Here is a 1,116,787-nt window from a genome sequence, read left to right on the forward strand (position 1 = left end):
GTGGTTACGTCCATCATGTTTAATTCATGGCTGGGGGTTGGGATGAACTTCCCAAGAAAGGGAAGAATTCCCCTGGGGTCTTGCCCAGTTCCTGCCTGCCTGCCCTGGGCCTGGAACTGGGACTAGAGGCTGCTGGGGGGCCCAGAGGACACTGTCCCAGCCAGGGCCGGCCATCATTTGCTAATCCACCGCCCTGGAATGTCTGCGGGCCAATCAGCGGGGTCTCCAGGGGCTCCCCAAGGGCTCCAATAATCCTGCAATGATTAGCAGGGGCACAGGGTCAGTGCACACTGCCTGGTTGGCTGTTGTGGGCAGGGCTGCTGGCCAGGCCCTCGGCTGGAGGAGGGAGGGAGCCCTGGGATTGGAGCTGGCTGGCTCTTCATGCCAGTGTCGACAGGAGGCCTTTTGGATACACCGATTACTCACACCAGCCTCCCCCTTTTGTCTGCCCGTCCAGCCTGCCTCCTTGAGATTGTGAGTAGCTCTGTCTAGCTTGGGAAGCAAGCTGGACAGCTGAGCCGGAGCGCCCAACAGGCCCATGCTGGGGCCAGCACCCTCTGCCCGGCTGGGGGGCCCCCGGCCCGGCCTCCTGCCCGTGCTCCTGGCTCTCCTTGGCATGGCCTGGACGGAGCCGAAGTTACTCCCACTGCAGGAGGAACAGGCTCCGATGCCTGGAGGTAAGGGGGTCCCCCGGTCTCCTGGGGTGAGGAACGAGGGGAAGCAGCTAGGAGTGCTGCAGAGCGGTGCCAGGAAGGCCTGAGCTCTGGGCAGACCTGTGGGGTTTAAATAGCAACCCCCCTGCCCCGAAAGTAGTCCAGGGACCAAGATGGATGGCGGAGGCTGGGACTGGGGAGCAGGAAGAATGAAGGGGAGTGGGCCCAGCCGTGGGGGTCAAGGAGGAATAGCAGCCCAAAGCCCACAGCTGGCCGCTCCAGGGCTGCCCCCCCCCCCCCAGCCCATGGCCCTACCTCCCTCCAGTCAGCCCAGCCCCCAGCTCAAGGGCCCCTGCATACCTGCCTCCCTCCCAGGCCCCCAGCTCTCGGTCTCCCGTAGGCCGTCAATCCCCCACTCTCCCCGTGTCCCTGGCCCCATCAGCTCTTGCTCCCTAAGGGCAGGGCAGCCCTCTCAGCTTGCCATGGCCAGGGTCACCCCAGGGGAGCCCAGGTCCCGCTGTGCAGAGGGCCTGACCTTGTCTCCCACCCCAGCCCTGAGCAGTAAGGAGACATTCCTGCTCCTCTCCGTGCACAACCGTCTGCGTAGCCGGGTACAGCCCCCTGCGGCCAACATGCAGAGAATGGTGAGTACCCCAAGGCGGGCTCACCAAGACGGTGGCTGGAGGGGCAATCCCGAAGATGGCTCAGGAGGCCAGGCCTGTGGCAGAAGCCCTTCCGCCTGGGCAGGGCAGGGGGACAGCCAGTCACCCTGCCCATGAGGGGACAGTTCCTGGTTGCTAGGGTTCTACCACCGCCTGCTTCCCAGAAGGGCCAGTCCTTTGGCCTTTCCTCGCATCCCATCCCGTTGCCCTGGAGACCAGAAGACATGGAAGGAGCCCCGCAGGAAAGAGGAGCTCCACAAAGGACTCCCCGCAGGATCAGAGGGGCAGAAGACTGGGAGGGAGAAGCATCCTTCTTGAGGGAAAGGCCTGGAATGTGACCAGGACCCAGTGCTGCTTCATGGTTTATCTGGGTGACTAGGAGGGGCCCCTCCAAGGTCTCTGCTCCTCTGGGGGCTGGCGTAGGATGGCAGGGTTGGTGGTGTCATCCCAGGGCCCAGAAGCACTGCCCCAGCACATGCCAACAGGCCCCAGGGGCTGAGGGCAGGATTGTGTGGGGGTGGGCAGGGTTCCCCATGGCTGCCTCCCATAAACTCCTCCAGGCTGGCTCAGCGGCGCGGTGACCTTGAGAGCTCATGGGTCAGTTTCCCAGGAGGTGGGGGTGGGGCGGGCCAGTGGGAGGGGGTCTCTTCTCTCCCTTTCCCTGCTCTGCAGCAGCTCTGGCCCTCCTCAGGCCCAGGTCCTGGCTCCCACTGCCCACGCCCAGTGCTCCCAGCTCAAGTGCCTGGCAGGGGGGTGCTCCCCCTCATCCAGTCACCGGTATTGACACTTTTCATGCCCCTTTGGCCAAAGTCTTAGAAATCAGCATTTCATAGAAGATGAGAATTGAGCCCCTCCACTCAGCCTCCCTCACCTGTGCGGGTCTCTAGTGCTTTTACCCAGGGGAGGCTAAGGCTCTTAGGGTGGTGCAGGACGGCCAAGGGCCCCCCCAGGCAATCCCCACTGCTCCGGTTCCGGTCTGCATCAGAGGTAAAAATCCTAACAGCCGTCCAGCCCATGGTGGGTCAGGCACTCTCCCCCTGTACCCTTTGAGTCCCCGTGATAATCATCCTCTGTGAGTATCTTACTGTCCCAATTTACAGAGGAGGATGTTGAGTCTCATGGAGATCAGGGGCTAGAGGCCACACAGCCGGGGTGAGGTGACCCAAGTCTTCTTGATTGTTGAACCCTTCATTTAAGACGAGAGGAGGACGATTTGGTAGCCGTGGGGGTATGAGGGGGGAGTGCTGGTGTGTGGGTGGGAGAGAAGATTAGGGCCACTACAGAGAACAGCGCTGACTGGGCCCTGAGGCCAGGAGCCTCTCTGGTCCTGCTTCCCTGTTGGCACCCCTCCACAAGGCCAGGTGAGTGGGGGGGACAGGACAAAGCAGCCTGGCCGCTGAGGCCTTTATCATCAAAGAAAAGCCAGATGGGAGCAACCGAGCCTTCCTGACAATGGCTACAGCCCGTTGTACCTAATGGCAGGCAAAAAACCATTTTGAATGGCTTGGGCCCTGCCCGGGCTCACATTACTGGACAGAAAAATCTACCACAGAAGCCCATCCCGTCGCCTGGGCTGGCACTGCTCCCTCAGGAACGGGCATCCCCCTCTGGGGCAGCGCCTAGGGCGGGAGTCAGGAGGAGGGAGGCTCTCAGGCCTGGATAGAGCCAGGCTCCGGGGTAGACGTCCAGACCTTGCTGGTGCTCTCACCACCGCATCTCCAAGAGCTCCTCGCAGGCCCGGTCTGGCCTTCCCTGGCCCCAGGGTGAAGTGGGTGAAACAGGACTCCCCATCCAGTGCTCTCAGCATGACCCCCACCCTGGGGCGGGGGCGGTGGGGGAAGTGGGATCACTAAGGCCTGGTCCAAAGGTCCCTGCTGACATCTCTTTGTGCCGCCCCCAGGACTGGAGCGAGAGCCTGGCCCGATGGGCTCAGGCCAGGGCGGCCCTGTGTGGTGCCCCAGTCCTGAGCCCCGCGTCAGCACCTCGGGCCCCCCAGCAAGTGGGCTGGAACGTGCAGCTGCTGCCAGCAGGCTCGGCATCCTTCGTCAGCGTGGTGGGCCTGTGGTTCGCAGAGGGGCGGTGGTACAGCCACGCGGCCGCCGAGTGTGCCCACAACGCCACCTGCACCCACTACACTCAGGTGAGGCTGTGGCGCCGGCCCCGGGGCCCTCGGTCGTCTTCAAACCTGTGGCTGCTCTTACGCAATTTGTAGTTTTCCTTTTCTCAGCTCTAAGCATGAACTATTTCAAACGTAAATCTAGTAATGGACTCCCTTTTACCCATGACCTCCACTTAGACAATGTTTAACTATATTTGTTCTCATCTCTTAAGAAAAAACAACTAGGGGCACCTGGTGGCTCAGTTGATTGAAGCGTCTGCCTTTGGCTGGGGTCATGATCCCAGAGTCCCAGGATCGAGCCCTGCATGGGGCTCCCTGCTCAGGGGGAGTCTGCTTCTCCCTCCCCCTCTGCTGCTCCCCTGCTTGTGCCCATTTCTCTCTCTCTCAAAGAAATAAAATCTTTTTTAAAAAACCCACAAATGGGGGGCGCCTGGGTGGCTCAGTGGGTTAAAGCCTCTGCCTTTGGCTCAGGTCATGATCTCAGGGTCCTGGAATCGAGCCCCGCATCGGGCTCTCCGCTGAGCGGAGAGCCTGCTTCCCTCTCTCTCTGCCTACTTGTGATCTCTGTCTGTCAAATAAATAAATAAAATCTTAAAAAAAAAACAAACCCACAAATGGGCACCTTCCATTGAATATTCAACCCTTCCCCCACTGACTCACAGTCCACCTGTCACACACCAAGCTCATGTCTGCCCATGGATCTGTTGCTGAGTTCTTGATTCTATTCTGCTGCTTTTTTTTTTTAATCCCTGCACAAATCGTGTTTTAATTATTACAGCTTTATAGAAACTTTTGAAATGAAAATTTCCCATATTACTATTATTGTTCAAAACTGTGTTGCCTATGCTTGGCTCCCGACTCTCTCAAACGCTATGCAGGTGTGGGTTTTTAGCTGCTGATTAAACTTTTGGAAATGGTCTACTTCGTGTTGAGATTGTTTTGCCCAGTTCTGTTTTCTAGGAAACTGTCCATTTTATGTTTCCCAATTGATTGGGCAGAATTGTTCAGTACTGAAGAGTTAAAGCTAGGATTAAACAGACAGCGGGTGCCTGGGTGGCTTGGTTGGTTAGGCATCTGACTCTTAATTTCGGCTCAGGTCATGATCTCAGGGTCCTACGATCGAGTGCTGCATCGGGCTCCCTGCTCAGCCGAGAGCCTGCTTCTCCCTCACCCACTCCCCCTACTTGTGTTCCCTCTCTCGCTGTCTCTCTCTCTGTGTCAAATAAATAAATAAATAAATAAATCTTTAAAAAAGAGAATATAAAAAAATAATACAGTAAGCTGAATAAAGTAGGAGAAAGTAAATAATGTGGGTGCCTGGTTCACTTAGCCCATGAAGCATGTGACTCTTGATTTCACGGTCATGAGTTCAAGTCCCATGTTGGGTGTAGAGATTACTAAGAAAAATAAATAAAGTTAAAAAAACAGAAAGTAAATAATAAAAATAAGAACTGAACATCAGTAAAGCATCTGATTCTTGGTTTTGGCTCAGGTCGTAATCTCGGGGTTGTCAGATTGAGCCCCGCATTGAGTTCTGAGCTCGGTACAGGGTCCGCTTGGGATTCTCCCTCTCCCTCCTTCAAATAAATAAATAAATAAATAAATAAGGTCTTAAAAAAAAGAAAACTAGGATTAAACAGGGATTTAAAATTTTCCTGGGACCACTGAGTGGCTCAATTGGTTAAACATCTGCCTTTGGCTCAGGTCACTCTGGGATCAAGTCCCACATCTGGCTCCCTGCTCAGCAGGAAACCTGCTTTTCCCTCTGCCTGGCTCTCCCCTTGCTGGCTCTCTTGCTCTCTCCCCGACAAATAAATTTTTAAAAAATTTCCTGTGTCTCTTGCTAGATCCTTTTAAACTTTTCAGCTTTGTTTGTGTGCACCTTCTCTCTTTCATTCTTTACCAGTCTTCCCAGAGATGTGTCTATTTTAACAAGTAAGCTTTTGTTTGTTTTATCCTTTTTCTTTTTTTTTAAATTTCTGCTATTTTTACTATTTACTTACCTTTTTTTAAGTTTATATATTTTAATGGGGTGCCCCCATTATTTACTTCCTTTTACTTTATTCAGTTTACTGTATTATTTTTTTATATTTGATCCCAGGACGCTTGGATCATGACCTGAGCCAAAGGCAGACACTTAACCAACTGAGCCACCCAGGCGCCCCAACCTATTCCTTACTTCTAAGTTACTTACTTGGAGATTGTATTGCATTGAATTTATAGAACACAGCCCATGGGATATTATTCCTTTGGTTTTTGTTGAACCTTGCTTTGTGGTTAAGTGAAGGGTCAATGTTTGCAAATGTTTCATGCATTCCTAAAAAGAATGTATTTTTTCTAATTATTGGACACATGTGTCCATGTCTCCCTACTTCATGGCTGTGCTACGGGAGTTTGCTTAACTAGTCCCCTGTATTGACTGTGCTGTTTCCAAGCTGTCACAGATTTTAAGATTTTCAATCCAAGTGCTGAATACTATCAGAGACCTGTACCTGTTAGCTTTTGTTGCTAACACACTACCCCAAAGTTTAGCATCCTTGGGCTGGGCTCTGTGTGGAGGTTCTTCTGGTCTTTGCTGGGCCCAAATTCAAGTGCAGTCAGCCACAGCCTGGGCTGGGAGCTGGCCGTCTAGAGGGGCCTCACCTGGCTCCCTTGTGCCTGTGGGGTCTCCAGCCCTAGGTTCAAAACCAGCTCAATATCACTTTTTTTAAGACGTTATTTTATTTATTTATTTTAGAGAGTAAACACACGGGAGCTGGGGGCAGGTAGAGCAGAGGAAGAAACAGAATCCCAAGCAGACTGCACTGAGCCCGGAGCCAGACACAGGGCTCAAACTCACAACCATGAGATCATGACCTTAACCTAAACCAAGAGTTGGACGTTTAACCAACAGAGCTACCCAGGCCCCCCCAGCTCAGTATCACTCCTATTCCATTCTGTTGGCCAACGCAAGCCACAAGCCCAGCTGGGTTCCAGGCTAGAAAAGAGAGTCCTTCTCTCATTGCAAAGAACTGCAAAGGCACATTTAAGAGGGGCCTGCAGGGACGAGGGAAGGGTTGTAGCCACGTGTGGGGTCTGTCACAAAGACTTTGAGGTCCAAGACTTTCTTTCAACACTCCTCCCCCGTCCAAGATTCTCTCCTTTCTTCAGGTATCTGCCCATCCAAACCTCTCCACACCCCTCACCCAGAAAGCCTTCCTACGCTGTGCCCACCTGTCCCCATAGCTCTGCCCAGCACAGCTACGGCTCCTGAGGCCCCGAGGTCTGTCAGTCTGCCTCACTGGGGGCAGAGACTGTGTCTGCCTCCCACGGAGCAAGCATCATCAGTGTTGTCGGCCCCCAGACTGGGAGTGGGGATGGCCTATGATAGGGTTCCTGAGCCACCGTGTCTCTGGCAGCTCGTGTGGGCCACCTCGAGCCAGCTGGGCTGTGGACGGCATCGGTGCTCTGGGGCTCAGGCCGAGATGGAAGCCTTCGTCTGTGCCTACTCTCCTGGGTAAGGTCCCATCACGGTTGCTGCCCTGCCATCCCCCGCTGGGCTTGGGCCGGGTGGGGAGGGGCGCCTACCTTCACCCAAGGGAGAACCCTCAGCCCCCCACTCAAAGGCCTTTACTCCTGGGTCCACACCCTCTCGGGGAGAGGGAAGGAGGGAAGGGAGTGGGTGCGGAAGTGGGCAGCCAAGCAGAATGTGGCTTCTCCTCAGACGCCCCTCCTTGGCAGCACTATTCTGCTTTGGCCACGGAAGAATGGAGTGTTCGTGTTAGTCTGGAGGCCATCTTTCCTTTCCTAGGACATCTCGTGTATCCTCCAGCTCCCTGACTCCTGCGCTGGGCTAGAAGGAGCTGAAGGGTCCGTGGGGCATGCAGCAGGGCCCACGCCTGTCTTGCCCAAAGCCAGGCCCTTGCAGCCCTCTGGTGCTTGCTCTCACAGGGGCAACTGGGAGGTAAACGGGAAGACCATCGTCCCCTATAAGAAGGGCTCCTGGTGTTCGCTCTGCACAGCCAGCGTCTCGGGCTGCTTCAAAGCCTGGGACCACGCAGGAGGGCTCTGTGGTAAGTGCCCAACCCTGCCTGCCTCCTGCTGGGGCAGCGGGTACAAGAGAACTCCGTGTGGTGACCCTTGTGGAGGGTGGCAACATCTGGTGGGACTGTCCTCGAGGCCTTGGCCCTTGGCACCCTGGGAAGCAGCCCCCTGGCCTGCCGGAAGGAGGCGCCCTCTCAGAGTTCATCCTCATCTGACCAGAGGTCCCCAGGAACCCTTGTCGGATGAGCTGCCGGAACCATGGACGTCTCAACGTCAGCACCTGCCACTGCCATTGTCCCCCCGGCTACACAGGCAGATACTGCCAAGGTGAGGGGCACCTAGAGCTCCAGGTCACAGCCACCCGGGGACCTGGTGAGTGAAGCCTGGGCCAGGGCCAAGGCAGGCAGCCGTGGGGGGTGAGGAGGGCCACGTGTCCCTGTGCAGTGTGTCCAGGGGCCGTGGGGCACCCACTGCAAGTGTCTGGAGAGAGCCCTGAGGGAGTGTGTGGCCCCTGACCAGGTACTTGCTGATCTGAACATCGTGTAGTCATTCGACCAACAGCCTGAGCCCCTGTCGGAGCCTGAGCCGTGTAGGGGATTCAAGGTGGAATCTGATTTGGCCCTTAGGTCCTGAGAGGGTGGGAGGAGGACACTATCAGGATCTGGAAGTGGACTCTGATCCCACTGTCTCCCTCCCAGCTCTGTGACTGTAGGCAGGTCACCCCTGAACCCTAATTTGCTTCTCTCTACGATGGAGATCCAACCAGACACCAAGCGTAGCCGCAGCGGGAAGCCCTGATGGAGTCCCATCCTCAAGGGTCTTTCCTGTTACGGTTGGCCGTTGCCCACACTCCGAGGGCCGTGAGGGGCAGCACGGGGTCGGGGGGCTGCAGGCTGAGCTCCGCTCCCCCCTCACCCCGGCAGTGCGCTGCAGCGTACAGTGTGTTCACGGCCGGTTCCGGGAAGAGGAGTGTTCCTGCGTCTGTGACGTCGGCTACGGGGGAGCCCAGTGTGCCAGTGAGTCCTGCCCGGAGGTCCCCCGATGAGCCAGGCCACCCCCTCACTGGGCACATCTCCCAACTCCCCATGCAATCACATCACGTTGGTGGCATTCCCACCACAGAATCTGGCAAATGCTACAGATCTTTCTTTTTTTTGGAAGAGAGAACAAGCTGGATCTCACACATTCCCCAGCATGCCGCTAACTCCCCCACCCCCCGCCCCAGCTTGGAGACAGTGGCCAGAGGAAGGGGCTTCTTGAGCTTAGCTCCCTGGCAGGGTGGAAGGCGTAATGCGTCTGAGGTCCCCACGCGCACAGTCGGGCCCCCTGTCCCCAGCCAAGGTGCACTTTCCCTTCCACACTTGTGACCTGAGGATCGACGGAGACTGCTTCCTGGTGTCTTCAGAGGCAGACACCTACTACGGAGCCAAGATGAAATGCCAGGTGACAGTGAACCCCAGCCTTCCCAGGGAACCCCAAGGTCTCAAGCGAGGGTCCTTGGACGGACCTTGGATGAAGAGATGGTTCCTTCGATTTCTCCTGACCTGACTTTGGTCATTAGAATAAAGCAGGGGCCCCAAACTCAGAGGCCCACAGAAGCCAGGAGGTCACAGAATGAGCTGAGGGACTTGGGATGGGGGGCAGGGGTGAGGCCCCACCCACCCCCCTCTAAGGAGCCACCCTGATTCAGCTCTAGCTGCGGGCTGCCCAGCAGGTCACCAAGTGCAGAAAGGCCAGAACTTGGGATTTTTCAAGAGAATCAGAAATTCAGATTTTCATTGCCGTCTCTCGAGGTGTTCACGTTGGCAACCAATTCACATGCGTTCAGGACACTGAACACGTGAAACAAAAGCTTCCCAAGGGCAGGGCCCAGTCAGTCTTGGCCCCCCACCCCCCATGCCCAGAGAGAGGAGAGGCAGGCAGGGGCAAGGAAGGGGGACCCTCGACTCTAAGAAGGAGGAGGCAGAGGAAGAGGATGTCCCTGGCTGTGGCAGGATGGGCAGGAAGGGCTGGTCTGAGCTCTGGGGCCCTGCCAGGGTGACCTGGAATGGGGGTTACAGGGAAAGGGCGGGGTGCTGGCCCAGATCGAGAGCCAGAAAGTGCAGGACATCCTCGCCTTCTACCTGGGCCGCCTGGAGACCACCAATGAGGTGACCGACAGTGACTTTGAGACCAGAAACTTCTGGATCGGTGAGTGCCTGGTTGGGAGTGCAGGAATCTGGACTGTGAAAACCCACCAGCAGACAGTAAGGGTGTGGTGAGGGCTAGGGACCCAGGGTGGGGCAGGCAACCTCCTTCCCTGGGGAGAGCACAGAAGGGAGGGAGAGGGAGAGCCACGGGGGGCTGGAAGAGCTAGGAAGGGGGCTAAGGGCTCGCTGGCAGCAGAAAGGGGACTAGGCAACAGGCTCCAAGCTCAGGGCCTCCTCTCAGGGAGCCTGGGCTCGGAGTGGGGGCCCGGGGTGGTGGGCCCAGGGTGGTGGGCCAACTCACCTGCCACGGCCCAGGGCTCACCTACAAGACCACCAAGGACTCCTTCCGCTGGACCACGGGGGAGCACCAGTCCTTTACGAGTTTCGCCTTTGGGCAGCCCGACAACCAGGGGTGAGTCTGGGGTGCCCTCCCTCCGGGCCGGCTTGCTGAGCCTTCACATGGGGGTGGGTCTGGCTTCCAGAAGCCCCATCTGTGGGCCGGGCCATTAGACACAGGGGCCTGCTGGAGGGGAAGACGGAAGCCTCTCCCAGACTCCTACTTCCCTTCCCCGGCATTGAGCCCCCAGTGTCCCGGCCTGGCAGGTTCGGGAACTGTGTGGAACTGCAGGCGTCCGCCGCCTTCAACTGGAACGACCAGCGCTGCAAAACCCGAAACCGTTACATCTGCCAGTTTGGTGAGGGCCCCCTCACAGCTCCCTCTTCTGGTCCCTGCTGGCCCGCTCCAGGCGCTAGGATGTCCAGGTCACAGACCCAGAAAGCACCTGAGCATGCATGGCCCGGGGATGTCCTGGTCCAAGCTCCGTGGGACCTGCGGGCCCCCGAGGCCAAGCGGGGAGAGAGAAGCCCAGCCTCATGTCCACAAGGCAACAGGACGGGAATGACAGCCTGGCCAGGGATTTCTCCAGGGTCGCTTTCCTCCTGTCACCAAAGCTGCTACTTAGGGACCCGTGTTCCCTGATCCCTAGAGCCCAGTAAACTACAGCAGGGAACAGAGGTGGCCCAGCACCAGCCCTCAGCAGCTCCTGCTAGAAATGTCTGGAGCTCCAACTGGGAGTCTATTTCAGGACCAACTGCCAAAAGGTCCCCATCCCAGGACTACCTGGGCTGCCAGTGACCCTCGCTCTGTCCGGCTTCCTTTCCAGCTGAGGAGCACATTTCCCGGTGGGACCTGGGGCCCTGAGACTCAGCCATGCCTCTCCCCTGCCAGCACCCAGATATGCAGCCACGCTCACCCAGCTGCCCACCTGTCTGGAACCGGGGCCAGCCCAGGACTGCAAGCCAGTATCCAGAGGTCTCAGAGAGACCCTGCAGGAAGTGGGGAAAGGGGGTACAAGTCAGCCCCAGAGGGAGTCTGCTCCAGGGGGAGGGGAGCTGGGGCCCCTCAGCCTGCTGTGGATCAGGAAGGTGGGGGTCAGGCACCCAAACATGAGGCAGGGCCAGCGGCCAGAAGAAACCACCCTCCTCCATGGTCGCTGGACCCTCTGGGACAGATGGAGGCTCCTCACTGCCCAGGGTGCTCCCTACAAAGGATTAAACTAAGTTATGAATCAGCTGTACTTGTGACTGCTTGTTTTTTTTTTTTTTTAGATTATTTATTTATTTATTTGACAGACAGAAATTACAGAGGAGATAGGAAGAGAGAGAGGAGGAAGCAGGCTCCCCGTCGAGCAGAGAGCCTGATGTCCCAATGTGGGGCTCGATCCTAGGACCCCGGGACCATGACCTGAGCCGAAGGCAGAGGCTTTAAGCCACTGAGCCACCCAGGCACCCCTGTGACTGCTTGTTTTGAAGGGGAATTCGGCTGACCCAGGATGATCTCAGGAAGACCAGAGGGTGCCTGAGAGGCCTCACTGCTGGTTGCCCGCTACCTGCCCTAGTCCCTTCCCTGCTCACCCACATGACCCAGACCACCTTCTGGAAGTTTTCTGGTCTTAGCCTCTGAGGGGTGCAGATTGAGAAGCTCTGTTTGTACTCCTGACTTCCTGCTCCAGCTCCTCTCACCACTGACTCTGTCTTCGTGCTCCTGCTCACACCCTCCCCTATGGTCCCCACGCCTGCTCCTGCATGTCCCTCCTACTTCCTTTGTGATTATCTGAGCAGGGGTATGTCATGACCCCTTCTCCCTCTGCTCCCTGCAGTGGTGAGAGAGGCCGTGTGGGCAGGTGAAGGCTGGGAGGTGCTGTCATTAGGGTCTGGAAAGCACCCCGGCCCCATCTGCACACTGTGGAGTCGCTTTGCTGGTTGGAGGTGGGACTGTGGTCCGGGACCATGGAACGGGGACATGTGGTGCAGCCACAATTTTTACTGTGATTGCAACCAGGAGAAACATAGAAACTCAGCTTTGACTCATCATAGCAGAAAAGGAATTAATCAAAAAGACATGACTTAAAAATGAACAAAGAATGTGAATCCACTGCTCTCCAAAGAAGCTATCCAAATGGCCAGCAAGCACAGCATCACTAGTCATTAGGAAATTCACATCTAAATTCACATCTAAACACCCATTAGGGCAGCTGTTACCAAAGAAACAGACAATACAATGTTGATGAGGCCTTGGACCAGTTGGAGCCCTTACAGGCTGCTGGTGGGAGCAGGAAATGGGCAGCCACTCTGGAAAACAGTTTGGTGAGTCCTCGAAAAGTTCAGAGCAGCTACTATTTGACCCAGCAATTCCGCTCCTAGGTCTGTACCCAAGAGAACCGCAACAAGTACTCAAGTCCTTCCACACAAAGTTCACAGCAGCATCACTGCCAACAGCAAAAAGGTGAAACCAGTCAAATATGCCGTAGAACGTGATTCAGCCATTAAAAGGAGTGAAGAACTGATACAGACTACAAGGCAGATGAAGCTTGAAAGTCCTATTTTAAGTGAAAGACGCTAGTCACAGGGGTTCACATATCATACGACTCCATTCAGGTGAAATACTCAGAATGGATAAACCCACAGAAACAAAGCACATACTGGGGGTTGCCAGGGGCGACAGGAGAATGGGGAGTAACTGCTCCATGGGTCTGGGTTTAATTTTGGAAAAAAACGTTTTGGAACTTAGAGTGGTGGTCTCACAACATGGTGATTGGACTTGATGCCCCAAATCGGTTACCTTCATGTTATATGAATTTCACCTTAATTTAAAAATAAGGCCTGGTCCCAGAATCCTAGAGAGAGTCAGAGACCAGGCCCCAAATTCTGCTACAAAGTCAGGCCAGGTAGACACTTACACCACTGCTGCCAGGCCCTGGAAACACGTCTGTGGCAACCCCAGCCCGGCCCTGCAGAGCCGGGGCACCAGCTTCCCACCCAGAAGCAGCCTCCCCTGGCAGCCCGCCTGGCCCGGAGGCCTTTCCCTCACCCACGCGTTTCTCAGTGCCACCGCGGGGTTTGTGAGCGCAGGTGGTGGTGACCGGGTCCTACCTGAAAAGTCAAGCCCAGCCTTCTCATCCAGAGGCAAGGTGGAGAATGGAGAGATTGTCCATATCAGTCTGCAGCTCAGCAGCACCGGCGTCACCCATGAACTTGGTGGAAAAGCCAATTCTCAGCTGCCCGCAACAGACAGAATGGTGAGGGTGAGGCCAGGGCTGGGGGCTTTTTTTCTTTTTTTTTTTTTTTTTTTAGCAAGATCTCCAGCTACTTCAGACGCCGGCTCTTTAGACTCGAGAACCACGGGCAGAAGTGGAGAGTTTGAGCCTAAATTGAGACAAAATTGAGACCACCTGAACATCAGGACAGGCTCCGCCACTTACTGTGTTCCTTTGGGCAAATTACTTAACACACACACACACACACACACCACCCCCATATGCATGGAGCTATCTGGGTCTTAGAACAGTCCCCGTCCCACCTGCTGGGAAACTCCTGGGTCCCAGGTCTCCCTAATACATCTCTCTACCTCATGTACTTCTCCTGTAAAATGAGGATAATAGGAGCACCTGGGTGGTTCACTGGGCTAAGCGCCTACCTTTGGCTCAGGTCATGACCTCAGGGTCCTGGGATTGAGCCCCATGTCAGAGCTCACTACTCAGTGGGGAATCTGCTTCTGCCTCTCCCTTTGCCCCTTCTCCCACTCCAGCATGCTCGTGTGCTCTCTCTCAAATAAATACATAAACTTTTTTAAATTAAAAAAAATGAGGATAATTAATTGAGTTGGTACACTAATGTGCCTGGACCAGAGCCTGAGACCGGTAAACTCAGATGAACGTCAGCTCAGCTGAGCTCATGTCCTAACTTTTTCTATTCCTTCATCCACAGAACACCATCTAAACCTCACTTGCTAACTAATTTGTGAAATAAGTGTAAAGCCTGGTGGCTAGTAAATGCTCAGTAAGTCTTAAGCTCATTTTTCTTCTTCTTCGCTATTAGCAAAGGTTATCTAGCCACAATGAAGACCAGGTTTCAAGGAGTCATCAGAGCAAACCATCCCAGCTGGGGTGTCTGGATGGCTCAGTCCGTTAAGCGTCTCCCTTCAGCTCAGACCATGATCCCAGGGTCCTGGGATCGAGTCCCACATCGGGCTCCCTGCTTGGCAGGAGGCCTGCTTCTCCCTCTCCTACTCCCTCTGCTCATGTTCCCTCTCTTGCTGTGTCTCTCCCTGTCAAATAAATGCGGAATTCTAAGTATCAGTACAATAAACCCCATCTCACACTCTTCCCTCCCCAGGCCCCTGGTCTCAGATACCCTCCCCTGATCACTTTGCCAAATTTTGGCCAATATAAATAAGCAAAGTCTCAGGGTGCCTGGGTGGCTCAGTCGTTAAGTGTCTGCCTTCGGCTCAGGTCATGGTCCCAGAGTCCTGGGATCAAGCCCGCATCAGGCTCCCTCTCTGTAGGAGGCCTGCTTCTCCCTCTCTCACTCCCCCTGCTTGTGTTCCCTCTCTCACTGTGTCTCTCTCTGTCAATTAAATAAAGAGGAAAAAAACTAGCAAAATCTCTTGGTTCTTTTGGTGATTCAATGTCCTCCTTTTGGATTTGGAGTCATCAGCCCCCTGGGGCCTGACTTGTAATTTCGGTCCAGAGAAAACAAGGGCTGATGGGGTAGGTCACCTCAAGGTCATTCGGGGCTCTATTGTTTAAAGAAAGGCTAGCTGCTGGCCGGCCCTCAGCCCCAGCGACACACATGCCCAGGGAAGGTGTATGGTTTTGGCAAGTAGCCAGCAAGTTTCCACTTCCGGGATGTTCAGAATGACCAAGAGGCGGCTGCTGCTGACCAGAGAGGCTCCATCGGGGTGCGTGTGTTTGTAGGGGGTGCCTAAGTCTCCCACCTTCCCGAAGAGCCCCGCTCTGATGGCCTCTGCCTTTCACTCTCCATTCCTTCCCAGTTAGAGACCAGGCAAGGGTATGAGGCCACCCAATGGCGTCATTTTCTAGTCATTGATCAAGCTGTTTTCTCACTCACTCATTCTTGTAGGTGCAAGATATAAAAATTCCCTGGTTTTCTAACCATGCTTTGAGCAAAGAATTTGGACTCTGAGCTTGCCTTTCTCTCTTTCTTTTCTTTTTTTTTCTCTTTCTTTTTCTTTCTTTCTTCCTTTTTTTTTTTTTTAAGATTTTACTTATTTATTTGACACACAGCGATCACAAGTAGGCAGAGAGGCAGGCAGAGAGAGACGGGGAAGCATGCTCCCCGCCAAGCAGAGAGCCCGATGCGGGACTCGATCCCAGGACCCCGAGATCATGACCCCAGCCAAAGGCAGGGGCCCAACCCACTGAGCCACCCAGCCACCCTCTTTCTTCCTTTTAAAAAAATTTTTTTTTATTTGACAGAGAAAGAGAGAGAAAGAGCAGAGCATGCACGCACATAGGCAGGGGGAGCAGGCAGAGGGAGGGGGAGCAGGCAGAGGGAGGGGGAGCAGGCAGAGGGAGAGGGACAAGCAGGCTCCCCACCCAGCAGGGAGCTCGCCGAACAGGGACCCCAGCGCTAGGCTCAATCCCAGCACCCCGGGACCATGACCTGACCCGAAGGCAGACGCTTAACTGACTGAGCCCCCAGGCACCCCTGAGCTTGTCTTTCTTTCCTTCAAGCTGTGTGGTGCTATTAGCACCACCCTCTGACCAACAGCCCCTGACTTCATGGTAATCCTTATACTCTCCTCTGTCAGGAGCCGCCAGATCACCAAAGTCTTTCCTTTGAGCGGCACTTTGTTCTGGGGGACCGTGGGATCAAGTGTCTCACTGTGGCATGCCATGGGCTGCTGTCATCCTGTGTCTTAATACCAGCTGGATTTTCCCCATCCTCTGGCCACTTCCCAGCCTTCGATCACCACCGTTTCCCTCTGGGCTTCTCGTTCCTTCCATGCCCAGTCCAATGTGTATCAATCAAGATCCTTGCTTTAAGCAACAGAAACGAATTCTGGCGACTCTATGCAGGAAAGGAATTTGCCCAAGAGACTGGTTAATTCCTGGGAGCTCTTGGAAAGCTCAAAGGATCAGGTCTGGAAGACACCTCACTCCCTCTGCTGGGCACAGATGTCCCAGTCAGTGTCACCAAGGCGGGGTGGAGCTGGAGAGTAGCTGCTCCCGCTGCCACCGTCACCTGCTGAGATGGGCTCGAATTCAAAGTCAGGCCTTTGGGTCTGATGACGGGGCCACCGTATGGACCCAACACTAGGGGCAAGGAAGGCCAGGAAAGAGAGGCAGAAAGGGGCATTTTCAGTTTCTTTTCCGAGAGGCAGTTTCTGTCTCCAAGCTAGGGGACACCTGAAACTCAGATGTGGAGCAGCCAAAAGAATGACTTGTGTCCGCTGCAAGAAACCACTGGGTACAGCCAGGACCCCGGCCTGCAGCGCTGTCCTCGCCAGCCCAAGCCCTCACCGGGGTTCTCGCCCCCCTTGGGTGGAGGGGTTCACAGAGTAGTCTGGGGTCAAGACATCACAGCCTGGAGGTGCTCACAGAACCAGAGCCTGCCTCCAGCTGATCCCACTGGAGACCTTCAAGGAGTCCTCTGGAACTTCTTAGAACATGGTAGTGGCTGCCAGGGAGGGACTGAGATCCCACGGTTCCTCTCATCTTGCTCTCCACCTGATCCCGTCTGCCAGATGGGGGTACTAACCGCATCCGCCCTGCAAGGCTGCCGTGAGGGCTGAGATGATGCCTGTGAAAGCACTATGCTGGCAGATGGTTGGAATCCAATCATTTCTGGCGGCTGGTTGTGATATTTTAATATTGGGGATGATACAATGGCCCTTTCCTTTCTTCCTGGGGGCTCTATGAAAATCAGGGAACTACTTTGCCTCCATTTGATGAATTCAGGATGGACACATCTGGGAGTCAGCTTGGGGAGCTCTGGAGACCAGCTGTCCAGGATGTCTACTCCCTTCTGCTTCTCTCCTTCGTCCTTATTCTAGTCCTTCCATCCACTTGGTCTGTTTCTGTCTTCTGCTTTCTTCCCACCTGACTGCTGATGTCCCCTGTCCTTGTGTCATCTGCTGTCACTCATTATGACACCTATGCATGAACTATCCTGCCTGTGTTCCATGAATCAGGCACTCACAGCCTGGGGGAATGCAAGAGGGGGTGTCCCTTTGTAAGAGATGAATATGGAGCAAAAACCTCACCTGTTTCTGGTGCTTGGCCCCTATAATAGTTAATATTATGTTTCAATGTCAGCCACAAGGTGGTCAGCCAGAGACTTGGCCAAACATTATTTGGAGTGAGTCTGTGAAAGTGTTTTTGGATGAGATCAACATTTGAAGGGGCTGACTAAGTAAAACAGATTGCTCTCCCCAGTGTGGGTGGGCCTCGTCTAATCAGTTGAAGACTTGGCTAGAACAGAAAGGTTTATCTTCCCAAGAGTAAGAGGGAACTTCTCCTGTCTGACTGCCATTGAGCTGGGACACCCATTTTTGTTTTTGTTTTTGTTTTTTTTCCTGCTTTCAGACTTGAACTGAAACTTTGACTCTTCCTAGGTCTCAGACGTTCTGGTCTTTGGACTGGAACTATGCCACTGGCTCTCATGGGTCTCTAGTTTGCTGACTAAAGATCTTGAGACTTGTCAGCCAATTCCTTATAATAAATCTCTTTCTGTCTATGCCACCTATTGGTTCTGTTTCTCTGGAGAATCTTGACTAATACAGCCCCTGAGTGGGGGTGGGGCCAAGCCATGCCTCCAGGCTTATCTGCTCTGGGCTGCAGGTGGCAGGTGCCCAGGAAGATGCCTATTACACATGTGGACAAGGTTTGCCATTGATGGTGAACTTCCCAGATATTCCACTAGCACCCTTGTTATCATTAGCCCATAACTGGCAATCTGGGGGCCACTGAGTGGTTTTTTTCCCACTTGACCCAAAGCTGGGTCCTGTGGTGGAGGCCCCACGAGGGTGTTGCAGGTCTCTCCTTTCTGGGCAATCACGTCTCACTCGGTATTCCCAATTTTAGGAGATGATGTTTAACCCAAATAGAATGGAAAGCTTATCTGAATGGCTCTGCCTCCTCTCTGGGGCACAGCAGGCATTTCTAAGTGTCTGTGCCCTGTGTGGTAGACATGGGTGTGATTTTCTGTCCGCTCTGGATATTGCGAATGTGAAAGTGACCACAGGTATAAAGATGTGCCAAGGGGAAAGATGCAGGAAGCCAGACAAGATGGAAATGTGGGCGTTCGCTTTGGCACACAGGGCATTTGTGTGATGTGTCCTTGAGGGGATGAATCAGGACCACAAATGAGAAAGAAAGGCCACGGTGACAACCTGCCCACTTCCTAGGTCTGGATCGTCAGTGCCTTGGGGACACTGTCGCCAGTCTCCTGTTCTCCCCAGAAGCAAGCAGGGGCTGGGTGAGTGCTCTCGGAGCTCATGTGGCATGAAGTCTGGAGAAAGGGGGAAGAAGGCTCACATTCGCTTCTGTCTTGGCAGCCACGGTGGACCACGGATGATGATCACAGATTGAGGAAGAAAGGGGTTGGGGTCAGGGAGGGGCCCTGAAGTCACAAGTGAAACTCTGGGGTCTGATCCAAACCCCAAACAAAAAACTGAATTGATTTAATGGACTCTCATCTACATATTCTGAGGACATCAGCGGGCGCCTGCTGAGTGCCAGGCCCTGAGCACCGAATGGGGTGCGCAGTGAACTGGAGCCCCGCCCTCTGCCATGGGCACAGCACTGCTCTCTCAAGTGGGGACCACCAAAGGACAGAAGTCCAGACACGGGACAATCTGCGGTGACAGTGCACTGATGCCACCTCGCTGGGTGTCTCAGCCTTCCCCTGCGTGGGTTCAGTGGACTCTTACCTCCCCCTCTGACAGAAGGCAGCGGGGAGTCCATTCCCCAGCCCAGGCCAGCTGCTGGCGTTGCTTCTCACTCATAGCCACCCTGGCCAGCTCCGCCGCAGCCAGCAGCCACCCCCCGGGCTTATCACGCAGGCGGGGGCGCGTGGGCCACCAGCAGGCAGGCAAAACAGGCAGCAGGAGGACATTCGAGAATTGACTCTGCCAGGGCTAGGTGTCTGTTCAGAGGACACAGAGATCACGGATATTTTCCCTCCTGCCTTCTGACGGTACCACCCCCAATTCCAGGGCACGGGCGATGGGGTTGATTCCCATCGTGGGTTTGGGGTGGAAGGAGATCAGACAGGGCTGCCCACTGACCAGGGCGGTGCTCTGCCTCACAGCCTCTTACGGAGCGATACCCAGGGCCTCGGAGCGGAGGAAAAGGGAAGGGCTAGCCTGGATGCCAGTGGGGCCTGTGTGCACTTGGGCCCTTTCAATGCAGCCCCCCTCCTTCCTCAGGCTCTGACCTTCTCTCTTGTTCTCTCTTCAGACCTCGCCATGGCTGGAGAGGCCAGGCCGGGCCCTGCCCAGCAGGGCGAGAAGAGGCATCAGGACACAGCCCTCTCTTGGTGAGTCTGTCCAGGGCTGCCTGCAGCCTGCAGGGGAAGGAGGCCAGTGGCTGTCTTGTCCGAGGCTCTGGGTTCCCCTGAGATGGAACAAAATCCCCAGGAGGCCAGCTCCGTCTACTCACTGTGGCACCTGCAAGTCTCTTCTCCCTTGGCCTCAGGTTTTGTCTGTAAACTGAGGGAGATGACACTGTTCATTCCCAGGGCCTTCGTCACTAATGTCACCCAGCACCATCCTGCTGACAGAGGCTGGGTACCCCTTCTCCCACCTGGAGCCAGGGCGAGTGGGTCCTCCACGGGGAGTCCCACCTGCCTGGGGCCTGGGGGATTCTTCCAGCTAGAGATGTTTGGGAAGTCACAAATGGGAACATGGCCTGGATGAAACCTTGCCCCTAACCTGGGAAGCCTAAAGAAAATGTTAAGAACTCTTGAAACATTTTCAGAAAGGAGGTCCCACATTCTGCCAGCCCACGTGCCATTTTCACCAGCATAAGGCGAGCGTGTCCCTGAGCTGGGCATCTGTGGTGGCCTCGCTCAGCTCCTGGCCCTCCTGTGAGCAGTGGGGGTGGGGTGGGGGGTGGAGCGGGGTTCCCACCTTGTGGTGGAAGAGGCTGTGGGCCAGGGGTTTGCTGTTAGGAACCATGCTGTGTAAATGCCCTGTGCATTCTGGGTTTAGCCTTGCCTCGTCTTCCTGGAAAGGAGATGGCAGGGATGGGCTGGGGGCTGCTCCCAGAAGTCTCTGCACCTTCAGCTTGACCTTGACATAGATAAGGCCCAATCTCTCCCTGCCAGCACCCGCCCGGGGGTGTGTGTCACCCTGTGAGTGAGCCAGTGTGGGTGGTTTTGCCACTGCTTTTGTTTTGGGCAGATGAACAGGTGTCTGGTGCTGGCTAATGCGCGGTTTTTTAACTTGGCCTATCTTCAGTGATATGGCGCTGTCTACGCGCTCTGTTGGCTTGCCTTGTGTCTTGTGGGAGACTCTAGGGGTTTCCTAATGCTCTGTCCCCGGGGGGAACTCCAGGAGGGAGGATGAAGTCTTTTGTAGGTGGGCAGTGGTGGCTGTGGCTCTGGCCCCTGGGATAGTGCCCAGAGGAAGGGCAGGGTGGGGATGGGGTTCTGGTGGCCGCTGAACTGCGGGATGTCCTCCCCGTGAGAAAGTGTCAAGTCCAGGCCGTGCGACTTGGGCCTGAAAATGGATATTTTCAACCTGAAGGCAAAGTTTTGTGGTCAAAGACTTGCCCCAAGTCTCCTCCCCTTTCCCCTGGCCCTGAGGACACTGGAAGGGGCCTGACCTCTGCCGACGACAGCACTCTAAAGCTGCGCCCTATTTCTCTTTTTGTGCGGAGCCCCAACACGCGGACTGTACCAATTAGCCCAGACCAGGGACCAGATGCGGCTGTGTAGCCCTGAGCGCAGGCGCTGCCCCCTGGCCGGCAAGAGGCAAGGCCACAGGGCAGGGCACAGGCTTCAGCCCCGGCTGATTGCTGAGGGGTGGGGTGCCGTGGAGTGAAGGTGAGAAGCAGGACTCCCCTTTCCTCAGTCCCAGGGGGACCCTCTGCCTGCAGCCTGACCCCTAACTCCCAAACCGATCCTGCCCCGTCTCCACTCGGGAGCTCTCAAGTCTTGCTAAGCGGTCAGTGAAGCACCATTCCTGTACCATTCATTCCTGGCTACTTCGAAATGTCATTTTAGGAAAAAACGCGGGGTGGGGGGTGCCGGGGGGATAAAAAGAAAACTGGAAGAGTCTGCATTGGCCGGGAATCGAACCCGGGCCTCCCGCGTGGCAGGCGAGAATTCTACCACTGAACCACCAATGCTGCACTGGCAGGAGCGGTGTCACAGAGACCCAGAGGGTCTGCAGCGGCCGCCTCCGCCTCTGCGCTCCGCCGAGGTTTCCCGCTTGTCTAGGGGGTGGGTCGGGGGACCCGCCGGCCAATCTAAGCGGATCCGGACCAGCGAAAATTCTCTCCGAGCAGTCGCGCCCAGCTGAGACGCGTCAGCTTCAGGTCGGCCCTAGCCCCCAAGCCCCGCCCGCTAGCTGCTCCTCCCCGCCCGCAGCCAGGCCGCCGGTTTCCGGCACCCCACCGGGGACCCCCGCCCCTACCGCGACCCCCGGGGGCTGGCTGCGTCTCTCCTGACGCTTTCCTTCCTCCGAAGGCGGGCCTCCCACCACCAGAATCAGCATCCCTGCTGCTTCCAGGCCGCCCCTCCAGACCCCCTGATGCCAGAAAGCAGGGGCGGGGGTGGTCGGAACTCGCACCCACCGGCCTGGGGGTGGGGGAGCCAGGATGAAAGGGAAGGGGTCCCCTGAACGTCCCCCATTCCGACCTGGTGGTTCTATCGGCCTCGCCCCTGGTGGGCTGGGCCTGAACTGGGAGCGTGGGCGCACAGCACCCGAAATTTGTTTTAGAAACTGTGCTGCCCCCGCTCACATCCCCTCCCCTCCGCCTCATCACGCCTCCGGCTCCAGGCACAGGGGGCTCGCGCAGCTGTGTCCCCACAGAGCATCGCTGCCCAGGACGCGACCCAGCTGTCCCTTTGTACCCATCTCCCCATCCCTCCTAGGCAACAGTTCGCTCCCAGGAGACACCGGAGTCACAGGCAGTGAGAGTCTGGGACCTTCCAAACTCCTCTCTCCGCAGGCCTAGAGCAAAGAGGAAGGTGGCCTGGCCACAGCCCTTACAACTGCCTGGCTGGCCCTGCCAGAGCTGGGTTGCATCCTGGCCATCCCCACGCAAGGATTAAGGGCTCTCACACACCCACCATGGCTTTGGGCCCTGACTTCACTCCTCCCTTTCATCCTTTGCCAGACCTAAGTTCCAGAACGGCAGCTGTTCCTGGGGCAGGCAGAGGAAGCTTTGGAGGGCCCCTGTCTGGCTGGCCAGAAGGCTGCAGGCAGTTGTCTCCCCCCTGTCACCTGGAAGGTGACCCTTGTCAGAGGCCAGACATGGGGAAGCTGTGGTCCCCCAAAATGACCTTGGTTAAGTCCCTCAGGACTCTTTTGGTGGAAAATCCTAGGGTTCTAAGGAAAATTTGCATGCCTCAGTTTCTTCAAGCTAAACTGGGGTCTAGGCGAGGACACTGGCCATGGAGAGTGACCCCCTCTCCATTTGTCTCTGTTGCAGCAGGAGTAACTATGACCTGGGCTACAAGCTGTACAGGGAAGATGTCCCCTACAGGTCAGTGAGTCTTAACCCTCAGTCCTCTGGGTAAACAGCTGGGCTGCTTGGCCTGACTCCCTCTGTCCTGTGCCGGTAGGGTGTATGAGTACCAAAGGATCCCTCCGCTCATCAGTCATGTGCCTGTCAAGATCCGGAAGACCCAGGTGCGCTTGGGGGTCAAGGGCAGCTTCAGTCCCCACAAGGGCGCCAGAAAGAGCCACCTGCCCCGAGAGCAGATAAAGCGTGAGTGAGGGGGGACAGCCCTCACCTGCAAGGCTAGGGAAGAGCTGGGCAGACCTTAGCATTGAGGGCAGGCCGGGGAGCCCAGGCAGCAGAGCCCTCTGCCCTCCCGGCCTGGTGGGCACCAGCTCTGGCCCCTCTCCAAACAGTCCAGACTGAGGAGCTGCACTCCATCAGGGGCGAGCTGAGCCAGATCAAAGCCCAGGTGGACCGTCTCCTGGAGAATCTGGAATGCATGGACCAGCAGAGGGATCAGCTTCCAGGTGGAGCACCAACTGTGGACCCAGGCCACATTCCCAGTGAGCTCCAGCTTTTCCCACGGCCAAAGGTCCCAGGGGCACCTTGGATCCTGCCCCAAGGCTTTCCCTCTGCAGGGCTTCTTCCTGCCCTCCTTTCCCCCACTCCCTCTGGTTGTTCCTATGGCTGGAAGGCCTGTGGCTTCTAGGTTGTTCTGTGAGCCTCCCCGACCCCCACCCACCCATCCACTCTCCAGCTATCTGGAGGCAGAGCAGTATCCCAGCCCCTCCCTATCTTGTCCTTTCAAGCCTTGATCAGTGCTGGGCACCCTTGATCAGCACCCTTGATCAGTGCTGGGCACCAGGTGGGCCTCCCTGAGATCAGCTGGGGCCTCCAAACCTGGCCATTAACTGGTGACTCTCCCTGCACAGGGTCAGAGGACAGTGAAGAAACCAAGCGCCCAGGCAGTAAGGGTTCCTCATGCAGAATCACTGACCTCCAGCAGGAGCCCAGGGGCCAGAGCGCCCATCCGGAATCAGACAGCTTTGAGGACAGCTTAGACCCAGAGGAGGCAGTGAGTGGCTCGGCACTTCCCCTCATCCTCACCCTCCTTGCATTTGGCTCCTTGTGGCCTCCCTGTGAACAAGGGGGAGACTCATGTCCCTGCAGGCACCTACAGTGGGGGTTGAGGGGAGACCTGGGACATGTACCCCATGCGACCCCCAGGAGATGGGCCCTGTACTGTTTGTTTTCCCCTCTCAACTCGGGCTGGGTGGACTCAGGGAGCTAGGGGCTGGTTGTGGCCTGACATACCACCCTCTCTTGGAAGCTGGGAGGCGGGCTTTGAGCACTACACCATGTCATAGGTATGCCTCATGGCCCCAGACCCCTTGTCTGAGGGCCTGGAACCAGTTAAAACCCATTTCTGCCTTTTTCCTGCCCTGCCCCCACATCTTGTGGGGTACCATGCTCCCCGGGGGAGCTGTGGTACTTGGACCTTATTGGAAGGAGACTGTCGGAACCTGGATCTGATAACAGCCCTCTGGGTAGCATTAAAGGGCCCAAATGTTCCTGCCTTACCATGTCCTCCTCCCTGATTAGAGGTCCCTGCAGCAGGCCAAGCCCCATGTTTGTTGGGGCCATCTCTACAAAGTCTGGGATGCTGAGGGGCTGGCAGTAACGAGCCTTCCCGCCTCCACCTATCCAGCCCTGTCCCGTGGACCTCTGAGCTCTGGAGGGCCCTTACCGCTGCCCAGGCCTACACGAAGGGACTACTTTGGTGGTTCTGGGTTTCCAGGCCTCAGGAAGAATCTGGAGTGGCCCTGAGCCGCCGAAGCTGCCGAGAAAGGGACATGGGGCTGAGGGAAGAGGTTAGCAGGCAGGCCTGTTTCTTGGGCATTCCATGCCTCTCAGCCCTCCGGGCCAGAGTCCTGCTTCTGTTTTTCCTACAGGGGAAGAACCATGCATCAGACCTGGAGGGCAGCCAGTAGAAGGGTGGAACCCCTCCGGGCTCCTTCGCTTGCCTCGTGTGGATTCCTGAAGGCCTCCCGAAGGAGACTCTGCCACCAGAGGCACCCATTCTAGAATGAGCACAGTGAAAGTGGAAGCAAGGCTCAGCCAGACCAGCCAGGAAGCCTCCCCCATGAATGGTGGCTTTTGCTTCGGAGGTCATGTTTCCAGATGGGGGCCGAGAGGGAGGCCTGCAGCTGCTTAGCACAAGCTCACTGCGCTCATCAAGCTGAGGCCATCTTGCAAGGGGCAGCTGCCCAGGCCCCGCCTGGACACATGTCAGCTCCTGGGGACAGCAGGCACCGCGCTGGCTCCTCTTCCCCATCCCCCTGCCAGTTCCCAGTGTGGCGTGACCCGCAGCAGCCAGCCACATTGGTGCCAAGGAAACTCATATGCCTACAGTCCCCCTTCCAGTCTGAAACGGAGCTTTAAGTTCCTCAGTGTGCGCCCCCACAAAACCCCCTCTAGTGCCAGACTCCTCACCTACCCTATAAAGCCATCCTTCAGAATAGGGGTATCATTTTTACATCCTATTTCTATCGTGTCTCTTGCTGGTGTGATACTATGTACTTCAGATCGGCTCTGGAAATACTATTATGTCAAAAGGGCAAAAATAAAATTTGTGTTTCTTTTCCCTTGGCCAGGGGTTCTTGATGTGGTCTCCAAGGCTTATTCTGGTCCTGGGGCTCCCTGAGGTCAGGCCTTCCTGGAGAAGCTGAGCAGGCCCCTGAGTCACACAAGTTCAGAAGCTCCTCCTAAGCCACGGCACACAAAGGGGACCAGGTTGCCTGCCTTCTTCCAGTTCAGACCTGGGCACAAACCCACTGGGCTCAGCAGCCACACAGGGAAGATCCCACTCTTGTGGTCACTCAGGCCAGCTCCACCACATGGAATAATGGCCAGGCTGTACCTGGTTTCCCAACACCCAGAAGCTCTTATCTCCTAGAAGTTCATCTGCCCTCCCCCAGGAGCCAAGACTGGATCAGCGGCACCAAATAATAAACCCAGCCGGGTGGGGCGCCTGGGTGGCTCCGGCGGTTAGGCGTCCGACTCTCTTGATTATAGCTCAGGTCCTGATCTCAAGGTCACTAAGATCAAGCCCTGCATCAGGCTCCGTGCTCAGAATGGAGTCTGTGGGAGTCTCTCTTCCGCCACATCCCTGCCCCCCTTGCATGCACTTTCTCTAAATTAATAAATCTCAAAAAGAAAAAAGGGAAAAAAAAAAAAAGCAAGCAAGCAAGCCAGCCAGCTTGGACCCCGACTTCTTCTTACCAGTAGTGGAGGAGGCCTCTAGCTTCCACCCAGGACCAAACCCCTTCCAGGGACCCAACCCTGAGCTGTGGTCTTGCCCACCAAACCAAAGGCTGGAGAGAGCACCCAGAGTGCTCCTGGGCCCATACAACCCTCCCTACTCTTGTCACACCTCATCAGTGGCCAGCTCTGATACTCAAGGGGCAGGTTCTCCTCCTCCAAGGCACATTTCCCCGCACCAGCCCCTGCACCTTTCAGTTTCAGCCGGTCTCTTCTACTTATGTTGGTCTAAGGAACAGGACACATTCACGACAATGGGGTCCCAAGCCCTGATACCAAGGGTCCATTACTTGTCCAAAAGAGCCTTGCTCCTTTAAATTCACTACTGAGAAGAACCACAATAAAAGACTTTTCCAGATACAAAGGAGTTTGTTTTAGCTCAGATATAAATGAGAAGGCCCGGCCCTCTTGTCCATTCTCTCAAGAGCAGACCAGTTCTACAGAAGGGAGTCACTAGCCGGCCTGCACAGGGTCCATCCCTTACAAGACAAAAGCTCCAAGTCCCGTTTTCCAGGTAAGTCCGCCTGAAAAGTCCTTTCCAACTGGGGAGTCAGGCCGCATTCGCAAGTTTCTTCAACTGGGTCGTAGCTGGGAAGCACCAGCTCAAGCAGAAGTTTCTTTAACGGCAGTCTGTAAAAAATCCGTTCCAACACGGCTGTCCAGTGCATCGGTTCTGTGCACGCCTCCTCAGACCCGCCCTGGCCCTCCGAATTCTCAGCTCCGCTCAGTCTGGAAGCTGAGGGCACGGGTCCTTCGGAGGGCGGCGGCAGCTAGGTCCTCGCCGTCCGTCGTGGCTCGGGCTTCTGGTTCAGGACGGCGCGGCGGCGCCCCTCCGGCGAGCAGCCCGCACCAAGCACTGCTGCAGGACGGGGTAGAGGCGCTGGCAGCCCTCCAGGCCCAGACGCACTGCCTCGGCCCAGCTCTCGGTTGGGCCGCCCTCCCCGCTGCCCAGCAGCCCGGCCACCTGGTTGAGCACCGGCATGAGCGCCACGGTGAGGCCGGCGGCGGCGTGCTCCTCCTCGAGTCGCGTGGGGTCCAGCAGCCAGGTGGGCGCCGGCTCCGGCGTGCGGCTCAGGCCGCAGCCCACCACCAGGTCGTACATCTCGACGCCCGCGTCGGCCAGGGCGAGCGCGGCGGCCGTGAGCGCGGCGGCCAGAGCCGAGCCGCCGTCCTCGAGCAGCAGCGCCGACACCTCGAGCTGCGCGCGCGGGTAGCGGCCCAGGCGCACCGCCGGCTCCAGCGCCTCCTGCAGGGCCAGCGCCAGCTCGCGCTCCTCCCCGCCGCCCGGGGGCGCGCGGCGCCGGCGGCCCGCGAAGGGCGCGCGGCGGAAGTCGCAGAGCAGGCGGCCGCGCAGGGCGGCTGGGGCCTCGCCGCCCGCTCCAGCCGGGCCGCCGCCGCGCTCGCTGCCCTCGGCCTGGCGCGGGCCGGACACGGCGCACAGCACCTTGGTGCCTCCCGCCTCCAGGTAGGCCGAGCCCTTGGCCTGGCTCAGCAGCCCGGCGCGCGCGTACACGGGTCGCAGCCGCGTCGGGTCGCGGGCGGCGGGCGCCTCATCCTCGTCGGCCGCGTACAGCTGCGGCGGCTGCGACTCCTCGGGCCCGCGGATGCGGCGGTGGTCCCCGGGCATGGCTGCGCCTACCGTGCAAGCCGCTTCCGCCCACCGTCCCCGCCTAGCGCGCGGGTTCTTCCGCCCGCTTAAAGCCGCGCGCCCGCGCGAGGACTGTCGGGATAGCGGCGTGCGGCGCCGCACCGCCCCCTGTCGTCTTGGAGGGAGAACCCCGAGCGTGACCGATCCCCGAGGCCGCTTCAAGGACCCCGGGATCTGGATGGATAAATGGATATAGACAGCCTGGGCAGGCCTGCAGGAGTGGGACCCGGTCCGGCCTGGCTGACCTCTAGCCTCTCGGGCCCGAGCAATCCCAGGGTGTACGTCTTCGTCCTTTCACTTGTGAAGGTTGTGATTATTTTTATTTTGCATTTGTTTGTGTGACTATCTCCTACGTGTTTCCCTAGGACTTCCCCAAGAGGGCTGGCGTTTTGTCTTGGTCATTCCTCCCATCCTCAGTGCCCTGGCTGGCATCATGCTTGTTGATGGAACGGAGAGTACACACGGGACTGTGTACTCTTTGTACCCATGGGAGTCCTCACCTGGCATGTGCTTGGTGAAGCCAGGTCCTCAGCACCCTCTCCCTGAGCGCTTCTCACCCCCATCTGGTGACAGCTCGCCTCACTGCTTCTCCCACCATAGACCCGCTTTCCCCCTCCTTCTGTGTCAGCAGACCTAAGTGAACCTGGGCCCCACAGCCACCTGTTATACTCAGGGAACATGGAATCAGCCAGAGCCAGCACAAGCAAGCAGTACCTTTACCTTTAACCTCCCCTGCACACAGTTTCCAAGCCCAGCTGTCTTCAGACCTGAGTGAAGGATTCAGGACCAGGCAGGTCCCAATCCTCACGGTCCATCTTTGGGTCAGAGGGGTGGGGGTAGGCAACTAATGCCCCTTAAGTATGTCCCGTACCAGAGAAAACCTCTGGTCTCAGCCCTGACGACTCCTCAAAAGGGAAGGGAAGAAGTGGACTTCTTCTATGAACTGCTTCCAGTAACCACGTGGCCCATCTTCTATTCAGTGATTAATGTCTCTCTCATCTCACCCTCAACTCCCCATTCTATGGGCCACCTCCTCCCAGCAGCCACTCCCGAAGTTCAGGAGTCTGGGGCTGGACTTGGTGAGGACAGAGCCAGAAGCCAGCTGGAGCCGCGGGCTGCCACAAGGGGGCTCTGGGGAGGCGGGCGGTTACGAGATCCCGCAGCATCATCAGGTATTGCACAAAGTCCTTTTATTCTCTGCAGCACAAGGACCCCTCCCTGCGGACCCAGACCCTCAGGCCCGCGAGGAACTCTATCTACAGACACGAGCAGGACAGTGATAAATAGCAATCCTGGGGTAGCGGTTTCAGACGGATGGTGCTGGTGTGTAGGGCTCAGGGCAGAAATGTAACATGGGCCAGGAGTCACAGGCCAGCTTTCAGGTGAGTGAGTTCGTTACTGCTGGGTTAGGAGCAGAGAGGGCTGTTTAAAGGTCCCAAGACCCGAATGTCCTCGTGGCAGATGGGAGAGCTGGCTGGACAGATCCATCGGGAGAAGGAAGGATGCCTCCCAGTGGAAGCTTCCCCTGCCCCTCAGTTCTTCACATCTCCCAGGCGAAGCTGCGCAAAGGAAGTGGCCAGCTCCAGCGCCTCCCGCAGGCAGCCCACATTCTTGCCTGTGGCCTGAGCGGACACATCTTTGCCACCCCCCTTGCCGTCCATCAGGCCTGACACCTGCTGCACCCACTCACTGGCTTTCAGGCCCTGGTTGGCTGCATTCTGGAAAACAAAAACAAGTGGGAGTCAGGACAGAAGACGAGACTGAGGAAGACATGGAGAGGGGAGGAAATGAAAAAGGATGGGGGAACCCCTGAGCCCGACTCCTGCCCTTCCCGGTGCGGCTGCCAGGGCTGAGACGGATCCTACAGCTGGTGCCCCAGCCCAGGTGAGGCACACGGAGTTGCCAGGCCAGATATCAGCACAGTGGAACGTGTTTCCCAAGGAGATGGCCTGAGGGTAGGGGTGCTGGAGGAGGTGACAAACAGGGCCAGGAGGACGGCTGTTTCTAACTGGCGGCACACGCACACAAGGGCCTTGGCAAACAACTGTGAGAAGAGCCAAGCTTCCAACACCATTCCCCGCCGGCACAGGGCTGCAGGGTATTCTGACCTGGGGGACTTGACACAGGCACGTGATCTTGCCAGCTTCATTGTCCACTGTGAAGAGCATGGCAGAGGTCTGAGGGGAATGTGTCTTGAAGAGCTTCAAGGCTTCATTCAGGGCCTGTGGGAAAACCTGCTATCAGGCCAGGCCTAGGGACAGGGAGCCAAGCTCTCCACTGTACAGCGAGTCTGCAGAGTCCAGTTCTGAGAGCATCCCCTGTGCCCCCCTCTCTCAGAGCAGGTGCTGGTCCCAGGAGACTGTACGGGGAGGAGAACCCAAGCACAAGGCTCTGCCCACACTCCAGCTCTGAGGTTCGCCTTCCATCCCGAGGAGCTGGAGCTCTCCAGTCACCGGATCTCTCCATGGCTCAACCTAACCTCAATCCCAGAGAGCGGGCCATCAGGCCACCATTCCATGAAGAGCCACAGAGCTCACAATTCAGCCACCAGAGGGCTGATCCCCCAAGAGGAGACAAGTACTGGACAGGCACAGAGCAGCACGTGGCGTCCCAGCCCCTTGCCTTGGCCGAGGCGCCGCTCTCCATCTCCAAGATGACAAGGGGCTGATTGGGATTGCTGTCGATGAGCTGCTTTGTCTTCTCCAACACCTGCAAGGAAATCCAGAGGAGAGGGCTCAGGTCAAAGGCCCAGACAGCTGTCCACACAGTCTCCGCCTGGGTTCTCCAGGCTCCCTTCCACCCACCAGCACGGCAGGACTCACGCGCTTCTGAACATCGGCTTTGCTAGCCCGGTCTAGGTCATCCATGATCTTCTTCAGGGATTTGAGATTCTCCCGGAATTCATCCTTCTGCCACTGAGGGATGACTGCAGTGGCCAGGGCCTGGAACCAGAACCATAATACCACCGGAGTCCAGACCACAAGGAGCTAAGATGTGAGGCCCAAGACCAGCCCACCCTTCTGGCTCTGAACACCAAAGTCTTCCCTGACTCATATCCAGGAGGAAAGAAAAAACAAAAAGGTATCCACTAGCCTAGAGACCAGTCACTCTATGAGCAACTACTGGTGCCGTACTGAGTAGGGCGAGTGGGAAAGGGGCAGACACAGAGAGCTGATCCCCACCAGGCAGTGAATATAGACTGTGACAGGCTCACAGGAAGCCTCCACATAACAGACATGAGGCGGCCTGAGAACAGTGGGCACCCCTTCTCCACACTCCCTCAACACTGGTGCCCCCTCGTGCTGAGAATGGGCCCTGCCGTCGGCAGTGGGGCAGCTAGTGGATTCTGGGGGTCCACAGGCCAGGATCCACCAAGCCCCCTGTGGGGCCACTGCACTGAGAACCAGGACCTGAGGCTTCTGCAGGAGCGTCCGATGCATCTAGCCCTCAGCGGGGCCTAAGGAGGGAGGCAGCCCGTACCTCACCAAGGTCAGCGATCTCCCTCTGCACGTCCTTATTTGGTGCAGTCTGAGCCTTCACTTTGGCCTCCATGACCAAGAGAGAGTTCTTCAAGCTCTCTGCTTTCCTGAGGGCCTGGAGAGGGGCAGAGTTGTAAACCCCCGTGCGGTAACCTTCAGCTTCACTCTACCGGTAAACTGCGGGTGCACTGATGGCAGGCTACAGAACAACATGCCCCCAACATGGCAGAAGTTTCTTTTTCTTTAGGGACCAAGTCCTGGCAGCCTCATGCCCCAGGAGGGGCGCCCTCCTCACGCACCTGACTAGCACAAAGACTGTACCACCTTAGGCTTAGGGGAGAACCAAGAACTCCCAAGTCAGGAGCCCTTCTCACCCCAACACAAGAACTGATCCTCAAGCCTCAGCACACCTCGGGCCCCGGCTACAGTCCCCACCCCTGGGGCAACCATCCCCGTGCACTGTGTGTCTCAAACTAGGCATGTACCCTTGGGGAGATGTGAGTGAGTGCTGGGGCACCGGAAGCTACAGCCAAATTATGGCTTACCCTCCTAGAGGCCGAGAGATGATGGAACAAACAGCAGAATTAATGTATATTTTTAAAGATTAAAGCCAGCACAGTTAGGCAGTTCCGCACGATGGTGGCTCTCTGGAGTGACCACGTGGGGGTCACTGGAGGACAGTTCGGACAGTAGCACTGTACTTCCAATTCTGAGCATAGCAGCTATGGAACCATCTACACTATAGACTCACAGACTGCACGACTCCTGCCTTGTTCCCATAAGCCAACACCAGCTGCCACACTTACCTTCTGGGCTTCGGCCCCCGTGATGGCAACGATCCTCCGGATGCCCTTGGCAATAGCTTCTTCACTCACAATCACAAAAGTGCCCGCGTGACTTGAATTCTGCAGGTGCCTGAATGGAACAACACAAAGTCCACAGTGACCAGAGAACCCACGCACCCTGGTCCTTACCGCACCCGGGAGCCCATGGTGAGGGCCTGAGGTCTCTGAGATCCGGGGGAAGCTCCCTCAACAGGACAAGGGGAAGAGGCCCTTCACGTGGACTTCAGGGGAGGACTCAGGCCAGGAAGCCCAGCAAGTCAGAGAAAGCCCAGCTGGGGCTGAGAACACGCAGGCACTGAGCAAGACACCACCTTTCTGAGCCTCAGTGTTCTCGGGTATAAAATGCGGAGAATTCTCCCGCACAGGACTGCTGTGAAACTCCAATGAAATCAAGCAAAAGTGCTTTGTAATCCTTAATGCCCAACACAGTGTTCGTGCTGGCAGACTCTGTGTTCATTCTATTTCTGGTCCCCTTTGGAATAGAAACTATAGTCTTCTGTCCCTGCCACTAGCTGAGAATATCCAAGGATTACCTTTAAAATCTCACCACAATCCTGTAAACAGGTTTTATTCCCCAGGAGCTCAGAGAACCCTAAAGTTCTTGGGCATGCTGTCTGCAAGTATATGTCTGAGAACTTTGTTTTAGCCTTAGAAAAGTAAGAGTGGGTCTAGCCTATTACTCACATCCTCCAAGGACAGCACCAAATTAACAAAAAGCGAGTCCATCCACTGTTCCCTGATGTACTCACGTTCCCCCACAGAACTCAACAGAAGTGAGCGAGCCAGCAGGGCCAGAGGGGTCATCCAGCAGCTCGGACACGGGAACCCCAATGGAGACGACTCGCACAGGGTCAGGGTAGGTTTCATCAAACACAGCCCGTAGGCCCTGGATGGCTTTAGCTGCTGCCAGGGGACAATCCTGGGTGTAGACAGGCTGCATGGAAAGAAAACAGAACAAAGCTGGGGAAAAATCTCAGGAGATGCAGTACAAAGCAGCAGGGAAAGCACAGTCTTACAGGCAGGACTCTGGTTTCTAATCCTGGCTCTCATCATGTGCCCTGAGCCTCCTGGAATAAGGCACCCAGGTGTAAAGTCAAGAAGCTCAAAATAGGAATTCCCAATGCTTTGCTAAACTGTGAACCGAATCTTCTTTTTTGGTAGACCAGATCTTAGACAGATGTGCTGCATGTGAGACAGAACCAGAAGAGCTCTGGAGGGAGTGGAGCAAAGACCTCCCTCTGCCCCCTCCCTAGAGTCCCTAAGGTCCCTCCACCCCATGCAGCTAAGAATTACGGCTTTGAACAAATCTGTGTGCTCCGCAGGATGTGGTCCCATGAGGAAGAGCATCAGGACTGTGGAGAGGGCTCCACGGAGAAAGACGCCGGTGTAGGAAGGAGCAGGGCTCACGGCCCGAGAACTGACGCACAGTCCAACCTACCTTGGCTGCCTCAATCATCTGGTTGGCTATCTCTTCGGCTTTCTTGATCTGCTGGGTGGACATGGCTCCCTTGGCAGTGAAGTCAAACCGAAGGCGGTCGGGAGCAACCAGGGAGCCTCTCTGGTCCGCTTCCCCAAGCACGGAGCGCAGGGCGAAGTTCAGGATGTGCGTGGCTGTGTGATTGCTCATGATGGGCCTCCGTCGGGGCTGTGGAGGGCAGGGGCAGCTGGTGGAGAGGTCTGCCAGTCATCCTGCAATCCCTGCTCTCTCCCTCCCGACTGCTAGAATTCTTAGTTGGACACGTGGCTGCCCGGACTAAGGGCTACATCTCCCCATTTCCCTTGCAGCGAATTGTGGCCATATGATTACATTCTGGTCAGTTTGTTGTGAGAAGATGTGATACACACCCTTAAAGGGAAGGAACACGCCCTCCCCTTCCTCTTTCCCACTACCTAGAGTAAGAAGTAAGAGTTGGCCAATTATGGCCTGTGGGCCAAAATCCAGCCTTTTGTCCATTTTTATAAACGGGTTTATTGGAACACAGCCAAACCCACATGTTTACACATTATCTACGCTGCTTCTATGCTACAGCACCAGAGGTGTATGGTTGTGACTTAAGACGGTATGGCTCACAAAACTGAAAATACTGACTATCTGGAACTTTGTTTAAAAAAAAAAAAAAAAAAGTTTGTCAACTCCTGACCTAGAAATGGATCCAGTGGCTACCTTCCTGGACTGTGAAATGAAGGGCAACACTGCAGGAATAAGGACAGAAAAATAAGCAAGGAAAGGCTGCTGGGCCCTATGACTTTGCGGGGCAGAGTATCTGTATCAGCTTGGACTTGGAGATGAGAAACACACTTCTACTTTTAAGTGACTGTTAATTTGGAGCTCAGTCACATGAACAGAACCTATTTCCTAATTAATACAGGATCCCAGGCTCCTGAAGAAGTATTTGCAGTTAATCTGGAGAAAGACCATCCATGAAACAAGTCTATAAATCTCAACTAAAGTCACTGTCATCTGGGGCACATGGCTGGCTCAGCTGGAGGAAGTGGTTAATCTTGATCCCGGGGTTATGAGATTGAGCCCCACACTGGGTATAGATTATTGAAAATAAATTAATTAAAATAGAATAAGATAAAATCACAGTCCTCTGACTTAAGAACATATCCATTTAGTAACTCACAGCTGCACCCATCACAGAATGTTCTCTTGCATCAGACTTAGGATAATCTCACGAATTCACTTAGGAGTGACAACCATGATTGGACCAATTTAGAGCCAAAGGAGATGAATTCTTTTCATAATGTATATTGAGTCACTATGACATACACTTGAAATATCTTAAAATTTTGTATGTCAACTATACCTCGATAAAGCAGAGATTTAAATTACAAAAATAAAAATAAAAGGGAGAGGATTACTAACCAGGTCCAACGCCAAGCAGTATAATGTAACTCACCTCATCAATAAACAGCCGGACCTGGTCCCCGACTCTCAGGCTGCCATAGATGGTCCCTATGTGCAGCACATACCCTCCTCGCACCTGAGCGTTCTTCACTGTGAATTCTGTTTTCTAAGAGGAGTCCAGGGGAAGAATAATATGTAAATAAACCCAAATACATATATATATATATGATATCCTCTCTCTATATCTACATATTACACATCCTCTAAGCTCCTCCTTCCTAGTGTGTACACACATTATACCATTAATAGCATTACTGTATACATACACGCGCACCATTATCCACTGAAAATTAATCAAAAGGAATCACACAGAAGTGGAGCCCAGCGGCTAGAAGGGGAAGCTAGAACAGGAACAGTAATAATTTCAGAAAGAATTTGTCAATTACTGAACCAAGTGGAATGCTCGACAGGAAAGAACCATCAAGTACAGGCCCTCACAAGGAAAGATATACACTGCATCTCCTAGGAGAAATCAACTACCCCTGCAAGCAACTCAGCCAATGAGAAACCACCATCACCCCAAGCTTGTGATTTTCTCCAGTGAACTTTCCTTTAAAATAACCCTCCACCCAACTTCCTCCTCCGCCTTCTCCATAAAATGGCAGTTCCCTTCCTTCCTTTGCAGGACTTGCCTGTGCTTTTGCCATAGCTCGCATGTCCCAAATTGCAATTCTCTGGTACTTCCCAATAAACTCACTTTTTCTGGTAAAATACCGGTTTCATTTTACAGTTGAACGGTATCTGTATTTACCGTTAAAGATACAGACCACTTTATATGTGTACAAATATATGTGTGTATATACACAGAAACAGACATTCCCTTAAGGAGCATGCTAGAGAATGTAAAGCCATCGTAAGGAAGCTGAAGTCCATGAGACGAGGTAACTCCTCCAAGATCACAGAGTCAGCAGTGCAGAGATAGAGGCTGAGGCTTCTGCAAGGGAGTCTGCCCTCCAGAGAGCTACATCTTATTCATGAGGAAAGCCTGGAGGAATCCAGGATCAACGAACACAGCCCAACCAGAGGGATCCTGCTAAGAGGGACCTAACTGCAGTGGGATCAGTGGTACAAGAGGCAGCTCCCTTGGCCTCAGAAACACTGACAATGGACCATACCCAAAGATCACTTGTGTCTGCTCCCCAAGGCCAGGAGTGTGAGAAGCCAGAAAGGCTACCCCAGCCCACGCCCAGCCCTCTACTGGATGCCCCCATCCCCGGCTAACAAGGATGAACTGTTGGCTCACATCTTCACTGTTGTCCTCCACTTTCACCAGGTAGCCTTCATCATAGATCTGCCCGCCTTGCTCGGCATAGAAACAGGTCTTGTCCAGCACCACTCCACACTCCTGGCCCGTGCACACTTCCTCCACGAACATCTTGTCCCTGCGCAGAGCCATCACTGTCGCCACCGCGCTCTCAAATGCTGGACAGAAGGGGGAAAAGAGGGTCAAGGACTTCACTCACACATTCGTGGATTCTATTTCTCAAACTCTCCTTAGGTCCTAACTGTCTGATTTTATTTTACAATCAAGACCATTAGACTCCCCAAAAGGGCTTAAGAGCCGGGAATATAACACTCAGTAGAGTGACCACCTGTCAGTTTGCTTCGGACCAGGGGAGACTTTCACATTACTGGGACAGTTCTGGTCACTCTACCTCTGAGCTGTTGAACAGGGACCTAGTGAATCTGAACATTTAGGACTAATAATAAACTCCCTACTCCCAAGATCAAGTCATAAAGAATGTATTCATTTTGTGGGCTTGCTTGGATAGATTTAGGGATCTCAGCTGATGCAAAAAAGCAAAAACACATATTGCCTGTTTCTTTGATTCTTAACTTCAGAATGCCTCTATTCTATCCTTTTCTCTTTACTTATTTATTTAAATTAAGTAATCTCAGGGCACCTGGGTGGCTCAGTCAGTGAAGCGTCTCCCTTCAGCTCAGGTCTTGATCCCAGGGTCCTGGGATCGAGCCCCACATTGGCCTCCTGCTCAGCGGGGAGTCTGCCTCTTGCCCTCCTTCCCGCTCCTGCTCTCTCTCACTGTCTCTCTCAACTAAATACATAAAATACTTTTTCAAATATAAAAAATAAATTAAGTAATCTCTGTACCCACTGTGGGGCTTGAACTCATGACCCCAAGATCAAGAGTCACATGATCTACCAACTGAGCCAGCCAGGCGCCCCTAGAATGCCGCTATCCTGATGCAAAATTCAGCAGCCACTGAAGATTGTATCAGTGCCAATTTCCTGGTTTCCTGAAAGGTGTTACAATTAGGAGAAACTGGGTAAAGAGTACGAGGACTGTCCCTGTAAATTTTTTTCACAACTTCCTATGAATCTGTAATTCTTCCAAAATAAAGGATTAGAAAATTAGTAGCCATGGGTCTCTAGGAGTATAAAATTACAGAGCACGACTCTACAGGACTACAGGAGAGGCTCTGCTGAATACCCTAGGTTCCTAATCTTGAGACCTGGCCAAGGTACACACAGTAACACAAGAACGCACCATAGCTCCCACTGGAGTCCGAATGATAATTATACTTTGGGGAGTCATCTGTTGCTTCCAGACCCTTCTCCCGGAGCTCTTCAATAGCATAGATGTCCAGCATAATGAGGTCTTCCCCTCCAGCTCCCTTGCCCTGTGATTTCAGCTTCCAGTAAGAGAAATAAACAGCAGTTACCCCAATGCGGGAACCAGAATTCTGAAGAAATTAGAAACCAGACTGCTAAACTAAGCCCAACAGAAAGCTCTAGAACAGTTTTTTAGTCTCAGTACTACCAACATTTGGGGCCAGGTAATTCTTTGTTGTAGGGGGCTGTCCACGGTAGGATGTTGAGCAGCACCCTTGACCTCTACCCACCTGATGCCGACAGCATCCCACACTCAGCTGTGAAAACCAAAAAACATCTTCATATATTATTGCCAAATATCCCCTGGGGCCAAAATGCCCCTGTGAGACACTCACTGGTCTTGGGAAAAATGGAATTCCGAAGACTTTAATGGAGGGAAACTCCTATTCTTCGCAGCCAAGTTGTGCCTTGTTTAGTGTTGGGTTTTCAGCTCACTCCCTAAATTCTTTACCTGGGCCAGTTTCCTCTCCTCTTCAAATCCATCCATATCCACCACCAGGCCCTTCTCTTCAGCAATCAGTCCTGTGAGATCCACTGGAAACCCATAGGTGTCATAGAGGAGCCAAGCAGTGTCCCCTGCATGGCACAAAGGAACTGTGTAAGAATGACATGGAAGTCCCCTCCTTTGCCATCTCAAGCACTTCCCAAAGGAAGCTGGCAGTGACAGAAGGAACTGGAGACAAGGCTAGTTAGTATTGATTCTGTGCACTTGTCAGAAAATCCAACAAATCTTTCAGATTGATCTGGAGGAAGTACAAGAGGTCTCCCGGAAAAGTTTTGTTTCTTAACCGGAACACAAGTGTTCCCTTTGTGGAACTTCATCAGGATTTCCCCTTGTGCATTATGCTGCAATAAGAAGTTAAAAAAATTTTTTTTTAATTTTCCAGTCTAGTTTAAAAAAAAGAAAGAAAGAAAGCAAAGCTGCACAACAGTACATACCGTATATTCCATTATTGCTAGAAAACACACACACACGACCCTACATACATATGTATGCAAACAGAGAAAAGTCCTGAGTAGTTATCCAACAAACTCTTAAGAACTGTTACCTCTGAGAAATGAGGTAACAGGAGGAAAGAGAATCTTCATTTTTTACTTCCATGTTATTTAAATACTTTGCCACATTAACATATTACTTTTCTAATTTTACTATAAACCCCATTTTATACCAAAAACAGTATAACCAAGCTATCCTTAGCCCTTGGAGACAGGGGACTCCACTGTCAATTGTGATAAAGGGCTTTCCTCTTCTGGAAAGATGAACCTGGATGAAGAAAGGAACAAACTAGTCCTTACCAGGAATGGTTTTACAGTCTCCCAGGCTCTGAATTTTCCTGTCCAAGATGCGGCGCCCTCTGCTGAGAGTCTTAAGAAACTGCACTTCTTCTTCATTTATGATGTCCTTCACCATATCTGGGTCCTTCTTCAGCTCAGGAAATGCATCACCCTGGCAAAGGGAAAACAGAGACGTGGACTCCTTGAAGACAGACCATTCCATGAGCACCTTAAAAACTCTCACTAACAGTATGCTAACTCCCACCCCAGCCCTCTAAGCTACGTGCACTAGCAGAACAGAGGTAAGCAGGGAGATACACCTACCAACGACTGGACGACAACATCTACTAACGTGGCAAAGAACCCCCTGCTGGCATTGAGTTTCTCATGGGAATATCGGACAGCCCGGCGGAGAATCCGTCTCAACACATACCTGAAACAGGCAGAAGACCACCTCCTCTAGACAACCTTCCAAGCATTTTTTAATGGGGTTTTTGGAATTCTACCCAAAGCAAATGACCAGCATTTTGACTTTTCCAGAGACTTTCTTTTACCTAAGTCCTTTTTTTGTGAGCCCCTGAGGACATTCATTCCAGCAGAAAACTCAGGAATATACCCAACAAATACGTGTTTTTCTACCACATTCTGCTGACCCAGAGATGGAGTCAAGTTCAGCCCAGATGGCTGATGACTCAAATCTCAGGACCTGCCTATCAGTAAGAAAACTGCCTGGAGCTAATCAATATGGAGCCCATCCCACCCTTCCAATATCCTACCAGACAACCTAAAATACAACCTCTATCTTACCTTGTACTTAGCAACAAAGACTTAATAAAAGTGGCAACTCTGTAACACAAGCTGAAACTCTCTTAATCCCTAAAATACAAGGATCCCTCCAACTACCTAAATGACAAAGAAAACAAGCATAAAGAATGGCTGTAAGTTCCCGGAGAGTCATCAAACTCACAGTGGCAGTCCTAACCCTGCCCCATGTGTAACAGACTTACCCCCGCCCTGTGTTGTCAGGTCGGCCACCATCAGCCAGTGCCACCGTGATGGTCCGGGCATGGTCAGCCAGCACCCGATAGGCCATATCGATCCCATCAGCATCATCAGCACCAACTTTCCCCGAGTATGGCCGGGCACCTGTGCCCTAAAGATAAAAACCAGGAGGCAGCTCATTAGGAAGCACCCTTCTGGCACCGCCTTGCCCTAGAAGATTCCACGAGAACTGAATGGGCATAAGGGAAAGGATGACCCTCTTCCCAGATCTTTTAATACTAAGAAAAGGGACAGAAAGAGCCTCCAGCCAGACCCCTGCACTCAACAAACCTCAGTACCTTATGCTTAGAGCCTCTTAAGTTATTAACAATTCAATTAACAGATGGTTACAGGTACCCTTAGCTGGCAAAGACATGATTATTTTACCTTTGACAGTACTGCTGACAGTACAACCTAGAAACCTCCACAGACATCTGCATGTTTGCAATAGGACCAGTACCTTCTGAATGGCTTCGAAGTAAGGAACAAAAAGGTCAGTGTCATAGTTGGACATCTTATTCTGCAGTACAGACACCAGTCGCTCCAGGCCCATCCCTGTGTCGATGCTTTTCTTAGGAAGAGGTTTCAAAATGCCATCGCTTTCCCTGCATCATCCAGAGAAAGAGAAGTTGAAACAAGGACTCTAGGTGCCACCTCTCCCCGCTGGTTAAAACTCTGTTATGTAGCACAGATGATAGGCTGTGACTATTTGCCACCTGCCTCTGCCTGATTTGTTGGGAGAAGAGTGGAAGGGAAAACGGAAGCACTCTGGGGCCTGTGAAAGAGTGAGGCATGAGCCTGGGTGGCTCAGTCAGTTAAATGTCATGATCCCAGGGTCCTGGGATCGAGCCCCACATCGGGATCCCTGCTTCATGGACAGTCTGCTTCTCCCTCCCCTTCTTCCTCTTTCCACCACTTGTGCTTTCTCTCTAACAAATAAAATCTTTAAAGAATAAAAAATAAAGGGTGAAGCAGGTCTCAAGGAAATGAGCTTTAAAACTGCAGTCCATGGGGCGCCTGGGTGGCTCAGTAGGTTAAAGCCTCTGCCTTTGGCTCAGGTCATGAGTCCCAGGGTCCTGGGATCGAGCCCCGCATCGGGCTTTCTGTTCTGTGGGGAGCCTGCTTCCCACTCTCTCTCTCTGCCTGCCTCTCTGCCTACTTGTGATCTCTGTCTGTCAAATAAATAAATAAAATCTTTAAGAATAAATAAATAAATAAATAAAACTGCAGTCCACAGGGGCACCTGGGTGGCTCTGCTGGTTAAGCATCCAACTCTTGGTTTTGGCTCAGGTCACGATCTCTCAGTTGTGGGATCAAGCCCCACATCAGGCTCTGCACTCAGTGTGGAGTCTGTTTCAGATTCTCTCTCCCTCTCTCTCTCCCACTCTGTCTTTCTCTCCCTCTCTGGTCAAATAAATAAATAAAATCTTTAAAAAACCAAAATAAGGGGTGCCTGGGTGGCTCAGTGGGTTAAGCCTCTGCCTTCGGCTCAGGTCATGAGTCCCAGGGTCCTGGGATCGAGCCCCGCATCGGGCTTTCTGTTCTGTGGGGAGCCTGCTTCCCACTCTCTCTCTCTGCCTGCCTCTCTGCCTACTTGTGATCTCTGTCTGTCAAATAAATAAATAAAATCTTTAAGAATAAATAAATAAATAAATAAATAAAACTGCAGTCCACAGGGGCACCTGGGTGGCTCTGCTGGTTAAGCATCCAACTCTTGGTTTTGGCTCAGGTCACGATCTCTCAGTTGTGGGATCAAGCCCCACATCAGGCTCTGCACTCAGTGTGGAGTCTGTTTCAGATTCTCTCTCCCTCTCTCTCTCCCACTCTGTCTTTCTCTCCCTCTCTGGTCAAATAAATAAATAAAATCTTTAAAAAACCAAAATAAGGGGTGCCTGGGTGGCTCAGTGGGTTAAGCCTCTGCCTTCGGCTCAGGTCGTGATTTCAGGGTCCTGGGATTGAGCCCCACATCGGGCTCTCTGCTCAGCAGTGAGCCTGCTTCCTCCTCTCTCTCTCTCTGCCTGCCTCTCTGCATACTGTGGTCTCTGTCTGTCAAATAAATAAATAAAAGCTTTAAAAAAAAAAATCGCAGTCCAAATTATAGCAAAAATGACATTATAGGAATAGTCCTGAAGCAGGTACTATGTGAAATAAAACTAATTTATAAAAGATTAGGTCCACCAGTGACTCAGAGATCAGAGGGAAAACCTGAGAAATAAAAATCTAAATAATGTCCACAAGATCCCCTGATGTCTTTAGTCTTGCTTTAGCTCTGTCCCACTATCCCCAAAGATGAGGATGAGAAGACAGCCTTGTGCTCTGAGTTCCTCTTTCTCTACTTGGCTCAGGGAAAGGTGCTGCTATTAGCAGGAAGAGTTTAGGACCCCAAGGCCACCTGTTATACTGGATGAACACAAGGTTCCAAATCTCCAGCACATTGGGGTCATCCTGGTTGACGAGGTGTGCAGCATCTCGGCCACCAATCCGGTCATAGTGAATCTCACTGCAGGGACCACATGGGCCCGTGTCACCCATCTCCCAGAAGTTATCCTTCATGTTGCCAGGGAGGATTTTGGTGTCATCCAGCCTGCGGAGAGTAGAGAAGATAAGCTCAATTACAGCCATTGACAAGGATTCTTTTTTTTTTTTTAAGTAAAGGTTTTATTTTTATTATTTATTTGAGAGAATGAGAGAAAGAAAGCATGAGAGGGAGGAGGGTCAGAGAGAGAAGCAGACTCCTTGCTAAGCAGGGAGCCCTATGCGGGACTCAATCCTGAGACTCCAGGATCATGACCTGAGCTGAAGGCAGTCGCTTCACCAACTGAGCTACCCAGGTGCCCCCACTGACAAGGATTCTGCCCAGACTTGTATCCACTACTAAAGGAGACCCTTATGCATTCCTATTAAAAAAAAAAAAAAAAAAAAAAGGCACCCTCATTGGCAATGACTAACGCTGGGCCGACACAGCAGGGGCTAAGGAAGCAGGACAGGATTCTTCTCAGGCGTGACTACAACAGAATACAAAATACACATAAAGCTACGTTCATAACTAAACAAAAATGAGCAAAGACAGAGATAGAGCCTAGAAAGGAACACATGAAAATGAAAACATCTATGATCATATGACCAGAATTTAAGCAAATACTTACTCTACAAATGTTCCTTCATTTTAAAAAATGGAAACACCAGAAGCATTAAAATAGCTGCTGAGTATTTCAAGTCACTTTTCTATGTCTCAATTTAGTCAACTTTCTCACCTTAAAATGATACCAAAATGCATTTAGTAAAATTAAAATTATTTCTAAAATACTGAACCCTCCTGAGAGCTGCTAGGTAAGACAGGCACTCAGGAAAGATTGTACACACTGGATAAACAGGGTCCAGATACACACAAGCCAAGCAAAACAGGATTCCCATTCAAGTATCTAAGGTTCGCGTGTGTTACTGGCCAAAATGTACAAGTACTTGTAGATGACAGAATCTAAGCAAGGAGGGGTTTCAGACCAAGTACCGGGGAAGCTGGATTGGAGTAATATTACTGGAGTCAAAGTAATTAATTCATAAATGAATGAATGAAACAGCAAAACCGCTAAGTGTGGGGGCGCCTGGGTGGCTCAGTGGGCTAACCCTCTGCCTTTGGCTCGGGTCATGATCTCGGGGTCCTAGGATCGAGCCCCGCATCGGGCTCTCTGCTCAGTGGCAAACCTGCTTCCCTCTCTTCTCTCTCTCTGCCTCTCTGCCTACTTGTGATCTTTGTCAATTAAATAAATTTAAAAAAAATTTAAGGAAAAAAAACCCGCTAAGTGTGGTAAAAAGCTATACCTTTTCTAAGAGTTAAAGTAAAAAGAAGAAAATGAACAGGGTGCCTGGATGCCTCAGTCAGTTAAGCGTCTGACTCTTGGTTTCGCCTCAGGTCAGGTCATGATCTCTGGGTGCTGCGATGGAGCCCCATGGCTGGCCCCCTGCTCATCATGGAGCCTGCTTGAGATTCTCTCTCTCTGCCCCGCCCCCTACTCACGCTGTGTCGCGCTCTTTCTCAAATAAATAAATCTTAAAAAAAAAAAAAAAAAAAAAGGCAATGAATGCACCAAAGGGTAATTGTTCCTAGTCACTCCCACCTCCATCTCAAAATGCACAGCCTGAAACAGGACAAGGCAATGCGCCCCAAGCCCTAATAGCCCACGGCAGCACCAAGTCAGAAATCACTTCACTCCTCCACACTCAACATGTGAGATGCATTCTTACCCCAAGTTTTGCCAGATCTGTTTGCACTCCAGGTCTGGTTCTAAGCCAGCTGCTTCATCCCCACCAAAGTAAGTAACATAAAGCCTCTCAACTGGAATGCCAAACTCTTGGGTGAGAAGCTCCAGAGCCATCTTACATGCCAATTCCTACAAAAAAGAATAAAAAGAAAAATGTGGAACGTGGCCAAAAAATCTATTTAAGCTAAGTAGAAAAGTGCAGACCCAAGGAATGCAAATATAAAACTACAACATCTACACAAAATTCAGACAAATTCAGGATCAATTTATAGAAGATATCCAAAACATAAACCAGAATCATCAAATGCTAGACACTGCATCCTGGAAGGCTTAGATCTCCTCTTTGAGCTTACCTTGAAGTAATCTCCAAAAGACCAGGAGCCCAGCATCTCAAAGAAGGTGTGATGATAGACATCCTTGCCCACGTCATCCAGGTCGTTGTGTTTGCCCCCAGCCCGGATGCATTTCTGGGTATTGGCAGCTCTGCTCAGCTTGGCCATGGGGTGAGATGGGTCAATAGTGTTCAGAAAGATGGGTTTGAACTAAAAAAGAAAGGGAACATTTCAGCTTTGAAGGAGGTGTTGATCTATCAGGTGGTCATGTGGTGGCAGGTAGAGACCACACAGAAACTGTTGTTTGTGATTTATTTAATTTGCCTGGAATACGGAGACACTTATGAGGCACATGGCCTGACAGGGCAGAGGCACAGGCAGCCTATCTGAGAGCAGCTTCTCCCTGGTCCTTGCTCTCGAACAGTCTCCACCATTGCTAGCAACACCACCTGCACCAGGGAAACACCTGCTGGATCTGTGTATCAGCCAGAGACTGATGTGGTGAAACACATGCTTCCACAGGAGTCTCTGGTGGTCAGGGATTAGGACATCCTTCTGGAAGAACTAGTCTAAAAGTGATGTGCTGGAGGCACCTGGCTGGCTCAGTTGGTAGGGCACGCAACTCTTTGATCTCAGAGTCATGAGTTCAAATCCCACATTGGCCACAGAGCTTACTTTAAAAATAATAATAATTGGGGTGCCTGGGTGGCTCAGTGGGTTAAGCCGCTGTCTTCGGCTCAGGTCATGATCCCAGGTCCTGGGTTCGAGCCCCGCATAGGGCTTTCTGCTCGGCAGGGAGCCTGCTTCCTCCTCTCTGCCTGCCTCTCTGGCAGGCATTATATTATTATATAATTATAATTATTATTATTATTATTAAATTATTATTTTAAAAAATGATGTGCAGGCTTATTGGCAAAGGTGATAAAGAAGAAAAAAACTGAGACCTATTAAGGGAGTAAAATCAGCACAACTTGATGAACGACCCATGTGCAGAAAAGGTATTATTTTGCTCTCAGGATTTATCAAATTACACTTTGATGTAACATTGTTATGTTTATTTATTTTCCCACTCACTAGACCTGTCCAATCTGGTAGCCCACCAGTCACCTGTGACTTGTACAATTAATTAAAATGAAATTATTAGTAATTAATCAAAATTTTCTAAAAACAAAAAATTCTGTTCCTCAGTCACATCAGCTCACTAATCACGCATGGGGTGCCTGGCCAGCTCAGTCGGTGAAGCATGCAACTTCGGATCTCGGGGTTGTAAGTTTGAGTCCCGTGCCAGGTGCAGAGATTACTTAAATAATATAAAAACCTAGGGGCGCCTGGGTGGCTCAGTGGGTTAAGCCGCTGCCTTCGGCTCAGGTCATGATCCCAGGTCCTGGGTTCGAGCCCCACATCGGGCTTTCTGCTCAGCAGGGAGCCTGCTTCCTCCTCTCTCTCTGCCTGCCTCTCTGCCTACTTGTGATTTCTCTCTGTCAAATAAATAAATAAAAATCTTAAAAAAAAAAAAAAAAAAACCCTAAAATAAAAAATCATCATACATGGCCAAGCCATAGAACATTACCATCATTGTCAAAGTTCCATTTGACAGTTCTGAACTAGACCATGAACCCCTTAAAAGCAAAAACCGTATTACTTATCTTCGTATATCCAGTATCTAGCATAATACCTGAAATAGGGCAGATGCCTAATAAATACTATTTTTAAATGTTTAAAAAAAAAAAAAAGCAAAAACCCATCAAGGTATTTCTGATTAAGAAGCAGTAAGAGGCAGTACAGCACAAAAGTTAAGCTAAGCAAACGACTGCTGGGGTTCCAATCCACACTCCAGCATTCACCATTATGTCAGCTTGAGCAATTTACCTGAGCTGTCAGTGCATCAATAGAGAGTGAGCATTAAATGAGTCAGCTCACATAAAAGATGTAGAACAATTCCTGGCACATAGTAAGTGCAAAGTACATCAATCTAATAATTACTGTTATTCAGAGAACATTAGGACACTGGACTTCCGGGGCGCCTGGGTGGCTCAGTCGTTAAGCGTCTGCCTTCAGCTCAGGTCATGATCTCAGGGTCCTGGGACTGAGCCCACATCGGGCCCCCTGCTCAGCAGGAAGACTGCTTCTCCCTCTCTCATTCTCCCTGCTGTGTCCCCTCTCTCGCTGTCTTTCTGTCAAATAAATCTATAAAATCTTAAAAAAAAAAAAACAAAAAAAACGAATACTGGACTCCCATGGTTCTTCTACCAAGTATTGTTGACACATGTGGGAGAAGATAAAACTCATGCCTAGGAATGCCAGAGTAAAAGAGAACCTTCCCAGTATTCCAGAAAACCCATCACCTTGCAAATCCACATAAAATTAGTGCCCCTTGGGGCACTTGGGTGACTCAGTGGGTTAAAGCCTCTGGCTTATGGTCCCAGGTCATGATCCCAGGGTCCTAGGATAGAGCCCTGCATTGGGCTCTCTGCTCAGGAGGGAGCCTGCTCCTACCCACCACCCCCACCCTATCTGCCTCTCTGCCTACTTGTGATCTCTGTCTGTCAAATACATAAATAAAATCTTAAGAAAAAAAAAATTAGGGGCGCCTGGGTGGCTCAGTGGGTTAAGCCTCTGCCTTCAGCTCAGGTCATGATCTCAGGGTCCTCGGATCGAGCCCTGCATCAGGCTCTCTGCTCAGAAGGGAGCCTGCTTCCCCCGCTCTCTCTGCCTGCCTCTCTGACTACTTGTGATCTCTCGCTCTGTCAAATAAATAAATAAAATCTTTAAAAAAAAAAAAAAAGAAAAGAAAAATTAGTGCCCCCTATTCCAGATGTAGAGAAAGGACTCACACATATAATTGAAAACATGTGTATAATTGTACAGCTAAAGTTATACAAGAAGGAAAGTGTTCCCACTGGGGCACCTAGGTAGCTCAGCTGGTTAAGTGTCTGCCTTTGGCTTGGGTCATGATCCCAGAGTCCTGGGATCCAGCCCTGCATCAGGCTCCCTGCTCAGTGGAAAGTCTGCTTCTTCCTCCCCCTCTGACCCTCCCCTGGGCTCCAGTTCTTGCTGGCACACATGCTCTCTCTCCCTCTCTCTCTCTCTAATGAATAAATTAAAAATCTTTCCAAAAAAAGAAAGAAAGAAATAGTTCTTGTTCCTACTGCCTCTGATTTTCTATGTCAGGAAAGAAAAGAAAATATCAACTTATCAGTTAGTACAGAGTGAGACACATTCTAACGGCCAGTCAATCCACAGGGCTAAGGGTTCCAAGAAAACCACCAAAGGAAAGTCCTGAAGGCATTATGTAGCCTGAATCCACTTCCAGGCCACAATCAGCCTGATAAACAATGTTCAATATTACAACAAAGCTTTCAAATTATCTTTTAGAGATTTTTTTTTTTTTTGACAGACAGATCACAAGTAGGCAGAGAGGCAGGCAGAGAGAGAGAGAGGAGGAAGCAGGCTCCCCACTGAGCAGAGAGCCCGATGCGGGGCTCGATCCCAGGACCCTGAGATCATGACCTGAGCCGAAGGCAGAGGCTTTAACCCACTGAGCCACCCAGGCACCCCTCAAATTATCTTTTAAAGGTCACTACTCTAAACATAAATCCTACTAATAAAGTTTCATCAGCAGTGGATCCAAATTGGCACTGGTGGCAGTAGCTTCAAGAAAGAGTTAAAAAGGGGCGCCTGGGTGGCTCAGTGGGTTAAGCCGCTGCCTTCGGCTCAGGTCATGATCTCAGGGTCCTGGGATCGAGTCCCGCATCGGGCTCTCTGCTCAGCGGGAAGCCTGCTTCCCTCTCTCTCTCTCTCTCTGCCTTCCTCTCCGTCTACTTGTGATCTCTCTCTGTCAAATAAATAAATAAAATCTTTTAAAAAAAATTAAAAAAAAAAAAAAAGAAAGAGTTAAAAAAAAATCATTATGGGCTCCTAGGTGTCTCAGTCTGTTAGGCATCTGACTCTTGATTTTGGCTCAGGTCATGGTCTCAGGGTCCTGGGATCAAGCCCCATGTGGGCTCCAAGGTCAGTGGAGAATCTGCTTGAGATTTTCTCTTTCTCTCCCACTAACCCTTTCACTGACCCCTACACATGTGCACACACTCTCTCTCTAAATAAATAAATCTTTTAAAAGATTTAATTAAAATGTAATTAAAAGATTTAATTTAAAAATTAAAATGATATAAAAGGTAAAAAAAATCAATAAAGTTACATGACTCAGAATGTGAAAAAAAGCAAAGCCTTTTTTTTGTTTTTTAAAGATTTTATTTATTTATTTGACAGACAGAGATCACAAGTAGGCAGAGAGGTAGGCAGAGAGAGAGGACGGGAAGCAGGCTCCCCGCTGAGCAGAGAGCCTAATGTGGGGCTCGATTCCAGGACCCTGGGATCATGACCTGAGCTGAAGGCAGAGGCTTTAACCCACTGAGCCACCCAGGCGCCCCAAAAGGAAAGCTTTGAAAGAATCCTGAAGTACTCACTTATAAAGAAAAAAATAAGGGAGTGGGGGCCGCCTGGATGGCTCAGTCCATTAAGCATCTGCCTTCAGCTAAGGTCATGATACCAGGATTCTGGGATCAAGCCGCATGTCAGGCTCCCTGCCTGGTGAAGAGCCTGCTTCTCCCTCTCCTGATCCCCTTACTTGTGCACTCTCTCTCAAATAAATAAAATCAGAAAGAAAAGAAAAGGAAAGAGAGGAAAGGAAAGAAGGAAGGAAGGGAAGGAGGGAAGGAGGGAGGAAGAAGGAAAGAAGGAACCAAAGAAAGAGAGAGAGAGAGAAAGAAAAAAATAACAAAAGAAAGTGAAGAAGTGAAGGAGAATCACAGTAGCTGGGTGAACAGGTCTCTTCAGGGCTCAGGAAGATTAATCTAGCCAATGACTAAGAAAACATAGCTTTTTCCTTAGAAGAAAGTAAAGGCAAAACTTTATACAGAGCAGGGGCACCTGGCTGGCTCAGTCGATAGGACATGCAACTCCTGAACCGCGGAGTCTAAGTTAAAGCCCCACGATGGGTATAGAGCTTACTTAAAAAAATAAATTAGGGGCGCCTGGATGGCTCAGTCATTAAATATCTGCCTTTGTTCTGCTCAGGTCATGATCCCAAGGTCCTGGGACTAAGTCCCACAGCAGGCTCCCTGCTCGGCGGGAAGCCTGCTTTCCCTTTCCCACTCCCCCTGCTTGTGTTATTGCTCTCTCTGTCTCTCTCTCTCTGTCAAATAAATACATAAAAATCTTATTAAAAAAAAACCCCAAAATTAAAGAAATTAAGGAAATAAATAAATAAAGTTAAATCAAAGAAAGAAAAAGGAAAAAAACCCTTCTTACCTGGTTCATGCCCGCGTTGGCGAAGAGCAAAGTGGGGTCGTCCAACGGGACGGTGGCAGAGGAGTGAACGTACGTGTGCCCGTTTCTCCGGAAGAAATCTATGAATCGCTGCCGGATCCCACCTGCCGTCAGGGTCGAGTCCATCTTGAAAATAACCCTACGGAACTAAGCAGAGGGAAAAAAAGAAGGAAGATTCGGGGAACTGAAACTAAGAGGGAAGCAGGCATTACGCAAGGCTCCTGGCTTCTCAAGCCAAATCAAACCAGGGCCCTGGAAAAGCTGTTTGATCCTAAAACCTCTATGTGGTAACATCCAGGCCTAAAATCATTATTGAAGTAAAACTCGCTGCACTAGCAGACAAGAATCCCGCGTGTTCTTCCTTCCCATGCCAACCTCATTAGGTTCAATACACCCACACGTCAAGTAGAGCAGGAGTGTTTCTTTGTGTGTTCATTTATTCCAAAATACGAAGATGTACAGCGCATCCTCTGTGCCAAGGCCTAGGCCAGGAATTAGGAAACGGGAATGAAAACCTCATGGTTTACCATCCAGCAGAGACGCCAACTGCGGGATGCAGGGGGTGCTCAGAAGACCTGGACTCCAGTCCTAGCTGCAAATCCTTAATGGAGTTACTTCACTTCGCCAACACAAGGACGGGTCCATATTAGGTGGACTCTAAGGCCCCTTCCAGCTCTGTGTTCATCTACATGCCTACAATCGTGCATAGTCCCATTATCCCTAAAGCCAGGGTCTCTAGGTTTGGCCTGACCACCTTAGGGAGGCTGCGGTCAACAGTAGTGGACCTGGGGATGGGGCCAGTTATACAAGGAACTGTCTGCAAGTAGGACGATACCTGCCTCCACGTAGCCTGAGCACCCCACAACAACTGGCTGGCAGATGGCTACCTTCCCAGCCATTAGGTTACTGAGGGGTGAGGATGCTACAGCCACACTGAGGAGGTGGAGCTCAGAGCCAGTAAAAGAGAAAGGGGTTCAGAAAAGAGAGAAGCTAAGAAATGATACTTGACAATGTCAAAGCTCTTTCACACTTACTATGATTTCCCCGAGAGGCAAGCTGGGAAAAAGTGACAGTCCCTGGTGAGCAGGTGCCAATCACCAGCATGGTACTACAGTGCCATCAGCACTGGCTGTCCAGAAAAATGGGAACCATCTGGCTGACATTAGTCTCTAGAATTCGAGACCCAACTCTAACCATAAATAAGTTGCTGAGTCCCAAATTTCTTTTTTGGGTTTTTTTGTTTTGTTTTGTTTTTGAGAGATGGAGAAAGAGAGTGCACACGCTCAAGTGCAGGGGAGGGGAGGAGAAGCCAATGTGGGATTGGATCCCAGAACCCTGCGATCATGACCTGAGCCGAAGGCAAACGCTTAACCCACTGAGCCCGATTTCCTTTTTGTGTAAAAAAGTAGTATCCAGGGATGCCTGGGTGGCTCAGTGGGTTAAAGCCTCTGCCTTCGGCTCAGGTCTTGATCCCAGGGGCTCTCTGCTCAGCAGGGAGCCTGCTTCCGTTCCTCTCTCTCTGCCTGCCTCTCTGCCTACTACTTGTGATCTCTGTCTGTCAAATAAATAAATAAAATCTTTAAAAAAAAAAAAAGTAGTATTTACTCCGTCTACTCCCGGCTGTTGTGAGACAAAACCCATCGGACACTTGGAAGCAACTTGTAAACTGGAAAGCCCTAAAGGAACATGGGTGCTATTACTTCAAGTCACTTAGTGCAAAGTTGTTTTTTTCCCTTCTTCTAAGAAGATAAAGATGCACACAGTGATTCACCGTTAACCACAATTTCAAATGATTAATTCACAATTCAATCAACTACTTACGGAAACAAAAGCCCTTTGGGCAAAAAGATGGTGAAACACTGGCTGAAAGAACCCCAGAGCGAACTAAAACTCCCACAGATAAGGACTTTAATGCCCAGGCAAAGGAGTCAAGGCTGGGGTTTTTAGAAACTTTGCCACACCCCATCCCTCCTCACCGTGGCTCTCAATCAGTCTTTTTTTTTTTTTTTTAAGATTTTATTTATTTATTTGACAGACAGAGATCACAAGTAGTAGGCAGAGAGGCAGGCAGAGGGAGAGAGAGGAGGAAGCAGGCCCCCTGACGAGCAGAGAGCCGGATGCGGGGCTGGATCCCAGGACTCTGGGATCATGACCTGAGCCGAAAGCAGCGGCTTAACCCACTGAGCCACCCAGGCGCCCCGCTCTCAATCAGTCTTAACGGTGACGAAAATTAATGTACCAATTCTGACTGAGCGACATCAGAGCGGTTTCAAAACGTTCACTGCTCCTCCTCTGAAGGAGCTGAGGGAAATAACCTGCATCCCAGAAGACTTGGAGACTCCCCGTTTTGCTTCCTCATTCAACATAAGTAAACGCATACTGTGCGAGGAACCATTTGCCAAGTAAGTTGTCTACCCTATCCCACTCTTTTCCATTCCCTAGTTAACTCCTCGACTTTGATATAGCAATTCCGAAGACACTTACTTAAGGAAGCCTTCTCCTTCTTGGCCAGATTCTCCCTATTCCACACCCCACCCCCCGCCCCGGTAGCTTCAGGTGTCTTCCTTTAAAACTTCTACAGCCATTGGACTGTTTGTCCAACGTCCATCTCCCCCATCACGCTTTAAGTTCCACCCCCGTGAGAATCATGACTGATTTTTGCTCACCATACGGGAATAGCCTCAACATCTAGTCCAATGATTGCTAAGTAAATAATTCAGGATTAGGTATGATCCTTTAATAGCAAACTGTTAGCGAACTGGAAGCACACCGGGAAATACACTCTCTTTTAAAGTACCAGCAGAACAGGACGGGGCACACACAGTGCCTCCAGATAAACCTGAACAAGTACCGCCTAGTTTTAAGAATTTAGGAAATGGCTCACAGGGGAATTCCATCCTTCTAGCCCACCCTCGCACACACCCCCAACACACACACAGAACCTCCTCGCCCGTCCCGAGGAGTTAAAACCCGAGGAGATAAAACCTCAGCTTTGGGCAGGTAGTCAATGGCAACCGTGATCCTCCCAAGGTCTTGGTCCTCCGCAAGGCCACCCGAAGCCACTCCGGCCGCAGCACCCCAGGAGTCTGAAGATGTCGCTCCCGCGCTGCGCTGTAGCCCCAAGTCCACCGCAGGCCCTGATTCCAGAGGCCTCGTGGGGCCTGGCCCCAGGCACCCGCTGCGGCGGTTGCGCTTTCAGGCCCACGACCTAGCAGCTCTAGCGACACCACAAATCTCTCCGAGGCCCGTCTACTTCTCCCGAGGGTCGCCTTCCCCAACTCCTCCATAAGGACCCCCCACCCAGAGACCGAGGTTACCTGGTCCAGCAGACGCGAAGCGGCACCGGCCGCGAGCCACGGCTGACCGCAGCCTTCACAACCCTGCCCAGTCAGAGCGCCCCGATGGAAAGTGCACCGCCCAGCCTTATCTTTACGAGGTATTATTGGTCAGTCTAGATGCCAATCAACCTGAGCACGAATCAGCTTACTAGTTGGTTCCAGAAAGGCGGCTCTATGTCGGCTGATGCAATGGCCCGGAATAGAAGGGCAGGGATAAGTCACGTGACCGATAGGATGCGGGCTTCTGGAAGTCGACATTTTGGTTTGCAAAGTCCTAATAGTTGACCTGGTTAATAACGGTAACCGGCGACGTGTTTGTTAAAGGTCACAGCTCTCTTGGTGTACAGTTCTGTTCATTGTGGAAATATGTTACTTTCGTATATAAGAGTGCATTCTATACATAAGGACGGCCAAGCTCAAAAGCCAATTTAAAAGAAAAAAAAAAAAAAAAAAACACTTGAACTAGCTTCCCAGCTCACCCCAACTCATTAATCATATACCACCTAACATTTGTTGAACATGTAGTATGCGCCAGCACTGATGTAAGCTTTCGAGCTGATCTTCACAACAATGAGTGAGTTATAATGGAGTTACTAATGTTACCTGTTTTTAACAGCTAAGGAAACTGAGGCACCCAGAGGTTAAGACAAGGACAAAACCAAGAAAGACAAGTGTTTGTTCTGATCCACATTGGCCCAAAATAACATATTTGGCCTAAACAATCTGAGAAATGGGTCAGACTTTTGTGCCACCACAATTAAAATGGAAAGCCAAAATTGTACAAGTTATATTTTCAAAATAAAGTGATATTGGTTGTAGTCTCAATACCTTTATTATGTTGCTGAAGTTGTCGCTATTAGGATAGCACCTTCACTCGTGAAAGAATTAGAGACATATTTACAAAAATTTTTTTCATTCACCCAATGACTGTGTCAATACACACAAAGAGAAATAGTTGAGGCCCAAATGTAACATTTTTCTAAGCATTCTACTTGAATTATCCAGTTCTCTATGATATGTTTATCTTGTAGGTAATGCAACTATAAAATAGAAAGAAAACTATTTTTTTAAGATTTTATTTATTTATTTAACAGAGATCACAAGTAGGCAGAGAGGCAGGCAGAGAGAGAGAGAAGAGGAAGCAGGCTCCCTGTTGAGCAGAGAGACCGATGTGGGGCTCAATTCCAGGACCCCGGGATCATGACCTGAGCTAAAGGCAGAGGCTTTAACCCACTGAGCCACCCAAGTGCCCCAGGAAAACTATTTTAATGCAACGCAAATTGTGTATTATAAGAAAATTCTTATTCTGGGCTAAGAAAATAGGCTTGCAGGTAAGAATAAGTGCTATACACATGACTTACTCTGAAGTAAAACATTGGCTGAACCTCTTGGGAAATGAGGAAGCTAATAGAGCTCAAGATAGTACAACTTAGATACTTAATTTTGGAAATATGTAGTCCTAGGTTCTAATTCTCCCATGGCACCTAATATATTTTTAGCACCCATAAAATGGACTTAGACCGTTCATTTATTTGCTATATGGTCAAATGGTAGTGACTGAATAGTTTTCAGACCATAAGTCGTTAAGAAATCACCTGATATCTTTAAATTCAGATCCTGATCTAGTGGGTCTAGGAGTGAGGCCTGAGATTCTACATTCTAATGGACTTCCACAGGTCCTGCTGATACCTGCTGGAGGAGGAGGATCACACTTGAAGTAGCGAGGGCATCAACTAGGAATGAGCTTGTTCCCCTATTTGTTCAGAGACAGAGATTTAAAAGTTTGACCTATCTGGGGGATGTGTATTCCTCTACTAGTCATTCACCAAGTGGGTGTCTATTATGTGTTAGTCCCTGAAGGTAACATTAAAGAATGCAAATTGACCTGCCCTCCTGAAATTTTCAGTCTAGCGAAGGAGCTGGATATTCAGCAAAAAATAATAAAGTTCAATACACAAAGGACCCCTTGCTGGAGCCAAGGCTCAGCCTTTCACGGCTAGTTACCTGGGCACGCGTGACCGAGGCTGTGCCATCCCCTGCGCTGATTGGCTGGACGGACCGGCTCCCAGGCCTCAGCCAATGAGGCAGCGGCAGTGAGCGGCCGTTGGCGGAGGTAACCGCTATGCTGAGGAGCGATGGCTGGGGCCGCTGGCCGTATTCGAGGCCGCGCCTTGGGGTGCTTTCCGCTTGCCTTGCCCGTGGGCGATGTGAGTATCTCTGAGACCCTTTTTCCACAGTTAGCTATCTTCCCCACCCTACTCCTCCACCCATGGAGGGGAGAGTCGGGAGTAGTAATAATAGCTAATATTTATCAAGCCTTCGCCGGAGGCCAGTCGCTATATCACATAAGCTTGTGACTGCTGAATTATTGAATGGTGCACTGGGTACTTACCCATAACTTCAGAGAATGTGGAGGCTGCCAAAGTCATGTGGGAGTAAATGCAGGAGGTTGCATTCTAATCCAGTGTCTCTTGTAACCTTGATTCCTCTCTCCACGCTCTGCTTTGGAAAGCAGATTGCTTCTTAGCAGGTGTCTCACGTTGAGCTGGTATCTGCAGATGGAGACAGGAAACCTCAGCATCCGGATGCTTATTAAATTTGGGTGTGGGTTTTTTTTTTTTTTTAGATTTTATTTTTTATTTATTTGACAGAGATCACAAGTAGGTAGAGAGAGAGGGAAGCAGGCTCCCCACTGAGCAGAGAGCCTGATGCGGGCTCCATCCCAGGACCCTGGGATCATGACCTGAGCAGAAGGCAGAGGCTTAACCCACTGAGCCACCCAGGCGCCCCTGGGTTGTTGTTTTTTTTTTTTTTTTTAAAGATTTTATTTATTTATTTGTCAGAGAGAGAGAGCAAGCACAGGCAGACAGAGTGGCAGGCAGAGGGAGAAGCAGGCTCCCCACAGAACAAGGAGCCTGATGTGGGACTCCATCCCAGGACGCTGGGATCATGACCTGAGCCGAAGGCAGAGGCTTAACCCACTGAGCCACCCAGGCGCCCCTGGGTTGTTTGTTTTTTTAAATAGAGAAAGCAACACATGGTAAAAAGCATTTATGAGAAGGATAAGCACCAAATTCAGGACAGCTGCTGTCTTTAGGGATGGTCATACAGGGGGCTTCAATCAAATCTTAATTGTTTTCTTTCTTAAGCCCCAAGGTGGGAACCTAGATGTTCATTGTATTATTCCCTTCCTTGTTTGTCTAAAATAGAAATTTATTTTTTAAGGATTTTACTTATTTGAGACAGAGAGAGTGCACGAGTGGGTAAAGAAGCAGAGGGAGAGGGAGAAGCAGACTCCTGGCTGAGCAGGGGGCTCCCAGGACTCTGGGATCATGACCTGAGCTGAAGGCAGACGCTTAACTGAAAGAGCCACCCAGGCACCCCTGAAATACAATTTTAAAAGGAAAACATGCACATGGAAACTAAATTTCAGAGGATGAAGTGTACACAACAAAAAGGAAGTCTTCTCCCACCCCACATTCCTAGATCCCTCGCAAGAAGCAACCACTGTTAATAGATTTGTGTGTCTCATACATTTTCTATAGTATCTACAAGCACATGAGGGTTTTCTTTTTCACAAGTGGATTCTATTGTATACAGTTCTGCACCTTGGATGATTTCTTTTTTAACGTAAAAATCCTTAACCTCCATTAGTCCTGTGATCAATATAATTTTGCAGGCAAAATATTCCTAGGATTGCTTCTGAATACGATGAGATGTATGTCGTGGCTTCCCTGGCTGTGTGTGTGCCTTTTTCTTTTTGCATATCCTCCCCTATAGGTTCCAAAAAATCTTCACCAAATTAACCCCCGCAAGGGTACAAGAGAAAAAGAATCATGGCAAATAGAGTATCGTTTGGAACTGTTTTACCCTTTCCTGAACATTCTTACAATCTACAGGTAAAATTCCAGATAGAGCCCACTACTGCTTGAAATTAATTCACTGGAGTAGAATAGCGGCAAACAGAAGTGGGGATTCATTTTCTCAGCTTGCAGGAAAATACCCAGCTTCTTTCTAGTTAAGTAACAAGGGGAGGGGACCTTGTTTATTTCCAGTTAAGGGAAAGCAAGTGTCACATTTAATCCTTATTTTACCTCTTCTAAAAGCCCAAGATATTTTTTCCTTTAAAAAAAATTCTCCCAACCACTCAACCAGCGCTGGGATTGCAACCCAGGCACAGGTAACTCCAAAAGTCATGACAGATGGGGAAGAGTTCCCTGGAATGAACTCATTTGCTTATTAAGCGGCTTTGCATGGCTCTTTCCCTCTACCTACTACCAATCTGTTCATCCCTGGCTCTTGTCAATCCCCGCAGGAATTGTGTCCTTCAGACTCAAACCTCCTTGCTTTTTCTAGTTTCCGATCCTTCACCTGGAACGCATTTCCCTAGCACCCTGAGTATTTTTGAAGGTGAAATTCCTGTAAGTGGCATTGCCACATAGTCTACGGGACAAATTTTTAACCAAATGGTGTTTGACATGGCTGATTGCCAATCCTTGGGCACTGAAAATTACCAACCTGAAGAGAAAAAGATGTTCCAATACGCTTTTGGTAGCTACTCTACCTGTAATGGTTCTGTGTTTTGACATATTCAATCTATATGAGCTTCTATGCCGGCGTGCTGGGTGGGAATGTGGTTTTGCTCGCGCGGGGAGAGCCAGTTGGCAGCCATCGTTTCCGGACGTTAGGAAAGAGCGTGAGCTAACCAAGGGTTAGGTTGGGGGCTCTGAGAGCGGTGGAAGTTACTGCTCGAAGTGGGCGAGGCGGCTGGGTGGGCGCAGAATCTGACGTCACTGCGGCGCGCCACTTCCGCTCCGCGAATGACTTCTCCCTTGGTGGGGCTGGAGCTGGGCTTGCTGCGACCCCGGAGAGTCCACGATCGCGCCGCCCCAGCCAGCAAGTCTGTCTCACCAGTGCCTGGGACCATGGCTACCGACTCGTGGGCCCTGGCAGTGGACGAACAGGAGGCGGCGGCGGAGTCGGTGAGTTGACTTCAGCCGTACAAGGGTCAAGGGGTCAGTTTTGGCCGGGGATCATCCCTGGATAAGACACTCACTACTTTGGTCAGGACGGGTATGGGGTGCCTGTGAGGATGGAGGATGGAGCCTGGACCCTGAGCTGGCTTTGTTTATCCATCCGCCTCCTGGGTTACATAAGAGCAGGTGAGTACTCCCATGGATAAAGAGCCCAGCTCTGTTTTCCTGGAATCAAGACTGATTGTAGATTGCACTCTCCCCACTTGGAGTATAATCACCTTTGTGTCGTTCTCCGCCTCTGGATTCTGACCTTTCTGGGCTCTCTGACCGTGGCTTACTCCTCTTTTTGTACTTCTTTGCTTGCTTAGTGATGATGAATGATCGACTCTGTGGGCCCGGTAGTCCGTAAGTAAATCCTCTTCTCACCTTAACTTTTTTCCGGGGCTCACACACAGCAATCAAGATACGACTTAAACATGACTATGAAGAATTAATTCCTTCTACTTCAACACTCCAAGTTCTGATAATGATTTGAACCTATTTCTGTTAGGCCTTGTAGCTGTGAATTTCTTGCGAACAAGGACTTGGTCTTATTATATAGCTGATAATAGATTATATGCACATAATTCAAAGAGTCAAATAGTTTTAGAATTTTTAAAAGATTTTATTTATTTATTTGACAGACGGGACGGGGTGGGGCGGGGGGAGAACAAGCAGAGGGAGCTGCAGAGAGAGGGAGAAGAAGGCTCTCACGGAGCAGAGAGCTCGACATGGGGCTTGTTTTCAGGATCATGGCCCCAGTGGAAGGCAGAGGCTCAACCGACTGAGCCACCCAGGTGCCCCAAGTCACACTTTTAAAAACTCTTTCCACCACCACCATTTTTTTCCTCCTCAGAGACAATTAAGAGTTCTGTTGGAGGTAATTTACATAATTGACCTCCTTGTTATCCAAATAGCATGTTATGCTAGTTTTTGAACTTTCAATTTAGCCTATTTACTGATTTTTATTCTTTTCCTCCATACTTTCTCTACCACCCGTGCACACCTTCGCACTCCCTACCTTTTCATTATAATTTCAGTTAGATCAGTATTTCATATTTACATTACTAGTAACTTATGAATACTTTTACTTTCCTATAAAACTTTGTTTTTCCCTGGAATTTGTAATTGTCTTGCATTTTTGCTTCATGTTTTTTGTACTTATCACCAACTCAACCCCAAGCTCTTTGCTAATTGTTTAGTTTATCTCAGGATGTTCAAACACATTAAGTATTAATTTGGAGCACCTAGGTGGCTGAGTCAGTTAAACTTATGACTCTTGATTTCAGCTCAGGTCATGAGCTTGGGGTGGTGAGATCGATCCCCTCATGGGGATCTGCGCTCAGCATGTAGTCTGCTTAAAATTCTTTTTCTCTCCCCATCTGCTCCCCCACCCCTCCCACTCTCTTTCTTTCTAAAATATATAAGTAAATAAAATCTTTCATTTTAAAAAAAGTATTAATTCTGTTTCCCCCAGGTCTTTCAGCCTGCTTCATATTGGACTAGTTCTCCGTGTGCTTAAAGCAGAACTCATTTCAGGGACTGGAGGGACCAGGGCAGATTTCCCTTCACCTTCATTCTGGGGATTCACTCTTCTTTTATGTTGGATCCCCTCTCTTCATCTTTATTGATTTGGTGAAACCATCCATGAGCTTTCTGGAAGTGTGTCAGAAGTATTGTTGTTGTTGTTGTTTTGTTTTAGATACTGTTGCATTTCTGGAAATACCTTATCTTGCCCTGTCACTTGGATAGTATTATAGCTGGGTGTAGAGCTGTAGGTTGGAAATTAATTTCCTAATAATTTTTAAAGGCATTGTTTCGTTGCCTTTTAGACTTCTTTATTGGTTACTGAGATGTCTGAGACCATTCTGATTCCTGATGTGACCTGTTTTTCCCTTTGTAAACTTGAACAATCTTCTGTTTGCTTCCAGTATACAGAACATTCCTGATAACTGGTATGGGTCTGTTTTCATCCATTTTGCTGGACACTAGGTATATCTTTTTTTTTTTTTTTTAAGATTTTACTTTTAAGTAATCTCTACACCCAGTGTGGGGCTTGAACACACACTCCCAAGATCGAGAGTTGCATGCTCTTCCAACTGAGCCATCCTGGTGCCCCTGGGTGGGTCCTTTCAATCTGGAAAATTCTTATCCTTCAGTTATGAGAAATTTTCTTGAAAAATTTCATTTTTTATTTCTCTCCCTTTGTTTTTTCTTTGCTCTTTCAAGAATTCTTACTAGTTCACTGTTGGATATCTCAGAGTGGCCCAATTATTAAGTCAAGTTTGTTGAGGTAAAATTTACATATATTAAAACTCACCTTGTAAAAAATAAATAAATAAAATAATAAAACTCACCTTGTTCTGTGAATTTTGACAAAGGCATTCAGTTGTGTAACCATCACCACAGTCAAGATACGAAACATTTCCACCACTGCCCAAAGTTCCCTCAAACTTTTGCATTCACTCCCTTCTCCCCACCCTTCTCTGGCAACTGATGATTTGTTTTCTGTCTCTTGAGATTTCGTCTATTCTGGATATTTTATGTAAGTTGAATCATACAATATGTGGTCTGTTGTGTGTCTGGCTGCTTTCACGTAGCATAATGTTTTCAAAGTTCGTCCATGTTGCAGTAGGTGTCATTCCTTTTTATTGCCAAATATTCCATTGTCTAGATATATCACATTTTATTTCTCTGCTTATCAGTGTCCATTGATGAGCATTTCAATTGTTTCTACTTTTTGGTTATTATGAATAATGTTGCCATGATTATTCATGTACAAGTTTTTGTATGGACCTTTATTTTCAAATCTCTTGGGTATACACCCACAAGTGGCATTACTGGATTATGTAACTCTACGTTTAACTTTTGAGGAACTGTCAGACTTTTCCAGAGTGGCTGCACCATTGTATCACCCTTAAAATAATTGCTTTCTATGAGATTAGTATTATCTATGACAGGCACTGTTGTGTAGAGGTTAAAACCTTAGCCTTTATAGCCAGACAGTCTAGGATTTGTATTGTAGGTCCATGGTTTACTAGTTCTATGACTTTGGGAAAATTGTTTAATCTTTATGTGCCTTGGTTTCCACATCTGTAAAATGGAGATAATCATAATACCTACCTCACTGAGTTATGGACATGCCTGTTATGTGTGCTATGTAAGTAATAACAGTTGTTGTTATGTATAAATCACAGTTCCAATGCAGGAATCTTTTTTTTTTTTAAGATTTTATTTATTTGAGTGAGTTATAGCAAGAGAGGAAGGGGAAGAGGGGGAGAAGCAGGCTCCCTGATGAGCAGGGAGCCCAACATAGGGATGGATCCCAGGACCCTGGGATCATGACCTAAGCCAAAGGCAGATGCTTAACTAACTGAGCCATCCAGGTGCCCCGCAGGAATCTTTTAAATTACTTGTCCATATTGTATGGATTAGATAGTTGAACCTGGATAAGACTTGTGAATCTACTTAACCATGCACAGGTAAATTAGATCACAATATTCCAAAACTGAGCAAATGAGTAAAGACGCCTCGATTACCCTCTGCCTCATGGAACTCTCACTGAGGACACTGCGTGACATAGGTAACACTGATGTGTGTAGTATATAGTTACTGTATTTTAAATATTAAGCTTCGTTCCTTATTTATTGTAGGTAAGAAAATACTAGATTCTATTCATATTTATTTCTTCATCCCCCAGTGGCTCCTGTCTTTGTTCCCCCTCTGTTCCATTGGGAAATTTCTCTTTAGAGGAGGGCAAACAGATAAGAAAACTGATGAGTATGACTTTACGTCCTCTACTTCACCATTCTGGCAGAGATAATCCCTGTTCTCTATAGTTCACTATTAAATCTTTTATGTCTCAAGAATGCTTTCTCAAGTAGCTTTTGAATAAAATGTAGTGTGTAACTGTAGAGTTTTTCAATTATTTTAACATATCTTAAAAACTAAAATATTAAAGGCATTGAAAATGTGGGTATTACAAAGTGGATGTTTTTGCTTTTTTGCCTTTCTGTTAATTTCAAAATGGTTTCTGATGAAGTTGCAAAAGAAACTGGTTTCTCCTTTTTGGTCCAAGTAAACAGAGCAAAGAAGGTATCTAACTGTACTTTCAATAGAAGTTTCAGAGTTCAGTTCACTGACACTGCACTGGGTAATACAGACGTCACGGTCTCTGCTTTACAGGCTTTAAGGTCCTTACAGCCAAGGGAGGAGTTTGTTTCTAGATTCGCTGGACCCTCTCCAGAATCCTGATATGTTGTAATCAAAACATCTACTGGTTTCATTTACATTGTTGCTACAAACTTTACTACATATTGCATTGTTACTTTAACTGTTACTTTATTTACTGTTAACTTCAGTTTGAACAATGTATCAACAAAACAATGGTTTGTCCTTTTTATCATTATTAAAATTTTTTATAATAGATGTTTGTAACTCACTTATACTTCATTAACTCATTTATACCTCAGCCCTGTCATTTGCTTTAGCTAGCAATTTTCACCCTAGGAGTGAGTACTATTAAGTTTACTGTTGCAAGTATTGCCAGTAAGTCAGGCAGTCTGTTTGTCTAGACTCGCTCTCTGTCCCCGCCTTGCAGTCTCTCTCCCTCTCAATAGATGTGGATACTATACTTAAAACAGGGTTTGTCAGCAGGATATGGAGAAGTGCTTTAGAGAAGATTAAAATATATTGAACACCTGCTGTGTATCAGGCACTGCGCTGGTCCCTTCATATTCATTATGTTAGTGTGTTTGCTAGCATTTGGAATTAAGGAAGGATTTTTACTGTTTTCTGATGATTTCCTTTTTTTTTTTTTTTAAGATTTTATTTATTTATTTCACAGACAGAGATCACAAGCAGGCAGAGAGGCAGGCAGAGAGAGAGGAAGGGAAGCAGACTCCCTGCTGAGCAGAGAGCCCAATGCGGGGCTTGATCCCAGGACTCTGGGATCAAGACCTGAGCTGAAGGCAGATGTTTTAATCCACTGAGCCACCCAGGTGTCCCAATGATTTCCTTTTTTGCCAATTTCCTTTCTTTCCAGTCTCTCCAGTATGTTCCCCCCTACTTCTCCCTCCCCTAACACCAAAGCAGAGACACCAGAAACTCCCTTTTCAGTTGGCAACAAAAGAAGTGTAGTTACAAAAAAAAAAAAAAAGAAGTGTAGTTCCTCCAACCCTAACTAACCACCTATTAAAACAGACATTTGGGGGCGCCTGGGTGGCTCAGTGGGTTAAGCCGCTGCCTTCGGCTCAGGTCATGATCCCAGGGTCCTGGGATCGAGCCCCGCATCGGGCTCTCTGCTCAGCGGGGAGCCTGCTTCCTCCTCTCTCTCTGCCTGCCTCTCTGCCTGCTTGTGATCTCTCTCTGTCAAATAAATAAATAAAATCTTAAAAAAAAAAATAAAATAAAAAAATAAAACAGACATTTGTGGGGCGCCTGGGTGGCTCAGTGGGTTAAAGCCTCTGCCTTCGGCTCAGGTCATGATCTCAGGGTCCTGGGATCGAGCCCCGCATCGGGCTCCCTGCGAAACAGGGAGCCTGCTTCCTTTCCTCTCTCTCTGCCTGCCTCTCTGCCTACTTGTGATCTCTGTCAAATAAATAAATAAAATCGTTAAAAAAACAAACAAACAGATATTTGTTTCATTCCTCTCTTGCCTTTCCCGGACTTAGAGGAAAGACAGAATGAATCTGAAAACATAAACCACCAGTGAGGTGGTGCTTTAAGAAATAGCTATTTTCATTGTTACCCATCACTAGATGAGGTCCTAAGCTCCACTTAAATATGATTAGAGCACCTGCTTTGTGCTAGATCCAAAGATCAATTAAATAAAAATATCCCCGTCTTTAAGGTATTTTCTCCCCCACCCCCAGCATTTATGAGGTATAAGTGACAAATAAAAGGATATTTTCATTCTAATAGAGGAAATAAGTCCCATCACAATATGCCTAATTTATAGTGTTTGACCAAAGTCCTAATAATTCTTTGAAATGTCTCTTTGCTCTGTCCCTTCCTTTGTATTCCCACTTCAGCTAGGTATTTTGATTACACAGTGTGCCACGATGCCCCAGACTGCTCTCAGTTTAAAATATTAGACTTCCACCACGAGGCAAAAAACAAGGCAACCTGAATATGAGGGTGTGTATCTGCACATTGTGGTCCCGCAACTCAAACCTACCGTGCAAGGGAGCGGACTCCCACCCACACACGGTTTTTGTTGCAGCCTCCCACCTTGAAGTTCTCTGTCTGAAGTGTGACTACATTTTCCAGTATCTTTTAAATTTTCCTGTCGTTTGGAATATGAGAGAATGACAAATGGTATTCTACTGAGAGAGTCTTTGTAATCAGGGCATTAAGCAAACTCATAAACTATCATTTGCTCTAGGGACTGTAATTAGGAAGTGTGGATTTTGAGTCATTTGTGTAACCAGTTTTTTTCTACTGCTGTGTTTATGGGAAATTTTGTTTATTTTCACTCAAACATTTAGTCGACTAAAGGAGCCTGGCAGAACAACTTAATGAATAGATCTTGAGAGTGGCTCATTTCTCCCCAGCTTCACTGGGGAGGCTCTGTTGATACAAAATCTTTTAAGTGATTTTCCTGACACTTTCCCCCCTCCCCCCATATTCTCCATTTAGTTGAGCAACTTGCATCTTAAGGAAGAGAAAATCAAACCAGATGCCAATGGTGAGTAAAAGCTAGTTTGAAAACAAATGTGATTTCCTTTAGTATTTCTGCTTTGACATAACTGTCTGGAAAAAAATTGTATATGTACAAGTAGGGGGCTGGCAGATACTGGCAGTCATTTGATTTAGGAACTAAACTGGATTGTTTTGCTTTGAATTGTGCTTAAAATAAGCATAGGTTGCCTAAGTGACTTATTACCAAACTTATTGCTGACCATGAGAATATACAAAGTATGAACAACCTGAGAGTTAACCTATTGTCATTCTGAAATCGTATCTACCCAAATCCAAGATTTCCATTAAATTTTCATTGATGTACATATAGTGGGCAGGGGGGTAGTAACACTTACCTCATTCCAAATTCATTTACAATCTTTTTCTGTAATTTTTTCATACCTACAATGTTTGAATATACATTTCTATTAAACAATTTATATACATAGAATCTTAATGGCATTACAGTGTTCATACACTGATGAAATATGGTTTGCACAGATATTCCTCTGTTGAGCATCAAGGTGGTTTGTGATCATTGCCTGCTGTGATCATCTTTCTTTAACGTTTCAGAAATACTGATGCTATGAGGGAAAGTCCCATTAGTGTTTGATGTACCGTGAGAGGACTCGGAATAGGAAAGAACTCAAATATAAGCAACACTATTTCATACCTTTGTTTATTTAAGAACAATAAAATGGTTTTATCTGTGGCTTGGTTTCCTCATTTATTGTTCTGCTCCCCAGGCCTTTTACAGTTCTAGTGTCTCATAGAATTTGAATTGTCTCCGCTGTTGGGTATAGTATGTGATATTGAATGATGGCCACTTTGTGTCTGATAAAGGTGCTGTTGTCAAGACCAATGCTAATGCAGAGAAGGCAGATGAAGAAGAGAAAGGTAACAGCCTAGAGCTATACCCATGAGATTCCACCATAGATTGTTACCAGGCTTCATTTTTAGACCCAACTTGGCTTGACTTTAAAGGGAGTCATATTGCTAACAAACACTCAACATGGTTGCTGGTGAAGGAATTCTCAGTGGTTACATTTTAAAGAAATTTTACTTTGAACTGATGGACTTCAGCAGCAGCAGCAGCAGGAAATAAGCCCTGAATGATGATCTTTTACAGGGCATTATAAAAGAAATTTTAAGTTGAATTGCCATTGTCTACTAAAGTTAATGCTACTTGAACACATTAAAAGTGGATAACAACATACAAACAACTTATATGATATCAAGATACAAACTTTGTTAGTTTCTGGGGTGGTTTTTTTTTCATTGTTGAGATGTGCTGGCCAAGCTAATAATTTTCAATGTTCTACTGAGCACAAAGGAGGAAGTCAATACTTGGGTTTACATAGGAAGAATAGATAACCTCCAGAAAGGAGGGCTTGGAAGAGAGTCCTGGAGAGGAATATGAGGCCCAAATGTATGACATCAGTATCAAAACCTTTTTCTTTAAAAAGCAATTTTAATTCTATTTATAAATCAAAACTATGATATATCCTGAATTATAAGTCCTAGCATACATACATGTAAGTGCTTAAAATGCCAATGAAAAGTGAATTCAGATGAGTTCATGGTGGATTTCATGGCCTTTTAAAATTCTTTGCTTTAAAAAAAAAAAAAAAAATCTTTCCTCTCTTTTTCCTGACAGAGGACAGAGCTGCCCAGTCCTTACTCAACAAGTTGATCCGAAGCAACCTGGTGGATACCACAAACCAGGTGGAAGTCCTGCAGCGGGACCCGAACTCCCCGCTCTACTCCGTGAAGTCCTTTGAGGAGCTTCGGCTGTGAGTGTTTACTTTCTGACTCTCACCTTTGTATTAGATACAGACTAACGTCGTTAGTGTGTGTGTGTGTGTGTGTGTGTGTGTGTGTATACACACACACACACACACACACTTTTTTTTTTAAATCACAGCAGAACATTTTTAGCTAATACAAGTTTATTTTTTTACTTTATTTATTTATTGGTATAAAAGGTGATTTTATTGAAGGAGGAGGACAGGATCCATGGGCAGAAAGAGCTGCTGCCAGCCAAGACAAATTTAATCAAAGAATTTAGCTGCTTTGGGCTATTAAGTAAAATTTCTAGCTAATGTGAATTGTGCAAAGTGCACAGTTCAAGTATTATTAATTGTAAATAAACTGTGTGTAACAATAGTAAGAAAGAGAAAAAAAAATCCCTCGGATATTTGGCTTCTTTCCTCAACCAAAGAGATGGTGACTTTCATCTTTAACTGTTTTCCCAGGAAACCACAGCTTCTCCAGGGAGTCTATGCCATGGGCTTCAACCGTCCATCCAAGATACAAGAGAACGCACTGCCTTTGATGCTTGCTGAGCCGTATGTGTCCTGATAGAACTCTATCCCATTTTTAATTTTCTGTTTTTTTAAATTTCTATTATTTTAAAAATCTATACTAGGAACACATGTTTATTTTAGAAAACTTAGAAAATTATTTAAAAATAAAAAAAATTGTTTGTAATCTTCCCCAACCTACTATACTAACATTTAGAGACTTCTAGACTTTTTAAAAATAAACTCACATATTTATACCTTTTTTAAAAAACAGAACCATACAAAATCTTACATGCTTTTTTAAAAACTTAGTGAGCTGATCATCCTATGTTGGTAAATAAACATTTATCATTCATACACACCTTGCTTTCATTAGATGGATAGATAGAATTTATTGTGTCAGAAGCAGTAAGTGAAAACCAAACAGGGTTCTGGGAGATCAGAACAGGGTAATTACCAAGGTTGTTTTGTAGTGCAGTGCTTTTCATACTTTCATAGGCACATGAATCTCTTAGGAATTTATTAAAATGCAGATCCTCATTTCAGTCCATCTGAGGTTCACTATTTCCTAGAAGCTTCTAAGTGACGCTGATGCTACTAGTTTCAGACCACATTTTGAGCAACAAGATTCAAGAGCATGCGGAGCTTTTTATAAAAACTGATCCCTACATTATATATGATTATGGAAAGTTGTACTGCATCTGATCCTAAATCCTGAAACTTTCATAGAGTCTAAAAATAGAAATTTTAGGTCTATATTAAAGTTTTCTTTGTTCTGTGTCAAAACAGTGACTTTTTTCACTTGATCTTAGCTAGAAGCCTGAGAAGCAATTAGTGACTTTTTTCATGATGAATAATGTCTCCTTTTTTTTTTTTTTTAAAGATTTTTTTATTTGACAGAAATCACACGTAGGCAGAGAGGCAGGCAGAGAGAGAGGAGAGAGTGCCCGATGCGGGACTCGATCCCAGGATCCCGAGATCATGACCTGAGCCGAAGGCAGAGGCTTAACCCGCTGAGCCACCCAGGCGCCCCGAATAATATCTCTTTTTAACTTGACATTTTGAACATCTATGAAAGCATTGAGATCTATAAAAAACGAATGACCAGTGTGAAACAAATACTCCATTTATGCATCTCTAAGTATGTTCAATATTAAAATCATCAATGTTAGAAGAGACCTGAGAGAATTATCTAGTACCTTTCTTCATTAACAAATATGTATTGAGTGCAGGTGTGTAACAGATACTATTCTAGGCACTTGGTTACATTAGAAAACAAAACACACCAAAATTGCTGTCTTTAAGGAGCGTGGTCTGGAGTATAGATCATTTATTTTTATTAAAAATAGGGCGCCTGGGTGGCTCAGTGGGTTAAGCCGCTGCCTTCGGCTCAGGTCATGATCTCAGGGTCCTGGGATCGAGTCCCGCATCGGGCTCTCTGCTCAGCAGGGAGCCTGCTTCCCTTCCCCTCTCTCTGCCTGCCTCTCTGTCTACTTGTGATCTCTCTCTCTGTCAAATAAATAAATAAAATCTTAAAAAAAAAAAAAAGCTGTTTTTAAAAAAGGTGATAAATACTGGGGGATCTGGGTGGCTCAATCAGTTAAGCTTCTGCCTTTAGCTCAGGTCATGATCCCAGGGTCCTGAGATCAAGCCCCACATCAGGGGCTCCCCCAGCTTGTGCTCTCTCTCTGTGGGTCAAATGAATAGATAAAATCCTTTTTTTTTTAAAAAGGTGATTAAAAAAAAAAAAAGATGATAAATACGAATAAGAAAAAGAAACCATAATAAGGGAGATCAGGAATACCAAGGGAACTGATTGCAGTTTTCCCACAACATTATATTATGAAAATTGTAAAAAAAAAAAAAAAAAAAAAAAAAAAAAAAAAAGTTGAAAGAATTTTTTTTTTTTTTTTTTGAGAGAGAGAGCACACAAGTGGGGTATGGAGGAGCAGAGGGAGAGAGAGAGAGAGAGAGAGGGGCTCCATGCCCAGCACAGAGCCCCACAAAGGGCTAGATCTCATGACCCTGAGATCATGACCTGTGCCGAAATCAAGAGCTGGACAGTTAACTAACTGAGCTATTCAGGTGCCCTAAAGTTGAAAGGATTTTATAGTGAACACCCATATGTCCCCCATCTAGATGTAGTCACTAACATTTTACTAAACTTTATCACATATCTATCTACCAATACATAATTTTTAAGGCATTTCAAAATAGGCTACAATTTTAATCAAGTGCTTAGGGTATGATCTCATCAAGTAGGTGATGTGTGAGCAAAGCCTTGAAGGAGATGAGAGAGTTGACATGTCATGTGGGGACAGCTGTCCCAGCAGAGGACAGAAACCCTGGGACGGGGGCATGGCTGGCTTGCTTTTGGGGAAGCCCCAAGGCTTCTGTAGTGGGATGAGTAAGGGAGCCCATGGTAGGAGCTGAAAACAGAGAACCACTAGGGAGCCAGATCAGGTAGGACCTTGTAATGCAGAAGGATTTGTACTTTTACTCTGAATGAAATGGGGAGTGACTGGAAGGCTTTTGAGCAGAGCAGTGACATGAGCTGACTCACATTTTAAAAGAATCACTGGCTGCCCTGTCAAGAATAAGAGATAGGGAGTGCTTTAAATTCCACTAGTCTTCTCTCTGTGGTGCTTGGTGTTTGTGGGACTAGCATGTGTTATCTAATGCAACAATCAAAGCCTCCTTCCATAAACTCATTTATTCTTCACTGTTACTAACTAAAAGGATACTTGAGATGTAAGCCCCTAAACAATGTTTTCTTGTGCAGCCCACAGAACTTAATTGCCCAGTCTCAGTCTGGTACTGGTAAAACAGCTGCCTTTGTGTTGGCCATGCTCAGCCAAGTAGAACCTGCAAACAGATACCCCCAGGTAAGGGCTTGGTGAATTTGGATTTTCTGTTGATGTATAGCTAGAAATTACATGTGATGGATTGAAAGCCAAAATGCTTATTACTTTTTACATAAACCAGAACCCCTTGTCGAGCACAAACAATATGGTTGACCTTCTGGTAGCAACATGCATCCTGTTCCCTTTCCACGATTTACCAGTTCTGAGATACTGCTGATAGGCTTGGCACCTTTACTTTCAGGAAAAACCTCTTCTATCTACAGCTATCATCCTCTGGAAAGTTCTGAGAACTTCCCGAGTAAGTGAAAAGGAAGCTAATTTCCACCTGGGATTTCAGATTCTTGTTCACATGTGGGTTTTGTATTCCTGTGGCCAAGAGCTATTTCAAATGTATTTACCCAACCAGAGTTCTAACCCTGTGACTTTGCAGCATAAAGAATCAAATGGCGTGCACTTTAATGTTCTTCTTCAGCCTCAGCTGGAGGAGTAAGTCCTGATGGTGATTCCCCACTGCCCTTGAGATCTCACTCTGCACTCTCTCCCTGCCAGTGTCTGTGCCTCTCCCCAACTTACGAGCTCGCCCTCCAAACAGGAAAAGTGATTGAGCAGATGGGCAAATTTTACCCTGAACTGAAGCTAGCTTATGCTGTCCGAGGCAATAAATGTGAGTATGAATATGTGATCCTAATTCATTAAGCTAACAACTTCTATTTCTTTTTTTTTTAAGACTTTATTTATATTTATTTGACAGAGAGAGACACAGTGAGAGAGGGAACACAAGCAGGGGAAGTGGGAGAGGGAGAAGCAGGCTTCCCGCCAAGCAGGGAGCCCGATATGGGCCTCAATCCCAGGACTCTAGAATCATGACCTAACCTGAAGGCAGATGCTTAATGACTGAGCCACCCAGGCGCCCACAACTTCTATTTTTAAAAATTTCAAAACATACGCAGTAGTTGAAATAATAAAAATTAACATTTCACTTAGACTTGAAAACTTAACATTTTGCTAAATTTGCTTTATGTGTGCATGTTCTGGGGGAACCATTTGAGAGTAAATTGCAGACATTGTGGTATTTACTCCTAAATACTTAAGCATGGAGGCACCTGGCTGGCTCAGTCAGTAAAGCATGCAACTCTTGACTTCAGGGTTTTGAGTCTGAGCCCCACATTGGGTGTAGAGATTACTTAGAAATAAAATTTTGGGGCATCTGGGTGGCTACCAGTCGGTTAAGCATATGACTCTTGATTTCAGCTCAGGTCTTGATCTCAGGGTTGTGAGTTCAAGTCCCACACTGGGTTCCACAAATGGAGTGGAACCTACTTAAACAATTTTTTTAAAATCTTTTTTTTTTTAAAGGATTCCATTCATTTATTTGTCCGAGAGACTGAGCACAAGCAGAGGGAATGGCAGGCAGAGGGAGAATGAGGCTCCCTGCAGAGCAAGGAGCCCCATGTGGGACTTGATTCTGGGGCCCTGGGATCATGACCTTAGCTGAGGGCAGATGCTTAACCGACTGAGCCACTGAGGTGTCCCTTAAGGAAATCTTTAAAAAAAATTTTTTTAATAAATACTTTAGCATGCATCTCACAGTAAGGACATTCTTTTTTTTTTTCTTTTTTAAGATTTTATTATTTATTTGACAGATAGAGATCACAAGTAGGCAGAGAAGCAGGCAGAGAGAGAGGAGGAAGCAGGCTCCCTGCCGAGCAGAGCGCCCGATGTGGGGCTCGATCCCAAGACTCTGGGATCATGACTTGAGCCAAGGCAGAGGCTTTAACACACTGAGCCACCCAGACGCCCCACAATAAGTACATTCTTCAGCATATCCACAAAACCCTTATCACAACCAAGAAAATTAGGAGATTCTCTAATAACTAGTACCTAGTCCATTTTTATTTTTCCCTAATAGTCCCAAAAGTCCCATGGTCTTTATGGCTGTTTTGTTTTTGAACCAAGATCAAATTGGTGTGAATGCACTCCATTTGGTGTTGTATCTCTTATGTTTCTTTAAATTTAGAATAGTCCCTCCACCTTCTCCTCCCCGCTACTTCTGACCTTTTGAATGGTCCAGACCAATTGCTTATAAAATACTACACATTCTGGTTTTAATTGCCCAATTTCTTTTTTGTCATTAGAAGAACAAAAATGTTCTTGAGGGGCGCCTGGGTGGCTCAGTGGGTTAAAGCCTCTCCCTTCGGCTCAGGTCATGATCCCAGGGTCCTGGAATCGAGCCCCGCATCGGGCTTTCTGCTTGGTGGGGAGCCTGCTTCCTCTTCTCTCTCTCTCTGCCTGCCTCTCTGCCTACTTGTGATCTCTATCTGTCAAATAAAATAAATAAAATAAAAATCTTAAAAAAAAAAGTTCTTGAATATTCATGACAATTAACTCTGGCATTTAATTTATTTTTTTTTTTAAAGATTATTTATTTATTTATTTATTTGACAGAGAGAGATCACAAGTAGATGGAGAGGAAGGCAGAGAGAGAGAGAGAGAGGGAAGCAGGCTTCTTGCTGAGCAGAGAGCCCGATGCGGGACTCGATCCCAGGACCCTGAGATCATGACCTGAGCCGAAGGCAGTGGCTTAACCCACTGAGCCACCCAGGCGCCCCAACTCTGGCATTTAATTTAATTGAATTATAATTAACAGTGTTTTATTAGTTTCAGCTATATAATATAATGATAGATCAAGTCTGTATTTTTCTCAGTTCTCATCAAAATAAGTGTATAAATGTAAAGGATAATCCCCCTCATCTATTTCACTCACCTCCCCACCTATCTCCCCTATGGCAAATCTGTTCTCTGTATTTAAGAGTCTGTTTTTTTTGTTTGGAGCTTATTTTTATTACTTTTTCTTTATTCATCTTCGTACTTTTGTTTTGCAACAAATTAACAATATTTAAGTAATATAAAAACTGTTGAAAGTTTGGCTGTGAATCTTTAACATGTGTAACTATGACTCACAAATCCACTCAGCATACAATACCAACTAATACCAACTTGAAGTTGCTTCTAAAAAGTAATACAATTATAAAACTTAGTGGAAGATGATCATACATTTATTATGTAAATTGGTTGTAAACTGGATTGAAGTTAGAATGCCAGAGTCTGAATAACTTTTATCGGAGGCAGTAATTGGTTTAAGAAGGAAGCAGCATTTATTAGCTTTGAATTGACTCAACATTCACATTTGGGCAAAATTTTGGCAGTGATTAAGAGGGAGATTGTGTATGTCAGGTCATGGTTGTAATTAAGAGACTTAAATTCAATATTTAAGTGCCATCTAATTCAAAACGAAGAGGCAAATCTCAGTTTCAAACCACAGAGGGTCAAGAATGTGCCATGGTCCGCTGGGCTTTGTTTGGGGAAGCACTTTACCTAAGAGAGGCACTTTGTGCTTCTTTGAGAAAGCAAAGCCATTCATGATGAATCCTATTTTCTGACCTGGGCAAGGGAACTGGCTTGTTTGATGTAGGTGCCAGGATAGCTGAGGGGCAGAGTGCACTGGAGAGAGCGGTGAAAGTCTGCTTGTGAGAAGTGCAACCCTGGGCTGGGGGAATGATGCTGAGAGAAGAAATAAAGATAACAACAGATCCTCCTCGAAAGAGAACTGGATGACTACAGAGAACGGACAAGCACACTACTGAAGAGGCTTTCATCTTGTCACTGTTTCTATCCTATGTCTTTTCAGCATTATTAAATGCTGTGATATTATAACCCTACTTTAAGATATTAATGCAAACATCAAAACAGTTGACATTAAAGTACAGCATAGCTTTAGATTTTCTCAGAGAGGAAAGCTGGCTTTACCATGGAAAATACCCACAGAAAACATCTTGTCTCCACAGTGGAAAGAGGTCAGAAGATCAGTGAGCACATTGTCATTGGCACCCCTGGGACTGTTCTGGACTGGTGCGCCAAGCTCAAGTTCATTGACCCCAAGAAGATCAAGGTGTTTGTTCTGGATGAGGCTGACGTGATGATAGCTACTCAGGGCCACCAAGATCAGAGCATCCGCATCCAGAGGTAGGAACTCTGAGTCAAGAGGAACTTCTCAGCCTCCCGATCTGCAGCATCTTCTCCTTTTACTTCAAACAGCTCTTCTTGCTCCTGTCAGGTTCTTTATCTAGTACCTCCAGAAGCATCTGTTTGATGGGCTACTTCCTCTTCAACACTGACCTGGGGTTGAGGAAGGAGACATAGGGAATCTAACCCCAGCCCCATTCCTGCCCCGTGGCTGCTCTCACCTCTTCCCCGCTGTTCTCCTCCCGCTTTTGCTATTTTCCTGGGCACGCAGCCCATGCAAGCCCCGGGCCGCTGTCTTCTGTTCGTTCCAGAAAAGACTCGGGATCATGCCCCATACCTGGGTCTTCCCTTGCAGGATGCTGCCCAGGAACTGCCAGATGCTGCTTTTCTCTGCCACCTTCGAAGACTCTGTCTGGAAGTTTGCCCAGAAAGTGGTCCCAGACCCAAACATTATCAAGTTGAAGCGTGAGGAGGAGACACTGGACACCATCAAGCAGTATTACGTGTTGTGCAATAACAGAGATGAGAAGTTCCAGGCCTTGTGTAACCTGTATGGGGCCATCACCATCGCTCAGGCCATGATCTTCTGCCATGTGAGTAGCAGTGGCAGCAGCTACCCTGGAGGGTGTGCCTGCCCCTCCTGTCAGCCAGCGCCACCTCAGTGCTGAGGCGGGCCAGCTGCCCCGTGTGGCCAGAAAGGAAATGATGAATCACCTCCACCTGCCCCAGGGAGTATTCTCAGACTTAACGAGTTATGAGGAAAAGACTATGAAGATTTGAACCTTCTTTGGTCCCACTTCTTAGAGATAACTTGGAAAAAACTCCAAATAACATCCAATGAAATAATTATATAAAACATTAAGAATATAGACTGTTTGGGAATGATGACTTTTGGCTCACACCACACTCTTCCTAGCGGAACACTAAGATGATTTAAGTAATTCATCTAAAAAAAATGACAGGGCCAGAAGTATTTTTGAAATTGGTAAGCCTATCCTGATGACTGAACTCAGCAGGTCTTCATGTACTTTTAATGGCAACAAGCCACTTTTTTGTTGTTATCTTTTTCTTTAAAAGTCTCTTCATTTAAAACAATTCTGTTCTCTCCAGACCCGCAAAACAGCGAGCTGGCTGGCAGCAGAGCTCTCCAAAGAAGGCCACCAGGTGGCGCTGCTGAGTGGCGAAATGATGGTGGAGCAGAGGGCTGCGGTGATCGAGCGCTTCCGAGAGGGCAAAGAGAAGGTGCTGGTGACCACCAACGTGTGTGCCCGCGGTGAGCAGAGAACGTGTCTGTCCACCAGGCCCCGGGTAGCCAGGGAGTCCTGTACGGGGCGCTCCGCCGGTTTGGGGGTGTCCACGTGGGCTTGGTTCTCTCCTGGAGAGACTGGGCTCCCCGGGCACATGAGAATGTCACAGAAGCCAGAGGCGCCGATGTGCTGGAAGGACATGGAGCAGCAGCTCACTGGCCCAGGACGGTGTCTGCTCTCTTTGGGGCCCCCACGGAGGTTTCGGCTACGCTTTCTGATACTTGTGTCTAGCAGAGGCTCTCTCCTTGAGGTCATAATTTTGTCAGCACTTGCCGAAGTTCTGTCTTTCCCTCTGGGTTCTGCTGCATGCCCCCGGTCCCCGAGTCCCAGAGCCGGCCTGCCCCAGACTCTTCCTTCCGCCCTAAGCTGGTGTGGGTTGGCCTCACTTGGTTGGCAGTGATTTTCGGCTCGCGTCCTGACTCCTCTGCACCTGCCTTTCACGTAGGTATTGACGTCGAACAGGTTTCTGTCGTCATCAACTTTGACCTCCCCGTGGACAAGGACGGGAACCCGGACAACGAGACCTATCTGCACCGGATCGGGCGCACGGGCCGCTTTGGCAAGAGGGGCCTGGCAGTGAACATGGTTGACAGCAAGCACAGCATGAACATCCTCAACAGAATCCAGGAGCATTTTAGTGAGCGCCTGGGAATGGCCCCCAGGGAGGGACGAAGGGTCGGTTCTCCCGTGGCCCCGAGAGAGGCCCGTGTCCTTGTCACACAGTCCCCTCCTTTCCTACAATATGGAAGTTCTCGAAGAGCACACCTGGCAAGTTTTCAGGGTCAGGGATGCAAAGGACAGTGCCCCCCTGGCCAGGCTGAGGGACCTAGGGCTCTCTCTGTCCCTCACTCGGGCACTGGGAGTCTTTGGGGTCAAGTGCAAGACTGCTGTGGCCAGAGGTATGGTCCTGTTCCTAGGCCGGGCAGAATGCTGTGTCCCTTTCTCCCTGCTGTGCTGTCCCTTTCCTAGGTGTGTGTCTCCATGGTAGACCCGCACTGATTTCTCATTTTCCTCCCCAGATAAGAAAATAGAAAGACTGGACACGGATGATTTGGATGAGATTGAGAAAATAGCCAACTGAGACGCTCTACCAGTCACCAGTGCCCACCCCGGCACTCTGCCTGCATGGGAGACCAGTGCTTTCACGGCACAGGCCTCGACAGTCACCACAAAGACAAAAGCAGAGGAGAAGAAACTACCTACCTCATTTTAAATTACGTTTGGACTCGACAAAAATTGTGCAAATGATGGGGGAAGGTAGAAAAAAATTGTTTACACAACTTCTGAAGATTAGGCGTGAATACAGAGAAATTTACTTTTTGGAAATTCCGTCTTCTTTTTGGCCACCTTTTCCCCCATCTAGATGCTGTGGCTAATCACTGCTCGAGATCCTTGTGGCAGCCCCTGCCTATTCTCTGGCCAGAAGTGTTCAGAACAGCCTCAAGCAGAACAGAGGTGAAGAGGGACACAGAGACCCCAAGTAGGACAGATACATCAGCCAGTCATCATGTTTGTTGTATGGCATGAGGCCTGTGAGCTGGTGCTCTGGATTTGGGGTGGTAGAGCTCATCTGAATGTTGTCATTTCCCTCTGTCCTGATGCCCACACCAGGAAGGGATGTGCTTAGCATGGACCAAAGTGCCACCCTGAGACTTTCGGTGTATGCAGATTTGTGCTGCAGGACCACAACCTCCTGGTTCTCATCAGCAGGTGCAATCTGTGTATGGTGCACATGATTCCTGGTAGGTCCCTTGTGTGTGCTTGAGCAAGGCCTGTGCACAAGTCATCGTGGAGAGTTAGTGGTGGCCTGAGCTTGCCGCACATCCTGGGCTCACAGGCACTTGCAGCATCTTTTTTATAATCTCTATTGTCACCTTGACCCCTTAGGAGCCCCAAGCAAATAAAAGGTGATCTAAGGTTTGGATCTTCCGTGAAAATTACGGCTTCCGATCACTTGTGGCCAGCTTCAAGGCAGCTCCAGAAGTGGTCAGCAGTAGTCACAAATACTTGCTTTGTCTCCAGATCCCAGAAGGCAAGATTTGTCAGAGCTGGGGTATTATTTCAGTTATTTGCTGTCCTGGTTGTGAAGTGATTCCAAACGTCTGTGTTCACAGTTCTTGGAATACAAAGAGTGCAATAAGGGACTAGAAGGACTGTGGTCATTCACCTGTGCAAGGCCGAGTAAGTGCCAAGGAACTGGCTCCCTCCTTACCGGGCATCTTTCTGCAGAATAGTCCAAGCAAATACTAGTGATGGACGCTTTCTCAGACGTGGCCTAGGCTGATGGTACCCACAGAATGACACAGCAAGGATGAGGTGAAACGGAGACCCCAGTCACAAGGAGTCCCCTCCAGTTCTTTGACCTTGATACAGAATGGCTACTTTGTCTAGGCCCAGGCCTGGAAGAGGGATTTTCTATGATGAGAACTGCTCCAATCCCAGATTATCCTTGTAAGTGTTTCCATGTTTTAGGGCCAGATCTGTTTCCTGGGAAGGGAAGGTGCCAATACCAGCCTCCAGGTGGTTTCCTTAATCTGACATTACAGATACTGCAGACAGACCAAAAGACCGCCAATCCACCACCCCAGTGGGCATTTGACTGTTGAGTGTTCTCTGCTTCTGGCCAACTCTGACCCACAATGGGAATCTTTTAAGAAGAGAAGAAATTTTTGTCTTCCACCCCCTGCAGTGCTGTGGACCAACCCTGTAATAACTAAATCAAAGGCAATAATTAAAGGAGTACTGACTGCTCACAAAGCTGCCCGGTACCTCCATCTCCCCCCTTCTCACAACATTTGTAACCTGCCCACTGCATAGCCCTAAATTTAAGGAGGAAAAGGGGAAGGGATAGGCCTCAGACTTCTCAATACTAGGAGTAAATAGGTATCTGGTAGAAGTCTAGATCAACAGGGTTCCATCTGGGGGCTTGGACTCTAAGAATTCACTAGATGGGTTTCATGGAGTCTATGAAGTATGTGCCATATCTTGAATTTAGATGCATTTTCCTGGGGCGAGACTCCCAAAGGAGTGTCTTTTTAAAAAGTAAGACTCACTGTTATGCTGGCTGTGCAGTGTCACCCCAGTATCACTGCAGTCCGTATTTCTTCACAATCCATACTCATCCTTGCCAGAGCTTGGCTCCCAGAGTTCAGTGGTCCACAGCTGCCTCTGACTATGTGCTGTTTTGAGATACCACTGATGTACTGAAAATGTACTTGGTAAGCTTCAGTCCCCAGAGTTTCTTTTATTCTTTTTAGTAAGTTCTCATGTATGGAATGATAAACTGTCCTAGAACAGAGAAACTCACTTGGAAAAAGAGATTTTTGGTCCAATGGAAGATTCTGGATATGTTCATCCATAAACAATGGATTTTTTAATTGGGATTTTCTGGAGTGTCATTGAATGGCTGTGTGCATAAGAACTAGTCAATTGCTGATATATTTCTTATTGATGTTAAATGAATTATGAAGTATGCATGTTACTAGGATACCATTAATTAATGAGTATAAAAAGTATGTTTTGGGTTGCTGGAATTAGTGATCATGCTTAAGTCGAGACACTTAAGATCCCATAGGCTAGTCATTACCTGATCCTACTACTACATGTCAGAATTACCATTGCTCCAGCACGAACAGTTCCAATGTCTCTATAGGCCGTGGACCCCTCTTGGTTGCCAGAGTACTCCTCACATTCCTTTTTTCCTGCTGGTAAATCCAGAGAACACTGGCTACCTAATCAGAAAGAAGGTAGATGCCAGTAAAGACAAAGTCCTTACATTATATTTTTCTAGTCCTAGGAAAGAAATACAAATAGGCCTTGGAAGCAGGTCTTCTCCCTTTGTTTCATCTTGTTTATTATTTAACATGAAGACAGTTTCATTCAGTGTCAACGGTATTCAGAAATTAAGGATTTCTGAGGCTAGAGATTTCATAAAGGAGTGGAGTTTGCTTCTGAGAGAAAAGTGACAAGGAGAGTGCTGTAGGCAGTGGAAAGTAATATTAAAACTAAAATAGCTTCCCCAGGATAAACCTAGCATACTGGAAGGGCAGTGAGGAGAGCAGCTTCGCCATGTGGACAGAGAAAAGTCTTGTTAGGTACAAAATGAAAACTTGATTGAACAGTGTTTGGATTTATTAGTGAACAGTCAAAGATTGTTAAATCACATAAAGGGAGTGATGAAATTAGTGGGGTTTTTTTTGGGGGGTCTAGCAGAGGTTTGTAGGATATATTGGAGCTGGGAAAGGCAGGCATCTGAGAAAACAGTTTGAAGATGATTGCGTAGTCCCGTCACACAGCAAGTGCCAAGGTTGTACTGAAAGCACAAAAGAAGTGGACTAGACGGTTATCACAGGAAAAATGATGGGCTTTTATACCTACTTATTATTCCGAAAAGGATTTGTGGAAAGATCCACTGTGCAAAATAATTCTGGGGAGAAGCCCAAAGGGAAGGTTTGGAAAGAACAGATCAGATGCATCAGGGTTGAGTCTCATACACAGCATGTATGATTTCAGGCCTGTCACCTCTACAAGCAGGGACTTGGCCCCTCTTCAACATCTTGTAGATTTCAGGGGTCTTCAGGTTTTTCTTGGTCCTAGACACAAATGTCAGGTTCTTAGGAACTCTGCAGTTTTACCTGACTTGACTTTTTCTGCTTGAGAATAATTATTCTTTATCCTGTTGATTGAATCAGATTGCAGCATCTTCTAAAAATGATACAATGGAGGTGAGGGAACTAGAGGGGCTGATGCTAGGAGGCTCCAGGACCCTGCTTTCCCAGTCCTGCATCTGGGACAGGGTTTTCCCAGAATAACTTCAAACACCTTGTTGGAAGTCAGGCCAGGTGGAGATCTGTTTGGAGGGTATCTGTCATACTCATACCTAATGCCCTCTTGTTCTCTAGCCCCTGTTGCTAGATGCTTCTGCCTTGACTTAGAAACCATTCTGGTGTGAGTATTCATCTGAGCAAGGGGCTCTATAGTAGTTCTAGTTGTAAGATGGGGGATAGGAGTAGGTGGAGGAAAATACTGGATGTGGTCTGAGATTGGTCATGGCTTGGGTGTCAGCTGCTCCGGTGAGATCATTCTCATTTCCACTGTAGCCATCTCTCTCAGGCAGATCTTTTGATCATGCAGATCTGCAGCCCAGGGCTACAGTCAGCTCCCTTAAGGCAGGGGGAGGGGTTTAAATGGAACTCTCCTACAAGTACCAGTACACATTTCTTGATTCTTTTTTTTTTTTTAAGATTTTATTTATTTATTTGGCAGATAGAGATCCAAGTAGGCAGAGAGGCAGGCAGAGAGAGAGAGGAGGAAGCAGGCTCCCTGCTGAGCAGAGAGCCCGATGTGGGGCTCGATCCCAGAACCCTGGGATCATGACCTGAGCCGAAGGCAGAGGCCTTAACCCACTGAGCCACCCAGGCGCCCCAACATTTCTTGATTCTTAACAACTGTTCTATCTTTATCCACATACTTCCACCATTTTCGGAATTCTCCAATTGGAGGAAAGCCAAGTAGTCTCAGGTTAGCTTATCCCTGAGAGCACACATCCCCATGCTTAGACTTGAAAGAACATGAGAAAGCCCTGGTCGGGTGTGTGGTCAAATGTTCTAGGTGTTGTCTTCTGGTCTATATTCCTCTCACATCAACAGCTTCTAAATTTACACGAGAAATGTCCTGATAAATTAATGCCAGTTGAATCCAGGTTTAACAACAGCACAGGTCTCAGTGTTTGGCACTGGCTTAATTTCTAAAACAAGGTTATGTTAGAGGGACAAATATTGTTCTGTTCATCTGATTTCGTATCTAATGCCCATGGAAGGAACAACTTCAGAAACAGCTGCAGTACCTCTAGCCTCCTGGTTCATTAGTTCTTTCTTTTTCTTTAGATAGGCTTCACATCCAACATGGAGTCCAATTCAGGGCTTGAACTCACAACCCTGAGCTGACACCAAGAGTCAGATGCTTAACTAAGCCACCCAGGTGCCCCTCATCAGTCCTTTCAGATGAACTCTTCCACTCTACCCAGTGATCATTTTAAGACTCGCCTCAATCTTCAACTCCATTATCTCCATACCCAGAGTAAACAGTCAACACAAGGAAACCCCCTCAGCTTTCTGCCACCAGACCTTTCCCAAGCACGCCTATCCTTCCCTCTCCATCCTGTTACAATGGGAGAAGTGCCTACTGTCTAAATTTCTCTACCAGTGCACCGAATTCCCTCTACTGTGGCTGCTTAAGGACTTGCTCCATCTTCTCCCTCTCATATTTTCAACCTTTCCCATGCCACTAGCTGGTCCCCCCCCCCACATCAATTTTTCCGTGTGTGTGTGTGAGGAGGAGGAGGAGTGGTAAAATACACATAACAAAATTTACCATCTTAACCATTTTCAGGTGTACAGTGTATGAAATACATTCATAATGTGATAAAGCCACCACCATCTATTTCCATAATTCTTTCAGATCTTGCAAAAGTGAAACTATACCCAAGGAGGATGGGGAGAAAAGGGAGAGAGAGAGAGAGAGAGAGAGCGAGAAAAGCAGACTCCCCACTGAGCACAGAGCCCAACGCAGGGCTTCATCTCACGACCCTGACATCACGACTAGAACTGAACCCAAGCATCGGATGCTCAACCAACTGCACCACCCAGGCACCTCTGAAAAACACTTTGTACTTACATTTGACTCAACAGCATTTAGCACCATAACAGTCCCTTCCTCTTTTTTTTTTTATTAACATCTACTATATTATTTGTTTCAGGCATAGAGCTCTGTGATTCATCAGTCTTACACAATTCACAGCACTCACCATAGCACATACCCTCCCCAATGTCCCTCACCCAGCCAACCCATCCCTCCCATCCCCCTCCACTCCAGCAACCCTCAGTTTGTCTCCTGAGATTAAAAGTCTCTTATGGTTTGTCTCCCTTTTTGGTTTCATCTTGTTTCATTTTTCCCTCCCTTCCCCTATGTCCTCTGTCTTGTTTCTCAAATTCCTCCTATCAGTGAGATCATATAATAATTGTCTTTCTCTGATTGACTCATTTCGCTTAGCATAATACCCTCTAGCTCCATCCACGTTGTTGCAAATAGTAAGATATTTTTTTGATGGCTGCATGATAACTCCATAATACACCCCCCTCAAAACACACATCTTTGTTATCCATTCATCTGTTGATGGACATCTAGGCTCCTTCCATAGTTTGGTTACTGTGGAACAGGCCCTTTCTCTAACCATTCTTTGGTGACTAAAGTGACACACCACACTTACTGGTCTTCCTTCACTCTGACCACTTCTCTGTCTCCTTGGTAGGCTTTTATATTTACCTCTTAAATGTGAGCACTCCTCATAGATCTGTTTTGGTGTATTTCTTCCTCTTTCTCTATTGTGGGCAATCTTGTTCATTCCTCTGGCTTTCTTTCCGCTGGCAACTCTAAAATCTATACCAAGACCCACTTTTCGAGCTCCAGGGTTATAGGAACAACTGCCCACATGACACTTGCAATCGTAATGTCTTCAAGGAATCCTGTACTCAACATATCCAAAACCGAACCCATCATCTTGTATACCACCAACCATCACCACTCCAAAAAACTCATGTTCTGCTCTTGGCTCTTCCTCTAACTTTATCTCACAAAATGGCACTGCAATTGTCTGTTATTCAAAACAGAAATCTGGACTCATCAGGAACTTCCTGACCCCCAACCAATAATCACCAAGTCCTTTCATATCTATTATCCGCTGCTGTGTAACACATCACCCCAAAACAATGGCTCAAAGCAATTTAGTCTGGGTGGCTCTGCTGGTCTTACCCAGGCTCACACATGCAACTATATTCCGCTGGCTGTTGTGTGGACTCTGTTGAGACAGCTGGGCCCCTCCACAGGGTCTTTCATCTTCATAACATGGCAGATGGTCTCTAGGTTTCAAGAGGGGAGAGCAGAAGCTCCAAGTTCTCTTGAAGCCTTGGCTCAGAACTCTCCAGTCCACTTTTTTTTTTTTTTTTAATAAAAGATTTCATTTATTTGCTAGAGCACAAGCAGGGGGAGGAGGCTCCCTGCTGAGCAGAAAGCCCAACTGGGGACTCAATCCCTGGATCCTGGGATGACCTGAGCCGATGGTAGATGCTTAACCAACTGAGCCACACAGGCACCCCTCCCCAATGCACTTCTGTCACATTCTTTTAGTTGAAGCAAATGACAAGGCCAGCGCAGAGATGATGGGGAAATAAATATCTTCTCACAGGAGGAGCTTGAAGTATCTGTGGCTATTTTTTTTTTTTAAGATTTTATTTATTTATTTGTCAGAGAGAGAGAGGGAGAGAGCGAGCACAGGCAGACAGAATGGCAGGCAGAGGCAGAGGGAGAAGCAGGCTCCCTGATGAGCAAGGAGCCCGATGTGGGACTCGATCCCAGGACGCCGGGATCATGACCCGAGCCGAAGGCAGCTGCCCAACCAACTGAGCCACCCAGGCGTCCCACTGTGGCTATTTTTAATCTACCACCTTCTTTTGGGTTGAATCAAATGAAATATTGACCTACAAAGGTGGCACTTTCACATGGTTCAATCTGATGTTTCTTGAATTCCCCCTGGTCTAGATCACCATTGTCATTGGTCTACTACATTAGCTTCCTAGTGGTTGCTCCTGCCTCCAGTCAGGTTTTCCTCTAGTTCAACTGTCACACAGCAGCCAGAGTGATCTTTCTAACATTTCAGTCTGATGACCCCACCCTTCAGGTTAAAACCATCTCCTGCCCCCATACACACTTTCCATTTTTCTTGAGATAAGCTCAGAGGTGCCTGGGTGGCTCAGTCCATTTGCATCTGCCTTTGGCTGAGGTCATGGTCCGGGGTCCCGGAAGAGAGCCCTGTGTCAGGCTACCCGCTTGGTGAGTAGTCTGCTTCTTCCTCTCCCTCTGCTTCCCCCGCCCCCGCTAGGTCTCTAATAAATAATTCTTAAAAAAAAAAGGGGGGGGGAATAACTGGGTGGTTCAGTTGGTTAGGCATCTGCCTTTGGCTCAGGTCATGATCCCGGAATCCTGGGATCGAGTCCCCCTTTAGGCTCCTTGCTCAGCAGGGAGTCTGCTTCTCCCTCTGCCTGCTGCCCTTCCTGCTTGTGTGTATGCACTCTCTGTCTCTCTGACAAATAAAATCTTAAAAAAAAAAAAAAAAAAAAAAAAAAAAAAAAAAAAAGATAAGCCCAAACTGCCTAACATGGTAGGTACTAACTAGGCTCTCCAGATCAGATGCCTTACTTGCTTTACTTTCTCCCTCATACTCTCTGCTCCACTATCACTGAAATTTGCCCTCGAGCTGGGCTATGTCTCAGAAGGTGGTGGTCCTGTGCACTTCCCTCCCCAATTTCTCAAAACCGTATTTCCTCCTCCAGCCCACTCTGAAGCTGAAACAAACATTCAAAGATAATGCTAGAAGAGGTTTTCACCTCCAGGATTGTGGCTAAGATGAGCATTGGGGGAAAAGAACCTAACTAAAAATGGGAGCCCTCCAGTGCTGCAGGCAGCTAGGGAGCAGTGTGGAAGAAGCTCAGAGGACACTCCCTTTGCTCCACCCTGGAGAGCTCCCTCTTGCCTGATCTCTTGGAAGTGTCCCTACCCCCCAACAGAGCACAGGAGACTGGGATGCCCTGCGTGGGGAGAGGAGCCTGGAGGGAGAGACTCATCCCTCCCCAAGTTGCCCCCTAACAACCTGGGATCATTTGCATCCACTGCCATGGTTATACCTCTCCTTGAAACTCCTCTCCCGGGGCGCCTGGGTGGCTCAGTGGGTTAAGCCGCTGCCTTCAGCTCAGGTCATGATCTCAGGGTCCTGGGATCGAGTCCCGCATCGGGCTCTCTGCTCAGCAGGGAGCCTGCTTCCCTCTCTCTCTCTCTCTCTGCCTGCCTTTCTGTCTACTTGTGATCTCTCTCTGTCAAATAAATAAATAAAATCTTTTAAAAAAAAAAAGAAAAAAAAAAAGAAACTCCTCTCCCAATCCTTCCCTTTCTTCTGTCTCTTCCTGGTCCTTCCAATTTCAGTGGTAAAAATTGTTTCTTCAGGAAGGCATGCCTCACTCCCCTATCATAATCCCCCATCATGTCCGGTATTTGCCTTATTAACATTCTGTTAAATAACCTTCTAAAGGTCTATATGGATTAACTTACCAACTCTTCATAAGAAATATGTTATAAAAAAATGTTATGATTCCTGTTTTACAGATGAGGAACAGGCACAGAGAGGTTAAGGAATTTGCCCTACAACATATAGCCAGGAAGTAGCAAGCCAGGCCTTGAGTCTGGGCAGTCTGGCTACAGGGCCAAGTTCTTTTTTTTTTTTTTTTAATATTTACTTATTTATTCGACAGAGAGAGAGAGAAGGGAACACAAGCAGTGGGAAGCAGCAGGCAGAGGGAGAAGCATGCTCCCCTACCATGCGGAGTGTCAGATGTTGGGGTTCAATCCCAGAATCCCGATCTGAGCCGAAGGCAGACGCTTAATGACTGAGCCACCCAGGTGTCCCCAGGGCCATATTCTTAACAACTAGGCTGTATATACTTCATATACAAATATGCCTAGGTTTAAGACTGCTGGTTTGGTGTCTGTGTTCCTTGTACTTAAGGACAGTAAAGGCAGGAAGTAGTTTTACTCAATCATCACTGAATTCCTGTCAGCAGGATGTGTTTTACAGAGAAATCTGCTTTGCTAATGTGTTAACCAATGAAAACATGGAAGACGTTTTACATGTTTTCTTTTAAAATTATCCCCAATCACTTTTTCATAGAATTTTTTTTGTTATTCAAAAAATTTTTTGAATCCTTACAGCATCCCCCTTCCCATTCCCCTCCCGTTGCCTCCTGTATACAGAGGCATCCTGAGAGAAGAGTAGTTCCCAGAGCAGAGCCATCGTCCTGTCAGGCCCACTCCCCACCAGAGGAACAAGCAATGCAAGTCCCTGTACCCATTCACTCAGAAGAAATGACACCACAAAGACAGGTGTGTCTCTGAGAGATGGTTATTTGTTGATCACCAGTTCATTTACTGATCTGTTCACTACCTAATTCAACTGTTCACTGTGTCCCTGCTCTGGGCAAGATGCTGGGGAACCAAATGTGAACAAAACAGGTAAGGTCCCCAGCCCATAGGATTCCCAGCTGAGTGATGAAATTGAAACAATCATGTGATCAGGCAATTCCATGGACGATGCAGTTCAAGCTCACCCAGGCCCAAAGGGCCAGTTAAAAAGTATCCCAGAAGGGGCGCCTGGGTGGCTCAGTGGGTTAAGCCCCTACCTTTGGCTCAGGTCATCTCAGGGTTCTGGGATCGAGCCCCACATTGGGCTCTCTGCTCAGTGGGGAGCCCGCATCCTCCTCTCTCTCTGCCTGCCTCTCTGCCTCCTTGTGATGTCTGTCAAATAAATAAAATCTTAAAAAAAAAAAAAAAGTACCCCAGGAATGCTGGCCCCTCGTTCTGCCCTTAGTTTCCAGTTTTCTTGCCCAGTGATTTCAGAAACTGGGCTGCCCTGAATTCAAATCCTGTATTTGCCACTTATTAGGCCACATGGTACCTGGGAAAAGTTAACTTTTTAGTCTTTAGAGTAACTAAGTAAATTAGATAATTCAAGTAAATCACGTAGGATGCATTTAAAATGTTAACACATTTTGTCCTCACTGCCTAGCATAGCTGAATCTTACTCAGAGCAGGAGACTCTCTACTCTGCAGCTTCAGAATTTGCCCTTCCTGTCAGTCACTGGTCTGGAGAAGAGTGGGATTCTCAGTGGCTTCTGGCTGGATGCCCTCCTTTTGGGATATAAATGCTAACTGAGGGGGAAGTGATAGCCTTGGCAAGGAGTTCTCTATTGCCCAGAGCTGTTCTAAAACAGGTTGGCTGGTTTCATTGTTCTGGCTAGAGCTTCAGCCTAGATCTCCCTGAGAGAACTCACCTGGGCTAAGCAAATGCCCGCCAGCCTTCTAACTGGAATAGATGGTGAACTAAAAAGAAATTTCAGTAAACACCCTACATATCCGATGCAAGCAAAAGTCCTATCCTCAATTCCGCAGGAGACCGTATTGAGCTTGAGGAGTTGTGTCTCAGTGGAAACAATGTAGGTGTCACCCTCTCAGTGACAGAGCAGCTGACTCTGTAATAAAACAGCAATCAAGGACCCCTGGGAGGCTCAGTCTGTTAAGTGTCTGCCTTCAGCTCATCTCATGATCCCAGGGTCCTGGGACTGAGCCCTGCATGGGGCTCTCTGATCAGCAGGGAGCCTGCTTCTCCCTTTCCCTCTTCCGGCTGCTCTAGCTGCTTGTGAGCTCTCTTTGTCAAATAAATAAAATCTTAAGGGAAAAAAAAAAACAAACCCAGCAATCAAAAGAGGAGAGTGGACTCCTAGACTTCAGTTGTGCTCTACGCAAGATCCTCTGTCCCCAAAGAACTTAGAAAAACTAGGCTGTTCGTGTTCTTGCTTTTGCTTTTCATGAGAGTCTGCTGCCTAGATGTTTGAGATAAGACAGACTGGGAGGGAGAGGTGCCTCAAAATCTAGTTGTTGGTATTTTCAGCAATTGCTGCAATAGTAAGACAGAAGAAACATTATTCCTCAGAAACGCAATTAGCAGTCTTTCTCAGGGTTGCTGCCCCACATAGAGTTAGACTATGGTGCTGGCTCCTTATAAATAATGTAGTTTTCCAACTCACTGGTGTTAAGAATGCCGGGCATTGAACTCGTTACTTGGGAAGACTATGTGGCATTTTTCTATAGCATAAGGTATACTCCTGTGCATGCCCTCTTTTTAAATGAGTAGGTAAGAGCTGAGAAAACATTCTAAACCCCCCACAAACACTTTTTACAGTACAAAGTGTTACTACCTGTGTTTTTAAAAATGTAGTTTTTTTTCACTGCATTGCTTTGTAACCACCACTCCAATTAAGATATAGAACATTTAAAAAAATAAAAAAGATACAGAATATTTTCATCATTCCTGAAAGTTCTCTTTTGTACTTCCAAACAATCCTACTCACCCCAGCCCATCCCCCAGCAACCACTGTTCTGATTTCTATCTCTAGAGATTATATATACATACCTATTTTGAACTTACATAAATGGAAACATGTACTACACACTATATCTCTGGATTCTTTTGCTCCACATAATGTCTGTAAGACCACGGAACTCTCCTTTCTGTTGCTGTATTTATCAGTACTTGGGAAGGATAATTTATATATAATAAAATGACATTTGAAATATATAGTTCCACTAGTTTGTTTTGTTTTTAAAGATTTTACTTATTTATTTGAGAGAAAGATAGAGAGAGTACAAGCAGATGGGGGAAGGGGCAGAGGGAAAGGGAGAAGAAAGCAGACTCCCCACTCGGTGGGAAGCCCAATATGGGGCTGGAACCAACTGAGTCACCCAGGTACCCAGTTCCATGAGTTTTAACAAATTTATACATCTATGTAACCAGGACCCCAATCAAGATACAGAACATTTTGGGTACCTGGCTGGCTCAGCCGGTGGAGGATGTGACTCTTGATATCAGGGTTCTAAGTTCAAGACCCATGCTGGGTGTAGAGATTACTTAAAAATAAAATTTAGGGGCATCTGGGTGGCTCAGTCGCCTAAGCGTCTGACTTCGGCTCAGGTCGTGATCCTGGAGTCCTGAGATCGAGCACTACATTGGGTTCCCTCCTCGGTGGGAGCCCGCTTCTCACTCTTCCTCTGCCGCTCCCCCTGCTTGTGCTCTGTCAAATGAATAAATAAAATCTTAAAAAAAAAAAAAAAAAAGATACACAACATTTCTATCACCCAGAAGTTCCCTTGTGTCCTGCTCAACCTTCCCTCATCCAGATGCATTGCCCTCAGATGAGTGTTATCACTACAGATTTCCCTTTTCCAATTTTTTTATAAAGATTTTATTTATTTATTTGACAGACAGCGTTGCGCAGTGGCAGTATCGTAGCCAATGAGGTTTATCCGAGGCGCGATTATTGCTAATTGAAAACTATTTATTTGACAGACAAAGATCACATGTAGGCAGAGAAGCAGGCAGAGAGAGGGGGAAGGAGGCTCCCCGCTGAGGAGAGAGCCCGATGTGGGGCTCGATCCCAGGAACCTGAGATCATGACCTGAGCCAAAGGCAGAGGCTTAACCCACTGAGCCACCCAGGCGCCCCCCTTTTCCAATTTTTGACTTGCATATATGTGGATCCTACAATATTGCATCTCTTATATCTGACTTCTTCCCTTCAATGCAACATCTCTTAAGATTCACCTACTTCATCATGAATAGTTTATTCCTTTTCATTGCTGAGTAGTAATTCAATGAATAAACATACCATAATGTGTGTACCCATTTTCCTGTTGGTGGACATTTGGGTTTCCAGTTTGGGGCTATTTTTGACAAATTTTGCTATAAACATTTGGTACAAGTCTTTCTGTGGACATATGTTTCATTTCTCTTGGATAGTAACCAGGAGTAGATTTGCTGGGTCACAGAGTATGTATAGGTTTAACTTCTTAAGAAACTGCCTAACAGGGGCACCTGGGTGGCTCAGTGGGTTAAGCCTCTGCCTTCTGCTCAGGTCATGATCTCGGGGTCCTGGGATCGAGTCCCACATCGGGCTCTCTGCTCTGCAGGGAGCCTGCTTCCTCCTCTCTCTCTCTCTGCTTGCCTCTCTGCCCACTTGTGATCTCTGTCAAATAAATAAAATCTTAAAAAAAAAAAAAAAAAAGAAAAGAAACTGCCTAACATACAAAACCACTGTGCCATTTTACATTCTCTGCAGAAGTTTCTGAGAGTTCCAGTTCCTCCTGACAAAGTTTCTTTGCGTGACCAAACTTTAGTCAGGTTCTTGAACCTTCTACAAAGCCTATATGCGCATTCCTTGTAAAATCCAGTTTTAGCAAGAACCCCCCCCCCCAACACTTGGTATCTGACCACCTCAGTATCTGACAGCACCATCCCCCAGGTGGGGTCTGATTCATCAGCAAGAATCCTGTTAGGTTAGAATTCCACTAACAGAATTCCCCTACACCTTTATGTTTCCTCTTAGTAATTTTCGATCCACTGACCACTCCCTACCACCACCACCCTGCTCCTCAGCTATAAATTCCCTCTCCCTCATGTTGCATCTCACCCTCACCAAAAAAAATCTCACTGTAGAGTTCCCTATACCTATCCTGTGTGCCTTGCCATCTCTACCATGTCGTTGAATATTTCTTTAACATTCCACATTCTTACCAACACAGGGTAGGTCAATTTTTAATTTTAATCATTCTACCAATGTGCAGTGGTATCTCTGTGCGATGACTTCGATATGCATTTCACTTTGATTTGCATTTCCTTAATAACCAGTGATTTCCAGCTCTTTCTCATGAACTTACTCACCACAACGGTATCCTCTTTTGCAAAGCTTTCAAGTCATTCACACATTTTGACATAAATGTTGCAATTAAAAATGTCCTGAAGTGGGCACCTGGTGGCTCAGTTGGTTAAGCCACTCAGGTCATGATCCTGGAGTACCGAATCAGGCTCCTAGCTCAGTGGGGAGTCTGCTTCTCCCTCTGAACCTTAGGTCTTCTCATGCACTCTCTCTCACAAATAAATAAATTAAATCTTTTAAAAAAGATGTCCTAAAGTAATACATTTTGAACTAAAATCTCTATTAACGTATTCATCCACACGTTAAAAAGTATTTATCAAGAGGCTACTATGTGGGGCGTCTGGGTGGCTCAGAGGGTGAAGCCTCTGCCTTCGGCTCAGGTCATGTATCTCAGGGTCCTGGGATCCAGCCCCGCATCTGGCTCTCTGCTCAGCGGGGAGCCTGCTTCCCCCCCCCCCCTTTCTCTCTGCCTGCCTCTCTGCCTACTTGTGATCTCTGTCAAATAAATAAATAAAATCTTAAAAAAAAAAAGAGGCTACTATGTGTCATGAATTTTTCACAAATTAACTGTGACTAAGACATAAAATGTTTGCTCTTGCTCGAAGAATTCATATTCTGGGGTGGGAGGCGAGAGGCAGAAAGCGAACCAAAAGCAAACAAGATGATTTTTGATGGGATGGAGATATTCACTGAGTATAAACGATAAAACGTTGGCAACAACCTATACATCCCCAAGGTGACAGAGGTAGGGGGAGTTAGATAATTTATGTGACATGAATTTAACGGACTATTATAATGCCATGAAATCGATAACTATAACATGAAAAAAATACTTAGCCATATAATACAAGGGTCAAATTTAAAATTGTATGCGTACGTTGTTTGTCTATGTAAAACACCCGTGTTTTGATGCATATGGACGAAAACTGGAAGGACCCAGAAGAAAAATAAAACGCTGCTGCGTGTATTCTTCGGAGTGATGGAATTACGGGGGGCGTCTAACGGCTCTTGGTTTCGTTTTGATTTTTGTCTGACATGCTACCGCGTTAACACCAGACACCAGCCATCTACAGCATTCTCAGGGGACTTACCTTTGTGCAAGTCTTTAGAATTCAGAGACACGTGACAGGTTTAAAATAAAGCATGGGTTACCTCAGTGTGAAGTAAGGCAATAAAGCCAGGACTAATAGTTTGACTTCGCAGAGCCTGGGGATTTCAAAGCGCGACAACGATGCTCCAGGCCGCGGTAGATGCTCGTCAGCAAACGACCGGAAGAGGCGACGCTGAAGAACACGCCCGGCGCGGCGCGGAATAGTGACGCCTTGCGCCGGGCAGGAACTGACGTCACTTTCAGCACCGCCGCTTCCGGTCCTCGTGGGGGTGGTTCTCGCGGAGACAGCGGACTCAGGACTGGTGTTGGCGCGCGTGCGGTGAATTCTTTAGCGAGTCGACCTCACTTCCCGCCGGATCATGGCCACCGACTCGTGGGCCCTGGCAGTGGACGAGCAGGAAGCGGCTGTCAAGTCGGTCAGTGGCTTCAGCTCCCGCGGGGCGAACATAGCAGGGGCCCGATCGAACCCTGATACGAGCCCGGGGAGCTAGCTACTCGGGTTGGGCAGGCTTATGGCCCACAGCTCCCTAGAGTTTGCTGCCGGGAATCACGTAGCCCCGATTTGCGCCTGGGTCGAAAGAGACCAACGTCGGCCTTGTTCTGTTCATCTGGGCGGGTTAAAGACTTTTTTACCCAATAGCAAGTTTTTTCCCACTTTGTATGCTTTTTTTTTTTTCTGTTGCACTTCCTTTTCGGGGGTGGGGTTTGTAGGGAAATTTAGGTGCTAATTCTCTTGTCTGTTTTCTGAGGGATTCTGTGCTAAACATTGTTTTTCGGTTTGTGCTTAACATGGTTGGCAGTTTGTAGCTCTTTGAAGAATAACAGATTCAGGTTCAGATTTAGTGTTTCAGTCTACTGCAGATGTCAGCGGGAGGCCCTTCAAATTGTTTCGTTGATGTTTGAAGTGACGTTTTATTTCATATACTGGTTATTTGATTAATGAAGACCCATTCAACTTAAGGTAATTAGAGTATAAACTGGCTTTCTGTTCTGTTATCTTAGTTAAGGTAAGTTTAGTGATAATGATAATTGATTTTAATAGTATGTGTTTGTTTGATAGTCTGAAGTCTTATATAAGTTTTTTAATGGCTAAGTTACATTTTTTTCCCCAGTCATCCTTGATTACATTGGGAGGATTGTCGGTATGACTGTCAGCAAATGTTACGGGCTAAATCCAGTGGAGTATAAAAAGAATCTTTACAGTCTAGTTAGGAAGGTGAGAATGTGGGAAGTGCTGTGAAAATGGTAAGAATAATGTGATAAGTGATCTCTGAGTGGAAAGAGGCCGTTTATGAGTAGGAAACAGTGAAATTCCTTGTGAAGAAGTTTTTATTCCAAATGGATTTTAGAGAATGAGTCATTTAAGAGAGAGGTGAATGGCATTTTAGGAGAAAATGCTCAGAGGGGCTGGACTTGTATAGAGAGCAAAAATCAGAACTCATTTTTGCTACAACTTCAGTTTATGGGTTGTAGTAGAAGCTGAACAGAAAATACTGTATAGTGTACTTTGCAACCTTCATTGAAAACTTAAAGAGGAGAGACTTAACTTGGTTGATTTGGGGATTTTTCGGGAGGATATTGGACAAGATTAGATCTGAGAGCTGTCAAGATTTATCGAACTACAGAGAATATTAGAAGGAGTGATGTCCAAAGGAAAGACAATCCCTGTGGCAGTCTAGCCCAGAGAGGGCGTATGTTGTTGGTTGGTGGAAGTGACAATGAAGAGATGGATTCAAGAGAATTGTGGCAGTATAAAGATCAGGACTTAGGAAAAAGGCAAAGGTTGCTGTTTGCAGTCAGGAGCCCACAGGTGATATTAGTAAAATGCTAATAACAGGACCAGGGAAGTGGGAGGATAGGCAGATTTTATATGGACGATGTTGAGTTCAGGTTTGGCTCTTCTTATTTTGAGGTAAGGAGGTCTCTTGGTAGGTACCTGTGTTGGGAATTCCCAGGAATAGTCCAGGTTCAGTGATTTCCTGGGAAGACTCACAAGACCTAGCATATGTTTGTACTCACAGCTATGATTTATTACAATGAAAAAATACAAAGCAAAATTTGCAGAAGGAAAAGGCACATCTGGCAAAGTCCAGAGGAAACCAGGCACCAACTTCCAAGAGTCCTTAGTGGACTTACATACTCAGCTTAATTTGAGTTTAAGTCCTGCAGCAGCTAATTGTAATAGCACATGTGAAGTATTGTCAGGGAAGCTCATTAGAGACTCAGTGCTCAGGGTTCTTATTGGGGGCGCGGGTGATGTCACAAACTAACCCTCTGCCTAGCATGTACCAAAATTCCAGACTTGGAGAAGGAAAGTAGGTGTTTAACATAAATCACATGTTTTTACAAACAGTTTAGGCATAGCAAACCCCTCAGCAGTTCTAGGAATGGTGGGAACCCTTCTGAAGTCCAAGACCCCAGATGCGGGACAGGGGCCAGCCTTGCAAGCTGGCTTTTCTAAGGATAGGAAACTGTTAGCTGTATTATGTTTTCTGCACAGCACCAATCTTGCATTTGGAAATGTGGCATTGGAGTCAGGAGAAGAATCAGGGCAAGTAATAAAACAGGCTGTTTCCCACAAATAAATCAGAGAATATGACAAAGGTTAAGGTTCTGGCATAGGAGGATTTAAAATCCACTATTTCACACCAGAGCTTTCCTAAAAGATAGTTGGTTTCAAATCTTTTTAAGCCTATGACTCTAATCTAGCTGTGATACTACGAATATTGTAAATATAGGTCTAAACATACTTAGTATCTGGTTTTAATCTCAGGAAGCTGGTATAAATAAATGTGTTATGACACTGCTTCTTAGGGGCGTCTAGGTGGCTCAGTCATTTGAGTGTGCGACTTTTAGTTTTCGGCTCAGTTCACGATCTCCGGGTTGTGGGATGTAGCCCCGTGTCGGGGTTGGAGTGCAGAGCAGAGTCAGCTTGGGGTTCCCTCCCTTTCCCTTCCCCTCTGCCCCTACCCTCTGCTTGCACAAGCTCTCTCTTTCTCTGTCTGTCTAAAAAAATAAAATCTTTAAAACAAAACAAAACACTGCTTCCTATTAGTTGGATAAGACCACCCCCCTTTTTTTATTTTATCATGTAGACTTGTGTACCTTAAGAATAATTCATGATATTAGGTTATGTGACTGTGCTCTCAAGTGTACAGGTAGTAGATGAAAATGACAGAGAAGGGGCGCCTGGGTGGCTCAGTGGGTTAAGCCGCTGCCTTCGGCTCAAGTCATGATCTCAGGGTCCTGGGATCGAGTCCCGCATCGGGCTCTTTGCTCTGCAGGGAGCCTGCTTCCCCCTCTCTCTCTCTCTCTGCCTGCCTCTCCATCTACTTGTGATCTCTCTCTGTCAAATAAATAAATAAAATCTTTAAAAAAAAAAAAAAGAAAGAAAATGACAGAGAAGAGGACAGAGAAAGCACAATGATAAAGATTTTACATTTACACACCATGAGGATTTTTGTTAGGTTTAAGCTTATGTGGTCAAGGATATGCCTTGAGTCTTCCCTACATATAAAAACAGGCTTGGAGGGGAAGGAGAGGTCGGGAAGTTTAGTTTGGTTGCAGTTTTAGGAACCCTGATAAAAAATTCTGAGAGTTTGAATTAGTGAAAGGACCTGATGCCGGTTCACTTGTCACTATCATCTCTTCCAACACAAATGGCTTCCTTTGTTGCCTCTTTTTGGCCAGATCACCAGTTTAATTCCTTCCTTTTCCCTGGTCAGCCAAAAACAAAACCCAAAGGCAACCCTAAGAATCTTGTAGAGACATAATCTGACCCTTTTGCAGTTAGAGTTGTCATAGAGGTAGGTCTTGAGGCCTTGTTGAAGTGTCTTTGAGTGCCTTAGAGTTCACCCCTTCATGGATCAGGGACTCTGGGACTAACAGAAAACATTAGCCACCCTTCAGAGCTACTCCGTCAGTTTGGATAGGGGAAGGATGCTTTTATCATAACTGAAAGCATGTGTCCAGTGTCAAGGACACTGCCTTCTGTGAGAGGCATGATTAATAATCAGAAGGGTCCTCACTGAAGATGAATGCAGAATGAAGGAGAATGAGAGTTGACGGGTCTGCTTCTTTCCCATGGTGGAGTTACGTCTCAAGACAGGAATACTGGGGCGCCTGGGTGGCTCAGTGGGTTAAGCCTCTGCCTCAGGTCGGGTCATGATCCCGGGGTCCTGGGATCGAGCCCCGCATCGGGCTCTCTGCTCAGCAGGGAGCCTGCTTCCCCCTCTCTTTCTCTGCCTGCCTCTCTGCTTATTTGTGATCTCTGTCTGTCAAATAAATAAATCTTAAAAAAAAAAAAAAAAAAAGACAGGAATACTCATCTGCCGGTAGTTTTTCCCTTGAATACAGCCTGATAAATGCTGACAAACTCTTAGATCTCTCTAGCTTCTAAGCTTGTCATCTTTTGTCAGCACATATATTTGTCAAATTATAATACAGTAGATTTGGTTATGGTTTTCTTTTCCATCAGTCAGGCTTTGAGACTAATCAGCTTGGTTGAATTGGGCATACCAAACTGTCTTATTTGTATTTTCAGCCCATGGCAAGATTAGTCAGCATCGGCGGATCCCTGTGTATTAGCCTAAAAATAGGGGTTAATCAGTGGATAAGTTCTGATATAAAATACCTTCTCTGTTGTGTGCCAGCTTTCCCATTGGCCTTAGGGAAAGGGTGTCTATCTGTAGTAGTGTGTTGATCTGATTTTTTTCTGGAAGACCTGGTTTTAAAGAGAGAAGATGGATATTCCCACTGTGTGAGGGTGGACTTCTCCCAAAGACCAAGAGTAGAGTCCGTTGAGGAGAGGGGGAATGGAGGAAGAAGTATTTCTCAAGTGGTAGTCGTCATAAGGATAATGAATGATTGTGTCAGTTGAGGGATCATTTTGAAGGAAGGGCTTGGGGTCTAGCACTGAATTGGGGGTGCTCTTCAGACCCTGGTAATATACCTTTATAATACCCATGCCTGTATCATACCCTTACTCTTAAGAATACCTTGAGCATGGAAAAATAGTTCTCATGAGATCGGAAACTTCATTACAAATGTATAAATTATTGGTCTGCTTGCACTTTCATTTGCAGCTTAGGAAGCAAGTTTGCATTGACCAGGACTAGTGGCCAAAATAAAAAATCTTTCGTTCGAGTTTCCAAAATATTCTAAATCAGGAATATGAATTTGTTGATTCTTTCATCAAAAATAAATAACTTTTTGGGGTGCCTGGGTAGCTCAGTGGGTTATGCCTCTGCCTTCGGCTGGGGTCATGATCTCAGGGTCCTGGGGTCGAGGCCCCCCTCAGCAGGGGGCCTGCTTCCTCCCCTCTCTCTCATCTCTGCCTGCCTCTCTGCCTACTTGTGATCTGTCAACTAAATAAATAAAATCTTAAAAAAAAAATGAAATAACTTTTTTACCTAAGTCATAGTGGAAGTGGTTGATAAAGCAGAAAAGAAGGCTATAATTTATTTACTAAGTGTTGCATTAATACAGCGTGTGTTTCAGGACTAAAAGCTGAGATGGTATTGCTTTTTACCGTATCCAGAAGGAAAACTGTGAGTGTGTCTGCCATTGAAAGGCTATCATAGGTATTTAATGAAGGTAGATGTTCTAGAAAGAGCATAAGTTGAAAGAAAAGTAGAGGTTTGAGACTGCTGTCAAACTTTTTTCCCATCTGGGACACTTGGGTGGCTCAGTCATTAAGAGTCTGCCTTCCGCTCAGGTCAAGATCCCAGGGTCCTGCTCAGCGGGAAGCCTGCTCCTCCCTTTCCCACTCCCCCTGCTTGTATTCCCTCCCTTGTGCGCGCTTTCTCTCTCTCTTTTTTTTCTCATCTGCTCTGTTAGTCCCCTCCCCTTTTAAGGTTCTTGAAGATGTGAAATGATGTCTTCACCCAACCTTGTAGGATTTCTGCTTGAGCAGGACAACTCCCTGAATATAGGCGCTACTAGACTTTCACTAGGGAACTTCTCTTTGCTCAAGGGGCTTCCTTTCCTTTGATTGGGTCATTTGCTTAACTCTTTTTCCTTTTATTTCCATTCAGATGAGTAATTTGCAAATCAAGGAAGAAAAAGTCAAACCAGATACCAATGGTGAGTCACTTGTAACTACTAGGTGGATACACACTATACTCGTGCTCTCCTGCTTTCCTGCTTTGCAGTAGTAGCTGCAGCGTGCAAAAGCCTTTCACTTAGCATGTTTCCCAAATGACGGCACTGTATCTGAGAGCCAGTAAATTCCATTGCTGAAGAGGATATGTTAGTTTTACAGATTTTACCTCGTCTCTGGCTCCTGCCACTGTTCTTTTGGTAGTGTTTCTTTACATTTTTAACTTAATTTTTTGAAAAGTTAATGTGGGTTCAAAATTCAGCCTGTAAACAGGTAAAAGGCTTACTTTTTGTCCCATACTGTCATTTAGCCAGTCGTTACTCTCTATTAGTTTGGTAGGGCTGCCATTCCAGGTCACAAATTGAGTGGTTTAAACAGTCAAAGTTTCTTGTCTCACAGTTCTTGAGGCCAGCTGAGATCAAGATGTCAGTAGGGTTGGTTCCTTCTGAAGTTTTCAGAACTTAATGTTCAAGTCTTTAATCCATTTTGAGTTAATTTTTGTGTGTGGTTAAGATAGCAGTCCAGTTCTCTTCTTCTACATGTAGCTGTCCATTTCTCCCAACACTGTTTCCTGAAGAGACTGTCCTTTCTCTGTTGTGTATTCTTGGCTCCTTTGTCATACATTAGTTGACTGTGTATGCATGGGTTTATTTCTGGTCATGGTTTATTCCATTGGTCAGTGTGTCTGTTGTTATGCAAGTACCATACTGTTTTAATTATATAGCTTTGTAATATAGTTTGAAACCAAGGAGCATAATGCCTCCAGCTTTGTTTTTCTTTCTCAAGATTGCTTTGGGGTGTGGGGGCGGAGGTTGCGTTGGCTGTTCAGGAGTTTTGTGGTTGCATACAAATTTTTAAATTGTTCTATTTCTGTGAAGAATGCCATTGGAATTTTGATAGGATTTGCACTGATTTTGTGTGTTGCTTTTGGTATACAGACACTTTAACAGTATTCTTCCAATTCATGAATAAGGAAAACCTTCCTATTTATTTGTGTCTTCAGTTTCTTTCATTCATGTTTAAAGTGTTTAGTACACAGGCCTTTCACCTCGTTGGTTAAATTTATTCCTAGGTATTTAATTATTTTTAATGTAATTGTAAATGGCATTTTTTTCTTAATTTCTCTTTCCGATAATTCATGATTAGTGTACAGAAACTCGCCAGATTTTTGTGTATCAATTTTTGTATCCTGCAACTTTACTAAATTCATATATTGGTTCTAACAGTATTTTGATGGCATCTTGAGGCTTTTGTACATAATATCATATCATCTGGAAATATTGACATTTACTTCTTCCTTTCCAATTCGGATGCCTTTTATTTTTTGTATCCATTTACATTTAATATAAATGGTGGGTTAAAATTGATATGGTGGGTTTAGTTAAGCAGTTTTACTATTTGATTTGTTTGTCTTTCATAATTTCTCTACCTCTCTTTTCCTGCCTTTTGGGTTAATTGAATATCTTAGAATTCCACTTTAATTTATTGGCATTTTAGCTATCGTCTTTGCATTATTTTATGACTTTTTTCAAGATTTCTTCGTATAAGTCTTGCATATTTTTTGTTAACTTTATTTCTGGGTGCAGGATTTCATCTTTTTAATTGCTATTATAAATAGGATCTTTTTAGTTATATTTCTGTATTTATGAAAGCTGCTGATTTCTATTTACTTTTTTTGTACTTAGCTTTTTTATCTTTTGCTCAGATATATTATTTTATAGTCATTTTTGAGTTAATACTTAGTCCTGCAGGTTTACAATCCTGTAATCCACAAAAAGTATCATTTTACCTCTTCCTTTTAATTTTTAATTGTGTTTGCTAAAATAATAGTATATTTTAAAATAGGATAAGCAAGTCAGAGGTGACATATTCTGATCAGTATGAAGTCAGCTGACATATCTAGAAAGTTTAAATTTTCGTATGTGCTTTCTAGGAATAAAAACCCATTAAATATAAAGAAATGCCAAATATTTACATTTTGATCACTTATGTAAGATTCAGTATTTATGTTGTCACACCTTTCAGATGGGTTTGAAATTTGCCTTTATGATGACACCTGTTTTCTTGTGTAGGTGTTATTAAAACTAATGCCACTGCAGAGAAAACAGAAGAAGAAGAGAAAGGTAATTACTTTTTAAAACACTGTAGCAAGAAACAACACGTGACCCAAGATTTGCCTCTCTGGAGACAGAGGCACTAGATCAAAGAGATGTGGAGGAATCACAAAGGAGATTGAGAAGCAGTCAGTGAGGTAGAAGGAGAACCAAAAGAGAGGGATATCCAGAGACCAGAAGAAGGAAGTGTTTCAAAAGTAGGTAGTCAAATATAGGTAATAAATCGATTAGGAAGATATAAAAATGGATTGTTCACTTGATTTAGCACCGTAGAAGCCACTGGTGTGCTCAACAAGGGCCTTTGAGGTCTCAAGTGCAGAGGCTAAATACAAAAGCCTATTCAGTGTACATTTAGCAGAAGGGGAGGACAGGAAGTGGGGACAATGAGCGTAGACAGCCTTTTCAGGGAATGTCCTATAAAGGGGAGTAGAGAAATAGGACAGCAACTGGATGGCGATGGGGACTAAAGGAAGAAGCAAGTTCATAATGTTAAAACGTGTGCACATGCAGTGGGGGAATGTTCCAGTGGAAGGGGAAGCTGATAACTCAAGACAGAGTTAGTGTCGGGAGAAATAGCCTTATAGGCAAAAGGGGCCGGGACCTGTTGCACCAATGCAGGGGTTAGCCTTAAGCACAGGCTGTTCCTCCCAGGTTACCAGAGGGGACACAGAGTATGCACACAAAGCAGGTGGGTGTGTAGGTGTGTTACTGCAGCGTCTGAGGTGCTTCTGATCACTTACATCTCTGTGAAGGAAGACGCGGGTTCATCAGATGAGTGAGAAGGAGGAGGGATGAGAAGAGAGGTGGAGGTAGAGATCTGAGAAGAGTGAATGAGTAGAGAATAGAAACAAGAAGGCTTACAGGGCAGGGCAGCCCAACTGAGTCTGGCGGTCAAGAATCTAAAGCGAGACCTGTCGGGGTCGGTGTGATTGTTTTTCTCCAGTCGTGCTCAGCGGCCCAGGTGCTGGTGCAGAGCCAGGGAGAAAAAGAGATTTCATGAGGGTGGGTTGGCCAAGTGAGTATGAAGGCGATCTGCTGGTTTCTTCCTGACAGAGGACAGAGCTGCCCAGTCCTTACTCAACAAGCTGATCCGAAGCAACCTGGTGGATAACACAAACCAGGTGGAAGTCCTGCAGCGGGACCCGAACTCCCCGCTCTACTCCGTGAAGTCCTTTGAGGAGCTTCGGCTGTGAGTGTCTGTTCCCTGGAACAGCTGTTCCTTGTTGGTCCCGCCTTTCTAAAACTGAGCATCTCAGAGATTTTTGGGGAATTTTACTTTTTGCCTTTATTTTTAAGAATCTTAATGTATTTACTTCTTTGATTAGTTAATAATCCACATGATCAAAAATGAGAAAGTATGGAAAAGTTTACAGTGATGGTTTCCCTCCCACCCTTGTCTCTTGGCTACCCAGTTCTCCTCCTCTTGGGAGGGATTTTTAAATGCCACAGATTTATTCATCATAGCTGAAAGTCTTTTTTCTTTTATGCTCTTAGAACTTTCAATAAAATATTGGCTGACAGGTGATTTCTGGATGTCAGGAACATTTCTTATTAGGTAAGCCCTTTCGTTAGACTACAGGGTTTACGGTCTTGAGAACACTTTATCTGCTTTTACATAATCAAAAGAGCCTATGCAGGATTCCTAGTACCTACGGTGGAAAGCAGTCTTCAATATTCTGGAATTTAAAACAAAACAAAACAAAACAAAAAAAGCCAATTCAGAACCCAGAATTAAGCTGCAAGGGAGCACTTTTATGGCACTGTGCTAAGAATGACTTCTACCATCTCTTTACTTTAAAGGCAGAATTGTGGAAGGTCATACCAAGTTTTTTTGTTTCTCTCAGCATATTAGTAAAGAAGTATTTATGAATCCTTGGTTTATATACACGCTATTGAGCTGGGTGTCGTGAGTAACATAAGACATAACTACTGTTCTTGCTGCCTGCCAGGACCGAAATCACAGACTGAAAATAGCTGGTGAACAAGAACGTGGTGAAATTAATAGATTCTTTGCCTTTATCAGCAAAATCTATAGTATGCCCACTGTGGGCAAATAAGGGCTACATTCTTGCCAACTTATTACCACTGCTTTAGAGTAAGAGACATTTAAACTATGAGAGCTGACTAAAACCAAATCAAGTCATTACTAAAGTGTTAGCCAGAACAAGTTTTTCAAAGCATGGCTTTTTTTTTTTTTTTTTTAATGTCCTTAGGATATTATATTTTTCTATGTGTATTCCCTCCAGCAGGGGCTTCATTGAGCAAATCTGTCATCTCTGCCTCTGTTTATAAACTAGATCAGGGCTGCGAGTTGTGCTCTTTTGTTTCCCCAAGCGACAGTTTGCTTTTCCAAGGATTGATGGTTTTTAAACCCCGTTTTATTTAAAGGACTTGAGCTCCCAGTCCAACCAGTGAGGAACTGTCCTCTCTGAAAAGTCAAGTTCTCTCTGATTTAGTAGTTTTTGGATAGAGGAAACAAAAAATGAAACTTAAGTTGCCTTGCTTTGTTTTTGTACTTAAAATTGTTTAATTAATCTGAAAAATAAGAGAAAAATAATGACCCACCAGAAGCTCTTGGATCATATGGATCTTCATCAGTTGTGACTTTGTTTCCTTAGCAACAAATCAAAATCTGCCAAGATTCCTAGCCTTTTCTTCCAAACAGAAGACACCAGAGGTTACGCTTTCAGGTCTTTGTATCTGAGAACCAACATATGCCAGAAGAATTTGCCACTTAGCCTGTTAACTCCAAGGAGGGCTCAGAGAACAGAAGTCTTGACTTGGTTTGACTCTTCTTTGCAGTCTGGTGGGATTTTTGTGGAACACCCTGTCAGTGTGGAGGTAGCAGAGAGCTAATTGTAAATGCAATGGAAGAGCAACTTGAGGGGCGCCTGGGTGGCTCAGTGGGTTAAGCCTCTGCCTTCAGCTCAGATCATGATCCCAGGGTCTTGGGATCGAGCCCCACATCGGGCTCCCTGCTCAGTGGAGATCCTGCTTCTCCCTCTCCCTCTGCCTGCTGCTCTGCCTACTTGTGCTTTTTATTTCTGTGTCATAAATAAATAAAATCTTAAAAAAAAAAAAAACGAAGAGCAACTTGAATTTGATATTTGTTGTACATCTACTTACATAAGCTGTTGCTTTCCTACTCTTCATTTTTTACTAGACTTAATAAGTAAATGTGAACATTTGGAAAGTTAAGTATGGTAATTGAACACTCCTATTTACTGTAGATCAGGTAATAGAAACTGGTTGAATCAATTTTCCTTTTTTTTAAGATTTTATTTAGCGAGAGAGGGAACACAAGCAGCAGGAGAGAGAGAGGGAGGGGAGAAGCAGGCTTCCTGCTGAGTAGGGAGCCCAATGCGGGACTCAGTCCTAGGACTCAAACCATGACCTGAGCCAAAGGCAGTCGCTTAACAACCTAGCCACCCAGGTGCCGCAATTTTTGTATTTCTTGCCTGTCCTGAGTATTTGCACGGCTGGCTTTGAAAGGACTATGGAATACAAAATGACTGTGGTTCAGTTTAACATCTGCCTCAAGAAATTAAAACTGAATCTCATTCCTTAAGGGGACTTTTGTATGTTACTGGTATAGTAAGCAGTATATTTTTAACTATGTCTTTTATTTTTTTTATTTTTTTTAAAGATTTTATTTATTTATTTGACAGAGAGAAATCCCAAGTAGGCAGAGAGGCAGGCAGAGAGAGAGGAGGAAGCAGGCTCCCTGCTGAGCAGAAAGCCCGATGCGGGGCTCGAACCCAGGACCTGGGATCATGACCTGAGCCGAAGGCAGCGGCTTAACCCACTGAGCCACCCAGGCGCCCAAACTATGTCTTTTATAATTCACTTTATGCACATTATAAGATTGATATGAATTAATACATACCACTCTTGCAATATTCAGGGAACATTTGTCCTCCAAGGCCAGTCAATATTTGTGGATCTGCTGAGAGCATGAATTTCTCCAAGAACTGAAGCTAGTCTGTATTTTCAGAATTGCACAAGAGTTGCAGATTAAGGGGCGCCTGGGTGGCTCAGTTGGTTAAGCTTCTGCCTTCGGCTCAGGTCATGGTCCTAGAGTCCTGGGATTGAGCCTTGCATCAGGCTCAGTGGGGAGCCTGCTTCTCCCTCTGCCTCTGCCTCTGCTCCCCCTGCTTGTGCTGTCAAATGAATAAAAACAAAACCTTAAAAAAAGAGTTGCAGATTAAGATTTAGTAGGAAAAGATGGTGGCTTGGTTTCATTTTAGGTATTTTTTAAGGCATTAGAAAAATACATCTGAGGGGCGCCTGGGTGGCTCAGTGGGTTAGGCCGCTGCCTTCGGCTCGGGTCATGATCTCAGGGTCCTAGGATTGAGTCCCGCATCGGGCTCTCTGCTCAGCGGGGAGCCTGCTTCCCTTTCTCTCTCTCTGCCTGCCTCTCCGTCTACTTGTGATCTCTCTCTGTCAAATAAATAAAATCTTGAAAAAAAAAAAAGAAAAATACATCTGACAAAGATAGGAAATATTCTTTGTTAGATTTAGGGAAAGCTAAAATTCTAGGCTTTTAAAACAATTTGAGCGACTAGGAATCCATTCTCTCTGTCTCTGGCTTCGTAGGAAACCACAACTTCTCCAGGGAGTCTATGCCATGGGCTTCAATCGACCATCCAAGATACAAGAGAACGCATTACCCATGATGCTTGCTGAGCCGTGAGTATGCAGGATTTGGTTTAATGTCTTATACCAATAACCGTTAACTCTTCTTGAGAACAAGCTGGGATGTTTGGGACAGCATGTTTCTTCAGGAAAACCACTTGAGCAAGTGCAGAGAGTCATTTGAAATTTGGTACAGGTTCTGCCTTTCCACTTAACAGTAAAAACTGATGGTGGCTCAGTTGGTCAAGCATCGTACTCTTGGTTTCAGCTCAGATTGCGATCTCCGGTCATGAGCTCAGGTTTGTGAGGTCCAGCTCCACACAGGACTCCATAGTTAGCATGGAGTCTGCTTGAGACTCTCTCCCTTTCCCTCTCCCTCTCCCTCTACTCCTCTCCCCACTCCCATACCCACTTGCATGCACACGCTTTCTCTCTCTGTCTTAAGATTTTATTTATTTATTTGACACAGAGAGAGATCACAAGTAGGCAGAGAGGCAGGCAGAGAGAGAGAGAGAGAGAGAGGAGGAAGCAGGCTCCCTGCTGAGCAGAGAGCCTGATGTGGGGCTTGATCCCAGGACCCTGAGATCATGACCTGAGCCGAAGGCAGAGGCTCAATCGGTAGAGCATGTGACTCTTGATATCAGGGTTGTGGGTTCGAGCTTCATATGGGGTAGAGAGATTACTTTAAAAAATAAAATCTTTAAAACAGCGGCACTTGGGTGGCTCAGTTGGTTAAGTGGCTCCCTAGGCTCAGCTCATGATCTCAGGGTCCTGGCATTGAGCCCCATATCAGGCTCCCTGCTCAGTGGGGAATCTGCTTCTCCCTCTCCCACTGCTCATGTGTCCACACTCTTTCTCTCAAATAAATAAAATCTTTAAAACAAACAAAACTGATGAAGAGAGCTAATGTTGTTATTCTGTGCAATTGTTAAATTTGGGGGTTTTTTATTTTTTTTTATTTTTATTTTTTTAAAGATTTTATTTATCTATTTGACAGAGAGAAATCACAAGTAGGCAGAGAGGCAGGCAGAGAGGCAGGCAGAGAGAGAGGAGGAAGCAGGCTCCCTGCTGAGCAGAAAGCCCGATGCGGGGCTCGAACCCAGGACCTGGGATCATGACCTGAGCCGAAGGCAGCGGCCCAACCCACTGAGCCACCCAGGCGCCCCATTAAATTTGGGGTTTTTTTAAAAAAGATTTATTTCTTGGGGCGCCTGGGTGGCTCAGTGGGTTAAGCCGCTGCCTTCGGCTCAGGTCATGATCCCAGGTCCTGGGTTCGAGCCCCGCATCGGGCTTTCTGCTCAGCAGGGAGCCTGCTTCCTCCTCTCTCTCTGCCTGCCTCTCTGCCTACTTGTGATTTCTCTCTGTCAAATAAATAAATAAAATCTTTAAAAAAAAAAAAAAAGATTTATTTCTTTATTTGAGACATCATGCACATGAGTGAGTGCAGGGAGGGGCAGGGGAGGAAAGAAACTTTAGCAGTAGAAAATTGGCATCCTACTCTATGTAGTAACCTTTTCCATTTAACTCCATTATTTTTCTTATTTAGTGACAAAAATTCTACCCATTTCCCTGACTGGGTTATGTTAAATAAAATGTGAAAGTTCCCTCTAAAGCATCTGTTTGACTTGTATTTTCGTAAAGAAGGGAAAGGGAACACACAGAGGGAGCCAAGTCCTAGAGACGCATTATAGCTGGGCAGAAAATGCCTTCGGGGATTTGCCTCAGCACAGAGTTTACCTGCAGTGTTAATTTCCATGGGGCCCCTAGGGTACAAAACTAGGGTACGCTGGCTATGCTGGAGTCTAGAGTGAAGATATCTTGGCGTGAACGCATCTAAATCATTATGTCCCTTAATATTTAAGCAGTTTTTTGACAACATATAAAAAATATACCATTGTGTTCAGTGCAGAAAACCTGGACTAAAGGGAGAAAGCTCTGCATGCCTACCATCCAAAAAGAACTTTTGATACTGTATTGTGTTTAAACAGTATTATTTTCATTTCTATTCTTCCTTGATCCAGCCCGCAGAACCTGATTGCCCAGTCTCAGTCAGGTACTGGTAAAACAGCTGCCTTCGTCCTGGCCATGCTCAGCCGAGTGGAACCAGCAGAGAAATACCCCCAGGTGAGGGCTGGGGGATCTGGCCCTGGCTTGCCTGCCCTGGGCAAGGCAGTGCCATACGGTGGGGGGTTAATGGTGGTGCCCCTAAAGGGGTCTAAATGTTTCCTGTGGCTCAGGCAGAGCCAGGTCATGCACTAGGCCACAGTCTGGGTAGAATTCATTCAGCAGCAGTCTTAAACAGTGGCTTCCGAAGGCATCCCCCCATCCAGGGCTCCCTGCTGTAGGTTTGGGTCTGCAGCTGAAAAGTGGGCCTGGTTGGAAGAGATGTGGTTGCCTGCACTTTTTAGTGGTGGTAAGGTCAGCGTGTTGTTGCTTTAGGGCCTGTTGTCTATTACTGAAAGGCTCTTCTAAACTCAACCTTTATGATCTCCCTGTTAGTGTTTGTGCCTCTCCCCAACATACGAGCTGGCGCTTCAAACGGGAAAAGTGATTGAGCAGATGGGCAAATTTCATCCAGAACTAAAGCTTGCTTATGCTGTTCGAGGCAATAAATGTAAGTATAAAGGCCTGAGTCCTAAGCAGTGATCAGGATAGGGTGTTTGGGTGTTTGAATTTTGAAGGTATGATAATACTAAATTTTCTGGTTCAGTTGACCTTAGGGCCCACTGCATCACTTTCAGGAAATCTGTTTTAAACTTGCTATTTAACAGTCGTTTCTATTTTTTTTTCTTTTTTGTTTCTACTCTTAAAAGATTTTGAGTTGTTGTAAAAAATCTTTGTATGAGTCATGGAGTTCTTAAAGTCTGCGTTCTTCCCAGAGAAAACACGGTTTTGAATTCAGCATGCAGAGTTCTCGAAGCTGCTTATTACTAACAAGGGATTAGTAGGTGTGAGGATGGTAGGTTGGAGTCATATCCCTTTGTTTAAAAACAAGCACAGCCTTAGTAAGAGTAAACGAGGAGCACGTACAGATAACTTGGTCTTATCAAAACCAGAAATCCTTCCACCATTTTTTTCTCCCATGTATTTTATAGAATGTAATATAGAGAACATGGAGTCAAGTGGAGAGGAGGGGCAGGTAGAAAATGGTTCATTAGAAAGTTATCAGGGTATATAAAACTATACGTCAGTAAGGAAAAAGTAAGCGGTCTAAATAAGGAAAGAGTCTAATAGTAAAGAGGCCTGGTTGAACAGACTCTTCACAAAAGCCTCATTTGTCATCAGGGAAATGTAAGTTAAAACCACTGTATGCCTCTCAGATGGGCAGAAGTGAAGCAGTCTGATGATACTAAGTATTGATGGAGATGTCCAAAAACTGGAATGCGCATACATTTCTGGTAGGGAGTATACAATGGGATAGTTACTTTCTGGAAGCAGTTTGGCATTGCTTAGAAAAACCATAGACAGACCTCCCTTTGACCCGAGCGGTTTATATTTGCCTGGAGCAGTGGTTCTTAAACTTCTGGGTTTCTTTCTTTCTTTCTTTTTTTAAGATTTTATTTATTTATTTGACAGACAGAGATCACAAGTAGGCAGAGAGGCAGGCAGAGAGAGAGGGGGAAGCAGGCTCCCTGCTGAGCAGAGAGCCCGATGCAGGGCTCAATCCCAGGACCCTGGGACCATGACCCGAGCCAAAGGCAGAGGCTTAACCCACTGAGCCACCCAGGTGCCCCTTCTGATGCTTGAATATCCCTGCATATGTGTTGTTTCCCACATGTTAATATACAACAGGGTTAATTCCTAATCATGGAGTATTGGTCACAGGCTATGTGCATTAGTAATATTGATAGGTGGTTGTACCAGTTCAGCTCCCACCAGTTATAATTCGAAAGTAATATGTTTTGTTTTGTTTTGTTTTGTTTAAGATTTTATTTATTTTGTCAGAGAGAGAGGGAGAGAGAGCAAGAACAGGCAGACAGAATGGCAGGCAGAGGCAGAGGGAGAAGCAGGCTCCCCGCCAAGCAAGGAGCCCGATGCGGGACTCGATCCCAGGATGCTGGGATCATGACCTGAGCCGAAGGCAGCCACTTAACCAACTGAGCCACCCAGGCGTCCCAAAAGTAATATGTTTTTTAAACCAGAGAATTTGTACTTAGGAAAACTGTCTACACATTAGAATGTCTAACAAAGCAAAAACGCATTGGGCCAGGATCCTGGGATGCACAAGTACCAACTAAAGAAAAACCTATGAACCGTGAGTGAATGTATGGTGGGAAATGAGTAAGAGTGATGTTGAGGAGAACGAGCGGGATGATGTTGAATCACAGGAGGAAGCAGGAAGGAGACATGATGCTTATTGAGGGTTCACTGCAGAGGATTGAATCCTGACCACGATGCAGTGAGATGGGTGCCATTGTGCCTGCTTTACAGTAGAAGAACCCAAGACTTTTGGATAATACTCCTGTATATGTGTTTTGACATCTGGAGTTAACTTGTTTTACTAACTCTGGAAGGGTGGGCAAAGCTTTGATTTCCAAAGCTGGTTTTGCCATGGAAATCCCCATAGAAAACATCTTGTCTCCACAGTGGAAAGAGGTCAGAAGATCAGTGAGCACATTGTCATTGGCACCCCTGGGACTGTTCTGGACTGGTGCGCCAAGCTCAAGTTCATTGACCCCAAGAAGATCAAGGTGTTTGTTCTGGATGAGGCTGACGTGATGATAGCTACTCAGGGCCACCAAGATCAGAGCATCCGCATCCAGAGGTAGGAACTCTGAGTCAAGAGGAACTTCTCAGCCTCCCGATCTGCAGCATCTTCTCCTTTTACTTCAAACAGCTCTTCTTGCTCCTGTCAGGTTCTTTATCTAGTACCTCCAGAAGCATCTGTTTGATGGGCTACTTCCTCTTCAACACTGACCTGGGGTTGAGGAAGGAGACATAGGGAATCTAACCCCAGCCCCATTCCTGCCCCGTGGCTGCTCTCACCTCTTCCCCGCTGTTCTCCTCCCGCTTTTGCTATTTTCCTGGGCACGCAGCCCATGCAAGCCCCGGGCCGCTGTCTTCTGTTCGTTCCAGAAAAGACTCGGGATCATGCCCCATACCTGGGTCTTCCCTTGCAGGATGCTGCCCAGGAACTGCCAGATGCTGCTTTTCTCTGCCACCTTCGAAGACTCTGTCTGGAAGTTTGCCCAGAAAGTGGTCCCAGACCCAAACATTATCAAGTTGAAGCGTGAGGAGGAGACACTGGACACCATCAAGCAGTATTACGTGTTGTGCAATAACAGAGATGAGAAGTTCCAGGCCTTGTGTAACCTGTATGGGGCCATCACCATCGCTCAGGCCATGATCTTCTGCCATGTGAGTAGCAGTGGCAGCAGCTACCCTGGAGGGTGTGCCTGCCCCTCCTGTCAGCCAGCGCCACCTCAGTGCTGAGGCGGGCCAGCTGCCCCGTGTGGCCAGAAAGGAATGGTTTGTGAAGGTGTAAGATAGTTTTATCTTAGTATTCTGAGGCATACACGGCTTCACAGTCAAGTCCCTAGGGGCGCCTGACTGGCTTAGTCAGCAGAGTGTGCACCTCTCCATCTTGGGGTCCTAAGTTTAAGCCCCACATTTGACCTGGAGCTTACTTTAAAGTTTTTTTTTAAAGTATTATTTGTAGGTGATACATTATTAGAAAACCCAAGAGAACCAACAGATATTTGTAGGAAAAATAAGAAATTAAACACCAACAGTATTTGTAGGAAAAATAAGAAACTAAATGACAGCTGGTTACAGAATTAATATAAGTTTTTTTCCAGTCTCGAACAGTAAATACTTAAAAAATAGAAGTTTAGTAACTGATCATTTGTTCACTTACTAATAATTCAAGAATGTGAAGTGGGAATGCCCAAATAGATCAGTCCCTATACTTTTCTCTGCATGTGGTAACACAGTAACTTAAAAAAAAACTTAGGGAGCTTGTGTCAAAAAAAAAAAAAAAAAAAAGGAAGCCTAGATTTTCATTGATAATAGCAAAAAAAAAAAAAAATCAGGAATAAATATTTAGAGTGTTACCCTCAGATTGAAAATTGATCCAGAAAGGATGAAAAAAAGAAAACACTTTCATGCCTTCTGTTGTTAACAGTTAGCCAGTTTGCTTTTATCCATGTGCTTGCATTTGACACATCCATACTTTTTGGTTTTGGTGAAGTATTTTATTTTATTTAAGATTTTATTTACATATTTGACAGAGAGAGAGATCACAAGCAGGCAGAAAGGCAGGCAGAGAGAGAGAGGAGGAAGCAGGCTGCCCGCTGGGCAGAGAGCCCGATGTGGGGCTCGATCCCAGGATCCCGGGATCATGACCTGAGCCGAAGGCAGAGAGGCTTTAACCCACTGAGCCACACAGGTGCCCCTTGGTGAAGTATTTTAAAGTTAGTTGTAGACATCATGATAGTTCACACCTAAGTACTTCCCAGAAATGAGATGTGCTCCTACATAAGCCCAGTGCCACTGTCATGCCTTTAACAGTGACATAATAATAATACTCCTGTCTAGTCCTTCCATATTCCATTTCTCCATTTGTTATTGGTTTGTTTGGGTTTTTCCCCCCATTTCTCCACTTGTGCCAAAAATGTTCTTTATTGCTTCTGGCCGGTGGTGTTAAGCCTAAGAGCCAGTCAGAGATCACTGCACGTACTTGTCATGTCTCTCGAGACTCATTTAACCTGGAACAGTTTGCCCTGAGCTTTTCATGAAGCAAAAGTAAGTAGTCTTGAGAATTTCTCTCATGTCCTCGCCTTGTGATTATATTCAGGTTAAATATTCTGTGAGATTAATATCCAGGTGACATCATTACCTCCTGTCACAGCATGTCACATTAACAATTTTAGGAAGTTTAACCGTCAGCTCTGAGTTTCATGTAGAGTCTTCCAGATCAAAAAATACTCTCTTCTGGAAAAACAAAACAAAACAAAACAAAAAACAAAAAAACCCACTCTCTTCAGGTACCTTCATTTCTCAAATAGTTCCTTCTCTCCAGACCCGCAAAACAGCGAGCTGGCTGGCAGCAGAGCTCTCCAAAGAAGGCCACCAGGTGGCGCTGCTGAGTGGCGAAATGATGGTGGAGCAGAGGGCTGCGGTGATCGAGCGCTTCCGAGAGGGCAAAGAGAAGGTGCTGGTGACCACCAACGTGTGTGCCCGCGGTGAGCAGAGAACGTGTCTGTCCGCCAGGCCCCGGGTAGCCAGGGAGTCCTGTACGGGGCGCTCCGCCGGTTTGGGGGTGTCCACGTGGGCTTGGTTCTCTCCTGGAGAGACTGGGCTCCCCGGGCACATGAGAATGTCACAGAAGCCAGAGGCGCCGATGTGCTGGAAGGACATGGAGCAGCAGCTCACTGGCCCAGGACGGTGTCTGCTCTCTTTGGGGCCCCCACGGCGGTTTCGGCTGCGCTTTCTTTTTTTTTTTTTTTTTTTTTTTTTTTTTAAAGATTTTATTTATTTATCAGAGAGAGAGAGGGAGAGAGAGAGAGCACAGGCAGACAGAGTGGCAGGCAGAGGCAGAGGGAGAAGCAGGCTCCCTGCTGAGCAAGGAGCCCAATGTGGGACTCGATCCCAGGACGCTAGGATCATGACCTGAGCCGAAGGCAGCTGCTTAACCAACTGAGCCACCCAGGCGTCCCGTCGGCTGCGCTTTCTGATACTTGTGTCTAGCAGAGGCTCTCTCCTTGAGGTCATAATTTTGTCAGCACTTGCCGAAGTTCTGTCTTTCCCTCTGGGTTCTGCTGCATGCCCCCGGTCCCCGAGTCCCAGAGCTGACCTGCCCCAGACTCTTCCTTCCGCCCTAAGCTGGTGTGTGTTGGCCTCACTTGGTTGGCGGTGATTTTCGGCTCGCGTCCTGACTCCTCTGCACCTGCCTTTCACGTAGGTATTGACGTCGAACAGGTTTCTGTCGTCATCAACTTTGACCTCCCCGTGGACAAGGACGGGAACCCGGACAACGAGACCTATCTGCACCGGATCGGGCGCACGGGCCGCTTTGGCAAGAGGGGCCTGGCAGTGAACATGGTTGACAGCAAGCACAGCATGAACATCCTCAACAGAATCCAGGAGCATTTTAGTGAGCGCCTGGAAATGGCCCCCAGGGAGGGACGAAGGGTCGGTTCTCCCGTGGCCCCGAGAGAGGCCCGTGTCCTTGTCACACAGTCCCCTCCTTTCCTACAATATGGAAGTTCTCGAAGAGCACATCTGGGTCAGGTGTGCTTTCAGGGTCAGGGATGCAAAGGACAGTGCCCCCCTGGCCAGGCCAAGGGACCTAGGGCTCTCTCTTGTCCCTCATTTGGGCACTGGGAGTCTTTGGGGTCAAGTGCAAGACTGCTGTGGCCAGAGGTATGGTCCTGTTCCTAGGCCGGGCAGAATGCTGTGTTTCCTCTCTCCCCGCCATGCTGTCCCTTTCCTAGGTGTGTGTCTCCATGGTAGACCCGCACTGATTTCTCTCTGAATTCTCATTTTCCTCCCCAGATAAGAAAATAGAAAGACTGGACACGGATGATTTGGACGAGATTGAGAAAATAGCCAACTGAGACGCTCCAACAGTCACCAGTGCCCACCCCGGCACTCTGCCTGCATGGGAGACCAGTGCTTTCACGGCACAGGCCTCGACAGTCACCACAAAGACAAAGACAGAGGAGAGAGAAACTACCTACCTCATTTTAAATTACGTTTGGACTTGACAAAAATTGTGCAAATGATGGGGGAAGGTAGAAAGGAAAATTTTGCATTTTGGAAAAAGTAGTCCTCCCCCTGCCCCTCCCCCCTTTTAAGCCATGGTTTTTCCCCATCTTTATAATAATCTGGTCGCTATGGATAATCGCGGAGCCTAGGAATCCCTGCTTATTTTGTCGGTGGGGAGATAGGACCCATCTCCTGCCCCTGCAGAGATGGTAGATGTAGAGTGCGAGAGAGACCTCACAGCACAGGTGTGCGGGCCCCGCTGCACGGATGGAGTGTTGGGAACAGCAACGGAGGGACCCGTGAGCTTCCCCCCTTCTCAGTCCCTTCCTGGAGACCTGCTGCCAATGTCTCCTGCCCTTGGGGCCGTCTTCCTTCTAAATCCAGTGACGTTTCAGCTGATCCCTTTTACTTCTGTTCCCTGTGCCAGAGGACGTCCATCTCTATTTGGGTGAGCATCTTGGGTACTTTTGTAAATCTCCCAATTTGGAGAGAAACACAGAAGTCAGTGAATCTTCAGAGGGATTGGTCTGGCAAGGGTAGATGAACCCTTTCAGAATCTAGGCCTTCCTGTTCCTGCTGTTGCTGTGTCTGCTCAGACACTGGTAATTGGTCATGGCACCCAGGAGACACCAGGTGAGTTTCTGACACACACCTGGCCAAGTGAGTCGGGTCTTATCCATGGGGTGTCACACTGTGCCTGGAGGTGAACAGCAGCGTTTGGAAAGGAAGTTAGGACCAAGTGGAAACTCTGATAGTGCTCTCTATCTGTAATAGTGGACCTGTTGGCTACTTTAACTCAGAGGTCATCCATATGCATAAGGACAGATAAATTCGAGCTATACCCATCATTCATTATGTTCAGAAATTTTAAGGTAATTATGAAAGGCTTTACTAATCATGATTCATTTTTATTTGTATTTTTCTGCTAATTAGACTAATATATGCTCATTAAAAAAGGTGTGTGTGTGTGTGTATGTGTATATACATACATAAGGAGCAGGTGCTGTCTCTCCCCACCTCTCTGGAATCACCATTGCTGGCATTTTGATGAACATTCGATGATATTTCCTTCTGTTTACATATCGATGTTTTTACAAAAATGTGAACATCCTACTCAGGCTCTAGTGCACTGCGCCTTTTCACTCAGTAGCGTTATCTTGGACATGTGTCATGTCCAGCACACAGGCATATGCATTGTGTTCTTGGCTTCTCTAGTGACAGGCGCGGGAGGTGGCCACGGTGCCACGGCCCGCAGCCTCACTCACCTCTGCCCTGTGAAAGTCGCTGTAGGATCTGTTCCTGGAAGTCCTGGTGCTGGGTCAGAGAGTGGAGACTTAAGGACGATTTTAATCCATTCCCAATTTACCCTACCAGAAAGTTTTTACCAATTTACATTATTGTAGTGATAACAAAAGTACCTATTTTTCCTGCTGGCCAATCCTCTCTATTGTCAATTTTTACAAATTTGCCAGTTTGAGTAGCAAAAATAAATGACATCATTGCATTCTGTATTTAGTGCGCTTTGGCAAACTTTTTCAGTTTATTGGATATTCGTATTTTGGCCTTTTGGGGTACTACCCATTCTTGCCTCATCATTTACTATTGAATTGTCAGTCCTTAATGATTTTAAGCCACCGCTATTTTAAGGAAATTGGACTTTATCTTGAGTGGTGGATGTTTTCCTCATTTGTCTTTATAAACTCAATTTTCATAATATTACACAAAAGTTTAATGTTACTCAGATTTCATTTTTAAGAAATCTGGATTTATGACATGGCTAGAAAAGTTTTCCTCATCCCTGTGTCATAAACCCCAATTTATCCTGTACTCATCCCAGTATTATAAATTATTTACTCATGTTTCCTGTGGTGGCAATTGTTGGGGAGTAAATCTAAATTCTTATAGATCTTTAAATGTTTTTCCCTATTTATTTGCAGCAAGTAATTATTATGGTTGTCCCGAGAGTGAGTGGATGGCAGAGCTGTGGGTGTGGGCTGGAGTCCATGCCCCCAGGGAATGAGAATACAAAGGGTCCACTGGGAACGGATGTGAGGGAATGAAGGGCTGGGTGTCCCTGCAGGTGTCACCAGGTGCAGGAGAGTGGCTGCAAGTACGTGAGAGGTGGATGCAAGCTGGAGGTGGGAGCTGTTTGGAAAAGAGAGGTGGGCAAGAAGGGGAGCCAGATTCCAGAGAGGGGACAAGAGGAGGGGGAAAGAGGTCCTCATGGGAGACGAGAAGATGGAGGAGGCCAGGTGGGGCACCAGCGCTCCAGTTCAAGTGATACCTACTATGACCCCAACACAACAGTGATACAAAAAGGTAAAAACCAGAAAACACCCTGCCTGACCCCAAAACAAGATCAGTATTTCTGTACACCCGCAATAGGGTAAAAATGCAAGTGGTGAGCCAGGGCTGAAGCCAAAAATTCGCTGGGCTTCAGTCCAGAAACAGAGTAACTACCGGCTGTTCTGTCTTACGGAGTGGAGGCCACGGGAAGCATTGCGTACAGGACCAGAACCAAAGCCAGGCTCGCTGCTGGGAAGGGGCCGGACTGGAACTTGAGCTGTGCACTGGCTGGAGGTGAGACTTTCATTAAGACCCAGACCCATGAAGCAGGTGGGAGGACTTGGACCACTCACCCCCTGTTAGAACACACAATTGACATGATCCTGTTGACTCTGCCTGCTCTGTGAGATCCGCAGACTACTAAATGTCAGCAGACCTGTTCTAGAATAAAAGCCAAAAGGGTAGGAGCTGGATGGAGCCTACTGCTACACCCACCCGTGGATTGTCAGGAGGAAGAAATCTATGCTAAGAAAGAGTACAAACATCAAATTCACTCCAGATAAAACTACTTGTAAGGAATGGCCTGATAAAAGACTTCAAGTATGTATGAATGTTAAGAGAAAAAAAAGCATTGGGGTGCCTGGGTGGCTCAGTGGGTTAAGCCTCTGCCTTTGGCTCAGGTCATGATCCCAGAGTCCTGGGATCAAGCCCCACATCGGGCTCTCTGCTCAACAGGGAGCCTGCTTCCTCCTCTCTCTCTGCCTCTCTGCCTACTTGTGATCTGTCTGTCAAATAAATAAATAAAATCTTTTAAAAAAAAAAAGCATTTCACTAAAAAAGAGCATGAAATTATTAAGTAAATTTAGACAAAAGCTGAAACTCAACACAAGCTGGCTGTTAAGTCACTGGTAACTGGAAGATGGCCATGCTGGGAGTGTTTACCATCGAGGTCAGCAAACTACAAATCAGAGTTTTGTTTTTAAACAATTCACCAGCATAAAACAATAATAAGTAATATTAGAAATTTTAAGAAGTAGGTAGTCATTGAGATAAAGTCAATAAATGGGAATCCTAGATTAAAATCCTAATTAGGGCTGCCTGGGTGGCTCAGTCGGTTAAGCATCTGCCTTCAGCCTCAGGTCATGATCCTGGGATCGAGCCCTGTATCAGGCTCCCTGATCAGCAGGGATCCTGCTGCTCCTCCAACTCAGGCTCTCTTGCTGGATCGCTCTCTGAAATAAATAAAATCTTTTTAAAAATAAAAAAATGAAATCCTAATTATCCTCTTGGGGGTGCCTGGTTGGCTCTGTCACTCTTGGTCTCAGGATTGAGTTTGAGCCCCAAGTTGGGTGTAGAGATCACTTAAGCATACAATCTTAAATAAAATTCCAATTATATTCTCACTTTTTAAAAAAAGTATTAAAACACAATCCAAATTTCAGTAGATTCAGCCTGGGTGGCTCAGTCAATTGAACATCCAACTTTCCATCTCAGCTTGGGTCTTGATCTCACGGTCGTGAGCTCAACTGTCCCCCATCGCCCCTGAGTTGGGCTCCATGCTGAGCGTGCAGCTTACTTAAAAACAAACAAAAACATTTCTTGCTTTTTTTTTTTTTAAGATTTTATTTATTTATTTGACAGAGATGACAAGTAGGCAGAGAGGCAGGCAGAGATAGAGGGGGAAGTAGGCTCCCCGCTGAGAAGAGAGCCCAATGTGGGGCTCGATCCCAAGACCCCGAAACCACGACCTGAGCCAAAGGCAGAGGCTTTAACCCACTGAGCCACCCAGGCACCCCCCATTTCTTGCTTTAAAGTCTAACATAGAAGTCCTTTAGGAAGACCACAGGGGCGCCTGGCTGGCTCAGTGGATCATGCGACTCTTGATCTCAGGACTGTGAGTTTGAGCCCCATGTCGGATGTAGAGATTACTTAAAAATAAAAATCTTTAGGGCACCTGGGTGCCTCAGTGGGTTAATCCTCTGCCTTCAGCTCAGGTCATGATCTCAGGGTCCTGGGATCGAGCCCTGCATCTGGCCCTCAGCTCGGTGGGGAGCCTGCTTCCTCCTCTCTCTGCCTGCCTCTCTGTCTACTTGTGATCTCTCTCTGTGTCAAATAAATAAATAAAATCTTTAAAAAAAAAAAAAAAATCTTCAGGGTGTCTTGGTGGCTCAGTTAAGCATCTGCCCTCAGCTCAGGTCATAATCCCAATGTCCTAGGATCAAGACCCTCATCGGACTCCCTGCTTGGTGGGAAACCTGCTTCTCCCTCTCCCACTCCCCTTGCCTGTTCCCTCTCTTGCTATCTCTGTCAAATAAAATCTTTAAAAATAAATCAGGGCACCTGCATGGCTCAGTCATTTGGGTGTCCAATTCTTGGTTTTGACTTGGATCGTGATCTCAGGGTCCTGGGATGGAGCCCCTTGTCTAGGCCTGCACCTCGTCAGGCTCCTGGCTCCGTGGGGAGTCTTTTTGAGGGTATATCTTCCTCTCCCTCTACCCCCTTCATAAATAGATTAGATAGATAGATAGATAGATAGATAGGAGGGAGACCACAGAGGTAAATTCTCATTTTCTTCACATTGTACCAAAGGCACATATAATTAGCATGACATCAGTTGTGACCTGGCAGAGGTAGGGTCTGTCAGGTTTTTCCACTGTAAAATTACGTTCTTCTCCCTTTCCATACCTTCCTCTTTGAAAGGAACTTGCTACACACATCTAAGTTGTGGGGAGCCGTGCACTTATGTATTTATATAAGTATAGACTCGTGATGTTAATTTTGATCACTTGGTTATGGTGACTTTGATATTTTAGAAATATCAAGTTTAGTTAAGTCCTTTATAGCAAAGAAAGCTGAGATTCCAGACCCTTCCCTTGAATGGTCTTTAGTGTGGTGGTTCGTGGAAGCAGGTTTCACAGGAAGAGCTGTGGAGACAAAGCCTGGGAGACAAGAAAAGTGGTTCAAAACGGGCAGGGTTCCTTCTATGAGTCCCTTTACCCGTTTTATGACAACTTTAATACAAATGAGCTATTGCAAGAAAGCCTTCCATGTTTTACTTTATATGTTTATGAATTGTTTCAATTATTTTTGTAATTTTTAATATTAAAAAAGAGACAAAGTTAGCAGAGTAGAGCAAAGACAGGATTAAACTCAGATCCCTCTGAATGCAGACACCATATGCTCACTCTACCTCACCAAGCCTTCTCCCTGGAGAGAAGCCATGCTGCCAGAAAGGGCCTGTATTATTCTCCAGCACAGAAACAGTTGTTAGATGAAAGGTGTTAATTCTATATTCTCAGAGGAACAGACTGGTCCTGATACCCATGGTTCACCAAGAGTGGGGGGAGGGGGCATCTTCTTGCAATTTCGTGGGTTAGTTGTCATCCAGGCAGTTGCTGCAGAAGCTGTGATTTTTCTGGAAGGATAGTGAGGAGGGGCACCAATTCTAAAATCACACTCGGAAAATAATATTCTAATTTTTAAAAATACAGGTTTAGGATCCGATCTTTTCCCTCACCTAGCAAGGAAAGATGTTTCTTAACCTTGCCAAACATGTCACAGGAACCAGCTCTTTGCCTGCTGAATGGCAGCCTACAGCTGTTCCTGTGATGGGGAAAACCCTTAACCCCTTCGTGCCCTTCCCTAGCATCCATCTACCCCTGCCAGGCCATAAATCCAAGCACTTCTCTTCCAAGAGGCCTCTGTGTCATGGGCTATATGACTATATCATCCAAATATGCTGCTTCACCCAGAGAAGGGTTACACATCTCCGCTCAGCTCACGCATGGCATGGGACTTCTTTGGCATCAAGAACATGAGAACTTCTTGGAGCAGAAGCCTTACGAGCAAGTATGTGGATCACCAGATTCTCTTTTCCCTGCCCCAGAGACCCCAGATCCATCCCAGATGGTACCACTACCAGTCTGGGTCCCTGAGAGACTGTGATAAGCAGAGAACCCCAGGGTGGATATGTGGCTTGAGGGAGCAATAAACATTGCTATTTTGAGCCACTGGGAGTTTCACGGGTGTTTGTTACTATAACATAACCTAGCTCATCGTTACCCTCCATGCCATGGAATGACTGGTTCCCTGTCCAGCCACCCTAATGCCAACCTGGATAGCAGGTAAGCCCCATCCATGTACACAAAGTTCCCAAGCGGTTTCTTGACCCACTATCTCAGAAGAGAAAACAATCGTCAATTCCCAATTATTTAAAAAGCCAGAGATGGGTTCAATAAACAACTGCAAAAGAAGCTATTCTGTGGGGCGCCTGGGTGGCTCAGTGGGTTAAAGCCTCTGCCTTCGGCTCAGGTCATGATCCCAGGGTCCTGGGATCGAGCCCCACATCGGGCTGTCTGCTCCGCAGGGAGCCTGCTTCCTCTTCTCTCTCTCTCTGCCTGCCTCTCTGCCTACTTGTGATCTCTGTCTGTCAAATAAATAAATAAAATCTTTAAAAAAAAAAAAAAAGAAAGAAGAAGCTATTCTGTGGAGTCAGAGGGAAACCAAGGAAGGAAAATGTGTCTGCTAAGTACATGAGTAAACATCACGCGTACCAAACTTTCCTTCCCACAACCCCTGTAACCTACAAGGAAGGAATGAAAAAGGGATCAACACCCATGGACAAATGAAATGGGGGCAATTACATCAGTAGGAAAGGAATTTAACAAAATGTTTGGAACATACACACATAAACAGGATGAAAAGCTCCCATTTTTAGCAATACAGGGTACTATATAGAGCATGAAAAATAATACCAATCCAAAAACCAGCTACAAAGCTGGGAAAAACAATTTATATATATCTATATCTATATCTATCTATATATATCTATATCTATATATCTATCTATGTATACATACATAGATAGATATGTATATACATATACATATATATATACACATAGATAGATATATATAATCTGTTTGAATATATCAAAGAGCTACCACTTTTAGAGTTTTATTTTTTACATTTAGTTCTGATTCACTTGGCATTTTGGTGACTGGTTTAAGGTATGGATATAATTTTATCTTTTTCCAAATGGTTATCCAGTTGTCCCAATAAAACTTATTTGAACCTCCCTCTTTTCCTAAGTGATTTGAGAGGCCATCTTTATGATTAACCACATTTCTATATAGACCAGTTCTAGCAATCAAGCTAATGAAACAGAACAGAGTATCCAGAAATAGACTCAAGTGATCATGATCATGGGAACATTAGGGTAGTGGTCACCCTCAGAGGAAAGAAGGGGTTTGTGCTTGGCAGGGAAGATGGAGTGGGGAGGCCTCTGGACTACTCCCACAGCCTGGGTGGCGGCTATGAGGGTTCATCTGAAAATAAGTTGGTTAAGGAGGCTCCACACTGTTTTCCATACTGGCTGTACCCATTTATATTCCCACCATGAGGGCTCCCTTTCCTCCTCATCCTTACCAGCACTTCTCTCTCATCTTTTGTTTTTTTTTGGATTTATTTTTTTTTTAAGATTTTATTTATTTATTTGAGAGAGAGACAGTGAGAGAGAGCATGAGCTAGGAGAAGGTCAGAGAGAGAAGCAGACTCCCCGTGGAGCTGGGAGCCCGACGCAGGACTCGATCCCGGGACTCCAGGATCATGACCTGAGCCGAAGGCAGTCGTCCAACCAACTGAGCCACCCAGGCGTTTATTTATTTGGGGGGAGGGGCAAAGGAAAAGAATCTCCAACCAGACTCCCCACTGAGCAGGGAGTCGGACTGACTGACAGATGCAGGGGCTCAATTTCATGACCCATGAAATCATCACCTGAGCTGAAACCGGGAGTTGAACGCTGAACCGACTGAGCCACCAGGGCTCCCTGCTCTCATCTTTTCGGTAACAGCCACCCCAACAGGTGTGAGGTGATCACTCATTGTGGTTTCGATTTGCATTTCCTGAGGATTAGTAGTGCTGAGGACGTTTTTCTGTACCTGTTAGCCATCTAAGTATCTACTTCGGAAAATGTCTATTCAGATCCTCTGTCCACTTGTTAAACAGTCTGTCTGTCTATATCTATCTATCTATCTCTCTATCTGCTATCGAGTTGTAGGCATTCCTTATATATTTTGGATATTAGCCCCTCTCAGATATGTGGTTTGCAAATATTTTCTTCCATTCTGGAGGGTGCCTTTTCTTTCTTTTTTCTTTTTTTAAAGATTTTATTTATTTATTTGACAGAGATCACAAGTAGGCACTCCCTGCTCAGCAGGAAGCCTGCTTCCCCTCCTCTCTCTCTCTCAGGCGCCCCTCAAAAATAGTTTAAAAACTTAATTTAAAAAATGCATTTAGTGGGGCGCCTGGGTGGCTCAGTGGGTTAAAGCCTCTGCCTTCGGCTCAGGTCATGATCTCAGGATCCTGGGATCGAGCCCCACATCGGGCTCTCTGCTCACGGGGGAGCCTGCTTCCCTTCCTCTCTCTCTGCCTGCCTCTCTGCCTACTTGTGATCTCTGTCTGTCAAATAAATAAATAAATAAAATCTTTTAAAAAATGCATTTAGTGATTGGTACACCAGCATCTTTGAGGAACTCTGTGGTGGCTGTCCTGTGTAAGTCATAGAAAAATGAGACCCCAACAGGATAAAGGCCCAAAAGACACATCTAACTAGTGCCTAAATGACTGAGATGGTAGTAAGCACATTTACCACAACAAACCGCAGTATGGTAACTGGCGTTTTGACCTACAAGGATTTGGGACAAGTTAATGGACCATTAGAGTCTCTAGAAATAACATAAATGCTGGACAGCCTGCTAATGTTCTGCTTAATGGGCTGGGCATGGGAGGACAAAAACGAGGAGTACTGAGAAAACGGAGTCACAGTGACGGGGATTTACAGCTCCTCACCTAGTTCTCAGTCCTAATTCAGGGCACACATGGAACCTCTTTTTCAAGGGGATCTCAGGGTCCTTTGAGGAGTGACTCTTTGACATAGCTCAAGTGTATAGCATGAATCTTGCCCAAGCCTTTCCAGAGGGACCCATTTTCTGGAGTAACAGTGTGCTAGGGAAATATAAGTACCCAGAGAGTCAGGAATTATCAGATACTAGCTCTGATGTCTGAGTACCAGTTGTCCACCAGTTAGAGTCGGAGTTTATTATGGCAAATAACAAATGGAGCTCTGATCAGTCTATTTAATGGCAGGCGCAAGGAGACCACAGACCCATTTTAAGGGACAAGCATATTTGGGGTGCCTGGGTGGCTTAGTTGGTTAAGCATCTGACCCTTGATCTCAGCTCAGATTTTGAGCTCCTGGTCATGAGTTCAAGCCCGACATTGGGCTCCATCCTAGGTGTGGAGCCTACCTTAAAAAATAAAAAAATGGGGTGCCTGCGTGACTCAGTTGTTAAGCATCTGCCTTTGGCTCAGGTCATAATCCCAAGTCCTGGGATTGAGACTTGCATCAGGCTGCCTGCTCAGCAGAAAGCCTGCTTCTCCCTCTCCCACTCCCCCGGTTGTGTTCTCTCTCTTGCTATGTCTCCGTCAAATAAATACATTAAATCTTAAAAAAAAAAAGAGAAAAAAAGAGGTTACAGACAAACCTCTGAGATATTGCAGGTCGGGCTCCAGACCACAGCAATAAAGTGAATAGCACAATAAAGCGAATCTAAAGAATTTTGTGGTTTCCTAGTGTATGTTATGTTTACACTACACTATAGTTCATTAAGTGTGCAATAGTATGTATAAAAATGTATATACCTTAATTAAAAATGCTTTATTGCTAAAAAATGCTAACCATCTTCTGAGGTTTCAGCAAGCAGTAATCATTGATCACTGATTGCTACACCAAATATAATAATGAAAAGGTTTGAAATATTGTGAGAATTGCCAAAATGTGACATAGAGATACAAAATGAGAAAATACTGTTGGAAAAATGGCATGGACCGACTTGTTCGCCACAGGGTCACCACAACCTTCAATTTGAAAAAACAAACAAACAAACAAAACCATCTGCTAAGTGCAAAAATATTAGTTATGCCTATAATTTCCTCAGTCCCAAAAGAGAGACATTTACTACCTGGCAAAGTCCCCATATTGGTAACCTGACCCATGGAGTGAGGGTGATTAAGAAGGATGGGCCAAACATAAGTCCCTGGGATTCTCTCCAAGATAGCAAGTCAAAAGTAAAAAAAAAAGGATGCCTGGGTGGCTCAGTTGGTTGGACGACTGCCTTCGGCTCAGGTCATGATCCCGGGGTCCCCGGATTGAGTCCCACATCGGGCTCCCAGCTCCATGGGGAGTCTGTTTCTCCCTCTGACTTTCTCCTCCCTCATGCTCTCGCTCACTGTCTCGCTCTCAAATAAATAAATAAAATCTTAAAAAAAAAAAAAGTAAAAAAAAAAAATCAGTATCACTCTGGCAGGATCTATAGATTGGTGCTGCCATCAAACTTGAGTTATACATGGGTGGGTGATTTCTTCCTCATCCCGTTTACTCACCATCTTGAGTCTTAGAAATTGACAGTAGTTTATTGCAAATGCAATCAAATGGTACTGCTAACCTGTGGTTCCAGGTGTGGTATCTTTGTGGGATCAAAGCAACATAGTCGGGGCGCCTGGGTGGCTCAGTGGGTTAAGCCGCTGCCTTCGGCTCAGGTCATGATCCCAGGTCCTGGGTTCAAGCCCCACATCAGTCTTTCTGCTCAGCAGGGAGCCTGCTTCCTCCTCTCTCTCTGCCTGCCTCTCTGCCTACTTGTGATTTCTCTCTGTCAAATAAATAAATAAAATCTTTAAAAAAAAAAAAAGCAACATAGTCTTTGGCCAACATGAAAAAAAAAAAAAAGAAAAGATACACAATTTGGTGGGACTCTTGATTCTGGAGGCAATAGGTACAATATTTGGGAGTGCTGCTCCAACCAGTTTCAGCGACCTATCAAGCAGCTGAGTGGGACCCAAACAAGAAATGGTTCTCAGCAGTCCAGGCTACGTGTGCACTGTCCTGCCACCAGGCCTTTAGGACTCAGCCAACCAAATGCTAATAGAGCATCTGCAGTAGACAGAGATGTATGGAGTCTCCAAAAACTCCCAATAAGAGAATTACAGCCCCAAGTTCTAGGGTTTTAGAAAAAGACCAATACCCTCCTTCACCAAAAAGTATTCTCCATCTGAAAAGCAACTCCTGGCTTGCTTTTGGGCATTGGCACAAACGGAATTACAGGATACCAAGTGACTTTAGACCCTAAGCTATCCATTGAGAGATCCATATTATTTGATCCACTGAGCTATAAAACTGGACATTCAGTGGCATTCCATTGCCTGATGGAAGTAGGCTGAAGGGATCCAGATGGTCCAAGAAAATGGTACGAGGAGGTGCCTCAGATGCCTGTGGCACCTGCTCCTACCGTTCTGATTTCCTGCCAACCCACACATACAGCATCTGCAAAGCCTGGAAATGTAGGCGGAAAAGTCCCATCCCGGTGCCTGTCGGGTGTGCATGCTATGCGGCTCCTGCTGATCCACTCAGGTGCCCCAAAAGACAGTGGTGGAGAACCACCGTTTCACAGAGCATCTGTGGTAGTCCGGGGTTGGGAGGCCTCGTGTACAAGGGGTGGGTGTCTGGGAGCTGTAAGGGCCTATTCAGCCAGAGTGGCTCCACCTGGTTGAATAGCCATTTTGTTGTTTATGCAGTAAAACTTAAACTGACCCTGCCCCCCCCCCCCCGGGACTTACTTAAAAGCAAGTCCCGGAAACCAGTAAAATATGGTTGACCAGTCCCTGATAACAGAGCCCAAATACAAGGGCAGGTGGAGATAACAGCCCGAATGCAGGGATGAGTTGGGCCAGGTGGAGACATCCCATCTGTGGGGCGCGCATGCGCGCATACTGTCTCCCTAGCTACCAAGGAGTGTGGGCCCCACCTTTTGGACGCCAATTCTAACCAAGGTGATAGGCTAGTTCAAATAGCTACTATGGGGTGAATTGTAATTCAACTGGCCACCTGTGTGGGACCTAGCATGACTGTGCAGTTTTCTCTGTGTGTTGCAATCTCACTGGCCACCCGTGTGTGGCCAGGCTCAACCACATGGCCTTTGCTCTATAAAAGTCCGTCTGTAAGGCAGGGAGGGGTCGCCCTCTCTGTAAGAGGTGGCCCAGGACGGTCGGTTTAATTCTCGATGCTTGGCGAGAAATAAAGCTTTACTCGACCTTTGCTTTGAATCCGTCTTGTTCCTTTGATTACGGACCCAACAGGAGTCATTCTTTTCCTTCTTCCTACGTTCCACTCGATGTTCTGAGTCATTACGCAGTCACAGCTCCCCAGTGACAGAGAGGCCTTCTTTCCACAATCGGACCCATTTCAGAATAGACAAATGACTATATGTTTTTTTTGTTCTTTTTAATTCAGAAAGAGAGAGAAAGGGAAGAAAATTAAAAAACAAACAAACAAAAACATTTGTTTAAATAACTATTGCAGAAAAGGAGATCTGGGCTGGATGCTGGGACCTACCTCTTCCAGAAAGGGGATTTATTAATGTTTAAACAAAACAAAACAAGAAGAAAAAGGAACAAAAGGAAATAAATTATTCTGCTCAATACTGTTTGGCATAATTGCATCGTTTTTTCATCTTCTAAACACTCCGAACAGCCTCTCCAGGAAGCACTGAGATGAGACTGGCAAGAATGGGTGGTGCCTTGACTCTCTAAAGGGGGGGGGGGGGGGGCTGAAAGATGCATTCTGCTATAGGCCCCCCAAATCCACCCTCACTCTCTACTCCTTGTACTTCTGCAATTGGGAAGGAACAGACTCAGGCTAAGTTTTCAATATATTAACTTTAGGGGTGCCCACTGCCCTGCCCCAATCCTCCTCTAAAATACTCCTCTGCATTACCGTTTCCCCAGCCGGCCGCAGGAACTACACCAACGGCTAGGAGGCTGCTTGGTGGTATCAGCTCACTAAGATAAAGGGTGGTATTTGTGTTCCTCACTGTTGGGAAGGGGGATCCTATTAGTGGTTTGGAAGCTTCACAGAAGCCCTTTCCCCTCCTCTGAGAAACTTCCCCAACCTCAAAGGGTGAGAATACCATCAGCAGCTTCCTCTGGGAGTTAAGCTGGGTTCAGTTATGCAAGTAGCTTCCAGGTGTAACCCTTGTTAGCATCTCTGCCCTTCTAGAGCTGGAAATGGAAAATGGGTTAGAGCCAGGAGGCAGGAAGTGAGCATGGGGAAGGGAACGCATGGGGAGGAGAGGAGGCATGCAGGCGGGCAAGTCTACTCCTCCCCAGCTAGAATCCCAACTATTTGCATGGCCAGCTTAAAATTTTAAAAGAATCTTTGTTGGTCAGCCATCCCTAGTAACCTCAAGTTAATTAAATTAGGAGACCAAAGCAAATTTCACCCCCAAGCAAGAGGTTTCCTACTCCTCTTTGGGGTGATGGGTGAAGAAAAAAGGTGCATGCACCAGGCAGCTGGGCTCCCCAACTCCAGCCTTCTTTCCTACGTGTCGCTTCCAATCCCTAGAGCCGGCCAAGGACGAGTGAGTGGGGGGTAGGGGGTGGAGAAGCAGCAGTGCCCCCCCAATCCCAGGGCAAGTTTTGATTTCTTTTCCAGGACAAGTAGGCTGGTGAGGAGGCCCAGGGCCAAGGGAGAGACACTAAAAAAGTTGTGGGTGAACAGTAAGGGGCCGAGAGTACACGAGAGTGAGAAGCACCTTACATCTGAAGTGACGGGGCTTCCTTGTCCCCTGCCCTGTTCCTTACACCTGTGTTCCAGAGTTAGGCCCTAGGCAAATTCCGCCCCCTAGCAAGAGGTGAATACAGTTTTAGTATTCTGGTGAGATGTTCAATGCCCTGGTAAGAAAGGCCATTCCATAGGGTGGCCAAAGGTGGGGATGGGGAGAAGGGAGGATGAGAGGACCCACACGTCACTGCATTTCTTTGGTGGGTTTACACTCACCCATGTGAGCCTGACAGGTAAAGGAAATACGGGGTCCCAAATTCTCTGAGGCCTGAAGCGGTTTGAGAGGGCTCTAGCTTTTCCCCTGGGATGAAAGCGCGCTCCCTGGAAACCACCTGATCTCCCCTAGACCACCAGAAGAACGGCCAACGCCCCTCGGCGCACCCCGAGGTCACGAGGGACGCCCGGCAAAGGGAAGCCCAGCAGCCGTTGCCCCCGGCCGAGTAAGGCCGACAGGCAACAGACAGTCTTCCTGCAGAGCCGGAGGAAAGAACTTGGCTGAGGCCAAACCAACCACACTACTCCTTTAAAAAGCATGAAATAAAATCCTACCCAAAGCATAAGGAAGTGGGGATTCAGCGGCCGCCGGCCCGCCTCCGAAGGCCATCGATTGGAAGAGACGGGTCCAGCGCCGGAAGTTCTCCTTGAGTCGCATGATTGGTTGGGAGAGTCTCCGCTCCGACTGCAGCGCTGATTGGGTGCCAGGCCCGGGCCAGCCCCCAGAGCCTCCTGATTGGCAGGGGACAGCCGGGCCCTTGCCGGACTTGCAGCATGATTGGTCCGGACCGCGTCCGCGTCGCCCCCAGCCTGGAGATGCCCGAAGGGGCGCCGCGCTCTGGCCGAGGCCGCCGCCCTCGGGCTGGCCCAGAGTCCCGGCCGGGACCGCGCGCCGCCGCGTCGCGGCTGGCCAAAAGGGTCACGGTGAGGCCGGGCTCAGTTGCCTCGGTAGACCTCGATCTTGCTGGCCTTGGCCAGCATGTCGATGATGTGGGCCTCGAAGTCGGCGTCGTGCACTCCCGTCTTCCGGAACTCCCCCGCGTACCGGTTATTCTCCCAGTAGTGGTGCCAGTTGCCCCGGCTGTCGGCCCCGAACCCGTACACGTTCACCTGCAGGGGAGGGCAGCGCACGTCACCCCGCGTCGGGGACCGGGAGAGCCTCGGGTCGTTGATGGGCCGCGGCTACACGACCGCGGCCGGTTAGCAGAGCGCGGGAGGCACCGGGAGGAGGACCGAACAGCCGGGCTTGGAGCTAAGGACACCGCCCCGGGAAGACAGCTGCTCCCTTTCGGTTCTTCCGCCCGGCTCCCTGCACCAGGACCCTCAGTCTAGGGCTAGGACAGCTCTCCAAGCTTGCTACCATACCTTCTGATTTTGGTTTTGGGGTACTTTTGGAGTACTTTTCAGTGTTCCAGTACCACACATTCATTTACTGGCAGAAGTGTGTGTGCTGGGCCTGGGCCTGAGCACCGCGGAGCATGGCACAGCAGCCCGGTTGCTAGTGAGAAGCGGCCCCTTGAACGACTGGCCTCCAGGGTTAACACAGGGCAGGCCTGGCGCCCACAGCTATGGCAGACCATCCGCTGGAACTTAACTACATTGTTTCCTTTCTATTTATATTTCTGATTATTTGTTTTCTTTATGGCAAGTAATAACCAATTATGGTGGTAGGAGTCTATTTCCTTTTTAAATAAATTTAACTTTCCACTGAAATGATTTCAGGTTTGGTAAAATCATGGACATAGTGACTCTGGGAAATGAAGATGTATACTTTACAGCCTAGAAGTGGGGAAAATCAGAGCCACTTGGTTTCTGCCTACAAAAACGCATTTCCCTTGCTCTTACCACTTAGTAAGAAGGACTGACTCCCTCTGCTCCACGGGTATCCCTATTTTACCCCTAACAGTGGGCTACCCACCTCATCACACACATGCAGGGCAAAGAAGAGCACCAGCATCCCTGTGGAAGGGTACCGCCCGTGATGCTCTGTCCACCGGTCATGGATGTACTTGAAGAAGGCTGGGTTATAGATCTGAACCTGGGAGGAGAAAAGGGAACAGATACATGAGAGGCTTTGGGGGCCTGAAGACTCAGGTCAGGCTCTGAGCAGCTTCTGCCAGTTCCTCCTGTTTGTCCATGTTCCCTGGTTCCTATGGCCTCTGAGGGGGTCAGGCATACCAGCAGGTTGGGGGGGGGGGTACTCTAAAGTTCTGGAAGGGCACTGGGGATATACCTGAGCCACCAGACCGGGCACACCATGAGTCAAGTCTGCACTGTTTCCAATGAGATGGGCATGAAGAAGGGGGAGGAGGAGGGAGCTTACCTTTTCTTTGTCCACTCGAAGGAAGGACTTCACTGGCGCATAGGTGCTTCAAGCAGAGAGAAAGATAACATTTAGATGATCCCTGGGATCTGGAAAGGCTCAGAGATGCCTTTCTATCCTCCCAGGCTTGAGTGATGACAACCTTACAAAAGATCCCTGCCTCCAGACTGCTTCCCATAGCACATCTCTGCAGTACCTTGCTCAGAAACCTTCAGAAGCTACTCATGTCCTTCAGGAGAAAATGAGGATGTTTTAGACAAACACTAGGGTCTTCCAATATCCAGCCGCAACTTTTCCTTCCACGACACTCAGTTGCGAACTCCCCCACTTGATTTAGCCAATCATTTTATGCCCACTGCGTCCCTGTCTTACTTGTGACCATGATGACCCTCTCGCTACTATCCTCACATTTGGCACAAATCCCTCCTTTCCAATTAGTCAGCCATATAATCTATACTCCTTTTCTAACTATTATGGGACTTAAATTCAATGGCACTTATTTTAGCCCTTATGTCTCCCAAACATAAGATAATGTCTAAGAAATGGTAACTTATATTTCTGTGTTTAAAAAATATGTGGTGGGGTGCCTGGTGGCTCAGTTGGATAAGTGTCTGACCTTGGCTCCGGTCATGATCTCAGGGTCCAATGATCCAGCCTCAGGTCAGGCTCTGTGCTCAGCAGGGAGTCTGCTTGTCCCTCCCTACCCCCCCACTCCCCCACCTCTCCGCTCATCCTCCCTTTGTCTCAAATAAATAAATAAATAAATTTTTAAGATTTTATTTATTTATTTGGCAGAGATCACAGTAGGCAGAGAGGCAGGCAGGGTGCGGGGACAGGAAGCAGGCTCCCTGCTGAACAGAGAGCCTGATGCGGGGCTTGATCCCAGGACCCTGAGATCATGACCTGAGCCGAAGGCAGAGGCTTTAACCCACTGAGCCACCCAGGTGCCCCTCAAATAAATAAAATCTTTTTTTAGAAAATGTGGTGGCAGGGCCACCTGGATGGCACAGTTAATTAAGTGTCTGACTCTTGGTTTCAGAACAGGTTGTTATCTCAGGGTTGTGAGATCAACACCTGTGTCAGGCTCTCACTCAGCGCAGACCCTGCTTGAGTTTCTCCCTCTCCCTCTCCCTCTGCTCCTCCCACTTGTGCTCTCTCTAATAAATAAATCTTTTTTTTTTTTTTTTAAGATTTTATTTATTTATTTGACAGACAGAGATCACAAGGAGGCAGAGAGGCAGGCAGAGAGAGAGGAGGAAGCAGGCTCCCTGCTGAGCAGAGAGCCCGATGCGGGGCTCGATCCCAGGACCCTGAGATCATGACCTGAGCCGAAGGCAGCGGCTTAACCCACTGAGCCACCCAGGCGCCCCTAAATAAATCTTTTTAAAAAAAGATTTAAAAAATGTGATAGCAGGCAAAAGGTAGAAACAGCCTAATTGTCCACTGATGGGTGAATGGATAAATAAAATATGCTATATCCACATAATGGAATATATCCAGCTTTTATTTTTTTTATTTATTTTTTTTTTAAAGATTTTTTTATTTATTTGTCAGAGAAAGAGTGAGAGAGAGCGAGCACAGGCAGACAGAATGGCAGGCAGAGGCAAAGGGAGAAGCAGGCTCCCCGCCGAGCAAGGAGCCTGATGTGGGACTCGATCCCATGACGCTGGGATCATGACCTGAGCCGAAGGCAGCTGCCTAACCAACTGAGCCACCCAGGCGTTCCTATATCCAGCTTTTAAAAGGAATGAAATCCTCTACATGCTACAACATGGATAAACCCTGAAAACATTATGCTAAGTGAAATAAACCAGACACAAAAGGAGAAACACAATGATTCCACTTACATGAAGTACTTACAACAGTCAAATCATAGACACAGAAAGACTAGTGGTTATCAGGGGCTTAGAGAGTGGAGGAAATGGGGAATTATGATTTAATAGGTATAATTTCCATTTGAAATTCTGAAGAAGTTCTGAAGACGGATAAGGTGATGTTTGCACAACAAAGAAAATGTACTTAATACATTTTACTACTGGACTGTGTGGTTAAAATACATTTTATGTTATATACAGTTTTTTTTTTTTTTGGCTTATTTATATTTTTGGTGGAGGATGTGGGCAGTGACCTGAGAAAGCTAATTTTTTTTTTTTTTTTTATTGATTTGACAGAGAGAGATCACAAGTAGACAGAGAGGCAGGCAGAGAGAGAGAGAGGGAAGCAGGCTCCCTGCCGAGCAGAGAGCCCGATGCGGGACTCGATCCCAGGACCCTGAGATCATGACCTGAGCCGAAGGCAGCAGCTTAACCCACTGAGCCACCCAGGCGCCCCGAGAAAGCTAATTTTTACTTATTTTTGCTTTTTAAGTAATCTCTACACCCAACATGGGACTTGAACTCATGACCCCAAGATCAAGAGTCACATGCTCCACCAACTGAGGCAGCCAAGTGCCCCATGTTATATACATCTTCACACACACACATACACACACACACAAACACGGTGATAGTAGGTTATTGGCTATTGCCTACGCCTTGAGGGTAGGGATGGAGAGAGTAAGGGTGATAGCTAAGGGATACAGAGGTATCTTTAGATCTTTAATCTTCTTTTTTAAGAAGATGAAAGAGGGGGCACCTGGGTGGCTCAGTGGGTTAAGCCTCTGCCTTCAGCTCGGGTCATGATCCCAGGGTCCCGGGATCGAGTCCCGCATCAGGCTCCCTACTCTGCAGGGAGCCTGCTTCTGCCTCTCTCTCTCTGCCTGCCTCTCTCCCTACTTGTGATCTCTGTCTGTTAAATAAATAAATAAAATATTTAAAAAAAAAGAAGAAGAAGATGAAAGAGTTCTAAAATAAATTCTGATGGTTATACAACACTATATTTAATAAAAGCCACTGACTTGTATACTTTTAATATGCGAACTGTGTGGCATGTGAATTTTTTTAAAAAGATTTTATTTATTTATTTGACAGAGAGAGAGAGAGATCACAAGTAGGCAGAGCGGCAGGCAGAGAGAGAGAGGGGGAAGCAGGCTCCCGCTGAGCAGAGAGCCCAATGTGAGGCTCGATCCTACGACCCTGGGATCATGACCTGAGCTGAAGGCAGAGGCTTAACCCACTGAGCCACCCAGGCGCCCCATGGCATGTGAATTTTATCTCAATAAAGCTGTTTAAAAAAATCCTTGGTGGGGCGCCTGGATGGCTCGGTGGGTTAAAGCCTCTGCCTTCGGCTCAGGTCATGGTCTCAGGGTCCTGGGATCAAGCCCCGCATCGGGCTCTCTGCTCAGTGGGGAGCCTGCCTCCTCCTCTCTCTCTGCCTACTTGTGCTCTCTGTCAAATAAATAAATAAAATCTTTAAAAAAAAAAAAACTTGGTGATGAAACTAACGTTAACATGTATGTCAATTATACTTCAATTTTTGAAAAAGGGGGGGAGGGGCCCTGGGTGCCTCAGTCAGTTAAGTGTCTGCCTTCGACTTAGGTCATGATCCCAGGGTCCTGGGATCAAGTCCGGCATCGGGCTCCCTGCTTGCCAGGGAGCCTCCTTCTCCCTCTGCCTGCTACTCCCCTGGCTTGTGTTCTCTCTATCTCTCTGACAAATAAAAAAATAAAATCTTAGAAAAGAGAGAAAGGAAGAAAGGAAGGAAGGAAGGAAGGAAGTTGGTGAATTGAATTTCCTGAGGTTCCCAGCAACTGCCTCTACAGAAAACTCTCAGATGGCAGAGTTCCCACAGTCAGGAGCCACTTCCTGGAAAGGAGACCAAAATCTTTCCTCGCCTTTCTACTACCAGTATGCCCGCTGTGACTATGCAGGAAGTGACACTGAACAGGGATGGCTTCCCTCTTCACCAGTCCCTCTTGGTCAAAATATTCAGTTAAAAGAATTCTCAGAGCCAATCCCTGGGAAGAGTCCTCTCAAAATGCTCCTGTCTCCCCTATTCCACTCCCAGTCCGCAGAGTGACTTACAATCGGATCTGCCCCGTGGACAAAGCGCTGGCAATCCACAGGAGGTCCAGGGCTTTGAAGGGCACCAACACAAAGCTGACGTTGGCGGGCAGGTTCTTGGCACTCTCGGGGTACATGAAATGGTGGGTGGTTCGGCTGCCAACATCCTGCTCAAAGCCCACGGTTGGCGCCTGATTCATCCTGCAGGGACAAGAGGGTAACATGAGAAGAAGCCGCCATGGAAACCAGTGCAAGATTTTTAGAAGATGATTTGGTACTAGCCATCGAAAATGTAAACGGGTGTACACTGTGACCCAGCAGTTCCATCTCTCCATATCCTACAGAAATGGTGGCCTAAGTCTGCAAAGACATGTGTACAAAGATATTCACTGTATTAATTTTTCGAGTTGTGAAAAGGAGAATTTAACAATAAAGACCAGTCAGTACATTGTGGCACACTCATATACGAAATACCATGGAGCCATGAGAATGAGTGGAGCGGATCTACGTGTGCTGGTAAGAAATAAGTCCAGCGAAAAAACCACGTGGTGTGAGGTGTCCATCCCCTTTCTTTCCTTTTAATGTGTATCTTCTGAATACTGCTCTGTGCTGCAGGAGGGAGGGAATTAACAATACACAAAAGGAAAACTTAAAATTAAATAGTGTGGTATGAATTTTTTATATACAAATGTAACAAAATCTGGAAGAGTACTAAAACTGGTAACAAAGGTTACTCTTGGGAAATGGGATGAGGAGGGATAATTCATCTTTCAGGGTATACATTTCTGGGTCCGCCCCCCCCCCCCCCCATTAATAAGCACATATTACTCTTGTGCCTTTTTTTTTTTTTTTTTTTAAAGAAAAGAACAGCCTTCTACAGCTTCAACCTTCCCTGGCTGTTCTGTCCTCTTTCCTAGAAGACAGTAGAAGCACGGTAAGAAGTTGCAGTGTTCCCTCAGTCCCGGGGCTGGATGACAGTCTCTACAGCGCCAGGCCCATGCCCTCTGTCCTTGTACTTCACCTTCTTATCTGTCTTTTTGTTCCAAGGCCAAGGGGGATGCCGGAGTTCTGACAGCACCCACCTCAGCTGTCCCCTGGTGAGGTGCAGTGTGGCTCTGTCTCTCCCATGCTGCTATGGAAGGACTCAGAAACCCAGAGCAGGCTCGCCACCCTCCTGGGTATAACAAGCCAAGAAGGCTTCTACTTTCTTCCAAACAGTGCAAAACACAGGATCAATAAAATCAAAGCTCCCTCTTTTGCAGAGCATCTTCAAAACAGGTGATACAGCTGTGTGATACACAAAACAGGTGATACACAAGTGTGTCTGTCTTTTCTGCTGTGATCATTTATGAGAACATTCCTGTCTCGCGTGGACCACCGTGCAGAATCATGACTACCCAGGGAGATGGCCACAGCCTTGCCTTCCAATGGCAACAAAGGGACCTGGGAGAGAGGGAATCAAGTCTCCAGGTGTTTTCCCTGCTTTTTATGCCTATCCATAAAACGTGTCCTTACAGTGGCTGGCACCACTAGCTGGGCTGGGTAAAGACCTCCTGTGATTGGGGCGCCTGGGTGGCTCAGCGGGTTGAGGCCTCTGCCTTCAGCTCGGGTCGTGATCCCCGGGGTCCTGGGATCAAGCCCCGCATCGGGCTCTCTGCTCGGCGGATAGCCTGTTTCCCTCTCTCTCTCTCTCTGCCTGCCTCTCTGCCTACTTGTGATCTCTGTCTGTGAAATGAATAAATAAAATCTTAAAAAAAAAAAAAAGACCTCCTGTGACACTGGGGCTCCCACAATGCCTTCCTCCTGCCCATCTCTCACTGATGGCACGATGCAGTGCAAGCATGTCCAGAATGCCCCCCCGCCCCACCGCTGGTCACATTGCTGTACCTCCTCTCTGCTTCCCTTCCCTTCAGGGACTAGAGACTCTCTGGGGCTGGGAAGCCATAAAGCCTAAGAGTGGCCTGATTAGGAACTAGAGGGTGAGTCTTTGTTCTTGGCCACTTCTGTTCTAGTCTGGTTCAAGCAGAAGCCTAGAATCTTCTCTGCAGGACTGTATTATGGCTTCTATTTCTTTAGGTTAACTGCTGCAGTGCCGCCTGTCTTGGTGCCCCTCTGTTCTGGTCTTTAGAGTTCAGAGATATTGTCTGTTGGAAGAGCCTAGAAGTATCTTTCCCATGTATTAGTAACCATTGGCTGGGGCTTGTATAGCTCTGCACACAGCACTAGTATGTCCTGTGGTCACCATAGCTACAGTCTGGCTCTGTCTTCTGCCACATCAGCCCTGGGGTCTGTAAGGAACAGAGCAGTTTGGAGAGAAAGCCTTAACAGGGATGATGTTTCTCAGCTGCCTGGGGTATGTAAGGGGGTAGCAGGAGGCAGAAGACTTGGGTGGGTGACACTCAAGTTGGCTGGGCCTGGACTGGTTAGGAGCTGGGGTCAAAGTTCACTCTGGTGAGTACCTCAGAAACAAACCTCACCTCACGTGAAGTGCAGAGGCCAAATTGGTCCCACAGATCAGAGGGCTGCAAGTGCCCAGGCTGGCCTCTGAAGACACCCACCGGCCCCCCATCTGTCTTTCCCACTGCATCTGCAGCCTCAGTTTTGACAAAGTCCTGTCTTAGACCTGTCAGGCAGCATCACTGCCTCCAGCTCCCTTGGTCCCTTCCATTTGCTGGGCAGGCACCAGCTTTCAGAAGTCTGGGAATGAATGGAGAAACAGGTCCAAAAAGATGTTTCAGGGGGCGCCTGGGTGGCTCTGTGGGTTAAGCCTCTGCCTTCGGCTCAGGTCATGATCTCAGGGTCCTGGGATTGAACCCTGCATCGGGTTCTCTGCTCTGCGGGGAGCCTGCTTCCCTCTCTCTCTGCCTGCCTCTCTGCCTACTTGTGATCTCTGTCTGTCAAATAAGTAAATAAAATTAAAAAAAAAAAAAAAAAAAAGATGTTTCAGAGCCTCCAAGGTAGAAGGTAGGCGCAGGGCATGCTTTTGAAGACAGGATTTTGTGTCGAGGCTCTGATTCATTCTGGAGAAGCCAAGCCCTGGAAAGGGGCCCGAGCAGGATGGAGGATAAACTACATCTCCATGACTCAGGGGAACAGCATTCTAGGAGTCTGTCTGTTCCTGGTTCCCTCCACCCGCCAAAGAAGCACCTGAGGAAAGCAGCACAGGAAAGGCGGATGTGGATTCGTCCTTAGGGTCTGGTATCTGCTTGCCTTGTCTCTTTCATTCATTCACGTATTTCTGGTGAGCCTACAGTCTGCCCAGTGCTTGTTTTAGGAGTTGTGGATATATCTGCTGGTTGGCTGAGCAGGACCAGCTCAACTCCATTTGGAGTCACCAGCAGGGCTCAGAAGACACAGAAGAGGAGGAGGCAGCTGGGGAGTGGCACAGGGAAGTATGGGTAGAGCCATCATCTCACTGTCATCTAGCTCAGTGGGGTCTTACGTTGGTCCTGCTTCCGTGGAGCAGGGAGGCTTCCCCATGGGTTCCAAAACCAAGACATGCCTATAAGCAAAGAGTCAACTCCACTACCACCTAGCAAAAAGCCAATTCACTCTGGGTCAGCCCTTCCACAAAGCAATTTTGGGGTCCAGTCCAAAACGCACATCTCCGAACCTGGTCCAGGTAAGGGAACCTCTGTAAATTCCTCTTGGCAGCCTGGCCTGATCGGGTGCCAGCCAGGTGTCATAGGAGCCAAGCCTTTCTGGCAGCTTCCATGGACCCTGGAGCCTCCCAGCCATCACCAACATGCACAGTGAAAGCACCCACTTGGTACAGGCGGGAGGGCAGGGGCAGCAGGCGTTTCAGGCACTCAACAGCATTTCCCTGGGCTTTCCAAGGGTCCCAAGGCTGCAGGGGAGTGTGGACGTCTCATTCCCCACTTGTTGTCTGGGTGGAGGGAACTCCCTCTCCAGCAACCAGCTTGCCGCCCTCATGCTGGGAGCGCCAGCAGCTGGAGGATGGAGAGAATCTCAGGTGCCTCTGGGCTTCTGGATGAGGCCTAGCATCCCTCCTCTCCCCCACCCCCCACCATTCTCAACATGAGAAAGGTTTCTCCTTTCGCAAGGAACGGTGAAAGCCTCAGAGACATACTGCTGCCTTGGTGTTGCTATGGTAACAGCAACAGTTTCTAAGACAAAGCCCTTCCTTCTGCCTCCTGGGGAACCTGGTCTTTCTGCAACAGCTCATCCTAAGAGATGCTTTGTGAAAACTGGGCATTTTCAGCATCTTCACTCTTAAGGCGCTTCTTCCACCAAGGAGTGGGATGGAAAGACCCCCACTGTGGCATTTCCTGTACCCAAGTCAGGGAGGAAGTCAGAAAACACAAGTTCAGGAGCAGAATGAGCAGCCCATGTTCAAGTTACAAGTCTACCATCTAGGGGCACCTGGGTGGTTCAGTCAGTTAACTGTTCGACTCTTGATCTCAGCTCAAGTCTTAACCTCAGGGTCATGAGTTCAAGCCCCGTGTTGGGCTCCACACTAGGCTTGGAGCCTATTTAAAACAAAACAGGGGCGCCTGGGTGGCTCAGTGGGTTGAAGCCTCTGCCTTTGGCTCATGTCATGATCTCAGGGTCCTGGGATCGAGCCCTGCATCGGGCTCTCTGCTCAGCAGGGAGCCTGCTTCCTCCTCTCTCTCTCTGCTTGCCTCTCTGCCTACTTGTGATCTCTCTCTGTGTGTGAAATAAATTTTAAAAATCTTTAAAAAGCAAAATAAAACAAAACAAAACAAAAAACAAATCCACCATCTAGTCCCTGTTCACCTCCAGACTCATAGCTCTGTGTCTTTGAAATGAACGCCCTCCCAACCCCTCTCCTTTCCTCAAGGCTGGGCACAGATGTCCGTTAAATAATCTAAACCTTATGAAATAAAGGTGAGGGATAGCAGCCCAGAGCAAGCACTGAGCAGTTCCTTTTCCTGCCCAGGACCTCTGTCTTCCATGAGTCTGCCAGAAGGAATCATCTGTGGCTATTAATCAAGACTCTAGTGTAGGCCATCACTTTTGGTCCAGCACTGAGGGGATCGGGCTAGAACTCTGGTGGGAGTTTTCACCAGAAAACAGCCAGGACTCTACTCTCAGCTCTTTCAGGAGGAGTTCAGAGCTAGAAACTGAGTGCTGGCCTCGAGCAAAGTATACGATGGGGATTCTGCCTCCCCATCTACCCAATGAACAAGAGAGAGACCTGGCATCAGAGACTCACAGCAGCGGGTGACTCCTCCACTGCAGACAAGGCTAAGGAAGCCAGTCCCTCCTTCTGGAGGCCGGTTCTGGGCCCACCCTTGGGCGCCCCGGGGCTCACCTCATGATGAAGTTGTGCCCATCCACATCTGGACCATAGCCAGAGCCCCGCAGGTTACCCGAGTTCCCCACGACAGCGCAGCGCCGGCACTGGTGGGGGTCCCGGAAACGGTATGGGTTCTCGCCTGGTACTATCTGGAACAGCTTCTCCAGCACCTCATTGGTGTTGTGTGACTTGAACTGTGGCTGCAGCATCTGTCAACACAAGGGGAGAAGGAAGGTGAGGGGATTATGCAAGCAGGGAGGGATATTCCTGCCCACCTGCCTGCCCTCACTTTCCAGTCTCAGTCAGGGAGCGAAATCGTCTCAGCATTGAGGATGTTCCCCTTCTCCACACTAGCAGTGTCCCTTTCTCAGACTGGTACCCTGCTCATCAGGAGCGATCTAATGCACTGGAGGGGGTTTGGGGGGCTCAAGCGGTACTGCAAAGCAGAGAAACTTCCTGGGCTTGTCATGCCTGCAGATGCCCCTGCTTTGCTGTCCTCTCAGGGAAGCTACAAGTCACCTGTGAGTCATTCCGAGGTGTGGTTAACGTGAAAAACCCTGTCAAGTTTGGGGGCTCATTCCGAACCAGCCTACAGAGAGCGCCCCTGGGACTCAGCCGGAGGGCTCAGGGTTACAAAAGCTGCATATGAGACAATATCCACCCAAGAAAGGCAGGTACCCACCCCCCTCCCCAGAGCTGGGGAGGAGGAGGAGGGAAGGCAGTGATGTACAAAAATTCCTTCCAAGTCAGGATGGCTGGAATGAAACTGGTTCCCTGAGCTTCCCACCACCAGTGACCATGAAAGACAATGACATAAAGCTGGGGCAGCCCTCAGATGCCTACACGCCAGGCAAGGAAAGCTCAGAGGGAAGCATCAGATGGGCCTATGGCAAACAGGAGGCCCCAGCAAAAACGAGTGACATCAGCCAACTGTTGCCATGTATTGTGAGCCCAAAAAGACCAAATTTTCCAGTTTTTTGAGAAGCTGAAAATATACATTTCATGTGAAATATCCTAATTCCTAAACATTGGCAATGAATGCAAGTATTTTAAAAATATTGAGCAAAAAAGGGGCGCCTGGGTGACTGAGTTTGTTGAACGGCCGATTTGATTTCAGCTCAAGTCATGATCTCAGGGTCCTGGGATTGAGCCCCATGTCAGATTCTGTACTACATGCAGAGTCTACCCCAGATTATCTTTCTTTTTCTCCCTCTTCCCCTCCCCCTGCTCTCATGCACTCTATAAATAAATAAAATCTTTACAATTTTTTTTTAAAGATTTTACTTATTTATTTGGCAGACAGAGATCACAAGCCGGCAGAGAGGCAGGCAGAGAGAGAGAGAGGAGGAAGCAGGCTTCCCGCGGAGCAGAGAGCCCGATGAAGGGCTCGATCCCAGCACCCTGGGACCATGACCTGAGCTGAAGGCAGAGGCTTTAACCCACTGAGCCACCCAGGTGCCCCTACAATTTTTTTTTTTTTTTTTTTTTTTTTTTTTATGAACATGCTGGACTTGTCCCACAGGCCACAAATCAGTAAGGTAGAAACCAAGGAATATGCTCTATAGGGGACTCATGGGGGGCTTAGTCAGTTAAGCATCTGGCTCTTGGTTTCCGCTCAGGTCATGATCTCAGGGTTATGAGACTGAGCCCAACATTGGGCTCTGCACTGGGCGTAGAGTCTACTTAAGTTTCTCTCTCTCCTTCTGCCCCTCTCTCCTCCCTCTCTTAAAAGAAAATGCTCTGTGGTATGAGCCATAACACGGGGGTTGTGACTGAGCAGCAGGTGCTCAGGGGACAGAATAAATGAAAGAGAAGGGGTGGGCCTGCTTCTCTAACCACAGGAAAGGCTCTTAAGAACAAGGACAAAACTGAATGTGGAAGGGAAGCCCAGCTCTGAGACAAGCATTTCTAAGTTCACAGCAAAAGGGGGTGACTGTGGGGAGCAGGAGAGACGTGGCTTCTGCTGCCTCCTGGCCAAGGAATGTGCTTGGTGCTTAAACTACCTCTGAGTGCCATTCCTAAGCGGAAGGCATCTCGGCCCCCATCCATGGGTCTACCTCTGCCTAGCATCCTGTTTTGGCTCTAGATGGCCACCACAGAGACCTAGGACCTTGGGCAAACTCTGTGCACTATCTAAACACTGATTTTCCCCACAAAATGAAGGCTGTGACTATGATTAACAGTCAGAACCCTTCAAGGGCTCTGGGCTGTCACAGGATGGGCCTGTGGAGTTCCTGGTGACCCTTGCTTTGTAGACCTCCCCATTCTTAGGGACTTGGGCAGTCTGGGTCAGGAAGTGGGATCTGTAAGTTGTTCTGATAAGCCTGATCACATGAGCTCATTCTTACTGCCTCCCTGAATGTGACAAAAATGGGGAGTCATCATTCACCCCACCTGCCAGGTGGGGAAACCAGGAGCCATGAGCTGCCTCCCAAGCCCCCCACTGGGGAATGCAGGCAGCCTGTGGGCCCCTGGGATAAGTATTGACACTGTTCCACCTGACATGTGGCAACCAGATGGCCCTGGTGGAGCCTGGGGAGTGGTGCTCCAGAGATGATAGGGATGAAAGGGAATTAAAAGCAACAGAAAAGTGACAGGATCCAGAAGAGCAGGGAGGCATGGGCACAACTGTCCCTTCATCCCCTCCCCTTCATCTTCCTTATCACCCAGAGGAAATGACAATGTTTTCTTATTCCCAGCCCAGAAGAAAGTCTCTTCCAGTAATTGTAAAAAAAAAAAAAAAAAAAGAGTGGCCCTCACAGTGTTTAAAATTATTGTAAGCCAACATTCACAAATTGGGATAGTTAGCAAGAAACTGTGGACTTCTGGGTTCTCTTAAAGGGTCAGAAGATGCAGCAGTGGCGGGGTGGGGGGTCACACCTCTGCAAGAGGGGCTGCAGCTGAGATAGGCTGTGTCCTTTATCAAAAGCAGACCCTCTCCCTGCCATGGCCTTGACCTCTCACCATCTTCTTCCTTGGGGCCTGTTTCTGTGTGCCCTCCCAGGCCTACTAGGGATGCCTCATCTCTGCTTGGCCCCTACAGGCATTAGAAAACAGTTCTCCCTCCTTCCAGGTCACAGCTTGCTCTGCCTTTCAGAATCTCTGACCCCAGTAGATGGCTCTGGTCAAGTGGACCTAATACTTTGTCAGGGCTCTGGAGGCCAGAGGACAGATAGCCCAAATCCCAGCGCTGGGGGGGCAGGGTTGGAAGAGTGACTCCCAGACAGGGGTGCAGATCCCTGGAGATGGGGCAGCAAAGGGTAGGCAGGAGGTGCCGCAGCTCTCACCATCCACCACCTCTGGACATCTGGAGGCAGATCCATGTTCTCTCGGGTCCACACGGGGGAAATGTTGCTGTTGAAGTGACTATCGAACCAGTCAGAGGCGCCAGTGTCACCCATGCAGCGGCGGCAGGCACAGCTCTTGCCAGCGAGCCCCTCCTTGCTGAGGCGCTGCAGGCCAGCATAGCCGGGCACCAGCTTCACCCGGTGGGTCCCGCCCAGGACCCCCGAGTCCAGGTAGGGCAAGGTGGCCATGCTGTGATGGGAGTAGGTGAAGAGCAGCGACATGATGAACACCAGCAGGAAGGCCACGGAGAGGAACCACACCCGCAGCGAGCACTTCATGGTTTGGCGCCTCGGGGGGGCTAGACCACCAGCCTGGGGGGCGGGCGGGTGTCACCGTGGCCACTCCTTCCCCAGCCCGCTGAGGGGCCAGCCACAGCGGAGCCTGCCTCTTCTGGCACCACGTGCAAAGGGCATAGGGACACGTGCTGAGGAGGGGACAGAGGCAGGGGTCCCTTACCACACCCTCCCTCAATGTAAGGAGAAAGCACAGTGGGGCAGGAGTGGCTCCCCTGTCCCTGAGCCAGTCGGGTGCCGGCTTATGGCTTCATCGGGTCTCTCTGTCACTAGCTGGGCCACAGAGGCTCTGACTCTCCTGCTGCCCTGAAGAGGGGGAGGTCAGTCCATCCCAGCCCTCTAGTCCCTTGGGGTTGCTGGCTGCCAGCTCTGGGGGGCCCCCTCTTTGGTGGCTCGAAATGGTCCAGTCTGGAGCATTCGGGGTCCTTGTGGTTCATGAGCAGACACGGAGGCGGCCCCTCGTCCCCTGCAGTGGGGAAACCCTAAAACCCCAATCACAGCAGAGAGCACATGGGCTTCAAACAGCCTGGATTCCATCCGAGAGTCCTCCCCAGCGCAGCTGGCCCTCCTGGCCCAATCCCTCCACCAGAGGAGGGAACAAGGCCCCAGTCCTGCGAGAAGAAACCCAAGAAGCGCTGTGGCTGTTGGAAAACTCTGCCGTAGAGACCAAGATCCTCCTTGCACTAGGTTCTGCCCTTCCACTTCCCATTCGAGGTGCTGGGCCCCTCTGGTGGTCACAGCCCCAAATGTGGTTAGAGGGTGGTTCGCAGAGCTCCTGTTCCTGCTGGGAGGTGCTCCAGCGCCTGGGAAGAGCTGCAGCTCAGCAGGAACCTGCTTCCAGCGCCGTCTGGGTCAGCTGAACTCAGGCTGAGCTCCCTGCCAGGGCCCAGCCCTCCTCGGTGCTGCCGGCCCAGCCTCGCAGGCAGGCTGCTCTGCCCATCCCCAGTCCCCTGAGGGCTGCTGTCCCGCTGTTAGCTCGTGCTAGCAGTAATCCCCTGGCAGGTTCCCCCTCACTCGTCAGGCGCCAGGCTGCCGCAGCATGACCCTGAAATTGCAGAGAGGAAAAGTAGCATGCAGATAAATGGCACACACACACATAGGCTCTCCCCCCAGCCCTGCCCCCAAGTCCCAGAGGGGACACAGCTAGCAGTCGAGGAGACACCCACTTAACCAAAGGGTGGACAAAAGAAAGGGCTCTCCCCTCCACCACCACAGACAGCTCTCTGCTGGCTGCAGATGAAGAGATTAGCTCCCTCTCTCACTTATTACCCAGAAGGTAAACAAGGACATAAAGTGATTTCCCTGGAGTCCATGGGGACTCCCTGGAAGAACCGGGTTTAGAATGTTCCTAGTCCAGCTATGTGAGGTTAATTTCAGGTGAAACTGAAGAGAAATCGGCCCAGAGGAAGATTACAGGAGACTGCAGATATGACTCCCCACCCTGGGGCTCTCTACCCTCCGAGTGCTGGCAGTGCTGGCGACAAACTCCTCTGAGCAAGAGACAGGGTGGTGGAGGAGGGGTAGGCCTCTGTCCTGGGATCTGCCCCCTCCTCTCCTGGGTGTGGGCTCTAGATGAGGTATTTCTGGGTTAGCTCAGTGAAACATTAACAATCCTTCCGACCCTGGTATCAGGGAGAGAACCCGACTGGGTCAGGATGGGGAGGTGCTGGGCTCAGCGTCCCCACCAAACGGCCGACTGGACAGCTGCCTTCTTCTGTACCTTATGGATGAAATGGATGCCAGGGTCCCTGGGGGTATGGACAGTCTGAGGCTTTGCACTGTCCTGGTGGGCAAGAGCAGGGAGAAAGGGCTGGCAGTTTGGGGATGGGCCCTGAGAAAAGGAGTCTGAATCCATGCCGTGGGTAAGGGAGTCTGAGCCAGAGTCAGGGACAAGGCTGAGGGCGGAGGCCCTGGCTCCACGCCATGGGGATCACTTAAATCTGGCTGCCCGCCTATCCCCACCTGCTTTTCTCCAAATCCAGCTAGCCCCAGTTCTGATTTGGCCCCAGGGCCTCACAGCTCCTTGCTGAAAGCCCCAGCTCCAGCCAGCCCTTCCCGGGTTCTCTGTTCCTGGGTCCTCTGGCGGCTGCCTGCAGCTTCAGAGAAGGCATCTCAGACTCTGTGTTCAAGAACCTCAGCTGCCCCTTCCACTCGTGGCAGCTCAAATTTCTGGAGCCAAGCCAAAGCACAAAGCCATCGGGGAACAGAACTAGCATGTTCCAGTAAGGAGAACATTATTCTGGGTAGAGAAACAACACTTGCAGAAGTAGAGCAACTTGCCTAAGGTCACGGTCTTGGGAGTAGAGGTGAGATCTGTGTCCAGGTCTACCTGGTTCCAAAGCCTATGACTGGCCACGGCACAGAAAGAGGCCTGTGAGTTCTTTCAGCTACTAAAGGGCTTTGAGATGAGTGACAAGGAGACCCAGGAGCTGGTTCCCAGGGTCAAGAGTGAAGCTTTCCTCATTTGTGTCACTTACTGCAGATGTTTTACTGCACCCATTTGGAAGGCCAGACTCCAGGCATGGCCTTTGGCTGATAGTCTGTAAATAGGAAGCCAGGTCATTGTCTCTTCCCATTCTCCCTTTGTCCCTTTCTATACCCAACATCTAAGGAAAAGAACTTGGTTTTCCAGGTCCTGTGTCCTGTGGGAGGAGAGCCAACCACACGGCAAGTGGCTCAAGAAAGCAGTGACTTTCTGAAGAGCTTCTCCATGGAGACCTGGTTTCTGGTGGGCAGCCACTGAGACCACTGAAGGTGGGGGCTGGGCAGACGCTGGCACAGGAAGCTCCAAAGGAAATCTCTCCCCCACTAGGGAAGTCAGTAACCCCTTGGGATTCTAACTCAACGAAGGGGGCATCTGAGGTAACCAGCTGCTTTGTGGGGGAGAGGGAAAGCCCTAGTTTTGTCAGTGTGTTTGGGAAGAGCAAAGAAGTGGAGTAACCAGCAAAAGCCCTTGCTTTGTGAACCCCGTGGCCAAGCTGTTCCCGGAAGCTTGAGCAGCTCAACATGTGCTGAGGGCAGAGACACAGGGAGGAATCGTTGCTGAGACTAAGAAACATCAGAGGCTTCTAAACATGAACCCCAAATCCCAGAAGTCACCCAGTGCTGCCCCTTGTGGAGTGCTTTCGCACATCTTGTTTCCTCCAGTGGAATCCCGTGCCCTCCAGTTCCCCACGGCCTCATTCTGATTTCTCCCCTCGCAGCTGCCCTGATCATTCACGTTAAGCCCGTGCATGCACACACCCGTAAAAAAAAGCTGGAAGGAGGACACATACTTTGCTGCCCACAAGGGGAAGCAGGCCAGTCTTCTGGGGCCAACTGGCTGCTGGGGACTTGTTCATTCCACTGACTCTTAATGGGCCAGCGCTGGGCCAGAGGGACAGTGTGGGACGGGACACTCGAATCCTGTCCTCACAGAGCTTCTGGTTTAGGTGCAAATACAAAGGGAAATTACAGCGAGCCATGAGAGAAAACAAAAGAGTGAAAGAGTGCAAAGAGAATGAGCAGGTAACAAGCCTGACCTGTTACAACAGAGAAGAAGGTTCATGAAGCAGGCGAGGGTGGCGAGGGTGGCAGAGAGGAGGGCACAGAAGGCTGCGGGCCAGCCACAGAGGGCTTTGAGAGGATTAGGATTTATTAAGCATCTGAAGGCAGGGTTTTGAAGAGGGCTGTGTTGTGACCTGATTTACATTTTAAAATGGGCTCTCGGATGAGTTTTTAATTCTAGTATGGTTAACATAAAGTGTTACATTAGTTTCAGGTGTACAAAATACTGATTCAACAGTTCTGCACATCACCCCATGCTCATCAGGACAAGTCCACTCCTTAATCCCCATCACCTATTTTCCCCATCCCCGCACCCACCTCCCCTCTGGTAACCCTCTGTTTGTTCTCTAGAGCTCAGTCTGTTTTTTTGGTTTGCCTCTCTCTTTTTTTCCTTTGCTCCTTTGTTTTGTTTTTTAAAGCCCACATATGAGTGAGCTCATATGGTATTTGTCTTCTCTGACTTATTTCACTTAGCATTATCCTCTCCAGCTGCATCCATGTCATTGTAAATGGCAAGATTTCATTCTTTTCTACGGGTGAATAGTATTTTATTGTACATATACACCACATCTTTTTTAAACCACTCATTTATCAATGGACACTTGGGCTGCTTCCATAATTTGGCTATCGTCAATAATGCTGCAATAAACATAAGAGTGCTTGTATCCCTTTGAATTAGTGTTTTTATATTCTTTGGGAAAATACCTCGTAGTGAGATTGCTGGATCACAGCGTAGTTGTAATTTTAATTTTTTGAGGAAGCTTCATACTGTTTACCACAGTGGTTGCACAAGTTTGCATTCCCACCAATAGCGCATGAGGGATCCTTTTTCTCTACATCCTCACCAACACTTGTTGTTTCTCGTGGTTTTGGTTGTAGCCATTCTGACAGGTGTAAAAGGATAGCTTGTTGTAGTTTTGATTTGAATTTCCTTGATGATGACTGATGTCGATCATCTTTTCATGGGTCTGTTGGCCATCTGGATGTCTTCTTTGGAGAAATGACTGTTCAGGTCTTCTGCCCATTTTTTAAGCAGATTATTTGTTTATTGGGTTTTGATTTGTATAAGTTTTTTATATATTTTGGATACTAACCCTTTATTGTTATTTGTTATTTGCAAATATCTTCTCCTTTTCTGCAGGTTGCCTTTGGTTGTTGTTTTCTTTTTAAGATTTTATTTATTTATTTGACAGATCACAAGCAGGCAGAGATGCAGGCAGAGGCAGGGGGCGGCTGGGGAGTGGGGGGAAGCAGGCTCCCTGCTGAGCAGAGAGGCCCAATGCAGGGCTCAATCCCAGGACCCTGAGATCATGACCCGAGCTAAAGGCAGAGGCTTTAACCCACTGAGCCACCCAGGCACCCCTGCCTTTTAGTTTTGTTGACTGTGTCCTTTGTGCAGAAGCTTTTTATTTTGATGTAGTCCCAATAGTTTATTTTTGCTTTTATTTCCCTTGCCTCAGGAGATACATACAGAAAAATGTTGCTATGGCCAATGTCATAGACATTACTACCTGAGCTTTCTTCTAGGATTTTTATAGGAAAATTTTAAAGAAAGTAATAGTACTTGGGCGCCTGGGTGGTTCAGTGGGTTAATCCTCTGCCTTCGGCTCTGGTCATGATCTCAGGGTCCTACGATCGAACCCCGCATCTGGCTCTCTGCTCGGTGGGGAGCCTGCTTCCTCCTCTCTCTCTGCCTGCCTTTCTGCCTACTTGTGATCTCTGTCTATCAAATAAATAAATAAAATCTTTAAAAAATAAAAATAAAAAATAAAAACACTCACACACCTCTTTTGGGACAATAAATGTAGAGTGGGACAATAAATGCAGTAGATACTGCATTACTCCTTAATGTAGCTGGTGGAAACAACAGTTCAAGATAATTTGGCATTAGTTAATAAAGACAGACATAATATATGCCACTGGTGTTTTATGTTTTTTAAAAGAAAAATTAAAAACCATCTTTCCCACAGAAAACATGGTGTGGGAACAGACTCTGAGACTATAAAGTTCCCCCATCTGTCCCGGGCTAATTTATTTATGACTTCATTTGTGTGGACATCTTCAGAGATTAATCTTTCTCAGGTTTGGGTAGGAATGAATGGTTTCTCACTGAAAGGCTGAATATTTAGAATCACAAACAAATCCAGTGAGTTCAGCCTGCTTGTAATTCTAAGCAGATTTAAAGCTTAAGGTGAACCCTGACAACAGGTTAAGTATAGGGTCTCATTCCCCCCCCCAATCTCACCCCCACTTGGGACAATCTGTTTTTTTCCACTGGAGTTTAATTCATACATAATAAAATGCAGAGGTCTTTCAATGTAAAGCTTGATGAATTTTTAACTATGTGTACATTGGTGTAGCCCCCCATTTGAAAACAGAGAGCATTTCGATCACCTCAGAGAGTTAATTCCCTTGTGCTCCTTTCCAGGCAATACCTAGCAGTCCCCTGCTTTTCCGAGTTCTCTCACCATATATTATATTTACTTGCTCTTGAAATTCATGTAAACACATACCATGAACTCTTGTGTATGTGGCTTCTTTTGCTCAGTGCAATGTTATGGAGACTCGTTCATACCTTAGGTGTCTGTAGTCCGTTCTTTTCCACATTTGGACGTTTGAGTTGCTTCCGATTTGGAGTTGTTATGCATAAAACTGCCCTGAACTTCCTGTGTAAGTCTTTTTGTGGACACTTACTCTATTTCTCTTGGGTAAATACCCAGGAGTGGAATTACCGGGTAGGTGTTCACTAAACTTTACTAGAAATAAGCAAATAGTTTTCCCAAGTGGTTGGAGCATTTTACATTTCCACCAGTAATGTACAGGAGTTCAATTTCTTCCGTGTCCTTGACATTTTCTATTTTTAAAATTTTAAGGCCTTTCTGATAGGTGTGCAATCAACTCTAGTATTTCCACCACTAGGTACATAGGGAAACGTGCACCAAGAGACACACGAGGGTGTTGAAGACACCACTGGGTAAGAGCTGAAAACTGCCAACAGGAAAAAAATGAATGAACTCTAGTTTCAGGTATCAGTAGGGATGAATGTGTCCAAAAAACTATTATGTTGAGTTTGAGTAAGAAGAGTAAGTCATGGATGAATGTCAGTAGTAGGAGTTCACTAAAAGAAAGTATGCAAAGCTAAGTATATGTCTCTATACACAGAAGATAAAACAATGCAGAAAATTGAAGAAATGGTGTAAATTCAGGAATTCCTCTGGAGGGACAGGAAGGTAGATAAGATCAGGGAGGGGCCTATAGAGGCTTCAGAAGTACTGGGTAATGCATTACTCCTTAATCTAGCAGGTGGAAACAACAGTTCAAATTTTCATTCTTTAGAGTATATATATGATATAAGATTTCCAGACTAGTTAAATCCATACAGCAGACAGTGGTTGCCTAGAGTGGGAAGTTGCGGGGAGACAGGGAGTAGACTGCTAATGGGTTGGGCATTACCTTCTAGGTGATGAAATATTCTCAAATTGTTTGTGGTGATGGTTGCATAACCATGTGAATGGACTAAAACCCACTGAACCGTACACTTGAAATGGGTGAACTGTATGGTATGTGAGTGATAACTCAATGAAGGTGTTACCAAAGAAAAAGGAATGGGATAAAGTGGAATGGGGGAGTTAAGATGGGAGATTGTTTATATGCTAGTAGAGGGAAAAGTGAATGCTGCAGGAAAAAGAGAAGATAGTCAAGAAGCAAAATCCTGGGGCGCCTGGGTGGCTCAGTGGGTTAGGCCTCTGCCTTCGGCTCAGGTCATGATCCCAGGGTCCTGGGATCGAGCCCCACATCGGGCTCTCTGCTCAGCAGGGAACCTGCTTCCTCCTCTCTCTCTGCCTGCCTCTCTGCCTACTTGTGATCTCTGTCTGTCAAATAAATAAATAAAAATCTTAAAAAAAAAAAAAAAAGAAGCAAAATCCTTGGGACACCTGGGTGGCTGTCGTTTAAGTGTCTGCCTTCGGCTCAGGTCATGATCCTGGGGTCCTGGGATGGAGCCCCGCACGGGGCTGTCAGCTCAGTGGGGAGTCTGCTTCGCCCTCTCTCTCTCCCTCTGTATTCTCTCTCTCTCAAATAAATAAATAGAATCTTTAAAAAACAAAAAAACAAAAGCCTGGAGTAGTAAGAAGGGATGGGAGCCGGTGCCTACACGGGGAGGGTCTACCTGAGAAAGAGGCAAAGCAGAGTGTGGGGCACAGACACAGGGAGTGGCTGCATAGCAGGAAAATGAGGGTCTCTTTATTGTTGGGGTTGGAGACTGACAGAGATCAGATGTGAAACAGTCTTCAAGAGACAAAGGAATTCACAAGGGAAATTTGGTAGGTAGCAGAGCAATGCTGGGTCTTCTGACTGGTTTGTGGTCACAAATTTAGCAACTTTGGTGAGACTATTCAACAATACGTGTTCCCTGAATGGCTGGCCGAGCTTGAGATGCTGAGGTGAACAGAGGAGCTGGCGACCATAATCCAGAAGGTCAGGGGTAGCAAGGGCCTTGAATAATGGATGGTCTCTCTCCCCTAGAGCCTTCTACCAATCAAGGGATGCACGCTTGAGCAAGCAATGGAAGCTAAAGGGGGCTTTCAGCTCGAAGAGGAGAGGAAGAGAAGGCATATGGCATCGAGCACCAGAGGCTGCCCCAAAAGGAGAACGAGGTGAGAGAGACTGGCTTTTGGAGGGTAGGGCGGTTTTCGAGCCTTCCTCCGGTCAGCTCCCAGGAGACAAGCCATCGAATTAACCTAATGAAGCACAGGATAGCACAGCCTCAGCCCAGCGCAGCTGAACACAATCTTCTTGGCAGGCAGAGAAAAGAAATGTCAAAATAAGGCTCAGAGGATGGGGGGGAAGGGGAGGCTTGAATCTGGAAGGGGTGGGGAGAATGGAAAAAAAAAAAAAAGAAAAACAGCAAGATGCTGACTAAGTACCCTCTTTCCACCCACTGACACACAGCCTCAGGATGTGTCCCAGAGCCTCCACGTGAAGGCATCGAACCACAGATTACTCATACTGCATGATGTTATAGGAGCTTCTGAGCATCTGGGGGCATAGCCTCTCACTTAGTATTCACAGAAATCCCAAGACTAACTGAATGAGGTCAGCCAGGAGGTAAGGGACAGAGCTTTAATGCCACTCCAGGTCTGATGGCTCCAGGCCAGTGCTCCTGTCACAAGCACCCACTGGCCACCGCAGACATTCTTTCCATTAACTGGGGTACGACAACTGAAGGGTTCTCTATGTCCCCAGATCCCTGCCAACCTAGCAACCCAGCAAACTCTCTGCCTCCTGGGTGTGGCAACAGCCTACCCTGGCAGAAGGTGCACTGGGGGTCCAGTCATTAGCTTGAGGAAGAGGCCTGACAGTCCCGCCCTCTCACGCATCTCAGCCCCCGAGAGGCATGCCCTTGATGTGCCTGAGAGCTGGCTGCTTCACCTCTGCATGTTCGGCTAAGGCACGTCACCTCATTGCAACATCCTGGCGCCAGCCCCTGGCACGCACCCATCATAGTTCTCCCAGTGACTCAGGCCCTCCTCGCGCCCCAGTTACACACCCTCGGGCAGCCTCTGCCTCTCCAGGGCCTCCCTTCCTTGACTTCACCTCCACCCTGAGCCCTCAGCTCTGGGACTTCTGCTGCTCCTGCTCAGGGTTAGCAGTCAGGAACGAGAGCGAACACATTTCCTCAAGCCCATGGTGATCACTCTGGCTAACTTCCAATTAGGTCCTAGAAAAATAACCCATCAGTCTTCACTATGAGAGGATCGATGTCGCACCTAAGAGGTAGGCTCTCAGGAAAGGAATGCCAGCCTCTGGGGGTTGGGAGAGGCTGGGGGAGGGGGAGCACTGGGATGTGGGGCTCCTTCCGATCAACTCCCTGCTCCACTGTGGCCGAGCTCTGCTCCACACTCAAGGGACCCCAGTGTCACATGTTCTTGTAGGGGAAAAGTCCAGGAATTCACGATACTCATCCATACAGGAAGCAAAGTCTAGAAAAACAACGCTCTCTGAAAAGCAAGGCAGACAAGGGTAGGCAGAAACAGTAGGGGGGAGAGAAAGAAAAGATGAGGCAAAGGACAGAAGTCATTTAAAGAACAGAACCTGCTGGTGACAACGGCCAGAGCCTTTCCTAGTTAAGTCCCTAAGTCTCACTGACAGGTCTCTCCATGCTGCAGGCCACTTATTTGCTTTTTACACAATATGGTAGTTTTTTGTTTTTTTTTTTTTTTTTTAAGATTTTACTTATTTAGGGCGCCTGGGTGGCTCAGTGGGTTAAGCCTCTGCCTTCGGCTCAGGTCATGATCTCAGGGTCCTGGGATTGAGACCCACATCGGCCTCTCTGCTCGATGGGGAGCCTGCTTCCCCCTCTCTCTCTGCCTACTTGTGATTTCTCTGTCAAATAAATAAGTAAAATCTTTTTTTTTTTTAAGATTTTACTTATTTATTTGACAGAGAGAGCGAGCGAGCGCACAAGCAGGAGGAAGCAGGCTTCCCGCTAAGCAGGGACCCTGATGCAGGGCTTGATTCCAGGAGTCTGGGATCACAACCTGGGCCAAAGGCAGACCCTTAACTGACTAAGCCATTCAGGTAACTATAGGGTTTGTTTTTTTTTTTAACACATGAATGTATTCCACTATATTAATGCATCTTCTATTATTACCTTACTTTGTGTTTTCTCTATTATTTCTTTAGTTCTTTTTGCTTTCCCTGACTTCTGTTGGACTGACAAGCTATGCTATCCCTGATCCCACCATTCTTTTCCCTCCTGGCTTGGAAATTACACTTCTCTTTTTTTAGTGGTTATCTTACATTATTAGGATATATTCATTTTTTTTAAAGAAGTGTGCAAGTTTTCAGCAGCGCTATTCCCTTGAACAAGGCAGCAACTGGATGTGATTTAACAATGAAATTCCCTACTTTATTCTAATCGTATTCTTCCCTGACAGTGTGGTCAACAATTTGTTTTCCTTTTTTTTTTTTCTTTAATTAAAAAACAAATCAGACCCTGAATTTTTGTGTTTTGCCATCTGTGGCAGGCACTGTTGATTGCCTATCAGTAGCTACTCCCCCCCTTTTTTTTCTTGCCAACAGAATCATGATTTTGCTCAGGCAACAAAGGAGCCAGTCCCAGGAGAGGAGGCAAGTCTGGTCCAAGCCAACCACAGTAAACCTGCTCCTTTTTATCTGGAATTGGTCTAAGGATGGACCAGCTCGGGCCAATGAGGCATAAGGAGACATCTGCAGGGGTTTTCCTGGAAAGAGTCTTCTTCTCAAAAAAGGGACACATTCAAAAGCTTCCTACTGGCTAACATTTCCTTGTCTTTCTGCTTGGGATGTTATGGGGAAAAGGTATGATGCCTAGAGCTGCAACAGTCATCTCAAAACCATGAGAAGAGAGATCTCACACCCTGAGGATAGCAGAGCAGGAAGACAGAATGAGCCAGGGTCCTTCTTGTCATTACTGGACCATTGCCCCAACCCTGGAATTCCCTACCTCCATAGTTCTCATTATAAACGAATTAAGGTTTGTTTTTTGTTTGTTTGTTTTTAGAGTTTAAGTCACTGTAAGTCATTCTGTTACTTACAGCAGAAAGCACCCTGATGTACTGTCCTATAGTTAATTAAATTTATCAACATTATGTGTCAATTTCTGTGCTCATCATGGTGCTAACAACCTGCTCTTTTCCCTGGGTTTTTCTTCTTAATGAAGCATACCTTTAACAGATCTTTTAGCGAAGGTCTGAAGGTGATAAAACTGCTTTGGTATGTCCAGAAATACCTTTATTTCATCTCATTCTTGAATGATACTGGGTGGAGAGTTCTAGCTTCCCCAAGATACCCCTCTACCATCTTCTGGCATCTAGCATTGATGAGATGTAACATCAGTCTAATTGTCACTCCTCTGAGTTCTTGTTTTTTTCTGGTCGCCTTTAATATTTTCTCTTTTTTCTTGCCTCCTGCTTCACTATATTAACGCCCAGATACCTATTTATTATTTGGTATTCATGCTGTTCCTTCAGTTCTGTAATTCTCAGCCCTTCTCTCTTCAAATATTAATTCTTTGCCATTTTCTTGACTTGTATCTGGAAATCCTATTCGATGCAGGCTAAAGCCTATCAATCTGTCCTCCACGTCTATGCTGCCTTCTGGGGGGCGTCCTTAATGCCAGCTTCCAATTCATGGATTCTGTGTGTCCAGGCTAGCTATTGTTTCACATTATTTTTCACTGCTTGAATTTTTAGTACTTTTCATACTGACATTTTCCTGTTTCTTTCCCTTTCGCAACTTCACTTTTTCTTTCTTTCTTTTTTTTTTTTTTAATTTATTTGACAGAGAGATCACAAGTAGGCAGAGAGGCAGGCAGAGAGAGAGAGAGGGGAGGAAACAGGCTCCCAGCGGAGCAGAGAGCCCGATGCGGGGCTCGATCCCAGGACCCCGGGATCACGACCTGAACCGAAGGCAGAGGCTTAACCCACTGAGCCACCCAGGCGCCCCTTCTTTCTTTTTTTTTTTAAAGTAGGCTCCACACCCAATGTGGGACTTAAACTCCCGTCCCCAAGATCAAGAGTCACACATTCTGCTGACTGTGGATGCCAGGTGACTCTCATAACTTTGCTTTCTTTTCTTTAATGGATTTCATTTTTTTTTTCCATCTCTCTGAGGGTCCTTAACCTATTTATATTAAAGACATTTTCTAATTACTCTGTTGTTTTCATTTCTTCTGGGGTAAATTTTTCTTTGATTTTTATTGGTTCTTTTTTCTCATTAGTTTTACTTGCGTGCTTCTAAAATTTAGTGTACAAATTCATCTTCTCTCTTATATTTCAATTTGCCTCCCCTCCTAGGGGTTTTCACCTTTGTCTCTGAGGTCCTCTGGCTCTCCCAGGCTAGAATCAAATCTTACAGCAGTGACTCAGCTTGGGTCCGGGATGGGAGGTTCTTTCTCCCTAAATAAGCATCTTTACAATAAGTGGTAGCCCCAAGGCAGGGTGGGAAGCAACTTTGTTCAGCCCGCTTCCCCAGCCCCTGGATTTGAACAGTGTACAGACTCTAATTCCATGCTTCATGTGGAGAACTTTATAGCTCTTTACCCCAGATTTCCAGTGGCTTCTTCCTGCTTCCAGACTCAGAGACCAGCAGCTTCAGCCCCGCTCCCCTCTTTGTGTTCCTGCTACATTTCTCATTACAGGGATGTTTGTCATTTCATGTGTGGGGAAGGAGGGGGAGTGTATGACTATGTTTTTAGAATTTTATCTTTTTGTGTATGACTGCTATGTGTTTAGATATAAATTTACAGTGCCATCTTGACTGGATGAGTTGGATTAAACCATCTGTACCGAGGAACTGGGGATCCCTGCCAATACCAGTCTCCTGGGAAGGCATATCAAACCATCTCTAACGAGATTCACGGAACTCCAGCCAGCGCTTGAGAAGGAAGCAGACTGAGATAGCCTGGGGTGAGCTGATCAGGAGTCCCAATTAAAACTGCTCTCCCATCCCCACCCCATTTTCATTCCAGTCCCCCCTGGGGGTAGGGCCGCTGTGGGGAGACATTTAAATAGGATCTTTCAGATGTGGTCTGAGCAGGCCCTCCCAGGGGAAGGCCACCCAGCCGTCAGCTTCTCTTCCACACCACTTGACCACTCTACAGTCTTTTTTCTGGCCAGGGAAAAATGCACATTGGCTGTAAGGACACCCTTGATGAAAGGACCATGTGACTCTGAGTTCCCAACCTGCCTGCAGCAGGCCCAGCCCTCAGTTTCAATTACATCAGAAGAGCAGGGGATCGGGACGCCTGGATGGCTCAGTCTGAAGAGCAGGGTCTTGATCTCAGGGTCATGAGTTTGAGCCCCATGTTGGGTGTAGGCATTACTTAAATAAATAAATAAATGAACAAATAAACAAATGGAGGAGGAGTTGAAGGACAGGAGTAGGTTCAGGAGCCAAATTTTAGTCTAGGCTGTCACTAGGCAGCACGCCTCTTTTTCTTTTAAGGCTGAGGTTCTTGAACAGCCAGAGAATAGCAATCCTACCTTCAGCCTCTTCTTCACTGAGGATCTCCTGTTTGCTCCTGCTGACCCCACTTTGACGCCTAAGTCACTGCAATCGACTTTCTTGACTTAGCTTATAATGCGTCCTGAAGTTTCTTTCCGTGGCCGTTTTCGCTTCTTTGCCCCATCCCCTTCCAAATCCAGCGCTATCCTTCTACTCTGGATTTTTTTTTTTAAGATTTTATTTATTTGTCAGAGACAGAGCGTACACATAAGTAGGCGGAGCACCAGGCAGAGAGGGAAGCAGGCTCCCCGCTGAGCAAGGAGCCTGATGTGGGACTCAGTCCCAGAACCCTGGGATCATGACCTGAGCTGAAGGCAGATTCTTAACTGACCAAGCCACCCAGGCGCCCCATACTCTGAGTTTTAGACCTACATTCTCAACAGCCTCTTTAGCATGCCCATATGGCGCTTCAGACTTCACAAGCTCATCATGCTCCCACATCCAAAAGCACAGGAGATGGGGTGCCCATAAGGGCCAAGGTCAGGCTCTTTAGCATAGCGTTCAAAGACCCCCCAAACCAGGCCGCATGCTAAGCTGCATCTCTCACTGTACCCTACCCTTGAGGGGTTATGAACTAGTTTGGACCACAGGCCAAATCTGGGCCATATTTATTAAGATCTTGTACAGAGCCTAAAAAAAGACACGCACATGTCCATTTCCTTCACTCAAAATATCAACTCTGGTTGTGCAGAGACCATGTTATTTAACTCATCATTTCTGGATCACTGTGGGACCTAGCACTGGCCTACATATAACAGGCATCAAAAACAAAACAAAACAAAACAAAAAACACTTGTCCAGCTGAGTATCATCTCCAATCATCTCCATATATAACCCCAGGATTATAAGAATCAGGGGAAGTTATGGTAATAAAGAAATGCTTTGAAATCATTTTATAAATCATTATATAAGGATGCAGATGGAAGTGATAATTATATTCTGCCTCCACTCTTCCAGTCCTGACATTCTAGAAGTGCAAGCTTTCTCCAATTTCTTGTGGACTACCAAGAAACATGTGGCCTCAGGTACAAAACAGATTTAACAAGTCAGGGGCAACAGGAAATGTGTGTGTGTAAATAGTCAAAGTACCCCGCTCTTCAATTTCTGTCAGCAGAGACACACCAGGCCTGCTAAAATGGAACTCCCTCGGGGCACCTGAGGGGCTCAGATGGTTAAGCGCCTGCTCGGGTCATGATGTCCAGGTCCTACGATCAAGCCCCATGTGAGCTCCCATCTCGGCAGGGAATCTGCTTCTTCCTTTCCCTCTGCCTCTCTCCCCGTCTGTGCTCTCTCTGTCTCTCGCTCTTAAATGAACAAATGAAATCTTTAAAAAAAAAAAAAAAAAAGGAACTCTTTCCAGTCATTCCCCTAGGCACTACAGGCTACTGGTTGTAGTTCTTTCCAGGGAGGTCTTGGGAGAGCTCCCATCTGTTCACCCCAGCTCAAATCCCCTTTCCAGTCGAGCCTCCCAGAAGAAAGCACCCAGAAAATCATGGGCTCACATTCTGGCATCACCACGTGTCAGCTACTGACCATTTAACCTCTCCGATCCGTGTCCTTATCTGTAGAATGGGAATATCACCCATCTCTGCAAGGGTTTCTGTAAGGATGAAAGGCATAAAGCTTCTAGATCAATGCTTGTGTGCCTGGGTTGGGTCTGTTTAGGGTTACGGTTCTGTCAGCCCCAGTTTGGGCAACTCTTCTGGGCTGAACCCCATAACCTTGGCCAGGCATCATGAGGAGAGCCCCCACTGCACAGCCCCAGCTCAAATTCCTCAGCACCCCCACCCCAACTGTAGCCCCTCCCAGGCCAGCACCACCAGGGTCTTGCTTGAGAACTTTCTTCCCTGGCTAAGCACAGGAAACTGCCCCTTCTCCTCACCTTGGCAGGCAGCAGCTTCCAGGGAAGTGGGGTGGACATGCAGACCTGAGGTTTCATAGTCAGCTCTGCCCTGCCTGACCCTCACCCCAGGCTGTGCAGAGAGGAGTGCTCTGTCTATCCTGTCTATCCCAGAGCTTATGTGTCACAGGGTCTGTCACATCCTTCCTGACTGCTACTGCATTAGAGCATATAGAACACGGGCCTGCCCTGAGCTGGTCTTAAACAGCTCCCTGAGGCCCAGCCATAGTTGTCTATGGGCTCTCTAGCCACAGTTGGCAGCAAGATTCTAGAAAAGACAAAGTTAATAAGGAGTTTCTCCATAGGGCTGAAAAACCTCAGACATTAAGAGAGTCAGGAGACAGGTGGAAGACCCTGAAGGCAAGAGATGAGAAAATAAATCTAAGTTTCTCTGGGGACTTTTGGAGGAAGCAGGAGTGGGATGAAGGAATGTGGCCTAGGGCAAGCCAGACAGGAGTCTGGAAAGGTGGGAGCTTAGATCTTACTGCCAAACTCTGCCTCCCTGGGATAATTATACTTGACCGTACCACCTCGCAGGGACAGGGGACTAGAATGTCTATAGTGTGCTCTGATTTTCTTTAGAGATAACATTCACAGTGCCCGGTGGCTTGGCGATTCATCACTGTTTACAGTTCAGATCTCAGTCACACCACAGATGTGGAACTAAAAAGCCCCAGAAACGCTGCTGGGGCTTCCTTCTCCTCTTGTACTTGTCTGGATGTCTGGGGTATGCCTTGAATCTCAAGAGAAAAGCAGAGGATGAGTTCGTTCAACAAATATTTACCACCACCAAGAAGTGGCAGAATGGGAAGGACCCACCGGAAGGACCCCGGTCCTCTCCCTCTTCGGATGGCTGCATCACCGCCCCTTAGCAAAACCCTTCTTTCTATAGCCTATGGCTCTTGCTCTGTCAAAGAGCAGAGAATAGGGGCACCTGGGTGGCTCAGTGGGTTAAAGCCTCTGCCTTCAGCTCAGGTCATGATCCCAGGGTCCTGGGATCGAGCCCCACATCGGGCTCTCTGCTCAGCAGGGGACCTGCTTCCTCCTCTCTTTCTCTCTGCCTACTTGTGATCTCTGTCTGTCAAATAAATAAATAAAATCTTAAAAAAAAAAGTTCATTAAAAAAAAGAGAGAGAGAGCAGAGAATGCAGTTCATCTGTTTTGAAGACTCCCTCAGCCCCTCCGCCTGCTGGCCACCCAGGGCTCCTTCATTCTTCCAGCCAGGCTTCCTCTAGGAGGGCTGCCCTACCAAGGATATGCCATGGGGCAGATGACCTCAGGGACCAGCATTCCAAGTCCCGACTGTAGACCCTGCCTCCTAAAGAGGTGTGATCTAGTGATGTGTTTCCATGGCTTATCCATGGAAACACATGGATGGGGGCGCGCATATGAGAGCAGTACCCACCAGCCAGAGCACTGGTGGAGGACAGAGATGAAGGCTTGGAGACGGAAGAGATGAGTCAAGTCTCACCTTACAGGCTGCCTTAGTGAAAAGGACCACGGTCTGCATCAAACTCACTCTTACCAAAGGGAGCCCTCCTTGCTCTTCTCGGAAACATGGATTAATCCAATCCTCCTTAACACTGACTCCCTGCAAACACACATATTCCCTTGACCCTGTGTGGAGGGGAGGAGGTATAGGAAAGGTTTAGAAGACAGCCTTCTTGCACTGCGCCCCCTCACCAAGAGGAGTGAAAGGGAAGAGTAGTAGTGGTTTCTCCAGGTAATTTTCAACCCTCTTTGGCACCCACGTGGCAGGGAATCAGCCAGTGAAAACATGACCCACCATACCCAAACAGCTTTCTAGAACAATTCTAGGCAGGAACTAGCAAACTGAGAAGGAAGCTCCAGGGGCTGGGGTCAAAGGGCAAATGCCCTCCTAAAGGAGTGTGAGTCATACAAAATGGTGGAGAGGAACAGGGCTTTCCTTCCCTAAATTCCAACCAGCACTCTTTCTCCTAGCCCTTGGAGAGCAAAACCAGAATTTCTGACAAATTTTCTGGACACTTCTGCCCTCACTTTGGGAAAAGGAACAGGACTGGTGCTTCTGTTTTCTGCCATTGTTCTTTCTTGCCCCTTTCCAAGCCTGGACCATGGCAGGGGTCTCTGGACAGAGTTCTCCCACCCCTCCACTTGTACGCGCATGAAGGCTGGCCACCTGCAAGAAGGCTGATGCCTAACTAGACCCCAGCAAGGGGATGATGGAGAAGGGATGAGCTAGGGCACATTCAAGTCTTGCCAATGCACACCTAGGGAGGAGAGAAGCTATTCTTCTAGAAGCTTTCAAGGCCACAGTCACTCAAAATTCCAGCTAGGCCTTAGCCCAGGCTGAGTTATAGGACTTTAAACTCTAGGATCTATGCCCACATCCTCTGTGAGAGGAGAGGGGACGGAATGCCAGGGAAGAGGTCCTAACCCAGCTGCCAGTACCGAGAACCCATAAGAAAGGTCTAGGAGGCAGGGTGACCGCCTGCTTCACTGGCAAGAAAGCTGCAGGACAGGTCTGTGCGGTCCTGCATATGCACAACCCAACAGGATTCCAGGCCCTCGGGAAAGCAGATGGAAGACACCAGTTCTTCCTGGGTGGCGTAATGGGACAGGCTTAGCCTAAAGCTCCAATGCAGAGAACAAGCTATGACCTCAAGAATGCTGACAGAGGGGTGCGTGGGTGGTTCAGTGGGTTAAGCCTCTGCCTTTGGCTCAGGTCATGATCCCACAGTCCTGGGATCGAGCCCCGCATTGGGCTCTGCTTGGTGGGGAGCCTGCTTCCTCCTCTCTCTCTCTGCCTGCCTCTCTGCCTACTTGTGATCTCTGTCAAATAAATAAATAAAATCTTAAAAAAAAAAAAAAAAGGAATGCTGACGGAGCTTTTGGAACATGTGGGTCCAGAAGTGATACTCTCTCAGAGTATTCCAGCTCTGGTTCCAGAATTCTCCTTTCTCCCAGCCCAGGGGTTGAAGTCGGGAGCAGCACACTCACTTGGCGAGGGCCAGTAGTATGTGTGAAGGTCCAGGTGAGAGAGGGGCTCTCTATCATCAGCCCCAGTAATGTGCCATCCCTCTTCCACTGGGCTGGTATGATCCGTGGCTTACCTTTTCAGTCCTTGTGGCCTAGCTGAGCTCCCCCGCCCACCCCGGGGGGAATGTCTGCCAGGGCCTCTGGGACCGGGCAGTACCATGAAGGTAACGGTCTGGGCTGCAGGCATGAGGCCTACTCTGCACAGGGCAAATTTCTCTAAAGGGCTCCAACCATAGCAGGGTGGCGACAGCAGGCTGTAACTGATGGCAGCCTCCCTTTTTCTAACCATCCTGCCCCCACATTTCCTTGTGAGGTGGTGGTTCTTTTGATTTTTCGTGTCTTCATTTGAACATTTGGTATGAAATGGGAGCATCGTGCATGCGGGCAGGCAGCAGCCTGGAGTGTGGAGACCTGGCTCCTGGGCGCCACTCACATGCCAAGCAGGACACAGACCTGTGCTGAAGGCTGGAAACTTAGCTTTGTGGCTAGGCTCTTATCTACTTCCTTCATCAAGACCGAGGACTTCAGGGGGGTGTTTTTCTTTGTTTGTTTTGTTTTTAAACACAGACAACCTTTTCCCCAATCCACCCACAAAACTCCCATGGAATGGGCCCACTTCTTATCAGCTTCTATTCTTGTAGCTCCCTGGGAGAAAGGAACCAGGTGGGGACACTTGTACAGTTCCGGACAGGATGCGATGTTGGAGAACCACTGGCCTCCGATGACGCTGTGGGCTAATCAGGGGATGGGTCCTGTTACAAGGTTTATTTAGAATAAGACAGAACTCCTATAAGGTATAGTTATATAGGTACCTGGTCCCCTGGGACCCAGGACCAGAGCCAGTGAGCCCTGGGTAGAGAGGAGGGTGGGCCAGGCGCTTGATCAGGAGGTAGTCCAACTTTCTTGGAGAGGATCATGGTAGTACAGATTCTAGGGTTTGTCTTAGACAAGGAGACAGGTCAGCGCTAGGAGGCCAAAGGCTCTGGCAGAAGGGCACACAGAGGGCACTGGCCAAGAGGCAGGGATCTCCAGCAGTGGAGTACTCTGAGAACGCTGAAAACAAACCTGTCGACTGCACTTTATGCACCAGGCTGCTTTTATTCTCTATCTTTACCTTTGTTTTGTTCTTCCTTTATATTTAGTAATGTCGTTTGGAAAGGTCAGTCTATGGCAGCTACGCTAATGGAAACCCAAAGAAGGTGTTTGCAGCCATGCTTGGACAAGAGATTAAAGGGAAATGATATCTTCACTCTCCCCTGGGAGTGGAGGTAGCGAGAAGTGGAGTAAAAGGACAGAGGAGCCCAGCCCAGAATCAGGCCCCTTGCTTGGTAGCCGTGTCCACTGGATGTTGCCTTTCCAATGGAGACCTTGGAAGTTCCAGTTAGAGGCTCCGAGTCCATGCTCAGCCTGGTGCCTTTAGTACCCGAGCCCCCCGCTTCTCCCTGTGTTCCTCCAGGTGGTATAGAGCAAGTGACCAGTAAACTGGAGAGCCCAGCGCTGAGTCATGCCCAACACTTGCTTTCATTTCTCCCTTGCTTTAGCTGAGCAATCTTCCTCTTCAGAGAGGAGCTGGTGATATGCTGTGACTGACTCAGGCAGGGCTCCTGAGATAAAGACCATTCTCAAGGTTGCTGGGTAATGCACTTTACCACCTCTGCAAAGTGGTGGTAATATCAATATCAGCTGTTATGAGAAGGGGCAAAGGGAGCCTTCTCCTTGCACTGCCTCTGACCCTCCCTCCTAGGTGAGGGGAGTCAGGCATGTGGGAGCAAGAAGCCCTCCGCAGTCCTATTCTCAAGAAATGACTCATCCTCCTGGATCTGGCTAAGATGATATCCATCATGACATGCATTATTGTTAACTTTGGGGGGATGTGGAAGGGAGGAATACACAGACCAGGGACTATTACAATGGTCCCCAGGGAGCAGCCTCTACTGTGTGGCTTACTATGTCTTTTGTGGTCACTAAGGGCTGTGCTTGTTTGGGACTAGGGCTATGCAGGGGTGACCTGGGGGCTATGAAAGGAGGGGCCCCGGGCCTGCTTTCAAGCCTTTTGTCTTCCCTGGTGAGACTGGGGCATCTTCACCCCAACACGTGCCTATGAGTTAACATTTTATATAGTGAACTCTGGACTAAACCCAGAGTACCTCAATTCCAGAACTAGTTCTGCCGTTCGACAGTTGTGTCTTTGGGTAGATCATAATTCTCAGGGCCCCTGTCCTCCATCTGTAAAATGAGCTTGATAATGCCTGCCCCACTTGCCTCACAAAATCCCTGCCAAGATGAAATAAACGATGACTGTAAGATGCACTATGGACCCGAGGCAGATCGGAGTTTCAGCCTCACAGAGAACAGAGAGAGGCAGGGACAAGAGTAGACACTGTGGCTCAGCCAAAGGAACACGGAGGTCTGAACCAGGCTGCATGAGCACTTAGAACACGGTCCCAGACAGAAAGAGGCAGACCAGGGGGCCTCTGGGAGATGAGCAGGAGGGGCAAACAGAGCACACCGGCCAGCGTGGGCTAGCAGACAGTTTGGGAGAGAAGAACTGACCGGCTGTGAGCAACTATCTGAAGGGCAGGAGGAAAGATGTATGAGAAGATGGTCAGAACGAAAGAGGAATTCTGTCCCAAACTCAGAAGACCCCACCTCACTCCCTTAGCACTGAGGACTTGGTGAGAATTGCCCTCAAGCTCCTAGGACCTCCAGCATTTTGTTAATCTACATTCACACTTTCAAATACCCCAAAGCTCTTCCTGGGGACAGCGTCTCCTTCCTGGATCAGAGGCCACCCAAGGCAAGAAGCCTGTGTCAGACTGAACTTGAACTTGAACTTGAAACCTCTTTCTAAGTCAGAGGCTCAAAGCCCAGAGTTCTTTCTCTAACACCTCATTCCTGGCTCTGCCAAGCTGGGTCTAATCTTTGTTCCCTCACAAATTGGAGGCAATGTGAAAGGAAGTAAAAATTGTGCTATTTGTCTATCTGTACCTAAAACTGGCACCACTGTCCTAGGGTCTCCTCTTCCAAAGGAGAAGACAGAGGGGCACAATTTTCCCCAATAGGAAATAACCCAACCTAATCCAGAAAGCACAATAGTCTTAGAGCTACATCCTTATCCAGGATCCACCAGGAAACAATACGGAGGAGGGTGAGCCTTGGGGAAGGACAAACAAAGCTAGCACTGGGGTAGAAGCCCACCAGAGTTGGGTCAATACTTCTTCTGTTTACTGAGACCAGTTTGAAGCCACAGTGAGTGTCTCCCCCATCTCAGACAGACCCTTGCATAACACTATCCACAATGCAGATGGCCCTGGGCCACCAGGAAGAAAGGACCCTTTGCCAGAACCTGCCTGTCAGTTCTTTGACCTGTAGCCCCAGGGATGAATCAGTCCTTGTGGATGGGCAGCTAACAGGGCTAGATATCACCTAAAACAAAACAAAACAAAACAAAAAAACCCACTTCACACTGGAAGTGTGAACCCTGCCCACATCAGATGACCTGGGTTCTCTTCTCAGTGCTTCCACTTTCTGATTAGAGGACAGAGGGCAAATTTCTCAACTTTTACTTCCTGATCTGTAAATGGAATGACTCAATGATTCTAAGTTCCATTCTACATTTCAGCAGTTAGCTTGTAACAAGGTAAATTAAGAAATGGTAATAAATTCTTATCAACTGTCTACAGTGGTGTTTCTGGCATGTAAGTCAGGCCACAGAACTACTGCAAGATCTCCCTGAGTCCAAGCGCACACTTTGCACTGCCTGCTGCCTGTTTTCTTTTGGGGAGCAACCTCTCTTCAAATTTCCCTTTCTGTGCCGTGTCACCCAGGCCTGGCCAACCAGAACAGCAAATGCACTCTGTCACAGTACTAGGTGCAGGGTTGGGTCCTGCTGGTAGGCCACCGGGGACTACCATGTGGGAAGTGAGAGTGGCATCACCACGGAGAAGGGCAGAGTGAGATGGATGTGGTTTGAGTCCCCCATCTTCCCGGCCTGTAGCCAGCCATACACTCAGCTATGAGTCAACAGATTCCCCTTTACCCAGGGGCTCTCAAGCTGGATTTTTAGCCTTTGTAATGGAGTAAGTCCAATGGATAGAATCTTGCACACATGTATAGTCAGCTTCCATTTCATTTAAAAGAATTTTTAAAAAGCCACAACAAACTGAAGGTTGCTGGGGTGGAGGGGGATGGGGTAACTGGGGGATGGGCATTAAGGAGGGCACTTGAGGCAATGAGCACTGGGTGTTCTAGGCAACTGATGAATCACTAAATTCTACTCCTGAAACTAATAATACAATATGTTAACTAAATTGAATTTCAATTAAGAATTTTTTTAGGGGTGCCTGGGTGGCTCGGTTGGTTGAGTAACTGCCTTCGGCTCAGGTCATGATCCCGGAGTCCCGGGATCGAGTCCCGCATCGGGCTCCCAGCTCCTCGGGGAGTCTGCTTCTCCCTCTGACCCTCTCCCCTCTCATGCTCTCTCTCACTGTCTCTCTCTCAAATAAATAAATAAAATCTTCAAAACATTTTTTTAAAGCCACTTACTGTATAACTTGCCATCTGACACAGAACAACTATCCCGAACCTGTCCACCAAATGCCATCCCTGATAGGTCAAACGAGCTCAGCGGCCACACAAACAGAAGTGGTGCTGGGATTCCCAGCAGTGGCTCAGTTCTGGCCAGGACCCAAGTCCTTCTCCAGCAAGGGACACTGCCCAGATTTGCAGACGGTGAGGGAGGCTCTGACATGCATAGTCTTCCTGGGTGGCCTGGGGTCAGCACTGTCCACTGCCAGAGCCCCTCAACCACAGGGATGACTCAGCAGGGGAGGGCATTGTGCCTTTTGCTGCCTGGCCAGGATCCTGAACCAACTGAATCAGTCAAGGAAAGAGACTATGACCCTGACCATGGGATACAATGAGAAGTCAGGACACTAGATTCCATTCCTTATCTGGCAATAGATTTTGGGGGTTCCTCTTCCAAACCTGTTTCTTTTTTTTTTTTTTTTTTAAGATTTTATTTATTTATTTGACAGAGAGAGATCACAAGTAGACAGAGAGGCAGGCAGAGAGAGAGAGGAGGAAGCAGGCTCCCTGCTGAGCAGAGAGCCCGATGCGGGACTCGATCCCAGGACCCTGAGATCATGACCTGAGCCGAAGGCAGCGGCTTAACCCACTGAGCCACCCAGGCACCCCCAAACCTGTTTCTTAATCTGTTAAGGGTCACATCTGGTGTTTCATATGGTACCAGACACCCCCCTGAATTCCAGACCCATCTATTCCAGTCATTGCTGGGTGCCACCCCTTGATGACACACCTTAGAGGACCCCAAAGTACCTCAAAACTCAACCTGCCCCAAACCAAACTCATGCATGCTCTAAGCCCCAAACCTGGTCCTCTTTCTGTATTCCTATTTGTATTCCTATATTCCTTTCTGTATTCCTATCCCTAGGGAAAGGGACATTATCCATCCAACCCTGACACCTGAAGACCATCTATGCGCCCTCCTTCCTCTAACACCTCTCAGGCAACCTAGTACCAAGTCCACCTAATTTTTACCACCTAGATCTCTCATCTTTCTACTTTTCTCTGTGTCTATCATTATCACACTATCCAAGGATCTGTCATCTTTCACCTACATTAGTCCCCTGACGACTGAAGCCCCAGACCTACTAGAGACCTTTCCAATGCACTCTCAACAGACAGGCCAAAGTGATCCTTGCAAAAGCAAACCCTATCAGATCCCATCAGACCCCCGGCTCTGAATCCTCCCAGCAAAATGGCCAGACCTCCTAATGCTCTGGGACAAAGGAAGGACTCCCCAAATGCCTTCTGGCCCCAGACGTGGCTGAGAGGTAGCAAGTAATCCTGAGACCAAAATGGACCAGGTAGGTCTGGGAGTCACCGCTTAGCCCAGAGCCCGGATCCCAACTTGGGGTGGCTTCCCACCCTGGTCAGGCTCAGAACTGGCATGGTCTTGCCAGGACTGACCCCTCCCCCAGTGCAGGCCTCATCTGACCACAGATGGGACTAGGAAACCGCTGCCAGGCAGGGGAAACCCAGCTGGGCCGAAGCCAGAGACTGTGTATTTCAGGAAGGAGAGGAGGAGATAGACCAAGAGCAGTGCCACAATAGACTGTGAGTATCTGTGGGGCCGGCTGAGAGAAGGCAGCTGTCGGGAGTATAAAACTCAAGGATTCTATCTCTTCTCTCTTATCAGACTGACCCTTGGCAGCCTCACAGCCAGTGGAGAACAAACAGTCATTAACAATCCCTCCCACACTTCCAGCATGCACAATCCTTCCATGACCAGCATAGTCCTGCAAGAAAGCCTGTGCCTTCCTGCACCAGAGTGGGTTTTGGGGCCCATTTCTCAGCCAGACCCCTCCATCCTGCCCCTTTTTCTTTGGTAATCATCCAACATAGCTTATGCTCTGTCCAAGCCAGTCTCCCCAAGGTCCCTAGTCATGCCCTGCCCTTTCAGATCAGGCCTTTCATCCTGGTGAGTGTGGCCTTTTCCTCACCAACCTCCTCTCTCTACTATGAAGTCCTCCCCCACCCTCTTCCAGGTGTGTTCTCAACTCCTGGGAAACTTGCCCTGGATTCGTGCCACTGATATGCCCCTTCCTGTGATCAGCCTGTAATCTCATCTCCCACCCTGGCTTTGGGAAAAAAAAGAAACCTGGCTAGAGCAGAGCCCAGGGCATAAGCAGGTGGAGGGAGCTGGGAACAGAAACAGGAACCTTATAAACAGTCACCCTGGGACCTAACCGGTGGCCAGTGTAGGAAGAGAGGAATGTGATGAGAGACCAGATGGTTTTTTTCTGCCAGAACTCAGTACAGAATCAGAGCAAAGATTAGGAGGAGGTAAGGATGAGGCCAATGGGAGGCTGGGGGACAGATCTCCCAGCTACAAGAGCCCAATGTCTCCAGAGACACGAGAGGAGGCTGGCTGCTGTTTAATCATCTAAGCAGTTTAGAAGAAAGGTCAAATTGATTCCCATAAATGCCGCATAGTGACATCCTGGGTCCCCAGCACCACTGTCTCATTCAGGACATAGTGTTTTTCTGTTGGGTTTACCAGATGGCTTAAGAGCAAGTCCCTGAAAAGGCCTTCCAACTCTGTATTCCTGGAGGAGGACTCTGAGGCCTAGAGAGAGGCAGGGACTCCGCCTTGCTCACACAGCGTCAAAGCCCTGTGGGTAGCTAAGGCAGCAAGGGCCTTGTATGCACACAGTCGGACTGGGCCCTGGGCTGTGAAAATCACTGACAGGGCCCCCTCACCAAATAAATTGCTTCCCTTTTAGAAAAGCCGGAAGAGCCTTGCCCTGAGGCCCTGGAGTTCTGAACCAGCCCAGGCCTCCACCTTGGCCTCACAGGCTGCTAACACAGGGCCTGCTGGCTGCAACCTGTTCTGCACAGCATAAAGGGGAGGGTCCCAGATGAGTAGGATTACTCATCAGATCCCATCAGATCCCAGATGAGTAGGATTACTATTACTACTACTATTACTAGGATAGGTGGCTAGGGTGGAAGAAGACGCCCCTCAAAATACCTCACCCAGGGGTGCCTGGGTAGCTCAGTGGGTTTAAGCCTCTGCCTTCAGCTCAGGTCATGATCTCAAGGACCTGGGATCGAGCCCCATATCGGGCTCTCTGCTCAGCGGGGAGTCTGCTTCCTCCTCTCTCTCTCTTTCTGCCTACCTGTCTGCCTACTTGTGATCTCTCTCACTCCGTCCAATAAATAAATAAAATCTTTAAAAAAAAAAATACCTCACCCAGATGTGAAGGGATGTGAGGAATCTTCTTGTTATGCAGAGGAAATGCCACTTGAGAGATTAAAACTCCCATTCATCTTACAAGTTTGCCCACTGCTGCTTTAGGGTCAAGCATGAATTACTCCTCAGGCACTGAGAAAATTCTTTCATCAAACAGCTGCCACTCTAGCCCTTGGCTGAACCTTCTTGATGTAAACTGTTTACTCTACTCCCCATTTCAGAGCATCTTCCAGTCTAAGGAAGACGGGGACTCCACTCTGCCGGAAGAGCCTGCACAGGGCCCCCACCCCTCTCCTCACTCCCTTCATTCTCTCCTGGGGTACCTAGGGTCTCTCCCTAAGTGATGTCAGAGGCCCCTGGAAGCCATAGGCTGAAAACACAGGTGTGGGTCTGGGGACACACCAAGCCCTTTGGGACAGAACATAACAGAGAGAAGGCCACCCCTGGAAACTCCCTCACAGCCTGGCAGCCCCAGACTCACGCGGCTCCCTAGAGAACTCAAGCAAGAGAGGAACCATGAGGGCCTCAGGGGCTCTCTCCCTTCCCCTGCCTTGCCCATACAGCCTCATTCCCTTTGGCTGCTGTTTTACCCGCACAGCTGAAGGACGCAGCACAGGCCCACGGAGACTTTCATTTCCTCCTGACTCTGGTTCTAGTTCACCATCCCATCAAAGGACTGGTATTTTGTCTTTAACTGAACTTGGGTGGGAATGAGGTTGGAGGGAACTCCACTTACAGGTCAGGGGAGATTCAAAGTTCCACGAACGTCCCTTTCAACCCAAAGAAAGCCTAAGAAGAAGGAAGGAGGGAGTGGGGGTGGAGCTGTGGGGATGAAAGGAGTGAGAAGGGGACATCTCCAACTCATCTCCCTGTCCCCTCACTTGTGCCTCCTTCTACAACTACCTCCCATCCTCCCTTCTTCACTATCCTTCCAAATTCCCTTTAGCCATACAAATAAATAACTTGATTTTTCCTCACCAGAACAGCTCCCTCTAGACCAATTAGCTATTTGCACTTTTTGCTGATTTTCTTCCTCAGAAGGCTACTGACCGGGCACCTGGGTGGCTCAGTCATTAAGCATCTGCCTTCAGCTCAGGTCATGATCCCAGAGTCCTGGGGTCGAGGCCCACGTCATGCTCCCTGCTCCACTGGAAACCTGCTTCTCCTTCTAACACTCCCCCTGCTTGTGTTCCCTCTCTTGCTATGTTTCCCTCTGTCAAATAAAATCTTTAAAATCTTAAAAAAAAAAAAAAAAAAAAAAGGAAGGCTACTGACCTGGTGAGGCTGGGAGGCTGTTGCCTTCTGGTGGTGCTAGGACTTGACAGCTGAAGGATTCCAGGAAGGGCAGAGCAGGACCAGGACTGCTCTCTGGGGTCCGTACGTCATGCCACAACAGCTCGGGGCGCCCTGCTCTTTCTCAGGCCCTGCTGCTCTTCTGGGAGCAGGAGGAAAGCTCCATACAGAAGTGGAGCCACTTTCAGGGTCCCTCTGGGATGCTTCCTACCCTGATCCTATGGAGGAAGAGAAGAAGAGAGACCCTAATGGGCAAAGATGATAACCCAGGAAGAGACGAAAAACAGAGGACTACGGGACAGAGAACAAAGCCCCTCAGGGCCGCAGACTGACTGACTCTGGCTCCCTTCCCACCATAGCAGCCAGGAAATTGCTTACCCTCCCTGGGCTTCCTCACTTGCACAGTCACATCCCCCTAAAGGAAAAAGCTGGGTTGAGGATGTTTGTAGCATTCAATATCAAAACTGTTTTTTTTTTGTTGTTTTAATATTACCATACACAAATAAAAATTTATCATTGTTATCAAAACTAAAATTACATTTTTCTCTAAATGTCCCCTGTCTTTGGTTCACCTTATTATCCACAGTACTACGCACTGTATTTATAGATGACAAAAGATCACATGTATTTGAAAGCCAATAGCTGGGACTGAGAGAAAGTCCTCTTCACTACAGGAAGATGACCATCTTTTGGAGAATCCGTGGGGATAAAGCACCCTGTGGCAACGGCTTCCCCAGCCCCAGCCCCAGAGAGGACCCTGATCCTTCCCTCCCATTCCTGTAAGAAAAAATGTCCACAGTTCTCAGCTAGCAAGTTGGGGTGGCCCGAAGCCCAGCCTATGCCCCAGAGCCTTAGAGGAGATCTGTAATGGCAACATGAAGTCTCCACTGACAATATGTTGTAATTATGATAATGATTCATAAATCAGCACCAAGAAGTACTCTAGAATGGCTGGTTAGGGACACACGCAGGCATTCCTGGGGAACACAGCATAACTGTAGGAAAAGCCTGCTCTCCTCAGATGGCAAATTTAGACCCTCTCTTTCCAGAATGTCACTTGGAGATGTCTGCCCTAATAGTTAGCAAGAACTTATTGTTAACAAGCATTCTGAGCAGAAAGGGAGGAAAACTAAAAAATCCAGGTCCCCAGAGAGGTGAGCTAGGCCCTTACGTTGCTAAGGGCTCAGGTTTGCAAAACACAGTGTAGGGAAGCTGGGACATGGAACGGAGAGTAGAGAAGGGGAAGGAAGGAGAAACCCACCCCAGGCTCATGGGTGGACAAAGAAGAGAGGCAGGCGTGCTCAGCGTTGGCCACAAAGTCGAGGTGCTTTCAGGATATGCAGGGGTCCTGTGGCTTTGGGGCCCCATGTCCTCTGGGCTGAGGCCCCAACCTTAGGCAGAGTGGAGTCAGGAGTAATGAGCTCACCAAGGCTCCGGATGTGCCGTCAGCATCCTGTCCACAGCACCTTCAAAGCAAGGGCGCATCACCTTCTCCTGCAAACTCTTCCTCCTCCTGACTTCCCCATGTCAGCTAAAGGGACCAACCTCATCACACAGGCACTGAAATGTCAAACCCCAGCCAACCAAGTGTCTGTTCCGCAAGATGATAGCTACTTTCGCAATCTCTCTAGAATCAGTCTCTTCTTTTCCATGTCTGCTGCCAAATTCCAGCTTTCACTACATCTCACCTGGACCCTATCTACCCAGTTTCCTGTCTCCTCCCTCCCCTTATGACCAGCTATATATATCCTGCTCCCAGTCAGCCCTTTGCCTGCTCAAGAACTTGTCAGAACTAAGTGCTCCATTTGCCACCTGCCAATTCAAGTCCTTGTCTAGTGGCTTTCTGGACTGATGTCTTGCAGTGCCCATTTCCTCTTCTTCTGGGGACTTTAAATTTTCGATACAGTCTGGGTGCACTGCCTACCATGCCACCAGCCCACCCTGCTAGGCTGGGCCAACCAGACATCTCCTCCCTGGGATGTGCATCCCAAGCCCTGGTGACAAAATTACAGAGCAGGGCTGCAGCAGATTTATCCTGGCAATAGTGCTACCTTGAAGTCAGCTGGCCTTTGGTTCCTGCCGTACCCACTCCGAGACCCTGGAGGGGACGTGGGTGTTGAGTCATCTCTCTGATTCTGGGAGTCCCCACAATCTTCTAAGGAAGTCCTTTCCTGCCAAAATCAGCCAAGCTGTTGCTTGTAACCAAAGACGATTTTCTTAGTACTTTCTGACATACATTTCCTACGTCCTAGCCAAAAGGGAAAACTCCCTATAAATGCTACGATGGCCTCCCTCAGCAACCGTTGGCCCCTCTCCAGCCCACAGGCACTGCTGAAGCTCTACCTGCCCCTTCAGAGCCCAAAGGCCTCTACTGAACCCTCTATGGGGATGGCTTCGGCTTCCTTTAAAGCAACAAACCACTAGCTGTCCCTTCTGCCTTCTTCCACTGTAGACATTGGGGTACCTGCCTTAGCCCCCTCCTAAGGGACAATGACTTGGTGATTATTCCCTCCACAACACCCACTCCAGGAACCCAGCATAGCTTCAGGTTCAGTAAAATTCACCAGACTCTGCGGGAAGACAACCCAAAGGACAATTACAGGCTCACGGGGCAAAACAGACAGTGAGTGACAAAGAATGTGGAGCGTGTCATCAGAAAGACTGGAGTCTCAATTCCGGGTTCTCCGCTTACTGAACCATCTGAGTTCAGGGAAGTCTTGTAATTTCTGTAGGTCTCAGTACTTTGTCTATGAGGTAGTGACAATAATGCCAGACTCTCAATGTGAGGGCATCTAGAATGATGCCTAGCTAGCAGTAAGCACACAGTTAACACCAGCCATTATTCTAGCTATTAGTAGCTGGTTTAACAGATGCTCTATCAAAAAACAAAAACAAAACAGATGCTCTATCAGAGGGCTGGAATCAGGAGTCCCAGGGCTTACTATGTAACCCCACCTGGATCTGGATTTGCCTTAAAAACAATAGTAGAAAATCCTTCACAAAGTAAAAGCACAACGGAAGTGATTCCTCCCACTTTTCTAAATTTCAGAGATTCCCAGGTGTCCTGCCCAGGGCACGACGATGGCCGGACTTCACCTTGCAAATACTCCAACCTGCTCAGTCTGAGAGAGAGAGTCAGGGCAAATGATGGTGTGGTTCAGCGTCTGCTTCCCCATGTCCACACAACCTTCCCTTTTCCAAAGCTTTAGTTCCTAGATGTCCTGCTTTCGTGGGGCCTTCCTTCAAATAACGAAAGGATAGTGTCTGCTATGTGGTTACAGTGGGACTGGGAGCTCAGGCACTGCAAGTCATCCCTACCATTAACCTAGTCAACACTGCGCAGTATCAGAATGAAAGGCAAAGTGTACCAGCCAGAACAAGCCTGGGTTGGGGAAGCAAGGCAGAAGTCCCTCTTAAGACTTCTATCTGCCTGGATTAATCTCCTAAGCAACTGTTAGAGCCCAAACCAGTGGTTCTCAAAGTGTTCTCTCTGAGGAGCTGAGCAGAAATGCAAATTCTAGGCCCCACCCAGACTGACTGAATCAGAAAACTCTGGGAGTGGGGCCCAGCAATCTGTGCCTTAAACAGCTCGGAGGGGAGGGGGGAGGAGTCTGACGCCAGCTCAAATATGAGGAACCTTGTCCTAAACCTTTCATGGCACGATCCTCTGCTTTAACTCAAACATTTGCTGAATGCTATGTACCAAGGATCGAGCCGGGTGATGGTATTGCAGAAATGAGGACACATGTGAAGAACTTCCACAGTTTAATGGGGAAATACACAAATACACTAGGCAGGATGTGGCATGAAAGAAGTCAAGGGAATCACTTTCCGCCCCTCTCCCTCAGACTCCTACCCCTCAGACCTTCTCTTGCCATGGCTGGGAAAAGAGAACACCAGTTCTGAAAACCTGGAAACCCACCCCCAATGCTGCTATTCTGGACTCTTCAACCTCGGGTAGCTTTCTCAAGAGGAGTGATCCTTGCCCAAAGGCATGTCTCAGGTCCAGAAGCTTGACATGTGGGGATATGCTCCCACGAGGCCACACCCAGTGGTTCTTAGGGACTTGGAAAATGGCTCTATTGGAGGTTTGGGCTCAGAAAGTTCCTGGAGGGCCACGAACATGCCACAGCACATCACAACAATGCATTCCTGGGCAGGGTCACTCCCACAGGCCCCTGGCAAGCTTGCACACGAGTGTGAAGATGCGGATAAAAACACACAGACAGTTGGACCCCTAGCCTCTCTTCCTCTAATCTCAAGTTACAAGGTTAAAGGCATCCTATTCGCAGCCAAAGGGGAGGGATCAAAGAGGGGTTGCTGAAGCAGCTAGCCATCTGGTTCAGATCAAGACTGCTCATTCAGGACCCCAGCTAACTCCCTGATGGCTCACAGGTTTCCCTCCCTCCCCCAAATTCCCACAGGGAAACTGAAGACTGGGCTGGAAAGGGGTGACCCAAAGGCAAATTTGCCAAAGGAAGACTAGAAAACAAAAACCTGAATTAGGCAAGTCTGTGCCACCTCTCTGAGCCCTGGTTCCCAGTTCCCTTCAGATCCTGAACACCACGACTAAACTCGAGATTACCGCCTACGGACACTGTGCCTTCCTCCACAAAGCACTCGGGGCACATAAACAGGCATCCTTCCTTGAACCAGCAACCCCTTCCAAAGTTAGCAGCAGAATCTCGCTAAGTTTTAGGGGTGTGGTATCCCAGACTCCTCTTATGCTACCATCTCTACCAAGGTAGGAGGTTGCCTCCATCTCAGAGGGACTTCAGAGCCCACCAGGCATAATAAGAGAAAGGAATAACCAACTGGTATCTAGGCAATTGTCCCAAAGACAAGATAGGAGTGTGAGTTACCCTGCGAGGAATGACTGTTTCCCAGAGACCCTAGAGTGCCCTGAAGCCCCATTCAGAGGCTTTGTTTGGAAGTGGCAGCCACTCCCTTTCTGCCACCAGCACTTCTCTTTCCCCTTTCCCCCAATACCTTAGACTCTGTTCTTCAGTGCTTTATGCAACTGTAAAGCAAGAGACAAGATGGGAGATGGATGCAGTTGGCAAGAACAGAAATTGAAAGGCTAACTTGAGCAAAGAAGCAATGGGTGGGTGACTCTTCACAGGCAGAGAGGGCCAGAAGTGGGCTATGGGAAGGAGGATGGGGTTAGCAGAAGTGGTAGAAAGCTAAAGGGGAACCTAAAGTGAGCTCAGCCCAGGGATGCATCAGGAGGCTTGGGAAGTCCGGTCCAGTTACAGTGGAATGGCTGAAGGAAAAAAAAAAAAATGACTTCCATTCCAAAGCATGGGCTCAGGACAGCCCTCAAAGGACAGGGGCATGGCCTTGGCCAAGTTTCTGGTTTAGGTCATGTCTCAGTTTCTCCAAAGTAGGAAGGAGGTCAAGCTGTTAGGTCTCATCAGAGGGAACTAGGCCATCAGGGGTGGCTGGGGGGAGTGCCAAGTAGGGGAAAGAGGAGAGAGGTGCTGATGGTGCAAAGACAGCCTGTGGCCAAGAGAAGCGGGGCAGGGGTCTCCAGGTAGCTCAGAGGCCAAGAGCGCGCAGGGGTTGTGGGTACGAACTAGCCACTGGACAGTAAGTCGGGGCTGGGGCAGCGAGCGCTTCCCAGAGCTGGGGCTGGGGGCTGCCACCAAAGAGTGGAACAGTCGCGCCTCAAGGGCTGGGAGCGGCTCGAGGTGCAGAAGCAGAAGGCGGGGATGGGGACTGAGGCCAAGACAGGCGGACCCGCGCCCCCATGGGGCAACCCAGAGCCCAGACCCCGGGGAAGTTGTCGGGGTGGGCCGGGCGGGTCTGGGCCGCTGGGCCGAGCCAGCTGCCCGCACGTTAAGGGGTTCGGGCAGCAAGGGGCCCGGGGCGCCCCGCATCCCGCCCGCCTTCATTCCGCCCGCGCACCTCAGTCAGCGCCGGGCGCCGCGCGGGCCATGCTCGCCGCTCCAGTCGCCGCCTCCGCCCGTGCAGAAAGCCGCCGCCGCTGCTGGCGGCGTCCGGACCCGTTAGCTCCGCGGTTCCCTCGTCCGTCCGCAGCGGGCCAGTCCCGCCCTTGCCGGCTCTGCCCTCCCGGAGCGAGCCGCCGCCGCCGCCGCCTCAGTCCGGCCCCTCCCCCCACCCCAGCCCGGCTTGAAGGGAAGGGTGGGGGAAGGGGACGACTGCCCCCTCCCCATTCACATCCTCTCTGTCTCTCCCCACCCTCCTCCACCCGCAACCGCGCGGGCATGCTGGGATATGGAGTGCAGCCGGCGCTGGACCGCTAGGGGTGCGCCACACCCAGGACTACAGCTCCCGGAAGACAGCGCGCGCGCTATAGGGATTGTGGAGTTTGTAGTTCGTCCGGGACCCGAGGGGGGGGGTCTACCGCGCAGGAGGTGGGGTCGGCGCGGCGGGGGATGGGAAATCTCCATTCCCAGAAGGCTGGGCTCCCGGCGTTTGAAACAGAGGGTGTGGGGTTCTGCGGTGCTTCGGGCTCGGGTTGAATACCTGGATCCCGAGGGAGGTGCAAACTGTAGCCCAGGATGCCTCTCAGACGCGTCTGTGGCCAGATGCAGTCGAGTCCCGCTGAAGGGGAAGCCTCCCGGCCCCCGAACAGAGCCTCGGGTACAGTTGCCATTCGCGCACCCAAAGAGCCATGACCTGAGGCCAGTTTGGCTGCGTGCCCGGGCTCTCCAAGCGGGAGGAGCTGTGGTGGGGCCTTTGTGCTCAGGCGAGAGGAGAAGGGGCTCCAGGAGCGGCGTGGGCGTGGGGTTTTCCCCACCCGGTAAAAGGGAGCCGAGAGACTGTGGGTTTCCCGGAGCACCTCGTTCCAGTCTCCCTCTCTTTTGTCAGATGCTCTTAGCTCCCTCCCTAGGGTAAGGCGCACACGTTTTAAATATTTTTTCCATGTCTTCTCTTATCAGGGACCTTCCCCAACTTCCAAACCTATCAAACCCTTCAAGAAGCTCCAGGTCGACTGCACTTCCGTCCTCCAAGCTTCATCTCCTCTGGCAGAGCCGAAGCCTGTAGGTCAGTGGTTCTCAAACTTTGGCGTGTTATCAGATTCTCCTGGAGAGCTTGCTCAAATACAGCTGGCTCCCCACTCGAGGTTTCTGTTTCATTAACTCTAAGGTGTGCCTGGGAATTTGCATTTCTAGCAACATCCCACGTGAGGCTGCTGGCTGCTGGTCTGGGGAAGCACTTTGAGAACTGCTACTGTTGCTGTTTGTTAGTTCTGACTTTGTCCTTCAAGGATGGGTCTGCTGTGGAATATTAGTCTCGGAAAAGCCAGGCCACATAAGGCAGGATTCTAGCGTGGTTTAGCACAGGAGTGCACTTTTTAATTGTAATAAATAAACAAATCAGTTCATCCTGAAAAGAAAAATAGGGTGTGGGCCATCTGATTGAAAGGTGTTCCTGATCTTAGCCCTTGGTATTTTCTCTAAAGCTGGGGAGGTTTTCTGGTGGTAACTGCCCCTCCTCTCCATGTATGTAAGCCAAGGAGTGTGATCTCAAATGGGGAATACAGTGGGCTCAGTAGAATCCACTCCCTCTGGGTGGGCTACGACCTAAAACAGGTTGGGGAGGCACCTGGGTGGCTCAGTTGGTTAAGCATCTGACTTCAGCTTTGGCTATGATCTCAAGGTCCTGGGATTGAGCCCCATATTGGACTCCCTGCTCAGTGAGGGGTCAGCTTGCCCCCCACACACACTCGTGTTTTTTTTTTTTTTTTAACCTCTCTCTCTCAAATAAATAAAATCTTTTAAAAAATTAAATAAATAAAAATGAAACAGGCTGGGGTGGTGAAAGATGGGAAGGTGGCTTCCTGACCTCTCAGGTAGGCTCTCATTGACCTTGTGGTTCTGGGAACTACAAACCCCTGAAGACAACACTTGGTGACCATTACCCTCAGACACAATCCTAGACTCTACCAGCTGTAAGGTGACAAAAATTCACTGCCTGACCAAACTTAAGCCAGGCTGGTCTGAGCTCTCTTCTTCCATAGGCCTCAAGCTTGGTCTATAAAAACTACACTCCTCAACACAAACGATTTCATTCATCCTCCAGCCTGCACAGTAAAGACTTAAACACAGTAACATAGTTTCTAACGCCTCAAAGCCACATCCCTAGGATGACCCTAGCTCTTCTCAAGTGCAGGCCAGGTTAACCTCAAAGCTGCGGGAAGGATTTGTTGTTTGTTGTAGCCAACCCCAGAAGATAGGTTACTACTCCAACTTAAACACTTACTACAAAGGGCTTGCAACTGTGACTCCTTCCTCTGTCCTTTTGAGATGTATACATAGCTTCTACAGCTCCGAGAGTGCCTTTCCCCAGGACCTGAAAGCCCTTGCTTTGAAATGTAATCATCAGGAAGGGTAGGGCCTGGGTCTCCCAGCCACTGTGGGAGGATAGCATCCTAAGTTCCGAACAGATAGCAGGCCTAATCATTCATACCCACCAATCCTTCGTCATTTTTCACTTCCCTGACTCCAGAGCCCCTCTCACCTCCCTCCGTACTCCCTCATTCTCTCTTTAAAATGTGTCACCTCTACAAACTGAAACTGAATTCAGTTCAGTAAGGACCCTCTTCCTTATTGCAGTAGTATATTTCTGCTTAAAATCTGGCCTAACACTTTGGTGTCTGGCTTTGTTTATCTTTGACAAAAGGGGTAGGTACACACTGAGTCCTTAGGGCCCAGATTCTAGTGTTCCACCCTTCCACTGAGGGCCAAAAGGGTGAGTTACTCCCAGGTCTTTGGGCAAGTAGCCAAGTGGCCACCAGAGGCGTTGGACCTTGACTAAAGTTAACTCTGGGATGCTTTTCTGTTTCTTTTAGATTTGTGTCTCCATCACAGGCCCGTGGCAGCTAAGTCATCCACACGCAACCCAGTGCTCTTTCCATAAAACGAGCTGCCAGGCCTTTCCTACAGGGGCTTGACCTCTGCACCTGAGTCACATGCCATGACAACATTCCCTCACATGCAGAAGGTTCATGAATTTTTGAGTTTACACTCGTCTCCCGAATCTCTGTTGGCAGATGGCTCAGGGAGAACTAAAAGATGCCCTTTCACGGACAGGACAAAGAGACCTTCTTTCTACCTCAGCTCCAACAGAGACCCTTATCATCACCCTTACCACCTCCCACTTAGATGTCACATGGCTTCACCCTTTTCCCCTTGCTGGTTCTGTTTTCCCATCCCCTCCGCCAATCCAAATTCTGCCTGTCTGAAGTCTACCTTGAGTTTTCCTTCCTCCAGAAGGTTCTCTCCAACTGCCTCAGGGTAGCGTTTGGATTTGAATCATTCTTTGAAAAGCCTAGCTTTGCTGGTGACCTGTCCAATGTGACAGAGGAAGTGGAATGGGAATTTGGGAGTTGGAACATGGCAGATGAGAGCATAGGGCTTTGCAGGCAGACAGCTACTAAGTAGTAAGGTGCAAAGTGGAGAGGAATTGGCTCCATCACACCCTGGGGTTCTGTTTGGGGGACAGAAGCTTAAAGGTAGACCAGTCTGGCAGCTCCCCCGACCCCATGCTGTGCATGACCCAGAGCAAGTTACACAATTCTTTCATTTGTATAATGGGAATAATAATAATCAAAGACCTCATTTTATTTATTTATTTATTAAGATTTTATTTATTTATTTGTCAGAGAGAGAGAGAAAGCACACAAGCAGGCAGAGGCAGAGAGAGAGGCAGGCTCCCCACCGAGCAAGGAGCCCCATGCGGGACTCGATCCCAGGACTCCGGGATCATGACCCAAGCCGAAGGCAGCGGCTTAAACCGCTGAGCCACCCAGGCATCCCTCAAAGTCCTCATTTTAAAAAAATATCTTACTTATTTATTTGACAGAGAGAGAGATCAAAAGTAGAGCAGCAGGCAGAGGGAATGGGGGAAGCAGGCTCCCCTCTGAGCAGAGAGCCCGATGCGGGGCTCAACCCCAGGACCCTGAGATCAGGACCTGAGCTGAAGACAGAGGCTTTAACCCACTGAGCCACCCAGGTGCCCCAAAAGACCTCATTTTTTAGAGCTGTTGTAAAGATTGAAAAAATACTATGATCTTAGGTAGGAAGACTATCAAAAATAAATGAAGTTAATCTATAAATTATTGTGATTCCAGTACAAATACTAGCAGGTTGTTTGCTCTTTTTGTTGTTGTTCATTTTTTGGAGATGGGAGAGAGAAGTAGATAAATTGATTTTTAAAAATTATTTGGATAAATAGGGGTGCCAGAGTGGCTCAGTCAGTTACTCAACTGCCTTGGGCTCAGGTCATGATCCCAGGGTCCTGGGATCAAGCCCATGTTGGGCTCCCTGCTCAGTGGGGAGCCTGCTTCTCCCTCTCCCTCTACCTGCCTCTGCCTACTTATGCTCCATTTCTCTGTCAAATAAATAAATAAAATATTTTAGGGGTGCCTGGGTGGCTCAGTGGGTTAAAGCCTCTGCCTTCAGCTCAGGTCATGATCCCAGGGTCCTGGGATCGAGCCCCGCATCAGGCTTTCTGATTAGCAGGGAGCCTGCTTCCTCCTCTCTCTCTGCCTGCCTCTCTGCCTGCTTATGATCTCTCTCTGTCAAATAAATAAATAAATAATGTTTTAAAAAAAAGATTTAAAAATCTTTAAAAAAATTTTTTTTGAAAAATAACAAGAGTAGTCAGGAAATGTTTAAAAAACTAACAGCAGTAAAGGATGTTAGCCCTCTCAGATAGTCAACATATTATAAAGTCTACTCTTAAAGGGTATGATAGATCAATGACAGACCTGCCAGTCTAGAAGTAAACTCAAATACTCATAGGAATGAGCTTAAATACTAAAGGGAAATTGGCATGCAGTAAAGATACATTCTTAAATAAGCAGAAGAGAAGGTGAATTACTCTATAATGATGCAGGGACAATTGGGGAACCATTTGCTAAAAAATTAAGTCAACAGTGACTAAATTAGTGGATTAAAGTAAAAGTCACCAATGCTTCTCAGTGTCATGAAAACAAAGACAGGGGCGCCTGGGTGGCTCAGTGGGTTGGGCCGCTGCCTTCGGCTCAGGTCATGATCCCAGGTCCTGGGTTCGAGCCCCACATCGGGCTTTCTGCTCAGCAGGGAGCCTGCTTCCTCCTCTCTCTCTGTCTGCCTCTCTGCTTACTTGTGATTTCTCTCTGTCAAATAAATAAATAAAATCTTAAAAAAAAAAAAAAAAACAAAGACAACCATATTTCATCCATGGAAGTAAGACACTCTGAAAGTAGTGTTGAAGACAAAATCACCCCAAAGCTAACAACACCAATATACAGAATATGCTGGTATCAGAGGACCAGGTTATTTGAAACCATGTAAGATACAATCAAGAAAATGCAGTGAGAAACCATACAGGACAAATGACCCAGTTTCTTCAATGAATACCTTTAAAATTAAAAAAAAAAAAAAAGAAATGGAAGAGAATCTATAAATTTTAAAAGCCCTGTCAGCCAATCACAATGTATGGACTTTATTCAAACAACAAAAAATGTTGTTTTAGAATAGGGGAAATTTGGGGAACCTGGGTGGCTTCGTTGGTTAGTCATGGCTCAGGTCATGATCCCAGGGCATGGGATGGAGCAAGTCAGGCTTCTTGCTCAGTGGGGAGCTTGCTTCTCCCTCTCCCTCTGCCTGCTGCTCCCCCTGCTTGGGCTCTCTGTCAAATAAATGGATGAAATAATTTTTAAAAAGGGGGGGAGACTTGAACACTGACCATCAGATATTAAGCGATTGCTATTAATTTTAAGTGTGCTAATGGTGTTGTGGTTAGTTTTTTGTCTAAGAGACCTCATTTAATAATATATACTGAAATCCTGAAATCCTATTTATGGAATAATAAGATGTCTGGGGTTTGCGTCAAAATAATTCAGGGTCCGGGGCGCCTGGGTGGCTCAGTGGGTTAAGCCGCTGCCTTCGGCTCAGGTCATGATCTCAGGGTCCTGGGATCGAGTCCCGCATCGGGCTCTCTGCTCAGCAGGGAGCCTGCTTCCCTCTCTCTCTCTTTCTCTCTGCCTGCCTCTCTGTCTACTTGTGATCTCTCTCTGTCAAATAAATAAATAAAATCTTAAAAAAAAATAATTCAGGGTTGGATGAAGGTATAGATACAAGTTTGACTGGATTGATCATTGTTGGAGAGTGGGGGGGGAATGATGGTTACTTGGGGTTCATTATAATATTTTTTCTACTTTTGCTTGTGTTTGAAGTTTTCCATAATAAAATGGTTTAAACCTTTTTCAGTGACATCTCCACCTCATACCTAGCTAAAAACCACCACCAACACCACCACCAAAAACCAAGTTAATAGAAAATGGGAGACATTTTTGGAATTTATATTAAAAGGTAAAGAGCTGGGGCGCCTGGGTGGCTCAGTGGGTTAAGCTCTGCCTTTGGCTCAGGTCATGATCTCAGAGTCCTGGGATTGAGCCCCACATCGGGGTTTCTGCTCAGCGGGGAGCAGGCTTCCCCCCTCTCTCTGCCTGCCTCTCTGCCTACTTGTGATCTCTGTCTGTCAAATAAATAAATAAAATCTTAAAAAAAAAAAAAGGTGAAGAGCTAATATAAGATGCCTTTGTAAATCAGTAAGAAGACCAAGAACCCAATAGGAAATGTAAAAATTACATAAACAGTTCACAAAAGAAGGAAACACAATGGCTCTGATATGAAAGATGCAGAGCTTCTGTTTTTAAAAAAAATTGTAGTAAAATACACATAACATGAACTTTACCACCTTAACCATTTTTTTAAAAAGATTTTTTTATTTATTAATTTGACAGAGGGAGAGAGAGACAGAGAGAAAGGGAGCACAAGCAGGGGGAGTGGGAGAGGGAAAAGCAGGTTTCCCACTGAGCAGGGAACCTGATACGGGGCTCGATCCCAGAACCCTGGGATCATGACCTGAGCCGAAAGCAGACACTTAACAAGTGAGCCACCCAGGCTCCCACTGCCTTAACCATTTTTAAGTGCACAGTTCAGTGGCATTAAGTACATTCACAGTGTTGTGCACCCATCACCACCACTCATCCACAGAGCTCTTTTCATCTTGCAAAACTGAAAAGTTCTGTACCTCTTAAACAATGACTCCTCACATTTTCCCCTCCCCCCAGTTCCTGACAACCACCATTCTACTTTCCATCTCTATAAATTTGACTATGAAGTCATATCAGCATGAGGACAGTATTTGTCTGTGTCTGGTTTGTTTCACTTAGCATAATGTCCTCAATGTTCATCCACATTGTAGCATGTGTCAGGACTTCCTTCCTCTTTCAGGCAGGATAATATTCTATTGTGTGTATGTTCCACATTGTATCCATTTATTTATCATTTGACACTTGGGTTGCTTCCATCTTTTGGCAATTGCAAATAAAGCTGCTATGAATATGGGTATAGAAATCTCTCTATAAGTCCCTGCTTTCAGTTCCTTTTTTTTTTTTTTTTTTAATTTTATTCATTTATTTGACAGAGAGAGAGAGATCACAAGTAGGCAGGGAGGCAGGCAGAGAGAGAGGGGGAAGCAGGCTCCCCGCCGAGCAGAGAGCCTGATGCGGGGCTCAATCCCAGGACCCCGAATTCATGACCTGAGCTGAAGGCAGAGGCTTTAACCCACTGAGCCACCCAGGTACCCCCTTGCGTTCAGTTCTTTTAGGTATCTACCCAACAGTGGAATTGCTGTATCATATAACAATTCTGTTTTTAATTTTTGGAGGAACCATCATAGTATTTTCCATAATGGGTGTATTGTTTTACATTTCCACAGCAGTGACGAGGGTTTCCGTTTTTCCACATCCTCACCAACCGTTATTTTCTGAGCTTCATGCTGAATAAATAAATGCAAATTAAAACCTCACTGAAATATCATTTTTCACCTATCAGATTGGCAAAGACCAAATAGCTCGATAACTATCTTGGCAAGAGTGTGGGGAACAGGATTCGTGTATGCTGTGAGTGTGACTGGAAACTGGTACAGCCTCTAAGAAGAGTAACTTAGTAATATCTTCAAATTACACATGCACACACCATTTGACCCAGCAATTTGTAAGAAAGTATCCTATTTACACATTTTCTTAGTTGCATACAGGGATGGCTATTTGTTACGACACCCTGTGAGCAAAGATTAAAAGTGATCTGTATGTTGTGGCACCTGGATGGCTCAGTCGCTTAAGCATCTGATCTTGGTTTCAGTTCAGGTCATGATCTCAGGGTCCTAGAATCAAGCCTCAGTTTGAGCTCCATGCTCAGCACGGGGTCTGCTTGATATTCTCTCTCCCTCTTCCTTTGCTCCTTCACCCCACTCATTCTCTCACGAACAAATGAATAAATAAATATTCATGATCCAAATTAAGGAGTCAATGGATAGATTGAAGACATTTCAACTGATGGTGTCTTTTGTTATCATTAGCTCAATGAATAAGAAACTATTAGAGAGCAGGGGACTGGCTTTTGTAGGTCAAAACAAACCTTCAAGAAATATTGATTAAATTAATGAAATTATTTCTTAGTCTCTGGCAGAACTGAATTGGCAGGCAGCTCAAGGAGGTTAAGTGGCTTGTCTAAGGTCATTCATATATAATACGTATTACCTATTCCTTATGTGCAAAGCACGATGGAGGGCACTATGAAATTGAAAAATCACACCCTACCTTCTAAGAGATTGAGATCTAGCAAAGCACTCTGGCACACCATTGAAAATATCAAGGTTTTGGTGGTTTTTTTTTTTTTAAGATTTTATTTTAATCTCCACACCCGATGTGGGGCTCAAACTCACAACCCTGAGACCAAGAGTCACACACTCTACTGACTGCATTAGCCAGGTACCCCCAAAATACCAAGGTTTTTTTAATGGTCCTTTCAGTTATAGCAATGGAAACCATTGTTCCGGTGGATAAATTGAGGTACAGATCAGAGAAGTAGTTTCTCAAAAGCCATATGAAACAGCAGAACAAAGATGCTGAGTAAAATAGAAGTCATCATTCCATTTGTGCCCATCCTTAGTGCCCTGGGGGACTCATTTCAGGGGAACTATTTCCCACCAATGTTCCATGCACTGGATCAGCCTTCTCAAAGGTGTGCAGGTTGCTCCTATAAAAAGGATTCCCTGGTGGTGCCTGGGTGGCTCAGTGGGTTAAAGCCTCTGCCTTCAGCTCAGGTCATGATCCCAAGGTCCTGGGATCGAGCCTCACATTCGGCTCTCTGCTCAGCAGGGAGCCTGCTTCCCTTCCTCTCTCTGCCTGCCTCTCTGCCTACTTGTGATCTCTGTCAAATAAATAAATAAAATCTTAAAAAAAAAAAAAAGATTCTCTAACCTGTGTGTGAAATGCTTTATACATGAGTATAAAGTTATCCATGCATACAGGTATTTTTTTCCCTACCTTTGTCCATTGAGAAGGCCTGAGAGCAGTGATACCCCATTAGCAACTGAGCTTTTGTGGCTGTTTTTAAAATTGAGGTGAAAATCACAAAACATAAAATTAGCCATTTTGTTATTTTAATTTTAATTTTTTTTTGGAGGAGGCACCCAGAAATGAACCACTTTATAGCATACAATTCAGTGCATTTAGTACATTCACAATGCTTTGTAACCAATACTTTTATCTAGTTCCAAAACATTTTCATGATCCCAAAAGAAAATCCTGTACCGATAAAGCAACCATGCCTCATGCTCCCTCCCCCAAGCCCCTGGCAACCACTATGTTCCGTCCCTATGGATTCACTATTCTAAATATTTCATATAAATGGAAACATACAAAATACGGTCATTCATGTCTGACATCTTTCAGTTAGCATAATGTTTCTAAGGTTCACCCATGTTATAGCATGTGTCCATATTTCATTATTTTATGACCAAATACCACTCCATTGCATAGATATACTATACTTTGTTTATCCAGTATATTGGTTTCTTAAAGTTGTGAGAAGAAAATAAGCCTGTCTACCTTTGTTTCGTGGTTCTACACCCCGTTTGCAGCAACCCTTGTTAACATCTTACAGAAGCTCTCTTTCAAAAATACTACACAAGATATTTGTGAATGGTAACAGTCAGGATTTGGGGAAGAGGGTCCACTAAATGATGAAGTACATTTAAAAGCTCTGCAAAAAGGGCTCGTTTTTTAGTCTGTCAAGTCTTTGTTTTAATTTTTTTCCTTTTTTTTTTTTTAAAGTAGGCTTCAAACCCAGCATGGAGCCTAATGCAGGGCTTGAACTCAAGACTGAGATGGAGATCTGAGCTGAGATCGAGAGTTGGATATTTTAAAAATTAAAACACTCAGGGTGCCTGGGTGGCTCAGTTGGTTAAGCATTGAACTCTTGCTTTTGGCTCAGGTCATGATCTCAGTGTCATGAGTTTGAGCTGGGCACTGGGCTCCCTGCTCAGAGTGGAGTCTGCTTGAGATTCTCTCTCTCCCTCTGCCCCTCCCCTTCCCCATCTGTGTGCTTGCTCGCTCTCTCAAATAAATAAATAATTTTTAATAAATAATAAATTAATTTTTAATAAATTAATTTTTAATTTAAATTAAATTAATTTTTAATAAATTTTTAATAAATATTTTTTAAAGATTTATTTATTTATGTATTTGAGAGAGAGAGAGAGAGAGAGAGCAGGAAGGAGGGGCAGAGGGAGAGGGAGAAGCAGACTCCCCACTGAGCAGGGAGCCAATGTGGGGCTTAATCCCAGGATCCAGAGTTCTTGACCTGAGCCACCCAGGTGCCCCTAAAAACATAATTTTTAAAAACCATACCAGCTGCTTTGTTTTCTCCTTGGAAGTCCCAGCACAAGAGTTTAATATCCTCTCTCCATTTTCCTCAACTAGTCCCCATGTCTTCTCTACTCTTCCTGTAGTAAATGCTGTGGGCTACACCCCTTTATAGCAATGGTGCACCCATTCTCCACTTTTCTCAGTTGTTGTGTTGGCAGCTGATTACTCACAGTTTTACTCTTCTCCAGAGAATTGTCCTCAGTCCACATGAACTATTTCATCCAGATGGGCCTGGGAAATGCTCCTCCTTTTCCTACCTCCCAGTGGCCCATAGCCTATGAATGACAGATGTGGGGTACAAAGTCCAGCTCCCTTACTTCGGAGAGAGTTACACCTCCTGTTGCATTTTATGCCCCAGAGCTTGCTGTAGGATCAGACCGAGGCTAGACATCTTTGCTTGGCTTCTAACCCTGCCCTACTCCTGCTTACCTCATTGCCCCCAATAAATCCTCTGCACAAGAATCCATGTCTCAGGCTCTACCTCTAGGGAGCCCAACCTAGGATATCCCTGTGGGTAGTCCTGGCTCCCAGAGGTATTTCCTGCTACCAGCAGCAGGCACGCATCTCAACTGGGATTGTACAGTTGATTGTACAATCTAGCAGATTGTACCTCCTCCAGGAAGCCCTCCTGGACCTGGGCCCTCACCCTCCTGCAGCATTTAATAAGGAAATTGGATGCCTATTCTGGCCAGGCACTGTGCTAATCCTTTTGTGTGCATTAGTGCATAATCCTCCCAACAAGCTGATTAGGCAAATACTCTTGTATTCTTACAGATGAAGAAAATAAGGCTCAGAGAGGTTGAGTGTCTTGCTCACTCAGTAAGAAAGTAACAGAAATTAAGGAGCATTTGTCTGATTTCTCACGCTCGTATTTAACCACTATACTCTGTCCTAAATTATAGTATCAGAACTTTTATTTTTGTGGGTCTATCTATCCGAGACAATGGGACTATGTATAGAGGAGAGGTATGTGTTGTATGTCTATTGCTGAAAGAGTGTGCTCAGAGCTTCATCTTATTCAAAATGTTCTGAGTATCATTGCTACTCACACTATTCCAGAGTGCCTTTGGAGCTCCCCCTTCAGTGTGCCTGCCCTAGGAAGTGGGGTGAACCCCTTTGCCTCTGAGCTCCTTGGGGCACACAGATCTCCGGAACCCCTGCCAGAGCTGCAGTTAGAGGCATCTCTGCCTTCCACTCCACTGCAGAGTGGGGATCTGCATTGCTGAGAACAGCAGCAGTGGGAGAAAGCTCATCACTTCCCTGGAGGCTTCCTGGGTTCACAGAATACAAAGAGCAGGCACTGAAGTCGGGGGTCAGACCTGGGCCAAGTGAAGAGGGGGAACAACCCCAGGGGGAGAAGACAAAGGGAAGGAGAGAGATTTGGGGGAGGAGGTGGGATAGTGGGGGCTGACTAGGAAATTGTTTATTCATTCATTTGACAAATTATTTTTAACCACCTACAATGTTCTAGGCACTGTTTTGGGGACTGAGGATACAATCATAGACAAACCAAAGACCCTGATTTAATGAGGCAACATGAGAAGAACAATAAAAAAAATCCTATTAATGATTAATAGGACTCTTTTTGATCACCTACTATGGAGTCAGGAAGTTATCTTATCCCCACAACAATGTCAGGCATTTGATACTGTTATTAACCTGTTTTACAGATGGTGACAGAGAGACACAGAGTAGCCAAGTGACTGGCTAAGGTTACGTAGAGTTTGAGCAGGGTCCCTCATCTCCTTTGAGATCAATGCCAAGGCCTCTCAGGCTCCCTACTGAGGACAGAAGATTTGGAAAGTACATTCTTGAAAGAAAAATTCAAACAGTAGCTAAGAAACTCAAGTTCTCCTTGCCCATCTTGATCCCCAGCAGTCTTCATCCTGTTATGAATACTATGTGTCCAATTACATTATTTTTTTAAAAAAGATTTTTTTATTTGAAAGACAGAGATCACAAGTAGGCAGAGAGACAGGCAGAGGGAGAGGAAGGGAAGCAGGCTCCCTGCTGAGCAGAGAGCCTGATGCTGGACTCGATTCCAGGACCCTGGGATCATGACTTGAGCCGAAGGCAGACGCTTTAACCCACTGAGCCACCCAGGCGCCCCATATACATTATTTTTGACCCGAGTGTCTTCCTGTACATATGGTTCTACGTTTTTTCTCCCTACCTTGAACACTATTCCCTATTGTACACACAGTTCTACTTATTTCTTTCTCATTGTGCATAGTATTCCATGGCATGGATGTACCCTAGAGAATAGAGAAAAAACAATTTTTCTCTATCACAAACAATGCTACCATTCACAACTTTTCCAAAAACTCCGCAGATTCTCTTCCTACTGCAGAGTTGCAAAGTTTCTTCTGGAAGGAGCCCTGTCATCAAATCCACGAAAGCACTAGCCAACTGCCAGTCCAACAGTAGCCGCTTACACTCGGGCAACAGCTGTTATTACTTTTTTTACCCCCCAAAGGGATTTTATTTTCTTCTGAGAAAAGCAGCTGCCCTAGGTCCTGGCTAGGGGTCTAAACAGACCCCAAACGAGGAACCTCGAGTCCCAGAAAAACGAGCCTGTGTCTTTAAGAAGCGTTCGTTCCTCTGGGAGTTGTAGTTTTGCTGGGCTATGGAGCCCCCTTCTCATCTAACCTCCTTTCTCGATCTGAACTCACACATCCTTTAGGCAAGTGCTGCCCTCGCCAAATCTGTGTACCCGTGCAATACAGAGCTCCGAGTCAGTTTTTTGGGGGAGGACAAGCCAGGACAAGCGGAGGGGCGAAACTACATTTCCTAGGGTGCACCGCGAGGAGGGTGGGGTTGGGGGAACAAGCGACCCGTGTTAAAGAGCCCGCGGCGCCGAACGCCCAGCAGAGGCAGGTATGTCGGTGCGTGCGGGTCCCCGCTTCGCGCGCCCCGGTCCCCCGCCACTGTTTTTCGGCCCACGCTCTCGGACCGGCAGGACCGAGCTTGGCCAGTAGCCTCCAGGTTCCCGACAGGGAAGTGTCCGAGAACTCTGCCAGCGCCCCTGGGCGTCCCCTGGCTGCAGGGGACGTCTGCTACCGGTTGGTCTGGGTTTTTTCAGTGGTACCCCTGGGACCTGGCCAGTGCCTGGCACTTGGGGACGCCTGGGACAGGGAAGGATACGGACCCCAGAGGCCCTTCACCCCTGAGGCAGGTGGGGCGCTGGATGCCAGAGCTGCTGACTGCTTTAAGGCCGTGTTTCCTGCCTTAGTTTACCCCATTTGGGCTCATCATTATGCACAAATCTCGATTACAGGACGTTTGTATAATTTACAAAGTGATTTTACTCCCAGTCAACTTCAGTTTGCCGTTTTATTTTCCAGAAGGCAAGACAGATCCCTTCATGAGCCTGTTTTGTTTTGTTTTGTTTTTACCTTTCAAGCTCAGAAATGCAAAATCCCTGCCCCACCACTCTTCCAAAAAGCATATATGAAGAGGTTTTATTATTTTGTTCTGTCCCTGGTTCCCCTTCCCTATCCAATTTTGGGACGGGGAAAATTGGCTGAGGACATTAAACTTGGCCTCAGTAGATGAAATGTTATTGAAAGTGGGCAGCATATTGGAATAGAACTCTATTCTTTTCTAACTTTTCTGTAAAAGTCAGGTATGACGGATACACTGCAGGAGAGGTGTCTTACTCCTACAGGGTGCTGAAGAACATGAACCTTGGCGTTGCACACACCTGGCCTGCCTGTACCGCTGTGTATGACTGAGCAAATCATCTCTTTCAGCCAGTTTCCTTATATTTATCATGTGTGTGATAAGATCCAATTCATAGGTCTATTGAGTGAGTCATGTGAGCTGATTATGCAATGCCCGTGGTGTTGCAAAAAAAGCACTCTCTGAACTTTAGCCACTAGTATCATTCTACCTTTTGTGTTACCATAAAATACCCTTTGGGCTGATATGGTAAAGCGTGCTGCTTCACCTAGCTTGATATCCCTAGACCTTCCCTGATTTTTTAATCTTTGGGACATCTTTGACCTGGAGAATATTTCAGAGCTAGTGTTCACTCCCACTGGCTTCAGGGTCAAGTTAAACTCTCCTGTTCCCTTTCCCTGCTGGAGAGAACTACCCCTCATTGAGCACCCCCTCTACCCCCATGCCACATTGTTTCCATTTTATTTAATACTGGCAATAGTCCTAGGAGGTTGGTATCTTTGGCTTGCAGAGATGAGCTAACCTGTTCAAAATCACACAAGAGGAGGCAGGGAGGGATGGAAACAGAGCTCCCATCCCAGGACTGATTTTCAGCTTGGGACTGCTCTTCTGACCTAAGGCTCTAGTGGGGTGCAGTCCAGATAGGCCTTCCCTCTTCCCCTCTGGCATGATCTATCACCTGTCCATGTCTCCCAGTCATTATGCTGAGACCACGGCTAGGCTCAGATTTTCTGGGTCATTGGACCCTCCTTGGGACATTTCTTCCTTGCTCCCTTTCAGCACCTTTGCTTGGGACCAAATGTCATTATCACTGTTACCTGAATTAGAATTAGAGTGACCCAGGTCCCAGACATGGCTGCAGCATCCATTAGCTTCTTTAAAGTGGAGATAATAATACTTATCCTGCAGGGGTGTTGTGAGGATAAAAAACCAAAATATCTTAACTGCGGGCCAGTGAACTCAGTCCCAGCAGCTGTTATCATTAACATTGACCTCATTTCATTATCACCTTGTATTAGTTTAGACTTTGTCACAATGGCTAATACACTCTGAGCACTTTCCATATACTTACACCTTTCATTCTTTCCTTGTTCCCACAAAGTAGGTTCAGTGTAGTGGTTAAAAGAATGGACTCTGGAGAAAAGTGTCTGGTTCATTTTGGCTATGCTACTTGCTCGCTGTGCAACCTTGGGCAAGTTACTTAATCTCTCTGTGCCTCAGTTTCTTATCTTTGAGGATGAAGATAGTACTTCCCTGACAGGAAGTTAGAGGTTCTTAGAGTGATTTTTTTTTTTTTCCTTTGAAGGTGCCAAGAGAGGGATGATATTATACTCCCCATTTTGGTTCAGGTCCTTGGAGAAGCAGAAACAAAGATGTGACTAGACTTGCAAGAGATTTATTGGGGAAGGGGGAAGAAGGGGAGGGAGCTAGAGGAGACATGGAGAGCTGTCAGGCTGCTGCCTGTGAAGGAGTACCAGAAGAAGGGAAGGAAGGAAGGAGGAAGGAAGGAGGATAGGAAGAATGTTTGACACGCTTGCAGTTCTGACAGTTCTGTTGGGTTGATGGGAACTCCAGGAACCCAGGTCGCCTTTCAGAGGATCCCCATCTTGCAGGAGTTGGTCTGTGTTCATGTCCTTGCTGCATGGAGTCATTGATGGGTTGGGAAGAGTTGGTGGAAATGTTGCTTCCATGTGAACAAGCTGGGGGCACTTGTCAGTTATACTCTCTGCTGCAGGAGGCCTGAAGGTGTTAGGGTGCCGGAGATCACACGGTAAGTTTGTGGCCAAGCTGGAGTCCCACGAGGCTCCTTTACTGGAAAGGCCAGATGGACATCTTGGGGAATGCCTTTTTCCTCAGGTGGCTGGCCAAGATCTCTAGCTCGGACTTCCCCTCTGGATTTCCCTCCTGGGCTTAGCAGGGAACAGAGCAATTTCTCTTAGTGGTGGAGGCTCTCCCTGAAAGCTGGTGGGACTGTGGGTGTTGCCAAGTGGTGGTGTCTGTCAGCCCTAACCATAGGCTTGATGGCTGCAGAGTCTGGTGTGCGAGATGCTGTTGCTGTTGGCTCTTAGTGGGAGAGTAGGCTGACTCCTGGACACACACTCTGGGCCCCCCATCATCCCTCACCATGCTCAGCTTTGGAAGTCAGAGGGAAGAGGTGGGGGGCTGCTGCTTTGTGGGACAGCACTCAGGGGACTTTTGAGGACTGTTTACACGTGGTCTTGGGGACTCAAGAGTCCGATTCACTTCCCATTTGGTAGGAGAGGAATGTTGAGGTGGGTAGGAGAGAGCGGAGCCATAGCTTTGGCCCACTTACCCTTCACTTGCTCAGAGTGCCCTAGAGAAAGATGGCTGCCAAGCGCCTTTTAGCCCCCTTCTGGCTTGGAGCTCCTGGAAGGGAAGGTCCCCTCTAAGGTCCCTGTAGTGGGCGCTGTTGGCACCCTGCCTTATCCTTTTGAACAGGTTGGTGCATCCCTCCCACTGCTACTCCCTTCTCCAGGGAATTGCCCTTGGCTTCAGGAGCCTGGGAGGTTAGAACCTTCCTCCCCTCCCCTCCCCTCCCCCTAGCTCACAGCCAATACCTGAATGATGAGTGAGACTGAATAAAGCCCTTTGCTTTCAGATGGGGACTCACTGTCAATCCCACCTTGCTCCCCTCACTCCCTCTCCTGAGGAAATCACACGCAACCAGATTGAGAAAGTTAGATACACTCACACATAACCCAGCCATCCCATACCTGGGTGTACACTGGCAGAGATGAGGTCTTACGTTCACACTCAGCCCGCACACGAATGTTTGTAGCAGCTCTTGTCCATGATTCTCCAAACCTGGAAACAGCCCAGGTGTCTTTCTATGGGTGGATGGAGACCACGGATGCCAGTCCATGCAGTGGGATACTGCTTGGCAAATAGAGAGAACTACTGGTATGCGCAGTCAACTTGGATGAATCTCAAAGGCATTATGTTGAGTGAAAGAAGCCAACCTCAAAAGATTATAGCTGAACCATAGCTACAGAGAAAAGTGTGGTTGTCAGGGGTGAAGGATGGAGAGGGGTGTGCCCAAAGGGATGGCATGCAGGATTTTTTTGGTCTTTTGAGGTTTTTTTTAGAGAGGGGGTAAGAAGAGCAGAGAGAAAAGGAGAGAGAGAATCTTAAGCAGGGGCTTGACCTCACAACCCTGAGATCGTGACCTGAGCCGAAATCAAGAGTCCAACACTTAACTGACCGAGCCACCCAGGTGGCCCCATACGTGTGTTAAAATTAATAGAACTGTGTACCAGCAGGAATCAATTTTAGGGTAAGATAATTTTTTTTTCAAAAGTTCACACACACCTTCATCTCTGTCTCAGGGAGCCCTGAACTTTGGCCAGAATGGAGCAGCCCAAGGGGGTCGATTGGACGGTCATCATCCTGACATGCCAGTACCAGGAGAGTGTTCATGTCTTCCAGACAGGTAGGGGACCCTCCCTCCCACTTTGCCTCTGATGTAGATTCCTCATCACACCCTCACAGCCCCACGAGCTGGGAGGACCTGGGTTAAAGCCCAGATTCTGCTGCTTTCTAGCCATGTGACCTCAAGACCCATCATGTCATTTTCATTGAGACTCAGTTTTTTGTGTCCATTAAATGGGACTGGTTGTACTTACTCATAGAGTTGGGTGAAGATCTAAGGAGTAGCTCCATGAAAAGCTACTAAGTGTTTGCTTTGGGAGCACGTATGTTGAAATTGGAACCACACAGAGAAGGTTAGCAATGGCTTTTCTGCAGGGCTGGCATGCAAATTTGTGCCACATTCCATTTTTCTTTTTCAAATACTGAATCATGACGTTGTACAGACGAGATGTATAGAATGTTATATGTCCATTATACCTCAGTGAAAAATAAGCTCTCCTGAGTTAACAAAGAGAAAATAGTGACTTTCAGGAGATTGGCTTTTGCTGCTCTGGACCAGGGTGGGGAGGCTGGCAGCTGGTCCCAGCTTGTGTTCTGACCCCAGAGCTGGAGGTGCGCCAGAAGCGGGAGCAGATCCCGCCTGGGACGCTGTTACTGGCCGTGGAGGACCCTGAAACACGTGTGGGGAGCGGAGGGGCCACCCTCAATGCCCTGCTGGTGGCTGCCGAACACCTGAGTGCCCGGGCAGGCTTCACGGTGAGTGCTCACAGTGTGCCCTCCTCCGGCACGCACACTGTTCAGAACAGGGATGGGGGTCACGACAGATGGTCTCCAAGGTCACCAGCTCTCTGGGGTCCATCACCTGGCCAGTTCAGCATCTGGTACCCATTTTCATACCTGTAGATTGGGCAGACTTACCAGATGCGGGGCAAGGGGGAAGGCAGGCCAGACCTTCTAGTGGTTCTAGAACATTGGAGCCAGGATCTCAGAATTAGCCTTTCCAGCTTCTCTTGAAAACTTCCATCTTGCTCTCCTGGCCTCTCTTTCCCCTGTGACAACTGTTTGCCGGAATTGGGATAGAGCTGCCCTCTTTGTGCAGGGCACGGGGGTCAGTGTTCCCACTGGGGCCATGTCCCCGCCCCCCCACCCCTGCCACAGCCCCTTCACTCAGCCACCTTGCCTTCATGGCTCCCTGACTTACCGTGAGTAACCCCGCTAACCTCACATTCTTGCCTATAGATTCTCCTAAAAAATAGGGGCAGAGGGGTGGCCCAGGTGGAAGGCCTCTAGGCTCCCTCATCCAGAAGGGGCCAGGGCCACCCCTTGCCTGCCTATGGCCATTGGTCCTGACCTTGTCTTTTCTTCCTTTGGTACCTGAGTGAATTTGTGTTGGGGTCTTTCCCTGGACAAGAGGACAGCATCCTTGGGTACCGTCCGCCAAGGCTTCTGTAAATGGGGCTCTTGCACTTTTGACAGGTGGTCACATCTGATGTCCTGCAGTCGGCCCGGATCCTCATCCTGCACATGGTTAGTAGGGGGCTGCGCATTTCTGCAGGGGCCGTGCTGAAGGCTGGAGCCATCAGTCCCTGGGTTAGATAGTTGTTTTATCTTTGTGTTTGTGCAAGGTGCTCATTGGGCAAATCCAGAAGAATCAGAGTCAGAATTGGTCCGAGTGTCCAGAAATAGGGAACAGGCTGAATATAAGCGGCGCTTGTATTGTTGTGATTATTATGATTTAGAAGTCCAGCCAACTCTACGCACTGGCCTGGACAGAGACTGAACTGGTCTATGACCTTGGATGAGTCACTTGACCCTTTCTTTCTAGGCCTTAGTTCCCTCATCTGTAAAAAAAGGGTGTGCCAGTTTCTACTTCACGTGGAAGTGCTGAGATGATCCATGCAGATGCTAAAACAGGACCTGGCCTGGCTCGCTCTGAGCATTCAGGGAGTGTGTTTTCATTGTTTACTGGGAAGAGCCAGCCACGTAACTTTATATAAAATGACTTCAGCTTTTTTTTTTTTTAAGATTTTATTTATTTATTTGACAGAGAGAGCACAAGCAGGGGAAGTGGCAGACAGAGAGGGAGAAGCAGGCTCCCCGCAGAGCAGGGAGCCCTATGCAGGGCTTGATCCCAGGACCCTGAGATCATGACCTGAGCCAAAATCAAGAGTCAGGGGGCACCTGGGTGGCTCAGTGGGGGGCACCTGGGTGGCTCAGTGGGTTAAGCCGCTGCCTTCGGTTCAGGTCATGATCCCAGGTCCTGGGTTCGAGCCCCACATCGGGCTTTCTGCTCAGCAGGGAGCCTGCTTCCTCCTCTCTCTCTGCCTGCCTCTCTGCTTACTTGTGATTTCTCTCTGTCAAATAAATAAGTAAAATCTTTAAAAAAAAAAAAATCAAGAGTCAGTCACTTAACCAACTGAGCTATCCAGGCGCCCCTTGTTTAGATTTTTAAAAAAGTAATCTCTTCACCCGACAGGGTGCTCTAATTTACAACCCCGAGTTCAAGAGTTGCACGCTCTACCAACTGAGCCAGTCAAGTGCCCTTTTATTATTATTTTTAAAGATTTTATTTTATTTATTTGACAGGCAGAGATAACAAGTAGGCAGAGAGGCAGGCAGATAGAGAGAGAAGTGGAAGCAGGCTCCTGGCTGAGCAGAGAGCCTGATGCTGGGCTCGATCCCAGGGCTCTGGGATCACGACCCGAGCTGAAGGCAGAAGCTTTAACCCATGAGCCACCCAGGTGCCCCTCAAGTGCCCTTTTTTTTTTTTTTAAAGATTTTATTTATTTATTTGACAGAGAGAGATCACAAGTAGACGGAGAGGAAGGCAGAGAGAGAGAGGGAAGCAGGCTTCTTGCTGAGCAGAGAGCCCGATATGGGACTCGATCCTAGGACCCTGAGATCATGACCTGAGCCGAAGGCAGCAGCTTAACCCACTGAGCCACCCAGGCGCCCCCATCAAGTGCCCTTTTAATTGGAATTTTGATTAAGATGAATACAGATCCACGTGCAAGAAATAATACAAAGAGGGGCGCCTGGGTGGCTCAGTGGGTTAAGCCTCTGCCTTCAGCTCAGGTCATGATCTCAGGGTCCTGGGATCAAGCCCCACATCGGGCTCTCTGCTCGGCAGGGGGCCTGCTTCTCCCTTCTCTCTGCCTGCCTATCTGTCTACTTGTGATCTCTCTCTCTGTCAAATAAATAAATAAAAATAAAAATAAATAAAAAATAAATAATACAAAAAGAAGCCTCTGCCAACTTTGCCCAGATTTTTCCAGTGGTAATATTTTCGAGATCTGTAATGTAATCACAGCTAGGATATTGACATTGATATAATTCCCAGTCTTTCCCCCCGGTTTTACTTGTAGTTGTGTGTGTGTCTGTGTGTGTTAAGTTCTGTTGTCTCCACCTGCTCATTATCTCATTAAAAAATGAAAAATCTGAAAGGATACAACTCAAAATGAGGGCAATGGCTATTATCCCTGAGGAATTGTCTTATTTTTGCAGATTTGCACTTTCTAATTTTTCACCATAATCATGTAATTGAAAACGTTATAAGAAAAGACTCTGGGGGTGCCTGGGTGGCTCAGTGGGTTAAGCCTCTGCCTTTGGCTCAGGTCATGATCTTGGGGTCCTGGGATGGAGCCCCACATTGGGCTCTCTGCTCAGTGGGGAGCCTGTTCCCCCGCCTGTCTCTCTGCTTACTTGTGATCTTTGTCTGTCAAATAAATAAATAAAATATTTTTTTAAAAAAAGTTCTGAAAAAAAAAAAGAAAGAAAGAAAGGTCTCTGATGAGGCCCTGGGTGGTTCAGTCAGTTAAGCATCTGCCTTCTGCTCAGGTCATGGATCCCAGGGTTCTGGGATTAAGCCCCCACTTCAGGCTCTCTGCTCAGAGGGGAGTCTGCTTCTTCCTCTCCCTCTGCCTCTCCTTGTGCTCTCTCTCTCTCAAATAAATAAAAAAAAAAAAAAAGAGAAAACGCATTTCACATTAAGATTTTAAGTAATCTGTACACCCAGTGTGGGGCTTGAACTCACGATCCTGAGATCAAGAGTTGCATGCTCCACAGACTAAGCCAGCCAGGGGCCTGAGAAAATGTACATTGTAAAAAGTCTTCTAGCTTAATGGCTTCCTGCCTGGCACAGCTGATAGGGTGTCCCCAGGCTCTCTGCCCTGAGGGTTCTTTCTCTTGTGGCTGCTCCCTCCCTAGGGCCGAGATTTCCCTTTTGAGGACTGTGGCCGGGCCTTCACCTGCCTCCCTGTTGAGAACCCCAAGGCTCCGGTGGAGGCCGTGGTCTGCAACCTGGACTGCTTGCTGGACATCATGAGCCATCGGGTGAGGCTGGCGGTGGTCATGGGGCCTCACCCCAGAGAGAGCCACGGCTCTCCCACAGCACCCCCAGCTATGCCATCTGTGCTGGTGCAGACAGGAGATGCCAGGAGGAACGGCTCTGGGGGTGCCCAGACCTAGAGCTTCAGGAAGTTAGTCTGGGCCATGCCGGTGGAGAGGTGGTGTCCCCCTCAGAGTAGAGGGAAGGACTGGCCTCGGCACCACTGGTCGGGGGAGGCCCAGCAGCCAGAGTCCTCCTGGACAGGCCACCACTGGGTTGTGTGGGAGCAGAGAGCTGGGCCAGGCCACCGGCTCCATGCTCTCTCTCCTCCACAGCTGGGCCCGGGCTCCCCGCCAGGTGTGTGGATTTGCAGCACCGACATGCTGCTGTCTGTGCCTCCGAACCCAGGTGAGCCTGAGAAGGCTTGGGACTGCCTACCCTAGCCACAGCCAGCCACCTTTCTTCACGTGGTCTCTGGGCTTCCCTTCCCCCTCTGGTTAGAGAATGGAGACACCCCACCCTGCCCCTTCGGCCCTGCAGGGCTCTGTGGAAGAATTTTGGGAGGGCAGGTGTTATCATTCTCCCAGAGGAATGTCCATTGTCTTCGGAGACCATGTTCCCTATAGAGGTATCTGGATGCCCCTGCCCAGAGCTCTTGCCTCCTCCTGGCTGGAGCCCTGTGTCTTGGGTTGGGGGGCCCCAGGGACCTGCCTGACTGCCTCACTCACAGGGATCAGCTGGGACAACTTCCGGGGAGCCAGAGTGATTGCCCTTCCGGGGAGCACGGCCTATGCCCAGAACCATGGTGTTTTCCTCACTGATGCCCAGGTAGTGCCCCTGCGACAGTGGTGTGGGCCACTGAACCATCTGGGTTGGCCTCCTGGACCTGTGTTCAGGGAAGCCGCTCATCCTGGGCTTTCTGACGTGGTGTGGATTGGGAACAGTTCTCCTGCAAACAGCCCCTGTGCTCACTTAGTTGGCTTCTGCTGGGTGCTGCGCTCGGGCTCAGGCGGTGAAGACTTTCAGAGCCTGCCCTCTACCGTCCGGGGGTGGGAGTGTCGGCGCTCAGGCGTCCCCCCTCCCTGCTCCCCCCAGCACACTGGGACCTGCTTTTCATTGGGAGAACACCTTGCGGTCCCTGCCCGGCTGGTCCTCCCTTGCTGTTTGCCCTAACTCTGTTCTCTTCCCCGCCCCACGCAGGGCTTCGTTTTGGACATTTACTACCAGGGCACCGAGGCAGAGATACAGCGGTGTGCCAGGCCGGATGGGCGGGTGCCACTGGTACGGCTGCTAGACCCATGCTGGGGGCTTTGGAGGCCTTCTGGGATGAGGCAGGGAGTGTTTGCCTTCCCGCTCAGGGCAGAGCTCCACTCCTTCCTGAAGATTCTGGGGCAGGCCAGAACCAGAAGCTGAGTAAGATCTAGAACTAGTGTTCAGGGGTGCAAGTAGAGCTAGAATCTGAGGAAGGTGTGGCCTTGGAATTCAGGGTCTGGTCTCGAACCAGAATGTGGGTAATTTCGGGAAGCATTTGGGAGGAAGTCTAGAATCTGACTTGGGGGATGCTTTTAGAATGAAAGACAAGGATAGGACTGTTGGGTAAGGGTTTGGGACTGGACCTCGAGGAAGATAGGAAACTATTTCTCGTTCTCTATCTCTAGTTCAGGAAGGCCTGAAAATTGAATGTGCCTGTTGAGGGGTCCCTGAGTGGGAGCCCCTCCCAGTAAGCCTGGAGCCTGGGTGCTGGAGTGGCCCAGACACAAAGGACCCTGCCCGGTGTGGCAGCCAACCTTGCCTGGCCCGTCTGCATGGGCCTTCCCATACCCTTCCCAACTCAGGCCCAAGCCTGGCCCCAGCATACCCTGCTCCCCACCTGACCCTGACCTCTTCAGGTGTCCGGGGTCGCCTTCTTCTCTGTGGAGACAGCTGAGCACCTCCTGGCCACCCATGTGAGCCCACCCTTGGATGCCTGCACCTACATGGGCTTGGACTCCGGAGCCCGGCCTGTCCAGGTGACCAGGGGTGTGTGTGGGCTGGGTTCCCCAGGCCTTGGATAGACACCCTGACACTGGCTGCCTCATTGCATGGCCTTGGGCCAGTCCCTTTCTCTCTCTGGGTCGGTGTCACTGGGAGTGAGACTCCCCAGCTCAGCCCAGGAACCTTCCCAATAGCTGTGTTTCCTACCCCTGCCCCAGCTGTCTCTCTTTTTTGACATCCTGCTCTGCATGGCCCGGAACGTGAACAGGGAGGATTTCCTGGTGGGGCAGCCCCCGGAGATGGGGCAAGGTGACTCGGACGGCACAGGTTATTTGCAGGCTGCCCGGGCTGAGCTGTGGAGGGAGCTTCGCGATCAGCCCCTCACCATAGGTGGGTACTGCCACTCGGCTCTCTGGGGCCGGGAGACCACAGGAGTGAGGGCCCCTCGATGAGGTGGCTTCCTGCCCGGACCCCAGGCTCCCAGACCAGGCAGGCCCAGTGCCTGCCGGACAATGACCCTCTCCCAGTCCAGAACCCATAACTCTCTTCCCTTCTCCTTTGTTTCATTCCCGGGCTCCATTCGAAGTCTTTCTGCTCCTAGCTGGATGACCTGGACAGGTGCTGAGCCTTTCTGGATTCCCACTTCCCCAGGGGCACAGTGGGCTCATTGGCCTGCCTGCCTTCCCGGGGCCTGATGATGTGTGTTCCGGTGGGAGGCCTGGCTGGCATCTGCCCCAGCAGGCACGAGGTTGGGGTCTGTCCTTGTATCTTTACAGCTTATGTCCCTGACGGCAGCTACAGCTACCTGAGCAACTCGGCCAGTGCGTTCCTGTGCAGCCTCACGTTCCCAGGGGCTCCCAGGGCCCGGGTAGTGCACTCCCAGGTGGAGGTAAGACCTGCCCGGGGCAGGGGGCGGCAGAAGTGCCTGCCAGGGTACCTGCGGACAGGTGGGGCGGGGGCTTCAGAAAAGGAAAGGGATAGCTCGTGCTTGGAACAGACCATCTACGAGTGTAGGCGCGATTATTCTCATCGTTCACATGAGGCACTGGAGGCTCAGAGAGGTTAAGTGTCTTGCTTAAAGCCACAGAGCCCAGGAGCGGCCAGGTCTGCCTGACTGAGAAACCAGAGAAAACTCACTCCACGCCTTCTGTGGGGTCTGCTTGGGGAGACAGGCACATTTGAGGCGACAGGCCAGGGTCAGTGCCGTGGGCTGAGGAAGCAGGCAGGGAGAGCTCACAAGTGGCCCTCAGGGTGGCAGGGGTGGGGGTGGCTAGACAGGTGGGAGAGGATTCCTGGGAGAGCTGTCATGGGGGACCTCTGTCAAGGAGGGCAGATTTGGTCTGGGGGAGAAGGCGGGCAGAGTGTGCCACTAGGGGCCAGCGTGGACAAGGGGTGAGGGGAGCTGGCCTGAAGTTGGGGCCAGGGTAGAGGGATCTGGCTGGCCATCAGGCTTGGGTAGCAGCGGGAATTCTGGCCAGAGCCTTGGATGCTCAAGGGGGTTGGGCAGTCCTGGGCTTGGGGCTCTCATGACCTCCTCCCTGGCTTCACAGGAGCTGGAGCTCCTGGGCAGTGGCAGCTCTGTGGTCAGCTGCCTGCTGGAGGGCCCCGTCCAGCTGGGTGCTGGGAGTGTCTTGCAACACTGCCACCTTCAGGTGAGGCCAGGGAGCGGGGCAGAGGGAGGGCAGGGCTTCAGGGGCCCGGGTCCAGAGTGGACTGGTGGGGGTACCAAGGGCTGTGCTGGGATGCCTGCCTTCTCTTTTCCAGGGCCCCGTTCACATCGGCACTGGTTGCCTTGTGAGTGGCCTGGACACAGCGCAGTGCAAGGCCCTGCGTGGCTTGGAGCTGCACGATCTTGTCCTGCAGGGACACCACGTGCGGCTGCATGGTGCCCCAGGCCGTGTATTCACCCTCGTTGGCCGTCTAGACAGCTGGGAGGTAGGTGTCCTCCCCACCTCCCTCATCACCCGCCGTAAGGCTTTGGGGAGCCCTGAGCATCCCAGCCCGGCTCCTATGCCGCTGTGAGTGTCTCTAAGCCCTGGCCTGAGGGACAGGGGTGAGGAGGGTGTGGTTGGTAGTCTCAGCAGGCCTTTCCCTCCTCCCTCCTTGCCTGCTGTGTGGCGGGCCGGGTGGGGATTTTTATGACCATGTTGTGGGCCAGATGCTGAGGTTCAGAGAGGGTGGTGGCCCACCTTGGACTGCAGAGCCAGTTATGGTCGATGGGCCTAGAAACAGGTTTCCACTCTGAGTTCCTGGAACCAGGGCAGGAGCATTGAGGCTCCAGAGCTTGGCGCATTGTTTCAGAACTTGCTTGTGTATGTGCCCGTCTCTTTTCCTGTCCCTTCTGGCCTTAGTGTCCCTCACCCCTTCCTGTCGCCCCCGATGCCCTGACTGCCTCCTCCTCTTCCCCCAGAGGCAGGGGACAGGAACGTATCTCAACATGTCCTGGAGTGAATTCTTCCAGAAGACAGGTGTTCGGTAATGTGGGTGGCCCCAATGGGCCTCCATGCGGCAGCCAGGGAGGCTGCCTCTCTGGGGCTCATCCCTGCCCTTGCTCCTGCCCCACAGAGCCACACCCACCCCTCCAACGATCCCTGGGGCCTGGGGTAGTTTGGGGCAGCCTGATTTGCCTCAGCATCTTCCTGGGCAACTCCAAATTCCTGGCTCTGCTCAGGCTTTGGGATTTTGTTCATTGGTCTAGGAAAGTAGGCAAGGCAGCTGGGCCTCCTTCTCTGAATTGTCCACTTGGGCTGCCTCCGGTGGAGTTTGTCCTGTCCCCATGAATGAGCCTGCTCCCAGCTGACAGGCAGGCAGGGCTTGGTGACCAGGCAGGAGCCCTGGCTTCCCCCCTGCTAATGTGCCTTTTCCTCACATCAGGGACTGGGATCTGTGGGATCCAGACACTCCCCCTGCAGAACGTTGCCTTCTTAGTGCCCGCCTCTTTCCTGTGCTCCACCCCTCGAGGGCCTTGGGGCCCCAGGACTTGCTGTGGATGCTGGACCCCCAGGAGGATGGGGGCAAGGCCCTACGGGCCTGGCGGGCCTGTTGGCGTCTGTCCTGGGAGCAGCTGCAGCCGTGTCTGGACCGGGCTGCCGTACTGGCCTTCCGCCGGGACCTGTTCTTCTGCCAGGCCCTGCGTAAGGCGAGGCGAGTGCTGGAGGCTCGGCAGGACCTTAGCCTGCGCCCGCTGATCCGGGCCGCTGTCCGAGAGGGCTGTCCTGGGCCCCTGCTGGCCACGCTGGACCAGGGTGAGTGTACTGGAAAGCCCGTCCCGCCGTCACCTGCCCTCTGGGTCATCAGTCTGAGGGCACTAGGGAGCCAGGAGACTTTAAAGCAGGGGAGAGACGCAGTAGAGTGTACTTGTAACTTTGTGGGAAGTTTCATCCCTGTCCGTGGGGAGTTTGGTGAGAGGCTGAAGCCTAGGACTGAGCCTCTGGGTCCTTGGGGCATCAGCAAACCCTTCGTGTTTTACAGTGGGTTGGGATGTGGTTGGCTCCATCTGGAGGCCCAGGCACACAGGCTAGGGGCTCAGCCTTAGCCTCATGGGCAGACCTCATTATTCCCATTTAAGGCGGTTGGGGGTAGGGCTGAGAGTAAACCCAGGTGGTCTTACCTGGAAGCCTGAGCTCCCAACCGCTGGGGACATCCCGGGTGAGGGGTGAAGAGGCACATCTGGGATAGGACTGATGAGAAGAACTTTCCCAGGCAGCAAGGAGGGGAATGTTCATGGGCAAGGACACATCTTGGGCAAAAGTGAAGAGGTATGAGGGACCTGGAGTGTTTGAGGATGGCCAAGTAGTCTTCGGGGGCAGAACCCTCCCCCACAACACTGACTCCTGATTTCTCAGTTGCAGCTGGTGCGGGAGACCCTGGTGTGGCAGCCCGGGCTCTGGCCTGTGTGGCCGATGTCCTGGGCTGCATGGCGGAGGGTCGAGGAGGCTTACGGAGCGGGCCAGCTGCCAACCCTGGGTGGATGCAGCCCTTCTCGTACCTGGAGTGTGGAGACCTGGCGGGAGGTGTGCAGGCGCTGGCCCAGGAGCGGGACAAGTGGCTGACCAGGTGGGTGCTAATGACATCAAGACCTTTGGAGAGGTCCCTGGCCATCCTTGGAGGTGGAGACCCACAGGGAGGTGGGGCGTCTTCCTACCCAGGTTACCCAGAGCAGTCGGGTCCCCAAGCCCAGACAGTCCATTCTCAACTTGGGGCTGCGTGCCAGCCTATCTCCCTGCCCTCTTGGCAGGCCGGCCTTGCTGGTGCGAGCTGCCCGCCACTATGAGGGAGCCGGGCAGATTCTCATCCGCCAGGCTGTGATGTCAGCCCAGCACTTTGTCTCCACGGAGCCGGTAGAGCTGCCAGCACCCGGGCAGTGGGTGGTGGCCGAGTGCCCGGCTCGTGTGGATTTCTCTGGTGAGCCCCACAGGGGTGGGGGTGAGGGTAGCCACCCCAGAGTTAGGCTCGCAGCCCTTGTGACCCACTTGGTCTTGTCCAATTGCTGAAGGTGGCTGGAGTGACACGCCACCCCTTGCCTATGAGCTCGGTGGGGCAGTGCTGGGTTTGGCTGTGCGAGTGGATGGCCGCCGGCCCATCGGGGCCAGGGCACGCCGCATCCCGGAGCCTGAGCTGTGGCTGGCAGTGGGGCCTCGGCAGGACAAGATGGCCATGAAGATGGTATGCTGGAGCCTGGATGACCTGCAGGATTACTGCCAGCCCCATGCCCCAGGTCAGGGCACTTGTGACATCTACAGGTGGGGATGGCACTCGTGGCCAGCTGAGGGCTGGGGGCAGAAACTTGGAGACTCTGCAGGCCACAGAGATCTGGCCTGAGGGTGAGCCGGTCTGGTGGAGGAGCCCCGAAGTCATCAGAGGGCCTTTTATGACTTAGAGATGGGGCCTACAATACTGCTGGGCTTTTGTCCCCCGGTGAGCCCCATGTGGGGCTGGGCAGTCATGGAGGTGGCTTGGGGTATCTGCTTCTACCCTTGGAGACCAAATTCCTTGCTGGTCCCTTTGCAGGGGCTCTGCTGAAGGCAGCCTTCATCTGTGCGGGGATTGTGCATGTCGGCTCCAAGCTTTCGTTGAGAGAGCAGCTGCTGCAGACCTTCAGGGGAGGCTTCGAGCTGCACGCCTGGTCTGAGCTGCCCCACGGCTCTGGTCTTGGTGAGCGGGTCTTGTCTCCCTGCTGCCCACCGGTTGCATCCCCAACCCCCGGCCTCCCCTCTGATCCCTGCCCCAACCTCTGCCCAGTGGAGGGAGTGGGTGGGGCAGGCCGGGCCGGGCAGGGCTGTCTCATGCCTGGTGTCTTCCTCGGCACCCTGCAGGCACGAGCAGCATCCTGGCAGGCGCAGCCCTGGCTGCCTTGCAGAGGGCCGCGGGCCGGGTGGTGGGCACCGAGGCCCTGATCCATGCAGTGCTGCACCTGGAACAGGTGCTCACCACAGGTATGGGACTGCCCTGGGGCAGGAGGGAGGTCACAGGCATTTCTCCGAGGCCCTCCAGGGGCTCCCTGAACTTGCAGACAGCCATGTAACGGTACTACTTAAAGTGGCTACAGTGTCCTTCTTACTACCCTGACCTTTTTTTTTTTTTTTTAAAGATTTTATTTGTTTATTGGACAGAGAGAGATCACAAGTAGGCAGAGAGGCAGGCAGAGAGAGAGGAGGAAGCAGGCTCCCCACCAAGGAGAGAGCCCGATGTGGGGCTCGATCCCAGGACCCTGGGATCATGACCTGAGCCGAAGGCAGAGGCTTTAACCCTCTGAGCCACCCAGGCGCCCCACTACCCTGACCTTTTATGGTTGGTTTTCAATTTGAGATGTTTCAACCTCCAAGGGCCTGATGCTTTAGGAGCACCTGCTAAGTGACGGATTCGGTGCTATAGCTTTCATGTGTCTTACTAGGTACCCGTTATACCCAGTGCTAGTCCTCATGATTCTGTCTTCACCAAGGGCTGTCCCTCAGGGTGGGGCTGGGCAAAGGTGGGTTCGGAATAGGGGATAGAACTTTAAACTTGTCTTCTGGACACATGTGCCCCCCACTACCATATGCGGGGGGCGCAGAGGGCCCAATACATGGCTGTGATCATAATGGAATGTTACTGGCACCTTCCTCCCCAACACTACCATGGCCCCTTGGAATCCATGCACAAGGGAGAGCAGCTGAAGGTTTGTCTTACTCCAGATCCTATGGCACTCTGGTCACCTCCGGATGCAGGGCCTCACCTGCAGGACCCTGGGAAGGAAGCTGGATGCCTGACTATGGCATCTTCTCTGGCTACTTTGTAGCCCACCCTCCTCCCTTCACTGCCATGATTCACACCCCAGAAAGGGTAGTCATTAGCAGAGTGGGGGGAGGGGGCTTTTCACTTTCCTTCTGAGGTGTACCATCCAAATCCTTCATTTAGCCAACTGACAATTTGTTAAGTATCCACTCTATGTTGGGCCTTGGGGATAAAATGAGCAAGTGAGCAAAAACAGGGTTCTTGCCCTCAGAAATCCTATCACCTACTGAGACAGACCTTAATCAATAACCACTCAAATGAACGTATCATTATACACTGTGCTGAGTGCTCTGAAGGAGAGGGGTGCTGGTAAAGAGTTCTTGACACTGGGGGCCTGACGCCAACCGCCATGTCTTGGCTGTAAAGTTTCAGATGCTTCCTGCCATTGGCATTTTGTACTTTAAAATCCTTGTAGGCCCTTCCCCAGATGTGAAAGGCCTATCAGAATTCTCTCAAATAGTGTTACTTTTTTATAGCTGCAAGAGGAGATCCATACTGTTCATTGCTAAAGCAGGATGTGAACAAGCTCTTTCAAGTTCAGTGATGATGCTGGAAGCTGGTTTCTAACCTCAGCACTCTATTAGAAAAGACAGGGTGCGGAGGCCCGCTTGGCTGCTGGGAAGGTCTTATGTCATCTCTCCTGGAGGGGACGAGTTTATCATTAGGGCTTACCCTCTGATATGCTTTACCCAATTCCACTTACAGTTAGGTCTGCAACAGAACTCAGGCCTTGTGAGTTCCAAGCTTGGCTCCAGAGTGAAACCCTCTCCCCTTGCTGGGCTTGTCCTTTTCCCAGGTCTGGGGGCAGAAGCTGCACAGCTAACCTGGCCCAGCCTGAGTTGGGGGAAGCTGTCTTCCCACCTGGTCCCTGCCCGGGTTGTAGGGCTGGGAGCCCGGGCTGGGAGACAGAAGTTGAGCCAGATAGGCTCCAAAAGTGATGGGATGCTGGGCTTGCAGGAGGTGGCTGGCAGGACCAAGTGGGTGGCCTAATGCCTGGCATCAAGGTGGGGCGCTCCCGGGCTCAGCTGCCACTGAAGGTGGAGGTGGAAGAGATCACGGTGCCTGAGGGCTTTGTCCAGCAGCTCAATGACCACCTGCTGCTGGTGTACACTGGCAAGACCCGGTTGGCACGGAATCTGCTGCAGGTGAGCCCTGGCCCCAGGAGGGAGGGAGGCAGGCAGCATCGGCTGGGCCCACATCCTTACTGCCTCCCTCCTGCCCCATCTGCAGGATGTGCTGAGGAACTGGTATGCCCGGCTGCCTGCCGTCGTACAGAATGCCCACAGCCTAGTGCAGCACACCGAGGAATGTGCTGAAGCCTTCCGCCAAGGTGAGGTCCTTCTTGTTGGGTCTCAGGGCACTGGGAGTGAGTACCTTGTCACCTGTGGGTCTGAGGTCAGGAGCCTTTGCAGGCTTGGCTCAGACCCCATATATGAGGCTCCTGGAGACAGAAGTCTACTGTCTCCTCTGTGGGGTCTCACACTTAGGTGGGAGCCCTATCTTAAGATAACACTTGCATCACGAGGCAGGCCTCTAGCTGCACTGACCAGGCAGCAGACTGGGAAGGAGGCTCAGCCCCATTGTTGAGTTCCAGAGTCAGTGGATCAGGGTTCCATGTGTGTGGCCACAGTTGACTGAATACTGTATTGGGCCCCATGCCAGCCGCTCTATGCACCTTTAGTCCTCAAACAACCCTGTGTGGTGGGCTTCAGCACTCCTGTTTCCAGCCAGGACTGGACCTACGTTTTTAACCATGACACTGGTTAAATAGTGCCTCTTGGCACCTCATTCCGTCTACATATGGGTGTTGAAGGAATATCCTGGCTCAGGCAGGCCACTCCTCTCTGTCCTCTATCCAGGGAGCCTGCCTCTGCTGGGCCAGTGCCTGACCTCATACTGGGAACAAAAGAAGCTCATGGCTCCAGGCTGTGAGCCCCTGGCTGTGCGGCGTATGATGGATGTCCTGGCCCCCCACGTACATGGCCAGAGCCTGGCAGGGGCAGGTGGCGGGGGTTTTCTCTATCTGTTGACCAAGGAGCCGCGGCAGAAGGAGGCTCTGGAGGCTGTCCTGGCCAAGACTGAGGTACCTGTGTTGGGGGTGTGGTTACTGGTGGGGGACAGGAGCCCTCACTGTGGCCCACCACTAAGCAGGGGCTACAGCTGTAAGTCCCCCGACCACCTAGCAGCATGAAGTTTGTGGCCTGATACCTGCTCAGAGCCTCCTATTCTCTGAACACCTCCTGTCCTTTGCTCCCAGGGCCTCGGGAACTACAGCGTCCACCTGGTAGAAGTGGACACTCAGGGCCTGAGCCTGCAGCTACTGGGTGGTGAGACCTCAACCTGATGCTCCTTCCCAGAAGGCTTGTCTCTCTGTAAGAGGAGAAAACCTGGAGCTACAGCAGCCCTGCCCTTCCTTCCCCCATGGGAGTGTCAGCCTTCTACTCTCTACCCAGCCCTTTGCAAACCTGCTCCCAAAGCCAGCCAGCCACCGGGAGCTGGGGCCCAGCCCTTTCTGGAGCTTGGGAATGGATGGTGCCTGGGAATAGGACTGTGACCTTCTGGTTGACTGTGGCCTAGGCTTGGCCTCTGCTCCATCTGGACATAGGAAAGTCCTAAGCTCAGTGTCCCTTGTGGCCTTTACAAAGGCCCACCTTGGGCCTTGGCCTCCTTATTCTCCATGAGGGCCTGGAAAAAGGATGACCAGCTTTAGCAGATAGCCTGGGTCCCTTGGTTAAGGTCAACCCTGAAAAGGCTCTCTGAGGCATTTCCTGTGGCCTTCCTTAGAGGTCAGGCATTTGCCTGAGAAGAGACTTCCTGTTCAACACTCATTCCTAGGCTGACTTGATGGGGGAGGCGGAACAGGGGTGTGGGTCCATACTCCTGTTTGTGGCCATGAGCCAATGCGGTCTTAACAGAAAGTCACGGCTAATAGAGGCCTTAACCATCAACACTACGGATGATGCCACATGACCCAGTGCCTATGGGCAGTTGGTTCTCAGGATTGCAACCTTCTTGGAATAAATTTTCTCTGCCCTTCCAGGCTGTTTTCATAAAGCTCTTTTTTTCCCCTGCCAGGAGTAATTCCCACTTGCCTTGGCACTGTGGGCAACTGCCCCTGAGATGATCCAGCTCCTGGTGCTAAGGGCCCAGGAGGGGCATGAGGATCCAGGATTAGAGGAGGCTGAGGTGCGTGCTTCCATGTGGGTCCTGACGGTGGCTGTGCACCCTTTGGGGTGCAGGAGGAGGCTGAGGCTTTAGGCTTTTGCTTTCACACTTCAGTGCTACTGTGGACCTGTCTTACCTTGTACATCCAGCCCTCCCTGGAAACAGCACGCTGGCATCTCTCCAAGGAGTGTCTTTATTCAGGGTGATCATAAACATCACAGCCTTTCAGAGTAAACCTAATTCCCTGGGTCCCCAGGTATACCCAAGTCCTTTAGGGCTGGCTGGGAGGCAGCCTGTTTGTTGTAGTGTCTAAGGAGGAGAGAATGACCGCCCATGCAGAAAGCTGGCCTGCCTTGGCTTTCCCACATAATTAGGAGCCCAAGGGACTCACCTCTCTTGGTGGGGGGAGGCTGCCTGCAAAGCACCACGCAGACAGGCCTGAGTGCAGAGAGCAGGGTGAGCTGAGCCTTACTTCCTGCTGTCCGCAGTGGAACAGTCTGTGCTGTCAGAGCTCCCCAAGCCAGACAGCCTTGCTCAGCTACTTGGCCGTGGCCACTTAGGGAACAGAGCCTGAAGAATGACAGGCCAGATGGGCCTCGGCTACAGGCGCAGCCTCTTGATGTCCTCACTGCGGAAGTCCATGCGCAGAGCCAGCACCTGGCGAACTTCGGCAGGGGTGAGGCGCCACGTCAGTGGGCCAGAGTTGGCGCCCCAGTAATCTAGGATCTCCGTGACCTGTGGGGAAGAACACTGGCAAGTCAGCAATGAGAGGCTACCCTGAGAGAAGGCAGAGCAGGGCGGTGCCCAGGAAGAAGGTGCTCTGTAGGGCTGGGCTGCTGGTGGACACTTGGTTTTGAGAAGAGGCAGGGATCTAAATGTTTCTGCCTCTTCCCAGCTACCTTTCCCTCACCAGGTTAAGGGAGCCACACATACCCGCTCCAGATTGAGGATGGTGGCCATCTGGGAGAGCCGGGCAAACTTGTCTCGGATGGTCCAGGTGGTCACTGTGGTAAGGTAGGCGATGAGTGACCTCAGCTCCTTATCAAACTGCAGACCGCCCAGCTGCAAGGGAGCGCAAGCTCAGCCAGCGTTCAAGGCCTGCCCTCCTGTGCCTCAGTCAGCTCCAAGGCCTCAGACGCCAGGGCAGGACTGCAGCTGGATGTGCAGGGAGCTGCGGGCGGCAGACTGAGGGGATGCGAGGCCTAGGATGGCAGGTCTGTCTTCCTCAGAGGAAAAACAAGAGCTGGGGACCTGTACTCCCTGGACCTTACCCGGTTAAAGGTGGATTTCAACACCACTCTCTCCAACTCCACTGCAACAAGGCTGGTCATGAGGCCGGTCAAGCGGTCATAGATGACTGGAGACAGGCTGGCCTGACACAAGAGGTTAGACATAAGCGAGAGTCCTACCGAGCCCCTCCGTCTCCCACTGGAGTCTTGGGGGTTGGGGGGAGTAAGCACAGCTACAGGAGGCCATTGGGGAGTATGTCTACAGGCTGGGGCCTGGAAGAGTTTTCGGGGTTCCCAGTAGAGTGTGATGAGAAGCCAAAGGCTGCTGATTTGGGCAGAAGTGAGTAATTCCATAACCTGGTCTCTCAGCCCCTGCTAACCTTGAACTCCGCCATTTGTTGCTCCAGGTTAAGGATGAACTGTTGTACCCAGGGGTCATTGGCCTCATAGTCGTTGAATTCTTCCTGCCAGGAAACAAGCTGGGTCACTGGGAGTTTCTCCAGAAAGTACCATTCACCCTACCCCCCACTTTCACCCCTCTAAGAAAACAGAGGAAGAGGTCTTTCCTCTCTAGCTTCTGACTCATCCAGGTGAAGCAGCTTGGACATCCAAGCTGGCACACGATACTGCTGCTTTTATATTACACTTCCTATCAGGAAATGGCCCTGGGCTGCAGCAGTGGCCACACAATATGGTAAAGCTCCTGGCATTTTATTTCCTTTTGGATCTCATGTTCTGCAGGAATGACATCATTAGGCTAAGAAAAAAGCCCTGAAGTGTGATAGGTAGGGCAAAAAGCCTTAATAAAAGAGGATGTGCCAGGTCATGGAAAATCCCCTACAGGTGTCTTTCAGAGCCCGTCTGTCGGCAGGAACAACCCGTTTCCTGGGAAGAACCTCGTCTGCCAGGGTGAGGAAAGTGGGCCAGAGAGGCAGGGAAGGGCTGGTCTGTTCAGACAGCTCCACTGCCCTCCAGCCAGGGGGCTGGAGAATGAGGAATAATTCTGGGCCTGATGGCTGCCTGTGGTCAGGCTGACCTCTTCGATGTTGTGGGAGACAGATAAGAAGGTGTTGATCCAAGGCTGCACCTGCGGCTTGATGGCTGTGCTGTTTAACTCCGTCAGCCCTTCCTGCGGAAAGACAAGGCAGAGACACATCAGACACAGAAGATGCATGTACCTCGCCCTTCCTTTCTTCTGCTCCATCCATCTTGTGACTGCCAGGGCGTTAGTCTAGTTCTCTGGTTTTCCTGTGAGCCTGTCCAAAGTCTACCAGAAAATGCTAATCGAAGAGGTCAGAAACAACCTGTTCCTTTCCAGATCTGTGCCAATTCAGGTCCAGGCTATGGGGTTGGTTTGGCAAACTCAAGAGAAGAGATTTCTGAGTACCTGATAGTAGGCAGCACCTTTGCCTAAGGCCAGGCTGCAGGTCTGAGTAACCATGTGGCTGCACTTCTTCTGAGCACCTTTCTGGGCTCTTGGCACTGGAGGCCAAGTGGAGACTCAAAAGGACCACAATGCTGGCTTGTCAGGATGACAACTGCCGAAAAACGAATCTTCAAGGGACTCACATGAGCTCAGTGTCTTGCATGCTATTCCCTCACTTCTCCTTGTTCCTTATATATATTGATCCCGTAATAAATGAGTAACAGTATTCTCAGAGCAACACATAGGCACAGGATTCAGTCAACAACTGATCCTGGGGCTTACCTGCAGAAGGTCTCGGAATTTGTTGGACACGGCAGCCAAGTCAGAAAGGCAGCTGTCAAACTTGGCCTGGGCCTGCTCCCCTCCAATGCCCTGGCTGAACAACTTGGTGCAGTCACTCTAGGGGAGAGTACCCAGTTATCAGGCTTCCAAGCATGGCTGGGATGTGCGGGTGTAGGGAGGGTGGAGAAGGTGCCCATGTGCAAGCAGCCATTTCTCCGACTCCAGCTTTCCCTGGGAAGAGCTACAGTCAGTCCACTACACTCCTAGGCAAGAGTCCTTGATAGGTTTCAGAAAACTTGGATTCTATCCCAGTGGCTAGCCACTTGGCTCTCATTTCTCCCTTTGTAAGATGGGAGTATTGGTATCAGGGGGTATGAATAAAAAACATAAAAATCGGAAGTTTTTTCATACCTTTAGAGTCAGCCATTCCTAGCTTCAAATTCTGGCTACATATTGGTCGAGTGACCTTGGTCAAGTGATTTAAAAAGTTTCTGAGCTTCAATGACCCTGTTTATAAAATGGGAACACAAATTCCTGTCCCCATGGTAGTTGGGAGAGTTGGAAGAGAGGATGCACCAAGTGCCTAGCACAGCTCCTGGCAAGCAGTGGACACTCAGGTGATGCGAGCCTTTATTGTTATAGTTTCTGCTTTTTAGATAATTTGGTCCTGGGGCGCCTGGGTGGCTCAGTCAGTGGAGTGTCTGACTCTTGACACCAAGGCACCCCAATAAATAAATCTTTATAACAAAATAAAATAATTTGGTTTGGGTGCCCAAGGGAGATCATCATGATCGCAGCTAAGTTTTAAGTGCTTACTGTATGCCAGGCCCTATTTAAAATATTTAACTTTTATTAATTAAGGTACCTGTCTTAAGAAGTAGGTATTGTTACTATCTCTTTGTATAGATGAGGAAACTGAGGCACAGAGAAGTTAGTAATTGGTCTAACACCACCCAGTAGTTAAGTGGTAGAGCTGGGATTCGAGCTGGGATCCTGGCTGCAGAGTGCTTGTTCCTAATGCCTGTACAACAGCCTAGGTATGGAGAACATCACAAGCGGAGCTGCCTGAAACTCATGATGTCCTGGTTTTCCAGGAGCTCCTTGGAAGTCTGTGCGCTTCTGGCTATGACAGGCAGAAGTGCGGAAGAGCCGCAAGGGGCCTGATGCAGCTGGCGGGAGCCCTCAGTTCCACAGCAGCTGAACACACACTGTCTTTGCCCCGCCTTGTAACCTCCTCATGCCACCTGACCTATCCCGAAGGGCTGCTGGTGCGGTTCAGGAAGAACACGCGTGAAATGCACGTCTAAGGTGGGTGGGATTCATGGGAACAGTTTTCTCAGCTCTTTGCTACCCTTTTCTTTCACTTGCTAATTCTGCTGGCTCAGGTCTAAATTTCTAACATTTCCCAAAATACTCCTTCCAAATTCAATATCCTAAGGACAAAATCTTAAGGACAAAGTCAGGAATACAATCTAAAAGGTGCTGTGACTCGACAATGATGACAGCTACCTTGGCAAACATGTACTGTGTGACGAACACTATGCTTTTGGTTCACTCTTATTTTACTCCATTTTAAGGCCTTTTGGGGTTAAATTTCTTTTTTTTTTTTTTTAAAGATTTTATTTATTTATTTGACAGAGAGAGATCACAAGTAGACAGAGAGGCAGGCAGAGAGAAAGAGAGAGGGAAGCAGGCTCCCTGCTGAGCAGAGAGCCCGATGCGGGCCTTGATCCCAGGACCCTGAGATCATGACCTGAGCCGAAGGCAGCGGCTTAACCCACTGAGCCACCCAGGCGCCCAAGGGTTAAATTTCTAATCTGAATCTCCCACCTGGCTGCTCTCTCTCAGCCTCCTTCAGGAACTGCATCAGTTACAAGAATCTCACCCCCCGTGCTGGCTCCTGGCCCCCTTAGTCTGCAACCCCTAAGCCAACACTCACAATCAGCCTGTGCGCTGAGCCCTGTGTCTCTACAGTAACGTTTCCTCCTCGGACTCAGTGTCTGCTGGGATGGCAGGACCCTGGCTCCCCTCCTCTCCCAGAGGCAGACTTTTGAAGTGGGGGAGAGTTGGCCCTTCATTTTCTAATACTTAGCAAAATAATTGTCTTGTGCTATTATTAGTTATTAACTGTTAGTACAGTTATTAACTACCCCGGCATGCCTCTCACAAACCAGGTATTTTATATTATATTCAATTTTTGTAACTGTGAGGCAGATATCATTCTCCCTATTTATAGATGAGGACACTGAGGCTTGGGGAGGTTAGAGAACCCGCCTCATGACACACAGCTGGTCAAGGGTCAAACAGAGCTATGAAACCCAGGGGGATTTGACTTCCAAACCCAAGCAATTTACACCACACTGTGCAGCCTTCCTTTAAAAAAAAAAATGGTAACAGCAACAGCTTTGTAGCAGGTTTGGTAAACCTTATTTCATCTTAATTTCCTAATATTTTTACAGGACTTTATCATTTTTTAAAGTGCTTTCAACCTCTTTTTAATTACGCCCCCAATAAACCCAAATGAGGGCAGGAAGGAGATCTGTTTTATAGATGAGAGTGTTGAGGCTCAGGGAGTTAAGGGACTTGCCTGAGGTCACAGGCCCAGTATGTGCTGGAAGTGCTAATTTGAATTCTGATCTTCCAACTGGTGGGCTGATCATGAGCGAATCCCCTCTGGTGCTCTGAAGGAAGACTAGCTCCATGCCAGGGGATGGACAGTCCCCACCAGAACCAGTGCACAGTCCTCCCTGCACAGGCAGGCCCAGAGAGGCTGCAGCTGACAGGCAATGTTCTCCATACCTCCAGTGTCTTCTTCAGGGTGGAGATGTTCTCACTGCACACTTCCACATTGTTCAGGGTGACCTGGGAGTTGAAGACAGAGGAATGTGACTATCTGCTCACTGGTGTCTGAACCACTCCAGTGCCAGACTGGCTGACAGCTGTACTCCTGAGGCTCAGAGGAGCGCTAAGGAACACACACAGCAAGGTCATCTGGAAGGGTGCTCAGACCTTAGATTGGGCAGAATGGTGAACCAGGCTTGCCCTTTCTCCTGTGCCTGACGCTAAGGCAGCAAAGCCATCTAACATCTAATGTCAGGGGTAGTGACCCAAGGTTTCAGGAATTTTTGTCCCATGTTTAGGCACACAGGTCTGGGAGAAGTCCTGAGCTCCAAGCCCAGGTCAGTGAGGCAAAGGCTGACATTCATTTAAGAAATGCTTTCTGGGGCACCTGGGTGGCTCAGTTGAGCCATTAAGCATCTGCCTTTGGCTCAGGTCATGATCCCAGGGTTCTGGGATCAAGCCCCATGTGTGGCTCCTTGCTCAGTGGGGAATCTGCTTCTCCGTAGGCCCCTCCCCCTGCTCATGGTCTCTCTGTCAAATGGATAAAATCTTAAAAAAAAAAAAATGTTTCCTGAAATCTACCCTCTCATAGAGTTCATATTCCAGAAGGCAAGTCGGAGTAGAAATATCAGATAACGATAAACACAATGCAGAATAAAGCAGGATGAGAGGACAGAAAGTTAGTGACAGGTCACAGGGCTACAGCCAGAAATAGAAATCAGGTCTCCCTACTCTTAGCTAAGAGCTCCTTCTTTCATAACTGTATCGTCTTTTTAAAAAAAATTTTTTTTAAAGATTTTATTATTTATTTGACAGACAGAGATTACAAGTAGGCAGAGAGGCAGGCAGAGAGAGAGAGGAGGAAGCAGGCTCCCTGCTGAGCAGAGAGCCCGATGTGGGGCTCGATCCCAGGACTCTGAGATCATGACCCGAGCCGAAGGCAGCGGCTCAACCCACTGAGCCACCCAGGCGCCCTGGCTGGAGTAATTCTGACAGATGAGGGTGAGTGCATTTCTCCACCAGCATCGGCCTTTCTCTAGTGCACTGTCAGGCCCCTTTGATATTTTCTTAATGGTATTTAGGATTACCCAGTATTATTTTGTTTGCTTCTTGTTTGCCTTTCCCGCTAGAATGAGAGCTCCATAAAGGGAGGGGTCTATTCTGTTTTCTTTAGAGCTAGGTCTCTAGTAGAACACTGCCCAACAGAACTTTCTTGACGATAGAAATATTCTAAATCTTAATTGCCTAGTACAGTAGCCCCTAACCATCTGTACATGAGGCTAATGCACACTTGAAATATGGCTTAGGAACTGGATTTTTGGTTTAAATTTATTAGTTATTTATTAAAAAAAATTTGTCAGAGCACAAGCAGGAGAGGTAGGCAGAGGGAGAAGCAGGCTTCCTACTGGGCAAGGAGCCCGATGCGGGACTTGATCCCAGGACCCCTTAGATCATGACCTAAGCAGAAGGCAGACACTTAACAGACTGAGCCACACAGGCATTCCCCCCCACCTTTTTAAAAAAGATTTTATTTATTGGTTTAAATTTAAATAGCCATCTCTGCCTACTGGCTGCTACATCGTGCAGTGCAGTTCCAGAGCCTAGAGCAGTGCCTAATACATAGAAGCATCTCAGTAAGTATTTGTTGAATGAATGAGTAAATGAATGTGTTCTGCAGAAGGGAGAACATAAACAGTTGCAGAGTGGCAGAAAACCCCAAAAGGTCAAATAGCTTTATCAGCAGAATTAGTGCACAGATATGTGTAGGCAATGGCAAGAGGTAAAGCTGCAGAGGGGAGTGAAGTCAGACTAGAAGTTGGAAGCCATGCTCTCCTGTGGACAACGGGGTGGCACCGAGGATTACTACCTACCAGGTGAATGCTGGATGCGCACAGATGTGGTTTGGGAAACCTAATCTAGAGGCTGTGTGGGGTGGAATTACAGAGTTTGAGAGGATCATACTCTCTCTGAACTGGGATGCTGGGGGCATGACCATGAAGGCAGGGGTGAGGCAGGGAAGAGCCAGTTTTCAAGAGATGAATACCCTCTTGGATGAATACCTCATGGATACCCTTCAGAAGCTTCAGGATTTGGGGGTAAAAGAATCCTAGAACTCCAAGGACTGAGATTAGGATGACCCCCTTGTGTCCTCAAGAGTGCTTCCCTCATCACTGTCCTGCAGCCAATACTGAAAGATCTTGCTGCTGACAGTGCCAAGGCCGCTTTCACAGGGGTTGGGTAAGACTTAAAGCCTTTCGTTAGCATGCCACACACAAGGCTGCTAACATCACAAGCCTGCAGAGAAATACGTGCACTGTCATGACAGCTCAAGGATGAAGGCCACAACTTAAATGTTTCCAAGGCATTTAAGGGCATAAGAAAAATCTATCAGAAGGGGAAAATGGATTTGAGTTCAAAAGCTATTGATTTCAAAGTTTCATTTTACTGACAGTCCTTGTAAGCATGGATTCACTGGGCTTATCCGTGGCTCGTGGTGACTGATATATCAGCACCGATGGGGAATTCATCTTGACAGCCAAATGAATCAAGGTGACATAAGAAATAAGTGCCGCAGTGCGAGTGATGACATTTTAAATAGATGGCGTTGGGAAAACGGGAAACCTGTCACAAAGCATTTAGCATCACCTTTCTTGTTGGCCTTATCTTCTGGGCCCTCAAACAATGAAGCTGTCTGTGTGGCAGCCAGTATCATGGGGACTTGTGGGGCCAAGGGGAGGAGAACAGCACTAGTGTGGCAGGATGGGTCAGACTCTGGAAGCTGTCAACAAACCACCAAGTGAAGAGGCAGAGCTCTGAGGTGGTCAGCAGCTGGGTGGTCATTTCTGAGCAGAGAAATGAAAGAATAAAAGTAAGTTTGGTAGAAAATGAAATGAATGCAAACAAAATGAAAAATTTAAGTCAGTTCATGATCACAGGAAACTGGCTGCCAGACATTTTGGCAAGGTTCTCCAAAGATGTCGGATTTCAGAAGCTTCTTGGAGCTGATCTTCTTTCTTGGAAACAACCAGGACATCCCAAATCACTAGAACCCATGCTCAGGGAAAATATTTTCAGTGACAGGAAGACAGCGGGGCTGCCTAAAGAGCTTCCATACTGAATCTGCCTCAGGATGAGTCACTGTGGGTTAACTTGCACAGGTGGGTGGATATTAGTATGTTTATGCTACTGTCTCCATAAACAACAGCTCTTAACTCTTTCGGGTGTCATGGATACCTTTAAGAAGCTGATAAAAGCCAAGGACCCTGCTTCCAGGGAGAAAAAAAAAGGTACAGACTTGGCATCTAACCCCAGGGTGTCCAGAGACTCTCTCTGGAGGCTACAAATGGAGAGTTCTATTGTTGGGTGTTTCCTTCAGGCTCTGAACCCCAGAAGCGAAGAAGACTCAAGAGCCTGGCCATTGTGGGGGTGAAGCAGAATGACCTCTGACAGCACTGTTACCACTCATGCCAATACAGCACATGCCCAGAAGGGCTGATCACAGGCTCAGGACTCATCTGTATTCTTTTGACTCATCACAAACTGGCTATTAACCTTGTATAAGCCCTTTCATCCTTCCATGCTTTTCCATTCCCAGCTGTCATACAACTGGTAAGACACTGCATCATGTTGTCAGTCATTCTGGCTAAGAGCTTCAAAAAGGTCATCTTTCTGAGGAAGCTGAAAGCTCAAGAAGTGTGCTAGGAAAACCACCCTGCTAGGCCTAAATGATCAGCACCCCTCCATGTTGTGAGACTTCCCTCAGAGAAGTGGGCTGGAGGCTTGGCACAGATATTACAGTCGGTTCTGTGGCAGATGCAACCCAGGCGTGATACTCAGTGGAGCCCTGGGAACAGCTTCCTAGTGCTCTTGGGAATGAGCACCTGGGAGAGCTGAGGAGCCCAGCCTTCCAGGCAGGGAACAGCGATGTCCTGGATTGGATTGCTCAGAAATAGGTCCCTGAATAAGAAGTGGTTTCAGAACCTTCTAGGGGGAGCTTTCCTTCTATAGAGGGAATGGATGAAAAGTCTCTAGTTGAAAGCTAATTACACTGTGGCTTAGAGGTCATAATTTAACCTCTTGAAATAAATGGACCAGCTCCCAATCTATGGGGCTACCTACCAGAAAGGACAGCTTGGCCTCGTCAGTGCTCTCAATGCCTTTTGTGTCAAATTTGCCTTGCTGGAGGCTGCTGTGCATGATGTTCACAGCACTCGTCACCCCTCGCTGGATGTCCTGGAGGGTGGTGGCCGGGAAGCCCATCCGCAGCTTGTTACACAGAACGTCCCTGGGAGGGGAGCAGAATGGCATATGGAGATTGACAGCACTCAATCTGGCTTCCAGGATAGTGGAAGAGAGGGTGCACGACCCTAACCCAGCGGCATGAGCTGCTCTTTTGGGGGAATAACCAATCCTTGAGACCATTGTAGGAGAACTTGAGCATCCAGGGTATGAGAGAGACCAATGCCCCTTTAAGGGCATTGATATGACCAGAACATATAGAGGAGATTGGCCAGTTCTTTGCTTCCTATGAGGATTTCAGTTACCGCCACTGAGCTCCAACAAACGCAAGAGGAGGCACAGAGCTTAGTGAAAGGCAGTACCATGTAAGTGGTGAGAGAACAGGTTTTGGGAGTCAGTTCTGGGCTTCACTCCATATTCCACCATTTATGAGGTGCCTGCTCTCCCTGAGCCCTAGTTTCCTCATCTGTAAGAGAGGTAATGGTTCCTACATCATAGGGTTGTTATCAGGACTGAATGAGAGCAGGAAATTAGTATAGTGCTTGGTTTGTAGCAATGGTAACTATGATTGCTATATTATACCTACTGCCTTCACCTGAGCTGCCTGTTCTCTTTCCTAGGCCTGAGGGCCAGTAACCCCTCCCATCCAGTTCAGGGAACACAGATGCAGCCTGTAAGATATCTGGCTGCTCTACAGCTGACTGGACCCAAGGATGTTGTACCATGGATAGGAGTTTTATCCTGTATAGCACTGAACTAGAATCATATGGGGAAAAAAAGGAAGCAACAGGGGCCTCAGGAATCAACATTAAACCAAACTAGGACCTTTCTCCTTCCTAGAAAGTAGAAAGGGAGTCAACCCTACCTGAAGTCGGACTCCAGCTCCGTGGTTGCAAGGTTGATCATGGCACAGAGACAGTCGATGCTGGAACTGGACAGAGCCCGCCCAATGCACTTCTTAACGATGTAGAAGACATCATCCACCATGCTGGATGTCAACTGGCCTTTCTCATAGGTGTCCAAAGCCACAGCCTAACCAAAAGGCAAAGCAGCCAGTGAGGGCTCCAGTTCTGCATGCCACTGTTCTAGATGGTTCTGGAATAGGCTCTGGTTCTGCTTCTTTTTGAGCTTGCCCTTGTTTCTCCCAACATGGCTTACTCTGGTCACAGCCTGGTGTGGATCCTCCTTGCCAAAACAGCTCATTTCCCTACTGATGACTATGTTAGGACATTAAGTATTTAGGGCCTTTGCCCTGGGGACACCTGTTACCCAGGACGTAAGACATCAGGAGAGGCCCTTCTTCCCTGAGGTTCTTTACTCACATACTTCCAGGGAAGTAGGTAGGCTCCCTGGGAGGGGATCACAAGTAGGCTCCCTGAGGAGCTGAGGTGTTCTTTTGTGATTCTTGGGAAAGACATCCTAGCTAGGTCTTTGGAGAGCATGACAACTCTAAAAATGCCCTCTAATCATACAAAGGGGTACCGCTCAGTTGCACGCAAGGATATTCTCAAAGCAGGCCAAGAAATGTGACATGCCTCGGCCATTCCTCCAGTCTGGTTTTTTGCACAGGAAGCCCCATTTCCAAGGAGTGTATCCTCTGTCCTACCTTGTTGACAGTCTCCCTCATGAAGTACTCCTCCATGGTTATATAGAAGCCAATGAGCTCCTGCATGGTACAGCTCAACAGGCAGTTATTAAGGAGCTTGTCCAGGCTCTTCTGGTGCTCTAGGGGACAGCCAGGAAAGGGATACTCACTTTTCTTCCTCAAGAGAAAAAGTTTGACTGTTTTAATTTTCCCAGGTTCCTTTCTAGTCTTTCCTCCCAGTCTGTACATAATTTACATGGTTATAATCACAGTACAGACATAATTTTGTATTCTGCTTTAAGAAATTATATCATATACGCCCCGGGGAGCACGTAGGTAGCTCAGTAAGTTGAGCGCCTAACTTGATTTTGGTCATGATCTCAGGTCATGAGATGGAGCCCTGCATAGGGCTCTGTGCTTAGCGGGGAGTCTGCTTGAGGATTCTCTCCCCCTTTGCCCCTCCTGCTCATGCACTTGCATCCAATGCGCGTGCTCTCTCTTATTTAAAACCAATAAAGCTTTTAAAAAAGTATATTATAGGGCGCCTGGGTGGCTCAGTGGGTTAAGCCGCTGCCTTCGGCTCAGGTCATGATCTCAGGGTCCTGGGATCGAGTCCTGCATCGGGCTCTCTGCTCAGCAGGGAGCCTGCTTCCCTTCCCCTCTCTCTGTCTGCCTCTCTGTCTACTTGTGATCTCTCTCTCTGTCAAATAAATAAATAAAATCTTTAAAAAAAAAAAAAGTATATTATATATGCCTGAAACTAATGTAACATTGTATGTCAACTATACTCAAATACAAAATTAATTAAAAAAAAAAACAAAAAGGTTACATCATAAATATTTTCAATGTTTCTACAAAGCTTCTTTTTTCTTAACTTACTTTTTTTTTTTTTAATTTGTCAGAGAGAGAGGGAGAGAGAGCGAGCACAGGAGGACAGAATGGCAGGCAGAGGCAGAGGGAGAAGCAGGCTTCCCGCCAAGCAAGGAGCCCGATGTGGGACTCGATCCCAGGACGCCGGGATCATGACCCGAGCCGAAGGCAGCTGCTTAACCAACTGAGCCACCCAGGCGTCCCTTAACTTACTTATTTTTAATGGCTGTGTGATAGCTTATCAGGTAGACAGTCCACATTTTTTAAAACTTTTTTTTTAAACATTTTATTTATTTGACAGAGAGAGAGAGTGATCACAAGTAGGCAGAGAGAGAGAGAGAGAGGCAGGCTCCCCGCCGAGCAGAGATCCCGATGCGGGGCTCGATCCCAGGACCCCGAGATCATGACCCGAGCCAAAGACAGAGGCCTAACCCACTGAGCCACCCAAGTGCCCCTAAACTCTATCTTTAGACACTTGGGTTATTTCTAAATGTTTTGTCCTTATTAGAGATAACTGGAAACCACAGTAATTGCAGATAATGATAAATTTTAAAAGATTTTTATCTTTAAATAATCTCTGTACTCAATATGGGGCTCAAACTCAAAATCCTGAGATCAAGAGTCGCATTCTCACTGACTGAGAAGGCCAGGCACCCCTACAATAAAAGTGTTTGTACAAAGGACTTTTTACTTCTTTCCCATTAGAATTAACTAGTAAGCCTTAAAATTCTTAAGTTTCCAGGGCAAAGACTGAAATATATTGGGTACACTCTATTTCATTCTCTAAACCAGTGTGGTTCAACAGAATTTTCTGTGGTAATTAACATGTTCTATATCTGTGTTGTCTAATATGGTAGCCACTATTCAGCACTTGAAATGTGGCTAATGTAATTGAGAAACTGAATTCTTTTTAAATTTTTAAATTTTTATTTTTTAAATTTTTAATTTTTTATTAACATATAATGTATTATTAGCCCCAGGGGTACAGGTCTGTGAATCATCAGGTTTACATACTTCACAGCACTCACCATAGCACATACCCTTCCCAATGTCCATAACCCAACCACCCTCTCCCTATCCCTCTCCCCTCAGCAACTCTCAATTTGGAGAAACTGAATTCTTAATTTTAGTTAATTTTAGTTAAATGTAAATTTAGAGAGTCCCATGGGGATGGTGACTACTGTATTGGACACACAGCTCTGAACAGTGACAGTCTTTATCAATAGCAATGCGCATCAAAATCCAAATGAGCATTCATCTTCCTTTAAACATCAAAGCAATACCATTCCAAGTCATATAAATAATTCCCTTGCCATGTATTAAAGTCATGTAGAATGCCAGAGATGCTGTGATAGTTTCAAGTCTCTAGTTCAGGGAATCCTGCATATACTTAACCACCAGGAATTAAATGGTCTTCTTAAAAATCCAGAGAATCAATCTGTAAATGAAACTGGACTGTGGCCCACATTTCTTCCCAATGTATTTATCCCTTTAAAACTTGTGACTGGGGGAACTGGGAGACTGAAGGAGGGAGTGAAAGGCTTTCTTTATACTACATACTCTTTTCATATACTCTTTAAAATATATACTCTTTTTTAAATATTGTGGCTCAATACTGTATTAAAGTGTTATTTTTTAAAAAAGATTTTATTTATTTTAGAGAGAGAGAGAGAAAGAGAGCAAGTGTGCACAGCTCGATCTCAGGACTCTAGGATCATGACCTGAGGCGAAGGCCGATGCTTAACCAACTGAGCCACCCAGGAGCCCCTGAAGTGTTACATACTATAAAATTCACACCTTGTATTTGTACATTTCAATTTTTTTTTAAAGTAACTTTACAGAGTTTTGTAATAATAGCCACAATCCAGTTTTAGAATATTCTTATCACTCCCGAAAGTATCCTTACAGAATTAAGTATATCTTTTTGTTCTGTGTACCTACACATCATGTGTGCAAATCACCTAATTTATTTACTTATTTTTTTTTAAAGATTATTTATTTATTTATTTGACAGACAGAGATCACAAGTAGGCAGAAAGGCAGGCAGAGAGAGAGGAGGAAGCAGGCTCCCTGCAGAGCAGAGAGCCGGATGCAGGGCTTGATCCCAGGACCCTGGGATCATGACCTGAGCCGAAGGCAGAGGCTTTAAGCCACTGAGCCACCCAGGTGCCCCTATTTACTTATTTTTTATCATTATTATTTTTTAAGATTTTATTTTTAAGTAATCTCTATACCCAATGTGGGGCTCAAACTCACAATCCCAACATCAAGAGTCACATGCTCCACCAACTAAGCCAGCCAGGTGGCCCATATCACCTATTTATATTAAATACTAATCCCTAAGTCGAGCTGGTGACAAAACATGGTGTGGAGAAAGGATTAGAGGAGGGTGCCTGGGTGGCTCATGGGTTAAGCCTCTGCCTTCGGCTCAGGTCATGATCTCAGGGTGCTGGGATCGAGCCCCGCATCGGGCTCTCAGCAGGGAGCCTGCTTCCCTCTCTCTCTCTCTGCCTGCCTCTCTGCCTACTTGTGATCTCTCTCTGTCAAATAAACAAATAAAATCTAAAAAAAAAAAAAAAATTCCTTCTTTAAAAAAAAAAAAAAAGATTAGAGGAAAATAATTTAACCATTCTGGACATTAGCTTTCCTCACCTGTAAAATGACTAAATGGTCTCATAGAGCAAGTCTAATTCTAATATTCAGTAAGTCTGTCTTTCTTTTTGGGAGTCAGTTTGCCCACAGAATGCAAAGGCTAAGAAGTGCTAGTTACTTCCTTGTTAAGAGATGTGTGGCTTACAAGATCAGTGTGGTGTGATTAAGAGATCAGTGCCAACTCTGTTCGAGCCCTCCCAGAAAATATGGGAAATGCCTTTTACCTTGCTTTACTTCTTCTGAGGCCATGGAGTCCCCCACCTCAAAATCAGAGCTGATCCTCTTCCTGAGGAAGCGTAAGTACAGCTCACTGCGGGCATTCATGAGGGTGACCTCAGTCAGGATAGGGTCCAGTTCCCTGAGATACATGGAGCAGGAGTAAGAAGGAGGACACTGGATTCCCAGATATAAGAACTACAGGGCAACCACAGTCCCAAACTCCCTCTCCCACCGGGCCCAGAAGGGTCAGCTCTGCCAGACAGTCATCCTGGCTCTGCTGGCCCGATTATACTCAGAGAGAGCTTCAACCACATACTCCACTTACCTGTTTCACCTGAACCACTCACCACTAAAATACTGTCAGGGCTAAATAAGAGAATGGGAAGTGTAGTTTTGCTAGTGGTTTACCTATGCTTCACATGAAAGGAACCACACCTCCCCAACCTCTTATTTACCTGTGGTGGGATTTTAGGATACACTATTAAACTGTGACCCATGCCCATTCAGATGAAGAGCCAAAACAATCTTGAAAAAATTAACAAAGTTGAAGGACTCATACTTCCCAATTTGAAAACTTACTGTAATGCTACAGCATGAAGACAGTGTGGTACTGGCATTAAGGACAGGCATATAGTTTAGTTTAGAGTCCAGAAATCCTCACATTATGGTCAACTGATCTCCAACAGAAGTGCTCAGACAATTCAGTAAGAATAGTCTTTCCAACAAATTGTGCTGTGATGATGACTGATCTCCACATTAGAAAGAATGAAGTTGGGGCGCCTGGGTGGCTCAGTGGGTTAAGCCTCTTGCCTTGGGCTCAGGTCATGATCTAAGGTCCTGGGATCGAGCCCCACATTGGGCTCTCTGCTCAGCAGGGAGCCTGCTTCCCCCCACCCCCCGCCCCCTGCCTGTCTCTCTGCCTACTTGTGATTTCTGTCAAATAAATAATTAAAAAAAAAAAAAAAGAATGAAGTTGAATCCCTCCCTCACATTATACGCACAAATTAGCTCATTTTCCATAATGAACTCCACAAGAGCTTTTCAAAACATAGATGTGGTCATACTGTAATCACATGATTTCCATTGCATTTAGGATATAGGACCCTGAGTGGTCTGACTCTAATGACCTGTCTGGATTTACCTCAGACCAGGTTCTCCCCAACTCTGTACTTCAACTACACTGCTCTTCTTTCAGTTTTTCAAATACACAGCAACTTTGCATATGTTTTCCCTGCTCTACCTGGAAAACTCTTCACATCTTATTTCTAGTCACTTTTTTTTTTTAAAGATTTTATTTATTTATTTGACAGAGAGAGATCACAAGTAGACAGAGAGGCAGGCAGAGAGAGAGAGAGAGAGGGAAGCAGGCTCCCTGCCGAGCAGAGAGCCCGATGCGGGACTCGATCCCAGGACCCTGAGATCATGACCTGAGCCGAAGGCAGCGGCTTAACCCACTGAGCCACTCAGGCGCCCCACTTTTTTTTTTTTTTTTTAAAGATTTTGTTTATTTATTTGACACAAAGAGAGCACACAAATGAGCACAAGCAGAGAGGCAGAGGGAGAGGGAGAAGCAGGCTGCCGGCTGAGCAGGAAGCCTGATACAGGGCTTGATCCCAGGTCTCTGGGATCATGACCTGAGCCTAAGGCAAAGGCTTAAATGACTGAGCCACCCAGGCACCCCATTTCTAGTTACTCTTAAGGTCTTAGATCTAAGGTCATTTCCTGAGACTTTTCATTGAACTTTATCAGCTAAGTTAGATCCCTTTATTACATGCTCTCCTGCACCCTACAAGTAGTATATCATAATGATTAACAATATGAACTCTAGAGTAGGACTGCTTGGATTCTATTCCTGGCTCTGCGATCTTCTAGCTGTATGACCTTGGGCCAGTCACTTGACCTTTTCAGGCCTTAGTTTCCTCCTCTGTAAAAAAACATTTCTGGATTAAATCAGTGACCCTCAACTGAAGGTGATTTTCTTTTTCTTTTCTTTTTTTTTTTAAAGATTTTATTTATTTATTTGACAGAGAGATCACAAGTAGGCAGAGAGGCAGGCAGAGAGTCAGGAAGAAGCAGGCTCCCTGCTGAGCAGAGAGCCCGATGAGGGGCTCAATCCCAGGACCCTGAGATCATGACCCGAGCCGAAGGCAGAGATTAACCCACTGAGCCACCCAGGCGCCCCTGAAGGTGATTTTCATCCCACCCTCTGCCCCCAAGACATTTGGCAGTGTCTGGTGACATCACGCTACCAGCATCTAGTAGGTGGAGGCCAAGAATGCTACTACTAAACATCTTACAATACACAGCATGGTCCACCCTACCAAAGAATTATCTAGCCAAAATGATAATAGTAAGAGGCTGAGAAACCCCTGAATAAATGCCTGAATATTTGTTAAGACATAAAGGGGCGCCTGGGTGGCTCAGTGGGTTAAGCCTCTGCCTTTGGCTCGGGTCATGATCTCGGGGTCCTGGGATTGAGCCCCGCATCGGGCTCTCTGCTCAGCAGGGAGTCTGCTTCTCCCTCTCTCTGCCTGCCTCTCTGTCTGCCTGTGGTCGGTCTCTCTCTCTCTCTCTCTCTCTGTTAAATAAATAAAATCTTAAAAAAGGCATAAAAAAATAAATATTTGTTAATACATACATAAAATAATGTATGCCATATGGTAAACACTATATATAAGTTAGATATTATTATCATCTACTTTATAGACTACAGATGCCACAAGGAAAGAATTATATCTGGTTTGCTTACTTTGCGTGCTGCTACATCCCCAGTAACAAAGACCAGTGTTTGACCCAAAATGTGTACTCAGTAAAAATTTACTGATTGAAGGAATACATTTTTTTAATGTTTGAATTTTAACAAGCATATTTTTATTAGAAAAAAATAAAAGCTTGAGTATTTCTGAAACACAGATCACATAGTAATAGAGCAGTCTCTGAATGATACACAATTACCAATTCAAACTCCTATGGGCTAAGAAAAAGAGGGTTATTACCTTGGTTCTATTTTTTCTGTTGTGGAATTTCTCATCAAGCTATTCTGGACATGCCGGAACTGCAATATACCAAAGAGATGAGAATGTCCTCCCCACCCTCCTCCTATCTCCCTCGTGCTCCTCCCTCCAAACTTCTGGCATAAGAGAATGTTTAAGTTTAGTTTGCTTAACAGGCAGTCCAAAAGTAGGCTATCAGGATGATGAGCCAAAAATTTACTTTTGATTTAGATGCCAATGCTCTCCTCTATTATTGCACTGAGAAGTGACGTTAATGGTGCTCGAATGAACTACTGCGTACTCAGAGTTCTAGAAATAAAGCTGAACGGCTACCCCTATTTCTAAATCCTACTTACTTCCTCTGCTCAAAGGGAACGAGAAATAAAGTTCACAAAAAAAGCAAGTGTTACTGTGAGCACTTAAAGAACTAAGGAGAAATCTGAGACAAATGACTTGACACTTACTAGGACCTTAAATAACAGAATTCTCCTTATAGCACTAGAAGGTACTGTTGCACATTCCGTGAGAGAGAGGTGCTCTAATGTTTCTGTTTGCTTCAAGAAGCCCTTTCTACCTCTTTCTCAGTCTTGTACTATATCATCACAATACCTCAAATCCAAAGTAAGTTGCTGAGAGGCAAGATGCAGGCAGTTTGCATTTGGCACGTATTTTTCTATCTACCTCTGCTTTCATCCCTTCCCTATCGCACCTTAAATTTATTGCGTTCAGTATCGCTGGCTCACACTGTGTCCAAACCCCCTGCAGCTCCCTGCTCACCTGCTGGTGGTAGTCCCGCTGCTTGATGAACTTGTCCACCACTTTCTCCACTTGTCTGTCACATTCCACCTGCAGGTATTTTATCAGAGTATAAAGTCTCCCTGGCCCGTAATAGGTCTCCACTATTGGCTGGTGGGTCTCCACAATGCGGGCAATACCTAGAATGGAGAAAATGAGAGGGCTAGATTCCAAGTATTCCTTCCACGAAATAAACTCCTTTCTTCTATCCAGGACTGACCTGGGGTCTAACTCAACTCTTTAATGCTATTTCACCTTCCCAAATGAATACAAATGGTTCTTGCCAGTACTGGGAATTGCTAAGCAAATGTCTGTTTAATATATACAGTGCTTGGTAAACCAGAAGGCATTTACTTTATGTATGATAGTTTAACAGGAGCATCTTTAGAAATCAGCATCACTCTCTTCCCAATAATTTACTTTATGGTTAAATTTACTCTTAGCATTTGGGTCTTGAGGGATAGGGCTGATTAAAAGACTTGAGAGACTAATTTTTGCTAATTAGATACCGAATTAAAAAGTTAATTCTCGGGGTGCCTGGGTGGCTCAGCGGGTTAAGCCGCTGCCTTCGGCTCGGGTCATGATCTCGGGGTCCTGGGATCGAGCCCCGCATCGGGCTCTCTGCTCAGCGGAGAACCTGCTTCCTCCTCTCTCTCTGCCTGCCTCTCTGCCTGCTTGTGATCTCTCTCTGTCAAATAAATAAATAAATAAAAAATCTTTAAAAAGTTAATTCTCCAGGGTCGCCTGGGTGGCTCAGTGAGTTAAGCCTCTGCTTTCGGCTCAGGTCATGATCCAGGGTGCTGGGATCGAGCCCCACATCGGGCTCTCTACTCAGCAGGGAGCCTGCTTCCCCTCTCTCTGCCTGCCTCTCTGCCTACTTGTAATCTCTCTGTCAAATACATAAATAAAATCTTAAAAAAAAAAGGTTAATTCTCTAATGTATCAATCAATACACAGCAAGCTATAGGAGTAAAATGAAGGCATCAGGCTAGCAAGGGGAGAAAAAAACCTAGAATGTGGGTGTTAAGTGGTGAAGTCTCCAGTCTCTCTCGAGTGGAAAAGGAGATTTACCTTCAAAAAGAAGAGTGAGTGTATCTGCAAAGATGACTGCAGCTCTCCGATCACTCATGTCTGTCCCCAGCACCAACAGCAGGTTCTCCTCAGATTTACTGGCCACCTGAAAAGTGGAAAATCCACAATTCTCAGATCAAAGGCTAGTTTCAGTTTTCCAAAAAGACCTCCCTTGACTCTCTTTTCCCATGTTTGCTTTGATGCTTGAAAGCTTAGAGAGGACAGAGGAACATCCCTTGGGGACTCTGAGTTGTCTCGGCCTCACGCAAGACAAAGAACTTGAGCATAGTGGTAACTCTTCTTTAATTCAAAGATATAAATAATGCTTTCCTTTTCTTTGAAGGTATGTATTGCCATTAGCCAAAGGAGAGAGTCTCCACTTCCAATAATCACCTCAAAGGATAACTCAAAGTTATCATTAATGGTGCTTCATTGAGGGCGCCCGGGTGACTCAGTCATTAAGTGTCTGCTTCGGCTTGGGTCATGGTCCCCAGGTCCTGGATCGAGCCCTGTATCAGGTTTCCTGCTCAGCAGGAAAAAAGGTTTCTGCTTTCCCTTGCCCACTCCCCTTGCTCGTTTCCCTCTCTGGCTGTCTCTGTCAAAATAAATAAAATCCTAAAAAAACCCCAAACAAACAAAAATGGTGCTTCATTGAGCAGAACAAGGAATGTCGGTACTGCAGAAGGGATTTTAAAGGGATTTATTTTTTAAGATTTTATTTTATAATTTTTTAAAAATTTATTTATTTGACAGAGATCACAAGTAGGCAGAGAGGGAGACAGAGAGAGGAGGAAGCAGGCTCCCCGCTGAGCAGAGAGCCCGATGTGGGGCTTGATCCCAGGACCCTGAGATCATGACCTGAGCTGAAGGCAGAGGCTTAACCCATTGAGTCACCCAGGTGCCCCAAGATTTTATTTATTTTAAAGGGATTTAAAGTAGAAGCCATTTCTAGGTCAAGATGGCAAAGTACTGATAAAAAATGGCCAGCCCCACATATCCCCCTTATATTTTATCTTATTTTTTAAGATTTTATTTATTTGACAGAGATCACAAGTAGGCAGAGAGGCAGGCGCAGGGGCGGGGTGGGGGGAAGCAGGCTCCCCACTGAGCAGAAAGCCTGATGTGGGGCTCGATCCCAGAATCCCAGGATCATGACCTGAGCTGAAGTCAGAGGCTTTAACACACTGAGCCACCCAGGCGCCCCTTATATTTTGTTTTTAATAAATTTTCGAGAATGGTTAAGACATACACACTCAAATATTCAAAAAGAATAAAGGAGTGCTCAGAGAAAAGCAGTTCTTCCTTTATCTATGTCTCTTAGTCTCCTAAGTCTCTTCTCCAGAGAAAACCATCATTAACCCTTATACAAACATGTATTTTATTGCCACTTCTGTCATTTGAAGCAAAAATGCTGCATATAGTTGTTTAACTTAACCATATGTTAGAAAATGAAACAGGTCAGCACATTCAGAACTGTCTCATTTTTCTTAATGCAGAACAGTGTTCTATCACAGAGAGTTTGCTGCGGGGGAGGTGGCAGGATGTACTCTGACATATAGTTATAAACAATAACCCTCTACACACATGTCTGCTGAGATTTGCGTCTTTCCATCTAACGTCAAGGGGAAGGGGCTGAGACTTTAACTGAAACCTGTTTCTTTCTCAGGATTTAACCTTAAGTGACCTCACTTCCTTCATCTCAATGTGGCTTATTTTGAGACTCAATCCTGGTTATGAAGTCTGAAAACAACTAGCCAATAACTCTGAATGCTCTTAAAAGAAGCCAGTTTCTGGCTGAAATCTTAAAAAGGGAGATTCAACTTGTCAGAGAATTTGCATTTTAATTTTCCTATGTTTTCACTTGGTCTGTCAGACATGAATGTACATCAGTAGATGTCTAGGCCATACCTAGATAAGTGCTGAATGAATGTATGCATCCAGTCCTGCTACAGTGGGAGCAGGAAAGGGGAGTTAAATCCAGAAGTGAGAAAGTATCCACAGAAACTGGATGCACACAGTGCCCCAATCTGTAGGCAGAGAATCATACCACTCTCTTACCAAGCAATCAGGGGCCATACCTGCTTGCAAAGGTATTCTGAGAACTTGCTTAATCCCTCCTCATGTAGACCCAGCAGTGGGAAGATCTTGAAGAAGCGCTCCACCTGGGGCAGATCCCCTTCCTTAGTAGCAAGGGCAAACTTCTCTGTTACAATGGCTTTGAGACGCTGCTCAGCTTCCTGTAGCAATTTCAGGTTGGCGTCAATCATGCTGCCTGCACAATGGGAGGAAAATGGGAAATAATGTAAAGAATGGTACTGTCTCAGGTCCGTGCCATTTTGTGCACCACTAATCATTTGAAATATACAGAAGTTCTAATCAAGAAAAAAAAAAAGTAAGATCTGTGCACAAGTAACTATAACAAACTAAGTGTATAAGTATAGTAAGAGAGTGTCCCTAAGTCACATTTCAGTTGAAGTAATTAGAAAAGTCTTCCCAGAAATGATATCCTATCTTTTTTTTTTTTTAAAGATTTTATTTATTTATTTGACAGAGAGAAATCACAAGTAAGCAGAGAGGCAGGCAGAGAGAGAGGAGGAAGCAGGCTCCCTGCTGAGCAGAAAGCCCGATGTGGGGCTCGAACCCAGGACCTGGGATCATGACCTGAGCCGAAGGCAGCGGCTTAACCCACTGAGCCACCCAGGCGCCCCGATATCCTATCTTTTAAAGATGGGCAGGGTTTTGATTCCTGAAAAACAAGTACATACATTCCAGGTCAAGGGAATGAAATGAGCAAAGGAATAGAGATAAAAAGATGAAAAAAATATGTCTAGGGTATTGCAAGTAATATAAACTCTGGCATACAGAGTATTCTGTATCGTGTACAGTGAATGGATGCATGAGTGAACATCATGAAACAAAGTGAGAAAGACAAGGTGGGTTGAAATCACAGAAGGCCTAGAAAGCCAGGCTAAGAATTCAATTTTGTAAGTAGGCGATATGGTCAAGTGAAAACCCACTGGCCAGAGGAACAGTAGATCTGGATTCAGTTTCCTTTTTCATAAAATGGGAATAACAACACCTGTCCTAGGGTAATCTACCACCTCTATAGGGTTGAGTACCAGACAAGGAAATTGCCTGACACCCTTTTCTTGGGTGAGTTTGCCTTGTTCAGATTACAGATGCTTGTAACTAAACCAGAATTTATAAGTGCTTAAACCAGATTACAGATACTTGTAACGACCGTAGAAATCAACAGTTTGGGATGGATGTCACCTTCTTTGCCCTGTCGGCTGAGCTCAATGACTGACTTGTCCAGGCACAAGTAGCGATGAATGTGGGCCGCAGCCTGCTCATAATCTTCATTCCTCAAAGCAGTCTGAACTCCATCCATGCAGAACTTCAGGTCCAAGATATCATCAGCTCTCTGAATGGCTTGATAGAGGCGGTTCTGCAAAAAGACCTGGTGCTTAGAAACAATGCCCTATTCTCTCAAAACACCTCTTCAGAAGGTAGGGAGATTCAGGAGGTGAATCCAGTTAACCCGAGGCCCTGAACGAAAACCAAGACCAGTCACAAAACTGTTACTGATGATGATCAATAGCACCGACAGTATCATGCAGTTTTATTTACGTGACGAGGTCATTCATTTTAATGGAAACAGGAACAGGGACAAGCCGTATTTGCATTTGGCTGATGCTATTAAATTAATAATGGAATCATGCTGTACTTAACATTTGGGAAGAGAACATTATAAACCAAGTAATAAGATAAGTGATATATGTGGAAAGTATCTTTCTTTTAGAATAGGCAAGATTTTTTTTCTTTAAGTTTTGTTTATTTAAGTAATCTCTACATCCAACATGGGGCTAGAACTCACAACCCTAAGATCAAGAGTTGTGCTCTCTTCCTACCGAGCCAGTCAGGTTCCCCTAGAATAAGCAAGAATGTGTAAAAAAAAAAAAACCTTAACAATGTGACTTGGTGGCTGCGTGGCTATTAGCATTTTGTGGTAAGTTATTTTTACAGAATCTCAACAAATAAATTAGAAAGAGTTATGGTATTTCACAAGGGAAAACTGAGACTGGGACTGACTTATTCAAGAGCCCAGATCCTCTGCTATTCACTACAGTAGTCATTAATACTCTGTGGCCATTGAGGACTTGAAATGTGGCTAGTCCAAATTAAGATGTGTAAAACACACACTGAATTTCAAAGATTTAGTATAGAAATAAGGCAAAATATCTCATTAATACCATTTTATGGTAATCATATATTTAAATGGTATTTTGGATATAATGGGTCAAATAAAACATATTACTAAGATTATTTTCACCTATTTCTATTTTACTTTTTATTTTTAAAATATTTTATTTATTTATTTTTGAATTTAAAAAGATTGATTGATTGATTTCACAGAGCAAGAGGGAGAGAGAGAAGCAGTTTCCCCACTGAGCAGGGAGCCTGATGTGGGGCTCAATCCCAAGACCCTGGGACTATGACTTGAGCCAAAGGCAGACGCCTAACCAACTGAGCTACCCAGGCGACCCTCTGTTTTACTTTTTAAAATAATGAAAAAAAAAAATAAAATATTGGCTACTAGTGGGACACCTGGCTGGCTCAGTCAGGAGAGCATGATACTCTTGATCTCAGGGTCATGCAGTTAAAACCCATGTTGGGTGCAGAGCCTACTTGAAAGAAAGAATAAGAAAGAAGGATGGAAGGAAGAAAAGAGAAAGAAAGCAGAAAAATAGAAAAATGGCTACTAGAAAAATCTAAAGTTAAATGTATGGTTTATATTCTTTTCCAATTTGGATGATTTCTATTTCATTTTCTTGCCTAAACGTCTGGCTAGAAACTCCAGGACAATGTTGAAGAAAAGAAGAGCTGCATCCTTGTTTTATTCCTGATCTTAGGGGCAATCTTACCAGTCTTTCACTGGTAAGTATGAAGTCAGATGTGGGATTTTTGTAATTGGCCTTTATCAGGTTGAGGAAGTTCCTTTTATTACAAGTTTTTTTTTTTTTTTTAAAGATTTTATTTATTTATTTGACAGAGAGAAATCACAAGTAGGCAGAGAGGCAGACAGAGAGAGAGGAGGAAGCAGGCTCCCTGCTGAGCAGAAAGCCCGATTCGGGGCTTGAACCCAGGACCTGGGATCATGACCTGAGCTGAAGGCAGCGGCTTAAACCACTGAGCCACCCAGGCGCCCCTTATTACAAGTTTTTTGAGTTTATGCCTTTTCTGAGTTTACAAGATGATCATGTGTTTTTATCCTTTACTCTCTTGACGTGGTGGATATATTAATTGATTTTCAGGTTTTTTTTTTTTTTTAAAGATTTTATTTATTTATTTGACAGAGAGAAATCACAAGTAGGCAGAGAGGCAAGCAGAGAGAGAGGAGGAAGCAGGCTCCCTGCTGAGCAGAAAGCCCGATGTGGGGCTCGAACCCAGGACCTGGGATCATGACCCGAGCCGAAGGCAGCGGCTTAACCCACTGAGCCACCCAGGCGCCCCTCAGGTTTTTTTTTTTAAGGATTTTATTTATTTATCTGACAGAGAGAGAGAGAGAGAGAGAGGGAACAGGAGCAGGGGGAGTGGGAGAGGGAGAAGCAGACCTCCCGCTGAGCAGGAAGCCTGATGCAAGGCTCAACCCCAGGACTCTGAGATCAGGTCGACTGAGCTACCCAGGTGCCCCTAATTTTCAGATGTTAAAGCAACTCTGCATTCCTGGGATAAATCCCACTTGATCATAGTATATTCTTTTTCATGTGGTGCTAGATTTAGTTTGTTGGTGTTGCTGAGGATTTTTATGTCCTTATTCATAAGATGTACTGGTCTTGAGTTTTCTCTTCTTCTGCCTCTCTGTTGGATTTTACTACCTTGGATTAGATTTCTATTGAACGGTGCTACTCTAATTTCTAATGCGGTGGCCTCTCTACTGCCCCCTACTAACTCAAACATCAGAAGTTCAACAGGATTACCTTGGCCAAGTCAAGCTGACGGACTTTGCTGGATACATTCTCAGCTAGGTTGCAGGTAAAGGTGATCATTCCAGCTAGCTGCTTTGCATCTCCTTCAATCAACTGCAGATTGGGACTGGAGACACATGTCAGCACATACACATCCACAGAGGCAGAAGGTAGGAATAAGAGATGGAAAATTTGTTTGTAAATGGAGACTATGTCTTCTACTGTCTTTGTACTTCCCCACAACTTTTAGCTCAGTTCACTCTACTCACAGCTGTTCCTAAAGAGTATTTTGCTGAAAACTCAGGTCTATACTAAGTAAAAAAATGACTTTTTTTATAACTACTAAACAGACCTCTAAATAGGTACTGCTAAAGAACCAGAGAATAGATGCTTCCCACTGCTGAGTATAAAGTGCACTAACCAACAATCAAAGAGGGTGATGAGATCAAAGAGCGATTTTTATGACTAGCAAATACCCAAAGTTTGTAAAAACAGTGGTTCTCAACCCTGAACCATAATCAGGATCAGTGGGTGTGCTCGTTAAAAGCTTGTCAGATGCCTCGGCTCTACCCCCAGAGTTTCTGATTCAATTCAATTTGAATGGCGACTCGTAATTTGCATTTCCAACAAGTTTCCCAATGAGTTTGATACTTCCAAGGACACTTTTGAGAACCACTTGACTATACCCTTAAGTGTTCACTTCACCCTGAAATAATAATCCTCTACATTTCAAAGTCAAGTGGCATTTTATAACAGAAAGTTAGGAAAAACAGTAATTTATCCAGTGGACCTTGTCAGAATGACAATAGCTCTTGCTGAGCTGCGAGACTCACCCCATTCGATGGAGAGTGACCATTTTACTTTCAATGGTGTTTTGCTGTTCCAGAAGAGCATCCAGTTCTCTCTCTACCAGTCTCTGAAACACAGACAAGCATTTTGTCATCAGAATGGTCAGAAGGAACCTTAAGAGTTATCTAACCCAGGGGCGCCTGGGTGGCTCAGTGGGTTAAGCCGCTGCCTTCGGCTCAGGTCATGATCTCAGGGTCCTGGGATCGAGTCCCACATCGGGTTCTCTGCTCAGCAAGAAGCCTGCTTCCCTCTCTCTCTCTCTCTGCCTGCCTCTCCATCTACTTGTGATCTCTCTCTGTCAAATAAATAAATAAAATCTTAAAAAAAAAAAAAAAGAGTTATCTAACCCAACCACTTAGCTTAAGGGTGAATCCCATTTCGAATGTCTTTCCTTTCACTGAGTTCTCCTAGGACTTTAACCAATAATACTTCATTTTTGCATGTATCACATTGCATGCTGGTTGCTACCTTTTGTGTATTTTATCCCATCTAGCAGATGAACACCATAAAGGCCAGAAGTAAACTTTAATTCAATATAATTAGTATAGTACCTAATGCAGGAAGGCATTTAAAATATAATGGCTAAATGAAACTTTCAAAGTGGAAGTTACAAAAAGTCCCTTCATAGTGTACAGTCAGTACCCAGAAGGGATAAAAACATAAATCTCTCAGCAAAGTTATTTACTGCATTACTGCAAAAGACATTAACCTTCTTAAATGCTTGAGTTTCTTCATCTGTAAAACGTAATACATATACCATAGGACTGTTGTGAAAGCCAAACAAGGTAACAAACATAAAGTGCTTAACAGAGTATGTGAAGCATTGTTTATTAACAGCCATCAATATCAGCTATATATTTCTATTAAAATAGTTCAGTAGGATCCAGAGGGGAACGTCCCCTTGACAGTCATCAAATACAAATACAGAACTAAAATTGTCCTGTCTGGAAGATGGGCTTAATTTCACCTTAAAAATTGACTGACTTAATGAATGCATGCTTAGTACTGTTAAAATACTAAATTTTATAAAGCACATCTTGCTGAAAAATGTTACCATAAAATGCTTTACTTGGTGCAATTTAATATTTGAAGATATTCTTAGATATCAATAAACCCTCCTCCCTCCCGCTGAAACTGCCTTTTGTACTCAAACTTTATTACAAGTTTGGTTTAGGGAACAGCTACTAAACTTTATCAGACCTTAGATCTCTCTCTTCAGAGTGGCAAGGAACCCAAATGGCATTTAAAAATATACTGGCAGCATCAGGTTGCCACGGAAAATGGAGGGTGCAAGGAATCCTCATGAGAATATAGTCTATGCCCCTGACACAGTGCAGGGGTCCAAAAGATGAAAGTTCCTAGTCCAAGATTAGACAGTTGTGCCTGTCTTAAAATCTCAAGCTTCTACAAAGCTGTGCACTTACCGAACGCTAAAATTACCCCCCCCCCCCCGCCCAAGTCATTCCCTACAAAAGTCTTATAACGCTAGAGGTTTACTTGCAAAGACTTCCTTCTTAAAGGAGGTAACGCGGTGAAAGTGTTTCGTAATTTTTTAAATTGCTAATTCAATGCAAGGGAGCCTTTCTTACTTTGAGAAGCAAGCAAGTTGACTCTAACTGCTCTGGCCGAAAAACTTAGATTAAGGGCCAGGGAAATCAAAGGGAACGAAGCAGATCGCCGAAATAACACTGAAAACAAGTTTAGGGACACCATATCAAGTGAACAGAGATGTCACGTCCCCCCAGATACACTCAACTACACTCCTCCTTTTTCAATAAGTGCTTTTTTGTTTCCCTCGGCAGAGGCAGAGAGAGAACTTCCCACAGCCCGGAATTCCCAAGACTTGACGTCTCCTAAGCCCCCTGCCCCTGGGCCATCCCCCCACCTCCTCCCCGCAGAGCCGTTCGTATACAGCCTCTAGCTCCTGCAGCTCGGTCAGGGAGCGAATGAGCTCGGTAGAGATTTCCGAGCAGCAGCCTCCTCCCATCCCCTCAGGCGGAGGAACCCCTGACAGCTTCTGAGGGGGCTCGAGATCCGCCATCTTGGTCCCCATTTCGCGCTTCCGGCCCCGCGAGGCCCCCGCCTCGTTTGCGCGCCCGGTCGTGCGGCTGCCCAAGAAAATGCCCGACGGATTTATGGGTAGTTTTTTTTTTTTTTTAAGTACACTTTAAAAGGTCTATTTGATTTCTATTCTCCTGGGAAAAGTGACGGGCATAAGGTATGTTTAACTAATTTTCAATGTCGAGTCGAAGAAAGAAACATTTTTAAAAATTACATATATATTCTTCAGGCGCCGGTTGGGGACTTCTTATACGTCTCGCGCCCGCCGGAAGGTCCCTGCCTTTAGAGCTAATGGCGGACACCGGTGGGTTGAAGCTGGCGGTGGCTTAGGCCTTGAAAGAACTCAGCATCTGTCGGATATCTACGCCATCCTTCCTGCTGCAGGGTAAAGAAGAAGGCTCCCAAGTTTCCCCGGCCTGGGGAGGCAGAGAGCGGTCATGTAGGAGGGTTGGGCGGGCTTCTGGCTGGGTTTTGAAGCAGCCTGGGCCCGTAAGGTCCAGGCCAGGGAAAGGTGGAGGGGATTTTTTGGGTACGAAAACGGCTTTCATGAGTCGTCTCCCACTTCCGTCTCCACGGTGGGAATGAAGCCTGGATCAAAGTAAGACTTCAGAAATTGCCCGGCTTTTAGGCCCGGGGGTGGGTGAGAGGAGGGGTTAAGATGGACGTAAACGACACGCCAACTGTATGGTGGGAAGACTCAAGTGTGTTGAAAGCGTAAATAACGGAAACAGTTTTTCGTGCCAAGACTCTCTTTTGAATTCGTGTTTTGGTACTTGGGCAACTGTTTCCTTAGCTGATTTTCAATTTTATCATTTGCAAAGCGGGGGACACTAGTATCTATTCTGAAGATTTTGTGAAGTTTGAATGCAGTGATGTTCCCTTGGCACAGGGAGAAGGGATGGAGGCTAGGGAATGGGTGGAAAGGAGCTTTTTGCTGTGCTTTTAAAGAATTGTGAACCATGTGTGTGTGTAACCATGCAAATACAAGAACGTGCAGAGCTGCTTAGTTTCTTGACAGTAAAGGCACACCGATTCTTAATGGTACAGATCCCAAAGATTTTTACCACTTGTTAATGATCTCAGGCAGGTGATTTGATTTCTTAACCTCAATTTCTTCATCTGTATAATTAGTATAACGAGTTATTTGTAGTTAGTGTAGCTGTAGTTAGTATAACTCATTAGTATGATGAGTTATTTTTAGGCATTTGTAGGGATTAGAGGCAGAGTATAGTGCCTAGTGCATGGCATGCAGAATGCTCTCTGGTTATAAATAACGTTATTCGTCAATAAGCCTTACTGTATGGGTTCTGCCCTTCAGCCAGAAGTTCCTGTGCAGAAGTGTCTGTTAAAGTAAGTCTCCCAGCTGATATTTTTGTGCTTTTATGTGCTCTTAGCTTGTATTGACTCTTTATAACTGCGGCCTGATTGTGGAGTTGTGAGTATCTCAGTGTTGCTGCCATCATGTTCCTATACAACTTGACCTTGCAGCGAGCCACAGGCATCAGCTTTGCCATTCATGGCAACTTCTCTGGTAAGATATCCAGTTAACTTTCTTTCTGAATTTAACTTTTTTTAAAAAAAGATTTTATTTATTTATTTGACGGACAGGGATTACAAGTAGGCAGACAGGCAGGCAGTGGGGGGCTGGAGGGAAGCAGGGCTCCCTGTTGAGCAGAGAGCCCGATTCGGGGCTCCATCCCAGGACCCTGGGATCATGACCTAAGCTGAAGGAAGACGCTTTAATCCACTGAGCCACCCCAGCATCCCCTGAATTTAACATTTTTTTTTTTTAAAGACTTTATTTATTTATTTGACAGAGAGATCACAAGCAGGCAGAGAGGCAGTCAGAGAGAGAGAGGAGGAAGCAGGCTCCCCGTCGAGCAGAGAGCCGATGCGGGCCTCGATCCCAGGACCCTGGGACCATGACCTGAGCCGAAGGCAGAGGCTTTAACCCACTGAGCCACCCAGGCGCCCTGAATTTAACATTTTTGACATTAACTAGTTTCATGCTTCAAATTCCTTTATCAAGTTCAAACATTTTTCCCTGAAATAACAAAAAAAATTTTCTGAATTATGGACAACACTTATGTAACGCTTTATAGTCTCCAAAGCTGTTTGAAGTACTTGATCTTACCTGATCCTGAGAAGGCCTTTGGGAAGTAAGGTGACCTGATAAATGGTGGCCATGAGCAAATGAGAATGCATTGGGGTTTATAGGAGTCAGGTATCTGATAGGCGAGGAGGATGTTTAGGCATTAGATAGTGAAGACCTGTACTAGAAAAGTGGGGACAGATAGAACAGCCTAGGTGGTAGAGAAAATAGCAGTAACATTGATAGCAGGTTAGTTGGGACTAGAGAGGGAATTTGGGAAGAGGGAATTTAGTTATTTTAAACATTTCATTTAAAAGTTGATGACAACATGGGGCGCCTGGGTGGCTCAGTTGGTTGAGCAACTGCCTTCAGCTTGGGTCGTGATCCTGGAGTCCTGGGATCGAGTCCCACATCGGGCTCCCGGCTTGGAAGGGAGTTGACTTCTCCCTCTGACCTTCTCCCCTCTCATGCTCTCTCTCTCAAGTAAATAAATTAAAAAATCTTTAAAAAAAAAAAAAAGTTGTCACAACACATCCAAGTGGAATTGTGTAGCAGGCAGGGAGAGATGGGGACAAATTGGCTGTTAATGCATTTGAAAATGTCATTAATGGTTGTGAAAGCAAGTGAATTTTCCCAGGACTGAGTTTATTTATTTTAAAGTATACTTAAAAAAAAAAAAAAAAAAAAAAAGATTTTATTTATTTATTTGATACAGAGAGAGACAGAGAGGGAACACAGGCAGGGGGAGTGGGAGAGGGAGAAACAGGCTTCCCGCTGAGCACAGAGTCTGATGTGGGGCTCAATCCCAGGACTCTGGGACTCTGGGATCATGACCTGAGCTGAAGGTGGGTGCTTAACGACTTAGCCACCCAGGTGCCCCCTAGGACAGAGTTTAGAAATAAATGGTATATATTAGATAGCAGCTTTAAAAGTTGTTTGAGATAATCCATCAAACTGCACAGATAAGAATATGATTTTCTAGTATAATAGCTTTCAAAATGAGCTAAAAAGAGCCTTTGGAAATACTTAATTCTGTGAAGCTAAACGTATGTTAATAATGATTTGTAGATGACTCCCAGTTATGCAGATTGATGGCAAATTTTAGAAAAATAAAAAGGGTTTTTTAAAAGTACCTGTTGAGCATTTTTTTTAAAGATTTTATTTATTTGTGAGAGAGAGTGTGTGCGCATGCATGCATGGACACACGCAGGAGGAGGGACAGAGAGAGGAAGCCTGAGGTGGGGCTCCATCCTAGGACCCTGGGATCATGACCTGAGCCAAAGGCAGATGCTTAAGTGACTGAGCTACCCAGGTGTCCCTATTTGACTTTTTTTTTTTTTTTTAAAGATTTTATTTATTTTACAGAGTGAGAGAGGGAACACAAGCCCGGGGGAGCTAGAGAGGGAGAAGTAGGCTCCTTGCTGAGCAGGGAGCCCAATGTAGGAATGGATCCTAGGATGCTGGGATCGTGACCTGAGCTGAAGGCAGATGCTTAATGTCTTGAGCCACCCAGGTGCCCCTGTGTGACCATTTTGTAAAAGTTTTTCTTTGATATCACTTTTGTTAAGTCATATCAATTCTAGGGATGAAATAGAATTTAAAAAAATACCCCAACTTAATTATATTTATCTTGAGTGGCATTTTGACCCAATCAGTTTACTTTTTGGACTAGTTCTGATTATTCATGATCTTTATTGTTTTGGTGATCTAGGAACCAAACAGCAGGAAATTGTTGTTTCCCGTGGGAAGATACTGGAGCTGCTTCGCCCTGACCCCAACACTGGCAAAGTACACACTCTACTAACTGTGGAAGTATTTGGTGTTATCCGGTCACTCATGGCCTTTAGGCTGACTGGTGGCACCAAAGACTACATTGTGGTTGGCAGTGACTCGGGTCGTATTGTTATCTTGGAATACCAGCCATCTAAGAATATGTTTGAGAAAATTCACCAGGAAACCTTTGGCAAGAGCGGATGCCGCCGCATTGTTCCTGGCCAGTTCTTAGCTGTGGATCCCAAAGGGCGAGCTGTTATGATTAGTGAGTGACTTGATCTATTAAGTATATCTTTGAGACTTCATAGATTCTCAGTTTGGCGTAATAGTGCTGTGCTTTTGGCAGTGTGCCTGTAAGTTCATTAACCTGGGTAAAGTTTGGATCACATTTGGATTAATGCCATGGTTTAAAGTTGCTTTTCCTTTTAAAACAATGGCAATAGTCTTAACACACCTTTTTTATTTCCTTTCTGGTTGAATTAGATGTTTTTCCCATTTCTGTGTAGCAGAAAGCCTACAATGAAATGATTGTACATAATTAGGCAGTGAATATGGTTGCTTTCATCAGCCTGAAGTGATGATTCACATTCATGTCTCTTCTCTGATATATCTCTTGAAGAAACTTCTGTGTATCTGATCGGGCCTCCAGAAGGCAACTCTTTTGACAAGTCACAAAATCATTAGATTTAATTCAGAGAATAAAGCTGGCAATTTTAGGAATTAATGTTTTGTTTCCCAGTATCATTAAATATAGGGCACGCTGAAAAGTTTTCTTGAAGAGTTAGTGGGATATTAAGATCCCTATTAGGAAGGAAGGGAGTAAAATTCTATTGTCTATTTTACTGATAGTAAAATCCTAATTAATACACTTGTGGAGTTAATGTTGGCAATTAATAATTTTAAAGAAACAATTGTGATGTGAGGCTGGCTGTTCTATAAGCCCTTCTTTACATTTTCTGGAAATTTTGTTTTGTCTCCTTTATCTGTAGGTGCCATTGAAAAACAGAAATTGGTATATATCTTAAACAGAGATGCTGCAGCCCGACTTACCATTTCATCTCCCCTAGAGGCCCACAAAGCGAACACTTTAGTATATCATGTGGTTGGAGTAGATGTGGGATTTGAAAATCCAATGTTTGCTTGTCTGGAAATGGATTATGAGGTAATGGGGACTCATTGACTCCCTGCTCTCTTCCTCTCTCCCCTTTCTTCCTTCTCCCCCTCCCCCCACACGATGGTTTCTTTGATTTGCCTCTGTGCTTTCCTGATTGTTTCTTCATTGTGTTGTCTTACAGTTATTTTGCTAACAAATCTTTTCTGTTTTCCAAATGTCTTATCAGGAGTCTTTGGAATGTTTCACAGCTTAACTTTAACTATATATCTTACTCTGATTCGAACAATCTCCCTATAAAAATGGTATTTTGGGGGGAAGAGCTGTCTGAAAAAGGAGGTGAAACTGTATGTGGGACTTTTTTTTCAGGGAGGTGGTGAAGGGTGGGGCATACTATTCTTTGCCTTGATGGAAGGCTGTAGCCTTCATTAGTGGGAACCTTGATCCCCAAAACAGAAAACCCAGGTTTGTGTTCCAGCTCTGCCATTACCGTAGTGTGAACTTTGGTAAACTGTTGGGGACCTTTGCTTCCCCACTCATGAGATGGAGGGATCCTAATGCTGTGTTTATGCCATTGTCCTTCTTTATAGGAAGCAGACAATGATCCAACAGGGGAAGCAGCGGCTAATACTCAGCAGACTCTTACCTTTTATGAATTAGACCTTGGTTTAAATCATGTGGTCCGAAAATACAGTGAACCTTTGGAGGAACATGGCAACTTTCTTATTACAGGTATTTTTTTTTTAAGTTTTTTTTTTAATTTATTTGAGAGAGAAGGGAGAGAGCAAGAGCAGAGGTGGGGAGAGGGAGAAGCAGACTCCCCACTGAGCAGGGAGCCCAATGTGGGTCTGGATCCCAGAACGCCAGGATCATTACCTGAATTAAAGGCAGAGGCTTAACTGACAGAGGCACCCAGATGCCTTTACAGGTACTTTATTCTCAGAACTATTCTATACCTTTTTGCTTGGCTCATTTTATATGCAAACCTAGGAGAGTTTACTTAATAGGGTTTGGAAACTACAATCCATTTGTGGTAAATCTAAGTACCTTGCCTATGTTTTGGTGAAGTTAGAAGTTCATGGAGTGGCTGACTCATCTTCTAATGGGGGCAGGGAAGAAAGGATGGGGAGAGCACGCAGCTTGGAACATTGACTACTGTTGGGTGCTCCGATATTTTTACTGTAGACAGTCTTTCACTGTCATTAAGAAAACTAAAACCTAATTTGAAAAGACAAATGAAATGGATAAATCAACAAGATAAAATGGTATGTATGTCCATGAATTTAAAAACTTAGGTGAAATAGAGATTTTTTTTTTTTTTAAAGATTTTATTTATTTATTTGACAGAGAGATCACAAGTAGGCAGAGAGGCAGGCAGAGAGAGAGGAGGAAGCAGGCTCCCTGCCGAGCAGAGAGCCCGATGCGGGGCTCGATCCCAGGACTCTGAGATCATGACCTGAGCCGAAGGCAGCGGCTTAACCCACTGAGCCACCCAGGCGCCCCATAAATAGAGATATTTTTGAAGGCAGTTCCCAAAATTGACCCTATAAGAAATTAAGAACCTGAATAGACCAGCATCCATTAAAGAAATTGCAGCAGTAGTCAGAAATACTCCCCAAAAGATTTAAGGTCTAGAATTTTTAGGGATCTTAAATTTCTCCAGAGATAGGAAAAAAATAAAAAAACTATTGTACCACTTTATGACCCTAATGTAACTTAAGTATCAAAATTGGGAAAGGTTAGTAACAAAAATCTATATATGTTGGTTATGGTTATAAATACCCAAACCTAAGGTCTTAGAAAGTTGAAGTCTGCTTTAAATGCGTCAGAGCTAAGTAAGATTATTATAGGTGTTCAGAGATGTTTACGATTAGAAAGTCAGTAACCAGAGTGCCTGATGGGCTTAGTCAGTGGAGCATGTGACTCTTGATCTTGGGGATGTTAAATTCCAGTCCCACGTTGAGCTGAGAGATTACTTAGAAAATGAAACCTTGAAAAAGAAAATCAGTATCAGTTTAATTTATTATATTAAAGGACTAAATGGGACATGTATATTTGTGGTTCTGTAAGTTTCTTCCCCCACTGTCTTGGGGAAGACAGTGATCCAGTCCTTTTTGTGTTGTCATTTGCACTTGAATTGATGTCTAAAGTGAAATATGCCCTGTTGGGGGAAGATTTTGGAGAATAAGATAGCACTTGTTTTTGAGCATTAAATCTTTTTTTTTTTTTTTTTAAGATTTTATTTATTTATTTGACAGAGAGAAATCACAAGCAGGCAGAGAGGCAGGCAGAGAGAGAGGAGGAAGCAGGCTCCCTGCTGAGCAGAGAGCCCGATGTGGGGCTCGAACCCAGGACCTGGGATCATGACCTGAGCCGAAGGCAGCAGCTTAACCCACTGAGCCACCCAGGCGCCCTTGAGCATTAAATCTTAAAGAGGCCATGTATTAAACAGAAAAACCTTGGACAATAGATTACACATCTCATTATTTGCTGTAACATTACCATATGTTTTGCTGTCAGGTCTTCATTTGTTCACCAATTTTTTTTTTAAGATTTTATTTATTTATTTGACAGATCACAAGTAGGCAGAGAAGCAGGCAGAGAGAGAGGGGGAAGCAGGCTCCCTGCTGAGCAGAGAGCCTGATGCGGGGCTCCATCCCAGGACCCTGAGATCATGACCCGAGCCGAATGCAGAGGCTCAACCCACTGAACCACCCAGGCGCCCTATTCACCAATTTTTTTATTGAGCCTCCACAGTTAGTATGTGCAGAGTCAGTCTCCTGGGTGAAGAATTATATGTGGTGTTTCCTTTAATGGAAGGTTGAGTCTGGTGACGAATATGTCCAAATAACAAAAAAATTGCCAGAGAATGTATTAAATGCCATGATGGGTAGAGGAGAGGTCTCTAACCCAGGGAAAGAAAGGAATATGTTAGAGAAATCTTTCTGGAGAAGAGCTTTATGCTGAGACTGGAGGTCTAGTTTTTTTTTTTTTTTTTTAAAGATTTTATTTATTTATTTGACAGAGAGAGATCACAAGTAGACGGAGAGGCAGGCAGAGAGAGAGAGAGAGAGAGGGAAGCAGGCTCCCTGCTGAGCAGAGAGCCCGATGCGGGACTCGATCCCAGGACCCTGAGATCATGACCTGAGCCGAAGGCAGCGGCTTAACCCACTGAGCCACCCAGGCGCCCCAGGAGGTCTAGTTTTTTAGGTATTGGGTTGGGGTTGGAGGAAGGAGTTTCTTTTGTGGACAAGGAGAGCGAGATGCACAAAGGCCCATGTGCAAAGAAAGAACATTGTTCGTTCAAAGAACTTTCAGAAGCTCATGGATCAATAGAACTAAAGGGCTGTGGTGGGAAGGTAGCTACTGAAGGATTTTATTTAACTTATTTTTTGTTGATGTGACTGAAGGATTTTAAGCAGGGAATAATCTGTTAAAGATGAATATTTTGGGGGCACCTGGGTGGCTCAGTGGGTTAAAGCCTCTGCCTTCGGCTCAGGTCATGATCTCAGGGTCCTGGGATCGAGCCCCACATCCGGCTCTCCGCTCAGCGGGAAGCCTGCTTCTCTTCCTCTCTCTCTCTCTGCCTGCCTCTCTACCTACTTGTGATTTCTGTCTGTTAAATAAGTAAGTAAGTAAGTAAGTAAATCAATCAATCAATCAATCTTAAAAAAAAAAAGATGAATATATTTTGGAAACATCACTTCCTTACATTTTGGCTAATTAAGTGGAGGATAAGAATGTAAGCCAGAGGGGCGCCTGGGTGGCTCAGTGGGTTAAGCCGCTGCCTTCGGCTCAGGTCATGATCCCAGGTCCTGGGTTCGAGCCCCGTGTCGGGCTTTCTGCTCAGTGGGGAGCCTGCTTCCTCCTCTCTCTCTGCCTGCCTCTCTGCCTGCTTGTGATTTCTCTCTGTCAAATAAATAAATAAAATCTTAAAAAAAAAAAAAAAAAAAAAAAAAGAATGTAAGCCAGATTGGGAAGCTGTTTTACCAACCCAGGGGATTGGCAGCATGAGCACTGCTCAGAAGGTAGACTCAGTAGAGCTGTGAGGGTACAGAGACTTGAAGAGGGACACCCAGGTTTCTGGTTTGGTCTGTTGACTGATAGTGGTGTTCTCTGAGATGGAGGACCCAGGAGGTCGAACAGATTTGGGAAGGAACTTGTTTGTTTTATGAATACAGTGTATTTTTAAGCTGCTTGTGGAGTATCCTTGTAAAAGTGTCCAGTGCACAGTTGGGTTATAGGGCTAAAGATGAGAACTGAATTTTGACTCAGCTAGAAATTTTAGATGCGGCATCATGTACCTGCACAGGCTAAGGCTACCCGAACTGCACTCCATCCTTGTCTTATGCTAGTATTAGGGAAAAGAAACACTTTGAATATTTCTTAGTCTCGGGCACTTACACCTTCATCCAGGTTGTGCTGAAGGAGAGAAGGAACTGAAAGCTAAATCGTAATTCATATTACATTATATCATTGCTAAGTTCTGTGGTTTTTTTTTTGTAGTTCCCGGAGGGTCAGATGGTCCAAGTGGAGTGTTAATCTGCTCTGAAAACTATATCACCTACAAGAACTTCGGTGACCAACCAGATATCCGCTGTCCAATTCCCAGGAGACGGGTAAAAATCTTTGCCATAAGAAAAGATACTGGTGTTTGTGAAGTTAATTTATTTTTTGTAATTACAGCATAGCCTCTTAGTTTATTTGTTGTGAGGTTTTAGTTTCTTCATAAATGTTGTTTGTAATAAAACTTTTTTTTTTAAGGATTTTATTTATATGACAGAGAGATCACAAGTAGAGAGGCAGACGGAGGTTGGGGGAGCAGACTCCCTGCTGAGCAGAGAGCCCAGTGGAGCAGAGAGTCCAGTGCCGGGCTCAATCCCAGGACCCTGAGATCATGACTCGAGCCAAAGGCAGAGGCTTAACCCACTGAGCCACCCAGGCGCCCCAGTGAAGCTGGTATTTTAGTGAAAGCAAAACAAATTTTTTGAGAAAAGGAATTAAAAACATGGTTTCCATTTCAGAAGAATCTGTGGATGATCATTTTGAAATTCCTGTGTTTCTAGTTTGAGAAGCCAGACATATTTATTGGAGATAGATTGTTTTCTACTGTTTTGTCTTTTTTGCATCCATTCCAATGTACAGGAAATTTTTAAAGAATAGAAAAATGAATTCCTGTTTGTCTTTTATATACAAAAAAAAGATGCACCAATTTAATGTTTTACTGCATTTGGATTTTGTTCCTTTTTTTCAAAGACTTAATTTGTCAGGGGTCAGGGGAGACAGCACACAAGCAGAGGGGAGCTGCAGGCAGACGAAGAAGCAAGCTCACTGCTCATCCTTGCTGAGCAAGAAGCCCGATGTGGAACTTGATCCCAGGACCCTGGGATCATGACCTGAGCTGAAGGCAGACGCTTAACTGACTGAGCCACCCAAGCATCCCTTGGGTTGTTTTCTTATGCTATATATGTATACATTTTTAGACAGACCTTTTGGAAATAAGTTGTAGTCATCATGACATTCTAAGACTCTCCTAAGATGTAGCTCCTAAAAAGAACTTTTCCTACTGTGTAACCACACTACCAATATCATGTGTAAGAAATACACTGTTTTGTGTAATACAGTTATGTATAGTTCATATACCAATTTCTCTCATTGTCCTCCTCAAAAGTACCCTTTTACCTACTTTTACTGCCCTTTTAGAATATTTTGTCTCACCTTTGTTTGCTTTTGGTCTTTTACTGACTTTTTTTGGAGGGAGGGCTAATTTTCTTGAAGTTTGTCCCATCATATTTTTCCATATGGTTGTATCCACGTTAATATTTTTTGATAGAATCATTACAGAAGGAGTGGCACATTTCCAATTCTGTCACATTAGGGGTACAGAATGTTGGTTTGACTTGGTGATGATAAATTGTTAAGGTAGTGTCTGCCTGTGTTGCTTAATTGTGAGGGTACCTTTTCCTTTTTGTAATTGGTGTGGAAGCAGGTGGTGACTTTTGAGGTGGTAAATATTCTTTTCCCTAATATCTTTTCACACAGTGCGTTTCCCCTCAGTTCAGTTACTACATTGGTGGTTAAAAGTGGTGTTTTATCAATTTTAATCTTAACAATGTACGTGGAAATTATTAAGGATATGCAAAGTAGAATATAATGAACTGTATATCCAGCTTCAGCTAATCCCGTTTAATCTCTGCTTCCTCAGTCTTTCCTTTCACCCCTCGTTTTATATCTTTTTAATATTAACTTATAGGTCCTGGGGTTGAATCTTGTAGGTCTTACTTAGTTGATCTAATATATGATATCCAGATAAGAGTCCATGAATTTCAGGAAATCTGAGAAGAAATCTCTCAAGTTAAATTCTTGGTAAGGGGTGGGAAGTTCAGTTTGGCTCATCAGACATTTACTGAGCACCTACCTAACTGTTGTGCATCGTACTTGGTTTTGGGAGTATAAAAACGTATAAAACATGTTTTGCCCTCAAAGAACTAAGTCAGTGGGAGAGATACAAAATGTTGGAAACATTAAAAAAAAAACAAAACCAGCCAGGATTATAGTCAAAGTGTTGCCTTATAGGAGTTAAGGAAGATGATGTGGAAGAAGGCTAATGAAGGATAGTTTGGATGGTAGTGTCATGGAAATGTAAGACTTTTCTTCATAGTCTGAAATGATGGCTCTTTAAATTTTATATCTTTGACATTTTTCTCTGAAGAAAGTTTTTTTCTTACTCATTGGATCAGAATGTAGAGTGAAATTGTGGCTTTTTTTTTTTTTTTTTTAAGATTCTATTTATTAGGGAGAGTGCGTGCACAAGCAGGCAGAGTGGCAGGCAGAGGGAAAGGGAGAAGCAGGCTTCCTGCTGAGCAGAAAGCCAGTCCCAGGACCCTGAGATCATGAGCTATGCTGAAGGGAGTTGCTTAACCACCTGAGCCACCCAGGTGCCCTGTAGCTATTTTTTTATACACAGGCTTTGTCACATAGTTATAGTAAACAAGAATTTTGGCTACTGCATTTTATATTTTGGCGAACAGGCTTCTCTGGGTCAAAACTTAAAAAGGACTGTGGGGTTATTTCTAGGCCTTGGGTGGGTGACCTGTATGATCCCTATTGGTAAGGTGCTGCATTCCCTAAATAAGAAGTACTCATTTCTAAGTTGTTGATTCTATATTTGACTTTGCTAGAATGACCTGGATGATCCTGAAAGAGGAATGATTTTTGTCTGCTCTGCCACCCATAAGACCAAATCGATGTTCTTCTTTTTGGCCCAAACTGAGCAGGGAGATATCTTCAAGATCACTTTGGAGACAGATGAAGATATGGTAAGCAGACTGTGGATGGAGAGGGGAAAAAAACATGAAGAAACACTTTTGTTAGGTTAGTCTGGTTTGATAAAATGTCATATGGTATTCTAGTTTTGATATATTTAAATAATCTTAATTCAAAAACTGGTACTTAGGTGTACATCTAAGGTTTACAGAGTGATTTTATAAACCATCTTCAAAACTACTCTGAGATAGGACAGTTAATACTTTACAAGTTAATAAAATGGAAATAATATCTTAAAAAGTGGTTGTCTAAGGTGTTAAAGCTTTTTATATGTGCAACTAGTATAGAAATGTAGGTTTTCTGTGGTTAACAGATTCCTGGTCGGGTAGTCTCATGTATAAGACTGAGTAATGCCACTTCTAGTGAGTAGCAAGAAAAAGCTCTTGATGTCTACTGAAAACTGGTAATACACATGATCACTGTTTTCATCCTGTGGAGGAGCTCTGTGAACAACTGAGCAATTTTTTAGATACCTGTTTAGCTCAGGAGTTGGCAAATTTTTTTGTAAAGGCCCAGTAGTAAACATTTTCAGCTTTTATGGGCAATATACTCTCTGCCTCAACTATATAACTCTGCCATTATGGCACAGAAGCAGCTATAGGAAGTACATAAACAAATTAGGCTGGTCTTGGGTTTTAGTTTGGTAACCCTGGGTTTAGATACTGAGGACAATATTTTATTTGTTATTCTGCTTCTGCTGTCTTACAATACTGGGCTGCCTTCTGTGGCCTAGCTTCACTTGCCTACATGGTAGAATCTTTTTTTCCCTCCCACTCCAGGTTACTGAGATCCGGCTCAAGTATTTCGATACTGTGCCCGTTGCTGCTGCCATGTGTGTGCTTAAAACAGGCTTCCTTTTTGTAGCATCAGAATTTGGAAACCAGTGAGTAATCCTTTTTATTACCCTAGTTCACCCTTGTTATTATAAAAGTTGGCAGGAGGGAGATGTGGCTCTAAGGCCGAAGAGTTTTCCAAAAGAATGTTCTAGTTTCTTCAAAGGTTTTGCCCTCCTTTCCCCTTTACATTGTTTTTCTTGGTTATTTACTCTACTTCAGTGACGTTAGTCATTATCTTCAGGTAACTGCAAAAGTAGCTTCAGAAGGGATCTTTCCTGAGCTGCTTGCTGGACATTTTATTGAATATTTGTGAAACTACTTTCATGTTCTACGAAGGCTTCACTTGTACAAATCTGAGGTTGAAGCTTGTGAGTACCCACAGCTGCCTGGCCACGTCACTCGCCTTGCCAGCCTTGGCTCTTCTGTTAGTGGCTAATGGATGAGTTCTAGTAACTTGAGTTTAACATCTCAATTTTTGTGGACAAAAAACCACTTCCGTTTGAGTGCTAACTTCTCTTTTTACTTCCTTATCCCTTTTTTTATAGGGCTAGTCTAAACGACTTCACTAGTTTTCTTACTACATTTCATTGTCTTTTCCTGTAAAACTCGTTAAGCAGCTAAGACAACCTTGATGAAATCCTTTCCCTTATCCCTGTGTTAAAATCTTCGATGACTTTTTATTACCAGATGGATAAAGTCTGAACTCTAGCCTTGAATTTAAGACCAATATCTAAGTCTCCAAATTATTCAGTGACTCCGCCTTTTATTTTTAGTTTAGGTCTTGCCAGTATTTGCTAAAGTCTCTGCAGTCACTTAACTAATGCTGTTTCCTCATGATTAAAATGAAGTCGTGTCTAGGATTCTAGAACTCTATCCCATTTCTGCCTTTCTCCAACTGTTTTTCCTTTCTTAGACATGCCTGTTACTCATCCTTACTGACTTTATCAGAATTTCATCCTGCACTTATGAATTTAAACTCTGGATGTATTTGATTAACACACAAAGATGCACCCACGATATTCACTGTAGTGCTATTTGTGAATGCAGAAGTACAACCTAAATATCCCATCAGTATGGGGTATGGTCATAAGATACGCTGCCACTAAAAATGTTTTCTGTATACTAAATGCAGTGTGTGGGTTTGTTTAGATCCTGATCTAAACAAATCAACTTTATAAAAATATTGAGACAGGCAGGACACAGTCGGTTAAGCATCTGACTTGGTTTCAGCTCAGGTCATGATCTCAAGGCGGTGAGTTTGAGCCCTGCACCAGGCTCCACACGCAGTGCAGAGTCTGCTTAAGATTGTCTTCCCTGGGCACCTGGGTGGCTCAGTTGGTTAAATGTCTGCCTTTGGCTCAGGTCATGATCCCAGGGTCCTGTGATTGAGTCCTCCATTGGGCTCCCTCTCCCCTGCTTGTTCTTCCTCTCTCGCTTGCTCTCTCTTTGTCTCAAATAAAACCTTAAAAAAAAAAAAAGACACTCTCTCCTACTCCCTCCGTTCCCTCCCCTGTGTGTGTGTAGGCTTTCTCAAATCTTTAAAAAGTGATAAAATATTGAGACAGTGGTAAAATTTGAATACTATTTGAAAATATCAAGAAATTAATATTATTTTGGAAAATGGGAAATAAGACTGGTCATGGGTTGACCTTTGTTGAAGCTGAGCAATGGGCACATATGGGTTCATTAATTATACTATTCTCTCTTACGTATGTGTTTAAAAATTTCCATAATAAATAGAAGTTTTAAGTGAAAAATACTGACACGAAAAATATTTTATGATACACTGCTTATTTTAAAAAGTAACTTTTTTAGAATGATGCAGTTCTTTAAAATAAAATTACATACAAAAACTAGAAAATAAAAATACTGGAAGTAGATCCAGTGAAATGTTAATATGAGTATTCTGGGACACTGCTAGGATTATGGGTGATTTTTATTATTTGCTCTTTTACTCGTTTCCCAAAACTTTCTGGTTTGAAATTTATCTCTTGGGGCAGAGAGTAGAAAGACTGAAGTATACAGGCAGGTACTTATCAGACTGGGATGGGTTTGAGCTTGTGAGAAATTATCCATTGCTGCTGAACTGAAGCTGAAGTCTGGAGCACTTAAAACGTGCTGATTTGGGTCCTCAGGAACAGGTACTGTGGGTGTTAAATCATAAAGCAACCTATTTATCAGACATTTAGCATTTAGTATTTACTATGTTCCAAGCACTGTTCTAAGTGCTGCAAATAACATAATATCAATGCATAACATTCTCAGTGAGACAGTGCGCTTACCTCATTTACACTTTAGGGAATTGGGTCACAGAGAATTTGTGGAAGAAATTTGATCAGACACCTAAGTCCCAGACCATCTGGTTCCAAAGTTCTGCTCTGAACCACAACACCATAGTCACAGAAACTTAAAAGATTTAACCAACCTTCCCTCTGATGGGAGGTAGTGAGCCTAGTATCCTTTTGGTTATCTGGCAGTTAGTAGATACTGAAGGTATTTTTGTCAGGTGGACTCTATCATCTGTGTGTACACCTCTTGCCTGAGTGAGGAATTTATACTAATTAACTTTTTATGTGTGTATCTTATATTTTCAGTGCTTTTATACATTGTTGAAGGATAATCTATTTCCTTTTTTTGTAATTTAGCATAGAATCTGATGTGTTTACCAAAAGTGTTAAATGTTGAGGTTTATTTGGTAAATATTTCTTGAATAGCTATGTATTTCAGATGTTGATTTAGTCATTTTATTCTGCTTCTAAAAAGCTAAACTTAAAGTTGTTTAAAGTGCTGTATATTAAAGGTCCTGGTCTATTACTTAAGGGGTTAACGTGACCAGTGATTTGGTGTTTCTTTTTTAAATTGAGCTTCCCAGAAGCTAAGTGCATACTCCGCTTATGATGGTATATTGTTCTAGATTATATATTCTTAAAGATCCTTTACATCTTTTTTTTTTTTTTCTTGTAAATCATTTCATTAAGTATTATTAGCCAGATTACAGACAGAAGGACAGAATGATTTTGTTGCTTATTACCTTTGATATGTTTATGTTTTGTTTCAGGGAATGATACTGTAATGTCTGTATGGGGAGTGTTTTGGGGAATGATACTGTGATAATTGCATGTTACTGCAAAGTGACCACCAGTTCTTATTTTCTGTTAGACTTGGCCTGGTTTTGGTTAAAATAGGAAATGGTTGTATATTTTGTTTGGATTTCATTTATGTCACTTTATTTTAGGGACTTAAGTGTCTGATCAAATTTCCTTCACAAATTTACAAATTTCACAAATTTCTCTGTGACGCAATTCCCTAAAGTGTAATTGGTATTTTTTTTTATTTTGTATATTCCATTTTATTTGACAAACACTGGTCTCACTAGGTTCCATGCATACGCAGTTCTACATACTCATTGCATTCTATGGGAAGGTACTATTTATTTTTATAAATTGATACAAGTGACGCACGTACAGATTAATAATATGTAGGTAGTTAAGAGGCAGAGCTGGGATTCAAACCTAGGTACTCTGGTGGAAGCCAGGTGCTTTTAAACACTGGTGCTAAGGTCCTTTACTGTACCAATCTGAAATCAGTAGTTTTTTTTTTTTTTTTTTTTTTTTTTTTAAGTGATCTGTGCCTAACATGGGGCTTGAACTCAAAACTCTGAGGTCAGGAGTTGCATCTTCTATTGATTGAACCAGTCACATGCCCCCTAAATTCAGTAGTCTTCATTTTTTCATCCATTCTGTTCTAAGAAAAAAGACCCCACTTAGATAAACAGATTTGAAACTATAGACACTGACTCAATAGTGCATGTTAGAATTTTGATTAGATCTTTGGAAAGTGCTTTCTGAGCATTGTGTTTATGGTAAACATAATCTATAGGCAGAAGGTTTTTAATTAAATTTTTCTGTGCTTCTCCCCAGTTACTTATATCAAATTGCTCATCTCGGAGACGATGATGAAGAACCTGAGTTTTCATCTGCCATGCCTCTGGAAGAAGGAGACACATTCTTCTTCCAACCAAGACCACTCAAAAACCTTGTGCTGGTTGATGAATTGGACAGCCTGTCTCCCATTTTGTTTTGCCAGGTGTGGGTCTTTCCAGTCACTTCCACAATGAACAGTACCAGCCAAATGTTTTTGTATCTGAATGAGTTGAAAGTTTTAACTGCAGTTAAATTAAGATGTAGTCTAAAAATGAGGTTCATCAGCGTATCTGTGGAAATCGCCAGAGTGTAAAGGTGAAGCAGTTAAAGGTGAAAAGTGGAGAACTAAAAACCACTCCATCAATCCTTAGACTTTTTTAAATTCTATAACTTGTGTTCAATATAAAAATTCTAAACCATACAAAAGGTAAATGGTAAAATTCCTACTCCCAATCTTATTTTCAACTTTCTATTCACTGAGGATGCTGCTATTAACAACTTGTGTTTGCTTATAGGCATTTTCATTGGATCTGTCAGTGCATGTGTATGTTTGTGTGTGTTTTATGTTTCTTTTTTTTCTTTTTATTATTTTTTAGAGAGAGAGTGTGGGGGGGATTGGGTGAGGGGAGAGGGAGAGAGAGAATCTCTTGCAGGCTCCAGGCCCAGCACAGAGCTCTCTGATGCAGAGCTTGATCTCAAGATCTGGAGACCATGTTCTGAAACCAACAGTCTGACCCTTAACCCACTGAGCCAGCCAGGTGCCTCACCTCACCCCTTTCTTTTTAATGTAAATTGGCTCGTGTACTTCATAGTGTTCTGGAATTGATCTTTTAGCACTTAATAGTTGTGAATATTTATAGTCAAGGAACACCTCTATCTTATTTTAACATACCATTTCTTAAAATTCTCCAGAGACATTGTGATCAGTCAGGAACAGCTTTTTTAAATACATTCTCAGGGAGGAACCCAAGGTAGCCAGGATGGGGACTGTGCCCCGCTGGTGACACTCAGTTGTAGCAGGAATTTTGCCATGCCTTTGTATCCTGGATTGCTGGGGTTTGAGCCCCTGTCTAGTTGATCACACTTAATGGAGAGAGGTTTATTTACTGAGTGCTGGGAAAACGGGTCAGCATTAAGTCACTATTTCTGGTAAAATTAACCATTTTTTTTAAGGCTTTTTTTTTTTTTCTTGAGATTTTTATTTATTTATTTGACAGAGATCACAAGCAGACAGTGAGAGAAGTGGGGGAAGCAGGCTCCCTGCTGAGCAGAGAGCCTGATGCGGGGCTCGATCCCAGGACCCTGAGATCATGACCTGAGCCGAAGGCAGAGGCTTTAACCCACTGAGCCACCCAGGTGCCCCAAAATTAACCATTCTTGACATTAACTGCTTTTGTTCTTTCTTTCTGAGAAATTAGTCCTGAGGCAGTAGAAAATACTAAGTAATTCCTAAATAGATTGTTAGTGATTTCCCCCCCCTTCCATTGGAATTTGAAGAAATAATGGTGTAGTTTGTAGATAAAGGATAAAATTAAGAGAAAGTTCAGGTATCTGTAGCGGGGCTGAGTATTTTTTTGTGCCATGGTGTCTTTACTAGCCTGGTGAGGCAACTGGATTTCTTCTCTGAATAATGTTTTCATATTTATTTATTTTTAAAGATTTTATTTATTTAGAGAGAAAGCACATTCATGTGTGCGCGCACATGTGAGCAGGGGAGGGGGCAAAGGGAGAGAGAGACTTTCAAGCCAACTCTGCACAGTTTGGAGCCTGATGTGGGGCCTCAGTCTTATAACCCTGAGATCATGACCTGAGCAAAATCAGGAGTCAGCCTGAACCACCCAGGCGCTCCTTTTGTTTTTTTTTAAGATGTTATGTCTGAATAATATTTTTAAATGCATGTAGTAATAAACATAAATCAAGATAACAGGGTATTTTTTCAGTTAAGAAAAAGTAATGTGCTTCTCTATCAAGGCTTTGTTTAAATAAGAAGATGGTGCATTTGAAATAGGTGAGTTAATTTTTTTAAGGAAGAGATCATTGTGAAGGCTATATGCACTCAACACACGTTTGTCTGTGTTACAGTAAGCTGTATTGTCTTACAGTTACGAATTTTCACTTGAACTGACCTGTTTGACAAAACTATAGTACAAATGATTAGACTCATTATTGACCAAAAAATGTACTGGAAAACAGCTAGATGTCTGGGATAACCAACATAACACATGTCTTCCCCATTTGGTGCCTGAACAGTCAGGTGTAGTTACCCAGTGGTTAGTCAGTTACATTGTAGGAGTATCTGTTAATAAGGCAACTTCGATAATGTGTAGTCTAGCAGATCTATTGAATGTAATTTTGAAGAAGTGATGAGAAGAGTAATTGGAGGTATATAAATTTTAATGTTATATGAATAAAAGTCTTTTTTATTGGTAATAGTCACTGATACTGTAATAATATTGTAGTTTATATTTTTAGTTGAAAGGAAATATTAAATTTCAGTTCAAGGTTCGATAACACTCATTTTACTCTCTGTAAAAAAAAATAATTTGCTAACTGAAAAACTGATACAAGCCTTTTTTTGTTAGTAAAGTTTGTTGGTTCAAACTGGTTTGCTTTTTGGAACACGAGGGTTTTCCCCATAATGCTACACGGCTTGTAGCCAATATATAATCTTAGTAAACTAGCAAGTACTTTGTCCCCCGAGAAAATCAGGTTTAGTTTTGAAAACTTGGTACAAGTAGACTTTTTTTTTTGCCTTCTTCTCTGTTCAGATAGCTGATCTGGCCAATGAAGACACACCACAGCTCTATGTGGCCTGTGGTAGGGGACCGCGATCATCTCTGAGAGTCTTAAGGCATGGACTTGAGGTAAGTGGGCATTTTTATTTAGATCATCTGCAGGGTTTGGAGAGAAGCATTGAAAAAGCAGCTTATGGGGGCGCCTGGGTGGCTCAGTGGGTTAGGGCCTCTGCCTTCGGCTCAGGTCATGATCTCAGGGTCTTGGGATCGAGCCCCACGTCGGGTTCTCTGCTCGGTGGGGAGCCTGCTTCCTCCTCTCTCTGCCTGCCTCTCTGCTTACTTGTGATCTCTCTCTCTCTCTCTGTCTGTCAAATAAATAAATAAATAAAATCTTAAAAAAAAAAAGAAAGAAAAAGCAGCTTATGGCTTTATTCTGATGAGATAAGTGATTAATGTTTCTGTAAAAGAAAAAATGTTTTTCTTTCTCCTCTTTTTCTGTAACGACGTTTAAATTTCCTAATCTTTATCATGTTAGTACAAGAGACACATTTTTAAAAATTGGCGAATGGGGTTGAAAGGGGGGGAAATAACCCCTACTGGCTCCACATTCACCAGCTAAAACATGGAGGAAATCTGCATGGAGCATTTTATTCTATTTTCTTCTAATCTTGGTCTCTATTCAAAGTTTTTAGGTATTTATGTGTTTTTAACTATATTAATACTATATATTTTATTTTATTAAGTTTATTTTTTTTATGTTGTATTCTTTTTAATGTTTTTTTTAAGATTTTATTTATTTGACAGGCAGAGATCACGAGTAGGCAGAGGCAGGCAGAGAGAGGAGGGGAAGCAGGCTCCCCGCTGAGCAGAGAGCCCGATGTGGGGCTCGATCCCACGACCCTGGGATCATGACCTGAGCCGAAGGCAGAGGCATTAACCCACTGAGCCACCCAGGCCCCTAATGTTTCTGTAATATTCCACTGTAGTGGATAGATCAGAATTTATTTAATTCTTTCTTGCTGGATCTTTTAGGTGACATGGACATTCAAATCCCACATCCTCTTGGTTCTAGAGTTGATGGTTTTTTTTAGCAAGTTCCCTGGGGTTGATTCTGTTAAGAGCAAAATAAAGCTTCTTATGGCAGTTTGCTTTAGAGTTGGGGGTTGGCACGCTCTAAGCTCTCAGTGACCCACTGCCTGTTTTTGTAAATTTTTATTGGAATACAGACAAGATGACTGACCTTGGTTTTGAATTCTGGCTCTACCACTTAGTAGCTATTACTAAGCTTTAGTTTCTTCTCTTCTATAAAATGAGCTTAGTAATAGGATCTGTTTTAAAGATTGTTGTGTGAATTGAGAGAATGTGTAAGAAGCACTTAGCTCAAAGTCTGGCATAGAGTATCTGTTTAATTTATGCTAGCTATTAATACTGCTGTTTCAGGGTGTTTGAAAATTTTTTGGCTCTGCCAAAATACTCATCAGGCTAGTAAATTTTTAATGACTGAAATCCAATATATATTAACAGTTTTTGATTGCTCATCAGATACCATCCAGCATTTGACAAAAGCTAAATTCTCCGCCAGAAGTGCATATGTGCATTAACAGAAAATTTTGTGTACAGTGTAAGAGATAAAGGATCCAATTAAGAATTGTTGTTTTCGAGTCTTCCACCCCCTCCCACTTTTTTCCAGGTCTACAAAAGATCTCTGTTACACAGAAAAACATTTTGAAATTGTTAAACATTACTTTGCTCCTCCATATTTATTTGTTGAACCTTGTTATTAAGCCAGATTATGGTCTCTTTTGAGCAGGGTCACTGTCACATGTTGCATTTGGTATAGAGTATAGCACTCCTAACACTTAGGTGTTATTGGTGATGAAGTTTTACTCAGTTCTCCTGTTCCATGATCAGGTATTCCTATTATTTTATTAGTTGAATTAAAAAAAAAAAAGGTTACTGCCTTTAATGGGTATACGTGAGTTCTCTCTATAACCATGTGGTTACATGGTACAATATGTTAAGTAAATCATTTCTGGGTCATTTAAAAATAGTAACGTTTTTATTTTGGAATGGTTTTGTATTTACAGAAAAAATGCAGGGATTGTATTGTGAGTTCATCTGTAACCTACACTTAGTTTTCCCTTCTAGATCATTGTTAGTTCATCTCAAATATTTCATTTCCTCTCATGTTTGAGAACCTATAGGATATTCAGAGGATTCTTGACTCTAACCTTAAGGAGCATAAAATCTAGTAGGAAGGACAGAATAATTCCTGAAATCACTTTTTAGATAAATGCCTTAGGAGGCGGTGATTTCTTTGAGATCTTATAGGAGGGAGAGTGGACTGCCTCACAAGAGGATAAGGGAAGGTTTTTTTCCTAAAGGATGTAGCATTTGAATTGGTCCTTGAAGAGAGATGGGATTTGGCCTTAAGGGAGCCAGGGAAGAAATGGGATGCTAACTTAGATCATGGCCTGTTTGATTCTATGTGTTCTCTCGAGGAAGATACAGGCATGTCATACTGAAAGAAATTGCATAGTTTTTGATGCAACAGCTATCCTAAATATTCCATCACTTTTTGCTAAAGTTTGTTAGGGGGATTGCCAATATTTCCAGCCCTTTTTGGTTCTAAACTTTTTTTTTCTTTTTTTTAATAAAATGATTCCATTCTCTTTGTAAAACAAGGTTTTTTCCCCCTCCCTATTTTTAAGTAATCCCGGGCGTCTGGGTGGCTCAATGGGTTAAGCCTCTGCCTTTGGCTCAGGTCATGTTCCCAGGGTCCTGGGATTGAGCCCCACATTGGGCTCTCTGCTCAGTGGGGACCTGCTACCCCCCTCCCCCTTTGTCTACCTCTCTGCCTACTTGTGATCTCTCTCTCTGTCAAATAAATAAATAAAAATCTTAAAAAAATAAGTAATTTCTACAACCCAACATGGATCTTGAATTTATAATCCCAAGATCAGGAGTCACATGCTCTACCGACTGAGCCACCCAGGTGCCCTGGTTCCATTCTTTTAATCCAGCATGCAGTATGAGCACTGCCTTTTCAGAATCCCATTATCTAGTGTAGTTTTAAGCAAGGAGCTAAGTTCTGTGCTCACTGGATCTGTGGTTTGTCTCCTATCCTGTCAGGTATCAGAAATGGCTGTCTCTGAGTTACCCGGTAACCCCAATGCTGTCTGGACAGTGCGTCGGCACATTGAAGGTAAGCAGTCCATTCCCAATAGTCAGAAAGTGGGTCTGGGTGACTGACAATAGAAGGCTTAGGTGTCTGCATTCATAATATTTATATATTGCTTTTTTTTGGCAATATACTAGAAACATTTTCTGGCTTGACATCACATTTCTCCGATTCTGAATCAGGATGCCTTCACCCTTTTTACGCACGAGTAAGAGTACTGTATTCATCTTGACGGTACTGGTTCCATCTGTGTAAGAGATGTGGTGTGAGGGAAAGTTTCCACTTCTTCATTTTACTTCAGTGTTTTCTTCTATTGTGCTGAAACCACGGTGAAGTTGAAGGTGTTGTTCTAGTTATTAAGAGATTTGATGAAGTTTATTAGTCCCACTTAGTGGGTGTAGTTGTGCTTCAGAAAAGTTCAGATTAAGATTGATTGAATGGAATTAGAATTTTAGAGTGGGTGAAAAAGAGGGGATGGAGGCAACAGGAGACCATGCTCCTGGATAAAAATGGGCCACTTCATCCTAAAATTTTGAAATTTATGTGAAAATGCATAATAGGGCAACAGCCAGCAGGAAAGTCTTGAGTTAATTGAATTTGAGAACTGAAACTTAACTCTCATTTTCCCTTGGATTCTTTGGGGGGTGTAGGTCATTTCTATTCCTAGACTTCATCTTCCTCTTGTTCCCTTAGGAATGTGGGCCTGCTGAGTAAGAGCACCCTGGCCAGCATACAAAGCATTTTCAAGAAAACAGCTGGAAATTTTCCTGATATTTTGATGTTCTGATGTTTGATTTTATGGGAGCTGGGAAATGTGTAGGAGGGAAACCTCTTCATATTAGTAGAATGCACATTGTGGTGGATTTTGTTTTCATGTGGACATTTGAGCCAAGTCTGAGATGAGTAGAAAGAAAAAAGCAGCAAACAGGAAATTAGTAGGTTCATTTTTGCTGAGAAGATAATTTTTAGATGATTGATTTAGAAGGATTTCCTCATTTTGTTTAATGTCTTCATAGAGAAACTGGTCAGTATTGATGTTCACCTTTAGCTTCGTGGCTGGTTGATATTATAGCTCGACGCAAACATTGTCTACACTTGGAATTTTTTGAGCCCTTGAGATAAAATACTAGTATTCCATACCCTTCCTGTCTTTGTATTTCATTTTCTACTTCTTAAACTTCAACAAGGGTTTAGATTTATAAGCAGGTTACCCCTCATTTTTATGATGAAGGCAGAAAAGTCACACAAGTTGACTTTTCCGAGATAGCACATTGAGGTAATGGAAGACGAAAGCATAGTCTCTGAACTTCCAATCCAGTGTTCATTTGACTAACCCTGTAGTGGGTGTCTGTGGTTCTTGCTGTTTTTTTAGGTTAAGTTCTATTCTGCAGTCTTTCCAGGTGTTCACCTCGCACTCCCAGAGTGATTAAGATAGGATCCTTCCTCTCGGGGTACTTGCCATCTAAAAAAGAAGACAAGTATATAAAACTGCTGTGTGTTCTGCGTAATGAAAGGCACGGGCATGTTGCTAGGATGTGTTAGAGGACAGGGAATGGGGTTATGTTGGAGAATCAGAAAAGGCTTTTTTGATAGTGCTTAATGAGTCAGTGATCAGCAGTATGTTGCATGGTGGAACTTGTAGTGGAAATTTTTTCTTCTCTAAATACCAAAATCTAGGAAAAGACTTACATCCTAATAAATTTTACTTTTTAGAAACTTGTAATTTGGGTGATCACCCACCAAAAAAGGTCAGGTTCTCTCTGTTCATTCTCTTTCCAGATACTCCCAAGTTAACTGTTGAGTGAATAGCCCACATGTCCACACATGCTGTAGTCTTCCAGGCAACTACTAACCTTGGCTGGTACGTGGTGATGCACACTACCAATACCAAGCCTTTTTTTCTCTTCCACAGGTGGCTGGTGAAGGTGCTGATCACCACAGGTGTGTACGTACTGCTAGGGTCTACCATGGGGTCTTAGAGTTGCCCAGGGAGAGGGATCTGCACAAAGTAATAAGACTGCCCGGATGGCATCTCTCAGAGGGTAACTTTGCAGTTGGCTGTTGTGCATTATAGAGATACACACCCATCTGCCTGTATATTACATGGTCTGAGGCAGGAATCAGCTTTCTGTATTTTTTCCCTTAGTGGAAAATATGACTAATTTGTCTTTCACTAAGCTGAAAGAAAGTATAGCTAGGAAAGCCTTAACTCCATACACTCCTTTGGAGTTTTGTCTGTTCCAGCTGTACTGACTCAAGTCCTGGAGAAAGCCGCCTTTTTGGGGAGTATAATCGGGACTGCTGAGGCAAGGCAGGCACCAAGTAGTCCCAAGTATAGAGCGAGAATGGTATACTGGAAGCTCAAGTCATTGTATGGTCACTCACTTTGCCTTTTAGAGTGAGCTGTTTGTTGAGCTTCAGATACTAAGGCAGAGGAGAGAAGAATAAAGTATTCCCTCCCCTGTGGGCTGCTTTAGCAGTGCTCAGAAGTTTTATTTAAGTGAGAAAGATGCATTCTCATACCCTGATAGATTCTTCACTGAGGTATGAACTGATGTTCTTTACACACACACACGTGCGCACACACACACACACGTTCATATGTACATGTAAGATTTTTATTTTTAAAGTTTGTATTTATTAGAGAGACAGAGATAGAGCAAGAGCATAAGATAGAGCACAAGATAGAGCACAGCTGAGCAGGCAGCCTGACAGGGGGCTTGATCCCAGAACTCTGGGATCATGACCTGAGCCAAAGCAGAGGCTTAACTGACTAAGCCACCCAGGTGCCCCTGAACTAATGTTTTTTTTATATGAAAGTTGTAACTTCTGGAAAAAGGCAAGGCATTTATTTATGGTCATTTAGCTTTATTAGGTTCTAAATTCCAACTCTTAACCTATAACTTCCCTAGGACATGAGCAACTGGCCCGCTATAGGTCCTCCTGGCTGTAGAATGGAGAGGAAAGTTAGAGTGTGCTTAGTATTCACAGGGTAATGGATGTTTTGAGGGAATCTGTGGTATAAAGCAGCTCTAGTGGTTGTTGAATTGCTCAGGGAATGTAAGATCCTATTTAAGTCCACTGAGCTTCTCTTTATTTTTGTATCTGAGCAGTCTGGGGCCTTGGGTCAAAGGGAGGGTAAAGACCCAGGCAGCCCACCTTCCTTCCTCTCCTCATTCTCTTGCGTTTTAGTTAAAATTTCCATGGTCTCTGCTGGAAGTTTCTCCCTTTCCCCTTGACTGAAGAAAAAGACCAGAAATCCTGACCATTTAAGAGCCCTTTGTTGTTTGGCTTTAATTTGCTCTGGCACAGGTTTTAGGATATTGGGTTTCAGTAATGAGAGTGTGGAAAAGGACACAATATTCATATAGTTAAAATTAAGCAATTTCTGTTATTTTTACACACTACAAATTTCCATTTCAAAAACAGCTGGAGTAAAGCTTCCAAGTTTGGTATTGTGTGGAGATTCATTTTGGTTTTGTTGTAAACTATTAAGTCATCCATTTCAGGGATAACCATGTCCTTACTCACATGGTGGTGAACAGTGTTGTCTTATGAAGCCATTTTATAAAGTGTCCCCAAAGCATTTGATACATCTTAACGGTTGTAACAAAGATAATCTAAAACTAGCTATCTGGTTCTCCAGTGTTTATGATTTGGAACTTGAACCCTTATTCTGGATTCCTGGTATAGCCATTGGATTATACCCATTGGGAAAGATCTTTGATACTTGCCTTTCAGCCACCCAGTCAGTATACGCATGTATTAAGTATGAGTTTGGAAAATAATACTCACCCTTACTGGGTTATTAATTTCATGTGTAAAGCAATTTCATAAATTATATTTATTTCTATGTATTTCTATTTTAAAATGCTGGTTATAGTCTGTCAGTTTGAGTATGTCCTGCTCATAGGGCAGAGAACTAGTCTAGGCTACACTAGTGATATGTCTTCAGTTGGCCTCTTTTTCTGTGAAGAACACTGATTCTGCTGAACACTATAGTAGAATAGTCTTGGTTCAGCTGAACCACCTTTGGAGCAATCAGAATCCGAACTGTCCTTGATGGGAGTGGAGTGGATCAGCTCTATGGTACTAAGCTTTGGACAAGGGCTCAGGTACACAGTGCCCTATAGCTCCTGCTACAAGTGAGGTAGCCACTTTAATTTAGTACCTTCTCCAAAAGGAAAAAAAAACAAAACCAAACTTAATTTAGTACCTTGTCTACTTGTAGTTCTGTCCCTTGTTCACCTGATTTCTTATGAGGGAAGGGGGACAGAAAGGGGAATTGATAAAAGAAAATTCAGATGTAAAATAGGGAAATCTCAGTCCTTCATGAAAAATAAATACACCTTTCCTTTTTTCAGCATTTATCAAGCATAATGCTAAACATCGTGCTGGATGTGGGAGACACACAGAAGCTGTTTTTATGTGTAGGATGGAATATATGGGAAATAGGTGGCCTTTAACTATGGGGTCTGTATGAGAAACTTCTGGGATTGCCTGTATTCAGATCCTCTGACTTTGAGAAACTCACTCGTGTTTGTTTATCCATGACTATGTTTTGTTAAAAGCAAAGCAAATCCTAATAGGATTGCTTGTCTCCACTGAATAGTTGTGTTTTTTAAATAATAAGAGTAGAGAGGTCAAGGACTGACAATATAAACAGACCCCCCCCCCCAACTTCCTGGTAATCCTCTTATCTCCTTCCTATTGGGACATCCTGAGATTCTCAGTTATGAACCTGAGAATGATAGTCTCATTGAGGCTTAAGTAATCTGTTTTATTCATTAGGTCTTATGTTCCCACATTAACTTCTTTTGGAAGAGGCTGGAGACCTTTCTTGCTTATAAGGATTATCTTTAAGAGGGAATTGTGATATTGCATCTGGCACAAATAAACAATCTTCTCACTTCAGTATATGTAAATATTGTAGTATTCAAAATTTCTTCCTGCCTGGTTACCCTGCTTTGTCATCTTGTGTTTTTCCAGCAAATTCCTCAAGGAAAATTAACTTTCAGAGCTATTGGGGTGGGTATACCTACTCAATGTATTTAGGCATTTAAGGAAGCAGAGTATATCTGTAGGCTGTTATGACCTTCAGTAATCTTTCGGATCATCCTGTGCCGTTTGCCACATGAGTGTGTGTGTGTGTGTGTGTGTGTGTGTGTGTGTGTGTGTGTGTGATGGCTACACATAGAAGAAGTGCCTTGGAAGGTTTCTGAAGAGAAAACTTAGTATGTCTCAATTAGCTTTGTAACTAATGAGTTCTTAGCTAACCACCTCCTCTTCTCTTCCCTCTTGCAGATGAGTTTGATGCCTACATCATTGTGTCTTTCGTGAATGCCACACTGGTGTTGTCCATCGGAGAGACTGTGGAAGAAGTGACTGACTCTGGGTTCCTGGGCACCACCCCAACCTTGTCCTGCTCGTTGTTAGGAGATGATGCCTTGGTGCAGGTGAGGATTCCCAGAGCGAGAGAACTTAACTCGCCTTACTTTGTCCTTTTATTGTGGTGTAGGCTGCTGTGCTGACATTAAAGAGCTTTGAAAAACTCTTTTGAAGTGGACATTGCAAACATGAACTTGTTTTAAGTTCACCTATACAGGGCCTAGTAACTCCTTTTTGTCATTGACCCAATGGCAACTCAAATGCAATGGCTCCAATTCTGACAAGAGTGACCCATCTGTTAGGTATGTGGGTCTTGCTCAGCAGTGAGTCACATTACTAAAGTCCAGTTTCCTTCTGGTCATTGACTTAGGTGTATCCTGATGGTATTAGGCACATAAGAGCGGACAAACGAGTCAATGAATGGAAGACCCCTGGAAAGAAAACGATTGTAAAATGTGCAGTGAACCAGCGACAGGTGGTGATCGCCCTGACAGGAGGAGAGCTGGTCTATTTTGAGATGGATCCTGTATGTTATTTTATCATTCATTGTGGGACTTGGTTTTAGGGTCCAGAGGTAAAGATGAGAGTTGTAGTCCAGTATCTAGATGATATTCACAGGAAAATTCAAGAGGGAAAGTATACATAAGCCACTCTGGCCTGGTGGGGATGGGGGTGGGGTCAGGGGAGGGTTAAGTTCATATCTTAATTCTAACTGGAATTATGAAATCTCATCAGTGAAATATTTGCTTCTCTTGCCCTTTACACTCTGCTTTTCCACCAAATATTGGCCGTAAGTTTTAATTTTTATAATCTGAAGCCATTTCAGAAATTTTCTGTATGGAAGGATGTTGGGTATACTTACATGCTCTTAGTTTCTGGATGTGGCCAACCTGAGAGTCTAACTGTACCTCTGGTTGAGATTTCTTTGTCTTTAAGTTCCATATTTGAAGTCTCTTTCACCCAAAGTATTTTCATGAACAGATAATTTTATATATTTCTATTTCCTGAGAACTAGGTTTGCCTTTAAAAATTTGTAGCATGTTGAATTTGCCAAAGACAAAGACATTAGGTTGTCTTTTGATTGTCTTGTCAGTAATTTTGCTTTCTGTTAGCCTAAAGTATTCAGTTTTGTACCTTAAGTAGAGAAATTCTTGGTCATTGATGATAGTAAGAGAAGTGAGAAAAAGTGAAAAGGAGTTTAACAGTCCTCCTGTCCTTTCCCAGGCCCAGGGTTTAGGGGCAAGTTGTCACCTTTCTCTATCTCACTTCTGTAGTCAGGACAGCTGAACGAGTACACAGAGCGGAAGGAGATGTCGGCAGATGTGGTGTGCATGAGTCTGGCCAACGTGCCTCCTGGAGAGCAGCGGTCTCGCTTCCTGGCTGTGGGGCTGGTGGACAATACTGTTAGAATCATCTCTCTGGATCCATCAGTGAGTGTTACCCTTGACTTCCAAGGATCTTCCCACTGGAACCTGAGCTTCTGGCTCACTCCTGATGGGCTTCTCTGGGATCAGCGGGGCTAGTCTCTGTAGTCAGCACTGGCTGCTTCTCCTGATTATCATAGCAACACACCTCAGTACTTTAAAGATCCTGATCCTGGACTACTAAATGCTCTCTTGCCTTAAGCCTTGTTAAAAAACAACTGAAGATTGTGTGCAGAAAAAGGACTTGGGACTGGCCATGGGCTTTGGTTAACTTTCAGGAATAGGTATGCTTTGCTTATTTACTTCGGATTACCCACTTTTACAGAAAGGAAAGCATGGTTCTTTCCAGAGCTCCAGAGCTTATTCTAAGATTTGGTTTAACTAGTAGTAACCCATTTACAACTTACTGTATAGGATGCCCCTGTCCACAAGAAAGTTGTTTCTCCCTTCCTCCAATTAGATTTCTCTGGGTAGATTTTTCCAAAATTGGTCATTTCCCATGTTTTACTCTTTTTTCTTTCCTCCTTAGGACTGTTTGCAGCCTCTGAGCATGCAGGCTCTCCCAGCTCAGCCCGAGTCATTGTGTATTGTGGAAATGGGTGGCACTGAGAAACAAGATGAGCTGGGTGAGAGGGGCTCTATTGGCTTCCTGTACCTGAATATTGGGTTACAGGTAAGAGACCTAAGGCTCGCATTGTTGGTGTCAGGCCTTCTTTAGCTTTTGTGTAGTCCCTGTTCAATACGGGCATTTACTGTGCCTTTTACAGTTTGCCATCTTACGAAAAGTGAACGGTGCTGCTCTGCGTTCCGTTTCTATCAGCTCTAATTAGAACAAGTCAGGCCCAGGACAAAGTTTTCATAGTCTTTGATACAAATGTGTTGTCATCACTACTCTGGGTCACAACTAGAGCAACTAGAGGAGTTTCTTTCTTTCTTTCTTTCTTTTTTTTTTTTTAAGATTTTACTTATTTGACAGAGAAATCACAAGTAGGCAGAGGGAGGGGGGAAGCAGGCTCCCTGCTGAGCAAAGAGACCCTGGGCTCGATCCCAGGATCCTGAGATCATGACCTGAGCCGAATGCAGAGGCTTAACCCACTTAGCCACCCAGGTACCCCAGAACTAGAGGGGTTTCAAGAGTCCTGTGCACTTCTTAGAATATGCAGCTTTTGGAAACTAAAACCTCTTGATGTATAATGGGCTCCTTTAGTAACAGAGGATCCCTGGATGTTCCCTGTTGTCAAAGCAGTGGGGCTCTTTTTCACATGAAAAGCAGGAACCTAAGGGTAGCAGAGTGTCAGTATTTTTTGACCATATACTTTCCATTTTCCTTAATGATTATTTGCTCAACCCCCTGGGTAAATAATCTAGCCCTGGTACTTTTGCTTTTTAATTTTATTTCCTAATTTAGAAATTTCTCAAACTGCACAGGAGTTAGTCTAATGTAACAACCCTCAGTGTATCCATCACCAGTCTTATTAGTTACCAACATTATACTATTGTTGTTTCATCTATTCCCTCTTATTTCTTTCTTCTGGAGTATGGTAGAGCAAATCTAAGATGATTTGTCATTTCATCTATAAATACTTGAGAATGTAGCCATAACAGATGTATGCGTTGTTTTCTTTTTAGGCCACAATTTTATTACCATGCCCAACACAGCAGTTCTTTAATATCTGATATCTTGTTCATGTTCTGGCTTTTCTTGATTTGTTTTGTTTCTGTTTTTCCAAAATGTTTTACCTTTGGTTGTACTTAGGATCTGCAGAAAGCCATTTGCAGTTTGCATCTTCTGCATGACCTATCCCCTTATGTGTCTTTTAATAATTTTTACCCCCTTCCCCCTTTTTTTTTTTAAGAAACCAGACCATTTGTCTTGAAAAATTTCCACCTTCTGAATTTGGCAGTCTTTAATGTGTGTTCAGTGTTTGTCTGTCATCTGTATTTCCTGTAAAGTAGTGGGTGGATCTAGACCATGCTGTCCATTTAAAATACAGTGTAAGCCACATGTGTCAATTAAATATACCAGTAGCCACAAAAAGGGAACAGATGAAAATAATTTTAATGTTTTCTTTAACCCAGAATACTTCAAATGTCATTTCAATTTGTAATTGGTGTAAAAATTAAGACACTTTATTTTCTCTCCTTTTGAACAAAGTCTTTGAAATCTCATATATTGTATTTTATACTTAATGGCACATTACGATTCTGGCTAGCCACATGTGGTTTGATTATAGAATTGGATAGCACAGGTGGAGAGGTTGATTAGATTCAGATTTAATATTTTGTGGGAGACAGTGTTTTATAAGTGGTGCCCTTTACTTTCTGTTACATCACATCAGGAGGCATGTAATGTCTGGTTATGCTATTTTAGTGGCATTAGAATGTTTGTATCTATTTTAAATTATCTGCTCCCTGTCAGCCTTTTACCCAGTAGCATTGCTACTAGGCCCATTGCCTAGATCCATTATGTCATTAGGGATTGAGAAATGATGATTTTCTATTGCACTCTTCATTTCATTACCTGGAACTTTTCTCAAAAGACAAAATTTTCTTACCCCCAATGATAATTCATACAGGGAAAGGATAAATACTTTGTTTTTTCCCCTTTGTTCATCTGTTTTCACAGTAAGGAGTTGGTGCCACAGCAATCTCAAGTGGGGACTGATAAAGTAAAATTTTTTTTTAATAACCTATGAACTTGACGATTTTTTTGTATCTGTGCTTCAAACTATTATGATCTTTCAGTTTTTGGATGCTAAATTGCCTCATTTTAGATGGGTGGGAGTTCCCTTTTGAAGTTAGTTCCTTTGTCTTTTTAACATGACCCTGTTATCTTCGGGTGCTTCCTTCTGGTACAACAGAGTGCTCCTGTATTCACCTGAAATAGTCTTTCCTCAGACCTGAATTAGCTGTTTCTCTTAAGAGTCTTAATCTTTTTTTTTCTTTTTCTTTTAAAAGATTTTTTTTTATTTAAAGATTTTATTTATTTATTTGACAGACAGAGATCACAAGTAGGCAGAGAGGCAGGCAGAGAGAGAGAGGTGGAGGCAGGCTCCCTGCGGAGCAGAGAGCCCGATGTGGGGCTCGATCCCAGGACCCTGGAATCATGACCTGAGCCGAAGGCAGAGGCTTAACCCACTGAGCCACCCAGGTGCCCCTCTTTTAAAAGATTTTTATTTGTTTGTCAGAGAGCACAAGTAGGGGGAGAAGCAGGCTCTCCACTGAGCAGGAAGCCGGATGCGGGACTCGATCCCAGGACCCTGGGATCATGACCTGAGCACATGCTTAACTGACTGAGCCACCCAGGCATCCCAAGAGTCTTAATCTTTTTAGGAGAAATGGCATTTAGAAACCACAGCAAGCCTTGTTTATTTTAACTATACATGTTTTTTTTGTTTTGTTTTGTTTTTAAGGGTTACTTATTTTAGAGAGAGTGCATGCATGAGTTGGGGGATGGGCAGAGGGAAAGAATCTTTAAGCAGGCTCCCCACTGAGCATGAAGCTTGATGCAGAGCTCTATCCCATGACCTACGACATCATGACCTGAGCCAAAACTAAGTCTTAAGGATGTTCAACTGACTGAGCCACCCAGGCACCCCTTAACTATGCATATGTCCTAAGGTTTAAAATTATAAAGAAGAGTTTAACATACGTGGTAGAAAGAGTTTTAACAGATATGTAGTGAAAAATAAGTGCTTTTCACTTAGTAAATGCTCAGTAACTACTTGAATGAGTGATTTAGTGAGAGAGTGAATGAGTTGTTGTCTGGTTATTGGGATATTCTTTAAACCCCGTCATTTCCTTTCATCTGTTCTGAACTTATGTATTCTATGCAGTAGCCAGGGAGCTTCCATTAGGGGTAGGCTTCACTCACTCTTTTCCTTTTTGTTAGAATGGTGTGCTGCTGAGAACTGTCTTGGATCCTGTGACTGGGGATCTGTCTGACACACGCACTAGGTACCTGGGGTCCCGTCCTGTGAAACTCTTTCGTGTCCGGATGCAAGGCCAGGAAGCAGTGAGTAATGAAAGGGGGCAGGCTGCATTTTTGGACGTTAGTGGCATCAGCTTTTCTTTCAGTAATTCACCCATACATAGTTAGTTTGATACTAGCTTTCTCTTAATTAGCTTTTCTGTGGGAAGTCTTGGGTCCCTTCATGGAGAGTTTTCCATGGCACTGAGCTATGGGTGGAATAGGTTATCAGTCTGTTCAGCTCTAGGGTGGGCAAACGGAGCTGACTGAGAGGTAGCTAGAAACCTCTTATCTAGAGTACAACTACCCATGAGCAACCTTATATCAATACCAGGGTTTACTATGTAACGTGAAAGAGGTTGGGAAACATTGTGTCCTTTGTAACTAAGAATGTTATTGTTGCTGAGTGTTATGCTAGTTCTTTATTTGTTACTGCATTTAATTCTTGAAATTATCCTCCCTAGTTACAGTGTTCGCATTTTACTGATGTGGAAATTGAGCCTTAGAGAGGCTTAGAGAGATTGAGTGATTAGGTCATACAGTTTGTGGCCCGTGCTTTTAGCAAATACTAAGGCAGTCCTCTTCTCCAGTCCTCCTCCTCCTCTTTTTTTAGAGAGGAGAGAGGGAGCGTGCATGCGTGCACGAGGAGGGAGGGACACATGGGGAGGGAGAGAGAATCTCAAGCAGGCTCCACACCCAGTGTGGAACCTGACTGGGGGCTGGATCTCAAGACTCTTCAATCAAGACCTGAGCCAAAATCAAGAGTCAGACACTTAACCAACTGAGCCACCCAGGCACCTCTGGTGCTCTTTTTTCTTAAGGTAGTCTTAGGTTTCAAAAATTCCTTGGGATATTCTGTAGACTAAAATTTGCGGATAGGGTATTTGGTTAGCATTCCATGTTTGTCTTTTCCCCAAGCATGTTGGAATGTTTTTCTTTCCTCAGGTGTTGGCCATGTCAAGCCGGTCGTGGTTGAGCTATTCCTACCAGTCTCGTTTCCATCTCACCCCCTTGTCTTATGAGACCCTGGAGTTTGCGTCTGGCTTTGCCTCTGAACAGTGTCCTGAGGGTATTGTGGCCATCTCCACCAATACTCTGAGGTGAGAGTCCCATGGTTCAAGCCCAGCGGGAATCCTTTCTGCCAGTGGCTGGGATTGTGGTTTTGCCAGAGTTCTGGAAGAAGTTATGAAGCGATGGCAGAGAGCCAGCTCTTCACCATGGTACTAGAGTGTTGCATCTGAAACCTTCGTTTGTCTCAGGATTTTAAGTACCTGGTAGCCAGTTTTTCATTTTCAGAGTTGTAGCATCTGTTTAGATTTTCAGGGCCAAGTTCTAATATACTCAGCAGTATGGTTCCGTTTCCTTGAGATTAAACCATCTGTTTTTCCAGGGCAGTACTATTGGATTAGTTTTAGAGCTGGCAGGCACTGATTCGCTGATAACTTTTTCTCATTTGGTCCTCTCATTTGCAGTGTTACATCTCTAATTTTAACCTCAGTATAAATTATTTGGCCTTTTGCAAGTTGAACAACTATTGTTTATGCAATGATGTTGGAGCGAGCACTGTTCTGTTGCAAAATGGCTATTCGGTTTGAAAAATAAGCTATATTCAGCTTGACTTTCTCAGGTTTCGGGTTTCGTTTTTTCTTCTTTAATCTTTTAACACCACCTGTGTTCTTGCCCTGGTTGTAACTGTTTGTAAGAGGAACCCTATCAAGAGGAACTATACCCTCTTGTTATGTGGGTAATTTAACAGGTGAACTCCCAGATTTCTGTGCAGCACCTTTCAGGATCTTTCCAGTCATTGTTTTTTCTCTCTAACCCTCAGGCCTTTATGTACCTTCTATTCCAGCAGAATTGCTGTCTCCTCTCTCATGGTTTTTTTACTCTGTACCCTGGCATGCTTCCCACCCACAATCTCTGCCAGTCAAGACCTAGCCTCATTCATGGACATTCACATTATTTATGGGTGCTTCTTCTCTTTTGAATTCCTATAAATGTGGACATAGCCACAGATTTTTTCACTTTCGTAGCAGAAGAGCATTTCCTCCCTAGAACAGAATCTTTCAGGGAAGGCCACTGTGTGAAATAGTTAACAGCAGAACTCTTGGTAACACCAGTGTTTAGAGTAATTACTGTCAAAACTAGTCACTTCGACGTAATTACTGTCAAAACTAGTCACTTCGACGTATGAATAATGCTGCTGTGGATATTCTTGTGCACGTTTTTTGGGGGGCATATATTTTCATTTTTCTTTGATCTATATCTGAAAGAGTGGAATGTGGTAACTTTGTATTTAACTTTCTGAGGAGTTGCCAGATTGCTTTCCAAAGGGACTGCACTGTTTTTGTTTTCCACAAGTAAGGTATGAGAGTTTCAGTTTCTTCACATCATCACCCACATGCATTTATTTGACTTCTTGATTCCAGCCATTCTAGTAAGTGTGAAGTGGTATCTTATGGTGGTTTAGATGGACAGTTTTTTGATGCTTAATGATAAGCATGTGCTTTCTTGCTATTTTTCTTTGGAGTACTGTTGAGATCCCTTGCTTATTTTTAACTGGATAATTGTTTTTCCGTTACTGAATTCTTAGAGTTCTTTGTATAGTCTAGTTGTAACGCCCTTATCAGATAAGATTTGCACATATTTTCTTCTAATTTTCTCCCATTCTGTAGATTGTCTTTTCACTTTCTTGCTGATGTTCTTTGGCACACGAAGGCTTGTTAATTATTAAAGTCCATTTGAAAACTGCCTCAAGTCCTGTTGGATATCAGCAGTGGTATAAGTTCTACTTAGATGCTAACTAGCCTCATATTTTCTTAGGAATACAACATGGGAATATCTGTGCTGCCTTCTGTGTTGGGTGTCTCCTGAGAGCAGGTTTTCTCTCTACTTTGAATCTGCTTGTCGTGGTAGGGTGCCTTTATAAGACAGATCATTATGTGGGTTGGACCAGAAGAATCAAAACCGAAGGATCAGTGATTTGGGTTTTGGTTTTCTTTGTGTGAAACTTATTTTTTTTCTTGCAGAATGACAACTTTTGATGCTTAACCACTTAATTTCATCATTCAGATGTTTGTAAAATACCTGATTCAATGTTTCTCTCCAAAGAGAGGAATATGCCAACATTAGAGCTTTTAGGGATCAATGCATTTGTATGACCAGTCACAGACCATTTTGATAGGAGTTTCTAAATCCTGAGTGAGTGATCTGTTGATTCCTTTCCTTTTCCCCCATAGGATTTTAGCATTGGAGAAGCTAGGTGCTGTCTTCAATCAAGTGGCCTTTCCACTGCAGTACACACCCAGGAAATTCGTTATTCACCCTGAGAGTAACAACCTTATCATCATTGAGACGGACCACAACGCCTACACTGAGGCAACAAAAGCTCAGAGGAAGCAGCAAATGGCAGAGGTAGTGAGACTGGCCTTAGGGTTTAGTTAAAAGTCATATTCATGTGAAATTTTGTTGAAAAGTTTAAACTTGTGTAATTGCTGATCATATTACACATTTTATAGATGTATCTGTATATACATCTATAGTATATTATACATTAAAAAAGACCCAGGTTCTTTTCAGGGCCTTTAAGCAGAGCCCTTTGCCCCTATCCTTGGTTTTAGAAGTTTTCTTGTGACTTGGGACTAATACACAAACCTTGGGTTTATTCAGTTTTCAGCTTTCCTTCTGGAACAGAGTTCTTCAATCCTTGAGCTTCCCAAACAGCCTGTGTATGTGTTTCCTAGATTTAGGCCCAAAGGAAGACAGTGTTCAATTCTCCACAACACTAGTTCTTTCCAGAAATAATTTCCCAGCAAAAAAAAAAAAAAAAAAACCCAGATAGCCCCATCATGCAAAACTGTGTCTCGACTAGAAGAGATGAGACAAGGAGTCATAGCAAGGGAAATCAGGGAGGTTAGGTAGAAAAGTGGTGTTTTTGTGTGATGTATCTGAGACCACTTGCCAAGTATTTGCCCCAGTCAATGTTAGGTTTTTTTTTTTTTTACATTAAAAAATGAAGTATCTGGTTTCCCCTTTAGGGTTTTCTCTCTTCCCCTTGTCTGTACACCTTTCCCTTTAATCTTCATTTTGGGAAAAAAATCTGGTTTTGGCCTACAGACTTTGCTATTCAGGATATGAACTGTTGTGCTACTTGTCCACCTACCTCTGAATATACCAACTCTTCTGTTTTTGTGTTTGTGATTTTGTTTTTTAATTTAGGAAATGGTAGAAGCAGCAGGGGAGGATGAGCGGGAGCTTGCTGCAGAGATGGCAGCAGCGTTCCTCAATGAAAACCTTCCTGAGTCCATTTTTGGAGCTCCTAAAGCCGGCAATGGGCAGTGGGCCTCTGTGATCCGAGTGATGAATCCTATTCAAGGGAACACGCTGGATCTTGTCCAGCTAGAACAGAATGAGGCCGCTTTTAGGTAAGGAGCTCCGGACATCTAGGTTTTGAGGGCAGGAATTCTCTGGGCTGTAGTTAATGCCTGACTCCTGTTTCTCTGTTTACAGTGTGGCTGTATGCAGGTTTTCCAACACTGGTGATGATTGGTATGTGTTGGTGGGCGTGGCCAAAGACCTGATTCTCAATCCCAGGTCTGTAGCCGGGGGCTTTGTCTATACCTACAAGCTCGTGAACAATGGGGAAAAACTGGAGTTTTTGCACAAGGTAAGAACCAGCCATTGGTTCTCCTGGATCTTAGGTTCTACTGGTCTCTCCCACTTTTGCTTAAGTTTTAGGTCAGGTCTTCTGGTGACCATTTTGGAAGCCAGCTCATTGATTGTGTTCCATCTTCTGGTGGCACACAGAAAATGCTGGGGCTTTCCTGCTCCAGTGAAGCTCTACTGCCTGGGAGTGTCACAGGAAGCCTGTATACTAACCAGCCGCAGTGGTGACATAGATGCACACAGAATTGGCCCCTTGTTTACTGGTTTTACTAAGCAGGTGCAGTTTGTGAGCTCTGGAGAATTAGCATTTAATGGATTCACTTCCCCTTTGGAAAAATGAAAAAGTTCTAGGGGTGGATGGTGGTGATGGTTGCACAACACTGTGAACATGTTTGATGCCACTGAATTGTATACTAAAAAATGCTCAAAATGATAAATTTTATGTGTATCTTATTAAAATTTTAAAATTAAGAGGGAAAATATCCCATTCTTCCACATGGATAGCATATGCATGTAGCTGCTTTAGCCCTTCCCCAGGGGAATGTCCTCTAGGAAGTAATTACTCATGTTCTGTTCTTTGTGCTAAACTCATTGTATCTCCCTTACAACTGAGATGTCACTTGTCACTAGCACTCCTTTCCCATCCCTCCACAACCAGGAATCACTTCTGCATTGAGGCTTCATTGTTTGTGGCACCAATTGAATTAGCACAGGCTCTGAGACCACATTCATCAGGCCTCAGGGCTTCTTCCTTTGGCTTGTGGCACTGATCCATTTGCCGAGTGACGTGCAGTGCACTGTGGGACCTGTTCATAGAGACTTGTATGTGTGGTTTATTTCTCTGACGAGCCAAAGGTGATCACACACTGTCTTGTAGACATTTTAGGTCAAGAGGGTACAGTTAGCATATGGCTGGTGTTCTAATAGCTGCATTGCCTGCTTTTCTTCTCACAGACTCCAGTGGAAGAGGTCCCTGCTGCCATCGCCCCATTCCAGGGGAGGGTGTTGATTGGTGTGGGGAAGCTTCTGCGAGTTTATGACCTGGGGAAGAAGAAGTTACTCCGAAAGTGTGAGAACAAGGTAAATAGCTTGTACAGGGCATCAGAACTAGCTAGTGAGGAAGGAGGAAACATTGGTGGGATAGTGGACAGTAACTTAAAATCATGTCTTTTTAGGATCTTGTAGATCCTCAATTCCAGCCTTAGAATTAGGCCTTTGTGACTTGAGAAGGACAAAAGTTAGGTCAGTTTCTTGACTTCTTCACACTAAGAACCATATTTTTGTCCCGTGGACACCCTAAGAACTATATTTTTGTTAAATACAGAGTATTTAACTGTGAGAATTGAGCATACATTTCCACTTTATTAAAACCAGTTAGCTCTTTTTCCATCTTTTAGGAATTTATTGTTGACTGCCATTCTGTAGGTCATATATAAATATATGCTTCAATCAGGAGAATCTGAACTGTCTCTGGGTTCTGAATCTCAAGGTTATTCCCATTGATGTCTTTGTTTTTCCCAGCATATTGCCAATTACATCTCTGGGATCCAGACTATTGGACACAGGGTAATTGTGTCTGATGTCCAAGAAAGTTTCATCTGGGTTCGATACAAGCGTAATGAGAACCAGCTTATCATTTTCGCCGATGATACTTACCCACGATGGGTCACTACAGCTAGCCTCCTGGACTATGACACTGTGGCTGGGGCAGACAAATTTGGCAACATTTGTGTGGTGAGTTGATGTTTATGTCGGTTACAGTGATGTGTAGGAAAGCCAGCTCTTTTCAGTGGTAAAGTCAAGGACATAGGACTGTGATCTCTAGTATGGAAATTGAAAATAGGTATAAAATTTAATCCTAAAGCCAGCTCTAAAAAGGAAATTTTGTGTTCTTTAAGCCATCTTTCTTTTTTCTTTTTTTTTTTTTTTGAGATTTTATTTATTTGACAGAGCACAGGCAGGGAGACCAGCAAGGCAGAGCGGGAGGGAGAAACATACTCCCCAGTGATCAGGGAGCCCGATCCAGGACTCAATGTGGGACTTGATCCAGGACCCTGAGTTCATGACCTGAGCTGAAGGCAGACGCTTAACTGACTGAGCCACCCAGGCACCCTCTTTAAGCCCTCTTACCAGTCATTTATTTTTATATTTAAAGGTTTTAAAATTATTATTGTTTAATATTCTGTACAATTTAACCCTGAGATTAAGAGTTGCATACTCTATTACTGAGCCAGTCAAGCTCCCCATTCTTATCAATCTTTTAGAATCCCCTGTCCCCATCCCTCCATCACCTGTACAGGTCCATCTCCCTCCTCCTTATGGAATATGATTTAATAGTGATGATAGATTTTGCTTGAGCTAATGAGTAAGAATTATTTTTATCTGTGCGAGAATTTTGGTTTTCTCTTTTTAAGCCCAATTTGACTTGGCTTGTGTATGTTTTATAGCCTTTGTTTTGTTCTTGCTCATGGGTTGAATCTCTGGAGTTTGTCACTCAGACATCAGGTTGCAGGAGACAGGCTTAGGCCTCTGCCGAAGGTGGTGGTCCCAGGCTTGCTTTCAAGGATCTAGGGCAAACATGCTGCTTGGTGATCCAGGTGAGTCGGTATAGGACCCAGCCCCATGACTTCTGTCACTTCCTTATAGGTGAGGCTCCCACCTAACACCAATGACGAAGTGGATGAGGATCCCACAGGAAACAAAGCCCTGTGGGACCGGGGCTTGCTCAACGGGGCCTCTCAGAAGGTAAGATTGCAGAAGCGACCCGGAAGGAGAGGTATCAGCCTGCAGGCTACATTTCCTAGTCTGCTATCTGCAGTGCACATGACTGTGCTGAGTACTCGCCTGCTCATGGGCGTCCTTTCATAGCCTGTGATGGGTAGATGCTGGGCTTGATGTACAGTGACCGAGTCACCATTCCATTTTTATCACTGCAAAGTAGAATTTTTCCAAGACATTTTAGCAGTGACTAGAGTATAGTGTGTTCCTTGGAAAAAATCATTGCACACATTCCTGATATTAACCGGCTCTTCTCTGAGGGGTTGTTCTGGGCTCTTTACTTTTCTCCTGTAGGTATATACTTCTGTAGTAGAGTATCTCTGGACTTTTAAAATAGGTCTGTTTTAGAGAGCTAGTCTAATGATTGCTGCTTTTTAATAATTATCTGTAGTTTCTTTTTTTATTGCAAACTTGGTAGTTTAACAATATTTTTCCATTATAATTATCAGAAATGATTTAACTTCAGCATTGTGACATTAATCTCAAGTAAATGTTAAGAACATTCTAAAGTATTTTTAAATGTTAGTAATGTTTGGATTTAAAAGAAAGTGAAATCTGCTCTTTGGAGGCACTGCTTGCTCTTGGGAATCTAGAACAGGTTCGGAGGGCAAGGGCACAGTTACTAGTCTGTTTTCAACTTACAGGCGGAGGTGATCATGAACTACCATGTGGGCGAGACCGTGCTGTCATTACAGAAGACCACACTGATCCCTGGAGGCTCAGAATCGCTTGTCTATACCACCTTGTCAGGAGGAATTGGGATCCTTGTCCCATTCACATCCCATGAGGTGAAATCTCCCACATTTTTCTGACCTTTGCCTTCACAAGGTTGTTTCTTGGTGCTAAATCAGCCTAAGAGGGCAAATCTTCTGTCCCCACCTGGAGCTGGGCATGTTATGGAAATATTATAAGGTGATAGCAGTGCCTCAGAAAATAAGAATCCTGATTTCCCTCTTTCTCCAAGCCATTTGTTTTTATACTGTACCAGGGTTTGGTTTAGTTCTTTTTTTTTTTTTTTTTTTTTTTTTTTTTTTTTTTTTTTTTTTTTTTAAAGATATTTGAGAGAGAGAGAGAGCGAGAGGGAGCGCACAAGCAGGGGAAGGGACTGAGGGAGAGGAAAAGAGAATCCTCAGACAGACTCTTCACTGAGCATGGAGCCCAACCTGAGGCTTGATCCCAGGACCCTGAGGTCATGACCTGAGCCAAGTCAAGAGTCTGTTGCTTAAGCAACTGAGCTACCCAGGCACCCCAGGTTTGGTTTCGTTCTGGTATGGGTATAGAGTTAGTGGCCAAAGCCCCAGAACCAAACCCCACAGACTAGGAATGATGATTACTACAGTGAGGTATACTGTGTACTTGCTCAGGTCTAGGATTGGCTAAATTGGGTTTATGTCATTCCAGCTAAGGAAGCGGGGATCAGGAATCTGACTTTACAATCTGTCTTTACATATGTTTTTCTCTTGTGTTCTGCAAATATAGGTGGGGTTTCTTTCAGATTTTAGGTATCTTGTAGCAGGAAAACCTGGGGTTATCACAGGAGCAGTTTGATAGTTAACATCTGTTTGAATGGTTAAAAAAAAATAATAAGATCAGTGGCTTGTCTGTTCATTGTGCTTCTGGAAACTGTAGACTAGTTGAAATCACTTTTTTCTTTAGTGATAGATTTCTTTGTATCTTCTGCCAGGACCATGACTTTTTCCAACATGTAGAAATGCATCTGCGGTCTGAGCATCCTCCTCTCTGTGGACGAGACCACCTCAGTTTTCGTTCCTATTACTTCCCTGTTAAGGTAGGTCTTCGTTGGAAATCTGAGTTGAAAAGGGGGATCCTTGCCCCCATGTAACTTGTCTTTTCTCTGGACCTTCCTCCCTTGTAAATCAGAACAGTCCTGATTGAAGGAACATCAAAAGAGTGGATTGGTGGAGTCAGTAATGGTGGAGAAGAATGGCTAGTGATTTTCAAGGACCTCTTCCCCCAGGGCAGACCACAGCCAGAGAAGGGGCTTCACCCAGTTTTGCTACTCTGAACACAGATGAACTTAGGATGAACTTAGAGTAGTGTCCCTGGCTCTGAAATGGTTTAGATACTTGAGAGAGAATAGAAGCTTTCTTTGCTGCTGCTTTAGCATGCCACTTTATTTAAGCATCTGACCTATTTCTTACTCACTTTTCTGTGTCTTAGAATGTGATAGATGGAGATCTCTGTGAGCAGTTCAACTCCATGGAGCCCAACAAACAGAAGAACGTCTCTGAAGAACTGGACCGAACCCCACCTGAGGTGTCCAAGAAGCTTGAGGACATCCGGACCCGCTATGCCTTCTGAGCCCTTGCTTTTCCTGTGGGGCTTGTGTCAGAGACTGTTGTTTCCCCACCACGTGGCTCTGAACCCACATGGCAGAAGAAGGGTGGCTGGATAAGACTTTGTAATAGTAGAGCTAGTAGGTCTTGCCATCCGCTCTTCCCTGGAGTGACTGGTTCCCCCTAAAATTGGCACTGAACTTTGCTATGCTTCTTTCTGCCTAGTACCTAATACATTGCTCCCAGTTTCTGGTGTGTAATAAGATGTTCCCTCTCCCCCAAACCTTTCCCTACATTGATACTTCTGGGTCTCTTGGTCTACTTTTGTATACACCCTTAGTTTTTAACTGGTTTTCTTGTAAATACAGTTTTGTACAATGTTATCTTTGTGGGAGGGAGGGAGGGAGGCAAGCTGAGGTGGGGACCAGGTTGAATATAGTATAACTCCTGAGTTCTGCCACTCTGGAATCTAACCAGAAATACAGATCTAGTTTTTAAGGTGGCTTGTGTCCATGTGTCTTTTCTGGGGGTGAGAATTTAGGTGGGGAATTTGAGCCCGAGTTAGAGCATGAAGAATGGAGTATCCTCCTTCCTTCGGGCTACGTGCTTATACTTCTGGCGCCCTGTGGCCTCACAATCCCAGTTCCGTGGTGGGTTTTTTGGGCTTCTTGTAGTTCTTTTTGCAATACAAGTGAAACTTGGGCTCAGTAATAACCATGTGGTCAGCCATGCTTCTTCCCATTGGATATTGAGGAATGGTGGCTGATTTCTTCTCCCCTGTTTTAGCTTCCTTCTACTTTGAGGTTTTAGAGTGAAGGATTTGGCATGCATTCCAGGTGGGTGGTCTCTTAACAGATGCTCCGTTTACTTCTACAGCTCCCGAAATGATCGTTTGGCATATGACTCCTAGGAGGGATCAGTAAGTACAGAAGAACCCAGATACTAACCTGCCCTTGGGAACAAAATCAGTATATGTGATCCCTATTTAAAGGCTCATGGGTAACCGTTTGTGGGGGGCGGGTTGCGTGGTGGGGAGTCCTGTCTGCATTGAACGTCTTAGGCAAACTCAGGAGGGCCTTTGGAGTATAAGGAGGCAGCACTGGTAGCCTGTCACCTGTAAATGTCCACACCTGAAAAGGCAGCCTTAATCATCCAGGCAGTTCCCCAGGTTTATTGAACCTGGAAAGACCTGAGCTCACTGCTGTTCTTGGTCTTTCACAGAGTAAAACATTCTTCATGTGCGTGGGCTCAGCCACTTCCATGAGCAGATTCTCTGTGGCTAGCACTATGTTAGAATCAGGAATGGAGGTGGTTAGACACAACCTTTGGCTCTGAACAGCCCATAGTGCACTGTTGAGAGCGTTCCTCATGCTGCATTTCTCTAATCACGGCTAGGTTTTAGAGCAGTGAGGAGAGATCCAGGTTTTGCCAGGAATTGAATCACTAGTTAACACGTTTATTAGCTCACTGATTCACATAGCAGGTGACACTTTAGAATTACATTTTTATGGCCTAATTCCAGGACTTATTTTTTCTGTGAGCCCTACCTAAATCCATTCCATTCAGGCTGTCAGATTGTCTGATGTTGACATGTAGTAGTCTGGGAAACTTCGCATAGATGCTTGAGTAGTGGCCCCTTGTGCCCGGTGTTCTCCTGAAGTACTGCTTCCTGTAGTCATAGGGGGTTTATGTAAGAAAGGAAAACTTGATCTCTGTATAGAATTAGGAATTTTCTATACAGAGGGGGTGGGGGGATGACACAGCACTTCATTAGTTAGAAAATCACAGCCAAGGGGAAAAGAGCAACTGTATTCCATGCAAGGCCACATGGGGGTTGCACTTAACTAAGTAAACAACTGGGGGCTTTGGGAGGGAGGCAGGCTTTGTAATATCAAGAAGGTGGGGTGCCTCCTTCTTCGTGTGGGAAGATGTGACTGTGATTGACTTGTTTGAATAAATCTATAGACTATGAATCTATAGACTTGTTTCTGCTGCCCAGAAATGAACGGTAATGGTATTGCCCTTTGATAAAGAGGGCTTAGGTTTAGTTTGGGAACCTTATCTGTAAGAGCAGAGTTGGGAGGGGAACTTGCACTCAGGCCATCTGAAGCCTTTTTAATTTTACAGCGTATAATATTGAATCTTAATTTTAGATCTTTTCAGCTGGGAATGTGTGGAATGAGTATTGCCCCACTGGAGAGCTACAGGTAGGCCAGGCAAAGGTTTCCTATGAGATTCCCTCCTTTCCCATTCCTCTGTAACCCAAAGCCCAGGGAAAATGATAACAAACTCAGTGGGATTGTCACAGACATGTGGGTACATATTGCAAAAGGTGGTAGATGACAGCAAATGATGAGCTAATAATATTATGAGCATTGTACTAATAATAAGCACAGTAAGAAATTCGCAGGGTTTGCTCAGTTGAACTTAACAGCCTAGTAGGGAGAAAAGGCTTTTGCGTGTGAAACAATCAAAATGTGTTTATGGTAGAAAGAGCTAGAATCAGGCAACCTGTCTGATCCGGCTCGGCCACATAACAGCTGAGTGAATTTGGGCAAGCCATTTAAAATTTGTGAGCCTTGGTTCTCCCACCTTAAAGGGAGAGATGTCAGATAAGCTGCATGCAAGTCCATTACTGTGTTGCCCAGCCTTACTTGAGACAGCATCTTGGTTCCTAAGAGTCCCAACATTATCAAAAAAGTCAGTGACCCTATGCCTTTGGGCAGTACAAATTTTGTTAGTATGTTTTATTTATTTTTTTCTCTCAAATTTCTCTAATCATGAAAATCATCCCTTAAGCCACTCAATATAGATTCCTGGGCACTTTTCCCTAAAGATTGTGAAATGCTGGGACGCCTGGGTGGCTCAGTTGGTTAAGCAGCTGCCTTCGGCTCAGGTCATGATCCCAGCGTCCTGGGATCGAGTCCCACATCGGGCTCCTTGCTTGGCGGGGAGCCTGCTTCTCCCTCTGCCTCTGCCTGCCACTCTGTCTGCCTGTGCTCACTCTCGCTTCTCTCTCTATGACAAATAAATAAAAATCTTAAAAAAAAAAAAAAAAAAGATTGTGAAATGCTACGTCTATAATGGGAACTTGTAAATAAGTCTAGACATGAACTCACAGGCCTGAATTCAGTCAACTCTTTGCCTCTCTGAATAGATCTATGACATTGGTAAGGTGGGTTGCATCACCCTAACATGGAGATCAACAGGGTTGGTGTGAGAGTAAAATGAGAACATATGTCCGGAACACCCAGCACCCAGCTCAGCACATGATGGATGCTCATTGAGCCAAACCTAAGCTCTTTACATATATGGGACTTAGGACAGGAAGACAGTGAAGTCTTCCATTTTCCTTTAGGAGTCCCGGAACAACCATAGAGGAGTCTCCTTCCCTCCCCACCCAGTACACACGTCAGGATGTTTTCTTTTCCCCTTATACTGCTTTACTTTTGATGTGTCTGTTGACTCTGTCACGTTCTCTATTGACTTACCCAAATGGGTGCTAAATAAGGTAGAGTGTTGAGGGATATACAGATAACATTTCAGCTCTGTAACTTAGAGGCCTTCTGGACTTGATTTCTCTACCAGGTTTCTAACAGCTGGAAAGATTTTTTTTATCTTTTTTATCCCCCCAGCTTTGAGGTATAATTGACATATATCACTGTATAAGTTTGAAGTGTACAGCATCATGGTTTGGCTGATGAATATACAATATATAATGTAAAATGATTAAATTCCTCATCTCAGAGATAGAATAAAAAGGAGGAGCAAAAATACTTTTTTTCTCCTTGGGATGAGCACTTAGGATCTACTCTCTTAACAACTTTCACATATATTACATAGCAGTGTTAATTATAGTCATGTTATACATTATATATCTAATAATTAGGACTGAAAGTTGATACCTTTTGACCACCTTGCTCCAACACTGCTGCCACCTCCATTCCCAACTACAGATCTCCTATCTTTTTAGGAGTTAGGTGTTTTTTTAGATTCTACAGATAGGTGAGATCATAAATGATTCTGTTTGACTTAATTCACTTAGCGTAATACCTGTGTTACAAAGAGCAAGATTTCCTTGTAGTTTTTTTTTTTTTTTTAATTTTTTAAGGTTTTATTTATTTATTTGACAGAGGGAGAGAGAGATCACAAGTAGGCAGAAAGGCAGGCAGAGAGAGAGGAAGGGAAGCAGGCTCCCTGCTGAGCAGAGAGCCCTATTTGGAGCTCGATCCCAGGACCCTGAGATCATGACCTGAGCCGAGGCAGAGGCTTAACCCACTGAGCCACACAGGCGCCCCTCCTTGTAGTTTTTTTTAATGACTGAATAATATTCCATTGCATATATGTATGTCACAACTTCTGTTATTATGTTATTTTCCAGTATGGTTAACATAGAGTGTTCTGTTGTGTTTCAGTGTACAGTGTGTTTAATGTTTCAGGTATACAATAATACAGTAATTCCACAATTCTATGTTACTTAGTGCTCATGAGAAGTGCACTTTTAATCCCCATAGCTATTTCCCCATCCCCCCACTCATCTCCCTTGTGATAACCATCCATTTGTTTTCTATAGTTAAGAGTCTGTTTTTTGGTTTGTCTCTTTTTTTTCTCCCTTTCCTCATTTGTTTCTTGAGTTCCACATATGAGTGAGATAATACAGTATTTCTTTCTCACTGACTTAATTTCACTTAGCATTTTACTTTATAGCCGCATCAGTGTCATTGCAAATGGCAAGACTGCGGTTCTTTTTTTATGGCTCTGTGTGTGTGTGTGTGTGTGTGTGTGTGTGTGTGTGTGTGTGTTTACGTACCACATCTTTGTCTACTCATCTCTTGATGGACACTTGGGTTGCTTCCATAATTTGGTGATTGTAAATAAGCTGCTATAAACATAGGAGTGCATGTATCCCTTTGATTAGTGCTTTTGTATTTTGGGGGTGAAAACCCGGTAGTGCAATTACTGGATAGTAGGGTAATTCTATTTTTAACTTTTTGAGGAACCATCATACTGTTTCCAGCGTGGCTGCACCAGTTTGCATCCTCGCCAGCGCTGCATGAGGGTTCCTTTTTCTCCACATCCTCACCAACACTTAACACTTGTTTCTTGTTTTTGATTTTAGCCATTCTGACAGATGTGAGGTGATAACCTTATTGTGGTTTTGATTTGCATTTCCCTGATGATGAATGATGTTGAGCATCTTTTCATGTGTCTGTTGGCCGTCTTTGGAGAAAGGTCTGTTCATGTCTTCTGCCCATTCTTTAATGGGATTATTTGTTTTTTGGGTGTTGAGTTATATCAGTTCTTTATATTTTGGATACTGATCATTTATCAAATATGTCATTTGCCAAGTGTCTTCTCCCATTCAGTAGATTGCCTTTTAGTTATGTTGATTGTTTCATTTGTTGTGCAAAAGCTTTTTATTTTGATGTAGTCCCAGTGGTTTATTTTTGCTTTTATTTCTCTTTCCTCAGGAGACCTGTCTAGGCAAATGTTGGCATGGCCAGTGTCAGATATTACTGCCTGTTACCTCAGGATTTTTATGGTTTCAGGTCTCACATTTAGGTCTTTCATCCATTTTGAGTTTATTTTTGTGTATCTGCATTGGAGAAATGTCTGTTAAGTTCCTTTGCCTATTTTTTTAAAAATAGAAATATAATTAACAGTATTAATAGTGTCAGATGTGCAATATGATTCAGAAATTCTACACATTACTCAGTGCTCATCAAGATAAGTGTACTCTAGGGGCGCCTGGGTGGATCAGTCCATTAAGCGTCCGACTCTTGGTTTTGGCTCAGGTCATGATCCTAGGTCGTGAGATCAAGCCCCACGTGTTTGAGATTCTCTCCCTCTCCCTCCCCCTATGCCTGAGTGCATGTACTCTCTCTTTCTCTCAAATAAATAAATAAAATCATAAAGGGAAAAAAGGATAAGTGTGCTCTTGATTCTCTGTTTCACCACTCCTCACAATCTCTCCCCTCTGGCAACCACCAGTTTGTTCTTTGTTTTTAAGAGTCTTTTTTTTTTTTTTTTTTTTTTTTTTTGGTCTCTTTTTCCTTTGTTTCTTAAATGCAACATATGAATGGAAGAATACTGATTTGTCTTTCTCTGACTGACTTACTTCACTCAGCATTATACTCTCGCTCTGTTTGTCATTGCCTAGGGCAGGATTTCATTCTTGTTTATGGCTGAGTAATATTCCACAATATATATATATACACACATCTTCATTGATGGACGCTTAAACAACTTCTGTATCTTGGTTACTGTAAATAATGCTGCAATAAATATAAGAGTGCATGTATCTTTCTGAATTAGTGTTCCCCTTTGCCCATTTTTTTATGGGATTATTTGGCTATTGAGTTGTATGAGTTCTTTATGTATTTTGGATGTTAACCCCTTATCTAGATACTTAGTTTGCAAATAATTTTTCCCATTCTGTTGGCTATCATCTCACTTTGTTGATTTTTCTTTTTGTGTAGAAGCTTTTTCATTTGATGTAGTCCCACTTGTTTATTTTTTATTTTGTTGCCCGTGCTTAAGGTGTCATATCCAGGAATGTCGCCATTGAGCTTCCTTCATCTGTTTGTCCATAAATTTGCTTGTGGTCTGCAAGTAGAATTTCTGGAGCACAGACACAGGGAATTAGGCTTGAATATGTTGAGCTCAGGAATTTTGTCTAGTTCATAGCTGTTGTCCCAGAAGCTACAAAATGTGATTAATAAAACTTGATGGTACGATGAGACTAAGTTACAGATCCCATCTATGTAGGTGTTAGGGGGACTAATGAACTCCTTTGGTTTAACTGAGCAGCCAGGTAAATGGGGAACTCTGTAGACTTACAGAACATATCAGAGTCTTCCATGGAACTCAGAAATGAAAAATGTCAAGACTGAGGCTTTTTCCCTGAGTTACTAGGATTGCTCCCATCCTGCTGCTCTGTTAGTTCCCTGTAACTTGGATCTAAGAAAGAACTGAAAAGTTTTCAGCTGCCTCATCTTTCCCTGACCTCACAGTTAGAGGTTCTGCAGATGCTGTTTCCTCTGGAAGATCTCTTGCCAAGAATAGCATTCCTGGGTTGGGGTTGGGGGCCAAGTTGGACTATGGATGGAATGTTGCTTTTCTTGGTTTTTTTTTTAATGTATTGCTAGCAAGACTGCTGTGTCTGGGAAAGGCACTTGGAGTTCACTCCTGTCATGGGGAGAAGAGCACTGGTCTTCAGAATGTGTGCTGCTCCTGTGATGCAGTCTCTCTTGAGTTTCTCATTAGTGGGAAGCCAGAAACGTTGGGAACATTCTTCAGATGAGATCAACCAGGCTTCCGATTTTTTTAAAAAAAATTCCTGAATTCTGTTTCTGTTCAAAAAAGAAATGACATGTGTTTGCCTGAGTCATCTACCTGCTCACGTGCATATGGTATATTATATGTGGGCATTTTGTTTATTGTACCTTTAAAACACATTCAAGGGCTATATCAAGACCTCAGAAGGGGCACCTGGGTGGCTCAGTGGGTTAAGCCTCTGCCTTCTGTTCAGGTCGTGGTCTCAGGGTCCTGGGATCAAGCCCCACATCCGGCTCTCTGCTCAGTGGGGAGCCTGCTTCCCCCTCTCTCTGTCTGCCTGCCTCTCTGCCTCCTTGTGATCTCTCTCTCTGTGCCAAATAAATAAAATCTTTAAAAAAAAAAAAAAAAGACCTCAGAAGAACCATCTCTGCTGCTGAAATCAAACCTTGTGCACAAAAATAAGTGTGGGGGCCATTGGGCTTAATCTTGGGTACGTGGTAGGGAGTCATTAAACAACTGCGGTCAGTGGCTACTACATTTGGGGATCTGTTAGCCTAGTGTGTGGGGCTTGTGTGAAGTTGAGCAAACTGAAATCAGCAGATACACACTACACAGCAGTCAGATGAGTCCCCTCCACCGTCTGCACCGGCCTAGCCAACTATTCCTATAGAAGCTTGAAAACCAACCTCAGAAGACATGACCAACTCACTAGAGGATGCTGACAAATTCATTTATTTCACCAGTATTTACTAAGCACCTACTACATGCCATCTCCTTGCAGGTCTGCTCTGCACCCAAAAGTTGACAGTTTTTATAACCTAGCAGTCCTGGTGAGTTTGCTAGGGAGCCTGGCGGCAAGTTTCTGAAGAGCCATGTCTCTTCGTCTCCTCAGTTAAAACAGGCACAGCCTTGTGACTTCTGGGAAAAATCAGAAGAGCCTGAATCTGAAAAAAGAGGTGGATGGTGGGTACCCAAAAGTTTTCAGTCCAGAAAGAGAAAGAAACCTGTTGCAGCATGCAGTGGTTTTTAACTCTTTTTTTTTTTAAATTAAGATTTTATTTATTTATTTGACAGAGATCACAAGTAGGGAGAGAGGCAGGTGGGTAGTGGGGGGAATGGAAGGCAGAGGCTTTAACCCACTGAGCTACCCAGGCGCCCCCAGTGGTTTTTAACTCTTAACTGGACATTAGGATCATCTGTTTGTCAGAATAGACTGCTGCATTTTGTCCCCAGATTACTCTTAATCTCTGCTGGTGTCTGGGCATATGTATAGTTCACAGTCTGGTGGTCATCAGACTTAGAAATCATTAGGTTGGGTAGGGAATGAGGGAACAGTGTTTTTTATTCAAAGTGAAGCCAAATAAATAAATAGACCAAGGTTGTAAATTCCAGTTTGGGGGCAAAAAGGTGGGATACTCAACTGGAGGTAGCTCCAGGCCTGTCAGCACCACCCACCCCCACCTTCATCCCCCAAATTTAGAAGCCAATACCCAGTGGGTTTTGTATTGCTTTTTTTTAAAGATTTTATTTATTTATTTGACAGAGAGATCACAAGTAGGCAGAGAGGTGGGGGGAAGCAGGCACCCCGCTGAGCAGAGAATCCGAAGTGGGGCTGGATCCCAGGACCCTGGGATCATGACCTGAGCTGAAGGCAAAGGCTTTAACCCACTGAGCCACCCAGGCGCCCCCTCAGTGGGTTTTTTTGTAAGCCCAAAGGCAAACCCATCTCAGTACCTCACCTCTGCCTTCTAGAGCCTTCACATTTTCATTCACAGGCTTACCCAGCAGAACTTGCCTTCTCTGACAGCAAACAAAATCTCAGGGAATGTGAGATGCTTTGCATTAGTTCATTTAGGGTCTTCACACATTTAATAATTTGGGGCCATGAATAGATGTGTATAGGCTAGTGACATGATGGTCATGAGAAGTATCAACATTTACTGTGGGTTATTAGAGCCTAGTGTTGTTAACAAAGCAGTCTGGAGAATCTCTTGCCTTTACTGAGCTGATGCTGCAGCTGGAGAAAGGCCACTTTACCACGGAAAACAGTCAAAATCCTGTCTCAAATGCCAAGTTGGAGTGAAGGCCATAGAAAGAGCCTTGAACATAGAGTCCGACGACCTGGGTTCACCAGTCTCTAAACATGGTCTCAGTTTCCTGTCTATAAAGTGGAAACCAACCTTCAGGGGTCACGATAATAGCAAATTGCTGTTGCCGAGCCTCCAGGGGATGAGGAGGCACGGCCACTGAACTTGGGTCTGGAACCCAGGGATGTCTAGAGCCATCTCCATCTTGAACTGCAGTCCTATGTGCAAGCCTTCGAAAGGAAGGGACATTTCAAGCGAGGGGTACCAGAGAGGGCACAGTGGAGTTTTCTGGCTTCTGTGAGGCTCCCATGAGCTCCTAGGGTTCCACTCTGCTACCCTCCCTCCAGGCCCCTGACTGTCTCTGCCAAGGCCTTGTAGAGTGGGAGGGTGTGGCTGGTGTAGGCACAGCCTTGGGGATAGGGGTGGAGAATTAGCCAAGTACATTCCAGTTAGGGCCTTGTCCTGTTGGAAGTTCAGGGCCAAACCAGGAATCCAATTTTGTCAACCCAACTGAGAAATCATTTTTTTTTTATTTTTTTTTTTTTAAGATTTTTATTTGTTTGACAGAGACACAGAGAGGGAACACAAGTTGGGGGGAGTAGGAGAGGGAGAAGCAGGTGTCCCACCGAGCAGGGAGCCTGATACAGGGCTCGATCCCAGGACCCTGGGATCATGATCTGAGCTGAAGGGAGATGCTTAATGACTGAGCCACCCAGGCGCCCCAAGAAATCATTTCTTAAACAACCATTTGTGCTAGATGTTGGCATTCAGAATAAGTCATGTTAACATCTAGGCTAGCATTTTTCAAACTAGGTGCTCTGGAATTCTAGATGTTATTAAGGGGTCCTTTAATAAAAATTTTGTGCTCCCTTTCAGAGAGCTGGGAGCTGGAAATTACTGTCTTGAATAGTTTGATGCTTTGAACACAGCCCTTCCCCTGTCCCCTGATCCCTGCTGGTAACGTCCTCTGGAGGAAGGGCTAAAGGATCCTTTGGGGGGCTTGGCCCACCCCTAACATCTCCAGATACATAGAGCTTGCTGTGAAAACTAGGTGGGGGAGGAGCTTCCCCGTGGTGCCCATGGAACTCTGCTGGGCAGAACCATTCTCAGCATTTGATCCAACCCAGGCAAAGTGAAAGTGCCCTTATTCTCAGAGGTGAGGCTGAGCAAAGGGCCTCATTTCTGTGTCCTCAGGAACTCCCTGTGCTATGTGTCCTATCACGAGTTACACCAGAAGTCATGTCAGGAAGTCCTGGGCTTCATCTCTCTGGGCTCATGTCTGTCTGTCTCTGTACACTGGGTAATGGATTGGTCCTCAGCAGTGGTGATATTTATCAAAGGCCTTTTCTCCATCTGTCCCTCTGTGTACACATGCACTGCAGTCATTTCCACATCATCCAGTTTTATTAAGTTTTGTAAGGAGAATTTTTTTGCCAGAGTAAATGTGTTTTGGAGAGGAGCTAGGGTATCTCCTTAAAATGGCCCAACCTGCCTGGGAGCCAAAATCCTACTCTGAGCCAGGAAACAGTTTCTGGCTGATCGTCTGGGTTTGTGGCCCCCTCCTACCCGCACTCCCAAGGCAGGCTGGGGACACGTGGCCCTGCCCCGCCCTTGCTGGCTTCAGTTTCTGAATCGGGAGCTGCAGTGGCCTGCTTTCCCCCGCCTTTCTCATCAGTCAGGAAGCCTGGATTGCAGGCTAAGGGAAGCCGCAGCCTCTCCCACCTGGCACCCACTGCCCCCAGCTCCTGGGCACCTGCTCCAGTCCTGGAGTCCATTGAAATCCTCAGCAAAGCCCTAGAAAACCACATCCTCCTGGGTGAACAGGTAAGAAGACATTTTTTTTCTCATATGGTTTCCTTTTCCTGACTTCACCTCAACTTAGCTGCCGCTTTTGCAGATCACAGCAAGAGGGATTTGAGCAAGAATTGAAAGAGACAGCCCCACCCCCTCACCCCCACCAAGCAGCTCTGCACTATGTCTCAGAAATGTTGTGAATTCTCTACGTGTTTCTTCAGCCTTGCAGGGAAAAAGGCAGATCCAAATAACCATAAAGCAAGTTACTTTCCCGTGTTCTCTTCTGGGTTTTGTAAATCATCAAACCCACATTTTTAAACGATTGTTGTGGGTTCACTGCATAGAGCTTTAGGTCTTGAGATCTTTAAGTACTCTGTGTGAATGAGTTATCACGTGCTTGAATTACCTTATCAAAAATTAATTGACTTGGAGTTCTTTAAAAAGGGGGGAAAGAGGGACGCCTGGGTGGCTCAGTTGGTTAAGCAGCTGCCTTCGGCTCAGGTCATGATCCCAGCGTCCTGGGATCGAGTCCCACATCAGGCTCCTTGCTTGGCAGCGAGCCTGCTTCTCCCTCTGCCTCTGCCTGCCACTCTGTCTGCCTGTGCTCACTCTCGCTTCTCTCTCTATGACAAATAAATAAATAAAATCTTTTAAAAAAAAAAGGGGGGGGGGGAGAAAATGGCATAGGTGAGCCTGCCTCATTCAGATGGTATTCTGAAATTAAAATGAGTTCTACTTTTACACTTGACATTTGTAAATGCACACAACCCAACTACTATAGGTCATACATACTCAAGGTTTATGTGCTGTCCCCCACATTAACAAGTCCATCCCAGCACATGCAGCCTTTGCCCCTCAGTTGGGAAGCCGGGTTGCTTCCAGGTGTTTTGCAGTTAGTGATCTGGCTTTTATAGACAACACTGAAAATAACTTTTTCAAAGTTTTTAAAAACTTTCCCCCCTCTGCTTGGTGTTTATTTTCCATCTAGAAGGAATGAACACTTGGGGCATAGGGCAAGAACATTTTTATAGTTCATGATACACATGGGATGAACTCACTCAATTATGTGACTAATTCCTAATTTTCAGAACCATGATGGTATGAGGGGGTGGGTAAGGAACTTGTTTTCTCTGAGGATTTTTCAGGAAGGAGGCAGTTTGCATGGTGGTTAAGACAATGACCTTTGAAGGCAGGCAAGCCTGGGTTTGTATGCATAACCTCTTGACCTTGAACTCTCACTTAATAATTGTACCTCAGTTAGTTCATCTGCAGAATAGAGATTATAAAAATTTAATAAGTGATAGAAGATTTGTAAAGTTCTTGGTACAAAGTCTGGGACTTAAAGCACCCCTGGTAGGCTCTTCAAGCCTGCGGCTCTCTCTGGGTCATTTTACCAGTTGGGCGGAACTGAGAAGGTCATCCCAAGGGCATCTTTTTGACTCCTTGACTCTTCTTTTCCAGCCCCATTATAACTGGAGTGAAAGGCTTCTCCCCTGACAGAGGATTTCTTTTTTCACTTAGGCCCCTATCTGTACTATGGCTGGAGCGCTTGGTATGGGGAGGACAGCAGGTCAGCTGTCAGCCTCTTTATTTCTGAAGGTTCCCCAGACTCTTGACTTCTGCCGACTGATCAAGATGTCACCCTTCCATCTCTCAGCCTCCTGGGTTAAAGTGCAGTTTAAGGGATCCCTGGACAGAGTGGAGAATTCCCCAGGCACACCTGTTATTCCACTCTAGCAAGTTCCTGGGAGGCCATCTATGAGTTGCAGTGGAATAAGCACAGGCTGGTCAGGCCGGGTTTCCAATCCTGGCTGTGGGCAGTCGGTCATTAGACTTCTCTCTCTCTCTCTCTTTTTTTTTTTTAATATTTTATTTATTTATTTGACAGAGATCATAAGTAGTCAGAGAGGCAGGAGGAGAGAGAGGAGGAAGCAGGCTCCCCACAGAGAGCCTGATGCGGGACTCAATCCCAAGACCCTGAGCCGGGTCTCAATCCGGTATTTAATCCCAATACCCTGACCTGAGCCTGATTCGGGACTCAATCCCAAGACCCTGACCTGAGCCGAAGGCAGAGGCTTAACCTTGAGCCACCCAGGCGCCCCCCATTAGACTTCTCTAAGCATGGATTTCTTCCTCAATAAAATGGAAGTTAATGCCTATGCCATAGAATTACATGCAATAACATGGGTAAAGCATTTGACACATAGGGACCCATTACTGTGGAAGGTCAAGGCCAAGCTCCAGAGCCTTTAGGAAGATACCAGAATTAGCCATAAAAAACAGGCCGAAAACTCACATGCTTTTGTTTTCTTGGTCAATAATCATTTACTGGGCTGGCTGGCCATGGTGCTGGAAACAGGCGAGACGCAGAAGACAGATTCCATGCTCTTGATATAGGCACACAGCCCATCTCACAGGAGCAGAGTTGATGGTGACTGAGCAGCCTGGGGGCTCCAGGACAGCTCCCCGCTTACATAGGAAGAACAGGTTATTAAGCAGAAGTGGGAGAAAGCAGAGTTTGGGGAAGTTGGGAAGTTCAGGAGGCTGCAAGGCTGGAAGAGTGGGGTATGAAGTGAGAGGAGTCAGCGGGGCCCAAATTTTGAAGGATGTTGATAAGTCTAGTGAGAATATGTACTTTATCTTAAGGATGTGGAGATTTAAGTGGGATTGGGGATGCCTGTTCTGGAGGCTTTGGGGGATGGTGTTGGAAGCCTGAAATGCACCCAGCCTTCTACCCCATCTCAGGGGCTTTAATGGTACCCCAACTAAATAAATGCACAGGACAGGCTCAGTGTGGGAGAGCCTGGCCTGGAAGTTGGGGTGCTGGGTTCTGGGTTCTGATCCCAGCTCACCACCAGAGTGGGTGGGTCCCCTCTTCTGCCTCAGTTGAGAGTTCAATGCAGATAGGCTTCCTATAGCTCTTTCTTCTGGGGATCTGCAAAATGTCTTTGGAAGCCGAAGTTCCCCTCACCTCCACCCCCCTCCCCAAGGCAGTACTGTCTGGTGGCAGTACCTGACTCAGTCTTGATAGAGGCATTTTGTCTGAAATGGGCAATCTGGCCCTTTAATGCTGGGAGACTCCATGGAGGTCTGAGAACGGTGGTCTCCAGGCCTGTAGCAACCCCAGGGGAATTGTGGACTCTGTCTTACACACTTAACATGAGAGGGCCCTGTCCCACGAGTAGGAGATGATGTCCACTGGGATCTGAGCTGCATTTAGCCTGGGAACCTGCCTCCAGAGTTTCCCAGGGGCTGCCTGGAGAGTTCTGTCTGTGCATTCTAAGCCAGGAAGGGCCAGTGACCACGCCTGGAGTTTTTCCACATCCTTACCAACACTTGTTGTTGTCTGCCTTTTTGATAATGATCATCTTAATGGATGTGGGAAGGTAGTTCATTGTGGTTTTGATTTGCATTTCCCTAGTGACTAGTGATGCTGATCATCTTTTTGTATACCTGTTGGCCATTTATATATCTTTGGTGAGCTATCTATTTACGTCCTTTGTGTATTTTTTTCCCTAGTCAGGTTATTGGACTTTTTGTTGTTGAATTGTAGGAGTTTTTATATATCCGGGATATTAACCCTTACATTTGTGGATATTTTCTTCCATAGGTTGCCTTTCACTCTGTTGATTGTGTCCTTTGATGCACAGAAGTTTTTTCAATTTTGGTGTAGTCCCATTTATCTATTTTTGCTTTTGTTGTCCTTGCTTTGGTGTTCTAGCTAAGAAATAATTGCTAAATCCAGTGTTAAGGTTTTTTGCTTGTGTTTTCTCCTATGTGAATTTTATAGTTTGGGAACTTATTTTTTTTATTTTTAAAGATTTCATTTATTTGTCAGAGAGAGAGAGAGAAAGAGAGAGCGCGTGTACGCATAAGCAGGCAGAGTGGCAGGCAGAGGTGGGGACAGAAGCAGCCTCCCTGATGAGCAAGGAGCCCGATGTGGGACGCGATCCCAGGGCCCCGGGATCATGACCCGAGCAGAAGGCAGCAGCCCAACCAAATGAACCACCCAGGGGTCCCTTATTTTTTTTTTTTCTTAAAGATTTTATTTATTCATTTGATAGAGATCACAAGCAGGCAGAGAGGCAGGCAAAGAGAGAGGAAGGGAAGCAGGCTCCCCGCTGAGTAGAGAGCCTGATGCGGGGCTCGATCCCAGGACCCTGAGATCATGACCTGAGCTGAAGGCCGAGGCTTTAACCCACTGAGCCACCCAGGCGCCCCCTTATTATTTTTTTCAGAGAGAATCTGAAGCAGACTATGCACTGAGTGCAAAGCCCGATGCTGGGCTCAATCCCACCACCGTGAGATCATGACCTGAGCCAAAACCAAGAGTCGGACACTTAACCAACAGAGCCACCCGGGAACCAGGATCTTATGTCTTTGCAAGCATTTTAAAGGCTTTATTGTTTTTATGACATGTGCTTATTAGAAAAAAATACTAACAATTCAGAAAAGCAGAAGAAGAAAAGAAAATCCTAATCCCACACCCCCACTCCCCCAAAGGTAACACCCCTAATGATACTTTATTGGGCAGCTCTCCAGACACTGCCTTACTTCATCGCTTCTCAAACTGTAACCTACACAGGAATCACCTGAGCGTTTTGTTAAATTCTGATTCCAGAGGCCTGAGGTAGGCACAAGTTGCTATAGTTCTTTTTTTCCCCCCTGTCCGTTCGTTTCTTTCTTTCTTTCTTCCTTCCTTCCTTCCTTCCTTCCTTCCTTCCTTCCTTCCTTCCTTCCTTCCTTCCTTCCTTCTTTCTTTTCTTTCTTTCTTTCTAAGTAAGCTCCATGCCCAGCATGGAGCCCAAGATTCTATATTTTTAACATGCTCTTAGGTGATGCTATTGAGCGATCAGGAAGCCATTGGAGCACCTGTAGTCTATACACACACAAGCAGATCTGTGTTCTGTGGGATCATCTATATATGACCTACTTCATAACCCATGTTTTCTCCCCACTCAACATTTATTGCCATGGAAATGCCAATAAATGCCAATAAATACAGAGCTCCAGTTTCCTTTATAGTGATCATATACTATCCTATTTCATGGTAAGATGCTAGCTCAGCTAGGCCCCTTGGATGAAATTCAGGGTACTACCAAATTATCATTGTTACAAATAACGCAGTAGCAAACATCTTTGCGACCATGTCTTTGTCTGGAGGTATTATTGTTACTTTTGTTTTGTTTTGTTTTATTTATTTATTTAAATAATCTCTACACCCAATTTGGAGCTTAAGTTTACAACCCTGTGAGATCAAGAGTTGCATGCCCCTTGGACTGAGCCAGCCAGGTGTGCCCTATTCATTTGTTTTTTCTAAGAAGCCGACCAGCACTAACACATTCAAATGTGTTACTCCTAAAAGGAGTCACCTGGGAGGGTGGACTCTTAATCTAAGGCTCTGCCATCCCCCATTGGTGGAGAGCAGGGCACTGTGGGATAAAGGTGGGACACGCGAGAGCAGGGAAAGCAGTGGTGGTGCCAGCGCAGTCAGACCCAGTCTTTGTCCTGGCATTGTGGATCTAGTGCTCATTCAGTACCCGCAGCTCCCGGCAAGCTTTGACTGTCTTCCCGATTTTGCAGATGAAGAAACGGAGAGGTAGGGAATCCTAGCTTGTCCACGGTCGTGCAGGTGGGACGATGCAGGGCCAGGGACGCACCGGCTCTGTGTCTGCATGCCTGCAAGTAACCTCGCAGGCCTGTCCTGGCCCTTCTTGGCAGCCCTACCCCTCCCTCCAGCCACTCTGGTCTGGGCCTCCCTGCACTGAAGAAACCGGAATCCTCAATCCTAGAGCTGCGTGGGCGCCCCTCCAGCCCCTCTAGCACCTCCCCTCCTGCCCTTCCCTCTAGATGCTGCGGAGGCAGCGTTGAATCCCACTCTGTTGCTAGGCAGACAGGCCAAGAAGGAGGCCCCCTGAAGAGGCCTCCAGGCCAAAGACTCTGTGGGTTGTGTGCAGGGTCACGCCTTTGTTGGATGCTAATTTCAGGATTGCCTGGGTCTGGGAGATCCAGGGGGCTGGGGTTTTGGGGGTGGGGAGGTCTTCCTCCCTAGCCAGGCCCTGAACGGAGCTCTGAGGACACTGGAGACCCTAGGGAGGTCACTGACGAGCTGGACAGCAAGCATTTGCTGGGATAGGGGCTGTCGAGAGTACCAGACAGTTGCAGACAGCCCAGAGCTTGAACCCCAGCTCTGAAATGTGCTGCCTGTGGGACCTTGAGCAGGCCACAGTGCCTCTCCAGTCCTGCTTTCCTCTGCTGTGAAGTAGGGATAAAAAAAAATAGGCTCTCCCTATAGGTTGCATATGTTTTAGGATTGCTACTATTAAAAAACAAAAACAAAACATTACAAGGGTGGGCAGGGGTGCAGAAAAATTGGAACCCTTGTGTGCTGTCAGTGGGGTTGTTAGATGGTACAGATGCTATGAAAAACAGTTTGGCAGTGCCTCAAAAAATTAAAAATAAAACTATCATATGATCCATCAATGCCACTCCTGGGTACATACCCAAAATAATTGAAAGCAGGGTCTTGAAAAGAGTACACCTGTGTTTATAATAAAGCAGCCTTGTTTACAACAGCCAAAAGGTAGAAGCAACTCAAGTGTCCATCCACAGATGGACGGATAAGTTTAGGTAGTAAACACATGCAATGGAATATTACTCAACCTTAAAATGGAAGGAAATTCTGATACAGGCTCCAACATGGATGAACTTGGAGGATGGTATGCTCAGTGAACTAAGCCAGACAAAGACGATCCTGTATGATTCCACTTATATGAGGTGCTTCATGTTGTCCCGATTATGGAAACAGAAAATAGAGTGGTGGTTGCTAGGAACTGGAGAGGTTATTATTTCATGGGTATAGAGTTTCAGTTTTGCAAGATGAGGAGAGTTCTGGAGATGGAGTTTAGTGATGGCTGCACAGGCAGTGGGAATGTGCTTAATACCACTGCACTGGACACTTAGAAGTGGTTCAGGTTTTCTGTTCTGTGTATTTTACCACAATTTTTTAAACTGGGGGAGAAAACAGAACATGCCTCACAGGGATTTCGTGAGGCAGTGCATGTGAACTATTGTTGGTGTCAGGTCTGGGGACATCCTAGACTTTGTGCCTTGTGGATCTAGGTGTTGGTGTGTGTGTGTGTGTGTGTGTGTGTGTGTGTGTCCTCATGGGGAGTGCCATTCTGCAAGAGGTGCTCGGTGTGGGGTGCAGGGGGACTTTCTGGAGGACTTCCTAGGACCCTGCTCAGGGTGATCCTAGTGTTTGTGGGATGGGTGGATTCCGGACACTGGAAAGTCCCTGGCAGGACAATCACTCCCACGGTAAGCCAGTAGCAGTTCCACCTAGAGGACTTGCGATCAGAGCCATCCACATGTGGAGCGCCGCCCACTCCTGAAGCCATGGAAGGAGACTCGGCCAGCCGTGGAGGAGACTCCTGCACGGGGCGGTGGGCTTGGCGGGGGCCCTCCAAGGCTCTGTGCCTCTCTGATGTGATCCAGTCCAGAAAATTACACATAACAGGCCTATGTGAAGGTGGGACCCAAGTCAGAGGGAGGGACGGGGCAGGCAGGTGGGAAGGCTTGCTGACCTCCCCTGACAGTAATAACGGCTGCTGTCATTTACCTCAGGCGAGCACTATGTTCAGTGCAGAACATGCTTCCTCTCAAATCCTTATTACAACGCTGTGCAGCTGGTGCTCCCCTAGCCCCATTTTACAGCTGGGAACCGAGGCCCAAGGTTCAAGTCACTGGTTCAAGACTGCCAAGTAGATGGGGAACTGTGATGTCAACCTAGACATCTGGCTCTAGCCCTTTATATTGAGTGAAAATCTCCAAAATCCACCTGCCAAAAAGTTGGCTGCTTCCTACCCAGCTGTGCCTGGCTGACAGTTCCCAGGCTCTTGACACTCTCACAGGGGTAGATTCAGCGGCTGCCACCTCTGCTTGCCAGGTAACCGGTGCTGTCCCCCTCCCTCCGGCTGGTGGCTTTGTGGAGCCAGGCCCAGCCTGCTTATGTCCCCAGGGTCCAAGGATAAAACTGCAGACAACATTGGCTTGATTGGGAGCCAAGCTCCCTGTAGCTTAGTGCCCTCTTCTTCCATTAAATGGGACCCTCCTTAAAAACTCTCTTCCAGGCCTTTAAGTCTTTCGCATAGCTGAGTACATTTTGCTTTTTTGCAACAGTGTTTTTTTTCCAACCTCCCTGTCTGGGTGCCAAGACCTTGTCCACATGATTCAGATGGTCCCAAGTTCCCATTCTAGTACCTGCAAGGCAATAAATTCTATCTCTCATGGTGGCAATGAGGTGGCTTTTTTGTCCTCAGGGCTGAGCAGGATTACAGAGGAAGCCCTGGCTGGGATGGTGGTTTCTCTAGAATGACTCCTTTTGCTGGGGTGGCATTCATACCTTATAAAGGCACATGGAGCTCTCAATTAGGGACATCTCAGTGCCAGGCAGGTTGCTAATTCATACAGAAGCTGGGAGATAAGGGGGTGTGTTATTCCCCCTAGTCGAAATGAGGAGAGTGAGGATTGGAGAAGTTAAACCATGTGTTTAGAAATCCAGCTTCTTCCCTGTCTCTGCTGCTGCCTTTGAGGCTCCGTGTCCATGGCTGGTCTGACAGCAATATTCATTCCACCTACTGCTTGGTAGAAAAACTACATTTAAGCTTTCTCCCCACTGCCACCCTGGGAGTGAGTCTTGGGTGTGTTCTTTTAAGGATGAAAAAGGTGATCAGGGGCTTCCCAACATCCTACAGGGGAAGGGACACACCAAGACAGGATGGTGGTCCTTTTGGCCTGGTCTTGCCCTCCAGGTACCCTCCCACCTCCACCACACTCGACTGTGGTCTTTGTAGCCCTCCTGCCTGCCTTCTTGGAGGAGCTGTCCCAGGCCCCAGTGAAACTGTGATTCACAGAGGCCGGCTGACTAGCTGGCCCGGTGGAGGCTGGGCTGGGGCCAGGTACTTTCCAGCATGTATCCACAGTTGGGAAACCTTCCTTGAGCGACACCTCTGCCAAGGGTTCCTCTCTGCCTTGGATCCCCTCCTGGCCACGAGGCCACTCCTCTCCTTTTCCCTGGAAATAACATAGGCAATGTACTTTTTGACTGTCATACTGCAGTGACAACTTAGCCGTTAACCCAGCTCTATAAAGCTTGACTCTTGACCCCAGAGAAGGAAACTGAGGTTGGTTCAGGATCTTAAATTCTGGGCTTGCAAATGCATGGGCTGAATTCATTTTATTTTATACCTTTTAGGTTTTCTTAGATTACATTTTAACTTATGAATGTTTGCTTTCAGAGGTGGGTCTGTTTCTGGGCTTGTATTCTGTTCCATTGATCTATTTGTCTCTTCCTCTGCCAATACCTCACTGTCTTGATTAGCACACCTTTGTACTAAGTCTTGAAATCAGGTAGCATTAGCCCTCCAGGTTTGTTCTTCAATATTGGGTCTTCTGCCTCTCTACATGAACGTTAGAATCAGTGTATAGATATCCACAAAAATAACCCTGTGGGATTTGATTGAGATGGCATTTGACTGAGATGGCAAACATCTTAAAAATTACTGTGTCTTTCTGTCCCTGACAGAATCTCCAGTCATTTGTTTAGGTGTTCCTTGATTTCCATCAGAGTTTTATAGTTTTCCTTATATAGATCTTCTACATATTTTGATAGATTTATACCAAAGTGTTTCATTGTTTTGGTCCTAACATAAATGGTATTGTGGTTTTAATTTCAAACAGGTAATACATGTGCCCAGAAAAAAAAAAAAGATACAGATTGATTTACAGTGAAAAGTAGTTTCTTCTCTGTATCCTATTCCATGGGTCTCTATTTTCAACTATCAAAAGACAATCACTGATGCTAGGTTCTTGTGGATCCTTCTAGAGATGGTGTGTATATACTCAAGCTCCTGTTAATGTTTATTACGAATTCAACAAACATCCAGGAGCATTCGCTGTGGGTCAAGCACAGGAGATGGGGCAGAGAACCAGAGGGGGGTCCTGCTCTCCTATAGCCGACATTCACTGTAGTTGGTGCCACCAACTATATCACCGGTCCCCACAGGGACTCTGCCCGGCGGGTATTATTATCCCTGTGCGAGGGCTGAGGGCCAAAGGAGGATTCTCAGGGGCCAACTGAATTGTCCAAGAGCTTAAGCAGAGAGGCTGGTCCTGCCAAGAGCTAGGCGCAGGGCTGATGCTGCTCTAGGCCAGAGGAAGCAGGTTCTGGAAGGGAGGGCTTCTTGCCAAGGCAAATAGGTACCAATGAGGAGGAAGGGAGGAGATGAGTAGAGGAGGCTGCAGCCCAGTCTGGGGCCAGATTCCTGTCAGAATAAGGACTTAGAAATCCTGTTACTAGACAGCTGCGTTTTAATTCCTTAATTTCATTTCCTCTCTAGCTGCTTAGACACATTCTTCTGAGGACCAGCCTACCCTTGGTTGGCTGACCCTAGGAGAAAAGGGATTTATCCATATTGAGATCAACATTGTCAGGGGAATGGCCAGGGCATCCCCAGAGGCATAGAAGGGGCCATGTGCTCAGGACCGGCTGTGAGAGCTGAAGAGAAGCCGTGGGCTGCTGAGGGCTGAGTATCAGAGTGGCCAAGTATGGGCCAAATTGGCTTCCCCACTGGGTCTCCCTGCCAGGTTGGAGGTAACTTTCCTAGACCTGGCACTAGGCTCTCTGGCCTCCCATTTCCCACCTCTGCCTCAGACACTGGGGCCAGTGGATGCCCTGCATGCTGCCCTCTACCCGTTCCCCAACCCTGCAAAGAATATTTACATCCGGCTATTGTCTGTCATACCTGTAGTGAGAATAGCTCCTCACTGACCAAGATGGCCATTGGCTGAAATTGCATTCCCATTTTACAGATGAGGAAATGGGCCCTGAAGCAAAATCTTTGCTGTAACACTACATTGCCTCTGTCGGGTCCTAGCTCCCAGGATAGGGGCACTCAGAATAGTGGCTCTTCTTCCCAGCTTGATAGGTTTGTAGGGGCCTCACTTAAGCAGCTCAGACCCTTTCCCTCTGTTTGGCCCTGGGGTAGTTCTCTGGCTCTCCCCTCTCCCAGTGGCCCTGCTCTGGGCCATTTCCGACTTGATATTCTGAGGGCCCACCCTGTAAAGAGGAGTTACTCTCTCATGGGGTTCATCTGATTTTACGGTTCTTAACTACAAATTGTCAGGTAGGGCCCATTCAGAAAGGCTGCAGTGTTTTATCAATGAACACGTATCAGACATATGTATCTCTTATCAAAGACATACGTACCTCTTATCTTCAATTCCTGGAGGCAGAAAGGACTCACTTAGCATGATAATTATGTTCTGCACAAATGGGAGCACTATGTCCTGCGGCCTCTGCTTCTGAATGGCACCAGTTTTACTGAGTAGGATGGTTCCTTATGCAGCTGCACCCCTGAATAGACCAGGCAAATGGCTGGTGGCCAGTGCCCTGAAGGGACAGTTCTTAAAAGGGCCTGGGACGCCTTTCCATCTAGGCATGGCTCAAACTGCCAGGGAGAACTGCCCCTCAGCCCCTCTGGGCACATGAGCTCCATTAGACACGCCCTAGAGGCTGTCTTTCTTCATCACTCCAGCTTTTGCCTCCAATTCAACTTGCAAATCAGTGGTCCCTAAGTTAATGTGCTCATCAGGTCACTCCCCAGCTCAAGAATCTGCACTGGCTCCCAGCTGCATGTCACATCAAGAAATGCCTGGCTCTGAAGATGATCTGTAGTCTGGCCTTGACTTTGCCTATTCAGTATAGATTCCATGACACCCCAGTGCAGCTTCTTTGCTCCAGATAAACAACCTTCTCTGCCTTCCAGAGTATCTGCCATGGGCCTCCTCTCCATGCCTTGTTCACTTTATCTCCACTTCTCCCTTCTCAGTCTTTTCTTATCCCCCTTCTCTGTCCTTCATCTTGTAGCTTAATTTGTCTACCCCTTTTCTTTGCATGAGGTCTCCTCTGACCAGCTGGCCAACTCTAGTCCATCCCTTCTCCAAACACTTACTATATTTATTGTTAACACTATAGAAACTGGCCTTTAACTGTTTTGTAGATGTGCTTTGGACCCACCTCCAAGATCACCTACTAGACTGTGATTTCCAAAAGGAAAGACTCCCAGAGTCTAGGATGGCTCTGGGCATACAGTTCCCTGCATAGTAGCCATTCACAGCGAGGCAGTACACATGGAACTATCCTGTAACCCTCTGGCAAGACAACAAAGGCACAACAAGGCTCTTAGTGTTACCATATTCCACAGATGATAAAATACACCTTTCCCCCCACTCCCCACATTTTAACATCTCTGAAATCAGGATCAATGGCATATCATAATTTGACAGCACAGCTCCCTGTCCCTGTTTCTTAGTGGGATATAAAATATTGGTGCATTTTACAATCTGTTGTGCATTAGACTTGAAAAGAACATTACTTGATGGAAATGCTGGTACTGACTGACATGAGAATCTGTTGATAGCTGTTTCTGGATTGGACCTGGGAGAATGTATTTGGGAGAAGTGAGGTGATGTGGGAAAGATCTGGAGATGAGGGGATGCTGGGAGAAGTGGGGGATTCTGGGAGAGATGAGGGATGCTGGGAGAAGTAGGGGATGCTGGGAGAGATGAGGAATGCTGGGAGAAGTGGGGGATTCTGGGAGAGATGAGGGATGCTGGGAGAAGTGGGGAATTCTGGGAGACAGGGATCCCGGGAGAAGAGGGGGTGTGCTGAGAAGGAAGGGGAAGGGCCCCTAATGGGGCACCTATTGGGTCCAGAAGTTTCCTGAGTCACTCTGATACGATTGAGCTCTTACTCTCTTCCATTCTCCTGTCCCCCATGTGTCTATGCTGGTTCAGAGGCTGATTCCTTGTTAACTGGGATCTCAACATCACCAGCCCCTGTGGGGTGGTGACAGGGGGTCGAGAGGCTGTCTTCCCTCACCTGTGAGGAGACTTCTGATAGCCTTGGATTCATGGGTGCCCCTGACCAGCAGGTTGCCCAGCTGAGAAGACAAAGCTGAGCTCCTAGCCCATTGTAAGCCCAGGCAGGGAGGGATGAGGGGAGACCAAAGGGCAAGGGCCACAGACTGTCTAACCTCTGAGGAAGCCCAGAAAGCCATCCCATCCATGGTGAAGAGGCATAGCTCCTCTCTAGGCCCAGAGTGTCCTGCCATGACCAGCTGAGGCCATGCATGCAGCCTCTGGGTTGTGACTGTGAAGTGTCAGGGTGCTCAGGTCAACCCTTCAGCTCTGTCCCCTGAGTCAGGCCTCTCTTGGCTGCACAGGCAGGTTCCTCTGGCGGCAGAAAGCTGCTGGGGGGGCGGGGCACGTGGTCTTTTCCTTTTGCTTGCAGGCTGCCCTCTCATACAGTTATCAGCAAGGGCTTTGGGGCCAAACATACTTAGATTTGATACTTGTTCTCCCACGTGCTACCATGTGACCTTGGGCATGTTGTCAAACTTTCTGGGCTTTGTTTTCCTCATTTTGGTATTTTTTGGTTTTTTTTGGTTAATAGGTGGAGATTTTAATATAGTAAAGGGAATTTACATATGAAACCTTGTCTTTTTTTTTCCACATGTGAAATCTTTTTTTGTTTTTTTTTTTAAAGATTTTACTTATTTATTTGACAGATGGACATCACAAGTAGGCAGAGAGGCAGGCAGAGAGAGAGGAGGAAGCAGACTCCCCACTGAGCAGAGAGCCCTATTTGGGGCTCGATCCCAGGACTCTGGGTTCATGATCTGAGCTAGAGGCAGAGGCTTTAACCCACTGAGCCACCCAGGGGTCCCTTTTTTGTTTTTAATCCTGTATAGTTAACATACAGTGTTCTGTCAGTTTCAGGTGTACAATATGGTGATTCAGCAATTCTGTACATTACTCAGTGCTCATCAAGAAAATGTACTCTTAATCCCCTTCACCGGTTTCCCCCATCCCCCCGACCTTTTCTCCCAACCATCAGTTGGGTTTCCTCATCTTTAATATGAGGGTGAGAATTCCTAACTCTGGTGTTGTGTGTGTGTGTGTGTGTGTGTGTGTGTGTGTGTGTGTGTGTAGGAATTAAGGGACAAAGTGATTAACATTAGCCACTATTACTGTCCCGTTAACCCTTTATCCATTGAAGGTAGTCCCAGTTCCATCCTATGGACCCTTGCCAATGTTATAAACATAAGTTTTATGGGCCCCAAACATCCTTGAAGCAGAGGCAGCACCATCTGTGTGTCCACCCCCCATCCCTTACAGAGAGTTCTGGCTCTTTTCCCCTCATACTTCTGGTTTTCATGGGGCATTTCCTATATGTCCAGAGGGGACTATGCCTGGTCAATGCCAGACCTCTAGCTCCATTGGAAAAATAAGGCAGGAGCCATGCAAAGTTAAGGCTAAAATAACCTATACAAAGAAAAAGAAATGTAAGGGAGATTGCTTTCCAGCAAGATGGAAGATTTGATAGTTAGTGGGGAAAACTATAAAACATCCAGAAACAGGATGGGAAGCAGTCAACACTATGCATAGCTGAGCTGCATGGAAATAGGATAGCCCTTGAGCAAGAGACATAAAAGAAGTTGAGAGCCTTTTTTGGGGGGAGGGAGTGAGGCTGCTTTGGCTGCCCTTTGCTGGTCTGGACAATGCAGGGACTTGGGTTTGAATAGCCACAGGGACAAGAACAGTGTTTTGAACCTACCTGAAGCAGAGACGTAGAACTGTGACTCCCACAAACAGCTGGGATTTTCCAGGGTTTAAACTTCCAGTGAAAGTTAGGCCAGAAAAAAATATACTCACCTTCAAAGGCAGAGGAGAAGGAAGCTCTTCTAACCTGGCCTGGTTGGGGAAGGCCTCTTCTGAGAAATGTATGACTACACTCCTGCCTTCTTTTGAATCTTGGATTCAACCTATGCAACTCATGTGATCCTAGAGTGTCTAGGCCAGGAAATGAACATGAAAGCTATTCCCGGCTGGAAAGTCCATAGAGACAGAAAGTAGTGGTGGTTGCCAGGGGATGAGGCAAGGGGGAAATGGGGAGTTGTTTAAAAGACCTAGGGTTTCTGTTTTACAAGATGAAGAGTCCTGGAGATTGGTTGCACAACCGTATGAAAGTCCTTAACACTACAGAACTACACGCTTAAAAATGGTTTAGATCGTAAGTTTAATGTGTGTATTTTGCAAGGGAAAAAAAAAAGCTAATTCTGACTGGTGTCTTTTTGGGACACCTGGCAGAAGCAAAAGCATTACCTCTTCGGAGGGATATACCTTCAACCCAGCCTGCTCAGGCTGCCTGTAGGATTCTTGTTGAATTTGAGAGAAAAGCGCAAGTTGCAAAACACACGAGGAAACCAGCAGGGAGTGAGCAGCAAGAATGAAAAAGGAAGAGGATAAATGTCCCCAGATGTTTACTGTGGAATTATTTATAATGTCCAAAAAAGCCAAAACCAAAACAAAACTCATCACCACCACAACAGCTGGAAATAAAGCAAAAGTCCCACGGCCAGGAAATATTCCAGAGCCATTAAAAGATTTAGAAGGATTTCCCTGAGGGATGTTAACATGGAGTGAGAAAAATTAGGAATGGAGTTGGGTGCTAATCTCCCATTTTTGCAAAGGAGCCCCACACCTGCGGATAGGTGTGTATTTCAAAACAGATCTGTGAGCCTGAGGGAGAGGGAAGGCTGCCCAGCAGGGTTGCTTGGGTAAGGCTGCAGGAGAAGAAAGGGAGGGGAGAGAAGGGAAAGGAGGAGAAAAAGAGGTCTCAAGACGGCCCTGAAAAGATCTCCAACACTTGGCACTCAGCATGTCTGCTCTAATCCCATTTATGGAGGGTGATCTCTGAATGGGTGTGTTTGTGTCTATAGGAGAACACAATTATGATACTGATTTGCCTACTGTGAAGCAGGGGACAAGTTCGGTGGATCTGGTTATTTGATTGTATTAATACAAGTGAGCAAACATCCTCTGTCCTCGGGTTTTAGTGTGAGCAAGGAGAAAGCTGTGGAAGGACAGGTGTTGGCACTTTTAACACTGCAAAGGAGAGGGGGAGGAGAAGGAGGTGTAAGAGGGAGATGTCCGATCTGGTACCCTTAAAAGAAGAGAGACACAAACACCGACATCTTTGTATTGTGTTGTTTTATTTGTGACCACAAACGTACATTGATTTGGAATAGGAAAAGCAAACAAGTGAGCCAATGAAACACTTTCGTACATTGCTTTTACCAATGTCAAGTGTCTGCTCTCTTTGGAGGGCCTGCTTGCGATAGCTTTCAAGAACGTAAAGTACCCGATGTGCCTATTCCTCAAGTCAGGAGTTCTGCCTCTCCCCGTGCGTTTGCCCAGGAGCACACCGCTTTCGGTACTGAGAGCCATTGCAGCATTACCTGTGGAAGCGAACGACTGGAAATGGCCTAGATGTTCATCGACAGGAGGTGGATGAAATCAGCCATGGTCTCTACAAAGGGGAATACTTAACAGCTAATAGGGAAAAAGTGAGACTGTCACGGTCTTCTGGAGAGGGGGAGTGAGAAGGGGTTTATGTGCGTTTCCTAAGGCGGCGATGGGTGGCTTAAAACAACAGACATGCTTCCTCTCCCAGATGGGAGGATGGAAGGGTGAGATCAAGGGCCGTGCTCCCTCTGAATGCTTGGGAAGGGGGATCCTTCCTGGCCTCCTCCTAAGTTCTGGTGGTTCCCCAAGTCTTTGGCATTTTTTTACTTGTAGCTGTGTCGCTGTGCTTCTGTCTCTGTCTTCATATGGCTTTCCTCTGTGTGCGTGTCTCTCTCCTCTTAGAAGGACGTCCACCCTTGGATTTAGTGCCCCCCGTCATCCAGCATGACCTCATCTTAGTGATTACATCTGTAAAGACCCCATTTCCAAATGAGGTCACATTCTGAAGTTCCGGGTGGATGGGAACTTTGGGGGCTACTCTTCAATACACTTTAAGTGCTGTGGTGTACTATGGTTGGATTAAAAAGGAAGAGAGAGAGAGAGAGATGCTTGCTTATGTGAGACACTCTGGAATGGGAGGAGGAAGTGGCTGTTGTGGAGATTGTCCTTTTGAGGGGCGCCTGAGTGGCTCCATTGGTTAAGCCTCTGCCTTCAGCTCAGGTCATGATCCCAGGGTCCTGGGATGGAGCCCCGCATAGGGTTCCCTGCTCATTGGGGAGTCTGCTTCTCCCTCTCTGCTGCTCCCCCTGCTTGTGCTCTCTCTCTCTCTCTCTGTCAAATAAATAAATAAATACAATCTTACAAAAAAAAGGTATACCTATGAGATGTCTCTGGAAGAAAGCACGTGAGGTCCAGAAGTAGAACCATGACAGAGAAAAGAGGGAAGAGGATTTCAGTTGGCGTTCCTCCAGCTCATGTTTGGCTTTGAGGCCCACTGTGGGAAAGTCTGGGGATTGGGTGAGGAGGAAGGAAGCTAGGGGGCTGGTAGAACCCAAGTTTGCTCACCCCCTGTACCTCTCTGGTGAGGATAGATGGGCCTGACTGCCAGCCTCTGGGCCACTGACTCAGGTAACAAATATTTCTCAAAGTTCTGGAACAATCCTTCTTGCCTAGGTTGGGTCCACTCATGAGGTACACGGAGCTGTTTGTCCTCATTTGTTAGAAGGGTGGGAAGACCCCTTCAGGTTCCTGCTCCAGGAAGCCTGCCACCCCCTTCCTAGTCTCCTTTCTGTCCTGTTTGCTGAGGCACCTATCCCCCCCCCCCCCACCTCCCCGCTCCACCAGCCTGCTCTGTGGCCAGGGGCTCGCTGCTTTAGACTGGGGCTCGAAGCTTTTCATCTTTGTGTGCAAAGCTCTGGGCATGCGGGAGAGGCTCTGTTATAGCTGCGTGTAAGACCGAATTTAACCTTGTGGTGGAGACTTCATGACCTGTTTAAAGTTGCATGTTCTTGCTGAGCGAAATAAGTCAATTGGAGAAAACAACTATCATATGATCTCCCTGATATGAGGAAGTGGAGATGCAACATGGGGGGTTAAGGGGGTAGGAGAAGAATAAATGAAACAAGATGGGATTGGGAGGGAGACAAACCATAAGTGACTCTTAATCTCACAAAACAAACTGAGGGTTGCTGGGGAGGGTGGGGTTGGGGGGGCGTAGGGTTATGGACATCGGGGAGGGTATGTGCTATGGTGAGTGCTGTGAAGTGTGTAAACCTGGCGATTCACAGACCTGTGCCCCTGGGGATAAAAATACATTATATGTTTATAAAAAATAAAAAAATTAAAGAAAAAAGAAAGTTGCATGTTCTTACAGAAGGAAGTAGGGACATGAGTGGGGCTCCTGGTGGAACCAAGCCATCCTGAGTCAGACCGGGCTCGTGTGAGTAAGGAGGAAGGGATCTAGTGAGGAGGTTGGCGACTCTCCCTGGGCCCCAGACCTTCCCTTTCAGGAAAGTGACTCAGGGACAGGGGCTGCACGTCTCATTCTTCCTTAGCTGTGACAGTGATGCATGTTAGCAGGAAAGATAGCCCCGCCCTTAGCCGCACACCTCCTTGTGTCTCCTCATGATAGGTGTAGCTAGGAATTCAGGGGGGCTTGTGTTGCAGCAGGGGAGAGAGATGGGAGGCTACAGTGAATGGCCATTTAATCACAGGCACACTGTTGTTATAAGCACAGATCCACATTGCTTGTGGAAGGTGAAACAAAAACTGATCCAACATGGGCCAGAATGGGCCATCTGTGCATGAGGGCCTGTGAAGGGCAGGGACACCCCCACCGGCACCCTTGGAAGAGCGAGACTTGAACCAAACTCAACGAGTTGGAGGCCAAAGTTCTGCAGGAAAATGGGCCTTGAGTGACCAAGATGCTGTCCGTGCAGGGACCCCTGCAAACACTCCCATGTCACCTCCACCACTCGAGTTCTCCGAGCTCCGTTTTCAGATAAGGAAAGTGAGGTCTAGAGAAAGGAAATGATTTGCTCTCTGGGTCCCAAGTCAGGAAGGGGAGTCCGTAAGGAGAAGCCAAGGCTAGGTTTCCCGGCACTGGGTACGGGTCTGCCCAAGTCCCCAGAGTTCGTCCTCTGTGAGCCAAAACTCAGAAACAAAGCTGCTCTGTTCACCAAGAATGCCGTTTTCCCACATTATTCTCCACTAGGGACATTCCTGCATTGGTAAAGAAGGGACTGGTTCAGCCCACATCCTGAGAGTTGATGGGCTGGGCAGGCTTTAAACTAGAATCTGAAAGTTGGAGACAGAGGAGGTTAGACAGAGTCCCAGACCTGAAGGAGTTCTCAGCTCCGAGATGAGAGACCAGATGCACAGGACACCGTGATTAGGGCCAAAGGACAAGGGGCTCCGGAGGTCTGGGGGCACCGAGGGGCAACCCCTTGGAGAGGGGGACATCTGGAACAAGCAGAATCCTGGCAGTCTTTTGTGGGTCAAGGGTGGCGTGTGAGAATCTGGGTGGAGGTGCGGCATGGAGGAGGGAGAAGGTGGGAGGGCTGGCATGTGAAGAGGGAAGGGCGTTCTGCTCAGGGAGTGGCAAGTCCAAGGGATCGAAGCCAGTCAGACCTCGTGGAGGGGTGCTTGCTGCAGAGGTGGGGGCCTGACCGTCCCCTGGCAATCCTAGGTCCGTGGAGCAAAGCTTCATGAGGATCTTGCTCTATGAGAGGGGAAGGCTGTCTGGGAGAAGGGCTGTTCGAAACCTCTTTGAGGACAGACACCTCTTAATACATTGAGAAGAGCAGAGAGCCCTCATCTTTCCCCTCAAATACAAGTGTCTACTTATATGCCATATTTTTGAGTTTTTTTTTTTACATTTTTTAAATTGTGGGAAAATATACACAACATAAAAATGACCAATGTAAGCATTTTTGAAAAAGTACACAACTCAGTAACATTAAGTACATTCACAGTGTTGCATGACCATCACCACTATCTATTTCCAAAACTTTTTCATCATCCCAAACAGAAACTTGACACCCATTAAACAGTAACTCTCCCTTCCCAGCTCTCCCCAGCCCCTGGCAGTCACCATTCTACTTTCTGCCTCTATGAGTTTGCCTGTTGCAGGGACCTTGATTTATATGCAGTGTTTAAAGAATTGCATATTGAGGTAAAATAAGGTGTGGTAGACTACACAAAAGTGCACAATTTGCTAATTTTGAATATTGATGCCAGAACCCAGTTAATGACCATATCAATCACTGACAAGAGTTTCTTTTCACCCTTGGAATTCTTCTCTCCCCTCCCACCCTCCCCACACAGCCACTAGTTAGCTTTTCGTCCCTATAGCTTAGTTTGGGTTTTCTAGAGTTTTAAATAAATGGAGTTCTACAGCAGTAATCTTTTTTTTTTTTTTTAAAGATTTTATTTATTTATTTGACAGAGAGAGATCACAAGTAGACGGAGAGGCAGGCAGAGAGAGAGAGAGAGAGAGAGAGAGGGAAGCAGGCTCCCCGCTGAGCAGAGAGCCCGATGCGGGCCTCGATCCCAGGACCCTGAGATCATGACCTGAGCCGAAGGCAGCGGCTTAACCCACTGAGCCACCCAGGCGCCCTACAGCAGTAATCTTTCTCTGGGGCATGTCTGGTTCCTTTCACTCAGTGTGACTGTTTTGAGCTTCACCATGTTGTGTGTAGCGATCGTCCATTCTTTCTGTTGTATTGGTCTACCATATTTTTTAAATCCATTCGTCTGCTGGTGTGTGTAGGTTGTTTCCAGCTTTGGTGTTAGTAAATGGAAATCCATTTCTATATCTGGGACCAAACCAAGATGGCGGTGGCCGGCCCTGGATTTTGGCCAGTCTGCACACCTCATGAGGGTGTCCCCTGGTGCATGGGGCAGTGGACCACCAGATCCAGGGCTTGTGGGCAGTTTCCTCCCCTGTGAAATGAAGGTCATGATCTTTCTTTTCTGGGTTGCTGTATTCAGTGAGCCCATGGTGACAAACCACTTAAGTGAGACTCAAGCATCCAAGGCTGGGATTTGAATCCAGATGCTCCCCAGTCACTAGCTGTGTGTCCTTCGGCCAGTGGCTGAATCTCTCTGTTTTAGTCTCCTCATTTGTAAAACGGAGATCATGCTGTTGCGAGATGTGGGGTAGCCACGATAACTCAGGGTCCTGCAGGTGAGCGAGCAAGTGTCTATCAGGCAGCTGGTGCAGGGCCTGGCACATTGAAAATGCTGCCTAATCTCAGAGGTGACCAGAGTCATTGCAGCTGCAGTGGAGACTGTCCTGGAGCTTGAGCCACAGAGGGGGCCAGGAGAGGGAATGGGGCCTTGCAAGGAGACAGGAAATTACCTTGTGCTGGCTTATTTTCGGTGGTGTGTGTTTGAGCCATGTGCCTCCATGTCTGGCACAATCCTTGTGCCTCACTTGGCTACCCATGGGGAAAGGGGGGCTCAGAGCTAGAGCTAGAATTGGAACCCGTGGTCATTTCGAGAGGTCTGAAAGGGGAAGGATCTCCACAAGGTTGATGGTAACTCTGGCTCCAAATTGAGGGGTAGGCGCTGGGAGAGGGAGCTTGGGGAGGAGAGAGGAATCGGGCAGACAAGGAAATTTGTGGTAGCTTCTCTCCTTCCCCAACCTCCCTGGTTTTCCTCCTCCTTCTTGGGGTGCGGAGTGTTCAGCGGACCGACTTCTCTGTTGGCATTTCGGCATCCTGCCAAATGTCCAATTCATTCATTCAGGGGTTATTTCTCAGATGTTACGGTCTCCTGTGTACAAAGCTGTGTGCTCTGGGGACGCAGTGGTGAGACCAGAGCAAGGCTCCTCCCCAAGGAAAGACAGATAATGCAGAGTTAAGATAATGTCAGAGTGGCCACTGCTACACTGAAGTGCCACGGGGGTGTGGGACAGGGAATGACCTGGGATGGTCAGAGAAGACCTTTCTGTGCAGGTGATATTTGAGTTGACAAGAAGGAGCCCGCTGGGCAAAAAATGTGGGCTGGAACCTATCTGTAAGAGGGAACAGGCAAAGTCCTTAGGGAGGAGCCAGTCTGAGGTGTGGCGAGGACAGTGGGCGGAGCTGGCGGAGGGGTCACCTTGTTGCCTGCCGGGAAGTCAGGAGAGCAGTTAGGATTTATTCTAAGTGCAGATTCCGAGATTCTTCTGGAAATCAGGGGGAAAAAAAAAGCTTGTGTTCTTCTCTTACCTTCTCTCTTTTGTGATTTTTGGGGCCTCTTGTTTAGACACACATCTGAGGCGCTCACACACCGTCCACCAGATCCCCTTCACCCACTGTTGGCTGCATTTCCCAGCAGCCGTGGGTGGGAAGGGCCGGGACAACGGCAGACCTATGTCCTCCTCCAAGCTACCTTGCTAGAGATACTTGGGAAGTTATACCCCTCCCCTACCCAGGGGGGACCCCTGACTGAGTCAGGGCCCAGCCTCCTTCCTTCAGTTGGGAGGACTCTGCAGTGTCATTTAAAAATGCTTCAGAGGGGCGCCTGGGTGGCTCAGTGGGTTATAGCCTCTGCCTTTGGCTCAGGTCATGATCTCAGGGTCCTGGGATCCAGCTCCACATGGGGCTCTCTGCTCAGCAGGGAGCCTGCTTCCCCACCCCACTGCCTGCCTCTCTGCCTACTTGTGATCTCTGTCTGTCAAATAAATAAATAAAATCTTTAAAAAAGAAGAAAAAAAGAAAACTATTTAAAAAAAAATGCTTCTGAGCCTACCAGAATGGCCCTTCCCTATCCTGCTCACATTACCTCTCAGGCTTCTCTTGAGAGCACGCCCTCAGGGCCTCACGTGACACTGAACCCCTGTCACAGGCTCTGCTTCTGGGGAAACCAACCCCAGGCAGGCCATTAGGGGCCATGCAGTTTTTTGGTTTAGAAATTGGGGTTCTGGGATCAGAGGACCAGGGGACCTGTTCCTCACAGCTCTGAAAGTCTCTAAAACTGTGATTTACTCAGTCACCCAGAAAGTTGGCAGCAGAGCCCTCCCACAAACCATTCAGAACTGTGAGGCACCGGGACCATGGAGCAGAGGCCAAGAAGCAACTGGGCTCCCAGATCAAGCTCCATCTCAGGGAAGGCTCCCTCTGCCTCCATTAGTCCGGAGACGTTAGTGTCCTGAATTCTACCCGTTTCCCTCGGTTTCAGCATAATTGCCTGCGAAGCGAGAGAGACCTGCAGCTCAGAGACTGTGGTCCTGAAAAGAAGATGCTTGTTAATCCCAGTAAATCTGTAATGTGTTGGACTTTTCTTCAGGGTGATAAAGTGAGTTGGCAAAAGGCAAACAGCACAAGTCTATATGTTTTGAGGTCATTTGGGAGCCATATATAGATTGCTTGGCTTTCCCAGGGATCTGCCCCCCGCCTCCCCCAGAACAGATCACCCATGTTGAGAAGTGCTGAGTGTCTCCCCCGGGTTCCCACAGCAGGGCCTGACAGGTGTGAGTCACTGGAGGGGAAAGTGCTAAAGCTGAAGAAATAATTTTGCCAGAAGTGCATTTAAAAAAAGAACAGACTGGTGATTGGAGCTAAGCAAGCTCTCTGGTATGTGGCTTATTTCTCAGAAGAGTGGAGGACTTTAGTTTTTCTTTTCTTTTCTTTTAAGATTGTATTTGTCTATTTGACAGTGATCACAGGTAGGCAGAGAAGGGGGGGATGTAGGCTCCCTGCTGAGCCGAGAGCCGGATGTGGGGCTCGATCCTAGGACGCTGGGATCATGACCTGAGCTGAAGGCAGAGGCTTAACCCACTGAGCCACCCAGGCGCCTCAGTAGAGGACTTTCTATGCATTTTTGTTTGAAGATTTCTTTCTTTTAGAGAGGGGGGAGGGGCGGAGGGAGAGAATCTCAAGCAGACTCCCCGCTGAGCATGGAGCCTGAAGTGGGGGCTCCATGCGGGGCTCGATCCCATGACCCTGAGATTGTGACCCACACTGAAATCAAGAGTCAAATGCCTCACTGACTGACGCCACCCACGCATCTATAGAAAATTTCTATGCAGGGCTCCTGGGTGGCTCAGTGGGTTAAAGCCTCTGTCTTCAGCTCAGGTCATGATCCAGGGTCCTGGGATCGAGCCCCGCATCGGGGGGCTCAGCAGGGAGCCTGCTTCCCCCTCTCTCTGCCTGCCTCTCTGCCTACTTGGCATCTCTGCCTGTCAAATAAATAAATAAAACCTTAAAAAAAAGAGAGAGAAAGAAAATTTCTACGCCGTCTCCTAGAGGCGTCACTGTTGGTTCATGCAGCTTTGTGGGGGAAGTCTGGGGATGGCTCAGGGAGGCACCCCTGAGCGGTGCTGGCCATTGTGGACTGGGCCTCAGCTGGTCTCTGCTCTGACTGTCCAGACAACCTGGGGCAAATCCTTTACCTTGTCCCAGGCACCGTTTTCTCTCTGTAAAATGGAGTTGGCTCTTTCGTGAACCTTGGTACTCTGTGTGCGGTCTGCAGACTGGTATCCCCGCCCTGCAACACCTGGGAGCTTGTTTGGAAATGCAGAGTCCCAGGCTCGGCTCCAGACCTCTCTGAATCCGAATCTGTATTTTAATAAGCTTCCTACGTGATTTATTCACACATCCCAGGTCGTGGTGCCTTGCTGTGGACCGGATTACTCAAATGTGTCCTTAAACGATCACCCTGGAGTAGAAGCTCATTAGAGATACAAGTTCATGGGCCCCAGACCTAGTGAGTCTCGTCTTTGAGGGTGGGGACAGGGAGCCTGTGTTTTCACCGCGCCTCCCAGTGCGTCTGAAGCACACTGACCTTTGAGAAGGGCTGAGGCTTGGCTGTGGTGTGCAGAGCTTGTTGGAGCCGCTTCCCGGAGAAACGCTCACCTGCCAGCACTTCACAGCGATTTTGTGGTGTTTTCGCCTTCTTTGCTGTCTTAAAGAGACAACTTAAAGTTTAAGGTAGGTGAAACGAGTTGCTCACAATCTGCCTATCACACCGTGTCTTGCAATATTTATGTTTCTGGTAAAGTCGGTGAGCTCTTACAGGGTGATAAAACTCCTCGTAAATATTTAACATTACCTGATTGTAAATGACAGAGGCTCTTGGGACAGGTGCTGGGGTGGTCTTGGGGGGGGGGGGTTCCTGATCAAGACCCTCTTATCTTGTACCGTTCACTGTTCTGATTAGATAATACATTTCTACAGCTTAAACGTCTTGTTGAAAAGGATTATAGTGAAAGTTTTTCTTTTCCATAACCACTCGGTCCCCATAACCTGTTCCATAATCACCCAGTCCCCTCCTCACCCAGGCAACTTTTTGAGTTTTGAGTTTATTGGGTCTAATCTAATTAAGGCTGATCCTTGGGGGAACTAAGGAATCTCCTGGTACATGGCTGCCCTCCTGACTCCCCAAACCTCCGGACTTGCTGGATGAGTCACTTTCCAATTCACTTTATCACCCTGACAAAAAAATCCATCGAATTACTTATGTATTTATTTGTTTATTAGCAGGCATCTTCTTTAAAGGATGCACTATTTCTGGGAGGTTCTGAGCTGCCAGTCATTCCTACTTCAGTGTGAATTATTCTAATACAGAGTTTTTTCATGCAAATACAAACAAATACAAGTATATATATATTTATGCCTATAGTATATTTTTATATATATAAACTTGTATTTGCTTGTGTTTGCATTTAGAAACCTACATACACATATACGTGTGTGTGTATAAATAAAATGCATTGCCACCTCTGCCGAGCACAATTCACAAGATCGAATACACCCTTCTGTGCTTTGCTTGTTTCATGAACATGTCATGCTGTTCTGTGGTGTGGTGAACTCTCGGGTTGTATGGCGTCTGCTGTCAAAGACGCTGCGCGTACGTGGGATACTTCGCAGGTGCATATTATATATGCAGGATAGATTCCCAGAAACGGGATTCTAGGTATCTGCCTTACTAATAGCCCTCCACCAGCTTCGGGTGAGTAGTTACTGTTTTCCCACATCTTTGCCAACGCATTAAATTGTTACATCACTGGATTTTTACCAATCTGATAGGTGAGAAAATGACTAAACGGAGTCTTAATTTAAATTTGTTATGAAAAGATTTTTTAAAGATTGTATTTATTTATTAAGTTGAGAGAGAAAGAATGAGGAAGGGATAGGGGCAAAGAGAAGCAGACTCCCTGCTGAGTGTAGAGCCTGACTCGGGTCTCAGTCCCAGGACCCGGAGGTCATGACCTCATCTGGAGTCAGACGCTCAACCGACTGAACCACCCAGGCACCAGTTAAGAGAAGTTTTAAACTCATGATACATCTAAGGACCATTTTTATTTCTTTCTCTATAGCTGACTTACTCATAATCTTTCCTTTTTTTGTGTTTAAAATTAAACTATTTTTTGTTTTATTGAGCAGTCGACACACATCGTTGTATAAATTTAAGGCGTATTGCATAGTGGTTTGACTTACATATACTGTGAAATGAGTACAATAACGAAAGTATTTTTCATCTGTTTTTAAAAAATTTAATTCCAATACAGTTACCATGCAGTGTTATTTTAGTCTCAGGTGTACAATACAGTGATTCAGCAGTTCTGTACATTATTCAGTGCTCATCATGTTCAGTGTATTATTAATCCCCTTCACCTGTTCCCTCCATCCCCCCATCTCCCCTCTGGTACCCACCAGTTCTCTATAGTTAAGAGTTGGCTTTCTTTACCTCTTTTTTTCTTTGTTCAGTCTTTGCTTATTTTAAAAATTGGATTGTTGCCTTTTCCTTCTTCATTTCTAGGTGATTATCTATTAGGGAGATTAGCCTTTTGCTTTGCTACAAGTCGTGTCCAGTTTTAGCCTTTCTTTTATCTTGTGGATGGTTTATTTGTTTTGTATGCATACATTTTTTTATTTTATGCAGTCGAATGTATCAGTTTTTTCATGGTTTCTGAATGTCGACTTACGGGTGCAAAAATTTTCCCTACTTCTATTATTTTAACACTCAAATGTTAATCCATTTGGAATTTATCCTGATGCATGGTGTGAAGTATAAATCCAAGTCACCCTCCACCCCCACTGCCTATCCTCTCCCTGCTAAAATGAGAAACTATTTTATCATTAGCTCTTTCCTCGCAGTATGTGAGTCTCTTCCAGAATTTGCTAGTCTTTTCCATTGGTTTCTCTTGATTCATGTTCATTCAGGTTCCCACTGTTATGCTTGCTAAGATTTATAATATTTAAAAATGTATTTTAGTACGTGGCAGGGCTGCTCCACTTATTTTTAGCTCTCTTTTTTTTTTTTTAAAGATTTTATTTATTTATTTGACAGAGAGAGATCACAAGTAGACGGAGAGGCAGGCAGAGAGAGAGAGAGGGAAGCAGGCTTCTTGCTGAGCAGAGAGCCCGATGCGGGACTCGATCCCAGGACCCTGAGATCATGACCTGAGCCGAAGGCAGCGGCTTAACCCACTGAGCCACCCAGGCGCCCATTTTTAGCTCTCTTTTGGGCTATTCTTGCATATTATCTTTTCTATTTGAAGTTTAAAATCTCATATCTAATTATACACACATGTTGGTTGTTTTTATTGGAATTGCTTTAGTAAAAACTGAAGTATAACGCACATACAGAAAAGTGAATGAATTATGAGTATACAACATAATGGGTTCTCACAAAGCAAACACACAGTAAACTGTTCCCCAGATCTGGAACTAGAGCATAATCAGTGTGCAGAAGCCCCCCTAGATCCCAGTCTCTTCTGAAAGGTGATCATCATCTTCGTTTCTTACATAATAGATTGGTTTTGTTGCTTAAAAAAAAAACGACCAAAACCTTGTGTACAGGTACTCTTTTGTAGATGGCGTCTTTGCTCAACAGTATAATATTTTATATTTTATAATTTTATTATAACACATTATAATATTTATATTATAATTATATAATTATAATTATAGCATATATTTTATATTTTATAATATTTTTATATAATACTGTGAGAATTATTTGTTCTCTGGTTGATGGACATTTAAATTGTTTCCAGGTTTATTTATTTATCTATTTGAGAGAGAATCATGCATGTGTGTGAGTGGGGGAAAGGGCAGAGGGAGAGAGAGAAGCTCAGGCAGACTCCCTGCTGAGCACAGAGCCCAATGCTGGGCTCCATCCCAGGACCCTGAGATCATGCCCTGAGCCAAAATCGAGAGTCAGCCACTTAACCAGCTGAACCACCCAACTGCCCCTGTTTCCAGCTTTTGGCTGTCATGAATAAGACTGTTATGAACAGCTTTTGGTGTCTATATATAGGAATGTCTGGGCCATGGGATATGCATGTATTCAATTTCAGAAAATACTGCCAGACTGTCTTTCAAATAGGTATGTAACAATTTACCCCCTTTCTAGTGGTGTCTGAGGATTCCAGTTATTCTACATGCTTGTAAAACCTGGTTTTGTTGGTCTTTTAAATTTGATTCATTCTGATGTGTGTTGTGGTAATTAATTTTGGTTTTAATTTTCACTTCTCTAATTATCAATGAGTTTGAGCACCTTTAAAAATATAGGTGTTGGCCATTTAAATATCCTCTTTGGTGGAATGTATTGAGGTTGCTTTAAATTTGCACATTAACTTCATAGAATGGACATATGTAACATGATGTTGAATCTTTCTATCCAAGAACATGGTATGTCTTTCCATAAAAATCTTTTTTCTGTGCCCTTCAGTATTGTTTATAGTTTTTTAGTAAAAATCTTGCATATATTTTTAAAAGATTTAATTTATTTATTTGACAGACAAAGATCACAAGTAGGCAGAGAGGCAGGCAGAGAGAGAGGAGGAAGCAGGCTCCCTGCTGAGCAGAGAGCCCAATGTGGGGCTCGATCCCAGGACCCTGGGATCATGACCTGAGCCGAAGGCAGAGGCTTTAACCCACTGAGCCACCCAGACGCCCCAGCTTGCATATTTTTTGATAAGTTTATTCCTAGACATTTATCTTTTTTGTGGAGCCTTTTCTGTCTATTGTTTGTAGTGGTTTCTCAGTTCTCTTGGATGGAATGCATACCATATATAAATGGAAATGATTTTGCTTCCTATCCAATTCTTACATCTCTAATTTCTTGAGGTTATTTAATTGCATTGACTAGTACCTTCTGTATAACAATTAGTTGGCACCTGTACATCTGCCTTGACTTCAGTGGGAATGCTACTAGGGTCTTCCAGTTAATCAAAATGCTGGCTTTTATCCGAGTTTTATATGTTTTATCATGTTAAGGAATTATCCATCACATCCTACTTTAATGAGGATTTTTTTCTTTACCAGAAAATGTTGTTGAATTTTGTCAAATGTTTATTACATTTATGGATCTCCTAGGATCTATTATTATGTTGTTATGTTCTGATAGTTAGGAAACTATCAGGAGTTTCCTAATATTGAACTGTCCTTGCCTTCTTTAAATAAATTCCCTGTGGTCTTTTACTATGCTGTGCCGCCCTGCTGGGGAAGCTTTGTTGACAGAGCCACTTGCCACCGGGAACTCCTCTGGAGAGTGTCTATAAACATTAGAGTCAGTGCATGTGGGCTGAAGTGGACCTTCCTGAAGTAAGGAACCATTAGTTTGTTTCTCTTCCGGGCAAGCCAGCTCCAGACTCTTTCCTGGCAATAGAAACCGGGGTTGGGACACCTGGCTGGCCCAGTTGGTAAAGCAGGCAGCTCTTGACGTGGCGGCCATGAGTTCAAGCCCCATGCTGGGCATAGAGCTTATTTCAAAAAAAGAAAAGAAACTGGGGTTTTCCACCAATTTATGAAAAACTGCATGATTCTGATCTTAGTCTTTTTCGGTTTAGTTCCATTATTGTTTTGATTAATTTCAAAACAAAACATGTCAACCCCCGCCAATATGTACCTAAACAATTTTTATTATACTGAGTTTTGTTTACCTAATACTTGAGAGGATGTTGCAATAGGGATTTCAGAGCCACCGGGATGTTATAAACTTGGGACTCACTGCCCTAACTTTTCTCAGGAAGAGGGAAAAAAGTTAGGAGTCTGGGTCTGTAACAAAGAAAAACCTCTGGGTTCTTGGTCAGTGGAGGGATGTCGTGCCCAGTCCGTAGAAGAGGCATCCACTTGGCAGTGCCGCCCAGTGATTAAGACAGTACCTGCTTGGCCAGTTTGTCTGGGCTTAAGTCCTTGCTCTTGGGTTTACTGCTTGTGTGATCTCAGACAAGTTACTTTACGCCTCTGGTCCTCGGTTTCCTTACTGGAAAGTGATGAAAACATTTCCCATGTCTAGCCTCATTATGAGGAGTGAGTAAGTTTAGTATATGGCGAACTCCTTGCAATAAATGTTAGGGAGCCTGAGTGGGGATTAAAGAATCCAGTGGGGATGGGACCACGTGGTCCCTGCATTCAGTGACCTTCCTGACCTTCGCTAACCTCAGCCGACCTCAGCCCTCGGGTAGATATCTGCAGGGTGTGCTTAGACAAGTGATCAGCAAGTTCTCAAGGTCAGCAAGTTCTCAAGGCTTCTAAGATGAAGCAAACTGTGGAGGAAAGAAAATCTTTTGTCAGTGTCTGGGCTACAGAAGGCAGAGGAATGAAAGATTCCTTAGGGTCGACATTTCAGATAATACATTTGTGAGCTAAGGAAAAAGAGTGGGCCCAATGCTCTTGGCCTCTGACCAGGTTTTTCTGCAGCCTTTAATTCCAAGGCTTAGAGCTCCCTTGAGAGTGGGCTGGTTGGCTTTTGAACGTGCCGGCTGCAAGGTGATTGTCTTGGGTAGTGCTGCCCATACACACCTGTGGTATCAGTTTTTGAGAGGGTGTAGGGGACATTTTTGCTGTGCACAGAGGAGACAGCTTCGAATGGTGGATGAGTGTAAAGGGAGAAGGGTCCAGCTGGACAGAGTCTGGGTTCTCCTGGCGATCGTCACTAGGCTGGCTCTCCTTCGGGTGTGGGGAGCCAGCAGCACTAGCTTGCTGTTTCCAACTAACTACTGAAAATGTTTTATTTTTCATTTTTTTAAATATTTTATTTATTCATTTGAGACAGAGAGAGTGAGCACGAGCAAGGGGAGAGGCAGAGGAAGAGGGAGAAGCAGGCTCCCTGCTGAGGCAGGAGCCCGAAGTGGGGCTGGATCCCTGGACCCTGGGGCCATGACCTGAGCCGGAAGCAGACGCTTAACTTACTGAGCCACCCAGGCGCCCCTAAAATGTTTTAAACTGAAGTATAATTTACTTAAAATGCTCAGGCCTTAAATGTAGGTGGTGTGTTAGTTTGGTGGTGTATTAGTTTCTTAGGGTTACAAGCAAAGTACCACAAACCTGGGGGTTAAAGGAACAGAACGGTGTTCTCTCACAGGTCTGGAGACTAGAAATCCAAAATCCAGGTGTCAGCAGGGCCCCGATCTCTTTGAAGGTCCCCGAGAGGATCTCCCACGGCCTCTTCCTGGCTTTCAGGGGTTGCTTATGATTCCTGGCATTCCTTGGCTTGTGGACGCACCGTTTCCATCTCTGTCTTCATCACCACGTGGTACTCTGCCACTCTTCTTAAAAGAACATGAGTCATTGGATTAAGATCGACCCTAATCTGGTGTGACCTTACTCTAACTTACTACATCTGCACAGTTTCTTGGACCTATTTCCAAGTAAGGTCACGTTCTGAGTTTCCAGGTGGACGTGAATTTTGGAGGGGACACTGTTCAACATGGATGCTTTTTGACCATTGTGTCTGCCCAGACGACCACCACCCCAGTCAGGAGCTGGAGCGTCGCCATCATGCCCCTTTCCCGGGAATTCCTACCACCACCAGCCACCCCACACCACCAACGTTCGGATTTCTATCACCGTTGACCAATTTTCTGGCCTGTCCTTGCATTCACCTATAAATGGAATTCTGTAGCCTGTGCTTTTTTGCATTTGGCCTCTTTGGCTCACAGTGTTTTAAGATTTGGCCGTGTTTTTGCACGGACCAGTAGGTTGTTCCTTTTTCTTGCTGCGTGGTGTTGTGTTGTATGATCAGATCACAGTTTTTGCATCCATTCTTCCATGGATGGACATTCGGATGGTTTTCAGTTTTTGGAGCTCTGGATGATTCAAAATGTGTACATCGTGGCAACGCATTTTCTCGTTCATTTTCTGGTGGACACAGGCTTGGATTTCTCTAGGTTGAATATGAGGAATGGAATTGCTACACCATGGGGCAGGTGTACGTTTAACTTCATTAGAATTGCCAGTCTTCACAGTGATTGCACTGGTGGACGCTTCCAAGGGTGACATGGGAGAGTTCCGCTGCTCTGTGTCTGCTGCTTCCCTGGTGCTGATTGTTTCCTTTGCCACCCAGAGAGGGTAGCCCTCTGTGGAGGTGTCCCTCCACGGTGCTGCCAGGCTGAAGACCCTCCCGCTACTGACTCCTACCTCACCACTTTTTGCTTTGTTTTTTTTTCTTTTTATTTTATTTTACCTTTTTTTTTTTTTTAAAGATTTTATTTATTTATTTGACAGACAGAGATCACAAGTAGGCAGAGAGGCAGGCAGAGAGAGAGAGAGGGAGGCAGGCTCCCGGCTGAGCAGAGAGTCCGATGCAGGGCTCGATCCCAGGACCCTGAGACCATGACCTGAGCCGAAGGCAGAAGCTTTAACCCACTGAGCTACTGAGGAGGCCCTGGTTTGTGTTTGTCTGTCTTTCTTTCTTTCTTTCTTTCTTTTTTTTTTTTTTTGGTTTGTTTTCTTTTTTATGCTATTGCTCCAAAGATGTTTTCAGGCCCTAAGGTCTGCTAGGGTCCCTTTGTCCATTATCACTGTCTTCCAAGAATAGTACTAGTGTGGAGTCTCCACACTGTGTTCTTCTACTCTTGAGTCTCCTTGCTTGCCAGAGGTCAGAGGTTGGAGGTTAATGGTTGGAGGTCAGAGGTCGGAGTCCTGCAAGGGGACAGCAGTGGCTTTCTCAAAGTCAGGACTGTTTAGAGTGTACAGGGGTCCCATGTGACTACTTCCACACTGGGCTTCTTTCTTCTTTCACAATCAAGTAAGTGTTTTCCTCACAGATCTCTATTGAGGGTCAAAGGCAACAGCAATAAAGGAAATCATTCAAAAACAAATGAGGAGGCATAAGTTTTCCAAAACTCATTTTGACTGCTATTTATAATAGTGAATGATAACAATGAAAAATACTGAGTACTTGGAACGCTACACCAGCTCATGTTCTGAGCTTTCCATATATAGAAACTTGGTAAATCCTCACGCAACCCACCGAGGCTGGAAGTTCATTTCAAGCCCATTTTACAGATGAGGAGCCTGAGGCAGGAAGCGAATCGTCACCTCTCCTACTGCAAGGTAGAGCCAGGGTTTGAACTCCGTTTCTAGCTTCACAGTCTGTATCTTTCCTGCACGTTTTCTTCCTTAGAGTCATTCACGTTTGAAAGACCCAGCCACGTTTATTTTAATAGGAGAGCCACGTCACCTGCTATAAATAGCCACAAAAATGAACGCTCTGATAACATAATTCCAACAGGGTCCTGTTGATCCTCCCTCACCGCCATTCTTTTTCACGGTTTCTGTTTCTGGTTTCCTATTAAAGAACATTCTGACCACCTCAAAGCCGCAAAGATTTTCTCCCGGGTTTTTGCTTAGAATTTTTATAGTGTTAGGTCTTACCATTAAGCCTATGATCCATTTCAGGTTCTTTTTATGCACAGTGTGGGGTAAAGCTTATGCTTAATTTTTTTTTTTTAAACCCCCGTCTAAGGATGTCCAGCAGTTTCTGCAGTACGGGTTGAGAAGACTCCCTTCCGTTTTCTCAGAGTCTGGCTTTTCTCATTAAGTGGGAGGGCTCATTTGCAGAGTTGCCGCAGGAGAGAAAGGTGTCATCATTTTGCTATACCCGTTGGCCACGGTCAGCTCCCCATAAGTACCAATTAGTTCTCAGATTACACTGTTTTCCTGTAGTTTAGCCTGAGTGGTTTCCAGTTTTCTTTCTGCAAAAGTAAATAGCAGGGCAGCGGATACGCCTGGCCTACAGCTTGCTATTTCCTTTAAAATTATTGGAGAGGGGCGCCTGGGTGGCTCAGTGGGTTAAAGCCTCTGCCTTCGGCTCAGGTCATGATCTCAGGGTCCTGGGATCGAGCTCCGCATCGGGCTCTCTGCTCGGCAGGGAGCCTGCTTCTCCCCTCTCTCTCTCTGCCTGCCTCTCTGCCTACTTGTGATCTCTCTGTCAAATAAATAAATAAAATCTTTTAAAAAAAAAGCCCATATATCCCAAAGCTATTCTGTTCCCTATTTAAAAAAAAAAATGTGTAGATCCTTGCACTCCCCTGGAAGGCACAATTAGCCCTGCTTCCACCCAGAAGGAGCTGCTCAGGAGGGTTAAGAATTGGAATAAATTCTTCCTTCGGAAACCTTTCCTGCCTCCCTGACCCCCACTCACCTGGGGTCCCCCGGTGGGTGGTTCCTCATCTTCCTGCTGCACAAATTTTTTTCATGATGCTCTTTTGTACCCGTGTCTGTCCCTCCTGCCTGCCCCACCGCCGTGTGAGCCTCTTACCGGAATCACCGGTTACTAGTTCCCAGCATGGCAGCCACACGGAGTGGATGCTTAGTACAGCAGAATGGCTCCCGGTATTGCTGCTGCAAGCTCACCTTCACGGTGAGCCTTCCGCTAAGAGCCTCCTTTTAGCACCCTCGGCTGGTGCTTCCCCTGCTTCCCTGCGTCTCCAGCTTCCTCTAAGTGAGGGGTTGCAGCCCTGGTTCACGTTAGTTGGTGTTACATGTCCCTGGCTCCCTCCTTAAATCACATTGGGTCCCAGAGGGAGGAAATGACTTTGCTGTTCTTTTTCAACCCTTCTGACTTATCTAGGAAGGGTTTCCCAGCCTCAGCACTATTGACATTTGGGGCCGGAAAATTCTTAGTTGTGAGGGGCTGCCCTGTGCACTGGAGGGTGTGGATCGCATCTCTGGTCTGCTTGCACGAGACTATGGGCCCCAGCAGCCCCACCCGCAGTTGGGACAGCCAAAAATGTCTGTCGACATTGCCCGATGTCACCTGGGGGACAGAATCCAGCTCCTGGTTGAGAACTACTGCTCTGGGGAAAAGACTCCGTCTGTACTAAAATATCTCCTTTTTTTCCTTTTCTTTTTTTAAAAATGATTTTATTTAAATTCAAGTTAGTTACCGTATGGTGCATTATTAGTTTCATGTGTAGAAGTTCATGATTCATCAGTTGCATGGAACACCCAGTGGTCATTACATCACAGGCCTTCCTTAATACCCCTCCCCCTCTGTTTGTTCCTTAGAGTTCTCTAACCTTTGCTCGTCTCCCTTTTCAAAAAAAAAAAAAGAGAGAGAGAGAGAGAGCAGATCTGTAGCTCAGAGCCTTCAGCAGGCAAAGCTTTCTCATTAGAATTTAATTACATTTGTTTTTGCTTTCCTTGATGTGACCTTTTCATTCTGGCAAGTGACAACTGTTTCTCTCTTCACAAAAGTGTTATCCCGTTTTCTTTACAAGTTGAGTAAAAAGGCGAGTGACTAAAGAGAAATATGTCTCAATATATGTAAATACAGCCCAAAGGGTGTTGGGCTAGGCACCTGACCTCAAGGAGAGTTGAGGAACGTGTCTTCCTGTCTCGGCGCTTCGGTCATCTGTTGAACTGGGCAGGTGTTCATGTTCTGTTTCACTTAAGACAATACGCCAACTTGGAAGGTGCCCAAGGGATCTGGCCTGGGTGCCAAGCCTCCCAGCTGCTCCTAATCATTACATGCCACACCTGCCAGGAGTGTCCTGTTTGCTGCAAGCATTTGGTCTGTGGGCCCAGGAGTGGGTCTCACTTGATAAAACCTGCCAGGTGACTTTGGATGACAAGTGTAAAGGCAGTGCCTATTTGGATCCCGTCCAGTCTAGTCTGGGAAACAGACACTCGAAAACAGATTACACAGGCCTGGAGCCCTTCTGATTTCATAGAGAGGTCAGCTGTGGGAAGAAAGCACAATATTTCATTCATATCTGGCATCTTGGCCAAACTGCTGATCTGCTCCTGCCTCTGCTTGCCTCGTGGGAAAAATCTCGATCAGATACCAAAGTAAGTGAGAATATCACACTTAGCAACTGTCAATGAATTAATGGGTCTAGGCATGAAGAATCAGCGGCTGTCAACATCAGAAATGAATAATTATCAGATGTTGGGGCGCCTGGGTGGCTCAGTGGGTTAAAGCCTCTGCCTTTGGCTCAGGTCATGATCCCGGGGTCCTGGGATCGAGCCCCGCATCGGGCTCTCTGCTCTGCGGGGAGCCTGCTTCCTCCTCTCTCTCTCTCTGCCTGCCTCTCTGCCTACTTGTGATCTCTGTCTGTCAAATAAATAAATAAAATCTTAAAAAAAAAAGAATAATTATCAGATGTTGCATACCTCCTGTTGAAATAACCCAGTTGCACTTACACTGGTAACAAAGGGTTTGAGCTTGAGTCTGATCCAGCTGCCAATGTGCAGAAACAGAGGACAAAGGAACATATTGAATTGTACCATGAATGTGCCATCGATGAAGTCTGGACCGGAGACACTGTACTGAGCAAATATCCCGGGTTCATCCACAGATGAATTGTAAGGGAGGGAATGGGATGGAAGGGAAATTCCATAGATGAAAAGAGACTTAAAGGATACATGAAATTTAAGAAAAAGATGAAGTTTGAAAGCTATAGTGTTGAGGGGGGCACAGTTGATAGTGTGCTGGATAAAGCCATAAAGAAACCAACACAGTGAATGCTGTCCTAGGACGGTAGTTGGCTCTTAGGAGGGTGCTGTGACTGGGGTAGGTCTCATGAGGGGCTTCTGGGGTGCCTGGCCAACTTTTCTATTTCTTGATTTGGTGATAGTTCCAAGGCACGATTGTATTACGATAATTCATTAAACTGTACATTTGTTGGATGTTATCCCTGTGTTCTATTTAAAATATTTTATTTTATATTATTATTTTTTTAATAAAGATTTTATTTATTTATTTGACAGAGATCACAAGTAGGCAGAGAGGCAGGCAGAGAGAGAGGAGGAAGCAGGCTCCCTGCCGAGCAGAGCAGAGAGCCCGATGATGCAGAGCAGAGAGCCCGATGCGGGGCTCGATCCCAGGACCCTGGGACCATGACCTGAGCCGAAGGCAGAGGCTTTAACCCACTGAGCCACCCAGGCGCCCCTATATTATTATTTTTAAGTATTCTCTACATCCAACATGGGGCTCAGACTCACAACCCCGAGATCAAGAGTCCTATGCTCTACTGACTGAGCCAGCCAGGTGCCCCAACTGTGTTTTATTTTAAAATAAAAAATTTTTAGGGGTGCCCAGATGGCTCAGTCGGTTAAGTGTCTGCCTTTGGCTCAGGTCATGATCTTGGGGGTCCTGGTATTAAGCCCCACATTGGGCTCCCTGCTCAGTGGGGAGTCTGCTTCTCCCTCTGCCCCTCCCCCAGTTTGTGCTGTCTCTCAAATAAATAAAATCTTTTAAAAAAGTAAAAAGCAATATGCTTTAAAAAAAATGCTACCTTTTATAGGCAAAAAGATATAAACTATGAAAAACATGCTTTCCCCCCACCAAGATTTTATTTATTTATTTATTTATTTATTTATTTTAGAGCATGATTAGGGGGAGAGGCAAAGGGAGAGGGAAAGAGACCCCCCAGCAAACTCCGGCTGAGTGTGGAGCCTGACTGGGGCTAGATCCTGGGACGCTGAGATCAATACCTGAGCTGAAATCAAGAGTCAGATGCCTAACCAAATGAGCCAGCCAGGCGCCCCTGCTTCTGTTTTGAAATATAAACAATTCAATGATAAATCAAAATATATGAAATGTTAACTTCAGGGAGAGGGAAATGATAGGAGTGAAAGATAGGGACTGGAAGCTAGAACTTTCTGGGACGCCTGGGTGGCTCAGTTGGTTAAACAGCTGCCTTCAGCTCAGGTCATGATCCCAGAGTCCTGGGATCGAGTCCCACATCAGGCTCCTTGCTCGGCAGGGAGCCTGCTTCTCCCTCTGCCTCTGCCTGCCACTCTGTATGCCTGTGCTCGCTCTCTTTTCCTCTCTCTCTCTGATAAATAAATAAAATCTTTAAAAAAAAATAAAGTTTTTAAAAATCCCTAAAAATAACAAGCAGATGGAAATGTATGGTTTTTGGACTGTACATGTCCAGTAAGGAGATAACTGAACATAGAACCACGAAGAAATCTTAAACTGCATGGACTTGTCTCTTGTTAAGTGATATCAGTGTTACCATTTTGAAACTACTGTCCATACAGAAGGAGAAAACAAATAATCATCTTAAGTGTCAATAAGAAAAAAGATTCTCAGTACAAGGCAAGCAAGATGCACTTAATCCAAGGGAGTTAAAAGAAACCTTATAATTCTAATGATTTATCTACGGATTATTTTTCTACTTAAAAATAGTAATTTCTGGGGCGCCTGGGTGGCTCAGTGGGTTAAGCCGCTGCCTTCGGCTCAGGTCATGATCTCAGGGTCCTGGGATCAAGTCCCGCATCGGGCTCTCTGTTCAGCAGGGAGCCTGCTTCCCTCTCTCTCTCTCTCTCTCTCTCTGCCTGCCTCTCTGTCTACTTGCGATCTCTCTCTGTCAAATAAATAAATAAAATCTTTAAAAAAATAGTAATTTCTGGGGCACCTGCGTGTCTCCATTGGTTAAGTGTCTGACTCCTGATTTCAGCTCAGGTCATGAGATCAGGGTCGTGAGATCAAGCCCCACACTGGGCTCCGTGCTGAGTGTGGAGCCTGTTTGAGATTCTTTCTTTTGCTCTGCCCCCCCTCCACTTGGATGTGGGCTTGCTGTGTATTTCTCTCAAAAAAAAGGTCTGTCTGCCTGAAGAGCCTATGGACATTGACAACCCTAAGCACCCCTAGAGCTCAGGCTCTGATTTCTAAGTATCATTCCCCACAAACAGAGCTCTGTGGAAAAGTAGCTCATTTCTAGTCCGAGGCAGAAAATGTCCAAGATGAGCCTCGAAACTCCATTCATGCTTGAAAACAAGGAAGCTGTTGAAGACTACTGGAGTCATGTTAGTAGGACAGGACCCTATTGGAAGGAGCTCCCACTATCTTCATGATGAAATAATTTGAGCATCAAGAAGAATAACAAACAGCTTTGCAATTTCTTATTGTTATATCTCCAACTATCATATAGCCCAGTGACTCACCCCTAGATATTTCCCTAAGAAAAATAAAATATTTCCAGAGAAAGACCATTTGTATGCAAATGTATGGGCTTTATTCATGCTTGGGAAACCCTGGGAGCAATGCAAATGCTTGTCAACTGATAAATGGATCAACAAATTGTGATATAATGGAATGCTACTCAGTATAAAAGGAACACACCACTGATACATTCTGTTGAGTATCCCCAACACATTTGCTAAGTGAAAGAAGACACAACAGAAAGGGCAACATGCTTTATAATTCTGTTTATATAATATTTTGAGGGGGAAACCCTATTAGGAATAGCAATTAGATAAATGTTCATCAGAGGTATAGAGTGGGGAAAGGGATTGGCTACAAAGGGATACAGGAGAAGTTTTGGGGGTGATAGAAATGTTCCAGATCTTAGAATAACATGTTTGTGTGTATTTATTAAAACTCATCAAACTGTACACTTAAAGAAGATGAACTTCAGTGCATACAATTTTACTTCAGTCAACCTGCCTTAAAAAGCAACTTTAATAGATTGAAATATAGAAGTTAGAAGATTAATGAATTCAAAATGATACTGAAGAATCATTACTAGTTACCTTTGGAGGATTCTAGGGAAGAACCCATTCTGAAAACTGGTACATAAGCCCAGGGAAAGAATCAAACTATTACCCTGGCTTTTCTATACAGAACAAATTTTGAGGTAAGAAAACAGAGGAGGAGGGAAAGTTCTCCATTCCAGGAAGATCACAGTAATAAATGTAGAAGGAAAGGTAGAAGCAGAAATTCACCACCCAGATTGACTAATGGAATACTGGATGCGGGCTAGAATCCTCAGTGTTTGATGAAAGATAAAAGGCTGATGGAAAACTTTATAATAGGTGAGTCATGGAGAAAGAACTTGACATTAGCTCACTAAAGGGGGATGAGAAGACATTTAGTGTCTCCTGCTGTAAGGCAGTACCTCCTATGAAAACTATACACAAACTTAATGAAGGTTTTTGATCTGAATATTAAGAAATGCATCGATAAGTATGTTGAATGGCATTCCAAGGATGCAGTCAACCAAATCTAGAATGACCCAGTTTCTTCAACAATAACAAAAAAGGGAAAATAAGCTTTCAAATATTAAAAGGACTTAAGAGTTCAAAACTTACACAGATTTACAGAAATTTAAGATAGTGTGGTACTGGCATAGAGGCAAACATGCAGATCAGTGGAATGGGATTGAGAGTCCAGAAGTAAATCCCTATCTTTCGATGCCTCTGTGGTCAGCTGAGTTCTGGTGAGGGTCCCAGTACCAACCAATGGAGGAAATAGTCTTTTCAAAAAATGGTGCTGGGACAGTTGGATAGCCCCACAAAAATGAAGTTGGGCTCTTACCTCAAACCATATGCAAAAATTAACTCCAAATGCATCACAGACTTGAATGGAAAAGCTAAAACTATAAAACTCTTAAAATACTTATAAATCATTGTGACCTTGGATTAGGCAGAAGTTTCTTAGATAGGACACCAAAAGCACAAACAACCAAAAAAAGAAAAAAAAAAAGATAAATTGGACTTCATCAGACTTAAAAACTGTTGTGTATCTTGGGATACTATCAACAAAGTGAAAAGACACCCTACAAAATGGGAGAAAATACTTAATCTTTAACAATTTTTAAAAATTATTATTAACATATTATTTGTTTCAAGGGTACAGGTCTGTGACTCATCAGTTTTACACGATACCCAGTGCTCACCATAGCACATACCCTCATACCCTCCCCAGTGTCCCAGTCACCCCATCCCTCCACCCACCTTCCCTCCAGCAACCCTCAGTTTGTTTCCTAAGGTTAAGAGCCTAATGATTTGTCTCCCTCTCTGGTTTCATCTTGTTTCATTTTTTCTTCTCTTCCCCTATGATCCTCTGCCTTGTTTCTTAAATTCTGCTTATCCGTGAGATCATATGATAATTATCTTTCTCTGATTGACTTATTTTGCTTAGCATCATACCCTCTAGTTCCATCCATATTGTTGCAAATGGCAAGATTTCTTTTTTTTTTTTTTTCATCGCTGTATAAGACCACATGTTCTTTATCCATTCATCTATCAATGGATATCTGGGCTCTTTCCATGGTTGGGCTATTGTGGACATTGCTGCCATAAACATTGGAGTGCAGGTGCCCCTTTGGATTTGTATCTTTGGGGTCAATGCCCAGTAGTGCAATTGGTGGGTTGTAGGGTACCTCTCTTTTCAACTTTTCGAGGAAACTCCATATTGTTTTCCAAAGTGGCTGTACCAACTTGCATCCCCACCAACAGTGTAAGAGGCTTCCCCTTTCTCCACATCCTCTCCAACATTTGTTGTTTCTTCCCTTGTCAACTTTTGCCATTCTAACTGATGTAAGGTGGTGTATCAATGTGGTTTTGACTTGAATTTTCCTGATGGCTAATAATATTGAACATTTTTTCATGTGTCTGTTAGCCGTTTGTATGTCTTCTTTGGAGAAGTGTCTGTTCATGTCTTCTGGCCATTTTTTGACTTGATTATTTGTTTTTTGGGTGTTGAGTTTGAGAAGTTCTTTATAGATCTTGGATATCAGTGCTTTGTCTGTACTGTCATTTGTAAATATCTTCTCCCATTCCATGGGTTGCCTTGTTGTTTTGTTGCCTGTTTCCTTTGCTGTGCAGAAGCTTTTTATCTTGATGAAGTCCCAATAGTTCACTTTCGCTTTTGTTTCCCTCGCCTTTGGAGACATGTCTTGAAAGAAGTCACTGTGGCTGATGTCGAAGGGGTTATTGCCTAGGTTCTCCTCTAGGATTTTGATGGATTCCTGTCTCACACTGAGGTCTTTCATCCATTTAGAGTTTATCTTTGTGTGTGGTGTAAGAGAATGGTCCAATATCCTTCTTCTCCATGTGGCTGTCCAATTTTCCCAGCACCAATTATTGAAAAGACTGTCTTTTTTCCACTGGGTATTAATTCATAATAGCCCCCCCCCCCCAGTGAAAGCAAACCAAATGTCCATCAATTGATGAATGGTTAGAGAAAATGTGGTGTATCCATACAATGGAATATTATTTGACAGTAAAAAAGAATGGAGTGGTAGTCTCAGGGGTAAGATGGTGGTTGCCTCCAGCACCATGTGGTAATGGTGGTGACAGAGCCAGAGCTGCTCCACGGTGAAGAGGGAAGCAAAGTCTTTCAAGAAAAAAGGAAATGCAAACTATGACAAGAAAGATGATAGTGAAGCTTATAATTATTGTACTAAAACCTAGATATGGGGGCACCTGGATGGCTCAGTGGGTTAAAGCCTCTGCCTCCAGCTCAGGTCATGATCTCAGGGTCCTGGGATCGAGCCCCACATCGGGCTCTCTGCTCAGCAGGGAGCCTGCTTCCCTTCCTTTCTCTCTGCCCGCCTCTCTGCCTACTTGTGACCTCTGTCAAATAAATAAATAAAATCTTAAATAAATAAAACCTAGATATGTGTCCTAAAAATGCTAGCTATGTGAGAATTGAGCGGCATTTTGATGATGCTCAGAAAGTTCCAGGAAGCTTTTGGAGACACATAGCAGTGAGGTTGAATGATAGTTTTGCCTGGGGACGTCTATGGGAAGGCCAATGCCCCCCAACTTCTAGGGAATGCCATGGTGGCATGTCACCATTTCCAGAGAGCTCTAGAACTGGCTCACAAAAGTGTTCAGGCACAATAGGATATATATGAGCATGAGAAAAGAACAGAAACCGATTCTGAGAAGCAGGATTTTTGGCAAGTGGTTTTCAGCATGGATGGTGCCCTAGAGTTTGCCCCATCTGCCGTTGCTTCAAAATTACCAAAGCACAATATTTAGCCATGCTGGGTCATTATCTAGAAGGACAGTCTGCGGCCGGTGACATCCACTACGGGTCATGCTCTGTGTGTAGGAGGTCTCTGTCATTATTAGGAAGACTGCATTGAGAAAGTAGTTCAGTTTTTTGCACAGGCTTCCAAGGTGACTCCTGACCACAAAAGTGGCTGCCTTGCTCACAGAAATGCCAAAGCCCTTAAAGCAGAGAAAGAAGGTGGGAATAAAGCATTTAAAGGAGGAAATGACAAGCTGGCCTATGAGCTACATACAGAAGCCCCAGGGACAGACCCCCAACAATATAAAAACAAATGCCGAACCCTGCTGTAACTGGGGTATAGATCATTCCAGGCTCGGGAGACTAGATGGTGCAAGAGAAGTTTGCACAAACAAATGCAGTGAGGCTTGGGGCCACTTAATTAAAAGCGTCCTTGGGAAAAGCTCAGTGTTACATGGATACAGAACAATTTCAAAAAGCAGGACGGGACTGCGGAAAAGTGTATCAGACAGAGAAAACATAAGAACATGCCAGCTCCTAAAACATTGTGCAGCCGGAGCTGAAGGAAAGCCTACTACAAGGTTCTGGGAGTGGACGTGAATGGCTCTGAGGACAAAGATCAAGAAAACTCCGCAACAAGCCTTGAAGCACCATCCAGACAGCCCAGGGGGAGCCAGTGCTAAAGTGGAGGAGGAGGAGGAGAGAACGTTCGAGGAAGTCAGCAAAGCTTTTGCTCTCCTCCCCGATCCCGGGAAGTAGACTCACTTTGACACTGGACTGGACGCGGATGAGGAGGACAAGCATCTGGTCCAGGGAACTTACTTTTTCACTTTGGGTAACAAGAGGAAGCCCTCTAGAACCCGGAGAGTGTGGATTTGCCCAGTGTGACCTGGAATGTGAACACAGCTCACCTGCTCTCTCCTCATCTCTGTGTACTCGGAGCACCGTGGCTTTTTCCGTTGGATCGCCTGGGTCTGTGTGAGTGGGTGAGGGAAAGGGGGCCGGCGCCAAGTAGGGGCGTGGGAGTGGGGAAGGGGATGGACAGGGAAACAGCTTGCGAATTATTGTTTTCCTGTGTAACTTTATTTAAAAAGGCAAAAAAAAAAAAAGTGGGGCACCTGGCTGGCTCAGTTAGCTGAGCATGTGACTCTTGATCTCAGGGTCATGAGTTTGAGCCCCATGTTGGGTATAGAAATGACTTAAAATCGAAATCTTTAAAATTTTTTTTCCAAATTAAAAAAAAAAAAAGGAATGAAATGCTGAAAGGTACCATGTCCTAGGCTGTTTGGGCTGCCATAATAAAATGCGATGGATTGGGTACTTAAAGAACAGAAGGGCACTCGCTCACAGTTCTGGAGGCTGGAGGTCCGAGCTCAGGGACCAGCATGGCTTGTCTCTGGTGTGGACTCTCCCCGTGGGCTGCAGGTGATCGCCTCATCGTGTGCTCACATGACCTCTTCCCTGGGCGGGGTGGAGGGGGCGTGCAGAGAGAGAAGGAAGCTCTCTGTCTAGTGGCTCTTCTTATAAAGTCACGAATCCCATTATGGGGGCCCCACCCTTGTGGCCTCATCTAATCCTAATTACCTCCCCAAAGTCCCATCTCCCACCACACCGGGGGCTAGGGGTACAACCTAGGAAGTTAGGGGGACACATTGAGTTTATCACACAGTACGAGATGAACGAACCCTGAAAACATTACACTAAGTGAATGAAGCGAGTCCTAAAGGACCACATACTGTGTGACTCCATTGATAAGAAATGTCCAGAAGAAGCAAATCCATAGAGACAGAAAGCAAATTTGTAGGTTGCTTGCCAGGGACTGGATGGGGGGAAGAAATAACAGAGACTGCAAATGAATACAGTTTATTTTGGGGGTGATGAAAATGTTCTGAGGGGCGCCTGGGTGGCTCTGTGGGTTAAGCCTCTGCTTTCAGCTCAGGTCATGATCTCAGGGTCCTGGAATCGAGCCCTGCATCAGGCTCTCTGCTCGGTGGGGAGCCTGCTTCCCCTCTCTCTGCCTGCCTCTCTACTTGTGATCTTGGTCTGTCAAATAAATAAATAAATAAAATCTTTAAAAAAATGTTCTGAAAGTAGATTGTAGGTGATTGTTGTACAACTTTGTGAATCTACTAAAAGAATCCCACGGAATTATACACTTGGAAATGGCAAATTTTATGGCCTGTGAAGTTTATCTTAATATTTTAAAAAAAAAATTGAGACACATCAATCAATGGACCTTGTTAGACTCTCAATACAATCAGAGAAACTTAAAAAAAAAAGAGACAGATATTTTTATTTTTAAAGATTTTTATTTATTTAACAGATCACAAGTAGGCAGAGAGGCAGGCAGGGTGGGGGGAAGCAGGCTCCCCAATGAGCAGGGAGCCCGATGCGGGGCTCAATCCCAGGACCCTGAGATCGTGACCTGAGCCAAAGGCAGAGGCTTAACTCACTGAGCCACCCAGGCGCCCCAAGAGACAGATATTTTTAAAACAATCAGGGAAAATTGAACCTGGATTCTGTATTTGATGATATCAAGAATTCTTTTTTTTTTTTTTTTTTTTTTTTAAATTTGACAGATCACAAGTAGGCAGAGAGGCAGGCAGAGAGAGACAGGAGGAGGCAGGCTCCCTACTGAGCAGAGAGCCCGATTCGAGATTCGATCCCAGGACCTTGAGATCATGACCGGAGCCGAAGGCAGAGGCTTTAACCACTGAGCCACCCAGGCGCCCCAATATCAGGAATTCTTGATTTGGGAATGTGCAATAGTAGTAACGTGATTATAGTTTTTTAAAATGTCGCATTCACAACTGAACTGCACAGAACATTCCAGCATATACTATCTTACATACCTGTCCCCTGTGTGAGCTTCCTAATGCCAGCTGTCAGCCTGGGGGGTAGCTGAGGGTGGCGTGGCAGAGGCACGTTCTCAAGCTCCTCTCCCTCTCCCGTGAGAGAGGCGGTGGGGGGGACAGGGGTGCCCTCTCAGGTGTGGGGAAGACCACTCTCTGAGGCAGATGGCTGTCAGGCCACTGGTCTGGCCCCATTTGCCGGGAAAAGGCCTACTTTCCTCCGTGTCACCCCAAAGGCTCTAGCTCCCGGGTCATCAGGCGACTCTGCTCCGTGTCTCCCTCAGCTTTCCCACATGTGCTCCATTCTGGAGGGGCTCCAAGGCTAGAGCCACAGAAGGCACCCAACTTCTGACTCTCTGGTGTGGCGTGAAGGCGGCTGCGACCCCATTTCTTCCTTTCTTGGCTTCTCCGTCAGGGCCTGGGGGTCTGGGATGTATGGTGGGGTTCGGGACCGAAGGCCTTTCGGGGAGATTCGTGCGTGAGGAGACTGCCCAGAGAGCTGCGGTTTTCACCTCCTGGCAGCCCGAGTCCTTCAGGTACTTGACCTGCTTGCAACCTCACCTCCTTCAGGAAGCTCCCCGGATTGAACCCATGCAGCCATTCCTTGCTCGGTCCTGCTTCTGTTCAGGCCCGTGTCTGTCAGCTGGTGTCCTTGTAACTCACTCCTGGGCCAGCACTGCCCTTGGGACGTTCTGAAGTGCCTTCTCGCGTGCAGCCGGGTCGCCGGCCTCCGGAGTCTCCCCGGGGTCCCCGGCCGGGCTGGGGGTGCCGCGCACACAGACTCCCGGTGCCCGTGGCTGATGTCTGAGTGGCAGCCCTGCTCTTACATAATCCGTTTCTCTCCTCCTTTCTCCCTCCAGAGCCAGATTTCACATTGAGCAGCTGCAGACGGAGAAATCAGAGAAAGCACAACCCAGCCCCGGATTCCGAGGGGCCTGCTGGGGACTCTCTCCTCCGGCTTGAGAAGGAAGACCCCGAGGCCGGAGTCTCGGGCCAGGTCCCGCCAGCTGCCATGGGACTCGCGGCCGCCGCCCCCCAGCTGCCCTCCGCACGGCCAGGCAGATAAGGGCGGGCACTGCCCCAGGAGCACCTGCCGCCCCCTGCCGGGCAGCTCCTCTGTGGCCAGCCCTTCCCCAGCCTTGGGGCACCTTCGCTGACCCGAGGCCATGTAGGCCCCATTTGGGCCTTTGTGGAGAGACACACACGGCCGGGGACACCGCCTCTGCTCTCTGGGGGACACAGCGCGCCACCATGTCCTGGGGAATCGCCGGGCTGCACTGTGAGTACCGGGGTGGGGGGGGTGTCCGTGGAGACTGCCCCGGGGAGGCATTGGCCCAGAGCCGGGCTCTGGTGTAACCAAGGCAACCGGGCCATTCCTGCTGGTGAGAAGTTGAGATGCTTCCCAGCTTAACAGCCTGGGGACTCCGGTGGCCGCTCTCTGCCCTGGCTGTAGCCCACCGCGGCTCAGACCCGCAGTGCGGCTCCAGGTCCTGGGCTGGGTGGGCATGGTTAGTGGGTGGTCAAGGGGATGGGGCAGGCATGGGGTGCAAGGGGCAGCAGCACCTTCTCAGGCTGTCTGGTGCTGGGGTGCACGGGCTGTGGGGGCAGAGAGGAATTCTGGTCTCCCTGGGTGTGGCCAGCCGGGGGCGGGAGCTTGTGGAAGTGTCTCCCAAGACCCGTGGGAGAAGTGCCACCAGGTGCTGGAGGAGGCAGCCTGTTCCCTCCGCCCCTCCCTCCGTGACAGAACAAAATTAAGGGGCAGAAAGAGAACAGTGTTGTTGGTAAAAAGAAAAATAAGTTGAAATGAGGACAGAACGTGTCTAGAAGCCTCTCAAGCCTGTTGGTGGGAGGCCAGACCAAGATCCCTTCAGACTCCAGGCTTCGATTGAATTGACTCAAATTCAACACATTTTTCTGGTGCCTCCCACATGCCCACTGGAGAGTGACTGCCATGGCAACAAGGACTGGGCTAGCTCGTGCCCCTCTCCCCGATGCCTGGCGCCGAGGTAGGCGCTGGGAGCTGTGTGCCTTATGGATGAGGTCTGGGGTTTGATCCCGCAAGGGGTCCAGGCTGGCCCTTGTGGAGGGATACTGCAAAGGGTCGGGACACGCAGAACAGGCAGAAGGACCCAGACCAGGTGTTCTGGAAGCTTCCAGGTCACGAGGAGCAAGAAGAGTGGTGTGGTGAGGAGCTACTTGAGCAGACGGTGTTCACACAGGTGGATGTAGGAAGGTGAGGACAGTGTCTCAGGTAGAGGGAACAGCGTGAGTAAGGGTTCAGCCTTGGGACCATGAAAGGCCAGGCTGGAAAGCAGTTTTGGGCTCAGCTGGTGGAGGCCATAAAGGCCAGTTCATGAGACATCAGGGAGCCCTGGAAGGTTCAAGATCTGGGAGTGGGGTTGTGACTGGAAGTTACTCTGCTTTCGGAAGATCAGTCTGTGCTACTTGCTGGCCTTGCTGCGACCTTGTGGGCAGGAAGTGACGAGGGTCTGTTCTGGAGATGGCCCTGGGAGCAGAAGGCATGGTGGAGGCTGACTGCCCGCTGGGGCAGGGATGGGCTGTGGGGTGGGAGGCAGGGAGGTCTGCAGGTCGGGGGCTCGTAGAGGGGCTGGGTGCTGGAGAAGGATGGGCTGCCATAACAAATTGCCACAAACTTGGTGACTGAACAGAGCAGAAATTTCTTCTGTCCCAGGTGTGGAGGCCAGAAGTCTAAAATTAAGGTGGGGACAGGGCCACGCCTCCTGCGGAGCTCTGGGGAGACTCCTTTCTGCCTCTTCCTGCTTCTGGTGGTGGCTGGCAGTCCGTGGTTTGGGGTGCCATAGCTCTGGTCTGTGTCGGTCTCCTCTGGACTCTTTCTGCATGTCTCTCTGTCCTCTCCACTTCTTATGAGGACACTTGGTCATTGGATTTAAGTTGGGCCTTCATGTAATCCCCAAAGACCCCATTTCCTAATAAGGTCACATCTGAAGCCTGGGTGAATAAGGATTTTGGGGGGATGCTGTTCAGCCCTCTGTGCAGGTTCAGATTCGGTTGCTGCGGGTGGTAGACAAGCCCCCTTTGTCCCTCCGCAAGGATCTGTCCCCAGGAGAGGCGCTGCCCCTCCCCCTCCCAGCCAGGGATCTGAGAAGGGAGCTCCTTCCTCACTCGCTTTTTCTTCAGCCTCCTCTTCTGTCTTGGGGATGTCTACCTTCTGGAGGGTGACCTTCGGGTGACCTGGAGGGTGAAGAGCGGCCCCCTTCCCAGGTCAGGAGTGCGCTGGCGGTGGGGCTCTCTGGGGTTCAGAGCTGCTGTGAGGCTACAGCCATGCTGTCACTGACCATGGAGTCACTGGTTGCTGGCCTGTTTCTTGGGGTGGAGACAGCAGAAAAGGGGCTGAAATTTGGAGATGGTGGTCAGTCTGCAGATCTAAAGGAAGTCTGGGTCTGGCGGAAGGCAGATGACCCATGGACAAGGTTTCTGGCTCAGCCCATGCATGCCAGGATGGCTTTTTCTGACTTGTTCCTGCTAGGAGCCCACTTCTCTCAGGACAGGGCTGAGGGCAGCAAGGGTGGGACTTCAGGATGACTGGCCCATGGGAAGGAAGGCCAAGTGTGGACAGAGATACTGATTTTAAAGACAAGATGCAAATTCAGATTTTTACGTGAAATCTCTGTGAACTGAGCTGTGGCCCTTGGGACACCAGTTTGCAACTGTCTCTGGAGGTCGGTGGTTCTTCAAGTGTAGTCCCCAGATCAACAGCAGCAGCTTGGAACTTGCTAGAAATACAGATTCTCCAGGCCCACCCCAGACTTCCTGACTCAGACGCTCTGGGCCTTAACCAGCTTTACAGAAAATTCGGATGCATGCTCCTCATCCCTTGTTCAAGATGAACCCCCACAGTGCTCAGTAAACAAGACTATGTTGTGGCTGACTGCATTATGGACTCACATACTGGCGGCCAGTTTGTCTGGTCAAGACAATGAGTGAGGTAGACAGATGGTGCTAGAGACCGAGACTATGGGGGCTGGTTCAGGCAGGGGAGAGCCTGGTTGGGGCTTGGGGGGAGGAGTCTCGGTGAGACCTTCAGAGAGGTCTGCCATGTGAGAGGATACCCAGGGCAGAGGCAAAGTGTTAGCAAAAACTGCAAACCAGGAATGATCTCAGTTTGCTGTGGTGCCAAGCTGAGGGGCTTCATGATTTAGAGACAAGATAGGAAGCGGCAATGGTTCGGTTTGTGTTTATCTGGTCTTTTGTACAAAATCCAGTGCAAGCACTTGGGAAGAGACAAGAGAGAGGAAATGCAAGATGGGTTGCAAATTTGCAACCTTGAAAAATACGGTTGGCGGACTGCTGTGCGAGGAAGGGCTGGTGGGGCCAGCACATCCTGGACATGGGCTTGGGGCCATGTGGGGCACTCCTGGGGAGGATCCAGCCAGAGCCAGGACCGGTGGCAGCACTGAGAAGGTGGAGAGGTGGCCAGGAGCAGGCCCAGGCCAGGGAGGGAGTAAGCGTAAACATTCTCTGACAAGGTGGTTTTGATTGGTGACGTTCGGTAATGAACATGTGGGCCATTTACAGATTGTCATTCTTAGGGAGAGAATACCGCAGCAGGACTCTTTGTCCACAAGTCTTTTGGTGATGGCTCTCTTTCTTGTTTTCCTTCAGGCTTATCCCTAGAAATGAATTCAATGGGTCAAAGGATGTGAACATTTACAAAAATTTTTTTAAAGAGTATTTATTTGAGGCGGGGAGGGGCAGAGGGAGAGAGAGTCCCAGATAGACTCCCTGATGAGTACGGAGCCCAATGTGGGGCTGGATCTCATAACCCTGAGATCAGGGCCTGAGCTGAAACCAAGAGTCAGATGCTTAACCCGCTGCAAAACGCAGGCACTCCAGCAGGTCAAAGGATGTGAAAAATTTTTAGGCTTAATAGGTCAACGGGTGTGGACATTATTAAGTCCACCAATTTAAAAAATGGCCAAAATGCTTTCCAGGATAAGAGCACCTGCCTCACGACTTTGCCAGCACCAAGTGTTATGAAAATGAAATGGAAAAAAACCCTACTTTCCTTTTTGATAAGTGAAACATGGCATCTGATTGTTTTAATATGTATTTCTTTACTCTTTACTGGGGAGTTTTTTGGGGGATACGTCTCCTGCCCATCTGTGTTTTCTTTCTGCTCTGATGAGTCTGAAGTGTTTTCATATTTGTTGTAGACTCTCCGATATTTTAAGTGTGTTCGAGTCCAGGAAATCACAAAACCTGTTTTTGAAGTCACAGTGACCCCCCCAAGTGGTGAAAGCTGGTAATGTTCGAAGGCAGACCGTTGGCTGGTGGGGAGAAGCCTCAGCCCGAGAGTCGCAGGCTAGAGTCGCAGGCTTCCCCAGCATGAGCACCCTGGAAGGGCCACAGTGATTCGTGCGTCTTAGAGGGTTGTCAAGATCAGCTACAGCAGGGAGGGAAATGGCCCCAGTCACCCTAGAGTCATTTGCAGAGTTGAACGAGCCTCCGTGTCTCCTGAATCCCCAGATGCAAATGCAGACCCAGGCTTTGAGGACACTCCAGCCCTCGAGGGGGTGGGGGTCAAGGCTGCCCTGGAAAGGAGGTTGTGCCTACCCCCTGAGGAGACTTGACACCAACCTCAGGGTGTGACTGCTGGGGGGACTCTGCCTGCTGGGGGCAGGGGTGCACCAGCTGGACTGCTCGTGCTCACCTGGCCTTGCTGCCTGAGCCTGGACCCTGGAGGGGAGGGCGTCCTCTGGGCTCTGCGCCCTCACCTCTCCCATGGCCGGGAGAAGGGAGGGCACACCCAGGTGGCGGGGGTGTGGCACAGGGTGCTCATGTATTGCTGTTGGGTTCGGTCCACAGATCTCGGGATCCTCCTTGGCATGGCCTTGGGGAACGAGGGTTTGGAGATGTGGCCCTTGACACAGACCGAGGAGTGTGCGGTTACCGGCTTTCTGCGGGACAAGCTACAGTACAGGAACCGTCTTCAGTACATGGTAACTGTGTAGGCACCTGCCCAAGCCCCCGGGCTCCCAGGGTGTAGGACCTTGAGGGCCCCGCCGTGGGTCTGTGTCAGCCCTGAGCCCATGGCCTCTTTCTCCACGGCACGCACCAGTGTGCCTGGTTCCACACTGACTGTCCCCTCCCCTGCAGGTGTCCCCCCAGGCCCTTCACCCCTGCTACTTGATCTGACCTTTGATCCTTTCTCCCCATGCCGCTCACCCTGTGACTCACGAGTGGATTCCAGGAAGCCTTGCGGGAGTCCCAGGCACTTACTGGCAGGGCAGATAGATAAGGACCTGTCACTGTGGCTCTAAAAGTCTGTCTTTTTTCTTTTCTCCTTGACAGCTTTACTAGATGTCATTCACATACCACACTATTCACCCGTTTAAGTGTATGGCTCAGCAGTTTAAGTGTACAGCTCAGTATCCGGCAGAGCTCTGCAGCTGGCACCATAAGAAGTTTAGATCATCTTACTTGAGCTAGTTTTCCTCACCTCTAAGAAATATAGTACTCTTGGGCGTACTAGGTCCTCCAACCACTTCTTGGCCTAAAATTTCTGCCATCATAGGAACTCCACACTTTGTCTCAGCCTCCCCTGTGTCCCAGAGGAAGGAGAGCTGTCGTTACCCCAGGGGAGAGCGGAGGGCTCCTTCTCTCTCAAAGGCCACCGCTGCCATCAGCGGGCTGGTCCTTGGCCCTCTCCTCCTACAGCAGATTGTCTGGGAGCGGGGGGAGCCTGTCTGAGCCATTTCTGACTCTGACCTCATGGTTTGTTCTTGTACTTCCCCAGAAACACTACTTCCCCATCAACTACAGGGTCAGCGTGCCTTATGAGGGGGTGCTCAGAGTGGCCAACATCACCAGGCTGGTGAGAACCCCTCCTGGGCTGGGAGACCCCCTCCTGGGCGAGGAGACCCCCGCCTCCTGGGACACCCCATGGATCCAGCCTGAGAAGCACATTGGTCTTGGCAGGTCCTGCTGCGAGGGGCCTTTCCCAGCTCTGGGACCAAGCCTGCCCTTGGCTGAGGCCCCGAGGCTGCTCCTTGTTTACCATGGCTGCCTGTGCTCTGCTCCCTTCGTGGGGCCGCGTGGGGTGGGGGGTGATCAGAGCAGTGGCAGGGCGGGCCCGGAGGCACATGTCTGCTGGCCTCAGTGATCTCTCCTGTCCCCGCAGCAGAGGGCGCGGGTCAGCCAGCGGGAGCTGCGGTACCTGTGGGTCTGGGTGAGCCTCAGCGCTACGGAGTCGGTGCAGGACGTGCTGCTCGAGGGCCACCCGTCCTGGAAGTACCTGGAGGAGGTCCGCACGCTGCTGCTGGACGTGCAGCAGAGCCTCACGGTGAGCGGCGCCCAGCTGCCTGCGGGGCGGGGGACGCGCATGCGCGCATGGGTGGTGGCCAGGGATGGCTGAGGTGTGAACACGTGGAAAGTTTCAGCGTGTCCTAAAGGGCGTGGGAGAAATGAGAGAGGAAGACAGGGCCAGTGCCCGGTGGGTGGCCTTGGCTGGGGGCAGGAGAGGCTCTCTCTTGACCTGGGATCTTGGCCAAGTCCTCAATCCCTCTGGCTTTGTTTGTGGAGGCTCCTCTTGGGGGAGAGGAGAGGAAGCACGAAGAGGAAGAGCAATGAACACAGGTTTTAGGGTAAGGATGTGCTTATTTGTAAAGGTGGATACGTGATATCCTACGTTTGTTAAAGTCCACAGCTCGTACAGCGCAAAGTCAACTATGGGCTTGATGTCATAACAAGGTTCCCGATCATGGCCTGCCTGGCAGGGTTGATATGAGGCCTCTATAAAGCCGGCAGCCTAGGGTCGCAGAATCAGTGTGAGCCCCTGCAGGCCGTGGGTGTGCTGTGGGACCCCTCCCCTCCACCCCCATTTTGCCCTAGTCCCCAAGTAGGAGCCTGCCCCGGGAGCCCCACCTGCTGCCCAGCCAGAGCTGGGAGCTGCGGGGGACCCTGGAATTTAGGAGCCCACGCCTGCTGGGAGTTCTGGGGAGGCTCTGGTTTGGGCGGAGGCTCGGAGGCCCAGTGGTCTCCTCGGTGGCTCTCCGGTGCCCGTGGGCAGCATTAGTTGGAGCTGACCTGAAGAGACAGTTTTGCATCCTTGGTTTTCCTCGAGAGAGCCCCGACTCTGAGCTCTTGGGAGCTGTGGAGGAGGTTGGGGGCGGGCTGAGGCTGGGGGCCCGGGCCCCCCAGGTTGTTCACATTTAACTGGCTCTAAGTACGTCTTCATTCTCATGGAGTTAAGGGTCTGTGCCCCGCTCCGAATATGCCCAGCATCCAGTGGGTAGTCTGCTCTTCCTGCCAGGGACTGGGCCATGGGGATGGGCGCCTCCTCTCTCCTGCCACGCTCACTGCTCTTTCAAAGCCTTTGTAGACTGTTTTTTTTTTGAGTTGCTGTGAACAGGACTGCTAACTGGTGGAATAATACAGAAGTTCTCCTGCCACAGGCCTGGGGCCAGAAACCCTGCACTCAGGGTGGCAGCAAGGCTATGCTCTCTCTAAAGGTTCTGGGGAGGAGGGACACTTCCTGCCTCTTCCCTGCCTCTGCTGGCCGCTACTGCTGTCGGCTTGTGGCCACATGTCCTTCACGTGGCCCTTCCCTCGGGTGCCCCCCTCTTACAAGGCCGCCAGGCACTGGATTTAGGGCCTACCCTACATTCATACTGATCTCATCTGGAGATCCTTAATTATATCTGCAAACGTCCTGTTCCCAAATACGGTCATGGTCACAGGTCCCAGGGTTGGACATAGTTTTTTTGGAGGGGGAGGTTGGGGGAGGGGCAATTCAACCCAGTATACTACCTTGAGGACGGTCTTTCCCAGGCTCAGGCCCTGCATCTCCATTCTAGGCCATGTCCCCTGTACCAGCTCTGGCCCCCTGTTCCGTCCCCGGGTGTGCCTGCCTGCTCCCCAGTGTTCCCTGTCGTTGCATACGGTGGACAGAAGCACCCTGAGCTTGGAGCCGGAGACTGGCCGGGCCAGTATGCCTGGCAGCCAGGTGTCCTCATGAGGGTCCCTTGTCTTGTTCCCTGCAGGCAGTGCAGATCTTTGAATCCTGGACAGTCTCCCGGACCCAGGACCCCTTCCTTATGAGCTGGTGGCCAGGCCTGGGCTGGGACAGCAGGGATGTCCCCTACTTTCCCCCATCCCGGACTGCTTCCTGCAGTCATTTTTCCAAAGATGGAAAAACAGGAGCCTCTGTGTGGGGCTTGGGTGAAGGGTGTCGAGGTACCTTGTCGCCTGCAGGAAGCAATAGAGAAGTTACCCATTGGCCTTCTGGTCACCGTTAGTCCCCTTCCTCCGGGGCTAGAGCAGCTCCAAGCAGGGCAGTTTCCAGGGTTCTCCTGGGATGTGGCCCTGCCTCTTCCCTGGGGTTGGGGCGGTGGTACCCATGGTCCTGAGGGCCTCCTCCCTTCCAGGATGTGGAGGTCGGCCCCAAGGTGGACGCAACAGTGTCACTCCTGAGTGCCCCGAGGCTAAGCCTGAAGCTGGTGCGACCCAAAGCCCTCCTGGACAACTGCTTCCGGGTCATGGAACTGTTGTACTGTTCGTGCTGTAAGGAACAAGGGGCTGGGGCTGGGGGCTGGACCCCAGGTTTCTGAGCTCGGGTCACTGAGCAGAGCCAGGGCTCTCCTGGGCTTGCCCTCCACTCCCCGGGGCTATAAGGCACTTCTGCAAGCCAAGAGGAGCCCCGGGTATGGGGATGAGAACAATGTGGCGTGGGCTGGGGACGGAGAGGGCTGTTGACCACTCCTGCAGTCTTTTTTGTTCCCCCCCCCATGTCTCCTGCAGGTAAACAAAGTTCTGTCCTAAACTGGCAGGATTGTGAGGTGCCAAGCCCTCAGCCCCACAGCCCGGAGCCCTCATCGCAGTGTGCGGCTGCCCAGACCTACCCTCTGTCCCAGCGGCCCCCTACCTCCCTCCCTCGCTTCCCAGGATCCGAGATCAGACCCCCGGCTCAGTGAAACTGCTGAGGGCACAGGCAGAGACCTCTTGCCCCGAGAGGCCCGTGTGGTGACTTATATGGGAAAGCTCGAGGTGCTTCCACAGTTCGGTTGAACCTGAGACTTCTCTGGGCCGTGGTGTGGAGCCCCCTACCCGCCTTGAGAGGAACCCCCAGGAGAGTGTTTTTCCTTTGAGGGGATTCTGTGCCTGAGAAGGGCTCAGCTCCCCGCATTCTGTACCTCACCTGGTCTCCCCTAGGGCAGCGGGGGTCTGGGGGTACCTGAAGGGGTACAGAGGTCTCTCCTCTTCCTGCACCACCTGGGCTGCCTACTGGGCCTGGGGGCGTTGCCGAGTGTCTCCTGTGGCCTGCAGAGGCGAGAACTGTGCCGGGCAGGCGGGCGAGCATGGGGAGGGAGGGGGCCGGGCCACACACCCCGTCTTGCCACAGTGGATGCTCTTCCAGTTCCTTATATTTTCTATTAAACACTTGCTTGTTTTGTTTCGGTTTGGTTTGCATCTGCAAAGATGAACCCCAGAGGCCTGAGAGCCCCTCTGCGGCCTCCATGTTCCAGTTCCAGGACTCAGGAGACAGGTGGGCTGGTCGGGCCCTGGGACCTGGGTCTCAAGATTTGGATTTGGAATGGATGAAGCCTTAGCCTGGAGGCCTGGAAATGGTCTTTGAGGGCCTGAGTTCCTTCCACACCTGCCTGAGCTGCCGGGGCCTCAATGAGACGGAGACCGAGGGGCAGAGGGTGTTAGGCTGGTCCTCCTCTGTGCCCCCTGGTCGCCCTCCCTGGCTCCATCTGCCTGGGACAGGGTGCAGGTGTTCAAAAGCATAGGTCCTGGCACCAGACCCGGCTGCTCCTGCCCCCCTGCACATGGAGCCTGGGTGCCCCTGCCCCAGGCCCGATCTGGGGTGGGCTGGGGCTGCAGGGCTGCCGCAGGGGGCCGGTGAGCAGCCGGGGAGGAAGCCAGGTGGACGCAGGGGTGTTAATTACAGTACAACTTTATTAATACTGGAATCTTCACAGTGCATTTGTTACTTGTAGCAGTGACTATTTAAATCAAGGCGGGGGGGGGGTGGAGGGGGCAGGGAGGAGAGGATAATTTATCCAAAAACGGACAAAGAAAAGAGACAAAATGGGGTCAGATGGGATGGGGGGGGGTGTGGTGGGAAGGGAGGAAAGGTTGAGCAGGAACCAGGAGCAGAGACCCGGGTGGGGAAATAAATTAAAAAAAAAAGAAAAGGAACAAGTTAACAACAGCACCAGAAAAGTTACTTCAGTCAAAAGACGCTTTTGAAAAGAATATTTCTCTGTACAAAATGGGAAAAAAAGAAAAGAAACGAACGTAAAGAAGTTCCCCAAACCAAAGTTTGTGGTGCGGGCTGGTTGGCTCGGATCCCGAGGGGGTGGGCCTAAGAGGTGGTCACTAGATGGGAGATAGGCGGTCAAGGGGATGGAGGAGTTATGTACAGCCCTGGGGTGGCTTGGGGGGGAGGAGGCCTGGGGGGGTGGCTCTGCCATGCCCACCCCCCTCCTTGGGCCTCCCAAGTCACCCCCGTACCCCACTGCTCCTTGCCCTGCTCATATCACACACCCTGCATCTTACGCGCTCAGCCCACCCGGGTAAATGCCAGCACAGCCCTGTGGGGAAAGGGCAGTGTATCTGCCTGCCCGCAAACCCCCCACCCCCCGCCTTCCCCAACGGGCCATCTGCTCTCCTGTCCTCTTCAGGTCCTCCCTCACCTGGGCCCTCTCTCAAGATGCCCTAACCTGGGCTCTCGGGTTGGCCTGAGCAGTCAGCAAGGCTGTTCTCAGACCTAGCAACTTACAGATACCATCCTCCATCTGCCCTTGGGAGCCTGGGTGGGGGGGGTGGTCCAGGCACCAGGGGCCACCTTGGTGCCCCAGACCTGCCTGGCCACCTTGCTTGGACCCCGGTTCCCTGCACAAGAACTACCAGTAGCTCCAGCCTGGTGCTGAGACTCAGCCCCAATCCCTGCTCTCCCGACCCCAGGAGGCCCCCTGCCCTGTGGTCCCGCTGCCCTCCGAGCCCGGCCACCCTCACTGCCAGCCGGCGGGACAACAGGAAGCCCTCCACTCGCCCTAGACGCACCTGCTTCTACCTGCTTCGAGTTGGCGGGACTCAGCACGTGGAGGGGAGGGCACCCCCACCCCACACCACTGCCAGCACAGGACCGGACTCCGGGGGGACTGCACTGGGTTGGCATCTCCTCTGGCAACAGAGAGTCAAAGCCAAGCTCCCTGGGCTACATCCCAGCCCCATCCAAGCAGATGTGCTGGCCAACCCCCAACACCTGGCCTTCTCCAACCTTATTTTGGCTTTGCTCCAGAAACTGGAGGAAAAAACAGCTACCCCTTGGCTTTGAGGAAGCAATTTGGCCCTCCTCCTCCTGCCATGGGCCCACCGGGCCACTGTGAGGACCCCTGTCCCTCAGGCACTCTTGGACACCCTGTACGGTCCACCCTGTCCCACCACACAGTCCTGTCTAGTCAGCTCTTTCGCTATCATATTCATAAAAATAACCCCCACACCCTCTACCAAGCTCCAGCCCCTATTGCCCAAAGGTGGCCGAAACCGTGACCAAAGTGCCACCAGAGTTAAATTCTCAACGTGCCCATATGAGGGCCACACATCCGAAAGCAGCTCCCGGGGGACCGGCCAGAGGACCCTGTGGCCTGCCCCTCTCCCGCAGCCACACTGCCCCAGCGACGCCACGCTAGGACCTGAAGCCACCTTAGACGCCATGGCCTTCTCCAAACACGTCCCCAAGACAACGCAGGGCCCTGGGGCTGTGCGCCTCTTCCCTCCACAGGAGGCTGGGCCTCCCAACCTCAACCTGCTCCCCGCCATCCCGGATAGCTTTTCAGTCAAAGCTCACACCTCAGCCGACTGGGCGCCGGGCCCCTCCGCAGACAGCCTGCCTCCCCGACAGAACTCTGGAAGGGGAGAAAAAGGGGAAGGAGGGAGAGGCGCCTGGTCTCCAGGAGAGGCCTCGGGCAGGGCAGGCCCAGAGCAGGGCTCCCCCAGTGGGTGGGGGCGGGGGGAGTGGCAGGGCCTGAGGAGGAGGAAGAGGAGGGGCAGAACAGGCAGGAAACATATAAAACAGGCTCCGGATCCAGTTCAAGGCCTGCAGGCTCCGAGCTGGCGGGCTTGGTTAAGGAAGTCACTTCCCATGTAAATGCTGAAATCCAGGATGAGTGTCTCTCCATCACACGTGACTTAAAAAACAGAAAACCAAAGGCTTGCCTGGCTCTGCTGTCTCCTCGCTGTGCCTTCGCTCTGAGTGGCTGTGGGTCACTGGTCCGGCCACCTGCGTCACACGGGCCGGAGGGCGGGAGGGCGGCGCCATCACAAGATGCGGGGTGCCGACCTGTCGTTGGTGACGGTCCTGCGGAGCCGCACCCCGCGGCGGATGGCCACCAGCATGTCTTCGGCCGGGGGGTCGCTGGAGGCGGCAGGGGGTGGGCTGGGCGTCTCCTCAGCAGGGGCGGCTGCGGAGGCCAGGGCCGTGGGGAAGGGGAACTGGCCCTCGCCCAGGGCGTGGGCGCCCGCCACCAGCTCCCCGAGCTTCTCCACCAGGCTGTGCCGGTTGGCGGCCAGCTGCTGCTGCTCGTCGTCGTCGTCCGCCGCCAGCCCGGCGTAGCTGGCCGCCTCGGGGGCCGGGCTGGCCCAGGCCGTGTTGGGCAGGCTCAGCCGCTTCGGGGAGGCCTTGGCCAGGTCCGCGGCCAGGGGCGAGGCGGCCTCGTCGCTGTAGAAGACGCACTCCTCGCTGCCCGCCCGCGTGGGCCCCGCATAGCCGGGGGAGTCGGGCACGGTGGGCGTCTTCACGGGGACGATGGGCGGCCGGATGGGGATGGGGCCGGCGCTGGAGAGCGCGCGGCGCACGGCGGGCTTGGTGGACGGCGTGCGGCGGATGGTGGCTACGCCGGGGGGCGCGCCCGAGGCGCTGGGCAGCCCCGCGGTGGAGGCCGGCCGCTTGGTCTGGATCAGGCGGCGGTAGTTCTGGGCGATGTTGCTGTTGCGGGGGATGGTGGATGACTTGTCGAACTCAGCTGGGCCCTCGCCGTCTGCGTCCCCGTTCACGGAGTAGCAGTCGTAGTCGGAGCCTGGTGACACGGGATGCGGTGGGCCGGGGCTCGGAAGGCCGGCTGATCCGCCCCGGCCCCGGCCCCAGGGCCTACCTTGGGACGGGATGGTGTCCTCGGAGCAGGAGGGCGTGGTGGTCTGCGTGCTGTAGCCGCTGGAGTACTGCAGCGAATCCCGACTGCTCTTCTGGTGCTCCAGGCTCAGGCCGCGGGTCAGCACCATGGCCAGGTCACTGGCAGCGGGGGACACCTCCTCGCCGTGCTGGGGGTGGGAAGACTGCAGGCTGAAGCTGGGCTCCCCGCTGCCCCCCTCAGCCCGGATTCCAGGTGGGTCCCGCCAAGAAGCCAGGGCTGGCCCCGACACCAGTTGCTGGGCCTTCAGGTACGGACCTGGGAGTGAAGGTGGGGCCCCGGCTGGGCTGCCGGAGAGCTGGCGCCTACCTTGGCTGCGATGGTGGCAGGGGACATGCGGGGTCGCGGTGCCTCCTCGCTGCTGGGGCCCAGGGCACCCCCGCTGGCCAGGCCTGGTTCTGTGTCTCGGGGGTGCTCCGCTCGATCCTTTCTCCGCTGCAGGCTGGTGCCCAAGGGCTGCTCGTGGGGGCCCGCCTTGGCCCAGTCCTGCAGGGGGCGGCGGATGGGTCAGGGGGCCCTTGGCCCTGTCATCCGCAGTGATGGGTCCCCTCACTATTGTTGAGGTTCAGGGTTTTCAGGCCCATATGGGGGTCAGGCCCATGATCATGGCCAAGGACAGAGCATGGAGGGTACCATGACCCCTCAGTCCCTCCAGGCCCAGGGGTAGGATAGCATGTCCCAGGAGGGAAAGATGTGTGTTGGGAGTGGCTGCAGGTGTGCCCAGGCGGCTTTTCCTGTGGGGAGCAGGCACCGTGTGCACCCCCCGCTGGTTGACCCTGGACCCTCCCTGCGTCCCACTGCAGGTGGGGAGCACTGACCGAGGTGGGGGAGCTGCACTCGCTAACGGACTGGCAGGTTTCCGAGGCCTCTGAGGACGCAGAGCTGGAGGACTTCTGCCATGCAGAGGCGAGCAGGCGGGCGGACGGGGCGGGGAGGCCAGGAGGAGAGGAGAGAACAGACCTGGTCACAGCGCCGGCATGCAGCGGGGCGCTCCGGCTCGGTGCCCCACCCCGCCACCCCTGCGAGCGTCTGCAGCAGATCTCAGCACCCTGAGCGCACACGGCGGGCACCGGCCGACTCCGTAGCCCAGCCCAAGAGCCAGAGGTAGTGAGAGTTCACAACAGGACTTGCTGCCCACGGCCTGGATGTGGCAGGCCAGGGAAAGAGAGACACAAGGGAGGGTGGAGGAAAAGATGGCGTCCCTGTTGTGTCAAAAGAACACGCCTGCAGGAAGGAAGGAGTCTGGAGCTCCATCTTGCACGCGCAGAGCGGAGCTGCCTGTTCGCTGTCCACACACAGATGCGACGCAGGCAACCGCATTTACAGGTCTGGAGTTGAGGGAGAAGACAAGGGTAGCAGCCACCAATCCACAGCCATGAGACAGAGTAAGGTCAGCCCGGCAACAGGGGCCGTTAGAGAGAAGGTACAAGGACCCAGGCAGGCCCACAGTCAGTGACTGGGAAGAGGAGGGTCCAGCCAAGGGGAGGAGCAAGGAGCTGCCAGAGCAGTGGGAAGAAAACCAGCAGCAGACAATGTTACAGAACTCAGAAGGAGCTGCCCCGTGGAAGAGGGACAGGCAGCGGCGCGAACGCTGCCAGGGGTCTCTCAGATGAGGGCACAGAGGCCTCCCTGGAGACTTCAAGAACTAGGTCACAGGGGCACCTGGGTGGCTCAGAGGGCTAAGCCTCTGCCTTTGGCTCAGGTCATGATCCTGGAGTCCTGGGATCGAGCCCCGCATCGGGCTCTCTGCTCAGCAGGGAGCCTGCTTCCTCCTCTCCTCTCTGCCTGCCTCTCTGCCTGTGATCTCTGTCAAATAAATAAATAAAATCTTAAAAAAAAAAAAAAGAACTAGGTCACAGAATCGTGGGGGCTGGGAGTCCACTTTTGAGTGGACCATGTGTGCAGAGGAGACTCCTGCTCGGGGCCGGTGCAGGGATCAGGTGGCCTGGGAAGCCCCCAACTCAAAAGAAGACACAAGAATGAAGACCAAAGCAGCAGCCAGGGCGGACGTAGGACCATGAGGACTCCCTGAGGCACACGCTGAGAGCAATACAGTGACTGGGAGACTGGGGAAGGGCCAAGGTGAGGGGCAAGCCCTGCGATGGCCCGAATTAAGGGTCCAGCAAGAGGTGTGCAAAGGGTCCATTATTTGTACCGTGCCTGCCCTGTCAAATTCTTCAAATTCTCCTTAATTTAGACCCCCAGGTTTTTTTTTTTTACAGTTTAGGATGAATCAAGATCACCAAAATAAAAGAAAATGAAGCACCACAGGTGAGGCTTGGACGAAACAAGAAACAAATGTGGATTCACCAGTAGAACTGTGAAAGCAGACAAAAACCAGGAGAGAAAGCATTAGGAACCCTCCGTGGAAAAATGCAATGTGAATTCATGAACAAATACTTAAACCGGGGATAGAAAAAACTTCCTTAATCGGATAATAAAGAGTGTCTAGACAAATACCCATATATTTCCCTTGGAGGGTGGGAAAGAGAGAAGGACGCCTACGATCACCATTTCTGCTCAGTACTGGGCATCCTAGCAGGGCAGTGGGGCAAAGAGTAGCAGAAAGCAAAGGGATTGGTAAGGAAGGAAAAAAAGCAGTCCTTACTCATCCAAAACGTGATGGTTGTATATGCAGAATTCTCACGAGTCTACAGTGACCAGAAATGACAAGCGACTTTAATAAAATTATTCAATAGAAGATTAATATGCCAGAGAAAAAAACCCAAAATTTTAAATATCAGCAGCCAACAAACAAACAAAAAAACCCCCTAAGGAGCTAATATAATTTAAAATACTATCAACAGGGGCGCCTGGGTGGCTCAGCCGGTTGAACTTCTGACTGGATTTCGGCTCAGGTCACGATCTCAGGGTCATGGGGTCCAGCCTCACATCAGGCTCTGCGCTCAGCGTGGAGTCTGCTTGTCCCGCTCCTTCTGCTCCCCTTCCCACTCGCTTACTCAGATAAGTAAGTAAATAATAAGTAATCTTTAAAATGAATAAATAAAACATCATCAATAAATATCAAACATCCCGAAAAAAAAAAAAAATCCAGTGATAGATGTGGAATACCTTTACGTGCAAACTACGAAACATCACCGAGAGAAGCAAAAGCCAAAATAAGTGGAGACATGAGCAATCCCCAGTCAAAACTCCAGGAGCTGCTGTTACTGTTGTTTTGATGGAACTGACCAGCTGACATTAAGGGATACAAGGAATTGCAAAGGGCCAAAAATAGACAAGGGCATACTTAAGAATAACAAAGCTGGGGGCACCTGGGTGGCTCAGTGGGTTAAAGCCTCTGCCTTCGGCTCAGGTTATGATCCCAGTGTCCTGGGATCAAGCCCCACATCAGGCTCTCTGCTCTGCGGGGAGCCTGCTTCCTCCTCTCTCTCTCTCCGCCTGCCTCTCTGCCTACTTGTGATCTCTGTCTGTCAAATAAATAAATAAAATCTTTAAAAAAAAAAGAATAACAAAGCTGGAAGATTTCTGTTAGCACGTATCAAAGTTTTGTATAAAGTGACAATAATTAAGGCGGTATGGTCTTGGTATGAGAATACAAATCAACCAACAGACAGAATACAGACTCCCAAAATGGCTACAGGTATGTAGATAACACCCGATTTATGGCAAAGATGACACTGTAGTGCAGTGGGGGTAAGACACGGCCTCTTCAATAACTTGCCAATTAGGTATCTGTGTGGAAAAATGACCCCCACCTCATATTAAACACACACGCGCACACATACACAATTCCTGATGAGGAGCAGATCTGGGTAAAAGAGAAAGACTTTTCTAGGGAAATATCTTTGTGACTTTGGAGTGCACAAACGTGGCTCAGAACGCAAAAAGCACAATGTAAAAAATGAATAAGTGGAACAAACTGTACATCCGTTAAAATTAAGAATTTTAGGTCATTAAAAGACTCCATTAAGAGAGTAAAAAGGGAACCCACAGAATCAGAGATCTCAGATGAAGGAGTTGTATCCCTAATATATAAGAAGTCCTAGGAATTAATAAGAAAAAAACAAAAAACAAAAAACCGGGGCACTTGGGTGGCTCAGTGAGTTAAGCCTCTGCCTTCAGCTCAGGTCATGATCCCAGGGTCCTGGGATCAAGCCCCACATTGGGCTCTCTGCTCAGCGGGGAGCCTGCTTCCCCCCACCCCCACCCCACCTGCCTCTCTGCCCACTTGTGATCTCTGTCAAATAAATAAATAACATCTTAAAAAAAAAAAAAAACCCATCTAGTAGAAAATGGGCAAAAACATGAACAGGTCCTTCAGAAAAGAGGACAGCCAAAGTGGCCTGAGAAGGTGCTCAACCTCATTCCTCATCAGTGACCTGCACATTAAAAACACAGGGCACTACCAGATGTTCCCCCCAGAATGGCTAAAATGAAAAAGATGTAAAATCACCAAGGGTTGGTGAGGACGAGGAGCAGCCACTCCCCACTGTTATAGGAGTCTTGCCAGAAATGTGGGACCTCAGTCTAATTATGGGAAGACACCAGACACACCCAAACCGACAGATGAAACAGCTGACTGGTATCAAAAGTATCAAAGTCAGGAAAGAAGGACTGAAAAACCACTACGGATTTGAGGAGCCACAAGAGATCTGACAATTAACTGTGACGCAGGGTTCTGGGCCGGATCCTGCCCTCCCGGGCCAGAGAAACAGGCAACATTTGGGAAAAGACCTTAGGTTCGTCAATAGTATTGTAGCTACATGAGGGGTTAACATCAGGGGAGGCTTGGGAGGGGTAGCTGAGAAGTCTGTACTCTTTCGACCACTTTCCTACACGTCTGAAGTTATTTCAAAATACCAAGTTGGAAAAAAGCCTCAATGGAGAGGTTAAGTTCCTGTGACATGGAGAAAAAGGAAACTGGAAGACAGCCCTGAATAAATGATCCAGAACATCGTCTAGAGAAGGGAGGAGAAGGAAGTGTGAGAATTAAGAGAAGGATACAAAGCAGAATAAATGAGAAGGTTTCGCAACACACGGAATTAGAATCTCAGAGGGAGCTAATAGCAAGAATGAAAGTAGGAATACATAAATAATGGCTGAAAACTTCCAGAACATATGAAAGACAAGAATACAAAGAGGGAGGTATACAAACATATCAAATGAGGCTACGTAAAAACGAAACTGCAACTAGACACAAACTAAAGGGCAAAGATCTTCAAAGTGACCAGGGAGCAAAGTAAGCTCACTCACAAAGGAACAACAATCTGACGGACGGCAGACCTCTCAACCGACGACAGAAGCCAAAACACACATTGGAAAAATACCCAAGTGTGGAGAGAGAAAAACTACTACCTCAGAATCGTGTCCCTGGCAAAACTTTCAAGAAAGATGACAAAATGACACATGTTTACAGAAAAACAAAACTCAAGAATTTACTACTACAGATCTATTCTAAAAGAACTTCTAAAGGGGGGCGCCTGGGTGGCTCAGTGGGTTAAAGCCTCTGCCTTCCGCTCAGGTCATGATCCCAGGGTCCTGGGATCGAGCCCCGCATCGGGCTCTCTGTTCAGCAGGGAGCCTGCTTCTCCCTCTCTCTGCCTGCCTCTCTGCCTACTTGTGATCTCTGTCAATTAATAAATAAATTCTTAAAAAAAAAAAACTTCTAAAGGAAGTGCTATACTTCAGAAAGAAGACTTGAGGTGCAAGAAGAAATAATGAAGAAATGTGTAAACACATGGAGAAATCTAGACAAATATTGTCTGTGTGAAATGATAGTGAAGTTCAGGAAAAAAAAGTCATTTGTGAGTGTTATAAAAAAAAATAGAGAGTAACAGGTAATAGCTTATAAGTTGGGAAGAAGTGGGTGACCAAGTTAAAATAATGATTAAGATCCTTGAATTATTCAGGAAGTGAGACCCTTTGTAAGGGTGTATGGTAAAATTTCAAGGTACCCTGTAAAAGAAAAGAAACACAGTATAACTTACAATTTAGCAGGGGGAACAAATGGGAAAAAGAAAAACAAATGGCAAGGGAAGAGAAAAAAGAGGCAAAGAAAAAGCAGAATGAATAAAAAGAAAAAAGACAGGAGTCCAAATATGTCAGTCATCACAATAAATATAAATGGACTAAAAATACCGACGAAAAGATAGAGATTGTCAACCTGTATAAAAGAAAACCTAAGCATCTGCTCTTTTAGGAGACTCAACTGAAACATAAAGATACAGTGAGTTTAAAAGCCAAGAGATGGGGAAAATAATATAAATCTTGAACAGAATACAGCTGAGATAGCTGTACTAACATCCAACAAAAGAGACTTTAAGATGAAAGGCATTATAAGGAACAAAGGATCAACTACATCATGTTAGAAGATTCAAGTCACCACGAAAAGTTGACATTTTAAACGTGTGCGCACTTAATCAAAGAGTCTCAAAATGCACACAGCAAACGCGCATGGAACTATATGGGAGAAATGAACAAATCTAAAATTTGTCAGACATAGGTGAAGCAGACAGAAGTGAATGGAAAATGGGTAGAGATGGTCAGGGCAGACAACTCTTTCGAGAAGTTCTGCTGTGAAGGATACTAGGTGGTTGGGGGATAACATGGGGGGAAGGGAGAGCTTTTAAGATGCATGATGCTAGAGCTTGTTTGTGTTACTGATGGGAATGAGCCAGCACAGGGAGAGAGACTGAAAGTGTAATGGGGATATCCTTGAGCAAAAAACCCAAAACTTAAAATACTGAGCCCAAATGGAGGCACTAGCCTAGATGGGGAGGAATAGCAGACTGGATCCAAATGCAGTCACTCCTGACACCCTGAGGATAGCCCTCTGGGCAGGCAGCCTGACGTTCTTTTGTCTTCTACTGTGGTCCCTCTGTTTACCCAGCTCATTGAGGCTGCAGGATCTAAGCCTGCTTCTGGGGAGATTTGTGGGGCTCCAGGGGATGACTCCTAGGGCCAGCCACCCCATCACAGCAAGCCTATGCAGGGGGAGGGTCACAAGGGATCAGAGCTGCTAAGCAGCCCCCTCGGGGCTCCCATGGCTGGAAGAAGGCAGGAGGTAGGGAATCAGGAAACGGTGAGGAAGTGGGGCCACAAAAGCCTCCGGCTGATGCCTCTGTGGCCCATGCAGGTGGCTCTAACCTTCTCCACCTCTCCGTAGCCAGGCTGGTCCCCGGTGAGGGGATCCTGGGGACCTCCAGGCCTGTTTCAACAGCTGCAGGCCCTGCAGACACTCCTCACCTGGCTGGTGATGTCCGAAGGCATGGGTGAGGGGGGCTTGGAGTAGGTGGCATCCTGGGAGACGAAGCCAGAGTCGTGGGACGAGACGCTGGAGAGGCGGGCGGCTGTGGTGGCTGGCTGGGCCAGGCTGCGGTAGCGACAGGTGGAACTGGGTGAGTATGTTTGGGCACCCCCAGGCCACGGGGCTCCGCCACCCTTGGCACCGCTACTGCTGCTGGGGGCACTGGGGGAGTCAGGGAGGGGGACAGCGGCCAGACAAGGAGACACAAGGGTGCGTGTGGAGGAGAGGGTGACAGACGAGGGTGGAGGAAAGAGGTGAGGGGCAAAGGAAGGAAAAGACAATGTCAGACTACAAGTTGTGAGACGTGAGTGCCACAGAAGAGTAGGGTTGTGGGTCGGTGGGGGGTAGGGGTGGGCAGGGAACCACACCCAAGAGCTGGCCCAGCACCTGCCCCTGGAGAACCCCAGGGTTCCAGGGCATCCCTAGGGCCAAGCAGTCACTCTGCTTCCTACTTTGCCATTAACAACCGAGTCACAAAGCACCAAACCCTGGCCCATTTGGGCTAGAACCCAACACAAGTCTGTTTCTGGATTGCCTCCTCAAAGTCTGATTTTTGCCATGAAATCCTAACTGGGTATCTAGGCCTGCGGTGACTGTCTGAGGACCCACCATTGTCCTCATCCCCTCCACTCCCTTGACTGTGTCCAGCCCTCCGTAGCTCACACCCTCTGTGCAACCACTTCACGCTTGGCCAGTGAAGGCGGCCTTCTTTCTGAACAAGATACTGAAGTTACCCAGCCCCTACCCTGGGTCACAGGTGTCCTCTGCCATCAACCCTTCCTGCCATGATAGACACCTACCTGAGGTCCAACAGACCTGGGCCCCCTCCCTCCACAGGAGCTGCTGATGGCCATGCTGGCTTACCTCCTTGCCCAGGTGCCCAGAGGTGGTTCTGGGGAAGGGGAGCCTGGGACAGAGGGGCCTGTCCCACCAGTAACTCACTCTGTGCTCACTGCCCTCCCCACTAAGGAACCTTGAATCTTAGATGTCTCCTCCAAATGCTGTCCTAGCGCCAGCCCTGGAGGTGTCCCTGATCCTGAGCCTGCACCATGATCGAACGAGACTCTGGGGGCCAGCATGGGCTGGGGTTTGGGCAAGAGGCAGTGGCCTTCAGGAACCAGAGCTCAGGAACCAGCCAGGTTGGAGTGTCCCTTCCTGTGGGGCCTCAGCACACCTTCCCAGAAGCATCTGTGCCCCTCCCTGATTTTAGATTCTTACTATCCCTCCACACCTGCCAACAGTCGTGCAATGCCACAACCAAGGCCTCAGTTTCCCCTTCAGTGAAATGGAGATAACACCATACCCGATACGGTGGTGTTAGGATTCAGTGAAGAAAAAGCATAAAGCACTTAGCATGGCCCCTGGCACACCGTGACTGCTCTGTAAAGGAAGCTGCTCCTGCCCCCGCCACCCTACTTCCTGCTACCACACGCGTGCGCGGGCAGCAGCCTCGACACACAGGTACGTCTGTCCTCCGTGCTTGCATGCAAATTCCTCTGTGATGCACTTGTGTGAATTCTGGGGCCTGGAAGCAGCTCTTGATGCAGCTCTGCCGGGAGCTCCCCCATTCTCTCCTTGGGGGCCCCCACCTCCCGGCCTCGCCCCCCAACCCCGTCCACCCTGCACTGACCTGCACATGCTGGACTTCCGTGAGCCGGAACCGCTGGGCGACGACGGGGGCGTCTGGTAGGACCAGCTATAGTCTGAGCCCTTCAGGTCTTTGATCACCTGGACAGGGACGGGGACAGGGTCACCGGAGGCAGCCTTCCTCTGCAAAGACCCTTATTGTGTTCTGGGGGCCTCCACAGAGGTCTGGTAGGGCCAGAAGCCCCCCACTCTCTTCCCTATTGAGAGCCAAGCCTCGGCAAGAGACCCTCCAGGGCAGTCTGAAAGCAGGGCTGCCAGAGGAGGGGGAAGAGGAACATCAAGGGAGACTCTGCACCCCCTCCCCCCCCCGCTTCTCAGGGATGCTGCCCCCTCCTGGGGGGTAGCCACTGGAGAACCAAGTGTCCCTGGGGACTCACTGTCCTGGCAGAGCAGCCCAGAGAGTGACCATGAGGGACACCGTGGGGCTCAAATCTTAGCTCTGCTGTGCCCCTCAGGCAAGTTCCTGGAACCTCAGTGGCCCTGTGAGCAGCCCGTGGTTCCTGTCTTGCAGGGCCATTGGTGGGGGGGGTGTTCAATGGGATGGTGTAGAAAGTGCCTGGCACATGGTAGGTGCCGGGTGAGAGCAACGTCACGGGCCTGTCGGGGAGGACCACCCCTCATGCAGTGGGAGCACAGCGGTGAGCCGAGCGGGTGGCAAGTGTGGGCAGGTGTGTCTGTGTGCCTCGGACCAGGGGAGGGGACAGGTTCTGGCTACAGACGACAGGAAAGCATCACCAAGTCTGGCTTATTCAGGGGGAGCCTGGGGGCAGACACAGGGCCCAGTGCCATGGGACCTCCCCACTTCTGCTCTCAGACTGAGGCTCCCACTGGGTCCTGGGCACACCATCCCTCCCCGGGGCAGGTGCTCCTGGATGTCCCACAGTGCGTGTTAGGACGTGTCTGGTCCTCTGTCCTCTTTTTTCCTCTACCGTCCCCAACCAAGGGCGGGCCATCCCCACCCCTGTCCCCAGCCCCAGGCCTGGCCGCACCTGCTCGCTGGCGGGGGGCAGCTTGTGGGGTTCGGCCGTCAGCACCACCAGGTCGTCGATGATGCCCTGCAGATGTGTGATCTCTCCCAGCATGGTCAGCTCGCCGTTCTGGGGAAGCCGCGGGTCAGACCCACCGGCCCTGCCCATGCCCCCCACCCTGGAGGGACGGGCCTCCCCTGGCTTTTCCCCTCTAACCCAGCGCTGCTCAGACCTGACGGAGGCTGGAACCAGACACCCTGGGGCCACTGTGACCAAAGGTCCAGCCTGAATTAGCGCATCACGAGCTACGAGACCTGCCTTTGGGAGGTGAGCACGGGGCTCTGAAGACGCAGCAGGGATGACTGAGCCGCAGCCTTTCTCAGAGGTCGTGGGATCAACCCTGAGCACGGTCCCACCTCCTGGGGCCTCTGAGTCACCCAGAAGGACTCCCAGAAGCGGCTCCAAAATCCTGATTCTTGGGATATTCTCAGGTTCTTGGAGACCCTTCAACTAGCCCAAATGGCAGGGATGCTGAGAACAGCGCAGATTCCGAGGGACCCACCACCACAGGCTGCAGGAACGTGATGAAGGTACAGAAGCGCCCACGCTCCTCGATCAGGGCCCGGCGCACCGCCTGCTTCTCTGTCTCCTCCAGCAGCAGGTACATGTCGTTGACGTCCTGCAGGGCACTGTCCAGCTGAGGCTGCAGGTCTCCTTTCCCTGGAGGGGCGGGGAGGAGAGGCCGCGCTGGGGACGCCGCCTGGCTCGCCGTGTGTGTGGCTCAGGCCCCGTGGTGCATCCCTGGAGGTGGGGCTGGGCACTGCCACAGGGGTCCGGGGACTGGGGAGGGCAGCCAGGACTCCGGGGCTTGTGCCGGGGCTGGTCCCAGAGCAGGCAGAGAGGACAGACAGACACACACACAGGAAAGACACCAAAGCTGCAAAGCCACCCGGGACCTGGAGTGGGCGGAGCCCACCGGGAGCCACCCTGGGAGCAGGTGTGCCCAGGTGAGTCCAGCAGAGGCCTCCACAGCTGAGATTTCCAGCCCTGGCGGTACCCTCACTGCCTGTGGGCCAGAACCCCCTCACCTCACCGGGCACAGGAAGAGGGTGGGAGGAGGACAAAGTAGAGCCAGAGGGCTCAGCTGTAGGCCAGCCCACTGAGGGGTGGGGGGCCAGGAGAACTAGGGGCTGGGCCCCTGGGGAAGGGAAGGGGGTTTTCTCAGTGTGGGCTCCCACTCAGCTCAGGGAGTGGTGCACAAGGACAGCAACAGCGACACAAAGCAGCAGCGAGAGAGAGAGAGAGGCAAGAGGATGATGGAGAGATGGTGAGACAGGAAGTGAGAAGGCAACAAGTAATGGGGCAGGCCTGGTGGGAGGGGGTAGCCAGGGCCTGTGCCCCCCACCCTGCCCACTCCAACCCCTCTTGGCCTGGCAGACTGACCCAGCAGTGGCCTGGGACTCATCCCTGGCCAGGGGTCCCCGGGGCCCCAGGGGGACTGTGCCCCGGGCCCCTCCCTTGCTGGACCGACCGCCTTCCTTGCTCCTCCTTGGCCTGGAGAGGCTCCTTCCAATGGCCCTGATCTGGGGGAGACAGACAAATGGGACAAGGACGGGAGGAGCAGCTGGAGGGACGGACATTTGACTTACCAAGTAGCTCTACAGGAAGGATGTGGGAGGAGAAGAGGAGGAGAGACAGAGAAAGAAAGAATGTGTGAAAGACAGCCGGATGGAAAGAGCCACTCCTGGGGCAGGGGTGTGGGTGCCTGGGCCTGTGGGGCCTCCTGCTGCCTCCCTGAGAGGGGAGGGCCTGGGTCAGGTCTGGGGTGCAGAGAGGCTCCCTCTGTCCCACCCAGCAGGTTGGAGGGTCTTGTCCAGGATAGGGTCCCTCCAGCCAGGATGACTCCCTGGGGCACCCCATAGGGTGTGGGGAGTATGGAGTGGGGCCCCGTGGGGCTACGCATCCATGGGCCCCTGTGGGCTCTACCTTTGCGTGCTTTCTTCTGCAGCTTCAGCGTGTCTGAAGACTTTTTCTTGATCTCATGCCGGGCTCGTTTGTACTCTGCACACGGGGTGAGAGAGGAGTGCTATAATGGGGCAGGGGGGTGGGGTGGGGTGTGTGTGCTCTGCACAACGCGGGTAGGAGGCCCTGGCCCCAGCCCGGGGCCTACCTTTTGCGTGGTCCTTGTCCAGCTGGTTGGCCGACTTCTTCCAGTCCTCGATGCGCTCCTGCAGCGGGTTGATAAGGCTCTCCAGCAGCGCGCTGTGGGAGGCGTGGGAGGGTCAGGGCCACCAGCGGGGTCTCCCTGCGCCCCCCTGCCCGCCCGCCCGTGGCGCCCACTCACTTGGTGAACTGCCGCAGCTTGGTCTCGATGCTGCGGTGGCGCATGCACATGCGCGTGAGCGCCGAGCCAATGTCCCGGGTGGCCCCTGGCGAGGCAAGTGCGCAGCTTGGGAAGGCCCCCCCCCCGCCGCTGGGGCATCTGCAGTCCCAGCTTCGGCCACGAGGGGGCGCACCGGCCCGCGAAGACCGAGCTCGCAGCCCGTGCCCCGCCCCCAGCATTGCGCGATCCCGCGCTGGGATCCCGCGATCCATTGAGGGGGAATTTGGTCGGTTCTCAGTATTTGCTGAGACTCTCCGTGCGGGACCAAGGCCCTACCCATCCCAGCCGTGCCCGCCTGCTGCAGCTGCGGGTGGTCTGGTGGTCAGGCCTGCACGAGAGACCATCGGAAGGGCCTGCCAAATCCCCTCCAGCCCTGGCGGGAACCCCCTCCGCATGCCCAGAGGCAGGCGTGAGAGTGCGAGCAAGCGCCCGCTATCTTGGTTCTCAGGGCCCCGGGTCCTTGCTACTTGAAATAGAAGGCAGAGGAGACACCAAGGCCAACAGGGGCTTAGCTGCCCCTGCGTGCTCTCAGACGGACAGATGACAGCGGGGGTGAGAAGCAGCCATGGTCAGACGCAGTGTACAGAAGGCTGAACCACTGTGGCAGAGGGATCGAGCTGATCGAGGAACCTCCGCTGTAACATCCCTATCACCGTTCGCCCACTCCTGCTTGCATGCCATTAGTGATAAGAGGCTCACTCTCTCCACAACCAGCCTGTTCTATTAGGGAGCAGAATTCAGGGCCCCAACTCTCGGCCCAGTGTCCTCTCCCTGGCTCACATTTCGCTCAGCCTTTCCAGCCTCCAAGCCCAACCTGGGGCAGACCCAACCTCCAGCCACGCCCCCTCCCCACCTCGGGTGTTGGTGGCCATGTCTGCCACTTTCTGGAAGGCATCCAAGAAGGCCACAGCAGCCAGCACAGTGGTCCTGAGGAGATGGACAGTGGGACAGTCTGTGGGTGAGGTGTCCTCTCCTCTGCCCGTCCCCTCCCCAGTGGGGGCACCCTCAGGAGCCTCACCTCAGCTGGGAATGCAGCTTCGTGGCCTTGGAGTTGAAGTCCTCCCAGATGGGGTAGGAGCTCTGCAGAGGAGATGGAGAGGTAATGAGACTGAGGAGGCTTGCAAGGCTCTACTTGGGCTGGGCTCCCTACCTGCCTCTGTCAGGATTCTGGGCAGTTTCTGAGACAGTGGCCCTGCCACCATGGAGACGGAGGCTCCTGGGCCTTCTGGGATAACAGAGGACCAAGGACAGAGCCATGGGGCATAAGGAAGGCCTGGCCATGGGAATGACCGCCTTTGCTCATCCCTCCCTCCCTGATAGGAAGTCTGGCCTACAGTCTACAGTGGTCACCGTTTCGGCCTACATCCTCCATCAGGGGAGATGGAAACAATAAATGGCAGGTTCTGTCCCCTCAGGGCTCCCCTGGGTTCTGGTAGGGACTCTGGGCTGAACTGCATGATGGGAACCATGTCCCTGTGGACACAGGGGGTAGTCCACACAGCAAGGTGGGGGCAGAGGGCCAGTGTGCACCAGAAGGGCTCAGGGATGCCGGTCTCAAACTGGGGCCTCTGGAGACCCCCCACCCCGGGCCCCGGAAGCTGCTACTGGCCCGGACACCCATCCATCCCAGGCCGGCAGCAGTGGCTCCCAGGCCCGGGGAGCTGTGACTGCTCCAGGGCCCAGCCAGCCTGCCCAGGACAGCCAGGCCCCAGGCTGAATGGGGCCTTGTGCGGCCAACAGAGCCACCTTTCTCCACCCCCAGTACCCCTCCCCTCCTGGGGACACAGTGTGGCCTTTATCCCAGTCTGGCCCAAAGCTCTGAATTGGGAGGGGGTTTCCCAGTGGGGAGGCTGGGCTCTTGGCGACCAAGTTGTCCAGTCTGATCAAGGGGCTTTTCTGGTTAATGTGCCCTCCCATGGTGGCTGGGTCCCGAGAAACCTCGGCCCTGGCCTGAGGGCCCTGTGGTGGCCTGGATGCTTGAAGGGGAGCCCAGGGCCAGCAAAGCCCCGGCCCCAGAGGGCGTCTCCCTTCCATGTAGGCTGGGGTGCTTGATGCTGGGGAAACAGGAAAGGCAGAGACCCCAGGCCTCAAGGCTTCAGAAGGAGGCTCTGTCAGACTGGAAGCCAAAGGTAGGTTCGAGATGGCCTCTCCAGCTGAGGACAGCCTGCAGAGATGGACAGGAGACAGGACAGCTTCTGACAGCCTTAGAAACTCCCTCTCCTCCCAGCCCAGCCAGTGCCCAGAGAAAGCAAATATTTGAGAAGTTCACACGGGCTGGCGCAGGCCAGGGGAGGCTGTGGGTGGGCTGTCTCCGTGTGCGCGCAGTTCAGGGTCAAGGAGCCTGGTAGGTTGTCCCTGGCAATCCTAAGGAGCTGACCTTCACCTTGGCACCCCCAAGAGTCTTTGGAAAGGTGGAGTGCTCACATCACCTCAACATCCCAGTCCCAAAGCCTTGCTAAGACCCCCAGGGAGAGGGGCCAATGCTGAGGAGGCAGGGGGCCAGGGGCAGGTGTCCTGACCCCCAGGACACCTTCTCAGCTCCTCGGCAGACTCTGGGCAGGCTTGGAGCACAAGGGATTAGGAGAAGCTGGGGACAGACCAGTCATCTCCCCAGCCTCCCGCCAGCCAGGCTCACTTCTTCCCAGACTTTCACCCCGTCAGCTTTCCCAATGGGGAGGGGACAAGACACGGTGTGGGGGAGGCCTGAGGGGCCCTCAGCAGAAGGACAGGCGCACCTTGGTCTCTAAGGACTGGGGCTCTGCCCCCACTGGTAGGTAATTCATAAAGGACCCCGGAGATGTAGAGATGGTGGTGGTGGGGCGGCTGGAGCAGCCAGTGTCCCAAGGGAGGGTCTTCAGGGTTCATCTGGGCCCACGCCCTCACCCTGGCCATCTCCGGGTCGTCAGGCTCCAAGACTCTGGGTTACCACTCGCTGCGGTGACCGCTGCTGGCCGAGCGCTCGCCGCAGCCGGGCACTGTGTGAAGCCGTGGGAGCGCATCGGGTCCTCAGCGTGGCCCCGCGAGATAAACACGACCGTCACCCGCATTCTGCACGTCAGGAAACAGGCTCAGAGGGATTAACTGATGGGCTTGAGCCCTGCAGATGGCAGGGGCAAGCTCTGATCCCATGTCTGACCGGTCACTACACCCACTTCCAGGGTACAGAGTGAGGAGCATCTGGGAGCTGTGAGGGGAGGAGGGGACAGGAACTGCAGGGATGGGAGAAACACCCACTCTGTCCCCAGTGCTTGTCACTAGAGGTGCTCAGGTGGATGGCACGAGACTGACGTGCAGGTTGCCGGGACTTCTGGCCCTTGGAGACTCGGTCTCTGACCTGGGGGGGTTTTGGTAGTCCTGGCTGTGACCCCAGAGAGAGGGCTTTCTGGGTGACCCTGGACCAGGGCTCCATTCAGGGCTTCAGTTTCCTCACCTGTCAAATTGGACTGGGAACTGCACCTACATCTCTGGGTCCCAGTGGAGACTCCAGGAGGCGCTGTAGGAGAGGCACTCAGCACCTTGCCTAGTACAAGGCTCAGTCAATGCTGGCTGAAAACAGGGGACACAGGATCCCCGCCTGTCTGCGGAGGCCCCTCCCACAGGGCAGGGCCTATGGGAGGACAGGCAAAGTTTATGGGCCCATTTTCTGGATGGGTCAGTGCCAAGTGGAGTCCCCCCTCGCTCTGTTGAAGGCACTTTGCCCTGTCCTGCCATCTCGGGAAAGCCTCTGCCCCTCTGAACTTCAGCGGGCGGCCTGGCAACCACCCAGTGGGCATCTGAGCTAAGTGAGGCACAGAGGCAGGGAAAGCTCCCGAGCACCCCACCCCAACCCTGACTCAGAGGCCTCTTCCCAGCCCTCCAGCTTCTAGGTGCAGCTCAGGGTCTCCGGCCTCCAGGTGCAGCTCAGGACCTCTGTCCTCCCTCCAGGTGCAGCTCAGGGTCTCCGGCCTCCAGGTGCAGCTCGGGGCCTCTGTCCTCCCTCCAGGTGCAGCTCAAGGCGGCTTCCCTCCACCTCTGCTGCTGACCCCAGGCCGGAGCCGGGGCTTCCAGAGGAGCTGCTATGGGGCTGTGGACAGGCCTCATGGGGCAAGCTCGGTCTCCCCAGCTCAGCCCCCTTCCTCTATGCAAGCCCCCGCTACTTCTGGGGCTCAGACCAGTGAGGGAAACAGCCAGAAGCTGCCCCTCAAAACCAGGTGATCAACCTCCAGGTGGCCCAGTCCCCTGCTCTGTCCCTGGCCCAAACACATGCATATGTCCTAGGTACTTGGCATCACCCCAGGTGAAACTGCCACATGTCAGAAAACCCGGCCTGAATCTCTTGTTATATCTCCCTTTTCCTTCTGTGTGATCTCAAAGGTCCTTGCAAATTGCCTGGGGAGAGAGGGACAGTTCTGTCCCTCTTTTCTGAAGAGAGAAGCTGCTGCTCTCTGCAGTGTTAGCAGAGAGGCTGTCAGTAGGAGGAGGGGGCGGGAAGGTCCCATTCTCTGCCAGCCCTGGAAGTAGCAGGGGACAGGTGGTCTGGGCTGTCTGGTCCTAGGCAGGGATCCCAGGGCCAGGGCTGCGATGTCCCCAGGACAGGAGGGCCTGCTGAGGACAGAGAGGGGCCAGGACTTCTGAGGGCTGGTAGGGTGGCCCAGAGGTAGAGTTGCAAGGGATGGAGGTCTCAGGGGAGCACGCTCTGTGGGGTTGGGGGACATCTGTATGCTGCTCACCCTGTAGTTCTCGGTGGTGATGGCCTCAGGCCTCTTCCAGGGGCAGGGATCCAGCAGCTGCCCCAGGGCTGTTCCCTGGGTAGCACTGGGAGCCCCCGGAGGGGCCTGCCTGGGCACGGTGGGGCTAGCTGCACTAGGCACTGTGGGGTGTCTCCTCCTGGGCCTGTCATGTCACCGTGGGATTCTGGGTTGGATACTTGGGAGTGTGCGATAGGGCGGGGGCTCTCTGGAGTTCACGTGCAGAGCCTGGTTCTTTCCCTTGCTCCACAATCCTGCCTCAGAGGAGGAAGGCAGGAGCGTTGTTCCCGGCCCCCATCCTGTCACTGGGACTGCAACTCCTCTCTGCCTAGTCAGCCTGGGGCAGCCCTGCCAAACCCTGGCCTCTCTGGGGAGAGGATCTCCCTTGCTCCCCAGATCAACAGAGAGGAGTGAGGTCAGGGACAGAGTCGGACAGTCTCCTTAATGACCTTGAGCCAGTCCCAGGCCTCAGTTTCCCCACCTAGTGAGCCAGTGGTGGGCCAAGAGTTGGTGGCCTGCTCCTGTCTGGCCTTGGCCAGTCATGGGGGGGTGCGGGGTTGGGGGTTGGTGAAGGCCTGGGGTGGTAGTAGGCTCTCCCTTGGGGATCCTCCAGAAACCCAAAGCCTCTCCCTTCCTCCTTCCAAGGTGAGAACAGAGGCCTTGGGATGCAGGGACAGTCAGCCTGGAGACCTTGGAGTCCTGCAGCTCCCTAGGGCCCGTTTCGGGGTACCTGCGCAGGGGTGTGTTGGGGTGGGGGCGTGCAAGAGCAGCAAGGTCGAGCACAGAGGCCGAGGCCGGCGGTGATGGAGTTAACGGTTTTCTGCCTTATTATTTTTCCCTGCTTTGGCGGTGACAGCATTGTCTGGGCTCCAGGGCCGTCGGGGGGCGGGGGTGGGGTGGGGTGGTGGTGGTGCGGAATTGGGGCCGCGGAGGGTGCACGGTAGCGGTAGGGGGCGGAGGCCGGCGAGACCCGGGACCCATCACATTAGGACCGTACAGTCGAAACCCGAGCCAAACCTCATTCATGATTTGGGGGCTGGGGGCACAGGGAGCCCGCGTGTGAGCAGCCTCCGGTGGGGACCCCACGGGGGCGCTACGGCCCGGCGACCCCGGGCAGAGACCCCGGGGCGCCGCCTGGACACCCCGACACACGAACACCAGCACCCCTCAGACGGGGACCCCGAGACCCAGGCACACAGCCGACACAGGCCGGACGCGTTCAGACAAGGACACACACAGCGCGGCGCGCGCACACAGCGGGGCCCGAATGCCCGCCGCCACTCGTCCCCAGAGGGACCCGCACCCGCGCGCCCGCCGGGCACCCGGCCCCGCCGCACCCCATTACCTTCATGTCGTTGACGATGGCCTGGAAGAGCCCGCCCAGGGCGCCGCACTCCTTCTCCGCCGTCTCCATGCTCCGGCCGGGAGGCAGCGGCGGCGGGCGCGGGCAGGGGCGCGGGGCGCCAGCAGCCGAGGGAGCCGGGCGCGGCGGGCGCTCGCTCCGAGGCCGGGCCGGGCCTCCGCCTCCGGGCGGCGCTCAGCGGCCGGCCGCGCGGCGCTCGGGGCTGGCGGGCCGCGGCGGGGCGGCGCGGGCCATGGCGCGGCGGGGCGGGCAGCTGGCGGCGCGGCCTCGGCGCGGGGACTGGAGCGCCGGCGGTAATCCGAGCCGCCGCGGCTCGGGCGTCACGTGGGCGCGGCAGAGGGAGGACCGCGGCGGGGGTGGGGGGCGGGGGCTGTGGGAAAGGCCGGCCGGGCGCAGGCCCATTCAGCGCCGGAGCCCGGCTTTGAAATCCGAGCCCGGGCGCAGCCGGACTGGCCGGGCGAGCGGGGCCGGCGGGCTCGGGCGCCGCTGCGGGCCGGGGGCGGTGCTGGGGCGGGGCCCGCGGGGCTGCCTGGCGGGTGGAGCCCGGGAGTTGGGTGTCTGCCCCCATTCCAGCCTGTGGTCTCCGGTTGGGGTCTTCAGGCGCTTTTAGGGACCGGGCGGTGGGCTGGACTCCTCTGGGGGCGTCCCGCGGGCGCAATACACGACACACAGCGGGGGGAGGGGGCGTGGGGTGTCGCCCGCTTTGGGACGTTCCATCCCAGGCAATGATGAGTCCGCACGGTCCTCCAAAAGCTCTTTGGCTGCTTTTCCAAGCGGGGCCGAAGCCACTCGCATTGGGGGGTAAGGGAGGGGGCAGGATGAGCTTTTGGGGTGTCGTGACCGGGTCGGGGCAACCTGCTTACTCGGCAGCGGGGGCCGGTGTCAGACCAGCGGGGCAGAGGTGGGCTACCGGCCCCAGTCCCCAACGCCTGGGCGCACGTGTTTGGGGACGCACGCAGTGTTCACATGGACGAGGGGCGGCGAGTACTGCCCTTCGTCCTGGAGACTCCAGGCAGGGAAACCCACCCTCCCCGAGAGCACGAACTCCTTCTCCCCCACCCCGGGCGCCTTCATGAGAACCACCTGGGTGCTCACCAGGCCACTCAAAGGCTGCCCGGAGCTGGAGTCTGGTGGACTCAGGCCCACGCGTGTGCTACTGCGGCTTATTTAGCCAAATCAACGTGGGCACCTGAGATGCTTCCTCAGTCCCTGCCCTTCCATTTCCAGCGATGTGCAGCCTGTAGGGCATGCCCTTTCATTCAGAAACTCAAGGTTTGGTTCCCCTGTTCAAAGGGGACGTGGCTGCATTCCCCAGGGGAATCTGGGTGGAAAAGTCAGGTGCCTGGGAAAGTAGGGTTCAGGGTTTCAGGCCAGGCCAGTGCTTGGTGGTCTCCAGGAAGGGGCGGGTCCCAGTGGTGAGAGGGGGACCCAGAAGACACCCATCAGGGAACCGTCAGGTGACCAGCCTCCAGGTGTAGCCAGCACTCCTTGGGGCAACATGGTCCTGGAGCAGCTGTGGGCATCAGGCAGGCAGAGAGCCGGTGCCAGTGGGAAGGAGCAAGCATGTGCCGCTGAGAGTTTCCCATCATTTCTTTATTGGGGCAGGGGGTGTGTCATTGATACGGACTTCCGGGCTGGTCCCTGTCTGCAGACAGGTACGCATACTACAGTGTGTGCACACATAGCACGAGGCCAGAGCTCTGGCAGGCTGGAGAGGTCAAGCTCTTTTACAAGAGGATGTTAGAAAGAGACTGGTCCCAGAGAATGGGTGGTGTCTGAGGCTTCAGCCGCACCCCGGTGGGAAGCTGGCTGCCTGAGCACCAGGGTGCAGCTGCCAGCAATGGGGGCCCAGAGGGCTGGGCTGTGTGAGGAGTTTGGGTGGCCAGCCTCTGTGCCCCTACCCCGAGCTGGTGGCCAGGCCCAGCCCTGCCCTTAAGGCAGGTGTTTGAGCTCCTCAGGGAGGGGGCCCGAAGACCCTGAATGCTCCATGGGGCCACTCCTTGGGCCCTTCTCCATGCCAGGACCGTCAGAGGACAACCCTCCGGTCCAGGTGATCCCCACGCCCACTCCGCTGGTGCCTAACTTCCAGGTGCTTCTTCTGGACCTTCTCAAAGTGCTGCAGCAGCTCTGCATAGTCGATGCTGGGGGAATCCGCTTTCTGCGCCTTCGGGGCTGCTTGTGAACTGTCTCTGGAGAAGAAGAAGGGCTCAGCATCAGTCTCAGCAAGCCCGGGAGGGAGCTGGGGGCCAGGTGGCACCGGGCATAGGAGGGCCGGGGTCAGGGCAGGGCCACAGGCTCATGGACCTCAACCTTGGGGAGTACGTCTTCCTCAAGCCCGGGATCCCTTGCCCAATCGTCAGCCCCAAGGCAGGGGAGCCCCGTGAACATCCCCTCCCCCTCAAGTGCTGGGACCAGTCAACAGTGCTGCTTGGATATGGTCTTCAGTCTGTGGGCTGGCAGTGGGGCCCAGAGCAGGCATCGCATCGGGAAGCATTTCCTGTTTACGACTGGCTCCCTTTGGGGTGAAAGCCAGGGCTAGCAGCCAGCCAGGAAGCCAGCTGGGGCCTGGAACAGGGTCCAGGGAGAAGGGGGAGGAGGCAGCCTGGCCCTTTCTCTGGGGCAGGACTAGGCCTGCAGACAACAAGGATTGTCTACTGCTGAAGAGACTCTACTGGGCCTTTAGCTTGGCAGGACATCGATTTTTGAGTGTTGAGGTCCAAAGGCCTGTGGTCATTTTCTGTCCCTGAGGGAGAAGAGCTGGTTTCACCACCGGGTATGCTGGCGGTTCCTACAACTCCTATTGTTACCATCCCCTCCCCCTGCTCTGTACGGTTGCACAGGTCGTGCAGAGCGCAGCTACAATGTGCCTGATGCTCCCTAGGGTCATGCAGGGTAATAGCCCTGTTCAGCTTGCTGCAGGGACTAGATCCCCTGGGGCCCTGCCCTGTTTATAAGCACCCCTCCAGAGAATCTCCTGGAAGTCTGCTTCTCTCTCAACTGAGCCTCCCTGGCTTAGGAAACAGATCTGTGTGGGCTGGAAAAATATTTGCTTCTATCCCCTAAGCCTGGTGGCCCTAGTAAGGGGGGAGTCTCATGAAGGCTGTGGGCTGTTCAAGAGAATCCTTGTGCCCCTGAGTTCATGGACAGACCCCGATACTGAGGCACGAGAACTGAGCACACAAGCTAGATGAGCGGGGACCCAACTGGGATACGACCACTTCCTAACCACTGGACCTTGGGCCCATGGCTCAGTTTCCTCCTCTGTAAAGGGGGACGGCCACAGAAGCCACTCCATGGGGTAGGTGTGAGGTTTCCCTCAGATTCGACACCGAAGAGCTTAGCCTGGTGCCCAGCCCCAGCTTGATGGGCGGCCACCGTGGCTACAACCCTGGTCCTCTGAGGCGAGGCCAGCCGGGGCCCAGCAGCTCAAGGCCGCCTGTATATCTGCGGCTCAGTCCACTTGGGGGGAAAACGATGGCACTTCACCCAAAGGAAACTCTCCCCGATAAGCTTGGCCCCTGACAGGCCTCTCCGACCACTCACCTGGCTGCTGAGGCAGGACCAGGGGCGGTGGGAACCCTTCCCATGGTTAGGATGGGGCTGGAGCTTGGAGGTGGCCCCCTACCTACTCAGTGTGTTCCCCTCCTGCTGAAGGCACCCTAGACAGTGGCGTGGCCCCCGCTTTCCTGGGCCTCAGGCAACATCAGTTCAACAAAGACCAGCAGGAGCCGCGTGGCTCTGGTGGGGGCAGGGTGGGGGCAGGCTGCGGGCAGCATTCTGAACTCCAGCTCCTGTATTCAGCTCCCCTGGGAACGGGGAAGGAGGCTCCCTGTCACAGTAGCTCTGCGGTCCCGGTGCCACCGCCCTGAGAGAATAACCTGGGCTTCTGGGGAAGCCGAGGGACACCCTGCGGCTTAGAGCTCTCGCTAGGGAGTGGCCAGGTGCAGCCCCAGCCCCGCAGGCAGAGATGTGGGAGACCCGTGGGCCTGGGAACATGCGCCCAGACGGGACACTGCAGTACGTGCCTAGGCGTCCGTGGGTCTGTATGCCGCTCCCCTCGACACTAATGGCAAGCCCAGGCGTCAGGTCCAGAGGTAGGACTGAGATTAGGGGTTTCCGTGGAGATGCCAGCAATGGCAGCCAACCCGGGGGATCTGCCCAGAGGTGGCTGGGGCAGCATGTGGGGGTGGGGAGGAGTGGGCCACACCTTGTGCTCCCTGGGCCCTCAGTGACTCGGCCTCCCTCCCTGGACCCCTCCTGGCCTGAGGTCTTCTGTGGGGGGAGGGGAAGTGGGGAGGAACATGTCCCATGAGGGTAAGGTAGGTCTCCTCTGAGCATGTGGGCCAAGGCTCCTCTCCCTGCCTGTCACAGTGGGCACGGCTGCTGCGCAAGCCCTTCCTGCTCTGTTGACAACACCCCACGGGCAGTCAGTGGCTGGGGGACACTCCACCAGCAGCGGAGATGGGATTCCAGAACCCAAAGCTGGCCCTCTCTCCTGCCACCCCCACCCGTGCACCTGTGACCAGCTTTTTGCTTCAGAGGTTCCCTCCTGCGTCACTGAGATGGTTTCTGGGGAGTGGCCTGGAAGCCTGAGCGTGGCCAGGGTCTCCGAGCCCTGCTGGCGCCTTGAGCACACAGAATGAGGGATGGGGGAGGGGGTACAGAACCCCCCACCCCCAGCTGTTCCTGGCTTGCAGGCCTGTCAGGCAACCCAAAGCTGTCTTCCAGCTGCCTGCCCCTCCCAGGGCTGAGACTGTCCCTGTCTCCCTCTCCTGGGTGTGAGCTGTCCCTCTGTGCCCAACCCTGCAATCTGACCCCTCCCCCAGCTGTTCTTGGGGCCCCCGCCCCGCCCAATGCCTCTTTGCGCGTATCTGTGCCAACTCTTCCAGGGTCCCTGCGAAGAAAGGCTGGGCCGAGCCTCAAGCATCCTTTTAACCCAAATGCTCATTTACTAATGAAGAAACCGAGAACCAAGAGACGGATCTGAGGTCACACAGCAAATCTTGAGCAGAGCTGGGATCAGATCCTAGTCCAGAGGGCACCTGGGTGGCTCAGTGGGTTAAAGCCTCTGCCTTCGGCTCAGGTCATGATCCCAGGGTCCTGGGATCAAGCCCCACATGGGGAATCTCTGCTCAGCGGGGAGCCTGCTTCCCCCTCTCTCTGCCTGCCTCTCTGCCTACTTGTGATCTCTCTCTCTGTTAAAAAAAAAAAAAAAAAAAAAAATCTTAGATCCTAGTCCAGGCCTGTGACCTGCCCACTGACCTGAGAACCCAGAGGTCTCAAACCCTTGGCCCAAGACTCCCTTGACTCTGACCATGGGACGCTTAGGGAGAATCCTTTATCCCCAGCTTCCCTCCCTCTGCACACTTGTACCCGGGCCTGGAGCATGCCGTGAGGACTCCTACTACCGTTAGCTTTACATCCCCACCCCCCACAAGATGTCGTGGGCAGAGCTCTGATAGGCATATGGCCCTCAGCAGTGCAGGGTCTGGAAGGCGGGCTGGTTAGGGGTGGGGACCAGAACCAAAGGTCACAGGAAGGAGCCCTTCCTGCCTCCTTCTCCCCTCTTCGCCAGCTGCACTTTTCCTCCTAAGTGCTTCCCAGGTGACCCTAACACCCACTGGACAGTAGAAAGGCTGGTGCAGAGGCCAGGCCAGGGACACTATGGTGTGGCTTCAGGGCCTGAGTCCCAGGAGCTAGAGGTATCCCCACCAGGGGCATCCAATGGTTCCGCAACTCCCTGCTCCCTGGGGATCACTCAGGCATCACTAGGAGCAGCCGGGACTGTGCCCAGCTCTGCCTCCCAGAGCACCGCTGTCTGGGAAAGTGGGTGGGGTAGGCAGGAGCTGGGCCTTGGCCAGGGTGGGGGGTGGGGGCACACCCGCCGGGGGCTCAAGCCCCTCCAGCCGGCCTAGGTAGCCAGCCTGTCAGGTGGTCCGCAACCAGCCTCTGGAGAGGCCAAGCTGGACGGGAGGGGTGGTGGGAGCCTAAAGCCAGTGCCACAGAGGGCACAGGGGCTTGGGTCCGGGGCCGAGTGTTAGGCTGCCCAGTCCAAGGCTGCCCGCACCAGCCCCAGGGGCCGAAGCCCGAGGTCCTTCATGAGAGCGAGGTGCCAGGCCTGCCAAGTGGCTCTAACAGCCTGGGAGGGAACTCGAGACACACAGGGCATCTGATGCAAGCTGCGTGCGCTCCATTCAGCGTAAATCTCCTCAGTGGCTCTGCTGGTTTCCATGGCGACCTGACAAGTGAAATTTTCCATCTCGGATGCCAGATGCCTGTGGATGAGGCAGAGCCTGCAAGGGTTACCAAATATAGACACAGCCCCGCAGGCTCTGGGGGCCGGGCCAGCCGTGGGTTTGGGATGGGAGCCGGGCTGGACAGCCCCCTCCCCCGGGGCCACAGCGATCCTGCCTGGAGGCGGCCATGCTGGGACTCGTGGTGGCGGTGTGCCCAGGACCTGCTCTTCCCATGGGCAGGACCCGAGCGGGGTAGCTGCAGGTGCAGCCTGCCTCCCGTCCCATCCAGGATGGGCTTCGGAAGGCCGCAGCGAGGCTGGGGTCTTTCTGAAGCCCAGGCTGGAGCCTCTGCCATAGACCGAGGAGAGGGCCACCCAAGGCCAGGCTCTCATGCCTATCTGCATGGGACTGGGCGCTTGTCTCTGGCCTAGAATGTGAACTAAACTCCCTTCACCTCGTCCTGCAAATGGCTTCCCTCCAGGGGCATCCGTCTGGGTGACTCTGGCACGTTCTCTTATTTTTTGACTAACTCAACCCTGACCGTGTGGAGAAGGTATCGTTAGCCCGTGCCACCTTGTAAACCGTCCTGGAGCCCCTCCTCCTGGGGCCCTGAGAGGCCCGAGGGCTGGTGGCAGTGGGGTGGCCGGTCTCCACCGTGCCTGGGGGCTGTGGTTCCTAGGTGAGGGAGACCCCTCTGGGCCTGACCCCTCTGGCCGGCCTCCCCTGGGGGCGGGGTGGGGGGCAGCGGTCCCCAGCCACACTCACTCGGTCTGGAGCAGCTCGGGGTTGGGCACGCACTGCAGCCGGCGGGACAGCAGCTGGAAGGCGCTGCTCTGCGGCAGCAGCATGAGAAGGCCGTACAGGGCCTTGATCAGGTGTGGGTGGCTCTTCACGTCCAAGAGCTGCAGGCGCAGATCTGCGGCGGGGCAGAGGAGAGAGGTCAGGGCTCAGCCACCGCCCCAGGCCTGCCTGGGAGCCGGCCAGCCAGAGGGCTGTGCTTCAGAGGGAGGCAGGGGCTCCCCCACAGCCAGACACACCCGCCTTCTCCTCCAGGGTCACCTCGCCTGTCCTTGGGGCATCTCCCCTCTTTCTTCCTGCCCATCTGTGCTGAGCGAGCCCTCGGCCTGACGACCCCTGTGCTGCCGCGGGGCCTGGGCCCTGAGCCCCTACCCTCACTGCAGTCCGGTAACGAGGGGGCTCAGGGCCTGGAGTGTAACAGATTCCCCGGTCTGCTCTGCACGTGCCAACACAAGAGAGCTATAAATAGGGTGAGCAGGAGAGAAAGCCCGGATTAGGGCAGCTTTAAGGGAGGGCAGGATGGAAGAACGCTGGTGCGTGTGGCAAAACACACACCAAGCTCCGGAGTGTCTGGTAGGTGCTTCTGGAAAGCCACCTCAGGTACCAGCGCTATCAGTACCACACTAGATGAGAGTGGTGCCCCCGTCCTGCCCAGCACCTGTCCCAAGTCAGCAGCCCCACGCTGCCCTCCTCTCAGCCCCTCCGGGAGAATCACAGGCTCCTGCCTTCTTGTGTCTCGAAGGCCCAGTCCCAGGCATCGCCGGTGGGGAATGTGCTACCAACACCCAGAGAGGCCACGGCACCCCAGCAGCCATGCAGGGGTTTGGGCTGACACTGGAGCCAGAGCAGCCAGGCCCAGTTGCCCCCAGCCCCTGCACCCCAACCCTCTTCTTGCCACAGGGAGGAGCCGCCCGTGGAGACCTGAGTAGCTGGGGCTGTGGGGCCAAGCCAGTCCCCAGGAGGGGCCAGGCAAGCCGGGAGTGGGATGGGGAGCTGAGCAGGAGCAGGGTGCGTCTGCTGCCGTCACCCCGGCAAAGGCCTGGACCTGGTGAGAGGGCACTCGTGGCTTCTCCAGGGTCAGGCTGGACCTGACCTCAGGAGAGTGTGTGTGCCTGGCTGCCCCCAAAAGGCCCTTGAGGAAGTGAGATGTCAGGCCAGGGGACCACGTGGGACAGGCTTGGCTGCACGCCGCTGGGAACAGGGTCTTTGTCCCGGGCCTCTAGCCCTGTGGTGCCCTCGGACGCGTTCGAGGCACTGCCAGCGAGCAGGAGGCCAGGGCAACCAGTAGGACAGGAGGGAGGCCACCGGCAGGGCTGCCTCCCTGCTTCCTGACCTTACTGCAAGCGCGGGATTTTTATTCTGGGGGCTGCCCTCCTGGGGAGCAAGCGCCAGGTGCGCTGAGATGCCAAGGGCTGTGCGCACCCCAGCCAGCGGCCAGCAGCCACTTCTGCACATTCAGCCTGAATGTGACCATCTGGCGGCTCCTGCCCAGCCGCTCCCCGCGAACGCCAGCTCTGCTTTGCAGAGAGGGGAGAACGTGGCTCCCAGGCACAGAGAAGCCCCTGCAGGTGGGCCCAGGAAGCCCCTCAGCTTCTGAGAGCTGGGGCACAGGGCAGTGTGCTTGCAGTGGGTGCGGGAACAGCTCTGGACCAGCGGCTTCGGGTCCCCCAGTGGGGATGTCATTCACCTTCAGAAGGCCTGCGTCTGTGAGACCCGCCTTCAGGCATTCGTCCTGATGCCACTCATCCCGGTCCTGCTGGACTGGACGCCCCAGCCCTGTCATCCCCAGCCTTTTGTTCCGGCATTGGAGGACCCCCCCCTACCTCCACCGGTGCGGGGAGCCCCCTCCCCGCCCCCTCCCCGAGGCAGGGCGGAGGGGCGGAGGGAAGGCTCTTACATGTGAAGATGGGGCACTCGATCAGCTGCACCAGCTTGTCCACCTCTGTGAGGAAATCCACTGTGACCTCCAGGTCTCCGCTGGGTGGGGGTCAAGGAAAGTCTGACTATTGGGCTGGGATGGCCGGTCTCTGGGAGGGGCCTCTGTGGGGGTGCAGGCCGCCAGAGAGTGGGGACTCGGGCTGGGAACGTGTGTTCTTCCCACTCGGATCCTGGCTTCAGAAGCACAGCCTGTCTGCGGAAGCATGAAGGTCCACCAGTCTACCTGACTCTTTACTTCTCCATCCCTCTAAGTGTAAAAGGGCCCAGGGGTCCCCCTGCGTGGGCACTCCGGTTCTGCATGGGGGCTCCCTCCTCTGCGCCCTCCCGGCTCTGAAAGGCTCTTATCTCAGCCCTGTAGACTGGGGGGAGGGGGTGGGAGGAGGCTGAGCAGGAAAGGTCCTGGTTCCTGCCTGGGTGGACGCCTGTCGGCAGGGCCAAGGTCAGGGCTGCCACAAGCGTGTGGCCTGCAGTCTCTGGGCCACGCCAATGACTGAGAAAAGCAAATCTAGGGTGTGGAAGGAGAGCAGGCAGCCTCAGGGAGTGAGGCGAGGCCACACCGACCCTAGGTGGAGGAACCTCAAGGCCCTTCTCTCCTTACCCCCAACTCCCGGTCCCATCAGGAAAGGAGGCCCATTTTGTGTCCTAAGCAGCTTTTTAATCCAGGGTCACGTGCTGGGCATTCACAGAGGAAGCTGGTGCGCTTCAGCCTTCTAAGAACTGTGACCAATCTGCCCACGGATGCCTTTCTAGGCCCCAAGGCGAGCTGTGGGTCTTCTCTTCAGCTGAGGCCTCTCCCCGGCCTGCTTCTCCCTGCTGTCCCAGTCAACCTGGGCTCCCTCTGGCTCTGTGGCTCCAGCAGGTCCTTGAGTGTGGTCCTTGAACTCAAGTGTGCAGGCCTCACCCAGGTCCCCCCACTGCAGTCCACCCACCTTCCCCATTCCCGGGGCCTCTCCCTGCCCCCACCCGGGGGCACCTGCACCTAGGTGGCCCCGTCAGCACCCCTCAGCCTCGGTCCCTCGCTTACAAGGTTCTGCCAGGGCAGCTCCTGCCCCGAGACCCAGATGACCCTGTCTGCTGCCCCCAGCTTGCTCTCAAATACACCCGTCTTGGTGTCCTCCAAGGTCCTGGAGTCACGAGGCCTGGAAGCAGGGAGGGGGGTGACGGGGCAGGAGCGTGGCCCTTGGGCCTGCCACCTGGGCGGATGAACGGGAAGGATACAACTTCTGGATGAGGTCGTAGGCGTGCCGGTAGTTCTGGGTGAGGAAGCACAGGGACACGGTTGTGACGGGGTTGTGGCACCAGGAGCGGTAGAGGCAGCAGAATAGGTTCTGGCTCTCCTGAGGGGGAAGAGGTGTGAGCGGCCGACACAGCCCCGACTCCTTCCCACCCGGGGCCTGAGATCCGGGGGCTCCTGTGCAGTCCCGGGGAGCCAGCTCAGCACCCAGGGCTGTGTTTGGCAGCCCAGCTGGGAAACAAGCCGTCACAAAGGAAACGCTGACAGCTCCTCCTCAGACCCTGTCATTACTCCCAGTCCCACAGAGCCACGTGGTGCTGGCTGTGAGGGGCTGGTCGGGCGTGAGCCTGTCCTCTGCGCCGGCATTCCTGCCCTTGGCAAAGAACAGGAACTGTCCTCCCCGGAACTCTGTGGTCCTGGAGGCTGTGGAGCTGGGAGGAGGCTTCCTCAGGCCTTGGGGTCTCCCTGGTAGCACCCTGTCTCATGCTCAGATGCCACAGCTCCTCCCTCCTCTCCAGCCCGCCTGGTACTCAGGAACCAGCCCAGGAGCTGAGCCCACACGCAGGGAGCCCCTGCCCTGAGGAGAATTCTTAAGTCAGTCCTCTGCAAGTGTGTGGAAAGAACCAGAAAAAGAAGGCAGAGGTGTGGCCTGGTCATTCCGAGTCTCCTGGCCCGGGATGCCCTAAAGCAGGCGTGCACATCCTTGAGACTCCCTGAGCGGGAGCAGAGACAGGGTCTGAGCTGGGGGAGGAGGTGGGGCGGAGACCACGGCCCACAACGGGGAACGAAACGGCTGGAGCCACCAGCACACCCAGAGCGGCAGCCACTTCCAGAGGCCCCCCGAAGCTCAGCCTCCTGCTCGTGGGCCACGCGAAGCCCTTGACCGGACACTGACCCCAGGGCAGGCTGGCAGCACAGTGAGCAGCCCCCCACCTCACTCTCACTGATCAGCCCCACTGCGCCCTTATCCAAAGCCTGGGCCAGGCAGCACTGTGACACCTTGGCTTAGGACAAGGGGCCTTTTGAGACAGATCTGTTCCCCTATTCGGGGGAAGGCCCATGGCTGAGAAGGAGGGTAGGGCCAGCAACGATCCCTGATGTCTGGCGATGGTTTAACCCAGAAGCCCGACTCACACAGGGCAGCATGGCCCAGGACGCGTGAGCCACTGGGTCCCCGAAGCCAGTCTGCTCGGTGTGCGGGGTAGGGGGCGGGTGTCAACAAGGGGAAAATGCAGGGTCTTTGGCAGCTCAGGAAGGGCACACAGACCCTGGAGCAGAGTCCAGAGCCTTCCGTGGGCAGAGATCTCTGCAGCAGGTGGCTCCAAGGAGACGGCCTCTGACTTACTGCCATGGTTGGCACTGAGCAGCAAGCCAGGGGAGTCCATAGTTCACACTGGACCCGGAGCTCTCAGATTCTGTCCTGTCTCCCCCCCTCCATGAGCCCCCCGGGGTGAGGGTGGCTTAGCACGGCTGTGCGCCTGTGTGCACGTGGGACCACACCCGGGACCCAAGCCCATGGACGCGGAGTACCAGAGTCTTCAGGTCCTTGAGCTGGTTTCTCAGCTGGAAGAGCTCCGTGGAGGTGAGCAGGATGGTGTTGAGGGTATGGACCATGGTCGAGGCAAACTTGAGGTCCTCCTCTCGGAGCAGGATGTCTGCCATCGAGTGAAAGATGTTCTCTGCATTCAGCAAGAGGCAGAGCTGCCTGGAAGACAGGCCAAGGAGAGGTTACAGAAACCTCTGGGCTTAACCTAGGGAGCCTCTCCCTGGTCTTGTAGCATCCTGACGAAACCCGCTCTTTCCTGGATTTGGCCTGGGACCCCAGCTCTCAGGCCTGTGGGGGAGGGTGGGGTGCGGCTCATGAGGGGCCTGGCTCCATGAGCCCTGCTCACTCTGACCCAGCAACTCTGGAGCCCCACAGGCTGGACTGACCTCTGTCCCCTGCCCCGACCCCAAGATGGAATTCTAAGAGGAACCATAGGCCTCTGCCTACCACTGTCGCTGCAGAACCCCACGTTACCTTCCAGAGCTCCCACATGTCACAGCAATGCCCCCCATGGGCTGAGGTACTCCCTACCCCTTCCTGCCTTTACTTTTTTGGATAGAGATGACCTTTATGTGACAAGTAACCCATGCACTGGTCATCGATGCGCTGTCCTCTGCGGGCCCCCTGGGCTCAGGAACCTATCTGTGTTGTTTACAGGCGTGACACCCCTACCCCCCGCCTGGAGCACATGGTGCCTGCCGACTGCAGGGTTCAGTGGGTGCTTGTGGGATGGACGGGTCCTATGACAACCCCGAGTTTTATCTCCGCTGTTCACATAAGGGAAACTCGGGTGCACGGAGGCAAAATGACTTGACCGAGGTCACAGGATGAGTTAGGGCCACTTGTCCTTCCCCCGATCTCTCCTCTTGGAAGTCCTGCAGGGTTAGGGTTATGCTTTGTGGAAAGGAGTCTCCATTCTATAAAAAGGAAAACAGGAAATCCAGGGAATGGAGAAAAGCAGATTTTCCAGGGTCCCTGGGCCAAGATGATGTCAACAGTAGGAGGCAGGTCTCAAGGACAGGGTCAGAGGAAGCCTGCTGAGCTCCCTTTGCAGTGGCGCCCACGGAGGCCGGGCCTTGAGGGGACGAGTGGGCCTTCCTGTTGGGAGCATGGCCACTGAGCTACTGACCACGCTCCATATCCACTCCCTAACCTGCCCTGTGTCCCGTCCAGGGTGCACGTATGTCCGCCTGACTTCTCGCCTCTGCTCCCGGCAAGTACACAGACCCCAAATGGGCCTGTGGGCACAAAGGTCTAGGGCCTGCCTCAAGGTCTACATGAATCGGACAACATGAGCCACATTTGCAGCCAAGATGCTGGACACACAGCCACCCCAAGTCACTGAACTCGCACTAAGCTCTGCATTTATCAGGCTCTGGTTTCCTGCTTCCCTTTGAATACCAGCCATGCCTTGGGGCCAGACAGCAGAAGATTCCTCCCCACCCCCGGCTCCAGAAAAATCCCAGAGCATTTGGTAATAGAGAGGCCAAACCACGAAGTGCAAACAGTGGGCAGGCCGTCTCCAGCCCAGGCCCAGCTGGAACTAGCAGCCTTGGGGAAGAAAGCACCAGAGAAGTGGAAACAAGGCTGTTGGGGCGGGGGGGTAGGGCTGGACAGTGGCATGGGAGGGGCTTTGCCATCGCCTGGGTGGCACCCCTGCTCACCTGTGTGCCCCCAGAGCTTGGCACTTCCAACAGCTATGTGACCCCAGTGTCTCCGTGCCACAATTTCTTCACCTCCTACTTGGGGGTAATACCCCCATGCAAGATGGGGGTCACTCAGAAGAAAGCCGCACAGTACATGGTTAACAGGACCCTACTTGGGTACCCCAGTGGTGCCAAAGGTGGGGGTGACAGCCAGCTCATAGGAAGAAGCTTGACTCTTCTGCAGAGCACAAACAGTACTTTCTGTCCCCTCCTGGGCCTCCCACCCCTGGATGAGCTCTGTCTCCAGGGCTGTGGAATAGAAATGTTCCAGAAGGGTAGGCCAGGGAGGAAGGGGAGAATTCTGACAAATGGTCACAAATGCCCGTCGCCTGCAGCTGCTGCCGTCTCCATGACAGAGGCCAACAGCTGAGGCTCTGCCAAGGCAGCACTCTCCGGGGACCACGGGGCATGGGGACCTGTAGCAGCCAGAGGGCGGGGGTAGGGCATTCACATGAGGACAGCTGGAAAAGCGTGGAGGGGTAAGCAAAGGGGATGGTGGTGGTGAGGCAGGTACCAAGGCCTCCTGGCATCCCTCAGAACCCAGAACACTTATGGCGCTAAAGAAGGTCACGGACCTTCTAGAAATTTCTAGCATTTTCTAGAAATGCTCTTCTCTCATCACCAGTGAGAGCACACCATCCTGGCCTTTCCCTCCTTCAGTGACTGCTTCTTCTCTCGTGTTGTGGTGGCCCAGCGCACGCGTGCTCTCCGTCTCTCTCTCTCGTCTGCATCTCTCGGTGGTCACACCTGGTCCCATGTTTTCAAGACCATCCCAAATGGCTGCCCAACAGGCATTTCAAATTTGGCAGGGCCACGCACCACGCTCCGGCTCCCGGCCTTCCTATCTCAGGAAGCAGTGTCCCTGCTGCTCTGCCCAAGGAAGGAGTTGCTCTTGAACCCCTGGCTTCTCTGTCCAGTGCACCCACCAGCCTGGCAAGTGTTGGCCATCTCTTCTGGTCAATTCCAAGCTGTCTCCTCACTGGTCTCCCTGCTGCTTCTCTCATCCCTACAATCCACCCTCCCAGAGGACTGCCCACCGGGGCAAGCTCTGAAAAGTGCCAGTCAGAGCATGCCACCCCCCAGCAGTTTCCCACGGGATCTGAACAAATCCCAACTCCTCACCACACCTCTAGGATCTTGCATCTTCTGGTCATTTCTCTCCAACTCAGCTCTTGGGGTTCCTCCTTCACTCACCTCCTTCACTCTGCAGAGAGTGGCTTCCCGGATGTTACGTTTCCCCCCTCATCACTCAGGGTCTGGCTGCCCTGCCTGGGGCTCGGCTCAGGAGACCCCTGAACGCGCGCCGGCAGGACACAGCAATGACACAGCACCCTGAGGAGCCGCCCTGAAGCTCCGCTAGTTAAACCAGCAGGAGAGGGGAAGAGGGAGAAGCCAGGAAGGGGCTCCTCAGAGAGGAGTGGCGGCAGGGGGCACGGCCTCCAGAGAGCCTCAAGCCCCACTGTGCTCTGGATGTTTGCTTCAGCAGGGTGGTCTCCTCGCCCCAGGAGGCTGCTGGGCAGAGCCTGAAGGGGCTGTTTTGCCCCCCACCCCTGCGGCTGGGCCACCCTCGGAGGCAGGGGCTATACCTCGTCTCCTCTCATCCAGCCTCTTCCATCCCATCCCAAGGTCACCCGAGGTTTGGGAAGAAGGACCTGTTGGGTCACGAAGCCTCCAGAAGGCAGGAACAATGGAGTATTAGCTGCTCACTGGGAGCTCTTACCACACACCAAGCACGTCCTCATGGGATGGGCAAGGGCTGATGGGAAGTAGAGCAGCCCAGGTCTCTGTGGGCTCACTGGGTCCTAGGCATCTTTGGGGGAGGGAGAAGAGTAATCTGGGTAGGTCAACCGCGCAGTAGCCTGGAGAGCTCTGAGTACTTGACCAGGATGCTGATTCCTCTTCCCTGAGTAGGAAGGTGGGCGGTGGGGAGGGAGAGACCCACTTTTCACTTCAACCCCAAGCCCAAGTGAAATGGCCTGCCCAGGGGGCCTCCAAGTCTCCAGAGGCCCAGCCCCAGGGTCCTCCCAGGGTGCTGAGCCAAGTCCTCACACCACACTGCCAGGCACACCGCTGACAGGGGGAGCGGGGAGGATCCAGACCCAGAAGAGTCCCCTTCCAGAACCCGGATCCTGCTCCTACTCCGCCTCCCTGGGGCATGTCGGCGCCCAGCAGGAGCCTGGCAGATGGCGGCCTCGCGGGGCTGCGGTGTCATCACTTCTGCTGAGCCCTGCTTGGGCGGCCTGCCCGGCTCTCAGGCATGGCAGCGGTCATGAACATGGCTTGCAAGCATTAAACGTTTGCCCATATTTTTTAATACTCATATTAAAGTACTATTCATCATGAGACAGCAGCTTGGAGAATACCTGGGGACAAGGCAGAGAGGTTAGGCAGGAGGAAACCTGCAGGAGGAAACCTCCAGGAGGTCTGGGAGGGCATAGCCCGCAGGCCCACCTCAGGGCTGGAGGGCAGGGGTCCACACGCATGTGGCCTGAGGGGGCCTCTGGGATGCAGCCTCTCACCTCAGGCCAGAGCCCTGTGGATGGGCTTTGCCTCCCCCTCCTCCAGCCCCCTGCTGTTTGCCTGTGCAGCTGGTGCCCTGCTCCTGGGTCTGGGTTCATGCCAGGGAAGGAACAGTTCTCTTTGGTCCCTCTCAGGGGAGCAACCTGCCTGGGGCCTGACCCAAGACAGGGACCCCCACTTTCTCTAATGGATTGAGAGGACACTGTCTTTCCACAGAGGTGCCTTCTTTGGGGGTAACTTCAAAGAGCCAAGGTCTACAGCAGGGCCAGGGGAAGGCACTCTGGAGAGGGGCCGCCTGGAAATGGTCACACCACACTTGCCAGGCTGGCATGAGTTTTGTGTCACTGTCTCTTCAACCACTAACACTGGCTAAGCATCCTCGTTCACCAGACTCTGGCCCTGAACGGCCAGTGGCCTCAGTGGTGGCCCAGAGTGGAAGGTGTGCTCCTGAGTCCCTGTCTGGCAGCCACCCACAGGCCCTGCTTCAGGCCACCTGTGGGCCAGAGCAGGGAGGAGGAGGAGGGCATCGACCAGCCTTGCAGGTGGCTCGAGACAGGCCAGTCTCACCCTGAGGCCCTGTGGCCCAGGCCGGACGGGAGAACCCCACTGTGAGGTGGGAGCTGCTGTCCGCTGCAGGGGAGACAGGCATGGCACAGGCTGGCCCCTACTAGGCCAACAGGGGGCCCGTTACTGTCCTTCACCCTGTCCTGGCAGTGGGAAAGGGGCCACATGTTGCTTTTCCTCTAGGGACCAGGACAGGTCACCAACTCAGGCCAGGCCAAGCCTTGGTTTGGAGGGTAAGACCTGCCCAGCGGCTTTGCACCCCCTTCCCCCTTGAGGGCCATGTGCAGAACAGGAAAGAAGAGGCCACCACCTCTGAGTGTGTGAGTGGGGACTGCTTCTGCCTCCAGATGCCTCTCTCCAACGGGCCAGCCCTGCCCCCTACCCCCAGGGCCTGGCAGGGCATGAAGGATAGGGGTTAGCACTGAGGAAGCCTGTTTGGTGGTGAAAAGAGGGTGAGCAGTTCCTTTCAGGACGGATGAACTCTAGGGCCTGGGGAAGGGTAAGGCTGGCCCAGGGGAGGGGGTAGCTGGAGAGGGGGCTCCTTCCCTGGGCCAGGCTGGTCTGCAGGAGCAGGGACCCCACACCAGGGTGTGGGTCCAGGAGGGTCGAGTCCTCAGCATGGACATGTACCTTTCTCGGGAGGAAGCACTCCGCCTCCCTGCCATGCTGTGCTTGGGGGAGTCTGAACCACGCCATGTGGCTTTGGGGAAGATGTCACACTTCTTCCCATGACCCCACTTCCCTGTGCCCTCTGGAAAGGAGACCAGCAAAGCTGCCAAGGTCAGAAACTGCAGCCCCTCCACACCTCCTTCACGGGCAGCTGATGCTTCCCAGGCCCCTGGGCCATTTGCAAGACGCTTATGCTGCTTCTCTCCTGGGGCTCTCCTCCGGCTCCCATCCCCAAGTAAGGGCATGCTGATGCCCCTACAACCCCGCCCTGACTGTTCTGACACTGAGCCCAGAGCTGAGGGCTGGCCCGGGAAGTGCAGTGAGCTAGTCTACACTGGCTGCCGCCTTCCACTCCCCTACTTTCCCTCCTTCCACAAGCCTGGCTTTTTATTTTTATTTTTAAAAGATTTTATTTATTTATTTGACAGGCAGAGATCACAAGTAGGCAGAGAGGCAGGCAGAGAGAGAGAGAGGGAAGCAGGCTCCCCGTGGAGCAGAGAGCCTGATGCGGAACTCGATCCCAGGACCCTGGGATCATAACCTGAGCCGAAGGCAGAGGTTTTAACCCACTGAGTCATGCAGATGCCCCAAGCCTGGCTTTTTAAAGAGAGACGAAAGGCAGAAGCAGATGGTGTATCTGACCTTGGAGGGGGTGCCTGGAGTGAGTGCTCAGCCTGGAGGGCCAGGAGTGCCTCCCACACCTGGTGGCCCAATGGCTTTGGCTCTCAGGTGCTGGGGACACAGCCGGCCCCGCTAGCCGCTCGGCCCAAGGCTACTAGGCAGGGATGTGCGAAGGGCCCCAGATGGATTCAAGATTAGTTTAAGGGGAGATGGAGGCCTTTCCCATTCTTGACTGTCCCAAGTTGACGGGAAAGCCACCAGCAGCTGGCTTGGTACGGAGAGACTTGGGCTAATAGCACACGTGAGCGGAAGGCGATGCCAGTGTTGAGAGAGAAGCCCAGGAACCCACCTCCCGCCCCCAGCCTCCCCCAGCTACTATTCACGCTCCCTTCCTGCTTCAATGCTCTTGCTCCTTGGGGCCAAGTGCCCTGGGAACACCCCCCCCCCCCCCCCCGCCATCTTCCATGCGATCAAGGGGACGAGGCCTCCAGGGCCATCCAGACCCAGAGGAACTGAGCCATTAGTGTCACACAGGAGGTGGCCCCATGGTCGATTCCATCCGGCACCTCCTGCTGGGCAGGGCCCAGTAACCAGCTTCCTCCAAACGCACAGGAAGGTCTGCTTGCGGCTCCTAACCCGCCTGCCCATGCTGCCCTGCCCCACACCTCCTCTTCCGCGCTGTGGCCTCGGGGCCCCCTGGGTCCTGCCCAGGCGGGTCCAGGCCTCCAGTCTCACCAGGCCGTGCTGGACCTGACTTGCGGCTCGGCTCTCCAGCGGGTGGCCTGGGGAAAGGAGGATCAGCTCTGGGGTGGAAAACACTGTTGGGCTGGGGTCTGGAGGGCCACTGGGCACGCAGGCCCGGATGTAGCTCCCTTGCTGAGGCTAAAACTAGATGCTGCCTTGGAGGAAAGCTCCGGCAGGGTAGACCCCATGGCCCTCTGCAAGGCGGCCTCAGGGCCAGACCCATCGGGCTGAGGGACAAGTTTCAGGCACCTCTGGTGCAGGTGTCCTTGGCAATAGGGCCAAGTCATTTCTGCTCAGATCCCTCCCCTCTCCCTCTAGCTGGGCTTCCTTCTTTCATATCCATCCCCAGCGCCTGCAAACTGACCAGGCCAACACCACGTACTGAGGTACAGGCCCTCACTTCTCTATTTTGGCTCCTGGCTGGGGTCCACATCAGTGGTCTGAGGCCAAGGGGACACGGGCTATCCTGGTAGACGCCTGGATCTCACAACTATAACTCCCAAATGTAGCCTTATGTCAGGTACAGAAAACACAGGGCCCAGAGTCACTGCCACCATTCCCACTGGAAAGGGCCCTCTGGCCTTGGCCTTGGCTCTGCCCCCGCGGGACAGCTGGGATCCTTTAAGCATTTAAAGAGAAAGCAGCTTTCAGGTCAGGGTAACATTAGAACCGGGAGGCAGGAGCGGCCTCCCATCTGTAGTTCAGAAAGTTCCAGAGCCTCACTGCCCCCACTTCTCCCTGTCCCACCCCGCCCCACACTCCTCTTCCCTTCCAGCTCCCTGCTTCCCAAGTATGAAAACTGTAAATCTGTTCTATTTCTTTCAATCAGTCCTCAGCAGTGTGCCCCTCAGGGCAGAGGCAACCACGGTAACCCTGCCAACTCACGCCTTAAAAATTCAGTGTGTTTAATGCAGTCGATGCCGCTGATACGTTTAAAAGTCTCGTTGGGGTGAGGGGGGAGGCGGTGGGAGGAGGCACGAGGACTTGTTTTTCTGGGTCTTGCTGGGAGCTGGTGGAAAGGGATGGCGGGAGGGCCACAGCATGATGGGGGAGAGGAAGAAAGGGTCTTTTATCTACTCAGTTCTCTGTTCCTCTTTACAGATGAGCCCGGCCAGCTCCCGGGGGCCACAGCCACCCCGGCGGGGCTCATGCAGACACCTCCAGCGCAGGCTGGATCTGGATGGGAGTGATTAAGAAAACCAAATGGTCTCAGCTGGTTGGGGTGAGCCAACCTGTCTCTGGGCTCACGGTTGTCTCTAGGGACCGAGATGAGAGCGGCGCAGAGCTGGGAGAGTTGACCCCCCCTGCCCTGTACACGGCCAGGGTGGCCAGATGGGCCTCTCTGCCGTGTGAGGGGTCCCACCTGCTCCCCAGGACAGAAGCTGTCTCCTGCACCTGATCCCTGACAGACCCAGCCCCATTTTCCTTGTGCTCTTATCAATCTGGCCAAGCCTGTTTCCCACTGTCCATCTGCAGGGACCTCTCCAGCCCCCTTCAGGCCTTTGATCAAGCTGTCCCCAACCAGGACCCCTGGGAGGGCCTTTGACCCCTCTCCTGCCCCACCCCTGCTAGTCCCACAGTTTCCTCCCTTAAGCTCTGTGTGGTCCCCCAACCCCCTGAGCTTCACCTTGTGGAGCTTGTGGTGTGTCTCCTTTCTCAACCTATGCTTCCCAACACAGAATGTGTCTGGGGCCCGGTCCAGGGACGGATGCTTATGGAATAGAAGATGAACGGCCAGGAGGGGCACGGCGGCTCGGATTCCTTCACCTATGGAACTTGGCTTATGGAAGAGACCGCAAGGGACTCAGGACAGCTTGAACACTGCATGGGGGGTGGTGTTCCCCATGGTCTGGTTCCGGCTGAGGTGCTTTCAGATTATGCCAGGAGAGGTCTCTGACTCACAGACAAGGTCCAGGTTTGTGCCCCAGAAAAGAGGTTCCACCTTCTAACCCATGTGACGGAGACACCCCGGAATATAGGTCAGATGGCAGGGGTGGGATCCCCGTGCTGGAGGTGCCGGGGACACAAGTCCTACAGGGAAGACCCTGGGGGCCGGGTGAGTTGTGTTGGTGCTGGAGGAAAAGGTGCTACTGGGAGGTAGGGGAGGTGGTATGAGCCAGAGGCCATCCTTCCAGGCCTTGAACCCTTGGTAGAGAAGCCCACCGCTCCTGAGCATTTCATGTTTTGAACACTCAGAGCAAAGGAAAACGAAGGGAAGGCTCGCTAAAGGAAATCCTATTGTCCCCAGGACAATCGGTTCCAAGAACCACTGACACACAGCATGTCCTTGAGAATAGCTGGGTCCCTGTCACGGAGGTTTCTGCCTAGTAACGACACACGTGGCACATCTGTGAGTGCTTTCTCTACCTTGGGCATGTCATGTACCTTGAACCCCTTTAACATGGGGACAGGTGTGATTTCAGCCACCCCTCTTAGCAGAGAATGAGAGTGAAGCGCAAATAAGAGCCTAGCCAAGGCCCTGTCTGGTGGCCCATCCCAGCCCCCACGCTCTGAGCCGCTGCCTGGCCACACACCCAGCCCGTGGGTTTCATGGCCCAAGTGGCACAGGGGCTCAGAAGATGGTTTGGGGTTACCTTGGCTGCAGATATCACTGGGTCCACTGATGGACTGAAGCCTGCCTGAGTTTTCTCTGGAAACTTCCTGTGACTCTGGGGAAGTTTATCTATCTACAAACCCGGTCCCTCTACCTGACCCTCCCCGCCGGGGTCTGTGGGTGGCAGGCAATGACCACACTGGCCACACCTGGCCAGGACAGTGCTGACCTGTGCTGATGCTGAGTTCTCGTGGCTTTTTCTCCTGGTGGTCGAGTGGGAGGCAGAGTCCAGGCACCGCACCCACAGCCATGCTACGGTCAGAACCCAAACTCAGATATGGTTGGGGTGGAGGTAGGGGGTACGACTCTGTGCAGGTGACCCCATCAGCAGCTGCCCAGACACCTCTGCTGGGAGCCCCGGCTCCTGAGCATAGGTGGCAGGTCAGTTGCTGCCTCTGAGGTCTCAGGTGGGGAGGAGGGATTTCAATACAATGACTGCGAGGGCTCTGAACTTGGGCCTACACAGTCAGGCAAACAGCAACTCGAAGCCTCATGCGTCTGGGAGCCCCTGGGCTAACTGTTAGAGAAGCACCTACAGAGACTATCTCTCCCTTTGAAGCCCTCTGAGTTCCCACCCTTCCAAGCAGGATTTCCTCCCAAGATTGTGCTTAGCCTCCCTGCCTATGAAGTGGCTGCACACTCATGCCAACACACACACACACACACACACACACACACACACACACAGAGCCTGGCAAACTGTTTTCAGGCCCCAGACGTGCCGGCCCATCCATGCCCCGGCCAACTTCCAGCCAGGTGCATGGATGTCCTCAGGGATCCTGTGCTCACGGGACGGAGGACCAAAGTAAAGCCAAGCACCGGTCCCTAGGCCACACTGCCAGGCCCACGGAGGAGCAGAGTCCCTGTCCCATTCTGCCAGACCATCCCACGTGGCGTGGCACCTGCAGGACAGACCTCTCCTCCCTGGCGCAGCCCTCCTCTCCAGCTGACGGAGAGCCCCAGTGCCTTGTGACGCACATGTCCAGTGCAGGGGCACCGCTTCGCCCATGGATTGGAGTGAAGTAGACAGAGACACAGTCTGCCTTAGGATGGGTAAAGGGAAAGTCCCCCTCCCCCCGAGCCATCTCTGCCATTTCCGCTGCAAACTACAGAGGTGATGAGGTGACATTCTGAGAACAAATGCAAGCAAGTAGGACAAGTGCCAGGAGCCAGAGGAGCCCGCCCAGGGCTGCTCCATCATCCGTGGGAATGGCCTGGGGACACCGCTTGTCCCAAATGGCTTCCTGTTACCGAGTTGCTCTGTGCAGATTTTCTACCACTTCATCCCATGATTCCCAAACTGGTCCTTTGTTTCAGGCCAAGGGATTCCTCCCCACTGCTGTTTTTTTTTTTTTAAAGATTTTATTTATTTATTTGTTAGAGAGAGAGAGAGCATGAGCACAGGCAGACAGAGTGGTAGGCAGAGGCAGAGGGAGAAGCAGGCTCCCCGCTGAGCAAGGAGCCCGATGTGGGACTTGATCCCAGGACGCTGGGATCATGACCTGAGCCGAAGGCAGCTGCTGAACCAACTGAGCCACCCAGGCGTCCCCCCACTGCTGCTTTTACGACCACAAACTTTTCCAGACGGTGAGCATCTCCCTTCCGCCATGCTCGGCACTGAGCCCAGACACTGAGGCCTCCCCACAGCTCTGCCCCTCTCACCTCACAGCCATGCCACCCACCCGAGCCCGCGGCCTGCTGCTCACGTTGTCCCTGCTGGGGCCAGAATGCCTCCCCCACCAAACCCTTCATGCAAGAGGGCCAGCCGCCCTCATAGTTGTGGGTTCTGGGTACGCACAGCGATGCTCCTCTATCTCTCAGTCCTGTGGTAACTTTCCTTCAGGGGATTTAATGTGCCCCGAAGGGCTCCAACCAGGGGCTGCCATTTTGCTTGCTGGTGGCAGCCTCAGTTCTCCATCCTGGCAGCCCCTCCCCCACCTCTAAGCGGGGAGCCACCACCCCTTGTCCCACCAGTGTCCAAGCCCCCCCCAACAAAGTCATGCAATTGCTGTTCAGAACCAGAAAGACCCTCCAAGCCAGGAACAGCGCCTTCCCAAGATACCCCTGAACCCAGCTGTATGCCAGAGTTGGCCGAAGACCGTATGGGATGCGGAGACCACGCTGAGGCCCCCTCCAGAAAGTGGCGATCTGTATTCTTAATAGCCTTCACAGTCGGGACTGCCAACCACTGCCTCCAAACTGCCTCCCCAGAACTACTGCCACCAGCCCAGCAGCACCACTCTCTGGGAGGAATGGGGAGCTCTCACTAGCAGTCCCAAAGGATGCACAGCCATGGAGCTTTGGGGAAGGCCCCGGGCTGGGGTCCTCACGACATCCCCTCACCTCCCCAGAGTCCGGGCCCGGTCTTCCTAGGTTTCCACCCAGTGTCTAAATATTTCCCTGCCCATCTCCACCCGAGGGGTCCCAAGCCCGCCGAGGGCAGCCCCGATTCGCTCTGTTCAAACGGAAGGAAAAGGAGGGCAACGCCGGCACCCAGGCCTCAGGCTGTGGTCCCTCCGGCTGTCACGGAGGTCGCAGGGGAGGAAGCTCGGCTCAGCAGCACTAGGCACACGCTGCTCCTGCCTTTCTGGCCTTCAAATCTTTACTCTTGGGGGTCGTAGGACACTTATAAACTGAGACTGCCATCTGTAGCTCTTCACAAGAACCCACTTGCAGGGCACAAAGATAAGCGTCGGCAAGAGAATGGGAAGCGAAACAGGAACACCGCACTGCCGGTCACAGAGCAAATATCACAGCGACCTCGCTGCTGAGTCTCTTGGAAAATGGTAAGAAGATCAGAGAGAAAGGGCTGGGAGGAAGGAAGGGCCACGGCAGAAGCGACAGGACAAAGACAGCAAGGAAGGGACTCCCTCGGTCCTTTGTGGCTGAATGAAGGGGGTTTCTCTTATTTGTACCCCCCCCCCCACCCCCCCCCCCCCCCACCCCTGCCAGGAGGCTGTGAAAATTCCTCTTGTGATCAGTCATTTTCAGGGAGTTTTAAGATGCATGAAATGGGCTTTTCATCTGAACCGTTCCTTTCCAGCCCAGGAAATGCGCATTGGATTAAATGAATAGAACGAGAAAGGGCCCCAGGCGGGAGGTGTGCCTGGAAGTCCCTCTGGGGAAAGTGTCTGCAGCCATCCAGAGTCCCAGGTCTCAGTTATAGACTGGGTTCTCCAAGGCAGAGCTGGGCCAGGCGAGGGCCCTGCTTTGGAGTGGCCCTCCTGCTGTGCCTGGCCCCCACCAGGGCCACCACACCCAAAGAAGACAGGCGGTGGAGTTGGAACACGGTGAGGTGGTGGCCTCGAAAAGGGAGGACGACCCCAAGCCACTCTGCTTGGAGCCAAACCCTGTGTGCAAACAAGGCAGGGCAGTCCTGGATCTGCTGCTGGAAATGCACAGCCACGGCCAAAACCACACTCGGCCACGCTATGCACTCATGAGCGCAAGACTGAGTTTTGGAAGGAAATATGTGGCACCAAAACAGAGGCTACTCCTGGGCAGGAGGTGGTGGTGACAGGGCTTACATTTTATGCTACGTCTTCTTCACTGTTTGGATTTCTATCTTACGTGGTTTACATTTTTTTCAACACGAGCTAAGAAGGAAGTTCTTCTGGGATCGTCTGGACTCCATCAGAGATGTTCTCAGGGGAGGTGTGGGGAGCAGGGTGCCGGGAAGGGGGTGCCTCCTCGGAGGGTGTCCGGGCTCCCGCTCTGGCCCAGACGGCAGAGTGGCTCTGTCTCTCTGGCGGGGGCTGCTGCACATTTGCAGATTTAACAATGGAAACATGCATTTTACAAATGAGAGGATCAACAGCAGGGAGATGGTATTTTTAGCTACCGTGGCTCTTTGCTTCAAAGGCGTAGGCTTCATCTAAAACCAGGCAAACCTCCTACAAAGTCTGCCTGTTTGCAAGGAGTGATTAGCATAATACGAGCAGGAGAAAAGGTCTGGTTCCACTCGGAGGCAGGAGTGCCTACTACATGGGAGGCTTTCTCTGGAAATAGAATCACGAGGAGAAAGTCTCAATGGAGATGAAGCCCCTGCCTTCAGTCAGAGCAGGAGAGCTGCCCCATGCCGCTGGCCAGGAAGCCCAGGGTCGTGGGTTCGAGCAGTGCACAGCGTGAGTCCATGTCCATGTGCTGCGCAGGGCAAGGCCACCCCCTGGGCTGTTGTTGCTAGCGTCACTGGGGCCCCATGCAGTCACCTTCTTCTAGTAGAAATACAGAGGGTCTAAGGGCTGTCTTTCCAGATGCCCCTTCGGAGTGGTAGGGCAGAGCCGAATGAAGGCTGAGGGAGAGCATGGACTGGGAGATTGTTGGGGGCAGGGTGCAGACAGAGCAGGAGGACTCAGATGATGCAACCTCAGGGAGGTGTCCTCCCTGGAGGTCATGCCAGGGCTCCCGGCCCCTGAGAAGTGGCACAGCTGTGGGTTAGACTGCGCTGTGGCCCCTGGTCCCTGTCCTCATGCCCCTTGGGCCTCAAGCCTGTTGGGGTCTGTCCATCCTGCCTTCCTCTCTCCAGGCTTCCCTGTCCCTGCCCCCTACCCTGCCATCCTGCTGGCTTGGGAAGACTAAACATGTGGAGAAGCTTGACATTTTCTCCCAACACCAGAGAAATGCAATGAAATCTGTGACCTTCCGAGAACCTTAATGACAGATACTCATTCTGGGAGCCGAGCTGGGGGCAGATATTGTCGGGCAGCTGCTTGGTCAGACCAGTCCCAGAGTCCCATCCTGGGGAGAGTGTGACCTTGGGCAGCAGTGGGGACCGGGGGCAGAAAGCGGTGGCACTGCTATTTCAGACACTCCTGGCCTGAGAGAGAGCAGAGGGACTGCAGGGGCGGGCAGCTGACAGAGCAGCCGGAGCTGCGTGGCCCCCAACCCTCAGGGTCCCCACGGCAGTAAGATCACAGGTCTTCCTGTGGAGGGTCAGGGGACCGGGAAATACTCCCAGACAGGGTGCGCAGCTGAAGATCTAAGAAACCAATTACCACGCTACCGGGGGGCTGGGAGAAGCAGAAGGGATGGGACCGGGGGCGGCTGCTCGGGCTTCAAGGGCAGGAAGGAAGTGAGGTCACTCTAGGAAAACTGGCCAACTGTCTGGGCCAGAGGCCACTGACATAGGTGGGCAGGGGGGGCTCCTTTGGGAAAGGGGCTCAAAGGAGGGGCTCAGCTCGCGGAGGAGGGAGAAAAAAGCTGACTCTTCTCGAGAAATGACAGGACAAAGCCAGCCAGCTGAAGTCCCAGGCACCTGAACTGGCTGAAGGCAGGTCCCCTAAGCAGCCAAACAAGTTGGGGTGGGGACATCTGGGGTGCGAGAAAGTTTTTAAATTTAGTCCAGATTATCTGCTCAAACTGGGGCTCCCAGCAGCACTGAATCTTCTGGAAGATGTAGCAACCCAATCCCTTGTCAAGTAAGCTTCCTGAGCCACTCCTTAACTAGTCTTTGGTGTTTTGGGAGGCTAATGGCGGGGAAGAGACCGTAGTAAGGTCACAAGGTAGCACGTACGAGTCTCCTCCAGCACCCTGTGAGTCCTGGGCCCCCCTTCCCTTCTGTTCCCTGGATGTTCTGGAAGTATGGCAGGGCAGGTGGGGCGCCCATCCACCTCAGCGTGGCCTCACACAGACCTGCAGTCCTTCCTTGGCTGGGGGAGATGGGGGATCTCTTCAGGAGCTCAGTGCCATCCTGCAGACTCTAGGGGTGGCCACCTCCCAGTGGTTTCTCCTCTCAGGGTCTTATGCATGCTCATGGCAGGTGGAGAGAGCTTTCTGAACCTGCTCAGGCCCTTCAGTGGTCCACCAGGTGCCCCAGGGATGCCCATGAGACAGCCAGAGGTCCCAGGGGGCACTCCCAGCTCCCTGCGGTGCCAGGGCATGGGCCCCATGGCTTTTGAGCAGACTGCTGGCTCCATCAGAAACCTCTTCTCCTCCCCACCCTCACCCAGTCCCTACTTCTCTTTCTTGGCCCAGTTAGACAGTGTCTCTTTCCCGAAGCTTTCCTGGACCCCTCCATCGGGGCTGGGCATTACCCCCACACCATTTGCTCCCCCGGACCACCATTGCTGCTGGTATTTGTGAATGTCCCTGGGAGGGCAGGGACCAGCTCTGCCCACCATGGTGTCCTCGCCAGTGGGCACTGAGACAGGTCCGCTCAATGACAAATGGCATTTCCTGGCCGCCCCCTGGGGAGGTGGGGGCAGGGCTGGGGCAGAGCCTCTTACCGGTCCTCACAGGGGAGGGGCCGGGTGCTTGCTCCAGGCATTTCCATTCTCAGAGACAGGACTCTCGCCTGGCCTGACAGCTGTGGCCTAATTTCCAGGGCTATACCCAGGCTCCTTATTTTAACCCACTTGGTATTTTTCATTCCTGAAGCATGGGGGGGATGGAGCAGGATTGGGGAATGGGGGAGGAGTGGACAAATGGAAGAGATGAGCTCAGTGGGGCTTGGAGGACTCAGGCATTCTGGGACAGGAATGTGCCAAGAGGGGAAGGGAAGGGGAGAGGAGGGCCAAATTGACTTGTTTTTTAAATTTTAAAAAGGAAAAAAAAATCCCCAAATCCTACCCCCTTGATTTTCCTCAGTAAGCACTTTCAACAAGGTCACAAATGCACTGGCTCTATAGATTTTTGGCTGCAGACTGCATTTCAGGCAGCCTTTAAAAGCCAATTCTTGGCGTAGCTTCAGCTGAGCCTGAGGAGAGGGAAAACTAGGGCACACTTTTATGCTCCAAGAATCCAGGTCACAGTTTCCTGGCTCCCCTGAAGCTGTGGGGTACCCCCCCTTAATAAATCCCAAACCTGAGGACCCCCCCCCCCACCGCATACCACCCTTCCCCTCTGCAGTTTCCTCCAGAGCTCGGATCACAACAGCAAGGACACACATTTCTCGGTCACTGGTCACCTGTCTGCCTATGTCACTAAACTGCTCCCTCGGTGAAGGGAGGGATGGGTTCTCCGTCTAGTGCACGCGCAGGGCTGGCGTGGGGCCCGGCAGACAGCACGAACTCCAGGAAGTCATGGAAAGGACCTTGTGGAGAGTGAATGTCTGACCCTTAGTCCCAGTGGGGCTAGCCTGAGCTTGTCCCTCTGACAGCACCCCAGGCCCATCTGAGTCTCTGTCTGCATGTTGTGCTGTTTCGGCTTGGGTCTGCCTAGCCCAGGCTGTGGTATGAAGGCAGAACGTGCAAACAGTCTGGAAAAATCAGACCCTCCGTTCCTCCTGTGTGAAAGATTCAGTTGATCTGTAAGGTCTCTTCTGACCACTCCAAACCAAGCCTAAAATCCAGACGGAGACTCCTGGTCGCTCTTTAATCCTGTGTCTAACCTCCAAGTCCACGGCCAGCCACACAGGCCATGGCCTACAGCCTCAGGCGGGGCGCAGTGTTCGAAAGGAAAGAAGCCACAGAGAAGGATCAGCTGGAGGGTCCCCTGCCTGCCCTCGGGGTGGTCTCTGGGAGGGTCGAGGGTCTCCAGGCACTACACAGCCCCGCCCCCCCCTTCCTGGATGGAGGGGGGATTTGGCTCCTGCTGCCGCCCCACCGTGGGCCCCGCTTCACGTCCCCCTTCAGGCCGCATATGGATCTCAACCACAGCATGGACACCAGCTGGGGCTGCCTCCCCCACCTGCCGTTTGGGGTGCTGCTTCCCGTGGACAACTGCTCTTCCCCCTGCACCTGCGGGCAGGCCCACGATCCGGTCCCGGACCACCAAGGCACGGCGCTTCCCTGGCCACGGCGACAGGTCCGTGAGCCCCAAGCCCAGCACTGCAGCTGAAGGCGGCGCGGTCCTGCCACAGGTGGACGACCTGCCCGCGGGGGGCTGACGGAGGGGGAGGTGAGACCCAGTCCTGAGGACACGAGCCAATCCTTGTCCCTGACCGCATACTCCCACCCTGTCTCTTGACACATGGTGAGAGCCGGTTTTCTGTCCCGCGCAGTCAGGAGCCCTGACTGGGCCGCCCTGAACAGGGCAGGGTGGAGATCTGGGGTAGAGGAAGAGAGGACGCCCGGGGTCACGTGTTGGTTTGTTCAGTGGCTTTCTCCCTCACCCTTCCTCAGAAGCGCCAGCCCCAGACCACGGAGGGAGCAGCCGGGTCAGAGCGAGTGAGCGGCCGGGCAGGGAGGGGCCGGGGGGCGGCCCGGGGCGGCGGCCAGCGACCCACCCAGGCCCGGTTCCGAGCTCGGACAGCATGGAGATGGCAGATGTCACTCATCCCTACCGCTGTCACAGCTGCCGGGTGCCGGACACGCTTCGGAACAATTCTTGTTACGTCATTACACCCTCCCGAGCATTCACAGGCGAGAGTAACGACCCACATCTTCACTCTCCACGTGAGACAACCACTCAGGGAAGCAGACACGCCGGCGGGCCTCCGGGGCTGCTGCCGGTCGGCAAATCCTTCCCTTTCTCGTGGGCAGAGCGGCCCCTTTCCTCTGGAGACCTGCTGCTCCCCACTCCACGCGGGTTCTGGTCGGGCCGCCGCTGGCCCACGGGGTGGGCGCATGACCCAGCGGGAGCCACTGACTGAGCACAGCCTGCGGGGACGTGGTGGCCATGTCCCCAACCCTTGAAGAGACCAAGACAACAAGGCTGACCCCAAACAAGGGCCGAGAAGAGAGACTGCACTACCGGGAAACGCCGAGTTCCTGCATCTGGCTGCACTCCGCCTCTGTCTGGTCACACAGGCTCGTCAAGCCCCTTGCTCACTGTGGTACCTGTGACCTGGGTTCCTGCCTCCTGTCACTCAGAGCGCCCACTGATACGGCTAGGTGTGCGGTTCCCGACCCCAGGCTGCAGACCACCGCCGGCCGGGCCGCACCAGAAGCCGTTGGGGTTCAGCTGGCTGGGAGGATGGAGGGTGACTCGGTATCTTTGCTTTGACAAACACCAGCAGGCCGGACTAGGCGGCCCTCAAGACCCTGGCTAGAGCTAAGAAATAATACCTTGGGTAGGAGGTAAAGTAATATTCCAGCTCAGTGAGAATGCTGGACAAACGTCACCCAGAAACAGGCAGCTTTATGGTTTGTTTCAGGAGCTCCTAATCCCCTGACAAAGCACCACAAAACATAAACGCTAACTGTGAAGAAAAACTGATCACCTGCGCAACATTAAAGATCAGTAACTTCTACTTACTAAGAGACACTATTAAGAGAATGATAAGACATGCCGCGGAGTAGAGGAAGAGGACTGTAGGGTGTACATCTGAGAAAGACTTGAATCCAGAATACATAAAGAATATATACGGAACTTTAACAAATAAGCACCAAAACCCAATGGGGGAAGTAACTTGAAAAGGCTCATCGCAGAAGAGGATATCCAAAAGGCCAGTAAGTGATGAGAAGTTCTCCATTAGTCTTCAGGGAAACACAAATTAAAACCACAAGTGGTATCGCCATACACCAACCTGAAGGGCTAGAAGCCAAGACTGATGACACCAGGCGCTCGTGAGGATGGGAGAGCTGTGGAGCTCCTGGACAGGCTACGGGAATGGACACTGATGCAGCCACCCCAGAAATATCTCCCAAAGCTAAACCATGTAGGGCTCTGAGCCAGCCACTCTTAGACATGTGTCTAAGAGGAACGTACCCGTATGTTCATGTTAACAGCGCCAGACTGAAAGTAAGCCAAGGCCCAGACAGGAGCAGAACGGGTACACAAATCCCGGTATCTTCATACCCTGAACACTCTCCAGAAGTGTGAACTACTGCACATCTTTTTTTTTTTAAGATTTTTTTTTTTAATTTGACAGAGATCACAAGTAGGCAGGGAGGCAGGCAGAGAGAGAGAGAGAGAGAGGAGGAAGCAGACTCCCCGCTGAGCAGAGAGCCTGATTCGAGGGCTTCATCCCAGGACCCCGAATCATGACCTGGCTGAAGGCAGAGGCTTTAACCCACTGAGCCACCCAGGCGCCCCTAACTACTGCACATCTAACAAGGGCAACTCTCACAGACACAAAACGCATCAAAAGAAGCTACTTTGTCAAAGTACAAACTGCGGGATTCATCGAAAAAGTCATCACAGGCATCAAGGCTTGGAGGGAGGTAAGGCTGCCACACTGCCCTGATTGGGAGAGGGAAGAAGACAGATCTGGGCACTGAACCGGTTAAGAAGGGTTTTTTTTTTTTTTTGCCAGAGATGGCAGAACAAGCATAAAGAGCAGAAAACCAGTCAGAACTCCTAGGGACGGAGCAGTTTCTGAGACACGTGCTCCTTTGAAGCCACACAAGGGCTGTTCTTCCTTCATGGGGAGGGGCTGGATACTCAGGTGGCAGACTGGGGCACAGGGGCCCCTCCGAGGACAAGTTCACTAACGACAAGGCTGAGGATGAACTGGAAACAGGTGTGCCCTTACAGACGAAGGCAGCAGCTCTCTGGGGGAGCACGACAAGGAGGCTCCGGTGTCTCCATGTCAGGAAACCCATCCTGTGTGAGGGCTGGAGCTGGGTGCGTGGCCCAGGAAATGGAGAAAGAGGGAACACTAAGCTCATGGGATAGCAGCCTCCGAGAGGAGAGAGAGGAAAGGCTCAGAACAGACAGCATGGGACGCCCGGCAGGGGACAGGGAGAAATGAGGGAAGACTCTGGTGGGCACCTGAAATCCATCCCAGCCCAGCTTCAGCGAGAGAGGTTAACGTGGACGGTGCGAGCAACTGCGGTGACCCGGAAGGTAGAACGTATCATTTGGGAGAAGGTGGGTAGGGGGGGTGAGGCAGATCCACTTGAGCAAGTAGAAACATAGATTTAGACCCAGAAAGACACTCAGAGTCCAAGTACCAAGCAGTTCCAATGAGATTATGTCATCTAAATATAGACCGGAAGTAGGCCAGGATAACGGATGGGCCGCAGGCTGGAGGCCGGGGCCCAGAAGGCAGGCAGGAAAGGACATGCAGATTTACTCAGCATTTCACTTCTGCATGGGAGGCGGTGGCTAGCGGGATGACAGCCCTGGCAGAGGCGCGGGTGGCCACATCAGGAAGGGTCTTGGTGGGCATTTCCTGTGGGACCCCTGGTGGAAGGGAGATACCACGAGGGAGCACAGCTTCCTTCCCATGAGGGCTGAGGAAAAGCAGAGTCCAGACTGGAAACCGCAGTTTTCCTAAATGGCCTCCACCCCCCAGTCTGGAAGAAACCAGGACACCCCGCTCTGGGGTCTCTGACCGGCTACCCAGCAGCAACATGGAGCGTGGAGCAGGACCCTGGACGGGGGGTGGGGGGGCGCTCCTGGGAGCTGAAGCTGCCGACTTTTAAAGGAAGTGCCGTTCTCCACTTTGGACCCCAAGGGCCGCTTCAGTGGGCCATCACAGCCTGGGTTACAGAGCACCCTTCCCCGAGGGCCATATGTACTCCTCGTGGGCCTGTGCTCGCCTTTGGAGGTTCAATTCAGCGCCAAGTTTCTCCCAGGTGAGAGTCCTTGGAGACAGAACCACCATGCAGGCTGAGACAGGAACCCTCCTCTGCGGAAGGAGCAGCTGTTCTAGGCAGACTTTCACAAACTGCACACGATAGAGACCTTCTCTTTATTTTTCGGAAGACAGGGGCAGGGTCTATGTGTGTTGGGGGCGGGGGGGGGGGGGGCGCGGCGGCAGGGTGTGTGAGCGCGTGTGTGTTTTCATGGCTACCTGCTAAAGGAAACCACTTCTGGGGAGAAAGGGGAGAACCCACACAGAGGCCCCAAAAACCTAAGCTGAAATGATACCAGGATAAAAGAAAGAGCTTCCTAAGAAACATTCTACGATGGGTGAACAGGATTCACTCTGGAACTGCTGTTCCAGAAGGAGTTCAGAGGCATCTTTAAAAGCAAGGACACCCTTTTGTCTGTCCTGGCTCAGATGCAGCCCTACCCCAAGGAGGCAGGAGGATGGAAACGACTTCTAGCGGCCAATTCCTGCCACTACTTTGTTAAGATGCTACCTTATGATAGCCGTCAGCTACGTGCGAATTAACTAAGCTATCTGACTTACCAAGGTCAAAACTTTGTTGGTTTCCTGGCATCCTTAGGTAAAGTATAAACAGATCCAGACAGTACTGCCGATTCCAACCGGAAAAGCTCTCAAGCTTCAGAAGGAAATTATCAAGTTCCCAGCCACTGGCAATGGCTCTTGACAGTCACCCCCAGCCCTGCAGGCTGCCTGAGCCACGGGCTGGGGAGCTGATGCTTTGTAGGTGTGGCGACTACCAGAAAGTGCTTTTAAGCTGAGGCTGGGAAGAACAGAGCAGGTGCCAGCACCCACGTGCTGGGGGTCCGAAGCATGCCGTGCAGGGGCACCGAGACACCTTTCCCGCCAGTCCCTCCTGAACCCTCACCCTGTCCACAGGGGCTTCTCAGGTCACATGGCCTCCCACCAAGTTCATCTGTGACCTCTAACCTCCCACAAGCTCTGCTAAAGGGAGCGGACCCTTGGCCTTCTTCTAGTCCCCTGTCACAGGGATCCACTAGAACCCTTGAAACATGGAGATGCTTTCCTCTGAAGCTCCTCAGACTTCAGCACACACCGTGAAGGGCTCCCTCTGGCCAGCACTTCCTCTGTCCCCTGCCGTAGGACCTAATTAATCCCAGCCTTGGCTGACAGGGCCCACATGTGGTTCCCGTTTTCCAGAAGGAAATACGCCCTTCTTACAGGGAGTGCCCGTGTGTGTGTGTGTGTGTGTGTGTGTGTGAGAGAGAGAGAGAGAGAGACAGACAGTGGGACCCTGGAGACTGCCTGGAGGAGGCAGAGCAAAGCCACTAGCCTGCTTCCAGGTCCCAAGCCCTCACGGGTCACAGATGGTTCTGTGAGGTGCTGGGAGGTGGCACCTTTCCATGGGTTAGGAGACAGTGGAAAGAGACCAGGCCGGGCTCTCTGGGCTGCATGAATTTTGCCCTCCCCAAGGACATCTTCGTATTTCACCTCCGAGGGCGGACTCTTCTCTCAGTCTTGTCTGGCGTGTCAGATCGTGCCTCCCCGCCAGTCACGTACTCTCAGTGCTGCTTCCAGTTAGATCAAAGCCAAGAGCAGGTTGTGCAAAAGAGCTTCTGCCACACACTCCCTTTGCTGACCTGCATCTCAACAAAAGCACCCCAGGCCCCTGGTCTCTGGGGAAAGAATGACTGTGGAAACTTCCAGAAGATGCACACAGGAGTCAGGCAGACTTACTTCAAGTCAGCGAGAAGAGAAGCTTCTGAGAGGAAAGTAAGAAATTCCTTGGAAGAATTCCTCCAACCCGGCTCAGGTCCTGCCTCCTTCCCCTTAGCTGGGGACCCCACCAGTATGGCTTCAGACGGGTAAAATCTCAAACCCCACCTGCATTCTGGGTCCCTTCTAGCAGACACACTCTGGCTGGCACATGTTCGTCAAGGCAATTTATTTTTATCTGGAGCAAATGAATGCACCCCATTAAAGGGGAGAGTGAAAGAAAGCAAGGAGGGCCTCTTAGAAGCTCTCTCCTGTGGGCTGGGGGCCAGAGGCAAGGTGTGTTAGCCTAAAATACCGCTCGAACCAGCGATCTGGGTCTTGCCACGTTACTTGGCTTCATCCTGCATTAGCATCAGCACTGTGGGCTTTGGGTAGGGGCGCCTGGCTAAGGGCCCCCTGGCAGGACAAGTGGCGCCTCTGAAAACTGTAGGGAGGTAACCAATGTCAATGAGCTCCGGGGGCTGGGAAGGTCTGGGAGGACACAGAGTGAGAAGGGGAGTGGGGTGGGGTAGGTCAGCCGGTGTGGGCTGCCCTGGCCACAGTGGTGATGTGGCCCTGGATGACAGCCTGTCTCACGGGTGACCATACAAGGACTGCAAAGTGGAATTCCTCAGTTATAGCAAGAAAGACAGCTGCTTCTCGAGGCTCTGCCTGAGGTGCAATTAAAAACAAGTCCAGTTTCCAGTGGCTTCCTAGACCTCCGGCCCTACCACCCATCTCAGCGGCTGATCAATCTCCCTCACTCCCCACCAAGCACAGGGCAAACCCGGGGGTGGGTGGGGGACAGGGCAGGATCAGCAGGAGTACATCACAGGGACTGTGAGCATTTGCTGAACTGGAGAGGCTGCCATGCCTGTGTCTAACAGAGGTGAGAGGAGGACCAAAATGAACCGGAAGCTTTATCTCAGGGCTTCTCTGGGTGCAGGTCTCATGGAAGAAGATGCAGGACTGCCTCTTGCTCTCCCACTTGGGCCCCCGACCCAGGCTCTTCAAATGCTCTCATCTTAGGGGCACCCGTGTCCCCGGGAAGGGTGCTCAGGACCTCATCCACCATTGGTGGGGCTGGCTGGGGTTGGAGCCTTTGAGTTCACAGCAGGCACTCGTTAAAAAGAAAGCATTCTCTGGCAAGTCCTCTCTGCGAGGCAGCAGGGAGGAAGGGGTGGGGGAAGCACAGTTGGTTAAGCCAAAGGACGGCTGGCCAGAGGGCCATCTTGGCGGGCGGAGTGGGGTGTCCCAAGACTCGCTCACTTCCCAGCACAGAAGCAGGCCTTGTAAGGATCACAGCTGTCGGATCACGCTGCAGTTCCTATCAGTTTATCAAAGGAGCTGCGTTTTCTCCCTCCTCTCCCTTTCTACTGAGTATAAGTGGCCCGGTTCATAGGAAAACAGCCCCGCACTTGTTCTGCCGCATTGGCATGGAGGGTGGGAAGAGGCCAGAGGAGGGACATGTGCACCAACACCTACTCGGGGCGGAGTTGTTTTAATGGGGCCGGGACCGGGCCGCTGGTGGGTGTCTGAGGTGCTGGGGCCACAGGTCTGGCGCGCCACGGCCAGCTCTCGGCACAGAAGCCTTAATTACTTTGCCCTCTCTGGAGTCTGGTCTCCCGTCTTCACAGACCATCCTGGAAGGCTGAGGCCGTGTCACGAGGCGGAACAAGAGCTCCCCTTCACCAACCTGTACTGAGAGTGACGGCGCACACCATCTTATGCAGCCCTCTCTGCAAAACGAAAGGCTGGCACCACTGCAGATCAGGTCACATGACCAAAAACTGGAAGAACTGGGATTTGAACCCAAGTCTCCTGGACTCCAGAAGTTGCAATCTTAATCCGGATCCCGAGGACCTGTGGGAGGCCCATGGGCCCCATTCCAGTGGAGTCCAGGGAAGGGGGAAAGGCATAGGGAGGGCTGTGGGCTGCCCACGTCTGGCACCCCTCCCCCATGTCCCCTTCCCCACTTGTGGGCTCCGCTTCGACTCCTGCAGCTGAGAGGAGGGCCTGGGCCCACAGCGCATCTCAGCAAGTCTAGCCGAGATGAGGCTTTGGAGCCACGGGCCTCCCCGAGTTCACTACGCAGCTAAACTGTTATGTCCATAACAAGGCCATATGGACACAGAGGAGGTCTGACCCGCCCAGGAGCCTGGGGGGAGTTTGGGGGCCCCATTCCCACCCCCCCAACGGAGGTGCAGCCTGGGAAAGCTGTGTAGGGGAGAGGAAACACTCCAGGGTCCTGCGGGAAATCAAGCATCTTCCTCAACGCCAAGACGCCCACCAGATGTTTGTCTTCAGCAACTCTGGCTGCTCTTGTCCTCTAGACGGCAAGCTCTCCTGCTCCCCGAGCTAAACACACTACTGTAGAAATGATGGCTTTTCACTGTTTTAACACCTGAAGGAGCAGGTTAAATCACTCTCTGTTTCTTATCAGGCCTGTGGCTTCATCTCAGCAGTCTGCACGGACCACTACTATGCTTTTCTTTAAAGCTGTCAGCAAAAAAGAAGGAAATGAAATGAGAAGCAGACCGGCAGGCTGACGCTCCCGACGGCCCCTTCCCAGCAAACTCGGCTGAAGGGACTCGCTCCCCTGTGGGCTCACAGGAAGGTGGAGAGCCCGTGTCTTCAAGACCTCCTCCGTGTCTGATGCTGTGCTTTGTGCCCCCCCGAGAGCCTAGACTGGCTGGTGGGGACTGTGACCCAGGCTGGTCAGTGGCAGTGGGCCCACAGGGCCCGCGCTGCTCAGGGGAAGCAGGTGCTGGTGCTGCTTCTTGGGGGGGGGGTGATGGCAGGCTGGACAAATGACGCCAAGGACCAGGAGGGAGAAGTGGGAGGGGCCCAGCCCCGAGGTTCCTTCCATCCCGGCCCACCGGGTTCCTACGCCAGGGCCTGGGGTCACAGGCTGCGCAAAGCCTCGCAAGGCACCCGGCCGCTGCACTCTCTCATGGAGGCGATGGAGCGGTGGGTGTGGAATTAGCAGAGCGCAAGGGTCTGCAGCTCAGCTCCCACCAAGCCTGGCAGGCACGGGGCTTCCTCTCATTTCCCTCTACAAAATGAGGATGCCCGTCAGCCCAGGAGGCTAGGAAGACACTAGACAAAGCAAGTAAAGTTTCACCACCCCGAGGCTGTAAATGGGAATATGCAGTGGCCGTTGGGTCCCCAGCTTCAGGGAGCCCAGGGTCCCTGAGCAGGTGGGGAGGACACCGACGTGGGCCCTTGCTGCCCACACTTCTGCTTGGTGCAGCCTGGCATTCTGCTGACTGCTCTGAGCTCGCTCTCTCCGAGCCCCTGATGAGACAAGGGAAGCTGCTAGAGGATGGAAAAACCCAATACAGTCAGGTTCTCTGGAGGGGAACTAGTTACAAATGGCTTCTTCAAAGGCCTCTCTCTCCACTGGTGCCTGAAAGGCTTCCAGGCAAGGGGGAGCTCATCAAGTGAATGGACATGTCTGCAGTATGGAAAACCACGTAAAATACACTGTCACTCATGTGGGGACAGACTGTCGCTCTCCCAGTGGGGGGGTCTCCTGAACCACTTCTAATCTCCACTTCAATCCCACGGACTGTCCAACTTGATGTGAAGTAAAACGGGAAGTCCTCCCCTTCTGGCCGAGCGGGGTAAGAATCCGCTTCCGTCCCTGTGTAACTGTGGGGCTCTCACCTGGGAGGATTCTGCTCCCAAGGGCTTGTGGCCCTGTCTGGGAACATTCCTGATGTTCCAGCTGGGAGGGCGGGTGCCGCTCCACAGCCCACAGCACACAGGACGGGCTGGACCACCAGGGACCATCCAGCCCCAATGCCAACAGCACCGAGCCTGCGAAACCCTGCTCTCCATGACCTCAGAAGAGCAAGAGGGCCGTGACAGCCTCCCACCACCACGGGGACACCTTTGGTGGTCTGGACCATCAGAAGCCCCTCCCCACAATGGGCAGAAACTTTGTAGTCCTGCTATTTGTCCTTTTGGCCAGGCGGGCCTGTCCCCTCCTGCAGCTCGGTCCTCTGACCCCACACCCTCAACTCCACCCTCAGTCCTCAAACGAGGGTCTTGGCAGGCAGCTCTGGATGAAGAGGGAAGGGCCGGCTCCCTCCATTTCCCTCCCTCGGCTCACATCATGGTGGGGCAGGCTCCTGGCATGGCTCCCGGCAGAAGCTTGTGGGCCTCACCTCCCCTCGCTGCCTCCTGCCACCCCCTTTTGCTTCTTCCCACCTCTCAGGGCCTTCTTCTCAGCCTCCTTTCCTGGCTTCTCTTTCTCCCCGACCACTACACACTGGAGCTCCCTGGGGCTTGGCCTCAGCCCCCTTCCCTACCTCCTCTGCCCCTCTTACCACTGACCGTTCTTCCCTAAGAAAGCAAGCTCCGCGAGGATGGAACCATCTAGAGCAGTACTTGGCAGAATCAGTACTCAGTAATACTATCTGCTGAATGAATGAGTGAGTGAGAGAATGAATGAAAGACTATGCTATCCATTTCCACTTTTCTCTCTTGGGCACAGGTCCCTCTTCTCAGAGTCACAGGGAGCAACCTGTGTCATCATCTCTCCTTTGATGTTACCAAAGCAATTCCAATTCAAACATGGGAACCTCCTCCCTCCAGAGCTCCCATCACAGGGACTACCACCACCAGCCAGAGTCCTGGTGTCACTCCCAACAGCCTGTCCCCTCAGGCCCTCATGTAATCAGTCATTACTCAATGATACATCTTACAAATTACAAAATGGTGCCGCTTCTCCCCATCCCCCTCCCAAGCAGCCACCATCTCCCACTTGGACAACAGCCTCCCACTGGTCTCCCACACGTCCGCCTTGCTGTCTCCACCTACCCCTTCTCCTCTTTAAAAACACAAATCTGCTTACGCCGTCCCCCCACCCCAAGCCCCTTCAGTGGCTCCCTCTGGCCTCGGGGAGAGGCCTCCAACCTCGGTGTGGCCAGCAAGGCTGGGCCCCTCTCCCGCCTGCCCCGTGGATCACACAAGAATGAATGCTCTTTGAATGAATGTTCTTTGCTGACTTGAAGACTCCGTACAGGCTGGACCCTCTCCCAGCAATCCCCCTTCAATCCCCAGACTCCACAGAGTGCCTCAGGAGCCTTCCCGACTGTACGGACCACTGTCTAGTCAGCTCCCCGAGTACCCTGGACGGCTCTAGAACCCCGTCCCCCCACAGAGGTGCTTATTTCATGGGTCAGGGTGAGAGTCCTAGGTGACTGACAGGAAGCTACTGCTGTAGAGACTATTCCAGAAAACTTCTCTCCCTGGTTTTGTGGGGGAGCCTGGAGAAATCTTTGCCCCATCTAAATTTTGATGACTTTAAGGTCACACTCTTCTGTGACCCTGGCTACTTGGAGCTTAGGTGGCGGCAAAGGGCCAGAGCTGGCTATGCTGTTGGTGGCGGGAGTTCTAGAGGCCGAGAGTGACCAGGGCCCTGGGACTGGCCAAGGCCAGGCTCACACGACTCGAGATCCCAGCTCCGCTAGAGCGACTGCTGCCACCAACCCTGGCCAAACACCGTGCGGGCAGCTGGGCACCTGAGCCCCATTTTGTGTTCCATCCAGCTCACCTACTTTCTTCCCCAAAGACTCCAACAAGGACACACTGACAGGACCTTTAACCTCCAGGGAAAACAGTGTCCTGACAAGTGGAAAAGTAATTCGTTCGTTCAAGAAATGGCGACATGCACCTGTCCCGTGTTGGCAGCACCAGCAGGCCCGATGTGAAGCTGGGGGCGCCTTTGCTTCTTTAAGGGTAAATGCAAAGAAAAAGGAGGGGAGAGAAGCGGAAGAGATAACGGCTGCTGGCAGCCCTGGCGCAGGGTGCAGTGAGAAAGCGTGGCTGTGAGGAAGAGAAAGCGCGCCGAGTCTGACCTGATGATGAAAGCGCCTCTGGCCTCCAGGAGCTTGCGTTCACTGCTGAACCTCTTGAGAAGGTTGATCATGAACTTATAAAAGTAGGAGTTCATGGTGGGGGTGGAAGGAGAACATTCTAAGCCTTTGGTACCTGCAGAGAAAGGGATAGAGCCAAGAGTTACTGTATGGCCCACAGCATGGTGGGACCCCCACGGAACACATGCCGTTGCAAATGCCAGAAAGGTGGTGTGTGTGTGCGGGGGGCGCGGGTGCAGCTGTGTGCAGAGCAAGGTGAGGGAAAACCTTCAATCCAGGGCCTCGGGTCGATGGCAGAAAAGCAAGGACTATACAAGTACATGAGGACAAATACAGCTGCTTACTGTACTAACACCCACTCACGGGTCCCCCTCTCCAGCCAGCCCCCAGTGACTTAGTGAACACCTCCTATCTGGGAGACCCGCTGCTACGTGCTGGGAAATTTTTTTTTTTAAAGATTATTTATTTATTTATTTGACAGAGAGAGAGAGATCACAAGTAGACGGAGAGGCAGGCAGAGAGAGAGAGAGAGGGAAGCAGGCTTCTTGCTGAGCAGAGAGCCCAATGTGGGACTCGATCCCAGGACCCTGAGATCATGACCTGAGCCGAAGGCAGTGGCTTAACCCACTGAGCCACCCAGGCGCCCCCGTGCTGGGAAATTTTTATAGAACACACCTGGACCTATCATCCCAATATATAAAATATACTCAGCCTTCATTTTGGCTGGTTAAGGACAAGTGAGAAATCGAAAAGAAGAAAGGGGTAAAACAGGTATACGATCTCGACAGTCAACAAAACACACGCTCCTTGGGGCTCCTGGGTGGCTAAGTGGGTTAAGCCTTTGCCTTTGGCTCAGGTCATGATCTCAGGGTCCTGGCATCAAGCTCAGCAGGGGGCCTGCTTCTCCCCGCCCCCGCCCCGCCTGCCTCTCTGCCTTTTTGTGATCTCTGTCAAATAAGTAAATAAAATCTTAAAAAAAAAAAAAAAAAAGACTTCCCAAATCCAGAGTTGGCTTGAGAACCAGGAGCACATTCGGAGTAGCCCCGGATAAGCATCCTAGCTGAAAATACACCGAGGGCCAGGTCCAGTCCCCCCAGAGTCCCATCACAGCACGGGTCCCCTCCGCAAGGTATTGGTCATGGAGGGGATGACAGCAGGGCTGGTGGAATGCCTGGCTGATCCCCATGTAGTACATGCATACACCCCATGCGATCTTTGTTTTTTCTTTGCCACCCATGCTGACCTCAACAGCACTGTTGGGAAGGTGTTAGGGATGGTAGGAATCTTCACTCCCTCTGCCCAAGTCACTAACAGGGCACAAAATGCACACACGACAGCTTGAGATACAATTCACGTATCATGAAGTTCACCCTTTTAAAGTGTACAGTTCAGTGTATTTTACGACAGTATAGTCATAAAACCGTGCGTCGATCACCACGAATTCCAAAACATCACCCAAAAAGAAACCTTGTATCCATTAGCTGCCGCTCCCCATCCTCCCCTCCTCCAGCTCCTGGCAATCATTAATCTACTTTCTGTCTCTGGATTTGCCTCTTCGGGAAATTTTGTGCTAATGGAATCAGACAGTAGGCAGTTTCTTTGACTTGGGAGTGTTTTCAAGGTTCATCCACATTGTGGTACGTATCCACTTTGTATTCACTTTTGTGGCTGGATAATACTTCATTGTATGGATATACCGTATTTTATCCATTCATCAGTTGCTGGATATTTGGTTGTTCCCACTTTTTGGCTATTAAGAATAATGACGTGGGGCCCCTGGCTGCCTCGGTCGGTAGAGCATGTGACTCTTGATCTTGGGGTCATGAGTTCGAGCCCCTCATTGGGCGTAGAGCTTACTTAATTAAAAAAAAAAAAGGATAATGCTGTGAATATTCATGCGTAAATTTTTGTGTAAACATGTTTTCATTTCTTTTGGTTGTATACCCAGGAGTGGAATTTCTGAATCACGTGGTTACTCTACATGTAACTTTTAAGGAACTGCCAGACCGTTTTCCATAAGGGCTAGATCATTTTACATTCCCACCAGCGGAGTGTGAGATTCCAATTTTCTCACATTCTTGCCAACACTTGTTATTATCTGTCTTTTGATTAGAGCCATCCTCGTGGATGGGAAGTATCTCATTGTGGGTTTGATTTGCATTTTCCTGATGACTAATGACACAGAGCATCTTTTTATGGGCTTACTGGTTCTTGCAGATCTTTGGAGAAATGTCTATACAAGTCCTTTGCCCATTTTAAAATTGGGTTGTCTTTTTATTGCAGAGTTGTAAGAGTTCTAGATACGTCTCTTACCAAATGTATGATTTGCAGATATTTTCCTCCATTCTTTTTTTTTTCCTTCTAATGTCCTCCATGGTGTCCTTTGAAGCACAGGATTTTAAATTCTGATAAAGTCCAATTTATCTTTTTTTTTTTTTTTTGGTTGCTTGTGCTTTTGGTGCCATATCTAGAAAGTATTACCTATTCCAAGGTCATAAAAATTTACTGACATGCCTCCTAAGAACTGTTTTTTTTAAAAAATAGCTCTTATACTTAGGTCTCTCATCTATTTTAATTTTTGTATATGGTGTGAGGAAGATGTCCAAATTCTTTTGCATGTGGATGGATACCTGTCTTAGTATAACCTGATATCTTCTTTCTTTTTACTTTATAGGTGCTTTTTTTCAAGAATTTTTTTGGAGTTTATTTATTTATTTAAGTAATCTCTATCCACAATGTGGGGCTCAAACTCATGACCCTGAGATCAAGAGACACATGCTCTTCCAACTAAGCCAGCCACCTGTCCTGATGCTTTTTCACATTGTATTTTTTCTAGCTTTATTGAGATAGCATTGCCTATACCATTATATAAGTTCAAGGTGTACAACGTGTGGATTTCATACCTGGACACATTGCAAAAAACGGACACCACAGAGCTCTGGAGTCAGCCAATACCTTCCTCATTGCACATAATTACCTTTTTTTTTTTTTTTTTTTGTGAGAACATTTACCATCAACTGTCTCAACAACTTTCAAGTATATACTATAGTAATATTAACCATCATCAGTGTTTTGTATGTTAGATGACCAGAACTTATGAAACTCTAACTGGAAGTTTGTACCCTTTGACCAGTATCTCCCCAACATGGTATCTTTCTTTTCTTTTTTTTTTTTTTTTTTAAGATTTTATTTATTTATTTGACAGAGAGAGAGAGATCATGAGTAGGCAGAGAGGCAGGCAGAGAGAGAGGGGGAAGCAGGCTCCCCGCTGAGCAAGGAGCCCAATGCGCGGCTCTATCCCAAGATCCTGAGATCACGACCCGAGCCGAAGGCAGAGGCTTAACCCACTGAGCCACCCAGCAGCCCACCCCAACATGGTATCTTAATAGGCAACCAAGAGCTACCATTTACCAGGGACTTCTTACGTGCTATGCATGTCTAAAGCCTTCACACATAGCATCTGATTAAATCTCAAAATAATCCTAGAAAATATGGGCTACTACTCTTCTCATTCTACAGGTGGAGAAGCTGTGAATTAGGCTGAGGACTATCCGAAGTCACAGAGCTGACGAGTGGTGGTCTCGGAGTCCACGCAGCTGGTTTCAACAGCTCCGCCATGTTGCCCATCACTTGGGTGCTGGTGTGAGGCACTTTGGGGTTAGCAGGTTAGTGGGCGATATGTTCCTAAACAAGGGGCAGAAGACTGGAATGAAGGCCCTGCCAAGATGGAGAAGCAGTAAACCCTCCTTTCAGGAGCTGTCTTTTTGCTCAATTCAGACTTCCCTGATGTCCTTGCACGGTGTGGCTGGGAACAGGAAGGGGTGCCTTTTTGTTTTGTTTTTCCCAGCTATGAATTACTCTGTGAGGATTCCTTACTAGGAGCCATACCTTCAAACTATTGTCCTTTCTCCGGAGAGCCTCCTGGACAGCCCCTGTGAACTGTGTGCAAGGGGCAAGCCTTGAGTAAGAAACCCAGTATGAGGGCAGACCCCAGTGAACTTCTTGATGTTTGCAGTTCGTTGTTCTGGGTCCCTGCCCAGAACAGCCTGGCCTGGGAGGTCCTGAGTGACTCTGGAATGGCAAACAGTCTCTGCTCCCTGGCCCAGAGGGACTGTTTGCAGAATCAAGTGTCACATTCTTACAGATTGAATTACCCCGGGCCCAGCTGGGGCCGATCTCTGAAGAGGTGGCTACAGATGCAGCTGCCAGAGCCCCTCCTCCCCGTCCCCGCACTGCCCCCGTGGTGGCCTGGCTGCACACCCCACCCAGCGTGTGTGAACTGGAACCTTCTCCGAGCTCATCTGTGAGGGCTCCTGTGTCCCTGTCCCCTTTTTGCTTCTGTATGTGCAACCCCAACCTACATCATTTCCAGGCTCAGGGCGATTTAGGTTCCAACATATTCCAAAGGACAAAGGGACCCAAACAGGGAGTGACCATAAAGAAATCTTCCACAACGTGGGGCTATGGTGTCCATTCCCAAGGAGCTGGGTATCTCGGGCAGGCAGAAACATTGAGCGTGCTGTTCTAGAGCAAGGCTTTGGAGTCCTGGTTCAGATCAGATGTCTGCCTCTTACTAGCTGTCCAACTCTGGGCAAGTCTCTTCCCAACCCTCAGTTTCTTCATTTGTAAGGTGGGGCCAGTAAGAACTCCTTTCCTTCCATTCAAAGAATTTTTTTTTTTAATTAAGTAATCTTTAAGCCCGAGGTCGGCCTTGAACTCACGAGATCAAGAGACTGAGCCAGCCAGGCACACCCAGTAAGAGACCCTTTAAATGAGACAAAACATGTGATGCACCGGGCCCGGGGCCTGCCGCACAGTCCATGCTCAGTGAACGGGGGCTGCTGCTATTAGCAAACACGCCAGAACCCGGGGCACAGCAAGGGGCAGACTGTGCCCGTCTCTCCCTCTTGGAATAGACGACTGAGGGCTGCGGGACAGTCTGGAAAGTCTCTTGAGCGGAGACTTCAGATCTGGGACAGTTTCCCAGGGCTCTGCTGGGAGGCAGGCAGGCTGTGAGAAGATGGGATCACCTGTGACTCTCCCCAGCCCCTGCCCCACATTTGGGGAGGGAGATCTGCCCGCCCCTCGGCTGACAGCTGGCCTGAGATGGTAGGAGAGAAGGCTTGGGGCTGCTCTGAACACATTCTGGTCTTAGTCATAGCCCCCTCCGGGCCACACGATTAAGGCTCAATGTCCAGGACCGTATGGCAGCCCTCGGAGTCGAGGCCCCCTAGCAGGAGGGAGAGGAGCAGAGAGACATCTGGGAGAAGCCCTGGCCGATGACTCACGTTCTCACAGTGCGGTGGCTGCTGGGAAAGTTTCCACAGCTCAGCCCTCCCAGCGCTCCTGTGTAAAGACTCTACGGAGAGCAGGAGGCTGGGTGCAAACCAAGTGGGGGCCGGGCGCCTGCCTGAGAGCCAGACCCGGCTGATGGGAGTGTCCGGGAGCTGCCGGGGCCTGCAGCTGCTGGGCAGGGACCTTTGTCCCCCAGGCTGTCCCAGCCACCAGAACGGGCTCTCTTGAGGAGGAGCCTGGAAAGCTCCCTGCAATCCTGGCCCGATTGTGTCGAGACGGCAGGTCTGGGCAAGGGCAGGAAACCCTTCCTGGGTGGGTTGGTCGAGGACGGGGTCCCCTTGGGGCTCCCCATGGACAGGGTGAGGGCCTCCTTGGTCTCTCCCAGCCTCCATTTCCCACTGGCTCGTCAGCCACTTTTCTGAGGAACCAGCCCTCCGTCCCAGCTGGCTTGAGACAGAACCTGCGAGATTCAGGGCTGCAGGCGAGGGAGGAGGTGGTGGGGCGGAGAGACAGCAGACTCATGCCGGGAAGTGCTACTACGAGGAATGACGGGCCTCTGGGCTGAACTCACGTCTGCCAGCGGCAGGGCAGCGCACAGCGCCTCAGGGGCCGCCTCTCGCCGCCTCTCCCCGCCTCTGGCGCTCGCTCTTCTCAGGCCTCGCGGGCAACCAGCCTCTTTTTTCTCCCACAAAAGCCACCTCTGCTGGGCTTTCCCACAGGGTGGGGGCCCTGGGCCAGGTGCCGCTGGTCCTTTAGGAAGAGGCAGAGCCTGGACGGGAGCCCAGCACCCAGCTCCCGGCAGGCGCCCCAACACTGTGCCCCGAGGAGCTGAGGGGCCGCCAGGGCCGGGAGGCTTTCGCTCGGTGGCACTGCTGATGACAGCCTTGCGGGCCCGCTAAAGACAGGGTGCCAGCTGTTCTGGCTGGGGCTCAGCAAGGGGGTTGGGGACAAGCAGGCCTTGGGTCTCCGGAGAGGCACGCTCTTCAGGGGGCCCGGGAGCGCGGGGTCTCCATTCCCCGACCCCGCCGAGGACGGGCCCCTGAGCTGAATGCCGCCTGCCTGGCACTCCTCGTTGGAGAAGTCTGGACAAGCGGGCTCTGGCAGGAAGTGCCCGTGACTGCTGGCTGGCCGAGGGGCAGACAGATGCTGTCGGGAGCGCTGGGAGTACAAACCCAGGCTGGTGGGGTGGGCGGCCAGGGAGCCAGCCGTGCAGATGGTGCTAAGTGAAACCTGATGTGGCGACATGAGGATCCGCACAGCGCCTCACAAACAGCCTTCCCTGGGATGCTTTAGATTGAGTTTTGTGGCTATGACGCGAAGGAGCCTCACATGTCAGGATAAAAATAGCTCTGGCCTCAATAGGCAAAACGACTTACAGTTCAACAAAACCAGATGCAAAAGCCTTTGTGGCCCGGCCCAGAGCCGGCGGGGTCCCTGCTGGCTCCCTGCCCTCTCGCCCGTCTCCCTCCCCCGTGGCAGGGGGCATCAGGACCCCGCCGCCCAGAGCATGTGGAGGAAAGGCCGGGGGGCCGGGGCAGATCCAGGCCCTGTGGCCGACTGGCAGGGCAGGCTTGAGAAGGTGACGCCCTCTCTGGGGCCAGTTCCTGTCTGGGAACCCCGCGGGGGTAAGAAGCCTAGCACAGTGCCTGGCATGGGGATTGCTCCGAGGCGGGGACTGCATGACTGGGAGGCTGGCACGGAACCCAGGGACACAGGTGGGGAAGGGGCAGCTTCCCTTACGGGATCAAGGGGCTGGAAGAAAAGGAGGCCTCGGACTCCAAGCAGCAGGGTCTCGGGAGGCGTGGAGCCTGCTGAATCAGAGGGCCCAGGCCCCAAGGCCACATGGATAAAAGGGTGGCGAAGACGTTGTGACAACGGCACCCTTGGGGCTCGATCTAAGGGGCAGTTACCTTCTTTGCTGTGAGCCGGCCCCAGGGGAGCCCCCGGCCCTGGGCAGTGACCCACATCCGGGGGGCTTTCCAGCTGCCTGCTTCAGAGGAAGAGATAAGCTAATGGGCCACAGCAGGGCCCTGGAGGAATATCCAGCTGACAGGGCAGTAGAGAGGGGCAGTGCCAGGAAAGACTGCTGCTGGGGGTGGGGGCAAGGGCGGCACTAGAGAGACACAGGAGGAAGGGGTCTGAGGGCCATCTCTGAGACCGAGCCTGTGTTGCAGAGGGCTAGGCTGTCCACCTGGCGACAAGCAAAGACCTGCGCAGTGGTGCTAGGGGAATGTTCGATATGGCGCTGGTGACGGGGCAGCCAGGTTTGGCATCCCCTCCTTCTAGCATGATAACGACTGAAAGGTACTAACCCCTCCTGGGCGCCCAACTATGGGCATTCAGAGATGAGTACAACTTAGAGCCTTCTGACCCTGGCACCCAAGCCGTCTGGAAGAGTATGTAGGAAGGAGGCCTTTTAAGGCTCCAAGAGCAACAGAGAAGGCTTTTGGGGCTGGGAACTCGTCTGGTGCGGCTGGAGGAAGTGGAGGCAGGAGGCATGAGTTGCTGAGGCCACTGAGGCCAGAAGGGGGCCCCTGAAGTCACTGTGCAGAGGAGGGCTACCCTCCAGAGATAGGCCAGGCTGGGGCCGTGGCCCACCGCCCCACAGGAGAAGCATGGACTGCTGGCCTGGCCACCACTGCTCTGCTCCCCTCCTTGGGTGGTAGAAGTTTCCAGGGCTGGCCAAGTGCTTTTCTCCTCTAAGCGTCGGGGTGAAGACAGGAGACTCTCAGGCTGGGCTCCTGGGTCAGCACCAACACCTACTACAACCTTCCTCTCCTAGCTAAGAATGACAACAGTGCTTTCTCTCACAGTTGTCGTGAGGAGTCGAGGGGCTACCCCACAGCTTATTTCCGTGAGGTGACACTCTGGACAACAGCGTCCGGTCCTAACAAGCTTAATGTATTACAGTCACCGTTACTACTGGGAACAATGCCCAGGGATGGCTTCTTGGGTTTCTTCTAGAACTTGTTTGTAAATTTGGCCACACCAGCCAGGATGATAAGGAACGAAATGGAATCAGAACATTTCATCTCTGCCCATTTTTAGAGCCGGGGTGAAACTCCACCTTGGACCAGAGAACCCCACAGGGCTCAATAATGTAAGTAGTTATCCCATTAAGAACGCGCCTGCTGGGCTGGAAGGAAAGGAAAGGGAAGACCGGGTTTTGGGGGCAAACATCAGTCCTGGGCTGACCTCTGACCTCAGACAGCCACACTGCTGTGGCGCCTGGCCAAGGCAGCTCCCTGTCCTGCAGCGGGAACATCCAGGGCCCAGGAGGGCCCAGCATGTCTCAAATAAGGGACTGATCCCGGAAGCCTCCTACTTCTGCTGAGCCTTTGGCTTGAAGGGGGCTCATCACCCCCTCTCCTCAGAGCGTAGGGGGCCTCAGCCTGCGTCCCTGAGTGGAGGCGGGCAGAGAATGCACAAAAGCTGCCCACCCAGAGGAGACCCAAGAGGTTGTTTCCATTTCATTTCACCAAATCGCAATTAGGAGACAGCAGGACTCGGGCTTCCTTCAGGGCTGCCCACCCAGGTAGCCCCCTCCTGAATGCCCCCGAGGTGAGCCTCTTCCGGGCCTGGGGCTCTGTGACGGTCAGCAACCAAGTGGTGGTGGGAGAAGCAAGACCATCAGCTCTGCTCACACACTCTGCCCTGGAGGGGGCGATGTCTGCACAAGGCCTGGTGGGAGGAACTCCCCCTGCGGGCAACTCTGCAGGCCCCAGGGACTGCAGCCAAGGTGCCTTTAAGCCCCTGAGGCAGCTTCCCAGGTGGTGATGCTGCCCCAGCCCTCGCACTAAACCTGCACCATTTGAGTTTACAGACCCAGGGAGCAAGCAGGCTGGGCCACTGAGCTCCTTGCAAACGCAAGGATTTCATCTTTGCTCCACTCCCTGCCTCCCTGGCTTTCCGGAAAGACCCTTCACTGCGGGGGTGGGGTTTCTCTATCCTAAAAGGACATAGCACAGCACAGTCGTGCCCTAGAGAGCCAGAGGAAAGCCAAATCCAAACAGGAAGAGGGGCTGGCCTTGTAGCCTCTGTCCACGTGCATGCCCGGATGGAAACAGAAAGAATGACCCTCTTGCATGCCTGAGAAGCCCTGGGAGAAGGAGCAGCCCACAGATGAATGACTGTACACTTCCTGCGTGCTTTCTGACCCAAACAGCCACCCCCCACGTCCTTGGTGCCTGGCCAGTGCCTTCCCCAAGGCGGCTGAAGCAGGAGAGGGGATGGGGCCCAGCTCTGGCTTCCTGTGCTCTTCTCTTTACTGGTTTGAACTTGACCTTTTGAAATCATGGACCCACTTAAAAAATCTGGTGCCAGCTGCGGCCAGGCACGCACGTGTGGTTCCCACACTCTCTGCAGGGAACATGTGAGTGTCAGGCTGAGAGCACGTGGCGGCCCACAGTGCTGTGGAGCCTTGAGGCAAGAAGTGATACTGACCGTAGGCGCTTCCTTAGCGTTCTCTCCAGGATGGAATTTCTCCCATCTGGCACACTTGGTTGTTTTTCTATGAATTCAGGGTGTCGCTGGCTGATGTGAGCCAGTCCGACAGCCCTGGTGAGCTGGGGCAAATCTTCACCACCTCAGCCCCGTCAGCAGCCCAGCCACCTGGGCAGGGCCAGGAGCCAGGGTTCCGAGCACCTAGCTGTCTGAGACTCCCCTCAGCTCCTGCTCCCCAGCAGCTGAGAGGTGGGGCTCCTGGAACTCCCAGGTCTGGGCCTCCCCGGGGCACACGCCTCTCCCACTCCAGCAGGCCTGGGCCCTGGGCCATTTGCCAGCACATCCCTCTGCTGATGAGTAAGCACTTTAAGAAGTCATCAGCTTCTTGGTGCCCAGAGAAAGAGGAAAAACACCTTAGAGGTAGAGGGACAGATCTGGGAGTCCCGGAGACTGAGACAGAGGTGTCCTTCCCCTGCCTGAGGCTGCACTGCCTCAGGTTTGGCCTCCCTCACCCTGAGGAGGAGAGAAGATTCCTTCCGGACAACTGCTTCCTGTGGAGGGAGATCTGAGGGCTGGCTCCGACCCACAGGATGCCTTCTCGCTCTGCCCCTCTTGCAGTCACTTCTCACCCTCAGCCCCTCGAGGCTGTTCCTCTGCCCTCTCACCGAGACCCCACCCCCACGCCATGCCTTGCTGCCCACACTCAACCTCTGGCATTCTTGCCATCTGTCCCAGGGACTTAGGGGTGCCGAGCGCTGACGTGGGACACAGGATGGAGAATGGACTCCCGGGCTGCGGGACAGAGGGTGGGGACCTCCCCGAGTGTCCCAGGGTCAGGATATGGGAGCCTCCCAAGCATGGCCTCTGACTGCCTGGAGGAAACTGGGCTCCTGGGCAAGGAAGCCGCTGCATCCTGGGGAAACAGGAGAAGGAAACTGCGCTGCCACCAGAGCCCCTTTCCTTGCTTCAGGCAGAAACAGCTGGATACTTGGGACCAGCTGCAGGCAGAGCACGTGCAGCAGCAGGGGCCTGAAGCCTGGGGTCTTATGTGATACCCCACTGCAGGAGCTGGGAGAGGCCCTGACTTCACATGTCACCAGGGAGATGTCTTTAGTGCACTGGCCTTCTGTGACTTGGCCTGGCAGCCCTGGGGGCTCCGCTGAGCAGGTGTTCTCAGAGCAGGGTACCAGAGCGCCCCCGGGGGCGCAGTCTGCTAGAGTGGCAGGACAGAAGCTGCCGCTGCAAGGTCCTCAATCTTTTTGACTTTTGGCTTCGGCATCAAAGGAGGAGCCATCTAGGACCTTGTAACTGGATGTCAAGAACCACTCAGGAGACAAAGACATACCCCAGGCAAACACCCAAGATTTGCTGGGACTTTCCTATCAACTTGCATCCTTGGCATTTCCCAGGATCACGTCCCTGGAGGGAACTGACGTCTGCCTGGGAGGGAGGAGTTGGGAGTTGCACTGGCCTAGGGAGGAGAGCCTCCTGCCATTTGGAAGGACCCCGAAGGGCGAGCCCCAGGGACACCATGGCCACCTTCATGTCCAAGGACTGCCCAGAAACATCCTGTTTGAATCATCCCCTCTCTTGCCTGGGCTGCCTGCCATATTGTTGGCTATTTTTAGCTCCCTGATGAGGAAGGAAATGGCTGCCCAGTCTTCCACCTGTGAGGCCCAAGGCTCCAAAGCCCCCGATTCCTGACTGGGGAGACGCTGCCCCAGCGAAAGGGACAATCAGCTGATTCAGATGGTGTTATATTCAGCTGATGGTTCAAAAGTATGAACGGAGCACGAAGATGAGAAAAAGGGGATGTGAGGGCCTCTTGCGGGGGTGGGGAGGCAGCAGGAGGCCAAGGTCTGCCTGCCTCTCAGAAAGCAGAGGAAACTTCTGACTGCTCACACCCTACTGGAGCTCTGGAGCTCAAGAGCGACGGCCCAGAGTGCCCAGTCTAGGACGAGACTGAGCACCAGCATTCCCAGGGCCCCTGGCTGCAGCCAGAAGGGGATTACTTACCGGGAGTATTCAGCAGGTTGGCTCTGCCAGGGGTGGGCACCTGAAGCTCTGAGTGGCTGACCCGGAGGTCAGGGCCATCCAGGGGGCCTGGGTCATCCGTCTGGCCTGCAGGGGAGGAAGCAATTTCTGCCAACACCTCTAGATCCTTCAGGATAACCTGGGGGAGAAAAACAAAGGATGAAGGACAAGGGCCTCTGGAGAGCTGTGGGTGGAGACAGAAAGCTGCCTCCAGTGGGTGGAGAGGGGTCTGCAGAGGGTGACAGGCTGGTGAAAGCCGGCAAGACTATGGCGGTTAATAGTGCTCAGAAAGTTCTGCAAAAGATAAGGACTGAAGAAAACACAGGCGGGAGATGGGGGCAAGTGGAGGAAAGAAGCTGGAGTCAGAAGCCTGGGAGTAAGCTCTCCCACCACCACTCCTCTCTAGTCCCCCAAGCAGGGATCTGAGAGGTGCCTGGAAGATGTGGGACTCAGGCACCGGGGTGCAGCCCATGTGGTGTGTGTCCCAGGGCTCCTGGGCTGGCCATGCCCCAAGGCTAACCCTGTGAGGGACTGACAGTGCTCACTAGGCACCATAGGGCTGGTGTGTTGGCCACAGCTCGGCCCACTGTCTGGTCACAGAGCAGACTCTCCTCCAGAGGTGACTCCAGGCTTCCCTCTACATTCAGAACGGGACTCTGGGCTCCCAAGAAGGGGACTTCCTCCTAGACATGTCATTCAATTCTCAGCTGCCTCCTTGATGGTCATACACGGGCCTGATCCCCACCTGCCTTGTTCTTCCAGGGAAGACAGAGAGGTGAGCACGGAGAACAGCTGAGCGTGAGCTCCGGTCGGTGCTGTGTGTCACAAGGCTCCCCGGGGCTGCTTCAGAACCCAAAGCCCCCATGCCCTTAGAGGCTGCCTGCCCCCGCACAGCACTCATCCCCTCTCGCTCTTTACGCACATCCACGGCCAGCAGGGTGCCGAGCACACTGCAGGGAAGGCTGCCTGCCCCTTCCCTCCCCCAACTCTTCTTTGCTCACAAGAGGAACATGCCTGGCCTAGCACACTTGTGCCCCCAGGACTGTCTGTGGTGCTTGGCATCTGCCTGCTGGGCACGGACAGGTGACTAGGGACAGATGAATTGCCATGGCAACCACGGGCTTTGGTCCTGGACCCATGGCAGTGACACAGAGCATCGGTGGCTGGGGCTACAGTGGGGCTGGGGGGGTGGGTCGTGTGTACCATGACAGACCAGCTGGCTGGAATATGGTGACAGCAGTCAAGAGAAGGCAACTGCAGGGCTTTTTATGGGATGGTGAAAATGTTCTGGAGTTAGATAGTAGTGATGGTCACACAACCTTGTAAATACGCTAAAAACCACTGAACTGTATATATTTTTTAAAAGATTTTTTTAAAAAAATTTATTTAAGAGAGAATGAGAGAGAGAGATAGAGAGCAGGAGTGGGGGGTGGGCGAGGGAGAAGCAGGCTCCCTGCTGAGCAAGGAGCCCAACGTGGAACTTGATCCCAAGACCCTGGGATCATGACCTGAGCTGAAGGCAGACGCTTAACCAACTGAGCCACCCAGGTGCCCTGAACTGTGTATTTTAAAAGGGTAAATTTCGTCTAAAAAAAAAAAAAAAAAAAAAAAAAAAAAGGACAACGCTACTGTCCTCTCCTCAAAGCTTCAGAGTGGTTCCTGTCTCAATGCAAGTGACCTGCCAATGCGTCCTCCTGCCTGGCCCTGGTCGTCACTTCTGGTATCCTGTCTGTGAGCCCTGGCCCCAGGCCTGCTCCCAGCAGCACAGCACGCCCAGCACTCAACTGTCCCACAAGCCCACGGTGGCTTTGCTCCCCATCCTGCCATGCTCCAGCCTCCTTCAGGCTGGACACAGCACTCACTCACACACACATCACCTCCCACGTCTAACTGTGTCCTTTCCATCGTTGCTCCCGGGCTCTCAGCACCGCCGGAGTGCAACCCCCTCCTCCCCAAGTGCCAGCCACTGTGCTGGGTGCCGGGACCACAGGGGAATCCAACATGCCTCTCCCCACGGCCCAGCGGGGAGACCCACGCTCGCCTGGCCTCTCATGCACAGGTATATGTAATTTTGGAACATTCTGACCACTGGGCCTGCAGGGGACAGATCCATGCTGGCTGAAGATCGTGGCGGCTAAGCGGCCTAGACAGATGGCAGCAACGAGGGCGCTCCTATGCCCAGGCCAAGAGCTGGGGGCCTGGTAGGGCGAGGCTCCGGAGCCGCGAGGCCCCGGGCCATCTGCTCTCCAGGAAGCTCTCTACTTCGGCGGTGGCGGTGGAAGTGGACACCGGAGGGAGAGGGTGGGCCGGGGGAAAAGACAGCCAGGGGGGCGACAGCGCCGCGCTCCACAGAGACAGTGGCCCGAGCACGGGCTACGCACTCAAGATGCTCAACCATCCAAGCAAGCCACAGTCTGGAGGGCAGGGAGGTGAGGGGAGAGTACCTAACTCAGGGCTTGCCTCAGAAAGTTAAACAGAGTCACCACACTTCCGCCCTCAGTGTTTACCCAAGAGGCCCGAAAACGTGTCCACCCAGGACTCACACAGACGTGTTTGCACCATCAGTGTTCATCACGGCTAGAAAACGGAAATAACCCTAAGGTCCTGACACCGATTCTGATGTGTTTTTTTCTGATTCCAGCTGGGGGGGGCCTACAATTCAACTCAGTTCTGACCAGCTGCCTGGAGGGAGCGGCAGACCCCGCAGGGTGAGGGTTCAGTGCTATGAGACTGCCTTTCCCTCCCCTCCCCCTGGCTTTAGGTGCCAATCCCAAGGCCAGGCTGTCACTTGTGCTTCTGATGACTGGCTATAGAGCTGAGGTTCCCATGACCCACTCCTCGGGTTTGAGTCCTTTGCTAGAGCGGCTTGCGGTACTCAGAGAAACACTTTACTGACTAGATCACTGGTTTCATATAAAAAGATGTAACTCAGGAATGGCCAGATAAAAGAGAGGCACAGGGCACAGTTTGTGCAAAGGAGCCCAGAGCTTCATACTCCCTGAGGCATCACTTTCCCAAATCTCCAGATGGTCACCAATTCAGAAGTTCTCCAAACCCTACCCTATGGGTTTTTCCGGAGGCTTCATCACATAGGTAGAGCTGATGAAATCCACTGGCTGTTGTCAGCTGGTTCAACCTCCGGACCCCCTCTCCTCCTTGAACTTGGGTTGGAAGTTCAATGCTCTCATTGCGTGGCTGGTTCTCCTGGCAACCAGCCCCCCATCCTTTTGGGCATCCATGTTGCCTCACTAACCTAACAAAAGTCACCTATATTATTTTCAACACTCAGGAAATTCCAAGGGTTTTTGGACCTGTGTGCCCGAACGAGGAATGAAGCCCAAATATGCACCGTTCACTGTGTATCACAACAGCACAAACGAAAATGTATATCAACCGATAAATGGGTAAGTAGAACGGGGCATATCCACACGAGGACCCATTATTTGGCAAGAAAAGGAATGAAGTTCTGATACCTGCTATAAAACAGATGAACCTTGAAAACATTTGCTAAGTAAGAGAAGCCAGATGCAAAAGGCCACATACTGTACGATGATTCCATTTATGTGAAATGTTCAGACCAGGCAAATCTATAGAGACAGAGCATAGCCTGTAGCGGCCGGGGGCTGGGGGAGGGAGACATGGGGAGCGACTGCTGGTTGGTACAGGGTTTCTCTCTGGGATGGGAAAAATGTTCTGGGATTAGATAGTGATGTCTGCACAACCTTGTGAAAATAATAAAATCCACTAAGGTGTACATTTTACTTTTTAAAAAGGTTTTTTAAGTTATCCTTACACCCAACACGGGGCTTAAACTCACGACCCCAAGATCAAGAGTTACCTGCTCCACCCACTGAGCCAGCCAGGCGCCCCTCAATTGTATACTTTAAAAGGGCAAATTTTATGGTTGACGAACTGTATCTAAAAAGAGAAGAGAATCAAGTCAACCCCAATCAAATTGGCACCCTAAGTCCCAGTCCAGAGGTACGTGTAGAGCAGTTTGCTCTTGCTGTGCCCACGGCCCAGGGTGGTGGGGCCTCGCTGACTCCCCACAATCCTGCGCCTAGTTCTGACCCCCCAGAAGGCTGAGGGCACTCAGGGAGGAGCCCTGTGTGCCTTTGTCTCCCGGCATCAGCCAGCCCCACCGTGGCCCGGAGCCGCAGGCTGCTCCTCCCCAGGCCGGCTGTGTGGCTGGGCCGAGGCACACATCTCCTTGGTGGCAAATCCTGGCGGTCAGATGTGGCCGGTGAGGAAAGCACAGGGCAGCCGGGGCCAGGCTGGCACTCAGCTACATCCTGGCCCCACAGAGCTATAGGGGCCCACACCAGGCTTCTGGCGGGTACTTATTCCCCTACCAGAGAAGATGCTTGTGAAGAACCACCGGCACCTGACAGGCCTGGCCCACACTCGGAGCAGCCTGGGGGCTAGGCTGCAAGGGACCAGGAGACCAGAGGAGGAAGCTCTCCTCTCCAGCTAGAATTAATACCCTCATTTGCTCTCAGTCTCCTGGTGCAGAGAGTGACCTGCTCAAGGGATCAGGGAACCCGCTTCAAACACAACTCCGGCCCTGAAACCAGAGCCCGATAAGCTACACTGGGCTTTGTGGTCAGACAGTCCTGACTCTCAGTCAGTTAACTTCACCCCTCGGACCCCTCCCCCAGATCCATAAGCACCCACTGTGGGCCGGGGGCTGTGCTGGCTGGAGACGAAGCGCAACCGGATGGCCCTGCCTCTCAAGACAGTGACCCTGGGGAGGGAGACAGGCGGTAAACAAACACTTACAATGCCATGCATGTGCAGCCTGGCCTGTGGGGAGCAAGAGGCCGAAGAAGTACCGGGAGAGCGGTCCGCCAGGGAACCAGGCGCAGAGGGAGGCACACAAAGCATCCTCTTAACTAGTATCCACCTTTCACGGACACGGAGTCCAAGTCACGTGGCACGATCCAGGAACCAGAGCTTTCATCCAGCTCTGGAGTGGGGCATGGGGTTGGGGTAGGTGTTACACAGCAGACAGCAGGCCCTAAACGGAGTCATTTGGGCTAAATCCCAGCACACACCAAGACTTAATATCTATCGTAATTGCAGTTTCAACATTTGGCCAGTCAACAAGGAATTACTTGATCAGCACTAGTGAGGTAATCCTCCTAGCAGACCCCTTCCGGTCCTCTTTTTCAGAAAGGTGACCTTGCCTGAAACAATACATTCTTTGCAAATAATTTTCTCTCTCTGCCCCTTTCTGCCTTTAAAAACCTCTCTTTTCCTACAGCTTCTCTCTGTTGCTAGATGGGGATGCTACTGCCTGTTTCACGAACTGGAGAATAAAGCCACTGTGATCTTTAAATTTGCTCAGTTGAACTTTGGTTATTTAACAGGGGGCACAGCCAGAAATCAGGCAAAAGTTAGAGGCAGGGGCAGGTCCACCAAGAGCTATGACCCAGACAAAGAGGCGTGAACTTGGTTTTGGAGGTGATCGGGAGTCTGTTTCCTCACATGTGCCAACAGAGCTTCGCCCTCAGAAGGCTGTCATCATTATAGGAGACACTCCCAAGTTCCCCTTCTGTTACGAGATTTTTGGTACCCCAGCTGAGCCTGGTCAGTGGTCCTGGCTCAGGGACTGGGCAGGGACACCAACGCATATGTGCCGGGCTCCAGATTTCATTTCTCTACCAAAGAGAAAATCTGCATGGACATCTTTGTACCACCTCCTCCAGTCCCACTGGAGAGCAGCAGCCAGCAAAACTGTGTATTTTACATTTTGAATTCTCTTATTTTGGAAAGTTTAACACCAAATGGCAAATGAATGTAAATTATACTTCAATTGCACAATTAAAGCCGGAGATGTTGTCTACAGGTTCCTTCAATCATCCCAGCCACTCCGCTAGTGCTTACGTATTGAAAGATTTATCTCTGGTCCTTGGGGACTGGCAAAAATCTGACAGCTAGCCCTGCCTGGGACAATACCATGTGTCCCTGACACACGAGAGAGAGCGCGCCCCCCCCCCCCCCCCCGACACACACACAGCACCCTCCTGGTTCTTTCCAATGGGAGTCCGAGAAGAGCACCACAATCTCCTTCAGCATCCAAGACGCAAAGAGAGGAAGGGGCTGCCAAAAGGTCGGCAAGGAACAGCTTGAAAAGAGAGTGGGGAATCTGTGGGGACCATTCCAGGGCTCCTGTGCCCATCCAATCCAGATGCTGGCGCTCTCCTAGCTGACAGCAAATCCCACTGAGCCCTAGGGGCTGAACTTGAGGCTATGGAGCAATAATTCTGACACAGGCCTAGGCCTAGGCCAGGATTCTGCCTCGGCTCAGGGAGTGCAGAGCGGTCCAGGGAGGCAATGCTAAGGTGGGAGAGGGTGCTAGGACCAAGCAACAGGGACCAAGCGGGAGCCATGCTCTGCCCTCCGGCTGAACCCGGCTTTGAATCTCTGTACCAGGCCAGGGTTTTGGTCTGTGGACAAGAAGGTCTGGGACAAGGACACAGTGACCTCAGCAGCCTTGCTCGCAGGGCACCAGCTCAAGGCCTGGATGAAAGGCCCGCAGCTCAGCTGCTGGAAATGGAGTTCGTCCCCTTCCAAGGAGCAGGCTGGCTGGGCCCAAGCCTCCGCTGGCCTGCAGTCCTGGCTCTGAGAACGAGGCAAGGCTCAAAGAAAGCAGGAGGAAGCGCGCCAATTAGTATGCGCTACATAGCTTTTTGCAAAATGAATATAAAACACTTGTGCTTTCTTTTTGTGTGAGAGAAAGAGGGTGGGGGGAGAGGGAGGAGGAAGAAGGTTACAAGAAAGCAATATTCTGCAGGGGCAGGAGTGCCTGCAGTTGCCATGGCAACAAGCTGGAGGGGGGGAGTGGGGTAGGGAAGGCGCATCAGCTGGTCCCGGGTCCCGGTCCCAGAGTGGGGTAAGCTGTGAGCCGGTCATCGGTGGAGTGAAAGGGTCGGTGACAACTGGGAGCGGAAAACATCTGACAAAGCAACTCTGAGAGGAAGGCCGGGGTGGGGGGGCGGTGGGGGGGGCCGGCCTACCCTCTGTGGCTTGGGGAGCAAGGTCAAGGAGGCCTAAAGATCCCTGAGCAAACCCTTGCTTCTAGGAGACTTGACACCGGCCAAGGGCATATTTCGGCTTGGGAGGGAAGCGGCCATCTGGACGGGGCGCCTGCAGGCAGGCACCGCACTGCACCCCAGCAGGCCACAGGCCGGATCTCCAGGGTGGCGCCGCCTTCCTTCTTTTTATTAGTCCGACCAGGCCCTCCCTGTCCCAACACCTTGTCCACAGAGCAGCCCTGGAAAACCCCTTGCTGTGGAAGGCCCCCTTCTTTCCCTCTCCCTGGCTGTGCTTTTGCCCCCCTGGGAATGGCTGGAGACCCAGCGCTGAACGAGGCCGACTCCCTGGGCGGGGGGTCTGTCCTGGCCTCCTACTGAGGCTCCTGACTCCGAAGTCCCAGGGCGAAGCAGCTCGCAGATGCTGACTGAACACTTGCTGACCGGCAGCGCCAGGCAGGAAATGGAAGACGCGGATGGGTCTGAGAGCTTCTGCCAAGGGGATGGCTGGAGAAGCCTCCACTTCACTCTACCCACTTATCTCTAAGAAACTTTTGTCACAAGTTTGGCTCGGCCCCTGGTCAGCTGATTAGGCCCCAGATGTCAACTGGCTCAGCCTTCCAGCCCGTGAGGAGGGAAGGAAATCTTCACACTGGGCCCTCTCCAGTCCTAGTCAGGAGGAAGCCTCGAGTCTTTCCAAGGGACACAGCTAGGTGCTGGCAGGAAAGGTGAATTCGGGCTAAAGGCCCTGGGGGCTAGGGTCTGGCCGGTGCGGGCCATTGCCAAGGCTATGTGATGCTTCTGCCCACAGCCATGGGGCCACAGGGTTGCGCCTGAGATCTGGGTCAGGTCAGGCTGCTGCTTATTCTTGGGAAGTGGAGCTGAAAGGAAGCGTGGAGGCACCGAGGCTGGGCATCCACGGAGCCTTGGGGCCCTCTGCTTCCTGCCACACACAGGCCTGATCGTTTCCTTCACAAGGGGTACAGGCCCAGCGGGTCAGGCCTCCAGTCTCTGACCACATACAGAATGGCTCCTGTGGCCTGTGGAGTCTGCAAGGAACCGGCCCTAGGAAGTATCCCCTTGGGGGTACTGAGGAAGGCCATGGATCTCCCACGGGCCCCAGAGCAGTCCCCCAGTAGAGCTCTGGAGGAAGGCACCCAGCAACAGCAGGCAGCACCAGGGCTGGAGGGTCCCGTCCCAGACACAGAGTAAACCTGAGCTGCAGAAGGCAGCAATCGGGCCCAGCCAGGCCCGGGAAAGGGGTGGGATTCCCAGAAAAGCTTTTGGCCAGAACAGGGTCAGAGTGGGCCAAGCCCAGCATCTCCTGTGGGGTGGGGGGCGGGTCCTTCAGCCCTGCCTTCAACAAAAGCAAGAAAAGCACTGCCAGAAATTCAGATTTGGAGGCGGGAGAGGATTGCTTAGGCTCGGATCTGTTTTATTTCCCATTGAGAAAACCACTCTGATTAAAAACCTCTTCGATCTCAGTAAAGCAAAAACAACTTAAAAAAGGAGGATTGTATCTTGTTTTTGGCCTGACTTTGAACACACGCAAATAGGGATCGAGACTTTCTTTTCTTCTCCTCTTTTCTCTTTTTCCTTCCTTCCCCTTCCTTCCCTGCATTTTTAAAAAAACTTTGAAATCCTTCCCTAAGTGCCCAGTTCTGTGCCATATGTGTGAAAGGCCAGGATTTGGTGCTTATAGTTACGTCCCCTGAACAGTGACAGCACAGCGTGGGTTCTGGCTGCTTAAACTGTTCTAACCTCCATCCCTCGAGGGTAGAGGAGAAGAGAAAGGCCGGCCCTGGTAAGACGACTTGGAGGCCCGTTCCCAAGTCCCTCCACTGGGCACCCTCCATCCCGATCTCCCTCCTGGTGGCGCCAGCCATGGCTCACTTGCATCCCGCCAGGCCCCTGTCCGGGAGTGGGGGTGATGCATCGCTCAGTGTCACGCATTCTTGCTGAGCGCGAGCCAGAGGCTGGGGAAGGGCCTGCTGTGCTCCAGGCAGCATGGAACGGAGCGCACACCGTGAGCACTCGGTTACCAGGTAATGAGCCGAGGGCCCGGCTGTCTCCGGGCACCCATCCATGGCAACTGGGAGAGCAGCGCCGGGCTCCCCGTCCCCTGCCCTCCACCAGGCCTCTGCTTGACGCCAGTGTACGTGCCGGCGAGGCGCACCCGGCCCCAAGGAGACAGGTGTGCTCTGGCAGGGCTGGGGCCCAATGGAGGTGGGGGGAGGGGCGGCTCACCAGCCACGGCCCCTCCTATGGTTTCTGAGCACGCAGTGGACACAGTCTCTGTCCCCCCAAAGTGTGACAAGGGCTCTGGGAGGGTGTGAGGGCCCAGGATGCTGGGACACACAGACGGACAGGGTCCTGTGTGATGTCAGGAGGAGGGGCGGTGTGAGACTAGGCTTCTAGGGGGCATCTGAGCTGAGGTCTTGACCAAGTTACTTCCCTCCTTTGAGTCTCGGTTTCTGCTTCGGTGAAGTGGGGGACACAGCAGAGGCCACCCGGGAAGGGTTGCTGTGGAGATGTGCTAAGGTAATGCACGCTCGAGGCTGTCTGGCACAGGGTCCGGCAGGCAGCAAGTGAATAGAAAATACCAGAACCCAGGCGACGAGGCCCGACCTCAGAGAACAATTAAGGAGGTCTGGGTCAAGGCCGAAGCAGCTGGGTTTTAAAAAGCTCCAGAGGATTCTGACAGCGGCTCCTGTGTGGATGGCTCCACTGTGGGGCTGATGTCTGGTTACTGGACCTTGGCCTTTCTAGGTAAGATTACCGATCGCTTCCTGAGTTCAAGGGGAGAGGGGCGGGGTGGGGGGCAGGCAGTCCGACCCAAGGCCAGGGAGTGTGCTCACCCCTGCAGGTCACTCAGCCCTGTAGCCTGGCCTCCCAAGAGCCACCAGCCCTGTCCCAGGGGAAGGCGGTCCCCAACTGGCTTTCCTTCAGGGAATCCCTCCTGCGCTGCTGGGCCCTCTATCAGGGAGGCCAGCTTTCCCCCTTATTCTCCCCTCCCGAGCCCCACCTCTGCCTTCCTCGGGAGCCTGGGGCCACCAGGCAGCAGGCCCCCTGGCCCCTGTATGTCCTGCCAGCTTTGGCTTCTCACCTGCACATCAGGGGAAGGAGTCCACCTAGACAGAAACACTAAAGACTCTGTGGGCACACAGACCTGCCTTCCCCAGAGCGAATGCTGCCAGGCCAGCTGCGGTTACTTGGGTCCCCCTTCACTTGTGGCCTTCTCACCAGGCACAATTCTAGAACCATCACCAAGGCGGTCCTCTTTCCTCCCCAGCAATGATATGTTGCCAGAACTCCTTTCAGAAGACCAAATCCTTCCAGGACCCCTAGCGGTGACTGCTGGTGCCTCCGCTGGGCTGTGGGTCTGGCTGGCTTTCCCTGGGGACTGTGAGTACAACCCTGAGTTTTCCCTGTTGCCCTTCTCCCTGCATGTTCCTCCCTCCTCTCACTCTCTCTCAGAAGCCCCCAAGGGAAGCGGCAGCATCAGCCACAAGGAGAGCCCACAGGAAGAGCCGTGTGGGTGAGCGCCCTGCGTCCTCAGCATGGCCCCAGGGCAGGGGGTAGGGGGACCGGTGGGGTGGCTCGGGGAGGCTATGGCAGGAAAGGGCCCTCTCCTGTTTGCGCTGTCCCTGCCGGGACCCAGCTTACCTTCCTAGGTTGGGGGAACTCTCGGCAAGAAGAATCACGTTCTTGGCCCCCAACATGTGGCCCCTTGGTTTTCTGGCTGGTATCTGCCTCGAAGGCATGACCTGACTGTAAAGGAATCTTGGGGATTGAAGATGGGAGAGGAGGAGTTGTTTTTGTTTGTTTTGGAGAGTGGAGGCAATGAAAACTGGACTGAAAGGAAAACTGAGGCAGGGATCTCAGGAGGAGGAGCAAACCCCATTCTTCTGGGAGACGGTCCACTCCGAGCACGCCCCATTAGTATTCCAGGGAGTGGGGTCAGGACCACACAGAGTCAGAGCTGGACGGGATGAACGCAGAGCAGGCCAACTGCGCTGGATGGAGGCAAGGAGGTGCCGGGGACGTGCTGGGTCCCACGGAGAGCGGGGCAGTGCAGGGCAGAGGCCTGCCCTCCCGGTCACCTCCAGACTACTTCCCATACCGCCCTTCGCCGGCCCAGCGGCCAGCACCACTCCTTCGGCATGGGCCCTGGGAGGGCGAGTAGCCCAACAAGGCAGGTCAAGGTTCAGTGCTCAGAACAGAAGAGGGGAGAGGGGGACAGCCTGAATGACGCTGTGCCTCCACCTGCCTGGACCCCTGCTCTGCACTGAGGTCAGCTCTTGTGTGCTTTTAGATGTTCTAGAACAGAAAGACCCAACTTCTGGCTCCTGGCGGTATGAGCTTGGGCAAGTTACTCTCCTCACACTTGGATGTCCTTTTAAGTCAAACTGGGGATAATGAAAAGCAGCCCAAGAGCACCAGGCCAAGCGGTCACAATAGAAACAACATGCTCTGAGTAGGGCACCCGCCCCATCAACCTCGCCTTCCGCCCTCTCTGGCTCCCAGCCGCTTCCACGGATGTGGGGGTCTGAGCCCAGCACCCACTGTGGATTCTAAGGGCAGCCAGCGGTGGGGGTGCTGGGTGGGCCATCAGCTCTCAGAGCTGCCCTCAAAGGAAGAGGCTGTAATGGCGTGGAAACCCCACTGCTGGGGCAGACACTGAGCGACGGCCCACCTCACTAGCTGTACCTGCCCCCGCGCTGCCCCTGGGGACAGGATAGCGCAGCCCCAGCCACCCTGGACCCTGAGTAAGAAAGTGAACCGAGCAGGATGGTCTCAGTCTGGGGCCTCGCTCTGGGGGGAGATCCCCTTGGCTAAGGCCTTGTCGCCACTAACTAAATCCCTTTGAAGCGGTGGACCCACGACACCACAGTGGTAGGAGCCCCTGGGAAAGGCAAGCCCGGTGAGCGCTCTCCTTTGAGAGACTGGAAAAACCTCTCCATTTCTCCTAGGACCCAGACCATGAAAACATGAAATTCTCTCCTGTCTCCCCCAAAGTCAGCCGTGTCCTCCCTTTCCTCCAGGACGTGGCAAAAGTGAGAGCCACCCCTTGGGTTCCCTGCTCCATGGGTCTGCACGCTCCTCTGGTGTGCTGTGGGGTTGAGGACAGTGAAGGCCCCGGTCGCCGTGGACCAGGGTATGTCACAGCTCTCGTGGGGTGCTTGAAGAGATGCCCCCGATCATTGCCTACAGCCAGCGCGCCACGCTGCCTACGTGGGCCGGCCACACTCCACACGTGGCACATGGGCTCCAGCCCTGGAACCGGCCCCGGCCACCCGTGCAGCCCTCACAGTCCTACCCTGCAGGCTTCCTCATTGACAAAAGGCTCATTCTTTTTTTCCGCTTGTACATCATGAGCCATCAACTCCCCTCAGCAATCTCTCCTCACCAATCCTTGGAGCCTAGGGGACTGGAAGGGGGCATTTCTCCCGGGATGAGAAACTCTGCTCTGAAGTGTTAAGGACACCTCGGCTCTGAGAGGTGAGAGGACTCTGCGCGAGCTGTCTCCAGAGGCCCCAGGGGAGTGTGTGCCCTCTGGCTCTCCACGGACCCTGAGGCTTGCTTCTGGGCAACTGGCTCGGAAGCCGCTGAGGCCGGCCCTCTGCTGCTGATGCCCTCCCTCCTCTCTCCCCCGGAGCCAGGGCAGCCAGCACCACCCTTCCACCTGTGATGCCAAACACAGCCCACTGACTTGGGCTGGGGCTGCTGGCGGAGGAGGGTGGGGAAGGGGAAGACACAGAGAGGGGTGCTGGTCCTACTGTTCACTGCCTTCCCCTTGGTTGTCCTATGGCTGGAGATGGACAATGAGCCCCCAAAGAAGCCAGCCCACCCGGCCATCTGCACGGGGTCTGTGCGGTCCTAAGACAGGCAGCGAAACAGAGGACAGAGACCAGCTTCTGTTCCGGCTTTTGCAGCTGAAGCTGGGACAGGAAGGATGTGGGGAAAAAACAGAGCCCATCTTCCTGATTTCCATGTGTATCGCTGCTTTGACGGAAATGAGTACCAGCCATCAGAGGAGCTAGAATTTGCCACGTGTTCACACGTGTCATGTACTCTATACTCATGACCTCATTTAATGCTCACCTGGGAGGCCAGACCTAGGAGGGTGCCTCTCTCATTATTCTCGGTTTTTGGATAAGCAAACTGGGGCTCAGGGAGACCAGCTCACTGGCTCAAGTTCAAGGTTAACCAACTTCTGAGTGATGAGCCAGGACCAGACTCTTGGACTGCCAACCCCAAAACCCGTGTTCTCAAACCATCAAGCTGCACTGTCACCAGGGGAGAAAATGTTACTGAAAAGGGATGCCACTCTACGTCAGGACAAAATTTAAAATACTGAAAATAAGCTGCATGATGAGTAAGACCTACCAAAAAGGCCTGAAGCCTTTACAAAATGACTTACAGAAACAGGGATAAGCCCTGCACTTGGGTGGGAGAGTCCCACAGTTTACTTCAGGGCTTGCTCCTGGCACTGTATGTTCTATGGGTTTGGACAGATGGAGACCAGTGGACGCCCAGCTTTATACCCCGAGGATTCTGGATGCAGGCTGGGAGGCAGCCGACAGCTGGCATCTTGGGGGCAGGGGAAGCAGCAGGCCCACCTCCCTACCAGGGTCCGGCAGGAAGCTCTGAGCACCTACATTCCATGCTGTGGAAATCAGGGTTGCGTTTTCACTTAAAAACATGTAATTGCATCTCCAGCCAATGGGAGGATTTCTTGTCTGGTGCCAAGAATTTTAATTGGACACCTGCAAATTCTTTCTGACAAAAGGGATTTTCATAAGAAGTGTGCAAGGAGCAGGCGATACTGAGGAAACAGCCACTTATCCTCAATGACGGAAAAGCAGAATCAGCTGAGGGGGCCAGAAGGGTGTGGACTACCAAGCATCACTGGAGAAGAACTGAGTGACAATGACAGGTAAGACACCCCAGCAGGGCCACGTGCCAACGGGGCCACGGAACATGGTGGGTCTCTGAGGCTCTGCCCCTCCCTGCGCCCAGCTCGTGTATCAGGAACACCTGGGCACACTCTGTTCCCCGAGGCCAGCGACTCTCACCAAGGGTGAGAAGCATTTGAGTTTATCACAATCAAACTGGGAGAGAAAAATAGTTGCAATGGAACGTCCCCGGTCCTCTTTGTATATTCAAAGAGCTTCTCCAAATCGATAAGAAAACAGACAAAGGGTCTGGGAACTGAAGCTTCTGTAGGATACCCCCAGCTCTCTCCATACTACCTGGAGAACTGTTCTGAAGAACTTGTGGAACAGGAGAAGGCAGCCAAGAAATGGGGCTGCTGACTTACCAAACACAAGCTCCCCACCTCCCTGTGGCTCTGATGTGGGCGGCTGGGACCAACACTTGGGGGAACGCAGGCATGACGGTTGAGCGAACGAGAGATGGGCTTTGGAGTCACACAGATCTGGTTTTGAGTTTGGCTTCACACCTCCTAGCTGTTGTGAGGGGCTTCACCTCCCTCACTCTGAGTTTTCTGAACTGTGAGATGGAAATAGTAACTCCTTCCCCGCAGAACTGTCGAGGGTTCCCCAGCTACCCCGAATCAAGCACAGATCCCGGCACAGGAATGACTTCATCATACAAGCTGTGGTTAAGAATCACCCAAAACAGTGGGATAACCTGAGCTCTGAGGCCCCTCGTCTGGATGTAACACCGTAGCTAAATTCTGCTCATGAAGGAGTCTTCGTGAGGCCATCAATAGGAAGGGGCCTGTCCCCACCAGTCTGGCCGTGGTCTGATTTGACTGAATGGGCTTTCAGGGTCTTAAACCTCAGGGAGCTCTGATTTGAAATCAGGGCTGTGTTTGGAAATACTGGGAAAACCTACCAAAGAGTGATTTCTAGATACCCCGGAAAGGAAGCTCCAGGAGAAGGGGGACTTTGTGTTGTTCATGGCTGTATTTCCATTGCCAAGAACACAGTATGCCCTCAAGGTTGCCAAAGAGATGGGTAGGGGACACTTAGGAATGGGAGCTGGTGAAGAACCAGGATGGGGCAGAATCAGGACTCACCACCGATTATCCTGGTCCCCATCTCCCTCCCCTGGAGAGATGGGAAAGCAGGGACTCTCCGCTCCTGTTACGGCAACAGCCCCCCTTCAGCCCTGCAACTGTCCCCAAGAGCTGCTGCAATCCTTTCTCAGCAGGAGGCCGCAAGATATGCCCAAAGCTCCGAGAACAGTTGGCACTTCAGCAAATCGAGTTTCCACAGCCGCAACCCGAACAGAGCTGTTTAATGGACTGCATCTCCTCCCGCTCCCCGTAAATGCACACGCACACAGAAACCCGTCACGAGCAAAGAGAGCTGGATGGGATTAAACAACTCAATTTAAAGGATTGAAAACTCAGCTGCTTCCAGTGAAGTCCTAGGGAAGGAACCAATCAGCAAAGTTCTGCTCTTCCTTTCTGTACTGAAATGAGGGCTGTGACTGTGCAGTGAGTCACCCCTAACTCAGCCAGAACCGGGCTGTGTCCTCCTGGGCCCCACACTGCAGTGGGGTGCTGAGGGGAAGGCAGAGAGAGACCATGAGTGCGTGCGTGCATGTGTGTGTGTGTGTGTGTGCGCGTGGGCACGCACGTGAGCAGGATAGCCAGGAGGGGTCAAGGGCAGATGCCCAGATCATCTGTTTTGGATTTTTCTGGAAATGCGGAGTACCTCAGAGGACAGAGAGGTAGACACTTGCCTGTGTGCATCTCTTTTCAGCTCAGGTCCAAGAAAACAAATTCAGGCTGCAGGAAAACTACCCTGGGCCCCACACAGCCTGGTACCAGCCTCAGGTGCCTCATGCACAAAAAGCTGTGAGCGGTGAAACCGCCCCCCCCCCGCCCACCAAGATCTTGTCCCCTCTCACGTTCCCAATGGGCAGTGTGGATTCCCATGCCCACCGCCTGATGGGGCACACACAGCTCTGCCTGGAGCCCACAGCTGCCCACAGCCCAGAAGGGGGAAGGAGAGGGAGCACTCAAGGCCCACTTGTCCAGCATCTGACAGGCAGCCAGGAGCTGGCATGCCTGGAGAGAGGGATGCTATCCTGGCTGATGGCAACCCCCAGGGGCAAATCCTGCCCTTTGGCTGGGAGGCTAGGGAGTCCTGAGGAAGAACTGCCTTAGCCTAATTGCGCAGAATGGAACGCCACTGAGAATGGGTGGGGACAGGTTGGGCCTCCCCTAGATGGCTGAAGGACGCAGGTCCCAGCTCTCCTTCCCCATCTCTGGGCTAGCCTCCCCCTTCTGCTCTTGATGACCCCAGCAGAGCAAAGCTTAAAGGGATAATTTCAATTTCAAACCAGAACGCAGAATGAGGTCTGGGTGAAATGAACAGAGCCAGAGCTCCGGAGGGGCTCACACTGTCGGCCCGGCACTCGGCATCTTCCAAGGGTCAGGTCACCCTCACAGCCGTGTGCTGCACTGCCCCACTGCACAGAGAAGGAACTGGACGGGCAGAGTTGCGAAGCGATTTAACTCATGGTCAGGCAGCTAAGTGGGGCTAGACCTTGCATTCGGGAGCCCAGCCCACAGCGGAGCTGCCCACCACCACATCCCCGCCTTCTACAGACGAGCCAGATCCCCCCTGAGGCTGTTGTTCTGCCCATGCACTGAGCCGGTGCTCTTGAAAAGGGCTAGTGGAGGAAGTCCTTGTTCCCAAAGCCAAGAGCATTAAACACGGCTTTCCCTGGAAGCAACGCACTTTACCAGATAGGAAGAGAGCAATTCTGGGGATGCCGATTTAAGAAACAACGACAGAATGAGCCCCGCTCATCTACCAGGTCCCATCAGCCACTCAAAAGGGGAGGCCGGGCAGCCAAGCACAGACGGCAGGGGGCACAGAGGACCTACCTCGTCGGATTCATCCGATAGTGTCTGCAGCAGGATGGGGAAGAGGCTGTCGGTATGCCGGAACATCTGCAGAGCAGAGAAGGTGGCCGCCCGTCAGCTCCCCCGGCTCCACCACTGGATTTGGCACGAATGGGGTCTCGCTACACTGCACAGACCACCCCCATGCCCTCCCAGGACCCCTCTAGCAGCTATCACTCCTCTGCCTGCCTGGGGCTTTCTAGAACTACACTGATCAGAAGCCTACCAAGCACAAGGCAGGCCCTGAAAACCATGGTGGGCCCCGAAGCAGGGCCCAGCCTGGAAGGGGCTCTGGGGCTGATGGGCCCGGGGACTCACCTTTCGGGGAGTCTTGATATACAGGTGGTACAGCCACTTCAGGACGGCGATCCTGGTCATCATCCCAATGGCCATATCGCTGAGGTGGCAGTTGAGGACCTGCACGATGCCATCGAGGTGGAGGGTGACTGGGGCCCTCTCGGTGCTGTGGGCAAGATTAGGGAGGAGAGCCAGATTGAAGCCACTGGAGCTGGTCCGCCAAGGCCACAGCGCTGAGAACCGCACTCCACCTCCCTCTCCTGGGCGCGGTGGTCCGGGATGGGCAGGGGGTACCCTCCCGGCATGGCTCCCGGAGGGCTGGCTTCACCCCCTCGGCCTTCCTCCTTCCTTTCCAAGGCCAGAGCCATGACAACCACACGCGGGGGAAGAGGGCCAGTCTGCTGCGTGCGCGCCCGCCTCCCCAGCACGAGCCTGGCCTGGACAGGAGAAAACCTATCTGATGTCACGGAGCTGGGCCCCATCAGGCCTCAGGGCATGGAGTCCAGACCCTCTGATGATAAAACCAACCCACCACCTTTGGCCAGTCCCGGGGAGAGCCCTGCAAGCAGTCCTGAGGAGCCAACAGGCTTTTCACCAGGCAAACGAAGAACATTTCTCGAGTAAGGACAGGGTCGCGGCTTTAGGTCTTGCCATACCCCAGGCCATTTGGGGAAGCCTTGAGAGTTGCCTGTGAAGCTGTAACTGAGCCGGGGAAGAGGCAACACAGCCTCTGCCTCTGAGAAACAGAGCTTGTTCCGACTGAGCTTTGCTCCGGCGGGACACAGGCTCCCAGGCCCAAAGCCTCGCTAGTCTCCAGGGAGAGAGAATTCCTCCCGAGCAGCCCTGAGAAGGCAGGGTGCTGCTGGGACGGTGACGGACACAGCCCTCGGCCCCAAGCATGGTTCCCAGGCAGAGGCTGGGGTTCTTGGGGACGGGGACAGCACGGGCAGAGAACCTCAGGATATTAGGGAGGGGCTCTCTTTCTGCGACAAGTCATACCATATTTTGCCCAAAGGGGTCATGACAGGTGCCGCCCAGGGCTGCCTTTCCCGAGGACCCTGGCCAGGCAGGTCCGCTGCCCGTCGGTACAAAACGGTCTCGTGTGGTATTTCTAGGCTGCTCAATTATTCATTTGCAGCAGGAACTCGATGCCTGCGCTTCCCTAATTCGCCCGCAGCCTCTCTGAAGCTCATTTGATGTGAATCCCTTAAGGGCCCCGCTCTCAGTTCTGGAACTGCTCAGCGGAACTGCTATTTAGTATGGTTTGATGACTCCCTGTGGTGCTCGTTCCAGGGGTGACAGCGGGCACTCCTGTCCTCTGGTAGCTGGAGGGGCTGGGCGTGCTGAGCCCAGGAGTCATGTGGCCGGAAGTTCTGGGGGCTTCTGAGAATATGCAAACATCTAGATTCTTTGGAAGCCTAAGACAGATGGGGAAACTAAGGCACAGACAGACAAGTTCAGGGTGGCAAACACAAGTTCCCAGCCAATCTCTTCACCAATTCCTCTCTTACACTGTCTGATAGAAACAGAATGTGAGCCACAGATGGAATTTCCCATTTTCCAGTTTTGTACTAACAAGTAACAAGAAACAGGTACAATTTTAACGATATATTTTTGATGAATCTAACATACCCTAACAGTAGCATTTGAACATGGGCTCAACATATAAATCAACATACATGTCATTCATAGGATACTTCATGTCCTTTTTTTGTGTCCTAAGTCTTTGAAATCCAGCACACGTCTCACCCCAACAGCACATCTCTGTTCAGACCAGCCACACAGCACATGCCCAGCAGCCCCACGATAGCGGCTACCACCACAGACGACAACAGCGCACAGTGTCCAGCTAACGAGCTCCCTATGGCTTCCAGAGCATTCTTCTTCTCTGACCACTTCCTAGACACTCCCTCCACTCCTACCAGTGACCAGGACTACTGTCTCATCTCTAAGTCCTTCTTTTTCCCACTCTGCCGGCCTCCTACCTGGCTTCTTCTGGCGTATTGTAGCTCTTCTCCTTGAGAAGCTGGAGAAGTTCCAGAAGCATACCTGCAGCCGGAGGCCTTAACATGGGAGGAGCTCGGGAGGCTGTGAGGAAGGAGCAGAAGCCGCCCTGTCCTGGCCTCTTCCTTCCTCACCCGGTGAGCCCCCGGTCCACAGTGAGTCCCTTTCCCTCAAGTGCTGCAGGACACTCCAGCTGCCACACGGGGTCCAGGGTGCCAGGAGGACCCTATGCCTTGCATGCCACCACCACTTTCTTAGCCAAAATGGAGCCTGTGGGAACCAGGCCTTGTTTTTACTCCCCCGGGGGAGTCAGAACTGTACTGGGCAGCGAACGGCTGTCCTCGGCTCCTCGTGGGGAGGAAGGAAGCGCCAAGCCCAGCTCCCCGACCTCTACGCTGCACATCAGGCCCAGAGGGTATCCAGCCAGGAAGCGGTTGCACCAGCAGTTTGAATGTTAGCAGTCGGGAGTCTAGAGAGGCCTCGCCCACCACACTCCACCGCCTCCTAATGGGCCAGGTTCAGGAGAGTCCATTTCCAACTGGCCCCTGGCAGAGGCAGCAGGATGGCAGCCCCCTCTGTGGGCCGGCCACGCCCTGGCCAGTCAGACCTGGCAGCCCCATGTACCAGAGGTAGAAAGAGGTCATCATATATGCTTTTCAATATATTTTCCTATCAGTACAGTAGACAAAGTCTCCGTGTGGGGCAACAGAGGAAACCGGGAAAGCGTGGTCCGACCTGTGTTGGGGGGACGCCAGCGGCCCAAGGAGGGTTCCAGGATGCTAGATGGTCCCTGGGGCAGCTGGACTCCTTGCTTTACAGGGGTCCCTGGCTTCACTTCTGGCCAGCTCAGTGTCTCTACTGAGGGACAAAGCAAGGGCCAGCCCTCGGTGGCATCCCCCTCAGGTGGCCCTGTGTCAAGGCCAAATGACGAAGGATTTCATGGAGCCAGTGTGCACGAAGTGGCAGCATTCTGTGCCCTGACACTCTCCGATTTCCCCCACAGTCAAGCTCCCCAGACACGGGCACCTTCAGATCGCAGGTGAGGCAAGAAGAGCACGGCTGAAAGGGACCTCGTGGTTCATGTAACTGGATCCTTCCATGCACGGATGAGACAGTACGGGACCAGGCCACACAGCCATGCCCTGAAAACCTGTTCCCTTAGCTGGACACACTCTGTCTGGGTCTCATGTCCCCTGGCTGGCTGGAGGGGAGGCTCATGGGATGCAGGCTCACCCCAGGGCACCAGGGAAGCTGGTCTTCGTGCCCGGGAAGGATCCCACTAGCTGCTGAGGCGGCGGCTCTCAGCTGGGTGGGGCCAGCCGCTGTGTGCTGGGCCCCCACATATGCTCTGCGGGAAGCCGAACCCTGCGGGAACTCGGGCCCTTCTTCCGGAGGGCAGGTTGCATGGTGTGCTCGGCTGCTGAGCTGCTGCTGGCCTGGAGTCGGAGATGGGGTGGCCTCCGCCCTGGCTTGCCTTACCCAGAGAGCAGAAGGGAGCTCTCTCCCAGTTTAAAGCACATTTCTGTGTCAGTTCCAAAAAGTCTAGACTAGTCACTCCTGGGGGCTTCGGAGTTATTTCAAGATGCCTGCAAAACTCCATTTCCACTGTGCGTTTTCTCATAAAGCATCTCATAACTCATGTCTTACACATATATGTACTACGTTTTCCAAATGCATGGCACTACTGTGGCTGTTAAAATACCGACCCGTAAAATAATGCTTCTGATACTACCAATAAGTAACGATAAATTCCAGTGGTTCTCTCTGGAAGGTGGCACTTCATGTCTGTAATGTCTAACTCTGTTAGTACCTTTGTATGGTACTCATATGGTACATCGCTAATCAAACTAGAAGAAAGTTAATTAATAATAAAAAATCATTGTTTCTGAACTCAACACTGGTTTTTCATAAAGTGTCTTTACACCTTCTTTTCAGTGAGCAGATGCTAGAAGTTGGGAAGCCCTGAATTCCAGATCTTTCTGCCTGCCTTTCTGCAGCCAGCTATACCAGGAGACCTATACCGAATGTCATGGAGGACACCACAGCCCTCGGCGAGGCCCAGGGCATCAGAACGGACGCCGGTGCGCACGGTAATACGTGTCCCGGGCTCCCGCGGCAGCTGAGTGAGGGAGGATGACACGCAAAGCTTCTCTAACTCTCCCAGTGCGACCAATAAAGGTGGGCTTGGGAGGCAGACCGGCCTGGCTTGAGAATTCCAGTTTGGTCAGTAAGTAGCTGAGTGACTCTGGGCAAGAAGTTAACCTCTCTGGGCCTGTTTCATTTGTAAAATGGGTATAATGATGAGGTTCTTGTTATAGTAACTGTTGCAAAAAACATGTAAAGTGCTTTCCGTGGGCTGGGCACCATTCCATTCTCTTTACATATTCAATTCATAGGCACACCACAGCCCCAGGAGGTAGGTACTATCACTGCACCCAGTTTATAGATGAGGAAACTGAGGCAGAGAGCAAGGCCACCGAGTCAGGACGTGTGTCCAGGCGGCTACACTCCACTGTGCAGAGGATTCGTGGGAGCTGTGGGCAGGCAGTGGGGCTGGACAGTCACAGGGTGGGTGGTGTGTCCTGCTGATTCTAGAAGGCGCCTCCTTGCCCAAGGGCAGTCCCCCTCTGGCAGCACCTACTGGAGGAAGCATGCACCCACCCTACTGTCCTCCACTGCTGTCTCCAAGGAGTGGGGGACCCGGGCACCTTGGCTCAGGTTTCATGACTCTGATGCAGACCAGCAGGTGCCATGATGAAATGGCCATTCGTGGGAGACAGAAAGCATGAGATGATCTGCTCTGGGATTTTTAATTTCAAAAGGGTAGATCTGGCATGGGCTCCTCAGTGACAGGTATAAACGGAAGCCTGCTTCCAATGAGGCAGTTCCAAGCCTCGGCGTCCAGAGCTGCCCTGGCAAATGGCACCCCTGCCTCCTAAGTGAGACGGCAGAGAGTCGTGCCCACCTGCACGGTCGGTCCACGATATCCCATCTCTGCCTCCTCCTAGGCCTCCCTTCACCTCACACTGCCACCCTCCTAGAGCAGGACAAGTCCCTGCGGCCTAGACAACTGTGACAAGTCTGCGACGGGCTCCCGTGCTCCCGCTGTTGCCCCTCCTGCACGGACCGTCCCTGGGGCTGCCAGAGGACCTTCCAAGTCCCAGGTCTGCATGCGGCCCCGCCACTTCTCAGGCAGGCTCCCACGGCCTTGACAACAGAAGCTGACCCCTCTGCAGGGTGCCAACTCCCCGCACGTCCATCCACATCTCTCCCCCAGCTCCAGAATCCGGGATCCAAACCTGCCTCCTTAACCGCCCCCGAGGGTGCTCAGCGCCACCGGCACAGAGCCCTTGATCGGCCACTCACACACCCGTTCCTCCTTCCAGCCCAGCCTGGGAAGTGCAGGATATCCTGAGTTGGCTCAAACCCCAAATCTAGAGGTTATTCTTCCCCTCCTGTCTCTCTCCTCGCTCCACCACGTGCATTCGCAAATCCTGTCAATTCATCCTTCCAAACGGAGGAAAAACCTCTCCAACTTTCTCTATGTTCTGCCGCCTCTTCCGGCTGAGGCTCTTCCCATCCTGCAGGGTGGCCCCCGTGGCCCCCTAGCTGGTCGGTACTCACCCGACCCCTCCTCAACCCCAGCTCTACACAGCAGCCCCCAGATCGCCTGTCCCTCCTCAGCCTGGAAATGTAGGAAATACTACTCCTAATGACTCCATGGGATTTAAACATCAGCAAGACCCAATGACGTGACACGCATTTGGCAGGTCGGGCCGAGGAAGCACTCGCGCGTGATTAGCCTTGTCGGCCACGAAGCCGGCAAGCTGAGGCTCAGGTACCATGACTTGTCCCCAAAACCGAGCCCCCCCCCAACAAAAACCACTGTCCTGTTTCTGTCTCCCCACTAGAGAACCTCAAGGTTGGGGACCACAGTCAGGGGTCCCATCTTGGAACCTGCGGGGCTGAACGCAGGCCGGTACTCTGGAACATGAGACAACTAACAGAACACATCTACTGCCTTGCTCGGGCGCTTAGGAGAGGTCCCGGGACGATCCACATCCACAGTCCGCACTCACACACTGTGAACACCCCCACAGGGTCCTGAGAGATGAGAACAAACGAAAAAAATGACACAGAAGGAGGAAAGATCCTGAAAGTCTGGGGAGAAGAGAGCCTCTCAGGGTTGACTGCAGATCTTCTCCTCCGGAGTGAGCCGTCCCCCAGGGCCCGGGTGTTGAGCTCAGAGAGAAGACACCCGGGGCAGGAGAACGCCATCCGCTGCCAGCCCCACAGAAAAACGGACATGGGGCGAGTCCAGGGGACTCAGGACAGGGACAGAATGGTGAGTTCTCCCTCTGGGGGGTGGGGGGGAAGGCCATCCCCTGCACACAGGATGTGGGGGACTGCGGGGAAGGGGATGCTCCTGCTGCTGGGCCTGCACCGCCCCCACGTGGAAGGCTGCGCAACAACAGCTGACCTGGCGCCCGGGAGAGGCCCGAGGCTGCCCCCGTCTCTGCAATGGCCTTCTCCTTGTCAGTCCTAACAGCCCCACGTTCTCCGGACAAGCAAAAGTGCTGGGCGAAGGCGTCTGTATGTGTCTCTCCGCGGCCACCACGCATGGGTCGTACTTTTACAGCTCGTACTTGCTGACCCCCAGCGGCTTTTAATCTCTCTCCACGGCCACCGGTCGGTCAGAGCTGCAGGAGTGGCTTCGCTCAGCGTCCTGCACATTCCTTCCGATGGAGAGTTTGCCCTGGGTCTTTCCTGTGGTCTCTGGCACCCAGGAAAGATCTCGGCCACTTGCTTTCTATCCACACCTCCGGCTGGCACAAGCCACTTACCTGGCTGGCGTGAAGACGCTGCCGCCGCCGCCACTGAAACTGGAGTCACAAGAGCCATCGGGGCCTCCTGGGGACAGTGAGAGGAACAAGGGATCATGCCTGAGCGCTGCTGGGGTCTTTGGAGGGAACGAGATCCCGGCTATAAGGACACAGACTCTCTAGCTCCCCACACCTTGACTCTGGCTCTTGAAAAGGACTAAGCTCGGGAGCCTCGAGGACACAATGCCACTCTTTCCCCAAAGCCTGCTGGAGAGCACCCATGCTTGGGAGTTTTTAGGCGCCGCGATCTCAAAAGGAGGACACCCGTGCTCACACATCTAGGAAATCTCGGAAGGGGCTGCTGGCTCGAGGGCAGCGGTTGTCACAAACCACTCCTGGGACGGTCCACATTATCAGCCACGGGGGCAATGTAAATCGAAGCTTCCGGGAGGGACCACTTCACACCCACCATGGGGGCTAAAACAAAGACAGTAAGCCACGTGAGGCTGTGGAGAAACAAAAACCCTTGGACCCTGTGGGTGGGAATGTAGAACAGTGCAGGTGCTCTGGCAAACTGCCTGGCGATTCCTTGAGGGCTCAGGCGGTTCCCCTATGACCCGGCAGTTCCACTCCGAGACGGATACCCCAGAGCAAAGGGCACTTCTGGCCACACCGGAACCGCACACCATGTTCAGAGCAATCCAACTGCTGATGAGCCCATGAATGGATCAATAAAATGTGCTAGAACCGTACAATGGACTATTATTCAGCAATAACAAGGCGTGAAACACTGATATGCGCTCCAATGTGGATCAACACCGAAAACATGCCAAGGCAAAGAACCTAGTTGCAAAAGCGCACATATTGTAGGGATTCCATTTGTGTGAAATGTCCAGAACGGGCAGATCTATAAAGACAGAATGTAGACTAGAAGGTGCTGAGAGCTAGGGGTGAGAGGCTGTGAAACCCATTTTCTTAAATTAAAAAGAGCAAAACAAAACTCTTTTTATTTGGAAATAATTTTAGATTTTTGAAAAGTTGCAAAAATAGCGCAGAACTCTGTTTGCCCTTCACCCCGCTGCTCCTAGTGTTAACATCCTATGTTACCAAACCAGAGAAAACGCACCGACACAAGACTGTGAACAAAACCAGAATGTCACCGGTTTTTCCACTCATGCCCTTCGCTCCAGGACAGAATCCAGGAGCACTCGCTGCATTTAGTTGTCCTGGTTTCATCCCCTCCCGTCGGGGACCGTTCAGCAGGCTTTCCTTATCTTTCATGAACTTGGTAATACGGAAGACCTGGCCAGTAACTCTGCAGAATGTGTTGCCACTTGGGTTAGTCGTGTGTTTTCTCACGATGAGGCTGAAGTTACACATTTCTGGAAGAGCATCCCACAGTGATCTGATCGCCTTCTCAGTGCCTCATGTCAGGGGCAATGTGATGTCTGTGTTGTTATCGGTGGTGCTAAACTAATCATCCGCTCGTGGTGGTGTCTGCTGGGTTTCTCTCCTGTGAGTTACTAGTCTCCTTTTTGTAATAAGTAAATATCTTGGAGAAGACCTGAGACTACACAAATATCCAGTTTTTTCCTCAAACTTTCACCTGCAGTTTTGCATCCATCAGTGGGGTCTGTAATAATAATGACTGTAGAGTTTCCCTAGTGGTGATCTTCTGTTTTTCTCCGTCCTTCTACATTTATTAACTGGAATTCCTCTATCTGGAAAAACTGCCCCTTCCCAACCATCCAAATCATTATGTGTATGTATTTTATTCTGTGGATTACAAAATAAAACTATCATTATTTATGTATTGTTGTTCAAATGGTACTAGCCTTGACCTCTTAGAAGCTTTAAATTATACAAGCAAAACATATTCTCATGCTAAAAATTATAAGCAAAGCAAAGCACAGCCCATATCTCCCTAACCTTCTTACTTTATTGTATGTGCAGGTAACAACTTTTGGATAGGCAAGTATCCCTCACCAACTTTAGCTTTCCTTCGTTTTGTTCTGTAATATAAATGGAATCATAGGATATTTTCTGCTTTTTTTTTTTTTTTTTTTTTGTCCTACCTTGTAGTATGTCTTAAAGCAGTGCTGTTCCTGTGGACCACAGACTGCCGCCCCCCAGTCCCCAGGTAAAGAGGGCCTTGATTTCCATGTTGAACAGAAAGGCTCCGAGTGCTGCCTGTCTCCTCTAGTCCCAGAGGCCCTTTAGGGGATGGGGCACAGCTTGGTGGGGACAGGTGTGGCCTGGGACTGATGAAACATGTCTGCGCTCAAAGGGGAAGAGGACTTGCAGGGAAGCCTGGGTGGGCCAGCCTGGACTGGTGGCCAGGACTCCATGCCCCCAGCGGCCTCTTCCCTCTTGACTTCTAGAAACATGCACATTTGTAGATGAAATGACCCAGTGTCAGAAACAGGCATCAAATTAATTCCAATTGTTTCCTTTCACTCTTCTCCTCCCCGACGCGTCCTCCTATGTGAGCGCACGTCTCTGGGATCCCATGTGGGGGTTGCTGCTGGGGGAAAGGGTCAGGCATTTTAGGTTTTAATCCACATTGGTAAGTTGTTCTTTAGGAAGGTTCTACTGGTGACAAATACACTTCAGAACACAGGAGCAGTCGATCCCCAGCAAGCCTCACACAGGGGTCTTAGTAATCTTTCACATTTTTGCCAAGTTGATGAGTAAAAATGGTAGACTGTCTTGTTCTGCAGTGCTCCCATTCCCAGTCAAGCTGTACATCTGTGGCTTCCTGTTCTGGACTATTCCCTCCTCAGGGAGCCAGGGTGTGAGCAGCGCTAGCGGCCCGGTCTCAGAGCCCTTGGGCCCAAGTCTGAGCCTGGACTCCTGTAGGCAGCAGCTGTGTGACCCTGGGCGGCTCACCTGACTTCTCTGCCAGTCCCTCACCTGTATGACGGGGTAACCAGTGCCTACCGCACGGGCTCGTCAGGACAGTATGTGAGCTAACACCTGCTTCACCGGAGGCTGGATTTCCTAAGCACAAGTTCTTAAACGTTATGGCTTCTGACACAGGCTGCCGAACAGATCGACCACACACCATACTTCACTGGCTTACTCTGCGCCTCTCTCACTGGGAACACTTCCTCCCCGCGAGTCTCCGCAGGGCATGTGTCTTTCCTTTACAATCAGAGTAAAATGCCGGGTGGGGCAGGGGCTGAGTGGAAGCTAAGGAGAAGGAACAGATTCAGTTCAGATGCCGGACACAGACCTGGCATGGAGCCCCCAGTCCTGTGCGATCCCATGGAGGGACACACGTGATTAAGTGGTTGAGCAGCTGTGGGTCTGGTCCTGAGCTCCTTGCGGGCAGGACCCGGGTCCAGTCCACCCACATCTGCAGGGCCCACAGACGCCGTTGAGAGGTCCATGCCCGTCAAAGTCTTGCAAATGGATGGAGTCCATTACATGCCCTTTATGGAGTGTAAATGGAGCCCATTACCATCAATGGTGGTTGGCAGCCCTCTCCTGGAAACCCTATTTACAGCTCTGCCCCCTCACCTGCGACACGAACTTCTATCCCTAACCCTCTACGGTCCCTCATTTAGGACCTACCAGGGGCGCATTACCATCTGGGGAAGGCTGGTCATAAACAACGAGGACCTAAAAGCCCTGCACTGAGAGCCTTGCTGAGTAGGTAGGTATGTGCTACGCATGTGTTACAACAATTTGACATGAAAGCACCTGTTCCTGAGAGTGTCTGGCCTTTGCTACGTGCTAAAAGCTTTATAAGCAAATATCTTGCTTAAAACTCACCATCACGCTATAGGTTTGGTATTATTATTGTTACCCAAATAAGGACTCGGAGACTTAAAAAGGCTCAGTGACTTGTCCAAGGGCAACAGAAAGGAGGTTAATGAAGCCAGGACTCAGCAGCAGACCACTCTGACCCCAGAATCTAGACCAGGACTCTTGAGAACTCAGGCAGCATCATGGAGGGGAAGAGGGAACACAGATTAGATCAAGGGCTACATGAACTTGGAGCAAGGACACTGCATTATGTACCCCTGAAGTGGCAGGGCCAAGGGGGAAGCCAGAGCAAGTGGAGAGGGGATGGGGACAGTGTGGCACAGCGGAGGCCCCATGGCCGGCAGGGAGGGCGAAATGCACACATGCTCGTGTGTGCCCACACACAGAAGGCCTGGCTGATAAGCCTCGTTACGGATCTTATCTCCCCCAGCAACCCAGCGCTCGCCGACAATGAGGGAGAGGAGGCAGGAATTCCTGCCTCTGGCCGGTGACCGGGGCCGGCGCAGTGGAGCAAAACAGTCATGAGGAAAAGGGCCAGAGGCTGGGATGAACCTGTTGACTCAACCCGCTGAATCACCGCCGTCTCCTGGCTTGCTGGGCCTTCTCCCAGCCCTTTGGCACAGTTGTGGTTACAAGCTGAGCAGGTCTGCGTGGATGTGGAGCCCCAGATTAGCTGTCATCATCTCTAGGAACTACCAGAAACTGAGCTTTGCATCTGCTGAAATGCTGTTTATGAGGCAGTAAAAGCCAGAGCCAAGCTGCCTGACTGTATCCTGGCGTGAGAGCCTCCTCAGCAGGGAGCTGCTGCAAGAGTGCTTAGGAGAATGATCGAAAAAAGTGAAAGAAGGTACGTTGGCTGGCAGCGGCGCCCTGGTTTCTGGCAGGCGAGCGCACTCCTGTAGAACCCCAGTGCTCTGGCTGCGGTTCTTAGCAGCTGCCACGACCTGCAGAAGACAGTAGTTCCCTCCCACAGGGCCTGACGTGTTGCCACATAAGCAGAAAAGGTGGGGTTGGGGCTGCTAGGTTCCACTTTGGGGGACGAGGCAACTTTCTTTAAAAAAATAAGACATATTTCATGTAACATAAAACTCACCATTTTAAAGCATACAACTGGATGGTTGTTTGTAAAACCACAAGGTTCTGTAAGCTCACAACTATTTAATTCTAGAACATTTCCATCACCCCCTCCCCCCGAAGATAAACAGGATATCCGGGTATCCAATTCCCTCTTTCCCTCCAGCTTGGCAACCATTATCCTACTTTCTGACTCAACAGGTTAAGAGGCATTAACTGTTAAAGTCAGTATAAAATATAACTTCTCCGTGTTGCAATGTCTCAAGCAAAAAACAAAACAAAGCAAAACAAAACAAAAACCAGAAGAAGCCATCCCACAAACAAAAAAAGCAGGATGTGGGATTTTGTAAACTGTATAATCTCATATATATATGTATATGTGTATACATATATATATGTGGAAAACATGCATGTTATTATATGTATGTAATGGAAAAAAAATGCCAAGATTACACTAATTCCTTCCTGGAGGGGGCAGTCTTCCTTCTTTATATTTTTCTCTACTTTCCAAATTTTCTAAAATGAGAATCTAAAAATGAAAAGATGATAAAATACTCATACATCAGTCAAAGTACAGTAAGCAGGTCTATTCCTGAGATTCTAGTTTCTCCTGGTAAGAAAGCTCCTGCCTTGACAGGGTTAGCTTTACGTCCCCAAATTTTCTTTTTCAAGGAGCTATCCAAAAGGTCACAGCTCCTGCATTGGCCGGGAATCGAACCCGGGCCTCCCGCGTGGCAGGCGAGAATTCTACCACTGAACCACCAATGCTCCACCTGCGGGCTGCCGTGTCTCCAGCTGTTTTGTTGCTCTGGCTCACCAAAGTGATGCACAGCTGTAACCTGACCCTAGAGCTGGTCCGGCATGTGGATGCTGCTGCTCCGGCCAGCCAAGGCCAGGCCAGGAGGCCCATGGGGCTCAGGTGCCTGACATACTGCTCAGATGTTCCAGAGAAGTTGGAGAATGGCGACGGGAGAAAATGCATTAGAAATTCTTTTGGCTCCTGGAAGTAAGGTTCCAGACCTGAGTCTGTTAGCCTTAAAAATGTGAGTCAGCCCTGCATCAGTTTACTCTCTGGCTGACTCCACAAAGGAGAACATCAGCTCATCAGTGCCCTCTCACGGAAGACAGAAGCCCCTTAATAAAAAAAAAGTCAGAGTTTGAGATAAGATTTAGAGAATCAAACTCCAGACTCTAATTGATGTAAGAGTGGTTTTCCTCATGTTTTGAAGAAATAAGACAGTAATGTCAAAAAGAGTCTGAAAGGACAGCAGAGCCATTTCATTTTGCAAAGACCCCGACTTGGGGAGCACAATCCCCCAGGACTGAAGAGGCTGCATCCGCAGTGCTCTTAGCCTCCTTCCCGGAGCAGCCGGCACAGTCAAGGCGGCCAGCTTCTGGGCATCTGGACGTTTACAGCCAAGATCCACAAAAGCTCTGCAACCCGGACCACTGCCAGGCCCCAGAGCTTCCCACATCAGAAACAACCATTTCCTGCACCCAGACACAGAAAAAGGTTTTAGAAAGGCTTAATGCAGATCCTGGTCGTGTTCCCTGTGCCCGTCTGTAGAATGGGAAGAATAGCTACTGCTACCTCACTGGGTAGTTACCAGAATTAAATGAATTAACACCTGGGAAGTCCCCAGGGCTGGTTCATGGAGGCCCCACATCAAGTCACCCTGGGAGGGCAGGAGGCAGAGCCCACTCACCACTGGGTGTCCCTTCCTGCTTGGCCAGGGAATCATCGGGGTTGGGCTCTGCCTGCCTCTGCAGCACTGGCTTCGGCTCGTCAGGGTCGTCATCCTCAGGGGTGACCAGCTTCATCAGGCTTTGGTTGCACACGTTGGCCACCTCCTTGATACCTGAGTCCACTGATGTAAGGAGTAGCCACACCCCAGGGGTGTTCCCTAAACCTGATGTCACTGGCATTGGTCAAGGACTCGGTCCCCCCAGGGGTGGATTAGTGGACAGTCTGCCCTGAGTCCCCGTGAAATGCTCTTGTCTTCTCGTAGGACCTTTCTCGGAGGGCTTCCTTCCAACAGGACTCCCCAGGGCAGTGTGAGCTCGTGGGCTTGCAATTGTGGGACTGGAAGAGCTGCTCCAGATCTGTAAGCAAGCAGGAGAGGCTTGGGGACAGCGGTGTTAGCGCCATGTCCCTGGTGCCGCCCCGGAGCACCCATCCGTGTCCTGCTCTGCTGCTGGCTTCCTAGGTGCCAGGGGCTATCTGGAGGTATGATGGATCATAAGGGAAGCCTCATCCTCCCACACCAGGTTCCTGCAATGTCACAGCCTCCTTCGGAGCAAAGGATACTTTTCTTGCGGTCGTCGTAGGCCAGGCAGGGCAAGACAGCCGTCAGGATCCCGGAAGAGTAGGGCAGCATCACCCGGCCAGCCAGCTGGATGAACTCCCGCATCCAGCACATGGCCGTCAGCTGGATCAGGTCATCTGGAAGAGGAATTGGTGGGTTCCAGGAGGGTCGGCACAAGTAGCTGGAGCGCTCCCTCCTGCTGAGCAGAGCCTGAGGTGGGGAGTGGAGGAGACCTGAGGGCCCGCACTGCTTCTAGCCTCACGGATACTCTCCTGCCTTCCAAAGAGCCACACAGGTGCCAGGTGGGAGGGCACAACAATGTTGCCGCAGACGTAAGAGCGGTCAGGATTCGCCACCCTCTGCACCCAGAAAGGGGTGCCACAGCTGCTCTCATCAGGGGGTGACTTCACTTCCCCATTGCTTGAGTCTGGGCTGGCCTTCCTCCTGCGGCCAGCAGAGGTGTCAGAAGTGAAGGTGTGGCGGGTTCAAGTCCAGGCCTCCGGAGGCCTTGCTCCCCTCTACCAAAGGTCTTAGGACCTCACTGATGCCATGTGCTAGCATGCTTGATGATGGGACACATGGACCAATGGTCCCAGCTTCCCAGGTGACAGCTAGCTAACTGGCAGACATGAGTGAGACCATCCCAGACCATCTAGCCTCAGAGGACCCCTCAGTGGACTGTGGCTGTATAACCAAGTGCGGCTAAGCCTGGCCCAGGTGAACGGAGCTACCCGGCTGACCTAGAGATTCCTGACCAACACTAAGTAGCCGCCCTGTGAGGCAGTCAGTTCTGCGGGGGTCTGATACTCAGCAGAAGCTCATGGATACAGTCCCAACCTGCAAGCGTTTCAATTCACAGTGAAATGCCAAGCTTCCCGGCAAGACGATCTCCAGTTCTCACTCCAAGGTCAGACCAAGCGCAAGGGCCTCCACAGTGTTGGGGGACCTGATCTCTCTCCCCCAGGGACCCACCACCACACTGCCCCAGTCCAGCAGGGGGCAGATTCCTACTCCTACCGGGGCTCTTGCTGTTTCCAAGGAGGTGGCAGTGGCCACAAGGCCTTCATACACACCTGTGGTCTGGCAGTGGATCACTAAGATGTTGGCCATCTCTGCAAACTTAACACTGGAGGGGTTCTTCTTAATTTCTTTCAGGAATTCTCCAAGGACCACCTCACACCTACCGATGAGAGGAGGAGAAGGAAAATAGCATACACCAGCCAGCGCTGGAGGACCCTCTCCCAGTGCCTGCTTCTGCTCTGGGGGGGGGGGTTCTCTGAGAGGGGACCACACTTCGCAGCTGCTGGATGGCTGTTTTCCAGAGGCTGGGGGTAGACGAGCTCTCTGCTTCCTGTGAGGCAGGAAGCACATGACCCTGGATGAAGAAGAGACTGAACTTATTCCCCCGTGGCCACCCCTCTGCTGGGTGTGGGGGGCATATGCGCACCGAGCAGCTGCCCGCCCCCTCCCTCTACTCACATTTTCCGAATCTCTTTGCCGTTGTCTCCCAGGATCTGGAAGAGCCCATCCAGGATCTCTGGCAAATAATCCAGCAGGTTGATGTCCGGCACAGACTCCAGAACCAGGATCTGACCCAGGGAAAGAAATCGGGAGGGAAAGTTACACCAGCCTGGAATCCCTCATCTCCTCCTCACCAGTGCTCTGGGACTGGGCAGGGAGAAGGCGGCCCTGCTGATGTGTTTCATGGCCCTACAGCACCCCACCTCCACCCCCCCAAACAGGGCTTTTGTTAAACATGCGGGAGAATGGTGACTTGGCTCCAAGGGAGAAGGGAAAGGACAGACAAGGCTCGAAGAGGTATGGCTGTTGACAATGGCACCCCCAGCTTTAAAGAGACATGGGGTGTTTCCTGGGACAAGGAAGAACCGCGTCATCGGGGGCGAACACGACGGGCTTTGGGGCAGACTGGAATAAGCGTGTCTGGATTACCTTATGTAACTGGTCATTAGAGGTTTAACAATGAGGCTCCTCTCAGCCACAGGAACTGCCCAGGGTGTGCCAGAGGGCAGATTCTACTGAACCAGAGGCTCCTTATGGCTGGAGAAACTGTCACGGGGCTGGCCCTTACCCAGGAGATGATGAACTGTCGGGCGTACTGGTTGTTGGAGTAAATCCTCTCCCTCAACAAAGGGATGAAGCCCACCAGGTCGAACTTGTTGCTTTCCGTCACAATGTCCTGTGGATCAAAGGCATGTGAGCTGCTGAGAGCCAGAGGCCAAGGGCAGCCTGACCTGACTGAATTATGGGCCCAGGGTCTAGCTCCAGGGGTCAGGGGGCTGCAGATGAAAATGACAGAGCTCTGGCTACGGAGGAGAGGTCCCAGAGCAACCGCCCTCGCAACAGGCCAAGGGAAGAGCAAAAACAATGGGGTAAAAGCAGGAATCAGAGGCAAGAGGATAATCATACAGTATATCTGATCACACGCCCTGGTAAGCTGACCATCAGCAGCCCCCTGTCACTGGGAGCAGGGTGGGAATGGGCACTCTTCTTTGTCCTGGGTGTGGCTAGCAGGAAGGGATGTTTGGGATGATAGAATGTGCTGGTGACACAAGTCTGTACACCTGTCACAGAACTGTACACTGAGGGCGTCTGAATGGCTCAGCTCATTAAACGGCTGCCTTTGGCTCAGGTCATAATCCTGGCATCCCGGGACTGAATCCACTTCTCCCTCTCCCTCTACCCCTCCCCCTGGTTGTGTTCTCTCTAAAAAAAAAAAATACACAAATCAATGAAATAAATAGGAAGTGTACACCAGAGTCACTTCTACTGTACATAAATGAAAAAATTTTTGAAAAATAGGAAGAGCGACCCCAAAGACAGAATTTATAAGCTGTATAGACAGATGGAAGAGACAGATTCCAAAATATAAGTAGGAACCAAGTACTACCTTTAAAAGACGGTCTAGGAGCTCAGATCCACTCTTCACATTGGGGTCTGGGTCTGCAGCCAACTATGAGAGATCCAGAAACAGAGAGATGATTACAGTCAATAAACAGGACCAGGAAGCTACTAAAAACTCACAGAGCCAAGTCCCCGGCAGGCACCTCCTTCAGGGACTCAACCAAAGGACGGCAGGGAGGTAGGTGGGGAGGTAGGGACAGGCAACATGGCACGTGGCTGAGGAACGGACATGCGCAGACTTCTGGTTCTGTGTGGGGACCTCTGGCACTGGCTGCCACCAAGCCAGGTACTGGGTTCCCACCAGCCTTCCTCAGGAGAAGGGTCCTAACACACTGGGTCCTTGCTCTGCTCTGGGAGGCAGGGACCAAGGCGGTGGCCCGGGGAAAACTGGGGCGGCCGGCCGGGTTTTGAGGCCGCTCTGCCCGGAGGTGCGCCCGGAGGATGCTGTGTCAGGGGCTCCTCGGCCTTTGTAAGCAGAGCTTTTCCCAGCACTTTCGGGCGGTGCTGCCCTCGCGGGGGAAATACAGTCTGTACTAGGGATTCACCGTCTTCGCCTTCTGTAGGGGAGGCTGGGACTCCTCAAACTACCTGTGTTTCCGCTGCACTCTGGGGGACTGACACTTTCATCAACTGTGATAAAAATCAGTTACTAGAGAAGTGGAAAAAAAAAAAAATCAAACGTCCCTGCAAGGCCATGAGAGACAATGACAAGACTGCACAGACGGCAGGCGCCCGCAGGCCTGCATTCACCCGCGCGCCTGTCTCTTCGGGGAGGGGCCCCAAGGGTCCCGCGGGGGCTGGGCAGGCTCAGGCTCAGGCCGGCCCCGGAGGCGGGGGGCAGTCACCTTGCTGAGCCCGTCGAAGAGCACATTGAAGTGGGGCAGCACGGCGCCGCGGGCCACCTTGACGATGTTGTACAGCGCCTCGCATGCGTAGTAGCGCAGCCGGCTGTCGGCGTCGTTGAAGCAGGTGAGCACGGGCTCGATGAGCTCCTTCAGGTATAGCCCCGAGTCCTGCAGGGAGGGGGTCAGGAGGAGACAAGGCTCAAGGTGGGCCAGGCCATGGGCCCGCAGCCCCCCACCCCGCCCTGGTGGACATTCCAGCTCCCCTGGAGCGGCTCAGGTCTTCATGTGAGGCCTGGCCTTGGGCAAGTCGGCCTCCCGGGCCAGAGGCCGCACCGCCGTGGAGCCCAGCCGCCCCGCGGGTCTCAGGGGTGACGAGAATGGAGGTAAAGCGGAAGTCTGCGGCAGACCGCTGGGGCCGGGCGGTGAAAGCGAAGGCCACTGCTGCTGTGTCTGCCCCTTCGGGAGAAAGGCCCACCTTGCCCAGTGCGATGGAGCAGGCGGCCAGGCCGATGAGGCCCCCCTTCCGGCTGTGGGGGTGCTGAGATAGGGCAAACTCCTGAGATAGGGTCTGGATCACATGCTTGATTTGCACGGTGTTGTTCTGGGCCACGAACTCCCGGACCAGCCTGGAGAGAGAGGAGAGAGGGGCTGCAGGGAAGTGGGGTCAGGCCTCCCCCTCCCCGGCTGCTGGCTCCACGGCCGGGGATGGGGCAGGGAGATGACCTGTTCAGAAAGAGGAATCGGAAGTCCTGCACCTCAGGGTGGGCCTTTCCTGGTTCCGCTGCCGACTGGAAGGTACTGGTGGGGTCACAGGCCATTTCCCTATTCTGGGTCACAGTCTCCCTTTGGGTACAACAGAACAGGGAAGGGCAGACCTACCTCACCTCTGGAGGTCTGAGAGAACGCAAGGGAATGTCTTGCTGGGGATCAAAAACGGCAACGTGAGCAGCTGGTCGACCACCCTTATTCGACACCGGCTCCGCCCCCCTAACCCGCACCCTAGAGAGGTTCTTCGCGTCTGTGCCATCGCGTCCACGGATGGCGCCGCATCAGGTTCCAGTCCAGGGGGCAAGATCCACACACAAACAAGTAAATGGTGCAACGTGGTGCGACTGATAACATGGGCCAGAAAAATGCGATGTGCTCGTTTTCCTAGGCTGAATAGGAGGTGCCCTGTGGCCACCCTGGGGGATGATCCCACAGCAGGCCCTGCCCAGAGAGGAGAGCGGAGGGAGGCCCCGTTCTGTCACAAGCCAGATCTGGAAAACACCCGCAGGCACTTTTCAAGTAAAGGGCAAGGTACAGGAGAGAGAATGGCCAAAGGCAAAGAGCCCTGAAAAACATGGTATATTTAGAGAAAGACAGGAGTTTGGCCTGTGGAAGGAGTGGCCAGACAATTCAAGGAAGACAATCCAGTGATAGTTTTCCAGCAACAAGATGACATGCTCAGATCTATGTTTTAATTAGGTTATTCCCGGTGGCGGCCTGGAGAGGCTACGCTGTGGGGGTGGGTTTGACAGGAGACCAAAAAACCTCAGGGTCAGGAAGGAGGCCTGAAACATGCCTGAGGCAGTGGGAAAGAGCAGGGAGGGGCTGCTTTACTTCGAAGACAAGAGCATCAGGAACCCAAGGAAGACGGGAGGCCAGGAAGGCAGGTCGGTCTCCAAGGTGTCCACCTGGGAAGTAACGCTGAGGGAGAAGGGAGGTCTAAGGGAGGCCTCTGGCGTGGAAGGGAGCTCCTGTGGTCACATTGGGGGATGATCCCACGGCAGGCCCTGCCCGGAGCAGAGGGGGGCCTGGTTCCATCACAGACCAGTCTCCGAGAACTGATCACCAGTTCCCCAGATAACTGATGCAGAGTTAAGGCCTGGGTGTCAGGGACATCTTCCCAGAAGTGGGATTTCAGCCGGACCTTGAAGGAGGCAGGGAGAGAGAAGGAAACAGGGGCGTTCTGGGCAGGAGGAAACATAGGAGCCAAGGCGAGGAGGCAGCTCTAGTCAAGCTTGTCTGGGGTCCCAGAGAACAGAGCAGCAGCGGGAGACCTACCAGGATGAGCTGGCTGTGGCCACCCCGGCCATCTCAGATTAGGGAGAATGAATCTCACAGCATGGGTAACGAGGAAGCTTCTTACGGTTTTTGAAGAGTACAGGGGAAGTGTCTTAAGAAGCTATGAGATGGACGGAGCCCATCCCATCGTCCAGGCGTGAGGGAGACTGCTACCAGTGGGGCAGCCAAGGGGCCGTCTACAGAATACAGACTTTTCAAAGCAGCTGCCTGGACTCACTGGCTACCTGCTCTGTGTCCATCGTGGTGGGCCCACTGCTCCCCTGCTGCATGAATGGGGGTCTCCAGTTGGCTCAGAGACTTTTATGGACGGTTAAGTCCAAAAGGCATCAGTTCGTCCCTGTGGCTCCAGCTCAGTGTCTGGAAGCTGCCAGTAATGAGAGCTGTGATGAGAGAGTAATGAGAGCTGTCCAAACGTAAACGTGCCGCCTCAGGAGGCAATGACCACTCCTACAAAATGGCTGTTCAATGAGGGGTTGACACGGTTTGATGAAGATTTAATACAGCAAATTATATTGGGCCAAGCACTGTGAGCACAACTGTGAACAAAACAGGCCCGGTTCCTGAGCTCGTGGATGTGGGAGCATGGATGGCTACTTCAGGAAGGTGGTGTACGAATGGCCTGCGAGGTGCCTCTTTTTTTTTTTTTTTTTTTTAAATCGTTACGGGGTAAAATTCCACCAAACCCACCCCAGGGGGCTGAGGGTTCTGGATGGGCCAAGGGCATACAGGTGCAAGCTCACTGCCCCATACGCCAAGCCCCTCCTTCCCCCTCTTCCCAAAGCAGGCTAATAAGGCCCAGCAAGGATGGTTCTCTGTAAACCGGTCTGGCTTCCCAAACCGGACAAACTAGCCAGGTGAGGCACAGTGATCTGCTGGAGCTCCCGAGTACCCACAGACACAGCCCCTTGAGAAAAGCTGGGCAGACGTGTCACAGAACAGCTGCAGCATTGGTGGTTCAGTGGTAGAATTCTCGCCTGCCACGCGGGAGGCCCGGGTTCGATTCCCGGCCAATGCAGAGCTGCTCTTTTTGCCTTTTCCTGGCAGGCTTCCCCTCACACAGAGACCCTGCCGGAGGAGCCAATCTCCTCAAGCCAGCTGGCCTAGTGCAGCCCAGGGCGCTGTGAATTTGACCTCCCCTCCCTGCTCAGTGAGCCGAGGAACAGCAGCTGGGCTCTCCGAGGAGGCACCACTGGCTGTGGGGACCAAGGCCTTCACGCCCTCCACCCGTGAGGGACTCCGCTCCGGCGGGAAGCTGGGGTGAAACCCGAGAACGGTTAAGCAGCTCGGCACACGGTGGGCGTAGAACGGGATCCACACATGCGAGGGACACAGAGTCATCTGAAATCTCCATGTGCTTTTGGCTACTGAGGAGGGACCCAGCTCTGGTTTCTGTCCTGATGTCTGAAGGCAAAGCAACTTCTCTCTCCCTCTCTTTCTTACACACACACCGTCTGCCTCCTTTCTTCAGCTCTGGAGCCGAAGCTCTCTGTTCCCGCAGCTGTGCTGATGTGGCCGCACCAGAGCCTGGCCTTATAGTCTATGAATCAGCAAAGCTATAAGGAGGCTCAGGGCGGGGGTTAAAGGGAGGTGCTCACACAGCTGCTCACAGCTGGAGCATTGGTGGTTCAGTGGTAGAATTCTCGCCTGCCACGCGGGAGGCCCGGGTTCGATTCCCGGCCAATGCAAACGGCAGAATTTTTTTTTTTTTGAATCCCAGAAGACTGGATTTGAGAGGTCACACTGCCTAAAGAATATGCGACTACAGTCTGAGAACTGAGAAGGACTTATTTCTAGCTGAGTTTTAAATATCTTTGATGAAAAATACTCAGTGTCTTGGACTCCACAAACATCTAGAACCCGTGCCTCCCTGTTCTCGAGGAGGCCAGGATATGGGGATCACCAAAGCCAATGAAAGCAGCTCTGCCTCCCACTCCTGCCAGAGAGGCTGCCTGGGGACTCTGGGTGCCGAGAGCCCGCCTGAGGAAGCCAGGCCGTGCTTGTGCTCAGGACGAGTTCGAGCAGCACCCAGAGTGGGACTGAGCACATCCATGAGGCTTCAGCAGGGCACCCGCCGGAGAGCCAGCCGTGCCAGCGGCATGTGCCACCCCGGAACCATGGCTGCGCCTGTCTGCCTGCTTCAGGCCACAAAGGTCCCTGAGCACCTGGCAAGGGTACTCTTCCCTCTCTTGGAGCAGCATACCGATGTGTTCCCTGGCATGAGGGGCTCTCTGCTGGGGTAAGGTTGGGAAGGAAACTAGGCGGCACACAGGAATGCAAAGCAGAGACAGAATGATCCGGTGAGAAGCCTGTGAGGCGAGAAGGGCCGGCAAGAGGGAGCAGGCCTGCCATCTGGTGGGGAGGGATCGGGCATGGCTTCGCAAGGGTCATGAGAGAGGCTCTGAAGAATGAGTAGTGTTTGTTCTGGAACTGTTCGGGACCAAGAAGCCCAGACAGAGGAACAGCGTGAACGCTGGCTCAGAGGAAGGAGGGGGGCATCCGGTTTGGCAGAGTGAAGGACACAGGTGGAGAAGAAATGGGTGACAGGGCCGGTGAAGCTGCTCCCGGGCTTGCGAATGGCAAAGGAACAGGCATTTACGTCTGGTGGCAGGGAGGAGCCACGGAAGGTAAGGGCGATCTGCAGCGGAGGGTGGTGAGGGTCTGAATGGTGTCGGGGAGCTCTGAGAAGTCCGAAGGCCTTAGAGACCGCATGGTGCGGGTGTGAGGAATGGGGCTCTAATGTGGGGCGACAGCCGGCACGAGCACCAGGGTCTCCCGAGAGCAGGGGATGGGCAAGCAGGAGGCTGGTTTGTATTTAGCAACCCCTCCCCCACCACCCTGCCTCGGAAGCCCAGGAGCACTTCTCATTTGCTCAACGCCAACACCATCGGCCTCCCCACCCGAATCCTTCCAGGGCTCAACACAGGGCACCTCAGGCCACCGCAAAAGTAGTGACTCGTGAACCCCGCACACTGGGGGATATGTTGAAGAACACAAGAAAATGATTCCCCGGGAAGGGGAAGCCATCAGAACACGCGCTCACCAACGCCAGCAGCCTGGAGAACACTGGGGCTGGCTCGGTGGGCCAGGCCCTGGGGCTCCAGTGGGAAAAGCTGTCTCACAAGTCACGGCCATACTCTTTGCCTGGCCCTGAGCACTGGGCTGGCCTCACTCGTCTTCCTGCCCTGTGTAACCGTCCACTCTAGACAGAGTCGCCTTCGCCCTGTAAACCTGGGCCCTGCTCCCTCTGGCCCTAGGGCCCCACTCGCTGGGAAAGCTCCTGCTCCACATCCCACCCAGCCTTCAAAGCCTACGAATCCACCCCCGCCCCCCACTTCTCCAGAACATCCCAGGAAGGGGTCACTCCTCCTCTGAATTCAGAAGGAGTCAGTGACCCTCTCATTCTCTTCCCAGCAACACACTGGTGAATGGCACTGTCACTCTCAGGTGTGCATTTCTGTCTCCATAGTCCCTTGACTGAAGTCCCTGAAGACGGACTGGAGCCCCTGCATCTCTCATGCCACCCCTCTCGGGGTCTTGTGCTATGTACCCAGGACGTGCAGGACGGCTGGTGCGGCCTGGGGACTGGGCCGAGGGGCCGACAGCACTGCAGGACACCGGGAGCTGTGGGGCAAACATGGCCAGAGCCCCACGTTGCCATACGGGCGACACAGGGCGGCCTAACTCTTCTAACCCTACCCGGCTGGCTTAACCACATCGTATCTGCGGGTCCTCAGCCCCGAGCGTTAGGATTCAACTTAGGAGGAGCAAAGGGCACCATTACTGGCTCCCCAAAGGCACAGCATGAAGGGCCCAGGTTACCTGAGCTGTGGCTGGGAAAGATGCAGAAGCCACGGTGCGCTCCGGAGGCCCGCTGCGAAGAGGGCTCTGAGCCCTCTGTCCAAACAGGTGCTCCAAAACAGGCCCAGCGACAAGACTCGCCTTTCCACTTAGCAGGAGCGTGTGGAGAGAAAAACGCACTACAAAGGGAGGCAGAGTTAAGTGAAGTTGAAACTCTAGGCAGTGCGGCTGCAGGCCGAGCCTCTCTTCAAAAGACCGCATTGTTTCCTCTTTCATCCACAGCTGCGAGCCACAGGAGGGGATCTGAAGCCGCACTAGTTTTGAAGTGAGTATCTGGCCTAGAAACTCGCACGATCACAAATCCCTGGGACCCTCCTGGACATAAAGGTCACAGGCTCTACTGTCCTGTGTGCTGGGGAAGAGGGGCTGAGGAGGTGTCCTTAGAGGCTGCCCAGAGCCTCCACTTTCGCAGAGAGGTGTCGCCAGCCGGCAGGAACACCCATCCCTCACAAGACACAAACCCAGAGTGGCAACTCCAAGCTCATGACACGGCCCCCAATAGTGCGTGGTGCCACACCGATGCCCCCCTCCTCAACAGAAGGAACCCCTGACAGGGGAGGACACATTCGGAAATTGTCATCAGAAGAAACCCAGGGCCATCGTCTCAGCAGCACAACCACAGCCCCATGCTGGACCCACCTGGCCTGTGCAACACAGCGGTGACAATCGTGGCCCGCACGAGGACAGGTGGTGGACTCCTTCGCGGGGACACTCTACACTGAGGACTTCTGTTCCCCCGTGGAAGCACCTCCTTCTGCTCTGAATACTGCCTCATCCTGTAGAGGTGAGCCGGCCTCAGGGAAACCGAGTCCCCTTGCCCAGGCTCACAGAGGATCAGAACCCGAGAGCCCCGTCAAAGCCTAAGCCCCTGCAGCTGTACACCAGGTCCTCTCGCCCGTCTTCTGAAACCAAAGCTGCACAGCGAACGCACTCAGTGACAGAGCGAACTCTCCTCGTGGAGAACGGAGGCCCCAAGCAAAACGCAGCGTTCTCCACACATTGCCCCATCCTGTTCAGCGCTCAGACATCCCTGAAGCATTCCTCTACAGACACAGGGAGTACAGATGACGCGTGCCCTGGGGATGCTCTGAATCACTCTCCAGCCGGACTCCTACTGGGAAGGCAGGAAATAAGTAACCACTTGCTGAGCACTTCCTAGCTGCAAGGTGATAAATGCTGGATGCCTTACCCATGTTATCCAATCTAAACTTTAAAACACACCCTTGGGTTAAGTACTAGAACACCCATTCTACAGATGGGAGGAACCGAGACTCAGAGATATTAAGAAACTCACAAGGTCCCGGGGCGCCTGGGTGGCTCAGTGGGTTAAAGCCTCTGCCTTCAGCTCAGGTCATGTTCCCAGGGTCCAGGGATCGAGTCCCAGATCAGACTCTCTGCTCAGCAGGGAGCCTGCTTCCTCCTCTCTCTCTCTCTGCCTGCCTCTCTGCTACTTGTGATCTCTGTCAAATAAATAAATAAAATCTTAAAAAAAAAAGAAAGGAACAAGGTCATGCAATTTATAGACGATAGGTGCAGAAATTAACCTAGGTTTTCCTGACTTCAAGGTCTAAAGTTGTTCCAGCTACGCTGCACACCCTCCATCCTCAAACATCCCAGCTGCTGCTCGTCGGTGCCTACGGGCTGCCAGGCACTTGACATTTCTCATGTCATTGAATCCTAAAGCCCTTTTCATCTGGTGATGTCCAAATGCCCCAGCCAGGTCACTGGTCACTGCACTTACGTTCCTGTGTCTTCAGAGGAGATGTCCTTGGCTATAAGGTGGGGGCACACATTTCAACGACCTCACACTGTTTCTAGAGAATAAGAGAAGGCATGGAATGCGCTGTGTTGCACACGCTCCCAGAGCAGCGTTAGTGCAATGTCAGAATCCGAGAGACAGACTGTGATCTCGCACACACCACACAAGATCACATTCACTCCCTAAATGTGGACTGAGAACCTGCCATGCTCCTGGCCCCAAAAAAGGAGAGGAAGAGAAATCCAGAGTTGTGTTTATTCTCGTGTAGTGAAGCTCTCAGTGTGGCCTTGGGGCTGCTGCCTTTTCTTATCTTGCTGAGTTCACGTATCTCTTGCGCTTCTCTGTATCACGGGCTGTGTTCAGATGACATATCTGGGCAGCAACTTCCCAGAGACAATCTTGGTAAACATGTCCATCTCCTCAGCTGAGTATTTAAGTAATTTGGTTTCCACTTGCTCACTAGTCTCCACTAACTGAACATGGAAAGTGTAATGTTTGCCTCTGAGCAAGGACCAAAGACCTTCTGAAAAGGCCCCAGAGTTAACGGACAAAATACAACAAGCTTCCTCTGGCTGGAATCAGCGGAAAGACCATAAAGGAGAAACGAGTTCGAGACAGCAGCTGTTTGAATCTCAGGTGACAATAACTGTGACCACTTAATGAGTGCTTCCCTCACTGCAATAAAACACTATTCTTAGTTTTTTTAAATTGCTGTAATTCACATACCATAAATTCACTTTTTTAGTGCATGTGGTTCAGTGGTTTTTTTTGTGTGTGCCCATCAGCAGTCACTCCCCATATTCCCCAAATCCCCTCCCCTAAGCCCTAGGCAACCACTAATCTACTTCCTCTCTCTGAATTTGCCTATTCCAGATAATTCACAGAAGTGAAATTTTCATATAAATGAAACTCATGGCCCTTTGTGACTGGCTCCTTTCACTTAGCCTAATGTTTTCAAGGTGCATTTGTGTTTAAGATGAGAAGACTGAGGCACAGAGGAATGAAACCAGAGATCACAGACTCACATGCTGTGTGATACAAGGAGATACAAGGGAGATACAAGGGAGGAAAGGTTGTGGTGAACATGCCATTACAAGAAGCAAACTGGGGAGGCCATGTTCCAGCCAGAAGGGAGGCCCCTAGGTCCCCCTTATCTGCTATGTGGGATGGTGAGCTCCACAAAGACACACTTCCCATTTTCTTTTCTTTTTTTTTTTTTTTAAGATTTTATTTATTTATCTGACAGAGAGAGAGAGAGAGAGATCACAAGCAGGCAGAGAGCGAGGCAGAGAGAGGAAGGGAAGCAGGCTCCCTGCCTAGCAGAGAGCCCGATGCGGGGCTTGATCCCAGGACCCCGGGATCATGACCCTAGCCGAAGGCAGAGGCTTTAACCCACTGAGCCACCCAGGCGCCCACATTTCCCATTTCTTTTTTTTTTTTTTTAAAGATTTTATTTATTTATTTGACAGACAGAGATCACAAGTAGACAGAGAGGCAGGCAGAGAGAGAGAGAGGGAAGCAGGCTCCCTGCTGAGCAGAGAGCCCGATGCGGGACTCGATCCCAGGACCCTGAGATCATGACCTGAGCCGAAGGCAGCGGCCTAACCCACTGAGCCACCCAGGCGCCCCACATTTCCCATTTCTTAAGAGAAGCCGGAAACCTGAGCTTCACTGTGAAATTTATCAATTAAAATACCTTGCAGTTCAGACCAACTCAAACCGGTTTATAAGAAGGACATAGCCCCCAGCTATGGGTCTGTAACCCGTGGACTGAGCGATCTACTGCTGATTCCATCCAGCGACCCATGCCTGCCTTAAGCCACTGGTGATAAACAGTGTCTCCTTGCAGCAGCGGTGGCAGGAGTTGGGGGGCAGGGGCGGGGGGCGGGGAGCTCCAGAGCCAGGTCAAACTCAACAGTTAACCTTTATCTGATCACCCAGTGCCAAGGATCCCTGCCTCCTCTCTGGGAGGCAAAGGACGCATTATCCCACGACCCACCCCCCTCGGGCTTCGGTGTTCTCAGGGGCATGGCCTGGGCCCCTACATTTGCTGGCTTTTGGAACTCAAAGTTCAGGAACACTAGAGACACAGCACTGAGCCCATCCCTGGTTACCATGAAGGGCGCTGTCTCTCTGAGCCTGCGGTGGGGGGCCACTCTGAGCCAGAGTGGGGGACAACGCCCCCTCAGCGAGCATCCCCTACAGTTCTCCAAGTACCTCTTGGCATTTCTCCCCCTACACTACTCTCTCCTGGAGAGCACAGCCTGGCCAGGGTCTTACCAACCTTTTCATCAGGACTGATCCATGACTATATCCCCTGAAACTGAGAGCCCACCAAACCTGAAACAGACATTCTAAAATCCTAGCCCAAGAGCCTTATTCTTTAGCAAACTGTGTGGGCATGTTGGTGGGAGGCTGTGGAGGGAAAAGCTCTCCAGGACTGCGCACAGCAGGCTCACCCATTTAGCGATCAGATCTTCGGTCATGAACCCAGCCTGCTCTTGAGATTTTGGAGTTCAAGGTTCTACTGAGCTACGCATTCACATCTCTACATTTTTAGTGTTTGAGAGTCCTGTCATCAAGAAAAAAGCGCCCTCCTCTTACTATGAATTTTAATCCTTCATTGGAAAAACATATGCAGCACTGGCTCTGTCCAACTGAGCAGATGTTTCTCGAAAACCAAAAATGGCAGTTAAAACAACCATGGAAATGCTCAAGTGTGAAACTTCCTTTATTCAATATATGTGCTCTTTTTGGTAGGGAAAACCATTCACTGCAGTGGGGAAGCTTTTTGAGACAGATGAACCTGGGGTTTTTTTTTGTTTTGTTTTTTGTTTTTTTTTTTTAAAGATTTTTTTTATTTATTTATTTGACAGACAGAGATCACAAGTAGGCTGAGAGGCAGGCAGAGAGAGAGAGGAGGAAGCAGGCTCCCTGCTGAGCAGAGAGCCCGATGTGGGGCTCGATCCCAGGACCCTGGGATTATGACCTGAGCTGAAGGCAGAGGCTTTAACCCACTGAGCCACCCAGGTGCCCCTGAACCTGGGTTTTTAATCCAGGTTCTAGTTGAGAGACCTTGGGAAGAGTACTTAACCTCCAAGATCTTCTGTCTCTTCGTCTGTGAAATGCCATCACCTAGACTGTATACTGAAGCCATGCAAAATAAAGAGATGAGGGCTGTGCAATGACCAAATGAAGGGAGGCTTCCTTACCCTCCTTTCCCCAAATCAGGCAGATAGCGCTTCACGCAAGATCATTTTTTTTTTTTAACGATTAGGGTTATGGATTGAATTGTGTCCCAACAATGTGCATGTTGAAGCTCTAAACCCCACTGTGACTGTATTTGGAGACAGGGTCTACAATTGTAGGAAGAAATTATGGTGAAATGAGGTCACTAGGCTGTAGTCCTGATCCAACAGGATTAGTGTCCTCCTCAGCAGAGATGCCAGAAAACTCTTTGGTGAAGCAGAGATAAGTCACCATCTATCCCTAAGCAATTTGTGATAACATATATTGGGGAAAATACCTAAGGGGCACTCCTCATTCCAAATATGGCAAAAGAAGGCTAGAAACAGATCAGAGCCCTCTACACCAGTGCTTCTCAGACTTTAATGTATAAACAAATCACCCACAGATCTCATCAAAATGCAGATTCTGATCCAGAGGTGTGGGGCGAGGTTGGAGAATCTCTTTCTAACAAGCTCCCAGGTGATCCTGACCCTGCCAGTCTGTGGGCCACTCTTGGGTAGCAAAGTCCTTAGAATGCAATGTTACTTCCCCACCAAAAATGTACTGTCATTCACTCATCAAGACACCAACCATCAAATGCTGTGTCAAGTGCTGAAGATAAATAAAACAGGGTCTCAGCGCTTAAGAAGGAGTCCATAGTCTAGTTAAGTCCCTAGGTTTCTCTGAATTCCACAAATCAAGGGCAATGTTGAACACAAAAAGAACCCCCTTAAAGACCAAACCCTAATGGCAGAGCCCGCAGAGTAAGAGCACTTAATGCGCTACGCTTGCGGCAACAGTAATGCTCAGATGAATACCTCAGTCAAGGACTCAACAGATAATTCAAGCTATGAGGAAAATCAGACATTCCTGAGAACAGAATGGGTGATGGCCAAAATCGGGTGTCAGTGTAGCTTCAAAGCCAATAAAACCCATGGACGTGGAGCCATATCGACACATCAGCTCTGCGTCTCCTACTCAGTACAGTGATCCTCATCTTTAAGACTCGCAAGCATTAGTAAGAGCCAGGGCATAAACAAGTAGAAGTACGGAAACACAGCAGACCAGAGAGCGGTGCTTCGTGAGAGAAGCAGCTAGGTGGTTTGGGACTTACCGAATGTTAGTGCTGAATGAGAGGGTCCTCTTAACACAATCCAAACCCCTTAGGTGAGGAGGAAAGGAAAACCCAGAGCAGTTAAGGCAGTGGTTCTCACCTGGGGTGATATCTACACTCCCAGGAGACATCTGGAGACATTGGAGACATTTGTGGTTGTTAGAACTGACGGAGAGCTATTGGTATCTACTGGGCAGAGATGAGGGATGCTGCTAAAAATACTACAGTGCACAGGACAGCCCACCACAATCAAGACTCATCTGTCCCAAAAATGTTAATCGTGCTGAAGTTAAGAAACCCTGAGTGAAGCAATCTGCCCAAGGTCAAAGAATGAGTATCATACCATGGATTAGATTGGAGCTGTCCAACATTCTGCAGCAACAGAAAGGTTCTAAGACCTCTACTGCCCATTGTGGTAGCCACAGCCACACGTGGCTACCGAACATTTGAAATATGGGTAACTGGATTTGAAATTTTTATTTTATCTTTAGTAACTTCTGTGTAAAAAACCACGCAGGGCCAGTGGCTATCCTACTGGAAGGACGACCATCTATGTGTTCTGACTCCCAGTCTGGCATTCTTTCAAGTTTCACAGCTTGATTCTCTCTGCTCTTCTGAAATCATCCACCCACCTGATTTTATCACAAAGATTTGACTGGGGGGAAAAATACAAATGTAAACGAATAGCAGAAAATCTTAAAGAAACATTCCTAGTTTAACACCTTGTTTTGTACGTTGGGGAATAAAGGAAAATGTCAGGTCATGGTTACACATACATGTAGTAAGACTGTAGAAGTAAGAAAGGTCAAATTACTCCTTCCACCTGCAGGGAAGGGTGATATGGCAGGGATATAATGAACAGTCCTCTGAGTCTTGAGATTTCGGACCTGATTTCTCCACTTGGTCACCCAACAGTCCCTTTCACTTCTCAGAAACTGAATAAGAAATGAGGCAGGTCAACATCATTAGCATATGCTCATGCTTCTCACCTCCATCCCATCACAGAGACCCCTCTCTGATTTGCAGGTTTTGATGGCTTCCACACGCAAGACGAGCCGTGTGCCAGGCACTGTGCTATAGCACTACACATATGCTTTGTCGCTTTAACCGCACGGCAATCCTCTTGGGGCACCAGGCGGTTAGAGAACTTGGCCCAAGTCATACAGCCCGTCAAAGGCAAAGCTAGGTCTCCTAATGTCCTGCACTGCGCTAAGGGCCTAAAACTGGCTGGAAAGGCGTGAAGAGCCCCCCCCCCCCCGCCCCCCGAGGAGCAGGAGTCCTGCACAGCCAGGGCGGGGTCCTGGCTCTCCTCCCCAAGCCCAAACCCGTTTGCCGGCGGCTTACTTCTCGATCTCCAGCGCTGCCACCTTCCGCTTTTCGTAGAGCTTGTCATTGAGGGCGCGCACGATGTTGGGCGTGAGCGGCGCGAAGTCTTTCTCGGGGTTCATGGTGGCAGCTCCGGGCGCTCCCCGGAGCCCCGCGACTCCTCAGCCCGCGGCTGCCCGGGCGGCGCCGGGGCCGGGGGAGTCTGCGGCTCCGCGCTGCCTCCGGCGCCGGCTCATGGACCACGCCGCCTTGGGCCTGCCTGTCTCGCTCCGCCGCCTCGCGCCGTCTCGGAACCCCGGGTTTGGACCCCGCCCCCGCGCACCTGTTCCAGGCCGCCTAACGGCTCACGCGACCCGCTCCCGCCCGGCACCGGCAGTGCTCAAGGGGCAGCGGCCATGTTACACGGATCATGTGACTCTGCAGCCGCTTCCGCCTTCCGCTCCGAGGACCGTCCCCTCGCCAGCCACGCCCCCGCACGCAGGCTGCAGGTGGGTTGTCCACGCCCCCATGAGGGTCCGCCTCCTCCCCTCACGCCCGCGCGTGGTTCCAGATGGTGCGTGCGGGGCGCGTGGCCCGGGCACTCAAGTGCGTGCATGTGGTTGGCAAGGCGCGTGGTGGGCTTCTGTGTACGTTTAGGAGCACGGAGGGTTTCATGGAGCCTGACGCACGTAGCTTAGCTTGCTAAGTACTCAGTGAACCGAATCGTTCATTTACTATTTAGTCACCAGTTTCGCATGTGGCAGTGTTTCCCCAATTGGAGTAATTCCGTCGTTAGTTTCGCCATATTCTAGCCACTTGTATTATAAAAAAAAAATGTATCTCAAACCAATTTACTTTCGAAAATCTTAAATTCTTACTTTAGTCTTATGTCGTAAAATCATGGCTGTGAATAGTTAGGTATGTTTTAAAAACATTAAAATAAATTCTCAATTAAAAACAGTACTACCTACTACCTAAACATCCCAGGTACCAGTGGCTGTCACCCCACCATTTGGGACTCAGGAGAGTGTGTTTATTGTGCTTGGATACCTTAGAGAGTTGGGTTTTGTTTTGTTTTGTTTTGATGTGGCAAAATCTTTAAAAGCACTGTATGGACGTATTGTGGCTAATAGGGAGAGGCATCAGACAGAGTTCCTTATTGTAAGCTTCCATAGGGGACAGGGATCTTAGGACAAGGGCTAGATCACAGTGGAGCCCAGAGAGTATTAAATATGAGCATAATACACGACAGTACTTTTTCTAATGAGTGGAAAGTATGCATGTGAATCTGATAACGAAGTTGAAAATAGACTCTTATCCTCAATCCATAGATCAGAATCTATGGGACACAAGTGAGGGGGTGTGGTAGGCAGAATTCCAGTATGGCCCCCAAGATTTCCACCCTTTTGGGTACATACCCTGTATAATCCCCTCCTCTTGAGTGTGAACAAGACTTGTAAATATGGTGGACTGTCACTCTAACAATTACGTTATATAGTAGAAGGGAATTTGTAGATGTAATTAAAGTCCCTAATCAGTTGACTTTAGTTAATAAAAAAAAGGGAGATTATCCTGGGTGGGTCCAACCTAATTAGAGGAGGCCTTAAAAGTAGTCAGGAGGCATTTGAAGCAGGAGAGAGATTCTTCTGCTGACCTTGAAGAGTAAACAGTAACAAAAGTGAACCATCCGTGATGGGCTACATGTTAAAGACCTTAGAATGGCCGCTAGTTGCCAAAAGTGATCTCCTGAGGGTTGTCCATTGCCAAGAAAATGGGGACTTCAAGTATATGGCTGCAAGGAAGTGAATTTTGTCAACACACCAAGAGAACTCAGAAGTGGATCTTTTCCTCGTTGAGCTTTCAGGTGAAGATGCAGCTGGCTGGCATCTTGATTTCAGCCTGTGAGACTCTGAGCCAAGAACCCAGGTAAGTCCATTCTGGACTTCTGACCCATGAACACTGCGGGATAAGAAACTTGTGTTGTTTTAAGCTGCTGCTTTTGTGGGAATCTGTTATGCAGCCATAGAAACAAGTACAAAAAGCTAACCCAAAATTCAGTAAGCCATGGAGGAATTGTTTCTAGAAAAATCTGTGAAAAAAGTGCTTTCCCTTACCAGTCGGGGTTTCACAGCTTTGAAAACCTTTGCCAGCATAATCCAATGACTGGAGGGGGGTGGACCACCAATCTGAAGCCACTCCAAATTTAGATTTGTCTCCAGAAAAAATGTTTTGCTTCATAGTTTCCTCCTCTTACCTTGACACCAGGTGGCACTGATAAGGACATTTCCAAATGTCTTCACAAAGTTTATGTCTAGGATTTTTGATGATGGTTGATGCAAAACAATGAAAAAAATTTAAATCAATGGGAATGATGTGGATCTATTCCTCCGGTGAGTATTCACGTCCACTGGACCTTTATCTAATGTAATATTTCATCTGTTTCTTTTGCTGTTTGGTTTGGCTTTTTCTTAAAGGTGAACTGAGTCTCCCAAGGGTCATAGCTAGATACAGTTTTTAATAATTGGAACAGTAATGTTTTGACCAGAAGGAACTCTTTTCTCCTGAAATCACATTGTGGAGTAGGTTGCTAAGAAACCAGTTTTTTTTTTATTCAAAGCTCAAACAAATGCTTTGTCCTACCTTTAGTTTAGAAATTCCTGGTGGGGGGGGAGGTGCTTTCTTTTCTCTCATTCCATTACCTTGGAAAATGCCAACTAATTAAGGTTATTTATGTATTCCTGGACCGGCTGTGGCAATGAGAAGAAAGCCCAAGGCCACCCTTGCTTTCTCATGTGCTCACTCCTCTAACCCTGGTGGCCAGCTCTGGCCAGGCTGGCCACACTCAGACACTTCTAGGCTAGCAGGTCTGCTTTGCTGAGAATGGATCTTTTTCAAGGTAATTTCCATTAGCTTGTATCAGAATGTTCATTTTCACCAAGCTTCTCCCCCAGCACTCTCTTGAGGTCCTTTGCCATTCCAGGTTTGCCAAAATGAAGCAGTTCTGTTACTGTCTTTTTTGAGGCAGAGGAAGTATGAGCAGGACCTCCAGGGAAGAGATGTATCACATCTCAAGTCTTCCTGGAGAGGTGTTCCTGCTAGGGCAGGGTGTGAGCTGAGCTTTGGTCCCAGGGAGATGGCCTGCCTCCTCAGTCCAGTCCAGGAGGCCGTGGGCTCTGGACTGAGTGGCTTGGGGAGCTGGAGGAGGGCTAAGGTAGGGAAATTGCCCCTGGCCAGCTGGCACCGCTTGGCTGGTGGTGACACTGGGAAGTGGCCATTGTCTGTAGCAGCCAGTGTGTAGGGTTCTCACGGAAAGCACCAGGGCTGTGGCTTCTGGAAAGGCTTAACTTCCATAGTTGCCTTTAAGGCAGCCGCTCTTAGCCGCGGAGTATGCATCATCTCCTAGAGATGCCTTAAAAGGCACATGCTGATCCAGGAGGTCTGGGGCAGCCTGAGAGGCTGCATCCCTAGCACATTCCCAGGTTGTGTTGGAGCAAGGTGGCTCTGGCTGCACAGCTGTGCTGGGCAGGGCGATCCTCGGACCGGGAGCCTTGGCCTCATGGGGAACCTGGCAGAAACGCAAATTCTCAAGCCCACTAAAGCTACTAAAGCTACTGTGGGGATGGGGTCCAACAGCCTGTAGTTAGCAAGCCCTCTGGGTAACTTCGATAGATAACACAACTTGAAAAGCCTTGGTTTCATCAGACTATGGGCGTTTGCTAGTAGTCACGCATGCTCGTTGATCTCCGCATCCTCTCAGATGGCTGCTCGGTGCGATCTTTGCTCATTTAAGCATCTGGAAAATCTGTCATCTAGAGTTGGTCTTTATCCCGTTAGCAGCATCTTTGGTAGTTCCGCAGACCAGCTATTACGTGTAGCTTTGCTGAGCGCAAGGTCTACTGGGCTGAGGGTTGGTGGGGAGGTACAGAAGGGTTAGAAGAATCTCCCTCCATTAAAAACAAAACAAAATAAAAAACACACCACCCAAAGCAATAAGGGCTTCTTAAAACACAGGTTGCTGGGCCACACCCCTGGAGTTTCTGACTCTGCAGGTCTGGGTGTGCCCTGAGAATGCACATTTTTGATACGTTCTAAGGGATGCTGTCACTGCTGGACCAGGGACCATTTTTCAGAACTGCTGGTTTGGAGCACTGGTCATCTCCTTTCATGCTTTCTCCCTGTCTGTGCAGGTAGGCTATAGGGGATGCGGAGGGGGTGAGGTGGAGCCAGGGGACCCTCAGGCGTGAGTGCAGAAGCAAATCCACTCCAGGGCCAGTCCACAATCATCTTTATTTCATCAGGTGGTGCCAACAGGTAAGTGGTCCTATTATTATTACTAAGTGGTTCTACTAATACATGTTCCAGGACCCAGGGCCAGAGCTTGGGCTAAGGCAGATGTCCCACACCCCTTTGGAGGTGGAGCTTCCCCAGGGCTTTCCCTCTTAGGAAAGGCACTGTCTTAGACCTCACCCTGCACATACAAAATGGCTTCAGTTTAACCATTAGCAGACTGCGGTGTGGTCCTCCCTTGGAAGTAGATTCCTGGATGCCTCCATTGCTCCCCAGACCAATTAAATCAGAACATGGGCTGGAAGGGTCTGGAGCAGAATTGGCCGATTCAGACGTGCAGGTGGGCAGGGAATCGCTGTGCTACAGACTGACTGCTAGGCACAGGGCCAGGCTTGGGAGTGAGGGACTGCAGGTTCCGCATTTCTCCAGGACCTGGCCTTCAGCAAGAACTTTCTGTGGGGAACAGATATGGGATTCCGCGATGGAGGGAGCATCCCTGGCCCCCGGCCCTACAATAATGGGCAGGTGTCATCTGTTGTCATTTTGAAAATAGTGTCTTATTTGACTTTTATGTGAAAGCAGAGTAAAATATCCTATCAAAAGAGAGTCATGTCTAAGGGCTTTTTAAGCCATTATAGATTCTTAAAAGGCACTGTGGGGGCCCAATGTCATGCGCTAAGTGCTATCTGATAAGAGGTCACGCGTGTGAGATCTGTGTCATCTTATTAAAAATGGAGATTATTCCTTGAGTGTTGAGGATATGACTAGAAACCAAATTCAGGGACTTGCCCTTAAAAAGTACAATATAGTTTTTTTTTCTTTTTTTAGTTACCATGTGTAATATGAAATATATCTGTATATATTTCAGGTATATATTTGGGGTGCATATAATATGGAAATAAGTGCCCTTATATTTGAAGGAGGAGATAAAACAGCTGTAGAATTCTGGCTATTTTCTCTGTTCTTTGCCAGGTAGAATAATACGTACTTTGAAGGCTGGGGAGATGGCTTTCCACTGATGCAACTGACCTTAGTTACCACTAAGGGGTGATCCCCTTCAGGTAATAAACCCATTTAACCCCTGCTTCATTGCCTTCGCTAGGAGGACAAGACACAATGAGCTTGCTGGTGATGGGTGTTTTGCTGCCCGATGGGTTTCCTTCAAAGGAGACGGTGATATTGTTGATCTTCTTGGGCCGCACGGAGTCTACGGCACGAACAGAGAAGGCTGGGTTCTCCACGATGAAGGAGAAGGTGACCGTATGATAGAAAATGTTCTTGAAGGGGATGACTATGTTGTACCCGGCTCGGATCAGGAAGGGACCCTGGGGCTTCGGGAGCAGAGCCACTCCGAAGAGGGGGATGATATACTCCCCGCCTATAATCGATGACAGCGTCAGGATGCCCTTGGTCTCACCCAGGTGGCTGGGCTCAAAATAGACTTCCACACTGACTTCGGTGCCTCCTTGAGGCCCTGGGGCTGCGTTAATGATCTTTTCCGTGTGGAAGTCTTGACAGTCAGTCTGAAAGAGGAAGAAATGCACTTGGTTCACACAGGAGCCCAGAGGACACACGGGTGGATTGGGCCCACCTGCCCGCCTGCTCTCGGACATCAAGTAACCTATGTTTGTGCGAGGCTGGGCAGGTCATTAAAAGTTGTGCCCTTGGGTGCCTGGGTGGCTCAGTGGGTTAAAGCCTCTGCCTTCGGCTCAGGTTATGGTCTCAGGGTCCTGGGATCGAGCCCCGCATCGGGCTCTCTGCTCAGCAGGAGGCCTGCTTCCCTCTCTCTGTCTGCCTGCCTCTCTGCCTACTTGTGATCTCTCTCTCTCTGTCAAATAAATAAATAAATAAATAAAATCTAAAAAAAAAAAGTTGTGCCCTTATAAGTCCCTTGAAGAATAGGTAATACTAATTATTACCCATTTTATTACAAAGAAATCAAGGCTAAGAGATGTTAAGTGACTTTCCCAGAGACACCAAGCTGGGTTACGGCAGTGTGGCCTCCACTGGGGCTATTCCCCACCCCCATCTTGTTCTTCTTTTTCCCACACCCATGACAGGTGGAACACTCTGGATCCTCATGGATGTTCTCGTCAGTTAGTTTTGAGCAGAAGTGAAAGGGGTCACTTCCACACCAAGGTACTAGAATGTCAGTGCTCAGGTCCCCTTGGGATCTTTTCAGCCCTCTGGTACTATGACCTGTGACATCTGAGCTGGCGGTGGTCCTTCAGCCTGGATCCCCAAATTGCTGTGATGAGCAGAGCCCCTGCTGACTCTCACTGGATAGATAGCACAAATGAGGGACAAACCTTTGTTGTTTTAAGCCACTGAGATATTGGGGCTGTTTGTTACTATGGCATAACCTAGCTTCTCCTGACTGGTATGATGGACCAAGAGCCCATGCCTCCTGACTGTAGCCATGGAACCCAGGGCACAAGGTGTACCTCATAGCTCCCCTTGTTGCCAGGTATGGTCTTATGCTATTTTGTTCAAGGGGATGTGAGTGGAAGGGATATATGTAGCTCCCTGCCATCCCCGCTGGGGCTGGCTGGAATGCAGACATCAGGGTAAGCCATCTTGGTCCCTGTGGACCAAACAACTCTCAACAGAGGAAAGAGCATCAGGACCGAAGTCTGGATGCCTGATGTCATGGAGCTACCATTCCAGCCTAAACTGCTCATGTTCACACTGTTACCTCAGACAAGAATAACTTTTACTTTGTTGTTATTTTGGGTTTCTGTTTCAGTAGTTAAAACTGGATTCCAACTTACATAATAGGTAACACATATAAGCATTTACTATGAGCCAGGCTCTATGGAGACAGTTTCACATGCATCTTTTAAAAGCCTCAGAGCAATCCTGTGAGGTTAGGGTATTATTACCATTTCTAGAAGAGTTTAGAGAGCTTTAGTAAAGTATTTGAGGAGTAAGTGGTGAAGCCAGGGTTCAAATCCAAGGCTGTTGGATTTCACAGCCTATACTCATGACCACTAAGCACTACTGTCTCTTCTAGTGACCACTGTCATGCTGTGGGAAGCACAACTCCCACCCCTCACCCCACCCCAGCTTGTTAAGGTAGAGTCTGTAAGGAAGAATCCAGGCCTGATAGTGTTTGTTTCTAGCTGGGAGTTTCCAGGCTAGATGAAAACCCTGACTCCCTCTGCACCCCCTGTATCCTCCTCCTATTATTTTTAAGCTCAGACTTCTGGCCAGGGGAGGGAAGCGGGTGGGATAGCGGCTGCTCACCCTGCAGTAGTATTCGGTCTTCTGCCGGGTGTAATTGATGAACTTGGCGAAGATGCTCTGACCACTGCCAAGAATGGCCTGGAAGTGGATGGGCTTTTCAGGCAGTGCTGGCGTGGCCTTCAGACTAAGCTCATACAGGTAGTAGCCCAAATCACTGTTGTGCAGTGTTAGTCTCCCAAAGGTTTCTCCAGCTCTCAGGGGCTGGAATTCAAATGTGAATGTGCCCTGCAAGAGAAGACAGAGGCTCCTATAAGGCTGGGAGTCCAACGCATACCTTCCACACAGGGACCTCAGAGTAGTTTGGTGGGAGAAATGGTGCTTCACAGCAAATGCTCACACTGATCTCGAGCCCAGGGAATCTCTGTCCAAATAGCCCTTTTTCTCCTCTGTATCCTTTCTAGCTTTCCCTAGAAATACCCTAGGGGTATTTATATATCTGGAATCTCTTTGCGTCTAACAAGTATTAGATCGTCTCTTGAGAGCACACATGTATGGTAATGGCAGTGAGTGTTGCCAGCAGGAGGGCGGAAGGTCCGCAGCTCCTTCTTCGCTCTTAGCCAATCTCAGGACAGCTTCCTGGGTTCCACCTTCTTTTGGGCAAGATTTTCTCTTCCTCCTTCTACTATCACCCATGGCAAAACAAAACCAGGACCAAAGAGTATGGCTTATAATTACAAAATAAGGGAAACAACTCAAATGAGTTAGCAGTAAGAACTCGGCTAAATAAATCATAGTTTATCCACGTTGGTGGAAAAGTATGTAGCCATTAGAAAGGAAGAGGCAGAGCTATAAACATTGCCATGAAAGGTGGTGGTGTTGATACTGTAAGTCAAAGGAAGGACATTCCATAAATGTATATAAAGCACGTGCCTATTTTTGTGGAGAAGAATATGTCTATGCAGGTATAGAAAAGAGACAGCAAGGATGTGTACCAGATTGTTACCAGTAGTTATCTTAGGCTGAAGGAAATGGGGCTTGGGGACTTTGATTTTCTCTTCCATATACTTTTGTGTAGTTAAAATCTTGTATTTATTCTGAGGTGGTATTGTTTCTTTTTTAAAAAAGAACTAGTTCTTCTCATTGATGAATAAAAAGAGGGTATCATTAAAGTTGTTGTAGCTGTTGAACGGAAAAGAATACAGTGTACAAATTCAGATGATTTTACCACAATTTAAAAAATTAGATGAGAATGGACAAAAGCATGAAAGATGTAACTTACAAATCCAGACTCAAGTAGGTAAAGAAAACCTAGGTATTTTTGTAACCATTAAAGAGACTTAAGCAATAGTAAAAAAGATTTTCCTTAACAAAATCCAAGGATCGTAAAGATTTACTTGTAAGTTCTATTAGACAATCTAAGTATTCCACAAATTCACCCAAAGACGAGAAAAAGAGGGAACCCAGTTCAGATAGCATGATTTTGAGACCAAAACCCGACAAGGCTAATAGAAAAGTGGATGCCATTCTCTGCTCCCCCAAACATACATACAAAGTGCCCAATAAAAATGTTATCCAACTGAATCCAGCAATATATAAAGAAGATAATGTTCTGTAACAAAGATGGGTTTATTCCATGAATGAAAAATTGGTTTAACATTAGAAAAACCAGTCAGTTGCCACACTGACATTAAAAGGAGAACAAAGAGAAGAGTCAAACATCTCGATACAGTAAAGGCATTTGATAAAACTCTACATCCATTTATGGAGTTAAAAAAAAGTTCTTAGAAAATTAGGAAGAGGGGGGGAACATCCTTTTGGATTTAAGAAATCCAAAATAAATACAATAAATGGTGAAACTTTGAAAGCTTGCCCTTCAAGATTGAGAACAAGGCAAAGATGCTGTTTATTGCCTTTCTAGTCAACATTGTTCTGCATGTTCTGGGTAGCCCTCTAAGGCATGAAAAGGAAATTAAAGGAAGAAGTTTATAATGGAAGAAACAAAATTGTATTTACATACAGATGACAGGATTGTACATGTAGAAAACTTAAATCTGAGGGTTTTGAAGGGGCGGGGGGTGGGAGGTTGGGGGAACCAGGTGGTGGGTATTGGAGAGGGCACGGATTGCATGGAGCCCTGGGTGTGGTGCAAAAACAATGAATACTGTTATGCTGAAAATAAATTTAAAAAATTAAAAAAAAGAAAACTTAAAAATCTATAATTGAAATTATTATTATTGATAAGTGAATTATTTAAAGCGGTTGGTTACAAAGCCAGTATACAAAAAGTTAAAAATAGACCTACCCTGTGTTCTACCAATTGCACTACTGGGTATTTACCCAAAGAATACAAAAACACTAATTCAAAGGGATATGTTCACCCTGATGTTTATTGCAGAATGATTTACAATAGCCAAATATCGAAGCAGCCGAAGTGTCCACTGATTGATAAATAGATAAAGAAGAGGTGGTATATATACCACCAATGGAATATTACTCAGCTATGAAAAAGAATGGACTCTTGCCATTTCCAATGACATGGATGGATCTAGAGAGTATAATGCTAAGCAAGATAACTCAGTCAAAGAAAGACAAATGCCATATGATTTCATGCATAGGTGGAATTTAAGAAACAAAACAAATGAGGAAAGGAAAAAAAGAGAGAGACACATCAAGAAAGAGAATCTGAAGGTTACAAGAGGGGAGGTGGATAGTGTGATGGGAGAAAGAGGTGGTGGGGATGAAGGAGAGCACTTGTGGTGATGAGCACCAGGGGACGTATGGACATATCCCTATATCGGACACCTGAAACTAATATAACGCTGTGTGTTAACTAATTGAAATTAAAATAAAAACTTTAAAAGCCAAAAAATAAAGGCAAAGTCAATACATAAAAATCATGAATATTGTTATATACTTGCAACAATAGAAAATGAAATTTTGAAAAGGTTTTACAACAATATCAAGATAAATAAAACCTAGAAATAAATCTAACAAAAGATGAATAAGGCTTCTACATAGAAAACTAAAAAAAATATTATTGAGAGAAATTAAATAAGAGGAATTAAATAAATGGAGATGTGCTCATGGATTGGAAATCTCAGGAGCATAAAGACTGGAATACTCTGTGACAGATATCCTCCAGAATGGCCCCCAGTGATCCTACCTCCTGCCACTCACACTCTTGAGTCATCCTCTCCCATGTTGGACCAGGGCTGGTCCATGTGACCCCCAGTACACGGCAGAGAGATGGCATATCACTTCTGAGATTAAGAGGAGAAGAGTGATTTCTGTCTTGGGGATTCTCTTCTCCTTTGCTCTTTCAGCTTCTCTTAGGTCCCTTGCTCTGGGGGAAGCAAGCTGTCATGTTGAAAGCAGCTCTAGGGAGAAGTGTACATGGTGAGGAACTGAAGTCTTGAGCCAACAGCCAGCAAGGAACGGAGGCCTTTCCAACAACCACATGAGTGAGTCTGGAAGCAGGTTACCCAGCCCCAGTCAAGCCTTTTAGGTGACAACTGACTCCAACCTCATGAAGGATCCTCAACCCAAACCACCCAGCTAAGCTGCTGCTCTTGGATTCCCGAGCCTCAGAAATGGGGTAGTAATAAACTCTTGTGGTTTTAAGTTGCTAATTTTTAGGGCAACTTATTATGGACCAACAGGTAGCTAATACATTCTAAAAATAATCCAATCAAAATCCTAACAGGTTATTTAAAGTTTTTGGAGGAACTCGACAAGCTAATTTTTTTAAAAAATATTTTATTTATTTATCTGACAGAGATCACAAGTAGGCAGAGAGACAGGCAGAGAGGGGGCGGGGAAGCAGGCTCCCAGCTGAGCATAGAGCAGATGCGGGGACCCTGGGATTATGACCTGAGCGGAATGCAGAGGCTTAACACACTGAGCCACCAAGGCGCCCCAAGCTGATTTATATGGAAATGCAAAGGGCCAAGAATGGCCAAGATATGCTTGAAGAACAGGAATATAAGAGATGATCAAGTCTTAATATAACACTATCAGAAGGATAGTATGATTTTAATTTAGTAATGTAGCTTCAAATTATATAGAACAAAAACATGACAGAACTACAAGGACAACAACAACAAAAAAGGACTACAAGGACAAATGGACAAATCCCCATCACAGTGGTGACTTTAACATACTCTCTTAAATCTGACCAAACAAGTAGACTAAAATATCAGAGAATTAATAGCAAAATGGCAAACACATACTTTAAAAAAAATATATGGAGGTTTTTTTTAAAAAAGATCATCTATTGAGCCGTAAGGCAAGTCTAAACAAATTCTAGAGGACTGAAACAATGTGGAAGATATTCCCTGACCACAAAATAATTTGAAAAACAACATGTAGAAAAATCCCCACGTTTGGAAATGAAGACACACTTCTGATAACCCATGAGTCAAAAAAGAAGTATTCATAATAACGAAAGTTAGAACATTTTTGAACCTAATGATAAAAAATGCTGCATATAAAAATTTGTACACTGCAGCTATAGCAGCACTTAGGAGGGGGGCTTCTGGTCTAAATGTGTGTATGGGAAAATAAAGAGGACTAGAAGTAAATGCACTAAGCATTCAGCTTGGAAATTAGATAAAGCACCAGTAACACAGGAAGCAGAAGGAAGGAAATGATTAAAAGCCGAAATCAAGCAACTTAGAAAACAAACGTACAATAAAGAGTACAAATAAAACCAAAAGATGCCTTTTTGAATATAAGATATAAGACTGAGGAACCTCTAACAAAACAGATCAAGAAGTAGAAGGCACAATAACCAATATTAGAAATGAGAAAAGAATATCATATAGAAGAGGTGGTAAGAGGATATTAACGATGTTGTGTCAATATTTTGAATATACGGATCAAATAGCATGTTCTTGTTACTGATTCAGGAAGGACCAGAAAATTTAAACAGTTGAATAACTCATTTGAAGAACCAAGTCAGGAGCAGACAGTCTTCCCCAAAAGAAGTCACCAGGGCTCAGTAGCTTCATCTGTGAGTTTATCTTTCATAAATTCTTTCACGGGATCGAGACAGCAGGGAAATCCCCGATTCTTTTTCCATCGCTAGCAGAATGGATGCTCAAATTGGGCAAGAAGACAAGAAAGGAAAACTGGTCCATTCTCACTCATGAGCAAGGAGGCAGATCTCCCACACAGGCTGTTACCCAACTGAGGTCAATCTGCTTGTAAAAAAGTAAATTAAGACTACAAGGCACTGTTAGTTTATCCCAAGTTTTATCAGATTGGTAAGCCTTTAAAAATGTGTCAGTGCCAAAAGTTGGTCAAATCTCATTACTGACTGGAGGTTATCTCCTGATTGGCCGTTACAAGCCTACATCCCTACAACCCTGTGATTCTCCTGCTAGGTGCACAACTGTGGACAGACACACGCCGTGTGTGGTGAGGTCTGTGGCAGCATTTTTAATGATAGCCAAATGCTAAAACCAACACACGTGTCTGGCCGCAGTAGAATGGATATCTAAATTGTGGTATGGTCATGTGATGGAATATTATACAGCGATGGGCATGAATGAACCTCAGCTGTGTGTGTCAACGTGACGGCCGTCACTACATAAGACGTTAACCGCAAAAAACATAAAATGTTAAAGAGTGTTTATAGTACGATTTTTTTTAAAGATTTTATTTATTTATTTGACAGACAGAGATCACAAGTAGGCAGAGAGGCAGGCAGAGAGAGAGGAGGAAGCAGGCTCCCTGCTGAGCAGAGAGCCCGATGCGGGGCTCGATCCCAGGACCCTGGGTTCATGACCTGAGCCGAAGACAGAGGCTTTAACCCACTGAGCCACCCAGGCACCCCGTACGATTTCTTCGTATGGCTTAAAAGCAAGAAATTTATAAAATGAGGACAGTGATAACTTTTAGGAGCGAGAGACAGTACTGTGAGTGGAGACAGAGGTTTCTGGGTGGTGGCAATTTTTTACATCGTGGACTGGGTATTGGTTATACAGATATTTCTTCTGTAGTTAAGTAAACATGTTTTAATATATATATGTATATGTTACACATATATATTAAGTATATATTTATTAATATATATATTAAGTATATATGTGTGTGTTATACATTCCTGCATAGATTTTTTATAATTTATGATGAAAAATATAAAGACAAAATGAAAGGGCATGGCGACTCTCTGAAGAACAAAACAGATTTTGGGTTCTGAAGGGGAAGGAAGAACTGGAGTGGACACAGGGACTAAGCTCAAGTTGGAGAAATAGAAGGGATTTTGAAGGAATCTGGACAGTGAGAGTTTGGAGCCATAGACTGAAAAGAGTCAAAAGAAAGTTCCTCGCCACATGCGCTCAGAATTCCAGGCCGTGTGTTCCCAGCCGGGCGCAGGCTTCCTGTGCCTCCCTCCTGCAGGGGTCTGTGCATGAGCAACTGTGTGTATGAACGGTACACATGCTGGTAACTCCATAACGTGATGTCCCTTGCTTTCCCTTTCACCACACATATTCTACATTACCTTTGTAATTAGCAAAAACCAAAAATAGTTGTAATTTGAACAAAACAAACAAGCATATGACAGAGGCGAGTCTTTATAGTAAGTCCCTTTTACATATGTGAACCAAAGTGCTCATATGCCCGTGTTTATGTGAGGACTCGGGCAGAAGGGGGAAAAGGAGATCAGGAGTGGGACTGAGGGACTGTCCCCTGCCTTCCCAACCACTGTCAGGGTGGGCCCAACCTCAAGGATGCAACCCCCCACAGGCAGGGCGCCCGTCACAGGTATCAGGGAGCCCCTGGAAGCTGGCCGGCACCGTACCTCGGAGTTGGCAGGCACCACAAACTGGGAGGGCAGGCTGATGTCAGGCACCCTGCATTCCGTGGAGAAGGTCACCAAATAGGGCAGGGGGTTCTCCACCTTGATGGAGGCTGACGTGCTCTGCCGGACGGGGCTCGTCATCTCGATGGTTTTGATGACGCCTGAAGGGATGACCCTGAAACTCACCAGGTAGTGTAAGAACTCACTGGTCACTTCGTTTCGGAAGATCACCTGGGTTCACAGGGAGAGGGGGAGGAATCAGGGCAGGGGGGTGGTCAGTGGAGGGGCTCCTGCTGTCTCAAGGAGCTCTTTCTCTTTGCTAGCATGGCCTGGGGACATGAAGCTGGTCCCGGGCTGACATCCACACTCCTACACGGTCTGCACCCCCACCAGCCAGCCTTTCTCCTGCAGGGTCCTGCTCTGGCTCCTCCCAGGTGAGAGCTGATGGAACAGCCCGGGTTTGCTCAGAGGAGGCCAGAGCAGCACTGTCTAGTGCTGAAGGTGAAGGTGTCCCGGGGGGACAGCTAGCTGGCCCCGGAAAACAAGCAAGACCTCAAGAGGTTCGTGCTGTAGTGGGCTTCACTCCTCTGCCAGTTGCTGCTGGGACCCACAGAACTACCAATAATGGTAATGACAGCATCTAACATTTAGTGAACGATTCCTGCGTGCTAGGCCCTAGAAGTACTTGTTTAATGTATACAACTTGTAGGCAGCATTATTATTCCCCTTGCTGTGTCCCTTCTTTCTTTTGTTTCTGTTTTGTTTTGTTATAGTTGCTTTTTTCCCCAGGAAACTGCAGTTCAGCAAGGTTAAGTACCCTGCCAAGGTCCCATGCAGAGAGAAGTGTCAGAGCCAGGATCTGAACAAGGTTGACGTGACTCCAGAGCCCACCTTTGTGACTGCAGAACATTGTCTCCTCACCCCTGTGGCAGACACGACAAGCTGCTGGTGCCAGTAGACCCAGATTTCTATTGGTATCATTTTCCCTCAGATTGAAGAGTCCTTATTAGTGTGTTGTCCAGTGATGCAAGTCTGCTGGCAATAAATTCTCTCATGTCCTTTTATCTGAAAAGATCTCCATCTTAAAGGATATATTCAGTGAATGGAGAATTTTTGGTTGATAGCATTCAGCATTTTGCAGATGGTTTCCATTATATCTGAAGAGAAGTCAGTGGTCATTTTTATTATTGTCTCCCATATGTAAGACTTTTTAAAAAAGATTGTTTATTTATTAATTTGACAGGGATCACAAGTAGGTGGACAGGCAGGCAGAGAGAGAGAGAGAGGAGGAAGCAGGCTCCGTGGCGAGCAGAGAGCCCGATGCAGGGCTCAATCCCAGGACCCTGGGATCATGACCTGAGCCAAAGGCAGAGGCTTTAACCCACTGAGCCACCCAGGCTCCCCTGTAACAGATTTTTAAATATCTGGTTGTTTTATGTTTTTCTCTTTATCTTTGGTTCTCAGCAGTTTTACTATGATGTGCACAGACATGGTTTTCTCATATATCATGGTTTTCTTTATATTTTTCCTGCTTGTGGTTTGCCAAGTTTCTTGGATCTGTAAATATATCTATTTTTAAAATCATAGCAGGGAAGTTTCACAAATTTTTTTTCAAATAGTTTTCTTTCTTTTTTTGTGTGTGGTATGGTAGTCACGATACAATACATCATTAGTATTTGATGTAGCGCATTCCATGATTCATTGTTTGTGTATAACACCCAGTGCTCCATGCAATCCGTGCCCTCCTTAATACCCATCATTGGGCTCACCCATCCCCTCCCCCACCCCAAAACCCTCAGTTTGTTTCTTAGAGTCCACAATCTCTCATGGTCCTGCCCTATTCTCACTCTCTTCTCATTACTCATGTATTAGAAAATTGTATATTTTCTCACAGGTTCCCAAGGCACTGGTTCCTTTTATTCAATCTTCTATCTTTTTAAAACATTTTTAAATTTTTTTATAAACATATAATGTATTTTTAGCCCCAGGGGTTCAGGTCTGTGAATCGTCAGGTTTACACACTTCACAGCACTCACCACAGCACACACGCCCCCCAATGTCCATAACCCCACCACCATCTCCCGACCCCCTCCACCAAGCAACGCTCAGTTTGTTCTGCGAGATTTAGAGTCTCTTATGGTTTGTCTCCCTCCCGATCATTTATTCTTTTCATTTATTCTTTTCCTAACCCCCAACCCCCCCCACGTTGCATCACCACTTCCTCATATCAGGGAGATCATATGATAGTTGTCTCTCTCCAATTGACTTATTTCGCTAAGCATAATACCCTCTAGTTCCATCCATATCATCGCAAATGGCAAATCTTTTATCTTTTTATTCAATCTGCTATTAAGCACATCCAGTGAAACTTTCATTTTGGTTTATTGTAGTTTTCAATTCTAGAATATCCATTTGGTTCTTTTTTTATAGTTTCCATTTCTCTGCTGAGATTCCTTACCTGCTCATATTTAACTATTTAAAATATTTTCTTTTAGTTCTAAACTTGTTTATAATAGCTCTGAGGTCTTTGTTTGCTAAATCCAGTATCTCACCCATCTTGGAGTTCATTTTAATTGACTGCATTTTTCTTGACTATGAGTCACATTTCCCTGCTTCATCACAAGTCTAGTAATTTCTGCTGGTGCACTGGATGTTGCTGGTCATCATTTTAGAGATTCTGGATTCTGTTATCTTCCTTGTAAGAGTGTTGATTTTATTCTAGGAGGCAGTTCAGTCATTGACTTATTGACCTATCACCTTAAAGTTGTGTAGCTTTTGTTAGAGCAGATGTATGGGAAGCTCAAGGTGTTTCTCAAGACCTTCCAACTTGGTGGGATTCAGTCTCCAAATTTTGTCCTCCCTGATCTTGTAGGTGCTTAGTTTTAGGCTTTTTAAAGATCTAAAAGGACTTATCCTAAGGGCATGGTCCTTTCTTTTGGCCTTTCTGGTATTTCAACTGGATTCTTAGGATGTTGGTGAGATGTTCATGCAACCTCTTCACTCTGGCGGAGCTAAACCTCCAAAGTTCCCCAGCACTGATTAATGCATCTTTGTTCCTTTATCAACTCTTTTGGAAGCTGTTCTCTGATGAATCCCATGTAGTCTCATCTTGTGCATGTGCAGGACAACTCTCAGCCAAATACTTTGAGGGGGGCTTCCAGACAGACTTCGGTCTCCCTCCGCTCCCCACCCTCAGACTCTGCCCCTCCATGCATTACTCCCTCCACTCCTCTCCCACCCTGTAGAGAACAGCTATTTCAACCATACCAAACTCTGATTTCTGCATTTTTCAGTTCAATGAGGGCAGCTGTGCTTTGCTTAGACTCCAGCTCCATGCACTGCAGTCAGGAAATTGTCCCTTGGTAGTGAGCCAGGACAATTATGGAGATTCATCTCATTAGCTTTTCTTCTCTTTGATGGATTGCAGTATTGTGCTGCCTGTTGTCAATGCCTGAGAAGACTTGCCTCAGATATTTTGTCCAGTTTTATGATCATTTATGGTGGGAAGAGTAGTTACTCCATTATAGTCAGAAGAAGTGCTTTTGATTTTTAAAGAACTTTTGTTAATTTTAATACATATTATTGTAAAGAGACTCTGTATCTGGGTTCACCATCATTTTTACTTAATGCTTTAAAACATATATTTACTTATATTTTTCTGTTCACATATATAGTTTATGACTATCTTTACTCTTTCCCTACCCTTCTGATGAATGAAAGAACATCTTTCATTTCCCTATTTGTTTCCCACTGAATGAGAAAATATTTTTCATTGTCTTATTCTTCCCCTGGCTATTTCCTATATTGAGGCCATATGAAATATTCATTTCAGATTGCTTTTCAACAATTATTTGAAATTACCTATCAATTGAATTTTGATTCTTTGTTCATTGTAACCTTATGTTTTCCTCTTGAATTCACTTATTTTTAAAAATTTTGCTAATTCAAAACCTTTTAATTTTACAGTACCTATTTCAAACAAGTAATATATTTATATATATGAGTGGGTTACTTAGAGTTGTTGCATCTTTAAAAAATGTCTTTATTTTGTCCTCATAATAGTTTTGTTTGGAAAAAGTTCTAGATTGAACATCACTCTAAGTTATATGAATAGCTTACTCCATTGCCCCCCCCCCCCTTTTCTTTTTTGGAAGAAAGAGAGTGAGCATGCACATACGCACATGAGATGGGGGTGGGGTGGGGCAGAGGGAGAGAAAGAGAGAAAATCTTAAGCAGGCTCACAGGCTCCATGTACAGTGTGGAGCCCAACACAGGACTCAAGCTCATGACCCTTAGATCATAACTTGAGCCAAAATCAAGAGTCACACTTACTGAGCCATCCAGGTGCCCCTCCCCGTTTCTTGTATTCAGAGTTACCATGAGAAATCTGATGTTACTGCCAATAGTGCAAGAGGGTTCCCTGTTCTCCACATCCTTGCCAATACCCATTGTTTCCTGTGTTGTTAATTTTAGCCATTCTGACAGTTGTGAGGTAGTATCTCATTATGGTTTTATTTGTATTTCCCTGATGATGAGTGACGTTGAGCATCTTCTCATGTGTCTGTAAGCCATCTGGATGTCTTCTTTGGAAAAGAAGTCTTTTCTTTTTGTCTTCTGCCTATTTTTTAACTGGATTATTTGATTTTTGGGTGTTGAATTTCTTATTAGGTGGATATTAGAACTCTTTGATTTATATTTTATGTCTCACATTTCCTTTCATTCTTTTTTTTGAAACAGCTTTACTGAGATGTGATTTGCATACCATATAATCCACTGATTTAAAGTACACAATTTAGTGGTTTTTAGTATAGTCAAAAAGTGATGCAAGTATCACCACAATCAGTTTTGGACCATTTTCATCACCCTGAAAAGAAACTCAGGGTCCATAACCAATCACTCGCCATTTCCTCCTAACTCATCCACTCTTGCCATAGATACAACTAATTTGCTTTCTCTTTCTATAGATCTGCTATTCTGGACATTTCATATAAATGAAATCATACAATATGTGGCCATTTGTGACTGGCTCTGTTCAGCTAGCATAATGTTTTCAACGTTCACTCGTGTGTTGCATGTATTGGCACATTTCCATTTCTTTTTATTGCCAAATAATATTCCATTCTATTTATTATTATTTGGATTGATGGACATTTGGTTTGTTTCTTGGCGGGTTTTTTTTGGTTCTTATGAATAATGCTGCCATGATCATTTACATATAGGTTCTTGTGTGGACATATGTTTTCATTTATCGTGGGTATACACTTAAGAGTGAAATGGCTGAGTCACATGGTAACTCTTTGTTTAACCATTTAAGAAATGCCAGACCGTCTTCTGCAGCAGCTGCACCATTTACACTCCTGCCAGCAATGCCTGAGGGATCCAACCTTGCCAGGCCTTCTCAGCACTTCTTACTTCCTTCCATTCTTGTCATGTCTTTGTGCTAAAGTCTGTGCTATTACTCGGCTCTATCTTCTAACTTACTAGTTCTCTCTTCCTCAGAGTTCATTGCACTATTCAGCCTTTCCCTTTGGTTTTCTATTAAAACACACTGTTTTTAAAATTTTCCAGGTCTCTAATTGATTATTGCCCACAATAACCTGTTCTTCTATTAGGGGTGGGATTATCTTCCTTTATCTCTTTGAGGATATTAATAATATTCACTAAAAATCTTCTGTTTGCTTTAATACATCTTTTATCTTAGGGGTTCCTCTTTTTTGAGCTGGTATTTCTATTTATAGTGTTTTTTTTTTTTCTTCAGATGTTTCATGAGACCTTGGTTTTAAGGTACTCTGTTAGCCTGTGAATGTGATCTGAGAGGAGCAGCCCACCTCAGTGTTTGTAGGAGAGGATGACATCCTACTGCATGGGTTTTCCCAGTATCTCTTCTGGAGGGAGGAGATGCATTCTTAGGTTTTTTTCTTTTTTCACTTTAAAATCTTTTCCTCGCTTTTTCCATTCTTAGTCATGGCTTCTAGTACTATCTATAAATGTATTAGAAGCCATAGTATAAATGAGTAATTTCTACATATTATCTATAAATAAGTAATTTCCATATTTATCTTCAGCCCTAACCTCTCCTGTGAGCTACTGATCCATATTTGCTCCTTTTCTTCAAAGCACATATCTCATTTTGTGATTATACATTCACAGTACCATTAATGCCCTTCTCCTTTCACTGGACTGTGCATTCCCTGCAGACAGAGACTCTGCCTATTTTTGATCATTGCTGTGTTGCCAACACTCAGTATAGTATGTGGCAGACATGCTCGTAGGTTCTTGTGGCACTAATGAATGAATTAGGAGAAATGACTGATGCATGAAAGACCCCGTGGTAGCTCTGAGTTGAATGAATCCTGGCTCTGACATTACTGGCTGTGTGTATTGAGTGTTCAGCACGGTGCTAGTCACTATCAGCACTCAGAAAAAGGGATCTTTTCTTATTATTGTGGTCCAGTGTTTGCTGGCCCAGATTTATTTACTGCTCAAGGATTTTCATGACTCTCCTGCCTTGCATGTTTGGTGTGGGTCCACATGATGGATGGAGGGCCCTGCAGTCTGGCTCCATCATAAAGAGGCTGGGAGTCCTGAAAGCCTTTGCCAGGTCACTAAATGGTTAGCCCAACAGGATAAGGACAGGCTGGCAGTGGGAGGACATCTTCACTCCCTAACACCAGGGTCATCATCCTCAGGGGCAAACCCCCAGGGGGCTCCAGGGAAATGCTTTTAATGTGTAGATACCTTTGCACTGTATAGTCCCTCCTTGTGGGAAAAGAAGTTCAGCTTGTAGTCTTTCTTGGAGCCAGACAGAACATCAATGTAATCAAGGCCTTTTAAGGTGACACTTAGATCTGGCTTCTCTGGTTTTATCATTTCCACGATGACCCGGAATCTGGAGGGGGGACACAGGAGCACATGGAGAGAGGATAGAGAAAATGAGACCGTCTGCCCAAAGGAATGAAGGAAAGGTGTTATTTCTACTCTTGACTTTGTGATAAGCACATGGGTCCAGGGTTCTGGTCTTCACTTTGTCTCTAACAACACCCATAACTACAATTTATCGACACCTGTTACGTGCCGGGTGCTGAATCAGTGCTCCACATGTGTTCCTAGTGACACAGGGAGGTACGTATGATGTCATCACCTCCATCTGACTAATGGGGAGATAGAAGCCAAGAGGAAACATGCTCAGATAACATGACTAGTTATTGGTAGAACCAGGATTCACACTTAGGTCTGGGCCTTCATCCACTATGCTACCTGGCAGCCTTCAGTAAGGAAGTCTCTTCTCCAAGCCTTTGGCTCCTTCTCTGTCAAAGAAGGGGACCAGGCTGCTGGTCCTCAAGCTTCTCTAGCCCTTGAACTCTACTCTACTCCCACTGCAACTAAAGATCCAAGGGACATCCTTCTCTGGCCAGTGGCTTAGGTGATATGGTAGAGCACTCAACAATAACCACCACAATTCTTATTTTGATAATAATAACAGCTAACATTTACCAAGCACTTAATTCATGCCAGGACCTGGTCTAGGAGACTTAGGTAATTGGCTATGCGCAGATAGCCCTGGGTGTCTGGAAGCTTAGAGGTCAGGAAGGGCCTCGCCACATCAGGAAATGCGTCTCTGAATCTTTCAGCCTCTCTGTGTCTTCTGGAGGCGCTGGCCAGGGGAAAGGCCGGGCTAACAGTGGATGTCCTCCCTCCATCTCCTCCACTCTGACCCCTCGCCCCACTCCCTCACCTCTGGGGCTTGTTAAGCCAGTTGTTGATTGGCAGGAGTTCAACGTAGGGCGTCTTACATGGTACTTCACGGAAGATGTTGGCCACGGCTTTGGGGAGCTCGGCAACCCCATGCAGCACATATAGCCAGCCAGTCCCATCGGGGAGGGGGAAGAAGAGGGTGCCCTGAGGAGGAGAAGCGTGGTCAGAATGGCACAGAAGGTCCCTCGTTAGCTACCGCTCAGGCATAGTAGTGACTTGGGGTTAACAGAGGCCCTCACGTAAGCATAACTCTTAGAAATCAGCGTGGTAGTATGTTTCAAGAGTCATAAACATGTTCATATGTATTTGAACCAGGAACTCCACCCCAAGGAACTTCAGAGTCGCAGGCTCTACCAGTTGAGCTAGCCGGCAGCCTTATCCCAGGGAACGTAAAAATCCTTGCAGAGGAAAAAGCTGCGTGTGTGCGCGTGCACGCACACACACACACACACATTAAAACCATTTATAATATTGATAAAAATTTGGTAATAACTTTGATATTCAACAACTGGGGAATGTCAAATAAATTATGGAACTCTCATTCAAAGAAATATTAGACAATCATTAAACATGAGGATCACAAAAACTAGTGAAACAGAAAAATGTTCATGATATAATGTAAAGTGAAAATAAACAGAAGGCGAAATTGGGTATGCTGATGGCAGCTATGGCAGTATCTGAGTGAGGGTTGGTAGTGAAGATAGAAGAGAATAGTTCTCCTTTTTTAAGGGTGGGTGGTTGCAGCTTCTTTCCTTTTTTATTTTGATGACAGCCGTGGTGATAAAAATTTGTGCAGTTAAGGTAAATCTTAATTGCTTGATGCTTAGTCCAGGACTCTGCCCAGAACTGTGTCCCTCATTCTAAGAGAATCTCCTATACCTGATAACATGTGGGCACTGAGGGAGGCTTTGGACTCAATAATCTGCATGATTCCCTATTATTCCAACATTGTTAGAGGTGTCCCCTTCTATTTGAACATTCCTGAGCCCCCAAACTCTATCTCCTTAGCTCTTTTTTTAAAAGATTTTATTTATTTATTTGACACAGAGAGAGAGAGAGAGAGAGAGAGAGAGATCACAAGTAGGCAGAGAGAGAGGGGGAAGCAGGCTCCCCGCGGAGCAGAGAGCCCGATGTGGGCCTCGATCCCAGGACCCTGAGATCATGACCTGAGCCGAAGGCAGAGGCTCAACCCACTGAGCCACCCAGGCACCCCTTACCTCTTTTGCACCACTCTTCCCCCTCCAAACACACAGGGAAACCCACGGGGGTGGGGGAAGCCTCCGTCTACCTGATGTTTGCGGTTCTCCAAGTTCATGGTGCGGGGTCTGTAGGTGATCTCATAGGGCTTGTTTTGCTGATGGGGCTCCAGGGTGATGAACTCAGGCCCCTCCCAGTGCTCACCCTCAAAGATGGGGTGCAGGTTCCAGGTCTGGTTGGTACGGTTTGAAAGCATGATGGTCTGCGTGTGCTTGGAGCGCACCTGGCAGGTGAAGTTCACCACCTGGAAGAAAGCAGGCACCTCAGCCAGGCAGTGCAACTTACAAACGAAGAGTTCGAAGAAACGCTTAGGCTGGAGATACATATTTGGGAGTTGAGGGTACGGCAGTGTTTTGCTTTGTTCTGTTTTGTTTTTTTAAGACCAAGAAACTGGATGAGATTGTCAAGAAGTTAATTGGTGTTAGAAACAAGAAGAAATTTAAGAACTAATTCCTGGCTGGCACACGCCCATGGTAAGAAAAATCAGAAGAGGAGATGAGAGGGAGCATCTAATAAGGTAGGAAGAAACCCAGGAAAGGGTGGTATCCTAGGAGCCAAGTGAGGGAAGTGTTGGAAGGATCCTTCTTCAGGGGACTTGTTCAAGGTTTCAAATGCTATTAACAGGTCAACAGTTGAGAACTGACCACCGAATGTAGCCACGGGGACACTGTGGCAGTGGCGGTAAGGAGAGTCAATAGATTAGGAGACCGCCCCTGTATGGTCAAATGGTTTCTGAAAAAAGTACAAAGGTATTTCAAGCGGAGAAAGGGTGCACTTTTCAACCATGTCCATATCCCAAAACATACAAGGAGATGAATTTTGATCCATATCTTGCACTGCATACAAAAACTCAAAACAGATTGAAGATCTAATTGTAAAGTCTGTCCTGCATATAGGAAGAACTCTCAAAACTCAATAAGAAGAAAACCAAAAGCCCGGTTAAAGAGATGGAAAATTTGAACAGATATTTCAACAGAGATGATATATGGAGGCAAATAAATGCCCACAAAGATGCTCGACATCATGCGTCATCAGGGAACTACAAATTAAGAAACACAAGGAGACAGCACCACGTATTTATTAGAATGACTAAGATTTTTTTTTATTTTTAGATTTTTTTTTAAAGATTTTATTTATTTATTTGACAGACAGAGATCACAAGTAGGCAGAGAGGCAGGCAGAGAGAGAGGAAGGGAAGCAGGCTCCCTGCTGAGCAGAGAGCCTGATGCGGGACTCGATTCCAGGACCCTGGGATCATGACCTGAGCCGAAGGCAGCGGCTTAACCCACTGAGCCACCCAGGCGCCCTAGAATGACTACAATTAAAACAACTGACTAGGGCGCCTGGGTGGCTCAGTGGGTTAGGCCGCTGCCTTCGGCTCAGGTCATGATCCCAGGGTCCTGGGATCGAGCCCCGCATCGGACTCTCTGTTCAGCGGGGAGCCTGCTTCCTCCTCTCTCTCTCTGCCTACTTGTGATCTCTGTCAAATAAAATAAATAAAATCTTAAAAAAAAAAGTAAATATATGCCTGCTCTACAACCCAGGCATTTCACTCCTACATATTTACTCAAGAAAATGAAAGCATATGTTCTTGCCAAGACTTGTAGGGACATGCTCAGAGCATATCATATGATTCCATTGATTTATTTATTTATTTTTAAAGATTTTATTTATTTGTTCGAAAGAGAGAGACACAGTGAGAGAGGGAACACAAGCAGGGGGAGTGGGAGAGGGAGAAGCAGGCTTCCCGCTGAGCAGGGAGCCCAACATGGGGCTCTATCCCAGCACCCTGGGATCATGACCTGAGCCAAAGGCAGACGCTTAACCAACTGAGCCACCCAGGTGCCCCTGTATGATCCATTTACATAACACTCTTGAAATAATGGGATTACAGAGATGAAGACTGGGTGTCATTTTTAGCCTAAGTGGTTTTTACCGTAAGTGGAACAGAGTCCACTCTCAGATTTCTGCGAACATGGCTAGCAGAGGGTTAACCCAAGCCCCATTCTCCCCCCTTTTTTTCATGAGAGAGGAGAGAAAGGTGTGTACCCTTTCCTTACAGAGCTTGTAAGAGAAGTCGATCTAGCCAGAGACAGCCGTGCAAGCTTCCCTGAGAATGTGATGCTTGAGCTGAGAGCTGAAGAGTGAATAGGAATGAACTAAATGAAGAGGGAAAATGAATATTGCAGCAGTGGGAACAGAATATGCAAAAGCCCTGTGGCAGGGGCCAGGGAACAGGTCTGAATGTCTGGTGTTGTCACCGAGGACTGTTTGAACGAGTCACTCGTTTCTAATTGCAGAGCTTGCCAGGACCCCTCCAGCTGCGGGCCCCTCTGTGAGCAGCATCTACTGACCTCTTTTACTGCAGGTGGTCCCACACAGACTCCAGAGAGGGTCAGGCTCAGGGGATTGCCTCCCTGGATGAAGCAGGGCAAGTTTTTGTAGAGAGTCTCCTTGCCCACTTCAGTGGGATGGTAGGTCACTTCGAAAGAAACCTCCATGCCCGCAGTGATATAGCCTTCTTCTGGGCTGATGGAGAAATGAGGCTCAAATTTTTTCACATCCCATTTAAACCTTTTCCAAGACAAAAGGAGACAAGAAAGACAGTTTATTAGTATCCTGGGGGTGTCTTCAATGCTGCTGAGATCAAGAGACGTTGCCTGGGCTTTTAGCTGGGACGTTTACCCCCTTTGAATACGCCCTGGGACCTGCGAGGAAGACCATCACTGGGCGTGGTAGGGGCAGGTGGGGGCGAGAGCCCGGTCAATCCTGGGTAGGAGGGCTCAGCAGCTTCTTGGACCGAGCATGGTGGGAAGGGGTTGCATATTATTTTATGGCCCACGAGTGGCTCGTGGGGGGACATGTGCATGAATGCACTAACACGTGTGTACCTAAGATTACATGGCTAGGAAGGGATTGGGCTAGGACTGAACCCTCCCTGAGACCGTGGCTATCAGCACTCCCTGCACTGTCTTGAAGGTCAGATCCAGGAGGGCCGAGGTGATGCCCTCCTGTGAACGCTGCACCTGCTCTTGGTGGTGCTGAGACCTGAGGGCCCTGTGTAGTCATCCCTCTGGGGGCCAGACAGGAGACAGAGGGCGGGGGGACAGATCGGTGCTTCCAGCACTGGGGAGCGGGGGCACCACACCACGCCCTCAGGGTGCTGTTCTCACTGAAGTCTGGGCGAGGGTGCCCCCTGCAGGTATGCAGTGCCTGCCTGCATGGGTATGGGGGCAAGCCTGAGTAGTGATTGGGGTGGGTGCCTGCTAGCCAGGGGGAAGAGGCTGGAGAGGACAACGGTCATAGATATACTCGGGTTCCAATCTCGTCTTTGTCATTTCTTGCCTAAGTGACCTCAGGTCAATCACCTAACCTCCTTAAGCCTCACCTTCATCTGTGGAATGGGGTCAGCAGAGGACCTTAAAGGGGCCTGGGATAATTAATGGGAGCTTATTTGCTAGAATGTTCAGCACTGCACCTGCACAGTGTGAGTCCTCGCTAAATGCATGATTTTGGTAAAGTAATCTCAGTTGTTTCATCTGTAAAATGGATCAGCGATGGAACTGCTTGTGATTAGCCAAGAGGAGCCACGTGAAGGGCATAGAACAGGACCAAGCAAATGTCTCCCTGGCACAGCAGTCACCCGAGAGGGACCGCCGTTGTCACATCTTGAGCAAAGGGAGGGGAAAGAAGTGACAAGTGGCCAGACTTGTAACACAGATGTCCTGTCCAGACTGAGGGCACAGCCAGGGTCACAGGGCTGTGCTGGCCTCGGGGTGGGCACGCCGCTCTCCTACCTTGCACCCACGTCACCCGTGTTCAACATAAGGATGCGACGCGTGGCTTGTGTCTGATACACGACTGGCCCGAAGGGGAGATGCTCCTGGTCCAGGGAGATCTCCAGGGCCTGGCAGCAGCCGCTCAGTAGGAAGAGAGGACGCAGGAGCCCCATACACTCCATTAACACCTCCTCAGAGAAGGGAGGGATGCGCTTTTTCGGGGCAAAGATGACTTCCAGCTTACAGACCTCTTTGTGCTTCAGAGTGATATTGTGGAAGGGTATCAGGGTGAGGACCTGGACAGAAGCACAGTGAGACTCAGCCGCTGAGGGCAGGGGGCGTCGGAGGCACCCGCTTCTGGGTCTTGCTGTTAAGGCTGCAACAGCCCATTCTGCTCCCTCCCGCTGGCTGGGTCATCTTTGGCAAGTTTTTAAGCTTTCTGTGACTTACTCTATGTGAAGATTCTGATCATCCGTAGGAAAGCGTGGCAGGTAATTGGCGTTCCACAAATGCTAATTCTCTTTCCAGCCCCTTGCAGCACATGACCCCTATTCTCCCGTGGAGGAAAGAGCTCGATAAGAGGAAATGGAAAATGCTCAACGCTCTGATGTCTTTCCAGGGAGGGGTCCCTGTGCTCCCTGCACCACACTCCCTGGTGTGCTGTTTCAGATGCAGATTCCCAGGTCCTTCCCCAGGCCGAATGAATTTTGGGAGAGCCTGGAACTTGCATCATCAAAAATGCCCTGACCCACGTGTTCTAGAGTCTGGGAACTGCTGTTTAAATTCATATCGTTTCCCCTTCCCGCTCTGTCCTGGCAGAAATGAATGAAAGTCAGCTCTAAGGAAGCTGAGGCTCCTTTGGCGCTTGTGCTCCCCTGGGGTGCAGAGCGGAGAACTGCGGTGGCTGGGGTGAGATGGGCTAGAAACTGCACCGGGACTGCGATCTTCGCGATTTCTGCAAACACTATGACACTGAAGGCCAAGCCCAAGGCCACTGGGCCAGTACCGGTCACTCATCCCCAAAAGAGACAAAAGTGGCTTGGCCCAAAGGTCAGGGGCCCCGGCCCAGTGGCACTGTGGACATCGCCTGAGATGAATGAGGACATGGAAGCAACAAGTCGACCCTGTCTCTGGATGGCAGCATGGCCATGGGGTGAGATGCCCACCGGCTCTCTTGCTCTGGTTAGCTCCCCAGCCCATTTTCCTGGCCACCTGCAGACGGTTCACGGTGCTCCTGCTGCACCACCTCCCACCTGGACGTACGCAAGCAGAGTCTCCGGAGCACACGGAGCTTTGCCTGCGAGCGCACCTCTCCCCAATCTGTCTGCCTGCATTAGCCTCTCACCCTAGCCTCGGTGCAGGCCTCCCTCCACCGTGAGGCCTCCCAACAGCCCCAGCTGTCCTCTGAGCTGCCCTTTCCCAACTCACATCTGGCCTCTGCAGTTTCTAGGCTTTTCGGGTATTATTTCTGGGTCAGTGACCCCTGAAAACTGGAAACTATGTGACCTATGTCACATGACCTTGCTACGGCCTGAATGGTGACCCCCCAAATTCATATGTGAGTGGTGTTCAGCCTCTAGGGAATAATTAGGTTTAGATGAGGTCATGAGAATGGGAGCCCCATGACGGGACTAGAACCCTTGTGAGAAGAGACACCAGAGCTCAATCTCGCTGTCTCTCCACTGGGTGGACATACGACAAGAAGGCGGTCATTGGCAAGTGATTGTTTCTTGGTGTGAGATTATGGGGAAAATGGTTTTCTTTGTGACTTTTACAGGATAGATACGTTCATGAGAATCCGGATCTACTGAATCGTGTCCCTTTCTCTTTCACTTGCTGCCCTTTGGAAGTGTGCAGCCTCTCTAAGCCTTGGTGTCCTTCTGTGTAAAGTGAGAATAAAGAAAGCACCAGCCCCACACTGCTTTTGGGAGGACACTCTGAGGTGGCATGCGGGGAGCTCTTGGAATGGCCGGGCACACTGCAGGTGCGCGAGAAGTGGGGGTGGTCAGCATGGTGAGCACGGTCATCGGTACCATCGGGCGAGAGAGGGGCCCGCCGGGAGCCCTGAGCACCAACCTTGGGTTCCTGGAGTTCTGGAACTGAGAACAGGACCGACAGGCTGAATGTGAGCTGGGTGTGGCTGTTGTTCATGATGGAAACCGTTTTCTTTACTACCTGTCCCGGCAGGACAGCTCCTAACTTCACAATCCTGTTGGCTGGATCTAGCACTGAAATCTGCGGAACAGAATAGAGAGCAGGGATGGAGGGTTTCATTGGTTACGGAGAAGAGTAACTGGGGTGACCCATCCGCTCTGGTGAGGCAGGGGTGCTTCATCTCCCGTGGTGTCCTGCCATCTTCATATGGGGAGTGGACATTCATGGGCATAAAGGAACCCCTAAGCGGCTCCCTACACAACTACATAATTACAACAGGGTGAAGGGTTGTGGAGGAAATGCTCGGGGTACCTTGAGAGCACACTACAGAGGCTGAACTGGCTGGGGGGGTCTGGGGAGGCGTCCCTGAGAGGGCATGTCTACATTGCACCGGGCAGCTAAAGGAGGGGCAGGATCTAGTCAGTTTGAGTTGGGGTGGTGTGAGGTTGGAGGGCACCCCGGGGGCAGGGGGACACTCTGTGGCAAGGCCCTGAGTCAGAGGAGTGGCTCAGTCAAGGCCTGTGGCCGGGAACGAGGGCTGCCCGAAGAAGACAGGCTGGCAGGTAGTCAGGGTTCGTGCTGGGAGAAGCGGGAAGCCAGGACAACATGGGGTGATCTCCTCAGACGCGTGTTTTGGGAGTGCTCTGGCTTGCGTCTCTCTGGAGATGGGCTGGAAGGCAGCGGGAGGGACAGCCTGGAGGAGTGAGAGGAGCTGAGCATTCAGACTACAATGGCGGCTGCAGAGGTGCTGCGGCAGACACGCTTCCAAGTCCTCACAAGGCCCTGATCCTGGTGTTGGCTGGGATGGATCAAGGTCAGCCTGGGCCTGGCCCGCAGGACTCTGCAGCAGACCTTGCGTGGGTCACTTTCATTTGCTCAGTCCCTAAAGTACACACCCCCTACTCCTCAGCTTTCTTGATATCCAGCCATTTCCATTCGGTATCCAAAGCTGAGAGTCCCTAGCAGCAGCCTGTGCTCCTGGAGGTCCCCTTGGGATTTCCCCCAAAGGACCTACACACAGTGGGTACAGAGTAAGTGAGTGACTGAGTGAGTGGCGAGAGCAGAAGAGACCCCCCCCACCCCATCCAGCTTGGGTGCAGACACACCAGGAGGTCATGTCCTGGGGCTCCTCTAGCTTGATGGGAAGGCCGTCAGGGACACTTCCCTTCCATCCCTCCCCCATCTTCTCTGTCTGCGGCAGAAATGTCCCGTGCATTTCTGAGCATCTGGGAAAGCCTTCCATCTTCCAGAACGTCCTAGTAAAATGCAAATATGCTCACCAAACAGACACCTCAAAGGTTTACCAGACACCAGGGAGAAAGGGATTAGCACAGGACTTTCATTAGGAGCGCTGCTTAGAAGCCACGCCCTCAGTCGAACATAATCCTGGGATCTGTGTCTAGCAGAGAACATTACTCAATGCGGCATTAAGGAAAGATGCTCCACAACTGAAACGCACATCTGCACACACAGCCAAAATAAATTGCTATCCAAAACAAATCTAGCCTATTAAACCTGAAAACAAAACACACCCTGATGTAAGAGGAGAAGGACGGGCTCGGGATTATGCATCTGATAGTCTCAAACTTCTCCAAGAAAAAGAATGTTTCTCTGGTGCCCGTGATTCCTTGTAGCCTATGATTCACTGAAGTCTGGTCTGAGGAAGAGTCAGATTTGACAGTTCACCATTCAGTGGGACTGGCTGGCCTCTGACAGAGGAGCTTGGGGGCCAGACAGGTGGAGAGGGGAGGAAGAATGGGCTCAGGGGGGCTGGGAGGGCAAAAAGGAGTGTGCCAAGCCCGAGGGATCTCATCAAGGTCTCTTACCTTCATTTCGGTGCCTTTCCCTTTGATTTCAATTATTTGCTGTGAGAGCCCATTGATTTCAAAGGGGATGAGTTCTCGGTATTGGATACTTTCTCGAGGATAAAAGGTGATTGGAATCTCCAGTGTCTTTCCCGGCTTTATCACATCGACGCGGAAGTTTACCTCGAGGTATGTGGTATTGGTATACAGACAGTCTAAGCTGCAGAAAATCAGGAGGAAGGTGTGGAAGATAGAGGGTGCTCATATTTCCATTTTGTCTACAAAGGAAGAGGATCTCCAGGACCAGCCTGTGCTCCTGAAGGTCAGAACACATGTTTAAGTCCTCCAGAAAGACTGATTCTGTCCCCTTATCTCTCTGAGCTGGGTACTGATGGATTTCCTGCCCTCTGCCCTGGAGTCAGAGGAGGTAACCGTTGGAAGGGACCTTAGCAGTGGTCCAGGCCATGGCTCCCTGGCATAATCAAGTTACTTACCCCAAATCACACCCTGAGATCCTGGTAGAACTGGGCCTCAAACTCAAAAGTGCCATGGCCCTTTGTTCCATGCAAAGGAAGGAAATACTTCCTGGGGTGCCTGGGTGGCTAAGTAGGTCAAGTGTCTGCCTCTTAACTTCATTCAGCTCAGGTCATGATCTCAGGGTCTTGAGATCGAGCCCTGCATCAGGTTCTATGCTGGGCATGGAGCCTGCTTAAGAGTCTCTCTCCCTCTCCTTCTGCCCCTCTCCCCCCACCCCAACCCTGTGAGAGTGCTCTCTCTCTCTCTTTAAGGAAAAAATGGAGAAAGAGGTAGAGGAGGAGGAGGAGAAGTGCTTCCTAAGTAACTGGGGGGCAAAGCACAGAGGAGAGAAGTGTGTGTTCTGAGTCAGATACACAAGAGTTTGGATCTGGGCTCTTAACCACTAACCAGCCATGAGACCTGAGAAAAGTTACTTGCCCTTTGAGCCTTTATTGCCTTATCTGTAAAGCTGGGATAGTGACAGCTACCTCGTAAGGCTGTTGGGGGCATTAAATGGAATAGAGTGACTGAGTCAGTCACTAAGCAGGGCACGGAGGAAAAATACTCCACAAAGGCGATCTGTTCTCATTATCACTAATCACCCAATTACATGGCGTCTTTGAAGACCATGTCCACTCTACGTCCACTTGTGGGAAGGAAGGCACGAGACCTCCCCATTTCAGTACTTCCTTGTCTGTCTTCCAGGTATTTAGAGAAGGAGTCCTGCTAGGCCAATAAACTTAACTGAATGCCTTTCCGATTGAATTAAATCATGCAGGAAAGAGTGCAGGTAGATAAGAGTTTTAATGAGCATTTCCAATCACATGACACTCTTGTAACATCCCCTTCAGGATGATAACCATCAGCATCCCAGCAGCAGCAGCAGCAGCAGCAGATAACCATAACTGAGCCTCTCCTATGTTCCAGGCACTGCTCTTAGGGCTCTCTCTGGGGGCTAATTTAATCCTCCTGAGAGCCCCATAGGGGAGGCTCTATTATTATCCACTATCTCAGGCGAGGAGAGGTGAGAACATGTGCCCAAGGTCGCACAGCTAGGGAAGAGCTGGGGTTCAAACTTAGGCCTGTGCTATCTACCTAGTGGCTATCTAGTGGCTGGCAGCCACTAGACCCATGTGGCTATTCAAATTCAAATTCAAATTCAAATGCATTAAAATTTAACAAACTAAAAATTCGGTCCCTCAGTTGCACCAGGCACAATTTATGTACTCTGCAGCCTCATGGAGTCGTGGGCTGCCATACTGGAAGCACAGACATGTAACAGTCCCAGCATCCAGAAAAGTTCTATTGCATAGTACTAACCTAGAAAGTCTTGAGGAAACACAGGTCTCTGGGCTAGTCTCTGGAAATCCTTTTTTGATAGGTCTGGAATAAGGCCCAGAAACCCGTACTGCAACATTCCACACTGGGATGGTACAGAGAGGCTAGAATTTAATCAGAAGACTTAAAAGCTCAGTATAGATTTGTTATTCACTACGAAGTAATGGCCTGAGAAATTCACTTTTAAACCCTTCAAACCTTGGTCTCCACATCTATTATGTGGGGAAAATACATGGAAGCCACTGAACCTCTCATCAGGCATTGCCCTCCTCATTTCGAGATTTTCAGCAGAGCAGCTCATGGCTACCCAAGTAGTAGTGGTGGGGAAAGGAGACTCGGGATTCATGCCCAGCTGTGTTCGACTCTTCCCCATAATCTTTTTCTGTTTCGACAGCACTTCATCTGTATGACCCACGAGGAGCTACAGACTCATCTGGAAGGTCGGGGAAGACTGCTTACCTCATAGACGTTTCTTCCTTGTTGGTGACAACCAGGATTTGTTTGTATGGGGGCATCCCAGCTTGGTAGATGAAGCAGGTCCCAAAGTTGTAGCTGGTGAAGGAGAAATGAATGGCGGGGCTCACAGCGCAGCCTGAGAGGCTGCACAGAAATGTCGGGCCGTGGCTGATCTGTGGGGAGGCAATGGCAGGCGGAGCGGGATTACAAGCGTGAGCAAAGGGCTCCTCGAGGCCCCACGTGAAGGAGGAAAGCAGTTGGTGATTTTCCAAAAAAAAAAATTTTTTTTTTCAGGTGCTAGGACTCCATGGGCAGAGAATCTGATTCACAGGTTAGAAGTTTGTTTACTTGAGGAAAGCAAAGTGAGACAGTCACAATCAGACCCCGCATTGGCTCTGGCAGAGAGGATTCAGCCGGAAGGCAGGGGTGTGGTGGACACTGCTGGTTACTGCCCCCCATCTGCTTCCCAGGGGTTCCCTATTGGTAGGACTCTGCCTAGCTGCCAATAGGCCCGCCCGGGGGAAAATACTTGGTTTCTGTCCTTCCTTGACACTAAGGGTGGTCCTCAGACATAGTTCTGGTCATCCGGATATAAACAGAAAAGGACAAGAGGGTGTCCTATTTTGAATACAGAGGTGGTCTTGCTGAGAGAGCTAGGTTACTTGTTTGTTGTTTTTTTGTTTGTTTTGCCTTCGCTCTTCCCTCATATTTGCACTTTGAATGCAGACCTAGGGCTACAGGGGGGAATGGCCACCTTGCGACCAGGAAAGGACAAGAATGAAGGAAGTCAAAACGCCCTATGTCAAGGGTGAAAGAGTGGAAGATAGAAACAGTATGGATCATCCCTGGGTTCTCAATAAGATGACACAGGTGCCTATTGGGAAATGAACTTAATTTGCTCTTCAGAAACTTAAGAATATGAAATTTGGAAGCTGAAAATTTATTTAAAATAAAATATCCACTATTTATCCTAAACATCATTAGAAAAAGCATTATAACTGTCATTGGCACAAGTTTTCATAAGCAACTGTCTGAACTGAAAAACAGTTTAAGGCTTTTAAAGTCTTTATATTTTGTGACTGATTGCTTAGAAAGGGTTAAAATTGACCACCTTCACCTCTTCTACCAGTTAGAGCAGGAAGGTACTATGACGTGTATGTGATGTTTCTTTCTTCAGGAAGACATGGGAGTTCTGAAAACGAGGTTTCTCCAAAGTGATGGGCTCCTTCTGAGCTGGGGTGCCTGCCTCTTCCCAGGTAAGATGGCTGCAACATTGCCCTTGAGTTCCAAACTAGGAATTTTACTCTTTTCTAATGAAAAAAAAATTTTTTTTTTTTTAGACTGTACTGTGACTTCATGTCCTTCTAAATTATGGACTGGCCAGCAACTGACCTTGGGTTCCAATTGTCATACTCCCTGGTTCCCTGTCAGTCACACTTTCTGTACGGATATGAGTAAAGACCACGTCTCTTCACTCTGTCAATTCTTGCTTTTGCTGTGCGGAAGCTTTTGAGTTTGAGAGTCTTCCTTTTAATTTTTGTTTTTGTTGCCTGTGCATTTAGCGCCATATCCGTGAAGTCACTGCCAAACCAAGTTCATGAAACTTTCCCCTGATGTTGCCTTCTAGGAGCTTTATGGTTTAAGGGCTTATGTTTAAGTCTTTAACCATTTTCAGCTGACTTCTGGGCATGGTGTAAAAGGCTCAGTTTCATTCTTTTGCATAAGGATCTCCAAGTCTCCCAGCACCATTTGCCAAAGAGGCTCTCCTTTCCCATGGTGGGTACTTGGCAACTTTGTCAAAGATTGGTTGGCAGGATATGTGTGCATTTATTTCCGGGGCTCTCTATTCTGTTCCGTTGGTCTATGTGTCTGTCTCCATGCTCGTACTATGCTATTTTGATGATGATAGATTTGTAACCTATTTTGAAATCAGGATGAATGATGCCTCTAGCCTTGTTCTTCTTTCTCAGGATTGATTGGCTATTTGTGGTCTTTCGTGGCTTCATTTGAATCACAGAATTGTTTTCCTGTATTTGTGCCATTGGGATTTTGATAGGGATGGCACTGAATCTATAGATGGCTTTGGGTAGCATGGAAATTTTAACAATATTAAGGCTTTCCACTCATGAACACAGGATGTCTTTCCATTTGTCTGTGTCTTTAATTTCTTTCATCAGTGTTTATCGTTTTCAGTATATAAGTTTTTCACCACCTTAGTTTATTCCTGAGAATTGAATTCTTTTCTGTGATATTGTAAATGAGATTATTTTCCTAATTTTCTTTTCAGATAGTTTCTTGTTAGTGTATAGGAAAGCAACTGATTTGTGTTTGTTGACTTTGTGTTCTGCAACTGTACTAAATTATTTTATTAATTCTAATAGATCTTTTTAATTTAAAGATTTTATATATTTATTTTATAGAGAGCTTGGGGCAGGCGGTGCAGCAGGCATAGAGAGAGGAAGGGAAGCAGGGTCCCCAAAGAGCAGGGAGCCTCATGTGGAGCTTGATCCCGGGACCCCAGGATCATGGCCTGAGCTGAAGGCAGAGGCTTAACCCACTGAGCCATGCAGGAGCCCTAATTCTAACAGATTTTTTAATGGAATATTTTGGGTTTTCTATATATAAGATCACGTTGTCTGCACACAGGGACAATTTTACCTCTTCCTTTCCAATTTGGATACATTTTCTCTTCTTCTTCTCTAATCACTCTGCCTAGGCCTTCCAGAAGTGGTGAGAGTGGGCATCCTTGCCTTGGTCCTGATCTTAAAGGAAAAGCTTTTAGCTTTTCACTGATGAGCATGAGGTTAGCTGTGAGCTTTTCATATATGACCTTTATTATGTTGGGGGTACTTTCTTTCTAATCCTAGTTTGTCGAGAGTTTTTATCATGAATTTTGTCAAATGCTTTTTGCCACTTCTATTGAGATGATCATGTGATTTTTATCCTTCATTCTGTTAATGTTGGATATCACGGATATTAATTGGTCTTTGTATATTGAACCATCCTGGCATCTGAGAGGTAAGTCCTACTTGGTTGTAGTGTATGATCTTTTCAGTGTATTGTTGGATTTGATTTACTGATATTGTGTTGAGGATTGTTCTACCTGTATTCATTAGGGATATCGGCCCATAGTTTTTTTTCTTGTGGTGTTTGGCTTTGGTACCCAGAAGAATTGAAGTCAGGATCTTGAAGAGGTGTTAACACTCTCACGTTCAGTGTAGCCCTAGTTACAGTAGTCAAGCTGTACAAACAACCTGAATGTTCATCGACAGGTGAATAAAGAAAATGAGGCATATACACACAATTCAGTCATTTTTCTTGAATAAATTATCCTAGGATTCTTGCTAGCCTTTGGTTAACTTCAAGAGTTCTTTTTTTTTTTTTTTTTAACTTCAAGAGTTCTGAAAAGAATTGCTTTTGATAGTTTTTGCCAGTGTACTCATCACTATGGGAGAGCAGCTCTCCAGCAGTCCTTCTCTGCCATTCCTACGGGCATCATGAGTCCTTGGTTTTTCATTCAGTGATGTATCTTGGAAAATGTTATACATATTTTGTCTCTCTTACTTCCTCTGCACCGCCCACCCATCTCCCTTATTCATTTTAATAGCTGCATAGGATTCCAGGGCATGGATGGCCTACTGCTTTGCAATGGACACTTATTCACTGGGCGCCTCAACTGTGGATGAACCCTTTATACTAGAGATTGTGAGACTGTTTCCAACATGACCACTCTCCAGGAGCTTCTGGAAGGGTGGAGAAAACAAGGAACATACAGGAGAATTACTCTGTCAAGACAGAGTGCTGGGAGTGCTTTCAGGGTCAGACAATGTTAAATGGTCTCACCTTGATTCTGAGTTCCAGGCCTTTCAAGACACACTTCTTAAATGGCTGGAAAGACACGGAGGCATGTGCAGTCTGCCCCACATCCACACTGCCATCGATGGGGGAAAATTCCAAGTATTGCAATAGGGATTTGGGGCCAGATAGCTCTGCCTGGAAGCTGAAGTTAAATTTTCCAGTGTTGATAAAGCTGAGTTCACACTGTACACATTCGTTCAACTCTACCTGAGAGACAGAGAACAGAGTAGTACGTTCACGGAATGCAAATCATGGTTCCCTTCTCTGGGGTTAGGATATGTAAGATGTTGGGGAAAAATATCATTTGGGAGATAGGGATGACAGATGATGTTAGTGAGCTGAGTTTCATGGGCTTAATGTAGTCAGATATTCCACCAAGAGCTACTAAATGATGGCGGGGGGCGGGGGTGCTCATACCTGAAGTGTAAGATGGCAATGTAATTTTTAGACAACGCTTGGTGGACAAACATCCTTCCTGTATGTTGAAATCAAGTATTATTCCCTTCCCTACCATCTCTCCACCCCCTGAAAGATAAAATAAGTTTCACATCAAAACTATATGCATTCTGAGGGTGGAGATGCTTCTGGCATGTGCTGTTCTTCTGGTCTCCCTGGCATTTGAAACAGAGAGCTACAGCTAACATTCCCTTGTACTTCCTTTCCCAGCCAGTGTGGAAACAGAGAAAGAGAGAGAGAGAGAGGAGAGAGAGAATGAATCAAGGCTCTCTCACACTCTTACCTCATAGAAGTTGATAATGTTAGTCTCTTTGGGAGTCAGGAGAGTGATCAAGCCAGTCCTGTCCTTGCACTTGACCTCCGCATTCATAGTGTATCCCTCAGCCTTGACATTTAAAGTCAGAGGGTGAGCTTTCTTTTTCACATTGCAGATCAAATTAAAGTTCACATCTCCCTCCTGCTTTGGTGTGAAGAAAATATCAACCGGGAACCTGGATGGGGAAGAAGACAGCAGATTAGCTGTCCAGGCCAATCTGTTATAACCTGCTAAAGAATATGAGCCTGATGGGTTAGCACATGCTCTATGAGGAAAAAGCACTGTCATTCCAAATTACGATGAATTTTGAAGATTTGCCAGTCATGGCTGAACATTGCTTTATGAATTCACAAATATAACAGAAAAAAAGGACAAGAATATAAACATGAGAGAAAAATATTGAGAAAAAGGTCTTAAAGTTCTCAGTGCTCTACAATTTATCAGGAAAATGAACAATGGAAAATAAGGAGGACAGGGATGGGATTGTTCATATAAATTTTAGAGTTGGAAGAGATGTGATACAGGGCACTGGGGGAAATGGATTCTCCTGGCTAGCAGGTCTAGAACCCTTGCTATAGTGGGGGTGTGCAGTTGTGGGGGACTTTTTTCTTTACCTGGACAGTGGTGGGATCCAACCTTCCATGGGACATATGACCAGGCTGTTGCTGAAACCTTCGGAGTACCGGGAGTTGTCCTGGAAGGCAAAAGAGAACCCCTGCTCCTCCTTGTTGATGATGTGCACGGTTTCCCTGGCTTCTCTGCCTGTGGGAGAAACACCAGCCATGAGTGAAGCCCTCACACCTGCTCCTGAAGCATTCAGAAGATACTGGTCCTCAAGCAAGAGGAAGCCTTCACAGAAAAAACTTTTCAACTTCTTTTCTTTCTTCTCCCAAGCTCCTCAGTCTTTGACTACCTCCCTTCCTTCTGCTCTACAAGGGACCTGCTTCCCCTGGCAAGATTCACCTCTCTCCTCCTAGAACTTTATTCCACAATTTCCTGCTCCTGCTGGGTGACCCCTCTGCCTTGGTCACAGCTGTCCGAGGTGATTCTGATGACGTCATTTTCTCTCTCTGTTCCTTTGGAACTAATGCCTTTCTGCTTTTGGTAATGAGGGCTTCACCCTCCCTGGCAGGCCCATATATTTGTAGATAGTCTCTGCATTACACTCTTTTGAATCAGAGCTCAAGTATGTTGTGAGAGTCCTGTAGGGCCTGAATACATCTTCTGTAACTATTTTGCTTTTTCTTACTTTCCTTGACTATTATAGAGCATTTGTTTTTTTACATATACTTTAGAATCATTTTATCTAATTCTCCCTCTGCCCCCAATCCTTTTGGGATTAAGGCTGCCAGATTTAGGAAATATTTTTTTAGTATAAGTATGTCCCAAATATTGCATGACACATACTTGTATTGACATACTTATACTAAAAAATTACTCACTGTTATCTGAAATTCAAATGTGACTAAGCATCCTGTATTTTATCTGGCAACACCAGTTGGAATTCTAATTGGAACTTGATTAAATTTGTATTTAATCTTGAGAGAACTAGTAAATGTTCACATCTTGTTTGAGGGCATTTTAATAAGATTTTATAGTTTTCTTCATATAAGTCCTGTGCTTTTCTTGTTACATTTATCCTTAGATATTATATAGGTTTTGTCAATATCGAATGGATTTTTTTTTCTGTTTCTGGGTGCTTATTGCTAAAAGAAAGAGAAACTATTGATTTTTATATAATTGTCTTGCATCCAGCCGCTTACTAAATTATCTCGTCGATTCTAGTGGTTTGTTTTGCTTTTCTCTAGAGCCTCTGGAGGTTTTCTATGTAAGAAGTCACCAGCAACAGCAAATGAGATAGTTTTGTCTCTTTTTCCTTAATGTTTATGCCAATTCTTGAATTTTCTTGTTTTATTGTATTTGCTAACTAAAATCACAAAGAAAGTATTCAATAATAATGATGATAATGAGCATTCTTGCCTAATTCCTGATTTTTTTTTAAAAGACTTTATTTATTTATTTGACAGAGAGATCACAAGTAGCCAGAGAGGCAGGCAGAGAGAGAGAGGAGGAAGCAGGCTCCCCGCCGAGCAGAGAGCCCGATGCGGGGCTCGATCCCAGGACTCTGGGATCATGACCTGAGCCGAAGGCAGCGGCTTAATCCACTGAGCCACCCAGGCACCCCCTAATTCCTGATTTTTAACTGAAGTGGTTCCAGTGTTTAATTACAGTATAATATCTGCCTCTTGATTTTGGTTAGTCTTCTTCTTTTTTTTTTTTTTTTGAGGAAGAGGGAGAGAGGGAGGGAGAGTGAGCATGAGCGAATGTGTGAGCAGGGTTGTGGGGAGGGGCAGAAGGAGAGAGAGAATCCCAAGCAGGCTCCACTCTCAGCCCAAAGCCCCATGCTGGGCTCCATCTCGTGACCCTGAGATCGTGATCTAAGCTGAAATCAAGAGTCAGATGCTTAACTGACCGAGCCACCCAGGTGACCCTGGATAGTCTTCTCTATTTAAGTTTCCCCTCTATTCCTTCCTATCTTACAATTAGAATTTTTGTTAAGAATTTCTGCAATGACTTTTTAGTGTATATTCAGATGATCACCTGGTTGTTCTTTAATCTGTTGATATAATCATTATATTGAAATGCACCACCTTTGCATTCCCAGATTAAATTCTGTTCGCCTTGCTGTTGCTGTTTCTATTAACTTAATTTAATTTTAATTCCAGTTAGTTAACACTGTTCTATTAGTCTCAGGTGTGTCATATAGTGATTCACCACTTCCATACCCCACCTGGTGCTCATCAGGACAAGAACACTCCTTAGTCCCCATCACCTGTTTCTTCACCATCCCTCTACCCCTCCCCTCTGGTAGCCATCCATTTGTTCTCTATAGTCCAGAGTACTGTTATTGGGGCACCTGGGTGGCTCAGCGGGTTAAAGCCTCTGTCTTCGGCTCAGGTCATGATCCCGGGGTTTGGGGATCAAGCCCCACATCGGGCTCTCCGCTCCGTGGGGAGCCTGCTTCCTCCTCTCTCTCTGCCTGCTTCTCTGCCTACTTGTGATCTCTGTCTGTCAAATAAATAAATAAAATCTTTTTAAAAAGAGGATGGTTATTATTCTTATGCTCTACTGCCCATTTATTTGTTCGAAACCTTCTGGAACATCACAGTCTCCTCCCACATACTTATATGTATCAGTATAAGAAATGTATGGAAATATTACATAATAAGCTGTTAACATGGGCTTCCTTTGATGGAAAGGATAGGTGGAGATAAAATAAATTTTCCTTATATAGTAGACTTATTGTCTTATTATGAAGTATATTATTTTTCTAAATATAAAAATCTAATGAGTTACTAAAAATCCTCTCCTTTAGTTGTATTTTACAGACACACACACACACACCCTGCATCCATGTGATAAGGGACCTGGTGATCACTTCCTTTATTTCCTTCAGGTCTCTGATCAAATGTCACTTTCCCACCACCTACTGGCATCTTTGTTCTCCCTACCCTGCTTTACTCTTCTCTGGAATACTTTTTAACATCTGACATGCTATATATTATTCTTTTCTCTTTTTTAGTAGTCTGCTTTCTTTTCTTTTTTTTTTTTTTTAAAGATTTTATTTATTTGTCAGAGAGAACCAGAGAGAGAGGGAGAAAGAAAGTGAGAAAGACCACACAAGCAGGGGGAGAGGCAGGCAGAGGGAGAAGCAGGCTCCTCACTGAGCAAGAAGTCCAATGTGGGACTTGATCCCAGGACCTGAGATCATGACTTGAGCCGCAGGCAGGTGCTTCACTGACTGAGTTCCCCAGGCGTCCCTTGCTGGTCTGCTTTCTATTACTAGAATATAACCGCCAGGAGGGTGGGGACTTTGGCTTTACCCTCGGCATTCTCAGCTCACAGAACCGTGCCTGGGTCATACAAGGGCTCGGTAATATTTGTTGAGCTGAATAAATGCATGAAAAGATGGCAGAGAAATCTGATCACTGGGGTGCAGACTGAGAGGCGAACAAGTACAGTACGTCCTCTGGAGGCACGTGCAAGTAAGACAGGGATGACACGGGGCTCTGGAAACGGACACAGTCAGTCCAGGCCTTCAAGGAACCTAACGAGCAGGATCCTCAGTAGGGCTCCTGAATTCTCATAGGCTATTAGTGTGTGGATTTAGAAGATACCTGGTGGAAGTTAGATGGAGAAATAAATATTTCTTGGCTTTGTGAACAGTGATAGAGAACGTCTGACAGGCACCAGGACAAGTTTGCCACCCGAGTCTGCTCCTGGAGACTGCTCATTGCTGGGTCAGCCCTCACAGGTCCCACCAACTCACACATAAACCAACAGGGCAGGCTTACCAATGAGGAGACAACTGAAGTTGAGATGTGACTTGTCCAGATTGATGAGAGGATCGGTGGCTTTGCCCACCAGTAGGAAAGGGATGGTGATGCTGTGTTCAGGGATTAAGAAAGTCCAGAAGGCTTCTGTGATGTCCAGATGGGAAGGTGTGAACTGGAAGGTAATCTAAGAAGGCAGTTGGGAACAGAGGAGTAAAAGATGTTTCTGTTTGCTTGTTCCAAGTGCCCTTGGAGGCTTCCTGGTGCTGGGGTTACTATGGCTGACATTATCAGGTCACCCCCCTCCCCCTTTCTGCTGTCTATGTGAAGGCATGTAAGTATGGCTGCTCCAGAAATATCAATGTCTGTTTGGATCCTGCCCACAGGTCCTTCTGAGGGGGTCTACCCCCGTCCCCACAGCCTCTGGTGGCTGGACCACCATATTTCACACCATGTCTTTGTCTGGCATGTAAAAACAGAGAGAATCTGAGAGAAATATGGAATTTTGGCTTTTCCCAAAAAGTTCAGGAAAATCGGCAGCCCTGGGCCACTTGTCTGTGTGTGGTCACCTGACAGAGAAGCACAGCAGCCAGCTAGGGGTGGGCTCAGCATTCCTTGTCATTGTCCCCTGGGCCTGCTCCATTCATTTGTGGGACCTGCCCGAAGGCATTTGAATTCATCATTTCTGTTTCATGGATCTATTTCTGCCTGAGATTCTCTGTGGAATTTATAGGATATGGGGTCTATCATTCTGTTTTGGCCAATGAATTTATGCTTCCCTAGGTCTGACCCCACACTCTAGTCCCCACACCACTGTGTGAACATGAGGACTGAGCTGTGGGACAGGACTCACTTTTCTGTTTTGCCCTTTGCTGACCAAGTGAAAACACACCATCTACTTTTACCACTGTCAGTCCCTTGGGGGAAAAAATAAGCCTTCCTGTTTCTCTATGGGTCCTAGAGTCCCCAGCCACAAGTGCCCAGATCCCCTTCTCTGCTTTAATAGTTTCAGTTTTTAAAACTGCAAATGCTAGAACTCTCCATCTCTCCATGGCCAACCAAGGGAGTGCAGGTATGTCTTGTTCATGAGGACGGCCTCCTGCCTATGCCACTCAAGAAATGCTTATTGTTTCATGCACCCTCAGGCTGTGCTCCCTCACTCTACCTGTGGTCTACAGCGCACTTGCTATCCAGACAGAGAGAGAGAGAGAGAGAGTAAGGTCTTTCATCAGGCGGTCTTCATTCACATACACACCTCAGCTTTCTTTTCCGGATGGATGAGGCCCTTCTCTGTAAGGCATGTAAAGGCTGGAGGGTTCTGGAGACTTTCAGTTTCTTCGGAGATCCAGCAGAAGGTGTAGGTGGTATTAGTGGGGTTCAGGATTGTAAAAGTCCTGGCCGAGGAGGAATTGATCACAGAGAGTGACACGGGGGGCGGGGGAGGGGGGTTGAGGAATAAGACAAACTTTCTTACGATCTTCTCTAGCACAGGCCTCCCTATCTGGGAAGTAGAACCTATCTGGGCACTTCATTAACATAGAAATGAAAACTGCATCTCAGCTGGGGCTCCAGACTATGGCTAGCGAACTGGACTTTGGAGTAAAAATGATGCCTAGGGTGCTTCTGTCCCACTGATCCTCTGTGGTTAAGGGGGTGGTCAGGTATTCTGTGTTTATGTCTTCCAAACTTTCCCCAGTGTTGATACTAAGGAAACCAAATCCAGCTTCCTTACTAGAGCAGTTTTCTGAAGTCCAGCCCCAGTAGTTCAAGCCCACTTTTAGAATTTAGTCTCACTGACTTCCCTGAATTCTTCCTCCCCATTCTTTAGAAGGACTGAGTGATAGGAACTCAACTGATGCAAACCTAGGCAACTCACCGGAGACTCTTCCCTCCTATGCCCACACTGGTGAACTCAATCACCCGGGTGTTGGGGTCCAGAGCCCCACCACCAGGCCCTCGGAGGTCTGGGTTGCGCCGATGACCGCTGATGTAGTCAGAGTGTTTCAGGTCAAAATGGCAGAAGGGCAAGAAGCTCCGCCCTTTTGTTGTTAGGACCGGACCTTGCTCCCCGGGCGGCAAGTTGGGAATCCTGAGAGGATAAAGTTATTCTTACTTATTTTTATTATTTATTTATTTTTTTTAAAGATTTTATTTATTTATTTGACAGATAGAGATCACAAGTAGGCAGAGAGGCAGGCAGAGAGAGAGAGAGGAGGAGGCAGGTTCCCTGCTGAGCAGAGAGCCCGATGTGGGGCTCGATCCCAGGACACTGGGACCATGACCTGAGCCAAAGGCAGAGGCTTTAACCCACTGAGCCACCCAGGCGCCCCTCTTACTTATTTTTAAATCAGCTGTTGCTTTCAGAGTTGGAAATGAATTATTATGTCCACCAGAATGTGAGCTCCAAGAAAGCAGAGACTGTCCTGGTCAACAACACAATCTCAGTCCCTGAACAGTGCATGATACGTGGTAGGTGCTGACTCATTAACTGTTGAGTGGATGGACATGTGAATGCGCTGAGGAGGAGGGGCTGAATTCTGGCTCCTTTTCTGTATCTAAGTACAGCCTCAGGTTATCCCTCCAACAGTGGTGACAAAATTTCCCTGTTGTAAATTGAGTAGAGAGTTTTACCCTCCTGGTCCTCTCATAGGCACCTACTGGGGTATGAATATGGACAGAAAAATCCTAAAATAGTATCCTGAGCGCCTTGGAGAAGGTGAGTGGATGTGATCAGACTTAGCCCCAGCACCAAGTTCAGGCAGCCAAGATGTGGGGGAGGGTCCCTGTGGTGGATGCGTGGCTCCACAAGGCTCTCATGGCCCATGTAGGTCTGTCTACCCCATGCTGGGGTTCATACAGTCCTCTGTAAGGTGGGTGTTCTGCATGGAGCTTTCCTGGGAGTGGTTAGCCTATCAGGAGCTTTCAGTGCTAGAAGTTATAGATTGGCTTTTCTGGAACTGGGTGTGGGCCCTTCTATTCCTCACCAACATGTGTCAGGTCCACGCCTCCACCACCACCAGGTATGTGTATGGGATAATTGTGTGCCAAGTTCTCTGCTAAGTCTTTACTTGAATTGACTTATTTAAGGTTCATGGCGATAGTACAAGGTGGGTATTGCTGTTTGCTTTCTACATGAGGAAACCAAGTCTCAGAAAACATACAAGAAAGTTTTCCTAAGTTCGTGTGTGCCCAAGGACTGGAACCCATCCATCTGTCAGCCATTCTGTTGCTCAGTGGAATCCTGTATGTGGCTGGGAAGGGGGAAAGGGGCAGGAGGAAGAGTCTAGAGAGTGTTGGTGAGTGATACAAAATGCCCAATTCTCTTTATATTCCAAGCCCTGTCCCCTTTGAATCTTCCAAAAAGAAAATATGACCATTTGGATGCTGTGGAGGGGCCCAAGGCTGGAAAGAATAGTGGTAGTGGTGGGACAAAAGAGAGGACAGGAGATGCCAAACTTTGTTCTGGGGAGCACTTCTCCTTACTGGCAGAAAAGATGGCCCTCGAAGTCTCCAACCTCCAGCGGGGAGAATTTCACTTTGAGCTTCTGAGTCTTGCCTGCAGGCACAGTGCCTGAGGACGGCTCCACAGAGAAGGGTGGGAGGGAAACTTCGTTCCAGTGGTCGGTGGCACTCTCCAGGGTGCTGACCGTGTGCAGCGTGCCCTGGCTAAGCTGGTCTTTTTGAGAGGAACCTGGGGGCAAACAGAGACAGCCAGTGGTGTTCTGCATTTGCCGTGGGAGAGCAGGTGGAAGGTAGCCCACTCACAGGTCCAGAGGGACCCTCTGTGGGGTCTGTGGGCTCACCTCTTCTAGCAGGTATGCTTAATCTTGGGCACTGGGGGTAAGGAATTGGCTTACATCTCTCATAGGAGACTCCTGAAAATACTTCTATTAATTCTACAAGTTTTCTAAGCTGTTTCCTTTTGGCTCAAGGGGGTGGGTCAAAGAGATGTCTCTAGGTATTCTGCCTCAAGAATAATGGGCTGTGAACCTAATTTTTGGAGAATCATTGTTTTAAAAAAAGGGGTTCACAACCTGGGGGCCCATTCAAAAGGTCTGTGAATCTCCAAAACTGCAAGCAACAACAGTAATGAGTATCTGTCCACCAAGTGTTGAGCCCTTTTCTGAGGACTTTATACGTATCAAGTTGGGTATGGGTGTGTATTTTCTTGGGGAAACATTTCATAGCTTCAGCAAGGGTCTGTAATCTTCCAAGAGGCTAAGGCCTGAAAAACAAGATTCCCAGGGCTCTGTGGTCAGGGTGGTGGCCTGGTGGATGGCCAGGGTTCAGGTTCCAGGAGGACAGAGGTCAGCTCTTGAGTTTCTCAGACCCTTTTTGGTCTGCAGACACCATGAGACGTTTTCTCTGCTTTTCCTTGGCTACGGGGTGGGGGGCTGTAGGGGCAGTGCTCACTGCTCCATGAACAAGGCTCTCCTATTAACTGGGGACTCAGTTCAAACCCTGGGTTTTGCCTGTCATTGTGTTTACCTTGGTTATCTGGCATTGCAAAACTGACAGCCTTTGTAGTTTCTTCTGAGACCCAGTTGAATTCCAGCTGCACGCTTCCTGAATTAACCAGTTCAAACCTGCAGATAGATCAGAGAATGGATTTGAGAAATGTGCTGTCAGCGATTTTTTTCTGTCCACCCATCATCTATACTGTTACTTAACTTCTTTAAGTCATCACTATGTTTCTTAAACATTTTTTCAAAAGGCAAGTTTTAAGCATTTTATCCAACATCATGCATTTGCTATGCTAGTTACATTTTCTTCTAAAACATGTAAAATATATACATAGCTACTAAAAGTAAAACTATCCAAATGTTTAGTATTGAAAATCATCTGGAACACCACCAGTAAGTACCCTACGCAATGAGCTCTCTGCATGCATTGCTGTAATCCTGAAACATTTCCATGAGAGAGGAATCAAAATGTGTTTCCCATGACAGTACCTCCTTTAGGTGCAAATTTCATAGTCCCTCCCTTCCTGAAGCATCTTCCACTGGAAACAATGTCCCTGTGGTCAGAGGCTTCTTTACCTCTGCCTGAGATTCCTTCACTGGCTGAGACTTGTCTCAAATTCTGAATTAGTGGAGCCCTTTCTTGCCTCAAGTTTCCCTGCATCTAAGACAAGAACAGGAGATAAAATCTTTTTTCTGGAATCACATTTAAACTTGATCACAATCACAGCAGAAGGATGAGGTCTGTCACAAGAAAATGATTGTCCTAGAGAAAGAAACACAGTGCTATCCTAGTTTTAGGGAAGTGGTAGGAGTTGAGAGTTTGCAAGTGGGGTGTGCTAGGGTGTTAAGAGTAGGGTGTAAGAATTAGGTTTCCATTATCCAATCCAGGTAGACCATGCAGGTACACCCAAAGTCAAGTGCTTGGACCTCAGGGGCTTGTGTTTCTTGTGTACAAGTATGAGCATTGGTCATTATCTTAAAGAAAATTTTATGGAGAAATTAAGTGGAGAAATCTTGGTGGTACAGAATACTTCTGATTAAAAAGAGTTCTTGGTTTAGATTGGGATTGGCTTTTTTTTTTTTTTTAACAAAGGGCAAGATAGCACATTTTTTTTTTTTTTTTTGGCTTTGTGTACCATAGGTCTTTGTAGCAACTACTCACTTTGCTGTTGCAGTGCAGAAGCAGCCATAGACAATGGGCATAAACTGATGGGCATGGCCCTGGCCAGAAGTAACTTTATTTACAATGAGAGGCAGCTGGCTGGATTTGGTCCATGGGCCAAGTTTGCCAACCCCTACTTTAGGAGAAATAGGTATCAGCAGAAGGTCCTGCCTCCTGCCTTATCCCTTTTGCTTCTATAAAAATTGGGGAGAACATGTAAAGTGTAACCAATGCAAAATGAGTGGAAGAAGTTAATTACTAATTCTTACAAAGTTGAAATATATCGATGGTTCACATTTTTGTGCTTGTAATTCTTAAAGAATAGTCTATCTTCATTTGTGCTGTTCTCTCTGTCTAGAAGGCCCTTTCCTTCCTCATTCACTTCTTCACCTGGCTACCTCCTGTTCATCTTCCGCAATTCAGTGGGGCACCGCTTCATCTGGGGCGCCTTCCCTGATGAGCTCTCTGCTTCCTGATTGTCCCCACATCTCAGGCTGTTTTAGGTACTCTCCAGCACACACACAACACCACACCGCAACTATCAATTCACTTATTTTCACCCATCCTCCCCCCACCCACCATGAGCTCCTTAAGATGGGGGCCCACGACATCCTATATTCCTGTGCATGAGTTCACATAACTCTTTTTCCTTCTGAGCACAATTTTGGCTACAAGTGAAATTTCTAGCTCTGTTTCCCTGGAAACACGATAAAGGAGAAATACCAGTTGTATTATTAGGCAACCCTGTTTATAGTAAAAATGACCCCTGATTGGTAAATTGCATCTGGTCTGGAGGGAATTATGATACCCTGGAGGGAAGATATAGCTTTGGGGTTTTCTTAGTGTAGTGACTCTTGTAACTGGGCATGTCCCCCACAGGGATCCTAGAAGCTGTACCTATGGAATGGTTATGAGGAGTGTTGCCTTCTCTAGGTTGTGGGGCTTCTAAGGTGAGACAGACCCATTACCATCAGTGTGGATATTGTCCGAACTGGGACCTGGGTTTGGGGAGAAAAGAACTATTCCTCGTTGGTGGTGTAGACTGCTGCTGCCAGGATGGTCCCCACCGGGGACCTGATGGCAGGATGCTGCCTCCACCGGCAGACTGTGTTTCCTGGCCTATATCTTGACTTCAAGTGGGAACTTCCATAGCTTTGTGGGTCTGAAGGTTTCACTGCACCTGCAGAGTTACTCTGGTGAGTGCTAAGCGGCTCTGTTGCCTGGTATGTGCTGTCAGAGAAGCTGAAGAAATGTGTGGTGAAGGAGTGGGCAGATGATGGAATGAAAGAGCATCCCTGGGAGGGTGGGGGCCCTCAAAGACTCACTCAAACACTCGGGTCTGGTAAACCAGCGTTTCTTTAAAGTGCACGTTGCTTGTGTGGCATGCATATGAAGCAAAATTCACATTGGCACTGATCTGAAGACGCAGTTCTCGATAGTTCTCTTCTACTACAGAGTGGGTGGGCTCAGGGTCTGTCTCTATCACCTGTAACAAAGGTGGAGCCAGTTAACCCACAGGAATAAAGTGCTGTGGGTGAGCATGGTACTATATTTTACCTGTGCAAATGAGCACCAACACACAAACTCAAGTTCCAGAATAAATGATTCAGGCAAACCTAAATGACTCCTAAATGGGGAAAGAAACAAATTACTGAGAGTAGTAGGATTGCAGAGACATGAGGTTTTTTGGTTAGATGGACTCAGAAAAAGGCAGAAGAAAGGAAGTCATAAAGATAGGCAGAGATATTAATGAAATCAAGAATAGATTGAAAGCAGAGAGGACCAATGAAGCAAAAATTTATTTATTTGGAATGACTTAAAAAGTCTTCAGTGAGATTGATCAAGAAAAAAAAAAGAATAAGTACAAATAACCAATATCAAAAATGAAAAGGAAGACATCACCATCAACCCTACAGATTTAAACAAATGATAGAAAATATTATAAATAATTTAATGAAAATACATATGAAAACTTAGTCAAAGGGCAAATTCCTAGAAAAATAATTTAATAACATTGACTCAAGAACAAACCAAAAGCCCGAAGAGTCCTAACACTATTAAAGAACCTGAAGTGTAGTTAAAAAAAATCTTTTTTTTTTTTAAAGATTTTATTTATTTGACAGAGAGAGAGAGTTCACAAGTAGGCAGAGAGGCAGGCAGAGAGAGAGAGAGGGAAGCAGGCTCCCTGCTGAGCAGAGAGCCCGACGCGGGGCTCGATCCCAGGACCCTGAGATCATGACCTGAGCCGAAGGCAGAGGCCTCAACCCACTGAGCCACCCAGGCGCCCCAGTTAAAAAAAATCTTTAAGATATAACTAAAGAGATAAAATCTGTTAATAAAAGGGAGAAATTAATATTGTAAAATTGTTAACTCTTCCTAAACTGACTTATGGATGCAATCCAATTCCAATCAAGCTTCCATTCATGTTTCCGTAGTACTTGGTTAGTGGATTCCAAAATTAGATAGAAAAATAAAGGACCAAGAATAACTAAAACACTTCACAACAAAACAGTATGGAAAAGGGACTTCCCTTCCAGATAACAAGCCTGGCTGTGAAGCTATAGAAGTCGAGGCAGGGTAAAACTGGCATAGGGATAGACAAATCAACCATGAAGCAGAATACTAAGACAAGAAACATCCTAGGTATGTATGAAGTTTAGATGACAAGGGAGTCATGGCAGATTGCTAGGAAACAGAAAGGCTAAACAAAAAAGATTTGGCAAGGTTAGTTATTTAGATGGAAAACTATGAAATTGGGTCCTTGCCTCACAGCATACATAAAATCCATGTGGGCCAAGGGCTTAAATATAAACAGCAAAGTTCTTAAACCTAAAAAAAAAAAAAAAAAAAAAAAAAAAAAAGCGTATTTTTTCTTCCCTGGTAGGGAAGGGCTTTAAAAATAAGACACAAAAATAATAAATATAGAAAATGAAATTAATAGATGTGACTATATTAAACTTAATATTTTTTGTTCATCAAAAGATACATCAAGGGGCGCCTGGGTGGCTCAGTGGGTTGATGCCTCTGCCTTCGGCTCGGGTCATGATCTCAGGGTCCTGAAATCGAGCCCCACATCGGGCTCTCTGCTCGGCAGGGAGCCTGCTTCCCCCCCTCTCTCTGCCTGCCTCTGCCTACTTGTGATTTCTGTCTGTCAAATAAATAAAAATAAATCTTAAAAAAAAGATACATCAAAAAAAGTAAAAAGCTTTAAATTTGGTGAAGATGTTTGCAGACAAATAGTAGGAAGGAATAGTAGAGTTTATAAAAAAGAAAATAACTCATATTAAGGATAAGCAGCTAATTGAAAAATAGGTAAAAGGCATTTATATAAGAGACAACTATTATGGCCAATAATCATATGAAGATATATTCAACTTTATCAGCAGTTAGGGAAATGCAAAGTAGCCCCCAAATGAGACCATTTCTCATTCACATAAATGACAAAAAGCGAGAGGTCTGGCAATGCCAAGTTGTGGAGAAAATGCGGATCAGTGAGATCCTTTTGCCAGTAAGAGTATACATTGGTACAGCCATTTTGGAAAACATGGGCATTGCCTTGGAAAGCTGAAATTCACATATCCTATGGCTTGGCAATTCCACTTCTAGGAATATAAACTTTTACAAATGAACACCACTTGACATGAATAGTAATGTTTACAGAAACACTATGCATAATAGCAAAATCACAAATAATTTTCAAAAGAATGAATGAATGATAAATAATAATGGAATTTTATAGAGCAGTGAAATTGGGTGCACGATAGCCACATGTGACAATACGGATCACATGCAATCGAACCCTTTTAAAAAATTAAAGTGAAAAACTACAACTAAACAGTATGCCTTTTAGAATGCCTGGGTGGCTCAGTTGTTAAGCGTCTGCCTTTGGCTCAGGTCATGATCCCAGGGTCCCGCATCGGGCTCTCTACTCAGGGGGAAGCCTGCTTCTCCCTCTCCCACTCCCCCTGCTTGTGTTCCCTCTCTTGCTATGTCTCTGTCAAATAATAAATAAAATCTTAAAAAAAAAGAATGCATAGGTTAAAAAAGAAAGAAAAAACCCCAAAAATCAAGGGAATAAGTAAACTAGATTCAGGATGGTAGATTACATCTAAGAGGGGAGGCAGGGGAAAGGAATGGCTGAGAAGCACACACGTATTCCATGTTCTACATCCTGTGTTGCTGTGAGTTCATCTCTGTTTATTCTACTATGCAAAAGAAACCAACCAAGAACTGATTAAAAGAGGGGCATGCTTGGATCACAGATGAGATTCTGTCATGAACCAAAGAGTCTAATCTAATTTTGGACACCCGAGGGAAAGAGGAACTGACCGAAAGGTGAGGCCCTGTGCTGTTGAAAAAGGTGGGAGGACTTGCTGCGTGAGGCATCCAGACTGAAACCAAAGCTGGACAGATCAAGATGTGTGGGTGGGCATGCAAGTTCAGTTGTCGCTTCTGAAATCAAGGTCAAGTAGAATGGGAAACATTTTTTTTCTTTTTTGGTTGGAAGGCAATGATGAGACACTGAAGTAGAGAGCAGCAGGCCCCTGGTAGGCCTGGTCAGATCTGTGCCTGATGTCCTCACTCACCTTTCGTTTTGTAGTCAAAGTCCCGGGTGGGTTTCTGAGCATATCCACCCACTTGACTGTGCGCATGCGGTCATCCCAGTCAGGGACCTGCTCTGCAGGGAGTGGAAACGTGATCCTGGACAGCTTACACTTGATCCCCATCTTCTTCAGATTGATGGGCACGTCTGACTTCATGGTCACCACTGTGTCCTTGGCACACCCAGGGTGGAGGTGGCCCATCTGGGGAAGACCCTGGTATTAGCATTTTTGGGAATCTGAGCTTAAGAACTTTTGATACCTGGTGGTGACATTCTAGAGAAGGGGTAGAGCCAAAAATCTTGGCAAAAAATACGTCATTCAAACCTGCCTATGTAGATGGTCTTAAAGGTGTATAAGAGGTTCTTAGATAGAAATACAAGCCTAAAAATGAAAGCAGCTAATATTTGTTAAACTATTACTTGCTTTGGGCACAATTTAAACCTTTACACAATTCTGCTAATCCCTACAATGACCCAGGGAGATGTAGAGCCATTGCACCTATTATACAGGCAAGGAAACTTGTAACTTGTTCGTGGTCCTCCCATGAATACTGGAAGAGCTGGATTCAGTCCCCGACAGCATTGGCGCCAGGTACCACACTCTAAACTACCTGAGCTTCTTCATCGATATGACCCGTATGGACCAGGGACAGGCGCACTCAGTATATTCGCAGTTCTCAGAGTGTGGTCAGGTGACCCCTGGGACCCCTATGACCTTTTCAGAAATTCATGAGGTCAAAACTACTTTCATCATAATACTAAGATGTTAGTTGACTTTTTCACTCTCATTTTCTCGTGAGTATACATGACAGACAATATTGCGGCAGATCAATGAGAAACAAATAGGAGAATCTAGCTCCTTTTACTAAGCCAGATATTAAAGTGATTTGTAAAACTGTAAAATAATGCCATTCTTTTCACTAACTGTTGTATTTTGAAAAACATAGCCATCTTCATGAAAAAGTCATACTTATATTAACATAATGGGTTTATTATTTAAAAATGAATAAATATATGTTTTCAGATAGTCTCAGCTTTAATTTCTAATATGGCAACTATCAACAGATATAACCCACATAAACAAAAGCTTTTTTGAGTCCCTTGATAATGTTTAATAGGGCAAAGGAGTCCTGAGGCCAGAAAAGCTGCGATTCACTGAAGTATACCAGATAAATGGGAAATTTAATTTGGTCTATAGAATAAAATCATTTATGGTTTAACATATATAAACATGCATATGTATATATATATAATAGTCCTACAATGGTTTCTGACCGATATAAAACTTTCCACTGGAAAGTGAAGGGAGAAGAAAGCTTAGTATTTCCCAAGGCACAAATGAGTGCATGGGTGGTGAGGGCGTCTATGCAGGAGTGTGTGTGCACGTGGGGCACTAAATGCACTATATTGAGCTCATCTCTGCCTACTTTGACTGACACTATACATCCCTCCAGGAAGCCAAACTCCCTGAGAGCATGCAAAGATTCAAAAGTGACAAAGCAGGTGCCTGGGTGGCTTAGTTAGTTGAGAGTCCAACCCTTGATCTCAGCTCAGGTCTTGATCTCAGGGTCATGAGTTCAAGCCCTGTGTTGCGCTCCACACTGGGCATGGAACCCACTTAAACAAAAAAATAAAAAAATAAAGGTGACAAAGTAGGGTCCCTAAATCTCCTTGCCCTCTCCCCCTGTCCATGTGTGAACAGACTTGGTGACCAAAACAGAACAGGAGCAGTGGACATGTCTGGGTGTATCTACTGTTCTGGGAACTCAACAGTAAACTATGAAAAACAACTAGCCAGAGGCTAGATCTGCTACCACATTCTCTTAGGCCTTGTGGGACATTGAGATTTGGTCAGCAATTTATAAAATGTGTGCTGTGAGATGCTAAAAGAAGGGGCCAGAAAATTCCAGGTAAAACAAAGTTAACTAGGTTTTAGTGTGCTGAATAGCACTGGGCACCTTTAAGAGAAAGATGTAATATGCAAATTTGCTAAATCTCAGTTGTTCACAGAACCTACTACCCCCATTTTAGCTTCCAATGAACCACTTTTGCAGGACTAATGCTCTAAAGAACATACACTTTGGGGGACACAGGTCTATACTCGGGGACACGAAGATGGGACCTGTTTTCATCCACACAGGTTTCCATGGAATTCCTCAACACCAGCCTAGCAACCATCTCAGCAGACCTCATTCTCTGTTCCTAGACCCAAGAAGACATGAACAGTGTCCTCTGGCATCTGGTCTGAGTAAGGGATAGTTCCTGGGCTGTTTCTCAGCTTGAGAACCATCTATCCCATCCTGTGTATTCATGGGAAGAAACGGATAATCAATTTGATGTTGGCTTATGCCTAAGGAAGTCCAGAGAACAGTGAATAGCTTTCACTCACCTGTGGGGAGAAGGAAACTGTAGCTAAGAGGGGCCATTCAAACCGTATCACATTCACTTGGCTGTGGTTTGTGATTGTGAAGCTCACATTATAGCTGTTTCCAATGTGGCAGTCCCCAAACTGGATGTGGTCCACCAGAGAAGCTATGGACAGAAGCAGAAGGTCTGTGAGTCATCCCTGGCCTCCTCCTAGGGCTCACTTCCCTAAGGAGGCAGCACCTGAAAGACATGGGGCCCTACCCTCACGCATCCCTCCCTTCTTTAATGATTATTCTGGAAAAATTTGGAGTCCCTTAGCTTAAACTTTCCCTCCTTGGGAAATCTATTTGTCAATCTGTCCATCTGTCTGTCCGTCCGTCCGTCCATCCATCCATCCATCCACATCCATCCACCTACCTTGGCCCTCACCTCTAAGAGAAAATATAGGGTGCTTACTCCATTTGTTTGCTCAAACAATATTATTAAGGGTTAAAATAAGATAAAATAAGTCCTTGTTAAACTTGAATCATAAATAATTGATGAGTCACTTACAGTATCAATATATTCCATACAATATTTGGGGACACACAAATAATAAAAAAAAACTCTGCTTTTTATCTGAAATTCAAATTTAACAGGGACTCTTATATTCTGATTTTCTAAACCTGGTAACCCTATTGTAAGGGTGAAATCTGATTTCTGAACTGGAGTTCATGCTGGTTCCTGCTTGGCCCCTCACAAGAGAGATGTCACCTGGTAACCACTAACAGGTGAAACGCCATATGTGTGAGGAGTGTTGATTTTAAGTCATGTCATGTAGACTGTCCAATTGTAATAAAGCTTCTAGAAAATGATGAGAATGTGTTTATAACTCAATTCATACCAATTAGCTATACAATTAGGGTGATGAACAAGTGCTTTTTGATAATAATGATGAAATAAACTTTCTTCTGCCACAAAGAACATAGTCAACTAAATGAAGTGCGAGATGGACCACAGAGGAGCCCGTCTTAAGCTTTAAGACACACACAAGTCACTGAGGGATCTTGCTAAAATGTAGACTCAGCTTCAGTCAGCCCATGGTGCTGGGGCAGGCCCTGCCATTCCCATTTCTACCAAGCTCCCAGGTGCTCCTGATGCTGCAGGGCCTCAGAAACCAACAGAATGACGTTCTAGAGGTGGCACAAACCTACACATTCTTTAATTAAAGAAGCCCACAATTTCTCACGGGATGTCTAGGGTACATGAAACAGACAATGCTGATATAAGCCAGCTGAAAGAAATGGGGAAAACTAGAGAGATACATGCTCACTTAGCTAATCTGGAATGTGAACTCTGAATTTCACTTATTAGCTAAAGTGGAATTAGCTAAAACTCTAAGCTCCCCAAGGCGGAGACTCTCTTCTTATTCTTTATAATTCCAGGGCTCAGCGGAGTGCCTGGTTCAGGTATCATTTCATGATGCTCAAGAAATGTCCCTTGAGGGAACACGTGATTGAAGGCATTGTCTGAGCCACAAATGAAGGGGCATACAGTGAGGAAGAGGAGATGCTCTCCCAAATTCCCAGGAAGCTGGCTGAGCTGTTATTTAAAATGGCCTGGACCAACAGTTGTCAGTACCTCACTTCCATTTCTCTCACCTGTTACTAAGTCTTCCATACTATTTTCCTCAATGATCTCAGAGATCTCTGGGGTCTCAGGGCTGCCGGAAACCATCAGCCCATGGATGTTGCCCAAGGTGATGTCATCCTCATAACCTTCTCCCACCATGTGGATGATTGTCTCCTCATACTGGTTGTCAACCACTGACAAGTGGATGGTGCCTTTCATTCTCCCAACCTTCTGGGATTGGAAAACGACATCTAATCCAGCTGTGTTTCCAGGAGGAACAACCAGGGAGGCCGTGTGAGCTTTCTTTGCTGCAAAAAAGAGAGAGACATGAGATTTAGAACTAGTTTAAAGAAAGATGTAACCAGAGAGATCTTGACTCAAGGGAAGGCAGCTTTATGTGGGAGTGAGTCTTACCTACAGAGGTCCCTGGTGATGAGACTGAGCATCCTACTGTGGCTGGGTCCTTATTAGTTCCCTAATAAAACAGCTCCTGGGACCCATTGCCCTACAGAAGCTACAGGCCCTCTACCTACCTTTGGCATGTGGTTTGTTTTCCTCTGTGATGTAGATGTAGGAGGTGGTGGGGATCCCTTTCAGGGAGAAGACACCTAGTTGGTCCCTCAGATCGACATGCAGCTGGCATAAAGAAAGCAAGGACGAGTGTTAAGCTTACAGGTGGCTCATGGGTTTTGAGTCTGGATAGAGATATGGTGGTGTTTGGAAAATATTCAAAAAGTCCTTGTGCCCAGTGCTCACTTTTTTGAATTTCTTACTAAAAGGGAAATAAAATAAGTATTAGACCTGGGGAGGAAAAGGAAAGCTTAGTTCAGCTCTTATTAAACAAGTAAGGAACTGGTGGTCCTTACTTGTTTAATAAGTCACTAAGGGGGTGACTTTATGATGATCAAGCTATGTAGTGTCAAGATGCGCTTGCCAAGGCCTCTGCTGCTGACAGAGGCAGTCGCTAAATATACTCTGGAGTAATACAATGGAAATTAATACTCATCATTCTATCAAGGCTTACATGGATAAGAGTTCCCAAAAACCAGTGTCTCCTAGGTGTTAATCCATCAGTTGCCTGATAGTGTCATATGGAGCTGCCTGCCGAGTTAAAAAGAAAACCAAAGTAGGCCTATGGCTTAGGTGAAGAAAAGGGATATTTTCTGGACCACCATAGTGGATGCAAAAACAAAAGTCATATTTCTGATTTTAGGTCTGAGAAATCAGCAGACAGTTTTAGAAGACAGTCACGCTGGTACCATCATAAATACGATCGAATGATATAAGAAATGAGGCAAAAAGAATAAAGAAATAGTGGTACTACATGGGAAGCTTCTGAGATTAAAAAATGATATGTTTAGGGACGCCTGCGTGGCTCAGTTGGTTAAGCAGCTGCCTTCGGCTCAGGTCATGATCCCAGCATCCTGGGATCGAGTCCCACATCGGGCTCCTTGCTTGGCGGGGAGCCTGCTTCTCCCTCTGCCTCTGTCTGCCATTCTGTCCGCCTGTGCTCGCTCTCTCTCCCTCTCTGACAAATAAATAAAATCTTTAAAAAAAAATGAGGGCGCCTGGGTGGCTCAGTGGGTTAAGCCGCTGCCTTCGGCTCAGGTCATGATCTCAGGGTCCTGGGATTGAGGCCCGCATCGGGCTCTCTGCTCAGCAGGGAGCCTGCTTCCCTCTCTCTCTCTCTCTGCCTGCCTCTCCATCTACTTGTGATCTCTCTCTGTCAAATAAATAAATAAAATCTTAAAAAAAAATTAAAAAAAATGATATGTTTAGAAACAATCTTAGAAAGAAAATATATGGAGGAGTTATATGACAAAAATTGACATTAAAAAAATCTAGATAAATGGATTGGAATTCGAAATGTTGCTCCTGAGAGCCTAAATACTCTAACAGTAGAAATTCTTCCCAAATAATTCACAAGATTCCTAATTGGACCTTTTTTTTTTTTTTTAAGTCTTTACCTCTTTTTTTTTTTTTTAAAGATTTTTATTTATTTATTTGACAGAGGGAGAGAGATCACAAGTAGGCAAAGAGGCAGGCAGAGAGAGAGGAGGAAGCAGGCTCACTGCTGAGCAGAGAGCCTGATGTGGGGCTCAATCCCAGGACCCTGGGATCATGACCTGAGCTGAAGACTGAGGCTTAACCCACTGAGCCACCCCGGTGCTCCCTAATTGGACCTTTTGAAGAACATTAAAAGATGATGTCTAAAGTTCATCTGAGAAGACAGATATGTAAAAATTGTCAAGAAAAATTAGAAAAATGGGGAATGGGTGAGCAGGAATTTACTCGATTAGATGCTAGAACATTTTATAAAGCTACAATAATGGAAACCATACAGGGCAATGGGAAACTAGGTAATGTAGACTCAAAACAAACAAACAAAAAAACAGGACAACAACAACAGGAAAAACACATTTTTAAAAGCATCACAGAGCTAAGAAGGTAATGAAAAGCAGCCAGACCAAGATCTGGGAGAGCACAGGAATCCAGAAAGTCTAGCCTACATTTCTGGGCTGTTTTTGACTTGGAGTGTTTGCTAGTTTAGAAGAGGTAGGTGGGAGGCTCAAGTTGTATTTTTGATGGCCTCTTGGTGCTAAGAGGGCAAAAGTATTGTGAAAGGTGGGTATTTTCTGTGACCTCAAAGAACCTGCCGATAGGACCAAAGGTAGATAGGTTGGCTATAACCCAGCTTGCCCCTACCCCCGGGTAGCAATCCTGCTCTGAGTCCAGGAAATCTCAAGCCCTAAAACTAGTTTTAGGTGATCCTAAGTTTCTAATGTCTCAAAGTACTTGGCAGAAGCAAATGAAAATTATCTCTGAAGAAAAGGAACATCATCTTTAGTGTTGTTACTTCTAAATAATTTTCAGGTATCATACTCAACACGGGATTGAAGATAACCAGGCACATGAGGAGAAAGGACAACATGGGCAAAAATGAGCAGAAATAGCAGATATCAGAAAAGACCCACAGGGAATCCAGATTTTGGAATGACTGGGTATAGACGGCAAAATGGCTGTGATTACGATGTTCAAGAAATAAAGCCAAGTCTGACAGTTTCAGCACAAAGTCAGAAATCTTCCAAACTGACTACATACATTTGAAAAGCAGCCTAATAGAACTTCTAGAGCCAAAAAATATAATAACTGAAGAACTCGGTGGAAGGTATAATAAAAATTAGACACAGCTAAAAGGAAAGTTAATGAGCTAAAGACAGGTCCTAAGAGATTATCCAGAATGGAGCCCAGAGAAAAATGCCAAAACTGATTTAAGACATTGATTGCAGGATCAAGAAGCCAGGTGAATTCCGGGAGGGATCAATGAAAAGAAATCCATACCTAGTCACGTCTTAGTGAAACCACAGAAGACGAACACAAAGTGAAAATGCCAGACAAAGTCAGAGGAGAAAGATCCCCTTAACAGGACATTTTAGACAGAGCTGTCGTCTCAGCAGAGACAGTGGAAACCAGAACACACTGGAATGAAAGCTCTCATCGGCTGGGAGAAAACAACTGCTGAGGGAGAGTTCTACAGCCAGTAAAAAAAGACATTAAAAATGAAGAAGAAATGGAGATTTTCAAATACAAGCTGAAAGAATTCACCACCAGCAGCCTGCTTTGAGGGAACAGTACAGGTGGTTCTTCAGCGGGTAGAGGCAGAGGAGCTCAGATGGAAGGGGCGCTGTGTAAGAGGGGGAACAATGAAAGTGACCAATGTGGGTGAATCTAAATGAGCCTTAACTGTATAAACAACAAAACCCGACAATGAGGGGTGCCTGGGTGGCTCAGTCCCTTAAGTGTCTGCCTTCAGTTCAGGTCACGATCCACGGGTCCTGGGATCGAGCCCCACCTCAGGCTCCCTGGTCAGTAGGGAGTTTGCTTCTCCCTCTGCCTCTCCCCTCCCTTGCTGCTCCTGCTCTGTCTCTCATTTTCTTTCTCTCTCTCTCTCTCCAAAGCCTCCTACGAGTTGTCCTTACTGTCCCTTCTATTTTTATCTCCCACTGCTCTTCCGGCCCCTGCGCTCTCACATTGCTGGGGGCCTCCTAGTTCCTGTTGTGTGCTGGACACATTTTTTGCTTCTGTGCCTTTGCCTGAATAGTTTTCTTTCTCCAGCTGGGATGCAGTCCCTGCCACACGCCCTTCCTGAAACCCAGCTGTCCTGCAATGCCCAGCCTCTGTGTCATTTTAGAGTGAAATTTTCCTTGATTCCCCTAGATGGGAGTAGATCATTCTCAAAATTCTTCATTTTCCAATTCTTCATGGAACCTTTACACAGTTTATCACTTTTTTTTTTTTTTTGGTAAAACACGGATGTGAACAGAAAAAAAATAATAAAAATAAAAACACGATTTAATTTCTGAACCAAGAGTCCCCTGAGATGTGGCATCTCTCACCCTTACTGAGGTTTCTTTTGCTTCTTCCTTATTAAAAATGCAATGTTCATTACAGAAAAAATGGAAGGTTAAGAAGACTCCAAGAATACCCACAGTCCTCCCCGCTCGGCTCAGGTGTATCCCTGCACACGCTTCACGCCGGACCTCTCGGCGAGCTGTGTGCTCTGCTTTCTTACACTCCTTGAGGGCAGACACTCTGGCTGACTCGGCCCTGCGTGCCCCACGCCTTACACAGGTTAATGTGTGAGGAACAAAGTCCTCACAGGTCAGGGATGGCAGAGACCTCAAAGCCGAAAGTCCAACTTCTGAGTCGCTCCTCTCCCTTTCCGGCCCATGCTTCGCCCCCGCAGTACCTGGGCGGGGATGGTGCCGTTGTTCTTGAGGACGAGAGGCAGCTTCTCTGACTGACCGAGCAGAAGCCTCTTGAAGAGGAGCAAGGGGTTTCCATGCTGGTTGCAGAGAACCGGCCGCACCACGATCACCCGAGGCAGGGTCCCTTCCCCGACGACATCAAACGCGAGGCTGCGGTTCCTGGTCAGGTTGCTGCGAGGAACGGGAAGAGGGAGGCCCGTCAGCCCGGCATGCTGGGCACGGAATTCCCTCCTCATCCTGCAGGGAGGGCCAGGGGAGCTGGTACCTGGGCAAGCCATCCAAGGTAGCCTCGAAGATACACTGGTAGGTCTGCATGGTCTGCGGGGTGAAGGTCACCGTGGCAAAGGCATGCGAGCGGCTGGCGACACACATCTTATTAGGTTCCACTTCAAAAATGTCAGTGATTCGGGCAATGAGCTGGGGAGGGACAGCAGGGATCAGCGTGTGTCAGCATTTTCTCTGTCCCCCCCTTGTGGCAGGGTTTTGGGGAAGACTGTAGGGACTTAGGGACCCTGGCAAGGCCTCAAAAGAATGACAATTCTTAAGGTTGGCCAGTGGGATTCGAGACTGACTATCCCCTCTTGATTTTAAGCTGAGAGCACTAAGGCTTCTTTGCTCTTTTCAAGGGATAGTCTGCAAATTAGGGAGGAGGAAAATAAATGTCTGCAAATCCCCTGGTAAAAACCTATCTTTGAGAAATCAGGCTTGTTCCCTTTTTATGGTTTTAGTGCAGGACAGGAAAAAAGCTGCCCCTTCATGTCCAGAAAAAGGTCAGAGAGAAATGACTGGATGTCACCAGGGCCTGAGAGAAGTCATGAAAGGGATGAGATCATCTGACATCCCCCAAACCCTCATTTCCAGACAAATGGGCAGCACGAAGCAGCCTGCCCGAGCCGGCACTCGGCTTTGGCTCGCGCCACAATGTTTCATCTATTAGATGCAGAGCTGAGTGTTGGATGGATGAGTGAGCTGCTCATTGGTGTGGACCATTTTAAAACCCAGAGGAAGCACCCATGCGGACAAATGTCCGGTTTCTTGGGAAACTACCCAGTGACCTCATCTGACTTCTGGCAGGGCCTGAGAGCCAGGTTGTCCCCACTCAGCTCTAGCAGTTCTACAGCAGGATTTTCAAGAGCTCCTTCCAAGGCTTCATGCCAGCTCTGGTGGGCTAGCGCCATTTGGGGCTGCTTACCTTGTTGGAGATGGGCTTAACTACGACGTTCACATCACACGCGATCTTCCCCACGTTGCTGATCTTGAAACGAGCCTTGGCCTGATGACCCACCAGGACGTTGCAGAACATGAACTTGTTCTCGTCCTCCACAAAGAGCCCCCCACTCTCTATGGTCTGGAGGATGTTGAGCAGAGTGGCACTGCTGCAGATCTGGTGCTCCTCAAATATCACGGCATTGTTGTCAGTCACAAAGGCTGGGGAGAAGGAGAGACGAGGCCTGATAGCCCAGCTCCTGCTTTCTGTAATGGCTAGTGTGAAGGTTAGTGTTTTGACGGAGGGTGGTCATAGAGGAGATGTAGGGGAATTCCCACAAGGGGGTGGGAGTGATGGCGCAAATTCTATCTTCTCTTCCTTTTCTGCACTGTTCTTGCTGGCTGTCAGACACCAACCCTGTGTTCCTCCCAGTGGTAAGGAGAGGTTAGATCCAGGATCTGGGGTGGGCATTTGGCCCATGGCGCAAGGCTGTGCGGTTCCTATAGTCAAAGCAAGAGGAGTTCTCACTGTGCTTTACTTGAATCCTGCTCAGTTAAAGTTAGAGTATGTGCAGTCGCTGACCCTTGTTCTCTGTGCATATGTTGTCCACAGGGAATGGCCGGATTTGTTGTTCCCAGGTCCTGTGTCATATCCCATTACATCATGGTTCCCAGATAATTCTATTTGTCTGAGAATCCTGGACCAAACTCAGGAAGACTAGGAGTTTAAAGCTGAACATCTTTTAGGGGTATATGCCTTGCAAGTCTTTAAGGAAAAACATGGCTAAAGATACTACAGAAAGTTCTAAGGACCCAAAGGAAGCAGTGTGGACATATGTGCCAACCACATGCATGGTGGGAGGGGGAGGGCCTTTTAAGGGGGGAGGCTGTCCAATCTGAGTGCCCAGTACCTGGTAGACAGGCTTCGGCCAGCAAGCTGTAAGGAATGCCAGCAGGCTGGTCTCTTGGGTCTCGGTCAGATATATCGATCGCCATGAATTCCTCACACCTTCCCACGGGGTCAGCCACGCAGTCGACAGTGATGGCCTGCACTCCTCCCGGAGGGATGGAGCCAAATCCGGGGTACACAGTGAACATGCCGTGGGTGAAACGCGCCTGCAGGAACGGTGGAGGGGGTGGGAGGGGTGGAGGCAGAGGGGGTGGAACAGTCAGAGCTCTTCTACCAGAGCTATAAGATAGCGTCGAGAGGGACCCATGGGGCTTCTCCTCACAGGCTCTCTCTGAACCCCAGCTCTCTCCTGGAGACAGAGAGAGCCCTGGGAATCTTCAGGGATGGGCTCCCTCAGTGCTTCCGTCTGTGCCCATTCCTCCCGACCAGCTGTGACAGAGTGCAAGCTCAAGGAAACAGACATACTCCACATTGCACAAGTCCTACCAGATGGGAATCTCCTGGCAGAGGGGCACAGACGGGTAAGGCTGTGATTTCTTTTTTTTTTTTTTTTTTTAAAGATTTTATTTATTTATTTGACAGGGACAGATCACAAATAGGCAGAGAGGCAGGCCGAGAGAGAGAGAGAGAGAGAGAGAGAGAGAGAGAAGCAGGCTCCCTGCTGAGCAGAGAGCCCGATGCGGGACTCGATCCCAGGACCCTGAGATCATGACCCGAGCCGAAGGCAGCGGCTTAACCCACTGAGCCACCCAGGTGCCCCCAAGGCTGTGATTTCTGAGTCAGATACTCATGAGTCTGAATCCCATCCCGGCTAGATTTTAACTGTTTGACCTTGGGCAAGTGACTTCTCTGAGTCTGTCTATCTATGATATGGGGCTAAAGCCCCTACCTTGAATCACTGGAGGCTTCAAAGGAAGAAATGTGTGTAAAGCACTTCCCCTAGCATATGGCACAGAATTAGGGCTCAGAAAATGGGATACTATCACACACTCCTCTGGTTCCTAGGAGCTTCCTTCCTCTTCTTCCCCTCACACCCAGCTTCACTGACATATAATAGACATAGGACATTGTATAAGTTTAAGGCTACAATGTGCTGATTGGATACTGGAATATACCACAAAATGATTACCACAATAATGTTAGTTAACATGTATCAGCTCACATAATCACCTTTTCTGTTTTTGTATGATGAGAACATTTACCATCTACTCTCTCAGCAACTTTCAAGTATATAATACAGTTCTGTTAACTAGAGTCACCAAGCAAATATTAAATCCTCAGAACTAATCATCTTATATATATATTATATATATAATATATATTATATATATACTGTTGCAAGTCACTGAAGGCTTCCTATATATATATAAATTTTTATATATGTATATATATATATATATATATATAGGAAGCCTTCAGTGACTTGCAACAGTTACGAGGAACAACAGAACTTATTCCTTCACCTTTCTGGAGCTTTTCCCTCCACACACACTTCAATTATAGTATTTACCATGTTGTCGATCAATTGCTTATTAACTCTCTGCCTTTCATAAGTGTCTAAAATATTTCCTCTACATCCATTTAGAGTCATATCAGACAGTGTTCTAATGTTTGCTTTAATTGATAAACATTATTTAGAAAACTCACGAGGAGAAGGGAAGTCTATCGAATTTACATACATAATTGCCTGCCATGATTTTACTTCCTACTCGATGTTTCATAATTCTTTTTTTTCTTTAAAGATTTTTAAAAAGATTTATTTAGGGCACCTGGGTGGCTCAGTCGTTAAGTGTTTGGCTTTGGCTCAGGTCATGATCCCAGTGTCCTGGGATTAAGCCCCAAATTGGGCTCCCTGCTCAGCAGGAAGCCTGCTTCTCCCTCTCCCACTCCCCCTGCTTATATTCCCTCTCTCACTGTGTGTCTTTCTGTCAAATAAATAAATAAATAAAATCTTTTTTTTTTTAATTTTTTTAAAATTTATTTGACAGACAGATTACAAGTAGGCAGAGAGGCAGGCAGAGAGAGACAGGAGGAGGAGGCAGACTCCCTGCTGAGCAGAGAGCCCGATGCGGGACTCGATCCCAGGACCCTGAGATCATGACCCGAGCCGAAGGCAGAGGCTTTAACCACTGAGCCACCCAGGCACCCCAAATAAAATCTTTTTAAAAAAGATTATTTATCTGAGGGGGTGAGAGGAGGGGCAGACTCCCTGCTGAGTGCAGAGCCCCAGCATGGGGCTCCATCTCACAATCCTGGGATCATGAAGAAACAAAATCAAGAGTTGGACGCTTAACTGACTGAGCCACCCAAGACTTTTTTTTTCCAAGAAATCTCTACCCACAATGTGTGGCTTGAATTCATGACCCTGAGATCAAGAGTCATATATGCTCTATTGACTGAGCCAGCTAGCTCCCTCCACAATTCCTTCTTTTATTATTTACTTTCTGTTCAGAGAACTTCCTTTATCCAGTCTTTTGGGAGAGACCTGCTGGTAACAAACTAATTTTCCTTCATTTTAGAATACTTTAATTTTCCATTTATTTCTGAGGCATATTTTTCCTATATGTAAGATTCGGGCTTCACAGTTGTCTACTTCCTGAACTTGCAAAATGTTGAGCCATTTTCTTCTGGCCGCTATGGTTTTTGATAAGAAATCTGCTGTCATTCAAATAGTTTCCTTTCTATATGTAAGGTCATTCCTCTTTCACTGGTGTTAAGATTTTTTGTCTTTTGTGTTGAGAAGTCTGACTATGATGTGTGTGGGTGTGGATTTATTTAGGTTTGTCCTATTTGGGATTTGCCCAGATTTTGAATCTATAAGTTTACATCTTTTGCTAAATTTGGGAAGCTTTTGGTAATCATTTCTTTGAGTACCTATTCAGCTCAACCTTATTTCTTTTCTTTTCTTTTTTTAAAGTTTATTTATTTATAATCTCTATCCCCAATGTGGGGCTCAAACTCATGACCCAGAGATCAAGAGTCACATAAAAACACTCTCTACCAACTGAGCCAGCTAGCTGCCCCAGCCCAACCCTATTTCTTTTTTTTTTAATAATTTTTAACTTATTTTCAGCATAACAGTATTCATTGTTTTTGTATCACACCCAGTGCTCCATGCAATCCATGCCCTCTCTAATGCCTACCACCTGGTTCCCCCAACCTCCCACCCCCCACCTCTTCAAACCCTTCAGATTGTTTTTCAGAGTCCATAGTCTCTCATTGTTCACCTCCCTTTCCAATTTCCCCCAACTCCCTTCTCCTAACTCTCCTAACATTTGTTATGTTCCACAAATAAGTGAAAGCATATGATAATTGACTCTCTCTGCTTGACTTATTTCACTCAGCATAATCTCTTCCAGTCCCATCCATGTTGCTACAAAACCAACCCTAGGGGCACCTGGGTTGCTCAATGGTTAGGCCTCTGCCTTCAGCTCAGGTCATGATCTCAGGGTCCTGGGATCGAGTTCCGTATTGGGCTCTCTGCTCTGCAGGGAGCCTGCTTCCTCCTCTCTCTCTCTCTGCTTGCCTCTCTGCCCACTTGTGATCTCTCTCTGTCAAATAAAATCTAAAACAAAAAAAACCAAAAAAACAAAAAAACCCAACCCTATTTCTTATCTCTTTCTGGAAATCTGAGGACAGGGATATTAGATTTTTTCCACAGGTCCTTCAGGGTCTGTTCATTTTTTAATTCATTAGACTCAAATAGATTTTTCAATAGAACTCAAAACAGAGTTTATTTCTTCTCTTGTTTAGATTGGGTAGGATAACTGTTTCCCAAAGATGTCCACATCCTAATCCCTGGTACCTGCGAATATGTTACCCTACATGGAAAAAAAAAAAAACCTTGTTGATATGACTAAATTAAGAATCTTGAGATGGGGAGATTATTCCATATTATCCCGGGACCAGTGTGATCACAGGGGTCCTTATATGTGGAAGGAGCAAACCTAAGAGAGTTAGACAGGGATGTGACTATGGAAGAAGCTGGAGTCATGTGATGTGAGAAGAACTTGATCCATCAGGGCTGGTTTTAAGGATGGAGGAAGGAAATCATGAACGCAGAAAGACAGGTGTCCTCTATAAGCTGGAAAAGGTAAGGAAAGGGATTCTCTCCCAAAGTCTCCAGGAAAGAATACAGCTTTGCCAATACCCCGGTGAGTCTTAGGTCAAGCTTCTGACCTACGGAAGTATAAGCTAAAAAATTTGTATTGTCCTAAGCCACTATGTCTGAGGTAATTTGTTATGAGGGCAATAGGAAAAAGAGAGAGGAATTTCTATGGTTCTGTATTCAAGTTCATGGAGTTTTTCTTCTATCCCCTCTATCCTCTTTTTGAACCCATCAACGGAGTTAAATTTTGGTTATTTTTTCACTTTCAAAATTTTTATTTGGTTCTTTACATCTTCTCTTGCTTTGCTGAGAACTAACTATTTTTCATTTGTTCTAAGCATGTTTGTAATTGCTCTTTGAAGCATTTTTATGTTGGCTGCTTTACGATTTTTGTCAGATAATTCTAACAGTTATATTAAGACTGGCACCTATTGCCTATTTCCAGTTTGAGATCTTCCTCGTTTTTGGTATGATGCATGATTTTGATTTGAAACCTGGGAATTTCAGCTATTATCAGACTCAGAATCTTATTTAGATCTTCTGTTTGAGTGGGGCTTCTCTGACATCACTCTGGCAAGAAAGATGAAGTATATTTACTTCATCTTACTAGAGCAGAAGTCTTAAAACCTGCTTTTATTTAAGCCAGTCCAAATGGGCTTTGTTTCTTATAAATAGATGATCCATGATTAAAACATATATGAAGAGATGAAACTTAATTTTAAGGCAATGAGAACCAATGAAGGCTTTAAAACAAAAGAGGATATCAAAAGAAAAGTCAATGCTTTGCCTGAAAATAAAAGTGATATTTCAAGAGAGCTAGTATTGCTGCCACGGTAGGCTCAGATCTTGCTAGTGTAGGGAGGTATCTGTGGCAAGAACTAGGCAGGAGGGAACTAGTTGGAAGGCAGCCTTATAGGGTTCCTTTGACAAGGAAAAGAGTGCTCACCTGGTTTGTGACATTTACTTCTTTCTGAACTGCATCAGACAACTTGGTTGCTTTGGAAGGGCCAGGCTTGTAGTAGCTCTCGCTTTCCCGGGATCTTGCACGTCTGACATGGCTGACTCTGATTAAAGAAGCAAGAGGACACCCTCAGGTTGGGGCGGTGACATTAAGTACGATCTGTCAGCTAATTGCATGGTCTCTTCTCCCAAGAATGGGAGAGATAGCCAAGGGGGCATCTGGGAAAGTCAGCTTATTTATCATTAGCAGACCTCATTCAACAATGATAAGAAAATTATAAAGTCATTGGACTTATTGAATATGATTCATAAGGACATTGAAAATTGCTGCAAAATGATAATGTTTAAGTGTTTACTTGAGTTCTCTGGAAAGCAGTGTGTGACAATTACTTATAGAAAATCATTTGTAGAAAAATCTGTAATCTGATCTTACTTTAAAAAAAATGAGAAGTCAAATAAAAGCTTAGATTCTGTCCCTTTTCTTCACATTTATAGTCATGGTGTTTTTATTTATTTTTAAGATTTTATTTATTTATTTGACAGACAGAGATCACAAGTAGGCAGAGCAGCAGGCAGAGAGAGAGAGAGAGAGGAGGGTGGGGAAGCAGGCTCCTGCTGAGCAGAGAGCTCGATGTGGGGCTTGATCCCAGGACCCTGAGATCGTGACTGGAGCCGAAGGCAGAGGCTTAACCCACTGAGCCACCCAGGCGCCCCAGTCATGGTGTTTTTAAACTGAGTTTAGGCAATAGCTCGAACATAAGTTCTGTTTGCTTCACCTGAAGCTAGTTTATTCAGTAATTAGTTTTTCTGGAGGCCAGTTAACCTACAACATCCAATACATTTGAGGTGCAATCTTAAGCTTTTGAGAGTTTTATATAGTTCAGCATTTACTTGCTCAATGACCAGAACAATTACATTTCAACCTTCTTTGAGTATTTTGCACGAATTTGTACACACTAAGATGAAAAACAAATTAAAACTAAAACAACATAAAGCAAATACAAATATATCATATTTATAAACAGTATTAAATTATGATAAAATAAATGCTAAAAAAGTTGCATAAATTAAGTTGAAATTAAATTTGGAAGGAAGAGACTTATTTTTGTGTGTGTGAAGCAAACATTAGTATTAATAAGCAAGAATCATGCACCAACTTTTATTATAAAGGCTAAAAATAAAAAAGGCTAGGGCTTTTTTCTCTTTAGAAAGAGATTTTAGATAGCTTAGCCCAACATTTCCTAATATGTTCAAACTTAGCCACAATGGAAGAGGGTATCTACAAAAATGCAAAACAATTACAAACAAGGTATGTCTGATTTAAAACAATTAACTGGAAAGTCAATTTTAAACTAATTGATTAATTAGGGAGTCAATTAATTAGGACAAAGAGCCTTGGGAATTGGTAAAACTATACTTAATTTGCCAAGAAAAGGATATGGTCATCAAAAGCCAAAAGCAGGGCGCCTGGGTGGCTCAGTGGGTTGGGCCGCTGCCTTCGGCTCGGGTCATGATCTCAGGGTCCTGGGATCGAGTCCCGCATCGGGCTCTCTGCTCAGCAGGGAGCCTGCTTCCCTCTCTCTCTCTGCCTGCTTCTCTGTCTGCTTGTGATCTCTCTCTCTCTGTCAAATAAATAAATAAAATCTTAAAAAAAAAAAAGCCAAAAGCATGCAAAAAGGTGAAGTGTTTTAGAGAATTAAGAGCTGCCTTGTGAAGAATACAGAGTTTTGCCTTTGGAACAACTAAGAGAGCTATTGTGACAGTGCCTTCATAAGGAAAAGGTCAAAGCAGGGCCCAGTAGACAGAAGGCAGCAGTGTGCTTCCCTTGTCTATATTTCTGGGGTACCTTCTGCCACTTCACATGTGAGGGATAGCTCTGATTTCTTTTGACTTTGTTTGTGGTTCTACTAGTCCCTCCACATCCTACAGGACAATAAATAGGACAATGACTTACTGTGAGTCCTGCAGCATGTTAGAAGCACCAGGACAACAGACACAACCCCACATGGAGGACTTTATATTTGTTCAATTAAATCTATCACATGAGTGACAGTAAGAAAGCATATGAAATCTGAAGGCGGAGATGTGGGTTCAGAACTGAGATCTACTGGTGATTTCTTGCCTAATCTTAGACAAGCCATTTCATTCTTTCTTATTTTTTTTTAAAGATTTTATTTATTTATTTGACAGACAGAGATCACAAGTAGGCAGAGAGGCAGTCAGAGAGAGAGGGGGAAGCAGGCTCCCTGCTGAGCAGAGAGCCCAATGCGGGGCTCGATCCCAGGACCCTGAGATCATGACCTGAGCTAAAGGCAGATGCTTTAACCCACTGAGCCACCCAGGTGCCCCAGACAAGCCATTTCTAAACCTTAATGACCTCACCCCATGAAAAGGGGATTGGGTGAATTTAGATAAAATATTTGAAAGCTCTTCATAAAATAAAATGCACTAATAAACCAGAGAATGGCACGAGATAAGTACAGACTTGTCTTACACTTTCTTTTGATGAATGGGGCTCTCCCCGGTCAGCCTATAGAGGGCGTACTTGAAGTCAGTAACACCTTGATTTTCTATGCTGAAGGTGGTGCTTTTCCGAGTGCCACAGATCAAAGCCCCAAAGTTGATGATGGAGGAGGGGCTGATGTTGTATTTAGAGTACACCGCATTCACAGAAAACTTGATTGGGATGCTGGCAATGGTTTCACCTCCTTCTGTGATATTGGGTTCAATAATCTAGAAAGAGAGGAAGGATTGGGAAGATGTCAGCCACTATGCTCCAGGAATTCCAGGACTGTCTACTTCATTCTCTGTTTTCGTTGCTGCCATGAAGCCAATTTCATTCTTTCATTTTCTTCATATTATTGCACCAACAGTATTAGAAAATACTGATATCAAACTTACTAGGTATTAGCCATGGATCAACGTGGACTGAGCTGACCTCCTCTTTCATTTCCCCACTCTTCTCTTGCACTTGATGTCTGAACTCAGCTCTCCAAAGGTCACGGCTCTATTGCCTGTCTGGCACTCTTGGTTGCTGATGACTTTGCATACCCCCCCACATAACCAAACCCTGGAGCATGGGCTAGGCAAGGTAGCCTTTATTTATTGATTTATTTTGACATGAGTCCCACAATCCTGTCACTGAGTGAATCCTCTCTTTGAGCTATTTTACCTGACAGCGCAGAATTGGTTGGTGTTCAATCTTCACTTCCTTTTTTGCACGAAATAACACCTGGACATTTGTGGGCTTTTCCGCTGAGGTTAATGAGCCCTTCTTGGGTTGGATAGAGATCATGGAATTTACACTGGTTGCCAAAATCCCCAAGGAGTCCACAGAAAAGCTGAAAGATGAGAATGAAAGGCCAGTTGAAATCATTTTGGGGAACCCAAGATACTAGAGAGGAGACTCCAGATGGTTGAGTGCCAGCCATGTCTGCTTAAGCACTGTGTCTGGAAGTGCCCACTGTGCTTTGTGCTCTGTGAGCACCCCTCTGCAGCCAGGACTGACTAGGCCGGTGAGTGATGCTTGAGGCAAAGATAGCCATCTCTAGCCTGAGGTCAAGAGGTGCCTTTGCAGGAGATCTCTGTCCAACAGGGACACTTGATGCTGGATATGGACCAACTAAATGAATTCATCTTTCTGTCTGTCTATCACTCCCCCTATCTCTCCCTTTCTCTCTCTGTCTCCCTTCCTCCCCTCTCTAGGACTGAATATTAGCACATACACAGGGAACAGTGATGCAGAAGCCAGGGGATCTAAAGACAGAGAGAAAGTGGGGGCAGAAGCCATTTAGCAGAGGCATGTGGAAAGGGAGGCCATGGCCCAGTGGGAATGAGGTGGGAAGCCACAGAAAGCAACTGACTCATGAGAATGGCAGAGGGACTGCAACAGGAGCAAGGAACTCAAGCGGAGGTGGGACACCTGGGGTTTCTTTGGGGACCTAAATGTCACCCCCACGCTCCAGGAGACATGGCCACACCATGGCTGCATGCTTGGTGCCTGAGCTTCCTCACTTTCCTGCAAATTCTTTCTATGAATTTTGATCACTTGCTCCATCCTGAGGGTGACTGGTCCATGTAATCTAGAAGAGCAGAACTAACGTTCTGTGATAACCTACAACAAAACTCAGAAGCCAGCAGGATCCCACTCAGCGCTAATTCCAAGGGGGTCAGTGGTTTTCTTCTAGGTTTGTTAAGCTTCTATTTATAGTTATCTATTTCAATGCATGGGTCTAGGAATGGTAGCCCTGAGGTGGGACTTCTCCCATTTCAGCCTTCTTTCAGCTGAAGTGAAGCTAAGGTGAATGCACAGAATTTCTTCTAAGTCTATGAGGGGAAGTCCCTTTATCAACCGCAAATTCTTCCAGGAGAAGGATCATCTTCCATAGAACAGATTGGCCATGGCTGCTGGCATTGCCCCCAAGGGTTGTGTGGCCCTACCTGAGTGACCTCCTCCCTCCCCCCACCCAGCACCACCCTTTCCTCTCTGACAAATCTCTTATGTAGTCCTTCATTTCTCATCCTGAGAAATGAGTACAAGCTGGAGCTCTACTCCACCAGGCCACCATTTGGGTTCTATAACACAGTGGTTCTCAAAACTAAAAAAAGAAAATTGGAAAAAGCCCCATTTTTATATGAAATCTTGCATGGAATGTCAACTTATGAAACAGATTGGAGCCAAGAGGAGGACAGGCCAGCTGAAGGCCAGGCCTCCACCTCCAGTCTCTCCCTCCAACCCCCGGACCTCCCCTCCCACCTAGCATGTCTTCTTCCCGACCTCTCCCTCAGAGTCTCTCTCCCACCCCCAGGGCCCTGTGGCTCCGGGTGCTTTGAGAGGGACTTCAAGGGTCCCTGTAAAGCCACAGGGTTGAGAGCAGCGTGAAAACCTCTGCTCTTAGCAGTTGGAATTTCATTCATTTGAAGCCTGAGAGAGGCTACAAACAGAGATGGTTCTTATATTTCCTCAGTCAGGTTTCTGTTTTTATCTCCCAGACAGCACTTCCTCCCCATGAGTGGAGGTGGATGACCATATGCCTGATGGATTCCAGGTTACCTGAACATGATCTCATACTTCCCACGATTCTTCAGCTGGAGGGGCTGCTTCACCTCTTCCATGACCTTCACGATCCCAAAGTCAAGGCCTCCTTCAGCTCCTGCAGAGACCAGCCACCAGGGTGGGGAGGAGGATTAGATGGCGTGGGAATCAGAAGCAGAGGAACTTCCTGTAGAAGTTCCCATGGAAAATCCATGGTGTCAAGCTCAGAAAATTTATTTTCTGAAAACACTGCAGCTGAGAAAACTGCCCATAACTGAGTCTCAGCAAACAAACGATGGACTCTGCTTTGGCACCTACTTTAGCTCCCTCCATCTTAGGACCGCTGTCCTTCCCTTCATGCTTTCCATTAGTTAAAACTTCTAGTAGCTAAAAAATATTTCATCAAGAATATAGTAAACATAGTTAGAATAATTCATATAAACTTGTATTGTTTTACTTAGCACTGCCTCATAAGCATTTTCCCACATAATTAAAAACTCCTTGTAAATGTGATCTTAATGGTCATATAATACACATGATATGCTGTTCTATAATTTACAGTATTATTTTTATGGCAATAGTGTTCCATTCATTTTTTTTAATTTTTATTTTTTGTAAACATATATTTTTATCCCCAGGGGTACAGGTCTGTGAATCGCCAGGTTTACACACTTCACAGCACTCACTATAGCACATACCCTCCCCAATGTCCATAACCCCACCCCCCTTCTCTCAACCCCCCTTCCCCCAGCAACCCTCAGTTTGTTTTGTGAGATTAAGAGTCACTTATGGTTTGTCTCCCTCCCAATCCCATCTTGTTTCATTTATTCTTCTCTTACCCCCTCCATTCATTTTTAAAAAGATTTTATTTATTTATTTGTCAGAGGGAGAGAGATCACAAGTAGGCAGAGCAGAAGGCAGAGAGAGAGAGAGAGAGAGAGAGAGAGGGAAGCGGCTCCCTGCTGAGCAGAGAGCCCGATGCAGGACTCGATCCCAAGACCCCGAGATCATGACCTGAGCCAAAGGCAGAGGCTTAACTCACTGAGCCACCCATGCACCCTGATAGCATTTCATTCTTAATAGATATTTAGGTTTTTTCTAATCTTCCATTAGTACAAATAATGCTGCAATAAATATCCTTGTACATAAGACTCATAACATCTAGGCAAAGAGGCAGCTTTCATGTTCTCTGAATCTTGCTGAGAAGGAGGGCAAGCAGAAGAAGCAAGAATAATGGAAAACTGCATGCCAACAGGGAGGGTCTAACCTGGGTGTGAAGGCAGTGCAGTGGGCAGAATAATGCTCTGTGCCCTCAGAAGGTGTCCGTGTCCTTATCCCCATGAATATGCTGTAAATATGCATATGAACCTGTGAATCTGCTTGGTCCTATGGTAAAGGGGGGATGATGGATGGAATTAAGGTTGCTCATCAGCTGACTCTGTCTATCTATCATCTGACTTTAAAATAGAAAGAGTATCCTGGATTCTCCAGGTGGGCCCACTGTAATCATTACACAAGTAGAAGAGGGAAATAGAAGTGGAGAATAAGAGAGATGATGGTGTGAGAAGGACCTGACCCAACGATGTTGGCTTTGAAGATGGAGAAAAAAGGACCATGAGCCAAGGATGTAGGTAGCTTTTAGAAGCTAGAAAAGGTGAAGAAATGGATTCTCCTCCAGAGTTCCAGAAAGGAACGTGGCTCTGCCAATATCTTGATGTTAGCCCAGTTAGATCAGTTTTGGACTTCTGACCCGTGGAACTGTAAGATGATAAATCTGTATTATTACGAGCCACAATTTGTGGCAATTTGTTATAGCAGTGATGGAAGACTAATGCAGGTAGGAAAAGAGCTCTGCCAACTTTGTGATTATTGCCACCCCTTGTCCTCTCTAGCTGGAGAAAACTAAGATTCGTAGTCATGTTGCTGACATTACTCTGGGGCTTGCATCACTATTTGCTCAAATTCCACGCCCTCCCCAACAACCATTAGTCTTCCTCTACATAAGAAATACATTGCACTCAAAGACGTAACTTCTAAATACCCTTTCCCTGAAGGGGTCAACAGACCTTTGGGGAAGGTGATGTCCAAGGCGACGTCGTAAGACTCTGCAAAGACCAAGATGTTTTCAATCTGAACCACACCAACAAGATTTTCTGCATCTAAAACCTGTTAGGGTAAAAGGGATTCTTCAGTAAAAGCAAGATCCATGGGGGACTTGGAGCTGGAACTACGTGCCACGCAGCAGAAATGATGAAGCAGGAGATGTGGTAGAGAATATTTTAAAGATGTATTTAGCTTTTGTCTTCAGTGACCATTTGGTATGACTGGTGTTCTCGTAACATCCTTTGGGAAACGCCAGTGTAGACAATCAATATAAGAATGGGGAAAAGCGACTGCATTTTTCATCTTGTCCACTTATGAGGTTTAAATTATTTGCGTGATTTTCACTGCATTGTTGAAGTTGGGGGCTGTGAGTATACATACAAAGCAAAGTGTTCTTTGGAACTTCTAAATACAATAAACCCGAAGAGCATTTTTCTGCCCGTTGAAACAGAAAACTTGCACGTTGTCAATCACCCTTGCTTTACTGATTTTATAAATCCGAATTCTTCTGTTTGTTTCTGGTTCAACCTATGGAAAAAGCACTAGATTTTCATATAAAATAAGTGTTTAGTGTTTCTCTCCAGGAAATTTCAAGTGTTTTATTTAAGTGAACACCTTTACTATTCAAGTTAGAAGTGTAAAAAAAAAAAAAAAAAAAGCAAGCCTGCCTCCATCCCCCAGTTGCTCACTGTCCCCTCCCTGTCCCGAGGAGCACCTGAACTGCTGTCAGCTGTCAGCTGGATCCTACTTTTAACTCCTGAGACAAACAAGGGGGTGATAAACTGTCCATTCATCAAGGGGAAGAGCCGTTGGCCATGGGGGGTAGCTCTCCTGGATACCCCTGCCTTTCCGGTGGTGTCTCAAGTTGAGAAATAAAGTCACCAGCTCTGCATGACTTGTGCTGGGTGTCAAGTGGGAAACTGGTAGCTGTCACCAAACTAAAGTTTTAATTCAGAATTTCCATCTTTTCTTTCATTGAGCATTTTGCCAACCTTCCACAGAGCAAATTGGACCCACTTAAGTTTTACCTTCTTTTGCTGCTCAGCCTCTGACAGAGATGACAAAAAGGACTGGCAGCAGGAGGGAAAAACAAGACAAACAATCTGGATTACCATTTCCAAAATTTACACAGTACCTTTCTCCTGATAGATGCCATGCACCTAGAACATTCTATTTCCTTTGCTTTGGAGTAGAGGGTAGAGGTTAAATTTTGTAACTGAGGGAAATAGGATGAACAATTTAAGAGGTACACAAATAAAATAAAATGAGTTCACCAGAGCACTTTCCAAGGGGACCAGAAAGCAAGGCATTTCCTCATGTAGATGTTGAAGGAATCTGGGGAAGAGAAACCTTAGACAACTTTAAGGAGCCTGAGGGGAAACCCACTGTGTCTGCTTTAACTGGAACACACAGGGATGCCATATCATCCCTAAAATAAAGAAATGTTTCCATACCAGCTGGTAAACATCTGTCACATGACCTCTCCCAGTATCCCATCTTGCCTGCCTCCTCCACAGCCCCACACAGGAACCCCTGGAGGCTCCATGACCCAGCACAGAAGGATGAAGCAGACAAAGCTGGGACCCTACACCAGCCATGCGGCCTGGGTCATTGTGTAGAGACCCTGTCTGTGTAGAGACTGGTGTTTAAAATGTTGACCACCACCCTCTGATACTCAAAACCAATTGTTGATTAAATGAATCTCTAAGTATCTGTGTTCAGCTACCTTAAGGACTGTCATAGGTAGGTGACAAGAGAGCCTGGATCTATTGAGTGGACCCAAAAGTTAGAAACAGGATTAATTCATGGAAGTCACAGTTGGAAATCTGAACCCAGCCCAAGGAAGAATTAATAGACCTGTTCAAAGGAAGATCACGCTGCTTTGAGAGTAAGTTTTCTATCCCTGCAAGTATTCAAAGAGAAGCTTGGATAATCCCTTCATTGTTGCAGAATCGATGCAACAAGCATCAAAAGTCAATGACATACATTCATTCATTCATTCGTTCGTTCGTTCGTTCATCTTACAGATTCTCCTGAGTAACTTCTACGTTCAGGCCTGTGCTAGACGTTGGGGATCTGACGGGGCAGCGGACTGAATGGCGGCCATGTCTTAACCCCTAGAACCCGTGAATGTGACTTTATTTGGAAAAAGTCTTTGCAGATGTAATTAAATTAAAGATATCAAGGTGAGATCATCCTGGTTTATCTGGTGGACCCTAAACCCAATGACAAATGTCCTTACAAAAGACAGAAGAGGAGAGGACACAGGCAAAGAAGGCCATGTGAAGACAGAGGCAGAGGTTGGAGTGACGCAGCCACGAGCCCAAGAACTGGAGCCACCAGGAGCTGGAAAAGGCGAGGAAGGTTTTTCCCTAGAGGCTTCAGAGGAAATGTGACCCTGCAGATACCTCATTTTCAGATTTTTGGCTTCCAGAATTGTAAGAGAATAAATGTGTGTTGTTTAAAGCCACTTAGTTTGTGGTGGTTTGTGGGCATTTGTTACATCAGCTCTCGGGAATGAAAACAGATGATAAGCAAGTCAGGCAAGACCTTGTCCTGATGGAGTTCACAAGAGAAAGTAAAGAAAGAAACAGGACATCCGCCAGGGGGAGGCGCTCCGGAGGACAGAAGGCAGGGTGAAGGACGGCAATTAAGGGGATTTCTTCTGTGGGGTGATTAGCGGAACCCAGTTGGAGCAGTGTTGTTTAGTAGAGGCGCAGGGCCTAGGGGCAACATTCTTGGCAGGGTTGTGGCAAGGCCAAGGGCCTGAGGCAGGAAAAAGCCAAGAGACCACGTGACAGAGCTGAGGTGTGAAAGCTAGGGTAGGGACTGAGGCAGGAAGGGCCTGAGAAGCCCGTGGAGACCCTGGGCTCCGTCTTCACTGCGGCTGGAGCCGGCAGGTTGCTGCGGGGAGGAAAGGGGCTTGACCTGACTGACCCGCAGCGGGAATTGGGCCCAAATACAGGCAAGAGACGTGCCATGGGTGGCCTGGGAGAGGGCGGTGGCAGTGTGGGCAGAGGAGAGGGTGGGAGGGATATAGGCTGGGAGGCAGCTGGAGGGCAGGATGTCAGGGGAAGGAGGGACTCCAAGATGGTTCCTGGGTGTCTGCTGGGAGCACCTGGGCGAAAGGTGATGGTACCGAGATAGGCGTGTGGTCTGAGCCGTGAGAGGGTTTTGGAGTGAGGAATCGGGAGTCTCAGGCTTACTTTGAGATAGTAACACCATTCCCCCCTCCCTCACTCTGTCTGCGCAGAGTGAGCGCGCTGTTTGTGCAGCGGGCAATCAGCCATGAACAAGCCTGCCTCCACGGAGCTTATAGTTGGGTGCAGAGCAAGACACTGTGGGTCAGTGGTTGTCAAACGGGGATCAGTAAGGAGCGTGTAACACAGAGACATGGCTCCGTGTGTGTCTGTGAGCGTGTGCTTGTCAGAGAACCCAGGATGTACACATTCTGATGGCCAAGTCTGGAGATGTGCAACACCTCACCTCCAACCGGATCACCTTCTTGATGTTGACAGGCTTGGAGGGCTGGAAGTACATCTGCAGGCTGTACTCAGCCTTGCTGGGGATGGTCCCCTGCATGGTGGACACGGTGAAGTCGTCGCCCAGGTGATCCAGGCTGGTGATCCGCCAGGCCACCGGCAGGGGTGTGACGTTGCGGAGAAGAATTACCTTGCATTCTTTCCTGCAGAGACCAAAAGGAGTTTTGTCAATCTCAAATGGTTCTGATTTATTCAGGCAGGTCCAAAAATGCCCTTCTGGTTACTTTAGTCATTGCTTAGCTCACTAACTGGAGTTCACCAGGGGACAGGGCCTTGCAGTAGTGATGAAGGAATGCAGGATATATATCATTATAGTCTCTACTAGTAGCCCCAGAAATAAACATTCTCTATTTAGAATAATATAATGCCAGTGGATAAAATGTTAAGTTCCAGTTTTTGTCTAGTGTTCTCTGTGCCTTAATTTCTTCCTTCTTTCCTTCTTTCTTTCCTTCCTTCCTTCCTTTTCTAGGAGAATCTATTTTTTTTGTTGCGTTATGTTAGTCACCATAAAATACAGCATTAGTTTTTGATACACTGTTCCAAGATTCACTGTTTACATACAACACCCAGTGGTCCATGCAATACGTGCCCTCCTTAACACCCATCACTGGGCTCACCCTTCCCCCCCTACCCACCTCCTCTCTAAAACCCTGTTTCTTGGAGTCTACAGTCTCTCATGGTTCATCTCCCCCTCCGATTTCCCTCAATTTACTTTTCCTTTCCTTCTCCTAATGTCCTCCATGTTATTCCTTATGTTCCACAAGTAAGTGGAGAAAGGGGAACCCTCTTACACTGTTGGTGGGAATGCAAGCTGGGCAGCCACTTTGAAAAACAGTGTGGAGATTCCTCAAAAAATTAAAAATAGAGCTATTCTATGACCTGGCAATTGCACTACTGGGTATTTACCCCAAAGATACAGATGTAGTGAAAAGAAGGGCTATATGCACCCCAGTGTTCATAGCAGCAATGTCCACAATCGTCAAACTGTGGAAAGAGCTGAGATGCCCTTCAATAGAGGAATGGATAAAGAAGATGTGGTCCATATATACTATGGAATATTACTCAGCCATCGGAAAGGATGAATACCCAACTTTTGGTATGGATGGTACCCATCCATCAACATGGATGGGACTGGAGGAGATTATGCTGAGTGAAATAAGTCAAGCAGAGAAAGACAATTATTATGTGGTTTCACTTACTTGTGCTTTAACTTCTAAAGCAAAGATTCTTAACCTTTGAGGGCAATGGACTGCTTAGAGAATTTGGAAAAAGTGATTCCTTCTGAGAAAAATGCAAATATGCACACATTTTGGCAGTTAATTTTGGGGGGTGGTTGGCCCTGGACCCCACGGGCAAAACATCTTGGTTTGTACAGGACCAGAAGTTTCCCCAGATGTAGGATTTTCAGTGCTAAAACAAGGAGAGGGCTGAGAAAATCGGGATGAGTTGGCCACCCTAGAACTAAATGTTCTTTAAATCCCATCGCAGTCCTGGTATCATCCAGAACTCTGACCTGTGCAACAAGAGCCGGTCAAAATGCAATTGTTTGGAGTCCAGCTCGAGTTCTGGGCGGACCCCTTGGCAGGTTAACTTGAAGACAGCTGGCTCTGGGTTCTCCTTGATGCAGCAGACAATGCAGTCATCAAAGACACCGACCGCAGTAGGGTAGGCCCATATATTCAGCATCTAAAGGCAGCATCAAAACAGTACATCGATGCTAAGAATGCCGCGACCTCCAATTTCCCAAGAAAGACTTGCCCCAGTGGACTTGTTTCCATGTGGCTGTACCTGCTTCTCATTGGGTTTCAGAGTCATGTTGATGGGCTCCAGGAAGTACGTGTTTGCTTTGACATCATTCTGAAAACAGAAGAATGCCTCCACGACCATTGGGGAATTGTTCAGGATGGTCAGCTTCTCTGTGTTGCCTGGGAACAAGGAGGACTTGTACCTGGAAGTGAACAAAGATTAGGGATGTGGATGTAAGGATGGACTGGGAGTTCAGGTGGCAAAGGAGACTGTGGGGTGTACGGCAGTGCCAGAGGGTAATGTGGTACACTGAGGCAGCGGCCTGGCAGCGAAGCTTCACAGTTGTGCAGACTTGCAGCTGGACTTGACCCCCCCTCCCCCACCCCTGCCAAGCCTTGGTCTCCTCATCTCTAAGATGGGATGATAATACTTCTTATGACTCCTATGAGTATTACACGCAATGGTCTACCTAATGCTCTTCAGGACAGCTACAGATATCAAATGGCCCAGATGGTAGCTATTATTGCAAAGTATTCTTTTTTTAAAAAGTTTATTTATTTATTTAAGTAATCTCTATACCCAACGTGGGGCTCGAACTCACAACCCTGAGATCAAGAGTCGCATGCTCTATCAACAGAGCCAGCCAGGTGCTCCATTATTGCAAAGAATTCTGAGAAACATGAGGCTCTATCCCTCCCAGGGCTTATATTCCCAGGACATATAATCCTTTGAGAGCAGCTTGTTCTTTCCCATCTGCCTTAGAGATGATCACATTTACCTCCTTCTCCTAGACCTGTACAAGACATTGCTGTTTTGACATGGATTCGTTTGGCGTGGTTCACTGTTGCGAGGCTGTTTCTGTTCCCTTGTGACTTGGGGAAAGAGCCATAGAGGTGAGCACTGTGGGCATTAGAAGCTGCTCGGTTAATGGTAATGAAAAGGAACCACAGAAAGTACAAGGAATGCTGGTGAAGATGCACATTATCAGAGAGCAGAGCAAAGGCACCGTAGTGCCCACTGGTGCCCAGGGACAGTCTGAAAAGCTTTTTGGATATGCGGTGATGGAGGAAGGAAGGACAGTAAACGGTAGAGAGCAAATCAGGGTCAGAGAGGCAGAGTGCTCTCTGTGGCACTACCAAAGGGGTGGTGGCCTTTACTGTGCTAAATCCCATGTGCTAAGTCCTCATTATCCAGTTCAGTTTCACAAATCTGTGGACGGCTGCTATTATTTTCCCATTTTGCAGATGAGAACATTGAGGCTCAGCAGGGTTTGAGAAAATAAATAACACCAGTTGTACCGGGTCTTGTTTTTTGGGCCACTGTAATCCCTCCCCTCCTGGACCAGTGCTGTCTGGCCCCAAGTTCTGGTCGGTTCCAGGGCTGCCAGGACACATGTTTCTCTGAATAGCAATGATTTCTCTGACTCTTGACCCTGGACTGCAGTGTCCATCATGTTCATCAACCTGAGCCCCCTTCTTCTCTCTCCGAAGCCCTTCTACTGGGCCCCTTCTAGAGGAAGATCCACTCCAGCATCAGTCAACCCTGTGCGTCTTGGCTTTCTGGTCCAGCCTCTCAGGAACCAAACTCCAGTTATTAGGAGGCTGGAGAACAAAGAGGCTTTGTTAGTTCTACCAAGTCAGCATGAACACAAACACTCTAATTACCATAATAAATGCCAGACTGAATTAAGACATGCTTAGAGCTGGGTCCAGTTCTGGTCACGCCTTCCTGCCTACACAGTGAGAAGTCTGTACATAACCGAAAAAACTGGTATCTCTAAAAACCTGTGACCGTCAACCTCACCCAGGGCCCCAATTCTGCCCGACAACCTTCCTCTGTTTCTCTACTATTCTACCTCTCCAACTTTCCACAAAAACTGTTCCATCTGCTCTCTATTTTCTCAACATTTTTATCTTCTCTCCGCTTCCCTTCCTGTTAGGGATGACCTCACAACATGTGTTATGGAGAAAACAGATGGTAGCATGGGAACCTTCTCCCGGGCCCAACCACATCTGCACCCGAAGCTGTCCGCCTTCACTCCTCCTGCTGGGCAGTGGAGTACCCTCTTCCTGGCAAGAACAGCATCTCTGTACCCCGTTTGTGTGGTCTCAGGGAGCTGTACCACCATGGCCCTTACTTTCTCTGGAAACGCCCACCCCTCCTCCCTGTGTCCCCTTGGCATCCAAATAGCATAAGAACCACAGTGTGTGAGCAGTGTTCCTGGATCCCATGTCCCCTCTTGTCCTTGGCTGCCTGCACTTCCTCTTCAGGGTCAAGATTTCTAGAGAACGACCTTTACACTCGGTCTCCGTTCTCTCACCTCCCACTGATTCCTCAACTCGCTTTGCTCGGGCTTCATCCTCAGAAATCCCCCAAAGGACCTTTGCTAAGACTCCTAGGACCTCTCTGTTGTTGAACTCCATGGATGTCCCCTGAGAACCAGACCGCAGAGCTTATTCCTTGGTGTGTGTGGCTACTAGCTCTATCTCCTAAGCATCTCAAACAACATATCCCAAAGTAGACGCTTGGTCCTACTCTTTCCCCACCAAAACCTCATCCTACTCCAGGCTTTTCCATCTGGGAAGATGGCACCCACATTCATCTGGGTGGCTCAGCAGAAACTTGGTGTGCAAGAACCCAGTTCTCCCGTGGTTCAGAGCTACCCGAGGCAGCAAAAGTAAAAGCTATGTCCACAGAGCACCCCGGCATGTACCATTCGTGAGTCCAACAGGAAGTCTGAAATTTGCCTTGAAATAATGGAACACGTACTTATCTCTTGATTTTCCGCAAAGCAGTGGCCCGAAGTAAAACCTCTCTGTGCTCATAATATACTTCTTAAAGATGACCTCGTTTTGCTTCATGTCTGGCTTTCGCTGAGGAAATACCACTCTGAACACAGGGGAGGAAAAGAGGAGGAGAGGCTGTCTGAGTACAAGTTCAATGCCTCCCTTTGATATTGACCTGAACCCAACATTCCCTGTTCAGCAAAGGGTTTAGGTATCTGGAGACAGCATGATTCTTAATCTGAGGACCTTAGTTGAGCCCTTATTCCTTCTCCCTCCCTTCCACCATCCCCAGGGATGAGAGCTTGAACTTGAGGAAAAAATTCCCAGGTGTCTTTCACAATGAGTGGCTGATGGTAGAGCTGAGACAGATTTCCCAGGCCAGTGTGCTCAACCAGAAAAACTGAAAATCTCTGTGGAAAACTAGTTCTGGTGGACATTAACCAGCTTCAGAGTTCCTCGTTCAGTGTGGGCCCTAGTAAGAACTACAAAAAATCTCCTCTTAGTGGATAAGCTATAAAAGGCCTCGGCCCTGCAGGGTTTGTCCCACTAGCTTGCCCAGCTGGGTGACTTTATGTTGTGGATAAGGAGTACAGTGGTGTTTGGTAGCTCAGAAAAATGTCCCCCCATGGACAGTAACACCTTTAGTGATATTACAGGACAAAAAAAGTCCGAGAGTACACATAAAACCTGCTTATGTTTGCCTCATTGTCAAATAAGCAAACTAACTGGCCAGAGGACGACGCTTCCCTGGCCTTCGCACCTATTAACATTCTCTGTAGCTCACTTTGATGGTCCACACCATTCCTGTGGCTTCATGGATGTCCAAAATACCGAAGCCCCATACGACCAGAGGGCCCGGGTGCTGCCCCAGTTCCACGTTAGCAGTAAGAGCTACCTTGCTTAAAGTGCCATGGGGCCAAAAGAAAATGTTTGTCAACTCACTCATTTATTTATTCAATATTTTTCAACTCTTTCTCTCTCTCTCTTTTAGGTGTAGATACTGTTTATTAACAGGCAAGGCCTACGGATTTATTCCTTCTTGGATCTACCCACGGTCCAGCCCCGGCAGCCTGGGGTCTTGGGGTGCACATGTATGGGACGCTTCATAAATCTGTGTTGTCCGTGTGCAAGGGCCATGCTTCTATGTATCGTTCCAGTTCGAGCAACTTTCTCTTTTAAGGTAAAATACACTTACTTCGGGTCTTGGCAAATGTAGGGGTAACAGCAGACACCTCGGCAATAGAGCTGGTACTGGCGGCGGGTTCCAAGGACCTCGAAGTTGAACGTCTGGTCGAAGTTCCCGAGGTCGTTGGAAGAGAAGTGTATTCGCAGCGTCACCTCACTGTTGGCTGGCACGATCCACCGGAAATGATTCAGCCTGCAAACGACCACAGACCTTTTAAAGAGAGAAGGTTTCCTTTGGGCCTCTAAGAGCAGACAGGGCTGCTACCTGGGAGAAGTCCTGGCCATCCGGGGGTCCTGCTGGCAGGACAGGCACGCCTTCTATTCGGGGCTCTAACATTCCCTTCCCTGGGTGATTCAGAGGCCCACCTGATGAATTTCTCCTGGGAGAACTGCCCAGCAAAGTTGTTCTGGTCCATGTCCGACAAGGGGGCAATGGCTCCAGCTGTTCCTGCAGAGAGGCCCTTCCTGTTGAAGGCCATGCGACGTTTGTCCTTCTGAGTGTCTCGTGCCTGGTCTGCTTTTTCTTTTGGTTTCTGTCTGCTCCCCTTAGAGGAGGTGGTCTGCTCCTCCTGGGTCTTAATTAAACACAAGCACAGATCTTAAATACTCATGGACATACACATGAACAGAAGACAGAGACGCCTTGAACATGTGTGTGCTGTGTGTTCAGGATGCTGGCAGCTGCTGAGGGCAGAGAGGAGGGCCTAGCCTACTTCACCAGTGGAGAAGAGGAGGAGAGCTTGTGCTTTCCTGGGCTCCCCATTCCCTGAAGAGGAGGCCGAAGCCCAGAGAAAGTTTCAAGCTGCAGAGAGAGGTTGCCTGCACTGCGTTTTGTTGGGGTGTGTTTTTAGTACCCTTTACTCCAGACCCCTCGCCCTCTCCCAATCATACTGACTTGTGGGCAGACCAGATCTGTATTCCTATAGAATATGCCATACTCTGAAATTTTCTGACTATTCCTCGAGCATCATTTCGCTTATTCCTTCATTCCCTGTATTTTCTGTAAGCTGGAAATTAGGCATAAAGTTTGATGAGATTCAGAGAAGGTGCTGTATATGTCACACTCCATCACAAGAAGGGACCAAAAAAAAAAAAAAAAAAAAAGCCACCTCAACCCATGATTACCGATGCACTGTATTCACCCTGGAATGGCACCCGCAGACCTGGCCTCCATAATGTGGGTGTTTCCCTTTGCTGCCAGCTAGTCCCCTGTGGGGTGAGGTTCTTGTTTCCCAACAAAGTACTGCTTTTTAGATCAGTTGGTGCTCCTTAATGAATTACTTCTTTTCTAATTTTACTATTCTTTCTATAGTTTTGGCTGCCATTCTTCTAGAATGAAGAGCTTTCCTTTGCCAACTGGGGATGAATTAGAGTTCCTCCTAGAATGGTTAAGTTCAAGAATGCTTAACCCTTTTCTGTGAATGGCTAATTTTAAGGAAAGAAGTGGGTGTCATCGTCACCTCCGATGTGGGCAATTTTTTCCATTTTCTTTTTTATTTGGACTTTTTTCTAGTAGGGCGTGTCCATTCATGCTGCTGATCTCAGGTGATAATTTCCCATTTATTTTTAAATAGAAGTTTGAGGCAATCTCTTCAACAAATTGAGGCTGAGGAGGGGCCTACTGGTGATTTTATTTCCTACCGGTGATTTTATTATTCTTTGCTGATGTGCTTGGTTTGTAGGAAGCTGGGTGGAGAGATTCAAATTTGGGGCTACCATATTTATTTATTTATATTTATATTTATATTTATATTTATATTTATTTATTAATTACATATTTATCTGGGAATAAATAACCCTTCTCCAGCTTTTAATAGACATATATTCTGCGTATTACTGGTCAAACCTATTTTCTTCTGTGACTTATTCTATTAATTGCATACCTATTTTCTTCTACTTACATGTGATTTCATTTCAGTTACTCATAGTTTTAATCTAGCTGGAATTAGTTTTACTCTATTGTGTCAGGCAAAGAGATATAAAGTGAGTTTACCACAATATCCAATCTCATGTTCATAACTTCTTTGAAAATCTGTTCTTTTCTTAGTGTTGTGTGTTCCCTTAACTTGTGTCTATTCTTTTTTTTTTTTTTTAAAGATTTTATTTATTTATTTGACAGACAGAGATCACAAGTAGGCAGAGAGGCAGGCAGAGAGAGAGGAAGGGAAGCAGGCTCCCTGCTGAGCAGAGAGCCCGATGTGGGGCTCGATCTCAGGACCCTGGGATCATGACCCGAGCCGAAGGCAGAGGCTTTAACCCACTGAGCCACCCAGGCGCCCCTATTGATTCTTGTCTTCTCATGTACTGTGTGAATGACCTTAGCTTCCCAATACATTCTAATATCTTTTTTTAAGAGAGCTGCTTTTGGAAAAAAGAGAGCGAGCGAGCGCTGCTTTTGCTTATTATTTCTCCCAAATGAGCTTTAGAGCAATTCAACAAGTTTCCTAGACCATCCCATGGGGACCAGAAAGGGTGGAAGATGAGAATCAGGCATTTTGAGAGAGGCTCACGTGGGGTCCCCAGGTGGGATACGTGACGAGTCAATGGCAAACACGTCAGTGAATGCGACACCCAACACCATACCCTGTTTTTGACCATGCGGAGGGTGACCTTCCTTGTCTGCCCATCTGAAGTCCTGCCAAAGTCAGGAGAACAAGAGGCTGGCTTGCTCCTTACCTTCCCAGAGCCCGCGGTGCCCGAAAGCTCTGCTTCTGCTTCCCCTTCTCTTTTCTCCTCCAGCAGGGACAGCTCTTCAGATGGGGAGATCACAAACACGAAATGCTTCAGGATTTCTGTTGTGGCCAAAGGCAGCCGCTTCAGGGGGTAGGAGATGACTGAGAATAAGGCGGGAGGTGGGATGGGTGGTCCCGAGGAACCCAGACCCAAGATGTCCAGGATCTAAAAGAAAAGCCAATGGTTAATTTCTGATGCAGAGGGCAGGGTGTCCCCAGCTGCTCCCCTGAGTGAGCACAGGGAGGTTTGGACTCTCCTGCCTCTTCCTAACATTCTTGGGAGGTGCCAATGCCCTGGGCATGTGTCGGGGAAGGGGGGTGAAGGGCCCATGACACAGCTCTGCAGGTCTTTCTCGACCCCTGTGCCCCCAAGAGCAGGCTGGGGCTCTTGCTGTGGGCTGTGTGCCCCCTATCCTTCTCTTATCATGGTCTTAGTCCCCTTATTATGTCTGTCTCTGCAAATGAATGTAAACTCCACTGGGACAGAAACTAGGCCGATATTACAGCACAGGGCCGAGCACACAGCAGGTGCTCAGTATATTTTAGACGCCAGCTCTTAAGATTCTGATGTCAATGGTACAGAGTCGGTCCATCTACCTCCAGATCCCATGTTAATCTTTCTGTTACCATTAAATGTTCTTTCTTTCTGAGGCTGAAAGTGAGTGAGGGTTGGAGCAGGTCAAGTATGGCAAAGAAAACAAGTCAGGGTTCTGGGAATTGGGTAAAGGATGGGAAAGAAGAGAAAAGTCGAAAAGAAACCGAAGAGAACATGCGTTCCTCCAGCATTCTCCCCTTCTGCTCTGTTTCAACTGAGTGGGCACCCTCCAGAGCGGGTGGCTTGAACGTTTCGCAGCAGCTCCCATCTCAGCATGGAAACCCTTCAGCCCAAGCAGGCGATCTCCGCATAAGTCACTGTAACAACGGTAAATTGGACAGCCCGCCACAGCGTCCGTTCTGTGGACCAAGCGGGCACTTAGGCCGAGCTGGCAGCTGTGTGTGTGGAATCCTGGGTTTCTGACCTGCGGGTCAGGCCGCCAAAGGCTTTTCCTGCCTAAGCGTAGCCAGTGTTAACTCCCAGGGTTTGAATGTCTGTGAGGGAAAGGAATGGGTAGTTTGTACCAATTATTAAATGGAGCCAGGGGTAAAGAACTGTAACCAACAGTCTAAGCTGTCGCTTGGGGTCTGGGGACAATGAGAATAGACCAGAAGGTAACCTTGGCTATAGTCCTGGAACATAAAACAAGAAGTTCTTTTTCAAAAAACATATTTCTGGGGAGAAAAGTGGCCAAGAGTCCTCCCCTCAGGCTAAAGGGAGGCAGAACCATGAAATGAGTGGGTTGGTGTCATGTGTCCCCCAGTTATCTTCCAGCCTTTGGCCTACCCAGACCACTGCGGCGAGACTCTCCATGTGCGGCCGCATCCCACCCCAATCTGTCCCTTTGAGGAATTACCTGGGTTTTCCCATCAACTCTCACCTGCCAAACCTTCCTCCCAGGCTCTGTTATCTCCTTGTTAAGGTTGCATCTAGTTTCTGATCAACTAAACTAAAAATCAGCAAACTGTGGCCCCCAGGTCATATCTGGCCTGTTACCTGCTTTTGTAAATTAAGTTGTACAGGGATAGAGTCATGTCCGTTGATTTACATGGTGGTGGTTGTGACAGAGACTGTAGGACTTGCAGCGTGAAATATTTGCTTTCTGGTGTTTTGCAGAAAAAGCTCATTTCTGGACAAAATGCTATAAAAACCATCTCCTCCAAACCCTCACCCAGGGGCTTCTGGCAATGTAATATTTTCTAGGGACAAAAAGCCATCTAATAGTATGATTTCTGTCACATAAAGAAGCTTGTGGGAAGAAGATTTTCAAGTAATTGAGACTCTTGCTTCCACAGTACACCTATATTGCCAGCCGATAACACTAGTATTGTCAATATTTAAAATCAACTCTGAAAATCTATGAAGAACTTACTAAATTTAATACCCCTAAAAGCAAATAATCCAGTTAAGAAACAGGCAGAAGACATGAATAGACATTTCTCCAAAGAAGACACACAGATGGGGTGCCTGGGTGGTTCAGTGGGTTAAAGCCTCTGCCTTCGGCTCAGGTCATGATCTCAGGGTCCTGGGATCAAGCCTGGTATCGGGCTCTCTGCTCAGCAGGGAGCCTGCTTCCTCCTCTCTCTCTGCCTACTTGTGATCTCTGTCAAATAAATAAATAAAATATTAAAAAAAAAAGAAGAAGACACACAGATGGCCAACAGACACATGAGAAGGTGCTGGACATCACTCATCATCAGGGACGTGCACATCAAAACCACAATGAGATGCCACCTTGCACCTGTCAGAATGGCTAAAACTAACAACACGGGAAACAGCAGGTGTCAGCAAGGATGTGGACAAAGGGGAGCCCTCCTCCACTGTTGGTGGGAATGCAAGCTGGTGCAGCCACTCTGGAGAACAGCATGGAGGTTCCTCAAAAAGTTAAAAGTTGAACTCCCTTACAACCCAGCACTTACACTACTAGGTATTTATCCAACTGATACTACAATACAGACTTGAAGGGGTACCTGTACCCCAATGTTTATAGTAGCAGCATCAACAAGAGCCAATTATGGAGAAGAGCCCTGATGTCCATTGACTGATGAGCGGAGAAAGCAGAGGTAGTATATATATATATATATATATATATATAATGGAATATTACTGAGCCATCAAAAAGAACGAAATCTTGCCCTTTGCGGTGATGTGAATAGAGCTAGAGAGTATTGTTAAGTGAAATAAGTTGATCAGAGAGGCATGGCTCTCTGGCTGGCTCAGTTGTTAGAGTGTGTGACTCTTGATCTCAGGGTCATGAGTTCAAGCCCCACGTCAGGTGTGTAGCCTACTTAAAAAAAAAATAAGTCAGCCAGAGAAAGGCAAAGACCATATGACCTCACTCATATGTAGAATTTAAAAAACAAGCAAATAAACATAGGGGAAGGAAAAAAAAAAGAGAGGGAAGCAAATCATAAGAGACTTTTTTTTTTTTTCATAAGAGACTTTTGATGATAGAGAACAAACAGACTTGCTGGGGGGAAGTGGGTGAGGGGTAGGCTGGAGGGGTGCTGGGCATTGAGGAGGGTACTTGTTGGGATGAGCATTGGGTGTCATATGTAACTGAATGAATCCCTAAATTCTACTCCTGAAACCAGCATTACAGTATACATTAACTAACTAGAATTTAAATAAAAACAAAATAAAAACCCCCCGAAACTCTATAGGCAGTTTTTTATGAGGTTAGATGGAGTCATTTAGATCTGTGGAAATTCCCATGTGTTTTCACCAACTAGAAAAAGGTCCTTTTAGCCACTGTTGTCTCATATCCAAGGGGACCTCAGAGATGAATGGAATTAAGGGGGTACAGAAAGGAACACTTTAGTGGCGATTAGCACAGTACCCACTCCCTGACTGATCACGTCTCCATCCCAGAGAAGAGTCTATACCTGATCCCCTTTGGGAAGCCTGTCATTCTCCATGGCCTGCCTCCAGCTCACGCCTTCGAAGTCGGGCGTCTGGATGGTTATGAATGGCACACCCAGGTCCTTCTTCCCCTCGTGGTGGTCCTCCTCCCCTCCTTCCCCCTCTCCGCCATCGCTCCGCTCCTCCAGGGCCCGGAGCTTCTCCAGACGCTCCTTCTCGGCCTTCTCCCGTTCCTGGCGCTCCTTCTCCGCTCTCTCCTTCTCTGCGCGCTCCCTCTCTCGGTCCTTGCGGCCTCGGCGCCCGCCTGAAGGGACCTGGCGCTGGTCGTCAGGCTCGTGGGTCATGTCCTCGGCGCCGGTGTGATGCAGCAGAATGCCTTGCTTCCGGTCCCAGTTCATGAGGATGTTCTGAATATCCTTCAGAGTCAACTCGTAGGTCTTAAACTTCTGGGCCAGGTGCCTGTCAGCATCCTTCAGGAGGTCCCCTTCACTGTCCTCTTGCTCCTGCACCAGGGGGAGCCCGAGCAGGTGGATGTCTCCCAGCTGGTTCTTCCTCTTCTTGCTTAGATCATCCTTCTCATTTAAATGTTCCCTAACAGATGTTTTCCTTTCCAGTGGATCCGTCTTTACCTCTAGTTTGGAAAAAGTAAGAATCTAGAAAGCAAAACACATAAAACATGCTTAAAACATGGGGCGCCTGGGTGGCTCAGTGGGTTGGGGCCTCTGCCTTCGGCTCAGGTCATGGTCCCTGGGGTCCTGGGATTGAGCCCCACGTCGGGCTCTCTGCTCAGCAGGGAGCCTGCTTCCCTGCCCCCCCCCCGCTGCCTGCCTCTCTGCCTATTTGTGATCTCTGTCAAATAAATAAATAAAATCTTTTAAAAAATGCTTAAAACAGTTCTTTAAGGGAGAAAAAACTGCCTGAGGCCCCCCAAAATTGCAGGTGCCTCCTGCTTACATCAGGGCTCTGAGGATCACCTGGGGGGTGTTTGATAAAACATCCTCTCTATGGCCCTTCGTTGGCAACAAACAGAAGTTTAGAATTTGGCTGTGCCCAAGGCTTTTAAAAAAATATGTATTCATTCACGTAACCTGGCAAAGAGAAACCAACTTGATTCTTTCTCTCTTTTTAAAGTTGCTTTGTGGGCTCTGATTTTCTTCTCCCCTGGATGAAATCCTTGGGGAGGCTCCACAGGTTTCTGCTCATTCTTTGGTGACATAAAGTCGAGTCGAGTCTAATGATGATAGCTGGCAGGACAGCCCAGAGTCCTCGTTCCAGGTGACGGCACTCTCCTAAGGACGGGCTGGGAGGCAGGCCTGGCCAGGGTTGGCCGTCCCCTGGCCTCACTGTACCCCTCCTTCTCCACATCTGTCTGAATCTCTAACACAGCCTGGAGAGTGTGGACCGGTTGGTCGTGGCACAGCTGTCTCCTAGAGTGTTTGCTCACCGAGGAGGGAGGGGGCTTGGCCACGACCCTCTCTTTTTCCATCGTTGGTAAGTTGCGTGACTGCTAAGCTTGGCAGGTGGATAAACCAGTGCCACAGGTCTGCAAGGCCAATCTGATGTTAGAGTGGCTCCCTAGACTGTGGTCAAGATAAGCTCTTGGTTGAACACAGGGGCTCCCCAGGCTTTGCGGCTTACTGGAGGCCAGCTGTTAAGGCAGCCTGTTCAGCAGCATCTAGGGGACTTGGGGGGACAGTGGAAAGAGCAAGGACTGTGGTCAGATGTAACTGGGTGGGGTCCCGGAACTCTCTTGGGGTGGGGCTCATGTCTCTGAACCCCAGAGGGTGGGAGGGGAGCCAAATAAAGTGCAGGCCGAGCTCTTGGCCCACAATCAGCTCTCAGCAAATGTCGGCCCCTTCCCTCCCACCTTCTGCTCCACCACGAGACCCGAACGGTATCAGGTCAGTTTTGTGGAAGGGACATGTGCTGGCTTGAAGGGCTAGTTACAGTGACCGCCTCCCTCTGCTCTGCCTCTTGCTGAGGAGCGAGTGAGGGTTGCTACCTGCCGGCTGGTTTGAGATTTCTTCGCGGGAGGTTCCTCCTTCACTGGTAATTGCTTTGGCTTTTTGACCTTCCGTTTCAGTTCATCTTCTTCCCTTTGCCGCTCAAGCTCCTGTTGCAGCTTCTTTTCCTGCATCTCCCGTGCCAGCCTCTCCAGCTCCCTTCATCAAACCAGGCCAAGAAAACAGAGTTCAGAGCCCCTCCAGCCCCGAGCCCCTCCTCTGCCTGGGAGGGTCTGGATGGATGGACCAGGGAAGAGTTTTCTTGGGCATGAAAAGAACGAACAGGGGCACCTGGGTGGCTCAGTGGGTTAAAGCCTCTGCCTGCGGCTCAGGTCGTGATCCCAGGGTCCTGGGATCGAGCCCCGCATCGGGCTTTCTGCTCAGCAGGGAGCCTGCTTCCCCCTCTCTCTCTTCCTGCCTCTCTGCCTACTTGTGATCTCTGTCAAATAAATAAATAAAATCTTAAAAAAAAAAAAGAACGAACAAAAGAAATCTGTGTAAATGGGAAGGAAGGAAGGAAGGAAGGAAGGAAAGAAGGAGGAAGGGAGGGGGAGGAAAGAAGGAAAGAAAGGAGGGTCTCTGAACGGTCATTCAGCAAAACTGATGAACTTCCCCCAACTCAACGAAGAGGAATTCTCAGTCTGTATTTCTATTCCAATCTTCTTTCATAAGAGAACAAAGCCAGGGCTAAAAATAAGCTTGATGTTAACAGTTTTTAAAAAGTAACTTTCAGGGGCACCTGGAGGGGGTGAAGTCAGGTAAAGGTCCTACTCTTGATTTCAGCTCAGGTCAGGGTCTCAGAGTCGTGGAATTGAGCCCTGGTCGAGCCCCGTGTCAGGCTCCGTGCTCAGCAGGGCGGCGGGGGCGCGGCGGTGTCTGCTGGAGATTCTCTCTCTCCCTCTCCCTCTGCCTTTCCCCCTGCTCTTGTGCGTGCTTTCTCTTTCTCTCTCGCTAAAATGAATAAATAAGCAATTCAGATGAGGCCCAGCTTCTGACACTGTCATGTCTGATGTTCAGACAAGAAATTGTATTTTAAATAGCAGTCCCTAATGGCTAGCTTAGGGCCATGGTGCTGGATTTGAAAGCTGCATTCCTCTTCTCTCTCTCTCTCTCTCCTGCCTCCCTGCTATGGATTCAGCTGTACCTGTCCTGCTGCCAATGGCAAAGAGGGCACCAAGTACAAACAACTGTGGAGAGGACAGCATTTCCGAAAATACAAAACCCCTCTGTCTCCATCTCTAGGAATCCCTGGCTGGTCCTGGTTGCTGTGACTGTCTACCCACTGAAGCCAAATCTTCATTACGTGTGTGTGTGTGTGTGTGTGTGTGTGTGTGTGTGTGTGTGTGTGACAAACAAATCATTGCTGAGCTTTGAGGATCAGATTTCCATTTTCTAAGTGCACCCTGAAATGAATTCCTGAAAGCAATGACCTGGACGAGAAAGAAATGATTTTCCTTTGGAATCCCAAAGCCAGGCTTTTTATACCCCTGGAAAACCAGGCATCTTTACAAGGGGCCATCCAGATGAAGAAAGGAGGGCACACTGTGGGGGCAGAGAGGACATAAAAGCTCTTTGGGGGTCAGTGGGAGTAATCTGGAAGTAGAGGAAGAAGAGAGAAGGGGGTTAAATAGAAGGGCAAGTATCTTGGGTCTGCCCCTTCCAATGTTTGGAATTCTATGGAAGATAAGAAATCCGCCCTCTCTCCCTGGCATGTTTGAAGGTCTGAAGGCAGATAAGGACATTTATCCTTCGCCTAACCTGTCACTGAGATAGCTTGAGTCTCCTGGGCCCCAGGTGGTATGGAGGGGATCCAGTCATTCCTGTGTGGTCCCCAGCGATGGGCACAGAGAGTGGCTGAGAACCTGCCCAGGGTCTCTGGCAAAACCCAGGCTGAGGATCAAGTGGGAGAGGCAGCCAGAATTCAGGCGACGGATAACACCACGAAAGGTCATGATGGTGGTTGGGGAAGGAGAAATGGCTGAGTTCTGGGGGATAACCATTCAGCTCATGTCAAGAGAGTGGCCTCTCGGTCACCAGCTGCGGACAACTGAGCACAGAGGCTGATTGATGAGCTGGACCTAGGGGACAGGTGTCAGGGGAAACTAGGGAGAGCCCCAGGACAGCACAGGGGCCAGAAGTACCCCCCATTCCGTCATATAACCTCCCCCTAGTCAGATGCCCTCCAGAGAGAAGGAAGGAGGAAATGAGAGAAACCCAGAAAGGCTGCCGCAACCAACACCCTCGATGGGCAACGTGTTTTCCTGCTCTTAGCAGGCCATCCTCCGGGGTCTCCCTTGGTCATGGCTGCTCCCCTGGAAGGTGACCCCAGCCTTCAGGACAGGCTGTGTGTTACTCCCAGGAGAACCACTTCCGCCCTGCCTGGCCCTTGATTCTGACCTCTTTTTCCTCTCGCGGAGGGCCTGCTGAACCTCTCGATTGAACACGATCTTCTCCTCCTCTGTCATGGCGTCATATTCATCCTCATCAATATTTTGGAGACGCTCCTTCTCTTTCTCAAGTGCCTCCCTGCGTTTGCGCTCTGTGGAGGGAACAAAGACAGGAAGGGGAGGGGTGGTAAGTCCCCAGCCTTGGCTGTGGGGTGCCCCGGTGGCTTTGCTCCCAGCCCACACAGGCTACAGAGGGGTCCCTGCCAGGGGAAGGGGGCTGGCCCCAGGGCGATGTGCCTGATCTCTGGCGGGCCTTGCTTCACTCACACGGCTCCAAACCTGGTACCCATCTGGAATAGCAGTTCCAGAGATATCCCAGTCCCCAGAAGGGTGACTGTAGGACCTGGCATGGCAGAGAGGATTTTGCAGATGTGGTTATGCTGAGGACCCTGAACTGGGGAGACAGTCCTAGATTGTCTGGGTGGGCCCAGTATAACCACAAAAGTCCTTGTAAGAGGGAGACAAGAGGGTCAGAGTCAGAGAAGGAGATGATGGAGGCAGAGGTCAGAAGGCTGTGAAGTAGGGACCGTGAGCTGAGGAAGGCTGGTGGCCTCTGGAAGCTCAAAAAGGCAAGGGAAAAGATTCTCTCCCTGAAGCCTTCAAAGAAACGGAGCCCTGCCAATACCCCGCTTTTCGGACTCCTGACTTCCAGAATTGCAAGACAGTAAACTGTGTGTGTTGGAAGTCACCAGGTTTGTGGTAAGTTGCCACTGCAGCGATAGGAAAGGAACAGGCCACCTGCTGACTTTATCCATGAAGAACATGTGCCACCAGAGTCCTCAGGGTGACAAAGCCATTTGCAGACAAAGGAGCACCATCTCCCACACCCTTCAGACTCCAGGTCCAAAAGCGAGGCTCGCTCCCAGCATGAAGGCTCTCGGCCTCTTTTTCACACTTCACCAGCACAACTTCCCACCTTCTGTTCTTCTGGGTTTGAGCTTTGGGCTCAGAGAGATGTGTCTGGAGATCTTTCTCTGACATTCACCAAGGGATAGAAACAGATGAGAATAATGATTTCTCTTTCCCGGGCTGTGGTGGGGATCAAATAAGTAATCCTGTTAAGCGTTTAGGCTAGTGCCTGGCAGATTCATAAATGTTCAGTAAAAATTAGATTTTAATACAATACTATTGTTACTGGATGCTGTCTCAGGACTTCTTCAAAGGCAGAGGAATCCTCAAAGGGAGAGGAGCCCATAATGCAACTGCGAAAAACTTCAATCCGCAGGTAATTGAGAAAATGAAAGAGATATTTTCTTTTAAGTGGGAAATGAGCTTTCTGAAAAACCAGGAAGCTGGAGATTGGAACACTGCTGGGGATGCCTGGTCATTCTTCCTAATTTTTCTCTGGATGAGAATGTAAGGAAGCAGTCTTTGAACTCTGTTTAAGAGCTTAGAGACCTCATGTTTGTAATTATTTCCCTTAATGGAAAAGCATTACAATTTGTGTAGATTTTCCCAGAAGACAGAGGTAAGGCCAAGTAAGGAAGGGCTGTGATGTGACCAGTGCTGAGGCCAGAGCAGAACTCTGCCTCCCAGGGACAGCATGGCCTCCTTCCCTGGGGACCAAAATTTGTTACCACTGCTTCTGACTACAGCAGGAACTCAAGCTGATCTTACTGTGTATGCGTGTATATCTATTTTTTAGTCACTGAAAAATTTTTCAAGCCACTGTTGTAGCGACAGAAAATACAAAGGTTTCAGAGTTACAGAGACCTTACTAATTTGCTGTGTGATCTTTTTTTAAAAAAAATTTATTTATTTATTTGAGAGAGGGAGAGAGAGCAAGCATGAGTGAAGAGAGAGAGCAGAGGGAGAGGAAGAGAGAGAATCTTAAGTAGACTCCCACTGAGTGCGGAGCCCGACGCGGGGCTTAATCCCATGGCCCTGAGATCGTGACCTGAGCCAAAACCAAGAGTCATTTTCCTCATCTGTAAAGCGGGGGACAATGATCTTCAGAGAGTCATTGAGAGGATCAAAAAACTCCAGGTGCCATGCCTAGGCATTTCAAATGTACAGAGTGTTTGCTGCGATGTCTGGACAGAGCCCGCTAAGATGCAGAAACGGGCTCGTGAGGTTTCTCAGCACCTCCCGCTTGGCAAGAAGTACACAGCTGTCTGAAGCAAAAGCAAGCAGCTAATGAATCGCCTGAGTCAGGATGGGACCGTACGGTGATGGGGTCCCCTTAGGTTGACTGCGATTATAGAGAAGATGAAGGGACACACTGTAATATCGGGGGAAAGGGGAATGTGATTATTACGAGAAGAGCCAGCTGGGTACATCCCTCAGCCTGTCGTCTCTCAACAGGTCACCTGTGTCTGCCAGGTGCCTTACAGGACGGAGGGAAGACACGGCGAATGGAATATTCCCGGTGGGTCAGCCTGGTGGAGAAGCATTTCACACAGCCCCTGGCTCTGCCAGAGGGACAGCCCAGGAGGGCATGGGGCTTTACCTTCTTGCTCCTTTTTGGCTTTCTCCTGGGCCTTCATGGCTGTGTAATCCTGGGCCATGTTGATAACGTAGATGTGGTCCCGGCAGCCGATGGCCTTCAGAAGGCAGAGGATTGCCACGGCCATGTTCCGAGCGAAGAGGGTCTCGAGGCTGTCAAACACCACTCCCCGGAAGCAGTCACTCAGCTGAAAGCGTGGTGAGCAGAGACGGTTAGCAGGGCCGCAGTTACCCAGCTCCCTCCGGAGAACGGCTGCTCCTTCGTCTGCAGGCGCTTTCCCTGGGGCTGCAACCAGGTCAGCAGGCCTACCGCGCCCCCGGGAAAACACCGAGGAACCACCCTTCCACCTGCTACATTCAACGTGCTGTTAGAAAATACAAGAGAGGGGCGCCTGGGTGGCTCAGTGGGTTAAAGCCTCTGCCTTTGGCTCAGGTCATGATCCTGGGGTCCTGGGATCGAGCGCCGCATCGGGCTCTCTGCTCCGCGGAGAGCCTGCTTCCTCTTGCCTATTTGTTATCTCTGTCTGTCAAATAAATAAATAAAATCTTTAAAAAAAAAAGATTTCATTTATCTGAGAGAGAGTAAGAGCAAGTGAGCGAGCATGTATGGGAGGGGCAGAGGCAGAGAGAGAAGCAGGGCCCCCGCTAAGCAAGAAGCCCAATGCGGGGTTCGATCCCAGGATCCTGGGACCATGACCTGAGCCGAAGGCAGACGCTTCACCTGCCGAGCCACCCGGGTGTCCCATCACTGCCGGTGTTTGATGAGGCAAGAATCTTGTGTCAAAAGGTAAATCAACTACATCACTAAAGACACCATTTATTGCAACTGCTGTTTTCTTTTTTTGTTTTCTTTGTAGCAAGACTGTCAATGAAAGAAGTAGGCAAACTCCACGTTTCATCCAGGATGGGTGTTTTAAGTAGGTCAGTTCTGTGGGGCCACTTTGGCTGTCCCGAGATTTAACCCGGGCCCATGGCACACCTGCACATGTACTGGCCCACATCCACGGAAAGGGACAGCACCTTGAGCGCAGTAGCCATTAAACCTGAACACGAGTCATTTCCTCTATTAATACTCCTCTTGGGAAGCTCGGGCCCCGTTTCATTCTATTTAAATGCGCAACTACTATTGTGGCCCAGTTTGAAAAAACCTAGGCAAACGGACAACTCCAGGACCTGGTGAACAATTTAGCTCTCTGGAAACCATAAGCGGCAAACAGGCTTCAGTGGTACCCTCCCCATTCCTGCTAATCTTGTTTTCTTTTAACTGTACAACACATTCTGGAAAAAAAAAAATGGAAACAGTTACTGTGTTTCTTGACTTTAAAAGCAATCTGCCATTGTGAAGTGATTCAGAAATGTATGGAGAGAACTAAAAATCCACTATCCTGTTAACCAAAGATAACCAGTTACATGTGCCTTGGGAGTTTTTACTAGGTCTGTATGATACACATTTAGAAATACTTTTATAGAAATGTACTTGTGCTTTATGTATTATTTCATAATCTGCTTTTCTCACTGAATAACGTATTGAAGATGATTTTTTACAGAAATTAATGAAGTTCTAACTTTCCGTGACTCCATGAGATGATTTTTACTATGCTATCAGAGGGCTGTATTATGACTGATTTTTTTAAAAAAATATGTAACCAGTTCACTGGAGCTTTAAGGCGTGTGGCTTCAGGCTGCAGACTGCGCCAGGGCCAGGGACTGACCAGGAATGTCAAAAGGACAAGCAAATGGCTGTTGGGGACGAAGAAACCCTTCCTTCCTGTCCAGGGCCCCTGGGTTCTGAGCAGCCGTGGGTGGGCTGTGGATCTGAACCTCAGCTCCCAGCACAGGGATGGAGTGGGAGCCCCGTAGCTCTGTGCAGGGGCGGGGGTGGGGGTCACAGACGCACCTGGATGCGCTCAGCCAGGATCTGGGTGAGCAGGTCCTCGGGGAGCACACAGCTCACGAGCCCCGTCTCTCCTCCGATACTGGGGCTGACACTGAGCCGGCGCTGCGCGGGCCCCGTAGGGAGGGGGCTGGAGGAAACCTGTGGAGTGGGAGAAGGATCAGGAGTTAGAATCCAGATTGGTGTCCCAGCAGCTCTCACACGTACAAGCCATGTGACCTCATGGAAATGATGAAATCTCTCTGGGCCTCATTTCCTCATCTGTAATATGGCGATTGCATTGTAAAGTGGAAAATTCCTGTTTCTCTTAAAGAACTGCTGTGAGCTTCAAGCAGGGACACCATGGAAGCTGCTTTGTGTATGTACTGAACACCCTGAATTTGTGCATTTAAGAAATAGTAATTGAGCACCTACTGTGCACGAGGGACCCCTCTAGCACTAGGGATACAACAACAAACAAGGCTGGCAATGTTGCTGCCAGAAATGTCCTTCCTGCAAGCGGGGCAGACAGAAAAGGACCACGTGAATATACAAATCAACAACAGTCTCAAGTAGTGATAAATGCCAGGGAGAACGGCATAAGGTAAAGGGACAGAGAGGTGTGACAGAGTTGGACAAGAACCTGAGTGTGCTTGCTGGGATCTGGGGAGTACATGGGAGCCTTGTGTAACTAGACTAAGTGAGCAATGGGGAAGAGGGCCAGGCTTCATTAAAGTTGAAGACATAGTCAGGTGTGAACATGCAGGGCTTGTAGACCCCGGGGATGAATTCGGATTTTATTCCAAGTATTATGGGAAGTTGTTGGCATGTTTCAGGCAGACGTGTGATCTGAGTTTTATTTTTGAAAGACCACTGTGCCTGCTGCTTGGGTGACAAGAGTGGAAACAGGAAGGCTAGTTAGTTAGTTAGTTAGATGTTTCCATGCTCCAAGCAGGAGATGATGGTGGCAGGGATGAGGATGGTCATGGTGGAGGTAGGGAGACGTGGTTGACACTTTCCTTCATATCCCATTCCCCGAGGACTTGGAAGGGAATGTGAAAGAAAGAGGAGCCCCAAGAATGACTCCTTGAGCGTTGGCCTGATCAAGTTGGAAAATGGTAAAGTCAATTATTAAGAAAGGAAAAACTGAGGGAAGAGCTATTTTTTGTTTTTTGTCTTGTTCTGATTTGGGAATGGGCCAGAATCACTTCTCAGACATGTAAATTTTGAGGGGTCTCTAAGCCATTCACTGTGAGTTTGGATGTATGCACCTGAGCTGGGGAAGAAATTAGGGTTGGAAATAGAAATTTGGGGGTCATATGCATACTGAAAAAATTCAAGTACTTAAGCCATGAGCTGGATAAGATCACCTACGGAGAAAAGGTAGAAAACAAAAGGAGATGACTCAGTTCTAGTCTAGTCCAAAATCCTAAGGATCTAAAGGAGGTGGAGAAGCTGGAGGAGGTGGAGAAGCTGGAGGAGAGGAGGGAGTCCTTAATGGGGCAGAAGGAAAGTAGAAGAGTGTGGTGTTCCGATGGCCAGGAAGTGCTTCCAGTAGGAGGAGTTATCGGCTGCTGTGAGGTCACAGGGGATGAGGAGAGAACACTGGCTGCGGGATCTGGCAAGATGAATGGCAGTGACCTTGAGAGGAGTGGTGCTTGAGAGGAGCAGTGGTAAGGACAAGGGCCTCCCTGGAATAGGTCAAAAAAAGAATGTGGTGAGGCTGAGGAGGAAGGCCTGTGGCAAGTCTTTGGAGAAACAGCTGTGAAGAGGAGTTGACTGGAGGAGGTAACAGCGGGAGGGCGGTCCGGGGCCTCAGGGCAGTATTTTTAAAGGCGGGAGGCATACAACATGCATAGATGCTGATGGGGAGGAGTCACTAGGTAGGGCACAACGAAAGCAGGAGAGAGGGCATGACTGCAGGAATTTAGCTCTTGAGTGAGAAGTGGGGGGGGGGGGGCTGGCGCACCCGGGCAGGGCCTCAGGTGAGAGCTGGGGGCAGTGACTCTGGCAGGGAAGGCGTGGCGATGGGCTGGGGTGCAGCCTGGCTCGTAGATCTGGTGGTGGGAGAATCAGGTGGTCGCCTTCCAGTGTTGCCGCTTCCTCCATGCAGCCAGGAGAGAGATCATTAGCTGGGAATGGGCAACAGGAAAGGGCCTTAGAGGTTTGGAGAGTGATGACCTCCATAAAATAGTTATCTCGAAAAGAAGGAGAGCAAATTTACTAGGGCAGACCAAAGGGTCTATTTGAGATTTGTGGTCTTAAGTTTGGATGAAGACCATTCAGGAGAGAGGAGGGCTGTCTCTAGCCGTGTTCAGCCACCCTGCCTCAGGAGGCAGAGAATCGGGTTTACCAGGGCTGAACTTTTGCTTGGAGAGTACGCAGAAGAGGAAGGGGCGAGAGAGAGCCTACAGGGACAGTCACGGATTGCAAACGGGGCAAGAAAACAACTGAAGAGGGGCCGGCAGTGAAGATATGGACTGAAGGTTTGCATGGGACCAATTACTTCCTGGAGTAAGTCATCTGGAAAGTTAAAGATGGCAGTCAGGAAGGATGAAGTGTAAGGCAGAGGTCTTGGAGTTTATGGGTAATGGTGAACCAATTCTAGAACATGACCATGGCAGTGAGTACCTGAGGAGGCCGTGGAACTGAGAAGTGTGAGTGTCAGATTAAATGTCATTCAAAAGACCAGGATTTCCAGCAGGTGCTCTCCTAGAACATGATGATTTATAAATAAATGACCTTAAATTATAGGACATATCTTCATTATATGACCTAGTACACATTTCTCCCAACTTGCAACATGACTAAACTCCAGTCATTGGAGAGTTCATGCTTTAGGAGAGCTTTGGAAGACCAATTAGCCAATTCTGGGTGAGGCACTCCAACAGGGCGACTGTTGTCCAAACCCTGAGTCCTGTCACACTGTGGCAGCCGCATGAGGGATGGGGTGATCTTGAATAAGTTTTAACTTCCCTATTTATTGAAAGGGTAGGGGCGCCTGGGTGGCTCAGTGGGTTAAAGCCTCTGCCTTCTGCTCAGGTCATGATCTCAGGGTCCTGGGATTGAGCCCTGCATTGGGCTCTCTGCTCAGCAGGGAGCCTGCTTCCTCCTCTCTCTCTGCCTGCCTCTCTGCCTGCTTGTGATCCCTGTCTGTCAAATAAATAAATAAAATCTTTAAAAAAAGGGGGGGGTGTTGGGGTCAGAATTGGGATTTTCTGGTGCCTTTGATACACTCTCACAGACTCCCATGCAGCCTCCGCCGCCCCTGCAGTTGAAACGAATGGTTTCATCCTTAGCGTTCCTGTAGGATTAGGCTGAGCGGTCGGAAACTGCTGTTGTTGGCCATTTCATATGGTTCACCCCAATTCTTTTTCACAAACATCTTTCGTCACCAATCTCATTTTATTGCAGATACGTGTACGGGGGGGTCATCCCCCTCATCGGACGCTTGGTGCAGCGAGAGCACAGGGATTTTTCATCGTTTATCTCCGCTTTGTGAGCACTCAAGCCAGTGCCTCACAGGAAAGTTCTTGCTGAACCCCTGCCGGAGGAGCACGCCTGCCCGTGCCTGCACCATGAGCCTGGAGAGGGCACCCCCAGCCACGACGCCATGCTGTCAAGGCTGCAGGACGCTGAGGAGGAAGGGCAGGGGGGAGGACCCCAACCCTCCGCCGGGGGAGCCCTCATCTGTACCTGCGGCGTCTCCGGCGCGTGCTGGTGATGCTGCTTCTGAGACCCGGAGCCGTGGCTCTCCGTCTTGCTTTTGGCGATCACCATGCTTCCGCGCAGCGGCTTTGTAGGTTTAATTTCGGGGGTGACCAGCGTGGAATCTGAGGTCAGCTTGCCCAGGGTCTCACTGCTCAGACGTAGTTGTCCCACAGTGGTTTGGCCCAACGCAGCCTCCTGGGCTACAGAGAGAGAGTAGATTTATATTAAAAGTCACCCGAGGATAGCAAGGAAATGATGGTGGGGATGGCACAACACCTGGTATCACGGGTGTGACTCTCTTGAGGACCACAAAGCCATCTCCGCCTGCAGCCGGCTGGGAGGGGCTGGGAGAAGAGGTTGCAGGCCCCGAGGCTGGAGTGCGGGTTTCTCCGAGGCCCATCGTCCCGGCGGATCCCGTGTTAGTCGCCCCACGTTCTCTTCCAGCCCGGAGGGCAAGCGCTTCTGAAACCGCTGGTGCGCTAGGACCCCAGCACTAAGACGGGGTGATGCGGCTGTGTGCCCAGGCAGCTGCCACCGTTCTCCAGTGCACGGGCAGACTCGGTAAGGCTCATTACTTCTCCGTGACCACATTTCAGCAAATAGGTCCTCAGAACTCCCTTGGGAGCTGTCACTATGCTTACCCCGCTCTATCTTTTCATATGTTCCCTCTGTCTCTCCCCCAGGAGGTGATTATAGGTACAAGGACTCCATACTGCACCTGGAGGTGGCTGGGGTGTATGTGTGTGTGTGTTGGGGGGGGGCAGAGGGGCAAAGAGTCTGAAGCCACCAGGAGAGCAACTGCACCAGAGATCTGCAGGCCAGTCCTGCGCTCATCCAGCCCCGTCACCGCCACCTCCGGCTCTGCCTCGATAAAGACTGCTCTGGCATCCAGCTGCCCGCACCCGCTCACCTGGTCCAGAGTCCTGCACACCCGCCCCCCCACCTCTCCCACTATGGCTGTGCAGTCTCTTCTGGGCTGTTCTATGGCTCTCAATTTTCCCCGTCCTTGCCGTCATTCTGCCCTATCTTAAAAAGCCAGCTCTTTCATTTCTTTCCAGACATCATCATGACACCCCCCCTCTTTCCCTCACAGCCTGACTTTGAAAACAGTAGTGTGAGCCACATCTGTCAACGGACACATATTATGTATGTAATTTAAAATCTTCTAGTAGCTGCATTAAAAAAGTACACATGGCTTTCCATGGTGTGTTTTCTTTAACCCTCTATATCCAAAATGTGATTGTTTCAACATGTTAACAACACATAAAAATGGTTACTCTGCTATTGTATAGAATAGCCTTTAACTCATACTACGTCTTCAAACAACCACCCTGGCAGCACACTTCATTCTGGACTGGTCACATGTCAAGTGGCCAGTGGCTGCGGTGTGGGACAGGCAGGATTGTCCACAGCGAGCAGCGAGTAGAGGTCTGGGGTTAACCCCTCCCTTGAAAGGGCTTTCTCCAAAGTGCCCGGTGACCTCTGAACTGTGAGCCACAGTGGCCCTCTCTAAGGGCTCATGCAATCTTTGACTACATTCCCTCGCTGATTCGATACATTTTGGGAAATCTTTACTCTGTGTCTGCTCTGTGCCAGGCACCATGCTAGGGGCTGGGAATACCTCAGCGACGAGAACTATCACACATCTCTGCTTCCAGCCGACATTCTGGCGGGGTCAGCAGACAGTAGAATAAGGAAGTCGCAGAAGTGGTATATGAACCAGTGATAGGGCCTATGAGACAAACAAGTCTGGAAGGGTCCCCCAGACCACCGGGGCTCTGAAGAGGTGTGAAAGCCCTTCTTGCTCCACTCCTTCCGCACCTCAGCCTCCCTGACTTCCCTGCACCCTGCCTGCTCTCCTGACTGCCCAGCCCTCTGAGCCTCCTCACTCTTCCTTCTTGGACTTCCTGGCTTCTCCTTCACCCCCTCCTCCTAAAATGCAAGTGTTCCCCAATGTCCCTTTCCATCCCTCTCCTCTTTCTGGAGCTTTCTTTTCTTTTCTTTTCCTTTTTTTTTTTTTTTTTAATTTGACAGACAGAGATCACAAGGAGGCAGAGAGGCAGGCAGAGAGAGGAGGAGGAAGCAGGCTCCCTGCTGAGCAGAGAGCCTGATGCGGGGCTCGATCCCAGGACCCCGGGATCATGACTTGAGCTGAAGGCAGAGGCTTTAACCCACTGAGTCACCCAGGTGCCCCTTTCTGGAGCTTTCTGGGTTGTTTTCCTCTCTTCCAGCAGTTGAACCTCTGGCTTTGTTGAGGAAGACTCCCCCAGTTATGTCTTTAGCTTGACATTACCCTCTCAGATTGGAAACCGGAATCCCCAGTGTGTCATGGGACACCAACACAGCTCCAAAGACCTCTGTGAAGTATAGTTTAGTTGAGAGAAAAGGAAGCAAAAATTTAAGAGAACCAGAATTGTGATGCAGCTTGGAGTTCCCACTGAAGGTAGACTAGGCCACCCCCAAAATACGATGAGTGGAGCTCTGGATATGTCATCTCAGAATGTGTTGCTATCTTTTGAGCTGTGGGCACTTGAGCTGTGGGCAAACGCAGAAAGAAGACTTCTTTTAACTTCCCTTATCTGCCTAAAGAGAGGCATCCAAAGGGAACTCCATTGTCCCAAAGCTACACGCTGGCAGTTACATCCACCAGGGATGTACCAAACTATCTACCCTCGTCCGTTCTTCTGTGGGTCTACTCATCTTCCCTAAAACTCATTTGCTCTCCCCCACAAGGACTACCTCCCTCCTCTTCTTTCCCCGTGAAGACAGTATTTAATTCAAAATTGTAAGGCACCTCATTTCTTCCTGAGTATCTCCCGTGTACACATAAGATAAACATGCTAATAAACTTGCTTTTTTCTTGTGAATTTTTTATTATAGAGTCTTAGCCAAGAACTCAGAAGGACAGAGAGAAAATTATTTTTCCTCCCTTACATTACTAAAAAGCTATTTCTGTTATCTTCCCAGCAAAGACTCCTCTATTTCTCTACGCATCCCATGCTGAGGTACTAAGAGGAGAGGACACGCCTAAAAGCACCAGCCACTTTTATCAACCTGCTAGTAGACACAGTGCACTATTACAGATGCTGGTTTGTGGGCATCTGGGTGGCTCAGTTGGTTAAGTGTCTGACTTTCAGCTCAGGTCATGATCTTGGGGTCGTGGGATTGAGCCCTGCATTAGGCTCCATGCTGGGTGTGGAACCTGCTTGTGATTCTCTCTCCCTCACCCTCTGCCCTTCCCCCTGCTCTCTTTCTCTAAAAAAAAGAAAGAAAGAAAGAAAGAAAGAAAGAAAGAAAGAAAGAAAGAAAGAAAGAAAATGGGCTGCCTGGGTGGCTCAGGGTGTTAAAGCCTCTGCCTTCAGCTCAAGTCATGATCCCGAGGTCCTGGGATCGAGCCCCGCATCGGGCTCTCTGCTCAGCAGGGACCCTGCTTCCCTCTCTCTCTCTGCCTGCCTCTCTGCCTCCTTGTGATCTCTGTCTGTCAAGTAAATAAATAAAATCTTAAAAAAGAAAGAAAGAAAGAAATGATGCTATGTTGTTATGAATATTTATGTAAAAGTGGTTCCGCTCAGAGCAGTCACTCTACTTCAGTATATTTTCACATTGTCCTGCCTTCTAGGTCCTTAGACAACCTGATGGAGCTGGGATTCCCAACCTTTGGTAGGTAGGCCACACCGGGACTTACTACAGTGGGGTCCAAAACTCAATTAATTTTCCTTGCCAGTAAGCTTTCTTCTCCTCCCATGTTTCCTATTTTGGTAAACAACATCGCTCTTCTCCTGGTTTCCTGACGTGACCGCCTGGAATGTTGAGAGCCCTCCTTGGGGTGGCTGGCCCAAGCCTGTTCATCCTCAGCATCTCCACTGCTCCCTTTATTAGACGTTACAAGGGCTGCTGCTTTTCCACTGTGACTCTCTGGACACTTCTCCCCAAGGTGAAAATCACCTGACTCCTCTGTTCCTTCAAAATAAAACCCAAATTCATAATCCAGGCATCAAGGTCAACTATGATGGGCCTCCGCCCACCTCCCCACCTCTAACTGACTATCAGCTTCCTTGCTTTCCTGGGCTGGGATGTCCTTGTCTTCATCTTTGCCTGCCAACATTCACCTGCTCCTTCAAAGCTCATTTCCACTAAAACTTCCTGAGATCATGCTTGTTGGAACCCAGCCACCCCAAAGTTGCCCTCCTGCCATGTTCTTTCCCTCTGCTCTGAACAAACCCTGTCTGCTTGCCTTCCACGGGCCACCCTCAAAGGTGGAAGCTGCATCCTATTCATTGTCCTGTTCCCTGTAGTGCCAAGTGTGTGCCTGTCCTGGGTGGCACGGAGAGCTGTCGACATTGGTGGAGAGAATTCCTCCTCGGGCTATAAGTTGGCAGTGTGCTGTAAGTCAGCCTTCAGCCAGGTATGGGGAGAAAAGCTCAGTGTGGGACACAAGGAAGATGGAAATTAGCAGCAGGGGTGCCGGGCACTTGAGCCCAGAAAGTCAGGGGAAATGGCTCTTACCAGACTCTTCTTCCTTCATGGACTGCTCTATGGCAGCCCTAGTGCAGAGCTCCCGGGCCCGGATTCCCGGGATGTTGCTGCCGTCGGAGATGGCTTCCAGCACGACGGAGTCAATGTTCAAGCAGGCTGCATTGTAGTATTTGGCCATGCTGACTGCAGTGGCTGATTTTCCTGCAAAAAAGGGTCAGGAGGTTGAATTTCCTGGCTCTCAGCAGCTCAGTGTTCTAGACAGAAGAAGCTTCTAGAATGGAGACCGCTATAAAGTGATCTCTCCAAGTGCTTTGCCTTTAAGTCTCTAATGTGGCCAGATGTGGCAGCAGAAAACAGAGGCAAGACCAGATCCACATGGATTCTGGTTCTCATTCCACCACCAGTGCGCCATGCACAGCGTGATGGCAATGCTTAGCCTCTCTGAATTTTCTCCTCAGTTAAAAGGTGATTTGGTCATGATCTTTAAAAATTTTGTAGCTCTGGGGCACATGGGTGGCTCAGTGGGTTAAAGCCTCTGCCTTCAGCCCAGGTCATGATCCCAGGATCGGCCCAGGTCATGATCCCAGGACCCTGGGATCGAGCCCCGCATCTGCCTCTCTGCTCAGCAGGGAGCCTGCTTCTTCCTCTCTCTCTCTCTGCCTGCCTCTCTGCCTCCTTGTAATCTCTGTCTGTCAAATATATAAATAAAATCTTTAAAAAAAATTTTTTTTGTAGCTCTAAGGGTGCCTGGTGGCTCAGTTGGTTAAACATCTGCCTTCAGCTCAGGTCATGATCTCCTGGTACTGGGATCGAGTCCCCTATCGGGATCCCTGCTCAGTGGGGAGTCTGCTTCTCCCTCTGCCCTTCCTCCTGCTGTTGAGTACCCTCTCTTTCTGTCTCTCTCTCTCAAATAAATAAATAAAATATTAAAAGAATTTTTTTTTTGTAGTTCTACTGTCTTTGATTCTAATGGGAAGACTTTTTGGTTTAAAGAGTAACTTGTGTGGATTTTTTCTCATTTCAAAATATCTGCTCATTAAAAAGAAAGCAGAAAACACAAATAAACAGGAGAAAAGAAAAAAAAAAGATCCACAATTTGCTCATCCAGAGATATTACAGTTAGTCTATGGCTGCTAAGTATGCATGTACAACTCATGTATTTATATTTCTTAGGAAAAAGAAACCTGCTCTGTGGTAGGCTGAACAAAGACCCCTCCAAAAGACATCCACATCCAAATGCCCACAGCCTGTGGAAATGTTAACCTTAGGTGCTAAAGCCGCTTTGCAGTTGCAATTAAGTTAAGGATCCTGATACGGGAAATTATCCTCCTTTGTCTGGGTGGGCCCAGGGCAACCCCAAGGGCCCTTCCAGGAGATAAGCAGGAGGGCTGCTCAGAACAGGGGATATGATGGTGAAGCAAAGGAAGAGACACTTGGAAGACACTACAGTGCTGGTTCCCCCTCGCCCCAAGATTTATTTATTTATTTGCAAGAGAGAGAGAGAGAGAGAATGAACGTGAGCAGGGAAGATGGAGGGAAAGGGAGAGAATCTCAAACAGATTCCCTGCTGAGCGCTGAGCCAGTGTGAGGATGATCTCATGACCCTGAGATCAGGACCTGAGCTGAAATCGAGAGTCAGATGCTTAACTGACTGGGCCACCCAGGCGCTCCTATGATGCTGCTTTTCAAGACGGAGGAAGGGGCCCTGAGCCAAGGAAGGCAGCCGACATTTCTAGAAGCTACAAAAGACAAGGAAATGGATCCTCTCCTATGTGCCTCCAGCAGGAATGCAGCCTTCCTGACACATTTTAGATTTATGATCTTCAGAAAGGACATCAATTTATATGATTTCAACCTACTAAGTGTGTGGCTGCCTATCACAGAGGCAATAGGAAATTAATACAGATTGCAAATCCTAAGGATGACATTTTTTTCTCACTTAAAATGATGTGTCATGAATATCTTTCTATTCATTCAACATACTTCTATGGCACTTTGAAAAAACTGTGGTGATGAACACACAAAATTTACCACACACAAAATTTACCGTCGTGACCATGGGTATGTGTACGGGTAAGTTACATTAGTCCATTCACACTGTGGTGTGACCGTCACCACCATCGAGCTCCAGCACTTTTTCCTCTTCCCACATGGAAACTCTGTAGCCACCACACAATAAGCCCCCATCCTTCCCTTTCCCCAGTCCCTGGAAACCACCACTCTCCTTTCTGTTTCTAAGAGTCTAACTCCTTTAAGTACTTTATGTAAGTGGAATCATGCAGCGATTGTCTTTGGGTGATGATTTCACTTGGTATAATGTCTAAGTGTTCATCCATGTTGTAGCAGGTGTCAGGATTTCCCTCCTTTTTGAGGCTGAGTAATAGCCTATTGGACCACATTTCAAGTTCCCATTCACCTGTCAATGGACGGTGGCGCTGTTTCTAGCTTTTGGCCATTGTGAATAATGCTGCTATGAACACGGGTGCATGCGGCACTATTTTTAGTGGCAAATTAATTTACTCTACGGATGTACTGAGGCTTAATTAACCAGTCTTCCGCACTGAATGCTTCAGTTGCTCCCAGTTTTTCATTACGGCAAGCAATGCTGCAGCGAGCAGCCATGCTGTCCATCTTCGTCCACGTCATTATTTTCCCAAGATAAATTTATAGAAGGAATGTGGCCAGTTCAAAAGATTTGTACATATTTCCCCCTCTCTTTTTAAATGATTTCATGTCTTGGATTTTTCTTTTATAGTTTAATGTTTTTAAATTATTGAAAGAATATAAGCTCAAACAAGTCAGAGATGTATTAATTAAAAATAAGGGGTCCCTGCTCTTTCTCTAACCCTGTATCTCTGACGTTGGCAATTGAGTAGTTTGGGGATAGTCCTGTGGTATATAAATTTCAAATTTTATTGTCTCAAAAATTACATGTGCGAACTTCACCATAAACCCTACAGGGGCAACCCTTCAGGGCCATGCATACCGGACAAGGGCGTCCCATGGACGATAATGGCGATGCCTTTCTTGTTCTTGGATATGCGGCCTTCTGAGGAAATATCAATGCCCAGGTGGCGAGCGATCGCCTTGCTTACTGGATTGTTCTCGACTTCTCCAACTTCTTCTGTGGAGTGGCTGTCAATGCTCTGTAACTTGTCAGCTGCAAAGTAAAAATATACGTGTGTAAGTAAGTGCATGTGGACAGGCCTGGGATTCACACCGTCTGGTGGAAAGGGGAACAACTTTTCCTTTCTTCGACGCTTTTGTTTTACAAATCACCTGCTGCAAGTGTTCTCACTCCCTTACGCGGCAGTGCCTTTTTTGGCTAATAGTTTGTCCACAACCACTAGAATTAAAATATACTCTCTGACTGTTAACTCTATTTTGGGGGAATGTGCCCTGCTGAAAAAAATGATACTAGACACTAGCTGAATTTGCAGCATGACAGGAAATGGCTGAATAAATATGATGGCATATTCATACACAGAATTAACACCCAGCAGGGCTAGAAGGCTTGAGGGTGCATTTCCGGGAGAAAAGTGAAGAGGTACTAGACAGTCTTCCCAACTCTGCATAGGGAGAACTGTTACCAAAATATTAAAATGCTTGTTTACTTTGAAACATGATTTTTTCCAGGCTCTCGTCATCTTCCTCTTCATCTGGGTAGGTCTTGGACTCGGCCGTGGGAAGGTGCCGTTCTTCGAGGTTGGATGTGACCGAGATCCCTTGGCTCAGTGAGGTCCTCTTTGTACTGGCTGAGGTTCCCAGATCAGACGACAGCCCATCTTCCTCTTCTGTGGGAGAGCCAAGGACGTAAAAACACATGCAGAAGAGTTGGGAGGGGGAGAGGGGCGATGGGGACACAAAATGAAAGAGAGACAAAGTGGAGAATCACTGACCCGGTCACCATCACCCTGGACTAGCCAACCCCAAGAAATGAGAATGGCAGTCGGTTGGCTGTTAAGAACTTTCCCTGCCGAGTGTTTCTACATTTTAACATAAAAAAAAAACCCCACAAAAATTATACAGTTGTTTCAGGGAATTTAGGAAATTCAGAAGGGTAGGAATTATAAAATTCATCGGTGAAAGAGATGGAAAGACAAAGAAATGGTGATTGCAACTGCATTTCATGATACCAGAATAGGAGAGCTCCAAGTTCTCAGACTGTTCCTTTCTCATTTTTTCAAAGCTGAACTTGAGATTATAATGTATATCCCAATTGTAGTCTGTTTTTCCCCTTAACATCTCATGAACATTTGTCCATGGTCTTGCTAAGAATATCTACTATTTTGCCTGCCTAGCGCCCTCCCCACTGGCACTATCTCACAATTCCAATGGGGATATTGGGCTGTGATTGCACAAAATGGCCCCCTCTCTCCCCCCGGGGAGGTTCATTTTTTCATCTGGCCCACTGAAAGGAGAACAGGGACCCAGGGGGCCAGAGGGGACCAGGCAGGTGCATACTCTGCTTTTCCCCAGGGCTTCTCTGAGCCTCTGCTCCCTCTGCTCTCATGTGCAGACTGTACTCCCTGCTTCCCACGACATGGCCAGCAAGGCCGGTCATAGGAGAGCTCCAACCTCTCTGCCTTAGATTGTCAATGCCCCACGCCTCCCAGGATCAGTGTCTTGCGTCATATGGGTGTCCTATTCCATCCATACTCCAGTATGACTGGTGGTCTTTAAAAGGAGATTTGAACAGACACCCAGAGGGAAGACCATGTCAACACCGGGGGACGATGGCTATCTACAAGCCGAGGAAGGAGGTTCAGAAGAAAACAACCCTGCTGACACCTTGGTCTTAGACATTGAGCCTCCTGTACTGCGAGAAAATAAACTTCTGTTGGTTAAGCCCCCAGGCTGTGGTCTCCATGATGGCACTTCTAGCATCTGAGTACCAATAGTGCTCAGTGACATGACCAGGAGAATGCGGGGAGAGGAGGTCTTCTCTCATCTTTGTCCTAAAAGGACAAACTAGTATTCTCTGATCAGCTTCCTTGAGAGGCAAGATAAGCTCAAGGGTGGGACAAATGGACTTTATTCAGTTCATTCATTCGCCCTCACAGCACATATTTATTGGGCACTAAGATGGGGAACGTGTGATCACTGCCTGCCTTTATGGGGACTTCTCATTTGGGGGGGCAGACGGGCATGAAGAAAACAATTACACACACGATGAGTGTTACACAGAGAAAGAAAGCGAGTAACAGCAGGGAGGGCACATTTCCGGGATGAGCATGGAAAGCAGGAAGGAGAAGCATGCATCATGCTACAGGTCATTCAGGAGTCTCGAAGGTCAAGTGCACACAAGAGAGCACCATGGGTGTATGATGGGGTAACTCAGGGACAGTGGGCCAGGAAAGAGTACATTATAAGAGCACAGTCAAGCCTTTTAATTGGGATTTGGCCTTGAGGACCATGGAGGGCCAACCTCTTCCTTGTGTGAACCCCCACTCCCTATCTCTTTTAGGGCACCAAGCTATACTCTGTGGGATGTGTTACTGCATCCCTTGGGCACACACAGAAGCTGTGGAACACTGTGGTTACCACCATGGACTCTGGAGCCAGAGAGATCTGGGCTCAAATCCTAATTCTACCCCTTCAAACTGTGGACCTGGCCTGTCAGTGCTTTAGTTTCTCATCTCTATGTGTAAAGCCCCCAGCACGGGGCTGGGTATCTAGCACGTGTCCTTCTATACCTATATCACTTATCATTTAAATTAAATTTAATATATCCTGTATTATTGGTTTCAGAGGGAGAATTCAGTGTTCATCAGTTGCATAGAACACCCAGTGCTCATTACTTCAAGTGCCTTCCTTAATGCCTGCACCCAATGTTTTGAGGTCTTAACTCCTCGCTAGACTCTACAGAGAGGAGAATGTACCCCTGTCTCCACTTCCATGCAGCAGGGATGACAGGCCCATTCTGGGAGGGTTAGAAACAAAATCTGTGAGGCACCTAGCACAGGCCTGGCTGGCCTCATAGGACGGACGCCTCTGGGGCGCCAGGAAGGGGGCTGAAGCCGGGCTCTTGGCACTGAGCTCTCACCGTTTTCCTGGACCAGACTCTCCAGATACTTGGCCTTCATCTGCTCTTCTTTTGACCGCTTCATCTCCTTAAAGTACTCATACAGCTCTGGGGGCAGCTTGTCCCCCGGAAGGCGGGGGGGCAGCAGCAGCGTGTTGTAGGAATCGTAGCCTTTCAACGTTCGCAAGACCTGCAAGAGAAGGAGGGCGATGGCTGTTGGCTGGCTGGACGCTTCCTCCTCACAGCCCTCACGGGGTCTGCGGACCCACCTTGTAAGACCTTAGCTCCTGCCTGAGGCGGGGGTGTGTAGCATGGGCCTTCAGGGACGTCTAAAAAGAAAGGCTGGGCCCGGAATCTGGGGATATAAGATCTTGAATTTTGCCCCGTTTGAGCCTGGGCATTTCACATGTGGGAGAGAATTTTCCTCTTGTTTTATAAATAACGTATACTGTTTTTTTGTTGTTTTTTTTTTCCCTTTCACAAAAGTACAGAGCTCCATTATCCACTCTGAGGGACATGTTCTTGAAAATTCCTGTGGGGAGCAATGTTAGACGAGGAAGGCGGTTGTCTCATAAATAGATGATCCAGGGAAAAACCGGTAAAATGGTATTAAGTATGTGTACGCATGAATGTGTTGGGGGGAGTGTGGGGGTAGGGAGGGAATGTGTTTTGGGGTTGTTACATGAAATATGGGATGCGCAGTTTAATCTGAATTACAGATAAACAATGAATAATTTTTTTAGTATAAAAATGTCCATGTAAAATATGTCCTATGTTTTTTTATCTGAAATTCAAATTTAACTGTGTAACTTGTTTTTCTTTCTGCTAAATCTGGTAACCTTAGTGTGTATGTATATTTATAAGACACAGTACAATAAAGTTCTAGAAAGCATTAGCTTCCTATTGGGCCTAATTTACACGAAAACTCTGTTTTGTTGAGTAACCTTTCCTTCTCTAGGATCACTGTTTTTAGTTGTGTGAAAACCACTGTTAAGAGGCTCATTCTAGGGGCCCCTGGGTGGCTCAGTGGGTTAAGCCTCTGACTTCAGCTCAGGTCATGATCCCAGGGTCCTGGAATCGAGCCCCGCATCGGGCTCTCTGCTCAGTGGGGAGCCTGCTTCCCTTCCTTTCTCTCTGCCTGCCTCTCTGCCCGCTTGTGATCTCTGTCAAATAATTAAATAAAAATCTTTACAAAAATAAAAATAAATAAAAAAAGAAGCTCATTCTAAAATTTATATGGAAGAATAAAGAGCTAAGATAGTTGAAACGCCTGAAATTAATATAATCATGTATGTTAATTATACTTGAATGTAAAAAATGATAAAAAAAAAAAAAAAGGAAGAAAGAAAGAGTTAGGGCACCTGGGTGGCTCAGGGGGTTAAGCATTTGCCTTCGGCTCAGGTCGTGATCTCAGGGTCCTGGGATCGAGCCCAGTGTTGGGCTCCTTGCTGAGCAGGGAGTCTGCTTCTCTCTCTCCCTCTTGGCGCCCCCCTCTGCTCATGCTCTCTCTTTCTTTCAAATAAATAAATAAAATCTTAAAATAAAAAGAGCGTTAAAACATTAATGAAGAAGAATAAAGAGAGAGGACTTCCCTACTAGATATAAGGACTTTTGAAGGTAAGTTAACAGTCAGCATGGAAATGATATTGGGGTAGACTAACTGACCAGAGACAATATAGAAAAGAAGGCTTAGAATAGATCCATTCACATATGGCACTTTGATACAGGACAGAGCTGGCATGGCAGGTCAGTGGGGAAAGGAAAGAACATTCCAAAGACTAGGTGATGCAGACACACAAAGGCCTGGCCAGCTTGCTTCAGCTGGGGCAATTCTGAAGAGCGGGCCCAGCTCCGGAGCTCCCTGTGGGGTCCGCCGAGGTCTCTGCTATAATCCCATCACAGCTCACATCACGCCTTATTGTTTCCTGGTATTGCTCCCGAGAGTGCTCCTTATGAAGCCTGCTGCACGTCTCAGGGCCTTTGCTTCGCCTTTCCTGTGAACCTGGCACACAGCAGAGGATGTGGGGCCAACAGAAGCCACTGAGCACTGCATGAATACCTAATGAAAAGACTCCTGTCTACAGGGACAAATTCCCATTCTGAGAGAAACTTTTAGATGCAGAATCTAAATCAGGCAGAGCATAAACACTAGATGTAAAGAAGACAGAAGACAAACAGGTTGAGTTGGGGGAAGGTCCCGAGGAAGCAGAACCATCTTAGCCAAGCCATTCCTAAATTTCTGACCCACAGACAGCATGAGATAACAAACGCTTGTTGTTTTAAGTTGTTAAGCTTGGGAGCAATTTGTTTTGCAGCCGTAGATAACGAATTAATATACAACAAAAAACTAAGCATCAGACTTCATGAGCAGCATAGAAGAAAACGACGAAGCAATGCATTTAAGATATTCAAGTGCAAACCGAGCGAAAGGTATTGTAACCAACCAAAACTATCTTCAAGCATAAAAGCTGCAGGTGAATAGTTACACCAGGCATGTACTCAGGAAATAGCGTTCCTGTGAGCCCCTCCTGAGGAATCCACTGCAGATCACACAGAGGTGACTGGAGAAGTTTCATCACAAGGACTGGTGCTGGACACTGAACACACATAAATACAGAACTAAGACTAAGTGATAGAAAGTAGGTTCTGATATCCTAATGCTGTAAGCTCTGACATGACAGATACGGTACAAGAAGCAAAACATGGAGTGAGTGCACGTGACATGATTACCCAGTAAGCATTAATTGAGAAGAATATCATTTTAAGTTAGAGGGTGGTGAGGAAAGAGAAAAAGAGATTAGTAGCTAATTTCATAGCTGCTCACAGTAGGGAACTAAGAAGCAGTCTCTAACAGGTAGAGTACTAAGGGTATTAGATAAAGGGATAGTTTATACATCCTAGCCTCAAGGTAGTGGAACAGGGCAGAGATGGTTAAGAACAGACCCAGCTAGATCAGTGGAACAGAACAGAGATCTAAATAGACCCACGTGACCTGTCCAGTGACCTCTGGCAAAGGGGCAAATGAAATGCAATGAGCAAAGATAGTTTTTCCAACAAACAATGCCAGACCTGGACATCCAGATATAAGAAGCACAAATCTAGATGGATGGGACATCTTTTGCAAAGCTTAAAATGGATCAAAGGCCTAAATGAAACACATACGGCCATAAAACTCTTAGAATGTCCCTTAAGAGAAAATCCAGATGACCCTGGGTGTGGTGACAACTTTTTAGAAACACACCAGAGGCAGAGTCCACGAAAATAATAATTGATGAGCTGGACTTTATTAAAATTAAAAACCTCTGCTCTGCAAAAGACAATGTCAAGGGAATGAAAAGACAAGTTATAGAATGGGAGAAAATATTTGCCAAAGATACGTCTGATAAATTTGTTATTCAAAATATGTCAAAAACTCTTAAACTGCAACAGAGAGAAAACAAACCACTGGATTAAAAAATGGGCCAAAGACCTTAACAGACACCTCGCCAAGAAAGACAGATAGATGGCAAATAAGCCTATGAACAGATGCTCCACCTCAGAGGTCAGCAGGGAAATGCAAATCAAAACAAGGCAGGCTGCATACCTATCAGAATGGCCCAAACCCGAAACACTGACAACATCTACTGCCCATGAGAATGAGGAACAACTGGAACACTCACTCACTGCTGGTGGGAAAGCAAGATGGTCAACCACTTTGGAAGACTCTCTGGCAGTTTCTTATAAAACTAAACATACTCTTACCGTATGATCCAGCAATTGTGCTACTTGGTACTTGTCCAAAGGAGATAAAAATTTATGTCCACACAAAAATCTGCACATGGATGTTGACGGCAGCTTTATTTATAATTGCCCAAACTGAGAAACCACCAAGATGTCCTGCAGTAGGTCAGTGAATAAAAAAACTGCGATGTCCAGACCATGCAATATTATTTAGTATTAAAAGAAAGAGCTATCAAGCTATGGAGGAAACGTATATGTGTATTAGTAAATGAAAGAAGCCCATCTGAAAAGGTATGCTGTATGACTGCAATTATATGACATTCTAGAAAAGGCCAAACTATGCAGATAGTAAAAAGATCAATGGTTTCCAGGGGTTGGGAAGAGGGAGGGATGAGTAGGAGAACACAGAGGATTTTTAGGGCAGTGAAAATACTCTGTATGATACTGTCATGGTGGATACATGTCATTAGATATTTGTCCAAACCCACAGAATGTACAACACCAAGAGTGAACTCAAACGTAAACTGTGCATTTTGGGTGATTATGATGTATCAACGTAGATTCATCAATTGTAACAAATGTACCATGTTACTTGGAGATGTTGATAATAAGAGGAAAGTATGTATGTGTGGGGGGCAGGGTTATATGGGAAATCTCTGTAACTTCCCCTCAATTTTTTTTTAAAGATTTTATTTATTTGACAGAGAGAGAGATCACAAGTAGGCAGAGAGGCAGGCAGAGAGAAGGGGAAGCAGGCTCACTGCTGAGCAGAGAGCCCAATGCGGGGCTCCATCCCAGGACCCTGAGATAATGACCTGAGCTGAAGGCAGAGGCTTAACCCACTGAGCCACCCAGGCGCCCCTCAATTTTGGTGTGAACTTAAAACTGCTCTAAAATATTTTTTTAAAAAAAAGTACATGGAGGAACAATTGGAAAAAATGCAGCCCAGAACAAACAGAAAAAAAAAAGTGGCAGATTTAAGCCCTGAAATTAATTTTATTAAATGTAAATGGTCTAAATATACCAATTAAAAACAGAGACTACCAGAGTGTATTTTTTTTAAACCTGATTACATGCTGTCAACAAGAAACTCACTTCAAATACAATGATTGCTGCTTACATTCTTTACTGTTTGAATTTTAACCATGAGCAATAATTAGTTTTTCAATTAGTTGTTTAAAATGTGTAATGAGATCACAAAGAAGCAACGAATTCTAATCACAGCAAGGGAAGGAGGTCAAGAAAGGCACAAAGTGATATTTAAACTGACAAGGAAGGGTTTAAGGGGAAGAAGGGGCGAAGATCAGGAGGAAGTTGTCCACATCAGGGGAAGAGCACCAGTACAGGGTAGGGCCCCGCACAGGGAGGAAAATGAAATTTGGTTTTGGCCTCTGCTCACCTTCTCTTCTAAGAGATACTGCTGGTCAAATTCTAAGGAGTAAAACTCAATGGGAAAGCTGCAGGGATTCTTCACCACCACCTCACCCTCATCTCCAGGTGCATAAGGCAGCAGAGGCCCCAGCTCCAGAACTGAAGGACTAAATTCCAAGCGTGGCTCTAGACCTTGCCCCTGTGCCAGCAGCATAAGCTTCTGAGCACTCTGCGAAATCTGGAACACCAGGGTTTGGCTGTAGAATTTCTGGAAGACATAAAAACAGAATAAGCATCTTAACTTTGTTTTTTTGTCACATGCAATGTAAACCTGGAAACCATGTGGGGACAAAACTGATGCTACTGACATTAAGAGAGGACATTTTTTATGTAAAATTGCATGAGAACAATGTATAATTCTGCATTCATACTGGGTATCCAGCATGCCCGGCATTGTGACAAGTGCTTCATCACTCATAGAAGGCCCTTTAGATGCCACACTCATCCTTCAGACTCTCCACTATCTGTACCTCTGCTCCTATGTCATGGGCCCTGCTGCATGTGGGCAGGGCAAGGCAGAAGTACTGGGATTAACATCTTCTGGAAGCAATCCTCAACCCGTGACTAAGGAACTACCACATAAACACCTCAGTTTCCTTGCTCCTGGGAAGGGGTAGTTCTGAAATGTGCATTTTGTCCAATTCCTCAGGGTATCCCAGTAGGATTATGTTCCAGTCTCCAAGGCAGCTGGCTCACTTGCACACCCTATTAGCTGCCTTCTTTTCCCCAACCATCTTTTACTTCTCCATCAGTGTTTCCTGCACTTCTCAGTTAATCTGCTTGCACTTGAATCCTTGTCTCCAAGTCTGTTTCTGGTAGATTCTGAATGAACATATTTCTGTTATTTGAAAATACAGTTAGGCAGCGGGTCAGGGATGGTCAGCTGGGGTATTCAGTTTATCAATTATAATTACAGTCTGAATACCAATTGCTAGGGATAGCAACTATCCTAATCTGGTTTTACTAGGGAACCTATTAAAAATGTGGATTCACAGGCCCATCCCTAGAGATCCTGACTTGACAGGGAGAGGGAAAGGCTGGGAAATCTGCATTTTTTAAAAAAGATTTTATTTATTTATTTGAGACAGAGAGACAGTGAGAGAGAGCATGAGCGAGGAGAAGGTCAGAGGGAGAAGCAGACTCCCCATGGAGCTGGGAGCCCGATGTGGGACTCGATCCCGGGACCCCGGGATCATGACCTGAGCCGAAGGCAGTCATCCAACCAACTGAGCCACCCAGGCGTCCCGGAAATCTGCATTTTTAACCACATGCCCAGGTCATTCTGATATAGTTAGGCTCATGGCTTGGGTTGGGAGAGCATGACTGGCTTCACAATTTGAAGAGTTTCTAAGAATCTTAGCTCAAGAAGGAAAAATCAGATGGATAGAATGTGGATGGACATAGATTCACACCCACAAAATATTGTTGGAGACAATAAGAGAATGAATTATTGGCTAAAAGGTTTTCTTATATAACTATGGACTTAGCACCTTTTGATCCAAACTTCTATATTTTGATTGCTTTTTATGGAAATATTTCTAAGACATTTTATTCATTTCCTTGTTTTCTAACGGAGTATTCTGAACATCTGGTATAACATCCGTGATTTCTCCTGTAGTGCCGATGCTGAAGGAGACAGAGATGTGGACTGTGTGGGTTGCAAGGCTAATCAATTTCTTGCATATTGCCAATAAATTGCTCTCCCAGTTGGTGGAAACACTTTATTAACTTTGACCTGTTCCAACTCAATGGTTATGGAACCACCTGAATAGATCTTTTTTTTTTTTTTTTTTTTTTTTTTTTTTTTTTACTTATTTACTGATATGTCCCTCTTTTAGTAAAGTACCACAAATCTTGGCAACCCTGATAATAAAACCCCTAAAAGTCTTAAGACTCTAAGAATGACAAACATATTAATTCTCTTTTCTTTTCAAAGACAGGGTTGGGGAGATTTTGATAATGAAAGAAGCAGGGGCTTTATTTTAGAATCAGATATAAAGTCATTCGCTTTTCTTCTTTCTCTCTGTAGAGTCTACAGCATTTCTTCAAAGCATTTCCATTACCAGGAAAATGGGCATTAACTGTAGGCGTTCTATAAAACCTACATCGATTTTCTTCTTTTAAAAGAATAAAGGAGAGAAAGCCATTTCCCTAATGCCTTAAGCTTTGAGCACAAGTCTTTACAGGGTAACCCCTTGAGATCCTCTCTGGCTGGAGGATTTTATTTTTACTCTGTTTCTTTGCTCGGAGTAGCTTTGTGCTAATGGTATTCAAAAAAGAAATGCCTACGAGGCCCAGGGAGTACATCCACCAGGAAGTACTTCTTATTATTCTAATGACCAATGACAACAGTAAATAGTTATTGAGATACTTACTACGTGGAGAGCCTTTTGCTGTGAGTTTTATTCACATTAATTCATTTAATCTTCAAAATAACCCTACGAAGAAGGCATGGCCGGTTGATACTGTCTTAACTGAAACCCTACGAGCAAGAAGCTTTCAAATTCAGATTTTTAAAAGGTAAACATAATGTACAGACTCTCTGTTATATAATATCCTCCACAGGGGCTGGGGGAGGCCCCCTAAAAATCAGACACTAATATTTCCGCAGCTGCAATGTTTGAGTCCACAAACTAAGTGGGATAAATAAAGGTTAAGTAGTCTCCTGTCAGTTCAGATGAGGTTTTTTCCACCAAATGAGTTTGGGTCTGAAACTTATGAAATTTTTCCCCCTGTTTTCTGCAGCTTATTGGATTTTAGAATTGCAATAGGGGATTTTTGACATGTGATATTATTTTTCATTTTATCTATGAGCAGACTGAGGTTTAGAGGTGAAGAGATTACTCAAAGCCGCACAGCCTCCAAGTGCAGAAGCAGAAGGCCACTCACCCAGGTCTGCCGATAAAAGCTGACGTGCTAGATAGATCCGATTCTGGAGCTGGTGCTCTTAACTACCGGGTCACACGGCTCCTACATGAAGCAAGTACTTAATGTCCTTATCACAATAACAAAGCCAAGGTCACTCAGATTCCCTGGACACCAGCCTCATCAAGTGGGCCTTTGAGGAAAGCTCAAAGAAACCCAAAAAGTCTGAATGGAACCACATTTCTTTAAAGCTTACCTCTTCTTTAGGCATGAATTTCACTTGCACATTGGATTTCTCCCCAGGATCCAAGACCCCAGACATGGGCTGGATCTCAAAGATGCGTGTCTTTGGCTTTAATTCAGCATGGAGTTTCCGTCTTAAGTATTTTGGCATGTGTTTCTCCAGCTGGTTAATAAACATTAGACAATTAGATCATCTACTATGGAAAACAGATTTATTCCATACTCCACTCATTAGGCCTACATTTACTGAGTCCCTCCCAGCTGTCAGGGAATGGGTAGATACCAGGGCTATAGAGATAAGTAAGACATCCCCCAGACAGCATGGCCTGGGAAGTCCTTGAATGCAGGGCTAAGGGCTTAGATTGTATTTAGGAAGCAGCGGTTGTCACTCTAGGTCTCGAGCTGACGACTGAAATAATGAAAGTGTAAAGGTCTCGAATCATGATTCTGGCCAAAATGGAGATGGAAGAAGCAGACTGATGGGTCACAACCCATTTACCTTGTTAACTGGCTTATGGCTTTGGACGAACCATTCACAAGGGACTTGGAGAGGATTAGAAAACTGAATAGTTTCCACGAGGCACTGTCCACACTGAACTGTGGCAAACTCCACTTTCCCACAAGACAGTGTCATAGTGGGAATGGTCACCTTGGCTTGGAGACAGATGTGAACTGTTGGTCCTCCGACCACCTAGAATAGGCATAAAGCTGGTGTTACCACGTGGCATGGGGTTGGGAGAAGACTTGGGGCTCTGAAATGGTAACTGGCTCATTCTAGGGGTAACAGTAGCTGGGGATGACAAGCTGGGCCCTGCATTGAGTCGTACCTTGATGGGTAAGATGACCTCTTTGTTTCCAACAGGAAGACTGGCTCCTTGTGGGTCAAATTTGATTTCAAATGTTTCCGTTTCACAGTAAGGGAGATTCTTTACACGATCTAACTCAGTACTAAAGCCTAGACCAAGATAAACAACATATCTTTGTGGGAAAGAGAAAGAGCAAACAAGCGCTGCTATAGGTAGAGTCCTTTTGGGGCAGGATGACCGTTCCAAGTCTCAGTTAATGGGCCAAGAATTCTTTCAGCTGATCCCAGAAAAAACATGAACACAATTCCAGCAGAACAGTACAGCTGGGCACCTTGTTAGAAATGACAAAGGCAAGAGGAAAAGGTCTCCCTAGCTTGGTTACCTGTATCATGAAGGACACGCTTTTCTGCATGGAAGGACACTGGGAAGTGACTGGTGTTGGTGATCTTGATGATATGTGTCCGGACGTCACCAAGGATGATGTAGCCAAAATCCAGGACATACTCTGGCAGCTGGACTCTGAAACAGTTAACGATCTCTCTTTACCAGTCACTTTTCCAAAACAGAGATTGTGCTGTTCTCTTCTATCTCTTGTCACAATTTTGTCCTTGGGAATGGAGAAGAACCACCCTCCAGAGAGAAGACTAGGAACAAGAAGCTCCCCCATGCCCAGGAGTCCATACTGCTGTTTCAGTCATTATCTCAAAACACATTCGGCCTAGGCCCTCATGAACCTGAAACCCAGCCTCTCCATTAGGCAAAGCCAGAGGTTTCTGACTTTCAGAGGCACAGACCTTCCTGGTTGGCTGGATGCTGGAGGATGGCAGATACAGGAGGTGAGTAGATTTCATTTCTAGATGACCAACCATTAATTAACTCAGGCTGCACTCTGGTGGGTGACACCGTTTGCTCTGATGCCCTCTGAAACAGGCCCCAAACAGAACGACACTCACTTGGCTAGTTTTTGACGACTCCGATAGCTCAGGTCATCTGCAGAATCGGGGATAATTGTTTTCTGATGTTCTATGGCGTAGCCTTGGACTATAAGTCGCTCTACCTCCATCTGGAGCTGAGGACTTAACTAGAGTAGGAAAGAACAGCGAGTGAGCAAATTCTTCTAGAACACGCATTCTCAACGGGGCAAATCCTCTCTACGAGGGAAAGAATTGCTCCATGGAGGGGGTGAAAAAATTTTAGATATTACAGTGATTTGTGGCCTTCCAAAGGGCCACGATACATAAACAGACATACAGTATATCTGTGGTATTGCAGTTTCCATGGGGGTGGTGGAGGGGGTGGTAAACAGGCATGTCCACACCATGGAATTGTCCTCAATAATGGAAAGGAAAGAACTATCGATATTGATGGGTCTCAAGGGCATGACACTCAATGAAAAAGGTTACACACTGAATGATTCGCTTTCTATAACGTTCTTGAAATAATGAAAGTATAGAAACAGAGAACTACAGTGGTTGCCACGGGTAAGGGAAAGGAGATTGGGGGGTGGCTATGAAGAAGTAGCTTGTAAGGCCAAATACAAATGACAGATAAGAGGTTGGATTCTCCTTGTTGAAAATAAGGGGAGAGACTTCTTCCCACTCCCTTTTCTTAGGACAAATTGCTTCAAAAGCTTGTGAGTTCTTTCTCTGTTTTTCTGAAATACATATAGATCTTCTTAAAGCCTACTGACTCTGGTCAGCTTTATAATCCAGCAGTGTCTTCCTCAAGGCCCGGGGAACCTTCTCTTCAAAACGTGATCACCAGGTAAGATAGAGGCCCCATCTCCCAGTTTCTGTGAGAGGCTAGGAGCCTGACTTCAGAGAGCCCTATCCTGCAAACATGAGAGGTTTCCCTCTGGATAAAGCCAATTTTCTAACACAGAGGGTCACCCTGATTACCATGTGAATTCAGGATGAATGATGTATGACAGGTGGTGCTGTCAAGTTCTCTTACTTGAGGACTAGTTATAGTTAGTTATAGTTCTTACTTAAGGGCTAGTTAGTGTTTACCTCGAGAACATGTATATAAGAGGTCATATGTTTGGTTATATAAAAGGCTGAAATTTCTTTCTGTCTTTGCAATCTCTTAGTGGACGGTCTATAATGCGGATCACAACCTGGTTTAATGCTTATTCAACAATAAAATTGTTTTCTTTCTCTGCTCCCTCTGTGGGGAGATTCTCTGGGTTGGAAGGAGATTTTGTTTTTAATTCTATTTCCTCAAGCACAAGGTATCGTTGTGGTGGTGGAACAGTTCTGTACCTTAATTGTGGTAGGGGTGACGGAAACCTACATGTACAAAAAAATTACGTGGAACCACACGCACAAATGAGCGCAAATCAAATGGAAATCTGATACGCTCTGTGGCTTGTACTGATGACCATTTCCTGGTTTTCATATTGTGGTACCATGTCTTACAAGTTATTTAAGATGTTACCTTTGGGGAAAATAGTTTTTCTTTGGCCACATCCTGTGAATCTATAGATATTGCAAAATAAAAAGTTAAAAAATGGGGGCGCCTGGGTGGCTCAGTGGGTTAAGCCGCTGCCTTCGGCTCAGGTCATGATCCCAGGTCCTGGGTTCGAGCCCCACATCGGGCTTTCTGCTCAGCGGGGAGCCTGCTTCCTCCTCTCTCTCTGCCTGCCTCTCTGCCTACTTGTGATTTCTCTCTGTCAAATAAATAAATAAAATCTTAAAAAAAAAAAAGTTAAAAAATGTTATTGTCAAAGTGTACAAAGAGGTTTTTTTTTTTTTTTTTTTAAATATAATAAGACTATTACATGGGGGGGTTAGAAAAAAAAAATGTCCTGGGAGGTGAGAGTGAAAAAAGACTGAGAAATACTGTTCTCAAAGACTCACACCTTAGGTCTGGGGCCAAGCGGGAAGGTTAATGTGTGGAGGGGCCCGTGAGGAGACCAAGGGACGCGATGAGCTCTGGGAGAGGCGCATGTGTCACCGACAGGTGTGTCCAGTCATCTCGACGCAAGCAAAGCCCACCCTATGCTTGTTCGGAGCCAGGAGAGGTGGCCCCGCTACCTTGGGACCGAGGACGAGCTCGCTCTGCCGGGGCCTTCAGCCGGTTCTCAGAAGCCCCAGCCCGGAACTGGAGGGGCCGCCAGAGACGGCGGGACTAAGGCTCCGCAGAGGAGCCACCGGGCAATGTTGTGAGCAGAGTGGAGACCTGCTGCTGTCCTGTATGGACAGCTGGGGGCCCCAGGGGACAGGACAGAGGCTAAGAACACAGTCCTGGGAGTCGGACAGGCCTGGATTCAGAGCCTAGCTTGGCTGCCTGCCTGGGGACCTGCACCTCACTTCCACAAATCCTGTCTCACTGTGAAATTGAGACAAGAGTGGCACCGTACGGCTCCCCACCACCGTGGGAGGGGGCGAATGAATGCAGGTCCGTAGGGTGACACAGGCTTGGGCAACATTCGGTAAATGGTAGCTCATGTTATTAATTATGATCGTCCTTGGAGCAAAGGTGCACTCAAAGTTTCAGCAAAGCAAGCCATCGCGGGTGGCCTTTGGGGCTCCCCGTCTCCCCAGTGACACTGCTCTTCCCCAGCCTAAGGGCTCTGCAGCTAGCTTCATAAGTAACTCTTCCCTGGGACAATATTCTCATGCACATTTGCATTTTAAAAGATGAGCACAGGGAGAAAGCAGCCTTCATGGTGAGGAATGGACTGTTGAGAGAAGCATTTCAGGGAATAGTGAGGGAGAACATTTTGGGATTTTTGCTTTTACTTCCCCCCACAAGGGCAGCCTTTATTTATATGCTGGGTCACTCTCTACCTCAAAAGACTAACTCCTGGCTGGGCTCCCACCTCGGAGACACCATGCTGAACCTCTTTGGCTGTCCCTGCCCCCACTTAGCTGCTGGAGACCAGAGGCTCTACTCTGGATCGATGCTCTCCCTTGCTCACTTGGTACACTTCCCAGGAAATCTCACCCTTTCCTGTGATCACAATGACCGTCTGGTGACTCAGAGCACTTTCTCTAGCCTCTCTCACTCCTCAGGTCCTGAGTTTCCCATCTCAGTGGGTCACCTCTGCCTCACCCCCACATCCAACCAATCCCCAATCACTGACCATTCCACCCCCAGAGTATTTCTTGAACCTACCAGAGTTTCCCTACCTCCTGTGTCATCACCCTTGTTGACACGACCACTACCTCTCATTTAGAGTTACCCCATCAGCTTCTAAGAAACTGAGCACACCTCAGCACATCTGTTCCCATCCCCCGCAGGCCCCTGAGAGCTTCTCCGAGCTCCACAGGGCAGCCAGAGAGATTTTTTAAAGATGCAAATCTGATTATCCAAGGCTCCACTTGAAACACTTCAGTGACTTGCTGTTGCCCTCAGAATAAAGTTCGAAACCCTTAATAGGTTCCCTAGGGGACCCCTTACCTCTCCCCCTTCTTTGCTCTAGTTACATCTTTTTCTCCTTTCTGTTTCTCAGAGATACCATGTCCTTCTTGCCCCTGGGCCTTTGCACCTCCTATTCTCCCATAGTCATTTTGTGCAGAGTGAAGCTAATCTTACCTCCAAAGATTCATCCTCAGACATTTCCTCAGTTGTCTCTAGGTGAATGAGTATTTCATGTTTCTTGTGGTGTTCTTTTTCTAGATTTTTTCTGGCTTGATTCAAAAAGGTTTCATACTTCTCATTTCCTGTGGGATTGGAAGGTGAAGGAAATAAGGATGATTGGAAATATATGAATTATGCCTAAAACACAGACTGTCAGCTCAGGGTGCATAGAGTGAGAAGGGAAGTGAACTTTTTGGTGCTTCGTCTGCCAGGTTTTCTCTGCCTCAGAGGGTGATGTAGTTTGTGAGTGAGTTCAGTTTGGATCAGAAACCCCATGGAGAGGGGCGCCTGGGTGGCTCAGTGGGTTAAAGCCTCTGCCTTCGGTGCAGGTCATCGTCCCAGGGTCCTGGGATTGAGCCCCACATTGGGCTCTCTGCTCAGCAGGGAGCCTGATTCCTCTTCTCTCTCTCTCTCTCTGCCGGCCTCTCTGCCTACTTGTGATCTCTGTCTGTCAAATGAATAAATAAAAATCTAACAACAACAAAAAAAGAAACCCCATGGAGTTTAAGGAGATTATGCTGTAGTGAGCCCCCCAACTGGTCCTCAAGAACTTGGTGGCAGTAATACCCTAAGTCACAGGGTGAGCAAGCAGATTCCAGCTTCCTCGGTGCTCTTCTGGTTCTAACACTAACACTGCATGACTTGGGAGCCCCCTCCATGCTGGACACACTCAGATGGCCCCGGTCATCCTTTAGGTCACTTTGCACGTTTATTAAATCCCAGCAAACCAAAGGATGATATTTGGAACTACAACTGCAACTTAACAGGTTTCAATTCCCCCAATCAGGGATGTAGGCAATCAGTGGAGAGAGTTCAGACACCCGAGTTCACCCGTCGGCCAATGCGAATTCACATGCTTGAGGGATGAGGTAGGCAGAGAAAGAGAAGTGCGTACTCCGGGATAGTAGGAAGCATTGGACTTGTAACAAACACAGGAGACCCAACTAGAAGTACATTCGGTATTCACAGTACTCAGATGGACATTCTCTGAAAGCCCTCTGCTGGCCAAACATGGCGACTGCCTTAACGAGGCCGGCTGGGAACCGGGTTTTCCACCCAGTGGCAAAGGCTTTCCGTCCTGACACTTCTCTGTGGAGCTGGACTAACTAACGTCTGGCTGGCAGGAACTCTAGATCCCAGAGTGTAACATGGTCTTAAATGGACCAACAGTTGTGCTTGTATTTTCAGGGAGCAGTCAGGATATAACGGATGATCGTCAATCGGCAGGTGAGCCAGTGACTTTGGGGCACAGGGGAGGGGGAAAGGCTGAGGACGAGGGCTCCATCTGAAGCCATCTGTGGAATGAAAATTTCAAGGAGCTTGAAGGAGTCACAGAGAAGGATGAGAACTTTGTCTTAACCCTTTACCTTGTACCCCATGTGGGGAAAAAAGAACCAGAGAATCCATGGCTAAGACAGCCACTCAGCTGAGTTTTGGGATTTGCCACGATGGAAGTCTTTTGGTCTAGAGGGATGGCTCCAGGGGCTAGATGTTACCAGAGAAACCTTGGCTAAGGTGTGGGCAGACAACTAATCAAAGTCTAAATTAGCCACTAAACTGTGTAATGCCAAACCACAGAAGGGGTCGGAACCTTGGCTGCCTTTCTGTACAGTTTTTATTTTGTGATTTCTACTCCTTGGAGTAAAATCAGCCTTTTGCGTCAGTGGCCATCTGTGAGCGTGCCACAGTGAGGACACTTCAGGGACAGACTGCAGCTGGAGGAAAAGGCCTTTCTAAGTGCAACTTCCTGATCCCTCTGGATTGCAGTTCCCTGATGGCAAAACTGGCCAGGGGTCTTAATTTTGGGACTGCCATGGACCTTATCCTGTCTCATTAAACTCAGGTCCCCAGGTCAATTTCAATTCGATTTTTTTTTTTTTTTTTTTGTAATTGTGGAATCACACAGAAGGAAACTAGTGAAGACCGCTAAGCAAATAATGGGAGTGCCACTCAACCTTCGAATAAACAAAGCAGAATGCATCTTTTGTACCCCAGTGGGGAAATTCTATGGGGGTAGTAATACCGCAGAGTTTCCTGGGGAGATCGAGGCAGATTCGGGGGAAAATTCCCTCTCCATGCAGAGTGATGTTTTCTGGGTCCAGGTGTGCAATCTGTATCTGGAAACTCCTCTGAAAGACCTCAGGTACTCCAGGTAAGTAGTAAACCTTCAGCTCCTGCTCTTGATGTGAACTGATAAAACCCTACACAGCACAAAGACCAGAGAGAATGTTGATATTTACAATGGACCCTGCTTCTGGGACAGGACAGTCCCACAGGCCTGGTGTGCTGCTTACCCTCCGTTCAGTCACATGAAGATATGTGAAAGCGACAAGCAAGAGAACAGTAGGTAGTCTATGTGAATGGGTATTTCATAAAAGAGGAAATATGAATGGGGAATAAATGCATTAAGAGAGACTCATCCTCTTAAACCATCAGGGAAATGAAACTAGGAACATGATGAATTTTTAAAAAATGACATATTGTCAAAAAGGACCAAATTTTGATGAGAACATATATCAAAAGAAACTTATATATGTCCGGTGGTAATGCCAGTGGTGAGGGGGAGGTAAAAAATACTGTGAAAAATCTTATCAAAATTGAACACATGCAAAGCCCATGACCCAGAAATTTAACTCCTAGGAAAATTCCCCAGGACAACGTTTCCAAATGTACACCAGGAGACAGATATGAGAATATTTGTAGCAGAATTGTTTGTAACAGCAAAATTTTAGGGGGAAAAAAAAAATCCCAAATGTTCTCTGACAGGAAAAAGAAAGACTGCTTTCAATATAGTTAAAGAAGGGATATTATTTAATGGTGAAAATAAATGAACTACAGCTACATGCAACAATGTACGCTGGTCTTAGAAACACAATATTGAGTGAAAAAAAAGCAAAAGGCACAAGATGCCATTACCAGTGCCATTTTCATAAAACTCTAGATAAAGATAATTTGATAAAGCAAAATGTCCAAGTTTTGGGATCAAGTGTATTTGTCTGTTTTGTTTACTATGCCATGCCATCCCCAGTGGCAAGAAAGTGCCTGGTCATAGCGGGTGCTTAAAAGTTTGGAAAAATTCATAAACTAAAAGCAGTTTAAGGATGCACCCAGGAGTAATAAAACTGTAGTTTAAAAAGGAAAGAGTAAGCCCAAGTGGGGAGGAGGCCCCTGGCTTCAAGGAATTACAAGGGAATTGTGAGGTTGTGAGTGGAAACAAACCATTCTTATAATCATGAAAAAAAAAAAAAAAAGAAAAGAAAAAAAAACCAAACCATTGGGTTAGACTCTCTTGTTCACAGAGGAATCCCTGGTGCCTGGGCAGTGCCTGGCTCATGCAAAACTCAATAAATCCTTGCTTAATAAATGAGTAAAGTGCTTGGATTGATTGATTGATTGTTTCTGAGAACTCTTTATTTGTTGTTAAAAAGAAAATCACACCCATCATCCTGGCAGTGAATGTCTAACATAATCCCACATTCCACGGGTGTGTGGCTTGCAGGTTTGAACTTGGGTCCTCCCTACCATTGCCCCACAGCCATCGAAGGCAAGGAGGCTACTTACCGAAACGGGCAGGATTAGGGGCACCCCAGGCAGAAGGTGGTCTGGTGAAGACAGGTGGTCAGTCAGAACCTTGAACTCAAAGCCAACTTTGCCAGTGTTCCTCAGTGTGATCTCATTCTCTGAGATGTGGTCGAACAGCTGGAGATGAGAAGGAGAGGGGCTGACGTCAGCCACCCTTTGGGATGCTGCTATTATCCTGGCAAAGGGCAGTGGACAAGTAAGCCTCACAGACACAGATTTCATTTTTCATGATCTAGACACTGGCCAATGCACATTTTACTGTCACCAAGGTGGTCCCTGGGGCGGGAGGAGTACCAGACTCTGGAAGCCTGGCTCCACGTTAGCTCTACTGACGACAAGTTCAGGTTAGCGGGGCCACGTGTGAGGGTGTCTAACCCTCTGCACTACAGAGACTCATAATGGAGGATCTTAAAAGTAAACTTTCCCATATTAATATTTATATTTTGGATGAGGTTTGCATTCAGAATTAGGATTTTTCTATTTATATGGAGAGACATGGTGCAATTGGCAAAACATACTCTTTTTTCTTGAGATTTTACTAACACAGCTCAGCAGCTAATCAGCAGGGCCAATAACCACAGACTGAGGCCACTTTGGGGGTTCTTGGGATAAGCTAGGGGAAGAACTGGCTGTTTCAAAGAGTACACTCTAAGCTGAGCCAGAATTACTTGCCCAGAAGACTCTGGAGATAAAGAATGAAAGAGAATTCCATTCGGCCAACCCAGTGGACAAAGTTTCAACATGAGTCAGGTGAATTGCTTCTAGGCACAATGTTTAACCTATAAACACACGCACACCCACAATTCAGTAATTCTACATGCAGGAGCTGTATAATGGGGGGGGGTGTCTAATTCCCATTATAATTTGGCAGGAGATATGGTTTCTGAGTACATAATACAAATCTAATTGGGAAAAGAAGGTGTACAGACATAGAATTAACAATTATTCTAAACCAAAAACTAGAATGTACATTATTTAATGGCAAAGAATATACCTAAATGCTAAGAGAATGCGAAGTAAGAGGAAAAAAAGTAGAGAATGGAGGGGGGCTGAGTCTGATAGCTTGTGAGACTTGGGGTTAGCAGAGTAGACAAGAGGGATAATATAAGAGGAAGTATTGGGGCAGGGAGGGCTGGGAAGTAGTAGGGTCGGCGTGTAAACTAGTTTGGTCACAAATGGATGAATGGGCTTGAAGGGGAAACTGTAATAAATGAAATTTAATCTATAAGGAGCATCAGTTAATAGAGGGGCTTAGGAGACCCTCACCCAGGTAGAAGAGCTTGACTCTGATCCAATGGGTGACAGAGAAAGGGCCTCGGGATTGGAGGCTTCCCTGCCCCCTGCACAGGACTGCCCAGATACTTTACTTAAATGACCACGACCACCTAGGAGACAGGCACTGCCACCCCACTCTTACTTTATAGACAAGGGGCACTGTGGCTTGGAGAGGTCTTGATATGTTCAAGGTTCCGAGTAGGAAGTCAGGCTGGGGTGACATCCCAGTTCTTCTGACTATAAAACCACACTCCTTTCTCAATACTATCTTGCTTTCCCAAATGCTGCTGGAGTTAACTGTTGTGGGACTTGAGAAGATGAAAATGCAGGTTTGGGAAAGTCTGTGTAGCAGTGCTGTGTAGATGGGTTGGTGGCAGAAGCGGTGTAATCCCTTCTTCCGTGGGGTCCTCGGCCTCACCTGGGAGCTTGACAGAACTGCTTGAGAGAGTCATCTTTCTCGAGGCCCCACCCCGACCTACTGAATCAGAATCTGCCCTGGAAGCAGATTCCTGAGGGACACATGCACACGTTATGGGTTGAGCGGGACTAACTATTGTCCTATCTCAGGACCGGCATGAGAAGCCCCCGAGCCCTGAGAACCTCAGTAGCCATGGGAAGGGCACACTGATGCCTAGGGATTCTACTAGATGAATTCGAAAGCCCCAATGCTGGTAAGGATGGAGAGGCGGTAGCGAGTAGCGAGAGCGCAGCGGCAAATGCCTTGGAGATGGTAAGCTTAAGGGGCTGAGAAGGTGATGGTGCTGTTGGAAGAAAAGCAGGGGTCGGCGTGGGCTTCTGGATTGCAAGGGAAGGGATTTAACATGAATTCCAGGAGACAGAGAAGCAGCTGAAAAATGCCTGGCCAACAGCGGGCGGTGAGATGATCAGGTTTAGGGAGGCAGATCAGGGATCAAGGTTGGGGTGGTGGCGAGACTGTGAAGATCCGAGGTTCCAGGAGACATCAGAGCACAGAACTGTGTGCGATGTTTGAGGAGAAACCGGGAAGTCCCCTCCCTGTAGTTGGCAATACCTGTAACCCGTAGTTAATATCCTTGGTGTCAAAGGAATAGTTGACCAGGGAAGCCTCTCCCTTCAGCATTATCTCATAGGTGGGACCTCCTTCCACTTCGCACAGGGCTTTAGCCTGTGCAATGATGTCACAGTGTCCGTAGAAGGTGAATGACATCTGATGGCTACTGTGTGGCTGCAGCACTCCGTACAGGGGCAGAATATCAAACACCTGGAACACCAAACACCGGTAAGTCACCCTGCGGGAGGGCCTCAGCCAGGATGAAGGTAGGGTAAGCTTTAGTCAATTTACGGGTTAATTCCTGACCTTATCTTGTTTGACCCCATGAAAGGTGGCTCGCCCAGCACCCTGCACGTAAGTCATGACAATCGGGGGCACAGTGGTCTGCCAAGGTTTACGTTTCCAACTTGGGGCAGGGGCTCAGCAAGCAGAGTCAGTCTCAAGTGACTTCAGGGCCCAGAAGGTGTTACTTACTTCTTCGATCCCGATGGAAAATATTTCTTCCCGCTCCAGGATCCATGGGGGTTCCTGAACCTCCACCTGGCTCGGGTTTGGGTCTGTTTTTTCTGTTTCATCAGAGTTGAGGTTTAATCCCTAGAAATTAGAGGTGTGGGGAAAAGCTAGCAAGCATTCACGACAGGTCCTCCATGTGCTGCTCCCCGCTCAGTGACAGAAAACTGAAGTATATTGTTCATACCTTAAAAATGGCACATTTTCCCCCCTACAGAGATCAATGGACAAGTGCCCAAAATACATGTATAAGGATGTGCACTGCAGAACTCCTTAAAACAGCAAAACTTTGGAAGCAAATGAAATGCCTATCAATGGGGGATCACTTCAAATGGAGAGGGTGTGGCACCTGCATCCACGGAGGAAGACTCAGTGTATATTTCGGGACTGGGAATCAAATGCACAACGTATTATGGAGTGAAAAAGCAGTTCCACTTATGTACAATTGCATGCACCCAGGGATCACACCTGAAGGTATAAGCATGTGCAAATTCATTCAGAGATCAAACAGTTAGCTGGGAGGTTGTCTGCTAAAGTTGCGGTAGCACTTTTCCAATAAGTGGTGGCATTGTGAGGAAATTATTGCTTTCATTTTTCTGTATTGTTGAGTTTTCTAGGACAAACCTCTTTGAACATAGAAAAAAGAAAACATATAAAAGACAACTGTTTTACATATACACATATATTCTAAAAATCTGGAAAACACAGAAAGCTTCAAAGAGAAATATAAATCAATTATTAAGTTACACTAAGTTATACGTATATATGTGTGGGCGTATAATGTGTTTATATAAGGGTATGTGTCTGTGTTCTGACTTGTCAGTTGATAAGAGTGCTGCCATCCATGTGACTAAATATTCTTCCCAAGGATCACCTAACATACTTTTTAAAAATAGAACATGTAGCCAACAGGTACATGAAAAGATGTTTATCAGCACTCGTCATCAGGGAAATGCAAATCGAAACCACAATTGGTTCTTACCTCACATCTGTCATAACGGCTACAGTCAAAAAACACAAGCAATAAGTGTTGGTGAGAATGTGGAGGAAAAGGAACCCTTGTGGGCTGTTGGTGGGAATGCAAACTGGTGCAGACAATGGAAAACAGTGTGGAGGTTCCTCAAAAAATTAAAAATAGAATCGTCATATAATCCAGTAATTCCACTACTGGGTATTTACCCAAAGAATATGAAAACACTAACTCAAAGGGATAGATGCACCCCCATGTTTACTGCAGCATTACTTACAATAGCCAAATTATGGACGCACCCAAGTGTCTACTGATAGACAAATGGATAAAGAAGGGGGGGTGATATATACCACCAATGGAATATTACTCAGCCCTAAAAAAGAATCACATTTTGCCATTTGCAGCAACATGGAATGACCTAGAGAGTATAATGCTAAGGAGGTCAGTCAGTCAGAGAAAGGCAAAAACTATCTGATTTCACTCATATGTGGAATTTAAGAAACAAAGCAATTCTACAAAAAAAAAAAAAAAAAAAGAAGAGACAAACCAAGAGGCTGACTCTTCACCACAGAGAACAATCAGGTGGTTCCCAGAAGGGAGATGGGTGGGAGGATGGGTGAAACAGGGGATGAGGACAAAGTGCACACTTCACACGACAAGCACTGGGTCATGAAGAGACTTGTTGAGTCACATAGTGACAACATAGTGTGCAACCCACATCGTTGGGTCACTATGTTGTACACCTGAAGCTATGAACACTGTATGCTAACTCTATTGGAATTAAAATAAAAAAATAAATACAGAACGTGGATTTATTTTTACTCAATATATCAGAGGCTGCTCTAAATCAGTATTAGAGAACTTCCTCATTTTTTTAAAAAAAGATTTTTAATACTCTGGTTTTTCTTCAGACCACATAAATCTTTTGCCTTTAAAAAAAAAAGATTTTCTAGTATTGCTTTGTGCAGCCACAATTTGGTTTATTTAGCAATAATACTCCTACTATGGAGTAAAGTTGTTTCCAATTTTTCTTACTTTTACCACCAAAGCTTCAGTGTACAAGGAGAGTCCATGTCTACGAGAGCATAAAGGCGTATCCAGAGAAGAGTATCCTAGCAGAACAACTGTGCATTTTAAATTTTGATACACTCTCCAAATCATATTTCATGGAGGCTATGCCAGTTCATAATTACCTACAAAGCATGAAAATGCTTGCTTACTCCCACTCTGCCACTACGGAGATAAACTCTATTTTATTTTTATTTTTTAAAAAAGATTTTATTTATTTATTTGCCAGAGAGAGAGAGAGAAAGAGGGAACACAAGCAGGGAGAGTGGCAGACAGAGGCAGATGCAGGCTCCCCGCTGAGCAGGGAGCCCAATGTGGGACTCAATCCTAGGGCGGGGGATCATGACCTGGGCTGAAGGAAGACACTTAACCTACTGAGCCACCCAGATGTCCCAACAAACCCTATTTTAAAAGATTTTATATTGTCCATGGAGATATGCTAATATATTTTTCCAATTTTTTTTGCTATTTCTAAAGTGTTGTGACAAACATCGTTGTACCTAAATCTTTATATCTCCTATGATTTCCTTAGGCCATCCTTCTAGAAGAATTTAAGGGTATGAATTTTTTTATTTTATTTTATTTATTTATTTGTCAGAGGGAGTGAGCACAGGCAGACAGAGTGGCAGGCAGAGGCAGAGGGAGAAGCAGGCTCCCCGCTGAGCAAGGAGCCCGATGCGGGACTCGATCCCAGGACGCTGGGATCATGACCTGAGCCGAAGGCAGCCGCTTAACCAACTGAGCCACCCAGGCGTCCCAAGGGTATGAATTTTTAAAATCCCTTGCTCTCCCCTTTGTTTTCACTATGGGATGACTGAGGAGAATCTTTCTCCTTTTGTAGGCTCTATCTAGGAGCTGGGAAGAATGCCTTGGGTTACAGATAACCAGCTTTTTCATTAAAGAGAAAAATCTATGTGCTGAGGTGTGTGGCTCTCAGTGGGATGCTGGCTCTGGGGGTGTTCGTTTTGGAAGTGATCCGGATGGCATTCCCCAGCCTCATCCCACCCAAACCCCAGCATGACACTTGCCATTGCTCCTGCCTCTGTTTTTCCTTTAGAGTAAGGACCCTCGGCTTGCCAAGACATGCTGTGGACTGAAAACTGTACATCGGAGATGACCACGGTGGGCACTTGTACTTTCTTGTTTTCTCTTTCTTCACACCCGACACCTTCATCTGTGAGGACAGTCCTGGAGAGTTGAATGAGATGTGTTGAATAACTCATTTAGCAATCATCACAACACGGTATTCAGCTACGTTGTAGACCCACCTTCCTCTCTCCCCTATTGCACCCCAAAAGATAAGCGGGTTCTCACTCAAAGGATGCTTTTCTCAAGAGGCCAGCTGGGCAGTGCTGTTACTCCCTGCCCTCAAACATGGACTCTGGGACATCAGGCTGGCCAATTTTCCATAGACTCCAACCCTTCTTTCCTGGCCTACTGAGCCTATGTCCAAATTATGAGAAATTCTGGGAAGCTCTAGCAATTCTCCAGACAATTTGCTGTGTCCCCAGAGCTCCATGTTAACTTCCGTTATTTACTGGAGCATTTTATTGTGAGGATATACTGTTTGGCCAATTGCCATATCCTTTTTAGCTTGCTACACTTGACCTGACCCTGGCTGCAGACCTTGGACGGATGGAGAGAGCAGTGTGATGGGAAGGGCTTAGTCCTCCAGGGCTCAGGAGGCTGTGACTTCCTGGGAGCAGAAATGATTTTCTACTCTATTCCAGAGGCACAGTCGAGGGCGTCATGCGCAGAAAGCCCTCACTAAAATGTTGACTAGTGAGTGGCCAGTTGAATAAATAAGGGATGAGTTTGAGAACGTAAGTCAGTGTGGAAGAAAGAAATTACTATTTTAAAAACACCATCTGGCTTTGCATTTGCACTTACTTAACAAAATCGTTTAGATCCATCTCAGGGGACTCTGTCGCTGGCACTGCTTGCGAGCTGGCAGAAGTCGAGGTGAGTGGGATGGACTCCGCCTGGGACAGGGGGCCAATGTAGGCCTTCCTCGGCCATGACACGAACCTACAAAGGCGGGGGGGGGGGGGGGGGGCGGGGCATAGGCACGCGTCAGCTTTTCCCAGCCTGTGCTCAGTGGAAATTTATAGTGCAGGGTCAAGCAGAGACAAGTAGCGCAAATGGTCGGTTATCCAAATCTACCAAGATTCTGAAATCAAAGGAACGTTAGTGAGCGGAGGGGCCTGGCTCCTTTTCCAGCTGTATGGATGACAGTTGGTTACTGCAGATCGCAGCCTCTGAGGTGGTGCCTCTTAGAAACAGATGCATCGACAGCCAAAGCTTAAGTCAGGGGCTTGCGTTCCGAAGAAAGAACCAGCCACCACCACCTGTCAGGGCTGCACTGTACCTCCACCCGAACCCCACCCACCCCACTCCCTACGACCTTGGAGAAGAGCACAAAAGCTCCTTTCATCTTCTTCCATGAGCTTCCGTTGCGGTTTATTGTGGGCCAGATGTCTCAAGTTGACATTCTCTTACACTGAAATCACACCGTTTTTGGCTAAGGGTCCATGTTGGGCTGGGTGCTGGAAAGCTCAATAAAATAAAGATTCCTGAACCCCATTCTTGGGTGAATTCTGATTCAGCAGGTCTCAGACAGGGCCCAGGAGTGCAATTTTTAACAGCCTTCCCAGGTGATTCTAATGTATAGCCAGATTTAGGACCCACGGTGGGTAGGAATGGCATCACGATGGCTAAGGACTGGCACTGATAATTAATAGGAGGCTAGCACTCAGGCTTCCCAGCAAGGGCCAGTGCTGATGAGCGGAGGACGATTCCAAGCACTCATTAAATCACCCCAGGTCAGCAGAGATGCCCAGGGAGACTCGGCTGAGCTGCCCCACATAATAGCACTCTCTCATCCAACATTTGCGCACTCCTGGGATGTTGTGCTGCACGGGGGGAAAAAAAAGTGCCTATGGGAATATCTGTAAAGGAAAAATTCAATGCTGTAGTGTGTCTGCAGACCTGAGGACAAACAACACCTCCGTGGATCGTGATACCTGAAGAATTGGAAGTGAGAGGTCTTTGGAGACAAACAAAGGAGCCTGGGAGAGTGGCCCCACTGCTCACATACGAAGCCATAAGGAGACAGTGAAGCCTTTGTCATAGTGAAGGCTTTAATTTATCATTCAAATAAAAAATCTGCTCCAAAAAAACTGAAATAGAATGTTGGTGGTTTGGGGGATCAGATTTCATTTTACCCTCAGGAACAGATGATTACTTTCCTGTTATACTGACCCCAAGAGGATTAGGTTCAGTTATTTTTAAAAGAGCGTACATAGCAAACAAGGAAAATCAATATTGCTCCAATTCCAGAGCTCCCCATACAAGCATCCCCAGAGAAGCCAGGAAAGAAACCCTCCCTTTAGCTGGGACAGATCACATGGACGTTGGACACCCTGTCCGTCAGCCACACTGGTTTGGACCCCGAGGCTTCCCCTCCTCCTATTTTATTTTCAACTCTTAGGTAAGTTAGGATTGATAACACTCTTTTGTGCTGCAGACTTTAAAAGTGCTCCAGTCTTTTTTGCTCTTCTCCCTTCACCGGAAGCAGGGATAACGGCTCAAACATGTTTGTTTCAGTTGAGATGCTGTGCCGTGGTCCAGGTGATACGCGGAGACCGAAGGGTGTGTGTTGGTTGCATGCTGGCGTCGGGGCAGGCAGCCACGGTCTCCGGGTGGCTGGTGGGCATGTGTGGGGTGGGGAGCAGCCTTGCAGGAGACACAGTGACCTCTAATCTAGTGATTCATTGCACCTGGATTCTGGGAGTGTGCCCACAAAGGGTGAAAACCACCCCTGACTGGACTAAAGGTGTTTGTTTGGCTCATGTGTTGCCATATGTATGGATATACACACTGACAGCTGTAGCTGGCGTACTGTTACACCTCTCTCACCAGAACGATGCCCCCACTCACTGGAAGCTCTGGGTGTCGGCTGCCCCTTTCTCTGGCTCGTTGGTAGGCATTGCCTTCCCTGACCCTGAGATGCCTGGAAGGTTATGCCCTCCCTCCCCTTAGGGTACCGCCTGTAGGCTAGGATAGCTAGATGAGAGTGAGGGCTCTGACTGGGACAGACTCAGAGGCAATTTACACTCCAGAGCTCTCCACGGGGTCGGGCAGATGCCCTAGTTCTCCCCTTGCCCTAGCTCATTTTTCTTACTCTCTCACAGTTTCTCCGGAGAGCCTCCCTTGATAAGCACCTGCTCAAGAATCAGCGTCTCTGACTCCGTTTCTAGGGAGACCACCGCAGCACTGCATGCTTATCAAAGATCAGAAAGCCAAATCTTGCTTCAAGGGACCCAGAGGCCAGTGGGTCAGGGTCAGAGACATAGGGACGGGTATCATTCAGAATAAGAGTACTCCAACAGCAAGACGAGTGGAGTGCCCAGTGATTCAGTTCAAGGCCAGGGGTGGGAGGGGTCAGACAGCCCGGGTTCGAACTCTGGCTTCCCCGTTCACACACTATGTCACCTGGCTACTGTGTCGGTGATAGAGTCCCCCTCACCTGATTGTTTGAGGCTTACACTGGACCCTCAGCAGGGTGCTTGAGTCAGGGCAGAAGTCCAAGGCGCTGAGCTGCTCTTGTGTTCAGCTGACTGGGGAACACCTTCATTGTTGGAATTCAGATGAATTCCCTCCCTGCCTCCCTCCCTTCCTCTAACTCCACTCATCACAAGCCTGCTCCACATTAGACTGGCCCCTGTTTTCTATCTCTAAGTGGAGACTGTAATCATTGCTTTAAGTCAAGTGAAAAGTAGGCAAGTTCCTGAGCCCCTCTAGGCACCAAGTCCCAACATGTTTCCTTATTTATTGCCTGGCTTTGTAGTCTTACAGTTGCTGAACCTCCCACATCGGGAAGCAAATGACAGATGGGGCTGGCTCAGTGCCTTCCCTACCATCTCGTCCCAGCTCTGGTACATGAGAAAGGGAAGCAAAGTGCAGACACATACCCATTATGAAAGCAGCCTGCCTTAGCCCTTTGACTTGACTGTGTCCCAGAATGCTTCCAACTGGTTACCTATGCTAAGGGGGATATTGGCAGAACATCAATGAGTAGCCAAAGTTCAAGCTTTCACCCCCCAGACCTTTGGGGGTAAAATCATATTTTTAAAGGTTCTCGAAAAGAGTTGCAGTTGAAGCTTCTAGAACAGTGGTTCCTCCTGCAGCTGTCCATTGGAATCACGTGCCGAACTGTAACATCAGCTGATGCCCGAGTCCCAACTGCAGAGAATCTGATTCACTTCGAGTCAGGATACTTAAAAGCTTCCAACATGATTCTGCTGTGCACTCAAGGCCAAGTACCAAGGACAAAGAAGATGGTGGCAAGAAGGTCGCAAAAATTGGTCATCAAACAAGAGCCTTCTTGCTATGGTCTGAATGTTTGTGTTCCCCCCAGATCTTGTATGCTGGGGTCCTAACCTGTAAGGTGATGATATTAGGAGGTGGGCCCGCTGAGAGGTGATTATGAAGCAGAAGCTTCATGATGGGATTCATGCCCTTATCCAGGAGAGCCCGGAGAGCAAGCTCGGCCCTTCTACCTTAAGCATCCAGCAGAAAGACACCATCAGCGAACCAGGAATCAGTTCTCACCAGACACCAAGTCTGTCTGCGTCACCTGCTGGGCTTCTCAGCCTCCGGAACTGTGAGAGATGGATGTGTGGTGCTTGGATTGGTACAGCATCCAAACAGACTAAAACAGGCCCGAGGTAGGTACCTGCAGCCAACACACTCATCACTTACTCTCCACCAGGTACTATATGAAACACTTGATAAGGTCTGCCTGATTAAAGCTTCGCAACAGCTCAATGAGGTAGGTACGGCGATGGTCCTCGGTCTTCAGATGACAAAATGGAAGCTCAGAGAGCCAGTAAGTTAGCCTGGCTCCAGAGCTCACTCTTCACCAGTTTGCTGGACAGTCCACCTCCTTAATGGGTAAGGGCTTCTCCTTGGTCACGTCTGCCACGCCAGGCCCATGGCCGTGACTCACAGGCTTTTTCATTTTAGGGGTAATTGAAAGCCACAACATAGAGAACAATGTATTGTCTAGAACCCTTCTTTTGGACGATGAGGGTTCCATCCTGATTGTAATCTAGGTAAGGAAAAGCCAGCCACATTTGACCTTGCCTTGAAGTGACTTCCCGCAGAGTTTTGCTGCAAGGTGACTGGTGGAGGAATGTACCCAGATCTCCCTGACGCTCTCCAGAGGGATTTCTGTGAGAAATGGCCACTTCTATAAAAGCTCCAGAAGGTGTCCCCACTGCTACATACTCTTCGAAAGACGGCAGAACAGGTAGGCAGGCTGTGAAATCTCCCTTGTAATCCGTTTCAGAGCCCTTTAGAAATACTTTCAAAACAGGATGGTTTTTTTCAAGTTGATTTCTTTTAATGTTGGGTCTTTAGGAGAGGTAGCTAGCTGTGGGGCATTTTAATTAAAATGAACACATAGATAAATCAAGTAGGCTCTTTTAAAGAATCAGATCACTAAATGAATGAAGCAGACATAGCCCTAACTCAGGCTCAAATACGCACGGACGCTTTCCACTGATTTCTTTAGAAGCCAGCTTTGCTCACACTGAACGTCTACGAGGCCGATACCCTCTGCCAGCGCTGGAGGCACTGGGAAGATGCCTTAAAAAGAACGAATCTATAATAAGGTGACTGGAGTTCTACTGTTGCAACATTAAAGCAGGATGAAAAGTTTCATAACACTCAAAACTGAAATAAAAAACAGCTCAGTTCATTTCTCGATGGGGTAACGTATGTGGTATCTCAGGAAATTGGATGAAAAGGCGGCAAACAGAAGGAGACAACAGGATCCCTTCCACTGATCACCTTAAGTTAAATATGAAATGAGCAAAAAGCCCACCCTCTCCTCTCCTCTCCACCCTCAAAGCTCTCCTTCAAAGGCTCTTGGCCTTGATCTCTTGCAGACCCACTACACAGGAACTTGTCTCTGGAAGCTCAGACTTGAGAGATGGCTACAGTCTTCCCATCAGTCCCAGAGGCTAATCTGACCCCTGGGTCAGATAAATTCACTGGCCTATCATAGCAGGAGAGGAGATCCTAGGTGGATGGGCTACAGGATCCAGGCTGTGGGAGGTCTGATGAGGGAGGCCTGGGAAGCTTCTAGGGGGCATCACCATGGAGTATAAGCAGGTTAGCTGGAGGCTGGCCTCACACTGTTCTCTTTCACGAGGGGCTTAAGTTTATAAAGAATGTCACATTTATAATGGGGGGGTGAGGCAACATTCTCTTTATTATTATAAAATTTGGAAATTTGGCCACAGACATGTACAGAGGCAAGACCCAAGGGGAAGACAGTCATCTCCAAGCCAAGAAGAGGGCCTAGAACGGATCTTTCCCTCATGGCCCACAGAAGGAACCAACGCTGCCAACACTTTGATCTCAGGTTTCTAGCTTCCAGAACTGTGAGAAAATACATTCTGTTTTAGCCTTCCAGTCTGAGGTAAACTAGCAAACTAATATAAAATAGCACACTAATATGAACGTTCAATGTTCCTTCGAACTTTCTCTGTGGGAATTCCTGTTAGCTTATCCAGACCTCAAAATTTAAAATAAGTATATATATATATTTTTTAATAAATAAATATATGTATATTTAAATTGGCATCTTAGCCCGCTATATTACTGGAAATGGAACTGTTTCCCTGTAATTTAAAAACAAATTCCCTTTTCTTGGTTTATGTAGCCACTTTCTTCTTTCTCAGCCTTCTTTGCCTAGTCCTCTAATTCTGCCTACTCTTCCAATCAGAGGCCCCTTCCTGGGCCTCCTTGAACCACAGAATGCTAACCTGAGAAAGCACCTTATCCTGATATCCCCAGCAGCTCATCAGCAGAGTGGAAAGAAGAAAGACCAAAGACGACAAAACTGCACATCCCACAAACTTCTCGCATGTTGTCATAGGACTGAGAAGAACTCCTCATTTCCACCCTCATCTTTGCCATCCCCTGTTTCTGCCAGAAGTTCTTAAATGAACAGATGGGGCTAAGGGCCATCTGTAAATGAGTTGTGAGGAGCTAAGTGTCTATGACAGAGATTTACAAATCTGTTACTTTTTTTTTTTTTTAAGCGCATCTGTGAAGTCCTGCTCACTGGAAACTATTTCTATTGTTTACTCGGTGTCATGTAGCACTGGGCTACCCACCAGGTTGTGCTGAAGGAGCCTAATTTCTACACTGATTCTTATTCTGTGGTGGGGGTGGGTGCATATTCACGGACCTTTATTGTCATCTTGTCCAGGCCCAGACCCTCTTTCTCCTTCTACTGCCAAATCTGGACGTTTCTCTCCTCACCCAACAGCACTATCTCCCACTCACCTAGTTCCTTGAACTGAAAATCCAGGCACTGACCTTGACAGAGCCTTTTCTTCCTCCTCCCAGCCAGCCCCTCAGCAAGTCCTGTTCGGTCCTCCTCTAGGGTACCTCCCACCTCGCTACAGGCCATGACAGTGCTCACGTTCCCGAGGTCCTTGGGTCTTCATTAAATGAACCTTCATTTAAATGAAAGATGGATATCCAATAATGGGATATATAGAAAAATGCTCTTTGATATGTCAGTAAAGACAGCGGTCAAGGCAGGGGCTTTGCGCTCAGTGCACACCCGGCGTCTGGGTCCACTATGGGAGCTCAATTTCAAGGGAAGAATGTTAATACTTCCCAGGACTGCCACGTGACGTGAGCTAAAATACGTAATGGGGCTGTAACTGTGACCGGCGCATGATCAACACAATTATCATTACTTCCACGGTCAAAACTACAGAATCTTCCTCTCATGCGCTTACTATGCAGGTTTGGCCTGACACAATTATCTACAGGAAATAATTGCTATGGGAGACACATTTTGCTCAGGAAGGCTGTTAAAAGAGGTTTTTCTCTCAGTAAAGATACAGATTTGTTCACTGTATTGGTGGTCCGATCCTAAGGTTTCAAAGATGGAGATGTTGTCGTTCACATGGAAGGTCAAAGCTGCGGAAGCAGAGAAGGTGATGGTGCTTCGAAGCTGGAGTCTGTGCTCCATGGTGACAGGGCCACAGTGCAGGGAAAAGGCACAGGGCCATCACATGGACTGCCTTTCCGGTCTGAGGGGCCTAGCAGCTTACCACGTCCCTGGGGCACTGCTAGGGTCCCTCAGACAGCCTTCCAAAAACCGGCTGCCAAATTTCATAACCAGATGTCCATTTCTTTGGCTTGAGACTCACCAGGGGAACACAAGGCATCTGATTGGTCATTGTGGTGGGCATCTTTGCTCTTTGCTACCTGGGATCCAGCATCCCTTTCTTGGCACAGGTGCCTCATGCTCCCCTCTGACAATGAGCCTGTCTCTCACTTGCAGTCCAACTCCAGGGCACCACTGGGTTCCCCAGGCCTCAGCTGAGGAATGGACATAGGAACCAACCACAGCCAGAGAGTTGCAGCAAAACATGTGCCAGTGCTCATTGCAGAGAAAGAGCTCTACCTCTTCTCCCTGGACTTGAACCTGGCATATGAGAGCTGGCACTGCTGGAGCTCGTGAGTCATCTTGCCACTGTGTGTGCGGGATCTGCCCGAAAGTGGAGCTGACACAGCAGATGGTAGAGCAAAGAGATGGTGGGAGAGACAGGAGGGCCAGGTGACACTGCCTGACCTTGGTGCAAGCTGTGCCTGAAGCCCACACCTAGACACTTTCCATTACAAGGGCCAAGGCATTTTTTTTTTTAAAGTTAGACTCCCATTTGCTAAAAATTAGAACCAAAAAGTTCCTTCTGGCATTATAAGGTAGTCAGTATTGAAAAATCCATTTTTAGAAGCCAATTTGGACTGGCAGAGAGTGGAGGGAGCATGAGTGCTTGGGGCTGGCAGAGCTGGGGAGTCTGGTAGGTTGAATAATGGGCATCCTCCACATGTCCCTGTTGGAATCCCCTTAACCTGTGAATGTTTCCTGGGGTAGCAAAAGAGGGACTTTGCAGATGTGATTAAGTAAAGTCTTGCGACGGGGCGATGGATCTGGGTGAGGCCAATGGTATAATCACAGCTGTCCTTACAAGGGGGAGGCAGAGTGTGATACTACGGTCGAGAGTAGAGAAGGGCATGTGGTGATCTCAGCAGAAAGAGAATGATGAGAAGACACTGCTGTGGGCTTTGAGGATGGAGGAAGGGGCCAGGATCCAAGGAATGCCAGGAATGCAGCTCTGGAAGCCGGAAAGGGCAAGAAGGGGGATATTCCTAGATTTTCCCTAGAGCCTCTGGAGGGAGTAGAGGGAGCCTGGCCATGTCCACACTTGGCTTCGGCCAGTGTGAAATGGATTCAGACTCTTGACCTCCAGAACGGAAAGAGAATAACATTATTTTGTTTTAAGCCACTAGTTGACGATGATATGAGGAGGAGGGTGTGGAGGATAGCCCCCATTCCCACTGGCTTCATTCCTTGGGCTGTGAAATTATCCTGGCTCAGACACAGGTTGGGGAGAGTTAAGAAGCAAAAACGGGGCCTGGAAGGGCTTCGAGCTTGACTTGGCGTTGTGCCCACAGCCAGCTGAGGCCACCGCTTCTCTTCCCACTTTGGCCCCTTCTGCTCCTTCATCAGAGCTGCGTTTCCTCTGGTGCCAGGGCTCCCTGCTTGCTTTTATTGCTTATCCAAACTTCTCTGGGAGGTGGAAAAGAAAAAACTGTGAATGCAGGAGCTTCAAGCATTCTGAGGCATGCAGGGTTGGTGGGGAACAGAGAGGGATATTTATGGAAGGGACTGAAGCTTAGGCCAGAGAGAGGCATTTGCAACCCTCAGGCTTCAGGCTTCAGACTGATTTCAGGAAAAAGGTCTCAAAGCCACCCCTGGGATGCTGCTTCTCAAACATGGTCTGGTATTAACATTTAATGAATGAACATTAATTAACATTAGCCACCTCAGTTTCCTCAGTAAAGGAGTGTCTGTCGGGGCTGGCATTTACTGTGCATGTATTATAGGCACAACTTCAAGAGGTCTGCTGGTAGGGGAGTCCAAGGTCACATGGGGCAGGCCTCGCTGAGCAGCTTGGGACAGCTGCACAGAGGGATACCTGGGGCATGCCCCCAGGCAATCAATAAAGCTGTTTTTGTTTCAAAAGAAAACTAAAGAACCTGGCTGTGGAGAGGTGGGGTGAAGAGGACAGGGAGGTGCACCGGGCTGCCTGGCTTCAGCTGGTGAACACAGCCTGGGACATGAAAAGGATTTTCTACCCTTTGTCAGAAAGAAAGGGGTTTGGGTCTATCATCTTGGTGTTTAAGGACCCTGTAGCTTCAACGCTTTAGGGTCCTGGGAAGTACTTTGCTTAGTGGCACTTGATGTGAAGTAATGAAGGAAAGGAAGCGACCCCTGGAGAACTGAAAGACAGCCACCAGTTTCAGATTTTCTTTTTTATCTCGGAGACACATGTACTTCACAGACACATCTCATTCGATTGTCACGACATCTCTTTTAGGTGTCTACGTTATCTGCACTTTACATGGAAGTAAACCGGAGCATGGGGTCATATGGCCAGGAGGACAGAGCCCGGATTCTAACTAGCCATATCCGATTCCATGGCCCAGGACCCTAATGACCGCTAATATGTCTTAGAACAGTTCCACTTTGGGGGCAACAGAAATTGAGGATTAATGGAGATAGATGGAAGCATCCAGAAATGAGGCTTCCCCTACCTTCCTCCCAGTCCTTCCACCTTCCTTTTCCAATCACAATGCTGGACAAATGATGCTCATCGCAGAAAAATCAATGTGAGGACTACACACATTCCTTTGCTGCAAGGCTCGGTGCCCTCAGGCCCCTGTGCTTGATTTATTAATTTATAATCTGATTTGGAAACAAAAAGGCCACACTGGAGAAAGGGGAACCCTCCTACACTGTTGGTGGGAATGTAAGCTGGTGCAGCCACTCTGGAAAACAGCGTGGAGGTTCCTCAAAAAGTTGAAAATAGAGCTGCCCTAAGACTCGGCAATTGCACTACTGGGTATTTACCCCAAAGATACAAATATAGTGATCTGAAGGAGAACCTGCACCCCAATGTTTATAGCAGCAATGTCCACAATAGCCAAACCATGGAAAGATCCCAGATGTCCATCGACAGATCAATGGATAAAGAAGATGTGGTGTATATCTATAATGGAATACTATGCAGCCATCAAAAATTGAAATCCTGCCCTTTGCAACGGCATGGATAGAACTAGAGTAAACTAAATGAGAAGAAGACAATCACCGTATGATTTCACTCATATGTGGGATTTAAGAAACAAAGCAGAGGATCCTAGGGGAAGGGAGGGAAAAATAAAAGAAGATGAAGTCAGAGAGGGAGACAAACCATAAGAGACTCTAAATCATAGGCAACAAACTGAGGGTTACTGGAGGTGAGGGGGGTGAGGGGATAGGGTAACCGGGTGATGGGCATTAAGGAGGGCCTGTGCTGTAATGAGCACTGGGTAGAAGACTGATGAATCACTGAACTCCACCCTGAAACTAATAATACGCTATATGTTAATTAATTGAATTTAAATTAAAAAAATAATTTTTTTTTTTTAAAAGGCCACAGTGTCACTGGAGACCACTTGGCCACGTGCTCTAGTTTCAGCATCGCCTCCTGCGGCCCTGAGCTGAGGCAGAGACAGCAGCCGAGCCCTCATCCGCGTGGCTCTCTCTGGCTTCCAAGGGGTAAAGGCTGCTTTGCGTGTGGGCTGCCCTGGGTGTGTCTTTCCTGCAGATGCTGTGAAGCGGCGTGTTCTCCACCAGCTGAGCAGTTCTGCCAAAGAGACAGACCCAAGGGGCATGTTCCTACTGCTGGCTCTTACCCACAGACACACCCATGCCTTAATTTTCACCCCAGCTTCCTCATGACGTATGTGTGTACACATGGCCTGGCCCATCAGCCACCAGAGTCCAGAACCCAGTAATGCTCATGAACTCACGGGGAGAAGCAGGAGTCTTAGACAGTGCCCAGCTTTCCTCTGAGACAGCGCTTTCTTAGCGTGCTTGTCCATGTGGTTTCTTTCTTTGCTCTTTTATGTGACATGAGGGGCAACTTGGGAAAAAAAAATGCTCAAACAAGACAGACGCTTTAAATGGCCCGGTCAGGATTGCCTGCAAAGTCACACCCATGCACACATGCGTGTGTGTACACATGTGTGGGACAGGGAGAGATGGTGAGAGTGTCTGGGCATCCTCTTCCAAGCTTCTGTTTCTCTTACTAATGGTGAGGCTTAGGAGAATTCTAATTGGAAAAGAAAGGTTAGTGTTGGGACACCTGATAAAAGTGACCTTTAGCCAATGAGTGGCTTATGTTTTTCAGACTGTCTGCAGGGAAAGCCTGTCTAAAAGGCAAGTGGCATTTTTTTTCTAATCAAGGTGACATTTATACCTTGAACCTTTCCATTTGACAGATGCCAAGAAGCCGACAGAGAAGAATCTTTGATCAGTGATGAAATGATTATACCTTGCCACAAATACCTGGCGTGGCAGGAGCAGTCACAAATTAGAAAATACCCTTTGTGGGTGCCTGGGTGGCTCAGTGGGTTAAGCCGCTGCCTTCGGCTCAGGTCATGATCTCAGGGTCCTGGGATCGAGCCCCACATTGGGCTCTCTGCTCAGCGGGGAGCCTGCTTTCCTCTCTCTCTCTCTCTCTCTCTGCCTGCCTCTCTGCCTACTTGTGATCTCTGTCTGTCAAATAAATAAAATAAAAATCTTAAAAAAAAAAAAAAAGAAAATACCCTTTGAGGATCTACTCTGTGCTGCCCACTCTGTGCTGGGCTGTGGGATCTAGAGGTGATAGGACAGAGGAGTTCCCTGGCCTCGAGGGTTTGAAGGGCCAGATGGGACGTCGGACACTGAGCCATAATTACAAGTGTGATGTGTCCGGGAGGAGATGGGCTACCAGAGTCTATGAAGGAGAGGTCAGGTAGGGAAGGGTCTCCAAATGGCTTCCCACGGAAGCCTCCTAGGGCTGAGACTTGACAAGGGAGCAGGGGCTGGTGAGGCAGGGCATGGGAAGAGCTTGCAGTAGAGAGTGCGGGCTTAAACAGGAACGCACTGGATGGGAAGGGCTGACATGGGGAGGGCAGAGTGAAGTGAGAAGCCAGGGAGGAACACAGGGATGGCCCACGCTGAGCCTTACCGAGCACAGTAGGTATTTTGTACTTCATCCTAAGAAGCATGGGTGCTTATTGAAGGCTGAAAACCCAGGCAATGATCTGTTCATCACTTGGCTACCTGGGGGGTGATGAAGCCCTGCTGGAGGCATCAACACAGTCTAGGGAAGAGAGGACGGCACCCGAACTAGGATAATCACCATGGAAATGGGAAGGAGGGGGTTTGAGAAGGCAGAATAGTAGCACTTGGTGATGGGTTGCTGAGTGAGGTCAGGGACGGAAAGGAATCTGGATGCCTCTCAGGACAGCGCTGTCACTCTTGGCGATGGGGGGCCCTGGAAGAGAGGCAGGGAGGGGCCAGCGAAGAGTCCGAATTTGGCATGGGCCATGTTAGACATGAGTCACCCGAGAAACACCCAAGAGGAGAGGTCAAGAAGGAGACGCTCTTGGGACCCCGCAGAGGGTCTAGGTGGAGAGGCACGGGAACCTCTGTGGCGGCAGGGGTTAACTGCCTTCGCCAAGAAGAGCGGGGCCTGGAAGGAAGCCCTGTGTCCCCCACACAGTGCACCTGTTCCTGGGTGAGGAGGACTGGAAGGTCGAGGGGTGAAGCTGGAAAGCAGGAGAGCACACTGTTACTCAAAGCAAGGAAGGCAGGTGTTTCTAAAGGAGGGTTGGGGAGTTATGTTGAATGAGGCTGAGTTTTCTTTCTGAAGAAAAAAAAAAGCTGACTTTGTTGCCTCTTGATTACAAATCTCCCCACTGCTTTCAAAAGTCTAAACTCCTTATCCTGGACACCAGGCCTCTCATACACGACTGTCCATCTATAGCCCAGACTTCTCCCTGGCTTCTCCCTGGCCGGTGAAGTCTGCCCAGCAGCCGCACTGACGGGCCCTCTGCGGACACTGTAGATAGATGCATCCTTGCCCTTCCAGCATTCGTCCTCCAACACATCAGCTTTTGCCTGCAGATCTGCCCCACTTCTACCCCATTCAGTCCATGGAGTTCTGAGGTCACCACGGCAGCCCTTGGTGTGGGGCAGGTGGCCCAGGCCCGCCCTGATCAGTGCTTTGCCCTCCGTGGAGCCACTGACTTGGGGAGAGGACAGGAAATGGGACTGAGTTGGTCCAATCAGAGTGAATCTCCAGAGAGTTCTGGTACACGGCCTAATGTTCCTTTCTGGGAGCTCAGGTCTGCAAGGATGCAGCCCCAGGAGTGTCAGCAGCCATGTGCGGACCAGGGGAGAAAAGCTGGCCTGAGAACTTGGCTAACACACGAGAGAGAGCAGAGCTGGGGGATGGGGTGCCTGGGTCTGGTGACACTGTTTGAGCCTCGCTTTCAGCTGGGCCGGAAGCCAGAGTGGATCTGGACTTTTGAGTTGTAGGAGCCAGTGAATGTCCTTTCCTTCTTGTTTTTGTTTGGGATCAGGTTTCCTGTCACTTGTGACAGAATGGAATCCATGAACCCCAGCAACATAAACATGCTATTCCTGTGAGGCAGAGTGTTTCCTCGTGGCTCTGCCAGAGTCACTGGAATGTGCTTCTCAGGACAGCCTTCTTGGATCCCTCTGGGCTGTCATCCCCGCTCTGTCCTTCCTCAGAGTCTGGTGTGATCACATGTTCCCTCTGCTTCCCCAAGAGCCTCAGGCCCGGGATAATGTCTTACTTTTATATCCCTGACACCTCACACTGTCTGATGTGTAAGAGTCACTTATCAAATGTTTCCTGAGTGAATGAGTGAACAAATGAATTATAAGCAAAAGTTTGATATTGAGATATAGGAAGATCCTGAAGACAGAGGGGTAAATGGTTAAAAAGATACTCAAACCAATGAAAAATTAAGTGCATCGTCTCCAGGATTGGTCAAGCACATTTTCAAAACGCCATTATTTTAATTATGGAAATGGCCTCTCAAAAATGAAAAAGAAGCAAAGCATGTCCCTTGCTCCCAGATAGAATAAATTCATGTCGCTATGTTACATCAAAAATAATTTCACAGAATCTGGTATTCAAAGCTCATTAGGTCAGGTTGGCTGATTTCATCCCAAACCGAAACAGTCCTTGGCACCTAACGAGCAGGGCCCGTCGTTCAGGCCCCGGCCTGGCTTCAATGCTATTAGATGTCTTCAGAAGACATCCAGAGCAAGCAGTGGTTACCGTGGTAACACGCAAGGGAAGGGGAAAGCTGGCTGTCATCTACAAGATGAGGGCTGCATACGGGAAGTACCGATAAGCCGAGGAAACAACATGAGTCTTCCCCACTCAGAGTGGCTACTGGACGTTCAGGCGCTGGACACAGAGCCGGCTGAACACCCAAGAAGGCGGCTTTGGACTCCCAAGAAAATGTTCCTGAGGCCTGAAACAGGCTGTTTATATTCTTTTAAGGAGTGTTTTCCAAATTAAGTTTGGATTTAGCTCTTAATTGAACAGAGAGACACTTCGAAATCCAAATATTGTGGAGACGGCTTTCCTCTTTTGGCACGCACCACCTCCCACTGCCTTGTGCAGATATGTACGTCTGCATGGACACGTGTGCATATATATGGGGTAGACTGAAACCCACTGAAATATGTAGAGCATGGAGCTCAGTGCAGCACATATTCCCTGTATCGTAATCCTTGATTTATGCTTTGGTTTTGAAATGCTTAAGAGAATGCTATAAAGACTTCATTTTTTTAGCAGCGAATTTCTAATGATCCAACCACTTGATTCAAAATTAAAGCAGGCTTATGGATATTGTGCTGCTAATCTGGGGGTAATTGGTGTTTTCAAAGATGTTTTATCTGCTCTTCCTGTTCAAAAATCTAGGATGAACCATGATTTGAGGCCCTTTGTTCTTTCTGTTAATAATTAGCTGTCAGAACTGAAACTCGAGAGATCAGCACATGGAATTCGGGAAACCCAGTGCAAAGCCCGCAGGAGAGGAGAATGACCAGCAGAGAAGGGCTGTGAGGGACTGCCGGGCACGTGGTACCTGATCTGATTTTCCTCGTCGTCCACCAGGAAGAACCAGCGGAACTTCACCAGCAAGGGGCTGCAGTTGGTGATCGTCACGTATCGAATGACCTCGGTGTCGTTCAGGATACAGCCGAAATCCAGCTCCGTGGTCTCAAAGCTGAGGTTGGGGTAGTTCACTTCCCCCCGCAGGTTCAGGCTGTCTACTTGGGGGTGCTCTACGTATTTGATCGCTAGAATCTCTTCTGCCACCCAATTGTTCAAATCATTTCTGTAGGAAGGGTCGAATTTGACCAGCAACTTTTTTTCTCCATCAATCTCCAGTTTAAGGGGCTACAAGCAAAATAATGGGGAATTACTAACTTTTGTGCTGTGCATTTCCAACAAGCTCCATGAAACAGGATAACCACAGTGAGCTATATGAATTCATACACATACACAGACACAGATGCACACATCTGTACACACAGATTCGTACGAAATGCATATATATCCACACTTCTTTGGTCCCTCATTATATGTTCACACCTATGCATAATTAAATAGCTAGTATATCTAAATCTATGTAGATATCTATACTATATCGATAACTATAGGTATTTTATATACATAAATGCACACACACATATTTTATTAGTTGGAAACAAAAGCAAGGAGAATCTGGATAAGAATCATCTGAAGGAAAGGATTTTGGTAATAGTTGTGGAGTGACAAGGATTGAGGAGTTGCAAAAGGGAAAGTCTGCAATGAATAACTATTATAAAATACTCTTAACTGGAAATGAATTAGAGTTTAAAATGCTCTTCCTAGACAAGTGGGAAAAATCCGCTGCTTAAGAAATGTTTAAAAAGCCTTCTACAGCCCTGGGGGAGGGGCTCTGGAGCAGGTGACCCAGAAAGGGATGGATGAGGCAATTTAATTTCTTTACTCCTGTCTGCAATTCTAACTCTTAAGCACAGTGTTAGCTACTTTCTGCTGTTTTCCATTCAACTTAAAATGACACTCGGGAGCTTGGCAGAGTTTGTTTAGTGGACGGTGTTTATCCTTTTCTCTCTCTGATGCAAATCCCCATGTGTTCCTTGCCTCCAAGGCCGCTGGAACACCTTAGGATACAAAGCCTGGCTTCCAGTTGGCTTTCCCAGGAGTTGCTCAGTTCCCACAGTTAATCCACGGGAAAGGCACCTCCTGGTTTTGCAGAAAGTGCCCCGAGGCAGTCAGAGGCAGGACTAAGTGTTTTACAGAGCTCTTGCCTCTCTGCGGGAGTTGGGAGTTCGAGGGTTCAGGTGTTTCCCTGTGTACCTCAGTGTGACAGGATTAGATGGCTTCAGTGGCTAAAGCCAATCACCTGATTCAAGAACCAGAGGAAGGGCAGGGACCATTCAGTCAGCTCATCCCATCCGCGGAGCACTGAGGCCATCTGTGCGGGTGGCCAGGGCACACCGACAGCACATTCCTGCGGCTGCCGCCATGTCCAGCACTAGTGACTGCGATGCCTGCCATTTCAGTATCTTCGAAGATTGACTTAAAGGCTTTCTCCCCTTTGTCGTTTTGTAGAAACGATACACAGCTGCAGAAGGCTGCATTATGTGTAAAAGCACAAAGAGGAGAAAGGAGAAACTCATCTACAATGTCACCACATATTATTTCTCAGAGTTAATGTTTTTTAAACATGAGTCCAGACAGAACGGATGGGTAAATATGATTTTTACAAAAAATGAAATTAGACTAATTTATTTTTTTTTAAGTATTTGGGTTTTTCCTAAAAACAAAAACAAAAACAAAAAACCACCTGAAAAAAAATATTCTGACTCTGGAGCCAGACTGCTTGGGTCCAAATCTGGCTTCTGCCAGTTACCAGGTCTGTGAATTTGAGGAAAGCTGCCTAGCCTTCCTAGACCTCAGCTTCTCTATCTGCGAAATAGGGGTGATAACAGTCCCTAGTTTTTTTTTAAGAGGCTAAAATGAGTTAATATTTATGTAATGTGTTCAGAGCAGTGCCTGGCACACAGTGCAAGTATGGTATATGAAAGCCGATTACTACTAGTATCCCTTTATGATCAAGAAGATAGCTAAATATTAAGCAGTTTCAAATTTAGATAATAGCTTACTGATGCCGTCTGTAAAAAGGAAGGAAATATCAACACACTTCTGCTCCCTGCATCTCCCAGTTTTTAGTGGCTGTCGTGTTCCTTTTTAAATGTAGAGCTTTCAAACATTCTGTTCCCAAGTCATAACCATCAAAGTCGTGTAATCTCAGTTCTACAGTTGAATGGGCTCAGTGCTTCCCACCAGTCTTTCCCTTAGAGGGTTTTCCATTGCCGTGTGCTTTATTCGGTTCTTCTCCTGCATTGTATGTTCTTTCTCCTGTTGTATTTCATTGGCCCCAGTTGTCTGAATGCTGTGTTCATTGATTCTCGCATTCTGAGAATGTCTGCCTGTTGTCTTTACACTCAAAAGACAGTAGCTGGGTTGCTCTTTCTTGGAAAGCTCTGTAGTAATTGCTCCCTTGTCATCTGGCATTAAGTATTATCATGGAGAAGTCTGTGCTGAGTCTAAACTCCTCCCTTGACGGGCCCTTTCTTTTCTGCTTAGAGACCATAGAACTCTTTGGGTCTCAGTAAGACCAGGAACTTCACTAAGATATGTCTCACTGTTGAATATTTCATAACATTCTGTCCTAGGACAAGGTATGGACTTATTTTAAAAAATCAAAACCTCTTATTCAAGCCAACTAGTTCCCCTCCCCTGAAGTAACCAAGGTCACAAGCGTGTTGCTTATCCTTGTTGGAGATAGTGTATGAATAGATAGTCATGTTCATGTATGTATTTTTAAAAAAATTTTTATACACATGAGAGCACACTGTGCACTCCTGTTCCACAACTTGCTTTTTCCACTGGGAGATCACCCATCAGTGCATATGGAGTTGCCTTGTAGCAGCATTTTATTCTATCATAAAATTCTGCCAACATTGACTTAACCAATCTCCTACTGATAGATATTTTGCTCTTATTATCAATGCCGCAATGAATATTCTTGCTGAAGGGTAAATTCAGCTGAAGGGTAAATTCTTAGCAATAGAAGAAGTAGGTCAAAGGGTATGGGCATTTAAAATTTTAAATTAAAATTTAAAATTTAAATTTTAACAGCTGTAGCAATATCACCTGATGTATAACTTCCCCAACACTGTTTCCACATGCCTTCCCAACACAGAAAACTACCCAATTTTTGCTCTTTGCTAATCTTATAGGAAAAAAATGTGTTTCATCATAATTTGAATTTCACTTCTTCTAATGTAATTAAAGTTGAGCACATTTTCATGTTTAAGAACTGCTTTATTTTTCTTTAGGTGAACTCTGTTCATTTTCCTTGTCTATTTTCCTAATGGGCTGTTGGTATTTTTCCTATTGATTTGTAGGGGCTCTTTATTTTTTTAAACTGTACATATGCTTTTATTAAAGTTATATATGCAAATAATATGAAAGGTCAGACTGCGCTTTAAGAGTTACAACAAGAAGTGGTAGTTCCTGACCCAACCTGGCATCCCAACAATCCAGAGGCTGTCATGTCTCAATTTGTATTATAGGGCTGGTCCACAGAATAGCTTCCTTGGGCAGAGACGGGATGATCAAGTTGTGGACACACCCCAGATGCCAGGCATAATGCTGAAGGGGTGAAACTCACACTAGAAACATTAAATTTCCCCTGACATTTTTATCAATTTCTCTGGGAAAGAGCATGTATCTTTAGGTCTTAGGATAAGAGCCAGCTGCCCATATTTTTTGTGTGGGGTCAGGAGGGACAGCTGTCTAGTGCATGTGGAATTCCTCTATTTCTAGTGCTTGCTTCACACTTCTTACCTCTGAGCTCAGGCTATTTAGGCTGAATGACTCCAACATCTTTGAGATTTCACTGGAGAATTTTCTAGAATGCAGGTTTTTGTGGCTTTTTGTCAACCCATTCCATCCTCATTCTCTCTTCTAGAATTTGTTCAAATCTCTCATTATTTGGTTATCTCTATGCTCTTCTCACTTGATTTTATTGTTCTGGGCTTCTTTCCTTCTGATCATTTTTACTTTTATCTTAAGGTTTCAGGAAGGACAAGAGAGTGGGTCTTATCTACCACCCAGACTGAGAAAGCTGGTCAGGTCTGAATTTTCATTTTGTCATCCCACTTGTTCTCCTTTGCGCTGAGTTTAGTCTTTGTCTCCACTTAGAACACTTGTATCTCATCTTTAAGTTGTTGTTTTTTTTTTTTTTTTTTTTTTTTAAAGATAGGTCATACCATCTATCATTTCTTTGAGACTGTACAGAACAACATTTATACTTTTGGTCTTCTTCCTTGTGTAGGTTCCCTGGCAGTAGGTTTTTCTTCTGCCTCTTCTGTCTTTTATTCCTCTGTTCAAAGATCTTAGCTGTTTTTTTTCTCCAGCTCAGGCTTAAAGGTAACCCAGTAAAGAACTGGGGGTGGGGAGGGGAGTGTGGTCATGCAGTTTACAGCCACCAGCTGGGTACCGTAGGCAACACTCCCCCTAAGCAGTTCTGTCCCCCCCCCACTCCCCCCAGGATCCATTTCCCTGAGTGAGTCTCACAGCAAATCTTCAGTCATAGGTTCCCTCTTCTGAGATCGCACTGTCACTGCCTGGCCTCCCTTCCTCCTTTATGTTACTCCTTCATGAGCTGTCTCCCTAGCCTGGGAAGCTGAGCACAGTGGTGTGGGGATCTGGCTTCTCCTTCTCTCCTTCCCTCCTTCCCTACGGCTCTTCTGTGCCACCTACCCTATGGCCTGGCCATTTCCCTGGCGTCCTCATGCCCAGCAAAGAACCATGGCGGTGATCCTGTAGGGATATTTAGAGAACACTGCGTCCTGACTCAGACCGGGGGCTCAGTAAGCTCACAGCCTTCTCCTTCAGCCCGGTTTGGATTTCTTAGTATCTGGAGATGGGCTCTCTGGTCTAGGGACTGGTTTTAGCTACTTCCCTGTTGGCTAGAGTAGAGAGCTTTGGTCCGATTTGAGAAAGTAGAATTAAAAGATCTCTATTGTCATCAGTGGGAAGTCACTGTTTTCTGGAGATTCCAATAGGCAGGAATGAAGGGTCATCATAATGAGCCAAAGTTCTTACACTGTTAATAATAGTTAGGTTGACATTGGAGTTTATGACATTTAAAAGTTTCTATATTCTTCCCTCTTTGTTTCTTGAATTCTTTCTATTTGTCTAGATGGAAATTAGATAGTATACTGACATTGTTCTCTTCCTTTGTCACACAACAACTCTCCCAGGAGCTCGTTAGGACAGCCTTCTGTCAACTTACCTCAGGAATTAGTGGCAGGGGAGATTTATCAGTCTCGCAGATAAAGAAGGGTCCGCTTGTTGAAAGTAACACATTCACAGGCAGAGTGGAAATGTTCTTTATAACCAAGGGCTGGTAATCAGGTTCCAGGATAGTGTTAGGTTTCTGCAAAAGAGGAAAAAGAGGAAAGCGAGTTATGGCAAAAATAGTAAGCCTTTAGCAGCCAAAGTCTCATGTTCATTGTTAACAGTAAAATTAGCATTCCCTACCCATCCTTGCTCTCTGCCTTTTTCTCTTGAACGGATTTAAATAAATCATTTGGAATTTATAGTGGACTACTGATAAATGAACTTACGTAAGCCAGAAAACACGGATTAGTTTTCTTACTCTCTTGTCACCAGGGTAAACACACCTATACAAGCCATGCCTCTGGATAGTACTGTTACTATCGGCTTCTAGTATCATAAAACAAAATTTAATAAATTAGTGATATCTTGTAGAAGAACCCTGCCTCATTATAATGAACAGAATATTTTCCTTATATGATATTTCTTCTATGCTTAAAATATCCAATTTGCAAAAATTTATATGTTTGCAATATATTGTTACAGTGACAAATGGTCACAACCATTTCCTGTACATTTTTCCTGGTAAGACTGGGATAGTTGATTTAGAAGCTTCTTTTCACTTTCTTAGACACATCAAATTTAGTTTTTCAACTGGAGAAAGCATCAGAAATGGATCTTTAGCTGAACATTTTTCTCATTCTGATGTGGGAGCCCATGTTATTTCTCGTGTGCTGTGGAAAGGGTATCCTTTAATATCAGCAGGAGGCAACCACAAGCTCAGTCTCCAGGTTCCAAAGAGAGCCTTCCACCAATCGTGCCCACAACTCTAGCCTGTTTTCACCAGGCCTCATTGTTTTGATTTGCTTTTTCTCCTTGTTCCAATTTCAGTTAAATCCTTCTGATTGAATATTTTGGTCAGACTCTGTCCCTGCTTCTTTGTTTGACACAGTCTTCCTTCTGCTGTGGTCCCTGTCCCCTGGTTCTAGCTCTGAAGGGCTCGGGGAACCAGAGCTGGTGATGTCTCTGTCAGTCTGGGCTGCTATAATGAATGTCATAGACAGGGTGCTTTAAGCAACAGACATTTATGTCTCAGAGTTCTGGAGGCTAGAAAGTCCAAGATCAAGGTGCCAGCAGATCTGGTGTCTGGCTTAGACGGCTGTCTTCTCACATGGCTGAGAAGGAGATCATCTCTCTTGTCTCGAATTTCAGGGCACTCATCCCATTCCTGAGGGCTCTGTCTTCATTATCTCCCAAAGGCCTCCACCTCCAGCATCATCACACTGGGGATTAGGAGTTCAGTCTATGAATCTGAGGTCGGGGGCTCGGGGGGACACAAACATTCAGTGTTTAACAGCTGGCTTAAGCCTCCTCTGCCTTAGTTGTACTCCACTGGTCCCCTGTGCATGCCCAGAGTTCTTTCAGGGGTTCAGTCTGGCACCTGGCGTGAGATGCCAGCCATTGTTTCCCTCCCTCTAATACAGGTACTGACTTCACCTTGTATTTGCAGATGATATAATACAGTTTGGGGAAGAGATGAAGCAGCACCTTGGGGCCATACAAAGGCTAACCACCCAGTGACCTTCCTTCAGACAGCTCTGTCACCTCAGGAAGCCGTGACGCGAAGAAGCCATACTTGGTTGGTTTTGGCAATAGGCCATTTAGAGGTTAGCGATAAGAAGGAGTCAATACACACAGAGCCATTCTATTTTAAAATGACCCCTTCTTTCTGGGTTGTTTGTCTCCCCACATATCAGGAGACAGAATTTGCTGCTGGACTTCATGAAGCAAACTGGCTGCTACTTTCAGTTGACCTTTTCAATTCCACAGAGATGTGGCTTCATCTGTGTGGTTATGAATGGTACCATAGTTATAAAGTGGATCAAATCTGAGGAAATGGTTATAGAAGAACTCTTCTCATAGGCAGGGCTGGTATCGTCAGAGTCTAACGTCCTAAATCAGGCCCACTGCCTTGAGCCCCCAAAGAGGCAGGACAGATAATTGGGTGTTACGTAATTAACTCTGAACGCCAACACCAACAGGCCTCTTGTGCCTGCTGGGTAATAAAGTTGCATTTCTTCATTGTCCCTGATATGGCTTACATGTGAGTGGGAAATAATGAAAAACAGAGTAGTTGAACAAAGTTCACAATTATGATATTTGGGGGGAAGAAGAGAAGGGCAAAAACAAACGAACACAGAGTTATGACAATTTGTTTCTTAATTCAATAAGTCGCTACCATATTCAAAATATTTGCTCTTTTATTCTAGTGATAACAGAGATTTAAACAAGAATTTTAAAAAAACCCAAGGCTTAAGGATATAAAAAGAAGGAAAGGAACACTATGCACACATTTTTATGAGTGTTTATAGGCTCACAAAAAAAAAAACCTAATAAGAAACCAGGCTGCATATTTAACATACACTATAATGTCTTGCATAAAATATTCAATAAATATTCCCTGAATTTTCTCTGAATAACCAAATTTAGAGGAAATGCAATGCCACTGAATTTGGTGCAGCTGTTGCCAATAAATATCTCTCCTGATTACTTTAAATGGAAAATTTTAAGATAGAGCAATGAAAACATAATAACTAAACAGGAACTCGTGTAGTATTAATTTTTACATATCTCATACAGCTTGTCACAGTTGACCATCCTGTAGCTGAAACTCCTATTCTACTTCTTCAAAGTCTACTTTCCCCACTAGCCTATTAAGCCAGGGTTTTGCTGGGTCTTTGCTGCCATAAGATGTAAGTGCCGCAAAATTATCTGTTGGCTTGAAGTGAACTTGTACACCTGCCCTCCCTTCCTTGATTATAAGCTCCCTTATTCATCTCCTAGCAGAGCACTTTATCTATGGTGGATACTCAAGAGATGTTTAATATGAACAAAATATAATGGAATCCACTACCAGAAACAATGGTCTTGAACATTCTCTTGCGAGTCTCCAGGTAACAAAATGATTCCTGGTGGATTGCCCCATAATCAGTTAGGCACTGCCAAACTTAGTCCATCTGTAGGACACCACATCAGGACCTAACTTTGATTACATATGTTCCACACTATGGAACAACAGCTTAATTAATACTTAGTTTTCCCAGTTGGCTGTGAGGTTCATCTGGGAGGGACTATTCTCACTGTTCTATCCCTAGTCTCAACACAGTGCCTGGTATGTGGTAGGCCTTGATAAATATTCCATTAGGCAGCCAGTATGACTGTTCCAATGAATAAATCTGACCATGTCACTCCTCTCCCTGCCTATAGCCCTCCAATGGCCACCTAGAACAAAACCCGAAGTTGAGAACATGCCTCCCAGTCATGCCAAACTCATCTGGCCTCTGCCCATTTTCTCTAGATGGACCTCCTGGGCACATTCTCTAAGGTGACCGTTCAGTTCTGTATACTCCCAACCTCTTTCCTAACTCAGGCCCTTTGTATGTGCTGTTCCCTCTGCTTGTGATTCTCTGCCCTGCTCTCGTCACCAGACTAACTTCTATTTCTTCTTCAAGTCTCAGTGTGAGGCCCTTGCTGAAGGAAGCCCTCTGTGACCACATGTACAAATAAAGCCATGTCTCCAAGACATGTTCTCACAGAGCCTTTTAACTCTTTTCCATGGCACTGTTTAAAATTGAATCTTAAACAAATAATTTTAATAATTTGTTTAGTCTGTAACCTCAACCAGTCTCTTACCTTTGACTATGTCAGGCTGGTTCACCAGATTTCTAGCACCAATACAGTCCTCAGCTTGGAAGAGATATTCTCTACGTCTCTGGTTTGGATTTTACGTAATTCTAGGATGTAAGTCTGCCTAGGAATAGGCAACATCCTGCTGTGATTTGTTGCCCACCTCCTCACCATCCTGACCCCCTGCACTGAGCAGTGACCATTCCTAGCTTCTCCCATCTTCTGCCTTCGCCATTCATTGCATGTCCCTAATGGCCACATAAAGTCATGGGCATTTATAGCCACATAAATTAGACTGTGAATCTGTTTAAGTTGATAATTCTCAGGCGGTGTTAGGTGATCTGCATAACAGCTTAACTTCCATCTCCATTTCCTCACACGTGCGATGGGAATGACAACAGAAGCTACAGCACAGATTGTCGTGAGGAAACAGCTGGGAAAGTGCATGTGAGAAGCACAGGTTGACGCCACTGGATACCATTCAGTTAAATGGTGGCTATTCTTTTTTTTTTTCCTCAAATTTTTATTTAAATTCTAGTTATTTAACATACAGTGCAATATTGATTTCTGGAGTAGAATTCAGTGATTGATCACTTACATACAACACCCAGTGTTCCTCAGAAGTGCCCTCCTTAATGTCCATCACCCATCCAGCCCATCCCCTACCCACCTCCCTCCAGCAACCCTTAGTTTGTTCCCTGTCATTAACAGTCTGTTCCAGTTTGTTTCCCTCTCTTCTTCTTTTCCCCGTCTGATATGTTCATCTGTTTTCTTAGACTCCACATATGAAATCACATGGTATCTGTCTTCCTCTGACTGACTTATTTCACTTAGCATAATACACTCTAGCTCCATCTGTGTCTTCATGAATGGCAAGATTTCATTTTTTTGATGGCTGAGTAATATTCTACTATATCTATCGCATCTTTAACCATTCATCATTTGATGGACATTTGGGCTCTCTCCATAGTTCAGCTACTGTTGATTATGCTGCTATAAACACTGGGGTATGTGTACCATTTCAAATCTGCATTTTTGTATCCTTTGGGTAAATACCCAGTAGTGCAGTTGCTGGATCATAGGGTAGCTCTAGTGTTATTTTTGAGGAATCACCATTCTGTTTTCCAGAGTGGCTGCACCAGCTTGCATTCCCACCAACAGTGTAAGAGGTTCCCCTTTCTCCTCACCCTCACCAACACCTGTTGTTTCTTGCGTTAGTTTGAGCTGTTCTGACTGGTGTGAGGTGGCATTTCATTGTGGTTTTGATTAGTATTTCCCTGATGCTGAGCGATGTTGGGCATATTTTGTTTTGTCTGTTAGCCATCTGGATGTGTTTTTTTTGCAGAAGTGTCTATTCATGTCTTCTGCCCATGTCTTAAATGGATTATTTGTTCTTTGGGTGTTGAGTTTGATAAGTTCCTTATAGATTTTGGATACTAACCCTTTATCAGATATGTCATTTGCAAATACAGGCTGCCTTTTAGTTTTGTGAATCCTTCCTTTGCTGTGCAGAAGCTTTATATCTTGATGAAGTCCCAACAGTTTATGTTTCCTTTTGTTTCCCTCGCCTCCGGCGATGTGTCTAGTAAGAAATTACTACGGCTGAGGTCAAAGAGGTTGCTAGTGGCACCTATTCCTACTGATTATAATTATCAATAATTCTACTCCAACCCTTTCTATACTGTGATGTTTATATAATCTAGTAGAGTAAAAAGATCAACTAGAATGCATTTTCAGTGTGCTGGAATACCCCTTCACTTACTTTGGTCTTCTAAATCAGGAATGATGGAAGTAGAATTTCCATCGCAATTTACATTTCAGAGGAATGTAGGTTTAGATTCAGAAGTTTTAATTCAATGTGTATTGGCCTCTGAAGCTTAAAAAACGCTGGCTGGGGGTGGGTGTCAAGAGTCTTCCCATTAATTTAGCTTCCAAAATGAAAATGTGAACATGCTGACCCCTCCCCGACCCACCTCGGACAGCAAGCCGCACTGACCTTCTCCAGTCGGTATATGAGCTGTTTTGTGGACAGCTGGATAAGCGGCGCTATAAACTCACAGAGGATATTCACAGTCATCACCAAGCTCTTCCCCTTTTGTGCCCCGATCATGGCATGGCACACCAGCTTTTCTTTGACTTTCTGTAGAGGAGATACACCAGCACTTTTGGAATATCCATTGCTCCGAAAACTTACTTCTCAACAATCAGCAAGCTAATTCTCAACTACCTGCCTGGAAACCCCAGGGAAAAAGCACATTCTTCTGAGCGGTGCATTTCAGGGATTGCTCTCTGTCACACTATTATTAAAGTCTGATTGGCCGACTATGTCCTGGGTGGATCCCGTGTTGGTTTCTGACTGCTCCTGAGGACACAATCGATTTACATTCAGTTTAACATGTATTATGTATCAGGATGGTTAGGGACTGGACATACAGAAGAGTGGCAGATGAGGCAGGTAAAATCCATCCTGGGCTTAAAGTTCAATGGTAGATACAAGATTTCTTATCAAGCTAGTCAGGAGCTACGGCTAGAAAAATGTTGCCTTTCATTCTTGAGTATTTAAAAATCATGCTATAGAAACCAATATTTTTTTGGACCCAAGAGGCCCAGATTTTTATAAAGTACAAAGGGTTTAGAGTGAAGTGATATCTCAAATAGTTTATACTGAAGAATATTCAGGTTTTGGATGTTAATGAATTTAAGTCTCTTCTCAATTATGTACTACAATTATGTACTACAACAGGGAAGAACATTCTGGGAAGCTTTTAGTAAATCTTAAACTGAATTTAGAATCCCAGCTGCTCAGATTTAATGCCTTTAAAAATATGATCAGCTCTCAAGAACACTGTAGATGTGCTCCGCAACAGACTGCCAGTGTCTTGAGATGAGGGGCTGCGTTCTAGCCATCATGCAGCCTCAGTGCCTAGCACAGTGTTTGTCGTGGGGTACATACCTGGTAAAAGTTGGCTGAATCCCTGAATATCAGAAAGAAAGAGCATATTATTCACTCCACAATGGGAAATAATCTTTTCATTTTTGCACTGAGGATGTGTTTTGCCTGAAAATGCTCTGTGAAGAAAGAATGTAAAGGAGGTAAAGGTCTGTGACCCAAGAGGAGCTAAGGCAAAGGACGGGCTTTCCCATCTTGTCTGCTGGGAGACCAATTTCTCCCCTTTTCTATTGCGTGAGGAAAAAGTTCAGTATCATCTCCTACTTTAGTGACACCAGCAGGAGCTCAAGCATGATCATCTCACATCCACAGAGCCTGCGTTTGTGAGGCAGAAGAGGCTCAGGTGTGATTTAGGACATTTATTTTTTTGATGGTTTCCAATTTCTATGAGGGAATATGAATAAACAGACAATGATTTGGAACTGCTTAAATGTTTAAAGCAGAATAGTGATGATATAAATATGAGCAGGACATCAAAGCTGACGATAACTCAGCTTTTTAATTGACAAGCAAAACAATGATGGTTATAAATAGGAAACTGTTGTGTCAGGTTGAGAGGGAAGGGACCAAGGATGTCCCAATCCCTAGATAGGAGAGTTGCCTGAGAGTGTCTCTAAAAACATCCTTTTCGAAGAAATGTGAAATTAATATTGCTAAGTGTTGAGAGGAGGCTTAGCTTTGGCTGAACGCTGGCTATCCCTCTGCCAGAGACTTGCTGGCTGGTCCCTGCTGACCCTGGGGAGGAGAACCTACTTGAAATGGCAGTGTAAGGTTGAGCTCATGGTAGCTATAGAAACAAACAGAAAACTGAGCAGAGCTGAACCCTGAGAGCAATGGGTGCTGCCATGGTAACTCCGTGCTGTGTGAAATGAGCAACCACATCCTTTCTTCAGATAAATGTCAAGGGACTCTCCTAAGAAATAGAGCAAAGATTTATTTAGGGGAAAAATAGCTTTTAATGTGCTATCCTCTTACCCTGGGAGTAGCAGAATAGCCTTCGAGTATCACGTCGATCGTCTGGTCAGGGTACAGCTCCATTCTGACGGGATGGAGCTGAAACACGGGGCCCAGGGGCGCCCTGGACTCCTGGGAGCCCTGAGGTTGGGGCTGGCTCTTAGCAAGACCCTTCTTAGCCAGGACCTTCTTGCTCAGCTTGCCCTGTGGACGAAAATCTTCATTCATCCAGAACAACTGTTGGACCCGACGTCCTTTGTTGGTCAACTTGAAGCGGTAATAGTAGGTGTCCAGGCTGGAAAAGAGGAGGCAGGGGTTGAGAGCACTCAGCTTTGGGGTGTTCTGTTCAGTTTTCCACACTTGGGATTTACTCCTCTGAAAGTATTTTAAAAAGGAGTAAAGAAATGGACATTATTTTTTTTTAAATTTAGGAAGGCTACATGATGAGGCTATGAGGAGGCACCACAGTAATGGGACAGGTTTATGTCCATTAAAACATAATGGAGTCCACAGCCTTGAGTCCGGCACCTGGGTCTGGTCCCTGAGTTGCCATCACCAGGGAAGGGGCACAGAACACAGACACAGTATGTGTGAAAACCACTCTAATTTATGAGAAATGATTCTGAGGAGTGAAAGGAAGGCAAAATACCTCCTGGAGGAGAAATACATTTCAACCCCTGTTGAGTAAATTTCCACTGACTGAGCAAAATGCCTTGTGATGTGCTCAACTTGAAGGGCACTTGGAAGAGAAACCACACATACCCAGCAAGCCCGGCCAGAGCTCAAGGGGACTGTATGATGGACCACAACCTCAGCTGGATTAGTCATTTTTCCCAGACTAGTCCTTTAAAAATGCTGCTATTTCATTCATGAATTCATTTCTTCGTTCATTCATCTATACTATAAATATTTATAAAGAACCTCTTGATTGGCTCTTTGTGAGACACTGGGATTTCTAAGACCTTGGCTCAAACATAATTTTGTTTAGTATTTTTTAAAAAACTGATTTAGGGGCACTTGGTAGCTCAGTTGATTAATCTGCCTTCATCTCAGCATCTGCCTTCAGCTCAGGTCATGATCCCAGGGTCCTGGGATCAAGTCCCACATCAGGCTCCCTGCTCAGTGGGGAACCTGCTTCTCCCTCTCCTCCCTGCTTATGTTCTCTGTTGCTATCTCTGTATCTTTTTCTCAAATAAATATATAAAATCCTAGAAACATAAAAATAAAATAAAATAATGGATTTATAAACTTACTTAAAATTTTTTTTCCCCCAGGGAGAAAACTCATCTTAGAACGGAGGACTTTTTTATTTTTAAAATTTTATCAGGCTTTGAGACTTCATCTCCTCTGTTTCTCATTACAAATAGCATCATATCTAATAAGTAAGTTGAAGCATCAGATAAATAATGAGTATTTGCCAGCTGTCAGGTGTAACCATTTCTATCTAAATATGTGTCCACAGAGCATGTTTACTACAGCAGCTTGACTTCATGGTTAAGTCCAGGCTTTAGGGAAATAAATAATACAAACTATTTATAAAGTAGGCAGTGTCTCTGTCACTTGTACATGGTAGGTGTATCTTTCATCCTCACAGCAACCCAGTAATAATAAGTATATCTTCTCGCATCTTATAGGTAAAGAAATAGAAGCTCTGAAAATTTAAGGGCGTTGCCCCAATATACGCAACCAGAAGAGGCGCCATATGGGTTTTTCTTCAGACAATTACGTTCAAAAAAGTTGGCCAACTGTTTCTGTAAAGAGATGAATAATAAATACTTCAGACTTAGTGGGCCATGTGGTCTGTCACGACAACTCAACTCTCCATTGTAGTGTGAAAGGAGCCCCAGAAAATGTCTGTGTAGGAATGGGCACGGCTGTGTGCCAGTAAGACTGCATTTACAGGAGCAGGCAGTGGGCTGCTGTTTGCCCACCCCTGCTTTTGATGCTTCTCCTGGAGGTTGCTGGCATCATGATTTTATGGTGAAAAGAGTAACAACAGGGTTTGTCCAGAGAAGAAATTGGCAGCTAAAAGCTGCTGTTTGCTTCTCCATTCATAGACAACTATTAGCTAACCCTCCATTTCTAGGCAAGTGTCAGAAAATCCTCGGGGGCTATCTGACACTATTTGAGACTAAGGAGAACATGTAATTAAGTCTGGCATGCAGTGTATTGTTTTCTATAATTATATTTGAGTGCACTTAACAAGAAATTTGGAAATAGAAGCATGGTACGCAATGACAAAATGCCCTAGCTTATGGCCACTAGATGGGTGGAGAGGAGTATTTTTATACCTAGTTGACACAAAAACTGTAATTGGATGCTTCTCTGAAAACATGTGCAACTCAACGATCTGACTCACCTGTTACTTCATGCCTATTGGTTAATGTAGTTTCAATCAAGTGTCCTGTGTTGTAGATGGAACAGAGGAAAAGGGGTGTGGATGGGCTTTTGGGGAGGGTCCCTAATTGATTTTTGTCAGGCACATCCTCTATAAGTATAGTGTGTCCATCTTGGTTTCAAGGCCTGTTACACCAGCCAGGAGCACCCCTCTGAGATCTGTTCACAGTATTGCCACAGACAGGCCAGATTCAGCTGGCCCCCAAGAGCCCACTAGCAGCAGCCATGTGACTTCTCTGGGGAGCCACGAATAAACCCCCATATATATCCTCCCCTGTTAAATACCAGAAAAATTACCAGTCTTGCAATAACTGAAAATATACATTTTAAATCTTCCAAGTTATACTCAGGTCACCACCGAGTTGCGTCTGTTTTTCTACATTCATGGAGAGGAATTAGCAGTGCATTGGAATTGAAGAGGAGACATCATGGCTGAGATTCTAAATTTGTCACAAAGAAGCCACAATATGTTTGAGAGAAAAAGGAACTTCCAGAATTCTCTTCTCTAGTGTGGAGGGATACAGCTTGGAGAACTCCACTACGCTGTGCCTAGGAAATGTCTTCTGGCAGATGATGTACCCATTTGGAGGGAAATTAAAGACAGGAAAAGGGAGGGGAGGCTAAAGACGCTAGTTCTATTTACTTAAAATAGTTTTTCAGGGTGTCTGGGTGGCTCTGTGGGTTAAGCCTCTGCCTTTGGCTCAGGTCATAATCTCAGGGTCCTGGGATAAAGTCCTGCATCAGGCTCTCTGTTCAGCACGGAGCCTGCCTCTCTATCTACTTGTGATCTCTCTCTGTCAAATAAATAAATGAAATCTTTAAAAAGAAATACAAGTTCTTCAAGGTAGAGGAGATGCTCAGCTAATGCAACATCTCTAGTATCTGTAAGAATCAATCCAGGAAGTCTCCCTACCTAAAATGTGCTCCCAAATTGAGTTCTGGAGCAAAGGGCTTATCTGAGACAATGGTGGAACCAACTCCAGAAGCCTGGACAGGAATCCGGTAAGTGCTGCTATTTTCTATGTCCAAGATGACCGTGTCTTTGAATGTCAGGATGTCGTTCACGTTGGCCGTCAGTGTCAGCTGAAGATCGGTTTCCGGGGGAACCATGCCCTCACTGGGTTCAACTGTCCACAGGGACTTTTTGTGTGCCTGCAACACAAGACTACAAGTTAACAGTGAAGATATTCTTGGCTTCTCATTCTGCTCATGTCAAAGCTCTCTAGACTTCAAATGGTTGGCACTGCACATCAGAGACAAACATTATTTTTTTGAATCAAAGCAGCTGGGTGTTTGTTGGCTTTTCTTTTTTTCAAAAAGCAATCTGAAAAAAAAAAGCAATCTGATTCTGAAGAGCAAACCTACAATTCCACTTTTGAATGCTCTGTGAAGATTCTTTATATCTCTTTGTTCTCTAGCAAGCTTATACTAATGATCTGCTCTAATCTCCAAATTCTGAGATACCAACAGAAGGTACAGCATCTTTCCTGGAATCTGTAATTTTTAAAACAAGTGTTTTTCAAGGGCAAAGTTTCTATGATGTTATAATGAGGATGAACAACTTTCATTAATGAACACAATACAGGAAGTTTTGATATATATTATTTCATAATAATCAATGGAATTTCATTTGCTAATATTTCAAACTCATTTTGAAATACATGACAGGACTCATTAATAGAGTTGAAAGTGATGTCCACCAATCTATTTCTGTTAACCACTTAGATTCTCATAGCTCACTCTTTCCTCCCTAAGGTCTTTGGCCAAATGACACCTCTCAATGAAATCTACTCTGCCCATCACATTTTAAATTGCAAACCTTCCCCCCAGTACTCCCGATCCCCTTTGCCCTGTTCACTTTTTTCCCCCTGGATCTCAGATTTTGGAAGGTGAGGAATTTACTCCATCAGAACACAGAAATGGACGCATAACTTGGTATTTCAACTCCTATGGGGATTGCAGGCCTGGGGTTCATACCTGTCTGCTGTTAGGAAAAATGGAGGGGCAGCTACAAGAGAAAATAAGAAAGTTCTAGAGCAGATCATCTCAGCTGTTGGCCCTTATTCCCAAATTAGTGGTCTTGGAGCACTCTACATAGTTTGACTCATTTATGAGACTCAGCTTACAAATAAAACATAAATCAATGCCATTTTTTCCTTCTTTTATCAAAAAGCAAATGCCTTTCAGAAGAAGGTTCTGTCAGTGTCATCTCTCCTGTTATAGCCATTTATTTTCCTCCTCTAGCCAGTAGCACAGGTCAGTCCTCTGTTCACAATGAAGATAGGGTGTCACCAGCATAAGTGCTATTTTGAGTCAGGGGACATTAGTTTTCAATGGATGGGTACCATTTCTATCCTGATTCCTGCTGACACAGGTTGGCTACTCTGGAAAGAAGATATGAAGTTGTTCTCCAGGGCTGAATTGGTGATTTTTCTTTTTGATGAAGCTTATTAATCAATGTTTGGCATAAAACCAGGCAGCAAAGTATATCATAGAACTCACGAACAAGGCACATTGAAATGCCAGCTGCTAAGGTACTGGACTATTCTTCTCCAAAGTCAAGCTTTAAACTGCTCTAACACCCTTGTGTCTCTCTGCTCTTTGACTTTTAGGGATGTCCTTTGCTACTAGGAAGGACTTGGCATATGTGATATTTTCTGCTATTAGATGGCAGTTCTGATGGGAGAAGGAACGGATGAATGATGATTATCATAGCTATGGGGGACACTGCACAACCTTTCAAAACCCCAATAGAGTAAGATGAAGGAAATGGGTTAGGTAGAAGTGCTCTGAAGGAAAGGGATGTGGGTTCGAGTCCCAGCGCCACTGCTTTCCAACCACTGGATCTTGGGCACGTTACTTAGCCATGCCCAGGTTCAGTGTTCTCATCTGGAGTTTGTGACACCAGCTGCACCCTCTGTGCTCACCGTGGTGATGCTTCAGCGAGGTCTGGCATGTGAAACTTGGAGCAGCGTCTGACAGAGTAAGTCCTCACAAATGATGCCATTGTCATCATTTCACCAAAATATGAAATGCTCCACATGACACATGATTATAGGCTCACTGGTATTTGCTAAAAATAATAGATTACAAAACTGAGGAAACAAAGAGGGATGCTAAGGAAGCATATGACAGACATTACCCTTGCCAGAAGAGAAACAGCATGTGAGTGTCTGTGGAAGGCAGAGTTGTAAGGTGGCCCCCAAGGTGTCTGTGTCCTGGTGTACAGGTATCTTTTCCCAGTTATTTAATCGAACATGAATCTACGTGCTATGAAGGGATTTTGGAGATTGAGTTAAGGTCCCACGTCCACTGATTTTAAGATGGGGAGATTATCCTTAGTGGATCAGATGAGCCCTTCAAAGGGATTGGGCTCACTCTGGAAGACAGTATGGAGATTCCTCAAAAAGTTAAAAATAGAACTATGCTACAACCCAGCAATTGCACTATTAGGTGTTTATCCAAAGGATACAAACAGTGATTTGAAAGGGCACGTGCACCCCAATGTTTATAGCAGCAATTTCCACAATAGCCAAACTGTGGAAAGAGCCCAGATGTCCATCAACAGATGAATGGATAAAGATGTAGTGTACACACACACACACACACACACACACGGAATACTATTCAACCATCAAAAAGAATGAAATCTTGGCATTTGCAATGATGTGGATGGAACTAGAGGGTATCATGCTAAGTGAAATAAGTCAATCAGAGAAGGACAAATACATGATTTCATTCATATGTGGAATTTAAGAAACAAAGCAGATGAACATAGGGGAAGGGAAGGAAAAATAAGATGAAAACAGGGAGACAAACCATAAGAGGCTCTTAACTATAGGAAACAAACTAAGGGTTGCTGGAGGAGAGGTGGGTGGGAGGATGAGGTGACTGGGTGAGGGGCATTAAGGAAGGCACTGGATGTGATTAACACTGGGTGTTACATGCAGCTGATGAATCACTAAATTACCTCTGAAACAAAGCAAAACAAAACAAAACAAAACAAAAGGTGGGGAGATTACCTTGGTGGATCAGATGAGCCCTTAGGGTTTCACATATTTGTTCCAAAAATGATAAAAATGAGCTTTCCTAAGCCTTCCATCTAAACTTCAGCAATAGCTGTCTCTGGGTCTGTTTTTTTCTGAGAATTGGGGGTAAAAAGGTCGAGTCCTTAGAGCAGCCCATGAACAACACGTACAGAAGGTTAGTACCTGCATGCCCGCGGGACTGTGAAAGATGGAAAGATGGTGATCTTCTGCAGTTCAGAATTCCGTGCCTGCTGGTGATGAGTGTGACACCCTGAAGTTTCACGTGTCTGAAGATAACTTGCTTTTTACCTGATAATAGTGCATCAGCGCACTTCTTAGGCAGCGCTCAGCTCCCAAGGTAATACAGTCAGAGCTTTTACAAGTTTCCTCATGGTGTATTTAATACTTGTCATGAAAGGTGGAAGTGAATGCTATTGTTTGCACATGGCATCTCAACAATAAATGAGTGGGAATGTACTTAGGCAGACCTCCTCTTCCATGGTGCGAATGACTGTGGAGCTTGAAGAAAATGCTGCGGGCTTTCTCCAAAATGACTTGTTTGCCAGTTAAAATCTGCAAGAATTTCCTTCCATGGAATGAGAAGGCACAAATAACAACAGGAACCAATGTGCAGAGCTAGGGATTTCTTTGGATTAATGCTATTATCTCAGCAGACAATCAATTCTTTGTAGAATAAGGACAATGAACAGTCACAGAGGCCTTTCTCTTTTTCGTCTGCTAAATGCTATCTCGACTCATTTGATTCTCTTCCCTGAAGTGAGTCACTTTGCTGCTTAAAATAATGAACTGAGAATTACGAGGTGAAGTGTGAACGAAATGGTGCTGGGGCTTTACAAGAGAGGCAGGGAAGGGTAATGTTTACAGGAGTGGGCTCTGAAGTCACATGACTTGGTGGTCAACCATGGACTCTGCCATTTGCAGCCACGTGATCCAGGATTAATTAAAAAATCCATTTCAGTTTCCTCATTGTTAAATGTGCTGCTTGAAGACGAAATAAGATAGGTGCCAAGCATCCGGCATTTTGTCTACCACAGAGCAAAAGCTCCAGAAATGGTGGGTATTATTAACATTATCTATCAATACTTCACGCCCGGTTCCCCTTCCTGCTTGTGTCCTCCCAGTCTTCATTAGTGACAGGGTTCCTTCTCCCAGGCCTGACCCTGCTCCTCTCCTGCTGAAGATACTGGAAGGCTCTCCAAGGTCTGGACCAGTGGTGTCGAATCCTTTATCCCCTTTGAGAATGCGATGGAAACCCACCACAGAAAATGTAAACACACACACACTTTACATATAATTTCTAGGGTTCGTGGTGGATATTTGCCACTTACTCCGTTTGCAACATGGCAGCCTGTAAACAAGACTGGAATACTGGACAGAAGCCTTTGGTCTGTAGAATCTATTCCCAACACTTCATAAGAAGCCCCCAGTGCACTTTTCCAGGCTTCCTTCCTAGGCACTGTCAATTTCCAACATGCACCCCTGGCTTCCGCCCTACCAGCTCACCCATCCCTCCCAAGGGTACCTTACATCATCACTGCATTTAACCACACTACTCTCTGGGATCGCACACCCCATTTCTCTGTCTTCTTCCTTCTCCTCCTTCCAGTCTCCACTCAAATGTTTATGTATGAACACTTTAAGTTTTATAGAAGAATTAATCCCTTCCTCCCTGTGGGTACATATCATAACACAGTGCACTGTAATACTGTGTTGGTTGTGTATTCATTTCCTCTTCTGAGATTATAAACCATTCGAAGAAAGAGACCATCCTGTGAGTTTTGATGTCTCTCACTTTAGTTAGCACAGTACCAGGCATGGGGAAGGTGTTCAAAAACATTTTTTTTGTCAATAAATATATGAAAATATTCAGCCTTACTGGTAAGCTGAAGAAACACTTACAATACGACTTTTTTTTTTTCATCTGCCAGATTTGGCAAAAATAAATCAAATGCTGGCAAGTGTCTGGGAGACGGTGACATTCTTTAGCACTGTTGGGGGCAGGATGTAAATTGGTATAAATTTTCTAGGAGATAATTTCATAAGATATGTCAAGCCTTTTAATTATGTTCATGCCAAACGACCATTTCTAGAAACCCAGTTTAAGGAAACAGTGAGGAATGCGATCGGCAATTAGGACACGAGCATTGTTTATGGTGGTGAAAAACTGGAAACAATTTATCAGTAGGGGATTAATGAATCAACTGTGGTGGAGCCAAGGGATGAAATAAAATCAGTCACTGAAATGATCTGAACAGGAATATTCCTTAATGATTCATATCGAACGTGACTACACTTCATTGTTGAGTGAAAATAGCCAGTAATGAAGTACTATTATCCCATGGGAGGGGTTAGAAATACACAAATATACACACACACAGTAATGTTTCAGAAGATACACACTGAAAATTTAAGAGTGATTATATGCTTGGTGGCATCGTGAGTGGTTTTTTTCCTTCCTCCATTTGTTCTACAAGGATAATGTCAATTGCATAGTAAGAAGACATGCATTTGTATTTATTGAAGAAAGAACCTGTCCTAAAAGGATATGGGCCCTCTCTTTAGAGCCCATGTAATTTTAACTTTGTTTGCTCTCTTGCTTCCATTTCATTCCCAATTTATTTCTTAGAAGTTTTTCTTTGTAAGTAAATAATACAGGTACACAGCGTAAAACTCAAATGAGTATAAGGGTCAAGAATCTCTTTCTCTCTCTTCTGTCTGTTGATGGACACTAGCTGCCATCCCGAGAGGCAGCCACTGTTGGTGGTTTTCTGCATATCTTTCCAGAGAGTCTTTATGACTTAAAAAAAAAAAGCCCATTTACATATATACTACGTTTTCTTACACAAATGGTAATAGCATAATACTTTCCTGCAGCAAGATTAAAATTTTCAAATTTTTATGAAATGTACACAAGTAATTTGCAAAGTCAAATGGTTCTAAGAAAAAAACCATGAAAAACAGTAATCCCTTGAACCTACTCTCCCACACTTCCCCACTATTCCCATCTTTGTCCATTAACAGAGGCAACAGCTATCCATTCTTTTTGCATTTTCTTTTGGCATTTGCCTTCCTCTAAGGCATCTACTGCTACTTCTTAACTTTACAATTTGAGCATTACCAATTTACTTCTCTCCACAGAAGACAATGTCAGCTCTCATCTTTTCCTCTCTCCATCACTTTCTTCCCCCCCATCCACCCAAATATAGTTAAAATTTACTTTCTGGTGAGAATCTATACTATTATGAGCATGCAAATACTATTCACAGCTGAGCTATGAAAAGCATACTGTGATTACATTTCCATTTGTGTACAACTTTTATTTTCCCAGGAGTTAGTGTCTTTTCTTTGCTTGTTGTTTAATGTATCTATCATGGATGCATCCCCAAATTCTCAAAGGGGTAAATGTCCTCTCAGTACTTTCAGAAACATCCGATTTTGTATCAGCTGCATTTTCTTAGAGATAAATCTCTCCTAGAGTGATCTGTTCTGCAACCCCTGCCTGGAGTGGCTGCTCTCTGGGCCTGCAACACAGCTGGCCTCCTACGAATGCCACATAGCATGCCCTGTGTATTCCTTGAGTTTCTTTCCTGTATCTGAGCCCCTGTATCTCAGATCTCGTGTTTTCCTCACTTTGGTGGAGAATGTTCTTCAGTACCTTCCCAAGGAATGATTCATGGAGGGTAAATGTTTTGATCTTGCATGCCTGAAATATCTTTATTCTACCCCCACACTTGATTAATCTTGTGGTTGGATGATGAACTCAAGACTAAAATTTATTTTCCTTCAAAAAGTCTTTTTTCCACCCCATGTTTGCTGTCTAGAAGTTAGAGGTCACTCTGGTTCCTCATTTTTTTTTTTTTTTTGAGCACTAATACTTTTCCATTTGGAATTTAAAGGTGTGTTCTCTAATGGGCTTATTTTCATCAATTATGCAGCATATTTGATTTCCATAAGTTTCCATAAGTTATTTTCATCAATTATGCAGCATTTTTTATGAGACTTTTCCATAAGTTTCCATAAGTTCTTCTCTGTTAGTTCTGGAGAAATTCCTTGCATAATCTCCTCACCTCCATTTTTAAATTTATTCTTTCTTGAACTACTTATTTGTATCTTTAAAATGCTGGAAAAAATAATTTAATTTTCTAATCTTTTCTCCTAGTTTCTAGCTTTTCCTCCTGTTGTTCTACTCTCTAATAGCTTCTCAATTTTATTTTTCAATTCTTTTATCAAAATTTTACCTTATGTGATTGTATTTTCAACTTCTATGACAATTTTATTGCTCCTTTAAAAAATATATCACCCTGTTCTTGTTCATGGATGCAAAATCATCTTTTATTTTCCTGAGATTACTAATGATCATTTTAAGCTTTCTTCTCACTGTATTGCCTTTGTTTCCTCCAGGTTCTCAACTTCATGTTTTCTGGTTCCCTGCTGCTGCCTTACAGGTTTTCTTGACGCAGCTTCATTCAGTACTTGTGAAGCACTAAAACTGTATGTGCTCAAGCAAGGGCCACCAGATATTTTAAATGCCCAACTATCAGTTTATTTTTGCCTTTTCTTGAAGTTAGTGAAACTGCCCAGAGAATATTCCAATCTGCTGCTCATGTGCTGGGGATTAAGGGAGAAGGGGGCCTTTCAGAATGAAGACTTGCTAGTAGTCCTCTTATTTTCACAATGGTAGCCTGCCCTCAGCAGTGCCTGAGAGTCAGCAGCCAGTTTACTATTATTCCTTTTCAAATAAATGGTCTTTGTGTCTCTGGATGCCTTTAATACCTATTCTCTGGTCTTAAGCAGTTTTACTATAATGTGCCTGGATGTGGTTTTCTTTATATTCATCTTGCTTTACGTTTATAATCTTTTTTGAATCTGGCTTGATGTCTCAGCCATGATCTCTTCTCCATTCTCTTCACTCCATCTGGTACTCCAATAACCATACCCTCTGTGTGCATTTGTTTGTATAACCAACTCTTCTACATTTTTCATCCTTTTATTCCTTTCCCTTTTCATTTTGGGTGGTTTCTTCTGACATATCTCCCACTTCCACAATTCTCTCTTCATCTGTATCTAATAAGCAGTTAAGCCCATCCACCGAGTCCCTAATTCCAATTGTATTTTTCAGGTCATCAGTTCCATTTGTTCTCTTTTATACTTTCTGTAGTTGTACCAAAATTTTAAATCTTGCCTTTTAGTTCCTTGAGCACATTAAGCATATCGTAGTTTTCTGTTCAGTAGTCTTATCTCATTGTATGCCTGGTTACTTTTAAATTAACTGTTAGACTTTGTATATCAAAACTGTAGATACATGAAATATTTAAAGCTTAGAATAATGCTTTCTTCCTTTGGTGAGAGTAATATATATTTGCTTCTGGGAAAGATGTGGGGAGAACTAACAATTCTAGATGTTCTTTATCCAGGCAGAGATTAAAATAATTTGAAATGAGGGTCTATGTTAGTTTACTTTTGTTCCCAGGGTGTAGCTTTGTCAGAGTACTAACCAAAAGTCTGAAAGTTTCTCCAAGTCCAATCTTCTCCAATGTTTATCTCTCTAGCAAGTCCAGATTTCAATTTTTATCTTCACAGACCTGTGAGTTTTCTGAATGCTCTTTTTAGTTTTTCAACCTCTGCAGGGATTCCATAGGAAAAACAGTCACAAATGCTGAGCATATATTTCTTGGTTTTCTTTTTCTTTTTGTTTGTCACCGGCTTTGGTACTTTTAAACTCACAGTTTTTCATAATTTTGCCCAGATTTTCTCCTTGTTCTTAAAGGGAAGTAGTTTGGCATAGTAGATTGAATAAGAAGTGGTTGGTCACTGGTCTGCTGAAAGTTCTTAGTGGTCAAATAATTGCCCTACCTTTTGATTTCCCCATTTATGGGGGGAAAAGTCTGCAGGAATTTTAAGGCCAGCTGAGTTTGGATGCATGAGGGAGGCAGGTATATGTAATTCACATCAATTGTAAGTAATATGTACCACAATCTTTTCAGGTTGCTAGGATGTATCTTTAAACAAGGACTGTAACGTCCTTTCTGAAAGTCACTGCCTTCTTGAAACTCAGTGAACGTTGTCAGATCAAACACAAAGCATGAAGATAGTTAACTAAAAGGAAAGAGGACAGCTCCTAAGCATGTAGACATGAGTTACACAAATTTCAGGGAGCATCTGCACAAATAAATGAATAAATAAGCTCCAAGGAAATAGAGAATCAGAAAGCTATTGAACTTGAAATTTCTAAATACTAACCTATTTTCTAATAAACCTCTTTTCTTTGATGTGGAAGAACATATATGCACTCATTAGTACAAATATTTTCTACTTTATAAGAAGGCTTCACTGTCAGAAATTTAGAGAAACAAGTGAAAAGTGAGGAAAAAGGTAGCTTTAGAGCTCCCATTTCACAGAGCTCTGTACTATATGGATCAGTTCGTTTGAAATTTTAGGGCCTCTCTGAGTGTGCCTTATTTATTTCTCTTTCTTATCTAGGAAAATAATATAAAGGATCTTAAGATATAGTGTCATAAAGATTTAAGTCTTTCCACAAGTCATTTCACCTAGATCTTTTGGCTGTCAACATTAATAATCAAAGCTAGCATTTATTGAATGCCAAATGCTTATTTTTCACGAGGCACTTCCTAGATATATTATCATGTTTAATCTTCTAGATGCCATTATTAGCTCCATTTAAAGGAAAGGAGTCAGTCTCAGAAGGTTAAATAACTTTCCCAGAGTTTGAACATGTAGAATTAGGACTCCATTACAGATCTGCCTGACTACAACATCCTTACTCTTGATAGTATGGAATACTACTTCAACACTTATATATTAAACAACTCTTTGTTGAGTGACTACCATACATTAGACAACGGTGTGTGACACATGACCATGCCACCCTCTGAGAATGTTGCCCTTCCCTCTCAGACACATCCCAATTTAATGTACTAACATTCCATAGGGGGATTTTTTTTCTTCCAAAGTATGAAACTTAATGCTGCATACAACAATTTCATCACAGATGTCTCTAAAAAAGACACAAGTGCCATCCTATGAAGAGCTCTCCCATGTCATTTATGCCCCTCCAGTTTCTGTCTTTTTTGCTTATGACAGGGAAGAGGAAATGGGCCTAAGAAAGAGTATGATTTTCTTCCTGAAAAACATTATATAATTTTGACATATGTGTGTTGGTGATCTTATACTATTAATAAACCTTTACACCATACTACTTATCACATCTCTTCTTGTCTTTTTTCATTATATAAAAGTGTTTATTTCATTTTTTTTTTTTACAGCTTTATAAACATATATTTTTATCCCCAGGGGTACAGGTCTGCGAATCGCCAGGTTTACACACTTCACAACACTCACCATAGCACATACCCTCCCCGATATCCATAACCCCACCCCCTCTCCCAACCCCCTCCCCCCATCAACCCTCAGTTTGTTTTGTGAGATTAAGAGTCACTTATGGTTTGTCTCCCTCCCAATCCCATCTTGTTTCATTTACTCTTCTCCTACCCCCTCGACCCCCCATGTTGCATCTCCTCTCCCTCATATCAGGGAGATCATATGATAGTTGTCTTTCTCCGATTGACTTATTTCGCTAAGCATGATAGGGTATCATGCTTAGCGAAATAAAAGTGTTTATTTCATTTTATACTAGCTTATTATTGAATATGACTGTCTGCTCTCCGTGCACAGTCAGATTAAGTTTTTTTTTTTTTCAAGATTTTATTTATTTATTTGACAGAGAGAGATCACAAGTAGGCAGAGAGGCAGACAGAGAGAGAGAGGAGGAAGCAGGCTCCCTGCCAAGCAGAGAGCCTGATTTGGGACTCGATCCCAGGACCCTGAGATCATGACCTGAGCCGAAGGCAGAGACTTAAGCCACTGAGCCACACAGGTGCCCCAGAATAAATTCTTTTGTTGATAATGACAATGAGAGCCATCCCTTAAAAGTGACATGAGCTGGTATCTTAGTCAGTTAAGGCTGCTCTAACATAGACTGGGTGGTTTATAAACAAGAGAAACTTATTTCTCATAGTTTTGAAGGGTAGAAGTTTGAGATCAGAGCATCAAAATGGTCAGGTCCTGGTGAGAGCCCTCCTCCAGGTTATAGACAGCCATTATTTTCATTGTATCCTCACATGATGGAAAGGGTGAAGTTCTCTGGGGTCTCTTTTTTGAGGGTGCCAATCCCATCCACCTTCATGACCTAATTACCTCCCCAATCCCTAACCTACTTATACCATCATATTGGGGGTTATGATTTCAACATATGAATTCTGGAGGGACACAAATATTTAGTCCACAATGATTGAGTACATGATGCTGCTGGTAATGGAGAACAAATTATAAATTTTTATGGAGGAGGGAAGGTAGAATTTGGAAAGAAAAATACATCTGATCAATATAAAGGAAGTTTTCCTTAATCTCCCTCTGTGGTGACCAGCATTAACGGTAAAACTGAATAATAAATAATTAGAAAAAACAATTTGCTAAAGTTAATTAAGAGCTGGAACAGGCAGAGTGAAGATGGAAAGTCTTGCATATCATGCAAGAAACTCATATATTTTTCTTTTATTTTCTAGATACCCTGATTCCAGAAATACCCTGTTCATTTGACAAATCAACAAAACCTCTGCCTTTCATTTTGGCTTTATCTTACATTCAAACTAATCATATTCAATCAGTAGAGCTGTCATTCTAAATACAGGGAAGGTGCTGACCCATCATGTTACCTAGTATTCAATCGATAGCTTTCCTTTTTACAGTGTGGTTTATAATCAGTATGACCTGCTGGAATCTGTCTTCTGGGTTTCACATTTAGCTTTGCCAAAGTAAAAGAAGCCTCAGTGAGAGTCAGGGTAAGAGGCTCACAGCTCTCTGTCAAGCACAATCCTTTGCTTCTGTAAGTTTCTTGATATTCATTATTGTCCTTTGTATTCTCTAGTCACTGAATAAGTCCCTTGGAATGGCTCTCAGGAAAAGCACAATCCATTTTGGAATGGCTATGACATTCATGTGTTAAAGAAAAGATGCCCATCATGATAAACTAGAATGTTATCCTCTTATTTACCTATCTTTGTGAATTTATTTTTATAGATTTCTCATAACTAAAGCAAAGATATAAGAAAATTCTGCTCCCTTATGCCAAATGAAGACAAAATTCACCACCCTTTTGTAAGTACTCACTATAAAAATTAGTATAGAGAACGGACTATAAATCAATATTTGAAACACAACCTTCACTCTAACACATAGAAAAAAGAGATTTTTGAAACAAGGAAGAACCAGGCATAGTTATACTCCAAAACAAGATTAACATTGTTTGGAACAGAAGCAATAAGAGGGTCCTGAAGCCACAGATCTCCTGGGCTGTAGGTCCTAAAATCAAAAAGGAAACTTGAGGGACAAAAAGAAAGCCAAAAAGATTTTGCAGGAAGTAAGGGATAAGAGCTAGAGTTCCCAGCCAAGAGAGCTTCCCTGAATTTGAAAGAAGGCCAAGCAAAGCTGTGATTTTCCCAAGGCAATACACACACAGTTGTGCCAGTGGTGGTGGTGAAGTACAGACTGTCATGTAGACAGGTCCTATGTCAAGCCATTGTCAAGTGTAATGACTGAATCTGATTTTTCCAGTATCCCCATGGGGGAAAAAGGCTCAACACTTGATTCTGGGCTTGTGACAGTTGTTCAGGGTTAAGGCAAATGAAGAAAATGTTAGACAAGGAAGCAAGACTACTGAGAATGAGAAAAAATATACCTTATGCTAGATTAATCAATCATTTAAAATTCCAAATGCTAAGAAGGACAGTTACAAACAATCAGCTAATGAATTAATTCTCAATGAATCTATAGAACTAAGTGAAATTGATTAGAAAGTGTTTCTGAGGTCCTCAAAGAGATGGGTAAGATAATATATGTGAAACAAAAATTATGAAACAAAACCAGATATGAATCAAGAATAGTGCTTATGAGTAATCAATTATAAATCTTGGAATTGAAAAATACAGCCACTGAAATTAGACTAAAAAATTAAATAGATGAGGTAAACTTTAAATTTGCTGAAATAAAAGGCAGAATCTGTAAACTAGAGCATACTACTGAGGAGGCAGCACAGAGAGATGAAGAGATGAAAGACATGGATGAGAAATAAAAATAGACATGTAGTAATGTACTAGAATGTATGTGTGTGTGTGTGTGTGTGTGTGTGTGTGTGTATTTTACTCAAAGCAGGAGAGAGATAAAAGGATGAGCAAGGAAGAAACATTTGAGGAGATAATAGCAAAAACTTTCCAGTATTTAGAAAGGTCAAATCTTTCAACACCTTTAATGAGAAATCTACAAAAACCAAGAATAAAAACACAATCTTAAAAGCACCTTGTGAGAAAAAGAAATGATCTATAAAGGAGTAATAATCTAACAATGGAATTTTATCAGCAATGACTGATGCCAGAGATCAATCTTCAAAGGAAAAAATACTGTCAAATAGAATTTCATACTTAGCTAAACTATCATGCAAGAGTGAAGGTGAAATCAAGATATAGTCAAATATACATAAACTATGACACCTCTATATAGCACAGAACTTAGAGATATATAATTTAGCACAAAGAAATGCAAACAAAGAAGGAAGCAGAGAGATACAAAAGAATAAAGAAAAATCAGCAAACAATTTTGTTAACTAGTGAGTAATTAATTACTGACAAAAATCAACAACTTTGTGGTAAAGAAGAGAAGATCCAAAATTCTATACAATAAAAAAAAATTACGGAAGAGGGGAAAGGTCAAGATACAATAAATGGGTGATGGATTCCTTGTCTTATTCTTGAGGAGGACCAACATTCTTTCATTATTGTTAGAAAAAGATATGATATTTCTTAACAATATAAAAAGAGCTAATTAAATAAAACAAGATCTTTAGCTTTCAAATGACTATAGGAAATGTATGAGAGGTAGGGTTCTCTTGGAGGAGGGCTTGGAGAAAATTCATCAATACAATATAAAGCAGAAAAAGAAATAAATAAAGAAGGAAAAGAGCCAGAATAGTATATGGGAAATGACAGGGTAGAAGTGAGTTCATATACATCAATAATTATAATAAATTTTAAAAGGTCCTGGTATGGAAGGTTGAATAATGGGCCTTTAAAAATGTTCATGTTCTAATCCCTGGTATTTGTGAATATGCTGCCCTCACATGTCAAAGGGGCTTCCCGATGTGATTAAGGATTTTGAAATGAACAGATTATCCTGGGTTATTGGGATAGTCCTAATGTGGTAACAAAGGTCTTTATAAGAAAAAGGCAAGAGTGTCAAAGAGATATAAGGATGGAAGCAGAAGTCAGGGAGGAGGGAAGATGGTCTGTTGCTGGCTTTGAAGATGAAGGAAGGGGCCACAAGCCAAAGGATGTCGGTGGCCTCCAGAAGCTGTAAAAGGCAAGGAATTAGATTTTTTTTCTAGAGTTTCAAAAAATATATACAGCCTTATAGATGCATTTTAGACTAATGTCCTCCAGAACTGTAAGATAATAAGTTTGTCACAGCAGCAATAGGAAACTAATATTCCTGTCAATTAAAAGACAGAGTCTATCATTAGATTTTTAAAAATTGGGTCATATGCTATTTAAAAGAGATTTTAAGTTGACACACAAAACAAACACACAGACACACACAAATCTGAAAACAAAGGACTGGAAAGATATACCAGAAAAATGCTAACTGAAAGAAAGCTAAAGTAGCAATATTACTATCAGGCAAAACAGAATTTAAGTTAGAAAGCATATTTAGGAATTAAAATACACAGTATCCTATGAAAAAAGGAATAACATACCAAGGAGAAATAAAAGTCATGAATTTATGTGCACCTATTAACATAGTTTTGAAATATATGGAGAAAAAAATTGACATAATTACAAGGAGAAGTGAAAAAGTGGAAGAGTTTGATAAAATTCTATCAGAAACTATTATATCATACAAATAATTAATAAGGCTGTAAAAGTTTTAAACAATATAATCAATAAGTTTGATCAAATATAAACACACAGTCTTTCACGCCCAATCACTTGAGAGTCTATATTCTTTTAAAAGGTAATGTGAAATATTTATAAAAACCAACCATAACTATGTCTCCCAAAATACAAATTTGAAGACTATGTATCATGCAATCAATGTGTTCCAACTTCATTACAGTTAAAAGTTATCTATTAGGAGGAGGAGTCAAGATGGCGGAGAAGTAGCAGGCTGAGACTACTTCGGGTAGCGGGAGATCAGCTAAATAGCTTATCTAAAGATTGCAAACACCTACAAATCCAACGGGAGATTGAAGAGAAGAAGAACAGCAATTCCAGAAACAGAAAATCAACCACTTTCTGCAAGGTAGGACTGGCGGAGAAGTGAATCCAAAGCGACGGGAAGATAGACCGCGGGGGGAGGGGCCGGCTCCCGGCGAGCGGCAGAGCAACGGAGCAAAATCAGGACTTTTAAAAGTCTGTTCCGCTGAGGGACATCGCTACAGAGGCTTAACTGGGGTGAAGCCCAGGCGGGGTAAGCGCGGCCTCAGGTCCCGCAGGGTCGCAGAAGGATCGGGGGTGTCTCAGTGTCGCAGAGCTTACCGGTATTAGAACGGGGAGGCCGGCTGCAGAGACAGAGCCGAGGAGTGACTCTCAGCTCAGGGTTGCCTTGAACCGGTCGCAGGCTCGGTCAGCTCGGAGCGCGGCCGGAGGCCAGGGTGACGGGAGTCATTTGGCGCTGTTCTCTGAGGGCGCACTGAGGAGTGGGGCCCCGGGCTCTCGGCTCCTCTGGGCCGGAGACCGGGAGGCCGCCATCTTTATTCCCGTCCTCCGGACTCTACGGAAAGCGCTCAGGGAACAAAAGCTCCCGAAAGCGAACCCGAGCAGATGACTCAGCGCGGCCCCGGGTAAGGGCGGTGCAACTCCGCCTGGGGCAAAGACGCTTGAGAATCACTACAACGGGCCCCTCCCCCAGAAGATCTACGGGAAAACCAGCCAGGACCAAGTTCACCTACCAAGGAGAACGGCGGAATTCCAGAGGAGAAGAAAGCAAAGCACGGAACTCATGGCTTTCTCCCCATGATTTTTTAGCCTTGCAGTTAATTTAATTTTTTTTTCTTTTTCAATTTTTTTTTCTTTTTCTCTTCTTCTGCTAAATTTTTTTTAACTTTTACCGTTTTCTTTTTTTAACGTTTTTTAAATAGTTTATCTAATATATATATATTTTTTCCTCTTTTTATATTTTTTCTTTATCGGCTTTTTTTTAATAGTTTTTTTTTTCTTTTCTTTCTTTCTGAACCCCTTTTTATCCCCTTTCTCCCCCCTCACAATTCAGGATCTCTTCTGATTTGGCTAAAGCATATTTTCCTGGGGTTGTTGCCACCCTTTTAGTATTTTACTTGCTCCTTCATAAACTCTTATCTGGACAAAATGACAAGGCGGAAAAATTCACAACAAAAAAAAGAACAAGAGGCAATACCAAAGGCTAGGGACCTAATCAATACAGACATTGGTAATATGTCAGATATAGAGTTCAGAATGATGATTCTCAAGGTTCTAGCCGGGCTTGAAAAAGGCATGGAAGATATTAAAGCAACCCTCTCGGGAGATATAAAAGCCCTTTCTGGAGAAATAAAAGAACTAAAATCTAACCAAGTTGAAATCAAAAAAGCTATTAATGAGGTGCAATCAAAAATGGAGGCTCTCACTGCTAGGATAAATGAGGCAGAAGAAAGAATTAGTGATATAGAAGACCAAATGACAGAGAATCAAGAAGCTGAGCAAAAGAGGGACAAACAGCTACTGGACCACGAGGGGAGAATTCGAGAGATAAGTGACACCATAAGACGAAACAACATTAGAATAATTGGGATTCCAGAAGAAGAGGAAACAGAGAGGGGAGCAGAAGGTATATTGGAGAGAATTATTGGAGAGAATTTCCCCAATATGGCAAAGGGAACAAGCATCAAAATCCAGGAGGTTCAGAGAACCCCCCTCAAAATCAATAAGAATAGGTCTACACCCCGTCACCTAATAGTAAAATTGACAAGTCTTAGTGACAAAGAAAAGATCCTGAAAGCAGCCCGGGAAAAGAAGTCTGTAACGTACAATGGTAAAAATATTAGATTGGCAGCAGACTTATCCACAGAGACCTGGCAGGCCAGAAAGAGCTGGCATGATATATTCAGAGTACTAAACGAGAAAAACATGCAGCCAAGAATACTATATCCAGCTAGGCTATCATTGAAAATAGAAGGAGAGATTAAAAGCTTCCAGGACAAACAAAAACTGAAAGAATTTGCAAATACCAAACCAGCTCTACAGGAAATATTGAAAGGGGTCCTCTAAGCAAAGAGAGACCCTAAAAGTAGTAGATCAGAAAGAAACAGAGACAATATACAATAACAGTCACCTTACAGGCAATATAATGGCACTAAATTCATATCTCTCAATACTTACCCTGAATGTTAATGGGCTAAATGCCCCAATCAAAAGACACAGGGTATCAGAATGGATAAAAAAACAAAAACCATCTATATGTTGCCTACAAGAAACTCATCTTACACCCGAAGACACCTCCAGGTTTAAAGTGAGGGGGTGGAAAAGAATTTACCATGCTAATGGACATCAGAAGAAAGCAGGAGTGGCAATCCTTATATCAGATCAATTAGATTTTAAGCCAAAGATTATAATAAGAGATGAGGAAGGACACTATATCATACTCAAAGGAACTGTCCAACAAGAAGATCTAACAATTTTAAATATCTATGCCCCTAACGTGGGAGCAGCCAACTATATAAACCAATTAATAACAAAATCAAAGAAACACATCGACAAGAATACAATCATAGTAGGGGATTTTAACACTCCCCTCACTGAAATGGACAGATCATCCAAGCAAAAGATCAACAAGGAAATCAAGGCCTTAAATGACACACTGGACCAGATGGACATCACAGATATATTCAGAACATTTCATCCCAAAGCAACAGAATACACATTCTTCTCTAGTGCACATGGAACATTCTCCAGAATAGATCACATTCTTGGTCCTAAATCAAGTCTCAACCGGTATCAAAAGATTGGGATCATTCCCTGCATATTTTCAGACCACAATGCTCTAAAGCTAGAACTCAATAACAAGAGGAAATTTGGAAAGAACCCAAATACATGGAGACTAAACAGCATCCTTCTAAAGAATGAATGGGTCAACCAGGAAATCAAAGAAGAATTGAAAAAATTTATGGAAACAAATGATAATGAAAACACAACAGTTCAGAATCTGTGGGACACAACAAAGGCAGTCCTGAGAGGAAAATATATAGCGGTACAAGCCTTTCTCAAGAAACAAGAAAGGTCTCAGGTACACAACCTAACCCTACACCTAAAGGAGCTGGAGAAAGAACAAGAAAGAAACCCTAAACCCAGCAGGAGAAGAGAAATCATAAAGATCAGAGCAGAAATCAATGAAATAGAAACCAAAAAAACAATAGAACAAATCAATGAAACTAGGAGCTGGTTCTTTGAAAGAATTAATAAGATTGATAAACCCCTGGCCAGACTTATCAAAAAGAAAAGAGAGAGGACCCAAATAAATAAAATCATGAATGAAAGAGGAGAGATCACAACGAACACCAAAGAAATACAGACAATTATAAGAACATACTATGAGCAACTCTACGCCAACAAATTTGACAATCTGGAAGAAATGGATGCATTCCTAGAGACATATAAACTACCACAACTGAACCAGGAAGAAATAGAAAGCCTCAACAGACCCATAACCAGTAAGGAGATTGAAACAGTCATCAAAAATCTCCAAACAAACAAAAGCCCAGGGCCAGACGGCTTCCCGGGGGAATTCTACCAAACATTTAAAGAAGAACTAATTCCTATTCTCCTGAAACTGTTCCAAAAAATAGCAATAGAAGGAAAACTTCCAAACTCATTTTATGAGGCCAGCATTACCTTGATCCCAAAACCAGACAAGGATCCCAACAAAAAAGAGAACTACAGACCAATATCCTTGATGAACACAGATGCAAAAATTCTCGCCAAAATACTAGCCAATAGGATTCAACAGTACGTTAAAAGGATTATTCACCACGACCAAGTGGGATTTATTCCAGGGCTACAAGGCTGGTTCAACATCCGCAAATCAATCAATGTGATACAACACATTAATAAAAGAAAGAACAAGAACCATATGATACTCTCCATAGATGCTGAAAAAGCATTTGACAAAGTACAGCATCCCTTCCTGATCAAAACTCTTCAAAGTGTAGGGATAGAGGGCACATACCTCAATATTATCAAAGCCATCTATGAAAAACCCACCGCAAATATCATTCTCAATGGAGAAAAACTGAAAGCTTTTCCGCTAAGGTTAGGAACACGGCAGGGATGTCCGTTATCACCACTGCTATTCAACATAGTACTAGAAGTCCTAGCCTCAGCAATCAGAAAACAAAAGGAAATTAAAGGCATCCAAATCGGCAAAGAAGAAGTCAAACTATCACTCTTCGCAGATGATATGATACTCTATGTGGAAAACCCAAAAGACTCCACTCCAAAACTGCTAGAACTTGTACAGGAATTCAGTAAAGTGTCAGGATATAAAATCAATGCACAGAAATCAGTTGCATTTCTCTACACCAACAACAAGACAGAAGAAAGAGAAATTAAGGAGTCCATCCCATTTACAATTGCACCCAAAAGTATAAGATACCTAGGAATAAACCTAACCAAAGAGACTAAGAATCTATACACAGAAAACTATAAAGTACTCATGAAAGAAATTGAGGAAGACACAAAGAAATGGAAAAATGTTCCATGCTCCTGGATTGGAAGAATAAATATTGTGAAAATGTCTATGCTACCTAAAGCAATCTACACATTTAATGCAATTCCTCTCAAAGTACCATCCATTTTTTTCAAAGAAATGGAACAAATCATCCTAAAATTTATATGGAACCAGAAAAGACCTCGAATAGCCAAAGGAATATTGAAAAAGAAAGCCAAAGTTGGTGGCATCACAATTCCGGACTTCAAGCTCTATTACAAAGCTGTCATCATCAAGACAGCATGGTACTGGCACAAAAACAGACACATAGATCAATGGAACAGAATAGAGAGCCCAGAAATGGACCCTCAACTCTATGGTCAACTCATCTTCGACAAAGCAGGAAAGAATGTCCAATGGAACAAAGACAGCCTCTTCAATAAATGGTGTTGGGAAAATTGGACAGCCACATGCAGAAAAATGAAATTGGATCATTTCCTTACACCACACACGAAAATAGACTCAAAATGGATGAAGGATCTCAATGTGAGAAAGGAATCCATCAAAATCCTCGAGGAGAACACAGGCAGCAACCTCTTCGACGTCAGCCGCAGCAACATCTTCCTAGGAACATCACCAAAGGCAAGGGAAGCAAGGGCAAAAATGAACTTTTGGGATTTTATCAAGATCAAAAGCTTTTGCACAGCAAAGGAAACAGTGAACAAAACCAAAAGACAACTGACAGAATGGGAGAAGATATTTGCAAATGACATATCAGGTAAAGGGCTAGTGTCCAAAATCTATAAAGAACTTAGCAAACTCAACACCCAAAGAACAAATAATCCAATCAAGAAATGGGCAGAGGACATGAACAGACATTTCTGCAAAGAAGACATCCAGATGGCCAACAGACACATGAAAAAGTGCTCCATATCACTCGGCATCAGGGAAATACAAATCAAAACCACCATGAGATATCACCTCACACCAGTCAGAATGGCTAAAATTAACAAGTCAGGAAATGACAGATGCTGGCGAGGATGCGGAGAAAGGGGAACCCTCCTACACTGTTGGTGGGAATGCAAGCTGGTGCAACCACTCTGGAAAACAGCATGGAGGTTCCTCAAAATGTTGAAAATAGAACTACCCTATGACCCTGCAATTGCACTGCTGGGTATTTACCCTAAAGATACAAACATAGTGATCCGAAGGGGCACATGCACCCGAATGTTTATAGCAGCAATGTCTACAATAGCCAAACTATGGAAAGAACCTAGATGTCCATCTACAGACGAATGGATAAAGAAGATGTGGTATATATACACAATGGAATACTATGCAGCCATCAAAAGAAATGAAATCTTGCCATTTGCGACGACGTGGATGGAACTAGAGGGTATCATGCTTAGCGAAATAAGTCAATCGGAGAAAGACAACTATTATATGATCTCCCTGATATGAGGGAGAGGAGATGCAACATGGGGGGTCGAGGGGGTAGGAGAAGAGTAAATGAAACAAGATGGGATTGGGAGGGAGACAAACCATAAGTGACTCTTAATCTCACAAAACAAACTGAGGGTTGATGGAGGGAGGGGGTTGGGAGAGGGGGTGGGGTTATGGATATCGGGGAGGGTATGTGCTATGGTGAGTGTTGTGAAGTGTGTAAACCTGGCGATTCGCAGACCTGTACCCCTGGGGATAAAAATATATGTTTATAAAGCTGTTAAAAAAAAAAAAAAAGAAAAAAAAGTTATCTATTAAAATTCTATAAAAAAGGGAAATGTAAAGAATTAAAAATATACACCCCCATATATAACTCACATATTAAAAATAAAATCACAGTAAAATTTATATTTTATAATAAAATAATAATAAAAAGGTATTACAAATAAAATGATGATTATGGAGCCAAAATTTTTCATAAACAGAATATTTATAAGCTTTAAAGGCATGATTAAAATGATTTAAAGTATTGTTAAACATTCCAATTAAGGTTTCCTAAAAAAGAATGAAATAATTATAAATAATATAGGAAAACGTGGTAAATTTTATGAGCAGAAATTAGTGTATGAACATTTTAAAATCATCAAAATCATATTTGGAATAATTTTATGCCAATACATTTGCATTTAGATTAAATGAAAATTTTGTAGAAAAATTTAAATAATCATTATACAAAATGAATTTTAGTTAAAATTTCATGTTTTATACACCTTTCCACCCTCAATAAACACATGAACTTCCTATGACTAAATATCCTTATCATCAAGGAATGGATCCTACTTTATGTAGATTATATAAAGATCTTTTCAAAAATTTAAAAGAGGAAAAGCTAACTCATATTATAAGAATATGAGAGTCTTGATACCAAAACCAGAAAAATACAATGTAAAAAAATTTTAAACAGATGGAAAAATCTAAATAATATGACAGCAATCATATCAATAGTGTACTCAAATAATACAACTGGTTGGAGTCATCCTAGAGAATGTAAATATGATTCACAACTGGAAAATCTATTAACTTAATCTACTGTATTAACATATTAAAGGAGAAAAATCATATCATTTGAATAGATACAGGAAATGTGCTAAGTTTTAGTACATGTTCATGATATCAGAATAGGAATGGATGAAAAACTTCCTGAATGTGACATAAGTATTTACCACAAATCTGTAGGAGATATTATGCTTAGAGTAAAACATTTGGAGCTTATTCATTAAAGTCAGGGATAAAACAGAGATGTTCACTCTACCTTACTTTACTATTCAATATTACATTGAAGATCCTACCCAATGTGATGAGGTAAGAATGAGAAGGAAGGTATAAGGACTGGAACAGAAGTCTGCACTTGAGTGTTTACCAACAATTAGAACTAATTAAGAGATGTGTGGCAACACTGAAGGCTGATACAGATGGATACATGCTTAATATTTTTAAAATTTAAATTAATTAGCCAACATATAGTACATCATTTATTTCAGATGTAGTGTTCAGTGATTCATCAATTGCATAATTGATGCATAATATAAAACCCAGTGCTCATCACATGCCCTCCTTAATGCCCATCACCAGTTACCCCATGCCCCCCACCTCCCTTTCCACAACCTTCAATTTGTTTCAGAGTCAACCATCTGTCATGGTTTGTCTCCCTCTCTGATTTCCTCCCATTCAGTTTTCCCTCCCTTCCCCTATGATCCTCCATGCTATTTCTTATATTACACATATGAGTGAAACCATATAATTTTCTTGCTCTGATTGACTTATTTCACTTAGCATAATACCCTCCAGTTCCATCCACACTGATGTAAATGGTAGGTAGTCATCCTTTTGAATATCTGAGTAATATTCCATTGTATATGGAATGTTGTGTATTTATATGGTTTATATCACATCTTTATCCATTCATCTGTTGAAGGACATCTCCACAGTTTGGCTACTGTAGACATTGCTACTATAAACACTGGGGTGCAGGTGCCTCTTTGTTTCATTATATCTGTATCTTTGGTATAAATACCCAGTAGTGCAACTTCTGGGTCATAGGGTAGCTCTATTTTTAACTTTTTGAGGAACCTCCACACTGTTTTCCAGAGTCGCTATATCAGCTTGCAATCCCTCCAATAGTGTAGAAGAGTTCCCCTTTCTCCATACCGTTGCCAACATTTGTTGTTTCCTGTTTTGTTAATTTTAGCCATTCTAATTGGTGTAAAGTGGTATCTCATTGTGGTTTTGATTTGTATTTCCCTGATAACAAGTGATGTGGAGGATTTTTTTCATGTGTATGTTGGTCATTTGTATGTTTTCTTTGGAGAAATGTCTGTTCATGTCTCTGCCCATTTCTTGGCTGGATTATTTCTTGGGGTGTTGAGTTTGAGAAATTCTTTATAGATCTCGATACCAGTCCTTTATCTGGTGTGTCATTTGCAAATATCTTCTCCCATTCCATAGGTTGCGTTTTTAATTTTGTTGACTATTTCCTTTGCTGTTCAGAAGCTTTTTATCCCAATGAAGTTCCAATAGTTCATTTTAATGATTAGCTTGAAGTCAGGCATTATGATGCCCCCAGCTTTGTTGTTGTTGTTTTCAACATTCTCTTGGTTATTCAGAGTCTTTTGTTTCCATACAAATTTCAGGATTACTTGTTCCAGCTCTGTGAAAAATGTCAATGGTATTTTGATAGAGATTGCACTGAATATGTAGATTGCTCTGAGTAGCACAGACATTTTAACGATATTTCTTCTTCTGATTCATGAGCATGGAATGTTTTTCCATCTCTTTGTGTCTTCCTCTCTTCTTCAAAATTTTTTCCTGAGTGTTTTATAGTTTTCTAAATACAAATCCTTTGCCTCTTTGGTTAGGTTTATTCCTAGGTATCCTATGTTTTTTGGTGCAAATGTAAATAGGATTGCTTCCTTAAGTTCTCTTTCTTCAGTCACATTGTTAGTGTATAGAAATGCAACTGATTTCTGTGCATTGATTTTGTATTCTGCCACATTGCTGAACTGCTGTATGAGTTCTAGCAATTTTGGGGTGTAGTATTTTTGGTTTTCACATGAACTATCATGTCATCTGCGAAGAGTGAGTGACCTCTTCTTTGCCAATCTGAATGCTTTTTCTTTTTGTTGTCTGATTGCTGAGGTTAGGACTTCTAGTACTATGTTGAACAACAGTGGTGAGAGTGGGCATCCTTGTCGTGTTTCTGGACTTAGGGGAAAAGTTCTCAGTTTTTTGTCATTGAGAATATTTCTGTGGGCTTTTTGTAGATGGCTTTTATGATATCGAGGTATGATCCCTCTAGCCCTACATTTTGAAGAGTTTTCATCAAGAATGGTGCTACATTTTGTCAAATGCTTTTTCTGCATCAACTGAGAGAATAATATTGTTCTTTTCTTTTATTAATATGACCTATCATGCTGATTGATTTGTGAATGTTGAACCACTCTTGCATCCCAGGAATAATTCCCACTTGGTCATGAATAATCCTCTTAATATACTGTTGGATCCCATAGGCTAGGATCCTGTTGAGTATTTTGGCCTCCATGTTCATCAGGGATACTGGTCTGTTCTACTTTTTAAAAAAATTTTTTTAAAATTTATTTTCAGCATAATAGTATTCATTGTTTTTGCACCACACCCAGTGCTCCATGCAATCCGTGCCCTCTCCAATACCCACCACATGGTTCCCCCAACCTCCCACCCCCCACCCCTTCAAAACTCTCAGATTGTTTTTCAGAGTCCATAGTCTCTCATGGTTCACCTCCCCTTCCAATTTCCCTCAACTCCCTTCTCCTCTCCATCTCCCCTTGTCCTCCATGCTATTTGTTATGCTCCACCAATAAGTGAAACCATATGATAATTGACTCTCTCTGCTTGACTTATTTCACTCAGCATAATCTCTTCCAGTCCCGTCCATGTTGATACAAAAGTTGGGTATTCATCCTTTCTGATGGAGGCATAATACTCCATAGTGTATATGGACCACATCTTCCTTATCCATTCGTCCGTTGAAGGGCATCTTGGTTCTTTCCATAGTTTGGCGACCGTGGCCATTGCTGCTATAAGCATTGGGGTACAGATGGCCCTTCTTTTCACTACATCTGTATCTTTGGGGTAAATACCCAGTAGTGCAATTGCAGGGTCATAGGGAAGCTCTATTTTTAATTTCTTGAGGAATCTCCACACTGTTCTCCAAAGTGGCTGCACCAACTTGCATTCCCACCAACAGTGTAAGAGGGTTCCCCTTTCTCCATATCCCCTCCAACACATGTTGTTTCCTGTCTTGCTAATTTGGGCCATTCTAAGTGGTGTAAGGTGGTATCTCAATGTGGTTTTAATTTGAATCTCCCTGATGGCTAGTGACGATCAGTGGAACAGAGTAGAGAGCCCAGATATGGACCCTCAACTCTATGGTCAAATAATCTTTGACAAAACAGGAAAAAATATACAGTGGAAAAAAGACAGTCTCTTCGATAAATGGTGCTGGGGAAACTGGACAGCTATATGTAGAAGAATGAAACTCGACCATTCTCTTACACCGTACACAAAAATAAACTCAAAATGGATAAAAGACCTTAATGTGAGACAGGAATCCATCAGAATCCTAGAGGAGAATATAGGCAGTAACCTCTTCGATATCAGCCACAGCAACTTCTTTCAAGATATGTCTCCAAAGGCAAAGGAAACAAAAGTGAAAATGAACTTTTGGGACTTCATCAAAATCAAAAGCTTCTGCACAGCAAAGGAAACAGTCAACAAAACAAAGAGGCAACCCACGGAATGGGAGAAGATATTTGCAAATGACAGCACAGACATAAGGTTGATACCCAGGACTATAAAGAACTCCTCAAACTCAACACACACAAAACAGACAATCATATAAAAAAATGGGCAGAAGATATGAACAGACACTTCTCCAATGAAAACATACAAATGGCTATCAGACACATGTTCTACTTTTTGATGGGGTCTTTGCCTGGTTTTGGGATCAGGGTAATGGCTGGCCTCATAGAATGAGTTTGGAAATTTCCCTTCTATTTCTATTTTTTTTTGAAACAGCTTCAGTAAAATAGGTATGATTTCTTCTTGAAATGTTTGGTAGAATTCCCCTGGGAAGTCATCTGGGCCTGGGCTCTTGTTTTTTGGGAGGTTTTTGATTACTGCTTCGTTTTCCTAGCTGGTTATTAGTCTATTCAGATGATCTATTTCTTCCTGTTTCAGTCTTGGTAGTTTATCAGTTTCCAGGAATGCATTCATTTCTTCCAGATTGCTTAATTTGTTGGCATAGAGTTGCTGGTAATAATTACTACTAATAATTTCTATTTCCTTAGTGTTAATCATGATCTCTTCCCTTTTATTCATGATTTTATTAATTTGGGTCCTTTCTCTTTTCTTTTGGATAGGATTGGTTAGAGGTTTATCTATCATATTAACTCTTTCAAAGAACAAACTTCTAGCTTCATTTATCTGTTTTACTGTTCTTCTGGTTTCTAGTTAATGATTTCTGATATAATCTTTATTATTTCTCTTCTGCTTGGTTTAGGTTTTATTTGCTGTTCTTTCTCCAGCTCCTTTAGATATAAAGTTAGCTTGTATATTTAAGATTTTTCTAATTTTTTGAGAGAGGTCTTTTTTTGTATTGCAATGTTCTTCCCTCTTAGGACCACTTTTGTTGTATCCCAAAGGTTCTGAACAGATGTGTTTTCATTCTTATTAGTTTCCATGAATTTTTTAAAGAAATTTTTAAATTCTTTAACTTCCTGGTTGACCCATTCATTTTTTTTTACTAGGATGCTCTTTTTTTTTTTTTTAAAGATTTTATTTATTTATTTGACAGAGATCACAAGTAGACAGAGAGGAAGGCAGAGAGAGAGAGAGAGAGGGAAGCAGGCTTCTTGCCGAGCAGAGAGCCCGATGTGGGACTCGATCCCAGGACCCTGAGATCATGACCTGAGCCGAAGGCAGCAGCTTAACCCACTGAGCCACCCAGTGCCCAGCTACTAGGATGCTCTTTAACCTACAAGTGTTTTGAGCTCCTTCCAAATTTCCTCTTGGGATTAAGTTCAAGTTTTAACTGAAAATATGCAGAGAATAATTCCAATCTTTTGATATCAGTTGAGACCTGATTTGTGACATAGTATGTGATCTATTCTGGAGAGTTCTATGTGCACTTGAGAATAATGATTATTCTGTTGTTTTAGGATGGAATGTTCTATATATCTGTGAAGTCCATCTGGTCCAGTATGTCATTCAAAGCCCGTTGTTTCTTTGTTGATCTTCTGCTTAGATGATCTGTCCATTGCTATGAGTAAAGTCCCCTACTATTAATGTATTATTATCAATGTGTTTCTTTACTTTGGCTATTAATTGGTTTTATAGTTGGCTGCTCCCATGTTGGGGACATGAATATTTATAATTGTTAGATAATCTTGTTGGATAGACCCTTTAAGTATGACACTATATCATACGCTTCATTTCTTAATATAGTTTACTTCAGAAACACTCCTTAATTTCTTCCCCCAACTTTTTAGAAAAATCTGTTCTTCTAGGCATGTCTACCTGTAAGGGTCTTTCATGGACATGAAACCAAAATCCTTTCCCCATTTTCACATCCTTTTGGATAACCAATGATTGGGCAAAGTTAGGCAGTACAGTAGAAAAGAGTATGAGTCTGAAGTCAGACCACTAATCCTGGGAACCAGGCTCTGCCACTTACAGGTTATGGCAATTTATTGAACCTTTCTGTACCTCTGCTTCTACCTCATTCAAATGGGCATTATAACAATATTTCTGTCACAGGTTACAGTAAGTAAAATACTGTACATAAAGTGGCAAATAGAACTAAATAACCATTAGTTACAATTAATGCCATCGTATTGTCATCATCATAATTCCAAGCCTGTTGCTAGGTGCTGGGAATTCAGATCAGAGACACTCATCATTTGAAGGAGACAAGCAGACAAAAAAGTAAATATAAAGAGGGTGTCCCTACCTAGTTAAGGAAAGGACCCAATGGCTTAGGGCCTGAAGATGTGAAATCCCAATAATTCCCTGAATGCTGCTATCACTGTATGGCTCGGCAAGTGACAAAGTAAATAAATGTTTAAAAGGAGCCAAGCTTGAATGAAGCATCAGTATTCTCATTTCCTGGATCCTGGAAACTCTAAAGGTCTAACTGTAATGGCCTCTCCCACAGATCACAGAGACAGAAAGCCCATGCAAAATGCTTTAGTGCCAGCTGAATCCCAACATGTCACTGACAGCTGCATGCAAGTTCTCGAGCTAATTGTTCCCTCAGGTTGAATAGATTCCAGATGTTTCTGAACAAGTGCTGGGCAATGCATATTCTTTGCTTAGCAAGGGGCACCCATGAAAGAAGATGTCTATCTTCCAGCCTGATGCTGAAGTCCTAGGGCCCAGAGAACTACCATATTCTTGCCTTATTTCTGCTGTCACCCAGAGAGAAGAGAGGAGTGCTATGTGTGAAGCAGAGCCCACATACTCTTGCCAAAATGGCCTTTCTCTGCTCTGCTCTCACACTTTGATATTTTTAACCTCCAAACCAGAGGTGACTTACTCTATTGTTTTGAGTCTTTCATCTTAAATCCAAATAAATCAGCCATAGGGAACCGCTAGGGGAGGCTGGTATTTCAAGCATTCCAAAGCAAAGGAGAACTTATGGCTCCGAATCACACAACTCTCTGCTTTTACTAATCATTTTTTTTTAGACTCAGGACAAGTTAAGCTTTACTGAAACAGAAAAGATAAAATCTTCACCGTTTCTTCACTCTATATTATACTAAGAAGTTTCAGGGGTTTTAATCACTTTTTAATACAGCATTTATTTTGGAGAAATTCAAAATTACTCCAAGTCCAATTTATTTCCCAACAGCATGGTGAAGGTGGGCTTCCAGCTTCCTATCTCCTGCCCCTCCAGTTGATGACAAACACATGTCTCTTGCCAAGCAAGAGAGAATGTAATCACAGTGGTTGCTGTGACTGCAGGCCATGCACAAGACTGAGTATGGCAAGCGGCTGACAGTGGGAGCCACATGAGGGGAGGGCTGACATTTTCTGAAAGCCAAGAGAGGAGAGAGGATGAGCCCGCCTGTCAGGTTATCCAGCAGGAAGAGAGGGAGCACTTTCAGATCTGAATCCTTACTAATCCTGGAAGAAGTGAAGAGTGTGTCCTTGCCCTACTTCTCTCTGAGTGAGAAATGAAATGCAACAAATATCTGACCACCAGTAGCCTAGGTACTGAGCTCTTGGCTTAGTTAGGGGGAAAAAAAAATACTATTAATTGAATCTTTTTTCCTAATGCCTGGCAATTTCTTTCTTTTTTTTTTTTTTTCAGCATAACAGTATTCATTATTTTTGCACCACACCCAGTGCTCCATGCAATCCGTGCCCTCTACAATACCCACCACCTGGTGCCCCCAACCTCCCACCCCCCACCCCTTCAAAATTCTCAGATCGTTTTTCAGAGTCCATAGTGCCTGGCAATTTCTATGAGGATGAATTAGCAGGTTCAGCGCCGTAAAACAATTTCAAAATTTAGTAAATGGTATTTCTATTTCTTCCCACTGTAGTTAATGTCCCAGTTAGTGTCATTCAATTCCTGAAATATTAACACACGTTAGTATTTATTTACTAGGATAGCCATCAAAATTCCAGCTGAAATATGAAAGGAGTGAACTATTCACTCATGAGAATTACAGTTGAAACTACTCTTATGCTGGAAGGACAATCAGCTCAACATCACCAGTTTTCCAAGAGCGGATGTGCAGGGAAACAGAGTCTACAACCCATTGCTTACATCACACATTTGGCTGCTTGGAACTGGAGCTTGCTGATTTAAGAGGATACTAAAGATCAAAAGATGGAATCACGAATCCTTTGTGGAAAAGAAAAAGTCCCGTTTTAACAACCAGCTGGGTCATTCTATATATATACTATATTAATAAAAACCCATAGATTCTTGGTGTGTTTTTTTGGTTTTTAACGTGTGTCAAAAAGCGAAATCTGGAATGACCTGAGAATTTAACCAAGTGGCAGGTGCTACCCTGGTACCTAAGTGTTCTCGTGGTTTCTGCTCATCTCCTCCTCTGTAATCTGCTTGGACCCTCCCGGGCCACCTCTCAGTGTCCTTGACAGCTCGGCTGCCTCTGTGCCTCCTCCACTGTGAACTCTGCACACACAAAGCCAGGCCACAAGCAACACTTCCTAGCAATACCCCTTGCTTTCCACCAAACACATCAACTAATTCATGGGATGAAGACTAGCCGAGGCATCTTTTCTGTAGGATTTTTCTTTCAGCATTATTAGACATTATTTTCCACACAAGACCCACAAGGCACTTGGACAAGGGTGGGGTTGTGTCTGAACCTCATGTTGCAAAGAGCAGTGACTATGCAGGAAATGGCGGCCTTTATAAGGACTAATGACAACTGATAAGAAGAAGGAATAATAGTAATGATGAATGAATGTTTATTGGGACCAATGGCTCTGAGGAGCTGTGACAAGTCAGCAGAAAACCATGATCCTGTTCCTTCTAATGGTGACTTTTAGAAAATTAATATGATTTTTCAGAAATATCTGACAAATACTGAAACCAAATGTTAGCATTCATTCAAATATCAATAAGTTGGGGAAAGGATGAGGGCTATACCATTTAATATTTTATGTTTAAATTTAGAAAATTTTTTCTAAAATCAAAAATATTTTCAGTTGCTGGATGAGAAGTTTCTAAATTCTGTAAAAATTGGTATTTTCTGTTAAAAATGAATTTATAGAAGACTAGCAGGTATATATATTATAAAATACATAGACATAGGACAAACTCATTTCTAGAATTATTACATATCTTTTTTTGTATCAATCCTGGTTTTAGTTTCCTTTAAGTTCAACTTTTGGCAAATATCTTGTTATACTTTAAGTATCTTTATAAATTACATCAAAATATTGCTAAAAGGAAGAGAGGATAAAATTAGAATTAGCATAGTAACATATTTGTGACCAAAAGGGTTCAAATTAAATATAAAAAGGCATTTTTCAGTTACAGGGACATTTAAGAGGTGTTTTCCAGAGGTGGGGGAGTGGCTTAGGTATAGTTCAGTAAGAAGGTCTTGCAAGCATCCTCCCAACATTACACTAAATATATTTGCTTGTTTACTAAACTGTATGCACACTGTGTTTCCTAGTCAACAAAGGGATTGTAAGAGAGGAACTGAGGATGAGAATGACAGAGCTTAACGTAGTCAAACCATAGAAATCTCTGCTTCTGTTGACCGTTTTCAAAGGCATTTTGTAAAAACAGGACCGCTGCCTATAAGGTAAGAGCAAAGCTCTGTTTTCACCCCACAATGGCCTGCCATCTACTCACCATGCGTGCCTGAAATAACGCAGGGATGAAGGACTGGTTAGACAGGTTGAGAACCCTTGAGGAGTCCTTTAGGACGTAGATACTGCCAAAATCAACTTGAGTGGGATGTACATAGATAACTGGGCCTTCTCCGATGCTCTTTATGCTACAGACCTACGTTCCACGCAAGAGAAAAAAACAGAAGAAGAGCTGAAACATGGCTGGCCTTGGAGATGGTTTCACTCCTTTTATAGAGAGTAGGGGCACTAAAGGGTGCTTATGAGAACTGTCATTCCTTCCCTCTGTCCTCTGTGGTCAGAGGGACACAGAGATGGCCATGCTGGTCAGACCCATGAACCCAGCCTGGAATTCCTCCCCAGAAGGGATGATTGGCTTGCCTGGCCAGCCCAAGCGCACACTGAGAGGAAACAACAGGGCTATCCGCTACATACAGCTGTGCATCCTGGGGACTGAAAGCCACCTTGTTCTGCTTCCGCTAGCCCTGTGCCTCCATCCAGACATTGTATCTGCCTGAGGAAGGGGGGGCCTTCTTCTTTCATACAGTGCTGCCTGCTTAGCACGGGACCTCGTCCTGGGCTGCATCTATGCAGGGCAGGGTGCCTGGACCAGGGGCAGCTTTCCCATGGGCCTGCCTTTGTGAGGTGGCTTATCTATGGCATCTTACATGAAGAGATAAAAGCAAAACCCTAGTTTACTCTCTAAGCATTCAGAATCACTTCAAATAAATGTACACACACATCGCCCAGCTCCCAATTAAACCAAATGTCTAGGGATTCACAGCCAGTTGGGCAACTTCAACGTTCAAGATGTATCCTTTGATTCAGCTCAAGCAGCAGATAACTTTCCATATCTCCCTCTTCCCACAGCTTTAGTAGGTTCATTTGGCCTATGAGTCCAGTCAAAATACAGGAAAAGATCCAGTGGACAGTGAATGGAATCACGCTCAGAGCCCATGTGCAGCCAGTGAAGGATACTCAGCTTTGCTTGGGAACAATGGAGGAGGATGATCCATGCACAGATGGCCTCTCTCTTCAGAGTTTCTGGAGGGGGGCCAGGCCCCCACTCTGTGTGTGTGTGTGTGTGTGTGTGTGTGTGTGTGTGTGTGTGTGTGAAACTCCCAATAGGAGTTTAAGAACAAACGCTATTGATAAAAAAGGCACGATGTGTATGTACAATGGAATATTACTCAGCCATAAAAAAGAAGGCAGTTTGCCATTTGTGACAACAGGGATGGATCTAGAGAGTATAACGTTAAGTGAGATAAGTCAGTGAGAGAAAGACCAATAACATACAATCTCACACATATATGGAATTTAAGAAACAAAAAAAACAAAGGGAGAAAAACAAAGAGAAAACCAAAACACAGACTTTTAACTGTATAGAACAACAGAGGAGAGGTGGATAGGCGGGATGGGGGAAATAGGTGATGGGATTAAGAGGACACTTATCTTGATGAGCACTGAGTAATAATAATATATAGACTTGTTGAAGGACTATATTGTACATCTGAAACTAACATAACACTGCATGTTAACTATGCTGGAATTAAAATTCAAAATAATTTAAAAATAAAATTGAAAAACTAAAAAAAGTTACAAATTAAAACACAAAATAAAAAATTAAAAAGGACAAATGTTATAAAACAGTACTTCATCTACATGAATCTGAAGGTAGATTCCTGGAGTAACACGGCACTAGTATTTTACTATTGCAGAGTGAAAATGCAAAACCAGAAAATACACAAATATGGAGTCTGCAAGAAGTACAGAAATTTTAACTGTAATTCTGAAAACTGGCTCTCACCATAGGGGGGTCCGGGCTCCCAAAAGTTGAGATGTAGACTGTGGACCTATATTCCCCAGTGACCTGGGTCTCCAAGGCCAGAGGTATGTGAACAGTGCTGTGGGGAGGGATGACTCCACAGGGCGTGGGACTGGAGAGTAACACAGCAGGCTCATCTCCATATACCTGTTGGGAGAAACAAGCTGGACGGATAAGCAAGCCCCTGGCGGGGTATGAAATAAATAGCATATTAGGTTATTTTGAAACAAGCGTCATCCTGAGTCCATGGATAACAATTCTGCTAAAGGGAAGCAGGGTGTGCATTCGGCCCCAATCCAAAGTGCACAACCCAGCAAGATGCTGAAATTATCCGCAATATGAATTAGTCCCTAAGCCAAATTCCTTGGCCTAGTCCTCCAGGTGTTCATGCTTTATTCCCCACCACCTCCTTCCCTTGTGCTCTGTCAACAGAGGCTCAGGTCCTTCCTGAGCATGAGACTGCTTCCTACCTCCAGCCTTCTGCGTGTGTGTTACTCCTCCTAGAACACCCCCTCCCTTTGACCGACCTGCACATCCATCCCGAACACCTGCAGGTACCCACCCTGCTCTAGACTCAGGGCTTTTCCTCTGTCACCAGGGGGCATCCTGCAGCCCTAGTCCACAGTGTGTACTATCTGTGTGTCCATCTGTTGCACGGACTGTCAACTTCCTAGGGCACGACCTGGCCTCTCCGCAACACATGCCCATTTCCTGGCCCAGAACATACACTCAGTCAGTGTTTTATTAAATGGCAACATAGGTAGGTGAAAGAATGACTGAATGAATGAATGAGTGAACGAATGTTATCCAGCATTTATCACTGTATGTTCTTCAAAACCCTGCTCTTAACATATTACTAGTTTTTTAAAAGATTTATTTATTTAATTTGAGAGAGAGAGAGAATGCAAGCAGGGGGAGGGGCAGAGGGAGAGGGAGAGAATCTCCAGCAGACTCCCTGCTGAACATGGAGCCAGATATGGGGCTTGATCCCAGGACCCAGAGATCATGACCTGAGCCGAAATCAAGAGTTGGCCACTTAACTGACTGAGCCACCCAGGTGCCCTACTAGCTTTTATGAAAAACAGCAACAAATACAACTTTAAAAATCCCATTGGCCAAATAAATTTGGGTACTTCTGGGAAATTTCAGCTCCTAGAGAAAAAAGACAGAGCATATAGATTTCAACTGTCCAGAGACCCCCATGGTCTTTGTGCACCTGGAATGGGCTAACATGGCCTAATCCAACTCAGCGGGTCAATGCGGCAGTGCTCTGCCCAGCCTTACGGGTGCCTAAAGCTGAAGGGAAGATCAGCAATGCTGATTCTGTCTTTATCTAATCTTTGATACTTTGTTTTAATTTTGCATTAATTTTGATTTCTCAAAATGTAACATGAAAATATGATTTATCTTGATGGCTGTGTTTTGGGCTCCCCTCTAAATTCTGTGCTCCAAGCAAGTGGTCTCACCCTTCTTCCAGCCAAGGTATGCAGAAAAAGCTCCCTCATCACCACAGGGGCAGGCTCTGCTCTGAGTTCTTGAGATGATCGTGTGCTACTCAAGGCTAGCCTATTCCATTGTTGATCACCTAAAAGTTAGAAAAGTTGGCTCTCATCAAACCCAACCCTTGGCTTCTGGTTTTGTCTCAGAGAAGTCCATAGGGTAATTCTAATTTCCTCTTTTACATAATGGCCCTTCAACTAGTAAAAGATGGCTATTTCATCCTAGCAAAGTCTTTTCTGTTCCTGTTTAAACACTGTGCTTCTCATAGAACTTGAATTTCCAGATGATGTCAATTGCCTTCCTGGTTACTCCACATATAATTTTTTTTTTATGTTTCCACTAAAAATTTTGATGTCAAGATTGGAACACACACACACACACACACACACACACACAAAGATTGGAACACAAAGTCTGGCATTGCCTTGACCAATGGCTATCTTCTTCCTTTAGCCGACCACTGTGCTCCTCTGATACAGCCTAACCTGTCTTGGTTCCATGGCCTCCATACTTGTGTTGAACTCATTTTGAGCCTACAGTCAAATAAAAACCCCATATGATTTGGTTTTTTGGGGGTGGGTTTTTTTTTTTTTTGGTATGAATTTTTATTAGAGTACTGTCCTTACAGAGCAATAGAGTTTTTTTTAAAAAAGATTTTATTTTTATTTATTTGTCAGAGAGAGAGCACACAGGCAGGCAGAGTGGCAGGCAGAGAGGCAGAGGGAGAAGCAGGCTCCCTGCCATGCAGGGAGCCCGATGTGGGACTCGATCCCAGGACATGGGGATCATGACCCAACCCTAAGGCAGCCACTCACCCGACTGAGCCACCCAGGCGTCCCAGAGCAATAGAGTTTTAAATACAAATGTATTCTTGGTAAATTGCAGCCCATTAGTAACCTTCCATTTCTTTGATCTGTAGAGATCTTTTTGAATCTTTAATTCATATGTGTTTAATTGCTTCATGTCCCACTTAGCTAGTTGTTGTGGCATGCAGACATATCCATTTCATAAAACATTAGGAGATGATTTCCTTTTTTTTCTTCTTTTTGTAGTAACTCCAGCCTTCTAGTTCAACAAGCCCACTTCTAAGTATTGTATCTTAGTGATGCTGTTCAAGCCACAGGCATGGCCATAAATGAAAACTCCTAGTTTAATTCATAGGCAATTATTTGCAGGTATAACTTCTTCATGGTGGCTTAATTGACCCTCTCCTTTCTTTATCAAAGGCAATTTACCTGGGAAATTAATAACTGTTTACATCTGTAGCTGCTTAATCATGTGGGTGGCAATCCAGCAGCGGCTTTATGACCCCGTGCCCAGATTTTTTCCAGGTTAAAAATACGAAGTACAGAAGGTCATGTGTTCAGGAACATGGCTCTTTAGAAGGGTTTCTCTTTCTCATCAAGAAAATCCAACTGAAAAAAAATCAACACTGGAAAAGGATAACGTAACTCACCTGAGGCAGGACCGTATAGCATCCTGGGAGGTCATCTTGATTGACAAGCTGGACTGTTTTCTCATAGGGGTACTTCAGGAAGCAGCGCCCGAAGTCCACCTCTGGGTTAACCATGTGGAGGGTAGGTACAATACACCTGCTCAAAGGAAGGAGGCCATTAAAGAATTCAAAAGGATAGAGAGCTTGTTTACATATGGAGAAGGCTGAGTCCCAAGTTAAACACCATTTGTCACTGTCACAAAGTTTTTCTCTAATGACTACATTAATCATTTTCAAATCTCCTCTCCTGTTGTCCTTATCCCTTAGCCCCCAGCCACCACTTTTTAATCAAAAAAGGGCTAGAAGCAGGACTCCTTAAACAGCAGTCCTCCATGGGTAATGACTAACATTTCCATTGATTTTCATATTTGGCCTTGTTTCCCCAAGGTGCCCCCACAGTGCAAGATCCTTAGGGTAGTGGGTGGGTTTCCAAGTCAAATAGGGCCAATGCCACCAGCATGGGGTCCTAACTAGCTGTGACACTTTGGACCAGAGTCCTCCAAGGACTAGCTACAGTCTGTGCCATCTAAATTATGGTAATAATTCTAATTCCTATGCAGAACAGCTGTCTTGGAGCTGTAGGCTCAGACAGCTGCTCAACTCGGAACTGGCATGGACAGTGGTGACAATACAGTGCCACGGTGGGGAGCACTGGCATCTGAATCAGAGCCAGTATCAAATACTGACCTTAACAAGTACAAGCTTGAGCAAGTAGCTTTCCCTCCCAGAGTCCCACTTTGCTCAGAGGTGTAATGAAGGTAACTCTAGGGACTGACATTAGCATAATGAACTCTTCTCAGAGTGTTGAGGGAAATATAGGAGGTATTGCGAATGAATAATATAGCACAGTGCCCAGAGTACTGAGCGAGAGCTCACTCAGTGAGAGATGATTAACCTGTGGTAGAGGGCACAGCAAGCTGTCACTGCCTGCTCTCTGCAAGTTCTAAAAGCAATTCTTTTGTTGAGGGTCTTCAAGCAGTTCCTACAGATTACACCAAAAATAATGACATGAGAGTCTTGTTAACCTAAAGTTTGAGGTTTAGAATGGGATGGGTGTTCATTTTTAGCTAGAATGGAGTTGCTGGTTGACCTGATGACTTTCATAAAGCTAATGCTTTACTACCTGAAATAGGTAGGACTTGCAGTATTTGACTTGGGTCACAGAGTATATGGCAGGAAACTCATAGCTGCTTAAGATCACCTGCCCGCCCCCCCTTTTGAAATTCAGGATTTGCTATTGATACCTGCTGGGAAGGGGGGGCTGAGAGGAGGGAAGTATCAGAATAAACTCACACAGAAAAGAAATGAAATGCAAGACTAGGCAAAAATGTAAACCTGGGTATAGAAAGGACCAGATGAAAGTTTTTGCTATTTTTAAACAAACAAAATCATTAGGTAGGTCTTTGGAAAGAAGACTAAGTAGACCATAGCAAGGCCTTGACCTTCAAGTCCTTCACAGTACATCTTCTGCAATTCATGAGGCCTAAACCCTAGGGATGGATAAGTTATCAGGTTTTTGCTAAGTAATTTCATGTAGATGGTGGCATTTTCATACATACTCCCTAAAGGCTCAGACATGGACACCTGTTTGCTTTGGCAAAAGTGTGGGCTATGATTTTATTTATTTACTTAGGATGACCGTCATCGTTGGGTGTCATGCTCCAATCTTTGGAAAAGACAGTAACTTGGTCAAGGAGACACAAGTGACAAATGGCAGAGCCAGGATCTTCACCTGGCCCCAGAGCCCATTGCTGCCTGTATTAAAACACAGAGAAGGTAGGGATGGTTCTGAGGAGTTGATGTGGTTAGAGGGCCTCATTCGGGTGGCATTTAACTCGTGATAACAGTGTCCTGAAGCAGGACTGTCTCGCTAAATGGATCTCCCACAGCAGGACTGGGCATAACCCTGGAGTACTTATTGAAAGATAAAAATAAAAACCAGCAACTGTTTGCCTCTTTCTGGTAAAACCTTTTAAGTTATATACTGGGAAAGTCAGACCATTGGAAAGCACTATTATTCTTAACACCTGCAACACACATGCACATCCCATCTCTTATCTCCACCAAAGGTGCAGTTGGCTGTTTCAAAGCTTTGTCATTTGAATATCAGATTCAGCCTCCTTCCTCAGGAAAGCAGAACCAATGCAGTGTGAACGGACTGCAGGCGCATTGCCTCTGGGAGAGGCAGCCCATTACTGGCGGCTCAGGGGGACTGGGGAAGAGAGAAAGCAGGTGAGGGGGATACCTTGCAGTAATTAGGAGCGCCAGCACTTCTTCCCCGATGCCCTCCACATCCACCACCAGGGCCAGCTCGTATTTCTGCACAGTGTTGGAGCATAATGTTACCTGGAAAGGAAAAGGTGAGAAGCGGTTCTTCTGCAAGGCCAGCCCTCCCCCTGCGCAGGGGGGAAAGGAACAGAGGAGGACCACGTGGAGTATAGCTTCTAAGTACTTTGTTATGGAATGTATGGCGTTTACATTTTTTTTTTAAAGATTTTTTATTTGTTTATTTGACAGACAGAAACCACAAGTAGGCAGAGAGGCAGGCAGAGAGAGAGAGAGGGGGAAGCAAGTTCCCTGGCGAGCAGAGAGCCCGACGTGGGGCTCGATCCCAGGACCCTGGGATCATGACCTGAGCCGAAGGCAGAGGCTTTAACCCACTGAGCCACCCAGGTGCCCCTGGCGTTTACATTTTTAGCAGAACAAATTACATTTCGGGGTCAGGGCCTGCTGAGTTTTTTCAAAGGCCAGGTTAGAAACCAAATGGCTTTTAGCACAATAGGTTTGCTCATTTCTGAGAAGACTGTATCAAAGAAGTCATATACTTGCATCAGGGGAAAAATGACCCTGAAGGATGAGCCATATCAAACAAATTTTAATCACTCAATTTAAATTGTTCTCTATGCCTCTGGGCTCTGTCAATTATGAAAATTCAATACACCAATAAGTATAGTATAGCTAAGTCTCTCTTAGAGAAAAATAAATGAACATGACCATGTCAGTTCCAGAAAATGGCATAAGGAATCAACTAAATAATTTTTTGTAATATATTTTTTTAAAGCTATACATTTTTAAAAAAAAAGATTTAATTTACTTATTTGACAGAGAGAGAGAGAGAGAGAGATCACAAGTAGGGAGAGAGGCAGGCAGAGACAGAGGGGGAAGCAGGCTCCCTGCTGAGCAGAGAGCCCGATGTGGGGCTCGATCCCAGGACCCTAAGATCATGACCTGAGCCAAAGGCAGAGGCTTTAACCCACTGAGCCACCCAGGTGCCTCTAGATAATTTTCTTTTTAAGAAAAATCAAAATCTTGGGATGCCAGGGTGGCTTAGTTGGTTAAGCGTCTGCCTTCAGCTCAGACCCTGATCCCAGGGTCCTGGGATCAAGTCCTGCATTGGGCTCCTTGCTCGTGGGGAGTCTGCTTCTCCTTCTGCCTGCTGCTCCCTCTGCTTGTGCTTGCTCTCTCTCTCTGACAAATAAATAAAATCTAAAAAAAAAAAAAAAAAAGAAAAATCAAAATCTCGTCTCCCTCCTTTACCCTCCATATTCATCATTAGAGCAAAAAACAGGAAGCTCCAAATAAAGGTTTATTCAAGGACAGTATGTGCCCAGTATATATATTTTACCCTATGTTTTTTATTTATTATTGTGAAATTTTACATTCAAGCTGTTGAAGTCTTGTCACAATATTTAATTGCTTAAAGATGATTTGTAGTGGAAGAGATACTTCTAAGTGGGGAGAACAGCTTCTGGTAGAAGTGAAAGCTTTTCTACCTATAAATTATGTATGAAGGACTAATTAAAACTTTTCTTGGTTGCAAAGGGAATCACTGGATGCAAATTCGAGTCTACACAGACACGGCTGAAGTATAGTTCAGGAGCAAAAGCTGAAGCTTGGAGAAAGCTTTTCCAAATATACAAGGGAAAAGAAGATGGAGCCATGGATTTGGAGAGGAAACTTGTCAGATTCAGGGAGAAGTAGCTGCCCCCACGTGCAGAAGGGCCTGGAGTGAGGAGGCCTTGTTTCTACCTGAGCTACAGTTAGAAGGCAGAAGAACAGGAAGTTCCGGCAGAAGGCTGCTAGATGGATGCTATGGCTCCTAAAATCTTCCAGTGCCATGTGTGAAAGGCAAAAAGAAAAGGCAGATAATGTGTAGGCTGTTTGCAGCAGCGTTTCATCCTGAGAAAGTCACAGCTAGGAACTGCAATCATCTGAATGGTTGTGTCCTCCCTACCCCGTCCCCCACCCCCAGACAAAATTCATTATATTGAAATCCTAACCTGTAGTGTGATGGTAATTAGAAGGTGGGGACACTGGGGGTGATTAGGTCTTGAGGGTAGAGCTCTTATAAGAAAGCTCCCCCAGAGCTCCCCAGCTCCTCCCACCATGCAAGGACACAGGAAGTCAACAGTCTGCAACCAGGAAGGGGCCCTTCACCAGAACACTCCCATTCTGTCTCCCTGATCTCAGACGTCCAGTCTCCAAACAGTGAGAAATAAATTTCTGTTGTTTATCAGCCTCTCAGACTTGAGTGTTGGTAAAATTAACAGCCCAAGCCAACTAAGTACCACACCCTTGAGAAGTTGTAACAATATAATAATATAAATTTCATTAGGTCCATGGAGAAGCCCTTCGAAGAGCCAAAAAGTCCCAGAAAAGATTGAGGATGAATGGATTCATGGTGAGATATTATAAAACATTTTTTAAAATGTGAGGGGATAAGGCCATAGCTGAATTAAATATTCAAAGAGAAATTTACCAACCTTAGCTATGGAAATCTTACTTTTTCTTTCCCAGAAAAGATAAAATAATTTCAATTTAGTAGCCTTCAATAATGCTAGACCCAACTATTTGGAGAAGCAAAAGTCAATGAGGGAGGACAGTAAAACCTTTCTCAGTCAGCTGTGAAATAATTCTGCTGGTGGCCATTACCAGAGCATCACACCGTGGGTCTAAATATAAACCACTGTGAGGAATTTCACATCTACACTCACCATGAAGCCCAGATTTATATTAAAAATCTGAATAAATTGGGTTATCATCTGGGGCACAAATCTGGACCTTTACTGGTATAAACGATTAGGTTCCAAAGGAAAGTAGGACTTAATTATCAATAAATTCTTAAATCTTTTACTATTTGTACCCATGAGTGTACTGTCTATACAGAGTAGTGCTTGTACTACAGATCGCTAGAATCCATTGTTCTGGTGAGGGCAGTTTATCTAGATTGATGGAAATCCACTAGGGCAGTGTCAGTTCTTTTGGCCCAATATATTTGTATCTGGTTTCTTTGGCCCCGGTAGTTTATTGCCTTAAAGGCCCACTTTTCCACGTGAATTAGGGTCACTGTCTCCCACTGATGGTGGGCATGTAAAGCACACCTTAGCTGTGGCCCTAATAAATATTTGAGAGTTTGGCTCCTTGCCCATATGTGCTGAAGGCTGTGCACTTTACCCTGATAGCGGCAAATCCTTGGGGGCGAATGGTGCCACTGCTGGGAGTGATGGTGAATTCTTTTGGTTGCATTATGTGTATTTTGTCCTTGTTCCAAGACGGCATTTTGTAGTCTGAATACTGGCAACTTGAAATGCTTTTATGGCCATCACCATCTCCAGGGACACGCAGTTTGAAGGTCATGGGGACCAAGGAGGTATTATTGAGGGAACATATCAAGGTATGAGGGAAGCCTGGAAAACAAAATGTGAGGTAAGAAGTAAGAGCCCCACTATATCCTCCCTTGAACTTCAGCCTTGGCTAGCATTGTCAAAACTCTCAAATGTCTGTGCAGCTCATTGCAACTTGCTTAACTCCACCTCCCACTGATAGTCTTCAGTCATACAACAAACGAATACATTTCTTTCTTTCTCTTTCCCCCTCCCTTCTTTCCTTCCTTTCCCGCCCCTTCCCTTTCCTTTCCTTTCTTCGATCAATTCTTTTATACACTTACTATGTAGCAACAATAGACATGAAACTATGCCTTGATGTCCATCCAGGTCCCTCTCAGAAGCAGCCTCTTATTACCTGTTTGGTGACTTGCCCTCCAAAAGTATATTTTGCATTTAATTTTTGCATAGAATACAGGCAAATCATATTTGCTCTTTTTATTTGCCGGTGTGTTAAAGGAGAAGCCTGTGTGCTTTTCCCCGCTGTGTCCCCGCTGTGTGACCTAGAGCCTGCCAAGACATTATATAACTCATCCTGGACCTGTCTGAGGCTCACGCACTCAGGGTCGATGACACAAAATCGAATAATAGGCTCTCCTGAGAGAGACTTTACAAACTGCGTTTGAGCAAGCCAGAGACTGCCACACCGGCTTTTACCTCCCTTAGACAAAGCTACTTTGTTGTGTTAAATCTAGCCTTCCTACATTCAGTTCTGGGAGACTCCTGGTCATTTCCTAAGAGAGATGGATCCTCCTTGTCTGGCAAGCTATAAACTGAGCTCTAATTTTGGACTCCTGAGGTGGCCACTGTATCTGCCATCACTTTCAGAACGAAACAAGAACAAATAGGCATATTTCTACTAGATGCCAACGCTATTATTTCCACCTTGAACCCTACTGCAGTAAAACACAGCTGGTCTCGGGACTGGTTCCTACGTCACTGCAGGGGGTATTGTGAGCACATCTGCTTCTCCAGGTCCCCATGACTGAGGCTTTGTCGACACATTGGGGCTGCTGGAAGAAACATGTCTCTCCTTTGTGATACCACCTGCCAATCTCCTCGGAAGAGATCTGCTATGGAAAAAGAATTGCCTGATTAAGTGGACTGAAGGGTTCTCTTGGCAATTCCAGGGGAACTGCTCCAAAGTCAGTTTCACAGTCAGGAATTGGTGCATTCGGCTCCTGAGCTCTCCCAGCAAGGATTGTTGCAATTATAGATGCCTCACCCTAATTCCACCTGACCATTTGGGGGAGAAGCTCTCTTACAACGTCAGGTGTGCTCTGGAAATGGTTTGTGTAAGGTTTCAGATGGGTCCTTCCAAACGACCGGCTCAGACTATTTCCCTGAAACTAAAAGTCTTTCCGAGAATAAAGCCAGTTATAACCTCCTAGCTAGAATGATTCCTTGCACAACTACCTGTAGACCCCACACTGCTTGTTAAGGAGACGAAAGAAGAGGATGTTATCTTATTAAAGGCTGCAGGCTCATTACGAATACAAGTGCTACCCCCTGGGCTTCTGCTTGCACCAACTCCTAATACTACAGGATGTAGGGCTTTCCTCATGCTTTCTATGATTTTTTTCTGCTAACCTTTGTAAGACTTTCTATAATCGTTGCAATTAAGATTCTAAGAGACAATTACAATTAATTTACACCCTACTTTATACCCTCCTAAAGTCAATAAATATATTTTTTTAAGATTTTATTTGTTTGACAGAGAGAGAGAGATCATAAGTAGGCAGAGAGGCAGGCAGAGAGAGGGGAGGGAAGCAGGCTCCCTGCTAAGTAGAGAGCTGGATGCGGAGCACGATCCCAGGACCCTGAGATCATGACCTGAGCAGAAGGCAGAGGCTTAACCCACTGAGCCACCCAGGCACCCCAAAATATTTCTTTTTGAGTGAAATATGACCAGTTCATACCTGGACCATGGAAGACAACTACCATGTTGCTTTTTAAAAATCCCTATATTTATCCCAGCAAATTTGTCCTCAGACCTTAATTTCTCTGACCAAATTACCCAATGGTCAGTTCCACAGAGTACCTGAAGGCTTCTAAACTCCTTATTCTCATTTAACATGTTCTTGTAGCTCCTGACAAATAGTGGGTGTGCAGATACAGACCCTGCCCCTTCGGGCCTATCATCTGGCATTAGTTGTTACTTACTCTTTGATGGATCTGAGGATTTATCAAAGCTTCAGTGTTCCTTCAGGGACAATCACCAACCAAATTCTATAATCTGACTCTCTCATGCTACTATAGCTTCAGTCAATGTTAATTAATTATTAGATATGTCCTCTAACATCCAATCCTACCATTAAAATATTTATAGCCATACTTTAAACATTTCAGATGCCAACCAACAGGACTAATACCTCTCGTTTACTTCAGTATATTAATAATGACCTAACACCATCGATCTCAACAGGCCCTGATGCTAAATCTAGAATCTTCGTCTCTAAGCAAATAAAGGCCCTGTCTCTAACACTAACCTATAACAGACACCTCTTCAAGAATGGGCCTTAGTGCCAATATAGGGACAATATTACCAACTCTAGTTAGCTCAATGTACTCCCCAACACTCCAAGTCTCTGCAAACCTTGTTTACTCCATCCAATATGCCAGTCATCTTGGAAGAAAACTCTTCCAGTCCCTGACTCATTCCTGTAACAGTTAATTTCTCTTGCATCTGGAACTCTATGCATCTTTATTATTCTTTCATCCCTGAGCCAATAACATGTTTACCTTTGTCTGCCTCATCAAAGCCCTGATTGCACACGTGAGATAGTAATCAGGATGGATGAAACATCACGGATGATGTTTCTTTGTGATGGGAGGCCAATCTTTCTAAAGAAATAAATAATGATACTTTCAGTAGGAGTCATGAGAGAGCTCTAGTTCCAACTTCAGGACTTAAAAATATTATCATAAAATAATTTTGAAATTTGTATCATAAAATTATCTCTGACTTTGGCTTTAGGGTCCAGAATCCAAAAGCACAGCCATGTAGCTTGAATTAACTGGCCTAATTGGTTTTGAAAATGAAATAGCCCTAGATGTCCTGTTGGCAAGCAAAAAGGTATGTTTTTGATAACACTTTCTGCCACACTGCAGAGAAGATTAAGGAATCTATATACAGACTAAAAGAAATGAGACTTGAATTTTGAAGGTAGACTTAGGAGGGATAAGTTTTCCTATCTCAGCCATGAGGAATCTTGGGTCATGGGTCTGCAGTGTCCTCCTACCTCTTGCCTAGCTGCCTTATCACCAAATGGCCCAATAAGATGTTATACAATAAAAGAAAAATAAGCTGTTCATAATTTTCACCTAAGCTAGTTACCAAAACTTCTAGCTGGACCAACCATGAGAAATAGCTATTATTATCTCTATAGCTCAAGGAAACAATGAATTAATTACCCAATAATGGCCTTTCTTGTATACTTAGGGATAACAACAGACCAAATGGAAGACATTAACAGGGGAATAAAAAACTACCTAGCTTTAGAGCATGCATACATGGTTTTATCCACTGTGTTAGCCAGAGCTTGCCAATATCAAATACAGCATTTTGAATAAATCAGTGGCATCTTAGGCACAAACATACACTTCCTGTTTGCCATATTTTGTTGAAATGTACTATTAGGGGCTTAGGTGCTTTTTAAATTTTAGACTCAGATATTCTTGGGGCTCAAAAATTGGCTTATCATTGGTATAGTATTGACATTAACCTTTGAGCAGTGAACAGTAAGACAGCTTCTAGACAATGAATCAGAATGAGATTCCTTGGAATGACTGAGGTGCTTATTTAGATTCTGCTTTCTGCCTCCAAGGCAATATGACAGTGGGCACATTTTCCAAATATTCCGTGTTAGAGTTCATATTTAAATGCCTGTGGAAGGATATGACGCTGTCATGCATCAGTTACCCACACCTCTCTATGGACTCAGGTGAGCTGTTTGGAGGATAACTGCATAGATCTTTGGGTAAGTAATTCACCTCTTATTGTGGATCAGTCACAATTACCCTTGGGAGAGTATGTCTGTCATAGTTGGCCATCAGACAATTTTCAAGTTGTAGGTCACTTTTACTTCCCTTCAAAAACTCTATGACTTAAAATGCATAATAAATTTGTAAAAATTTCTCCAGCCATTTTCATATTCTATGGTAATTAAGAGACATTGAACTCCATTTATACAGATTTTCTTACATGTTAGGAAATGTTAAGTGTTAAAGCAACTGATAAAGGAATTAGGAATCAGCTTTTTGTAAAGAAAAGATACATTGTGAAGAGAAATTTTTCCCCAGGTAGATGGGCCTACTTGAGGCAAAAGAAATGAAAGTCAAAATGGAGGAAACAAAAGAAAAATGGAAAGGACTGTGGACTATGGATTCAGACTAGGGTTTCTCAGCCTTTTCTAAATTATTATCACCCCCTCAAAGAACCACTGTGATGAATTAATTTTCCATGAAATCAATTCATTAAACATAATTTAAGTTAGATTAATTTCTCCCTAATGAGAAAATTAAATACTAAGGAATAAGATTCTGTTGGATAGGACTGAACTTTGGAGGACCACAAACATTGATTAGATCTATCCTTTTTTTTTTTAAACCCAAACAAACAATTTTTGCCCCTTTGAGGCAACATTACCCCATTTACTGTGCATGATTTAGGCAGATCTCATTTGAAATACTCATTCTGCCACTGCTGTGTGACCATGGGAAGTTATTTAACTGTTGGAATGCTCAGTTATTCCAGCTCCAAAATGGAAATCCTAAACAGCATCTCCTCAAAGGACTGCCAAAAGGTTTAAATGTAGTACTATATGTAATCCACTTAGCAGTGATTAGAATATAAGGTGGAAACTTTCACTGCTAATGCTGTCATTTTTATTATTGGAAATGCTGAGACAGGAAGAAATGACTCAGGGAAGTAACTGAGCAAGAAGACAACACAAAAACATAGACGTCTTCCATCTGGAGTGATAGAATACCTGAGTCAAACCACCACTGAATTCACTTGAAACTTGAAAGCATCTCTGTGCACAGGTTGCTGTGTAGCCAGACTGGCAAATCAGAATCTACACATAAATAGAGTGTTCAGGGGACACCTGGGTGGTACAGTTAGTTGAGCATCTGACTCTTGCTTTTGGCTCAGGTCATGATCTCAGGGTCGTGAGACTGAACTGGGCAAGGGGCTCCCTGATCAGTGTGGAGTCTGCTTGAGAACCTTTCTGTCTCCCTCTACTCCTCCCATTTGTGCTCGCTCTCTCTCTCTCTCTCTCTCTAGAATAAAAAAATATATATATATCTGATGGTAGATAGGTAGAGTGTTCAGAACATTCAGATAGGAGTGTGAAGTCTAAGGCTTTCCAGTTTTCCACTGCTGGAAGAGCCTGGGCAACCACAGCCTGAGAGCTCTTAGTGCCCGGGACATGGTTATAACTTCCACATATAAATGGAAATGACATCAAAATGCACTGCTGCAGAGAAAGGAGAGAACATTTCTAGACCCATTTAGCTGCTACCTATTAAAAAAAAAAATGGTAGGAGAGGTTCTTTGTAAACCTTCCTCCTTCCATGTAGAAGGAAAACTAATTCCACTCAATTTTTAACTTCAAATGAAAAAACACTCACCAAAGGAAACATCACCAAAGTGCAGAGCAGGAACGTTAAAATGGAACGTAGGTCCAATGACGCAGCCTCTGGAAGTAGGAATACAAATTGGGAGAGTGGATAGGGAGTCCAGCGAATTCAGAGTAGCAGTCATGAATTAGGGAGATGGTTAAGTCCAAAAACCATAAAATGGCATTAAATCAAGTACAGAATCTAGCACTTAAAGAAACTTTGAGATGATGGTCTATCACAGTGGTTCTTAGAGTTCTTTTTCAAGACTCGAACCACTGGGTTTGAGCAAATGTTGCTGTGGTTAACTTATCACCAAATTCCTACCAATGAATGAGGCAGAGCAGACACAGCACCAAACCAAAGGCACAGAATATTAATGTGGATAAGATACATATCATAGCTCTATCATGCTCTATCCCGCACCCCCTGTCCTAAGCAACCACAAATCTATTCTCATTTTTCTCTTTGGTTCTGTTAGTTTATCCTTCACATATCTGGGGGCTCTGCTGTTCGGTGCATATATGTTTATAATTGTTATATTCCCTTAATGGCTTAACTCTTTTGTTACTGTAAAATGTTCTTTGTCTCAAGTAAAAATTTTTATTTTAAAATCTATTTTGTCTGATATTAGTACAGCTTTCTTTTGGTTACTGTTTGCCTAGTATATCTTTTCCCATCCCTTTTAGTTTCAACTTATTCACATTTTTGGATCTAAATATAGTTGAATTGTGTTTTGTGGGTTTTTAAAAAGCCCATTCTGCCGATCTCTGCCTTTAATTGAAGTGTTAAATATATTTCATTTAATATAATTATCAATAAAGTAGGATTCATGTATTATACTTTACTCCTTGTTTTTTATGTCTTAATGCCATCTCATTCTTTTTCTCCATTATTGCCTTTCTTTATGTTAAATGGATATTTTCTTAGTTTAGCCTTTCAATTCCCTTGTCATTTCACTATATTTTTTAGACAGTCTGGGAATTTTGAGAGAATGGGCAATCACATCCTGAATTTGGAAAATTTATTCACAGAGCCAAAGGTTAAGACAGTATAGGATTCATGTAACAGGAATGTCTAACAAACTCAAATTCACCAGTCACTGTACCTAATATACAACCTTGCATGTAGGAGGTACTCAAGAAAAGTTTAAGTGAAGGGGTGCCTGGGTGGCTCAGTTAGTTAAGTGAGGTCAGGTTCAGCTCAGGTCTGATCCTGGAGTCCTGGGATCAAGCCCCACATCAGGCTCCCAGCTCAGTGGGCAGTCTGCTTCTCTCTCTGACCCTACACTGTCTCATGCTGTCTCTCATTCTCTCTCTTTCAAATAAGTAAGTAAAATCTTAAGAAAAAAAAAAGTTTAAGTGAATATCCAAAATACACATGTATTCCTAATAGAACTGCAATGTGTATGTATGTGGGTCAATAAATGCAGTATTAATTATTAGGCTGCGCTTAATTAGAGAGCAGACACATGAAACTGGGATGGGTTTTCTTATTCAACCTGAAGGACAATTGGTCTGTCTTGGCAAGTATTTACCTTTTTCCTACATGAGAAGTAAACTAATGGTCATTTTATACTATATTATTATATATATTATTCTTGCCCTCAAATAGGGTGATTATTTTTTTTATCTTAAATATTTGTAAGAGCAGAGTTTTAAGGTTTTGTCTTCCCCGTTTTGGATGGAGGCCCATCAATGATGCTGGATGTTGTGGAGGATACTCAAGAGGCTGAGTGATACCTCTTGAAGTCAGGAAGTTGGAAGACCTTATTCAGTTGGGACTTTGAAGAGCTGATCTCCTGGAGCTTACTGAGGACCCTGGAAGATCAGATAATCTCTGAAAGGGAGACAGAGGTTGCATTTGCAGGCTTATTCTTCCTGCTTCTCCAGATAACCACCTCCATTGCTTGTCAGGAAATGTGAATTGTTATTGAGGTGGGAGGTGACCAAGAGCTCACATAATGTGAAAAATACTCCTGCCCTCCTCATGTTCTTTTTATCACTGAAGGATGTCCACCGTGGGCCAGGATGAACATGGTGCATCTTCTTGAAGAGTAAATGTTATTCAAATATTTAGAAAGCAACACTGATTTTTTTTTCAATTATCACAAACACAGATGTATTATGGAAGAAAATATAAATGCCTTCTGAATGGTTCAGATAAGTCTTGAGACTTAAAAAAAAAAAAAGTTTATGATTGTGCCAGGCTCTCTCAACCTGAGTAGCTTAAACAACAGAAATTTATTTCCTCATAGCTCTATGGGCTGGAAGTCCAAAATCAATGTGGCAGCAGGGTTAGCTTCTTCTGAGGGACTCCCTCCTCAGCTTGTAGATGGCCACCTTCTCTTTATGTCTTTAAAGGGTGTTTTCCTATCTGTGTGCCTGTTCTTAAAAGGACACCAGTCACATTGTATTAAGGCCCACCCACATGACCCCATGTTACCTTAATTCTTTAAAAGCCCTATCTCCAAGTACAGTACCATTCTTAAGTATTGGGCATCAGAATTTCGATATAGGAATTTGGGAAGACACAATTCACTCCATAATAGGGACACTTAGGTGGAAGAATTGAAAGAAGTGGCAATAACCTTTAAGCTTCTCTTGAGATTCTGAATTTCCAGTAGATATTCTGAGACCAACAAATTTTCCTAGGATTCTTCAGACCACAATGTCTAAGTTATCCTCAGACCCTGAGGGAGACCTATGAGTAACCATAATAAGAGAGACTGCCATCGTAATTAACAACCTATTGCTATGAAAATCCAAATAGGATCTGCAATGTGTTCTGAAGACATGATCTTTCTAAGCACCGGGAACCAAAGTTGTAGATCTGCCCAATGGGTTGGTCATAGAGTACTTTTTTTTAAATCCCGAGGGCAAAGTCTGCTATTAATGATTTTCAATTATCACAAATAGCTGGAGAAGCCATCAAAGGACTTCTAGCACAAAAGCTGGAAGTCTAGCCTTGGATGACTGATGCTCTAAGTAGACTCTTTTACAATATCTGGAGGTATTATAGGTATGAGCATTTAAAATTTTTCCTTAAAGTAAAAAAGGAAGATGAAAGTTTAGAGAAATGGGGATAATAGCTAAAGCCTGGTCCAGAAGATAATTTTATCTAGGTATTATTATAATGATTTTTTCCCCTGAATATCCTAAAACAGAGAATAACTGGAAACTAGCTTAATGTTTTAAGTCCTTATTTTATAAAGCTGTAGTTTGTACAAAAACTAGATCCTCAAAAGCATCTTTATCCACATGACAATAATAAGTTACACATGCTCAGTATGTAAATGCCATTGGAAATTTAAAACATTCCATTATTTTGATGTGTTCCTAACAACAAAGACAATTATGGACATCCAAGACATGAACCTGTATTGAAGTTTAAGAAAGCAGTAGATAAAAGCTTCAGTTAGCTTCCACATTAGTTACAGATAATATCTTACCTAATGGTCAATTTCACAGGCTCAGGGGAACCATTGACATTGACCAGGAATACTTCTTCAAAGTGCCCCAAAATGGCAGAACTGAAAGAGATCTGGACCGCCTGAACTCCATTTGGTTCGATGATGCCTTCCCTGGGGCTGAAAACAAAGCAGGTCCCCAAAGCTGAAGTTGGAGGGATCACGTTGAAGAGGGCGTCAATGCTGCCTTTGTTGGATAGTATTGCCTATATCAATAAAAAGCCAAGAAGGCAAAGATAGAGCATGGACATCTGATTTATTTTCATATTAACACGTAGCTGTACTGTTTAATACCAACACAGAGAGAGCTGCAGGAATTAAAGCCAGAGAAGAACTCCAGGGGAGAAATGAACAGTCTTCTGCCTTGAAGGTCTGAAGATAAGAAACCCAATGCAGAAGTAATTTTGTGTTTTTAGTATCCTCTTTGTAACAAAGTTGTCATATGTACCATAGTTATAAATATTGACTGTAATTTCATCTACTGAAAAGGATCCATAAAATGCCTTGTTCTGATTCTCTGTAGGGTAACTGAGGGAAGGTAAGTATTTCTCTTATATGCATGAGAAGGTTGAGAATAAGTGGCATGCTGAAAAATAAGTCAGAATAGAGGAGCAAGAACTACCTATGCCTGTGTTCTTAAGAGTAGCCTGGAGAATGTGAACAAGACATCGCTGTGGATTCCAGAGGACAAAGATTCTCTTTGTTGTGCTATTAGATTTCATTCTATCGGGATACTGTCACTTCAAACCCTATTGCATGGATACAACTCTATTGTTCGGGGATGCTTGTGTAAGCAACTGTTTTACTACAGAAAAGTTTCATTTCTATATACCACAGGCCCGTATTTGCTTGCACACTAGGTGTGTGTATGTAAAAAGTTCATGCCTGGCATTCAGAGTTGTCCACACCTGGCTCAGTCCATCGCCCCTGCTCTATCTTCCAAGGGACCTGTCTGATGAGCCTGCGCTTTAACCACAAAGCTCTGTTCCTGGGCTTCTAAGACAGTCTTTATCTCTTGCCAGTGCTCACACCTGAACAGGTGAACAGCATGTTCTTCTGTTTACATACTGCCTTCGACCTACACTCAAAGCACCAAGGAGAAAAAGCACAGGAGATCAGGAAGAAAGGTACAGAAAGGTATGCGGGGCAATGTCAGGAACCTAGAAGAAGCGAAGGGAGGAGAATTTCCAGAAGGGGTTGAATGTGGGCAGAGCTGAAGGGGAACAAACTCTGAGAGAATGTCACAGATTTTTGATTTTTAATTAAAAGCCATCCCTGCCCTTGAAGAAGAAAGGAACTCTAGTGGAGTGTAACTACAGAACCCAGAGTCCAAATGTTCAGGGAGTGAGTGGGTACGGAGGAAATAGTGGTTGATTATTTGAGATTCCTGTTCGGAGAGGACTAAGGGTGAGGAGCGAGAGTGGGAGTGGCAAAGTTGCGGCAAGTATGGTGGAGGAGACCCAGGATATCTATACTAAATGCGATAATGTATGCTCAGTCCCTGGTCCACATGTTTGTTGGAGAAAGAGAAGGGGGCTAGGTAACCAAGGGAGTGGGGTCTGGGTCGATGTGGGGTGTCCACCAGCTCAGGTTGCCTGCTGAGAAGCAAAGGAGGAGGAATCAAGAGCATGTGTAGAACAGAGTCAGGGGCCTTCACAGAGGAAAACCACCACTTCTTCCCAGAGAAGAAGGATGATGTGCCAAAAGAGATCTATAACTAATTGCTGCTTGATATTTTATTCATCTTTTTACATTCATTTTCTATCTCCCTCACTCAGTTTTAAGTTCCCTGGTCATAGAATTTATGCTTCACCCTTCATTCCTTTTAAGCAAACCATGTAGAAAGTGATTATGGCCAGGGACCCAGAAGCCAAATTGCCTGGGCTCAAATCCCAGCTCTGCCATTGACTTCCTAGCTGCGTGACCTTGGGAAACCCTCTTTGTTTCTCTGTGCCCCAGTTTTTCCATCTGCAAAGTTTAAGTACCACCAAGTTCTCAGATTGCTGTGAAGATGAAACTAATTTATGTAATTCTTAGATGAGGATGCCTCCCAAAGAGTGCTCATCAACACCAGCGATCGCTATCTCTATTCTCAGCACCACACAGAACAGGTTTGAAATTTGCCTGTGCTTAAGAAGGGACTACAACACGTTAGTGGGAACTTCAAGGCAACTCAAAGACATTAGTGGTAATTCCAAGGGAATTCCATTCAAAGGGAATTGTTTTTCCCTCTATGGAGATGCACAGATTGCATTTTTATTTTTTTGGTTTACCTGGATTTTGTCTAAGGCACCAGGTCTTCCAACTTCGAGAACATGCATGTCATTTCTCTCCCCCTGGGAAAGGAGCATCTTCATGTGTATGAAGAATCCAGCAAGTCATTTGGGATGAAATTCTGAGACCTTTTGATTACCTGACCTCTGCAGTGCAACTCCTTGGGGAGGAGAAAATTTATAATAGAGCTTCACCTTGTTTTCCTTCTAATTACACTGGGGAAGAGTGTACACTCTTGGAGCTGTGGTTTACTTTTTACGTGTTTGCTAAGCTCAGCAATGACTAAGGGCAATAGGTAGTTATTCAAATTCGTCTCAAGTAGGTAACATAATAAATGGAAAGAGAGATGCAATGAGGCATCAGCACTAAATGCACAGAGAGTGCAAAATATTCCTGTTGGAAGCACCTTACCATGTCCTTCTCTGCCCAGGTGCAGCCCTCCAAAGTGTCCGATCTGACGCAGCAGCTCATCTAACACTTACTTAGCTGTCTGTGATTTACTTTACTGGTCAAATCTAGGAGGGTGAGAAGTGGTGGTCTCAAACACCCTTCGGTCACATTTGTAAGAAATTATTATTATGCTCAGGGAAAACTTATCCATTTTGCATCAGAACTAAAGGTCCTTTTCTGATTCTGATGTGGCATCCACAAGACACAGTCTGTGAGATGTAAGGGAAATTCACACTGGATAAATTACGGGCGGAATGTGAATTTCGTAAGAAGCGATGCACATGTTTTTCCTCCCAAAGTGACCTTTTTTTCAAAATGCAAAAGACAATGCAACAGAGCAGCTGTGCCATTTTTCAGGGCCTGTTAGTCATGAGACCGTGTTCTTCATTGAAATCATGCTCCATGGGTCTTCCATCTCATTAGGACATTCACATCTCTATTTACCTTCCATGCTGCCCCATTTAAGCCACAGCTACTTTAGTGGATGTGGGGATAAATGACACAGTAGGAAGCTCCCAGAAGCAGCCCTCTTGTTGTCTCCCCTGCCAAGGTTAGGCTGGGCTGAGAGCTGAGCTGGCTGCAGACTGGATTTACTTATGGTGAGACCCCCAGGACTGAAAGGGGATCAAAAAACCTTCTCTTCCCAGGATACAGGGCCTTAGTAAACCAGTGCTCACTCACATTTACGAGCCGAGTTACCTAACAGATGTGGGAGGGTCAGGCTTGCCCTTCACCGAACCCACTTCCTCTCTCATGCGCTCCCAACTGCATTTCCCAGATACTCATGCAGTGATGCACAGCTGATGGGACGCGAACAGACCGGCGTGGGCCACCGATAGGGCCAACTGCTATGAAAGATCTTCCCGATACCTCTCTCCGTGCTCTTTCCCCTCCCATCCGCATGACACATGTGAGTCTGCAATCTTGCAGGCCACATGGGGCAGGGGGAGGCGGTGGCAGAGCTACGGGCAGGAAGGAGCCTGGGGCCAGATGCTCCGCTGGCAGAGAGCTGTCAGCTGACAGGTAACCTTGCCTGAGACTTACGTAAGCAGGGAAATAGGCTTGTCACGTCTCAGAGAGTATGGGTCTTTGTATTTGTTACAGAATCTAGCATTACCTTAAATGGCAAATCTTCTCTAAGTGCCAGGGAACTGTCATTGCACCTACCCCCTAGCGTTTAGTGAGGGCCAAGCCAACTACTGAATGTAAAAGTACTGGTACTGCACTCAGCGTACATGAAGGGTGATGTTGCTGATGGTATGAACCACTTTCTGCCTCTTGTTCATTGTAGAGCAGGGACAATACTTCACACTTTTGTAAGGACTGGAAGCTAAACAACATAGACAGACGTGCACACATGAGGAAGCATGGAACCTGACACCTATTTGTCTCTCATTAAGTAACTGCTTTCGTTACTACCTTTAGAGAAATACAAACATTTAAAGTTTAGGAATCAATGGTTACAATTTGATTTAAAAAAAAAAAAAAAGTACCCAAGATACAAAGTTAGTGGTGAAGTGACAGTGAAGTAACTTTGATTCTGAAGAACCCGTGAGTACATCTTGTAAAAGGATCATTTTCTATCTAATTGGAAAGACAAAGCAGGGAAATTTCTAAAAGAAAGTTCCAGAAAGTACAATGACTGGTTTTTAATCATGGATTGGAGACTAGTGCATTCAGAGAAAACACTGAAGTGTGAAAACAGCTATCCTCATTAGGACCTTCTGGAAAATGTGAACATTTCTCTCTCCTCTGGTCTGTAGGATTTATGTTGTCAGAGAACAACATAAAAGGATGGGAGAAGATTATGATTTTCCCCTTTGCAATCCACAAGATGATGAGGATAAAACCAATTAAAGTATGACTTCATTGCCTTGAGGAAATTTAGAGGGGAGACCTTAAACATGGCTAGGGAGACAAGGAAGAGCCAGATCATTCCAGAGTCCAAGAATGACTAATGGCAAATGGGTGAGATGGTGCACATTTTCTATCAATGCACACATACACAATAAAGTAAACCTAAATAAAGTAGACCTAAAAAGCTAAGTACTGTTTGAGTCTCAATGAACAATTCTAGTGTTTACCTCATAACAATGTACAGATCCAATGAAAACTTTTCCAATGTCCAGCATTTCAAAGTTGAAGTGAATCTTTGGTCCCATTCCTTCCCCTCTGATTCGGAGGGGCAGACGGATCTCTCGGCCTATAAAAACAATTCAGACTTTATTACCCTGAAGGATGCTTCATTACCCCCAAATTATGCACAACATGTTGCCAATGTAAGCGATCAACAGTACTGCACTGGACCCAGGGAACTCCAATTTAACCAATGCCAAGGATTTAGCTTATCTTTCAGTAACAAGAACACCGGTAGTTTCTTATGTTTAGGGAGCAGCTTATATTCTAATTTAGGCTGATATTTTAGCAGGAAAAAAAATTAAAAACACTTAACCCAGTCTTAATGGTAATCTTAAGTTTCTTATTTAAAAAAAAAAAAGTAATTTCTCTAAATTAGAGAAGGGTGACCTCTGACTGATGCTTCTTAAAAAATGAGAGTCACCTTAGGACTCCAAAGGACATTGTTCTCACTGATTTCCCTAGATTTAGTAGGAAGACCAGAGTATTAAGGGATCTGGGTCTAGGAGTCTTACCTGACCCTTATTTTGCAGACCTTCTTTCAGGAGAGGTAATAGGATCCACTAAACAATATCTGTGATTGCACATCCACAGTGGACCCAGGGCAGACAGAAAGCACAAACTTTAAAGTACTGATTGGTTTTGTTTCCTTTTTAAAAATGGGCATTTATTCATTTGATAATACATGGTCTTTATAAAAACATTATAAAGAAAGTAGAAAATTCTCACATAGTTCCACTACCCAAAGATCCCTATTAGTATTTTGGTGCCTATCCTTCCATACCTAATCATATTTAAACACTAAAACACTATGTGAAATTATATTTAAATAGTAAATACTATATTAAGCTTAATATAAATGAGAGCATAGGCTTATATTATTTTTTAACCTGCTTTTTTTTTTTCACTTGAAAACATACCTGCAACATTTTTACATACCATCACCTGAAGATGAAGTAAGTATTTTTAACCAGTCCCTCTTGTTGGATATTTAAATGGCTTTCAACTTTTCTTTTTTTTTTTTTTTAAGATTTTATTTATGTATTTGAGAGTGAGCCAACAGGGGGAAGGGACAGAGGGAGAAAGTCTTCCAACTTTTCATTCAACAAATTACAATGTAATTAATATCCTTGAATGCATTTATGAACAATTTTCCTACACTTTCTTTAAGCACTTTGAAGATATTCTATTGTTTCTTGTCTTCCACTGTCTCTGTGGAAGACAGAGTTGTGAAGTCAGCTTAGCGTCTTACTGCTCATTTGAGGTAATATGTCTTTTCCTCTGACTGCATTAAGATTTTTTTTTTAATTTTGGTTTTCAGGAGTTTTACTATGATGTTCTCAGGTGTGGTTTGCATGTATCCTTCCTGGGCTTTGTAGCGCTTCTTGAATCTGTAGATGAATGCCACTCATCAGTTTTTGGAAAATGTTCAGTAGTTACATCTTCAAATAGTGCCTAAGCTCCATTTTGCCACTTCTTTTCATCCAGATAGATAAACTTTTGCTACATCCTATTTAGCTCTGATGCTCTTTTCTATATTTTGTCTCTGTATGCTTCAGTATGGGTATTTTCTTTAGAATTATTTAATTTCCAGTTTATAAAATTTATCTCTGGCTGTACCTAATGATCTATTCAATTCTATTAAGTTCTTAATTTATCATTATAACTTTTCAGTTCCAGACTTCCCATTAGATTTTTTAGAGTTTCCAGGCCTCTGCTCAATCATTTTTTAAAAAGAACATTGAAAATCTTTTTGACATAAAAAAAAAATCTGCCAAATAGTTCTACTTTCTGGCTCTCTATGGCATTTCTATCATTTATCTTGGTGTTCTATCAGACTGTGTTGTCTCCTGATATGCGTGGTTATTTTTGACTGAGTGCTGGTCAGCGTATATGATGATAGAGTGGTTGTTTGAAGTCCTGGAAAGATATTATCTTCCTCTAGCTTCTGGCTGGTGACTAGGGAGCATTAGAATTTCCTAATCTTACCACTCTCAGCTAAGATTCTGGCAGAGAATTAAGCCCTGTACCAAATCATTTGAGTAACTAGCTTCTTAATTTTTCCAAGAAGGGTATATAGCTTGTACTATCTAGCCTACATATAAAGGAGATATTAATTCCTCGTACACAACTGATGTCTTAGAACATTATAGATCATCTCCTGGAATCCCAGTGAAGAAGAACTGTTGTAATCAAATTGATAACTGAAGAAGAAACTGAAGCTGAGCTTCAGGCATTGTGAGGATCGGTACATTTCCAGTCCTCACCTCCCTGGGTCCCATCCTGAAGTTTAGGAGGTTACTAGAGCCCTTTCTCTTCGGGCATCCCGTGAAATCCTACGTTTCTTCCCTAACTCTACTGAACTTCATCTTCTCTGTGGTATCTACCAAAAAGGTGGTATCGCTGAGGATAAAGTGACCCCCACAGTCTGATTGCCTTGGTTTCCTTCTTTTCTTGGATCTTAGGCCTGTAATTTTCACTGTTCTGGTAATTCTCTTTTGCCTTCAAAAAAGGCTTTGAAAATATTTTTGCCTTGATCTTCTAGTTGTTTTTAGAGGGAGATGGGGGAGGGGAGAGAGAATCAAAATTGTCCAGCCCACCATTAATGGAAATAGAATTGCCAGAACAAAGAGATGTACATTTAACATTTTGATAGCTATGGCCATATTGCCCTCCAGAATGGGTGTAGGAATTTGTACACAAACACCAACAGTATTTAAAGATTTCTATCTCTCCATATTCTCCCTGACAGTGGGGATACTGCCATTTTTGAAAGTCTTTGATAATTTGATAGGTTATCCTTAAATTTATACCATTTAAAGTTCTTTAAGCAAAAATAATATATTTGCTCTGTGTGTAACATTTTGAACACTAAAAAGACTCTGATGGTCGGTTGGATGTAATGTTTAGTATGACAGCAAATGTGCTTTCAACAACCAAATTGAATTTCTAACTTACATTATCATCAATATAATGCCTTGTGTCACTTCATGTTCTAGTCTTTTGTTGCTACTTAACTAATGCTCTCTCTCTATGCCTGTCTTTTTAGTCAGGAGTTAACTGTCTCTGTGCCCCCTCTAGTGCATGGCAACACAGTGATCATTAGGCAACTATTACTTTGATTATAAGAAACAAGAGCAATCTTAGCAATACTAGGGACAGCTGATTCATTCAAAGAGTTCCCCCAATCCATCTGATCCCTGGAAAACAGGTCCTTCTCTGAAGATCAGGTATTTGTGTTGACAATCCTTTAAAATATAAGTAAAATTTTCAGAGAACCTCATCAAATTCCTCCATTATTTTAGAGTTCTAATCTACTGGCAATGATTTGTAATCCTTGGTCAAGAGAAAAGTATTTTGACAGGGATCCAACTTTCAGAATGGCAAAGAAAGAGAATTGCAAATATATTGTGGAATAAACAGCCAGACTATTTATAACTGTCAGGCTTAAAGCTTTCCCCATCTGTTACCCTGACTGCTTTCCTTAATAATAATAACAAAAAAAGGGAGTTGTGTTATAATAAAGCAGCGAGCCAATGTTTCTTTGGGAATTATTAATTACCTCAAAGGAAATTGTCTTATTTGTACCTAGCCAGAACAGAACGGGAGTACAAGTGATAACCAGTCTTGCTTTGGCAAGAGTTAGTCTAAATTTTAAGGTTGTATTACAAATGCTACTTTCCTGCAAGATTTATGAAGCAGGGATTTGTCTTGTCTTAGCAAAAGACTGTAAGAGGGACAAACCTGAAGGAACTAGTAAGCTCTAATGACAAAGTCTTTGTTAGAAGAGCCAAATATTACAATGTTTTTTAAAATAGGGAAGTTTCCCATCTCTGGTTACAGTGTCTTGGTTTCACACAAGCAGCAGAGAGATGTACTGCAGAACCCCCTTCAACAGCCCTGAAGTCCCTGAATGCAAGAGATCACACTGCATTAAATTCCAGGAAACGTAACTAGGAGTTCTCAGAAATTTGCCAGCTATCTTAGATGTCCAATATAATACTTGAGCTCCATTCCTGTGCAGTAAGACAAGAAAGAAGAAGGGGGAGAGTATAACTAGGGAGAACAAGCTGCCATTATTCACATATTTGGGGACTGTCTACCTGGAAAATCCTAAAGAATCTATAAACAATTTTTAAAAATTAATAAGATAGAGTTACAGTGATGGTAACCAAGTCAATATGCCAAAAGTCAACCACATTGCTACATACAGCAACAATCAAAATTAATTTTCAAGACACGATTTATAATAGCAACAAAAATATAAAGTACCTCAAATAAATCTAACAATACGTACTTAAAATCTTCAAGGGGAAAATCATAAAACTTTATTGAAATATATTAACAAAGATCTAAATAATGGAGAGCTAGGATATGTTCTTGAAAAGGAAGACTCAATGTCATAAAATTGTCAATTTTCCTCCAACGGATCTATATCTGTAATTTCAATGCTCTGTTAAAACAAAATGCTGGCAGGCAGAATTTGGTGGAATTTAACAGGATGATCATAAAATTTAAATGTAAAATCAAAGGAACAATAATAAGCAAGACATTCTTTAAAAGGAAAAAATGAGAACAACTTGCCCCTTGATATATTAAGATCTATTATACAGCTATTGTAATTAAGATACTGTGGTATTGGGGCAAAAGGTGCAAAATGACTAAGGAAACAGCACAGAACTCAATAAATGTACACATCTATGTGAATTTACTTTATGACAGAGCAGGGGCTGAACGTCACCACAGGAAGACAGACTAGATTATATAGAGCCAAAACAATTGGGCATCCACATGGCAGCTTTGGTAGACTGAATAATGGCCTCCAAAGATGGTCAGTGTCCTAATTCCAGTAAATATTACCTTATATAGCAAAAGAGTGAATATTACCTTATATGGCAAAATATGTGATTAAGTTAAGAATTCTGAAATGGGGAGATTATCCAAGATTACCTTCACTACTGCAGCTTAAAAACTGTCTTGAAATCAGGTAGTAGTAGCCTTCCTGTTTTGTTCTTGTCCAAATTTGTTTTCGCTATTCTAGACTCTGCATTTCTATATGAATTTGAGAATCAGCCTCTCAATATCTACACACACACACACACCAGCTAGAATATCTGTTTGGATTGCACTGAATCTATAGATAAACATGAGGAAGAAATAACATCTTAATGATATTGAATTTACTCACTTTTTAACAAGGTATAGTTCTCCATTTATTCAGGTCTTTAATTTCTCTCAGCAATGTTTTGTGATTTTCTATATATAGATCTTACACATCTCTTGTCAAATTTATCTTTAAGTATTTAGGATTTTTTAATGCTATTGTAAGTGATATTGCTTTTTTAAAAGTCAATTTCCCATTATTCAATGTACAGAAACACAGTTGATCTTCTCTACATAGATCTTGTATCCTGTAACCTTGCCACACACTTTTTGGTCTTCATTTAAGACAGATATTCTCTAACACAATTTCCACAGATTTTGATTCAATAAAGCATAGATGAAACCCAAGGATCTCCATTGTTAATGATCAGCCAGAGTAAGTCTATGCAGGTTCTCTGGGGATGTTTCTTCAAGAAACATGAACATTGTTAACCATGTTAACTTTTGAAACATGGCAGAGTAAGCAGATTCAGTCCAATCCTCTATTTCAAATTTTAAAAAAAGCTTTATTAAAAATATGACAAATGTGTATTTTTAATACTTACCTGAGTTCAAAAGGAAGAAAGGAAAATACCAGGTAACAGAAATGAGAAAAAAATGTGGAGATTTGTAAAGTTCATAAAGGTCTTATGGTCTAGTGGCTTCAGTTTTAACACCCTCACAAAAACAGGACATTTGGCCTTGCTCCTCTGCAGAATAAGGACCTGAACTTAGATCCTTGCATAAATACAGGACCTTGGAAAGGATACCTTTTTCTGGAAAGGAAACAAGAAGAAAAATTCTATCTATTGGTCTAGGGAAGCAGTTATGAAAACTGTCATCTATGTAGATCTCTCAATAGTGGACAGAGGTTCCTATGAGAAATTAAAGTCTCAAGTAGAGATATGGAATCCAAATTTACCCTAGATGATAGGTAAAAGAGTCAGAAGCTGAGAAAATAATAGATGGAGGATCCTGAAAAATGCTGTGAAAGAATACTTCCATGAACCAATAGCCATGCTGTCTTTGTCTGTTTGGGCTTCTCTAACAAAAATACCAGAGAGTGGGTGGCTTAAACAACAAATATTTATTTTTCACAGTTCTGGAAGCTGGAAATTCCAAGATCAAGGTGGCAGCAGATTCAGTGTCTGGTGAGAGCCATCTTTTCACACTGTCTTCACATGGAGGAAGGAGTGAGGGAGTACTCAGGGGTCTCCTTTATAAGGACACTAATCCCAATCTTGAGGGCTCTGTCCTCACCACCTAATCACTCTCCAAAGCTCCCACCTCCAAAAAAAAAACATCACACGGAGGATGAAGTTTCAACATACGAATTTTGGGAGAACACAAATATTCAGTCCACAACATGTGCTAAAGATGGGCTTACAATGCAAACATTTCAAGCCATCTGATGAAACAACCCAGTGAGAGGAAAGTATTTACCATAAACATGCAAATCAGTACCGCAAGAGTTGGAGATAATAGGAAACTCATAAAGAAACTGTAACACTGCATTCTTAAAATCGTTCAAGAGGCAAATAAAGAAAAAGAAACCATCATGAAGGAGAAAAAAATGAAAGTATTAAAATGATATAGAACTTCTAAAACTGAAAAACCAAGTTGATGGAATTAAGAACTGAACAGATGAATACCAAAGAGTAGAAAATGCTCAAGAATTAGTCAACTGAGAGGAAGCTCTTAGAAAAATACTCAGGATATATCAAAGAGAAACAAAGAAATAAAAAATGTAATGAAGATGTTAGAAGACATAGTGATTCCATGGGAAAGACCTAATATCTGAAAGAGTTTCCAGAAGAAGAAACCTGAGATTATGAGAGAAAAAAATATTGAAGAGGTAATTGCTGAGAAATTCCAGGAGTGATGAAAGATGCTCAGACTGAGGAAGCCGACCAAGAACCTAAGTAGGATAAACAAAGGCACATCCAATGCAATGAGACTGCAGGATGAAGTAATTCTGGGTATCAGTCTGACACAGGAGACTGGTCACTTAAAGAAACAACAATCAGACCGCAGCAGGTTTCCCGCATCAACCATCTAGTCTGCTGCCCGTGCTACGAGCAAGCAGCCTCGTGGAGAGGCCGTGGACAGGGGATCCAGGGAAGCAGAACCTGGTGAGGTCCCTGCCAACATCCACAATTAACTGCTAGACATGTAGGTGGGTGAGCTGTTAAATGATACCAGCCTTCACCTTCTGGCCTTTCCAGCTGTCCCCAGGTAGAGCAAGGAGGAGCCGTCCTTGCGGAATCCCGACCAGACTACAGATCTGTGAGCAAAAGAAATGGCTGCTGGCTGTGTTAAGCCACTAAATGGAGGGTGGTTTGTTACTCAGCAAAAGATGAACAAAGTAGCTTAAATAAATTAGGGTTTTTATTTTGCTCACATACCCAGGACATTGGGAAACGAGGCTGGTGGGGGGAGGGTTTAGGGGATTAGGGCATGCTGCTGTTGCTGCTGCTGCTGCTGATGGATAAGGATGAAAAGAATGAATATTGATTCAATAGCTCCTTTCTTTTCATGTTCCAGAACCATCCAATTGTACTTATTATAGATTTTAAATAAGTTTTAACATATGGTGGGGCCAGTCCTCCCACACTATTCTTGTTTTTCTGAATTTTCTAAGCAATTCTAGTTCATTTATTTCCTCCATAAGAACTTTGGAATCAACTTAATTTTAAAAAAGAAAAAAAAGGTTGATGTTGCCATTGGGATCACATTATATTTATAAGAAGAACTGACCTATTTATGATGTTGACTTCCCTGACCAAAAAAGCATCAACAGACCTTTCCATTTGTTCAAGTTTTTCTAAATCTGGGTATCCATACACAGATACTTAGATATTATTCCTTGTGTTCTTTATTTTTGAAATATTTGATAACTGAACATATAACTGAAAGTAAATAGTGTAGTTGATCAAGAAGATAATTTCTTATTCATAGGACCAAGAAACCTCATATTATTATGAGGTGGCAGTCTGATGAGTTTTATATTATTATGAGGTGGCAGTCTGATGAGTTTTGAGAAATGCTCTACAAATATGTAGAGCATTACTTAATTATCACTCTGAAAACTCAAAAATGTTTTCAACATTTCTCTTTCCTAGGTGTCCATTCTTTAGTTCAGTTAGGATAAAGATCAAAAGCTCTAAATTGTGCTAACAATTCAGATTCTACTTCTGATGGACAGGACGAAAATGGACACTCCAGTTTCATTTTAATTGGGTCCTGAAAGGAAGCAGGTACATCTGGCATCCTTTCCACCATGCTGCTTTTTCACATTTGACTCTGAAGCACCCACTAACGATGTTATCTAGCAATATATTTCACAGTTTAAATCAGTAAGTGTTGCTTCCTTTGAAGTTCCCATATGGTGATCCAAACCAAATATGTGCGGTTTCCCGTTGAGGTTTTTTTTTTTTTTTTTTTAAAGGTAATCTTCATGATTAGATTAGGAATTTCCACATTACATTGGAAAGTCAAGACAGATAGGAAGTAGTTTCAAGCCACAGCTTGTGGACCATCAGCAAGTCTTTATATCTAACATAGTTTAACTACTTCTAAGAAAATTTGAAAATTTCAATGAAGAAAAAATTTCAGTTTCAGGTGAGCCAGAAAGATTATAGTGACGTTATATTACCTGGGTTCAGATATAAGCAGGTCCCTCCCTTGCTTAGAGCCTTTCCATGTTTCCCGACTACAGTCAGGAGCAATTCCAAGGTTGTTAGTCCAGCAGTCAAGGGCAGCCCTCCCTGAGCTACTTACTCCTCAAGCCTCCAGCCCCATCTCCTGCCCCCACCTCTCCCAGCCCAGTCTCTGTCTCTCCCGCAGCCACATGCTAAGAATTTGCAATTCTTTGCCATTTCATGCTCTTGCCATGTACTTGCACAAAGGGTTCCCAGCCCCACATTCAAAGGGTCACTTTCACTGGGGAGCCTTCCTGAAAACTCCAGACCAAACTGTGTGCCCCGTACACTCTCCTATTACACACTCATTCCCTGGACAGCACTGCAATGTAAGTGTTGGTTTACTTGTCAGTTTCCTCCCTCATTGCTATGCTTACTGAGGACAAGGAATCTGGTTTTGTACATCTTTGTACTCACGATCCCTAGATACAAAAGCTTGCAAAAGAAAAAAAAAAGTTGCAGCTGGAGATGTGGGTTACATTTCATGTGTGTCAAGAGGCTTCCTTCAAGACCAATGACAAGGGCCTTCCCTGCTACTTCCTGTCTCTGAATGTATATTTCCGGGATAGAATACTACACAACATTGAAAGTGAAATACAACCAGGGCTACAAGCAACAACATGGATGAGATGTGCAGACTGGTTCCAACTGTGTATGTTTCCAAACAGGCAGTACAAAATTGCATTATTTATGTGCACATACTTTGGGGTAAAAACTATAAATGGAAGCAATGAAATAATGACCATAAAAGACAGAATGGTGATTATCCCAAGGGGAGGTTAGGGTGAGGGGAGTGTCACTGGGAAGGACACACAGGGGGCTTCTTGGAACTGGAAATATTCTATTCTGGATCTTGGTAGCAGCCAAATAATATTTGCCTTGTAATGACAATACATATGTATGTGTATTAGTTCCCTGTTGCTGCTGAGACAGATCACCATGAACAAAGGATTCCTATATGATCATGAAAGAGAACAACTCTTTTTCTTTAGTGTTAATGGAATAATCTGCAAGAATTATGCTTAATGAATAAGTTTATTATCTTAAAAAATGTAGGGCAAGCCTGGTGATGGGTATTAAGGAGGGCACAGGTTGCATGGAGCTCTGGGTGTTACCCACAAGCAATGAATCATGGAACGCTGCATCAAAAACTAATGATGTACTATGTGGTAACTAATGTAACACAATAAAAAATAGAGAGAGGTCAGAAATCTAAGGTGGGTCTCCCTGGACTAAAATCTAAGTGTGGTCAGAGCTGCGTTTCCTTCAGGAGGCTCCAGGGGAAAATCCATTTTCTTGTCTTTTCCAACTTTTCTCCAGCCCTTGGCCCTTTATCTTTAAAGCCAGAAATGGCTGGTTGACCCTTTCTTGTATCACATCATTGTGACACTGAGACTGATAATACTGCCTCCCTCTTTGACATTTAAGGACCCTTGTGATTATCTACTGAGCCACTCACATAATACAGATTAATTTTCCTATGTTAAGGTCAGCTCATTAGTAACCTAAATTCCATTTTCTGCCCTAATTTCCCTTTGTCAGGTAATGTAACACAAACACAGCAACATATTCATTGGTTCTGGGGATTAGGCACAGGCATCTTGGGGAAGCTGTTACTCTACCCACCACAGTATATTTTATGCACACTTGTGGATCTATGTCCTATTTCTTAGTGACAAATGGTTAAAAATTAAACTACAGTATGTAAATACAAAGGATTCCTATATGATCATGAAAGAGAATGACTCTGTTTCTTTAGTGTTAATGGAATAATCTGCAAGAAATATTTAAAAAGCAGTGTCAGAATCACTGTGTAAAGTATGCTATCGTTTATGTAATAAAGGCACGAGGGGGAAGCACAGCTGTACGTTTTTGCTTCTATATGCTCAAAGTATGTTAAAAAACAAAAGCAAAGCAAAACAAAACAAGGGAAAGGGCTTTTTCTATCTGCCTAAGAAGCATTTCTTAGTGACCTAAAACCAGGAGGTTTTACCAGCTATTTGAAGATAATACTAAGGAATCATCACCAGCCCTTGAAAAGACACAGAATTACATGGAATTTACAAGGAAGATAATATGGAATTACAATGTAAACAAAACCCTTCTCTGGCAATCATGTCTTTTAATAAACCACTCACAAAATAAAGAAGAATGTCATGCAGATGGAAAATTATACTATTCAGTTTATCCAGGATGTGAATTCTGTGGCAGAATTCAGAATTGCAAACACAACAATAGATGAATACAACTAGTTATGTAATGTTTGGGAACCTCCTGGAGAGCAGCCAACCCCCTGGAACATGGCCAAGCACGACATCCCGGGAGAGTCAGAGCTGGGAGGGAGGTCCCACCACCTGTGGCATGGGGGACACTGGAGCATTTCCAGCCTCTGTCTGAACACTGCTGTACCAACATTTCCTCCAGACCCGTTAAGAAGTCTGGGATAAAGGATGCTGGCTTGAAGTGTGGAAACAGATTTATGTCAATCCTGAAACTCCTAGTCCATCCTGCATTCATTCTGGGGCCATCTTGAGAATCTTGCATTCATGGACAAGGGAAAGACCAGATCAAATTAGGATTCATTCACTCATTCATTCATTTTTTTCATGTAATTGCTCATCCATTTAATCAATGTTTACTGAGGGGCTTTATCTTCCCAGTGCTAACAGCATTAGACACAGAGTATAGTTTCAATATATACATTTTTTAAACCAGCAAAATCATACCATTCTGCTTAGACATAAACAATAGGCAGTGAACTTATACATGAAAACAAACAAAAATAACTATCATAAAAAGCAAAGTGGTGGAGGGCAGCACAGTCTTGACTTAGGCAGCCAGCCCATCCTTCTGCATTGTTCTTACACTGCTTGGCTCCTTGATACACAGAGAAAAGTGACTATGTAGATGCGGACTAAAAACATGCTAGGTAGAGCAAAACAGTGGGATTTTTGCACTTGAAGCTACCAGCGATCATGTACTCTTGCTGCTCTCTCACCACTTAATATTTTATCATTAAAATAGCCACCACAGCTGTAAATCCTGGGAGACCTGCATGTTACACAGGAGGGGTAAGAAGCACTAACCACTCTGAAAATTGAACCCATTTTCTCATTCTTATACACAAAGGACAATCATGGACCAGAAAGCACTGGAAGGATCCCTATGACTACATGATACTTTCTACCTGAATTTTCTAACAAATAAATATTTCTCCTTGCACCCTTATTTAATAGCATTAAATGGCATTTAATGTCATATATTACTTATGTTTGATTAAAATCTGGTTCTTTGAGAACAGATGATCAATCCTATAGGTCTAATACCAGACTGTTAAGAGTGTCAGAAAAATAAAATGAAAAATAATGGAGGAAAGTACATTTAAAAAAAAATACAATTTCCCAGAACTGAAGTAACACATGAGGAAGCAGTCTCTAATGGCCCACAGAAAGCTGAGGAGGATAAATTATAAAACTAGCTCTTGGATATGGCTTCATGGCATTTCAGACCTCAAGTACAAAAAGAAAACTCCAGAAAACACTGAGACAGAATAATAGGCCAACCAACAAGGAATGCGAATTAGGTGACTTCAGACTTCTGGACTTATATCATAAAGTTGGCACAATGTCTTCAACCTTCTGAGGAGAGATTACTTTGAACCTAAAAATATCAGCCAAGCTATCAAGTGAATATGGAGGGTGAATGAGACATTAACAGGCATTCAAGGATCAAGGTTTCCCTCCTATAGACCCTTTCTGAGGAAGCTACTTTAGCAAAGGGAGAGTAAAAACTTATAATGGAACACACATAGAAACTTTAAAAATTCCTGAGTAACAAATGTGTAGGAGGTGGTCGATCTGATTTAGAATGAGAAGCTGGTAGGCTCTGAGAAAAACGTCTTCAAGGAAAAGAAGAGCACACTTTCTACAATTAGACGAGAGTGAAGAAATGAAAAATTAGAAATATTGGTCAGGGCGGGGGGGAACCCAAAACCTGCATGGAAGAGTCAATTCACTGATGGAGAAGGCTAAAATGGAGCATAATGGTGAAAACTGATGGATAACGAAGAAAGAAAAACTACTTGACACAGACAGGCCTTAGGGGAATTCTTTGAGCGGTTAACATCCACCAACAGAGGTCAGAACATTCAACCAATGGAGGGCAAAATGTAATCCTGGAATAAATCGAGCCCTTCAGTGTATAAAATTCATGTAGACAAAACAGAGAACTTAAATATGGTTACCAACAATTCTAATATGAAAGTAAAACAAGTGACAGAAGATAATAGGGAGAAACAGGGTGGAATGGCAGAGGGCAGGTTAGGGGTCCCAATACTCTTACACGTCAAGAAATACTGTAGAGGTGATGGAACAAAAATACAGTTTTAAGTATATTATTTAAGACTATAAATAAAACTCATAAAATAAAATATAATAAAAATAACTGGGTTGCCAGGGCTGAGATAGGGGAATGCGACTGCATGCAAAGTGGCATGAGGAAATGTTATGGTATGATGGAGATATTCTGTATCTTTATTTTGGCGCCATTACATGACTGTTTAGGTTTGTCAAAGTTTACAGGACTGTACACCAAAATAGGGTGAATTTCACTGCGTGTAAATTATAACTCAATAAGGCCAGCAAGGGGGACAATGAGATCATATGTGAACTAAATTCTCGTCTTTCATAGTGGAGACTCACATGTAGTATCTGAAGTTGATAAATCAACAAGTAGCAATCAATATAAGCATAAAACTAGCAAGGAAAATTACCCCTGCAAGAAACAGCTAGAAGTGCTTCTTAAAAGGAACACTGGAGAAATAGACTACTAGTTAACTTTTTAATCTTGCTATCTAATTGTTTTACATATTTATCAGCACCAGCCTTTTAAAAAAGAATTCTGAGACATTTTTTAAAAACAGAAAAGTTTCCAGAGTAGTACAAAGAACTTCCATACACCCTTTACCCAATAATCTGCTTTATAGCAAAGGATCCAGCCCACACTCACGTGTTACACCCAGATGTGTCTCTTGAGTCTCCCTCAATCTAGGATAGTTCTTTGGTCTTTTCTTGACTTTCATGAGCTTGATGTCTTTGAGGATTACAGGCTGGTAATTTTGTTCTGTTCTTCAATCTGGGTTGGTCTACTGTTTCCCCACAATTAGACCCGTATTAGATATTTTGGCCCTAATATCATTGAAGAGATCCTGTGGTCTGATGGTATCCTAGTGAGTAGTCCATGAGGTTGACCTGCCACATTACTTGCTGGTCTTAATTAAAATAACATTTCCCACTTCTTCATTGTAAAGTTAGATTTCTCCCCTTTATAGTTAATAAGCATTTTAAGGTAGGATATTTTGAGGGCCATTAAATCTTAAGAATATTTTTTTACCTGCACTGATTATTACCATGATTGCCAAACAGTAAATTTTTATTTAGTGGATTCATAGATTCCTATTTATACAGTAGATTATAATCTATTAGTATCATTATTTTCTTGATTCTTCACTTGTTCTAAATTTGGTCAGTGGGAGTCCCTTTGCTGGTTTCCGTATCATTTTGACATGTCCCTGTCATTCTTTGAGCATTTCAATATGAAAGGGTGTTCAAGGCTCATCTTGTTCTTTCCCTGCCTTAGTCCTGGAAAAAGTCCCTCTTAGAAGAGATTGGGATTCAGAAACCAAGCTTTGGGTGTGAAGAGTTCTCATAGCTACTAGGATCTCAAAGCTGCCAGGACCTCTCAGAGTTCATAGGTAGGAAATATACATAAACATATACCCACATTTACATATATATTCTATATCTGTGCATAGCAACCATGGGTTCATAGCGATAACTCCAATTCTGTTCCAATACCAAAGACTTCTCATATATATGGAAGATATATATATATATCTTTCTGCCTCCTCCAAGGGAGAAAAATAATTCTGGCTCTTGTTATCCTGATTACTTTTTTGTTTAACTCTTCTCTCTGTATCCAATCTTCTGAAGCTACCAAGTTGCCACTCTCCTTGTACCTCCCCCATGTTGATTCTGGCCACTGCCAGGCTGCCTTTCCATCTTCCTTGGCATGCATTATTTTGATTCAAAGCTCAAAAAGGAAAAATTAAATAGCCAAATATTATAAAAAGAACAAAAAATAAAATTCTGAAAATTTGTGTCAAGTAATATTGCTTCTACTCTAAAAAATCAAGAGGAAACCCAGATCCATGATTTCCCATCCCCCTTGCCCTGACCACACCACAGTTATAATGTACTTCAAAGTCTGCAAAGTCTGATCTATTCTAGAATAAATGAGAAGTGCATGACTTGACTCTGTTATTCCTCTATTGATATCAATGCACTTCCTATAGTCCGAACACACACACACACACACACACACACACACACACAGGCACCCCACTTGATGCTCTGGGCACTTGGTTTTGCCACATAGAGTTTGCTGCAAAGAGAGTCTTTACCTGAAATGTCACAGTAAACTGTCTGCTGGTAGAGCCTGGCTTCCAGAGGATTAAAGTGCACCGTGATTTCAGCTGAAGAGTTAGACCAGACATCACCTTCCTGAAAACCATGAAAAGAATCATTAAAAAACAGTGTGATGAAGAGGCACCCACGTGGCTCAGTTGGTTCAGCATCTGACTCTTGATTTCGGCTCAGGCGATGATCTCAGCGTCCTGAGATCCAGCCTCCCATCAGGCTCCATGCTCAGCCCAGAGTCTGCTTGAGATTCTCTCCCTTCCCCCTCTCTCTGTTCCTCCCCACCACTCACACACTCTTTAAATAAATAAAATCTTTAAAAACAAAAACAAACCAAAAAAATCCCCAATGTGATAAAGAGAAGGCACTGCTTTTAAGTGTTGCTCCTATGTTATAACCTCAAGAAACTTGAAGGAAATGTTTTTACAACACATTAAAGAAAGTACTATTTTACCCAACAGATAGTAAATTTATGCTACTTGCTAAGAGGTGGTACAATTTGGAAATGAGCTTCAAAGGTAATTTCAGTGAGTTCATGAATATATAATTACTAAAGGAAGCTTGGATATTTAAAACATTTTCAATATTTGTGCATTCAATGGACATTCATTGTATCGACAGATGACCAGCACTAGGTTGCAGAGATGAAGAAGGGTGTGGTCTGAGACTGCATGGAACCCACATCTTAGAGGGAGGATAAATGTGCATACAAATACTGTATAATATACCTGGGACGTGCTGCACCTTATATATATGCATACAAGGTCCAGATGGGCTAACTTACTCTTGAGGTGACAACATAATGAAATACTGTAATTCTGCGCAAACATAACAATGGCCCAAGGCAAAACAATGACCAGGTCAAACACTGATTTTTTTTAATTTTTAATTTTTTTATTAACATATAATGTATTATTAGCCCCAGGGGTACAGGTCTGTGAATCACCAGGTTTACACACTTCACAGCACTCACCATAGCACATACTTTCCCAATGTCCATAACCCCACCACCCTTTCCCTCCCCCTCTCCCCCCAGCAGCCCTCAGTTTGTTTTGTGAGATTAAGAGTCTCTTATGGTCAAACACTGATTCTAATCCAGTGTGATAGTTCTTGTTTTAATGCAAACCACTCAAAAGTCATAATAGAGAAACCTAGTTTTGAAATTATACAACAGGCCACATATGGAAATTCCCTTGAAGTATCTCTTAAAAAATATTGTTGTGTTGACCATGTAACCTGAGGCCTCTTCATGAACTTGTCAGGGCTGTAAAAGGAGATGTAGTCCTACCTGCCTCAAAGGGTTTCCCACCCAACGTCTAACAAGGTCATGCAGGTCACATGCTTTGCCCCATGCTCCGTACTTAGTAAGAGCTCAAAAAATGTTTACTATAATTGATATTATTTTTATGGAACCTGGAAAGAATAAGATGAACGTATTGAAAAAATAGGGGGAGGAAAAAGCGTGTATTTTTTCAATGATTTTTGTAAATAGATCAAATTAGGCATAAGTATTATGGACATTGGGGAGGGTATGTGCTATGGTGAGTGCTGTGAATTGTGTAAACCTGGAGATTCACAGACCTGTACCCCTGGGGCTAATAATACATCATATGTTAATAAAAATAAAAAAATTAAATTAGGCATAAGTGATAATCACATCCAAAGATCTTTAAATGATCCCACCAACTAAACAGAAAAATAAGCAAAGACAACTTGGTAAATAATTAGGTTCCAGTTTCAGAAAATCCCCAATACATATTCTATTCATTCCAGTCTGGTTGAAATGGACATAGTGCTGGAGTAAAGATTTGAGCAGAGAACAAAATGGTTTAAAATGCAGACATCAAACAGGAGGATGGAAATAGCAAACCAGAGTCCACTTGGGTTTGTTTATGAAGGTAATAGACTGATTAGTGTACTTCCCAGGCAGTGTCCTCTGACTTCACAATGACAAAGGGCACAGAAGCAGCAGTGAGGACCATGAGCATCCTGTGGTTCCTGGGAGCTCTTACAGCCCAGATCAGCCCAGGAGGATGAGGCCCCATGAACACAGGAACTGCTTCGTTCCCAGCCCTAAACCACTAGTGGCTCATAGTTCTTGGTATATTATCCAATCAGTCATATGCCAGTCAGCATACTCAGTTTGCACACTGTGTACTTATTAGCAGATGCCTATTCAACTTTGCAACCTATTTCTGCCACTTCTCCTCAACTGGAACCCCAAATTCGTGCAAGTTTAGAGCTGAAAGGAGCCTCTGAGAGCATGTGGGGAAGAGGGAACCCCTAAGCATTTTTACTTTTTGAGGCGTTGCCCTGTGGCACTTTTCCAAACCTTGAAACAAGTACCTGCTCCCTTCTGATAAATGGAAAATACTCGCCCTTTAATGATTTGTGGGGGTTCCAATGACATGGAGCATTAGGAACACCCATGGCTAGATTGGGCAAAGAAGCCAGGCAGAAGAGGTGACTTCATCTGTTTGGGGGTCCATCAGTGGGCATTCCATCTCCGAACAGCTGAAGACCCGGGCTTCCTCCTGAGAGACAAATGTATTCCCCTGGTGGGTTTAGACACTGCTTTGTTTGGGGGTATAGAATGGACACAACTGACCTGTTTCTATCCAAACTGACTGACCAAAGGAGCTACCCTGGATCCTGAGAAAACCTATGCCAGAAAAGTCTCATCAGAACAGGAGGAAGTGACCCTTAAGGATACACCAGAAATCAGATAAGCTCAGTACCTGTGAGAAAATTCAAGCATTTTATGGCTTGGGGTGAGCCAGACAACTTTCAAAAACATTATCCCAGAAAGAGAACCCAAAGCCCATATGCATACAAAAAGGCAACACACTTAAGTTCTATCCCAGAAGCATTCCTGGACACCCCATCATCACAGAAACCTGATTATCAGAACTGGTGGGTTGGAAAATGGTGGGAAGGCCCAATCCATGGGTGACCAGAAAACCCCCAGAGGAGGGAGTGCTGGTGTTTGGATGTGATCCGTAAGAGTATCATCTGATATGGAGGCTCCCGGGGCTGAGAAGCACTTCTGCTTGGTGAGGGAAACTGAGTCCAGAGGGTTCACCCTGAGTGAATGGGACTGTCGGCTCAGTGCTGTCTTATCCTGGGCTGCAGGGGTTTTGCCGGGCCTGAGACAGCTGTGAGTAACTTGCAGGTTTTACTGAGCCCTGGGAGGAAATTCAAGGACAAATCCGATTCTAAAACCCTCTTGAGGGGACAACATAATGGGCTTGTCGCAGGTCATGTGCATTAAGAGGACTATGCGTATCTATAAAAACAGAAGTGTGGTCATTCAGTTCCTTTTCACAGAGGGATGTTTTCAATATTAGGTCATTTGAAGGAGTTAAGAACATGTAGAAGGACACTTATTTTTCAGTTGGGATTAAAATAAAAGTGAAATAACTTCTATTTCTTTATGGCAAAAACTCAACATAGCACTTTCTAGCAAATCAGAGAAAATAAACCTCAGAAACAGGCGATCAGCCTAAACCGACCCTACTTTTTACTTACAGAGCTTTGAGACTTTTCACATCACTTCTCCAACCCTCCTGAAATTAAGTCTCTGAAAAGAATGTTCCCTTTGTTATTGTTCAGTTCTAAAGTCTCTTTCTGAAAAGGAAAACATTCAGAATTTTCCCTGGCTGCTCAGCCACTAATATCCTTTCTTCCTGGTCCTTGGAAAGCAGCCTCATGGCACAGAACCCCTGCTGCTCTGTGTTCCTTCCGTGCATGACCCCTCTCCCGTAAGTCTATTCTCCCGCTCCAAATGGAAGACTGAGTATCTAGGATATGATCTGTAAGTGACTATTATGTTGTTTGTTGAAAATAATTGTCAAAATGGCCTTCAGTTATGTTACAAATATTTTCCTTTTTGGTCTTAATGTTTTGGTTTTTTCCTCAGATCCATAGCTGCATTTCACTTACTGATCAAGTGGTCTTCTAGAAGGAATCAACTTTGAATTGAATTGAATTGAAGTTGAACTCTGAATTTGAATCAAGTTTTCAGGTCTTAAGCGAACTCTCATATTGCAGCTTTTACTCAAATATTACATATCTCTGGAAATGGAACTTCATCTTTCCATCTGGAATAATTACAACCAACCAAGTGACTTGACAGATTCAGTTCCAAGACTTTCTGTAAGATGTCGATGGATACCCTGCCACTAGTTCATCACAGGTGATGGATACCTTCATGAGAAAAGTGTCCTTTTAAAATTATCTTCTTAAAAACTTACATTGACAATGACTAAATTTCTTTTAAAAATCTCCCATGAAAATCCTTAAATAAAAAGGAAAATATCTTAAAAATCACTTTCCTTCCCACCTATCATTCATCTCCCTTCCTCCTTCCTTCCTTCATCCCTCACTGCCTCCCTTCCAATGAAGGATTATTTTTGCAAATTTTGCAAAATCAGAACCCAACTGCAAGAACAGAGTTACAAATACACTTTATCCACTTGGTTTATCTGGAAAATAGTTTACATGATGACTTAATGTCTACATTTGTCAATTTAATTAATTGCATTTTAACCCCCAACTTAAATTTAGGAGAGTGATCTAAATGTTTGCCGCTCTAATGTTACATTTTCCAATCATACTCCCTAATCCGAGGAGATCGAATCACATCTAACTCTAAATCATAAGACCAGCAACCATTAACCAAGAGCTCATGTTCCCAGCACTGTGGTAAGTACCGATGTACAAAATCCACCTCAAACTTTACAATCTTGTTAAGTATTATCCCCATTTTAAAGATGAGACAACCAAACAGAGATTAAGTATCTCACCTAAGACCCACACCAACCATAAGTGGGAGAACTGGGATTTTATAATATATTTTTCTTTAATTTCCTGAACCCCCTGCAATAACAAAAGATCAGGCCTCACCTTTCTCACATCATAAAAAAAAATGCCAGAAGGAATCTAAAAACATTACAACTGATAACCAGGCTTAGATGAGGCCAGGAGGACCTGGTGAACAAAATAGGAGGCACTGTATGCTCATATGTGCAGGTACATTGGAAGGTGACTCATAGGAGGCTCCTTTGGACGACACACAGTCAACATTCATGCGTTGAAGCTCTTCAGAAATGTACTGGAAGGTCTTTATAAAGCTATCCTGGTTGGGTCAAGGTGAAGTCAGTTCAGAACAAGGTCAGTGAAAAATGATTTCAAGAGCAGCTGTGTAATGCGTGATGAATTTCATCATGTTTCACAAAATGGAAAAATTCCTGACTACATAAACAAATACCTTTAGCTGTGTTATCATATTTAAGGAAAAAAAATGTAAAATTTCTCTTGGGAAATAAAAATAACTTCTTAATTAAATTCCTATCAATCACTTTAAAAGAGAAGCACTGATGAGAAATTATAATGTTTCACCATCTACAATTGCACTTCTAGAATCTTCCAGATCAATAAGAGAAATCATGGCTCCCTTTATCACCACTTAGGGCAAGTAGAAGTTGTTTCAAAGAGACATAAGGAAAAAAAAAAAAAAAAGGAAGCTAACATACTGAAGGTAAACTACCCTAATTATCATTGAGAGAAAAGACTGAGTTGGCACATGATATTCAAGGAGACTTTTCTACTCCACTGTAATTCCTGGGGCAAGACACTGATTTTAGTAAAGTTTTGATCTCAAAATAATGACCAGTAAACTTTCTAAGAGAGGGGTCTAAGGTCTGGCCATCTGTCAGAGCAAGTCTCACTAAAGTTGTATTCTGTCTTCAGTGAGATATCCCAACCCCTATGCAATGAAAATTCCACTGGGGTTTTCTAGGAGCCGAGGCAGTTGTGTGTGATGTTCATGCCCTTCTGTAGAGAGACAAGATTCATGTCTCTTTCAACAGTGAAGGCTGTTAACTTATTTCAAGACCTACAAAATCTCTCCAGTACAACAGAGGACGTACCAGCACAGCTGGAAAAGGTTTGCACAAGGATCAGAAAAGGTTTTGCACAAGGATCAGAGAGGACAAATAATAATAAAGGGAGGCTGAAGGATGGAAAATCATACTGACAGAAGAGCTATGACTTGTCAAGGACAGTTTGCTCTCAGCAGATTCCTGCCCTCCTTTCTCCCTTCTGGTGTCCATTTCCGAGGAGTCAGCTCCCACATGTTTGCAATGTGACTCATGACTAATGGTACAAGAAGTGGAAGGGGTTTGCAGTAAAGAGCTAGATCTTTCCTCTTTTGGTAGCGATCTGGGCTTCCACCCAAGGTTCTGCTGAGCCTACATGCTATGCCGATTTGGGAAAAATAAAGCAAACTAAATTTGAGCTCTGCTATCAGTCCGAATTGCTGAACCGCATGTTTTCTGTAGGCTTAGGTGACGATAAAGGATGGTTTACTATTACTTACATGGTAATAAAGGAATGATCAAGTTTCCCTCCCTTTTCGAGGGTTAGTTAAATTTAGGTAAAACTTCCCTAGGGATACTGGATGAAGTTTTCTTTGATGGAAAAGACATTTGCTAACAGAAGTAGAAATGTTTGCCCTGCTTGCTGATGTCAGACAATCAGTTAGGATCAGTTTGGGCAAGTATCTTTACTTTCCCAGGCCTTTCTTTTTGAGAAAATATCAAGTGTTCAATATTCAGAAAATTGCTACATCTTTGAAGTGTGACCTGAACCAGGAGTACCAGAGTCCAGAAACAAGGCCAGCACGTCTGTGTTGTGATTTCTCAGAGGACTCCCAGACACCCATGGAAATTGAAAGCTTAATTCTCTTTTTTGCCCTGTGATACTCTTCTGCCTTGTGGTTCTCAGATTTGTGGTTTTTGTCTCTGAATCTCTCTCACTCAGGGTACCCAAGAGACCTAAGCAGAGGATATAACATAATGAGACTGTCAAAATTCTGTATAGCCAGAGTCCATCTAGTAAAATAGAATATTATAGTTCTGAAAGTAGTCGATTCCACTTGCTTTTCTGGAAGGCACAAAACATTCATAATAGACTCAGTTTTGCAATTTTTTTCCAAAGTGGGGGGAAAAAATACACAGAAGCAGATAGCTTGAGAAATAATCAGTATTCTGCAGAACTCAGTACCTTCCCTAGGCAAGGCATAAATGGAAAATTCTAGGTTAATATTCCAAGACATTATCAAAAGAATTGACATGAGAAACTTGATATAAATAGTAGTAATATATCACATGTATTTAATACTAGAACAATAATCATGGCCTACCACTAGAAGATCAATAAATTACCAAGATTTTAAAAAATCCTTCCAGACCTCTGTCCTGGATCTGCCCCAGGTCCCTGTCTACCCTCTTTCTCTACTAGTGAACACCTCTGGGGTCTCTCAAAAGACAAACCCCTACCCCTGTATTCTGAGACCGTATCAGTACATACTCAAGGCACTCTAGCATAACTCCAGGTTTGAACAACAGACTCTATGGCAATGTTATACAATGAGCATATTGAGGAGAAAGTGAACTAAGACAATGCAACTACCCAGTGACAAAGTGGTGAACAGGTGGTAGAAGAGAATAAGAACTTGCAGTTCTAGAATCTGGGTCAGCATTGAGTTAAACTACTTCTCACATGATCAAATTAATACAATTTTATTAAATTCATACTCATCACTACCTGTGGGCCTTTTAGGGACAGTGACTGATCTGGATCCTAAATCTACTTGCTTTAAATTACAAGAGCCTCTAAAATAGGAATAATGTTCCCATAAAACATTCAATATGCACAGAACACAGTAAGGGCTAAACTAAACTTGGTTTTAGGTGATGCATGGAAGAGCCAAGATATTTAGATGTGGGTCTGACAGAATAAGCATATCATTTCTTACTTCCTTCCAGACCCTAAGGTAACAGCTTTTTTTTTTTTTCCCCTTTTTAAGTTTACTTCATCTGAAGATAATGTCCTTCCTCAGTGGACACAGAGGGTGGAGAACCCTTCAGAAAGCAAGGTGGTCTCTAAGCCCTGACATCTGCCTTTTATTTTTATTTTTGTGGATAGGGTATCCATTTGAGATTGATTTTTAGATCAGTAGGTAACACTGCTTGGTTTTAATCTTCCCTGCTTCTACTGTGAACTCAACTCATAATCAAGAAGCTAATTAAAAGGAATCACACTGTAATAAAAAAACGAATCGCTGATGCATAGCTCATCTGTCAGAAATTAAATAGTGGCCGTTTGGCATAGCTGATCTAATACATGAGCAAGATTCAGAAGAAAACCTCAGAAGAAAACGGTGAAGAACCTGCCAGAATAGGGTAGAAAGGTACGTGAGATATGCTGCTGTGCTCCCAGATGGCTGCTTCTCCTCTTAGCTATCCTTCTCTGTGAATTTACAGCCTCTCCTCTCTTCACAGGCTCCCCAAAGGTGAGCATGTCAGGTCTGTCTTGGGCCCTCTGCAATTTTCCTAGTTCGCTCTGCTCTTAGAATTCCATCTTCTTTGCATGCCCTCAATGAAAACTTCTGTATAATAGTCATAAATCTTGCTTCCACTTCTGATTTGTCTCCTACATCTTTAACACTGCATTTCCAAAACTTTTTGGACATCTATTGTCGTCTCAAATTCAACATATTCAGAACCAGACTCATGATCATCAGCTGGTTTCCATTCCTTCCTTTTCCCCTTTCTCCCTCCCTCCCTCCACCCTCCATTTATTGGCAGGGTGGTAGGCCTGAGATACAGATAAGGACAAGGCACTCCTTAAGGAGCTCAGAGTTTGTTACCAAAATGGAGAATCAAAATTTTTGAATCAAAAAGGATCTAAGTGTCCTACCCCAACATCCTTATTTTGTGTACAAGGCAACCAAAGCCAAGAGAGATCAAATGGCTTGTTTAAGGTCACATATGCTATTAGCAAAGCCAGGAATTAAACCCAAGACTCCTGATTTGCTAATTTCCATCAAAGACATCATAATTCTCCCAGCCACTCTAGTTCTGATCTGAGGAGATATGTAATTCCTCATCACGTCTTGCCCCCAACAACCAATCACGAAGCACTTTAATATCTTTCTTTTGAGTATCTCCCACATCTGACATTTCCTTTGGTTTCCAACCATCAGTAGGCTGACCATCCAGGTCAGCATGACCTTCACACATCATCCTGAACTTGCCTGCAGAGACGTTCAGTTTCCCTGGTACTTCCTGCCCTAGCACATTTTGCCTGACCCATACCCTCTCCCGGCCCCAATCCATCCTCCTCCAATTTGATCAACTTGTGGCTACCCAAGTAATATTTCTAAAACATCTGTACACGTCACTCACCTACTGCAAGCCCCACAGTGAGCCTCCAATACGCTGGGCATGCTGTGTGGGAGAAGGGGGTCTACGGTCATGGGGAAAAATACTGCTTGTACTCTACCCTCTGGAGAATCTTTTTTTTCTTGAACTATGTTTCTCAAACTTCTTTGACCACAGAACTTCTTTTCTTCAAGGAATGCACATTACCCCCCTCAGACCCTGTATTTGCAGACGCACTGTGGGAAGCAGGAGGCTACAGTCTACCATTCAACAGCTGGGCCAGGCAGCCCAGACCTTCTTCTACTCACCTTCCCATCCTTCCATGACTGCCTGCTCTAGCAAAACTGGTCCATTCATTGTTATTTAATATTTTAGTTTCACAATTTCCCCAGCTAGAAATATTCTCCTTCCTTTCCACTTACCCTTCCTCCAAAATTCAGTTCAGGTCTCATCTCTTCTGTAAGTCCTTTCCCAACTCTCTCACCCAAAACTACTGTAGCATTTATTTACTTGTATCAGAAGACCAAAACCTCAACAGCAGAAAATGCATATAGCTCACATTTGCATCAGGAAGCTCATAAAATGGCAAAAATTTCCCTATCAAATAGCTTCAGATTGATTCACATTAAGGTAAGATTATATTACATTCACAAGAAATGCATTTCTACAAAACCATTAGGATCTCGAAGGAGGAGAAAAAAGGGAGATTTAACATTAATAAATAATTCACTGTTACTGACACTGAGTTCAGCTGTTTTGATCAGGATAACTTTAAGAAGACTCTAGGAAAGTTCCATGCCTTCATTTTCATTTTGTAAAGATTGTCAAGAACTGGCTAATGAATATTATGAGAAGAAAAGAGAATCATATACAGAAAAAATAAAATCATTATAGATGCCATAAATACCACTTACATTTTAAGTGAATACTATCCCCTTCCTGTTTCCAGTGATTTTTTTTCACACAATATAAACAAAATTAGTCTCATTTATTTGAAAGATACTACTTCTGTATATCCCCATTTTTTAAAAAATTTTTTTCTTCCTAATGGTGAAAAGATGCCTTGTGATAATAACGCCCAATTCAGTTCCTATCTAGAGTTCAAAAGCAATCATATTAAATACCACATTTTAACACACATGTATCTCCCCAGTCTCCATAAGAAGCTTTAAGTTATGGAAGAGCTCATGAAGAGAAGTAAATCTGAGGTAACCCTTGTCTTTCTACTTTCTGAATTGAAAATGTACAAAACTCACTTGGGATCCTCTCACCCACTCCTGACCACCAATGTTTGCTATCCCAGAGCCATTCATTCCCAGAAGGCTAGGACAAACAGAACAGTAGTCATCAGCCCAGATCTCCCATACCAGCTGGGAAGAATCTTGGACTTCTATGCTCTGGACCTTACCAGCGTGTCTAAGATTACCATGACTGACTGCTCCTCCCTGCCTCTGTCCAGCTCAGCTTTGGCTTGCTTGGACTTATAATGCTTTCCTAACATATTCTGGCTTGACCTATTATCACAGGCACCTGTCCTGTTCTCCCAAGACTACATGTTCGTTTTGTTTTAACCTCTTGCTGGTCTAGCCCATCATATCTGAAGACCCCTTTGCTTAATTGAGCCCTGGACAGTCTTCTGAGGTGAGAGAAAATTTAGCCTCAAGTCCTATCTCCAACCTTACTACCCACATCAACCCCTTACTTTAAGCAAACTAATCCATTCCTGGAACCTTGAATTATCCATGTCATACACACCCCCCATTTTGTTTTTCAAAAGTCTTGTCCTGAAAGACCTAACTCAAGGCTCTTCTCTCAAGAAGCCTTCTCTAATTTGGCCTATGATAATTACCTCTGAACTAGTATACTGACTGTCTTTACCAAACACTCACACAGCAGGTCCTGCAAAACCATAGTCCCAAGGCATGTCTCCAAGGAGAAGGCTCTCTCTTGGAAATTATAAAGCACATTATTATATTAAAAACTTAGACATCTTTCAAAACCTTTCAAAAAATATTGAAACCCCTGTTTGTGAAACTTACTCAGCTATGGAATCCCCTTTCTATCTTCTATCCTTTAAAAACAGTTTGGAAGCATAGACATAAGGAAAACAGGACCCCACAAGTCAGTGGCATTTCCCACCAGTAAGCTTGCATTCTAATGTGTCCATGTACCCATGTCTTCTCTCCAGATGATTTGGAAGTAACAATCCAGCAGCTCCAATTAGCTTTGGGCTTTCTCTACTACTACTACTACTACTACTACTACTACTACTACTACTACTTCTTGAGAGAGAGAGAGCGAGAGCGAGCGAGCGTGCAGCAAATGAGCAGAGGGGGATGGGCAGATGGAAAGGGAGAGAGAGAAACTTAAGAAGCATCTATGCCCAGTGTGGAGCCCAATGTAGAGCCAGACGTGGGACTCGATCTCATGATCCTGAGATCATAACCTGAGCCAAAATCAAGAGCCAGAACCTTAACCGACTAAGCCACCCAAGCACCCCAAGGCTTTCTCAACTTCTATTGCTATCTTTACCCTCATATCACTCTACACTTGTTGGGTGTAAGGTCATTCACAGTGCCTACCACATAGTAAATACAGAAGGCATTAGCTACTTTCATTTTGAAGCAGTAGGGAATGTGGTCCAGAGTTGGGTCTGTAGAATCAGACCAACCCTGTTCTAGGTCTGGCCCAGCCCTCACCAGTGAGGTTGAGGACTAAGTCTGTTTTGTTCACTCATGCCTTGTACACACATAGTCCCTAATATAGAACATACAGTCAGTAAGTATTTATTGAGTGAATTAAGGACAAAGTACTTCTCAACCCAAGTGATTTTGCCTGCCAAGGGAACATGTGACAATGGTCGGAGACAGTTTGGGCTGTCACAATTAGCATCTGGTGGGTAAAGATCAGGAATGCTATTAAACATCTTACTGTGTACAGGACAAAGAATTATTGAGCTCCAGAGGTCAATAGTGCAGAGGTTGAGGAAATCTGCCCTAGAGTCAGGCTGGTCAGGGCTACACTGCTAAATGCAGACACTACTTGGCTTAGAGCAAGTTATCGAATTTTTCTAAGTCTTAATTTCCTCATCTGTAGAATGCAGAACTGATTATATCTCATAAAAGTTGTTGTAAGATAACACATACATAAACAAGATAAATCGAGTAACACATATGAGATGTTTAACACAGCAATTGGTAGGTAGAAAGTATGACCTATGAATGTGATCTGTGAGCATTCTTACCGTTAGCCTTCATTCAGTGTCTCATAACGATGTGAGGCTTTCAGCTGAAATCTTTATGCTCCCAGAACTCAGTATCAATCCCAGAGTGAGTACTTTTATCAACATAAGCCCTGTGCCCCACTTATGTTTATTGTATGGTCAGATTTTATTTATGTGCTCACCAGGGGCTCAATAGTGAAAATGTTACTCAAGAAGAGCATGCTGTCTGCCTGAACCAGCCTCCTCTGATTCTCAAAGGTGCGGGAGAGAATGGAAAGACGTTCTCGGAGTGAAGGATCAATAATGCACTCTTCAAGAAACTCATCGGTCTCGTTCTTTTCCTCTTTGCTCAGGTCATCACAGACCCTAAAGAAAATACAGGAAATGTGAGACTTGTTTTGGTACTCCCATGAAGAACACTGTAAAGCGTTCCCCTCCAGTCCGTCCTCCTGGAAGTGGTCTCGCCCATCACCCTGAGGTGGTCCTTTTTTGCTGTAAGTCTGTAACATATGAGCTGAGTGACCTTGGACTTCATCCTCTCAAGAGCATCTGTTTGTTCACCTTTAGTCACTTCCTTCAACAAGTCCTCCTTGGCTTCCTGTTCTACTCAATGCCTACTTGCTTATTACTGAACCCTCATGTATATTTAGACAAATATTTTCTTTTAGATAATTGTGTTTTCCAGGCTGCTTTTTAAATAATATCTACCCTGCCTCTCACACTTGAAAAACATTTTTTTTCTTTTTAGACTTACTTAGCTCTAATACTTTCTTAGCTGTTAGTTACCTAGAGAACAGAATCTGAAACCAGCAAGGACTAGGCTTGGGTGTTGATTCTCCTATCATTTACTAGCTCTATGACTTTGGAGGTTCCAGAATTCCTCCCAGCCTCAGTGCCTTCATCTATCCAACAGAGATAATATAGATGTGTTGAGGATAAAATGTGATGAAGGACCTGACAGTTCCTGGGACAGAGCAGGTACTCCATAAATACTGTTTTCTCCCTAGGTCAGTCATAAGCAACTATCCAGCTCTCGAGCTTATAAAATGCTCACACCACACCTCAAGACACCTCCTTTTTTCTCTCTTTCTAGCTCTTGATATCCATCATGATAAGTCAGAAAAGCAGCCTTCCCCAACCCTCTCCTCATTGTCCTCACCAAAGCTGTGTTCACATTAGTCTTAGGATCTGTTACTTTATCTGCACTTTGAAGACTGGATTTTATCTCCTCCCAGGTCACAGGACCATTTCCCACCATTTTCCTGATATTGCCACTGGTGAGAGACAATTTATTCAGTTAAGTGAGTGCTCAATAAGAACCTGGGGTCGCTGAATTCCTGTCCCAGCCCCAACTACTTTCTAGATGACTTCATGAAGATGATATGTTCGGCCACACCAAACAGCTCTTTTTAATGACTTAGTACTCAGCGCCCTTTGGTCACAGAAGATAAAGAAGTCAAAGAAATGGGTTCAATGTGTTCTGTGTCCCAGGAAGAAAGCACCTTGTGCTTTCTCTTCATTGTTAGCTGGAAAGCAGTGTCCAAGGTAACCAGAGCAGCAGTCCTTCTACACTGCTGGGCTGAGCAGGTCAAATAAAGAGAAGTCAGTTCACAGAAAGAAAGGAAACCACTTACTCCTGTCAGTGGAATTTATGACACCTACCTTTGGGAATATATCCTGAAGAAACCAATCATGGATATAAGCAATGACACAGTCAGAAGATGTTCATTGAAGTGCTTGCTGTAATACTAACAGGTGTGGGTAAATTTGATGTGAGAGATTGAAAAAGTATTTAAACAAATAATGGGAATCATAAACATTCTATTTCTTGAGGGGGTTCTTAGGAGTGCGGTGTAGAAATAAAATGTCTTATATGGACCAAGGATGGTAATGCTGCATGAACTGATGAGTATGATTAACTCAAACCTCACAACAGAAAACAGAAGAGAATGAAAGAAAAATTCCCAAATGCTCTTCTCCCACACTGCTGGGGCCCATGAATCCCTGACAGCCCCATAATGCAAAAGGGGTGGTGATGCACTGTATGTCTTCTTCTTTGCCCTCCGATTAGAGCACTGGAACCAAGGCTGCCAGTCTGAGAAGGGAACGTGAAACACCTTGAACTGAGGTGACTGCAGCAAGGGCTCGTCTAACCCTCGGGCTACTGTTGGGCCATCTTGTCCTGCTGCTGTTCCTGGTCTCCGACATTCAGAGGTGCTTCTGATTTACAGATGAGGAAACCTTTCATCAGACAGCAGAACCACACACTAGCCCTCTCTCTCAGTAAAACCATGGATTTAACCCATTTTACAAATGGTCTGGTTGCCGCATTCAGGCATCAAGTCTCGTTCAGCCTATGGATTATAATGAATGGGAAAGCCTTGTGTCTCAGGTACAGTAGCACTGGACCAGTAAATGCGCCCTTATATTGAGGTGCTAGAGACCCTGCTCCTTTGCAGTGCCCCCAAGAAGTGTACTTGGATGCTGAGGAGATTAAAAATTAAGAGCTTTGGCCTTCAAGAGAGAAATATTCTCATGTCCACAGATGGCACAGAAAAGATGAAGTCATCCATCTTCAATCAGACCATGTGACCCTGGACACCAAGCAACTTTGTGGTGACTATTCTAAATCAAAGACTAGGTCTGCCTTCCTGTTTACCAAGTTACCATCCAAGTCTGCAGATTCTTGGTTCACCCTGGGGAAGAGAAGGGACTCCCAAACACAACTATGATTAAATTTACTATTAGCTGGGTGGCAGGCTCAACACTCATTAAAACTGGTCTATCTAGAGAAACACATCACTTCCTGTACCTGAAAGTTGAGGAATAAATCCATGCTGACAACTTTGTGGGGGGGTTCCACTGAGGCCTCTAGGAGTTCTTGTATAGAGCAAGTCTTGGGTTCTTGGGGAGCTACAAAGGGAAACTACTCTCGCAAAGTATGCATGAACGCATTTAGAGCAGATCCTCTCTGTTCCAAGTTGAAGACCAAACTGCCTTCAGTAAAAGGCAAACCTCTCTGTATTTGTCTTGCTTTTTGAGAGGATAGGCATTCCATCTCCAATTATATCCAGGACGAGAATTCATGACTAATAACACGAACTTCAATTAAAAAAAATACATTAAAAAATAAAAAAGTTATGGCATGGTTGGGGATATAACAAGGAACAAGAGAGGCATAAAACAGAAAAGACAACCTGGCCAAATAAGAAATTGGGCATAAATGGCCTACTTCCCCTCTAACTCTCTTTCCCCTCTTGCCCTGGCCATCTGGCCCGAGGAAAGGTAGAGGGAGAAGGTAAAGAGCAGTGTATTCAGTAACATCTGCACTTAGATCAACCAATCCAGTTTGGAGAAACATTGAGTCGTGTTGCCATTTGTCACCCAAAGTGAAAATGGAAGTCATCTGAAAATGTTTAGTCATCTGAAGCCACTTTTCAAGTTCATTGTTTAATGGAACGGCAAAATCCTAGATGATCAAAGTAGGCTGCCAATCACGATTATGAAAATGTTATTGCATATTATTCCCTTGCTACAAAAAAAAAATTTCTATAGGAACTAAGAGAGCAGGAAAGATAGTGAAAGAAAGAACACAAGAGAAAAGGAAAAAGAAGCCTCAGGATGATATGAAAGAGATAAAGAGTAGAGGAATAAAAGAAAAGAATGTCTATCCAGGCGTTGTTGAAATTACATTCTCTGTCCCTGGCATCTCTGATAATTATTGGTTTAAGTTTTTTGTGAGTTTCACTGTTGAAATTAACTTCCTTAAACACTTTTGGACATTGCCCTGGCATTAGGCATGGGTTAGACATATAATCAAATGCACATAGTTGAAGATAAAGCTGGTTTCCTTCTGACGGTGTGTACCCACACTCCCCAAAAGATTATGCCCGCAGGACAAGCAGGATACTGAAACACTGTGTTTGCTGGAGTTTCTTCGTTTGTACCTGCTCTCCTATTTTCTCTTTAAGCATGCTTGGACCATTCTTATTGTTGGGACACTCATGAATGAGGGAATCAGGACAGATAAAGCAGTGGATAAGCAGTTTCCTCTTGCCTTTTTGAATACTGGTATTTCTATGCTATGAGGTGAACTGAAGTTTTGAGGCAGGAAAGGTTTTTCTTTTCTCACTTTTTAAAGATGGCACAGTGGTAATCCAGTGATTAAAGCTCATTGTCTGAATGATAAAGCTTCTGGTCCACTGGGTCCTGCCATTGTCACAGCTCCTTCTGATTCAATTAGGGACAGAACACTGGGGGATTTCTGCCCGGTTTCCATGGACCTAAGATTTTTATTTTTATCATATACTAACTTGGTTTTAAACAAAGCTTTGAAGCTTCCCAGGGCTAATCTTTAATGAAAATGGAGAGGCAAATAAAAAAAGGCTGAAATGAAGTCCAATGAAAGCAGCAAAAGTGCTAATTCAGGGAGGGTGGAAGGAGATAAAAATGAAAATGGACTTTAGAAGAGGCAGGGATAGATTCAGTAAAAAGAAATATTCAAAATTTAACAGTGATGAGATTACTTAAAAAGAGTTTGGCTTGCCACTTTATTAATTTTCTCCCCTGCCTGAAGTATTTTAAAAAGGAAAAGATTAAAGATACCAACAAGAAATCATTAAATTATATGGTTAGCAGGGATTGAGCAATGCTACTAAAGCTGAGAATATAAAAGCCATTATATCTAAGCCCTTCTTGTTCCTCATTCTTCATATTTTCTGGAAATATCTTCTCATTGAAAAAAAAATCCACACTGATCCCAATTCAAGACAGATTATTTTTAGAAACCATGAAATCTGACCAATCTTATTAGGTTTATGAAACAAAATACAGTCCTATAGGTTAGTTTTGAGAGACTAGTGAAAAATTATATATTTGGTCTTAAAAATCTAGGAGTTTAGCCACTAATAAATTATAACCAGGTTGAGATTAACCATGGATGAACAACATTGTATTCCACATAGCTCAATTCAAGTTCTTTAAATGAACAAAGGAGCATCATACACTGGGACCAAGTTATAAAAATCTGACCTTATTTGAGTTGGTTAAAAACTTACCACAAAAGTCTCGGATTTTTCATGGTAAGTGAGCTTTGAGTTCCCCCAAATTACAGCATATGGGTGATTTTTCTTACAAACCTAAACTTTTCTCTGTCTTCTTCTTCCTGGGTAGCAAATATCTTCCACTGGAAGTGGGCAATGATGTTACTGCGGTTGTGAATAGTTATAATTCGCTGACTGGACAGAGATATGTAGGTTTTCTCAAGGATCAAGGAATTTCTGTCCAGCCTTATATTCATGTCTATGGCAGCTCCATACAGAGATAAAAAGACTTTTTCACCTAGAAATTAACAAAGTACAAAGACACTTTGAGATTTATTCTAGAATGACTACTAGGTCACTTTTTCCCCAAGGTGAAGTTATAGGACAAGCATTAGATATTTCATTCTCTGCTCCCCCCACCCCGCAATCAATCCAGAGATCAGACATGATCAGAAAACTTAAGTATTATGTTTGGTGAAGTTATGGAGAGTCAAACTATCTTATTTGGTCGCTGTAAAAACGATATAAATTGTTATAGTAGGTGTTACATTTTCTTCTTTGTAATTTTTTAGAAGATTTTATTTATATATTCGAGAGAGAGAGAGAGAGAGTGCACAGAAGGAGCAGGGGGAAAGGGACAGGTAGACTCTGCACTGTGTGTAGAGCCCAGCGCTGGGCTCCATCTCATGACCTGAGCCAAAACCAAGAGTCAGATACTTAACTGACTGAAACAGCCATGTGCCCCTTTTTGATAATATTTTTAAATCCTATAGCCTGACCACAAGGGTACCTGTGTTCTAGAACATAACCATTTGTCTCTTCTTTATCCCAAGCATGAGCTGGCATTCTGATTCTTAAAGTAACTGTACCTATACCAAGTATATCTAGGAAGAGCTGCTCAGCATGCAAAGATCAAAGTCCAATCCAAAGGGGATCAGGAAGAAAGAATTAGGGGCGCCTGGGTGGCTGGTGCGTTAAGCCTCTGCCTTTGGCTCGGGTCATGATTCCAGGGTCCTGGGATCAAGCCCCACATCTGGCTTCCTGCTCGGTGGGAAGCCTGCTTCTCCCTCTCCCACTCCCCCTGCTTGTGTTCCCTCTCTCACTGTGTCTCTGTCAAATAAATAAAATCTTAAAAAAAAAAGAATTAATAACTTCATTAGTTAAAAAAAAACACACAACTATTTAAAAGGAATCACTTCCTTAAACAGTCATTAAAACAAAAACGAAACATACACATACTATATCTAGGTAGCAGTTGCACAGAAAGAAAACAAAATATTAAGACCAAGGCTATGTGTAAATTTTTTAAAAATCTTAATGTTAAGAACACCTTTATTCAGCATAGTAATTTAAGTTCCCAATTTCATTCAAGATGCACCAATTCCCTTGATTCTAGGTAAAACATGAGGCCCCTTGGACTTCCAAGAAGATCCAAACATACAAACTATGTTCTACCTGATCTCTACAATGTCACGAGGGTGCCTCACTCTGACATCAGAGTAGAAAAAGGAAATACTTAAACACCAGGAAGGTCCTGCTCTAAGTTTAATCAGAACCCAAAAAGCATAAACACTTGTACCTTATTTTTTTAGCAAACATTTCTGCTCCATTCACCATTGTATTAACCAAGCAGGTACTTAGTAAATTAATAATGTTTTATACAGTGCAAACATCCTTTATGCTCTATCACTTTAAACACAGAAAAGTTTTGAACACAGAAGAAAGTATCTAGACATTTGACTCTAAAATTTTAAACTTTTTTTTTTAAATTTTCAGCATAACAGTATTCCTTGTTTTTGCACCACAGCCAGTGCTCCATGCAATCCGTGCCCTCCCTAATATCCAACACCCGGTTCCCCCAACCTCCCATCCCCCACCGCTTCAAACCCTGCAGATTGTTTTCCAGAGTCCATAGTCTTTCATGGTTCACCTCCCCTTCCAATTTCCCCCAACTCCCTTCTCCTCTCTAACAAACTTTTATTTAAAAATATATTTTTTTAAATACACATTCAAATACCATAAAAGCATACACTGTGAAAATGTAACGTCTTCTCCCCGTCACTCACTTAGGCCAGCCTTTCAAAGGTAAGAGCTGTTAATATTTTCATGTACTCCCTTGCCAAATCAAGGTATGTACTCTTGACCACATTTAAACTTTTTGATGAGCTAAGCTTAATAATATGATAAGGGAGAAATCATTGTTTTAATTGTTTAATTTGCATAGTCTTAAATATGGATGATGTTGAACATTTTCTCATAGATTAAAGAACTTTAAAACACCTTTTTCTGTGAGATGCCTTTTATAGCCTTGTTCATTTTCCTTTTGAGAAGTTTACCTTTTGCATATTGATTTGTGAGACTTTTTTGATATTAAAAAATTAGCTCTTTGTTATTCATGTTGTAATTTTTTCCTCCATTAGATATTTGAATTTCTGTATGACTTTTTTTTCAAGTTAAGTCTCTTTCCTCTTAGTCTTTATGTAGTCTAATTCTTGTCTTTATGGCTTTTAAAAATAAGTTTATGTTTTAAAAATTTTAAATTACATTTTGAAATTCAACTTCCGCCTTCCCTTTAAAAGCAGCACCTTTCTTAAAGAAACTAAGGAGACCATAAATAGGTCTGGCTTGATGTACTATTTAACATGAGAAATAGCTAATTTTCTTTTTCTAGCAAAGATAAGGTAGGTTAAGTTAATGGGATTTTCTGCTAAAATAACTTAAAAATCTGGACAAAATAGGAACAAACATCTTATTAAAGTCACTCCAGAACCATTGTCACATTAAAGAACTACCGGGCCAAAATTAAACAAAAAAAGGACCAAAGAGATCATTGAGCATGGAAGAAAGTTTTGACCCATGGATATGGTACTCTTGGCAATGTTGAGCTATTTTCCTCTGCAGGCAGGAAGGATGGAAATCAAAACCCTAAGTCTAAAGAAAGGGAGACTGAAAACAAACAAAAAGACTTTATCCACAATAACTTATCTTCAAACAACTCTACCCTCAAGATGAGTTTGAATTAGAAGCAGACTAGCCCTAATTCAGAGTTAAATACTATGCTGAAATTGTCTGTGATTGAAGAGAATTTCAGTCCTTGGATTTGATGATCATGGACTGGTTTCACTCTCAGAAACCTAGCAGAAGTAACACACATCACTTTGGAGGAAGGAAATTTCAATTTTTAACATGTTTTAAAATACACATTCAAACATAACCAGACATGCAAAGAAACAAAGCTCCATTTGTTTGAACTGGCAAATGTAAGAAAGACAAAACAAGATTAACAAATTATTATATACTAGAATCACCACAGACTGTAAACCAACTGTGTCTAAAGAAACAAGGGATGACCTTGGAGCTATAGCCAAGGAGCGGGAAATCAAACAAAGATCTAGGAAACTTGAACAAAAGCCATACTAGGCTCTTATAGAAATAAAATAAAATCACCTAAATTTTTAAATCTCTAAGAGTAAGATTAATAAAAGAATTTTAATAATTTTATGAAAAAAATAGTGAACTGGACCACGGTTCAGAAAATACAAAAGGCAATATGAAGCAATAAAAATACATGAAAAATGCACAATGAATGAGTAAAATAGTAGGCAAATGGAGCGAGAAGGTGTAAGTGTTTAACTGGAAACTCAGAAGGAGAGGAAAGATATAATGAATCAAAGACAATATTTCAAGAGATGAGGGTTAAGAGTTTTCTGTGGTTGACTGAAGGCATCAGTTTACAATTCAAAAAGCCCAAATGAATGTCAAGTGGAGAAACTTAAATACATGAATATATTGTAGTGAAACTAAAGAAAATCAAAGACAAAGGGCAAGTCCTATAGGCAGTTAGAGGAAAAGGCATATTATCTTCAAAAGACCCATGATTAGAATTACAGCTAACTTTTCAAATGAAACAATGGAAACTAAAAGAAAAATGGAATGGCTTCTTCACTGTGATGAAGGGGGAAACAATGCCAACCAGAATTTATAGTTTTTCAGACTTTGTTTGTCTACAAACATTTTTGTTTTATCTTCATTTTTAGGAATATTTTCAATAGGTAAAGAATTGTAAACTAGCACTGTTTTTCTTGCAGCACTTGAATAATATCACATTGCTGTCTTTTGGTTTCCATAATTTCAGCTGAAAACTTTGCAGTCAGCATTATTAGTGTGCCATTTAAGGAATGTATCTTTTTTCTTCTGACTCCTTTTATGACATTCTTTTTGCTTTAGTTTCTGGCAGTATTCGAACTAACAAGGGTTTGCTGAGCTTTACGAACTGTGAATTATTGTCATTATCCTTTGGGAACTGGTAGAATTAAAACATAGTATAAAGCCTCAGTAATTAAGACAGCTTTAAAAGAAAGACTGATGGAATAGAATAAAAAGTCAAAACAGGCCCAAATATATGCTAGAATTTATTATAATATAAAGGCAGCATCTCAAATCATTGGTATAAGAATAAAGTTTAAACAAAAAAAAAGCACTATTTGTATAACCTAGTAGCCATATGGGAAAACATACCTCACATCTAGCAACAGAATAAATGTCAAATGAATAAAATATTTAAGTGTTTAATATGAAACCATAAAAGTAGAACAATACACAGGAAAACTTTTTTGTAACTTTTGAGGAGAAAGTTTTCTAACCATGTCTCAAAATCCAGATTCCTCTAAAAAATATTAAGAAATGTTATTATGTAAAAAGGAAAAAAGAAATTTGGGGGGCCTGGGCGCCTCAGTTGGTTAAGTGTCTGACTCATGATCTCAGCTCAGGTCTTGGTCTCAGGGTTGTGAGTTCAGGTCCCACACTGGGCTCCATAATGGGTGTAGAACCTACATGAAGAAGAAGAGAAAGAAGAAGACAACGAAGACGAAGATGAAGAAGAAGAAGAAGAAAGAAGAAGAAGAGAAAAAAGAAATTTTGAATGCTACCAAAACAAGTAAAAGCAAAAGAAAAAGTGGTCAAAATATTTACAATTCATATCTAAAACAAATAAATTAAATCCCCAAATATGTAAATAAGTCTTAGAAATCAATATGACAATCCAGTAAAAGAATGGAAGAGAGTTGTAAGGAAAGAAATATACAGGCCCCCTATATGTGTTAAAAGATGCTCAACTTCTCTCATAATAAAAGCGACACAACTAAAGATGTATCTATATACCATTCCCCCAAACACACTGGGTACAATAAAAGTTTGAGAACATAATCTGTTGCCATGGGAATGCAAAGTGGTGCATTCTTCCTCCCTCATGGAATGAGTTGGGGGACACAGATTAAAATATCTATCAATGGGCGCCTGGGTGGCTCAGTGGGTTAAAGCCTCTGCCTTCGGCTCAGGTCATGGTCCCAGGGTCCTGGAATCGAGGCCCGCATCGGGCTCTCTGCTCAGTGGGGAGCCTGCTTCCTCCTCTCTCTCTCTGACTGCCTCACTGCCTATTTGTGATCTCTCTCTCTGTCAAATAAATAAAAATCTTTAAAAAAAAAATAAAATAAAATATCTATCAAGCTTGCAAAATAATTTATCCTCTGGCCCTCTTCTAGGAATTTATCCTGTCGATGAATGAAAACAAGATCAAGAGTATTCATTAAAACACTGAGCTTAATAACAACAGAGAAAAAATAGCCGAAGTACCCACCAAGAGAAGACTGGCTAAATTATCTGTGCTACACCTAAAAGGGGAATGCCATGCAGGTGTACAAGTACAGGATATATGATTAAGTAGAAAAAGCAAGGTTTAGAACAATTCACATAGTATGCTATTTTTAGGTAAGGAGGGAAAATAAGAATCTGCATGCATGTTTGCATCTATGTGCACAAAACACCAGAATAAAGTTAAGATCTGGGTGGGTGAATGAGGCAAAGTAGAAATGACACCCTTCAATATATATTTTTAAGACATTGCTTTAATTTTTAAATACATGAATACATTACTTATCCAAAACTTTAACATAAGAAAGGATTATAGGGTCTTCAGGAAACATGGGAAAGCTGCAAGATAACACTACTAATGAGAGAAATATAAATTAAATACTATTTCATAACCATCAGATTAACAAAAATCAAATAGTTTGGCAATGCTGTTTTGGAACTACGTTATAAGGATGTGGGAAAACAATTTCCATATAATGCTGATGAAAATACAAATTAGTACAACCACATGACTGACCAATTTAGTTTCCAGGAAAGCTCAATATACAGCTGACCTGGAACTCTGCAATTTCCCTTCTTAAAGAAAATCTCCTACAGCTGCACAAGACATATACAGAGATACTCATTGTGGTATTGTTTGTAATAGCAGAAAACTAGGAAGAACATCCTAATATCCAATAGAAGAACAGATTAGAGCATGTTCACATGCTGGAGTGTGTTGCATTAGTTAAAATGAATGAGAGCTATATGGATCTATGCGTTTAGACCTTCAAAATGTAGTGTTGAATGAAAAAGTCAAGTTGGGAAATGGTATGTACTGTATGATATCATTTATGTGAAGGTTAAAACTACTCGAACAGAGTGCCTGGGTGGCTTAGTTGGTTAAGTGGCTGACTCTTGGTTTCAGCTTAGGTCATGATTTCAGGGTCATGAGATCGAGCCTCGTGTAAGGCTCCTTGCTCAGTGCGGAGACTGCTTATCCTTCTCCCTCCCGCTCTGCTCCTCTCTCTGGGCCTTCTCTCGTGCTCTCTTTCTCAAATAAATAATACTCTTTTTTAAAAAACTACTTGAGACAATAACATATATGATTTATAGATAGATAAATATGTAAAAATACCATAAAAATGAACCAAATACAGCTCCTCTGAGAAGCCATAGGCATCAGATCAGGACAGAGTAAATGAGATGACTTCAAATCTGTACTCAGTTTAGTTATCCATAAAATAAAACATCTGAAGGAAATGTGTATAGCAAAATGTTGAGATGCATTAAACATAATCATTGTTGATTATATTACTTCTGTGCTTCTGTTGTGATTTGAAATATTTCATTGTTTAAAAGTCTAATCAAGGAAAAGGATCCAAGGGCTTATTTAGTTCATACAAATCTCAGGGTCAGAGGGACTAAGGTCATCAATTTGAGTTGCTCACTGCAAAACCCTTTCTTCTAGAAATATAGCAAAACCAGGGCACCTGGGTGGCTCAGTGGGTTAAGCTGCTGCCTTCAGCTCAGGTCATGATCTCGGAGTCCTGGGATCGAGTCCCGCATCGGGCTCTCTGCTCAGCAGGGAGCCTGCTTCCTCCTGTCTCTCTGCCTGCCTCTCTGCCTGCTTGTGATCTCTCTCTGTCAAATAAATAAATAAAATCTTTAAAAAAAAAAAAAAGAAATATAGCAAAACCCACTACACTCTTTTTTAAAACCATCTAATATTGATTTTTTTTAATCCATCTTCCGAAAATCATCAGATCCACAAAGTAAAGGAAACAATAACTCTTGTCTCCACAACTTTAGGAATGTGACTTGATTTGTCCACCCACTCTCATGAAGACAACCTTAGAAAGGGCTCCCAAACCCTAGTGACTTAGAAAACTGGTTGGATGAAGGGATGTTATGCCTGCCAGAGTGGACAAGGTTGCTGTTCCCCAGCACTGGTATTTTTCTCTCCTTGGGGTGCCTGTTCCCATTTGGCTTCTGATTTGGTTTCTAGGGTTGAATGTTGTGATCACTGCAGATGAGGTTTGCCACTGTCATTTATTATGTCCTAGTAAAAATGTTTTCTGGAAGTCTCATTAGCTCTTGTTAGTTTTGCTACTATCAATCAAGCAAAACAAAACAAAAAAATGAACAAAACTAAGTTTACCAAAAAAATACGAAGCTAGCTATACACACAATATATTTCATACCTTCAGACAACAGAGGGCAATAAATAAAATATATGAGTGGAGCCATAGATTCTCTAGGAACTAGCAAGTTGGTGGAAAGAGTGTTTTTCATTTCCTGGTCACAGCAGGGTCAAATTCACCCATGCAAGTGAATTGCTGAATCAAACTTCTTTAGAAATGCTCTTTCTTTGAAAGGTGCAGGAAACAACTTCCAAGACTTGCTTGACTGAGCTCACCCAGCAAATCAGTGGCAACGTCAAAGTCAGTATTCTCCATCTCCATGGAAGGCAGTGGAGGATTACAGAAAGTATGCTGGCCTCAGAGGATGCCAAAGACCTGGGTTCAAGTTCCAGCTTTACTTAGGTGGATAGTTTTCAATGTCTCTGAACCTCAGTTTACTCATCTCTAAAATAAAGGGAGTTACATAAATGCAGAGAATAATCTGGTGATTGCAGCAAAAGGGGTGGGGGGAGTGAAGTAGGTGAATGGTGTCAAGAGGTAAAAACTTCCAGTTATAAAGTAAGCCACAGGAATGAAAAGTACGGCATAGGGAATATAGTCAATCGTATTGCATTAATTTGGAATGGCGACAGATGGCAACTACACGAGTGTTTTGTGATGTGTATAAATGCCCAATCACGATGTTGTATACCTGAAACTAATATAACATTATGTGTCAACTATACATCAAAAGATTTTTTTAAAGTAAAATAAAATAATGGGGTTAAGAGATGTCCTCTAATGTCCTTTTAAATGTGAAAACCTCATGACTCGAGTCTTCCACTTGCTATGTAATTGACAGAAACCTCATTCCAACCTCCTAAACAATCTTGACCGTCTATGCGTCCAAACTTGTGCTATTCCCTATCCTAAGGTATGGAAGAAGAAATAAAGAAAAGGAAACAGTCAAGGAATGTTTCCATTGCCTCTGAAGCCATGTTAAAAACATTTACTCTTTTACCATAACTATGTTTTGCTAGGTTTTCTAATTATAACAGCACACCCTTATAATTAATCATAATAATCACACAGCTGAAACAAAGCTTATGCAGGGAGGTCTGCACCAGTATACTCAGATACATATTATTTAGTAGTTTCAACTGTGAGATAACATATTGCACTCAATTACTTGCTATGTTCTATTTTGGTATTCCTTTCTTGGCTTTCAGGAGGAAAAAAAGATCTTCTTTATGGCTTATTAGAGTACAATATATAAATGACTATAAAGCTGTCCTTTGAAGTACTAATATTATGATTACTTTTATCTTTAATAATAATACATCATGATGTCTTTGGGGGAAAAGAGCCTATTTGCCAACTTCTGACTCCTGAATTGAAATATCTCCTCTTCAGTAAGAGACATAATACTTAAAAAATGCTGAGTAAGTGCATCAGCTCCATTTCCTGATTGTGCCAGTGGTTAATGTCACCTCTAAGATGACAGCAACCTTACCAGGCATTGAATAAAAAACACTTTTATGCTCTTACTTCTAGGGTTCATTCCAGTAACCAAAGGTTTAATAAGAATATGTTTTTTCTTAAAGCCTGTTCTAAATACTAGTATCTCCTTGAACCCCTAGATTACCTAAAGTTTCTCAATACCCAGTTAAAAAATGCAAAACTTAAGCAGTTAAACCATTTATCTTTTAAGAGTCAAATAATATTTTCGTATCTCAGTTTTATTGAAAATGATAGAATTAGTTTACTCAACTGTTGTGTTTCTGGTTTTGTTCTATTTTGTTTTTAAGAATGTAGTCTTGACTAATTGTGTTCTTAATCTCTTCTGGAAGAATCAGTTTGTAAAAGGTATCAAGTTACTTCAGTTATTCTCTTTTAGACTATTATAAAAAGGTAACAAAATCATTTCGGTGGTAAAATCAATTTCCTAAACAAACTTGGTTTCACCACAGATAGGCATATACAGAAGAAAGCACAGAAGAGTTCTGGTTCAGGTAAACACTGAGAGTAAAATATTAGATAGTGGTGAAATTTACACTCAACTTCCTTGATTCTAGAGCACTGGTTCAAACTCTGGTGGATGAAAAAGAAAAATCTCCTAGCTGCATTTAACCAAGACTTTCTATCCAATGGAGGACCAGCAACTGAAGGGCATAAACACAACTGTTAGAAATGTGATTGAGTACTTCCCGCTGAGGATTATCAATGTTCCTCCTTCTGGAACATTGTTTGAGGAAGTATGAAAAAAATCCAAGCGAAATTTCCCTCCTCAAATCAATTCATAATTGAAACAGCTGCAGAACGTTCAATCAGATGCTTATTTAGTGAAATGAGAAGGCAATGATCATGGCTGCCTGGAAAAGCTCCTGATTGTGTTTAGACAGTCATTACTGTTTTTCACTAATGAAAGGTTATAGGTTGCAGTCATTGATAACCCACAATAAAGATGAAAGCATATTCTTATCAGCAGTTCATTTCATGTAAAGAAAAATGCAAAAGATAGCTTACCTCTATCTGCATCTTCAGAAAATGACTGTGAACCAAAGTTGACGTCAGAACCTCACAGTGTGGAAGTCAACATTGCCATGGTGATTCAATTTTAATACACGAATACTTGTTTCCTTTGGCACATGACTATAAATGTAAGTATGGGTGTCAACTCAAATACTTAACCAAAAGTTAAAATACAGATTGAAGGCCAGTGAGAGCTGCATTTCACAGTCAATAAATTAAGGGAGTAAAAGTACCTAGATAGTGACATGAGAGATTATAGAGATGATCTACTCTGGTGGAAAAAGCACTGCATAGGAGATTACAGTCTGAGCCTGGGTTTTAATTGTGCTTCTGCTACTCAAGCAAACTTTGGAAGCCACTTGGTTTCTTTTCTTTTCTTTTTTTCACTTGGTTTCTTAAAGCTTCAGTTTTTCATTTGTAAAATCTAGATTTGATTATTAGTTAAGTCCTCTCTCAAGCTTTGAGTCTATTGAGCTATGGAGCATTCTAAACTGTTGGTCTCAAAACCCAACCAAATAAAATTTTTGACATTATACCACCACCCTATGTATACTCGTTCATTTATAATTATATTATATACTACAAGTACGTATATACATACATATGAGTACTAGAGTACTAGGACTAGAGTACTAGAGTACTCATATGTCAAATATATTAAAAATATGATTCAAAATACTTAAAATGAGCTAAAGATGAAAGATATTTTAAAGATAATTTGGTATGTTTATCAACAATTATGTTTACCAACAAAAATTGACTATGCTTCATTCTTTTTTAAACGCCTGACTTAAAACACTTTGTGATAAAGTAATCCAAACATAATTCTAAGGCCACATTTTTTCCAATACTTAATTTTAGGGGCTGACATAAATGAAAATGATAACTCACAAAGATACAGAGATCCAGATGGAAGAAATATATCATTGATTGAATTTATTAACACTCATATTTTTCACTTTCACCCACTATTAACACTAACAACACAATAGCTTCTCGGCCTTTTGGCTAAGATCAAGTGTAAAACTAACAACACAAAGGCGTTTGTTGAAATTCAAGAATAAAAAAAGAAAGGAAGAAAGGAAAGGAGGAAGGAAGGAAGCGAGAAGACACATATTACCAATATCAATAATGAAAGAGGAGATCCGCTATAAAACCTACAGACATCACAAAGCTTAAAGTTTTTTGTTTTCTTTTGTTTTGTTTTTAAATTTTTATTGTGTTATGTTAGTTACCATAAAACAAATCATTAGTTCTTGATGTAGTGTTCCAAGATTCATTGTTTACATATAACATCCAGTGCTCCATGCAATAAGTATCCTCCTTAATAACCACCACCAGGCTCACCCATTCCCCAACTCTCCTCCCCTCTTAGGGTTATTATGAACATTTTATGCCAACAAATGTAAATTTTTAGATTAAACTGAAAATTTTCTTTAAAAAGTTTACCAAAATTACACAAGGAAACAAAACAGAAACACCTTAGTAGATCTAAATGTACTAAATAAACTGAATAACTGAATAACTAAAAAACCTCCCAAAAAAGGCTCTAGGCCCAGATAGCTTGAAAAGTGAATTTTTCAAACCCTTAAAGAAGAAATAATATGAATATTATAAATGACAACACTTGTAGAGAATGAAAAAGTAGAATAATTCCCAACTTGTTTTATGAGACCAATTTGTTTTTTCAGATCAAAGATGAAGCCATTGCATGAAAAGGTGAAATAATATTTGACCTCTCAACAAATGCATAAGTAATATATGAAAGTCAACACCCATTCAAAATTAAAATTCTTAGAAACCTAGAGATGGAAGAAAATGTTCTTAATCTGAAAGAGAGTACCCATTAAGAGCATCATACTAAATGATGAAACAGTGAGAACTTCCACTCTGAGACTGAGAACAAGAGAAGGATGTTTGCTGTCATCATTTCCATTAAACTCTGATAAAGGCCTAGCTGTGCAAGAAAGAATAAGAAATAAAAGGCTTGGGGCGCCTGGGTGGCTCAGTGGGTTAAAGCCTCTGCCTTCAGCTCAGGTCATGATCCCAGGGTCCTGGGATTGAGCCCCGCATCGCATCGGGCTCTCTGCTCAGCAGGGAGCCTGCCTCCCTCTCTCTCTCTGTGCCTGCCTCTCTGCCTACTTGTGATCTCTGTCTGTCAAATAAATAAATAAATAAATAAAAGCTTTAAAAAAAAAGAAATAAAAGGCTTAAGGACTGAAAAAGAATAAAACTATCATTATTTGAAGATGCCATGTGTATATACAAAATCCAAAATCACCTACAGATAAAGTAGAAGTCAATAAGTTAATTTATCGAGGTTTGAAGGTATAAAAGATCAATATACAAAATACAACTCCTTTTTGATATGCCCCCAAAATTTAGAAAATAAAATTAGCTATGGTGATTGCTGTGAAGTGTGTAAACCTGGCGATTCACAGACCTGTACCCCTGGGGATAAAAATATATTATATGTTTATAAAAAATAAAATTAAAAAAAAAAAGAAAAAGAAAATAAAATTAGAAGAAACATACCACTCCAGCTATAAAGGAAGTGATAAACTGTACTTCATCAAAATTAAATTCTTTTGCTAATGAAAAGATAGTAGTAAGAAAATTAGAAAGATAATCTACTTTTAGGAGATATTTGCAATAACTGTTTCTGAAAGGCCTATATTGGGAAAAAAAAAAAAAAACATGAGTCAATAACAAAAGGACAAATAACCTCCTAAAGTATAAGCAAAATCTCTGAATACACACTTGAGAATAGAATACATAAAAATGGTCTAAGCAAATGAAAAGATACTCAACATCATTAGTCACTGGAGAAATGCCAATTAAAAACAAAATATTAAAAAAAGAAAAATATATAGGCTTTTGTTTATATTTGGCTAATAATAACTCTGCAGCTAGGATGACCTAAAATTAAAAGATCGACAATGTGGAGTAACCAGAAGAACTATCTACCACCACCGGGCGGGGGTGGGGGCTGTGGTTGGTCTTTAAAAAGCTTCAACCACTTTAGAAAACTGTTTGAAGCTTTTCAGAAAGTTAAAACATATACCTACTCTATGACCCAGCAACCTTACCCCTAAACATTTACCTGAGAAAAATTAAAACACACACACACACACACACACACACACACAACTTGTACAAGAATGGTTATGCGAGCTTTATTCATAATAATCCCAAACTTCAAACAAACTAAAGTTACATTAACAGGAGAACAAATAAACCATGGATAAGCCTACAGTGGGACACTGCTCACGGGTAAAGAAGGGAGTTTGCTACACACAACCACATGAATACATCTCCAAAACATTATGTTGAGTGAAAGAAACCAGACACAAGAGACTATATACTCTATTGAGCATATTTATTTGAAGTCCAAGAACAAGCAACACGACTATAGGGTGAGAGGATGCAGAATGTCTAGGTCGGGGATGGAGGGACTGACTGGAAAGGGCATGAGAGGACCCTGAAGCCAGGGATGTTCTCTATCCTTAACGGAGTGGTCATTACACAGATCTTGCCAAAACTCACCAAACTGTACACTGAAGAACTGTGCATCCTATTGTATCTAGATTGTATCTCAATAAAAAATGTAATGAAGATTACATAATAAATATATAAATAATAAACATAAAAAATAAGACTATAAAAGAATAAACCTAACCACAATGGTCAAGGCTTTTACCCAGAACACTACTGCTGAGAGAAATTAGCAAAAACCTAAATACATGAGAGATAAACCACATTCATACTATACTACATAGAGAGCATTATAGAATAGTAGGAAAGGATGAACTACTCCATAAATCATGCTGAATGATGTGAAAAAAGACATAGAGTCAGTTTTAAGCAGCAAATTAAACTGGAGACTGAAATAACTAAAATAGTTGATAAAAATAGTTTTTAAACTACTTTAAAATCCATCACTAACCCTATCAGAAAATAAAACATCAAAGTGAAAAATTGCAAGAAATAGTGTAGTACCCAGGCTGTCTTTTGTCAGTTCTCTACTCTCAACAGTTCTCTACTCTTCATCAAACCTAGCAAAAAAAAAAACAACAACAACAACTCAGATTTAACCACTCCTCCAGGTCTTTATTTCCTTATGAAAGCTTGCATGCCTTGAGGAGATAGGCAAAGAGAAAGACTCCCTAAAAATCTGCTTTTGCTCCTTTTTCTGCTTCTGTTCTTACCAGAACCTGTACCCCCACCCCACTTAACACATCCCTCAGTATATCTTCCTTGTAAGGGACAAGAAGTTAATGATTTCTCTAGAACAGATAACATCTAAGGAAGAACCAGGTGAGAATGACCTGAGGAAGTCATCATATGCACATTCCAGACCAGGGCTCCAGATATCTCCAGGCCAAGGCCCCCCTGGCTCCAAGGAATAAGACCTGGGCCTTTGTCTTCTTCGTTCTAACCAGTTCCTGGATGCCTGAGGGGATATGCATACCAGACCCTGACAAAGACAAGACTCCCTCTTTTCCTTTCTGAGTCTCCCAGAATCTCCATCCGCATCTGCTCTCTCCTTATCTTCAATAAACTGTGCTCTCACTTCCTATGAGCTCGCATTTGATTTCCATCCTAGTGAAGCCAAGGACCTTCTTGGCTGATCTTGAGGAACCCCTCTGGCTTCCTGGATTAGGCCTGCATGCATCAAAGGAAAACTTACATTAAATAAATGTGTATATTTTTCTCTTAATCTGTTCTTTGCTACAGGGAGGCCATCCAAAAGCTTAGAAGAGTGGAGGAAAACCATATTCTTCCTCCCCCACAGAAATCGTGGTTGAAAACCATCAGAACTAATAAAAAGCAAACTAACTAAACAGATTTAATGTATTTAAATGCTCAGAAACAGAATGAGAATGACAGTGTTTAACATGCTTAAGAAATAAAAGGGAAACTTGAAGAATAAAAGAGTAGAAAGTAATCAGATTGAAGAACAGATTGAATCAAGAACCACATAAAATTTCAGAAATGAAAATACTTATAATTGAAAAATTAAAACTCAGCAGATGAGACTTCACGGAAGAAGGAATTACTGAATAGAGAAGAAAAAGTATTCAGAGTTCTACAAAGACAAAGAAATGGAAAAAGTACAATAGAGGTTTAAAGGAATAAAAAATCAGGGCACCTGGGTGGTTAGTTGGTTAAGCTTCTGACTCTTGGTCTCAGCTCAGGTCATGATCTCAGGGTCCTAGGGTCAAGGCCCACATTGGGCTACACCCTCAGTGAAGAGTCTACTTGAGATTCTCTCCCTCTTCCTTTGCCAATACTCCTGCTTTCACATTCTCTCTCTCTCTTTCAAATAAATCTTTTTCAAAAATGTTAATCTCTTATTTTAAAAAAAGGAATAAATGAGAATAATAATAGACTAAGAAACAGAATAAAAGAGTAACTGATTGGAATTCCAGAACAAGATTACAGAAGGGAGAAGAGCCAAGAATCCACATGGGGGGGGGGGAATTAAACACAGTCCCTACCTCACACATATTCATACAAATATGAAATCAAAGATCAATCATTAATCTCAACAAAGGAGCTACAACTATTACTCTTTTAAAAGTAAACAGAGTATGTTTGTGATCCTTGAGAAGGTGATTATTTCCTAGCAAGAAGGCAAAAAGCATTAATCTTAAAGGAAAAACATTGATAATGTCAACATAATCAAAATTAAAAATTTCTGCTGCTGAAGAAATATGAAGGAAATGAAAAGGGGGAAGCTACAGACTGGAAGAACATATTAACAATACATATATCTGACAAGTGATTAGTGTTCAGAATACCAAGTTACAAAGTACTCTTAAAATTAATAAAAGAAGGGACGCCTGGGTGGCTCAGTTGGTTAAGCAGCTGCCTTCGGCTCAGGTCATGATCCCAGCGTCCTGGGATCGAGTCCCACATCGGGTTCCTTGCTTGGCGGGGAGCCTGCTTCTCCCTCTGCCTCTGCCTGCCATTCTGTCCGCCTGTGCTCGCTCTCTCTCCCTCTCTCTCTGACAAATAAATAAAAAAAAATCTTTAAAAAATAATAATAAATAAACACATTTTCCAAAAAAAAAAAAAAAGGGGGGGGGTGCCTGGGTGGCTCAGTGGGTTAAAGCCTCTGCCTTCAGCTCAGGTCATGATCCCAGGGTCCTGGGATCGAGCCCCACATCGGGCTCTGTGCTCTGCAGGGAGCCTGCTTCCTCCTCTCTCTCTCTCTCTGCCTGCCTCTCTGCTTACTTGTGATCTCTGCCTGTCAAATAAATAAATAAAATCTTAAAAAAAATTAATAAAAGAAAAAAAAACAACTCAATAAAAAATGAGCAAAAGACTTGAACAGACACTTCATTAAAAAAGATATATGAATGGCCAGTAAGCACAGAAAAAGGTCCACAACATCATTAATCATTAGATAAAAACTAAACCTACTAAAAGACATAGCTTCACACTACTAGTAGGTCTAAAATGAAAAAGACAACACTATGTGGTAGCAGGAAAAAAAAGAAGAAAACAACCGCATTTATCAGCAAAGATCTGAAGCAATCGGAAGTCTCGTGCTTTGCTGATGGGACTGTAAAATGGCACAGGTACTTTGGAAACATTCATGTTCTTGATGTGTTATAAGCTATGCTTTTTACCTTTCTCTGCTAGGTTATATGGGTCAAAACTCTCCCCTTTTTGCTTAAGGGAGTTCGGGTTAGGTTTGCCTTGCTAGCAGCCAATGAATCCTGACTTACACTGAAAGATAAGATACACAGTTCGTACCACTGGGTATGCGTTGCTCCATCAGGCAACATGGAACTTGGACCACTTAACAACGGGTCCTTAAACATGGACTAGAGCTGCCCTGCTCAGAGGTGTGTCCACAAAAGCAGCAACTCTGAACTGTGACCCAGATGTCATCTGTTGCTCTTTCCCTGGTTGTGCATTTGTGTTTTCTGCCTACAGTGCCCTCCTGATGCAGACAATCTGGGTCAATAAACACAAATGCGTAAAAAAGAAGTGAGAAGGAAATGAGAAAAATCATGAAATAATAAATGCAATGGTAAAATATTAATCTAACAACCAACTTTGGAGACTTGCCTAGTGTACGTGCAGCCTACATGACCATCAATTAAATATTAGCAAAAACAATGTATAATTTTCGTTATTGTACAGACTGGAGCCTTCAGAAAATCCTGGTAGCAATAGACACAGAATCACATTTAAGTAAGATGCTGTGCATTCTAAGGATTAAGGCAAGGGGATCTTACGTAGACTGGTCAGCACACAGGAGACATTCTGAACTGGGATTTACATTTTTTAAACTTTAAGACAATTGCAGTAATAAATCAAATGGAAAATCCATGGGGTATTCAGTTACCATAATGTTTCATTTACATAAATACAATTAAGCTACCAGTGTGACTTCAGGGTTTAGTTCCCTTCCTGAGAGCTGTTATTTGTCAGGCTTTCGAGCATTGGAAAAACCAGTCTGGTGGGATTTATTTCTGGCTCAACATTATTTCTGTGGGAGACATTCATTCTTTGGTTTTTCGCCTCATGGATCTTAGCTTACTTTAACGCAGCCAAAAGAACCATTTCCTATTTTGCTTCACCGTATTTTCCATCTGACCTTTCTTAACATGTAGAACTTTTAACAAAGAAGGACGCATACCTGTGTCGTAATGCACGATAAGCCTTTTGCTGTGGCTGCCCACAGTCTGCGGCTCAAAATCCACTTCCAGCTGCATGGACTCCCCCACATTAAGAGTTCCGGAAGATGGCTCCACGGAGAAAGGCCTGCAGCACACGATGAGACACTCTATCAGAGCCCATTCCTATCTGGTGTGAGGGGGAGGAGGAAAGGATAGGGGAGTTCTTTTTTTTTCTTTTCTTTTCTTATTATATTTTGTTATGCTAATCACCATACAGTACATCATTAGTGTTTGATGTAGTGTTCCATGATTCATTGTTTGTGTACAACAGCCAGTGCTCCATGCAATATGGGACCTCCTTAATATCCATCACTGGGCTCACCCATCCCCCCACCCCCGTCCCTTCTAAAACTCTCAGGTCGTTTCTCGGAGTCCATAGCCTCTCATAATTCTTCTTCCCCTCTGATTTCCCCTCCTTCATTTTTCCCTTCCTTCTCCTAATGTCCTCCCTGCTATTCCTTATGTTCCACAAATTAAGTGAAACCATATGATAACTGACTTTCTCTGCTTGATTTATTTCACTCAGCGTAATCTCCTCCAGTTCCATCCATGTTGATGTAAAAACTGTGTATTCATCCTTTCTGATGGCTGAGTAATATTCCATCCTGTCTATGGACCACATCTTCTTGGACCATTTATCTGTTGAAGGGCATCTGGGCTCCTTCCATAGTTTAGCCGTCTTTGACATGGGTGCTATGAACATTGGGCTGCATGTACCCCTTCTTTTCACTACCTCTGTATCTTTGGGGTAAATACCCAGTAGCGCAATTGCTGGGTCATGAGGCAGCTCTATTTTTAACTTTTTGAGGAACCTCCACACTTTTCTCCAAAGTGGCTGCACCAGCTTGCATTCCCAGCAAGAGTGGAAGAGAGGTTGTAGAGGAAGGGGAGTTCTAGCACTGCAGGCACTAGAACAATTTGGTAATTCAGAAATAAAGTACACTTCTCCCCTGACATGAAAGAACTTTGCTTTTAAGGTTAAAATAGCAGTATTAGACCAGCAGGTGTAAGAGAAACTTAAATGATACAGTAATATTCTCGTTTGGGTCCTTGCCATTCAGCCATTCTTTTAACATTCATGGAGTGATTCCAGTGGTCAGCCCTAAAACATGTCTGCAAGTACTATAATTTGCAGAAGAAAAATACCTTCAAAGGGATAAAAACCAAGTTTTGTGATAGGTCAGTGAAGAGAAGGTTTCATAATGGAAAACTGTGAGACTCCTGAAGATCACACAATCACATGAGGATGACTTTAGGGCAGTTTTAACAAAGGGTCTGCTTAACAGAAGGGGGAAGGGGAACTACAAATGATACAATCCCCCAGGGTTATAAAGAGTTAAGCCATTATGACCTCTAGGCCCAAAGAGCCAAGGAGTGGTTTTGAAACCTACAGGAGTCCTATGAGAACGCTGCTGTATGAGGAGCAAGGACCTTTAGTCAAGAGAGACAGACAGTCAGCCCAGATGGCCTCACAGGGAAGACACAAGGGGACAAAGTGTCCCGACTTCAAATCCTCTCATCTGGTCACCTGCTGGGACTCCCACTGGCTGAACCCAATCAGAAGCCAAAGGGATGGAAGCCTGTTGACCCATGCCACGCAGGTCAGCCTCCTGGGTGACAGCAAGCTGGAGACCGGTGGAGAGCATTTAGAAAGGCAAACTGGGGATAAGTTCTATGCTTTGAAAATAGAATTTGTGCATGGACACATGATGGGGTGGTAGGGTGGCTTTGGGAACAGGAAATAGTTTCATTTCATTTCCCTGGAAGGAAGTGGTAAGAGAGAAGCTGGATCTGATCATGAGGTACCTTAAATAACTTACAGAGTTCTTCCTTCTAAATAGAAAACCCAGCCCATTTAATTATTTTCATGGTCCATTTCACTTCTCTAAATTGCTAGTTTTTCAAAGTAATGCGTTGTACAATGTATCTGGCAGGCTACGTTTTTTCTGATTATTTACTTCTATCAACACTGTTTTTTAGTTTTATCCCTGAAATCTTCCCTTAAGTAATGAACTTAATGTCCAAAAGCCTAAGCTTCTGTGAGGGTACAGAGCCATGGCGAGGGTAGGACATAGTGGTACCTGAGATCTTCTCTGTAGTGCTTCCCACCATGGGAAACTGTTTCTTTTCTCTGGGGCTCTCTAGTTGGATCTCCCTCTACATTCACTTCTTTATCTTCCCATTCCCTTGTCCTTTTCCCACACCTATAGCACCAGCTCTCCAGTGAACTGCAGGCACTGTGTAGAAGCTCTATGCGGGTAGCGGTCCCTAGCCTGAAGCCAACTGAAAAAGTTCAAAACTCAGCTCTGCCATGACCTTGGGGCAAGTCACTGAAGCTTCGGTCTCCTGGTCTATAAGATGAGGGTAAGGACAGCACCTGCCCCGTAGGGTTGTCAGGCGGACCAAAGGAGCGGACACGGGTAAAATGTAGAGTACAAAGCCTGGCACTAGGCAGTGCTAAACTAATGTTTATTATTATTTCTGTTATCTCCATCACTGGCAGCCTCCAGATGGATGATGAGCCTGAGGGTGATCTTGGGTGTTCAAATGAGTTCAAGTTTTTATTATTCTCCTCTCAATCCTTCACATTGCTCTACGGATACCATAAAAAACATCTATAGGTCATAACACATGCATATCAACACTTCCAGTGGTCCTCATAATGTACGTAATAAAGCTCAAAGTCCTAGGCATTTGAGGTTCCACACAATCTGCTCCCAACCAGATTTTACATTTTCATTAAACACATAACGTCTGTCCAAATGTCCCACGTTATCTGTCACATTCCAAATCAGTTGGAGAAGGAAAGGGTGGGAGGGCTCCACTCCCTTCACCATAACCTCACCTAGCATCGCCCCCTCTCTGTTCCAACCAGACCGCACCCCCTGCACAGACATTCCCCAGCTGCTAGGCTCCCACAGGAATATTTAGCATTTTCCACAGGTCCTAATGCCTCCAGAGTCACTTATCACTGCCCAGACTCAAAGGCACCGCTTAACTAGAATCTTCCTGGATTCTGTCTTGTTAACAAAGTCTCCTTCCTCAGGCTCGAACTTTCTTTTTACTTCTCACTTCAGTTCACCTTGTACTAGAATTAGTTTTCACACCCGCTCCTGTCTGAAGCTACAGACTCTTGAGACAACACGAAAGGGAAAGCAAATAAGCTGCCATGAGCACGAACTCCATCCACACCGGGACCTAACTATGTTGGGTCCCTTCTGTATGCCAATCCTCTTAATCCTGGGGAAAATCTGCAGAAAGGAGGTATTGTTATTTCCACTTTAGATATGAGAAAACATGCTCTAAAAGGGCAGGCAACTGGCCCGAAGTTACCCAACGAGGTGGCCGTGGAGCAGGGTTAGAACTCGAACTTGCAAGTTCAAGTTCTCTCTGCCTCCCAAAAACATGCCTGAACATTGAAGCCACCTGAAGAGATACATCTTTGTGTCTCTCACCCTATGCACAGTTCTTTACTAAAAGATGCCTCTCAGAAGAGGTTGTGGATTGAATTACAACCAACTTTCAGAGGGAAATAAAAATATCTGTAGTCATTAAGTCACCTTTATAACATTTTGGTGGAACAGAAAAGGAGCAGACTTTTAGCATCTCAAGAATCTCTACTTCCTGAGATGAAGGTAGGAGATCCAAAGTAAGGCTCACAGTCTTAAAAGTTCCTTTTGGTCCCTGATGGTGTCAGTAAGAATCTTAAGAACTGAGAACCGGGCCTAGTTTCCTGACTTTGGGAACAATGTTGTAATATTTTCTTCTATTTTTGCTTCCCTGGGTCCTAATATTTTTTCTTCCTACATGGCGCTTTCATTTTCTTTTCAAACATTTCTTGGTAGCGAAAAGAACAGTTTTGAAATGAATTCGATGGTATTGCACGTAGAACCTAAGCTAATTTTCTATGGACAAAGAGATCCTTCTCTAGGACCTCCAGAAATCCAAATTCTATACAGAAGTAACAGATACTTTTCTGTTGTGCTCACTGTTGGGTTTATATTACACTAAATTTCTTCAGTAGTCAAAAAAACAAAACACCTGGGACAACCATTGCTACTTAGAGCTGCCTAAGCTTTCTCAATAAATCAGATGTTAATTGGGTAGAGTGTGTTAAGTTCTGGCACTTAAACATTGTCCATAATTTGATTTTGTACTTCATTTTACTACAGGCAGTCAGGCTGAACCGGCCAGAAAATATCAAGTATCAGAAAATACTCTTAACAAAGAAGTAAAAGGCATTGTTTTTCAAGGGCATAGAGCTGGCTCTGTCTACCAAAATGTTTGGTTTTGATATAATAGCCCCATTATTACCGAATGCTTGATTAGGGAGGAAACGGGTTCGTGAAAAATCATGAGCCACAAAAAAGATTTTGAGTTTTTTGCTCAACCCACTGTAAACTGCTCTTGAGAACTAAAACTTTTCCATCCTTACAAATCGATATTTTAGCAGAAGGCTGAATATTGGCTCTGTTATATTAAATATGGAATTTAATATTAGTATGCTTTCTTCAGACAATCTTTCTTATTAACTGATTCCTGACATAAGGTTTTGGATTTTGAGACTGCTTCTTCATCTTTCCTATTTCACCTTCCAAAATTAATCCCACTTTAATAGTCAGAATTATTCTGGTACCTACTACAGTTTCAGGTTAAATCTGCAATAAACTTGAAGAGTAATGGTTTATATTCTTTGTATATTTTATAGCACACGGAGACTCCTTTTATTAGCGTAAAAACATTATGCCTATTTTATAGTACTAGGACCATTTTTTTTATTTTAAATTATTGTACAGGTTTATAGTTGTAGCTTTGCCTTGTGATATACTGTTGGTTAGGCATCCTATAAACATTTATTGAGCACTTAATTCTTCTGGCATTATATTTGATGCAGGGAAAATAGAAATGAAAACAGATTCAACCCTTGCTTTTGAGAAACTCACATTCTAATGAGGGCAACAGACATATAAAGAACATTTTATTTTTTATAATTTATATGAACCTAACCATTTATAAGCTTAACCATTAATTCAATCATTATTTCAATGAAAAGAATATGATTTTTAAAAATAATTTCCCATGAGATATTGTTTCTGTGCATTGACTCCTAAAGTGATCAGAGTAAGAGCAGACCCTGGGTTTTCTACTCCAAAATCTCACAATATATCCATTGCTCTACCATGTTGGCAATCATATTAACTGAAAGAGTGGTCCTCACCTTTGGGGCAAAACAATCACTGTGCACTTTTTTTTAGAATGGACGCTTGTCAGGGCATCTCCCCGAAGATTCTGATTTAATACAATGTGACCACAAGTTCAATTACATCCTTTCTCATTGCAACCCCCAGGGTTCTCAGTTGCAAACAACAGAAACCAACTCTGGCTAACTTAAACAGAAAACAGATTTACTGGAAGGATTTGGGGTAGCTCAAAGAATTGATGGCATGCTTAGAAAATATGTATTTTGTGGAAAGAACATAGAACTACTCTATCATGAATAGATAAGATACCTAAACAGGAAAGCAAAAATATTTGCAAACAAATTGAATTGAGAGATTGATTGTCCAGAAGATGAGAGAAATAAGAAGCCCAATTTAAGATGACAAGATCTCTCAGGGATAAGTAACAGCAGTTAGCGATTCTCACCCCTGGGCTGGAGACAAGAGGAGGAGGAAGTGTTATCAGATCATGGGAACTTGACAGAAGTTGGAACCATGGGCAGGCTAGGCTGACAGGAATCAGAACCATACAGGAGATGCAGCCTCTGCTGAGGCCTCTGCTGAAGGCAGAGAGGATGGAGGAGAAATGCCCCGGCCCCTTGTTACTCTGCATTCTCCTTCTAGTGCCCTGCAGTAGTCAAAGTCAGCTGGAATTCCGCTGAGGCAGAAAGCTAACTGCGGAGAGATAGTGAATGAAGCCTGGGAAAGGGAAGGAGTGGATCCGAGGGTAAGTAAGCCCAGAACTGGCCCATGTTTGTTCTGATCCAGGTTTTGGTGTTAGTTCACGAAGGAACTTGGGTAAGTCATTTCCCCTCTCGGGCCTTATTTCCTTCATCTGTAAAATGAGAATGTCGGACTAGAGTTTCTAATGGCTTCATGATTCCTAGCTAGTCCTTGAGTTGGCTCACTATTTTACCTTGGAAGTATTTCTGTATTAGAAGATGTTTCACATTCATAGTTACATGGGCAGAAAAGTTTTACATCTCTTCCGGCAACTTCACACTATGACATCTATGAAGTGGTTTTACTTCACTTTTGTATGAAGGTAATAAAGAGTAAACTGCCATTATAGGTAGATTTTAAGATTCAGCCTCAGTCCGGGAAGATATGCTGCCTGCTCTTGTTTTTCCACCTGAGGTGGATTTTCTTTTACATAGGAAAAATATGAGTATAACAGTAAGTTTTTAATGTGTATTATGGAAAGTGGTTGTGGGAGGACTTTTTTAAATCCAAAAAGATTCGTTCTTTCGTAAGTCATGGCAAGCCAGTTAACCTGCTTCCTACTCCTTCAAACTCTGTGAATCTCCCCAGGAGATGACAAAGGCCATATAAGCACTTAGGGACAAGGTCAAAAGACAATGATCTTCAAAACAACTTCGTCTTTGCTGATTGATTTAGCTAAATGAGTTCAAGCGGTCTTGCTTCTGAAAGTTAGTTAAGAAAACTAAACTTAAGAAAGAAAGTTAGAAAGAGGTTGCCCACCCTAACAATGAAAAAAAAGCAGGTAAACACAAAATCACAACTTTTCTTGAGCGAATCAGAAAGCAGACATCGCAGAGCAAATGAGCAAACTAAAATCTGAAGATGGACAATCCCCCCACCCGCAAGGGGAGGGAAAGGTGCAGACTGCTTTACTGGTAGCAGACAGAACTTCCCTATGGGCAGAAGAAAGTGCAAGAGAGAATGGAACAGAATTATTGTTTGAAGAGATAATGGCTAAGATTTTCCAAAAATAAAGAAAGATGTAGCAAGTGTGGAAACTCAGGATGAAAACCAAAACTAAACAAAAACAAAACAAAATCCTTAAAACAAAAAACAAACAAAAAAGACAAAAAAAAAAAAAAAAAAAAAAACCCCATGCCTAGACATAGCTTATTTGAATTACTAAAAACCAAATATAAAGACAAATCTGAAAGGCAGCCCACAAAAAAAGACATAATTACATCTAGAGGAACAAAGAGTTTTGGCAGAGACCTCATAAGAAAAATGTAAGCCAAAAGATAATGAAATGCCACCTTTATACTGCTGAAACAAATTACGTGTATACAGAACAGTCAACCCAAAATTCTAAACTGTAGAGAATATTTCTCAAAAGTGAAGGCAAAGGGATGCCTGGGTGTCTCAGTTGGTTAAACAGCTGCCTTCGGCTCGGGTCATGATCCCAGTGTCCTGCGATGGAGTCCCACATCGGGCTCCTTGCTCGGCGGGGAGCCTGCTTCTCCCTCTGTCTCTGCTGCCACTCTGCCTGTCTGTGCTCATGCTCTCTCTCTCTCTCTCTCTCCCTGGCAAATAAATAAATAAAATCTTAAAAAAAAATTTTTTTAAATAAAAAAAAATGAAGGCAAAATGCTTTGTTTCAAGTAGACAAAACGAAGAGAATTTCCAATAGACCTGTGCTACAAGAAATACTAAAAGTAATATTTCAGCCAGAAGAAATAGGAATCCAGAGATAAACTTAGGTCTACATGAAACTATTCAGAGATAGTGATGCTCCTGGGACATTCCTGTAAAGATTAAACACAAACTCCCCCCGCCAAGGAATGTGCCCTCCACCCACATCCCAGCAGCCCTAGTACCTATAGTTGGCAGAACAGATAACCTGAAAATACCTAGAAAGACTGGATATATTTACTAATAGATTTCCATGGGCCATTCTCTATGCTAAATAAAAAGATTTGTACTAACATTTCAAAAAACCACCCATACCCAAACCCCAAGTGATTCTTGAATTTTAGTTTCCTCTTGGAATGAAGAGGAAGTTGGCCCTGTATCGGTGAGGTCTCTTGGCCCTGCGACTGAAGATTATAACAAGCAGTTCCACCCTGACTGCTTGTTCTAGCAAATTACCTGTGCTGAATAAATTTAGCTATAATCAATCAAAAACAAGAACTGGAGGAAGGCATACCTGTGGGTTTTCATGTGAAACACAGCATCTTTGTTGCCAATGTTTTGTACCAGCAGAATCTTCTGAGTGCTGTATTTGACAGGGCAAGTGGAAAAATCCAGTTTGTCAGGAAAGTCTAGGATGGCTCGTGCACCCCTAGCTTTGATGGGTACAATAAACTTTTCTCTTTCAGTTATACAGGTCAAAATATGGGCATAATCCTACAAGAGAAGGGTATAATCATTATTTGTGGAGATGCCAACATGATCAAGATAACTATGCAAGTAAAATGGCCATGTGCCAGCTGCCTTGCAAACCAACTTAATGTCTTCCATGAAAGCTCCTCAAGACAATTATAGATGTGCTTTCCATGAGACACTCTTCTCTGAGAGAAAGAGAACAGTTCAAGAGTTAAAACCCACAAGTCAGTGGAGAAGCTTACGCTTCATGTGTTTTCCAGATATTAAGGAGGTGGGATGTGGGCAGTCAAGGCACATTTTTCTTTAGATCAGAGGAAGTTCACACTAGTTGCTTCACATCCTTCTTCCAAATCCTATTTATCCTCCAAGCCATTATATTAATGGCTCCAATTTATGGTCCCTCCAAGCCCATACTCTTAGCATTATGACCTTGCAGCTTCTCCATCAGGAGTAGAGTCTATCTCTCCATCTCAAGCTTAGACCAATGAAACGTGGTCAAAATTATGCTCTGCCAGTTTCAAGCTGAGGCCTCAGGAAGCTTTGGGCATTTTTAGTCTTGCTCTTGGAATCTTGCCACTGCCATATGAGTAAACATTGTCCAGCCTACTGCAGGACGAGAGCCCCAGTGTCCCAGCCAGGACCATGCCAGACCAGCCTACAACCCCAGATATGAGAGAGCCCAACCAAGATAAGCAGCATTTGTTGACCCAATGCATGAGTGGGCCCAGTCAAGACACCTGAACCAGAGTCTTGTGAGCAATAATGTTTATTATTTGAAGTCAGCGGGTTTAGGGGTAATCTATTACTATAGACAATAACAAACTGTTACATAGCCCAGTTTAAACCTCGTCTCTTGAGCAAAGCCATCACTGACCGTTCAACATAAAAATGCTGAGGTCCAAGACATGTATTTTCCCCATTCTTGGATTTAAATGCAAGGAAACGCTGAAATTAAGGCACCCTTTTTTTTTTAAATCATTTCATAAGATAGAAAAATAGAACTCTCATCTTCAATATACCAAAGAAAAAGTAAAAATGGAACCCTCACCAACAAACAAAACTAGATATAAAAGAAAAGTATTAGTAGTCCCCTCAAGAATAGATCAGAAGCTCAGAAGTTACTATGAAAGGAATTTATCTAAACCAAGCTTTTGTTTTAGGTTTTCCCATCATTTAGATGCATGGCGACATTCAAAAATGTAAAGTCCGGGCACCTGGGTGGCTCAGTGGGTTAAGCCGCTGCCTTCGGCTCAGGTCATGATCTCAGGGTCCTGGGATCGAGTCCCGCTTTGGGCTCTCTGCTCGGCAGGGAGCCTGCTTCCCCCCCTCCCCTCTCTCTCTCTACCTGCCTCTCTGTCTACTTGTGATCTCTCTCTGTCAAATAAATAAATAAAATCTTAAAAAAAAATGTAAAGTCCACTTGGAACTTAAATTTTCTTTTAGCAGCCGTGTAGTAAATGGTATTAAAAGGTGGAGGTTACAGAAAATCTCTCCGTGGGCTTTAGGTAAAGAGTGGGAATGGGAATGTCTGACGCATAGTTTGACACATAAACCTGACCATGCCCTCAATCTCAGGCAATCCAGGACCAGGATAAAGCAATGGTCTCCCCGGTTAGTTTATTTATTTAACCACATTTATTAAGTGTTCAGATACCAGCTACTGAGCTAGGTGTGCAAATACAATGAAGCAGAAAACAAGACGTGGATCACTTCAAGCTTGCATAACGACATAGATAATGAAAAGGTAAGTAAGCGCTTCTAATATACAACATAACACATATATAAAGATGAACTCGCCAGGAATGCTCACATGACAGCGCCTGGTACACCTGGAGTCTCTACGTCTCCCTGAACTCCAGACCCAGCTGCCCAGTCAGCACCTCCCTGGAGGCATGTCCCAAACGTAATCTGATCGATGCTACTGCCTACAGTTGCACGAAGATGGAGAAGGAATAGGGCCCGAAATCCAGCCCACATAGCTGGCTCCAACTGCATCAGCCCAGAGGGGGACCCTTTTTCTCATGCCCACATAGGCTCTATAATGTCATCTGGGTCCTGCTTGTGGCCCTCCCTACACCCTCCATCTGTTCCCCTACTGCCTCCCCATCTTGGTATTGGCATCACCACTGTGCCAATGGCCTGGATTTAAAACCCTGGAATGAGGAATTCTTGATCACTCTATTTCTCAGTTTCTTAGGATATTCTATAGGACTGACCTTCAAAATACATTCAGACCACAATCCCTTCTCCCCATCTCTGCCCTGCCACCCTGACCCCAAGCCGCTCCAATCTCTCCTGGGCTAAGTGACCTCTATTTCCACCCTTGCTCCCTTAAAGTCCGTGTTCCACACAAGGGCCCGAGGGGGTCCAGTTAACATGTAAGTCAGCTCAGGCTGCTCCTCTGTTCAGTCTGCCAGGCTGAGACCTGGAGGGCCTGTGAATGCTACAGCCTGGTGTCCCGTCACCTCTCTGGCCACAGCCCCTTTCCCCACTGCTCACTCCCCGTTGCTCCTCAAACATGCTAGAGCCACTCCTCCTCCAGAGCCCGCAAACACCATCTGTTTCTGAGCAGAACACGCTTTCCTCTAGTCACTCACAGAGCTCACTCCTTCACCTGCTTCAGGACTTGGTAAGGCTCGTGGCTCAGCAAAGCCTCTCCTGGCAGCCCTAGTTTAAACTTACCCCACCCCTAGCACTCCCCAGCCTTTCCTTCTGCCTCAGTTTTCCTGAAGCATCCAACATAGTTGTACTTTACCTATTTCTTGAGTCTACTACATGCCCGCCCCTAATATCTCCAGCATCAATAGGGACTTCACTCATCATGCTGACTTCGTGTATGCAGTGCCTAGAACAGGGCCCAGAATGTGGTAAACATTCAAAAAAGATTTGCTGAGGGCAGGAAAATGAGTAAAGCAATGTTGAGCAGCAGCGAGAAATGAAGCATGAGAAGGGGATGGAAAGTGCTTGCTTGCCTGTTTACATGATGTGCTTGGGAAAGGGCTCTGTGAGCAGTAATAATTCAGCAGAGATCTGAGCAGAGTGAGACCGGAGCCGTGTGTGGCTGGACGGCACACTGAGGGAAGTGTGATTTGGGGTCAGAGGTCAGGAGAGGTTAGAGACAGGGCAGGGAGGTAAAAGGGGCCAGATCCCACCGGGCCGCCTGGTAAACTAGTTAGGACCTGAAGACGCCCGAAAGCCTACTGCTGTTGAAAGCTGATTTATGTTTTAGGAAGATCACTAGCTGCTCTGTGGGCAGCAAACCGCAAGAAGCTAAAATGGGAAAAGCTAGGAGAGTCAAGAAGCCCCTGCACCAGTCGGCGCAGCAAGGCAGTGGCCTGGCCTAGTGTGGTACATGCTTTGTTTAGCATTTGGTGAGTCGTGAGTACTCCATAAACACTAGCTGTCATTATTAAAATGCTGTATTAAATACAAGGACTTGGGTAAGGTATACAGGAAAAACTCAACTTGTGTTAACTCTTATTGTTAGAATAATAATAATGATAATCCTTATGATAATAATACAACAAGATAATTTCACAAAGCAACAAGGGCTTTGAATAAGATAAAACATGGTAGAGTGATAATGCTGGAAGAGGCTGCTTTTGGTTAGAACAATCAAGGAGGCCTTCCTGAGGAGGTGGCCTTTGGATAGAAACCTGAACAGCAAAAGGACCCATCCAGGCAAGATCTAGGAAAGGAGTGTTCTTGGCAAGGAGAATTGCAAATGTAAAGGCCTTACAGAAGGAATAAGTAATAAAAACTAATCGAGAGTAGTCATAAAATTTATTGAAGTTGAGTTGTTGGACTCTTAGCTCTTCAACTGATTCTGGTTTCTAGATGGAAATGCCAGGCTCAAAAATTATGCTAATCACACATAAGGGAGTACAAATTGCATTAAGCATACTTAATCCTAGAAAACCCCACAGAATTCACCAATGAAATAGTCTAGTCTGAATTCATCAGAATCCTAAAGAGATAAGTACTGTTTTCATTTTTTCTTAGTGGATCAAACCCAGCAAGAAAAGGTTTTGTTGGGAATTAGGAACTGGAAAGCTTCTGGCACGTGTGGAGACTTAATATTAACAGAGGCTTTGACAGAAAGAACAAAAGATGCTACTGAATCCAGAATGAGAGGTGATCCCAAAGTAATTTGTCTTATTTTATTCTGTATTTACAAACCTTCTGCTTTGTTCTATAAGAAATTGGATATAGCTTAAAACAGTTTAGGAGACTAATTGAAATATTCAGAGATGTTTTCAAACCATTTCAAATTTCCATCAGAGGAAGATTTGAAGTTTGGTCTGAAGTACATATTTTTTTCATAATCAATTCATATATTCATAAAAAAATATGAAGAAATTTTTTAAACAACTCCCTAAAAATGCATTCTAATCTCTGAAGTTCTATATTTAATATGACTATATTAGATTATGTAATATACAATTATATATTGCTCTACTGGCTTACAATTAATTCAGACGTAATGCCTGGGGAGACACTGTCAGCCTTCAAGCTAAGCAATTACTTTAGTTTATATACTCCCTTTCCACTGTATTTAGATTCAGAGCAATCAGGTCACCGTTCAGAGCCAAAATATTTATTCCAAGCTCTTTCCGCTCTACTATGAGAGACATAGCCATGAGTTACTATCTATCCTAAAAGGTTATCCTTTATAAAAATGCTCTCCAGACAAAACATCCAGTCTACTTTTTGTCCATTAGCTTTCCTTCCAAAACACCTAGCCCCCAAACTCTAAAAGCAGAGCAGCAAAATATGAAAATGGCAGATTTGACTTTGTGAGAAGGGAGAAGAATGAATCTTGATTTTTATATTAGCTCCACGATAGAGAGCAAACATGGCAATAATTCTGTCCTTCACAGTCTCGGGCAAAGGAAAATGGGATTCTCTCCTGCAGCCAATGACTCTCCAGGCATTCATCAAAGGCAAGAGTGGTTAGACCCTCAACAATCCTCCCTCTGCCTTTCCTCCACTCCTAAAGCTGATGGAAGAATGGCTAGCACAGAGTAAAACTGGAACTATATTTGATTAGGACTCAGTGAACTTAATCTTTGGTGTCCCTGGAAAATGTTATGGATTCTCTAACCACTTAAAGTATTTATTAAATATGATCTCAATCTGAAATTCTTCCCTCTGCAGGGAAGAATCAGTTCTGAAGTCCTAATCAGTTTGAAAACGAGACTGGTCAGGCACCATGGGCCTTACCCTTTACCACCGACTCTTCATAAGACTCAGCAGGGTTCTCGGCTTCCTGGTGGCAGTTACATTTCTCTGTCTATTCAAAGAGAATGGCCTCTGACCTTTGGCATGAAAAGAGACCTGAGACTTCCGAATTTATTTTGACCATTTTTATCCGTAGTGTATGGTGATAATGTGGTTGCTTTCTGATTCATGTAGAAATGATCCACTTAAGGTAATTAACTTCCCCTGTAACTTTTTGCTTTCCAAGTTACCCCCAGATCTACTAATCCACCAACACCCATATCCGTCTACTCTGCCTTCACTCCTGTTCCTAAGCTCAACCCCTGTCCTTGTGCATTAGATCTCAATCCCTCTAGCTCACTCCAGGATTTTCCTGAAGCATCTGTTTTCCCACTTTACTGAACACTGACACATTAGGATAGCTTCCTCTTAAATATTAACTAACCTACCCTTGAGCCCAACATCCACCTTCAGCTACTCCCCCATTTTTCTAATTATCCTTGACAGCAAAACCACTCACAGGTGTTCCTTGTGCTCAATATCACCACCTCCTCGCCGTCCATTCTCTCTTCAACCCACCCGATTAGGCTTCTGTATACAGCATTCCACAGACTCTCTTCCTGCCAAGGTCACTAATGGCTTTGATAAATCCAGTGGCTAACTCAACATCCTTATTCTATTCTACTTTTCATAGCTTTGGACATAATCCAAAGTTGATCTCTTCCTCCTTTTTGAAATACTGCATCCATTTGGGACTCCAGAGCACTATAATCTTCTGGTTTTCCTCCGACTTCATGACCACCCCTTCTTAGAAGCATCTTCTACAGGCACCTCCTCCTTTTCCCAACTTCTTTATGCACACTCGCTCTCAACATCAGCTCATCCACCCGTTGGTGGAAAGGATCATCTTATATGATTTTCAAATATTTGTCTCTAGCCAACATCTCTCTTTGGCCACAGATAATTGTGTCCAATGGCCTATTTGGTATTTCCACTTCGAAGCTTAAAGGGAAGTTCCAACTTAATGTATAAACACCAGATTCCCTGAATCCTTCCAATTCCCAACTTTACTCTCACCCAGCCTCACAAACCTGCTTTCCCTCCATTTTTCCCTATCTCAGTAAATGGCACTGCCGTTCAGTCAGCTGCTTGCCAAAACACTAGGAGTCAAATTAGACTCCTTTCTCACACGTATTATCCAATCCCTTGGCAAATCCTGACAGCTCTACCACAAAAATGTGTATCCTTTGTCCACCTACTTCCCACACCTTTGCTGTCACTATCCTGGTTGAAATCATCCTCATCTTTTACCCCAACTATTAAACAGCCTCTTATGCCTGTAGTAAACAGGGTTGGATTCTGGTGCATATAACAGGAAACAGAAAAAATCAGAGCAACTTAGATTAGACAGACAGAAGTTTATTACTCTCCCATAAACCAGTTCACAAGTAAGCTGGCTGGATTGGGATGATGGCTCCACAGTGTCCCCAGAGACCCAAATTCCAAACTTCTTGCTCTACCATGACTGCACTCAGCATCTACCCTCAATGTCGGCCCATGCAGCACAGTAACTCTTGGGATGCCAGCTATTTCTCCCAGCTGGGCAGCAGGCCGAAAGGAGAAGGCAGAGAGGCAAAAGGAAGCACCCGCACGCTGAGTCAGCTTTCGGCGAGCACACACCTGGAAACCTCGCTCACGTCTCTGGCCAACACACAAACACACATAGCTGTCAAGGAGGCTGGGGGAAATGCAGTCTTATCTTTTAGGCAGCAGGGACTCCAATCCCAATTTGAGATTCTCTTAGATGACAAGGATGGGCAACTCGCTGCCACACCTCACACTCCCTTCAGTCTATCCTCATGCAGCAACCAGACGGATCCCAAAATGCAAGGCAGAGATGGCATTCCTAAGCAAAACCCACCTGGGGAGGTAAAGGAAAAGGATTCCATTTGTATCTTATCTTTCCTGGAGGAGTTGCACCTCAGGATCCTCAATGGATCATTACAAAACCAGAACAGAATGACAGACATTTTTTGCCTCTTGATGTAATACAAGAGAAGAACCAACCACCTAAGAATTCTCGCCTCCCCGCAAATCAAATATAAATCCAGTCAAGCCTCTAGATGTAACCACCAGTTTACAGGAAACGTAGGGGATAGAGGACCATTTGGCAGAACCTGACGGGGATGCATTCAGGTCTTTGTTTGGACCCTGACTTAAGCAAACCAACTTAAAAAATATCTACCTATATACATACATACGTGTATGTGTGTATGTATATGTATATGTGTATATGTATGTGTATATGTATACGTGTATCTATATCTATCACCCAGATTTCCAAGTTTTCAGCACCGGAGCAGTCATGCTTCATCTATCCTGCTCCTGCTCCACGGATTTTGTAGTAAACCACATACACCATACCATTTCCTCTGTAAATACTTTGTTATTTGTCTCTGAAAGATAAGGACCTTTAAAAAGTTAACGTAACCACAATACTGTTACCATACCTAAAAAATTACAGTAGCTCCTCAATATCGTCAAATGTCCAGTCACTATCCAGTTCTTCCCAGTTGAGATACATCTAGCTATCATTTTCCAGCAGGTCCCTCCACGTCCGCCACATGCCTCCCCGCTCTTCCCTGAGCCTGCTGTCAAGCGTGTTTCAGCCACAGGCCTTTGTAGTTGCTATTCCCTCTCCCCGACAAATGTCTTCCCACGGATGTGCGCAGCTTAATTTGGTTCTCTGCTCAGTGTCACCTGAGCACAGAAGGCTTCCCTGACCCCCCACCCCACTGAAAAGAAACAAGAGCCCATCACTCTCTATTCTCTACCATGTCAGTAGCTGACATTCCATTATATATCTGCCTGTTATTCATGGAGGAACATAAGCTCCATGAAGGCCAAAGCTTGTTTTGTTCTCCAGTGGGTTCTGGCTCATAGAACTAGTCCTGGCCTAGAGTGAATGAAAGAATATTACTCATTTTTAATATCTTCATTTGGGTACTAAACTATCAAGAGTTCTTCACAAGGAGAATTCCCACTAGCCTTGTTAGCTTTATTACAAAACGATGTTTATCAAGTTCAGAATTCTAAACAGTAGTGACAGACACTCACTGAAGATGTGACATAAAATGGAGAAAAACAAGAAAAAGTGAAGGTCTAATACATTCATGGCACAAAAAGATATTTGAGCCCTTTTTAAATGTTCTTGCTTTGATCATCTGTAGGCCATCCTCAAGTTGAAGAAACTTCCCTAGATCTTCTTGAGATTAGTTTTTCTTACTTATATTACTCAACAAATATTTACTGCATGCTTCATATTTGTCAGGCACTGTGCTAGGCACTCAGGTGATGGGATGACTCACACAGACTTAGGGAGGGCGAATTCCAGGCAAGAAGAAGACAAATCCCTATCACAGTTTTTGCCAACAAAAATGGTTGATTCTGGAAAATTTTATGGTATCTATACTTTAATTAAAGACACTGACAATATAATTCATTATCATTGTATACCTAGATAGCATAAAATATGTTAACGTTAACATTTTTCTAGTCTTCTTGGACAATTTTTAAATTTTATAGTAGCAAACCAGGAAACTATTTTGACAACACATTGTATTTTTCCTTAAAACATAACAGCAATAAAATTGCTCTTTAAATCACCACAATCATATCCATATGACAATTCTATAGTAAACAGATGCTTTCTTAAGTCTAAGGAAGCACCCAGTTTTGCTTTCCTACAAAAGCCTAATACTTTTCATTCTCCTTCTAATAGTAAAGATATAAATTCAAGAGGTCAAGGAAAGTGCAAGGCTCCAGAATTTTACAGTGTAATGAGAACACTAATATATCGCTACCACATTGACATACACCAGGATTATTAGATTAATAAGATATCAGATCTTTTTTTTTTTTAAGTCTGTTTGACAAGAAGAGATAAGGAAAGCCAGAGTGAATCTGCTGCACCTGTTATCTGGGCCCTTGGCATTCTTAACAAGTGAAACCCCAGGAAGCCAGATTAAAAGATGACAGGGAAAAATGTAAATTATATCATCATCTTCGACGGGCTAATATACATGGGTGCTGAAAATCCAATTGAAAGGGGACTGGCTTGTTAAGCTGTGGCATGCTGCAATTTACATATCTCGCCCTCCAGATGTGAGGAGGGTAAATGAGAATGGAGTGTGCTCACATCGGCAGGGGATAAGGAAGAAAAGTACATATGTATGTTGCCTATCAATTTGGCCCACTGAAGAGAAAGTGACACGGTGAAAAGACTGACTTCTCTCTGCCCTGAAATAAACCTGGCTCCTGTACCATGTTCTGGAACGGCACTGCAGACAGCACGACTCACCCTTGCTGGTCATTCTGTGCATGGGTCTCCTGGCTTTCCAATGGTGAGTGAATGCAGATGCCCAGATGACCGGCAGAAACTCCTAAGAAGGGACCCTGCTGATGGGGCACGTGCAACAGGATCTTGGCAGAAAGGGGGACTAGAGTTAGCAGCAGGAGCTTCCCCAAATTCCCACCATTAGTCTTAGACAAGCCAGCAAGAGGAGAAATCACAATATTTTAGAAAAATACATTCTGTAAGTTATATTATAGCTTGGAGTCCAAGCCCAGAAAAATCTTACTGTATCCAAAACTGGCTGCTTAAATTTCTCATAGGTAGCCATTGTTCTCACTCTGTGTCTCTTCCTATATGCATGTAGACTTTGATGACCATTCAAATACTTAGAAGAAACAGTAAGACAACTTTCAACTTAATTATTTTTTAATTAGGGGTTTGCCAATAGATAGGAGTTTGTCAATAAGATTTTTTTAATTAGGGGTTTGTTGGTGAAATGGAAAGGTAAGAAGGAATGCAAAAGTGAGGAGTAAGAAAAGCAGCCACAAAATATAGCCAAGTCATAACCCTCAACAGGAAGGTTAGCATTTCATAGTTACACAGTAAATACAAACATACCTAACATATATTTTGGTTATCTATTTGCTATATAGATAAGCATCAATAAAATCTTTCCCTTTCAGCTTCTGATTAGGGAAAGTTGAAAACATACACAAAGAAAACAAAAGAGTGTAACAAGTGCTGTGTTCCTGCCAGCCAGCTTCAACAAATATTCACATTCTGCCATCCTGGCTTCATCTAGATCTCCATCTACTCCCCCCTTCCATTGCAATTATTCTATTTTATAGTTTTTAAGGTAGAATTTAGATATATTAGAAAGCATAAATATTAAACATACAATTTTGACAAATGAATTCATCCATATAACCCACACACCTGTCACACATCTAGAAAATTCCACCTCCTCAGAAACTCCCGTGTGTTCATTTCTCAGCCAGACTCCCTACAGGTAGAACAATACTTATCCAACAGAAGACATATTTTTTCCAGCACAGAAAAGAAGTAAGGAACTCCAGCTCCTCGAATCCAGCAAGCTTTCTATTTCAAACTGCACAAAGGTTTCCTACCCAAATGACAGTGGAGGAATTTGACACCCAAACTAAATCCAGATACCAATCTCTTCACAGATGGTATTCAGATCTAGATCCTCAAGAAAAAAACAAGGACTGTGATAGCAGAGAACAATAGCACATCAAAAACCTTACTACTTCTGGAACTATTTATCTTTCCATTTATTTCCCTAGGGCCCCAGGCAAAATTATAGGTCTGTGAATACAACCCAAGAAATAGACAGTAACGCTACAGAGTGGCAGAATTATAACAGCAGCATTATTACAAGAGAATTTCTACCCACTCACTAGAGGGATACACACTTGGCCAACCACATGATATTCTCTATCCCTGCTCTCAGGAAGCAGGAATAGTAGCAATAGTGGCAGTAATACTGGTAATGGCATTAAAGCGGCTGATACGTATTAGTGATGAAGAAGCAGGGATTCAAAGCTGGTTCTTTCTGTCTCTAATATGCTTTTGTGGTTCTAACCCTAAGGGCACAATACAGACGAACACACACCATTAACATTATATATAACCTGACATTTTATTCTGCTTGTTTGAGCCTTGTTTTTGTCCTCACTCCTTCAATTATGCCGGTAAAAGCCCTTTCCTCCTCCCCACAAGTCCCCACTTTGGCCCACAGAGAAGAAAACTCAACCCACAGTTTTGAAATCCTGGAAAAGGGCTGGGGAGGAAGGCTCCATCCTCAGTCCCCCTTAGATGGTCCTTCCTTCTAGGAGGAACTGGAATTTCTACAACTGAGAGGGCTTCAGAATGGACTGGCTTGGGAACAGAGCTGGGCTGGTGTGGAGGGGAAATGGCCTGTTTTTGAACGTAGGCTCTTTCTGGCCTTTCGAGGTGTGGACAGGGCTGAGCGGACCAGGCAGGTCTCTGCTCTTGGCTCTAGCTGGTCTGCTTGGGCTTCAGTGGAGCTCTCCGGACGTCAGCCCCTCAGAGCCCAGTTATCTGCCAACACTGGGGAGCAAGAGAAGACTCTTTCCGGGCCTCAGGTACTGGCCACATTCTTTGCCATTAATAAGAATCCTACCATGATCAATACTTGGATCTTCGGTCTCTTCTAAACTTGTTAGAACCCAGGGAGGAGGGACACAACTAACTAAGATCCCAAATTTCCAAGAAGCCATATCTCTATCTTTTGCCTGCATCTAGAGCACACCTTTTACTTTTTGGTGACCCTCTGGCTCAGAGTCAAATATAAATATGCTGAGGTAGGTGAGGGGGGGTGGGGCAGCACCCAGAAAGATGACCCCTCTTTATACCCTGGCTACTTACAGCTCATGGAAGCCCTCGGGTCTCTTTGACAGTCCTTCCCTCATTCCCAGGGGTGCGCTGCCCCCTCCTCTCGGCCACCCTTACTGCTCCTCTAGCCACCCCCACCACTAATACCATCGACACCAACACCACCCCCTCAACACCACCAACTGCCACCAACACTATCAGCGACACAACTACCAGCACAACTGACAACAACACTGCCAGCACCAGCACCACCTCTGCAAATGTTCAGAATTACAAACCGCTAGTGACACGTATTCAACCGCTTTCCTACCTTGTTCTCCTCTGGAGAGAAGAGGATTCGGAATATGGATGGCACACCGGGAGCTACTTTGTGGCCGGAATCTTTGGGGCTGATGACTTTAAAGTAAGGTGAACTTTCCCCAGTAACTTTCACCAACCTTGGAATCTGCAAGAGAAACACACCACAGTGGACACTGTGCCTGTGAAAAAGCAGAAGCCAAAGCATGGGCTTTGCTGTCCACCAGGAAATCTCCATCGGCTTCTCATTAGCCACGCATGACCTTGGTCAAGGCTTAACTTCCGTTTCAGCTGTGAGAGGAGATGACTCACTCAGTGCATTTGAGCTTTAATTTTTACTGAAGTTATTATTCATTTTTATTGTTATTGCAAGCCTTTGTTCACTACATCATTTAAATGATACGGGCGCCTAGGTGGCTCAGTAGGTTAAGTATCTGCCTTTGGGTCCAGTCATGAACCTATGGTCCTGGATGGTGCCCCACATCTCCCTCTCCCTCTGCTGCTCCCCCTGCTTGTGCCCTTGCTCTCTCTGTGTCAAGTAAATAACTAAAATCTAAATAAATAAATAAGACCATGTTTGAAGAGGAACTGCTTGATCAGCTAAAACCCTACCCACCCAACAGAGGTAAGCTGGATTTCCCAACATTTGAGAAGTGCTCCAGGAGAAGAATTCACACTTCCTTCATGCCTGCTGTGGACCACCCCCTGCACATAAGGCACGGCTTAATCCTCTCAATATCCTCGGAGCTACCTTATGACCCCCGTTCTACAGACGTGGAACAGGACACTTGTCCTCAGTGTCCTTCAGCAAGCCCCAGCCTCAGTCCACCTTCCATCTGGGGCACAGTCCTCAGGAGACACCACTGTGAGCAAGAACAGAGCAATAGCACGGGGTCCCCAGGCCAGTGTCAGAATGGCTTCAAATAGCTTCTCCTTCTCTTCAAGTCCTCCTCTTCTCTGCTTGCCTTGCCCAGAGAACGTATCTCTGTTTATCTAACACAGTCTAAGCAATAAAAGACATACAAATGCAAGGAGAATGGGGGTGGAGATTCCAGGGACACAAGGAAAGGGAAATGATTTTTCTTTTTTTTTTTTTTGAAGACTCAAAGGGGGCAGAACACAGTGAACTATATAGTTAAAGGTGACGGAGAAGTCTCGGGTGCAAAATGAGGGCAAAAGAACCCCCACAACTCTCAAAACTGAAACCTAGATGGGCAAAGAAAGAAGAAATGCAGAGAGAGAATTCAGACAGATGCTAAGGCTAGGGAGTGGGGGTTAAGGAAGAGACACGTGAATGTGATAGGAGTCCATCTGGCTTTCCTGGTAAGGGGAAGGTGCAGTGTCATTTATGATGGACAGAACGACACTGTGGAAGGTTGCTGGGAATACTTCTGGCAAAAGCAGAATCATAGATTAAAAATGAAAAAGGAAAATACCAACAACAGTACGTAATAGTAATAGTAATGACAATAATAATGGTTTAGTGCTTCCTATGTGACAGACACTGAGCTGAACGCTTTGCGTTCATTACCTCATTTAATATTCCACACAGTTGATTGAAATGGGTACTATTAGTACCACCGTGGCCCAGAGTAGTGAAGCGACGGTCTGCAGCTGGGAGACAGCTCGGCTGGAATCCACCTAATTAGTCTGACTCTAGAGTCTGGGTGCTAATGATTATATCCTAAGTAGAATCAAGTTGAGCCTTGTAGAGGGTTCATAGCTTACTCCCACCTTGTAATGTGAGATAGAGAAATAATGACCAAACAGGCTCTATCTTTTGCATTCAGTGCCAATGAGGAAGGAAATAAATGGCAAATAAGATAGAAAGCATTTTTCTGTGCCTCTATTTATCCCAGCAGTTCTTTATGAGTCCATGAACTAAGGAAGTAGAGAAGCAGGCTTGTTCTTGGGTGAGTTACCCAAGGATAAGCCTGCCTAGGCTAGAGAAATCAATCTACTTTTGGTAGCTGGGCTTTCCCTGGATGAAGACCTTCCTTTCATGAGGTCACACTGTAGCAGCATCGAACCAAGAGGTACTGGGTTATCCATGAGAACTTAGTGCCCCTTGGCAGACAAAACTTACAAATGGCCTATACCCTTTACTTGCTCATATTATACCCACTGGCAATCATTTCTTGTTTAGGGCCAAGGAAGAGTGATCAAAATGTCCCTTGGGCTAGCTCCTGTCTTTAAGAGCCTTAAAATACTTGAGCAAGAGTCAAAAAGTCATGGAGAAAGGGAAAAAGAGAACTGGAATTGACAAAGGGAACTGGTTGGCAGCCTATATGAAAAGAGAGAGTCCTGATGTCTATGGAATACATCTCTTCTTGAGGTCTAGGGGCATAATTCTGAGCATCTCAGATTCTTTTTCTTCTCTCTGCCTACCCTTTTAACTTCTGTCCCTTGAGCTTCTCTTGCTAACACTCCTGTAGCCAAGAACTAAATATACCATTTTCTCCAGAGTCTGACTTTGCTGTCACCACATCACCCCATTGATCTCTGAAAGGCATCAGTGATTCCTTTAATGAGCTATTGTACCAAATATAACTAAAAGTTTTCTTGCATAGTCTTCATTTATTTTCCTTCTTTTTCTTACAGCTAGAATTTTTGTCTCCACATTCTTGAACTCCTGAGGTATTCCTACCTGTCTTCACATCTGAAGTTCAGTATCTCTCAGATGCCTTCCTCTCCTTCTGATTACTTTTCACATTTAACTGTGCTTCATGCTGACTTCCCACATTATTCTTTCTTCCATTATTGTTAGATGTCAAGGACCTCTTCAGGCACTTAATACCTTTTCTTGAAGTAAACCATAATTTATCTCTAGCGGGGAAAAAGGCATATGGATGGAGAAGAAACTCTCAGTTGCCACAACAAAAGGCCAAGGTATAGACAGTGCAAGCAGCTGTCCAAAATGATCTGTAGACAAAAATCTGAAGGCTATCTAAGGTAGAAAGGAGGAGAATGAAAAAGGAGAAAGGGAGATATATCTGTTTTGAAGTTTGGAGAAAGAAAAAGGAGAAAGGGAGATACATTTGTTTTGAAGTTTTTTAAAAAGTACAATTTATAAAGTATAAATAATTTACCTCAACAACTGCAATTCATATGAGTAGAGTTTACAGGGGCTCTAATGCAGAAAACATAAATATATGTTTTACCCCGTCTTGAATGAAAACCTAGCTAAACTGGTCACACATAAGAATTCCATGACATTTGGGGCACCTTGGTGTCTCAGTTAGTTAAGCAGCCAACTCTAGGTTTCAGCTCCTGTCATGATCTTGAGGTCATGAGATCCAGCCCCGAGTTGGGCTCCATGCTTAGAGAAGAGTATGCTTAAGGCTCTCTCACTCCCTGCCCGTAACCCTACCACCACCGTTCACTCTCTTTCTCTCTAAAATAAATAAATAAACATTTTTTTTAAATTGCGACATTTACCTAGCTAGTAATTTACTCAACAAAATGTTACTATACATATTGGGAGTTGATCATTTGGTGGACACTGATCTGGGCCAGAACACACATGAGTAAATCAACATAATATTGTCTTCATTAAACTTATAGTCAAAGGGCATGTTTTTAATCTACTTTTCTAGGTCTCTCAAATTAAAAAATTCATCTAAGACCCTATAGGATCCCACTTTATTTAATCCCTTATATATCCATGAAAGGTACATCCAGCAAACATACTCACTTTGTCATTATTCCTCAAAATGAGTGGAACTTCATAGACTTCACAGGGAGTATAGTTCTGAAACACAATTTCTGATGGAAAGGGCTGGAATAATGCCTGATCCAGGTCAACTCCTGAGGACTGCATTGAAAAGTAAATTCATTATACAGTCCCACAGTGGCAGAAATGACAGGGCAATAAATGAAAATACTACATAGACGTATGGATGTTAATACTAAAAACATACAAAACACTCAAAGGGGTAACTACTATAGGCAATAATTGTTATAAGTACTGAAGTTATTGTGAACAACTTGTTTAATACAAAAGAAAGTAGAAGATTTGGTCCTCATTTTAAAAATACAGGCTAATTAGAACACCAACCCAAAACTTCCATTTACAGCAATGGTGAATAAGGTCATGATTTCCCTATGAAAATAAGAAGAAAAACTCTAGGGGCGCCTGGGTGGCTCAGTGGGTTAAGCCGCTGCCTTCGGCTCAGGTCATGATCTCAGAGTCCTGGGATCGAGCCCCGCATCGGGCTCTCTGCTCAGCGGGGAGCCTGCTTCCTCCTCTCTCTCTGCCTGCCTCTCTGCCTGCTTGTTATCTCTCTCTGTCAAATAAATAAATAAAATCTTTAAAAAAAAAAAAAAAGAAGAAAAACTCTATCAACAAATATCTGTGTGAAGGAACTGAAGAGCTTAACAAGACAGCACAATCTAATGTTAAAAGTATGAATTATCTCAAGCTATTAGCTTAGGTAGAATCCAATAGGTTTTGAGCATTGCCATGTTTCCTTGAAATTTTAGAATATTCCATGTTGCTCTGTGAGTACACAGTTGCACCCTGGGGCACCTTAGTATAGTCTGCAAAATGAAGATGTAAGCATCCATCTCAATAATTTAGAAAAGCAATAGCAAACATAAAAAAATATCCAAACAAAATGAAAAAAATGATATAACCAAAACAATAAAAATTCATAAAATGGAAAGTAACTACAGAAACAACAGAGCCAAAAGTCAAGTCTTTAAAGACTAATAAAATTGATAAAATATCTGGTGAGTATGATCAAGAAAATAAGACAGAAGTCACAAAGAGCCAATATAAAGAATGAAAATAAGGACATTACAACAGAAACTGAACTAACTGAAAAGATAATAACTGGGTATTATGTCAAGAAATGTGAAAATTTAGATTAAAGTTACAAATCCTAAGAAAATACAATTTATCAACACTAGCACAAGAAGAAATGGAAAATATGAGCAGTTCTTGAACTACGAAATTGAATCTGTAAGTAAAAACTTTTGATAGAGAAAACGCCAGCCCAAATAACTTTACAGGCAAATTCTAGCAAACATTTAAAGAAAAAGCATGAATATTATAGAAACTCTCCCAAAGGAAAGAAACAAAATTAATATATCCCAAATTGATGATGGTAGCACAACTTTCTTATAACTAAGAAACATAGCGGGAGAAAGGAAAACTATAGCTTAATCTTAGTTATATACAATAGGGTTTTTTTTTCTTTTAAGGAACAAAACATTAGTAAACTGAAACCCACAAGATATAAAAAGGATAACATATCATGACCAAATTGGGTTTGTCTCAGAAGTTCAAAGTTGTTTTAACATTAGAAATTGATTAAAAAGGGGGCACCTGAGTGGCTCAGTGGGTTAAGCCTCTGCCTTCAGCTTGGGTTATGATCTCGGGGTCCTGATTAGGCCAGCATTGGGCTCTCTGCTCAGCGGGGAGCCTGCTTCCCCCTCCCCCTCCGCCTGTCTCCCTGCCTGCTTGTGATCTCTCTCTCTCTGTCAAATAAATAAATAAAATCTTAAAATATATATATATATATATATATATACACACACATATAAATAAATAAAAAAGAAAGATATATATACATATATAAAGAAAAAAATACATATATATAAATCTTAAAAAAAAATATATATATATATATATAGTTTTGGGGACCACCTGGGTGGCTCACTTAAGTGTCAAACTCTTGATTTTGGTTCAGGTTATAATCTCAGGGTTGTGATATCAAGCCCCCCAATAGGCTCTGCCCTGGACATGGAGCCTGCTTATAATTCTTTCTGTCCCTCTGCCCCCTTCTGCCACTGTTTTTATTATAGATATACAATTCATATTTATATAAAAATATATATATATGGCAATTAAATACCATGTTTTGGATTTGAATAAACTGACCAATGGTGTGGAAAAGTCCAGAAACAGATCACTGGACCTATGACAGAGGCCTTATAGTGCAGAGGAAACAATGGATTTCAGCATAAATGACAGACTCCAAGATGGACTTCGTATAGGTTTTAAGTGGCAGCTTGAGCTCCCTTCCCCACCCCTCTTGCCACAAATAACCAGGGTTAAGATATACCCAGTGAGAATGTCCACAATTTCAGATCTCAGGTAAGGCTTGCACTATTCAGACCTCTTAAGCAGGTGGCATACTCTGATAGGCAAAACCACCAACTCCTTATTTGGAATACTAGGAATGGCAATAAGAAATTACCTGTATGCCATTTGGCACCAGGAAACAGTAGGGAAGGCAGGGCCTAATGGGCAACACATAATTTCACATGTTTATAGGAAGGAGTTTTTCACTGAGGCAGGCTAGGAGAGAAGGATTCTGATTCCTAAGGGTCCCCACAAGTCACAACTCTGGGAAAAGGCTAACACAGCTCATCCTTCCTTCCTTCCTCTCAGCCCCCTTCTAAATAAACACATGCACACAATCCTCTTTCATAAAATGCTGTGCTGAGAATCATGAAGGATTCCTACTGGTCTGGGGCACCACTAGGACATGCCTCAACAAGAATTTCCTGCAGATCACAAGTCTGGGAAAAATGCCCTTTTTCCCTCCAAAAATGAGTGGAAACAATAATAGTAATATCTTGATAAATCAAGATCAGGGCAAAAATATTCAAGGAAAACAAAGGAATAAAGAAAATGGCAAGTGAAGAACAGTTAATAGGAAAGTTGCCATGAACCAATGAAAATATTGACTACACTGTTTGACTATAAACCCAAAAGACATAATGGAAAAAAAATATGAAACCACAAAGCAAATAATTAAGAGGCAGGGAGGACTTAAGCAATCAAAGTGATGAAAAATTCATGTGTTCATTCATAAATACTAATTGAGTTTCCAATATTCTCCAAATGTTAAGCACATAGTAGTGAGCAAAGCCAACAAAGCCCTTGCCCTCATGAAGCTGACATTCTTGGGGAAATGGATAAAAAATAAAGAAATGTATAATATGAGGTCAGGCAGTGATTTGGCTACAGAGAAAACTAACAGACAAGGAGAGAGTGTGAATGCAGGGTGTATGCTCTTTTCAATAGGTGTCAAGGGAGAGCCTCTCTGAGGAAAATACATCCAAGCAGAGATCTAAGCAAATCCTGCAAAGATCTGAGAGAATAGATTACAGTTAGAATGACTAGCAGGTGCAAAGGTCCTGAGGTGTGGATTATCATTGAGTGTTTGAAGAGCAACAAAAGGGGAGGGGGCACAGCTAGAGAGAATGAGCTAGGGAAGAGTGGAAGAAAAGAGGTCTATGAGGGAAATAGGATTAGACAATGAAGGACCCTATAACTCTGAGGGTAAGAGGAAGCTGTTGGATGGCTTTACACATGGAAGTAACATGTCCTAGTTTACATTTTAAAAAAATCATTCTTTCTTCTTTGTGCAGAATTGATGATGGGGGAATGAGATGGAAACATGGAGACTATTTCAGTAGTCTAGAGAATGGTGGTTTGAACTGGAAGGGTATTGGTGCAGCTGGTGAGAAGCAGTTTGACTAAAGCCATATTTGTGAAAGCAGAAGTTTATAGCACTTGTCATTGGATTTCATATAAGATGAAGGAAAAAAAGAGGCATCAGAGATAATCCCAAGGTAGGTTTCTGGCCTGAGAAAATATATACTAGATAGAGGAGACAAAAGAGATAAGATTGTGTCTTTAGGGAAGGAAGGAAACACAAAAATTAGAGCTTGAATATTTTAAGTCTGAGCCGCCAATCATTCATTGGGCTGAATAACTGAGCCAGAGTTCAGAGGATGGGCCACAGCAAGATAAACAGTTGTGAAGGTAAACATTTAAAAAAGTATAATTTAAAGCCTGCTTTTAGAATGGGGTCACCTGAAGAATGAGTTCAAAAGAAAAACAAGTTCAAGGACCAAGTACTGGGGACTTCCAACATTTAGTGATCAGGAACAGGAAAGTGATTCAAAAAATAAAAGAAGATAAAAACAACCAGTGAAGTAGGAAGAAAATAAAAGGAATATGATACTGAGCTACAAGTAAATAAAAAGGGAACTGAGACAAATGCTGTGAGACAATCCAGAAGTGTTGAACTTGTCAAACTCAAGGATGAATGATAAGAGAAACACATATACACAAGATTCAAATTAAAGAACATAGAGGATAACCTGATGGAAATAATTACAATGAAATGGAAATGAACAGAAAATTAAAAATGGTTGGCAAGGGAATACAATATGTAGAAAGGTAGACAAAGAAGGTCCAACATATTCATAATTGACAGTCCTCAAGAAGAATGAAAAATGGCAAGAACAAATACTGGGTCATTCAACAAAAACTTTCTAGAAGTAAACTAAAGATACATGGTAGTATCTCAAGAAAAGTTTAGTCATGTCTTAATAAAATTACTGCATACTAAATTAGAATAAACAGTCTTTGGCCATAAGAGCTAAAAGACTGACATATCTCTAGTGGGATAAATCAAGCTGGCTTCATCACACTTCTGCATACCATTATGCATCATATTTCTGCTTACCATTAAAGCTAGAAGGTAGTGAGGAAAATGCCTGCACAGATTTTATGGGGAAAATGTGTGACCCAAGAATTTTAAACCTAACAAATCTGAAATTTTATATAAAGGCAATAGGCATACATTGTTAAACAAAAAACCAAGGAAGTATAGTATCCATAGGCTCTTCTTGAAGAGACTGGTGAAAGATGACTGTCGCCCAACTAAGAACAAATAAAACTCCAGAAAATAAAGTAAAAATAACCAAATGAGTTGAGAAAGAAAGAGGAGAAATGATGAGATAAAGTAAAGTGTACTAATTATGTCATCCTTCATAGCATGGGTCAAAATATGTTAACACACACACAAGCAGTACATACAGGAAAATATGCAGGAAAATAAGGCTGGTCTTAGTTATGCAATGGGAAAGGAGAAAAGAGCCCTTGATCAGGATAAGTTAGTATTGGGAGAAGCCATGCTACTGGCCTCAAAGAAGAGAAGAAACCATAACTAAAGCTAGCAAGGCTCAGAGAAAGAGCAAATTTTGTGCAGATCCTACACAGGGAAGGCAATGGTGCTGCAGCAAGTGCAGAAGAGCCTCAGGAACTCACTCATCATGGGGGAAAGATCTCTGAAAATCTCTCAGGATTAGCCCGGGGAAGCCTTTGAGAGGAGGCAGATTTCCATCAGTTTGACTAATGGAGGTTCATACCATAATTTGTACATAAAAAGTAAAGCATCTAATTCAAGAAATTAATTTAAAAGTAGGAAATAAGACCTTATTTTATAACCATATACTCCTAAAGCCTGGAATTCATGGTTTACATTAGAATATAAAAACAGGTTAAAATAACTATTCTTTAGAGACTAAACGAATACATTTGCTATTGGAAGAGAGCCAGAACAGATAACAAATGCAGCCTTTAATAAACAATTCCACCTTCTTCCTTTCTAGTGATGACAGCTCAGGGAAGATGGGATTTCTTGCTGTGTTAAGAAGATGACTTAACTGGATTTGGCCACTATAATCCTTGGAACTACTTCTGACTTATAAACAATAGCATCCAGAAGTAACTAAGAAACGTGACTAGTCAAAAGTTATTTGTACTTATTAATTATAATTCTATCCATATTAAATCAACAAATATCAAGATCAAAAGAGGTAGAAAAAGAATATATAACACAAACTCAATAAGGAATTAGCCCAGAAACAATAACCATGACTTAGTTCCTGTTGTTCTAGAATGTTCACATTATTCCAGAGCCTGCCTCATAAGCAAGTATGACAGGAGGCAGCTACCTTTTGATGCGTTTCCCCCATATCTAAAAGTTCGATGATCTGTGGTCGGCACATCAAACGTGTATCAGCCAGTCTCTGCTCTGTGGTAAGGGACATTTCCTTCAGGAATTCCGAGGGTGTCAGCTAGATTAAAGAATAAAAAAATAAAAAACAGCTGAAGATTCATAAATGGTTATACTGAAAAAGTGTTTTCGTAAGTGCCAGTAATGAATAATTTGTGTTTGCAGCTTTCAGGATAATTGTGGAATGCCACTAAGTTCCCTTATGAAATATTTAAATTAACTAAATAATACAAGAGAAGTACCTGTGCACTTTTGAGCTCTTTGCACACTAATTTGAAATGACATGCGATTTTGAAGAAATCACACAAAAGAAACTGGGGGGTGGGGAGTCAAGAAATTGCACTGGAACATATCCAAAGAGTTTAACATTTACGCTCAGAAGAAGCATCTGAGCATACAACCCTACTTCCAAAAATCACTTCTAGTCTTCAGACCTGAGGAATATGAAATGCTTCTACTTCTCAGTTGAAGTTACAACAAGCAAGCAAAGTTTGGGTATTTAGCTATCCCACTACAGCAGGCTAAAGAGGAATCTTGTGAAATAGAAAGGATCTGGGGCACCTGGGTGGCTCAGTGGGTTAATTTAAAACCTCTGCCTTCGGCTTGGGTCATGATCCCAGGGTTCTAGGATAGAGCCCCGCATTGGGCTCTCTGCTCGGCGGGGATCCTGCTTCCCCTCTCTCTCTGCCTGCCTCTCTGCCTACTTGTGATTTCTCTCTATATCAAATAAATAAATAAAATCTTGAAAGAAAGAAAGAAAGAGAAAGAAAGGAAGGAAGGATGGATGGATGGATGGATGGATGGATCTAGGGAGTATGACTACACAGCTTAGGAATGAGTTTGAACTTTTTAGAAATCCCAGGAGCACGTTTAGACCTTGTTTTAAAAGAGCCCTAAGCCCATGATCAGATCCAGCAGCCACTCCTACTCACACCAAAACAGGAACACAAATGCTTTAACACTTTCTCATGTTATGAGAAAAAAAAAGGTAACCTATCATTTAAATAAGGGCATTTAAATAACCCAACAAGACTTATTTACCCAGGACCAGACACAATTATTTACTTATTGTTGTTCTGGAATGTTCCAGGGCTTGCTTTATATGCAAGGGGATGATGATCATTCACAGCAACATAATGCTTAAGTATGCACCAAGACTTTTAAAACAGCCAGAGGTATATAATTTAGCTGATTCGTTTCACCTTGGGTTAAAATCAATGCTCTTCAAAATCCCTACGAAATTAATTTCTGTGATTGAATCCATATAAATGAAAGCATATTTCTAATGCTGCTTCTTGTTTTTTTTAGGTTCTTTTTGATTGGAACCCAGATTTGAATACTGAAATGTTAAGAGGTATCAGCTGTGTCACAGTTTAAATAAAAATAATAAAGTCTTAAAAGCAAAAAGTCAGGAGTTTAAATATGAAATGATGACCACCACAAAAGAGAGTGATGATAGGTTTTATTTTTTTTCCTCGGAACATAACTTGAGTCTGGTTTTTAAAATTTGATGAATACTATCTTGAACTCTGTAAATTGTTACTGATGTTTTCTATAGCATGTAGTTTATAATTCCATTCTCATCACATTACTATAACCTGTTAAAAATAGAAGTATATTTTATTTTGAAGGACAGAGAAAAAGTGTATTTTTCCTTGATACCATATAGTCATCATTTTGATACTCTCTGTTCTACAAATATGCAAACAGAAATAACTCTTGCCAGTCAATAGGTATTACACTGTTGAGGTCAAAACCTATGAAATTCTGATACCTCATTGTTTTTGAACTACACACATGGCAGTCTCATAGGGTTCGACCTAACGTTTAGAAAACCATCATAATTTCATTGCGTAGTCTTACTTCAACTGATTAGCTTAAGCAATTCAAGTATCTACTTTGAGGCATGTAATTTCAAAAACTTCTTGGGCTTTTAAGAGGAGCCTCTGCCCCGCAGCAAGCTGCCATGTTACCTACAATGATATTGTCAATCAGTAATTCCCTGAGTTCTGAGAATGCCAAGTAGCAGCTGTCACCCTCCTGAGGAGACTGCATTAAGTCTTTCACACTTGAAAGTCTCAGGTACATTACCATTGGATTTGCTTCTTCTTTTGTAACCACCCTTGGACTCAAGGGTGGCAGAACCTTGCTTTGGAATCCTTTCAGCATTCTGACTAACCCCATCTGAACAGCCCCCATGGACTCCTCGAGTCTTCTACTGGTCATTTTTAGTTATTTCCTTCATTCACCTAGAAGTGAAAAAAAAGAGTTTTAGAACAAATACAGTTAATTCCTGAATACAGGTCACAATTTTTTTTTAAGATTTTTCAAATACAAAATGTTTAGAAAAGACTAATCTTCAAAAATATATCAAATGCTTGTAACAAATGCCTTAACTAGAGCAGTCTATTCCATGTAATTAGTCCAGGTTTAACCTTAGCCCAAAATCTAGGAATCCTTTTAGACAAACCAAGTAATTCTGGACTGAGCTCAAGGAAGACCCAGATATACATGTAGTTCCTACATTTGGTACTTTTATCCTCCCAGATAAACAAACACTGCCCAATAAATACACTTCATAGTTTGCTACTTTATACTTATTTGACAATTCTCTCTCATGACACCCTCCAGACAGAAAAAAACGTAAGGCTTCAGGCCTTCAAGCTGAGCAGAGACTAAAAAAGCAGTATGAGATAAGGAAGAGGAAGTTTCTAGAGAATTTTTGACGTTTATGGTCATAAATAAGTCATTAAACAGCCACTCTATATCTCAAAATCAAAGAGATAGGACATCTCCCCTCTATATATCCTTCTTTAGGCCTTTTAGTAGAACAGTTGCAACCATGGAGGCCCATTTGTGACGAGTGGGGATTTCCATTTTCAGTAATAGCTGGCTAGTTTATCCAACTCTGTGCCCAAAAAACACAAACAAACAAAAACTAAAAATGCTTGGATACAATGTCAAGTAAGAAACCATAAAAGTCATTAAAAAGCTCACAAGACAATAAGTCATTACCAGACCAAAACAGTGAGGAAAGAGGTACATAAAGAAAAATAGATCTGAATGAAAATGCCGTAAGGTACACTGAAGTAAAGCAGTAAAACAACCCAGGAAATGAATATAAAATGTTTTAAAGGGTAAAAAAGATCAGAGAACAAATGATTGAAATAGCAGACAGTCGGGGGCGCCTGGGTGGCTCAGTGGGTTAAGCTGCTGCCTTCGGCTCAGGTCATGATCCCAGGTCCTGGGTTTGAGCCCCACATCGGGCTTTCTGCTCAGCAGGGAGCCTGCTTCCTCCTCTCTCTCTGCCTGCCTCTCTGCTTACTTGTGATTTCTCTCTGTCAAATAAATAAATAAAATCTTTAAAAAAAAAAAAAGAAATAGCAGACAGTCAAAAAGAAGATCCAGTACATTATAACCAGAACCCATGAAGAAGAAAAATAACGTTCTAGAGTGGAACTAATATTTAAAACTATCATCTAATAAAAAGTTTCCCCCCCAAAAAGAAAACATAATGAAAAGGGACTGGTAGTTGTCTATGAAGACAGATGCAGATGGTCAACTCTAAGTTATATCTTAGCACAACTATTAGACTTTTAGAGAAATTTTTAAACTTCTCATACCTTCCAGGCAAAAAAGGTAAAATAACTTAGAGGGGCAAGAGAATTAGATGTCAATGGACCTTGAAAAAGGAACCTAAGAAATGGGAAAGTGAAGGACAATATTTTCCAAAATTTTAAAAAGTATGAGCCAGGGGCGCCTGGGTGGCTCAGTGAGTTAAAGCCTCTGCCTTCGGCTCAGGTCATGATCTCAGGGTCCTGGGATCAAGCCCCGCATCGGGCTCTCTGCTCAGCGGGGAGCCTGCTTCCCTCTCTCTCTGCCTGCCTCTCTGCCTACTTGTGATCTCTGTCAAATAAATAAAATCTTAAAAAAAAAAAAAAAAGTATAAGCCAAGAATTTTATATACAGCCAAGCTCTCCTTCAATTACCAAAGCTAAAGAAAGGGAGTTTTGAACATGTAAAAGCTCAGGGAAAATTGTGAACAAGTTCCCTTCCTGAGGAATGTAATAGAGGATGAGCTTCAGCCAACCAATAGATGACTGGGGAACCTCAACAAAAGGACTTACAATGAACATTTCATGTATTTAATTATAGAGTTGATTTTAATAATGAAGTTGAAGACATGAGGAAAAAATAGAATTTAAGCATATTTTCTGACAATCTTGAGAGAATGCAATTTTAAAAGAAGAGTAAAAAATAGAAAAGTAAAACAAGATCATTAACACTAACTATTAGGCAGGAGTCAAACTATTTACCCAGGTAGAATAAAGGAGCTTATGGGAATTATGGTAGAAAGCCCATAAGATGGCAGTCAATGACACCTGTTTCCAAGCACGCATGTATTTGCTAATACCCTGCCCTTGAGTGTGGGCTGTCCTTGGGTATTCTAACAAATACCATATAGCACAAGTGATGAATGTCACTTCCGAGATTACTTTTAAAGAGACTTGGATCCATCTTGGGTACTGTCTGGCACTCTCTCAGATCATTAACTGCCACACTGTGAGGACACTCAGAAAGCTTAGAGAGAGGCCCATGTGGTGAGGGACCATGCCTGCTAACATGACATGAGTGATCTTGGAAGTGGGTCTTCTGAGGCCTGCCAACAACCCTGTGAATGAGCCTGAAGGCAGACTTGCCAGCCCCATTTGAGCCTTTAGATGACTAGAGGCCCAGCCAACAGCTTGCCTGCAGATGCATAGCAGACACGGAGGAGGAAGCACCCAACTAATAAGCCACACCTAGATTCCTGACCCAGAGAAACTGCAAGAAAACTAATATTCACCGTTTTAAGCTACTAATTTTAGGGTAATTTATTATACAGCAATAAATTACTAATGTAGCCATTTTTAAAGGGTTTATATACCAAAAACTACTAAACATAAACCTTCCTAGATACCAAAAGAAATTAGAAAAAGCAAAGTAGCCATACTAAACAGAGAAAGACAATGAATCAACTGTGATGCATCTAATTGATACAACACAAGGTAAGATGGGAAGTGATGTCAGCAGCACACTGGAATGGGTGAGAGCCAACTTCAGTCTCCCACAAAAAGACCAACTAGAAACTACCCACAGACAAGATGCCTCTGTGAAAATCCCAGAACCCAGGGGTTGAGCCTGAAATACCCCCTTGGGTCACAGAGACATGGAAGAACCTCAAAAATAAGATGCTCAGTAAAAGAAGCCAGTCACAAAAGACCACGTGTTGTATGAGTCCACGCACATGAAGCGTCCAGAATGGGGAACTCTCTAGAGAGAAGGAATAAATTAGTGGTTGCTTAGGGCTGGAAGAAACGAAGGGATGGGGCAGGGGTTGATGGCTAAAAGGTATGGGTTATCTTACTAAGATGACAATGTTCTAAAGTGGACTGTAGTGATGATTGCACATATTTGTAAATACACTAAAAACTGCTGAGTTGTAGGTACACCTTAGGGATGAATTGTATGGTATGAGAGTTTTATCTCAATAAGGTTATTAAAAATACATTTTTTTTGTTTCACTGGAGAATTCTGTGAAGCATTTCTTTCTTTCTTTTTTATTATGTTATGTTAGTCACCATATAATACATCATTGATGTAGTGTTCCATGATTCAGTTTGCATATAACATGTTAAAACACGGGGCGCCTGGGTGGCTCAGGTCATGATCCCAGGGTCCTGGGATCTCTCAGCAGGGAGCCTGCTTCCCCCTCTCTCTCTGCCTGCCTCTCTGCCTACTTGTGATCTCTGTCTGTCAAATAAATAAATAAAATCTTTAAAAAAAAAAACATGTTAAAACATTTAAAAAATCAACTCTTTTTTTTTTTAAGGATTTGTTTATTTGAGAGAGAGGGAGCATGCACAAGCAGAAGGGGCAGGGAGAGATAAAAAAATCCCAAGCAGACTCCACACGGAGTGCAGAGCCCAATGCGGGGCTTGATCTCACAGCCCTGAGACTGACCTGGGCTGAAACCAAGAGTCAGTAGCTCAACGGACTGAGCCACCCAGGAGCCCCTAAAAAAAAAATCAATCCTTAAAAACTGAAAAACAACTGAAAGAAATGAACCTTGCTATCAAGCTGGTGTCGTAACCACAAAGAGAAAACAATTATTCCAACTGACCTTAAAACACAGTATTTTGACTGTCTTCATTAAATCGTAGTCTTACTGTTAGTCATAATATTAGTGACAATATACATTTTTTTTGCTCTTAGGCTCTACATGGGGCTTGAACTCACAAGCCCAAGATGGAGAGTTTTCATATTCTACTGACTAAGCCAGCGAGGTGCCCCAGTAATAATATTTTCAAAACAAGTAGTTAAGGGAATATTGTTAGGAACCAAACAATTCAGCTTAAGAAAAAAATAAAATCAAAAAAGTTCTTATATTAAGAAACCCTATAATCTTACACTTAAATTGAAAACAAGTATGAGCTCATGATTATTTTCTCCTTTAAAATAACCTGTCTACTGAAAGGGCCCAGAAACAATGAAGGCTCAGTAAGCAATAATAGTCAAGGCCATATCATGGCCTCCAAATGCCATTTCCCACTAAAACGAACCACAGATCCTTGGAGAAATTGGTAATTTGAGGTCTGAGGCATGAAATGTATAAGATGAACTTGGAATATTCCATTTTACTATAAAACGACATTATCAAAGGCCACTGGAGAACTCTAAAAGAGTTCCCATTCACCAAAGATAGGACAATTTGAATATTTTTTTAAAGATTTTTATTTATTTATTTGACAGAGATCACAAGTAGACGGAGAGGCAGGCAGAGAGAGAGAGAGAGGGAAGCAGGCTTCCTGCTGAGCAGAGAGCCCGATGTGGCACTCGATCCCAGGACTCTGAGATCACGACCCGAGCCGAAGGCAGCGGCTTAACCCACTGAGCCACCCAGGCGTCCCTTGAATATTTTTTTAAAGTCTGCAATGGATAAGTCTCTCAAAAATTTAAGTTCAAATGATACTGAAAAAATCACTGGTCACCTTTGGAAGTTGTGACGGCACCAAACTGATTATTTTGGAAAAAATAAAAGGAAAGAATCAGCCATTTATCATGCACTTTTTTGGTACAAATTGCATTGCAAGTTAACCAAATCATTAAGGAAGGAAAACAGTCCTTCATAGAAGAATTCCAGCTAATAAACTCAGAAGAAGCAACAGAAAAATAATGACTATTATGCAGGTCCTAATGAAACAAAAGATCATTTGATGCTAAAACCATTAGGAAAGATGTTGTTGAAGAGCTCTATAATGACTCAATCGGGCTAACACCACTGGAGCCCTCTAAACCAATCCTAACATTAAATGCGGAAACCAGACATACCATGTTGCCTCCACATGATGCTCTACAGAGCACCAGCCATGTGGAACTATTAACAAAAACCTAATTACACCTCTAGACCTACCAGCCAGCTTACAGGAGACACAGAGAATGGAGGAGCAAGCATATTCTGGAGGAAGACAATTAAGCCAAATCAAGAATATAAGAAATGTTAAAGGAAAATGGCCTACTTTATTCAAGGAATAAAAAAGCATCAGAGAGTTGTGGGCAGAGGACAGTTATAATATAAACTAAAAGAGCTCTAAACCAACCAAATGCAAGGGTGCGCCTCATTTAGATCAGGATTCAAATAAATGAATAGTAGATGATATAAAATAATTATTGGTTCTTTGGTAGGATAATGGTACTGTGGGTATGAATTTTCAGAAGAATGTTCTTATCTGTTAGAGATATGTAGCATCTACAGGTACAGAGAAATTATAGCTAACATTTACTTTATAATACTCCAGGAAAAAATGCATGTGGGGAATATGAATGCAGGTATAGGTGTGTGGGTGTTTTAGGGAGGAGGATAGAAGAAATAAGAATGAGAGAATACTGACAACCACTGAAGATTATACTATTCTCTCCACTTTGGGCATGTTTTTAAAATTTTCATAATTAAAAATACCAATACATACAAAATCCTGTGCATGCTTATTCATGGCAGCTTTCACTACCTAAATGTCCCTCAGCAGGCGAGTGGTGAGCCAGATATGGTACCTGGTACTACAGAATACTATTCAGCAATAAAAAGGAACAGACTATTGATAATACAACTTGAACGGATCTCAGGGACAAAAAGAATTGAAAAAACATAATAATCCCATGGTGTGATTCCATTTACGTAATAGTCTCAAGTAACAAAATTACAGAGATGAAGAACAAAGTAGTGGTCACCAGGGGTTAGGGATGGTGGAGAGGGGATGTTTGTAGTGATAAAATAGAGACATAGAGAAGAAATAAGATGACAGACAAAATCTTAAGGCTTATAGAGGTGGGGTAAATAAGAAAAAATTTGCTTATAGTAAGTTTTTCACTTCTTATAAGGTATGAGTTCACTTTCCAGTGCTATTACTGAACATAATAAAGGAATTTTCTGTATCTTGGTTGTAGAGGAAGTTATATAAATAAATGCACATAGAACTATACATATACGTTGTGCCAATGACAATTTTCTTATTTTTATATTATGCTATAGTGCTATAAGATGTAGCTGCGGGGGAAATAGGAGGTCAATGGTACATAAGACCTCTCCGTACTTTCTTTGCAACTTCCTGTGAATCTAAAGTTATTTTAAGGAAAATTTATTTTTAAAGTTTTTCAAGAAAAATTGAAAAAGGCAAAACTCATTGTAGATAAGGATGTTATAAAGGTGGACATTCACATGCTTCAGGTGGCATATAATTGTGTAACTTCATTTTGGCCATCTTTAAAAACTTCTCAGAGACTGTGTATATCCTTTGATGAGTAAATATCTTTTGCTGGTGGATGTACCCCAAGTATGTAAAGATGTATCCATGGGGCACCTGGGTGGTTCAGTTGGTTAAGTGCCTGCTTTCGGCTCAGGTCATGATCTCAGGGTCCTGGGATACAGCCCCTCATCAGGCTCCCTGCTCAGTGGGGACTCTGCTTTTCCCTCTCCCTCTGCTCCTCCCCCTGCTCGTGCGCACGCTTTCTCTCTGTCTCAAATAAATAAATAAAATTGCCCACCTGTGAGAAGAGCTGAGATGCCCTTCAAGAGATGAATAAAGAAAATATGGTCCATATATACAATGGAATATTGCTCAGCCATCAGAAAGGATGCATAATCAACTTCTGTATCAACACGGATGGAACTGGAGGAGATTATGCTGAGTGAAATAAGCCAAGCACAGAGAGTCAATTATCTTATGGTTTCACTTACCTGTGGAGCATAAGGAATAATACAGAGGACATTAGGAGAAGGAAAGGAAAAGTGAGTTGGGGAAAATTGGAGAGGGAGATGAACCATGAAAGACTGGACTCTAAGAAACAAACTGAGGGTTTTGGAGACAATGGGGGTGGGGATTAGCTCAGCCTGGTGGTGGGTATTAAGGAGGGCACGTACTGCATGGAGCACTGGGTGTGGTGCATAAACAATGAATCTTGGAACACTGAAAAAAATAAAATAGAATTAAGATGTTAAAAAAAAAAAAAAAGATGTAGGGCTCCTGGGTGGCTCTATGGGTTAAAGCCTCTGCCTTCGGCTCCAGTCATGATCCCAGGGTCCTGGAATGGAGCCCTGCATCCGGCTCTCTGCTCATCAGGGAGCCTGCTTCCCCCTCTCTCTGCCCGCATCTCTGCATGCTTGTGATCGCTCTCTGTCAAATAAATAAATAAAATCTTTAAAAAAAAAAAAAAGATGGACATCAAGGTTCTTTCCATAGTTTGGTTATTGTAGACATTGCTGCTATAAACATTCGCGTGCACGTGCCCCTTCGGATCACTACGTTTGTATCTTTAGGGTAAATACCCAGCAGTGCAATTGCTGGGTCATAGGGTAGTTCTATTTTCAACATTTTGAGGAACCTCCATGCTGTTTTCCAGAGTGGTTGCACCAGCTTGCATTCCCACCAACAGTGTAGGAGGGTTCCCCTTTCTCCGCATCCTTGCCAGCATCTGTCATTTCCTGACTTGTTAATTTTAGCCATTCTGACTGGTGTGAGGTGATATCTCATTGTGGTTTTGATTTGTATTTCCCTGATGCCGAGTGATATGGAGTACTTTTTCATGTGTCTGTTGGCCATCTGGATGTCTTCTTTGTAGAAATGTCTGTTCATGTCCTCTGCCCATTTCTTGATTGGATTATTTGTTCTATGGATGTTGAGTTTGCTAAGTTCTTTATAGATTTTGGACACTAGCCCTTTATCTGATATGTCATTTGCAAATATCTTCTCCCATTCTGTCAGTTGTCTTTTGGTTTTGTTAACTGTTTCCTTTGCTGTGCAAAAGCTTTTGATCTTGATAAAATCCCAATTGTCCATCAACAGACGAATGGATAAAGAAGATGTGGTATATATACACAATGGAATATTATGCAGCCATCAAAAGAAATGAAATCTTGCCATTTGCGACGACGTGGATGGAACTAGAGGGTATCATGCTTAGCGAAATAAGTCAATCGGAGAAAGACAACTATGATATGATCTCCCTGATATGAGGGAGAGGAGATGCAACATGGGGGGTTAAGGGGGTAGGAGAAGAATAAATGAAACAAGATGGGATTGGGAGGGAGACAAACCATAAGTGACTCTTAATCTCACAAAACAAACTGAGGGTTGATGGGGGGAGGGAGGTTGGGAGAGGGGGGTGGGGTTATGGATATTGGGGAGGGTATGTGCTATGGTGAGTGCTGTGAAGTGTGTAAACCTGGCGATTCGCAGACGTGTACCCCTAGGGATAAAAATATATGTTTATAAAAAATAGAATAAAAAAATTTTTTTAAAAGCAAAAAAAAAAAAGATGTATTCATAAGCTATGGCTGTGACATAAGTTGACCATTCTATGTCAACAGAATAGAAATACAATGACTTCCTCTTTATCAAACCAAATACAAAGCAGTTATCTTAAAATCTGGTGACTGGGGTATTTTTTATTAAAACTTACTTCTTTCTATAAATGATTTCTTAAGTACTTTAAAAATCTCAACTATTGGGACACCTGGGTGGCTCAGTTGGTTAGGCGGCTGCTTTCGGCTCAGGTCATGATCTCAGGGTCCTGGGATCGAGTCCCACATCGGGCTCCTTGCTCAGCAGGGAGCCTGCTTCTCCCTCTGCCTCTGCCTGCCACTCTATCTGCCTGTGCTCACTCTTGCTCTCTCTCTCTGACAAATAAATAAATAAAATCTTTAAAAAAAAAATCTCAACTATTTTCCTGTTTTGTTTTGTTTTCTTCCTGTTTTGGTCACTAAATACCTTACTACAATTCCAGTCTGCTGTACTTGGATCATGGTTTTGCTTCTCCTTAACTACAGGGGTTAAGATATTTTTCCCTAAAAATAGGAGGAGCAGTTCACACTGCTCCTTCCAACTGCAATGTCCTTTCTTTACCTCTGCACAGATCCCTTCCTGATTCAAATGTCAGTTCCTTATCAAAGCAATTTCTTTCTGATCTTACCAGCTGGAAGTGATTGTTCAACATCTCTGACCTTCCAGCATCTAACTTTTTCCTCTCTTTTATGACATCTAAAACTTTCTACTTTACAGTTACGTGTGTGCGTATTCTGATCTTAACAGCCCATAGACTCCTTGAGGTAGAGACTATAATGCATACTGTCTCGCATTTAATGGACACCTGTGAATTTCTAATGAACAATCAACCAGTAAATTAGAGAGAGTCAATATTCAGGAGTGTTATTAAAAATGACAATCACCTAGTCTGGTGTTCTAATATCTAACACAAAACTGAATCCATGCAAATAGGCCAAATGCATTAATGTCCCTGGAATGCCTTGACTCGTGTATTCCATTAACACCCTGCTTTTAATGACCACCCTTAGGTCAAAAATATGGTAAAAGGAGCCATGAACCAAAGAACTTTTTTTTTTTAACCAAAGAACTTTTTAAATGAAGAGGTCTGGATAACAATACTTTTATTGTGGCGCCTGGGTGGCTCAGTGGGTTAAAGCCTCTGCCTTCGGCTCGGGTCATGATCTCGGGGTCCTGGGATCGAGCCCCACATCGGGCTCTCTGCTCAGCGGGGAGCCTGCTTCCTCCTCTCTCTCTGCCTGCCTCTCTGCCTACTTGTGATCTTTGTCTGTCAAATAAATAAAATCTTAAAAAAATAAAAAAATAATAAAAATTTTAAAAAAAACAATACTTTTATTAGGATATTTACTATACCAGCTAGCCATATCGCCAAGTCTTTCATTTCCACCAAGAATAAATTTTTATTTGTTAAAATTAACTTCAGAAACGCCTAGAACTCTATTTTAGTTAAGTAGCCATTATCTCTCTTTCCACCTACCAGTCCCCTGTGCAGCCTGCATGCACACAGATGTGGTTTCCATGATCACTTTCCCAAGCCAGTGGTCCCAGAATCACACTCCAACTCCTTCTGCTCCCTCGCCCCGTCTCACATCTTCACTCCTGCTTCTGCAGCCTTCATCTCTCAGTTAACCCCCGTCCAGTCTCTGAGCAGTACTGTCAACATCCTGATTCCAGGTCTTGCTGTCTCAGCCAGTAAAACCCCAACCCTGGGTCAGTCCAGCTGTGCTTCTCTCCCACCCCCGGGTGGTGAAGACGGCTGGAGAAAACCACACAAGAACGCAGACCATGTCACAACAAATTCAGAGTCGCTGGCTTCTGCTGGCCCCTGTACACCTGCCATCCTGTTGTCCTTGTCAGCTGTCTCCTTGGCAGCCTATCCCAGGACTCCCCTCTATTCCATGCCCTCCTGCAATTCTAAAGGATTTATGCCTCCCCAGGTCTCTTCTGGGCTCCATTCCATTGACCCCACTGCACACAAGGTGTCTCCACCTGGGTGTCCAGAGCCACCTCAAGCCCAGCATGCCCCCCAGAGCTGCTCTCTCCTGCATTCATTCCTCTGTGATGGAATCCCCATTCACACAACTGCCCACTCCCCAAATTTAAGTGTTATCTATGACTGGCCTCTCCTCCAATCAGTCCTATAATAACTAAATGCTTACTGAACACTTAGTATGAACCAGATAGTGTTCCCAGCATTATGCACTAGATGTAGGTACTATTATTCTCCCCAAATCACAGATTTAAAAACCCAGAAGCACAGAGAAGGTAAGTAAGCTGCCCCAGTTCCCATACTAGTAAAAGCAAGAGCTGAGAGGAGAGCCAGTCACTCTGGCTCCAGAGTCCACAGGCTTAATCATGACATTCCTCTGCCTCGACCCCCTGGATAACTCACAAAGCCATCTCCTCCTTTTCATCCCTGTGGTCCTCCTTTGTTAATGTAACCCTCATGTCTTGACCAGAACAACCTCTTAACTGATCTCCCTGACTCCAGCTTCACATCCTCACAACACCCCTATTCCCCAGCCACTCTCTACACTGATGCCACAGTGACCTTTCTAAAGGGAAAACAGGGTCACGTCTTTTCCCTACCCAAAATCCTTTAGTCCAGAATATTCTGTAAGCTCCTTAGCATGACATATGTACCAGGAACTCACTCTTCTTGTACATTATGTTCAATTTGCAGTTCACAATCATTCAAATGTTCACACACCTCCAGACTCGTACATTTCACCCAGAACCCCTTTCCTTCCAAACTCCCAACCCCACCACTAACTCCCATTTGTCTTTTTGGGCTCAGATGCCACATCTTTCAGAAAGCCTTCTCTGACCCTCCAAGGCAGCCCCTTCTTTATGATCTCATGCTCACCCCTGTCATGGTTATTTATTCATCTCCCACTGCCCATAGACTGTAAGTTCCTTGAGGACAGAAACTTTTTTTCCATCACTGTATTCTCACTGCCCGCTACAGTATAAGATATATATGCTTATTTAACAAATGTGTTAAATTAATTAATCCCTACAAATGACTTTCCACAGTCCCCAAGTATACCTGCTATTTCATACCTCTATCCATTTTATATAAGCTCATCCTTTCTTCTCACTTCCCTATCCCCATCTGCCCATCAAACTTTTATTCATCCCCAAAAAAACCATCTCAAGGGTCCCCAGAAATAAGGCTTTCCCTAATACAAAGAGTGTCAATCATTCTGTCCTTTGCATATGCCTCTATTCTTGAAGGTAATACATTCTATTGCAATTATTTGCTTATAAGCCTGTCTCTACCTCCAGAATGTAAGCTTAACTATAGGGATTATGTGTGAATGCAAAGGAAAAGAAGGCTCAGTTAATATTTGAATTTATTTTAATATTAAATTGCATTCATTAAAGGAGACTTTTTCACAATACTGAAATAGTTCTCAGAGAACTATTTCTCTCTTTTGTTTTGTGTTAATTTAAATGTTAACCCTGGGGGAGGAGTCAAGATGGTGGAGAAGTAGCAGGCTGAGACTACTTCAGGTAGCAGGAGATCAGCTAGATAGCTTATCTAAAGACTGCAAACACCTACAAATCCAAAGGGAGATCGAAGAGAAGAAGAAGAGTAATTCTAGAAACAGACAATCAACTGCTTTCTGAAAGGATAAATGTGGCAGAAGAAAGAATTAGCAATATAGAAGACCAAATGACAGAGAATAAAGAAGCTGAGCAAAAGAGGGACAAACAGCTACTGGACCACGAGGGCAGAATTCGAGAGATAAGTGACACCATAAGACGAAACAACATTAGAATAATTGTGATTCCAGAAGAAGAAGAAAGAGAGAGGGGAGCAGAAGGTATATTGGAGAGAATTATTGGAGAGAATTTCCCCAATATGGCAAAGGAAACAAGCATCAAAATCCAGGAGGTTCAGAGAACCCCCCTCAAAATCAATAAGAATAGGTCCAAACCCCATCACCTAATAGTAAAATTTACAAGTCTTAGTGACAAAGAAAAGATCCTGAAAGCAGCCCGGGAAAAGAAGTCTGTAACGTACAATGGTAAAAATATTAGATTGGCAGCAGACTTATCCACAGAGACCTGGCAGTCCAGAAAGAGCTGGCATGATATATTCAGAGTACTAAACGAGAAAAACATGCAGCCAAGAATACTATATCCAGCTAGGCTATCATTGAAAATAGAAGGAGAGATTAAAAGCTTCCAGGACAAACAAAAACTGAAAGAATTTGCAAATACCAAACCAGCTCTACAGGAAATATTGAAAGGGGTCCTCTAAGCAAAGAGAGACCCTCAAAGTAGTAGATCAGAAAGAAACAGAGACAATATACAATAACAGTCACCTTACAGGCAATACAATGGCACTAAATTCATATCTCTCAATACTTACCCTGAATGTTAATGGGCTAAATGCCCCAATCAAAAGACACAGGGTATCAGAATGGATAAAAAAACAAAACCCATCTATATGTTGCCTGCAAGAAACTCATCTTAAACCCGAAGACACCTCCAGGTTTAAAGTGAGGGGGTGGAAAAGAATTTACCATGCTAATGGACATCAGAAGAAAGCAGGAGTGGCAATCCTTATATTAGATCAATTAGATTTTAAGCCAAAGATTATAATAAGAGATGAGGAAGGACAGACACTATATCATACTCAAAGGAACTGTCCAACAAGAAGATCTAACAATTTTAAATATCTATGCCCCTAACGTGGGAGCAGCCAACTATATAAACCAATTAATAACAAAATCAAAGAAACACATCGACAATAATACAATAATAGTAGGGGATTTTAACACTCCCCTCACTGAAATGGACAAATCATCCAAGCAAAAGATCAACAAGGAAATAAAGGCCTTAAATGACACACTGGACCAGATGGACATCACAGATATATTCAGAACATTTCACCCCAAAGCAACAGAATACACATTCTTCTCTAGTGCACATGGAACATTCTCCAGAATAGATCACATTCTTGGTCCTAAATCAAGTCTCAACCGGTATCAAAAGATTGGGATCATTCCCTGCATATTTTCAGACCACAATGCTCTGAAGCTAGAACTCAATAACAAGAGGAAATTTATTTGACAGAGATCACAAGTAGGCAGAGAGGCAGGCAGAGAAAGAGAGGAAGAGAAGCAGGCCTCCCGCTGAGCAGAGAGCCTGATGCGGGGCTCGATCCCAGAACCCTGGGATCATGACCTGAGCCGAAAGCAGTGGCTTTTACCCACTGAGCCACCCAGGGGCCCCATCTACCAAACATTTAAAGAAGAACTAATTCCTATTCTCCTGAAACTGTTCCAAAACATAGAAATGGAAGGAAAACTTCCAAACTCATTTTATGAGGCCAGCATCACCTTGATCCCAAAACCAGACAAGGATCCCATCAAAAAAGAGAACTACAGACCAATATCCTTGATGAACACAGATGCAAAAATTCTTACCAAAATACCAGCCAATAGGATTCAACAGTACATTAAAAGGATTATTCACCACGACCAAGTGGGATTTATTCCAGGGCTACAAGGCTGGTTCAACATCCGCAAATCAATCAATGTGATACAACACATTAATAAAAGAAAGAATAAGAACCATATGATACTCTCAATAGATGCTGAAAAAGCATTTGACAAAGTACAGCATCCCTTCCTGATCAAAACTCTTCAAAGTGTAGGGATAGAGGGCACATACCTCAATATTATCAAAGCCATCTATGACAAACCCACCGCAAATATCATTCTCAATGGAGAAAAACTGAAAGCTTTTCCACTAAGGTCAGGAACACGGCAGGGATGTCCGTTATCACCACTGCTATTCAACATAGTACTAGAAGTCCTAGCCTCAGCAATCAGACAACAAAAGGAAATTAAAGGCATCCAAATCAGCAAAGAAGAAGTCAAACTATCACTCTTTGCAGATGATATGATACTTTATGTGGAAAACCCAAAAGACTCCACTCCCAAACTGCTAGAACTTGTACAGGAATTCAGTAAAGTGTCAGGATATAAAATCAATGCACAGAAATCAGTTGCATTTCTCTACACCAACAACAAGACAGAAGAAAGAGAAATTAAGGAGTCAATCCCATTTACAATTGCACCCAAAACTATAAGATACCTAGGAATAAACCTAACCAAAGAGGCTAAGAGCCTATACTCAGAAAACTAGAAAGTACTCATGAAAGAAATTGAGGAAGACACAAAGAAATGGAAAAATGTTCCATGCTCCTGGATTGGAAGAATAAATATTGTGAAAATGTCTATGCTACCTAAAGCAATCTACACATTTAATGCAATTCCTCTCAAAGTACCATCCATTTTTTTTCAAAGAAATGGAACAAATAATCCTAAAATTTATATGGAACCAGAAAAGACCTCGAATAGCCAAAGGAATATTGAAAAAGAAAGCCAAAGTTGGTGGCATCACAATTCCGGACTTCAAGCTCTATTACAAAGCTGTCATCATCAAGACAGCATGGTACTGGCACAAAAACAGACACATAGATCAATGGAACAGAATAGAGAGCCCAGAAATAGACCCTCAACTCTATGGTCAACTAATCTTCGACAAAGCAGGAAAGAATGTCCAATGGAAAAAAGACAGCCTCTTCAACAAATGGTGTTGGGAAAATTGGACAGCCACATGCAGAAAAATGAAATTGGACCATTTCCTTACACCACACATGAAAATAGGCTCAAAATGGATGAAGGACCTCAATGTGAGAAAGGAATCCATCAAAATCCTTGAGGAGAACACAGGCAGCAACCTCTTCAACCTCAGCCACAGCGACATCTTCCTAGGAACATCGCCAAAGGCAAGGGAAGCAAGGGCAAAAATGAACTATTGGGATTTCATCAATATCAAAAGCTTTTGCACAGCAAAGGAAACAGTTAATGAAACCAAAAGACAACTGACAGAATGGGAGAAGATATTTGCAAACGACATATCAGATAAAGGGCTAGTGTCCAAAATCTATAAAGAACTTAGCAAACTCAACACCCAAAGAACAAATAATCCAATCAAGAAATGGGCAGAAGAGGGGCGCCTGGGTGGCTCAGCGGGTTAAGCCGCTGCCTTCGGCTCAGGTCATGATCTCAGGGTCCTGGGATCGAGCCCTGCATCGGGCTCTCTGCTCAGCGGAGAACCTGCTTCCTCCTCTCTCTCTGCCTGCCTCTCTGCCTGCTTGTGATCTCTCTCTGTCAAATAAATAAATAAAAAATCTTTAGAAAAAAAAAAAAAGGAAATGGGCAGAAGACATGAACAGACATTTTTGCAAAGAAGACATCCAGATGGCCAACAGACACATGAAAAGGTGCTCCATATCACTCAGCATCAGGGAAATACAAATCAAAACCACAATGAGATATCACCTCACACCAGTCAGAATGGCTAAAATTAACAAGTCAGGAAATGACAGATGCTGGCAAGGATGCGGAGAAAGGGGAACCCTCCTACACTGTTGGTGGGAATGCAAGCTGGTGCAACCACTCTGGAAAACAGCATGGAGGTTCCTCAAAATGTTGAAAATAGAACTACCCTATGACCCAGCAATTGCACTACTGGGTATTTACCCTAAAGATACAAATGTAGTGATCTGAAGGGGCATGTGCACGCGAATGTTTATAGCAGCAATGTCTGCAATAGCCAAACTATGGAAAGAACCTAGATGTCCATCAACAGACGAATGGATAAAGAAGATGTGGTATATATACACAATGGAATACTATGCAGCCATCAAAAGAAATGAAATCTTGCCATTTGCGACGACGTGGATGGAACTAGAGGGTATCATGCTTAGCGAAATAAGTCAATCAGAGAAAGACAACTAGCATGTGATCTCCCTGATATGAGGAAGTGGAGATGCAACATGGGGGGCTAAGGGGGTAGGAGAAGAATAAATGAAACAGGATGGGATTGGGAAGGAGACAAACCATAAGTGACTCTTAATCTCACAAAACAAACTGAGCGTTGCTGGGGGGAGGGGGGTTGGGAGAAGGGGGTGGGGTTATGGACATTGGGGAGGGTATGTGCTATGGTGAGTGCTGTGAAGTGTGTAAACCTGGCAATTCACAGACCTTTACCCCTGGGGATAAAAATATATTATATGTTTATAAAAAATAAAAAGTAAAAAAATATAAAATTCAAAAAATATATAAATAAAATAAATAAATGTTAACCTTGGGTTCCTTCTGTGTTTCTATGGAACAGAGTCTAGGTTAAGTCACAATATCTTCTTTCAGAGAAAAGACAAGAAAATGTATTCTCTGCTAAGTCTTAAGAGGGAGACTGGGCAGGATGGGGTTTGCATTACAGATCTGCCTTATTGATTTGCAGCACTGGCTTCTTTTTAAAAAAAGTTTTAAGATATTCTTAAGCACAAAATTCATTTTCTGCACAAACTTGTTTTGTTCACCTCTAGGAACTCATAAGGGAGCTGAGTCTAAAAGCGATCAAATGCAGAATGGGTTGCTGTCTGGTAAGGCAGAATTTCATGACATCTATCATTAAATTAGTGAACATCCCCCGAGACAGCGGGGACATGTACATGTCACATAAATAACTATATCATGGTCACCTGAACTCTACCCCATCCCTCATCTCTATCCATTTCTTCTTGCTTTCCCTTCATCCTGAAGGTCTCAAAGACTAATTTCCTCACATTTTTATTCCTACCTTCTTCTTCCATTCCCAAGTCTCTCCTTTGTTGCAAAGCCAAATAAAAAACTGGCATATGTGTTCCCAGGTTAAATCTCAGAACAAGTTAAAATCTTTTCTACCCAGAAAGCAACATGTAAGATGAAAACAAATCTCAAAGAACTTTCATCGGAAACACTACATTTCATACTTGTTGTGCGGTGCACTAGCCCACATGCCTCTAACACATTTACTAAATATATAGGTTGACGGACTAATAATGCTTTCACATAGTTTTGAAAAAAAAAAGAACTTTTCCCCCCAATCTTCCCAAGCCTTAGTTCTCTCATCTGTATAATGGAGATAACAGTAGTTACCTATTACCAGGTAACAAATTGCCCCAAAACTTAGTAGTTTCTTACTTCTCACAGTTTCTGTGATTTAAGAATTTGAAAGACACTGGTCTAGGTGATTCTGGCTTAGGGTCTCTTAGGTTGTAGTCAAAGATGGCAGTGAGGGTTGCAGGTATCTGAGGGTTTGACTAAGGCTGGAAAAATCCACTTCCAAGACAGCTGGCTCACATGGCTCTCGGTTCTCTCCTCATGGATCTCTCAACAGGGCTGCCTGAGTGTCCTTGTAGCATGATGACTGGCAACTTTCACAGCAAGCAGTCAACAGACCCGAGAGAGGCTACAATGTCCTCTATGACTCCCAAATCACCACCAACATTCATGCAAAATCTACCAGTCCCACCGATCAGTCCTATTCAGTGTGGAAGAAGCCACATAAGGACGTGAATACCAGAAGGGAGGATCGCTGGGACCTATCTTGGAAGCCAGCTACCACTTATACTCAATGTGTTCAACGTGCGGATTAGATGAGATAATGTGTGTAAAGTACTTCACTTTGCACAGTATCTGGCATATAATTGTTCTTAGTGTTAGTATTCACAGAAAGTTTGGTTAAAAAAAAAAGCAATGAATCTGTTTGTGTCTTCAGCTTCTGGTACTGCTACAGTGAGTGCAGGGCAATTACACTCTGGAACATTAATAAATGTTTCTTTACCCCCAAACACCATTTTAGCAGGAAAAGATCAAAGAAAAAAAAATAGGGAAAATGCTCAAATACAACATGACTTTGTTGTTAATGAGGGGTTCTCCAGGAACTCAGAATAAAAGGATTAATTTTAATTTTTTAATCTTATTTCATCTTCTGTTTTTCTATTGTTTCTAAAGCTGTTATGCTCCTTGGTTTTCTATCTGTTTGATCTCTTTTAAATTGGATTACTTTGGATTTCATAGGTTTCACACTAGCCTCTGCTCTCTTCTCCTTGAATTATTTCCTGAAAATAATGCCTCTGCAGAATGTGTGACCTCTGATATCTGATATAGATAAAAGAGACAAATTTAGAAAAGAATCTTCTTGTTTGACCAGAAATCCTCTTGTTTGAAGAAAAAGAAAATGAAGTTGTGTTTTGTTCTGGCCACCAATTCAATGAGGGGAGGGCAAAAGGGGGACACTATTCCCTGCACCAACAAGCAACACTCAGGATACCAGCTGGCTATCCTACAATTCAACTCAGTTCTGACACCATCTACCCAGAGACAACATTAGATTCCACAGGTTAAAGGTTCAGTCCTACAAGACCTTGTCCCCCATTACCAACAGATGCTAGTCACAAGCCCAGAGTGTTACTTTTGACCAACCAGAGATAAACCAGAGGCTCCCGAGATCTCCTTCTCAGGTTAGATTAGTTCACTAGAGTGACTCTCAGAATTCAGAGAAACATTTTACTTACTAGATCACTGGTTTATTATAAAAGGATATAATTCAGGAACAGACAGATAGAAGAGATGCAAAAGACGAGATAGTGGGAAGGAGTGCAGAACTTCCATGCCCTCTCCAAGGGTACCACTCTCCCCAAATCTCTGCATGTTCACTGACCTGGAAGCTCTCCAAACCTTGTCCTTTTGGACTTTTAAAGAGGATTTACCACATAGGCATGACTGATTAAACTATTGGCCTTTCAACCTCCCCTCTCCCCTCCAGCCTCCCCACTTCAGCCTCCCCTCCCCAGAAGTCGGCAGGCAAGGACTGAAAGTTGTAACCCTTTGATCATATGGTTGGTTCTCCTGGCAACCAGGCTCCTCACCCTTATAAGGAGTCCAAAAATTAGCTCATTACCATAACAAAAGATCCCTTTATTGCTTTCCTCACTTAGGAAATTCCAAGGGTTTTAGGACCTCTGTACCAGAAATAGTGAAGACCAAATACGTATTTTATATTACAAATCAAAATATCACAAGATGCATGGTGAAAACTAATTTTCTTCAGCATCAAATTACAAAAAGAACAGCTTCTCAAAGAAAAATGTCAAGTGCTAGAAACTTGTTCAAACTGTAGAACCAGGCCAGACACAGGCAGGGGAAAAGTCAAACAGCCAACTATGGACCATATAGGAAGAGGGCAATGTTAAAAAAAAACAAAATTCAGGGGTGCCTGGGTGGCTCAGTCTTGGTTTCAGCTCAGGTTGTGATCTCAGTGTTGCGAAACAGAGCCTGGAGTTGGACTGTGCACTGAGCGTGGAGCCTGCTTGGGATTCTCTCTCCCTCTCCCTCCACCCTCTCACTCTCTCAGGCATGTGCTCTCTCTCTAAAAAAACCACCAAAAACAAAAACAAAAATTCAACAGAGTAAATTTGAAGATCAAATTGACTTTTTTCAATTATTCATGAATCAGGCAGCATCTCTTTGAGCAAAAAGATAGGAGTTTCAAAAAGCCCTACAAAACAGACAGGTTTAATAGGCAGAAGGGGGTAGGAAAAGAAAGTTAAAATAATGGATTTTTTCAGGCAACCTCACCTTCCTGTAGGGGATGGATGGGACCTATCAGGTAGATTACCTCACTAGCGCTGCCCGGTTAATTCCAGATTGACTGATTCAAAGTGACATTCCTAGGACAGTCTGAAACTGCAGTTGGATTAGATATTAAGTCTGTGTTTGTTGACAGGGGATTACCACAAATGACAGTATTCGGGTTCTGCTGTGTCTTCTTTTTAACAGTAACAACAGGAAAAAAGAAAGCCACAGCTGTAGAAATTTCTTATTTGTGAGCTCCAATTCACATCATTTTCATGATTTAAACCAAGAATCTACAAACATTACAGTTCCAAAATAGATTCCTTTTCTCACATGGGAATTCAATGATCTTTCAACTAAACAGAGTATCTACTATCTTTGAAGTACTATATTAATTATAAATAAAATCATATTGGCTCTGAGGAGTGAAGATGAAACTTAGTGATATGACCTCCAGCATACAGTAACAAGCACCCAGAAATCAAACCAGAATTTGACTTTGGCTTTGCATATCCACCCGCACTCAGGCTTGGTCACATCTCTAAGTGAAAAGCATTGTTGCCGGCTGACCGCTTGATAAATTCTGCTTTTAGTTACAATGAGGTAGATAAAAGATAAAGTGATATTGCCTTTTCAAATATTTTACTGTGAAATTTTATAGACATACATAAAGATGTCTCCAAAATGTACAGCTCAATGAATTTCTTACGAAGTGAACTTCTATGAAATGATCATCCCGGTGAAGAAAGAAAACGCTGTCGGCACACCACCCCCACTATCCCCCAAAAGGACCCACACATCCCTTCTCAGTCACTAAGCCATCTCTTCCCACTAAAGGCAATCAGCATCTTCACTTTCCTAGAAATCACTTCCTTGAGTTTATTACCTAAGTATGCATCCCTAAACATTACAGTTTTGCCCAGTTTTTAATATTTGAAGCAATGGAATCACACAGTATGCAATCTTCTATGTCTGGCTTCTTTTGTTCTGCTTTATGTATCTATTTCATTACCTATACCTGTAATCTGTTTCTCTTCATTTAAGTTTAATAGTTCACTGTTTGAAATATACTATTATTCATTAATCTATTCTACTATTGGTTAATATCTGGGTTGTTTCCAGTTTGAGGCTATCATGAATAAGACAGGAACGATCTAAAAAATGTCTGCCTGTGCACAAGAGTATATATCTAGGAATGGAATTGCTGGGTCATAGGTAAGCATATCTTAAACTATGGGAAATAATGCTAACCAGTTCTCCAAAGTCATTGTACCTATTTTATACTCTCACTAGCAGTGTATGACAGATCTGGGGGCCACCCAAACTTGCTAACACTTGCTATTAGCCCCATAAATTTTAGCTATTTGGTGGTGGTATCATCATAGCACTGTGGTATTAATTTGCATTTCCCTGATTACTAATGAAATTGAGTATCTTTGCATATGTTGATTGACCAATTGGACGTCCCCTTTTATGAAAGGTCTCAGTGAAGTGTTCAAGTCTCTTGACTTTTCCTGTTGGGTTGTCTTTTTCTTATTGATTTGTAGAGGTCCTTCAAATATTCTGGATGCACTTTTCAGTTATAGGTCTTTGTAGATGTCTTTGCCCACTCTATGGTTTGTTTTTGTTTTTTTTTTTATTCAAATGACATCATGTGCCAAATTCCAGCTCATCCCTATTCCTCTTAAACAGTCCTTTGAGGTCTGAACCCAAAGAGGAATTCACCAGGCCCCCTCTATCCTTGGCAGACCCTGGTCACCAATCCCTGCTGCTTTAGCCCAAAAACAATGCCCTGCCTCTTTGTCTCCTGGCATCTTCCTTGAAATGTTCATGTGCTCTCAGGGGTTCTAAGTTTGCAGCTCACTTCTCTGGGTCCCTGTTCCCCTTAGAGCTGGCCTGATAATTCTTCACCATCTTGTTATCCTTCTAGTGACCTGAAGCAAGCTCCTGTTGATAACCAGCCCAGGTTTTCCAGTTGTCCTCTACAGGAGGACAGACCAGTACTAGCCATTCTACCCTTCTCAGAACAGAAATCCTTATTTGCCAAGGGTAAACTGTATAAGGAGAGAAAACCTAATCCATGCCTAAAGAATTTTCCAATGCAAAAATAGAGGGTTTTTTAATTTGAAGATAAAACCCAAAAATGAAGCATAATACAAATATTTACCAGGAAATGAAGATAAAGCATGCTCAGATTCCTAAAATTAACCGGGATTATCCATTCATGCCACCTAATCCAAGATTTATAGAGCTGACGTCATGACATCGTGATTGATTTTAGGTATCAGGTTGAGAAACAACTGTTATATTGACAACTTGCTATATTAACAATGAATACTTACTTGTGGAACTTCAATGGCCAGAAGTAAACATTTTACATTTCTCCACCAAGCAACCAAAGACATATTTTCCCAGCCCCTTCTCACTTGAAGAACAATAACAACAAAAAGCAATAAATTATTTTGAAAATGTATATTAAGATTGAGACTCTCGGGACGCCTGGGTGGCTCAGTTGGTTAAGCAGCTGCCTTCGGCTCAGGTCATGATCCCAGCGTCCTGGGATCGAGTCCCACATCGGGCTCCTTGCTTGGCGGGGAGCCTGCTTCTCCCTCTGCCTCTGCCTGCCATTCTGTCTGCCTGTGCTCACTCTCTCTCCCTCTCTCTCTGACAAAATAAATAAAATCTAAAAAAAAAAAAAAAAGATTGAGACTCTCTGAGCTTTAGCTAGATTTTTTAGAAAGAGTCTTAGTCCATGTATGGATCTGAATTATGAGACACTATTACAGACACCCTCGGATGACACGGTAAAATGCATAGTTATCTCTGGAATGCCTAGCCTTTCCTCCCAAGTCCATTAACCCTACCAGTACACTTGGTCCCCTTCAGTCTAGGTTGTCAGGCTGTCCTGTTTCCCCTAATCAAACTATAAGGTTATTTAGAGGTAAAAATCTCTGGAATCCTCTCCTTCAGTCCCGCTTTCCCATGCTAACTTAGATTCACCCTACAGATGTCAGTTGAAACATCACTGCCTCCTCTAGAAAGCCTTTCCTAAAGTCTCATAGCAATTTCACTTTCCACATATTGAGTAAATAATTTGTGTAACCAGATTTCTTTTTTAAAAGATTTTATTTATTTATTTGAGAGAAAGGGTAAGAGAGCATGAGATGGGGGAGGGTCAGATGGAGAAGCAGACTCCCTGCTGAGAGGGTAGCCTGAGGCAGGACTCTGATCCTGGTACTCCAGGATCATGACCTGAGCCAAAGTCAGTTCCTTAACCAAGTGAGCCACCCAGGCGCCCTGTAACTAGATTTCTATGTCAGTCTTCTTCACTAGAGAACAAGTTTCATGGGTCAGACACCTTGACCATCACCTTCAACACTGCCTAACATAATGCCTAGTATGGAGTCAATAATATTTGTTGAATGGTCAGGTGGGTAGGTGAATCACTAAACCACTTATGCTTGCATTCTAAAAGATATCTTTTTTATTTTTAAGAAAAAAATTTTTGAGAGAGAGAGTGTAAATGAGAGGGAGGTGGGGAAGAGGAGAGAGAGAGGAGAGAGGGAGCAGTCTCCATACTCGGCACCCTGAGCCCAATGTGGGGTTCAATCTCATGACCCTGAGATCATTACCTGAACTGAAATCAAGAGTTGAATGCTTAACCAACTGAGCCTCCCAGGTGCCCCTCAAAGATATCTTCATTTTAAAAAGGACTCATTTGTCAGATATTTATAAGTTTTTACTACCCTGCATCTATTTACCTTTCTTCAGGGATTAATATCATTTTTCCTCGGGGAAGTACCCCACTCCTTCCCCCAATGCAGGAGGGGTTTATCTAATATCACATCTCTCTGGCCACAGTGATTGGTTCTGGACATGCCAAATGACTAAAGTCAAACCAATCAGAGCCAATGAGGCTTAATTCTGACTTTACTGAAACTGCTGAAAAAGAGGGATGCTTTCTTTCCATTGAGGTTGCCAAAAAGTGGGATATGAGCTAGAAGCTGCTGGCAGCCCTGTTGCCCCTATGAGAGGAGAGAGGCTGTTAAGAATGAAGCCACACATGAAAGCAGTACCATAAGCCTGAGTTCTGATGACATCATTTAAATCCTAAGATCCAGCCAGGAACTTCCGAACTATCTGAGCCAATTAATGTTCTTTGACACAAGTGTCATCTGAGCTGTACTCTGTGGCCACAATCTCTTGACAAAGTAAATTCATTATAAATAATTGCAGTCTGTCCATTATTTGTAATGTGTAACCACAGCATAAATAACTTGAGAACCATTTAGATCAAAACATGCAAAAGCAGTTTTTTATGGTCTTGTTCATTTTGTCAAATATGCTAATATAAACATAACAGACAAGATATTTTAAATACATGTTTGCTCTATTAAAATATAATAACTTCCGGGCACCTGGGTGGCTCAGTGGGTTAAGCCTCTGCCTTGTGCTCAGGTCATGACCTCAGGGTCCTGGGATGAGGCCCTGCATCAGGTTCTCTACTCAGCAGGGAGCCTGCTTCCCCCTCTCTCTCTGCCTGCCTCTGATCTCTGTCAAATAAACAAATAAATAAAATCTTTAAAATATATATATAATAACTCCCATTTTATATACCATTGAGTCTGTTACCAACAGATTCTAAGGACCAGTTGGCTTGGAGAAATACAAACAGAATGCCTCTGACTTCTACAGCTGTTACACATGACAAATGTTCATTTGGAGAATTTGCTTCAATTCACACCACACACATCACTCAAGGTGAACTCTTTTATAAGCTTCTTATGAATACCAGGCAATTCTTACTATTTTCATTGTATGAAACAAATATACACGTATTTGTTTGTGAATTGTTGCAATGAAGAAGAGATATTGAAATTACCATTAATTGATAACTAAAATTCCTTATTTTGGATTTAACCATCAAATCAATGAGGGCTTACTCATATTTTAATATCAACAACAGATGTAATGGCTCCCTCCTGCTGGCTTAGCGAAATTTAAAAATAATTTTTTAAAAATCTGCAGCCTACCATTTCTTTGTGACTCTTTTGTTGAAGAAACATAAGCAAAGGAAAATATTGGGTATATTAATTCCTTTTTCTAACACAACAATCCCTAATTCAACTGTCCCTTCCTCCAATGTGCCATATCAATTATTCTAGTTGGGGAATTTTCTAACATGAGGAAATATCTTCTCATATGACCACAATGGGTTTGGTAGATCATTTTCCCAAATCTACTTATCTTAGTTGGATTCAAGAAATGCATACTCAATTAGGAATACTCTCCAACAGCTCTTAACTCCTTTTAACAATCTACTTTTATTTATAAAGGATTTCTTATGGCTGTCTAGTATCATTCTCTCCCACCCGCTAGTTCTTCTTCCTGTAAGAAGCCACTTTCCTGTCCAGAAAAGGTAGCGAAACCTGGACAATCATAGTATCCAATTCTCCTATGCTCTGACTGGTTTTGGGTATGAGCATGGGACTCTAATAATGTCAGTCAGAATCCTTCCCTTTAATGATAGCTGGCCATTGAGAAAGAGAATTTTCTTCCTCGGTTTTGCTAGGGGTGAAAATGAATTTAAAGCTACTGGCAGCCATCTTTCTCACCACATGGAAAAAGCATTTTTGAGGAAAAAAAAAAAAAAAAAAAGGCAAGCCAAGGAGATAAAATCAGAAATGTGAATAGGATGGACAGATGATAGGAGGAAAGAATGATGAAGATGAGTGAATTACACTGCTATTAAAAGCAGCTCTAGGAACACTTGGGTAGGCTCAGTTGGTTAAGTGTCTGCCTTCAGCTCAGGTCATGATCCCAGAGTCCTAGGATGGAGCCCCACACCAGGCTCCTTGCTCAGTGGGGAGCTTGCTTCTCCCTCTCCCTCTGCCTGCTGCTCCCCCTTCTTGTGCTCGTGTTTTCTCTCTGACAAATGAATAAATAAAATCTTTAAAAAAAAAAAAGAAAAGGGGCGCCTGGGTGGCTCAGTGGGTTAAGCCGCTGCCTTCGGCTCAGGTCATGATCTCCGAGTCCTGGGATCGAGCCCCGCATCGGGCTCCTTGCTCAGTGGGGAGCCTGCTTCTCTCTCTGCCTCTGCCTGCCTCTCTGCCTGCTTGTGCTCTCTCTCTCTCTCTCTCTGTCAAATAAATAAATAAATAAAATCTTAAAAAAAAAAAAGAAAGAAAAAAAGAAAAGAGGGTAGTTATAAACCTTGAGGCCCTGACACAAGTGGTTTATCTTTTGAACTTATCAGCCATCCTAGTGTTCTAACTAAATGGACGAATAAGTTCCTTACGCTAATTAAGCTGTATTGAAGTTTGAACTAAGTTTCTATTACTTGAAACCTATCACTCTCAAATGGATAATTGTTTTATTTTTAAGAATTGTGAATTTTTTATGAAGATTTTATTTATTTATTTGACAAGAAAGAGCACAAGCAGGCTCCCCAGTGAGCAAGAAGACCAATGCAGGACTCAATCTAAGAACCCTGGGATCATGACCTTAGCTGAGTGCAGATGCTTAACCAAGGCCACCCAGGCATCCCAGAAATGATACATTTACTTAAAATTTACTCCTGGGGTTTATTAGGAAGACTTGCAAATAAGTAATACACGATGGTGTGAGGTGAGTTGCTATTTCCAAAGCCAGTTGAAAATACCTTACTTCTATTAGAATAGAAGAGAATAAGCTTATACATTTTGCACTTGTATATAATGCATATAGGCTAATACATTTGAACCATCAGGGTATCAATCAGGATGTACCATCCAGGATGCATAAAAATCTGGAAATCATGATATTTGGATTAGGTAACACAGGACAGGTAATTCCATACACAGGACAGGTAATTCCATACACAAATAATTCTGCTCTTCCCAAGTTCACATGTGAATAAAACTAGCACATAGCAAGGTCTCTGCGGAAGTTCACATTGATCCAAAAATTCTGGGTCATCTGGGTCCGAAATACTTTCATACTTACCTATTTCATACTTTACATACTTTAAAGAACTACATAACCCTATAAAGGGTTACAGAGAAAATTCTTTACAGAAAACTAGTACATTTTACTTATATTTCCTTTAAGTATTAACAACTTAGGGTTCTTTGCAAACATTACTTGAAAGTGATCTTATTTTTTAACCAAATCCCTCTGACAAAAATAATGCCTGGGGATCAAATTTCCTTTCACAGAAAATATTCAGAATCCCTTTTAAGAAAGCCAGCCATACATATTAGAGCAAACCTGGATTTATTCATTGACCCTTCCAGGGCTCCAACTAACATCAATGAAGAAAGGGACCGGGGCTTTCATCAGTCTCTGCCAGCCATTAGGAATGTGGTAATTCCCGGGAGCAAATGAACAGCAAGTTAGCTTGACCCTGATCAAACTGAGTGCTTTCAACACTAATCACTAGCTCATATATCCTCACCAGCAGCTACTTGTAAATGCTATATGTCTACCTTTATTAAAATGTCAAATGTATTTCTTTTAATTCACACTGGATGGCTGTCATAACAGAATTCAATAATGAAAACCAATGACAGAGATTGGCTGCATACTATAACTGTACCTGAGCTGTCTGGCGTATAACAGGGTCTTTTTTTTTCTTTCATTATCACATTGGTAAATACTGACTGGGAAATTCTTAGTGTGTTGGTGTCACAGAGCTTGGCCAGATTGATTTCCATTATGATACTATGAAAAATACCTATATCCAATTTACATTTCTAATAAGGACAAAAATAAATTTTTCTCCTAAAATTAAAGAGGACTTCCATTTCCAGAAGTGGCAGAATGGTTGAACCAACCATTCATGTGAACACTACTAAAAATTTTAGGGGAGATAAATGTTAATCTCCCTAAAAGTATTAAAAGCCTATCAATAAAATAATTTTTTTAAAAAGCCTCTCAATATAATGAGCAATTACCAGACCAAAATCTAAATGTGATCAACAACAGAGGAGAAAGTGAAGCACTAAAACTCCATAGCCCCTTCTGCCCCAGGGCATTTGCTACTCTTTAAAAATTGGGGCTTTGGGTAGGGGCGCCTGGTGGCTCAGGAAGTTAAGCCTCTGCCTTCAGCTCAGGTCATGGTCTCAGGGTACTGGGATTGAGCCCCGCGTCGGGTTCTCTGCTCAGTGGGGAGCTTGCTTCCCCCTTCTCTGCCTGCCTCTCTGCCTACTTGTGATCTGTCTGTCAAATAAATAAATAAAATATTTTTTAAAAAATTGGGGCTTTGGGGAACCCTCTTACACTGTTGGTGGGAATGCAAGTTGGTGCAGCCACTTTGGAGAACAGTGTGGAGATTCCTCAAGAAATTAAAAATAGAGCTTCCCTATGACCCTGCAATTGCTCTACTGGGTATTTACCCCAAAGATACAGATGTAGTGAAAAGAAGGGCCATCTGTACCCCAATGTTTATAGCAGCAATGGCCACGGTCGCCAAACTGTGGAAAGAACCAAGATGCCCTTCAACGGACGAATGGATAAGGAAGATGTGGTCCATATACACTATGGAGTATTATGCCTCCATCAGAAAGGATAAATACCCAACTTTTGTAGCAACTTGGATGGAAGAGATTATGCTGAGTGAAATAAGTCAAGGAGAGAGAGTAAATTATCATATGGTTTCACTTATTGGTGGAGCATAACAAATAGCATGGAGGACAAGGGGAGTTAGAGAGGAGAAGGGAGTTGAGGGAAATTGGAAGGGGAGGTGAACCATGAGAGACTATGGACTCTGAAAAACAATCTGAGGGTTTTGAAGGGGTGGGGGGTGGGAGGTTGGGGGAACCATGTGGTGGGTATTGGAGAGGGCACGGATTGCATGGAGCACTGGGTGTGGTGCAAAAACAATGAATACTGTTACGCTGAAAATAAATTAAAAAAAATTTTTTTTAAATTGGGGTTTTGTTTGGTGGCTGTGCTGGGCAATGAGATGGAAGTCAACAATTAGAGCCTACTAAAGATGGGAAGTTTAATGAGAAATCTCTTCACCCTAGGCTGGGACCAAAATTAAGACTGGCCACTCCATCATCATCCCCAGAAAGCCATAGCAGAATTTGTGATGGTGCTAAGCAGAGAAAGAGAAGAAAAAGAAAAGGAAAGGGTAAAAAATATTCCACAAATTGGGGACACTACTGACTCAAACTGCAGCCCAAGTCCATCCACTAAACTGGCCAGAGAACTTCAAGCCATGAGCTAGGTCTAGGATAGTCCCACATTAACAGATCTTGAGGTGTCTCGCAGAAGCATATGTAATTCTATCACGGAAGGTACCATCAATCCCATACCTCAAAAAGTACAAATCTCTACAAATAATATTTTAAGGACAATGAGGAAAAGAAATAAGCAAACACACAAGAAAACTAGATACCATAAACAAAATTAGCAGAAACTAAAAATGTCAGAAAGATCATCAAAGGTTTCATATAGGGGACTTAATTAGATACAGACTATAAAGCAACTGTGTTTTTACTGTTTGAAGAACTAACAGATAAACCTGAAGATATCTTTAGGGCACACAAATCCATTTTTTTTAAATTACAGCAATTCTGTAAATAACTAGATTCCCAAAGTGCCAATGTCCTGAAAAACAAAACCCAACAAACACCGCACCACCACCAAATGTCAAGGAAACTGTTCTACATTAAAGGGAACTAAAAAGCTTCATAGCTCAACATAGCATATCATCTTTGACTGGATCCTGGATTTCATTTTTTTAAAACAACTATTTTATTTTATTCAAAAACTGGGGAGGGGCACCTGGGTAGCTCAGTTGGTAAAGGATCTGCCTTCAGCTCAGATCATGATCCCAGGGTCCTAGGATCAAGTCCCACATCAAGTTCCCTGCTCAGCAGGGAGCCTGCTTCTCCGTCTCCCTCTGCCTGTCCCCCTGCTTGTGCTCCTGCATGTGCTCTCATAAATAAAATCTTTAAAAACATGGGGAAACATGGACATAGAGTGTGTATCAGACAATACTGTATCAATTTGATGTGATAATAGCCCTGTGGTTATGTAAAAGAATGTTCTTGACCTTAGCAAATACCTGCTAACTTACATAAAGGAGCAGTGTCATGACATCTCCCTCTACAAGTCATATATTGCTTTCAAATGGTTCAAAAGAGAGAGAGAGAGAGAGCAAAAGCAAATGTGAGAATGGTAACAACAAATGACGGATCCAAGTAAAGGATATTTGGTACAATTACTTCAAGTTTTCTTCAGGTTTGAAAATTTTTAAAAAACAAAATGCTGTCAGAGGAAGTAGTACAGCAGATTTGAAAAAGATTCAAATACAACATCTAACAATGAAAAATACAGTGACTAAATTTAGAAATTTCTCAGAAAAGTAAAAAACATTTTTTATAAAGATCTTTATTTATTTATTTGACAGACAGAGATCATAAGTAGGCAGAGAGAGAGGAAGGGAAGCAGGAGCCCCACTGAGCAGAGAGCCTGATGCGGGGCTCGAGCCCAGGACCCTGGGATCATGACCTGAGCCAAAGGCAGAGGCTTTAACCCACTGAGCCACCCACGTGCCCTGTAAAAAACATATTTTAAACAGATGATTGAACTAGAAAATGGATCAGAAGAATCAGGCAGGTCAGTACATGGAGTGACAGAGGAAGAGAAAATATACAAGGGAAGTCAGAGACATGAAGGACAGAGAACTGACGTCATGGGAGCCTTGAGCGACAGGAGAGGAGTTAGAGGACATAATTGAAAACGAACAGCTGGGTAATCTTCTGCAATGTTGGAAAAGACCAATATATAGGTTCAAAAAGCCCATCAAATTCTAAGCTGCATAGATGGGAGAGAAAAAAAAATCCATACCTGGACTTGTCTTTGAAGAGGGTAAAGGAAACCAAAAATAAAGAGAAAAATTATTAAAAGAGCCAATAAAAAAGATTATTTTCAATGGAGCTGTGGTTACATTGAGAGCTCATTTATCAACACAGTGGAAGCCAGAAGATAGTAGAATGATGAATTCAAATATGCTGGAAGAAAAAACTGCCATTTTTTAATTCTATAACCAGCAAAAATATCTTTCAAGAGTAGTGGCGAATTAAGGACAATTTTAGATAGACAAATATGGGAAGTTCATCCTAGCAGATCTCCTTCACACTTAGTACTGTCTGTGAATTTGAACTGCCCTAAAATGTAAGATTCTGCTGTTTCCTCAAACAAACCACCCAGTAATGTACAACTATTGGATGGATACAAGAATAATGTATGACCATCGCTGAAAATGATTCTGAAATAGTTAATATGCCAATTTGCCTTATTTGAAGTCTCCATACAAGTTCACGAATACATGTACATCCATACTGATGTTCCACTTTTTCAAAATGAAGAACCAAAACAATCTGAACTCAGCAGGGATCTCATTGTCCCTGGCTCATAATAATATGGCTGTCCTATGGTTCTCTATTAATTGCTTTACAAATAGAAATATCATTACCCATATATAAATTTCACTTCTGAACAAAACAAAACAAAACAAAGATCCATGAGTGGTGACCTCCAACTGAACTGGTTAAATTTAGGGACTCATTTGTAAAGGTCAGTGCCCTTTGTTGCAAATCTGCTTCTTATGCAGATGAGAAGTTGAACCTGCCCTATGGCACTGGGCATAATTAGCCAGCTGCACTCCCATAATAAGGTGCAGATGGTTAATTACCCCAGCAAATAACTGCTACTTGTGGGCACAAAAGCCTGTACCTAAAATCATTGAAAGTATATTTGGGCCTATTTGTGCTCGTGCAAACAAAACACTTCTTCCAAGGTTTCATCTGTGAACAGAGCACCACAGGCTCAAACCACACTGCTCTGGGGGAAACCCATTAACACTGCTGGGAGTTAGTTCAAGGGAGGGACCACTGGCCACAAAGCTGTATTTCAAATGGTGAAATATTTCACAGGGTGCTGAATCCTTGTTGGAAAAAAAAAAATCTCCTTAAGTTTCTTTGTTGTAATAGGAATCGTAAATGAAACAGAATTTGGTTTTCCTAGAATCCAAAGTAAATTCTATATTCTTTAGATAAAAATTCTGAAATGAGGGGCGCCTGGGTGGCTCAGTGGGATAAAGCCTCTGCCTTCGGCTCTGGTCATGGTTCCAGGGTCCTGGGATGGAGTCCCACATCGGGCTCTCTGCTCGGCGGGGAGCCTGCTTCCCCGCCCCTCTGCCTGCCTCTCTGCCTGCTTGTGATCTCTGTCAAATAAATAAATTTTTTAAAAAAATTTAAAAAAAAATCTGAAATGAAAGGACTTTTTTCACAAGCAAAACATGTCAACATTCATGGTCTTAAGAAGGAAAAAAAAGTCTAATTTTCCTGTGCCCTTAAGGAATTTCATGAGCAGAGTGACCAAAATTTAGAAAGCCATGTAAGAAACAACACATCAAATGGTTGTTAGAGACTGTTCCAAAGATCCCATTTAAAAACAGAATCTAGGGGTGTCTGGGTGGTTCAGTGGTTAAAGCCTCTGCCTTCAGCTCAGGTCATGATCTCAGGGTCCTGGAATCAAGCCCCGCATTGGGCTCTCTGCTCAGCAGGGTGCCTGCCTCCTCCTCCCTTTCTCTCTCTGCCTTCCTCTCTGCCTACTTGTGATCTGTCACATAAATAAATATCTTTTTTAAAAATTTTAAATTTAAAATTTTTTTAAATTTTAATTAAATTTTAATTTAAATTTAATTTAAATTTAAAAAATTTAAAAAAAATTTTTTAATAAAAAAATAAAAACAGAATCTATCAGGGGTGTCTGGGTGGCAGTCAGTTGAGTGTCTGACTCCTGGTTTCGGCTCAGATCACTATCTCAGGGTCCTGGGGTCGAGCCCCACGTCTGGCTCCACATTCAGCATGGATTCTGCTTGAGATTCTCTCTCCCTCTGCCCCTCCCTCTCAGGCTTTCTCCCCCCCCCCTCTCTTGCTCAAATAAGTAAATAAATCTTTTTTTTTTAAATTAAAAATAAAAACATAATATGTCAGTCTTCCTACGGCAATAGTAGGATTTGGGGAGAAAGCAGAGAAGAGGTAACTACTTCCTAAAATCCATGTTTGGAAGTCCTCTGCAGCTGCGAAGCTCTCAGTTTGCAGGGGCAAGATGACAGGGCTGGGGAACAGAATACTAATCTACTTGAATCTGCACAGAACCTTTCCTCTGAAGCACCCACAGGGTGTGCGATTCCATTCAGTTTAATTGTATGTTGGGGAAGAGGAAAAGCTGCTTGCCATGGTTTTAATTGCTAAGAACACACTATCTTTTCAGGAACCATCTGTTTAATTATAATTACAAGCAGCGATATAAAAACACAAATGCTTCACAAGTACAAAACTCCCCTACCACTAACAGTTCTAACATGATGAGCCATATTGTGAAAGTATGTTGCCTTTTCCCTCCACAATATTTCATGATTTAGCAAATGACAGCCTACCATTTATTATGGAATCTCATCCTGGTAAAGCCAAAGTTATTAATTACTATTCTCAGATTATATCCCTTTGTTATTCCTTTTTATTAAACTTCAATTCCCTCTGAGAATGACAGGAATTATATCAGAAATTAAATACATCAGGCCCCCTTTTTTCCCTGCTAAAATCTTTGAGCTCCATATAATACACATCACCTATAATTAATTACCAGGGACATTCCCAAGCATTGCAAGACTAATTTTTTGGCTTTCATAAACACAAATTTCTGCCTTCCTGGTTTTGAAATATGCTTACAACACTGTTATTATTTTAAGAGCCACAAGTATTGGTAATTGTTTTCAGGCATGAATAAAAATAGCTTAACCTTGAAATCTATTTTAATTAGGGATTTTTCAAAGCCACGGCGGCAAACTTGGGTGGATTATTTATAATAAAAACAAGAATCAACAACATAGTTGTACAGAACATAGAATTAGGGAAAGTTATTTAACTTGAGCTTACAATAGTGGTTTAGAGAAATAAAAACAGACACAGACACAGTCAGATCATAATGTTATTAGAGCAACCTTACAGGATATTTTAGATAGTCTACTAAAGCTAGCAGATGCCAAATAAAATGCAGGAGATTACGAACTGCCAAGAAATTACAAGAGATTTCTTCCTAAGTCATCTCACACTAATTTTTCTTTAAAGTCAACCAAGTTAACTCTTTTGTATTCACTGTAAGATGAAGAGCGCTACTTTGACAAGATCATATACTTTCCAACAAGCCTTTCAATCAAGCAAAGAACATTTTTTTTAAAGCCAAGAATGCTTTTTTAAAAGCCCACTTTTCTTCCCTACCACAAGGGGTAACTATGACTCTTAAAAAAAAAAAAATCAGAACTTAAGCATTTTAAATTCTCAAAGTTTTTCAAATCAAATCACGGTGGAGGCATCTGGTGATTTGTCAATTTCTTACTTATCCTTCTCTGCCCAACCTGAAATCCTCCCAGCCATGATCTTACAATCATTTTTGCCTTATTTCAAGTCCTCATTCCCTTTGCAAGATATTGTATATGAAGAGCGGCCAAATGCTAAGTGCCTCTGAAGCATTAATGAGGGAACAGATCTTGGAAGGAATCATTTGAGAAGAGACTGCCTACAGGAAATGGTTGTTTCTTCACTTTCAGTGATAACAACCATAATCGAGTGTATTATTAGCTCCTGTGTTCTGATACATGCTCATTCTAAGCCAGTAATCTTTGACCTTTGAGGTCTCAGTCCCACTAGGAATCAGAAAAAAGCTTGGAACCCTGTCCCCCACGAGATGAACATAAACATAAAATCTAAAGATCCCCATACCCAGGATCAAGAATCACTACTTTACACAGATCCCAAAGTGTATTAGTTAAAACATGATTGCAATACTCACAAGCTATGCAGGCTTCTTTCAAACTTGATGAAGAGTTTTCATGTTCTAAATGTTTTTGCTGCTAATGTGGAAAAACATTCTCAAAACTATTTTGAAGTTTGTGGAACTAACCCACTAACTAATAACAAATAACTTCCTCTCTGCTTTGTGGTTCATTATAGGAATCATTCTCACACTCAAAATAAATCTAAGTTTGCTCATATACAAATAAAATGAAATAACAAAACAATTAAACGATTAAAATAAAACAATGAAAATGAAATAAAAAGTAAAACAAACATAAGTCTATAAAAATTTGAGAAGAAAACAGAAAAGAACATTGGTGTTACCCTGGGTTAGGCAAAGAGTTTTAGATAGCATAATCCATGGAAGAAAACTGTGATAAATTGGACTTCCTCAAAATTAAAAACAACTCAACAAGAAGACAACCAAATAGGACATGGGCAAATGATATGAACAGAAACTTCACCGAAGACAAAAGAGAGTAACAAATAAGCACACATTGTTCAACACCATTACTCATAAAGGAAATGCAAATCAAAAACAGAATGAGATACCACTACACATCTACAAAAATAATCAAGATTAACAGAACTGTCACCTGCTGGCAAGGTTGTCGAGCAAGTAAAACTCTCACACTATGCTGGCAGAAGTGCAAAATGGGACAGTCACTTGGAACACACTTTGGCAGTTTCTTATAAAATTAAACACACACTTATCACAGAATCTAGCCATCCCACTTTGGGTATTTATCCAAAATAAAATAACATATGTTGATACAAAGACCTATATGCGATGTTTACAGCAGTTTTATTTATTTGTAATCACCAAATACTGGAGGCAACCCCCAAGTCCATTGACAGGTGTACATCCATTCAACTAAATAGTACTCAGCAATAAGGCATGAGCTACTGTTACATGTGACAGCATGGAGAAATCTCAAAATCATTGCGTTAAATAAAACAAGCCACACAAAAAGTGCTATGTATTTTATGATTCCATTTACCTGATATTTTGGAAAACACAGAAACGGGAATCAGATCATTGGTTTCCAGGGACTGAAGGTAGGGAAAGGGGATTGACTACAACTTTTTGAGCTAATAGAATCATTCTATATATTACTGTGGTTACATGCCATATATTTTTCAAAAAACATGGAATTATATACCTAAAAGAGGTGAATTTTATAGTACATAAATTATAAATCCTCAATCTGACTTTAAAAAATAGCTAAGAACACACTAGGAGAAAATTTAATTTAATTCATATCTTAACATAGCATACAAAGTATCAATATCCAGGGTATGTACAGTAATCCTACAAATCAAAACAAGAAGGACAGTCAAATTTAAATTGGGAAACAATAAAGAAAAAGGCAATCCCCAGAAGACCAGTTATCAAGAGTGAACAGACATAAACCACTCGATTTCACTAGTAATCTGGAAAATGCAAATTATAGTAAAGTGATAACCATTATTTTTCCATTAGAAAGGCAAACTCATTAAACACTGGAAATATCAAGTGTTGATGCCTATGCAGAGCAAATACAATCTCTAAAATAAGACCCCAGGAGAGTTACTTCAATGGGGATGATGGAATTTCAACTATATTCATACTTAGCTAAATCAAAAGACAGAAAAATAACCCTTAAAATAGTTGGGTGGTAAAAACAAACAAACAAATAAAAATAAAATAGTTGGGTGGTTGCCTTTTCTGTTCCAGTCAGTGGGTTGTAGGACGAGGTGAGACAATCCTGAAAATGCTAGCGTTGGTGTCATCACTGCTGGAACAGTCTGTCAGTCCAGTACATGCTGGGGACACCATGGAAGGTCCATATGAATGATACAAAAGATTTACCAGCCCAAGAAGCAAAGAGTGATGTCTAGGTAGCCTTTCAAAGGGTGCCAGCCTCCTCAACATTGTCAAGAAAGGAACTCAAGTAGGAAATGAGGGCCACAGCAAAATTTAGAATAAAGACGTAATGGAACTGACAAATTTATCCTTCTTCTAATTTATGGAGACATACAGGAAAAGTCTATAAATTAGAATTTTAAATATTCTCAGAATAAAAGCTTTTCAATGGTTCGATTTCAGAACTGGTTTGCTTGAGGTGATTTAAAGGGATTGTCTCGAGATATTTTTGACTGCATCCAATTTTGACCTTAGCGCTGACTTCTGAACTTAACACAGTAAAATGTGAGTCCACTGTACAACCTCATCAAGGGCACACAGATCTCGTGTGTAACAGTATTTTTTCTTTCCAGCAAACACCTACTTAGTACTGGACATGAAGGAGGACCTCAATTACTTTAAGGAGTAAAGAAGAGCGGGGAAGAATCCTCTTGATAAAATACAATATTTGAAGTACTATGAAACGAAAAGGACAAGACCCAGTAGAGAAAAGGAGCAAGAAACAAATCCAAGGCAAACAGGTGAGCACACACAGAGGACAATACACCTGGTATCCAGCAAAGGTGGGGATTAAGAATCATAGCAACGGCCACTGGCTAATCCCCATCATGGGGCAGTCTCTGAGCCAGAAGGCTCCAGAGTAAAGGCAGGCTCATGATTAAAATCACCTCACAGGACCATGGCTGTCAAATGTAACCACAGAGAGGATGTATGTCTGAGGGTGTATGGATCAGTCATTGATCCTCACAGTCTTTCTGGGAAGGAAAGTGGAAGGGATTGGAGGGATGGAAGAGGAGCAACTTATCTGGGTGAGAAAATATGGAAAACGATTGGCCCCTAGGCCTCACGGCTAAATAGAAGTTAGAAGCAAAGTGAACACCAAGGTCGGAGGTTCTGCTATTTTAATGGGAATAAGAAGAAGGGGCCAGAGAAGGCTGAGGAGCGGGGTCTGGAAAGCTTGGGGAACCCACGAGATAAAGGGTGGGAAGATGAGGAGAAGATGACCCGGCCAGTCCCTAAGCCCCTCGCACTGTGACCCCTTGATCACTGCAAGGACCTTCGACTCCGGAATGCCCGCGACTGCCTGTGAATTCTGTCCCCGGCTCCTCACCAAGACCTTGCGTCCAACTTACAGGCGCAGCCGCAGCCGCCGAGGAGCTCTACAAACAGCTCCAAGCAGCCCGCTCACCTCCAGCTTTCCGGCCCGAGTTGTTGCCATCCGTTGCCACAGCAACCACGGAGCACCCAGCAGCCTAGCAAGCCGCAGTGTGATTGGACAAGGCAAGCGTCCATAGCAACTGCCAGGTTGCGCTGTTTGGTGGAAGTGACCTTGGTTTTCAGGAATTCTTCAGACGCCCTCTCTCCCTAAAGGCACCCTCCAGCAGGCACCCGTCCTCACTTCCGAAATGTGCTTCATGCCTTGTCTCATGAAACATTTGTCTCTCCTTGTTACTGCAACGGTTCTCGTTTCCACAGAAATTTTTAACTTGGCGCCTTTATCTTCAGGTAGAATGTCCGTGAACCCTCTTAAGTTATATGCAAAAGTCTATGTCCACTCACCCAGTAGGGATGGTCCATAACAACAGATTCTCAAAGGAGCCAGAACCAGTACTCGAGACAGTCCAAAAGAATAATTTCTTTATTAACCCCATCTTCCTTCTCAGAGACCACAGATAAAAAGTGTGATTCTTCCCAGACTTCATTTAGACGGTGGCCTCACTCGTATCCTGCCTTGAGACACCTCTCAAAGACTTTAACTACTGACTTTCATTCATTCATTCAATAAATATCTATTGATCACTAATTATGAGTCATACATTTGACACAGAAGTGCCTTTCTAGCCACTGGAGTATAGCAATTGTGAAGACAAAGTCCCTGATTTCTCAGAGTTTTCCTTGTGGTGTGAGAAGCAACAGATGAATAAACAAGATCATTTCAGTTTATGATAATAAATAAAATGTGATATGACAGGAAGTGTCTAAGGTAACATGTCCTATAGATAGGGTGGTCAGAGAGGTTCACACTGAGGAGACCGCATTTGAGCCAAGATGTGAGAAGACACCAGCTAGAGAAGAGCAAGGAAGACAGCATCACAGGCAAAAGATACAGTAAGCCAAAAGAAATGAATTGGAATGTTAGAGAAAATGAAAGGCCAGTACAGCCGAAAAGGAGATGGCTTGTAAGACTGTGGGAAGAGACAATCAGATTGCCCTTCCCCTGGTTTTTCAAAGGACTGGCACCTTCTCCCTCCTCCCTCACCCAGACATCCCCATCACACCCTATCACATCACCCTTTCTTTCCTTCATAGCCGTTGTGACTTTGCAATGTCTGTGAGCTCCCGGAGGACAGAGACATCACTCAACACAGGATCCCCAGCACCTAAAATGACTGGCCCGGCATGGACACTGAATAAATATTGTTGACTACATGAACCCCCGTATCACAAAACTAGAAATTACAGTGGATCGTGGAAATAAGACAGATACCTCTACCTTTATGAAGCATAAATGCTTGTAGAATAAATGAATTACAAACTATGTGGGCTAACTAAATGTATGCAGAATTGAGTGATTTAGACTATATGTGTTGTGCAAAGCCACTGAACAATTCCCTGGATAATTTCTTCATTCTATTATATTTCAGTTCAATTTCACAGATATCCAGTGCTTGGCCTATAGTACATAGTAATGACCAAGAAGAGCACCAGTCTTGCCTGTAAAGCTCACAGTCTACTGCCACGCTGTCTTTCATAGTATACACCTGTGCTGTCTATCATAGTATACACCTGACACTTGCAACCATTGAGCGTTCGGTTTGTGGCTGGTCCAAACTGGAATGTGGAGCAATATAAACTCCAGATTTCAAACATCAAGTGCAAGACAAGACTGTAAAATATCTCATTAAGAATTTTTAATATTGATTTCATACTGAAATAATAATATTTTGGATATATAGGGTTAAGTAAGATTATTATTAAAATTATTTTCACTTGTTTCTTTTTTTAAACATTTTATTTATTTATTTGAGAGAGATCACAAGTAGGTGGAGAGGCAGGCACAGAGAGGGAGGGGATAGCAGGCTCCCTGCTGAGCAGAGAGCCTCATGTGGGGCTTGATCCCAGGACCCTGGGTTTATGACCCGAGCTGAAGGCAGAGGCTTAACCCACTGGGCCACCCAGGTGCCCCTTGTTTCTTGTTCTTAATCTAATTGCTAGAAAATGTTAAATTATGTATGTGGCTTGCATTATAGTTCTATTAGCATTGGTCTAGTGGGAACTTAATGCTAGTTGAATAAACAAGTGACATCTTATTACAGATATTAAAATGGAACTTTCAGGGGGCGCCTAGCAGGCTCAGCCAGAAGAGCACGTGACTCTTGATCATGAGTTTGAGCCCCATGATGGGTGTAGAGATCACTTAAAATAAATAAATAAAGGGGCACCTGGGTGGCTCAGTGGGCTGAACCTCTGCCTTCGGCTCAGGTCATGGTCCTGGGATCGAGCCCCGCATCAGGCTCTCTGCTCAGCGGGGAGCCTGCTTCCCCCTCTCTCTCTGTCTGCCTCTCTGCCTACTTGTGATCTCTCTCTGTCAAGTGAATAAATAAAATCTTTTAAAAAATAATAATAAATAACTTTAAAAAATAAAATAGATATTTCAACTGAGGCAGGATAGATAGCACACTGCAAATAGAGGAACGAGATAAAGAATTTACAAAGAAAATAGGTCAGACAACTCTTAAGCCTTTCACACAAGAGTACATAAAAGGGTCAGGAGTAGGTGATTGGGGAGGATTTCTTTAAAGAGAGCTAGCTGTGAGCCCCATCCCCTATCCTTCAATCAAAAAAAGGAGGCTTTGCAAAGACCACCAGTGAGTTCAACCTATCGGGGTCACAGGGGGCTTGTGTCTGAATCCCACCTGGAAATTCTAAAGGGTAAGGGATGGGTGAACTAGTCAGCAAACTGCAGAGCAAAACAAGAATTGGTTGGTTGGGGACAACTTGTCCCCTCCCCCCAGGATGTATCAAGGTAAAAAAAGGCATGAGGGTTTTCTATAGAGCTCCTATGGGCCACTCAAAAAAGATGTGTAGGGTTATTTTGGATCCTTTCTAAGAGGAAAATCTGGTGAGACAAAGGGACTTCAGCAAAGGTTCCTAGGGGCCAAGGAAAAGCAAAGAACCAGGTAAATGGGAAATGCATTTGACCCCAGTAAGAGAACAGCAGGGTACAGATGCCTGGCGATGAGGGTAAACTTTCTGAAAGACTCCTGAAAGTACCCCGCAGGTGGAAGTATCATCTTAATCATGGCAGTATCAGACAAGTAACAATTTTCTTACTGCCTTTTTCTTTCCTCCCTCTTCATGCTCTAATCCCAACAGGACCAGAAAAGAGTTGCGAAACTTGGGGCACAGGTGTGGAGGCAGGCAATGAGCCCAAGTAGAAGACAACTGGAGAGAAGTTGACCCCGCTTCTATTCCCCAGCAGGAGGATTCCTACGGGCAGCAGCTCAAGCTCAAAAACGAGGGAAACCACAACTTTCAAAGTTTTGATTATCACCTTGGACAGAACATTTTAACAACTGTCCTGAGACTGGATTTTGACACTCAGGAGGGTCCACAAAAGTCTTGGCACCTGACTGAGTTCAGCCAACGGGCAGGAAAACCATTTGTCCCACAGAGACATTTTAAAGAGAAACGAGAAGACAAAAATCAAGTTGCTTTATAACTGCAGCCACAAGTCACGCTTGTCTGACTGAAGGGTAACAGAAGAAATACGAACCAGGCTATAAATACAAGTAGGAATGTGTATTATTCTTGAAGTATACAGAGCAGTCGATGTATAAAGTTAAGGATTAAAGTGCATATTATTACAGGGAGAAGAAGAGGTTATCTAAAGACCCAGAGCACCTCAGAGCCAGACCTAAGCTAGCATTTAATCCCCAATCCCCAAAGGCCTTTCCAAGGCTTCTGAGAGCTGGGGCTCCCTCAGGGCCCATCTGCAGCTGCTGCATAGGGATGAAAGCTTGGCTTGTTCTCGCTGCCAGATAGACAGGTGGGCAGGCAACATAGGGAAAAACAAATGCAAAAACAAACAAACACACGAACAAAAAACCCTGTGTCTAGAAATGGATATCCCACTGAAAATTGATAATGGTATTCATAAGTAGATCAAATTTGGGGATCTTTAACTTATATTTATTTGCCTTCAACAGGAAGGATGAAGACAGTCTCTATTCTAGATCTGCCTGACCCTATGGAACCTCACACTTGTATTGGGTAAGAGATGAGGCCAGGGCCTGTTCTAAGGTGTGAGCAGGTAATTGGGTCAACGAGCAGTGAAGACTGAGCCTTCCTTCAACTTCAGTGGTTAAATACACCTGTTGCCCTGGGGCCTCAAGCCACCCAGCCAGCCTCAGCAATCCTGGTCCATGGGGCCCATGCAGAGGAGAGCCATGGTCAAGAACTTAGGGGGCAAATACCCAGAAATCATGGATTCACCATTATAAAAAGCTGTAGAGATCAATGTGTATAAAACTTTTAGAACGATACGTGAGCAACGTGATTTTTCTTACTATAGTGACAGGACTCCAGTTCTGAACTTACTCCCAGTGTGAACTTTGCTCCATAGGAGCCTCTCAGCGCTTAAGTGGCCACATCTGTACAGTAGGAGAACTACTGCACCCGATCGCTAAGGATGGAATTAAGATAATAACATAAACCAAGGGCCTAAGAAGGAAAGCTATCATTCTTATGAATACTGTCACCATCCTTCAGTCTGGCTTTCTATCTCTTTGACATCACCTGCAGATAGTTGCTCAGCGCTAAAGACTAAATGTTTGTGTCATTATTCAAAATTCAGAATTTACTAACCCCCAACTACTTGGTTGGTTACTAATAACCAACTAATACACTGGTGTTAAGAAGTGCGGCCTTTGGGTGATTTGATCAGGAGGGTGGAGCCCTCATGAATGGGATTAGTGCCCTTATAAAAATAGACCCCAGATTGGGAGAGGGGGGTGGGGTTATGGACATTGGGGAGGGTATGTGCTATGGTGAGTGCTGTGAAGTGTGTAAACCTGGCGATTCACAGACCTGTACCCCTGGGGGTAAAAATATATGTTTATAAAAAAATAAATAAAAAATAGACCCCAGAAAGCTCCCTAGTGCCTGTCCACCATGTAAGATTATAGCGAAAAGATAGTATCTACGAACCAGGAAGCAGACTCTCAGCCGATACTGAACCTGCTGACACCTTGACCTTAGACTTTCTGGCTTCCAGAACAGTAAAGAATAAATGTCTATTGTTTAACCCCTCTAGTGTAGTATGTTTTTGTTACAGCAACCCAAACCAAGATACCTAGCCTCTGTTTAAACTCTTGCTTTTTGTTCTTCCCTTTACCAAGCTTTGACTGAGAAGCCACTAAGCACTGAACTGATGTTAGGCACGGAGTATACTCGGCATATAAGGTCCAGTCCCTGCCCTCAAAGAGCTCAGTCTTTTGTTTGTAGAAGATGCTTACTTTTCACACTTTCCCAAAACTAAGATCAAGCATCATGACACTCTGCATTTGAACAGCCAAAATTTTTGAAAACTTCTTCCTGAAATAAAACAGAATGTGACTCCTGTATCTCTTTTACGTGAAATTTTTTCCAATTTAAAAACCATCTGTTGTGGCTTTCCAAGTCCTCCATTTTTCAGATTACACTGTCTGAGTCTCTCCAACAGTCCCTCACAGGGTATGAGTTCTAGTCAGTCCCTTTGTATCCTGACCACGCTGGGCAAATCCCAGAGTGCTCTCCTTTACTAGAGCTCAAAATGAAACACAGCTCTCTCAAGTCCTCTGAGAAGTAGGTAGAATGAGATTATTATGGGGAAAAATTTTAATTCCTCACATTTTGAGACAGTGAGGTAAATAAACTACCTTTGCCAGTTTAATGTGGAAAAAAAATTCTAATCAGCCTCATTTTGTGAATAGCCACTGCCAAAATTTCCTACTAATGCTTGGGTAGCATAAATTACAGCCTTAAGAAGACTGAAGGTTTGCTAAAACTGAGACCCATCTCACCACCCTTCTGCTATTTCACCTTCATCAAGCCTCTTGGTTGTAATTAGAGAAACCAACTCCAGTTAGTTTAAGCCAACTGGAGAATTAATTGAAAAATTCACCTAAATCTTAAATCCTGAGGGCAGCTGGGCTTCCTGGGGGACAGGAACCAAGTAGTGGAAAATTAAACAGAACCAAAGTAGGGCTAGTCCCTCTGTCTGCTTCTCTCTGGGCCCAAATCTCCCTACTTCTCTATAGATACCTGTGTCATTTTTTCCCTTTCACCTTAGACCTGTCTCTCTCTATCCTCTACCAAATCTTTTTTTTTTCAAGAATGAATTTATTTATTTATTTATTTATTTATTTATTTGACACAGAGAGAGCGAGCGAGCGCACAAGCAAGGGGTAGCAGCAGGCAGAGGGAAATGGAGAAGCAGGCTCCCTGCAGAGCAGGGAGTCTGACATGGGGTTTGATGCCAGGACTCTGGGATAATGATCCAAGCCAAAGGCAGACGCCTAACTGACTGAACCATCCAGGTGCCCCTATTCTCTACCAAATCTTACAAAGCAGTCATCCCATTTACCCATCCTCTCAGTGCCCAAGCATCTGCAAATTTCCAAGTGTAGTGGATTATATGGTGGCTTTGAAAAAGGTATGCTCACATCCCAATACCCATACCCTGTGAATGTTATCTTATTCAGAAAAAAAGGTCTTTGCAGGTGTAATTAAGGGGTCCTGAGATATGAGATTATCCTAAATTATCCAGGTGAACCCTAAATCTATCAACTGTGTAAGAGAGAGAATGGGAGAAGTCACAGACACATAAAGGGGAGGTAGGAATATGACCACAAAGGCAGGGATTGGAGTGGTATGGCCAAGGAAGCCCAGGACCACCAGAGCCATCAGAAACTGGAAAAGGCATGGAAGGATTCTCCCCAGAGCCTCCAAAGTGAGTACAGGCCTGCCTGTGCCTTGATTTCTGACCTCTGGCCTTCAGAACCCTGAAAGAATAAATTTCTGTTATTTGAAGCCTCCTAGTTAGTGGTAATTTGTTGCTGTAGTCACAGGAAACAAACATGCTAATTAATTCCAAATTCTTAGAAGAGAAAATCCAAGTGGCTTAGGCTAACTCGAGTGCAACATATTCCTCCAGCTCAATCATCTGCTAGAGATGAGCCACACTGAATGGTATGGTGGCCAGGGCCAACCCCGTATGGAGGACTGTGGTCATTCTCAAGAAAGTGAGAGTCCTTAAAGCCATCTACTACATGGGAGTACTCCAATCAACCAGGCCCTAAATTTCATTCTTTCCTCCATCCTCACACCCTGTTCCTTCACCATTTTGGACCAGTTTTCCCTGGCTTCAGTTTTTCACTTCTACATATATACCAAATTTCCCACTGCTTTCCAATTCTCCGGACACTCATCTACCTCAAGCCAGCTTCATATCTTGCCTTGGTCTAGCGCCACAGTTCTCAAAGTGTGTGCTGAGGCACTTCAGGGTGCCACATGGAATTCACAGTGGTGTCTCTGGATATTTTAAATTTTCACAGGAATCACAGCAACATCTGTGGGAAACTAGTACCTTAAGATAGTCCACAGTTTCAACACTAGATTATTATATTGTTTCCAATGATGAAATCATGTCAAAGCAAGTTTTCAAATAAGTGCTATGATGAAAACAAGCACCACTTGAAAATCAGTGTGGCATAGAAATGTGGAAGGTGGTGTGTGATATGCTTCCAAGGTTTGCGAAGGTGTGCGGTGATCAACAGGCACTACATTGTTAGGACATATATACTTATTAAGCTATCTGGGGCCTGATTACTTAATAAACAGAATAGTTGGCTGCTTCTTTTGGCCCACAGATGCTGTGAAACAATTACTAAGACACTACAAATATTGTCTACCTTTTTATTCCTATTTCACCAAGAGCAGAAGATGGCATCGAGTCCCATCTCAAAGATGAGCCACACAAGAATGCATCACAAATGCCCCTGGAGAAGAAGACTAACGTGACTTTTCTGGATAGAATGTCTGAGAACGGAAGGAGAGGTGAACCATGAGAGACTATGGACTCTGAAAAACAATCTGAGGGGTTTGAAGGGGCGGGGGGTGGGAGGTTGGGGGAATCAGGTGGTGGGTATTGGAGAGGGCACGGATTGCATGGAGCACTGGGTGTGGTGCAAAAACAATGAATACTGTTACGCTGAAAATAAATTTAAAAAATTAAAAAAAAAAAAAGAATGTCTGAGAACGTTGACTGTGCCACTTAGAAAATATGAGCTCATTTTGCTTCCTCTTGTGAAAATGTCTACTATGTTCAAGTCAACTCAAAAAGCATGTACTGGGCATTTACTGGTTAGCTTGGACTAAAAAGCCCAGGAGCTGGTAAACTTAAGTCGGAGGCTCAGTTCTACCACCCACCACCTTTTGGCGCTGAGGCTAACTGCTTCACCTCTCCCAACCTCAGTGTCTGCAGCTACTAAAAGGCACGATTCAGACATTCAAAAAATATTATTTATGAGGCTACTCTATGCTCAAAAGTGCTCTATTCTGTAAAGCAGTGCTCTCAACCTTTTTTTTTTTCATCACTGCTCTCCTAAGGAGACTTTTTAGACACATTTGTTCTAATGATGCCTCCGAAATGTTAATATGTATGCTCTGTATATTGGTCTATATGTTATGTATAAATCTGCATTCTGTGCATTAAAAAGTGATATTTGAAGGGTTTTTTTTTGCTCCCTCGAGAACCAGTTTTTGCCCCTTGGGGATAAGGTCACCCATACTAAGAACACACGGCCTAAGGAAACAGAGGAAAACATTTCGCTTTCACAAGGCCCACGTTGTAGCATGAGAATTTGGATAAAAAAACAAATAAAATATCAGATGTGAAAAGTGCTATGAAATAGTAAAGTAGGATGCTATGATGGAGAACAGCTGAGGGGCTGAGCCAGAGACCCCTGTGAAATGTGACCCCAGTGGTGAGATGTGAATGACCCGCAGCCACGCATCCACAGGGGAGGAGCTGCCTGTGGGGGTGGGGGGGGGGCCCTGCCAGGCACCAGCCTCATGACGGGCAAGAGAAGGGCGGAGCATGGTGAGCTCAGTGACACCACCATTAGAGAGAGAGCCATGTGGAAGACTGAGTAGTAACAGCGAAGGAAAATATTTGATAAATAGCAGATTGTTACATGAATGGGTGGGGTTATTATTTGCAAAACGCGACTTTTAGGCATTACAGGCAGAAAATGACTTTGCTCTGAACCCTGTTATCAAAAAAAAAAAAAAGGTGGTTTTGAAGAAAGCTGAAGAGGCTGGATTCTGGAAAAAGGCTTAAATAACCAAAGATATCAGATATCTTTGAGATATCAGAGAGCTAGATATCTTGATAGATGTAGAAGAGAAAGAAATGGTAGAAGAAATGGTACCTAATGTTTCTGATGAAGTCCTTGCCTTTTGTATCAGTACAGAGTGCGCGACACACAGGGGTCCTCACAATCCCATGGGGTTATTCTCTTCATCTCACAGATGGAGCTAAGGCTCCAAAATCACCTGGGCAGTAAGTGGAAGGACTTATTAGGTCCGTCTGGCCTGAGACTAAGGTTTTCACCAAGACTGATGTCACCCTGTTTCCTTGTCTAATTCTAAGTACTCACCAACTTCTGTGCCTGCTCCTTGGCTGTGAGTGATTTCAATTTATTCTATTTGAGGAGCTGGACTTCTCCTGCTAGGACATCAGACTCAGCTCAACAATTAAAAGACTAATTATAATGTTCTTACAGCGCCTAGGAACAAAAACTGTCAGCACCATGTTTAATGACCCACTCTCTTGCTTGTAGGGGGAATATATCTTGCCTCATGTCCTGAGGATTCGTCAATATAGACTATGTCTGGGTTGGAAGAGAACTGAAAAGCAGACCTGATTCCGTTTTGGACTTCCCAAAAATGCAAATCTGAGAACTGCCAACAGGACTGCCCCGCCTGTGATTAACTGTCAAGGGGAGACCCAGAGAGAGACACTTGTCATGAGGAGACACGAGATGCTTGTTGTGTCTGGCAGCTAGGAGTCATAATTTAAACGGTTGTGGATGTGAATACCCAGGGACTGATCAGTGACTGATTCATGACATGAAGGTGTCATATGGAACCAAAAGCGTGTGGTAGAGGTACAGTTTCAAAGGGAAGGACCAAGCGCTCATCTGCAAAAAATTCTGCCAATCATCAGGTATGTATGGTTTCAAGCAGAGGCCTTCATTCTTATCAATATGCAGGCAAAATCAAAATTGTCTCCTGTTAGGGAAATACTTGATAATGCAGTATATATTTTTTTTTAATTTATTTGACAGAGATCACAAGTAGGCAGAGAGGCAGGCAGAGAGAGAGGGGAGGAAGCAGGCTCCCTGCTGAGCAGAGAGCCCGATGCGGGGCTCAATCCCAGGACCCCGGGATCATGACCTGAGCCGAAGTCAGAGGCTTTAACCCACTGAGCCACCCAGGCGCCCCTGATAATGCAGTATATACAACTATAGATGCATTTCTGTTTTCTTCCCCTGCTTGATGAAAATCTCACATAATAGAGTTCCTGTGTTTGCAGGGCCCACAGGTGTAGCAGAACTACAAAGAGTGAATGGGTCTGTGTATGAGGTAGCACACAACGATATACATGAAACTAGCAATAATTAAAAACACCAATTTATAACAACCATCCTACAGAAAAAACTGAACTATCTATTAATCTCTAGAATATGATGGGACAGAATCACTCTTATATGAAGAGGCAATCAAAGACTAGGTAAAGAGTAGAGAAGAAAATCATCATAAAAATGTGGCAGGCAGGGGTGCCTGGGTGGCTCAGTGGGTTAAGCCTCTGCCTTCGGCTCAGGTCATGACCTGAGGGTCCTGGGGTCCTAGGATCGAGCCCGCATCAGGCTCTCTGCTCCGCCGGGAGTCTGCTCCCCGTCCCCCTCCGTCTGCCTCTCTGCCTACTTGTGATCTCTCTCTCTGTGTCAAATAAATAAAATCTTTAAAAAAAAATGTGGCAGGGGGCACCTGGGTGGCTCAGTGGGTTGAAGCCTCTGCCTTCAGCTCAGGTCATGATCCCAGCATCCTGGGATCCTGTTGGATCCTGGGATCCAACAACGTGTGTTGGAGAGAATGTGGAGAAAAGGGAAGCCTCTTACACGGTTGGTGGGAATGCAAGTTGGTGCAGCCACTTTGGAAAACAGTGTGGAGATTCCTTAAGAAATTAAAAATAGAGCTATCCTATGACCCTGCAATTGCACTACTGGGTATTTACCCCAAAGATACAGATGTAGTGAAAAGAAGGGCCATCTGTACCCCAATGTTCATAGCAGCAATAGCCACAGTCGCCAAACTGTGGAAAGAGCCAAGATGCCCTTCAACAGATGAATGGATAAAGAAGATGTGGTCCATATACACTATGGAGTATTATGCCTCCATCAGAAAGGATGAATCCCCAACATGGATGGGACTGGAGGAAATTATGCTGAGTGAAATAAGTCAAGGAGAGAGAGTCAATTATCATATGGTTTCACTTACTTATGGAACATAAGGAATAACACGGAGGACATTGGGAGATGGAGAGAAGTGAGCTGAGGGAAATTGGAGGGGGAGACAAACCATGAAAGACTGTGGACTCTGAGAAACAAACTGAGGGTTTTAGAGGGGAGGGAAGTGGGGTGTTGGGTGAGCCTGGTGGTGGGTATTATGGAGGCATGTATTGCATGGAGCACTGGGTGTGGTGCATAAACAATGAATTTTGGAACAATGAAAAAAAAAATGAAACTAAAAAAAAAAAAAAAAAGATTCTTCCTCTGCCTGCCCCCTCCCCCCTCCAAAAGAAAATGTTTGATTTGAATCCATATAAAAAGTCTGCCTGGGGGCGCCTGGGTGGCTCAGTGGGTTAAAGCTTCTGCCTTCGGCTCAGGTCATGATCCCAGGGTCCTGGGATCGAGCCCCGCATCGGGCTCTCTGCTCAGTGGGGAGCCTGCTTCCTTCTCTCTCTGCCTGCTTCTCTGCCTACTTGTGATCTCTGTCTGTCAAATAAATAAATAAAATCTTTAAAAAAAAAAAAAGTCTGCCTGATGATCATAAGATCCTATTAGAGAAATGAAGACGACTATCTAAGAACTCACCCATTCATTCAAACACGTATTTCTCAGATACCTAGATATTCAAGACTGTATCATTTGTGTCAGATACCAGGGACAAAGAGAGGAAATTTTTCAGTTGTTTATTTTCCAAGCAGACTAAACATAAAAGATAGAGCCTCCATAATAATGCCATGGGAAAGGGCTAGAAGGAGGCAGGGACTGGGCTAGTAGTTTTTTGTAAGCTGAGCAGACTCAACACTAGAAGTCAGTAAGAAAACATTGCCCTTATCTTCCCATTAAACCACTGAGGCTTTGGAGAGTCCTCAGGTCCCTGCCTCATTAGAAAAGCAGATGGACACATCAGAGGAGTTAATGACAGCCAAGGATGACCCTGATATGGTTTGGTCTTAGTTGCTGACCCTATAGAGATGGTTATGACTTTGAAATCTGAGGCCAATGACTTTTGGTAGGCAATGAAGGGCAAGGTAAAATCTAAAATTATGTTAGGGTTTGAGAAAAATAATCCTCCCCATTGGAAGGGGGGTAAAGGGAAAATAAAAATTCAAATCAGGTAGCAGCAACATCGCCAACCATTTTTTAAATCAAGTATTGCGTACCTGCACTAATAAAGGTATAAACAACATGGATAATACACCAAAAGTGAGTATTTCAAAATATTGTTAGCATTAATGAGGGAAAATTGGGAGCCTAGTGGAGGAACATGGCTGATACATACACGGGTGGATAGTGAGTGTGTATGTTTCAAGTCCACATGGATATAGTGGCATTACAAGACATGTTCCCTCCATGTGTTCTTCCTATCTCTGACCCATTGTCTTGGTCTGTCAAGATCTGCACCTTGCCACCTAAACCCTTAATAAACAGTCTTTATTTCTGCTGCAGGCAACACAGAGTTATCCAGAGTCATGTAAAATGGAAGCATTCTACACTGTGGATAAATGGGATTCCTGGACTGTGAAAACATCGGTGGTTTGGTTACAGGTGCCACTTTTATTGGATGATCTGTGGATGTTTCCCATCCCAGAGTGACAGCTCTTATTCCACTCTCAGAAGACAGTTTCATCATTTAGGAGCTCAGAAAATGAAAACAGTTTCTGAATCGGTATAACTATTTCTGCACAGTCTCTGCCTTTTTCCAAAACACAGCTTCACTGGGCTGCTAACAGCTCAATATTTATAAGCATGCAGAAAGGGCATTAATCTTTCTGATTAATTAATTCAATGACTTATCCAAACTCTTGCCTGTGAGCACTCCTTGACCTGTGGTTCCCTCTCTCTCCACTCTTGCTTCCCACCCCTGTTAGCCTTTCTCTTCGTCTAGTGCTGGGCATAAAAAATGGTCCCTGGTCTACACTGCTTATGCATTCCGCAGCAGGCACCGAACAGACTTTCACAAATTCCTCAAGCACTTCTAAACTTTAATAATGAAGATCGTGGACTTACATGAATAATTGGCAGATGGAATTTGAAAGCCAATTTCTTTTGCTCATTAAAATTTTGGACAGCCATATTATACACTCAAGCACAATGAAGGAATTTAATGTTCATTTAAACACCATTCCTGGAGTGTGACAAAAGCTCTCTGAGTTACAGAAGTTTGAAGGAGGTGAGGTTTAGCCCATGAATTTTAGAAAGTGTGGCCCTGTAGGAAACCCAAAGGTGGAGAAGCCAGCTAAGCTGGGCCAGGCTCCTGAGCCACAGAGAGTGTGAGAGAACAGAGGTTGTAGTTCAAGCCCCTGAGGAAGGAAAACGAGTAGAGGTTTTGTTGAGTGTGGAGACAGACAGACACACACACACACAAACACACACACACACCTTTGAGCAACAGTATGTCCTTCTTACCTTCTTTTTCCCTTTCCTTTTCTCTAACTTGATATAAACTATGCAGCAAATGGACCCATCCTATTCATACCAGACTTTCAGCCATGGTTAGCTCTTTTTCTCAGAGAAAGCTGTGGCCTGGAGAGGTAAACATCACTGGTGTGATACACAAGTCACACACACACACACACACACACACACACACACACACACACACACCGTTTCATTTACTCTAACGGGGCGGGGGGGATTTACTTATAGAAAACATTTATTTATTTTTGAGATAAATATATTCCCAAAAACCATTAGTGGTAAAAGTAAGGGAACTAGTATTTACCATAGCAAATGAGGTTGTTTGGAGTTAGCACTAGATGAGCCTTGAATTCCACACTAACAAATTTAAATGTTACTCTGTATGTGACGGGGAACCATTCTAAGATTAACGAAGGCAGAGTTGATGTTAGAACAATAGTTAGCAATGACATGCAGAGGTCAGGAAATGGAATCAGAGAGACCAGGTAGGGGACTAGGGCAACAGTCTAGGAAAAAATAACAGTGTTAACCAGAGGCAGAGTGAATGAGAGATGGGGGAAAAAATACAAAAAAATACACTAGCATCTTGTAATTGATAAGTATGGCTAGTTGGACGAAAGATGGAGAAGAAAGAGCAGATGCAATGAGTAGCCGTCATGACTACATGTGTGATGAAGCCACTAACTAAGATACGAAATACAGACAGGAACGCAAAACTGAGGTGAGGGAAGAGTTATTATACGTTGACATTTTTTGAAGTTTGCTTATACTCTTGATATGACATGATGAAAATGACATCTTACCTGTGATCTTCCTCCCCTCAAACTACAACCCCAGTCTAATCATGAGGAAAACATCAGTCAGATTCTAATAGAGGGACATCCTACAGTATATATGACCAGTACTTATCAAAACTGTCAAGGTGATCCAAAACACAGAAAGTCTGAGAAACGGTCACAGTGGTGAGAAACCTAAGTCAGCATGATAACTAAATGTGATGTCTTATCCTGGAGGGGATCCTGGAACAGAAAAGAACATCAGGAAAAAGCTGAGGAAGCCTCAATACATGATAAACTTTAGTCAACTGTTCTAAAAAGTAAAATCAAATTTTTAAAAATCTGCTTGTTAAAGCTTTTGATATCTGCTAACCCATCATGGGAGCTGGGAGGGGCAGAGCACAGAAAACAAGTAAGTTCTTGCTCCCCATGCACCAATACTCCATTACATAATAGATCACATCACTGATAAGTCCGTCGCCGTCCCACCACCCACTCCAATGAGAACGCTGAGGTGGAGGAAAGCAACTCACGACAGGCCTTTAAAAGCTAGGGTTTCTGGTACTTCCACTGAAGTGACAAGAAGGGTCCATATGAGAAAGCAATATGACAACAGAGAGGAAAGCTGGCCTAAGCTTTTTTTTTTTTTTTTTTTTTGGATCAGTGCTATATTGGGGTTGCAAAGAAACTATGATCTAACACCTTAAAACTCTGTGCTTTTGGATTTCAACCAACAACTGTATCTTCAGCACCAAGACAAGCTGAGTGCTGTTAGCTGCTAGGGCTGTGATGGACACGCCACAGCTCCTGCCCATAGGAAGTTCACTGTCAACTCCAGGACAGGATTGCAAATAGTCTCTAAATCTGTTAGAGCAGGGATGTTATACTGAAAAGATGGAGAAAGGGGGCGCCTGGGTGGCTCAGTCATTAAGCACCTGCCTTCAGCCTGGGTCCTGTTCCCAGGGTCCTGGGATCAAGCCCCACATTGGGCTCCCTGCTCAGCAGGAAGTCTGCTTCTCCCTCTCCCACTCCCTCTGCTTGGGTCCCCTCTCTCTCTGTGACTCTCTGCCAAATAAAATCTTAAAAAAAGAGAGAGAGAGAACATATTTTGGGCATACTGGGGAGGAAACAATTAATTGCCCTTGGATAGCTGGTCAGGAAGGGCAAAGCCAGGGAGAGGTCTTTGAACTGGGCCATCAAGAATAAGCTGTCTCAACCATAATAGATTCTTAATTATCACAAAACAAATTGAGGGTTGCTGGAGGGGGGCGCTAGGGAGAGGGTGATGGGGTTATGGACATTGGGGAGGGTATGTGCCAAGATGAGTGCTGTGAAGTGTGTAAACCTGGCGATTCACAGACCTGTACCCCTGGGGCTAATAATACATTATATGTCTATAAAAATTTAAAAAAAAAAAAGAATAAGCTGTCTCTTTTCATGTAAAAAGAGAGTATTCAGCATTTGGAAAGACACTGTGAGAGTCATGGAGTGGTGTGCTTGGGGCAGTGGCAGCCAGTGCTTTGGGTATGGACTTAACGTCAGTCTGGAAGAGGAAAGGCTGTAGTTAGGGAGGCTAGGTAGGAGGCCACTGTAATGATTCAGGCTGGAGACGATGTCACTCCATAATCAAGAGGAAATATTTTGAAATGCTTCAACTCTCCTGCTTCTCATTCCTCCAATACAGTCAAGCAAAAGAACTTGAGTACCCAGAGTCTTCTGCTCTTGGCAAAGCAATAAGGCCTCGCATCTGTTCCTTGAGCAGCCAGTGGCTAGAGGGTATCAGTGTCCAGGCCTCCTCTCATTAGAGATCCTTGGGGTACAGGCCCATGCCCACTTCGGAGTTCACTGGAGAATTCCATGTTCAGCTCCACCATCTGCTAAGAAACGCTCCTCCCTAGTACAGGTCCTCTCAGCTCCGGATTGAAGAAGGGGCCCCGCCCACAGCCTGCCTGGGAGCGTGCTGGCATTGCTTCCAACACTGCAGAGATTACCAATTATCTTATTTGTTTCCAGAAAGATGTGGTCCAGGCTGTAGAGATGCAGGCTTCTTCTTCCCTTGAAAGTGGGTAAAGACCATCTACAGCAGATACTTTGCTCAGAAACCAGCTGTCCCCCATGAACCCTCAGGGGTTTGGTCTCAAATTCTCATCATTTTTGTCGACGGGGACAGCTCAAAGAACTCACATCCTGTGACCAGAAGCAGTAGTTCCTGCTGGCCTCTGGTCCTGCGGCTTTGCGGCGCTGGCTGGTACGGAGAGGCGTGTGTGGGATGGTCAAGGGCCCAGACTCTGCAGCACACAGAATGGGCTTTGAACCCTGGCTCTGTCACATATTAGTGATAAGACCTGAGTCAATTACTTTACCTGTCCCTATCTATTTCTCCAGGCGCAACAGCACCTGCTACTCTGGGCAGGCACCGTTGTGAGGATGAAACATGATGTTCTAGGTGAAGCACTTGTATACAGCCTGGCATGTGGTGATCACACTTAGCTGGAAGACCCCTTTTGCACCACAGGCCAGCACCAGCTCCACCGTGTCTTCCACCAACGCAGCACACACACGAAACGCCCACTGTGTGTGTGGCCAGAGGCTTGGGGTCGTGGGACACAGTGCTGAAAGGGTGGTGGGACTCAGCTGCCAGGGTTTGAATCCCAGCTCCTTCACTAGTTGGGGCTCCAGCAGTAATGTCCCCTCTCTGCCCTCACTCACCCCATCCACAAAATGAGAGTAAGACTACGAGCTACCTCACGGAGTTACCGTTGAGTGAATGAGATTCAGCCAGTGTTGCCCATCGTCGGAGCCCACTCACCACGACCGCTACCCCGTAGTGCAGTCTGTGAATATTCTGTGCTTTAAGTGGCCATTCTATTCTTGATGGAGTTTTCAGTTGTTTACGGTTTGAGGCTTTGACAAGTAGTCCTGCTTTGAAATTTCTTATATAGAAATATATGTAAAATACACACACATAAATATATGTAATACATCGACAATTTCTGGGTCAGGTAGAATTTCTCAGTCAGAGGGTATCGCTATAGCAGACTGGCCCTCCCCAGCCAGTTTTCCAAAGTGACTATTCTGACTGAAATCCCTACGAGCCACGTACGAGAGAGAGCCCAGTTGCTCCAAGTCCTTCCCAACACTCGGCCTTTGTTGATGTTTGCTTTTCACCACTCCAATGGGTTTGTAGCATTACCACCTGGTAGCTTCAGTTCGTATCTCTCTGGTGACTTAATAAAGCTGACCACCTTCTCATGTACACATTAAACACTGTGTCTGGTACAGAGTACGCGTGTGATAAATGCTAGCCGTTATCATTATTCTTCTTCTCTGGTGACCAGAGCACAACGTTTCAAGTGAGGGCCACACACAGAGATTTCTGGAAGCTCCTAAACATGTTATGTTCTCTTGGCCCACCTTCCACCTCCTGTGTATGCTTTTCCCCATGCCTCCCTCTTCTCCTGGCTAACTTCCCTACAAATAACATTCCTTGACTCTCCCTGCATCGACATACTGAGTAAGAAGAAATAAAAGCCGGGTGAGACTTCTGACCTCCACCCCAAACAGGTTCCCACCCTTGTTCAGATGTGCCCAGTCCAAAAGGAACAGAAGGGATCCTGACTTGGAGGCTCTAGGTCACCCAGAGTCTCATCCATCTGACCTGACCTCCCTCTAGCTCTTTCTTGATAAATGGCTTTGACAAGTTTCTCATTATTATAGTGTCTGGTCAAAAATCAGACTTGAATCTTTAATGCTTCCCATTAGGAAAAATGCATCACTTGATTTTTAAGATGCAGACACAATTCCCCTTGCAGAGCCAGTATCCTGAGGGGGTTGCTAATGCATCAAGCCACGCACCTCTGAGTAAAATTCCATGATGTCCCTAAAATAGGAAAACAGTTAAGATCTATCCTCAGTTTAGCCCTTCCTGACAAACTCCAGGAGAAAAGAACAAAAAAAATGTGTAACTGGGGGTGGATTTATGTCTTATAAGATCTTGGGAGAGAGACCGAGAGAAGACAGTTTACTATTTTTCAAACTGAGTCAAAAATTCTCATCCATGGGGCGCCTGGATGGCTCAGTGGGTTGAAGCCTCTGCCTTCAGCTCAGGTCATGATCTCAGGGTCCTGGAATCAAGCCCTGCATCAGGCTCTCTGCTCAGCAGGGAGCCTGCTTCCCCCTCTCTCTCTGCCTACTTGCTTTCGATCTCTCTCTGTCAAATAAAAAAAAATATATTAAAAAAAATTCTCATCCATATTTGTACAAAATATTCATTATGTAATGTAATAGACACAATTTTATTCTTTACAAAGCTGGGTTAAGATTTTCTCTTAGATGAGATCCACCTTTGTTAAGACATTTCACAGTGTACCCCCATGGGATAAAATGTGGGATCCCTGTCCCCAAGGACCTTGAGAGGCAGAACTACTCTGGATAAGAAAAAGAAATCAAAGTTGCTGACCACAACAGAGGTTGCAGGGAAGAGAAAGAAAGACAGACACCAAGCAGCCAAAGACATGGTTTACAGCTGCTGGGCGGGGGCATACACAACCCCTTAAGTCTTTGGGGGAGCTACTTACTTCATTAAATGCAAGCAGCCTGGAAAGAGCCTGATGTGTAGTGACGGCTACTGACTCAGTTAAGCTTGGGGCAACCAACGTGCAGCGGTCTATGCAGAACTTTCCGATGTTAGCATTCCAAGAATGCCCTCTGGTCCAGGCCAGCTCTAGCCAGGCTGGAAAAGGGGGGATTTGAATCAAGTTTCCCTAAACTTCCTACGGCTAGGAAGGTCCCAGTTGACAAGTGAATTATAATTAAAAGAGCACATATATTAACTATTCAACCTTTGGTTTCTGAGTATGACAACTTCCAATATACAAACATAGACACAGATGCACCAGTACCAAGAGGATATGCTAACTTAATAAAAATGCCTCCTGACAAGTTAAATCCCCCTCCTGATCAATAATTTAAGTTTTTCACCATAGTTTACTTAAGAGCTTGCCTTCCTTTGTGCATTGAGGAAGATACACTTCGCCCCAGCTCCTGAGTAAGCCCTCAAAATCAGCTGCCTTTCCACTCGAAGATTTTCTTTCTGATCCTGTACTCTCATGAGGGAGAGAAAAAGCACCAGAGCAAGAGGCTCACTTATGAGACTCCACTCGCCCCCATTTTCTGCCTCCCCATCAATGTGCTCGCAACGTGGAAGAATTGATGGAGGGAGGACATGTGTGCTTGCAAAGTCTGGGCCCACTGAGCTTCTCGGCTAAGATTAAATTATGTTTTCAATAAATTTAACTCAGAGTTTCTATTTTTGTAGTCTTAAAAACCAGTAGAAATAAATTTATTGAGAATCTGATCTCATCTCCAAACATTCACTCAGTTCACAGTGTCCTAAATTAGAGTGCAAATTCCGAGACTCAGATCAGAATTGCCTTTCAAGCTAACAGGATTAGAATAAGGCAGTCTAATCTAGGTATGTTTAAGAACAAGACATGCCTGGATTTTAATTCCAAACCTGGTCAGGAGTCCCACGAAGGCCTTTGGTCACAGTCCCCATGGATGAGGGTGTGAAAGAGGAATCAGGAATCTGGGCCTGACAAACTAAAAGGGTGCAGAAGTTACAAGCGAGATGGTGCCGGCTGCAGGTAGAGCTGGCTGAGAGAGGAAGAGCCAGAGCTAGGTCTAGGGTATGTTGAGGAGAGAATGCTACACTGAAATATAAGTTTGGGAGTCACTGACGTACTGATGGTATTTAAAGCCGAGACCGGATGAGACTACTGAGGGAGCAATGGCAGGGAGAGAAATGTCTGTACCTCCACGGGTGGACCACACTAGCATAAAGTTGGCTGGCCACCACATTCCCTCTCCCCCACCTACCCTCACTCCTTCTATCACAGTGCAAGGTTTAGTGCTCCATGTGAGAAGCCAAGTGCTGTAGGACAAAGTGTAGGAATTTCAGGCTTCTATATAGGAGGGCCTTGGGCTCAGCTCAGCCATGTTCAAGTGTATTACCTTGGGCAAATCGCTTAATCTCAACGAATCCCTATTTCTTTATCAACTCCCTCTAGCATATCTGTGATCATTCAACAAATAGAATAAAAATAACTTGTAAAATACTTTATCCTTTACAAATTATTATTATTCATCTGGTTATAATCTCTGATAACTGAGGGGAGAAAATGCTGGGCTTCTATTAGTGATTTACATATAAAGTTTAGGACAGTATCCACCAACGTGTAAAATGTACATATCCTTTGATGAAGCAATTCCAACTAATCTACAAATATAGCTACACAAGCATAAAGATAAACGTTAGGCACTGGTAATAATGAGAAATTTGAAAAAAAATATTTATTAGTAATGGATCAGGTAAGTAAATTATGTACATTCATACTCTGGAATCCCAGTTGTTAAATGTAATGAGAAACATTATGTGCACTGATATGAAAAGAGGCCCATGATGTTTATGTAAAATAATAAACAGCAAACAATATATAGAGGATGACCCAATTTGTTTTAAGTTTCATATATTCCATATTTCACATTTTGATAGACGCATGGCATAAAGACCAGAACTGTTGATAGCGGTCACTATGTGTAGCTGAGGAGTTCATGTTCCTCTGAGGAATGCGACTGATGTTGGACAGAATGGCTTTCACTTTCTCATTTTTACACTTTGAAATCTTTGAAGTTTTGTAACAAACAAAAAAATAGTTTAAAGACAGACTCCAAACTAAACCCTGTGCCCTACGGTCTTTAAGGGAGTGGGTGCACCAGAAACATAAAGCATAGAGTCCAGAAAAAAATGCCTCTATTGGGTTGCTGGTTATATTTCAGTTCTACAAGCCACGGCTTTCCCTCCCACCACTCCATGTGGTAACACAGAAGCAGTCCATGACGGGGAAATACAGGCCCCAAAGTAGGGACATGTTGGGAAGGAAGAAGGAAATGCAAATGTATTCTGAAAACAGATGATGTCTGGAAGAGAAAGTGTGTTTGGCAGCGAGAAGGAAAATCACAGGAAGAAGAGAGAAGAGCAGTAAAAGAGAAACAGCCAAAGGAGGTGGTAATTAACTGGGAAGCTGAAGATTTCCAAGGGATTTTTCAGCTTTGGCAACAGTCAGGCCTCTGGACTATTCTGCCTAAGTGTGTAGACATTGTTTTATGTTTCCTTTTTTAATTTTTTTTAAAGATTTTATTTATTTATTATTTATTTGACAGACAGAGATCACAGTAGGCAGAGAGGCAGGCAGAGAGAGAGGAGGAAGCAGACTCCCTGCTGATCAGAGAGTCCGATGTGGGGCTCGATCCCAGGACTCTGAGACCATGACCTGAGCTTTAGCCCACTGAGCCACCCAGGCGCCCCTTTTTTAATTTTTTTTAAAGATTGTTTATTTATTTATTTATTTATTTATTTATTTATTTGAAAAAGGTAGTGGGTGAGAGAGAGAGAGAGAGCACAGGGAGAGGGAGAAGCAGGCTTCCTACTGAGTGGGGAGCCGACTGGGGGCTTGATCCCAGAGCCCTGGGATCATGACCTGAGCCAAAGGCAGGTGCTTAACTGACTGAGCCACTCAGGTGGCCTTATTTCTTTTTTTCTTCACTAAAATTATTCCATTAGAGCAGTAGCTCGAGACCATGATATCCTGACACTACTTGTTAGCAACATTCCAAGGATTTAAATTTTTGAATAATTAATTTCATAGTTAAAGAGGACTCAAGGTTATTAGCCCTCTCATTCATTTTGATATGCTTCCTGGAGTGGGAGATAAAGGGTAGCGTCACTGCCAGTGGTGAGGAAGTTATGTATAATCCACAGCCTCATGTCCTATCACCGTCACTCTTCTTCTCCAGGCTCTGAAGTCCCCCATGGGTCACTGGTTGAGTAGACAGGACGACCACGATGGGACATGCCTGTGACAATTAAGAGTCATTCCACTTCCCACCTCATTTACAGTATGAAGCAAGACACAAGTGTCTGAAAAGTCCAATAACAAAGAGATTAATTGATAGATTCTTTTGCACTAAATTGCTTGCTGTTACAGCTGCTGAGGAGGTCAAAGAGCACCTGGGAACTTGACCATTCCAGCAGGGAACAGATGTGGGGGTTAGAGGCCAGCCCCCATACCCAGTGCAGGACAGAAGAACTAATATCTCTATCAATCTTTCCTGGCACACCCATGACAGTTCACAGACAAGAGGACGAAAGACAGGTTTCGCATTTTGTCCTAAATAACTGTTTAACGCTGTAAAAACTGAAACAAAGCCAAAAATACGTTATGATGTCTCCAACGATTAGTTCTATCTTTGGAATAAAATGTATACAATACATAAAATTCAGGGTCAGGGAACAAGTCTTCTCCTCCAGACACAGTCAAAACCTTTCTGTGTCTCACATGGCTTGTGATACAACTTCAGTTTAACAAGGAGATTTTGGATTACATGAGCTCTAGACATTGGATACTGAGATTGGAGAGCTGAGATTCCAGACACTCATATACCAAATTATTTTATATACATGTGTGTGTCTGTACATGTGTGTATGCATATGTATATAGTGTATATATAAATGAGCATATACATATATGTATATATGGAATAATGAATTATTTACATAGTCCTTTCTACCTATATTATTATCATCTCATTTAACCACTTTGAAGATACAGTTCACCTGTAAGTATGTCAGTTGCCTCTCTTAGATAAAGGAGGAGAGAGAAAGAGGGAGAGAATCCCAACAGACTCCACACTAAGTGCAGAGCCTGATACAGGGCTCGATCTCATAACCCTGAGATCATGACCTGAGCTGAAGCCAAGAGTGGGACACTTAACTGACTGCCCCACTCAGATACCCCTAAAGACCTTTTTTAAAGACATAACCACAAGGTCTTTATCGCATGCAACAAAATTAACAAGTCCTTTATAAAAGTTCCTATAAAGTTTCCCCAGTTAGTTCACCTGAATCTAAATACAAACGAGGTCCACGCATTACATCACACACACACACACACTCTCACTCTCTCTCTCTCTCTCTCTCTCTCTCTCTAGCTCTACCCACTAGGATGGTGAGAGGGACTGGGGGCAATGACACCCAGCAGCAGTAACACCTGATCTTGATCTCTAAGAACTATTCTCCACTGAAAAGGAACCAGAGAAATGGCTGACCCCAGGCTTAGAGACGGAAAGTACAAGATGCTCTTGGGACATCCTGTGCCGGGAAGTGAGGAAGTACTCAAAGTAGGATGGGACAGACACATGGGCCAGATTGGTGGGGCTCCTGTATTTCTGAGAAATCTGAGCACCGAAATAAATAATGACTGGTACAGATTATAACCCATTAAATAAAATGAGAATGCATTAATTTGCTGATATAAATAAATGAATAAAATAAATGTTTGATGAAGAACAGGATATTTAAATATTTCCAAAGTACCTCCTCATAAAATACTTATTAATCACAAAGAGAAAAGAGTAACTTCACAGTGAAGAAGTCTGATAGACTCCACCTTAATCAACTAATCAAAATGAACATCATCAGTAATGGGACACACCAAAATCAGACACCACCTGACACAAAAGTACAAAAGGAAGGACTTCTGTTACAAAGGATGTTATTAGTACAACTGGACATCAATGTTAATTTCTTAAATTTGATGACTGTGTTGTGGTTATCTAAGAGAGTGTCCTTATTTATAGGAAATGCAAAAAAGTTCACCGTATTTAGTGTTCGGGGGTGATGGGACATCAGGTTGGTATCTTCCTTTCCAATGGCTTGGAGGAAAAAGTAGCTTTTGTACTATCTTTGACATTTTTGGTAAATCTGAGATTATTTCAAAATAAGAAAATATTATACAATTAAATAAATACTTTTTCTGCATCTATTGAGAGGATCATATGGTTCTTATCTTTTTTTATTAATGTGGTATATCACGTTGAGTGATTCACGAATATTGAACCACCCCTGCATCCACTGACTGATGAATGAATAAAGAAGATGTAGTGTATACATATACAGTGGAATATTTTTCAGCCATAAAAAAAGAATGAAATCTTGGCCACTTGCAACGATGTAGATTGAGCTAGAGGGTATATTATGTTAAGCAAAATAAGTCCGTCAGAGAAAGACATATATCAAATGATCTCACTCACTCATATGCAGAATTTAAGAAACAAAAAAAGATGAACATAGGGGAAGGGAAAAAAGAGATAGAGGGAAGCAAACCATAAGAGACTATCAACGATGGATAGAAAAAGGGTTGCTGGAAGGGAGATGGATGAGGGGTGGACTACATAGGTGATGGGCACTTGTGATAAGCACTGGGTGTTATATGTAAGTGATGAATCACTAAACTCTATTCTTAAAACCAATATTACACTATATGTTAATGATCACAAATTTAAATAAAACTTGAAACAAAAAAATAACTTTCCTCATCAGCTATTTTTCCCTGAACACAGTTCATACAGCAAAGACAGAACACTTAATTCTGTACCTTTATTAATTTTCATTAGCATAAACTCAGGCATAGTTGAAAGGGCCTAATAATGAATGATAAAAAGATGCTCCCATCAGCCCTATCACTCAGGAAATTCAAATTTTAGGAGCTCTGTGCTAGGCACAAGGGAAGAAAAACAAATTTATGTATTTCTTATGTCACAGTATCACAATGATTAAATTTATTATACATTTTCTCACTCCAGGCACTAAAAGATCTGAGGTCTTAATTTTTTTTATTTAAAATTGCTTATTTCTCTAATAGAAACATTTACAAGTAGCAAGCAGTTCAATTTCTAGAAGCATCTTACCCTAAACTTAGAGCTCCCAATGTTATATTATTCACTCTAGTCTCCTAACATTCAAATTTGATCTTTTTTCTGATGTAAGGAAGGCTAACCCAAAAACCACTCACCAATGCTAAAGGGAACTCACGCATCCACGCAACAAATTTTATTGAGTACCTACCATGGGCCAGACACTGTTCTTGGGACTGAGAGTACAACAGTGAACACTATAGGAAAAAACTCCTGCCTTTGTGGAGTCTACTTTCAAGTGGGAGAAAAGAGACTACAACAAGATAAATAAGTACACTATAGAGTACAAGAAAAACAAAGCAGGAAAGGTCAATGTAGATACAACTTTAGATAAATGGTTTCACGGTAGACCCCACTGAGAAGAAGATATTTGAGCAAACACTTGGAGGTAAGAGAAAAAGCCATGTGCTTTTCTCAAGGAAGAGATTTCAGGCAGAGGAAAATAGCTTATGTGAAGATCCTGAGGTATGAATGTGCTTTGAGTATTTGTGAAATAGTAAGGAAGCTATGGAGATGAGGAAGCTACGATGGCTGGAGCTGGAATAAACAAAGTGAAGAGAGAAGAGAAGGTCGAAGGAGTAATGTGAAGGTAAGAGGGGACAGAGCACCACTGCAGGCCACTTTAAGGACTTGGGCTTTTACTCTAAATCGTGTAGGAAATCATTGGTGATTTTTTGGAAAGAGGAAAGACTTTAAAACAACTTGCATTTTAACAAGATGGCTCTGCTGCTGTGTTGAATACATAACAAGGGAGGAAAGCAGAGAGAGACCAATTAAGAAGCTACTGTAATGATGTAGAGGGGAGATGGTGGTGGCTAAGACAGGGTGATAGCAGGAAGGGAGGGAAAAAGTGGCCATACTATGGATAGCTTTAAAAGTAGAGCCACCAGGATTTACCTGAAGGACTAGAGATAGCTACAAGAGACAGAGAGAGTGAGAAAGCAAAGTCAAAAATCATTCTTGAGGGGCGCCTCGGTGGCTCAGTGGGTTAAGCCTCTGCCTTCGGCTCAGGTCATGATCTCAGGGTCCTGGGATCGAGCTCCGTATCGGGCTCTCTGCTCACCGGGGAGCCTGCTTCCTCCTCTCTCTCTGCCTGCCTCTCTGCCTGCTTGTGATCTCTCTCTGTCAGATAAATAAATAAAATCTTTAAAAAAAAAAAATCATTCTTGGGTTTTGACCTAAGCAACTAAAAAGGTGGCTCCGTCAACTGATATGACAGAGACTCAAGAGAAGCAGGAGTGCAGGAAGCTGCTCAGGAACCCAGTTTTGGACAAACTAGGTGTCTATTAAACATCCAAATGGAGAAATCAAGTAGGTAGTTGAATGTGTCGTTCTAGAATTTGGGAGAATGATCCAGGCTGGAGACATGTATATGGGCATTGTGGTAGGCAGAACAAGGTCTCCCCAAAGATGTCCATGACCTAATCTTCAGAACCTTGGAATATATTATCTCCCATGGGGGGAAAAAAAGACTTTGCAGATGTCATTAAGAGTATGGACTTTGATAAGCAGAGAAAGTCAATTATCACATGGTTTCACTTACTTGTGGAGCGTAAGGAATAACATGGAAGACATTAGGAGAAGGAAAGGAAAAGTGAACTGGGGGAAATTGGAGGGGAGATGAAGCATGAGAGACCATGGACTCTGAGAAACAAACTGAGGGTTTTGGAGGGGAGGGGTGAGAGGTTGAGAGGGCCTGGTGGTAGGTAATAAGGGGGACACGTATCGCATGGAGCACTGGGTGTGCTGCGTAAACTATGAATCTTGGAACACTGAAAAAAAAAATAAAAATTAAGATATTAAAAATAAATAAATAAATAGCCGCCCCCCCCCCCCAAAAAAGAGTAGGGACTTTGAGATGGAGTGATTATCTCAAATTATGTGACTGAGCCCAATCAAATCGGAGAGATCCTTAAAAGCAAAGAACTTTCCTTGGCTATGGTGAAAGAGGGAGAGCTGATGGAAGAAGGTCCAAGAGATAAGATGTCAAAGGCTTTGAAGACACAAGAAGGAAACCACAAGCTAAGGCATGTAGGAAGCCTCTAGAAGCTGCAAAAAGCAAAGAAATGAACTGTCTACTTGAGCCTTCAGAAAGGAATGCGGACTGGTGACAGGTTATTTTAGCCCAGTGAGGCTAAGTCCTACCTTGAACCTAAAGAACTGTAAGATAATAAATCAGTGTTGTTTGAAGCCACTAAATTTGTAATCATTTGTTAGAGTAGGAATGGGAAATGAATGCAAACATCATCAATATTTTGATAGTATTTAAATCCATAAGGGTGGGTTATTGGTGGCAGAAAAGAGAAGAAGCCGAACTGAACTTTGGCAAATTTGAATATTAAGTCAGGAAAGTGAGGAAGACCCAGCAGAGATGACTGAGATGGAGTGGACACGAATAGGAAGAAAAGAGAAGAAAGCAGTGTTCTAGAAGTCAGATGAAGAGTCTGTGTCCCATGCCGCTGAAAGGTCAAGTAAGATGAGGAAAGAACTGGGAAACAAAACAGGATAGGGAGAGCATGCATGTCCAATCCAGCTGACACAGAGAGAAAGGCTATACACAGAAGGAAAACAGTGGACCGGGTCCTCAACGCTTAGGCAGCTTGGATGGGGGAGAAACATGAATGGTACCCACCCAGAGTGCCCATATTTTTACACAGGGATTCAGAGTCTCTAGCCAACTTGGCCCAACTAGAACCCTGGAACGTTTCCAATCAGCTCAGCACTCTTTTGCCTGGGGAATGGAAAGCATGAAGGTCAGTAGCAAGAGGAGGAAAGCAGAAGAGAAAAGAACAGAAGGACTTTCAACTTTATCTTACAGACCCGCACGACTGTCTTTCCTTCTACCATACAACACAGTTTTAAGACCTCCTAGGCCCCAACTTGTTAAAAGGCATAAACCCTAATGCCAAGAGAATTAATAGAATATCTCAAGACCAGAAACTAGCTTTTGCTTAGAAAAAACATGACCTCATCAGAACAAAAACAAAAACAAAAACAAAAAGCCACACAACATTCTAGGACCTGACATTTCATGTCAGCCACTGCCTCAGATGACTTTCTGTATTCTGCCTTCCTTCACCTCAAAACTCAAGGTTAGGTGACCATCTATAAAAGACTGATTGAAGTCACGCATGGAAGATTCTTGGAGCCTGAGAAAAATACAGCCTATGTCACACTGCCTCACAGTTATAATTATTGGTTTTCCTGTTTTTCTTTTCCACTAGACTCAGAAGTCCTCAAAAAGGTGAGACTATGACCTGACATCATTGAATTATTAAGAACAATAATTCTTTCACCTCTCATTCACTCAACTAATATGTGTCAGACACATTGCAGTTTTTAGTCATTTAATCCTTAACACAACCCTATGAGATTGGTATTATTTATGCCACTTCCCAGATTCAGAAAGGTTAAGAAACTTACTTAATGGTCATGTTAAGTTATCGAGGGGCAGAGCTGTCCAATGAAAAATTCTGTGCTAAATAATGGTCCCAGCAGAGCCCTCTTACACTGCTTGGGGGAATGCAAGCTGGTGCAGCCTCTTTAGAAAACAGCATGGAGACTCCTTAAGAAATTAAAAAAAAGAGCTATCCTATGACCCTGCAATTGCACTACTGGGTATTTACCCCAAATACACAGATGTAGTGAAAAGAAGGGGCACATACACCCCAATATTCATAGCAGCAATGGCCACAGTTGCCAAACTGTGGAAGGAACCCAGATGCCCTTCAAAAGACGAATGGTTAAAGAAGATGTGGTCCATATATACAATGGAATATTACTCAGCCATCAGAAAGGAAGAATACCCAACTTTTGCATCAACATGGTCGGGACCTGGAGGAGATTATGCTGAGTGAAATAAGTCAAGCAGAGAAAGTCAATTATCATATGGTTTCACTGATTTGGGAGCATAAGGAATAACATGGAGGACATGGGGAGGAGAGGAGAAGGGAGTTGGGGAAAATTGGAGGGGGAGACAAACCATGAGAGACTGTGGACTCTGAGAAACAAACAGAGGGTTTTGGAGGATGGTGAGGGGATGGGTGAGCCTGCTGGTGGGTATTAAGGAGGGCAAGTATTGCATGGAGCCCAGGGTGTGCTGCATAAACAATGAATCTTGGAACACTGAACAAATAAAATTAAATTTTAAAGAAAGAAAGAAGGAATGGCCTCTGCAAAGACATCCAAATCCTAATTCCTAGAACCTGAAAATGTTACCATATGTGGAAAACAGAGCTTTGCCATGAGATTAAATTAAGGGTTTTGAAGTGGGGTGAATATCTTGGATTACCCAGATGGGCTCAATGTAATCACAAGAACCCTTGTAAGAGGGAGATAGGAGATCACATTGAGGAGCAGCAGATGTGACAACAGAAGAAACCACTGACGTGACTTAAGGAAGGAGCCATGAGCCAAGGAAAGCAGGCAGCCTCTAGAAGCTGGAAAAGTTAAGGAAACAGACTCTCCCACCAGAGCCTTGAAAAGGAACCCAGACCTGCCAATACTTTGATATTAGACTTCTGAACTTCAAAAGAGGAAGACCATAAATCTTTGTTATTTTAACCCACTAAATTTGTGGTCATTTGTTAATGGTAGCAGTAAGAAACTGACACAGTGCTCTTTGCCTCTGTCCTCATATGGCCTTTACATCCCCAGGACCTAAGGTGGTCAATAGATATTTGCTAATTACAGAAGGGGGAAGAGATTCTCCTCCACGGTGTCTCCCACCTGGCCCTACCTGAACTCCTGACAGGAAGAATCTAGCCTTCCTTAGAGAGAGGGAGGCAGAAGCAGCCCAGGTATATCTGGGGTGGTATGTTTTCCTAATTGCTAAGTTGAATGGATGGCACCAGTAATAACCTGAAGCTCATTCTATGTCAGTAAACGTGCCCTTGGAAGACATGACAAAATGCAACTCTAACTTACAGCTGGAATTTACAGCCATGTGGGGTCGGGGGGAGTGCTGGAGGGACATGGGGAGGGGGGATAAGCTATTTTAGCGCACCAATTTGGGCTCTTTTTTCCATGTCCTATAATGGTGCATTAAATACCACAAATGATTTAATTGAAATTATAAGCAGCATCAGTAAGAAGATGAGCTGGGACCGCATTTTATAGTCTAATTCCTTAAATTATTTCACAACAAACTGGAGCTATGCATACACACATGCATACTGCAAATGCACAAACTCTACCTTCCTCTTTCTCTGAGATCCTTATGGCCCTTTCTTTAAACAAGGAAGATGATATCAATAAGGAAACCATTTTCTGAATGAATAAATTCAATATAATTCACAGCTTAACTGCTTAAGAAATGAAGAGCTGTAAATCTGAACATTGCTTAATTTTTGCAAATGGCTCACCGTGCCTTGAAGGGTTACTCCCCCCACCTGCATCCCAGTTTCTCCAGCTAAATCAAAATCCTACGCTTTGAAAGTAAAAGCTTCAAGACAGCCTTTACTCTTTTGAGAACAGGTACTATATACGCATAAAGATGGCTACAATCCCAACTAAAAGCAATCATTTACAACTGAATCTCAAATTCACGTATGTTTGTATTCCATAATCTACGGGTAATTGACATAGAAAGTAAAATAAATTGGGTAGACCTAAGGTAAAATCAGTCACTGCCCTTGGTCTAGACCTTCTGATTAGACTGGCGATCCCCACGGTGTTCCCAGCTTGCTGGGTTTGCAGCCAAGCTTCCCAGGGGTCCTGAATAGCTTTGGAATCTGAATAAATCACACACACTAGGCGTCCATTGAAACCACCAGAAACTCAATTTATTTGGGATCCGAGATAGGATTTTATTGCTTCTCAGATTAACAGTTAAAAATGTTTTGCTTTTCTGCCTTGGGGGTGTTAGTTTGATGTATGAGGCAGGGAGATTATTAAATCTTTGGTGCTTCCAAAGATGTAAATTAAACCATAGCACCTCCTAGCCACCTTCCCTGGATGAGCTGGAGATTTATTATTAACCTGTCACTCTTGCATGCTCATCAAAACAAGCAGACCATGATTAATTACACCTATATCTTTAAGGATACCTGTCATTTCAAATTTTGCCGACAGGATATTACAGAGTCTCCTGATTTCCTTGCAGAGCGATATGTAGCATGAGGACTTTTAGAGGGGAGAAGAGAATCACCGTCCTTGCCTAATCATTTCCATGAATATATTTGAAAGAAAAGGTGGAATGTATGTAACTGTATATTATTCTTTCAGATTCAAATGAAACTGCACTTCATTTTGGCTTCCCTTTCCTGTTCACATACATCACATTGGCTGATTCGGTTCTTCTGAGCATCTTTCAAAGACTTGGAAGAGGTCCAGCACGAAATGGATACATAAACTTTGAAATTCTCTTTTCAATTCTGTCACTCACAATTCAATTCAACAAATACAGCATTTATTAGGTTCCTTTTATGTCGCAAGAAGCAGATGTGACTTGATTCATTTATTTCTTCATCCACTATTTATTTCATTTCTTTTATGTGCCAGTAATGGTACTAGGCATACCACTATTAAAAACAGTGAACAGTCCTTCCCCTCATGGAGGTCATAGCCCTGTTACCCCCCACTACTAATGTAAGTTTTCATGAATTCCTTCTAACAGAAGCTTGCACCAGAAAAAAGAGTGCACCCCTTCTAACGTAAGTTTTTACAAAGGAGACATTAAATGGAATCAGCATTAAGACAATACGCCCTCCTCCTGGTCCAGTGTGAACTACAGGACTGAACTGCATGGAAACCATGGTATTTCACCTCTTTTTGGTCTCCCTGTACCTAGCACAGCACCAATTATCTGGTTTGCTAAATAATCACAGAAGCATAGAAAGTTTTCAAAAGAAATTTTAGGCATGGCTACCTAGCCTCTCTGATCAGCCACAAGAAAAAATTCACCTCCACCAGTATAAACTGTAGAATAATTACCTTTTTTTTTTTAAGAACTAGGTTCCTGATAATATCATTGTCTCTTTTTAAAGTTATTATGGAAATTGATAAAAATAAGAAAAAGATGAGATAATAAAATAATGTACCCCACATACACATTACCTAACTTCAGTAATTATCACTTCATCATTCTTGTTTTTATCTACCACATTTCTCTCCTCTTCACCTTTTTTGAGTATTTTAAAATAAATTCTCACTGTCATACCATTTCACCTTGAAATGCACCAGAATTTATCTCTGACAAATAAGATTTTTTAAAAAATATATCTATAATATCATTATAATACTTGACAAAATCACAATAAGTCTAGCCCATGTTCTAATGTCTCTGATTGCCTAACAAAAATCCTTTCGGAATGAAACAAGACCCAGAGACTACATATTTGGTTTGGTTGATGTGTCTTTCATTAACACCTTTTCTCCCAAAGTCCTTTTGAATACCACCAAATTAATCAATATTTTAGTTTTATCCAGAATAAACAAATCCATCCAAACTTAACACATGTTCCTGGTCAACCTTCCGTTATGTAATATTTTTGAGGGGAGGGTGATCATTTATCATTCAAACAAACTCTTGAGTGAAAGGAGGATGCTACTAATAATTATACTAGTGTAAACCAGGACAAATAGTCACCCTACGAGTAGTGATATCAGGAATAAACAGGGAGATCCAGTTTCTGGTTTCTACGTGGTTATAGAGAGCTGGAAAAGAGCTAGAATGAATGTCCCTCCCATCCTGACAATAGAAAGAAACACACACACACACACACACAGAAAGAGAAAGGAAGTTGAACAAACTGCAAGTGAATAACTTTTCCTGGATCCATCACAGATGAAGCTGAGGAAATGCCAACTGGTCCCAAATCTGGGTTGAGACAAGTGCCTATAGAAAGACACTGAGTACAGCCCCTGTTTACTTGGAGCAGGTGAACACAGGGAAGAAGAATTCACCTACAATTATTAACAAAATAGAAGATGGCGGAGGAGTAGAGACTGAGATGACATCAGGTCGCAGGAGTTCAGCTAGATAGTTATCAAACCATTCTGAACACCTACAAACCCAACAGGAGATCAAAAAGAAGAAGAGTAGCAATTCTAGAAACAGAAAATCGACCACTTTCTGTAAGGTTGGACATGCAGAGAAGTGAATCCGAAGCGACAGGAAGACAGACCACAGGGGGAATGGCCAACTCCCGGCAATTGGTGGAGCAGCAGAACACAAAATCCAAACTTTTAGAAGTCTGCTCCACCAAGGGATGTCGCTCCAGAGGCTAAGCAGGGGTGGAGCCCTCGCAGGGATAGTGTGGTCTCAGGGGCCACAGGGTCACAGAAAGAGCAGGGGTGTCTGTGTGTAGCAGAACTCACAGGTATCAGAGCAGGGAAGCCGACTACAGAGACGGAGCCAAGGAGTGAGCTCTGAGCTCAGGATTACCTTAAACTGTGATCTGCGGCACAGTCAGACCACTGCTCTTTGAGCAGGGAACTCTCAAGTGGCAGATCTGGGGAGACTCACCTTCCTTTTCTGGAGGTAGGAATCTGCTGAGTTTGGAGACTCCAAAGGGGCTGTGCACCAGAGACAGAAACACTTGGTCACAGGCCAGGTGAGCTCGGAACGTGGCCAGAGACCAGGGAGACGGGAATGATTGACCGCTTTTCTCCAAGGGTGCACTGAGAAGTAGGGCCCTGAACTCTCGGCTTCTCCAGGCAGGAGACTGGGAGGCCACCATTTTCATTCCCCTCCTCCAGAGCTCTACAGAAAGCATTCAGGGAACAAAAGCTCCCAAGAGGGAACTCGAGCAGATTTCTTAGCCTGACCCCTGGCAAGGACACTGCAATTCTGCCTAGGGCAAAGACACTTAAAAATCACTACAACAGGCCCCTCCCACAGAAGATCAGCAAGAACATCCAGCCAAGAACAAGCTCACTGATCAAGGAGAACAGCGGAACTCCAGAGACAGGGGAAAGCAATGCATGGAATTTATGCCTTTCTCCCCATGATCCTTTAGTCTTACAAAGTTAAATTAAAATTTTTTAAATTTTATCTTTTTCTTATTCTAATTTTTTTAACTTTTCCTCTTTCTTCTTTTAACGTTTTTTAACTAGTTTATCTTAACAATACCTTTCTAAAAAGAAAAAATTTTTAAACCTTCATTATTATAGTCATTTTTTATCCTTCATTGTATCTAACTTTATTTTTTGTATACATATAGATTTTTTTCTTATAAAAAAATTTGGGATACAATTTCTTCTAATAGTTCAAAATATACCCTAAATCTAGCACAGGGCTTTGTTCTGGTCTCGAGCCTGAGCAAATTCTCTTCACTTTCTTTTTCCAACAAACTTATCTTATCAATTCCTTTTTTAGAATTTTTTTTTAAATTTTCATCTTTACAGTCATATTCCATCCTTCATCGTGTTTACTCATTCTGGTATATATATATAAGTTTTTATTTCTTTAAACTTTGTGGAGGTAGTTTCTTCTAAGAGACCAAAATACACCCAAAATCAAGTGGGAGGCTCTGTTCTATTCACCAGTCTAATAAATAAATAAATATATATATAAATATATATTTTTTTTATTTCTTTTGCCCCCTTTCTTCTCCTCCCAATTTGGGGTCTCTTCTGATTTGGTTAGTGTGCATTTTTCTGGGGTCTTTGCCACCCTTTTAGTATTTTATTCTCTCGTTCATATATTCTCATCTGGGTAAAATGACAAGGCGGAAAAACTCACCACAAAAAAAAGAACAAGAGGCAGTACCGAAGGCTAAGGACCTAATCAATACAGACATTGGTAATATGTCCGATCTAGAGTTCAGAATGACGATTCTCAAGGTGCTAGCTGGGCTCGAAAAAGGCATGGAAGAAAACTGAGAAACGCTGTCTGGAGAAAAAAAAAATCCTTTCTGGAGAAATAAAAGAACTAAAATCTAACCAAGCTGAAATTAAAAAAGCTACTAATGAGATGCAATCAAAAATGGAGGCTCTTACTGCTAGGAGAAATGAGGTAGAAGAAAGAATTAATGATATAGAAGACCAAATGAAGGAGAATAAAGAAGCTGAGCAAAAGAGAGACAAACACTACTGGACCACAAGGGGAGAATTCAAGAGATAAGTGATACCATAAGATGAAACAATATTACAATAATTGGGATTCCAGAAGAAGAAGAAAGAGAGAGGGGGGCAGAAGGTATATTGGAGAGAATTATTGTAGAAAATTTCCCTAATATGGCAAAGGGAACAAGGATCAAAATCCAGGAGGCAAAAAGAACCCTCCTCAAAATCAATAAAAATAGGTCTACACCCCGTCAACTAAAAGTAAAACTTACAAGTCTTAGTGACAAAGAGAAAATCATGAGAGCAGCTCGGGACAAGAAGTCTGTAACATACAATGGTAAAAATATTAGATAGGCAGCAGACTTATACACAGAGACCTGGCAGGCCAGAAAGAATTAGCATGATCTATTCAGAGCACTAAATGAGAAAAACATGCAGCCAAGAATACTATATCCAGCTAGGTTATTGTTGAAAATAGAAGGAGAGATAAAAAGCTTCCAGGACAAACAAAAACTAAAGGAATTTGTAAACAGCAAACCAGCCCTACAGAAAATATTGAAAGAGGTCCTCTAAGCAAAGAGAGCCTAAAAGTAGTAGACCAGAAAGAAACAGAGACAATATACAGTAACAGTCACCTTACAGGCAATACAATGGCACTAAATTCATATCTTTCAATCGTTACCATGAATGTAAATGGGCTAAATGCCCCAATCAAAAGATACAGAGTATCAGAATGGATAAAAAACAAAAACCCATCAATATGCTGTCTACAAGAAACTCATTTTAGACCCAAAGACACCTCCAGATTTAAAGTGAAGGGGTGGAAAACAATTTACCATGCTAATGGACATCAAAAGAAAGCTGGGGTGGCAATCCTTATATCAGATCAATTAGATTTTAAGCCAAAGACTACAGTAAGAGATGAGGAAGGACACTACATCATACTTAAAAGGTCTATCCAACAAGAAGATCTAACAATTTTAAATATCTATGCCCCCAACATGGGAGCAGCCAACTATATAAGCCAATTAATAACAAAATCAATAAACACATCAACAATAATACAATAATAGTAGGAGTCTTTAACGCCCCCCCCCCCTTACTGAAATGGACAGATCATTGAAGCAAAAGATCAACAAGGAAATAAAAGCCTGAAATGACACTCTGGACCAGATGGACATCACAGATCTATTCAGAACATTCCATCCCAAAGCAAGAGAATACACATTCTTCTCTAGTGCACATGGAACATTCTCCAGAATAGATCACATCCTGGGTCACAAATCAGGTCTCAACTGCAACCAAAATATTGGGATCACTCCCTGCATATTTCCAGACCACAATGCTCTGAAGCTAGAACTCAATCACAAGAGGAAAGTTAGAAAGAACTCAAATACATGGAGGCTGAAGAGCATCCTACTAAAAAATGAATGGGTCAACCAGGAAATTAAAGAAGAACTGAAAAAATTCATGGAAACAAATGATAATGAAAACACAACTGTTCAAAATCTGTGGGACACAGCAAAGGCAGTCCTGAGAGGAAAGTCTATAGTGATACAAGCCTTTCTCAGGAAACAAGGTCTCAAATACACAACCTAATCCTACACCTAAAAGAGCTGGAGAAAGAACAGCAAAGAAAGCCTAAACCCCACAGAGGAAGAGAAATAATAAAGAGCAGAGCAGAAATCAATGAAATAGAAACCAATAAAACAGTAGAACAAATCAACAAAACTAGGAGCTGGTTCTTTGAAAGGATTAATAAGATTGATAAGCCCCTGGCCAGACCTATCAAAAAGAAAAGAGAAAGGACCCAAATAAATAAAATCATGAATGAAAGAGGAGAGATCACAACCAACACCAAAGAAATATAAACAATTATAAGAACATATTATGAGAAACTATACGCCAGCAAATTTGACAATCTGGAAGAAATGGATGCATTTCTAGAGACATATAAACTACCAAAACTGAACCAGGAAGAAATAGAAAAACCTGAACAGACCCATAACCAGTAAGGAGATTGAAGCAGTCATCAAAAATCTGCCAATAAACAACAGCTCAGGGCCAGAAGGCTTCCCAGGGGAATTCTACCAAACATTTAAAGAAGAATTAATACCTATTCTTCTGAAACTGTTCCCAAAAAAAGAAATGGAAAGAAAACTTCCAAACTCATTTTATGAGGCCAGCATCACCTTGATCCCAAAACCAGACAAAGACCCCATCAAAAAAGAGAATTACAGACCAATATCCTTGATGAACACAGATGCAAAAATTCTCACCAAAATACTAACCAATAGGATCCAACAGTACATTAAAAGGATTATTCACCACGACCAAGTGGGATTTATTCCAGGACTACAAGTTTGGTTCAACATCTGCAAATCAATCAATGTGATACAATACATTAATAAAAGAAAGAACAAGAACCATATGATATTCTCAATAGATGCTGAAAAGCATTTGACAAAGTACAGTATCCTTTATTGATCAAAACTCTTCAAAGTGTAGGTATAGAGGGTACATACCTCAATATCATCAAAGCCACCTATGAAAAACCCACAATGAATATCATTCTCAATGGAGAAAAACTGAGAGTTTTCCACTTAGGTCAGGAACACAGCAGGGATGTCCACTATCACCACTGCTATTCAACAGAGTACTAGAAGTCCCATCCTCAGCAGTCAGACAACAAAAAGAAATTAAAGCCATCCAAATCAGCAAAGAAGAAGTCAAACTATCACTCTTTGCAGATGATATGATACTTTATGTGGAAAACCCAAAAGACTCCACTCCAAAACTGCTAGAACTTGTACAGGAATTCAGTAAAGTGTCAGGATATAAAATCAATGCACAGAAATCAGTTGCATTTCTAAACACCACCAACAAGACAGAAGAAAGAGAAATTAAGGAGTCAATCCCATTTACAATTGCACCCAAAACTGTAAGATACCTAGGAATAAACCTAACCAAAGAGGCTAAGAACCTATACTCAGAAAACTATAAAGTACTCATGAAAGAAATTGAGGAAGACACAAAGAAATGGAAAAATGTTCCATGCTCCTGGATTGGAAGAACAAATGTCTATGCTACCTAAAGCAATCTATATGTTTAATGCAATCCCTATCAAAATACCATCAATTTTTTTTCAAAGAAATGGACCAAATAATCCTAAAATTTATATGGAACCAGAAAAGACCTCAAATAACCAGAGGAATGTTGAAAAAGAAAGCCAAAGTTGGTGACATCACAATTCCAGACTTCAAGCTCTATTACAAAGCTGTCATCCTCAAGACAGTATGGTACTGGCACAAAAACAAACACATAGATCAATGGAACAGAATAGAAAGCCCAGAAATAGACCCTCAACTCTATGGTCAACGAATATTTGACAAAGCAGGAAAGAATGTCCAATGGAAAAAAGACAGTTTCTTCAACAAATGGTATTGGGAAAATTGACAGCCACATGCAGAAAAATGAAACTGGACCATTTCCTTATGTCACACACAAAAATAGACTCCAAACAGATGAATGACCACAATGTGAAAAAGGAATCCATCAAAATCCCTGAGGAGAACACAGGCAGCAAGCCCATCGACCTCAGCTGCAGTAACTTCTTCCTAGAAACATCGCCAAAGGCAAGGGAAGCAAGGGCAAAAATGAACTATTGGGACTTTATCAAGATCAAAAGCTTTTGCACAGCAAAGGAAACAATTAACAAAACCAAAAGACAACTGACAGAATGGGAGAAGATATATGCAAATGACATATCAGATAGAGGGCTAGTATCCAAAATCTATAAAGAACTTACCAAACTCAACACCCAAAGAACAAATACAAACAGAGGACACAAACAGACATTTCTGCAAAGAAGACATTCAGATGGCCAACAGACATATGAAAAAGTGCTCCACATCAGTCAGCATCAGGGAAATACAAATCAAAACCACAATGAGATATCACCTCACACCAGTCAGAATGGCTAAAATTAACAAGTCAGGAAATGACAGATGCTGGCAAGGATGTGGACAAAGGGGAGCCCTCTTCCACTGTTGGTGGGAATGCAAGCTGGTGCAGCCACTCTGGAAAACAGCATGGAGGTTCCTCAAAAAGTTGAAAATAGAGCTACCCTACAACCCGCAATCACACTACTGGGTATTTACCCTAAAGATACAAATGTTATGGTCCGAAGGGGCACATGCACCCAGATGTTTATAGCAGTAATGTCCACAATAGCCAAACTTTAGAAAGAACCTAGATGTCCACCAAAAGATGAATGGATAAAGAAGATGTGGTATATATATATACAATGGAATATTATGCAGCCACCCAAAATGAAATCTTGCCATTTGCAACGACATGGATGGAACTAGAGGGTATTATGCTTAGTGAAATAAGTCAATCAGAGAAAGACAATTATCATATGATCTCCCTGATATGAGGAAGTTGAGAGGTAAAGTGGGGGGGCTGGAGGGGTAGGGAAGGAAAAAATGAAACAAGAGGGGATCGGGAGGGAGACAAACCATAAGAGACTCTTAATCTCACAAAACAAACTGAGGGTTGCTGGGGGGATGGGGGTATGGAGAGGGTGGTTGGGTTATGGACATTGGGGAGGATGTGTGCTATGATGAGTGCTGTGAAGTGTGTAAGTCTGACGATTCACAGACCTGTACCCCTGGGGCAAATAATACATTATATGTTAATTAAAAAAATTATTTTAAAGAATTATTAACAAAATAGTGCAGGCTGAGTACTGGCTGGTGGCACAATAGGGAGCCCTAAAGGCTACAGATATAAGGGGAGTTAACACCACCTGCAGGCTTCTCTCTCTACAGATAGCAGCAATGTGTACTCACAAAAAAATGATGGCAAGAGTCCTGAGAAGGCATCCCTCATACGTGTTACAGGCTTAAGGGTGAGGAAGAGCAGCTGCTGAAGGATCGCCATGGAGCCCAGCCCAGATTCTTTTTCTCCATCTCCCCTATAAAAACACAAACACAAACAAAAAAATCACTGGTGATGTGGTGTAAAAAAAAAAAAAAAAAAAAGATCAAGGGAAATAACTTCATAATACCAAGAGACAAAACAATCAACAAAACCAAACCTACATATAAAACAGATGTTGGAGCTATCAACATTTAATAAAAAATAACTATGTGGGTGCCTGGTTGGCTCAATCCATGGAGTGTGCAACTCTTGATCTCAGGGTTGTGAGTTCAAGCTCCACATTGTGCGTAGAAATTACTTAAAAATAAAATCTTATAAAAAAATTTTTAAATAAAATAACCACAAAAATTTGTCAAAGGCTCCAATGGAAAAAGTAGCAACACTCATTGTCAGATGAGTAATTTCAGCAGAGATGGTAACTAAGAAAAATCAATGAAGATGCTGGAAATAAAAAACACAGTATTAGAGTTCCAGATTGTCACTGGCTAGTTCATCAGTAGACGTAACAGAACTAAGGGAAGAATTACTGAATTTGAAAATACCCAAACTGAAAGAGAGAAAAGAGAGTAAAAATTTAAATTATATATATATATATATATGAATGACAATATCAAATGATCTAACAGATACACAATTAGAATTCCAGAAAGAAAAAAAAAAAGATAGGGAATTGGGTAGAATAAATATTTGAAGGGATAATGGCTAAGAATTTTCAGAAGTAATGGCATCTATCAAACTACAGATCAAACCACCAAGCAAGATAAATATCCAACTTCTGAAAACACAAAACAAAGAGAAAATCTTGAAAGCAGCCAAAGGGGGAAAAATTAATAAAGAGAAATACACATACAAATTATAATAGCCATCTTGTCAGAAACATGCAAGCTAGAAGACAGTAGAGTGACATTTTTTGAGAACTGGATGAGAGAGTGACATCAAGATGGAGGAGGAGGTGACTCCAGCCTCCATTTCTCCCCTCCATACACACACACACACACACAAAAAAAAACAATTAGATACTTATCCATGAACAAAAAATAGCTCTGGGAGAGTTCAGAAGTCCACCTAAGAAGATCCACCAACAGAGGTGTCTCTGTGGCGCAGTTGGTTAACCATCCAACCATCCAATTTTGGCTCAGGTCATGATCATAGGGTTGTGGGATCAAGACCTGCATCAGACTCCCTGCTCAGCAGGGAGTCTGCCTGAGATTCTCTCTCTCTCCTTCTCCGTCTGCCCTGCCCCAATAAACAATTAAATCTTTAAAAAAAGAAGCAGCAGCAGCAGCAGCTTCAGCAACACAATAGAGCAAAAAACCTGAAAATAACCATACATAAAGGGTAGAAAGAAGTTTCATTTTGCCTGCATCATTCCATCCCCTAGGCTGGCACTGCTCGGTGCCAAGAGGGAACTCCCCCAGCCCAAGAGAGTTCCCCATGCTGGTAAAAGGAAAGCAGGGTGAGCAACAAGTTTCCCCAGCCTTTCAGAGCACTGCACAAAGAACCCACTTCAGTTTTACCCTCCCCAGAAACCAGCAAAGCTGAGACCTTTAGAAATGGCTAGGAACAACGAACAAGGGCAGGGGCTCCCAATATCACTCACAGTGTGAACAGCTGTGGTTCCTAGTGGCCTGCTCTGCAGAGGACCATAAAAATCTTCAGTGATAAGGACCTCAACAGCCCTTGCAGATGCTACAGACCCCAACCCTGGCTTTCTTCGCCAAGAATCTCATTACAGACCTCAGCAGACTGCTTCACAGAGGACCCCACCAGCTTTTTTTATTGCTGAGGAAGCCAACAGCTAGCACAGCCCCTGCAGACAGATGCCCTGCATGTCTGCCATGATATTTTCACCCTGCAGGTTTTTAGGCTCACAGATATCAGCTACCTGAGTCCCTCCATGCTCCCTCTGCACCAAAACCCAGGTCCACACTGCCAGTATCAGCTTCAACAGCTATGTGCATGCAAGATGCCAGCCCAGGGCTCCCCATCTGCATGTAGATAGTTAAGGCCCCCAGAATGGCTTGTAGACTCAGAGATGGCCCTGACTCCAGTCATTGCCTACACTGCCCCCCCCCCTCTTCTCTGAGAGAGAATCTCAGGCAGACTCCCTGCTGAGCAGGGAGTCTGATGCAGGTCTTGATCCCACAACCCTATGATCATGACCTGAGCCAAAATTGGATGTCGGGGGGCCCGACATAGGAGCACCTAAATAGGTAAAGTAAATATTAACAGAGATAAAGGGAGAGATAGACAGCAATACAATAGCACCAAAGGACGTCAATACTCTATTTTCATCAATGGATAGATTATCCACACAGAAAATCATTAACAAAACACTGGCCTTAAAAAAACACATTAAATCACATGGACTTGATATATTATACAGATCATAGCATCCACAAGCAACAAAAGACATGTTCTTCTCAAGCACACATGGAACATGTCCCAGGACAGATCATGTTAGGACACAAAACGAGTCTTAATAAATTTAAAGACCGAAAAAAGATCAAGCACTTTTTCCAATCCAGTGGTATGAAACTGGAAATTAATTATAAAAGGAAAACAGGAAAGTTCCAAAATTGTGGAGATTAAACAACATGCTACTAGACAACCAATGGGTCAAAGAAGAAATCAAAAGGGAAATCAAAATACACCTTCAGACAAAGGGAAATAGAAATACAACATACCAAAACATGTGGAATACAGCAAAAGCAGTTCTTAGACAGTTCACAGCAATAAATGTCTATCTCAAGTAACAAGAAAGATCTCAAATAAACCACTTACTCTTGAGCCTCAAGGAACGAGAAAAAGAATAAACAAAGCCCAAAATTAAAAGAAGGAAAGAAAAAATGAAGATCAAAGTGGAAATAAATGAAGTAGACTAAAAGGATAACAGAAAAGATTAATGAAACTAAGAGTTGTTTTTCTTAAACAATAAACTAATATGACAAAACTTTAGCTACACTAAGAAAAAAAGAGAAGGGGCTCAAATAAAATCAGAAATGAAAGAGGAGACATCACAACTGATACCACAGAAATAAAGGATCCTAAGAGACTATTATGAATACATACCAATAAATTAGACAGCCTAGAAGAAATGGATAAATTCCAGAAACATACAATCTACCAAGACCTAATCATGAAAAGAGAACATCTGAACAGATTACTAGTAAGAAGACTGAAAATAATAAAAAACCACCAAAAAACCAAAAGTCCAGGACCAGACAGTAATTCACTGGTAATTCTACAAAATACTTAAAGAAGAATTAATACCAACTCTTGTCAAACTCCAAAAAAAACAGAAGAGGAAGGAACACTTCCAGACTCATTTCACTAGGCCAGCATTATTGTTACTATTGTCACTATTGATACCAGAAGCAGACAAGGATGACACAAGAAAACTACAGGCCAATATCTGTCATGAACATAGATGCAAAAATCCCCAATAAAATATGAGCACACCAAATTCAACAATACATGAAAAAAATCACACACTATGCAAATGGGATTTATTCCAGAGCTGCAAGGATGGTTCTACATCTGCAAGTCATTAACATTTTATACTACATTGACAAAATGAGGGTAAAAATCATACGATCATCTCAATACATGTAGAAAAAATATCTGACAAATTTCAACACTTACTTATAATCAAAACTCTCAACAAGTTGGGTATAGAGAGAACATACCTCAACATAATAGCCATAAATGACAGTCACACAGCTAATGTCATATTCAGTGGTGAAAAACTATAATCTTTTCTCTAAGATCAAGAATAAGACAAGGTTGCCCACTCTCACCACTTTTGTTCAAAACAGTATCAGAAATCCTAGCCAGAGCACTTCGCAAGAGAAAGAAATAAAAGTCACCCATGGGGCACCTAGGTGACTCAGTCAGTTAAGCAACTGCCTTCAGCTCAGGTCATGATCCCAGGTTCCTGGGATCTGGCAGTGTTGGGCTCTCTGCTCAGTGAAGAGTCTGTTTCTCCCTCTCCCTCTGCCCTTCTTCCCACTCATGCTCTCTCTCTCTCAAGTAAATAGTGTTTTTTTTTAAGTCATCCAAATTGGAAAGAAAGAAGTAAAACTGTCACTATTTGCAGTTGACATATTATAAATAGAAAATATTAGGACTACCAAAGAACTGTGAGAGCTAGTAAAAAAATTCAATAAAGTTGTAGGATACCAAATCAATATACAAAAATCTATTATGTTTCCATACACTAATAACAAACTAACAAAAGAAAAATTAAGAAAACAATCCCATTTTCAACTGTGTCAAAAAATAAAATAAAATACCTAGGAATAAATTTAACCAAAGAGGTAAAAGACCTATACATTGAAAACTATAACACAATGATGAAAGAATTAAAGAAGACACAAATAAATGGAAAGATATTCCATGTTCATGGATATGAAGAAAATAATTGCAAATGATATATTAGATAAGGGGTTAATATCCAAAATACATAAAGAACTCATACAACTCAAGAGCAAAATAACAACAACCCAGTTAAAAAATGGGCAGAGGATCTGAATAGACATTTTTCCAAAGACATAGAGATGGCAAATAGGTACATGAAAAGACACTTAACATTATTTATCATTGGGGAAATACACGTCAAAACCACAATGAGATATTACCTCACACCTGTTAGAATGGCTATTACAAAAAAAAATAAGAAATAAATGTTGGTGAGGATGTGGAAAAGGAATGCTCATGCACTGCTGGTGGGAATGTAAATTGGTGCAGCCTCTATGTTTTACTCCACTGAAACAGTATGGAAGTTCTTCAAAACTATCATATGATCCAGCAATTCCACTTGAGTTTTTAATTTGAAAGAAACAAAAACACTACCTCAAAAAGATGTCTTCACTCCCATGTTCATTGCAGCATTATTCACAATACCCAAAACATGGAAATAACCTAAGTGTCCACTGATGGGTGAATGAATAAAGACGATGAAATATTATTCAGCCATTTAAATGGCCATTGTTGCCATTTGCAACAACGTGATAGACCTTAAGGGCTTTATGCTAAGTGAAATAAGTCAGATGGAAAAAGATAAATACCATATGATCTCATTTATATGCATAATATTTTTAAAAATTTAAACAAGCTCATGAATACAGAGAACAGATTGGTGTTTGCCAGTGGCAGGGTTTTTTGGGGGTTTAAGATTTTTTATTTATGTATTTGAGAGAAAGAGACAGAGACAGAAAGAGCAGGAGCACGTAGAAGAGGGAGCAAAATGAGGGGGCCCATCCCAGGACCTTGGGATCATGACCTGAGCCGAAGGCAGACGCTTAACTAACTGATCCATCCAGGCACCCCAGAGGCAGAAGTTTTATCCAAATATAAATAAATACACACACACAAACACATACACACACACACACACATATAATATATATATACACACAAAAAACATATATGATACATATATAATATATATTTAATAATACTGTGTTATAGTCAAAAATTACAAAGAAAGCAGATCTTTCTTATAAGAAAAGTATTATAACTGTACAGTGATAAATGTTAAACTTATTGTGAAGATCATTTCACAATATATATATATATTGAACCATTATGTTATATACCTGAAACTAATATAATATTACATGTCAATTATATCTTAATTTTTAGAAATAAATCAAGGAGTTAGAAAAAAACAGTAAACCAAAATAGCTCATTCTCTGAAAACTAATGAACAAAACAGAAATTGTTAACTTGATTTCTAAAAGATAAGAAAGCACAAGCACACAAAAGAAACAAGGTCAAAATGGGATTTTTTTAAATCATGAGACTACTTTGTACATCTATATGAAATAAAAACATTTTAAATAATATATAGATGAAATAAACAATATTCTAAACAAGTGAAATATGTAAAAAGAAAAACAGAAATAGAAAATCATAAAAGAGCTCCTCTGACAAAAAGACAGTAGACTCAGCCAGTTTCACAAAGAAATCCACTAAACTTGTAAAGATCAGATTATGTAAACACTGCTTAAGCCATTTCAGAGCACTGAAAGAAACAACATCCAAATTATTTTTATAATGCAAATTTAACATCAATTCTAAAATCAGACAAATACTGCATTATAAAATAACTATAAGCCAATCTCACTTATTAATATTAATGCAAAAATTATAAATAAAATATTAGCAAACACAATCCAAAAATCCATCATGATCAAGTAGTGTTTATTCCAGAAATGTAAGAGGGGTTCAGTATTTGGAAATCCATTAATTAATCACTTTAATACAACTACTTTTCTAAGTGCTGGAACAAACAATCCTAAAACTTGTAGGGAACCAGAAAAGAATCGGAATCGCCAAGGAAATGTTGAAAAATAAAAACAAAGCTGGGGACATCACATTGCCTGATTTCAAGCTATATTACAGAGCTGTGATCACCAAGACAGCACAGTACTGGAACAAAAACAGATCAAGGAAACAGAATAGAGAGCCCAGCTATATATCTTCAACTCTATGGTCAAATAATATTCAACAAAGCCAGAAAAAATATCCAATGGAAAAAAGACAGTCTCTTCAATAAATGGTGCTGGGAAAATTGGATAGCCACATGCAGAAGAATGAAACTCAACCATTCTCTTACACCATACACAAGATAAATACACAAAGATAAACTCTAAATGGATGAAAGACCTCAATGTGAGACAGGAATCCATCAAAATCTTTAAGGGGAGCATAGGCAGAAACCTCTCTGACATTGGCCACAGCAACATCTTTCAAGACATGTCTCCAAAGACAACAAAGCAAAACTGAACTTTTGGGACTTCAAGATAAAAAGCTTCTGCACAGCAAATGGAAGAGTCAACAAAACAAAGAGGCAACCCACAGAATGGGAGAAGATATTTGCAAATGACACCTCAGATAAAGGGCTGTTATCCAAGATCTATAAAGAATTTCTCAAACTCAACACCCAAAAAACAATCAAGTCAAAAAATGGGCAGAAGACATGCACAGACACTTCTCCAAAGACATACAAATGGCTAATGGACACATGAAAAAAGGTTCAACATCATTAGTCATCAGGGAAATTCAAATCAAAACCACACTGAGATATCACCTTACACCAGTTAGAATGGTAATAATTGACAAGGCAAGAAACAACAAATGTTGGAGAGGTTGTGGAGAAAGGGGAACCCTCTTACACTGTAAGTGGGAATGCAAGCTTGTGCAGCCACTTTGGAAAGCAATGTGGAGATTCCTCAAAAAATTAAAAACAGAGCTACCCTATGACCCAGTAATTGCACTACTGGGTATTTACCCCAAAGATACTGATGTAGCGAAAAGAAGAGCTACATGCACCCCAATGTTCATAGCAGCAGTGTTCACAATAGCCAAACTGTGGAAGGAGCCTAGATGCCCTTCAACAGGTGAAGGGATAAAGATGTGGTCCATATACACAATGGAATATTACTCAGCCATCAGAAAGGATGAATACCCACCATTTGCAACGACATGGATGGAACCAGAGAATATTCTGAGTGAAATAAGTCAAGCAGAGAAAGTAAATTATCATATGGTGTCACTTATATGTGGAACATAAGGAATACCATGGAGGGCATTAGGAAAAGGAAGGGAAAACTGAAGGGGGTCGGGGGAATCAGAGGGGAAGACGAACCATGAGAGACTGTGGACTCTGGGAAACAAACTGAGGGTTTCAGAGAGGAGGGGTAGGGGGTGGGTGAGCCCAGTGATGGGTAGTAAGGAGGGCATGTATTGCATGGAACACTTGCATGGGTGTTATATGCAAACAATGAATCACAGAACACTATGTCAAAAACTACTGATGTACTATATGATGACTAACATAATAAAATTTTTTTAAAAAGAACCAAAGAGAAAAATATACTCATCTCCACAGATTTTAGCAATGGAAAAACTGAACATTTATATTTTTTAAAAGCCTCAAAAATAGGAATAACTCATGGATGTAAATAACATTAAAATAAACTTTAAATAATTTTTTAAAAATAAATACATTTTTAAAAATTAGCAGCTGATACAATGGGAATAGACTAGGATAGCAGTTCTCAAACTATGGTCTGTGGATCCAAACCAAAACATTATGTATTTCCGCTTTATACTATGATGATCCAAAAGCAGTGGTGGGCAAAACTGCTGGTGCCTTAGCACAAATCAAGGTAGTGGCACTAAACTCCTCTAAGTTGTCACTGCATTCTTCAATGCACATATTCGTGGCAGTGGAAAAAAAGCGATTTTTTAACTTAAGAATATCCTGAAGTAGTAAAAATAGTCCAACTTATTAAATTTTGACTCTTGAGCAAATGCCTTAAATATTCTAGGTAAAGAAATGGGAAGTACATATAAAGCATTTCTGCTGCATACCAAAGTAGGATGGCTGTCCCCAGGAAAAGCATTTGTGCAACTGAGTTGCAAACTGAAATTGTATATTTTTCATGGAACATCGTATTTACTTGGAAGAACAACTGGGAGACAAACTATAGCTATTATGTAGTTGGTAATTATAGTTTGTAGTTATAGACTTGGGTATTCGACAGATATTTCCTTAATAATTAATAAGGTGAGCTCTCACTTCAAGGAAAACTGACAAAGTTGTCACTTAGAGAGAATTCAAGCATTCAAACAAAAGTCAAAATTTTAGAAAATGTTTGTTCATCACCCGAGTTCGACAGCTTCTCAATACTTTGATTTTTTTTCTATTAAGATCAGCAGTGAGTTATTTCGCTCAGCACAATACCCTCTAGTTCCATCCACATCGTCGCAAATGGCAAGATTTCATTTCTTTTGATGGCTGCATAGAATTCCATTGTATATCTATATTTATATTTATATATATATATACACCACATCTTCTTTATCCATTCATCTGTTGATGGACATCTAGGTTCTTTCCACACTTTGGCTATTGTGGACATTGCTGCTATAAACATTTGGGTGCACATGCCCCTTCAGATCACTACATTTATATCTTTAGGGTAAATACCCAGTAGTGCGATTGCTATGATCTCCCTGATATGAGGAAGCTGAGAGGCAATGTGGGGGGTTTGGGGTGTAGGAAAGGAATAAATGAAACAAGATGGGATAAGAGACCCATAAGAGACTCTTAATCTCACAAAACATACTGAGGGTTGCCGGGGGGAGGAGGGGTAGGGAGAGGGTGGTGAGGTTACGGACATTGGGGAAGGTATGTGCCATGATGAGTGCTGTAAAGTGTGTAAACCTGGCGATTCACAGACCTGTACCCCTGGGGCTAATAATACATTACATGTTAATAAAAAAATTAAAAAGAATTTTTTAAAATAAGCACGAATAAAAAATAAAGGATCAGCAGTGAGTTTAAAAATGTGGGGGGTTTTTGGTACCATATAAATCAAATATGTCAAAAACATTTGCAAGATCTGCATAACCCAAAGAACTCATCTTCCAAATGATGAATTTGTGGGTTTACAAAACCACATATGAATAAGCAATCCCTTCAAAGTACAAGACAGACCAATAGATTTTAACAGAGTACAAAAGTCTCATTAATATAGTTTAAGATTCTTCTTTGCAATCAACTTTATCACCTGTCAAGTTTTGGAAAAGCATCAAAGAACATCCATAATTATCCAAAAAGGTTATTAAAATACTCCTTCCTTTTCCAACTACCCATTGGGAGTCCAGATTTTCTTAAGTACTTCAACTAAAACAATGCAGTACAAACAGACTAAACGTAAAATGGATATGAGAATCTGTCTTCTACTATAATACAAAAAAGATCTACAAAAATGTAAACACTTCCACGTTTCTAAGTTATTTTTTGTTATTTTTTGGTAAAATATGTTTATGTTAACACAATACTTTTATCACTGTTATTTCTCAATTGATGAAACTTAAAATGTTTATGAGGTTTAGCTTCTGACATGGAACATCTCAAGAGATACAATTCCAATGAACAAAAGCTCTTTGGATTCTTCAGTAATTTTTAAGAGAGGAAAAGAGTCTTGAGAACCACTGCACTGTAGACATTCCCATTAAGGTCAGGATGATGTCAGGTCTGGGCAGAAATATAGATGACACGGGCATATGTTGTGCCAGAAAGTAGAGAAGCTACTTTAAAGTATGTAAAAAATAACATAGGTATTAACCTGAAGGAGCCCATCCCTCACCCACCCAAGTCAAAATAGGATAATTTGAGCATCAAATGAGAACAGGACTTGTAACTGGTTAAAATACATCAAATACACAACCATCCATGAACTCCTAAAGATAGTTTAAAAACCACCAAATAAAATTTCATTAGTCACCTTTGAGGGTTGCTAAAACATCATCTTATTTTTCTGAAAACTGATAAAGTGTTTTAAAAAATGAAGCACTTTTTCCATGTTTTTTCCTGAATAAACTATTTTTAAAAAACAAATGAGGATGACTTCAAGTACATATTATAAAGTCCAGTTAATAACTGAAGAAATGTTGTTAATCAATAACTTGCAAACTCTAATAGAGCTAAGTATCACTACCTATTAAATAAAAAATGATGAAGTGAAAGATCAACAGAGGGTGCCTGGGTGGCTCGGTGGGTTAAGCCGCTGCCTTCGGCTCAGGTCATGATCCCAGGTTCTGGGTTCAAGCCCCACGTCGGGCTTTCTGCTCAGCAGGGAGCCTGCTTCCTCCTCTCTCTCTCTGCCTGCCTCTCTGCCTACTTGTGATTTCTCTCTGTCAAATAAATAAATAAAATCTTTAAAAAAAAAAAAAGAAAAAAAAAGAAAGAAAAAATAACTTGCAAACTCTAATAGAGCTAAGTATCACTACCTATTAAATAAAAAATGATGAAGTGAAAGATCAACAGAGGGTGCCTGGGTGGCTCAGTGGGTTAAGCCACTGCCTTCGGCTCAGGTCATGATCTCAGGCTCCTGGGATCAAATCCCACATGGGGCTCTCTGCTCAGCAGGGAGACTGCTTCCCTGTCTCTCTCTCTCTCTGCCTGCCTCTCTGTCTACTTGTGATCTCTCTCAAATAAATAAATAAAAATCTTAAAAAAAAAAAAAAGAAAAGAAAGAAAGACCAACAGAAAAATGCAGTGTATAAATAAGTTTGACATTTGAATCCAACTGATCTTAATGTCATTGAGACAGGGCAACTAGCCATTTTGTGCTTCCTGATCTGATGAAAAAAGGAAGTACACAGTGCCATTTACAAAGTTTTCCTGCCAAAGGTAATCAATCCTCTACCTCTACCTACCAATTTATAAGAAATATGTGGCATAGAGATACAAATCAAAACAATCAAATTCAGCATGAGGAAAAGCACAGGCCAGTTAACATGGCATAGAAAAGAAAATGTTGGGGCTACAGAACGGGGTGAGGGACTTTTACATAGAGAGACTTCAGAGGCATATTAAGCAAATACAATGTGCCAGCCTTATTTGGATCCTTATTTGAACCAACCATAAAAAGGCACTTTTGAGACAACCTGGAAAATTTGAACATGGACTAAGTATTGGGTGATATTAATTTTGTCACATGCAATAAAGTCCTTATCTGTTAAGATTCCATGAATTTGTTTTTAAATACTCAAAAAAAAAAAAAAAGGTAGGAGGATAAAGCAAGTTAAGCAAAATGTTGGTGGTTATGGAACCTGGCCAAGGGTTGTTAATATGATTTTAATTTTCTGTATGTTTGTAAATTTTATATAATAAAAAAAAATAGTATTCTGAAGACACATATATTGACTACACAAAATATAAAATAACACCTGTACTGACAATATGAAATATAAAATAAACATGTGCCATAGCACTCTGCCCTTGAATTTATAATTCTGGAAAGAAAATGAAAGAATGGTAGAAAAAAAAGGAACAATGTAATATTGCTTTATTTAAGGTAATGCTCAGATTGAATGATTCAAGAGGTAAGTGTAACAGCTCCAGGAAGAGATTAATATTACTGGAGTTATCAAATAGTTATAGGAATGATGTTTACTCTAATAAAAAAAAATCACTAGGATATGTTTGTGTTTCTTTTGAAGTTTCTGAACAGGCCTAGTAGGTAGACTAATTTTTCAATCCTGAAATTCACTGAAAATAACAGAAATTCTCGAAAGTCAAGACCATAAAAGCACATCTGTCTTGCCCAGTAAAATAATTTGGTGTTGAAGCAGAAGTTTAAGTAGCAAAAAGATGCAGATACACAGGTAAATAAAATATGTTTATCCACAAAGGTCTATAGAATCATTTTAGTAAAAGTAGCTTTTCGGCAAAATGTACACAAACAGTTTAAAGAGCAATCTCTACAAATGTTTTAATTATATCATGACAAATTTAGCCCACAAATCAACAATGTGGCTGCAATTTTAAATAATAAATTATATTAAAAGTCCAGTAACAGACTATACTGATGCTGCTACACTTGGCACACAGTGAACACAGAATTATACCTCACTGGGTCTATAAAGATACTCTGGAAAGATAGAAACAAATCTCAAGAAAATTAGAGAAAACACTACTCTGGGTACGACTTGTAAATGAGTATACAACCTGTATGTGACCAGAAGCAGATCAGACTTTTAAATAAAATTTTCACTTGAGTAAGATTAAATGCTAACCCATGCTCAATGACAGGTCATTTCTAAATATTTTTACTAACAAAAAACAGCAGACAACTTCACCATATCTGTGGTTATAAAGCAGCTTCTCCCCTTCCCGAAACATTACCGTATAAACTTATACTTATCCAAAGGTAAGTTACTTTGATCTTCTGTATTGGTTCAAACTAAGAAAATATAAATAACAGATTGGGGAAGACAGAACTCCATATTCAAAGATTGCTACTTTATACAAAGAATACATTGATCAGAAAGTACAAAATAGTAGGAACTCATTATAAATTTTGAGGATTTTTGGTTTAATTACATGTCCTAAAACATAGCTACTTATTATGAGTTATTATATGTCATATACTTTTGGTTCACCTGCTATCATGAGGCCAGCTCTGAAAAATGTTTTCCATCCAAATAGAAATTCATTAGGGAATACTGAAATTTTTGTTTTATGGTTAGTTCTGCTCCCAAGATCAGCCTGAAATGAATTTTAATCCAGTAAAAAAAAAAAAAAAAAAAGATAGAAAAGGGCTGGGGAGGCCTATTATCAAACAATTGAATCTCTATTTTCAATAGTAACTATGTAATAAACAAATTTTCAGTCAGACCTTGCATATCTATACCATCTACGCATAATAATTTTTCATCATTTTAATAGAGGATAATATTTACATTAAGTCTAAGTTTTCTTCAAAATGTATAATAACAAGGATGTAACAAAATGTAAGATAACAAAGGACATTTAAAGGCCTAATTGTACCAGTTTAATTAATAAATGTTATTTTTTAGAACACAAAAATTAGCAAAAAAAAACCTAATGCTGTAAAATCTTTGTACTGCTTAACTTAAAAAGGATAATAGTTTATTGTTTCAAACAATTAAAAAAATTGAAACTAAAAATGTCTTATCTCTTACTTTCATCTCAGAATAAAGCAAAAATAGACTAAATGAAGTAATAGTGTTGCCCTTTGGTTTTCAAATCAACTTAAATATGGAAAAGTATTTAAACATGGAAAATAAGATTTTGGTTGGGTTGATAATCAACATTTTCATTTCTAAAAATATGAGAATGTAAGGGATTAACTGATTTCATTTACCCATGCCACAGCAGTCTAACTATTATGAGTTCAACGGGAAATGAAAAGTAGGTTTACATATTTTTAAAGACCAGGTATATTCTCATCAAAAATAAGTAAAATAACAAAAGCATCGAACAACTTTTTTTTCCAATTCTTCCTAGTATTTTAAATGCTTCTTTCATTCCACTCCAAGATCTCTGGATCTTTTTAAACATAAAAAACTATTTTAAAGATGGAGTAAAGTCTACAAATTCGATGTTCAATTTACTCAAGAAAAGATATTTTCAATGCATTAAAATATTTAAGCAACATTGGGATAATATATAAAGGCCTCCACTAAAATATATTTTTCTTAGGGAGGACAAAAATGAACAGTGGAAAATTACATTTATAAGAACTGTTTCTCATCTAAGTTTTTAGAAAACACATTTATGAAGTTTACATTTTCTGGTTGTTAAAAAGCTTTTTTCAACAAAACTCTTAATTTCAACAATTAAGTTAAAAATTACAAAACCTACAAAATAATTTTTTTTTAAAGAACCCATTTTAATATATAAATCATGTCTCACCTTACAGTCTTCTTGTCATTCATTTTTTGGATAGCACTTTTCCTCCTTTTTTTCTCAAAGAGAAGTTCCTAAAAATCATTGGTACCTGTCATCCACATCAAGTTCAATCTGAACCTTCAAGTCCTATTCTCACCTATGGAGCAAATGTGAATCCAAAAAAATCAGATGAACAGCAACTGATTCCAAAAGTCAAGTTAAATACCAAAATATATTCTAATATACACCACTGTGCTATGTATTCCAACAGAGATGGATTAGTGTTTAAAAAAAAAAAAAAAAAAAAAAAAACCACATAAGCATTCAATGCTTATTTGAGGTGCTTAAAAGAAAGTTTTAATACCAGTGCCAGTATTCAGTTTCTTTCCTGAAGTAGAAATTCCATAAATATTACAATATTAAGGACTAAATTTTAATGAATACAAATCAGAGGAAATGAAGGAACATTAACTCCCATTCAAACCTTCCTTTAAAAAAATGTTTCCAAGATATATTTTTAACTTCCCCCATGATTCTCTTTAAAAAAGACGAACACAAAATCTCTCTGCTAATGACTTTATTCATGAATCTATAATGGAACTTAAAATAGCAAAGAACATGAAAAAAATTCAGATTAATATTTATCAACCAAATACAGAGAATACATCTATTTTTTAATAACTAACAAAAATGTCTAAAATACACATGTGAGAATATAAACATTCCCCACTTTGTGGAACTTCGAAGTAACGAAGATCTGCTTAATACAGTTTGCCAGAAAAGCTCATTTACACGTCAAATACATATAATTCAAAAGAAATCAGACACAACTGATAAAATAACCATCTCATGGTCAATCTTTTGGTAAAGTGCTACTTTCAAAGAAACAAGACTGAAAAATTTTGAATGCTGAACCATCATTCTGGAAGTGTTAAAGTTTTTCTTTAGGATTCACTATGTTCATTACATTCATATGTCCCCAAAAGGTGTCCATACACACTATTTTACAATCTAAAAAAAATCTGTTAGCTCACAGATTATTTCCCGGAAGTTAAAGATTTCTACACCATTCCTAAATGAAACTTTTCATGATACAAGTGTGTACTAGACACAGTGATTTTTCATTGTTTTAAACATGATCTTTGGTTTGAAGCTGTCCTGATATCCTTTCTAGCTGGATGGCTGTGGTCATTAAATATTCAGAAAACAGCACATAGCTTCATTTGAACCACACAAGTAAATTGGGTCAGTGGCCTAAAGGCAAGGAATGGCACATACTGAACATCTGGCAAGAGGAGTTCCCCCAAATCCATAACTGACACGGTCAGTATTAAAGAACACCCAGTGTTGCTGAGGAGTGGTTCACCTCCTTTCATCAGAGACCTCTCTCAATTTATTAATAGCATTAGCCAATGAGGAAATCAGTTGGGAAAAAATCTAATCTGAAGGAAGGCACATGGGTGCAAATCTTAAAACAGATAAATAAGACCAAGTAAACTGCTTAAGTAAGTATGCATGTGTCCATCCCAACTGTATACACACATCTCATGTCCGAGGTTGAATATCATCACTGCAGAGACTGCACCACATGGCAAACTCCATGCCTACAGGCATGTATAGGAGATCAGAACTAGCTGGTGGTTTTCCCAAAATAATGAGACTTTCAATGATGCAAAAGTTGGCCTTTCCCCCTAATGAATGGTTTTTAAATAGCAAAGGACTGAAATAACAATGGAAACCCTAAGAAGCCATAAAGTTAAATCTCAGAAAGGACAATTTCAATGTCATAGCTGAAGGCTGCCGATGATTTCTTCTCTCTCTCCTTGAATAATTAGGTGCAAATGCCTTTTAGCAATGGCAGCATTCAAATCCCACAAAAAATCAAGTAGTGCCCCCTTAAGGAGCACCTCCATTGGCACAAACTGTAAAACCTGTTCGGGTGCGTCAGATTTAAGCAAAGAGCTCAACAATTCATTCACATTCTGCAGATACTGGAAAACAGGATTTGGAAGGTCCTGATAACCAACACACAGCAGGACCGCACAGGTCTTCAAGGGCTCAGAAGAAGTGGGACAAGAAAATGTGACGAATCTGAAACAGCTGTGCAGTACAAAGATCAAACCGGCCATAAATCTTGTAAAACAAGAAAGTACTGGCAAAATCATAACATCCCCTGTATGAAGCTGCTGCAATGATTGTAGAAGGCAGTCCAGAAACAGCTGCTGGTAAGTCGGGTCTCCATCATGAAGCAATGAACAGCTGAAAGTCATGAGTTCAGGTGATTCCAAGAGGTGAAATTCCAGTGGTATATGTGTTTTGATATCACGAACGGTTGGAAAGCCCACAAGCAGGCACTTCATTTGGTTGCTGGGTTCTACCACCTGCTCATCCTGAAGGCACTTGGTTAGGTTAAACAACTCAGAAAATACCAGTTCTTCAGTAAAAATGTGACAAGAACAGTAATACTGCTGTTTGGGCCAGAACTTGGAATCCAAATTCAAGGCTCCTCCTGATGACTTTTCAATTGCTTCATTAAGAGTCTTTAAAATTTCACCATCACAGAAAGGAGAACACTTTACCTTTGGCAGTTTCTTTCCCTCTAAAATATGCCACAAGTGACACTCAAGACTGGAAGCTGTCCCTTCTAAGAGAGAATTTTGCCCAGAATGATACACAGCATGTTCTTCTGCCCAACTATTAAAGTATCCTTTGGCCACCTTATCTTTCCATGAAAGGGTTTCCAGCATTTTCCTTTCGTTATAGGTTTTAAAATATCTGTTCCTCTGCCCAAACCATTTTGTATTCGTACTACAACCAATATTAGATTTTTTCACTAGCCAATTATTTCTGGAAAGAGGCTTCAACTGAAACTTTTGCATGAAATATTGAACAGCACAGTCCCTTAAATTATTCAGCTTTGTTTGTTCCCCTTTTCCCATGCACTGAAACAGACGAATGTTCTCAGAAATAGTCTCTAGCTGGTATTTATGAAAGAACATACAACATTCTTCATGCCTTTTAAGAAAAGATTCAGGAATCACATGATGGGGAAAGAGAGCTTTCTGGGTCATTTCTGTCCCGAAATTCAGCACCATCTTAGATAACAAAGGATGTATTGCCTCTCTTCCCTTATAGTGGAGACAAACCACATAGACTTCTGAGTTCCCTGCCTTGCTAGTAGCAGGTTTAAAAACATGGACTTGGTCAAAGGAACAGTTTAGCAGGTACATCAGGTTTATGGAACAATGTTCAAACAAAGTAAACATCTTCAGAACAAAAGAGCCACCATTTCCAAGAGTTGTCAGAGCAGTGACAACTTCACAGTAATGTAAAGAAGAAACTAAAGCTTCTTGTTCACCTGGGTTTCCTTGGCAATCAAAACTCCCATCTGCGGTGATCAAGTGAATAGTAGCCATGTTGCTTACGAAGTTCTGAAGTCCAGTTAGGTATTTCAAGGTCATGATATCACCAGTGTTATCTGGACCAAAGTACCACCAACCCAAGGTATTTGCAATAAGTCGGTCATCCATAATCATCATAAGATTGTCATTTGCTTCATGGTATGGATTCAAAGTGTTAGCTACCCAACTCCAATCACAGGGGAAGCGATGGGATTTTAAGTAGTGATTGAGGCTCGCTATAAAAGCTCCAGGAGCTTCACAAAGGTGTAGAGAATTCAATTTTCCACTCTGAAAAGCCTCCTGTGGAATAAGTGGAAAACTGCACAAAATTTCATGAAACTTACACCATGCTTGAGTACAAAGTTCAGCATTCACAGATTTTTTCACATGAGAAATTATTTTTCCAGCTTTGTTAGTGAAAGCAGTGTGTTCATGCCACTCATCCAATTTCTTATCACTCAGTAGGTTTTTTACTTCATTTAGGGAGTTCTTCAAATCAAGCAATGTATTAAATTCCATGTGGTCACAAGTGAAAACCTCACTCGGATCTGGTAACTGCCACTCATTATTAAGTGGCTTGCCATAAGAAAAGTTCTTGGCAAAGAGTTCAAAAATGTCAGCAAGAACATCTGGGCTGAATGTCTCAGGACTTGAACCCAGTGGTGGCTTTCTGCACTTACTCATTTTCAAATTAAATTAAAATCTAGAAAAAGAAAGCACATAATTAAATGAATCAAATTTATTAGTGAGTGAAATCTCATCCACAGCAAATCAGATCATACTCCTGACAAACTACCTAAAATGGGAAGACTAATGTCAGCACATTCTGTTACACAAAGAAGCAATCTGGAATAAAGAAAGAGTAAAGGCTTTTACATCCAACAGACCTGAACTCAAATCCACAGTTAAAAAGTGGGCCTGGGCAAATTACATCTTTGAGCCTATTTCTTATTTTAAAAAAGTTAGGGTATCATTTTTTTTTTAGATGAGGATAAACATGTTAGCATATAAAAAGCATATTTTATTTAATACGAATATTCATCATATTAACAGCTCATATTAACAGAATAATCTGTTTAGCTCCTACCCAAAATTTTCCTCTACCCATGGCTGAGACACCACCCACACGGCCCCAAACACACTGTCAGACTAAGATTCATCCCTTGAACTTTGACCAAGCTTTAACAAGTGACTTTCAGTTTTTTTTTAGTTCCTTCAAATCTCACCTCCTTCCAGGAAAAGATTCTACACCTGAACCCATTACTGGTATTGATACCAGGCCTCTCTGCCAACACACTTATTTACCTACAACTGCCAAATACATTCTCCATCCAGATCTCACACTCTTGCTAAGACATGCACTTTGGTACCCATGTGATGTGGTACCAAATCACCTTTACAGGCCACCAACTAACACTCATCACCATACTGCTTGTTAACTGTGGTGTACCTGACTGGTTAGCCTCTATTCAGCTCAATGCTAAAACTGAACTGTAGCTCAACCTGGCATGTCTCTAAACTAGATTCCTCTATTATCTGCTCAGACAACTCCATGCCTCCACTATAAAATATCTTCTTGCCACCAAAATGTAACACACTTTGATAAAGGACCTTTAAATTGAAGAAATATCCTCAATGAATTTACAAATTATAAACAAGTCAACGTACATTCTGTGTTCTAACACTGCCTAAGAAACCAAAAACACTAGAGAAGGAAAGAGATATAAGGGAAAGAAGCATGGCTTAATGGCATAGTGTTGGCCTAAGTTATACATCCCAGAAGACAGAGCTGTAAGTATTACACAGTACTTGTTGGCTCAGTGTTAATTAATAGGCACTTTAAATTCCTAAGTACTGCATTTACTTAGTATACTCAATGCATTCTACACCAGTTTCTCAAAAGGAATCTAAATTTGTAAAACACAAAAAACTGACAACACAACCATCATTCCGCAAAAAGCCAATGTTTCATGATTAAAATGGGCAACAAAAGTGAGCTTGAGCCACGATAAACACAATACCCGAAAGACTATATTCTATTAGCATTTATTTTGTACTGTTCTTTTAGCACATTTTTTTCATCCTCTTATGTTTTGTTTAAATTATTTACAACCCTGTATACTCCACTAGCTTGTAAGCTTCTTGAAATAATAAGTATCTTCTTAGCCATTTCTGTTCGTGACAGTATATTTACAATACGCGTATAGTTAATGGTCACACTTGCCCAGCAATAACTTTTTCTTATCTTAGATCTTTTTTTTTTTTTTTTAGTTAGAAGCTATATTCAGACAGACTTCTGAAAGAAGGCAAAAATGAGGCATTGTCACATTCAATAAAATACTAAATAAAAGCAAGCGAAAGTTTATTTCAAGTTATTTTGTCTTAATTTCCACTGTGCTTACTGGAAACTACAACCATGTTTAGATGGCAACTGTAGTCTATCTTGGAAAAAAATCTGATTTTAGTCTAATTTCACATACTAATTAATGGCTGTAGATAAGCTCTGAAATCTTACGTAAGCTAACAGATAATTACCTTCACGTGAGAAAAACTAAAGTGATTCAAACACGCCACTGTTCTTCCAGACTACACCTGTGGTACACAATTCAAGCCTATATCTGATAGATTTATATAAAAATTATAGATATTGACTATATATAGGTATATATATATATATGTATATTTTGAATAATGCTCAGGTCTATAATCCAACCTTCGTTTCCTCCTATCAAATTCCCAGAAACCACCCACCTCCAGCTACCAGCCTCCTGATTGTAGACACTGTCAATTCTCTGCTGGATTACTGCCATAGCCTTCTAACTGGTCTCTTCAATCTTTGCCTGCTTTGGCTCCCCATTTCACTCAAAGTAAATGCCACAGTCCTTACAGTAGCCTACAAGGCCCTTGAAGATTTCTGCCCTCCAGCCCCAAATTATCTCTAACCTAACTGTCTATTATTCTCCTTAGTCATTCTGCTCCAGCCACAGAAGTTTTATTCCTGTTCACTTACCACCAGGTACAACGGCAACCTGCAAGTCTCGATCAATTCCTCTTCCTGGAACACTCTTCCTCTAGATTGCCTGCATAGCTAACTCCCTCATCTCCTTCGAATATTTACACAGGTGTAATTCTTCTATGAAATCTACCCTGACACCCTAGTTGTATCTTGTACTACCACCAATGGTAAAGGTATAGCCCTAGCTGTACTTTTCTTTTTCCATGACTTTCTTTTCCTTCTAATATATTTTGCTTATTATGTTTTTTTGTCTTCCCCAAACTGGAATTTAAGCTCCACAAGGCAAGGATCTTTGCTTTGTTGACTCATTTATCACCCCAAGGCTACAACAGTGCTTGGTACACATTAAACACACAGTATTTATTGAACAAATGAATGTATATGATACTTAGCACAAAGGGCACTCCTCTGATTAGGTTCTGAATAGGAGTCATAATAATTCACTTCAACTTCACTCCAGCACTTCAATGCATGACCAAAAATAAAAAACAACAAAAAGCGTGGTTTACAGAATATAAGAAAAAAAAAGTTTCCATATGTTCCTCTGCCCCTTTCATTAAGCACTCCATAGAGCTTTGTGGCATCATAATTCTGCCAGGAGGGTCAGCATTACCATTCTTGTTTTGCAGATTAGAGTGGAAAAGTCCTGTAGCTCCCTGCTCGAAGCCACAAAGGAAATACCTGCAAAATTCGTGGGCCTGACACAAAACCCACAAGATCTCATCAACAGCGCTCTCTCCAATTAACGCTTACAAAGGAGTTTTAGAAGTGTTTCTGGCAACTCCTCCTCCCAGCAACGGTGAAAATAATTAGCTAGAGTGTATCCAGCGGTTTAATTTGGGCCAGGGGCACCCACGATCACCTTTCACCTGATGGAAGTGAGTCCCAAGCTCCATTCGAGCGGCCCGATCCCTCCTGACCTGGAGGAACCTCCGTCCCATCCCCTGCTTCACCCTCTGGAAAGTCGCAGGGGGACCCCGCCTCAGAACCCGGGTCTGATTACCTTCGCTCACGCCCACCTCGGCCCCCCGAGTCTAGAGAGGCAGCGCTTCACGCTCTCTCCTCACTCGAGGGAACCATCCTCCACTTCCGCTCCCGGGCCGCATCCCGGAACGGTCGCTCCTAAAGATCTGCGGCGCCCCCAGCTTCCCTGCCACTGCAGAGGTAGGTGGCGCTCCGAGAAGCCGAGAATGAGGCCCTGGCCCGCCCCCGCCACACCAGAAGCGGGAACCCACCTCCAGGTCGCGCCGCCGCCGAACGTCGGCAGACAGTGGCCCGAGGGCCCTGAAAGACACATTGCGCACGCGCCTCGAGGCCGGGCTGGCGTCACGCGTCAACGTTACGCACGCCGGCGACTCTCGCCGCCGAAGCCCTCGCTACCTAGGTTTCGTTTCTCTGCCGGGTACTGAAGCTGGGAAGCTCCAAGCTCCCTGCCCACGGCTTCCATGGCAACGGAGCGTGCTTGCGGAGGCGGGGCGTCTTTTGTCCCCGCCCCCTCCATGAGGAGGGGAGGGGCAACCCTTCCTGAGCACGCTTGCTCCGTCCACCTGGCCTTTGGGCAGGGAAGGCTTTCTAAGGCTGTGAGGCCGAAGGTGGTTTGTAATGCAAGTTGAGTTAAAACCGGTGCTCGAAAGACAGTATGAGCTTAAAAGCCAAACAAGGGAAACTGCAAGAGAACATTCTGTTATTATAACATATATATGTTTATAAACCAGTAAGGAAAAGACAATCTCAAAGGAAAATTGGGCGAAAAGTTGAACAGGCCATCCAAAACAAGTAAAACAGCCAATAAGGATATACAAAAAATTTTAACCTATTATAAAAAAAAAAGTTGGAAATGAAAACAATAAATTTCCTTTGCACTTAATTTAGCAAAGATTAAAAAGATCGATAATGGCCACTGTTGGCGAGAATATGATGAAACACGTTTCTAGACTGTGGGTGGGCATAAAAACTGGCATAATCCTTACAGAAGGCAAACTTTAAAATGTCCTTGCAGGGGCACCTGGGTGGCTCAGTGGTTAAGCCTCTGCCTTCAGCTCAGGTCATGATCTCAGGGTCCTGGGATTGAGTCCCACATCGGGCTCTCTGCTCTGCGGGGAGCCTGCTTCCTCCTCTCTCTCTCTCTCTCTCTCTCTGCTTGCCTGTCTGCCCACTTGTGATCTCTGTCAGATAAATAAAATGTTAAAAAAAAAAAAAAAAGTCCTTGCACCTGAGCCGGGGGATTCCCGCGCCTCGCACTTTATCCTTAGGAAACAAACAGGCACTCTCTTTGAACAAAATGTTCATTTCAGCACCTCAACAACAGCAGTAAAAAAAACTGGAAACTCTAAATGTCTGCTTTTAGGGAAATAATTAAATTCTTCATGATACATCCATATAATGGGATACTATTCAGCTAATAATGGGTTATGTGTATCAACAGTGTTGCATAAAAATAGGAAAACAGAACTGTGTGTAGAGTTTGAACCATTTATATAAATTACATATATATATATGTATATAAAATACATTATTTTACAAGTCCTCCAGGATGTGCATCAATTGAGGGAAAACAATTGTCTTTTCAAAAAAATGGTGCTAGGGCATTTGGATATTCATATGGAAAAAAATTTATTTGGACTTTTACCTCCATCATAAAAATATAGTTCATTTGGGTTGCCAATCTATATTTTAAAAGTCAAGCAACACTTTTAGCAGAAAACATAAGAAAACATCTGTGTGACCTTGAAGTAGGCAAAAAGTTTACAACAAAGCAGAAAAAGCACTAAACATAAAGGGAAAATATATAAATTGAACCATATTTTTTTTAAAGATTTTTTTTATTATTTATTTGTCAGAGAGAGAGGGAGAGAGAGCGAGCACAGGCGGACAGAATGGCAGGCAGAGGCAGAGGGAGAAGCAGGCTCCCCGCCAAGCAAGGAACCCGATGTGGGACTCGATCCCAGGACGCTGGGATCATGACCTGAGCCGAAGGCAGCTGCTTAACCCACTGAGCCACCCAGGCATCCCATAAATTGAACCATATTAAATTAAGAATGCTTATTCACCAAAAGACATCATTGAGAGTGAAAAGACAACATACAGAGTGAGAGAAGATATTTACAATACATACGTATGACAAAGGCCTTGTATCCGAAATATATAACTCCTACAAAAAAATAAGAAAAGATGCCCTAGTGGAAAAAATGGGCCAAAAAAAAAAGTCCCAGAACAAACACTTCTAAAAGATGATATCCAAAAGTCCAATAAACATATGAAAAGATGCCCAACTTCATTAGTCTTTGGGGAAACGTAAACTAACCCTGTAATGAGTTACAATATACATTATACTGGCAAAAACAAAAAAGGAAAAATATAAGTTTTGGAGAGCATGAGGAGCAACCAATGGAAAGCTGTTTGGACAGAAAAGATCTCCCAAGAACTTCCAAATTGACAGGTTGGTTGCCCCCCTCTTTTTTAAAAAATTTTCAAATTATATGCAGTCATATGCTGAAATCCTACAGGCACTATTCAACTACTTTTGCCAAACACCTATTAAATGTTCCAGAAAGTTCCCTTAAGCCCCTTCCCAATCAATCTCCCACCCCCAAGAAGCAACAACTGCTCTGTTTCATATGGTCATAGTTTAGTTTTGCCTGTTTTAGAATTTTATATAAATTCAGTCATTACAGTTTGTTTCTTTGCAGCCCATTTCCACCCAGTAATCTTTTTTTTTTTTTTTTTTTGGTAGGGGAGAAAAAAAGTCTTTCCCTTCTACCCTTCTAAATTCTCAGCTGGGGCTCTGTAACAAAAGATAGATTAACAAGAGGAAAGCATGTAAATTTACTAACATGTTTTATGTGACATGGGAGCCTCCCCAAGGAAATGAAGATCTGGAGAAACTGTTAAATCTGAGTATTTTGGGGGCGCCTGGGTGGCTCAGAGGGTTGGGCCTCTGCCTTCAGCTCAGGTCATGGTCCCGGGGTTGTGGAATCGAGCCCAAAGTCAGGCTCTTTGCTCTGCGGGGAGCCTGCTTCCCCCTCTTTCTGCCTGCCTCTCTATCTACTTGTGATCTCTGTCTGTCAAATAAATAAATAAAATCCTTAAAAAAAATCTGAGTATTTTTGTACTAAGTTTAATGAGGAGTAGAAAGTTGTGGGAAAGTGTGACAAATGGGTATGAGCTAAGAGTAGTACAGTCGGGGAAATTTAGCAAGGCCTGTTCATCCAGAGTCCTCTTGAAGTCCTTCCTTCTTCAGATAAGGATGTTCCTTTCCTCCAATTATAGGGAATGCCTATCTCACATCAGGATCTTATGACCTGCTTCAGGGCAAAATCAGAGGGTCCTTCCTGAACCTGCCTTTTCTCAAATTCCTTTAACTTAAAATATTTAATATGCCAGTCACCATATTTTGGGGCAGCACTTTCTGACCCCTGTCAATATTCACCCTGTCAAGATTCAATATTCATGTTGTTTTATATATTTGTCGTTCATTCCTTTTTTACTGCTAATTAGTATGTCATTGTATGGATAGACCATAGTTTAATTATCTGTTCTTTTGTTGATGGACATCTGAGTTCTGTTTCCAGTTTGAGGCTATTGTGAATAAACTTGCTATGAACATTCTAGCACAAGACATTTCTGTAAGCATATGTTTTCTTTACTTTTGGGTAAGTAGATCTATGTGTAACTTTGAAGAAACCTCCAAACAGTTTTCTCAGAATGTTTGAACTATTTTACATTCCTACTCACCATACCTAAGAATTCTGGCCCTTGTAGACGCCACCCAGCCACGGTCGACCCTACCTTGTTCTTGGACATTGCCAGGGATGGTGAGCCTTTGGGGTGCATCTCCTTTGAGCTATTTGCAGACAAAGCTCCAAAGACGGCAGAAAACTTGTGTGCTCTGAGAACTGGGAAGAAAGGATTTGGTTATAAAATTTCCTGCTTTGACAGTATTACTCCAGGATTTACATGCCAGGGGGGTGACTTCATACGCCCTAATGGCCCTGGCAGCAAATCCATCTAGGGGGAGAAATTTGATGAGAATTTCATCCTGGAGCATATGGGTCCTGGCATCTTGTCCTTGGCAAATGCCGGACCCTACACAAATGGTTCCCAGTTTTCCATCTGCACTGCCAAAACTGAATGATTGGATGGCACGTATGTATGTGGTCTCTGGCAAGGTGAGAGAGGGCAGGAATATTGTAGCAGCCACAGAACACCTTGGATCCCGGAACGGCAAGACCACCAAGAAGATCACCGTTGCTGATGTGGACAAATCTAATAAATTTGACTTGTGTCATATCTCAAGCACCAGATTCTTCCTCCCGTAGCTTAGGAGAGGGCCCCATCACCCCCATCTGCTGAAATGATCTTTGTGTTCCCTGGGGCAGTTCCATGGTTCCGTATTTTCCTTATCCCCCTCCAAGTCAACTTAGATTACAGAGTTAAGTTTATGATTATGAAATAAAAACTAAACAACAACAACAAAGAATTCTAGTTCCTTCATATCCTCACCAACTTTTGGTGTCATGAATCTTTTGTTTTAGCTATTGGTGGGAGTTGGTTGCTTTTTACCTCTGATTCTTGATAAATATTAACTTAAAATGAAAAGCTGTGGATATTGTTCTTTTAGGGGATTAGATGCTAGATGAGGGCTATATGATCTCTTAAATACAATTACTATGTTCCCTAAGCTTTATAAATATTATCAGGACTATTTCAAACAACAAAGCATATATTGAGCCAGTCTTTACTAAAATAATCACAACATTAACAGTTTTTGAGTACATAATATGTGCTCAGCACTGAAAACTGCCTTTTTAAATTCATTTGATCCTCTCAACAACTCCATGAAGTAGATACATGTATTGTCCCCCTTTTATAAACAGAGAAATCAAGGATCGAAGTGATTAAGCGATTTGCCAAAGGTCATGGAGTCAGTAAGAAGCACAGTCAGGGTTTAGACCTAGCTCTGCCTCATTCTAAGGCCAATCTGTTCTGCAGAGAATTCCTCAAAATTGCCTCTAGTAATTTAAAAACAACTTTATAATCCACATTTATGGTGAGAAATGCTTATATGAGGCTAGAAGTTTTATTTAAAATGATAAGCTTCATTTCTTTTGTCCTAAGAGCAGGAGGGCTTACCAAATTGGGGGAAAAGATGAAATGATAGGAATGAATAAAACTGGTATCTGAAACTTTAAAAAGTTCAAGGAAAATAACCAAGCCCTGCACTGACGTATTTGGAAATTTGGATAAAAATGCACAGTTACGGGGCACCTGGGTGGCTCAGTGGGTTAAAGCCTCTGCCTTCGGCTCAGGGTCCTGGGATGGAGCCCCACATTGGGTTCTCTCTGCTCAGCAGGGAGCCTGCTTCCCTCTCTCTCTTTGCCTGCCTCTCTACTTGTGATCTCTCTCTGTCAAATAAATAAATAAAATCTTTAAAAAAAAAATGCACAGGGGCACCTGGGTGGCTCAGTGGGTTAAGCCTCTGCCTTCGGCTCAGGTCATGATCACAGGGTCCTGGGATCGAGCCCCACATAGGGCTCTCTGCTCAGTAGGGAGCCTGATTCCCTTCCTCTCTCTCTGCCTGCCTCTCTGCCTACCTGTGATCTGTGTCTGTCAAATAAATAAATAAAAATCTTTGAAAAAAAAATGCACAGTTACGTGAATGCATTTGGTACCAACTTTTTAAATATGTACTTTAACAAATACCCGTTAAGTGTCTGGGTGGAAGCTAGCTACGGTTAGTTACTCTTTTCCAACTCCTGAATATTCTTTATACTCAACTGGCATGACAATGAGAAAATAATTAGCATACAAGAATTAAAGCAACCAGCTCTCCAGTCCCTGCTCTGATTATACTTCTCTGTCAAAGAAAACAGAGACAAAACTGCTCTGTGGTCCTTTATCACCAATCAACTTTCTGAGTCTCTAACTACATCTCCAGACCAATTCTGTGGGGCAACAATGTATAAATCATGGTTCCAAAATCCCAGAGGGAGTTATCTGGGATGTCTGAAATGTTCTATAGCTAGACAGGGGGTTTAAGTTACAAAGTATATGTATCTGTCGAAATACATCAAATGGCATAATTAAGATTTGAGCATTTCACTAAACACAAATGTTACCTTGGAAAAAAAGAGAGAGCCATAAACAAATATTCAAATATTGAACTCTAGTTCCCCATATGCTGAAGAATTTAGAGAGAAGTGTACTGACCTCTGCATCTTACTTCGAAACGCACCGCATGTAAGATGGACTGATATATGGACGGAAGAGTGGATAAGTGGTGAAGTAAGTGTCATGTAATGTCCACAATTTTTAGAATCTAGATGGTGGATTCTATAGCTGTGCACTCATTCGTTCAGTTTTCCTCTGTTGAAATTTTTTCATGATAAAATAGTGGGGAAAATATACAGATTCACATCATAAAAAGCGGGAATGGCATCGCTTCCTATTTAAAAAAATACGTACATACAATGAGTATCTAGCATTTCCTATTAACAGGAATCAGAACCACTAAATGAGCGTGAAGGGAACAGCACGGATTTGGTGCCAACCAGACCTGTGTTCTTATGGCACAGTCATTCGAACCATTTATTTGATTTGGTGAACCCCATTCAGGCTTGGTTTTGACCATTACATGATCTTAAATTATTCCCATTCTTGGTCACACAGTGAGACACTTAGTCTCTTCTCGCCACATGGAATGGACCATTGTTTCAAGGCAGCAAAGCAAGGAAGGGAACATGGACATGGAAATTCCAGAAGCCAGCAAAGTTTATAAACTTGCTAATAATTGTTCCAGTTTCCCTCATGATGATCTTCACTAGATCTTTAAATGGCATTTTGACCAAAATTATTACACAGCGTTAAGATACATTGTTAAAAAAAGAAAATACAGCAAAAATTATAACCAATTTGTCTATTCAACTATTAGGTAGAGCATCTGAATGGTAGTATTTGTGGGAAAGTGCTCCAAAACAGCAGCCAAAATCTCTTCTTTCTTACTATTTAGGAACTAAACAAAAAATATTAAAGCAAAATCAATTACTTTTTAGGCATAAATACAAAAAATTATAAACAGCGGGTTATGAAAGCAGTTTTCATCTTGTCTGGGTGCTATAATACATAATTAAACCTCATTCTGCACTTTAATAAATATTCAGAACTAAGATACAGTATGAAATGTCTTTCTTAAAACTTACTTTTTCGCAATTCATTTATTTCCTTACCTAGTTAAAGTTAATAGATCGAGGGCACCTGGGTGGCTCAGCCGCTAAGTGTCTGCTTTCAGCTCAGGTCATGATCCCAGGGTCCTGGCATCAAGCCCCACATTGGGCTCCCTGCTCTGCAGGAAGCCTGCTTCTCCCTCTCCCACTCCCGCTGCTTGTGTTCCCTCTCTCACTGTTTGCTGTGTCTCTCTGTCAAATAAATAAATAAAATCTTTAAAAAAAAAGTTAATAGATCGAGTCACTAAATGGGGGAAAGCCAAACATGTGTTTTTATGTTGTGAATATCAGTATCATGTTATGAATATCATGATATTTTAAATGAACTTTAGAATAAGATTCATAATATAATCACTAATACTACATTGACCTAAAATACTTATTTACTTAAAATCACATCTTTGTTCTCTTCCATGTAAAAAGAGCCAAAATGACTTTTTCAAAAATTCTTAAGGGTTTAAGAAGCAACATATATTATTGTGAGATGGGCACAGTTTGGAAAAAAAAAAAAAAAGTTGGGAAATAGTGGCATATGGAATAGAACAGAAGACATGGCCCACCCTTGAAGCATTAAATCGTTTTACTGCAGACACAAGATTTTTAAAAATAAATAACATTACACAACTAAGTGCCCCCTTGCATGGTACAGAGTAGTTCAGGAGTCTAAGGAAGGGGAACTAGTAGGAAAAAGATGGGGAAAAGAGACTTCACTTTTTGTCTTAAAGGCTGCTGTTATTTGGGGAGAGGGAGTACCAGCCTAGTTCAGGAAAAATACGTGGGTGAATCAATGGACAAGAAAGGTAATTGCAGAAAAGGGATGGAAAGGTTAAAAAGACTGAAATGCTATAGAGATAGTATCTCAGTTCAGGCTGCGATCAGAAAATACCACCATAGACTGGGGGACTTAAAGAATAGAAATGTATTTCTTAGGATGCCTGGGTGGCTCAGTCAGTTAAAGCATCTGCCTGCAGCTCTGGTCATGATCACGGAGTCCTGGGATCAAGTCCCGCATCAGGCTCCCTGCTCAACAGGGAGTCTGCTTCTCCTTCTGCCTGCCCTCTTTGTGTGTGCACTTTTTCTCTCTGACAAATAAATGAATAAAATCTTTACAGAAAAAGAAAAGAAACCTATTTCTCACAGCCCTGGAGGCTGGGAAGTCCGAGATTAATGCGCTGGCAGATTGGGTTCCTGGTCTGGAGTCTGTTCCTGGCTTGCAGATAGCCACTCTCTCACTGTGTCCTCTCATGGCAGAGAGAGAGCAAGCTCTCTGGTCTCTTCTTATAAGGACACTCATCCTATCATGGGGACCTCCCCCTCATGAGCTCATCTAAACCTAATGACCTCCCAATCTGGCTGCATCTGCAAATACCATCACACTGGGGGCCAGGACTTCAACATCTGGATTTTGTGGGCACTACGCGGTCCACAGCAGGGACTGAGCATCCAGGGTCCAGAGGGCCATGGAAGCCAGACAGAGGTGCCAGAATCTGCTGCAAGAGGAAATGGTCAGGTGGGAAAGAAATGACTGTGTTTGGTTCATAGAGCCTTAGGGAGGATCATGGAATAGTCAGGCAGAAACACCCCGGAAGGAGCTGGAAATCAGTGAGCAGCTGAAGATCAGGTAAGAATACGAAAGTGACCTTCAACCCTGTGATTTTTTTTAAGTACCTACTTTATTATTATTTATTATTAACAATGATTATGGTACTTAATTTAGAAGTGGAATCAATACCAAAAGTTGTTAAAGCACTAGCCTTGGGGGACTCCTTCCTATTAATAGCTCACCTAGTTCTGTCCCGCCTTGGGATCAATACGGCTTCTCTTTTTGAATGGCTAAGCACGATGGTGATGACTTGTGAGTGCCTGGGTTAAACTCTCCACCTGTTAGCTACATGACCTTGGGCAAGGCAGACCTCCAAAGGTCACACTGAGGATTACTTGACAAATAAAAAATGCTGAGCCCGGGCTTCTTGCTCTCAGCCAGCATCTGAGAGATGTGGGCTGCTCCTGAAAAATGTCTGTTCTTTTCTGGAAGATGGAGTGCTAAATTCAGAACCTCCTTACAAGGTTCTCCCATTGCTATTTCTTCTTATATTCAAAACCCTTAACAGAGCGAGAGAGGAAAAGAGGCAGGGAGACATAGGAGAAGAAAGAGAAGCAAGAGAAGACAATTGAGACCAAATTATGTCATATCGGTCACTGAGAAGCTTTCAGATGTTTCTGCTTCTGTTTTCAACAATTTGGGCAGGTTTCAAAGAGCAGAAAGAAGATTCTCTATAAAATGAATGAACAGGGTTGCCTGGGGGGGCTCAGTGGGTTAAAGCCTCTGCTTTCAGCTCAGGTCATGATCTCAGGGTCCTGGGATGGAGCCCCACATCGGGCTCTCTGCTCAGCAGGGAGCCTGCTTCTCCCCTCTCTCTCTCTGCCTGCTTCTCTGCCTACTTGTGATCTCTGTCTGTCAAATGAATAAATAAAATCTTTAAAAAAATAAATGAACACATGAATCAACGTGGATGCATTTTGAAAACATAATGTGGAGTGATAAAGGCAAGTCACAGAACAGTCTTGCGTTGCCTGCCATTTACATAATGTTTGAAAACACATGAGACAATTCTGTTTAATGTTTATCCATATAAACATAGTATAAATACAAAAAAAAAAAAAAAAAACCAAACAGATGATAAAGACACACTCACTTCCAGAGAGTGGTAACCTCTGCGAAGGCAGAGGAGATGGCAGTGAGATACAAAAGGGCATCAACTGTATCTGGAGCCTCTTTATTCTTTTTACTAAGCTCTGAAGCTCTAGCAAAATATTGGCACTTTTAAAATGAAGGTAGTGGATGCATGGGTGTTACATTATTCTCTTGTCTGAACATTTGAAATATTTCCTAAAAATTTTAAACCAAGAAAAGAAGACCATCGGCCTCATTTCTAAATCCATTCAAACTCCCATGCACTTTAGAAATCCATCTGTCCAGCCAAATCACATTGTATGCACGATTTTCAGGAATGAGAGTGTGCTTCTCAGCCTCAATTAGAGAAAATTATGATGAATCCATGAAAAATGCGTTTTGTTTTGTGTTCGGCATACATTGCCAAAATATTTGAAATATATTTCAAATTCTGATATCTGGGTTGAGCCACACTTATTATCATATTACTAGATTTTAATTTCTTTCACAACACATTACCTGTTGGGGGTGTTTTGTGATTAACAAATTGCTTGTGTGTACCTTAAGATGCCCTACTGAGTTCATGTCAGGGATAAACTCTGACTGATTAATGGCAGCTGGCCAGAGCGCTCTGCTAAGACAGTTGGGAAACCACATCTGGGCTCCACAGAAAAGGCCATGATCAGGGAGGGAGCTGCGTCAAGAGCAGTTTGAAGGGATGGTTCCCTGGGTGTCCCAATAATATTCTTGACAATTTCCTGACTCTCCTTCCACCTCTCACTGCTCCATTTCCAGCTCCCATCACTTACCCCTTCTAAGTTGGTGCTTCTAGAATCCCCCTCCCTGACTTTATCTTTTTTTAAAGATTTATTTACTTATTTTAGAGAGAGAGAGAGAGCAGCAGCAGTGAGGGGCAGAAGGAGAGGGAGAGAAATCCTCAAGCAGACTCCTCGCTCAGCATGGAGCCCCTTGCGGGGTTTGATTCCAAGACCTTGACATCATAACCTAAGACAAAACCAAGAGCCAGCACTCAACCCACTGACCCACCCAGGCACCCCATATATTTACTCACACTATATAATCCCTGGCTGGTTTCATTCTCATCCTTAGCAACCCTAGAGGCTGATGAGCCAGCCCCTCCTCTTCTGTTTTTCTCTGAAGCCTTCCCAGTCCCATCTGGGCCAGGTGAGACACCTCCCCGTCATCCCCATGGCACTCACATAGCATTAATGTCTAGGTCTTCCAACGATTTGTTTACCCATCTGTCTCTGCTGTGGGCTTTGAAAGGACAAGTCTGGATCTTATTGATCTCTGCGCTCCCAGCTTCTGGCACATAATAAGCAATCAATAAATGTTTGTTAAATGAAAGAATGATTTAATGAATGGTGTCCTTATTCTGCAGAAAAGGAAAGAGACACAGAGTTGGGATTTTTCTCAAGGTTATATTTCCTCTGAAACTTTCCCATCTTTCCTCTAGAACAGAGACTGATGAACATTTTCTGTAAAAGGACCAGAGGGTCAATATTTTCAGTGTGTGGTCCAGAAGGTCTCTGTCACAACCACTCCACTCTGGAGTGGTAGCTGAAAAGCAGAGACATGGCTTTATTGCAATAAAATTCTATTTCAGAAAAAGGCAGTGGAACTGTATGTGGCCCAAGGGCCAAAACTTGTGACCCTGCTGTAGAAGATGGTCAACAGCCCTCTCACATATCTAGTTCCTTCGTTGAACATCCTCTCCACCTCAACCCAAATTCTATGGTCCCGATTCCAATGTTTCCAGAGTGCCTGTTGGAGTTAGATCAACATCCCCTCATATCTCCAAGCCGAGGAATTGAGGTAGGCTCACTAGAGAACTAGCTGCAAAGCTTAGACCAGAAGGAACAAAAGGAGTTTGTTGACAATGACCTTTAAGAGACCTAGAGAAGGGACACCTGGGTGGCTCAGTCGGTTAACTGTCTCACTCCTGATTTTGGCTCAGGTTATGATCTCAGGGTCATGAGAGTGAGCCCTGTGACAGGCTCTGCACTGAACCTGGAGCCTGCTTAAGATTTTCTCTCTGGGGGCGCCTGGGTGGCTCAGTGGGTTAAGCCGCTGCCTTCGGCTCAGGTCATGATCCCAGGGTCCTGGGATTGAGCCCCGCATCGGGCTCTCTGCACAGTGGGGAGCCTGCTTCCCCCTCTCTCTCTGCCTGCCTCTCTGCCTACTTGTGATCTCTCTGTCAAATAAATAAATAAATAAAATCTTTAAAAAAAAAAAAAAGAAGAAGATTTTCTCTCTGGCTCAAGCCTTTGGTTTGGGCCATGATCCCAGGGTCCTGGGATTGAGCCCCACATCAGGCTCCCTGCTTGGTGGGGGGCCTAATTCTCCCTTTCCCTCTGCTTATGTTCCCTCCCTCACTGTGTCTCTCTCTGTCAGATAAATAAATAAAATCTTAAAAAAAAAAAAAAAGATTCTCTCTCTCCCGCTCTCTCTCTCTGTCCCTCCCCCTGCTGCAAAATAAAATAAAATTTTAAAAAGATACCTAGAGGAATTCAAGCCCAACTTATCCACATCCTCCTTGAGCATCCATTTTGAACACTGAACATTTTAACAAGGAAAGAGGTCCATTTCTCGGGTGCAGTGGACAAAGGAGAAAGGGGAACAATTAACTCTCTTATATTCTGACTCTCTTACATTCTTCCTACTCCCTTTTCTATGTTTCTAAGCAACTAGTCTCTTTTTCTTTCCCATAGATTATTTTTAAATTCTCCACTTTCCTCATAATTCTTACCCTATCGTTCGTTCATTCCTTGTCAGGAAATGACCTCATCTCCTCCTTCACAAAGGAAATAGAAGTCATCAAAAGAGAACTCCAGTATTCTGCAACCCACCACTAATTTATGTGCATCTATACCCATTTTCTTATCCTTCCTCTCATAATGGAACAGGTGTCTAAGACTAATCATTTCTGTTCTGTGTCTCAGGTCTTTCTACCTTCTCAGGGAAACTGATTCCATCAACACGCTCTCTCTCTCTTGGTCTCTCTCTCTCTCTCTCTCTTGTTCTCCTGTATTTATCATTCTCCTTTCTGTATCTCCCCAAACTGCCTCCCAAAGGCACAGGGGAGTTTCTCCTCACCATGAGAAACTTTCCAACAACATTTAGACATGCATGTCTCCACCATCTTGAAAATAAGTTTCTGAAACCTGTGTCTTCCTCCAGTTACTGCCCTATCTCTCTTCTACCTCTTTTTCAGCCAGAGTTCTTAAGAGAGTTGTGTCCTCATGATTTCCACTTCATCATCTCCCAGTAAGTTTTCAACTCATGAAAACTTTGCTTCTCCTTCATTATACCCCTGAAAGTCTTTTATTAAAAGACCTCAAATAACCTCCTTCATTGCTACATCCAACCTAGAATTTTTTGCCCTTATCATTTTTTTCTTTTTTTTTAATTAATTTCTTTTCAGCGTAACAGAATTCATTGTTTATGCACCACACCCAGTGCTCCATGCAATATGTGCCCTCCATAATACCCACCACCTGGCTCCCCAAGCTCCCACCCTCCGCCCCTTCAAAACCCTCAGATTGTTTTTCAGAGTCCATAGTCTCTCATGGTTCATCTCCCCTTCCAATTTCCCTCAACTCCCTTCTCCTCTCCATCTCCCTATGTCCTCCATGTTATTTGTTATGCTCCACAAGTAAGTGAAACCATATGATAATTGACTCTCTCTGCTTGACTTATTTCACTCAGCATAATCTCTTCCAGTCCAGTCCATGTTGATACAAAAGTTGGGTATTCATCCTTTCTGGTGGAGGCATAATACTCCATAGTGTATATGGACCACATCTTCCTTACCCATTCGTCTGTTGAAGGGCATCTTGGTTCTTTCCAGTCTGGCGACCGTGGCCATTGCTGCTATAAACATCTGTATCTTTGGGGTAAATACCCAGTAGAGCAATTGCAGGGTCATAGGGAAGCTCTATTTTTATTTTTTTTTTATTTTTTTTTAAAGATTTTATTTATTTATTTGACAGAGAGAGATCACAAGTAGACAGAGAGGCAGGCAGAGAGAGAGAGGGAAGCAGGCTCCCCGCTGAGCAGAGAGCCCGATGCGGGACTCGATCCCAGGACCCTGAGATCATGACCTGAGCCAAAGGCAGCGGCTTAATCCACTGAGCCACCCAGGCGCCCGGAAGCTCTATTTTTAATTTCTTGAGGAATCTCCACACTGTTCTCCAAAGTGGCTGCACCAACTTGCATTCCCACCAACAGTGTAAGAGGGTTCCCTTTTTTGCCCTTATCTTTACTAAATTCCTGGCACTATGTAACCTTGTGATTTTCCTTCTTGAAACAGTAATCCAAGGTTACCTCAGCTAATTTCCAGACAATCTTAAATATATTGATGATTCCCACAGTTACTTCTCCAACCCAGAGCCCACTACTGAGGCTAAAACCAGCCAGTCAATTGCCTAATAGAATTAGAAATCATCCCTCTTCTTCTTTATTCACAACATCAAGTCCCATTTTAAAACAATTATCTTGACCCATCATCCTAGCCACCTACTGCCTCTCTTCTTTGCCCTATTTGCAGCAAAAGCTTCTGAAATGTCTTTAAAACCCCCTCTAATCAGGCTCTCAACTATATATACAACTCCACTGAAATGGATCTTATCATGTCACCCATGAATGAAAATGAAAAATCCTATTTTACTTTGATCTTCTAACAAGCAGCATTTGACACGGGTAGTCACCTACTTCTCACTAATACCCATCTATCTCTTGGCTTTCCAGATACCACCCTCTTCTGGTTGACCTCCTCCCTCACTGACCTTCTCTCTCCATCTTTGCTCGTTTCTCCTTTATCCCTGACTCTTAACATTGCGGGAAGCCAAGTCTTATTCCTTGGCCTTCTTCTCTACATCCATTCCTTGGGTGATCTCACCCAGTCTCAAGCCTCAAATGTCCTCTCTACATCTGTGATTCTCAAATGCGTATCTTCTTCCCAGACCTCTTTTTCAACCTCTAGTCTCTTATATACAGCTGCCTACCCAACCTCTCAGCTGGGATGACTCAAACTGAACTGAAACCGAGTTTTAGCCCCAAAGCCCTCTTCCATGCACAGCTGTCCACATGTCAATAGATGGTAACTCATTCCTTGGTGTCGTCATATCTAAGTTGATTCATCTGGAGTCCTTTTACCATTGTTTCTCCATCTATGTCATTTTTTACCATGATTTTAAGAAATTTTTTTTCAAGAGGGCTCATAAGTGCCAGGTTTGAGCAAGTTTAAAAAGGTCTCACATGCCCTTTATCCTCAAGGACATTTAGACTTTCTTTCCCAGTAAGACGGTAGAATTCATTCCATGATAACTGCTGATGAGCCCTGCCTTTGCCCTTCTTTCCTTGACCTCTCCATTCATCTTTTGGTTTGTTAAATTTCATCCCTGAAATGAGGCTCTTCCTTTGTTTTGTTTTGTTTTTTTATGCTGGTCTTATTGAATTCATGTTCTTATTAATTTACTCTGTAGCTCAAAGCAATTGCAGGGGACTTCTCCTACGTTCCTTGGTGTTTTTTGTTTGCTTCGGTTTGTTTTTTTTTCCTTGCAGTCTCCCATCTGTTTTATGCTGGCTATGCTCATTTAACTCTTCCCTTCGTTTCATTCACCTGCAGAATGTTCACTTAGTTGCCATGTTGCTTCTTTTCATCTTGCTTAGGCTTCAAATAGACAACTCTCCCCCAGTTCTTCCTTTTGTTTTGATAGATGGATTCTCATGAACCACTTCTGAACCTTATCTGGGACCCTCTTCTCTTCCAGCAACATTTCCAGGCCTGGGAATTGCATTCCACCCACCTTCTTATAGCCTGAGTGCAGGAACATGGAAAGAATTTGGCTAATTTCCTGCAGCCTTTGGTATACCACTGGACTTACTGTTAAAGTCCAGATTGAGGTACCCCTTTTCCCTCGGGGAGAGTATCCTTAGGTTTCAACTCAATCCCCTGATTCAGCATGGAATCCTGGCAGATATGGCAGCAGGGGGCTTTTCCTGACTTAGCTGTGATACTGAAATCACAGACGGGAACCTCTGCTCTTAGAAGAGATTTCTTTGACTTTTCTCTAAGTTTCCTACAGCAACTTCATCGTCTCCTATCCAAATCAGGGGGTATTGGGCAGAATTCTCAAAGTTTTGCAAGTCACTTCCTTCCCTTGTATCACTTGTAGGAAAAAGGGTGATTTAGGAGCTGCACTGACTCACACCAAAATCTGTTTTTTTCTTGTCAGGCACTTTTCGGTTTCGAGCATGAGGGTAACCTCTTTCATTGTTTCATTGTTGGTAGTAATTATTTTTAACTCGTTTATTTCACTGAATGACAGAGGATGGTGATTCTGGAAGCTAAAACGTGTTGTTTTATCGTTATGAGGAGACTGACACTTTTATCCTCCCCATCCTCAGGGACAGGGCTGATTGGGGAAAAAAGGTGAAATGCGATTACCCAAGCAGACCCCAGTCTCCTGGTGGTGAGAGGCCCTACTCAGGGAGCCTGCTAGTTTTCATGAAGTCTGTCTGGCTACCACACTTGCCATCAACTCTTTCTCCTTCCCCTTGGTTTCTCAGCAAGGAGTGGTGTCACCCCCAACACAAAGGACTTTTGTTGTGCTTAACTTTAGGATAGCTAATGTGAGGGAGACTCAGAAAGCAGCCCCCCAACTCAGCAGCCAGTTTCCAGAAGGACGCAGCTCAGCCCTATGAATGAGTGGAGAAGAGGGGAAGGCGGGTTGAGCCCCCCACATCCCCCCACCCCTACCCCGTGCTACAACAAACACACAGTGTGGAAGGAGACAGGTAGGAATCCAGGCCTGGGCAGCAACCTTGGGATGCTGTGCTGTAAAGAGGGAGGTGAGGCAAGTGGGAACTTTGCAAATCCAACACCTCCTTCCCCCCTGTCAGCCCCCTCCCCCCTGCCAAGCTCCCAGGGGGAGGAAAAACAGCATCCCTGAGGAGAAATGAAAACATGCTAACTAAGCATCCAAGCTTTGGAATTAATGAGCAAATCCCATCAAACCTTTTGACACCATGGGCTTTGGCCTCAAAGGCAGAAACCTTTTAAGCACCCATGATTACCCCTGCGTTCTTCATTTCAGGTCTCGTCTCTGTGATAAATTGCCACCTGCGTCGTGCCCTGGCATTTCCACACAGCAAATAATTGGCTGCAGACAGTTGTTGGATGCCTTTGTGTGAGGGAAAAACTGCAAAAATAAATTCCATTCCATCAGCCCACATATTTTTTGACATTTTGAATCTGAGAGCATGAATTCTGTCATTCGGCTTCTCCGTGATACCAAAATGGTTCTTCGCTATGAAAACCAAAATGAGTGGAATGGAAATAGCTCCACATATTTAGTAGCTAAGTAGCCATTTGCTTCGAAGAGCTTTCTGGGTATTTTATGTTCCTCTCTATAGCATCTCCATAAGGGGAACAGAGTTCTTTAGACTTCTTTGAAGAAGAAACTGAGGCACCCGTAACCCCAGTGTTTAGGGTTAGCAGAGCTGTGAACAGTAGCGAACTTCATTGCTATCACTAACATTAATTAATTAGTTAGCTATTAATCTTAGCATACCTAACCTGTAAGCAGGCACTAAGTTTACTCACTTAGTCCCCATAACAACGATGTTAGTACTATTATGCATATTTTGCAGAAGAGAATGTGACTTGAATCAGTAGGATAACTGGCACAAAACCACATAGCTGGTGCATGGTGCACTTAGGACAAGACACAGGTCACATGGCCTCCGAGCCCCTTCACCCACTAAGTACCTGGATTCATTATCTGTTGTTACACAATGAGCTACCACAAAATTTAGTAGCTTAGGGGCAGGGCTTCCAGAATGGTGGAGCAAACCTTAGTGACTGAAAACAACATGTGTTATCTCAGAGTTTCTGTGGGTCAGGAATCCCAGCACAGCTTAGCTGGGTGCCTTTGGCTCTGGGTGTCTTCCAAGGCTACCTTCAGGAAGCCAGTCAGGGCTCAACTGGGGAAGGCTCCACTCCCAAACTCACTCCCATGATTATTGGCGGGATTTAGTTCCTTTCTGGTGCTTGGCCAGGTGCCACCCTCCATGCCTTACCCCATGGACCTCTCTGCCCATGGGCACAATATGGCAGCTTGCTTGATCAGAATCAGGACACAAGAAGAACCAGAGAGAAAGAGTTTGAGCAAGACACAAATCCCAGTCTTTTGCAACCTAATTTGGGTGTAGTCTACTCAGTCAAATCAAGAGTCACTAGGTGCCAGCCACGCTCCAGGAGAGGGGATGGCACAGAGGTGGGAGCCCCAGGAAGCAGGGATCATCGGGAGCCATTTCAGAAGCTGCCTGCCACAGTACCCTTCTCAGGTAACTGCCCTCCTCCTCACCACTCACGCGGGCAGGCTAAATGGTATCACGTGACCGTGACCCTCTAGCCACAGCTGCCTGGAGATGGACACCTGACCCAAACCTGACCAATGAGATATCTTCCCCCCAAGAATTCTGAATTGCCTCCTGGAGACTGGTTAGTTTCTGCTAGAAGCTTGAAATGAAACGATATTAATTAGGAACTGTCAGTCAGCTAGCTTCTGCTATGCTCAAAGATGAGGAGAGAGAGCCAGGTATGAGGAAAGAGAGAAAGGCACTATGCTTCCTCCCCTGATTTGGAGATGTACGATAAAAACTGTAGGTTTCTGTCACTTGCATCCAGGAGGGATGGTCGTAATGTCTAGTAACCAATAAGGCCCAAACATTAAACACTCCAGATGGAACTTACTGTAACCATCTGGTGCAGCCCCATTTCTGGACCCTGGGAGCCCATCACCTGCTTGCCAGGTTGAAGCATAGCGCCCGCTCACCTTTACCACCCTGCCACCCTCAGGGAGCTAAGCTGGGGGGAGGTCTGACCCAAGAACCTCAGGATCACTTGAGTGGGAGTCCGGTGGCAGCCTAGCACAGAAACCTCAGTGTGATCACAGATTTCCTCTGTGGCCCACTGGAGAATCAGTATGTCTGCCAGACGACTCACAGATGAGTTCCTGTGATAATGTCAAGTGCATTCACTGTGATCCCTGGAAGAACATACGGGGAGGAAATGCCTCCATCCAATCTGTGTGAGAAGGGGCTGGAAAAGATCCATCACTGGGTAATGGGACTTGGGATGCTTGTCATTCCCTTTAAAACAGAACCATGGAGCTCACTGATGCACTTGAGAGACTGGGAAGCCCTTGACAGGATACACAGAGTGTGGTGGGTGTTCATAGGTATATAGTTAACATCAGATACCCCAATGACATGACCAAGACAAAACAAAACAAAAAAAGGCTAAGAGCCAGTGTTTTGGGGAAAGGGTCAAGTTTGGTTTTTTGTTATTGTTTAAATTAAATCAACTGAGAGTCAACAAAATCACTGAATGCTCACCTAACCTACTTCTGCTCAGGACCAAAACGTTAGCACAGCATTCCTCTCCAGTCCGGGAAGAATTTCCACCCTGACTCCCCATCTCCCTCACAACTGTCCTTCTCCACTAGGAATAAACATCAACTACTTTATCTGAAAGCCAGTGAGGAATTGATCACCGAAGGAAGTTCTGCCTTGAACATCAAACCTACAACTGATTTCCTTTTCAGATCTCCTGTTAAGTTAAGCCTTTACATGAGAGCTCTATAGTCAGATGATTTTTTTTCCACCTTTGATATTGTGGATAATTGCTCTTTCCTTGTTCAACAAAATAGGAGGTAGGCTGTAGCAACTTGCAGCAGAGAGAGATTTATGCTCCTCTCTCACCACCGAGCATGGTGTGCACATTTCCTTTCTAAGAAAATAAGGTCTGCCATGAGGCACTGAAGTAGGGTTCAATATTCATAATTGTAAGTCATAGCCCACAATACAGGTTTTCTTTGAATCAGGAATTTTGCCCTTTAAGAGATTTTGATTAAGGTATACAATATAGATGGCTTTTCTAATTAAAGAAAGGAGGAAAAATATATACGCAATTGCAATTTTTCTTGTGTCAGAGCTGTAGAAGCCTTCACTGCAAAGTCCTGTCCTGGGTTAGCAGTTGGACCTGCAGCAACCATGTGACTGTGTGTAGCAATGTCATGTGAAGGTTAAATATACCACCAGCGAGAACGCTTAACATTTACTCAACACTTGCTACCTTCCATACACCATGCTAATTACATTCACTAGCCCGTTTTATCCTCACGACCTTTCCAGTAACTATTTTTATCCCCATGCTACAGAAGAGGAAACTGAGTCATAGAGAAATTGGACCAAAGGTGCCTAATTAGTAAGTGGTAGAGCAGGGATCTAGAACCAGGTCTGTTTTATTCCAGGGTTTAGGCCGAACCACCATGAACTATATCTGACCTTGAGCCTCTAAAAATATCATCCTGCTTTAAGTGTTCTGTAACACAGTTTATAACTCTCCGAGTAGTCACCCCCACATTATGCTCCTACGGTTAGCCTGCATAAAATTTTTGTGCATTGGTTAGCTATGGCTGCATAATAAACTGTCCCCAAATTAAGCAACACTAAACGATAAGGACTTGCTATTTTCATGATCTATGGGTCCGCTGAGCACTTCTTCTGGTCCCAGCTGAACTTATTGGTGTACCTGAGGTCAACCGTGGCGTGTGTGTGTTGGGCAGTCCTACTGGTCTTAGTTGGGCACTCTCACGTGACTAGGTGTCTATGGGCTGTAGCCCGGTCTGATGTCTCCCGCTCCGTGGTTCTCATCCTCCAGCAGGCTAGCTGGGCTTTTTCACACAGTTGTGGCAGGGTTTCAACAGCAATCCAAGAGGCTACAGACAAGTGCAAGGCTCTCGAAGGCCCAGGCTTGACACTAAGAGATGCCACATCCTATGGGTCAAAGCAAGACATGGGCCAGCTTGGACCCGGAGAGGGTAGGGTCTAGAAATTATCATGGCAGAGGGTAAGGATACAGGGAGTCATTAATTAGAGCCATCAATGTAATCAACCTTCCATAATGAGTGGCTATGAAAATAGTAAAGCCCCCGTTTCACCAAGAACAATACTGGCTCAATGCAGAGTGTGTAGGCTCTGTCACGACTGCCCCATTACAGTCGCCCAATTATGATCATACATGAGAAGAAACAAGGTTTAAAGAGATGGAGATATTCGCTTATGGCCCGATGTTTCTTAACAGAGGACGTGGTCTTAGCTTTCACCGGCTCAGTCCAACCAACTGGGCCCCAAGCCAGGGACTCCGGCAGCTTCTTTTCTTAAAAAGCACAAAGATGATCCATCCCCATGTGGTCCTGAGTGTGTGTGTATTCAAAGGGTTTTGCCCTCTGGCTTGGGATCCTTTCCCTGGAGGCCCTCATGAGACAGACAGTTCCCCAGGGCCCACAGCTCTGAACGAGCCCCTTCTTGTTTTATTACTTTGACAGCTTTTGCTCTAATTCCAAGGTGAAGGTAGTTCACTGGTGGTGGAGCCCCCTTCTCCAGAATGATAAACAAGACTTGCCTTGACCCCTGGCTTTCAGGTCCTATAAGTATATCGGAGGGAGGAACTGGGGCTAGGGACCGGGCACCTCCTTGAGCATCTGTTTCTTCGTCTGTAAATGACAGATATCTACCCTGGCCCAGCCTCTCTCGAGGAATATTTGGGAAGATGCCAGGAGGGAACGGGTACGAGCATGCTTTACAAAGAAAAGGTGAGACATGAGGATGTCAGGTCGAGAAGAGGCTGTAGAATAGAGCAGGAGACCAGGAAAGATGGAAGACGAGGGTCCCGGAGGAGGAGAAAGAAGGTGGCGTTCTCTACTCAGAAGCTGCTCAGACAGGTACAGTTTCAGTCTGCATAAACTCTCTCCCAGACCCCTGGGCTACAAGCAGACAACCCCTCACTCACAAGGAATACATTGGCTGCACTGCCCCCTGCTGACCATCACATGGAAGAGCACAGACACTGAACAGCGTGAAACCGGTGAAGTTGGTTTTCAGAGACCCCCCAGACCACATGTGCACCAAGGAACCCACCAGGACTTTCTGCCTTCCCAGCCCCAAGGCCGCTCATTAGGACTAATTCAGAATCCTCCCACCCAACCCCACTTTTCCTTTTTCTTGGGAATGCAGAAGGTAGGCATCCGTTCTTTTCCTGAGGCACCGGTACCATCTACCCTATAAGCCATAGCTATAACATGGACCCAAACTTCCCAGCTTCTCCATTCTTTGCAGAGACAAAGGACAAGGGTCATACTGCTTTCCAGAGTTTTATTACTGACCACCATGGGAAGTGGTGGGGAGAGGGATGCGATATAGCAAAAATTTCAACCATATTACAATGACGTGATTTGCCCAAGGTGACAGAGTTAATAAGCAAGAGAGCTGGAGTTTGAACACAGATGGCCGGGCTCCAACACCCACCTACCTAACCACTAGGCTAGACTGCCCCCACTGCAAATAAGGAGACGCGCTTTTGGGCATGTGGGCTCTATGGGAGTTAGTCTGGGTTTTAATCCTCACTCCGCCTCTGTGTCATTTGCTATCTGTGTGAACTTGAAGCTTCAGTTTCTTTATTCATAAAATAGAAAGAAGAATGAGACTCACCTCAGATGATTATGACAACTATTAGATACAATGTTGCATCACTGAGCCTGGCAACACTAAGCATTTAATAAATGGTAACTACTCTTTTATTTTTACATTTTTTCAACTGAACTGAATCCATTTGTTGTTGGAAGAAACCTAGTATTTTTACCCCTGGCTCTGCCATTAAGTCACTGTGTGATTAAGGAGGTGTCACGTATTTGGATCAGGTTTCTCCATTGTCAGCTCCAATGGACTATTTTCCTTAAACAGCTAGAGTCATCCTTTAAAAAGACAGTATCAAATCACTTCACTTCCCTGCTTAAAGCTCCCCCATGTTTTCCCACTGCACCAAGACTGAAACCCAAACCACTTGCCATGACTTGCAAAGCTGAGCATGAGATGCTGGCTGCCCGTCTCTCGCCTCCCCCTCCCTCACAGTGATCCCGTCACACTGGTCTTCTTTCTGCTCTTGAATCTCACGACTTATTCTCATCTTGTGGTATTTGCCAGAGAAGCAGCTGTGAATTCTTCACATGGAACTGTGCAAAGCTGCCTCCTTGTCATTTAGATGCCAATTCAAATATTACTGCAGAGGCATGTTCCCTTATTCTCATACTCAGCCCTCTCTCAGTCACAGTCTTGTCCCCTTGCTTTATCTCCCTCCCAGCTAGGATTCACCACTGTCTGAAACCATCTCGCTCATTTACTTCTTCAACTGCTTTTCTCTCTGTCATTGGAACGTAAATGATACAAGATCTAAGAGTGTAGTCTGGACTCTCCTGATTTGTTTACTACTGTGCCCCTGTAGTAACAGGAGCTCAGTGCCTGGCATCTGGTAGACCTTTAAGGCACAGAGGCTGAATCAATGAATAAATGAAGGAATTCAATTAGCCCGAGACGGTTATGAAACAAGGTCATTTGAACTCAATGATATCAAAAGTTCTTTCCAGCACTAAAATTCCAATAATGCTGGGGGCATCTTGGGGTCCTGAGCCGAAACAGAGAAGAGAGAGAGGTCTGTCTGGATTGTGTAATTCTAGGAGATGTTATAGATAACTGACATTGGCCCAGCTATGGAATAGGCTTTGATCATCTTTCCATTTGTGCAAATGCCCCCAAAACTTCTCTCATGGTAATACCTAATGGCCCACTCCTAGGTTTAGCTTTCTTATCTCTTTGATATGCCCAAAATCACATCCCATGACAATCAAAAAGGCACCATCAGAAATGATGGTGGTTGACATTGGCTGCTATGGCCTTTGCCTCTAAACCAGAGATGTCTGTTAACTCTCAAGGTTTTCATTCATAAGTATTTTCTCTTGAGAATGTTCCATATTATACCACCAGGAACAACACAATCATTTCTAGATGGACCCAGGCTTTATTCAACATCTTGGTATGAAGACCATTGTCACATGGACTCTGGCTCATGTCATTTTCTAATTAATTAATTCAACAAGCATGTATCCAGACCTACCATATGCAGTCAAAAGGAGAACAGAAAAGATGCCAATACCTACCCTTATGGAGTATCAATGGACCAAATACTGAAGTTCCGTATGTGCTACTTATTAACTATGATAAAAAATGATGGCAAAATATTCTCAGGAATCCTGTGTGGTAGGTAAGAGAATGCAGGTTGAGAGCAGAACAATACTTATTGGTGAAGAACAAAGGACAGGAAATATGAACCCACAACATCAGCGGAGTTCAGAACAACTTTACACACTTCGCCTCTTTGAAGCCACCGTCTGCTCGTTTACGAGGTTCAAATTAGCATAGTTGGTTAGAAGTGGAGGAACCGTGGGGAACAGAGCCTATCATGTCCACCACAGGGAAAACTGGCTTTCTTCAAATCCTGATGTCCCCATGCGCCGGTCTTCAGTGCACACATTAATCTGTGTTCGTCTCTGGGGAAAGGAGGGAGGAGTTTGCAAAAACAGAACAGAAGAACCGAAAGAGACAGATGATGCCTGGGGCAAGGCACAAAGCCCCGTGACAGGCAGCTGTGGAAGGGAGGAGACAGCATCACCTCAATAGCAGATGAGTCTTGTCTTATTTTTCTTTGCTCATCTGACCAGGTACTCCATAAATGTCAGACAGAGGATGAGAAGAAGTAAACACGTTGTTATGAAAAAAGAAGGGAGCCATCTGGTTCATGTCAGATGTCTGGACTACAGAATGTTGCAATGCCCAGGTGACCTTGGGGAAGCTTGCGCTGGTACAATATTGGCCATTTACATAGGTATCTCCGACTCTCTAGTTTGAACTGGAGAATGTATTTATGTGGATTGCAAATAGACGTACTTTGAATATGTACGCTCCTTCCCTGCTCCCGGGAGTTGGCTGTGCTCCCTTGGCTGGACTTGCGGGAAGCCAACAGACAGGCGAGTGGAAGGTATGTTCTGCTGCAGGAGGGTCTCATGGGCTTAGCAGTTCCTCATAAAAGAAGCATTTCTCCAGATGGCAGCCTGCTTGGAGCTCGGAGGAATGCGGTTTGGGCCATGAGCAAGGCAAGAGTCATCAGTGTTGGCCAGTCACTGGCCCTGAACTTCCCGTGCCATTGTGTCCTGGGACAATACGCCACAGCCCGGGGCCCTGGGGTGAGGGCTGTGATTTGGACCTTCTGTGAAAAAGTAAATACTGTGCTGCGGAATTGATCTGAATTATTCAGCTCCCTCACCCACACTTCTTAAGGAGAAATTTTACCAAACATCTTTGAAGTCAGAGAAGTCAGGGTTGAAATCTCAACCCCACCTCTCCGTAACTCTGTGACCTTGAGCAAGTTAGAAAATCTCCTTCAGAATCCGCTTATTTGAAAATAGAGATAAGAATTAGGTCTGCTGGGGCGCCTGGGTGGCTCAGTGGGTTAAGCCTCGGCCTTCAGCTCAGGTCATGGTCTCAGGGTCCTGGAATCGAGCCCCGCATCAGGCTCTCTGCTCAGCGGGGAGCCTGCTCCTCCCCCCCCCCCCCCGCCCACGTGCTTGTGATCTCTGTCTGTCAAATAAATAAATAAATAAATAAATAAATAAATCTATCTATCTTAAAAAAAAAAAGAATTAGGTCTACTTCTTCTGAATGGAGTTATTGCAAGGATGAAGAGAGAGAACACGTGCAAAGTCACTCAGAGCCGTGGGTAACCGTTAGCAAGGGCTGTTTCCATTACACACAGCTCTGCATTGATACATCCAGCCCTTGGCCTGAGAATATCTTTTCAGGGTGGGAAAGAGGGAAAACTGAGCATAAAAGTGCCTCTTCTGGGTGGTTGGGTTATGGACATTGGGGCGGGCATGTGCTAAGGTGAGTGCCTTGAAGTGTGTAAACCTGGTGATCCACAGACCTGTACCCCTGGGACTAATAATATATTATATGTTAATAAAAAATAAAAAATTTAAGAAATAATAAAATAAATAAAATAAAATAAAAAATAAAAAGTGCCTCTTCTGTTGGCTAACTCAAGAGGTTGTAGGATGCTTTTTCCTATATAACAAGTCAGTCTAGGAGGCAGAAATCAAGAATATGGACAGCTCCACCAACAACAAATAGGGCAGGAGTTGTTGGCTTTGAACTTGGACCATCTTTACCCCTGTTTTTAAAACGGTGGAACTGTGCAAAATCTATATGAGGGGGTTTTGACCAGTGTTTTGCAAAGAAAAGAAAGGAACAAAAACTCACAGTGTACTTGCACGTAGTCAGGCTACGTGCTATCTCATAAATGTTGTGCTTCTGTGTGTGTGTGTGTGTGTGTGTGTGTACTGAAATTTTTTAAATATATATGTGTCTGTCAGAAGTTGGAAAAGCACTGATCTGTTAGATGACTTTCACCAAAAAAATCTACTCTTCTGGGATCGAGCCCCATGTCAGGCTCTCTGCTCTGCAAGGAGTCTGCTTCTCCCTCTCCCAACCCCTCACTCCTACTCTCTCTTGCTCTCTCTCTCTCTCTCAAATAAATACATAAAGTCTTTAAAAAAAAAAAAAAAAGTTCAGTCAGACATTCAGGGTTCGATCTACTTGATGCCAAAAAATTAACTACTACTTCCCGCACACACAGAAAGCTGATAAATTGGGGAGTACTACGTACAAGTTAGTTTATTTTGAGGCACCAGTAAAAGTGCTTATGACTTAGAGAGGCCTCCACAGACTTATCTGCGACAGAATACCTACCTGGGTAATATCAACCCAAGAGAGATACTGGGAGGTTTGCCTTGGCCTCAGGCCACAGAAAAGTTTCCTAGAAAGCATTTGCCAGAGATCTCACAAGCTACTCAGTGAAAGGAACTGGGGCTCAAAGACAACACTCTAGTCACATACTCATTACATCCCACATCTGTGAGGTTTCATTGTCCTTGTTTTACACATATTAACTCAGAGTTTTACCTACATTAAGCAAAATAAGAAACTTACACTCGAGCTACAATGGTTTTTCTCATTAAATACACACGTTTTGGCTAGTATAATAACATAGCATGGAAATGTAAAATCTCTAAGAAAAAGGCACTTCTTTTCCATAAATGGTTAGAGGGTAAATATTACCATTATTTTCCAACCTTATTTTTTATAGGAAAACTCATTTTCTTCCCATCCCACAATTATTCCACTATAAGGAGCAAGGTACCTAGGTTTTTCTCCCCCAGATCTGACAAGACAATATATTGGATACATGTTACTTATTTATATATAATATAATACAATATAATCTGAACCTGGAGCCCAGCAAGGGGCCTGAATTCACAACCCTGAGATCAAGACCTGAGCCGATACAAAGAATCAGACACTTAACCCTCCGAGCCACACAGGTGTCCCACACACGTTGCTTTTTGACTACCTAGTACCTCTGTTTCCTTTTGAGAATTCACCTCTTTGGGATACAATAATCCAGGCCTTGCCCTTTGTCACTCAAGTTGCAACTGGTTAACCAAGGCCTACAGCAGTCAGACTCTCCCTCTCTGGATTTTAGTCTTGATTAGACAGCCAAAGAGAGTGGGCCCTACAGGTCGATCCCCACCAGCATTGGGGCCTGACCAAGCAGTGTGTCCCGCATCACACCACTCCAAACTGACCTCAGTTCTGCCCCATCCCCAGCCAGGTTCTTCAGAGTTCCTTCCAATGAATCCACCCCACTTTGTTATTTTGAATTCATTTCTGTTGGTTGCCACTGAGAGTGATACCCAAAATATTTCACAACCAACCCATCTGAATGAACCAAAGGCAAGGCATTGAGCAATCAGACCAGGAGACAGCCATAAACATCAGGGCTGACGATCCTGGTGTGTGCTGGCTGGAGATCAGCCCGGTCTGCAACCAAAGAAGCACACAAAACACCCAGGGCAGAACACCACAGCGTTCGTGACCCACAGAGATGATCTTACTGAAGACGGATCACAGGGATGGGAACAGAGGAGGGATCTAATGAACGTCAAGCCAGTGAATGCACTGGCGAACAGCTTCCCAGAAAGAGATACACGAGAACCGTGTCCCTAGCCCATTACCTATGTATGACCCACAGCTAGGCATCCGCTCCTCTCCACACAGAAGGCCCCAGACCTCACGCATCCCACAAAGGGCATGCAAAATGCAAAACGTGCAGATAAGCCTTTATAAAACTGTAGCAAACCTTATCATCACCTTCTATTTATGCCAAGCAACAATGGCTTTGGCCTAACAGTGGTGAGATAAATTTTCCTTATAGAATAAATTATTTAAGCAAAAAAATATGGGTCGACTGCTCTGAACTGTGTAAATGAGAGCAGAGGCTGTACCGAGATGTGGTAAGAATCATCAAGGCAACACAAGAGCGCCTGGCATTGAGTAAAGCGCACGGCAGGCAGATAACCTAAATTCAAGATCGCTCCTTGGAGCGTGGCTTCTTCTTGGGCTCACTAAACACCGCAGCCTATCCCCCCTCTCCCTCCGTCCCTAAAACCACTGAGCAGGGAATGACAGCACTGGCTGATGATGTGCACGTCTTTGCTCTCAAGGGTGGCACCTAAGCACAGCCTCGAAGTGGGACAGAAAACCCAAATACTGTAGCAAATTGAGATCCCGAGTCCCTCACACACGGTCCACCGAGCAGCTGTTGACGCTTACACGTTTTGGACAGTTTTGCCTCCGGCTGGGCACGATTCAGTGACCTAGATGGGAAAGACTGTCTGTGTCCAAGTTCTAGGTTCTCAGCTGAATTGTCCTGTCCCTCTGCTCTTACTCTTGCTTTCAAAGTGGGCTCTGAAAGATCAAAGAGTTTTCCTTAAACCACCTTAAGTAAGGTGGCTTTCACAATCATAGTAATACACACATAGCTAAATGCACGTTCATGCCTGCACCCTCTAGGGACACCGCACTAATCTTACTAGCCAAAGGCAAGCTTCGGAGAAATTATTCTTAACGGATAATTGTTGTAGAGCTAAAGTGCCAAGGTTGAATTTTGAAAAAGATCAAAGAGTAGCAAAGATGAACTAGTATCTCTTTAATGCGGATTTCCACTCTTACGTAATCTGCTCGGTGGCTATAAAGCAAAAATTGCAAACCAACAGCCCATAGATTGATCAGACTCATGGTGGGGTGGGGGAGGGGCAGAGAATGTATATGGAGAGGGACGGAGGCGGTGGGGGAGACGGAAAGATTTACTAGAAAGAATTGTCCACATCTTAAAAGTGGGAGCTCTCACATACGAAAATATGTAAATATCCAGCTTCTTTTGACAAAATCCAAATATCTAACCACACTGCGTCGCAGGACCACATTCAGCTGAAATTCAGGACTGGCTATCTGCTTTAGGTGGGCCATGAGCTTTCTAGTTTACCAGAATCCCCCACTTGACTCTATTGTATTATACCCTACTACTTTGCCTTCCTTCTATTACCTACAGAGACCAGAGGATAGTATAAGGTCACTCTCACTGCCCATCATAGAATTGGTCTTCTTTGTCCAAAGGTACTCGGAGAGGAGACAATAAGTTTCATGAGGGCAGGGATTCGCTGTGTCCATTTTATTTTCTATTGTACCCCTAGCATAGAACATATTCAGAGCATCAGTATATTCTACAATACATGGATGGATGGATGGATGGATGGATGGATAGGAGGATGGATGGATGGATGGATGGGAGGATGGATGGATGGATGGATGGATGGATGGATGGAAGGAAGGAAGGACGGATGGATGGATGGATGGATGGATAGATGGATAAATGAAAAGATCTTAGGCCCCATTTGAGAAGAGAAATATATGGAGAACCTCAAAGTTATCAGAGACTATTTCCTTATCAATGTGGTTCAGGAGAAGTATAGTGGCTCCACTGTCCAACCACACAAAGGGTTATCAGCTCACACTCTACCCATTTCTTGAAAGACTTTCTCTGAAGAGGAAAGAAGCAAATGAAGGAAAGAGAAGTGAGAATTTCCCCCAAAGATTTTTTTAGTATTAGCTTCAGAGCCCAAAGATTTTCTTTTAAGTATGTTGGCTAAGACCATATCAGAAAAACCTGATTTGGATCTTGGATCTGGCACTCACTAGGTGTTTGATGTTGGCTAAGTGGCTTGACCTCCCTAGCCCTCAGTTTCCTAATATTTAAAAGGAGGATAATGTTTACCTTGAAGGGTTTTTGTGAGTATTTAAAAAGATGATTCGTATATAGCATTTAGCAAATAGCAAGATCTTAATATATAATTACTATTATTGTCCCCTCTTTCTACTGAGACGCTAGTTTCCTGAGCTCACACTTGTCTTGGGTGCCCTACAACAAATGAGTAAACACAAGTTCTCAGCATTCCCTGAAGAACTTCCTGGCTCAAAAGTCATTAGTTACAGAGGCCACTGATTCCTGTATTCATTCATTCGGTGTTCATTCACTGAGTACCTAGGAGGTCAGGCACTGATGCAGGGTATAGGACCGCCTGCTGAATTATTTTCAACTGGCAAATATTCCCAGGAGGTCTGGTTCAGCCTGGAGATCCAGGAGTGGACAAGGTGACTATAGCGTTTCAGGTTCCAGCTTTGGGCATGCTGATCCCAGGTGCTCCTGAAACCATTAAGGGGGCCAGAGAAAACCTCAGAGCTATTAACAAAACAAACCAGCAGCACATGCACCCCAAATGCCTGGCTGGCCACAGTGCTCAGCCCTTGAACGAAGCTGGGAAGACCCGAAAGAGCCCCAAGGTGTCCCCTGTGGGATCTCCTGGATGCTTTGCTAGGGTCCAGCTGGCATTTTCTATAAAGGTCTCTTAAATCTGGGCCTTCTTCTTACAGCTTGGACTCTGGAACAATGCCTGCCAAATAGTGGGGAAGAGATGTCAAGGTCATGGCATGGACCGGAACCAGCAAAAAACAAAAACAAAACAAACAAAAAACCCTCCTGTTTAGTGCTGACAGAAGGAGAGCTCCGTCTGATGGCTGCTTTTCCACACGGGCAGCAGCAGGGCCCATCCTGAGTGTGTCACAACGCTGCAGGCCTGGCGACCACAGCAAGTTCAAGAACCTACTGCACAGATGCCATGGCGGGGAAAGGCTTCGGTGGGGGTCTAACCAATTTCCTCCCATGGACTTTCAGATCAAAGAGGTTTGGCTCACAATTCAGAAGATGCTTATCGCTCCCTCCTGCTATGTCTGCGGCCTCTCCCAGACACCTCACAAATCCCCCTTTGGTCTCGATTCGCCTGGGTTGGAAATGGTGAGGAGGCGGCAGGGATCCTTGGGCTAATTCTGAGCCAAATCAGTCCTCATGGCCTGGGTGATGCTCCCAGGTCCAGAGCAATGGAACCATGCAGCTCAGCGGTGAGAGGCCTAGGAGCCTGGGTCCTGATGCTGGCATCACTACCCACCTGCTTTAACTACTTTAACCTCCTTTGGGTTTCTTTTTCTCAACTATCAAATAAGAATAAGAGCTAACCTAGTCTTATGGTTAAGGAGCAGGGGTTTCAGAATCAGACAGAACTGGGTTCAAACAGAAACCACATCCTCTGTGACCTCACACAAGTCAGTTCTCCTCTCAGAGCCTCATCTTCATCTGAAAAATGGGCTTCCAGCAGCTCTGGCCCTCGGTCACTGTGAGAATGCAGCATATAGAAGTGCTCAGGATTTCCCCCTAAACAGCAGCTATTACTACGAAGTGAGGCTTTGGTGAGAATAAAGTAGACCCATGTGTGTGGAAGAATTTGAGAAGTATAGAGTAGTAGAAAACAAATAACAAACTCTGGAAGTTTCTGGAAATCACATTAGCATACCTCAAACCTGAGGTTTGGGAGGATGTCCTTCGAGGAGGGGTCAAAAGAAGAACACACCAGAGCAAGAAGCTGTAGGAAGCCAGAGGGAACCACTGCCACACAGGACAGTGACTTTCTAGGACCCCAGGGCCTTTCTATGTGATTGGGACATTCACGTGCCCCACCTTAGCCCATTTCCCCCCAAGAAATGCCTGTTCAGTGCCAGCTCCCCTCACAGGTAAGAGCCATGCCGCTAACACTGCCTGTTGGGAGAGCCTCCTGCAGAGGCAGAGGCTGCTGGGAGCTTCTCCCAGCAAACCATTCTCACCTTCCTTCTTTATAACGACATGCCAGTTGTGTTTCGGTGGCAATACTTCCCAGACTCCTTTGAGTTTAGCTATGGCCAAGTGACTAAGTTCTGGCCAGTGAGATGTAAACAGAAGTGTCAAATGAGACTACTGGAAAGACTCTTTTTAAATGAAGATAAGCCCCCCTTTTATGTCCCTTTACATCCTGGCCCTACAGCCTGGCCTGGATATGTAATGGCTGGTGCACTGGCAGTAATTTTAGGCCCTGTGGTGACTTAACGATGGCTGTGCCCTGGAGATGGCAAAGCAGAGAGAGGACAGCTGGCCTCACGGCACTGTGGAGTCTCCAGTATGAGGTCCAGCCACCTGCCTCCAGATTTGTGTTCAAGTCTGTGATCTTTTTCAGCTTTGAAATGAAGGGAAGGAGTCAGAGTAGCTTGAACTGTTTAAAAATTCTGCTAAGGCCCTAGCATCTATGGAGGTTATTCCCACCCTGAACCTTGACCTGAGACTTTTTTCCTGTGACTTTCAAATCAGCAGGAAGCAATCTGGGGACCTGTCCATCACCCTCGTAGGTAAACACTAAGACTCCACCTGTTCCTTGGAGGTAGGAGATGATGTGGGCTTCTCCACTCCCCCACCCTCCCTACCACAGGATACGTCCAGGTAGAGGACTAATCTCTTCTGCCCCAGTTCATAGGATGAAGGAGGGTTTCATGCAAAGCACTTGTGCTAGGTCCCAAAGGATGAGTCTAATTTCAACCAGCAAAAAAAGAGAAGAGATGCCAGACAAAGGGGGCATGTAAGGAAAGGCACGGGGAGATACTCAGCCTTTTGAGAATGACGGAGCCGAGCAGGTTACAGACAGCTTTGGAGGCTATGTCAGATTATTCAGGCTTTAATGTATCAAACTGTCCCTCTAAAGACTTCCATAAGGGATCACTGCTTTTTTTTAATTGTCTCAAGTCAGAACTACTAAGAACTGTGATCATAATTTCAGACAATATATAGATTATATATATATGCCTATAATACACAAATTAGATATACATATACGTATGCTTTAAAAATGATTGGAATGAACTAAAAATAGCTAACACCGATTGAACATTTATTACATTCGGGGTGCTCCTTGGGCGTTATTTAATTCCATCCCCATGACAATGCTCCTAGACAGGTATTGTCAGGATCCCTTACGTGGCAGCTGAGAACTTGCATCACTTGTCCAAGTTCTCACGTTTTGTACGTAGCAAGGCCAAGGTCTAAACCCTGTTGGGTCAGTTTAACTCCAGAGCGTTCTCCTTGACCACCGAGCTCCGCTCCTTCCAAAAGGATTCACACCAAAATGTCAGCTTCTAGGTAGAGTGATCATAGGTGACTTTTCTCTTTCCATTTTGTACTTTTTCCTATTTTCCTAATTTCCTACGGGCAAAGTATATGGTTTCTATTTCCATATTGTGAAATAGGACACATTTAGAGGGCCGCGCATACATCAATTTGCAGCTTCGTAAACTGGAGGACAAACACCCACGTGACCACCACCTGAATTAGACCCCAGAAGCCCCACCTGTGTCCTTTCTGACCCTAGCTCCCTCCTTCCCCCCTAAAAATACCCATTCTCTGGGGTGCCTGGGTGGCTCATTCGATTAAGCATCGGCCTTCGGCTCAGGTCATGATCCCGGGGTCCTGGGATTGAGCCCCGTGTCAGGCTCCCTGCTCAGTGAGGAGCCTGCTTCTCCCTCTGCCCACTGCCCCCTGACTGTGTACACTCTCTCTCTGTCTCAAATAAATATAATCTTTTTTTTTAAAGATTGTATTTATTTATTTGAGAGAGAGACAGTGAGAGAGAGCATGAGCTAGGAGAAGGTCAGAGGGAGAAGCAGACTCCCCATGGAGCTGGGAGCCCGATGTGGGACTCGATCCCGGGACTCCGGGATCATGACCTGAGCCGAAGGCAGTCGTCCAACCAACTGAGCCACCCAGGCGTCCCTCAAATAAATATAATCTTTAAAAAAAAAAAATGCCCATTCTCCTCACACCCTTCTTTTTTCTTAAAATCACCACCTAATCATGTATCTCCAAACAACATAGTTTAATTCTGTTCTTTTTGAGTTCGATATAAATGAAATATTATAGACTATATTCTGTTATATTTGGCTCCTTCCACACATTTCGATTTTTTGTCATGTTATTTAATAAATCTTATTAAGACTATGTTACGTTCATAAGGAGTATTGGTTGATACATTACCAGTGATCCCGTCTAAGGAGGGCTACACAGCTTAAAAAAATGGGATTTGTTTGCTTTACAAGGCCCAGGGCACACAACCCCTTGCTCCCCATGTCTCTCTGCCTATGCCAGGCTCCCAGTGGCTCTTCCACCAGGCCAGCTCAGTCAGCTGCCTCTAAATGGGTTATCCAATTCACTGCTGTGATTCCTGAATCTCTGTCTAGGTCACCAGTCATGTGTCTCTCTGCCTGGTAGGCACTTCGACCTTTGGGGCAGAGAGACATGGCTGCGTTCCCTGGAGGCCCAGACTTCTCTCTTTGAGGACAACCTGAGATTGCTTTAATTTGGGATTATCTATGGAATAGCCCCTCCTCCTCCTGCTTCTTCTTTTCTTCCTACTTGGAGAAAAAAAAAAATTCTATGTAATTTAGACCTTTTTTTGTCTTTACTTCAACTTAATCTCTACTCTCACTCCTCATCTGCCGTAGAATAGACACTAAATCTGGGCCAAACTGAGGACTCCCAGTCCCATTTCCCCACATACTTGCACCTGGATTTCCAAGACCATTGAGGAGTGGTGGTGGAGGGAGATCTGATTCTAGCAATCCACCCCCCCCCCCGGGCCCCCTGGTTCGGCCTCCGCCCCATCCTCCCTGATTGCTGGTCCACAGAGAAGTCTGCTCAGTCATGGCCCATCCTGCCCCAGGATCGTTCGTCTCTCATGGCTGGCCCTGAAGCTGTGCCCACAGCACTGAAATCATCCCAGCATGCCTCACCTCCTGAGGCCTGGATCTACCATGCAGCAATTTCTTTTCTGGAACACCATCTGGGAAAAGGGGCACAGGTCTCGGAGACTCCCAGATTCAGCTGACTGGTGGGGTTTTTGCCACACACGCCCCCCCCCATCCCCTGACCCGGACTTGGCCCAAGTTGCAGAGTTCGGGGTCCTCTTCTCAATGAACCACTACCTCTCTTCTCCCTCTGATACCTCAAGGAATCTTTATTTAGACTGGGGCTGAAGAATCCTTATTCTTGGTTATCCACCATTCTCTCATCCTTTCATCTATACTTAGAGTTCATTTCGTTCCCCCAAGGCCAAGACTTCTGAATGCAAAATCCCTGAAGCATCCCCCTTTTCTTTTGTTACCTCCCTTCTCGGGGCAAGCACGCTGCACAATTCAGGGAGCCTCAGACACACAGCCTGGATGGACTTACACAGTCCACAACCTGAACAACTGTATGCATATGCACAGCTATATGTGTTGCAAAATACTGACCACACGGCAGTACAGTCTGAATGGGAAGAAAAAAATGCCATGAGGAAAATAATACTAGTTAATGTTTCAAAAACAATGTCCTACCACTTGAGAAAGCTCCAAGAGGAGGATGTGCCAGTGAGCCTGGATTGTCACTTCCAAGTTTGACCAGAGCACAACATTAAAGGTGAGAGTGACCATCCTCTCCCTGCTTTACTATGCCCCTTCCCAGTCCTATCACCTCAGCGTCCCAAGAAAAATCTCAACCTACCTCATCTGAGCCCCAAACCACCTGGGGTCCAAGAGGATAAGCTGATGATAGCACAAATATGGTTGGTGAAACCCCTGAAGGTCCCTTTCCAGAGAGAGGGAAGCGCTGAGTATCGGCATCGGGGAGCGCTTGGGCAAAGGCAGATCTCCTTAGTGAGCTTCCACACACCAGCATAATTCAAAAAGGGCCTCTTGAAAGTTATCTGGTCTCTGGTCTGCTCCCAGTCCCCAAGTTCTAAGACTCAGCCAGTTACCATGGCAGCTGCTGCCCGATTGAAATGTTCACATTTATAGAAACTGGCTAAAGCATTTGAATCTGACAGAGCTGGGACACCAAGCAGAGAATGTCACTCCCCCAGACACATAAGGATGCTTTATCCAAAACACTGTGGAAGTACCTGGCCCGAGACAGAACCCAAGACCCCAGGCCCTGGAACCACTTCCCCCCACGACCACAAGCAGGTGTCCCACCCAGAAGCCATTCCCCCCCCCGACATTTTTGGTGCCTTATTTCCTCATTATTAATTCATTCACCCAACAATACGAACACCTTCTTTGTGTCAGGCAAGGCATGGAGGACACAACAGTGAGGGCTGCACTGTCCCCTCGTCCACCAGGACAGTTGTATTGGAGAAGCCAGTAACAAAACACAGTGTGAGAAAAGCAATGTGGACAGAAGCATGGGGGCTGCAGACTCATGAGATTGGGGTGGGGGGCAGGGATCGGGGGCACTTGTCAGAGACCTGAGCTGAGCCCTGAAATGATGGGCAAGAGGTAGTGGGATGCGGTGGGGGAGGGTGGCGGGGAGGGAAAGACCCCCCCCTGCAGAGAGAACAGCACTAAAAGCAGGCAGGGAGAGCATTCAGGGCAGCAAGCAGTTCCAGGCCACTGCAGCAGAGAATGAGTGTGAATGAGAAGAGAAATGGAGCCCAAAAGAGAGGGAGCTCAGGACTAGGAAGGGCCCTCAGCTCTTCCCTGGGCTTCCAGCCGCCTGGCTGCTTTTCAAAATCAAACAGCTCAAGGAGGGATTCACTGAGAGGTGATGCTGTGTTTGGGGAAGGAGGGACAGTGTCCTTGCAAAGGGAGCAAAGAGGGGAGGGGGGGGCACCATGGCCACACAGCAAGTGCAAAGGCCCTGTGGTAGACTTGCCACTCACATGTTCCCTCAGTGAGGCTAGGGGAGCAGAACCAAGGGAAAAGCAGGAGGGAACCCTGCCAGAGCAGTGGCAGAGAGTCACATGGTTATCCTAGGAGCACAAAGTTGGACAGTACTGTCATTCCAACATTACAGATAAAGAAACGGAAGTGAAGTAATGTGCCCAGGGTCCCAAACCTTTTTTAGACAGAGCAGGGATTCAAACCCAGCTGCTCAAGCTTTAGAACCTGTGTCCTTAATTGCTCCCTCAGAATGTCTTGTCAAGAGGCTGCAGATCATTTATAACAGATCGATGAGATTTCAACTACCCCAATGGCTCCCTCAAGCCTCAGCCATTCCACACCTAAAAACGTAAGGGGATCATCAAGGACTCAAACAAAGACTTAGCTGCTCTGTTTATGACAGTAAATGACTTAAGCACTGCCTTTGGCTCAGGTCATGATCCTGGGGTCCTGGGATAGAGCCCACATCAGGCTCCCTGCTCAGTGGGGAGCCTGCTTCTCTCTCTCCCTCTGCTCCTCCCCTTACTCGTTTTCTCTCTTTCTCTCTCTCTCAAGTGGATGAATAAAATCTTCAAAGAAAATAACAGTAAAATGACTGGAATTGGGGTGCCTGGGTGGCTTAGTGGGTTAAGCCTCTGCCTTCGGCTCTGGTCATGATCTCAGAGTCCTGGGATCCAGCCCCGCATCGGGCTCTCTGCTCAGCAGGGAGCCTGCTTCCCCGTCTCTCCCTCTGCTTACTTGTGATCTCTGTCTGTCAAATAAATAAATAAAAATCTTTAAAAAAAAAAAAAAAAAGACTGGAGCTGATGCTTTTTCCCTAATAATAGCGAACTGGTAAGTAGAGAAGTTAGGGTCCAGACACAAATAGTATAGCACGCATGGTCATTTCAAAAGACACTGTAGAAGGGTACACAATGCCACGGTCAAAATATGCCATTGAAACTAAGCCGTAGGCACAGAAGGATCCCATTTTTGTAATAATAATATCTAGAGATAAGCATAGACAAAAGACCGGGAGGAATTAAACCAAAGTATTAATAAATCACTAACCCGGGCATGGGATTGCGGGTGGGTTTTCTCCTTTTGGTTTAGCAGCATTTACTACAATGAATATATATTATTTTTACTAAGAAAAAGTACACACACACACACACACACAGCTGGCCAGAAAGCTCAGCCCCAGAAAGCAGGTTCTGCCGCTTCCCTGTAAGAATCACATTCAGGTTGGAGACCCTGACAGTGAAGCAGCTCCCTGGCCTGAGCTGGAAAATTCGGGGCATACGGACAGCCTCTCTCTGAGCCTCTGCCGTGGGGCACACTGCTGGGGCCCAGGAGCTTCAGGGTAATTAACGCTCATCTTGTCAAAGGGCCCGGTGCTATTTTTAAAATCCTTCCAACACGTAGGTTTCGCAAAAGATTCCAGGAGCCCTTCTCAGTCCACCCAGAGCTTTAGGGAGGCAAGTGAACAGACCGAAAATCAGTGGCGAGCACCTAGGATTTTAGGGGTCAAGCATCCCTGCCAGCCCACCCCAAGTACACACTGGCCAGTCTTCCTTCTGGAGGTGGAAGGGAGATAAGTCAACGGGGACTTTCTCCCCTGCCACTCCTTTCTCTTACTTCCCTGCTGGACACCTGGAGCCAACTGCTTACTAGACCTCTAACTGCAGGGACCAGTTCAGCATACAGGATTCAGAACCAGTCCGCAGGCCCTGCCTGTACGTGACCCACACGTGACCTTGGACCGGCTACTCAGCTTCTCTATACCTCAGTGTTTTCACCTGTAAGGATGGGACAGAGCACCAAGCTTCTAGGGCTGTTGTCTTCAGCTAAAGATCAGCAAACCATGACCCTCGGACTCAATTCAGCCCCCCCTCCTCTTTCTGTCAATAAAGTTTTATTGGGACACAGTCATGTATATTCATTCACATATGGTCTATGGCTGCTTCCCTGCTACAACAGCAGAGTTGGGTAGTTGGACAGAGACTATCTGGCCCACACAGCCTCAATATTTATAAAGTCCTTATTATTGGGCCCTTTGCAGGAAAAGTTTGCCAACCTTGTCTTACATCCGACTCTCTCAGAAGCAGAGCTTGAGACAAGGATTTGTGATTTATCTGTGTGTCTCAAATCACTTGAGACAAGTGATTTACCAAGGAAATGATGCCACAGGAGGAACCAGGAAAGGGATGGAGGGAGCAGGACAGAGAGGGAAGGATGCCAAGCCGGGGTGTGGCATCGAATAAAGTCTTGGCCTCTGCCTGACCCCATATGAGCACTTCCTATCCCCTTGCAGGGGAAGCGGCTCAGGGAGAGGGGTCCCTGAAGAAGGGAGCAGGTGCAAGCCGGTGGAAGCAAAGCCCACAGAAGCTGTCACACGCCCATGTCATTGTGCCAAGCATTTCAGGTTCATTATATTTACTCCTTGCCGCAGAATAAGGAGACAGAAAGTGCAGGACGTCCACTTTAGGGCTGGAAGGTAAATGAGATCATGCAGATGAAGCCTCAGCCCAGCACTGACCTCCAACAGTGCACTCACCAAGAGGAGCCACGTGTGCCACAGGTCCGACGGTGAGTGGAGTCCTGGGGCCACAGGGATCCATGAGGCTCAGGTTTTGTCCACCAGGAGCACCCGGACTGGCTGCTGGGGAATCCAGCATGAAACAGCCATCACAGCCCCACCTGGCATTCCCCTCAAGGAGGCCAGAGAGGAGGTGCACTGGGAAGGAATCGAGAAGGTAGGAGGGATCTGCCAGGTTGGGGAAGGAGCTTTCCAACCGAAGGCATGGCATATGATAGAGAGTCAAGGATTTTAGACAGAGAGGTAAGCTGGCGTCTGTCTTCTAAGGGCTCCCATAGCTGTATTGTGTCAACAACAGAAATTTATTTTCACACAATCTAGAGGCTGGAAGTCTGAGATCAAGGTGTCAGCAGGGCCGGTTCCCCTCGGACGCCTGTCTTGGGCTTGCAGGCGGAGACCCTCTCACTCCGTGTGTGTACCCCCAGTATCTCTCTGTCAGTCCAAATATCCTCTTCTTGGGACACCAGATTGGATTAGGGCTCACCCCAACAGCCTCATTTTCACTTAATGACCTCTGTAAGGGCCTATCCCCAAACACAGTCATACCTGCAGTACTGTGGGTTAGGACTTCAACATAGGAATTGGGGGGCGGGGGACACAATCCAGCCCATAACAGCTGGCATTCAGAAAGCTCGCCCTGGTTCTGGTAAGGAAGGGCAACTTGGAGAATTAACAGCAGGGGGGAGGCAGGCTGGGCAGAACCCCACGGCAGGGCAGCCGTCCAGCCAACGAGGGCCTGAAGTCAGAGGCTGAAGCCACAGCCTTCGGGACAGCCAAGGAGCAGCAGCGGGCACGCTGAACTGCCCCGCTCTCCCACTGGGACTGCCCTTCAGATCCAGGCAGCAGGGAGAAGAGAAGGACAAAGGTGCACACCACAGGCCGGCATGAGGCCAACAAAGGCACAAAGCCAGCTATCACCTGTCCTCTGGCCACACCATGGGGAGGGGGTCGAATTTCTGGGCAGAGCATTAGGAGGGGGAAGTACCCCCATTGTCCCACCTTGTTCTCGATTCCATATCCTCCCAGCTCCTCTGGCCATCAAAGGAGCCTGCCCCGGGCAGCTTTAGAACTCACATCAGAAGAGGAAACACCTGATCTCACCTGTCTTCCAAGGTTCCAGGAGCCACTAAGGTGAGCTCCTCCCAATCATTCCCCGGTTTGTTCCCAAAGAATCTATTTGGCCTTTTCCTTTGGGCCAGGACTCAGCAGCTTCCACTCTCCGGAAAAAGTCTCCTCTCCTGTCTCTCTCATGCACACGCGCACAAACACACGTGTGCACACAAAGACACAGTCCCCGGTTCCTCAAATTCCACTACGCAAAGATTTATTCCCTGAGTCCAGCCTCCCTGGAGAAGAAGGGTGCCATGCATTAGGTCACCGACACCTTAGTGCGAGTTTATTCATCAGATTCATCCCGTGGCATCAGCCAGGCATTAAGAAAGGACCGAGCGGGACGCCTGGGTGGCTCAGTTGGTTAAGCAGCTGCCTTCGGCTCAGGTCATGATCCCAGCATCCTGGGATCAAGTCCCGCATCGGGCTCCTTACTCATTGGGGAGCCTGCTTCTCCCTCTGCCTCTGCCTGCCATTCTGTCTGCCTGTGCTTGCTCTCTCTCCCTCTCTCTCTCTGAAAAATAAATAAATAAAATCTTTAAAAAAAAAAAAAAAAAAAAAAAAGAAAGGACCGAGCATTGCAAGGGAAAGGTTATTAAAGGGGGGAGGCAGAGGAAAACCAAAATGTGAGCAGGAGAGAAACAACGTGCTTTTTGCTTTTCTTACTTTCTGACCTTTCTTGATCAGCCTGATGCTCTAAGCCAGGGCTTGGCCACCTTGTCCCGGAAAGGGCCAGAGAGCAAATGTTTTCAGCTTTGCAGATCATTGGGTCTCAGCTGGGAGCTCTCCATTCTGCCATTGCCCCATGTAAGCAGCCACAGACAGCATGGCTGGGTCTCTGTAAGACGGTTACAGACAACGAAATGGGAATTTCATATGATTATCATTAAAAATATCATTTTCCATCTCGTTCTTTCCAAGCCCTTACAAATGGAAAAGGCCATCCCTCGCTGGCAGGCCACGCAGACACAGGAGGTGGCTGGATGCACCTGGGAACGACACGTCACTGACCCCAGCTTCACCTGAGTGGCAGAACTCGCATCCTTCCCACCAAACCATCCTCTCTGCAAGGACAAGCCGTTGGTCACCCTTCGCTGTTTGCCATCCTTGCTTCCCCTCCTCCAGACCTAGAGAAAAAAGCAGCTCCTTGTTCTGCATGCTTGGCGCCTGATCCCTGGGGAATGACTCTCGAGTGTGGAGGAGATGGCAGGGTGACAAACGGCGGCGGGCTACAGAACCCTGGTCTCGGGGTTTGCGCTGGCCAGCTATAAGCGCACACCCCACGCATCAGGCCCCAAGGGTCCAACATGCCACACTCCTGGGTCACCTTTTAGGTACCTCTCCCAAATTACTTAAGATTATTATTATTATTATTATTACCAACTAAGTGTAGACATATACCTATTACTAAGAACAACATTCACTCTGTATTGAGTACTTAGTCTGGGCAGGCCCCATAGAATCTTCCCCTGGCTCATGTTTACTAAGGGGCCAGGCTTTGTATTAAGTGCTGTACATATCCTTAGTGCCCTCAGGAACCTGTGATTTCACTGCTCGTATTATCCTCGTCTTATGGATTAGAAAACAGAGCCTAGAAACATTAACCACACACCCAAGTTCATGCAGCGGGGCAGATCTCTCTGACTCCAAGCCAGATTCTTTGTCCCTGGCTCCCCGGCTCTCCCTATCACGCAGCCCCCCTGCAAGATCGTGTCAGTGACCCCAATGCCTCAGACGCAGAAAGAGAAACTCTGAGAAGCTAAAGTCTTGGTCCAAGTTCAAGCATCTGATGAGCGGTGGTGCTAGAGCTCTGTGTCAGAGCCGCTGACACACCGAGATTCTGGAAACTACCTTGCCCTCATGTGAAAACGCACATTTCTAGACACTATGGGAAACCAGGGTCCTGACGGCGGAGCTGGGCTTCCCAGCAAGTGGCAAGAGAGATTTTAGTCTGAGGCTATGTTTTAGGTCTGATCTGAAAGCAGAGCCCAGGACAGGGATTCTTATGCTGGTAAGTTACTGCGTGAATGGGGAGGGGCCCCAGGAAAAACCTGGGAGAAGCAGGGAAGAGGGATGGGGCAAGGGGAAAAGCCAGGCAAAGGTGCAGGTTCAGCTGGTCTGGTGATGGCCAGATCCCACAGGGAGTTCTGGAGCATGAATGGTACCACAGGATTCTCTCTCTCTCAAGGCAAGGGGCTGGCCCATGACACCATGTACCCATCAGTCACTGGCTGTGGTCAGCCCACGCGGGGTTGTGGGGAGCATCTCTGGACAAGGTGGCAATTCTCCAGAGGACAATGTCCTAGCAGTCAACACTCACAGCTGCTGGAGAATGCTGTCCCTTTGCTAGAAGGACCTTGGCAGGGTGCCATTGGCATCCACTAGAAGCAGGTGACTCTGGAGGCCCAGACCTCACTAACTAGCTCTGCAGCTCCTGGAAAACCATATTCCCTTCCCTACCCTACTCCCCCTCTTCCTTCTGAACCTCCTCCTCTGTCACCCTCTGGCACCAGCTGGGCTAGGCTTGGCCCGGCCTTCTGGCTCCTGTCTCAGACCATCGGCGATCCCAGCCGGAGCTGAAGGTTCCAGGAAGTGTCCCACTGCGGTCTCTTCCAGCCTAGAACCGCTCCCCACATGCCCCATCCTGTGGCCTGCCTCTGAGGGGATTCCCAATGACGTGGTCAGGAAGGCAGGGCAGGGCAGGCTACAGCCTGGAGCCAGGCCTGGGAATTAGTGAATGAGGAGATGCTGAGAGCCAGCCCGCTCCGCCCCACCAGCCGGTGCTGCAGCCCCGACAGAGAGAGCAGCTGCCCTCCTGAGGGCAGCCCAGATGGGCCCACAGCCTGGGCCCTGACTGCCAGGAGATGAGCCGGCCAGGTCACACCTGGGGTCCTTTCTAGAGCCTCCAGAGGGTTCTCATTCTATACACAGAAATATCCTCTTCCTCTCTGCTGCCCTTCGTTCATTCATTCATTCATTCATTCAATAATTATTCACTGAGTGCCCAGGAGAGCTGGGAAAATCTGAACAGAACAGATGAGTCCCGACTTCCGTTCCAGTCAGGGTGACAAAGAAACTGAGTGTGGCAGGGTCACAGATCACTCAGACAGATGCACAAGGAATATATAGGCTTTTTCTTTCCCATAGTTGATGTGATCATCCTCCAGGGGCTCCCATCCTGCTGGGAAGCAGGGACAGGAATGGGGGAGCTCATGTTAAAATTGCTGATTTATGGCAACACCGTGCTGTTTGGCTTAGGAGGGAAATTTGGAGGAGTTAGTTTCTTTTGGATAAATACTGTCTCTTCCATCCTTTTCTTGTCTGTGTCTCCAGGACAGTGTCTGAGTATGAGAAAGGGCAGGGATTACCAGAGACCTAGTGGTGGTAGGGTGGAGGTCACTTGGAGAAACAGTGAGTCCTCCCCATGGCCACTGGTCCAGAATGGCAGCCTTGTCTCTCCCCGCCTGGACCACCCAGGTGCATCTGGTCCTATGTTGGGGGCAGCAGCTACTGTTGGGTGCCCCCGCAATCCCCTTCCCTGGTCACGGATCCCACCTCAGCATGGAGGAATTAAATTTTAAATGAATTCATTCATGAATGGAATGCATCCCTTATCTTTGAGCATTTCATCCCAGCATCCCCACTGCATCCTGGGAAATCCTGGAAGTGGGACACTGATCCTTCAAGGGACCCTTTTCCCAGCCTTGGTGAACGGGTCCAAATTCCTGGCCACCAGGAAGTCCCATGCTGGCAGGAAACAGAGCAGGTTTGTTTGCAAATGGAGCCCAGGGCTTCCTGCCAGGTCCTGGAGCAGAGGCCAAGCCAGCCTCCCAAGGAGGCCACACAGATTTGGATTCATGGCAGCTACATTTCCCTTTGCCCTCCTTGCCTGAGTCTTGCCTTTCTCCAGTTCCTCCAACCCTTTCTTTGGTAATCCCGTCCCACCTTCTGAAAAGAGGAGAGGACCAGCTCCCAGCTCAGCTCAGAGAATATGAAGGGACTCTTCTAGATCACAAAGCAAATTGGTGGATCTAGAATCCCGCTATTCTGCGATCCCATCCAACAATAAAGAGAATCAAAGCAGCCAGTATCTATCACCCTGTGCCAAACACTGTGCTAAATAATTTCCATTCGTCATTTTACTGATGTGTTCCAACAGTCTTTCTACATGGGTGCTATTATGGTCTCTCTTTCATAGAAGAAACTGAAACTTGGAGAGGTTAGAGAGAGTCTAGAACTCTTTCCACTAGATCAGGGGTCAGTGAACTATGTATGGCCCGTAGGCCATGTCTAGCTCAGCACATGTTTTTGTAAATAAAGTTTTATTGAAACAGAGTGATGTTCATTTGTTTGCATATTGTCTGTGGCTGCTTTCGTGCTACAAAGGCAGAGCTGAGTAGTTGAGACAGAGACCCTGTGACCTCCCTGCACTGCCCTTGCTCCCTGTCCCCAGCCACAGCTGATTGGATCAGGAGGTGGGGGCCACGCCCAGGGCAACAGCAACCTAGGATCTGAATGGCCCGACACAAAAAGATGACCTGGACCAATCACATTCTTCCCTTCAGAATTTGGAACAGGGAAACAGAGAGGCCGAGGCTGTGGGGAGAGATGGAAGCTATGATTCTTGAGGACACACTGACGCTGGGTGGCTATGGGTGGGAAGGAAAAGGCAAGGTGTGAGGGTGCTTGCTGTGCGAGAGCAGAAAATGGAGGAAGGATCCAGATGGAGGCAGAATCTATGAAAGGGGGTCCTGGTACCCTAAGAAAACAGAAAAGACAGAAGCCTTCTTTCCAAAAGGTTTCCCAATTCCAGCTTCCTTTAGAACAACTGCCCTCTTCTTGAGTCAAGACTTAGAACTTTTTTGTTGCAAATGAAACAAAATCCAACATAAACAGGCTTAAACATTAATGGGTGTATGTTGATTCACACAACAGAAAGTCCAAAGGTACTTCATGCTCGGCTTGATCCAACAGTTCAAATGATGTCAAAGACCAAAGAAATGTAAAAAAATAAAATTTCCTTACAACTTGCAGCCCATTGACAAGTACCTGAGACAAGGAGAGTGACCTCCCTTGAGGAACTCAACTGCCTTAATGTTAACACTTTGCTAGATGAGAAAAGCAAACTTACCTTGACATTAGCCTGACCTCTGCGATCCTGTAAGTCTTTTTTAAAAATCCCTTTGGAGGGACACCTGGGCGGCTCAGTCCATTAGGCGTCCGACTCTTGATTTCAGCTCAGGTCATGATCTCAGGGTCTGAGATCGGGCCCGTATTGGGGGGGAGGGAAGGTCCACGCTCAGCAGGGTGCCTGCTTGAGATTCTTTCTCTTCTTCTCCCTCTCTAAAAAATTTTATAAAATGAAAATAAATAAATAAAAATCCCTTTGGAAACTTCCCTTATCTCTACTCCCCATAAGATATATGCTAGCAATCATCCTTCAAACACACGGCCAACTGATACACATCTGAATGGTCTCATGAATCTTATCTTCCCAGCAGCAAGACTTACACCATCTCTAATCCCCACTAACTAAAAAGTATACAATCAGTCACTCCTCACAATCCCAGGGCAGCCCTTCCTGCCCACAGGTCCTGTCCCCACCTTTTCTGCACCAAAAATGTCTCAAGAATTCTTTCTTGACCATTGCTCCAGAACCCCAACATCACATCCACCCAATTTCTTACAGTCTCTCTGTCCCACCTTCTGCAACGTGGGCTTCATCTTCAGTCTCCATCCTGTGCCCTTCCTCAACTTAGGCCACTCTAGATTCTTCACTCATGGTGTCAAGATGGCTGCAGCAATTCCAGACCTCACAACTTCATACCAAAACGTCTGCAAGTAGAGAGGGAGCCCTTTCTGTAGCTCTTTCACATTCTGAGAAACAATCTCTCATTGCCTATCCCTGAACTGGTCACCTTGGTCAGGGGGATGGGCTACACTAATTGAATTAGACCTATCAACTGCCATCAGTTTTCCCTCCTGTAACAATATTTGAGTGCTTATGACACCCCAGGCCCTATACCGCCCTTTACATGTGTTATCGTGTTTAACCCTCACAAAAGCCATACAAGGAAGTTACTAGAATTGTCCTCATTTCACCAATGAGAAAATGAAAGCTCAGAGAGGGTAGATACCTTGCCCAGGCTCACACAGCCATCACTTGGCAGAACTGCTAATTAGCAGCAAAAGCAAAAGCTAAAAGGGACGTACGGGATTCTGGAGCCTGAGCTCTCAGCCACTGTGCCCTGCCTGTTGGGGGAAGGTGTCACTCACCAGCCCCCCGGCTTTTCTTATTCCACAACCTGTTGCTATCCTGGTGACCCAAATCCCTTCCTCAGAGGCAACTATCTTGTCCATAGATTCTCAGGCTTCAGACGGAGTTTACTCAAAAGTCCTGCCCCTATCTCTGGGTTCCTCTGGACTCTATTCTCCTCCACCTGATCCGTTTCCATGGAAACTGCTGGGCTCCTGCGTCCCTTTTATCCTCCTTCCCGGGAAGTAAAGCCAGCTTTCTGGCACCTGGGCCGCTAGGCCTGACCATTATAAAGACCAAAGAAGCAATATCTGGAAGAAATAGTTCCAGGCAGAGGGAGGAACCAGATCGAGCTTCTGGTTTTCTCTTTGATGTGCTCCAAACTAACACCAGGTGCTCTGAGGAGCCCTGCCAATTATCTGGGCCCAGTGGGTGCTGGCTGCAAAGTTGTTATCTGTTCTCCAGCCTCTCACCACCTCACCGTCTGCAGGCCCCCCCTCCCTTCGGAAAGCGACTCAGGGCTCTGAGGCAGAAGGTGAGTGGGGCAAGCCTCCTTGCTGATCCTTGACATTGGGTTGCAGCACCTGGGGTGCAGCTGGTGAGCTGGGGGAGCAAAAAGGAAAAAGGTACCCAATTTTCCCCTTCTGGGGAAGGGGGGAGCCAGCCATCACTTGAACTCATGGGCGTCCTGGAAACAGTGGATGACATCACTCCTGGCCACAGGAAAGCAACCTGTGGCCAGGATTTAGGAAGCATGTTGCATACACACACTTGGGAGAAAGTGGGGGCCTGGAATCTGGTCCCCAAGAACTGCATATACCCTGGAAACTGGAAAACGCAGCAGCCAGAGGGTTCCCGGAATCCCACCCCTGCTGGGTCTGGGTTGGGTATTAATCTGAGCTTTGGTATCCTTATCTTTTAAAATGGGCATTGCCTATCCGATAGGCCAGTTGTAAGGCCCAAACCAAACAAGATATACCAAAGCCCTCTATCAAAGCATTTAAAGGTATCCTCATGGTCGTCATCCCTCTTAGTGTTATAAATGTGAGAGGGAGCTCCTGGGAGGGTACCAAAACCTCAGATATCTAAGGGAATTACAAGAGTCTCCATTCATAGAGATACAAACGTCATCACTGCTTTCAAACACACTCCTTGAATCTCTTTCCCATCCCTTAGCAATCTCCTGTTCTGAGTCTATGGTTTTCTCTTCATGTTTAGTTATTTAAACTTGGTCCAATCTAGCCGAAACCCCAGTCTTTTCTCTGATGTAAAGCTTCCCATTCCCCCCACTGCCAAACAAGGACCTTGGCTCCCTCCTGGGCTAAGCATGATGTGGGGGATGGAGGGGGTCTGGCTCTGGGACATCTCCTCCCCAGGAGGAGAGGGGGAAGAGGAGCGCTCCTCACCTATCTGCTCCCCATGGGCTGGAGCAGCTGCTGGGCTCCGGGGAGTCAGGGGTCCAGCAGAGTAGAACGAAAGTTTTCCTAGATCAGTTTTCAGCTCTACCCTGACTTCCTTCAATACCAAAGGCTAACAGGCAGGTCTGGCTTCTGCTCTGCCCTTCAACTCCATGCACCTTTCTTGGGAGGCACAGCGACCTTCAAAGGCTGCTCAGAGCAGGGATGGGGTGCAGTCCTTCCAGGCACTGGACAGGACAGTGTGGGCCTTCAGACGACTCTAAGTCTGAAACAGCACCTCTTCTGTCTTCACAGGGGGCCAAGACTCCAGAATTCTGCTGCAGGACTGGCTGGGCTGGTCAGAGCCCCGCCCCCCCGCCACTGCAGGCACTCCTTCTGACCTGGAAAGGTCTTCTGGAGACCCCCCCAACAAAACACGGCTTCATAGAAGCCACAAAGTCTGCACTCCCCAAAGACTGAGGCTCCCTCCCTATACCCCCCACACATAGCCTTCTCTCAGTACAGCCCATGGCCTGGGTTGAAGTGAAGGTCAGGCTTCAGGAGTCCTGCAGACAGGAGGTGCCTGGCTTCTGCAAGAGCTCTACAAGTGGGGCCCTTGGCCTCTTTTCAGAATAACCAGAAAAATTCCTTCTAACATCCTGTGTTCATATAATAACTACGTTTCAGTTAAGCAAACACCACTGGCAGGATTCTTCTTTTTTTTTTTCTTAAGGTTTTTTTTTTCTTAAGTTTTTTGTTGTTTTTTTTTTTTTTAATTTAACAGAGAGATCACAAGCAGGCAGAGAGAGAGGGGGAAGCAGACTCCCTGCTGAGCAGAGAGCCCGACATAGGGGTCGATCCCAGGACCCTGAGACTATGACCTGAGCTAAAGGCAGAGGCTTAACCCACTGAGCCACCCAGGCACCCCCACTGCCAGGATTCTTGCTAGCTAACTCCTTGACTACAATATTTTTGGTCCCTACACTGACTTTGTGTGCCCAATATGACTTTTTTTTTTAATCTCTATTTTTTTCCTAAGGGTCAAAGAGCTTGCTCACGGCTTCACAAATACTAAGTAGGTTTTGAACCTGCAGCTTTCTGACCCCTGAGCAGAGCTTGTAACTCCTCGACACAACTGCTTCTGCAGTGCTTGGCTTGGGGACAAAGGACAAAGGGACTTGCTTAGGTTTTGCAGTCCTCTGTGTCTGAGATGGGCCCAGGGATGGGCCTTCCAGGAAGACTCCAATCACTCATCTAACATGAATGATGCTGGGCTGTCTCAAGTCAGAGTTGGTGGTCACTGCGGCCACACTGCCATCATACCCAGAACGTCCCCCAGGCAGGTCAACATGCCCCCCGCCCACCCCACAACGTACCCAACACCCGACTCAGCCTCCGGAAAATAGGAAGCATGAGCTCTACTCTCTCTTCTTCACCAGGAAAACCAAAGCAGCAAGGAAGTACTGGCTTTGCTCCTTAGAGAACCAGGGATGAGCTAGCTGGCCCCGCCGATCTGGGCCAGGGGAGGAGCAGAAGGTGAGACAGAGGAGCCCAAAGGACAGTGGCAGAGCTGGAAGGGGCTGAGCCTGCACCCTGCGGGACTCTGCAGCACTGTGGTGAGGAGCTTGTGCTTAGACTTCCCCTTGACCTCCCTCTGGGATTGGCCCCTTAGGGAGCCATGGTTACCCTGGAGAGGGATGCTGGCCAAGGAATCTCTTGCCAAGCTAATCACTGCTGATCTCTGGATCCATGAAGGACAGTGGGAACATCAATTCATTGAAACCTCAGAGTAATCCTAAGAGGTAAATACCCACGTTCCCATTTTGCAGAAGAGAACATTTGAGACACAGAGAGGTTATGTAATTTGCCCAAGGTCACACAGCTTATTCTGGGATTCAGACCTGATTCCAGAGTGTCCACCCCCAACACCTGAGCCATTCTACCTTCCCAGAGGCAATACAAGAGAAACCTGGCAGCTTTGGTGAATTTCCCAGGCCCAGGCTCTCCTGTGGCACAAGGGGAAGGGGAATACATTTGGGCTTCTGGCTTTTTAGGACTCCTTCTCTCCCTTTGTGTGTTCCTGCAAGAGACTCTAAACACATTTGCTCCAAGCAAAATCAAGAGGTTTTGGAGCATTCGCTCTGTACTGCCCCTCTGAGTCTTGCTCTAGGTTGTCCCTCCCTTCAAGGGACAACCTTCCCCCTCTGTCTCCTGCCGGCTCCTCTGCCCCAGCGACCTTCTTTTGATTCTCACTTACCTCCTTCCCTTTCGCTCTCCCTTCGGAAGGCAGTTCAGCTAACACTCATTAGCACGTGTTAATGAGCATCAATTCATTTCTCAGTCAGCCAGCAAAAGGGGAGAAAGGAGGCCTGCTCCAGGGGTAATGGGTACCCACAGCCAGCCAGGAGGCTGCAGGCTTCAGGCTCCTGGAGAGAATAGGGAGGGAGCCCAGTGCCCAGTTTGGGGAGTCCCGTCAGCTGTCCTCAGAACTGTGCCCTCAGCAGCTACTTCTGTTTTCTCTGAGACCAGCATGGAACATTCCAAGGTCAGCGATGGATGTTCTCTACCCACTGGCCGAGGCAGGTTCCCATGATGTCCTTAGGTGGATGGGGTTAAGCCCCAGTAGGGGAGACGCTCCTTGAACAACTGTCTAAAAGCCCTCAGAGCCTGTCCAGGGAGAGGTGGGTAACCAGAGCGCTGAGGGACACAGTCAGGCAGGGGAGGGCGACAACCACCACCCAAGGGGACCGTGGAAGCCCCTCCTCCATTCCATCTGGATCCTCCCTGGGTGTCCCTGATTCCAGCCGCCCCGCCCCACAAAGCCTTGAGAACTCTCGGCTTCTCCCCCAAGCATGGGCTGTACTGAGGGGCCTTGAGAGCATGGGAAAGAGCTGGGTTCAAATTCTAGCTCTGCCCCTCTTTGCTGGACAAGTCAGTTCGTCATGTGAAGACTCAAGTCCCCTCCTCAGAAAAGCGGTCCCTGTTCTTGCTACCGTGGAAGGGCCGGACCAGAGGAGCCCTGAGAGAGACCTAGTGAGCTGCGAGGTGCGGGTGCTAACTCCTTGTCAAGCTCGTATTATTATTACTACTCGTGGCGCTGCTGTTACTACTGCTCCATGCTAGTAACAATACGGGGTGGCTGTACTCAAGAAGGTCAGAGAGAGGCAAGAGCAGCCTCTCCCTCGCCTCCGCACCCGGGGGCCTCTGCTTCCAGTGGTCTCAGGGCCCACCTGCGCGCCCCTGGCCCCCACCCCGCGCTCCCGGCCAAGCCCCGCGCCGCCGCCGCCCCACCGAGCCCCGGGCCGATTCTCTGAGCGCGCGCGCCCCCTGCCGGCGGCCGGGCGCGGGCGCAGCCTCCGCACCGTATATAAAGGCAGCGTGGCGCGCAGGACCTGGCCGAGTGCGGGAGCGGAGCCGGGCGCAGGGACAACGCTGTGCGCCTGAAGTCTCCCAGCAGCTCGCCATGGCTAGCCCGCAGCAGCAGCCCCCCTACCTGCACCTGGCCGAGCTGACGGCATCCCAGTTCCTGGAAATCTGGAAGCACTTTGACGCAGACGGTCAGTAGATCTCTCAACTTCTGGGCCCGTGGACCCCCAGGGAACCTGCGGTGGAGGGGAAGGGGACAGCCGCTGATGGGGGCAGGTGTACGTTTGTCCCCGGGGCGGGGTGGTGGTGGTGTTTGGGCCCCAAAGCCTGCTGAGGTCGGGGTCTGGAGTTTGGGAGATGCCCGGGCTGCTCAGGTGACAACTGTCAGCAACTTTTCTTCTCCGACATAGACGGCGGTGAGCCCGCCAGCTTTTGCAGCCTCATTCTGGGCAAGTTGGAGCTTTCCCAGAGAGGAGGCCTGGGCCGGCAAGGCTCCCCGTGATTCCCCCTGCCATCTTATCATCCCCGCCTTTCTCTTCAAGGTAATGGCCTGCCTTCAGCTGCTGCAGCCACAGGTCTCAAGCCCACTTGCTTCATTCTTGGGGTTCTCCTTTTGTTTAATGCCAGCTTAGCCCGCCCCTCCCCCCCGTCCTGGAGGTTGGGACAAGCTGGGGGATACTAAAGGGAAAGCCTGGGCCTCCCCCAGACAAACTGGCTGGGAGCGGGAGTCGGGAGTGACCTGGGGGCCCTGAACACCCCTTGGGCTTCCTTTGCCCATTTCCCATCCTCCCTGGGCAAATGGGTCTGTACACAGCAGCAGTGGGTGTGGTGGGGACAGGGTTGGGGGACCAGCCTGACATATTCCCTCATGGTGATAGTCCTGGCTGCTTTAGGTGACATCTCTGGGTGGAGGGAGGCACAATCTTAAATGCCTACTGAGACACCGACTCCCCCAAAAATCGAGGGCCGGACAGAATGACCTTAGGAGGTGTCTCCCTGGGCTGGCATTCCATGGGTCTATGATGGTCTGATCCAGGCATAAAGGGAGACCCCCACCCCTTTAGGAGCCTCTGATCTTGCTAGAGACGTTTTCTCCACCCTTCCAAAAAACCTAAGTGATCTGATTCCCTTCTCAGGGCCTGGCCGAGATGGGCATCCCAAATGTTCAGGCATCTGGGACTACTGGCAGGGTGGTGGCGTCGGGGTTTTAGCCTGGGATTGACAGTGAGGGGGGATGGGAACCAGAGGGAGGATCAGGGGTGGCTCACTTAATTCCTCCCTCCTCCTTTCCTCATCTCTGCAGGGCATGCAGGTGGCTAAACAGAGGCCCTCTGCCCAGGGTGCTTGGAGAGGCAAGGGTTAATGTCTAGTAAAGTTAATGAGTCAAGTTTTGTTCCCTGGGAGCCACCTGAGAAAGCTGGGTTGGGAGCCAGGCAGAGGACTGGGCAGGTAATCCCTGGGTTGGGATGGTGATCTGCCTGAGAATTACTGAAGGAGGAGGGTAGCCTGTTAAATCTGTAAAATGGGGCTAAGGAGGGTTTGTACTTCCGATCCCCAGCTTGGACTATAAGACTGCCTTTTGCCTGGGTGAAAAGGGATGTAAGGGGCAGCCTCTTAGTATTCCAGATGACACGCACATTCCCCGAGGATGCTTCTGCCAGTTTATCTGCACCAGAGACTTGCAGGATTCAAGGAAAGTTACCAAGTGGCCAAGGTTATGCCACCAGCCTCCTGCCAGATGAGTCAGCTGTAACAAACAGAGGACTCCATGGTTCCTACTTTCCCCCTGTCCTCGTGGGGACAACCAATAGCACACTCAATAATCATGCAAATCCTTACATCTATCTGAGACCTCATAGTGTTCCAAACACAGTCACACCTCCTGGAGTCCCTGTGAGGCTGCTGGGCAGGTGAGGTGCTCCTGGCGCAGGTGAGGACGGGGGCATGAGGGGCGGGTTCTCACAGGCTGTACAGCAAGGGAGTCGTGGGGCTCCTTCCCGGCCAGGGTTTATTCCCTGGGAACATGCATTTGGGTTACAAGAGGGATTTTTCTGGGACGCTGGAAACCACCTTCCCACTTGACCACCGAAAAGCCTCTACCACCCCCTGCCTCCAAGGCAATGAGCTGTTTCTTTAATCTCAGAAAGGGGTCCTGGTGCAGGCTGGAGCAAAGCTAAGTTAGCACTAGACGCAAGAGTCCGACAAACACCCCCAAAGCCTCTGTGCCTCTGGTTCCCTCCTGCTCCCATGGCAAAGGGGAGCTCAATGAATGCTTCTTGATTCCTGCCTACCAGACACACCGTTTGCCCTCTCCGGCCACTGCCTCAGGGAGGTCCCAAGGAGGAGCCCCAGACCTAACAGAGAGAGAAGACAAAGGGGCTTACAGTGCCAGAGATGGCACAGAGGTGATTTAGGAAAAGGAGGATACAGCCAGATTGGAGTTCCACGGAAGGATCCAGAAAGAGGCTGTGGACAGCCTTGCTCCATACCTTCCCTACCTAACCCCTCGAGCACACCCAAAGACTTCTGGGGAGCCCACCCCCTCCCCTGAGGCACTCCCTGCCCTATCTGGGCCTCCCCCTTACTAAGTCTGGCTTCTGTGTTCACTCCCTGTGTTGCTCCCTGATACGGAGTCCCCCTGCCTCTTACAAACTGAAAGAGCTCTGGGAGGACTCCCGTTTGCAACCCACCAGGACCCTGGAGCCCAGTCAGACACACCCCCCCACGGGAGGGAGCCACTGACCCACTCTTCCCAGACCCTCTAGGAAACAGATGAGGCAAACTTAGGAGAAGCTGGATGCCAAAGAGAGGGGAGCTGGGGCGGGGGACTCTTACCCTAACTCAGCCCGTTACTAACCAGGAGGAAGGTCATCCTGGTGACGCTGCCCTAAGAGAGTCTTTTCAAAATCCTCATCAGTCTCATGGAGAAAGGAAGGAGTAGGTGTTTGGAGAGAGAAAAACTGGGACTCAGAGAGGCAAAGTTCTTTTCATAAGACCACACGGCAAAGTGGGAGGGTGGGGGGCACCCAGAGACCCTGTCTCCTCGTGCCTAGTTCCATCCCTGGGCTCTCCCTCCAAGGTCAGCTGCAGCCATGCATTTGGGAGAATTCAGATGTCATCTCCCCAAGGCAGAAGTAGGGAAGACCGCAGCCAAGCCCATGCTCTGACCCACATGCCGCCTCCATGCTCAGAGTGACCCTTACACGGCCCTCCATGTCTGAGCCCCATCCCATGCTGCCTGGTCACCTCTTTCTCCGGAATGTCCTCACTCTGCACGATCCAAGCAGCCGTGCAAGGCCCAGCTCGGAGCCCACACTGGCCTGTCCGTGTGGTTCCGATCAGATGGGCCACCAGGCTCCAGTTTCACAGATGACCAGTAGGAATTTCCATGGAGAGCCAAGGTGTGGCTCAACAGGGAAAAATACCATAGCCTTTAGAAGCCACTGAAATCACAGGGACAGGATGGGTTCTCTCCCAGAAGCCAGCAGACACCTGGATCCAAACAGGGACTGCAACTCACCCCCGGAATCTCTCTAACATAGCTCTACCATGACGTGTACAAAAAGTTAGACAAACAAGGGCATCTATTACCGAGTTCTTGGGAATGCTGAAAATTTGAAAGGAAATGCCCTTCACCAGGGAGGAGAAAAATGAATTGTACCCATCTCTACAGGGGAATATTATGCAACCAAGTATAGGGAGGGAGAGCTTTTCCACTGATATGGGAAAACATCCAAGATGGACTACTAAGGTTTTTTTTGTTTTGTTTTGTTTTGTTTTAAAGATTTTATTTATTTGTCAGAGAGAGAGGGAGAGAGAGCGAGTGCAGGCATACAGAATGGCAGGCAGAGGCAGAGGGAGAAGCAGGCTCCCTGCCAAGCAAGGAGCCCGATGCGGGACTTGATCCCAGGACACTGGGATCATGACCTGAGCCGAAGGCAGCTGCCCAACCAACTGAGCCACCCAGGCGTCCCTGTTTTTTTTTTTTTTTTAATGGTAGCAGGACACTATTACCATATGAACCCATTTTCATTATTCACTAAGCTCAAATGCTGGAAGATATTCAAGAGAATGCCACACGTTATGGGGAATGGAAAATGGTGGTTCTCTCTACAGAGCGGCTGAGGTAAAAATTAGAAGGCATTTGCTTTAACTAAGTTTCAGGAGTGTTTGCAAATTTTCTAAGAGCTTATGTTTCTGGGGTGAATCCGCAAAACAGTAAAGATGTAAGAAGATCTGTATCTCCAGGTGTGGGAATCTGCCCAGATACTTCAGGGTATCTGCCTGCCTCCAGGTGGCCCTGGTGTTGAGGGGGTGGGGGGTGGGGGTTCAAAGCCTCTTACAGGGAGTGAGCCTGTTTGCTACCCATGGTGGCCTCAAGGCCTTTGAAAATTAGTGAGAGGAAGGCCCTGCCCTGTCTTCCCTCCTCTGTCCTCCCACACCCGATGGTAATAACAGAAGTGTCCCCTCAGATCCAGGCACCATGATCACCTGGAGGCCTGAGCACCCAGGCGGGCCTGGTGGAGCCTCACGGCTTAGTCCATGTGCCTGCAGGGAGAGGCGAGGAGAGCAAAGCCCCAGGGCCTCTCCAAGGTGGGGAGAGGTTGGGGCAGCTTGCACTGGGATACTAAGTGAAGGCTTTTGGAACAGTAAAAAAGACTTGCCCAAACAGGGTTACAGAATACTTGGTATATATTAAGTATTTCGGCAAACACTCTAACATGTACAATGCAGTATCACTGTGCCATTCCTAGGGGGATTCCAGGACTCCTACAAACGATCGCTTCTTGGCACAAGAGAGTCCAGGGGGTCTGGTGCGGGGAGCCGAGGTGGGAGCTGTCTTTTAACCCTGTCTGCCAATCTCTGTGGGGTCTGTGGGTCTCATCAGGGACAGCAAGGGACGGGCTTGGGGGTCGTGATGGCAGGACGTGGGGTTCTTTGGGGGCAGCCTCCTGGTCCACCCGGGGTAAGCCTTAGGAATCAGTCCCCACTCCACTTTCACCCCTAAACCCCCAAATGCTTTGCTAACAGGGCCCTTTGCTGTGGTGTCTGCAGCATTGCTGGGTCGCCCCGCACTGGTGGCCTCTGGAGACGCCCTGGGCTCCGCAGCCTGCCCTTGGGGGTGATTACACCAGGGAGGTGCTGTGTCTGTGAGGAGCTCCGGCTCCCCGGGGAGGCAGCCCTGGGTCGAGTTTTCACAAACAAGGTAGCTTGAGCCCGCCCCGCCCAGGGCAGCTGCCAGCCCAGGGAGCCTGCGCCCCTGCCCGCTCACCCAGCTAATTTCCCTCCGGACTTCAGTGGCTGTCCTGGCTGAACCCCTGAGGGAGGTTTCCAGGGCTGAGGAGACCCTTCGGGGAAATCTCTTCCAACACCTGGGGAGCCCCAATTACTAGAGCGGGCATGAGGCTCTTGGAAAACAGGCCTCTCCTGGCCGCTCTCCCGACCTGTGGCAGGCCGTGCCCTCCTTGGCCCAGCCGGACCCATCTGGGGCCTCTGGCCTCGCTTGGCCCTCCCCCGCTCCTCCTTGGCTCTCTGCTGTCCAATCTGCCCAAGCCTTCTGGACTCCCCCAAGCCTGGGAACGAGCCCAGCGTTTGGCTGCCAGATGTCCCCAGGTTCAGAGGACCCAGCGCAGCTCTAGAACCACTGTTCGAGAAGCAGCTCGGTCCAGAAACACAGACCGAAAGTCATGTCTGAAAGCTCTGTTTTTTCAGCCCTTTTCTTGCCCCAGGGGGTGGGGTTTGACTGTCCCGAAGGGTGCTCAGGCTTGGGTGGGCAGAGGGCTATTTGCCTTTCCATAAATCTGAACTCTGGACAGACAACCAGGTGGCTGGGTCTCAGGAACACTTCCTTAACGAGGACGTCTGGAATTTGGCAATCCCTGTCCTGGATTTCTCTAACCTGTGCATCACGGGGAGACACGGACTGGTGAGCGCTACTGCGGCCAGGCCCCTAATTCTCAAACTTGAAGCATGGGAGCCTTGTGAAAACACAGATTTCGGGGTCTCTCTCCCAGCACTTCTGCCTCAGGAGTTCTTGGTGAAGGTCTAGGATTCTGCACCTGTTAACAAGCTCCCAGGTAATTCTGATGTTGCTGTTCCACAGACCCCACTAGAAACAGTAAGCCCTTACCCTCCAGACCTGCTGAATTAGACTCTGCACTTTAATAAGATCCCCAGGTAATTCTTGCACACCTTAACACTTGAGACTCACCATAAATCGGTCCTTAATTCTGACTGCACGTTAGAATCACCGACAGAGCTTTTGAAAACAGGCTCACGAGAAGTCCCCACCCCCATCAATTAAATCTGAACCTCCAGGGGTGGGACCCAGGCAATGGTGTTTTAAAAGCCTCCCAGGTGACTCTAATTTTTATTTTATTTTTTTAACCCACTGAGCCACCCAGGCACCCCCTATTTTATTTTTTTATTTGACAGAGAGAGAGCGAGATCACAGGCAGGCAGAGAGGCAGGCAGAGAGAGAGGGGAAAGCTCTCTGCTGAGCAGAGAGCCCGATGTGGGGCTCCGATCCCAGGACCCTGAGATCATGACCTGATGCTTAACCCACTGAGCCACCCAGGTGTCCCCCCAGGTGACTCTATTAGACAACTTGGCTGAAAACCAGTACTCTACTCTGAGCTGAAGAGCTGACAGCCATGGACTGGTTCAGAGGACAGAGGTTAGAAATGATGCTTTCCATTCATGTGAGATTTTACATTTTCCGGAATGCTTTCACAATAATACCTTGTGTGGCTCTCACAGCAGCTCTATAAAGCAGAAAGGGCATAAACAGCTATACCCATTTTAGGGATCAAGAAATGGAGGCTCAGTGAGATTGATTCGCTCGATGTCACATGGGCAGTCATGGAGCTTGTAGCAGAATTATACCTCTTACTCTCTTCCTTGTTCAACTCTTAGAAAATCTGTACACGTGAATCTCAGTGAGAAACAAGGGGGCCTCTTTCCAACAGGGGGCAAAGCATCCTTTAGTCAAGGCTTTCCAGGTGTCTGTGATCAGCTTAATAGTAAAGAAGTGGTGTGTCACTATTTTTTCTTTAAGATTTTTGTTTGTTTGTTTATCTGGGGGGTGATGCATGCGGGCTCAAGAGGTAGGGGAGGAGCAGAGGGAGAAGGATAAGGAGACTCCACACTGAGCGGGAAGAAGTAGCCAGACAAGGGGCTCCACCCGAGGACCCTGAAATCCCGACCTGAGCCAAAATCAGACACTCAATTGAGCCACCTAGGCGCCCCCAAGAAATGTTGTCTCAGTTTCGGCTGGGGGAAACTGAGGCACGGTGGTGACAAAGAATGGTAGCCAGAGTACAGTAAGGAAAAATGCAGGGTCTCTGACTCCCACCCAGCCCCCTCTTCCTAATATTCTCAGGATGCAGTTTGATAGGAAGCGAAGGAGTGGCGGTTGCCATGGCAACCGCATTCTTATCAATACCCATCCACATGAGATTTGCTGGGTGGCCAGTCACCCCACGCCCTGATACTGGGGTCAGAGAAAAAGCAATCCATTCGTCTGGTGCTGAAGTCTGCTCTGGAAGGATGTAGGTCAACCCGGCCTACCCCCCACCCAGACGAGACCGAGACCGGGATAGCCGCTGCCTCCTGGGGGATGGATGGGATTTGCCCTGAGAGAGACCAAGTAGCAAAGGCCTTTCCCTCCAATGGTGGAGGATGCCCCCTTCTGGGCCCCACAGCCCCTGCCTCCCTATCCAGTCTCTGCCCCTCTCCCTCTGCGTTCGGCTGGTAGATCCTGACAATTCTTGTTTGGCTGCTTTGCCCCCACTGGACCATGAACCACTCTGGGGAGTAAGCCCACATCGAGGACTTATCTATAGCCCCCCTAGCCCCCCAACCCCCGCCGCTGAGCACCAGGCACAAAGTTGAACTATTGTTACTTCCAACAGTATAGGTTTGTTGAATTGAGCTGCCTTTTGTCTCTTCGTTGGGGGCACGGAGAGGAAGTGGTAGTGGGATTTCTAGTAGGGTGCGAGGGGCTTGCCAGCATCTGGGGCCCTCCTGCTGCTCAGGCTGTGCAAGGTGGGCTGGGGAGGGGACCTCTTTCTACCCGTCACTGGGTCCTGGCTCCTCCCCGGGCCTCCGCGGTTAGTCTTCCCTTTCTCCTCCTCTTCCTGGTAGCTGAGGGTTCTCAGAGAAGCGTTCCCTGCCCACCCTGTCAAGTAGCCCTGGGAGCCCCTCCCCATTCTACTACATCATCTTTCCTTTCCCTTGCTGTTTGTCTGCCCGGCCCCAACCCCACCCAGTTAGAACATAAGACCCATCCTCGCAGACCCCGTCTAGCTCACTTTTTTTTTTTTTAAGATTTTATTTATTTATTTGACAGACAGAGATCACAAGTAGGCAGAGAGAGGCAGGCAGAGAGAGAGGAGGAAGCAGGCTCCCTGCTGAGCAGAGAGATCGATGCGGGGCTCGATCCCAGGACCTTGGGATCATGACCTGAGCTGAAGGAAGAGGCTTTAACCCACTGAGCCAGCCAGGCGCCCCCAGCTCACTTTTATACCCCTGAGGCCTAGCATAAAGCAGGCACAAAGTGAATGCTCAAGAAATGTTGAATGAATGAATGAATGGATGAAACCTAGATCAGCAATTAGGATACTCCAATTCTGGTCCCGCCTTCCTATGTGTCCCTGAACAGATTGCTTACCGTCTCTGTGCCTCAAGTTTCTTTGTCACAAGAGGAGGATTCTACTCTGCCCTGTTACCATCCTGTATGTCTGCAAGGATTATGACAACTTGGAAAATCGGACCTCGGTCTTGTGCAGTGTCATATCCCTCCCTCATGGCAACCTACACAGGGCTTCACACATAGTGAGGCTTCAGATTATCTCCTGAAGCAAAGAGAGAAGCGAATGTGCTTTGAAAAATTAAAAGCGTTGTATCCGTGAGCATTCCTGATGTTCACAAGAGTCCATGTCTCCTGCTGGGCAAGGCACAGGCTGATTGTCAGGTTCTGGGGGTTATTAAACCACCTCAAAACCTTTCTAGAACAGGAATAAACACAAGGACATTTATTCTTAGTAAGTTTCAGAGAAACTGCAAGGAAAAGGTGGGTCCCACAGGTCTGTACTCTTCTAGATTTCTTCTTCCCATTCATATTGCTCAATGGGAGGTGGCTCAGTGCTGGCCTCACCTGCTTTGGCCTCCTGTACCCCAACTCTTCCTAGCTGAAAGCAAGCAGCCCAAGGGCAAGGTGTCCCCCGGCCTGAGCAGAAACACCCGCTGTGGTGGTGATGACCACTGGCATTTTGGAGGCTCACTGTGGGCCAGCGCTTTCCATGTGTTTTTACCCCCGTGGAGTCTTCACTGATAGTGTAGGAGGCAGGCACCGTCATTATCCCTATTTTATAGGTGAGGAAACAGGTCCGGAGAGGTGACATCCCAGAGCGAAACAGTGAGTAATAGAGGCAGGACAAGAAGTGGGTGTGAGTGCCTCTGCAAGAAGTGTGGGTAACCCGCCCGCACCCCCCTTCTACAGCAGGTGCCGGAGCTGGCGGCGAAGTGGCATAGCAGGGCCAGCTCTGAGGGTACGGAGAGATGCTGGTCAGAGCTGAAGCCCATCCTTCCGGATCATTGCAGGGACTGGCAAGGCAGAGAAAAAGCACTTGTTCCTTCAATACCGAGGCATCATCAACTAGACTGCCTTTTGCCTAGAAAGCCCTTGGCCCTTCCGCTCACGCCCCCTCTCCCGCTGGCCTCACATGCCATTAGACACACGCTCATGAAATTCCAACCGTCGCAAGAACGATGACCACTCTATGCCAGGGGGGAAAAAGGGAGCTCCAGCCCCCTTCCCCCACCCGCTAAATACAATCACATCTTTTCCCTGCTGAGAAAAATAGATTATCTCACAGGATCCTCTCCATGCCATGTTTATTGTGGCATCTTCTCCACCAGGGGGCGCCTCTGTGGCTATTTATTGGGAATCTAAATTTTTAGAGGATGCCAAGGGGCCGAGGGTGGGGAGAACCCCCACCGCCACCGCAACCCCATCCCACCCTCAAGGGCCAGGATAAATACTCCTTTTCTATTGTCTCTGTTTCACTTGTAATTCCATTTGCCCTTGACGAAAGCTACCAGTTGGCTATTCTCTATAGGAACCTTGCTCAATTGTTTTAGATCAGATTTGAAACTTGACTTTAGGTCCGTGGTTTCCAAACTTGCTGCTCATGGAAATCATCTGGGGAGCTTTAAAAAAAAAAACAAACCAAAAAAACAAACCGTGATGCTTAGTTCACACCCCAAACCAATGGCACCAGCATGTCTGGTGGAAGCCAGACACCCATATGTTTGTGTTTTTTTTTTAAAGATCCCAGGAGAGAGACTCCTGGGTGGCTCAGTGGGTTAAAACCTCTGCCTTTGGCTCAGGTCATGATCCCAGGGTCCTGGGATCGAGCTCCACATCGGGCTCCTTTCTCAGTGGCGAGCCTGCTTCCTCCTCTCTCTCTCTCTCTCTGCCTGCTTGTGATCTCTGTCTGTCAAATAAATTTTTAAAAATCTTTAAAAAAAAAAAAAAAGATCCCAGGAGATTCCAGTTTGGGGCAGTGTGGGAGAGCACTCCCTTCGGCCTGTCTGATTTCCAACCCACAAATGCCTGCTCTCAATCACAGCAGGGACCAGTGACCTTGGCCATGGGCTCAGCTTATCCAGTCTCTAGGCCATCTTGGTTTAAGACTTGAGAACCTAAAGGGCCTCTCACCACTGAATGTGATCTTCAAAGTCAGGCACTGACCTTGGGGCCCAGTCCTGATCATTGCAGTTTTTGCCCTGATTCATTCCATCTTCTGCACAGGTTCTGGTCATTGAACTGGAACAGCAGTCATGTTCATGGTGCACTCATAATGGGTGGCTTGGTACATACAAAATCCCATTTAAGTGTCATAACTCATTTTGCAGCTGATATGGGTTAATGACTTTCCCAAAATCCTACAGGCAGTGAGCGAGCAGAACAGGGTTTTCCCAGGCTCTCACAGAACAGATGGCCTCCTCTCTTCATGGCCGTGCAGCAGGTTGCCTCCCCTCCTCATAATCCTGGTGACCAATGCTCTTGGGTACCCCCAGCCCAAAGGAGGGACGCCCTGCCTTCTCTTCCCACTCTTCCCTTCTGTTAGTTTCCCAGAGCTGTTGTAACAGAGTCCCACAGACCAGGTGGCTTAAACCAACGTTTTTTTCTCTTCCTGTTCTGGGGCTGGAAGTCCAGAACTAAGGCGTCGACAGAATTGCTTCCTTCTGGAGGCTCTTGGGGACAATCCTTCCGTGTCTCTCTTCCAGCTTCTAGTGGTTGCTGGCAATCCATGGCGTTCCTTAGCTTGGAGATAACATCACTCCAATCTTGTCTCAATCTTTACATAATCTTCTTCCCTGTGTGTCTCTCTGTGTCTCCACAAGGCCTTCTTATAAGGACACAGGTCATTGGATTAGGGCCTACCTAATCTACTATGCCTTCATCTTCACTAATTACCCTATTTCCAAGTGAGGTTACATTCTGATGTTCTCCATGGACGTGGATGTGGGGGCACGGGGGACACTCTTCAACTCAGTATACCCTCCCACTCCAGAGACCCAAATTCTGTCTCGGGCCTCATTCACCCCTGCGACCGGGGTCTGCCACCTGCTGACTAGCTGGGATGCTGATGACCTTGTGCCCCCCCCACCGTCACCCCGTTAAATTCTCGATCCTGGGCTCACCCAGCCAGCTGCAGCCAGTTCCGGCTCTGCCCACTTCTACCAGCTTGACCCGGATCCTGGTCCCTCCCAGTGTTCTCCTTCTACTGAATGTATACCCCAAAGGCCCGAGGTTACTGATGGTGCAGCTGTACAGCTGGAAACACCCTGAGGGCAGGACCCACGTCCCTCACGCTGCACGGTCGGAGGCCAACCCAGACACACTTGCTTGTTGACCAAGAAGTTCTCCCTGAAGCCCCTGACTTCCCCACCTCCTCACCCCACCCCCTCAGTCTTACTATTCAGCTCTGAGGTCAACTGCTTTTTTCTTTTTCTTTGCTTTCTTCACAGGAAATGGGTATATTGAAGGTAAAGAGCTAGAAAACTTTTTCCAAGAGCTGGAGAAAGCAAGAAAAGGCTCTGGCATGGTAAGCCCAGTACTCTGTTGAACTGTTTGATTTTTCTATGACCCCGATCGTGGCTTTGGTCAGCATTGTCTGTCCCAAATTCTGTGTCTCCTAAGCCAGCCTGACATCTCCGGTCTTGACCTTCCAAGTTTTTCTTTCATTTGTAAGAATTTTTTTTTAATTGGAATAATCCCTTAAAAAGAGAACCTTCCTGCAATACCTTTGGGTGTCTGGGATTGAGGGGTGTTCATGAATGGATACCAGGGGTTACTGAACCCCCCAAAACTGCAAAGTTTGTGTCTGTGTATATGTGTATAAAACCCTTTTATTTTCCTAAGGAATAGTCCAGAGCCTATCTAAGATTCTCAGGGGGGTCATGACTCGATTGGATGCTTCAGGGGTTTCAAGTGTCTTTATTCGAGACCAGAGTTTCTCAGCCTCGGCTCTATGGACAGGGCTGGATAATTCTTTATCGTGGGGAGGTGGAGGGGGCCTGTCCTGTGATTGTAGGATATATAGCACCGTCACTGGCTCTCCCCGTGAGATGCCAGCAGCATCCTCTTCCAGTTATAGCAATCAAAAATGTCTCGAGAAATTACCAAAGGTCCCCTCTGGGGGGGCACAGAATAATCCCCACCCGAGAACCACTGTTCTAGACCAACAGAGTCTGGAATCCTCAGCAAGGACCTAGAGGGAAACTTGGTTGCTCCAAACCAGCATCTGAACCCGAGAGTACAGCCTGGCCTCATTCGTGGTGGTATCAGTCTGCCTTTCTTAGCCTGCCTGAAGCGACTCCAAATCACGTCCCACCCCTTCACGGCAGGGTCACTGTGGGGTCTGTAGTCACAAGCTTACACTATTAAATTCACGAAAGCCTTGGGAGGACTGTCTGAAATACCAAAAAGCTGAGGTAATTGGACCTAATTTATTGCGATCCCCGCGTCTGGTTCTCAGATATACACAGTCAGACTCATCACCTCCCCCCAGCTCCCGCTGGTCCCTTGGGGGTCTCCCCACTCTCTCCTGCTACGTGTCTGTTGGCCGATCCCCTGCCTCTTAGCAAGTCTCCATGGGGCAGTTTGGGAGACGAGCAGCAAATCCACCAGTGAGCTCCTGGTCCAGAGCCCGGCAGAGCGCCCCAGCGAGAAGGAGGGCCAGCCATGGGCTTCGGCAATGGCCTTGATTCATGGGTTTGTTTATCAGCTGTTCCCCCATCACCCCTCATTACTGGGATAATGAAGCCTGCATCCCAGAAATCCCAGGCATCAAAACTGATTCTGGGATCAGTGCTTCTAGTCTGAAATCTTAGTCACTCCCCTCCTCAGATGGCTTCAGGGGTGATTCTCAAGTCTGTCAACCACATCTCAACTGACTGCCTCCGTGACTGGTGTTCAGAGCAGCTGGGCAGAAGGGATAGTAGCCTTGGAAGCAGGAGCCACAAGTTCCAATTCTAGCTACGCCGGCTGGTGACCTCGGGAGAAGACACGGCACCCCGGCCTGCACCGGTGTGTAGAATGGACAGACGACTCACCCCACCGGGGCTGCTGTGAAAACTAAATCAGCTCACCCCATCTGGGATCCAGGCCTAGGAGCATTCCGTGCACACTTGAACATATAAGGCAGGAAATGCTGATGAATAAATCCTGGCAAATTGAAACCGCTTCCCAGGTAGAAAGAACAGACTCTAATTTGAAGAACGGGTAGAATTCTCCAGGGCCCGATCCGAGGAAGCGCCCAAGCGCCCCGGAAGTCATCAGAGAAGGCAAGAGGCGCCATCAGCTGTACAAGCAGACTGCCCATTGGTGAGGGTTAAGGAAGAACGTGTTCACACACGGAACTATTCAGCAGCACCCCAAACAGGCTAAGATTGGAGAATTTCAGAGAACCTTAGATTTACAGTGGGCAGTGATGGGCCAAAGGAGCTTTTGAAGTTCTCTGCCTTTGGAGCAGTCACAATAATTGCACAGATGATTGAAATTACCCCTCAGCTATATGAAGACCTTCTCCTCACCTTCCTCCTGGCTTAAAATCAGAAAAATACAGTAAATTCCCTTTAGACCTGAGAGAAGAAAATGCATGATTTACCTTGCTCTGAGGTAGTGCTGGTTTCCTCCTGGAATAAGTTGGCTTGTATGAGAAGCTGCCTTGGTAAAATGTTGGGGCCTCAGTTCTCACATCTGAGTGATGGGAATAAGTCCTCACCCTTCTGACAAAGCTGTGGTTTAATCCCGTCTCAAAGGCAGAGGGGCATGTTTGATTGCATGAATTACATGGGATGGGGGTGTATGTCCCCATATGACCAAGCCTCAGAGGAGAGATCGCTTGGACTTGGAGGGATCTTGGAAAGGAGATGAGTGGGGCCCTGACCAGTCAGAGCGTCAGCCCGGCCCGGGTCTGGGCCTGCAGATCTGGGGCATAGAATGCTCCGTGCCACTGCCACACCAAGCAGGTGAGAGATCTGTGGTTCCCGTGGGGCCTGGCAGCACAGTCAGCCCCCCTCTGTTTTTCCCCAGATGTCAAAGAGTGACAACTTTGGGGAGAAGATGAAGGAGTTCATGCAGAAGTATGACAAGAACTCCGACGGCAAAATCGAGATGGCAGAGGTGAGTCCTACATCCTGGCTAAGAGCTATGGGGGAGAGGGGTTCCTGTCACCTCCACTCTGCCAAGCACAAGTGTCCTTCTAGGCCTCTAAAAGGGGGGGCGGGTCTCGAAGCCCCCACCCAACCTCCAGCACTTAGGCTGATCAACGAGAACAGGCAGGACTTTTTCTGAGCCTCACAAGGAAAGAAGCAACAAACAGTGGCCTAAGACAGGGAGGGAGACCTTATGTGCTCTCACGGTCCCAGCAGCTACTCTGAATGGGTGAGGAACCCAGCTTGAGAGAGGAAGGAGCAGGACCGTTGGAGAACAAGAGAGTTCATGCCCCACCAAAAGGCATCCCAAGGCAATAGCTTTAATTACTTAATTAATTTGTAAACACATAATTTACATATATAACACATATCATTTATATATTATATATACACACATACATTTGCATAAATACGTATTGCTAAAACAAATTGAGGCATATTAAAAATTTTAAGAGTGTATTTGAGCAAAAATTGATTCAAATGGGGCAATGCCAAACCACGAGTGATCAGGAACACCCCCCCAACAGTAGCTAGGGAAAGAATCTTATAGAGAAGAGGTGGGAGCAGAGCAAGGAAGGTGTTTGATTGGCTATCGCTTAAGTGGTTGCATTATTTGGGAACCCCTCCTGGGCTGTTGTGACTGGTTTCCATTTGGGTCTGCTCACATAGTCTACTAAGGCATTAAGGTCACCTCAGTTTAATGGCTTCCTTGTCTAATTAAACAACTTACGTATCCTCACATATACACACATACATTCCTACGTACACAGTATATATGCGTGTGCGTGCCGCTGGCCATCAGTTTGTGATGTGTGGCCTAAGGCTCGGGAATAATGACGGCAGCACAGGAATGAGGGCATAGCTCCTCCCAGGGTGGATTGGGTGGGATGCTGCCTTAGGTCAGTGCCCCGGAAGCAGAGACTGAGAAAGGACTCAAGTGGATGGGATTTATTGAGAGAGAACTCTTGAAAGAAGGGAAGAACGCAGCAGGAAAAGGCAGAGGAAGGAGCTAAGGAAGGACATGGTGTCAGATGGAGCTGGGTCTTGACCTGATCTCACAGGGAGCTCTGGAATGAGGATTGCACCAGAGGTGGTCTCATCCTGGGCAAGGGATGGGGTGGTCTTTCGTACCCTCAGTTCAGTCAGTCGTTGGATACAGGCTGCCCCCTCCAGGTCGGGGAAGTGGAGGTGGGCGCCTGAGGCAATGGTGGTTTTTTGGAGGGCAGCTCTGATGCAGGGAGCAGCTCTGAGCCATTAGCAGGTGTCCTTCACGGCATGAGGGATGGCTCACCAGCCTAGCTAAGGGGGGTCTGGGAAGGGCACCAAGAGCATAGATGTCTAAGCTGCAAGTCTCAGAAAATCCTGACTCAAATGGGCTTAAACCGGGGGTCACCAGACTTTCTTCTGGAAAGATCCAGATTATGGTACATGTTTTAGGATTTTTAGACCACATAGTTTCTGTCACAATTCTTCCAACTCTGCCACTGTGGCAGAAAAGAAGCCATAGACAGCATGTAAATGAATGGGCATGGCCATGTTCCAAGACAAGTTCATTTATAGAAACAGGCATTGGGCCAGATTTGGCTCACGGGCCATTGTTTACCTACTCCTGGCTTAAACCATGAGAGGCTTCTAGTGAGACAAGCGCCAGGAGAAGGCATGGCTCTAGATGAAGGAGGCCAGGTCCCCAGCTCTGCTTCTCTGCACTTCTCTGCCCCCCAAAACACCTTCATCTTCAGGCTGGCCTGCTGCTTTAACCATCCCATCTGCAAGCACCCACGTCGGGATGCAGAAAGGATCCGTCTCATTTGGCTCCTCCCGGGAGTAAGGAAAGCTTTGCCTGGAGTACTTTGAGCAGTCCTCCCCTCACATCCCATTGGCCAGAACTGGGTCACATGCCTGCTCATAAGCCAATCCCTGGCAAGGAAATTAGCCCATTTACCTGACTCAGACCAATCAGGATTTGCCTGTGACCCAAGGAAGCTGGGAGCAAAATAAGGGGGGCTGAACAAGGGTATTTTTGCATTTTCTGAAAACCAGATTTGTTGAGGTATAATTTATATACAATAAGCTGCACTGATTGGGAGAGCCAAGTTCTGGGAGCTTAGACGTTGTGCACAGCCATATAATTACCACCACGATCAAGATGGAGCATTTCTATTGCCCTTAAAAATCCCAGGCCAATTTGCAACCACGGGGATGGAACTAGAGGGTATTATGCTTAGCGAAATAAGTCAATCAGAGGAAAACAACTATCATATGATCTCCCTGATATGAGGAAGTGGAGATGCAACGTGGGGGGTTTGGGGGGGTAGGAAAAGAATAAATGAAACCAGATAGGATCCGGAGGGAGACAAACCATAAGAGACTCTTACTGTCACAAAACAAACTGAGGGTGACCGGGTGACCGGGGGAGAGGGGTAGGGAGAGGGCGGTGGGGTTATGGATATTGGGGAGGGTATATGATATGGTGAGTGCTGTGAAGTGTGTAAACCTGGCGATTCACAGACCTATACCCCTGTGGCTAATAATACATTATATGTTTATAAAAAAAATTTTTTTTTAATTTAAAAAAAATAATAAATTTTGGTAAAATATTTTTTAAAAAAATCCCAGGCTACCCCTCATCTCAGATTCGTTTGCCTTCTTTAGAATTTTATATCACTGGAATCATCTATTAAGTATTCTTTGGGAGACCGGACACTTGCATTTTTAAAGGGGCTCCACTATCTGTCCCTCTAGCTGTGTGGGGGGGATGCACTCCTCAGAACATCCTTCTTCCCTTTTAAAGGGCTGTTCTCAGGAAGAAGAGCAAAATGTGGGTCTCACACTGCCTTGCCACTGGCCATTCACCACCTTCTGGCAAAGTGGGCTCTGCTCCCTGGCGGGGCCCTCCAGTAACGTCTCTGTGTCTCTGTGTTGCTCCCCGGCCCCCCGCAGCTGGCACAGATCCTGCCAACGGAAGAGAACTTCCTTTTGTGCTTTCGGCAGCACGTGGGCTCCAGCACGGAGTTTATGGAGGTGAGGCCAAGGCACTGCCTTTCTCCCATGCTCAGGGCCAGGCCCACCCCAGTGCCTGGGAGTGGTTCCCCCCCGCCGGGGGGGCGATGCTAAACCCCTTAGGGCTCCATGACTCAGAGTGTGGTCCCTGGACCAGTGCCGTCTGCATCACCATCACCTGAGTGCGTGTGAGAAACGCAGAGTCCCTGACCTACTGACTCAGAATCTACCTTTCAGCAAGATCCCCATATGATATGCGCACATCAAAGCGTGCAGAATACCGGTGAGAAGTAAGTATGGGGAAGTACATGTGGGAAATGCCAGGTACACGCTTATCTCCCCTTTGGGAACTGGTCCATAGACATTTGCATCTTGCCGTATCTCAGAAATACTGCAGTAAAGAGACCTGTTTCACGTCCTTTGGCTTCCAGAGCTCACGCACTGTGTTCTCAATAACACTGGTGTCCCTTGAGGTCAGGGTTCCAAGGTGCATGAGTGGAGACTATGGATTTCTGGGCCATCCCAAAGCTGGAAAAGCCTGGGGAGGGGCGGAATTTCAGTTTGCAGCATCTTCCGGTTCTGATTCTTTTTTTTTTTTTTTTAAGATTATATTTATTTATTTGACAGACAGGGATCACAAGTAGGCAGAGAGGCAGGCAGAGAGAGAGGGGGAAGCAGGCTTCCTGCTGAGCAGAGAGCCTGATGTGGGATTCAATACCAGGACCCTGAGATCATGACCTGAGCCACAGGCAGAGGCCATAACCCACTGAGCCACCCAGGCCCCCTTTCCAGTTCTGATTCTTGACTGTGGTCTACACATCAGTGCCCCCCCCCCAAAAGAGATCTTTGCAAAAGAAACTCTTTGAAATCCTCAAGTGAAGAAGACCACCGAAACTCAATTTTTTTTTAGTAATATTGAACCGATAGATGCAGCCATGTGAAATTGCTGATATTTGACCATTTTTGATTTATAAAAATTGGAAATTCCATATGATTCAACCAAATACATGACTAATCCTGATACCTGGCAAACTGCTGATTATTTCTTGGTATTTTTCTGGACTCTGCACCCTAGCTGTTCAGGATATGTGTCCCCCAGAGGGAAACTTAACCGATACCCCATACACACTGCCTGCTAGGAGAATGACTAGCCTTCAACTTGACTTGAGTTGCCATTCCTCGTGTTAAATCCATGTCCAGACATCGGTAATCCCCTCTCCGTGATTTACTGCCTAAAACTAATGGAGAGTTAGCCCAGAAACCCACACAGCATGGAGTTCCCCACATGGGTAGAAAATTGGTTAGAAAGAACCAATTCTCAGGGCAGAAAAGTCATTTTTTAAGTGGCAGCTTGCCTAAGCCTCAGATATGGATTTAATTTTATGGTGCCTTAAAGGATTTTCTCCAGGCTTTTCAAGATGGCCAGATTCCGTAAGCTAGTCATTGACATTCTGGATTCTGTTCTTAGTCCTTCTCTTGCCTGTCTTCTGGGGGAGGGGGGGGGTGGAAAGTCTGCATCTCCTTGCCATAGCGCTGCTTTTGTGAGAGTCCATTTTTCTGTCTGTAGAAAAGGGAGCCTTATGCCTGATGGTTCCTTCCCTTATGGGGAGGGAGGCAGCCAAAAATTGGTGTCTCTTCCACCTCTGATCTGGAAAATGGGGATGATGAATAGTTTGTGGGGGTGAGGGGAGCTGGAAATACTTAAAGAGAAGCAAAAAAGACCTTTCTCTCGCTGTGTCCCCCTCTCTCAAAGTCATTAGTGGTTCCTCTCTGTGTCGTTTATATGATTCCATATTCTTATCTGTTTTCATCCTTTAATCCACAGTATAGCTGAGACAACCCCCCTCAACCGAGTTTCCGGGGACCCCACCATCCCGCAGCGCCACCCCCCTGGGCTTGGCCGCTTGTTCCATTTTCATCAGCTGGAAACAGGAATTGGTCCCTTTGCCGCCTTGAAAGGCTAGCGCGGGCAGAGAGCTCCGTCCCACTGCTAAGCACAACATTGTAATTTCTAATTTTAGGGACGCCTCAGGATTTCTTTGAGATTTCACAAAGCCCAGGTCCCTTGAACTCTCTTCCTTGAATGGGAAGAGAATGACCCACTGATGGACGAGCACAAAGCACTGGCGGGAAGAGAAGTGAACAGGGAGAGCCTGGGGAGGAGGCGGGGCCAGGGGGGAGGGAGGTCAGAGCCGCTGAGGATCTCCGTCCCCCAACCCCGGTTAAAAAAAAAAAAAAAGCAAAAAGCAAAGCGATGCTTTGCTCTGAGTGAGGACTGGAGTGCCTTCAGGTTACCCTCCTTTTTTTTTTTTTTTTCCAAGATTTTATTCATTTGTCAGAGAGAGAGAGAGGGCAGGGGGAGGGGCAGAGGGAGAGGGAGAAGTAGGCTTCCTGCTGAGCAAGGAGCCTGATGTGGGGCTTGAGCAGGTGCTCAACAGACTGAGCCACCCAGGCACCCCCAGGTTACCCTCCTTTTAGGCAACTTTAGCCCCAACTTTTAGAGGCTATCTGCCTTTTTTCTCAGTCAAGACTCAGATGAGCTAAACTCTAAGGCACTGGGTACATGCAGGTGGTTGGTGACGTCGTATTTATAAACCTGCTCTTACTGGTTCTTTCTCAAGGGCAGGCTTTCTGGGCACAGGAAGGAATACTTGAATGGAAGCAAAGCAGAGAAAAGACAATTCCCTGATCAAATACCATCTATCCAAGTTGTCCGTGGCATAAGTTTACATTTTTGCTGGGATTTGCTCATGTCTCATAACTTTTTAAGCAATCAGGTTAAAAAAAAAAAAAAACCTACCAAATTCTCTGAGTCCACCACTATCCCATGAGAATTACACAGCCTTGTTTGCTGGTATGGAAGAAAGGTCCTGGGTTACCTGCAAACTCACCATCCAGACAATAAAAGGGAGGCATGACATAGAGAAGGGAGGGGATGCAGGGGATCCAAATTTGGCAAAATAATTAGTACCTGCTGATTCTTAGTAAACCTGGTGTGGTGTGTACTTTGGAGGTGAGGGAGAAGAGAGAAAAAGTCAAGGGAAGAAACCTTGAAAGAAAATAGAAGAAATATATTCAGGCACCAACTTAGATCAAAGATTTGGGGAAGTGATCAATCCCTGGATTGATCAGGGAGAGGGGTGGTTTCCTTAAAAAACAGAGAAAGAAATGCTTTTTATCACACAGGTAGGGAGTAGCCTTGGGACAGTCTAAATGAGCTGACAGCACTACCACTTCTGTTCCCCTTTAGCTGTGGATGCCATGTGCACCATGATGAAGGGATGGAGAAGGGACCCTTCTGACCCTTCCAGAAGATTCTTACCCTTGGCCCAGGCCCCACCCAAACAATCAGAAGCTTCCAGAGCAGTAAAAGAACATGCTGTAAAGCCACAGCAAAAATTGGATCCACCAGATCCTAGTGCTAGAAGTTGCTTGGTTAGCACCTTAGAAAACCACAACCCTGTCCAAAAAAAGAAAAGAAAACCATAACCGTAGTTACAAAATGATCCAAAAAGAGACCCAGGCCAGTTAAGAGTAGGTAGATATCGTCCCAGGGATGTTTTTTTTCCTTCTCTGTGTGACCTTGACCAAGACACTTTCCCCATTTCTTCATCTGTGACACGGAAGGGACTGGGCTAGACCATCTCCACATCCCCATCCCCCGGTAATATTCTTGAACATCAAGACCCAACCTGGTCCATTAAAGGGAATTGGAAGGAGGCTTAGAGGTATTGACGGGTCCTTGCAAATAGGTTGTTGTTCCCATTGCAGGCTTGGCGGAAGTATGACACAGACAGAAGTGGCTACATTGAAGCCAACGAGCTCAAGGTAGGATGGGCCTTGGGGAGGGTATGGAAGGCACAGAGAATAGGACTGAGGCCAGAGTGGTGGTAGGTTTAAGGAACCCAGGGAGGGAGGATATGTTGAGGAACATGGGTTTATGGAATGCTCGGGAATTAAGCCTGACTCCAAATCGGTGGACGTGTTCTGGACAGCCACGTGAATGAGTTACAGGGAGCCACGGGGCCAGGGAGCTTGACCAGACTCCACTCCTTTGCACATCAGTGCCCGGGACAGGCACCTTCAAGACAATTCGTGCAGATCTGTCCCCCACCTGCGAGTCTACCCCACCACCATCCCTCTGCAACCAGTGGTGCCCAGGCTGCTGCTTAGCCCTGGGTCCTGGGCTCCCTAAGGTGCCAGAGCCAGTCTCTGCAGCCTCTCCTGGGGGCTGAAGTTGCATCAGGCCTTCATGATCATCCCACAAGCATTAGGGATTAGGGAATCAGGAGGGATGTAAGCCATACAAATGGGAGACCTCAGAAAACAGTGTTGACTGACTGAAGGAGCAAGTAATGAAGGAGGGGCTGACTGTGTCAGGAGCTCTCAAGAGACCTTTTGTGTTCTAGGGATTTCTGTCTGACCTGCTGAAGAAGGCGAACCGGCCATATGATGAACCCAAGCTGCAGGAATACACCCAAACCATAGTGAGTGGGCAGAGGCACGGGACTGGGGCCCACCCTACGCCAGCGGGATTCTGGGTTTCCAGGGTTCTGTGCTGGCTGAGTCTTCAGGCCCTGGTGAAGTGACTCCCAGTGGCAAAAGGAATGCTGGTCCCTGGCCTCACGCACCCTCTGTCTGAGATCCTCACTGAGCTAGGAGAAGACGGGAGCATCTGTTTCCATGACAACCTCCCCAGCTCTGGGAGAGGGTGGGCCTTTGCTGCTGGCCAGCCCAGCTCCTGGCGCCCTCCCTCAGAGAAGAGGAGAGAGGACCAGGGACCCATTTAGACCCTGCTGGTCTCTGGCCTCCGGGTGACCTCAGAGGGGGCAGAGCACACCCACCCCTCTCCCTTCCTCTCTTATGCAAGGGGATGGCGGGTCAAGGTCCCCCATGAGAGGTCAAAGCAAATCACCCAGGCACCTCTGTCTGTCCCCAACAGCTACGGATGTTCGACTTGAACGGGGATGGCAAGCTGGGCCTCTCGGAGATGTCCCGGTAAGTGCCCGAGCCCACCCCAGGGTCACTTCTCCCAGGACCTCTGCCTACGGTTCTGTGCCACCCTCCCTGGCTCGAAGACCAGTCGGGGTGGGGAGAGGGCTTTAAGAAGTGACAGGTCGGGTGTCATGAAGCTCAAGAGCAAGCTAGAGAGAGTCCCAGCACCTCAGTGCATCCGCCTCCCTCCGTGCAGACCTTGCCACTAGTTCCTCCGTGCTCAGAGACGGTTTCCAGAACCACAGGCGCAGCTTCCACATCCCCCTCCGTCCAGTTGTTCCAGCCTCTGCCCTGTCTCCTAAGCTCTGCTCTAACGCTTCCTTTCCAGACTCTTGCCTGTACAGGAAAACTTCCTGCTTAAATTTCAGGTAAAAGAGCCTCTGCTTTTCTTCGCTTCCTCCCTTCCCTCAACCCCACACACTTCATGCTGCCACCCTCCTGTTGGCCCTCCAGCACACACGTGCACACACGCACATGCAGACACACACGCACACACGCAGCCCTGTGCCTGCTCACTTGTACACACATGCACCCATGCACGCATCCATGTACACACACTCCCACATGCACACAAACGCGCTCACTCACACATGTGCATGCACGTGCACACGGACACACGCGCCCACTCGTGCACACACAAGCGGTGCACTAATTTGCATACACACACTGGCATGCACACACGCACGTGCACGCACACACACTCTCCCAGGCTTTTGCTTCTCTCTTTAATACCTCGGGCCTTACAGGGCATGAAGCTGACCTCAGAGGAGTTCAACGCGATCTTCACATTTTACGACAAGGTAAGACGGAGAGCAGAGCAGCGTGGGAGGAAAAAGCAGGGGGCCCGCCAGCAGGGGAGCCCCCAGCCACTGGCTCCTCTTTGTCCTTCGGGGGAAGGAGGGGCTCAGTATTGCTCCCTTGTTACCGGCTCATAATTTCACATCGGAGCCAACTGTTTTGCTAGGCAGTTGGAAGGGAGAGGACCCCCCTCACCACCGTCACCCCTTCCTTTGCTGCCTCACCTGTGTGACTCCAGTAGTCTCCCTTATAACCACAGCCTGGAGGGTAAGCTTTAAATAGCCCCTGTGTTCATCCTGACATCTTAGGGAGTTAGCTAAATGCTTCTGGAACCTCATCTATATTTTCAATGCAAATGCAAAACACTGGGACACACATTTGCCCTGGAGTGTCCCGTCCCTGCCTTGGCTGGGGAAGTCAGCAGTTCGGTGTTATTTTGACACCGCGGGGTGTGAACGCCTTCTGCACGGAGCAGAGGGAAGGTCAGACTCTGCAGGCTCCCTGGGAGGAGCTGGGGGAATCGGGAGGCCAGGTCAAGGGTGGTGGGGCCTGATTCTCGAGCTCTGTGTGCCCCTGCTCCCCACCGCCAGGACGGGAGTGGCTACATCGACGAGAATGAGCTGGACGCCCTGCTGAAGGACCTGTATGAGAAGAACAAGAAGGTGAGCCGCGGAGCCCTGAGGCCGGGGGAGCTGGCCCTGGGGCAGGAGAGAGGCTTCTGAGGGAGGGGGAAAGGCCTGTGGGGTGCGTTCGCTCTCCTCTGATCACCCATAACTGGGCAACGGCAGTGTGGGGGCTGTTGTTTGGTTTCTGGATGGATGCTCCGTTGACGTTTCTTTCAATTGTAGTAAAACCCCCTTCGTGCAAAGCTTCTTCCCCATTTCTGAGCACCCCTCAGCAGTGCTGAGGACACCCACACTGTAATCACCACCCCGTCCAGAACGCTCTTCCTCTTGCAAAACCCAAACTCCACGCCCAGCAAACAAGAGCTCTCCAGCCCTCCCTCTCCCAGCCCCCAGACCCTCAGGCCCCCAGACCCCCACCAGGCTACCGTGTCTACAACTTGACCGCTTCCGGCACCTCCTACAAATGGTGGCATCCAGGTCCTGTCTCTGTGACAGACCTACCTCACTGGGCATAACGCCTTCCAGGTTCACCCATGTTGTGGCAGTGCCGACATCCTTCCTTTTTTTTTTTAAGATTTTATTTATTTATTTGACAGAGAGAGATCACAAGTAGGCAGAGAGGCAGGCAGAGAGAGGAGGAAGCAGGCTCCCCACCAAGGAGAGAGCCCGATGTGGGGCTCGATCCCAGGACCCTGGGATCATGACTTGAGCCGAAAGCAGAGGCTTTAACCCTCTGAGCCACCCAGGTGCCCCGACATCCTTTCTTTTTAAGGCCGAGTAATATTCCAGGGTTTGTGTCCAGCACTTTCTATCTGTTCAGCCATCCCCAGACACTCAGTGTGTCCCCACCTGTTGGCCCTCTACAGTGGTGCGATGATAAGACGCTGGCAACCCGACCGCCATCAGAAAAGACTTTCCCCACAAAGAGAGTTGGGAGAACTTCCAATAATAATATATGTTCATTGAATTCAAATTTACAAAAAAGAAAAAAAAAAGGGAGTGATTTGGGAAAGAAGGGGCCAGTGGGAGGTGAAGATATTTCTCCCTCTGCCCCTCCCCCCGCCTGTGTGTGCATGTGCGCTCTTTCCCTCTCAAATGAATAGATAAAATCTTGAAAACAAAAATGCAGAGTCTGGAGGAGGGCAAGAGGCTAAGAGGAGCCACGGAAGCATTTGTTCCCCTCAAAGAAAAGGCAAAAGGCGGGGAATCAAACTATTACTTTGCCTGGTGGTGTTGCTTGAAGGATAGACCGCAGGCGGTGGGCTCATCTCGGGGCTGGAGGGCCGGTGGCAGCAGGGGGACCAGGAGCCCACAGCTGTCTTAGCAGCCACCTTCCTTCACCTCCTGGGATGCCTTTCTCTAAGCAAATGGTTTTGCTATTTTCTTTAATTAGATGAGGAACACTCCATACTTCCTCACGTTGCCTAACCGTCTTGCCTGCCAGGCACAAGCTAAATTTACTGCTCAATTTCAGGGGAAAAAATTCACTGCAGCCTGAATCTGTCTCCCCTGCCACTTGCTTGCTTTCTGACCGCTTCATCTTTGTCCTGAATATCATGATTCATTTCTTTCATCCTACATTTTTTTTTGTTACCTACAAATGCTTTCTGAAAGAGGCAGAAAATAAATTATAAGTAAGCACATGCTTCGTAGGAAGAAGGATGTCTTCACTAGGTGTTTGAACTCAGCGGACTCCTTCCTGGCACCAAACTCTAGGAGAAAATTATTTATGCAACCTTATGTGTCCAAGGAATGTTGGCATCCTAGTGGAAAATATCTTCAACTGTAATTGTATTAATGAGGCATCATTATTCTCCATGTGGTCCTGCTCGACACCTGAGGTTGATCGACCCTGAAGGCAAGCATTAAATCTTGGGAGTGACCTCAATTTTCTGCTCTTCACCTAACTTTTTTTTTGTTAAGACTAATTTATTTGAGAGACAAAGAGAGCATAATGGGGAGAGGGAGCAGAGGGAAAAGGCCAAGGAGAAGCAGACTCCCTGCTGAGCTAAGAACCCAACGCTGGGCTCGATCCCAGAACCCCAGGATCATGACCTGAGCCAAAGGCAGACGCTTAACCCAGCTGAGCCCAGGTGCTCCTAGGTTCTTTCTTAATTACCACAAAATACAAATCCTACAGCCACACAGGTTCACTCAAGATATAGAAACAAAAACAGGTGTTGAGGGTTAGGAAGCAACTCTGAAGGTTGGAGAACAATGATACAGTCATTTACCTGGGAGTCTTCCACCTGCCCTAAGCTCAGGATGTGGCGCCTGGTGATGCGAGAGCAGGAACCAGTAGAGAGAGCCATAGGACTGGAAATAGCACCTGTGCCAGGAGGGGAGCGGGCTGTGTTCTGTGAACCGACATGGCAGGTGCACATTCCATTTGGATGGAGCGAGGTCTTGGACATGGATTCTGAACAGATTCATGTTTGAAGTCCCTGAGGGACAGGCTGGTGTGATCAAACCTCAGTATTTTTTTTAAAGATCTTTTTTTTTTGACAGTGATCACAAGCAGGCAGAGAGGCAGGCAGAGAGAGGGAGGGAGAAGCAGGCTCTCTGCTGAGCAGAGAGCCCAATTAGGATCCCAGGACCCTGAGATCATGACCTGAGCCGAAGGCAGAGGCTTTAACCCACTGAGCCACCCAGGCGCCCCAAACCTCAGTATTTCTCACCACTCCTGGGGCCACCGCAGCTCACTAAAGCCTTCCTCAGCTTCAAGCAGAACTTCTAGATATAGAAAGTGAGCATAGCCCTCTCACTGAATCGGCGTGGGGGGCGGGGTGGTTCTCCAGTTCCGTGTTGATATATGGGGTCCCTTCCTTGGCTCCTAATTTGAAGGTGGATAGTATAGCAAACTAGGAGGTATTTCCAGGGACTTCAGACCTTTAGGGAAGATGCTCCCCAAAGCTAACGATGCTTGCAAAGTGCCTTTGGGGTGGCTGCTGGCACAGAACCAGGAATCAGTAACATGAGGGGATGTCCTGGGACCCTGTAAAGGCCTGACCTTTGAGCACTCAAAAAAGAGGTGACTGAGGACAGGCGAGCCAGGCAAAGAATTACATAGACTTTGAGACTCGGGAGACCAAGGATATCGTGGCTGTAGAGTTGGTCCAGTCCTTTAGCAAATACCATAGTTTTTTATGCTTCCGGTCTTATTAGCTGAATGGAGATAAAGATCATCAGCCTGAAAGGGGTGGTGAAAAAAGGAAAGGAATGAGAGAGAAAGGAAGGGAGGGAGAAACGAAGGGAAGGAGGGAGGAAGGAAGATCTGCCAACATTTTCAAGACAAGAGGAGGAAGAGGCGGGGGAGGGAGGGAGACAAAAACATAGTGTAAGTGATGGTTCCGCTGTATGTTAGCCCTATTGGTTATCTGTACCCCAATCAGTTATTGTAAAGCATGTATTCGACCCAAGGCATATTAGGTATTGATGCTCTAATGTTGGCCTCCATTTTACATGAGACAGTGGCCCTATGTCCATGGCTCACCTGTCCTCGTGGCCTTTGAATGGCCACAGAAGCCTGTGAACAAGAAGTAGGCAGGAGAGCTTTGTTGCTGGGAGGAGGCAGGAGTTAGGATTCCTTGTTTAAATGGGGGAGGTTTAGGAAAGTATTTTCCGTGGGGCGGGGGGGACAAGATCAGGGAGCTTCCCTGGTGTTCTCTTCCTCACCTACAAGGACCCACAGCGAGTACCAGAGCCCCAGGGAGACGAGAACTTGATACAAGGCATGCAGAGATAGGGACTAGCCGATTTGGGAGGGCACGCTGTGTGTCAGGGGCCGCACTGCCCATCGTTTGCGTTCATTCCCTCAGCTAACCATCCTAACTCCTCAATGAGGCAGACGCTGTTAATGTACCCATTTTACAGATGAGGCAGCTGAGCTGAGACTCAGAAAGGTTGACTACTTTCCCCAAAGCAAGGCAGCCAGTAAGAGAGGGTTTAACGCAGGGCTTTCTGACTCCAAAGCCCACGTTTGCTGGGATGGGAGAAGAGGAGCATTCTGGTGGATGTGTCTGTGAATGAGCAGAAAGGATGCTCCACTGGAGCCATCCAGTGAGGGGCTCTTTCTCTCTCCGTGTCTCCTAGGAAATGAATATCCAGCAGCTCACCAACTACAGAAAGAGTGTCATGTCCTTGGCTGAGGCGGGGAAGCTCTACCGCAAGGACCTGGAGATCGTCCTCTGCAGCGAGCCCCCCATGTAAAGCGGGGTGGGGGGCTGTTTCTCCGCCTCCCCCAAACCCTGCCCCAGCTGCCCTGCCACTTCTCCCCGGACCCCCAAGATCGTGAGCACCCCTCCTCCGCCCCTGCCACCTGCACCCACCAGCCTGCAGAGCAGGAGAGAGAAGAGAGGAGGGTGGGTTGCTGACAGGCCTCCAGGAGCCCTCTCCAACCTCCCCGGACCTGACCAGACTCGCAGGCTGCTCTGCCCACGGAAGTGCACCACCCTAGTGGGCGGTGGGCGGGGACATGGGCGGAGCTTCCCTGCCCCTCTTCGCTGTGATGCATGAGCTCCTCTGCTGTATGATCTAGGCTTCTCTGTCCCACCGAGCGGACTCTTCCCTCTCCCCCGTGCCACCACCCACCCAAACTCCCTAGTTCCACCCACCACCTCGCTAATGGCATAGCTGTCTTCTCAGAGTCCCTGTTCGTGGAGTGCTGGCCCTTTGTCTTCTGGACTCAGCGTGCTCCTTTGCTCTGTGGGTTCCTTGTCTCCTTGTTTACCAAAGAAGAGTTTACAGACAATAAAGTGGAAACGTTCTGCGTGGAAGCTCACCCAGTTCTAGTCAAGTGGTCAACTTCTCTCTGCAGGCAGCAACTCTCGATGAGGAGAGCGCCTGTCCAATGGGGTGGGGAGGGGGGAGCCATTGGGACCACCCAACTGGGCAGTAACTACAAAAAGCAGGGGCGTAGGACACCAGGACTCTGGGCTTTCCCTCGTCATCCCCCGCCTGTCTCTTCACCAACCTGTCCCTTCTTTGCTGCATGTCTGTCTCTTCACCTCTGAGATAATGGGAGCAGTGATCCCTTCCCTGAAAGCGAAGTGCCCTGTATTATGCTAAACGGTGGACCTGAGGTATCCCCCACTCCTAGGAGGGAGGTGCTGTGACTGCCTCTACTGCACAGAAAAGGAAACTCAAGATTGAAGAGGTTAAGGAAGAGCCCCGCCTCTCATGGCCAGTGTGGAGCAGAGCCGGGGCACGCTCCCACACACACTGGACCCACGTTCTCTCTAGGAGGGACACCAGCTGGGTGTGGCAATAGTGGGACTAGGTGATGTCCTCCAAGCTGGGGACACCTCTGACCAGGAGGTCTAGACCACCACAAAGCCAACCTCTGCTCCTCACAATGTAATGAGCCCCACCACTCCTCAGATGCCCCATGGCAGGGGGCCAGCCTGGCCCAGGCATCCACAGAGTTGAGATCCTAGAATACAGAAATAACTAATTTTTTTTTTAATGCAATCATTCATGGTCTACAGGATGCATTTTGACATGACATTTAATGCTGCAGGATTCCTATGCAATGGATCCTATTTTCAGACAGAGAACCTCCTCGGTGAGGCCCACCCTGATTAAACTGTAGCCACTGCACCCCATGACCCCTAGTTCCTGCCGGCAGCATTGTCCCCCATGGCACCATGAGCATGTGACCTGGTATGTGTTCCGGGCGCTCCCCCAGCCAGAGTGGGAGTTCCCGAGGGCGGCAAGCTCCCCCTGCCCATACCTGCTCCACCCCATTCCTCCCAGCGTCCCCACCCAGTACCCCAACACTGTCCTGCATTAGGGGCCCCCAAAGATGTCAGGATGTAGTCAATATGTTCTCTTACCAGGCAAAGGGGCATTAAGGACCAGGAAGGAATTAAGGTTGCTAATCAGCTGACTTTAGGGAGATCACCCCAGTGCCCCAAGTAATCCCAAGGGTCCTTAGATGGGAAAGAGGGAGGCAGAGGTCAAGGGAGGCACTGTGGGAAAGGTTCAGCCATCCCAGGTGGAAGCCAGAGGCATCCAGAAACTCAGCGAAGCAGGAAAATAGATTCTCCCTCAGAACTTGCAGAAGCCCCTCAAGGCTTTGACAGCGGCCCATTTTGGACTTCTGGCCTCCAGAGCGGTAAAATAATAGCGTGTGCTGTTTTAAGGCCCCAAGTCTGTGATAACTGTGATAAATGCAGCAGCAAGAGCCTATGAGTCCACTGCAGACACACAAGGTTGCCCAGGTCCAAGAGCCAGAGGCTTCCTCGACCCCCAGCTGGGAGTTCCCGGCTGCCCCAGGACTCTCAGGGACTCAGCTGGTTCCAAATCTGGGAAGTCCTACTCAGCTTTCAGAGAAGGTGCCCGCCTGGTGCGCTGTCCCCTCCTGCGGGGACGGGAGTCCTCCAAACCTGGCAGACACCTTAGGGGCACAGGTCTGTCTGCCACGCTGACCCCCAGCAGAGGCAGGAAGACACCAGAAAGTGTCTTCGAGCGGCGAACAAACACAAAAAAGACGGACATCACTGGGGCGCCGGAGTGGCTCAATCCGTTAAGCATCTGAGTCTTCATCTCAGCTCAGGTCTTGATCTCAGGGTTGTGAGTTCAAGCTCCATGCTGGGCTGCACCCTGGGCAGGGAGCCTACTTGAAAATAAACAGAAGATTGACATCGCTAGCCACTGGCGAGATGAGATACCATTACACACCAGCGGGAACCAAGTATCGTTTTTAAATGCCTTATTTCTGTTTCGAAAAGCAGAGTCTACTAAATTGTGTGGATTACAGGGAGCCCAAAGAAGAGAAAAGCCTTCCCCACAGAACCAGAAAAATATAGAGCCACAAGACATTATTAGTTTAAACACAAAGGCACAATAAAATCCCCACATCATTTCATGCAGTCCTATGTAATCCATTCTTGTTCCGCTGGAGCTTGGACTAGCGGTCTGCTTTCAGGACGCCGTCTTGCTTCTGGAACAAAGAGAGTTCTGGAAATCCTGATGCGGCCCACAGGGCTAGTCGGAGAGCTGCTCCAGCGACGTCTGCTCAGAAGCCCGCAACCTTGAGTCTACTCTTTCAAGGCAGGATGGTTGGAAGTACCTGGTACAGTCATTCTTCATGAGGCTGTAGGACTGTCCCTTGTCTCAGACACACGAACTGCATCCTGGGGCTTAGAGCAGAGCCCCCGGGGAAGCGTGTCCCAGAACAAGCTGTACAGTGTTGCCCCAGAACGCCTGTATGACAAAGCCTGTGTAGCTGTGGTTTGTCTGTTACTCTCACCAGTATCACCAGAATGGAGGAGAGGACATGTCTCTGAGGACAGTGCAGAACTATTTCCTAAGATTTTAGACGGGCGCTTCCCCTGAAGGTACACACACATGTGGGCAGTGAGGGCACTGACAAATCTCCAGGGACTTCCCATCACTCACACTCACTCACAATTCTTCTAAAATATTTACACTCACATTTCATCCATATAAGCTTAACTTCAGGAAGGCGGAATGTGTCTTCTGATCTGACAACTCCTCTAGTGCAAATCTTATGACAGGAATACTTCAAACCAACCTAATAATTGCTAGCATCCCTCTTTTAATAAGGAGCAAACCCAAATCTTTGTGATTTTCCAGGGCTCTTCTGGGGCACCTCAAAGACCACTGCAGGTGTAGAAGATATCCTAAAAAGTTCCCTTTCCTCTGTTTTCTTTTCCCCTCTACTTATTAAATTATTTGAGAGGGCAAACATCTAAAGAGTTGTCAGATGAGATTTGGACACCTGATTAACATATGATCATGGGCGCCTGAGAAATAACCCGTTGGTCACCCAGGTCAAAAAGTGCCAACTGTTGAAAGTAAACAGACACGGGGCTAATGAGAAGCCCTCTGTCCCCATAAAAACTTGCACATAGTGTTCACAGCAGCATTATTCATAATAGCCAAAGACTGGAAGCAAGTCTGATGTCCATCAAGCAATGGACCAACAAAGTACAGTACATCCATACGAGAGGATGACTGGAGAGTCGCCCACAAAAGGCAATGAAGTGCTGACACGGCTACAACACGGATGAACCTAAAACGTGACACTACGTAGAAGAGGCCAGACAAAAAAGGCCCCATCTTGGGTGATGCCATGTATACCTAGAGGCCAGGAGAGAAATGGAGTCATGGTTGCCAGGGGGTGGGGAAGGGGTACCTTAACAGGGAGCGACCACTAGTGGGCGCAGGGTTTCATTTTCAAATTGGGAGCTGGGGAATTAATTAGGGCCCTAACAATAAGGAATTCATTAATTAGGAATTAATTCTGTCTGGAATCAGGCAGAATTAGATAGTGGGGATGGTTGCACAACCTAATAATATACTGAAAACCACGGACCAAAAATAAGTGAATATCCTCTTCGTTTCCTTAAAAAAAAATCCTTATGGATTATGAAATAAGTAAAATAAACAGGAAATGCCTGTTTACATACATATACATATATACATATGGCATGTTCATAACGGATAAGTTTTTGGTTTTTTGTGTTTTACAATCACCTATCCTACAACAGGACAAATTCAACATAAAGCACCAAAAAGTGTTCTGGTAAGACAGAGTCTCTGCTATCTAGAATAACCTTCCATACTGCAGGCAATGATCAGTAAACCAGGGAGGCAAGCCCATCAAACCTAGCAAACTCTCCTACAATACACTACATTTCACCATTTCTCTTCAGATGCAGGTTTTATAAAGCAAGACAAATGAAATTCACTTTCTAAACCTTACCCTTCATAGTATCCTTCTGGATCCTGGAACAAACGGACAACTTACTACAGGGCAAGGAGTCTGCAGGGTCAAAACTATTTTCATAATAATGCCAAAATATTATTTATCTTAACTTGCAATGTTTTCACCATTTCTATTTGCAAATGAATAAAAAAAATTTGTAAACGTCTGTTTTGATTTCTAATGGGGCAAGTATCGATAGTTTTAACCCACATAAACAAAAGCTCTTGGGGTAATCTCAATACATTTTCAGAACGTAGAGCGGAAGACCGCACCTTAAAACACAGTGCTAAAGGAGGAAGGAAACAGAATAAGAAATGGCATTAACAATTTCATCTATGTGAACTAAATGTGCTTATACACAAGACAGTAACGATGTTTTATTAGAGCGTTAAAAAAAAAAAGGACCCCCACTGAGCATCCCAAATGGCTGTCCCCAAGGGAGATGAATGGCTGTGGGAAATCTCACCCAAAGGGAGTACAACACCAAGAGAGGGACCCAGCATAGACCACTGATAATGACCTGCCAGGAACTGAGAAGTGTGCTTACATTAACCCTCTGCACGTGGGAAGGGAGGATCCCAAGCCCCCACCCCCAAAACAAAGTACCTCTGGGCTCCCCCACTGAGCTGTAGCTGCCCAGGACAGAGCGGACACCACACACTGACCCTCTCATAAGCTCCAGCACCACCACCTTCCTAAAGACATATCACCTGGAGGCGTTTTTCCATCAAATCCAGGCACAGTAAAGAGCAGGGAAACATCCACACCCACAAGCTGGGAGGGATTAGCTCCCAGGACAGGGAAGGCAGGTCCGGGTAGGTAGAGAGCTCAGAGGCCATGCGAGCATCTTCACTATGTCCAGACCACCTCACTGGTGACCAGAGGGTTGGTTCAGTTGCAGGGATGAGGGCGGGAGTGCCAGCCAGTGGGGAGGCACGTGCAGGAAGCCTCTGCCTTCCCGTTCAGCGGATGTTTTTAAGGTGCATGAGTTAACAGTGTCATGGTGCCCAACTGGGGGAGGTCGTGGGGGTTAGGAAAAAGCAATCCAGCAGAGACAGAAAGAATCCTGACTGGAGGGCCAGAGGCTGGGAGAACAACGCTCTTCAAAAGGCACAGAGTAATCCACAAGTTCAGGGCCACGGAAAGGAAGGTACCAAAGGCGGCATGCTCTGTTGTGTGAAAACACCAAGAAAACCATCACGACAACATCAAATAAGGAGCTGGTTTCTGCTCAACCAGTGCCCTGACCAGGAGGAAACTCACCAGCTGCCAAAGCAGCACGTTCCGCTGTCACTCAGCTGGGTTCTGAGACCTGTCACTGGCTGACAACCATTTTCTGGGGGGTTAACTACAACCATGAGTTGTGCTGCGCCCGTGCCGGGGGTGACGGAGCCAAGAACCAAAGCGCACCTGTCCCCGCCTGCCCGGAGCTCCCGGTCTGATGAGATGGCCGATGATCACACGGATGTTCTTGCCTTGAGTCCCATACAGAAAGCCTAATCTCGCCCTCCTCATCCCACTGATTTTAAGATGGCTCCTTCCCTTCCCATCCGCACCCACCCTCTACCCCCGGTCGTCAACCCCCGCCTCTTTCCACAGCTCCCTCATCGAACTGCCCCTCATCGGGACGAACCACGTCAGTGATTCGTAGGGCCCAGTGCTAAAAGAAAACACATGGCTTCCTTCTTCCAAAAATTACGAAGAATTTCAAGACAATGACAGCAGAGCATTAAACCAAGCAGAGGGGGCAAGTCCCTGAAGCCAGCGCCCCACCATCCCCACCCCACCCTGCCTCTCTGGGACGCGGAGAGACCAGTGAGCTGCTGACCACCAGCCCTGGGCCGAACAGGACAGGCCTGCCTGCAACCCCCAGTCCCGGGCTCTCACCACTAACTGCTCCGAACAGGGCCCAGAATCTCACGGACTCCCCCCTCCTTAAAAGGGATCAATACAATTTGTTAGAGCAGAAACTGCAAACAGATTTTAAAGGGTTAAAGGAAAGCCAGGTTTTGGAATGGAAATTTTAAAAACCAAAGTGAAGTTCTGAAGGGTTCTCCTTCCCCCACAACAAAACCCTGCTCTGAATCACCAAAGGCGGACCCTGGCTTCAGGGCGGGAGCAAGCCCCAGGGGTTACTGTCAGCAGCCGGGAAGGAGAAACTGAAGTCAGGGACAGCCTAGAGGGCACAGTCTTAGTCCCTTCTCCAAAGGTGGCCTGAGCCCTGAGAAGCCGGGCTGCTGCTTGCGACTCCCTTCCCGGGGCCCCCGTTTCTTTGGCCTCTGGTTTCGTGAAAAATCACTGAAGTCAGGAGACACTCCTCGGAAGACAGGCTATTTCATCAAAGACCACGCAGCTGAAGCCACAGCTGGATTAACGGGGAAGAAGAGGAAGAGCCACAGGCAAAAGAAATTGGCCCCAAAAGGTGAGGAGGCTACCAAAGCTCCGGAGAGTTGGCACGTGCACCGCATCCCTCCACCAAGGAGGCTGGACAAGAGTCCACATCCCCGGGGGCGTTTACCATGGCTCTCACCGCCAACCCCCTCCCCCACCAGCCTCCGATGCACCACGAGTCAGAAAGCAGTTTAATCCCAGGATGAGAAAAGACAAAGTCTGATGATCGTGTCCGACCATGATCATCCCAAGACAGAAATACTGTCCACCCTGGCTTGAAACGGGGAACCTCTTTCTCTTCCACCAGGATAGGGAGGGGCCACCAGGGCGTAGCGGGAAGAACAAGGAAGAATATGTATGGCTCAGACACTACCCAAAAATCGAGAAGAGCATCACACAAGCCTTCAGGAGGCCGCTGGCATGGCTCTGCAGGGTCATGGCTCTGCAACACAGAGTCGGGAAGAAAGAGAGTGGTTTGAGAAAGATGCAGCCGTCCAGTCCCCCGCGGGACCATGGGGCCATTGGCCAGAACTGCGAGAGGGCATGAAGCAACGAAGGAGGCAGATGCTCCCTGCCCTGGGTGGTTGCTCGCATGCGGCAGGAAGGCAGCACCCCGCAGGCCCTAATGAAGTCCATGGGCAACACGTCATGGCCACGCACAGACAGCCCAGCAGGAAGGGAAAAGAGCAGAAGCTGCTTGAGGAAGGGAAAATGAACCAGGAGGAAATCCAGGCCCTGGAGAAAAAACTAAAAAAACAAAAACAAAAACAAAAAACAACCATCAAGAAAGGTCCTGTAAAATTTACAGTTGCATTTTAAACTGGAAAGCCATGAAATCCCATCCACGGCACAGGACATTACAAGAGCTCTTGCCACAGAAATGGGATGCCTCCAATCCGAGATACGTTTTAGGACAAACACACCAAGATGGAAAGAGAGCGTCAACAAACAGTGTCCCTCAAAACAGCTCCAAGAAGTAAGCAGTCACCAGAAACTTCCTGGAAGGTGCCCTCAATGACCAGAGTGCTCCTCTAGCCCAGCTACCATCACAGGTGGGGTCTGCCTCTTGGCATCGAAAATAAGCCAACCCATAGGGTCTTCTTGCTGAAGGAGTCCAACCTGGACTAGGAGCCCCAACACCAATTCCTAGGGGTCATCTGAGGCCTTGAGGGCATGGCAGGCCTCCTCGCTGGCCCAGCTGGGGTCCCACCAGTAGAGGCAAGAAATCCTTCTCCTCTGAAGAGCTGGATGTCACAGGCCACCTGCTGTTTCCATCGTCTCCATGACTTCCAAGATGGAGATGCCCAGCCCACTGGGGACAGAGATCACCACCCCACCCAGAAGGACTTCCTGTCCTTCCACCTGTTTAGAAAGCCCACAGTCCACCAATCTTGAAAAACCCTTTGCCAGGATTTTCACTGGACCCCATGTGGACCGTGCACAGAAGGAGGCAGACAAACGAAGGCTCAGAACCTGTGGTTCTCCTTAGACCTACTGAGAAAACATAATCTGCACCTTCCCCAAGTAAGAACATGCTTTTGCCCAAGAGGGTGCATGCAGACAACAATCTGAGGCTTGGGAGTTCAAAAAACTGTCTAAGCACTACAAAGACCATCGCTCAAACTGCTTCCTTCCAGCGCCAGCAATGAGCCAAACCGTAAGATTCTCCTCATGGTTCACTGGAGGAGCCTAGCCTCCACCAGGGTCCAGGCCTGTCTGAGGTCTCGGGCCCCCGACCTCATCTCTGTGCTTCGCTGAAACCCTTCACTTCAGCAGGCAAGTGCAGGAGAACCACTGTGTCACAGTGTCAAAGAGGACCCAACTCGGTGCCCACAAAGATGGCCAATCCAGGGCCAACCCCGTCATCGCCTGCCCCACCCGTCCTCCCTGGCTCTTCTAAAGGAGATTGTGGCCCCACCAGTGGAGACCGGATCCACTCTAGCATCAGCTTGACCATCTACAAGGCAAGACCGTCTACACAACAACTCTACACTGTTAGAGCGATTTGCACCACAACCCTTGGTGTTAGCTTGTCTGGCTTGAAGAAACTTCCTCTCTGAGGGGCCCATTTGCAACTAACTTCATCACAGATATCCCTGCCCTGGGGCTGCCACGCCCATCTGTCATCACAAGTCTCCTACAGCTCAGCTCTAGGATGACCCACAGCATCTACTTGGTCCACACGGAACAGCATCCAAGTGCATTCTTAAGAAACCCCGGGATAGGAGCCGCATTTGCTCTGCCCAGAGCCGTCTCGATGCCTTCCAAGCAGCCAGAATCCTTGCCAGGGTGCACACACCTTACCGGACCCTAGATGTCTCCGCGTGTAGGTTACATCTATCCTGGTACAGCCATGGTGTCCCCAGGCGCTGGTTGGAATCTTAATCACCGTGCCCACAGGACCAGCTGTGCAGATGACAGCCCAGGCCACCGAATACAAAGGGGACTCAAATGACCACGCTCAGTGCTACCGACACACACCTCGGCGAGCTGGACCCCATGCTGCTCCTGAACCCGGGTGTTACTGACAAGACCTCCCAAATCCCACAGGGCAAACACCAGCCGCTTCGTTTAAGACAATCTGTCACCCAGAGGCGCTCCCGGCTGCAACCCCAACATTTCCAAAGCTTGCTCCTGATGCCCGCTCCTGGGCACCCTGGTCCCGAGACAGGGGGCCTTGGTGCTGGCAAACCCACGGCTGAAAGGACCTGCCCCAAAGCAAGCTCCACAGCATTTAGGAAAAAAGCAGGATGCCCCAGCACGAGGGTACCCGTGCCGAGAATCCTAAACAGTGGGAACCTCCAATGCTTCCGATTCCTTTTCCACATCTGTTTCTTGCTGGGTCTTCTCCTTAAAACCCTTCTCTGGCCTTTCCCCTGAATGTGGAACTACACATTTGAGGTCTGCGGTTTAAAAAAAAAAAAAAAAATGTATTCACCACAAAAGAAGATTACCTCAAGATCTTGCTCTCCACAGAATTAACTGTTTAATTTTCATCATAGCTCGGGTTTTAATAGTAAAGGACTAAGTGATTTATGTTGCATTTAACGCTCTAAAAACCCTTTAGGTTTGAGCGAAAAAGAAATACAATAAAAACCAAGTTCCAATTGATCCAGCTGCCCAACCAGGTTAAGGAACCAGTAATTTATATCAGACGGGACTGGGGTTTGGAAAGCCCACGGTCCACCAATTTTGAAAAACCCTTTGCCAGAATTTTCACTGGACCCCATGTGGACCGCGCACAGGACGACGCAGACAGACGGAGGCTCAGAAAAGTGACTTTGTTATAAATTTCGGGACAGTGAAGAAGGTCTGCTTAGAGAGGGCTCGCTGCCTAGAAGACTGGACAAAGCAGGAGCTTTCCGGCAGAGGCCGTCTGTCCCCCTCTCCCGTCCTTGAGGACATTTAGCAACATCTGGAGACATTTTTGATTGTCACAACTGGCATCTCGTGGCGAAGAGCAACAGATGCTGTTAATCATCCTACAATGCACAGAACGGCACCCCACAGCTTAGAGTCATCCGGCCCCAAATGTCAATAGCACCGAGGCTGAGAAACGCTGGTCTCAAATAAAGACACTTGAACCACCACACCCTCCCCCCAGGCATCCAATCTCTAGTCAGGCCCCGCCCCCTGAGCATCTTAGTATATAGAACCTGTGCTGGAGGGGGAGGGCCAAGTGACTTACGCACATACACACAGACACAAGGCTTTGCGGTCTGGAGGAGTCCTTGATGCCATTCGACCCCTGATGCCCTTCCACACCCCCCCCCAATATCAAGAACCCAAAGATATTGAGATCAGGAACCCTTCTTAGGGAGTATTCCATTTTTTTTTTTAATCCTTCTAAGTAAAAGAAATCCTGCTTAAAAGAACCTGTGGCCCGTATTACCTCATTTAGACCTCACAGCCCAGTAACTGGGTCAGGACTGTTATGATCACCATGTGACAGAGGACGACACTGGGGCACAGAGAGCCTTAAGAAAACTTTTCCAAGGTAGCACAGCCAGCAAGTGGCAGAGCCGCAGGCGAGGCCCTGGCACTCCAGCTCCAGGCTGGCTTTCCATGGGGTTCACGCTCCTGGGCCGCCCTCCACTCACAGGCCAGCGGGGTGACAGCACCCTGCGCGGGGCCGCAGCTCCGCAGGCGTTGGCGTGGGCGTGGACACCCACCAATGTGGAGGCAGTGCCCTCCCCTGGAGGCCCCATCTGCAGGCAAAGGGCCCTGTGCCGCCTCCCCCGAGTGGCAGGGCTGGGCAGGGGCCACCCTGGGCTCAGGCCAGGCAGGGAGCAGCAGTCTGGGTCAGCGCCTGGTCATCTCCGACCACGCTCACCTGTGGATACCACCTGCCACCCCGGCGATCGACTCACGGAGCCAGCAAAGTCAGCTTCCAGGCACATGGCCTGTGCATCTGTGGGCACCAAAGCCGCCCAGCCAGGCTTCCTCTGGGCCCCTCTCTGAGCTCCTCACGGGCCCCCGCAGCCAGTCGGCCTCTGGAAATGACGAATCACCGGAGTCCCCGAGGAGTCCTCATTCTTCCTCCATTAAACCTCTCCTTGGTCCCAGAGTCTGTCTCTGCTTTTGTTCCATGGCAAGAGATGGCTGGGGACGTGGGTGGGCTGGCTGTGGTGCGGGGACGGAGGGGACTCTCCTCCTCCAGCCAAGACCGATTCCCACGCTCCGACACCCGGGCACAGGACTCCTCCTCTGTCCTCATTTCCAGCCGACAACTCTCCAGTCTCAGCACCGGCTTCCTGTGGAAAGCCACCCGGCGCGGCACCTTCGTGTCCCCGGAAGGCCTGTGACGAGCAGGAGACTGGGTTCCAGCCAACTGTCTTCCCAGGCACATTTTTCTGATAGTTTGCAAATAGTCGTATTCCAATGGAGAAATTTTTGTTTCAGAAAACAACAGCCACCCCCGGGGCGACAGCCCTTCCCCATCTGCCCTGTGTTCAAGACGGCCTCCGACCGGCCTGCCTGGGGCTCCTCCCTAAGAGGCCCCAGCTCTTTCCTTGCCTGGCTTGCTCATCCCCCTAGTTGTGTCTGGGTGGCTTCTGGGAAGGGGACGGGAAATACCTGGTGTAGGGCCAGTCCCCACAGCAGGAGGACGTGGATTTTCTGGATTCCGGTCCCCTAAAGGCAATGTCTAAAGCCACAGAGCATGAAGGCTCCACAGAGCAGCACCACAGCCCAAGATGATCTGGGGGAGGGTCTACATCGTATAACGGGCTGGAAGGTGTGAAGGGGAGGGTCTCTTTCCCCACACTCAGCCCCACGAAGAGGAGCCAGCCAACCGCCCTAGGTTCCCAGCTGCTACAATGTCACCTATGGGCATCCTGCCGCTGGGGTCAGCACTTCCCGGCAGGAGGGAGAGGACTAGGGGGGTTCCGAGGTAGGGCTCTAGGTGGGGCCAGAGTGCCCCCTGCTGTCTAACTGCTAAGGAACCCAAACCTCAGGTAGGCCTCACAGATTTCTTTGGGTCCCTGCCCAGGAAAGCTGAGGGTGGGGTTCAGTGCATACCTGTCCCCCCACCAGGGAGCATCTCCTTTCGCTATAGACAACCCCGGAGGAACCGCCAGTATCCCTGTTAACGGGAAACTCATGCCCACCATCATTTCCTTTCTCTCCCTTGCTGCATCCCTGAATGGGTCTGGTCAGGATCACACACTGGTGGCTTTCGGCAGCCCAGCCACTGGGTCTGGTACGTTAAGAACCAGAGATGGTGAGCCACTGTTCCAGCCCCCGTGGAGTTTCCAGAGTGAGGCAGATAACCAAGTGAAGCAAAGATTTGACGGAGTGCAGAGGGATGGGGGACCCAGTACCAAGCAAATGGATGGGGGGGGGGGCAGAGTACTCTAGTGGCAGATACGATGAGCTCTGGAGGAAAATGGAGGGAGACAGAAGAACATGGAAAGGCATTTCTGGGGGCAGGAACAGACATAGCCAATGTCCCTCCTCATTCGTCCCTTGTCCCAACTGCTTCCTCTTCCTTCCTCCTGCTCTCCCTCCTAACTCACCATGGCTCACAGTGGCTGTCCACCTCAAGAATCTACCCACCTCTCTTGGCTGGCCGCTCTGGCCAGGTCCATGTCTGCCAGGATCCCTGGGATTCTCCCAGCCCTCTTACCTCAGCCCTGCTGATGAACACTTGGGTTTCCTGAATCCTGCACAAACCTGTCCACAATCCGGACACTTGAGAATTCAATACCTGGGAGATGTTTCTTACCCAGTGAACTCAGCAAAGTCTAAACCATCCAAAGAAACAGAAATCCTCCCCGGGAAGCAGGAAAGGTATAAAGGAGTCATGCTGAGGGAAGTTTCTCTACAAGTTCAGAGGAAGGATCAAGTTCATTCTGGCCCCTTTTAAGGCCAGAGGAATTGGGGAGGAAGGGATGTGGTCCCTATGGGCAACGGTGGCACGATTTGCATAGGTGGGATGGAGAGGCATAATTAGGAGAAAAGACTTGGAGCAGGAAGGCTCAGGATGAGTCCGTCGGATGTGGAACATCTCAAGGAGTTATTTCCCAGATGGCAGCTGGAAGGTTGGATGCAGGAAAGAGACATAGTAAGTGCTTCTAGAGACTCCCAGGACAAAGGATGGCCAGTCTCTCTGCAGGAGCTATGATCAACCCGCACTCCAGCCAGGGAGGGTGGGGACAGCTTAAGGTCACCTGCACTTAGCAGAGCCTCAGCACTTAAACACATCCTGCAAATGACCATCTCCAGAGGCAGCCAACCTTTAACCCAAGGGCCACTTAATACTCAGAGTCCAGATCAGAACAGAAAATGTAAGTCACACTCTTGTATCTTCAGTCTGTTTCAGCATAGACTGGGGATGGTAACCAAAAAATCCTTCCTGAGGTTAGTGAGGACTATTAGTGAGTGAGGACTGTCTGTGCTAATATCCCTTCCCTACCTGGCATCTAGCGGCTGCTTGAAATCATGATGACTCCATTCCACTTCTTAGGACTTACTCTTCTCAGGGCTTGGGAAGCCTCTGCAGCCCCTTGACTTGCTCCTTCAGTCTCCTCCTGACTCCTAATTAAATGGTAGCATTTATAAGTCCTGCACACAACCTGAAATCACTTTACATATGTGAGCCATTTAATCCTACCACAGTGCTTTCCAGACGTGTTGTGTTCCTTCCGGATTTAAAGGTGAGAAAACTCAAGAAGGACAGAGCTCCCACATGCACACAATAGGGGTCAGAACAGGAGTTACTGGATCAAACACCCCTCTCCTAAGCCCCGGTGCTCATGGCCCCACCCAGGACCCTCGAGACACGCCTTCTCCCTCCATAATCCCTCCCCTGGCAGCTGTGGGGGCCAATCTGTTTTGAGCCTCCCTCTTTTCAACAGACCCACATTTTCAAAGGCCAGGGGAATATAAGCACATGGACGTCTATCTTCCCCTGAAACCCAACCAGCTCCAAGTGCCTGACCCTTCCCTCTGGCCTCAGCCACCACCACCCCCCCCCCCCCCCCCCCCGCCAAGAGCACTGGGTCCACTCTCTCCAGAAGGCTAGTTCAGCATGGCCATGCTGGTCTCCTGCCCCCAATGTAGGGTCCTCAGGGGCCGCTCACAAACCCGAGCACGGTAAGGGAGACTCGCCTATCTCAAACCAGCGAGCCCTCCCGGCTCCCCTATTTTGGCTCATAGCACTACCTTTCATCCAGTCTTCTCAGACCTGAAGCTGTCCCCTTGAGCCATCCCTCTCCAGCAGCCTTCTCATTCTCCCAACGGTCCTCTCTGCTTGGAACCAACCCCCCCAACTGCCTCTCAGGCTGTTCCCTTTCCCCACATTCCAACTGACCAACTGCCCATCTACAGCCCCGGCAGGTGCAGCTCAAATCCAAGCCCCCCGAGACTTGACCATACTCTGGCGTCTGTTAGCATTATTTCCCAGGGTGCGTCTCAGCCAGTGAATCATAAATTCCTTGGGGACAGGAACTGACTCTTCTTCCATTTTTCATCCCCACAAAACGGGGTCAGCCTGGCACACAAAGCCATCGATATATTTTGTATAAATGAATTCGGGGATTCAGTTAGTCCAGAAAGTATCTGATCCATAGGGAGCCTTTGATTTAAAAAAAAATTGGGGGCACCTGGGTGGCTCTGTGGGTTAAAGCCTCTGCCTTTGGCGGCTCAGGTCGTGATCCCAGGGTCCTGGGATCGAGCCCCGCATCGGGCTCTCTGCTCAGCGGGGAGCCTGCTTCCTCCTCTCTCTCTGCCTGTCTCTCTGCCTGCTTGTGATCTCTGTCAAATAGATAAATAAAATCTTTTTTAAAAAATTAACATTTTTTTTAAAATATCAGATGTATTTCCTGACAGAGAAGCATGAAATTGCCTGGCACACCCACGGGCCAGGTCTGTGCTCCAACTAGGGCAGCCATTATGCCTCCGGGTTTTATTGATTATTTATTGAGGTTGGAGACTCTCAAACATTTCTTATGCCAATGAATAAAACAGATGTTACAGCCCACCTGGTCCAGAGGGCTTTGCACCCGAATACCAGAAGAGCTTGTTAAAAATAGAGCCCCCATAGCCCCCTTTCTAAGAGTCACTAACAAGAATCTCTAGAGGGAGACCAGAGGGCGCTCACTTTTAAATCTGTTTGTTTTTTTAATTTTTAAAACTTTTCTCTTAAAAGTAATTTTCCGACTGAATAATCAAGCTCCCACACACGCTTCACCCAGCTTCTCCAGATGTTAACACTTAGGTAACGGCGAACGCCAGGAGCAAAAGCAGGAAATGAACGTGGAGATGTTAACTAATTCACAGACAGCACTCACATTTCGCCAGTTGCTCATTAATGTCCTTTCCACGTTCCAGGAGCCAAGCCAGGGCAGCAACCGACGGATCTCGGGCTACAAATGTTCTTGTTCACTATGTCCCATGTTTGCGGACCATGGTCTTCGGGCGTGTGTATGAACTGTCTGTTCAAGTCTTTTTCCATTTTTCCTTTGGAGATTTCATCCTCTGCCCCTCAGTTCTCTAGAGTTTTCTATGTATTAGGGAGCGTAAGTCTCCATCTTTGTCGAAAAGCCCTTAGTTTTGGGTGTTGCAAATATTTTCTCCCTATTTTTTAGTTGTCTTTTGACTTTACGGTGTTTGAAATCCTTTCCTTACATGGAGCTTAAGTAAAATGTACCCGTGCTTTTTCTTTTCACAGTAGTACTTATATGGTTTCATTTTTTTACATCTACATTCATGAACCATCTGAGTGCACTCTTCCATACGATGTGACCTACAAATTTAATTCTCTTTTGAAATAACTGCCCCATTTCCCAGTACCATTTATTAAAAAGGCTATCATTGCCTCTGAGATTCGAGATGCCACCTTTATCCCACACTCAATTTCCTTTTGTACTTAGGTTTATTTCTGCACTTTCTGCTCTATTCCACTGGTCTACTTATGTGCCATGGCCACGCTGTTCTAATTACAGAGGATTTACTTTTTGCTTTAATGTCTGGTGAACAAGCACTAATGGACCCTCCCCCTTTTCAACATTGCAATGTTTCCCTGGATATTCTAGCAAGTTTATTTTTCATACGAATCTTACTATCAACAAACCACATCCCTCAAAACAACTCCAAGAAGTAAGAAGTCACCAGAAACTTCCTAGAAGACACCCCCAATGGCCAGAGAGTTCCTCTGGCCCACCATCAGCACAGGTGAAATCTGGCTCCCTACACCAACAAGAAGCCAATCTGTGGGGTCTTATTCTTCCTGCCCTCCACATGGACCAGAAGCCCCAAAACCAGTTCCTAGGAGTCACATGGGGTGTCAAGTGAATGGCAGGCCTCCTCCTGGCACGCCCAGCTGGGGTCCCACCAATAGATATAAGAAATCCTTCTCTTTGGGCCGCCTGGGTGGCTCAGTGGGTTAAAGCCTCTGCCTTCGGCTCAGGTCATGATCCCAGGGTCCTGGAATCGAGCCCCGCATCGGGCTCTCTGCTCAGCTGGGAGCCTGCTTCCTCCTCTCTCTCGCCTGCCTCTCTGCCTACTTATGATCTCTGTCTGTCAAATAAATAAATAAAAATCTTAAAAAAAAAAAAAAAAGAAATCCTTCTCCTTGAAAGAGTGGATGTCACAGGCCACCTGTCATCTCTGTGATTCCCATGAACATCCCAAAAGAAAGACGCCCCGTCCACCAAGGAGCTCCAGCACAGCCCCACCCAGGAGGAGCCCCTGAGCCCCACCCACCCCCACAAGGATTCCACATACAGTTAGTTCCCTGAGACCTACTGAGAAGATGCAGTATGCACCATCCCCACGTTAAGAATTTCCTTTTGTCCAAGAAGGTGCACGCAGACAACAATCTGAGGTTTGGGGTTCTTCAAAAACTGACCACTACAAAGACCACTGCCTGAATGCATTCCTCCTACCAAATGACCTTCTTAGCTTAGCTCCTCTCAGCTCTGTAAGTAACTCAGAAATTGACGAATTTAACGTTTTAAATAAGTACTTTTCTTGTGGGTAAATAACAAGCATTCCTCAGTTATTTTGATGGGCAGCCAGGTTTGGAAACCAGGGGACTAGAACCAAGGGAACTGGGGTGGCACAGCTCTGGGGGGCTGCTCCTGTTCCCTAGCAGATGCCCTAGAGAATGCTGGACCCTCTACACCAGGCAGTGAGCAGTGGAGCTCAGCAAAGCCAGAAAAGGTCCTCCGGCTCACAGTGCTCGAACAATCAGTGATAAGCAACAGTCACCACGGCTGCCTGTCCATGCTAGGTTGGAGGCTGCAGCCTGGCGAGGCCGGTGCAGGTGTGGTCACCACTTTATGGGAACAGAGAGGTCAAGGCCACCAATCACGGCCGACCTGGAGACGAACAGAGGCCCCTCACTCCAGCAGCCGTGCACGGCTCTCTCCAAGACCTGGTCTTGTAAGGGCATTATGAGAAGTAGACGCTAGAGGACTTAGTCCCCCCTCCCTGGAGGCATGGCCACAGCTCAGGGAATTTATGGGATGCTGGCAACCTAGAATAAGATGGAAGGGATTGGCCCTGTTCCTTCATAGAGGAGAAACAAATCCAGAAAGTGAAGAGACTTTCTGCAGATCATGCAGCTGGTCAAAGCCAAAACAGAGACCAGAGGCCAGGTCTCATAGGCAAGGCTCCTGACATTCAATGCAAACTATTTGGATATTAGAGGCGATGCAAGGCTGCCCCCTGGCGGAAGGGCCGGAAAACTGCAGGCATCCCTTCCTGGGACCCTGAAAGGCTTCACTTTGCAGGCTGGTGGATTTCAAGACCCTGACCCTCTCTGCCAGGGCAGAAGGGCAGGAGGTTCTACTTGATTTGCTAGTGCCCTCCTGCCGAATCCCCAGGACCCTGTCAACGATGTCCTATCAGGGGCCCAACACACACAAAGCAGTTTTTCCTCCCTGCATCCCTGAAATCACCAACTGCAGGAACACCTAGAGAGAATGGCTTTTCATTCATGGACGAGGCCCCGGGATGGAAGTTGAGGAGACCGAATGTGAGAAAATAAACCTGTCCGTCTCCTCGGAGGTGATAAGGTGCTGGGCATCTCAAACACAATGTGCAGTGCCCAGAGAGCTGGAGGGGAACAGAAGGGAGGACCAAATACCCACCAGAGAATCAAGGGAGGGGCCCGTGGGAGGCATCATAGCTGAGCTAAGTGTGAAGAGGGAATGATTTTAGTAATGAAGAAGCCAGTAAGAAAGCCCCAGGGAAAGAAAGAAAGCAGAGACTCCCCTCACATTCCCTGGGGCCTGCTTTTCCCCTCAGCTCCTCACTCCCTGCCCACCCAAGTCCTGCGGGGGGGGGTCTCCCAACACTGACTCCTCACAATAAGCCCCCACCCTCCACCCCCCAGCTGCACCTGCCTCTGAGGCCCTCCCCTCTCAGGCCTATCAATAAGCTAAAACTAGTTCTTATATGCCTGCTGCAGAGGATCCAAAAGATTCCATACCCACCTCTGCCCCAAAGAAAGAGCAATCATCTTAGGGGAATAGCAAAGGTTTCGAAGAAGTGATGTAGAGAGAGAAGCATCTCTGCTGGTCTCAGGCTGCTGTGCAGGAGGAGCCCAGGAAACAGATTAGGAGGAGCAGGCAGACGGGAGGAAGGCAGGAGGGCCCTGGATGGACAATACATCTCACCTGGCTGGGAGGCCAAGGGTCTGTCTTACCACTGCAGGGCCCTAATGGCTATTTCCCCTAAAGGACAGTGAGAAACGGCTCAAGCCTGGGCGTGGGGACACCTTGCAAAGCATGTTTAGAGAGACTCCTAGAACAAAGTGTGTCCTTCCCTCTGCAACTTCTCTAGGTGGGAGAGGTAGAGGGAGCTCTGGCTTCACGGCTCCGATACCCCCCACCCCCCGAAAAGCCCTTCCCCTGTCAGATTCAGCCTCCTATCGTTGGGGCAGAGTTTGTGCCTCCCCAGGATGAAAAGGAGGGGAAGCCACAAAGTCAAGTTTGGGTAGCAGCTGAGAGAAAACCAAACCCAAGCCATTGACTCTCCATGCTGTGCTCGTTGCTCAGTGCACACTCTCCCACCCGCTCTTGAGTCTGGGCAGGAGATGGCAGCAGAGGGTGGCTTGGGGTGGGGCCCAGAGCCCTGCCACCCATCCTTCAGAATGTGGTGTACTTAGAGGTGGGTCAGCTCCTGTCCCTGGATCCCCTGACTGGAACACCCAGTCAAGACAGGAGGCAGAACTGACACAGAGGGAACAACTGAGAACAATCTGGAAGCACAGGATAGAAAATCAGGGAAATAAGAGGGAATCAGTGTGAACTGTGTTACAAGAGTGACTTGAAACCTGTTTGCAATGGAGCACCAAAACCCTTAAAGGCGCAAGGAGGGGGAAGGGGCTAGTCCTACCAGATATGAAAATATATTGCTACTCGGGTCAAAGCAAGAATCCCACGAGAGCTGGGGAGAGAATAAGCTGACAAGTCCATCGTAGTCATCTTACCTGTAATAATGGCTGGGTACATGGGACAGGACATGAATGATTCCTTGGGAGCCATCTGTCTGGGCATCTGCAGAAATTTCCCTTCAGGAATAAGGAAGAGGGGGGGGAAAAAAGGAATAAGGAAGGAAAGCCTTCCTAGGGATGGTTGTATGTTCTGCCCACCCACCCATCTTATTACAATGAAACTTAAAACCCTGCTGCGGGCAATGATGCCAGTCTTCTGACCTTCCAGATGAGATACCCTTATATGTAACAAGGGAGCAAGTCATTGGCAAGAAAATACAAAAATGCAGTCTAATAAACTGACAAGTCCAAGGTAACCATAATTTCTTCCCTGTGCTTCCCTGAATTCACATCCCAAGAGTCCTCTGAAATCTTTCCTCCCTTCCCCTACGTCACTCCCATCCAGGACCTAGCCTAGAGACCTCATGCCCCTCTCTCCCCGTCATCCGCTCCGCTCCCCACGCCTGCTACCGTGGCCCTACCCACCCCACCCTTACTCGGGGGCGCCCCCTGCCGCCCACCCGCAGCCTCTGTCCAAGCGCGTCAGCACCGCCAGCCCTAGGTCCTCTCTCCCGCCCCCGCCCTCTGGACTGACACCTGGACTCGGAGGCCCCCTCTCACCTGTCCGCACCCGAGGCAGGCGCGCGCCCTCCGAGTGCCCGAGCGCGCCGGCGGGGTCACCCTCGGAGCCCGGGCACCTGTCCGGAGCGCCGCGGCTGGGGCCGGGTCCGCGCGGGGCTGCGGGGCTCCGCGCGCGTTCTCTCCGCGGAAACCGCTTCTCTCCCAGGAGCGACCCTCCTTCCCCGCGTGTCAGTACAAGCCAACGGCGTGGGCCCGCCGCGGGGTAGGGACCCCCGGGTCGCTGCAGGGAGAGATAGACCTGTGAAGGTGGCTCAGGCGGCGGAAGGGGCCGTAGATATATCCCTTTAGTGATAAAAAGGAATGCTTCTCCCGTGGCCCTCTTAGCGCAGTGGGCAGCGCGTCAGTCTCATAATCTGAAGGTCCTGAGTTCGAGCCTCAGAGAGGGCACGAGAGTTTTGCCGCGCTCCAATGCACTGTGTGCAGAAAACTTGCTGCGACGGTGCATTAAAGCCGCCTATGAGGGAGGAATGGAGACCCCAGCGGCCGGGGACCTCACTCAGCGGGAACGCAAGCCCCAGGCGGGAGCAAGGACCACGGCCCCATCCCAAGAATAAAAAGCCGTAAGTGAGAAAACTCGCCGTGCTGTCGCGACAGCGGGGAAATGGACAGAGCGTGGCCGAGCGGTGCGCTTGCTTTTGCAGCACTTGTGAAACCGCGTCTCCTGGACCCCTCCCTTAGCCCCAACTTTACTCGGAGCAGAACTGGGTCTCTACGTTCATTTCCGGCAGTCTCCAGAGACTGTATCCTCGCTCCATCCCAGACCCCGCTTTCAAGAGCCCGCCCGGGTGTGGTGGGGGAGGACCTGGGCGCTCAGGGCGGGGGCGCCCCCCACGTGGCCCAGGACTTCAAGGTGGGGCGCGACCCTGGCGGCCCCAACGAGGCCACGGCTCTACCCACAGCTCCAACTGACCCCTGCAAGTTTTGATTATTCGGTTTACAATAGCTTCCAATTACTTTGTGATTTAGTCTTTTATTATTTAGAAGGATATTTCTTATTTTCCAAAATAGGGAAATTTCTAGTTTTTATTATTCATTTCTATCTTAATTGGTCGCACTGTGGTCATAGCGATGTGGTTTGACGTGGGGTTCCCGAGCAAAGAGTCAAGAAAGAATCCTTGAGAGGTTTTTGGTGCAAAAAGGTGGCTTTGTTATAGACCCGGGGCAGGACCCTGGGCAGGAGCGGAGCTGGGATTGTTGAGGGGCAAGTGATGATCTGCTTTGGAGCTGGGGGAGGTCAAGACGAAGTTTCCAAAAGGTTTTTCGTATGTTAAAGATTTAAAGGATCCTGGAGGCCTAAGTAGGGATCGTCTAGCCAAGGTGGTTTTTCCCTCTAGCAAAGCATTAACAGTAAAACCGTCGGGAATTTCTGGAGGAATGTCCTACTCGGCCTGCCTCAAGTATTTGTCAATGGGCTGCAAGTTAGAAGGAAATTTAATTTTATCTCATTTATTTTGCCTTTGTTTTTCACATCAATAAAATATATATATTATATAGTTTTTATATGTACATTTTTTAATTTTTTTTTTAAGATTTTATTTATTTGACAGAGATCACAAATAGGCAGAGAGGCAGGCAGAGACAGAGAGAGGGGGAAACAGGCTTCGCGCTGAGCAGAGAGCCTGATGGGGGGCTCGAACCCAGGACCCTGGGATCATGACCTGAGCCAAAGGCAGAAGCTTTAACACACTGAGCCACCCAGGTGCATTACTTATTTTTAATTTTTAAAGTAAGCTCTACACCAGTGAGGGGCTTGAACTCACGGCCCTGAGATCAAGAATCACATACTCTATCAACTGAGCCAGCCAGGCACCCTGGTCATAGAATATACTCTATAAGAATTAAATCCACTGAAATTTATAGCTCACGGTATGATCGCATTTTGTAAATGCTTTTTGTGTATGTGGGAAAAGTATGTATTCTGTATTGGTCATAGGCAATGAACTATATTTTCTACTCATGTTCATCTTCTATATTCTTTTTTTAAAATCTTATTTTGGGGGGTCTGTTTAAAATATTGGTTATTGATAGATTTGTCTGTTTTGTCAATTTGTATATATTTTGAGCTTATATTAATGCATAAAGCATAGAATTCTCCGGTCTTCCTGCTGAAATGAACCCGAATTGAACACTTACGAAGTGTTTCCTTTACTGCCAGTATTGCTTTTCATTTTAAATGACGTGTGGTCTAATATCAGCTTGCTTTGATTTAGTGTGTAGAAGAAGCATCTTTTTCTGAGTTTCATACTTTATTCTTGTTTTAATGTTTCTTTTAGGGGCACCTGGGTGGCTCAGTCAGTTAAGCATCTCCCTTTAGATCAGGTCATGATCCCAGGGTCCTGGGATCCAGTCCTGCATTGGGCTCCCTGCTCAGTGGGGAGCCTGCTACTCCCCCTGCTTGTGCTCTCTCTGACAAAATCTTTAAATATATGTCTCTCTTAAATATACATCTCTTTAAATATACATATGTCTTTCTTAAACACATATTTGAGATATTTTTAACCCAGTCATACAACCTCTACAGATTAATAGGAATATTTACTCTGTTTGCATTTAATATAATTACTGTATGTTTGGATTTAAATCTACCATTTGAATAAGGTTTCCCTTTTTGTTCTGCCTGTTTTATTTTAACTCTAGTTAGTTAACTGGTACCTGGGTGGCTCAGTCTGTTCAGTATCTGCCTCTGGCTGAGGTCATGATCCCAGGGTCCTGGGATCAAGCCCCGAATTGGGCTTCCTGCTCAAAGGGGAGCCTGCCTCTCCCTCTGCCCCTCCCCCCTGCCCACTCACATGTGAACACACATGTGCTCCCGCTCACGCACGCACACTCTCTCTAATAAATAAAATCTTTTAAAAAAATTTTTTTAAATTCTAGTTAGTTAACATATATCCTCTCTTCTTTTGGAATGCTTTATTATATTTATATTCATAGATTAATATCAAATTATGCTTATTAAGATTATACTGATTATAAATACTAATGTTATTCTTATGTTCTATTATGCCAACATTTTCCCTCTATTTTGAAACTGTACCCTTGTTTAATATTCTTTTAGTAATTAACCTAGAAATCCCAATGCCACTACTTGACTTATGAAGACTACTATTATCTGGGACTTTTACTTTTTTTTTTTTTTAAAGTAATCTTGGGCACCTGGGTGGTTCAGTTGTTAAGCGTCTGCTTTAGGTTTAGGCCATAATCCCAGGGTCCTGGGATGGAGCCCCGCTCCCTGCTGAGCAGGGAGGCTGCTTCCTCCTCTTCCACTGCCCCAGCTTCCTCTTTCACTCTCTATCGAATAAAATCTTAAAAAAAAAAAAAAATCTTTTTGCCCAACATGGGGCTCAAACTCACAACCCTAAGAGATCAACAGTGGTGTGCTCTACTGACTGAGCCAGCCAAGCACTCCAGACTTCTTGAACTTTCTGAAGTTTCCAAGAAATCTCTGACCCGCCAAAAAAGTTGCAAGCCAAACTAAATCTGCTGTAAAATTCCTTCCCCACCTTGGAAGTTGCTGAGTGGGGTCTGAGAAATTCATCACAAGGGGTTTGCTCTTTGAAAAAACCGACCACGTTATCATGCCATTTTGGTTTTGCTTTTCTATTTTGTTAATTACGAAGGCAAGTTTCCCCACCCAAACCCAGAAATCAGCAGTAAGAATAGTAACAAAGGAAAAACCCCTACATCGTATCATAAAAACCTGCGAGCACAGGCAAGGTGTGTCTGGGGCAGAGGGAGCAGACAGGCCCAACCACCAAGGGTCAGGTGAAGGTATCGGGCCACAGAGGCTGCCATGCCCTCGGCCTGCTGGCCTCCTCTGGGTCTTCGCCAGCAGGAACACAGCACGCAAACTTCAGTACAAGAGCTGGTAAACTGTGGCACTGTTCTTGGAGCCCGTGACCAGATACTGGTTGTCAGCAGACACATCACAACACAGGACATCTGTCGGCTCCTCTACCTACAGGGAAGGAGACCAGAAGATCGATTACAGGCAGGGGCCAGGCGTGGGCCACAGATGAAGGCCTCACTGGGAGCAGTTTCAAGGTGAAGGACAGACTTGAGGTTCAGTCTGGAGACAACGGGGCAGGTCTCGGGGCTCACGGTGGAGCCCATGAGGTCACAGAACCTTGAGTCCCCATTCCCCTGGGTGTAGTAAAGGGCCCCATATACTACCCAGGGATAGTTTCGGTCACTGTCCTCGGGACCCGACCCACTGGGATCTGGGCCTGTGAGCTCTGAGAGCCTAGGTTTGCAGAGCCCCATGAGCTCTGAGAGCCTGGGTTTGCAGAGCCCTCCTCCCGATACCTGAAACAACCTTTGTAGAGAAGGTGCGGCTATGCAGTGGATCGACTCGTCGATTGCGGTCACAAAGTAGCTCCCTGGCGAACGAAAGGCAGGTGGAGAAGCCAGAGACCAAGCTTGCATTCCGGGCCCAGGTCCCTCCCCAAGGTGACTGAGCAAAGAGAAGCTCTTCCTCTGGCCCACTGTGCCCATTTAGAAAAACCAGAGACAAGAGCCAAACCATTCCCTCATCTGGCCCTTCCCTCCAGCCCCACAAGGGACAGGGCTCAGTATCACTGCACAAAAGGACAATCACATGGGGCTTCATGACTTTACTGCCAGCCCTTGTCTTCAGGCTGCTGTTCTGTGTAGGAAGGCACCGTTACAGGGAGAGTCGGAGAGGAGAGGGATGGGGACAGAAGACATGTAGGATGCCAGGAGATGGGGGGAGAGGCAGCAGTGGGGAAGGGGGTGCAGAGCTGACAGCAGCAGGGAACCGGACACCTGGGTCTCCACTCCGCCAGGCTTGGGGCTGGGGAGGGAAGAACAGAGCCTGAAACAAGGCTGGACCCAGACTCTGCAGAGGACCAGACATCCTGGGGGTGTCAGGGACAGGACTCCTAGAGGGGTCACCTGGCTTCCACTCACCACAGGAGGCAAACTTGAGGTTGTGGTGGTTGACGTATTTATGCAAGACTGCCTTAAACTTCTCTGGCCGGTGTGTGTGGAGAATTATGATGTCGCTTGTTCTCAGGCCTACCAGCACCCACTCCTCAGTAGGCTCGTGGGTAATGCTGAGGATCTGTTTGGAAGGAGGACCGGAGTCAGCAGTCCAAGCTGTCTACACGGTCATTCACACCCCGCCCCCCTGTGGAACTCAGGCCCCCACTCCCGGCCACGGGGACCACCTGCAGCCCACTGGGGGCTGCCAGACACCTCATGCCGTAACTCGTGCTCCTGCAACCTCTGGTAGCTCCTCAGGTCCCAGGAATAGAGTCTGGTGTCTTCACCTCCTGTCCAGAACTTATTGCCTGCGATGTCCACGCAGCGGGACCCATATTCAGGGACCTCATGCTTCCTGGCAGGAGAAGATCTCCGAGGTTCACGCACTGTCTCAACACCAGGACGTTTCAGGCCCAGGAAGCCCCCACATCTAGTCTCCACACGGACTCACCGAGTCCTACTGCACAGATGTGCGAGGGAGGTCCAGAAAGGGACACGAGCCTTCCCAAAGACCTCACCGTCCAGCCCTCCCCGGGGGCATACCTGATCAAGATTTGGTTCTGCAAATCCCAAATCTCAACAAATCCTTTGAAACACGCCAAGCAGATCTGGGCATTGGAGGAGAGCGCCAGGGAATAGCACAGGGGGCCCGTGGAGGCCAGCTGGGCCCTGACGCGTGGTGTGGGCGCCAGATCCCACAGGGTCAGGCTCCGGGACAGACCCCCGGTGATGAGGCACTGCTCGTCCGGGAACAGCTTGCAGGCCAGGACACAGTTCTGATGGTCCTGCAGGAACAGTCCCCGCCCTCACTTAACCTCCTCGAGGGCCAGGCTCCAAGTCACACGACAGAGGTCACGTCTAGGTTCCCCCAGCCCTTCCCGAACACCCCTCACCTGCAAGTCCAGCTGGGCCTGTGGGGCCTTGCTGAGGGCATGCAGGGCGCTCTCATCCCAGACCTTAATGTAGCCGTGGCCACACGTGTACACGTGGTGAGTCGAGCTGCTGATGGCCACAGCGTAGACTTTCTTTCCGTGGCGGAGCCTGCCAACCTTCCAGCACCGCCGGGGGACCCTCTGCCTGACCACTGCTTCATTGGGAATAGGTGGCTGGGGAGAGGAGAACGCGGGTGCCCATCAGAGGGCACAGTCCTGGCCTTCCATCACCCATGGGCGACCACCTGCCCGGTCCTCTGACTGAATTCCTGAGTGTTCACCCGAGGTTCTGAGACAGCTCTGTGCACCAGCATTGACAACAGGGTCTGGCTCAGACACCCCCACTCCTGACACAGCTCTAGAAGAGGAGACACTGTGAGCCAAAGGCCCTACACCGTGGCAGTGAGAGCCTGGCAGCCAAGTTCAAAGGCAGCAGGGAGCTATGGGAGAGAATCCAGGCACACCGCATGCCCTCCCCTTTCCTTACTAGCTTCTCTTTAGGGGAGGAGTGGAGAAGGCAAAGATCCCAAGTGTAGAAAAAATAAGACACTTACAATTGTCCTGAGGAACGACCAGACTTCTTCATTGGGCGGAGGTGAGGGGCAAGGCTGGCCTGCAGGGAAATATCAAGGCCCACCGGCTCACAGAGAGGGCGGCCCACAGCAACAGGACCATGGGACCCAAGGAGAAGTCTGCTTCCCCGACACCAGGCTTCACGCCTTGTCCCCCCAATCCGAGGCCCGGCCTGGGGCTGCCACCTTCCCTGACCACGCGTCCAAGCTGGGACTTACCAAACTTGGGTCCTGGCAGGAAGCTATGACACGTGGATGAAGGGTAGGGGGACACAGTGTGATCTGGAGAGCTCAGTGCCAGGATCTCCTCTCCCGCTCCCTCCCCCAATCTGGTTCAAGCAACACCTACCTGGGGTCCAGCTCTGCGGCTGCTTCTGGCTCTGCCTGGGGGAGACAACTGGCCTGGAGCTCAGATCTGCCCATAGTCTGGAGGACCCACTGCTGTGGGGTCCCGGCGCTCATCTCCTGACAAACCAGGCCACGCTGTGTCAGGAAACCGGGGACCTGCTGGGGCATTCCATACACCCCCTCTGGTTGGGACTGTGTTTGGTGCTCACACTGGGAGGAAATGCCAGAGCTTTCGGGCACATTCCTCATCTCCTCTGGCTCATCATAAATACTGAGTATACGAAACAACGCCTCATCCTTCTCTCTACTCATGCTCTCAGATCAGTGCAGTCCCCTCGTCACCCGGTTCTAGGGCTGTTCCAACAGCGTCCGGGCAGCCAGTTCGTCCTGAGCTCCTGCAGCAAGAGAACAGATGCAGATACAGGCATGGGCCCTGCTGGGGGTCTGTTTGCAAGGGTCTGAGAACACTGTGTTGCCAAAAGGATGCCAAAGACTGGCTGCTGACCAGTGTTTTATCCTACATGTTGGCAACGATGGTGTTAAGGGCGAAAGTGTCACACAGACATTTTGGGATGTTAGTAGCAGTGTTTGTTTTTCCTTTCAGACCCACAGATGACATTTCCAGTCCTACGCAATCCAAGTCACCCTTTAGTCTAGCACCGTACCTCTCCACGGAGGACTCATGCCCAGTGTGAACATGGGGCAACTCTGCTCGTGTCACAGGCTCCTTCCCTGCCTTGAGGGGGCAGCGTAGAAGAACCGAGAGGTGTGCGGCAAACATGAGGTTCCGTTTGGATGGAGCTAGGCCCCACCATGACCGAGGGGCTGGCTGGTGGGGCTATTCGTCTCTCCTACCCTACGGGGTAATTCTGAGGAATGAATGGAATCACGCAGGTAGAATACACAGAATTCTGTACGGTAGTGGCAGCCCAGTCACCAGCAGCGAGTGCATTCATCTGTGGACTGTGCTGGGGACCAGAGCTTTGAGGACGTTAAGGCAGACCACATCCCTTCTCCCTCCAGGTCTCCCAAAGGGGAGCCCCAGTGTTCCACAGTGGAGCACAGCAGCTCAGGGACAAAACGAAGGGATCTTCCCCAGGGAACAAATGCCGGCCGACCAAGCTCAGTCCTTACTCAGAGACCCCATGCTCCCCACATGCACCAGCAGTCACCCCAGAGTCACCCCAGGGACAATGTCGGGCAGCTGTATCACTACTACTCTGGGCGCTACTGGACGCCTCGAGCTCTCTCGCTCTGCGTCTGGCCTTGAACTAAACACTTGACACAGGTGATCCCACAGCATCCTCCCCACATTTTACATATTTTAAAAACTGAAGCTCAGGTGAACAAATAACTAGAAAACACGAGGAAAAGGTTCAAATCCACCTCCTCCTCCCTGCCCACCCTGCCCAGGTCTGGCTCTGGATGGTCTCCTTCCTGCCTCCGCACCAGAAGGAAGACAAAACAGCCACTTCTTCAGCCATTTGATTCTTCCCTCTAGGACAAAAAAAAAAACAAACCCCAAAACAAAAACGGTACAAAGGCCGTTGCCCTCTGTCCTAACACTGAAGTCCAGGCAACAGGAAGCTCTAGCCACAGCGCCGGCCGGGACAGCAGGTGACTGGACAAACCCCCGTCCACGGGAAAGGACTAATGACAAACCCCGCAGCCATGGGGAAGGGACCGGTGAAACGTTACAGGACCTGCATTGCCTGGAATACAAAGCCGCTGTGAAAAATAAGGACACAACCGGGAGGACCAGGAAAATTCCCAGGTGGGTCAGTGCGGGGAGGGGTGGATCCAAGGTTCCAAACAAAGTGCCTAATACGCAGCTTTGGTGTGAGAGGAGGATGGCCATTAGAACCTGTCTTTGCATATGTTTGTGTGCACCTAAGAACCTAGGAGGAGGAGTTGCCTTTGGGAATGCAAATTGCCACGCGGGCAAGAAGAGTGGGAGGAAGATGGGTCTCTGCCCAGCTTGGGATCGTTTCTGCACAGGTGTGGCTCTTTGAACCTAAATTTAAAATCGCTAGACCTGGAGTCTTTTTCTCGACCAAATCCTTCTTTCTCATCTTCCCCCAAAGGACAATTTGGGGTCCTCATGATGCCTACGTACTTGTTTAAAAATTTTAACAAATTCACCCTGACATGCATCAGGCTCCTCGAAGTGGGCCAATTCGCAGAGCAACAACCGCCCCCCCACCGCCCCCGCCGGCAAGTGTGGTGAGGATGGGTAGGAAGGGACGAGCAAGCGGCCCTCAGGTGAAGCTTAAAGGCAGTGAGGCCATTTAGCCAGGATCTCACATATGAGGAGGATTTCACCCTAAGAGTAAGACAAGGCTTTCTAGAAAGAGCAGAGGGAAGAATCAACATCACTGAAACCCCCTCTGTTCTCGCCCTGGGAGCTGGAAATGCAGGGACCCCTCCCCTTACCGGCAAGCTTCAGTACAAAATGTTAGTTGCGGGGGAGGGGGGGTGTTGGGGGGGAACGGGTCCCTCCTGCCGGCAAGTCAGGCCCTCACCAATCCCCCCACTGGCAGGAAACTCACCCTTGAAGGTAGAAGGTCAAAGCCAGAGACGGGAAGGCCGCAGAACTGAGCCCGCGCTGGGACCGTCCCTCCCACGCCCAGGTACAGCCTTCTCCCCTGCAGGGCTGCTATTTTTAAACCTTAGCTTAATTGATAATCAAGCCCTGGGTCAGAACCTGGGGCAGGTGTCTTCCGGGGCGTGGCCACCACTGGCCTCTTCCTATTAGCCCCCCCGTGGCCTTGGGAGAGGGATGGGATGGGGGTCCGCCGAGGAAAGTCAAGGGCAGGAGGCAAGATGGAGAGAGAAAGTTAAGGGCTAGGTCTTAGGCCCCGGCTTGGGCCGGCCCCAAGAGCCAGTGTTTGTGGAGAGACAGAGAGCTGCTTGAGCTGTCCCCAGGAGGGGGTGCAGATTCTCATCTCCAGGTGCACCCCATTAGGGTGAAGCCTGGCTTGGGCTGAGGCTACTATGGGCTACGGAGGGAGGGGAGAGGGGCCACCTCTGCCGCCCTGAATGCGCCTGGCTCTGTGACCTTTTGTCTTTCACCAGTGTCTCTGAAAGGGAAGACCGGGGAGGCCTTTGGCCTCAGTGGCTGTCTTACCAGGCCAGAACGGTCTCAAATTTGAGCACCTGAATCCCCTGGAGTGCAGGACCCACCCCAGAGACCCTAATTCTGTTGGTGTGGGATGGGGACCCAGACTGTTTCCAACAAGGTGCCCTATTTGAGAACCCCGGCCAGCCCCTCTGTCTGGTGGTCCCCTTCCACAGGAATGAGCAGGAGGTGAAGCGTGATCCCCTCCCGCTCTTCACTCTTCTCCCCCACGAACCCCCTACCTCTGGCCCACCCCTCCCCCTGAATACATACTCTCTTTCACTTCGATTCCTTTCTTCCTTCTTTCGAAGCAGAATTCCTGAAATGGCTGCTGCGTACAGAGAAATCTTTTACTACCCCTCATCTCTTATCTCCAAAGCTCTCTGTCTCTCCCTCATTCCCCGTCATTTATGCACCCCTTGTCCCACAACTTTTATGGTTGCCTGTGGCCTTCCCGATAATGCCTGGCATTATCCTCGGTCCGGTATTTAAGATCTGTCCCCTGCCAAGCCCAGCCTGTTCTCACTTTTCCCCCGATTGTACCTTAAACTGACCCCCAAAGAACTTGACTGTACCTTCCCACCCTCACACTTCTCACATGCTCTTCCCTCAGCCGGGAATGTTGTTCTTTGTCCACTCACATAGCACATTTGCACTCCCCTGTACTTGTAACTTGTTCAGACAAGTTACTAGAGACCAGCCTAACACCTGCCCCAAGTCCTTGGGGAGCTCCGATGTGTGAGGGAGGGACAGAGGGTTATTGATAGAATTCCCCAGCTGACCGATGATCCATTTTTGGCGAATTAGTCCTTTTTTTGATTCTTACAGGAAACACAACAGTGAGGCAGGGATTTTATCCCCAGTTTGGAAATACAAGAATTAATTCGGGGGCTCGGAACCTCGTGGACAGGATCTCACTGAACAGGTGAGAAGAGCTAGGGTCCAAAGCCAGGTCTATGTGATTTTTAAAAATATGTTTGTGAGGGAGCTGTATTGAATCAGAGGGCTTCTTTCTCTGCTCTGCCTACGAATCCTTTGGCAGAATATATGCCCCAGCTGTGACTCCAGCCAGTCTGGGGCTGGCCTTTGAGCTCTCCTGATGGTGTCTGTAGATGAACAGAAGTTCTTAATTTTAATTCAGTCCAGCTTATCTAGTCTTTTAAGGTTAGCCCTTTTTTTCTTTTCTTTTCTTTTCTTTTTTTTTTTTTTTTTTTGAGTCTTATTTAAGACATATTTCCTAAATTCGTTAAGTGTCTGCCTTCAGCTCAGGTCATGATCCCAGAGTCTTGGGATCGAGCCCTACACTGGGCTCCCGGCTCAGCAGGAAGCCTGCTTCTCTCTCTCTTCCACTCCCCCTGCTTGTGTTCCCTCTCTCACTGTATCTCTGTCAAAGAAATAAATAATTTTTTAAAAATCTTGAAAAAAAAAAAAAGATGCCCAACATTAGGACTCACCCGGGAAATAGAAATCAAATCCAATCCATAACAAGATTCCACTTCACACCCACTAGGATGGATAGAACAACAACACAAATTACAGCAAATAATAAATGTTGATGAGGATGTGGAGAAACTGGAATGCCTGGGCACTCTTGGTGGGAACGTAAACTGGTGCAGCCCCTGTAGAAAAAAGTTTGGTAGTCCCTCAAAAAGTTAAACACACTCGGGGTCCTGGGATCGAGTCCCGCATCGGGCTCTCTGCTCAGCGGGGAGCCTGCTTCCCCCTCTCTCTCTCTCTCTCTCTCTGCCTGCCTCTCCATCTACTTGTGATCTCTCTCTGTCAAATAAATAAATAAAATCTTTTAAAAAAAAAAAGTTAAACACAGAATTACCACATAAACTAGCCATTCCACTCCTAGGTATATACCCGAGAGAACTGAAAACAGAAGCTAAGAACCCAAGGGCCCATCAACAGATGGATGGATAAGCAAAATGTGCTATATCCACACAATGACTTATTAGTTGCCAATAAGAAGGAAGGAAGCACCGATTCATGCTACAATGTGGGGGAACCTTGATAACATTACACTAAGTGAAAAAAGCCAGACACGAAGGCCACATATTGTCTGATTCCATTCACACGAAATACCCAGAATAGGCAAATCCATAGAGACAGAGAGCAGACTAGTGCTTGCCAGGCGCTGGGGTTGGAAGACTGCTTTTTTAATAGAGAATTCCTTTCGGGTTGATGGAAAAGATCTGAAACTAGGTGGTGGTGATGGGTACGCAACACTGTGAATGTCCCTAATGCTACTGAATTAGACACTCTGAGATAGTTAAAATGGTCAGTTTTATGTCATGTGTATTTAACCACCATAAAGAAATAAAATCTGTCGTTCTGTCATGAGTTAGAGGTCTTGCAAGTTCCCACAGCATTTTTTTCCTCCTTCATCTAGCAAACACCAGGCAGTTTAGCTGGTGGTTTTCTTAATCTTTGCTCCCCAAGGAGAAGAGCCAGCCCGTTGCAGGTGCCCCTGTCCCCAGACACCCTGGCCAGCTATAGTCTAATGGCAGCTTGGGGGCGGGGACGGTGCGCAGCAGCACCGGGGGCAGGGCCGGGGGAGGGGCAAACACTGAGGTCAGAGAACTTGAGTCACCAGAGCGGGATCTCCAACGTCAGCCTCCAGATCTTTATTTGGGGGTGGAGCGCCCTCTGGTGGGCAACCGGAATGCAACCAAATTCTAAGATGTTTGCGCTCCTAGGCCAGTGCGCTTGATGGCTGTGCTTGTCTGACGGCTCCCAAGCCCGGGAATTTATTTTTCTTTCAGCATGAGAGCCTCCCTGAGAATTCACCTGGACACCCATTGTTGATGAAGACATATAAACCATATAAACACAGGCACGAAACACTTCTTCCCTTACTGACTCACTAACATTATCCGCTCAACTGAAATGATTCAACCAGCAAGGTCTGGCCTAGCCGGATGAGCTGCCCCCACTCGCACCCCCCAGTGACTTCGTGGTCCACAGGATAAGGTCGTGAAACAGCAACTTCAGGTCGAGGGCTCAGAGAACTGGTGGAGGACCCAGGGCGGGGCACCCAGTGCTGGTGAAGGAGACCAGGGAGGCCAGCAAGGCGGGTGTGGAGTTTGGCTGAGTGAGCTCAGTCTGAAGGCAGGGAGAGCCCTCTGGGCAGAAGGGACAGGGCAAAGCATGACTAGGCCTCTGCTGCCTGTATTCTCTCTTTCCCCACTGTCATGGGGAGGCCAACTCACCATTCTTTACTGTGTGCCCTTCCCGGGGGAGCCCATCTCCCTCATCTATTGTTCTTCTCAGCCACCTCACATCCGTGGCCCTGCGTGGGACTCTTGGATTCTGTGGAACGCGTTCCGATTTCCATCCTGTATCCCCTCTTACCTTCCAAGGCATCATCCTTAAGCAAAACCCCTGCCCTTGGCTTTGGGACCCAATGGCAACTGCCCTTCCCCGCACCCCACCCCCACCCCAGTTTTCCACAGAGACTCTACTTAAGAGTATACAATATGCGCCTCTAAGATTTCCCTGTGGGGTGGGGAGCGGGGAAGAGAAGATGATGGGTCGAGAGGGATCTACTTCTTGGGAAGTTTGCAATACGCTGGCCTAAGCGTTCTAAGGGTCCTTCGGACCCGCCCTGCCTGGCGTCTAAGGTCAGGTCCACCCCACCCCCGCCGGATCTCCAGGAGAGCTGCCACCAAGAGCTCAGACTCAGCTGCCCCAGGACTCTGCTCCAGGGATACCCCGGGGATCAGGGCAGGGAGGCGCCGCCCACGGCCGGTGGCGGTTCTGGGGAGAGCGGGCTGGGCGTCTCGAGCCCTGCAGGGAGAGAACCGGCCACCGGGGACAGCAGGGGCCCGAGGCTGGCGGCCACAGGCTGTTAATGGCTTCTCAAGCCCAAGTGCAGGTCACAGGGCCCTGGACGCGCGCGGCCCGACCCCCTGTCACACAGAGGCCAAAATAGTGCCAGGGCGGGAAGGCGCCCCGTGCGGGCCGGGGAGTGAGGCGGCCGGCTCCCTACCCACGCGCGGTGGCCCGGGGCGGCTGGGATCCGGAGCCTCCACTCCCTACCCTGGGAACACGTGGGCCAAGGGCTCGCAGGCCAAAGCGGGGTGGCCGACACGCGGAACGGGAGGCCCAACTGTCCCTTACCGTAGCTGGCTGGGCGAAGCCGGCGGAGCAGCGCGGGGGTGGTTTCCGGAGGCTGGGCTTCGGCTGAGCGCGGGTGGCATTTCGGTGGCCGGCAAGGGTGGGGGGTCACACTGCAGGATCACCAGAGCCACCCAGGGCTGGCAAGCCGTGGCAGGGAGAGCTGGAGCGGAAGAGAGGCTCGGGCCGCTGGCAGTCCAAGGACGGGCGGAGGAGCCAGGGCCCCGCAGAGTGGGCTCAAACCCAGGGCTAGAGCCCCGGGAGCCCTGGCACGACTTGGATTTGCTGGGGACCACGTGGTCTGTGCAGCGCCAGGGCCTGAGAGCTGGGAGAAGGGACTGCCGGGAGCTCTCCCCGCCGGTAGACCGTAGAAGGGGACTATGGACTACAGACTACCGAGGTTGGCCTCATCTTCCGTTCCCCAGCATTGGTCAGACTTGGTCTGTGGAAGGGGAAGGGTATCCTCAGTTCCCTAGCAAGAGACAGGATGGCACATAGTGGGGTTGTGGTTGGGGATAGTGGGGACCTCAGAGGTAGAGGTCCAGAAACCTTGTCTCACAACCCCAAGCCCCAGTGCCAGGAGAGGGATACCAGCCCGGGAGTAGCTGTGCGGGGCCTCTTCTTCCCCCAGATGACACTGAAGACTTGTCCTGCTTTGGCCTTTCTCCCCAGGTTGTCCCCTGACCTGCTGGGCGACTGTGGACAGCCATTTTCCACTGACCTGGACGTGGCAATTTGCCCTCCTGACCTGGACAGGGCAGGACCAGATGTCCTCTGAGGGCCCTTCCAGTGTGACAGGCCAGGCTGAAAGGGTGTGCTATAGGGATAGAACACACTGACTGGGACCAAGGGAGAAAGGCTTTATTTAATCCTGGCCTTTCCGGGGCCACAGCTCCTGTTCAGAAAAAGAGAAGAGCTTTTGTGAGGGGGCTGAGGTCTCAGTGCCATGGCTCCTTTGTTCCTGATAAGGCTTCCAGTGGACCCAGGCAGCTCTGGGCTGCAGTAAAGAGCACTGAGGATACAAGATGGCGGGACTACTAGGTGATGGAGCCATGTGACTTCATGAGGTTCTGCAGGTGTCTAACTTTCTTCCTTCTCTTGTCCTTAGGCTCTGAGCAGAGGACCTGTCCTGGACAGTAACAAACCTACAGAGAGGAAGAAAACCCTCAAGGACCATCTGGGTGGGAAGGGCCTTGAATTCTGGGACCAGCCCTTACCCACTGACAAGAGCCTGAAACCCAGAGAGAGACCATGGTCACATAGGACACTGGTAGCCGATTCCAGACAGTAGGTTCTATCCTTAGTGGTTCTTGACCCTCCTAGAATCCCCACCTTGGTCTTGCCATGGCAGAGAAACTGCCAGACCCTGCTGGGAGCCAGGACCAGGCCTAGTTGGGTATAAACCCAACTAGTGGCTGCTCATGGACCAGGATGGTTTGGGGAGTGCTGTGGCATTGTGGCCTGGGTAAAGGGACCACATCAGCAGCTGATTTGCGGTGTGACCAGAAGTAGTGCCATCCATCTTTGGGCCTGTTTCTAAGTAAATGAAGGACTTGGACCCATGGCCTGGGGCACTTTTGGGTCTTAGTATGTCATCTGGAACTGCCAGAGGAGCAGGGTCAGATAGTCAGTGGGAAAAAAGGCCATGCTCCTTCTTATGTTCTGGGGGCTCCAGGGTCTGGCCTCTACCCTTGCTCAGCTTCCAGGAGCCTGGGGGCAGAGTGATGGGAGTCACACACAATGGCATCCCCCCGACACTCTGCAGGGGTCTTATATCACATCATTTGCTTTCTAACAGGAATGGTTCCTTTGAAATATTCAAGATAGCATCCCTAGCCAACAGTGGTTGCTTGTGCTACGGAACACGCAAGGGCAGGTGTCAGTGGCCTCTGGGGGTACCGTCTCTGCATACACAGGGGACATTGTGGCTATATGTGTGTCTGTTGGAGGGTCTGTGGAAGAAAGGTCGGAGAGCTCCCTGTGTATGACTGTGTGCATGTTTCATTTTCAATCTTTAGAGGACTGAGACTGAACATCTCTTTATTAAAGTTATTTTAATATTTTTTAAAAACTGCCTGCTGATGTCATTTTTCTGGGTTTTATTAGATTACTTTTCTCTTGATTATAAAATCTACCTTTACATATTAAAGACTTATACATTGCACAAAGGTATTTCTACTTTTTGTGCTTTATCTTTAAACTTTATTTGGAGTTATCTAGAAAATATTTAAATTTGAAAAACCAATGTACTGATATTTTCCCTTATGGTTGGTTTCTAGCTTTCATATGATGCTTAGGAAAGGTTTTCTCCCTTCCATGAACATAAAGAATTTACTCATCTTTTCTTTCTAAGGAAATCTTTATTGTTTATCCTCTTTACAAAAGGGATACATGCTTGGTGTCCAAAATGAAAGGGAAGTAAATTTAGGTAGAGGGAGGATCTTCACGAGTCTTCCTATCCAAGAACAAAGTTTCCCTCCTCTCCCATTTATTTTTCCTTTTGTGGCCCTCAGTGGAGATTTCTTTCTCCATATAAATCCTGTATAACACTTAAGTTTATCCCTAGGAGAGCCACTTTTCTTGATGATGTTGGGAATGGGATCTTTTCATATTTTCTAATTGGTTGTCGGTGTAAGACAAGCTATATATTTTTGGTTGTTACTTTTTAACCAGTCATCATTCCTGATTTTAAAAGTAAGAGGGGAAAGATGTGTTTCCATGGGAAGATGCCATATTCATTTCCCTCAAGGTTTTCCACCACAGTGATTCTGATGATACTTGATCCATTTCATTAACTTTGAGAGTTTTCTACATCCTTCTCATTAGGATTTTCCTTCACTATGGACACTCTGATGCTGAGCAAGTTGGAAGCTAAACCTGAAGGCTTTCCCACACACGTTACACACGTAGGGTTTCTTCCAAGTATGGACAGTCTGATGTATAATACAGTCAGAACTATAGCTGAACCCTTTGCCACACTCTACACATCTGAATGGTTTCTCCCCGGTGTGGCTTCTCTGATGCCGAATTAAATGGGCATTAACGTGGAAGGCCTTTCCACACTCCTTACACTGAAAGGGTTTCTCTCCAGTATGGATCCTCTGATGTACAATATAGTCAGAACTACAGCTAAATGCTTTTTCACATTCCATACATTTGAAAGGTTTCTCCCCAGTGTGTATTCTCTGATGCCTCGTTAGTTTGGCATTGATACTGAAGGTTTTCCCACACTCCTTACACTGATAAGGCTTTTCTCCAGTATGGATTCGGTGATGATCGAGCAGGTTTCTTTTAGAAGTAAAGCATTTCCCACACTCGTTACACTCAAAGGGTTTCTCCCCAGTATGAATCCTCTGATGCTGCATTAGTTTTGCATTAACGCTGAAGGCTTTTCCACACTCACTGCACTCATAGGGCTTTTCCCCGGTGTGGATTCTCAGATGCTGCCGCAGCTGGGAGTTACACCTGAAGGCTTTCCCACATTCGTTACACCCATAGGGTTTCTCACCTGTGTGAATTCTCTGGTGCTGGATTAACTTCCCTTTGACACTAAAGGCTTTTCCACATTCAGTACACTCATAGGGCTTCTCGCCTGTATGGATTCTTTGATGCTGAATGAGTTTTGCATTATTACTAAAGGCTTTTGCACACTCCTTACACTGATAGGGCTTCTCCCCAGTGTGGACACTCTGATGCTGCCGCAGCTGGGAGCTGCACCTGAAGCCTTTCCCACACTCATTACACTCGTAAGGTTTCTCTCCAGTGTGGATCCTCTGATGTTGAATTAATTTTGCATTCACATTGAAAGCTTTCCCACAGTCTTTGCACTCATAGGGCTTCTCTCCAGTGTGGACCCTCTGGTGTGTGATGTATGCAGAGCTACAGGTGAAGCCACTTCCACATTCCTTGCACTGATAGGGCTTCTCTCCTGTATGGATTCTCTGATGCCGACTTAGACTCCCATTCACGCTGAAGGCTTTCCCACATACCTTGCACTGATAGGGCTTCTCCCCACTGTGGATTGTCTGATGTGTGATATAATGGGAACTGTAACTGAAGCTTTTCCCACACTCCACACATTTGAAGGGTTTCTCCCCACTATGAAGTCTCTGATGCCAAATTAATTTTGCATTAATGCTAAAGGCTTTGCCACACTCTTTACACTGATAGAGCTTCTCCCCAGTGTGGCCATCTTGATGCTCAGAGTTACACCTGAAGACTTCCACTAATTCTTCACATTTAAAAGGTCTTTCCCCAGAATTAATTATTTCATGCTGAATAAGTTTTGTGTCAAAGCTGGAGGCTCTCTCCAATCCTATACATTCAGGAGGCTGCTCTTCAGGGCTGACGGTGTGACACTGACCCAAGTTTGGACTCTGACTAAACAAACACTCCTCCACAGGGCTTGTGTCGTCTTTCACTGTTCCATCAATGACGCTATTTTCTTTCTTCATGCTTCCTACCAAATGGACTTCCTGCTGTTTCTCTAGAATACAGGCTTCTGAAAAGTCTGTCCCCTCGGAAAAGTGCCTCTGAAGTTCAAATGATGTATTGTCTTTTTCTTCGTACACTTCCTTTGTCAAATTATTGTCAGTCTGGATATCAATATCTACTATTTAAAAAAACCCAGAAAACATAAAATATCATGTAAGAACCATGTTAGAGAAAAGAACTATGGTAAAAGGAATAAAGAATCTTAGTTAATCAAGGGTCTCTTGAAAACCACCAAACTAGGTCAAAGAATCTAAGGTTCATCCATAAGGTAGAGTAATATGTAGCTGGTTTAAAAAAAAAAAAGGGAAGGAAGGAAGAAACAAAACCATATGTGCTGATGTGAAAAGATGTCCAAGATACATTATTAAATGGAAAAACAAACTGACAAATGGATGTAAGGCAGATTCCATTTGTATGAAGGAAAAATAAAATGGGCCGATATATACTTATATATTTGTATGGGCATGCCTAGAAAACTCCTGGAAGAATACACAAGAAACTGAGCAAATTAGTACAGGAAGTCTGGGAGACTTTGTTCTCCAGCGTGCTTTCCACACTTCCTGCACAGTTTTGAGCATGAACAATTTCAAAAGATTACCAACCTCTACGCAAATAACCAGTAACATAAAGGTTAAGTGGGACAGTAATGGAATAAAATCCTAGGTTTTATCCACCGGATGAGCATTCTTTCCTTGAGTCACACTTTACTATACTCTGCAGTTTTTTCTCTGCTATCCCCATGTCCTTAAGTCCCTTGTTGATAAAAATGGAAACTGCTTAAGAAGGAAAAGGCACAGGATCCAACAACATGTAGCAACACTGAGGACGGCAAAAGTTTGCAGCACCAGGAGGTGAAAGGGAAAAAACTGTTTCTCTTTTTAGAACTTAAACTCATGGCTTTTTAAATAGCATTCCATCCTGTAGAAGTATCTTAATTTAAACAGTTCTCTTTATACTGAATGTCTCTATGCTGAATGTCTGTTGGAAATGTTATTTCCAACATTTTATTATATAGAATTATGATGAACTTTTGTTAATGTACATCTTTGTCTTTATCTCTGATTACTTTATTAGGATAGTCTAGGAGAGAATATCCAGACTATCAAGGACAGACTTTAAAAGGCTCTTGATATGTACTGCTAAAGTACTTTCTAGAAAGACTACAGATTCACATTCACCTCCAAAAATCTATTCCAGTTTGGTGTATTCTCTCCATCAATGTAACTGTTCTCTGTATGAACTAGGGAAACTAAAGGAATTCTATGAAAAACAGCTTTTTGCTTATTTTCCTGCTTCTGTTCTTGCTAGGACCTGTACCCCTGCCTTGTACATGCCTTACAGTACAAATGATGTATGTCCTTCTTACAAGGGTCAAGGAGTTAATGATTTTTTGGAGTCTTCCAGCACAGGTGATAACATCTAATGACAAGCAGGGTCATCATGTACGTTTTCTAGACCACTGACTCTAGAACTCTTGATGCCAAAAATCACCTAGCTCCAGGTAATAAGAGCTTTATGGAGGACACCTAGACACTTGTCTTTGTTCTGACAGCTCCTGAGTGTCTGAAGAGGACATGTATACTGGACCCACCCTGATCCTCAGTAAAAACCCTAGACCCCAAGCAAAGAAGACACTCACTCTCTTTTCCTGAGTCTCCCAAACACTCCATCTGCTATATTCTATCACTTATGCTATTCAATAAACTCTGCTCTCACTTCCTCCTGGCTTGCACTTGATTTCTGTCCTGCTCAAAGCCCAGGACCCTCTTGGCTGGTCCTACAGGAGCCTCCCCACCCCCGGGTCCTTGGACCCAGCCTACCTATGTCAAGTGTGTTAGGTGGAACATCTCTATTTTAATTTGTATTTCATTGGTTTCTAAGAGGGTGAAGATTTTTCACATTTATTAAAATTTGTACTTCTTATGTGGATCACACTTATATTCTTTGCCAATTCTTCTATACTAGTGACCTTCTATTTACCAAATCCTACGGTGTGGCAGATGCTATCAGTTGATTAACCAATTCCATTCTCCCTTTCTTCCTTACTAATATGTTTTCCAATTTTTTTTGAGGGTAGCAATAAAAACTACAGCTAAAAACTGTATTTTCCACACTCTTGCAGTAGGGGGCCATAAGACAGTTCCAGCAAACGAGATTTAAACAGAAGTCACCGGGTAGGACTTCTGAAAGTTTTTGTTTTTTGTTTTCTGAAAGTTTTTTTTTAGAAGAGAGTCCACTCTGCTGACATGGGCCTTGTGCCCTGTACCTCCCTTCCCCTTCTGTCTGCCTAGAAGCCATTTGATTCCTTCCTCCAATTAACCTTCACACACTAATTAATGTTTCCATTCTCAGCATAGATCATGATGGTTATTTGAAAACTTCAGATTTTGGGATTTTCTGTTAACTACAGAATGAAATCCAGACTCCTTTGAGGAGCTCCACAACATCATTTCTTTTCCCTTCTATATGCGATCCGCTTTAAACTCATCATTTTGCAAAACATGTCTTCCTTGGTCAGGGATCATCTGGCTGAATGGTCACAAGGAACAAAAATCCACTGGAACTATCTTTTTATTTTATTTATTTTATTTTTTGAAAAAGATTTTATTTATTTGACAGAGAGAGAGAGAGAGAGAACACAAGCACGGGGAGAAGCAGGTTCCCTGCTGAGATCATGACCTGAGCCGAAGGCAGCCACTTAACCAACTGAACCACCCAGGTGCCCTGAAACTGTCTTTTTAAAGAGAAGGATTCACTAAAAGGATACAAGTGGGAAATGGGAAATCATTTCGCAACTACTCTGCTTAAGCCAACGAGTAGCATGCTACTTCAACTATGGTCTAGGAACCAGAAACATTGGCAGAATCTGAGAATTAACAGAAATGCAGAATCTTGGCCCTATGCCAGACTTACTAAATGACAATATGCATATTTGCAAGACATCCAAGGGATTCATTTGCATATCATTTGAGAAGCACTGAATTGAGAACACTTTCTCCTTTCCACCTTATTTCCCACAGCTTACTATACAGCTGTCTCCTCCAAAAAAACAAAAACAACAAAAACTAATAAAACTAATACTTCATTGAGCACACACTATAAGTTATGCACTTAATATGTATTATCTTATGTAATCCTCAACCCATAAGACCAGCACTATTTTCTCATTTTATTACCCTACTTTCTGGGATAAAAACACTGAACCTTAGAGAACTCAAATAATGGACCTGCTTAAAATCACAAGTAGGAAGTCATATAACTAGGAAGAGCAGTTAGGATGGTACCTCAGGGAAGTCTACTCCAAAGACTGTACTTTTAACCACCAGGCTATTCTGTCTTTCTGTATAAAAAGACTGTTAATTCTCCACCCATCACATTAAGTGTACAATGCTTAGAAGTAGCAAGGACCTAAACACAGCATCTATTAATTTCATCTGAGAAAGGTAGAATTCCAAAATTAGGACTGGAAAGAATCAGAACGAGACATCTGAAAAAAGATCTGTTCTTGGAATCAGAAAGAAACAATAAACTAGAAAAAGAGGTCCAACTGTACCTATCTCTATAAATCATCATTTATTTAAATTTTACTCTGTACAGCTGGCTCATAAATGTGGCATGCTTATATGCTGCTTAAGCTGACCTCCTTCTTGAAGAATTAAACTTTCCCCCATATTAGGCAACCTGTATGTCCCTTACCAGTCCAGAGGCCCTGGGGGCCTATTTCTGTTCCAGCCACCAGTGGAGATGGGCGCCCCAGCTCACCTGCTCCCTCCAGTTGTGAGATCACAGCAGGTTTGAGAAGCGAAAATCCTGTTTAGGGGGAAAGAAATGGGAGACACAGGTGAATAATGTCCCACAGATGAGTTCTTAAGCATCTCCTCAGACTGTCTTGGCAATGGGATGGCAAAATAAAGAGTGCTAGGGGATCCCATGCCTAAAAACTATGAGAAAGCGGGGTTTCGGGGGGACAACTGGAAAGATGGGAGGCTTGAAAGGTATATGTGTGTGGGGGAGTGCCTGAGAAGGTGTGGGAGGAGTTGAGAATGGCCCAGACTTGGGCCCAGAAGGCCTCAAGATACACAGGTTGGGTGAGGGTGAACCCAAAGATAATGCTGTGTGAAACAGTAAGTTTCTTTTTTCCACACTGTATCCAAACCACAACTTCTCAAGGGTGGATAGAGAGGGCACACCAGTCCTGGCAAAGTCCTGTATGGGCCCAAAAAAGGCTTGAGGTTCACCCTTCCCAGCAGCCCCTGACTCAAGGGGGATTAGGAATCTCAGCCCCTGGGGTTCCCACTCAGTAAAGGATTACCAGAGACCCCACCTGCAACCTGTTAGGGGGCAATAAGCCAGGGAACCCCAACTGGCAGAGTCCGGGTCCCAGGGGGAGAGAGGCCTTACCCAGGGAGGCCACATTCCCATAATTCTCCAGCATCACATCCCTGTACAGGGCCCTCTGTGCAGGGGACAGGCCATCCCATTCCGTCTGGGTGAAGTACACAGCCACGTCCTCGAAGGTCACCGACTTCTGAAACAACAGGTTCCTGCTGCCCTAGGGCCACTTCCATGGCTCAGGCCCTAAGTGAGGGGCAGAGGGCAGTATAAGGGCTTGGGGAGGGAGCTTGTGAAGAGCACAGAATTAATGAAAAGGGGACAGGTCTGAGAAATAGCACCTGGAAAATACATAATGGAGAATATCTGACTTCTCTCATGGCAGGGAACCTCATGCCATATTTTACATTTATAAACGATATCCTAAGTTGAGATAACAGGAAGAAAATTCCCATAATCGAGTTCCCCAAAGCAACTCCACTGTTTCCATTAGGCCCCGTCCTCAGAGGCAGATGCAGCTCAGGACCAACCCACCAGCGTTCCCATTCGAAATCTCGGTTTCTCCATCCTGCTCCCCTCCCCTGATAACCTCCATCCACCCTCGAAGAAGAGCTATGGCCTCCATCTGGCCCAGAGCCCGGCTGTCTCTGCTGCTACTACAAAAGGCAGTGCAGCTGCCTGAGCACCACCAGCAGCTCAGCGCTGTCCTGACTGGCTAAGGTGGGGGCCACGGCCCATTCCGCTCCCAGAGGCATCTTGCTGAAAATCCAACATTTTCTGTTACCCTCTCCCATTCAAGCCTCTCATCCTTTTCAACTTTACCCAAGAATTCACTGTTTCTCCGAGAAGGTTCGGGAAACGGGAGATCAGCCTTCCGGTGGCCACCCATCCAGCTGCTCGTCTCTGCATCACTCCATGTGCTCAGCACAGGCTCTGCCATCAGGGCTGATGCCTCCCTTTTGGGGAGCTGAAGTCTCTGGTCACTTTCTCTCTCTCTGCCCCCTTCCCAACAACCTTGGAGACACACTGGCAGGGATATGCCCTCAATTCCTCTCTTCCAGGATCTGTCTTGCTTCCTTCTACTGACCTCAGCCATCAGCAATTCTAGTCCAGCTCTGCGTGAGTCTGCAAGTCACTCATCTGTGACCTTGGATGGGTCATGGAACTTCTCTGAACAATATGAAATGCCTTCACTGCGGCCACCACCACCCTTCACCCTAGGAAGTTCGTGCCTCTTCCTGAACCCCAACATCCCCCACCATGTGTGCAGGAAACCTCAGCCAGAACCCTGGGGACTGTTCCTGACTCCTCCCTCTCCCTTACCTACCCCCCCCCCAACCCAGTCCTTTGACTCTCAACGTCCTAAAGCTTTTCATGTTAAGCATTACTTGAACTGGATTCTTTTTCTTTAACAACTACTTTCCTTGATGAAGCCCACATCAACCTGGACCAATGGAATTCTTACTGAAGTGGTCAGCTTCTTTTCGAATCACCCCTAAAAATTATTCCCTACAAAGCCATTGCAACTCTGACCATGTTAACTTCACGGGTCGCACACGTATCATAAGGATGAGCAGTGAAGAATCAAACACAGTCGGGGGGGGGGGGCGCGGTGCCTGGTGGCTCAGTTGGTTAAGCAACTGCCCTCAGCTCAGGTCATGATCCTGGAGTCCCGGGATCAAGTCCTGCATTGGGCTCCCTGCTCTGTGGGGAGTCTGCTTCTCCCTCTGGCCCTCCCCCTCCCCTTCTCGTGCTCTCTCTCTCATTCTCTCTCAAATAAATACATAAGAATCTTAAAAAAAAAAAATCAAACATTGGCTGTATGACCTTGGGCAAGGCACTCTACTCCCCGTTGCCCTCGTGTCTTCTGTGGCAGAAAGAGCACGACCCAGCCCCTAGCACAAGGGGCGGTGTCAGGACTAAGCGATCCACCCAAGTGCTGAGTGTGGTGCCCGCAGGAGAGCAGGCCTCAATGTTACTGGAGTTCCTGTGACTACCATTATTTGCAACCTGTAGTCCATGGAGGCCCATGGATGCGCTTCAGGGCATCCATGAAGTCCCTGAAACTGTATGGAGAATGTGCTTTGCATTTCTCTGAGCCGGGGGAGGGTCCAGAGCTCTTATCAGAGACCTAAGTTGGAGCTCCTGCACCCAAGCCCTGAAGGCCTCTCCGGGACACAGTGAGACATCCTGTCCCACAGGACTTTCTTTCCCCCTCTTTGGCCCCCACTCTTCTCGTCTCCCTGCCCCCACCAAGCCAGCCTTCATGATGACCCAGTCCCACCACTCCTCTTCACTTACGGCCCAGCCCCGGGCAGCCTCATCCTCTGCTACCCACTCCATTCACACCCACGAATGGAGCACCCTCCACGGGCGGCTCCCATGTTTCCTTGTCACCAGAGGAGCAAAGCACCTCGGTGTGCAGAACACTTCACTCCTGCCTTCGGGGATGCTCTCCTGCTGCTTCCGTCCCTTCACATCACCGCTCTTCTCACAAGTGCCAGGCGGAAGCGAGGAGGGCCCCTCCAGCTTCCACCACAAAGCTCACCAGCTTCCCTTCTCGGTTTTCTTCAGTTTGAAACTGTTCGGAGGAAGAGCTGAAGGAGCCACAGCTCACCTGGGGCCAGGCGGTCAAGGGCATGGCTGCCATCACGTGCTTTCCCTCTCAGAGCAGGGCTGGAGCTGAGGAAAAACAGAGAGAGAGTGTGAGGTGAACCCCGTCCCAGAAGGAACCACACAGCCCCTCACAGGGGCTGCCCTGGACAGGCAGCCACTGTCCAGACAGGAGTGCAGCAGGCGCTGCCACATGAAGAAGGGGGGCCCCTCCCAGCCATGACACTGATGCTGTCAGGGACCCCAGGATTTCACAATTCTGACACATATCACACACACAAGGGCAGACATAAAGTGTATTCAGAGCCTAAAGGATAATAAAACAAAGACCTACATAGCAACAATTCAGCTTAATAGAACATTACCAAGATCTTGGACTTACTTGTTCTCTCTAAACAAGCAACACCCTCGATTACACTGCAAGAAACGCCACGCTGGCAGGGCTGCGGCCCCCGCACAGAGACCTGAGTCAGGCCCCTGGGAGCTGAAGGAGACAGCTGCCCACTCCCCCCACCCCCCAAAATCCGCCTGCTCCCTCACACAGCTGAGTGTCCTCGAGCCCCACTATCTCTGTAGAGACCTTGGGAAGCCAGCCTCCCGCATGGCCCAGGCTTACCTTTAAGGTCCCAGGCTGCCTCCTCATGTTCTCCAGCCTCTGATAGTGAAGAAGCCAGAGCCTCAGCTCCCTCAGAGAGGGGGTCACTATCATCTAGGGTCCCAGGACCCAGCACCCCTTGTTCACTGTATTCAAAACATATGGACTGCTTATTTTCGGGTTTTTACTGCCGCCAAAGTTAGTCTTGAAAATACGTGTTTTCCTAAAATACCATTCATGTCTTCCAGGATTTCAACTTGAGTGCAGAGTTGTGGAAACCACTGGTTCATGATTCTTCCCATTTCTTCCATATCTGGAGCTACTTTGCTTTTCCCACTTTTGAATACATGGATACATGTGTTTTCTAGACCCCTTCCCCATTGTTAATGTTACGGATGGAAGGTGTCCCCTCCAAGATTCATACGTTGAAGTCCTATCCCCCAATGTGACTATATTTGGATATAGAACCTGTGAGGAGGTAATAAGGTTAAACAAAGCCATAAATCTGAGCCCTACTCTGATAGGGCTGGTGCCCTTATAAAAAGGAGGAAGGACACCAGAGGTCTTTTTCTACACATGCAGACCCAGTGAGAAGACAGCCACCTGCAACCCAAGGAGAGCCCTCACCAAGAGCCAAATTGTCTGGCACCTTAAACTTGGGCTTTCAGCCTCTAGAACTGTGAAAAATAAATTTCTGTTGTTTGAACCATGCAGTCTATGGTATTCTGTATGGTGGCCTGAGCAGACTAATAAAGTTAACTTGGACAATGGTTTGTGTACCTGAATGCTGTTTTATTTTTAAAGAACAATTTTTTCTATTTATTTAGAACACCACTCTTTTCTATTTCCTTTTAGCTCATTAAGTTCTGCTTTCTTTGTTTCCTTAGTACCTCTGTGAGAGGTACACCTTCTGTTCCCCTCTAAATCCTCTTGTCTCAGTCCAGTGCCAGAGACTTTGACCGGCTTTGTGCAGGTATAACCCACCAATGCATCCTCAAAGATCTATACCACATATGGCTGATTCCTGCCCTGGGGCTTCTCTGGTGTCCTGTGGAGGGCATCTGCAGATACCCACGGACACTTGCTAGGTCCTGAAAGGCAGAAGTTAATGCCTATGAGAATACCCATGACCAACAGGGGACAGAGGTCAGTGGATAAATACTTTCCCCTTCAGTCTCCTACGTGAGATTCCAAGGCTCCTCAATGATCCTACAAAACTGAGCACCAGTAGCCTGTCAACAGGCCAGCCTGACAACGTGCCCTTGTATGGCTCTCCCTCTTGTTTTGCTCCCCTTGTCTTCCACTCTGCCCTTGGGAAAATGTTCCCGAGTAAACTGCGTGCACACAAGTTTCTGTCCTGTGTTCTGCTTTTGGGGGAAGCTGGACTACAGGCTTTTTTCTACTTTTTTTTTTTTTTAAGATTTTATTTATTTGAGATAGAGCAAGAGTGAGAAAGAGAAAGAGCACAAACAGGGAGAGCAGCAGCCAGAGGGAGAAGTAGGCTCTCCAGGGATCCTGAGGCAGGGGATCAATCTCAGGATTCCAGGACCATGGGATCCTGAGGCGGGGATCCTGAGGTGGGGGCTCAATCTCAGGATTACAGGACCATGACCCAAGCTGAAGGCAGACACTTAATCGACTGAGTCACCCAGGCATCCTTTTTTTCTACCTTCTTGAGGTTGCATGATTTATTCATTTGCTTTCATTCTTTCCTATTTAGCAATTAAAATCTGTAAACCCATAAATTTTCCCTTTGAATACACTATTGGCCACATGCCAGAGGTTTTTTTTTTTTAATATTTCATGTTTTAATTATGTTAATTACATTTTATAGCCTGTCAGCAACTGTGTTTTGTCTCTGACCACAGACTGTTAGGATAGTTTGTTGCTAATTTCTTCTCTGTTCAAAATTTCTGGCTTTACTGCACAGTGTTTAAATAATCTGATCGATTTACTTCCGCTTTACAGATTTTGAGGTCTTCTTCTGTTGGCTGAAGTGTAAGTACTTACAAAGAAAACTTATTCTATGATAGAAGAACATGTAATTCTATTTGGATCTAATAAATCAACTCTACCAGTTTTATTATGTAGATATTTCTCTGGAATCCATGATTACTTTTACCTAATTAAACTGAGACAGCCAGTACAGAGCAAACTCTCACGAAACACCGAGCCTGTATGTATCATGGACAAATCTTTTCACGTCTTTAAGAAATGAGTAATTCTAACACTACTGAAACTGTAGGAGAGAACAGCAAAGTAAGTTTCCTGGTCCTTTTTATGATGCCAGCACAACACTGATACAAAAACCACAAACCAGTCTCATTTATGAATACTGACAGAAAAATCCCCACATTAAAGGAATACACTCCAGTATTTCATTACAGTGACATACCATGACTAAAAGGGATCATCCCACGAATTCGAGTAAAGCTTAATATTAGAATACAGATTAGTATACTTCTCCACATGAATAAACCAAAGAAAGATAAAAACACTCTCCATCCCAACAGATGCCGAAGGCATTTGATAAAATTCAATACTCATGCTTACATTTTAAAATTTATGTCTTAGAGAAACCCTCATTATGTAGAAAACATGTACAAAATTATTCATTTTGAGTATCTGAATACCAAACACTGGAAACAACCCACATATCCATTTAGAATACATAAATAAACTGTCCTCATCTTTAAAAAGGAATATTATCCAGCAGCAAAGATGAATGGCTCACATTACACGCCACAACAGAGATGATTTCAGGAACATAATATTGAGTCATACAAGTCCCAGATGGCTATATACACTATAAGGCCATTTGCATAAAGCTCAAAAATTAAACATATTGTTTACAGACATATTTTATGAGATAAAATTATTTTTATAAATAGGTTAGACTATGACTAACACAAAATTCAAGATAGTTGTTACCTCTAGAGGGGTCAGAAGCTGGGAGCTGTGTTGAGAAGCAGTACTGGAAATGTTCTCCTTAGTGGGGTGGTGTGTTCATGGGTACACATTTTACTACTATGCTTCCTTTTTTTTTCTTTTTTTTTTTTTTAAGATTTTATTTATTTATTTGACAGAGAGAGATACAACAAGAAAGGGAACACAGGCAGGGGGAGTGGGAGAGGAAGAAGCAGGCTTCCCTCGGAGCAGGAAGCCCAATGAGGGGCTCAATCCCAGGATCCTGGGATCATGACCTGAGCTAAAGGCAGATGCTTAACAACTGAGCCACTCAGGCGCCCTGCTACTACTATGCTTCTTAAATGTCATGCTAGATGAAGTGTTCAGTATGCATGAGTAACATTTAAAAAAAAACATACTTAGCTCTATAATAAGGAGCGATTTCCAGAATATATTGTTAAATGAAACAAAGTTTAAAAGGCAGTGTGCTACCTCTTGTGTACAAAAAACAGGAGTATAAAAAAATATGTATTTGGTCACCTGTACAAAAAAGAAATAGAAGGATAAATAAGAAACTAAGGAGAATCATTGCTTCAGATATGGACAGGAAATGAAAGGATTCTGGGATGGAAAAGAGGATGAAAGGAAATCGGGTAGAAGAGATGGGGGGGGAGTGGTGCTTCTGAGTTTGCCTTTTTCTTCTGACTTTCATAACCATAGTAACGTTTCACATATCCAAATAAATAAATAAATATAACGTATATTAAATAAACCAACCAGGATGGGATGGGGTGACAAATCAAAAAGGAATACAAACATCAAATGAGTCTAATCATACTACAACTGAATAACATAACCACACTGAAGTGGTGGGAAAGAAAAGAACTAAATAACTTCGGAAAGCAGTGTTTTAAGTAGGAACTAGGTACTGTAAGGTTAAAAAACCTCTGCCCAAATGCTTCTTGAGGATGCACGATTTATTATTTCATTCTTTCCTATTTGGCAATGAAAACCTATAAGAACGTAAATTTTCCTCTGAATATACGACTAGCCACATTACAGAGATTTTCTTTTTTGTATTTCATGTCTTAATTACTATTTTATAATCTTAGTGTAGTATAATTTTAGTATAATTTTCATTACGGTATGAATGAGCCACTCTGGAACTATCTTATGATGTGTGTATTCATGTGTATTCTACAACTGAGCAAATAAGTGATTACAACGTAGAAATCATCCCCAAGTCATTGTCATCCCAACAGCCCGAGACAAGGCCAAATTACCTTTTGGAACTGCCAGCTCCAGAAGACGATGCTCTCGAAAAGCCGGACTGCTTCTACTCCCCGGTGACCCGGAGGGGCTCTGCTTTTTTTGTGCTCACTGAACCCTGATTCACGACCCAATGTTAGGAGTCAGGGGGCATAGAGTCCATACTTGAAACGCATATAGGTAACAGCCCCTGTACGACTTCAACATGTCAAGACTCGCGATATCATAACCTGCTTCACCCCTGCAAATATTCCACCCCGGCGCTGCTCCGACACATCTTCCCGAAAGGTCAGTGGCATCTTCCCGGAACAGAGTGTTGTGGCCGTAATCCACGCCGCGTCTTCCAATTCGGTCACCAAGTCCAAAGCGGGAATCTAGGACGGACGCAGGAGGACGGCGGACCATCGCCCTACCCACTCCTCCAAGAGCCGGAGGGGCATCCCTACCCAACCCACAGCTACCGGCCAGGGTACCGCCCCCGCTGACCGCAGCCGGACACTCACCTCCGCCGCGGACGTTACCGCGGCGCAGTCGGAAGTGCGTCACCAGGCCGCGGCCGAGCCTCTCTAGGAGCAGCGTTGCTCCCTCTTGGTGGTGCTCTGCCCCCGCCCCTGCAGCCCGAGTCTCAGTAACAGGGGCTCCTGGGCCCCGCGCCCCTCTCTTGCGGGACCTGGCCGCAGGGCCATTATTCCTCGAGGTGGGCTGGGGAAGCATCAGAGGGGAGAGCTGGATTCACCCCTGGGGGTGGCGCCAGGTATCTGTATTTTAGTAAAGCTGCAGGTGCAACCGGATTTGGGAGTTCTGGGCTGGGCCTGTGCATCTATCACACGCTGTCACACCTAAGGCTGCCTTTTTGTAACAACTGTTTTCTAGTGACCGCTTTATTCTCCTGTCATGAAGCTCACAGATCACGACTTAGAAGATCATAGGTAATATAAACAACCCACGTTTTAAAAACTGATGAATGGATAAAGAAGTTGTGAGATAGGTAGATAGATGAGTGGAACATTACTCAACCATGAAAAAATGAAACCTTGGCCATTTGAAACAATGTGGTTGGAGCTAGAGAGTATTATGCTACGTGAAATGAGTCGGTCAGAGAAAGACAAATACCATATGTCTCATATGTGGAATTTAAGAAACAGATGAAGATTGGGGATAAAGCAGCAAACCATAAAGCAAACTCTTAAGGGTAGAAAATAAGTTGAGGGTTACTGAAGGGAGGTGTGTGGGGATGGGCTGGATGGATGATGGGTATAAAGGAGGGCACTTGTGATGAGCACTGGGTGTTGTATATAAGTGATGAATCACTAAATTCTACTTCTGAAACTAGTACTACACAATACACTAACTAGAATTTAAATAAATACTTGAAACTACAAAAAAACCCATAATACTATGCTTTCATAGAGGAGATATAAAAGGAAAATGATTTGTAAAAATACACATTTCAGTATGTAAATGTCTGGTCATGACTCCTATAGACCTAAAGGTCAGATACTTGCATTTTCATGTTGAATGTGCCTGAACGCCAAAGCCACAGTGATGTCTTTTACTGATGTTTCAAAAAATCGCAAACTGTGATCCAAAATGGTGAATGCTTCTTGGTAAGGTTTAAGTGAAGCAGTATAATCTTCTTTTGATTATACAGTAGTTATATTGCCGGAAAATCAACGTATGTTAAAACTGTGTAAAAATTCATTTAGCTGAAAAACAGGTTCTAGATTCTGGTCATTTATAAACAGTTTTTCCCTACATGAACATCCACAAAGACCAAAAAGTCTGTGAAAACTTTTCCAAGTAGGTGGAACCCTTCTTTGCCTTTCAGGATTCATGGCACTCCAGGTTCCCATCTAACACCACCAAACATTGATACAAAAATACTCCCATAAAATTTCAAAATGAGCCAAGGGGGAAGGGGAACGGCACAAAAAGCCACTGGATTAGACCATCCTTAAGTTTCCTCCCAACCTTAATAGTGCGGGCCTTTCTTCTAGCTCTGATCCCTGAGATGCTACAGCACTGGAATGTGGTTGGCAGTCAGTCCGACTTCTCTCTCCCAGCCTCCTAGCTCTCCCATTCCTCCTCCTCTCTCAACTTCAGCCCCACTCGCTGAATACTGTTCTCTAAACCTAGAATACCCTTCCCATTCCCACCCTCCACCTTGATTGTTACTTGAAATCTAGGCTCAAATCCCATTTCCCATGGAAAGTGAGTTTTTTCTGACCATCCAGAATAAGGCAGGCCCCAAGTTACATGCCATCATAGCACTCTCTATTTCTCAGTTTAACTGTCTTTGCTCACTCCAGGAAGCAGGGACTGTATCTATCTTGTTTAGCATCATTATCCTCAGCTAAAGCGCAAGGCCTGGCACAAAGGAGGCATGTAACAAATGCCTCCTGTTGACATTATCCAAAGGCTCCAACCCCAACTCCAGAGTAGGACGCCTCTTTATTTCTGGGCCCCTGGAGGTAGGATGTATCTTATGCTTAGAATCATGACACTGAACACTGTCAGGAGCCCTTCTCTGTTTTGCCTTGTCCCTGATCATCACTATTTCCTAAAATGAGCATTTTACACAGCTTCTCTTGTTCAGATAGGAAAACGGTCCCAAGATTTGGCAGAGTGATAACTGGGGATTACATTGCTCTTGGAAATAAGGGTTTTTTTTTTTCATTTAGCAGAACTTCAGCGAGGACTGAGGGCTTGTCTAAAGAAATAGGAAGGAATTAGGAGATCACAGTGTCATAGAAATGCTGGGCCCAAATGTTGGATCATAAACTAGCCACTAAATTTACAGATAAGAAGGCCTCCTAAAGAACCTGAAGCCCCTGCTCCTGAGAGTACTAGCACAGACACATCCCAAGTTACAAAAGGCCTGCAGAAGCAGAGACCACTGGTCTCTTAATCTCTGTTCTTCCTTTATATATTAACAGAATCTCTAGCAAGCCAAAGACGGTCCAGAAAAAATAACACGTTCTGGCCCTCTTTAAATTTTCTTTTTAAGATTTTATTTATTTGAGAGAGAGAAGCAGGAGAGGTAGAAGCAGGCTCCCACTGAGAAAGGAGCCTGACTCAGGGCTCAATCCCAGGACCCTGGGACCATTACCTGAGCCAAAGGCAGACGCTTAATCAACTGAACCATGCAGGCACCCCTAATGTGTTTTCATGTCTGCTGACACATATCACCCTCTTTAAAGTGTGACTAGGTGACCAACTTCTGGCAAATAGGCTATAAAAATAGGTGATGCTATGCCCTTAAAGAAAAGGAACGTGCCATTCCTGGCCCAATATCCCTTTCAGTTAGATGGAATGCTGACAAGGGGGTAAGCATCTGACAAGGGTGTAAACCATGTGAATGAGGATGTTGTCGCTGGGGATGACAGAGCTGCTAGGAGCTACCACCGGGCTGCTGTACCAGTCCTGGACTACTTACCTTCAGATGATATATGAGTGAGAAATAAGCTTTCATCATGCTTAATTAACCACACAGATTTGGGTTCTTCAAATCAGTACCCAGCACCATAGCCTTATAGAATACCTCTAGGAATGAGGAATGATGGAAACATGATATGCACATACTTAAAATCAAAACACACTTAAAAATTTAGGCTGGTTCTCATATTTTACTGTTCTGTAAGTCCATCTCTATGCTGGGCCTGCAGCCAAGAATCCTCCTGCTCAGCTCTAAGCACCCTCTGTCCTTACAGTCCCAGAGCCTCCCCCAAACCCTTCTTCCCTACCCACCAGGAGAAAATGACAGATCTTCCCCCAGTTAAAGTATCTGTTTCTGGTGTTTCCAGTTTTAAGATAATATAGTAAAGGATGTTCTGCCTACTTATTTTGAAAATTATGGGAAAACAACAAAAGTCTGTTTGGGATTCATTCCAAGAATTCAAGAATATCTCAATATTAAAAATTTCCTTTACTTATTGATATTGTGAATTAAATTAACAAATCAGGGGCGCCTGGGTGGCTCAGTGGGTTAAAGCCTCTGCCTTCGGCTCGGGTCATGATCTCAGGGTCCTGGGATCGAGCCCCGCGTCGGGCTCTCTGCTCAGCGGGGAGCCTGCTTTCTCCTCTCTCTCTCTGCCTGCCTCTCTGCCTACTTGTGATCTCTGTCTGTCAAATAAATCAATAAAATCTTTAAAAAAAATTAACAAATCACTCAATCTATTATGTGGAGAAATAGGGCAGGGAGAGGTCATATTCACAAAAGCAACAAAGCAAACAAAAAATTAAGAATAAATTTAATAATAAATGTTTAAGACATAGATGAAGAAAAACATAAATATTCAAGGGCTAAATCATAACTACCACCACCAACAATAAAAACTTGTATATGGAAAGGTGCAGGTAATTTTTCAAAGAAATGGCATTCATCTTGATTTAATCTATGAGTCCAATTTCAAATAATTTTGGAAAAAAAAGAATAAAGTGGGAGAAATTGCCCTACCCAAGTAAAACCACAACGGGATTTGTTTTGGAACTTGTGAAATGATTCCAAGGTTCACCTGGGGGAAAATGTTATATATTTATAAGGTACTACTAAAACATAAAAACGCAAAAGGATTGAATGTTAAAGAGTGGATATACTAGACAAGTGTTAAGCTAAAGGAACAGTGGCATTAACTATATTAATATAGCAATGATTTTGAGACAAAAAAATATCACTAGGTAGGATTCCACTTAAGGCACTATAATGAATGATATAAACTAGTATTTAGAAACTTAGAATAAGGGGCGCCTGGGTGGCTCAGTGGGTTGAGCCGCTGCCTTCGGCTCAGGTCATGGTCTCGGAGTCCTGGGATCGAGCCCCGCATCGAGCCCCGCATCGGGCTGTCTGCTCAGCAGGGAGCCTGCTTCCTCCTCTCTCTCTGCCTGCCTCTCTGCCTGCTTGTGATCTCTCTGTCAAATAAATAAATAAAATCTTTAAAAAAAAAAAAAAGAAACTTAGAATAAGATATCATTTATAACATCATTTTTATACTTAGCTCACAGGAAAATATACCCAGGTACCAAAACTGGACCAGAAACTAAACCATAGGTTAACTGCCCTGGCTGATTTGGCCGACATGACTGGTAATAGTGGAGATTTAAAGATCTTGATATCTGCAGAGGTTGTATTATAATATTCAGGAGGCCACATGAAACAAGGAGTAGGAACTGGGGCTTCTCACACACACCTACACCCACCCAAATGTCTGGACCCATGAAAGGATAACTAGGAAAAAAAAAACTTCCCACTAACAAAAAGAGATAACAAAAGAGGTTATAGTCCTTGCCTCAGTTTTGGAGTGATAGTGGGGATGTCACCTAAGAAATTATAATCACAGCCTGTATTACTGAGTTCATAGTTTAAAATTAATACTAACTACTTGAACTAGGAACTCATAACCTAAGAAATTAAGTTAAATATGAATCCTAGCAAACTAATGAAATAGTCACTACAGAATTTGGAGACAATGGCATTTAAAAGTTATTATAACTGCATCCCACAGAATCAATAATTAAGTAGAGACATGGAAAATATAGAAATGACCTAAATCAAACTTCCAGAGATGAAAACTGTAATGTACAATAAAAAATACACTGGACAGAATTAAGAGTAGATGTTGAAAAAAAAAACTTTAAAAAATGTAGTGAACTCGAAGTCACAGCACTAAAAACTATCCAGAAAGAAACACACAGAGAAAAGAAAATTAAAAATAAATGAACACTAACAAAACATGTAAAGGATGTGCATGGTGAAAGCCACAAAGTGCTGATGAAAGAAATAAAATCAGATCTAAACTATTGGGAATAAATACCAGGTTCATGGATTGGAAGATTCAGAAATTAAGATGTCATGTGTTCCCCAAATTGATATACAGGTTTAATGCAGTTTAATGCATTTCATACTAAATGCAGTTCATACTAAATTTAATTTAATGCAGTTCATACTAAAATTCCAGCAGATTTTTTGAAGATACAGATAAGACTGATTTAAAATTTATATGAAAGGGCAAAGAATCTAGAGTAAGTAAACCAGTTTGAAAAAGGAGAATAACATGAAAGTAATAGGTCTACCCAATTTCAAGTCTTATTATGTAGTTAAAACAATCAAGACTGTATATTATTGGCAGAGGAATATATACATAGATCAATGGAACAGAATGAAGAACCTAGAAATAGATCCATATAAATATGCTTATTTCTTTTACAAAAGTACACAAGCAATTCATGGCTCTTTCAAAAAATGCTGGTGGAGCAACTGAACATTCATAGGGAAAAAAATGAATCTCAACTTAGGTATCACAACTTATAAACCCAAAATGATCACGGCCATAAATGTAAAATGAAATTAAGTAAACTATAAATATGTAAATGTAAAATGTTTAGAAACAAATGAAAGAGAAAATCCTTAGGACTTAGGGCTAGGCAAACAGTTCTTAGACCTAAAACAAGATGCATTAGTCATAAGAGGAAAAATGGATATATTAGACTTCATTAAATTTAAAAAATGTTCTCTACAAAAGATCCTGTTAAAAGGATGAAAAGACTAGCTACGGAGTAGGAGAAAATATGTGCAAGCCACATATCCAACAAGTGCTAGCCCATACTTCTTGCTGTACTTCTGGAATATATTCTCAAAACTCAACAGCAGGGGCGCCTGGAGAGTTCAGTGGGTTAAGCCTCTGCCTTCGGCTCAGGTCATGATCTCAGGGTCCTGGGATCCAGCCCCGCATCGGGCTCTCTGCTCAGCAGGGAGCTTGCTTCCTCCTCTCTCTGCCTGCCTCTCTGCCTACTTGTGACCTCTGGAAAGTAAATAAATAAAATCTTAAAAAAAAAAAAAACTCAACAGCAAAAGAACAACCAGTCGGAAAATGGGCAAAATATGTGAAGAAACACTTCACTGAAGAAGATACACGGATAACGAAAGATGTTCAACATCATTAGCCACTAGGGAAATGCAATTAAACCACAATATCATTAACATAAATACCATCAGAATGACTGAAACAAAACAATAGTGACAACACCAAATGCTGGCGAGGATGGAGAGCAACTGGATCACTCATATGTTACTGGTGGAAATGTAAAACAAAATGGTGCGGTCCCACTGGAAAACAGTTTCTTTGGATACCAAACATGCAATTATCACACGACCCAGCACTTCTGGCCATTTATTCAGGACAAATGAAAACTTTCATACAAAAACCTGTACACAAATGTCTATGGCAGTTCCATTCACAACAGCCAAAAACTAGAAATGACTCAGATGTCCTTCAATAGGTGAGCAAACTGCGGGTTATCTATACTAGGGAATATACTCAGCAATCAAAAGGAAGATTATGGATGCAATCTCATTCACTCTCCAGAGAGTTACACTCAGTGAAAAGAAAGGCCAATCCCAAAATGTTGTGTACTGTCCGGTACCATTTACATACCATTCTTAAAATGATCTTTTAAAAGGAAATAGAGGACAGGTTGGTGGCTCTCAGGAGTGAAGAAGATTGTGTGTGGCTCTAGAAGAGCAACATGAGGGACCCCTGTGATTACAGAAGGGTGCGGTATACTGACTATACCTGTGTCAGTATCCTGACTGTTGTTAGTTTGCAAGATGTTACCTTTGGAGGAAACTTGGTAAAAGATACCTGGAACCTCTCCATATTATTTCTTACAACTGCATGTCAATCTACAATCATCTCAAAATTAAAAGTCTAATTAAATAAATGAACAGATCATTCATGAGCTGTGGAACAACTTCTAGCAGCCTTAAAAGGTTACGAGAGGAGAAATGGAAATACAGTTTTATAAGGTTTTTATGATTTATATGAAGTGGTATAATATTACTTAAAGGTAGAGTGTGCTAAGTTTTATATAGTCTAAATCGTAAAGAAACACTAAAACAAAAACTGTTATAGTTGAATAGCCAGAAAAGGAGTTAAAATGAAACCACAAAAATTTAATTGATTCAAAAAAGGGAAGGGAATAGGGCTGGGGAAGGGGATAACTATGGGCCAAATAGAAAACAAACAGCAAGATGATAGATTTAAACCTAGCAAGTATATCAAATACAAGTGATTAAATATTCCAATTTAAAAAGACAAGATCACATTGATGATAATAAAAAAGCAGGGACTAAGTCGATAGCCAAACCAAGTACTTCTGGTTCCTGAGGGTAGTTTTCCTTGAATTCCCTCATTGGGTCACATTACAAACCACACTAGATAACAGCAAGCTGCTAATACCCCAATGTTCTTTGTATCTCCAGGTCATGCAAAAATGCAGTATAAATGGTAGGCAGGAAATGAAAAAGAAACAAAGAGGTAAGTTCGTTATGTTATCGAGTACACTAACTTAACACTGTCTGTTCATAAAGTGCAAAACACTTAGCAGCCAGCTTTTGAGGCAGTGTGACCTAGCAGGGCTCATACTGAGGAGTCCTGGCTCCTTCACTAACTAACTAGCTATGACACACTGGGCAACCTCTTCATTTTTCTGGAACTCCACTCATTTATCTGAAAAAAGGGTAAGCGCACACAGTTGTTGTACATACTATACTATATGCTGTTTCACTTAAGGCGCACGGTATGGCCTGGGATTCAGGCATTGCTCAATTGTTAACTTCTTTCCTCTTCCACCTCATTTGTGCATCTGAGTAACAGCCAACCAGATACCAGGTCCTGACTTCTAGGACCTGGTAAATATTGCTGTAAATGGCAGTTTTTGCTGGTGTAACATGGATCACCTGGGTGGGTCCTAAATGCCATGTTTCCTCATGAGAGAAGCAAATAGAGATAAGACATAGAGGGGGTGATGTGAAGACAAATAGCACAGACTGAGGACTGATGTGGCCACAAGCTAAGGAATGCTGGCAGCCACCAAATGCTGCAAGAGAGGCATGGATTCTGCCCTAGAGCTGCCCCAGGGAGTGCAGCCTTCCCGACATCATGACTTCAGCCCAAGAAAATGGATTTCAGACTTCTGGCCTCCAGAACTGAGTGAATAAATTTGTTTTGTTTTGTTCCACTTAATTTGTGGTAATTTGTCACAGAGCCACAGGAAACTAATACACTAACCATGACTAATTCAAAGACGGTTATTTAGGTGGAGGGGGCTTCCTGATAGTGGCACTGGGGTCAGGGACCATGGATGCTAATTACTCAATAAAGAAGTCCACAAAGATGAAAACGGCTAAACATCTCTCAGGCTGTCACCACATCTTGAAGCTGAAACACCTCGGAGTACCCAGCTCTCTGGTTCAGGTACGTGACAGAAAATACCCAGTTTCAAATGGTGTTTCTGAGGGAGAAAGGACTTAAAAGCCAGGTCCCCTGCCTCCTGGGTGTGCCATATTAAGATACTGTCTGTAGCAGACATGTCTGTTTTAGCTCAATCTATTCTTCCCCTCGCTGTTGCCTATTTCCCATCTACCCCTTGGGTACAGCCTCATCTTGACTTGTTCTTTTTCTTTTTTAATTTTTTATTACCATATAATGTATTACTAGCCCGAGGGGTACAGGTCTGTGAATCGCCAGGTTTACACACTTCACGGCACTCCTTGACTTGTTCTTGATGTTCTCCTCCACCTCTAAGGAACTTATCAGTCTCCTCCAACAACCCCTCTACTGTTACTGACCTTCCCTCTGATCTCAACAAGGCAATACTGGGATGGCCGGGACACTGGTGGGCTCTGAAACCTGGCTGCCTGTGTTTGAACCCCTTCTCTGCTACTTGTGTCCTTGGGTGGCCAAATTAATCTTTGCCTCAACTGTAACATGGAGCTAATGACAACAACTACTTCATAAGTATGTGCAGTGATTAGGAAAGTGCCTGGCACAGAATGTGTCACAAGCATATCACCGCTGTGACATCATTTATTGAAGGGCAGCTATGGCTGATGTGGTAACATGCGAAACTAAGTCCCAGAGCCTATTACTCTCACCAGTTTTATTCTGAGTGACTTTTACATGATCTGCCCTCAAAATAATCTCCCCGAGGCGCCTGGGTGGCTCAGTCGGTTGAGCATCTACCTTCGGCTCAGGTCATGATCTCAGGGGCCCGGGATCGAGCCCCACATCGGGCTGTCTTCTCAGCAGAGAGCCTGCTTTTCCCTCTCCCTCTGCCTGCTGCTCCCCCTGCTCATGCTCTCCGTCAAATAAATAAATAAAATCTTAGAAGAAAAAAAAGACGCCCCTGGAATTAACGCACATTCCTACCAACAGCAGGCAATAATGGCATATTCACATAACAGAACACCATGTGGCAATGAGAATGAATCTATACTAACGATTCCATTCACGTAAACATTTGTGATGGTAGAAGTCAGAACAGAGACTACTGGGGGAGATAAGTAATGACTAGAACCAAGCATCAGGTACTGGTATGTGCTTTCTCCTGATCTCGGTGATTATAAGGCTATGTTCTTGGTAATATTTCAAGTGGTACCTTTTCCTGTATGTATATATTTTTTAAAGATTTTATTTATTTATTTGACAGAGATCACAAGTAGGCAGAGAGGCAGGCAGAGAGAGAGAGAGAGGAGGAAGCAGGCTCTCTACTGAGCAGGTAGCCTGATGCGGGGCACGATCCCAGGACCCTGGGATCATGACCTGAGCCGAAGGCAGAGGCTTAACCCACTGAGCCACCCAGGCACCCCTCCTGTGTGTATATTATACTTCAAAAAAATTTTTTTTAATTAATTAATTTATTTATTTGACAGAGAGAAATCACAAGTAGGCAGAGAGGCAGGCAGAGAGAGAGGAGGAAGCAGGCTCCCTGCTGAGCAGAAAGCCCGATGCGGGGCTCGAACCCAGGACCTGGGATCATGACCTGAGCCGAAGGCAGCGGCTTAACCCACTGAGCCACCCAGGCGCCCCAACTTCAAAAATTTTTTTAAAGATTTTATTTATTTATTTGTCAGAGAGAGAGAGGGAGAGAGAGCAAGCACAGGCAGACAGAATGGCAGGCAGAGGCAGAGGGAGAAGCAGGCTCCCTGATGAGCAAGGAGCCCGATGTGGGACTCGATCCCAGGACGCTGGGATCATGACCTGAGCCAAAGGCATGAGCTTAACCAACTGAGCCACCCAGGCGTCCCTATACTTCAAATTTTAAGTTAAGTGATTCCCCCAGCCTACCACTAATTGGTCAATCCAAGCATGTGACACAACTGCTCGTTCAACTGCTGGTGAATAAGGAAGGGGCAGTGAAGCCACCAGGTGCCAGACTTTAGGGAGCAGGTAAGTTTGGAGTGTGACCACAATCACCCCCTAAGTAAAAGGGTCAGCTCTTTGTCTTCCTACTGAGACACCTCAGCACTCCTTCTTATGAGAGAACTAGAGCATTTCCTTGGCCCACCGACCAAATCAAAGGGCACAGCAGGCATGCTATTCTAGACAAACTGGTAAATGGCATGCTGTAAATGCTACAACAGCTTGGCATTTCCCAGTTTAATCCCTAGAAAACCATCCATTCCACATAATAACTGGGTAAACAAAATGAAAGCCTTAAGAGCAGTAGCTATTGGTTTCGAAGTCAGGACTTAAATCTTGCGAATGGACTCCTTGACGCAGACAGAGTTTTGCAGTAACACTGAAACAGAGCTTAAATGGCTGGTGCCTGATGTAGCCCAGGCCCCTGCATTACAAGGGGTTTTTCATTCTTGTCACAATCACAGGGACTGCTGGAACTACAGCTAAAGACTTTCCCACACATTATACACGTAAAAACGTTTCTCCACCAGGTTTGTTATTCCTGAAGATTTTTGTTACAGTGGCTCTTTTGCAAGGGAAGAAAACCTACCCTAACTTTGCTTGAACAAAAAGACAACAAAAGAAAGTTAAATTGTACTGGTTACTGGAACTCAAAAACCAAGCTGTATTTCTGGCTTCAGATATAGTTTAATGTAGTTGTTCAAACGGAAGCTTCGAGGGTGATTGCTCTTCAACTCTGATTTTTCTTTTGCTGTGTTGACATTCTCCTCAGCCTCCACAAGAATCTAAGAGCTCCTCTCAGCTTTAAGACGAAGGGGGTAAAAGAAGAGTATTTCTTCCTAGTAACTCCTGCCAAGTCCTGCAGCTGTGACTGGACCACGCTGGGTAAACTACTGACATCGGAACCACCAGCCACGGCTGAGGGGAAGGAATGTGCAGCTGAGCCAGGCCTGTGTCACACATCCTGCTCCTGAGTGGAAGATAAAAGCCAAAGGCAAATTCAGTAATCTACTACCAGTAAAAAGGGGTGAAAAACTCTGGGAGGCCAAAATGACAAATGTCCAGGACAGGTTTGTCTCCAGGGTGGACATGCTCATGATGACCTAGCTTGGAAGAAGTCCTAAAGGTTTTTCCATACTTGACACACTCATAGGTTTTCTCTGCAGGATGGCTTCTTTGATGCTGAAGAAGATTTCTTTTGCCAGTGAAGACTTTTCCACACGCATCACATAAATAGGAAGACTCCTGACTGTGGATCCTCAGATGCCTTTTTAATTGTTCCTGAGCACTAAAGGCTTTTCCACAATCTACACAGTCAAAGGGTTTCTCTTCACTGTGGACTCTCTGGTGCCGAGTTAATTTTGTATGAAAATTGAAGGCCTGACCACATATTTTACAAGAATAAGGCTTTTCCCCCGTGTGAATACGTTGATGTTGGCTAAGATGGGACGTCCTTCCAAAGCTCTTGCCACACTCATTACATTCATAGGGTTTCTCTCCGGTGTGGATTTTCTGATGTCGAAGTAGTGGTGAATTACCAACAAAAGCTTTTCCACACTCATTACACTCATAAGGTCTCTCCCCAGTATGGATTCTTTGATGTATAACAAACTCAGAACTGCTGGTAAAACTATTTCCACACTCTCCACAGAGATAGGGCCGGTCCCCACTGTGGATTCTCTGATGCCTGATCAGATTGGCATTATCATTAAAGGCTCGTCCACACTCTTCACACTGATAGGGTTTCTCTCCAGTGTGGATTCTCTGGTGCCGAATTAATGAAGAATTGCCATTAAAGGCTTTTCCACACTCATTACACTCAAAGGGTTTCTCCCCAGTGTGGATTCTCTGGTGTCTCACGTAATACGAAAAATAACTGAAGCATTTCCCACACTCCTCACATCTGAAGGGTTTCCTTGCACAGTGCATTCTCGGAACCTTTCCTTTAATATTTTTCACTGTGGGGATTTCCTGGTGCTTTTCCAGTTCACAGGCTTCTAGAAAGTTGGCTCCATGAACTGCACTCTTCTGCAACCCATGTGACAATATCACATCTCTTTCTTCAGAAATTCCCTGTGTTGATGTGGACTCATTGCCAATGCTGGTCTCAGTATCTAATATAACATAAAACACAAATGCCACCTGAGAATTATGCTAGAAACAAAACAGTATTGGAAATTATAGAGCCTTTAGAGATTATTATTCCAACCCCCACACTGGACTGCTAGCAAGACCAGGCTACTAAAATCAAAGTGCCAAATATCACACAGAGAACAGTCGAGGAGAGATAGGGTATTGGTATACACAGCACACACCAGGTTGCTTCCTAAAGTTTTCCAGACTCCAGACTTTTTGAATAACTTCTCTCTGGTCCATTCTATTATCTTTCCACCTTGCCATATTCATAGGCCTACAAAATAGCAAAGGCACAGGCCCTAAGAGCAAGGGATGACACTGGGGCTGGCGAGACTCAGAGTCAGAATGTACAAAAGAACAGAGTCAGAATACAAAGGTGATGAAGGAAAAAGATTCTTTTAAAAAATTCATACACTCAAATGGCCCAAAAGCCTGGAGACACTAAGCATTAAAGGCACAAGGCTGTGAGAAGGCAGAGAGAGAAGAAAATCCCACTCAGAGGTTCTCAGCTGCAGGACATCCCCCCAAAGTTGTTCACTGCAGGTTCATAGAGGACAATGAACTCCCTAAAATTGCTGGAAGTTCCTGTCTTGTTATCAGACTCTCACAAAACTCTGAATCTCAAACATGCAGAAACTTTATTTGGAAAGGAAGAATACAGTTTACTTAGATACAGCAAGACTGCAGAGCAGTTCTTCTCATTTTAGAAAAAGAAGACAAACAGCCACCTGTAAAATGGCATTCGTATTCCAAGACTGGATGCCATTTTACCTCAGTTAAAGTCAATCTAATTTTTTTTTTTTTTAAAGATTTTAGTTATTTGTCAGAGATCAAGCGAGAGTGCACAAGCAGGGGGAACAGCAGGCAGCGGGAGAAGCAGGCTCCCTGCTGAGCAACTAGCCCAATGCCAGGCTCAGTCTCCGGACCCTGGGATCATGACCCAAGCCAAAGGCAGATGCTCAACCAACCGAGCCACCCAGGTGTCCCCAAGTCAATCTGTTTTATATAAAATGCTGGACTAATTTTGTTTTATAATTAATCTGGGTTACCTGGGACTCTTCTGCTCATTAATCAAGTTCATCCTTCAAGTATGAGTTAAACCAGTAAGAGCCCTTGGAGAAAGGCGGTGGGAGAGGAGACATTGGAGACTGAAGTGAACAGGGCAACGAGCAGTATAGAAGAGAGTGATCACAACTGAGACCTGGCGGTCTGCTCTTTACACCCTGCCTCGTTCTTGCTACTAGGGTGCTCACTTATAAAACCAGGACTTGGGCAATCAATGACCAAAATGCTGTTTATTTTCCTGCTGCCCCATAATCTGCCATCATCTAGATCAGGATCCCCACAGCAGTTCTTCCAAGCCACCACCTTCCTAGCCATTACCGCCACCTTCCTGCTGAAAGAACAAAGCTGCCCAGATGCAGTGCCCTCAGTGTCTTTCCCTTCCATTTCTACCCCCACTCGTTCCAAGCCATCTGCTGCCCTCTTACCTCTCACGCTTCCCAATCACCCCTCATGCCATCTCCTCCCTTCCCCAAGCTTCACTGCTCTACCAGCTCTATCACCCCTCCTCTTCATTACCAACCGTTTCCTTCTGCAGACTCTCAAGTCCACTTGGGCTTAATGATCACCCCTTCACATCCAACTTTTTCTTACAGTAGTGTTTTTCAAACTGCCTTCAGATCAGGTCATGATCTCAGGGTGCAGATCGAGCCCCACATCAGGTTCTCTGCTCAGTGGGAAGCCTGCTTCCTCCTCTCTCTCTGCCGCCTCTCTGCCTACTTGTGATCTCTGTCTGTCAAATAAATAAATAAAATCTAAAAAAAAAAAAAAAAGGATAAATCCCTCAGATCCACCACACACCCTGCATTCTAGATTTCCCATACAAGGCTGAGTGAGTAAGACACAGCAACTACCTTCATCCCTACCACTGGCTGAGTAAAGGGGGTCAGGGTATACTGTAGACTAGGCCAACCTCAGATTCTAGAAAGCTTACTTGGGCTTTAAGTCCTAAGCTTCACGCTCTTCTACCGCTTACTAGAAAAGACAAATATTTATAAGTGCTCCAGAAATACCCATTTTAAAATATGCTCTCCAGGTAACTGTCCCTGAACATTAAACTGCAAAATTCTTCTGAACAATTTACTGGACCCTCTACTCCTTTTCTTAGGCCAGAAAATCTACCTTCTTTTTTTTCCACATGGGATCCATTGTTGTAAGTCAAATTTGGAACATAAAACCTGCCACTGAAGCAGCTTACTTGAGCTTCTAAATGGTAATTTCTCCAACTTCTCCTTCTGCTGTGCTCCCACAGCCCACTACCTATATACAAACAACAGCTTTTAATACACTTTTTAAAAGTTCTTTACATCTATCCCCATAGCATGTATCCTCCAGAGCTTTTTAAACAAAGCTTGGCACACGGCAAATGCTGAAAACCACCTGTGAACAAATCCATCTTGTCCAAAGAAGGGGGAATCACTTAGATAGGAAAAGCTGAAACTCAGAAAGGAGTAATGGATTCAAAAACTACATAAACCCTAAGGGGAACCTGTTATCTTGTTAAGAGTTAAAATTAATGGGAAAGGTTTCGTATTTTACTTATAAGAGAAATCAACCATTTATTTAAATTCTTCCCAGCATGTTTCATTTGAAAATACAGTGCTCTATAAAGCTCCATAGTTGCCAGTTCTAAACCTTCCTCCTTACCTTTACAGATGTCTTTGGTCCCCTCTGCAGATGGGTTCTCCTGTGCCTCCAAGCCCCAAGGCAAATTCTCTCCCTCCAGAAGTGAGATCAGGGCAGGTTTGGGCACTGAGTATCCTGAAAAGGGGGGAGAAAACGGCACCTTTCGGCTGTGTGTCCAATTGTCAAAAGAAGGAAAACCCCAAGGGCCTCGGTAAGATGAGATCCACAGAACAAGGCTCGGGACTGGAGAAAGCCAAGATTTATCTGTGATCCTTTCCTACTTAAAGAATAGATAAGTTAGTGAGATCCTACAGACTCAGGGAAGGGGTCACACCCTTCCCTAGACAAGCTAAGAAATTAGCTCTGGCAATGAAAACTATGTACTCCTTACTGTGCAGAGCCCCTTAGAAGATGGGATATACTTTTACCAGGGGACAGCAATTCCATAAATTGCAACCAAACTGACCCAAGATCTCTCCCTACCCAGCAACCTTTGAAGTGGGTCATTTGGTTTTAGCCCTGGAGCCAGAGTGGAGGATACCAGAGACAACCACTCCCTCTCCACACTGCACACCCAGCCTATTAGGAGAGAACAAGGAAGGAAACAGGAAAGCACAGCTCTGAGTCCCAGAAGGAAAGCAGCCTTACCCAGGGATGTCAAGTTCCCATAATTCTCCAGCATCACGCTTCTGTATAGGGCCTTCTGTGTGGGAGAAAGACCAGCCCATTCTGTCCGGGTGAAGTAGACAGCCACATCCTTAAAGGTCACCAACTCCTAAAACAAGAGGTTCCTGCTGCCCCAAAGCCAATTTTCTGACTCAGGGACAGAGTACAGGGCATAGGGGACACTATGAGTGAGGGGTCCTAATAGGGACTGCTAATGAGAAAAAGTGAAGAAACTGGATGTTGGACCATTAAATCACTATTTCTACAACCAAAAATCCAAAACTTCTTTCATTAACAGAAGAGCTTCCATTAGGACATGAAATATAATATTTCATAACACAGTAACATTCAAAAACCTTGGATAATCTCCCATTAATTAAACTTCCCAAAGCAAATTCTTTGATTTTATAAATACTTCTAATATTTTGTTGTTACACCTACGAATGGACATTAGCTTCAATCGATCTAGACTCCCACTCACAGGTAGCATGTCAGGACCTACCTGTTCCCCCTTCACTGCCTCAGTGCCCAGGTAATCAATCCATCTGTACCCGACAAAAGTTCATTCTTTTTTAAAAATTTTTTTTAAAGATTTTATTTATTTATTTGAGAGAGAGACAGTGAGAGAGAGCACGAGAGGGGAGAAGCTCAGAGGGAGAAGCAGACTCCCCGTGGAGCCGGAAGCCCAATGCAGGACTCAATCCCGGGACTCTGGGATCATGACCTGAGACAAAGGCAGTTGCTTAACCAACTAAGTCACCCAGGCGCCCACAAGTGCTCATTCTGCCCCAAATCTCAAGCCCACCTTAACAAGAAGAGCATCATGGTCTGCTCTGATGAGCCTGTCTCATCCAATCCCGATCTGTGTTTGAAGAGCTATACTGCCTGTACTTAAGAACATCTAGCAGAGATCTTAGTGCCACCTGGAGCAGTCTATTCTGATGGACTTCCTGATGGGTCTTCCTGGGAGAATCTGCTTTTGGAATCAAATTGCTGCTGGACAGCTCTTTTAGGGGCTTTTCTTTATACCTCCAAGACAATCTACAGTCGCTTCTACCAACCAAGTCTCAAGATTTTTCAACAGCCCCTCCTTTCCCTTCTCTGACGGCCCCAGATCTACCTCCCCAGAAAGTGCCAGCATCTGGTTTAGACCCTCTACCTACTCCTTAGACTTTAGTATCAACCTGGTTACCTGAACATGCAATGAATATCCTCCGACTATCTAATGCCTCAACTGATTCTGCAGATCCCCATCTTCCACTAGTTCCAGCACTCCCTGGTGACCTAATATGCCTGACCCATCAACTTCACCAAATTTATCTTCCAACCAAAACTGGCTTTTCTAACTCATATAAACTAATCGGCACAATGAGCGACAATATTGTTTCCCTCAGTTAACAGTACCAATTTCAGCCCGGACACCTACACTACAACCTGAAATTTACCCGAGACTAACTCACTCTAGTCACTCCCCATTTCTCATATGCAGCTGGTAATCAGATCCTGCCAGTTTCATTGCCCAAATATTTCCAGAATCTGACTCTTCTACACCATCATACAATCAGTACCCTAGCTCAACAGCTGGGGACACTTAAACAGCTCCAGTTCCAGGCTGTCCTGCATTGAATCCATCCTCAGCCAGCACATACAACGATCTGATTAAAATGACTGATTAAAATGACAACATGACCCGCTAAAATCAATGACTTAATGAGTCAGCACTAACTACAACAGTGGTTCTTAGAGTGTGGTTCCCCAGAGCAGAAGCAGCAGCAGGAGGAAGACCAGGAGAAGGAAGAGGACTGGGGAGGTGGGGGAGAGAAGGAGGGGAAAGAAGGGGAAAGGAGGAGGAGGAGGAGCAGGAGCAGAATCTGAAAACCTTTTGGAAAGCAAACTGGTAGGCCCCACCTGAAAGCAATTTCTGCTTTAATGAGCCCTCCAGATGATTCTGGAGCACACTAAAGTTTGAGAACCCTGGACTAGAGGATAAAATCAAAGCTCAGGACACTGAGCTTCATCATGTGATAAGTAGTGAGAGGAAGGCATGAGACTGTACACAGAGCAACTAGCTGGAATGATGTGCCAACAAAAATCCCAGAAAAGGAATGATAAACCATGAATGATGGCAATATAAAACATGGGACAAGTGAAAGAGATAGCAGGCAGGAGGAGTTGGGACTTGGTGCCTCTCTAGAAGTGGTATCAAAGGAGAATGAGTCAACAACCACTCAACAATCTGGAAACAATCAGGACTGTGTGATATGGTGCTACCAGTGACTCACCAGCACTTACAGAAGATGAGAAGAGGGTGGAAGCTACCGGGAAGATACTGCATCGATTAAAGTGAGGGAGAGGGACCTACAAGATGTCAGAAATCCAGGATTGGGACTTGGGATATAGTTAATGGATGTTAAGTTACTGGATAAATAAGTCCCGAGAAGAGGAAATGATAATCAAAACCTAGCAACTCCCCAGTTAAAAAGTGAACTACAAATCAAGAAATCAATTTCCCAGTTCCACAAATGTAAAGTACTTAATGCTCACTTTACAGATGAAAGTCCATCAGAATACGGAGTTCAACTGATTGGCTCAAGACCACAGAGTCCTGATGGGATCCCTAAATTCAGGTGTCCCATCCTAGCACAGAAGATTTCCCCCATCACAGCCTGCTGGTGCCTCACCTTAGCCAGCAGCAGTGACATTGAGGATGATATATTTTCCCTGGTTATGAAGCCAAACTTCTTTAAGAGGACAAAGGCTAGGAGCCCCTTTTTCTTGTCTTCTTCCTGCTTGCCCTCTGCCCCCACCTCCCAAGAACCTTGAAACTTCACTGATCTCGATCACTTCCACCAAACACTGGATACTTATACCACCAACCTGAGTCCTTCATTCTCAGAGATCCCTCCATGGGGGTCCCTACTGAACCTGGGCGCTCTCCAGTTCAGCAGAGAGCTAGAGAACAGGAGACCACTGATTCCTCGGACACTTCCTCCAGCCAGTGTTTGCTGGGCTTCTGGCTGCTTAGCCCCTCACCATCAACTTTCTCCCCAACATCCAGTCCTACAGGAGAGAAAGAAAAGATGCCTTCCTGCTGCTTTGTTCTAAGAGTCTTGCCAGAATTATCCCTCTCGTGCCCCATTTCTTTCAGATTAGATCTCTGAAGGCTAACCTGAGGGAGTCACAGCTCACCTGGTGCCAGGCGTTCAGGGGCATGGCTGCCATCACCTGGGCTCCCTCTCGGTGAAGGGCAGGGGCTGAGGGGAAGAAGCAAAGAGAACCATGAGTGAGCTTGGCCCAGTCAAAGGCTCTCCTTTTTTTTTTTTTTTAAAGATTTTATTTATTTATTTGACAGAGAGAGATCACAAGTAGATGGAGAGGCAGGCAGAGAGAGAGGGAAGCAGGCTCCCCGCTGAGCAGAGAGCCCGATGCAGGACTCGATCCCAGGACCCTGAGATCATGACCTGAGCCGAAGGCAGCGGCTTAACCCACTGAGCCACCCAGGCGCCCCAAAGGCTCTCCTCTAAACCAACAAACCTGTAGCCAGTAACAAGCAGCCATCATTTATCCAATGCCCATTGGAGAAGTGGCATGTATTTCTTCCTTCACCCCACTCCATAAAATGAAGTATGACTTCAGAAGAAATAGATTTTGAAAGATTAAGTAACTTGCCCTCAGGCACCGGAGCCTGTACCACCATCAAGCCATTCTGCCTGTCCTGGGTAAGATGTAAGTAAAGGGGGAACAGGAGTACACAAAGAGCAAAACAAGCAAAGACCAAAGAGCAAAAGCTAAGAAGAGGAAACCCAGGCCTTTATTTAAAAAAAAATAAACTGAGCCTGGGTGGCTCAGTCTGTTAAGCATCCAACTCTTGATTTCAGCTCAGGTCAGGATCTAGGGATCATGGATCTACTCCCACGTTGAATACCCCCCCACCCCTCCGTGCAAAGTCTGCTTGTCCCTCTCCCTCCGATCTTCCCCCTGCTTGCACTCTTGTGCTCTGTCAAACAAGTAAATAAATAAAAATTTTTAAAAACTCAAAACTTTTACAGAGAAACCTAAAAAGGAAAAAAAAGTTATTGGATGTAAAATTCATTCAGTCTCCACTTTAATGCTCTGAATTTTCTTTTTCCCAAATGAGAAAACAAGGCTATGAGAATAATTTTCTTTACCAAGGTCACAAGGTGGTAGATGAACCTGGATTCCAACCAGATGTACCATATTCCAAAGGTCACATTTCAGTTAACTACACTAGATCACTTCCCGTAATAATCCCAAAAGGATCTTTTAGAGCCTGATACAGTGATTCTGAGGTTAATATGGAATAGTCACCAAGAAAATCGAGAGAAAAGGATCGCAGAGTAAGTCTTTTTTCTTTTTGTTCACCACTCCATTCTAGGACCCAGTGGTGACTGATTAGCAAAGGACCATGAAAGGCCACCTCACCATGCCAAAATGCTAGATTATTACTTTAACTATATCATCCCCTACAGACACTCTGTATTTTTTTTTTTAAGATTTTACTTATTCATTTGACAGAGAAAGACACTGCAGAACCACCAGCAGGGGGAGCAGGAGAGTGCGAAGCAGGCTTCCTGCTGAGCAAGTTGCCTGATGAGGGGGCTAGTTCCCAAGGTCCTGGGATCAGGACATGAACCAAAGGCAGATGCTTAACAACTTAGCCACCCAAGTGCCCCGACACTTCGTATTCTTACCAAGCAGTCATATTCTGCCCCAAAGCCACTATCTTCCCTAACCTCACCGCAGGCTGTCATTTCCTGCTGGCCTCATCTTGTGCCGCCCTCCTTTGATTAGCCGCCCTGGCCTTCCTTCAGTTCCCTCTACTGTGCTAATTCAGGGCCTTTGTACCCGCTATTGCCTCTGTATGAATACTCTTCTCCAACCTTAGGACCTTTGTAACTGATACAGTCTGCCTACAATACTCTCCAGCAGCCTGACCCGAGCTCACCTAGATAATACTAGATCATCCCTCAGATGGTGCTCTACAAACCAGGTTAGCGTCCCACGTTAGAATCTCCACTCACACCGTGTTCCCTTTACTGTATACCACCTCTCCCAGTTTGAGATTATACATTTGCATTAATTTGTGCTTTCTTCACTCAACAAACATTTATTGTATACTTCATTCACTCCAGGCCAAGTGTGAGATACAGTGGAGAGAGGAAAAATGGGTGTGACCTTCTGTCATGAAGCTTTGTCTTGACTAAAGGAAGGACACATACAAATCAAAGATACTCATAAATAACAAAGATCACAACTGTGATTTGTGCAGGGAAACCTATCATAGATGGGAAGACTTAGGGATAGGAATTAACTAAGTTAAAAACGCATGTTCTGGAGGCGAAAAGCCATGAAGGCTGTGGCACGGCCAAAGAAGAGTGTGCTGCAAAACGACGGTGTACAGTTGTAGAAGATGGAGCCATGCAGGGACCTGTGCACATGTTAAGGAGTTGGTCTTTAGCGGGAAAGCAACAGGCCACAGCTACTGGGTTGCAAGCAGGTGGCGTCAATCGATCACGTTTGATGACTATGTGACTTTCCCACTAAACTGAAAGCTCCCGGAGGGTGAGGCCCACGCTTGGCTCCTTTCCAGCCGCATCCCTGGAACTTGGAGCCGCAGCTGCCAGGCAGCGGCTCAGTAGGTAGTGGCGGGGCCAAAGGGCAGAGCTCCGCAGCTGTGTCGCGCACACAGAGCGCCTACTTTCGGTCCACAGCTCCTCGTCCCAAAGCGGCAGCTGTGGGCTGGGGCGAGGAAGCCACCCAAGGGAAGGCAGCACTGGCCGGCAGGTAGCCAGCCTCCGCCTCCCTCCGCCACGGTTTCCGGGACGCAGGAGCAGCCTCCTCCAAGGGCGAAAGGTGCGTCCCTAGCAGAGACGCCGGGCGACAAAGCCCACCACTCACCTCAGAAAAGGAGCAGCGTGACCGGAAGCGCGTCACCGCCGGGCCCCGTCGCCCGAGACTCACGAGCTCCTCTCTAGGACGCCGAAGCGCGCCGCTCGGTTGTCCCCAGGCTTCGGGTCCCGGGGGGCGGGGGCTTCTTAACCTGCGGTCCTCGGAGACCTTGAATGGCAGAGAAAGTTGACTGTTGTTTTCGCTGATCTCTAACCGAAATTTAGCATTTCCTTCAATTACGTATTGGCAACATACCACATTACTATCAGCAGTACCTGCGACTTTGTCACCAATAGAAATCACAGATATTTTCATATATCACAGTTAATGCAGGTATCTCAAAATATAAGCTATTCTCATCCCTAATTTGAAATTGTCATCGTTGTTATTAGGGCTCACCTTTAGATTTTGTCATTTCATTTCACCACAGTGGTAAAGGCACACATATACTAATGTATCCCAGATTTTTTTTTAAGCCATTTAACTATATTTTAATATAACTAGTTTTAGAGTAGTCCACAGATGTCATGACAATGCCAAAGAGACAGTTAGGCAAAAAAATACCCCTGTCCTCAGGGGTAAAGGTCCAGTCACATTAAAAAACACCAGGATTGAAAAGGGATACTATTTTAGAACTATTTAGGAAGTGAAAACAGTGGAGATTTTTTTTTTTATAACAGACATGAGGAAAGGGAGCAATCTATTCTAGCCATAAAGTTTGGGTGACGTGATAGATGAAGGTGTCATTAACTAAGACTCAGGTAATTCAGGAATTCAGGAAGAGGAGCTGGACTCAGGCAGGAAGATTACAGAAATTGGTTCTAGAAATACTGAACACACACACACACACGCTTTATTAAAATGTAATTCATATCCCACACTAATGAATACAACTTAGTAGTTTTTGGCATATTAAAAGAATTGCACAACCATCACCACAATCAGTTTTAGAACAGTTTCATCATTCCCAAAACTAAACCCTGTAACCATCAGCACTAGCACTCACTTTCCATCTTCCCTGTGATAGGCAGAGTAATGTCCCCTCAAACATGTCTGGAACTTGTATGTTAGGTTACATAACAAAGAAACATTAAGGTTGCAGATAGAATTAAATTGCTTATCAGCTGATTTGAAAGTAAGATTATCCTGGATTATCTAGATGGGCCCAGTGTACTCATAAGAGTCCTTAAAAGTGGAGAGATCACTGGAAGAGGTCACTGGAACCACAGAGGTAACAGATTGAGAGAAACTTGTCCCAACATTGCTGGCTTTGAAGCTAGAGGAAAAGAGCCACAAACCAAGAAAAGTGGCCTCTAGAAACTAGAAAAGGCAAGAAAATAGTCCTTCCTTAGCCAACACTTGGAATTTAGCCCAGTGAAACCCATTTTGGACTTCTGACTTCTAGAACTATAAGATAAATTAATAAACACATAGAGTGTGTGTTAAGTCACTGTTCATGGTAATTTGTTACAGCAGCAAACAGAAAATTAATACAACCCCCATGGGAAGCTTTCCTCCATTCCCAAACAACTACTGATCTACTTTCAGATCTACAGACTTGCCTATTCTGGGCATTTACTCATATAATGTCCATTAAATCTGGACACGAAACAAAGTCTTTATTGTTGGTAATTTTATTAGTCTTTAGAATAATGGAAACCTATGTGTTTACTGAGGTTTCCATTATTGGAATGGAAGAGCTTGATTTTTTTGCTTGGGGAAGAGGGTTGCTATACTTTTAATCTGCACAAACTCAACAACAACAACAAAAGACTACCCCAATGAGGAGAAATGTCTCAATTATCTCTGGTAAATGACCACTCCAAGCAGAGAGACTGTGATTTGAGTTGTACTCTGAAGTGCTTTGGAGAAACTACCTATTGCGCCATCTTTCAACCCTGGCCATGAGCATTAGCAGATGTGTCCTACCAACGCTTGAACTTAGGTGCCCTGTTTCCCCATGACATTGTATTGATTTTTATGCAAGTCTTTTTTTCCTTCAAATTATTTAGTAAATTTAACAAGATTACTGTCAGGTGACAGGTGAATTACTGTCAGGTGAATGGCAGGTGAACAATTACTGTCACAGGTGACTTATGGGGGAGAATTAGAACTTAAGCAGTGTTACTTATTTCCTGCATAGTCACATTTTATGAACCAGAGTGCATACTACTCTTGATATTTAGAGAGAAATTCAGTAGGATTTTGCAATCTGGGTTTCCCTGTCCAAGACTCTAATCCAATGTCCTTAGGATCATTAGAATGGGGAAAAGCTAGCCACCTGAAATCCTTTTTGCTTAAATGATGAGTAATTTCCACTCCCAGCTGCCCACACGGTATTCCAGTTGAGTCTTCAGGATTAATAAATAGCTAACTGGTACTGTTCTATTGTACCACCTACAAGAAAATGTATAGTCATACCCAGGTCTATTGTGGTATCTACCATCAAACATAATTATCTTAAAGCCTTGGCCACTCCTCAGATTCCAATAGAGGCCACTTCCTGTCTTGGTCACTTCATGGCCTGAATACCCGGCTCTCCCTCTAACTCCTATGTTATCTAACTTAAATTTAGACTAAGAGCACTGTAAGTCGGGGGACCCAGAATATAGCATATGATCATGACACATTTGCTGTTATTCCTGACTTTAAAGTGGTGGGGGAAATATCAATTTCTCTCCCAGCTCTCTGAAAAGCCTGGCCACAAATGGACTGAAGTTATAGTGGAAGTTAAGTTTCACACACAAAACTTGGCTGCCCAAAAAGGCACTGTTAAAACTCAATGTTTTATTGCAGTGGCTACAAAGACATAGGATTTGGTATGGATTGTTTCCCTGCAGCTGAAAATATACTGAATGGTGATAGAAAGAATGCCTTCCTTCCAAGATTGGGTACAAGGCAGGTATGTCTGCTCTTTTTTTTTTTTTTTAAGATTTTATTTATTTGTCAGAGAGAGAGGGAGAGAGAGCAAGCACAGGCAGACAGAATGGCAGGCAGAGGCAGAGGGAGAAGCAGGCTCCTGCTGAGCAAGGAGCCCGATGCGGGACTCAATCCCAGGACGCTGGAATCATGACCTGAGCTGAAGGCAGCTGCTAAACCAACTGAGCCACCCAGGCGTCCCAGGTATGTCTGCTCTTACCACTACTATTCAACACTGTACTGGGAATCCTAACAAGTACAAGGAAGGCCAGAAAAGAAAGGGCATACAGATTGGAAAGGAAGAAATAAAACTGTTACTATTTGCAAGAGGACATAACTGTCTACCCAGAAAATCCCAGGGCACCTGGGTGGCTCAGTTGGTTAAGAGTCTGCCTTCAAGGGTTTTAGAGGGGAAGGGGGTGGGTGGGTGGGTCAGACTGGTGGTGGGTATTGAGGGCACCTACTGCATGGAGTCCTGGGTGTGGTACATAAGCAATGAATCTTGGAATACTGAAAAAATAAAAATAAAAATAAAAATAAATTTAAAAAAGAATCTGCCTTCAGCTTAGGTCATGATCCCAGGGTCCTGGGATCGAGTCCCATGTGGGGATCACTGCCAGTGCGGAGTCTGTTTCTCCCTCTCCCTCCACCTGCAGTTCCCCCTGCTTGTGTTCTCTCTCTCTCTCTCTGTCAAAGAAAGAAAGAGAAAGAAAGAAAGAAAGAAAGAAAGAAAGAAAGAAAGAAAGAAAGAGAAAGGAAGAAAGAAAGAAAGAAAAGAAAAGAAAATCCCAAAGAATCTACAAAATTTCCTAGAGCTAACAAATGAGTTTAGCAAGGTCACAGAATTAAAGTCAAGGTACAAAAAAGAAAAAAAATTAATTGTTGGAAACTGAAATTTCTAATAGTAATCTTTTCTATGATACAAATACAATTTTAATAAATTTTCAAAAACAGTACCATTTACAAATGGCACAAAAAAATCATGAAATATTTAGGTATAAATCTAAAAATATACCCAAGATATGCATGCTGAAAACTATAAAATAATGACAAATGAAAGAATACCTAATACACAGAGATGTAGTATTCACTGACTGAAAAATATTGTTAAGATGTCAATTCTCCCCAATTCATCTATACATTAAAAGCAATCCAATCAAAATCCCAGCAAAACCTTTTGCAGAAGTGAATAAAATGACTTAATTGTATGTCAATCATACAATAAAGCTAAAAAAAGAAACAACAAGCAGTGGAGACAGGAGGGCAATGCTGGGTAATGGTTAGCACAAGGGCTCTTAAGTCAGACTGCCTGGGTTTGAGTCTCCGCTCTTACACTTATTTGCTGTATCTCTGGGCAACCTACTTAACCTCTTTGTTCTTCAATTTCCTAACTGAAACAAGGTAACAGTATCTACTTCAAAGGCTGCTGGGAGGATCCAGTTAATGGGAATTACCTAGCATAGGAAAGCACAATGTACTGGTTATTAGTGTTTATTAAAGAACAGCTATAACAATAAAAGGCTAATATTCTGTTGGGGAGGCAACAATTGAAACAAACAAACCTTAACTCAAGTGACTTCAACCATTTCCTTGCTTGAATCACTTTTGGTATCTCTGCACAATTTTAAGTCCATTAAAAGATGACCTCCCAATGTCCTCCCCACTGGGGAAATTGCTGTCAAATAAGAAGTTGAGAAAGTTGTCTTCTCAAGGCAAGATTGCAGACAGCAAGGTAATATGGAATTGAGAACTGTCCCGACAACCAGATGATAGTACGGGGAGGTATGGGACAAAACAAGGCACAGATTGACGTGTATGCAAAGAAGAGGATTTGCTCCTAATTTTACAAAAATATACCTTTATGATCTCTCTAGATTAGGGGACAAAAATTCGATTTTCATGACTGGGGTCAGGCAGAGTGTTACAAATAGTATCTAGTGGGGAGAGGTCAGTTAAACATCCTGCAATGTATAGGATAGCATCAACAAAAAATCATCAGGTCCCAAATGTTGACAGTGTCAAGTTTGAGGAACCCTGCTGTAGATGGATAACCAAGGCCATTTCCTCAGTTATTAGAGTCCCCTAGCCAAATCAAAGGTCATGGCAGCCATGTTATTCCAGGCATTATAAGGATGAATGTCAAGCTTTTGCATGCAAATGTATGAGTAATAAGAATTCTTCATACAGATTTTGCTGACCAACAGATTTAGGAATGCTAAGGAACATATATTGAAAATATTTTTAAAAATAGGATAGTCTGGGTAAAATGCAGGGCTAATGATTTGTAAATGTCAGTAAGAAATTATAAATTACCAACATTGGTTAAAGAAGAAATAGTGTAATTGGATCAATGCCATAGAAGGAACTAATAAAATAATCAAAGATCTCTTGTCCTCTACACTACCCCCAACTAAAGCAACTGGCCCAGCCAGCATTATTAGGTGGACTTTTCTCCAAATTTCCAGGGAACAGATAATTGCTAGGCTTTTGAAACTGTTCTAATGTACAGAAAAAGAAGAGCCTCCTAGCTATTTCTAGCACTCTCATATAACTCAGTTCCCAAAGATGGAAAAAAATTACAGGGCAATCACACATATGAATATAGATGACAAGATCCTAAATATACTAACAAATACCATCCAGCAAGATATAAAGAAATGTGTACTACCATATCCAACTAGGATTATAAGAATACAAATATGACTAAACATTAGGAAAACACTAGTATAATTAACTATAGATAGGTCAAAAAGGAAACATCCGGTAAGATCTAAAATAAGATTAAAAATTCAGCATCCGCTTCTGTCAGAAACTGAGTAGGAAGTAAACAAGGCTTTCCATTTAATATTCCTTGATATTTAGTTTTTTGTTTGTTTTGTTTTGTTTTTTAAAGATTTTATTTATTTGACAGAGGGAGGGAGCAAGTGAGGGGGAGTGGCAGAGGGAGAGAGAGAAGCAGGCTTCCCACTGAGCAGGGAGCCTGATGTGGGGCACGATCCGAGGACCCTGAGATCATGAGCCAAAGGCAGATGCTAAACAGACTGAGTCACCCAGGTGCCCCAAGATTTAGTTTTTGAGTAACTTGAAGGAACACCTGGCTGGCTCATTCAGTAGAACATGTGACTTCTTAGCTCATGAGTTCGAGTCCTATGTTGGGCATGGACCCTACTTAAAACAAAGAAAAGCACTTACAGTAACTTGAAATTTTCATTTCAGTGCTTAAATTGCGGTAACTTCCATTCATTTGGGATACCTGAATGTTAACACGCCTTAACTGAGAGTTAATGGGTCTGCACAAACTATCAGAATCACAGCTACAGTGTTTCCAACATACCATATGTATGAAAGGTTTCTGCATACCCTGGACTTAGTGAAGCCAAATTAAGTTTATGTTAACTCTGAAGGCTTTGAAACATGGGAGACATTGAAATGGCTCAGTATCACCAAGGAAAGAAAACCCAACTCAAAACTACTTAAGCAAAAACCTGAAATTTATTGATTCATGTCACTGAAACACCCAGAGGTAGATCCGATTCTCTGCATTTCTCTCTTATATGCAGGGCTAGCCTCTTCTCACCCTTCATGATGGATCAAGGCTAACACCCGAGTCCAGCAGAATGAAATGTTGCTTCCTGGTAGGTTCAGCACCTGATTAGATGGGCCTCATCACCTAAACCCAACACTGTGGCAGGGGAAGGAACAGTGTAGATGGGTTAGACTAGGCCACATGTTGCACCCCTGCAGGGGTTAGTGAGCCTCACCTACATACCACATCAACTGCTGAGTGAGAGCTGAGTGGCTTTCCAAAAAATAAATAAATAAAAAAAGCAGGCGGGTAATCACCATGAAAAGGGGGTAAAAAATGCTGGGAGACCAAAGGAACCGACGTCCAGGACAGGTCTCTCTCTAAGGTGAACATACGCATGATGATGTAGCTGGGAGGAAGTTCCAAAGGTTTTCCCACATTTGAGACACTCATATGGTTTCTCTCCACTGTGGATCCTCTGATGCCTACTTAGTGTTGACTTAACAGTGAAAGATTTTCCACACTCATTAAACTCATAAAGTTTCTCCCCAGTGTGGATACTCTGGTGTATAACCAACTCAGAACTACTGCGGAAGCCATTTCCACACTCCTGGCAGACACTGGGCCTGTCTCCACTGTGGATTCTCTGATGCCTGATCAGATCTGTACTATTATTAAAGGCTCGCCCACATTCCTCACACTGATAGGGTTTTTCTCCAGTATGGATTCTCTGGTGCCGAATTAATGAAGAATTGCCATTAAAGGATTTCCCACACTCATTACACTCAAAGGGTTTCTTCCCAGTGTGGATTCTCTGGTGTCTAACATAGTAAGAAAAAAAGGTGAAGCATCTCCCACACTCCTCACATCTGAAGCGTTTCCTTGAACAGAGGATACTCTCATCCTTTCTTTTAATATTTTTCACCATGGGGATTTCCTGGTGTTTCTCTGGTTCACATGTCTCTGGAAAGTCACTTTCCGGAGAAACACTCTGTGGCAGCCCATGTGATATCATCACATCTCTTTCTTCAGAAATTCCCTGAGTTGATGTGGACTCACTGTCAATGTTGGTCTCAGCAACATTCCAGACATGAGAAATGGAAGACATATGGCACCTGAGAATTATTCTGGAAATAATAGAGCACTAAAATTATAGAGCCTTTGGAGATTACTATCCCAACCTCCATGTAGCCTGCCAGAGACAGAAACCTATTAAACTGGAAGAGCCAAATATCACAGAGGCAAAAATGGTAGATGTGGAAGAGGAAATGAGATTTTGAGTTTGTCCCTTGTATGTCCCCAATAACTTGTGACTTCATAGTACTTAAATGCTTGAAAATGCTCACAGAGGAAGAAACACAGAATCTAAGAGCAAGAAGCAACACCTGGTGAGCTACAAGAGTTGCACATATGACATCTAACTGTTAGAAATGGCTGAGTATGTGCTGTTGTGGGACTTGTTGGACTGCTCAACCACTTAGAAAGGGGAGAACACAGTTTGCTTTGAGGCCCAGGAGACCGCACAGTGCCTTCCTTTGTATAGTGAACAAAAATGTCTCCAGACATTACCAAATGTCCCCTGGGGGAACAAAAGTGGCTGGCCCTAGTGAGAACCACGGATTTGGAGGACTCTCACATATACAGGGTGATCATAAAGTCTGGAAGCAGATGTATTTTTTAATAGATTGAAAATGTCTTTGACACTGTTATGTATGTCTGCCTAGGTTTCCAGACTTTGACACCCTGTATAATCCCAGCCTTGACCTTGTCCCAACATCACAGTTGCATTCTCAAGAGCCTGCTATACCCAGGGAGCTGTATGTTCCAGAGAAACTCAAATTTCATGGGATAATTCTATTGTGCTTGTCACCGTATCAAGACTCATTTATGTTTACTGCTAAGCTTTATCAGTGCTACCCTGACACCTCTAAAGTCCTTTCTATCCCTGCATCACCCTGTCCCTACCCTTATGCAGGCCTCTGAAATTACTAACTGCAATATAGTAACAATGTAACAGGACTTTACACCTTAATTTCCCCCATAGTCCAATCAAATTATATATGATGTCCAGCTAATATTTTTAAAACATAGCCATCATGGGCTTATGTCATATGCCGCTAGTGGCAAGGTCACTGTGGCAGGGGTCCCCCCCTCCTACTCCATGTTGTTTTGCCAGCTCTCTCATTTCCTATTTCCATGCAATAAGTTCCCTAGGACAGAAGTCTTCAGGTCTTCAGATCTGCCACAACCTCTATGTTCTAGGCTTTTCTAGACACACCAACGATGTCTATGCATGGCTGGCTGAATAAGAGGCTTAAGGATATGCTCTGTAGTAGAGCAGGGCTGTTTAAAAGAAATATAGGGACGCCTGGGTGGCTCAGTTGGTTAAGCAGCTGCCTTCGGCTCAGGTCATGATCCCAGCGTCCTGGGATCGAGTCCCACATCGGGCTCCTTGCTCATCAGGGAGCCTGCTTCTCCCTCTGCCTCTGCCTGCCATTCTGTCTGCTTGTGCTTGCTCTCTCTCCCTCTCTCTCTGACAAATAAATAAATAAAATCTTTAAAAAAAATAAAAAAATAAAAGAAAAGAAATATAATGTGAGCCATAAACAAAAGTTACATATGTAATTTTGTTTTTATGGGAGCCACATTAAAAAAGTAAAAAGAGGGGCGCCTGGGTGGCTCAGTGGGTTAAGCCGCTGCCTTTGGCTCAGGTCATGATCTCAGAGTCCTGGGATCAAGTCCCACGTCAGACTCTCTGCTCAGCGGGGAGCCTGCTTCCTCCTCTCTCTCTGCCTGCCTCTCTGACTGCTTGTGATCTCTCTGTCAAATAAATAAAATCTTAAAAAAAAAAGTAAAAAGAAAATGGTAGAATTTTAATAATGTATTTTATATACCCAATAAATCTAAAACATTATTTCAACATGAAGTCAACATAAAAATTATCAATGAGATCATTTACACTTTTTTTTTTTACTAAGTCTTCAAAATTCTGGTATTTAGAGGACATTTCAATTTGAATCAGCCCCCCCTTCAAGTGCTTAAGAGTTTAATAAGCACACAGGACCAGTGGCCACCATGTCAACTGCACAGAAGTAGACAAAAGGAAGTCCTGCTTAGGCTTTCAGTCCTAACCCTATGTTCCTGAACACTTACTTAAAAAGACAGAACAATGAATGCTCACAGGTTGGCCCCAGAAATGTCCATTTTAAACAGATTTTAATTTATTTATTTGACAGAGAGATCACAAGTAGGCAGAGAGGCAGGCAAAGAGAGAGAGAGAGAGAGAAAGAGAGAGAGCGAGAGAGAGAGAAAGAGAGAGAGAGAGAGAGAGAGAGAGAGGAGGAAGCAGGCTCCCAGTGGAGCAGAGAGCCCGATACGGGACTTGATCCCAGGACCCTGATATCATGACCCGAGCCGAAGGCAGAGGCTTAACCCACTGAGCCACCCAGGCACCCGAAATGTCCATTTTAAAATACACTCCCCAGGTAATTCTCCTGCACATCAAACTATGAAGCTCTCCACAATTATATGGTGACATACATGATCAAGGTGTAGTGATATCTCACTGTGGTTTTAAACTGCATTTCCCTGATGGCTAATGATGTCAAGCATGCTTTCATTTGTGTTCCCTTTGGTGAAATGTCTGTTCATACCTTTCGCGCATTTCCTAACTGGGTTGTTTATTTGTTTTTGTTGCTGAGTTTTCAGAGTTGTTTATATATTCCAGACACTAATCCTTTTCCAGATATTATATTGTGCCAGGAATGATACTGGATCTTATATTATTCCTTTCCTCCAGCCAGATTATCTTCTCCCAACCCATCTGCAATGTGTTCTTATCTGCTGCATGCAGAACATATGGGCTGCCATTGAAGAAGTGTCACCTGATATTCGAGGTGGGAATTCGTCTAACCCTTCCTGCTTGTCCCATAGCCTGCTGCGTATACACCAACAATATACCAACAGTACTTAAAAGTCCTTAACTCTTTTTTAGCTCTCTAACTCTGTCTCCGTAACTGGTATCCTCCAGAGCTTCTCAAACAAGGAAGTGCTATTTTAGCACACAGCAAGTGCTCAAAAACTGACAAAACATGCCTCTAACAAAGGACTATGGTTGATGGTTCTAAACCTGCCTCACCTACCTTTAGAGACATCACTGGTACCCTCTGCAGGGGGATCGTCCTATGGCTCCAGACCCCAAGGCAAATCCCCTCCTTCCAGAAGTGAGATCAGGGCAAGTCTGCAAACTGGGTATCCTGAAAAGGAATCAGAAAATGGCACTGGAAGGGAGTCTCATGTTAGTGTTCTTGAGATACCACATAAGGCTGTGTATGCAGTCAGAGGAGGAAACCCCAAAGCAGCTCAGTAAGGATAAGGCCCACAGAAGTGGGCTGGAAAATGGGGAACCCATTTTGATTTTTGATCAAAAGGAAACTGAGTATTTGTGACCTCTTTATGAAAAATCAGTTAAAGTTTGTCAGTGAAATCCTGTGAGACACATGCAAGCAAAGAAAAGCAATGAGGGAAGTCTTCTTTAGACCACTGGGAGATAATGTTTTATACTGAAGAAAATACAGAAAACCAGTATCTGCTGGTAGAAATGTAAATTGTTCCATTTTTTCCTCAAAACAAGTATCTACTTAAAAATAATCCTATCTATACTGTTAAGTATAAAATGCCAATTCAGTTGTGTGTGATTTGCTCAAATTTAGAAAATTGTTAGTAGTGGTTACCTCCAGAGAATGGCCCTGTGGGTCCAAATAGAGAGGGAGATTTCTTTTTTACTATACAATCTTAAGTAATCCTTTTTCTTACCACACACATGTAGTACTGTTTAAATTTGCTTAGGTAGTTAATTTTTTAAAATCCCAACTTGAGGAACTTATCTGAGATGTATTCAAAGACATGTCTACTCATAAGCATTCATCAGTTACTTCTAATATGAAAAAGATGCAAACTTAAATATCCAAATATCTGGTACAAATCAGAAAAAGAGTAGCCATTAAAAACCATGCTGTAGGACATTTCACAACATAGGAAAATACTCAAACGCTGTGAGAAAATTTCATTATTTCGACCTTCAATTGCGTAAAAATCATGTGTGTGCTTACAAATATCCACAAAACCACTTGATGGATATAAACTTGAAAACTATCTCTGAATGGTAGTCTTACTGATGATTTTTTCCTTTGTGCCACTTTAATTATTTCCCCGGTCTGCTTATTAGAAATATATTACTACTTTTCAAATTAAAAGAAATGTCATAGTGCAACTATTAAATGGCTTATTGGGTCCCAAATCCGTCCTAGCACCTATTTCCCCCTGCCTCTAACAGCCTTTCCCAACTTGCCCACCTGTTAACCCATTAACTCCTCTTCAGAGCTTCAGAACTCAATCTGAAAGTCATATCCTGGAAGATCCAAATTAAGTGAGATCTGGTGGGCATATATCCTTTTCTTATATCAAGTATCTACCTATCTATCAATTTAGATATATATAACCTTACACTGCAATTACAAATACATCTGCCCTTTCAGTCAATATTTATCGAGGTATACGGTGTGCAGGCAATATGGTTGGCACTAGGGATTCGAACTTCTTCTCGTGTAACTTACACTAAAACTTAACTGTGAGGTTACAACATTTGTTATGTGCTAGGTATATGGTGGTTTGAAGACCCATGATGAGGTCAACAGTGCCAGTGCAAGCAGGGGATTGCCCCAGACGAGGGAAGACTTGAGAAGTGGAATTAACCAGGCCAAAAGGTGCATGTTTTACAAGTACCAGGCCAAGAAGCCTGTAGCTGGGGCAAAGGGAGTGTGGGGCAAGACCGAGGAGAAAGAACCTGCAAGACACCAGGCCAAGCAGGGCCCGTGAACATTCAGAGCGTTTTTGTCCAAAATCAATGGGGATATTACGAGCAGGGGCAGAGGCCTGATCAGAATTAACAGCCACTTCCCCGTTAGCCTCAAAGTCCCTGCGGTTTACTTCGTGCTGCATCCCCGGAACCAGAACTACACTGCACTTAACATGCGCTCAGTGGGGGTAGCAGCCTAAACTGCGGCACGTCGGTCACCCAAGTGGGCCACACCTTCCACCGGCGGCCCACAGCCTCGGCCCCCATTTCCTGAAGTGGCCGCCGCGGCGAGTGAAGGAGCGCGGGGGGAAGGGGCGGACAGCCCGCAAACCGCCCCGCTCTCCTCGATAGCGAAGCCGTCGCCCGACCCCTCCTGGGTCAGCCTCCCCGGACGACCTCCCAGAGGCCTCGGGAATCACGGGAACTGCCAGCCTCAGGCTCCACAACGAAGCCTCTCATTCCGCCCTCACCTCAAACGGTGAGCGGCCGGCGGGGGTCTGCCGGACCGCAGGAGGCGCGCCGGAAGTGCGTCACCGCCGGAGCGTCTCCCGGACTCGCCCTTCCTCGACTTTGGGATGCTGGAGCTTCTTCGGATTCCAACGGGGTTCCCTACGCGGGCCTACCCCGGCGAGGAGGAGGCGACCTGCTCTTTGAAGGGCTTGCGGTGGCACAGACTTTAAACCTTCGCAAGAGACAGAAAAAGCCAAAGGCCATCCTGGATGAGTGCTAGTATTGGGGGATTCTCTTATTTGCTGTACTCGAGCTGGTTCTGCTCTTTGGACCAGGTCTGATTTCGTTGTAGATCTATGAGTTGTAATTGCAGCGTGAAAAATGCATTTAAGATAGGCAAGAGAGCAGTCAGAAGGCTAATAAAACGTCCCCGTCAGCAACGATGAAGAGCTGGATGGTCGCAGTACTATTTGGAACTCTACCATTAGCATCTCTCACAGGCTGTGCTATAACGGGAAGCAGCTATAACTGTAGATACACACAAGCATATTTATCTGCACACATTTATTCAGCCTTCTGGATGGTACCTCTCTAGAAATTAATCTTTAAGTGTTCTTACTTTCCCTTTACACATGATCAGCACCCAAACTGCTCCAAAATCGCCAATGTTTATTCTGTCTCAATGCCCTTGGCCTGACAAAAAAACGAAATGTTGGACATGTGCCTTCTTCACCTCAAGATCTATTATTCCGCTGAGGGAACTGATCTTAGAAAGATAAGACATCAGAGATCTCACGGGGATGTAGGAAGCTTCTTGGCCATTTAAGCATTATGACCCAGGCTTTTATCTCCGTTCTCATTGCCTCAGCTCAGTCACTGAAGGCCTCAACCTCACTTGGGAATCTGCAAACGCTTCCAGTCCCGTATTTCCATACATTTCCATATCATAAAATTGAAAAACCATAGGCACTATGACCCTATTCCTATAACCTTAAAAAAAAAAAAAAAAAAACCTCTTGCACACATGCACAGGGAGTCATTCTACATAAATAAAAAAATTATAAGCCCCAAAAGTTTGATTCAGTCATGGTTAAAACTTTGTTGATACTCTAAGTAACAAGTAACAATGGTATTTAATGAGAAACCTTTAAAGGGATGAATATTCTTATACATGCTTTTGAGAAGTCAATGCCTACATTTCTTTAAAGAAGTATTTTAAAACATTACATACCAGTTACCTAAAGGGATTAAAAAGAGGAGTCTAAGCCAAATGGGACACCAGTGTAGTATGAGTCCAATCAGTGCACACTCTATGTGGTAGTTACCATGGAGTGTTTCATTCAGCATCTTTACCAGCCTTCTGGTGTGCCTTTCTGTACCGCAAGATGGAAAGCTAAATACCAAATGTCCCATATCTGGGCTTCTGAATGGGCTCCACTGGTAGATGTATTCATGCAGGACTAACGTAGAATTTGAGTCTCTAAGGCCTCCATTAATAAAGAGAAAGCATTATCACTGACTACCATAGTTTTATATTTGCCTCCTAGGTAACCTACTCTAAATGGCAAGATTATGATTACTGCAAACTTTTTTATATTTTTTGTGGGAAATTGTTCTGGCGTGCTCTACTTGCTATAAAAAAAACCCCACACTTGTTAGTATATGCTTGTTGTACGAAATTGAGTTTATTCACTTAATATGTAATGAGCATATTACCTCTACTGATTTCTTACTATTTGTGAGTCATTCCCTTCATTCTGTAACCCCTATTATATAAGTAGTATGTACTTACCAACTATTAAACATGAAGACACCTATGCTTTTGCTTTCTTCTTACAGACCTCTTTGAGTTTGCTTCTTTTTTTAAATAAAGATTTTATTTATTTATTTGACAGATCACAAGTAGGCAGAGAGGCAGGCAGAGAGGGGGGTGGGGAAGCAGGCTCCCTGCTAAGCAGAGAGCCCGATGTGGCTCGATCCCAGGACCCTGGGATCATGACCTGAGTTGAAGGCAAAGGCTTAACCTTGAGCCACCCAGGTGCCCCGAGTTTCTTTCTCTAACACATTTGAGGATATTCACTATGGCACTCCTTGAAATAGTAAAAGTAGATAAGTAGGCTGTAGAAAATTCTATTCATTAGTTAAAATGAACTAGAGCTACAAGCTTCAACATGTAAATCTCATAAAAATCATGCTGAGTTTTAAAACTCAGGGTTTCTCCACAGTGTGGCTTAATGCCAAGTTAGTTTTGTACTCCTATCGAAGGTATTCCCACATTCCTTATATTGAGACAGCTTCAAAATTCTTCTGTGGACTTCTCTAGTGCTAAGTTGGGAGTTACACCCAAAGGTTTTCTTACACACTATATATTTGAAGAGTATCACCCCCATGTACATTCTTCAGTGCTGAATCAGTTTTGAATTACAGCTGATACCTTTCCCACATATCCTACATTAATAGGACTTCTCCCTAGTGGGAATGCTTTTAAACTGATAAAATGTCTACACATTGACTAAAATAACCTCTCCAGTGGAGATTCTAATCCTGTCCACCCCTGCTGGGAAAAAACTTTCATTCCCCTCCCCTTTCCCCACCATGGATATTTCCTATTGTCTCTTCAGTTCGTAGTCTTCTAGAAACAGTTCTAGAACTGTTTAGAACTGTTAGAAGTTAGAACTTCTAACCTTGGGGTGCCTGGGTGGCTCAGTTGTTAAGCATCTGCCTTCAGCTCTGGTCATGATCCCAGTGTCCTGTGATCGAGCCCTGCATTGGGCTCCCCGCCCAGTAGGAAGCCTCCTTCTCCCTCTCCTACTCCTCTTGCTCATGTTCCCTCGCTTGCTGTGTCTCTCTCTGTCAAATAAATAAAATGTTTTTTTAAAAAAAGAAAGGTAGTTAGTTCCTTGGAAAATGTTTCTTTGGAGTTTACTAGAGAGCATAATCTCTTCCTTTGCTGTATCATTTGTTGTTATGAATTTATTTGCAGTCTTGGTTACATCATCTGTACTTAGAAGTGGAAAACAATATTACACTTAAGAATTGCTCCTGAGGGGCGCCTGGGTGGCTCAGTGGGTTAAGCCGCTGCCTTTGGCTCAGGTCATGATCTCAGGGTCCTGGGATCGAGTCCCGCATCGGGCTCTCTGCTCAGCAAGAAGCCTGCTTCCCTCTCTCTCTCTGCCTGTCTCTCTGTCTACTTGTGATCTCTCTCTGTCAAATAAATAAATAAAATCTTTAAAAAAAAAAAAAAAAGAATTGCTCCTGAGGGGCACCTGAGTGGCTCAGTTGTATGAGCGTATGACTCTTGATTTTGGTTCAGGTCATGATCTCAGGGTTGTAGGACCAGCCCTGTGTCAGGCCTCTTGTCAGGCTCTGCACTGGGCATGGGGCCTGCTTGAAATTCTCTCTCTCCCTCTCCATCTGCCTCTTCCCACTCTAAAAAAATTAAAATAGAAAAAAAAATTTTTAATTGCTCCTGAAAAAGAAACAGGATCACAAAATTATAGAACTATTGAATATCATTGCCCAATCATCTCAACTAACCAATGACAAGCTGAGGTTATTATAAAGGAAATACACAGTATCTCAAAAAAGGGAAATGGTCAAGGTAGAAAAATAAACCAGGCCTTGTTGCCAGTTACACGTTCTTTCCATCACCAGCATTACACTTTCCCTCACCCTACATTTGGACCCAGCAATTATGTCAGAGAAAAATTATTTCACATGTGTGCAAAGAAACATGTTCAACGATGTTCACTACATCAGTTTTTCAAAAGAAAAAACTCCAAACAACCTTAATGTCCATTATTAAGGCAATGGCTAAATCAACTGAGCTTTAGCTCACAAAATGAAATACTATACTAAACATAAGTAGAAATGAATGAACTTGAACTATAAGTTTAAATCTAAATTACAGGGGTGCCTGGGTGGCTCAGTCAGTTAAGTGGCTGCCTTTGTCTTAGGTTATGATCTCAGGATCCTGGCATCGGGCCCCATGTTGGGCTCCCTGTGCTGCACTGGGCATGGAGCCTGCTTGAGATTCTCTCTCTCCCTCTGCTTCTTCTCCCCCTGCCCATGCTCTCTCTCTCTCTCAAATAAATAAATGAAATCTTTAAAAAAAAAATCTCAATCACATCATGCTGAATTTAAAAAACAAGCTGCAGAAAGATATACCATTTATGTGATTCAAAATGTGCATCATAGTGTGATGATGTTTATGGAAATAACCATATATAACAAGTTTAAAAACATCTATGGGCACAATTAACACCATATCCAGATGGTAAACTGCCTCTGGAGCCACAGAGAGGGAAATGCAATTTAATACAGAGGACTTCAATTACATCTGTGCTGCTTTAGTTCTTAGAAACATGTGAAACAGCCATCACAAAATGTTAACATATGATAAAGCCAAGAAGAGGTACATAGAGGTTTATTATATGCTATTTTTATACACCTAAAATATATCTAAGAATGTTTTAAAATCTCAATGGTACCACTAGTAGAATAAAAACAGAAGAAATCTTCCAAAATACCTAAGGATGATAAAAGAGTAAAGAAAGCCAAGTCCACATAGCAAAAGGGACTAAATAGGACAGCAATAATCAGCAAAAATTAAAAGCATTTAAGATGACAGATGTCAGACCAAATTTTATCACATTAAATATAAACAGGTTAAAATATTCCTAAAAGCATCAATACGCCAAATGGATGAGACATACTCTACTTACATCTAGGTTGTAGTAACTGTACTACTACTGTAGAAAGTAACTGGGTTACTTTCCATAAGTACAAGGGTAAATAAGCCTGTGAATAGGGTTATTGCCTTTACCTAGATAGCCTTGCAAATGGAAAATCTTATATTTCTAATATGTGGAGTGCCCTTCCTCTTTTCACTCAGGACAAACCCCAGGTATCCATGAAGTACACTATCCTAAACAGAAATTCCTACATTACTAACTAACTACTCATGCAACAAATTAAATATAAGTAAGCACTCTTCTCCCTTATTACTCTCTTATAGTTCATATACAATACATTCTTTCTTCATATTTCTTTTCAAAGTCCAGGAATCATTAAAGACTGGGAACAATAACTTCTGTATATTACATGTGATTTCTTGTACTGAACTGGTAGTTTTGGATGGTCCCAAACAACTGGATAAGAGCCTTGGTTAAAGCTTCAGCTTTTGGTGACAGAACCCAGGAGGCTGTTCAGTTTCCCAGGACCAAGAAGTCTCCCCATTTTAAATGTGTGTCTAGCCCCTTAGGAGGTGGGCTCCTTGTCTCTCCCTTTATCCCGCCTGGGCAGTGCCACCTGCACACACTTCCCTCATGCTCCCCATCCCTGGGTCTCTCTCTTTCCAGCTCTAGCAGTGGAGCTTGCACCTGTGAGACCTCCAAGGAGACACAAGCACAGGTCCAGGGCAGAGATAACACAGGAACCCTGCACGTTGCCGTCCTTCACAGGAAGCACTGAGGCTGGCACCCCCCGCCCCTATGGTGTGTCCCTTAGAGCTTGGCTCCAAGCAGTATCAAGCACGAGAGATGTAGAATGAATCATAAATAAGAGAAGATCAAGGTTCAGGGAGTTTTGGTAAAGCCACAGTAATCATATTCCAGCATCAAACGGGGGTGAAAAAATGAGCAATCTTGAAACGCTCGAAAAGCCTGACCCCGTCCTAAATATTAAATAGCACTCCAGACCGCCCGCTATATTTGCACAGCACAATGGTGACATCTAGTGTTGGCTGGTTAAATATCAGCTAGCTCGGCAATTTACTTGAAATTTCAAGAAATAGGTTTCTTGGTGCCTCCCTTTCTCTCAGGATTCCTGCAGGGCTAAGAAATTTGTCATTTTTTTTTTCTAGTTTGTAACTTGCCTTTTAATTTGCTTAACAATCGCTCTTATTTTTCACATTATTGAAATAAAATTATATAACAAACTGGATGGTTTTGGTTTTTTTTGTTTTTTGTTTTTTGTTTTTTTTTGAGAGAAAGAGCACATGGGAGCAGAGAAGGGGCACATAGACAGAGACAGAGAGAGAATATTAAGCAGGCTCCACAATGGAGCCTGACGTGATCTCACAACCCTGAGATCATGACCTGAGCTGAAATCAAGAGTTGGATTCTTAACCAACTGAGCCACCCAGGTGCCCCTGGATGTTTTTTAAACTGAAATATATTTAACATATAGCATCGTGTAAATTTAAGGTATACGTGTTAATTTTGTACATTTACATATTGTAATATGATTGCCATTATAGCAACAACCACCACCTCTATGATGTTACATAATTATAATTTATTTTTAGTGGCTGGAATAATTAAGTTCTAGTCCTTGGAAATTTGATGACTATAATAAAATATTGTGGTCTATATTCACTATATTGTGCATTAGATCTCTAGGACTTATTTACTACCGGTTGCAAGTTTGTACCCCTGAACAACATCTTAGCTTACCCTCTTTAAAGAATTTCCTTAGATGTCTTGTCTTGTTTTGAAGTCTGACCTCTTCAAGGACAAGGACTGGTCATTACTCACCCTTGAGTCCCAGCACAGTGTGACTCATGGTAGTTCAGTGTCCATGGAATGCATGAATAACCCATTTCAGTGGCCATGAGTTCCAGTAAGTCATGTCCTCCCACTCCCACAATGTTCCTAATCCCCATGCAAACTGGATATTTTTAGAGTGTACGATTTGGTGAGTTTTGACCAGTAGAGAACAAAATAAAATCCCTGTTCTCATAGAGCTTACATTCTTAGTGGCCAAAATTATATCATATAGCTACTCCCAACAGCAGAGAATCTAGAAGGCAATTTTTTTTTCCCTTCTGGCTTCCATGGTAGAAAGAGGATGGAAAGAGTGTTGTGTGAGCCAGTCTACACTTCCTGCCACATGGGGCTGAAGAGCATACTCACAATGTGTAAATATTATGTACATCACTTAGGTTTAAAACATGTTTCAAAAGCTTTTGACATGCCTATTCCTTAAGCCAGCCCTATTTATTATTAGTACTGTTATTAAATTAGATTTCTTTTTATTTGTTGACATGTCAATAGATGCCCTAGTACAAGACCATGGCCCACATGGGACCTTCAATCAATGGTAGATATTATCTTGGCACTAGTAAGTATACCCTGTGGGTCCTTGAGTGTTGCTTAAACACTTCATTAGTTCAGTTTCTTTTTTTTTTTTTTTAATGTCTTCAAAACATAGGAGGGCTCATTTAGCAGGGAGCAGAGAAAGAAGATTTGGTATTATAAATTGTAGTTTCAGTCTGCACAGACCCACCAGCCACCCCACTGAGAAGGAAAGTATTTTTTTATTTTTAGTTCTGCACCTCTAGATGGGAGGAGGGTCACTCAGACAAACTCTCAAAGCCTTGAGGTGAGAGCACGATGCTGCTGGAGAACAGAAGAGTACTAGACAAGGCCCTCAGAAATACAACAGCTTATGTCTACAGCCATGGACCATAACGCCTTTGCTTGCACACCCCTGAAAATAATTCTGTAAAAACTAGGTAGTCATGGCCAACAAGCACATGAACAGATACTCAACATCATTAGGGAAATGCAAATCAAAACCACAGTAAGATACCACTCTATATACCTACCAGGTGAGTCACATTTTTTTTTTTTTAATGAAAATAACAAGAGTTCTCAAAGAGGCAGAGAAATTGGAACCCATGGTTGCTGGAAATGTAGGTACAGTGGCTGTGGAAAAGTTTGGCAGTTCCTCAAAAAGTGAAACAGAATTATCAATAATTTTGCTCCTAAGTAGAGACACAAAAGAGTTGGAAATAAATATTCAAACAAATACTGGTACGCTGATGTTCATAGCAACACAATCCTATTAGCAAAAGGTGGAAACAAGACAAATGTATATCACCTGATGAATGAATAATCACAATGGGGTATATACAGACAATGGAATGTTTTTCAACCATAAAAAGGAAGGAAGTGCTGGTACATGCTCCCACTTGGATACACCTCAAAAACATTATGCTAAGTAAAATAGGAACCAGACACAGAAAGTCCAATATCGCATGATTCCATTTACAGGAAACATCAGAATAGGTAAATCCATAGAGACAGAAAACAGATTAGAGGTTGCCAGGAAACAGGCGGGGAGGGATGGAAGTTACTGCCTAAGGAGTGCAGGGTTTCCTTTTGAGATGATGCAAATGTCTCGAAATAGAGGGGGTGGTTGCACAATATTATAAACATAGTAAATGCCACAAATTGTATGCTTTAATGTGGTTAATGGTTAATTCTATGTTATGTCAACTTAACTCAATAAAAAAATTCCAAAACAAAAGTCTCCCTACATATTTTTGGTTAATATTTAACATTTTTGAACATAAGTATAAAGAATTGCAAAGGATGTAACTTCTGGTAGATCATATGATACTGATGCCCTGCTGGGGGCGTAGAGGGTGGCTCTACAGTATATCATAAATAACACTTCAAAATAAAACGGTTACATCATTCTTCTAAATACATCCATATGATCTTAATGCTCTAATTTGATACCCCATCGCCTATTTTTTTAGTTAATTTCTACCCCCAACATGGGCCTCGAACTCACGACCTGAGATCAGGGGTCACAGGCTCTACTGACGGAGTCAGCCAGGCACCCCAAACCCATCACCTATTTTTAAAAGTATATGAACAACCTCTTCTATAACTCTAAGTTATACCACTCCTTTTTCTTTTTAAAATTATATTTCCATTGCATTTCCCCTTAGACTTTTATCTTTGTGTAATTTTTATTTTGTTTTTTTTCCTAAGATTTATTGATTGATTTGGAGAGGAGAGTGGGGGAGGAGCAGAGGGAGAAGGAGAGAGAGAGAATCCCAAGCAGGCTCCCCACTGAGTGTGGAGTCCCACACGGGGCTTGATCTCATGACCCAGAGATCATGACCTGAGCTGAGAGCAAGTTTTGGATGCTTAACTGACTGCACGACACAGGTACCCCTTTTGGTATAATTTTTGAAGTTTTTTTTTCCTGATCCCAAAGTCTCCAAATATTAAAAATTTCTTCTGGATTGGGTTGTTATAGTTGGTATTAGTATATAATTGATCAAAACAACATAAATATTACTCTGATAAATAATATAAATAACTGGGGCACCTGGGTGGCTCAACTGGTTAAGCATCCAACTCTTGATTTAGATTCAGGTCATGATCTCAGGGTTGTGAGATCAAGCCCCAGGTCAGACTCTGCACTGGGCATGAAGCTTGCTTGGGATTCTCTCTCTCCCTCTCCCTCCCCACTCTCTAAAAAGAAATAACAATATAAGCAACTATTAAACATAAAAAAGAAAAAATTCTTGAAAACACAAGTCTCTTAAAAGACTGGATGGGGCTTTTCTTTTTTTCCTGTTTGCTCATGAACTCATGGATAAATATCACCTCTTGCTAAAACAAGAGTTCAGGGTGCCTGGGTGGCTCAGTCATTAAGCATCTGCCTTTGGCTCAGGTCATGATCCAAGGTCCTGGGATAGAGCCCCAAATCGGTCTCCCTGCTCAGTAGGGAGTCTGCTTCTCCCTCTCCCACTCCCCCTGCTTGTGTTCCCTCTCTCTCTGTGTCTCTGTCAAATAAATATATAAAATCTTTAAAAAAATAAAATGAAATGAAAGAGTTCCGCATAAACAATCATTGCTTCTTTTTGTCTCTACACATTTAAGCACTGTCCATATAAACAGGCATACAGGAATGGAGAGTTTTGTTATACCAACATCAGTCACTCAGTCCTTTCAAGGTATATGCCAAAAATCACACAGTGATATATCATCAAAAAATTAGTTTTACTGATCTATTAGCTGAGAGCTAGAGTAGGTACTCCTTCAGTGAGTTTTTTTTTTTAGATTTGTTTTTATCTTTTAATTTTTATTATTAAAAAGTTCAAGTCTGGGGCGCCTGGGTGGCTCAGTGGTTGGGCCTCTGCCTTCGGCTTGGGTCATGATCTCAGGGTCCTGGGATCAAGTCCCACGTCAGACTCTCTGCTCGGTGGAGAGCCTGCTTCCTCCTCTCTCTCTCTCTTTCTCTGCCTACTTGTGATCTCTGTCAAATAATTAAATAAAAATAAAATCTTTTAAAAAAAAGTTCAAGTCTGTACAAATGTAGAAAAATAATAAAATGAATCTCCACATGACTCCCATCCAGCTTTGACAATTTCACCAACCCATAGTCAACCTTCTTTCATTTCAATCCTTTCCCACTGTCTGTCCTCCACTCCCACCCCTTCACCACCATTGGATAATTTTGAAGCAAATCCCAAGAATCATCTTGGGACGAGAATAGAAAGAATACCTCTATAAATATCTTCTAAAAATAAAGGCACTTTTAAAACAAACCAGTATACCTAAGAAATGTAAATCATCCAATACCCAGCCATTGTCTAAATTTCCCTAGATTATATCATACATGCTTTTGTTTTGATTTGGTTTGGATTTTAGTGTTGGTTTTTCAACTCAAGAGTCTAACAATGCCCACAAATTACATCTGGCTCTATGCATATTTCTCTTGGTTTTGTTTTCTTTGTTTTAAGTAGGCTCCACACCTAGCATGGAACCTAACATGGGGCTTAAACTCACAACCATGATATCAAGCCCTGAGCTGAGATCAAGAGTCAAGAGTCAGATGCTTAGCTGACTGAGCCACCCAAGTGCTCCTCTGAAGTCTTTTTTTTTTTTTTTCAATTTAAATTCTTTAAAAAGATTTTATTTATTTATTTGAAGAGAGAGAGAGCGCACACGTGCACAAGCAGGGGGATGGGGAGAAGCAGACTTCGCCAAGCCCCTACACGGGGCATCATCCCAGGACCCTGAGACCATGGCCTGAGCCGAAGGCAGAGGCTTAACCCACTGAGCCACCCAGGTGCCCTAAGTCTTTTCTTTTTAACCAATAGATTCTTTCTCCTTGTTTTTCTTTCCCCTTGCAATTGATTTGTTGAAGAACTGGGTCATTTGTCCTTATGGATATGTTTCCCATGTTCTGGATTTTGTTGATTACATCTCTTTGGTCTCTGTATTTCCTGAAAATTGATATTTAGATCCTGAGCCTTGATTAGATACAGATTTGATACTTTGGCAAGAGTTCTTCATAGCTGGTGTGTTTGTACTTTTTATTTCATTGGAGGTATCTAAAGTCTGGGTTTCTTTTGTGTGTGTGTGTGATAGGCTGTATCAGTGGGTTCAGTGTTATTAGCTGTATCCACCCATTACCAAGGTCTCCATCATTTTTTCACCTGATGGTTTAGCAGCCATTAATGATTACTGCCTAGATCCAGCAATTCATTACATGTTCTTCCTTCAGTTTTTTTGAAAAAGATTTTATTTATTTATTTGATGCAGAGAGAGAGACACACACAGCAAGAGAAGGAATAGAAGCAGGGGGAGTGGGAGAGGGAGAAGCAGGCTTCCCTCTGACAAGGGAGTCTGATGCAGGACTCCATCCCAGAATCCTGGGATCATGACCTGAGCTGAAGGCAGTCGCTTAACAACTGAGCTACCCAGGCACCCCTCTTCCTTCAGTTTTAATGAAAATAAATAATTGGGAACCAGAAAATAATTTATTTCCTAATTAGAGTCATTCACTTTCTTAATTTCTGGAAAGTAGTATACTCAAATAGCTTTAAGAATTATTAATTATCAGAGGTGCCTGGGTGGCTCAGTGGGTTAAACCTCGGCTTCAGCTTGGGTCATGATCTCAGGGTTCTGGTATCAAGCCCCACATCGGGCTCTCTGCTCAGCAGGGAGCCTGCTTCCTCCCCGCCCTGCCTGCCTCTCTGCCTGCTTGTGATCTTTCTCTCTCTGTCAAACAAATAAATGAAATCTTTTAAAAAAATTATTATTATATAATTGTTAATATTAAGAATTATGCAGTTATGCCTGTTACTCCTTTTTTTAAGATTTACTTATTTCTTAGAGAGAGAGAGAGTGAATGTGGGGGTTAGGGGCGAGGTAGAGGGAGAGAATATTCAAGCAGACTCCCCCATGATCACAGAGACTGAGGTAAGCTCCATCCCATGACCCATGAGATCATGACAAGAGTCAGACGCTCAACCAACTAAGCCACCCAGGTGTCCCTGCCTGTTACTCTTTCATGTAAGAGACATCTTGTTTAATCTGATATGCTCAGAAAATACTGGGGAAAAAAAAACCAAAATATTAATTCTAATGCACATAGCCAATTCAATATTTTTTTCTTTTTAAAAAATATTTTATTTATTTTTTTGACAGACAGAGATCACAAGTAGGCAGAGAGGCAGGCAGAGAGAGAGAGGGAAGCAGACTCCCTGCCAAGCAGAGAGCCCCATGCAGGGCTCGATCCCAGGACCTTGAGATCATGATCGGAGCCAAAGGCAGAGGCTTAACCCACTGAGCCATCCAGGTACCAATATTTTTTCAACAAAAGTAATTTCCTCATCCCACATTTTAAATATATATTTTTAAAAAGTCTTGGAGATAAGTCTCATTCCATTTATGAAAAACATGCATCATACTACCTAATTGTAAACTCTGATCCTCATTTTCAAACCAACAAACTACTTCAGAGTTAATTTCTGCCTAACTTTTAAAAGTCAAGTAAATGTGTTAATATGCATTTTTGAGGAATATTATAAGAACTACTGAGAAATAAGTTATGGAACACATCTGGTACAACACATTACTAAAAGCAGGTAAGATTCAAATAATGCAGCTCTTATACAATTAATTTATTCACATTTAGAATAATTTATAAAAACAAGGTAATTATGCTATTTGTCATCACTTAATTATGTTTCAATATAAATTCAACACTGTAAGTTATTTACAAAGCAAGAAATACAAGGAAGATACAATATTTCTTTGATGTGTGCATGTGCATATATAAATACCAGGTGTTCAGTTTTTGAAAATAAAACGATGTATAAAAATCAGAATTTAACTTTACTACTTTTGCTTGATGTCATGACTGAACTTTCCAATGAAAGAGAAAGGCATATTGCACTAATTAGCCCAACACTTGCATCATTAAACATTTTATAAGTGAAATAAGTTGAGGATTGACTGCTATTGGAATAAATATTTCAAGATATGCTTTGATAAAAGTACCTTATTAAATACTGTATCGATGGGCACCTGGGTGGCTCAGTGGGTTAAGACGCTGCCTCCGGCTCAGGTCATGATCTCAGGGTCCTGGGATCGAGTCCCGCATCGGGCTCTCTGCTCAGCAGGGAGCCTGCTTCCCTCTCTCCCTCTCCGCCTGCCTCTTTGTCTACTTGTGATCTCTGTCAAATAAATAAATAAAATCTTTTAAAATAAATAAATAAATAAATAAACACTGTATCGATTAATGCACAGAAAATCTGAAAGAAATCAGAAATGGAAATGGAAATGGAACTTTTGCTGGCAAATTGATGCAGTGTATCTTGAATAATATGATAGTCCCAGATGAAGTTTCCTTGAAAGGAATCAGCATTATTAACTTGTACCCATTTAGAGGTACCTTTTCTTTCCACAAAAGATGTCCTGGGGTGAGTACTGAATGAAACATACTGAATGGAACAGCTTATCTTAAATATGGGGGGGTAGGCATTCTGAAGATTGGATGTTTGTTTTGATTTTGTGGGGTTGTTGCTAGGAGCAAAGGTTTTTCAACAATGAACTAGAGACGGAAGAAGTGGAGTCACCTGCACCCCACTGCGTCGGTACACAGTATCTGAATTCAGACTGTCATAACACAGGCCAATTCCTCCCAATAAAAAAAAGTACAAGACAATGGGAGACAAAAGGGAGGCAGAATTTTTTCCCCTTTGATTAATTATTAAAGGATCCTTTTCAGAAATCTATATTTCAAAGTGTCTCTTTGTTTGGTGCCCCAGAGGTTTTGACTCCCCCGGGCAGTGCAGGGCAGGTTAGGAGCACGCATTCTTTTTATCAAGCAGAAGGGCAGATTATAAATCAGTTTGGGGAAGGAGAACCCGAGGGGTAGGGTTTTGGGAAGGAGAACCAGAGCAAGCAAGCAGCCGTGCTCCCACACAAAGCTGAGGATCTGGAAACAGATGGTGCTATTCCCACTTTGAAGACCACTGACCCAGACAGACCTCCAGCTTCAAGGATATTTTTTGGGCTGGAGAAAGGCAGATAGAGCAGGCTCCACCACTGACTTGCTTTGGAATTTAGCCTTCTTGTTCTAATCTGGCAAGCTGAGCCAATGTTTAGTTTTCGGTTTCCTTCCATAGTGTTCTGAGAATTAAGCATGAGAAATAGTTACTACTACTACTATTACTTAGGTTTCAAATAGTACTTCTAAATTTCCAAAAGGCTTTGAGGTCTGGACCTTATGTTTTCCTCACAACTGTCCCTCAAAGGCAAGTCTTCCCTCTGTGGGACAGACATGGATCATGGAGATCCGGGGCAAGACTTGGCCAAAGATCTCACAGGAGATAAATGTCTTGGTTGGGAATAGCACCTTCTTTCTCCACATGCATCCACAGAGCATGAAGAAATCACCAATTACATCAAATACCAGCAAATTAACAGAAAGTATAAAACATATCCAGTATGTGTACTATATATACAATATATACTCTATCTAAGTTTATGGATTTCTATAAAATATCATTTTCATGAAATAATAGAGGCCCATGAATATTCTCAGTCTGTTCCACCAAACTGTGCCTCGGTTAACTGAAAAGCAGAACAAAAAAACAACAACAACCATAAAGCTCCCCAAAGCAGTTTCCATCCCAAAAGGCACATTCATTTTTCACTGTCCAGTGATCTGTGTTACACTTTGTACTTCAGTAAGCACCCTGCAAGATGAGCATTCCCAGGGTAGAATGATAACTTAATGATAATTTAACAAGGAAGTTATTTCAGGATAAATTAATTTTTTGCTTCATTTGAAACAAAGTTTTAGTTTATTTTTTGGCTAGTAATTCAAAAGGTATTACAAAAGAACGAGTTTCCCTTCCACCTTTTTACCTCCCCATACATAATCAATGAGAAAGAACTTAAATCATGAAATCTGTTGTAACCCCGTATATCCCTTGGGCAACATGAAATAAGATATTTGGGGCTAATCTGTTGTTCAGGAAGTGTTTGGATATTGTAAGACCTTCATTTATGGAAGAGTAAGTATAGTAAGTAAGTATAGAGTAAGCAGGGCAAGGCTGGATGGACAGTAGGTGGGATGAAGAAGAACTTGGAGCAGCACTTGGAGGACACAATGAAGAATCGAGCCACTGTTGGAGTCCTGGGCACAGATGTGCAAGGACTTAATCTGGGCTGCTGTGGGATGCCATCAGATGAGCATGCTGGGGTGATATCTGTTCTAGTCCAGCAAACAGCTACGCTAACCTCAGACCTCACCGATATTCCCGTGGTGTGTCTGGAATCCGATAATGGGAACATGGTTCCCCTCTCTTTCTCGGCTCTGCCTGCACAGGTGGCAGCCATCTATTACTGGGCATCATGGCTGCCCTCAGACCTCTGGTGAAGCCCAAGATCATTAAAAAGAAGACCAAGAAGTCCATCCAGCACCAGTCAGACCGATAGGTCAAAATTAAGCGCAACAGGCGGAAGCCCAGAGGCATTGACAATAGGGTGCACTAAAGATTCAAGGGCCAGATCTTGATGCCCAACATTAGTTACCTGAGAAACAAAAAAAAACGTTAACTGCATTAACTACACTCTGCAAGGAAATCCCTTGCGGAGTTCCCAGTCCACAATGTCAAGGAGTTTGAAGTGCTCCTGACGGGCAAGAAATCTTACTGTGCGGTGACTGCTCACAATGTCTCCTCCAAGAACCACAAAGCCATTGTGGAAAGAGCAGCCCAACTGGCAGTCAGAGTTACCAATCCCAATGCCAGGCTGTGCCTCGAAGAAAATGAATAGTCAGCTTGTGTACACGTCATATTTGCATTAATAAAACCCTAAAACTACAAAAAAAAAAAAAGATAATGACGGGGCGCCTCAGTGGCGCAGTGAATTAAGCCTCTGCCTTCGGCCCAGGTCGTGATCTCATGTCTTGTGATGGAGCCATGTGTTGGGCTCTCTGCTCAGCAGGGAGCCTGCTTCCTCCTCTCTCTCTGCCTGCCTCTCTGCTTACTTGTGATCTCTCTCAGTCAAATAAATAAATAAAAATTTTTTAAAAAAGATAATGGAACGAGATGATCCAGAAATATGATGGCATCATAGTGGCACTGCACAAAATGACCTCTTGATATCTCATATAAGTTCACCCACAGCCTGTCACAGGGGCTCAATGTTAATTACCTTGTAGAACTATTAAAGTTCCAGTAGTGAGGCCATTTCTTTAGTGTGTATTGGGCACTTTCCTATTAATTTTAGAGTAAGTTGCTTTTGGACACTCAATGGACTGACTTATCAAAATATTAGTAAGAAAGGATCATGTTTTGAAGCAGCAGGTCCATGTCACTTTGTACACAGAATTTTCATATGTTCAATAAATCTGGTTGGAAGATAAAATAAAAGTTGGCAGCAGGGTCTAGTCAAGGGTCAAGGTAAACAGTGACACACATCACAGAAGCATAAAAGAGGATAAGGGACAAAGATTAAAATAATGAGTCTTGGAGAACTGAATCAGAACTGGGAGTTATGGGTGAGTCCAAAACAGGAACAGGAGTTTCCAGAAGTCCACAGAGCAATTAAGAGCAGAATAAATCCAGGTGACCAAGACCAGTGAAACAAAGTGGAACCTTGACACAGAATCCAATCCCAAGATGGCCCCTCTTCCCTGAGCTGCCCCAGAGACTGCCTCGTGACCTGCAGCCTCTGCCCCTGCCTTCCAAAAGTTATGTATGACCTAAACTGTTTCATGAGTAGAGAACCCTGAAATTTTAGAGCTGCTAAGAAACTTAAATATTACCTAGTACATCTAATACTCAAGCAATTTGATCCCTGGGCCCCATAATACTCTTAAAGATGTTGAGGACCCCAAAGAGTTTTTGTTTAAATGTGGGCCACATCTACTGATATTGACTATCTTAGAAATTAACACCAATAAAATTTTTAGGTATTTGTTAATTTATTTTAAAATAACAATAGTAATCACATTACATGCTAACATAAACAATATGTTTTATGAAAAACAACCATATTTTACAAAACATTAAAAAATGAAGTGAAGGGGCGCCTGGGTGGCTCAGTGGGTTGGGCCGCTGCCTTCGGCTCAGGTCATGATCCCAGGTCCTGGGTTCGAGCCCCGAATCGGGCTTTCTGCTCGGCGGGGAGCCTGCTTCCTCCTCTCTCTCTGCCTGCCTCTCTGCCTACTTGTGATTTCTCTCTGTCAGATAAATAAATAAAATCTTTAAAAAAAAAATGAAGTGAAAACATTGGCATTCTTTTACATTTTTGGAAATCTCTTTAATGTCTGGCTTAACAGATGACAGCGGGATTCTTTTCCCTACTTTTGCATTTTTAGGTGTTTGATAGCACATAGGCATGTAGCCTTGAGAAAATCACTGTAGGCACACAAGAGTGGTTTTCAGCATACAGACCCCCTGAAGGGCTTTGGGAACCCCAGTGGCTCCTGGACTACGCTCTGAGAACTACTGATCTGGTATAATTTGGGACTGCAGTTTCCTGTCATGTCACTTATTATCAATGTGATCTCCGCTGTGCGACTTAACCTCTCTACGCCTTGCCTTCCTTAACTGTAAACCGCAACTAAAAACAAAAGTTCTCTTTTACGACCACTTGCACTCCTACAGATGTTGCGGCCTCACAGTCATTTAGGTAAATAAATGAGGTGATGGATACCTATAAATGTATAACACAAGGCTTGGCTCAAAAAAATGACTCTCCCTACTCTCGTTGTTAGTGGTTGTCATTAATTACATTCCAAGCAATGTGCCAGGCACCAATGGTCACATCAAAGTGAGGAGGAAGACGGCCTGAGTTGCTTAAGAAGAGGGGAGGTAAGATAAATACACGTCTATATAGAACAAAACAGATTATACCAGGAATGATACAAAAGAAAGGGAGAGGCCACATTCACTCATTTATTCATTCACCAAATATTAATCAATTGCTCCCCATGCGCCAGAAGTGACAGCCAGGAGGGGGCTAATGTAGAGGAACCAAGTGAGGGAGAGGGCAAGTGGCAGGAGGAGGGGGGGCCACGAAGAGACGGGGGTGCCCCATGTACACATTGTGTAGGCCTTCACAGGCCAATGTGATTGGGGATATAAGGAAATATTTCATGAGAAAGTGGCATTTGAGAAATTGGGAAGAGGTGGGATTTGGAAATAGAGTTGATATACACATTTTTTAATTCACTCGTTCAACAAACATTTGATTTTCTTGCTGAGTCTGCTCTATGTTGCATGAATAAGAGTCCCTACTTTTGTTTTTAAGTTCTTTTTTAAAAGATTGTATTTTTTTATTTGAGAGACAGAGAGATCATGAGCTGGGGAGGAAGGGCAGAGAGAGAGAGGGAAGCAGATTCCCTGCTTAGCAGGGAGCCCAGCATGGGGCTCAATCCCAGGACCCCAGGATCAGGACCTGAGCTGAAGGCAGATGTTTAACCACTTAACTGACAGCCATTCAGGTGTCCCAGGATCCCTACTTTCAAAGAGGAAAATTTTGCATTTGTTTTTATTATACAAGGAATACACATTCACTTGAAAAATTAGAACATACAGGTCAGCAAAAATGAGAAAATAAAAACCACCTGCAATACCTTTATCCAGAGGGAATCCCTCTAGAGCCAGGATGAGAGTGTGGCCAATGGCGCAAAATTTAAAGGGGGCGGGCAATGCTAAAAAATTCAGTCATCAAGATAAATAATATTTTATTTTTTAAAGATTTTATTTATTTATTTGGCACAGAGAGATCACAAGTAGGCAGAGAGGCAGGCAGAGAGAGGAAGAAGCAGGCTCCCTGCTGAGCAGAGAGCCTGATGCGGGGCTCGATCCCAGGACCCTGAGACCATGACCTGAGCTGAAGGCAGAGGCTTAACCCACTGAGCCACCCACGTGCCCACTGCTTACATTTCTGTAAGCTGAAATTCCCTACTAAATTGCAACTTTGCATACCTTCTACTTCTTATGGGAACCTTGACTGTTAATAACCGCTGTTAACATTCCAGGTTTCAGATGTTTGCATTTTTTTTAAAAAGAAATGTTTGTTAATTTCAAGACTCCAGAAAGATTATAATTGTTTTATGTGATTATATTATGTGTTTAGGAAAACTGTTGCTATAGAAGCTTGAAACATCCTTCTTGTGGAGACTTGCTACAGAAAAATACAAGGAAAAATCACCATTCGTGTTTTCTATCTCTTTTCTACTTCCTCTCCACAGGGGACTGGTCAACCCTGCTTCCTTCTCTTCTCCTAGGCCAAACTCTCCATTTCCAACAATTTATAGTCTGGGGCCTGGGGTGACTCTCATATAAATTGTTCCCTCAATGAAATGCAGGGATTGGGGTGGGGGGGCATGGTTGAACAATGACCTGACTGTGCCACCGGGGAAAGTACTTGGAAAAAGACATTAAAGGTAAGAGCAGTGGGGTCACCTGGGCTGTGCTTTGTTACACATTTGAGGAGTTCAAAGGGGTTATCAGCACACTTTTGCCCTGCTGTCCACCCTCAGCCTCTCCTAACTGGTCCCCCACCCAGCCCTTGAAACTTGCCTGCTCATTCCCTGGTTCTTTTGGCACCCTGAGAACCGAGCTGAAGCTTTGTGCCTTGGTTTCCCTAAGACCCACGTGCCAGATTCGGGCACACCTAAGCCAGTGGTACCAGAGGCTGTAACTGTAGGAAGCTGGAAGGAGCTGGAAGAGCCGCCCTGCCAGTGTAAAGTTCTTTCTCGCCCCCTAAATAAACCGTGCTCGTTTTCATTCAGTCCTCACTGTCTACTGACTACACTTCATGCCTATCTGATTTCAGATTTGAAAAACTGGAGGAAGGTACATCAAGTAAAAGAAAACACACACACACAAAAAAAGAAAACACAGAAGAGGGCCCAGACAATGCCTCCTCTTGCCTGCTCTCCTGGGAAGCAGTGGGTGGAGGAGGATGTGGTGGGGAAGATGGATCTCCTCCAGAGGAAGAAAACAAAGTTCTTGGATGGAGAAGATGTGAGAAAACCAGGACAAAGCGAGTAGAGTAAGCATCCACACAGAAGACTCAGTGAGCCGGAAAAAGGAACCACACCTGGCGGGGCCCCTGGGAGGGGTCGAGGTGTTGTGGGAAGAGCTCAGCACACGACTTTGGGAGTCCATGGGGGAACCCCTGAGGGGCAGCACTGACATCTCCTTGATGGCTGTAGGAAGGCTGGGAAACTTCCACTCCCAAACATTCTAAAGACGAAAAACATGAATCTAGGTGGAGATGGTTTGGGGTGTTGCCCCTTAATCTTCTGCTTAGATTGTTAGGAGAGTTTAGAATTTTCCTTTTTGATTCTCCCCCTTTGTGTTTGCAACACTGACAGAGTTCCTACTGTGATTCCCAGCCTGGTGCTGGGGACACAAAAGGGAGGAACACCAAGGCTCCTACAGTCCAACAGGAGAGTCAGACATGTAAAGGAATATGCATAATTACAGACGTTCATACAACCCAGAGAATGATCATTTCTATCAGGGAGGTGGGGGGTGAGAGGAGAAAGAACTGGGCATGGGGATAAGGAAAGGTTGCACAGAAAAGGCATTTCTGAACAGGGTTCAAAAAGCTGAATGGGAGTTTTTAAGGTGAAATTGGGAGTGAGGTGGAGAGGAGAACATTCTTTATAAAAAAAAAAAAAAGGGGGTATAAAGGAATGGAGTATGAAAAGACATGCTTCTATCTCTAACATGACAGAAGATTTGGGTAAGAGATGTACCTTCCTGACTCTAAGTTCCACTTGAAGAAAAAGAAATAGTGACACCCACGTAGCAAATATAATTGGTAGATTAAGAAACATTTTCAAGAACACAATGACACTCTCACACCCAAAAGGTAAATACTACCAAAACTCAGGTGAGATGTGTCTTTGGAAAAGGTGCCTAGAAAAGTTTATCCCAATATTGATTCTCGTTTTAGCTACATGGAGTCCCATTTGATCTTACATCTGACTTCTACCCCTCACTGTAACAGTTTTTTTTATAGAACTGGACAAGCAGAGACAGGGGAGTGTATTAAAATCAGAATAGAAGAAAATGAGACAGCCCAAGAGCCAGAGGGGGAAAGGTAGTAGCTCAAGGACTCCTAACGCACAACAAGCTAAATGACTCTCAGGAAGAGGATAGCATATCTTATGATTTCAAAATAATTCCTTGGGGGCACCTGGGTGGCTCAGTGGGTTAAAGCCTCTGCCTTCGGCCCAGGTCATGATCCCAGGGTCCTGGGATCGAGCCCCGCGTCAGGCTCTCTGCTCAGCAGAGAGCCTGCTTCTTCCTCTCTCTCTCTGCCTGCCTCTCTGCCTACTTGTGATCTCTGTCTGTCAAATAAATAAATAAAATCTTAAAAAAAATTCCTTGGTCATTTACATCCAGCATAAATCATAAATTTAATATGACTATTAAATGTGTTCCTGTGAAAACCATCACACACAATACTGCTAGAATCTAGCAGTTAAGATTCACCCAATCTTTTATTATGTCACTCCTTTGCTCAAGAGCTGTTGAACTCTCTCTCCTGAGCAAAAGATAATGTCAAAATGTCCCTAACCTTTTATTCAAGGACTTCCACAACTGGAATCCATTCTGCCCTGCCACTTCCAACCTTTTATAAAAAATGTACATGTAACTGACATCTAACATTGTATTTGTTACTCCCAGTCTTGTTTACTAGTTCTCTGCAGAATCTTCCTTCTTTGGTAAAATTACTCAAGAAGTTCCCAAAACATGCCATACCAAGTGATTGCTGACCTTTCACAAATATGATCTTCTCTGGCTTCAATAAAAAATACAAGAAACAAGCGTTGGTGAAGAAGCGGAGGAAAAGAAACCCTCAAGGACTGTTGGTGGAAATTCAAACTGGCGCAGCCACTGTGGAAAAGAGTACGGAGGTTTCCTAAAAAAATTAAAAACGGGGGCACCTGGGTGGCTCAGTCAGTTAAGCATCTGCCTTCAGCTCAGGTCATGATCTCAGGGTCCAGAGATCAAGCCCTTCATCAGGGTCCCTGCTCAGTGGGGAGCCTGCTTCTCCCTCTCCCTCTGCTGTTACCCCTGCTTGTGCTCTCTTACACTTTCTCTCTGTCAAATAAATAAATAAATATTTTGTAAAAATAAAGTATATTTATGGGATTTAGATTATCTCTAAACTTCCTACACAAGATAATAAACTATGAAACTGAGTCCCCGGTGTTTAAGACATGACCATCTGTGGTAGAAAAGCACTATAATGTGGGATGAGAGCTTATTTTTTATTGTAGTTTCACATACCTTGTTGAGTCGGGTTTTCTGTGGGTGAGTTCATTCGATCAACATTGGTTGGAGAAACAGGACTAAGTCTTGAGCTTGAACATAGCTTAAGCTATGCTCAAGGGATTCCGCAGCAATGATCCAATGCCACCGTCACGCTGAGTAACAATCAACCACACAATTTCAGTGATATAACCAATGTTGGGGAACTCCTTTAGGATGGGTCACATTTTACTGGTGTATAACTAGCACCTAGCACAGTGCCTGGCACATAGAAAGTGTTCAGTGAACCTGTGAAAGGAATGACCTCTACATCGTCAGTGTCAAGCATCAACAAGTGGCCCCTAGACTACCAAGAGTATTCAGTTTGGCCACCTTGAGACCATAGACCAAGTTAATAACCCAATGATGGTCCTCCTTGAAACCATCATGTTACCATGATTCCCTTTATCCAGCTTCATGCCAGTCACACAAGGAGCCCAGGATCCTAGGTTCCTTATCTCCCACATTTCATCCCAAATGGCCCTGTACATCTTGTTCTCTGACCCGCATTTCCCAGCTCCCCCCATGTCCTGAAACCCTTAGCAATTCATTGTCAGAATCAGCAAAGTCTTTGAATTTTTTTTCAAAGTCTTTGAATTTTTTCTTCACCTTTTTGCTCTGGAAACTGGGGTCTCCTCTGAGGACACTGCTTCCTCTGCAGCCCTCTCAAGTGGTGGCTGTTTTTCTCCCCTATCCTACGGTGGAATAATCACTGTCCTCTGTTATCTCTAATATTCCCCACTGCTGCTTCCAGAACATTCTACTTCCCTCCTTCTTAACCCTTCATCGCTTTGACTCTGAGGTTAACCAGACTATATTACTCTTACTGCAGCCATGTGGCCGCTCTTCCTTTGTAACCCACCTCTGACACAATCTCAACATCCTTACAGACGATCCTTCCAAAATGCTTATTTCTAAAATCCTTGACCTCCTCCCCTCGAAAAGCCTGTCCTCCTCCTTAGCTCGGTTATTCCCTTCGTGTCCTTGTTTCACCTCTCATCCCACTTAGATTCTGTGACTCTTTATCATAATCACTCTTTTGAATACACCCTTGGCTCCCTTTCTCCTCTCTCATTTCATTACACTCTCTGACAGAACACAAGCCTTAATTAAATCTAACTCTCCACCTATGTCTACACAAGTGCAACAGCTGAACATAGCTCGAAAATTCACACACCTATGACAACTGCTCTCACTTTAAGTTTATGACCATGCACCTGCAGAGGCCTTCAATGTCACTCATCAGTCTTACTTACATTACCCTAGCGTAGTTACTAACCCTGTAGTTACTAACCCTTCCTCTTTAATGGCCATTCCATACCTTCTCCTCTCTCTCCAAACTTTCTACAACTTCTTTCCTATCCTCAGACTCAGATGACAACCCTGTCAACTGGTTCACCAAGAAAATAAAAAGAGTAAGAAGAGAATGTTCACGAATTCCCAGAACATCACTTCCCCACCTACCTGCATCTGGGCTCATTCAGTCAACCTTCCCTCCTATTAATAAGGATGAACCATATGTGCTCCTAACTTGGGCCAACTCTCTACTCGTGTACACCTTATTCCATCACTCCAACCACTCTCCTCTCTGTCCAGGACCATTTCCACCAATTAGTAAACAAGTTATTATTCCTCCCATCTTAAAACAAAACAAAACAAAACAAAAAACTATCTCTTGACCTCACTTCCATCTATTATCCCATTTCTCATCCCCCTTAGACACTGACAGTTGGCTATCTTCCCTACCTCCAATTCCTTTCCTCCCCACAGATTTTCATGCTTAGGATTCCTTGAATGTCTTCTAGTCAAGGTCATTAATAACATCGATCTTGCTACATCCAATGGTCAATATCCAGTCTAACTTTCTTAATATTTCTGAAGCTTTTAACATAACTAATTACTCCTTTCTCCTTGATACACCTTTTTCTCTTGGCTTCCAGGATACTACACACCCTTGTTTTCCTCTTAACTTGCTAGTGATTCCTTCTTCTGGTTTCCTTTGTCTTCCTTCCATCTTCTCACTCTTCCAGAGTGTTCTCATCCAGCCTATGGTTCTATGTACTATTTCTATTTTGATGACTTGCAAATGTGTGTCTCCAGGCTGGACCTCTCCTTTGAACTCCAGACTGTGTATTTACCTGCCTACTCCAACATTCCTACTTGGATGTCCAACAGGCATTGAAATTAACATATCTCAAATCAAACACCTGATTTCTACCCCAAACCTAATTCTTCCCATTTTTGAAAAATGGCAACCATATCCTTGGGTCAGCCCTGACTCATCTTACTCTTATCCCTACATCTGATCCATCAGTGAATTGCTTGACTCTATCTTTAAAATATGTTTTAATAGATATTGTAGAATTTACTGCTTTCACTGCTACTACCCTGATCCAAGCCATTAGTCTCTTGCCTCACCTCCTAGCTGATCTCCTAGCTTCTGCCCTTAACTTTATTATGGTTTATTCCCCTCACTATATCCCAAATGATCCTTTTAGAATATGTCATCCCAAATTCATACCCTCCAGTAGCTTCCCATTTCACCCAAAGTAGGAGTCAAACTCCCACTAATAAAAGACAAACACTCAACTTCCTTGTTTACTCCCCTATTACTCCTTCTGACTAGTCACACCACTTTCCTTAGATTGCTAGCTTAGTACCTCTGCACTTGCCTGTTCCCTTTGCTTGGGATGGTCCTTCCTCAAATATTCTCTTGTTTTTTCCCCCACACCTTTTTCAAGTCCTTGGCAAAATGTACTTTCTCTGACCCCTCAATTTAAAATTGGAACAACCCCCACCCAGATCACAATCTCTATCTTGGCTTTCCTTATTTTTCTTCATAGCACCTACACAATCTGATATACCACACATTTTATTTATGTATTTGTCCCCCATCCAGCAAGCTCCACAGAAGCAGGGAATTTTTTCTTTCATTCACTGCAGTTTTCAGGGCCTTGAGCAAAGCCTGGTATGTGATAGGCAACCAATAAATACTTCTGGAATTTACTGCATGAAGACGATTATGATGGAGGGTAGAGAGACACCTGCTTTTAAAAGTGCTTAGTGGCAAGCCAAAAAAAAAAAAAAAAAATTTCACCTTGTCTATAATGAGCTCCACTGCAGCATTTCATCAGAGAAGTGACTGGGATTGGATCTATACAATGAAAGATCACTCTAGCAGTCGGGTGAAGCAAAGACTGAAGGGGGTAGGATTGGAGGTTGAGGGAAGAGTTGAGGGGTTGTTGGCAGAAATTCAAGCAGGAAAAATTGAGAGCCTGAGCAAAGACAGTGTCTGTGAACAAAAAGAAAAGGAAGCAAATTTGGGTTCTATAGGGGTGACCAATGTGATGCATGGGGTTGGAGCCCATCAGAAGACACCTCTCTGCTCTCCTTGGATTACATCCCCCGAGACTCCTTGACTAGGCCATCATGAATCACCTCTATCAATCTCTGGATATCTTTTGAAAGCCTGGAGATAGAATTCTCATCTCAGATCATATCTTGATCTAATCCCTGGTAAGGTCTCTCTTGTCCAATAATGTCCAGCTCCTGAACCACCAACGACATACAAGACTGAGCTTTAGGAGGAACTCCTGACTCTTTATTCCCCATTTTCATACCCTCTTTGTCCTATTAAGGGGCCTCAAGAAAGTAAGAATGAACAAGAAACTTAATACCATGTTTACCTTTTCCTTCATCCTGACCTGCCCTAATCCAACTTGTTCTCCCACTATTGAAACAAATACTTTTAACACAGAGATAAGGGCCAGGGGATCCCCAGTCAGGTGTCTGCCCCCAAGGCCCAGCTCAGGAAAGCAGGTTCTACTGAAGGCAATTGTCCATTTGATAACAGGATTTATAGCAGCCAAAATTCCCTTCCTGGGACACTTCTTCAGGAGGTACTGACTCTCTAGGATGTCGAAGTCCAACCTTTGCAGCCTACAGATGTTTAACCAAAGTAGAAAGCTGTAGTCCTCTAGAATCCATTCTCCAAACCCAGCCTGTACCCTTGTCAAGCCAGACGCCAGGCCTTGGTAAGTAACACAGGGCTGGTGACCAATGTAGAGAGGGTAATGTCACTCAGGTTTCAAGTCTCGACATTCACACTGCAGGCTGTTTCATATTGACTAAAGATAATTCTGGAGCCCCCATGTGAAAAGGATCTCAAGAAAAGCCTGACTTTTTTTTTTTTTTAAGAGGGTGGGGAAGGGGAGAGGGAGAGGGAGAAAGAGAATCTTTTTTTTTAAAAGATTTTATTTATTTATTTGACAGAGACAGAGATAGCCAGAGAGGCAACACAAGCAAGGAAGTGTGAGAGGGAGAAGCAGGCTTCCCGCCGAGATCCTGGACCCGCTCCCAGGATCCTGGGAGCACGACCTGAGCTGAAGGTAGACGCTTAATGGCAGAGACACCCAGGTGCCCCAAGAAAGAGAATCTTAAGCAGATCCCATGCCCAGCACAGAGCCTGACACGGAGCTCGATGTCACAACCCTGAGATCAAGACATGAGCTAAAATCAAGAGTGGAACACTTAACCGACTGAGTCACCCAGGTACCCCTAACTGTTCTTTTAATGTCAGTGATCAGGAAAGACATGTAGCCAAGTGTAGCAATGAAGAAACTCCACTCCTCGTACACAGGAAGCTATGGTCTCCGTAAAGGTAGGAGTGAGTATATAACCAGCAGAAAGATTCCTTTTGACCCCTGAGAAAATCAGACTCTGGCCCAGTGGCTGACTCCTTACCATGAGGGATGGTCTCCAGACTCTAAAGATGGCAAAAGTCCAAGGGGGAGGGATGGAGCACAAAGCTCTGCTGAACAGTGGTCCCTGAGAGTCAACCCTCTTGAAATCATGCTTTGAGAAGCACTTAAAGTACATACAGCCCTTTGTCAGGATTCTTCAGTAGCAACCCCTTGCAACTGGATATGATTTTGCATTTGTATGATGATCAAGTGTACATTTTCAGAGAGAGATGATCTTTATCTTCCATCAAATTTTCTGAGACTCAAAAAGAGACTGGATCTACACAACCTTAACCCAGCTCTCTAATCTGGTACATTAGCCACATTTCAAGTGTCCGACAGCCTCATGTCTTAGTGGCTGTTGTATTAGACAATGCAGATATGTAACAGCTTTTCATCACAGAAAAGTGCTGTGGATGGTGCAGACTTAAAGGAATGGTGTTTTCCCTGTGACTGTTCCACAAGAAGGCCTGGATGTCAAACACTGGCGTTCAAATTTCTTCCTGCTGTGGAATACTAGAGAGTCTTGGAAGCCGCGTATCTGAATGTGCCAACTGCCAACCGGAGGCTAGTGACCAAAGGAGGCTTTTCTTTAGCTGCTGGGAACTCTACCAGCACAAATTCCTCTCAAGGAAAAGACGGTAGGTGACATGAATTATTTAGGGATTTTGGTATATCTGAGTGGTCACTATATTTGGGAAGACTTCAGAAAAACATGGAAGGAATGTAGAAAGGACTGGGTTAAATTACCGGTGTTCATCAATGACTGACAAAGACCCAGTTTCTCTCTTTTTTTCTTTTTACATGAGGCTAGTAGAATCCCCCATGAGGTCTGCAAGGCCTGAGGATTCCATGGTGATACAGGGAACTGGGCGAGTTCTTTCTTCTTTATGAATGTTAAATTTCTATTCCTATAACTGTAGAAAGAGTTCTGCCCTGAATGAACCATTAACTACTCTTAGGAGGACAGCAAAAGGGAATAGACTCACTAGTCCTGTCCATGATCACAGAGAGAGGCAGCACTGCCGATGAGTGGAGGTTGGGTCCATAATTTTCCACTATAAGCCATATAATTGTGGATATATTGTTTAGCTTCTACAAGCCTCTATTCTATCATCTGGAAAATATGGAAATTACCTCCTAAGAAAACAGCGAAGAGGACAATGCAATGACCCCAATAAGCACGCAGTACAGTGCTTGGCTTGTCCCCAGCTCCGAACAAGCAGGAGCTATCCTATCATTCTCTTCTTTTATAGTCTTTGTGCCTCCTAATTCCTTCCTGGGAATGCCCTCTGTTTGGGATACCCTGGGTTTTTGTTACTGTGAATACCTATTTCCTTATGACTGTTTTCAGCCCAAACTTCCCGAAAGTTCTTCTGAACTAATCTATGAGTCACAAAATAAAGAGGCTAAGATCTGTGGTATTACCTGTAAGGAAAGAGGCGGGGCAGCTACTCGTACTGAGAATTATGCTAAGTGTTTCATTAATCATTAAGGTCGCCATATTTACCACAGTGTTCTATGTCACAGGGAAACTGGGAACAATCTCGGTGTCTGACGAGCAAGCACTAGAATGTTGGCATACGACAAATCCTTTCGAAGTAATGTTTTCCATAAATATTTGTTAACGTGGGTAAACGCTTATTACATAGTATGAGCTGAAAAAGTCAAAGCCAAACACCCCCCATGTCTCACTTGTGTAAATGTGTGCCCGGAGACAGGTCAAGAACATTCAACCACAGCTCCAAACTACAAACACTTCAGATGTCAGTTAATAAGATTGTGGACAAATTGTGGTATATTCACGATATGTTTCAAGCATAACCAGAACAAATTAAAAAGCCCCTATAACTATATGCGGCATCATGATGAGTTTTACAAGGATAATATGAAACCAAAAAAAGCAAAAAGCAAAAGAGCGCATTTGCTATGATTCTACTTACATAAAGCTCAAATTGGGGAAATTTTAATTGTCTTGATTAAGATGACAGACTGTAGAGTAGAGGGCTCCTAGCTGGCTCAGTTGGTGGAGCGTGCAACTCTTGATCTAGGGGTTGTAAGTTTGAGCCCCATGGTGGATGCAGAGATTACTTAAAAATAAAAAAAAATTTTTTTTAAGATTTTATTTATTTGACATTTAGAGATCACAAGTAGGCAGAGAGGCAGGCAGAGAGAGAGGGGAGAAAGCAGGCTCCCTGCCAAGCAGAGAGAGCCTGATGCGGGGCTCGATCCCACGACCCTGAGATCATGACCTGAGCTGAAGGCAGAGGCTTAACACACTGAGCCACCCAGGCACCCCCAAAAATTTAAAAAAAATTTAAAAAAAAAAAAGATGACAAAGCATAAGGAAAAGCAATGAACCACTTACCATGACAGTGATCACCTCTGAGTAACAAGGGCGGGAGGAGGTTGTGGGAGGGGAAGGATACGGTGAAACAGCTCTGATAATGAATGTCCTGGTTTCTTTTTTTAAGAGGCAGTTCCTTTCTGTTACTTGTTACATTGTACCTACCTGCCCTTATTCTAATTTTGTAATTCTAGATGTTTTAAAATAAAGACAAACGGAAAACAAGTATAAATCTTTATTTTCCAGGGTGTTCTCAATAATACAGATTTCTGCATGTCTGGGAAAAAAGATCAAGAATGGTTTTCTCTGGGCAGCAAAATCTAAAGGGATTTATATTGTCTTCCTTACACATTTTGTAGTTTCCAAGTTTTTAAATAAGGAACAAGTATTCACTTTTATAAAAAGAATAAAAGCAGAACCACCAACTGTTCGGTTCTGGCTCTTCAATGTACAGCATGGAGTCAGTTTGAGGAAGAAAAATCTGTCTCTTCTCCCTGCTGGGGAGAGATTGGGAGAGTGGGAGGGCCACACAGTTGAAATCCCACCACTATAGTTCTGGTCATTTGTGCCAGTGTTGAAGCCTTAGGAGGCTCAGCTGAGGGAAACCAGGAAAGACACTTTACAGATTATCCTAGGACTCCTATAACTCTGCCTGCTCTCTCTTTCAAACCTAGAAAATGGGCCAGCGAGTGAGCAAGAAGAAAGAGGTACTATGATTAACTACCACTTTTTCTCAACATTTATTTTTTTATTTCAGTGATAGCGCAGCAGGGAGGAGCAGAGGAAGAGGGTAAGAGAAACCGGAGCGGGGAGCTGGACTTGGGACGCATCTGACCCTGAGGTCAGACCTGAGCTGAAACCAAGAGCTGAAAAGTCTAACCGACTGTGCCTCCCAGGCGTCCCTTAACTACCACTTTTTAATTCATTATTGTCATAATATTGTATTAGGGGTATGACATGCATTAAACCTGCCCTAACATTCACAGGAATTTTATAAAGTAGATATATATTTTACAGTGATATTCCAGGGCTAGGGGAGGTGGGAAGGACTTGCTTGCCCAGATGTCTGAATGCAAAGTCAGTGGCTTTTACACTGGGCTGCAATTTAAACTTACTTGAGGATTCTCCTCTGTTGTTTACACTCACAACGATCATGTGAAGTAGCTCAGAACAGTTGTGTGATATGCCAAAGGCCGCGCAGCTAGTAAGAAGCTACAAGTTTTAATAACGTCTTTCTTTTTTTCTTGTGGAGGTAATTATGTTTCTTGCACTAAATGCCAATCAATTTTTGCCCTCCCATACATTTAGTTATTTCATCTAGCTAATTATCTAGTTAAAATCTCCTGTAAGAAGGGTCGAAGATGTGGAACATGACACAGAGGCAAAAAAAAAAAAAAAAAAAAACATTATCTCCCTAAATCCAGTGGCGTGAGCAGGCAGGTACAATCCAGAAATGGCATTCAGCTTTTCTCCTCTTTTTTGCAACAGAGATAAGATTAAGGGAAGAACAAAGTTTAAGATCTTGTGGGTATTTGGTTTGTAATTGTCTCTGATTTCCCTATCGACCTCATCTCCCAGGTCTCCTTTTTCTTTTCTTTGCTTCTCCTGGTCTACCGAGAACAGACTCTCCCAGCGCCTGAGTCTCTCCGTGTTAAAGCTGCTAATACCAAGGCTCCTCGGGAGTGAGCGCTTTCTCAACACCGTCTTGGAAGGTGGGTCACTCTTCGGGCAGAAGGGAGAGGGCAGTGGAATTTGTTCTGAGTAAGGACGGTTATGCAGAATGCAAGGAGGAAGAGGAAGCCGATAGGGGAGCTGGTGAGTCAGAGGAGAAAAGCACAACTTGGCTAGCAGTGAACCTCTCTAAAGCAGTGGAGAAGCCTAAGCTATTATCAAGGTAAGAAGAGAGTTTTCTTTATACCCCACTCCGCAGGGGGGCCATTGTCCCAGGGCTCCTGTATCAGAAAACCTCCCGCAGAAAACCTCCCGCAGCTGACCTAAGGATTTTAAAGGCAATGGAGGAGAAGGGGGGTTATGGAGGACGGCTAAATCAGAGTCACCTGGAGAATCTTCCTGAAAAAGCACAAGCTGCTTGCCAATAGCTCCCTCGTCCCCACCCAGCCCCATCTCTCACAGGATCTGAAAAAGCAGAGAATGCCAGTAGGGCTATCCTGATAGATGTTCTGTAGATGGTCTCCTGGTGCATCTAACTTACTCCGATCCCGGCTTCTGAGTTCGTTTCTATACTTTCTGGAGCTTCTCTGCTCGGGTGCTAGAGAACGGCAGATGGGAGGTGGAGGGAGCTGTAGGTTTTCTCTAGCTCGGGCAGGGTGTGATGTGATCATTGAATGCTCGCATCCCTGACACTCAACAGACCTGGGGTCTGATTCAGGTAGGGCTGTTTCCACCGCTGAGTCTATCAGTTAGCGTTCAGTTTACTTATTCTGAAAAACGAGTGTGTGGATTATCCGTGTCATTATCAGCTGTCATGGTTGTGGCTGAATGGGCTTTCAAAGTTGCGGAGAGTGCTACTCAGACGTAAAAGATTAAGTTATGAGGCAGGCACATCAGCCGAAGCAGAAGAGATTTTTGTCCCATAGGGCCTCAGACCAGTCTAGAGCTTCTAATTGGAAGTGAAATACAGTTATATGTGCAAAATAAAACTATCTTGCCTACCTTCCTCGCCCGCATCAATGAGTGCACCTCAAGCACTAAAAACAGCGCTACAGATTATGTTACTTGGTCATTATTTGGTAAATGCTGCAGGCGCTGTTTCTGGCACACTGGAGACGGAGCAGTGGTGGTGGCCCAGGTCCAACCCTCCTGGCACTTTGGGTCTAATCAGCGTTTGTTACCACAGGGTCACCTTTACCCAGGTGCTTATCCCTGTGGTTTTTCTGAGTCTGTAGGTGTAGGTCTGGATTTCGGTTTCTCCAATCCAACTCTGAATTCTCGGTTTGTGAAAATATCTTCTGCCATCTGTAACTTGGGGTTATGGGAGCATAATCTCCCTGGGGGATCTAAGTTAGGAATGTGCCAGGGGCTGGAATCCAGGGCTCTTTAAATTGCCTGTTATTTTTTCCCTCAGAATTCCTCATTTTCTTTCTTTCTTTCTCTCTCTTTTTTTAAAGATTTGATTTGACAGAGACAGAGCACACAAGCAGGGAGAGTGGCAGGCAGAGGGAGAGGGAGAAGAAGGCTCCCCGCTGAGCAGGGAGACCAATGCAGGGCTGGATCCCAGGACCCTGAGATCATGACCTGAGCTGAAGGCAGAGGCTTAAAGGACTGAGTCACCCAGGCGCGCCCCGCGCCCCTGCTCATTTTGTTTCTAAAAGAACTACACAGTACCCATTTGGGGGTCATCCAGGCTCCCGGGTGAGGTCATGTTGATGATAGTGTTTTTTAAGAATATGCCACTCACCCCTCATTGGCACAACCTGTTTTTAAAGTATTGGCTGGGGGCGGGCAATGATGACAGGATGTGGTGAGGGTTTTCTCTGTTTTTTTTTTTTTTTTTTCTTTTCCTAACTTAGCTAGTTAGACAAGAGAAGTAGTCTGAGTGGTCTTGTGCCTTGCAATACACTTTTATTTCTTTTCTTTTCTTTTTTCTTTTTAAAGATTTAGTTCTTTTTTAAGATTAATTAATTATTTAGGAAGAGGGGTGAGAGAGGGAGAGAAGCAGACTCCCCGCTGAGCAAGGCTGATCTCATAACCCTGTGATCACAACCTGAGCCGAAATCAAGAGTCAGATGCTCAACCAACTGAGCACCCAGATGGCCTGCTTCTCTTTCTTATTAGTTTTAAAAAAATAGTGTTCATGGCTTTTTATTTGTAGCTTTCCTTAATACATACTCACTGTAGAACGCCCCCCCTCTTTTTTTTGGAGTAAGGTTAACTGTGCCGTACCATCAAATCTCTGCCTTTAACTTTAATATTTCGCTCCATACACTTGAGATAGTTTTGGTTCTGTGCTCAATATTCAACAGAATCACCTAAATTTTAGTAACTGATACTACAGAGACACCCATGTGCATTTTAAAAAGTTTCTGTTTCTCAAAGGATCTCATTCGGTTATCTGCTTTCCAGCCATTATTCCTCTTCCCCTATTCAACTACTGATTTAGTCGACAAGTATTTAAAGAGCCTTAATCACTTATAAGGTAAGACATAGTATTTACCCTTAAGTTACAGCAGGCCAGTGGTAGAAATAAATTCTTCTATGGCTATTTACTCTAGAGTGAGAGATGGATGCTACTCGAAAGTTTAGAGAACTCAATCTTGGGAGGAAGGGCTTCTAAATAACAGGAAAGAACTAAAAGTAAAGTCTGGTGCCTAACGTGCTGAAAAGCAGGGGACTGACAGGGGATCAAAGACCAGACCATGAAGGCCCCAGGCTACAAGTCTTGGGGATTTTGATTTAATCATGTGTGTGCTGGAAAGTTACAGAAGGATGTCAAGGAGGGGACTGATAGACTTGTGCTTTAGAAAAGACAGGTTTGGGCAGCAGTGGTTGATGGGGAATTTGAGAGACAGAAGAAAAAGGCTACTTGCTGTCAAAGGCCAGGCCAGAGATGAGCACAGTGGGGATTCTGACAACAGGGCGGGAGGGGTTCAAGCTTGCAACGCAACAGCCAGGAAAGAACACTTGGGAAGGTGGACCAGGGACTCGGAAATGGAGTCGTGACACACACTTCTCACAAACGCTTACCAACTCCAAGGACTATAGAGGAGGTTAGTGCAGGACAAGGGGAGAGGTGGAACTTAGATTAGAGGAGACTGCCATAAAAAACCCAATCTGCCCTTTCTTCATGGAGCCACATTTGCTTGCTTCTCCCAGGCCATCAAGAGTATCCATCTCTACTGCTGATTACAATCTCTGCAGACCTGAGCTTTGCCTGTGGTATTTCTTGGCTGTCCTGGCTAGCCCCATCATGGGTTGCCTAGATCCAGGAAATACCTAGATCCCAGTGACAAGAGATGGGACTCACTTTTCAAAAGCATATTTTCTTCCTGGCCAGGGTGAATGCTTATGGTAAGAAAAAGCAGAGAAAGAAATCAAAGGGTTTCCATGGGAATTTCTGAGAACTGTGAACAACTGAAGCCTGAGGATAACTGGGGACAGGTCAGGAAGCGTGGCTCCAGCTCTGGAAGAGAACGGGCATGAAGCCAGAAGCTACTTGTAGGCAGGGAGGACTTAGAGCCATTGATCCTGCTCAGGATACTGAGTTGGTCCAAAGCCAGGATTAGGGAGAGAGTATAGCTCTGAAAGATCTATATTCCCAATCCTTAAGAAATGTTAGTTTCTTTTTGAGTTGATTACAGGCCCTGCATATAAAATTCTACCATGCTTTCCTTATAAATGTGCACAGTTCAAGGCTTTCTCTTCTTTACTTTTCTCTCTCTTTTGCTCTGTTGTTTCCTATCTTTGTTCCAAATTTTTCCGGATACTCACATTACCTTTGGGAGAGGATCTCTTGCTAAAGGCATTTCCTAAGTCTTTTTTTTTTTTTTTAAAGATTTTATTTATTTATTTGAGAGAGAGGCAGTGAGAGAGAGCATGAGCGAGGAGAAGGTCAGAGGGAGAAGCAGACTCCCCATGGAGCTGGGAGCCCGATGCGGGACTCGATCCCGGGACTCCGGGATCATGACCTGAGCCGAAGGCAGTCGTCCAACCAACTGAGCCACCCAGGCGTCCCGGCATTTCCTAAGTCTTTGGGAGGTAGGGGTAGAGGAGGCCAATCTTGGGCTGTTATTAATAATGTCCTAGTTTCTAATCATTTCCTCTTGGGCTTGAGTCTGAAAGACCTAAGAGCATATCTTAGCTTCTCCTGTTCTAACCTTCAGGGCAAAGGAAGGAATTACCACTCACTGACATTTCCCTGGCATATAGCAAAGTAACCTTGGCCATGAAGGAGAGATGACCCTCACTGGATCCTTTTGGCAATAAGGAGGAAATACATTGTTGTAATGAATGCAAGAGAAGAGTTTCTATGGCACAGGTTTGGCTTGGGTCAGTACATACTTCCCAGAAGGTTCAGGGGACTTCCAAGGGAAGTATGCTGCATCTCTTCAGGAAGCAACCTATAAACTTGCTTTTATATTTATATATTCCTCCTTGAAAATCTACACCCTAGAATTTCTGCAGCTCTGGATAAAATGAATGGTTTGTGACGAGTATGAAGACCATCTGGGTGACAGATAGCAAAGCTACACACACGTGTATTTTTTGACTCTGCAGTTCCCCTTCTGGGGATTTAGTTTACATAAACGTGTAATGATGTATAAACATCAGGTCATTACCGACGTTTCTGAAATGGCAAAAGAGCTGGAAATAAGCCAGAAGCCAAGCAAGGAGGCAACTAAATAAATTGTGGTGTATCTGCATGATAGAACTCTATGTGGTGGTAAAATGGAGTGAGGAAGTGCTTTATGTGCTACCATGGAAAGCTCGCCAAGACACACTATAAAGTTAAAAAAAAGCAAGGTGTGTATAGTTTGCTATGTTTTCTGTTATAAAGAGGGGGAAAATTAAGACTACACATACATTTGAATTTTCTTGGGTGTATAGAAAGCAAATGAAAAGACACATAAAAAATAAATCCAGTTGCTACCCGGGGGCAAGGTGGGAAACGGGCAGATGGGGGACATGGACTGGAGTAGACTTTCTCTGTACAGTAACGACCAAACATCAGCGAGCAGATTTATCCTAGCTGTGAGTACAGTGGAGGTTACTGATTCAACAACTGGTAAAATTCTTAGGTGTTCTTTCCCCCAGAAAAATATTGTGACCCGTCATTAAGGTATATCATTAACACTGTTTACAAAGAGCTCTAGAAGTTTTCTAATTTACAACTATAATCTTCATCCACAGACAGAACTGCTTGTCCTAGTACTACACCCCCCCCACCCCGCCGACACCTGTTAAAGACTTGCAGTGTGACAGGCTAGAGACTCAGGCTGGTACGTGCTCCCCTTAGGTCCTGCATGCATGCAGGATTGTAGGAAGCCTTATTTTATTTATTTTTTTTAAAGATTTTATTTATTCGACACAGAGAGAGAACACAAGCAGGGGGAGTGGCAGGCAGAGGGAGAGGGAGAAGCAGGCTCACTAAGCCCAAGGCAGATGCTTAACCGACTGAGTTGCCCAGGCACCCCTAATGTATTTTGTTTTTTAAAGCTGGAAGGAAGAATATCTTGGGTGTATAATAATTAGCACCCTGTGGGTGCCTGGCTGGCTCAGTTGTGGACGTCGGAACATGGGACTTTTTGATTGCAGGATTGTATTTGATTGCATACTGGGTATGCAGATTATGCCAAAATAAGATGTTTTTTTTAAAAAACTAGCACCTTGCTACTATTAATATTTCACACTGTTTGAAACAGCTATTCTATTCTATCTCTCAGTAGTTGTTTGTGCTACGAAGTCACCCAAAATGATCCAGATTCATCTTAACCCTTAAAGAACCATTAACCTTAAACCATTAAAAAAACCCTCAGAATAACATTCTAGCATGGCAGTGGGAACCATGGTCTTTTCAGCCTTGATTATAAAGGGAGTAAGTTGAGGGCTGCCACCAGTCTGTATGAGTCTTAGTGTGAATTATTAAGTAGAATTCATTTCTCTAGATATTTTTTAAAAGATTTTATGTATATATTTATTTATTTATTTAATTGATTGATTTCGAGGGACTGCACAAGCAGCGGGGAGAGGGAGAAAGAGAATCCCAAGCAGACTCCCTACTGAGCATGGAACCCAACATGGGGCTCAATCAAGAGTTGGCCGCTTAACTGACTGAGCACCCAGGCACCCATCTCTAGATGTTTAACATCTAACAACTGGAAAATCATCCTAATGTTCTTATTCTGTTGGACCAAAATACTTTACTGTCACCTACGAGAACATTTTTTAATAAAAAATATCTTAAAATTTTGAGGAGATGGCATTCTCTAGGGTTGTGCAATACATAACCTGGCCATCTGTACTGAGATGCCCTGATTGGATTGTGTCAAGCAGTTAAGCAATCACCCAAGCAGCAGCACAGTGGCTAACAGGTCGCAGGTAACTGTAGCTCTTAGCTTGGCTTGCCACACTGCCACCGAGTCAGCTGTTAAGGAGACAACAATTAAAGCTAAATAGATTCAGACAGTTTCCGAGCTATACAGATGTCAGGTCAGCACTGGGCCAGTTCCTCCTAAACCCACAGGATGATGCCAAACCAGAGGGGACCAGATGACAGGTGTCATGGGCAATTGGCTCTGCCACTGAGGAGACAACTCCAAACTCGAGTCAAACAGTTTTACAGCCTGCAACCATATCCTTTAGGGGACTGAAGCCTGTGCTTGGTTGAGATGAAGGAAGGTAATGAGAAATGGCCTATGGCAATTTCCCTCAAGACAGGAGAGGTAGGTGAACGGTGGCCTTGAGGTCGTTCCTCCCAAGTCAGCCTATTTCCCTTAGTTTCAGAAGGAATCACAGAGCATTCAGCCAAAATTTGGTGAGACTGTGGTTAAGCTTTGCCTAAATGGCCTGTGTGGAGGCATGCATGTCACCAAGGTGTCAGAGTGGAGCTATTCCTCTAAGTCGATGAAATATGGCTATGTTCAGGCACTTTTGGTAGCTCAGTGGACAAGAAAGACCAGGAGGAAGGAAGTAAAGAGCCTAAAATAAATAGAACTTAATGACACACTAACTGCAAGGGATGGGAATTGATTCAAAGGATTTGCATAGTTGGCTGCCAGAAGTTTCCGGTGCTCTAGGTTGCTCCTTGCTGGGGGTCAGGGGAAAAAAATGGCTTTGTCAAGAAAGGGGATGGAGGGCAGACACCAAAACGGAAGCCTAACACAGCCCTTCTGCTTGTTCCTTAAAGTTCTTCCACTTCGCCATGATGATACTGCCCAAAAAAATGAGGCCACTGCTGTTTCTGATTTCCCAGGTGGCCATCTTTGCCCTGTTGTTCCACCTATATGGCCACAACTTCAACTCCCTGTCCACCAAGGCGGAGCCCAAGCCCATGCACGTGCTGGTCCTGTCTTCCTGGCGCTCCGGCTCTTCTTTTGTGGGACAGCTTTTTGCACAGCACCCGGACGTCTTCTACCTGATGGAGCCCGCCTGGCACATCTGGATGACCTTCACACACAGCACCGCCTGGAGGCTGCAGATGGCAGTGAGGGACCTGATCCGTGCTGTTTTTCTGTGTGACATGAGTGTCTTTGATGCCTACATGAAACCCGGTCCTCGAAGACAGTCCAGCCTCTTCCAGTGGGAGAACAGCAGGGCCCTGTGCTCCCCGCCTGCCTGCAACGTCTTCTCCCGGGATATGATCATCCCCCAGACTCACTGCAAGCTTCTGTGCAGTCAGCAGCCTTTTGAGGTGGTAGAGAAGGCCTGTCGCTCCTACAGCCACGTGGTGCTCAAGGAGGTGCGCTTCTTCAACCTGAAGGTGCTCTACCCACTGCTGAGAGACCCCTCCCTCAATCTGCACATTGTGCACCTGGTACGGGACCCCCGGGCGGTGTTCCGTTCTCGAGAACGCACCACTGGAGAACTCAGTCTTGACAGCCGCACTGTGTTGGGGGAGCATTGGGAGAAACTCAAGGAGGAGGATCAGCCTTACTCTGTGATGCAGGTCATCTGCCAAAGCCAGCTAGAGATCTATAAGGCTGTGCAGTCCTTGCCCAAAGCCCTGAGGCAACGCTACATGCTCATACGCTATGAGGACCTGGTCCGGGACCCCACTGGCCAGACTGCCCAAATGTATAAATACGTGGGACTGAAATTCTTGCCTCACCTCCAGACCTGGGTGTACAACATCACTAGAGGCAAGGGCACGGGTAGTCACGCCTTCCACACTAATGCCAGGAATGCCCTCAACATCTCCCAGGCCTGGCGCTGGACCTTGCCTTACAAGAAGGTTTCTCGACTTCAGAAAGTCTGCAGTGATACCATGACTTTGCTGGGCTACCACCTTGTCAGATCGGAGCAAGAGCAGAAAAACCTGTCCCTGGACCTTCTGTCTGCATGGACTCCCTCCAAGTAAGTCCACCAAGAGGACGGAAGAGGCTCTGTTCCCAGCGGGCACCAGCCTCAGGCGAGTTAACTGAAGGCTTCTGAGCCTTAATGACATCTCTGCCGGTGTACGTGGGAGCTTGAGTCGCACCCACATGTGCTCAGGCTGAGAAATGCTCGTGTCTCTACTCAGGCCTAGAAGAGATTCAGCAGCATATCCCGCCCCTGACAAAGGAGTATTGACTTCCTTCTCTTTTTGGCCTTCCTCTCCATGTATACCTCAAAGACCTGGTGGCCTGGAGTCCTATTCGGCACCACACAGATCAGTGGAGTAGATCCATAAACTTTTCTGTCCCCATCTCACCCAGTGGGAAAGGGAAGAGACAGGAAAACCAGGGAAATGGGTCTCCTGCCAAAGAGCCCACCAGCACATTCCACAGGGATGTGAACTCAGCCCACGGAACTCCTGGTGGATTCAAAAAGGGAACAGAGAACAGTAGTACTGGCAGCTTACGGCGAGCCAGGCCGTCACAGCTATCCGTTATTGCAAATACAAAATAAGATCCCTGCACAACAGAGCGAGCTCTTAAATTCACGGGGGTGACTGGGCCTGACATAGACATCATTTCCCCTGAAGGTTTGCCTAACACGTGGAAGAGTTTGACTCATGAAGCTGCCATCCGTTAACGCTAAAATTCTAAACAGGATTCTGTTAGGAGTTCCCCCTGTTGTGCTTTCTAATCATTTGGTAGTAAATGCTAACTAATTCTTACAGGATCCTAACCTGATAGCATAAGCATCTTTACAGATGTTTTACACTTTTGCTATTAGATATTACCTACACATAAAAAAATTGCTAAGGCAATATTTGGTGTTAGATGTTAGACTGAGTCTAAACTGATCAATACTGACCATCACACTGTGCTTTTAAGAATCTGTAGAAATTAGGCAACTAGCAACTAAGCCCTTTCTTGTGTGAGGTGTGAGTTGTGATAATAACTGTATATATCACCCTAGAGTCTGGGCAAAGGGTTCTTTTTTTTTTTTTTTTTTTTAGCTTTTTTATTTATTTGTTTGACAGACTGAGATGACAAGTAGGCAGAGAGGCAGGCAGAGAGAGAGAGAGGAAAGCAGGCTCCCAGCCGAGCAGAGAGCCCGATGCGGGGTTCGATCTCAGGACCCTGAGACCATGACCTGACCCGAAGGCAGAGGCTTTAACCCACTGAGCTACCCAGGCGCCCCGCAAAGGGTTCTTTTAATGTGATCCTCGGCCAGAGGACCTCAGGTCTAGTACGGCTGGCACTGTGCAGCCCTTCCAGGTCACCTCTCCAAATGTCTTTGCAGCACTCTGGGTCTAGTGATGCATCTGAATCTACAGTTAGAAATTCATTTTGCCATGCCCCACCTCAAGTCAGCTGGAGTTGGAGTCCGCCACGGTGGGAGCTGGGCTTCTTTGTATTGATCAAGCGACCCTGGTGATCCTTTCACGGCCAGCCTGGCAATACCACACCCTCCACCGGGAAGCAGCACTGTCTGCCTTCCTTCTCTGAGACGGATGCCTTTTCGGCACATGCCAAGTACCCACGCGGCTGACCCCTGACACTAGCACTGTCCTCAGGGTAGAAGGAATAGGAAGACAGTCTATATTTGTCTGGAACTCCAGGGACCTTTGAGTCCGGGCTCGCTTAATATTTTACTTTGTCCAAACTTGAAGGATACCACCCCTTCCTCTTCCCTTTTGTGCCTACTCCCACTTTGGACGTGGTCCTCACCTCATAAAGTGCCCTCAGTGGCAGATGGGAATGCTCACGCTTGATTCTGCAGAGGAGCTCCTGGGCTCTGGCGCTACCTGAGATGCGTGGGTAGCTACCTTTGCCAGCTGGATCTAGCAAAGTTCATTTATATGTAGCTCTAAAAGAGTGAATTTATTCTAACATACAAACCTAAGCCACTCTAGATACACCTCAAGAGCCTAGCTGGGATCTCCCAAACAAATGATTTTTTGCCTCTGTGAACCTTCCAAAACCAAGAAAAGTTTCCCCAACATTGAAAATAAGGCCAGGGCAGTAGGTGATGGTGCAGAAAGAATGAAGAAGTCCAGTGAAGGGGACAGACAGTGACAGACTCAACTTCTTCCAATTTTCCCTCTGAAATTCCACCTGAACTGTCTTAATGTTAGCAACTTCCTTAGGAAGCATCTCTACGGGATGCTGGAGGGCAGAGCTGCTTGCTTCTCCTTCTCCAAAGGAGTCATTACATGCTCATGAGCACATGGGCTCCAGAACCATGCCGCCTGGGTGACGCTACTATTACCAGCTGGGTGACCTCCAGCAAGTCCCCTAACATTTCCATGTCTCAGTTCCCTCAACTGCAGGGTTGGCAGAATAATGGTGGCACTGACTTCCTGGAGTTACTGGGAGGGCTGATGAGTTAATAAATGGAACACGTGTAGCAAGCATTTGGCACGCGAGCTAGCACTCACTAAGTGGTAGCTGTGACTATCTTGGTAACAAGGCTGGTTTTAGCGCTCTCGGGGACCATCTTCCATCATTTCTGGTAACATCCTCATCAAGGCGATGTCTAACAGCGGATCACAAGCCCTTTTTGGCGTTTCTGATCACACTGATAGGATCAGATTTATAGCTTTCTGATAGTCTGTATTATCTATATCAATTGTTCATAACCCAAAGTGATTTTGTTCCCCAGGAGACACTGGTCAATGGCTAGAGACATTTTTGGTTGTCAAAACTGGTGGAGTGAGTGTTACTGGCATGTAGCAGGGAGTGGCCTGGGATGCTGCTAACCCTTCTGCGATGTACAGGAAAGCCCCCACTCCGCCCCCAACCAAAATTCTCTGGTCCAAAATGTCAGTAGCACAGCTGTTAAGAAAGCCTACTCTATAAATGAAACAAGATGGGATTGGGAGGGAGACAAACCATAAGTGACTCTTAATCTCACAAAACAAACTGAGGGTTGATGGGGGGAGGGGAGTTGGGGGGGGTTGGGTTATGGACATTGGGGAGGGTATGTGCTATGGTGAGTGCTGTGAAGTGTGTAAACCTGGCGATTCACAGACCTGTACCCCTAGGGATAAAAATATATTATATGTTTATAAAAAATAAAATTAAAAAAAAAAAGAAAAGAAACCCTACTCTGTGCTCGTCAGATACTGAATACGTGCAAGATGAAGAGCCCGTGATTCAAACAGATTTCTCGTCTCTCCTCATTCAGTCACATCCAGTCTTACTCAAACAGTACACCCCTAGGCCAAGCGTCCTGACTGGGGAGATATCGCAACCCCCAGGGCTCTTCCAGCACTCACTCAAGTCATCTCAAAGGGAGTAAGTAGTGCAGCGGATGTTTTAAAAACACAGAGCAGCATTACAGGGGTCTGATGAGAGGAAGTGAGCAAAGCCAGGCTTTCTGGGACCAGTTATGCAGTGGCCATAACTGGTCTTGGCTTATATCCACCCTAATTCCGTCAGCTGTGGCCAGAAGACAAGAGCTTAATGGGGGCAAAACATGGTCATTTAGGGCCCGGGGGAAGATGGGCAGGACAAACGAAGCCAGAAGCAGACACTGTGCTAGACAAATGAGCTGTCTAACATGTCTGGGAACAGAAGAATCATTCACAAATGTCAAAAATTCCACAGGCACTACAGGATTTAAATCATGGCTCCCCAATCTTTTTTCCATTATCACCCCGGCCAGCAAGCCTACCGTAGACATTTTTGTTCCTCTACCATGAAATGTTAGTACCACAAATATATTGCATATTTTTTTTTTAAGATTTTATTTATTTAGGGGCGCCTGGGTGGCTCAGTGGGTTAAGCCGCTGCCTTCGGCTCGGGTCATGATCTCAGGGTCCTGGGATCGAGTCCCGCATCGGGCTCTCTGCTCAGCAGGGAGCCTGCTTCCCTCTCTCTCTCTCTCTCTCTCTCTCTGCCTGCCTCTCTGCCTGCTTGTGATCTCTCTCTGTCAAATAAATAAATAAAAATCTTTAAAAAAAAAAGATTTTATTTATTTGACAGAGAGAGAGATCACAAGTAGGCAGAGAGGCAGTCAGAGAGAGGGGAGGAAGCAGGCTCCCCGCTGAGCAGAGAGCCCGATGAGCAGAGAGCCCGATGCGGGCCTCGATCCCAAGACCCTGGGACCATGACCTGAGATGAAGGCAGAGGCTTTAACCCACTGAGCCACCCAGGCGCCCTATATTGCGTATTTTATACAGTTTTTGTGGCCCTCTAAAAGGCCACAAATCATTGTAATACCTACATTTGTTGTCCCCCCACAAACGACTTTTACCCCCTTGGTGGCAACAGCGGTTCCACTGAGAATGCATGACCCAGACCACTGTCTCTGACTCTTAGCTCCCTCCCCAGCTCCTCTCTATTTTCCTCAGCATGTCTTTTGTCGCCCCCCTACACTATGTTCCTTGCTCTCACCAATAAGATTTGTACCTTGCTCAACTGTAATTAAATGTGATTATGCAAAATAACACACATGAGAGCAACTTGTAAGGATCTATGGAAATGTTGCTTCTTATTATTAGAATAATGATAATTATACAGGTAACTCACACTGCCACCCTCCCTGCCAGCACTAATCTTAACTATTTGGGATGGCTGCTGGCCCTGTTTTTGCCTTGCCACATTTCAAGATGGCATCTTACGGTCCTGAAGAACATACTGATTGTTTTTAAGTTTATGACAAGAATGGAGAACAAGTGCAACAGGCACATCGTGTTGTTATTCATGAAGAATGAGGTGTGTTTCAGGAAAAGTAAGCTATTGTTCCACCCTAAATCAATATGGATTTAAATGGCTAATGACATAATGTAAACATGTTGGACGAATGGGATAAAGGCCCCCCCTGGAGGGGTGAGGTGAACTCCTGATTAGCTGATGAAATGATGAGATAAACCAAACAGGAGATTTTAACAAATGCCGTACGTGAGCCCAGGTGAGCCAGCGCGGCGCGCACGCGCGCGCACACACACACATACAGCATTCCGAGAGCAAATAAGCTTGAAAAAGTTGACAAAACTAAATTTAACCAGGTTTTCAAATGCAAGGCCCTCAGAACTTCAAATATGTCCATGTGCATATTAAAAATGGAAAAGAGCATTTAGTGGTTCTCCCAAACTTCTCTGACCAAGGAAGCTTTTTTCCCCTCAGTATACCTAGTAACACCTGTCACGGGAATGTTTCGAGAAAGGCCAGCCTGAGAAATGCTGAGCTGTCTTCAGCAATCCTAACCCTGGCTGACCCCAACACTCTGGCTTCTTTTTGCCTCCTCCTGAGCCCGGGGCTGGCAAATGCTGAACAGAGGAGATCACACGGGGTTAATTCACGGGGGCTTTATGACCGCCCACGTCAGTGTAGGATTACTTCAGCACTCACATACAACTCTTTCCCCCTCAACGTTAAGAACTTTCCCTAGTCCTATCCTGGCTGCATACCTCCCCCTCCTCCCCAGAGAAAAGAAAAGTCATCTGATACCTGACTTCTCCACTCCTCACTGCCAATGTCTGAAGCTCCCTAACGTTCTGTCTCGCTCCTGATACTGTGTTCTGTCTCCTGGGGAAGGCTGGCCTCCCCACTACCAGAGCTTTGGATTCTATCTCCTCACCTTTTCAAGCACTGTGTATTTTCAGTATTCACTCCCTCTCGACTCAACTTCTCTTCAACTGAATCCTCCTCTTTTTAACTCTGTACATACTCACATCTTGAAAAAAATTTTCTGTCCTTCCCATATCCTTATCGATCTACAGATCTTCTTCCATTTACACTGGGGTTAAACTCATCCTAGATCAAAACTATCACAAGTCAAAAATGCAAGTAATACCCTTAACTGAGTATCACAGCTTAGCCTGGCCTACCTTAAACATTCTCAGAACGTGTACATTAGCCTACAGTTGGGCAAAATCATCTCCCAGAAAACCCATTTTATAATAAGGAATTGAATATCTCCTGCAATTCACTGAACACTGTATTAAAGTGAAAACTGGAACAGCTGTATGGGTACAGAATGGCTGTCAGTGTATTAGCTCTTCACCCCCGTGACGGTGTGGCTGACTAGGAGCCGCAGCTCGCCCCCCATCCAAGCTCACGACAGAATTGAACCACTTATCCCCAGCTTGGGAGACGGTAAGAATTCAAACTCTGATGTATGGTTTCTATTGTATGCATATTGTTTTCACACCATGATAAAGTCATCAAGTCATTAGCCTGAGCCATCAGAAGTCAGGGACCAGTGCTACTAGCCTCTCCTCACCTCACAGCCAGACTGCTTTGACTTGTTTATAGTCAGTGGCTTTTTATTTTCTCACCTTTTACTTCCTCCTCTACCCACTTCAATCTGGATTTTGCCCCCTTCTCTAAACTCTAGATAGTAAAATTCCATATTATTCATTCACTCAATGGACATTTTCCAATTCTCATTTCACCTGAACTCTCAGCAACAAACTTGACCAAGAACTTCCTCCTTCTTGAGACACTGTATCCTAGTTTTCCTCCTATTTCTCTAGCCACTTCTCAATTTTTTATAGAATTATTCTCTTCTACCTAGCTATTAAATGTTGGCATTACTTAAGGCACAACATAGATCCTCTTCTTTTCCCACTCTATGCTTTCTCTCTAGACTATCTCATTTATGCCCACATACGTTTTCAAAACCACCTACATGTAGATGATCCACAAATCTGTATCTTTTTTTTTAAGATTTTATTTATTTATTTGACAGAGACACAGCAAGAGAGGGAACACAAGCAGGGGGAGGGGGAGAGGGACAGGCAGACTTCCTGCCAAGCAGGAAGCCCGATTCGGGGCTCAATCCCAGGACCCTGGGATCATGACCTGAGCCGAAGGCAGACGCTTAATGACTGAGCCACCCAAGACCCCCCAAAATCTGTATCTTTGATGTATATCTTCTCTGAGCTCCAGATCTGTAAATCCAATCACTGACTGACATCCCTTGAACATCTCAAAAGATACATCAGACTCAATTATGTCCAAACAGCACATCATGATTTTCCCCTCCTCCACCCTAGACCACGCCAAACATCTTCATCCCTTCTGGGTTTCTTCCCCACCTTTTCAACCTGTTGCCAAATAAAAAAACTGGACTTTGCCCTTGACTTTTCCACCGATCAATCACCAACAACTGTCGATTCTATCCCATCAACATTTCTTAAGTACATTTTTTCCCTTTTCCTTGTCCCTCCAAATCTTCACCCTGTTTTGTTCATGCCATCACCTTCTCCTGAAGCATTGACTGGTCTTCCTGCCTCCAAGCTTCCCACTTCAATACAATCTACACTGTAATGAAAATTCAGAAAGTCCAAATTCCTTAATACAGTTTAAGATTTTTATTTATTTATTTGACAGACAGATCACAAGTAGTCAGAGAGGCAGGCAGAGAGAGAGAGGAGGAAGCAGGCTCCCCGCTGAGCAGAGAACCCAATTCGGGGCTCCATCCCAGGACCCTGAGACCATGAGCTGAGCCGAAGGCAGAGGCTTTAACCCACTGAGCCACCCAGGCACACCACCCCCCAAATTTCTTAATACAGTTTAGATAGCCTTTCATGATCGGGCTCTCGCATCCTTCCCTTGTCACTCCCTCTTAGACTGTACCTTCCTACCATCTCAAATTTGTAGTTCTGCCAATGTGCCACATACAAGTCTGGATCTTAGATCATCCTATTTCTCCCACCTAGAATATGCTATTCTGTCCCATCCCCAACTTCTCTGCTCATTTTTTTTAATTCCTTCTCAACTAAAACATCTCCTCTGGGAGTTTTTCCCAGCTTGACCCTTAAGGTCTCTGTTCAGTGTCACCTGCACTGGCTTTCTAGTATCACAGCACTTAATACTATATAATAAAACCATCCAATGTTTGCATCTTTGAGCTCTTTGAAGGCAGAAACTATCTTGTTCACTGTGTTATAACTGATGTCTAGCACAGTCCCTGCCTCAGTTCCTGACACTCATTAAATGTTTAACAAATGAAATCTTGACCTTATTTGTATTATATGTAAAGAGCTCATTCTTTATGTAATACTAAAAAAAAAAAAAAAAGGCTAATCACAGAACCGTCTACTATGAGAAACACAGTGACATGTTTAAAGATTCAGATAAGGGGCACCTGGGTGGCTCAGTCAGTTAAATGTCTGCATTCAGCTCAGGTCGTGATCCCAGAGTCCTGGGATTAAGCCCTGCACTGGGTTCTCTGCCTGTGGAGAGCCTGCTTCTCCTCCTCCTCCGGCCTGCCACTCTGCCTACTTGTGCTCTCCCTCTCCATGTGTCAAATAAATAAAATCATAAAAAAAGAAAAAGATGCAGATAAAAAAGAATTCAACATTTAAAAGTTTCCTGTTTGAGAGAAATAAGGGAAGTTGAATCTCAAAGCCAATAGCTCAGAAGTGCTGGGTCAAGTGGGGTGGCAGATGGGAGGTAGGGGATAAAGCAGAGATTCATAAATTAAGTTGACATATATTTCTAATAGTGATATCACTGTGGCAAGAGGAGCTACAAATTATGCTGGTTTCTGAAGAGTTGCATGAGCTCACAGGGGGTAGCATATGAACGAATCAAGTGCCACCTGGAAGCATATGGCAAAAACTTGCTTAGTGATTGCCTTCCAACTGGCTTTTAGCCAAATCTCCAAGCAGAAATTATAAAAAATTATTAAAATTATTTAAAAAAGGAATTATTTTAAAAGAAGCTAAAATTACTAAAATCGAATAAACTATGACAGAATTTAAAAAAAGAAGGGATACAATTACAGAAAATCAGAGACTTAAAAAATAGGAACCTATCTTGAACAAATATATGATACTTGAACATTTAGAGAAAATGGACTTTTCAGTTTATTTAGGTAGGGAGGGGCACAAGGAAAAGGAGAGAAAGAATCTTAAGCAGGCTCCACATCCAGCCCAGAGCCCCACACAGGCTCTCACCCCTGGCATCATGACCTGAGCCAAAAGCAAGAGTTGGACACTTAACCTTCTGAGCCACACAGTTGCCCTGGGAAAATGGATATTTTAAAGAAATTTATTAAATTGACTATGGAAGAAACAGAAAATATAAGTAGGCTTTTAATTTATAACCATGAAAGAAATTGAATCAGTGGCTTAAAATCTACCACCTACTGTTTGATTTCTCATGCAGCTTGACTTCTGAAAAAGAATAAATGCTGATTACACTTGCATTACCATTTCCAATCAGTGACAATTCAGTTTTTCATCAGAAATGAATAAACTGACATTCTGATATCTAAATTGAATAAGAAGCAAAAAATCCTGACTCATGTGAGTTGAATCCCTACTGAGTCCCACAGGTGGTCATGGTTCTCTTTGTGTTTAAGTCTTACATCCTTTATTAAGGGAAGTTCCTTAGAAAAAGAAAAAAAAAGTTCTTTCAAAAATTTTCCTGAAAGGATGTGCAAAAAAAAAAAAAATTTTAAATAAGCTGAACAGATATCTAAGGAAAATGGAAATGAATAAGAAAATATCAAGACTTAAACCTTATTGCACTTAAATGTGCATTTAAATTTGTGAATTTTCAAAAAAAATGATGCATAGAAGGAAACACCTTGAAACTTTTAAACCTAAGTTCTCATGAAGCTTATTTATCAAAATCTCAATTATAACTGGAGTCAAATTAATGCATAAAAGAGTGATTCTTAAACCTAACTAGATGGTTCACTTTAATTCCATATGTGAATTAGAAATAACTGAAAATTTATTAATAATTTTACTATGTATGAAATTGAACCATATAAAATTGTATGCAAACTGACATTTTACCATTTGAAGATACAAAAAAATGGCAATTCTATATGACCCAATGTGTTTATTAAAGGAGGGGGGAAAAAAGGTGTCCAGACCATGCTGAACTATTTTTAGTTGTTTGGTTAAAATTTATTTGTTACTAATTATTATTTTTATTCTGTTTTAATACTCCCTGCAAACAAGCAAGAATTGGTGGAAATGGTTTATGAGAACATTGCAGGAGACATTTAAAGTGGACAGAATTCTATTTACTGAAATTTGGTTTATTTAAAATTGAGACAAAGATCACCATTATTCAAATCTTGCATTATTCAAACGTTATTCAAGACTGCAGCTGCAAAACACTGTACTGGGCAGGAATGTAGTTTGGTACCCAAAATGAAAGAACATATAATCAAGTAATATGAACTTCTACGAATATATTAATTGGAAATCAAAGAAATGTCAATAATTAGAACTGGTTTTATGGAAGTAGATGAATTGACATTGGTATTGAAGATCACCTAAGCTTTGGCAGATAGGTGAAAGCCATTAGCAAACATAAACACAGGGGAATAAATATGGCCAGTTTGAGATCAAAGAGCATCTATCTAAGACAAGTTGCTGGAGAATATTGATAGAAAAGAGTTGCCGCTTCCAGTCGGCGACGGGAGAAGAATTAGGCACAAACAAGTCAGCTGCAAGAGAATGGGAGCAGGGGACCACAGTGGAAAAGGACAGCTTCCCCGAGCAACCCCACAGTCTCACTTTTATTGGATAGAAACAACAGCCAACAGAAGGACCAATGAAGGTCAAACATCAGTCACATGTCTTGCAGACAAAAGCGAGGAGGAAGATAAAGTTTATAGTTAACCAAGCATAATCAAAGGACACACCTAACTAACAACAGATGTTTCTCAGATGAGAAAGGAGCGATAACGGAAAAAGGAAGCAGGCTGTTTTCGTTCCACCCTGAGCTGACCGGGCGTTCCCGGGTGCCCAGCTTCACGGTCGTACATCATCCTTCTCCCCAAAAACCCGTTGCCAGTATATGTATTTCTTAAGGCCATATCTAAATGTGCTTGGTAACTAGTAAAATCCTCCATGGGTTACAGTTTAAGTAACAAATTGTTCCGAGGGGCAGCAGCAAGAGTGACCATGAAAGGAGGGGCCAGGTGATTTTTTTCCAGTGCCTTGACTGTCTAAAGATCTCTAGGCAGGTAATTATACCAAGAAAGTAATGTTTTAGGGAGACTAATCTGGTAATGGCAAGCAGGATAGCTTTCAACAGAAGAAGATAGGAGCCGGTGAGATCAGTTAGAACAGTCCTGCCATGCTCTGCATAAGAAGATAAAAAGTCCAGGACTAGGGTGATAGATGGTAGTGTAAATAAAGGGGAAAAATGAAGCCAATAGACATTTTGAAAAGAAACCTGGCAGTGTTGGTGGCATAAGGGGTACAAATCAACATTGCAGGCTTCTCCCTTAGCGGATGCCTTCACTAAAAAGTGATATCTAATGTAAACATTTTTTGTTTTTAAACAGTGCTATATGTATATTTGGTCCTCAGTACATAAATAAGTTCTCATCTTTATATCAGAGGCCAATCATTTGTGTTTTCAAGGCTTCAATACTTTCAGTACGTTCTATTAATGTCTGTTTTGGAATAAAACCCAAACTAGTCTTAAAAACATTAATAAATTAAATAAAATAAATAACTAAAATCGAGAATGAAAGCAGGGATATTACTACTGACTTTACAAAAATAAAAAAGATGATAAAGGAGTGCTATGAACAGCTACATGCTAACAAATTAGATAACAGACAAAATGAACAAAATCCTAGAAAGACACAAACTACCAAAAACAACTCAAAAAGAAATAAAGTCTAGAAAGACTGATTAACAAGTAAAGAGACTGAATTAGGGGCGCCTGGGTGGCTCAGTGGGTTAAGCCTCTGCCTTCGGCTCAGGTCATGATCTCAGGGTCCTGAGATCAAGCCCCGTATCGGGCTCTCTGCTCAACAGGGAGCCTCCTTCACCCTCTCTCTCTGCCTGCCTCTCTGCCTACTTGTAATCTCTGTCTGTCAAATACATAAATAAAACCTTTTTTTAAAAAAAGAGATTGAATTAATAATTTAAAACATTCCATAAAGAAAACCCCAAGCCCAAATAGCTTTACTGGTAGATTTCACCAAAAATTTAAAGAATTAATATGAATCCTCTTGAACTCTTCCAAAATAAAGAGGAGGAGGAAATAGTTCTCAACCTGTTATACAAGGCCAGTGTTACTCTGAGACAAAAACCAAAAAACATGTTACAAGAACCCCTACTTAACAATATCTCTTATAAATATAGGTGCAAAAGCCTCAACAAATACTAGTCAACTCAATCTATCAACATGGTACACCCGAGTAAGTAGGAATTATCCCAGGAATATGACGTTGACTTTACATCAGAAAATCAAATAATGCAATATATCATACTAATAGAATATAAAAACAAAAACCAGGGCACCTAGGTGGCTCAGCTGGTTAAGCATTTGACTCTTGATTGTGGCTCAGGCCACGATCTCAGGGATGTAAGACTAAGTCCCAAGTTGGGCTCCATGCTGAGCATGGAACCTGCTTAAGATTTTCTCTCTCCCTTTCCCTCTGCCCCTTCCTGCCAGCTTGTGTGCACACTGGTGCATGCTCTCTCTCTAAAAAAACAAAAACACCCACAAAAAACAAAAAACCTTTTGATAATCTCAATAGATATAAAAAAAAAAAAGTACTTGATAAAATCCAAAAACCTTTCATAATTAAAATACTCAATAAACTAAAAATAGTAGGGAACTCCTCAAACTGCAAAAAGGGCATCTGTTAAAAACCCACAGATAACAATATACTTAATGGTAAAAGAATGAATGCTCCCTCCACCCCCAAGATCAAGAACAAGACAAGAAAATTCATTTTCATCCTTTTATTTTGTAAGGTATTAGAGGTTCTATGAAGGTCAAGTGGGCAAGATATAAAAGGTATCCAGATTGGAAAGAAGACATAAAATGATCTCTATTTGCAGACAACATGATCTTATATATATGTATATATATATAGAAAATCCTAAGGAATCTACTAAAAAATATTAGAATAAAGGAGTTTAGCAAGGTGGCAGGATACAAGATCAATAAACAAATACTAATTCTATTTCTGTATACTAGCAAACAATCCAAAACATCATCTGGCTTCTTTGCAGAAATTGACAAGCTGATCTGAAAATACTGTGGGAAAGAAGTTTCAATTTCACAATTTATTACAAAGCTCCAGTAATTAAGACAATAACGATGGCTCAGTCAGTTGAGCATGTAACTCTTGATCTCAGGGTTATGAGCTTATTTAAAAATAAAAAAATAAAATAAAATAATGAAATAAAAAAATAAAAATAAAAATTTTAAAAAAGAGATTATTTAAAAATAAACTCTTAGAGATGCCTTGGTGGCTCAGTTGGTTAAGCATCCAGCTCTCAATTTTGGCTTAGATCATGATCTCAGGGTCATGAGATTGAGCCCTGTAGGGGGCTTTGCACTGGGCATGGAGCCTGATTAAGATTCTCTCCCTCTCTCCCTCTGCCCCCCCTCACCACTCCACTCACACATGTGCACTCTCTCTAAAATAAATAAATAGATAGATAATAACACCTTAAAAAATGACAATATAGTACTGGTGTAAAGATAGACAAACAGATCAATGGAATAGAAGAGAGAGTTCAAAAATGAACCTTTGCATATATTGTCAAGTAATCTTTGACAATACTTTGACAAGTAATCTTTGACAATCCAAGACCACTCAATAGGGAAAGAATAATCTTTTCAACAAATGGCACTGGGACAATTAGATCCCCATATGTTAAAAAATGAAGTTAGACCCCCTATCTCACACCATATACAAAAATTAACTCAAATAAATCATAGGCCCATATGTAAGAGTTAAGACTAAGATGTGGTCCATATACACTATGAAGTATTATGCCTCCATCAGAAAGGATGAATACCCAACTTTTATAGCAACTTGGACAGGACTGGCAGAGAGAGTCAATTATCATATGGTTTCACTTATTTATGGAGCATAACAAATAACATGGAGGATATGGGGAGATGGAGAGGAGAAGGGAGTTGAGGGAAATTAGAAGGGGAGGTGAACCATGAGAGACTATGGACTCTGAAAAACAACCTGAGGGTTTTGAAGGGGTGGGGGGGTGGGAGGTTGGGAGAGCCAGGTGGTGGGTATTAAGGAGGGCACATATTGCATGGAGCACTGGGTGTGGTGCAAAAACAATGAATACTGTTACGCTGAAAAGATATTTAAAAAAAAAAAGACTATATAGCCTTTAGAAGAAATCATAAATCTTCACGATCTTTGGTTAGGCAGTGGCTTCTTAGATATGACACCAAAAGCATAAGCAACTAAAGGAAAAAGAGATAAGTTGCACTTCATCAAAATGAAAAACTTTTTTGTTTCAAAGGACACCATCAAGAAAGTGAAAAGATAATCCGTAGGATGGGAGAAAATATTTGCAAAGCATACATTTGATAAGGAACTTGTGTCTGGAATATACAAAGAACTGTTACACTTCAACAATAAAAAGAAAAATAATCCAATTTAAAAATGGGTAAAGGGGACGCCTGGGTGGCTCAGTTGGTTAAGCAGCTGCCTTCGGCTCAGGTCATGATCCCAGCGTCCTGGGATCGAGTCCCACATCGGGCTCCTTGCTTGGCGGGAAGCCTGCTTCTCCCTCTGCCTCTGCCTGCCACTCTGTCTGCCTGTGCTCACTCTCGCTTCTCTCTCTATGACAAATAAATAAATAAAATCTTAAAAAAAATTAAAAAATTAAAAAAAAATAAAAATGGGTAAAGGATGCAAACAGACATATCTCCAGAGAAAATATACAAATGGCTAATATATACATGAAAAGATATGCAAAATCATTAGTCATTAAGGAAACACAAAACCACAATTAGATGCCTACTATGATGGCTGACATAAAAAAGGCAAACAATGTTTTGCAGTTCCTCAAAAGGTTAAACATACGACCTAGCAATTCCACTTACAGTTATGTGCTCAAGAAAAAGGAAAACATATACCCCCACAAAAATTTGTACCTGAATGTTTATAGCAACATTATTTTTTAAAAGAGTTTATTTGTCAGAGAGAACGAAAGAGAGCACAAACCAGGGGAGCAGCAGGCAGAGGGAGAGGGAGAAGCACACCCCCTGCTGAGCAGGGAGCCTGATGCAGGACTTAATCCCAGAACCCTTGGGATCATGACCTGAGTGGAAGGCAAATGCCCCACAGACTGAGCCACACAAGCGTCCCTATAGCAACATTATTGATCATATCCAAAAAGGGGAAACAACCCAGATATTCATCAACCAATGAATGGATAGAGAAAGTAGTATAATTTATATAGTGTAATATTCTGCAATAAAAAAGAATGAAGTACTGACATGAGCTACAACATGGACGAACCTTGAAAACACCATGCTACAGACATGAAAAAAGACCACAAAAGACCATAAATTGTATGATTCTGTTTACATGAAATGTCCAGAATAAAAAAATTCATACAGACAGAAAACAGATTAGTGGTTGCCTAAAACTGGGGGTGAGAATGGGATATAGAAGTAGAAAGTGAATATTAATGGGTATAGGATTTCTTTTAGGGGTGATAAAAAGTGTTCTAAAATTGACAGTGGTAATGGCTGCATCATGTTTTGAATATACTAAAAACTACTAAATTGTATACTTTTATCTTTTTAAAGACTATTTATTTGAGAAAAAGCGCTCACAGGAGTGGGGGACAGAGGGAGTCAGGGAGAGGGAGACGTATACTCCCTGCCTAGCAGGAAGCCCAACAAGGACAATAACACAGGCCCATCCCAGGATTCTGAGATCATGATCTGAGCCAAGGCAGATGCTTAATGCTTAACCGACTGAGCCACACAGGCGCCTCTGAACTGTATACTTTAAATGCATGAATCATTTAGGAATTACATCTCAATCAAGAAAACCACTGAAACAAAGAGAAGAGAAACCTCCAAGGGTTTCTCAGACCACACAGTCCTTCTCTCTCCATTCACTCACTTCTATTCATGCTCTCCTTTCTACCAATTTTCTGGCCTTTGCACCTGTGGTTTCTGTATCTCAGGCCCATCTCCTTCTCATTATTTAGTCTCAATTCAAATGCATCCTCCTCAGAGACAATTTCCCACAAGTCTCTCTCCCTTCAAATGATGTCTTCTTTATTTTGGCAAGGGAAAAAAATTAGTTGAAGTGACTCAGAGGTTAATGTGACTCAGGTGTTTAGCTGATGTGTATCAGGCAATCCCTCAAAATGACAAAGCTCCCTGAGCTAAAGCAGGATGCAAGTTTTTATATAGAGGGTACAGAAGAGAGTGGCCTATGGTTAGGATCTCATCCCAGCTGCAATTTTCTTTATCTGTAACTGCTGCAAAACTTTGCAGCTAGAATGGAAGGGTTATGTTGGGATTTTCATGACTCTTTCTCATGATTGTTGGTGCAATCTTAACTTTGGTAGCTGTTGAAACAGTTCTTTTTTTTTTTTTAAGATTGTATTTATTTATTTGACAGAGAGAAATTACAAGCAGGCAGAGAGGCAGGCAGAGAGGTGGGGGAAGCAGGCTCCCCACTGATCAGGGAACCCAATGTGGGGCTCAATCCCAGGACCCTGAGATCATGACCTGAGCTGAAGGCAGAGGCTTAACCCACTGAGCCACCCAGGCACCCCGAAACAGTTCTTTTGAGAGCTATCTTTGTAAGCCCTGTGAGTCATGCTAGTTAAGGTCCAAGGGAAGGGAATATGGTAGAAAGGGAAAACGGGAAGGAGAGGAGAGAGAAAGAAAAAGGAAAGGAGTAACAATTAAAACAAGGAAAACCAGGGTCTGTTTTAATTCTTTCATAATTCTTTTTTTTTTTTTTAGATTTTATTTTTATTTATTTGACAGATCACAAGCAGGCAGAGAGGCATGCAGAGAGAGAGGAGGAAGCAGGCTCCCCGCTGAGCAGAGAGCCCGATGCGGGGCTCGATCCCAGGACTCTGAGATCATGACCTGAGCCGAAGGCAGCGGCTTAACCCACTGAGCCACCCAGGCGCCCCTATTCTTTCATAATTCTTATAATGCTTCTCAGTACGGTAATGGTGTCTTAGTTATTTGCATGTTTATCTTCCATCATCCATCCTCTGACAGGATGTTTCCACCCCTTGTTTGTCCACATAGTAGATGTGAACAAATTCCACATCCACATGGTAAAACCAGAATGAAAGCATGAGCAAACTCTTTGAGGCATTCTAACCATGCATCTCGTTTCTCAGAGCATAACTAACATCTAAGGCAGCTATGGGCTGAGTGAGTCTCAACTACCTGGGTGCTTATCAAAGTTAGGAATTCTTGGGCTGGACCCTCCACAGACTGGTTCATCTGTGCTTTTAACTACACATCTGCTTTGCCTAGAGAAACAAATGTATATAACAAAAGGTGAAAATCAAAGTCTGGTAACAGTCTGTGTAGTGCTTCCACTTGGGGACGTCTGTGTTAAGAAAAAGAAGAGAGGCTCAAAAAATAAAACTCAAGGGCGCCTGGGTGGCTCAGTTGGTTGAGCAACTGCCTTCAGCTCAGGTCATGATCCCAGACTTCTGGGATCGAGTCCCGCATCGGGCTCCCAGCTCCTTGGGGAGTCTGCTTCTCCCTCTGACCTTCTCCTCTCTCATGCTCTCTCTCACTCATTCTTTCTCAAATAAATAAATAAAATCTTAAAAAAAAATAAAACTCAAAAGTAATTCCAGAGCTCTGAATATGGTTTGTTTTTAGGTAACATTAAGGGATTATTTTTCATTTCGTTAGATGTTACAGTGTTATCATGGTTGTGTGGGATGTCTGTGTAAATCTATGTATGCATACATGTAAGTACGTGCATACATACATTGTCTCTGTTACTGATGTACTGTACTTCAGTACTTACGGATGAATTTATGTATCTTGGATTTGCTCTAAAATATACCAGAAAAGAAAAGAAGGAAACAAATTGGGAAAAATGAAGATTATTTAGAGAACTGGATGGTGAATACACTGAGATTCATTATACTACCCTCCCCACTTCTCTTTATGTTTGGAAGTTTCATAATAAAATATTCTTTTAAAAATAGTCTCAACTTAGTGAAAGCTACAGTCCCCCCAAGAGTACTTGTGGTGATAAAGTACAGTCAGAAATGTGTATTTGCCCCAAAGCCATCCCAAGTTGAAGGGGAATGGGCAAGAGGTAAGGTTTATGGGCCAGACCTTTTGGGTACATTTCTTCATATAATCCCCCCCTTACCCCCGCCCCCAGTTCTGTTAGGTTAATGCCACCTTAACAGTGTGACTGAATTTAGCATCCCTAATCATGTGACACACTGGTATTGCATGTCTCCTGGTGGAGTGTATGGGGTTCTACAAATCATCATTGAAGTGGTCCTCCTGCCCAAAACTGTTCAACCTGAATCTAATCATGAAGCACCAGTTAAGTGCTGAACATGGATGTTCTACCAGACAATGGGCCTGGACACTTCAAAATTGCCAATATCAAAAAAGACAAACTTTTTTAAAGAAAAGTGTTTTGAGGGTGCCTGGGTGGTTCAGTTGGTTAAGCGAGTGCCTGCGGCTCAGGTCATGATCCTGGAGTCCCAGGATGAGTACCGCATCGGGCTCCCTGCTGAGCAGGGCATTCTACTTCTCCCTCTGACTTTCCCCCTCTCATGTACTCTCTCTCTCTCTCTTTCTCTCTCTCTCAAATAAATAAATAAATAAATAAATAAATAAAGTCTTAAAAAGACAAGTGTATTGCTTTGAATTAAAGAAGACTAAAGAGATAGGACATCAAAATGCAATGGCTGAACTTTGATTGGATCTTAGATTCAACAAAGGCAGGCTGAAAAAAGACACTATGGGGACAATCAAAAACTTTCAAAAATGGACAGTGTATTAGATAATATTTTTAGCTACTGTAAATAGTGCTGCCACTATAAACAAGGTTTTATTTACATTCCTTTTTGCAATTATTTTGGGTATATATAAATCTCGAAGTAGAATTGCTAGTAGTTGTATGTTTATCTTTTCAAGGAATTAACAAATTGTTTTCCACAGCAACCACACCATTTTACATTCCCACCACCAGCATACAAGAGTGGCTATTTCTCCAGGGCCTTGCCAACACTTACTACTTTATTGTTTATTTTTGTTCGGGTCATCTCAGTGGATGAGAAGTGATTTTAATTTGCATTAATTACTTAATGACCAGTGATGATGTTGGACATCTTTTTATAAGCTTGCTGGCCCCTGCATGGTTTTTTTGGAGAAAAGTCTCTTCAAGGGCATATGATTTTTTTTTCAAGATTTTATTTCTAAGTAAACTATACCCAACGTGGGAACTCACAACTGTGAGATCAAGAGTCACATGCTCTACTGACTGAGCCAGCCATGCTCCAAGGGTGGATGATTTTTTTTTTATTTCTTTTCAGCCTAACAGTATTCATTGTTTTTGCACCACACCCAGTGCTCCATGCAATCCGTGCCCTCTCTAATATCCACCACCTGGCTCCCCCAACCTCCCACCCCCCGCCCCTTCAAAACCCTCAGATTGTTTTTCAGAGTCCATAGTCTCTCATGGTTCACCTCCCCTTCCAATTAGGGTGGATGATTTTTAACTGTATCATTAATGATGCATTTTAAATTAAAATAAAGGGATTAAATTTTGTGTTACTGTTTCTGAATAGAATTTTCTCTAATTACTGATGAAAATTAAAATATCAAAATGGGGGGGCACCTGGATGGCTCAGTCAGTTAAGTGTTGGACTCTTGATTTCAGCTCAGGTCGAGATCTTGGGGTGATGAGATCGAGCCCCATGTCAGGCTCCATGCTGAGCATAGATGGAACCTGCTTGAGATTCTCCCTTCCTCTGCCCCTCCCCCCATTCACATGCTCACGCTCGCTCTCTCAAATAAATAAATAAAATCTTTAATAAAAATTTTCAAAATGCTATTTTATTGCATTGATTAAGCTAACTGTAGCTGCTTTAACAAATGAATCCCCAAATGTTTGATGACTCAGACACAAGTGAAGTTTCTTTCTTGTTCAAATAAAGCCCAACATGTTCAGTAAATGGCTTTCTCAAGCAGCAACACAGACACTCAAGCTCCTTTTATATGTGCTCTGCCATCTTCAGCTGAAGGCTTCCAAGGAGTCATTGGTCCAGTATTTGTAAAAGGGTTGCTGACACAGGGCTGAGGGCCCAGTGAGGCTGGAGACCATGCACCAATGGCAACAATTTACCATATTTTTATTTTAAGTATAGAGATGGAGAAGGCTCACAGTTAGATTAATCCCAGGTAGAGACTTTGCATGGTAAATGCTATAGAAAATAAGAAGGGGAGAGGCTGAACTGGCTGGCAAGAATGTGAGTGAGTGTTGCACCGTGGGGTACACACAAAAAGAAACAGAAGAGTAACAGTGCGAGAGAGTGAATGGACTGAGGGGGAAGGTATGGAGAGATCAGAGGGCTGACCAAAGTCAAGGTGTAAACTCATGAGGGAGTTGGAGGGCAAGCAGATTGAGAGGAGTATACAATGCATCAAGGTTGAAGATTCTTAAAATTGTCCACTTCAGGATGACAATGAAAAAACAAAGGTGTGGCTATGGGAGTGGGCGGCCAAAAGGGAGTAGGATTTATATCAGGCTCAAGTTTAAGGCCAGCAGGAGGCCTTGAGGTTAGGGTGTTGGTTAGTCAGTCATCTGCAGAAATGTGGACATGTCCCACAGGTCAAGGCCCTAAGTAAACAAAGGAGAGTGCACAGAAAAGGTATAAAGTAATGAAGCCTATATTTTAAAGAAATATAGTTACCGTAGGACTCTCTCTGAGAAAGAGTTCGAACTGGCTCTAGGCATGACGGTGTCTCTGGGGGAACAGCCAAGTTACAGTTAAAACAAAGAGGTAAAGGAACATTCTAAAGAATTTGGGAATGACAGGAATTTTATCTGCACTGGAACTCAGATTCCTGGGGGAAAGAATCAGATTGGAGGGAGCTAGAAGCACAGGAGTTTCTATCAGCATATCAAAAACTAGATAATGTGAAACTGTTCGGCCTTCAAAACACAGAGATATGCCAAGATATGCCGGATAAAATCTAACAAACATTCTCAGATTCAGAGCTAAACTTGCAAGACAATAAGGCAATCTCCCAAGAAACACAAGTAAAGAGGGACTGAAAACTAGGACAATAATAGTACACTTAAGCTGGGCCTACCTCAGCAGTCCAAGAGTTTGGATTTTAACACTAGGAGGGGAGCCCATAGGCCCATGTAAGGCAGGGAGTTAAAATTTAGACTCTGCATGAATCGGGGCCCTCCCAAATGTTAAGCTTGAATGAAAAGATGGATTTTTAAAAATCCTTCTTCGTCTGGCTTCTGAAGAGAAAAAAAAAAAACAAAAAACCCTCTCCCTGAGAATCTGTAACCATGGGCATTCCTTCACAGGGGTTTGGTGTTCAAATGTATTCCCAGACTATCTCAATAGTCTGGGACCTCAAGTGGAGAAATTACACGAAAAGGAGTTTCTGTCCAGGCATTCCAACACTGGAAAAGAGGGCACAATGGATGTTAGAATACTTAGCAATCTGCCACTCCCGTCTGTATTTTTGTTGAAGAGAAATATAATCAACACAACACTTTCAAGGATAATAAAGGATTACATTAACATAAAATTGGGGGGAAACATGGTCTTGAAATACAAGATCGAGAGAGAAAAGGAATAATGTAAAATTTCTAATATCATCCCTGCTGAAATGCATGTTCTACAGCTAAATTCCACTTAATGGACATTTGGGGTTTAGAGGAACCAGTTAAATGACACCACAAGGAAGCAAACACATTTAGAGCATGGGACAGTTCACAGGACAAAAATTTCTGCAACACATCAATGGCATGAAAAGATTAAGAGAGATTTAAGAGCCCTAAAACTAAAAGTAAGGGGCACCTGGGTGGCTCAGTTGGTTAAAGGTCTGCCTTTGGCTCAGGTCATGATCCTGGGGTCGTGGGATAGAGACCCACATCAGGCTCCCTGCTCCGTGGGAAGCCTGCTTCTTCCTCTCCCTTTGCCCCTCCACAACTGCTCCTTCTCACTCACTCTTTCTCTCTCTCTCCTTTTCTCCCTCTCTCTCAAATAAATAAAATCTTTTTTTAAATTTTTAAAAAATAAAAAAAAATTTTTAAAAGTAGTATTTGAACCTTGTTTGGATCCTAACTTTGAATATAACTGAAGGAATCTGATTATTTGGTTCAATGTGGCACCATGATTAAGCAATCCGGTTTTTAGACATGTATATTGGGTATATAGGGAAAATGACACATGCCTAGGATTTACTTTATAATCCAAAAAGGAAACAAGCAGGAAAGAAAAAAATATAGCAAAGCCTTGATAATGAACGATGGGTATATGGGTGTTAATTGTACTCTTGTTTCTACTTTATGTATGTTTAAAAATTTCAAGGTCAAAATTCAAAATTATTTAGAGAACACATGAACAAAAATGCTTAAAGAGCATTAGTGTAGCATGTAAGTTACACTAGAAATTTCTTATTCTTCTCAATGTGGAAGCCCAACCGATGTTTTTCTGCTTCTATTATAAAATGCCAGAATGAACACAACCTAACCCTACACCTAAAGGAGCTGGAGAAAGAACAACAATAAAGCCTAAACCCAGCAGGAGAAGAGAAATAATAAAGATCAGAGCAGAAATCAATGAAATAGAAACCAAAAAAACAGTAGAACAAATAAACGAAACTGGGAGTTGGTTCTTTGAAAGAATTAATAAGATTGATAAACCCCTGGCCAGACTTATCAAAAAGAAAAGAGAAAGGACCCAAGTAAATAAAATCATGAATGAAAGAGGAGAGATCACAACCAACACCAAAGAAATACAATTATAGGAACATATTATGAGCAACTCTACGCCAGCAAATTTGACAATCTGGAAGAAATGGATGCATTTCTAGAGACATATAAACTACCACAACTGAACCAGGAAGAAATAGAAAATCTGAACAGACCCATAACCAGTAGGGGATTGAAATAGTCATCAAAAATCTCCCAACAAACAAGAGCCCAGGGCCAGACAGCTTCCCAGGGGAATTCTACCAAACATTTAAAGAAGAATAAATTCCTATTCTCCTGAAACTGTTCCCAAAAAAAGAAATGGAAGGAAAACTTCCAAACTCATTTTATGAGGCCAGAATCACCTTGATCCCAAAACCAGACAAGGATCCCATCAAAAAAGAGAATTATAGGGGCGCCTGGGTGGCTCAGTGGGTTAAGCTGCTGCCTTCGGCTCAGGTCATGATCTCAGGGTCCTGGGATCGAGCCCCGCGTCGGGCTCTCTGCTCAGCAGGGAGCCTGCTTCCTCCTCTCTCTCTGCCTGCCTCTCTGCCTACTTGTGATTTCTCTCTGTCAGATAAATAAATAAAATCTTAAAAAAAAAAGAGAGAATTATAGACCAATATCCTTGATGAACACAGATGTGGAAATTCTCACCAAAATACTAGCCAATAGGATCCAAAAGTACATTAAAAGGATTATTCACCACGACCAAGTGGGATTTATTCCAGGGCTGCAAGGTTGGTTCAACATCCACAAATCAATCAATGTGATACAATACATTAATAAAAGAAAGAACAAGAACCATATGATATTCTCAATAGATGCTGAAAAAGCATTTGACAAAGTATAGCATCCCTTCCTGATCAAAACTCCTCAAAGCATAGGGATAGAGGGCACATACCTCGATATCATCAAAGCCATCTATGAAAAACCCACAGCAAATATCATTCTCAATGGAGAAAAACTGAGAGCTTTTCCATTAAGGTCAGGAACTAGGCAGGGATGTCCATTATCACCACTGCTATTCAACAGAGTACTAGAAGCCCTAGCCTCAGCAATCAGATAACAAAAAGAAATTAAAGGCATCCAAATTGGCAAAGAAGAAGTCAAGCTATCACTCTTTGCAGATGATATGGTAGTTTATGTGGAAAATCCAATAGACTCCATTCCAAATCTGCTAGAACTTGTACAGGAATTCAGTAAAGTGTTAGGATATAAAATCAATGCACAGAAATCAGTTGCATTTCTAAACACCAACAAGAAGACAGAAGAAAGAGAAATTAAGGAGTCAAACCCACTTACAATTGCACTCAAAACCATAAGATATCTAGGAATAAACCTAACCAAAGAGGCAAAGAATCTACACTCAGAAACCATTATAAAGTACTCATGAAAGAAATTGAGGAAGACACAAAGAAATGGAAAAATGTTCCATGCTCATGGATTGGAAGAACAAATATTGTGAAAATGTCTATGCCACCTAAAGCAATCTACACATTTAATGCAATCCCTATCAAAACCCCATAATTTTTTTCAAAGAAATGGAACTTATAATCCTAAAATTTATATGGAACCAGAAAAGACCTCGAATAGCCAGAGCAATGTTGAAAAAGAAAGCCAAAGTTGGTGGCATCACAATTCCAGACTTCAAGCTCTATTACAAAGCTGTCATCATCAAGACAGCATGGTACTGGCACAAAAACAGACACATAGATCAATGGAACAGAATAGAAAGCCCAGAAATAGACCCTCAACTCTATGGTCAACAATCTTCAACAAAGCAGGAAAGAATGTCCAATGGAAAAAAGCCAGTCTCTTCAACAAATGGTGTTGGGAATATTGGACAGCCACATGCAGAAAAATGAAACTGGACCATTTCCTTACACCACACACAAAAATAGATTCAAAATGGATGAAGGACCTCAATGTGAGAAAGGAATCCATCAAAATCCTTGAGGAGAACACAGGCAGCAACTTCTTCCTAGGAACATCTTCAAAGGCAAGGGAAGCAAGGGCAAAATGATCTACTGGGATTTCATCAAGATCAAAAGCTTTTGTACAGCAAAGGAAACAATTAACAAAACCAAAAGACAACTGAAAGAATGGGAGAAGATATTTGCAAACAACATTATCAGATAAAGGGCTAGTATCCAAGATCTATAAAGAGCCTAGCAAACTCAATACCCAAAGAACAAATAATCCAATCAAGAAATGGGCAGAGGACATGAACAGACTTTTCTGCAAAGAAGACATCCAGATGGCCAACAGACACATGAAAAAGTGCTCCACATCACTCGGCATCAGGGAAATACAAATCAAAACCACAATGAGATATCACCTCACACCAGTCAGAATGGCTAAAATTAACAAGTCTGGGAATGACAGATGCTGGCGAGGGTGCGGAGAAAGGGGAACCCTCCTACACGGTTGGTGGGAATGCAAGCCGGTGCAGCCACTCTGGAAAATCGCCTGGAGGTTCCTCAGAAAGTTGAAAATAGAGCTTCCCTATGACCCAGCAATCACACTACCAGGTATTTACCCTAGAGATACAAAGGTAGTGATCCAAAGGGGCATGTGCCCCAGAGACCAAAACTGCCATAGTTATAGCTTTTGTTAACCAAGCCGCTCCAGACATTAAAAGGAAATTACAGAGGGTAGAACGACTAGGAGAAAAGAGCCTACAGGATCTGATAGTGGTGGCAGAAAGAATCTATAACAGAGAGACCCTGGAGAAACAACAGGTAGGATAAGTGACCGTCAGAGCAGGAACCTGGCTAAGATCCTACTGGCCACAACCATGGATGACCCACATGAAAAACAGAGACGTCTCAAGAAGTTGGCTTCAGGAGAAGGTAAGGGGGATGGCCCCTGTCAAGAACGCCCCAAACTGAATAGAAACCAGTGTGCTTTAACCAGAGTTTGCCCCTGGTTAAAGGAATCCCCCAACAAACTACTATCTTGGAGGTCGATGAGTTAGATGACTAGGGGAGTCGGGGTTCGGCACCCCTCCCCGAGCCCAGGGTAACCCTTAAAGTGGAGGAGCAACCAATTAAATTCCTAGTAGACACCGGGGCACAGCACCCTGTCTTGCTGCAACCTTAAGGGAAGTTGGCAAATAAGACCTCATGGGTACAGGGGGCCACAAGCACTAAACAATATTCATGGACTACCCGGACAACCCCGGACTGATGGATCAGCAATGCCCGCTTGACCCATTACCAGAGCTTGCTTTTGAACCCCACCAAAATTTTGTTCCAAGTGCCAACATCCCTAAACTCAGTGACACTGCTCCCTAACCCTGAGCTGGACCCCCCCCTTACATGACTGCTAAGAAATCCTGGCTCAGGTGCATGGAGTCAGAGCCGATCTCCAGGACCAAACACTGCCGAATGCAGATGACACCTGGTATACAGATGGCAGTAGCTTTGTCCAGGAAGGAATCAGGTATGCGGGGGCAGCTGTGACCACAGAAACAGAGACTGTCTGGGCAGAACCGTTAGCGGCTAGGACTTCTGCCCAACATGCAGAACTGACTGCACTAAGGCACTAACAATGGGAGCAGGCAAGATAAACATCTATACTGATAGCAGGTACGCCTTTGCCACGGCCTTTGCCACGGCCCACGTCCATGGAGCCATTTATAGAGAAAGAGGGCTCTTAACAGCAGAAGGAAAGACTATTAAAAACAAGGCAGAAATCCTCAAGCTCCTAAGGGCTCTCTGGCTGCCTAAGGCACTGGCCATTATCCATTGTCCAGGATATCGAAAAGCAGACACGCCAGTGGCCAGGGGAAACCAGCTGGCCGACTTGAAGGCAAAAGAGGCACCTCTTTTTTGGACCATGTCTTAGTGACCACACGGCCTGATCTGGGAGCACCGAGCCTGCCAGAGAGCCCCAACTACACTGACGCAGACTTACAATGGATTAGGCGTCTTCCCCGGGACACAATGCTTACATGGCTGGTGGAGAGCTGCAGATAGCAGCATAATCCTACTAGAGGAACTGGGACGGAGACTCCTATCCAAAATGCATAGGAGTACACAACTGGGAACAAAAAAAATGGGAGACTTGGTGCGACATGCAAAGATCATCATCAAAGACTCCCGATCAAAGATCGAACAGATTGTGGCAAGCTGCCACGCATGCCAATTAACTAATGCCACCGCCCATGGATCTAACCTGGGCACCCAGCTCCGGGGGAACCGCCCAGGAGCCTACTGGGAAGTGGACTTCACCGAGATAAAACCTGGAAGATACGGATACAGGTATTTACAAGTATTTGTAAATACTTTTTCAGGATGGACAGAGCCATTTCCCACCAAACATGAAACAGCACAGATCGTGACCAAGAAACTGCTGGAAGACATCTTACCAAGGTATGGTTTTCCTGTTAAGATTGGATCAAATAACGGACCAGGATTCGTCTCTAAGGTAACACAGGGAGTGTCACTAGCACTTGGGGCAGATTGGAAATTATATTGTGCATATAGGCCCCAAAGCTCAGGACAGGTAGAGAGGATGAACAGAACATTAAAAGAGACCTTGACTAAGTTAGCCTTGGAGACTGGCAGGGATTGGGTGACTCTCCTCCCCTTCGCCCTATATAGGGTACAAAACTCCCCATATAAGATGGGACTTACCCCCTACGAGATCATGTTCGGTACTCCCCCACTTATTATTCCCAATTTAAAACCTGAGGTGCTTATTGAGTTTGATGATCACCGACTCCTTTTCTCCCTCCAAATGTTACAACGAACCCATGAACAGGTGTGGCCTAAGCTGAGGGCCCTCTACGAGACTGGGCCACCCCCAGACCCTCATCGGTATTGGCCCGGTGACTGGGTGTATGTCCGGAGATACCAACGCCAGACACTTCAACCACACTGGAAGGGACCCTACATCGTGATCCTGACCGCTCCCACCGCTCTCAAGGTCGACGGGATTACTCCCTGGGTCCACTACACCCACGTCCAGCCAGCTGACCCACACGCTGTTCTCAAGGACTTCGTTCCAGAATGGAAAAGTCAGCCCGACAAGGACAATCCCTTAAAGCTAAGACTGCGCCGTTCTCACCTCGCTAATGTTGCTTATGTTATGTCCCCTTCACTCCAGGGCCAATCCCCATACCTACCCTGGCAGGTGATAGATGTTTCTAGAGGAGAAATTGTATATTCCCTCTCAAAAATTGCCCCACTACAAGCTTGGTTTCCTGATTTGACCTTTGACTTGTTACAGATACTCCATGTGAGGGACTCATGCGGTCACCGCCCGGCCCAACCATGGTTTTTGCAGAGACAGCATTTCTATGTTTGCCCGGGATATTTTAGAGGAGCCCTGGCAAGACAGTGCAGGGGCCCCGCCCACTTTTACTGTGCCAGCCGGAGCTGTGTCTCCACTGGCGAAATTGGGTGGACAGCCCCCTACAAAGATGATTTAATTGCCCTTAAAAGAAACCACACGTTACAAAAACCTCAAACCTGCACATCACAGGCACCCGACAAGCCTGGCTCTAAAATCTGTAATCCGATCACCCTAAAATTCACGGGGGGCCGGTTAACTAGATACAAGATAGCAGATGGGACTTACCTGGGGCCTTAGAAATTATTTCACTTCCAGAGATGGCTCAAGATGGGACAAAACCGACCCTGGAGCCGTTTCCCGTAAGACTCCTGGCCAGGGAAACCACCCAGACTAACCCAATTGTGTTAGGCCCAAACCCTGTGCTAGTACCTCCTCAGCCCAAACCTCAGACAACTCTTGTCTCCCCACTGCCCTCCCCTGTACCTACCGTGCCGTCTGAGCCCAATAACACCCCTGATGCAGACACAATCACTCCTGTCCCAGCCTCCTTCCCACTAGGTCCTCTCTTCCTCAGCCCTTCTCAGCATCCACTTTGGGACCTGATGCTCCAAGCTTACAGGTTCCTCAATGCGACCAAGCCCAATCTTACCCAATCTTGCTGGCTCTGCTATGACATCCAGCCTCCCTTCTATGAGGGAATCGTGATGTTGGGTCAGTACAACACAACCTCCAACCCTAATGCCTGTAGATGTCATCAAAAGACTCAAGGACTCACTTTACAATCAGTGTCAGGTCAGGGACTCTGTATAGGCTCCCCCTGACCCCAATACCGGTTCCTATGTAATGATACAAGATCTATATCTAGCCTAGACTACAACCTACCTCCTCAAGATGGTTGGTGGGCATGTTCTACAGGCCTAACCCCCTGTCTTCATGGTCAGATTCTAAACCAGACAAAGGGTTTCTGTGTGCTAGTTCAGCTGCTCCCTAAAATTACCTACCACTCAGATGAGCAGGTACTTCAGTGGTTCGAGGCAGGTACCCATAGATGGGATAAAAGAGAGCCCATCTCGACTATCACCATTGCCACATTGTTAGGACTTGGGTTAGCGGGAGTGGGGACAGGTATTGCTTCACTTGTCGTACAGAACTCCCACCATAACAGTCTCAGAGCAGTGATCGATCTAGACATAGAACGGATAGAAACCTCTATTTCCCACCTCCAAGACTCCCTAACATCTTTGTCCAAGGTTGTCCTTCAAAACAGAAGAGGATTAGACCTTGTCTTCTTACAACAAGAGGGGTTATGCGCTGCCTTAAACGAAGAATGTTGCTTCTTCACTGACCACTCGGGAATAGTCCAAGAGTCAATGGCAAAGGTCAGAGAAGGTTTGGCCAAACGCAAACGGGAATGGGAACAGCAGCAGGGTTGGTTCGAGTCATGGATCAATTATTCCCCATGGATAACCACCTTGCTGTCCACCCTAGCCGGGCCCCTCATTATCCTCCTTCTCTTCCTTACCTTCGGGCCCTGCATTATCAATAGATTAGTTACTTTTGTCAAAGACAGAGTCAGTACAGTTCAGCTCATGGTACTCAGCAATACCAACCACCGGACCTTGTTACTGAGACCAGCCTGGACCCATAATTGGGTCCTTCCTTAGGTTCCTCTGAGAGGGGGAAATGTGGAGGCCGAGAAAATTAAGGCCACCCCACCCCGAGTTTAGCATTAGCACAAGTACAGCCATCTTGGCTTTGGTAGCCATCTCAGGCCCCTGTGACCAAGGGCTGAACTTTCCCCCACCCTGCTTTAGTTACAGAGACCCCCACCCTGCTTTAGTAACTGGAATACCTAACCCTGTAAACACTTCCAGGAAAAACCGCTCTACCTAACCCTGTAAACTTACCTAACTGTAAACTTAACTAACCTTGAAACACTTCAAGTAAGTACCTAACCCCATAAACAGCCCAGCAACAGCTAATCAGCCTAAGGCAGAAAAGCCTGAAACTTCTCCACCGACCCCCCACCCTGCCCCAAGCCTCTTGTAATGACCCATAAAAACCCCTGCCTTAACTAGCCTCGGGGCCCAAGTCCCTACTCCGCTGTGTCCCGTATACTTGGGCCCAAGCTTACGCTTGTCGAATAAACCCTTGTGTGATTGCATCGGTGCTTGGCTCCTTGTTGGTCTCTCGGACATGAAAACTCGGGCACTACACTGTGAAATGTAAACCTGATGATTCA

At 46.0% G+C, this 1,116,787-nt stretch overlaps 22 protein-coding genes, 4 long non-coding RNA genes, 8 other non-coding genes and 4 pseudogenes across 72 annotated transcripts; 21 read left to right on the forward strand and 17 right to left on the reverse strand.

Annotated features, from left to right (window-relative positions):
- The first annotated feature begins 299 nt into the window (after positions 1-299).
- On the forward strand, positions 300-11,217 carry LOC125089910 (C-type lectin domain family 18 member A-like). The gene is made up of 12 exons (XM_047712399.1): positions 300-677; positions 1,206-1,297; positions 3,216-3,455; positions 6,833-6,930; positions 7,365-7,486; positions 7,677-7,784; positions 8,381-8,473; positions 8,794-8,900; positions 9,518-9,647; positions 9,962-10,058; positions 10,250-10,341; positions 10,810-11,217. Exons 1-12 carry the CDS (start codon positions 539-541, stop codon positions 10,845-10,847), a joined length of 1,356 nt encoding a protein of 451 aa, XP_047568355.1. The 5' UTR covers positions 300-538; the 3' UTR covers positions 10,848-11,217.
- A 7,850-nt stretch (positions 11,218-19,067) lies between these two features.
- Positions 19,068-25,258, forward strand: LOC125089913 (uncharacterized). Its single transcript, XM_047712403.1, has 6 exons — positions 19,068-19,147; positions 19,411-19,489; positions 22,745-22,890; positions 23,037-23,186; positions 23,556-23,698; positions 24,576-25,258. The coding sequence occupies exons 2-6, from the start codon at positions 19,419-19,421 to the stop codon at positions 24,612-24,614; spliced, it is 549 nt and encodes a 182-aa protein (XP_047568359.1). The 5' UTR covers positions 19,068-19,147; positions 19,411-19,418; the 3' UTR covers positions 24,615-25,258.
- TRNAG-GCC (transfer RNA glycine (anticodon GCC)) lies at positions 21,233-21,303 on the reverse strand. The gene has a single exon. It is a non-coding gene; the product is annotated as a tRNA-Gly (tRNA).
- Positions 25,259-26,290: 1,032 nt separating the features above from the next.
- EXOSC6 (exosome component 6) lies at positions 26,291-27,641 on the reverse strand. The gene has a single exon (XM_047712402.1). It carries the CDS (start codon positions 27,569-27,571, stop codon positions 26,753-26,755), a length of 819 nt encoding a protein of 272 aa, XP_047568358.1. The 5' UTR covers positions 27,572-27,641; the 3' UTR covers positions 26,291-26,752.
- Positions 27,642-28,765: 1,124 nt separating this feature from the next.
- On the reverse strand, positions 28,766-53,126 carry AARS1 (alanyl-tRNA synthetase 1). 2 transcript variants are annotated; one of them, XM_047712392.1, is made up of 21 exons: positions 53,012-53,126; positions 49,677-49,841; positions 44,388-44,576; positions 44,018-44,163; positions 42,168-42,359; positions 40,236-40,380; positions 39,742-39,887; positions 39,059-39,167; positions 38,756-38,906; positions 37,911-38,035; positions 37,335-37,479; positions 36,071-36,249; positions 34,820-34,933; positions 33,355-33,561; positions 32,666-32,850; positions 31,878-31,986; positions 31,073-31,186; positions 30,415-30,534; positions 30,215-30,301; positions 29,701-29,814; positions 28,766-29,310 (listed from the first exon to the last, which is right to left on the reverse strand). In XM_047712392.1, exons 2-21 carry the CDS (start codon positions 49,818-49,820, stop codon positions 29,125-29,127), a joined length of 2,907 nt encoding a protein of 968 aa, XP_047568348.1. In that variant the 5' UTR covers positions 49,821-49,841; positions 53,012-53,126; the 3' UTR covers positions 28,766-29,124. The 2 variants fall into 2 exon arrangements, with proteins under 2 accessions (XP_047568348.1, XP_047568349.1); XM_047712393.1 differs by lacking the exon at positions 53,012-53,126 and adding an exon at positions 52,680-52,952.
- Positions 53,127-54,173: 1,047 nt separating this feature from the next.
- LOC125089915 (uncharacterized) lies at positions 54,174-57,808 on the reverse strand. Its single transcript, XR_007124098.1, has 3 exons — positions 57,551-57,808; positions 55,425-55,584; positions 54,174-54,785 (listed from the first exon to the last, which is right to left on the reverse strand). It is a non-coding gene; the product is annotated as an uncharacterized LOC125089915 (long non-coding RNA).
- DDX19B (DEAD-box helicase 19B) lies at positions 55,142-78,699 on the forward strand. Of its 3 annotated transcripts, none has more exons than XM_047712396.1 (12): positions 55,142-55,239; positions 64,687-64,735; positions 65,572-65,625; positions 66,386-66,521; positions 66,984-67,076; positions 69,814-69,916; positions 70,445-70,559; positions 73,741-73,918; positions 74,274-74,511; positions 75,029-75,191; positions 75,671-75,862; positions 76,245-78,699. In XM_047712396.1, exons 1-12 carry the CDS (start codon positions 55,168-55,170, stop codon positions 76,304-76,306), a joined length of 1,455 nt encoding a protein of 484 aa, XP_047568352.1. In that variant the 5' UTR covers positions 55,142-55,167; the 3' UTR covers positions 76,307-78,699. The 3 variants fall into 3 exon arrangements, with proteins under 3 accessions (XP_047568352.1, XP_047568353.1, XP_047568351.1); XM_047712395.1 differs by lacking the exon at positions 55,142-55,239 and adding an exon at positions 57,834-58,014; XM_047712397.1 differs by lacking the exons at positions 55,142-55,239; positions 64,687-64,735; positions 65,572-65,625 and adding an exon at positions 57,831-58,014.
- Positions 78,700-89,147: 10,448 nt separating this feature from the next.
- LOC125090090 (uncharacterized) lies at positions 89,148-89,418 on the forward strand (annotated as a pseudogene).
- Positions 89,419-91,961: 2,543 nt separating this feature from the next.
- On the forward strand, positions 91,962-114,775 carry LOC125089909 (ATP-dependent RNA helicase DDX19A). Its single transcript, XM_047712398.1, has 12 exons — positions 91,962-92,122; positions 97,742-97,790; positions 99,879-99,929; positions 100,974-101,109; positions 104,517-104,609; positions 106,577-106,679; positions 107,055-107,169; positions 109,143-109,320; positions 109,676-109,913; positions 111,577-111,739; positions 112,459-112,650; positions 113,052-114,775. The coding sequence occupies exons 1-12, from the start codon at positions 92,066-92,068 to the stop codon at positions 113,111-113,113; spliced, it is 1,437 nt and encodes a 478-aa protein (XP_047568354.1). The 5' UTR covers positions 91,962-92,065; the 3' UTR covers positions 113,114-114,775.
- An 11,092-nt stretch (positions 114,776-125,867) lies between these two features.
- Positions 125,868-176,165, reverse strand: ST3GAL2 (ST3 beta-galactoside alpha-2,3-sialyltransferase 2). 2 transcript variants are annotated; one of them, XM_047710958.1, is made up of 8 exons: positions 175,893-176,165; positions 169,968-170,203; positions 142,051-143,449; positions 138,779-138,972; positions 133,504-133,683; positions 129,542-129,587; positions 129,137-129,256; positions 125,868-128,328 (listed from the first exon to the last, which is right to left on the reverse strand). In XM_047710958.1, exons 3-8 carry the CDS (start codon positions 142,387-142,389, stop codon positions 128,155-128,157), a joined length of 1,053 nt encoding a protein of 350 aa, XP_047566914.1. In that variant the 5' UTR covers positions 142,390-143,449; positions 169,968-170,203; positions 175,893-176,165; the 3' UTR covers positions 125,868-128,154. The 2 variants fall into 2 exon arrangements, with proteins under 2 accessions (XP_047566914.1, XP_047566915.1); XM_047710959.1 differs by lacking the exon at positions 169,968-170,203.
- Positions 134,340-136,250, reverse strand: LOC125089104 (uncharacterized). Its single transcript, XR_007123857.1, has 2 exons — positions 135,250-136,250; positions 134,340-135,032 (listed from the first exon to the last, which is right to left on the reverse strand). It is a non-coding gene; the product is annotated as an uncharacterized LOC125089104 (long non-coding RNA).
- Positions 176,166-189,539: 13,374 nt separating the features above from the next.
- On the forward strand, positions 189,540-209,404 carry FCSK (fucose kinase). The gene is made up of 24 exons (XM_047710856.1): positions 189,540-189,597; positions 193,749-193,852; positions 194,396-194,547; positions 195,268-195,318; positions 197,998-198,123; positions 198,454-198,526; positions 198,849-198,946; positions 199,319-199,399; positions 200,008-200,127; positions 200,311-200,482; positions 200,869-200,981; positions 201,643-201,744; positions 201,857-202,027; positions 202,503-202,567; positions 202,967-203,337; positions 203,938-204,148; positions 204,330-204,496; positions 204,588-204,809; positions 205,103-205,246; positions 205,408-205,527; positions 207,323-207,510; positions 207,596-207,695; positions 208,225-208,448; positions 208,623-209,404. The coding sequence occupies exons 2-24, from the start codon at positions 193,771-193,773 to the stop codon at positions 208,707-208,709; spliced, it is 3,240 nt and encodes a 1,079-aa protein (XP_047566812.1). The 5' UTR covers positions 189,540-189,597; positions 193,749-193,770; the 3' UTR covers positions 208,710-209,404.
- LOC125090055 (U6 spliceosomal RNA) lies at positions 194,096-194,203 on the forward strand. The gene has a single exon (XR_007124163.1). It is a non-coding gene; the product is annotated as a U6 spliceosomal RNA (small nuclear RNA).
- Positions 209,405-209,705: 301 nt separating the features above from the next.
- On the reverse strand, positions 209,706-238,626 carry COG4 (component of oligomeric golgi complex 4). Its single transcript, XM_047710857.1, has 19 exons — positions 238,436-238,626; positions 236,535-236,617; positions 235,714-235,828; positions 233,006-233,180; positions 231,811-232,004; positions 229,733-229,838; positions 228,644-228,801; positions 227,870-227,928; positions 224,879-225,012; positions 221,154-221,272; positions 220,413-220,579; positions 219,428-219,593; positions 215,267-215,329; positions 212,468-212,584; positions 211,796-211,888; positions 211,140-211,223; positions 210,802-210,903; positions 210,464-210,592; positions 209,706-210,265 (listed from the first exon to the last, which is right to left on the reverse strand). The coding sequence occupies exons 1-19, from the start codon at positions 238,601-238,603 to the stop codon at positions 210,131-210,133; spliced, it is 2,367 nt and encodes a 788-aa protein (XP_047566813.1). The 5' UTR covers positions 238,604-238,626; the 3' UTR covers positions 209,706-210,130.
- Positions 213,181-214,843, forward strand: LOC125089064 (uncharacterized). The gene is made up of 2 exons (XR_007123842.1): positions 213,181-214,054; positions 214,270-214,843. It is a non-coding gene; the product is annotated as an uncharacterized LOC125089064 (long non-coding RNA).
- A 232-nt stretch (positions 238,627-238,858) lies between the features above and the next one.
- SF3B3 (splicing factor 3b subunit 3) lies at positions 238,859-282,612 on the forward strand. Of its 2 annotated transcripts, none has more exons than XM_047710854.1 (26): positions 238,859-238,996; positions 240,006-240,142; positions 242,415-242,741; positions 243,466-243,638; positions 244,178-244,319; positions 248,094-248,206; positions 250,769-250,906; positions 251,693-251,796; positions 255,670-255,835; positions 258,441-258,536; positions 261,540-261,612; positions 266,893-267,044; positions 267,347-267,502; positions 268,251-268,406; positions 268,930-269,073; positions 272,293-272,415; positions 273,316-273,470; positions 275,610-275,784; positions 276,589-276,794; positions 276,880-277,036; positions 277,990-278,115; positions 278,557-278,769; positions 279,682-279,780; positions 280,458-280,601; positions 281,498-281,602; positions 281,995-282,612. In XM_047710854.1, exons 2-26 carry the CDS (start codon positions 240,073-240,075, stop codon positions 282,133-282,135), a joined length of 3,654 nt encoding a protein of 1,217 aa, XP_047566810.1. In that variant the 5' UTR covers positions 238,859-238,996; positions 240,006-240,072; the 3' UTR covers positions 282,136-282,612. The 2 variants fall into 2 exon arrangements, with proteins under 2 accessions (XP_047566810.1, XP_047566811.1); XM_047710855.1 differs by having other exon boundaries at positions 238,895-239,050.
- LOC125090077 (small nucleolar RNA SNORD111) lies at positions 243,042-243,121 on the forward strand. Its single transcript, XR_007124183.1, has one exon. It is a non-coding gene; the product is annotated as a small nucleolar RNA SNORD111 (small nucleolar RNA).
- Positions 250,246-250,331, forward strand: LOC125090078 (small nucleolar RNA SNORD111). The gene has a single exon (XR_007124184.1). It is a non-coding gene; the product is annotated as a small nucleolar RNA SNORD111 (small nucleolar RNA).
- Positions 282,613-335,717: 53,105 nt separating the features above from the next.
- On the forward strand, positions 335,718-336,964 carry LOC125089062 (dnaJ homolog subfamily C member 7-like; annotated as a pseudogene).
- A 3,110-nt stretch (positions 336,965-340,074) lies between these two features.
- On the forward strand, positions 340,075-349,362 carry IL34 (interleukin 34). Of its 4 annotated transcripts, none has more exons than XM_047710869.1 (6): positions 340,075-340,207; positions 344,776-344,909; positions 345,707-345,784; positions 346,091-346,252; positions 348,336-348,471; positions 348,709-349,362. In XM_047710869.1, the coding sequence occupies exons 1-6, from the start codon at positions 340,180-340,182 to the stop codon at positions 348,879-348,881; spliced, it is 711 nt and encodes a 236-aa protein (XP_047566825.1). In that variant the 5' UTR covers positions 340,075-340,179; the 3' UTR covers positions 348,882-349,362. The 4 variants fall into 4 exon arrangements, with proteins under 4 accessions (XP_047566825.1, XP_047566823.1, XP_047566826.1 ...); XM_047710867.1 differs by lacking the exon at positions 340,075-340,207 and adding an exon at positions 340,488-340,934 and having other exon boundaries at positions 346,094-346,252; XM_047710866.1 differs by lacking the exon at positions 340,075-340,207 and adding an exon at positions 340,518-340,934.
- A 492-nt stretch (positions 349,363-349,854) lies between these two features.
- Positions 349,855-371,704, reverse strand: MTSS2 (MTSS I-BAR domain containing 2). 7 transcript variants are annotated; one of them, XM_047710862.1, is made up of 15 exons: positions 371,446-371,704; positions 366,392-366,453; positions 366,227-366,300; positions 365,335-365,419; positions 365,161-365,252; positions 364,977-365,051; positions 364,640-364,648; positions 363,553-363,710; positions 363,012-363,119; positions 362,006-362,103; positions 360,315-360,441; positions 353,924-353,998; positions 353,415-353,591; positions 353,070-353,235; positions 349,855-352,994 (listed from the first exon to the last, which is right to left on the reverse strand). In XM_047710862.1, exons 1-15 carry the CDS (start codon positions 371,512-371,514, stop codon positions 352,237-352,239), a joined length of 2,133 nt encoding a protein of 710 aa, XP_047566818.1. In that variant the 5' UTR covers positions 371,515-371,704; the 3' UTR covers positions 349,855-352,236. The 7 variants fall into 7 exon arrangements, with proteins under 7 accessions (XP_047566818.1, XP_047566814.1, XP_047566819.1 ...); XM_047710858.1 differs by having other exon boundaries at positions 360,315-360,537; XM_047710863.1 differs by lacking the exon at positions 364,640-364,648.
- A 1,329-nt stretch (positions 371,705-373,033) lies between these two features.
- VAC14 (VAC14 component of PIKFYVE complex) lies at positions 373,034-472,190 on the reverse strand. Its single transcript, XM_047710622.1, has 19 exons — positions 471,799-472,190; positions 458,904-459,054; positions 458,429-458,596; positions 457,570-457,632; positions 456,751-456,858; positions 456,141-456,250; positions 455,735-455,841; positions 454,664-454,798; positions 454,062-454,214; positions 447,532-447,598; positions 440,705-440,849; positions 440,369-440,434; positions 423,446-423,602; positions 411,674-411,806; positions 383,200-383,374; positions 381,654-381,772; positions 380,395-380,474; positions 378,465-378,615; positions 373,034-373,652 (listed from the first exon to the last, which is right to left on the reverse strand). The coding sequence occupies exons 1-19, from the start codon at positions 471,900-471,902 to the stop codon at positions 373,490-373,492; spliced, it is 2,355 nt and encodes a 784-aa protein (XP_047566578.1). The 5' UTR covers positions 471,903-472,190; the 3' UTR covers positions 373,034-373,489.
- Positions 453,053-453,123, reverse strand: TRNAG-GCC (transfer RNA glycine (anticodon GCC)). Its single transcript has one exon. It is a non-coding gene; the product is annotated as a tRNA-Gly (tRNA).
- Positions 461,440-461,510, forward strand: TRNAG-GCC (transfer RNA glycine (anticodon GCC)). Its single transcript has one exon. It is a non-coding gene; the product is annotated as a tRNA-Gly (tRNA).
- TRNAG-GCC (transfer RNA glycine (anticodon GCC)) lies at positions 462,110-462,180 on the forward strand. The gene has a single exon. It is a non-coding gene; the product is annotated as a tRNA-Gly (tRNA).
- Positions 472,191-477,010: 4,820 nt separating the features above from the next.
- On the reverse strand, positions 477,011-880,927 carry HYDIN (HYDIN axonemal central pair apparatus protein). Of its 2 annotated transcripts, XM_047711407.1 has the most exons (88): positions 880,321-880,927; positions 873,540-873,672; positions 859,207-859,331; positions 780,687-780,844; positions 778,534-778,656; positions 772,466-772,585; positions 768,785-768,919; positions 756,346-756,545; positions 748,182-748,306; positions 730,338-730,539; positions 725,382-725,565; positions 712,734-712,833; positions 697,379-697,497; positions 692,553-692,776; positions 689,114-689,181; positions 683,271-683,503; positions 680,062-680,162; positions 677,778-677,913; positions 674,804-674,968; positions 673,001-673,153; positions 641,205-641,443; positions 637,916-638,189; positions 635,987-636,130; positions 630,260-630,403; positions 624,968-625,281; positions 609,761-609,898; positions 608,899-609,058; positions 605,797-605,916; positions 605,323-605,532; positions 602,997-603,134; positions 601,459-601,636; positions 599,391-599,518; positions 595,805-595,932; positions 595,234-595,370; positions 594,873-595,000; positions 594,545-594,736; positions 594,059-594,208; positions 590,906-591,145; positions 585,808-585,976; positions 583,376-583,555; positions 582,748-582,921; positions 579,792-579,962; positions 575,271-575,485; positions 571,599-571,736; positions 569,706-569,889; positions 567,207-567,348; positions 564,809-564,968; positions 562,830-563,459; positions 559,294-559,515; positions 556,984-557,192; positions 556,628-556,810; positions 555,416-555,535; positions 552,689-552,848; positions 552,414-552,586; positions 550,845-551,043; positions 547,322-547,421; positions 545,274-545,373; positions 543,393-543,561; positions 542,715-542,953; positions 540,207-540,324; positions 535,154-535,358; positions 534,229-534,464; positions 533,302-533,453; positions 533,018-533,207; positions 528,801-528,903; positions 528,297-528,575; positions 526,679-526,821; positions 524,273-524,491; positions 521,012-521,172; positions 518,550-518,647; positions 517,545-517,752; positions 515,938-516,150; positions 515,317-515,455; positions 514,083-514,248; positions 510,342-510,489; positions 509,695-509,902; positions 508,941-509,162; positions 505,101-505,270; positions 502,809-503,007; positions 500,905-501,063; positions 498,847-499,124; positions 497,404-497,623; positions 495,081-495,293; positions 493,773-493,936; positions 492,776-492,926; positions 486,038-486,268; positions 479,293-479,517; positions 477,011-477,569 (listed from the first exon to the last, which is right to left on the reverse strand). In XM_047711407.1, the coding sequence occupies exons 4-88, from the start codon at positions 780,819-780,821 to the stop codon at positions 477,087-477,089; spliced, it is 15,423 nt and encodes a 5,140-aa protein (XP_047567363.1). In that variant the 5' UTR covers positions 780,822-780,844; positions 859,207-859,331; positions 873,540-873,672; positions 880,321-880,927; the 3' UTR covers positions 477,011-477,086. The 2 variants fall into 2 exon arrangements, with proteins under 2 accessions (XP_047567363.1, XP_047567364.1); XM_047711408.1 differs by lacking the exons at positions 730,338-730,539; positions 748,182-748,306; positions 756,346-756,545; ... (5 more) ...; positions 873,540-873,672; positions 880,321-880,927 and having other exon boundaries at positions 692,553-692,690; positions 725,382-725,517.
- On the reverse strand, positions 874,076-881,294 carry CMTR2 (cap methyltransferase 2). Of its 2 annotated transcripts, none has more exons than XM_047711410.1 (2): positions 881,168-881,294; positions 874,076-877,619 (listed from the first exon to the last, which is right to left on the reverse strand). In XM_047711410.1, the coding sequence occupies exon 2, from the start codon at positions 877,598-877,600 to the stop codon at positions 875,300-875,302; it is 2,301 nt and encodes a 766-aa protein (XP_047567366.1). In that variant the 5' UTR covers positions 877,601-877,619; positions 881,168-881,294; the 3' UTR covers positions 874,076-875,299. The 2 variants fall into 2 exon arrangements, with proteins under 2 accessions (XP_047567366.1, XP_047567365.1); XM_047711409.1 differs by lacking the exon at positions 881,168-881,294 and adding an exon at positions 880,936-881,072.
- On the forward strand, positions 881,123-885,250 carry LOC125089559 (peptidyl-prolyl cis-trans isomerase A-like; annotated as a pseudogene).
- Positions 885,251-932,538: 47,288 nt separating this feature from the next.
- On the forward strand, positions 932,539-961,444 carry CALB2 (calbindin 2). The gene is made up of 11 exons (XM_047711428.1): positions 932,539-932,708; positions 944,557-944,633; positions 947,126-947,215; positions 950,188-950,268; positions 954,019-954,075; positions 954,657-954,734; positions 955,190-955,245; positions 955,571-955,610; positions 955,989-956,042; positions 956,631-956,702; positions 960,759-961,444. Exons 1-11 carry the CDS (start codon positions 932,615-932,617, stop codon positions 960,873-960,875), a joined length of 816 nt encoding a protein of 271 aa, XP_047567384.1. The 5' UTR covers positions 932,539-932,614; the 3' UTR covers positions 960,876-961,444.
- An 8,056-nt stretch (positions 961,445-969,500) lies between these two features.
- LOC125089970 (uncharacterized) lies at positions 969,501-975,545 on the reverse strand. Its single transcript, XR_007124113.1, has 3 exons — positions 975,457-975,545; positions 974,708-974,829; positions 969,501-972,590 (listed from the first exon to the last, which is right to left on the reverse strand). It is a non-coding gene; the product is annotated as an uncharacterized LOC125089970 (long non-coding RNA).
- Positions 975,546-981,690: 6,145 nt separating this feature from the next.
- Positions 981,691-981,763, forward strand: TRNAM-CAU (transfer RNA methionine (anticodon CAU)). The gene has a single exon. It is a non-coding gene; the product is annotated as a tRNA-Met (tRNA).
- Positions 981,764-985,157: 3,394 nt separating this feature from the next.
- Positions 985,158-990,866, reverse strand: TLE7 (TLE family member 7). The gene is made up of 10 exons (XM_047712028.1): positions 990,779-990,866; positions 988,231-988,624; positions 988,101-988,123; positions 987,864-987,922; positions 987,271-987,483; positions 986,921-987,162; positions 986,591-986,732; positions 986,303-986,456; positions 985,679-985,752; positions 985,158-985,331 (listed from the first exon to the last, which is right to left on the reverse strand). Exons 2-10 carry the CDS (start codon positions 988,539-988,541, stop codon positions 985,227-985,229), a joined length of 1,323 nt encoding a protein of 440 aa, XP_047567984.1. The 5' UTR covers positions 988,542-988,624; positions 990,779-990,866; the 3' UTR covers positions 985,158-985,226.
- A 6,943-nt stretch (positions 990,867-997,809) lies between these two features.
- ZNF23 (zinc finger protein 23) lies at positions 997,810-1,012,201 on the reverse strand. Of its 13 annotated transcripts, none has more exons than XM_047711746.1 (6): positions 1,011,694-1,012,201; positions 1,007,525-1,007,594; positions 1,006,913-1,006,971; positions 1,004,365-1,004,491; positions 1,003,660-1,003,773; positions 997,810-1,000,081 (listed from the first exon to the last, which is right to left on the reverse strand). In XM_047711746.1, the coding sequence occupies exons 3-6, from the start codon at positions 1,006,943-1,006,945 to the stop codon at positions 998,292-998,294; spliced, it is 2,064 nt and encodes a 687-aa protein (XP_047567702.1). In that variant the 5' UTR covers positions 1,006,946-1,006,971; positions 1,007,525-1,007,594; positions 1,011,694-1,012,201; the 3' UTR covers positions 997,810-998,291. The 13 variants fall into 13 exon arrangements, with proteins under 13 accessions (XP_047567702.1, XP_047567707.1, XP_047567700.1 ...); XM_047711751.1 differs by having other exon boundaries at positions 1,004,365-1,004,541; XM_047711744.1 differs by having other exon boundaries at positions 1,006,913-1,006,977.
- Positions 1,012,202-1,023,494: 11,293 nt separating this feature from the next.
- Positions 1,023,495-1,047,101, reverse strand: ZNF19 (zinc finger protein 19). 8 transcript variants are annotated; one of them, XM_047712129.1, is made up of 8 exons: positions 1,044,865-1,045,266; positions 1,040,670-1,040,878; positions 1,034,287-1,034,445; positions 1,031,557-1,031,621; positions 1,031,245-1,031,427; positions 1,028,350-1,028,476; positions 1,027,723-1,027,836; positions 1,023,495-1,024,991 (listed from the first exon to the last, which is right to left on the reverse strand). In XM_047712129.1, the coding sequence occupies exons 6-8, from the start codon at positions 1,028,381-1,028,383 to the stop codon at positions 1,023,889-1,023,891; spliced, it is 1,251 nt and encodes a 416-aa protein (XP_047568085.1). In that variant the 5' UTR covers positions 1,028,384-1,028,476; positions 1,031,245-1,031,427; positions 1,031,557-1,031,621; positions 1,034,287-1,034,445; positions 1,040,670-1,040,878; positions 1,044,865-1,045,266; the 3' UTR covers positions 1,023,495-1,023,888. The 8 variants fall into 8 exon arrangements, 7 of the variants coding, with proteins under 7 accessions (XP_047568085.1, XP_047568083.1, XP_047568080.1 ...); XM_047712127.1 differs by lacking the exon at positions 1,031,245-1,031,427; XR_007124037.1 differs by lacking the exons at positions 1,031,245-1,031,427; positions 1,031,557-1,031,621; positions 1,040,670-1,040,878 and having other exon boundaries at positions 1,023,495-1,023,748; positions 1,023,823-1,024,991.
- On the reverse strand, positions 1,040,900-1,042,204 carry LOC125089728 (zinc finger protein 19-like). The gene has a single exon (XM_047712130.1). It carries the CDS (start codon positions 1,041,828-1,041,830, stop codon positions 1,041,036-1,041,038), a length of 795 nt encoding a protein of 264 aa, XP_047568086.1. The 5' UTR covers positions 1,041,831-1,042,204; the 3' UTR covers positions 1,040,900-1,041,035.
- Positions 1,047,102-1,062,209: 15,108 nt separating the features above from the next.
- LOC125089673 (ragulator complex protein LAMTOR5-like) lies at positions 1,062,210-1,063,242 on the forward strand. The gene is made up of 2 exons (XM_047712030.1): positions 1,062,210-1,062,431; positions 1,063,189-1,063,242. The coding sequence occupies exons 1-2, from the start codon at positions 1,062,210-1,062,212 to the stop codon at positions 1,063,240-1,063,242; spliced, it is 276 nt and encodes a 91-aa protein (XP_047567986.1).
- LOC125089672 (60S ribosomal protein L32-like) lies at positions 1,062,479-1,062,913 on the forward strand (annotated as a pseudogene).
- Positions 1,063,243-1,078,108: 14,866 nt separating the features above from the next.
- On the forward strand, positions 1,078,109-1,087,377 carry CHST4 (carbohydrate sulfotransferase 4). Of its 4 annotated transcripts, none has more exons than XM_047710306.1 (2): positions 1,078,109-1,078,226; positions 1,085,378-1,087,377. In XM_047710306.1, exon 2 carries the CDS (start codon positions 1,085,393-1,085,395, stop codon positions 1,086,545-1,086,547), a length of 1,155 nt encoding a protein of 384 aa, XP_047566262.1. In that variant the 5' UTR covers positions 1,078,109-1,078,226; positions 1,085,378-1,085,392; the 3' UTR covers positions 1,086,548-1,087,377. The 4 variants fall into 4 exon arrangements, with proteins under 4 accessions (XP_047566262.1, XP_047566265.1, XP_047566263.1 ...); XM_047710309.1 differs by having other exon boundaries at positions 1,078,115-1,078,226; positions 1,085,444-1,087,377; XM_047710307.1 differs by lacking the exon at positions 1,078,109-1,078,226 and adding an exon at positions 1,078,246-1,078,408.
- Positions 1,087,378-1,116,787: the final 29,410 nt, after the last annotated feature.

Source organism: Lutra lutra, chromosome 17 (genome assembly GCF_902655055.1).
Source record: "Lutra lutra chromosome 17, mLutLut1.2, whole genome shotgun sequence".
NCBI classification, from domain to species: domain Eukaryota; kingdom Metazoa; phylum Chordata; class Mammalia; order Carnivora; family Mustelidae; genus Lutra; species Lutra lutra.

What these genes read in the sequence shown, in the direction of transcription:
- FCSK (XM_047710856.1), top strand. Translation starts at nt 193,771, where the DNA reads ATGGAGCAGCCCAAGGGGGTCGATTGGACGGTCATCATCCTGACATGC. An exon ending in CGGATGGGCGGGTGCCACTG is followed by an intron (nt 199,400 to 200,007) that starts GTACGGCTGCTA and finishes TGACCTCTTCAG; the next exon opens with GTGTCCGGGGTCGCCTTCTT. An exon ending in GCCCCACGGCTCTGGTCTTG is followed by an intron (nt 205,247 to 205,407) that starts GTGAGCGGGTCT and finishes GGCACCCTGCAG; the next exon opens with GCACGAGCAGCATCCTGGCA.
- EXOSC6 (XM_047712402.1), bottom strand. Translation starts at nt 27,571, where the DNA reads ATGCCCGGGGACCACCGCCGCATCCGCGGGCCCGAGGAGTCGCAGCCG.
- ZNF23 (XM_047711740.1), bottom strand. Translation starts at nt 1,006,945, where the DNA reads ATGGCAGCCATGCCCTTGACCGCCTGGCCCCAGGTGAGCTGTGGCTCC. An exon ending in AAAACCGAGAAGGGAAGCTG is followed by an intron (nt 1,004,492 to 1,006,843) that starts GTGAGCTTTGTG and finishes CTGTTGTTTCAG; the next exon opens with AAGTCGGTGACCTTCGAGGA. An exon ending in TGGGAATGTGGCCTCCCTGG is followed by an intron (nt 1,003,774 to 1,004,364) that starts GTAAGGCCTCTC and finishes CCCCCTAAACAG; the next exon opens with GATTTTCGCTTCTCAAACCT.
- SF3B3 (XM_047710854.1), top strand. Translation starts at nt 240,073, where the DNA reads ATGTTCCTATACAACTTGACCTTGCAGCGAGCCACAGGCATCAGCTTT. An exon ending in TGGAGACAGATGAAGATATG is followed by an intron (nt 250,907 to 251,692) that starts GTAAGCAGACTG and finishes CTCCCACTCCAG; the next exon opens with GTTACTGAGATCCGGCTCAA. An exon ending in ACCTGAATATTGGGTTACAG is followed by an intron (nt 269,074 to 272,292) that starts GTAAGAGACCTA and finishes CCTTTTTGTTAG; the next exon opens with AATGGTGTGCTGCTGAGAAC.
- CALB2 (XM_047711428.1), top strand. Translation starts at nt 932,615, where the DNA reads ATGGCTAGCCCGCAGCAGCAGCCCCCCTACCTGCACCTGGCCGAGCTG. An exon ending in GAAGCACTTTGACGCAGACG is followed by an intron (nt 932,709 to 944,556) that starts GTCAGTAGATCT and finishes CTTTCTTCACAG; the next exon opens with GAAATGGGTATATTGAAGGT. An exon ending in CAAGAAAAGGCTCTGGCATG is followed by an intron (nt 944,634 to 947,125) that starts GTAAGCCCAGTA and finishes GTTTTTCCCCAG; the next exon opens with ATGTCAAAGAGTGACAACTT.
- VAC14 (XM_047710622.1), bottom strand. Translation starts at nt 471,902, where the DNA reads ATGAACCCCGAGAAAGACTTCGCGCCGCTCACGCCCAACATCGTGCGC. An exon ending in CTACGACGACCGCAAGAAAA is followed by an intron (nt 454,215 to 454,663) that starts GTATCCTTTGCT and finishes CAGTGGACTCAG; the next exon opens with GTATCAAGGAGGTGGCCAAC. An exon ending in TACGACCTCATCCAGAAGTT is followed by an intron (nt 380,475 to 381,653) that starts GTATCCTTCCCG and finishes ACCCCCACCCAG; the next exon opens with CGGAGACCTGGAGGTCACAG.
- ST3GAL2 (XM_047710959.1), bottom strand. Translation starts at nt 142,389, where the DNA reads ATGAAGTGCTCGCTGCGGGTGTGGTTCCTCTCCGTGGCCTTCCTGCTG. An exon ending in TCCACGGGGCAGATCCGATT is followed by an intron (nt 129,588 to 133,503) that starts GTAAGTCACTCT and finishes CTCTGCTTGAAG; the next exon opens with CACCTATGCGCCAGTGAAGT. An exon ending in CCCTGCATGTGTGTGATGAG is followed by an intron (nt 128,329 to 129,136) that starts GTGGGTAGCCCA and finishes CCTCCCCTGCAG; the next exon opens with GTGAACGTGTACGGGTTCGG.
- IL34 (XM_047710866.1), top strand. Translation starts at nt 340,880, where the DNA reads ATGGCAACAAGGACTGGGCTAGCTCGTGCCCCTCTCCCCGATGCCTGG. An exon ending in CCCCGATGCCTGGCGCCGAG is followed by an intron (nt 340,935 to 344,775) that starts GTAGGCGCTGGG and finishes TTCGGTCCACAG; the next exon opens with ATCTCGGGATCCTCCTTGGC. An exon ending in ACTGTTGTACTGTTCGTGCT is followed by an intron (nt 348,472 to 348,708) that starts GTAAGGAACAAG and finishes TGTCTCCTGCAG; the next exon opens with GTAAACAAAGTTCTGTCCTA.
- CMTR2 (XM_047711410.1), bottom strand. Translation starts at nt 877,600, where the DNA reads ATGAGTAAGTGCAGAAAGCCACCACTGGGTTCAAGTCCTGAGACATTC.
- LOC125089913 (XM_047712403.1), top strand. Translation starts at nt 19,419, where the DNA reads ATGGCTGGAGAGGCCAGGCCGGGCCCTGCCCAGCAGGGCGAGAAGAGG. An exon ending in GGACCCAGGCCACATTCCCA is followed by an intron (nt 23,187 to 23,555) that starts GTGAGCTCCAGC and finishes CTCCCTGCACAG; the next exon opens with GGTCAGAGGACAGTGAAGAA. An exon ending in GCTTAGACCCAGAGGAGGCA is followed by an intron (nt 23,699 to 24,575) that starts GTGAGTGGCTCG and finishes TTTTTCCTACAG; the next exon opens with GGGAAGAACCATGCATCAGA.
- ZNF19 (XM_047712124.1), bottom strand. An exon ending in CACGCTGCTCCTTTTCTGAG is followed by an intron (nt 1,028,477 to 1,034,286) that starts GTGAGTGGTGGG and finishes CTCTTGTTTTAG; the next exon opens with GAGTTGGTGACCTTTAAGGA. An exon ending in GACCAAAGACATCTGTAAAG is followed by an intron (nt 1,024,992 to 1,027,722) that starts GTAAGGAGGAAG and finishes ATGTTATATTAG; the next exon opens with ATACTGAGACCAGCATTGGC.
- COG4 (XM_047710857.1), bottom strand. Translation starts at nt 238,603, where the DNA reads ATGGGGACCAAGATGGCGGATCTCGAGCCCCCTCAGAAGCTGTCAGGG. An exon ending in TGAGGGAGACTGTCAACAAG is followed by an intron (nt 220,580 to 221,153) that starts GTAGGACAGAGG and finishes CCTTTTGGTTAG; the next exon opens with GCTGTGGCTTTGGACACCTA. An exon ending in GAGCTGGAGTCCGACTTCAG is followed by an intron (nt 219,594 to 220,412) that starts GTAGGGTTGACT and finishes CTCCCCTCCCAG; the next exon opens with GGACGTTCTGTGTAACAAGC.
- LOC125089673 (XM_047712030.1), top strand. Translation starts at nt 1,062,210, where the DNA reads ATGAAGAAGAACTTGGAGCAGCACTTGGAGGACACAATGAAGAATCGA. An exon ending in AATCCGATAATGGGAACATG is followed by an intron (nt 1,062,432 to 1,063,188) that starts GTTCCCCTCTCT and finishes TAATGGAACGAG; the next exon opens with ATGATCCAGAAATATGATGG.
- LOC125089910 (XM_047712399.1), top strand. Translation starts at nt 539, where the DNA reads ATGCTGGGGCCAGCACCCTCTGCCCGGCTGGGGGGCCCCCGGCCCGGC. An exon ending in ACAGGCTCCGATGCCTGGAG is followed by an intron (nt 678 to 1,205) that starts GTAAGGGGGTCC and finishes CTCCCACCCCAG; the next exon opens with CCCTGAGCAGTAAGGAGACA. An exon ending in CCTGCACCCACTACACTCAG is followed by an intron (nt 3,456 to 6,832) that starts GTGAGGCTGTGG and finishes TGTCTCTGGCAG; the next exon opens with CTCGTGTGGGCCACCTCGAG.
- MTSS2 (XM_047710858.1), bottom strand. Translation starts at nt 371,514, where the DNA reads ATGGAGACGGCGGAGAAGGAGTGCGGCGCCCTGGGCGGGCTCTTCCAG. An exon ending in CGTTCCTGCAGCCTGTGGTG is followed by an intron (nt 363,120 to 363,552) that starts GTGGGTCCCTCG and finishes CGGCTTCCCCAG; the next exon opens with AACGGCGAGCTGACCATGCT. An exon ending in CTTCGGACATCACCAGCCAG is followed by an intron (nt 353,999 to 360,314) that starts GTGAGGAGTGTC and finishes TCTGCATGGCAG; the next exon opens with AAGTCCTCCAGCTCTGCGTC.
- CHST4 (XM_047710306.1), top strand. Translation starts at nt 1,085,393, where the DNA reads ATGATGATACTGCCCAAAAAAATGAGGCCACTGCTGTTTCTGATTTCC.
- LOC125089728 (XM_047712130.1), bottom strand. Translation starts at nt 1,041,830, where the DNA reads ATGTCTTCCATTTCTCATGTCTGGAATGTTGCTGAGACCAACATTGAC.
- LOC125089909 (XM_047712398.1), top strand. Translation starts at nt 92,066, where the DNA reads ATGGCCACCGACTCGTGGGCCCTGGCAGTGGACGAGCAGGAAGCGGCT. An exon ending in AACAGAAGAAGAAGAGAAAG is followed by an intron (nt 99,930 to 100,973) that starts GTAATTACTTTT and finishes TCTTCCTGACAG; the next exon opens with AGGACAGAGCTGCCCAGTCC. An exon ending in CAGAATCCAGGAGCATTTTA is followed by an intron (nt 112,651 to 113,051) that starts GTGAGCGCCTGG and finishes TTTCCTCCCCAG; the next exon opens with ATAAGAAAATAGAAAGACTG.
- DDX19B (XM_047712395.1), top strand. Translation starts at nt 57,853, where the DNA reads ATGACTTCTCCCTTGGTGGGGCTGGAGCTGGGCTTGCTGCGACCCCGG. An exon ending in TCCTTTGAGGAGCTTCGGCT is followed by an intron (nt 66,522 to 66,983) that starts GTGAGTGTTTAC and finishes CTGTTTTCCCAG; the next exon opens with GAAACCACAGCTTCTCCAGG. An exon ending in CACCAACGTGTGTGCCCGCG is followed by an intron (nt 75,192 to 75,670) that starts GTGAGCAGAGAA and finishes CCTTTCACGTAG; the next exon opens with GTATTGACGTCGAACAGGTT.
- TLE7 (XM_047712028.1), bottom strand. Translation starts at nt 988,541, where the DNA reads ATGAGTAGAGAGAAGGATGAGGCGTTGTTTCGTATACTCAGTATTTAT. An exon ending in CCTGCCAGGACCCAAGTTTG is followed by an intron (nt 987,923 to 988,100) that starts GTAAGTCCCAGC and finishes ATTTCCCTGCAG; the next exon opens with GCCAGCCTTGCCCCTCACCT. An exon ending in AGGCCCAGCTGGACTTGCAG is followed by an intron (nt 987,163 to 987,270) that starts GTGAGGGGTGTT and finishes CTGTTCCTGCAG; the next exon opens with GACCATCAGAACTGTGTCCT.
- HYDIN (XM_047711407.1), bottom strand. Translation starts at nt 780,821, where the DNA reads ATGACCAGTAGAAGACTCGAGGAGTCCATGGGGGCTGTTCAGATGGGG. An exon ending in GCGTGTCCTTCATGATACAG is followed by an intron (nt 595,001 to 595,233) that starts GTAACCAAGCTA and finishes ATCTTGGTCTAG; the next exon opens with GCTTTAGTACTGAGTTAGAT. An exon ending in AGGGACTATACAGTGCAAAG is followed by an intron (nt 486,269 to 492,775) that starts GTATCTACACAT and finishes CTGTGAACCCAG; the next exon opens with GTGATCTTCCGAAACGAAGT.
- AARS1 (XM_047712392.1), bottom strand. Translation starts at nt 49,820, where the DNA reads ATGGACTCGACCCTGACGGCAGGTGGGATCCGGCAGCGATTCATAGAT. An exon ending in CAGATCTGGCAAAACTTGGG is followed by an intron (nt 42,360 to 44,017) that starts GTAAGAATGCAT and finishes TACTCTCCGCAG; the next exon opens with GCTGGATGACACCAAAATCC. An exon ending in CGGGGGCCGAAGCCCAGAAG is followed by an intron (nt 31,187 to 31,877) that starts GTAAGTGTGGCA and finishes GCCCCTCTCCAG; the next exon opens with GCCCTCAGGAAAGCAGAGAG.